At 35.8% G+C, this 1,045,404-nt stretch overlaps 1 protein-coding gene across 7 annotated transcripts; it reads right to left on the bottom strand.

Moving 5' to 3' along the window:
• Positions 1-84,680: 84,680 nt before the first annotated feature.
• On the bottom strand, positions 84,681-689,830 carry CNTN5 (contactin 5). Of its 7 annotated transcripts, none has more exons than XM_064645131.1 (26): positions 689,657-689,830; positions 688,902-688,997; positions 510,710-510,850; positions 398,419-398,548; positions 311,200-311,418; positions 305,315-305,438; positions 299,810-299,985; positions 260,994-261,089; positions 240,048-240,251; positions 224,925-225,027; positions 210,497-210,678; positions 203,433-203,602; positions 201,438-201,567; positions 199,139-199,289; positions 151,849-151,976; positions 150,725-150,900; positions 139,164-139,284; positions 125,223-125,381; positions 124,642-124,791; positions 114,185-114,255; positions 111,733-111,967; positions 100,156-100,265; positions 91,801-91,987; positions 91,167-91,279; positions 89,623-89,791; positions 84,681-87,624 (listed from the first exon to the last, which is right to left on the bottom strand). In XM_064645131.1, exons 4-26 carry the CDS (start codon positions 398,471-398,473, stop codon positions 87,521-87,523), a joined length of 3,333 nt encoding a protein of 1,110 aa, XP_064501201.1. In that variant the 5' UTR covers positions 398,474-398,548; positions 510,710-510,850; positions 688,902-688,997; positions 689,657-689,830; the 3' UTR covers positions 84,681-87,520. The 7 variants fall into 7 exon arrangements, with proteins under 7 accessions (XP_064501201.1, XP_064501202.1, XP_064501203.1 ...); XM_064645132.1 differs by lacking the exon at positions 689,657-689,830 and adding an exon at positions 689,411-689,534; XM_064645133.1 differs by lacking the exon at positions 689,657-689,830 and adding an exon at positions 598,682-598,775 and having other exon boundaries at positions 688,902-689,291.
• Between the last annotated feature and the right edge of the window lie 355,574 nt (positions 689,831-1,045,404).

The raw sequence follows: 1,045,404 nt of genomic DNA, 5'->3' as shown, positions 1-1,045,404 counted from the left end.
CCCAAACCTTCATTATCTTCTACTGACAGAGAAAAGTTTTATACTTAGACTATGAGCTTAATGGGCATTTATGGCTGCATCTGGAGGAGGATCTGGTAAGTGAGGGATTTGGCACACCTGCAGAGATGTTAACTAACAAAACAAGTCTTGATGGAAAGATAAATCTTAGTGCATGTTTTGTGTTGGAGTTAGGTGGAACTTTGTAGTTTGTTGCTTACTAAGGAAGACAAGGTGTTTGAAGACATATGTGGAAAGTGTAAAAGGCCTATGGTTTATAGTGAGCAGGAAAGAACTGTATTTTGTTTGATTTCTTTTTTCTTTCCCTGAGAAGATTCTAGTACATGGCCCTAACAGTAGCTTTCAGAACTTCAAAAGATGAGAGAAACTGGGGAGAAGCCTAGACTTTACAAAATAATATCTTTCTTGGAAACTAATAGTATGCTAGAAGAGGGTGAACCATATTGAAATACAACTTCATTAAACCCCTAAGTAGGTAGAAGCACCAGTTCCTCAAGTAAAAGGCTCTGGTAAATAAGTTAGCCTGATTTTATTACTAGCTGTGAAGAGATGAATAAAAAGTGAGACACTTTTTTTCTGAATGCTGCGGAGCTTTGTCGTGTTTCATTAACTTCTGTGTTTGTTATTTTAAGCTTATTCTAAAATCTTACATACTAATGAGGTCAGATCAATTATTGTGGATTTCTCCTTCATCTTACATGTAAACACTGAACTATAATTTCAAATCAATGGCCCTGGTCTGACTCTAGAGGATGCCTGAAGCTTATTCTTATCACAATCCTATTATCTAGGTTGCCTGAGAAGAGGAAAGGCGAGGTGTGTATTGGTACTGTTTACTGCAGGACGTGTCCCCTACTCATACTGTGATGAAATGACTGTACATTGGACAGTCCCCAATGTTTGTGGCTCTATCCTGCTCTGTTAGATGCTGTTAATTTAGCAATTAATGCAGACAAGGACTTCCTCTTATCTGCTGGGGAATATTTTAGAATAGAGACTCTGCCAACTTCCCTATTATTTCTTCTGCCTCAATGTACACAACTATGGGAAAATTGCTTATAGAGCTGTGTGGCATTGCTCTGTCTTCTGAAAATTGCAGCTTTCCCTTGAGACGCTGCAGGATTAGATGGAAAAATGCAAGGACACTGATGCTTATAAGTCCACTTGAACTGCTCAAGGGTACAAAATTAGCTCTGTACCTATATAGTAAGAAAATATTTATAGCATAGAAAACCTCACTCAAGCAATTATTTACAGAGTATTTGAATTCGTTTTAGCTCTCTAAAGGTCTTGCTTTATCTAAGTTTCCCGTTGGTTTCTTCATGGGAATTGCCAAGATTCCCAGTAACTTGCTTGGATAAATTCTATTAAAAGTTTTCAGTTTCTCCTTATTAAATTCAGATACTAGATGCTAAGCTTATATTGGCTAGCAGTGATAAATTAAAAAAAATGAAAATAAATAATGAGGAAAGTAGGCCTAAGTTTTGTAATTCCTTACATGTATTGACTGAAAGTGATACTACTCTCTCTCTTTGGAATACAATCTCCATGTTGTTAGCTGATTGTTAAATGATACAGCTGCCAATGTGTTCTGTTTGTTTTGTTGTTTTGATTTTTTCACTGCAAGCTAACATTGTCAGAAGAGGAGAGTAGCTAGACAAAATCATAGTTTGGAAACCAAACCATGTAATTTAGTGTGTACAGACCATATTATACTGAAATATTGATCTCTGTGCACAAAGGTCGACTCATGTGCATTCCTATCAACATTCAGATTGTCATCAATAATTACAGATCAGTAACATTTCTCAAAAAAAAAATGTAGTTTTTGATACATGAGTTAGCTCCAAGTGGTTTGGAGAAGCTTCAAACAGCAAAGTTCAAAGCTAAAATTAAAAATCACGTTTAGTAACTCTTATGCTGTGTTTGCTTAAGCCTCCTGGGTACTTCTGTGTTGAATCTGAATATTCCCTAACTGGCTGTGGTTCTGCCTTCTGGTATGCTCAAAATAGCATTTACCTCAAGAAGTAGATGCCTGACGCAATGTGAGTTACAGACACTGAGACAAGCCGCTCCCAAATCCCAGATGGGATTGATAGACTACAAGTGCCTAAGCATATGAAGGCCTCTCAGCATTCTATGGGAAATAGTGGCAGCTTAAAAATCACAGCAGGGTAATGAGGACTGCTTTATATGTCTTAGTAACTAAAGCATTAGCCTACAGAGTGGGAAAGCTAAATGTTAGGTACTAGTAAATCTAGTCTTGGTTCACAGTGTTCATTTCTAGAAGGGGGAAACTTCAGACCACAGCTTGCTTCACATTTCTTCTTGACAGCATTTGGGAGCTCCAATCAGCATGAAAAATCTTTGGATCACTCTCTATGTCTGTATACTATAGAGAAGTTACTTCCACGCTTTAATTTTCACTCTGGAAGCAAAGCATCTGAAAAGTAGTAGATGTAGCATCTTAACTGGAATTTGATTCATGTATTCTTTGCTGAGATTCTGTTATAGCCTTTTGTCTGTATTGCCCTGAAAGTAACTTTGATACTTTATTTACTGTAGTTTGATATAAGTAAACAATGGGACTCTCAAAATCATCATCAAGGTGAACTGCAAGAAACTAAATTTTAACATCATTATCCAAATTTATTCATTCATATACAGAATCTGAGTTCTTAAGGGGATGCCTTCCTTAGTAGCCTTGTCACTTGTGTCACGTTGAACATGAAGGAGGAAACAGGCTGTAACAGATGAAAGCAAATTCTGGTCATGCCCTTAGTCAACTGACTGCAAGTTTGCACCAGATAAGAACTGGGTGATTACGTGGTGCTAGATGGGCTAAAAGGCAGGGTATGTTTAGCTCAGCAGTGTGTTACACCTTTGCACAATGTTTGGATCAAAGGAGATGTCTGGTTACTGCAGACTGTATAAACATCGAGAAACAGGAATAACAGAAGGTACCTGAAGGAAGCTCAGTCACTTTGGAAGATCGTGCTAGAAAGGATGCCGCAGAAAGCATAGCAAGAGAGGGAAAATGGGCAGACATCTCTGCTGTCTTCTTTATTGTATGTGCCTCTACTGCATGGAAACTAGATAGATGCCAATTGCAACCGTACTGTGTAGTGGAAACAGACATCAGGAGGCAGCAACTGCTAGAGAGCTACAGATAAAGTCTTTGCTATGCTTCTTGGGTTTTCAGGAGCACAACCAGACCTACAAATACAGGGCAGTGAGATGGCATCATTTTCTCCAGCCATTAGTTTAACAGTATGATTTGCAGGTATGTAAGGGCTTTAAAGGAAATGTCAATATTAATTTCTAACTAATCTTCATAGCTCATTATTAGTAAATTTGAAGTAGTAATTGTAACCTGCATTCTGTGCACTCAGCGGAAGAAGATACTAGCTTATCCTTGCTGTGTCTGTCTGTAAGATATGATACAAAAGTCAGTAGGACCAAGAGCTCCTGGAAGCTCACATTAGTTACTGTTCACTGGAAGAATAAAGTCTTCAGAATTCAGTTCTCTCTAGCAAGTAATTTGCATTTAGATTTTCTCAGTAGATAGCTGGGGAAAGAAGATCAGGAAGTCTTTTTATGATACAGTCATCTTATTTTTTCTAGGTGCGTTGAGATCTGCTAGATCAGCCCTAGCAGAACAGCTGTGAGTATTGAAGGAACTCCAGTAGGAACTCTTGACAGTGGGCACTTGTAACAAGTAGGGTTGGCCTATATCTAATACTTCACTATGTGGACAGAACACAGTTGAAATGCCCATCCAAAGGGCAAGTCAGGCAAGCCTCTTGGCAGTCATAAAGCAATGAAAGCATTTTGTCAAGTAAAAGGCTGGATTCAGTTACGAAAGGTAAATCTGGACTTGGCCAAGTTAAACACTGTGATAGAAATGTTGGATGACACATGTACTACCAGTTTACCGAAAGCAATCCCTACTCTGAAAACTAAATTTAATTACAGAAAAGTTTACTCATAAAGTAATGCAATTCCAGTGAGAGAAAATACCAAACGAATACCATTTTGAAGTAAATCTTTAAGTATTTTTTCATTGATCTAATTACGTGTTTATGGAGGTAGATAAACCAGAAACAAAATCAATAATTTGTTTACCTGAATGCTGTTCTAATTCTTTGTGTTACCTAAAGGTCTGCTTTTGTGCATGGTCAGAGTTGCCTAGGTCTTGATAGGGCTAAGTAGTTTTGAGTTTATGACTTCCGCTTGAAACTAGAAGAAGGTATTCTTTATGGCATAGAAGGAAAGAATGATATTTGTGCTCACTCATTAAAGCCTACGAGGATGTTTTCTAATCCCATTCTTCTCTAAAAACTAGTCAAGCAAATTATGTGCAAATCATTGAGTAGCAGTCCTAGGGTGAAAGACACAGGCTATGATTCCAGGTGTCTAGGGTCAGATTTAGAACAAAATACATGCAGTGAGGGGCCCCCTGGTGGTCTAGTGCTTAGGATGCAGCACTCTCACTGCTGCAGCCCGGGTTTGATTCCTGGTCAGGGAAACTCCCCCAGGCAGATGGAGCTCGTCAGCCCTGTAAGGCCATCCATCTAAGAGAAGGTCACTCTAAACAAACCTACGTCCTGAGAACCTCACTGCCACTGTCCAAGCTCGCTCGGCCCCGGCAGATGAACCTCAGGATTAAAGGGTGGGCTCAGTTCAGCGCACACTGTGTCTCACCTAAAAAATCCACTGCGCAGGCTCGAAGGGTAAAGACCTTTCCCAAATCTTCACGCGAAGACTGGCCATACACATGCAGTTAAATATACTTTTCTTTTTACAGGGGAATGGAGACAGATTGATTATGCAGAAGCAAGTCACTTTCATAAACTTGTCTACACTTGAAAGTTTACTAACATACCTGTTGTAGAATAGCAGTGTCCCCTTGAGGATTTACAGCAAAATGATGATACTGGAATAAATTAGGGATAACTATCTCAGTAAATCTCAAAATGCATAAGATATATAGTACAACATTAAATTTCTCAGGAATATTTTAGCTAAGCATTCTTTCTTTATATGGGAACTCTGTTTTTAGGATTTTTTTTTCCATTAACTGCTATGATGTGGGGTTTTCCCTTGGTCCTCTAAAATATATGAGCTACATTGTAATTTCTAAGATACTGAAGTGTTTACTGCTTAAAGTAGGAAAGTGCTTCTTGTTCTAGTGTAAAACCAAATCAAATAGAAAGTGAAGTCTGTTTTTCATGGCTCCATCTATGAATGCATGAATGCACAATAGATCTTCATGTGAACAAGGGAAATATGCACTTTCTTTGAACTCTGTCCTCTTCTCATCAGTGTTTCATTTTTTGTTTAATTCATAATGTTTTCATTACATAAAGGGAACAACAGGGTAGCCCTCCTGTAGATAGTGGAATAGCTATCTTTCCTTTTACTATAATCCTCAGGGTAACTTCTTTTATTTGAGTTAAAGCACTGTCAGTTTTGCATTTCTTCAAAAAAAAAACCAAAACCAAAACAAAACCAACCAAACAAAAAAAACCCCTTCACTTTTTTTTTTTAAGCCGTGTTTTCTTAGTAATGGCTTCATAGAGTGCATAACCAGAAATGTATTGATAATCACGTCAGATATGTTACAAATATATTTAAAAATATATAAATCACACAACTAAAGACCTATTAAATAGGTTGGCAATTATAGCCAACCTGGGTAATTCTTCATGTAGTTGATAAAATCTCAGAATGGAAAATAGTCTGGAAGTGTTGAAATTAAGTTTTCTATGATGTAAAACAATCCATATTTAACTTTTTATATCAGTAAGTTAAAATTGAGTATTACCCAATGATAAACCCATATTTGGGAGAAGAACGAGAGAATATACCTGTTTAAATGTCCTCAACCTATTTTACACATGGCCCACAAAACTATCTGATGTTGCTCAGAGCCATGGGAAGTCAAGCTGCTATTCAAGTTGCTACTAGTCTGTTTTACTGTTCAATGTAGAGTCACTTCTGTGTGGTCCTTGTCTGTCATGATAATTATGCAAATGATACTGGCTGAAGACAGATACTTTAAAAGGCAGATGCTCCTAATCTGGAATTCTAAAATTAAATTAGACATTGCTAAAAATTATACATTTTGTTACTCTCTCCTCCTAGTATTGGAAAAAGAATATTGTGTAATTTGTCGGTTGTAATGACTCTGCTTTCATCCTCTTCCCTCCATTTTTGAAAATACAGAAACGTAAGAGAAGATTGAAGAGATCATACACTATGAATTTCCCCTCCAAGGCTCAAGCCAATGTATCTAAACCATCCCCAAGAAAGAACTTCACTGCCTGCTAATGTTCTCAATAAGATATTTTCTTAGTTTTTTCAGATAGTATTTTCTGTTTTTCACCAGCCTGCTGAAAAGCTTGTCCAGTGTTAACCTTTGCTGTCGATAGTATTTCTTCTTTTTTTTCTCCCTTGGACATCAAAAAACAGTTATTGTCCCTTTTCTGGCATTTTTACCACGTTTCCTTCATCTTCCTTCCTAGACCAAACAAACTCACTGCCTTTTGGTTTTGATTTTTTGTTTGTTTGTTTGTTTTTCCCCAAAACCTTATCCTCTTCTTAAAAACTCTTGCTCTTTAAAAAAAAAAAATCAGAATTCTGTACAGTTTCTTGCTAGACATGCAGTTCATAAAACAGACACAGAATTTCTTGTGAGGACTCAGCAAAGCTGAATTTGTAGTCTTAGTTATCATTCTCATTATTGCATTCTAGAGGGAGGTGGCTCTTTGAAGAACATCATTGTATAAGCCATTGTAACCCTAGCCCATTTCTGTCTCCACCATCTAGCTAAATATTTCTCATTCTGTATTTTGTGTATTCTGTATTTTATTTTCTCACTGCTGCATATTGTTTTGTTCTTTTATTTGTTCCAAACCCAGTAAGATAAAGCTAGTTATTTTATTGATTTGTCAAAACTATTTTAAATTCTGATCCTTTCACCAACAGTATTTTCTATTTCATCATGACTGGTTTTGATAAATGAAAATTGAAATTTGGAAAGATCTCTTTGGGAATCGTGCAACATTCTCTCAGCAGGACAGGGAGATAGTAGATATTTCCACTTCCTCAACATCTTTTGTTTCTCAAAAATGTCCTCACTATTCCCTTTGTCTTCTTGTTACCTCTTAAGTCTAAAACTTTTTTATATAACCCTTTATGCCACATTACATCTGCTCAGATCTTTGCTTTTATCTACGTGTTCTTGGTTCTTATGTTCATCCTGCATTTCAGTTTTTGTATGATTCATTCCTCACTGGTCCAAGTTACCAAAGAGCTCTCAATGCAGACATAATGGTCTCTGCTACTTCTACTGTCTGGCCTTTCCTGTTTAATAGTTTGGCTTACAAATTAATCTTTCAGTAATCCTACCTGTACTCCCTCAAGTTCTTTCAGATAATTACTTTATTTAACATCTCTGTGTTTGCTGAAATCTACTTTTTTGAAAAATCTTGCCCTATTCAACTATTTTAACAATCTCTTTTCATTAGATTAATAACATTTGACCTTTCATGATCACCCCATAGGGTTAATTCTTTATGCTTTCCCAGGAGCCAGAACCATATCCAAAAGAACTACTGCTATGAAGGAAGAGAATGCTTTCTAAAAAAAAAATATCCTTTTTAGGTTCAAAGGGCTTAGCAGATTTATCATCCAGATTAAAAAAAAAAATCCACTTTTTTCGAACTTTTTCAAGGAAAAAAAAATTCCATTAAATTTGTGGATGAAATGAAGGTGCAGGGTTCTGTATTGAGAACTGGTCAGTAGTTTCAATGAAGAAATGACCTGGGGGGAAAAAAGGTCTGAAATGCATTATTTGTTCATAGAAGAACAGAACAGAACAGAACAGAACAGAATAGAATAGAATAGAATAGAATAGAATAGAATAGAATAGAATAGAATAGAACAGAATAGAACAGAATAGAACAGAATAGAATATCCTGAGTTGGAAGAGACCCACAAGGGTCCAGCTCCTGACCCTGCACAGGGCAACCCCAGGAATCACACCATGTGCCTGAGAGCATGATCCAAATTCTTCTTGAACTCTCAGGCTTGGTGCTGTGACCACTTCCCTGGGGAGCCTGTTCCTGTGTCCAACCACGCCCTGGGTGAAGAACCTTTTTCTAATATCCAACCTAAACCTTCCCTGACACAACTTCAGGTCATTCCCTCAGGTCCTGTCACTGGTCACCAGGGAGATCAGTGCCTGTCCCTCTGCTTTCTGTCGTGAGGAAGCTGTAGACTATGATGAGGTCTCCTGTCAATCTCCTCCAGGATGGACAAGCTGAGTGACCTCAGCCGCTCCTCATACGGCTTCCCCTTGAGGCCCTTTACCATCTTCATTTCCCTCCTTTAGACACTCTCTAATAACTTTATGTCCTTCTTACATTCTGGCACCCAAAACTGCACAAAGGACTTGAGGTGAGGCTACACCAGCAGGACAGTCACCTCCCTTGACTAACTGGTGATGCTGTGCCTGATGCACTCTTAGACATGATCGGACCTTCTGGCTGCCAGGGCACAAGGGTAATATTTTACACTTTATGTGACAATACAAGACAAGGAACAACTGTTTCACTAGAAGTTGTATATAAATCTTATGGTTGTAGCAGGTTCACAAGCTGAATTAACAATGTTTTATGATTGCAAAAAGGCACATGTTCTAGCAGTTTCATTATGAAATAAGCTTGGGGGTGAACAACTTTGTCCTCTTCTCAGGTATAGTGGTAAAAGGATGTGGAGTAGGTGGAGGGATATAAGCAGGAATCAGTGATAATGATCAAAGATCCAGGAAACAAGAGGAAATGTTGAAAGAATGTGATATGTGTTGTATGGAGAGAGTATACTAAAGGGGTGGTGATACAGGAGTACTTCAAAGAAAAGGGAGTATCTGGTTTACATGTTCAGTTTAGACAAAAGGTAATTCGTTCAAATCACATCATGAGAGGTTCAGGTTAGACTGGGAAAAATGGCTAGTGATAAGGATACTTAAACTTTGGAATAGTCTCATTTATTCTTAAAAGCTATAAATAAAGTACATGCATTTATTTCATAGAAAATTTTCTGGTTCATCCTTGTCCCTAAGTAATATCAATTGCATGTAAAGTAGAAAATCTCTCAGAGTTCTGCTTGTCTCCTGGTTTTCAGGCTATGATATCTCTAGATTCTATCATCTCTCCAAATTGTCCCACTTTGTCTCCTACTGATTGCTCGAACCATGGGGAATTAATCAGATTCCCTGAAAACTGAAAATGTAATTGAAATCCTAATATTTGTGTTGCAAGGCTATAAAGTCTTGGTCATCCACAATTTATGTATCTTTTCAAAGACTAAGCTTAATTAGGCCTAATTGAAAGCCTGTTGAAATCAAGAGTTCTGACTGTTTTCAGTGGGCTTTGAATCTAAAACTTTTAGTTTTGTTAAACATCTGTTACTTTGGTCTTGTCATTCTAACCCCAAATACTCATTGAGTAACCTGTCTTTGTCCAAAGATACCTTAGTTTGTAATTTTTTTTCTGAAGTCGGTGGTTTACTGGAATAAGAAATGTTTCTTTCTTTTCCTACATATTAAGATTTTTTTTCAATATTTCTTTCAAGCATCTAAGTTTCTGTTGAGAAAATACGTCAAGTGCTTTCATCTCAGTCCTTAAGGTTCTGTAGATAAAGAATTTTCTATGGCTTGAAACTCTATAAGGGCAGTTTGTTGCTGTTGCAGAAGGGAGATTTTCACTGATTTCTCAAAGCGAGCATTTAACCTTATGTGTCTAGGACAAACAAGTATGTTTCCACTTCCTACACCCTTGCCACGTCAAAGTCAGGTGTCACTCTGTGTGCTTGAAAAAAAATGCTGTCTAGTTTTTCTTGATTTTCACATCTCAATCTGATGCAAAGGAGAAGGAACCCTGATTTAGAAGAAATCCCGCTGAGCTTAGAGTTGTGTTTGCAGTTCATGAGAAGAGCGGTAGGATCTTATGCAGCCAGGGAGTTTCACAACAGAAAATTATGTCTGTCTTTTCAAGAAAACATTTTGAAGCATTACCAATATCTATGTATTTGAAAGGTTGTGAAATTTTAAAGCTACAATCGCATATGTAAGTGAACTCTTCCCTATTGTGCATGTATCTAGCAGTAGAGATTTTAAATAGTTTTAATAATTTAATTTTTTAGTCTGTGCACTTGCAAACTTTTAGTCTAATTAGCAGTATACCTTTGACTTTCACAACACAAATATTTTTGATGGTTCTTTTATCCTAGGCTCATGTCTGGAAATTTCATAGAAGTTACTGTGTCATAAGTTCAGATGTCTTTTATGAAGATTGTACAGTTTTAGCAGTCTATTTTGAAAGTTGAACTGCTGTGCTTTGATAATATCTATCATGCAAGATATTAGAAAAAAAGTAGAGTGACTGTGGTAGGTAGTCAGGCTATGCAGACACCACTTTGCCTTATCAGTGCTGTGAGAAAGTAGGGTACCATTCTGAAAGAAACTCAAGGCAAGTGACTTAAATGACTTGTTCAAGGTCTTAATGGAAGCCTGTGACAGAGTATGGAGCTAAGTCCTGTCTTTTCAGTTCAGGATTAGAGTTATAGCTCTACAATCCTGACTTTCTCTTGCTCTGATGGGCTTTTCAGTAAAGATAGTGATTGTGTGAACTGTGTAAGGAGATTAGTATTAGAGATAAATTGTACATTTCTTGCCCATCTGCTTAAATAAACTGATGTAGTCCCCTTTTAATGGAGAACAGTTTCTATTTTATGAGACACGTGATTGATTGAAGTAAATGAAAAGAACCATAATCATACAGTATTGTGATAACAGAAACATGGAAAATCATTTTGAGGACTAAGTGAAACTAATGCCCATAATGATACAACATCCTCCAGGCAATAGCAGAACCTTCCAACCACATAGTTTAGGTCTTCTCAAAAGAAAGAATAGCCTTATGACTTCAGATTGCTGAGACATCGAGACAGAACAGAGTCTAAACAGAACCAGAGGTGGACATATGCCAAAAGAATAGTATTTCTCATCCAAAAATCAAGAGGAAATGTGCCAATCTACAGTGCTTCTGTCAACAGGCTGTCTTCTGCACTTAGTCCAAAGATAATTATTGTCTGTGGGTTCTAACAGTGAGGAGATACCCTGGATTTGGTCTCTGGTGCTATGTGATGTGGAACAGAAAGTTGATTGGAAACTTTGTAAGCAGAAGGAGGTCACGTCATCTACTTATTTAACAAGAAAGTCATTAAATGTAAGTTACTTCATGTTGGAAATTTTTCCTCCCCTCCCACAAATAGCTGTTTTCCTTATTCTTAAATATCCTTTCCTGAAGTGTCATGTTATAGATTTTGTTAGGATTCAGTCTCTGAATAGGAGGCCTTAATAATAAGGGGAGTAAAATGCTGAGTCAACAGTGTCTTTACACACCTGCAAATCTCTTGCTTTCAAGCTATTACCTTTCTAATCTTATCCCACTTCTTCACGTGTCACTGTCCTCTCTACTATTCACCTAATTTCACAACTGGATCTTTAGCCTTGGTGGATGTTCTTATTCCATGTGGATTTGTGCCTTAAGAATGCTTTCATTCACATATTTGGAATGCTTGTATCTACTTTTACTTTGTAGTAGATCTTCAACTTTCCATAGGTAAACTAAACAACAGAGACTTCTGTTTTGATATCTGTTTATATCGCTTGTCTGTAATCTCTCCGTTCTCATTCCTCCGATTTACCGATAGGCATAAACTGTTTCAGTCAAGGATTGTCTCCTTGTTGCAAGATGTGTGGGGGATATCTGTTACAGGATAATGGTTGTAAGCACTACAACAATACAAGCAAACAACAACTCTGGATTTAACTCATCTCTTTTATCGTATATTTACAAAACAACTAATTCTCCTGGAGTTGCTTTGATTGTGCTAGTGTTCATCCCATGAAGGATAAATTTTTTTACTGATTCAAACTGAAATAAGTGTTTAAAATTCAGAAATGCCTACTTGTGTTTGGGGTAGCATTTTCTACAAAAATTCTAAAACATAAGTGTACACAAATGTCCCCATATAATTTTTCTAAAGCTTTCATACTGAAAAAGCCTCTCAGACACTCCTGAGGTTAAGCGAACAATGGAGTGTTTGAAGTATTCCTTCTATATGAAGTGTACAGACTGTTTTTGAGTCTGCTTCATTCACCACATGTTAAAAACAAACAAACAAACAAACATAATTGCTAGAGTGGCCCTGAAAGCAACATACAGAACACCATTGAGTGTAGGTCAAAATCAAATCCCCTTGTGCAGGATGTCTGAAGCTGTATAGTGTATGCTGTGGGGTTGTAACACATCTTCAGGAAGATGAGAGGGTTGCATTAGGAAGAGAGGAGGTTAAATATTTAAAGATCTTTTAAGTTCAGGAGGTCTGGATGCCTTTACTTTTCAGAAAATACCCTGTCAGTTTGAATTGACATTGCCTAAAAAATGAAAAAAAGAAAACAGATTACAGTCTTTGCTTATTTTTGTTAATGAAAGGACTTGTCTTACTGTGTTGGTACAGCACTTGATTTGGTGTGTAACTGTTACACAACTCCACAGTCCAATACACAGGTATAGTTAATGTGTCACCTGAGCTGAAATGCCATTCAGTGAGTGTGGTTCAGTGCACTTCCCCACTCATAGCTGCGTGATTCTGCCCTTTATTTTACCCTTGCCTTTGTATGAGCCCAGGGCATCAGATGTACTAACAGAGAAGTAACCTTACAAAAATGTTAACAGTGCCAGGAAATGGGATAAATGAAATAAAGCTGGGCTGCTTTATTGCACTGGCTTATTTGAACCATTATCTGCGTTGTTAAAAAACACATGACTGATTATTTCTGCAAGGGTTAGCACAGAAGTGACTATAGGACTGTGTGGTCGTTTTGGATGGGGTAGAGTTATTTTTCTTCACAGTTGCTAGTGAAGAACTGTGGGTTAACCAGGGTTAAACCACAACATCAAGCCAATCAATAGTCTGGATTTGTGCAGAAAGCAAGCCAGAGAGACATGGAAAATTTTATTGAAAGAAACTTCTGGGCGGATTTAGCTAAGAGTCTTGGGGACTGAGTTATAAGATTTGTACATCAGATTACTTTGTTGGGTGTCTTCTAGTTTAGGACCATAGAGAACTTCACTGGTAAAATGTGTGTGCTTCTTGCATTAAGAATCATTTAAGCCTTTAATTCAGGTTTCCTAAAATTTCATGTATAGGTACCTCAATTTTTTTCCTGCTACTTGCAGTTTCTGGAAATTAGGCTGTGGTAGTGAGTTCTCCTTTCATGGTCAAATCATAGACTTATTAAGGTTGAAATATACCTCAAAGATCACCTAGTCCAACTATTTCCCTAACATCAAAGTGTTCACCACAAACAGTATCCCCAAATGCCAAATCCACGTGCATTTTGAACACTTTTAGGGATAGTGATTCTGCCACTTCCCTGGGGAAGTGTCATTGTAGTGACAATAGAAATAGTCATTTGCCCTAATTTTTCAGGCAGTTTTAAGAAAGCTTTCTTAAAATGTCTTTATGGTTTTAATGTTTGTAATTCATTTAATGTATCCTAAATGATTTAGGTCAGATACTATATTGCTTTTTGTTATGAAAAACAAAAAAACAAACAAAATGCAACATGGAAAATATGATGAATATACACCAAGGATAGATTACATGGAAAAATCAAATCAAATTGGTTTGGGCTTCTGTTACGTAAAATATAATTCTTTAGTAAAAACTGCAGGTTGCTCTTGAAGAATCATGCCTTTATAACTCTGTGAAGTTTGCTTCTTCTTTTGCTATAACAGTCAGGCATAACAATAAAGAATTGTCATGCCTAAAACTAATTTTAGTGCCATTGCTATTTTGAAATTCAGGGGGAAAACCAATTCTGTTAAATTAGATTCAGTGTTTCAGGTAATCCTTTTCTAACAGCTGTTGGCTTTTTCCCAACTTCCTTAAATTAAATGAGATAGTTCTGAAAGTGAATCAGTTTGACCAGCATGTATCAAACCAATTTTCACCAGCACAAAAATATAGCAGGTGAATACAGACAACAGTTCATGTGACTTAGAAAGAAAATAATGATTTTTTGACTCAAAGAAATAGAATGGATGACCCTTGCTCAAGATAAACAAAAAACATGACTGCTTCTACTGCTTGTTCATTGAGCAAGGTTCATTGAGGAATCTTGTTCATTTAAGCCTTACATATATCAGCTGCAATGATATTTCTATTGGAATGATCTGTAACATCTGAATCTGCTTAGTTAAAGCTAAATTCGTGTTTGTTTCTTGTTTTTCTGGTGTTTTGTTGTAGGGATTTTTTGTTTGTTTTATTTACTTTATTTCAGGCTGTAATCTTCAGTTTCTGATTGATTTATTTTTTTATTTTACATTAACCGCCCTGCAATTTCATATTAATTTATTTGAACATGTATCTTTGGCTTTTTTAGAGAAAATTTATGAACAAGTAATAGTTTACATGGAGGAGAAAATTTTTCTCTGTCTACTGGTAAGCATTCTCTGCTACTTATAATGAGAAATTACAGTATTTTTGGTTTTTTATTAAATGGACATTTGTAAATGGTTTTGGAATATTACATCTAACAAAAGCTACATTAATATAGTGAATGTCACACCTTCTCGGGATGTTAACAAACAATGTGATTTTTCCATGAAGGTCTATACCACCCACCAGAAAAATACATGTTTTTCTCATTTTGTGAAAAATATCAGATGATTCAGGCAAAACAGACCACCACAAAAAAGAAAGAAGTTTTCTTAGTATATTGCTCTTTTGATCTTTACCATGGAAAACCAAAAAGTTAGAACCATAAAATTAAAGCACATCATGAATCAAAACCCTGTGTCTAACAACATGTCTTTATTTCAGATGTCTTTACTAACAGATTTTTGTAGTTCTAGAAAATAAGGCATGTGGGGTAGCAAATAAGCCTTACTCAGATTTACATTTCATGGGTTTCCATTCTGAAAGCTCTGCTGATTCAGCTAGCAAACCTGTAATATGCTACAGTAATTGTATATGAAATTGCTGCTGTGCTGGCATGATTTTGCTGCTTTTGGTTTACATGCTTAACATTTTCTGTTTTCTTTGGTATCCCAATGCTATGTTTAATGTAAAAAAGTATTCCTACACACAGAAAAACAGAGTCCAACTAGACTTCTCTCCATTTCTACAGACCTGAAGTACCACTGCCAGTTTGGTGACACTCTCAGTCCTTGAACCTCTGAGTACTCATTGTCTGTGTGGGGTATTTGCCTTACATTTTCGTTACACTGAGACTGGCTGCTTTTGACTGTCCCTTGTTCCCACAGCATATTGGGCACTTTATATCTTTAATCATCACTTACATAGTCTTATCTGCTTGCTGTCTTATGAGGTAAACAGTCTTGGGCCTCACCGCTCACATGGGAGGCTGCCAGGAAGTCTGACTCATGCAAGACTTTTCAGATTGTTTTTTATGGCCTCTATTACTGTAATATCTTCAGACTTTTCCAGCTTTTATTTCCAATTTATGTATTTTACCACAACAAACAAGGAGTGGATATTCCTCTTTTGTTTTATTCCTCTGCTTCCTTGGCATGGCTTCCTGAGAAATAAGATCTCATTGATTTATCTGATTGCACCCTCTTGGGGTACACACCCTTTACACAGAGTAATTTGACATCTTGGGTGATTTTAAGTTTTCCCCTTGTATTGAGTTTTATTAGATACATTTAACATCTCAATTAAGTATCTTCTGCAGTCAAGTTCCCAAAGGATTTGAATGCACAACTGCACCAAAGTGCCCTGACAATCCTCCAAAGTCCAGAGTTCATCCCACATATCCCAACACTCCCTACAGAGTCAGGCAGTCATGTGCCTTGCCAAATCTAAGACCTCCAGCTCCAATTATTTTTGCCACATGTTTCTAATGACTGCTTCCCCTCTTCCTTACCTATAGTCAAACCAAGAGTCTGGTGTATAACTTCCTTACATCCCCTACCTTTTGAGCTGATGGTAAGACATACCTCTCCTCTCACACCAAAGCACTCTGAAGGCTGCTATGGAGTCCTCCCACAGTCTGTAATTACAAAGCCAGGAAGGATGACTCTGACTACTAGTAGATAGTCTGGGAAGAAAGCTGGTGTGTTATTAGAGCTGTGAGCCATGAGACATTTGGAACAAAATGCAAATGTGATCTAAAGGGCAGTAACTTGATCTTTTCTATCCAGATGTAGGAAGTGGTATCAGCTGGAAGTTGCACTGAATTTCTCTGAGGAAGTGATGGTCTGATTTCCTTGAGGACATGCTCTGTGGGTAGATACCTGTCCTGTCCCTGTACCGCTGTACGCCCAGGTTTTGATAAAATCTCTATCCAGGACTAGGCCCTTGTTAGGATCCAAATTGCCAAGGAAGGCAGATGCCTGCTGGAATAACTGGTACATCCTGGTATTAAAGCATTTACATCAACAATAGTAATAACTCAGTCCTGAGATACATCAGGTGATTTGTCAGGACTTGGTGACCTTAGCTGCCTTCTGGCCCCACAGCTTGGAAAAAGAATTGCAACTGGTGGTTGAGCTGGATAGTGGCCAGTCTCCAGCAAGGACACAAAGGGCCTGCTTGCTTTATTCTCAAGTTTCAATCCTTCTCTGTCTCTATAGTAAGATGCTGGAGGAAAAGTAATAAGAAAGTGAATCTTTGGTCAAATTCTTGTATCCATCCCTAGCTTAGTCACTGCTATACCCAGGATACTGATTGCTGTGAATGCCTTTCAAAAACATGCCCTATCCATTACATGGAGAGAATTAGACATCCAGCTTAGAATAATTGCTGCTATTTCAAGAGCAAAGTTCCTTGAAGCTGAAGTTAAAGTTGTGTCTATCACAGACCTTGCACTCTTTCAACCTCCTTTTTCATCCCTGTGGAAATTGTATGTACTCATTTTCTTATTGGTGATTCATGGTTCCTAGTCTCCTTCCTGAAGTTGTTTGGCTGAAAATAAAAAAACAGTGAAATACAATATAAGTTCATTAGCCTAGCTATGATTTTCCAAACCCCTCAGTTCTACTTTTACCCTGCCTTCCTCAAAAATTTTCCTTATATCCAAAAATCTAAACTGTGGTCCAGTCACCTGTTTGTTCCCTTCTCAGTTTAGAAAAACTTTTCTTCCCCTCAACACACATAGGCAGACAAATACATGCACTCTCCCAGAAAAGCTTTATGCCATAGTTGTCTGACTGCACTGTTTTGAACTCATGACTTTAGGGCAATTGCTCAGATCCTCTCAGCCTCATACTCTTCAGATTTAACAAAGCAGGCGTCTGTTATTCTTTTACTAACCATGGGGTAAAGGCCAGCTGTAAATGCCTCATCATGTTTTCCAACTACTCATGTGAGACACTAATGCACAATTCCAGTTGGCAAGATCTGCCAGTAGATAAGAGGACACAAAGCAATACATATTGCCATTATTTCTCTAGTATATCATTTGCCTAAAACCTGAGGGGGAAGGAGTCAAGATATCAATACTAGCTACTGTTTTCCACAATAGAAAACTAAGATAAGCTCATCAATTTAGTTTCTTTTAATGGTATTTTAATTTATAAATCATAAGTGATTTTGGTGCATAAACTGAAGAGAGTAGAGACAAGTAACCTGTTCTTATATAGTCAAGTGTTCCTAGTGATAGTGCAGCCTTCCTTAGTACTTTATTTTTTCATGATACAAATGAGTTCCTTGAGAGAACTAATGTACTTTAACTGTCCTGACCAGTCCCACCCGGGACCTTCACCCATAGCTGCAGAACATTGGTCAGGGAGCTCATCTTAAACTCATGTCTGGAATATCACTTCTCATCTGAGTTGTGTTGTAGTTTGTGGCCTTGTCTCCTGAGTGGATTCCAACCAATGTTTAATATTGATTGTCTCCAGTGCTGTCTTCTGGATGGAATTGAGCCCCGCCTTTTTAGTCTTGTCTCCACTCTGCTTTTTCTTCCCGGGCTATCTGTGTGCTACTATGCAGGTGCAGCAGAACTATACACTGCTTGAGGAGGACATCCTCCCTCATGGGACAGCCTGTTCTTGCTGCTCCCTGTCAGTGAGGGGTGGTTGCAGCTTACCCCCTAGCATTACAGTCACCAGACTGTAATGGAAGCACAGCCAGCTGTGGGCAGAAGAGTGAAACAGTCCTTCTCACTGGCAGCCAGGAGTTAAGCTGCATTGAATGTGAGGTGAGCTTACACCTGAGAGATCTTTCTCCATCCCTTATCACTTTTCCAGAATTTTACTTAAGAAAACCAGTATTTTATCCAGTGCTTTGAACTTCATGGTCTCTTGTCACTTGAAGTGACTGAGAATTAATATTGAGTTTCCTGTGCTGGTGATTTAAGGGCACAGTGTAGGCATAGGTTTGAAAATGTTGTCAAAATATTTAGGTGGAGTTTGGATGTGACCCTAAACAAGTTCCTCATTTAGTTAGATCACAGTGGGAGAAAAGCCTGATTGTTCTGAGTTGTTTTTTTTTTTGTTCTGTTTTGTTTTGTTTTTCTGTTTGTTTGGGTTTTTTGAGTGTATGTTTTTTTCTCTTCCCTCTTTTCACATCTCTCCCAAACTCAGGCATGCATACCTTTGAGTTGCCATCTTTTTTTCTACTTTTTTCTCTGTCATTATTACAGTTTTCTTTTCATTAGATTGTTATTGCTCAGCTCATTTGACTGGGAATTTCCCCCAGGATTGTAGCTTGCCAGGAGTAGTATTGTTTTATGACAGATTTACATGAGAGCAGGTTTTTCAGGTTCTTGGTGGTAAAGTATTTGGAAATATGTACACTGGAAAACTGCACTTTTCTGTAAAAAAAAAAAAATCAGCAAGGTCACAAAGTTTTCTTGTTTTACATAGCTACTTTCTGCTCCTCAAATAATTGGCAGATAGCAGTGCAAGCAACGACTGTGGCCGGCATGTAGTCCTTGTGGTTCCAGAGCCTTTTACCTTTTTAATATCAGCACTGCTTATCTGATATTAAATAGTTGTTTAAATTACTGGTATGATGAAATCTTGAAATATTTTCTTGCAACTTGAATTCTGTTCTTCCTCTGAGTAATACTTTGTGTGTGAGAATTTTAGTACCATTGCTTAAACTGTCAGTGATCCTGAATATGTGCTTCTGACAGGGAGGCTTATGCAGTGGAAGATCTATCTCAGAGAAGTAGATGGCTTCTTAGGTGGCTAAAGAAGGGATATGATGGATCCCTTCTTCCATGCTGAAACCTTGTCCCAGGGCCTAGTAGACAACATCCTTGGACACTGAGATCTCATATGTCAAGTTACTAATAAATCCCTCCTTTGTCCTCAATCTGAGCTTGCGGAAACTGCAGAGGAAGCTGTGTCATTAAGCCTTACAAACTGAAACTCTGTAACCTCAGAAAGAAGTTAATCAGGGCACAGTTGTGGCTGACGCTGCTAAGTCTGTAGCCTGAGACTCCAAACAGATGGTATAAAGTTACATAAGCACCATTAGTAGAATTATAAGCTGAAATCAAGGCATATAACTGAATATGTGTCTGAAAAGCCCAACTGGTGTAATTGAGCATGTACTTAGGCAAACAGATTTGGGTGTGCATCTTTTGATGCACACCCAGTAAGGCTGCACTTTTAGCACTTGTTCCAATTTGTGCTAACTTGTAGGAACTAGGCAATTAAATATTATAATATTTATTCAAGTCAGATTTTCAGGTGATTTTGAAGAACCACATCTGAAAGTCACAGAGTTTTATTGAAGAATTGTGTAATTTAGGAAAATATAAACTTATGATGTGGTTTTATTCAGTCAATATATAAAACTAGTTTTAACCTGATACCTATATAGTGAGATTATTTATATAAAGAACATGTAATTGAAATGTTAATATATCTGAAATAAGCATTTTTTTGCTGGAATGAACTCTTTCAGCCATTGACTTCTGTGCTTATTGTTCTTTCTGCTCTGTAAGTATATTTTACGTAAAGTCTTAAAATGCCTATACATTTAACTGTCTAAACATCAGTTTTACAGTAGTTCAGTATATGCAGAATAAACAAGTTTGAAAACACAGCACTTAACAAAATAATTGTTGTATGTGGTATTTTGCTTAAATACTATGGATCTGATATTTGTGTTGAAAACACTGCAGTTTATATTCAAATATTTATTAAGCATCTCAAACTTGTAGTCTTCCAACGTAAGCAAAGTACTGTGATAGAACAGCCGGTCTCTTCATTTTGTATTCACATAGCTCAGTCCTAAAATGCCCTCTGCTGGGCACTGGCAGTAGCCAAGATGGAAGAGGCTTTAAGGTTAGGAAAACTGATGTCATAACGGGAGTTGCATCATCCAGCACAGTGTCTATATTTTGAAGGACTGTCTTATTAAAGTTATTTAAAGCTTATGACTGTGTGATATGGAAGAATTTAAAAAAGGAACAAAAATGACTACCACTAGTTAGGCTTACATATGTTTCTAAAGAAAAAAAGATATTCTTGAACTGGAATTAAACCACTTTTGGTTGACATAATCTTTTTTTCCCCACTCCTGCTGAAGCTAATAGGTGTGTTGAAAAAAAAAAGATAAATTCTAACACTAATATTCTAAAATTGTGGGGCAAGGAGAAGCCACATTTCTTACATAAAATTGTAGCTAAAGGAGAGTAAAGGGTTTCATTACAGGTGTTCACTGATGTGTCAGAGCTGCTTTGTCTTACCCAGGCTGATGATAATGTATAAGTAGGATGGGAAGATCTCAATTGTGTTGTCTTGTACTGATGGATTAATAGCCCAGAGCATAAAGGATATTAATGTGATCAGGTCAGTGTGTGATACAGTTAAGTGTGTGGCTCCAGAATATGCATCCAGGCATGGTATATTGGTTAGTAGCGTGAAAAGAGGTTACCATTAAATATTTCTGAACTTTTTGAAGTCTTGATCATGGAAAGTGATTGATACATTTGAAGTACGAAATACTACAATTTTATTTTCTCAAAGTCCTTATGTTTAAAATATGTGAACACATATATATATGAATCTTTTCATTGATAGTCTTATAGAGAGTTAGAACAAAGTCAAACTTTCCTTGTTAAAGAAAATATTCAGACAGGCTAAAGATACTCTAATAGTAAGAATTACCAAAGGAAGATCCTGTATCTTCTAAGACAAGACAAAATTATTCAAAGAATTAAACAAATGAACAGCTTTTTTGGAAATTTTCAATTTCCATTGTTCATGCCAGCAACCATGACTCTGGGAAAGCATGTTTAGCAGCACTGCCATCTGACAAACTTGTACTGTCATCAGATTTTTCAGATACTGCCTTTAGATACATTTCTGCTTTTTGTAAGTGTTTGTGTGATGACTTCATCTGACTTTGTTACATGTCAGTTCTGTAAGCCTCACTGATGTCTGTAGAACTACTAACTCATCTTTGAACTGCAGTGTAGCGCCAATTAAGTTTCAGCTTCTGACATGACAGTGTCAAGTAAGTATCTTGGTGTTTTGTTCTGGTTGTTTCTTTTTGACACAATGGTACACATTTTTGCAAATGTGATAACAGAGCCCCCATCTTACAGGCTCCTTATATAAATAGTGAAAATCATAAATCTAAAAGAACTAATAGATAGCTGTATTGAGGAGTATTCCATTCACACATTAAATTGTCCCCCAGTTAAGTCTCATTTCCAGCATACCAATTTTAGTGATTTATTCCAGTCTCATGCATTCTAATGTGGTTATTGTGTGGTTATTGGCATTTTTTGAAGGATAAATTCTGTCAGTTAAATTTGACAGCATCTATAATCATAAGAGACTTAATTTATAGTTCTGTTACTGTGTATAATTTCTGTACTTGTCTGAATCTCCAGATCTTTCAGGATCCAAAGCTATTGATCAGCTACCACACTTTCAATTACCTTGAAAGAATATGTGTTTCTCTTATGGTTCCATTTGAAGGAAATAAGTAAGACCAAAACTTCAGGAGTGCTGAAATATTACTTTGTGAATGTGAGAAGAGATGGAATTTTCAGAGTGGTGAAAAAATAGCTGTGGGGGGGAGACACTTCTTTAATAAGGGAAGTTCTATGCATTATCATGCATATATGGCAGCAGTGGTGACTAATTATCATATATGTGGAAGGAGAAAATGGGAGGAGAAAAACAGAGGGGAAAAGTGAAAATACTGTTGTTCTAGGTCTTTTCAGTCAGTAAAAGAATTTCTTTTAAATATAGAACTCCATTATCACAGTAGCTTATATGGACACAAAGACCTCTTGGGCATGCTCTTTCAAGCAGTGTTTATACTTCTGTGTCTTATTTTACTCATATTGACTCCCACACTGAGACAGAGAATTCAAGACTGTTTTTCAAACTTTAAGAAAAGATCCTTCTGAAATCCAGAAGTAAGGCATATTAATTAATATTTTTGTCCGCCTTGTTATAAATCTGAATATGTGGATGATTTACAATTAAAAGATACTTTAACTATCTTGGAGGTAATACTATTATATTATCTCCAAAACTGTATTACCTTTTAGGTTGGTTTGTAAACTGTGCCAGAGTAAAATGAAAGCAGGTAATAATTTAACCTAGACAGATGAGTGCCAAGCTTAAATTTTTGTTGCCTGTATTTCTTCAAGCTGGTGAATAGATACTGAATGTGGTCTAGACTTTTTTAATAAATTGTTCACAAATAAAAAACAATTCGCTATCCACCAAGTGTCATTATTGATTCAGAAAAAAAGGGCTGCCAGTATATTTATATGGCAATGCAATACTAGTAAGAAATCACACATTCTAGCCAGTTTAGGGGCATAGATTTGTGTTGTATTTATTAATGTTTTAACCTATCACTTGGAACAATTATCTCTTTTGTCCCATACAGATATGCAAGCTTCTAACCAAACCTCCCAAAATCTAAAAAGAAGTACAAGAAGAAGAAGAAAAAGCCACCTCCAGCTGGAGGATTAGTGCATCTTTAATATCGTTCTCCAGCCAAGACCATCACTGAATAGTGCTTAGCAACATTTTCATTTATTGACAATAAAAATCTTTCTTCTCTGAGGAAACTTGAGCAATGCTGGTAACAGTGGCCTGGAGACCAAATAGAGAACCGTCTTGTGTGAATTTAAAGTGGGTTAATGACAAGAACCACACCATTCAGTGAAATAAAATCTAAAACTTTTTTAAGTGGTCTGGTTATAACAGACTCCTCTCCCTCCTTACCCCTCTGTTCCAGGTGTGTCTGGCACCATGGATTTGGGGGAACGGGACATTCATTCCAATCTGTCAGTGTGCTCAAGTGCTAGCTAGTGGCTTGCCACCTAGATGTGGCTCTTCCAGCTTTTTGTACAGTCCTGGTTATCTTTGGATGTCCCTTGATAGGACTTTGTTGCTTTTGAACTGAGACAGTCCCTGTAAGCCATCATTAGCTTTACTGTGAGGCTAGTGAGGCACTGGAACAGGTTGCCCAGAGAATGATAGAACCACAGAATGGCTTGGGTTGGAAGGGACATTAAAGATCATCTAGTTCCAACACCCTTGCGGTGGGCAGGGACACCTTCCCCTAGACCAGGTTGCTGAAAGCCCCATCCAACCTGGTTTTGAACACTTCCAGGGAAGTTTGGTTGTCTGATCACCATGTTATACAATCGCATTTGATATCTTGTTTGCTACAATATGCTACTTCATGTTAGAGCAATAAAAGAAAAAACATTATTTTTGTAAAGCAAGTAAGAAGGAAAATGAAATCTCTCTTCACACCTGAAGGGTGGTGAGACTCAAAGTTCATTATGTTGACATGTCTTTCAATTTCTTATGATTCCTTCTTGGTATTGTACAAGGAAAACCTCTGAGTCAGCTCCTCATCTGCTAAATCTGCCCCAAACACCATGTGACTTAGCTTATCCATTTATAAAGAAGAAGAGGCCATGCATGGTCTCCTGCATGCTGTCCCAGTCAGCCATGCTTCTGGGATATGTTTCCCATTGTCTACTGCACCATTCTGTAGCTGTGTAAATGTCAAGAAATATTTAATCCTTCTTCTTCCATGCGTATTGTTTTAAGATAGTACTACCATGTTATCCTCAAAAATACTGTTTCTAATGAAGATATTATTTCCTATTTGCACTGATAGGAGCATATGCATCACATAAATAATGATAAGACTGAGAGTAATTTTTTTGTCTAGCTGAAACAAATTGATTTTACTACTTTGTCTCCCACATTAATGGTGGTAAAATTACTTTTTTCACATCTCTTCTCATATAGATATATTTTTTTCCAAGTTGAGTTACATTTCTGTTTTCACTTGAAATGGTGAATGTTTTGGAACCTTTCTTAACTAGGGCTCCAGAAATATTTGGTATAGGCATAAATGCTATATCTGAGTTATTTCTATTTTTTTTCTGTTTTTCTCTCTCTGAAGAGAGATTTTGTTTTGCCATTTAGGCAGAGTTTAAAAGTTTAGAAGCCATAGAAAATGGAGTATAAAGTCTTTCTCCTGTTACTAAATTTCTTATTTTAATGCACAGAAAATGATTGATTTGTTAATGTTTTGGGAAAATTGGTGGGTTTTGCATAGCTGTAAGTCAGCAGTATGTGTAAAATATGGAAAATTAGGAAAATGTACAGTAGGAAATATATGCTGCTCTTCTGTCTATGAAATATCTTATATTTATATAAATTCTTTTTATAAATTCACCAATTTAACCACTTTGATATAGGCAAAATAAGAAAATAATTAATGCAGCATGACATCACTTTTCTTATGGATATTTTACAACAGTGAACTAACTGGAAACATCCTATGTATTACATCTGACTATTATTTTGTTTCTTAGTTACTGAAGGAGATTAAGCTGAAATTTGTGCTGCTATAGTTATACTTTTTTTTAATAGCACAAATATCTTTCCTTCCGTCACAAGGCAAAAAGCAAGGAAATTAATTTCTAGCACTTGTGACTTTTTAAAATGAAGATCTGTCCTCTGTGACAACAAATCTGCCTTTATCATAGCAGCCCATAATTACAGTCCATTGTAGAACACTACTGTGAACAGTTTGGATCTGTCTTCTTTACTCTCCCCCAGTCAGATGACACACTGATAAGATTCCCTTGTGCCTTTTCTTCTCCAGACTTAACAGTCCTAGCTCTCACAGCCCGTATCATGTGACAAGTGCTCCAAGACCTTCATGACCTTTATGGCCTTCTGCTGGACTCTATTCCATATGTCCATGTCTCACTTGTACTGGGGAGCCCAGCACTAGACACAGCACTTGAAACTTGTCTCTCTGCTGAGCAGTGGGGAAGAATCACCTCGCTCAACCTGCTGCAGTGTTCTTCATAATGCAGCCCCGGATTCCGTGGGTGCCTTCGCCATGGAGGGCACAATGCTGGCTCATGGTCAACTTGACATCCAAAGAACCTCAAGGTCTTTGCCTTCCAGACTGCTTTTCCTCCTGCCAGCCCTGGTGCTTGGGGTTATTCCTTCCCAGGGAGAACTTGGCACTTCCCTATGTCAACACATTTTGCCAACTTTTTGTGGTCCCTCTCAATGGCAGCACATCCATCTGGTCTATCTATCACTTCTCCCAATTTTGTATCATCTGCAAATGTGCTGAGTCTGGATTCTGTCTCATTGTCCAGGTTCTCTGTGAATATGTTACACAGTATTTGCCCCAGTATTGACCACTGGGCCACACCAATAGTGACTGGACCCCAGCTGGACTTCATCCTGCTGATCATATGAGTGTTAGTCCAGAATTTCAGCTAGTTTTCAGTACACCTTACTGTTGACTTATCTAGTCCACTTGATCATTTTGCCCATTTATTTTAGTCTCAGATCATGCAGGGTATGGAATAACAACTCTGGAAATTTGTGTTGCTTTTACAGTGTTGTCAATGATACTGTCATTAGCTGGGGACTCTTTATTCCTAAAATGTAGACAGAAGAATCTCGTAGTGCTTTTCTATTAAAGACTGTTCGCAACCCAAGTTCATAAAACAAATTCTGCTTTTGGTATAACCTGCATCTTAATGAAGATGAATAATGAGTGGATTCTATAAAACTGATGTCCAGAAGGAGCAGATTTGCTGCAGGGAATAGAGGGAGATTCTCTCTTCATCTTCATTACCAGTACTTGCTGCAGCTCCAAGCAAACAGATGGAGGAATTACCCTGTGCTTGCACACCCATTCCCACTGTCCACGTGACTTTGGGACCCTTTCTGTATTTCAATAACAGGTTTTGCTAAAATACTGCCTGGTTGATATGTCATCAGGAGATATTTTACAGTGAAAACATGCGTTATCTGATGCATAAAATCCCTATGGTGGCAACAGCCTCTCGTGCCGTACAGGAAAAGCTCCAGGCCACAGCTGTTGTCCTTTTTAACTCTCTTTATATGGGTTGTCTTTAGCTGAAAGCTTTCATATTAGTGCCTGCTGCATGGACTTGTTTGGCAAATTCTTGTCCTCTTTTAAAAAGATCTGTTAGTATTTTCAACAACCTTCTTTGCATATTTGAACTTTGACTGTAAAGGTAGGAAATCCTCATTATTTCAGTAGCATTTGTCTCTGGAAAGGCAAGCCTGTTTTTTTTTTCCTTGAATGGATTCCACCTATTACTGGCATCTAATTTCTTTTTTGAATTGTCTTTATTTTTTAAATATAATTTATTTATATTTGGTTTATTTATTGGAATCCTGCTTCGTCCTTACGTGACACATTTAATAAAAACTTTCTGGTTTTTCCTTTTTTTTTCATCAAAGTTAGCTCTTTTCCTCTGGATATACGTTCTTCAGTGGAGGCCTAAAAGCAATAGATAGCCCTTCTATTGCATCTGTCTTTTGAAAGTTTGGAGACCTAGACATCTAATTTTCAACTTGATTTATAAACTGTGAAGCTGGTAGTGAATTTATGGACATTGCTGCTTTTAGACAATGTATTCTTGGATTGATCTTGCAAAGTTTATATTTTCAGAAGTAGTGCCTTTTTTTCAAGATCCTTCCTGTTTCAAAGAAAGTTAACACTTTCTTCCCAAAGGTCTTTAGGGAGAAATTCATCTCATCCTTTCAGTGAAAATACAAGGGATCAATACTTTGATATGTTGTTTTGCTTGTTATATATTTCTGCACTTTTCCTCTAAATTGTTATGCCCGAAGAAATACCTTATGTATGAAAGTTCTCTTTTTTTTTTTTTTTTACAGGTCTATCAGTATAGAGTTTGTCTTCTTTAAAATTAGCTTTTTCATTGTTATTCATCGTTTTTTTCTATGATGAAGTCAAGAGTTTGTTTGTTTTCTTGATTTATTGCCTCATTTTTATTTACCAACTTGCTAAGAAAATGCTGGGCTTAAAAATGTCCACTTCGAGTCTCATCCTTGGTCTTTGGGGAGATTAGTGTTGATATTTTCCTCTCTCTGATGCTGGAATATCTACCATAAATATGTTAGAAGATTAGTGAGTATTAGAGAAGAATCTCTCTCTTTTTTTTAGCTGTATGGGGTTTTTTCTTTTTTTTTTCCCCTAGAAACAGCAAGATATTTCTTCCAAAAGCTTCGGAACATAAATCAGTGAAACAAGATTTTTTTTCAATATAAATTCTCCAATATAAATTCTTCAGATAAATCCCAGTAGAACTGGAGCAAGTGAAGGAATTTGTTAATTAGCTATTAATAAGTGATAAATATTCACTGCCAGTGTATATATCATCTGCTTTGATAGTTTAAGGAGCTCACTGGAATAAGTTGTTCAAACTAAAGGATGAAATTGCTGAATAGTACTTTTATTGTAGCTAAGATCGTTGAAGATTTTCAGATAATTATTTTCTTTTAACAGTGTGCCTGGGTCTTATGAACCTTAACATTCTTAGTGAAAAGTGAAAATTTTGAGAAATTTTAAAAAATAAAAAAGTGGAGATGTCCATTAAGGATGTTATGGCACGAGAATATTTTGGGTTTTCATTTGAAATTATTTTATTTTTTGAATTCCATATACAAAGTAGCAATCAATAAAAATTTTTGACCAAACTAAAGTCATGAAGTTTTTATGGAGAACTATAATTGCAAAAATTTTATTGAATTTTTTTCTTTCTTTTTATCTTTGAAATGTAACTATCGTATAACATAATGTATTGATCATCTCTACATTTCAGTCTTCGAAATAGTTGAGAATTTATCATATAATTAAAAGAACTGGTAAGAAAGTTGCTATTATAATGGTCAAGAATTGTGGAAACACTGATCAAGAACAAATTTGCTTCTTAGTTTAAAATAAAATTTGTGCTTTTCAGATAGATTTTGGGGCACTTTATGTACACTAAGACTTAAACAGCTTACACAAAGAATGGATTGCACTCTGGGGCATGTAGCCTGTGTTAACCAGTGCTCAGTATTGTGAGAAAGGCTGACTAGATGTGGAAGTGGATTGCTTACACAGATTTCCTCCAGTGGTAATGTCCTCCTATGTCCAGGGCAACTTGTCTTTTAAAAGATGTCAATTAAAATGTATGGTACGATTTTATCTGCCTCTTCTTTGTATGCAGAATTACTAATTTCAAATAATTTTACCTAAGTTTAAATGGTAAGTATTGTTGAGATTGTCAATACTGTTCACCATATCAAGTATGGAAGAACTTGAATTAAACTAAGTACTACAGTCTGGTTTTCAAAAGTATGGACCCATTCAGTCCCAAACATAAGCACATGCACTGTCTTAACTCCTGGTTGACCTACCTTTCCACAATCTCCATTTTTTCCTGTGCACAATGAAACCAAGGAAGGAAGTTTCACTCTCAAACATAGTGTATACCATGAACATGTTGATCAATGGAGCTAATACTAGGTCACCAAATAAATGTGTTTTATCACTACTGGTGCTAATTTCCCAGTCCAAGGTTCACATTTTTCCTTTCTCATATGAGTTTTGACAGGAATTTTTCCATCTAACAGCATATAAGCTAGTAAATTGAAAATTCCTCTGTCCTAGCATGCTGATTTGCTCTCAGCAACAGGGCAGTCAAATAAACAGGCTAAGCACTGGAAAACTGACAGCCATGAGACTCATAAAGGAAAGTTTAAGTGCTCCTCTAAAACCATTTTGAAAGCATCATTAATCATGTTGGGCACTGAGCCAGTATAAGCAACCAGTTACACTTGTATTACTCCTTTTAACAGAAAAGATGAACTTTTCATCTTTTCTCTGCATGGTTCTTTGCACAGAAAGTACATCCAGCCTCAGCTAGAAGTCTTTCTTAATAGATTAGGAAAGAGAGACAGCAAGAGGTTTATTTCAATTGTTTTACACTTCCCTCCCCTTTGCTTTGTAAAGGTTTTCTTTCATTAGAAATATATCCCTTGCTTCAATTGTAAAGCTAATAAAAAATCTTTCTTCCTCTGAGGGATACTCTACACACTATGCAAACAGGCAAAAGAAAAATCAAAGCATATCTCCAGATTATGCATTCTTCTACAGCAAGTTATTGAAAGGACACACTGCTTCTACCAAAACTAAATTTAGAAGCATTTCTGTGGACTGCTTGCATTGTGTGCTAATGCTCTTTAAAGATCTCACTCAAGCAAAATTACACTGAACATTTATGAAATAAAATTGTCAATAGAAAATTGTTGTGGAGTCTTATTGTTCCTCCCTTGCTCACTGTCAAAATAGTTTTTTCCACCTATAATTTACCACAGCTACCTGGGGACTAATTATGCTAATTAGGTCCTTTGAAGATGAAAAATGCAATTCTTTGATTTTATGGATGTAGCTTTCAACTTTATGGATGTACATTAGAGGCCTTCTGTTCTCAAGGACTTGAACATTACAAAATTGAGGAAGGATATACATTGTTCTTTGCCTAAATATACTTGGTTTATACTATTTTCATTCAAAGTAAAGATTAATTTTGAAGATTGTATTTCAGTCCATCAATTTAAATAAACTTGGGGTTAAATCAGGAATTCTAGGAGGACCAGGTATGTCATCTTAATTTCTATTGGTCCTGGGTCTTGCTCTTATATGTTGCGTTATTTAGCTCTTAAAATACAGTCAAGAAAAAAAATGTGTTTAGTTTTGGTTTTGAAATAAATACTAATCTCCTTGATTTAATGCAATTTTCATTTAGTTCAAGGAAAACTTTTATAATGGACATTTAATTAGCTATTGAGGCATGTGTATTTATTTTCAACCTTTGCATTAACAAAATATGTTTCATGGAAATGCAAAAGTATATCTTCAAGTCAGGTACCTGGAGGTCTATGCTAGCCTGTTATGGTCCCAGTAAGAAAGCCGCTCTGTAAGGTTTCAATAAAAAGGTATTTATTAGAGTTAACACTAGAAGCAAGAAGAGAACAGTATAGGTAATCTTCATGTCCCTTTAGATGCTTGAAACTCCAAGTGGTATAGCACTGAACAGTCCTTCAATCCCCATGTGGCACATCGTGCAGACCCCATCCATAGAAGAGATCCTCTCCTTTTGGTCCTTTGAGCTACTCCTTATTTTCTTACATGGAAAGAGCTCTATTCATAATTTCTATTGTCACAAAGGAGGGACATTTGCATGACAACTTGTAGCTGCACAGTTAGATGAGGTGAGGTGAGGCGAGGCAGGCAGTGGAACTGCCAGTATTGAGTAGGAGCTGCCACATATTTCTCCTCTTAAAACCGAGTGCTTTTGTTTGTCCTGCAACCAAAATTTGTGTGGCACTGGCCTGAGGGCTGTGTTGGTCCTCCATGTATGTGATTGTTCCACGTGCAATGGTCGGGCAGTCAGGACTGCTGAACCCCTCTCTAATGATATTTTACTAGACAAGTTGTATTTTGAAATTGAGCATGTATGTGTTGATACCTCTAAACTTCAAGAGACTTTTATTTTTCTCTGTTTCAGGGATAATAGGATAAATCAAATTCCCTGGGAAACTCCAGGGAAACTACTTGAATTCCTTGTTAAGTCCACAAGTAATTTGTTAGGTAAATAAACCTAAGTCAGTGTTCTTAAATCATTTATTCAAATACAAGGTGATTTATAAAGACTGATAATAAATTGGTATCGCAGAGCTGGCAAAACATATCCTGTATGACCAACTCTGGTAAAGCTGCTGTGACATGAATGCGATTACTTTATTTTACATTTCAAAAACAAAAGAGAAAAAAAACCAGTTAGAGAAAGCAACTAGAATCTAGCAAATGAAATATAGTTGGAGCTGATTATTGCATTTTCATTTTTTTCCTAGCTTTTAAAATTGCAGCAATGGGGTTTCCTTCTTTACCCTACAATAGAAAAATATTAGAAGTAAAATTGCAGTAATTTATGAAAAACAGTGTGTATGAAAATACAATGGAGAATTAATGGAATATTTAGGAAACTGCAAAAGTAACAGTGCAATGAATATCTTTCAATTTCAGGAAGGGTGTGAGCTGAACACTGTGAAGATGCACTTCAATTTGCAAAATGTATTTCATTAGCTTTTTCTTCTTTAATAAAAACATATAGTGTATAGAACTCTCTCTTTATCTATCTATCTATCTATCTATCTATCTATCTATCTATCTATCTATCTATCTATCTAAAATCACAGTTTATCTTATGATGAGACCCTCTCACCAAATTACTCACTGCAAGTAAATTTAATTAACTTATGATGTATTCAGCATAGAGTTTTGTACGGTGGTCCATAAACCAAATGACAAGAATAAGAAGACTGCTGGTAACTAGTCCAAATATGTCTCTGTGTTTGATGTGGAAAGAGTGGATGTTTTATTCCCTTTTGCACATAAGCAAATAACTCTTTTTCCTTTCCATTTCTGTAGTACTTTTAATATATTTAAGCATTGATCACCAAAAGAAAGATACTTTCTAAAAGCTCTATATACTAAATTTTAATGAGACTACACTACAGTATGCAAAAACACACCAGAATGAGATAATTGTGCATGCCTTACTGAGCTTTTCCTGGGTAGAAGACAGGAGAAATAAATCTTTCATAACTGATACTAGTGATTTTGCTGAATACTTTCTAGCAGGCATGAGGCTAAAATGTGGTTGAAGCAGACTAAACATCTACAAAGAAACAAATATATTAAAATATGGTAGTTTTCTATGTTCATACTTGGCTTTATAGGAAAAAGAATTGATAATGTTCAAGATCAAATACAAAATAAAGGCATGAAAAAAACAGAAGGTCACAATATATAACTTTAAGTACGCACAGTCTGAAATTTTTGTTCAATTACGCTTGATCTGGATTCCTATATTTGTGTTGAGAGACAGGTTCAAATACCCATTAATGCAGCCAATTTCAATCATAATATTTTGAAGACTTCAATGCCAGCAGTGTAGAGATTTACCTGAGCCAGATTTAAATATATGAAAGATTATGTATAAAATGGTAATTGTCACCCCAGTTGCCTTTGCAGTCAGGGGAAACTAACAGATGCCTTCAGAGAATGTCTCATCTGGTCTACTGAGACCAGAGAAAACTGATTGAACTGCGGTGTGAATCACTCTCTGAAGATGCCTGTTTCTTTTGGTGGCCTACAGAAGGAACCTGCCATGACTAGTTGAGATTTAAACCTCCAAGTTAGAATGAATGGATCCTTCTACCTTACCTGTCAGTTCAGGAGTATAATGAGGAAGCTTTCGGTGAAGTTCGCACTCTGTTTAGAAACAAAGCTTAGGTTTTTAATCGATGCAGAAGGGGAAGGAGATAATGACTCTCCTTAGTTTATCAAACTCATGCTAACTAATAAATCAGTTGCATCAGATTAAATTCTGGATTAGCAATGCTCGAAAATTAATGGTGAGCTGCAAGGAGAAAAATCTGTATATTCTATTAACTAATATCAGAACAATGTACAATTTTTCCCAGAACACCAGAAGTAACAAGGGCACAAGGAAAATTCTAATGTCCTTTGGTGACCTTTGTGGGTTTTTGTGCTAGTAAAGTCACTCTGCCTAAAATTTCCACCATTTTAGTAGTATCCAACACCTGTCACAGAAGGTGATTTGGGTTTATCTGCTTTCAACCTTTTCATGTTTCTGTTTTCTTTGAATTTCAGAATGACTGGAAGGTGTTCAGGAAAGTTCTTAATTTTTTAAATTTATATCTACAAATTTTCTCAAATATTTTCTTTCAGAGGCTTTTAAACACTATTTATTCTTCCGAAAGATTTTCACCTTTCAAATCTAAATGCTAATAGCAAAAAAAAATTTGAATTCAATATAAGAAGTTTGGATTTTAAAATTTTTTTAAGTAAAACTTATTAACTATTAATATTCAATCTCATAGATTTAATATAACTTCCTTGTTTATGTCTCTTGTGCTTGCATGTTACAGTCAAAGTAGATAAATTCATTTAATTGCCATGTTCCTTGTCTTCTCAGGTTATGATTTGAAGATGTTCTCATTAGACTTTTGTGGTTTAATTTTGGTTTGGGATGGTCTACTATTTTTGTTCCTTGCTTGTATATTAGTTGACCTATTACTTCCAAGAGCTATTTTGTTACTCACAATTACATCTTCTGTGCAATTCCTGTGTAGTAAGCAATGCTGTTGTGTCTAAGTAGGATTTTTTGTAATATGAAGTGAGTAGTAATGTCAATTAGGGAAGATGTATTCTTGACACCACTTTACATTATGTTAATCTATTTGTTTAAGCCCAAGCTTAGTTTGAACATACAATCTTAACTGGGTGTAAGATCCAAAGTCTTATTGATGTTAGTTATTTATTGACATATTGTTATATTTCACTCTGTTCTGCAATGAGTTGAAATTAAGACAATGGCATGCATTTTCAAAACCAATGAGTTTATAGTAAGAGCTTTTTGCTATTTGCTCCACTCTTTGGTATTTGTGCTTAGTATTGATATCTGGTAAATGTATGACCTTATGGGTAGAAACACTGCCTGCTACTTCAGCTCCCACAGCTTCAATCTGACCTTTTTGTATTTCAATAATATAAAATGTCAGTACACTTCATCAGTAAAACTCATTGTTAATGTTTATTAGGTTATCACTGTTCAGATTGGTTTTAATTTCTTTTTCTTAAATTAAAGGTATGTTATTCATTACTGAGTTAAACTTTCTTCCTTCTTAATTTATTGAAAAATATGTTTTTTAAGAGAGCTTTTTTCATATCTATGTAGGCAGTGGGCATGTTGTCATCTGCAAATATCCTTTGTGTTATGTTTGCAACTATGTTGTCCCTTTGTTTGTATTATCCTGGGTATGCTAGTGTCATGTTTTTATTCTTAAATCGTTTTTGTCTGTTCCTGGCCATTGACATGCACTTATTACAGTGATTTAGAATTACATTCATCCAGTTCTTTTAGCAGCAACATTGTATTGTATTGTATTATTGAAGTTACTGTTCCAAAAATCAACTTTCACAGTTTGTTACACCTTAATAAAGATTTTTAGAGCCCTGGCATTCCAATCAGCAATGCTTGCCAAGAGTAGGTTGCTTGATATGCGTTATTTTTTAAGGAGTACCTTACTATATTTCTATAACTTTTTTGTTTTGTACTTTTGGGCTGTGGGCTGTGCACATTGTCAGCTCAAGTCCACCTAGGAGGTGTCATTTGCTCTTCCCTTATCCTCCAACGCTGTAACCCCGTTGTAGAAGGTCACCAGATTTTTCAGACCCAATTATCCCCTAGTGAAGTCATGTTGGCTGTCCTGTCGGGAATTCACCTCCTTATTTTACATGTGCCTTTAAATAGTTTCCAGGAGGATCTGCTTCATGACCTTGCCGGGCACCAAGGTCACCTTGCCGAGACTGACTGGCCCGTAATTCCCTGGGTCTTCCTTTTTTTTCCTCATTTCAAAAATAGGGGTTACATCTCCCGTTTTCCAGTCAGTGGAAACTTCACCAAACTGCCATGACTTCTCAAATACGATTTAAAGTGACTTGGCCACTTCCTCTGCCAGTTACATCAGGACCTGCAGATGAATCTCATCAGATCCCATGAACTTATGCACCTTCAGATTCCATAGGTATTCTCAAACCTTATCTTCTCCTACAGCAGGTGGTTCTTCAGGCTCCCAGTCCTTGCCTTTGTCTTCTGCAACTTGGGTGGTGTGGCTGGAACACTTACTGATGAAGATCAAGGCAAAACCATCATTGAGTACCTCAACCATGTCCTGGGCAACCAGGTCTCCCATTTCCTTCTGGAGGGGGCCCACATTTTCCCCAGGCTTTCATTTATCGCCAATGTTTATAGTATGTAACATTTAGTTATGTATGTTAAATATAAAAGATAACATTTTTACAACTTTAATATCCCATTTTGCCTGCTGGATCTGTATGCCAAGAACAGTAACCTGAAACAGGCCTCTCTTTGACATATGAGCTATTTGGATTTATATAATGAGATGCATCTACCTGCAAGCTCATGTATTTGTCATCTGGCCTGTTAAACCCAGAGTTCACACTCCTCCCCTTAACAATTCTGCTCTCTAATTCCACACACTGCATTTGGAATCTCAGTTCCTGGATTGAGCTGCAAGAAAAAGGGGCCTAAAACAGAAGCGTACATCTTAAATTCATTAATTTTAATTGATCTACTGCTTTTTTATAGTATTTGAGTGGAAGAAAATTCATATCCTGACAGTTTGAAAATAATGTAAAATGGGAGTTCAATAAAGGCTTTTTCCTCTTGGCCACCAGCATTGATAGAAACCCCATTCTACAAGTATTTTCCATTTTGCTCATTCCTGTCTCAGATTAAACAACCCAAATGGTGAAACTGAAATAAAAATGTCAACATTTTAAAAGAAGGAGTCCTTATGAGATACATAGGTATATATTTTGTGGTGCTAAAATGTTCATACTGGCTAGGTAGTTTTATTGCTCTATTCTTGGGGACAAATAAATCAATAAGGAGAGCACTTATAAAAGCCCTTCTAAGCAGGTAAGATCATAAAAAGGTGGATAGATAGTTTAGGCATTTTATTTATTTAATTATAAACTTTTAATGGTTTCTGTTAGTTTAAGTTATTTCAAAAAATATCCATTTCACTCCTCTTCCTTTTTGTTATTTCAGTTTAGTGTCTGATTATATGAAGAATGGAAATAAGACCTACCTATTTAACAATTTTAAAGAAGAAATATGACTCAAGAAGACTAAGCATATAGCATTTGCATGTGCACGCAAACAAAATGAAATAAAAGTAGAGAACCTTGTGGGGAAAAGAGCCTTCTATCTATTTTATACTAATTATATTCTTCCTGAAAAAATTTTGCAATCTGCAGCAATTAGATGGGTTAATCACTTGTGATCTAGGGGCATCTACTGACATGATTAATTTAACTGTGTATTAGCAGTGCTAGAAAAGACACCGTGAATAAAGTATGTATATTCTGAACGGTGTTGACTTAGGATGTTTACCATTTTAATCCAGTTGTAGTTAGTTTTCCTAATTATCTTTTACATAATATTAAGTACTCTAATTACTTGCTGAAATAGCTAGCTGAATTTACTTCATAGAATCTAACATATGCAGTGTCTAATGTGTGTAACTATCTTGAAGACTTAATTGTCTAGAGAATTATTCAGAGAAATAGAAGTGGATACTGTATTTAAATATGGACAGAGTAATAATAATCTGTGTACATTTCAAACAAATGCTCTTGCTTATGAAAAGGTAGGACAATAGGGTGTGAGGAGCTATAACTCGATGTGTTGCAAATGTGGTGCTTCTAGGTAGGCTTCTCAAATCTACCCATGCTGAAAGAGTTTTGAAAAGATTCTCTGTGCTGTGTCTTTTTTTTTTTAATTGATTCATATTGGATGACAAGACGACCAATTTGAGGTTACAGTAGAAGTCCTCATGACAAGGCAAATTAGAAAGGCAGCACTCATCAGGGATCCTTGAAGAGATCCAAGGTCCTCATCAGTTTACATGTTTTGAAAGCTTTGTTGAAGTACTGACTGACCTGAATCCCTTTCTCTGTTCAGCAGGCTCTGGTATCCTTAGAGAAACAAATTTTAACAACTAAATTGAGAGGACATAGGACAATAGTCTCCATCAGTCAGGTTTCTCTGACAGCATTCTAATTACCAATAAAAAAAATATAGATTTAATTTGCAAAACTGTTTTTTAAAACTGAAAGAATATATTCATTGTAGGTGAAATGGGAATAATTCATGCAAAAGACCCCAATTAACTAGTACTTGTAATTAAAGAACTTTACTACTCACTGCCAACAACTGAACAACAAGACTATTTGATCTGCACAACATAAGCTTCCAAAATGTTTTTCCTTTCAAAAATCTGTGTTCTTTCTCAAAGGCAGATAAACCTCTCTGAGTGTAACCTACACATAGAATCAGTTCCTAAAATTCTGCTTGCTATGAATGTGCTGGTTGCTGTATGGTTGAAGAAACAGTTCAATCTCATTTAGCAATATAACACGCAGAGAAAAGATTGATGACCATCAATATTCACTAAGGTATAATTCGGCCCTGATTAATGTAAATGTCCTGAGATGGAGTAAATTAGCAAATTCATTGAAATCATTGTTCAGGATCTGATCTTCCTCCTTTAAACTTTGCCATTATGCTATGACCTAATGGATGGAATGACTTCATGGTACTTTGCTTGAATCTAATGTTATTCATACAGAAGTCAAGTTTCATTCTAGTTATTTTGATTAAGTTAGCAAAAACTGTAAAGAGCAAATCGTTCTCAATCTGCAGTTGTGTTGCATTAAAGGTTAAGGGAATCAGAATCCATGCAAAGATTATTACCAAGATATTTACTCTCACAATAAAAATACCTGCAGTGCATAGAGCCACAACAAAGCAGAAATAGAACTGACCTTTTTATTAGCATTGGCAAGGGTAACGTTTCAAAAACTCACAGCAGGAACCTAAATGATCATGATTATATTATTGGGGAATTCAAATATTATGGCCCAACTCCATATAACATGAAAATAGTCTTTACTGAATGAATCACTTTCCTTTTTCCTTTTTTATACTCTCTCTATCCTTTCCCTACCAGCCTACAAAGTTCTGAACGCTGAAAGTTTCCATATCCTTTTTCTGAAAATGTGTTTTTCCTGGATTTCCAAAACTAATCAGAATGAATTGTTTACTCTAAGTCAGCTTTGATCATCATTTTCCTATGCTTAATTAGAAAACAATCACTGTTTGTTTCAATAATTCATTCTTCAAAACTGCTGTAAACTGTGGTTTATATATTCCTTCAGGATAAATTCTAATGACAGATTGTCCACATATCTTTACCACATACATTAGATTTCCATGTTCCAAGAAGAATGTCAATATGTGCCAGACCTGTTTGCAAGTATGCATTTCCTTGTATTTGAAATAAACATGCTTTTTGACTGGCTTATAGGCCACTGTTTTTAAAAATATGAATATATTCACTACTCTAAGATTATATAGGTTCGTAACAATAGTCTTGCTTTTTGATTCTTACATGTATAGAATGATGACTAAAAATCATGAAGTAACTATAAGTCAAACTGACTGCCTTATGAATAGGACTGATCTTTTTAATCTTTCCTTCCTCCGTTAAAAAAGGAGAGTAATAATAGTTAAGAAAGAAGTAGAGGCAATATTCCCAGAAATTTTGCAAACCGTTACCACCTCCTTTACATCCCTCCTTTTTTCTTAGACTTACTTGAATTCAATTAAAACTGGTATTCCTTAAAAAAAAAAAATTGTTCAGGGATTTGATTAGCAAAAGAATTGTGTTTCTGGCTGTTGGTTTTTTTCTTTATTCCCACAAAAATGAAGACTTTACATGATGCAGAGAAGTTTCTGGAGAACAGGTGTGGGGCCTAGAAAGGTAATCCCAGGAAAAAAAAAAGGTAGATGTGAATAGCAGCCTTGAGATCAAGCCTGTATTGCCTATTGAGATATAAGCCAGCTCTTCTTCTGTCTCTAAATCTGGTCTTCCCTGTTTTGGAAGCCTGTTTCCACATTCTGAGATGGAACTGAATTTATACTATGGATAAATGGCACTTATGATTTTGTTTGGGCTTGAAAACTGAGATCCTTTTTGAGTAGTAATTTCACATAGATGTATGAGTGCATGGCTTCATCATTATCATTTCTGTGATCTTTGTGTTTCCTAGTGAAGTAAGTAGTCAGGAGACATTTATTATATTATGTTATACCATTACCTTCAGTGACATTATCTTGTCATTTCAGTCCTTGGCAAAAAATCTCTTTCCAGCTTTCTTGTAAGCCCCCCTTACATATTGAAAGGCCACAATAGGGTGTCTCATCAGCCTTCTCCTCTCCAGGTTGAACAAACCCAGCTCTCTCAGCCTGTCTTCATACAAGAGATGCTCCAGTCCTCTGATATCTTTGTGGCCCTTCTTTGGACACTCTCCGACAGGTCCTCATCCTTCTTATCTTGTAGGCCCAAGGCCTGGACACAGTGCTCCAGATGGGGAATCATGAGAGCAAAGTGGTGGAGCAGAATCACCTCCCTTGAGTTTCTGGTCACATTTCTTTTGATGCAGCACAGGATCTGGTTCTGCAGGTGCACATTGCTGGCTCATACCTAATTTTTCCTCCACCATCAGCCCCTGGTCCTTCTTTGAAATGTTGCACTCAAGGCATTCTGTATTGGTATTGGGGGTTGCCCCAACTCATGTGCAGGACCTTGCACTTGGTCTTGCTGCACTTCACAAGGTTCACATAGACCCACCCCTCAAGACTGTCCAGGTCCCTCTGCATGGCATCCCTTCCCTCCAGTGTGTCGACTGTACCACACAGGATTGGTGTCATTGGCAAACATGCTGAAAATGCAATCAAATGTGGATGGATATATTCTATAGTTAGAATTTCACATTAAAAATATACTCAAACCATATATTTATATTTCTCTTTTTCTCCTTTTTTTTCCTTTTCATATTTTAAGTTGCTGCAATTTGTGTTTTCATAAGTTTGTGCAAACTTTGTGAAGCATCTTCAGAAAAACAATTCTTATCTAAATATTTTTTTCAAAGCATTTGAGTTATCATAAACCTGTTCAGTAAATGTTTTGACTTCTTGAGTTTAATGCAATTTATCAAGCATATTACAATGACCAACATTCTTTCCTTATGAGACGTTTTGCACATCAAATCTGAAGTATAAAATTAAAGATGCATGAAACCTTGATTATATATCAGTTTAATCACTCAAGCTGATTACAGTTTTGTTCTTATATAAGGACAGCAATTTTCTAGGCTAGAGTAAAAATGTGAATTGTGTATATATATATTAAAGTATGAATGAATGGTATTCTTAATCAGAAAATCAATTCTGGTGAAGTGTAAACCTTCATTATCTGTTTTGATTTTCCATAGTTTGAAAATGTGCCATGTTCTCTTCCCTCTTAAGACTGGGTAATTTCTGCCAGTATTATGTGATAGAATTATTCAGCAGAGTAAATGTAACATCAAGTTGTTAATGTTATACAAACCACCCCTAAAATACCAGAATAAAAAGGTAAGTTTTATCTTGGATAGACATTTGGTTTATCTAAATGATTTTATTTTTCTTTTTAATGAGCTTTAATCTGATCTTATTTTTCAAATAAATACTCAAATACCACAAAGTAGCTGTTATCACATTAAAAAAGAAAACTTGACAGTGTGATGAGAAATGTATGGTAATTATTTTGCTACAGTTACATAAGCCTGAATTTTAGGATTCATTACTTTTCAAGGTTCTTAGGTGATACCCTGATTTAACAGCGTTAGTTATATAGCTTCATTGATTCAATAAATATTAAGTAAGACCTGTACCAAGTTGACATCTTTTATACTTAGCTGACATTTTAGGGGATGAAAGACAGAACTTTTTAAGTCTCCATAGATAAAGAGCAGAGAAAGAGAATGAGAAACTGTAACAATTTCTTTTGCTTTGCTCTTAATCTGCCAGACACCTTCTGGCAGCTTCCTCAAGGATGTATTTGAAGCAAGGAAAGTTTACATTGTATTAGGTGTTGCACATAAAAAAGTTCACCAATTCCCTTTTAGATTTATTGCTATACTTCATTGCTCATAAAGAATACAAACCAATTTTAATTGTGCGCATTAGCATGTCTCTGTTCCTACTGTATTTTATATTTCTAATGGACTGACATATCTATTACTTCATTGAAAGGATGAGATCATTGTGTAAAATAGAAAGGGAACCTCAATGATTGATTCTGACATCCAATGCTGAACAGGCTCCTGCTAGATACAGATTTTACAGTGTTGGTTTAATTCCAGCTCTGGTATCTGAGATGAAGTATGCCCAGTCAACATTGCCTAGCCTTTACCGAGATAGAAGAGAATTAAGATACATTCCTCAGTTTTCCTGATGTCCTTTATTTTCTTGGGTGACAGCTGCAGCAGGTATTTATGATGGAAAACTTTGGAAGGAATGGGATTGCAATTTATAAAATGCAAAGTGAGGATGCTATATGTTCTCAGAGAAAGTGGCTGCTCTTTGGGAGAGGCCTTGGCCTGATGCTGTGCCCTGCACAGACCCAGTGCCCTGCACAGACCCAGTGCCCTGCACAGACCCAGTGCCCTGCACAGACCTCAGTCCAATGGCACAGGCACTGGACAGTGTCAGCAACCATGTTTGCTGCATGGACCTTGGACATTTGTCATAACCTTGTCTTTCTCTAGCCCAATCTGCTACTTTTTATGACTGGACTTTCTGGATGAACCCTAGACCACCTTTACTGCTTGATCATGTCTGAAGAGCACTGCACTGATGAAGAAATGTCTCATTATCACTACGTGGTCCTGCTTGGGCTTTGTGAGACTGTGTCCTGGTCAGTGAGAGTACAGCTCTGACCCTTGGCTCTTGGGTTACTGTCTTTCAGGGAGCAGCCCTGCTATTGCTTACCCTTGCCACCATCATCCACCCAATCCCTATCTGGGGGACAGACATCTGACACCTTGGTATAGTGCTTAGGTAACATAAGCACTCTTAACAGAGCTCTGTTAGTCCATGACATTAGCGAATAGAGCAACATCATAAGATACAAAAAGAAAATCGATATTCCATGGAAAGATGGTGTCCTTCATAGCCAGGATTCAAAACAGAAAAGAAATTGAGTGTATATCTTTGATATATGATTTTTGATTGTTTGTATATAGAAGGTACAGAAGTGTCCAATAGGTAAAGACTGAAAGCTATTTCCTCAATGTCACCTCAAATTAAAATCAGATGAAAAGGCTACAAAATCTGTTAAAGTTGTGCTTTAATCACTGGGCCACGTTGTTTCCTTGGAAATACATTGGAAACATAGTACAGCAATAGTGTGAGAAACAAGAAAATGAAGTTATTCCACTAGTGGATACTTTAAAAGCATTTGAAATACATTAGTGACAGAATTGGGTTTAAAAACATCAATTTCCCTTTTACCTGCAGCACTTGCACAATCACACCTTGTCTGCCTGGATAATTAAAGAAGTGTTAATTGTACCAATTAAGAAGTGAAAATGCGAGTTATTGCTCTTTGTTACTTTCCAGGTCAGAGGAGATGCAATAGGAAAATACATATCCAGCAATCTAAAGACAGTTTACTCTAAAATAGTTCTTTGCAATTTAGGCATTTAATTAAAAACTTTAAACTTTAATTAAAAGATTAAATCATTTGTCTATTTCTGTGAAAAAAAAACCAACAACAACAAACCCCAGAAAAACAGTGCTTTTGTGTTTGGATCAATTATATAACATAAACCACACAGCGATAAGTGTACTATTTTCTGGTTTGAAGTTGCAGCATTTTTCATGCATAACAACACAACACATAAAAATGTATTCAGGGTACTAGAAACAAATAGATATATTGTTCTATTAAGGCCAGTGTGAGAGTAAGTTTTAATCTAAAAAGATATTTTTTCTTCACTTTTTTATGATGGTAAAAAGATAAAAAGCCTTTTAAACATAGTGAAAATAATGAGGAGTGAAAACTAAGTCTGTTATAGGTAAAACTTTCAAAGTAACAACCTGTTGCATTTATGTAGTGGTAATAAACACTCAGCCAAACATCAGAGAAGAATACCGAAGAATGAGACATCAGTGGGAATTGATTAATCAGCATATGAGGTCGTATTTTAAACAATATTAAGTAGTAGGATTTAAAATTGAGAAATATGTGATTTAATCTCACAATTTAAACCTACCACTTGAAAAGGGCTGGCAAATAGAGTAACAGAATTGTGAATATCTCAGAATTTTAGAAATGCTCAGAACAAATACAGCTGGGAGTAGAAGTAAATAAACTGTGTCTAGAAGTAAATACATGCCTACTCAACACTCCCCCTGGAAAATAAGAGGAGGTGCTGATATTATTAAAAATAATTCTGTTCTTTAGGTGTATTAATAAGAACAAAATTGTCAGAAACTTTGGTTTTTGCTGTGTCAGTGAGGAACTGTTAATTTTTATAAGTACAGACGCACAGAATCACTGAATATGCTGAGTTGGAAGAGACTCACAAGGATCATTGAGTCCAACTCTTAGCTCTGCACAGGACCCTCCCCAAGAGTCACACCATGTGCCTGAGAGTATCATCCAAATGCTTCTTGAATTCTGTCAGGCTTGGTGTTGTGACCACTTCTCCCCAGAGCCTGTTCCAGTGACCAAACACCATCTGGGTGAAGAACCTTTTTCTAATATCCAACCTAAACCTCCCCTGAGACAGCTTCAGACTATTGCTTCAGGTCCTGTCACTGATCACCACAGAGAAGAGATCAGTGCCTGCCCCTCCTCTTTCCTTCATGAGGAAGTTGTAGATTGCAATAATGTCTCCTCTCAGTCTTTTCCTTTTCTCTGGAGTTATCTCCCAAGAGAGATCGAATTGTCAGTTAACTATTTTAATCTACTCAGGCTAGCACACTCTGAGACAATTCTGCCCTGGATGGGACCAGTCCAAACTGCAGGCACACACTGGAATAGATCCATGCACAGTTGCATGGTGCACTCCTTGCAAATAATGCAAATAATGCAAATTTACTTGACTTCATTGAAAAAAGACAAGTTCAGCCAACTGAAAATTGTTATTCCAAATACACTTATCCCCAGTGGTAAGTCCACTTCTGGACTCATGTTTCAAAAGGAATGAGAAGGAACTGGACAGGTCCAGCAGACAGCTGGAAAAGATGGCTTGGGCCTAGAGCATTACTATGAAAAGAGGTTGCAGAATCTGTGTCTCTTTACAGTGACAAAAAGGCAGCTTAAAAATAATCTAATGATCTGCCTACAACTATTCAAAGGATAGCTACAAGGTTGACAGGGACAAACTTTGTCTAGTAGGGCCGTATGATATAACAACCTAAAATGAACTGTGGCTTAAGAAATTCATAATGAACTCTAGGGGAAAAAAATAAATCTCTAGGAAATTGATGGAGCAGTGGAACAGGTTGCCTATCAGGAGCCTGAGCTCACTGATGCCACCTGGTCATGGAGATTGACTCTTAACCTGAGCAGTGTAGATAAAACACATGAATGAATGCCTAATTGCTGAAATAGTGTGTGTGCTAGTGACTGGTTCTGGGACACACCATGGGCATGACTGACCCAGATGTAGTCCTCCTGCTCTATGTAACCCTCAATCCCATCAGGCTGTGTGTTCCTAGGCTGTCTTGACTGCCTTCATGCCATACTCCACTGTAATTAGTACATAGTGTCACTTTCACCTCATAGAAATATTACTTTGATCTCTTGCCACACAACCTTCACATAATTTCAGACATTTTGAATTGACATGCTCCCACCTACTCCTCCACAATGAAAATGTCTTCTGGTTGCAGGAACTCCACAAAAGGTTGAGAGAAGACCTGAGGGCAAATGTGATATATCCAGACTGTGTCACTGGCAGGTTCAGATATAAGTCACTGAAATTTTTTTACTTCTGATTTTGACTGTTTCCTCAAATTTTTTTACATTATATTAGAAGGTACTTCGTCCGCTTCTTGTACTACTTGACTTACCTGTTTTTTGCTGCCCAGCTATAGTACCTTATGACTGAACAAAAACTCTTATACCTACAATAGACAGCTGTTCCTTCTGCATTCTAAACTCAGTCTAATGTATTTTTTGCTAATAGATGAGCCATGTGACAAAATTTCCAAAGTAGAGCCTTCCTCATTTGTCTGTGCCCAATATTTCTGTTTATAGACTAACTCCTTTTACCTTCTTTCAATGACATGATGAAAATGTAATTTTATTAATAAATAACTCTATGTACTATTATTAGGAGCCGTAGAAGCATTTGAAAAAGATAAGTTTTTTTTCCAGAGTTAGGCTTCAATTATCTATAGTAATATGGAAAGGCAGTTTAAATACACAAATTATTCAGGAACAATTCACTATGTAATCATAAGGTTGGAAGAAAAAAAGTTCTGTGTGGAAGTCTGTGCCAAAATAATGTATGTCCATAAATAGGCTGAATTAGGACTGCTAACAGCAGTGCTAATTATATTGTCTCTTAATTTTAAAATAAAGGTTGTTAACCATTATAACACTTAGAAATGTAGTTTTGAGAACATAAAAAATATGTGCCTTCTACTTTTGTTGGAGAGCAGCACAGGTATTTTTCTATGTTTTTTTGGTTTTTTTGTATTTGTCAGGCTCAGTGTAGAAGAAACATCATATAAATTGCATTGAGTGTGTATACCTCAACTTGTTGAATATAATTATTAGGCTGTACTTCAGAAGAATGATAGTCCTATACTAGGGGAAATAAAAGCTAGAGTAATCTGTACTGATGATGACTTTTATATGCAAAAGAATAGAATCTACTCAGATATTGTTGACTATGAATTGCCATAACTAGACTGTGAAATGTGTGTAGTTGCTGTGACAATAGTTCTCTTATCTGAAGATAGTTATAAAAATCTGAAACAAGTATTACTACGTGTGAGCTGTAAGAATGGGATTGGATTTATATAGCAGTTCAAGAGTGCATACATTTTATAGATCTTAGGAACATGTATGAGGTAAAAATGAATCACCTGGTTAATTTTATCTTCAGTCAACATTGAGATTAAGGTGTTGTTTTAAAATATTGGTCTTCCCTGTAAATCTACAACTAAATGACTGGAGTTATTTTTTTATATATGCCTAATCCTGATTTCTCTGCCTTTTTTAAGCAGGTTAATTATATTCATGAACCTGTGTCACATTATTCAGTTGGAAGACCTTGATTATGCATTATGCATCAGAATTTCATACTGAACATGCAAGATAAGCACTGTACTCAAATGTGAGATAACATTATTTAGTCTTAAAGCTCTAAAAATATAAGTAAATAATAATAAAAGGATTTTCTTAGAAATAGTTTAACATTCATATAGACTTTAATTGTGTTCTATTGCATAGTTCAGCAATTGTTTTGCATAAAGAGCACTCATGTAAAAGCTGATAATGAAAACAGTGATGGGGGCATCACTCTACAGATTATCTTGCTAGGAGTTAAATTTACAAGAATCTTTCTTAGTTTATCACCTAGCAATAGCCCTCAACCTAATTGTGTTTGGACATATGTGGAGCATTCTATGGGTTTAACACTTTCTTTGAATGCATAGCATTTTGCAGATTCTGGTATAGATAAATGTAGTCCAGGGAAGTTTCACTTAGACAATAGCTAGATAAAAAATGACCATGCCTGGATCTGTATGTAGGCTCCCAGTTCTCCCATTCCATGTAACAGTTTATAGACTTGTTATGCTGTATGCTAAGTGCTGGGAGGGAAAAAAACCAACTGGTGTCCGATAAGCACCTCACTGAATCTCTGACTACCCCATCAGACATAGCATCTTTACTGTCATCATCTGTGTGAAATTTTTGGTATTTCATTGTCTCTGTTGATCTCTGTATTGGGTCTGGCTGAGATGGAGCTCATTTCCCCCTAGCAGACCTCACAGTGCTGTGCTTTGCGTCAGTAGCTGTAAAGGCGTTGATGACCCACCAGTGTTCTGGCTACTGCTGAGCAGCACTGGCACAGCATCAGCACTGTAACATCCCTCCCCTCAGCCGAGGGCAAGATCCTGGGAGGGGACATTAGTAGGCCAGCTGACCCAAACCAACCAAAGGGATATTCCATACCCTATGATATCAGCCTAGGAAAGAAAAGCTAAGGAGAGAAGGAGAAACAGGGAGCATTTATTATCTATGTTTGCATTCTGAGCAACCGCTACATGTTCTGAAGCCCTGATTCCCAAGGAGTGGCTGGACTTGCTGATGAAAAGTAGTGAATAAACTTTGTTATTTTCCTCTTTACTTGTGCATGTGCAAACTTTGGCTTTTGCTTTAGTAAACTGCCTTATCTCAACCTACGAATTGTTTTCCATCTTATTTTCTTTCCCCTGTTTGTCTGGGAAGGGGACTGGTAGGGTGACTTGTTGGGGACCTGGCATCCAGCGACGGTCAGCCCACCACAATCTCATACCTTTATGTTCACAAAATAGTATGAATATATTTCTCCAATTTCTCCTCTAGTTCAAGCACAGGAGCCTTGAACTGGTGCACTGAAAGAAGTCAGAAATATGTGAATATTTGCACTTAAACCTAATTATTCCAGGGTTGGCCCTGAAATATTTTACCTACTATTCAATAATATATTGATTGATCTAAAGTTAAAATATGTTCATTGAACTTTAACAGTGGAATTCAAGATTAGCTTTGTAATGGGTGTTCCTTTATTGAATGTAAATGGCAAGTAATGTAAGAGTGCTGTACTAGTGCTGTCATATTGTGGAGCTACCTGCCTAGTAGCCCAGACTACAAAACTCTAAATCCAAGACACATTTAATCTGTCTGTTTATAATTTTTCTCTTGATTATTATCTTCTATCATATCTTTACTGCTTGCTTTTAAGGACTGTTTACTTTACCCATTTGCTAACCACCTTCAAATTCCAACAATACCTATAATTTCAATTAATGTCATACATTCTGATGAATCTATGAGTGAATGTTTCCACGTCTGAAGTGCTGCAGGAATCTTGTGTGGACATTCATTAGTCCTTTGATGGTAAAAGAAGTTCTGCTTGGTGGCCTGTTGTTTGTCTGGTGATCAAATACTCAAGTATATCATTGTTTCCACTGCACAGTTGCTGCAGTTGGGCTGCTTTTCTAGCAGTAATGCTACTACCATTGCCTGCACCTGGGGCTGTAAGCCTGCACCTGAAAGCTGTAGATGCTGAACTTGGTCTAGAAGTAGATGGCAAATGAAGAGAAAAATCTAAGGCAGACTGGATCACCTCCTGCAGGTTTTCAGAAAACCTTTAGATTCTATGCATTATCATTGAAGCTATTTTCGGTAGGCTGAATTGCCCTGCTGGGGCAAAGCTATTAAAATTTTAATTTTAAAAAGTACCTAAGTTAGAATGAAAGCCATACAAATGCTCTTTTTCTAACCAAATCCAATATTTCAAATCATTATTAGCATATAGTTAAGTAACATATCTTCCTTTTAAAACAGAAATAAGAAAAAACTTCTTTTTGGAAAGATGTTAAGCTCCGGAGTTTAGATGCATCTTGAGAATTGCTTTTTGTTTGTTGTGGTATTTGCTTTTTTTCTGCATTTTTAACTCACACTTAGAATAAATATATGTTTTGTATGTTGTGTTCTTGATTGCACACTCAGCTTCCCAATAATAGATGGTATACTAGAATAATAATGGTAATGTACCTACTACACTCTAACACATTCTTCAGGTGCAATTAACCATTTACGCAGATGAGCTACTAAATTGCTGTTCTACGTGACTGTTGTATAATCATGTATCTTACAGGTTAATGTAGTCTTAGCTCAGGTTAACAGCCACAAAGCAGTCTTCTTAGCCATTGTGTCTCATAACAATATTTGGGCACATGGAGAAAACAGTAAAATGAGTTGTGTTATTAAATGCTGGAACAGCATGAAAGAAAGAATACAGTGGGCTTCTGAGAACTGTAGGGCAAATAATATGAAGTTCTTTTGTGCATCCAACACTTAAGATGCTTTCAAGATATCACAAAGATAAACAAAGGACGGCAGCATGGGTAAAAGCAGAGAAGAGAAACGTGTCTTTGGTTCTTGCTTGTGTCAGTGTTCCAGTAACTGGCATATCTCCAATATTTCATAGGATGAAATAGATGATTAAATTGCATAAAATGAAGACAGATTAGCTCAGTTGGTTAAAGCATGGTGCTAACAATGCCAAGGTTGTGGGTTTGATCCCTGCACTGGCCATTCACTTAAGAGTTGGACTTCATGACCTTTTTGGGTCCCTTCCAAAACTCAGCATATTCTGTGATTCTGTGTTTTTGGGTTCAAACGGGCATTCCAATAAAGAAATTTTACCATTTGTATATGGTTCTTGCCTTTATCATAGAATCATAGAATGGTTTAGGGTGAAAGGGACCTTCAAGATCATTAGTTGCTACCCTCCTGCCATGGGCAGGGATGCCACTGACTAGCTCAGTTTGCTCAGGATCTTGGCCTTGAACACTTGCAAGCTGTTAAGAGGATCTGCAAAGTTTGGGTGTTCTTATCTTTTGTGCTGGTGACACTCTTCTGAAAGTCAGTAATACTTGCTTTTCATTTATAATAAGCACAGAAATTTCTTTTATAAGCCAGGTTTGTAGGAGGGGAATACAGCTACACTGCAATTGTAGGGGAGGAAAGACGTAACTGAAGTTACTGAGAAATAGTAATAGAAAAGAGGGATACAGGAATCGGGAGGGGAGCATGTGAGGAAAGAAAGGGGGTCAAAGAAATGAGAAACTGACAGCAAAATTGGGTAGTAACCAAGACACCTGGAAATGGGAAAGACCTATCAATATAATATCATTGTATTCTATGTATATTATTCCAATATATAATCTAATATCCTCTTCAATGTAATTTTAAACACAGAATTATGCTTCCATCTTTCACTGAAAATATTTGTACAGCATTGCCTAAACATAGGAGCAATTTTTGCCATTTAATGACCTGCATGATGTTTATAAACAATTGTGTAACAGGGTTCATAGCAGGAAGATTTTTTGTTTGCAATCGTCTTGTAGCAATTCTCACAGCATCTCCATCTTTATATTAACATGTAGCCAAAGGCAAACCAAACACATATCTGTGAAAGCTGTTCTGGAATAGCTACAGTCCAGTAAGTTAGATATTTTGAATTGAGCTCTACTTTTGTATGTCTGCCTGTTCCTCAGCTGTAAAACGAAGTAACAGTATTGTCCAAGTTCATAAAGTGAACATTGACACATGAAAGTCAGTTACATGCTCAGCTGCAGCAATAATGAGAATCAAATAGGTGGGGAGGCTCTGATTGTATGGGCATGTGCACTTACATAGAATCAGGATGCACAGTATGTTAGTGACTTTAATGGGATGTGCCTGAGTGCACAGCTGCCTTTGGACATCAGCTCTGAACCCATCACAGTGACAGTTTGGTGACAGAACTCAGGCACTGAAATACTCCAAGGAAGAAACAAGCTGCTCTGGATGATCTCTCTGGATAGTCAGCCGTTGTAGGGCTTTTTCCTTTTTTAGCTATTTGCATTTACAGGGAAAGTGACTAAATATATTAAAAAGACAAATTTGAGAGTTTTAAAATACTGTAACTTTTCTATTCAATATCATTTCATTGCAAAATTTGACTGGGAATTCATTAATGATTTAATTTTATACAAGCTTCTAAACATCTGAATTTTGATATTTGAGGTATGGCCTTTTGTTTGTGATATTAATAAAGTTGCATTTTTCCTGCAGAAAGTCATACTTATTGTTAAGCAGTGTGAAATTGTAATTTTAAAGGATGTTAAAACAGAGGACAAATTTACACAAAAAAAATTTTGCTTGTAAAGTGAATTGTTGTAACTCTACTTAAAAGTTCATTCCTTGGGAGGAAAAAAAAGCCAGTACTTTGATCATACTGATTATTTGATATTTACAGTCACCTATCCTACTTTTCTAGTGCTGAAACTGATGAGAAAATATTTTTAGCTTAACTTGTACAAACCAATTCCATTCTAAGGGTATGTGCATGTTCCTAATCTGAGCATCACTGTACAAGGGACAGAACAGAACAACATTCCCTTGACACAAAAAGTGAATTCCCTTTGCTGAAAGTCCTGAGTCACATTCAGAGACATTTGGTGACATTGCATATTTTCTGTAATAAATTTGGTGGAAGATTCATGATAAATATTCCCAAGTCACTTAAAATTATTTGAGAATCTGAAAGTGTATTATTCTTGATTTGCCTATGAACAGTGAAAACCTTTTCCTGAAACTGGGAACATTCAGGTTCAGTATTAGGAATTCATCACTCATACCTGACCCAAGGAACCAACCTAATTTTAAGGGAGTGAGCTCTAGCATGGCTCATTTATTTCAGCTGCCCTCTTAAACTGAGGGCAAAGATCTACCAATATGAATTAGCTTCCATTAGGAAGCTACACTACACATTACTTGTGCTCTTATTTTATCTGAATTTTCAAACATCAGATCATCACCTTCTTTTCACCTTTAACTTATTTTTTTGTTATTTCATCACAAATTGTTCATTTGTTTCCTTACAAAGCAAAACATATTGTCTTTCCCTTGAATTGCAATTTTAACATATGGTTAATGAAGTCTGAAACAAAGGTATCATTTTGTGGAGGAAGAAACATTGAGGTTCATACCTGTAAGCTCAGCACAAACATTTAGACATCCAAAGTCTAAACGTCTGCATCTGAATTAGTTGTTCAGACACTACATTGAAAAGAAAGATACAAGCATCTTTAAAGAGACAAAGTAATGGACTAGTTTTACTCACCTACTGTAGCAGGAGATAGTAGCCAGCCTTCCAATACCTGAAAGGGGCCTACAAGAAAGCTGGAGAGGGACATTTTACAAGAGCATGTAGTGATAGGATAAGGGAGAATGGCTTTAAACTGAAAGAGGCTGTATTTAGGTTAAATATTTAAAAGAAATTCTTTATTGTGAGAGTGGTGAGGCACTGGAACAGGCTGCCTAGAGAAGCTGTGAATGTCCCATCCCTGGAAGTGTTCAAGGCCAGGCTGGATGGGCCTTTGAGCAAACTGTTGTAGTGGAAGATGTCCCTACCCGTAGCACAGTGATTGGAACTAGATGATTTTTAAGATCCCTTCTGACACAAACCATTCTGTGATTGTATGCTCACTTTTTTCGCCAAGCGAAGTCTAGAAAATTCTGAGAGCTTTAAATATCTACAATGTAGAAGTGTAAAGTTTGGTGACATGAATTTTGATCACTGCATCTGAGAAATACCACTTTCAGATGCATACACTTTATTACAAAGATGGGTTTAAAATTAGATCTTTATGGAAATAACATGGTTTGATAGTGATCTGTAACCAAAGAAAACTACAAATGTTCTTCAGTTGCTTTTTGTTTTATTAAATATCATGTTATTTTGGATGAAATAGCATCTTTTATGGTTCTAGCTCTTAGCTATGCTTTTCCTTAGAATGATTTCATCAGATATCCACAGCAAGATCCTGGCAGAGAGGGTATGCAGGGTCCTCTGTGAGGAGAGCTGCTGCTGTCTGGCCCCAATAGCCCTACTACAGAACACACTGGAGCAGCCTCTCAACCAAGATGATGGTGCCTTTGGGAAAAATAGGAAGTTGAAAAATCTACAGAGTGGTACAAGGAGTGAGAAAAAATGAGAAAGAAACAACATTGCAGACACCAAAGTCAGTGAAAGAAGGGGAGGGGATGCTCCAGGCACCAGAGAAGAGATTCCCTTGCAGCCAATGGGGAAGACCATGATAAAGCAGATATTCACACTGCAGCTCCTGGAGGACCCCATACCAGATCAAGGGAAAGTATGAGGATGTAGAGACAGATAAGAAGCTGTTATGGACTGACCACAACCCCCCATTTCCTATACCCCTATGCTTCTTGGGGTAGAGAGTGTTGAGCAGATAGGAATGAAAGAAGTTGAGCCTGAGAAAAGGATGGGGAAGGTGTTATTTTAAGTTAACCTCTGCTTTTCCCTAGCCAAATCTATTATAATTGGCAATAAATAGCACTAGTTTTCCCCAAGTTGAATCAGTTTGGCCTATGCTGGTAGATGATAAGCAATTTCCTTCTATTTAGCTCAACCCCTGAGCTTTTTCATCCCATTTTTTAAATTGTCCTCTGAGGAGGGGGAGTGAGTGAGCAGCTGAGTGGACATTTGGTTTTTAGCAAGTTTTAACCCTCCACAGAGAAGATATGATTATATGTTTGAATATGATATGATATAACAATTAAACAGACAAAATTTGGTGGATAAAATGAAGGAAACAACCTGGTGCAGGGTTCATGTTGTATTCTGGGCATAGGAGAAACAAAACCCCTATTAAGATTTGAATGTGTTCAAAATTCTGGAATAGGAAGGAACAATGTTGATTGTGACAGAACAGAAAATTACTCCTATTTTTATGTCAAAAGATGGGATACTGGATAGGAAGATGTTGTTAGAAAAAAAGGAAGAAAAGATATAGTCATGAAAAAAACCCCAAGTATAAAACTGCACTGAATTTAGAAGAAAAGAACCATCTCTAATGAAAACAATGCCATGCTGTAAATGAGATTGTTTGCTTAAATCAGCTGAAACAACTTTTTTGTATCACAGATTTGTTGAATAATTCTGACCTGACCTGGCTGTCCTCTAAACTATGGATACTACCTCATTTCTGTCAGTCTATCACAGAAAGTAAATTTCAAATTGTTTCCTCATACTTCAGAGTGTCTTTTTCCTCCATTGATTTGAGATTAATTTGGCACTTGGTCTGCTGATTCCTACAAGGCCAAATCTATGGCAAAAACACACTTTAATTATCTCTTTCTAATCAGTGAACTGGCAGGAGGTTGTTCAACTTGTCTTCTCATTTCTATTAGTATTCCATCTTTACTTTCTAAAAGACTAGTGGAAGTCCCTTGAGACACACAATCTCAAATTAGTCAATATACTGCATCATTGCTTTCTTAAATCTAGCATACACTCTGTACCTTTCAACAAGATTGATAGGCCATGAGCACAATAGTTTTGGACTTTGGCTGTTCTTGAGGGCTATAAATAAAGGGAACAACAACCTATTGTGTCCACCTCTTCTGTGTTAAATACAAAGAAGCAGAAAAAGTCAAGTGTGTACACTGCAAATGCATCTGCATATATTTCTATGTGTGGATGGAAAGCTGGCTATGCAATGACTATTTGTGAGACCTAGATATTTACCTTGCGGACTGCAGCAGACTAGATATTCTATTTAAAGAGCAGCACTTGAAAACACAGGTTTACTCTTTGCTCTACTGTGAATTTTCCAGGTGACCTTGGGTAAATAGCTGTTGATTTTCTCTCTATATTGCAAAAATCTGTGAAAATCTGCACTGACCTATGTGCTTTCTCATAGCATCAAACCTGTTGGGTGGTCCTCAGTTTCTTTGGCAAAGCTCTGGATTAGGAAAACAAACTTCTCTTTAAACGCAAAGTTAACTTCAGAAACAGACATGAGGAGCTGCTGATACACCTAAGCATGTCAACTATAGTAGTATGCTGTGGCAGACATGATGTCATCCTGCTGCCTGAAAGGTATCTATTTTTCATATCTTTTTCACAATACCATTTCTCACACCCTGCCATCATTTTTTAATGTAAAAGAAGTGTTATCACATATTTCACATGTACAGCCTGCAAGTTAATAATAAAAAGGCTTGTCATGCAGCAGCAATGGGAGTCTTTGTATGCCAAGACATTATAAAACAAAGTTTATTCCAGGGTCCCCTTATTCACAGTCTCCATGCCTGTGATTCTCCAGCTCTCTAAGTATCATTTACTGTGGTTAACTTTTAGTTAAACATTAAGAAGGCTCAATTTTCAGGATATTTGTGAACAAAACTTTTTTGTTTCAATCTGTATTTTTGGCTCCTAAGAGAGGAAGCCTAGTACCATGTGCACATTTAATAAGTCTCTGTTTAATTAAGTGTTTATAACTCGATCATCACAAAGTGTCGTGATTAATTATCAATATTTTGAAGTAATTTATGCTTAAAAATTCAGTCACATCCTTGCATTTATGTGACTTAACCTTTTCTTTTTTGAATTTTAGTAGGCAAAGAGAAAGTTTAAAAATATTTTGCCATTCATTCTTTACAGACCTTAACATAAAAACTCCACATTTTTACAGTGGAAGAGTATTTGTTGATATTGTTGGATCGTTCAAGTTTGAGGTCTATAATTATTTTTCCAATGGAAGTATATATTATATTCTAGGTCATGCAATAATATAAACTAATTTAATGCTGCATTCAATATGAATTAAAGCTATGATTCAATATATACTATTGAAAGTCACAAGTTTAGCTTAAAATCCAATTATTGCCAAGGAATTTGTTCCCCAAGTAACAAATTTTCAATTTTAATTACAGTAAATGTATGCTGTGATATTTCTATTTTGATAGAAAGTTATTTTGGAAAATATCACATTAATATGTCTTTTTTTTCTATTCTGGGATACTTTCTATCATATGGCACATGACTCAGCGCAGTTTGTGGAGTCTTACAAGCTATACCTGAATTCTTAGGCTTCTCAGGACTGCAGTGAAGTGACCTAGTAACCAGAATCCTAGTAAACCCAGCTTGTTTGCAAGTGTTAAACTGATGTGAACCCTGACCACATTTTCATATCACGTACTTTCATTTCATCTGGAAAAGCCTGTGAGCGATGTGTTGAATTTAAATGTTGTTCTCTGGAACACAAAGATTTTTATCAGGGTCAGGAAGAGGAAATACCACTTTCTTACTTTTAATTCCAGCTGCAGGAGAATTTTGTAGAAGATTTTGTACGGTGTGCATAGCTCTAAGGCATACTTCATTATTCCTTCTATACTTACATTTCTCCCTCTACCACAATAAAAAATGCAGGGCCTGCCAGTGTGCACATTCCTTTGTAAGCACCTGCGCATTTCACAGCACCACAGAAAAGGCATCACACTCCCTAGACCTTAACAGAAAACAACTACCTCTCTGCAGAAAACAACAATCTTGCCTCATCATTTCATTATTATCCTGACACAACAGGAAAAGAATCAAAATTTTCCTCTCGAGTTTTGACTTCTGCAAAATAAGGCAGTTGAGTAATGCCCACACAGGCCACGTTGTTTCTTTGCAAAGTGCTGTCTGTATCTGGGAGGATGTCAGAGCTATGAGAGCTGAGTATTGGATTTCATTTGGAAATCTGTGGGCTGGTTTCCCCTATGTTTGTCTGTATGACTTTTAGAAAATAGCTTCTTTTGGAAGATGGTGCTTTTCTGGCAGTAATGTTTCTTCAGTAAAAGTTGTTTTGCAGTTGATGCAAATACACATCAATGTATATCACTGAAACTGAGATGCCTGCCTGGATATATATCTAGATGAGGCACATGAATGGTTTTATTTGCAGTTGCATATTTTTGAGAAGTGCAGAATATGAATGAAGGTTTCATGGAAAAACCTGTTACAATCCTCACACTTTGTTCAGTGGGATGGAGAGGCTGTTCCTTTTATGTTTACGAGGCTGTTCCTCAGGAGACAGAGCAGCTTGGAGGCACCAGTGCCTGTAGAGAATACCAGAGATCACTTTTTACTCTTTTACAAACAAGTCTGAAGAAAAAGCATGCTTCTCTGTAATGTAATCTCTTCAGGCCCCTGAGGCAACAGAGGTTTGCTGCATCTTCATAGTGGTTACTCTCAGTATTATCTACAGTATTATTTTAAAGATGAAGAAGCTGATTTTTGTTTGTTTAGTTTTCAAAACACCGAACAAATTCACCTTAGTGCTATCAGTCTCAAGGAGGCAGTGCTTCAGGCATTTTCATCAAGGCTGAATTTAGATTCTTGGGAAATTCTCAAAACATGTTCAGAGGCACACAGCAGGTGTGAAATGGTTAGCTCTCACAGGATTTCTGGCTTTACTCAGAAAGATCTTCTTTCTTGTCTGAAAGCAGCCCTGAGAAATCCTCATATAGTGTGATATATTGTGAACATGGTGTATGTAATTCTGTTTTCTGAACGCCCATCAGCTGTTTTGGGCCATAAAGTGTAACTCTCATTAGAACTACTTTAAAATGAATTGGAATTATTTTTTATCAAACATGTAAGAAGTACTTAGACGTAACTACCAGAGAGTAAAGAGAGAGTAAAAGTTGATTAATATAGTGTTCTGAGTTGACCAGACATAAGTGGGACCTCACAAATGGAAGGAGGTTGAGTAATAGGAAAGCTACAATGCTACAAAATGTGATTGTAATCAGGCCATCAGCCTCAGTGACAACTTCCTAGGATTTAAATTTCAAAGGACTTCAATTTTTCATCTCTCCATTCAGAGGTATGTAACTATAAGCAGACAGCACTTATTTATAATGTGTAAATGGGCTTCCTATAGAAAACTGGTTTAAAGTCAGGTGCAGAGGAGATTAAGGGAACTACTTTAGATCAGTGTAATAGGTGGGATGGAGCTTAATCTAACCAAACAATAAAAGAAAACCTGAGGACAAGTGTATGACAATTCCTTCTCTCTTCTGGTGGGAGTCAGTGCTCAGTGGCTGTCTCAGTCACTCACAGCAAAGCCAAATTGTGGTTCAAGTTCTTTCCTTTCAGAAGCAACAAATTAGGCTCTGATTAGCCACAACATCGTTAATACTCTCTGGGGGAAAATGATGAAAATTCTGACCTTCATCAGTGAATTTTCTATAGTGAATGAAAAAAATATATTACCATCCTCTCTTCCTACTCTGGCAATATTCTGGCACTGAAGCCAGAATATGTTCCACTTTGCAGTTTTGCCTGGGATGTAATGAGTCTGCCCCTTCTTCAGAGCTGAGTTATTCCAGTAACACTGATGGGTTCACAGCATCTACTTTAAGTGTTTAGCTCTATATTTTTAACTTTGGAGAGTAGTAATTCTGTACAGGCTCCTCTACAGATTGTTCAGATTAAGCACATGTAAGAAAAAATGATGAAAAACATTCAACTTCAGTGATACTGAAGGAGCGTATACCTTGTTAAAGTCGTAGAGCTTGTAAACCTCTGGAGTTCAAATCCTATACCATCTATATAAAAAAGCTGAGCTATATCTAACTTCATGTGTTCGATTTTCAATGAAAAATGCATTTTTTTTTTTGCTTGCCCCAATTTTGTACTAGTATAGCAGCACTGTGGTAGTTGACCTTAGCTGGCTGCTAGGTGTTCACCAAGCTGCTCTCTCACTCCCTCTCCTCAATAGCACAGGGAAAGAAAATGCAACGGAAGAGCTCAGGAGTTGAGAAAAGGACAGGAAAACCACTTACCAATTATAGTCATGGGCAAAAGAGAGTATTTTTTGGAAATTAATTTCATTTATTGTCAATAACAGAGTAAGATACTGAGAAACACAAGAAAAATAAAAACACCTTCCCACCACCCCCCTACTTCTTCACGGGCTCAGTTTTACTCCTGACTTTTCTACCTTTTCCCCCTGAGTGCTGCAAGGGGATGGGAAATGGGCTTTGTGGTCAGTTGTGCCTCTCCTTCCTCCTCCTGTTCTTCTCCTGCTCCAGCATGGGGTGTCTCCCAGAGCACACAGTCTTTAATGAACTCCTTCAACATGGGTCTTTCTCACGGGCTGCAGTTCTTTAAGAAATGCTCCAGCAATGAGTTCTTTTCATGGAGTGCAGTCCATCAGGAGTGGATTGTTCCTATGAGGGTTCCTCTCCATGGGCTGCAGTTCCTGACACAGCTTCTGCCTGGAATCTACATAGGCTGAAAATTCTTCAGGGTATGTCCACCTGCTCAAGCATGGAGTCCTGCATGGACTGCAGTGTGGACATCTGCTCCACCATGGACCTCCACTCCATGTTCTTCTCCTACTGCAGGGAAATCTCTGCTATGGAAGGTGAAGTACCTCCTTCCCCTCATTCTTCACTGGCCTTGGTGTCTACAGGGTTGGCGCACAATCTCCCTCTTCTCTCCTAGCTGCTGCACAGCAGCTTTTACCCTTTCTTAAATATGTTATCACAGAGGCACCATCACGGTTGCTGATGGGCTCACTTTGGGCATGTCCAGCTTGGAGCTGTCTGGGACTGGCTCTGTCAGTTACAGAATCATAGAAGCATAGGAAGACTTGGGTTGGAAGGGACTTTAGAGATCATCTAGTTCCAATGCCCTTGCAATGGGTGGGGACGCCACCAACTAGACCAGGTTGCTCAAAGTCCTGTCCAATCCGGCCCAGAACACTTCCAGGGATGGGACATGCACAGCTTCTGTGGGTAGCCTGTTCCTGACGTGGAGGCAGCTCCTAATGTCTTCTCCAAAGGGCATCCTTGCAGACCTGCACTATCATACCCTGCTACACAAACCCAATACACAGAACTTACTTTCATACAATTATATCAGATGAGAAACTAAGATACAGTAGATGAGAATCAAGTCATAAACATTTTTATGACTTAAAAATGTTTAACCCCTGTTAAACTCCTGACATTTTATTTTGTGAAAATTTTTTAATGACTGTTAATGTCTTTAATGTCTATTTGCCATTTTTCTGCAGTCTGACTTGTGCAAATTTATTTCTCTGCCCACAATTTTAACTGCTAGTTATGTTGTCCAAACAGTGTGAAGCATAGAAGTTTTTTTAATAGATCTGCTGTTCAGTTTGTGAAAGTGATTGGCCTGGTTACAAATGAGAAACAGGAGATTGCTCTCTTGAAGTAAGGTGTTCTGAAATGACCATCTACAAGTTTTGGAAATATACATTTCCATTTAATTTTCTAACGATAATAAGGAACGAGCAAGAGAAACATTAATTAATTTCACAACTACACAAATGTTAAGTGGAAGATGAGTCCCCTGTGATTAAGTGTGGGAGGAATTGAGGGACATATAAATGAAAGGACTAAAATTATGCCACTCAGGGACTAATGTCTCTTACATTTCCAACTTATCTGATATCATAGTAATGTCATAATACAGACACTGTGATTTCTTTGAATAATAGAGTCAGTGTTTATTCTCCAGTCTCCTTTAAGTTCAATTACCTCTTTCCTTCTTTAGGTTGACATTGTTGTCTCCTCCATTTATGTCTTCTGTTTATGCTCACACGTGCACATGCCCCCCTCTCTTTTTCTGAATTTTTTTTTCATAATTGCATTATTAATTGTTTGGTAATTTTTTATATTGTTCTAGGATGTTGAGCATACAACACTTTCCAGAAGACAAAGCAGAACAATACAGCAAGAACCTCAAATCTGAAAGAAACAGGAACACAGTCAATCATAAATAATTGGTTTTGAGTTATTCTCCAGTGAACTCCACCCTGCCTGTAACGCCCAGGATCCATTACCCATTCACTAGAGAAACTGTTACACTGAGTCCTCATTAAGATGATTTTTGGAAGAATTTTCTCTGGAGCAATGTTGCTAAATATCTTAACTGCAGTGTAGTGTTGTGCTTGCTGCTCTTAGGCTTGCCTTGCTGATACGACCAAAAGTCAGGCCTCTGTCTGGTGTTAGAAGTAAACAAGAAGTTGTTTTCTTTGATACAAATTACGTGAGAGAGATGGGGAGAGGATAAAATCCCTGGCAGACTTCTCTGACAACTTGAGTGTCTAGAGCAGACAGTACATGCTGGGATTACCTTTAACAGATGTACCCAAAACAGGTTTACTCATCTTTTCCATGTGTCTGAAAAAAATTGTGTGTATGATTGTCTTATCTGCCAAAATTACTAAAGGTTTCCTGATCAAAGAACCAATTGGAGTCCTATGCTTCACAGCATAGGAAGGTGAGCATAAATGTGATGGATCTAAAGTTTCTCTCTTTCCAGGCTACAGCAGGAAATATGACAATACACTACAATTATACATAGAATCAGGAGTGCAAAATCATTGAATCTCTGCTCAAGTCTATATTTTGTCCTTCCTGCAGATAAAGACAGGTAGGAGTGCATGTACTTACAAATCTGTGCAGTACAATATGTTATATAAAGCTACATGTTTCTTAAATATTTTGTCATCTTTGCTTGTTCCTGGTATGAGATTTACATGATTTTTTGGGTACAGTGTCACTGACTGGTAATTCTTAATTTCTGCTTTAAGCATAGTTACACTGGGTACTCTGTTAAAAGGGTGACACCTTTGTTCCAATTTTCACCTCTCCTTTCCCTTTTCATTTTTTTACTATGTATGTGGTGTTTTGTGTTGGAGAATGGGTAATGATTGTTTGAAGGCTGTGCTAAAAAATCTTAGGAAAAAAGTTGCTATTTATTATGATCTTTGACATCTGAAAAACAACTGTGATCAACACCCATCCATGAAATAGAACTAAGGTTAAAGATTCAATCATTTTACCCATGAATAGCTGAAGCATTCATGTGATAGTTATTAATTAGGACTGAACCTAGACCTTCAGTTCAAAATTACAAGTTCAAATAATAGAATAAAAGCCCCTGTATCTGTAAGATGGTGGTATCCCATGGGGATCACACTTCCAAAGGATTCACATCAGGACTTCACAAACATCAGTATGTTACAAGGACATTCTGGCTTTAAATATGAAACAATAGCTTTTTGCTCTTTTGTCTGTATGCGTGTGTCTGTCTGTCTATGTCTGTATGTTTGTGTGTGCCTGTGTGTTTGAGTTTCTTTTCACTAATCAATTCTTTGGTTTTTCAGCCACATGAGACTGTACTTGCCTTTTTTGTTACTTTCAGAGTCTGCTAAGTCAGTGTCTTTCATTTCACACTCCTGTGTGGTAGCTTGTCCCCCTGGATGCTTCTGCATGCCCTCTTGACTTACTGTTTCAGTTCTTGTTTCATCTCTCCCCAGGGAGTCTTGGTTTCTTTTCCCTTTCTCAGTATTTTTGTACTCATCACCTCTAGTCCCTGTGGCATTTGCTACATCTGATAAGGCATTATTTCCATGAAGCTATTATATGGGATTTGGAAATTCATCTTCACAAACCACACTAATGATGCTGAATGTTTAATGTTCTTTACACTGACAGCAGCTGGCTTCACTTTGTTTTCTGTGAAAATAAACAAGAAAATATTAAGATAGAAAATAGGAAACTACAGCAGAATATTATCAGAAAAACACACAACCAGCTGAATTTTAGATCTGTATCCATGGTTTTGGAAAGATTAATTGAAAGGTGACTCTAGATATACTGTATATGTTGCTCATATATATGGGAATTAATTCCCCTCTCTTTAATTCTGAGTTCAGTAACAGCTTTGTGACATACCTGTTTTCCTTGTTTTCCCTTACATATGCACTGAAATACCTCTTCAAAGCAGCAGCTAGTACTTATACAGCGCTTACCAACTACTGCACCCACAGCCTTGCAAAAAACCCATCACATTTCATCATATTTCTGTATTGACTGTTTTCCAGATGTTTGTACTGTAGGCCAGGCTCAGTCCTTTATCTTAAATTATAAGACCCGAACCCATAAAACCTTGTCAGGCCGTAGTTGAAAATGTTATCAATGGACACTGAGAATACTTGCTTGGGAAGGGAATGGCTTTGGTCCATCCTGTACAGAGAAGAACCCGGCTTTAATTCAATGGGATGTAGTAAATAACAGCTCTTTATACCTCTTGAAATAACCATATAAACAGGAGTGTTAGTCCTGGAAGCCTAACGAAAAAGCAGAGAAAGGGGAAGTTGATTCTGCTGGATGAAATCACAGGGCAAAGATTAGTCTGTAGAAAACTTTAGGTTACACACTTTTTACTTTGGACTAACCTTAGTCTGGCCACATGGTGTGTTTATGTATTAGGGGAGGGAAAATTTTTGGGTTAGTTCAGAGTGCAAATTCTGAATTAGTTAAACCTGGAGGGAGTTTAATTTGTGAGCTCTGATACTGCTTCAAGGTGAGAAATAAGAGCATTAAATTAACATGATCAGGAGATTGAGTTCAGAAATGCACTCCCAACCCAGATTAAAGTGGTAATGTAGATGTACCCTTAGACTCCTAAATAAGGTAGTGTGGGTTGTCAAGCTGGTGGCTAATTTCTGTCGGTTACAGTGCACATATTATCCATGAAGTACAGACAATCTGGATCTGAAGATATGCCTTTATCTCTGCTTTGATACTGTGAAGCAGAATATAACTGTAATCCCAAAGGAAACCTCACAGGAAATGAAATGTCAAGTCTCAATAATAAAAGTAAAAAAAAAGTTTAATATGGATTATTTAAATTACAGTATTGCAAATAGAATCCAGATTGTGAAAAACAGAACTGTAACTTGGCCAAGCAGACATCAATATCTGATGCTTATTCATCTGCCTGAGGAACTGAAGTTGGTGTTTTCAGTCTTTTTAATAGTGAATAAAGATCTACCTCTCAAAGAACAGCAACAGACACGGGGCAAGAAGTCAGTCATGTCAGAGAGCAAATTAACAAAAGTTAATTTGAATGGTAAGAAAATCTCTACTTTCTACTTTAGCTCTGGAAAGGGTATAAACTTCAGTTTTAGTTCTACTTTAATGTCACTCATTTGCTCAGTTCATAATTTTTAAGTGGCAAAGAATTAACTTCATGAAAGATTTTTTGGATTTGCCATTTTTTATTTGTATGGATGAGAAGGAGAATCTTGAGAACCCACATACAAATACCCACAAATGTGGCTCTCAACAGCTTTTTCCATATCGTTAATTGTTGTAATCATATTTTCGTATCTTTTCAATATTTTATATTTTTTATACAGTTCTGCCCTGAAAGCTCTGGATTAGCAAAATTATATTAATCTGAGCAATTTAAATGGAACTAGAAGATCAATGAAATTAATTTTACAGAACATATGTATATACAAGTACAACACCTAGTACAGCAAAGCATGGGAACACTACTAACTTGTCCTTTTTCATAATTACTCTTCTGTAACTAGATTTCATCAGCATCAGAAACATAAGCACTGTAAAATTCAAGTGCATTGTGTATTATTATGCCCATATTTGACATAATCATTGTTTAGTTCTGGCTCCTGTGAGAAAGGGTTAGTCTATATTTGTAATGATTTCTTTTTTTTTTTCCCAGTTTGTTTACTCTTTAGTACTGCAGGGGACATATTTGTCTTGTATGATTGATTTAGATGTTTATCTGCTTGGACAGTAGACCTAATTAATATCTGACACCAAGGCAATTTACACTGTATGGAAAAAGTTGAACACAAATAGACTACAGGTTATTGTTGAGGACAAGAACAATATATTTCCTGAGCCAGGGCTTAATGTCATGAAACAGAGTTATAGTATATTGGCATTTTCCAATTCTTTGCTTGAATTTTTATTCTACAGTCTCTGCTTTCTTTGCTGAACTCCCTACAGGAAGATGAAGCTGGGGTGTCATTTGAGCAAAACATAAGTTGGAAGATTTTTTAGTTTGAGTTAAGTAATAGCACTTGACTTTAGCTTAGATATGAATAATAATATAATTTAAAAGTGGAATCAGACAAAGAAGGGGAAAACTCTCAATTATACTAATACCACAGAATTTTGTCCAATTCATGGTGACTTACAGGCAAGTATTTAATTACAGTTAGGCACAGGTAAAGAAACACTAAGCAAAATATTTAACATTATTTAAATATATATGACTCTCTGCCAGATGGAATCTCCTCCATTTAACTTTATATAAAGTTTAAATTAATTTCCCAGGCCAGAGACCACCTGGTTAATAATTGCTTGATGATCTTTCTAACCTTAACTCAAGGGACTATTTTCTGCTACTGTTTTGTAAGAAAAGAGACTTTCTATGATTAAGGGTGGTAAAGGGCATAACTTCAAATACAAAGGCAGATTTTGTCTCTAATTCTTGAATAAACTCTTTACTATAATTTTCCATATCTAAAGATAGGGATAGTAATGTCTCCACAATAGAAACATTATGATGTTTTTTTCTTTAAATGATCAAATATTTAACATTTTAAATTACAAATAATTAAACATTTGCTACATCTTTGTTAATATTTATTTGTCTTTAATACTTTCATATTTTCAAATTATTATTTATGTATATCTGTATCCTGTGTGTAGAATAGTATGTCTAATCTCTCAGGAAACTACACTAAAAGAAGAATTGCATTATTATAGGTATAAATATGAGAAATTATGTCAACAACTATCAGTTTAGAGTATGCTGTGTCACTAATAGGGTTCATAGAATTCACTAAAAATGTCATACTGAGAAAGTGACTCCTCCTGTTATGTAATTTCAACTGCAGTAAAATTAAAGCCTCTGGCATGACATTCTGGAGCTATTTAACAGTATTCCATAAGACTATAAAAGTTTAAGATTAGAAAGGAAAGAGGATGCTATACCAATAACTGATTTTTATATTTGTTTGCTGAATAAAAAATATTTGGGGGCCTGTGCAGAATTCATACTTTTATCTTCCTAATGAGATTGAAGTGTTTTGTTTCATGAAAAATAATTTCATTTAATCTTTCCCCAAATCCATAAATATTAAAACTGATTTTCAAAATCTTGCAATGAAAAAATTAATTGTTATATTTAAAAAGGACTGAAATGAAATTACTTAATTCTTTGCTGTGTATGTCTATTTGGCTTTATCTGTGCAGCTTTTGTAGATGTTGTGGTTTAACCCCAGATGGCAGCTCAGCCCCACACATCCGCTTGCTCACTGTCCATGGGGCAAAGAATTGGAAGGACAGAAGTGAAAAACACAGGTTGAGGTAAAGAAAAACCTGTACATGCAAGCAAAGAAAAACAAGGCATTCACTCATCACTTCCCATGGGCAGGCAGGTGTTAAGCCATCTCCAGGAAAGCAAGGCTCCGTCATGTGTAACAGTGGCTTGGGAAGACAAATACCATCACTCCAAACTTCCCTCGTTTCCTTCCTTCCTTTTCCTTCCCCCAGCTTTATATGCTAAGTATGATGTCATAGTCAGATATCCTGCCTTTGTCCTCACCTAACTTCCTGTGTATCTCTGGCCCCCTCTCTGCTAGGGTGGGGTGAGGAACAGAAAAGGCCTTGACTCTTGTGTAAGCTCACCAGTAACTAAAACACCCCTGTATTACCAACACTGTTTGCAGCACATGTCCAATGCAGCACCACACCGGCTACTATGAAGAAAATTAACTACCCCAGCCCAAACCATTACACTCATTTTTCACTGTGCTCAAGTCATTGTGGCAGTCCTTGCGTTCATGCCTTTCTCCCATCCTGATCTGTGCAGGGTACACAAAGCACTTAAAACCAGTTTGTGTCATTGGATCTGCGGCCCTGTCACTGTGTTCCGAGAATTTTCAGCAACTGAAGTGACTGATAGAATACAATAAACTCCAGATTTTTCCTACTGCTGCATTAGAAGGCCATGGACAGCCTTAACTTACAGACAACCTCTGTGATGTGGTGGGGGCAGGTGCTCAATGGGCAACCCCTCCCCGCTCTCTCAATGGTGCATTTCAGGTATACAGCATCTTCTGTGCCTCTAGAATTTATCTGGCAATCTTTGTGCTATCACGTTCCTTGTCAGTAATAATAAAACCTGTCTTGCCTATAGAGGATTTCCTAATGAAGCACAGAAGGCAATACAAGCAAAGCTTCTGTGCACTGGTGATCATTCAATAAATCACAGTCATAAAAGGCAAGGAGGTAGCTCGATTTAAAAGCAGGGAATTCAAGACTTTTATTCTGCTCTCACTAATGCAGTAATTCTGTGTGCATACAAAGGTCTCATGATGTTCCAAGTTGTTAATTTAATGCTGCCATTTAATGAGTAATGTAATGGTATTGTACAAAACAATGTAAATTTTGCCAGTGTCAGACAAATTGCTTCAGGCCGACATGGTTTACACGTACCAGACTTTATGAAATTCTTTTTTTCTCCCCATCCTTGATATATTTATACATAGATTATTTCCTACATTGTGCTTTTTGTGATTTTTAGAGAAGGTGTTTTTTGTGTTGCTTTCTTCACTTCAAACTACTTCATAGAAATACCTCAAAACAAACTGCATAATGCTCCTCCTGATGTCCTATGTATGGAGGCAGAGGTCTTAAAATTCCTGGCAGGATTTTTAAACTTATAGAAACACATTTACAATACATCAGCTGAGGACTAGCTATGGCATTCCTTTCTTTCAGTGAAAGTATTTTCTAAAATTGATGGAGTATTCTGCGCAGTGTAAGCAAAGCATAGTGCAGGGATGCCACAATAATTTTTCCTTCTGTCAATTCTATAGCAGTTTGCTCTGACAGATGTGCAGGTTTTAATTTTTTCTTTAGTCTTTCATGCCCATTATAAGTGAAGAGGAAGGATTACTAATTGCACTGAAGTGTGCAAGACTTTAGAAACAGCAATTTCATTTTATTTTTTGTAAGAAAAATAAATTGAAGTCCAAAATTAGTAGAACAACATTGGTCCTGACAAGAGATTGTTCTTGAAGAGTAATTCTTACAAGTGCACTTTGAATCCCAAAACTTCTATCCTTACATTTTTCCTGAAAGGCAAATAATAATGAAATATTTTTTTATATGCTATATATTTTCCAGTGTTACACAATCTGTTGCTTCAGAAAACCTGTACAGGACTCCAGTCTACTGTTAGCAGAATCAGAGAACCTGTGAGTAAAGGTCTTGGGATTTGGACTGCGGTGTAAAAGAAACCTTGAAGCTCTGTGCATTTCAGCTGAAGGAAATCTTTTGAAGAGCACAGCTTACCTTTGGGTATATTGGTACCATTTAGCTGCTAGGTTGTCTTGGGCCTGCTGCAAAATTGCTCTTTTCGGAGCTTGGGAGAGGACAGAGGGATTTAGAGAACAAATGGGTAGTATAGGCTGCTTTGTATCAGCTTTAGTGCATTTTTATATGCTGTACACTGTGAGAAGAGCAATGGCTGTCATCTTTGCTTATGACAACTCTTCCCCCCCAAAAAATGACTAGAAGACACCAGCACAATGTGAAATAGCACAGTCCTAACACTTACCCTGCTGGGTTTAGTTTGTCCACATGGTTTGCCTGAGCTCTTGTTTTCCCTGACAGATTCAGGCAGCCAGTTTTTCGAGAGGGAAATTTTCTTCTACAGTGATTTCTGTGAGCCTTCAGGAATCACTCTTCTACTTAGTTTACTCATCAAAACAAGTACTTATAGGAGCTACTTTGATGAGTAATCCTCACTGCCTGTTGGCATGCCAGGTCCCAGGAAAACATGTAAAGGACCCAGAGAAGAGATTTCAAGTATTTTAATTTAATTCAAGACTTCCAGGCTGCTAGGAGCGGAAAGAAAAGGATATTGTCTGAACATGCTTTAAAGTTGTTTTTTTTTTTCTAACTTGAGGAAAACATTTTTTCTGCTTAACAACAGTGGAACATGTAGGAGGTTGGACTCTCTCTTGCTGATGTTGGTAAACTTGTCCTTCTAAAGCTTAGCATTCCTGGGCTGCCTTTTGAGTGTGTGCCACATCAGTATCACCTCTTGAATGGCAAAACTTGTTTAGTTGAAATGCTTTCTTTAACAAAAAGGGACCAGCAATGGCCTAACATGTAGCTGTTTGCAGGTGATGCTATAGAAAGGTTGAGAATTCTTTGAGATTATTCTCATACATTTTCTGTAAGAGACATGAGAAAATCTGGTAGTTAAACAAAATTCAAGGTGTTTAAATTCATTTGATCTAATGCCATCTACCCCTTACCACTGAGCTTGTGTATGCACATACACACATACATATATATTTTGCTCATTTATTTAGATCCAAAGTTACTTTTTTGCAGACTTATCTCTTGCAGAGTGGTGTCCTAGTTCTGATAACACTTGAAATAAATGAAGGCTGTTCCCTTAGCAACTGTCAGCTGAATAACCTTAAACTGCAGTGGGAATAAATAGAGTAACTAATATTTGCTGAATGTCTGGGGTTTGTGAAATATTCCTTTTCATAAATCTAGCAACTGGGCTTCTGTTGAATAAAGAGTGGGTTTTAAAATGATGTGTTATTATTTTGATGTGCACTGCAATTTGTTTACTTATATTGGGATGTCCTGCCGCTTTGCAGCTGAGTATACTGAGAAAAATTCTGAAAGCCAATTCAATTTTTTTCCTTATTTATTTGTGATTTATGTTTGTTTTTAAACAGATCCTTATGCCTGAAGCCATTCACTTTAGACATACCTGTTTAGGTTACACTGATGCACTAGCTTTATTCTCTTTCCTCACTTTCTATTATTTTACATGAAAATGGTATTTACATAGCCTAGAGGCCAGATCTAAAAGAAAACACCTCCATATTTTGAAGCATGGTAGTTGGGACTATGAACTTGTTTGATTTCCAAGCTCTTTGGACATGTAGTGAACCTTACTCTGTTACTCAGACAAAGGCCATGTAAAATGAAACCTCAGGTTTGATTGCTCTTCGACACTTGTGTAACAAAAATAATTATGAAACAGATCAGTTTAAGGGAGAGGTTCCCTCTGACTTGCAGACTTCTGTCAGCTGGATGTTGCTTGGCTTTCTGTCTCCTGGAAGGGCAAGACAAAGTCTGTATGTTGCTGCATTCTAGTTAAACATGGCCAAGGCAATGTTCCTCTGTTACAAAATCCTGGTATATTCTGACTGGAGAGAAAAAATCATGATCAAAACATCATGATTAAATGCAGGAACTGCCACTAATTAATTTTTAACATTAAACAATTTTTATAACATAGGAGGGAGCTACAAAATGCTTAAAAAACCTTAGCGATGGAACTTCCTGGGGAATCTTTCTTAGATAGTTGAAAGACTGCTGAAAGGGCAATGGCAGTACTACTGTGCTATAAAACTCATGCCAGTAGTTATTATACATCAGTATGTCACATTCCCTGGGAATAGAATATTAAGAAAAATATAGCATGCTGATACCTTAGAGTGATAGAAGTTTTTATATATCAAGATGCTCTGGGGTTTTTCTTCTGGAAACAAGGAAGAAATATGACATTAGAACAGAGATGATGAAGTTACCTGTGCTCTATTTCTTGTAGAATTTCAATCCTTGTTTCAGGAAATTCTCAGAGGATATCTGCTATAACCAATGAACTCTGCTGCTGTGGTAGAAATGTTTGATTGGTTTTGTGGGCTTTTTTGGGTTTTTGTGTTGTTGCTTTTTTTTTTCCTGTCTGAGAAAGAGAGCTGCTCACTGCTATTTTTCCTCAGAAGTCTCGGATTACTTTTTTAATATAAATATATATATATATATATATATATATATGCACACAGTGGACCTGTATGATTAATCTTCTTGAAGATAAAGACCGAAAACATTAAAGTGAACCTGAGATTCTGGGGAAATCTAGTATAGAAGTGTAAGAACAGTTCAGATGTGTTCCTCAAAGGGTAGAGGCTTTCACGCCTATTTATATTGCTCTATTGCAGTCCAGGTGGAACATTACAAAGCCGGAAACCAGAGATTCACAGCCAGCTTTGAATGGAAATTGCTCTGTGAGAGGCTATCTCCTGGAAAAGAAAGTTAATATTCCGATGGGTCCAGGTTTCCTCAAGTGATATTAAATTGGGAGTTTCACAACAATAAGTTTCAGCATTATGGTGCTGGTGGGTCTGAGTTACATAACAGGAATGCAAGCAAAAGCTGTTTTATAGAAACAGATATAAGGCAGCTGATTTATTGCACAATGAAAAATCTTTATCTTAATTAGGCTGCGAACCTCAATTTTAGTTAGAATAATTTTCAGTTATTAAGTGAAAAAGCAGAGAACATTTGTTTGAATGCCAAAATTTAAAAGCAGAGTAATAGTATCTTTAGTAAAGTGCTGCTGCTGAATATCAACTGTACTAACCACGTCCTTAACAATCATCTGCACCACTGATCATTAACTTCACAATAAACAACAGTGCTGATTTATTTAATGAACCTGCAGGTAATTGTTGTTTCCTTTACTAATTACATCAGGGAAATGAGACCTGTTAGCATTGAAATAGCTTGAAATGCTTAAGCAAATCTTTCTGAAAGGTAAAATGCCTAGCTATTTTTCTCCTACTTTCTGTCCAGAGATAATATTTTTGTTACTCCCTTGCTGTTCTAATTAGTGAGAAACCTCTTTTTCATCCCTTAAATGGTGAACCTTGGACACATCATATGCTTCAGTATTTTGGGAAATTCCCCAATTAATTAACACATACTGCTTATAAAAACTAGAACACTTCTACTCTGTTTACATGGTAAAATTGTATTGGAAAACATTTAAAGTCAGTCTTAAATGCTGAAACAGTGGAAGCTGTATTTTCAAAAGTTCTGCCTAGTGCAGTACAGCTATGCTGTTCCTGTGAGTGAGGCAGGTCTGTGGTGAGACCTGCTGGGCTTCTCTCACCTCACAGCTCTGCACATGGAAACAGGGTTTTTGCAGCTTTTCTTGGCTGACACCGATTACAGGTTGTCATAATAGATGAGAATACCCTGTCCATTCAATCTTAATTTTCTGTGAAGAAAAGAATTTTCTGCATAGAAACCTTAAATTCCGGTGGTATCTGAGTACCTAGTATAGGCTTTCAAGCAAGCTTATTCTCTCTAGTAGAGTGTCCATGAGACAGCAATAGATCTGGTGTTTATTCTTGCTGTTAGAAATGTGTATCTTGCATCTTGTTCCTAATTCGATTTTGTTTAACTTCAGTTTCCAACCACTGAATCCTTTTATGTTCTTACCTGTTTATCTAACATCGCAAATTGCATTTCCTCTCAGGTCCCCTTGTACTTAGCCTACTACAATGTCAGTGAGGATAAAACCACTCATCCTTGTTTAGGCATAAGTTACTAAGAGGATGTACTCTTCTGTTCTAGTGGCTATACCAAAAACTTGTTAGGTCAAAGAGAAATGACCTTATTACCTGGCAGCAGGAATGATTGTGAGTTGAAATGCTTGGAATATCTGGGATATCAGTTTCAGTTCCACTTATCACAAATACTTGATTTAATAGATTGTTGACTATTGGCCTAACATCAGGGCTTAATTCTTCCTATCTGAACTATTAGCATTGAGAGTCATGCAACAATAGTTTAATTCCCTTGTAAAAATATCTCACGGTTAGTACAATTTATGCAGAGCAAATGCTAACTTTTTATGTCTACATGACCAGAAGGGAAAAAAGTCTGTGCAAAAATTAGATCTCCTCATGATTTGAATTTGCTAACTTCACAATGATGAGGAAGTTCACAAGCAAAGGCCAGAAGCACAAGAATCAGAATGTGTGTTTGAAAGGAAGGAAAATCGATGGAATAAATTTCCAGAAGGTGTCCATCTGTATCAGGGCAAATGGCAGGAACCTACTTTCTGGGAAGAATCTCATTATAAAGTCTATATTCCCTGGTATCATGGTACTATAGCTCCAAAGCAGAGAGGAAGAGCAGAAGTCATCTTCTCAAAGCAGAGTTTAATTATGCAGGAAGCGATCTACCACATAATGAGGACCATATCTTGGAAGAAGAACACTGACCACAAAGGTTTTAGCAACCTGCTGCTGGTAGTATGATTGAAACAGAACAAGCTTCTTTTCCTATTGCCTTAGAGTTTTTTGATTTTTTTAATTTTTGTAGATTTTAGAAGTAGCTGTATTTATATCCCTCACACTTTAGCACAGTAGTTACATATACCCAACCCTATTACCCCATTCCATATCAATTCCCCCTAAATTCCAGTAGTATATTTAGTCTCTTTTCAAGGTAGGCCTTCATTCTGTTTAAGAACATCTGCACCCTTGCCTGGACAACAAGATATCACCCAGGCAAAGCAACCTTCAAACCCAGAACTTTGGAAAGCCTCCAAGGTCTGTATGTGCTCTGAGGAAGACGAAGATGAGGAAGAGGGGGTCCCAAACTCCCCCAGACTCAATTCCTAAGGGGCGGGTCGGGGGCTGGAACGGGGCAAAGGCCAGAGGGTGGATGAACAGGGATTGGATGGACATCATTATAAAAATTGTAACACCTGGGTCAGGGGGTGCACATGTGGATTGTATTCCCAAAGCCTAAGAGACTTAATTAAAATCTTCCCTTATCTTACCTCCCACTTAATTTGCCCTGCAGTATTTTTCCTCCCTGGGTCTTTTAGGTAATATTGATGTGAAAGAACAGAATCTCTCACAATTTATAAAGATTTTAAGTTGAATGAAAAGTTCATCTGTTATTATTTGTCCCCTGTTCTCTTTCCACAGCCTGAACAAACAACCATTTTAATTGAGTTGTTGGTTCTCAGAGCTCCTACTGAAGCTAATGCTCAGTCACTACTCTCACCTTGCCTTGGTGTAAAACTGCTACAATTTTCAGATGATTTTTTAAGGACTATAATACATCTTTCCATTTCATTATATCAGGTGTCTGGAAAGCAATTTAACTTTAAAATAGGATCAGTACTGAATCTAGTTTACTTTGAGCTGTGAATTGACTTAACTGTAAGTTTTGAAGAGCGATGTTTTTGAAAAAACCTTGGCTTTGTACTAAATTGAACTATTTGTTTTTTTAAGTAATTGCAGCAAAAATTAAATAAAAGATTTGACTAAGCATAAAGTTATGGAATTAAAAAACTGGAAATATGTCTGTACATCTAAATTAAATAGCATGAGACTGGCAGGACTCATTTCAAGGCATCTAAGATCTAATGAGTATCAGATTCTGATGTGAATGTTAAAAAGTCAGCAATGCTTGTGGGAAAGAATAAGTGTACTTTGTGCTTTCAATCAAAAACTCTCAATCTGCATTACAAATGAATATTTCATTTTTTTTCTAAAAGGATGCCCAGAAAATTATGTCTATTTTTAAGAAGACCATTATTTATTCATTTAATATTGTCTCTGGGATTCCTAAGAATAGATTGTGATCCCAATATCTTAGAGTCTTACAAAGTAAAATGCTGTCTTTTACACAGACTATGTTATAGTCATATTTGGCTAGTTCACTGATAAGTTGCTATTCCCCCCCCATTTTCATGACAGAGTTCTAGAGAAATATTTTTACATTCTCCTGTGAGTACCTGAAAGTATTTTCTTCTCCAGTCCTCCATTTTTGTGTCTGTTCTTGTGGGGAATATAACTATAAGAGTTCATCTTTTTCTGAGAAACAACTGAAGATAAACTTGTCTGACTTGGCCAAAAATTGAGATGGTCACTTCACTCAAAAAGAATAAATAAGTTAATATTCCTATGATATTCATTTAGAAATAGAGAGCTATACCAACCAAGGACATGCCAGGATGAATTTCTCGTAATTTTTTCATAAATTTACAGTCTCATGTGTGATTTATAGAATAAAGTAGTTTCTATACTCTGTGCATTCTCCATGTGCCACCAGATTTTGATGTTACAGAAAGCTACATGTTCGAAGGAGCGCTGCAAAAGTACAAAAATAAGAGGAAATAAATCTGTGCGCAGCAAATTTCCAGGCTTCTACCTTAATCAGAATAATTTTTAACTCATCACCACTGGTAATGCCCTTCACTTTCTTAAACCTCTCAGCAATAAAACAAAGCAGTAGAGCTTGAATTATTAGCAAAGAAGAGGAATTTTTTTTAAAATGCAAATAAACTTTACCATGTTATGTAAAAACAGAAAATATTTAGTATATGCCTGAAACCTGTTTGCTGTTACCTATGGATCAGAAGCCTTTTCATCCAATTAAAGGATATATATTTAGGATCTTAACAAGGTCCACGTGAAAGATGGTTGAAGTATAAGACATAATTTAAAATTTTCTTCTGTGTGAAAAATCATCTCTGCCTAAGATAGGTTCATTATTACTCAGAATTGAGCCTTACTTGAAAACTTTACAAAGCTCACTGACATTTCCTTTGAAGTAGAACTATTTTTCAAGTTAATAACACAATGCGGCAATACACAGGTCACATCTTATTTTACGTATTTTTTTGACTAATTCACTTTTCTGCTACAATTGTCTCCCTATACCTTCAGTGCACATAAATTGTATTTTTATAAATGATGCTGAGATTATCACTTTATAAATTTTGTCACAATCAGCAAAATCATTATTAATTTGCAAGGATTATACCATTAAAAACATACTTTCATGGATTGAAAAGGTTATGAAAATTAAATGTCACACACTATCATTTTACTTTTGCCTTAAAGATCTTAGTCATTTGCACAGTGCTCTAGAATGGTAGCAGAAAAGAGTACAGTCTTTCTTTTTGATAGGTTTCATTCAGGTACCAGAGTTTCACATTTCATGCAGCATGTTATGTATGGAAAATCACTTGCTTAAAGGTCACCATCTATCCTTGTCACTTCTTGCTTAATTAGGCACTGTAATATCAGACATTAAGCAATGTGATTTTAAATGAATTCAAGGAAAAATAGGAAACCGTCATGACAATGTCAAGTGATATATAGGTACCTGAGACACAGGTACACGCCTGTATATGTGCTTGACAACCAATGTGAATTGTAGATACAACCACTACATCACAGAAAAAGAAGTTTCAAACTCCTACTTTGAGTATATACTACTCCTACTGCTGTAGTATATGTGGGAAACCTTGGGCTGAAATTAAAGACACTAGAACACTGAAAGGAAAACACCTTTTAGCTAGAGTATGTCCAGCTTAACTGAAAAATATGACAGAAAATATGACCAGTTTGAACTTAAGTACCAGAGAGAAGCATCAGTCTGAAGGTGTGAGACATGCAGATATTATTAGTGTGTATGGGGCCTCTGGTGGTCTAGTGGTTAGAGTGCAGGACTCGCACCGCTGCGACCCGGGTTCAATTCCCGGCCCCCTGGGCAGCTGGAGCTCGTCAGCCTTGTATGGCAATCCAGCTACGTCCTGGGGACCTCACTGCCACTGTCCAAGCTTTGCTCGGCCCCGGCAGATGAACCTCAGGATTAAAGGGTGGGCTCAGTTCAGCGCACGCTGTGTCTCACCTAAAAAATCCACTGCGCAGGCTCGAAGGGTTTATGACCTTTCCCAAATCTTCGCTTGCGAAGACTGGCCATTATTATTATGGGAGAAAAGAAATTATTTCAGTTTATGTTTCAGTCAATGAGTGTCATAAAAGCTACAGGTTCAAGGAAACGAAGGACAAAAGAAGTCACAAGTATTCAGACTCTATTCTGTAACCTTACTTTGGAAAATTTGTTTGACCTGAAATATTCCTAGTTATTCCAAAAACTGCATAGAATATTTTTGAAGACCTTGCAGAGAGATGTGCAGAGAGATGGTCTTTGTTTTTTTTTTTTAGTGGAAAATGTAATGTCTTGTACTTTGGAGGACTTTTATTCTTTTTCAGATCTGTTGGGTTTCATAAATTTCTGTGTGTGAGCATCAAACTGTCCTTTTTATGTGATGCTGCAATAGAGTTTATTTATTTTTTTAGTTTGATTTCAGATGTTTTCTGGCATGGGAAGACCACCTTTTGTTATGTTGTCTCTTTCATGGCTTTGCCCTCTGTACTTTATTTTCCCCTTTAAGGTAATTATCTCACTGGAGGATTCTTCCACTCACCAGGTGTCGTGGTTTGAGATAGTCCCCAAATCCAATTCCCTAGTTCCATTCCCCCCTCCCACATCTCAACCTAATGTGAGATGGGTTTTTCCAGACAAAACACACCAGACTCAAAGTGGGGGAAAGGGAATATATTACAATGACTGTACAAATAAATATAGCATCACATTATGCACACGATTGCAACTATCTCTACCATGACATATAGTATTTACAGTGGATCAGGTCTCCTCTCCCCTCCAAATAAAAGTCCAGGAGGGAAAGAAGGACAGATCCCTTCCAGTCCTTAAGCAGCAGGATCTTCTAATGCAGCAGGTTCTGTCTCTCTTCTCCACATGCAGCAGCTGATTGTTGGCTTTCTGCCAGCACTCAGCGAGGGAGATATCCAACTTCCCTCGGCCCCATTGCCTCACCCGAGGGGTCTTCCGTGGACTTCGTAACCCCAGACAAGGTCGTATCACCACGTCATATCACGAAGACACAGGGGAGTCTTCGTGACGGTCTGGTATCTCTTGCAGGAGACTCAGCTCCTTCTTGCAGGGCCTTTGTGCCCTGTCTCTCAGGCTGCCACCATGGCAGCAGTGCAAGGGGGGGAGCCAAGGTCAACTCCCCCTGCATTCCATCTGGCCGTCCCGGTCCAGCTCCAGGACTCTCTGAGCTTCTCAGCTCTTCTCTCTCTCTCGTGCTGCATACTCCAAGGCTCCTCTAAAATAGGAGTCCATGTCCCTCTTCTCCAAGAGGGTCTCCAAGGGAGTTTTGGGGAATCTGGTATCAGTCTTACCCCAAACTCTGTCTCTCAGCTGCTGGCTCTCTTTCTCCTGGCTCTGTCTTCCAGGAGTCTTCTCTCCGATGCTGCCTGTTGTTTCTGCTGCTTCTCCAGTTCTGGTTCTTATCTCCTGGCTCTCTGCCACCGTTTCTCTGGTCAGTCCCGGCTGCTGCTCTGCGCCCATGGAGAAGAACATCTCCCAGCATAACTACAGGCACCTAGCCCAGCTTTATGCTGTTCCAGGTCCCTGCAGCCCCCCAGCCAGGGGCTGGGAGGGGGCCAGAGGCCCCAAGGGGCTTAGAGCCCCTTCCTCGTGGCCCTACAACATGGCCTCCACTTCTACAACAACCAAAACTACAACTCTTCTCTTCCGGTCTGGTTTGTGAGATGTTGACATTTCTGCAGGAGCGCTCATTGGATAGAACTTCAAAACTTCCAAGGGTTTCCACCCCTTGGGGTCTACCACTTTTCAGCCTCTGGGGAAAATCAAAGTCCAAACCACTACACCAGGTATTATTACTTCTTTTCCATCTCTGCTTCTGCTGTGTTCCTTACAAACATTCAAATAAAAAATATCATTTAGGTGAATGAGTAAAACTGAAAAAAAAATCAGTGGCTGCTTTTTACTGTCTTGGACACTTTTCTAAATGTTGCTTAAGTGAGGAGCAGTGTAATGCATCTCTCTTTTGCATGTATGCATAATGTAAACATGAATATATTTAGGCTGCACATGGGCTATGCAGAGATATTCTGAGTGGACAGTCAGGGATGCTACTGTTCAAGCAACACATCTGAAGTTATTTCCCAGGGTTGTGATGAAAGTAAAACCTTTCAAGGCAATATGAATTATGAAAACTGAACCCTTCAAAACAGGTTCAATATTCACAAGCCTTTGAAGCCCACCTCCACAGTGTGCTTTGGAGTGGGGTGGGCATTTTTCTTCCCAAAGCAGGTCATGGAAGGCTGTGCAGGAACAATACAGAAAATAGAAGCACTGCTCCTCAGCAGTTGCTCAGGTTGGTGCTGGTGTTCAGGATCAGAAGGAAGGTCAGGGTTATGTCTTCAGTCAGTTCAGAATTACTGGTGGGTGAGTTGTCTTCACCCTTCAGGCATGAAAGAGGCCATAAACAGAGGGAACCTTTTATTGGTCTCTCCTTCCCACGATGAACAGTTTGGAGTGAGATCTAAAATTATGTACTTTGGAAGAGTGGAGGTTTTTAAGTTTCTTATATTATACCTTCATGCATTCATTTCTCACTCTTGTTTGCACCATATCTATGATTAGTTAGATCCCAGTTTCATATCTATATTCCTTGAATTGACAATTTGCATTTATATTTAAATGCTGCTATGGAGATAGCAGCAGAAAATGCTGAGTGCAATGGTTTTTTTTATATACTGTGTTTCCTGGGAATGATAGCTCAGTGCCTGTCCTTAGGATCTCAAGGAACAGTTCAAATCTTTTTCTTTTATCCCTTCTGTAGCCTGAGAGGTTATTTCCATCCCTCTTGGTTTTCACCATGCCTCCTTTAAATTTGCAGGGCAAGTCGAAAATATGAGTTGTTTGTTTTTCCTAAACAGTTACTTTAAAATTTTCATGTTATGTTGCAGAATTGAAATAAAATTTATTTGCAACTCAACCCTTTCAGGCTGAAGTGAACCCATACATTTGTAAGATGGAAGAAACACTCAATGCAGCTCTATTGACTCAATCTGAGGCAATAACACAAGATCCTGCAGTCCAGAAGGACCTTTGCCAAGAGTTTAGTCAATTCTGTAACAGGCATGGCAACATCTTGCAAAGCCTTCCAGATTCATTTTGTATCTGAAGGGGATTTTGTTTGATATTGAACAAGGTAATATGTTAAAAATATGGAACAATGTACTAAAGCACATCCTAATTGGAACTTCAGTAACTAAAAAGAGTAGCTGAATTGCCAGTTTTTCAAATGTAGATATTCTGTTCTCTGTTAGCCGCATTTCAGTTTACCTCAAGTGTATTCAAAATGTCATCTATTATTTTTTAATCCAGGGGAACATCTGATGGATCTAATTTCTTGATGTCTCTACAGCTTAGATATTTGGAGTTCAGTGGCTCTAAAAGCTTCCAGAGTAGAGCACACAACCTCTGAAATCACTAGGTTGCTTAAGTGTGAGTCAGCACAGCTTTCCTGAGGTTAGTATAGCTCAGCTATAATGCTTGGAGCATCTGGGACAACTAAAAATATTTTTTTTAATGGAATAAACCAAACATATATTTTATGTGAAAACACCCACAACAGTTGAAAAATATGATTCATGTAAAAGTTTAAAATAAAAATGTCAGTCATCAGATCTAGAAAGATGTCTTCCTATTTAAATCAGCTGCACGTCCAATGCGAAGTGCACAAAGGCTTGTATCCATCCTTAAAAAGTGCTAGTGGAGCTGAATGCCAAACAGCTTTCCATGAGGCATGTTATGCTAATCACCATGGCAATCAGCTATTTATCATTCTTTCAGACATGTATTTTCCATTTATACTAAGAGGGTGGTTGATTGGATTTTGTTCATTAAATGGGCAGAGTCAAAGCTAGTCTTATAAGCTGCTGTTCAAGTTAATTAGTGAGTATGGATGTACTCAGAAGCAGAAAACTAAGATTTAAAATTATAACCTGCATCAATCAGGCTTCTTTACTATATTATACCCAAATAATTCTACTTAGTGTATTTTGTATGAAAGATAAAATAAAAATGCTGCATTTTTATTTCCCCTGGTCTCTCATGGTCTGGCAGTAAATGTGATGTTGTAACTGATAAAGGAGTAGGAAGAGATATTTGCTTTTTCTTTGTTGCCTACCTGAAAGTCTCCCAGACTTAAGCTCAAGAAATGGTGCAAGGACAGGAAGATATTTAGTAGAGTTTTGAGTTCACTTTTTGGCAGTCTTAATTTGATTAGTTATTAGCAGGTAACAGATGACTTGCAAGCACCACAATGAGGATATAATCTAAACACTAATAATCAGAACAATAACAATAAAGACTTAAAGGTAATCACTGGTGGAAATGCTAGACTGTGATTATAGAAATCCAGTTTCAGCTCCTACATTTTATGTCTAAGTGGAAGGAGTTGTTTCATCATCCGGGGTATGTTCAGGAGTTTCCCATTCATATTTGTGAGTGCCCCTTTGTAAAAAAGAAGCAGATGCATTTTTTTTTTCTTGCTGCAAATGATTTAAAGATCCAGCTGAGGATTTCACAGATCTCAAACACCTTTTCTTTCTAGCTTGTATCATGACTGGGAGTAGATTTGATTACTCTAGTCCTGCGGATAGGGTCTGTTCTGAAACAGTATCTTTTCAGTGTTGGGGCTTTCCATCTGAATAGTTCAGTATTCATTGGACAGATAAAGTATGATCTTCAACTTTGAATTAAGGCACAGTTTCCAAACAGGAAGAGGAGGAGCTTTGAGAGTCAGTCTCTTACAGGCCTTTTTAGTGCTTTGTCTATTGCAAGGGAGAGAAACAACAGGAGAGAAAAAGTTGGGGCATGATGGCTTCTTATCTGTTGCCCACCTGTCACCAAACTGAGGAGCCCTAGTCCTTTTAACCTCTCCCCAAGTGGCAGATGTTCTAGCCAACAACTCTTGATCACTTCAGTTGTCTGTCTCTTTGCTATTTCTTTTAAGACTTTTTAGAGCTGTAGAGACCTCAAGTACACACAGTACCAGTATTGTGATAAAATCAAAGTTTTGTCTTGCAGAAAGGGGCTTTTTAAATCTTGCTCTCATTATCTGGATGGAACACAGTTTCATTTTGGGTTTGTTTCGTTTTCTGGCCTATACAAAACCCTACTGGGTTTTGGGGCTTTCCCCCCATGTTTTTTACACCTTACTTAGATATAGTATCTTAACAGCTGTCCTCTTTGAGTAAAAGTAAGAAAGGGTTCAGCAGCCATTTAAGAAAAGAAATGCCTCATCACTTCATTGTAGTTTATGAAGGTAAATATTTTCTTAGTGGAGGGAAGAACTGTGGAACTAGCTGTGCCTTGAGAGAAGAGTATGTTTGTCAACGTGCTGTCACACCAAGGTTTAAGGTGCTGCATATCCTGTGCTGAAGGACTTTCAGTGTGGTAGCTCTTAGTACATCAGAAACTTTCAAGAAATGTTTGGGTCTAATAAAAAATTATCTAAAAGGAAGGACTACCATTCTACAAAGCAAACTCGCAGAGATCTAGCAATATTCAAGTAATTTATGCTCTAGAATTCTGACAAAACTTTTGCCACTGCAAGCTAGTTTCTCATGCTGCAATGATACATTCAGTCAGCAAACTGCCAGCTTTACTTCCTGCATTAAAGGGCCAAAGCTTCTGTGAAGAACATTAAAGACTGGCATTTCCTATTGTGGGTACTGTGGGCACTCAAGAAATTTTTTTATGAAAAATCGTATTGAGAAAATTCCTTTCACTTCCCATTCAAAAGCTGTGGGATTAGCTTCTGTTCTCTTTAGAGAGTCAGAAAGTGTTGACAGATAACAACACAGTGGGAACCCAGTTTAGTGCTTTAGATAATCTAGTGCAGCCATTCTCAGATGGGTAAAAATGCTTCCTAATTTGTGTGTTTGGAAGGTAAAAGACTTACCCTCTCAGATGGCTTGTTGTAAGGCAAACCCTGCTAGGTCAGGAGACAGGGTTAACTTCAGGTCATCCTTGTGGGATACTGTGCCCATGGATTTCCTCTTCCTTCTGTGTCTCCTCCCCTCTCCCCTGCCTTCTCTATACACACAGGTACCCTTTTGAAGACAGGAAAGGGGGAGGAAGAAGGGGCTGCCTGGGAAGTTGAAGGGCACTATGAAGTGTTTCTTTTTCTTTTATGTAACAGGAGCAAAAGAGACATTCACTGTACTGTGAATAATTTGGTTTTTACTAATAGGACTTGAAATAAATGAAGTATAACCAGAAAACATCAACAATTTGTTTCTGAGTCTTCTCCATGTTAGAAAAGAACTAATACCAGCTTGCACGTTACTTCTACTGGTCATGTGGCTGCCTGTGTACTACAATATAGTGATCACAACAGGTTAGACAATCAGTTTTTTCACCTAAAACACATGTGAAACTTCTTAATTAGAACAAACATACATATGCAACGTCATCACCTAGAATGACTCTCTCCAAAAGGATTGATTTGGGTGTATATATCACTCAGTAATAAGGGAATGAGTTATACAAAACTAAGCAATTCAACTCAGGCTTCTCTACTAAGTCAGCCAGTTGCTCCACATGGCAAAATTGTAAAGAAATATCAGGAGGACAACCCTGTTTTACTATCCTGTCTTAAAAGTCTCTTTTGTAGAAGATACAAGATGGTGCCATTATGAAATGGAAATGCTTGTTCAGCCAGAGAACAGAGCAATGCAGCTTAAAGTAAAATTGTACTTACTAAAGCTTTGATCCAGATATGCCTCAATTACTTTCAGTATCTTTTTATTTACATTTTCTGTTATGAAAAGCAAATTTATGCATTTTCTGATCTTATTTTCTGTACGAAAAGTGAAATATGCTGAATAACTTATTTTATGATTAACACATATAGTGCCTGCCTTTGGTATTCGTCTTGATAACTGTATTTTTCAGGAAGACTCTCATGTTTTTATTCTATAGTTTTTTTTAAGTTGATGATTTTGAGCATAAAAGTGAAAAACCCCACCACCAAACCATATCCAAAGGGAGTGTATTTTTCTTTAGCTTGGCACATCTATTTCATCACAGTAAAAGATGAATCAAGAAGCATTTCAGATTTCTTTATCAGTTTCTTCTGATGAATGGGTAGATTTCTTGTACAAGCTGGGGTATTTAGTTAATATGATAGCATAAAAAGGAGCACAGGGAGCAGGAATAGCTGTGCATCTAAATATTTGTGCCAGTTTGCTTAAAGAGCTGACCCCTGTAATAAGTAATGCAAATATTGAAACTGTACAATTATCCATAGATTTTTCTTTTAGGCTTGTCAGGCTTTTATTCACATACACTATCATTACCTTGTTTAAAGTATTAAAAATATGAACTCCAATAAAGGTAAAGTCAGGTCTGTCTTTACTGGAATTGAGAGAAAAGTCTTAGAACAAACTCAGAATCTGTATTTTTGGAAGCAACCTATGTGTCAGCATGCTTAGGGAGGCTGTTTGTAATAGCCTAAAGGCAACAAATCTATTGTAATAAAATGCAGTTTAATTTTCTCTTATCCTTGACATTGTTTTGCTCAAAAGCATAGGAAGTAATTAAGAAGGAAATTGTCTTTCATTTTCAGAGGAACTGGGATGATGTCCATAAAAGGGCAAGAATGGGTTGCAGTGTTGTTGAAGTTCTGATAGGATATGGATTTTCAATACGTACAGTTCTCCATGTCAGCAAAAGCAGGCCATTACAGTTTTCTGTGACATTCATAACTAATTTAACGGAAGTCCTGATATAATATACTATTTAAGCAGTACCCATTTTGTAATTGAAGTCTCGGTTCAAATGACTGTGGCAATGTATTTTTATTTCCAGTATGGGCTTTTTGACTTCATACTGTGTTCCAAAGTCATCTACCACTGAAAATATGCATTTCATAAAGAATTGATTGGGGGTTATTAAAAGCTCAAATAAAACTATAAAAAATAAAAGTATTTGCTACAATTGGGTCATTCATTATTACATTTTTTCCTCAAAAGGCTATGTGTGTTTTTGAAAACTATTCTTTTGTGGTTTTTCACACAAAGTATTTCAAATATAAGACACAGAGGTACCAGAAGCTATGTAATACTTCAGTATACAGAGGATTGACCTTGGTGACTTCCTTAAAAAGCACTTTTCATAGAAATTATAGAATGGTTTGGGTTGGAAGGGACCATAGAGATCACCTAGTTCCAAACCCCTGTCCACGTGCAGGGACACCCTCCACAAGACCAGATTCCTCAAAGACCCATCCAACCTGGCCTTGAACACTTCCAGGGATGGGGCATCCACAGCTTCTTCGGGCAGTGCCTCGCCACCCTAGATCTCTCTTCTGTTCATGATTATTTTTATTTTATCTCTGATGTTAAATTGCAGATTACATTGCAGTTTTTGTTAAGTATAATTTCATGTTGAGAATTCTTGAACCTTTCAGTTATTTAGTTATGAAAGAGATACCTACCCAGGGAGACCAACACTTAGGTGAAATTGGAGTGATGACAAAAATGACTTGATTTTAAGAGTTACATTTTCCACTTTCACTGTTGCAGATTCATCATTTTCTTCTTGAAAGTCATGTAATTAAAGGCTTCTTGCTGCTGAAAACCAAAATATTTGTGTCACCCTGTACCCTATGAACATAACTGAGGACCTGACAGGAGATAAAAGCCAATAAAAAGAGAATAATTTATTAAAAAGATCTAATGTTACAAGAACAGTACACAGAAACTATTATATTACTGTGTCTTCCACATTGTATATACCATTATATATAGCATATATACAGATTGTACAATATACCTAACATTTTGATATGGGCCATGACAGTATCTTTCTTTTGGTCTGTGAAACAAAGTTTCTTTCTAATTATTTTTTTTTCTGAACAGATCTTGTGGCCGTATACAAAAATACAGTCTCCTCAGTGATGCCAGACTGCACTATTACAATCTTCTACATGAAAAAAGAAAAATCTTTCCCTTGCAACGAAAAAATTTCATGATAAGGAAACATCTTCTACAAAATAACAAATAGGTAATACATAGATACTTAAACATTTAAAACATGTTTATTAATATATTTAAGATGCAAAATACATATTTTGTTCATGTTGAATATAAAACATACCCCTTTTTGTCCCTGCAATACAACTACATTACCTGATGGTATGTTCAGTATTTCTATCTTTATCTTCATACTAGAGATCGAGATGTATCTAGATGGAGTTCTATCTCCTTATCAGACTTTTATTCTTCTTATAAAGCATATCCATTTATCGTATTCAGAAATTTTAACTACCATTCAGAAAATGCCACCGCAGTGAATGTAGCCTTTTTGAATACTCTGAAATAAACTGCATTGGCAAGCAACTGTATAAAAAATAGAGGAAATTATGCTTAATTTATAAAATAGCCATTTTGCTTTTTGGTTCGTCACTTTATTCTTGTTTATTTTAACCTTTCGAAAGATGGTAGATTTCTAATGCAGGTTCTCTGCATAGTAACAATGCTGCTGTTTTACAAATGACAGCAGGTAGTTATTTTCTGTGAGTTTGCTCTATCAGCAAGGTACATTGCATCTTCCTTTCTTTGATCTCAAAGGATTTTCCAGAACGCCGAGATATAGGTCTCTTTCTGTTTACCTACAGCCTGTGCTTAGCTAGCTATCCTGCCTTTGTTTTCCTAGCAACATGGTGACTAAGTAAATTTAAATGCTATTTCTTAAAAAATTGTTTAAAATACTAGTGGGTAAGAAAGATTTGAGTTGAACTTTCTCTGAAAAATTTTACTGATAAAATATTAAAAAGAAAAAAATATTTAGTCACCAGTCAGCTTTTTACCTGCTAAGCACTTGATCTGTGTTGTGCTTTCTTGTCTACTATTTTAAAGCTGCTGAGAAAGAGCAGATTTAGCTAAATGCCAAAAGTTATTTTGCTAGTGAACAGGCAAAATAATAGCATTTTGATTGCAGAACTCATCAATTAAAATAGATTTTCATCAAAACCTTTTAGAGGGATGGACAGCTAGAAGAACTGTGCCATTAGGACTTTCATGTTAAAGATTTTTAACCTGATTTTTCCCAGATGAGGGAATGTTTATCCTAGGCTTGATCCCTAGATGTGTTAGTATAACACCCTTTGTCACAGCACTGTGCACACAGGAATTGTGTACACAGTGATTGCACACCATCTACTCTGGGAATTATTTTGCTTCAGGTGCCAATACATGGAAAGGCCTTCCAATGCAGAAAAATTGTCCATATTGTCTATTGAACGAAAAATTGTTTGGTATAGCAAAAATTGGGGATTAAAACTGATAGCACACAGTCCCTACAAGAATAATCTCCAGTAAAATATAGAAATAGAGCCAATTAGTTAAATAACTGGAATGATGCTCTGTAGCACTTCTCCAAGTATTTTTTCTCAGACACTAAATCCTCCAAAATATATCGTACTGCAGTTTGAATATATGTGAATGATTAAATTCTGAAAAATGTTAATATTCTCTCCATAATATGCTTTCATATATACTTCAACTTGATTACTATCTATATAGAGCACAGAGTGTTACTAAAAAATGGACTCAGAGGAAAAAGAAAGTTGAGAAAAAAAAAGCTGAGAAGTGGTTGGAAAAAAGTAGGTTTCTCTCCTTGCATTGCTTTATTTGTCCACCTAGGATCTTAATGTATATCATATTTAAATGCCCAGTGCAGTTTTCCTTGTGATATGCAGTAGGAATCGATTTCTTATTTACTTTTGAAAATCTATATCTGATCATTGGATGTAATATCTTGCAGTATTTGATGAATAAAAACTTTTTCCTCCTAAGTTTGTATTTAACAATTTTTCATTTACCTTGCAATAAAATAAATGGATTTTCTGCTCCATTTTGCCATGTTCTGAGTATGCTGTCCAATACTTTATTGGCAGTTCTTTTTGCTAATTAAATACATATTATACATTTTCAGAACAAATTCTCTTTACTTTTGTAGTGGGCTGTGTAGATAAATTATATTTTTTTCTCAGTTGTTGGTAGAAACAAACAGTTATTGGGGATGTGAGCAAAGTATTCGACAAAGCTGCATCAAACTTTGTTCTATATGTTAAAAAAGGATTTTTTTTTCCAAACCAAACAGATGTACTGTACTAGACACCACTTTTTAAATACCTGATGACACATGACTGGGCTCACCAAAATCGAACATATTAAAAAAGGAAAATACATTTGACAGAAATTATCTTTGCTTACAAAAGTTTATTACATACAATCTGCATATTTTTGGGCCAAGAAGTGTCTCCTCCCCAGAGGACTTTTACAAATAAAGAAGAGATAAAAACCTGATGAATTATTGACCGTGTCTCCAACACTCCTCTAAGTGCACCACAGGCATTTCTATGGTTCTTTAAGCATTAGCTCATGTTTCCAGTTTCTCCACAGACATAAAACTCCACCCTATGGTGTCATTAAATTAAAGCAAAGAAATAACAACAAAGTCTGAAACCTTCACCATGATGTTGAAGGTACCATCAGTGCCAAAAGCAATGTTACAGAGGACGAGGAAGTAGACAACACATGTAAGGTGGATTGAGCGCTTGTTACTTTCCCTCCTGAAACGAAAAGCAAAGTAATTAAGGAACAAATGATGCAAATAGTCAGTACATTTAGATACTATATTTTGCCCAAAACTTGTATTCTATTACCCTCAGCAGAAGCCTAACCTTTAGGCAATGGATTAGCTTCTGACAACCGCAGTCACAAAATAGGCTCCCTACACAGATGGGATTTTATGAGGATACCTACAGCAACTCACATGCTGGAGCCTCATATTCAGTCTGCAAATGAATAGCAAATTCCAAAGGGGTATGTGGTTTTGTGCCATAAACCTCAAAAAAGAATTAGCCTGCAGAAGCTGCTCTGAGTTCCAGCCATGGTCACAAATCTTCTTCCCAGAAAAAAAGGATTAAAGCTGGCCCTTGATCTCTATGTTTGCCCAGAGGAAAAAGTGGTATTTTGCTCAGTAGTCCAGTGATGATTTTAGATTACAGCAGTCCCTTTAAAGGCCATGTTAAGGGGAACTGTTCTCTGGGCTAGTAGTGGTAACAGAATGGGAAGGGAACCAGTCTGGGTTCCTTTGGACAACCGTTGACCTAAATGGAACTAATGTGATATGCATAGTCTAATTACAAATATCAGGAGACAGGGAATGAAAGACTTGATTGCCTACAGTTATGGCTCAAAGGATGCATGAAACAAATATTCCATGGAGTAGGGATTGGTGTCTTCTGCATTCTGATAATAGCATTGAGGTTTGTGACTAGATTAGGGCTGAAATTTTAGTCCTACATTGAAGTTTCAGGCTCACATCTTTTAGTTAGTACTCCTTAAAGAGTGTAAAGCAATGTTTAGTAGAACTTTTAAGTTTTAGCAGAAAGTTAGAATTAGGATGCCTTGTTGTGTTTAGGCAAAAGTCGATGTTATTTTTTGGTTGTTCTTGCCACTAATCCTTCCATTCCTTTCTTACCTATGTAATATTGATACTGTAAATTTTTTCAACTTATCACAGTAACTGAGGAGATAGAATATAGACATCCTAAGTTACTTTATGATAATACTTTAATACTGTAATAAATTAATAGTTTATTAAAGTAATAATTATTCAAGGGAGTCATTGGAATCTACAGAGAAATTCAGCTTATTCTAAGGCAGGCAGATACAGAGTGTTCACAGAATCACAGATTATGCTGAATTGGAAGGGACCCATAAGGATCATCAAGTCCAACTCCTGGCCCTGCACAGAACTATCTCCAAGAGGCACACCATGTGCCCGAGAGCATCATCCAAATGCTTCTTGAACTCTGTCAGGCTTAGTGCTGTGACCACTTCCTTAGGGAGCCTGTTCCAGTGCCCAACCATCCTCTGGGTGAACATTTTTTAACATCCAACCTAAATCTCCCCTGACACAACTTCATGTCATTCCCTTGGGTCCTGTCAGTGGGCACCATAGAGAAGATATCAGTGGCTGTCCCTCCTCTTCCCCTTATGAGAAGTTGTAGACTTACCTAAATAGATAGAATTTTATCTATGTTAGACAGTACACCCACAGCTGGTGGTCCAGAATGATGTGTGTACCCTCTAAGTCCCATATTATATCTGCCATGTGCAAATGTTTGGGATACCTTAAAACATATCAGGTGTCCTTATGGGCTTATGTCTGAGTATGCAAATTCAGAAGATTAGCTGAATTGCTGTCAAGGCTCCACTGTTGGTCTCTATGGATTACATCTCAGCTGACTATATTGCTATTTAAGACACCTAGTGCACATATAAACATCTATAGCTCAGTCAGGTTTTTACATGTTATCCTAGAAAGGGAGAGGTTTCCCATAAATCTTCTGCTTTGTTCGTCGGCCTCACATGGTTGCCTCAGATGCTCTTGAGAATCTCAAATGGCAGTAGATGTCTGTTTCAGCATGGAACTGAGGACTCAGATTAATAATCTTATCTAATAGCTAAATAATTGTGACAACATTGTTTTTCAGGTAGAGAATAATAGGTTAATGAACATTGCTATAATCACTACTCTTTCAAATATAGTGTAACTTTACCTGAAAAAGATGGAACTCTGATCTGGGGACTTGCAGTCCCATCCCCTCCTTCACTAACTGCACAGACCTCAATGATGTAGACACCAACATCAGGAAGAAGTACCACCGCGGAGGTTTTCTGTGTTTCTATAACTTGACTGTTGCTCTGGCCTTCTTGCCGAAATAATACCTATGGTCAATAAAATAGATAATGGTCGTAGTGGTCATTCAAGTTATATACCAAACATTTTGTGCAGATAACACAGTCACTGCAATGTTAACTGTTTCATGCTTTCACTGAGGGTTTCGTGACATTGCATTTGAACAGTCATCTGCTTTTACTCTTCCCTCCCTGCAGTGGCTTCAAAACAGTAATAGCAAAGTATACTAGTAAGTAATGAAAGAACATTGATTATGATCCAGAGCAAAGATAGTACATTTGCCCTCTCCAGCATTAGGTGTTGCACAGTTTTACCTCCAAAATTTCGGAATGTATTTTGGGTTCCATTTGATTCAAATTCTTATCCCCAAATTGATGTTGATATTCACATTTTTGGCTCAAGAACCTAACTTCAAATGTAAAGAAAATGTTCCAAATAATGTCCTTACTGTGTTTACCTTAGCTGGATAACAAAGAGCTTAGATCTGTCCCTGAACCTCCTGTGACATTCAGGAAAAATTTATGGAAGGAAAAGTGAGTACCTAGCTGTCTTTTTGGTATTTCTGCATAAGAGTTTCTGATCCCAGACAAAATTGAGAGGGTTAGAGAGGTGTGAAAAACTAGAGTAGTCAACTCAACTATTTCAGAATATTAACAATTCTGATAAAAGTTAGAACAGTTTCTGGCTTATTAGAACCATTTTACACTTTCTTGGTGATATTTCCTGGTGTATCAGAGGGGATATCAGACTTTAGTCTAGAAATGATTGTATACAGACTTCAAAGAAACCAAACCTCCACACCTCTGTAAAAACATTAGAAACATTCTGCTTTGATTTAAAATATTACAGTGAATTCTATGTGGTTCTATGACTTGTTATTTAAGTGTTAATCTGTATTTTACTCTTTAAAACTTCAAAACTTTAGATGCCAGCTGTTACTGTCACTGATTGTTGAACATTACCAACATGATTATAAAACAAACTGAAGTATTTTTGTTTCTGCTCCATAAAAATATTAATTTTAATGTCAATTTATAATGCCTCATTATTCTACATTTCTCTAAATCCTACTGCAAACACAATTGAATTGAGGAGTTATTAGGAATTTCATCACAGGCTTGTCCTATTAATAACCACTTCTGATTCAGAGATAATGAGCTGATACCCTCAGATAGAGCTTACTCGGTTTATAAGCAGTATTTAAAAATCACAACACAAAAATATGTTGGGGCATTTCTCTCATTTTAATTTTATTTATTGCTTTTCATGGTGAAAACTGATTGGAGACAGTCTGTGCAGAATGCTTTACTTACACAGAGAAACAAGAAAGGGAAAAAAGCCAGTAAAGAAGAGAAGTAGCTGTTTGGAAGAGAGAAAGGTGAGTAAGGACAGGGAAGCACTGACCTTGTATCCCATTACATCAGATTCATTAGCTAGAGGTCTGACTGGCTCCCACCCAAGAGACACATGTGAACCATCCTGTATCCACATAATATTGCCTGGTGCTTGGCTGGGAGCTGAGAAGAAAAAAATAACATATAGATAAATATATTTTTATATATAGGTAATTTCTTTAAAATCAAAAGAAAAATATTTCAATCTTTCATTACATTTAAAATCAGTCATGTTAACAGGCTCCCACAACTCTGGATCAAATTCTAAGCTTTTTTTTCACCAGTATTGTAGTTTAGTAGATTATTATGTATTTATTCATCCCATCCCATCCCATCCCATCCCATCCCATCCCATCCCATCCCATCCCATCCCATCCCATCCCATCCCATAAATTTCACAAAGCCTATGAACCTGAACTCTTTTCTCTCCCTTCTTTGTAAAAAATCCCCCTTTTTCCCTAGGAAAATAATCCTTGTTATGAATGTAAAGTCATATAAATTCATGTCTAAATATCAAAGCAAGGCCATGAATCAAAGCTATACATGATTCCTGATTATTATACACTCATATTAAATGAAAACACAAGAGGGCAGAGGTTGGTCTCTGACTTCTCCCTTGTAGCAAAGATACTGAGATTACTTACGGGACTTCTTGGTTGCTGCATGCACAGCAGTGCTAGGTGGTCCATACCCTGCAGCGTTGTACGCCCTCACTGTTAGGTGATATAATGTGTTTCCTTCTAATCCTGTCAGGAGGATGGATGACTCATTTCCCTCTGTTTTGACCTTTTCTGCTGCTTCTTCCTTCTCCATGTCCTTCCAGTATCCAACCTGCCAACAAGCGACCAAATGAAAGTTTAATATAGGAACCTAGCAAGCTCATGCTTCCAGGTGTTTGTACTTGTTATCCTGTGGTGGGTCTTTTAGCCATTTATACCTTTTTCTGATCATCAGGCCCTTTAAAGCATATGGGGTATGCTGCTTAACCTCAAGCCATGCAGTGCTCACTTCTCCAAAATGGCAAGACTTGGAATATCATGTTATGATCTGAAGCACATTGAATTGCTGTGTACTGGCATGAGAAAATGTTACTACAAGACAGAAGAGCAGAGGATTACTTTGGCAGGGAGAGCTCATCACTGAAGGAGAACATTCAAGGAAAGCTCATCCTCTGGTAGGTCACCAGAATACCTACTTTTACTCTGGAAAACTCTGGCCACATCAGTTAAGAAGTATTGTGAGCAACATGCCCTTCCTGGCCCAGTGCAGCTCAGCCACAAGATTTCTTATCAGTGCAATGAATAGGCAGTGACAAAACAACAAAGGAACTCTTTCCATCATCAGAAAAGTCTTATCTGAAGAAAAAGAAGGAAATGGATTCAGTTTTTGTTCTTGGTTATAAACAGATTCCTGGTAAATGAAATTCCGATATTATGTTTATGCCCTTCCTTTTCAGATATAAATTCCCTAAATGATCTGTGGTGATTCTTAATTCTTGTATCTGGTATCTACACTAAGTTTATCATAATCTCAAAGAGGTTATAATGCAGAGCTGGGAATTTTAATAGTCTCTTTCCTCGGGGACCAAGTATTTGCAGGGAATAACGAGAAAAGCAATACTGTTTCTTTTTAATGTATCTAGGTGACCTACACAAGTACGGTAATTCTCATGGGGCCCTGCTTTCCCTAACAGGAGATGTTACTAATGTGCCATTCAAAGATCTATATTCAGCTTACTGTTATTTATACTGAGACCTACTTACACTTATTGCCCTAATTTTTCCTCTGAGAAAAAGGTCGCAGACAATACAGCACTTTTGTGAATGTATCCCAGAAAATGGCGAACCGAAGAAAACAAGGGGCTCACAAGAAAATAAGGTCAATGAGTACAGTGCTGACCTTTTATAATTGCACTAGGAGTGCCAAAAAAAAAATCTAAAAATATCTCATTCAAAAGATGTACTTTTGAGGTCCTATCTTCACTTGAGTAAAGTGGCTCTGTTAACTCTGATTGAGTACCAACTAAAAGTCCATTCTTTTGATTGTAAAACTTGAAGTAAATGTCTTTTTATGTGTGCGTATGTGTGTGTGCACCTGCATTATCTCATATTAAAACACTTACTTCAATTCTTAGATTAATTACATCTTAGTCTTCAATACTAGTTGCAGTCACCACTTGTTGAAATAAGTGTGATTCACTTAGGTATTCTGCTATCTGAATGCTTGACCAAACCTATTGATACCTGAAATAACACCTTGTCACATCTTTTGTGAAAAGAAGAAAAGAATCAACAACCATTTATTCATACACTAGTATTGAACCTCCAATGCTTATTATCTCTTGGGCAATCAGATTCCTTTAATTTCCTTTGTGATGCATCTTTCCAAACTTGACACTACAGTGATGAGAACTGCACAGTATTAAGGACTGTATGAACAGATAGTGAGAGAGACCACATGTCCTGGAAGAGGCTATTAACCAGATAGTGTAGTCTGCTGAGGATCCAACATGAAAATCATCAGAAAGGAAAAGTGACTTGATCAAGCTTGCATAGGTGGACAGTAGCAGGTGTGGAAATGCAACTGAAGTAGTGAAATCCTTGTTCTAGACAGATGGGAGCAAAATTATGAATAGCTGAAGAGGTCTCAGTGTTTATTCACAGGACACACTATGTCTCATGTTAATGCAATGTTCAAGACAGTAAATAGCCCCCAGCTTTTGCACTGAAAATTGTTTTTTTAGCATAAAGAAGTTGTGAAAATCTGATTTTCAAAACACTGGTGTGAGGAGTACATAGATATAGTAATCTGGTGCAAGAAAGACAGGAGCACAGCTTGTCCCATTTGATATTTTCCATGGGTTTGGAATTGCTCTGCATCACTGCTTATGTGGCATTATCAGTTTGGATACTAATTGTATTTTGTACCTGTTAAGTCTGCAGAAATAATCATGATGTTCCCTATCAGTTCTGCAGCACCACATAGCAAAGGTGTTCTCCCTTGGCAAAGGGGTATTCTTGAGGGAATGAATATATCAAATTAAGAACCAAAAACATGAAATGCAATTAGGCAATGCTTCTGTGTCAGTTTCCTCTGTACTTCAAAGCCCTTAAAGTGTTTGTTCTCTGATTTTATAATTTCCCTTAAAGTTTTGCCAGGTGACTATGGACTTTGATATCAAAATTTCATTTTCTTTTTTCTTTTTTGATAACATATACATTCATTTGTTGATGACCAAAAGAACTGAAAGAAAAACCTGTTATAAAAAAAAAGAGAATTTCAATGATCGTTGACTAGGGTAGATGGTGTAGGAATTTACACTGATTTGAACTAAAATGAAGGTACTGCTGACGTTTAAAAGTGCTGGACATTTATCTTAGAACAGAAGGTTTGTTTGCTTATTTACACGTCCATGTGTTTGTTATTTTTTAAGTCTTGTTATTTTTTGTAACCTTAATTTATACTTCTCAGAAGGGATTTATAAAACAGGGCAGACTTTCCTTAATGATAATTTTGAATATTGATAGTAGTGTGAAGCATAAATCACCAAAGAGTAGCCCATATTTGAAAAATGAAAGAAAAAATGGGGAAAGAAAGCTTTTGGTCTGATTAATATGTTCTTGTTTGTAAGGTTTTACATTATTGCTGGACTTTCTATTGTCTGTTGTTTAGCCAAATAATAACGAGCTTTGATATCTGTTTCTCAGGAATCCATCTTTTTGAGCTAAGGAGAAAGCAAATAACTGAATAGAGGAGGTACAAGAACATGCAAACTCTTTTGCCCTGATTGTGAGTTAAGTGACGGTTGAAAGAAAATCTTCATGTTAAAGTTTATTTCTGTCTAAAATATTTCTACCTCTGATAGTTACAGACCACTTCCTTGAAGTTTTAGGTTAAAAGGTATCTTAAATAATATCACTGTTTTTTCCAAGTTGGTTTTTAGGGTGTGCATTCTTTGCTATAAATTAATCTGATCTAATTGCTTGTCCTTTTTGCTAAATTTATTGTCTGGATATTCTTTCTGTTGACCACAGAAAATCTAAGCTACAAATTAGGCATATCAAGAGCCTAAATTAGGTAGAATGAATCAAAGTGGACAAAATGCCAAACTTTCCTGGACTCTCTGAGCATTTGTCAACATCAACAGCACTGATGTAATTGAAAATGGACTTGAAGAGATCTTAGAGTACAGAAAGTGCTAGGGGAGAAAGAGGCGTGAACTGAAAGAACTGCTGCTAGCCCTGAAAAAAAGGTTCATACAGTGATTCAGATTTCATAAAAAGTATTTTAATTAGCATTATCAGAAAACCTGTATGTTACTTGAACTGGCAGATGGAAGCCATGTAAATGTTGATGTAATGGTATAAGTGAGCACTTAGGACAGGAGAAGAGGTGCTTTTTGTATCATTTCAAGGCATTGGTGTGACTGTGCTTCAGAATTGGATGAGAGGTTCCTGCAAAAAGGTCAGTCAGCCTCAGTTCCTTCATTCTCACCAGAACAACTGCTGACTGAAAAGAAGAAACAAAACACTGTTCAGTACAGTACTTTCTGGAGCAGATTACATCTTCCACCTCTTTCCTCAGGTACTCTCTTCTTCCACATGGTCCTGCAGACCATTGGATGAAAACTGATATTGTACCTCAACTTTGAGTACTATCATCAAATATCTAGTTATATTTTCTAATGAAAAATGAATAATTATCTGTGTTTCTGATTTTAGATATTAGAACCCCCAAACAGTTCATGAGTCATTGATAATCATAACAAAAAATTCAAGACACGGACATTGGAAAAGGTATTGCTCTCTTGGGGCCCTCATGAGGCATCTAGGGTGTGATCCATACTTCAAGGGCATGAGAAGCAGTAGTATGTTCTGCTATAAACTCCTGGTTCTAGTCTTAAGGTCTTTGGAGGTGTTTGAATCAGAATAGGAGTGACTTTGTAGGCAAAATTAACTCATATATAAAACCATTGAATCACTAATTTTGTGTGTGGAAAAATTAATTAATTTCAAACATGAAGTCTGGTAAATTGGTATTCAGGCTAGTGAACCACGAATTACTCTTTTTTTTTTTCTGTCTTGCTTTACCAGGCTGTGGTTAAAACATTCATATGCTCTTTCGAAATTACTTCACTAAATAAAAAAAAAATAAAATTCCAGTACCATGCACACATAATTTTCTGTTCCATTGTAAAAATAGAGAAAATACACATAAGAAACAGCAAAATATCAAGTATTTCTCTTTCAAAGGACATAATAGGGTAAAATCAAGTTATTATGTCGAGTAATCCTCTCTGAAAATGATAATTGAGAATTTTTTATTTTTTATCCTTTTTGGGTTTTTTTCCAAGTTGATCTTTGGAGTGCATTAGTCAAACTCTTACCCCTTTGGGGAATCCCAATGAAAAAAACACAAGCTTTGTGATCTGTACTTAAATATTAGCCTTGTCTTTCTGGAAAAGGAAAAATAAAACAAAAATATCTCTTCTTCCAGCCAGTAATTCTTTCTGTTTTCCTTCCTTACCAGTAGTGTGTGACAAAGAAAACATTGCCTAGGGCTCAAATAGATTTTATAACCTTCAAGTTAAGGATTTCAAACAATAAATATGGAACACACTATATTTTTCTACAATTCTGACGAAGTTTTCAAGCTACTTCTACTTTATCAGGCTGTAGCTGGCATATATTTAGTAAGGTCGGGTGGAGAGCTGACAAACCTGTACTGAAGTCAGGAATAATATGTGCTTTGGAAGATGCAAATGAGTACAGCAAACCTTGCATAAAACTCATGTGACATAACAGTTAACACTGCCTTTCAAGGATGACAATGTGATATTGGACAAGTTACTTTGCCTTTCATTACTCCTTAGTGCACTTAGGAAGTGTAAACAGGGCAGAGTGAAAGTGGGTCACCGAAAACTTGTCTGTATGTAGTAAATATTCTGTCACTTTTGTCGATTAAAGCCCAAACATTCAACTGTTAAGAAAATAGCTGCCCCTTTTATAATGCTGTTGTTAAAAGGCCAGAAATGTGAAGAAATATTGTCACTGCTGTTGTGACCACAGGCAGAATACGAATTGTGACATGAAAATAGAGGGGTTAGTCAGATTGTTTTGCATTTAATTTGAATTGAAGGCAGCATTTTACTAGCAGTCCACAATCATTTTACATTAGGAAATAATAGTTTTTTAAAAAAAGGATAACTCATTCATCCTTTTATTAACATTACTGGAGTTCTGTGCTTTGTCTATTTGTTGTTTGTGGATTGAGGGAGTACTACAGGCTTTGTTTTGCAGTTCATTGTACATATGATGAACTTTCAGAATCAGTTCTGAAATTAAAAAAGTTTTCACAGAAGCCTAAGAAAGCAAATCATATGGAAAGCATGAAACTGTTCCATACTTTTGGGTTTTCTTGGGAGTGGAATATCTTGCTATACAGACTCCTTTCCTTTTTACACTAGGAGGATGCTTGAAAGAGAAATTCTTGGTTAGTTAGCAAAATTGGGCTGATAGTGTGGACTTAGTGTTCTGAAGTGAATACTGTAATGCACTGACTCACTGCATTGATCCTATAAGTCATTTTGTCTTTTTGATGAAATTCTTCCCAAAAATGGAGCTGAAAAGATTAAGCAATGCCATCCGCAGATTGTATTCTGTCCTGTTGAATTATGCAGGAGAGCAACATTTACTTTTCTGTTTATTAAGAAAGTGCTGCTGATTATAATTATTCCTGGGAAAGAAGACAAAAAAGAGAAAACTACTCTCTGAAAGATTTGTCTGTCAGAAAGTGAGCAGAGAAATTCTGACTAAATGAACAAAAAGGGAAAAGGCAAGGTAGGGGACAGGTGAGATGGAAAGAAAAAAACACCCTCCTCTCCCCAGATAAATGTAGTACCTTAAAAGACACTATTACTTAGAAGGCTCCTTTAATTCCTTAATGGAGGGAGGAAGAGAGCACTGAAATATTTTTTTTTTTTTTTTTGTTATGTCAACTGTAGATCCCTGGCTTAAAGTATTTACTTGTAATCTTCATGCTAGAATCCTAAAACTGGTGTACAGCACAGTGAGGAGCCAAAGTATTAATAAGGTTCACTGTTAACTTCTGCTGTATCAATAACGATTTTTAAATTCATACATGAGATATCCATGAGAGACTCAGAGCAGCCAAGTGTTACTTTTTGGGTCAGAGTATGCTAAATTACAAAAGTCTGAACATTTTCCAAGTGAGGAAGACCACCTCTGATACATAGAGAGCCCACATGTAATAGCCATCTATTGCTAGGACACATCTGGAGAGCTAAAGGAAGTGTTATGTGACAAGCAGGTAAATGCAAAATACATTCAAGTTATGAAAGAATAAGCTTCTAGGGAAATAATTTTCAATTTTAGAAAGAAAATCTGGTTTAGTTTTTTTATTTTAAAATATGTAAAACAAAGATATAGAACATTTTGAGAATCAGTGGTCGATAGAATAAGAGTGAAGACAGTATGTATAATTTAAAAAATGTTAAGATAGCTGAGAAAGGGTAGCAGAAAAAACCCTTTCTGAAGAGAAAAAAAGACAGGATTATTTCAGACTGTCCTTGAGATTTAAGTTGGGTTAGTAACAGGTGGAACACTTTCTACATGGAGAGGGATAGCACTTGCAAGCTGAATATAATCTCTATCAGATACAGTCTTGTTCTTCTTATAGATAGCAGGTCTAAAGATAAAATGGTCAAATTCTGCTGCATGAAGCAAGCCATGTGCAAAGGCGTAAAAATATGTTTAACGTAATGAAGGAGTGGGAATAAAGAACAATGAACGAGAACTGAGAGAGGGTCAGCAGAGTTCAGCTTGGAGATGTAGATGGAAAAGACCTGAGGTGATATGGCAAAGTAACAGCCTGTTCAGACTGCACTGGATAGTAATATGGGTATTGCTATCCAGTATATCAAAAGGCCACACCAAAAGATAAACAATGTTAAATGGTTGTGTCTAAGCTATGGGGTAAATGTGCTGTCCTGGTGCCCAGCCTGAGGCTGAGCTGGATAATGTGTTGGCTCTGGTGCTGCCTGGACAGCTACATTTCATTCCTAAGGCCATCAGTGACAGTCAACAGTCCCTGGGTTTGTCCAGCCATGCTGCCAGGTATATGCTCTGTGCTAGTAGGTCACAAGATGTTTTAAGACACACATATGATTGGTGTCTGCCTCAGACTTACATATTTACACCCTTTTCAGTGTTACTGTAGAGAATCAGGACTGAGTCAATGCTCTCTGAAGGTCTAAAGAAGGTCAAATAACCTGCATCCCAAAATAAGTACATGAGATTTAGCTGGACTATTTCATGAGGATCAGCATAGACTGATCCACAAAGCCAAGATGGGTCATGGTGGCCCCAAAGGACAGATAAGTTTACTACTAGATCCGATCTGTTCCTGGAGGTTTGGACTGTAAATACTGTCTAAAAGTGGGTCCATTGCTAGGGCTTGTTCACTTTCCCAAGTCACGAAGGGCTGTCTCTCAGCAGAACTTTTATTTATGGAAGGTGAAACCTCTGCTTCCCCCCCTGACATTCCATTGCTATAGTCTGCCCAGCAGATGTCCCTCGGCCACTGTGGGATGAGAGCACATGGACACAGAGGCTCTCTCTCCTTTCCCTGTGTTGATTGCTGTCAGTAAATAACAAGTTTGAACTGGTCGCTTAGAACTGGAAACAGTCAATACCTAATTTTTCCCAGTCTGTGAACAACATATGCTGGGTCACTTGCAGTTCTTTCAGCTCTTTTTGACGTGACAAAGAGATGTTATAAGAACTGGTGTTGAATAGTTTCCAAGCACAAATAAATAAAAGATGTTCCGGTGCTACAACTGTGACCGTTGTTCTACAGCTAGTCATATGTATGCTAAAATGAGCATAATTTCTATTGAAGTTTCACTGCTGCACATGTTAACAGAATGCAATGCTAGCAAAAGCAACAAGACTTCTCATTATGATATTCTGTGTTCATACCTCAAATCCCTGTGGTCTTCCTAGACTTTCTTTAATATGTTTCCACGCAACAAGAATCTCTGATACAGACAAACTCGTAGCTTTGACATCGATGGGAGCAGCAGTGGGTTCTGTATTAAGAAAAATCGAAACAATAAACCTCCACTATAACAGCTTGTATTTATCAAAAACACTCCATCTGAAACTGTCATTTACTTCCTTTATTCTACCTTAATACTCACAAGAAGGTATGACACTTAAGGGGAACATGAAAAACTGAACAAGATGAAGGGATTATTATTGTTGTATTTCTTTATTTGTGTCATGCTACATCAATATCTCATCAGTGATGATAGGTGCAGCAAACTGTGAAAGAATCTTGTCTGTGATTTTTTAAAAAAACTTTAATATTTGTCTATGAGTCCCCCACCTCCACACACCACTTTCATAGCCCTAACTTCAGCAGTAAATGGAGCATTCATTCTATTTGTGGCTTTTTGGTGCCATTCCATCAGTTCAGGATGAACAATACCTTGCTGGGGTGCTCAGTCAGTCCTGCCTTGGGGTGATACTGAGTAAGAAGTGATACCCAAGGCTGTAGTGAAATGCTATATAAAAGAAATTTTTTTAGAACTATGTTATTATGTCCTTGAAGTCACAGGCACCAGTGTTTGGGATGTGCTACCTTCTCTCTGCTGTGAGGCGTTTACTGATTTAGGCCTGGGATGCACATTTTTATAAAGGCACCAAGACCTAGGATTTCTCCCCCTGATTACCTGCGCTGTTACCATTGGCCCTCTGTTCATGTTTCTATCTCCATGGTATCCATAGGACACTCTGTGGTCCTGACCTCCTGAGTATCTGGAGCAGAGGACCCTTCCTGCCCTCCAGACAGGGTGGGTGTCCTTTGGTGCTGCTGGGACATGGCCAGGGTGGTCACTGGAGGTGTAGTTCTGTAGGATGCTTTATATACTGTATCTGCTCAACAGTGTTTCACATTATTGAACACTTTATAGAGGTCTAACTTCTTTCAGTGATTGGGAAGTTGAGTAAATGCACCTAGAGATTTGCCACAACAGGCTATTTAGCGTACTACCCATTAGTGTACTGGGAGTGATGAGTGTCCAAAAATTTTCACATATGAAGCTGAGACTTCCTTAAGGAAGTCTTTTGAATCTTTCGCTTTATTACCTAAATATTACTGCAAATTTGCTTACTGGAAGCTGTGGAGACAAGGCTTGAACACAGACTGTGAAGCACACAGTAGCAGCATTTCTTCACCTTTCTGGTGTAGTTCACTTGCTCAGCAAAAATGTGAATTCATATTGCCCTGCATTTGCAGAGCCTGCGATTTCTTTCTTGGCCTAATGTTCCTCATTACATTTCTAATGAGTTGATCTGCTCCTGAAGGGCAGGCAGAGGTCTTGGCTTTCATGTTATAGGGAGACACATCAAAGAGCTTTCTAAAAAATTTTTTTTTGAGATTCATTTAACAGGGTTACAGAAAAGGAGTTTCCTTACAGAACAGCCTGATTTAAAATGATATAATTTTCTCAGTGATCAAACTGCCTAATATGTATGATACCTAATATCAGTCTTGACTCATTAGCTACCCTGCTTTCTCTGATCACATGCAGGCATTTTTCTGGCATTGCTGCCCTACACTTTTTCCCTGACATGGCTTGCACAAATTTTTCATCCTTTTTGATGTTAGAGTTTTAATGTTTGTGGCTCTTTTTTGATCTCCTTTTTTTTTATTTACTTCTAAAGAAAAGAAGAAATTCTGATGTGATGCAAAATGGTGTTTGGAACAATGAATATTAGTAATAAGTATAAAATATGTATGGAACTTTTCAGGTAACAACAAATGAAAAAAAATCTCCAGAAATAAGTGAAATGATATTTTGAATTCAATACTTAAAGTATTTTGAAGTACTTTGAAGAAATACATTGCTCATAATATGATTTTCTGTTCAACAGTTACATCCTGCTTTCTATTTTATGTTCTACTAAGATCTGTGTGGCAAAAGCTATTTTCTAGTATTTTGTATTATTGAAGCAATTACCTTGTTGTCAGAAAAGATTGCAGTGGGATAAATAATTTGAGATATACACAAAATGTTGGTTGGCAGCCTTTACATTTTCTATAAATGTCGGCATCATTTCCTTTTCATAACATTCACTAGGAATGGTTCATATATTGCTTAGAATAACAACATAGAATATTTTCTGGTATTTTTAAAAATTGTTTTCAACAAAAGGAGCAGAAATAGTTTGGATTTTTTTTATGTGACGAAAATGTATTTCTTATATATTCAGAAGTAATTCACTGCACTTTCCCTGATATTAGACATTGACAATAGAACTGCACAGCAAAAGAACAGAAATTAAATATTTGGGAATAAGATATATTGTGACTGTCTGAAAGTTTTTAGAGACTAAATAGGATTTTTTATTGATTCAGATAAGATGAGGACCATATAATTTCTAGTGATATAATACAGTCTATGGTTCACTCCAATGTCATGCTTTATTCTCTGTGTCTAAAACTAATGATAAGTTTGACAGGTTCATTAGCTTTTTCTATTATGGTCACTGATGTTATAATCATATTATTTTCTTCATACCTTGTCATTATGCTACACCCATAGGTATCTACCTGAGGTCATACTTCTTGAAAAAAGAAAGAGGACCAACATCTTTAGTAGTCCCTTTGATATTTCCTCTTTGAATTAAAGATGCAGCATGAAAAATTCTCATAAGGCTTTGTGCAATGTTCATGAAACCTTGTCTTTCCTTGTCCTGCAATCACACTTTAAGGAAACATGATCAATATGTAGGTCTTTGGGATGTCTGTAATATGGCATGACATGGATTTACACTTATTGCATTGATCTAATGTTCAGAGAGGGAATCTTGAATTTTGATACTGGAAAGAAAAGAAAGAAGAATTACTTACTAGCCCTCATTGTGGTTTTTTCCCTATGTTTATGATCTGCAAAACTGATCTGTTTTTTTTAAATAGTCACCTTTAAAATTTCCACATGGTCTATCTTCAAAAACAAGTCCAAGAGCCTACTATAGTTTATGTTGTTTTAACTCTTCTGCGGAACAGAGCCTCAGTCAGGACTCCTCAACCAATCATTTAATATCTGTTTAGTTCTCATTTTGATTCCAAAAAGAATTTTTACAAAGTGCTCTAATTCAGAATCTAAGCTCTTATTTGAAGCTAAGAACCTCAATCTGGGCAATTGCATTATGACTGCAGGCAGTTGTACCTAGATGACATTTTGGGATTTCAGCCAAGACCCATTTCTGTGATAATGCCTCTCTGTGGAAAAATTCACAAAAGATCTGTGAGAAGGAATATCAGGAAAAGTCGTCCCTGTTGTGCCAATCTGTAGATAAAGAAGGTGGTAGCATTTTCTCCTTTGCAAGAAATAGCCACAAGGGCTACCTTCCAAGTCAGGGCTACTTTCCAAGTCAGATCTACCTCCAGTAAACTTTTTCCATTCCTGAGAAAAGGCAAGAGAGGTTATGGTGGTCTCCACCTCTCAACCTGTTTGATGCATGTTCCCAGTTTGGGGACTCTACCAGATCTGTGGTGACATGGCTGCCTGCAGGATATAAAACTATCTCGAATCTTGTGCTAGAAAGGGAAAAGATATCTGATTTCCAAAGTAGCAGAAACGACATTAGTGTTTCCTGAACAGGCCCTTGGACTTCTCACTTTTCCTCAAGTCCTTTCTATTTTCTCCTTTTCTCTGACCAGTGTCTTTGCAGAAGACTTTAAAACAGAGAAAAATTAGTGTCAAAATGAGCTAGCAGCAAAGACCTCTGCAGTCAACAGTTTTTATTTAGGGCTGAAATACTCTTACTTGTCAGGTAGAACTTCTGCAGCCTGCTCCTGTGTTGATGCTCTCCTGCACACTTGTTCACAGTATACATCCTGCTGTAGCTCTCCCTCCCCCATGGAATAACCCAGATTTATTCCACAGTGGAGTATCCCCTCGGAATAAGCAACTGCCTTATTCCGTTAAGACTTTACAAGAGGAGTGTTGCCATGCTCATGAATACAAATAGTTTGTTTCTATCAAGTGACATGGCAGCCAGAGTTATATTCAGCATGTGAGGAGGGGATGTGCACATGATATTGATTGCATATCTGCCTTTCCATGGGGGGTAGTGGTATTGATCAGAAGACGGCTTAATAAACTCTTACATGTCAGGGTTGTAATTTCATTGTTTAAAAAAATCACTGAAGACAGCTCTAGATGAACTTTTACAGATGGATCATCTGGCAGAAACAGGAAATAACCCTCTGTGGTTTACAGCTAATCTGCCAATTTATTAATCTTCATGTTCACCTAAAACCCAAGTAGCTCAGCTTTAACTATGAAATGAATTACGGGACTTCGCTTCATGAAAGCAAGATTTTAATTAAAAACACGAAGGCTGTGTTTAAAAGTGTGTAACTGCATATTGTTCCCCCTAAATGACAAGGAAAGGGTCTAAATTTGTCTAAGTAAGAGAGGAGATGGGCCTAAGCAGAACATTCCTTCACTCTGCAGTATCTTGTTTAGTATAACATCATCCACTATCTGGCTTGATGCAAAATGTCTAAAAGTTATTAAGAAACAAAATTGCAGGGGCTGTTGTACGGTCCTTTGTTTTTCCGATAGCTGAGAGCTTTGGATCTTTGTTGGCTCAATGAATTACCACAAATCCATACCAAACAAGAACGAAACCTCTGTGCAGCATCATTGCACCTTGTATGTATTACAGAACCACATCTGGGGTGCCTCAGGAAGTTTTAAACTGTGAGTACGAGAGTCTTCAGGCTTTAACTTGCACCCCTAAGGGTTCTCTATTTCACATATAGAAATTTTTACTGGTATTCACTACTCTGTTTATCAAAATTATAGATCTGTCAGTTGTTGTCAAGATGATTCCATCAGGGGCCTGAAGGAGGAATTAGATACTGGAACAAACAGAACTGATCCTTATCACCCATTGTGGTAATCATTAATAAAAAAAACCTTTATAAAAGACTTAACTCATCCTGAAACCGCTTGGGTTCCTTTTTTCTCCCAAAAGCTTGTTTCTATATCCTTGTATATTCTTTTCTGTTTCTGTACTGGACAGTACTCTAATTCATATTTATTCTTGTGCTTTTAGGCTGCGACTGTACTTGTAAATTAAGTGGGTACAGAGAGACAAGGCACCAGCCTGAGCATGGACGTTCAGCTGTCCATAGCATTACATTGTTAACATGATCTATGGTGAGGTATTGACTCAGGGCAATTAGTGCTGCCCCAGACTGTGGTATTTTTATCAGAATGATGCCCTGATGCAATTTAAAACATTTGAGTCTTTCTTGTGTGTAGGTTTTACTTATTAGGTTCCAATTTTGTAATAGACTGGCTTATTACTCCTCCTTATGTACTTGACCTAGCATTTATATGTCCTTACTTTTCCTCTAGTCCTCTAGTTCACATTTTTCTATATATTGGTCAGATCCTTCCCTGTATTTCATAACCAGCTCTTCTAGTGGCATTATGAATATTAAATATATATGATCTAAGACTGATCCTTAAGAAATTCTGCCAATAGCCTTCCAAGCCTTTCACAAGACAAGTGGTAAAGGGTTTGTTTCTCTGCCCTTATATAGAAATATTTTTAATTTTTTCTTGAACATTTAGCTAAAATTTATTGTTGCCAGATGTTCATTGTCTTCATTATTTTGGGATGGGAAAGATCTTACTTCAGGTTCTTGAGCTTGGGGACTAGCTCTCACCATCCATGGCAGAAAAACAGATTAAATTTCATTTATGGTACATTTAAATAGCAAATTCTGCAATGCTTAATTTAGAAAGGCTTGAATTTTTGACAAATGCAATACCAGAAGTTTTCATTACAAATGTAAAAATTTGCACTTTCACATTCTTATTAGGTATCCTCTCTATATCATCTTATTTATTTAAAATAACCAACAAAGTATTTTATTATTGTCATCCATTCCTTGATTATCTTAAATATAAATTACTAATTTACTTCACTTTTTTTCTGCTTTATATACTTTCTTAACTTAAAAAAAAAATAACCTTAATTTTTGTCTATACTTGGATAATTTTTATTCTTTTCATTATCTGGGTTGTATTATATATGCTTTTTATTTATTCTAAATATTTTCTAGTGAGTCCATCTATAGATCCTCAGAGGTACTGCCTTAAAAATGTTCAATTTTTTTCAACATAAAGTTCAAGTAGATTTTACACTTTTGTCCCAGAGACATTCTAAAACACTTTCATTTCTAGTCTCATCTACTAACTCTAGTTTATAAAATAATTTCCTGCTCTTTAATGATGATGTGTACAACTGTTCTTTGTTATGATCAGCTTTTCTACAGTGTCTTAATTATTCATCAGAACAAGATTATTGTACCATTATTTCTTTTCACTTAGTACTGGTTAAAGAATCTGCTAATTAGCACAGTTGAGACACAAGATCATTAGTCTTTACTTATTAGTTTTTACTATCCAAACTCCGCTCAGGCTGAATTCTCTCATAAATAACAACATTCTGTACTATTTATCAACAATTAGAAAGGTCTTTCTCAGAATCTGAATTGATCAGGGTAATCAGCAATTGATCTCTAGTTTGACTTCCAGCTTCTTTAATTGCCCTTTTCTAAAATTACATGGAACCCAAGGTTATTCTGTTTTATCCAAACACTGCTTTTGTATTTCCTGATATGTTATCACATCATCAGCATGTTATGACATCCAACCTTTTATTTTTGTTTTGTCTTTCCTGTGCATCTCATATTTTGTCTAGCCATTCTTGTTAAAGAAAGCCAACCTGGCCATCACTGTTACCAGTACAGCCTTTTCCATCTTCTTGCCATCATACCTTTACACTCTTACTTCCTTTTCCATTGCTATATTTATGATTTTCCCAGTTTTCACTTTCCAGTGAATTAAAACCACACATAGAGATTGCATATGATTTCCTTGATACTGAAAGCTTGTGTGAGTAGTCTTAGAATTCTTAGTCCCTCAGTATTGGATGGACTGGAATGTAGTCATCAGTAAAAAAGAATGCATAAATATTAAAACAAATGGTGTTAACATTGCTTTTGTTTATGGCTTTATTTCATTATCTTGTGCCTTTACAATTTTTTTCTCTGTGGATCAAAATAGCCTGTGCCTGCACTGAATTTCAGTGCTATTTCAGTATATTCTAGCATGAATACCTTATTTTCCTAGCAGAAAGTATGGTCAGAAGATTTCTCCCTGTTCTGATCATGATTCTCTTCAGCCTCAGGCCTGCACACTGCAACCTTTCTCCTGGTAAGTAGATTAATTTGCTCTGCTCTCCACGTGCTCTGATATCTCTTTCTCTTAATAAAGTTTTCCTTTATGAAAGATTTAGGCTTGTCTTTCCCTGGTGCTGGATGGAACATGTCTACTGTGTCTTTCTGTTCTACCTCCTTATTGAAGGTAATTGTGCATCATTTTTCTATCCTGCATCTTCTGTGCACCATCCTCATTCCCTCTCCAGAACTGCTTCCTGGCTCTCATCATCTCATTTACATCACCACATTTGACCTCTATTTTTCTTCTTTTCTCTTTGATTGCTTGCTGTCTTCCTTTCCTAAGACCTTCAGGAAAGACTCCTCCCTAAAACTTTCCTACTGCATTAAGACACCTTTTCCAGAAGGTCACACGCATTTGCCTTTTTTATCCATAGATTATCTATCTAGTTTTGTACAACCTTTTTATCTGAACCTCCATTCTATTCTCTATTCTTCCATTACACTCATCTGCAGTTTTACTTCTTGGAGAGCCTTCGCCATGAACTGTATGCTGGTGATGTTTTCTATAAAGTCAAAAGATGGATGAAGAAAAAGAAAAGTCTTGAAACATCTATGACCAGTCAGGCTTTCTCCTCTCTTTAGCTTTGGGTTACTATCTGGAGGAAGGGGTTGAAAATGGAAGATTAGTGAGGAGATAGTTACTTTTAGTTGTTTTTACTCAAGGTGACTCTGCAGCTGGGAAATGTTAAGGATATTTTTGGTGTGGGAAATTTCACATATTGAGTTTCTTTCGAGTTGTTTTCTGTCTGTTGAAAGAAATGGAATTCTCTCAAAGAAGATAACAGAATCTTGCTAAAAACTTAAAAGCATTCTTTCTCACAGACGTGAGGTCAAGGGAGAGAAGAGAGTTCAGAATTGTGAAAATACAGCCTGTGATAGTCTTTTGTAAGACAAAGCACAAGCCTGCGTGGCATGTTATTGCCTCAGCTAGGTTGGACTTGGCAGTGTATGCACATATGTCCCTGAAATGATGGTATAAATCTATTCTTCACATTTCAGCTGCAGATCATGGCCATCTTGGTATTACCTGTATAGATTTCATTTTCTACAGTTACCATCAACATTGATGTTTTAGTAACCATTGACATTATGTTGTCTTTTGAATATCTATTGGCTCTATGTCCAAATGGAGGTTGGTGCCAAGTGGTGTCCCTCAGAGCTCTGTCCTATCTTTATCAATGACATGGACAGTCAGAAATCAAGTGGACCCTCAGGAAGTTTGCAGATGACACCAAGCTGAGTGATACAGTTGACAAACCTGAAGGATGAAGTGACATCCAGAGAGACCTGGAGAAGCTACAGAAGAGGGCCCATGGGAACCTCAAGAGTTTGAACAAGGTCTAGTGCAAGGTCCTTCACCTGAGTTGGGACGGTCTCATGTACAAATACAGACTGCTAGAAGAACTAATTGAGAGCAATTCAGAGGAGAAGGACTTGAGACGTTTCATGGATGAAAGCTGGACATGAGCCAGCAACGTGTACTTGCAATGCGGAAAACCAACCACATCCTGAGTTTCATCAAAAGCGGTGTGCCAGCAGGTCAAGGGAGGGGATTCTCCCCCTGTACTCTGCCCTCACGAGACCACACGTAAAGTGCTCCATCCAGCTCTTGGGTTCTCAGCATAAGAAAGATGTGGACCTGTTGAAGCAGGTCCAGAGGAGAGCCAAGAAGTTGATCACAGGGCTGGAGCACCTCTCCTGTAAAGATGGGTTTTGAGAGTTGGGGTTGTTAGTCTTGAAGAGAAGGCTCTGGGGAGACTGTCTAGCAGTCTTCCAGTACTTAAAGGAAGCTTATAAAAAAGGGAGAGTGACTTTACCTGGGTGGATAGTGACAGGACAACAGGGAATTTTAAACTAAAATAGAAGCAATTTAGATTAGTTGTTAAAAACAAATGAATTGCTGTGAGAGTAGTGAGACACTGGAAGAGGTTACCCAGAGAAGTTGTGAATGCCTCAAACCTGAAAGTGTTCAGGGCTAGGTTGAATGGGGCTTTGAGCAACCTGGTCTAGTGGAAGGCTTTTTGCCCATGGCAGGGTATATTGAAACTCGATGATCTTTAAGGTCCCTTCGAACCTAAACCATTCTATGATTCTACTATATGATCTAACTTAATAGAGATAAAAAGATTAACCACTCTATTTACTCCTGAAAGAGTACTCAGTGTTCTGGTGAAGTTTTCTGCATCCCTTTACTCAGAAGGTAATGTTTTTAAGCCTTTTACTTTGGTCAGATTCACTTTATGTAATCAGAGGGCATTCTGTTGTGTTCACTGAGGGGAACTTGCTCAACACCACCTGCCAAGGTGCTTGTTTAAGAACCACTCAGAGCCACCACAAATAGGCTTTGAATGTCAATCAGAAAACACACAGTGTGTGATGAAATGCAAGTAAGCTAAGGTTTTGCTGGATCAGCCCCAAGACCATAATATATTGCACTGTCAATCGTTATTTAATATTTGCTCTTCAGTAGAATTCCTTGAAAAATGGTGTCTTCAGTTGTTTAGCTCCTTAAGCATGACAGTCCATACCTCTTTCAAAAGCAGTTCCCCATTTTATAGCAAACTGCACTGTCTATCGTCCTCAATCTCCATATTGCCCAGAATTTATCTGTAATAAACTGTTTAATTACTCCTTTAAATTTTCAGTTTATCACCTAGGGTTATTCTGAAGAAAAGCTTTTTGTAAATTAATTTTGCACTGTATTACCAGAGCAAACCATATTTTTCCTGAAATATGTGTTGTAAAGTATCGAGACCCATAGAATTCCTCTTACCAAAGAAAAGTCTAATGTACAGACACATACAGAGACTGAATTAGCAAAGCTGTAACGAGTAGGTACTTTTGAGTAATTGAATTATAATCAGAAAAGTTGGTTTCTAGAAAAGAATAATTTATATATTACTGATTATTCTGTTTCCAGTCTTGTCCAAATAACAGGCAAAGGACCATCTATTACAAATCAGCACTCAGATTTTGTTAAAATAATTTTTGCTACTAAAAAAGAATAAAATTAAGATTTTGCCTCTTCCTTTGCAAAAACATATTTGCAATGAACTTTCTGATGAGAATATGAAATTATTAAAAAATAAAAACGTCACCATTGGTCTCACAGTATCAGTTTACATTGAGAAACAGGGAAGTCAACTGTACAATTTCTGAGTTGTACTGCTCAATTTTTTTACTTTAAAATGTAATTGTTTCTATAAAAATATGAGTACTTGGTAATGCTGATTCAAAAAGTGGAACAAAACCAAATTATTGGAGCTGCTTTTAGTAAAATCAACGTCTCCAACCTCTGTAATTACTGCGAGAGAATAGTAGCAGACAGCATCTGCTACATCATGGCTCCAAAATTGCACATTTATTGTGGGTTAATATGGAATAGTATTTAATGTTTTCCAGCTTCACATGGAATACTACTATCTTCACACTACTTTTTTGTAGAGAGAGTATGAAATTCCTCCCATCGATACTAGGACTCTGCTTGTCTTATTCTCTTCATAGGAGACAGTGGGATAATTCAAGATAGCATAGTGGAAAAAACCTTGAAGTTTATGAATTCCAGCAATGGAGTTGCTCAAAATATTATTTTGGATAACATTTATTTGCCTTTTGTGTGCATGGAAATTTCTATACACTCCCTCCTGTCAAAAAGAGAACAACTTCTTTTACTAGGAAAAATAGTTTGTTTTTTTCCTGCCCCTTCCCCGAAAAAACCCCAACCCCCCAGAAAAAAAACCTGTCGAGAATTTATATCATTTCTCCACAGAAATTTAAAAAAAATATTTTTCATTTTTTTTTCTGATCTACTACTGTAACTCACACTGAATACTGGGATACTAATGTATAGTCAGAACTTTTATACTAATGAAGTAAAAAAGAGAAAATAAAAAATAATAAAACCAAGAAAAACTATATTTATGTGCACTTTTAGTATCCATTATCATCATCATGGCCAGGCTTCGTGAACAAAGATTTGGGAATCCATTAACCAGGAAACATGTCCTTGAAGTCTATTCCTAAACTTTGTCATTTGCTTTCTAGGTAAGCTTGGCAAACTAGTTCACCTCCTTCTCTGTAAAACGTGTTTAATGTTATTTAGCACTTCTGCAAAGAAATTTAAAATTTAAGATTGAAAAATCATGGTATAAGAGGACACATTATATAAAAGTATAACAATATACTTCATGGTATGGAATTTAACTTCATGTTGAACTGACCTCCTTCAGCTGAGCAGATGACAACAATAGGGCTGAATGGACCATCTCCTTTGTTGTTGTAAACACCAACTTTCACCTCAAAAGGAGTCAGAGGTGGCACACTTTCATCTCTGTAGATGAATTTTGAGGCATCTGAAGATGTCACCATTTTTTCCTTCCAGCCACGAGTTCCATTTGGCCTGAAGGCTACAATATATCCAAATCCTTCTCCACTCTGAAACTCTTCTGACACTGGCTGAAAAATTAAGTCCAGGTAATGATGAGACAAGGTTTTACTAATTTAAAAAGCAGGCACAGTTCCATTATAGGATTTTGCTTACCATACCTGGTAAACAAATTGTCCTCATAAGGACAATTGCTTCCAAAGAAGAACCTAAGGTGAGAGTTTTCTCACCTAGTCACTGTAGTTAGGTCATTGTCCTAGGACTGAATGAGCTCTTGGACTCAGAAAATTATTTTCTTTTATATCTTGCCCTTTGTGGTTAATGCTTTAACGTGTTGTCTATTGGTGGAATCCTGTTGTCTATTGGTGAAATAGCCCCTACCACAGACCTTGTTAAGAATATAGAGCAACATATTGTGAATAACATGATGTGTATGACTCCTACTACAGTGGGACTTTCTTGGTTTGAAGGTGCCAGTCTATCTAATTTCTGTGTCCAAATGGGGTGTTAAGTTTTAGGGATTTAAGTCCAGGGTTCAACTTAAAACTTAGGATATAATGTAATAATTCTATTTGTTTTAACTCTCAAAGAGTTGTTTCATTCTTTTTAATGAAAAAAAAAACAACAAAACCCCCTCATTTTCTTTTCTCTCCTCAGAATACTTGTGCAATTAGCCACTTAATTTGGGACACATCTGCCATAAGCAGGCAGTTAGAAAAGGGATTTATCTGTTTTAGAGTCTGAGCACTCCAAAAGCTAAAATTTAGATGTCCAGCTCAATTAGTGGAACTTTTTGTGCTAATTAGTAAATTAGCAGTAGCTTACATTTATTATTAAGTCAATGGGCTAGTTTAGGGATTAGGGTAGGTTTAACAGCTGTTAACTAGACCTATGGGAAATGCCCAGAAATGGGTGTCTAAACTCCCTCTCTTGAAGTGCCCATCATAGATTTGTAGCTAATGGACATTGAATGAGAGCAGAGGACACTAAATCCTCTCCCCTCCCCATTGCAAGTTAGTGTCTCATCATCAGGCACTTGCAGATACAGTTTTCTACCCATCCTTCTGAAGCTATGCACTGCCCAACTGAGTTAAAAAAAATTGAGTTAAAAAAATCATGAGTCCAAGGGCAGAGGATGTAAAAATAAGACAGACTTTGTAATCTACTCTCACTCATGTATCTGTGGTTTCTTTTGGAAGAAAACTTTGTCCCTTGACAGAGAGTGAGATATGACTCACTCCAGTAGTCCCCCGCCCCAATCACATAGGAAACACTATAAAGACACTCAACATGAATATGCATATCCCTATTTTATATTAGGGACTGGGATTAGGCCAGTTCACATCTGATACAGTTCTAGCCACCTGATATTTTTGTTTGGGATTCAGTAAATTCTCTCTGAATAGGAGAGTTGCTGCTATTTATGGTTATAGACTATAAAGCAAACTGAAATCAACTCTGTCACAGCTGTCTCAGGTAGCTTGTGTTGGAGAAGACAGGTGAGCCAACAGAAGGCAGCCTTTTCAGACAGCCTAAAATTTGCCAGTTAAAACAGATAATTAGAATTCTGTGTGTCTCTTACTATCTAAATATCTCTTCAAACTGCCTAAGCTAAGACCTTTTTCGTTAAAACTCCATGTCTTTATTTGATGAAATTCTTCTTGAGTTTATGTATAGGTGTGTGTATATATATATATATATATATACTGAATCTGAAACTCCTCATGATGAATCTAGAAGTTTTGAAAACTCAAGGAAAATCTCTGTTCTACTGGTTTTTTTATGATTAACAGGGAACACAACTCCAACTCCTCCAACTACCCACTGGCATGGTCATACACCTGTGTTGCATCTTGCAACACAATTATCTTGTCAAAATAAAAGTCTATTTCATCTCTTTAGTTTCATGTTTTTATGATTTAATTAAAAATAATTATTTCTTAATTGAACATGAAAGTTATAAGGCTTTCCTTTTCTTTCCCTAGCTACTATTTCATCAGGTGTTATGTTTACATAAGATCCAGAAAAATCAAGTCAATCCAAGCAGTAAATCAGGAAGAAAAGTCTTATGAATTAGCACAACTTTGGAGCTGCTGCCATAATGTCCGCTATTCAAACCATACCAAAAAGGCCCAGTACTTTGAATTTTTTGAACACATTTAAGAACAGTATTTTGTGTTTGTGTGTTGACAAGATATGCTGTAAGGAAACTCCACTACAGTACTCTTTACTTTGTCCTCAAAGAAGTTAACATGAAAAAAAAACTTTAATTAGAATAAGTCCCTTACCTCCCATGCTATTACTAATTCATGTCGCCTTCCACTTCTGCCACTTACATTAGCTGGAGGTGTCTTTGGAACTGTGAGCAAAAAAGGAAAAACAAAACAAAACAAAACAGAATGTCCACGTTATTGAAGTTTTCCCCACAGTAATAAGTTTCTGCAGAAGATATGAGACATTAAATCAGAACAGAAATAAAAACCATAGCACTTTGTGATAAAATTTGCTCAAGTTTCATTTCAGACAACTGCACATTCAAGTTGGTAAACTCAAACAAAACATAAGCTTAGAATAAAAATAATGCTGGAATAAAAAACTGCTTAAGCACTATGCCTTCTACAGATTAGTCAAAATTTCAATGTATGGATCATCTAATAGATAAAACAGGAATTATCTTGTTAACATTTATATTCTTTTAATAGAAAATTTGAAATGCCAGAAAACCCAACGTATTTCAGACTTCAGGTAAAATCTTAGGACATAGACAATAATGTCTTTATTATTTCCCAGATAAATAATGATTTAGCATGTTTTAGTTTTTACAAAGCTGCTCTACCAGGGAGCAAATTTTCAGAAATTTTAAACTAACCAACCATAAGCAACCCTCATAATTTCTTCCAAGTGCTGGAAACTGGATTATCATATTTTGTAAAACCAGAAATCTAAGTTGTTCCATTGGAATTCTGTAATTTCTTTTATCTTACTTAGTGCCTCTAATGAAGCTCTCAAAATAACTAATGTCTTGAGTTTATTTACTGTGAGCAGGTAAGTTTGCATTCTTTATTTGATTAAATATGTCCTCCTGACAGCAGTACACAGGTCATTGGTAGAAATGTACTGTGAGACATTAACTGTTTAGGCCTTATTGCATGTTGTTGTTCTTTAGTTCATTTGTTGAGTAGCACAGTAGCACTTGTCTTTGAACTATACAAAGAAAAATATAAATGTACACAGTCCTGTGTTGGTAATTAATAGCTTAAATTCAATGAGAGTGTAGTTTTTACTAGTTTTTGTAAGTTCAGAAAACTTCACAATTCTTTTGTGTAGTCACTTTTTGAACCCTGAACTTCCCTTTAAAGAACATAAGCCCAGTTCTGTATTTCCTCAGAAATGATGCAAACCTACAAAGTGTATTATTTTTTTCTGATTTATATAACTGGAAATGAGGTAAGAGCCCTTTTATCTGTGGTTCTTAACAGACCAATAGGAGAGATTTCTAATGTGTTTCTCTCCAATAAAACTGTATTCATCTGGCAAACATGGTGCCTTTAACTTATTCCTTCCTTCCTTCCTTCCTTCCTTCCTTCCTTCCCTCCCTTCCGCTTTCACACATGCTAAATGATGTGTTTCATAGTCACTGTCTGCTGAAAGCTCTTGATTTCTGTATAATCAGATGATTGAATTGCTTTGCAGTTTAGCTAGTGGGAAACCAGATAATCAGGCTGAGCTTGTAGTCCAGGCTCCTTCTCCAGTAGTGCAGAACTTTGGGGACGCTCAGCTCATCTACAGATAACTTTCTAAACAGTGGAGAGATTCTACTGACTGGTGACATCAATGTGTTTAAATTAAGCACTAATCTTTGCATGTCAAAAAGATAATGAACTTTTTCTTTCAGAAATGGAATTGCCCTCTGGATTAAATAAAAAAAAAAAAAGAAAAGAAAAAAAATAATACAATCAGTCAGTGTGCAACATTGGGAAAAAATGCAGATGAATAATCATCTTCCAGTTAATTAACATGCAAAAATTATGGTGCCATCTCTAATGGGGCATATTTAAACCTTTTTTAGCATCCATTTTTCTTTTTTTTTTTTTTAAAGTACTTTTGGATAAGTTATAAAGACAAATGAAGTTCTCATGTAGGTGCCACATTAGAGGTAGGAGAGTATGCTGTGCTCTTTTGAATCATCCAGCATGATGGAGTTATTTAACCTGCAGTGTCCTCCTTCTAGAATTTTCTTGTTAACAGCTTTGCAGACTGCAGCCCTATTTAAACTAATAAATGTTAAAAGAATAAAACTGTCAAAAGGATGAATTTCTTCAGCACTCAACTAAAATGTACATTCACACAGTGAAACTCTTTCAAATGAATAACCATTAAAAGAATAACTGTGTCAAAAGAATAAATTTCCTCTGCACTGAAGAAAAGCAAAGCATACATAGTTAGAGGGGGACACTTTGAAATTACTAACTATTAAGTGAAGAAAACTATTAAAAATCCCTGTTTTTTTACCAGGCACCGAGGTTATATATCAGCCAACCTTTCAGCAGCATGACCTTTATATCAGTGTTATATTTGAATTTACTCACACATGGCCTAGGTTTATTGCCATGTAATTAATGACTTCCCAATCTTTACGTTGTTAATTCTCAGCAGTGACACTCATGGATATGCACTTGCACCAAATATACAAGTATGAAGCCTCAACTTGGCTCCTGGACACCCGATACATGTGCCTGACGGACAAGGACATTAGGACCTCTTTAGAGTTTATCAAAGCTGAGAAGTTCAGTATTGTTTCTTCTGAATACATACACCCCAAATAGTAGCAAAGAGTTCTTTGCTGTGTTAATGTATCTCATTTAACAGCAAGATGAGAGAATGTCACCTACTGGAAATTGAGTTATTCCTTGGCTTAAAACTGGTCCTCAGGGTCATAAAATGTGACCATGCTTGGATTGGTTGTCATGTCTCTGATTCTGATCAACACCTTCTTATTAGCCCCTTTGTCAGCTGCCTATTTTCATTTGTCTCCTGTTTTATCCTTTGACTGTAAGTTCTTTGGGATCAGGTCAGCTTTTCTTTTTTTTTCTTTCTTCAGCCACTGGTAAGGTCAGAAGTTAAAAGGCAGGTCTCTCCATCTTTCTGGTAATGTGAACAACAAATAGTACTAAAATCTGTGTTCTGAAAGACATGGTGACTAGCTGCAGCTCACAGTAAATAATGGCTGGATGCCAGCACAAGTTGATGTTGCAACCTCCACTTAATGAAAAAGAAAAAAATCTTTAAATGACTTTGCCAGGAGTTTGATTTGTTTGAACAAACAGCAGGATTTGTTTCTTACTTTTGTGATATGGTGAAAATGAAAGTGAAATTAAACTTATTTCTTCTAAACCAAACAAAAAAATCATTAACATTTTCCAGAAGAGCACGCATGGGCAATGTAGTCCTCAGCAGTCCTATGAAGCATTTGACAGGATACTTCTGATATAAATGAAGAAAAAGTGATATGGAAAGGGGTAAAGCTTATACATGAAGCCATGGACAATTGTTTAATAATTTACGTGTATCTTATTACAAGCTAAATATGGATGAAAAGTTGTGATTTTCAATTTAGGACAAAATGTATGCGCAGAACTGTTGCTGAGGATTTTCTGTATAGGAGCAGTGGTTATAAAGTGCTGAAAAATGCTGACAGTGTCACCTTTATATTTTAAACCTATATTTAAATGTAAAGTTTGGGGAAGCTTTTGAAGTGCAGGGTAATACCACAGCTATGAAACCACAAACGTGGAGTTTTCATTGTTCACTTTCATTCCAGACTTTCACTGTGTCCAAAATTTTGAAAACTACTCTCTGCTTTAGGGAGGTTAAATTAGAGTTAAATCAGTTTTTAAAATTCTATTCTCTTCAGTCTGCATGGTGGATGGATTTTCTGTTGTTTTTTTGTGTTTTTGTTTGTTTGTTTGTTTGTTTGTTTGGGTTTTTTTTGTTTTTTATTTTAGTGAAGACGGTGGAGTTTAAAGATGAACTGATTCAAAGATTTTTGATACTCATTTTTGGGTGAAATATTGAAAATTATTAAATATTTCATTTTGATATAACAAATGAAGCATTGCCATTTGGTTTTGAAAATATGTAAAATTTGTATGTTGTTTCAGTTTTATGTAAGAATAGAATAATTAAAACAGAAAAGACAAATGAGAATATTTCGGTTTGAGTTGACAGAGAATTTTAATTTTAATCCAAAATTATTACTTTACTTCTATTTTGCTAAATAAAATCAACAAACATTTTGATTAAAAACAGTCTTAAGATTCCTGTTTTTACTTCAGTGAGTGAACTAAAAAAATTTTTAAATTAGCTCTAGATTCCTCTCCTAATAGAAAGAAAAAAAAAATATCACACCAAACCTGGAAAAGCTGAAAGTATTTGTAAAACAGTTCATGTTCATTTTGACATTCTAATCTTGTAAAGAAATTTTAAAAAAATATTATTGAATGGATAATTAATAATTTTAAAGTGTTTCTATTTTGTGTTTTTTTTTCCCAAAGAAATATCTTGTGGCTTGTTTCAATTCTATGTGTTTTTTTTATTACGAAGAGAAATGACAGTTTCTTAATTTTGTAGTGTGTCTTAATTTTTATGCAGAACAAAAGTATTTACCAGCCAAAATTATATTTTATTATAATTGAATATAACTGCATTATTGCAGTAGAAACCTGTAGTTACATTTAGTCCCTATAGTTTAATGGGGAACAGGTGAGATTTAGGGAAGACAAAGAGAAGTAAGTGTCTTACTAATGTCCTGTTTTTAGAGTAAGAGATGCTAATCCGAGGTGCCCAAATTTACAGTTTTCTCATAAGCAACTGAGTCCAGATTTCCGAAATCTCAATTCTCTACTTTATTTACAAGGTCTTTCTTACTCTGCTTGAATCCCATATTCTTTAAGATAATTTCTGCATGGCTATTTTTTGTATAAATTCCGAAACAGTTGTCAAATAAAGCAAAATGAAGCAAAATATGAATGTTGCTACATTTTTGGGGGGATAAATTAATAAACTTCGCTTTAGTCCTTAAGAAAGGTCCTGTAACTTTGCTCCAGGTAGAGTTCCAGTTATTTATTTCTTTTAAATCACTTTATATCTTAAGATATAGATGTAGTTTGAAAAGCAACACTTCTTAGCTGTGGAAAAGGTATGGGCGGGGAAGAGTGGGTTTGTCACCAGCTTGGCAGAATTTCTTAATGTGAGGATCAAAACTATTACACATTTGGCATTTTTTTCTTCTCAGTTGTTTCTAGTCTCTCTATATATGTATGTATGTATGTGTTTATCTATATATATCTCCTGCAGTAGACATCCAGAAAACAGAGGGAGCTAAGTGAAAACTCTTTCACTGTGTAAAAGACCAGCCCTGAAGTTCTCATCCTCCCAGAAAAACAATAACAACATCATCTCATCTGTTCAGGAATGAAATGTAAAACATGCCAGCATTTCAGAAATGGACAACACACATATTCAACTACTGGAAAACAAGGATGACCCAACTGGTCTCAGGATCTGAAATGTTGTTCTCATTTCCTCTGTATTATTAATATTTGTAATTATGTAGGAGATAGAATTAAGGTCTATTCACTGACAAGAGGGCCATATGTGGTTGCGGGACTCATCCTGATTAGTCTCTAAATCTCCACATATAGGATGGAAATCTCAAATGCTCTGGCATACATGTATTCCAGACAACCAATGCATTAGCTTTTCTGGTACATCTTGTACCAGCACACACATTGGGATTCTTTGCCAATATTAATTTGACCCTGCATTCCAGTGTTTGAGTAGCCTGTAGACAATGCAGTCAATAACTACAGTCCACTTTCTCTTTTGTTTTTCTCCATGGAAACCCACATTTTCTACAAAGGCTTTAGGAACCCATGCTATCATCTGCAAATGTCACAAATACAGCAGGTTATCAATTTTTTTCTTGTGCAAAAATTATGATAATGGAAAAAGTTGAAACTTCTTTTATACAAATGACAACTAAAACAACACCCCCAAGAATAAAAAAAACCTGAAAATAAAGCAGTCTAAACTAGGTAACATTTTTTCCTGAGACAGAGACATTTCTTATTGCACTAGGAAGAAATTCTAGCTGAAAATAAGGGCAACTTAATGGAAAATATGGACTTATTAAAAATAAAGCCTGTGTACAATCCGCTGCTAATAGAGTGCATTACATTGTTACCTCATAAAATCAAGTTTGCATGCATGATTAGCAGGTTAAACTTTGATTCTACTCAATTTTCTCTCTCCCCATGTTTCCCTATGAATAGATAATATAATTGATGACTTGCCCCCGGCTTCAAGTGCCCTGACTGTTTTAGTGGAATGCTAGACATGTTTAAATTCATATTATTGCCTCTTTGCACCTTGTGGGCCTGTAAAATATATATCAAAGCTAGAACTGACAGAGAGGCAGCAGCTGGCTGTAAGTTAGATGTGCCAGAAAATTGCAATATTATCCATTCCGATGAAAGTAGCTATGAAAAGCAATCATGTTATCTAAATATGAACTAAGTGACAAGATTAGAGTTTAATTAAAAAATTAAAGCAAGTGGAAACCTGTTTATTATTCTGCTGATTTCTTTACATCATCCGAAGTATTATTTCCGTAGGTATTTTTAGATAATGGACTAATATAAGATGTTGTTGCTATCTCAGGGAAGAAGTGATAAAATAGGTGAGGTGTGGGGATGGATGAAGACTTTAGTCTCTAGTCAAATTTGCTTGTGCCATTAAATTACGGATGCATATTTCTATTTAAGTATGAGATAGTGGAAGCAGAATCACACATCTTCTATCTCTGTGGATTGTCTAGGCAGCCACATTCAGCCTGGTGAGTCCCAGCTCTTACCTGAACAGGAGTCACAGTCAGTTTCTCAGCTGGGAGATGGATATTTCTGCATTTCCACCTAGTGCAGGGGCAAACCGCCTGTTTATACTTGTGAGCCACATCTACCATCATTGCAAATATCCAGGTTACTCTGCCTTTCTGAAATATGATTTCCTTTAACATACATGCCCTTTAACAATTGAGAACTATGGCAATAGAAGTGGAAATCATGTTAATAGACATGTTAATAGTTTCCCTTGAAGATTTCAGGTAAAAAGTTAGTAATAGAGAGATCTCGAAAAAAAATGGGTCACCGGGTTCACTAAGGTAGGCAATAAGGTGCTACTTTGAAAAACCATATGCAACCTGTTGTAACCCAATGAAAACTATCACTAGTTTCCTGTCTCTTCAGCATCTGAAAACTATACCAAGGGTAATAATTCACAAAATCAGCGAAATGCATTTCAGAAATTAGATGTAGCAGGCTTGGGACTTCAAGAATATCTGGAGATGAGGGAAAAGGTGGCTGCCTGAATGAAGCAGTTCATGAAGCCTCTGACATTTCAAGACTACCATACAAATTATAAGCAGCATGCCATTTTTCAAAGAATTATATGTGTAACAGTTAGGGCTTTTTTCATTTATTTAGTTCTTTGTTTAAAGCAGAGTCCATTGCATTATTGTTCCAACTTCACAACTCTATGAAAATTCTAATGATTTGGAAAATTATTTCTTATTCTATCTCCTCACTTCCTCTATAGAATAAAAAACAGAGGCTGCATCTATCTTTTTTATTACCCACTCCGCTCCAAACCCCCAAACCATTTGCAGCTGAAACAGAAACCAAACCTTTTCTTAAAGAAAGGTCTTTCAAAACTGAAGTGATAGCAGCAGGCTTATGCTATGCTATGCCATATTAAGCAGGCACACCAGATAAATTCATCTCCAATTTCTCTCAAAGCTGTTCAGTTGTTTTATTGGCAGCTATCTGGATTTCAGTGCCATGCTACAAAACACTCTTTTCTACTGTGATACTTGTGAAGCTGTAATTTTGGTAGCAAAAGAAGGTATTCCTAACTGGGAACATGAAAGTGCAAGTGAACATCTAGTATGGCCTTTTTCCTATTTGAATTAATAAGTTACTATTTTATTATTCAAGAAGACTTGCATTATTATCACTTCCAGTGCTGTTTATCAGAAGGAGCCCCATGAGCTGGAGTACAGAGTTAAGGACTCTGTTCTTTCCTGTGGCAATAACAGTGGAATGTTACCCAGCAATTAACATCAAGCACTGGATGAAAATACATTGCACACTGCATGCTTTGTCTTTCCCACAATTTTGTTTTTTACTGATCAGTATCATGATTTATCAATTCCTTTTTACAGAGGTAAAGTAGCAATGATTGTCCAAATGAATATTGAAAATGGGTGTGCATGAAGAAGACTTTCACTTGAGTTTTAAGAATATGCTTTAGCAAACACAGGTTTTGTTTTGAAAACACTGTGAAAAAAGGAGCCTACAAACATGACAGCTAGATGAAATTGAGTATTTTCAAACTTGTCAAAAAAAATTAGCTCACAGTTTAAATGCATTGGGTGGATTAAAATAGTGAATCATCTTTTCAAAAACAGGAAAAAATTTCCTCAATCTGAAAGAGCATAATCCAAGGGGTGCAACCTATCGTAGGATAAACTTTCTCCAGAATGTTTTTGTCCTCTCTGATATATATCATCTGATTAAATAGGGAAATCGTTCAAACATTAGAGTCCAGCAGAATTTGAACTACCAATGAAAATCAAGGAAAGAAAGATGGTGGCAAAATAAGGGGTATTTTTTTGAAAATCATTTGAGATCATAGTAACTTGTGTTTTTTATTTGATTTTCATTTCCTCCTTTTCTTCATGGAACAAAATACGGAACATCTGAAGCTTTTGTTATAAGGGTATCAAGTTTTACACTGTGGGGAGCTTGAAGAAGATGAGGGGGAGAGTTGGAAAGGAAGCATCCTTCACCATGCAAGAATGGGAATCAAATCCAGTGCAGTTCTGTGGTTGCACAGTGAGATTTAATATCAGCTAGCAACTACACAATCATTTAAAGCAGAAAAAAATAAATATGTGTTATTATAACTGAAAATAGGTTTGTTAGACTTCATCTGAAATAGTGCATCCTATTTTGGGTGCCACAATGAGACAGATATTGATCAACTAGTTCAGGGAGGCCATGGGGATTTTGGGGCTGAAGCAGTTGGCTTGTGAGAGTCTGGGGGAGCTGGGCTTGTTCAGCCTGGAGCAGAGATGGCTTGAGGTGACCTAACAGCAGCTCTCAGTGCCTGCAGGAAGGTCACTGAGGAGACAGAGATGAGGTCTTCATAGTGGTGCAGTGTGGAAGAGCAAGAGACAGTGCTCATAAACTGAGATTGGAAGAGTTCTGACTGTATATATTGAAAAAAAAATCACAATGAGGTTAGTTAACTGCTGGCACAGGTTGCCCAGGGAGGATGTGTAATTTCTATCCTTGTAGGTTTTGAAGACTCAACTGGCCAAAACTCTGAACTGCTTGCTCTGAAGACAATTTATCCAGATTTGAGCAGAAGGGTGGAGCAGAGACCTCCAAAATCCCCTTCAGCCCCAATTATTCAGTTGATTCTCTGGTTCTAAGAAAATCAGCCTGAACATTCTTCTATGAATGTTTATGAATGGCATAGACACAGAGTGGCAAATTATGGAGCTGAGTATAAGATTAACATATCTTATAGATATATATGGATTATATATATATATAATTCTTACCTTACATAAGGTATTTCTTTCTGAATGAGAAAGGCATTGTAATTTTCATCATTCTTATAATTCCCCTTAATGAGAAGTCTGCGTGTAACACAATTGTTGTATTTGTCTACAATATTTATAACCAGACAATCAGTTATGCTTTCAAATTCAAGTGAATCTTTTAATTTGGCTCTCTTCTATTTTGTAAGACCAATAAGTTACTTAAAAATTATTCAGCTGAAGAAACATCAAAACAACAACAAAAAAATCTATCTAGGCATCCTAAACAATGAAGCAGAATGAAGAATGATCTGAAATTTTTCTGACATGAAGTTCTCTTCTGAGGCTTTGTCCAAATCCTATCTCTATCTCTTTCCACCTGCTAAAACATGTCTTTCTGGCTGCCCAGAGATTTTTCTCAGATTCCCAGTTCTTCATCTCCCTTTATTATGCCCAAGTTACTGTCAATGATTCCAAGCCTTATGAGACCATTGTAATTTTCAAGAGACCCAAATAGGATATAAAGCGGTTTTTTTTCTGGTCTCCCATGATATCATCCTAGTTAGAAATATAATGAAATTTATTTAAATGTAATAACTGTTCATGGTGTGAATGATAAAAAACCACTTAGAATGAAAGGTATTTCAAACTAAGCAGCTTTTCATGGCTTTCCTATCTTGCTAAAAAAATTCTATACTACCTTCAATGAGAGAAGTTATGAAAATATGGGGGAAGAGGCTGCTTGAGAGCAGTTGTTTGAAGACACTGACAAGCAGCCTCGGACTGAAGAACACAGAAAGTCTATCAGAGGGAAGGCAGCAATAGCTTAAGTGGAAGATGAAAACTAAGGCAGATGGAATAAGACTGCAGGGAATGGTTTTATTTGAAATTTCTGTAAATTAAAAAATATTCTTGTTATTAAACCAAACTGGATCCCCATTTCAAATAATATCACCCTGGAACAGTGATGACTGAACACAGAGGTGTATACCAACAAGAAGAGATTAGATCTATTATTATATCAAATTAGTCCTAGTTTCTGATAGTGATGTAAAAATAACCTGTTTATCTTTTCCTTACCTGCTTCATTTGTTCTGATCACTCGTGATGGTGCACTTGGGTCTCCAGTCCCAATTTTATTCATTGCTACTACTCTGAACTCGTACTCCACCCAAGGGTTCAGTTCCACAGCCATAGCAGACTCCATGTCACCACTGATCAGATCTGGAACTGTAGAGAGTAAAGAAATGTGAAGGTCAATCAGAAACCTGAAGCTCACATGCAGGATCTCAATAGTAAGTGGACTTTGTGATACAACATGGTCATTAGAAATGATCGACATCAAGGATCTAATAAGTCAGAAATCGCAGCGAGGTTTTTGGCACTGTAGTACTCCTGAAAAGACACAGATTGAAGAGTTTAGGGGAGAGCTTTCTGCTTATTCACAGACGCATCATGGCAGGTGTCTTCGTGCTGTCCTTTCAGAGCTGTTGCTAAGTAACACAAAAGGAATGAAAAGAAGGAAAAAACCCAAAAAATCAGTGCTTTTGATTTGTCCCTGTTCTCTTATGAGTATCTGTTTCTGTAGCTGATAGTGGTTATTATTGTGATGTTCAGGAGTTTAGAACAGTCTACTTGTGCTGTTTTAAACTTTCTCTCACCTGTTCTTACGGTCTGCCAGCCAAGAGAAAATGGACTGCGTGCTTGCAGATTGTAGAGGGAGATAGGGCTGTGATTGTCTGCCCCAGGACTCCAGGAGAGTGTTGCTGTGGTGTCTGTAATTTCCTCCACTATTACAACCCCTGGGGGACCAGGAGGACCTAGAAATAAAGCGGAATAATCAAACAGACTTCACCATCATCGTGGATGAGAAGCAATAATACAGGAGATGCATTCTGTGGGCACCCAGTGGAGTTCAATGTCCATGAAATACAAGAGTTACAATGCACAGTGCTACGTCATGGAGATACTTGATTTCCACGATTTATGATAGCAAATTGCAATTGTTGCTATTCTTTAAATGCTGCATGGGTGAACGTCAATTAACTTGTCAGAGTGATAGCAGAAGAACTGGAAACAGACACAGATTAAAAAAACTGCAAAAACTCCGTAATAATTATTCTGCACCTAAAATTAGAGGAAAAAAAGAGCAACTTTAGGAAGCATCCACGCCAGACTGAACAGTCACAATCACATCTTCTCTCTGTGTGGGACTTGTCAACAGGAAAGACAGATAGTAAGCAAAATGAAGCAGAAGTGCATGTGCTTCATGAAGATAATAATATTACTAATAACTGAATCAAAAATACTGCATTCATCCTTTTTCTCAAATTCACTCATTCAGGGAAGCTGACTGGATTACTAACATACTGGAGGTCCATTAACTGTTTGATTAAAAACTGTTAAAACCAAAATAAAAACCCAAGCCCAAATATTTTGAAAGCTGAAAATTACTATGGGACCATTAAAAACAGACAAAAAACCCTCCACAACTTCTTACTTTGAAAATTAAAGGATTATTTATTCCACTTAGCTGCACCAAATGTGAATATGCTAATGACCATTTGTATAGGCTGTGTGACTGCTGCAGTAAGTGAGGTCTCTGGCAACAAAAATGACTTTGCAAAGAAAAATGTGGCTATAATCCCATCCATAATATTCTTATTTAATTCCACTTGATAGTTGATATTACTGGTGTTTGAAAACATAGTTCATTTGCACTTTCCAAACTAAATTGGAGGTAAGTTTTCCCTGGTCCAAGATCCTCTTCCACAGTTGTTTTTAACCAGATGTTTATGGGAAAATGTGAGTCTCTGTCATGAATAAACACAAAACAAACAGCTCTCTTGTGGTTTCTTATACTAAAATCTCATATAAGTCCTGAAGGATAGGATTTAATACTTCTGTAAAATATTCATATTATTAATAGCTATAATTATTTATGAAAAATATGGATTTTTTTGGCATCTAAGGGACTTCTGATTCTTTCCATCCTCTTGTTGTTGAAGGCTGATGTTTTGCTTCTGCTCCTACACAGGTGGAGGACTGTGAAATCATAAATGCACTAATGGACACGTTCTCCCAAAAGGGAACTGCAGGAAGGGTGGTGATAGAAACAAAACTCCATTAATAGAAAGTCATTGCTTCTACACTTTGAGGGAGCCCAATGCTGTTTTTATGTATCATATCACTCCAGTTGTACTGGAGGGAGATCTTTGAATATCTCCATTCCCGTGAGCTGCGGTGAACTGTGTGGTCCCACTTGCTGAACTATTAGAGCTCAGCACCTGCAGATCAGGATGGTAAACACTGGGGTCTGGTGCCTCCATTTGAAGTGCAAGTTGCAGCCAGGATTGCTGCACTACTGAGCCCAGTATTATTATATTTTAGTGCTATTTCATGCAATCAAATCTTTTGCTGGCTAGATTCCTCAATCCATGAGTAGAAACAAATTTATCTGAACATCAAAGGCTAAAAAAATCCCATTAACTGAAATATTTTTAGTTTTTGTGATTTTCTGTCATTTGCAGCTGCAAACAGCTTTATGCTTCCTCTGATATGCCTTCAACAAAAGCATGTTTACATGAACTATAACAGCAGTAGGATCAGTTCTGTAATAGTTGGGCTCAATATCTTCAGAGTGAAAGACATATTGAATCCTATAAATGAGAAAGCAATTTACGCTATTCACTTGCCTCTATTTGCTTGGTAATGATCTACAAGCAACTAATTGACATTTAAGTGTTGGAAATATATGACATTTAGAAATAATAACAACAAGAGAGAAATAAATGTTTGAAATTCGAGATATTCAATTCAGTAAAGTTTAGTACTATGTATGTATGATGGAAGAATATTGTCTCTACAGTGCACTGCAGACTTCTTTACAGGAGCCCAGGATATGGCTCTGGGCCATAGGAAGAACAGTCTCTTCCACTATTCTCTTGTTCTCCTCGCTCACCAGGCTTGACTCAATGTCTTTCACTGAGTTGCAACCATGAATGCAATAAGATGGAGCCACTCTTTGGACTCCTTGCAACTCTTGGCCTTCTGGACTCCCATCTTCACTTGCTGTGGAAAGGTCTTGCTTTCTTTCTGGGGGAAAACATGGTGGAAAGATATGTCCTCTGCACTCCTGCCTTCCTGCCAAGCATTTGCTGTTCTTTGATGGGAAGAACCAGGTCAGACTTTTGTCTCAATAGAAAGTCCTGGGGCTAATTTAATAAAATAGGGTGATTCTTCAATCTCCATCCTCTACTGTTTCAGGCTATCTGTTGGTGTACGGAAATATTAGTGAAATTTTTATTTGTAGCCATGAGGGAAAGTTTAGAGGAAAGCTGGGGTTTTGATACAATCATATGCTTTTACTGGGTTAGAGCCCTAGGCCCAGAATTATATCATGGTTTCAAGCATAAACAAAATTAAAGAGAAATATTTTAGTACTTTTTCTCTACAACAATATTTCTCCCATGCACTCTGAATGTTGTTAAAGAGTTTCTAGCCACTGTATTATAGCAAAAGAGCAAGATCTTGCTTATATTAAAGGATGTAAAATATATTTATGCAGACATTGCCTGATAAATTCTCAATATATTTTGTTGCCACAGTTCTCTCATATTATTTAAACCTTTTAAATGCATTCCTAGGCATGACAATGTGTCATTATGCTTTCGGAGATGTGTGCTCTAACATAGTCTGCAGAGTGACTGCTAAAAAAGATTTCCAACAGCAGGCATTCTTGAAAGTGGATTAATAAAGGACAAGAGCCTCAGTAACAACAAATGTGTGACAGCTAGCCAGGACACGAGTGCTATGCAGATGTCACTCATTTTTGTAGAAATCTCATTAAATTTGATGCTTGGAAGTAATCATTCATGGTGTCAGTCACATGGCTAATGCAGAAAGGCTTTTCTCCCAAGGGCTGTGTTATTGCTCAGGATCTCTGAAACAATTTTTTAGCTGAGAATAGCCAATTGAGGAAAAAACGCCTGGTCTGCTCAAATGCTTATGTGGAAACTACACAGAAAATGACTGGTCATAAATGCACTATAGTGCAGTTGACCTTCATAAAGAAGACATTTGTGATAGGCTCTTATGCAGCTCTAGGAGCACTGGAAACCCAGTGTCAAGGACATTAGTCAGTTATCTCCTTTCAGAGCAATTCCGTAGATTGATACTTCATTTCAGAACATGCACGACTGCATTTTGGCAAATTTGTTTTATGTATCTTTTTATTGTTGGACTGATCATCCTGAGAGGTTGTTAGATTGCTTGCCATGGTACAACGTTAATATGAGAGTTCTTGAAAAACAATTACCAATAATAGCTGTAGCCACTCAGTGAGACAGTGCCCTTTCCTGTGAATCCCAAAATATGTGCTGATTTACTCCATTGCTACCTGACCAGGATAATTCTTACTTTTACCAAACAACTAAGAAACCTGATATGTAGCAGTTCATGAACATGATTTTCTTGACCTGAAGATTTTCCTTTTTGAATGACAAGGTGCACTGGCTTGTCATCAAGAAAAAGAGATGTCAAGAAAAAGAGGGTAAGTGGAAGTAACTGCAGAAGAGCAGAAAAGGTGCATAAAAGTAGCATAAATTCCTTTTGCTATTCCCAGCTATGACATACGATGTATTTGCACATGGTGGAGAATGAGAAGATGGAGAGAAATTTTGTTGTATAGTAGATGCTATAGACAATATGGTTTTAGTGGATACATCCATAACTGCAGTCCCTCTATGTGTGGGAACCCGAGTGGTTCCTATAAGGTATATAAGGGCCTAGGGGAGATGGAGAGGTTGTAACCCAGTGAGCACCAGGATGGACAGGAAGGTTAGACTTAAGGCTGAAAGGTAAGAAAGAGAAGAAGTTGATTGACTATTGCAGCCTGAATACTCTCGACTCACTTCAGGGATGAGGGTCAAGAGAAATCCCTGGTGTCATGCCCGAGAAGTTCTTTAGTGTTACCTATGTCATGTTGTGCTCCTTTGCCCTGATAACTTCTCTGCCTTGTACTAACTTAAAAATAGTGAATTTGGATAGGCAATCATGAGAGGCTGATGATTGTTGTGAGCTCAGATTCCAGACTGCAGTCCATAACCTCTGAGCTGTATATTTGTGTAGTGGCAGTTGTAACTTGACACAAAATGTGTGGACAATGCAGGGAACTCGAATTTCACTTAAGGTGCAAAAGCACTAGTAAGCTATGAATTGCATCATGAATGACATTGCTAGAAGGTCCCAAATACAGTAATAGACTGAGTTTTGGAAATGTCTCTTTCCTTGGCATGGCCTGCTGACTACCTTTAGTGCTATAGGGCATCCCTTACCTGTTGTCCTATTTCTGGTCCATGCTGTTTCCTTCACTCTCTGCAGTCATAGTGTGTGCATCAGCACTCTCAGGACTACATGTGTCTCTTTCAAGCACTGAGTTAGTAAACATCACTAAATCTCATCTATATTTTAGTACTTGTTTCCAGGCACTGTTTTGATTGAAGTTATAGGTATGAACTAAGTTGATGTTTTTAAAAAGCTTCTTAGAACAAAGGATCTTTTTTAAACTGTTGGACAAAAATATTTTAAAGATATGAATCTCTTTCCCTTTCATATCATTAAAAATATTATAGAAAAAAAGGTCCTGTTACAAGATCAAATTGCTAGAAATATTTTGATCTGGAGTCTATGGGCTAAAGGACTGATGCTCCATTACAGTAATATACTATCTTCCAGCATTGTAAATGTTTTAGTTGATACACTGAAGAGGGCCAAAGTACAGATCTGAGCTCTGGCCCTGATCCTATGTGCTCTTCTGGTGTCAGCCAGCCCCTATCACAATGTCAACCCTGTGAAATTATGATTTTCCAACCAATGCTTTGGCACAGTTAATGGATTATTGTGGACAAGGGTACATCTTAACAGGCAATTTGTCATGCCCATCCTGAGGGGAGGGGGACTGGGAATGTAACTGTGTGGATAGGAACTCTGTTGTACCCATTGGCCTCAGGGAGCAGTTCTGTCTTATGGACGCATTCTGTGAGTCCAATTAATGGGGTCTGTGCTCAAGGCATCTTCCTGGCCTTTGTTACAGCTCAAACATAATTTCAAGGACCAGCAAGAATCTGCTGACCTTGTTTACGTTCCATTTAATAACATTGTGTTTGAAGGCCTTTAAACCCAAGTGCTTGTCTTTAAGTCTTATTGGCAATATCACAACAGAAAGGAGCCGGGTGGTCAACCTAACCAGTAGTTCCTGCGTTATATTTGCTCCAGGTCACTGGAGTTCAGAGGAAACCTTGCTTCTAAAAAAATACAGCATGAAAGTGGATTTGTTGCTTAGATTGGTAGCTTTGCCAGTCTACAAGATTAATAGCTTTAACCTTTTTATTTTATTTGTAGACCACAAAATGTGTACTCTTATATCACAGATTGTAGTCACAAAGACTTTCATCCCTTCACACTCCAGGATTGCTCTCTGCTCTATTTCAAGATCTTGCAGCTTCCAGGTAGTTGTTTGATCTTAATGCTCATTTTACTCACAGTAGGCATGCACAGTGCATTTAGTTAGCTCCTAAGGCACAGTCTTAAAATACATGTTATATATTGTAAAAGGAAGATGGTTTTCCACTAAATTTTAAAGAATCTTCCTGCCATGTTTTTTTTTTGTAGTAATATTTGTATTGTATTAATTAGCTTTGTACATGCTAATAACTTTCCAAGAGTGTAAAATATTGATGGAGAAAATTAAGAGGACTGAACTTTCTTTTATTTTCTCTAGAAAGACACAATGTCTGTTGACATCCATAACAACATAAAACACAATTTGAGCAGTAAGAGTGAAAAAGATAATAAAAGTGAACAATGGTGAACAAACTATTATTAAGATACCCAAAAAATAATTGTCATCTAAATCCACTAAAATCCTTAAATGTAGATGAATGAAATAGTTCTGGAAACAAAGTTAAGTGTATTAATGCTTAGAGAGCAGGGGTGTATTTATAATATAACTGACACCAATAACTTACTTATCTTTCAATTTCTTCTAAAGCATATTTTATAATAGGTATGTATTATATAAAATATTCTTGTAAAATTATTTTATAAAATAATAGAATCATAGAATCATTAAGGTATGAAAAGACCTCTAATATCATTGAGTCCAATCATTGACTTGACACCATTGTGTTTACCACCAAACCATGTCCTCAAATTCCACATACATATGGCTTTTGAACACTTCCAGGACTGGTGATTCCTCCTTTTCCCTGGGCAGCCTATTCCAATGCTGTCTTTCGGGCCTTTCCATGCTGTCTTTCTTTCCCTTTCAGGAAAGCAATTTTTCCTTATATCTAATATAAACCTCCCCTAACACAACCTGAGTCCATTTTCTCTCATCTGGATGCTTGTTACATGGGAAAAGAGATTGACCCCCACCTCACTACAGCCTCCTTTTAGGTAGTTATAAGGAGTGATATGTCTATATATATAACTATATAAAAATATAAATTATTAAAAGGACTAGATGTGCTGAAATGTTCTTTAACATGATCACTGATGAATAAATGATACATGCATAAATAATTTCCCTCCATTTTATTTATTTGAAATATTTTTTTTGTTATGGAAGATGGCACATTTTGTTAGCTTTTCAAATTCAAAACTTGAGCAAACTTGCCTGGTTACTGCATTGCTGTAGTTCCCTTGCAAAGACCTAATGGTCATCTTCTTTGCTGCACTCTCTCAGACTAAGTTACCTTGTAGTGTAAACCTTTGGTACCTTTGTTTACATTGTATACATTGCAGAAAGTTAAACACTGAATAAGTAATTTTGGGACTGGTACTCTTTGTTCCTTTGCAAGTAGGTGGAGAAATCTTAAAGAAAGATAGTTTGGAGATGACCTAGCTGCTCCACAGACTGTTGTAAAGCAGTGTGTAATGCAGCATCCAACATCTATCTGAGTAGCTTGAAACCAATGCTACTTACAAACAAGACTAATAAGAGGTGATAGAATTAATTTGACAATTTAATGTTACCAAAACAAGTAATTTATTATGATAAAAAGCTTTCATTTATTAAATAAATGTTAAAATACTGGAAACTTGGTACCACTGATTAGGCACTGCAGCTTTCACAGATATAAAAAAATCCTTTAACTTCACAACCTTGTGTTCCTACTCAGTCATGATGCTTCTAAAAAGAAATGTGATGCATGAAAGGGATAAGTGTGAAAAGTAACTACACTGATTCTTGTGATATCACTATCACCTCCAACAATATGGAGGTTAATATAGCAAAAATCACTCACTCTGTTCTACATGTTTGAAGCACTGTCCCCATCCAGATGAGATGAGTATCATGACAAGTTTTGCATTGATCCTCTAATCTGAAAGAAACACCTTGGTGTTCTTGGAAACTGCTGCTAAATCAGGACTACTACTCGCATCAGTGAATGTGAAAGGGATCTCTACTCTTAACTGACTATTGGCATGATGGCCTTTGTGAAAGCATGTTAGACTGCTGCGTGGTGTTCCCAACTCCCCCTATTTTTCTTTGTTGAACTACAGATGCTTTTCTCCAGCCAACCCTCAAAACTTGCAGAAGAAAGAGCAAGGAGTATGCAATAACTGACTTTGTTTGGAGATTTTTTCTCAATTTTTTCTTTATTTTTATTTTATTCTGCCTGTGACAAAGCAGAGCTTCAAATGAGTTCATTAGAAATTGTGTGTTTTAAGAGCAAAGAGATACTTTTTGCCAAAAGTAGCCTTTTACTCTACCTATGTCTTCTACTGGTGTTCAAAAACTCCCAGACTATGAGTAATAGATTTTGCACCGATGAGACAAACTGAAAAATACTGTTGACCTTTTTAAGTGTAGCTAATTGCGTCAATGCAAGGTAATAAGGGTCAGCCTCTCCATGGTGTCAACCTTTCCATGATATAAGTATTTGATACTCTAAATGTCTTTACAGTGAAACATGGTGGAAACACAGGATCATGAAGATATCCATTGTAGTGAAAATATGAAAGTACAGATAGCCTCAGATTTCAACAGGTGAGGAAATAAGAATGAAATAAGCCATTTTTTGGAAGGTATGCTTTAAAAAACAAATTAATTCACCAAGCAGGTATTGTCTCGAGGAAAGATGACACATTGCTGGCTCCAAGATCACCTGAGACATCTGTGAGAGGCAAGTCTCCTGGCTGGTACTGCAGTGTTTGGCAACCATGTTTGTGATCATATCATTAGTGTCAGAACACGACATGCATATTTATCCTATGTTAGAGCCTTCTGCTTTGGTAATCACTTTTTTGTGAAAAATCAGTACAGAGACAGCTCAACCGCTGGTGTGCCAATGATAGATGGAAAACCAGCCCAGCTGTAACATTCTGCTAATATGCTTGTCTGCTACTATTTACTGCAAGTTGAAGATCTGGGTGGATAATCAAGGGCTGGTAGCCAGACAAAACAAAGCACATGACATGAGAAACCTATTCTTGGATTGATGTCAAGGACAGGGTTTACATTCATAAAAATCATAAATCACTTCTGCTTCTTAAATAGCTTTTGACTTCATGTTCTGAGGAAAATATTTGTTGATTCTGTAGCAAATGTCTATATTCTGCTGTAAATATTCTTGTTTTCATTGCAAACAGGTATTCTGCACATATTTTCCTTGGGTGAACAAACAATAAAAGACATAAACGAAGTGAAATCAGGCAATGACTTGGGTGTCAGGAATGTAAGTCCATAGCTGTGATTTTTGTTGTATTCATTCATTTCCACTAAAACTATTTCTTTGATCATCAGACATACATAATTCCTGTTATGGGCTTGCACTGAAGTAGCACATTTGTGCAGGCCTGGTGCCAGAGTAGTTACCAAACTCTGTGTTCTCTTCTGCGTGTCCTTGAGGTGTATCAGCCTATATACACCTTCTTCTGCCTTTATGGGCTCTGATGATTGTCTTCCAGAAAAATATTACAGTGGCATTCAAAGTTTTAACACTATCTGCATCATTGCCCTGATGGAGGGCAAATCTGGTGCAGAGGGTGCGTGCCTTTTATTTAACTTTTTCCAATACACAGTTCAGTGTGTTGGCTGAAGCTGTTGACACAGGTTCCCCTTAGGTAATCTCTGTTCAGTTTTAGAGCAGGACTAAACTCAATGACAGAAGCAAATATTTGGGTTGCTGGAGATGCCCTAAATTGTGCCCTACACATCCAGGTGCTCATTTGCTCGTCACCTGATTTCTGTGTTCCTGGCTGCTCTGCCTCAGAAAGAGGCTGGAACACACCCTGATCCCACCTAACAACTACCTGCAGGTATAGCATGCTCTTAAGGAGAAACTGTGTTTTTAGTCTGGGTCTGAGACAGATAAAAAGAGATATCCTACCTCTTAGATGTCCATTGCAGTTGCTGAGCTAAGTTGTAAGTGATTGGCATTGCCTCTTCTGCCTTAAATCAATTCTGGCCTTTGATCTGAATCCTCTCTCTCATCCTCCCCATATTCAGAGAGTAAAGAACCTCTCTGGGGACCACCAAAGAATCCATGTGCATATCTAGAGGGGATCACGGATCTCAGACGGATAAATAAAAGATCATGACTTATTTTTTTAGGTACCTAATAATAAAAACAACTTGTGATGATGAATTGCAAGAATTTTGTTGAGCTCTATTTTGGAGAGGAAATGTTTTTGCAAGTTAGGTAATAGCCTTCCTGAATATAAACAAATGATGTCAGGTATGTCAGGACAGCTCACCTTTGCAAGTCACTGCTGACTAGCGTGAGACCACCAGAATACCTCTCATTCACAACCCACTCCAAGATTAAAATGCAAGACATTTAAGCTGGAGAGCTAATGTATTACCTGACAGGCTCAGCTGCTAGCAGAACATCTCTTCTTAATGAAATCCACAATTCAAGTTATTGGTAGCATTAGAAAAAAGAAATTGCTAGAGAACACTAAAAAAATTTTTCTTACTTTGATATACATAGTTTAATCACATTTTCAAAGCACTTAGAGAAGTATTTATGTTTGAGTAGTAAGTGCTGATGGGACTTGAATCCTGATTTTGTCCAAGCATGATCTAGAATATCTTCTCATATATACTTGTGAAATGTTCCTGAAACAGATTTCCTAGGTTAAAATAATTATTGAAATAATATTAGACATGTATTTCACTGCAACTTACTTAAATTCACGACCTGTGGGGTAGTGAATTTGAAAATTTAAATTTTAGTTTAAAAATTTTGTAACATGTTGTAGAGAGTTGCAGAACAGAAACTTGGTACTGTCTTAACTTTATTTGTTTTTCACACTTATACACATGTGCACACACACACACACACACATATACGTACATATGTAGTAAATTCAGAAATCTTCTTGCACCATTAATTGCCTTCTTGTGAGTAATAAGACTCAAAGGAATTGAGATTTATGTGGCACTATTCATTCTCTGTTCTCCATATAGTCTTTCATGGGTGGTATTTTTGTAATTTAACTTCCATTGTATAATGCAGAGCCAAGAAGAACAAGGGCAAAAATAATGACCCATTTAGTTCCCTGGCATGTATTCAAGGCAACTTCCAATAGAGTAAATAGCAAAAATGGTTTCAAAAAAGATAAATATGATTTAAGGATACTCCGTGTTTTCCCCACAATAAATGATACTGAGACATTGCACTTGCTTAAAAATATGGTGGTGAATGTCTGTCTGTTAAAGATCACAATGATAGTTACGAGCAACAGAAGTCTGAAAAGAGTTTGTTTCTCCTTCCTCTATCTGAGGAGACTGCAACAATTCACTTCTAATTAATTTCTGCAAAACAGTCCTTGGATTAAAAATAATGAAGCAGTTGAATGCATATTTAAGTATAAATTTAGTCAATTTGCTAATAGCAGTAATTCTGATATTCACAAATATCTAAAGGAGGGAAAATGAGATTATCTTAATTTATTCTGTATGTCCAATTTATTTCCTGTAGAAATGTTGTAAGCAGAACAATTTTTCAAGAAAGAATTACAATGATATATTAAAAATACCAGATGAACCTCACAATATAAGTAATGATTGAAATGCTGTTATAGGCTGGTATGATATTATCAGTATTCAACACTGGCATTTTCTGCAGGAGGAAAAGGAGAGAGAGTAAGGTCAGAACAAGGATGTGCTGTAAGTTTGCATATCAGTATGTGTAAGAGTTCATAACAAAGCTTCTGCTAATTCAGTTTGGCCACAGGCTGTAACATTTAAAGCAAAAGGATGTTTTGTACTATGCACAAAATGAAACTTTAACTAGAAACTCTACTGAATATAAATAATAATACAGTTTTGGATTACAGACTTGACTGCATAGTGGGAATGGGTTTTCTTCATAGATGATTTCATTTGTCAGGTGGAATTCTTCAGAGTTTACAGAAATATTTATGGAAACATCTGTTTCTGCTGCTATCTTCTCCTAAACAATGTCCTGTATCACCAAAAGCTAAAACTAAAGAATTTTGAAAGGTGCTGCAGTTTGGGATCATCAGTGTTAAATTGTACACCACTGAGTGCATCTATCGGCTGAGACAGGGGGAGAAAAAGGAATTAGAGATACTGAAATGAAAACGAAGTTCCTGTAAAAGTATAAGGAGAGATAGATTAGATTCTCATAAATATTTTGGATTTTTGAACTGTTGAAGCCTATAAGGACTAGTCATTACTAACTCTACACTGAATGTACTTTAAACATTTTCTGCAATACAAAACAAAACCATCCTACATTTCTTGGTGAAAGCAATACTGACACTGTAGGACCTTATTGCCCTCATTTGTATAGATTTTACAGATATCTTAAGGAAATTAACGACTTCAGCAAAGGAACCATATCCTATAATTTCATGAAAACAAAATTTTATATCAGGACAAAAGCTGTTACACAGTACAAATCATTTTGTGAAAGTGATGCAAACGTGGAAACAAGAAAAGGAGAAAATTGTAAGCAAAGTACATTTGAATTTAAATTCCATTACAAAGAAGTTATAGTTTTTATTTCAACAGCATGGTGACATGCTAATGAGACACACATAAATACATTCTGATACTGCTTACAGTGCTTTTTTTTTTTAATCTCAAATCCCTTACTCAGAAAAGCTTTTATTTTGTAGAGCAAATTCAATAAACTAATTTATATAACCAGTATTCTTAAAAATATTTTTGTGATCAGTCTATCCTAGATAATGACTAAGAGATTTTTGTCCTTAAGAAGTTCAATGGCATTAAAGTTGAGATTGCCTTGCCTATCCATACAGCCTCCAGCTTCTGTCTGAGACAGACCAAAGGTGACACATAAGGTCTTGCATAACCCACAAGAATGAATCAGATTTCATAAGGCAGCTAAAATGGTATTAAATGTCTGTGATGAGTCAACTGAATACCACCATCCCAATAGTGTCATAGCTCATAGAAATCTGACAGTCTTCAAAGTGTCTTTGTGGAAATATTTAACAATTACTTTCATCAAAATATGAAGAGCCCTGCAGTCAGCCAGAAACATTCTTTATCATTTAAGGCATATATTTGTCCTAAAAGTGATGGATAGGAACACATCAAGTCTAAAGATGTTGTGGAATGTGATAGAATAAGTATTTTTGAAAGATTATAATATCCAGATAGTTCTGATTATTTTTTTATCTGGAGATTTTAAAATGTTAATAAAATATCTACCTTGATTTATTCTTTCAAAAAATGTATAATCCACAGTAAGGCTACCCTACTGTACTACCCAGCAGGCATCCATCTCTCTTGACATTGCAGGACCCACCAGTTGTAATGCCAGTAAGTGGATGCAAGTCCTCATATCCCATCAGGCACTGAGCACACACACACACGCAAATGGTCCAGAATGCAGAAATACTCTGCTTAATGGAATGCACATATGTGTTAGTGCCCTTCTTTATTTTAAACTAGTTGATATTCTTGATATGATCTATGATCCTGCAGGAAAAGGACTCTGTTCCTGTGCATAATCAGGAATGTTAAATGACAGGTAAAGCAATTTGCCAGATTACAGGACTGGGTCTAAAGATGCAGTCAGCAGTTGGTGGTCACAACTCCATGTGTGAAAAAACCCAGATTCTTGTCATATTATGGGGGTTTTTTTCATTGTTCACATCCGTAATTTTACCAAAGTTTGTATGGTCCCTCCTCTTAGAAAGTAAATGAATATTTGTTAACTGCTAAACCTGAAAGAATGGCTTGACCATAAGATGAAATGTAAAAGCATCACACAAAAAAGCACAGAACTCATTATACCTACCTTCCACAGGTCTGTGAATGCTAATTGTCTGCATTTTTAGTTAATCTGGAATACCTTCTGTGCTTCTATCTCTCTTAAAACCATGTTCATTAACCAACTGTCTTTTCTCTTTGCAATGTCAGTAGGTCAGTATATGGTGAAACTATTTTCAAAGACAGTAGGTTAATCACAAATGGTTTCAATAGTATAAAATTCTAGGACTAAGCAGAGGCGTCCCTGAAGCCCATATATTTAAATTCCCTGGTACAACTGTGTCTGGTGATTGTGTTTTCAGGGCACCACAAGCATACTTACCCCTAACAAGCAGCTCCGTCTCATCTGACACGGTATCCGCTGCAGTCTGGACCCTGCAACCGTATCTTCCAGCGTGCATCAAGAGGATGTTCCTGATCATTAAATCTGCAGAGGACGCTTGCTGAAACAGGGATGAAGTGCTAGTTTAAAACTCAGTGAATCTGTGTTCAAGGTAGTTCACAAGGGTGTTTTTGTAAGGTTTGAGCAACTCTTGAATGTAGCTTTCATCTTGCAAAATATATGTGCCCTAATACCCTCTTGTGAGGATTATCAGAACACTGTATTTATACAATTATTAATAGGGATTAAAGAAGAGGATTTCAGATTTCTAATAACTTTGACTTTGCTTAAAGCACATTGTGCATATTTACACATTCAAAGAGAATTATTCCAAACAAATACAAAGAAATTCATTAAGGAGATAAACAGAAATATTTTGGATGCCATCCTTGGTATTGAAAAAGTCCTCATAGAATTTCAGAACTTTCTTCCTCTTACTCTTCCCTACAATGCAGTGACATTATGTCTCACTACTGTGATGAAATTAAGATAATTTTAAAGATAATATTGATTGATTTTTATTAACGTAGAGGAAGTTAATGTTAAATGTGATTGAGAAAATACGAACAGATTCTTATCCTTCCTGTTGAAATCTGTATGTATTTAAATCTGAAACATGCAAAATGTATATAAAGAGAGAACCACTTCAAATTTTTATTTTTTAGAATTTTATCAAACAGTGATTACAATGCCCCAAAATTATGAGCATAAAAGAGAAAATTTGAAAGTACAATAGATTTCTGGAGAATAAATGGCTTTGCTAAGAATCTCTACATTATTTCATAAATTCAAGCAATAATATGAGATTTTGAATGTACAAAATCATTGTTATATCCAAACTTACTGGAGACAATAAGTGTTGCTCCATCAGATATAGGGAACCCAAGTCCATATATATTGTTGATTTAATACAGTCAGTGCTCAGGGAAACAGCACTCACACTGACCACATAGTTTAGTAATGGCAGCTTACTTCCTCAATTACATGTCCTAAAATGCTTAAATTTTTTGATTTAATACAAGCACGAACAATTTTGGCAAATTGCCAGGAGTACTTTTGTTCATTTCAAAGCATTTTTTTTTTCTCTTAATAGTCAAATGGAAACGCTTTTAGTGTATTAGCCAAGGATAGATAAAATGTCTTGCAAATATTTCTAAATTATCTTACTACTGTTAATTTGTACGATACATGAACCTTAATTAATTTGTACAATACCTGAATATTTATATGCACCTCCTCAGTGTTTCACTTTAAGAAACATTTATTGAGTGTAAGCATTTCCTTTTTCAGATTTTGTTTTCCTTGCTAACCAAGCAGAGATTGACGGTCTTTCCTTGAATTATATGTTTTTGTCCCATGCAACGGTTCTAATTTGAGTAATTTTGATCCTGAGTGAGTAGAATTGTACCCTGCATTCAAAATAGAGTCTTACTAGGAATGTTAATGTTGATACTTCTCTAGCTGTGCTGGAAATTTTTCACTGACCTAGTTCCATATTTGCTTTTTTTTTTTGGCACATACTTATTCTGTGCTCATGTAGATACACTCAAATCTTTATCCTTCTCAATCATTTGCAAGTTAGGAGCTCTCAATTTATAACCAGTCATTCATGTGTGGATGACCTTGTGGTTTGTAGTATTACATTTCTTGTCTATTCCCATCAGTTAATTCCATCATCTGCTGTATTGGTAAGATGTCCAATTTTGTACCATACAATTGTCATTTGCATACTTTTATCTCTGATGCCAAGGTCATTAATGAAAAAGGAAATAGGATTCATTTCAAGATCCAATCTTCTATAATTTAGTTTTTTCTTTTTAGGCAGCAGAGTTCCTTTTCAGCATATTTTGGCATAACTTCTTCAGCCATTCTTCTCTTCATTTGCATTTTTGGAACTAAAATTGCCATAATATTCCATGTAGCACTAAGGCAAAATCTTTACTGAAGGATATTCACATGCAAAGAAGGAAAAGAGAGGTGGGACATCAAGGCTGCCTCTGAGACCAGAGTGAATATAGGCATGATCTATAGCTTAATAACCCTGTAGATCTAAGAGCATGATTACCATGGGAGTGTTTTGCCTTCTGAAGTGGCCTAGATAATGATGTTGCTGGAGGGAAGGTACTTAGACTAGTCAGGCCATAATGCAATTCCTATATTCTTGCTCTGGCATATCAGAAATCACAGCAGTGGAAAAGAATATCTGAGTTATCTACAGATCAAAATGCAAAAGAAGAGAATACACTCCTACCAGGAGTCAAATTCAGGATATAATTTTTTTAAGTCATCTAACACAGCAGCATTTACTAGCTATTCAAACATGGGTTGCTCTAGATGATTAGTGATCTTTGTACAAAGCCTTAGTTATTAGGATAAGACCAGAATCAGTCCATGTTTGTCCTCTCTTGAGGGTAACTTACATTTAATGTCTGTTTTGTTTTTAAGTGGGAGGAATAGCATAATGGATAGCAATTGTCTGATTTCATTGCTCAGGAGCTGTTAAAATACTTGCCTGTCACTCTAACTTCAGGTTCAGAGAGTTCATGACAGTGTGGATCCTAATATTCTTATCAGGAAAAATATATGTATTTCATCTGCGTACCTGCAACTGGGCAGACAAGCAGCAATTGAAAGAATCATTGCTGTAAGTGGAGAGCAGTGCAGTACAACAGATCCCCATGAAACACTTTTATTGCAGCATAACAGGATGTGCAGCCAGCATTGCTGAGGATGTGTGAGTGGAAAGGTATTAAACTCACTTTGTTTAATACAGATAGATATATGCTCAGACATTAGATTCTTGATCATGGAAAATAATGAGACATTTTAGCTTACATTTAGATAAGTAGGAGTTATGTTTGACCAGGACCCCTAAAAAAATACTACATTACTGCTGTTCAGTAGCATTTATAAAGTGGTCTTTATTAGTTTTACAGACTCTTCCAAGTCATGGAAGACAGATTATTTTGCTGAGTAATTTATCCTGTAGTGGCAGGTTATAGGCAGGAGTTGCAGGGTCTGAAGGACAAAACAAAACAAATAGGTTCAACAACCAATCTTCAATGATTTTCAGGAGAGTTAAGTGTAACCTTCAAGGCCAGCATCAGCTATGGACCTACTGTAACACTGAACATACTGCTGATCTTCATTAAGCAGCAAATAAATAATAATACAGATATCAATGCTATCTGTCATGATTAGTGTTTCTCTTTAAGACAGCAAATTATTGTAGCATTCATATTATGCCCCCAAACACACCATTCACGTGGTTCTGGGCAGCTTCAGTGCTGAATGTTGTGTCAATCTCTGGCTCTCTCTGCTCCAGTGTGGCCTGTTATCTGAAGTCATAGTCATGTCTGCAATATATCTAACTAGCTTTACCCGTAAGGTGTTGCTTGAAAGAATTTTTTGCAAAAATTGGTGCCACGTATACACATTTACTTTTGATGTGGAGATACTTCCCCAAACTCAAAAAGTCCCCAAGGAAGGTATAATATGCATACCTTGCTCAATAAGAATAACCTCATTGGATTTGTCTTTTGCACCCATTGCCCTAGTGCTGGGGATTCGCTGAGGAAAAAAAAAGTCACCTTTCAGACAATTTACTGTTGGGGAATTAATACTTCTTTGGTCATTGCACATTCCCACAGCAAGGAAGTTGTATGTGGATTTTTTCCTTTCTATTTCATAAATCTTAAGAGTTTGTGAGTGGTTTTGCAATAAAGTAACTTTTACATACAGTTCTTTGAACGAAGAGAATTAAACTTATTCTTCCCATGAGAGTGAATTCATTGTCCTGAACCAGTTGCTAGGAAACGTCTCTGTTAATCTGTCCATTCATTTGCTGAGTTTTCATCTCTAAACCAGGGTGGTCCATTCAGTATACAACCTTTTCTTCCAAAGGCTTTGCACACAAACCATCTCTAATCTACCTTCATTTGAAGTGGAGCTCACAGTTACACGCTAGAGCACCTAACATCTAGTAAATCTCTTTTTCCCTTCTCGCTACTTCTTCCATGGAAGAATTACACTGTGGGCTGATTATTACAGTTTATCACATATGTGCAAACTACAGAATCATATGTAGAATATATATATGAATTATCAATCTCTTGTCATTGTATCAATCCCAGCTTTCTTTTAATTTGCTCATTTTACTGCTCATTTTCCACATTGATTGTGGAAAATCATTCCTCCCTTCCACACTCCAACTGCAGTTCTTTGAATTTATCTTGTAAAGAGGGACAAAAAGCCAAGGAAGTTCATAATGCTGCATAGTCAGCAGAGATGACATGGTGACCTGCAACACTGAGCTTCCGCACTATAAAGGCTTGAGGGCAAGAAAGCCTGCCTATTATTGTGCAGAGGATTCAGGTTAGGAACTCAACCTGGATAACATACTGTTTCTTTGCTTGGAAAGAATACGCCTAAAAAGAGTAGTGAGACTATTACAAATTATCATGATTCAAAAAAACCTTAAATCAATGGGAAAAAAAATAGTGGGCAAACACTGATTGCCATTTCGGGAAAATGTTTATGGTGAATATCTGGGGGTGTTTGAGGAATTTCTTTACTATAACTACAGGGGTTTATCAAGGCTTGCTGGTTGTAATTTAAATCTCTTGGCAGTGAGAGGTAAAGATGCTTTCCTACAAAGTGGTTTCTATATAGGAGAATGCTTGGGAGTTACAAAAAGACTGAAAAAGTTATATTCTGTATAAAATGAGAGCAGTAAAACAATGCTGTAGAAGTAAACAGGACTGAGATTTGATCCTAAAAGAATGACATGGGTTGTTCGTGATACCTTATTCAGCTTAAATGATTATTTAAAATATATGGGTGATTTTGTATGTAACACTCAGGTTAGGTGAATTCCTGATTCATTATTTGGTTAAGTAAAACAGCTTTTACTAATGAAATTCACTTAGATTAAATTGAAAAATTATTTCAGAGTTTATTTTTTCCCATATTGGAATAGCAATGGAGTTTATTTTTAGTGATTTTATCTAAAGGAAACTAATGATCGTACAGAATAACCTCATGCAATGTTATCTTTGTACCATCAACAGTAAGTGAAAAACCACAATACAATAAAGTCCTTTTAAATTATGCTGACAATTTATATGTACATTATGATGGATTGTTGGCTTCGAGCCAAATCCTCTCCATAATGCATTTAGGAGAATTTAAGTGCCATTTCATACAAATTCTCAGGTTTGAACACATCCAGCACTTGTCTGTGTACTGCTTATGATGATTACAAATTTAATCTACTAAGAAGCAGAAAATTTCTTGGTTGATATAGTGATAATGGAAAATTATATTCTGAATTCTATCTTTTAATCATATAAACACATTTGAAGCAAAGAAGGTAAAATAATTTTTATTGGTTTTATTGTGAATAATGGTAAATGGTAGCATAATAATGGTACTATAGTAGTATCCAGGCTCATGTAGGTTGACTGAGGGATACCTGATAAAACATAAGTTGCATTTTCCCTGTCTATAAGAAGTTAAAAAAATGGTTTTCAGGTTTGTGAATCCATAAGAATCATCCAGCAGAAGTGTGGACCTTTCCAGTGGCAGTATTTTTGAGCAGTTTGCATAGACAAGGCAAGCATTATGAAAGCAGTTGTTTTGGGTGAGCACTGGTGGCTGAGTGGACGTCAGAGAGTGATGGGGTGTTGGGAGTGGATAGGGAGGATTTGTGTGGAGAGAGCAGAATTGAGTGAGCAATTTCTCCTGCATTTTTGAGGGCTTTGCCTTGATATGACCAGGCACAGACAGTAAAGAAACTGTGCAATCAACATGGCTTCAGGCTCTGAAGCCAAGACAAAGGAGGATCTGTGCCAAGATTAAGGTGGAGTCCTAAAAGGTAAACATATGTTCTCACCTTGTATGAGCACCTGCCATAATCCAATTAGAAGTGGTCAATAGGGCATGTGTACATTGTGAACACTTTCATGTAGCCAATAATGTAGAAGAAGAAATCATGCACTGGGGTGTAGTAACGGTATTTAAAGGGCATCTTGGTAAATAAAGACGGACATTTTGCGGATCACATTGGTTGCGTGCGTTTGTCTCGAGCCCCTCTGCTGACAGATTTGAGTCAGCTTGAAATGCTGCAACTGCATCTCAAGTGCAGCTTGAATTTCTGCAAATGAGTTCGATTAATTTTATCAAGGGAAGGTAGAAAAAGAGATGAAGATAAATGAGTATCAGATGTCAGGTAGTATGTCATGTACTGGGGTGGTTTTGTGAAATCTAGGGATTAAATAAAACACATAAAAAGCATTGAGAGTGGGAAGGAATGAGAAAAGAGATGGCTTATGAAATGGCAAGCTTCAGGACAGAGAGGCCCACTACACTCATGCTGCTAAATCCATGTTCTGTATCTGAGATGTTATTACCAGGAGAAAAAAGGAAGAAAAGACCTAATAGTATATGCTACCTGAGCTTCTATTCAAAGATGGAGAAAGAGGGGAAAAAGAGAGCATCGTGGTACATATATGCTCGGAGTGGAAGGGTGGTGATAGTGATGAAGAAAATTACATCAATTACATATGGGACAAGTGTGCAATTTTGACAAGACATCAAAACATGGAGCACAAAAACAGACACATGATTGGGATTTCATTAATCTGCTGCATAACAAGTGTTGTGTCAGCCTTGCATGGCCAGATATTTATTAGAAGGGTCTATAGATGGTGGCACACACCAGCTCTAGCAAAGAAAGCCAACTAGGTGAGAAATAAAAAAAAAACATTGAGGAGAGAGAGAGAAAAGGAAAATCGAAGACTCTTCCTGGTGTCCAGCCAGAAGGAGTATTCTCATCTTGAGGCTCCCTCCAGTGCAGTAGGTGTCAAAGAGGAAGATGATGGTGATTACTTTTTTCCTTTTTTTTCCCCTAGTGTTGAAATCTTTTCTTTGGGACCTGCTTAAACTTCCTATTTGCTAATATTAATTAGAATATGCTAAATAAGAGTAGTTGTTGCACAGTGATTGATTGTTAAGCTTTTGCATACATATATTTTTGGACAATATTTATGAAGTATTTATATGACCATTATATAATTCTCTGCATGCTGTGGCTTGGTTTACAAAACAAAAGACAAAGAAAGGGGACAAGAAGTAGGGGTGAGTTTCAGGACAGTGGGACCTTCTTCCCAGATACTTCTCTGTAACAGCATAATTGGGGTTTGAAGGTGCAAAGCCTCAAGAACAAAACCAGGGGATTAGCAGTGTAAGGACTGCAAGGGAGAAATACTGCCAGGAAAGCTCCAGAAAGCACTGCCACAGAAGTTGAAGAGAAAATCTGCAGAGCTGCTAGTGTAAAACAGGCAGCAGAACTGTAAATGGAAGGCTGTAGCACTAAGAAGGCTGATATTGATCAGTTGTTCAAACAATCCGTTGTGCTGTTATAGCCCAGGACAACACTGTATCAAGCAGTTAAATGATCCATCAGCTGCAAGTAAATGGGGGAAAGAATGGACTGTCATGATATATCTGTTATTTCTGTCAAGATTTTTTGTATCAGAACATTTCTTGTAAACAAGAAAAGGCACAAAATACCCTAAAAGAACTAACCAGTGTAAAAATTATCTGACTGTATTTCATTACTTCTTTATTATAATAATTTTTAATAGAAATTGGTATTAAGGAATGTTAAGAGGCTCCCACTTTCCAAAATAATTGGTTATCTCCCTTCTACAAAATAAAATTAAATAGAGGAGATTGTAGAATTTTTAAGCTTGAAAAAGACCTCTGAGATCACCGAATCCAACCATTAACTCAGCACCGCTGTGTTCATCATTACACTATATCCCCAGCTATAACATCATCCACACTCCTTTTGAACACTTTCAGGATTGGTGATTCCGTCACTTCCTCGGGCAACCTGTTCCAACATCTGACCACCCTTTCAGTGAAGAATTTTTTCCTAATATCTAATCTAAATATCCCCTGGTATAACCTGATAATTTCTGCTCATCCTGTCACTTGTTAGCTGGGAGAAGGCACCAATCCCCACCTCGCTACAAGCCCTTTCAGGTAGCTCTAGAGGGCAAAATGTCCCCGCTCAGTGGATCTTACTTATCATCACTCTCCCTTACTCTCTATTCATAGCCAAAACCACAAGCATTTGCCTGCATCAGTTTACATACTTGTTCAGTTCTAGAAAACATTTGGAGTGTCTCTTTCTAATTCAGCATGATATAAATTCAATCAGTTCACTAGAACTCTTTATATCATGGGAGCAACACATGGTACAGTTTTATACTGTGTCTGGATGTTGGTTTGTAGTTACGAGTCATAAAACACAAATTTCAGGAATCCTTATTCCATTTTGTGCCCTCCCAAATTTAAAAGAAATTGGTATTATCAAGACAAGTTTTTTTTTTTTTTTATTTTTAAACTGCTTCTGGTCACTCAAATACATAATTGCTGTAGTGTGACAAATGGGCAAAATCTGGTAATGAGCATGGGGTTGAAATGTCTGGAGATTTGAGCAGACAGTAATGTCTGTGTTCAAACTCTTTCATCAGCAGAAATAGATTGTGGCAAACAGTGAAACAAATTGATAGCAATGAGGTTGATATTGCAGCTTTAACTTGAACTGAAATTCTCCGTGCATAGAGCATGTATCTTCTACAAGACTTCTGACAACTATTGCTGTTTTTCTCATGTGGGGAGGAAGGAGGTTATTAAATAAAGCCCCTATTTAATTAGCCTTGTTTAGATTTATGTTGGATAAAGAGGAAAGACATTGTTATTAGCAGCCTGCTGTTATAATTGATTCCATGTAGTGCAGAACTTACCACAGCCTTGTTAGAAAATGATTAGGTAATTTTAATCCTAACTTCTAAAATATGCTTAAAGTACTACAACAAACCAAGTGACTTGAAAATATTAGGAGAGGTGCAAATTTATGTACTTTCAAAGGTTCTAGGTAATAAGATTGAAGTCTCCAGTGCTAGATGGTACTTAAATGCATTGTCCAATCTTTACTGGCCTTCTTTAAGTGAAGCAGTAGATTTCAATTCACTTCCATGTGAACAAATGACCACTCTAAAATATAACATGACAGGTTGTACTTATTGCTTCCCATCGTGGCAGTTTAAGTTAAGATCAAAGACCAAGGAGATTTTGAGACTAAATCACTTTCCTGAGTCTGAAAAGTACTTATGTGGGTGAAGGTGAGGGACACAAGCAATGCTACTGTTCGCCAGGCTGCGGATAACCACAGTAAATCATTTTGCTTGGCTGCCATAAAAACAATATTGTCTTTCAAACACAGAGTTGGAACAACAATACTTGGATGAAAATCTACTGACAAAATCAGATGTTTTTAGATAGAAAAAGGATACCTCCATGAGAAAATTAAGGTCAGTGGAGATCTCAGAAAAGAAAATTTTGAATAGAATTTTGAACACGACTTCTAGATTTGGTACAATGGACAGAAAATGAAAGTTATCCTGTAAAAACAGACAGGTCCATATTTTCTGTGCTCATGGGCTCACTCTGCTGCTAGAAGGAAATTTTGGAAACTCAGATTTCCATGCAAAATTGTTTCTATTAATTGCACAGATTATCCGTCACAGAATCTAAAATGTTGTTAGTCTGTTGTTAGAAAAAGTAAGACTTTACGGATTCCAAAGGATTCTAGGTTTATATAATCCTCTGCATCATTGTTCTTCCACCAAATACTCTGTGGAGTTATGCATACACAACATTTGAGATGATTTCCTTTCCTAGATTGCAGTCTGAGCTGTCAGTCCAGTCGAATTCAGTTGATCCCTTAACATTCCCTTCATGCACAGCTTTGTTCAACTTGAGATCCTTACCACACTTATCTTTTTGCCAGGCAAGTCCTTGAAGTACCTAAATTGCTATAGGTACTAAATCCTTGATAGCTCAGCAAATAACAGCAAAAACACCTTCTATTTGGATAAAATTACTTCTCAGTATGAAAAATGATAACATTTATCTTTTGGTACAAAACTACAGATATAATTTAAAAACAAGCAAAGCGATATGGATTTTTTAAGAGAAGCTTTTCCTTTTAATTGTAATTGCTAGTGAGCATGCAATTTTAGTGAGTGAAAATTTATCTACAGCCCAAATAAATGTTACTTTGGTGATAGCTTTTATAACACTGCATTAAGCACTGGGATGCTCATCATACTTAACACCTGGGTCTGCCACAGTAAAAGTATGAGTAATGCAACCAGTGATGAGAGGTTTACAGTGGTTTTGTTATTAACGGGAACCTATTCAAATAATGTTCAATTTGTCAGGCTTTAAAACGAATAAACAAAACCCAAGCAAACCTGAACGTATTTTTATCTGACAAAGTATCAGCGTGTGCAGAAAAAATGGATATTATTTTTCTGAAACATACTCCATTAAAAAGCATTTTGTTCAGGATCAGCTCATGCAATTTAAAAAATAGTTTTCCTTCCTATACAGTTAGTGGTACATTTTGATGGTTGTATTCCTCAAATGAAGATAACTATGCTTATAAGCTTCCCACTAAGATATACATCACTAATGTTGTTCAATTAAAAGCCTTATTGAAGTAAACACAAATTTTAAAAAACAAATCCACCAAGAGTACAGTATGACTTCCACAGAGGCAAGAAGAAGAATAAATTGACTGCAGCTGACAAGACTTTTCATGCAGTTAACTTTGCTACGTTGTACTCAAATTACATACATTAAGTTTTAAAATTTCCTATCCTTTCTTTTGTGAACTTCATTTTTCCCTGCTAACATAGCATGGACATTTAATTTACATTTCATTAGTGAAAAGAGTGAGTTAAATGACTGTAGATTTATTTCCAAACTTGTTCACATTAAAGATTTCTTTCTACTAAGAAAAGTTCAAACCATTTTACAAGAGACAGGTTTGAATTACTTTATCATACTGTTTGATTATATGAAACTCTTTTTTAATCAAGTGGTAATATTTGAACTTGGTATGCCTATTTTTTCCATATGATTTTTATTGACTTAAATAATGGTTGCACAGTTAGAACATACCTCATACAAGGTAGTTGATAAATAAAATATAGTCCTTACTATTCAGATATTAAAATACACACTAGGCAAGTAAAGTGTTGGGAGGTAAGAGTATTTCAACAGCCATGTTACCTGTGAGAAAGACATCAATGTTTATAGCAGCATCCTTTCCATATTAAAGTCAGCAGAAGGATGTAAGTAGGATTTGATGAAAACTCCTTTTGATTCCCTCGTAAATGTTATCAGATACCTCAATAATAATAGGATGTATAACTTTAAATTTAATATCTTCTTGATAAGAATTATTTGGAGTAATTCTGGTGACCTCCATTTTACACCTCTTCTTGCTAACATTTCTTTCCAGTGTTACTGAAACAAGTAATCTTTCAATTTGGCCAGAATGTGGTAAATGGGGGACATATAAAAGCATGCAAATTTCTATCAGTTCACAGCACACAGATGACAAATGCATGGTCACTTACTGCCTTGATGCTTTCAAAGTGTCCACCTTCTTTTTCAAAGTCAATTGGCTGCCCATTGAGAGTCCAATAGAAAGTAACATCAAGTGTGCTGTCATGAAGGGCTTTGCAACTGAGGACAATGCTTTCTCCAACCGTTAACTCTATCTTCTTGGGAGTCAGCTCTATTCTTGTAGGTTCTTGAAATATAGAAGAATTAGGAACATTTAGATGGAAGCCTACTTATAGTGCTAGACCAAAATAACATGATTGAGTAGTCCTTAGTCTACTCAGAGCTTACATTTCCTGTTTGTTTTGAAAACACACTGTAAAATACTGAACTATATTCCTAGTGTACACTGAGGTGTGACAGTGGGGTTCAGAAGGTACAGACAGTTTCATGGAAGCAATAATGCAGAATCCTAAACAACAATCTATAGGACATCTGAATTGGATTAATTAATTAATTTCAATATTTTCAGGAAAAACAACTAATTTTTTGTAGGGTTGCAGCACCTGCAATATTGTGATTACATGAAAATTTCAGTTTTGTAACATAAAATAAAAAATGATGTTTCCTGGATTACAAAATATAGGAAGAAGCTTGAAAATTGAAGTAAAAAAAAACCTACAAAACCCCCCTACAAGCAAAATCATATATACAAAAAATATATGAATTCAGCTGAAAAATGAAAAAAAAAGGTTTAGAAGTGAACTGCAACTCAGTGCTTTGATTATTGTTGCTCTTCTAAGGAACTATCTTTCTTTAGATTTTATATAGCTACAACTATCGCTTAAATCTATAGGTTTGCTCCCATGCAGAAAAAGGTAGGACTAAGTGAATTCCCAAAGCTACAATATGTCAAAAGGGATATTGATTCTTTTACTTATAGAATTATTTATAATTTGAGCAATTTAATATATATGCTAATTCTTCTGACACATCTATTATATAGCAGCTGAATATGCAATTTGATACAGGAATACAATGTTTAACCAGATGGAGTTTTCTCCCCCTAACATGTTGGAAATGCTTTTTTATTCTGCCTCTACAATCCTGTTGTTGGGGGATTGGCTGGGAGATTCTAATTAATATTCAAATATTAGTCAAGACAAGTCATCATTATCATCAAATTATTTCTTCATACCTTTAACAGATATTGATGCAATGATTTCTGCAGATCCAAATACATTTACACCTTGGCATAAGTACCGTCCTTCATCAGACTTGGAAGCATTCAGGATTCGCAGACTCCCATGTGGAAGAATAGTTATCCTGAGAAGGATAAATAGATAAATATATATATATCTTCCATCCTAGCAGCCAAATTCCATGCTGGTATCTTTTAGAGATAATAAATAGAACTGAGGACTGCTCCCTCTGTAGCAAGGCATGATGAAGATGATAACTGGATTATCTTCTGTTTGAAAAATAAACTCATTTTACTCCTCCCTTAATTCAAAATTTTCATTTTGGAAGCATCAGTGAATTAGTATCCTTTGACACTTATTAGTGATGAATTTTAATAAAATTTTTGTAAAAAACTAAAAAAGGTAATCCTTCATAATTTGTGTTTAAAGTTTCATTGCTGTATTATTGTCAAATTCCATTTCAATATCAAGCACAAGCTATTCAGTTTATTAAAAAAATGACCTTAGAAATCAGATCTGAGAATAAAGGAAAGCAAAACGCAAAAGAGGGTCAGAAAACCCCCCCGATTAAATTAATTGTATCTGCTCAAAATATAATTAATGGGACTACATAGCAAAGGGACTTATCTGCTTTTTTGTAGATTGGCTTCTATTTTTTTCTTTGAGTCTGTATGATTGCAGCACCACTACACCTCCTGGCAAGTAACCCCACTGAAGCATACTCATGAGAAATGTTCAACCATTCACATTTAGGAGTTTCAAATTTTGGCTTTGCTTACACAATATTAATCATAACGTCCATTAAGTTATGTGAAAATTAACACTTTTTTTCTATTCTAAAATGACAAAGAACCTGAATTTATTCTACCTTAAAGCTGCAGCCCTAGAAGAGAAGTAAATAGTCATTGTTCCTTTTCTGACAGAGAAGGCTAAAAGGAAGAATGCAACTCTTCCATGGCATTTAAGCCAAGCTCTTGCAGGTCTTGTGTATCCCTTCCCAGGTTAGATAGTGGTTATGGTTCTCTCAATGATCTCAGGAGATGTAGGTGGAAACCCACTAGGAGCCACGGACACTGAAAGCAGATAATTCTCAGCAAATGCTTTCAATAATCCCATAGAAGTGGAGGAGGAGATTGAGCGCTTCCTTCTTCTGTATTTGAAAACTAAGGTAAGATTTCTGTGTTAGAGAGTCTAAGTAGATGAGTGGCTGTTCCCCAGTGATGGCTGGCTTTTTAGATATACCTCCCCAGAGAGGATTTTCTATCTGTTACAATAGTGACTGACACTCCTTCTACTGGGAGTCGCCTGTTGAGTCTATGATCAAAAATCATTGAGGGTACAAGGTTGTGATTTACTCTTCAGAAGTATTTAACCAGGAGTATGGCACTTTCAACATGTCTAGGTTGGACTCTTCAGCAGCCAGGAAAGCGAAGGAATTCCCTTTCTAGGCTGAATTTGTTAAAGTGCAAAGCTGAGTTATCTTTGATTTATACCAGGAGTGATTTACCATAGGCTTAAGATTCAATAATGTGCTCAGACTAAATCACTAATATGAGACAGCATATCTTCTTCTTCCTCCTCCTTTTTATTTCTTTTTTTTTTTTCTTTTTTTTTTTTTTCCTCGGGAAAAGAATAATATCCCCTATTTTCTAACTCTGTGAAAAAATGGTGGTTTATCGTCTGAGGTTTATAAACATTGTGGTGGAGGAAACAGAATTTCATTCCAGTGAAAAATATGCTTCAGTTCACTTCAGATGTGAAACCACTCACTGCTATCAGCAGAGAGACAGAAGAAAATAATAGCTTCAAAAGTGAATGGGGCAGAGGAAGGACATGTCAACTCTCAGGTTCCCTAGTGCAACCTGAGGATGCATCCTGTCTTGCTCTAGACAAATATACATCACTATTTGAGTCACATTGTTTGTCTACAGGTAATTTTATAGAAAAAAAAATTATATTAAACAAATGTCTCTGCATCAGAGTTTTGAGGTTTTGGGGGTTTTTTCCAGCAAATAAAAAGGTCTGAAATTTTGTTATGATATGTCACACCTTTGAAGAAACACTTGCTTTAGAAACTGACAGGGATGCAAGCTTCCTTCATTTTCTCTTGATGTAAGTTTTGTTTTCCTATCAAGATGCTCAGTGTTCAATGCTCTGTGGACATCTTATCATTAGTATGAAAATAGGCTTTGCAAAACAGTAATAGTTTTCATCAATATACTGTCAGGATCAGACAAATGAAAGGACATTCCTTTAGTGTTTGCAAATTATAAAAGCTTATACACAGGTTAAGTCCTGATATAAAACTGTTTTTCATTCTGAGATTGGAAGAAAAGAAGGTTAGATGCATATAAAAGATTAGCTAATGAATCTTACATATATTATCGATTACATTTCTATTTAGTTAAAACTTGTTGCCATCCATGAGGAAAAGAGTAATTGCTCAATCAAAGGAATTGCAACAACACACATTTGCTGATGAGTTATTTGGCTCAGAAATTAATACTTTCCTCAAAGTGCCTAGCACTCATCTGTCCTCCCTTTTTTTCAGTGTTTTGGAAAAGAGCCAGAGGCCTGGTTATGATGAAAACTGAAATGCTTTATTTATTCACATACACTTGCTGCACACAGCAGGAACATAGACTTCTCCTCCTTCCCTGCCAATATCTCTCAGTCATGAAGAGACCACCTGTGTAGTATGTCTACATATTTTAATAAGAAAATACCATAGCAAAAAGTTTTGTAATTTCATAAACAGAAGGGAAGCAAAAAAGGAGAATGGGGTTGGGGTAGAATTAAGGATAATTCAGGAAAAAAACCAACCCTGAATTATTAACTAACTAGAAACTGAGGGAAAGATGATGATAGATGAACCAACAGGGAAAGACAGATGAGAGATCAAGATGATAGTTTGGAGATTATTGTACTTAAGAAAAACTCATTGTAATCACATAAAGGAGACAGATGTTGTCCATACAGGGATTCTGAGAAGAGTGTCACATAAAATTAGCATCTCCGTAGAAAACAGTTTTCTGTCTTATAACATGAAGGAAAAGACATGATTGATAATGTCTTGATGTTAAAAAACATGTTGGCTTAAGATCAATTGCAACAAAGATTTTAGCAGTAATTATTTGAAAATAATAATCAAGATATGACAGCAAATAGTTATAAGATAAAATTCAATATGATTTAACTAAAGTACACTGAATGAGATTTATTTTTTATAATATTTACTAAGAAATATTTTCTAGAGAAAATAAATGCAGGTTTGATCTTCCATGGGTTTCAAGCATGATTTTCATGACTGATTAAATATGTTTAAGGATTGTTAAGAAACTGGCTGAAGTGAATTTTCTTTTTTTTTGAAAGAAAAATTGGGTTTTGTACCATTATTTTTCAAAATTACCAGAATATAAAAAGGTTGATAAACATGTGATTAAATATATGGTTCTTTAACATAACAGGATCAGTATTTCAAAGAGGACTCATAGAAAAGTAGATGTGACTCCAAACTAATAGGACTATGTAGCAAAGGCAAATAGAAATAGAAATTCTCAGATATTATTTGCTGTTAGTAGAGGACATACTGTTGTATGTTAGAAATTGATACTGGAAATTTTCATCGCTCTTTATCACCAGGGACAGTTTTACCTTGACCCACTGGGGCCAGGATGTGCATTTGTTCTCCCTATCACACATAAAATCAGGGAGCAGAGACTTCCATCAAGATTAAGATAATGAGAATAGGAAACTCTAATTTTCATTCTGTTGCATGATTCATAGCAGATTCTCACAAACAGATGTCTTGATGCTGCGGCTAGAAATGGTTTCTTGATGCTGAAGGAGCTGAGCAGTTGAGGCAGTAAGCATAACAATGGCTACACAACCTTCAGAGGACTTTTAGCCGACAGGGGCGGAGTGTCCGGATCTTAATAGAAATGAATGTCAGACAGTTTATACCTGAAGGTTTATATTCATTAAATAACAATTACAGAGTAAGAAAAAATAGAAGTCAAATGTGTGGCCATTTTTGGGTGGGAGGAATTAGCAGTTTTGTTAGGCAATACACTCTTGTATCTTTCTCTGTTTTCAATTAATTTTTTGGTATTATTTTTGACTTTCAAACTAAGGTAAGATTTTATAGCGCTCTAGAGAAATAATCACAGCAATCAGGGAAGCACTGCATTTAGTTAAAACCTTTGTAAACTTTAACACCTAGTAACTGGATTAAAGAAAAAAAGTTTTTGGTGGTTAGAGAGTTGTCCCCTGCATTTTACGTTGATATCCAAAACCAGGAGTATGGAATTGGTTTGTGTGCATGTTGGAAATAAGAACTTTAAAGATGCAAATAGAGAGAAGCTGCACTGACTCATTTAGCCTGTGGCCCCTCACAGTGTTCTGATCTGAGCAATCTGTCATTTCACGTTAGCTTGGGTTTGGGATCTGTCAGTATCCTTTAATGTAGATTACAAGGAATCAGGACAAGTCTTTGTAAATAGTTGAAATCTTTATTTCTCCATGAATGGCTGTGGGCTCTCTCATTTTCCCTTGCTTTTTCTTGCTCCTTCTTAATAGATGCACAAGCCTCTAATGCTTACAGAAAATGGATGTGAGTTATTGCTATAATAAAAACACTTAGATAAGCAAAATGTCATCTATGTTATATACATTTTTAACAGTATCACCCTAGATAGAGTAATCTTATTTTAATATTGTTGACTTAATTAGAAACATAATTATATTTGGCCCAATCCCTCATCAAAGCACAAAATTGTTAGAATTTTCTTCACTTTCGATTTTCAAACTTTTATAATGGTGCAATTCCTGTATGTGATATCTTAGGTGGTTGGAATATGCTAAGACTCACTATTAATGTACCAAAAACTACTTCCAGCTCTAGTTAAGCCGATCTGTGCAAACTGAGTCTTAGGGCACTTTCTTTCAGAGGAGCCATAACCAGATCCCTCATTTTGTCCTTGCTGTTTGCTGCACAGGAACATTTGTTCATGAAAATACACAGCTTTCACTGGTGCAAATGTTGTCCATGTATGTAAATATAATTTCAAGTGAATGACACGAAAAGTAATTTTTTGCAACAAACCTAGCTTCTGTTCTAAGCACATACTGTTATAAGTATGATTTCTGCAGTGTTGCTGAGCAGTAAAGGCTGGAAACTACTGATATGTCAGAACTGATGTGGTCTCTGGGAGTGTTTTCTCTTTTGTATGAATCAGCTGGTCATCATTTGTTTCAACGTTGACTTTATCAGACCAAAGCTTAAACTCATAGTTTGCTTTAATGACTCTTAATAGCATCAGTGTCAAGGATGATATAAAGGCACTGTAATCTAAACGGAATCAGAGTCTAAATGTAACAAGTTCAGATCAGTAATCTATATCTACAGAAATTGTACAAAAAAGCAGACATTTAAATTATCCTACATTTTTACTGGTGCACTCAAGTAAGTGTTGGTACATATTGAAAATTTGTACTTTGCCATTCTGCTCAAATATTTCACCCCAAAATGTGTTTCATCTTGTGCAAATAAGGTAAACTGGGAGTATTGCTCAGAAGATATGTCAGAATAAGTGTTCCTGGAACACTTGTTCAAGAAAGTGGTAGCAAAGGCCATTTTCTGCTCTGCATCATAGTCCAAGAGTTCTTTTAAAAGCTTTTATAAAATACATTGAGTTTAGAACAATTTATCTCTAAACATACTGAAAATACTCTAAAATTATTAAAATATTCTTTTCTTTTTAAAAAAAATCCATATTATACTCTTGACTCATTTAAATTTAATATATATTTTAATATTTTAATATTTTTAATAATTAAATGTATTCCTCTTTTTTACACACTCTTTCAATGTCAGAAATATTCTGTTACTTCGGAAACGTTCCTGCTTTTCAAGGAAAAGCCTTATCACCATAATTTTTTCCATGTTTCTAAGTGACAGCACTGAATTATTAACTTATTCTATTTTCCTCAGAAGCTTTAGAAATAACAAAATGCTTGTAAGACTGCATAGTTCCCCCAGAAAAAGAAAAATACATGGAAAAACGTTAGTTACTTTAAGATATTTCCATGTTTCACTTGTTACCTAGGAAAGCAACATTAATACTCTAAGGCAGACTCATATGCAAGAGGTAAAATTCAAACAGACCAGGTGCTCAAAGAGGGTCAGAACTTTAGCCAGTGTAAAACAACACAATTTTATTCAACTACATGGTTCTATTTTGATTTGTACTAGATAAAGACACCTCTCAAAACAGCCAAACTATGCTAAGCTTGAAGTGTTAACATTAACTTGATATGAACAGCAGAAACTTTAATTTCACTCAAATGAGATTCTTGTAAATTGAAGACTGTTAATTTGATATTTACATGGGAAATTTTCATATGCCTAGGGCAGAAGTCATCTAGCTAAAGCATTATTATTATTATTACTATTATTGTAAGCTCTGTAGTAATGTCCAGTCAGATGGAACCTGGTTCCATTGCTGATTCATGTTCTACAACAAAACTACCAGAATATTAACTGCAAGTTGTATTTTTATGTAACACAGCAATGAAATTTAATATTTGCCACTTCTCTGAAAAATTATTGTTAGAGATACCTTACTTGCTTGCTGCTTTCATGTGAATAGAAGAGTTGGGTAGAAGAGAACAATTGATCACTTTTGCATTAGACTCCTGTTCTCAAGAAACAAACAAACAAACAAACAAACTGCCCCCCTCAACCCATTATAGTTTGTAGTTAATTAATATGCATTGTTTAAGACCACCTTGATGGAGCTGGTTTCTGCTTTGTGGTGCTCTCTCCCTTGCATACACACTCAGTTAGTTAGTGTCACTGAAAACTGAATGCCATAATCCGAAGTAAGATGGCAAAGGGTGAGCAAAGTGATAACTGGGTGCTTGTAAAGGAAGCTGACTGTTGAGAATAAAATCAGCAAGAGAATTTGCCCTGAGGTCTGAAAAGGATTAGTGCTTAAATATATGCTTTCTGTGTCCCATTGATAAAATGCATCAAAACACCCCAAAATATGCATATTCTTTCCTGACATTTCTAGAAATAGACAGGAGAATGAGGTTAATCTGCTCCTGGTATGGGAGGGCTGAGATAGTTTTAATGATCTACTGATAGATGCTGCTAATAAAGTATAATTCTGGTAATTTGTTACTTTTGAGTGCATTTTGCAAAACTGTGGTTTCAACCATCTCATATGTGTAATCTCAGTTGTAGTTCAGAGACAGAAGAGATGAATATGGCAATATCTGCCCCATCCTCACATCAAACTGACTCTGTTGTCAACTGGAGAAGATCTAATTATGTTTCTATCATATGGTATGTCTAGATCCTGAAAGATTAAGAGTGATTGCTTTCATCAGTATGCTGCCTCTGGAAGAGTGTGCAAAGTCTGCACTTGCTGCATGTTTGTCCAGGTAGAAACTCTTTGGAGGGGAGATTCCATTATCATGATGTACATTTTGCTCGGACCAGTAGCTACAAGTTCTTTACTAGTTGTTTATAAATGTTATTGTAAGATGCAATGCTCCACAAATCTGCTGGTCTTCTAACTGCTGCTGTTGCGAATTGGCCCATATTTTCTTCCCACCTAATAACCGTAAGGTCTGAGCTGGACTACAGCCTAGTTTGACACACTGTTTTCATAAAAGATACAGGTTTGGAAGGGAGAGAATAAAAGAACTTTTTAGTACAAAAGTGACTTCTGAAAATCAGAAAAGAATAGTTCAAACACAGATTGTTTTAGCTCTCAAAATAAACTTTCTGAGATGTTTATGGAATCTTGAACATTGATAAGCTTGGCAGACTGTATGTAACAAAAACGGCATAGATTAGTATAGTACTAGATACAATAGCATGATTGGTCCTGCTTTGTTGTAAGAGGTCCCTGCTGGCTCTCTGATTATTCAAATCAGAGATCACCATCCTGTGAACAATAAGGGGAGTCATTACTTTTTTGCTCAGTTCTGCAATATTTCTGAGTTTACCCTTGGAAATTCCAGCACTTCTTTTTTCTGTCATCTTCATTGACAAGTACATCTAACAAGAAAGATCTAAATAATCTGTCGCTACATCCAGAAAGAAAGCAAAGGATAGAGAAAAAAAGCTATCTCATGGCTCCATTTTTACTTCAAACTACTTCACACTACTTGAGACGGGAACTTTTAAGTGGAGAAATCTGTGGGATAGAACAGACTTCACAAAATATGTGAGGAGTAAATGCACACCTGATGAACAATCTTTCCTCTATAGTTCCATGATGCAGCCCCAATCCATCTCTGTGTTATAGATCTAGATTCCTACGCCATTTACATTCAACACACTTCCTGACTGTATCCCCAACAAGTGGTGTGCTCAAAAGTCAAGTTCAAAAGGAACAAGTCATTGTTTATCAAGATATTGGTGCAAGCTGAGGATTCAAAAGACTCCATTATAAATAGCAGTGCAGAGTAAAGGCTATACTGTTTCTGTAACACATACTAAACTATCACAGGGACATTTGTTCTGGAAGACAATTTTTCTAGAGTACTATCTTTCTTTTAATTGACAATTCTCTGTAATTACTTTTCTCTTTTGATAGTAAACCCACAGGTAATGATCCTACTTACAGAGTCTTGAAATGTTTAAAATTTTATGAGAGGTTAGAAAAATATATCTAACTAAACTGTAAAGCTGACTGAGCTACATTATTTTTCTCTATTTTTTTTTTTTTTGGTGAAAGAACCAGTCTGACCTGTGGATGCAGGTATCTTTCAGGAAGGAGAGACAATCAGTTCAGCGGACAGACAGTTTAAAAGCATTGGCTCAGCACAAAAATATTTCTAGACTGTAGGAATTGTAAATGGGATTTTGACCAAAATGGACTAGGATCTTACTGACACCACTTTTCAGGTCAGTTGAGTTCATTTTGCATTCTGGGAGGGAATCTGGTACTATGGCTGGAAAACTAGGTAAAGCGAAATCTGTTTTATTCTCGTGTCACAAGGTGAAATACAGTCTATTAACTGGAAAAGGCACTTAAAAAGACACATGTTCCCTCCAGAGAACCACATTGCTACTGTGGGTGAAAAGGGTAAAAAGTTCTTACTGACAAACAATTTATTGATTAGGGTTGTTTGAACCTTAAAATCTCTAGTTTACTTTGGAATAACTTGCACTTCAGCCACAACTCAAAAATTTTGATTACAAGTTGAAATAACAATTCAGTAGGAAGAGCTTCTTTTTAGAACTGACATATGTGTCTACAGCTGTATCGCTGTGCATAGAAGAGAACAGATGGAATTCCTGCAGTGACACAAGTTATGTGCAATAGAGCATAAGTGACAATAATAATGGCGCAAAGAAAAAAAAAATCAGTGACTCTATCTATTCTACTCCACCAGGCTGCTCCCAAAGATGGTTCTTGTTTTAGAATTATGTACCCCATCATGCACAATGAAATGGTCTTCGACCTCTTTGAGAGAAACACTCTATGTGAAAAATAAGATGTCTTTAGGCCAAGCCATTTTGCTTTATGGACAAACCACACACACGGAGCCTCTACATCCTGTCTCTCAGTGTCTGTATTGCTTTTGCAATGTTGGAAAGTTGCAATGGTCACAGGCTTTGGAAAGACTAGGGAGACATTAAGAACCAGTGAGAAGAACTTGGAGAGGAGATGAGATTGTTAATGTTGTGATATTGGATACCCACATCGTTTGAAGGATTTGGATGGCTCTTCGATTGATCTTGCTTCTACCAGCCATAAGCTCTCTGATTGATGGGATATAATGCCCCTGAGCTCATATTTATTTATCATGGTAAGTCTGGGTACACATCATTACATCGCACTGGTGAGATCACAAACTCGCAGATGATATAGATGATTGGTGGGGGACTGCTAATTTCAAAATATAAACTGTCACAGTGCCACACCACCAGTTGACAGCAGGCATTGGAGAGGATCCCATACTGGTCTAGAGGCAGAAGTGAATTATTGCGTGGCATCAGCTGTGTCACACCTACAGACTGGTGGTATGGCAGCTGTGCAATCATTCAAAGGTCTCTGCTGTTGTAATTTCAATGGAAAACTCTAATGCTAAAAACTGGCTCTTTCTCCCTGTTTGAGAGTCAAAGCAGCATTGGGGCATTCACACAGCACACAGATCCAAGCTTACTGTCTCCCTTCATACCAACAGGCTCAGTAAATATTCATCTTCTCTCACCAGCACAGAAAAAAGAACACAATACTTCTTCAGTGACATAATCTTCCTTGTTTTCCTAAATTCTATTTGTTTTCTTCAACCTTTTTTTGCTCCTCATTCTTTCTTCCCTAAATCTCCTTTCCTGCACAAAAGAGCATTCTTAACTTTTGCACCACCTCTGTTCCCTAACCTTATGTGTGAAGTGGATTATCAGTGATGTTGGCATGGGGCTAGTAGCATAGAATAAAGAAAATAGGATGAAAAAGTTATTGAGTCACTGGGGATAAAACACTGCCAGACATGCAGTTGTGTCCTATAATTATATAGAGAACTAATCAGAGAAAACACACTTTATAACTTTATATAACTGCAGCAAGCTCCCTTCTCAGGATGACAAAGAGGAGTACTGAATTAACAGAGAACTCTTTGCTTACTATGTATTCACATCTCACTTTTGCACACAGAATTATTTTCTAGCCTTTTAAAAGAATTTGATCTCTTTTTATTAACTTTGCTTCTGTACTCTGAATCTATTAGACCAGATGACTACTTCCCAGGGACCTGGCAAGGCTAAGCTATGTAAGGTAGTAGCATGAATGTGTCCTTAGAGCAGAGAGTGACAGATGGCAGTTTTGCCCATCATTTTGTAGTTTACCATGTTGGCATCTCTCTTTCCCTCTATTCAGAGGTCTGGGAAAAGACACAGTCAGGGATCAGAGGCAATGAAAAGAAAGATGTTTTTCCTAGGAATACAGAGAGGACTACATACAGGTTTATTGAAACATGATGAAAGATTGCTGAACTGAGAACAAACCTGAAGGGAAGGATGAGCCTTCCAAGGACAGACTGGATGGGGATAATCTGTTTATAGCTTCACCTTTCTGTCACCAAGTCTTATTCATTTGAAAAGTGCTCCTTGATTTTATTTCACTTCTAAGAAAACATAGCTCCTGTGGTTCAAAGATTTTTGCTGCTTTAGGTGTGCTCACTTTGATGAAAATTGCAGACAAATCCTCAAAACTCTGTTGGACTCATCCTCTTGTCACACGTACTTGCATTCCTGCTGAACCAAGATTACACTTGTAACCTCAATCGTAATTTTTTTCCCTAGTTTTTGGATGTTTGAACTCAGAACCTTTGCATTGCTCTTCACACAGCTGCTTGGATATGATTATAGGATTATTTATGAACTTTCTTTTAATTCAAGATTTTATAGCATAGTGAGTAAACCAAAGATCTTTAAGATGATTTTATTTACTGTTTTTATTGAAAGCAGAAACCTAAGCTGCCATTCAGCAGTGGGGCTGTGGAAGTGAACACAGTGAGATAGTGTCTTTGTTACAAGGATCAGGTAAAAACATGCCTTTGAGAGTGGAGTGTAGTTTAAAGCCTAAAAAGCAAAGGGTAGGGATTGACCTTGATAAGGTTTAATATGTGGTACCCAGAAATATATGTATATTCAATGTGCTGCTTGACAGGTTTCAAGCTCATACAGGGACATTTGTTTGTGGACATTTATAAAGCACTCTAACCTCTGGGCTTATCTCTATTGTGGAGGTACTTTGATTTATAACTTCAAATACTGAATCTAATGAGAGTCAAATACAAACTGATAGTATGAATTGGGCGATATTTGGGCTAAATCAAATTGGCTCAATTATATATATATATATATACCCGTGTTAAGAGTTTGAGATCTCTGAGTCATTTATGAACCATGGTCCACTGACTGCTCTTTCACAGACTACTCTTTCTACTTCATTGGATAGAAAAGAAGCATCTAGAAGCTTTTCTTCATCAGTCTGGAATTGGTTGTATTTATAATTTGTTTCTCCACATTTGGTATTTATTCAGTCAAATCAAATTGGCTCAATTAGCGTATTTTTATAATGCTGTAACATTACCTTTGTGAGTCCTTTACCACTGATCTTGCACAGCTGTCCCTCATACTCAGAAAAGTGTCCTTTCAATACTTAAAGCAGGCTTAGAAGAAAGAGGGAGACAATTTTTTTAATAGGGCCTTGTCCTAGGGTAAAAAGTGGTTTCCCCTGGAGTTAGAAAGTGGTAACCTCCAAAGGGGTGGTATTTCTGGGTGCAGGGCCAATCACAAGCTACATTTTGCTCCTTTGAAATCAACATATTATAACAGACTGGAAAAGAAGGATGATGAAGTAGCTGGAGAGAGGCAGCCATGGTTTGAGACCACGAGGAGATAGCAAGCCCCGAGACTATGGGAGACCTGGTGTAGTGTTAAAACTGGACCAGATGCCGTTGTCAAAGGCTGGAGGAGTTTCTCCACTATGAACAGCAGCAGAAGACATTAAAAGCAGCGGTGGAGCAGCACTGAACAGAGAACTGTGGCCAAGAGCCGAAAGCAAGCAGCGAGATGGCACATAGCAAGGCTGAGAGACGCAGAGATGCTCCTGCAGGAGGGAGAGCTGGCAACAAAGCAGAGAAAACTCAGCAGAGACTGTTTTGGGGGTAAGACTGAATTACTTTCCCAAAACCCTGAGATTTCCTAGAGAGGAGGGGTGGACTTCCAAACTCTTAGGGAGTCCCGAAATGCAGCAGCAGCTAGAGAGAGAGAGAGAGAGAGAAATGAGAGCTTGGAGACGTCCTGAGAGCTGGACCAGGATGGAATATGGAGGAGGTGGCCTTGCCCCCCCTGCTGCTGACATGCTGGCAATTTGAGACAGAGCAAAGGAGCTCTGGTAGGACGCTTAGAGCAAAGACTGAACTGAGAGCTGCCCTAAACGTTCTGACTCGAGGGAACTCGACCCCTCGAGGAAGGGACTTTCATGGGATGTCTTACACCCCATGATATGACTGTGGTAAGGTGAGTTTTGTCCCTGCTTTTGCGAGCCCACAGGAGAGAGACCTTCGGTTGGAGCTGAAGGGCCAAGAGGGGTGAGAGGAGACTCCCTTGTGAATAATAAAGAGAGAGAGAGAGAGATTCCAGCTACAACTCCATCTATGCCTACTACCTTGAAGAGGAGAGACACTGCTGCCCTGAAAGTAGAAAGGATCTTTCCTTCTTCCCTTCTGAACTTTTATTGGAGGGAAAGGAGATTTGATCTAATGTAAATATTGCTTTACTGTAGGAGAGATAGTTAGAATTGTGTATATAATGTATTATAATATTTATTCGTGTAATAAACTGTAATTTAATTCCCTTCCCCCCATACTGAGTTCTGTTATGTCTGGAAAAACCTCTCACACTGCAACAAATTGTGGGAGGGGGGCTTGGACTTGGAAATTGGATTTTTAGGGGTCTCAAACCACAACAGGCCTGTAGTGATAGGACAAGGGACCATGGTTTTAAACTGAAAGAAGGTAGGTTAAGACTATACATAAGGAAGAAATTTTTCACGATGAGGGACGTAAAAGACTAGAACATGTTGCCCAGAGAAGTGGTAGATACCCCATCCCTGGAAACATTCAGGGTCAGGTTATATGTGGCTCTGAGCAATCTGTTCTAGTTGAAGGTGCCCCTGCTTGTTGCAGGGGGGCAACTAAATGACCTTTAAAAGTCACTTTAGACCCAATATATTCTATGATTCTATGAAATTCAAACAGCTAGTGGAAAAGAAGAAAATAGACTTAAAATTAATGACAATGGAAAGGGCCATGGGTTTTGCCTAATGCAAAAGGAAATACAATGAATGCAGAATCAATTCTCAGCAATTTGAGTGTAGCTACTTTTGCAATCCAAGCAGGGAAGACACATTCTATGCCTGTAGTCTGTAGCAGAACAAATTAACAACCTGCCTCTTCAGTTGTTCAGTTTGTTAATCAGTTGGTCCTACTGCCAAACATGAAATAAGTATGGATTTGCAGTAATTATCCTTGCAAAGATGTCATTAGTGATCACTATACCTGTGTTAAGAGTTTGAGACCTCTGAGTCATTTATGAACCATGGTCCATTGACTGCTCTTTCACAGACTACTCTTTCTACCTCATTGGATAGAAAAGAAGCATCTAGAAGCTTTTCTTCATCAGTCTGGAATTGGTTGTATTTATAATTTGTTTCTCCACATTTGGTATTTATTCAATCAACAAAATAATGATTGTCTAAATTACTGAGAATGTCTTAACCTCAGGCTTGATTACTGTTAAACAAAGGAATTAAGAGGGTTATTATTGCCATCCTTGTAAAGGATGCAAATAACAGTGATGATACAAAAAAACTGAATTGCTAGTTTCTAATAAATTTCTTGCAAGGACCAAGAACTTTCATGAGTTTTGCACAGGAAGGACAACAGATATTAGAAGAGTGAGGAAGGACAAATTGGGATTGAGAAAATGTCCGAGGTTTTTTTGCAGCCTTTAATCCCTATAGGAGGAATTCCAGTGCTTTTCTGAATTCCTCTAGAACTTGAGCACTGTGATTTAAAAAGTCACAATTACTAAAGAAGGCTAGGTACTGTTAAAAGAATAAAGCACTACACACTGAAGCCCTTAGGCAAAGCTGTCACAAAAAAACCCCAAAAAACCAAACACAAAAGTCAACCCCCCAAAACACCCAAAGGGTGAGATAAAAGATTCATGTTCACTGTGATTATAAAGGAACTTCATAGCTGCAAGCTAATATCACATCTTCTATAGGTATTTTCATCTCGAAATGAGAATGTTTATGTTGTTGATATTATACATCACTGTAAACTCAAAGCCAGAAGCTCACCAGAAAGCAAGGCGCTTTGAGTCAAAATATAGGCTTAATCCCGTTAGGCACTTTTCTGATCTGGTTTCACATCTGAGAGTTTGAAGATAGAGTGTTTGAGATCTTAAGCTCAGTTATGCTTTTATTCTTACAACTGTGTGATCACTCAAGTTTTTTGTTTTCTCTATTTTTTTAGGTTGGCTTTAATGCAATTCTATTTTTTCTCTTTAAAGATGAAATAATCTAAGAATACTTGGAGAAGGCTAGAACACTATAATGACAAAACTTTTCCTTCTGCTTTGATTCTGCTTTCCTATAGAAATTTTACCAACTTTATACAACACATAAGCCTAGTGAACCATTTGAAACATTTGTTATGTTCGTCTTTTGGGGATAGGTACCTTCTGAAGGAAATTTTTGGATAATGTTCTGCCTGAATTTCAAACTCAATCAGAATTTGGTAGCCCACTGCTCACTTATTTATAAACAAGAGAAAAAGGTAGACCATCAAGAAATTCTTGGATGCAATACTTGTTTCACACCATATTTTTAGCTGTGATGATACAAATGTGTGTTTAAAATACAAATTATACTGGTTTCCTATCCATGTGGGTGACAATTTGCAGAACACACAAAAAAAAGATAATATTATAAGATAATATTTTGTACTAGATAATTAATGGTCAGATGATATTCAGGTATTCTAGAGATAATATTTTGGTATCTAACTCCATAGAATTACCCTTGGTTGTGGAAGGTTCAAATTTGCTACAGGATGTTATTTTTCCTTCCCCCAGATTTCCAGAATTCCCTGGGTTTTTAAAAAAATATGAGCATATTTTGATCTGAATATTTAAAAAAAATGTTTTTAATATTCAAATTTTTACATCACTAGTCATATAAACTGTGTGTGATATCTATGTTCTGGATCATTCTGAGAAATAAAGTAAAATTTGGCCATTTAGTCAAAGTACTCACTATGAGATGACATGAATGGAAAAGAATAAAGTTTGGGATCAAAGACAGCAACTTTAAAATTAATTTGATAGATTTTGTCTGACTAAGCTTCGTAGCAAGTCACGAAATTGACTTCCAAATAAATAATGCCAAGCCTTTACTTTTTATAACTTATTTTACATATCAATATTCTTATGTATGAAAATTTGTTTAAATAAATCACTGCTCCTCGAACAGAAATCCTGAATTGCTATTAGAGTAATATTTTCATTTGTAAAAGATTGCCTGTTGGGCAAAAATCACCATCTTTATCAGAAAATATTAAATAAAAGGAATTTAAAATGTTTCCATTTAAATCAAGCCTGTATTCCTTGAGATTTACAGATTGAGACTTGTTTCATTTAAGGCAATATGTCTCTAATTGCTTTATTACCATTTTCATCTTTGTAAATGCCAAATGAATTAATCACCATTTCTAAACAATTAATATCTTGGTAATTAAATAATGACTTGAATTTTATTGTATGTTGTTACACTAGTTCTTGATCTTTCCGTGTGGAACACTAGCCATAAGATTTCATTTCATTTGATTTAATTAATATGAAACTATTAAAATGAAATCCACAAATGCAAACATTCAATTTAAAAGTTCATACGCCTGATTGAAGAAACTCAGACATAAACAAATGCACTGGAAAACAGATCTGCTTAAAATGGAAACAGGTTGGATTGCTAAAAATATCTTGCAGAGCAGGGACATATTTAATCCAAATTTTACTATTTTCAGCTCTGAAACTTATGGAAGGAATTAGAAACAACTGTTTCTAATTCCTAGTGTCACTGGATCTTATTCTGTCATTTCACAATCACTCTGGATCATTTTCCACCATAAATTTGAGACAGATGAAGAATAGCCACTTCCATCAAATTTGCCAAAACTCATTATTAAGAATTTATGGCATTCTTATATTTTGGGTTTTTTTGTTTGTGTTTTTTTTTTGCTTTCTAATGGCATGGGAGGACAGAATACTTAATTCACACAAAGTTTACTGAGACTTGATTTGTGTTTAAAAAACCCAACAGTTCTGAATCAACTTCACAATTCCTTTTGTGCTGGCTTTAGTGTTTTCTTACACAGCATCAGCATATTTGGTTTCAGAACAAGCAATCTAAGAGTGGATTTACTGTCTTGTGAGTCACAGCCATAGGAGGAGCTTCTGCAAAGCAACAAAATTTCACCAGTGTAGAACACAGTGCTTCTACAGGGGAAGTTCTCTCTGTTTGACAGACTTTCTAATCTTAATAGAATAAATTTGATCTCAGTGCGTGTAGGGAGTGAAATTACTCCTGTATCGCAGCACAGGAATTTGAATGTATGCATATATTATTTAAAATTAATATGTTAACACAAAAAAAAATATTTAATATTAACATACTAATGGAGTTTTCCCCTAATGTATGCTTTTCAGATTCCATACAAGAGAAAAGTCTTCTCAGTAATAGCTAAAATATCTTAGTTCAGTAATGTAATAACTGCTTCCAATTTTTCTTTCACCTACCTCCTTTGACAGAGACACTTCTTCTGTTTCAAACTGGTGAAAGACTGACAATTAAACCACTGGTATAACATCACTTTCTCACCATTAGTACAAGTTCAATATTATAGTTCTTTTTAAAAAAAAGTTTGAGATGTAAAACACCTGTAATATGCACAGTGAAGATGCAGTCAGAATGAAGCACAATGGCAACGCATTTACCTGAGTGCTATAGATTGCTCTGTGGTTCTCCTTGGAAGTGGACAATCACTCTGTTAATAAATATAAAAATCTAGTTCTGGGTTGTTGTCATACACACTTGATTATTTTTGGTATTACAAAAATCTTTGCTTGAGCCCATATAATATTTCTTTTTAAATTTGTATCTAAGAAAATTCCTTGATGATACTTTCAGGAACAAATATAAAATATTTCTCCTTTGATCCTGCCCATTATCTCAAAATTGGTACAATTACATCTGGAATAGGCAGACCACATGCAATAGGCATTCTGTGTCTAACAGTCTTAATATTTGAGCCCTAACTCAGCGCATATACCTGGAATGACATACTGATAGAAAAACATTATCATCTTCATGTTCATTACTGTCTTTCTACCAAATAGAGAACCTGTGAATGTAGGTCAACTATTTTTTGTAATCCATCATTGGTAACTATGTCAGCACCTGGTTCTATTTAACCATTGTTTCTTGTAATAACTATCAATCTGAAACAATTCAACAGCTATTCAACATGCAGAGACCCATGAATCTGGTAGAAAAAAAAAAAAAGACAAAACTCTTGCAGAAGCTGACTATAGATTTAGAATATCTGAAGAAAGTAATCTCAAAACTTTACTTGTTTTTCATCTGTATTACTTTGCTAACAAAAGATCCTTTCCTTAGACCTTCATTTTGCAGTAATTCTGGATTAAGAATTCAGTCATGCAATAACTAAGAATGTCCCACAATACTTTCATAACTATTTTTTAAACATATATTGGGTTTTTTTCATAGTTTCATTTTAATTCGTGTATTAAGGATAACAGACAAAGTCATCTGTTTTCTCCTGTAAGCAACAAAAATCTTTTGCATTTTATTATAAGAAGGAGAAGAAAGATAGAGATGAGGTTTCCTGTCATTCCTAGCTTTAAATATTTGTCATTAATGCAGATATATGGGATGTGATTATACAAATAGAAATAAATTTCTACATTTATTAAACATGTATTTTATCTTTATAAAGCACTGAAGCATTTTTATTCCAAAGCAGCTGTCTAGTTTAAGTTCAAGAGGAAAAGAATTCAGAATTTAAATATCTGAAGTACACAGATGAATAAGATCTGTACTACTGCATAAAAAAAATAAGTCACTCTAAGAAATTGATAAAGTGTATGCTCAAACATGATAATAGAAGTGTCACCTTCATTTATTATTTTCAGCTAAAACATAAGTAATATTCAAAAACTGAGAGACCTAATTCAAATTCCCAACAGTGGTACATAGATGATTTTGCCAGACCCAGCTGAGTAAAATAAATAAATAGTTTCTATAAGGTTAACTCAATAACAGAGAAATCTGTGGGCACAGAGCAGTGTATTTGTAACTGCATAGATAATGGTGACAAATAAGTCATATACTGAAATCAAATAAATCTTGAGCAGTAATGAAGAACAAACTAAATCTTATAGCACATCAAGGAATATATCCAACAAAGTGGATGAGATGCCATTATGTTAGACATAATTGAACTAAACCCAAACAAATGACCATGAATTCAAAAGGCTGAAGCTAAATAACACCATGCTGTGAAAATAAAAGGTGCAGAAACATCTGGAAAAGGTACCTACCGCTTCTAGATTAGTTCTTTACAAAATATTCATTAAGAAATGTGAGTTGTTCTCTCTCTCTTCCTCACTTTCTATAAATTCTAAATCTGAGTCCTTTCTTGTTTGTTCCATCTTACTCTACTGAAACTTATTTCATTTTTGACTGCCATTAGAGGGGTTCAACTCTTCCTCTGAATTCATGGGTATTGGCTTCTTAAACATAAGGAGTAGGTTGAAGAATATTTCAGAGGGGAGAGAAATGGTCAGTTTAATGTTCAGGAAGGGGTGAAGGGCTGAAAGGAAGAATTTTGAAGCATGCCAAAGACTGCTCACAGATAACTAGACAGGTAGATGGGTAGACTGGCATTCGTACTGTACTACATGTACCTATAAATATGAAATAAGAAAAAAAAGATTGGGGTCCTCTGTGAGAAGTTTGAGATGTCCAAACTTGCTGCTCATTCATGCAACTAGTATGACTACCTCAGTGCTGGCACATCTTGAAAATTTCTTTGACTTCTGATAAGTCAAAGAAAATAAAGAGGAAAATAAAAAAACATAAAGAGAAAACACACTGTGTTATTACTTCCCTCACCAGCCAATGATGGTTATATGAATGTTGTACTATCAAGATGTGAATCCCCTCCATGAAAAAAAAAGAAAAAGAAAAAAAATAATATTTTATGCTGTTCTAAAATCCTGGCTTGGACTTACTGCTCCTTCTCACCTTTGAAAAAAAAAAAAAAGAATGCATAAGACATCGAATTTGGCTTTTTTTTTTTTTTTATACAGTGGTGCTAGAAACAGCCCATGATGTGCAAAAGTAAACTGGGAAAAACTTAATTTCTTGAGACTTGAGGGTAAGTACTTTCTTTTGATGAGTTTCACTGAGTTTGTGGAGCCTTTTCCCTGTGACATATCAACAAAACATGAAAAAGATGATGGCCTTAGGCTCCAGACATATATCAGCACCTCAGCCTGCAAAATTTTGAAGCTAGATTTGAGCTGTGTACATAGAATAAAACCAAAAAGGGACAATAAAAAAAAAAGTAGTTTCAGCGACCTGATATTCTGTAACTTGAAAAAAACCCACCATCTGTATTTGAGCTAGGATTAGACATCAACAATATTCAATTAAGATTTTTGAAAAAAAAAAAGTTCTTATTGAGTAATTAAATATTCCTCCGAGAAAAACCTGGATAATCCAGCAAATTTGTCACTACCAATAATAACAATGGAAGTATGGTAACCTTAGTGCTCACGTACTGCTCAGTCCAATTGACAAAGGAATACCAGACAGCCCAAGTAAAAAATTATCGACATTGAGCTAAATGTTTAGTGACTTCTTGAGTACCTACTTATTTCATTCAGCCAAGTAGTCTTTGCCCAGCACCTTTTAGGTCAAAGTCATTGCAGACGTCTGCTTGGGGTTTTAACTTTGTTACAGTACAGTTTCGTCCAGGCGAGGAAAGTGAGTAGATCATCCAGCTAAAGAGGCGGCTCCAATTTAGAAGCTGCAAACATATGACCTGGGGCACGAAAGTTCTCTTCCCACACTCAGAAAGGCCTGATGAACTCAAATAGTATAGGCTTTTGGGATTGTTTCCTTGATCTTGATGGCTGAAATTCTTGTAGTTACTTACATTTATATCAATGAGGCACAACACCTACAATGTCAGTATGAGTTTCAGGTCTATAGTTCCATAATTTTTGAAAGGTCTGGAAAACAGGCAGAACACATTTTCACCTGTCTGTTATATAGATGAACCCATGCTTTTGTTTTGTTCGTCCCTGTTCAACACAGGACATGAGTGTTTCAGGTCTTCTGAAACTCAGCCTGAATGTGCTAGCAAGCACCTGGTTTTGAGTTCTACACATCCCTTCTTTTGAGACCCTTCTATTGAGCTTGGTTCCTTAATGACTGGTTTTTTTCACCCTTTATTTTCAATATTTTATTCTGAGATAATTTTTTATTTTATCAAATTGCTCCTCTCATTTTATTTAACTGTGGTTATGGCTTTGGCTTTCAGATATAACTGAATGGATTCTATGAAATAATACAAAATATTTTATCATACATAGTTCATTTTGACCCCACTGTCTGCAGTACACTTGTTCATTTTTTAATCTCTACAATTTGCATTCCTGCTAAGTGATGTAGAAAAAAATCAGTGAAGAACACAGTAATTATCTTCATCTGAATGCGTACATTAACGACTGATAATTTTTTCTCATGCAGTAGTAGCAAATGAGTATAACTGACAATAAAATACTGCATTATTGCATTAAATCTGTAATTTCTCACAGAAACTCATTATATTTCTGTGTGTTCCACCTAGAAAGTTTAGATTTATTATTTATGAATTTGATTCCTCCTTCAACATAAAATATTAAGAGTAGTTCTATAAGTCACTGAGGGAAAGAACTCATTTTCATCCAAGATGTATACAATAGTAAAACAAAAAAAAAAGTAAAGGAGTGTCAAAATACACTTTCTGCTTTGAAAGCTGAAATTTTTTCCTTATTTTTCAGCAAAAACTTAAAAAAACCCCCTCATATTTAGTTAGTTTTATCTAGCCACTAAATTATTAAGCTGCTAAAACAGAGTGATTGTTAAACCCAGCATTTTACAAGGTTTCTCTGCTTTCCTACTTTCATTATCAAGGTCATGGAACGAATTTTGCTGCTGTTTGTCATGCTCCAGGAACACAGCGATTGCCTGATGAATAAAATCAGAAGAATGACAGGTGCGTGGAGTCAGACCTTCAGAAAGGCGTATGTACTTCATTTAGTAAGGATATCAGCTACCCCCATCAGATGACTGCAGTGGAATTTGGTTTTGATCCAAAGTAAAGAATTGAGAGGACTTAAAAGCAACATGCTTCAGTGCTGTCTTGCTGTCTGAAACTGCCACTCGATGCCAGCTCTTCCACACTCACACTAATTGACAAAGATTGTGCAACATTTGACTAGTTTCTCCCTTCCATTCTACAAAGGACAGAATTGAATAGTGCTTTTGCATAAATACCTCCTGGTTAAAAGTAAGGAACATTATGGGAAAAGGAGCTCTGATTCCTTTTTAATCCATGCTCTGTGTCTAGCAGCTCCATTTCTGCTCTGTCAAAATTAATTCATTGTTCACAGAGGTACAAAGGAGCAAACATGTAAAAGGATTAATATAATCATATTTAAATTGAACTCAATTATAGACTCTGGTATTTGCAACCAAGCTCAGTGAAAACAAAAAGGAACACTTCAGACTGGAAATAGCAGAACTAGGTAGTATCTTCCACTTCCATCTGTGCTGGTGTATGTTAGCCTCACTGGCTGCATCAGCTTAACAGGTAGTGGAGAATCATATGCTTTGAAGATGCTCTGAACGCCTGGTTGTTTCTTAGACTAATTCTTTAACTAGTCTTAGTGCCAGCCTGATGCCCATTGTGTCCATGAAGGTAGCCCAAGCTCAGCCTGCCTCTTTGCACCAAGTTGTTGCACTGTACAGCAAAATCAGCATCTCATATTGTTGTACACTCTTGGTGGGTTCTGCATAAGTCACTACAATTCTGAAAATAAATGCCACTACTGCAAATGCTCTTAAAACTAATTTTACAGCTTTGGTTTTGCATGGACGAGATCAAAATAGAAGAAAATTGGAAGACCCTGCCTGATCTTGTCCTCCTTTTTGCATGCCTACAGTACCAGGACTCTGTAGGGTATCACACTGACATCTTATCTGCACTTTTTCAGAGGGCTATCAATCAAAACAGTGCCAATTATGTAAAAAAAATTATGCACATATGTAATTAAATAATGAGAGATACAAGAAAAGAATTATGTTGGAAATAGGCTTCTAATAATCTCAATGTCTATCATTATAACAGATTTTTTAGTATATGTTGGTATTATTAATACACATTTTGCCATACTGAACTCAAGACTAACCCTCTTTAGTCAGAGGTTTAATTACCCATAATACACCTAGGGCTAAGATTTAACTTTTTGTAACATGCTTAATTGCTTATTGCCTAAAACTACATTTCAGGAACATTTAAATAAAAGCTTTACAGGGTTATAATTTCAATCATAGTCATAAGATACTGAAATGAGATGGGTCTGAGAAAGTATATTATACTAAAATCTGTTATGAACTCTCTTCAGAAGAATAAATTAATAAGAACTTTAATTTTTCATTGTATTGCCTCTCATAATGCATTTCAAAAAGACAGAAACAAGCTGTTCCATCTACAGTTCCTCAACTGCCATCAGGTAATTTTGAAAATGATAAAATATGACATTAATGTGACTAACGCATGCATTTTATAAACAAATCAATTAAAAATAAAGCTGAGTGGTAGTTAAAATTCATGGTAATTGTAAACATTCATTAACACTGCACAGCTTAGGATATTAGATAAAAGTCTTAAGAATTGTCTACATTTCATTCAAGCCCCTGCTATTGAATGTCTTGTAAATAGTTATTTACTATCAATTTGCAGGACAGATCCTAATGCCTTAAATTTTTAATTTAGGCTATTTTCCTTAGCTTGCTTTGCTGTTAAATGTAAGAACAGCAGAGGCTGTTTAGTGCCATGTTTCAATGTCAAAAGAGAAATCTGCAATGGTTATTATTCCTAAGAAAACTGATAACAGCAAATTCAAAAATTCAGAAGTAGTCTTGTTGATACACTACTTTAACGTAATGAAAACTGTCAGAGAAGCACCTGTTGTGTTTCAGAGCCTGAGTGGAGAGATTTCCCTACTACCTATGATTGATATTGGAGATCCATCACTCAGTGCAGAGGCTGAGCATGGTTAATGTATTTTACTGGTGTCTTATTTCACCCTTATTAGACAAGGGTTAAGACAAACACAGAGACATATGAACCTGGTACCCAGCCTGACGGTATGCTCTGTGGTTTTTAGGAGTTTTTGTTCAATTTTTTTTTTGGGGGGGGGGGCAGTTCAGTGTTAGGTTTTTGGGTTTGGTTTTTTTTTTCATAGGGGCATGATTATTCAAGAAAAGTAAAACTTGACCATTAAATAATTTTTAATGGACTACCTGAAAGTAGGCTGAAGCAAGGTGGAGGTCACAAACTGGAAGGGAAAGGGATTAAAAGTGCAAATAGCAGGAAGCCACAGACAAACAAATGAAAATTAGTTACTGGAAGGAAATCCCCAGAACTACCATGAAAAGAGCCAGATCCATATCTTTTTATCTATTTGTATTAAATCTAGGTTCCTTTTTAGAAAAAGACATGCTATACTCAAACATGCTATTTGGCAGGGGATTAGGAGGACCTGAGGTGTAAAGCAATCCAGACTAGATCATCTAGCTGCCTATTACAGTTCTAACCTTGGAAAATATGTTGAATTGGAAGGGGCCCATAAGGATCACTGAGTCCAAGCCTTAGCCCTGCACAGGACGAAGTGTCACACCATGTGTCTGAGAGTATCATCCAAATGCTTCTTAAACTCTGTCAGGCTTGGTGTTGTGACCACTTCCCTGGGGAGCCTGTTCCAGTACCCAAACACCCTCTGGGTGAACCTCTTTCTAATATCCAACCTAAACCTCCCCTGAGACAACTTCAGGCCATTCCCTCAGGTGCTGTCGGTGGGCACCACAGAGAAGTGATCAGCGCCTGCCCCTCCCCTTTTTCCTCAAGAGGAAATTGTAGACTGCGATGAGGTCTTCCCTCAGAATGTTTCTTCATGTTATAAAGTAGAAGAGGAGACTATTATGTCCGTTTTTGGCTCTTTTCAGGAGCATTGACAAAGTAGTATATGCTTGGCATCCAACAACACACTTCATGACAGAAGAAAATTAAGAACATTTAGTGATAAGATCACATCATTCCAACCATGCAGTTTCTTGTCAGTGGATCATCCCCTGGAAGTAATGCAAAGTATGTGAAAAAACAAGTTGCTTCTTGCATGTTTCCATTAATGTGGAAGGTCAATCTTGTCTGTCTATTGCCACTGGATTTACAATTCAGAATGTATCAAGCTATCATAGAACTTGTCCTGGGGTAGCAGAAACTATAATTTCTTGGATTTGATAGTTGCTATCTATCTGTATAGTTAATAGCTCCTGTGATGTATTGCAAAGTAGAGTACAGCAAGATTTGTTAAATGTTTTGAATTACCAGCAAAGCGCATTTGGATTGAGCTGATAAAAGTCCTTTGTTCTATTTATCTTTGCAGTAAAATCACAATGCAATATTCGAGATGGTAACTGGATTTGATGTCAGCGTGTTGTGCCTGCTTTCATAAACCTATAGTATGCCAAAATTTGCTGAACACGCTGTTACATCCCAGTATAATTTGGTCTACATAATATTTGGTTGTATAGAAAAAAACAATTACAAAAAGAAATCACATTTGACAACTAGCAGAGTCACTTCATTTCAACAACATCAACAAAAAAGCGGAAGGCTAAACTCAGTCTGTTCCTAGACTGGAGTGAGGTAACTGAAGACATTGGAGTTGTATTTATACCAGGCCAGGACATGGACATTAATGTCTGAAACTACAGGATTAAGCATTTGCACGTTTTTTGACTGATAGAAGGATAATACAGTTGTGCCTATTCCTGTTTTTTGCAGACATCATGGAAGGTTCTTACATTTAGGTAGTAAGAACATATGCAACATTTAGAGGAAAGGCAGGATACAGTCAGGTATTCATGGAGCTTATTTCATTCCCATCTCAGTGGACTCAACTGTTTATCTTCTGACTGAAAAACGTGTATAGGCAGGAGACGTAAGCAGGAAAAAAAAAGCGTCAGCATGTAACCATAATAAAAATTATACTTGGAAGGCAGTGGTTTGCCAATGATATATGACACAGAAAATATAAAGGTTGCTGCCTCAAGAATTCTGCTACTTAAAGTGCCCAATTTTGTTTTTTAATAAGCCTGTTGTATTAATTCAAAACAGTTCAGGGTCCACAAGCTACAGAAGCAGACTACATCCTTTTTAGAAGATAAATGCCTGGGGAGATTTTGGTCTAATATGTTTCATATTTTGGTCTAATATGTTACCAAATTGTAAGTTTATTTACTGCATCTGCTGTTGAACACAGGTCAGGAACGATACCAGCATATTAATGCATAAATTAAGGCAAATGACACAATCAGTGAGCTATCAGAACAAGGCTCTCCTTTTCCATAGTATCCCACATAATTTCAAACCATAAAATTTTTAAGTATTCTCAAATAGATTTTTTTTTACTACAACAGTTTAAAAAATAATTAGAAATAGACTTAGACTTGTTTTATAGTCCAAGGAAAGAGGGATTTTCTGCCACATATGTCACATGGTATAATGTTGCACTAGAAAGACTTGAATCACTTGAAAAAAATTCTTTAATTGAAAATAAATAGTTTTAAACCTTTTTTTAAAATTAAATTAATGCAAAATATAAAGTTTCAATAATTTTAATTCAGCACAAAAAACTATCATGCCATAGTGTTTTTCATCATATTTTGGCCAATACAAATTAAAACTAATCTGTCCTGTGCTAAGTAGCTGTAAGTTCTTGTTTGAACTACATGTGGAGACACTGGTCAAACTCTGAAGATATGAACCCAAGACTGAGTTTTATTGTGAAGGTGCTCTCTCCCTAACTCAGTTTATTCCAATGCCACAATATGAAGACACACATTTTTTTCCCCCAAAATGATTGCTATTGTTTGTTATTGAAAAGTATTTTTCCAACATACATCAAAGTATTATGACAGACTGGTCTGATTCAGTGTTTACTCAACTTTGATCAGGACTAGGACAAGTGACCTTCTAGGGTCCCTTACAACCTCTGATTATACGAGTAATAAACCCTGAAGGGTCTCTGCAGAATGAATTAGAAACATTACTCCCATCACACTAGCCAAGATAAGGAATCCAAAGAGTTAAATGACTTAGGATAATGGCAGTCCTTGTTAAAGTCACATTTCAGTCCTCAAAGTTCCGCTCTGTTCATTCAGAGACATAACGACACACACTGACATTTAAGAATGTTTTACATAAAACTCAGAGAAATTTGAGTGATTTCAGGTGATTATCCCAAAGCCTTGATCTCTACTGAACTGAACTCTGGAATATGATATGTATTGAACAAGAAGCAAGGTCAAGGTTCGAAAAACAAAAACAAAATCAAAAAAACCCACAACTTGAAAATATTCAGAGAGACATGGAAACACAGTTAGTTGACATTTTTCCTTTGCTGGAATTTGGCTCCTAAATTTAGGCTGACTTTCTGTGTCAGAATCCCTGAAAGCAGTAAAAATGTACACACCTTCTCCTCTCCCTTACAAGATTATCAAACAATCTCAGTTATTCTTGCCATGTGAAGATGCTTTCTTATTGACATAGGGTATTTCACCAATATGTAATCTATGTTTTATTAACCTTGATTTTTGTTTCCATTTAAGAGTGTTACAATCAGTGTAAAATAAACCCTAAAGACAAGCAAAGGGCCATGGAATTGCCTGAAACAGGTAGTTATTCTGTATCCTCAGTGTTATTGCTCATTCAACTACACAGAAAAAAAAAGAACAAAGAAAACTTGATGCTATTTACCAAAATATTGTACACGTATCTCCTCTTTTTAGTAGCAAGAAATAAAAGCCTGTGATTAGATGCATAGCATATGTATATACATAGGATATTTAAATTAGTATGCATATTTTAATACTTTATTTTAATATAAATATTTCATTGTTTAAAATATATATAGTATATTGAATATGCAGTACATATATTTGTTCCCCATAGGAAATAATCTAGTATTTGCCTCAGAGCATACAGAAAATATTCTTTGTGACTAAAGTATGTTTACCGCAGGTATTTAGTGTTGTAATATGGGTTGATGACAGTTTTTTTCTCCTAAAGCCTTTAATGCAAATCATTCCTTTTTCACCTGTATTCCTGTACAGGCTATTCTCTAAAGATTAAACTCCTTAGAAGACAGTTTTGTGGCACTTCCAATCAGTTCTATATTTTTTGGTCATTCTCCTGAGTGTGGTTGACAGAGGTACCTTCACTGGTTGACAGAGGTACCTTCAGTAATTGTTGAGGTCAATGATCTTACAGAGACCTTTCCCTCATTACTCCAAATGGGGATCACATCACTAGTTGCCTACACTAAAGATCAGAACTTACAGCTCGACATCTTAGAAACACTTCTATCCTATTCTAATTAGAAAATTTAGGAAATTAGACATATTGAGCCTGAAACTGGCAACATAGGAAGAAATTAGAAGATAATTGGAAGAAGGTAGCAGGGCCATCAAAACATTCTCCTTTTAAAAAATGCCAATTAAAATCAAATATATTATGAGCTGAAATTTTTTTTAAAGTCTAGCAGCTTATGACCCTGTTGATAAACTTGTCTCTGTACCTAGAAGTATTCTGAACACTTAAACACATTTATATCAATTTCAGTAATAATATATATATTCAATAATATACATATTCTATGCCCATTAACTAGGATAATGGTTGTGTAAATTTTAGCATAATTATATTTTGTCATTATATACAGTCCTTTGAACCAATGGAAGAAAAAGTATATAAATGAAAAGAAGGTAAAACAACAACAAAAAAGTCCATTAAGTCCATACTAAAGCAAGTCACCATGTCTAAAGGAGAAGTTGAATATGATTGAAGGCAGTTTAATAGATGGATTGGAGTCAGGAAATTTATACCAGTGCCAAATCAATTACACGTTGCAGGTGTCAAGATTTAATTAAAATAAATTGCCATAAATCAGGCATTAGCTGTCTGTCATGAGTGAAGAAAAGCAGAAAGAAAGTCAAAATAAAAATAAAGTATTTTTTTTATAGTGAGATGTTGAAAAATATCAGAAAATACATGTCAGAATTAATTTTGTACATTGCTTGAACAGAGTTTTTATCCTAAAATCAAAAATCCATAAAGGTCTCTTCTCAAAGTAAAGTGTGCTTCATTTTGAGAAAGGGATTTATACCAAATATCTTTGTTGAATCAGATGTTTATACTTTCTCTGTTTAAGATTGGAGATAATACAGCTAGCAGTCATTAAAATAACCTGATTTCTGTATTACACAGACAGAAGCTTCAGTGCAGGTATATAAATATTGATTTATACTTGCAAGTACGTAGAAAAAAATTGTATGAACAAATATTTAAGGATCCTAAATGTTAGAAATTTGATATATAAAAGTGATACTATATAAATATGTATGAACATTTTTCAATATTATTCTCCTTTTCATTAAAAATATTGTTAAAACCTATCAAACAGTTCAAAGGTCAGAAAAATCACTGCCTGATAAAAATCCCTACAAAACCCTAGAAGTCCAATATTGAAAGCATTATTTAGTGCTTTCCTAAATGTTAGAAAAAGGATTGGGCAAAGTCAACATCTACATCCAGAGTTCCAAGGACAATGAAGTTGCAAGATTCATGACACAAGTCAGAGCAATCTTGTTTTTACAACATTTAGTGGGAGATTTCCCTACCTAAAAATTTTGGTCAAATATATCAGTTTCCAAAAGAATTTGATGAAGAGGAGAGAAGGGAAATCTGTATTTTGTGCAGGAGTGGAGAGGGAGAAAGGCATTTGAGTCAAGGAAAATGAGGTGGCAATAGCTGCAGCAGCCCCAATGCTCATGAAAGCATCTCAAAACTGTGGAAACTTGAAGTGTTTCTGAATTGCATGTAGGGATGTCACAGGTCTGCAGACTCCCTCTGGCTTTTCCTGGATGATACACCAGACATGCAGTGTCATGACAGAAATGTCAATAAATTTAGTTACCTATGTTCTCTTGAAGAGGAGAGGGGGTGAAAAGAGTGCACTTTTTGTAAAAAGAGTGTTACCAAAAGCAGTTAGTCAGGAAGCTATTAGCAATTAAATTCTTTAGTTGACTGTGCTGAAAATCAAGGCCCAGCTAAGGAACTGACTTTTCAAGCAACGTAAGTAAAACCACGTACATTTGTAAAACAGGGGGATGACAGCTGAGAATGTGAGAAATCTGTAAATGAGATGAGGAAGGGAAGACTAACAACTCAACACTATAAAATGTCAGCTAATAGACAGTCTCACTGAAACAATTTAGTGGAGACACAAAATACTAGAAACCTTATGACCAGCAAAAGACTGGCTAATTTAGTGGGTTGTGTACTGTAAAACATCTATGAATTTCATTTGCTTCTAGGTTTCTAGTTTGAAAGAGGAAACACTATATGACTCAATTCTGGGTACCACACAGTCCAAGTTATAGCCTCACTTTTTCTACTAGTTTGTCTCACACAAGTCCCATTCATACACTATCTGTTTGTCAGGGCATAATTTGACCTCAGGTCCACCAAGTCAAAGTTTCTCACGTATTACTTCATGGCTAGGCTTCGCGAATGAAGATTTGGGAAGGCTCTATCCACATTTGTTACAGTCACATATTACTATTAATGTGTTAAATGGTTCCCATGACCCTTTGCCTGCCTATAAATCACAAACTATGAAGATAATGCAGGATGATCAAATCAGTCAATGGACATTTCATTAAGTGCAGTTTTTCAAGCTGCTATTTTTAAACAAGAAGTTATTTTTCTCCTGCAGTGGAAGATTAAAATATAATTTACAGAGACTAAGATATACTTATTCTGAGTTATACATTTACCAAAAAAAAGCATTTATATTATCTTACTCAAAAAAGGGCATATCAAATCCTATACTTTTTTATGAACAGTGTTTAGTATTTAAGGAGGATCTGATGAGAGCTATGGCATGTATCAGAGAAAATATTACTATTGCTTTCATGTGTCATATTGAATATCTAATATGAATATTGAATATGAATATCTAATATCTAATACCACTAATAATACATCAAAGTCTTTTATTATGTTGTTTGTGTCTCATGACTAGCAATGTGTCCTGGGACAAACTGCCAGTGCCAGCTTTTCCACACAGAAAACGTAGGCTTTTCATCTTGACTTCTGAATTTAAATAATGAATTGCATTTCTTCCACAAAGAATGAAACCTGCTTACATAACCATCATTGGTTGTACCAACCTGTATCCTCATTTGGGAACTGCATGTGCTTGAGCAGTGCCTAGCGCAATGGCTGCTAAGACAACATTCATACTAAGTGTGTTATTTGCACATTTTGACAGCTGAATTGTTATAACTAAAAATAATTTCTTGGGAAAGAACAAATACAATTTTATTTGTTCCTTTCCATTCAATTTTCTGCCTCTGTTTGGATTATGAATTTTTTGATCTCAATTCAGATGCTAGCAGATGAAGCTAAAGGACTATATATAGTTCAATCAGGTTATTTTCAATACCTTTTAGCTAAAAACTACATTTGTGATCCTCTGACTTTACCTGAATTCAATTTTTCACCTTCTTTGATCTTTCTCTCACAAGTTTAAATAATTTACATTCATTGAAATATAACATTTTTTCTCTATATAGACATGGGAGAGAAATCCCCTGGGATAGTTCTAAATGCTAAAAATAATCAGCTTGCATAATATTCAGTCACAGATTTCAGTTTCTTCATCACATTTTGGGCTCAGCCTATGAATTTGTTAATGGAAAATTGATATTTCCTACAGAATGAAAAAATGTGCCACCTTGCAGTGCTTTAATTGTTTCTCATTTTATCCGTTTCTGATGCAGTTCTTTGCTCACAGTCAGTTTACTGCTAAGAATGTGACAAGAGCAGCAGCTTGTAATTTGTCAAGACTCCTTGAGACTTCATTTATTTGCTTCGGCAAGTTTAATGCCTATCCAGAATCCCTTGTATAGAATCACTCCTATTGATCAAAATTCTCCACTTGCTAAGTGCAAAATCCAACTTAACAGCACATGGGTAATAATTCTGCAGGGCAATCTGCTGCAGAGCTCCACGGAGTGCTGTTAAGAACCTGGGGCATCAATGCTCATTTTTTCAATTGCTTTGCTATGAGAATTAAAGCAGATACAGAAAAATTTCTGAGCTTCCAGAATGTGCATTAAAACCAGGGCAGGTATTTCTTTTTTCCTAGCAAGGTTTCAACATCATACTAAAGAATATTAAGCCACAATCTACAATAAGAAATTTCTGTCCTCAATATTTAAGGATAAAGGAAAATGCTTCTAAAGCCCAGAGTCAAGAGTTTTAAAGCTGAATACATTTTACTGAGCCACTTCCTTTGTTGGATGACTGCTTTTGATCAATCTCTAAATTCTTTTACCTTTTCTTCAGTTTTTGTTTGAAATGTGTATTGTGGAAATGTCAATACAAACCTTGATGTTTGTAATATTAACAGTGAAATTCTTCAGTTGCTTCTGTAATTAAGCTGGTAGTTTTGGAGTAAAGCAAAGGCTCCGCTAGTTCAATAGATGACAGCAATTTTGTCATTGCATTTTTTCAGAGGCTTTTAAGGCACAATTAATTACATAGTTCTGATATTTTTGTCTACCTTAGAAAAGTATTTGCCTGATTTTCTTTTGGCTTCCACTTAAAAGTTAGGCAGAATTTTTACATAATTCCCTGTGTTCACAGTGATCTTCCCTTCAAATCCCTCTCCAGTCTGCCCTCCAGGCCTTCTCTTAACCAAGAACTTCCCAGATGGGACTGATGAGGCAGCATCTGCCTGCAGAACTCCTTGCTGGAATACGGTCTGATCCCTTGTTACTGTAGTCACAACATAGTGCAAGTTGATGCTTTAAGAACTGCTGAGAAGGCCCAAACAGAGAGCAATTTAACTGTGAATGTTATGTTCTGATAACACTTAACTTCCAAAAATATTAGACATGATATTTAAAAATAAAAATCTCTTAGTTCATTTCTTTCATTTTGATCAAGTAAGAAAGTCTGTAAGTCTGAAAGGATTGCAGGAAGAATCATATCTGGGTTTGGGAAGATATGTTTGAAATATTAGGAAACAAAAAAATGCCTCCTAAGATATGTCATTTGAAAACTATAGTGTGGATTGAATAACAAATAGTAAACATAGTTAATGCAGTTATTCCTAAACGTAATATACAACTGACTGTTTTTTCAACATTTTTTCACTGTCTCAGTCATTCTGGATGCAGGACCTGGGAAAAAAGGCAGAAGCTCAGTGACTTGAGTGCAGATGAAACCTTGGGAAGCTACTCGACAAAGGACTGGAACGTAGAGAAAATTATTTCTATTGTCAAAGATACAAAAATTGTAAGGAATTTTTTTCTCAAGCAAGGAGAAAATCTTACTTCTGGGAAAGGGTTCCAAAACTAAACTAGATAAATAAACAGTTTGAAAATTTTCACAGAAATTGGAAAAGAAGCTATGATGGAGGGAAAGGCAATATGGAGAAAGGTAAATTACATTTTGTTACACAATGAAAACCAAATGATGTCTTACATAGAGACTTAAAGAAGGGAGAAAGAACAGCTATTTAGGTCATTTGAAAGGAAACAAAATGAACTCTCTAAACTACAGTGCTTTCTCACTTAATATTCTTAAGGATGAGCAGAATGAATCAAAATATAAAAAGAGTGTTACTCTGAAGAGTTACCTGGAGATAATACCCAAAGTTATCCTTTGGCTTTACTCAGTTTCCCTCACATCACTGAGAAGGCAGCCAAATGTACCGCTAAAGAACACGCCTGGGCTTTGGAGAGAGATGTATTGTCCCTGGAGGGCAAAGCAACTGAAGACTGGTCATTTGAAAAAGAATTCAGGTGATGCATCAAGGCAAATAGAAACATCTTTTTTGTTTATTTATGAAATAACACTGATGAGCTGAAAAGAGGAATAGGACTTCTTCTCTGCAGTAACCTGGAGAGGAGCTGCTAGAAAGGTAGAGCTACCTATTGCTAGGCTATTTGCGCAATCAAGCATTTTCAGGCCAAATGGATGACAGGGCAAAAATATGGTGACACAAGTTCAATACTTATAAATACAGGTAATATGTTTTTTGCCTGTTCACAAATCTGTATGAATGAGAGTAAAGTAAAAGCCATATAAATGCCTTAAAAAAAATTCCCATGTGAGAGTTTAACTTCAGTGACTTGGTAAAAGTCTTTTTTTTTTTAAATTTTATTTTATGTCTTATTTCCTAAAATTATACCCCATTCATGAAGGACATTAAAAAAAAACAAAAAAAACCCCAAAACACCCAAAAAACCCAAGACAAAAATCAACATACTCACAAGCAAAAAGTAGTAGACAGATAAGGGTTAAATTAAAATTGATTAATTGCAGAATTAAAAGTTAAAAAAAAATGGAGGATATGTTATGCAAATGAACAATTCTCCCAGTTTTATTATCTAACCAATGTACAGTCAGTTTCATTACACAGTTCTCTACGCTCTGGGGTCTTGTTGGAAGTGCCTGAATTAGTTCATTTCAATATCATGTTTTTACAGTGACAATTTTTTTCATTAATACTACAGGGTAAATCACACTCAATGGAACAGGAAGTCCTTTGCTAAGGAATAAATGAATTTTAATAAATAGGAATTCATTTGCTGCTGCGGTTGCAAGTATTTCTTTTTATAGGCATTTTTATTAGACACAGGGGATTCTCTTCAGTACAAAATCTGGATTATACTTTCTGGTATATGCTTTTATCTCAGTGTCACATGAAAGTGCAGTTGAGCCATAATGCAGAAGTCAAATATCAAGCAGGAATCATGTCTTAAAGGCAAAAGCACATGTACTTGAATTCAACAGTCTGAATTGCACAAGTCTTTTAAGCTGACGTTAGAGTTCTGAAACTGCTGTGTATTAACGGAATACCAAGGAGGATGTAAGATTTTCCTGAGTGCCTAATCAGTGGACAACAAAGAACTATTATGTGGGTACACAATGAAAATGCCAAACAAAACACAACAACACAACTACAATACTCTGTGCCTTGCATGAGAAAGTGAGGAAGTGTTGAAAAACTGATTCAAGATAAATTCACCACTAAGAGCAATATGGTGATAAAAAATTCAACTGATTTATCTTTCTGAATGCTGCACTTAGCTCCTGAAGCACTAGGAATTTTAAGTCCCCACAAATACTGCTTTTCATTTGAAGGATATGCAGTACAGAGATAAAGTAAATGGTACAGTTTATTGCTAATTGCCATTAAACCCAAAACAGTGCAAAACAGCATCTCTGTTGTTATATAACTCAGACAATGTTAGCACAGAGGGTCTTTTACTTTCCTTGTTTTAACCTAGAAAAAAGTGTAATAGTATTATAATTCCCATTGCAAGGCTGTCAGAGCAAATGTGCTCCAAGACAAGGATTTTTCAGAGCTTAGTGATTCATGAAATCAGAATAGGGAGAATAAGGTGAAAGCCTAGAACAAGGAGATAGGCTGAGAAAGATTAGTCTGCAGCTACAGAGATGTCAGTCTTAAAGTCTGAATTGTTTTGTATAATTTCTCCTAAATCCAAATTAATATCTAAGGTAAATTAAAGGTACATTAATATATATTTTTTAGCTTTATTTAGTGGAAAATTTGCTTACAATATAAACAACTTCAGTTTCTGAGTTGTAGAAGTTTCTGCATATGTCTGTGTAAAACAGTATGCTACTTTCAATACCCCTATTAGCAGCATACAAACGTGGCTTTTACACTTTGTTTTACTTTTCCATGAGAATGTAGGCTGCCTTTCTTTTGTAAAGAAAATTAGAGTTATCCAGTACAGATTCTAAAACAAGTTTTTTTAACATCTGAATTATGTTTATTATTTGATAGTTAAAACTATCACAGTAGGGTTTGTGCTGTAGAGAAAATAAAGTCCTTCAAAGAAATGTCTTCAATTCAGTTTCTTTAAAATCAAAAAATTAAAAAAAAAACTTTATGCAGAATGGAAGTTTTTGGGATGGAGAAGAACAGGTAGATCCATATCTCGACCACAAGTGAGTCACTCATTATTAAGTCATATATGAAGAGAGAAACCCAAGGTCATGCCTGTCCCTGTTGTTGCAGTGCAGGGTCTTCACATCCTAAAATCTTGTTTGGCTCTTCCATCAGCCTACTGCAGAGAAACCATTACTTTGCACAAACCTGCTTGATGCAAATTCAAGCTTCGTGTGAAACATTTACCAAAGCTGCTAACCCTCTCCAGCCCTGAGCTATCACTCACTTACAGTAAAGTGGTTTCTTTCCTCTCTTCTCTGATGAAAGAATTGCAAAGTCTTAGTTTAGCTTGGATTTATAATGTGGTGTAATAATAAAAGTTGATTTTATTTTTTAAAATTATCTTTTCTTTATAAACATGAGATGGACATGAAATGAAGTGATCAGGAAAGTACTGAGAGAAAAATAAGTTCAGAGAATGTTCCTATCCCAGATGAAAAAATACAAATGGACAATGAAAAAAATCATCTATAGAGCAAATACATATCCAAAAGTACAGCAATCAGGAGCTAGCTACTACTGCTACAGTTTCCATCTTTGTTTGAGAGCTCTTTCTGGCATTTCCAGGTGGCTTGCCTTTGTTGGTGAGAGCCTTTTGCTTCTATCAGCTAAAAGGAGGCTTCTGTTGGTTGTTTTCTGGTTAGGGACAGCCTGTGCTTTCTGTCTTCAGCTGTCAAGAACTGACTCGAGCACCTTTTTGGCTGATGCATGAGAGGCAACTATGTACCTGTCAGGCTGGAGTGCCACTACCACAGACTCAGTAGCTCCTAGCGCAGCAGTGCATGCAGATTGTGGGACATCAGGGAGCACAGGCAGGTGATTGACAGAGTCTTCTCAGAGACTCTGAAGAAAAAAAAGCCCAAACTATGTGAAACAAGAAATGAGAGCCAGATAGACACTGCACCCAAAGGAACAATGGATGGAAACTCTCAAGATGGGAAAGACTTGAAAGCATGATTTCAGGCAATAGCAATCTTCCTAGATCTTGGCCTGTAGGTCATTTACATCTGTAGATCTGCAACTTCAGGACAGGTAGAGTTCCCTAGGAGCAGCTGAGGAGGAGGAAGATTCATCAGAGAAGGCATCAAAGACAGCTGATGCTGAAACAAACATTTGTGTATACAATAATAGAGTCTTTGTGTGTGTGTGTTTGTCGGGAATGAACTGGTTGCACTCTGTTTCAAAAGTCTCTAATCACTGATTTAAAATTCAGCTGGTGGCTGGCTACTAGTTGACATCCATTATATTCTTACAGAGGGGCTGCTGCTGTTTACTGCTCCTATAAATGTCCTGTACAATGGCAAGTTCACATATGATATAACATTGAGAGTGTGATAGATATGCTGTAGAACAGGGTTGCTCCTCAGATGAATCTCAAGAGGTGGAGAAGATGACTTAGACAAGCTTTACATTCTTTATAAAGTTCTAAATCTGTAAAAAATAGCTCTGTGCAGAAATACAGGCTCAATATGACTAGCTAAAAGCAGGTCTGCAGAGAAGGACCTTGGGTCTTGGCTGACACCAAGCTGAATATGAGTCAGCAATGAGCTCCAGCAGTAAAAATGGTCAACCACCTTCTGAGCTTTATTAGCAAAAATGCAGCTGGCAGGTTCAGAGAGGTAATTCTTCTATTTGGGACTTTTGGGATTGTATCTGAGGCACTAATTACAGTGACATAGTGGAGTGTGCCCAGAAGGGAGATGCAAAGATGTTCACAGGGTGAAAGCATATGATATATGAGTAGAGACTGGGAAATGTTTGGAGGTTTTTTTATTTCAGCTTAGAGAAAAGAAGGTTAAGGATACATATCTTTTTTTTTTTTTCTATCTATATTCATCTATTGCAGAGTATTGAGAAGACAGAGCTGGGCTTGAAGAATCAGAGAACAAGAGATAAGAGACAAAAATTAGAATATGTGACAACATACAAAGAAACAAAAATACTGTGAAGGTGTCCAGATACTGGAATAAGTTGACCAGAGAGGTTGTAGAATCTCCGTTCATAAAGATATTCAAGACTGGCCTTGACAAACTCCTGAGAAACATGATACAGTTAGTCCTGTTTTGAATGGAGTGTTGCACTAGACTGTTTCTAGAAATCAAAACCAATTTCAGTTATTCTTAAACAGTCATGCTTTCCAGGAGCACTGCAATATAACAAAACAATTAAAAAAAAGGAAAGAAAAAGAAAATAAAAGCTGATTATTTTAATAATAACTCCTTACTAAGTAGCTCCTCATGGATAATTTTTTTCCTTTTTGTGAATGATTTGGATTTCGGATTGTTAGTAAAGGGAATCAGGATCCATTCACAGCAAAGATTACCAGAGTTGTAAAAGGAAACTTTGGAAAAACTGCTGACAAAGTTTTGTGACAAAAAAACCCCACAAAAAGTAAATGTGTTTCAAAGTTGTGTGTTAATATATCAGAAAGCTAGAAGCTGTCAATGAGTCCAAGAAATTTGCAGATGTGCTGGTTTTGGTTGAAGTACAGTTAATTTTCTTCACAGTGGTTAGTATGGGTCTATTTTTTGGATTTCCTTTCCCTGTTAAACTTTCTTCATCTCAACCCACAAGTTTTCTGGGTTTTACTCTTCTGATTCTTTCCCCTATCCTACAGGTGAGGGAATGAGCAAGAGACTGTGTGGGGTTTGGCTGCTAGCTAGGGTTAAACCACAATAGTGTTCATCTCTGTAGATAGGAGGAATTAAAAATCATCAAGACAGAGTGAGATTATTTGTAGTTTTATTTGGGCTTTTTCTAGTCTGTAACCTATTTTTGCAATTTTTAGTGAGAGGAGAGCTGTCTTTTGATATTTGCTAGACAAAAAGAAAGACTGATTAGATTTCGAGTGTGATAACTTTCCAGCCAAGCTACAAAACACCTTTTCAGTACTAAAATAAAAACCATAAAGACTTAATGTTCCATGGGCAGAACAGTTTCTTTAAAGATATATATATATATATTACCACTAAATACATATATCACTTGGCCTAGTAGTGACAAATGAACTACACCAGAGGATGTTCTTGGGGTTATGTAGCTGCTGTACATACTGAACAGTTAGGAAAATTTTGAGGATGAAAGGGAAAAGGATATGAAATTGCAAAAATACAAGGATGAAAAAAGAAGATTAATTAACAGTTACGAAAAACTAAACAGTATGAGCGATTCCTTTGAACAGCAGTAGTAGTTCTTGCCAAAGAGCAGTAATGCATAGATCTAAGAACATTGAAAGAGGTCATTCCTACAAAAATAACAGAAAAGGGATAGTGAAAGATCTTTCTGCTCAATGGTTTGAGATTTTTGTAAACTGGAAAGCTTATGGAAGATACATCAAACACCAGCTTCAGAATGTGCCTGTTGTGATACCAACATAACCATACTTCCATCACACCATATCACCTTTTTATATTGGTGCAATAACATATAGTCACTTTTTCAAACTATGCAATGAGGGGATTTTATGCAATGTGACCTTAAGCCACACATATGAAAATAACACACTTTTCTCCTATGTCTTCCTAAGTTTTTAACTAGAAACTGTAAATTTTTAATCCTTTAAGTATGTTTGAATAGTTTCAGCACAGTTAATTTAATGACACTGTGGTAAAATTTAAATTATATATTTCCCACCTCTAGGCTGATTATGTCTGCTGTGAACATAGGCAAAGAGATAATAACCAATAAGCATAATACAAAAAGTGTACAGAGATGGCAATAGAAAGGGAAATAAAAAAGCCTAGTAGTATATTAGATCCAGTGAAGTGCTACCAATATTAAAGGTGGTGCTAATTTTACTAAATATATTTTAACAATCTGATTAAAGTAGCATACTAATTAACTTAGAAGCTCTTACTTGTTAAATTTGAAAAAAAAGAAATGGTAGAAATTATTTGTTAAAAGGATTTAGCGAGAGGAAAGTGGAAGGGAAGGGCAAGGTTGAGGAATGGTCATTGGAAGTCTTCACAGATATCAAATGCTACAATTCCATTTTCTTACTAGAATGCTTTTGCTTTTTCAAGGCTACTAAACAGAAGTCTTGATATATTTTTAAACTCCCTGTGTGCATTACATTTACAATTCTTTTCCCTCTGACTTTCATTTATTTGCTGTAGGGACAGTAGCTGTATGCGGCCACTGAAAAGAAAATGAGAAATACAGAAATCTCAGATATGTATGTAGAAAATCTACTTCCATGGAAGTCACTAACATCACAGTAATATGACTTTCACTGATACTGGTAATATGCCATGGTAAAATTTGTGTTATACACAACGAGATCATATTAGTTTCTTTCACAGTGGTAAGTGAATTTACAATTTGCAAGCAGTGATAGATCACTAATGGTTTGGGTTTTCATAAATATTTTCAAATTCTTGCCTTCTTTTTATGATTTACTAGGGAGAAACATTTCATTTAAAGTTCTTTTAAACTAAGGCCTTGCCCAAACGAGAGCATAAGATTGATAAAGACAAGGAAAAGTAACCCGTAATCAGTAACAGCATGATAGTGATTTGTATTACTAATTGTCATATTACTTGAATAAAGGAATACTTTGGCTTTCCTTATACAGAAAAATGCATAAAATTTTCATGAGGAAATATGGTGTCTATTTTTTTCACAGTGAAGTAAATCTGAACCTTGACAACTGCAGTGACTGAGGTTTTACAGTACTCAAAAATATGCAAAAGTGCAAACATGAAAGTTATTCCTTGTTCTGACCTAAAGTATGTTTTTGATGGATAATGTAGAGTTCCATTGCCATGTATTGCTTAGAAATACACCACTGAGAATGCTGATTGGATAGTAAATTCATGGTCATTTATGGATCGAAGTCTGTTCATAGTTAGGCAGATGCCAAGAAATCATTTAACTTGAGAAAGTCATTCTCTTTTATCATGACTCTGTGGATTAATTGTAGCATTGTTTTCTAGACTAATTTAATTCTTTTTTCATTTTACTAATCCTATTAGAAAGCCAGTCTCCATCATACCTCTTTTTTCTAGATAATGAATCACTTGTTTAAGTTTTTCATACAATTTAATTTTCTGCAAAATATGTCTAACTTTTTACAAATATGCATAGACTTATTTATCTTCCCTGGGAGCAATTAGCACACAAATACTAACAGTCCATTGATTTTTGAGATTGACAGACTGGGAAATACCAGAATATAATGTGAGAGAAGATGCCAAAAGCATCACAAATTCATTTTACATTTTGAAGTTTAATAATAAATTTCATAATATAGCTACAAAGGTTACTAATCTTGATGCAATAGAAAAGCCAGTCTAATTCATTTTGATTTATGACAGATAAAGAAGAATATTCCCTGGAAAGGAGGCTTTCTAGTGCAAAATGAATTCTGGCAGCCCAAGTGTAGATCTTTGTAGTCTCCACACAGACCATGGACGCTGACTAGTAGATCTGACAAAATATTGAGCATCAATTAAAATGTAGGATTGTTCTTTAAAGTGTTATAAATTAAAAGATATGGCTGAAGTACCTTCCTGTATTCTTGACTCTGTCAAAATTTCTCAATCCAAATAATCTGGGTTCATTTCACAAATATCCCATAATGCCATGGGAATTTATTCTTTAACATTCTGCTTCTTTCTAATTTGAAAATAGACTTGGTGCTTAGGGACTTTAAACAGTTTGTTGCTATATGGTGACGTCACTGACAGACAGAAATTATTATTTATCTTGTAACTAATTCAGTAATAATGCCCAAAGATTCTGTCTGCTTCCTTAATCATATTCCCTGCAAGAGAACATGAGTGAAGCATGAGAATTGCTTAAGAATGTGGCCAAAATTATTGTGTTGGCAAAACTCATGTAATATGGTCAATTAGTAAACCAATGCTTCTTTGGAAAAAGATTCTTTTTTGTGAAGGGATGATCTTGCTGTTTGTTTTTACTATTTAGTCAAGGTTATCATCATTTCCCTTTTCTACTTTATAACCAGCTCTCTAATTCCCATTTTGAGCCTGACACAGCTAAATTAGACCATGATTTATGCAAAAATTGAAAAGAAGTGACTTGTAGAACTCTCTCAGGAAGATTAGAGTTTCTGTCATGAAGTTTCTCTTTCTTAATGTCCTGAGCATTTTCTCTCTTCACTACTTTTTGATCATTAAATTGCCACTTGAGAGCCTGTGGATCAGCTGTTAGCATGAATTTAAGTGTTTAAGTTTCCAAGATTTTTAGATGAAGTTTCTTCTAAGGACAAATTACACTGAAAGTCACAGTCTGAAGAGCCTTAAGCAAGGAAAAACCTTTAGACCACTGATGACTTGTCAGATTCTGCCTGTATGGTGCATACATAGGCAGCTGTTTATAACAACAGCAGAGAAATAAATCATAGTTAAAATCAGAATTCACAAACTGTTTCATCAAATGTTAATTGGTTGAGTTATGTAAGCAGATATTCAAAGTATAGACAGCAGATCAAATATCTTACATTGCTGGCATCTTAAAATGGTTGAGCTCTTCAGCTTCTTCTTTTCAGTAGGGCTATATGAGATATATATGTATACATATATATATATGGAATACTTAGAATTCAGTATCTGAGGAAAAAAACAAGACATGCAATTGTATGGAAATACCAAAAAACAAGATGATACAGGGTGGGACTCACCTCCCCAAATATTTGTGTCTAATCTGTAGGTACCTGTAGAGATCTAAAACACCCACATGTGCCTGATGGATACTACAGAGTAATTATGCAAGACTTGCACTGCACTGCCAAAGAAGTTGGATGACAGTGGGGATTATTGTAGGGAACTGTGTATCTGTTTTTACACAAATAAATCAAGTTTGAATTGAAAACTGTTAAAATGTGGTGAAACTGTTTTTCTAAAATAATGTATATTTCAATGCAATGCACTGTTACCTAAACACATGCTTCTAGTTTGAATCAAGTCTTATTTCCCTAAAATAAGTCAACAGAGTATATGAAGCACTGTATTAAGAAGAAATAATAGAATGTATTGTCCTGAATACCATTCCTGGGAAGAAAGACTGTGACATTTCAGTTCAGAGTAGTCATGTAGGATTTTGTAGATAACAATTTACTTAAATATAAACCCATAATTTATTGTGGGAAATATTATTTTTAAACCAATTAAACTTATGAATGACCATTTTCTTTGGATGTATAACTGAGGGGCACAGCATAAAACCTTCAAACTCATTAATAATTTGCTCCTGAAGTTGGATTAATTCTAAAGATATTTCTTCATTACCAGGAAAAAAGAGTATGGTGTTTTCACTGATAAGTGAAAGGGTAGTAGATTGAGCTGATCACACAGATGCAGGAAAGTTTGTGTCAGGTACAAGTTAAGCCTAGTGCAATTCAGGGACCAGTAGACAAACTGAAAAATATGTTTCAGAGTAATTTTGCATCCATTTTACATACATATACTTGCTTTTGCCTTCACAGTGCACAATCTTCAGTTTAAACAAATGTTGCATACCACAGTTAGATGGACTGAAATTCTTTTGGAAAGCTACCACCATGATTATGAAGAAAGCATGTAATATACGTATGTTACACATAAATACATGTTCATATTCAAAAGTATAATGCAACATGTACTAATCAAAGCACTTCAAAAAATTGAATACAAAGTTTGCCTGTGAACTCTTTCTTTGTTTCTGCTCTGAAACGCCCTTCTTTTCCCCCTTTGATTTTTTTGATAGCAATTAAACTTAAAAGATATTAAAATAGGAGTTTACAATAGAAACATTGACAGATTCTTAAATATAGTAGAGTGAAGAGTAAAACTGTAATAAAAACCTATCAAAACTGAAAATGAAGGAGTTTGAGAGACTAGAAGACTATAAAAATATGTCCATTTCTAAGTTTTTGAATGATTATATTTTTAGATTTAAGCTCTATGTGTTTCCACTAATTGCATAGCAAAGTCTGACAGATCTAGGCATACAGAGCAACTACTTCGGTAGGTGAAAGATTTCAGTATTAACTTGAAGGTAGGTAAAAACCAATAGTACCAAACTTTCCTGTGTCTTTGCCTAATATTGGCATTTTGAATTTTATGTCCCCATAAAAGATCTCTTTCTTCTCTTTCTTTTCTCTGACCTCTTCTGACAGCTGCTGAATGCTAGCAAAACATAACTGGAAGAAAACAAATTGATACAAACTTAGGTAAATGCAAAATTTCAGCACCCTCAATTCACTCCCTCGGGTACTGTTACATGCAGCTTGAATGCTTTGTCCCCTCCAGTGGCTTTATTCTAAGTTTAGTATGTATGGATGATGATTCTCACTTAAAAAGCACTGTTTTATTTTTTTTTGTTCTTCGTAGGTCAGTGTATGGCTTGAAATTTTATATCCACATGATTATAAAGATAGAATTTCCTCATTAATATTTCTCCATGTTTTTAATGTCTGATAGCTGCATAAATACCCATGTCTTCCTTTTTTCAGTATCCACTAATTTTATTTGTAATATTAAAGTGCTGACTGTCAAAGCACTTACAATTGATATCTAATACTTTTTTGTTCAATGTACAGCTTCTACAGGCTTCTCTATGGCTGCAAATCAGTCCCATTGACCTCAGGTGAGTCACATGGTAAATGAAGACTATGTCAAACAGAAGGTAACTTTGCAATGTGACAATACACAATGGGCAGGTTTTGTATAAGTAAGTAATATCTCCATTTTATTAATTTTGGTGGGCAAGCGGGTTTGGGACAGGTCTGAATGGAGAATTTTGTGTGCCATGGAAGAAGCATTGATAATAATTCATTATATGGCCATATTTATTATGGGTCAGAGCATCCCAGCTGTTTGACATACTGATCAATTGATACACACAACTGAAGGGAGGAAGTAAGTAGACTGAGCCAGACTTCTTTTTTTTGTTGTTTAACGTAGGGGTGATTAACTGTAATAGGAACAAATATCCCAGATAGTCTACAGTATTTCCATCCTTGGAGATACTAAACACCTGACTAGACATGACCTCGAGCAACCTGTTCTAGCTGACACTGCTCTGACTGGGGGATTGGACCAGGTGATATCCAGAGCTCCATGACACTCGCTGCTGTTCTGTAATTCTTTGATATAATTCAGAGAAAATGAACAAAAAAGGTTTTATCTACTTGTAAGCAATAAAAACACCACTGTGATTGTCTACTGCAGGAATAGGGATGCTGGAAGTTTATGTCACAGTCAAACCTAGTTTCATCATTTCCTGTTCTAGCCTCTGTCAAAAGAAGCAAGTATCAAAAGATACAAATACCAAAAATGTAGCTCCAGAGCTAGTTTTTATAAGATTTAACCTCAGAGTTAGTCTATGTTTGGACTGACATGAAGTAGTTACCAAAAGGCTTTACTGGTCTTGGATTAAAATGTGATTTACATGTGGTGATCAGAGAAACCATAGTGAGCTTTGTGAAGATGAGAGTAAAATATTATGCAGGGAAGTGTTAATGGTGTAGGTACAGTATGGAGACTTCAGTGTCACAATATTTGATATTTTCAGCTTCTTTGTAATGTCATGCTGCCATATCGTCAATTTACACTATTGTCCTAGTTAGAATAGCTGGGACCAGTTCATCACTGAATGGGTGTAACCCAAAACTGTGTATTCTATAACCTTCCATGCCATTTCCCAGAAACTGTTATCAATAGACCATTTACACCATCTGCCCATAGAGCCTGACTCCTCAGGCTATAAACTGGGTGTTAAGAGGCCTGCGAGAGGCTCCTGTCCTCACACCCATTGTGGAACTCCCTGCCCTGAGGGAGGTACTGGGCATTCCTGCCTGAACTGGAGGATATATAATCTTGGAGTCTTGGGACTTTTTGAACCACTCGTGGGATCCAGAGGAAGACTGCAGATCACTGCTCTCAACCAGACTGCAGACCACCACTCTCGACTGGACTGTAACCACCACTTTTCAACCAGACTGCAACCACCACTCTTGACCAGACTGCAACAGCACTCTCACCAGCAGGTTTTTCCCCTCTCCCTTTACTTTGGACTCAGGGGCCCCAACGAACACCACTCTGTTCGTGCCCCAGGGTGCTGGGTTATACATTTGTGTTTTGTGGGTTAAAACCAACTGTTTCTCTGTATAATCGTATTTATTGTATTATTTTATTAAATTGTTATTCTGATTTATAATCTCTGCTTTGAGTTGAGTTCATTTCCCTTGCCGGTTTACCTTTAAACCAGCACAACTATACAACTCACATCTGTTAGTAAAATGTTGTATATAATGCTATTTTGCTCTCCCCTCTTCAGAAAGTCAATATGGTATGAGAACTTACCCATTTTTCCTTCTCAGAACAAAATATATGACATGAGATGAAAATACAGCACACCTAAAAAGAATGGCTTTTGCAGCTAATGAGGACGGATGCGCTCTGCTGCTCTCATTAGTATTGCACAAATGAACAAAAAGGGCCTTGTTTTTATCTTCCCGACTAATGCCACACAAGTCAGTTTAAGTGGTTCATTCACAGACATTACCAGAAAGAGGACAAGATTGCTCTTTGTACTTAAAGACCATGTGCAGAGTGGCAAAACTATTCTAGTGTACAGATAAGCAATCTTGTAAAGTGCAATTACATCTGGCATTTAACCTGCAGTGCTTAAACTACTTTTACTCTACAGAGTTGGATGGAACTTATTTAATCAAACATATTCTGTTAAACAGATGTGCTGCTGAGTACAAAAATTACTTATATAATTAAATCCTATAATGGAATTGCATTTTCCTTCTCTGAATCATTTTAAAACTATTCTTACACAGACTTCCATTGTGATCAACTTGTAAATCTGCCTTATTAAAATTATTTCAAATGAATAAGCGCATTCGATATTTTATGTGGTTCTGACTGCTTCAGCCTCCATGCCTTTGGTATTCTCATACACTAAATTTGTAGTATCTCTACAGTATAAATGAAAGACTTTTGAAATTAATAACAGAGAATAGAGACAAAACCTCCCAAAATAGTAACACCTTTTCATGTCTGCATCTCTGAACAATGTCAAGATTTTTCATTTCAGTATTGCAGAAACAATAGTCACTACTATCAAACAAATCAGCTTGAAAAAATAATTATGTTACACCCATGTTAACATATGCATGTTCTTGTCACTTGCTGCGCATTCATATCACATCACAGAATCCAACATGCAAACACAATATTTAGTTTAATGAACAGTCTTCTCACCTCTTACTCTCCCTTAATGCTTTGTCTCCTTTCTTCCAGGTGATAGTTGGCTTTGGAGAGGCTTGTGGCTTGCACTCAATGACAACTTCTTGACCTTTGGTAACAATTATTGTTTTCCTCATTTGATTTTGTGGGAAAGTGGGAGCTGAAGCTGTTAAAAAGAAGTATGTTAACTCTACAGAAAACAATCCCAGCTTCCTGTTCCATTATGCTTTAATAGAAGGGGAAAATTATAGATTTGGGTTTGGGGGTAGAACCTCTGTTTCTTGGAAATTATTATTCCAAAGATGAAATTTTACAAAATATTTGAAATCAGCAGCCAGGACTATATGGCAGGTCTATAACTTAATCCAATTATGGATTAATGAGAAGTCTTTCACATCAGCATATTAGAGTAGGATTGTTTGTGAAATCCAACAGCTTTATAAGTTAAATAATACAGTTGTTTTACCTACACTTTTTCCAATTTTTTTTTTCTATTTCATGAAAAACCTGCTAGAAGTAAATAGTTCAAAATTAAAAGAAGTCTAAATTCCACAACTATCCAAAATGTACTCTCCAGAGTTGATTCTTACAAAAAGTTTTATTGTTAGAGAAATTTTATTGCTCTCTCTTTTTATATTTGTCTGAATAGTGGGAACTGAAAAGTGAGAACTTCTTAATAGAAGATGTTTAACCGGGTCTTGTTCTTAGTATTTCACTTTTCAAGAATTCCCATTGTTTACAAACAATAGCTAAACTAATAAATGCATCACAAAATGACACTAATTACTGTAATTTCATACCAAGAAAGGACAGTTGTTCTCAAGTAATCTCACTGTTTTTTCTTTTTCTTAAATTAGTTTTGCAAAACAAAAGCTCCCTATCTCAGCTACACTTACAGGAACATATTACACTCCATTGCCTCAAATATGTAGGAATTTCCTACCATTATTTTGGTTAATTCTCATACCAGAGATGTTTATATGGACAATTTATTCTATATTTGTCCCTTTAGTAAGGTAGAAAATTAAACATAACTGCTTCTTTAATACAATATTATTGTTAAAATTTAACAGGGGTACAATTTCACAAGGGACAAAACGAAAGGCTAAATCTTACTGTAGTAATATACAGTGGTTATTTCTGATATTAAAGAACATCAAAGAAAGTGTGTAATTACCCAACATAGTAGGTATATCTAGCTTACAGCAGACATAAAAAACAGAACAAAAGACCATTGTAACCCATAGGGATCTCTTTGCTAACTGAATCACAAATGACCAAGTGATGGAAAGGGAGCAATCACTGACCTTGGTTTTTCACTTTATGGTTATAAAAAAATATTTTTAAGACTTATCAGTGAAATTCTAATGTCAGCCAGCAAGAAAATAGTGGAGATGTATTAGATAGGTTATTCTCCAAAAGAGCCAAATCTTAGCTGAAGCCTAGCATATTATTTCAGTAACTTCAGCTTTCTTATTCATTTGACTAAGAGTTTACAGGAATGATTCTGAGGTGTAGGTTTTGAAATTTGCCAGATTTGAGCAGTGCAGAGACCTCTAACCTCCCATATGACCATTGAATTACTTTGACAGACACCTGTCTTCCATCTACATCATACTCTAATAAAGATGATAAGACTATTACAATTCTGTCTCACTAAATCCCATGGAATTATTGTCCCACTGTGTGTTACCAGAGTTTGCTTTAAGGAAAACTAGAGTGTTGAAAAGACATGCTTCAAGTTTTTCTTCATTAATTGCCTACTTCGGCTTTTGAATAATGACATTTTTACTGTATTTCCAGGTAACATTATGTAGTGTATTTCTTTATTATATTCACCCAAGTATGTAATTTGTAGTGTTCAGTCAGTTTTGGTAACTTCACGGGAAATTTTTATAGCTTTAACACTACGATCATGCATAATTACCTTTGAATAATGGCCAATGTAGGCACAATAATTTAATTTTAATAGTGATTAAATATATTTACTTTCTCTAAGTTTCATTTCCTGAACATATGTTTGAGAGAGTAAAGGATATTTTTCCATTTATTTGAACTGAAATAGTGTTATATGAGAAATAGTACAAAATGTACAGAGCCAGTTATTTACTGAAGATAATTTTCAGCTAACAGAAGGCCCTCTGCTCTCTGGGGCAACAAAGGACCCACATATAAATAACAAGAAAAAAAAGGAACCACTTTTATCTGATCTGCTGTTTGGACTGGTAGAAGCTGCTCTTTATCATAACAGTCTAAGAAAAAATGTAGTTATCAAAACAGGAAAAAGAAACAGTCTGTTTTTTTCTATACTCACCTAAAATTTTCAGCTCGGCACTGGCATAAATGGTGCCATACTTATTTTCTGCTAAGCACTGATACATTCCAGCATCTGAGAGATTCACACCGTGGATCATCAGAACACCATTAACCATCTCAATCCTGCTCTGTAACAGAATTTAAAAAAAAGTTTAAAAAATCATTCTATAAAAGCAAAAAGACACTGGAAAATTGCTATGCTCTTAATTTAAGACAAAGGGCCAAAAAAAGACCTAAGATAAAACTAAGTAGCAAATTTCCTTGGGTTTACTTTTTTTCTTGTAATATAAGGAAATATAAGAATAAAAAGTCCAAAAATATTTAAAGGTAAATATTTTTCAGCATTAGTTCATTATCTCCAAAGTGTTCTTTTGTCTGTTTGCTTGCATGTCTGTTATTAGCCTTACATATTTTTTAAAAGCATCCTGGGAACTTTAATAAAGCAAGAAGTCAGTTGTGGGTGTAACATATCTGATGATCTTCACATCTCTAGCAAATGTTTGGTTTCAGCCATGGCATTATTTTCATATAAGTAAATATGAAAGATTGCTTGCATGAGTAAAAAAGGGTTTAATCACATTCATCATTAATTCAAATTTCTTATTTCAGAGGTCCACTAGTAGAAAATAATTACCACAGCTGGAAGAGCAGAAGCATTAATAGCTCCTTTTAGAAATGTGTCCTTCATGAAGCTCTATTATGAATAATTTGAATTGCTATAAAACAACTCTAGGTTTCGTTATAACGTTTGTTGTAGGTTAAGATAGATAAAGAATAAGTTGTTTGGAAATGCAGAGGAAACTATGATAAAAATTCTCTCTGTTGTTGTAAGCCCCCACCCAGTTCAAAGTGAAATTTAATTTGAAATTTCAGAGCCTGGTGAAACTAATGGTTTGGAAAATCAGAGAGCTAAAAAGTAGAGATATTTAAATTGCTTCAATTTCAGGACTAATAGCTCCATCTAAAAAGACAGAAATGGGTAAAGTAAAGCCATGTAACCTTATTTTCAATGCCTCACAGCTTCAAAGGAAAACTGTGTTTATGTTTCCTTTCTCATTGTTTGCATAATTGGTGGATGTTCACAGAAGTGACATTGGCTGAAAAGAAAGACATTACATCTTTTATATTCATAAATCCATTCTGTGAATTGATTTGCAAATGGAGACATTTTTTCACAGAATTGAATAGCTTTATTTTAATCTGCAGAAATAGATTAAATAAATTTACACAACTCTTTAAATAATTTGAGACTATAAAAACGGAAAGGTGTTAGAAAAAACGCACATGATGTGGGCTGACACTTTGATGATTCAGTGAGAGAAAAAGAATAAAGTGAAATAAAAGGCAGACCATGACATGAGTGGTCAGTTAAAAGAAAAAGAGAATTTTACTTATGTCTAATTCTAAAATATATCAGTTGACTGTAGTTAAATATTTTACATTCTAGGAGTCCTACGTGGACCATTTTAATGGTCTTGACAGCAAGTTCTGTAACGTGCAGAGAATAAATGGAGTTAAAAATGTAATAGTCATTGTACTTTTTATATTAGTCTGCTAGTGATTTGAAGAGCATGATTTTTTTTTAAAATATAGTAAATAACATAGCATAACATAACATTGAGAGAAATATGAAGAAATATGTTTCAGCAAATACAGCTGAGTTTTTACCATCTTTTTATACAGAAAGAAAAATAGATACAAATAACATGATACCACTATCTAAACAAAAAAAAATCATATTGGAGATTGTTTAGATGTACACTATAGTACAGACATAGCTCAATAGATCCTGTCTTCCAAATATTTCTGAACTACAGGCAATTACTACTGATGAATGAAGTTTTGCTTTGCTTGAGATGGTTCAGAAGGGACATGCATAGAAAACCTGTCTGTACTGTACACTAACACCTAAGAAACTAACACAGAAAACAGTACTTTTCAGTACTTTCTTTAACTGACTTTAACAGAATGAAAGGAGAAGCGTACAACATACTGGTGACTCCTTGTCGCCAGTGTCCAAGTGTACCTGTGGCCAGAGAGGAACTCCATTTTTCAGCCAACGATATGTGGGCCTTGGCTTTCCAGTGGCTTTACATTCCCATCGGAGCTGATCTCCACTGTCTAATTGCGTGTCATTAAGTTTCTCCACCCAGTGTGGGTAGGCTAAAAGAAAAAAATACCACGTTAAAGTCAAAGCACACAAACTGGTAAGTCTCTAGCTGATCTGCGAAGACCTAATCAATTAAAAAGCTTAAATTACTGGCCTTCACTAAACTTATCTTACTCTCAAAAAAAACACGTTTAAACAAACAGCCCAAACCAAAAGAGACAGTAATAAAGTTAGCCAAACTTCATAACTTTAAAGGAAATGCGGTAATGGCACCAGTAATGAGCAGTAGCATGATCATGAATAGAAATCTGCCCGATTTAATAATGTCTAATGGATTAAATTGCAGTGCTGTATATTAATACATTTATTATTCCTGAATTTAAGACAAATATTTGGTAGTCGCAATAGAAGATGTAGTAATTTACAAGAACTAAGCTATTCATATTGTGGTAAAAGGGTTGTCATAGACTCTTTCATGTAGCTTTCTCATTTTACTAGGAAATCATTATTTATTCAGCTAGAAATAACTGAGAATTTGGTAAGGTACTTGCACGTATTTTTGTTAAAGTGTCTTAAGATCACATTTCAAGGGAGAAAATGCTTTTAATGTTTTTAAGCACAGAACCCATGAGATTTCCACCATTCATCAGGAACATAAATTACACAGTGTGTCAATCTCAAAACAGTCTTTTTTTTAAAGGCAGACAGTTGATAGGTGTACATGCGACCAGTAGTACCTAAATTTCATTAAATAATCCACTGAAAAGTGAGGAATATTTTTTACAGAGAAGTAGATCTTTAATACAGCAGTCAATCAGAGAGTTATACATAGGATTTATAATTTGGAAAACATTATATGATTCAGTGAGGAACTGAGTATTCATATGCAGAATAAAAATGTGTACTTAAAAGCCAGCTTTTGGGTTTTGACATTGTAGCCATATCATTTTGTGTGGTACACATGATGATAGATGAAATTAATTAACATAATGATAATAAATATTCTATTGGTTTTGTTCAGGGTTTTTTTTTATTGTCATTGTTTGGGGTTTTTTTCCAAATTGTAAAGAATAAGTAGCTAAAAGGTCTTCATTACAAGAGGGATGTAAAATTCTTCTGCTTGGTATGAATAGAAGTCCAGATCTGTCACAACAAAGTCTCCACTTCAAACGACAGATAATTGATGATGCACTTAAACATGGGAATCGAGTTTAAAAATAAATCTTTGAATCTAGCTGGCATTTGACAGGCCACCAGTCAAAGACGTGAGAAGATAGGAAAAGGCATGACAGGTGACTAACTGCTTGTAGCTTACATCTCGTGCATGGATGATAAAGGAAGTGAGTGAGGTGTCTATCATTCCTAAGCAGGGAATAATCTGCGTCAAGAGTCCCTGACCAGACAGTTGTCAGAAGCTGGAAACATATCAGAAAAAGAATTGCTCATTTCCTTTTTGGTAGAGGAAAAAGAGGGAGATTGACTCAACCTCACTCCCAAAATGAAAACTAAAAACCTCTGTGTCCTTATTCTTCTTATTTACAGTCAAGGCACTGCATGAAATTCTCCACATTTGCTTCACTGTGCTGAATCACTTTTTTAAGTCATAACAAAGGGTCCCACAAAAATCCTCAGAAAGAAACAGCTTGCTTGAGTCCTTGCTTATTTGGTGTCTACTAATTGTCCTAAAAATATAATTCAATTGCACTGTATAGTCGATGTTGTTGTTCTCTTTTTGAGTGCTAAAGTATGTATGAAGGAATCATGCCGAGAAGCAATTTTTTCCTTTGAAAACGAGTACATTAATATGATTCTGGAAGATGAGGCAGTTAATGTGTAACTAAAAAGTCATAAAAGACAGCCAGTGGTACCATAAAATCATGCAGTTTCAAAGAGGCGCTAAACTGATTTTATTTATATTTAGTTATTTTTATTATTATGCTGTTCTGTGAATTCTACTCTTTCATCCAAAGCATATCTAGTCCCATTTTTCCTAGTTGAATTTGAGCTCATCATGAACCAGAGCATCCAGAATTAGAAGATGAACATTTTTACACCAAAACAAAACTGTCTCCCCAAGCCTGGCTGCAGGGGTTTCCTTTTCAGAACTGCCATTCCCTACCCTTCTTCTGTGGCTGTTTTGGTAACACAGTCACGGCACTTTTCTATTGAAAAGACAAACTTGCAAACCACAGCAATGTGACTGATTGGTAAGAACAATCCTTTTTTCTTTAGTTGGGGTATTTCTACCCTAAATTTTCTTCTCATAGCCTAAATGGCCTTTGGAGTAATATTTTTCAAGCTGTTGAACTTGCCATCAGTGAAGGCAATGACTCAGATTCCCACCCTTCTGAGAAGAAGGTAGCAAAACAATAGGTAGACATAGATGGAATAGAGTTAAATGCATGATTAAGGGAAATACTTTCATCACGTTTTGGCTTCTGTTTCTCTCTCTGTGTACTCCTTACTTTTTCACACAGAATTCCATCTCTGCTCATTAGCAAGAGTGAGTCTATCAAATCATAACACTTGCTCTAAAATCCTATTAATACTTTAAAAATTGAAACATTTAACTGCATGTGCAACCTTTGATTCAAGGTACTAGGTTTGGTTTTTTTTAGCAAAAATGTGGTAACATCACCATGATACATGTGCATGCAAAGAAAACTTCATTCTATGATCAGACTTTATATTAATTACAAAATACAAATTCTAAGAAGCATTTAAACAGATTTCAAAAGTAACAAGTCCTTTTTTCCTTCTTAAAAATGCAACATTCATCTGGGGGAAAAACAGGTGTCTGCCTGGTTTTTATCTGTCCAGTGAAGAGTTTTGTGGTAACTGTAAGAAGAGAAGGATGTGTTTTATTGCTCAGTAGTCTTTATGGGTATTGTGCCAGAGCTTTATACAGTGCTTCTGAGATTTTAAAATCACTGTCCAATCCTTGATTTATTTTATGCTGCATTTCTGCACCTATTTATTCAAGGATGTCAAAACATTTTACAAACATAAATTGACAATAAATCTAGAAGCTTACAGGCCAATTTTTGTATCCTCTGTGCAAAACGAAATTAAAGTACAGAAAATTCAAACTACTTTCTCAAATTTTTAAGCAACTTTTTGACTGAGAAAAAAATAAGGACAAAATTATATATAGAGAAATGACTTTAAATGTCCTAAAATGTGAATGAGTACAGAGTTTGGAGTGAAAAAATTATTTTCCTGTATATGACAATAATTGGAAAGAATAATGTAGGGGAAGAATAATGAGAAAGATAAGTGAGAAAGACAAGATAGCACATTTAAACTGAATGTACAATTTCAAACCAAAAACCCTCTTCTCTAGCTAGTTTTACTGTATGGGTCTAACCTGTAGTGGTCTTTTTTTTTCCCATACAGTTTTTATAAGGAAGTAATAAAATGTTTTTTAAAATCAGTATGGTCTGTTACACTTCATTACAGAATCTTCCTGCTCTCAGCTGCTTGTTCCACTCCTGTGCTATGGCAAATCTCATATGCTGGTCATGGGGCGCTGCTGTGAGCAGGGCGAGGGAACTGATCCAGTCAAAAGAAAAACAGCCAAAAAAGTGGTTTTGAAATCTGCTTCGCATCACCATCCCCTGCTGAGCCTGGCAGTAGTGAATAGGTAACACAGAAGAAAACCAAAGAGGCTCAGAGTGAGAGAGGAGCAGGAATTGCACAGACTAGTGCTTACTATTGGGGAAATGCTGTTAGTCAGGATTTGTGGAGGGACAAAAAGGTTAATGGCAAAATTATCCACCAGCATTTTAATTTTTGTACTCTCCTCTGTTAATCAATTTGAGCTTAAATAAAATTTCATTGAAACTTACAGGATGAGCAGATCACACCTCCCAAAATAGATTTCAATGCATATGAGGGTGTCTGGCATTTTAAAAATTATGTTTTTAATGCCTACAGCTGAATTTCCACTAAGTGCTGAGACTACAATAATATGAAATTGTCAGCATCCAAAACACTGCTTTCTGAACAACATCTGAAGTGTCAGCTGTATCAGGCAGTCATGGTATATCTGGATTGCAGCATCAGATAAGAAATGAAAAATCACTAGTTTGTGATTAAATGTGACTAGACAGGCAGACTGGGTGTCCTGGGCTTTCTTCAAAATACTCTGTGGTGACCCAGATCAGATGCAACTGACAAAATGAAGAAGATTCAAACAGACAGTGAGTGAGTTCCTACAGAGATATGTAAATTGTGAGACTGCAGTATGACACAGCTGGTCCTACAGACTGCTCTGAAATTTTACAAGAAACCTCTGGTAAGGAATAACTGGCTACATCCGAATTTCTGAGCCAAAATAATTGTTGTCACCTGGAGGAATAAGATGTTAGTGAAAAGACAGTGAGCTGAAAGGTAAATAATTCACGTTGACTGTTGCTATGAACAAAAGGCACAGCAGGAAATGCCGATTCAAATAATCCCCCAAATTCTGCCAAATCACCTGTTAGGAAAAGAAGGTGAGAATTTTGTAAATTAACACTTGGCTAAACTTTGGGCTTCTAAAAACCTTCTCACACAAATTCTTTTATACCCCGAAAGCAGTTGTCAAGCTTTGTAGGCCAGTGAGATGCTAATGCTGTCTACAGGAGCATTGGAGATTGTGAATGGTTCTATGGGGAGTATTTTATGTCAAGGTCAAGGAAAGGCACTCTCAGGGTCTAGTAAAGGTTTGTACTTCTTGTCCTGATCTACTGGAGGTCACTACCAGTGTTCTCCATCTGGAAGCCCTCTGTAACCTGCTCTGACTTCGTTCCCTTCTAATGCAGATAGGTGAAACTTGATAACATACTAATCTCATATCTCTTAATCAGAGGAACAAGGCAATCTGAAGTGGACTCCCTTCTTCTAATGTTAAAGAGGTTGTTCTAATATTATTGCAGAAAATACCAATGAATAAAAATTGGCGTATTCATAAAGGCAGTGACACTCAAAATATAATTTAGACAACAGTGAAATTTCATATTTCTCTCTGGAAAAGTAGAACAAAACTGACACTGAAAATGTATTCCATCTATTTGAGTACCACCTTTATTTCTGCTCAAAGCAAAAACCTAATGAGAGAGGAAGAGTTGTGTAGAGCACTACATCAGTGTTACAGATCTGCACAGTGATCTTGTAGAAATAATTTCATTTTACAGCATCTTTATTTCTCTGTTGAAGGGGACCTTTTATATTCCTTTAACTCTGAAGAAGAGAAGCAGAGATAATTCTAACACCTTTATGAGCTGCTTTGGCATCTAGTACTTCCACAGCTCTAGAAAACAGCTGGAAGTGTATGAGCTGGGATATACCTTATCACTCAGATTTTTTTTTTTCAGACATTTTAAGAAATGTTGTAGAAAAAGACCAGCTGCTAAATGTCCCTGGCCCTCAGGTTTGTTGCAGGAGGTGCTATACTTTCATGGAAGTGAATTATAGTAAGAATTTGTAATACCAAAGAAATATCACTGGTGTATTGGCACAGTAGGAGGCTCAGAGTAGGCCCTGGGCTTTGACTGCTGTTTTCAGTAAAAGTCTTATAAAAACTTTGTTGCAAGTGCAGTTTAGATGACAAGTGTGAAATGAAATGTGCAAACTATCATCTTAACCACCACATGATTTTTCCAGCATATACAACAAGAAATTGAAGACAAAAACCTGCCCTGGGTTCTAGAGGGGTGAGAATGAAAAGCAAGAAAAGAAACATCATCCAGAGATATACTGATACTCACTAAAATCAAGAGAGCTAAGATAAAGACATTGGAAAGTTGGAAGAGACAGAAAAATAGATTATGGACCTGGAAATATTGACATGTGTGGAAAATAAACTAAATATACGATGTCAGTCTACAGTTATCTGATGAAAGTGTGTAGCAAAGACAGAGAAAGCATTAGGAGCCATGGGCTGAAATCAAGTAAAGAGAAATAAAATTGATCAACGGGAGAAACTCCTTCTTAGAGATATCTATTAGTTCGAGGACCTATCTAAACTTCACTGATTGAAATTCCACTGACTGTGACATCTGAAGGCAGAAAAATTTAATCTGAAAGATTTGTTACATGATCTCCTGAAGAAGACTGTTCCTGCTAAGTGTTCAAGGTTGTACCATTCATGGAATGATAGAAATTAGTATAGCTTTAGTTGAAAAGAAGTAGGTGAGACTCAAGCTTACATTTGATATATGCAAAACTTTGACTTTTAAGTATTCATGGTATGTCTTATGCAGGCTTTTGTTTCTAGACTCTAGGATGCAACAACAATATTATATAAAATTCATGGGGTTTATTAAATATTTTTAATTTTGGTTTTGTTTTTTTTCTTTTCAATGTGATGCATGACTCAATTTTTTTTATGCTCACTCAAAAAAATTTTTAGAAAGATCAATCTGAGAGAAAAAATGATGAGCACTTTCTGAAATCAAAACTTTTGTAAATTGTGCATGCCTAGACTGAGAATTTTCTACAAAAAAGAAACACTTCTCCGTCCCTATGGAGAACTTGACAAAACTCAACACCCAAACATAACAGAGGTGAAATGTTAATAAAAGTGTGATAAAAATCTTAAGACATTTCTAACATTGTTTTCTCACAGATGCATCATGTTTAGGTTGCATATCATTATTATATCGGGAGTAAAAGAAATAGACTTTTAAAATTATACCTATACTCTAAAAAAATCCATAGTTGTCAAATATGAATTTTTATTTAAGTCAGTTCTTTAAGGGAATCAATGTTATTTATATATTTCAGACTTTATTGCAATAATAAGGAATAAAAATACACAGCTTTATTCAATACTATTTCTGGTATATTGATACCTAATATCAAGGTATCTTGTTTCTACTGGATCTTGGAATGCTTCGTGTGTAGTTAAAGCCTTAAGTGTGGACAAAGCAATGCTGCATAATATTATGTGCAGTTATACTTACTGTACACTTGTAGTTGTCCTCTGAAGACATTTCTTCCACGAGAATTTTCAGCTTTACATTCGTACATTCCCGCATCCTCTAGCTGCACATTAGGTATTTCAAGCACAGCTTGGGATTTTCTCAGGCGGGCTTTACTTGGATTATGACCATTAACTTTCCTCCAAGAGATTGTTGGAACAGGGCTAAAATATTAAGCAAAATTACTGTTAGTACTCTTCCGTATTCAGAATATAGATTCTGTTATCTGGTAGTTTAAACACTTAATAATCTAAGTAGCAATAAAATATAACCACAATTAAGGTTAATATACCTGAGTTTTCTATAGGGAATCCTTAATAAATGGCTTGCTACATGAGATGTGTCTATTTCATCCATAAGGGAGGCTAAATTTTTATTGAGATCAAGTAAATCACTTAAAATACTCTCTCTAGAATTTCTTTAGCACTTTATGCTTTACTTCTGAACACTTCCCCTCAGTAGACCAAAGAAAATAACAACTTCAAAACCTGGCTGGATTTAGGAAATTCCAACAGATCCCAATTTTCCTGCAATGAAACTTCAGTTCAGAAGATGGTTCAGTGATAATGTCCATCTAGGTGGGAGATTTCAATACCACACTTTCTTGGGTGAATTAAAGTGACCAAAGGTTTGGAGACCTGTTTTATTACAATATTCTTCAAGTTGCAAAACTGGTTGTGTAAGAAGAACGTATTAATGGCCCTACTGTTTCTGGCTCATAGCATTACATGCTTGCTTGTGGGAGCAAAAGGGCTTTTCACTGTAGCTTGCTGTTCCGCACAGGTCTATGCGGAAACTGGTCATTTACATTCATACTCAGGGAAGAAATTGATTAAATAGTGTTTGCACTCATAAAACTTTTTTTTTAGCCCAATTGTGCACCTAGTGGGCTTTTTGGTACAGACGGAGGGGGAAAAGTACTTCATAATATAGATTCAAATTTAAAACTGCTATGAATGACTGCCATGATTTGCTAACTTCCACTTGCGAGTTACTGGAGTCGTACTCAAACTTGCGGACAAGATGCTCCAAATCCTAGTACTTTATAGAGATTCAGAAAATTCCCAGACTGGTATTTGGATGTCAGAATATTTCTCTAGTTTTCTGTCCTGAATGTCACATAGCACTGAATTTCATTGAGCCTATTAACATAGTTACCTTCACAAAGCCAACATATAGTCCCATATGGAATGTATTGAATATACCAGACAGAGACAATCATTACTTCCCATATACGTTCACTGCGCTGATTACTTAACCTGACAAAGCGTACTTTATTGCGAGTGTGTGTGTATTCATCTCTGAGACATGGTCCTTACAATAGCTCTCTATTCTTGCAAAATGATCCTTTACACTGTCCCCCACAGAAGAAATAGATGTATGAAAATCAAATAATCTTTTTCTTTTTCCTTACTAAACAAAACCGGCTGATCTCTTTTTCTTCAGCTCCCAATTATGTATATATTTTTCTTTTTATAGATGTTTGTGGATCATATGAGGGGTGTGGATCATATGAGGAGTGTAGATCATATATTCTCTTTCTTTTTTCTCTACTCTATCACCATAAGAGCTTGGTAGCTTTCTAATTTTTTAACTCTAAATTATTTTCTTGATGACTGATTTCAAAATTTAGTGTCCTGTAGGTTTGGTTTGAGGACTCTTCTGCAGCTTGTATAGTTCTAATTTATAAAGTTTCCTTCCTATTAGAAGTTATTTTACATGCTTTCAATTAGAAAATTAAAAGAACTTCCCATTCTTATCTGACTGAAGTACTTCAAGAGGTTCAATTCTAAATACAAAGGATAAATAAGATATTTTTGGTTTCAATGTACTGATAAAACTTTGTCTTAGCCTACCAGTTATGATATTCCTTTCATGTCCTTAGCTACATATTTTGATTTGCTGTATTTAATAGCTATTTGTATATATTAGATGTAGTACAAACAATAGCCTTAGTTTCTTTTTTCCCATTCAATGGCTCTCATAGTTTATTTCTAATTGCATGCTTCACTTTGATATTGAAATTTATACTCTTTCTTGAGTGACTTCCTTGAGATTTTGTAAGTCTTTTGTTTTGCATTCAGTTTAAAGAGCTAACTGCTTACCTTACTCTCTTTCTGTATGGAATATAATTGTGTCATGGTTGATGGTTGCAAAACAATCACTCTGACCAGACAAAGATTTCAACATAGGTCCACAGTAGAAACACTTCATGTTGATACAGTGCAAAATAGATGTGCAGATACACTTTATTTGGCACCATAAGGGTGCTTATTGCTTGTTGCCTGTTGCTAGTTATTTGGCCTTCAGCCCTGCTTCCGGTAAAATCCGTGACAATAATGCTTTTACTCTTCTGTCATGGAAGAAAACTGGTTCTGCAGAATAGGACTAGTAAAAAGAATTTTTTTGGTAGTGTGTATTTCTGAGAAAGAGTGAAGAGATTGTAAACCATGAAAATTGTCTAATTTAGCTGGTATGAGATTATTTTGAAATTCATGTTTTTAGAAAATTTCCTTTAAATTGCATTTAACTAATTTTTTGAAATTTGCTTATGTGTTTCCTGCAGCAAGTAAATTTGTACAACATGGAAATCACAGAGGAAACTTGTTGTTTGGGTCATTAGGAAACATTTTAAACAACTCACTGATGTCTTCATCAGTATGAGATAATAAGTGGAATTTTTCAAGGAGATAAAGTTACCTTAGCTGTGCAGATTTAATGATTTCAAAGGAAAGTACTCCCATATTACAAATTGGTGTTTGTGGACAACTTGTAGTTCTGTTTAATGAAGTCTATTTTCCTTGCATAACTTACAAGCAAAGTATGAATTTTACATCTGAAATAAACACATATCTATATCTATACTTATTTCTCCTCTGTGACTTCTGTGAGAAGGAAATAAAATATATCAGAGTGAGTAGGTGAAAGAATAAGATTGTGTGACTGTTCTAGGAAACTCATAAAATCCACTATAAGAGCTGATATATGCACATTTTTCATTTTTTCAAATGATCCACAGCTTTTTAAAAAATGGAGTGATTGCAGAAGTACCTCTATCATTAATATGAGTTTAATGTCATATTCATAACTGTTGAATCTTATACGCATTATAATCCATTTTTATTTTGGTCTCAGCAGACTTTTATGGGAATACAGTTTCCTTGTTTACTATAACCCTGTTCACATTCAGCTCCTATGAGCAATTTGCTTTGAGTTTCAATTGAGTTGAAAGATAAGATTTCTCCTTGGTTTTAGGAAAGAAATCTGCTGAATACTATGGGTAAATCTTATCACCACCAAGACAAAAACCCTACTTGATTTCAGAAATACCATCATTAAACTTCTCATTAATCTAAAATGAAATAAAAATTCTAAAGGGTTCCTGGTGACTCCAATAGACATTACTATGGGTTTGTACAGTTTGAATTTGAAGAAAATATGAGTTATATTTTTACATTTACACTTGGAAGATATTATAGGAGTCAATGTTCAGTGGTTTATTACTTGGGACAGTGCTGTTGAATTTCTTGGGAATTCTTCACAGGTTTAAATAAAATATAGAAATAAAACTGTTTTCAAAAAAATATAGGAAGCAATTCTTTTTCCTTTCAATTTCATATGAGAAAATATTTCATTACATATCTATAGCATATGTTTATTTTGGGTAAGGTGTGAGGCGGAAATAGAGTAATGTCTGAATTTTAAAATACCTTTGCCAGGGATCTGAGCTCCTAGTTTTTCAATAATATCATAAATAAGAATACATAGATTACTTTTCCTGTATTCTGTTGGTGATGATTGATGTGATTTTTGAAATATTTTATCTTCTACTGTAATTTCAATTCCTCTCCACACTATTTCTCTTTACCATGCATTGCTGTCCTTCAAACCCACAGGTTCACATCATAATATATCTTGAAAACCACTACATGACCACTACATAAAAAAAACCACCTTTTTTTTTCTTATGCCCCCTAGTCTTGCAACTGTGTTAAATACCTTCTAATTTTTACAGGATAATTATGTAGGATTAAAATGTTGAGGATTATAATGAAATTCTCTCTATCTGATGCTTTCCAGAAATGCCCATCAACCATTCATGTGATTCTACCTTTAAAATATCCCATATAAATCTGCTCTGATCAGATGTAGAGTTTTAGGAGGCAGGACAATCACTTTTCCTTTCATTTGGTTATTAAAAGATAGTGAGTACTCATAAAATATAGCAGCAGTGAGTATGGTGACTTAAGAATTGAAAGAGAATAGAATGAAATGGTGATGAGTTTGAAGCCTGAGTGTAGGAACAAGTCCAGGTCTACAAGTCACTTCAACACACATCCATGACTGTACTAAAAAGGTCTGATATATATGTGTAAGTGTCATATACTAATGTGGATGTGCTTTGCAACCACTTCTTGGTAGCAGGGACAGTGCTGAATGGTACTCCAGAGCTTCTCTTTACTGGTTGATCAGAGCCTAAACTGTTGGCTTAGTTTTGAAACTTAGCTGTTCAATAGCTAAAGTTAGATAACATAACTGACACTTTCGATGATTTAAAAAAAAATTCCACATTCTTAAATCCAAGTGAATCATGAACACGAGTCATCTGATTAAGGTGTGATCAAACAAGAGAACAGAAGAACCATAATAGGCAAGGTATTGGTTTCACAAATAGTGAATAAAGCAGAAAAGGTATTCCACAACCTTTTATGTCTGTGTTTAACAGTTAGATAATGGCATTTATTCTTAATGAAATCACAACAGCAAAACTAGATGTGAAAAATTTAGTTCAAAAGAGCTGAACATCTCCTCCTCTGTATTCTGTTGTCCATATTGCAAAATTCCATATTATATTTTTGTCATCATAGTATTGCAGATGCTACTTGTGTTGTAGAATTAAGGTGATGTTGGGCTATCATGATTGTTAAAAAAAGGATGGAAGTAAGCTTTGTTTTTATCTCAGCCATCCATAACCACTTTTTCTAGTCTCTATATCACACCCTACCTCAGTTTGCTGGCCATGGCATTCTGAAATAAGCGGACATTCTTCTAAAAAGTATTAAAGACATAACAACTGGTAACTTATCATCAGCCTGTGACTTAATCAAAGCTGTTAAGAAGAGAATCCTAAGGAACTTATGACATCTGCTGTGTTTGTATAGGGGATAATACAGGAAGAATCCACAGTTTAAGTTAGAGGAGAAAAATGTTTTGAAGCAGAAAATTTACCTGAAATGATGACATATTTTTGGCAGGTGTTCATACAGATCCTCAGGGCCACAGTACAACTATGTTAACTTGCCTTGTGTTAAAACTATTTTTATAACTGAACTTTCTCTTGTCATTTTTCTCTGTTCCAAACTTTGTCCAGACAGAATTTCTGTAGCTGGCACATTGATCTAGGATTTCCTAACTCTGTTGTACAGATACAGCCAGTGTATGTTTACAAATCTGTTCCAGAAGACTAGTTACAATGAGTCCAGAAATTCTAGAAACAACAGACCTACCATCAATCATGATGTAAATGTAAACATAAATCCGGCTTGCTTGGAGTGTGCAAGATGGCTTTGAAGATGCTGATCAGCCACAGAGTTTAAAGAAAGTGACCAGAAAGGCTGGATTTAAGGCTCTTGTGCCTTAAATTATAAGCATTTATTTCTTTGTGGGAAGACAGAGAAGAGAAATTTCTGAAATTTCTCTTTCTTGAAGAGAAAGTTACAGTAGTAACTCTGGGGACCTACTATTGACAATTGCTAGAATTTGTTTCCTTGTGATCCTCTCAGACTCTGACACAGAGAGAAAACCTATACAAAGCCTATGCAAAAAAAAAAAAAAAAAGATTCTTTATCTCTAAACATAAAGCAAGGCTGTGTAAATTACTGAACACAGTTTTCAGCAACGTTTACAGGTTTTATTTGATAGTCCTGAGAGAGAAAGGAAAGAGATTGATAATATTGCTGCTTCGAGAACACATTTTAACTGATGGGGAATTGAAGTTTGGTAGGGTTTTTTCCCCACTTTCCTTGTGCCTTACGGTAAAAGCAATCAAATAAAATTTTTTAAATGCAAATACAAAGCATTTAGTTAGAGCGAGGCAGAATGAGGCCTGGGAGTGCTACTTGAGATTCACTAAAGAGTCTTTTATACATTCTTTATTATATTACTATAAATTATTTCAATATTTGTAACAGGAGTATAAAGTCTATGCAAGAACTAGTTCACTTAAAGGAAGGCAGAAATCAATCCAGCCTGAAAAACAGGAACAAAATCCTATCCTGTTTTAGAACCTTTTGACATAAATACTTATTCAGCATGAGCTAAAAATGAACTTTAGATTCATGAAAGTCTTAGAAACATTTATTTGACATAAACAATATGTGTTATCAAAGAAAACACATATTTGAATCTATTTGAGTCTTATATAAACAAAGTCAGCTCGAAGATGCTATATTCATGTTTAAAAAGGTTCTTTCCTCTCGCCACAATCTTATCTCAAGGGGAAAGGGCATCCCTACATATAACACTGAAAATGATGTTCTGCTGAGACTTTTCATTTCCCTCTTGGGACCGTTTTGTTATCAGTAAGCTTTAGGAGTAGCTTCCACAGCTTTCAGGTTTGGCATCTGACAGGATTAAAAAATATTTTTCCTACGGTGAGAAGTGGTGTGAAGGGATATGGGGCAACTTGTTTTTTTGGCCTGTGGAACTTAGAAACATGTATTTCTGTATCAGTTTTTGTATCTATCCTGCAGTTTCATTTTGGGCAAATAATTATAACAGATTAATACTCTATGACATGGTTTCCGTTATTCCTTGTTTAAAAAGAAAAACCAGAAAATTTTTGTCTCTGTGACCTGTAGATGAAAAATAGGACACCATGATAAGACTTGGTTTTGAGGGTAGAGGAAAATTGCTACCTGTGGACTTTTACACTGTGAATTTGCTTAAGGCTTGAAAATGCTAAGATACTAGCATGTCTTGCTCCTGCAGTAATTCTTCTATATGTAGGAAAAACACTTAATATTTGAATCTTAGTTCCAACAATGAATGGGATGTGCAGCATCTAGAATAATTTGCTTTATTTAATGTAAGGCAGGGACCTTGATATATCATTAAATTGTGAGTACCATAACACAGTTAAAAGACAAGTCAAAATTAGCTTTCTCTTTGCCTGCAAATTATATACTAAATCTGGTTAGAATTCCTTAAACATCCAACTGTCATTTATCAATGCAGTGATTTATCATGTCCTTTCATGCTTTGTTTTGACCATCAGTTCCTCCGTAGGGGATAACAGTGTTATAGTGTTACTGTCCCAGGATTCCTTGGGAAGGAGAACTGTTAATGTGCTCTGAATGTAGAATCAGGTTATCTTTAATATCAAAGGTGTTTCTATGTGTCACCTTTGTGAGAAGAGGAAGGAATTACTTTGTGTTCATAGAAAAGTACAAGGAGCTTAACCATTTCTGAAAGACAATACCTAGAAAGGAGCACTTCCAGAGATGAATGGACATTCTGTGATCTGTATTCTCAGCAGAGGTACTCACTCCCTGAGAAGTTTCACACAGTTCCCCAAGGAAATGACAGCTTATACTCAGAGAGAAAAGTAAAGATCTGTTGAAATATCCCAAATACATGAAATAAATGGCCAACAGAACTGTGATACTTGGCCTTAAAAAACAATGAAACCTGATTTATATCACAGATGTTAGTGGTTTTTGGTTTTGAGTTTTGTTTGTTTGTTTTGTTTGTTTGTTTGTTTGTTTGTTTGTGGTTTTTTTTTTTTTACAGTGAAATTTATACTATATTCCCATGTTTGTACCCCGTAATACTCATCTACTGCTTGGCACCTTGACCACTCACTCATCTCAATGCCCCTGGGATTCAGCACAGTGCAGTTAGCAGAGGTTAACTTTAAATTGTTTTTAAAGTGTCGCCAGTGCATTGGCTCTGCTGGTCTTTGGCATAACACCAGGGCTGAAGTAAGACGCAGATTCATGCTGCTATTAAGGAGATTTTAGGTTAGAAAAGAACTTGATCTCAGAATAGAAATCCTCATAAGACCTTTTTTGGCACTAGATTACCAGGAAAAGATCACATTACAGGTAGTTTTTATCTGGTTTTCTGCCTCCTGCCGGGTCTGAAGCCAGGAAGAATCATGGCATCTACAGCCAGCACATCGATACCAGTTCTGAAACATCTAGACCAGTATAAAATAAGTAATAATTGATTTGCCAAGATCAGTTCAACAAAAGGATAAAAGTTAGAGAGAAATATATGGAAGACATGGGGCATGGCTTTAACTGGCAGTCTGAAAGTAAAAAGCCATATTTTACAGATTTGAAGAGCAGAGGGGGGCAAGTTTTGTCCTTTGGAGTTAGGAAACAATATGATGTAATGCTGGAAACTTCTATTCACCTGTGTGGAGAGATCAGGTGGATAACTTCATGTGTTAGGCAGAGAAGTTTCAAACCTGGGTCTGTGACTCACTATAGGGTTACTGTTTGTGAATTTTGTGTTCTTGGCAAAAATCACATATAGCTATATGGCAGAGGAAGAAAAGAAAGGAATGAGGTACTATGAAGCCTCTGACTAAAGACACACTTTCTAGGTGCCTTTAACCTTCCTTCTTTTCTGAAATTATTACCTTCATTGTTATATTTTTTGCCAAACACTGACCAGACCTCACTGAAACAACCCTTTAACCCATGGCCTTGCAAAGTCTATTTTCTTAAACCTTCACAAAGATTTGCAATATCTAGAAACCTTCTTCACAGTCATTAACCTGTGTCATTGGCTTAATGTGCCACATCAGCAAAAATAACTTCTTCAGAAACTTCAAGTGATTCACAGCAGTTACAGTCAAATACCCTTCACCAGACCATAAATATTTTTTATTTGGCCACTCTTGATCTTTGCTTAGATATTATATTCACTTATTCAAACACTTTGCTTTTATTTTTGCACATTGAAAAATATTTAGTAAGCTCTCTCTACATAAATGAATAGAATAGTTTGGGTCAGAAGGTATTTTAAAGATCATCTAGTTCCAGCCCCACTGTCATGGGCAGGGACATTTTCTAGTAGACCCGGTTGCTCAGAGCCCCATCCAACCTGGCCTTGAACACTTCCAGGGATAGGGCATCCACAACATGTATATAGTCTGTAATGAAAGTATTGATAGTGGCATAAAAAAATAATGGCATTTTTAATGAAAGCTTGAAGAACAATTAGAAAAGTCTGTTAAAAGAAAATCAAGTGAAGAAGATAAAGTAAAATGCCATATTTCATGGATTTAAAACTTTGAGATATTTATTAATTAACATTGATTCAGAGTTCACTGTTTCAATAGAACACTTTAGAACATTTCTTAGATCAAAAGTCACTAAATTTCACTAACTTGTGTGACCTAAATATATATAGCTTCACCTTATTTTTATTTTATTTCATTTAGAAAGCAAGATTTTAAAGTGGACTATCAGCTGTGTTCTTGCAAGACATATTACAGATGGGATGAATGGTTAAAACTGAACTATAAATCTCTTCAAAACAAAGTTAACAATAGAATTATTAAAGCAACATTAAATACAACAACATGAACACTGCTTCCGTCATAGCCATCTCATCGTAATTCAGTAATAAAAGGAAGTAAATATCTCTAATTTATTCTTGTTATTAACTAAGGATATTTCACAACAAAAACATAGTTTTGACATTACCAAAGTGACATAACCTACCATTTAGAAAGAATATTGATATATTACATTGATGTTACTATTATACAGAAATAGCACAAGCATAAAACACCCTCACAAATATGCAGAAAAGCAAGCATATGGGTCATAAGAAAAATTGTCAGCACTGTTCTCTATTGATTCTTTTTATTCAAGTATCTAAGTGTTGATCTATATGGTTAAAATATAACCATAGTAAAAAAAGGATGCATGAAGCTTATTTTCTTTTAGCAAAGCAATCCTTTTGGCGGTCTACACAGGCCCTATTTTAAAAGCTAAAATTGAAAACTTTGGTAATGTACAAGTACAGCAACAGCCCACATCCTGTAGTTTGTTTTAATGAGAAATAAAATATGATTACTCACTCAAAATTGTCTGTTGGCATTGTCATAATACAAACTCCTTTTTTTTTTCTGACTACAGCCAGAAAAGCAATAATGTATGAGTTTTATGTGGAAAATAAAATCGAAGCTTGTTGTGATGCACAACAAAAATGCATTGAGGCTGAAGTGTGAGGGTCAGATAAGGTGTGTACATTATACACAATTTAAAATTTAAAAGTCTTTGTGAAATAGTGAGAATAAAATTATTTCAAATGAAAACAAGTAGACAAATTAGAGTTATATACTAGAAAGAAAAATAAAGGGAAAAAAGAAAGATATATTTCTGACACTTGTTTTCCTCTGAGGCCAAACGTCTGGGGTCATTGAAGAGGGTTGTAACACACAACTTTTCATGCCAGTTTGGATAAACCAGTCCTATATCCTTATTTGAACAATGAAAACTTGCTCATTTTGAGCCTTTAAAAAACCCTGTATATTTCCATCTATGCCTGCCTTTAAGTCTCATGTTAAAAAAATGGTGTTAGAACTACTTATGACAGAAGTATGCTCCAAAGACAGGAAGTGCTACAGAATGCTTGCATGGTTGTCACTAAAGTACTTCATTAATGAATACGTCATATAATGGGGACAGAATTTAGAGTCCTTTTGCCCATCAGCACCATTAATTTAATCTCTTTATAATGGGGAGCTAAATGAAGACATGAGAATCATTTCCTTGAATAAAGTACATTAAAAAAGAAACTAAAGAGTGGACTTGTTGCCTCCAGATGTTCTTGGAAGCAAAGTCAGTAACATTTGGGGGAAAATTGAAATGGCAACCTGTTGTCACAGAAGGCTGTGTCTGAGAAATCACATTTCTGGTGCAGGAAAAGCCAGGAATGCTGTGATTTGTGCAAGAGTGTCGACTAGGAAAATGATGTCTTCTTCACCAGAACTTATCCAAAGAACAAGGTCATGATCTGTCTTCCTGATTTGCATAACAAATCTAAGGTTTGACTTTGAAATAATTATACCTTAGCAGTCAATCATTGATAAATACAGTGATTTCTTAACCAATGACTAATGCTCATTATAAGCAGTATTATCTAATATAAGTAAGATAATTCTGAGATATTTCACTCATGTATTATTTTGAATTCTTTAGCAACTACAAAGTCTATTTGCAAGTGGCATTAGTAGCAGTATTTTCACTTGTAACTGAATCAGCTACATATTGCTTTGATCAGAATGAAATTCTTCTCTGAGAATTTCTGTCTGTCAAGCAATTAAGATATTTGACTTTAGTTTGGAGATATAAGCTGCAGAGCTCCAATTTATTTAATTCTTACAGCCATAGTGACTGGCAGTTCTAAATAAACACTATTAATGAATCATTAATCTGTAACTAAAGACTAGGCTTTTTCTAGAATACTTGCCAAATGCCTACTTCAGGAAATCTCACTAGAATGTCTGTCATTCTCACAATTATAGCAGAGAGAGCAGAGTGAATGTTTCAGACAGCTAAAGCAAAGCATAAGAAAAACAGAAGCACATTAGTTTTGAGACTGTAATAACTTCTGTGTTATTTACAATAAGAATTCAAAACACTAAGTCTCAGAATGCTAAATAAAGAAGGAAAAAATTAGTTATTGATTCAGTTTAGTAATGGGGACCAATGGCAGTGTAACAAGAAAAGCCATCAGGAATAAGAAATGGGGATAAAAATTGAAAATGAATAGGAAATTTGATGCATTTTTCCTCCCACCTCAGCCTCCAGGTTTCAAATGGTGCCTGAAATGTCATTCATGTAATTACCATATCAGGTTGAAAGCAATTTCAATTCAGCTGATTTGATTGTGCATTAATGGCTGGAAAAAGAAGACAAGGAATGTGCATGGTAAAAGTAGCTGCCCATTACAATAGCAGCAAATGGGGTCAACTATCTTATTAGATAACCTTAAAATCCTTGCTCATTCAGATGTTTGGGCTTTTTTGTTTTGTTTTTTTGGGGGGGTTTTTTGTTTGGTTGGTTGGTTTGGTTTGGTTGGGTTTTTTTTGTTTGTTTGTTTTTTGTTTATTAAAGGTTAACACCAAATTAGAATGAGTAAATAAGCTGATTGAAGCCTTTCCTGTCAACCTTGACCTTCCTGTTTGAATAGTGACTGATTCTTTTTGAGAGAGTTTACTAAATCTCAGGGTGTGGAAGATGGAAGGTATCAATAGCTGTTTCTTGCCTGTCACTGATGGTTGCAAAGGACAATGTGTCATACCTCCTTTTCACTGGAAAGTGACAGCTGACTTGTAATCTGTCAGCAACTGCAATTTAATTCCAGCAAAATGAGGAAAATAAGAAGTAATATGTTGGTTATTGCTTCAGCCATAGCCAAGAGTCTAAAAAGGCCTCACTGCCAACTATTGACTTGGCAATGTTTCTGACAGGAGAGAGTCTGGAACCATCTGTCTCTACAGAACAGCCCTTTTCCTCACTTATTTCAGCATTTTGGGGAATCTCTCCATTTTCTGTTCTCTCTCATGTATCTCTTTCCTTATCTTTATTATATAAAAAGTAAGACTTTTGTTTTACTGTACAGAACTTCTTGCTTCACATTTGCTTTCTAAACTACTGCTTACATTTATGTTGGGAATGAATTTGCGTAAGCTGCTATCAATGTCTAATGGCTCCCTGTATGCAAGCTATGGTCTCCCAGCTTTTTTTTGGGCTGTTTTGGCTATGTCCTGTTTCTCCACCAACTTCACTAAAGTTCTGTATCTGTAAACAGATACAACTAAAATACCTTGTCAGAATTTCTCTGTAATTATTTATGTATTCTTTCTGTTGACCTGCTCAGTGAGAGCATCTGGATGTTGGTCAAACAGGAAAAACTGGCAAGAAGGGAACGAGTTTAAGACATATATCATCCAGTCAGTAAATAAGAACTGTTAGGAGAAAAGTATAAACAGAAAAATCTAGTGACCAGTGACACATGAAGGTCAAAATGACTATAAAAACATTTAAAAAGTCCTCTCAGGTGGTAGAGGCAGGATTTGCAAGGTTCGTCTGGAAAACTAAACCTGCTGAGCACGCTGGAGTCATCATTGTCAGGAAAACAGAATATTGTCTAAAAACTCCTAACTTCTTCTGTTTTGTTGCTACTTAGGTAAAGTAAAAATAATTGGTATGTAAGATACAGTATTTCTCAGACTAATTGTTTTGTGAAGTTCCTTCACAGGAGTTGTAAACACAAATAATTCCTCTATTTCTTAGTGAAGGCCAGGTTGTAAGAAACCTATATGTGTCTTGATAAGGTATGAACTATAAAAGCAAGCAGGATTTATTTATATTTATCAGTATAACTTCAGAGGGTAGGGGGCAAGATATCCAAAAGGAACACCTTTGTAAAGAGAAACTGAAAAGAATTCAGTACAATGAGATTTATTTCAACACACCACACAGAATTTGATGGAGTGTTTTGGAAAAAACTCTTCCCATTACATTTTTTATATGTCTGTAGAGAAACATCACTGATGGAACTGCTGTTAGCAACATATATATGTGAAGAAGAAAGAATCATTTCTTTGAATGGCTAGAATTGCCTCTTAGTTCTATCTGGCTGTATACTACCCTTGCTGATCTTATTCTTGGGAACAATGATAATAGTAACTAATAGTAAGTAAATAATTATAACTAATAATAACTAACACCACAAAACTGAAATATCATCAATTTTGTCCTATATTCTGTAATCTGAATGCTACATAGAAGTAGTTTCAGTTGCTCAAACCTGTTTCTCCCTAAACCCATTTATCAATAAAGCTATAAAAACCTCCTTGATGTAAATAGTAAGCACATGTTCTCTAGTAGTGTCATTAGTTCAGGTAGAAGCTAGAGAATAGGCACTGCCCCAAAGTGTGTTAGGATGTATTTAAGACACGGTGTTCCTAGCTTCACATGTAAGCTATGCATTTGAGGGGAGGGGAAACAACTCTATGAATCTCTGTTTATTCTCCAAATAAACATTTTGACAGAATAAACTCTAACTTACTGATTTGTAGTATCACAGTGAATAAATGGATGTGAGTCTGGTAAAATTTGCAACAAAAAAAATTACTCTTTTTGTTTATGAGAACATTACTTTTCATTTTGACAGAGAGTCTTTTAATTTGAATGAATTCCTGTCCACAGAAATGGCTGGGCAGGGAGTTCATAATTAGCTGCTTAGTCAGTTGGTTGTTTTGAGAGTGCAGTAAGGACTGTCTGTGAAAATGAAATCCAGTACAATAATGAAATCACAAATTAGGCATGTCTCATCTTAATAAACAGTGATGTTTAATTATGAAAGAATCTGTACTTACTTGCCAAGTGCAAAACACTCCATCTTAACAGTAGATCCCTTTGCAGCTGTAACTGTGTAAGGAAAATGGACTTCAATTTTTGGTTCATATTCCCCCATGACACCTGGAACATAAGGAATGTTTAAAATATGAAATAACATGAGTTTTCCACTATTACAGAAAAACCCTGTGGCTTGCTTTTGAATCTGCCCAGCAGTAAAGCTGGTAATTGATGGAGATAGCCTCGTTTGATGTGATATGCTGTGCTCAGGTCCAGTATATATATTCTGAAATGCTCTTCAGGGTTACCAGGAGCAAAACAGTGAGCTTAAGAAAAAAGATTTATTTTTCTTCAAACACAAGTTAATATTTAAGCTTTGAAAGACTAAAGTGGGCAATCAACAGAAAAGTGAGAATTTTCATAGACCAAATCTTTGATTACCAACACAACAGAAATTATGGAAAATAAATCAACATATCATGCTGCGTTTGACTGAGGACTTTCCAAGCTCAGCAAAAAATCCCCTTAAATTCTGTAAAAGCGTTTGCGTACACAGATACAAACACAGATATGCAGACATTCAAAATTCAGTTATGTCATTTTCAACAACCCTTTTAATTTGGGAGATGATTCTTTTTATCAGGACAACACACTAAGTACTGTAAGATACAACTTGAAAAACATTCAGGGATGTGCAAAATATAAACATGGAAATCAATAGAATTATCTGGAATTTGCTGTGGGGTGACTGACAGCCTTGGAGAATCACAAGATTTTAGGAAATGAGAAATGAGTAGGGAAATGGAGGTCTCTTTTATAAGACAAGGTGAGAGGTTTGTATTTGATGCAACTTGTACCAAATGTCATAATCAGCATGGCAGGAGAAGAATATGACTCTAACAGCTGTGTTTGGTTAGACTGAAGTTGGGCTAAGGGGGTAGGCAATACTCAGGAACAAAAAGCTATATTAAACAAAGAAAGAATTGTTCAGATTTTCAGATTAGGAAAACTGAATAAAATCTGACTTGTTGACAAAGTAGCAACAAGATAAGTCCAATCTGAATCTGTAAAAATCAGTCAAGATTTTCCAAATAATTCTAAAGTAAGTAAATAGGAAAAAGAGATGAAAAGGAAGGAGACAAAAGACATAACTTTCTTATGCAAGAAAGAGAAAAGAAAGGGGCATAAGAAGGAGCATGGAAGTAGAGGAATATGAGATTTATAGCTGAGAGAAGACTAGACTGACAGAGAGAGATGGAAAACAACCCACAACCTATAAAAGGAAAAAATAATATGTAAGACCAAAATGGTAAAACAGATACTTCTAGCCCTTCAAATGTTCCTTATGGGGCTTAGGATTTTCCTGTGGGGCTGTACTCTCCTTTTCCTCCTGTTCCACAGGCTCCTACAGCATGGTTCTGAGAGAATGTCTGAACATATATGAATTTAAACATTTTATTATGAGCTTAAATTTGATAAGAAAATCTATATGTGTCTGATACGTGAATCAAATGACAGAAGCAGAAAACATAAAATGCTTTTATTTCAAATAATGTGATTCCATAAATAATGTGGTTTTATAAGTAGCAACAGACTTCTTTTAAAAACACGTAATCCTGCGATATTACATGTGCTAGCAGTAGTGACCCATTTTCCTCAAAAACATGACTAAATCAATGCTTTGACATTGCTTTGTGAACTTGTGAAGAAATACTGTCCCCTGTATGAAAAGGCAAATTTTGAACCAATTCTGTCATTAAAGATAAAAAGGCTTTTTTTTTTTTTTTTATTTCTGGTAGAAAGAAAAGGAAATTAAAATCTGTGTCCAGGGTATTAAAATAAATTCATAGCATCAACCAAATTGTATTCAATTAAATTTTACCTTGGCCTAGGCTGAAATGATTGTTAGTCTAATCTGTCATAAAAAAATTATGGATTGCTTGTACTATGTCCATAAATTTCATAGTTTAGTTACACTCTTTGTGACTTCTTTTACTGTTTCATGTATTCCTTTTATGATTATGAATATTAGTTTCTGACTCAAGGGAATGGCCTGAAGTTGTGTCAGGGGAGGTTTAGGTTGGATATCAGGAAAAGGTTCTTCACCCAGAGGGTGGTTGGGCACTGGAACAGGTTCCCCAGGGAAGTGGTCACAGAACCAAGCCCCCCTAGAGTTCAAGAGGCATTTGGATGATACTCTCAGGCACGTGGTGTCACTCTTGCAGATGATCCTGTGCAGGCCTAAGAGTTGGACTCGATGATCCTTATGGGTCCCTTCCAACTCAGCATATTCTGTGATTCTGTGACCAATTACATAGTTTATATCTGTCATATCCCCTTCTAGATGTGTCTTTTACAAATCAAAAACACCCAGACAGTTAATCCTTCCTTGCAATGAATCTTTGATAAACTTGCAAACATTTCTAGTGCCCAGGTTGCAACATTTCAAATTCCATTCTGTCATTTAGAGATGTGAAGTTGAGAACTGCACAACAATAGTGAGGCTGTAGATCTTTCTGTCACACTTTTTTTCTCCTTGGGATTTTTTTTTTGTTTGTTCCTTATCACTTTTCTCACAATTCATTTCTGTTTGCTGCTTTGCACTTGAGCTGATGTTCATCCACAGTGGCAGTCTAATCTCTTTACTGATAATATCTAATAAAGGTATATTTTTAGGTTTAGGTGTTATATAAATTTGCAGTGGGTGACCTTATTGCCTCTTCACTCTGTTTCTATTATCACAATATCGTTCCGCAGCTCTCCGGGATTAGTTTTTGTTTTAACTATTCTGAATGATTTTATATCAACAATCTTCTCTACCTCTCAGTTTCTTTTGTTTCCATATAGTTTTTGTGTGGAATGGTGAAATCCCAGAAAAGTATTCTGTGGCTTGACTGACAATCTCTCAGTTCTTCAAAGTGTTTAGATACTCCTATAACAGGTGGATTTTTAAATCAATTTTTATTTAAAAATGGGGCTGTCCTTCAGTGTCTCCGAATATTTAATTTTTTTGACAGCCTTTGATGAGTGACCTGTAAAGAACTACTTGAAATGAAAGCTCACTGTAGAACCTTGACTGTTCCTATTCGTATTCTCTCAGACTCTTCAGGAAAGTTATATACAGACTGAAGCAAGACTTCCCTGTTTAAAAGCTGTGTCTTTGATATATGACTGTGTAGTAAGACTACTGTATGTGATAAGTACAATCCTACTGATTGTACTTTTCTGTGTATTTTCTATCAACACACTTCATACAGAAGTCAGAAGTACTCTCTGACTCAGTAAGTAAGCTCCTCAGACGTTCCTAGGAGTCCCTTTTTCGAAAAAAAGCACCTTTTCTACTTACCCTCCTCCTAGTCCTGAGACTCAGTGAAGGAAAATAGTACATTCTGCTTCCTTCTATGCAGAAGTCTGAACTTCGTGATTTGTTAGTATTTGTAATGTCAATATTTTTTCTAAAATTTCTTCTATTGAAACTCCAATTATGAGAACTTCAGTCTTGATAGGAGAACCTTCCTAGGTCCCCTTGTAGTGAACACTACTGAAAATAGTTCATTTATGTTTTATAGTACAGCCTTATATTCCTGAGGTGTTCCTTTTAAATCTCTGACATCTTGTCGCTGTTCATACTCACTGAAAGGTTTTGTGCTTCAGTTAATTTAAAAAGGGATGTTTTTGCTTTTGTGTGAGATTTTCTTCTGGAAAATAATTCTATTGAGTTGTCATATACTATTTAACATTTGACTTTTTTAGTCCTGAATAAAAATGCAACTTAAAATAGGATTAAATTATTCTTGCATTTAAAATAATACAGTAAGTCTGTACCCATCTGAGGGACAATATTATCTTTCAGATCTTATGTTTTTAGCTTACAGTAACTCCCTTCAGTAAATGCAATTTGTACATGTACCAAATGCTCTTTGCAAGTCATGCCATTATTTCCTGTTCTTAATGATACGCTGATCTACTAATGCTTTATACCATGTCTTGTTCTTCTGGGTTATTGCTGCAATAGCACATGACGCGCCTGCAGCAACTGGCAGCAAATATATAAAAATTACAGAGCAATTGCTTGGTGTCACAATGAAAATTAGGAAACAAAAGTCTATTGTTGCAAAGGGATGTTTTTCATCATTATTATTTATGATCTTTGAGACTATGGAGGCCATTGCAGTTGCACAGCCATTAAGGGAATTATCAAGGCCTCGCCTTCTCACATTACACTATAATTGCTTTGCTATGTCAGTGATACCTCCAGGGTCTTTGTCTTTCCAGCGTCTGTTTTGGTCACTATGAGTCAGTAATGTGACCACATTTGCATTTTCATAAATGTTTTTGTTCATTTGTATCAGATGCTAAAAGGAACTTGAACTTTTAAGAAATATTGAAGCTTTGAGTTATACGCACTAGAATCAATCTCTCTCAGGCTTATATACATAATTCTCTTTCAGAGGTTTGTTTAAGGCCATAAAAAATCCTCTCAGTCATTTTTTATTTCCAGTTATCAAACATGAAATACAACAAGAAATAAAATTGATCAGCACAGAATAAAAACATAATATACGATTTTCAAGTGGTTAACAAATCACAGAGCTCACATGGTCTGAGCACTATAGAGCAATGCAATGCCATTCTCAATGCTGCCATGCTCTGCCTTCGCATGAAAATGGCTCCTTTCCGACAATCTTTTACCTTTCAACAGCTGACCTCCACAATTCAGTATTTCTTGGGCTAATTGCTTACTTTACACACTCTCTGCTTTACAAGCTGTGTCTTTCATCAGAGTTCAGATCTGGGTATGAAAGTGATTGGTGTAAAACACACAGCTTCAAAATAGATCTAGTTTACCAGATCCTGAAATTTTGTCTGGGATTAAAAAAGGATTTAAAAGCCAAACTTTCCTGTTTGTTTAAGTAAATCTTATCCCTAGTGTTTACTCTGAAATGCATCATTCCATCTAACATTTCCCAGTGTCTGGGTCTCTGCCCTTTCAGCCAGGGTCTTCCTTGGCTATGGAAGGTTTAAAAATTAATAATCCTCCTGTTCTGTCTCTGATTACCAAAGAAAATACAGATTCAAATGACTGAACATATCCCAGGAAAAAGCACAATTTGAACTTGTTAGAATCAGTGGCTTGTTAGTCACACAGGCAGAAAGGGAGCTCAATTTTTATAGAAGAGGTGATTTCCCTATTCTCTCCTTCAGATATTTTTAGAAGAATGCAGTTATCACAAAGTAACTGTTCTCCAACTCTAGTAAAAAAAAAAAATCAGAAAATCAGGTTTATTTTTAATAAGTGGTTTCATTTAATAAGTTGTTCCTCCAACTTTGCTGTAAATCTGTGACTTGAGTTCAAATCTCTGCTATTCAGTGTCCTACAAACCTAAGCTATAATGTCTGCATTTAATTTTTCTATGAAAAAAATAGAGATGACATAATAATGTGACAAATACTGATTGTGAGAGGCTCAGATATCACAGGAATAGATGCAATTTTCAAGCAGTTATAGATATTACTACAGCTAAAATTCTTTATATTACCCCCTGTGGACCATTTAATGGAAATGGTGAATGGAATAAAGTAGTAAGATCAGTTCCTGGTTTTCCATCCTTTTAGCTAAGAACAAGGGAAAGAGCTACAAAGAGAATATCAGACATTACCACTTTGAAAAGGACTACTCTACCTCTTCATCTAGCCTGCCACTCCATGACTTTTACAACCTTAGATGAAGAGCATAGAAAAAATGTGAACCTATGACTGTATCCATACAATAAGAATTTTTTCCTTCATGGGGGAAAAAAATCAGATTGCTGAGAAATCATGACACATCGTATTACTCTGGCTGTGTAAAGGCTAACACTTCTTTTTCAATAATCTTCCAGATTTTAACTACCCTCTTGAATCTCCCAGAACATGATGGCTCCTTAAATCATTTCATCTAAAATGGTTTGGGTTTGTTTTAAACTGTTTAACTAATAGCTCTTTAACTTCCTTTGGAACCTAATTTTCAGTGGAACAGGTTACAGGAAATACTTGAATAAGTGGCTACTAGACATTTAAGACAGTAGCTAGATAAGGTTATAAGATTCCTGGCTAAACATCATCAGAGTTCTAGGGATAAAATGAAAGTCAAATATTTCCTGTACTCAGGAGAAGGATTAGGCATGGATTGATACTCATCATTATTTTGTAAGCAAATGATACAACCCCCCATTCAATGATTAAGACTGTTTGAGAGCTTTGGGTGAAGTCTTAATCAGATAGTATAGAATAGTTAATCTAGGGTTTTTTCAGCCTGGACAGTGCTATAATAACAAAATTATTTGGGATTCTTACTGGTTTGAATGTTCCTTGTAATTTGTGGGAAACCCCTTCAAGAGTGATGAATTTGTCCTGCTGCATAAGAATTCCCTAATAATTTTGCAAATGAGAAGTTGAGTTTCCTACCACATTGTAATGATGATCTGTTATGTGAATATGTATCCAAACTCAAGAAAATTTTGAGTAAGAAAATAATGCAGAAATGATCACGTATAGTTTCTTCTCTCATCAATGTATGACCAGTCTTCGCGAAGGAAGATTTGGGAAAGGTCTTTTTACCTTTAAACCAGCACAATAGTGTGGGTCTTTTTGTGACAAATGAATATTTAGCATTTTCCCTGAAGACCAGCACCATTAAATGTCTCCAGATATTTATTTGGAAAGAGAGCCCTGAATACATACATTTACAATGACAGTAAATTGACAGCAAAACTGAATTAATTCAAGTATAATGATGATACCCACCATTATATCGACTGCAGCAGAGATTTTCAATGCACTGGGAAGAATTTATTGACTCATCTGCTATTAATCTTATTCTAAATGGAAGGCCCAGTGCCTGGTGTAAATCTCTAAAAATTAACTGTGGGAGTGGTTGTTTTAAGATAACTGTCCACAGCATTCCTTCCACTTCTTCTAAGTTTTGAGCTACAAATTTACCATTTGAGAAGCCCTAAAGAAGCTCATGTGAAATTGCATTCTGCAATGCACTGAATACTACAGGGCTCTGATGTTTTCATACATTAGAAAGCAAATCCTTTTACACATCACTGGATGAAAAGAGGTCTTTATTGGAATATATCCTAATATCAAATAAAATGTAGTAATTAAGTTTCTGGAACAAAAATCATAATGAATATAGTGTAAATAGAGCAATAAAGGTAAAGTGTAGGGCAATAAAGGTAAAAAAAGGTCAGATTCAAGTGAAAAAAAATGAACTAAAGTTTAAACAAAACTTTCCTGTTCCCACTTTAAAATCCATCTTTTAATTGTACTCTATTTCACCAGTTCAGCAGTTACACTCTAAACTTTGTCTAGAAAGTCCTTTCTAGAAATAGCATTACTATCTTAATAATATTTCATTATTTATAACTAGTAAAATGTCATGTATGTAAGTCATATATACAGAATAGTTTCCTACCTCTCTTAAACATTGAATAAAACTGAAAACACTTCATTTTCAATTGAAAGTGGGTGTGTTATGGTTCAAATAATGAGAACTGTGGCCATACCCTAAAGGCACAAGAGCAATGAGGTAGTCTCAGAATAAGCAACAAGAGAAACAATGGTATTTTCTCTAGTTTTTCAAATGAGAGGCCAAAATTTCTGGTGTAAAGATTTGGCTGCAGAGGTCTCTGTTTACCTGTATTTGAAAATGTTTGGAAGCAGTAGCTATGACCAAGGCTGCTGTCTCTGTCTACGTAGAAAAGTCTTTACTGAATCAGAACCTAGACTTCAATCCATCAAATTTCCCATATAGATGTAAAGTGGCATCTAAGCTCTTCTTCTAAATTCAGCACATCTGAATTTGGCTATTGGGCAAAACCAAACTTACTCTTTGAACATTCAGAGATGAGTGGGGGCATCTGAATGGGTGGTATACAACTTTCCAGTATGAAGATTTGTGCATATATAGTTGTATGGAAACATGAAAACCTGAACATTTTCACCAACTGTGTATATAGATAATTTTTTCTGAGCAGCCATGCATATCAAGAAAAATCAGTACTCACTACACTAGATAATATATCAACTTGATTGAGAGGCCTAAGTATATAAGTCAACAAAACCCCAAAGAACTATCACTGGGAGTTTTTTGTTACATTTTGTTTTTAAAGGAGAGGAGATCATGTTGAATTTGGAAAAAGAAATCTGTGGCTTCACTTCCTTTCAGGCATCACTGGCCAATGTTTACTGTTCCTCTTTTCCAATTCCCTGATGTTCACCCAGGATAAGCTCACAAAAGATATTAAAAAACCTGTAAAATACTATTTAACTAAATGATTAGGAGGAGGATCTAATTTTCATGGGGTTTCTAATTATCTTCCTGATGGCATGTTCACAGTTCTTGAAGAACCTAATTTCTCCTGTAATAGATGACATAATTGTTAGCTCTTCAAATATGGCCTTAACTTTCATTTTTTTTTCTTGAATCCTGCATGATTCTTTACAAGATGAAAACAAAATATCCCCTTTCCAGCTATGTGCCAAAAGTGTCAAAACTGTTGTGGTATCCAGAGAGAGTATTTGCTTTGTTTCTGATCAATTAGAACACTACTACATGAAGTAGTGTTTCTCTAATATTCATGGTATGTAATAAAATGGAAAAAAGTTCCTAAATAAGAAGTGTTTTGCAGTTGAGACTCCTCATATAACCATTCAAATACAAGTACTTATTATTTCCTCAATATGAAAGATCAAAGTAACAATAATATTTCTCCTCCTTTAGCAACAACTATTGAAATATCCATTGGTTTAGACCCAACAGTAACAAATCATTCTGTTATAAATTTACTGTAGTTCTAACTTTGAGCAAAACTCCTGCTGTTCACAATCAAATTATTTCGCTATGTTGACAAGAATTCCAAACTGACAGCGCTGTGCTCCACGACTGCAAAGCAGCAGTCACTTGTGAATTTGTATCTAAGATCCTGAGACAGTAAGATGAATAACATTCAGTATGACCATTCTTAATAATCTGAAACCATTCACAAGTGTAAATGTTATTTTCATTCTCAATTTGCACAAATTTTAATTAATTTGTGCAAATTAATTAAAATATTACCAACACATTTCGGTCTGAAATCTTAAGAGTTGCAGTTTGATGCAACATCTTTCCTAATCCTGAGTTGAATTTAGAGGAATATTTTTTCTCAAGTTCATTTATTTTATGGTTTGTATACTCTGTGTATGGATCAATTAACTCTTTCCTTTGTGCAGGTTCCATAAATCATCAGGAGAAGAAGCGAAAGAAAAAACACGAGTGCGGATGTGCAAGATGATACATCTAGAATCTTGAAATACTTTAGCTATTAAAAGCAACAACTTCATTTCCAGCAGAGAGTGTTTCTGTAAACTAGTGGAAAAACTTAGCAATTAAAACTCCTTTAAAGCAGACTAAATTCAAGAAAACTTTCACAGTGGAATAGTTCTTTTTCTACACTGAATCCTGGAATCTTTTCCAAACCTTCCCCAGTTTTCTTCCTGTAATACTCTCCTGGGTTCAGCCCTTTTATATTGTCGAAAGACCATCCCAGGTGGTTTTCTCTATACCTTTTTTTAGGTTAAATGCTTTACAAAATAGCGTGGTTTAACTTTTGTGTGCTGTTTGATAGCTCTCTTAACTATGCTACAATCCCTATAAAACACTCTGTAAAAGGTTTATTGTATAGGAGCCCTCTATAAAATTCTCTGCCTACTTATAGATTTTCCTACCTATGGATAAGGACCACTAGTGCTGACTGTAATAGCTTTTCTAAATAGAAAGAAATGTTACTATTCTTTAGAAAAAACCACCAACCAACCAAACAACCCTCCCCCATCCTATTTTATAAATATATATACATGTATTTTTCTTTTTCTTTTTTGTTAATTATAATATGACTACACTGAAGTTTCTTAACCCTGATTTTCATCCTATTATTTTTGTCAACATTGCAGTGGGATCTTGGCACAAGAGCACAACAGAAGAGACAAAAAGTACTAAATACTTGTAACCCATGACGGATGCACTGTTACTAGAGGAAAGCAGAGATTAGGTGAAGTCTTTTCAGTTTTCATAGTCACCCATTATTAAAATATCTCACTACAATTTTAGGAGAGAAACAACATGTTTACTACAGGGTAATGGCTGTCCAGGACATTGCCATTTTATCAGTCTTCCCCTAGAGCAAACCTTGCATACATTGATGTCTTTGTCAGTGCTATCTGTCTTTGTACACTGCTAAAGGACTAACTTGATTTTGACTAGACAGTTTGGCTCTGCTCGAAAAAAAATCAAAGTAGGATCATTTCAGCTTCAAGTTCTGTCCTGGAGTAGTAAGAAGAGTTCCCACAGTTCCCAGATAGTTTTTTTGGACTTGCACAATTCAAATACAAGAGGTGACTGCACAAACTTGCAGTATAATCCACATGAAACACGAAGCCTACAAGGTTGGAAACTCCAGAAAACCTGGCACAATTAAGTCACAGCTGAGTTTAACCTCAACAAAGATTTTCAGGCCATATTTGCTCGTGGAAAATTAGAAATGAACATTCTTAGTACCTTGACAACTATATGTTCTATCATAATGGGAGACTGTTAATCTCGTTTAATTAATCAATAGAGTTAGGGCAGGCAAAATTCAGTTCACAGACTATGATGACATGGAAAAAAAAGTTAAAAGTCAAGGTCTGCATTCAGTTACATGAGAATACATCTGGTCAGACATACTGACCTCTGTTGAGGATAAACTAATTTGCTCTACTGGAACACAGTAGAAAACTTCCTCTGATGTCTGAAATTGTACAGGTTCTCCAATTTTTTTTTTCTAGAAATGTCACCATAGCAAAGCCAATAGGCAGTATTTACACAGAAATAAAATGAAGAATTACTTAATTCTCTCTTTTACAGTAATAAAGTTAACATATTTTCAAGAGAAATAAAGAAGATAAAAAAAGGGAAAAAACCTGGAATCTTATGCTATCAAACATCAATTTTTTCTACTCCTTAGGTTTCTCTTTCCTAAATTTGAAGAGACTTACTGTTGTTTTTATGAGTCAAGATAATTTACTGCTCCCAATCAGCATTCAAACCTGCAAAGATCCATTTTAACAATGCTGTTTATTATTTGTAAACAGTTATTAAATAACTCCTCAAAGTTTGTAATGCATTAAAAGGAAGTTAATGAAATGATGTATAATTTTTTTCCAGCTAAAATTTTTTCTCCTCAGATAGAGTTTTAGAGTGTTTTTATAACCCAGCTTGAAGTGAAATTGAATTATATGAAATGACTGATTGTCAGGGACATCTGAACAAATGAGATAGTCATTTTATTCAGAATTCATTGAAAGATTTCTTGATGTTTTTATTTAATTTGCTTCATATCAAGGAGCTAAGTTTCCCTTTGAGACATATCACAAAAGAAATAAAAGATTAATAAAATCCCAGGAAGTTCTTACAATCTTTCAGAGTTTGACAATAATGCCTTAATATTATTCTGTTTCTTCTCCTAGATAAATGGATACCAATGTTGTCATTGGAGTGTTTTTCGTCACAAGCTGTCTAGTCCTCTAGTACCTGGGTACAGGTACTGTATATACATCAAAATCCAAGAATTATGATAAGTATATCAATTAGATAATTTTTAGTTAATGATACACATGTCTAGAGAATATAGATTATATAAATGGTTTTATTTATATAGTGCCACCTGTAAAAGCTGTTTAAAACCACAAGCTCTTCCTGTAGTTCTAGTAAATGTGCCGACTGCATAGGATAATGTGAGTTATGATACCAACCATTGGAACTCAGAAAGCTGTATGATTTTTAAACCTAGGTGAATATTTGAAAAGTTAAAAATTATTCAAGTAATTTTATAATAAAAAAGCTTAAAAAGCCATATTCAAAATCATATAGCATGACTCAGCAAACATTGAGTCAAGTGTATTTTCAAATACTTGGATGTTTGTTTTAATGCCATTCTTAATTTCTCACTTCCTTCACAGAATCACAGAATCACAGAATATGCTGAGCTGGAAGGGACCCATAAGGATCATCAAGTCCAACTCTTAGGCCTCCACAGGACCATCCCCATCTCAGGCACAGCATGTGCCCGAGAGTATTGTCCAAACACTTCTTGAACTCTGTCAGGCTTGGTGCTGTGACCACTTCCCTGGTGAGCCTGTTCCAGTGCCCAGCCACCCTCTGGTGAAAAACCTTTTCCTAATATTCAACCTAAATCTCTCCTGACACAGCTTCAGCCCATTCCCTTGGGTCCTGTTGCAGAGAGGACATCAGTGCCTGCCCCTCCTCTTCCCCTCACAAGGAAGTTTTAGACTGCAATGAGGTCTCCCCTCAGTCTCCTCTTCTCCAGACTGAACAGACCAAGTGACCTCAGCCACTTCTCATATGGCTTCCCCTCAGGGCCTTTCACCATCTTCTTTCTTCACAAATTACTTTAATTTTCTTTAACTGATGAACACTTCTTTTCAGCAGTTATCCCATATTTTGGATGTATATTTTAAAAATTTTGTCATCACCCTTTAATATTTGTCAATGAACAGCGCAATATAACCCAAGGCTATTTCTATCAAAATGAAAAAGTACGGTACAATTAATGGAAATGTTTTATTTTAATCCCAGATAGTTTACAAAAGATCCATATTATTGCATTCTATGGAGGGGGTAGAGCAAGGCAGATGTCTTAAATCATAAATATGATGTAACAATCAGAATTTTCCTTAATATTTTTTCAAGGTAGGTTTATGGAGACTGCAAGGTTAGGAAGAAAATTGGCGTTTCTTCACTGAGAAACTTTCACAGTCATACAGGAAAGCAAGCAATTTACTAAGAAATATTAAAGAACTTCATGACAACAAAGGAGCTTTTCAGAAATCCCAACAGATTAAAATTAAGGCACGGAAACCTAGTGGAAATTCATTCCTGTGAAAAAATGAATCAGCAAACTCGGAAATTGTGTAGGAGCTGTTCATCTGTGTGCAAATGCTTCCCCGATACTCCAGAACAGTTCAGAAGGTTGGATTATCACCTTGGTGTGACATCCATGAAACACAAATTTGCTGAAGGCTGGTATATACTATCCACTTGAAATTTAAGAAAATCTGCAGTTTTCCTTCATAGATTTTGGTTCTTAGCTCTGTGGTGTAAACTACTGCCTTTATCTTTATTCACTCTCTCCATTTCTTACACTATATTGTGTACCTATGGATTGTTAGTGCAAGATGGATAATTAATCTGTTTAATTTCTGCAAAAAATGGAACCCAATAAAAGCATGAAGAAATTTCATAAAGAATAAATAGAGCAAGATATGAATAATAAATATGAAAATAAAATTCTGTGGTTTTTTTTCCTCAGAGTTCAAACTGCTTAAAAAGGCAGTCAATGTTTGGGTTTCTTAACTTTGAGAGGTTGATATCAAAAAGATCAAGTTCACTATTTAAGTCAGTAAAATTAAACAGCTGAAACTCAATAATTAGCATAGGTACTAAACTAGCAAAAGCAAATAGGAAGTGATACAATAAAACATGCAGATTTTTGCTGAAGAGACTGCATGCTATGCAGATGAAAATTTAAATTTGTTACAGTGAATAAACATTAATCTAATTTCATGCTAATTAGGTGAACATACTTTTAATTTACACTTACATTTGTGTTTAAATCCAGCTTTTGGAATGTGTCTCCAGTATAGGACTAGTCTTAGTACTACAAAAAGATATAAGTAAGACAAAAGACTCTCTCTCAAAATTTTCTTTCTTTCTCTGTTTGATTTATGTAGGTATGGATTCACATATGCTAACATGTATCTGTGAAGAACCAGAAATCATAATGAAATGTGGAACATCTTGGAAAAAAAGAAAATATAGGCACCTGTGGAATTATTATTCCCAAAAATATTTTTTTTTACAGAAAACGAAAGAAAAAATCAATTATAACACAATAAATTGCAATATTTTTTGTTGCAAAAGAGCAAATGACAGAGTTGCCTCCATAGGCAAATATATACCAACAGAATCAGAGCTACATATTATTTATATTGCTCCATAAGAAGTATTATTGGAAGATTTTTTCTTTGGATCTTTGGGAAAAAAACTAAGGCAATTTTTTTATAATAAGATTTAGGTACTTATTTACAGAAAAAAATACTGCGGTTGTATGCCTTGATGAAATTCAAGACTACCTGGGTAACTAACTACCGTAGTAGTCAAAGCTGTTATACTTATCTTGGTGGTACTTAATCAACAGATTGAATTGGAGCCTGGAAGTTTAACAGCTCTTCAGTCCAGCAACAGGTAAAGTTTTAAGCAACACAACCTCCGTTCAGTTGTGCAACTATGTGTGCCTTGTGTTATCTGAGATCATAGAATCACAAAATCATCCATGTTGGAAGAGACCTTCAAGATCATCTAGTCCAACTGAACGTAGCACCATCTTCCAGCTCTGGGAGTTGGATGTCCTGAGGACAACTGGCTTTGGTATTAAAGACTGAGGCGAAGAAGACATTGCGTACTTCAGCCTCTTCATCATTCCCTGATGCTCTGCTACCTTCTGTACCCAGCAAAGGATGGAGACTCTCCTTAGCCCTCCTTTTGTTGCCGAGGTTTTTATATAAACTTTTTTTATTGTCTTTAACCACAGTGGCCAAATGCACAAATGATGTCCTGGCATCCTGCAGCTGGCCTGTATGCTCCATGTGGTATTTGTCAGTGCCTTGTGGACATCTCAGTGAGAGTATCTCGGTGTGGCAGTGGCCACTTGGGTGGAGGCAACTGAACTGAGCCCTAAGGAAACAGACATTGAGAGAAAGGAGGTGGTGCCTCTCTCTGTCAGTGACAGAACACCAGAATAGCAAGGTGGAGTAACTGTTCTAAACAAAATACATAGGAGTTGTCAGCTTGCACCTCAGCCATCATAGTTGTAAAAGTTCTCACAACTGTTGGATGTATTAAACCATCCCCATGAAAAACTTTCCTTTGCCAATTGCTACAGTAAATGCATGTATATACTGAAAAACAATTAAATCATGGTTCTTAATTTAATTGGAGTATTTTTGGCTTAGTATTTTTGCTTTCGTGTAGTACCCAGAAATAAGGCCTTTCTTACCATCATTTCTCAATGTCAGAGGTGTAGGAGGACTCAAAACTCTGGCATTTGTCACTGTGTTTTTTACCAGGCATATATAACTGCCAACATCGGATGTTTGCACCTTGGAGATGTAGAGATTGCCTGTCTCCTGAGAGATGAAGCGTCTGCTGTCTTCTGCCACAAAAGATGGGAATTCATTAAATACCCAGCTATAGATGATCTCTAAAAGAACACAGAAAGAAAATAAGAGAAAGTAATTACAGAAACAATACTGTGTCATGTTAATAGATACAATAAGTAAATGTTCACTAGCTTTATTTCAACAATCTAAGGGGAAAAAGTAAAAGGTTTTCAAAACTTTTTGTTTGATTATTTTAGAATTGAAGAGAATATTTTTTTACAACCCTTAGGATTTTGAAAATGGCATAAACTTTACAGCCACAAGTTCCCCGGAAAGACAGCAATAAAATATTATATAATTCTCTTTTATAGTCTTTCAGGTCAAACCAAAAATAATATACAAAGAATTCTATTCTCAACTTGTTCAGATTTGCAGTGAAATGTATCAGGATGCTCCCTATAGAGCTATAGATGACTTCTGCAAATGTGTGTATAAACAGTTTTTATTCTGAATATCTGTTTTTAAAATCACCAGATTCTAATAACTCTTTAGCCTACTTTGTAGGTAACATTACTGCCTTACACTTCTGTCTTTTATATCTGCTTCAGTGAAGAATTTCTGAACCCTTCCTTTAAGCAGCTTAAATCCCTACAATTGATGAATAATTCCTTAAACCAAAGCTACCAACTAATCAGTTGTTTTTAAAAATGGCAATTAAATCCAGTCCTTGATTCTTATTTTTATTCCATAAATCATTCTATTTACCTGAAAATTATATACTTTTCCCTTTATTCTCATAACAGGCTGAGAAAAAAATGGTTATTTCCTATCTCTCTGTATGAGATTGTATCATGATTTAATAAAAACCTAGGTTAATTTATATCTCAACATTAGAAGTATCAGTAAAGTTAATGAGATTCTGATTTAGTAGGATATTCCTTGCAGGGAATTCTTCATGTGGAGTTCCATCAATTCCGACTTTAAAGCCTTAACCTTATATATACTTCTTTACACACTGTTTTTTCAATCTTATCTTCCATTGTTTCATTCTGTCTTCACACCTTAAAAAAATATTGTTCACTACTTGAACTGGCAAATTGGCTGTGAGACAATTTCGTCTGTAATCTCCCTCCTTGATAGTCTCCAAAGAACTGGCTTCAAAATGAGAAAAGCCAAAGTTAGTCCAGGTATATAAAGTCCCTACTACTGTTCTAAGATGCAAACTGCTCCACTGGTATAGCAAGTTCCAAGCTTTTAGACTGAAATTTCTTGGGTGACTACTCTCAGCTTCAGCAGCAACAGGAAGACAGTACTTTCAAGTATGTCAATCTGGTTCTGTCATACTTTTATCCCCACTACAGTCAAAATGTTTTCTTGATATAAAATTAGTTGGAAAATGAAAAGGTCAAACGGGTGAGAGGAAATGCCTCAAAATTTAAATTTTGCTGTGTGCTTTTCTGCTGATGATAGGAGAGGAACTGATACAGCTGTTCTTGGTACAAGGAGTGTGAAACACATTAACATTCTAACCTGGTGTACAGTTTGACTATTACACTACAGAAAGCATTAGAAATTCCAACTGATTTGCCCTTTCTATCCTTGTGTTGTACCGTCCCCTGACATGATGGTGAGAAAGGAATAGAAAAGTATGATAACTGCTTTTTCAACCAATATAAGCAAACAATGCAAGAAGTATTGTAGATATGCAGTGTTTTCTGAATTAATTTTTAAGAAGTTCAGTCTGGTTTTGAAATCAGATGAAAATTTTCTCATGGAAAACTGATGGTATCAGTAAAAAAATACTATGTTGAAAGACCGAATATACTTACCTAACAGGAGGGGAAGGCTCCAAAATGGGGAATTAAAGGCACACCTTGAGATTTTGCTTAAATCTTTTTCAGATATAATAGTAATTCTGAGTGGTTACACAGGATCCTGAGGAATTAAAGGCTCTTGGAGAGCTCTCTGAGTGTTCAAATTTTCCTTCCTCTTATGTTATGTTTCAGGCAAAATACTAATTAACCCCAAATACATTTCTCTGAAAATTTCATTGCCACATTTTGCCGTGAAGTCTTATCTGGAAGATATGATTCATGGCAGCATAAAATTCTACAAAGTGATAATGAATAATCAAGTTCAAGGAAAATGCACAGTCTTTAGCTGAAGACACCTGTTACTAATTCAAATGGAAAGCAATCAGTCTCACTAATTGCTCTGATTTAAAAGTAGTTCAAACCAAATGAAAAATAGTCAGTGTGGGTTCATTGGCAGTTCATATAGAATATAATTTTCTCCATTTGTAGCCCAAAACCACACACAATTAATTGTTCATTTATTAATTAGAATTAATACTAAGGAAAATATTTCAGGCAATAAATTTTTATGCCCCTAAGGAAATAAATACTTAGTCTTTGCCAGTGCTGAATCCAGGGGGATACCATCATTTTGTCACCTTCTTAATTGCTGTTAAAAATGGAGTGATGGATGAATGGGTACTTGGATAGGGTCCTGTGAAAAAAAAAGTAACAGAACTGCCAAATATAAACCTCAAAGAATTTGTGCTATAAAGCTGTGGTTAATGCCTTTTTTTTTGTGCATACCTTTAGCATCTGTATTCCAGCCAGGAGCCCAGAAAAAAAGTGTTAGTGGCTGACTTCTTGATCATTGTCAGCCCATTGACAAAATTGCTCCTATTTTTCCTTTCTGAAAAGCAAAATTCTGGGGATACACCTTAAAATACCTGAAGACTCTGCATCTGTATGTGCCCAGATCTGGAATCCATCTGGAGTTTTTGATTTCCTTTGCAGGTGAAAACCCCCTTACATATTTTATGATATTTTTTTTCCTGTTAGATCTGGTTAATGAGTTCAGCAGTTTCTTAAATAAAATTTGAGGGTTATATCCATACAGTATGCATAGGCTTCAGTGGAAATATTTCAGGAAAATTATGCAATTTATAACGTATGCTATGCAGACCAATCAGAAACAACCACAGCTGGCTTGGGATCTGGGGACCTCAGAGTTTTTAGCTGACAGAAATAGATGGATGATCTTACAGAAGTGATTTTACAAAAAGGTGTTCACAGAATGACTGCAATTAAGGGAAAATGGGTGTACCTTGACATTGATCCATTGTGCAAATATCTCACACTTCTAAATTTGCAGTCATAGTAGAGGATGAAACATGCATTGGTGTTCATATTCTGTAACTCTGACTGTTCTCACTTTGTATGCCAGCAAAATTACAATTTAGGGTTCATTAAATACAGAACTGCTGGCAAAGGCTGGCCAAGTACAAAAACTGGGGGTTTGCTTTGTTTTCTTTTGTTGGTTTGTTTTTCTTTTGGCAGTATTGTGCATAAGAGAATACCCAAATGGTTACAAAGACATCTAAAAAGTAACTTGTGAAGAGACACTAATGGAGAATCAATATTTAAAACTTTGCTGTCTCTCTACAGACAAGTCTGTCATCTATACTACATGCACAGTAAAATATTCTGAAACAACAGTGAATGTAGTTACATGCCACAAGTCCAACAGCAGTTCAGCACAGGAGTACATATAAACTACAAGAAGAGAGGTATTTAAATATTATCTGAAATTCTACTCTTACAAAGTGGTAAACTGCTGAGTGAACCTTTTTGAATTTCAGAACAAGAAGCCTAAGACTAGACAGATAACACCAGGTCTATTTGTACACAACTCACCGCAGTTTTTAGTGAACTTCAAACCTGAATTTTCCTATGGAGGTTTATATTAAAGATTTTAGAATCATTGTCATTTGGCTAAGCACAAATACAGTTGTCATTGTATTAACTTTTTCTTAGGATACTGAACTCCAAAGATGCATCTCAAGCCTGACAAGTTAATAGTGATGACCTTCAAGAGATTTTGAAGCTAAAAGTCAATGCTACAAAAGTGTAGCTAAACCAAACTAAAACTGTAAAGTCAGAAAGTTATTACTTTGGATATGGATCTTCTGAAGTCATCTACTTTTGAGGAAAGACTGAGTAAATGGTTTTTCGATGTTGTACTCATTTTGGTTTCAATAGGGAAAAAAGTTTAAGTGACAGGAGCAAACTGAATACTGCAGTATACAGAAGTTTAGAGTATTTTTATAGAATATATGCTGAGTTTATTTTTTTATTTTTACGCCCATCTATTTTATTTTTAATGTGGCACCTATGTCAAAACCACAAAAATGATGTAGAGCCTTTCCTGGAAATTACAGTTGACTGCCAACACAAAAGAAACTTTTACACAGATACTATTCATCAACACAAACAGAAACAGAGAGTAAAAACACAGAGAAATTATGAATTATAGAACAGTTGTAAATTGACATTCCCTTTGGCTGAAGGATTCTTCTGCTTCTCAATTCTGTCATGTACAAAGTCTTGGTGCAAAAACGATAAAAGTAATTTTGATTACTGCAAAAATGGTATTTCTTTTTATGAATAACCATCCTTGTTTACAGAAGAATGTCTCTAAGAAGATTCGTTTCTTTTTCTGAAGATCATTTGGAAAGCCTTCCTAATGTCCAATTTGTTTCTGTGTTTTATTAAACACTTTTTAGTGGGTTATGTACATGAAAATCTGGGTCACTTGGTGATAAAGTAGTAAAAAGAGACCATCTATTTCCTGCTGGAATTAATGTGTGAAATCTTTCTTAAATAATTTTTGCAGTTCTATTTTCTCTGTTAAACAACACTAATTCCTAAACTGTCACAATGTGATGTACTTCCCATAATGGATGAAGCTGGAATACTGACATATCAGCATTTTTGCTAGTGCAGTAGCAAAATATCATTGCTTTTGGAGATATCATTCTGATGCAGATGTCAGTACTGTGGTAATGCAAAAGTCTCTCTGTCATTGTGGGTCAGTAAGAAATAACCCCTTAAGTATTGTAAAGAGAGATTTACTGGAAGCATTCAGATAGCACCAAATATTCACTTCCGTATTTATTAGTGCCTGAATGTTTCCCAGATTTGCTTCAGGGCTTTTCTCATAAGAAATTGCTTGTCTCATCCTTTCAACGCAAGGCTGCTGGATAGCCTTTTCATCAGTGGTGCAAGTGAAGATGTAACAAGAAGGTCGTCATATAAACTCTTTTAAGGACACCAAAAAACTAAATGTACAGTCCATAACATGGTTTAGTTTTGCATATTCAAGGGCAAAAGCAAATTCCCATCCCATAAATTGCACTTCTGTGGAGTTAAGATGTTTGTACAAGAAATAAGTCTGGTTTTAGCCTTCTTTTTGTGATGCAAAATATATTTCTCTTCCTCTATTTAGAATTTCCTTTGATTACTCTAATTCCACAAGATGGCAGTACTTGATGAATAAATGGTACTGATGCCTGATAACAGACAAAATCTGAGATAATCTGGGAGTTTTAGCAACTCTGAAGGAGTTGCATCCTCTGGCGTACGTTTTTCTTTTTTAATTGATAAGAAAAACAGCAAAAACTACATTCAAGATTACAGTCTGAATTTACTATACATAGCTATAAACCATGAAATTTGCATGACGTTAAGAAATATTCTGTTTAAATGAAATAAATTTTCAGGAAAAACATAGTCCTAGATCTCCCTGCTGAAAATATAAACCCCTACTTTATATGAAGACTAGTTTTTACCTTTTTAATCGCAGTAGTTGTTTGGATATTCTGTTTACTAGCCACAGAATAAGGATGCAAAATGTAATCTCTAATGATGGGGAACACTTCACGTTCAAAAGGAAAGAGGCTTCTTTTTAGCTAAGGTCAATGATAACAATGGGTTGTTCCTCCAGCCTCCCACCACTACCAGACAAAAGATTTTGGTTCATTTCTTTGTGCTGCTGTGGTTTATTATCACTGCTCATTAATCCTCCAAGAAAATATTTAATGAAGTTAATTTATTTGTTGCACTGTAATGTACCCATATAGAACAAACAGATAATGTCAATTTATCAACTAACAATTAAATTGCATATTTCCTACTCTGGGGGCTCTATATCTACTGCTCACTTACCTGAAACACAATTCTACTAATCACATATTTGTCTTTCTTCAGATTCAATTACAGTGATAAATCTCCACATATTTTCTCCTTTATAACCAATCATACCACTAATAACTTAAAAATAGGTTAGAAGAGGCAAATGTACTGTCAGGATAGATCTTGTACTGGAGGTTACAAATATTATATTGTCATTACTAGTGTACATATAGTCTCATTTGTACTTTAACATATATGAAATGTAGCCAGTCACTAAAACATATAAAGACTGATGAAATGTTCTTCTTATACAAGTGCTCTTGAAAGAGACCACATAGCATACAACAAAAAATATGGCTTTGAAAAATGTTAAATTATCATGTATATTTGACTGTCATGTGTAAGATTTTTATTTAAAAAGAACCGTGTTCCAGAAAGTATCACAAAGTTATCAAAAACATTTTTATTCAGGCCCTTCTTTTGCCCTCAGGCAAGATCAGATATTCTCAACCCAGTCTTAAAAAATATGCAGTGAATTATATTCCTAAATTTAGATCACCAGAATAACCTATTTCTTTCCTGGGATAATTAGACAGTTTCCCTTAATATCTGCCCCTAATTGCTTTTTATTTTCAATACTGTTTATTACTTACACAAAATACCATATGGGAAGTACTGAAAACACTTTATTGAAGAGCTATATTAAACTTTTACAGCTAAAATGGAAAACCAGTATCCCCATGCATATTGGGTTTCTGTTTGTGAGGCTGAGGCTAGTTCAGCCAAATCTCTTCAAGTTTTCCTTTAGAAGTCCTGATTTTGAATCTTCTACTTAGTTTTATTATTTTCATCTCTACTGCTTTTCTACATCTTATAATGGAGGACCCAAAGTTGGACATTAACACTATTGTTAATTTAAACAATAATCACACATATTCCATAGGTAGCAGTTCTCTTAGTATGTCCTAGAATTGTACTATTGAATTATCCATTCTACTAAGTATTCCATTTTTTTCTTTGATAATAGTATTTTTCTATACTGTATAATCACTTGCTTCCCTTTATTCTATTTGTATATTTAATCTTCAATAAATAGAGCAATCTGCACTTTGGTGAATTTTGTGTTTGTCACTGAAAGCAATTTCTCCAATGCAATGATCCTTTTGGATTTTCATTCTGTGCGCTGCACTGATTGTAACCTCTTGCAGGAGTCACTCTCAAATGCTAAATGTGTCTTTCTTTCCACTAAGTCATAACACTTCCAAAACCCAAAATTAAATATTATATGATTTATTCTTGACAAATCCCTAATGGGTGTTTATTAACACCCGTTATCATCTGATTACCTACGAAGTCAGTGATTAATGTTTCTTTACTTTGTAACTTTGCAGAACTCAAGTTCTGTCTATGAACCCTCCTTTATTAAAACAAAACAAACAAAACAAAACAAAACAAAAAATCAACAACAACAAAACAAGAACATCCGATTTTATTTTCTTGACATACTTTGAAGTAACTTTTGAGATACTAAATACTTAGTAACTTTTTCATGTAAAGAAATGCTTAGACAAGTTATAAGTCCAGAATATAAGGCCACTTTATCAATACATTGTTCTCTTATATAACTAAAGAAAATGTTTAAATAATAGAAATTGATGGCAAAAAAAGCTGATGGGAGAAACAAATACATTTGTGATTATGATTGAAAATAGTTTTTGAGGAAGACAAACACTGGGGAGAGAAAACTCTGACCACAAGGCAGGTAAACTACAAATAAGAAGTTTTAAAGTATTTTTAAAACAACTAGAAGATTTTTAACAGCAGCTCTACTATTGATACTCATCTATCGTTAGCTAAGAATTGAAATCAATATTTATGTGGAAAATTCCTAAATGTTTCATATAAATTGATGCTTTATTTTTTATAACATGCCAGGTAATACAGGTGTCACTATACAATGCTATTTGCTATGAAAAGCAGAAAAAAAATAGATGTTGAAGAACAATAAATTTAAACGGTGTGAATAAGTAATATGAGACACTCACTATCAAAACTAGTGAAACATCTGTGGCCAGTAGGACTAGGGCAATGATTTCCCCCCTGTACTCAGCACTGTTAAGCCAGAACCTTGATTCCTGCGTTCAGTTTTCGGTCTCTCACTACAAGAAAAACATTGAGGTGCAAGAGTGTGTCCAGAGAAGGGCAACAGAACTGGGAAAGAGCCTGGAGCACAAGTCTGATGAGGAACAATTGAGGGGGCTGGAGAAAAGGAGGCTCAGGGGAGACCTTCTTGCTCTCTACAACTACCTGAAATGAGTTTGTAGCAAGGTGGGTTTCAAACTCTTCCCAAGCAGTAACTGAAAGGATGAGAGGCAGTAGCCTCAGGTTGTGCCAGGGGAGGTTTTGATTGGATATTAGGAAAAATTTCTTCAGCGAAAGGGTTGTGAAGCATTGGAACAGGCTGTCCAGGGAAGTGGTTGAATCACAAACCAACTCTGGAGCTATTTAGAAGACATACAAGACATGGCACATAGGGATGTTGGACTTGATGATCTTAAGGGTCTTTTCCAATGTAAATGTTTCTATGATCAGTACTTTCCAAAGACAAGAATTAGAGTTAATTTTGGTCTAGCATTAGAAAGGGTAATCAGGAAGATGCACATCATTATAAATTCATCAGTTTCAATCTTAGATAAAATAGTTCAGTGACTGATATGAGACTTGATTAACACCCAGTTCAAAAAGTGGGATATAATTAACAATACTGAAAGCAAATACATCTAGTCAAACTAACTCAGTGCATTTTTATTGTTCTTTTTATTGACAAAGAGAGCAGTTTCTGTAATGTACCTAGAATTCAAATTCATGTTTTATAAAATATCATGCTAATGAAAATAACTGGAATAATCTCAAAATTAATGTGTTGTGCATTGAAAGGACTAAAAACTGACTGCAAAGCATGATTAAAAGGACCGGATCTGGAATTCTTTTTCCTCTACTGATGACCATTTTAACCATTAAAAACAAACCCATGCTGTTGTAATCACAGATCAACAGGAAATATAGAACTTGTCAAGGGCAAATGTGTGGAACGAGTCACTAGTAAACTCTAATTTGGACAGCTTAATATTATTAGAACCATTTGAATGATGGAAATGTATTGAATCTTCAGCAACACAAGTTGATTGTTTCTTAATAATTTGAATGAACAGGAGTTCTATGATGATGATTAACTACCTATTGTACTAATATGAAAAGTGTGGTATGCACTGGAAAATAATAATTATATTGCTTAATGCTCAGGAAAACACATTACTATATAGAATATCTGTGGACATTATTTTCTCTGACATAATTTTCAACAGAATTTAAAGCAATTTTTTTTTCCTTTTTTCTCTTTCACACTTTACATTTCTCTTGTTCTCTAATCATTCTATGACAATTCATTTTCTCTACACTTTACTGTCACTTTTGTGGAAATTTCTTCAGCACACTCTACTTCTGTAAGTCTGCTGCAGTGGTGAGTACGATGAAAAGTTAGACTCCAGAGCTGTGTTACCAGCAGTGAACCCCAGAATCCTGCACCCAGGGGGCCTACTTGGAAATTACATGGAAATTTAATTTTATGACTACTGCAGTGATACCAATAGATAATGCATTTCAAAGGCATAACTAGGACATTCATTGAAAAAAACCCCCAAACTAATAGTAGGATGATGATCATCCAAATTTGTAGAATATCACTCTGTCATGTATAAGAATGACACTAACCCCTTTTTTATCTGAGAGAGGCAAAATAGCTGCATGCCTAATGTTCCTCTACTCATCATTTATCAGCAGAAGCTCTGCCAAGCAAATTCTGTAGTTTGGCTGCAAATATTCTCTAGTACTCCAGTTATAGCAGTTTCTCAAGGATTTTATATGTATGTTTCAGTTTGTTTTTTTGTACTCCCAAGAAAGAAAGCAATTTCAATTTGTCCCTTTACACCTTAGTCACCTTGATTCCTAATGCCAGGAAGGATTAATAGTAGCAGGAATATTTCTTTAACAAGATTAAATTTCAGGCTTCTGGGTATAGAAATGAAAATAAAAGGCAATTGCAGTTCTAGTTTATACTTCAAAACACTCTTTTCTAGGAGACTTCACACTCTTTAGATGCAGTTGTTGTCATAGGAATTGTACTGTCAAAAGCTGGGTACTCGGAGTCCGTGGAGTTGCCTTTATATGGCTGCACACAACTGAACTTAAGATTCAGCCCATGGCCTCTCTGGTTTATAATCTCTTTATGATACATGTTTTAATATAAATTTAAAGACTTTTGCTGGGTCTATCTGCAGGTCAATGTTTGGTGAATTCCACCATGGCAATGACAAAATATGACTGATGAATCTTCCTTGGACCTGCTCCTTTACTCCTACGGTATTTGTTATCCTAAGATCCTAAATCAAGGGCAGCACCCTTATCACCACTTTTATATGGGAAAAGTGAAGAAGATGGAAGGAAGTGACTTCCCAACAGTCATGAATCAAGCCACAGTCAAAAGGATATGTGCACTGACACATAATTCTTTTAATTTCTAATATTCACTCATCTCCTCACCAGCTTTTGGTACATCTATAAGAAATGCCAAAACACACACACAAAAAGTGATAGTCAATGAATCCTTAGGAGCTGTGTGGATGAACAGGGGAGATGGGTAGGTGCTCCCTCATTCTCCCTCTGAATTCAATTTTCAATTATGGTAAAAAACATAGCAGTATAAATCACATAATTCCCCAGATGCTAAAGGTCTAGTACTCAGCTCCTTTTTGGTATATTTTCTAGGCTTAAATATATTGACGAATGGATCCTCCTTTGCATTTTTCTGAACACAATGGAACATGTGAACATATACTTCAGAGAATAGCATAGAACCAATTTCATAGTCCCCAAAAGAAAATTTGTACATAATAAGAATGACAGTGACAGATGATTTTTTCCCCACCTTAATTAAAAAATAACTTAAAGTGCAGATGAAGAGGAAGAAACATGTCATATTAGCAAACTGCCCCAGAATGCTGATATTGCTGTTCAACCACATTGTACAAATAAATCACTACAAATAACCTCAGCATCAACAAATCATTTAAAATTTAACAAAGTAGGCAATATAGCTCTTTCTTGTTTCTACATACATACTCAACCACTGTTGAGTCCCTGTGCACACTGTTCTGCACTACTGGAAACCCAGTGAACTGCTTCCATTCGTCTTCTATTTGTCACATAATTGTTATTTACAGAAAATATATAGCCTTCTGTTGTCTTATTTTTTGCCTAGGCCAGTGTCCTATGATTATATTTCCCCTCCTTGAACTCTTAGCAATAGCAATACAAATGACACGTTATATATACATATGATGGGTCACATTATGTATACATACCACATAAAAAAGAATGCATTTGTCCAACTCTCACTGATTTTTTTTTTATTCTGAAAGAAATATCATTAATAAAGTAACACATACAACAGTCAATCCTGCTCCCTCTGTGCTGACTATGTGCATAGTTTTCAGAATTCTGTTTTTCAAATCCCTTTTTCATTTAGGTGTGAATCATGATATTGTAAAGTCACGAGACCTGAGATGTAAATCAGTGAAATTTTAGTCTTTTCTTGAAATTTTCTTCATAGATCATCCTCTTATTATCCTCCGTATTACAGGTGGTGCTTCTTCTTGCATTTGGAACAGCTGAAAATAGACTCTTCAGGATTGAACCTAGTTTGCTAAACTCCTAAAGAGCCTGTAGTTCTTCAGGAACGACCAAACTGAAGCAAATCATTCATCAGTATTATCTAAATCCTTCTTTCCATTATCCCTTTTTATTTCTGAACTTTTATCCCTGCAGTCTCCTAGAAGATACTTTCTCAATTATAGAAAGAAGAAAACAGCCTGCAAATTAATGCTTTGATAAACCAATAAATTAAGTGAAATTTTCTGGTTGCAGATTCCCCACTCTAGGGTAGTAACACTGATACTACAGGAATTATATCAACTGGTTAATGAAGTCATCAGCAATGACTTTTACAATATTGAAACATAGTGTGAGAACACAGGAGATAGAAGTGGGCAATCAAACTATCAGAATTATGTGTGGTATTAATTATTAAATTGTTAAAAGGATGGCATTGTCGTCAAAAAGAAGTCACTTTTTCACTTTTATTGTTTTGGAAAACATCTTTTTTTTGTTAGAAGATAAAGGACGTACATGTGCTGCTGCACAGGAGTTCAGATTTGGCTGTAATTAGATTTTTGTCTGAACTTTATGATATTATGCTTATACCTATTCAGTCATTTTCTCCTTGAAAAATCCAAGCAATTGCCTTTAACATATTTACTGTTAAGTTATAGCTACCTTCATGCCAGTTATAATTGTATTGGGTAGGATAAAAACCATAAATACACACAGAGATATAATTCTAAACAATTTCTAGTTTCCACTTTGAAAAAGAAAAATGCGAACTAGATATCCCAAAAAGAATTGTTTTCATACTGCTTCATTTATTTGGAACAATCTTCCTGAACTGATTAAATCAGGCTATATGAAAATCTATGTCTCATTAAGCTTTGTATCACCTCAAATGGTTGTAAGTTCACTTTCATTTCATACTTACAAAATAAGGAATAACTCACTTTATTATATAGGGAAACTTTTTAATGGAATCTAACAGAACTCAGATCAGTTCAGTCCAAAGCCTTCTTCTTCTGAATCAAAACTGACCTCCTAACATTTAAAGGAGTCATCACTATCAGAATCACCATGGAATTCAGTTAATAAAGGAAGAATAACATTTTCTGAAAAAGCCACTGGTTTAATCCTTTTCTTTTCTTTTTTTACATCCTTTATGATTTCATCACAATGGTAATGAAAGAAAATGCTACAATCCAGACTCATATTAATAAATAATTTCTCATCTCTTTCTTTCTTACATTTCCTCTTGTTTCAGCTGTCCGATCAGCAGTGCATTTCTGGCTTCTTCTCCTTGGTTACAGTCATTAACATGTGCGCTCTTGCTCTATTCTTTCTTGTGATATGAAGTGGAGAGGTAATTGGGATTAATTAGGAATTTCTTATCTTAAACAGAATGGGGTTTCTGACATTTAACTAACTGGCATATTTGTAAAATGGTATTCTTCCAGACATCGGCTTAGTAAAACATCAGAACTAAATAACAAACAGATTCTAATGGAAAGGTTATAATGAGAGGGTCAAATGTGCAAGAGCAGTTACCTCTGAGTCAGTAACTGCTGTATACTACTGCAGTCTTAAATATATGAGCATTGTGCTGCCACTGTTTTAGAAACTATGTAACCAGTGTCACAGGAAGTGGTTTTGCAACTCTTTAATTGGTACCTTTACTATACTAGCTGCAGAGAAGTGAATGTGATATCATAAGCATCCATTTCTGTTAAACCTGGCAGGACAATGCTGTCTGATTTAATCCCTAGACTAAGAGGTTCCTGATAGTTATGTCTAATTTGTTGGGACATCTCAGTAACAGGCTAGTAACTTGTCTCGAGGGAAGAAGAACTTGCCCTCTGCAGAAACTTTTCATCATTGTTGTCCCATTTGTCAAGGTGTAGACAAATAGTCACATACAGCTGGCACCTGAGAGGCAATAGAGCATGAGCCTGAGGGCCAACATACTCAGTGAGTTTTTAAAATTAATTAATCTCCCATGCTTCCTCCCTCTTCTCTTGGTATCCACTTTCACTTTCTTTCTCCTGAACTGGCAGCTGGGGTAATATTTGTTGACACTAGTGTGACTGCAAAACTATAGCATACGTCTCTTAAGCAGAGCCCTGTCAGGGCTGCCCCTTCATCCATGGTTGTCTGCTACCTTAATTGGGCAAGGTCAAACATCTTATTACTACGTTTTCATAGACCCTGAGGGGAAGAACAGCTCCAGTGAGTGATCCAATGGGTCTAGGGACATTAAACTTGCACTTGCTTCTGTAATTTAGTGTAGTTTTTGAAAGAATTATTAGTGTTTTTAAGGGGATGGGGAAGATTTTTAAGGGGATTGGAAAAGTTTTTGTTTTGTTTGGTTTGGTTTGGTTTTTTTAACTATCCAATTACAAATTCCTTGGGAGAATTTACTACAGTTGGACTAGTAATGAATTTCTGTTCATTTATTATTTCTCAAATTAAAAAACAAACAAACAAACAAAAAGACCCAAAAACAACCTCCCCCCAAAAAAACCCAAACAAACCAAAAAACAACCAACCAGCAAACCAAACCAACCAACCAAAAGAGAGAAAATCAAGAATTATTTATCCATATACCTACTATACAGACATTGCTTAGGATTTAGGGCACATTTTGATTATTAAAATGTAATTAAAATCTAATATCAACACATTGCCAACAGACCAGAAGTAACTCCTCACTGGCAAACATAGCTTGTTAAAATGCTACCCTACGGAAAATTCTATAATTCCCCAGCTCCTAAATTTCATATCCTCAGATGCATGCCTTCAACAAGATTGAGGAAAGAAATCTTAAAAAATGCTCTAGGGAAGTCAGCAGCAAAATTACTGGTCATATATTGAGTAATGAAAAGACCATAGAAGAAAAAAGTTAATTGTGTTTGTTCATTCCATAATGAAAAGTAAAGCATAGTCATCAATCAGTTGCACAAATAAAGAACACAGATTCCTGTACTGAGCACTGACAGGGGTCATGGACATTCACTTTAGTGATAACACACACGGGAATTAACACTACTAGACATGAAAGTTCCAAAAGCAGTCTAATACAAGTGACAAAGTAGAGAATGCTAGAGGGAAACACCTTTATGATTCATCCAGGGAAAAATGTGATGGCTGAAGAGACAAGATGACCCCATGAAATTAATCCAGAATTAGGACAGGAACAAAGAGTTTAAAGGACTGTGAACCTGTCTTCTAACACTTTTTCTTCTTCTCTCATTTTTGAAAAGCAAAATTTAAGCTTCATTATAGTTTCATAGAAGTCATATAACCATAAGGTTACAGTAAAGTCTAATAGGGAAGTGGAGGAACCCTTCAACTTATGACAGCTAACTCATTCAGTTGATACATGTGGCTCTCAAAATGGTGGTTTCAAAATACTTTGTACATACATTATGATAATTTATAAGTTATAGACAAGTAAAGAAAAGATAAAGTTGTGCCATCTCGCTTTTAAATTAAATAAACCTTCCTGTCCTGTGTAATAAGCAATCATTTTCTAATAATGTTACTTAAGTGGCCTGTTTCTGTTACCCAGAATCATGCTCCTACTAGGAATTAAAAAGAGTGAAGAACGAAGTACAGCATGGAATTATGGGAGAAACCAAACTGTTAAGATGAGTGTTCTGTATGTCTTCATATAGTTCCCCTGAGTACAGGCCAACTATTTTTTAAGTCTAAAATAATAGGATTATGCAATAACTTCCGTTATTGCATAAATGTAAGTTTCAAGGAGAAAAATAAACAAACAAACCAACCCAAAAATCCAAAGCCTAAACATCAGTGTTCCTCTCAATTGCACTTTTGCTAGTAGAAGGAGAAACATATGGGAGAACTGGACAGTTCTATCTTCCCAACATGTCTAATAGTTAGGAGGAGTTGATAATTATGTCCAGTGAATGTGAAATGCTCTATTTGCCATCACCAGTTTCATATATATTGACCTCTACAAGCTACTAATAGAAGGTACTGACTGATTAATAAGTTCTGTTTAGTTTATGGGAGAGTCATGGTTGGAGGCACGGCTATCCAGCTGTTGTTTCGTTAATACTTTGAGTGACCAGTGCTTTGATAGGCACTAGCAAAACAGTCCTCCTTGATCTCAAGGTGAGAGGAAAAATATCCCTTTCACCTACACATTAGCTTCTCCTGGAAGCAAATTATAAAGCTTTCTATGCTAAAGCTGATTTGAAAAGTCAGATTTGAAAGAACGTATGATAGAAAAAAACCTTGATGTTACTTTACTGTTTAATACATCAATACATAATGCAGTCCTATATTGGCACCACAAATCATGGTCAGGAAGAAAACTCACCTGTAGCGACAGGTTAATATGATGAAATATCATCCACTCATGTCTAGAGAGAGCTGGAGATTTAGAAATTTAAGATAATGAAGGCTTCCTATGATTTTGAAGAAACTGATAAACTCTAGAGGCAGATAAAGAGCAGAATGCTCCAATGTTGTGCACTGAAATGCCACTGTTAGGTGTCTGAATCCTGGAACTGAATCTACAACTGTATAATAACCTTGTGACCTTCATCTACATATAGACAGACATTTGTGAATTGCATTCCCAAAATCTGTTTAGTAAATGGAGAGCCAGAGGGTGCAGGGACACCTTCAGAATAGAATTTGCTATGTCCTGCATCCAGATACCTGAGCCAATTGCCTGTAAACAAGCTAATGAGCATTCTGAGAGCAGTCCAGCCCACATATAACAATCTTGTTATCATAACTAATTTACCTGGAGAAGCCTACTAACAATTCTGTACCTGAATGAGGTAATTTAGAGCCTGTCTTGTTATTTCTATGTATAATTTGTGCAGTATGGTTCTAACAAGGGGAGTTATAACTAGAGAGCTATTGCACTTCGGTTGGATTTGGTTTCCTACTAGTAGTGAAGCTGCAGCCCAATGTTGCAATTTTAATGCAAATGCAGATTCATTTTGCAGACCCTGAGCAGGGAGAGGTGATTGGTTTGTGTTTGCTTTCAAAGTGGTTTTCTGTGTATGTCTGAAGTACACACAAATAGGAGCTCAGAACAACTTAAAAAAAAACATTATTTGATGTGAGTTTCTCCAATTAATATGAGGACTAGGACAGCTGTGTAGGTAACAGAAGAACAGGACAAAAACTCCTGGATCTTGGTAGAAAGAGTTTTATTTTAGTAGCTTACAAGTTTAGCAGCAACTGTGCAGACATCCAAACCATGGATGTCTTCCCAGACATGCATAGGAAGGACTGTAATCCTCATGGCACTGGCATTAATCATCTTTGGTGAAACATTTCTCATAAAAAGTACAGTTTTGCAACACTAAAGAAAAGGCATAAAAGATGCAGTTTACAGCACAGTTTCCAAACTGGTAAGATCAGCTTTGTCTTTTAGAAAGAGATAAAAAAAAGTTATAGTTTAACATCTGTACAGATGTTACATGCTGTGGAAAGATTATGTAGCAGTGTTGCCTCCAGAGGGCAGCATCCCTTTGAGGCAGGATGGAGTACACATCTGCCTTTCCCTGCGCGCATCAGAGCTGTTCTCATTCTAACAATGGGAGTTGTCGTTCTCCGTTAGGCTCATGCTGAAAGCCTTGAATAAAAGCCTTAAAAAGCTCAGCTGAAAGTATTAATTCTGAGGGAAACATGTAAATCTGGATGAAGACTTCCATTCATTTTTAATCTCGCTATGGTAAACCTTGTAATTAAAATGATTAAATGACTGAATAAAACCCTATATTTACATCCTTTAGAATAACACAATGAAAAACCATAATCCTGTTTATGGAAAGAAAACACTGGAGGCCTTTTAAATTTGAAACATCAAACAAAGCTTGTTATTTAAGCAGTTGGTAATTAATGAACCTCTTACTTGGCAAGGACACCTAACAGTTAACTGTCTAGGAATTCCATCTTGGAGAAAAAAAACTAATTGGGAAGAATCAAATATTATGTTTAAGGAAGAAAAAAAAAAAGACAAAGTGTTATGTTTATGAATGATCAAGTTGTCCACATTTAATATTTCACAAGGGGCAAGTTAAGGATTTACAACAAAGACAGTGTTGGTGGGAAAGCTTCTGGAGTAGACACATCAAAATGATATAGGATTCCCGACACAGGTAGAGGCAGCGTATTTTTGGAGTAATGGTCCAGAAAAAGCAGAAGGTGAGAATCTGCTGGTGTCTGTTTGCCTTAAGGAATTAGCACAAAAATCTTTTCATTGAACGTATTTTCCTTCATCATTCTGAAAGAGGGGTTAATGTCTCTCTCCAAATACTGCCTCATTTTGCTGTTTAGCTATTTCTCAGCAAAGATGAAAATAACTTACAAAGCTCATTTATTATACTCAAGAGATAATTCTGTTATTTGAACCTCCACTGCAAATATGCAGAATCTATTACAAATATGCTTACCACCCTCCATTCCCTCTTTTTTTCCCTGTAAAATATTTGGACAACAATGTAATGAAAGCCTACATGACTAATCTATATATATCACAACTTTGCGTGTGTTTGTTTGTTTAATGCATTACCTCTTGATAACATTTCACAGAATAAATAAACAAAAATCAAGTTGATATACATATGAAAATTGTTTTCTGATTAAATTCTTGTCAAAGGATATTAGTGTAGTATTTTTTCAGTCAGTGGTACTTTGTAAAGGCTTTCTGGCTTTTCTAGAACTGTATTCTGTAAGAATGGAATGTAAGTACTATTTCATCAGAATTAATTACTTTATCTCCTTTTTGAAAACATGTTAAAATCCATATCTCTTTTAATACAGTGTTCTTTCACTAAGTCATCTTTGTTTTCCCACAATGATAATGTCATTTTCTAAAAGGGCTCAATCTTGAAATTCTTAGGCAAGTGCATATGTAGATATTGATTGTAGAGATTGAGGAATGGGATTCTGTTGAAGGACAAATTACTTACAAGGGTGTGGAGAATTATTAGACTTGATATTGTATCATGGATTTATCTCCTGTGATAAGTAAGTGAAAATTATTTCTAAAGGTGCTGATCAATGTGAATAAATCAATATAGCAAAGTGTCCAGTGTTCATCCAGAAAAAATTCTCTATCATCAAAAACACTCCCTTAACTCATGGTCTTGTTAATTTTAGTTGTTCACACATTGTAAACATGCTTTAAATAATATTTAGCTTAGATCTATCCACTACAATAGCTTAGTATTCACTTAAATGTTTGTTTTTCATGTGATTTTAGGGGTCAAAATTTCTAAGAACTATTTAGAACATAATACCATCTTTGTAAACCAGACACAAAAACTAAAATGGAGTACTCAGAAACTGAATGCTTAAAAAAAAAAAAGAAAAGAATATATTTCAGATGTTCCTGCACATAAATCCTTGAAATACCTCAGCTCTGCAAAAGATCTTTTTACATGGAAATTAATTACATATTTGCTGATTAATTTCAGAACTGAATTTACACACTCTCCCTGAAAGTTCACCTTTTGTCCAGAATTATTTTTTACAAATGGACTCTAATGTGGTGGGCAATTATCATTGATGTCTTGTACCTTATTGTCAGAGCTCTGTGGAATGATTTATTGCTGAAACATTACCAGGCCCATGGAGGTAGCTCTCCCCTTTTCCAGGAGACTTCAGCTATGGTACTAATACCACTTGCAGTCCCACTGCTGTACCACAAGGACCTACAGCTCCCCAGTACTTCGTAAGTAAGAAGTTAGAAGGAAATTGCATGTGATAGAATCATAGAGTCATTTAAGTTGGAAAAGACCTCTAAGATCATTGAGTCAACCATTAACCCAGCACTGTCAAGTCCATCAGTAAACCATGTCCTTAAGAGCCATGTCTTCACATGTTTTAAATACCTCCAGGGATGATGACTTCACCACTTCCCTCAGCAGACTGTTCCACCCATTGACAACCCTTTTGTTGAAAAAATGCATTACATGCATTACATAATAAACAAAAGAAAGAGAGGTCAAGTCCCCTTCCCATTCATATGATTTTATGTTTACTCTGCATATCAGTGTAATTTTTCAGCTTTCAGTGATTACTCTGTCACGCTGCAGAACCTTACCTGGCCTAGTTAAGGTGAAAAAATTATGACAACAGAGAATAAAAATATTTTTCTGGAGTCATTTTCCTGCTGGCATAGCCTACTGGTGCTCAAACAATATAAACTAAAGCAGTTGGATGCTGCTTGTGAGCACAGTATTTTCCACTGTAGGGCTTTTGCTGGCCCACTGATGAAAATGAAAGATACTAGTTTTTCACCATCAAAGGTAATGTCTGTGTAAAAGTAGAACACTGTGTTAGAATCTGACTAAATAAAAGTTCAGAAGCATAATTTCAGGGGAAAAAAAATCTAAATATTTTGATGATATGTAAGGTGCATTTTGTGGAAGCTCTTAAAAGGTGCATGACAACTTCACTCACTGTTGATGTTCATCTATCTTTATACTCTCTGTTTGGGGAAATCAAATTCAGCTGCATTGAAACTGTCTCTTTCTTTTTCTGTCTTTCTCTCTCAGTTTACTTATCATGATGAAGCCTTAACATCATGTGCTCAATTTTATCACATAGACTGTAGTGTCAAACTCAGAAAGAGATTATAGAGGCAACAACAACAAGAGAATCTACTCAGAAGAGAGAAAAGCAGAGAGATGGCATTGATAACTGTAGTACAGTAATAGCAATCATTGCAATATAAATAGAAACTGAACACATTTCTCTAACAGAAACTTAGAGGAGATTTTATTTTCTGAAGCTGTTCCAGCTGCTATGTGACTTTTTTCCAGGCCTCAAATTTGGAGGTAGAAAAATCCCCTCAGTACAGACCTCGTTTCCCAAAGAGGAAAAGGACAGGTTGTACCGAATCTACTGAAAAACAAGCATCATGTCTCCACATGTTATATGACATGCAAATATAGAGCTATACAGGTAAAAAGAAGAGCAACCAAAATCATGGTTGTACTACTTAAAAAAAAAGACAATTTGTATTCAGCAAAAGTATCAGGACACTAGCATTTGGAGCAATTTCTGAAGGCTTCTAAATTCTAAAAGAAGTAATTCAATAATGAGCAAAATGTAAAGGACCAGCATACAGGCTTCAGCCTACTATACCTGGAGAATGAAGTGGAGGGGAGCACATTAGAACAACTCCTTGACCTTCACGTACAGAGACAGCACTTCTTGTCCGACCACTAAAATTTCCCAGATCTATCAAAAAAACAGAGCATTTAGTTACATACCAAAGATTTTAAATTTTGTGGCTACTGTGACTAAAATTTTATTTTCTCTTGTAAAGCTGACTGTTCCTTTTTTCATACCTTAATCTATAATACAATGGCCTGAAAAATAAATCTATTTCCATTACAAAAAATTCCATGTTGCATCAGCACCTTATTACTCTTTTTAGTGAACTTGGATACACTATCAAAGAAAAAGTAGCAGACAATATATATATGGCATTTACAAAAACATTTAATAGTGATTTTATCTCTTTTTACCATATCATGCTTGTTTTTTTCCCTCAGTAGAAATGAGAAAAGAAATACAATGGAGAGAATGCCTTGGCTAAAATCCAGACTGATGATGTTGCAGGCATCAGCTGCATATCTTGTGATGACAAGAAGGGAAAATCATCAGCACATTGGTTCTAAACCCAAATCTGCTCTAGAGCAAGTTTACTCTTTTAAATACTTTCCTTCTGATTTCTCTGGTGTTATAAGCACAATCCAGTTGTGTGTAAATGTATTTTCCCTCCAAAACTTTCTGTCCAGCAGGGCAATAAGAAATATTGAAGAATAAGAAATAAGAAAAACTTTTGGAACAAAAATTTTTGAATGAGGCTGAAGGGCACTGCTATAAGCAGTTCACTGTATTTATTTAAAGCCTCTCAACCAGAAGATCTTATTATTCCATTTACCGCAGAGAACACTAGACCCAGATTCACATTTGGGGTGGATAGCTATGCTATAGCACGCTTATTTGTAGCAGAAGTTATGTGGCAGCTCAGTTCTGCCACCAGACTGGTGCCTCACCCGTTCCTCAGTTCCCATGATGGTGTTTAAAGCCTCTCTTCACTCAGGGATTTTCTAGAGACATTTCTGTCTGACGTGGATCAAGGTGAAGAGACCAGTAACAAAGGCACCAAAGATATCTTTGAAGAGGACACAGAAGCTTCAGCAAGCACTAAATGAGGATCTGAAGTGTGAAACAATGGGGCCAGTGGGAGCATCTCATCGACATTCAATGACTTGTAGCCATATCTCTTAATTTCTGCTTACAGCCCTGAGTTCTGGGATGAGCCAGACAGCACCAAAGAGTTTCAACAGGTGGAGCAGAATTATCGCTGTCTTAACTGCACTCAGTTGGCAGTTCTCTGTCAGATGCTGAAACTCCACATCTTGCTCCATGCCCAGTAGAGCATATAATCGAAGTTTAATGATTTTTAAAATTAATATAAGTTGATTTTTAATAAATTTCATAATGGGGATTAGGTGCACATTTTTAAGTATAAAGACACTGTCCAAATGCTTTTTCACATTTCTTACAGATGACTTGGGCACAGGCAGAAGTCTAAAATTTAAATGTATCTAAATTTGTGCTGTCTTTGGCCAAAATGAGTCAGTGCTTTGATTTCAATGATAGATACCATGTTTGAATAGAGAAAACGTAGGTGGGATCCGGTAGAATTTTAACAAATAATAAAGCTACATTAAAAATATATTGCAAAATGTTGCTAATAGACAGATAATTAAAATTTTAAAAAATTATTGCATTTTTAAATAAGCACACCATGAGTTATAATACATAATACAAAATGTTGCTAATAGACAGATAATTAAAATTTTAAAAAATTATTGCATTTTTAAATAAGCACACCATGAGTTATAATACATGCTGGTGTAGTATATCACTTAAAAATGTCTCCTAATGCATGTTACTTGATAGTATATTCTGCAGAAAAGTAATTATTGTTATTTTATGTTTAGAAAATAGTGGGCTAGTATATCCCTGCATACATATAATTGGTTTGGATGGGAGAACACCTTGCTGAAAACCTTTCTTAATCAAGTCCTCAGGTGATTCAATGTTATTTTTCAATTAGCTATAGCAACACCAAGATATTTTTTTTTCATTTCCTGCTTTGAAAATGCACAGTGATGGACAAATATACTTTTTTTTCACCGAATGAAAATTAAAAATTAAAGTACTACATGTGACTCAAGTTTCTATTTGTTTAAATCAATTAGTTTCAGTCTAAAGGAGGACAGTAACAAAGTGCTTTGATTTTCAGCTCTTTTTGGCTATCTGTCAGCTCTGAATTGGATTTCTTGTTAGCATACAGTAGAAAAAAGATTAACAGGTACAAAAGAAGGGATTTAGCTGCAAAGTAAATAAATGTAGGAAAGCTTAAAAGGAAGGAAAGGTGAAGAATCATGCTTGCAGTTCCTCCACATTAAAATAATAAGTCCAAATGGACTTAGGGAAAAATCAAATTAAAGGAAAATTTAATTAATTTCTTGTAAATCCTAGCCATTTTATATCTATCCCCATTGAAAAAAAAAGAAAAACAGCTACTAAAAATTTATACAAAACCCTATCATTTTACTTTAAAACTGTAAAGAGGTAGATAATAAAAGAAAGGATGAACAGAATCCAGCTTTAGAGGTGGGAACTGTAACCTCTCACAGCAGAGCTGGCCATTGGTTCAGTATTATTGCTGCAGTATAAACCTGTAACACATGTTACATGTCAGATAGCCCCACACAGAATGAATCTGTCCTTTATCATCTTATGATGCATATAGCTGATTGATAAGAAAATGCCTTCCTGTGCTCCCTGGGTATTCATCTTCTGCCCTGAAAGATTAATTTCCTCTTATCTCAATGCTAGCAGCAAACATGATAACACCTACTCTCATTTTCAAAGCAGTTCCTGGGGTTTAGCTACATAACTTCTATACTCTTTTAACACGAGAAACATTTTGAAAATATGTAGCTAAGTGTCAGTCACCATGCCAAATGTAACTCATTATTAACAATATATATGCAAAACATACAAAGGACATTTAGATGGATTGTGTGGCAGCAGTAGCACAATTGTCTTTACTGTTGAAAAAAAATATTCAATTCAAAAACTTTATATAGCGTCACTAGAGTACAACCTGTGACACAAGAGTGGTCTTCACTGTGAAAGGGAAATAATAGAGAAATTCCAGAGCTAGTGAAGATGCCAGACATTAAATCCAGTGGATTTGGTGCAATCCGTTCTGGATATCCTATTTACACCGCTGGTATAATTAGCTCAATCTTTGAGAGAAGTTATAAACTTGGGAAAACCATCCAGATCTCTTATCCAAAGCAGCTGACGGGTAGTGTGGCTGTCTCTGCAGTGGCTATTCCCATTCTTGGGAAAGGAGCTGAAAAGTGGGTTTCTCTCAGCACACGTACATATGTATTGATGGGCGTTGTGGAAGAATGACACCACCACAAGAGTATCAGTTTAAATAAGGCTCAAGACAAAAGAAAACACTTCTGCAGAAAGTGAAGGGAGTAACAGGAAATAAACGGGAAAATCTTAAAGCAGTCAAAACAACTGAAAAGCTTTGCAGGTCTAGCAAAATGAACATCTGAGTAAAAGGAGAAATGTTCTACCATTGACAGAAGGACTTGTACAAAAGTTGGAGCAGTTGTTATCACTTAATAGCCTTCCAATTCACCTTCACTGTAGTTTGCATTTTAGGTGTGCAGAGGAAGGATCATTCATTCACTGTGTTCATCAGTTAGCTACAGCTAATGGGGGCAACAGGGATGTGGCAGGTTTTTGTGACCCAGACAACAGTCCATTGATGATTGCTATGAAATTAGGATCAAATTAAAGGTGAAAAACAGGCCTTGTTTTTATTGTAGGCAATTACTGCTTGGTAATGGTAAGCCTGATATGGAAACCTGGTAAACCTGGTATGGAAGCTGTGGAAGGCTCTGTACTTCATTGTCAATTTACTTTTAAAACAGAAATTAGATTGGTCCAGAATATTGTCCTCTGCCAGTTCAGTTCTGTGAGTTTAAACTATTTTATTTGCAAATTTATTATGGAGTTTAAAATGGACATAATATGATATGTATTAAAATGTTTAAAGACATGTCCTGAAGATACCTAAAGTTAAGTATAAACCAGGCAATATTCTTTCCAATAAGGTAAAAATAGCTCTACACAAGGTAAGATTCTTCCGTCATGCCAAGGACAAACTTATTTATTGCATTGTCACTAAGAGAGGGTACCCTTCCTCTCCTTGTATTTGAAAGCCAGGACTAAGAAATAGACCTTGAACAGGAATTGTAGCTGTTTAAAAAAGGTAAGATTTACAGGGAAAAGAATTCCATTAAAAAATGTTTCTCAAAATCCCATTATAACCTAAATCAAAAACATGGTTTGACTGTACACTCTAAACAATGGAAAATACACATGTTCTGTTTAATAGCCAACAAACACAAGCTATGGAAGGACAAAAGGTAGGTATTGAAAAGACATCATGAGTGATTACATAGGGAACTTTTACATTGGATGAATTAAATACAATACTCACAGGATAACCGAGTGTCCAAATAAATTAATAGATCACGTTGAATTGGTATACGCCTATTTTCTAGGAATACCAGATTAAGTAGGTGCAGTTGTATTATTAGAGTCACTCATTGGACCTAAGAATAACTTTTAAGATTGAAAACATTAACTAGAAAAAGTGTGAAAGGTAACTCAGACAAAAAGGTTTCTACCATGACAGAATCATCATCTCACCGTTGATAATGGGAAATGCATATATTGTGAATTTTCAAAAATCACATTACCATATGACTTTTAGGTGACAAAATAAGGGCAAGATTCAAATATTTTAGAAAGTATCATGCTTATTATCATTGTTGCTGTTATTATTTATTACCAGAAAGCTTTTGAATCCTACAGGGATCATCAGTCTGACACAATCTGAAAAAGGTCATTTTTTTTCTCAAAGAAGTTATTATGCAAAAACAGAAATAGAGCAAGTATAGAGAAGAAATTATGTATTTCAAGCTTGCACAACAGCCACCCTGTGTCTCTGTATATCTGCAGAGCCACTGAAGAGTTTTAAGCAAAGGAACTGGTTATACAGATGTTTTCAGGGAGTGCTGTCAAAAGATGATGACGAGCACAGGAGAATGTTTTAGGATTCCTCTCAGAAAATGTAAAATCTTGAGAAGGCACAAGATATTTTATTTTCTTATATTTAAATCAACATCTTCCAGAATCATTCTCAGATACTACAAGACATTTTTTTCTCAGAAAAAATCTGAGGGGAGTTGGCCAGGAGGCACTGATCACCACTGGGGGAATGGGCTGGGCATTGGTTAGTGGGTGGTGGGCAACTGTATTTTGCATTATTTGTTTCTCTTGGGTTTTATTTTTCTCTCTTTTCCTGTTTTCTCCCTTTTACTTACAGTTAGCATTACTATTGTTATTATCATAAGTATTATTCTTGCTATTCTTCTTATTATTATTATTATTTTATTTTACTTTATTTCAATTGTTAAACTGTTATCTCAACCCATGGTTTTTACCTTATTCTGATTCTCTTCCCAATCTCATGGGGTGGGGGGTGGGACAGTGAGTGAGTATCTGTGTGGTACTTAGTTGCTGTTTGGGGTTAAACCATGACATCTGGTGAGAAAATATATATAACTATTTCCTAAATTGATTTATAGAATCTTGTGTGAAATCTAGTATAATAATTCTTTCTTTTTAATTTCCTTTGCAAATTAGGTGATTTATATTTATAATTATTAATTAGAAAAATAAAATGTTTTATAAAAGACAAATTATAGATTTTTTTCCTTTATTTAATATGCCATACTTGTTAAAAAGGAATACTACATTTCAATTAAAATATTCACTACTTGTGATGCTATACAGATTTTTATAAATTATAAATTGATACGCTTCTTCCACTGTTTTGTCTTGATTAGCTACTCATTTTTTATAGAATCTAATCTGTCTGTGAAGGGTACCACAAGAGTCTTATATATATTCAGAGCTTTGGAAAATTCTTTATTTTGTTACACCTACTTTCAGTAGCATCAAATAATACCATCAGTATCATCAATAAAGCTTAATTATTCTCAGAGCCTTGAAGAAGAAAGGGAATTTGTAGGTACCAAAATCTCCCTAAACTTCAGTAGGTTTTCTGCACTCATAAATCCAGAAGTACTGGATCAAAGTGAATTAGGAGAAATATTTATAGGCAGAGTAAAATAACAAGATTATGTTGAAAATTATAGAGCTGCTATATGATTCAACATAGCATGTTAATTGCATGATAACTGGGATGTTTGTGATAACAGTTGTTGATGGTTATGATTAATTAACTACAATCATTCTGGGTCTGTCAGCTTTCATCTATTCTCACAAGAATTAACTCAGTATACTTCTCAGATGTCTGCATACTGAAATATTAAGGCAAAACACAGAATCAAGTGAAAATGTTATAGTTAAGTGGTTTTCATCTTGTTATTCTATTCGTGATCTGTCAGGAGCAACAATAAAACCAAAGACATAAACAACCAATCTTAAGTTACAAATGAAAGATTTTCAAATATAGATCACAACATTTAATCACCAAAGTGGGCCACTAAATCATGCTACTTCCAGAGTTTCTGAGCAAATATATTTTTTCACTTGAGTAATATATGCAATGTAAGTTTTTATAAACATGTTGTTTTACATAATGTTATCTGCATGTTAGGAAACATACATTTCTATTTGCAACATTTTTCATAGAACTTCCTGGCACTGAGTAGTATACTAACTTGTATAAATTCTGTATACATAATACTGATAATTCAACATTCTTAATTTTTTCTTTTCTACTTATGAGTGCTTCTTTCCATTTGCTTGATTGCTCCTTTAGTCACTTTTTTCAATTAAATTAATTCCAAACATTCAAGGACATACTGCAAACACCATTTCATTTGTTGTAACTTTCTTTAACTAGATGTGACTTTTCCTTCCTTTAATTAGTGAATAAAGATCACAGCCAGTTAGGATTTTACATGATTAAATATGGAATGACTAGTGCAGCACAATTTCCTATCATATGATGTAACATGAAATTAACAGCAACTAATCTCCTCCATATAGCTTATTGGAAACCCCTGTATAGGTCTTATGGTTCACAGGAGGCTGTAATGGTAACAGAGAGAAAAAAGCTTTTTTTAACACTCTGTGTGAACAAGCCATTAAGGATGACTTATTTTGTATGTCATTGAGCAAATTCATACTAGAAATAAAACATTGCTTATATATATAGTTAATAATTTTAGTTCATGGATTCTAGTCCTAAAGATAACATAATGGCTTCGCTTCCACATGTTCAGGAAAATGTTACAAACCTTTTTCCCTACGTCTTTTAAGTTCCAAATCTGAGTTTGCCAAAGCTGGAATTTATCAGAAGAAAGGGTACAAAAGAATTAAGAAATTAAATTATTCTCATCAGGGAAAGGTGGCAAACGAAGTAAGCTTTCCCAGGTTCAGAAGTGATGGCACTGAGCTCACCCAAATTAAAATCTTTACAACATCCACAGCTTCTGCATTTGACGCTATCTTGCTGGAGTGATACAAACAAAGAATCTACAGAAAATAAAAGTCTGCTCTACCAGAGTCCCTGTTCTGAAGATATCATGTAAGATGTTTGATAATATTTCAGTTGCTATTTTTTTTTTTTTGCCTGACTTCATCATATTTTGTATAATCAGAGTATCAAGTTATATGAATGAACTAGGACAAATAGAAGATCTGAACTACTGTTCAGATCTAAGGCTTGGAGAACGGCATGGAATAGTAACAGCTGGAGGCTTGTAGACACCATATCTGTGAGGTATGGGCATATCAAATTCTGACTCCACTCTAGACAAGTCATTTCACAGTGCTGACTTTTGACTAGACTAATGTGTATAAATGCCTCCATATTTCACTTCCGCTCTGTCATAAAGAAAAGGATAAGGTCATAATCTCCCAGAAATTACTTATTTGATTTTCTCTAAGAGTTGTAGTGCCCAGTACAACCCACAAGTCAATTGTGACAAGATAACTAAGTGTTTGGACACATTCAAGGAGTAAATCTGGGAGACCTTCATCTTAGCTGAATAGCTCAACTGGAAATAAAAGCTTTACAAACACAGAGTATTTCCTACGTAGCAGCTGGTTGTTACATATAATGCTAGGCAATGTTTTTTATAAGGCAGTTTGTATTGGAGCATGTTATTCTGCTTAATATCCAGATGATACCAGTCACTGCAAATCACAGTTTAGGATATGAGTATGTAATTGAACAAGTAAGAATCATCGAAGATAAATAAATTGTCACAAGTCAGCTGAGCAACTATAAATTACTGTCTTTTTACTTTAACCTGTTCAATTTGTAAATTGGAACACATCAATTAATAGTCTGGTGAAAGTGGTCTGAACATTCCTCTAATGATCTAATTTGTGGCAAATGAATGGCACAGTATTTATTTATCAGATCAGAAAAGTTAAACCTTCTTAGAAGGTTTCGTAATTTCATGAGATCGTGGCTAAAGCAGTTTCAAACACTTTCATAAAGGCATTTACTTCTCACAGCTCTCTCTTTGAATTCTAATTCTATGTCACTTATTTTCTAATTCTGTCACGTGCTAGTGTCAGAGAGCTATATTTAGACAAAGCTTTGTCACATGGAAGCACTGGTCTCCAGGGTACAAGCACTGAGTAGTGTGAGCAAAATCAAGCACTAAGAGGTTAAAAAAAAAAAAAAAAGATAAATTTCAGACTGGAGAAGATTTGAGACCTGAATACATTAATTCTCCAGACCTGTTAGAAACTGGCCTTGTAGCAAGGTACCATAAGGAGTTATAAGAGGTATTCAGAGAGACTCAGACATAAAAGAGGATATGAGGGGAACTTGTTAAAAGAAGTCTAGCAATTTTAAATATATAGTGTGCTTTTGGTAGAACAGACTAAATACATGTTTTTGCCATCAAGAAGAGAATCCAACTTATGTACTGAATAGGATTTGAAAATTCAAATCAGAAAAACTAAAAGGGCAATGTGTTGAAAAAATAATATCTGGATTTTATAGTGAAGTTGATCAAATAATTAGAGACTGTGAAGTGAAGACTATGAAGGCAACACTTCAGATTTTAATATTATGAATTTATATAAAGAATTAATTGAATAGTAATGAATATCAAAAGGAAAATAAAGGAAACAAAATATACAGATTAATAGTTACAGAACAACAGTTTCTGCAGCGATATTGCCGGATGATCATTGAATGGCTTGGAACAAACAGATCAGTAACCTCAGGTGTATGGAAAGAATTTTTCTTGCACATAAGGTATTAATTTACAAAGGATATAACTGAGTAAAAGAGCTTTCCTAACAAAAAATAATGGGCGAAAATTTGTATGTGTGTGTCTTCAATATTTCAGGAGGAAAGTATTACTCATATCTGTTGGCTTATAGATGATTAACACTATGTATTATAAAAATACTTTGTTTTCCCTAACTTCAGTGAGAACTGTAGCTGTTTTTAGCAAAAAGTGCTGAGATTTTGCTCTCTGAAAATCAAGTTCTTTGAAAACTTCTCTGTCACGTAAGTATGATATGTTGTTCTGATGCCATACTTTTAAAAAGAGGTTGACAAATCTGAAAAGCTTTAGAGAAAAGTTATAAGATTAATTTACCTTACAGAAAACATCTTATAGCGATAAATGCCTAAACCTAAAAAAAAATATTCCAATGGAGTTAAAAGTGAGAAAAAGAAAAAAAAACTTTTCCACCATTTCCTTTTCTTAAAAGAATCTGAGCTTCTGAATCAATCTCCTAGTGAGTTTAACTGATCCTACAAATAAACATTATTTGATTGTTGGAGGTCACTCCTCGAAATGGTTCTCTTGAACTCAGTAGTTATACTCAACTGATTTAAATATGTGCATAAATTTTTGTATAAAGTGGAATATGGCTTTTAACATAAATATCATGCATAATTTTTTTATACAAAAATAATAGCAAACTAAGAGGTACTGTTAGAAAGGATAAAGAAGAAAAAATAGTGAAGGCTTTTCAGTGATGTCAGAAAGTGTAGGAAAATGGTACCAGATTATTGCAGTGTTATCACTGTAATAATGATTGATGAAATGTCATTTGAAGGACTAATGTTTAAGGAGATGGTACCTGAAAACCTGGGGAAAATTGTATCCACGCTATCAATGTAATTTAATAGAAATTATTTTGTTTAATTAATTGTAACCCATTGTACATGTTTCCTACTCTTAGGAGATGAATGGGATTTTTATCAGTGTAATTGCAAATTATTGACAAGAACAACTTCAGTGGTAGTATACATTAGTTTTATCCAAATCAATTGCTAATAGATATTATACATTTCCAGCTAACAATACAAGCATGGTGTGTAGATTAAGCTCACCACAAGTAAAACCATCATGTTAGAATATTTACTCTTACTAATTCAGATAGTCCTATCATAAATGTCTATGGTCTACCAAATATGAATCAAATGTAAGCAAATCTAAAATGAATGGTAGAGTGAGTAAGTAATGGTGACTAGTAATTGAGGAGGTTCATGTGTGATTATACTTAAAGGTAACAGTACTATGTTAATGCTAAGAAAGTCTTTTTAAAATTGAATTTTATGCAAATTATTTTGAATATAATAAACCAACATTTTAAATTGTTCTTGGAATGAGTTCTTTCCTTCTAATACTTTATAACAAAAGCAATACTGGTTTGCACATGGTTTGTGGTAAATTTTAATCTAAATGTGGGGTTCAGTTGAGCCATTCTGAGCCAGTTATCTTAATCTTCCTTTCAAGACAATGCAATAAAAGAGACACTTCAAAGGCCTAATTCTGTTGATCTATTTTAGATGTCAACTTGACATAATGAACTGCATCCTAGTAGTGCAACAGGTTAAGTAGGAAATCTAAACAATTAGATCAGTTGAATCTGTCTGTAGTGTAGACATTTGACTTTAAATGAGAATGAATAAAGTGCATTTAGAGGCACTTTACCATTTCATTGATCTTCATATTCTTTTTTTAATATAATTATTTTGTCTACAGTGCCCTGATAAGACTAAGTAGAAGATGGTAAAGGATTCCTCTCACATACAGAAGTGTAACACATATAGAAAAGTAACAAAAAGCAAGCATAAATTTCCATAACTGTGTTTGCCCTTTGTAAGTAAAAGGTGAAGCAACAGTTTCTTACTCTTGTCAGTATAGTAGTGAACTAAGTTTTTTAAAGATACATAGGGAATTAGGATATGAGCATAGTATTTTTCCAATAATTTCCAAATTAAGGCAAATTCGGCCCTTAACCTCATAGACTTTCTTATTGTGGCAGTAACTGTATTGTAAGAAGGACAAAGATGACAGCTCCAAATGTTAAACAACCTGGATATATACCTAATATGTTTCATATTTTTCTACAGTTTAGAAAATTTAAAAGTTATATATATTAAAGGATTTTACATTGATTTACAATTTGTTGGACTCCATCTTCTGGCTACCTGTTTGTTGAATAATGTATGTATGCAGGACAAACTCCAGCTCAGTCTGATGAACCGGATTGATACTTAGAAATTCTTGCCTTCTAGACCTTGGCAAGACACTTACTGGAGTAAAGGGGGTAATGGAATTGGCACCACCATAATGCTGCAATAAACGCCCATCTTAAGATGACTTGCAGATTTAATCCAGTATGCATAAAAACATCTAGCATTTCCTGTTTATTGCTTTTAATTTCAGTGGAAGCAAAAGGCTTTCAAAATAAGGAAGACACACTTTTGTTATACAACACTTTACTGTGTTGACTTTATAAAGAGTGTAAGAAAACATTTGTCTCTCTAAAAACATCTGTAATGTCAGAGGAGTAATACCTTTGTGTAGGTATGAATTTTAAGTAGACAGCACAAAAGACAATTGCTATAATATAAACCTGCTCCTCATCCTCACAAATGCATCTTAAGTATTTCTACCTTTTCACCTTTTAAATGCCACCATTATTTAAACACTTCGAAGTTATTTCAGTGTTTGTTAGTTCTCTTAGAGTTGAAAAGGAACTTATTAGATACATATGATGGGATATATGTACAAAGGTTAAAAACGTTTTCTAATTAAAAGTGGAGGGAGATTCAATATTTTTTTCTCATAGAACTAATTTCTAATGTACAAATAGTGAGAGTGATGGAAGAAACAAGCAAGTCTTACACTCTCAAAATGATTTTTCATAGTCATGGTCTATTGAATTGCAATTCAATCAGTAGTTTTTTGGGCACACTCTAGAAAATTTAAATACACTCATATATTTTAGTGTCTATAACCAAACTACAAAAATAGCAGCTGTTGATATACATGCCTATCATAAATAAATAATGTGAAATCTATTGCATGTGAAAGGCTATCACTTGTGTTTCATCTCAACTATCTTATTATTTAATACATGAGGTTGCACTGCAGTATTATTTAAGTTCCACATGTTAAGCAGTTTTAAATCTCTCTCACTCTTAATGTTGATTCTAACAGACATTAAAAATAAATAGTTTTGCTCCCGTTTGCACTTTTACTCCTTGAAATAATAGGTGAATAGCTATGATATAATCAAGATGATAAAGAACATCCAAACTGTTTAACTAAAACTTTACACATATGTCAAGTAAAGCAGTAAACACCAATTTCTATCCAGCAGTCCTGGAATCCTCAGTGGGTCATGAAGTGGTGCTACAGAAATATGTTACTGGTCAAAGAAGCCTAATACTGTTTATGAGGATTTGAAATAAATACTTGAGGATGGACATGCAATGTGGTCTACAACAGCTTCTGAGAGATAGAAAAAATTGGTGTTCTGAAGTTTGGAAACAACTATTATAAAAATAAAAATTAAAAAAACCCAAACAAACCAACAACCAAACAGTAGATTCAAAAAACCAAAGACAAAATAAACAGATAAATTTAAAAATAATATGACAATAGAAAATATGTAATACAGTGAGATCTCCTCAGAGAACAGAAATCAGTTCTTTCAAAATATTTAGCTTGAAAAATATTAATCTTAATACAACATAAATATGGCTAAGTTCCTCAGCAAAGCAAACAAAATACATTCACTGAAAATAAAACTACACCCATTTATACCAATCTTTTTTTCATTAGTTTGTCATTACTTTTTGATTGAAGTCCATTGTTTTCTAGTTAACTTAGTGGTTGTGTTTTTGGTCACTGGGATTACTGGGAAAATAAATGAAATTCCAGTTTTCTTTAAAGTTTTTCTTAAGTGTCATTTTGTCTTCTAGTACTGCAGTGAATTTCTCTGGAAGACTTGTGAACCTTTCCTGAAGCATTTTGTATACAAAAGCAGTGACTGGTCAGTCTTGTTAAATCTTACAGACACTGCCTTTCAGTAGAACTGGCATAGATGCTCATGGCATCTATGTAGAGAAGGCATGTCCAATACATTGGCTATAAAGGGGATGCAAATTCTGCTTGCCTCCAGCAGACTGCTTAATGACTGGTAAAGAGCTGTTGTCCTGCCTTTTTCTCATATAATATAAAATGTGATCTCCAGCATCATTAACTTATGCCATTTTTCATGAAAAATAAAAGAAAAAAATATACATTAAAAGAAAAAGAAGAAAGAAAAGGAAAGGAAAAAATGAGAAGAAAGTGTTTAAATATTTGGATAGATTTTGGTTAAATGCAAGTGTCTATTGCTCAGCTAGCCTCATCCTAAGCATCCACCTTTATTTATCTCACATATGAAAACTCTCAGTGGAGATTCACGGACTTTACAGTGTCCTTGGTTTTTATGTTTCTGTGTAAATAAGAGAAAGAAAAACTGATGTGTTCAAGGATATATATATTTTCATGTATTTGAGAATATATTCCCAGTCTGTTTCACAATGAGGATCTACGCTAGTCAATTATATCAATGACAAGAAACTGCATACAGTTTTTGCTAGCATTTTGCTAGAAGATTCCTGGTACACTTCCAGTACATAAGTGGTCGACACACATATTTAGTATGGAATGATGACTTGTCATTCAGAAAGCACACAGCCAATCAACATCTCAGGAGCTGTCATTCAGCCTGATGGTGAAACTAGGTTCTTTGTCATTTGCTTGTGCAATATGAATATTTTTATGTGGCATATGATTCCAGAAGCTTTCACAAGAGTCTTCCAAATGTAAATTTTCTACAGATGAATTCTAGCCCGTATATGGTCTTTAACTACTTACCTAGACACGGAAGTTTAGTATATCTTCAGATTGGAGACAAAATTTCAAGTATAGGTCAGAACAACAAATAAATGACAGAATAATGTAGAACATTTCTTCTCTCAAAAAGGAAGACCAAAACATCTGCTGTAGATGCAACTCATAATCTTATGTTGAACATACAAATGCAAATTTGAAAAGCAGTTTAACTACAGTGGACTAAAATAATTGCCATTTCCGTCATACTCTATCTTACAGCAAAGAAATTTACCTACACCTACATTACAACATGTATTGTTTCCAAAAGGTATGCCATCTCTTACAGGTCAATTCACAGAAACAGTATCAAAAGGGGAACATTTGCAATTCCTTTGCAATTCTTAATGTAATTAACTTCTGAAAGAATAGATGCAATAGGCAAATACTATTTTTTAGGTTCTCCTCTATGTTCTCTAATCCCATAATCTTGTCTGTGGCATGAATATATTATTTCATAAGTGAAGGATGACATGTGCAGGAATGTGGAAATGATGGTCAGGTGCTAAGCAGGGAAGAACACGCTCTCCCTAGTGACAGACATCAAGATTTAGAAGGGGAAAATCGGGAGGACTATGACTGCTTGAAACTTGATGTCATATTGATGTCCTTCAATATCTCCAGTAATAATCAGTATGTTAGTAAAAGATGTACAGATGGAGTGGCAGAGCTGCTTTTATCTTTTTTCTCCCTACAAGGACTTGTGGCTGATGGAGCCAGAGTTTTCATTGCAATTTGACCTTCAAATGTCGCAGTGCCTCACAACCAGATGATGCAAGTCACAGTTTGTAGATGTTTCTTTTTCTTGTATCATATAACCTTAAAAAGCTGTCTTTCATTTTTTCAGGGCATATGTAAACCCACTGTTTTCAAACTAAAGTTGATATTTCTTGAGGATACTTTATGTCTTCTACCCCTTAACTATACATTCAGCGAAATTTTGTGAACCGGAAGGGACAGCTTGTCATTTAGATCCTTTGTCATATCAACAAGCTCACAGTACTGGGGGGAAAATCCCTTACTGTTGTCATGTTTTATTTTGACTTTCTCCCCTAAACAAATATCAGTTGCTGAAATTCCGAAACTAACAGCAAACTCCCCTCAGTAATAAGTTCAAAAATCAAAAGCTAGGTGATTAATGTTCTATTTTATTTTCTTCCTACAGTAAAGAACTCAAGGCATCCTTAAATGAATTTTCTATATTTAATTCAATACACAGAGGTGCTATTTTTTTATTCCAGTTTCTCTATGTAATCTAAATTGGTGTCAAAGTGCTTTCTGTCAGTCCTGTCTCACAGAAAATGAAAATATATGTCTTTGTTCACCTTCTGAATAAACTTACAAATATTGCACTTCAGAGCCCTACTCTGAAGTATACTTCACTACAATACAGACACATGGTATTTATTGCAATATCAAAATCAAACTTATTTAACAGGAGGGACACATAGATGTGGAAGTCAGAGAAAACATAGGATCAGAGAATAATTCAGAGTGGAGGGGGCCTCAGGATGTTGCCAGTCACATCCCCTGTTTAAGCAAGGTCATCCAGAGGGTTATACCAGGTTTCTTGGAACTTCATCTGGTTGAGTCTTGAAAATCTCTAAGGCAAGACGTTGCACAACCTCTCTGGGGAACCTGTGCTACTGCCTAGCTGTCCTCAGGAGAAAATGTTTCTCCTTCTGATTTTCACTCCAGTTTGTGCCTGTTTTCTCTTTACCTCCTGGAAATCACCATTTTGAAAAGTCTGGATCTATCCCCTTGTGAACCTGTCTGTAGGCCCTGGGGTGGTATGGCTAGGTCCCATGAAGCCATCCTGCTCCAGGATGAACAAGCCCAGCTCTCCCAGCTTCTCTTCAGAGAGCAAGTACTTCAGCCTCCACCACCTTGGAGGATTCCACCTGAATTCTCCTCTGCTTATTAATGTTATTACTGCTGGGCCTGAAACTGGTCACAGTATCAATTCATCATCTCATGGAATATATTGATCTCATCAGCAGGGACTGTTATCTGCTAAGTATCCAAGTTCTTAATTTCCATCTCTGAAATGTTACCATATTTTCACATTAATTATTTAAAGAGCCTTTAAAATAACTTGAAATTCTTATTGAAATAATGAAATAGAAGTAATTCCTTGCCTCAATATTTATAAAAAACTGCAATTGAGGTACCATGACAGAGTCGGTCAGAACCTTTTAGTGCTACAAACACCAACCTCTACAACTTGAGTAAATGAGCACCCTGTAATGTTTACAAATACGAGGATCTCAGAGGACAGCTCTGACATTCACCCTGGTGAAAAAGATAATTTCTGTTAGGCAAATTATCTAATCTAGTCACTATGTGGTCCCCACTAGAGGCAGGAAGACACTATCTTCTTTTTCTCATTTACATCAGCAAGGATTTTATCAATATCTCCTCAAAAATCATGCTACCAGTCGTCCATTTATTTTGCTGTCATGTTTTTGTCTAAATTATTTCTGGGAATTCAATTCTTTCTGCTGAAACAGTATCAAGATCAGTGCTTAAAATATATGGGTGTGTAATGTATGTAATCAGCATTAGCACTACAGAAGAAAACAGCTCTGGAGCTGCTATTTTGAATGGTATGCACCTGCAAGTGCCAGGTTTTCCCTTGAAAGGTGGAAATGCAGAAGAGCTTTACCCAGAGACATGGCTCCAGCTTCCCCTCTGCACATGGCACCACTTTCCATACTGCATGATCACGAAAATAGCACACTACCAAACAGTATTGTCCATCCACCATGGAAGGGGGAATTATACCCACATTTTTCCCTGGTTTTCACCACTGTATGCCTATGTGCAACTATCAGGAAAAGCTCTAGCCAATTCTATGTTTTATTGTTTCATACTCATAATAAAAAAATTACATCCTATGCAGCAACAAGATATTTTGCATTGTTTTTCTATTGAGTACAGTAGGTGTGGATGGCCAAATTTGAGTCATAGGTATCCAGCTTACTATTCATAGCAAATTAACTTGAATTCAGACTTGGAACTGGAGTTTGACTTAGGCCAAGAAATTTTCCTTTCTTCTTCATAAAACTGTCACAGAATCATTTAGGTTGGAAGGCACCCCTTGGAGATCATTTACAACCCTCTTCTAAAGCAGGACCAGCCTTGATCAGGTTGCTGTGTCTGATCAAGTCTGGAACGTCTCCAAGGAAACTCTGTGCTGGAAGAGTAGAGTTAGCAAACTGTCTCTTGAGGCCAGAGAATTTAGGACTAAAATATAGGGAAAATAAATTGCTAATAACTTTGGTTACATTAATAACCACTTACTTCATGTCTAAATGTCTGAATTTGTTTTATATGTTTAGATGTGGCAAGGTTAGTATTATGATTGTCAGAAAGAATAAATCAGGTATCTCATATGCAGTTGACTGGAGAAGAGAAAATGTGCGAAAGTAAATTTCAGAGATCCTGTGAGTAAAAAGATGGTATGTCAAAGTCAAGCAACTAATCAGACTACATACCCTAAGGTATATCAATAAATCAAGCTGTCATGAGTGCTGCTAATGAAGGATCATTTGTGAAAGTTTTACCTTTACTGTCTTCAGCTAGTGTTCAGCAAATGAATAACTGCCATGTTGTTTCCAACATGAAATGCAAGAGTCAAAGATATAGAATGCATTTTTAAACATCTTCAGGTATATTAAAAAGTAGTTAATATAGAAATTATCATTCCAATTTCTACTGTAACTCCAGTGTAACATGAACTATAGAATTTCTCTTAAGTGAATTGTTTAAAATAGACATCTTTTAAAAATATATATAAATAAAAAGAAGAAAAATTTGCAGTATTCTCTATCCAAGTTATTCCAATGGTTATTTTTGCTCCCTGTGAGATTGTTTGTTCCCCAAAAAAAACATTACCTTTAAGTTTCAAATGCTGGATTTTGTTGCTACTTCACCTGCTAAATTGCATTTTTATTGTTTATGTATCATTGTGTCAGTAACTTTCTTTTATAGAACTAAACAAAACAGTTCATTTTTCAGAACAAATTATGGTTTTGTACTCAAGCCTCCAAATCCTCTCCCATTCATCGACATCCTTTTTAACTTTGTGCCTCAGGGTACACTCTCCAGGATGGGGAAGAAGATCAGCAATCTTCATACTGTCAGTATGGAAGAATAACTTTGATTTTTGACTAAGAGCTCTGATAAAATGGAAGCTGGAATAACTCAAAATAATCATTCCCTTAGAAAAGAAGTACCATGGCCATAGAGACACAGATGGTCACCAAGGGCTGATCCATAGGGTAATGTGACCCATGAAGGAGCAACAAAGAACACCACCCCAGGAAATACTGCACCATAACCTAAAGCTAATAGGTGCCAATAATACAAGATTCCTTTCATTTTTTCAGGCAAAAGAGCTCAAAGATCCTGACCCTTCTAAGTCTCAGATGGGAAATACTACAGATAGACATAGAAAAAAATAAACTTCTACTGAAAACTTAACAAACATTTTTTCTCATGAACTTTTAGGTTTTTTTAAATCCAAAGGAGCTCTATGTGAGTAATTGAACTTCCTGGGAAGATCTGTGTCTTTTAGAGTTAATGCAGGGTGGCAGAAGATATATGTCAGTTCAATTCCTTAGCAATTTCTGTAGTTTTCCAGCAGACTTAAGAAAAGCAGTTGTCATGTCAGGCACATAGCAAGCAGATTGCTGGGTAGCAAGAATAGGTGGATTTTTTTTGATATTCCTCTTACAGGAGTAGAAAGAAGACCTTACAATCTTTAACCTGTCAGGAGACAGTCTACTGAATACAACTTTTTACATCTCTTCTATCTAGATTCTGAAAGAATCAAGGATTTATTTTCTGACAATAAAGAAATTTGTGGTCAAATTTGTGTAGGAGGAACAAAGCTGAAAGTTCAGAGTAACTTCAAGATGCAATCTTCAAACATTTCTTGAGGACAAATCATTGAAGATTTAAGTCAACAAAAGGAAATTTGGAGATCAACAGCAGACAATGACCATCACAATGCTTTGCAAATTCTGTGGTTCAGATCTTTCGCCCCTATTATCTGACTCAGATAAAAAAACCTTGGGCAAACATGGCCCAATGGACAGAGAGACATTTAATAGCATAAAGAGATAGCAAATAAACCAGTTCTATACAGAGTGGCATTAAGTACAAAAGTCTGGGAATAATGATTGACTCAGAAATTTAAAATCTATATATATATGTAGATGTTTACTACAGAGAGATGATTACTATCCGCTTGCTTTCTTTCAAGGAAAAATTTGTGAGATATGGAGCTCAAAATCAGGGAAAAAAAATCCACTGGTATAAACCCAGGAAACATTACCCTGTGCAAATTCATGTACATGGAATGTGGATTTATAGTCTTTATGACTAGCAGAGCTTTCTTTCTCATGATAGTTATGACAACAACACATAGCAGTTCAGGATGAAAGGAAAATTACTGCAAAATACATTAAGAGACTGCCTGGTGTTACTTTAATGCTCCCAATGCTGCTATATTTATTTAATACTTGCAGAAAAGCACATTTTGAACTGACATTACTTGATAGAATGAACAACTGAAAAGTATGAAAGAATAGTGCTTTTGTTGTTATTTGGGTTATTAGAAACATTTTTGCCTCAAGCTTCCTGTTATATTTTCTGGTACTTCTGAATATGAATGGAAAGAATGATAGAAGATGTGAAAGAATCATAACTTGGTGAAGAAATGATGCAACTTTTCCTCTCTAGTCATATTTGTAAGAGTATGTGGAAGAAGAGTGGCTGTTTCTTTAAGGAGTCAAGGACCTTTTTCAATGCAAAAAGAGATAATGAAAAGAGAAGTAAATAATAAATAAAACATATAGGACAGTCTTAAGAACCAAAGCTGGTTGGTCACACACTGATGAGGGCAAGTGAGATTGTGAGAACATTTATTCCTGCAAGGTTATCTGATAGCAGACCTTGTCAACTGGGAAACTAAAGGAAAAGAGGAAAAACGGGAAAAAAACATCTACAAAGACACACACCTGACCTAATAAATGTGGAGGAAATGAGAGGAAACACACCTCAGCAGTTACATTAATTGATGGGTTACCAAGAAACCACAAACACCACTTCCAGAAAGACCAACCTGGACTTTGCAACAGGTAAGACTGTAAACCAGGAGAACCCAGACAGGCAGGGGTGCAAGAATGGATAGAGCTGTACAAACCCGAGGGCAGTGTGCAGCAGAAGGGGGAGCAGGGCTGAACAAAGACAAAGTAAACAGAAAAGGATATAAAAGAAGTTGGTACACAGAAAACATGCCTAATCAATATGCTTGTTTGGCTGAGCCCTGTGCCTGATAACTATCTCTCTCTGTAATCCCTATCTCTCTCTCTCTCTCTCTCTCTGTATCTTCCTCAAATCTGATGTGCATGGAGTGTAAACGTGTATTCACTAGCAAAATTCAAGCTTGACTGTTTGGTTCAGGATCAGAGTATCTGTTGGGCAGAGGGTTCATCCTGGTTTGCCCAAAGGGATGTGCGAGTATCTAGTGCCTAAGGGATGAGGGTGTGAGTGCTGCATGTTTGCCGGTGAGCATCAGTCTGCACCAAATAACTAGTAGGGGTCCCATGAAGTAGGGAAGAGGGTCTGAGATCTGGGCAGGGGTAGGTGGACAGAGAAGTTGTGATGGTAGTTAGAGGAACTGAAAATGTGAGTGTGCTTGCACACTGGCCACAGTCATGTGTGCCTGCACTAGTGAACTTCTATCTCTACCAGCTGAAGAGGAGGAGAAGACTTGCCTGAGTTTGTTTTATGTGAGTTCTGTCTGTAGATGCTGTTGAAGGCAACCCCTTGTCTGTGGTGACCTGTATGACCAGTTGTGTCTCTGCTCTGGTTGTATCTGGAAACCAGGCTGTGCTCCAGCAGTTGGGCATGAAGGTCCTGGGCTGGAGCAGCTGGAAGAGGCAGCCACATTCTTAATACCCCTTAATAATCTTTTCTCTATTTCTTGTTTTGATAAAAAAAATAGGAATAGGATTACATTTCTGCAAGAAAAGCACATAATGTAACTTTGAAAACATAGAAAAAGACACCTGAACAAGCAAGGAAGGGGTAACTTCCCTTACTCCTCTTTGTAATGGCTACAAAGCAGAATGCTGGAATCACACCACTATCAGACTAGTTCAAAGGAGCTCAAGGTTCATCCACATTGCAAATCATGATCAAGATGATATATAAATACTGGTCAGTACTTTCACCTCGAGTACTGCGTGCAGTTTTGGGTGCCAGAGTTTAAGAAAGATGTGAAGGTCCTTGAATGTATCCAGAGGAGGGCAACAAGGCTAGTGAAAGGGGTGGAAAAAATGTCCTGTAAGGAGCGCTCAGGACTTTGGCCCTGTGTAGTTTGGAGAAAAGACAGCTGAGGGATGACCTCATTGCTCTCTGCAGCTTTCTGAGGATGGGATGGGGACAGGGAGGTACAGATTTCTTCTTCCTGGTATCTAGTGGCACAGGAATGGTTAAAAGCTGTACCAGAGGAGGTTTAGGCTGGATATTAGGAAGCATTTCTTTGCCGAGAGGGTAGTTAAACATTGGAACAGACTTCCTAGAGAGTTGATCAATACTCTAAGTCTGTCAGAGTTTTAAGAGGCATCTGGTCAATGCTCTTCATAACATGTTTTAACTTGGTCAGCCCTGAATTGATCAGGCAGTTGGACTAGATAATCATTGTAGGTCCCTTCCAACTGAAGCATTCTATTCTATTCTATTCTATTCTATTCTATTCTATTCTATTCTATTCTATTCTATTCTATTCTATTCTATTCTATTCTATTCTATTCTATTCTATTCTATTCTATTCTATTCTATTCTATTCTATTCTATTCTATTCTATTCTATTCTATTCTATTCTATTCTATTCTATTCTATTCTATTTCTATTCTATTCTATTCTATTTCTATTCTATTCTATATTTCTATTTCTATTCTATTCTATTCTATTCTATTTATTCCACTGTTCTCTGATGGGTGAGACTTAATTTCTGCAGTCCCTGCCTAGAGATTCAGGGACTCAACAGATGTGAGAAGAGAAATTGCCAGTGTAAAACCTCAGCTTTCTCCATGCCAACTTCACCAGATCCACTGTCTCATATACCATGTTTATTCATTATATCAAACAGTTGGCTCTCAGTTTGTTGTATTTGGCCTCTTCTTACAGAAAAGATAGTAATGTAAAATAATATTCTCCCTTCTGCCCCAAATCTAGAACATGATAGAATTTGAGAACCCTTATGCAAGTGGTAATCAGTTTTCTGCTTATACTTCAGTTATAAATGCTATAGACCTTTGCTATTTTACTCTAAGCTCTCATGGGTAACAATCACTGGAAAACCAGAAGACAGATAAGAAGTTGTCCTGGATAGTACCTTGGCACTATTCTTTTTAACAATGTATATACAGAACATAGAAAAATTACCCAGCGGTGCCAGATCAGACCAAACACGCTGTTTCAAAGAGGAACTATTCTTTTGCCTGTTTTACCTTCCTCCAGGCAGCTCTAGTTTCTGAATGTCATTGTAAAATTTTCCAGTATTTTTCTTTAAATAAAATATATTGCAGTGCAATCTACTTGAGATTACCACAGTTCTTTTACACCTTCAACCCCCTTTTATCTTAATGTATATTCTTGAAATGAGAATAAGATAGCATCCACAAGTGTTTCCATGAAAAAGGAAAAGAACAATATGATTTACGTAAACTAAAACTGTTCTACTTTTACCAAGTAAACTATGCAAAGAATGTGCACAAAACTAAATAGAAATTTTATAAACCAAACTTTAAGTGCCTAAATGCATTCCATTTCAAGCAGTATTTTAAAGTATTGAAGTGGAAACATCATCTTTGCAGCCATTATAATTTAAATACTGAAACTTTTAAACCTTTTAGTGTAGATATTTTCTAAAATGCCTATGCTTAATGTACGAAAGGTATTTCTAGTTTTGCAACTTTTTCTATCGGATAATTACAAACAGTGAATGTAATGTTACTCACTGTAGGTACATTACTTGTAGGCTACGTCTCTAAAATATATAAAAAATACCATTTTTGTAATGACTTTCAACTTAATTTTAGTATCATATCATGTAAATGTTTCCCAGCCTTGGTGTTTGCACTTTGGACAATTTTTTTGAAGTCAGCAAATAAGACCCTTCCAGTGTCAAAACAGCCCATGGATACAAATTCCAGATTGCATGTCCCATGGATGTGATAACATAGATCACATGAAATGTGAGTTGCTCACTCATGATTTAGTTTGGGAACCAGGTTTCAAGATGTTGCCTGTTGGCTTCCATCTTGAAAATCAACGTCACTGGTTTCAGCTGTGTCCTTCACACAGGAGACGTAACATTGAAGAGAGTAAAATGTCTTTAATACACAAATTATATGGGTTTAAATCTCTGCCCACATATTTATTTTTACAGGGGCCTTCCCAAGAATTTGGAGCAAATAACTTAAATTTATGAGCAAATAACTTAAATGAAAAAAAATCAAATTAAGAGAACATGGATGTACAGGTAACCCTAGTGAGAAGACATTTGGAAAAGCCTTTTCAAAAAACCACATTGCTGATGGAAAATGTTTTCTGTGATGTCTGTTTTCCCCTTCTGAACTCTACAACAATCTTTTTTTTCAATTCAGGATCAAAGTTCCAATACTACTATTTCACTGATTCAGGAGAATATTCAGCTACTTTGTGACTTCGTTATAGTATTGACGGGCCTCTGGTGGTCTAGTGGTTAGAGTGCCTGACTCTCACCGCTGCGACCCGGGTTCGATTCCCGGCCCCCTGGGCAGGTGGAGCTCATCAGCCTTGGTAGGCAATCCACCTAAGAGAAGGTCACTCTAAACAAACCTACATCCTGGGGACCTCACTGCCACTGTCCAAGCTTTGCTCGGCCCCGGCAGATGAACCTCAGGACTAAAGGGTGGGCTCAGTTCAGCGCATGCTGTGTCTCACCTAAAAAAATCCACTGCGCAGGCTGGAATGGTTAATGACCTTTCCCAAAATCTTCGCTCGCGAAGACTGGCCATTATGTATAGTATTGACCCATGTGTGCCAATACTGGGTGCTCACAATGAGCAATGTATCAAAACCTCACATGAGTTTGCAGCTCACAAATTGTTAATTCCCCGAAAGATGACTCAATTTGTCAAAAAAAATTATCTCCTGATTGTAATAACTCCTGCATAAATATTTCATTTCAGTATTAAGGTAGATTTGAGCAACCCCAGAAGTAAATCCTCTGGAATCTAAAACATTTTCAAAATGAAGACTTATCTTTCAGCATATTGCAGCAGTGACCTAGTTTACATGCATTTTCATAGCAACAACAGACACATCAGTAGTCTTTGCTTAAAAGACATTAATCATAATTACTACCTGGAAACAGTATCAGTTAAAGTGGATGGAAGCATTTTTAAGATCATCAATACTGAAAGCAAGGAACCATACAGCAGACATAATTTACAGATTTTTCATCTGCTAAATCACAAATGGCAATTCTTGCTTTTAGAAAGCACTTGGTTTGGATTTTATGCATCAGTGACTGATTCACTTGCTGGGACTGTTCTTCTTTAACTGAGATAAGAATAAACAAGAACACATACAATGTTCTAGAAAACTCATCATATTTCATGATACTCAATAAGATTAAAATATACATAAAAAAAGAGGGATAAAATTTGGCAGCCCTGACTAACTGAAGTAGATTGATGAATGATGCCTTCCTTGCAATGCACTGCCACAGAATGCTAGGCTGTACTTTAATAAAGTCTGAAGATAAGAAATCTTTGTAACTGATCTGGAAACTTGGCTATTTAAAAAAAAACAACAACAAAACCATTATGTATTTTACAGATCTTCAAACATTGTAGGAAGTGAAAGGACTGCAAAGTAAGATTATTAGGTAGGGTTGAGAGCAATTTATTGGATGTACAAAACAGCTGATGTGAGGAATCATTATTATTTTAAAATAGAATTACTTTTTGAAAGATGAGATGCATGATTTTAGGCACTGGTATGTGTACATATGTACTCTTTAAAAAAAAATCTGTCTGGTAGGGATCTCTTCATCTTTTTCTTCATGTCATGTTACACAAACATGTTACTTTAGAAGATAATATATCACTGCTTTGAAAATGAATGATAGGAAGTCTACAGGAAAGATGGGGAGGGACTCGTTAATCAGAGAAGCTAGTGATAGAACAAGGAGGAATGACTTTAAACTGAAAGAGGGTCAGTTTACATAAGATATTGTGAAGAAATTCTTAACTGTAAGGCTGTTGAGGCACTGGAACAGGTTGCCCAGAGAAGTTGTGGATGCCCCATCCCTGGAAGAGTTCGAGGCTGGGTTGGATGGGGCTTAGAGCAACCTGGTCTCATGGAAGTTGTCCCTGACAATGGTAGGGGTGTTGGAACTAGGTGATCTCCAAGGTCCCTCCCAACCCAACCATTTTATGATTCTGTGGTCTGACTGCAGCAAGTCCTTAAAAGACTCTATTTTCAAAATGCTAATTACCTCAATTAATAAAATAATTGAATTTCTCGAGTCAGAAGGTACCCGTAAGGATCATTGAGTCTAACTCCCATGAGTTATTTAAATTTATTTCAGTAGACATTTTATTTAAATTTAATAACGTACCTATAATGCTATGAAAGCAAACATTTGAATTTCATTCCCTTTCCTTCAAGTTTGAACAAATTTTATACATGATTTAGATCTATATCTCTAAAAAATACTCAGTTGATTTGCTCCCAAATAATGTGCGAATAATTTTATATGGTAGTTTACCATCCTTCTTAAATCTTCTTTGTAAAGCATGTTTCTTTTCATGTTATTGGTCTGGTACAAAGTTCATTTAAAACAGTCAGAAAATCTACAGATTTTGCATTTGGATAGTTTTTTCTTTGTTTCTTCTACTTCTAGTTTCTTTTACTCTACACTCTTCATGTAAATCTTTTCCACAGGGAAAAACATGTATATGTTTTATGGTCACACATTTAGGAGTGTATATGAAATAACAGCAATGAAGATAAGCTTCTTGGCTGAGAGTAGGTTTCACTTTAGGTCTAAGTGACAGGGCAGAATGTGCAAGCCTTTGTCATCAGGTAGGTATACTGAGCAAGGATGGTTTATTGCTGGTGTATCTATTTAAGGAGAATCTGTATGGAAAACCTCGAGTGGAAGAGAGGGAGGAAGTTTATACAAAATATGGAACTACAACAGTGTCAGTTGCACTATAAATTCATATGAAGTCTTTCCTTCCTTATCAGATTATTTACTTATAACTCCCCTTCAACAATTGAATAACTGGAACAGAATTTTGAAGACTTAGTGTCACAATTTTTAGAAAAAAAGAGTAAGATCATTATAATGGCATTTCAGTCTCAGTATTCTATATCTAGTTCTCTAATCTTGTAAAGCTCTCAATACAGAAATATTTTGTAAGAACAGTCTTATCCATAAAAGTATCCATTTAGGCTTTTAGTTTTGGCAGTGCTGGGTCAAGTTTTCCCATTTCTAAGTACATATTAGATATAGACATGAATTACTTATATTTTTAGTATAACATAGTACAAAGGCAACTTTGAAGTACTCAAAATGCTGTGCTGTAAACTATTTAGGTCACTGTAGTAGGATATTCTTAAACATTGTATAGAAAATAATTTTATTAAAAATATATTTGACTCTAAAATATATAGCTTTGGAATTTATCATGAAAGAAATAATAAAAAAGATCAATTTTGAATTAAAAAAAAATGAAGTCCTTAAATCTCTTGTGGAACTAGTATCCCAGTATTCAAGCATCTTTTGTTCACACAGTACACAGCTCTGTATATTTCTGAGAACTTTGACCAAAATATGCAGCAAAGATTGTTATCCTGAATGCTATCCCAGTGACTTAGAATGAACTGCTGGCAATTGTATTTGGCAGGATAAAATACTAAAAGGATTGTCTCCTCTGCTGAGATTGCCACAAGGTAGTCTTGAATTGAGGATACTTAGTGTCTTTTGTTTAGCTAGCTATAATTTTCTTACCAATATTCCTGTTCAACCTTTACATTCACAGACAGATTTTATCTATGATACTTTCACTTTTTTTTAGCAGATCTGATTTTAACCAGGTAATGACAGCTTTAAGACTTAATTAAAAATTAATAGAGGTTCCACTTCTCAATATCAGAGTACTACGTTACCAGACCTTATATAAACAGCAGTGAAACAAAGAAAAATCTTAGAAAAGTTTTTACTCACATTTGTGGTTTGGCATGGCTAATGAAAAACATATGCTAAGATTTTCCGTATTTCTTGTGCTCTAGTTTTGATGGAGTAATAGTCTTTCATTTGTAAAATGTAAAGGAGTATAGTAGACAAGGACAAGAAAAAAAGTGGAATTCAGAGGACATGAGTGAATAAAGGCTGACTTAAAATCTCAAAATCTTGCAGTCACCAACCAAAACACAGGTCACAGTCAATCTCTGTTATATTAATGATTGAGGGAGATGGTTGAAATCTGACAGTAAAGAAAATGTTGGTAAATAGCAATTATTTAAGTAGAAATGACATTTCAGGAAGAAATTTATCCAAGGAACACCAGTTTCATTATACTGCGTTTTGTAGTATATGATTGAATAATTTAAAAGAGAAAGCACTGAATTATCATTAGAAGTTCCTACTCAACATACAGTAACAGTTTGTCATTCAAAGACTTGGTCTACTTTGTTTATGAGAGCCAATGGAATAGTAATTTAAGTTATTTAGCCTGAAGAGATTTAAAATTTTTCAAATTTTAAAAATCCATTCTGCCAATGGATATTTGTACTGTGAAGAAATCCATTCATGATTATAAACACAACAGATAGCAAATACTGTGATTAAGGTGGCAAAATCTTTCAATTAGAAGATTATGTTTCAGTTACTCCCAGTTTTAGTCAAAAAATACCTAAATGTCCATTTACTCTCTTAAGAATGCGGCAGGTTATGGAAGGAGAAACCATGCCATAGAAGGTATTGAGTAAGGGCAAGGAGTGAAAGAGAGCTTAGGAGTCTGGAAGTGGGAAATGTGAGACACAGGAACTGCAGACAATTCAACAAAATGAATACATGGAGACCAAAATAGAGCCAGAAAGATGCTACTATCCTTTTCAGCCAAACAGATGCTTTCAGTAAGTAAGGAAACTGCAAATGAGATCAGTAGCCTAATCGATAGTAGGAGAGAGATCAGAAACCAGATGCAGGATTGAGATATGACTGATACAAAGACTAAGAAAAGATTGGTCAGAGTGATGAATAGGAAAGTGATCAGTTCTGGCTCTCCTAAGCCCTAGGGAAAAGTGGCTCCTTGTGTGCTAACATAACGTTCCCCACGTTACTGGATATTTTACATTAATCTCTCATGTCTTAGTTTTCCATTTATAAAAAGGACATAGTAATAACTACACAGTTCGCAGGGACATTGTAAAAATAAATGCATTAATGTTCATGAAGCACTTAGATGCTGTAATGATGAGCACCATAAAAAGCTTCTGAGGAAATTAATTTTGTCTTCAGAATAGATTTTGAATAGTCTGAATTAATGAAGGCAGGGAACTGTGCAATGAACAATAGGAAATAGAATACTGTTCAGTAACTGAGCAGCAATTCTTCTGTGACCCGAAAGAGTCTAGTGGGTCTAATGTAAAAAAAAAACAACAGAGATTGTGTGACAAATCTGTATTGTAGGACTCCTGCATCCAAGGCAAAATTCAGATTTCATAGACATTGATAAATCATTCATCCTGTAGCTTGCATGTTTGACCTTGCAACTCTAATAAATATTTACTGTAGTATTTAATGTGTAGTTAGACATAGAGCATATAAGTTCCTGACTTAATACATTTTCTTTTAATTAGTGTGGTGTTTGGGGTGGGTAGGTGGGTGGGCTCAGCATTTACATATTTATAGAATCCTGAGGACATTTTTACATATTTCCATGCTTGATGAGATATAGGGCTGAAACCTAATCAAAAGGTTTGTTTGGGGCATTTTTTTGTTTAGTTCTGTGTGTGTGTTTGTATACGGAGGTAGGTTACAACACATTTTACGGAGAGGATTTGCTTCTTTTTGTATATGTACCATATTCTATGAAACCAGCTTCTAATATCTGACTTTCAAAACCAGTATAGAAGAAATTATGGACTTTCTGGGGCCTGATGGCAGATGTAACACATCTACCTAATCTCAACAAATATAAGACTATCATGTTGCAGTGCTTGACATTACCATCACATGATGGTCATCTGAAGATGCTTTTGATGTTATCATTGTCACTGGTGAGAAATTATTCTTAGAACTTGCTTTGATTTTATTCTCAAAATAATTGCAAGAAATGATATGCAAATCAACAGCTATATTATCATGTTCATGATTTTAAGTGTAACATTACAAATAAAATATATAATAATTCAGTTGAGAATATGACTTACGTGTTGACAATTCTTCCCATATTTGCAGGTTTAAGTAATTTAATTAACTATTGTGCTCTGAACATTAGTGAAAAATACCAAGAAGGATGAAGGACAAAGAGTAAATTGGCTTTGTAATTGCACACTGCTCTGAAGTTATATCATTAAAGTACTAAATTTCAGTAATAGAACTCATGGATGTTGTAGAAGCCTTAACTTTTAGGAACAGTACTTTTAAGTGTGGATTTACTTTTGCTATTCTTGTCTTCTCCCATGCCCAAACTGAATGCCTATCTTTCTGTTTCTGGTATCTCATGCTCCATATGGTAACAGATGTATAAGCTATTCTGTCCTTAGAGAAAACCAAACAAAGGTAACCACTGAAGTTGAGGTCACACATAGATTAATTTTATTCTATCCCATCATCTTTCTTTTTTACTTTTTAGTAATCTAGCTAAAAATCTTATCTGTATTTCTTTTCATTTCCTTTGTCAGGCTAACTCAGCTTAACTTTTACTAATTCTCACTTTATCCATGTGTTTCACAGCCTTCCACATGTTGTTTTCTTTGATGATCAATCTCCTTTATTCATTGTAGGCTTTTCTTAAACTTTATACCTCCTGTTGTGTTACTAACTTAGCTAGAACTCAACTATTTCCTAGAAGTTTTCCTCCCTGAGTTCCAAATTATTATCAAAAGTGACTCCATTTTATATAGTGTTGTTCCTGAGTAAGTCAGCTTAAATGCCCTGTCCACTTCTCTCTTCTTCCCTCCCAGACCCATGCTGCTCTTTCCTTTGTACTATCGCAAGTACCTGTGCACCTGCATTTATGAAAAAAAAGATGACCTGTCAGACAAGCTTATTTTTCAATGAGATCAGGAGCCTGATCTGCTTTTCAGGAAAGACACAATACATCTGTGTCAGGATAACGGAGCAAAATGAAGGCAGGAACGTCACGGTAGCGGTGCAGATACCTAGATAGCGTACAAGAAATTTTGAGTAAATCTACACCTTTCATTTGAAAGAAGGCACAGCACTGCTCACCACAATATGCTACACCTGTAAGGGTGTAAATAGAGAGGTGACATGGTAATTGCCAAAAGTCAATCTGAGCTGGAAATTGTGAAGGAAATTTAGAAAATGTTGTCTGGTCTTGGCACAAAATTCTCCTGCAGCCTCTTAAAATTTCTCCTATTTAGTAATGTTACTCTTAATTCCTGTCATCTATATTTAAATGCCAAGACTAATGATTCATTAGCATGAGAGTTTACATTGTGAAATACAGGTGTGTAGATTACAGGCAGGTTAAGTATCAGCCTTTCAGTCCTTCAGAGAAATGCAGTGTTAAGATGACAAATCAGTAAATGTGCTGTGCACCTTTAAATGATCGCTGTAATTTCGTTTCAAACTGTGTCTCCCTACATGACTGACTTCTATTAATCCTTCCATAGAACATAAAATATAGAATGTATTGTTTAAAGTACATTTTCACAGTAAAAGACTAAGCAGAACTTAAACATTAGAATATTTTTTGGCATCAAAACTTATGTAACCATAAATGAACTTGACAAGATTAATAAATCTCATTTACATTTGAATACTTGGGAATTATAATAACTTTTTTGGTGTTTGATGGATACGAGGCTCAATGAGACTGAAGTTATGTCTATATGCAATTCAAATGGAATGAGATAAAAAATGTTTCTCAGTGGAGTACATCCAGAATTGCTACCCTTTTCTGAAGATACTAACTTATTCTAATGAGTATCAAATTTGCACTGTATTGATGTATAATCCCTAATCAGAGATCTGACCTCAACTTTTCAAGCTGCTTTCATTCTAATTCAATTATACAAAAGAATAAATATAAATCTGAATCAAGAATAAAAGAATTGCTGCTTTAGAGCTTCCTGAGTTTTGGTTCTCAGCTTCATCAAAATGTCCCTCTTAGGCTGAGGTAATGTATGATTTCACCACAGAAAAGTCAAATGGATTAAGTGAAGGAATTGTTTGTGAGAGAATTGTTTGTGAGAACACACACAGAGCAACCAAACTCTTTTGGGAGTACAAGTAAAGTCTAATATTTTTGCCTTACAGATAAAGACTTTGTCTATACTAATATAGTAAAAAGTATCAAGAAATGATCTGCTGCACTGGATTTTTTAACACACTGTCACTGTATTAGAAGAGTCCATGGGGTTCTTTGGTGAGACTACGGCTTTCTCCAAGACAATTCTTTTCCCATTTTGGGTGCTAGCAGAAGCGACTAGGGACCATTCTCAAAGACAGTTTAGAATTACTGATTTGAGGCAAAGGTAAAAGAATTTCTCACACTCGTCTTCATGAAAGAAAGCATTTTGTTTTGTAGATAAGAAACAATTGGGTTTCCTCTGCTCTTTAAAGTGATTTAATGGAGAGGCAAGGCAGTTGGTATTTTAATGCTGATGTAGCAGCAGAAAAATAGAAACTGACTGCAATTTTCAAACAGCTTCAAAAGCAGAACTTAAGGGACAGAAACACACAGCAAGTCTACCAGAGCTGATCTTATGCTACTATAGACAGTTCACTGTCGAGAGGGTCAGGAGACCATTTCTGAAGACATACTGTGGAAGGGGAGTTCCAGGAAACCGGTCATGTATTTTTTTCCCAAAACTTTCGGTGGATATCATTCATGAATACCATTGAAATCCCAGAAGAAATACTATCTGGCAACACAATTATTTTTTTTTTAAATTTGATAAACAGACAAAGGTTCATTAATTTTGCCATTCTTTCAGCAAGGATGGATTCTGTCATCAGAGTTTTAGGTGACCTGCTGATTTTATTAATTTCTCCAGACTTGCTTTCAGACTTGGATGAAAGATTCACCCATGTAAAGCAAGGCTGAAGGCAGATTTTACTCCAAAATTCACCATAGCCACAATGGTGAAACAAGATCTGTCTTTTCCAACAGGAAAACTTCCTTGAGAAATGTTAGTTAAAAGGAGTTGTAATGATTTCTGCTATTTTTAAGTCATTTAGTTTATTATTCTAAGGTATTTATTCACCTTAAGAAGAAAGAATCAAGAAATGAATGACAGAAGGCTTAATTAAACCTATTATGTGTCTGTCATGATGACACTGTGGCAACAAACCTATACAGATTGTTTCAACTCTTGCTCTAGAAAGCCTCATGTTTAACTATAGAGTTTATGCATGTGTATCATCTCATGAACTTCTAAAAGATTATACAAATATTTTAAGACAAAATACTTTTTAGACTAGGCCCAAAGTTCTTAGCATCTTGCACTATTGAACTTAGTTATATAAGCTATAAACAATAAAGTTATATAAGCTATGAACAATAAAGTAAGTATGACTACAGATAAAATTCAAATAACTTGGTTTTCCAAACTTGAAACAAAAAGTTCTACTTTGACTAAAACTTACATTTTTCATCTTTTTTTATATGAAAAAATATATGTCAGTTTAAATTTTTTTCTGATTCTCTCAACAAAAGAAAAGGCTGGATTAGCACAATTACAAAATAGATATGTGTTAGTGGTTTGAACATTTATGTGAGTAACTATGGCTGAGGATTTGGATCCAAGTCCTATAGTCAATGAAGACATTAGCTGTGAAATTTTGTTTGTAAGAATGATCTCACTATCTTTCCTTGTGAAATTGTCCCACCTTGCAAAAATAAATAATTGAAAAGATATGAAGCAGTCACCACATCTGAACTAGAAGATCCCTTCCTTCAGTAAGGTAACATAATTTCCTGAGTCTTCATTTAGCTGAAAGAGTTAGTAGAGTGTGACACAAATTCACATTAATTTCATTTCACTGAATGATACTCTTCAAATAATAAACTATTTATTAATAAAATGCATCCAGTCTTTTAAGCATGTATTTTAAGCATGAATCTGTCTTTTAAGCATGTATTTCTTAAAAAGAGCATATTGAAATTATGCAGAAAATAATCCAAAAGTTTTGTAGTGCAAATCATTGTTGCAGCTGTAGCTATTCTTAACCAACATAGAAACATTCTTCACAATAATGTGATGCTTTTAGAGCAAAGCAATGTCCAACTTACACTGTATTACAGGATGATTAGGGACATTTTTGGAAATGAAAGTGTTATTAGTTGCATTTTGATTTCTTTTCCCACTTCAGCTTATCACCTTTCTTTTATAGTACCTAAAACTGTTTAGCTTTGTATGTCTTGGAAGAAAATGTTGATATTGTAGTGTCAACAAACAATTTGTTAGGCTATTTCTTCTGGAATGAATGTGAGAAAGAAATGTTTTTCTCACATCTAGACGGTTTAATTAAATCAACTTTTTAAAAATTAATACTAGGAAATTATGAAATATACCCATCAAGATGTACACGGAACTTGATGGCAAGGAAAAAAACATAGATCATTAAGTTTATTTCTTAGTAGGTGAATTCAATAAAAAGGCTGACAGAAGTGTGCTGTGATGGAATGGGCAGTACACAGGCTGTCTCCTCAGGAAACTATTGACTTATATGTCTGCAACATGGCTGACTTCTCATTCTGTGCACCACTGGACAGTCGTGGTAGATCACACACTGAAAAATGACATTTAAATTGTATCTAATCAATATCCCTCTCCGTAGATTAAAGGAGAAAATAGATTTTGTGGAAAAGAAAAAAAAAAAGGAAATTATACCAAGGAGCCCATGACTATTGAACTAATAAAATTGCAGTGAAGAGTTCCTTAAATGACAGGTGAGAAGTTGTTTTCCCCTATCACTTCTCTATCTTTTTAACCGAGTCTGCAAATATCACTGAGATTGTAGGCTTGTGAAAGGTTAAATAATCCACAGATGAAGGAAACCGATTTTGTTTTGTGACCTAATGGAACACAGAGATTGTATGTGGCAAAAGTAATCACAAAATATGTCCACTGTTGTAGCCAGTTTTAAGACACTGTTCCAGAGAGAAGCTGTGGAACCCATCACAAAAATATGCAGCTGTTTTGCAGTAAGGCAGGTAGATTTAGTCAAGTTAAAATCTGTATTTTTTTTTTTAATTTTGCATGAGGTTCAAGGCATTTATTCTTTTTTAACTCAAGCACATATGGCAAAAGTAGCCAACATGAGAAATTATTATTAAAGTTTAATTCTTAAATCCTCTCTTTAGTTTATATAAATTTCTAACAACAGAAATGAGAGGAGATAGGAGACCAATCTAACAATGTGAATGTGCTTAGGGTGTAAGTTCTTTCATAAAACTTTTACACTTTGTTATTAAGTTTCATATCCTTAAAACATTTTTGATGTTATGCACTTATTTAAAATTACTAAGTGTTCCACCAAGTTAGGTTTCTTCTTTCAACAACTATATTTTACTATGGTTGCTTTACTTGCCTGATGTTTTCTTCCTTCATAGAAACACTTTCTTTAATACAGTAAAAACTTAAGCTAGAATAACTAACTTTCCCATTTTTTTATTTCCATTAACTGCAGAATCTTTAAAGATTTGTTTGGGATTTAAATAACTCTTCCATAGAGCTAGCCACACCCAGAACTACAAAATTCATTAACATTAGGATGGGATGATGCTCTTACATTTTAATGTCCTGATTAGAATCTTGTTAAGAAAACAATATGCTTTGTACATGAACTATTCCTTGTGACTGGGGAGCATAAATGGCATCTGAAGTTGTAGCAAATTGAGAGTTTTTTATCTTTTTAACAACCTGTTATGAGAAAACTGAAAGATGATTTTAAATTTGTGATTTTTGTGATAAAGAATTCTGATTTGTTTTATTGACAGTATAAATTCTAATAACATTTTGTCAGTTTTATCCGGGGACTTTTTTCCCTCAATTTTTTTCTTCTACATAAAATTCTATAGACAACAAAATAATTTCCTGGTTGTACTTCTGCTAATTTCTTTTACATCATTAGACATATTTTCTCCCCTTTTTTTTTTCTTTGCTTACTTTCCAAAAAAAGCATAAACCAGCATCACCTTGGCCATGAGACATTACAGGAAATGCAAAGATTAAAAAAAATAAGAAAACTTTTATTCAATTTAAATCTTCATACATATTTGCTATGGTAGTTTAAAATTTCAAGCAGACCTTTAACTGCACATAACTGGCCTTTTCATTTTGCTCCATAAAAATAACCAGTGATATAGGAGGTTATTTCAAGTGTTATCTACACATAGATAATGTTCACTTTATATCTCCTTCTCTTTCAAATCCAAAGACATCGTATAAGTATTTCAAAGTCCTATTTTAACTGTGCAAACATATTGCATATTATATAGTACTTGAACATTTATATTTGCAATGCATCACCAATACTGAACTACATGATAATAACCATAGCAACTGGGCTTTTGGCCATGGAATTTTGAGAAAACTAAGACCCAGTGCAATAAGCATGCTGTCCTTTTTCAGGTTTCATAATATTTTGCATAGGCTGGTTACAGCACATACTTTTTCCTATAAGATAGTGTCAAAGCCCTTGTTTAATGGTCGTTGCTGTTTCCTTTTGATCTTTATGGCATTTCTTTCTTTAATTAGGAGAACATCTCTTCAAGGTGCAAAGATGTAACTATTTTCCAAAACAGTACAAATCATGCATTCATGCAAGTCCATGAACTAAAGTTTGGTTGTTTGTTGTTTTGTTTTTTTTTTTTCTGTGAAAGTTGTAAATTCCTAAACTTTTGGAATCCATGGTTTTCAGTAAAGAAAGGGAATATTTAGCTTTGTATCTCATAATCAGAAATGCCTTGTTTTATTCTTGTGATTATAGATACTCTTCACGCCACTAGAGCCCAGTAAGACTGTAGAGCACCAATTACTTAAATTACTTAAAGGTTAGGAACTTTCCTTACAAAAATCTTTTTCAATGCTTTACTTTCTGTCTGACTGAAAATAACTGGAGACATGCAAGCTAGCTGTTAACAAATGATACTTCATTATAAAGGTGGTGAGGCACTGGAAATGATTGCCCTAGGATCTGACTTACTGTGACTTTTCAGTGATACAAGCTTCTGACACATTACTATGAGTTTACAGTATGGTGACACCATATATTAAATGTTTAGTTGCTGCATAATGCAAATATTGATTCAACAGCAACACCAGCCATTTAATATTAGGGATTTGAAGAAGCCTTAAATCAAGAGTGGAAGAGAGAGTGTCATGCTACATAGAAGTTGAGCTGCAATTACACATTGAACTTGAAATTGCTCGGGTGAACAAGTTGCTTACAAACTTATAAAAGAACTTCATTACTCTATCCTTTTTAAAAGATTTCCATGTCCTTAAAAAAGCCTCTTCTCTCTTTCAAGTTCTGCAGCATCATTCGCTACATCTCAGGACTTCCAGCTAACATTCCTCCATGAAACTTTCACGAGAAACTTTCATCACAATTCCCAAATACTTTGATGAACAGAAATCACATTCCAGCCATAATAGCCTAATAATTTTCATATCTGCAAAAGCAGGTGTGCAAGATAATACAAACTTTAAAATCCAATAAACCCATCAAATCCAATCACTTCTTTCTTTTTCTTTTTCTACCCTTTTTTTTTTTTTTTAACAGCTTCATCTAAATTTGTTTTGTTGGAAGAGGTAATATTGTAACTATAAGCACATGAGTTCCTGAATGAACTGTGGATGCAGCTACTGAAACTCACAGGCCTTCTGTTATTTGAGCTCCAGCTCTCACTTTCCTTGTACTTTTTTTCAGCTGGAAGTCAAATGGCTACCTGTAAGCCATACTCCTGAGATGGGAACAGAAATTTGAGGTTCAGAGCCCTGGAACTATTTATATTTGCCAGTTGTCCTGTTCATTAACCAAGAGGTTTGTTTAATGATAGATTTCTTTTCTAAAAGATAAAATACAGCAGAATTTTCTCAGAAGCTACATTTTAAACTGAGGTCCAGTAATACTGTGATGATACCACAGTTGTGGTGCTTAAGAGTTTTAAGCATGCTGCCCTGGCATGAGGAAACTTTGGCAAACGTGATTATTCCTCCCAGCTCAGAAGTAGGTGAATAGTGCCATGATCTCCAAATACCTTGACAGGATCTGCAGCAGATAAGACTACAGCAACAGATTTAAGAGGTCTGACTCTAATGGAGGTGTAAATTAAGGGAGAATCTCAGACCTCACACTAGATCTGCTGAGTTCTTGACACCACCAGATGTGTTAGTAGACACGCAGGTAGGCAACCTATCCTTAAACCCACTGCTTTCCAGCTGTGGCTATATGAAGATCTGCCACATGTCTCATGGTAATGTCTTATTTTCAGCAGGATCTAAGAAATTGGAGTGGAGTTGTTTTTGCATCCCTACCATAAATCATGGTAGGATTTATCCAGGTAAACCACTGAAATTATGTTGGTTTTCTTCCTGTAAAGTGCTGAAGGGAAATTAGGGTTGGAGGGAAAATCTGGCCCTATTTTTCCTGATAGTATGTTTGAAAAAGAGCATGCTATAGATAGACCATAGCATTTACTTGGGATCATGAATTTTTAATAGCTTCTGAGAAGTATATTGTAGTGAATGATTTCAAAAGCTAAGACATTTTCAGTTTCCATTAACAACTACAAAAATTCCTCTTAGTTGCATACTCTGTGCCAGTATATGTGATATGTATGCATAAACATGGACATAAATCATATATATTTTTATATATGTATACATAAAAAACTGTGCTCACACACATAGTTAGAGATGCAGACTATCCAAAAGATATATAGGCACTTTATTCCATTCTATTCCTAAGTTTACAGTTCTTTCTTTCCTGCTCAGATAGTGTGGCAAAATGATAGATGTTTCAGGAAACTAGCAATGAGTGAAGTATATCACTGCAGAGTATTCAAGTACATCATTAAAGTACACCATTTGAGATGGATTAGAGTTACTTTCCCTGATAGTTGATTCATTTATGAAAGTAACTCCCCAGAAAACCACTGTTTTCCACTAAGCATTTTGTTTCTAATTTTGAGATCCTAGGCCAAAGTCAGTGGACAGTGTAACTTGCATAATGTATTCAAATTACAACTTAGAACTTTATCGAGTAATGTAAAGATCTGATTTATCAATGTTATAAAAAATGTTACTCACATGCAAACTGAAGAACAGCCTCTCTGCTTAGAATACTGCCAAACGTGTTGGTAGTTAAACACTGATACTGTCCAGAATCCTTCATTTCACTGGGGTTGTTGATGATCAAACTTCCTTCTATTAAACTGAAGCGATAATCACTTTCAATGTCGATTTCAGTTCCATTTCGAAGCCATCTTAAGAAAAAGAAAAAAAAAGCTACTTGAGCATTCTATAGTGAAATGAAGGTATCAAGCTTAGTCTACACAATCTGACAGTCCCAGTTATAATAGGGACAGCTACTCAAAGATACAGTGTGCAGGAAACCAATACTCCAGCAAAACTTTGGATGGAGACATTCCACAACATGTGTCTGATAAAAACTAAGTTTTCCTGAAAAAAACACAAGCAAAACCAGATCTTCAACTTTTAAAAGATATTCTTTTTTTTTTTTGTCTATGCTAAATGAAAATAATGTCTTCTTTTTTTCCTGGTTTTTTCCTCCCCAAAAAAACTAATGTCCACAAAGGGTTCAGACTTGAACACTGAACAGCAGATGCATTCTTTATGTCTAAAATAGGAGGTTGACTGTGCCTACTATAATCAAAGTTTTAATTTATACTCTATCAATAAAGCCCTAGGCCCAGTTGAGTTTAACAGTTAACAGAGCTGAGTCTGCACTGCATGAAAGCAGGGAAACTTTTTTTCCCATTCTTTCAGCATTTAATCTTCTGGGCCCAAGAAACAGAGAAACCTCAAATAAATACAGAAGGCTGTAAAGCAAGGCCTGTGAAGAGCAGGGAGGTAGACTGATGTACATAGACTGTTACCAAAAAAAAGGGTTTTTGGCAATGGACAAAGACAAAATAATATCAGCTGGATCAATATACACAAAATTCAGAGAAGACAGGAACAGAAGAGACTGGAATTAGCTGGTGGATGGCCAAGGAAAATTCCTGGCAGATGCTAGATAAATGGCAACTAAGATCAAATATGGAATCTGCAGAGGGAATGCTAAGTTTGGAGATGTTTGGGAGTGAAATAAGAAGCCTGAGTAGTAAAGACAAGAATGGGAGTAAAGGTAAGATGGAAAAAGCCAGGCTGTAGGAAACATATTAGAAAGTATCACAACCGAACCAAAACTTTGAATAATTCCAGAATAAACACTTGTGTTTCTGAGGCTTCAGAAGTAACCTAAGACTCTCATAATTTTCGTTGTGCAAATGGGTTTACGAGTTGGGTTTCTCCCCTGTTCCAGACATTGTCTGCAAAAAGTCTGACCTCTCTCATTCGTCTTGAAAGACTGAAAAAACAAACCCTACAACAGTCTATTGGCTGCAAGAGTAAAAATCTTGTGTGCTAAATTAATAGACTCCAGCAGGCTGGAATAACCTCATGTGTGTGTATGCAATATCTCAGTTAAATAATAACACTCACATATGAAGACTTTTAGATTTTCTTTTGTGTCAAACTGTATAGAACATGAAATTGTTAGAAGACTGTAAAGAAGAGATAAAGAGTGTAAGCAGGTATGGTACTGTTATTATAATGCACAGATATTTCCTTCATTACTAATTCGCAGTGATTCTGCAACTTCAAAATTGCCTCAGGAAATTTCTGGGAACTTCTGAAGACTGGAAGAACTTGGCAACATTTAGACTCCAGAGGTAACTTTAATGAAGCAAAATGATTATCAATTCACCCTATTTTGTTAACATTTGTGGTGAATGAGGTACAGACAGCAGAATTCAGCTGAAGTAGCTCTGAATATTGCTTAATCCAAAGGTCAGAATTGTCAGAATTAAGATGAACTGTGAAACTGCTATTTGTACTGTCTTTTCATGACTGGACTTTTGACTGCAGAGGACTTCTGCTTCATTTATTGCAAGAAATTAAAAACTATCAACAATTTCTTTAGGTTTTAAAGGATATTAGGGAAATATTGGTAGGATTCACTACATTTTTAAACAAATTCATACAATGAAGAGCTAAAAAGGAATTTCAAATCTTCAAGAATTTATTAATTACTTAATATTTTGAATGAAATCATAAAGAAAGCTAACTTTTTATACATATATTCTTGTACGTATGTGCGAAATAAAAATAAAAATATAATTGAACTTGAAATGATGGGAAATTTAGATAGAGAAAAAGCAAAAAATACATGTTTTGGCATTTACAAATGGGAATTGTCACAAAACTCAGTTTGCTTTAATTAGTTTTCTTTGCTTAATCTCCTTTTCAGTTAAATTCAATGCAAAAATATGTGTTTTGAATGCTATCCCAAAAATTTGGATCTTGATCGCTCTCTGCCTATTTATCTTGGGGTGTATTCCAAATAATTGTAGTCCCCTCATATAATCCAAGCACATTAGAGGAAAAGCAGCATTGAATTGTGTGACATTTTCTTCTGGTTACCCTGACTAATCTGAAAGGACAGAAACCAAAACATAACACTTCCAAGGTCATGGGTTATTAGGAAAAATCAGCTACATTTTTCCTTTAAGAAAAGTGACAGATAACATTTCAAAATATTCTAATTTGGCTTAAGCAGATAAAAACTTTTTAAAAAAACTTCTTCAGCTGCCTTTTCTATCAGAAAATGATACTGACAAAAAAATTACTACCCAGCTTATATGTGTCCTAAGTAAAATAGGACATAAAAATGTCTTAGTTTCAAAATAGTGTTCCACAAGCAGTGAAAGTGCTGTAGTGAAGTGGCATCTCAATAAATTCTACACTTGCCTGTAACAGTAACACTGTTGACCTGTGAGATCCCACAGGAAATTTGTCAATGTCTGTATTCCTCATCAAAGGGATCTCGGTTATGTTTTCATTGTACAGGTCCTGACTTGTGATGCTAAAGTATGACTTGCAGAAATGCTACGCAAACACAATCAGTTTTTCTCTAGGAGTTAGGAGTTAGATGCATTCCCTAAACCAATGCATCTAGATATGTTAATGGCTGAAAATAAAAAAATTAAGAATGATTATTTCAGGGTAGATCTTAGACAAGGGGAAACAAAGCTCTTTGCAAGGAAGAACAACATCTGAAATGATGTGAGCATTCTCCATTCTGTTAAAATGAAGTAACATCCTAGAAAAATAAAAAATTTGTAAATAGGCTATGAGCACTGTGTCACAAATTATACAGACTAAAGAAATTGATTAAAAAAAGGCAGAAATTACTTAATATTGAATTTTATGAGTGTTTTGAATGTTCTTTTAATATGACTTCAAATAAATAAATTTATACTGTGCTTTGCTTTTGGCTGAAAGTAATTCTTAGAGGCGTAGGCCTCACAGCCCAGGTAAATAAAGATTTCTATTGTCCCGTGTAGCTGTACAGGGTCTTTGGTGATATGTAGATATCCCTTCTTCTCACTATTTCATATGCCAAAGGTTGGCCAGTGACATACACAAACCTTTGCCTATCTACAGATCTTTTGAGGCTAAATTCCCAGTGCATCTCTCCTGGAGAATAGTATATTCCCCACAGAATAATTCATATCTCTTTTCTCTTCCATTGAACAGTAGTGTACATAGCAAATGCGGTACAGACAAGTGGCAGCAACAGAGGGAGAAGTTAAACTGTGCTGTTTGAATTAGACCTTTCAGGTCAAAGCTCTCCTTGCAGGAACAGCAGTCAGGAAAATTTGTTTATGAGGCTGCTGGCACCAATTAATCTCCGAAGAACTGAAGAAATTAATATAACAAAATCATAAAACAGCCCTAGTTGTAAAGATCTTGAAAGATCATTTGATCCAGTCTTTCACAGAAAATGGAGCCTAGATATGATTATCAAGCACTTTGTTCATTTGCATCTTGGAAACCTGCAGCAACTGGGACTCTGCCATGTCCCTGAGGAGGTTGTTCCAATGAATGACTGTTCTTACAGTAAAAAAAATTATTTCTTATACTGAGATGAAACCTCTCTTGTACGAAATCTTGTTGCCCCTTGTCTTCTCCATGTGTCTCTTTGTGAAGAGAGGACCCCTATTCCCTTTGTAGCCACTCTTTAAAATATGACAAAGTTTTGTATCTGTTGATTGCATTCCACTAGGAAAATGCAAAAAATGGTTGGATGAAGAAAGAAAAGATATTGATTACATAGGTTCTCCAAAGATAAAATTTCTACAAGAATAATGAGGTTGTCTGGGAGACATGAACAAAGGATTCCTCTCTCTTGGAGGGGGGAGGAATTTGTGCCTTTTCCCCATGGTCACATGCTGTGTTAATGGAGTGATATGTTAATGGAGTGATACTGGTTTACAGTGTGCAGAATTAATATCCTTTTTTTTTTTTAATCCACAAATCACCAGTATGTAATAAAAAATACACAAGGAATGTCAACAAAGAAGAATGTGACAAAGCTTTTATATCGCATAGTGAGAAGTTCATGCTATTCCAATTTGAAGAATTTCTGGCCACTCATTCCCAATCCCATGTTATGTGTTTTAGTCATGACTGTGCTGTTTGGGGAGATTGTGTCATACATCAGATCCATTTAATGAGTCACATCTGTTGCAAAGAGACAGACTGAGTGCTGTTTTGGTGGGGATATTCAAGGATGGTACTGCTTTTGAATCTCTTCCAATTATAGAAATAAAAGTGCTGTGATTCGAATAACTCTAAGGAGAATTCATCCAGAATTCTGAAGAATCCACAAGTCAAATAAATGTAAAAGGTAAAAGATAAAATGCAGAATTGGTGGTTGCCACCTATGATAAAACACAACAATAAGAGTAACTTTATTCCCTTTGTAATTGAAGAATGAATCTATGAGAAAAGAGTATATGGAAAAAAATAACCAACTATATATTCCCCCAGCCTTCTCAAATCACTTGTACTTTGCATAAAATATGAACAGAATCAGATATAGTAAATGGATAAGGTGATTTGCAACATACTGTTCCCACCTGTAAGTGGGGCACCATTATTAAACTGAACTCTTAGGCTCACAGGCATGTCATGACAGGTCTTTCTAGTAGATAAGTGTGGGATAGAGGTCTGTAAGGAAAAATAAGCAACAGACAATGGTTGCAAAGGAATAAAATTGCAGACTTGTGAGTGAAAAGACACCAAATTTGTCTCAGTCTTAGTATCTTGCATGCATAATCATGTGATTTAATCTACCTGTTCTTTGCTGCTTTCCCTTTAAAATGAGATAGTATTTTGTAGCTTTATAGATGTTCAGGAAAAAAAAAAAACAACAAACAATTAAAGATTTTGATCTTGTCAGTTGTTACAGATACAAGTCAATAAAGTGTACAAAAGGAGTCCCTCCACATGGATAAATATGATGCAGAGAGCACATAATTTGAAACTTTGTGTATTGCTTTGTTTTTAATCGCTACCACTTAGGCTTCTTGCTTATTCAGGATCAGAAAAAAACCATTCAATCAGGAAAACCACTGTCAGGGAGCTGTTTCTGTTCTGTTGCTCTCCAAAGTACACTGATTCTCACAGCAGGATTACAATGGCTAATATTCTGAAAACTAAAAAAAAAATTTCTAAACCAGATACCTGTATGTGGGAGTAGGGTTTCCACGAGCTTGACAATTGAGAGATACTTTCTTTTCCTCAGAATCAGTTGGAAAAATCATATCGTCTGGCTCTTGTACAAACACTGGCCCATAATCAACACTTTCTGTTAAGAAAAAAGAAATGCTACAGTTTAGGAAATCTGAAAAAATATAAATGTATACATGTGAAATTAAAGTATCCAAAATTATGTTTGCTTTCAAGAGGTTCATATTCCATTACTTCAGATGTTGTATTAAAAAGCAATTTTTAAAATAAAAAAATATTACTAAGTGAAAAATAAAACACATAGTATGGTTTAAGTGTTTATTATGCCTTAGAATGGCTTTCTCATCAGGCCTGCAGTCTCGTGAGAAGTTCAGGAGAATTTAGAGGACTTAACTCTGCTTATAGAGAGCAAGGTAAACAAAAATTTTCCTGCTGCTTGCAGTAGCTTATCTCACAGAAAAGTAATACACACTTTTCCCCTTTATGTCAAGGAGGTGCTAAGAAAAATCACTTGGAAAATTAATGTCAGCAACTGGTGGCTATTATTAAATAATATATAACTTAATCTGACATTTCATTTTCCTCCACTGTCTTCCCTAATTTTGGCACGTACTTAAATCTTGATAAGAATTTACATTTCTGAGCTAGAAAAGCTGGATAGACCCATAGAATACATCTATGATTCCAATTCATTCTGATTGTGAAGTGAGAAGTATAAACCTTCAGAAAAGTAAAAGGTCGCAAGCAGAGCATTCCTGATCACATAGTTGTGAATAACTAAAATTCTCACTGTGCACCAGAAGTCTGTGGAATTTTAATAATTTTAGACTTACTCCAGACTCTTGGATTTAATCCCACAGTGATCTTCATATTTAGAGCACTATCCTAGTGATTTGAGTGTGGAGAAAAAGTTACATTTTCCTACTACTTGCAATGAAACATAAGGGAACAAGGTTATCTCTGTCATTTTTATCATTTCGTATGTTCATGTCATGGATGTCCTCGACTTCATACTGAGGACAGCATGACACATGAAACAATTTATAACATCCTGCTATATTTTTCCAACCAGTCTCAAGTAAAAAAGATACACCTGAAAGCTTGGGGTTTTTGACTTACAAAAATTATTTACTGCAATGTTATACCAACTCCACACAACTTCAGCCACATGTTATGGTTTCAGAGTTTTGGGAACTGCAACTTTTTGCGTTCAGCTAACAGTTTCAGAAACACTGCGTGGACAGGAAAAGGGGATATGAATCTTGCTACAGAGAAGAAACTCATGGGATCTGAAAAACGATGAGAAACATGGGAGGCATTGGTCATAGTATGCTGGTTTTGAGATGCAAATTTCCATCTTTAAATTCTTACATTTGGGATTTCTCAATTGTCTCATCATACAGAAAAGACCACATAAAACCCCATTATGCTATTCAACCTTTCTTTTTAGTGATGACACACATTACACACTTAGTTGTTGTCCTTTTACACTACTATTCAAATGTAGATTTTGAAAACACTTTTATTTTCAGGTGTGCATGCTTCTACTGAAATAGATTCAAATAATTAGTCTGTCAATTTGTTAGGTCAGCAAAGAAAACCAGCAGCAACTAGTAGTTTCTGTTTTCCATAATTTTCCAGTTTATTAACCCTATTTGTAGGACGGTGTAAAGAAGTGTGGGTTGCTGTTCTGCATATGTACATTACTGTGTAGGTACATTACTTCACTTGGGTTTATTAGCAGAAATATATTTTCTGGAAAAAATTTCTATATTATTTTAAAAAATCAAAACAACCACAACAAGTGATTTCTTATATGTACTTATATGTACTTACATTATTGAAGTTAAAATAACTCCGGTATTAAATTTTGAGCAGTGCAGCTGAAGATGCCACATGGGCAATGGATTCAGCTGACAAAACTTATTTTAAGCCAGGAGAATGTGAATACAAAAAAATTGTATGGATTGTTTGTTGTAATTTGCTCACCTGCTTCTTACATTGCACAAAAGAAAATACTAATGGATGTAGGTGTAAATAATCAGAACTTACATCAAGCTAGAGTTTAGCAAAACCAAGAATTAATTAATGATAACAAATCTAAATCATGGGTTAAATTTAACTGTAACTCATGCAGATTAGTAGACATATGGACAGGGAGTATATTAATGAAGATTAATGATTTTATCTTCTCCCTAGGAGAAACTCTGTAGCTAAAATATAATGTCACGGTCTAGGACTGCTGAAAAGAAAAGGAAAAGGTGCTGGTGTTACTAGCAGTACAGGTGTTATTTCTACCTGTATGTTTTGCAACAGTGGTACTGAAATACTGCATTCCACTTTTCTTTTAGAAAAATAAACTCTAAACTCTTTAGATGGAAGCTTGTGTTCGTAATGATGGTGGCCAAATGGACACCTGTGCTGTGTGAACTAAATCAGATTTTACTTCTGCCTGCAGTGAAGGCAAAGGTAACAGAGAAAGTTCAGTACATGCAAGTCATGTTTATAAAAGATGTAGTTAGCTGCTTATCTGCATTTCAAATGGAGTGTGGAATACTGACAGAGATTATTTGGAGATGCAAAAGCAACATAATAATGAATGAGTCCTGCCTGCCAGTTTCACAAATACCCATAAGATGTTGTACTGTAAGACAGCTCACACAAAGACAGGAGCTGACCATGGCACACTCTTGTCCCCTCTTTCAGCCACTCAGACAGAGATTTTTGCAGCTTTAACAAAGCTATTGACCTAAAGACCTTTGAAGTAAGTTCAGGAAGATATACATGCCTCACGGTATGCACATTGATTCCAGTATGCTGCATGCTGCAGTAGTGTACAGTACATGAATAATTAAGTTTACACTGCTCGTATTTTCAGATTAATCTTTTCTGAAACATTTTTATTTGTGTATTAAGCAAGAAAACACATGTTTTTCTGTTGTTTGAAATGCTTTCTCTGTTCTGTGGTCTGAAACAAGTAAATCTCTTTTAAACTTAGTTTACAATATCTAAACTTCATGCCACATTTTGTAGTTTGTGTCTTTTATTCAGACTGGTAAATGCTGAATCTGGCAGATAGTAGGGAATCAGGAATTTTCATTCAACAAAAATTAGATTCCGATCTTACATATTTGGGGTACATTGATTCAAACACAGTTGTGACACAAACTCTGTTTTTTATTTTCTTCTAAAATATATCAAACCAGAGATGAAAGGAAAAAAAAGAGTCCTTGTTCAAGGTTAAGTTCAATTCCAGCAATTCCAAAAGTTTTCGAACAGCAGGAAAATGTAAGAGTTTGCAGTTTTGTGCTTCTTCAAGACTATTTAATGAATAATTCATACATTTTATTCACACTTTTTAGTCATGACTTTACACATTGATTCATAGTTTAAAGAGAAGGACTGCATTACCTTAACAGCATGTTTACGCCAAATAATCCCAGATAGTTTAAATTCAGCAGTGAGCCAATGCATAGGTCTTTTAATTTAAGATATCAGGAAACACATGTTGAATCAAGAGTGCAAACGAAACAGCATAAAGTCATTATAAAATAACCTTTATTAGAAGCCATGACAGGTGTCTGAGTATGTCCACTGGGAAATCAATTGAGAAGTCACTTGAGAACCTGTATAATTAAGCAGCTAATAAAAGAATTTTGGAGGGGTTTCTATGGCAAACTTGACTTCTGAATTTATACCATATATTAGATGTTTGAATAATGCAAATTCTCTATTGTAATAACATATGTTTCCTCCCCTCCTAAAAATGTCCTCTCACTTGAAGCAGTGGTCTTTCATTATAATACATTAGCATAGGATTCTGTAGCATTTCCTCATTTAGGAGACCCTGGCTGGCAAACATGACCACTTAACTTTATCATCACATAGCAGTTGTAGGACAATAACTACAATATCTTTCCTTCAAGAGCTGTAAAAACTTAAAAGAAAAAAAACAACAAACCCACCTTGAGACCAAATCAAAATCAACAAACAAACTAGTATAAATAAGTGTAATGCCAGATGATTGAGGTAGTGATTTATTTCTGGTCTTTAAATACCAAAGATATTAATTCAGACATAAAGGTATTAAAAGAGCTGAAAGAGGTCTAGAAAATAAGTTGCATTCGGCTACCATAGCAGATGTGTTCTTGTCCTCTTAGATGATGCAAATTATCCTACCTGGTCTTCTGCCACATCTGAAGTATGCTGGTCTTTCCTAAATTCTGTTTCATATCTATGCCTGTGCCACACAGCTGCTTCACATAGTCAAGGGCTTTTAAAACATTACTCAGAGGACTCATATTTTTACAACTGTCTGCACAGATAGATATACCAAGACCTGTAAGTGGTGGAATAACTCTTCTAAGACTATTTTATGCAGCCTGCAGCAGAAATAGGTTCCTTTCTTCTGAGTCAAGTACTCTATTCATTGGGGCTTATGAGGCATGGCTTTTTTATAATTTTGTCTCTGGCCAGTAGTTTTTCATTTCCTTCTGAAAAATTGAAGAGGCTCAACTGCAGAGTTGGAATGTGGCCTCTACATTGTGAGAAGAGTCATGATTGCTGACATATATCATAGGTCGCACCTGTGGTAGGATGATCATACCTGAGGTAAGACTTAACCATGCTTACTGGAGGTGCCAAGGATTTCTGGTTCTAGCTCGTACTATATTATTCATATAGTCTGTATTTTTTGCTTTCTCCTTCAGTCTCTAGACATTCATGCTGTAGAAGATCAGGATAATACACTCTGGTTCTAATACTGGACTTTGATTTTAACCTGCCCATATCATATTGTCTGTGAGCAGTTATCAGTGTCTGGTGAGTGGTCAATCTAGTCACTGCTTAAAAGAATACCACAGAGAAAGAAAAAACGTAGAAACATGCCTCAATTCTAGAAATGTTATCAAACAGAATTTATCTGCTTACATGATCCAAATTGTTTCTTTTCTAGGTCAACCTTAATTTAGGAAACACATTTATGCTTGTATATAAGCCATTTTTCTACACCAAACCACACGCGTATACTATTAACTTTCAATTCATGCAAGGTACTTTCCAGTGAGAAATATAAGATTTTACTGAGAGGAGCAGTAACCTGTTATCACACTCATGGTACTGTGTGAATGTCGTTGAACTGCGAGTTATTACTCACAATTCTTTTCTGTTACCTCCTTAGACTAATGTGTTTATACACCCTCTATCCTCTTCCTTCCTCCCTTCCTCCCTCCCTCTCCTTCCCTCTGTTTCTTTCTGTCTTTCCACCTTCTTTTGACTGTAACTCAGATAAATATTATCACTAAAGAAATGGTATCAGAAATGTGGCTTTTTAAAATGTAACCAGACATGAGAAAATTGTTACAATGAATTATTTCACGTAAAGGTAAATGACACCTTATCACACCAGTACGTCTCTCTATGCACGCATGCACATGTGCATGCATGACAGTTGACTACACAGAGTAGATAATTTAGAGAAAAAGTAGTTTTATAAGATTTATTCTTCATGTTTAATTTACATTACTATCATTCATGATTAAATTATAAAAATTCCAAAGAGGACAGATATATGTATATATAAAGTGACTGAGATTTTATTACTAGAAGAAATTGTGCTATAATGGAATTTCAAAACACTAGTTTGCTATTTTCAGGTAGCAACACTTGTATAAAACTCTTCTGCACAGAAATTTTTAAGAAAGAATGTTTTAACTGGTGACTAAGGCTAATCTGAAGAACCTAAAGTAAAGAAGTTCATTTCCACTTTGCGATATTTAATAAAATTCAAAATCGCATCTGAGAAATACTGAATTAAGCTGATAAAAATGTGTTGCTTTTGAAAAATGTTTTGAAGTTTCATAGTGGTAAATAAGACTTACCATCATGTTTGAAGGTGTCTGAAAAGTGATAGAGGTTTGTTGGGGAATGATAATGTTGAGCGGCTCCTCTCCAGCCTGGTGAAGATACACTTCCTAAAGAAGGACTGCTTAATCGTGGTCTATTCTTTGAATTAAATGAGGCTAAAGATGAACTACCAGATTTGATTCTTAGGATAGCAGCATATGAAGTGGGGAGACCAGGAACAGCTTCTGAATATTCTGAGAAAAAAAGAATCAAAACCAAAAAAAACAAGAAGAAGTGAACACTGAAATAAGACAAAATCTTTTCAGAAGAATATTTAGTTACTCAGTAGAAAAGTAAAAAAAATTTATGTGTACTAGGAGTGACAGAAACATCCCAGACTTGATGACGGACTCAGCTTCTACTGGTTAGCAGCATAGAGTTCCAAATCAGAAAATTCCCCTGCAGTTTCATCACAATATTAAAAGCAGATGGTTATTAAATTTTGTACTTATAGAAACTCTAGTTTTCAATTATTTTAGTTCTATTGCTATGATCCTATATTTCTATTACATAGTAGAAAAGTGTATTCCAAGCCACCATCTTTCCTTCACAGCCTTTCATTACTTTTTATGTGCAATGCAAAAACACTGACTAAAGCTAAATATGCTCCTCAATTCAACACTACTCTGCAAATCAAGTGGGTTAGCTAAGCAAACTAGAAGTCCATATATGCACAAATATCCCTCCCAAAAACATAGAAATGCTAAACTAACCTCCTCTTCTGTCTCTGTAACTCCCCTTTTTTGCCTTTTCAGCCTGTACTTAAATTTTCAGTGCTTACAAATAAAGAATAGTGCCCAAGATTTTGATCCCTGTGTAATGCCAAGTATTACAGCCTACTGAAATCAGTTGTCCTGAAAATTCAGCAGTCTTAAAGAGGTGAAAAAAACATTTGATGAATATTTGATGAATATAAAAAATATCAAAAATATAAAAAATATTTGATGAAGCCATATCACATTCAAATTTTGAATTTAAGTTTTGACAATCAAATAGGAAAGACACAAGCAAGGAGAACTCTCCTTAAATTTATATTTCATCCTGGTCTCACAAATAATCTTATAATGTGCATCATGCTGTTTTTCTTGGCCCACAAAGAGAAGGAAAATAAAATATCGCTCTGATAAATTAAAATATAGTATGGTCCTCTTGAAAAAGTATCATTGGAATATAAATATGATTTCACAAACAGTATCTTTGACTGTCTTTAAGACATCTCTTCAACATTTTGTAATATCAATGTATTTTAGTTCTCAGTAAATACAATTTTTCCATAGGGAAAAGTAAAGTAAATCTTTTGAATTCCAGGAAAATAGTGAAGAAACTTTAAAAAAAATATATTAAAATCCATCCCCATTAAAATAACTACTATTTTTTTTTTTAATTCTGATTTCATTGACGTCAGTCTCTCATGGTCATTGAGGTTACTTGAAGCAATTTTTATATTTTTTACTTATTTTGTTCTCAACAAATGCTAATTTACTTTATGTTGTCCCAAGGAGAATAGTAAGATATTCTTTTGCTAATTCTTTTAGTTGCTAGATCTTGGGCTATTGATCATGTATATTTTATTTTTGGTTTGTCCTTTTTTCCCTTCCCCCTCCCCTTTCCTTTTTCCCTTTTGAAATTTTATATATATTTCAATTATATATAACTGTAATATAAGTGTAGATATATTTATATATATTGCTTTAGCTGTCTCTCGTTTCGGTTCTCTTGTTTTTTTTCTTTTTCCTTGGTTCAGGAGGTGTGGGGGGAGTTTTTATGGTGAGGTTTGGAGACTTGGCAGGGAGCCAGCTTCAAATCATATCCTCCTTCCAAATAGAATTTCAGAAAAATGAGCTGCAATAGAAATGTTCTTGGTTAAAATTATCACATTAAATGCCTAATGCAAAATGGACATTTTCCTTGTGAGCAGAGAAGGAAGACATTCCCTGGCGAATATGGACACAGGAAAGGGATATGGCTTTTTCTAACTTGGCCTGCATAAGAGGATGGCAATACTTGGTGGTGAACATAGCAGTCCTGGTGGCAGGAGAGATAATTAGTTGGGCGCTGTGAAGCTCCTCAGATCCTCACAGCTCGTATCCTTTGATACACCCCATGGAAATGCTGCAGGAAATCTGGAAACAGACAGACTGGGACCCGGTCCCGTTTTGCTCACATGAAGCTGGGATGTGGCCGGGTTTTAGCTGGTAACAAGAATGCAAGGTATTGTGCAAAAGACTCTTGTTTTGAAAAGACACCACATCTCTGCCTTTTTAATACACTTTCTGCCTATAACTCACAGTGAGCAAATGATCTCTAATCTACATGAGGTGGACAAGGAAACAAAACAAAAATGTTAAACTAAAAAGTATGGTGTCACAGAACTATCCCTGGGTATATTTTAACAGAGAAGTAAATTGATTCTAACATTGATACATATTGTGTTCTAAAGGATCCATTTCTACAGATGGGGAAAAAAAAAAGAGAACACTGGTGTTCACTGTTAGGAAGACATTCCTTCAGAGTGCACACAAACATAGAAGAAATACACACTGGATAGAATTTTAATTTATAATAAAAAAAAAATGCAGACCTGCCTTTGGCATGTACTTTGCAGCACAGTATAACAAATCTGAATGAGATTTTAAATGGAAGCATGATTGCAATAACATATATAATGAATGTACTTTTTCTTGGGAACTTTCTGCAGATAGAGACACTTATCTTTTTTCAGTATGGTATTATAGCATTATTTTATTTACTCTATGGCAAAGGACATGGATTTGGAAAACTTTACATCAGTACTTTTTCAGCAAATGATAAATACTAATAAATAAGGTACTATTGGGCTGTTAAATGTACTAAATGTCCTATGTATATCAGTAGTAAAACTCTAGTGTCTGAAGACCTTTTAAACTATGTAGTCCATTTGTTGATAGTACAAGATAGTTCCTCAGATAATCTTTCTGAGTATATCAGCTATTCTACCTTGAGAAGATTCAAATAGTTATTCCCATGTAATTTCTTTGGAAAAGTTATGAAACAGTCTTCCTTGACTGAGTAGATAGAAAAGATCCCTGTGCATGTTAGTCTGAGTAGTATACTGTTTCTTTCACAAATAAATGGAGATCAGCCGTAAGAAATTGAATACTAATAATCCTGATTTGTAGACCATTTAATATAGCTTCTGTTTTCCTATTGTCCCACACTGTCAGCTTGGAAAGGGGGTGGAACAAGCACAGAACTCTGCCTATTTCTACATAAACATACTATATTGTAATTTTTCCTTTTGTTCCTCAGATGACCTTGCATCATTCTACCAGGTTCTGCCAGATGTATCACCAAGCAAACAAATTGAGACAATTAAACACATAAAGAACCTTCCTTTCTGCTGTCCAGGTATGCAAGAAACTCAAAAAGTAGTACACATATATGAAGTTATAAACAAATACATCAAAAATTGTATCCTCCATTACACTTAATTAATTTACCACCAGGTCAAATTGCACACTATACATATGTGGGAGAGCAAAATAACCTTTAATCCCTTCAAAATTCTGCTATGAAATACTTTATCATTTTACTCTTTTTAATTGGAAGGACATGCCAACTTGCAAAATGAGGCATATAAGAGCTCCTATTAATTTCTGAGCTAACAAATACTCTTGTTCTAGTTAGTCTGGGATCTTTATGTCATTAGGGTGAGTGCCAGGAACAGATTCTAGGAACAGAAATATGAGGTGAAGGACAAACATGGAGGGATAAGCAGGAAATGTGACTGGAAAAAACAGAAAATACAATAGACTCGCTCCAGACTGTCTGTTTTGCCAACATATTACTTTGCTACACAAAAGTAAATAGAAGTCATACTAAAATCGCCAGTGGCATGTAGCCTCCCTTTCTGTAGAAGTTTGAATCAAAGTGCAGTTTTTGTTAAAGTAACATTTTTCATTTTTAGGCTATGACTCTCCTGTTTTTTTGTATATGTAACACAATGAGCTACTCCAGTAAATAGGATTCAACAACCCTGAAATAGTTTTGACAACTTCTTTTTTGATGAAATAGTTTGTGTAGGCAGCTTGGTGAAGTGAACTTGTTGTGTGCTGCCTCATCAAGTTAAGAAAACTGTAGTTCTTCTCCCACTTAAAAGAAAAAAAAAAATTAAAGTCTTTGTTATCTAGCTGAATAGGGAACACTACTTCTGCAGTGGAAATCCCAGGGTTTGAAAGAACAAAGGAATCAACAATATCTCAGATAGCATGAATGCAAAGTGCCATGGGAAGAAAGAGAAAGAAAAGATAGAAAAGTCACTCTATGTGGTGAAAAGGTCCTATAGTAATGATAGTATAATATTATGGTTTCTGACCTTTCATGGTACAATTGCTTTGTTTGGCTGGGATTAGTGGTCAACTGAAATTTCACCCTGACTCCAGTTACTCTGTCATGCTTGTGGGGATGCTGTGTCTGAGTAAAGTTTCTCTTGTAAAACATAACTGGAAATGGTTAATAAATTATACATAAGCAAATATTTTTTGTTTTGTTTACTGAAAGTGTGTAGCCTGTGATCATTACTGACAACTACAGCAGAAATCACACTTACCTGAAAACAAAACCTACTTCCTAATCCAAGCAATTGCCTTCAGAGATTTAGACTTCTGAACTGCCTAGTTACAGTGGCTTAATTAAAATATATTTTTATTGGAGCACTATTTACAGTAAAATTATTCCTTTAATTTGGTTTGGATTAGACTTCTGAGATTTGGGAGAATAAATTTATATTTTCCATTATTTAAATACATAGTTAAACTGCTAGAGGGTAGATATTACTCTCTAATGTGTTTTTTAGCTTTACCAGTCTACTCTCAAAATTCTTGAGAAATTTCATCAAAGATCTATGAGTGGTTCTCAAAATGCTGCTGCACTTGAGCTTCACAATGAAATTATATTTCCCCTAACCTCATTCCAAGAAATAAATTAAGTATCTGGGATGAAACATCCAAAGGTTCCTTCAGCTGCAAGAAGACACAGATAAGAAATATATAGACCCAAATGGTAAAGATATTAAGCAACTAGAAACCAGACACAATAAAATCAGTGGCTTGGATTAGTCTTCATAGTTCTTTGAACAAGAACTATCAGATTTATAGTAATTTTAACAGTGGTATGACACTTTTAAGATAGACGATATTTTTTTTTATTCCAAGTGCGTATTTTCTCTATGGATTTCCAACAGCAAACTATGATATGAAATAGTTTTGGTAATTTTTTTTAATGAATCTCAATCACCTCATTAAATTATTCATGCACTTTTTATTATTTCCAGCACATGCTGGATTCAGATTGGTCTTCAGCCAGATTGGTCAGATTCAAGACAACAAGAAAAAAGAGTGCCACAGGTAAATGAGAAACTGTCTTCTACTGATTACTGAGGGGGGGTTGTTTTTAAGAAAAAATTGTGAATTTCAAAATAATGTGAAAGAAGTTTACTCCTGTAATTTGTAATACCTGTGTTAAATTTGACTTCATTTCATGTGTGCTATGGGAGAACAAAGCCAACTCTGAGGGCAGGGGGACCTGTTCCCACAGGACAGCAAATGCTTCTACAGGTTCCTTATATACAGTCCAAGGGTAAAAATATAAACCAAAAATTGTATCCTTGCTATATTTCATCAGTCAGTTTTGTTTTAAAAGGCACAACACAGATCAACATAGCTTAAGCAATAGTACGTGGTAATTTGACCAAAAATACATTATTTCTTTAAGCACAGAAATGTGACAAGACAAAGTCTCTGAATCCATCCCCAGAACTTCTTTGAAAGCTGTCTTTGTAGTGCTTTAACTCTGTGGAGAGTAAAGGATTCTGACTCTTGGGGTGATGTTTTGTTTTCTTCATTCCTTTTTTTTCTTTAAGTGACTTTTGGTCAGTTACTAACTCATTGACATTTCTCAACTGTTTAATTAAAATGTAGTCAGTCTTATAATACTTGCAAATGTGACCTTCATTTGTGTATTTTTGAGCTAGCATGTTTAATCAAATGTCACTAAGAATGCTAACCCATTTTTTTCATTGTAACTTTTAATTACATTGTTTCAGTGGAAGTTTTCACTCTTCTAAGCTTATGAAAATACACGCATTCATTCTGTAAACTGGATTGTATCAATGTTGCTCCTCAAGTTTTTAAACAGAATATGCTTTCTGCCTTGTTCTCTACATGTGCATTGATTTCCTTTTAAACTGCTTGATGACATATAACTTGGCAATAACCTGAGAGAAAGATGCAAGAACAGCAGGAAGCTGTGTTGATAAGGTGTCCATCCAGGACATCTCCTACGAGAACTAATAAAATGCTGCAAAATATAAATAGATTATGTTTTTCTGATGAAATTATATTAACTGCAATAACCTCCCCAAAACAAAACAAAACAAAACAAATACACCCCCCCAAATAAAACAAAACCAAAAACCAACCACTCAAACACACACAAAAAACTCCTCCAAATCCAGAAAAAAAAACAATGAAAAAAGTGGAAGCCAGCAGATTTCTCAGGAATTGATTAGTGTATCTGGCCCTTCTTTGTACATTTCCCACTGTGGTGGTTTAGTTCATGTGTCTGAGATGTTATTCTAAAGATGCTATTATATCCCAATTATTACTCAAAACAACAGACAACACAACAACATATACAGGCAATCATCAAAACCAAACCAAACGAAACCACAAGATGGAAACCTTCAATGGGAATCTCATTTTAAATGTCTGGAATCTGGATGAGAGATAGTGAGGCTGGGTTCACTTAACAGTTAGTGGAAAGGAAGAAGAATATGGCATGAGATATGATGGACAGGCTCCAAAAATAGCTACTTTTTGCCGCAGAATTTAAAGGAAAGTAATATGAATAGCTAAGATGTCAACATTTCAGCTTATTCAGATCTCCATTGTCATAGTTAGAGAATCATAGATTCATAAAGGTTGGAAAAGATCTCCAAGATCATTAAGTGCAACCTTTGAGCAACCACCACCTTGTCAAAAAGACCATAGTATTCAGTGCCACATCCAGTCATTTCTAGAACATCTCCAGGGACAGTGATTCCACCACCTCCCTGGGCAGCCTGTTCCAATGTTAAACCACCAGAAATTCTTCTTGATGTTCAACCTGAACCTCCCCTGGTGCAGCTTGAGGCTATGTTCTCCTGTCCTGTCACTAGTTGCCTGAGAGAAGAGGCCGACTTCTATCTTGCTACAACCTCCTTTCATGTAGTTATAAAAAGGAATAAGGTTCATCCAGACCCTCCTTTTCTCTAGTTCTCTCATCATAAATTAGTCAAGCTTCTTTTGAGTCTTTCGTGCTCAAAATTTTTGGTTCTTTTGTGGAGGAGTGAAGATCAAGAGATTTGTTTTCCAAAGAAACTGTGGGGGATGATTTAGAAGCTGGAAGTTCACAAGAAAAATGTGCTGATGGTCTTAATCAACCTTTCTCATTTCAGACGTGATATCATGGGAAAGGGAGAAAATTTGTCTGTGCAAGATGGTCTTTCCTTGGGAAAAAAGAAAATATTTTTGCCAGGTCTTTGGCAAACATAAATAAACCTTTAATCCAAAAATTGTTCTGTAGAACTTTTCAATAGTCCACTGTTCAAAGAACACAATATTTTTGTACACAATATTTTAATTTGACAATCTGCAATAGTTTCTCTCTTTATAGAATTTGTCTTTTTCTTAGAGACCTGATCATAAAAGGCACCAAATTTAAGAACAGAGAGTGTTATAGATAGATATGGAAAAAAATTATTTTATTTTCCTTTAAATAAATATATTTTATTTTTAAAATAAATATAACATAAATATATTTTATTTTCCTTTAAAATAACAAAGAGGAAGTGATTTGAAAACTTAAAATATTGAGAGATAGTAAAGAATGTTTCTAGTGGCTACTAGCAAATCAACCAGCATCTTTGGAATAGTATACTGTTAGGGCTAATTTAAATGTCATGAAATTTTATGAGGAATTACTTTGAATAATAGAACAATGCTTTTGTACAGTTAGTCATTGTTTCTCTTTCTACTCAAAAACAATCTATTTTTCATCTTACCTCCACTTCATAGTCATAATTCAGCAAATAGTTTACTCAATATATGCTCAATTATTCCCACTTTGCATCCAACGTATGACATACAACAGAGCAACCGAAATGTACTTTAAAATAAAACACTTTCAGCTACAGAATGCTTCCAACTGCAGTAGCACACATAATAAAAGTAATAATTTATTCAAATTATGGATGAACATTTGTCCAAAGTAAAGTAACTTTGAATTGAGGAAAGTGCATTGAGATTATTGTCATATTTTTTCTATCAAAGCACTTAATGTTTTCTCTTTCAAAACATGCTAAATGTAATATACAGATTACAGTCAGGGTATGTTTCTGCCATACCATTGGCTTGAAACACAGCTGTTATGTTCAGTGAGTGCTTTGCACCATTTTCATATTCCTTGAAATCATGTAATGAAAAGTGCTTTTCAGTTGTAAAAAATATAAAACTTTTTGAAAACTCTTCTAATGAACTTATTAAAGGAAAATTTAAATCCAAACAATAGCAACATAACCTTCTTAATTAGCACATTTCATCTAGCTTAACATTTTTTACTTCTTTTTTGTACAATCTTAAAGATCACAGGTATGTCTGACAATTTACCAATGTGTTGAATTTTTCCACCTGTTTGTCTAATAAAGAGCAGTTTTAGGCCAGCTTTTTTTCTGAAAAATAGCAGCTAGAGCAAACAGTGTAGATAGCCGAGGGCATCACTACTCTCATGCCACCTAAGAAAAACAATATAGCAATTAGCTTATTTTACATATCTTGTGATCTTTGGCCTGAAAGAGGGGTTCTATTTACTAGGTGTAATTTGTAGATATATATGAACAAGTGCTCCAAGACTCCTGAGTGGCTTTTGTTTGTCAGTTTTTAGATATACTTCATTGTAGTACTTCTTCAGGTACTTTTCATATAATATTTTTCAGCTCAAACATGGCATATATTCTCTACCAAGAAAGCATGCAGCATTACTAATGTGAGATCCGTAGATTAGCCTACACTGCATGCTTTTAATTGAAATCTTAACTTCTTTTCCCCTTGGTTGATGATCATCAGAGTGAGCTGACAATTCTGAATGTGAAGAGAGAACCAGGTACTAAAGGTCAACTATTTCAGCACAAATCAATTAAAGTAATTAGATGGATAGAAATCCTTATTTATATCCCTTCCTTCCTGCAATGATATGCATATCAATGTTAGGTGAAAAATAATGGATCAATCCACAGCAAAGGAGAAATTTGTAACTGACATCGTTAATATAAAACACTAAATTAAATTTTTAATACCACCATTGAGCAGTCAAAATCTTAATAATCACTGTGCTAAGGAAACAACCTGCTAATTTGTAAAACCATGTTTTTTTTAAGACATCAAATAGCTACTTGGCCAGAAAAAAACATAATCTGGGATGTTGCTCACTTTTCAGAAAGGTTTTAAAAAATCCTAAACTAACTTGAAAATACTAGTTGGTCTTCTGCTGCTCAGACACAATATCTGATACTGCCTCAATACTACCAGATTTTACTTTCAACAGCCACATTTGTTATTTCTCCTGTGCATTTCGAAAAAAGAATTAGCTTTCCATAACCAACTGTATTGCTATCTCTTTGTATTCCCACAAAACTACACCTGAAAATGTGTTTTTTTGGCTGATGCCAGTGCATCCAGGCCAGATGATTGCTGGTGTGGGAATTGTTATTGCTTTGTATTTTCTTCTGTGCTTATCAGGCTTCTTTGTTCTATTTTACACAGTAATCTTATTAGCAAGGACTGCTTCTTTTTTTGCACTTTTACCTGTCAGAAAACCAGGACTCCCTACAACCATGGATCATATTCCAGCAGAAGCAGTGCTGACTCCACATTGGTGCCTTATGGTGTCACTGAGGCAGGAACTGGCCTAAAACGGGGCACTGGGCCATGGCAGATGGGGGGAAGCCCTGGAGGGTCCAAGCAGGGTCACTTAAGCCTAGCAGGGCTTTTGGAATCATGACATCCATCCCCTTCCCAGCAAGGTATGCCGCATACCCTGAAGAAACATGGACTCAGTAGGGACATGGAGCTGTTTAGATGCTTAGGGATAACATAGGGCTATTTTAAGGGACACTAGGACAGGGGCTGATACAGGGAAGCTTGGGGTTGTGGCAGGGTTCAGGGTGCACAGGAGGAGGCCTGGCAGGTTGTGGGGCAGGATGGGAGAGCTGTGTTCAAGCCTGACCAATGACTTCTGTTTTATATGTTATAGACAGAAGCACAATTCAGCTTATGATCTTAGAATCATAGAATTATTTAGGTTAGAAAAGACCTATAAGATTATCAAGTCCAACTGTCAACCCAGCACTACCTAGTCCACCACTAAACCATGTCCCCAAGTACCAAATCTACACATCTTTTAAACCCTTTCAGGAATGGTGACTCCACCACTTCTCTGGGCAGCCTCTTCCAATGCTTGACAACATTTTCTATGAAGAAAAGTCTTTCTAATATCTAATCTAATATGCCTAGGTACAATCTGAGACCATTTCATCTTGTCCTGCCTCTTGTTTCTTGAGAGAAGAGGCTGACCTCCACCTCTCTAAAACCTCCTTTCAGATAGTTGTAGAGAGCGATAAGGTCCCTCCTGAGCCTCGTTTTCTCCAGGCTAAGCTCCCAGCTCTCTTACCCTTCTCTGGACTTGCTCCAGCACCTCAATATCCTTCTTGTAATGAGGGGCTCAAAACTGAACACAGGATTTGAAGTGCAGCCTCGCCAGTGCTGAGTACAGAAGGACAATCACTGCCCTGGTCCTGCTGGCCACACTATTGCCAATACAAGCCTTCTTGGCCGCCTTGGCCTTCTTGGCCACCTGGGCACTCTGCTGACTCATGTTTAGCCGACTGTCAACCAGCACTTCCAGGTCCTTTTCTGCCTGCAGTGTTGCATGAGGTTGTTGTGATCACATCTTTAAAAGGTTAAAATGCCTATTTATTAACAAAGTACTAAATCAAAAAAAAGTTATTAGTGCTTACATATAGGAATGAAAACTGTGTTCATTTGAAAAGAAAGGAGGCTACTGCTTGAGGCTCACATCACCAGACAGAGTGATACCTGGTGTCACATCTAGGCACAAGCACCCTTCACCATTCAAACAGCTATCCTGTCTTCAAACCTACATGGATGGAAAAAACTTGAAATTTACAGAAAATAGCCACTTAATTAAGAGAAACTACTGGAAATAATTTAAAGATCATATTATTACTTTTTATAAATAATAATAAGTGTAGACATCTTTTCATCTTTGGATGAAAGTCTGGGGCATTTTTTGGCAAAGTATGGAGTACCATGAATAATCAAGTTGTAAGGGCTTCCTGAAGTAATGAAAGACAACTATAGCTTTCTGATGAGGGATCACATATTAATAAGACAGAAAAACCAGAATTTGAAAACTTCACGTAATCTACAAATGATGATTAATTTGCAGGGATAACTGCTGGACATTGTATGGCTTGCTTAAGGAATTTTGTAAAACATTTTTTAATTTTAAGGTATTGTCCACAGTTTGGAAGCTGTGCAAGTAAACAGATATCAAACTATCATTCAATGCAATTAGTACAAAAGTAAGAAATTCTAATGATGCCTAATTAGAATAACAAAATAATCTACAAAATTTGTCAAATAACATTAATATTTCAGAAGGATCAATTTTACTTTGACAGAAACTTATGGATAAGCTTTTGATTAGCACTGACACATTTATTATTTACAACTAAAGTAAAGCTTTCTGTGAACTGCAGTTAAATAAAGGTTACCTAGGCTAATGTGTTTCTGCTCCCTGTGATACACATGATTATATATTATCCCAATTCAGTGTGTTTATATGTCCAGTGCAACCAGACAGTCTTTCATCCCCTTTAAAATATCTATCTCCAGGTTCAAAGTACTTTTTTGAGACAGATAATTTATTCTTCTCTACCTTTGACTCCTTCGGTAGTTCTCTGTGGTTTGCTTTAATGTTCACTAAATATTTTACAGTGCACTCTCCAGTCTGGCTTGCATCTTTGAGACCTTTATGTGGTTTAGTTTTCCCTTAGGAATCCTATGAATTAATCACTAGATGTACTGTCAGTGTAAACAAATATTGTTAGCAATTAAGCAATTCTTACACACATAGAGTGAAATTCATTCTCATGCTCTGGACAAATACACTGGCAAAAGATTTCTTAATTATTTTTGAATATTTAAAGTGACACATAAGTCTACAGACCATTAAGGAGGTAGCATTTTATGTTGCTTCTGAACTGTTTTCAAAGCAATAAAAATAATAAAAAATTTAAAAACTCCAACTTGTTATAATGGATATTATTCCACTGTCCTCCTGCTTGGAAACAACAATGCCATGAAAAGGTACATGCCAAAGCTTGTCTCTTGCCTTCTTTTTCTGAGATACGCTTATAGAGATGAAGACACAAACCTTTGAAAACATCCAAAATTCTTCTAGTGTTTGCAATGAAATAAATTAGAGTGTTTGCAATGAAATAAATCCACTGTGCAGGGATTTGTATTTGCATGGGGTAAATCCATAACACAAACATATCTGCATGCTACTAATATCCTATTCAGGTGACTTTTAATTCTTCTCCTCTGCATTCATAGTGATTAGTTTTAACTACAGGATCTGGTGCCCACCTGTGTGCATTTCTAGCTGTAAGTCTACTCTGTTGGTGACCCTGGCACACTCAATGAAGTATTTGAAAAGTCAAAGGAAAGCCATGAAAAAGATGCAGTCACTAAGACAGACCAGAAGCTCCTTGAAGGACACAGACTTGAGCTGTTCATACAGTCATTTGTAATGAAGAAAAAGAGAGGCTGTACATATGATCTCCAAAAAAGTGTGAGTTACTTCAAAATAATAATAGTATTACTAAGATAATTCCCTAACACAACTCATTTGTCACACAGAGAAAGTGAAATGTGCAGTTTAACAATTAGCTTCTTATTGGTTTGCTGAACTTTAGAAACGATGATTTTAATTTTCAAGTTCAGCAATAGGTTTTATGGATTTAGGGCTATTTGTGATAATGTTGCCTTTCCAAAAACTTTCAGAAAATTGAAGAATCCACTTTAGAGGTGTCATAAATGTCAATAGCATACAGGTGCCATACATATTTATGGTAATGTGTAATTGTTATTGTTACTTATTTTATGTATATATCTATATATATCTATATATATCTCTATATACAGTATAAAGAGGTTAGCCTATTTGAGCAAACTGGACAAGGTATTATACAAATTTCCAGGGACTAAGAATAGTTGTTAATAGACAAGAAGGCAAATATTAAAAAAGTTGGCAGATTATAACTGCTTTATATATTACACATACAAGTAAAAGATCTCAGTATTATGGATAAACCTCACCATTTTATTCTACCAGGTATTTGAAGGAGAATGGAGGTCTGCAGCCTCAAATAAAGTCAAATTCAAAATGATTTTACAATATCATAATGCAGTCCAAGAAAATACCCTGTAACATCATTTTATCCATCAGTGGGCAGCCATATACCTTTGTAGACTAGTCAGTAATTTGTTAGAGCCCTAAAGAAATTATCAAGAGTTTTTTGTCTTTTTATCTTTTCATAAAGTCATCTAGAAGAATTATTATTGGAAATTAAGAAGAAGAAACATGTGATATGAGATTTGTAAAATTAGAAGAAAAGCATGTTTTCATATTACTAACAGCAACAAAAGGTCTAAAAATTATCCCAGCAAACAACAGCATTATAAATTTTCATGCGGAATTCTAATAAAACCTATAAATGCATTAGAAACACCTATGTGAAAAGCAAATCATCTGTAAGCATTGTCACTGTAACAGATGTAATGGGATTGAAGTGGGAACCAGCACCAAAACACCATGACAGACAAACTTGGCCTCCACATGTACATCAAGTGAATAAGCAATAAAAATGTAAAGCACAGCAGAGAAAAATCAGAACAGTTGATTTTAGAAGTTACCACAAAGGATTTTTCTAAAACAATCAGAATTGCATTTCAAAGTAGCATTATTTCATCAAGTACTTATGGGAGTACACATGGGCAACAATAAAAAAAGGTTTGTCATGTCTTGAATTGTTTTGGCTTTATTGCCGATTTCCATTTCAAAAATAGTTGCAAATAGATGGAATACACATATATCATGGAATACAGCAGGAATTTTTAAATAAAGGAGATTTTAAAATCAGTCAAGGCTGCCTAAAATTTAGATACCTTTTCAGGAGCATTTAAAATAGTTATTTTTGCTACAATGTAATTTACTGCTGTCAAGTAAGTAAGTTTTTAAGAATGAATAACATAGAACAGAAAGATTTATTCTAAGTCATCTATCTGGTATATAGAACTTTACTGTAAACACAGTTAGTGTGACTGTTTTGAAGCCTGAGGTTATAGCTTTCATTTCAAAATCCTCTCTATAAAGAAAAGATATTGAATCAATAAGCCTTGTCATTTCAAGGGAATTTGCATTCTGAGGGTTTTATGTTCCCATCTATGGTTTTGCATTACTAAATGACAATGAATGTCAATCATCATAATCGAGAAAATCTCTTTGCTTACCTGAAATTTCTCTTACTTTGAAATAATAAAGTCCACAGAAACTTATTCTGGGAGGTTTCAGCCAGTGTAGCACAGAGTCAGACAAGACCTATTAGTCACAAGTAGGAAGGGCGTATTTTGGGATATATTTCCAGGCACATGGCTTCAGAGCCACAATATTTCTCCCCAGTTTTTATGGAAAATATCTTGAAGGGGGAAAGCTGCAGTAACTACTAATGAAGCATAAGGGAAACTCACCTTTGCAATAACATATAAAAATCTTTTTACCTTAGTGCCCATCTCTGTTTATCTCCAAAGCAGGCTGAATTTTTGGACCTTATTATTCAAGAAAGTCAAATTCGTGTAACTCTATTTTATTTGTCTTCAGAATGAAATCCACAGATCTATGGCAATAGAACCTGCGCTGTATTGCATACACTGGTAACCAGAGCATTATTCTGACACTTTGGCCTCCTATTTTGAGCAAGAAAAACCTGTGTTTCTTCTGCATACTTCTTACATGTGGGTAATTTAGAACTTATGTTGTCTGCTAAGAAGACAGAGATTTCTCTTTTGGGACCTTTCAATATTTACACAGCCCATAGTAAATTTCAGAATTGTCACCATCACTGTATACTCAGATTTGAAAATTTTGCAAACTCCCCTAGAACAAGGTTTTCACTCAAAGGTCAAGCAGTGCTTTAAATTACTAAGTTGGCTTGCATCAGACATACAGACAGTTCCTAGGCATACTTTCAAAATTTTATTCTTGTCTGAAGGACGTTTACACTTTTGACAGTTACTGTTTTAATATTTGATTCTTAAATTCTTTTTGAGCTTCTGGCCCTCCAGTCCTACAGGGAAATATCATAAAGGCACATCTGGAAGGATTAGAATTTTTTTCTTCCTCATGTCTTTTGTATTAATTTTACATCCCTTACGTATAAATGAGTAGAGCTAGGTCCTGAGGATTATCTCCCCACAGCCTCCCATGAAGATGAACAACAAAACCACTGAAATTTTATTATGCATTTGTTTGCATTTTTGTAATCTCCTCTAGAGGGAGGGAACCTAAGTGCCAAAATGGCTCACAATATTTTAAAGCATGCATCTGGCTTTCTCATTTTTCCCAAAGCTGGACTTTTTTGTCTCCTTTCTTCCAGTTTAACACCAATAGGCTTTCTCAAAGGAGGCAGGGGCTTCCCAAAACCTCTTATGCTTGCTGCTGTATGGGAACTGTGTGGATCAGATATTTCTATGCTTCTGTTTTTTAACTGTCAGCATAGAATACAAATATTGTTTCTGAAAGCTATAGTAAGTGGCAGCAGGAAAGGTCTTCTTTCAAAAGTCTTTTGAGAACAGCTGATGCTGGATTTCTCCATTCTCCATTCTTTGTCTTCTGTCAGTGAACTTCTGGGAAGCAAAAAGTTAGTGAGAATAAACTTTGTGGGCTGATGTTGTGGGCAGCAGAATCAAGGAGGTTCATCCATTTTATGTGCTGTTTAATGAGATTTGCATTTACCCGACTCTTTCAATCTCCATTACTTCTTCAAAGGAAAAAAAGCAAGAAAGCACTTTGAAATTGAAAATTGTTCTTGACTCTGCCTAAACTTAGGGATTTGAAAATACAATGTTTTAAAATTGGAGAGTTTCTTATATTTGCTGTCTTTATTAGCCAGTGCAACCATATGTGAAGGCAAATCCTCTGCAGAATTTTAAACTCCAATATTACTTTGATTTTTTTAGTCCACTCACATTTCCCACAGATGACTGACACCACACAACATTGGAACCAGGAAAAGAGAGAGAATAAATAAGCACAGGAGAGAAACTGTCAAATTTCAGGTTATGGAAGATAAATAGACTTAAAAAGAAAATGAATTTGACTCAGTTGTGTCTCTCACTTTTGCAATTCACAATCACTTTATTCCTGCCGACAGAGTAGCGCAGAAGGGAATATTGAAAGTGTAAAGAGAATAAGAAAATCTGATATAGTGAAAGCAGAGAAGTTAAAAGAATCACAATATATCTCTGATAGTAGCAATAAAAATTAAAATCTGTCTGGTTCCATTTGTAATTTTTCTATAACTGGTAACAACAGAAACAGGAATAAAATACACAGTCACCAGCATAGTGTTCAGTTAGTAAAGGATCACATGGACAAGACTACATCCAGATGATAAATAGAGACGAGAGAAAGAATTGTAAAAAGTATCAAAACCCTACACTGGCAGCTATACTGTGTGGTACTTGGCTAAAACACCTGTTTTTTGTAGAACCATATCTGCCCACTACGTTATTGATGAGCACTCACTAACACAGCAAAAATAAATATCAGCTGCTGCTATTACTTTAACCTCTAAAAATAGATAGTTCAGACTAAAAAAATAGCACCAACTCTCTTGTGCTTAGTAATTTAAAACATTACTTGACCTTTGAGTGAAAACCTTGTTCTAGGAGAGTTTGCAAAATTTTGAAATCTGAATACACAGAGCAGTGGTGACAATTCTGAAATTTACCTATGGGCTGTGTAAATGTTCAAAGGTCTCAAAACAGAAATCTCTGTCTGTTTACAAGACAACACCAATTCTTCCATATAGAGATTGCAGAAGAAAAGCAAGGTCTCTTACCTATGTAGTCTGCTGTGTTGTATCAAGATTTTCTATCACTTTCTTTGAAAAATCTGCACCAGGTTATTCTTACAGTTACACTGAGATAGCTGAGATTAAGTCCACCACACGGCTACTGATTTGATTGAGAGCACAAATGATCAACAATGACCTTTATGGGGAACTTATTTCTGTAGAGCCTACAAAAACCCCCTCTATTCTTCTCCTCACTTCTTGTTCAACTATCTCCTTTCTCCACACCAAATTACTATCAGTGAAACCCTGTGGCAGGAGCATTGAAACTAGATGAGCTTTAAAAGACCCTCCCAACAGAAACCATTCTGTGATTTTAGAAGCAGATAATGGGCAAAGAAGGTCAAAGGGATTTCTGATCAGACGGGCAGATCCCAAATAAGATGCACACATGACATTATTGACTGTCTCAGACTTGCAGAAGAACCAAGAATCAGTGCTAATTTTGCTGGAGATTTTGGCACTGATCCCAGACAAAAGTTGAGGGCCAGGATGACATGGAGGGAATCTGTTGAAAGCTCTCTCATTTTCAGCAGGAGTTATTTGAAGACATCATTAATTGCTCTGAAACTACAGGCTTCTTAGTTTGTTAATTCCAGTTGATAGCTCTTAAAGCTTGTGTGGGTTAAAGGAAAAACTTCCTGCTAAAAGGATAACATAATTAAATTTTTTTTATTTTTTTTTTTTTAACTTTTCAAGTGCAACCAGAGACTGTCTTTTACAATTACACTGTATGTTTTCAGTTCTATCCGTGGTAATCCAGGTTGCTCATGGTTTAGTAAGTTATATGTTTGTCGGTACTACCAACTTCCAGGAAGAGTAACAACCCCATAGATTATGGGACATGTTTTTTCATTTCATCTGGACTGTTCCTGCAAGTGAAGTTTTAGATGCTGTAAAGAGAACATTATGAACTTGCTGTGGCAATAAAGGTTCAAGTTTGAAAAGGTAAAATAATAAAAAAAATAGCTTGAAGAAAATAGATCTTAAAACTTTCCCTTTCAGCATATGAATTGTATCAGACAAAGCTGTCATTGCGTAAGGAGTTGTTCATAAAAAACTGAGGTCAACTTTCTGTAGAAACTGTTCCTAAGAAAGGATATAACGTGTTCCATTTAGAAGGAAAAAAGTTTCCTTTTCTATCATATAACTCAGCTTTCCACCAACAGTTCACCTGTTTTTACTGGTGTTTTTATAATTTTCTTTAAAAATATTGACTTATTAGAAGATATCTATTTATCAAAGTGAAAAAATATTGCAAAAATATATCAATTTGGAAATATTTTTTACTGAAATATCTTCTTAAATACTGATAGAATGAAAAGGATCTCAGAATACTAAGAAGCTTAGTTATATCTGGTATTCAATAAGATGTGAGAGATACATGTTCATGATCCTGTTCTTTTCAATTTTCAGATAAATCTTGACTAAGCATAAAATAAATTCTGATTCTAGAGGTCAACAAAGAGAGCATCCCCTTGGGCTGTAAAAATCATTGGTTAAAGGCCCTGCTCCAATTTTTATTTTGCTATTTACAGAGGTGGAAGATGTAATGGAAATATCAAGACTACCGAGAGTCCAGTTATAAACTATTCTGGTGTTGTTGGAAAGATAGAGTATCAAATTCTGGAAAAGCACAAACTAAATCTAAGTGACACATCCTCAGTATGCATTTTAAACACTGAGTTACCTAATATTACCAGAGGGGACTTCCAGCTTGGTTTTATTTAGATTGCTTTTCATAAACAGAGTCAGGTTGCTCATGTTCTCATCTTAATATTAAAATGGCTAAGAAATGTTTAAATCTATTCTTTCCCAAATGAGGATCTCTAAAAGCATTTATTCCACTCAGACACATACTTTAAGATGAAAATAATCATATCTCAAACAGCTGCTGTACATGTTTACACAAAAATCCTGTGGCACAGGATTTTACAGAGAGTAGTAGAGTATATGAAATCCACACCCAAGGAGGACCAACCTAGTGTTTACCCAAACTGTACCTTCTTTTTGGAGAGGTGACTTCCACCTTGTGGGACTGATGGATATATACTGTGGACTTCTGAACCCCTTCAGAGCTTTCTGAATGTAGTAATTTTTTTTCTGCCTGCAGCTCATGTTATGGCACCACTCTGGAAGAGTCAGTCATCTCAGCATGTTTCTGACTCTCATGGGCTGATAAGGTTCTCTGCAGTGCAAAGAGGAATCTCCAGCCACCAAGGACTAGAAAGTTTTAACATCAGAAAAGATAAGCTGAAGGAATTTGAAACATGCTCTTAAAGGAACATTTTGAAAACTCTAATTATGTCCTAAAGTATTTTATTTTAGAAATATAGATAAATGAAAATATAACATAAATAAGCAAATGTTTATCTTGCATAAAGAATACTACTGACTGTATCTTTCTAAATTTCAATCTTATACACATATGTAAATAACATAAATATATGTGATTGTGAGATGATGATATGCTACAATAGTTATAACAGCACATAACTGCTAACCACATATAATCACTAAACCACCCTATAGTATCTGCAAAAATACAGTTTATGATGTCTTTTTTACACTTTTTCTTCTTCAGTCCACTCTGTATTTTCCTCAATGTCTCAGATAATGCTTATTTCCCAATTCAACACAATGTATTATTTCATATGCTCACATAACATAATTTTGACGTCATAGTTGCACTTAGGTCTCTAAAGATTTTTAATCAACCAACTTCAAAATAGAAAAGTTTTGCAGTTTGTAGAAAAAGAAAGGAAGTAATTTACTTCTCTTAGCTTCCAAAATCATAACCATAGTCACCTTATGACTCATTCACCTCTGCACTATAAAGTAAAACAAATAGTACTGAAGCCACTGTAGTCTATTTTAACTGTTGTAAATAGACAAACTACTTAGAAAGGACTTTTTGAGAGATCTGTTGCACAGTAGTCCTGTTTCCCTAGTGCAATTATCAGAGCTTGATATCACACACAGTATAATAGAAAATACCTTTGCTGGATGCCTAAGAGTTTTTAGGTTTTAATTTGTCATTTGTTTGATAAAATATTAGATGTCATGATACTATTTAAACAATGAAATGCATCCAACTTTTCAAATGGTTCCAATTCCTGTTCCAAAGGACAGAAATTGACCTTTCACTAGCAGGTGGTAATCCCAATGTGTAAACTGAAAATAGGCTTTATAATTAGAAGGCCAAACAACAGTGTTTGCTGATGCAAATGCAAATCCTTTTTAAAGTCAGTGAAACAAAGCCTGGTTGTCCCTGAATGATCCTTGATACAGGTCTTTGGGGTGAGTCTATCCTTTGTTATGCAAAAGAACAGCAGTCTTCACTCAGTTTAGTGCTTTAGGATCTTGCATCATCGTTGTATCTGTTGCAGACATAAAGCCACAGCATTGTTTTCTGCCCTACTAGGGATCCTCCTACACTGAAATGGTCCTTCTAACATCAGCTGAATTAGCAGTATAACAAATTTCTCCCACTAACTCTAATCTTACACTAGGCACTCCAGAGCTGTTTCAGAATAAAATTTTGTAATATGCTTTGTTTTAAAGAAACACTCATATTTAAAAATAAGTCTAATAGAAAAAATATCCTAGGCCAGGTGGCTCATTATGTTATAGATACAAATTGTAAGGCACTACATGAAATAATAAACAGATGATGGGAGAAATATTTTAACAATATACATAGAGAGTAATTCATTGCACTCAATAGCATCTTTTTACATGCAGGGAAAATATATTTCTTCTAGCTTTTGTGACTTTCAATCATTTTGTAAACTTTTTCTCAGTTTTGGCAGTATTATTGACATGGTAGGGCTACAGAGATGCTGCTGTTTGCTGCTGTAAGGGAGGAAACTTGTATGGCCAAAGCTCAGAGTCAAAGTTGCCAGAACTGTGAGGTCCAGCCTAACCTCTCTGAGAGCTTCCAAGAGTAACAGCTCTCCTGTTGATACACTCACAATACAAACCAAGGAGAAGCAAAATTCAGTGAACCTGTCTGAACACTCAATTCATCTGAACCAGTTCTGCCCACACTGAAATGTGAATTTCTCTGCTGTAATCCTTACTGAAAGAAGAATGGAAGGAGGGAATATAACCCCTGGCTTTCTATGCCAGCTCATAATATATGTCTATTGGTGGGTTTAGGTCATGCTTGATTTCCAGGTAGTCTGTCTCCATGTTAGAAATTATTTATCTTTTATAATTATTTCCTTCATGTAAAAACATTCTATAACACTTTTGAGAAATGCAATAAAAAATCTTGTTTTGAAACTGCTGAATGGAGATTATCTTTGAAGTGGAATGTGATGACAGCCAAGCAGCATAAACCAGTAGTAATGTCAAAATGTTAGGGCAGGAAGAAAAAGATGTATTGGTTCTTTGTCTAAGCATAACCTTCTGTATTTGAAACATCATACAGAGATGGATATCCTCCCATAGAAGTTTTATCAGCCTTGAAAGTATATTCCTCATGTAAATTTGACTCCCAAATTTGGCATTTGGGAGAAGAAGTTTTCGGTTAAAAAAAAAAATATTTCATAACTATTTCAGAGTACTTGATTATGTCAAAAAGCGTATTTTGGCTAGGCAGGCAAGTAAAAGGATATAGAAGTTTAAAATATGATGATTTTAAAATTATTACAGCTGTTCATCAGGTGATAGTCACTTTCCTCACTGACAGTTTAAAATTAATCTGTGGTTATTTTAAAAAGATAAATAAATCTGCTAGAAATCTATCAAGAAAACGTTTTGAGCACCTGTATTTTACTTGCGAGTCCCTTTTATGTGAAAAAGTTTTTAGAAATTTTACAGTGAAGAAGAATGCAAACCCAGATAAATTTAGACACAGAGACAACTCGAAACCTACTCTTAAGTCTGATCTGTTTTTTGGTGACACTGCGTAAATCTCTTAGCATGTTTTTGTTTCAATCTGCAAACCAAAACAATGATTCTTTAGGATCTTTGCCTATGTGCTTACACTAAAAATATCAAAAAAGGTTTAGTCAGAGGATTAAGTGAATAAACCTTACTAATTTCCAAGGGCAACTGGCAACTACATTTCTTTGGATGCCAATAAATTCCCTCGATGTTATTTTGATTTAACAAAATCTTGATAAATTGCTCACTAAGGGCAAATAGTGTCTGAAAAATTTAGTGGGCTTCTTTGACAGGGTTACAGCAGTGGTGGATGTGGGAAGAGTGACTCCAATGTCATCTATCTAGACTTGTGCAAAACATTTGACATTTACATGTTGTTCTTGTCTCTAAACTGGAAAGAAAGATTTGAAGGATGGATCACTTGATGGATAAGGAATTGGCTATATGGTCACTCTCAAAGAGTTGTGATCAATAGCTCAATGTCCAGGTGGAGACCAGTGATGACTGACATTCCTCAGGGGTCAGTATTGGGACTGGTGGTATTAAACATCTTTGTTGGCAACATGGGCGGTGGGATTGAATGCACCCTCAGTGAGTCTGCTGATGACACCAAGCTGGGTGGTGCAATCAACACACTGGAGGGAAGGAATGCCATTCAGAGGGACCTGGACAGGTTTGAGAGGTTGACATGTGTGAATCTCATGAAGTTCAACAAGGCCAAGTGCAAGGTCCTGCACATGGGTCAGGGCAATCTCAAGCACAAGTACAGGTTGCACAGAGAATGGATTGAGAGCAGCCTTGAAGAAGGACTTGAGGGTGTTGATAAACAAAAAGCTCAGCTACTCAGCAATGTGCAGCCACAGACCAGAAAGCCAACTGTATCCTGGACTGCATCAAATGAAACATGACCAACAGGTTCATTCTGCCCCTCTACTATGTTCTCCTGAGACCCTATCTGGAGTACTGCATCCAGTTCTGTGGACCCCAATACAAGAAAGACATGGACCTGTTGGTGTGAGTCCAGAGGAGGGGCATGAAGATAACCAGAAGACTGGAGTTCCTCTTCTATGAAGATAGGCTGGGAGAGCTGGGATTGTTCAGCCTGGAATCTCTTTCAAGGTAAGTTCCGATATTTTATTCAGACAAAGATCCAAAATATAATTTACTTCAAAGAAAGATGTGTTAGTCTTTAATAACTCGTCTAGATTAATGTATTCTTACTAGCTTATGTTCAAAATCTTAACTGTACTTTTTGACTAAAAATCTGTAAAATAAATCTTCCATAAATGTGAAATATTTCACGAATTTGTGAGTACTTCGTGGTCAATATTCCTGCACTAGGCTTACAAGGATTTTCCAGCAGGCAGAACAGAGAAAGTTGGATTGATCTTCATAAAATCTGACTGCCCTTGATGTAATATTTAATTTCTAATATTATAGGTAGGTTTAGAAATTTATCCCAGGTCACTGCTAAACTGAACAATGCAACTCCTCTTTTTGTCTTGGAATATCTCTGCAAAAAATATTCTTTCCCTTATGTTTATTTTCAGATTTTTTTATTCTTTAAAAATAATTAAGAGAAGCCAATTGTTTACATTTGGTCTTTGGGTTTGAAACACTAAGTGTGATAACTCATCTGGACCTGATCAGATAAGTCACATACATTTCTTTTCCCTGGCTAGAATCAGAAACAGACAATTTCAGAAGTTTGGCAGAGCTGCATAGAGGTAGAATTCTGCTTTCTGGACTATTCAGCATTATAGCATTATGAATTTTCCCAGGGCCAAGTTTGTAGGCTAGTACAGACACTTCAGTATTTCATTTAGATAAAAAGGTAAGGTTTTGCTAAGTTCCAGTATTACATTTTGAATCTTATCACACATTAAAAAACAAAAGGATCTTTTGAAGTAACTGCAAAGTCATCATCATTATATTTGCATTGAAAATTTTGAGTAGTTTTTGCATTATGTATTATGCAAAAAGCGTGTCTGGGGCTGTGTAGATGCATTTATAAAATAGATATCATTTCTTATTATTTTATTATGACTGGAACCTAGAGATCCATTCCGAAGAACTCAGTGCTTTGTAAGAAGCTGACTGCTTACTTTTTTTTTTGAGTTATGTAATATGTAGCGAAAAATTAGTCTATACAAGTCTAGAACATCTCATTAAATCTCTTACTGTGTAGAAAAAGTGAACTGTTCTGAGGTGTGTTTCAGTGATGAATACTGTAGAAACTTCTGGAGGAATGCAGTTCAGAAAGTGCATTCCCAGAGACACGTGACTTTCAAAAGCTCTGTGCAAGTAATCAACCTGTATTTCAAATGTTAATAAAAGAAACTGGAGAAAAGAAGTGAGAATGTCAATAAACATGAGCTCGTACAGTATATAACACCCAACTTTATTACTTCATTTTTTTCAGCCACTGCCAATTGCAAAACAAGAGAAGCAATTTTGTACTTTAGAGGAAGCAACTGCATTTTTAAGTCACATAATTTTTTGTTTGAAATCCATTTATTTTTTCAAAAATAGACTTGCTATGAGAAAGCCTTTCTTATCAGGCCTTTCTTATCACCCTAATTGTTAAAAATGTTACACTGACTACAACTATTATTAAATATTTATTCAGATGCCTATTACTAGTGCTTACAGGTATCAATAAACTACCATTTAAAATTTTATTCAGTCAACAAATATAATTCTATATTTAATTAATTTTAAATATGTGTGTATAGTAGGTGCTGATTCTTTTGAAATTACCCTTATAGCTTGCCTTCAATTTTTCAATATAAGTTTTTATTGAATAATGAAGTATTTTATTAAACAATTCAAGTAGCTATGTCATATTTAATTAGCATCACTATGTGCTCCACTTCCTTAATGTTACACATGAAATAACATTTCTGATTTACAAAGACAAAGTAAAATGGACTATTTCATTAAAAAAAAAAAAAAAGATGTTTAGCTCCAAATATACTGCTTTCTCACCTAAACACGCACCTCTTTTTTCCTCAAACTCCAGACATTTGCAAGATGCATAAACCTTATTTGACTAATTTTAGAGATGAAGCAGCATAAACAGCCTTAGACATATTCATGCACTTCTCCATATTCAAGAATCCGAATATCCAAGGACCTCAATGAGACCAGAGGTCACTGATAGTGACAAATATCCATACTGTTAGTGTCTTTTAAAAGAATAGCTTGAGAAAGGAGCAAAATGAATACAACAACCAAGGAAGAAATAACCTAGACCTACCAGTAAGAAACAAAACTTGTTTCAACATTTCTAAGATTAGTCACATTACATTAAAGTCTTTCTTCTTTAGTTTTCCATTTTGAGGGAAAGATGCTAGCTCAATATTAACAAACTGTTTAAGTATGGACAAGAAAAAGTATAAAAGGCTGCAATCTCTCTTATTGAAAGAATTGAAAAAATGAAAGTGCAAAAAGCTTCAGAGTAATATTGAACTTTTTTTTAAGAATTACCCACTGGCACTACAAAACGTTGTTCTAGCTTTGCCTTATAGGAATTTTCACTGTTTTTTATAGATTTTCAGCACCAATGGTTTCTGTAAAAAATTGTTTAAATACACTGTATGATCAGCAGTGAATACTGAAATAATTGCTAGGTTTTATGGTTAATTCCAGAGACAAGAAAATCCATTAGTCTTTCTCTACTTCAGCTTCATCATTTGTAGTATTGGGATAATCTTCAAGTTTTTCACAAGAAAATGTCTTAAACTCCGTTAGTCTCCAAGGAAAAACAAGTAAAATATATTTTTCACATTGAGAGTAAATTTATGCCTAATCTTCATGACAAATATCATAAATAGACCAATGTAGCTTAGTCTGTTTTGGGCTTTGCTGAGACCAGTTAAAATCCTGAGTGAGACACAGTCTGTTCATTTCAACCATAAATACAGAAGTTTTTAAATATCTATCTTTCCATTTTTAGCTTCACAAATCTTTACATTAAACTGACAGACTGCTTTAAATGAGGTGCTAAAGGTGTCATTTATGTCACAGCTGTGGGCTTTTTAATGTTGTTTTTGACCCACTGTGTATATTCCATAGATATCAAAGAGTTGCTGTGAGTTCTATTGTAGAAGTATGCTTACTTTCATTACATCAGCTTAAAGACCTGATCAGCACAATTATTATAAGTATTAGAATAATTTATGGCCTATGGGAAAAATCTGGCCTCATCACACAGTGGGATATTTTCCTCTCTCAAAGAAACTGCAGAACTCTGCTCTGGTGAAGAATAGTCTTGCTAAGCCATCTGTCCCTGTGGTGCTGACTTTGGGGGCCCAAACAGGAAAATTAAAACTAAAATCTTGGGAGTTCAGGGGATAATGATTTACACCCTTAGACCTTCTGAAGCAGGTGTGCGGCCTGCTGTTGCAGTTAATTACCATGCATTATCAGTGAACCTGGCATATTGCCACTTTTCTAAAAGTAATTTTTTCTCCTAGTGTAGACTGAAAATATTCTTCACTTCAGTCTTCTTCCCATTTATGTAAATGGGTCCTAGATTCCACATTCAAATTCATCACCTTCAAATAACAATAAACTCTAGCTAATTACCGGTTCAGAAAACATTAAAAAACACCAAAGGTGTTAAAAAACCCCTGCCCTACACGCTTAATTCCTTTACTTTTGCTAGTAACTATGATGACCCGAATGGGTAACTAAAATATTCAGTACAAGTATTTTTATTTGTAAAGTCCTTTAATAATTTTTTGTACATAAGTATAAATGAAATTATAGCAATAATATTCAAAAATCAATATACAGACTTAGTCTTTTGTTGCAGGCCCTGTTACTGGGACCGTGTAACTAGCTGGCACACCACAGTTTGAACAGAAATATGATGTTTCCAGATCAGAAATTTTCTACCATAAAAAGCACAGTGGATTTCCTATGGTATTATGGCAGATCTGGTACTGGGAAATCTTGCCCCACTTATATGAATACCAGAGAAATGTAAAAAAATCGCAAATTTCACCTTACAAAAAGTTAAGGGAAGAAATAAGAAACATAGTTATGACCAGGGTTTTCTTACTGTCATGGTTAGAAAGTAGATGGTTAAAATTAGCTTATCAAATGACAAATCTAATAGCTGATTAGTGATCTTAATTTTAAACCCATTAAAGAACTCCAAAATGGGAAGTGTCGAACTTTTCTGCATTGCCATTTTCTTTGATCAAAATTCTACCCTCAAAAACATCTTCATACCTCTGTTTACTTTTGAGGGAACTGTAAATGCTACCTGCAATGTGGAAATTATAGATAAGTGTGGTGTTCGTAAAACTACATTACATGATAAACAGTGCATACCCTGTAATATTAAAAACACTTGAACTGACAACACATCACTTCTATGCTGAAAAGGTAATAGTATAGAATTCACACAATCAAATGCAGGTGCCTACATTATGCAAGTCATTCAGAGACATTTTATAGTGAGTGAAGGAAAACAAATATAGCTGTGATATGGGTGAAGAGCATAATTAATCTCCCACTAAAGTGGTTGAATTCTGTTCTTAAAGTGCCTTTGTTTCCCAAGATATGAACAGAACTGAAGATGACTAGTACAGAAGTGGACACCTACAGATGGGTAAAACAAATCCCATATAATATATCTAGTTTTAAAATGAGAAACAAAATAAGTGGGGTTTTTTTCAGAACATCTCTTGTGCTCCAAAATGGTATCTAAGCTAAGACTGTCTCTATGACATGATTTTTAAAAATACTTTGAGTTTTTCATTTCCTATAAACTAGCATAACTATCTCTAATTTAATAAAAGAATTCCTGCCAATGAAGTTTATGGAGTTCTGATTATATACTTTTAGCCATGATAATAAAAGGAAGCCAGTTCTGAAGTTGCCTCTCCATCAATTAAAAAAAAATGCTTTAGTTCTCACTTTTTTGATGTTTTTAGAATGTTAACATGAACCAATAAGAACTGATATGTCCAAACAATAGAAAAATTATTATATAAAAAATATTATTGGGATAACTTGTTAAAATATTCTTGGTAAACTTTGTGTTCTTTTTAAAAGCAAAAGGAGACCTTAGTGTGTAATGTGAATTTTATTAAAGTCAATGGAATAGTAAGACTAATATAATATTGCATCATTTTGACAGGTCCTGAAAGACCAGGAAAACTATAAAAAAGAAAATATTTAAGGATGGTCTTAGGGGATTCAGAAATGTCTGTAGTATTACACTTTGAAAATTTAGTTCCTTGAAACACATAGCAGATCTCATTTGTTCATCATCACCAAATATATAAGCAATGATACTTCATATATATATATTTATATATAAATACATATATAATTATATAAATATACATATATTTAATATACATAAAACCAAATAGCATATTTAGTATTCATAGTAAAATGCAGAATGTAATAGTACGGGGAGTTGAAAACTTCATTAAGGTCATCCAATCAAGGACTTTGCATGGCAGAAAAGGATAATATCTGAAGGGGTAAGCAACGAACAAGAGTAGTCGGAGACACAACTTTGAAGAAGGTCATCTAGATTTTGTTGTTGATAAGAAGGAGTAAACAAGAGGAACATGAGGACTTGTTAGCTAGCAAGCCCCAAGCTGGACTAGAAAGTGACTTACCCAATGTGGCAGATCAGAAGTGTCAGGATATAGGCAGAGGGACTGGACAGACAGGAAGGCCATGCCAGTACTTGAGGATCTGCAAATGAGTGTGTACTTGTGAATCTACACTGCTCTGTGTGTGCCTTCATCAATGAACTTCAACCCTGATCAACAGAAAAGGAAGAAGAGTGCTTGGCTTACATCTCCTGTATGTCCTGTTAGGTTGCATGAGGATGCAGTTCAAGTTAGTGCCTTCTGCATGGCATTGCCTTCTGCATTTCATTGAGACTGTGAAACCATCCCTGTCACCAGTTTAGAAACTATGCCTGGTTTTGGACCTTCCACTGCAAGATAGACATTGACTAATTGGAGGGGTATCAAGACAAGAGCTAGAGCATTTGCCCTGTGAATAGAGGCTGGGGCAGCTGGGCTTCTACAGAAACCTTCTACAGACTGGGGCAGAAATGGCTTTGGGGTGAGCCAGTAGGAGCCCAAGTGCCTATGGGAGGTACTTGAGGAGATGGAACCTGGTTTTTTCACTAAGTTGCTGGGTGGGAGGGTGAAATAAAGTAGACACACATTGATAGGATAGAAGTTCAGAGTGGATATAAAGAGAAATTTCTTCCCCATGATGAAGGTCAAGCAGCAACACAGACCGCACAAAAATGCTGTGCAGTCACTGTCATTGAAGGTTGTGAAAACCTGATTGGATAAAATGTCCTGAGTAACCTGGTTTGTCCCTATATCTGACCCTGCTTTGAGCAGGAGATTGGACTGGAGAGTTTCTAAGATCCCTTCCAATCTTAATAATTCCATGATTCTGTGATTATTTGATATTTACCTCTATTGTTTGTAGCACCAGTCATGCTTTGAAACGTATCTGCCTTCTGTTCACATTAATTTACAGCCACTGATGAAATTACACATGGACCTTTCTTAAGCAGTTATTTCAATCTTTCTTTCAAATAATCAAGTTCTTAGGTGTGTTGGAGGAAACAATTATTCTATTGTCTATGGAGATTTGGGGCAGGATTGTTTGGGTTTTTTTTAAATAATTTTATCTTAAATATAGTCTGTTAGTTCTGCTGACGTTACCAAAGTTGACATTCATTTAGATCAGTAGGAAATCCTTCCATGATCTGAAAGAGGAGGATCAAGTATAAAATTGTTTATGATACAATAATAATTTTTAAAAGCAGCTGTCTGGATTCAATGCTCTTGAATATACTTTTTTTTCTCCTCAACTAAAGAATAACATTTAAAGCTGTATGTAGCAGACAGTACTTTCACTAATGGTGGCCACATGGGTTTTGCTGCTGCAGTGAGAAAAGACAGCAGAGCACCAGGGCAAGCAGGTGGAGTGAACAAAAAATACAGGTGCTTGCTTTGTCACCTCAGCTTTTATTAAAATAACATAGCATTGGATATTTTAATCCCAGGAGAGGAGAAAAACTGGCACAGGAAATCAACAGCAGGAATCATGCAGGTGTGTGTTCAATGGACTCAGCTTTTTGAATAGCATTAGAAGTTAGTAGGATGACATGGAAAGGACAAGAGATAACATGTTTACAGAAAATTCTGAATTACCTTCTATTAAGTGGTGATGTAAAGAAAAGGACAGAGCTCTTGTCGTGCTTTAACAAAAAAATTTAGACAAGTTTGGGTTTGAAGAGAAGCTAAAGCTACCTGTGAATATGATGAAGTTTAAAATTTCCTGAATTTCTGATTCAGATTCAAGTCCAGAAATTGATCTTTCCATTTGGCCAGACAGCCTAGACATGAGGCCCAGATTGTTCTCAGAACTGGTTCCCACAGGTTTTCTGATCAAATCTTCTCTAGCTAATTAACTGAGAATTCTTCAGGCAGAGGAGAGAATATAAGAAAGCTTTTTGGTAATAGTGTTAACATGGAAAAGAAGGAGTCAACATTCTTTCAAAACATGGTTATTCACTTATTCAAGAGCCTCTAAAATTATTTTTGTTTTCTCACATTAACATAATGCTCTTCACAAAAATTAACAGTTTAAGAGAAAAATTAAGCACTCTTATAGCAAGTTCCCTGATGATGGACAGGCTACAGGCTATTTTTCTGTACATATTTGAATGGTAGTTTCTGAGTATGCTGTAGGTGGTTTTGGGGTTTACCCCTACACTTTTTTCTGCTTGCTTGTTGCAAACATTAGTACACTAAATTATCTTTCCTCTATCTCCAGCTTAAGCCAGGCGATCTTTATTTTAAAAGTCTAGAGTAAAATGGTTACTTGAAAGTGGCTTATGAGGCATTCGGAAGATACTGTGGGTAAAAACATTTTGCTGGTGAAGAAACAGTCTTTGAATTTATTCCTTTGAATTTATTCCTTTCTTCCCTCTTATGTAGGACTCTGTTTGGTTGACAATTAAATAGTATATATTTAGAAATATAATTTTTCTGCAAATTGTTTATTTTGATTAAGCTGCCTTATATATAATTTGGAGTAGATGAACGCAGTAAATTGAAGCAAGTGTTACAAGTCTTCACATTTTTCATGCAAATTAAGGAAGGCAGTGTGTGAAAAGACCTTTAATAATTAAAACTCTTAAAATTTTAAACTTTAAAGCACTTTTTGTTCCTACTTCCAACAGTGGTTAACACTGATTTGATACTAATAACATAATTTATCATGCTCTGCAGGTAGAGTGATGCCAACCAGAGGAAGGATTGCCACGGTCAGCTCTCAGCAACCTAACAGTCAAAAGATATTAGAGAAGGAAACAAGATCACCTTTATGTACAATTAAACATAATGACAGTTAAGATTAAGAGTGTGTTTAGTCACGGTATCAATCTTGCTTTTTATGAAAATATCACAACATGCACCTGTTTGGTTGGGTGATTGGCGGTGGTCAGTTACTTTGCTGTGACAATTCAATCTGAAATCCAACACTGATTAGAGACCTGACTGCTTGTAACATCACCACAGAGTATTTCACGTTTTAAATGCCAAAAAGTAATCAAATAATAATTTGATGGATATAGTATAGATAAATGGAAAGGGCTGATTAGCTGGCTAGGCGGGGCATAAAATCCATACTTCATAGTAATTTGTATAAAAATTTTAAAGCTGTGGTTTCAGTTTCTTATGACCAGATCTGAAAACTGTGTAGTTATCATTCTTGTTTACGTAAGGCAGTTGGTCTGCTCTCCTGCTGACTACAGATTTTTGGTTGACAAATTCCTTACAGGAATCATTTGTTCTGAAATGCCCAACCTAAAAGGCTCCTAGGCACTGCTATATTATTGACAATATTATACTCTCCTGGTATTTTATGTCAGTGAATACATAGGGTTGGATGGCTTCTGCTGGTTTTTTTTGTTTTCTTTATTTCTATTGCTGAAGAGAAATTAAACTCTCAAAACAGCACTTCTCCAGGGGATTAATGTACTTCTTAGGTAAAGCATTTGACCTCAGGACTTAGAGCATATTTCTTATTCTTGTTTGTGTGTCTCTGGAGGGTCTTCAGCAGTTACCCAGCTGTATGGTATCTGATTTGTCTTGATGCATTTTGCCACTTTCTGTGATGTGCTTTGGAACATTAGCAGCAATTTGTGACTGATATGATTTTATATGAAGGTTTGCAAAAGATAAGCAACAATAAATCCAAATAACTCTCTCAGATTGTGATGGACTTGTAATGTAAAAATAAAACAGTGTTTAGGAAAATTTAAAATAGACCGCTATTGCTATACAGAATTCAATGTGCCAGGGAACACGCACTATGAAATGCAACTTCAAAATTGTAACTGTCACATATGCAATATATGGCACAATTATCTGCTTTTTCTGACTAGAGAATTTGTAATGCATAAGCAAGTGTCATTTCCCAATAGATTTTCCTTTATGTCCATTATTTCTGAATATTTAAATTGTATCCTTGAAACTATGCTGCTGAATATATGCATAATCATCAACTGACACTGACTTTTTAAACAATCATTTATTTTTCTGCTCTCACTCTTATCATATTTTTAAAATCTTAAACCAAATTTATTTTAGCATAATTATTTAGTAACTGATAGACCAAAAGCACAATTGGAAGGCCTGAAAAGAGAAGCTTTCTGACTACATTTTCTGTCAGTTTGTATATATATTTGAACAAGAGAAAGATTCTTACACAAAAATTCTTCATAAACATGATGGTTTGAAGAATCTACTTATACAGCCTACGGTTTTAATGTGGAGTTATGAATTCACTATATAGTCCTTAACAAAACTGTAGATTATGTTTGGAGTATCTAGTCCCTCTTCTTCTCCACTGCCTCTCTACCTCCTCTGGGCATCAAAATTTCAAGAGGCGCGTACCAACACTAAATGATCAATGAAGATGCCAGTGAAATGTAGCTGCTCTAAACCAGCTTTTGCCCATTAGAAAAGGTGGAGCAACCAGGCTGTAAATCACCAGAACAGCAGTTTTATCTGTCAAGAATCTGTGAGCACCAAGTGGGGCCTTTTCAAGTATTCACCTGACAGAAAGCCTGGAAAGTTATGAAAGGGCAGAGCTTGTGCCCATCAATCCCACCAGTCAACCAGAACTGCTTCTACCAGATGGCTAGGGAACAAACACTACTTGCTTGAAAGCAGATAGACCTTGACACACTCCCATAGGAATGAGAAGTTAAATTAAGGAGCAGTGCATTAGGAAAATAATAAATGTTAATTTTTTGTACTGCAAGTAAAGCAACATCACATTCAACAATTCTGTGCAAAGCCTATTTGTTTGTAGCTGTACACTTTTAACTCTTCTGATGGCCCATTAAACAAAGACATCTTTTAAGTAAGGTTCAGACAAAAAAGCCTGCTTGGCCTTTACTGCAAAATCCAGGCATTACTGCAGCAATTGTATTGAGGGATACAGGGAGTTAAACAGAATTCTGCCTTTTAAAAGTATTGAGCTTGAAAAATAGCATCAGTTACCTTTACAGACCCAAGAGACTTGAAACTCCAGGATTCAGTGTCTGGATCATCTGCTAATAGACTACTGATCAGATGGAAAGTGTTTTATCCTAGGATGTAATTAGCAAAATGACAATGCTAAAGCAATTTCTAGGCCAATGAGCCTACCGTACTCCAGATTTAAAAAGTTTTACTGTAAAAAGGAATTTAGCCTTAATGTATGTCTAATGGTATTTATGCAGGTTTTCTGACTTAAGCTTTTACTTGAAATGATAAAAAATGAATAAAGTTAATATAATCATATTCTGCTATCAATCCTTCCAGAATATATCATTTACCAAGTTCTGTCTTCATCATATTCTGTGCTCTATAGATTTTCAGGTATATCAGAATAAAGCAAAGTACTCAAGAAAAAAATCACTTGCCCATTAAAAAGAAATGTAAACTAGTTTTGAATGCACATCATGCTTTTTCATCTTTGACAGCAGCAGTATTTCAGAAGATACCAGATATGAGGTATTTATGGCAGGTGCATTACTACTTAGAAACTAATCTCACACACATGGCTGTTAACGTGAAATATGGATTTTAATAATCCAGCTTGGTGAGATATGTGAGCCTGCCTGGTGGGGATGTGATTAGCCACAGTTTGCAAGATTAATTGAGATGCACAGTGTAAGATTACATTTAGTGAATTCCAAGCCAGTCTGATTATGCAAGAGACCACTTAGTTAAGGCTGTATCTTTATGGATATGAAAAAAGATAAATCACAAACTCTACTGTGACAGGAGAGTCAGAATGGAGACTGTTTAAGTCAGTGAGCCCAGTGAACAGATCATCAAAGTAAAATATTCAGATATTTTGTAAGCAGAAAAATAAAACACCAAGAACAAAAAAAAAAAAAAAAAAGCTATATAGTTCAAACAGAGCAAAGAAACATATAAGGAATGAGATTTAAAATGTCTGCCATCATCATTATTTTAAATTGATGGTATGAAATTTATTTTTTTGTTTAAACATGGCAGTACTCATTCAGGACAGTACTGTTTTTAAATGGTGATTTTCTTTTTAGTTTACAGTTGAGTCTAAAATTGCATTGAGATCACCACTACATGAGATACCAGTTTGAAAGATTATATAACTTTAGAATGGCACTGTCAGGAAAACTTTAGGTAATGCAGAACCATTTAATATAGTACCATTTAATACAATTCCATGAGTATATCTTGCAACCTACTGCATTGCTGAAAACACCAACTTGTAATACAGAAGCAGAAAGGACAGGGTGGTACGCGCAGAAGCCAGTGCAGCCTGGGTTCAATGCCTTCCTCAACAGGCTATCAGTATATTTGGATAATTTACCCACTCACTCCTTCCCTGATTTTTCCTGTCTATGAACTAATTATTAACCAACAGAGATACTGAAGGGTCTTCAGATACTATTGTTTTACTTTTAAACCTATATGAGTACCAAATGTGGAGAGTACTTTCAGAGCAAACACATGTTTGCATCTGGTAATTATTTTAGATGACCAAAGTCCTGAACAAAACACTTAAAATAATTTATGTAAAAGTGTAGATTTTCTCTTCATGTTTTTTATTTTTGTAATTGGTACATGGGCTGCTGGCTGCAAAACTAGTAACTTCTGGAGCCATATAACAGACGTTTTTGCTCATTCTCTTAAACCACAGCGAACCTCACATAGATTAGTCAGTCTTCTGAAACAGAAATGAAGTACACACACAAAAGAAGAAATACGAGAATAAGGTAGTGTGAATTGTACTTAATTCATTTACTTTGACAGGTACAGTTTAGCTTAAACTACTAATGGGAATACATTGAACTAACTAGTAAATGTTGTATCTTAAACGTAAAAAAATGCTCAGCTTTTAGTGACGTGAACATCAGTCAATAACTTTGCTACTAAAAGATTTTCTGCATAAGGAAAAAGTTGTATCTGTGTATGTACATGTCCCAGGGAAATACTAGAGCAGTAACATGCAGAGTAAATGAACACTGAATTCACTTTTAATCCAATTTATCAGCTGTATTTTGTTGACCATAGATTTTGTAATTCTCTACAGTGTCACAGTCTGATATTCAGTGCTACAGCACAAGTTTCAGTGCTGCTTGATTGGTTTTGCCTTGCTTAAACTATGTCTCCTGAAGCTCTCCAGGATACTTTCTCCTCATTAAAGGTCACTAAGAAAGCTGATGTAAGCAAACAGGGAAAGCAATAGCCACAGACAATGACAAGGAAAGGATGAAGGAGAATGATCCAATTTCATCCCTTCTCATTTGATTTTCAGTTGATGACTAGTGACCAGGAGCAAAAAACAGAACCCTAGAACACCAAGAAACAGTTGCACACCAACATAGTGCAGTAGGATATCCCAGTCAAATGAGACTAGACTACACTAGTTTTGGTAAGGTTTTAATGTTGGCAATATAGTAAATCACAGAATCATAGAATATCTCAGGTTTTAAGAAGCCCGTAAGAATCATCGAGTCCAACTTCAAGTCCTTCAGGGATTCTGTCACCGTCAATGATTTTACAGCAAAAGTATTTATTAATTTGTGCGATGTACAGGAAATTGCACTGTTCATGGAAAAAAATCTATTAGAAATGGACTTTAGGTTTTGGTGCAATTGAGAAAAAAACCCAAACAAGCATGCAGTAGAATCAGGGCAGAAACTTAAATGTTACTACCGCAGTGAAAAAACTCCTTTCTGCCCTATATTAAATCCCATTACACAGAACACTGATGCTTTTGATCTTTGAAAGCAGAGTATTCTGTATACATGTTCATTCCCTATGATTAAGTTTTAATATCTGTCTGTATGTTCTTCCTGAATTCTCAGAAGGTCTGAGAAATGTAGACTTTCAATTAAAGTACCATTTTTCCATATGTTGGTGGCAGCCAGCTGGAAAATAGTTTGGAAGAAAAAAGGCCTGAGGGTCCTGGTGGGCATGAGACCATCCAGCAATGGATGCTTACAGCAAAGAGAGTCAATGGCATCCTGGACTGCACTAGGCAGTTTAGCCATCAGGTAAAGGGAGGTGATCCTTCCCCTCTGCTTAGCTCTGGGGAGACCACAGCTGAAGGACTGTGTCCAGTTCTGGGCTACTCTGTACAAGAGAGACATGAACAGACTGGAGAAGATCCTACAAAGTGCCATGAAAAATAATGAAGAGTCTGGGGCATGTCTCCTGTAAGGAAAGGCTGAGAGAGTTGGGACTGTTCAGCCTGGAGAGGACTCATGGGAGATCCCATCGATGTCTATAAATACCTGGAAGGGAGGTGCAAAGAGGGTGGAGGCAGACTCTCTTTAGTGGTGCCCAGTGACAGAGAAAATGGGCACAAATTGAGATACAGGAGTTTCCCTTTGAACATCAGGAAACACTTTTTTTACTGTGAGAGTGGTTGAGCACTCGCACTGGTGACCCAGGGAGGTGGTGGAGTCTCTCACCCTGGAGATATGCAAAGCCTCTTGTACATGGTCCTGGGCAACTGGCTCCAGATGGCCCTGTCATAGCAGAAGAGTTGGACCAGATGACCTGTGGAGATCCCTTCCAACTCAACTCTTCTGTAATTCTGTGAAGGTATTACTGTTACTCGAAGAAAGTGACAGTATGAGTATGAATCCTTTCCTCAAAATAATAGCTGCTGTACTGATGAGATAGACATTCCACGTAAGTGTTTGATTTTGGCTTCCGTTAAAGCATTCATCCAAAGTAATTTTTTCAAATACATCTTTGCTTTACATTAAAGTGCAGGATTCTCAGAAATATCTCAGTAACTTAGGAGTAAAAGTTTAATGGACAGATAATTTTTTTTCATAGATCACCATGATATTTTAAAGCTGGATGTTCAAAATTAAAACAGTTTATCCGTCATCAAATTATATAGAGACAATTTAAATGTCTGTTAATTTTAGTGAAGTTTTACTGACTAACTTGAAAAACTGGTCATTTGAAAAATGAAGGCTGCAATATTGCTTCTGTCAATGAAAGTATAGTATACAAGCATTTCATTCATATTGCTACTTTTAAACAAAGAAAAATTATTTTGTTTATATTTCATCCCTTAGAAGTATTATTTGAATATTTGACCAATATTAACATAGGCTTTGGGTTTACAGGACTAAATGACATATCCTTCACTTCAATTGATATTTCCTGTCTATTTTCTAGAAAGTCTGTAGAACATCATTAGATAATACCCAGTGTTTTATACCTTGAGTCAACCTGAATTTATACTGCGGCAGTTCCTGTGTTTTGCAGTTATCTGTTGCAGAAGAAAAATGCTATATCAGAAACTAATTTACTTATAGAAAAACATGCAACTAATGAAATAAATTATATGTTCTGGATAGCCTACTTTAGAATTTTATTTTCCATTAATGCAGATACTGATATAAAAAAATATTAGAAACTCTTCCATAGTACCTAGCTAGTCCTGTAGTGCTTAGTATGTGAAAAATGCTAGGCCTCTGTCATAATAAGAGATAAACTTCTTAACAATAAATATTAAAATATTGTCCACTTAATAAGGCTTTTTGAAAATGATTTTTTCTTCTTTCCATGCAGATAAAACAGACACAGATATCTGCACAAATTTTCAAAGGAAATTCAGAAATATTGTGATGTATGACAGCTCTCCTATGAGTCTTTTGCTTATTTGTATTTTTCCATGTATATCAAACCTAAGTCTTGTGCTCTTAGGGATGCCTATGACAAAACCAGTATCTTTGAAACTATCCAAATGTAAAACCAGCTTATGAAGTAAAAATAAATCTATGTAAATACAACTGCTATGTGATTTGAATTATGAAGGTGATGTGTTGCCCATGAAGTAACATTCTTGGGAGCGTGGTAGGAGTGCCTTTCTGGTAATGTCTTTTGATACTACTGACATTAAAATTTTGCATAAAATAATGATGAAACAGCGGCAAAGTGACTGGTTTATTTCCCTCTCATATCTAAATCAAATATTTTCCCCCCCTATTTTTTTAAATTTGTGTACAAGTTCAAGTATGTTTCTTCTTTAGAATAAAAGTGATATTTAAAGACAGGAAAAAAATTTCAACTACGTAATATAAAAGAGTGCATGTTTACAAGAATATGTATATAAACACACATACTTTAAACTCTAGAGAAGGCATGCTAGAAATAATTAATATAATTATTTTAAATAAAGATGACATTCCAGGTTTAGCATGCTTTGAAAAAACATTTTATTGAATGCTTTGAGATATACTTTTTTTTGATATCGTAGCCATTCTTTATATTACTTTGACAGTAACTCTGAACAAGGTACACAGAGTTCATAAAGCAATTACACCTAAGTTATGTTTTCTCTTATGTGTAATTATAATTTAATTCATAGAGCCAAAGGCTTAATTATATTATAAAAAGGAATTAAAATGTGTTAAATATAATAGGTATGGTTTCTGAACAATAAACTGTGAAAACAGAAAATGAAGAAGTTATTCATTCTATTAATAATGAAAGGGGAGGAATAAGTAAGACTTGCTCTTTATTAACTTTGGGATTTTTTTATTGCTAGAATGGGTCTATTTTGACTTTGACTTTCTGTTTCTGTTTGACTGTTTGATTTTTACAGTATGCTTAAAAATAAACTGAAGGAGAATTTTTTTTCCCTTAGAAGACATAAAAGTTAGAACTCTAACTGCATTTTTGATAAGAACAGAATAATATTTTTGCTAAGCTTTTTTAATGTGCTTTTTTGTGTTCATGTATATTTTCTAGCAAAACAATAAATCCATATAAAATAATGTTAAAATATACTACATGTGGAGTGGAATCAGTCTTAAAGATTTTTCAGAACAGCACTCTGAATAGCAGTAGGTACATCAAAACTATGAAGTAGTTATGACACTTCAGGTGTTATTTTGACAACTATGTAATGAACTGAAGCACAGCTGGTCAGGGCTAGAATACTGTGAGTGATGGCATGTATGAAAACAGTAATACCTTGTATCATAACATAATTTGATCTAAGTAGTTTGTTGTTTGCATTTTTTCTTGTCAGAGGATTGCATAAAAGGAAATGATAAAATCTCTATATAATTTCTGTAGCAAAGGCTTGTCAGTATGCATGTGCTGTACCTCTTTATGCTTACATAGGTAAAATAATTTTTGCAGAGCCCCACTTTACATTGCAAACAACATATGGATTTACATAAAAGAACTTGTTTAGAAAATCAGAAAAAAAGTTGTCTGTGATCCACCTAGGCTAGTCTCCCACCCCTGCAGCAAGTTAATCTGCTTCTAACCATTCCTGACAGTCAGTGCTTGACAGTGTTTGGCACCAACACATATTCCACAATGTCTCACAGCAGTTTTTCCAGCCTGAACCCTTACACTGGAAGTAAAGGTTTAGTTCTCACCTAGCAAACAGTGTTAGTGTTCACACTTGGCGGTTTGGGGACTATCTGCCTCTGCATGTATGAGAGCAGGTAACTGTCACACTATCATGACCAGTTTTTGATTGTTCTGAAGGAATTTCTGAAGGACTGCTGCACCTACACAACCATCTACTTTATTAGAGGAATGGCCACATAGGGACAGGGCAGTCCAAGAGCGCAATCCAAACAGTATTAATGGATACCTAGGGATGAGTAAAATTGAGACAAGAATACCTGCTACTTCCCTTTCAGATTGTGTTCAGTTCCAACTTCATTATTTTAAGATTGTTTTAGTTGCTATATTCAGAAACCTCTATTTTCTCATTCGAATGAAAAAAATATAATAAACACTGAAGATTTTACAGAGCTATTTGCTATTGCTTTTCCTGTCCACTGAATTGAAAACTACCATTTTCTTTGTTTCTTCTCTTAACGCTTATATACATATGGAATTACTTCTGTTTTCACTTGCTATTCCTTGCTAGTTTTTTACTGATTTTATGCAATATTCTTATTGATTCTTCCCACATATACATGTTTATACTTATTCTAATGTAGTATGCCCATTTCCACATTCTGCACTCTTTGTGTGAGGTCAAAGAAGAAAAGTTCATGGGGCACCAAGATAGTTTTACTGCACATCCTATTATTTCTCTGCATAAGAATAATCTTGTATTTGTGGACTTGCTTCACTGCTTAAGTCCTTCAGACTTGCTTCTCTCAAGACCTGAACTCTGGATTTAGTGAAGGATACCATAGTGATGATCAATGTCATTACTTTGTTGCTCTTCCCCCTTTTTTCCATAATAATCATTGTCTCTTGCTTCCAACAGTCTTACTAGGTAGTCACCAAAAACCCTCATTAAGCTTCCTGGTAGGTATCTCTAATAAAAGTCCATCTCAATTAAAGTTTTGTTTCTATCTATTGTAATTTTGATAGAGTCATTCGACATATATGTTTTCCTGCACACTTTGTAAACCTGAGAACATCAGCATGCATTTTTGACATGTAGGGCAGTACTTCCTCTCCATTCTCTCTATGTGTCTCCACCGAAAAAAAAAAAAGGAATAAATCTGTATCAATATTATTGGTATAAGAATCATCACAAATCTCTGTCACTCCAATCAAGTCACCCATTAAGCTTGTAACGTTATTATAACTCTCAGCTTCTCTTTATTCTCTATGTTTCCAGCAGATACACACATAAATACACATGTGCACACACACACAGCTTCTTCCGAAACTGCTGCTACCTTGTCACATATGTGTGTGCACTGGCTGAAATTTTCTTGAAACTGTGGGAATTCTGGAACTTTCTGGATTAGGTCAAGAGAAGGGAAAATATTTGATTTAAAGTAACAAGCCATAGAAAATTATGACACTGCAGGTATTTCATTTGAAATATACCTGGATCCTGAGAATTCAATGAATTTATAATGCTTGCTTCAGGTGCTTCTTACAGCACAAAATAATAAGGTTGAAAAAGAAGTGTGGTCTTACATACCAGTAAAAATGTAAAGATTAATAAAAAAACCCTAAATAGAATCAGTGAAAGTGTGGATGAAAAACAGAAAGAGTAATAGATTAATAATGATGTTCTGCATGCAACTGGAAGATGCAAGACTTAGAAAGCAAAGAGTTTTAACTTGTGCCTGTGTTAAGTTTCTGAAACAAGCCTAAAAAAGGCAAAAATCAAAGTTAGTGCATATACAATTCTAGGTCTTTGGCTAAAACTTTTATAAGGAACCTAAATTAAATTTGAAAGAGAAAGAAAAATATACAGGTCACTTCACTGGAGTTTGATTTCCTGTTGTTTACTGATATAAGTTATAATTTCAATAATCAAAGCACCTGTCACTGTATTCTGTCAGAACCATTTTATGAAAATGCATATATTGATTTATTAGCAATGGAACATGGGGGGAAAAAAAAGGTCTAGATGTCCTAGGTGTTCTGCAGTCATGCAACCACCATCTCAATCAGCTATGGCTACAGAACAGCTGCAATGCAGTGCCCACTTGGTGCAGAACTCCCACTAAAGGCAGAGGCACAAACTGCTGTGGTGAGCTTGTTTTAATCTTCTGGGTATTACTCAACTAAATCAAGGATTAGTGACCCGATGGACTATCATGCAACAGAAAGAGTCTTTGCACGTTTGGCTAAGGAAACTCTCGGGGACATGCAGTACAGGGAGCCATGAGGGCCTTTCCATTCAGCAAACTTCAGTTCAGCCTCACAGACAAATTGATGAACCTCGCTGGGACCAAAGGAAAAAAGGACAACTGGCTTTTCCTCAAGAGAAGGAAATGTATGGGACTACACAAATGATGAACTTTGAGGTGCCACAGAGGAGAAACAAGCAAGGAAAGCTGGAATTTCCCTCCATTTAGAGGGCAGATTTGGGGATTTCTATAGATGTTTCTACTTCCTTAAAGATAGCAGCTTCTGAGAGAGCTGATATCTTAAAGGGATTGATCTGTATTATAGTATTGTCTACTTTATGTGACTTTAAAATAGATTGCATTATCTCAATTTAAAGAAAGACTATTGCACAGTTAAGAGGTATCCCGCTTATTATATATGAGATAATTTAGGAAATAATTATTTGCCTGGGCTGCTTGACAGCAACGTGTTGAAATGGTTTAATGATGGTAGTACTTTAATTAAATATGTCTGTTTCTTAAGGATAACTTTCACACTAAAAAGAATTTTCAGTTTTGGTGGGTTTTTTTAGTAGGGACTGAAAAAAAGGGAAAGAATGATGTTCAACTACAAAATAATATTAATTATTCACTAAATAAATGAGTTTTGAAAAGTGTGCATATTCATGGACAAAGCAAGATGATCTAATTATAATTAAGGTTTATAAGTAACTACAATACCTTCTATTGATGTTTTGAGCTTTACAGTGTTTATGCTACTATGATCTGTAGTACGAGTATTGTATGTGCATCATTTTTTTCATTCACAGTTTGAATGAACATGTGTATTTCATCAGCTTATTACAAATTCATGTGTTGCAAAAAATCTGATATAAATGTAGGTGGTGACATGAGAAACTAGACAGTTAAAAGTCACAAGGGCTAAAACCCACCACTTCAGTTGCAAAATACAGAGACATCTAATTTAAAGGGGAAAAAAGAAAACTAGTCTTCAATTTTGAGGAGCAAAACTGGTATAAGTGCCCAAAAATCCAGAGCAAAAAATCATCAGCAATTTGACAGAGCACCTAGATAGTACAAGGGGCAATGGTTTTAAACAAAAAGAGGATAGATTCAGTCAATGTATAAGGAAGAAACTTTTTATGATGAAAGTGATGAGACACTGGAAGAGGTTGACAAGAGAAATTGTGAATGTCTCACCCCTGGAAGTGTTCAAGGCCAGGTTTGATGGGGCGATGAGTAACTTGGTCTAGTGGAAAGGTTCTATGCCCATATATCTGATCTATATTTCTCTTCTTTCAGTTTAAAGCCATTACCCCTTGTCCTATCACTACATATCTTTGTAAAAAGTCCTTCTCCAAATTTCTTGCGGCCCCCTTTAGATACCGAAAGACTGCTGGGTGATCTGTCCAAGGCCTTCTCTTCTCCAGGCTAAACAATCCCAAGTTTCTCAGCCTATCTTCATAGGAGAGGTGCTCCAGCCCTTGTTAAGCTTCATGAGGTTCACACATGCTTACCTCTCAGATCTGTCCAGGTTCCTCCCTTCCCTCCAGCATGTCAATTGGACCACACAGTTTGGAGTCATCATCAAATTTGTAAGAGAGTGTTCAATCCTACTGTCCATGTTGCCGACAAAGATGATTGTTATTTTCAATTTAATCTCCCTTGCATATTAATTTTCTCCCTACAGTCAGCACTGTTGTCTGTTAGATCAGTATTTTGGATGATCGCATTAACATTTACATGCATTACATGTCCTACTTCAACCCTGAATATTAAAAGAGAATCCTTATCTTAAATCCCAAAGGCCCTTTGAGGGCTTTTGGACATAGTTTAGGAAAACAAAGTACTATAAATCATAGGGACATCAAATTTAGAGTGGAAAGATGGGGGAAAGGTGCATTCTTTATTTATTGAGCATTGTTTTGTACTGAAAATGTAATAAATATATTAATAATACTTAGAGAGTGAGAGAGAATAATTCACAGAACAAAAAAAAGACATAAATACAGGCAGCTATTTCTTAATGCAGAGGGCTGGCCAGGTGAATAAGATATATGTGCAAACATTAATTAATGTACTATATGTCCTTAGTGAATGCTTTCTGCAAAACAACTGAGAACTTAGTGTTTTTAATTAATTGTAGTTTAGACTGATGAGAATATTAAGTGTTAGAGACTCATTCAATACTACATATGAAAGAGAATCTAAAGACATTTGATAAGCCTGCTGACACATTATTTGGGCTTTTTGTTACCATTTTAAGCTAATTACTTACAGCAATTACATTCTACAGCTTTGTTACAAAATTATGGACATCCTTAACTACTTTCATTATACATCTATTTTTTTTTCTATATCAATGACACAGTCTTTTTGGTATTAGCCATACTGCATTTTGCTTGATTTTTCAAATGTGATAGAAATAGCACAATCTAAGGAACAAGAGTAACGTATACTGTAATTAGATACTATAATTATATATCTAGAAATAGCTTTAAGATGTAATGGGTGCACACAGAAATGAGTTCATTGTCAAGTAACACATTTTTACAGTAGCCTACCATGAGCACCAATCCATTGCTTTCTAAATCTTCACTTTTTACAAGCTTTACACTAAAATGGATTTCCTGGGGAGATTAATAGCTATCTGAGTGCTATCCATACTGTTATTCACTGTAAATATCTCCAGCAGCCCTATTAACTTTAATGCATTAGCACTTCTTCTATTTATTACAACTTAATGAATGCATAACAATTTTAGTTTAGGACACCATTAGCAGGATAGATTTTCCAAGCTCCTGTAGCTCAGCAGATATACTATCATAAATTAACAGCCAAGCTACGTGCTCTTTTACGATGGTCATAAGACAAAATTATTAGAAAACCATTTTTCTATTCTCCTACAGACTTGGCATTCAAAAAGGCTACTGGTTTTGTAAAAGCATCATATCTGAGTGCTATAATCAGCATATCAGGATTTAAGCAGAAGTGAGGATATAAACCCAGGCTCTACAGCATTCTTTGAGGTATGGCAAGAAAAGTATCCAGAGCATATACATCAAATACCAAGGAGCTGCTTATGTCTGACTATTGGGACTATAATTTATGCCCTATTTATAATAGGAGATATTTCCCTTCCCTATTATTTGGAACAACACTCAATAAAAATCAACCATATCTTCGAGGGCTTGCTGGGAGCCTACACGAGTGAATGAAATAATACTTGTGTCATTCATTTCACATCTATAAAGATAAAGCAATGAAACATAGATGGTTGAGTGGATTTCAGGGAAAATTTGGTGTGTAAAATGCTTTCCGAATCCCTCCCACTCTTGACAGCGATGCTTGAACCCCTGGAGAGTAGTTTGAGTAGTTGTAATATGCACTTGTGTAATTCATGGAAATCGTATGTATAGAGTGTTAGTATGACAAACAAATCAGCTTGCTGTGATCTAAGTTTAAACTATTAAAAATACTAACTCAGCTGCAAGATCCAGATTATTAGTCCTACAGACATCAAAATAAATCAAGAGAAATAGAGATACCCAAGAAGACCATCATTTCCTAGAGAAAAATGTATGGTGAGCATTGGATGACTACTTAGGGCTTTATATCTTGTGCTATATTTGAAAGTACAGACGTAAATTAAAAAGAAAAAAAAGTAATATCAGTTTTAGATATCAATCCAAGTAAAATAGCTACCTGAAGCTGAAGCTCAGTTACTGCCAAACAAGGTTTCTGTAGTTACATAGTGGCCTGCTGAAGAAGTAAGACATGTTTACAAACCAGAGAGAAAAAGGCAACATTTTCCACAAAAAAAGTCAAATTCTGTCAGTAAAATAACCAATCTTTTTTATTCTTTCAGAGTGTTTTTATTTTTCATTGAGCTGTTTGAAATACATTGTAAGACAGAGCCAAATCTAAGTGTTCAAGTTTTCACATTTTTCAGTGCATCCTTTTTCTCTATATGGCCAATTGTTGCAGTCCAAAATTCAGATATCAACAGAAAAGAAATTGCTAGGATTAAACAGGAAACCTTGGGCCACAGGGGCTGGGGAAAATAACACCATCTAAAAGACCAGACAAGATCCATTGACCTGCCTCCCCCAGCAGGATGTAGAGAGACTTTGCATGATGCTATTAGATATCCCATCGTTTTCTCCCCACCCTGTATAATCCTTATTTTGGGAAAAGCTGACCACCCTTCCCCAATATAATCTTGCTTACTGAAAATATCAAATCCTTTTTCCCCCAAACATAAATACTGGATCCGAGAAATGTAAATCCCTTTTTCTCCCTGTATCACCTCTGCTACTGGAAATGCTAATAGATTGCAGAATCCTCTATTTGGCATAACCCTGCCTCCTTATTAGCATGTTAAGCCCCTGAGACTTTTAAATAGCTGTTTGTGTGTTCAATAAAGGTATTCCAGTTTTTACCCCTATATCTGGGATTGTGTTAGCTTTATTGGACCCTTACAGCCAATCAGAAATATTCCTTGAAATTCCCTGTTATAGCTCCATGTATCCACACTATGTTTGTTATCTGGAACACCTGCCTTAGCTATGGTTTTTGAACCATACCTGTGTGTGTAAAACCTTGTGATGTCTGAAACAACAATACTTAAAGGATTTCAGTAGCTATCCTTACATCAAAATATCCTGAAAACATTCATTTGTGTCCTTTTTTTTCCCAAACTGCTGGTACAGGACTGAAATATGCAAGCTTCTCTGAAAATCCTGGGGTACTTCAGCTTGAAGGGGACGCTTGCCACAGGTGAGAGAGCAGACAGCCAGCCTGCCATCGAACAGATGTTTCCTTTATATTACTCATTCTTGCAATAAACTGATTGATAGAACAAGCATGCAACTTTGAGGAGTCTAGCATTTACTTCTCTATTATATTTTGTCACAGGATAAATGTACACATTTAATATATTCTTACACCCTGCTCCAAAACCTATCCTTCATAAGCAGTGTAAAGTTTAGCTTCCTTCCTGTTAGGTTCATGAAGCTTTTCTGGATCAGTATTTCCTCACTTCTGTCGGGCCATAAACTAACAGTTTGCTACAACATGCATTTCTCTGGAAATCACATGGAGAGACAAAGATCAAAAATCTTATAAAAATCATTACATTCAGTTCTGACATTAGGTTCACATGTGTGAGCAGTTATTTTAAGTCTGTTTGATTTGCATTTTGCATTGAACATAGCGTGTTAGCAGCTGGAAGCTCTTATATGTGACTTGTAAAAATGAGACATGAATATTCCATGTTACTTTTAGTGAGATATGTCAAAATGCTTAGAGTAAATTTCTAAGAACCATCTTTCAGGGCAGACAGCTTTCCACTGCATGTCCTCAGCTCTTTGTATGGCGTACATTTACGGCAATGACATCATCAGGGTGTGTAAAATCAGGAGTGAGGCATCTTGGAAGCAGCTTTTTTAGATAATATTTTCTCAAGGGAAAAGTACCTTCCAAACATGCCAAACAAGTTAAACTCTATTCTACTTCTTAATAAAGGTAAAAATAAGAATTGCAACATTTAGAATTCTTTATTATTTTCTGGCCAAAGACTTTCCCTTTGTTTAATTTACTTAGCTTTCTCTGTTTATATATATATATATATATACATATATACATATATATATATGTATATATCTTGTAAACAGAGATAAGAATCTGAATAGCCCCTGTAATCCAGGAGGAAACTATGACCTGCTGAGCCACTTGGATCCCCACGAGACTATGGGACCAGATGGGATCCACCCAAGGGTGGTGAGGCAACTGGCGGAAGAGCTCACCAAGCCACTCTCCATCAATTACCAACAGTCCTGGCTCACTGGCGAGGTCCCAGTGATTGGAAGTTGGCTAATGTCATGCTGATCCACAAAAAGGGCTGGAAGAAGGACTTGGGAAACTACAGGCCTGTCAGCCTGACCTCAGTGCCTGGCAAGGTTATGGAGCAGATCATCCTAAGTGCAATCACACTGCACCTACAGGATGGACAAGGGATCAGACCCAGCCAGCATGGGTTTAGGAAGGGCAGGTCCTGTCTGACCAACCTAAACTTCTTTATTGATCAGGTGACCCACCTGATGGATGAGGGGAAGACTGCAGATGTATCTACCTGGACTTCAGCAAAGCTTCTGACACTGACTCCCACAGCATACTCTTGGAAAAGCTGGCAGCCCATGGCTCGGACAGGTGCACCCTGTGCTGGGTTAGGAACTAGCTGGAGGGCTGAGCCCAGAGAGTGGTGGTGAACGGTGCTGCATCCAGTTGGCGGCTGGTCATTAGTTGTGTCCCCCAGGGATCAGTGTTGGTCCCAGTTCTGTTTAATATCTTTTTAATGATTTAGATGAAGGGATTGAGTGTACCATCAGCAAATTTGCAGATGACACTAAGCTGGGGGGGAGTGTCGATCAGCTGGAAGGCAGGAGGGCTCTGCAGAGGGACCTGGACAGACTGAAGAGTTGAGCTGATTCCAACAAGATGAGGTTCAACAAGGCCAAGTGTCAGGTCCTCCACTTTGGCCACAACAACCCCGTGCAGCACTACAGGCTGGGCACAGAGTGGCTGGAGAGCAGCCAGGCAGAAAGGGACCTGGGAGTTTGGATTGACAGGAAGCTGAACATGTGCCAGCAGTGTGCCCAGGTGGCCAAGAAGGCCAATGGCATCCTGGCCTGGATCAGGAACTGTGTGGTCAATAGGTCTAGGGGAGTGATTCTTCCCCTGTACTCAGTGCTGGTGAGGCCACACCTGGAGTACTGTGTCCAGTTCTGGGCCCCTCAGTTCAGGAAGGATATTGAGGTGCTGGAGCAGGTCCAGAGAAGAGCAATAAGGCTGGTGAAGGGACTCGATCACAAGTCCTATGAGGAGAGGCTGAGGGAACTGGGGTTGTTTAACCTGGAGGAGGCTCAGGGGAGACCTCGTCACTCTCTACAACTCCCTGAAAGGAGGTTGTAGCCAGGTGGGGGTTGGTCTCTTCTCTCAAGCTGCTATCAGTAAGACAAGAGGGCATGGTCTTAAGCTTAAGGTTAGATATTAGGAAGAAATTCTTTACAGAGAGGTTAATCAGGCATTGGAATGGGCTGCCCAGAGAAGTGGTGGATTCTCCGTCCCTGGAGGTTTTTAAGATGAGACTGGATGTGGCACTTAGTACCATGGTCTAGTAACCACAGTGGTGTTGTATTAGGAGTTGAACTTGATGATCTCGGAGGTCCCTTCCAACCCAGCTGATTCTATGATTCTGTGATTATATATATAAATATGTGTATATACACTCTCAAATACCCCAAAATCAATCAGAGAGATAACTCTTTTCCTGTCAGTTCTTTCATCACCTTTTTTCAATTCAAAAAATGATGAAAAGTTGTTTTATAATAAGTTGTGGGGGTTTTTCATCAGGAATGATCAGTATGAACAACAAAGATTAGAGTTAGTGGATTATTGTTTTCTGGACAGGACATTTAGTAAAACACAGAAACACTGTCCCTCCTACAAGGAGCAGGATTAGTATGGCAGAGCTATTAAGGATGATTTTATGGATCAGCACTTCATTTAAACTCAAAATGTCTGTTTGAATACCCAAGTGTTACTCATAATACTATCACAGACAAAATTCTAGATTTAGCATGTCTTCTCTTGTCACTGTTTGTTTCCTTTGTAAATAACAGAGAGAAAGGTATCCTTGTGTTGGCATCCTACTTCTGCATAATATTTCTTCTGAAGCCTCCTTTTGGAATATAGATGTAATAAGTACAGAGATTCACAAGAATTCACTGTATACTAAAAACATATATTACATATGTGTCTATAAAACATATATTATGTGTAATACATATTTAACATTAATATAATAACATATTCATTTTTAAATGAACTTGAGTCCCCAAGATAAGTTAACTTCCTGAAGAAGCCTCTATTATTGAACAAATACTCATTTCTCTAAAGGTATTTATGACTCCTGTCTGACTTGATGGTGACCTAGCAATCTGTACACGACTGCTTCCCTCCAGGGAAGTTGTTGTGCTGAAAGAGGCAGAACAACTCAAGCAGCAGAAGTGCAGAAGCAACTAAAGAACAAGGTGCTTACAATCAAAAGCTGCATTGAGGCCCAAAGCAGCCTGACATAAGCCTCAACTAATGATTTAACTCAGCTCTTCAGCATGCAGGTGTATCTGTTCTATCATCTAGAGGACATGCAAATCACTAACACGTGCGAATGAGCTGATGTTACAAGATAATGGCAATGTGCACCTGTGATTTAGAAGGCAAACCAAGGCTTTAGAACAGTGGGCTACATAAATTGTTATAAAATCCTTTTACTCTAGAAATTAAGAGGCTTGCTGAATATAATACAATAATTCAGTCCTTATATTTGATATCAAATATTTAAGTCTAACTACAACCGAAAAATCTCTACCCTTAAATTTATAAACAATCTAAGATATTCATAATTTATGACTGATTTATGCACAAATGTCAAGATAATTTCGCTGGAGTAGAGAATGCTGCAGCAGAAAGCAGAGCCACTGTCTGATGTTGACAGACAGTGGATGACTACTTGCCTTCTCTTCCTTTGAGCTAGCATTTCAGATTTAGAAGTGTCTAACCCACTTACAGCAAAGTAAATTACTGATAGTACTTCATGTTTTCATCCTTTCACTCTAAGATTAATTACTTTGCAGAGACTTTACAGCATTTTGGTTTGCCTTTCTCGATATGAGTGTATTCACATTCAAAAAAGAATGAGGGATTGAGGCTAGGAGATTGCTTTCATTTTCCTGCTACCACTAAATAACATGTCTTCTCAATATCAGGCTAAAAGGTCAATATCTAATTTAGAATCCTGTTTCTATAATCCTTGAGATGATTAACTTCAGGAGACTTGGCCTTGTGATTTAGTGCTTTTTTAATGCGAGAAAAAGCTGGAATTTGGCCCATGCTTAAAAGCAATCATTGAAAAATTCACAGTCTATTTGCCCTTCTCTTCCCATTCCTGAAAATCTTTTGGGGCAGTTGCCACAGCTTTGATAAAGCTCACTGAGTTAATGCTTTTCAAGTGCTTGTGTTTGGGTGTATCATGGATTCAAAAACAAAAACAAAAAAAGGGACTAAGAAATGAGTTTGATCCTTCTGCTTCTGGATTATTTGCACTGCTCAACTGCTCACACTTCCAAGGTTCTGAGCATACAACTTCATATCCTACCTCAGTTTTGGACAACCCAACTCTCAGTCAACAAATCTGCTGGTGAAAGAGCTATCTCTAACTTTTTTTCCCTTTGGACAAATGACCATTTGCTGACATCTGTCCTCCTAGTGATCTCTGATATATTTTTATTTAACATTTTAGACATAGCTTTTAAGCCTGCTTCTTTGGAGTAGGACCTACAGCCTACTTACTCTCAGATTTGAATTTGTCTGAGTGGGTTACACTAGATATCACAGAAAAGCCATAATCTGTCCTTAAGTCCCTTCACAAGTGTGAAACCTTGTTCCCACAGTTTCAGTGCTAAGGGCACAGAAGTTTTAAGTTAATTCATGAAAAATGTACGCTTAGTTTTTTACACTAGAGAAAATGATATATTTCTTCTCTAGCAAAAGATGGTCATACAAACATTTGTACATATCTCTATTTTCCCCCTCAATTTCTTCTTACACTCTTGAGAGTTTGGGGGGTGTAGGCCTGACCATTCCTTAGAATTTCAGGGTATTCTTTTGCACATGCCTTTTCTTTCAAATCAAGGATTACACATCTCATGCCTTCATCAAGGTTGTTTTTTTTCTTAAGTGAATTTCTGTTGAGATGAACTTCTCTTTAGCAAGCAGAACCCTTCCTTTGCTTTTTTTTTTTGCGATTTTTTTCCCCTCCATCTGTATATATTGCAGATATAACTGAGAACCAATAACCTGAAAACCTTGCTTTTTCTGAGTGATTTTCCACCCCAGATCTCTCTTTTCACCTCTAAAGGTTTTCCCAGTTCATGTGGCCTTCTTAGCTTAACTGTTGTTTGGCCACAAGCCAGTCTGTCAGATTAATGGCTGATACTGTTTGTTCTGCAGCTTCATTCAGACAAGTAGATTGATTTCTGTTAGAGAATTTGTCAGTTTGTGATGGACTTAATGCTCCTTGAGGCATTCAGTAGCATGGCAATTTTAGGAGTTAACAAGCATTCTTCAGTGATACACAGACAGATGCCCCAAATTGTTCCAGCAGATATATAAAAATACAAATTTCCCAGTTTGTAGAAATGGGATGTGAAGCAGTTATTAATGTATCACAGATGCCTGTTATTTAAAAGAGTCTGACTTACTATAGCATGCATTTTAAGTTCACAAATTCTCCTTTACAGTCTTCCTTTATTTCCTCCTTTTGATTAATAAGCTACATATTCTTTCAAAATGCTACAAATACATACAAATATTTAAAGAATTTCAAACTTATTCTAACTAACCTACAAAAAGGTTAATTTATTATACCAAACATGCAGAAAGTTACTTTTTTTGTTTTAATATAAAAAAGCAGAGCAAAAGAGGATGAAACCTATAATGAGAGACTTTTCAATCCCATTTTAATGGATACATTAAAATACATGGATCTGAACTGTAACAGAAAAGTGTTTGCTGGGCGCTCCTATGCCATTGGCCTTTAGGAAAGAACAATGCTTTTTGATCTCTTGCTGGCTCTGTCTGACTTAGTGTGACCTTTTGCAAGTCCCGTTAGTTGGGTGTGCAGCATCCATAAAAATTAGTAAACTATTGCTTTACTTGTTCTCTTGAGGTTTGTGAGGCTTAATTAGTGAATTTTATAAATCTTTTCTAGACTCACAGATGCAAAGTGCTATAAGGACAAAGTTTTATTGTCAGAATTCCTTCGGGAAATGAGTTTCTTGGAGCTGTGTGAGATAATGAGTTACATTTTGCAGGCTGTGCTGCAGCTAATCACACCATTAAAGTAATCTGTTATATAATTTAAACAATACCTGTTCTCACAAGTTTGGGAAAACCAAATGTGTGTTCCAAGTTTCTGTCTTGGCCTTCTCCTGTCCTTCCACAATTTGAAAACTCTTAGGGTGTTAGGATTTGTTCCATTTCCTTTTTTTTTTTTTTAATGCTCATAGATTTTCGCATCCTTTCTAGAAAACTGTACTTATTTTATGTTTAGGAAATGTTTTCTCCTGTTCCTGGAAATTCCATAGAAACTACAATTATCTTTCTTAAAATACTTGGAACATTGTTGTCACTAACAATTTTTGCTAAGAAATCTTGTAATTTAAATAAAATATTTGGCTATGAGGTTTTTTTGTACAGGCTGTGAATGATGGCTTTAAGACTACTTTAAGCTACCTCTCAGCTGGCCATTTACATGGACTTTTTTTTTTTTGAGCAGCCAGTGTCACCTTTCTTCATTTTTGAAGGAAGAACACATCAACTGTCTGAGAGTGAGCCATGTTTAGTGGAATTATAGTAGCCTGGCTCCTTTTATGTCATTAGTAAAGGTGCTAAGGTGCTTCTAAAAAGTTTATCTTATAGGTCAGACTTTTTAAAGTAGATTCATGAAGGTACACATATATCTTGTTCATGTTTCTATTCCTCTCATGTCTCTATCTCCTTTATTAAACTTTGTGAATTTACTCTCTGAATATTTATATAAGTTTCATGATAATTTCACTTTTTCATACAGATCCACTTAGAGAAAACCATCAGATTATGGACACTCATTTTTTCCTTTTAACTTTTAAAAAAGTATATGACCAACATATTCAAAAATGTGCTTGTCAGTCTGGATTCTACTGTACTTCTTTCTAAATAATGGTCCAGGTAGTTTAAATCTTTTACTTCATCTGAGACCTGTGCTTTGGAGAAATCCATTAATTGCTCATACAAAATCCTTATCCATGTGAACATTCTAATTGAGCTGCAACTTCAGTCACAGTACCCATGTTCATCTCTAATTTTGTTAGCATGCACAGACTTTGAGTAGGTACAATTTCCCTGATAACTCAAATAAAGCACTTATATTGTTCATAGACTGTGCAATGCTTCCCTTTTTCACTAGCCAGTACTTCCCAGGTGAGGAGTATAATGTATTGATTCTGTTCCAACTATGTGACTTCACCAAACTTCTGTTATGATAACTAAGTCATATATGTGCTCATTATCAAAATCATAAGATGCTGATGTTTACATTTCTTGAATTATATAAATATTTATATAATATATTCATCAGCTTGATTTACTACACACTTTGTTTTTTCCTCTCTTTATGGTATGTATGAGTAATACTGTCATCTTTGGTTCACATACCTTCTGCGAGGTTAATTAAAAAGGTAATAATAAACCTGTGACCAAATTTTAAGTTCTCAGTTGGCAAGTCAGCATGGAAAAGCTGTTTGCTTTTATTCTTCATGAGGCAACTATAACTCAACGAGCTTCTGGAACTTCACCTTGTAGTATAGGAAGCCACTCTCCAGAAACTCAGAAACACAGCTATGCCTTAACCTCCAGGATATCCCCATCTCTTCTGAAACCTTGACCTTCAACTGGGAAAAGTGACAATAATGCTATTTGTGCCTTGAGGACCCAAATCTAGAAACATCTGTTTAACCTCTATAAATGAGAATCAGGGACTAGTGGCCTGTGTAAAAGAAAAGCCACAGCATATTTCAGTAACAGCTTGGACTTGGTCTCACCAATACCTGCTGTGCCTTACAGGCTTACAACCAGAACACCTGGCATCCCTGGAGTCACTACTATAGCTTGTCAAAGATCAGGACATCCTAAAAACTCTGAATGTGAAATAGACAGTATACATCTAGGGGACTTACTGATTTACAAAATCATGTCATGGACTTCTAAAAGTGTATTCTGACAAAAGAAACCATGACGTCAAGAAATTTCTTTCACTTTTTTTTCAGTAGTTTGAACTATAATAAAGAGACGTATCTTGAAATGTTTATTCAATATTTATCACTCCTAAGAGTTCATTAGAAAGGAAGAAGGGAAAGTGTGAGACCATCCGAGTGATTCTAATACGGTAAAACCCAAAACAAGCCAAAATTCTCTTAGTGTTATGATGCAGTTCTTGTGTGCTGAAAAGAGTTTGCTTTCCTCATGACATTTATAGTGTTACACATGAAAAATCCGGATACTGCAAGGGGCCAGCAGGGCAGTTATCTCTGCAGTTTATTCAACATTTACCTGCATTTACCTGATTCAGGAGAAGCTACATATAAAAGGGAACATTTACATTTATTATATATAATCACAGTATCAATACCACGACAAACAGGATGTAGAAATTAATTTTGACTTGCAGAGAACATTCACAACAGAGATTCATGTATTGCAACATGTTTATCTCTGAGGTGTAAATATGGTTAATATTTATGTAATAATAACAAGTGGCCATTTGTGCAGTGGGAGAAAACAGTATTCAAATTTGTCAGTGGTAACCAAAGTATAACATATTTTGTACTTCGTACATGCAATCTTACTAGATCATTCCCAGCAAGAAATCTGACAGTGAGTCATAGCTACAGATGACATAAAAACTTTTTTTTTCTTCCAGTAATATGGCCCTTTGAATACTAAAGTTTTGAAAATCTTTCACCTGATTCTAGCAAAAAGCTTGCCAAATATAAACATCAAAAATCTTTTTGAAGATAGAACAAAAATAATGAACTATGTAATCTAATTTATATACAGTTTCCATTTTTAAAAATAAAGTAGTGTTTATTGACTCTAGTTGTTTTACTTATGTAAACACATGAAGAACGGTCTTAACCCAAAAAAAAGGAGTATTATAGAGAGAAACACTGTGGACCTATGCAAGAACATGTACGTTCCTATAATTTTGCTTTTCTCTTCTACTAAATATTCATTCATGTATCTCATGCTGGTGAGAGTAAACAAGAGGAAAGCAATCTGAAACATGCTCATCCATCTCCTGAATAGTCTTTTTTTCCTTTTTCTCTGTTCACAAACAGTATTAAATTCCACCTGAACAAGAATCCACAGAGAGACAATTTAAGATATAGACATAACATAGTGCTCACCTGTGTTTAGAAATGTCGGTCAAAAAGTGGCAGCATTGCTGCTTGCACATTTTGTGCTGACAGATGATATGTTACTGACACCCTGAAGAGTTGAGTTTTGATAAGGCTGAACTAGACAGCTCTTTATGTGGATAACGTTTTAAGTGGGAAGCAACGTAGTAATTCCTTTCTCCCCCAATCACTTTATAATTGTCATCAATTTCAGACAATTTCAGTTTACGTTTCAGCATTGCAAGACAACTGTTAATATTGTACTTTTTAAGGTTCTTTTTAGTTTTTTACCTCAAAATCTGATTTTATTCTGTACCACATTTTTATGAAAAAATACATCAAAGCTATAAGACAGTAAGTTTTAGAGGTGGACAAAATTTACTGTTTTCTTCTTTATCATGATATTTCTTTTAACTTTAGAATGTTAAATGTGAACAGCAGGTGCTGTTTGAAACAGTCCTGGACAGTTTGAGTAACGTTTTACAATTTAGGTATGGCTTTTGAAAATATTTTTGGATATTGTTTGCCTGTCTAAACTAATAAATGCTATAGTTAAATAGGATCATAGAATGGTTTGGGCTGGAAGGGACCTGAAAGATCATCTAGTTCCAAACCCCATGCCATGGGCAGGGATACCTTCTATCAGATCACATCGCTTATGGCCCCATCCAATCTGGCCTTGAACACTTTCAGGGATGGGGCATCTACACCTTCTCTGGGCAACCTGTGCCACTGCCTCGCCACCCTCACAGTAAAGAATTTCTTCCTAATATCGAATCTAAATCTACCCTCGTTCACTCTAAGGCCCTTTCCCCTAGTCCTATCACTACATGCCCTTGTGAAAAGTCCCTCTTCAGCTCTATTGTGGCTCTCTTTAGGTACTGAAACGATGCTACATGGTTTCCTCCAGAACCTTCTCTTCTCCAGGCTGAACAAATCCAACTCTCTTATCCTGTCTCCATAGCAGAGGTGCTTCACTGGGATGTCCTTATGGACACAGTGATTTCAGTGCTCTGTTTCACATTGTGGGTTGCTGAGGGCATATCTACTGGCACAAACTCAGGCACGAGGGGAACAGCTAACAGAAAGTATATGCAACTAGATTTTAAGTCTGGGGAAAGACTGACCTGGAATTATCAGGTTTATTTTTTTATACTGGATACCCACAAACTACTGTGAAGTGAACCCTGAAGTATTTCACATCCCTTCCTCTTTTTAAAAATAACCCACAAATTATAACTATACACTGTCTACGCTGGAATGAACAAAACAAAGCAACTGCTTTTAGAGGCAAAAATTCCAGCTCTTTGCAACATCTTGCACAGAACAAAAATCAATACTGAAAAATGGACTCAGCAAAAACAAATTAATTGTACAAGTGACTTGGACTTGCTCTGCAAACTTTTCTTCTGCTGTTTTTAACCCATTAAGATATCAGATCACTGCTACATAAGGGAAGAGACACAGTCTTATGATTTTTTTGTTTATGATGTTTTAACACAATTTGCTAACACCGCTTTCAAGGTGAATTTCGACATAAAGTTTTCCAGGTACATTCCAACTATTATGATAAAAGATGCTTTCTGTTTAAAGATGGATTAAAGAATACATGGTACTTTTAGGACTTGTTTCAAATATTAAGAAAAGAAAACTGCATTTGATCACTAAGGCATGACTTTATATTCCTGGTTTATAGTTATGAAATTAAAATTTTTGGTATATTTTATCTACTCTTTCTTCTCTTTTTTTTTTTTTCCCCTGAAGTACTTTAGATGCTTTTGTTCTGCAGTTTACTAAATGCTGGCTGGATTCCAAACAGACTCAGGAAAGTGATCAAACCAATATATCATTATACAATTTTCTAAAGCTAATTCGGCCTGCTGACTAAGACTGCCAGAAAACAATGAATGTTCAAGATTACTCAGAATGTTAATGTAAATTTTGCTTTCTATCCCTCTAGCATTAATTAAAATTAGAACTTAGACTCTTTCATCCTCTTTAAGATTACAGCTTAAACAGCTTCTGACTGACATTTACGCTGACTTATTTTTCTTCCAAACTTTCACACGTGTGCCAGCCTGCCTGGCCACAAATGTAGATGATAATTCTTATTCACACTATTTGCAAGTCTAAATAGTGTTGATGCATACAAAGAACTGAGAATTCCCTCTCCTTCCAAGGACACCGTTTTTCTTCCTTCATTCCTTATGCTTTGGAGAACTTAGGTCTTTGTGAAAAGTAAACAATAGATGAATATGTCACTGAAGTGTTTGTAGAAGTAATGACAATTGAGGTCAAAAATAATAGTACTAGTTTTAACATTAAATATGATAAATAGATAATACCATTCATTAAGTCGGTATTTTTAAGTGCTCTCTGTTATATTAAGGTATATTTAGAATATACAAACATTATATTCCATAATATATTTCCTTTCCAAAATCTGCTCCTTAGCAGAACCATATCATGTGATTCATTGTCATGCTGGAGGGAAGAGACCTTGACAGGTTTGAGAGGTGGGTCTATGCAAGCCTCACGGAGCTCAACAAGGCCAAATGCAAGGTCCCATACACGGGAGGGGGCAACCCCAAACACAAACAAGGCTGGGTGGAGAATGGATTAAGAGCAGGCCTGGGGAGAAGAACTTGGGGATGCTGGTGAATGAGAAGCTCAACATAACCCAGCAAGATGCACTTATAGACCAGAAAGGCAAACATGTCCTGCACTGCATTAAAAGCAATGTGGCCAGCAGGTTGAGGGAGGTGATTCTGCCCCTCTACTCAACTCCTGTGAGACTCCACTCAGAGTGCTGTATCTGGGGCCACAAATTAAGACAGATGTGGGTCTGTTGGAGCACATCCAAGGAAGGGCCACAAATACGATCAGAGGGCTGGAACAGCTCTCCTGTGGAGATAGGCTGAGAGAGTTGGGGTTGTTCAGCCTGGAGAAGAGAAGGCTCCAGGGAGGCCTTATAACACCTTTCAGTACCTAGAGAGCCACCAGAAATCTGGAAAGGGACTTTTCACAAGGGCATGTAGTAATAGAACAAAGGGCAATTGCCTCAAACTGAAGGAGAGTAGATTTAGATTAGATATCAGGAAGAAATCCTGTACTGTGAAGGTGCTGAGGCACTGGAACAAGTTACCCAGAGAAGTTGTACGTGCCTAATCCCTGGCCAGGCTGGATGGAGACCTGAGCAATGTGGTCTGGTAGAAGGTGTCCCTGTGTTCTCCCATGTCAACACAGACAAATGGCTCCCTGTTTCACTATCACCACAATATTTATTTATTTTCTAAAATGAGAAGTGTAAAGAGGAAAAATAATTTTTAATTTGAATTTTTCATATTTTTTTAACAATATTTCTATTTTTTCATGTTGCCTAGTTAAACAAAAGTTCTTTCTCTAAAATAAAACAAAATACAAACAAAATAGAGATAAATTGTTTGGGGTTTTCAGGTTTTCATTTGAGACATTTTTTCATCTGTAGCTTTTGTGGTTCTAAAGCCTCAATACAAATGAATGCAGTTAAGAGAAATCTTCAATCCAGTAAATAACAGCTTGGGATGAACATTCACAGAAGTAATGCACATGTTGCAGTTAGCAGAGGTATTTATCCTTATCAGAGACATTGTCTTTTGAAGAGTTTCCCTGCCCCCTCATCTGTTTTCACAGCTACAATGAATGTATTTGAAACTGAAGAATGATCAAAATCTAAACAGCTGTCAGTTTGTGGATTTTCCAGCCTTTGCATATGTGCTGCCATTCTGTTAAGGCCATGCCTAAATGCCGGTTATAACAAGGAGGACATGCATATTCTGTTATATTAGTTACTACTAATTTTCCCGATTATTGTGGCTACACTATTGATTCTTCCATCAAAATGAACAAATTGGACAGGACAAAGCACTGGAAGAATTTCTGTCTAATTATAAACACCCTCTAAACAACACCTTCATCAGGCATAATCATGCCCTTATCATCATTGCTATGTATTCAAAATCCCAACTGATGAAAAACCTGTATTTTTCTTACAATTAGTGCCTTACTGTCTACTTGCTTTAACAAATTTTAAGCTCTGCAAAGTCTGGGATGTTTTTTTGTCTCACTGTTCAGAATCTGAGTTCGAAATTGGCAGTCTCTATAGGTACAAATCCCTCTTAGAAATTTTCAAGAATAAGAGCAGATAATGATGTGATTCTTGGGGCTGTCATGTGGATGGCCAGGAGCTGGAATTTGTAGGTCCCTTCTAACCCAGAATATTTGTGATTCTGTGAAGGCCCAAAATCACTGGAAAAAAAGAATCTAGAAAATACATATTAATGATATTCCTATGACTGTGGTACCCAGTATTTCTAACAGTTTTCTTCTCAGTCTTTTCTTTTTGTAATGTGCCATTCCTAGACTGCAAAGTACTTATGTAAAAATACCTCCCTCTCACATACCCACTTCTAGCATTGCAACATGAAGCTCAAGTGTGGCAGATGCAACTAATGTTTCCCATTACTTTCTAGATCATAATTTCCTTTTTCCCCTATTTTTTTCTAGACATTTTGATCATCTGCCAAACAGCATTTTAATAATAGCTTAGTGTTTGGAAATGAATGCAACAGAAATGAGGATTGTACAGCTAAAAGAAAGGAACATCACATCTAGAGATATAACCTATATAGAAGGATGTACATCTGTTGCATTGAAGTTGGAAAAAAAATAACACTGAGGAAAAATTATAGCGAAAAATTCAGTTGAAAACAATGTATTCCTCTTTGTATTATACAATGATTCTTCATTTTTGAAGTGAAAAGCCACAGTAATCATGACATGGATGAGAACTAAAATACTGATTAAATAAATACATTTTAAAAGGGAAATTGGGCAGCTAGAGTGATGAGGACAGTTGCAGAATTATATTTTACTGACTTTTACATATATCACCATGCCTTGAAAAGGCAAAACTAATGAAAATTCTTACAAAGATAGATATTTCTAAATATTTTATTACATGTATAAATATATGTTACCAGTAGTTTTAATTAAATGTAATTCCTTTCTCTGTCCATATTGATCTCAGGATTGAGTCTAAGAAGATAATTGTCATATATCATATGTTTCCTGAAACAAATAAAATGTGTATTTACTTTCTGCCTGAAAGCTTCTAAAAGTAGTTCCAAGTAGTTAACATTCAATGCTGTACTGTTGCAATTGCTATTTATCCATACTTGTTTTTACAAGTATACCATAGGATTTTGCATACCTTCTGGTAGGAGGCTGCTGTCAATTAACGTCTATGGCAATTGCTGCCTGGAGAACAAGAGAAACCTGATCAGTCTGGCTTTGGCTCCATACTCCTCTCCTTTTACAACTTTTTTTGGTCAGAAAATTGATTTTCAAACAGTAAGGTTAAACTAGCTTGTTAAATGAGCTAAAACAAGAATAGTAAGTGAATTCAACTCTTCTTATTTTGTGTTTGTGGAAGATGCTATCATCCAAAGACAGAAGATAGGAGTACATATGTGTATATATATATATATATATATATACACCTAGATACTGAAATTCCAAGTATACATGGAGAGCTGCTACATTCCAGCAGTGAATTAAGTTTCCTCTGATTACTTTTTATACATGCATGTTGAGTATCTAGACACATTTAGAATGCTCCATCATGAAATGCCCTATATAAATGTAAATTTATACCAATATCTAGACAGTATCAAAGATATTCCATAAACTGCAAAGTGACGTGAATTAGAGTAAGAAATTAATCACTGTGTATCACAGACAAAGCTACTTACATACAAGTAGTTTATTTTACATAATATGCATCATCCAAGGAAGAGTTGATTTGTATACATAAATACAGACACACATTTGCACATATTGCAAACAGCGACACTGAAACAGAGGTATATTGAAAATAGCTGACTCAAGAAGTAAATTGTCTACCAGTTCCATTTCAATTGTACATGAAATACCTTACTAATTTAAAATGAGGTAAAGAGGCACAATACTATGAATATCCTAGCCTTGTTTTGTATGTCTCCAGCTGATTTTCGAGCAGTTAATTAGGTGGCTGTAAAGGGAATAAAATCTAACAGAAACAAAAGTATTTTTTTGATTTGTAAATGCACAGAGAATTTTTTAAATGAACCTTCTAGAACCAACTTTCCTTTGTGCTCCAGTCTGGTCCTACCATCTAGTCTCACCCTACCTGACTTCAGCCACTTGATACACTTGAAAAATGTGATAACTACTGTTTCTCTTTCAAGTCAAGGCAAAGAAGAAAACACTCTAGAGAACAGCATTATTTACTGAGGCCTAAGCCAAGGCAGCCAAATCTGATCCTTCATATCAAAGTCTTCATAAGGCTCACAGGATTTTTACTATGTAGGAGAGGTGAAAAAGGGAAGTGATGCATCACTGATGGCCAGTTGTGTGATGGCAACTCACCATGTCATTTCAATAAGAAATCGCATTGAGCATGTCAAGACAATACCCGTGACATGGTTCAAAAGCTTTCCCAACTGGTTTTCTCTCACATCCCTTCTCCTTTGTGGCACAGTGCAGGTCCCATGTGGTAGACCAAGCAGGGGATATGAAGTTGTACAGCTCATTAGCTGCAGGCAGCCCAACAGTCAGTTTCATCCAGCTGTGACCTCACTTTCAGAGAGGCTATACATCTGTAATTGCTAAACAATCTAACAAATTGTAATAGTTCACCTCGTGTTTTATCTATTGGTTTTAGGAAAAGCCAACTGCAGTATTAAAATGTCAAGATGTTTGTTACTATTAACAAGGCCAAAAATAGATCTTTTAAGAACGTAAAAAATGAGGGCAGTAGAATTTAATAGGATCTCTGATGACCTGAAAAAAAAGGCCCATTTACAGCTCTTTTGCTGTGCATTACAACTAGCAAAAATAAAGCTAATTTATCTCCAAAACAGCAAATTGCTTTTTAGTAAATGGCCCAAGAGGGGGCAATAAAAACATTAGAGAATCTTTGACATAGTAAATAATTAAAGACTGGTCAAAATTTTGATAGAAACTCCCCATTGCCTGCAAATTATAAGACCTCAAGGGTACTCCTGCAGAAAAGGAAATGTACAGTAACACAGGAAATGACTCGAGTGCCAAGTCCAACACAACAGCATTAAATATTAAGTAACAGCAAGCCCCAAAGGAAGAAAACTTTACATCAACATCATCTAATTTGGTTCTGCATCATAGGGACTTATAGGTCTTAATGGTTCAATTGATAAATTCAAATAGAAAAACCAACAGTGTAATAATCTAAAAAAAGATAATACATTAATAGGTCATGTATATAGTAATAACATCTTAAACTGACCAATTAAGTCATAAAAGATAAAATTACATATAATAATTAAGTATTCTACAAGCCATTCTCTAACAAATACTGAACATTTTCCTTCATTTGATGAAATTTTAAAGACAGTAGACCCACACAGAAATATTTTTATTTCACTAAGCTACAGTATCCCCAAGCCAGAGTGATTTAGATTCTCAAAGCATATGATGATTTTCACTAAAACCACTTTTGATTTTAATAAACCAAGACTGTGCTGCTCCAACTCAGTCAAATAATATCTCCTTCCCAACTGCAAAATCAAAGTATCTAGTCCTCCATATAAAATGCCAATATTGTTTCCCTGAAGTCTACTTATTTTTAGTGGAGATAAGCTAGATTTTAAGGAAATCATAAACACCAAAGCAATGAAAATCATGCCATAAAAAAATAAGGTAACATGTTCTAGGAAAGAACAGTAACAGACTTTCAGAATGTCACTTACCCTACATTGTAAATGCAAAATATTTTGAATTATTCTAAAAATCAAATAAATAGAGTATAATCAGATGTACTAGGTTCACCTACATCAAAGTGAAAAACTCAAAATAATCTTATTACTCCACCCATTGCAGCCAATGTTAATTTTCCTTTTTTTCTTACTTCTTTAACCATTACACTCATGTTACAGCTCTTTACACCTATGAGCAGCTTAATGTAAAGTATGAATAAAGTCATTAATTAGCAGATATTGTATTAACTTTAAATCTTGATAGGAGGAGAGGCAACAAACAAGTTGAAACATAAGAAATTTGTATTGGATACAAATGAAAAAACAAATATGAGAATGCTCAAATACTGGAACATGTTTCTGAGGGAGACTGTGGAACATTTATTCTTGGAATTCTTCAGGACTCCAATGAACATAATGCATATAATCTGAACTGGGCATCTTGGTATAATTACCCCTGCTTTGAGCTGACTGGTGGACTAGTTGACCTAGAAAGAAACCAACCAACCAGCAAAGAATGTAAGCTGTAATATGAAAATAACAAAACAAACAAACAAAAAAACCCCCCAAAAACCAAACCACTAAAAAAATCCCAACTTAATGGCAAAGTAACTAAACAACTTTGGCACACTTGGCACTGTTACTTGGTCTAATGGTGTCAATATTCAAATAATTAAACCACAGAATAATGCATAGTACATAAAGGTCACACTTTGAAAACTACCTTTCTTTGTGCTGGCAGTTCTCCAAGTGGTCACAGCTTTATGGTGTGTATTTAACAGTGACCTATGGTAATCACCTAATGAGGGGAACTGCATTTGTTTCTGCAAAACTATGTTTTGGAAAGGATGAAAAACAGAAAAGAAAATCTGGTTAGAACAGATTTGAATTTTAACTCTGAAACCCTCCCTGTACTTTTCTAAGAAATTGTGCAAGGTCAAGGAGATAATATAGACTTTTTTTCAGTCATTGCCATTTAAAATTGAGCAGTGTTTGTTAACATAAGCTTCTGTGCATTCACTGATTTTATTCAGTGGATTTACGCAGAGATTTAAACAATCATGTCTGCTCATTCTGGGGAAATTCCTTTGGCAATAGAGCTAGAAAATGCCAGGGTCTCTAAGATGAAACATCACATTGTCTTTTGCTACTTTGGAAAAACTTTGAATACCTATTATGGATCAGTATAGCATTGATATAACAGTTATGATATTGATTTATGTTTTTAGTGTACTCTAAGAGAAAATGACATTTACAGAAGAAGTGGAATTCAAAGCAAACTTATTATTTATTTATCTAGGTTTCTGAGAAAAAAACTATTTGCACTATCAAGCACATTCATTTAAGCAATATTCTAAGGGCATTACAGTCCAGAATATAGTCTTCTTTTTGTACAAACACTGTCAAAGAAAGCTTTTAAACCTACTGTTGGGGTTTTTTTAAAGAACGACTAGAAATTATTAAGTAGAGAGGGACTTGATTAAAAATCCAAGCTGTTTTTATGACTAAGAATAATGGATTAATTAATGGCCAAACTTGTAATTCTTTGGCAGCAAGAAATTACTGTGTCATGGTGTTGTAATAGGGAGAGTTCGTAGCATACTGAAGCTGAAAACCATAACACCATTGAAAGCTCAACAAAACTGATATTTATTACCAAGAGGTGGCCAACAAAATGAACAAACCCAAAAGAGAGGAAGGAGGAGAGAAATAAACCCTCAGTACGACTTCCTCAGACACCCAGCTGTTGCTTATAAAGTTATCTTACTGACCCAGAATGCCTATAATTACCCATAGCAGAAGCTGCATCCTTGGAGAGTCAGCAAGTTCACAAATTGGCAGGCGTCTCCGCCAAAAGGCAACGTTGTCCTTGATGTGTAGCTTCCTTCCCCCAAAAATGAGCTATCTGCTTTTATATAATTAACTGAATGACCTCAGCCTAGGCAGGTGTGGTCGGCACCACCCAACCAGAGGCCCTCAGTCCCACCCCCCCGTTATGTCTCTTCTGCGCACGCGTGGCTTTCCCTGCGCCTGAGTACTGCACCCGGGGGGTCTTTTCCAAATGAGTGTAGGGGTTTACTTTGTCATTATAGTCTTCAATTTCTCCTTCAAACGACCTTGGAGGACGATTAGTCAATCATAAAACAGCAATTAAATATAGTTTATGCAAGAACTCTCTTCAAGGATGTTCTCATTTTATCAGTGCTTGTTTTCTCATAACTTGGCAGGGAAAGAACAAAACTTCTACAGGTAGCTGGTCCAAACACAGACCAAAAGTATCAGCGTAAATTCACCCTGATACAGGTGTTATGACACTGTATAACACCTATCAGTACAGTGACATTTTAATGTCACCATACTAATACTTTCATCTCTTTTTGATCAGTGATGTAATTACAAAGGATGTGAAACACAACATCACAATAAATCATCCACATTAATCTATGTGACTCCCGATAACTTCATGACAGCATTTGTTCTGCAAAAACTGTCTTGCTGAAGGTACAATGGGTCTAGTACAAGGGAAACAACTCAATTCTTATTTTAATATACTATTTGAAATTCTTTTCTGTCTGTAAAACATGGAGAAAAAAATATATTTTATTTGAAACTTACTAAAGTTATAAAACATGCACAAAATATACCACAAGACCCTTAAAAAACCAAAACTAAATCATATGCACACAAATACACACAGATACACATTCAAATTCTAGCAAAAAATGATTAATGTATGATAATGCATTTTTTCTTATTAAAAAGGTTGCAGAAAAAAAGAAGGCTGAATTATAAACATTTGTATTCAGTGATTAATACTGTCAATCTATAGATACAGAATTTATTTCCTTTCCTTTTACTTTTGCTAAAAAAAAAAGTTCAAAGTGTCAACATGTATTTTTATCATGCTTACAGAAAAAGTCCAAGAACAGCATAGATATATATGCAAATTGATTTTTTTTCTTTCTGAACTCTGCTGAACAAGTTGAAAATAAATGTAAATGAGAAAGGAAAGCAGCCAGAGTTCCTCAGGGTTCCATTGGGAATGTAAATAACATGTTGATGGTGATATTTCTGCTGTTGTATTTAGTGCCAACAAATCTCCAAAGATTTTTTTCACAATGGCAAACTGTTGCAAACCTCAGTTAACACACTCTGCATAATAGTACTTCTAAATTCATACATGGTTCCTTTTTGCTTTCTCAAGCTAAGTACCTAGAGACCACAAAGCAAGCCAGGGAAAAATAACCACTGCATACATTAGAAAATTCATAACTACAAAGCCCTAGTCTGTATAATTACTAAGCTTTTTACTATTCTACTTGACTGTCAGTAAGGTATTTTACAAGCACTGAAGCCAGCAAGTCAAATGAGTAGACTAATGTAATGTCTAGTAAAGCAGTTTTAGGAGCATGTTTTGTCTGATGAGATGGTAACAAAATGTATGAAAAATAGAAGACAGGAAAGAAGTGAGAAGGAGAAGAGGAAATGGTAAAAAGCTGATATACTTAATCTACCACATATGTAAAGGTCAACTCACAAAATGAAAAAAAGTTTTCACACTTTGCTTGGCAGAAGTAATGCCTCTCTAAGTAGCAAACTTAATGCCCAACATCTGCTGACTTCTCTTAGAGCAGAAGACCTGAGGGATAAGGAAGGATAAATCATAGAAAAACAGGTCTATTGTCTGTTAAGAAAAACAATTTTGACATACAATTTCTACTTCTTGGCAAAAGTCACTAGTATCTGCACTGATTTTTTGAAGATTGACTGTCTTAACCTCCTCCAGTACTGATTAACTAATTCACAAATAGGCTAAGTTTGGAGGAGACTTCCAGAGGTCATCTGGTTCAACCCCCATACTACAGCAAAGACACATAGGCCTGGTTGCACAAGACTATGTACAGGAAGCTTTTGAATATATAAGGAGAGAGAGCCCACAACCTCTAATCTACTGGGCAACCTGTGCTTAGTCATCCTCAAACTAAAAATTGTTTCCCAATGCTCAGAGGGAACCTCCTATGTTTCAGTTTGTATCCATCATCTCTTCTGTCTCTGGGCACCAGGAAAAAAAAAGAGCCTGGCTCTGTCCTCTTTGCATCTTCCTTCAGGTTCTTGTAGACATTGATCAGATTCACTTGAGCCTTCTCTTCTGCAGGCTGAACAGGTCCAGGTCTCTCAGCTTTTCTGCATAGGATACATATTTTGCTTCATGGCCCTTCATTAGAATTCCTTCAGTGTGTCCACATCTCTCTTGTGTTCTGGAGTCCAGAACTGGACACAGCGCTCCGAGTGTGGCCTCACCAGCTCTGGCAGAGATGTGGATGTCCCATCCTTGAAAGTCTTCAAGGCCAGGTTGGATGGAGCCCTGAGCCACCTGGTCTAGCAGAAGGTGTCCTTGACCATGGCAGGGGGGTTGGACCTAGGTATCTTTAAGGTCCCTTCCAACCCAAGCGATTCTATGATTCTATAATCCTATGATAATATAAGGGTCAAGGAAGAGTGCTCTTGCTTTTAAGCTCTTCAGTTAATTCTTAAAATCTGGTTGAAAGACTCCATTCCTATTAATACAACTCATTTAACAGCCTTTGCTTATTCTGTCATTGTCATAGAGCTGTGCTGCTTACTTTGGGAATTCATACTTACGGAGACGATGTCAAAAGAAGTGCAGAAATTAACTAAATTACAAGAAGAAATAAACCTGGGAAATAAGGTGAAACACTAGTTGGAAACTATACATCTACTAACATCCCATACTCTGCTTTCCCTAAATACTCTCAATAATTGTGAAATAACAGTGGGAGTGGCAGTGTCTGTTATAATACACTGGTAGATAATTTAGTTTGCTGCCTTATCAAAGAATAGTGACTTGAATCCTTGATCTATTCAAACAGTCTTGTGAAACTTTAGCTGCAAAAATTTGAGATGGTGTTTTTGCTTTATCTCATAAAACACTGAAAATAACATCATTATTCTTGAATAAGGCAAGGTGGTTACAATATATGAAAAAAAAAGTACCAGAGAAAATATAGAGAAATATTCTTTAGCAGGTGTATATCTAACATGTTAATAAGAATTCTAGTTTTGTTAACCATTATCTAAATTCTGTCTGTCAGAAATATGCTGAATCAATTCTATTCAGATTTCTTTTTTTCTTAATTTCAAATGAAATAGGTGAAATGTTTCCATTGTTTTGTCTAGAAAAGAAGTGACAGATGAGAATGCTATTTATCTAAGCCTTGATAATGAAATAAAATAGAAGTATCAGTGCATTAAATAAGCATTGTTATGCACTTTGAAATTCAAAAAGTTGTATTAATTTAAGTATTAAGATACTTTCTTATTGAAATATAGAAAACCTAGATAAGTGTTCTCAGGGGTTTTACACTTTCATTACATGAGAAATTTCATAATTCATAACTAAAAATTGTCTGATTTTGAGTGATTGTTTCTAAATTTCTCATTTTATGTACAATAAGACTGTGAGAACCATAAAAATGAGAGGTTTGTAAAAGAGAACTAAGAACTCTAAGAACTGCACTGCACTGTAAGAACAAGAGTGAGAAAGATTAATAAGGATTTGGGACAAGGAAGTGCAAAAATTTGAACATAATAAATTAAATCACAGAGTCAGGAAGTGGATATCCTCAATTAATTTAAACTGAAGTCAGAATAAGAAATGACCTTCATGACAATTGCAAGTTCTACCTACAAGGTATAGAAAATAATAATTGTAAAAAAAGTTTTGATATGCACCTATCCCTTAGATTTATAAAACTCTTTTAATTGAAAAGGCTGTTTTTACAATAGGCAAGTGGTCATAAAGGAAGTCTGGTATCCTATAGATGAGATCAAATTATGCTTACATTATAGATTGGTGATCCAGCTGGGAAACAATCAATTTGGTCAAAATAGTCACCAATTACGCTTTCAGCCTGTGTCCAAAATAATCTCTCAGGAGTATTATTTTTGTCTTTGTTGATGATACTTGGAGGATAGACTCCTAATTTAATATACCTGAATTAGATGACTAGTATAGCAAGTAAAATTATGTCCACATACTTCCAAACTCTTAAATAGAAGGATGGTATACAAAGCAAATATTTGTATATCAGATTTAAGAAGCAACAAATATTTTATCACCTCTACATCCTTTTTTTTAGATGCTTTTAAAAATTAAATCTCAAAAACATAGATCTCCTCATCTTGATTAGAAAGCAAATGAAAACAAACTCTATAGATGTCAGAATAATTTCTGAATAGGCCTTCTGTTTGGAAGATTGACTTTGGTTGTCTACAGTTAAACATAACAGAAGTACAGTTTTACAATGTATCTGCAAAACTTCTTTTAGAAATGAAATCTCTATATCTCCACAGATAAGATAATTAAAATTCTGTAGTTGGCTGATTAACTGAGAATATACTATTTTAAATATTTCCATATTGTTTTGAAAAAACTACATTTGTACATAATATATTTGGGTTTTTGCACTTGTATCTGTTATGAATTCAGGGAAGTACCAAAGGACTTACTCTCCAGTCATACTCTATGGTTTTAATTTCATTACAGCAAATTAATTGCAAGCTAGTTTACTGTTAAGACAGTAGGGTGTTGTAAATTTTATTTTAACTGTTCAGAATGTATGATCCAACAAAATTAACAGGATAAAAACTCTCACTCCTGCAGCTGTGAATGTACTTTCATAAGGTTTACTTGGTGTATCTCACTTACCAGTTGTGTCAAGGGGTGGGGGGCAGATGGGGCAGCAGCAGAGGAAATTAGGGTTTTAAAAAGCTCAGGAAGAGACAACAGAAAAGAGATTTGAGTAGTGATTTGGCACAAATCTATCATATAGAAATCTGTACTAAGGCATCTGTATAAGATGGATTTGATTTAATCTTGGAAAAAAACCCCTGAACACTGTAAGGAACATGCTTGGCTTATGACTCCACTCACTCTATCACCAATAGAGAGAGAGCTCTTTTTGCAAGGCCAGTCAGCTCCTCCAAGGTCTAGTGCAGACTTCGTTGAAGGACCAGTATCTATTTAACAATCATTTTTTTTGTTTGTTTGTTTTTTGTTTGTTTGGTTTTTTGGGGGTTTTTTGTTTGTTTTTCCTCTTTTTAATTTTCTTTCTTTTTTAAGGGGCAAGAGGGTTACCTGAGATTCATATTCCTGCAAATTGAAGATCAGACATGCTTCTGTACATGTTGGTACAAGAATGCTCTTGCCTCTACATTATCTAAGGAGGATATAATATCATTGGCAGGCCCCGCTTGTTAATTACAGGTCCTTGGGCCTGGCTGGGGACATAAAGGCATCAGAACAGTTGATTTGACTATCAGCTTTTGCAGTTGCAGGAGATACAGGTTAAAATTCTCTAGCTTGTTTTAAAAGTCCAAATAAAACCATTTCTGACATTCATTAATCTGTGACATTTGAATGTTTCCTAGGAAGTACACGGTGATATCTTGAAATAGGTTATACCAACATATCTAAGTAGTCTAAGTAGCACAATATCTCATTTTCTGAGTCTTCTCAGCACATAATACTTCAACGTGGTCTCTGAAATTTACTTTTTCTAACTTCAGTTTGAAGCAAGAATTAAAGCAATATTGACTTCCTGTTAGAAGAATGGGGTGCAGCATGTGAGTGACATACAGAAACAAGTCTACATGTAAATCCTAAAAGTTGCATGGTGGTGATGTTTTTTAAACAACTAATTATTTCCTAATATGACTGCAGGATCCCTGCATTTTCTTTATGAACTAAAATATAAAGGAATTGTGTAGGTCAAGTGCAAAATTGAATAAAAGCCATATGCACATAAATCAATAAATCCCATTAAAGCAATCTCTATTTGCATTTTGGCCTGTTTGACACCATTAAATGAATCTGTTAATCTATTAATTCCATCAATATGTAATACTCTGAGATTATAAATAAGAGGGACTAATTGTGAACTAATTAATAGCAATGTTTTCCTGCTGGCATAATAATAAGTTGTAATGTAAAATTTGATTTATAATCTTGATATATTATTACATCAAGAACATAGGGGTTTGTTTATCTTAGGTAGCATATGGCCTTGAGAATTAATCATCTCTAACTGTGTGATTCTTAGAATTCATAAAAAAAGCTTAAAAGCAAAGTTAAGTATTTATCCATTTGCAATTTAAATTTTGGATGGAGGAAAACCATTGGTATCACTGCCAGCTGTGGTCATGTCTCACTGAACACAAGAACAAAACAACCACAAAAATATCTTCAGAAGGAATAAAACATGTTCTCTAGGTTAAACTGCAAGAACTTTTAAAATAATGTCCAACCAGTTCCCAGAATCCGGACTCTTAAAGATCTGGCAATCCTTTTATAGCATTGTAGTAACCTGGGCAGACAGGTACTAATGTACTGCAGATATGCTTTTGAAACCAGAACAAAGGCAAGTTTCAATGCTCCAAACCAGAAGCAAACTCATCAACTGATACTTTTGATAATAACTCTTTTGTAATGATTACTCTTACACAAATTATGCAAATACTAGACAAATTTACTTTGAAATTCAGTATGAGAATATTGTGATCAGAGCCCTGGAAAGCAGTTTTGATGAATTTCTCTGCAGATACATTAAAAATCTTTGTGGATTTGCAAACAGGACATAGATCTATCTTTAATCCTTTACTTTTATTTCATGCCACAAAATCTTCATTAAAGCATGCTGGGACTAGAGCTAGCTTTTTTATTTCACAATATCTCATTTCTTAAACATCAAGAAAATACCAAAACCACTATGATTAATTCTGTCTTTAGTAAGATTCTTCTCCCTTGAGACAGTCTGATAAATCGCTTATATCTTTATATCCATTACAGAGATGAATAATATCTCTATTTGATAGTTCCAAATATTTTAGGAATTTTGAGCTTTTTGGAATATTATGCAGCACTGTCTACACAGCTGAATGAAATAAGGTGGGGCTTCCCCATACCAGTTATTCTAGAAGGAAAACTCATAGAAGTGTGTAAGTAAAAGAGGGAAAGAAGAAATTTAATTAACAGTTCACAAGAACAGATATAGTAAAAATGTTCCAGAAAGACTCAGGTTGTAAATGAGAAGCTTTTCTAGAAAGGCATATGCTTTCTCTCTATTTGGAAGATTAACTACTATTTAAAAATGAACTATTTCACTGACATGAATAATGTAAAAATGAAGATAATTAAGAAAAGGTCATTAGAGAACTCTATAATTTATGACAAAATATTTCTTATCAAAGTGGAAACAATTTTACTTTTAAATCATAACTTTCTTAAGTCTTATGTCAGAAAATAATTCATATAATCACTGTAAAAGTATTTTGCTTGTTATATTCTTATCACAGGTATTTTAAAACCTTAGCAACAAATATAAGGACAACTGACCAGAAGAAACATAAAAGTAAAAAAGGCCTTGTGGGTTCCCTGGAAAGAGTTTTGAACAAAATGAAACTTTTTCCATACATCTCACACAATTTAAAGGGTTATATTTTGCTTTAGATCTCCTACTTAATTTTTCTTATAAAAGTCTGGCACGTCCACTATACTGTCAGATTGCACTACAGTACACACTAACCTGCTTTGCAAGTCGGGAGACATGCAAATGTATAGCCTTAACTACCACAGATTACAGTATAAATTATAGCCATTATTTAAGACCATACTGAACTGAACACAGAAGACCTAGGGAGTTTTAGAAGAAATTTATTTTCTTTTCTTTCAGTTGTTAACAGAATTATTTTTTTCATTCCTAAATCTAATCTAACATGAAATTCTGAAATGCAAAGGAGCATACATGGGATATCTTACCAAACAAAGTATCTAAAATTTCTTTTGACATCCTTAAAGCTGCAGTATGAAAGTTCTTAAGCCTTGAACAAAATCAAGCTAAAGAATGCAGTAGAAATCTAGATATACAAACTGGTCAGCTTTTAAAATTTTTGTTTGCCTTGCGCTGTGCCCTGTTAGACAAACTAATCTAATTGTAGACAATCTATATCATAATTTATACAACTGTATCAAACGTTAAACTCCCTAAATCCAGCACTAGGCCCCATTTGACCCAGTGAGTCAACCAATGATGAAATTAACTCAATGAAAAATCTGCCGTAGTTTCTCATTCATTTCACTATGTCCATTCTTGTTTGGGTTGCCCAATTTGTTCACTATTTAAGATTTTTTCCATTGTTATGAAAACACAGTTAAGAAGTTTTAAGAACTGCCTAGCAAATGGAAAATAAAAATTCTATATTTTTTTTTAACTCTATAGTCATCAGAAAATAAGAATTCAGCAAAGAAAAAATACATTAAACCCAGAAAAATATGCTACTTTGAGTTATAATTATTTTAGGAAAAAAATGATTGTTCTGATATATTATAGAAAGTAAACTGTAGGTACAAATGTAAACTCTACAGAAATGTAATGTTCCATGTAAGTCCTGGTGGGTAACGTCACCAAATCAGAACACAGGTAGACACCATCGGGGGGGTGTAATTTTCTTGCAAATATAATCATTTCACTACTCACCTGTTGCCCACCTGTGGCATATGTAGATTTAGAACATATCATCACAAACATTACTTTAAAATATCTTAGCAAAAATTAGCTATGAGGCAAAAAGCATTCATTTCTGTACTCTGCCATTTCAACGCATTTTCATTCTACACTCTATGTTTTGCATTCTAAAATAATTTTTGAGAGGTTTTTCAGCTTTAATTTTTTGAACAGAATAGGGCTTCAATTACAAGTGAACATCAGTTGAGTGTTATAGAACAATATTCCTGCCACTTGCTTTAGTCATCTAGATCAAGCACCTTATTTAAGAGTAGTTTCCACAGGACTTAGAGAAAAGCAGCATCTTTAGGGAGGGTTTCAGAACTGCTAACTTGCACTGATGCTAATGCCAGGAGATATTTATGAATATGCTCATCTTTTTCTTCTGAAATTGGCTGACTCTGTGATCCATTGTTCTTTTTTAATCACTTTAAAAATCAATGCTAAATTTCAGTGATGCCACATTCTCTTGCAGGTGATGAGGCTATATTCTTTTTTTACCTAACTTGCTTAAATCACAGGCTTAATCAGAATACCTATCTTCACATTTCTTCCTGGACAAAATGAGAACACTATCACTCACAGTTTAGGGAGTTTAAATACTATCACTTGCAATTCTGTGCTGAGCAAGGATGATACTCTTAATGGCTGTGTGTGAGCCATAGCTTTGTACCGAGCTAAATTGACACTACCTAAAGTGCCATGACTACAACACTCCCTTTTTACAGCTGCACACCATATTAAGGGCGAACACTAGAAACACAGGCCACGGTGCACTCCCCACAGGGCTCATACCCCAGTGGACATCAATGGTACAGGAACTGTTTAACCACTGAGCTCATGAGCTGTGTTAATTGTAGTTCTGCTAAGAAAAACATTAAAAACCTGCATAACCACCTCACTCTCCCAACACAGAACCACAGAAAAATTCCAGTTAAAAACCAACTCTGATTTAACAAAATAGTAGATAAAGCCTTTCTACTTGAATACCTAACATTAAGGTTGACAAATCCAGTGAAGTAAACTAAAACCACTACTGAAGTGGCCTCAGTACATAGCACAGCTAACCATGATGAATAAAAGCCAAAATTGCAGGGTATGTTCTTCAGTATTATCAACATTTTCACACTGCTGCACTTAATAGGGAAAGCCCTAACTATTAAAGCACTCCACCGAGCAAAGCAGTTACCAGTCACAGTGCTGTACGGAGCTCAGTAAGTTGCCTCCCACCATCTTAGCACTGAACAGTGTATGTATATATCATACTTTCTGACAGGACAGAGATTTATTTCTCACACTTTATTTTCATTCAGTTCAGGAAAGAGACTTAGTTACAGTACAGTTAAGAAATTGCTCTCACTTAACTGCTAACACCAATTTAAGCAAAGAGAGTATAGAGTTGACAAGTGCATCTTTAAGTCTGAAACAGCGAGAGGCTCATTCATAGCTACTTATGTTCATGAAGTCACATATATATGAAGTGTATTTATTCATTGTTTGATAAGATATGTGACCTCTTTACATCACCAGCTTGCCTCCCATGTGGAGAAACTGACAGATTCTATTTTCATATAATTTAGTAATTTTTCCAAATGACAATCATGTTCTCAAAAATGGGGTCGAGGATTATTTTTTGGGGGTGACTCCAAAAAGGAGCCATGTTTTCAAACAGTAAGAAATGCTTTTATGTGATCAACTGATAAACAAACAAACAGAAGAAAAGCCACATAACTTTTAACACACAAAGACTTCTTCAAATGTGACACAGGCAACAAGTATTGGTTTCATATTGGCTAAGATTGCTGTGAGTTTAACCTACTGACACTACTCTGAGAAGAAAGTCTGAAAGGAAAAGATAGTTAACATCTAGGGAGTAGAAGAGAATATTTGCAAGGAAACAGGCTATCCTATCACTACCCCCAACACAGGTAATTATCAGATATATAGTAGCTATAGACCTTAGCTGTGGGAGGAAAATCATATCATTGCTGAAAGTTTGTGACATTAATAAGTACATGACATTTCATTCCAGCACAGCAATGAGTTTGGCTCCCTGGATCATTTCTGAAGGTGTTTTTTACACATTCTGATTTTTTTTTTCCCGAAAGTAAACAATTACTTTCATCTTTAATTTTATTCAGTCCATGGTAGTAATTTGATTTCTCCCATATAGTTTTGATGATGTTATACTATATCAGTATTTTATATTTAAAAGGGCAAGGAGGTTTCATTTACCCCAAATGTGTGATCTGTGGTTTATCAGTTCAATCTCTTGTTGTCACCAAGTATATTTGACCATACTAAGTAGAAACAGAAGACATCCTCATACACACTTGGTAACATACCACTTGAAAAGTCCTGACTAGAGCTTTTAATCAAAGAAAAGTAAATTCTGGAAGTCTTTCCAAAGGGAAGTTTTCCAATGTTTGCTACCTAATGTTGGAATTGAATAATGAGAAATAAATGCATACGATCTCCTTGAAGCTGGTTTCGGTTACTGATTATTTTTGCTGTGTTGGTTTTGTCTGTTGGTTTTGTTTGTTTGTTTTGTTTATTTGTTGCTTTGTTTGGTTTGGATTTTTTTCCCCCTAACATCTTAACATACAGTGTGGTATTCCTTGGGTTAAATGCTAAGGTGCTATTGCTTGAAATAGGGCTGGAAATGAACCAACAATTTGATTATTCTTATATCTTGCTATGGTTGTAGGACAGTAAAGCCAGAAAAAAATCCTGAACACATCTAGCCTGACAATTTGGTATCACATTGAGAAACTTGTGACCATCCCTAGGAAAGTGAGCATTAGAGAGCTTGCTATACTCTCAATGAACCCCCAAAGGCAAGGCCGTAGGGGTGTGTGTGTGGAATTAATGCAACCCAGTATTACTCTCTTTCAACACAGGTATGGACACAAACACACACACGCACACATTGACTTACATTCTCTATAAAATTTCTATTAGAATCTTGATAAAACTTTAAATTTTTAAAGTTATTTAATTTTGCTTTCCAACTTGAAGCACTGTCATGTCTGCCAGCTCTTCTAGTAGAGATGCTCCAATATTGTTTTACCCTCATTACTAGAAAACTGTATCTAATTTCAAAGCTGAATTTGTCATAATTTCAAAGGTTTCACTGTCTTTTTATTGCATTTCTATTAGAAAAGGCCAGACCAATTCTTAAGAAACATTCTGCTAGCCACTAATGACTTTTTGAAATGAAGTTAATAACTTATTTTATTATGTACTTGTTATATTGTTAGTGCTGCTTTGAAACTCAAAATTATTCTGTATTATTAGCTAATAACTCCTTGTACATGTCTGGCACTGGAAGAAAGAGAAAACAGGCTCAGTTGCTTGTTAAGACCAAGTGTTACTGTTTTTATTACTTCCGATCATGAGAAGTGGTCATCTAGAAGCACACTTAAGGAAAATGATAACCACTTCATAGAATTAATTACTTTTTCTAGCAAACCTATTACAAATAGTCCTACAAAAACCTTGTCACTGTTGCAATGTGTACTACAACTGGTGAATTCCCAGTAATATGAATGAAAGCAGCAGAGGTTCCTAGGGATGAGGACTTCAGGTGAAGTGTCACCCACTGCAGTAGTTGGAAAAGTATGACATGGAATATCAGGGAAAAATAGTAAGGACTACTTTCAACATCTTGTTGGTTGGCAATAGGAAATAACCTTTATGATTGAAACCAGCGGATCCAGAGGGCTGCATTTAGCGGGCAGATGCCATTTTTTCATGTGCTGCACAGAGCTGAAAGGCTGTCCCCCACAGTCCCATTCAGCTGAACCTTTGGCTGAAGGTAAACATTTAATATGTAGCTGAGAGACAGGTTTGATTGTTTGTTCTAGTGATTATGCTAAGTTAGTTTCTATGACCCTGTTTACAGTGGCTACAGATGTTAACATTACTTTGGGGTAAAAAAAGAAAAGCAACATTTATCAAACAGAACAGGGTGATTGTTCTAGTAACCAACGTGCTCTATTAAATATTAACTGTGCAAGTCTCTTTTAGCAATGTGAGAGATGTACTGCCTGGCCAAATATAGGACCTAACTGGAGGTGCTGAATGTAAAGATGAAGTTCCTGAACATGCTCACTAACAAACAATACAGTACACCACTGCCTTTTGCAAGTGCATATCTCTGTTTATTGACTATATAGGAAGGAGACTAATTATTTCCTAACTGTGATATTTCAGTTTAAACATATAAGTTAAATAAGATGAATCTTGGTCTGCATGGTTGCTGTTTTGTCCAGCTCTTTGTGACTGATTAACAGCAGATTTGTCCCTACTAGAAGGACTTTTAAAATATGCTTTCGTAGCTTTATTAAAATAGTTTTACTACTAGCCCATTATCTTTCTAGTAGCCCATAAAAGTAAACAGGTAGCCTGAAATCTCTAACTAAAAAATCAGAAAAAACCTCAAGTAAAACAGAATTACTTATTCCTTATTGTACTCTAATATAAATGCTAAGTATTACATCAGCGCTATAGACATAGAGTATCCTTAGACTCAAATGTGGGAGTTTTGAAGTTAAAAGATATTAAGTCTTTAATATTTTAACCAAGATCAACAGGAGTGACCAAAAGCTTTAAGCAAAACCATCATAAAGCGGTAATACTGATTGACATTTTGACTTCAGGTCAAGATGAGACTCCAGGAGTATAATGCTGGGACTGAATCCCAATGGCATGTCATCTTCCATATAATTCAAAAAATATGAAGAGAAGTAGTAGAGGCATTATCTTATTGTGTAATTTTGAAATCAGTAGATATTTCTGTGTAAAGTCCCAGGCAGAGTGGTAAAATCATTATGTTAACCAAAAAATATTGCTTCATCATATTTTTTTATAATTTTACGAGTAAAACACACATGATTTAGTATCATATCTCATGAAATAGAAGATATTTTAAAAGCATCAGGCTGCAATAGGATGACTCTAAACAGTTTGTCTTGTTAAGACTTATCCACCAAAAAAGACAGAACACAAAAATGAGGACAGATGTGCAATTTAAAGGTTCTCTAGATTTGTGGTGACAATAGAATAACTGGCATCTATCTTTCAGCGGGCATCACAATTTTCTTCTGGTTTGTCATTCCAGTTCCAAATTGGAGATAATCTAAGTACCAGTTTGCTAGATTTAAGACTCATAAGAACTTTTTAGGAGGTAGGAACTTTTTAATGACCAAACCTAAGTGTAGTAAACTGAGAAAGTATTTTAGGTAGGAAATTAAAATATGTTGCAGTATGCCACTGATATGAGTGGAAATGTTACAACAGTTATTTCATGAAATATCAAACATCATTTTAATTCTTGTATACATGACAATGTTGTTGTTCTGATTCTAACTACTGCTCACATTTTCTATTATCTTAGCCCTGAAAAGGCCTAGCACAGCAATTTCTTACCTGCTAAAAGAAAGGCATCTTGTGGTTGCCTAACATTTGGTATTCTGCAAGTTGAAGTACCACATCTCAGCATGTAAGAATATAATTAAATAGCCCCATCAAGGTATAACAATCTAAATAACTAAATCCAGAAATTCTTAAACATAGGGGAAAAAAACCCCCACAGACATGCAAACAAGCATTCTTTCTTACATCCATATTCAAAATGCCTCTTTTCATGCCTACAACTTTTCCCATCCTTAATACTTAACATCAAACATGCTTCAGGATTCTTGGAGCAGTAAATAATTTTTACCTTTCCATTCTTCTTCTGGATTAACAATTATAGCAAGTACATAATTCAGCAGATGATTGTTTTTTTCCCTGATTCAACTAAGCACTGGATCCAGCAGTGAGGATCTGGACAGCAATCTACCTTGGATTTCAGGACTGTAGCTATCTGTTTTCTTGCTTTGCACTATCTGCAAATGCAGTACTTCAGGATAGGCAATAGAAAGTTTAAGTGTGTTTTCAATTTTCACTTGGAAGACTGAGAGCATGAAAGTCCCCAGGCACTAGTACTTATCTACAGCTCTGTCTCCCAACTTTTATGCTTAGTTATCAAAGGTGATAAAGTTACATGGCCAGTGCAGGGCCAGGGGGTAGGGGGAATGCTGAATAATTGTATAGGCTTATCAGTGATAAGTGCTGGTAATTTATGTGTTCATCGTTCATTTGGCAGAGAAACAACATTTCATATACTGTGCACTCTGAATTGGGAAGGACACTGTCTAAAAAGGGAAAGAATAAAAACATGAAATATTCTTGGCACTCAGAGTGGTATTCATATTTATGTGGTTTGGTTAATGAGTTTATGAACCTTTGGCTATGAATTTTAATACTGGCACTGGCTGCTCTAACTCCAAAAGTCACATATTGAGCAGGTTTGAGATGCATTTTGGAAGCCTATAAGTGCAAATGATAGAGACAATTCCTAAAAGCCTCCAAGTAGCCAGATTGAGAGGGATGGACATGATAAAAGACAGAAAGAACCTCAAATCACTGCCAATTCTAGGTCAAAACTAGGCAGAACACTTATGTTTGTTCCACATATGCTCTCTTACTTAAGAGTATTTTTTCTCAGTCTCCATTCATATCATATTCTATCAAACAACTAAAAAACCAGAAAAAGTCATGCTGGTTTTAACTTTGAGAACCTTACTGAGGGATACAGAGAAAAGCCTATTTTTAGAAAGGTTTTGCTTGCTAGTGAGAATATTTTAGGTAGAAAGAAATGAATGATACATAGAGATGAGGTTTAAGAACAAATGTTTACCGACTTGATGCTATGAACAGTGACCGTGGGGTCTCAGAGGAACCGCCTCTACCTTGCAAAGCCTTACTACTTTTATTATACTTATAATTTTATTGATGCCATGAATTATAAAGTTTTACAGAGAAAATGAGTCTCACTTTGACCTGATTAACATGCAGCAGGTAATAATACAGAAGTAGATAAATGGGCAGGGGAACAAAAAGGCATATGGAATATGTGTTAGATTAAAGTAAAATTAGAACTCTATAAATACCGTTTACTCTATTACACTATCTTTATCATCTATTTAAATTCTGAAGCATGTTTTCACAGGCAGCAATAATTATTAAAAGGAATTACAGAAGCCCTAATCTTAAACTAGCTTTTTTCAAGTGTCTTTCATCTGCACATAAAAGCCACAGTCTTAATTTTTTTATTTACCACGAGTAATCTGATGTCATTTCATTCTGTTTTAAAAATACTTTTCTTTCTGAAACACAAAGAGATATACCTGTTTATCTCATGCTAAGGTTAGGGAGTGCTGTTTTAAAGTAATGCCTTTCAGTAATACTCAATTCAAGTTTCTCTGAGAAATCAGTACAAGAAAACCTTAGCAAACCTAAACAAAGAAAAAATTCTCTGCTTAGCTGTTCCTTGTGTGAACCAAAAATAAATAACCTTTACTATACATATAAAAGCAGACTGTAAAGTGGAACCAGGACAGTAAAACCCTAGGAATAAACACCCAGATTTAATTCTGATGAACTTGGATTTAATTTAAGATGGGTGTCTCTGAATTCATTTTGGGTGTTATTGTAACCAAATCAGAAGCTACTCTGAATTTCAGATTAACAGTTCCCCCATGGTAATCTGTTCTCTTACAGCTTGATGGCTTTCCCTACAGGAAAGCTTCATAGAAGAAGAAAAAAAAATACCCCCAAAACCCCTCAAAAAAACCCAAGTTTTTTTTCCAACTGTCAGTTCAGAAGTGAGCCAGTCTCTAGTTCTAAAATGACAGCTTAATTCTTCTTCCATTCCAATTTGGCTTGAAGAGCAGTACTACACCATAAGAAAATAAGGAACATATTATCTGCCTTTCATTTGTTAATTATCAAGATTTCATAAATGTGAAGTTTTTGAGAATTTAAGTGTATAACTGTGAGCTGTACTCCCAGACCACAGTTTCCTTACACTAAAATAACTTTAGACATAATTCAGTCCCCAGTCTTGCATTCAGAAAATAATAATTTTTATCTCCAGTCAAATATTTTCCACATAGCTTAAGCACACTTCCATACATTCATGCATAAGCAAGATCTAAACTACCAGGGCCAGTCTTAAGATAAAAATGATATAAAAATGGGATCACACAAACTAGAGAGGTCATCTATTTTCTCTTAGACGATTCCCTCACCACTGCAAAATCAATACAACAACATAGTACTCTCTTCCAAACACTACCTGCTGCTAAGAGTGATCCCGTGATCTGACGATTTAATGGATAAGGAAGTGTTGAATTTTAACAGAGCCTAAACCAACAGAAATTGAATGAACTTTATCTTACTGGAACACCATCAATATCTATTGCTCTGTTGTTAAGAAGAGTGCATTCAGGCATCAAATTAGGCTACCTTGAATTGCATCAGCTGTGGGAAACAACTCTTAGTAGTTGCAAACCTTCTAATCACTGCTGTAATATAAAAACATCTCTAAATGCAGGATGGTGTAATCAAACGTGAAAGGTATGAACACAGTAAATTTCTAGTTACATTGACGACCTATTTGAAATTATTTTGAATCCAGTTTTGTTATATTTGATTAATTTCAGCTCTTATGGCATTAAATTTACTAATGGATAATTATTATTAATGAAATAATTACAAAATTATCTTTACTCATGAGAAAAAAAGTATGTGTTGTCACATTACCTTTGACAACATGTGAAAAAAAGCACTGAGGTTAGAAATTATATCTTACAGAAGTTAAATCTGCTGCAGCAATATGGAATAAACCTTTAAAAATCCTAAAGAATCACAAATTAAAAACAAAATATAAAAAGAGGAATGCTTTAGAAACCATCATATATGAGTAACAAATTTACAGACTAGAGGAATAGTCGGGTTTAAATATGGTGCTAAATGACTGGCAAGAGTTTTAAAGATATTACGTTACTTAAATAAAATACTTCTATAAATACTGACTTTCAGTTTAACTTCCAAAGTAGTTATGCATTTTAATGCTGTATTAGTCACTGCTAATGCTTTTAAGTCTTTGCAAGATGGTATTTTAATGTATGTACCTAAAAAGTTTCCCTCACAAACAGCTGAACCTCATTCCTGTATATGCAATTTTAGGATACAGAATTGCAAGCATGTTAAATGTGTCTCACAGATTTTGCAGCATATTGTTGTGTTGTATAGAGCTAGATAAATCTATTTGAAGCAAACAGGTATTCTCTTTAACAGCAGTTGAGGTTAAAGAGATATTAACTATGTGAAACCAACTGCACTCTCAGGTACATTAATTTCACAGTATAATACTGTGCCGGTTTAAAAGTAAACCAGTGGGAGAAATGAACCTAGCTCAAGAGACATTACAAGTCAGTTACAATTTACTAAAAAGATTACAATAAATACAATGACATAGAGAAAAACTGGTTTTAACCCACAAAGACAAATGTACAACCCCACACCCTGGGACAAGAACAAAACGGTGTTTGTCAACCCCTGTGCTGACCACCACGTGAGCCCCCTCAGTACAAAGCAAAAGGAAAGGAAGCCTGTTGCTCCAGATGATGGTCGCAGTCCTGTTGAAATAACAATTATGGTCATGTTGAGAGTGGTAGTCACAGTCTTGTTGGAGTTTCTGGTCCTCCTCTGGATCTGAGTGGTACACGAAGTCCCAAACCCCCAAGATTATATATGCTTAGGTTGGAATGTCCAGTACCTCCCCCAGGGCAGGGAGTCTCACAGTGGGTGATTTAACTCTGTGAGTCGTGGGATATTTTTGGAGCCTTTGATGGTCTAGGTGTTGCAGCTGCCTATTATGCCAGTCCAGTATGGCCCATTAGCAGAGATGATCCCTCAGACTGGGTGTGAAGGTGCTAATGCCTCCCCAGAGTGGAGTTATCACGGCTGTTATCACAGTTATTAGTGTGAAGACAAAGAAACACCCCTCTCAGGGTCTCTTTAACACCCAGCTTGTAGCCTGAGGTGTCAGGTGTGCCCTGGGCAGCTGCTACAAATGATCCATTATTAACAGTCCATCAGAAATTACATAGGGGGTGTAGAATACATAGCTTTGGTTATACCCACATAGTGATACACTGGTTCCAGTCCCTGTAACTAGGACAAATGCCTTCTGCCAGACATTGACTTTTAACTCTTAAAGATTTCAAGAGAGAAGATATAATTCTTAAGAAGAAATTTCAGATTTAAACTTCTGAAATGCTTTTGAATTTTACATCAGATTATTTGGAATTTGTAGCAATAAAAATTCAAATTTCAATTAAAAAAAAATTACATTAATGGGTGCTGTTTGTAAGGCATCACTGCTAGAATCACCAAAATACAAATGCTATCAAAACTGACAATGTGGCTGGGAATCCAACACAAACAAAAAAAATAAAGTCCGAAAGTAATGGATTTAGACAATACAAGATAATGAAGCTATATGAGTAATACCAGATTAGATCAGACTGTTTCATGTATGCATTCAAAGCATGTATGTTGATATCCACAGGCACTTTCCATTACTAAATTCCTGTGTCCAATATTGCAGTATTATTACAAATCAAAAAAGTCTTATTTCATTAATTTTTATTAAATTTTATCTTGTGATGACACAAAACCAATAAGTTTGGTAAGAGAGAGAATAGCTTAACAACTGTTAAGAGGCATTATAAGGAACAACATTAAGAAAATGGGGCAGCCAAAATAGATTGATTGGAGGCAATATGCTATCAAATCACAAAAATTCTCATATGAGAAGCTTAAATGATTATCAGTTAACTCATTTTATTACTTGCAAAAGTTAAGGCAACTAAGGAACGCTATGTGAAAAACTTGCATAAGAGATGCACTTACTACACATGTAATAGTTGTCATTGTCTTTTCAAATGAGATATGTAGCTGTCTTCTCTTTAAATCATTATTCAGATTTAGGTAGAAATTAATAGTATATGGACATCACTTGTAAATATCTGAATCTAAATTTTTACAGTTTCACCACTCAGTGTAGAGGCCAGAAAAGCTGACTTTAGTTACATCCCCACTTACCCTTAAGCCACAGTATGGTCTGAGAAATGTTGATTGACCTTGACAAACTGCACCTGGGCTAAGCTTCTCTCCAGTTTATCAGAAACACTGTCTATTCCCAGGAAATAGTGTTGTCTAATGAGCACCTGTTTTTTAATGAGCAGCCTTGGAAACTTATTTTTCTTGCATGAATAACAACCCAAGTGGAATAATATTTCTGTTGCTGAAACTTCAAAGACAGTTACCGAGTTGAATTATGGTCAGGATGGAAAATTACTATGACTAAAACACACACTCTTGCAACCCTATAAACAGTGATATTAAATGACACCCCTCAAGCTCTCGATTATGAGGGGTTGGTGTGTACTAAAGTCTTTAACAACCCTACAAACAACGGTCCAAAGTAAGATCCTTTTGAGCTTTCAGTTCCCAGAAGACAAGGGGCTAATGCGTGTCTCAAACACCAATAACCAGATGGCTGTGAAGCCAAACAAGTACTGTTAGTAACAACTGAAAAGAATTGTTGGTAATAACCAAGGACTACTGGTATAAAAACATGCGAAAGATCAAGATTTGGTTGGAGAAGGGGAGCCAGGTGGAGATAGGGCAGCACTTTTCCGTGGGAAAGAACCACAATAAAGTACAGTGCAAGCACAGAAATGATTGGAAGGAAGTGGGCATGGACTATTAGGTAGGATTGGGACCACCAAAGATCCCCAAAGTTCTCTGACTCATTTACAGAAAGGCCTAGAAGAACAGACTGTGGATGACAACTAATTAGCATAAAAAGCAAGAAACCTGTCCCCAGGGCAGAGAAACCTGTTTCCGGGGCAGAGAAACCTGTCCATAAAAAGGTACCCCTTTAGGCTCAGGCAGTCCCCCTGGACACCTCATCAGCTGGACTGACACAGGTGGGTTGCCGTTTATCAGCTGGATTGCTGCTGAAACCAGGATTGGCATCCCATCAGCTGGATCAATGCTGGAGTGGTGGCTGGTGACCTCTTTTTCCCCTCTCTTTTTTCCTTTCTTTATTTCGTCTCTCCCTTTTTAATCAACCCTTTTCATTTCTCTTTTCCCTTCGCCCTAGCAGTTTATCCAAAACCCACTGTCATGTGCCTATATAGTAGGTCAGGGGCTAACATACCAATTTCCATGCCAAGTGCGTAATTTTGTGTAATTTACTAATAAAACTCTCTGATTGTTTATGGACACTCTAACTTTTGTTTTTCCTTTTGACCAATGAACATTTTCAAATCTTAAGTGCTTCCTTCTCCTTAAGATTTGGTTGTTACACTCAGGCAAATGGTTTTCATAATGATGTTGATCTTCTCTGGCATGGGTTTACATCTTCCTATTTCTGTTTGTGGTTAAGAGCCTTGAAATGATAAACAGAGTTTTCTTGGTTTTGTTTTGATTTACCTGAAAGACAGCCAGTGAGTGACAGAAACAGCAACAGTTTCCATGACAACCACATCCTTGGTCACAAAGGTCTTCTGTCCCTCTTTGTGTAGTTGTTAGCAATGCTGATGTTTCTTCATTAAAGCTTAGCCTAGTGGGAAAAGACAAGTCCTTGTTAGGAAAATTAAAAGTATCTCTCAATAATATGACAGATAATTCAAGAGACAAACCTGGTCCTAATGCAATTAAAAGTTCTAGTTCCAAAGAACTCTCTATGGACAGGGGCAGGTATCCTGACAGATACTCAAAGGGATCTTTTTCCAGTAGTTACCTGAGTTAATAGCTCAAATGTCTGTGGCAGTGCTTTGAATATATATATATATATATGTTTATATGGATATCATCCTAAAGTTACATCCATATTGAAGCCTTGAATTCCCAAAAAGGCAAGCTTACAAGATAATGCACATATTTTTTACAGAAAACATATTCAAAGCACATAATTTGTCATGGGTTCCTATTTTCCTGAAAGCAATATGTTGATGCTTGGTACGAAGTGTTTCAAAAACCCCAAGTGGAAGTGTGGCTTAGATGAGTGGACAGTGAGGTGAATTGAGAATTCACTGAAGGGCAGAGCCCAGAGTGTTCTAATCAGCAGTGCAGAATCTAGTTAGAGGTCTATAGCTTGTGGTGTTCCCTAGGGGTCAGTGCTGGGTCCAGTATTGTTCAACTTACTCATCTTACTCAACTTACTGGATGCAGGGACAGAGTGTGGTCGCAGCAAGCTTGCTGATGATACAGAACTGGGAGGAGCCAATAGCCCAGAGGTCTTTACAGCCCTTCAGAAGGACCTCAATAGATTGCGGAGGTGGGCAGAGAAGAACCATCTGAAGTTCAACAAAGGCAAATGCAGGGTCCTGCACTTGAGGAAGAATAACCCCACACACCAGTACAGGCTGGAGGCTGACCTGCAGGAGAAGGGAAGGTCCTTCTCTGCAGGAGAAGGGACAAGAAGTTGTCCATGAGTCAGCATTGTGCCCTTATGGCCAGGAAGGCCAATGGTATCCTGGGTTGCATTAGGAAAAACATTGCCAGCAGGTCCAGGGAGGTGATCCTGCCCCTAAGTTTAGCCCTAATGAGGCTACATTTGGAGTACTCTGTCCCGTGCTGGGCTCTCCAGTCCAAGAAAGACAAGGAAGTACTGGAGAGGATTCAGCAGAAGGCTGAAAAGATAATTAGGGGACTGGAGCATCTCTCTTATGAGGAAAGGCTGAGAGAGGTGACAGAGCACTGGAACAGGCTGCCCAGAAAGGTTATAGAATCTCCTTCTCTGGAGATATTCAAAATCCTCCTAGACGCAGTCCTGTGCAACCTGTTCCAGGTGAACCTGCTTTGGAAGAAACTTTGAACTAGATATCTCGACTTCCCTTCCAACCCCAATCATTCTGCGATTCTATGATTCTTCTCTTGAAAGCAATATGTTGATATTTGGCATTTTAAAACACCTCCCAAAAAATAATAATTTGTTTTAGGAAAATTCAGGCCTTTTTACTACTTGCAAATTGGGTTCAAATAAATTCCAGTTTCTTCAATTTTACTCATTGTGCTAAGAATCCATCAATACATTTGAAACAATCACCACTTATACAGAAGAGATTTTTCATACTTGTCTCCTTCTACCACTCCTCAGATTTTTGTTTCCTATCTGTCCCATGACTGGTACATACATGTTGGCACATTACATCTTCTTAGGTATCACTTCAACAATGTCAATAGCTTTAACACAATAAAACTTGAGAGTTTTTACATTCAAATAACTGAAAAATCAGTCCAACATATGGCAAGTTTTAGCTGGTTTATGTATGAACTTGAGTGTACTTCTGATCTTTGACTAGAAAAACATCAAGTTGCAAACATAAAGCTAGTTTCCTACACTTAATTAGTCATATCTGTTCAGTAAATTTTTGATATCCTCTCACTGGAGCCCAAGAAATCTTCTATCTGTAGAGGCTATGATCCACAAGTACAAGAGCAATCCCATGGGACAGAACAATGATACAAAGGAGAATTTGCTTTGATCCCTTATCAGACTCATTTTGGGGATAATATGATTCTTTCAGATTAGTTTAGTTTAGTTACATGCCACAATTGCTTTTTCAGGGATCCTATTCTTTATGTTAGAACCCTCACAGTATGAGAACAGAGGCAAAGCTCAACACAGCTGAAAAAAAAATCATAATGTAATAGCAGGTTCCTACCAGATTATTCCACTTCAACTGCTTTCTGAGCATTTCCAGTTGTAACCGGTTTTGATAGTCTTTTCTTCATATATAGAGAGACACACACAGTGTGAGAACAAGATGACAACATCTGTTTAGGTAGCTGGTAATTACTCCCACAACAATCTAAAGGTGTAGCTTGTCAGCTTTCATTTAAAGAGCACAGCAGGTATGGTTTTCAACATAGATAAAAAAAAAACCACGTAGGGTTGTGCTTCCTTTCAGGTAACTCAGACCACAGAAACTTAATATTGGGTGTATACATTAATATAAGAAACACTGAAAGCGAACATAACAATCTGGTAGTCAACTGATTTTCCACATAGTGCCTGTAGCTCATCTAAACCTCCACAGGAAACATCCTCAGTTAATTATTTATGTCTGCTGCCTTTGTTTTTCACTTCAGTGATAATCTGCTTTTCAGTTACTATGTTCCTTTGGTTGGTGAATTATCTCATTCAGCATTCTTTGCTGGCCAGGCCTTTGGGAAATAAGCATTTTCATTAATATTTAAATTTTTCCCTTATGGCCATATCTGTTAAAGAGAGTAAAATACAGATTCCTTCCTCCCTTTCCCTTCCCTGCAATTTTATTACTCTTTCTTCTTCCTCTTTTCCTCACTTCTCTTCAGCTACTATTATAATGGTGTAACACAGAAATTATTTTAACTTGGTGATTTATCTGTTGCATGAACAGGGGGAAATATACCAAGTTTTCCAGCATTAAAGTGTGAGATTATTATTGTTGTTGTTATTATTAGGTATTATTGTGCCTATTGGATTAGACTATTAAAAAATAATATTAAAGGTTATGATTGGTAAACCAGGAACAGGATGAAGCCTAACTGGAGCCAAACAGTAGGAACATCAAAATAAAAGATGCCCTTATATATATTTCTCTTTGCATTCTTGAAACATGATGATTTTAGGCTTTCTATGAAAAAGAATATTTTTTAATGAACATTTCATTAAAGGCAACAGAGTTATGGCAGGTGGTGCTAGATAAGGAGTCAATAGCTAAATATCTATAACAGCTTTTACATGACAACCTTTAAATGTGATCTACCTAACTTGATCCTATCGATGTAATGCAAATTTCAAACCTTTTACACAAGTATATTAAAATGTAAAGCAGAGTGCAATGATAGGGAAATGCTCTGATTTAAGTAATGAATGTGGGACACTGATCTTCCTATTTGGATATTCATTGTGTAAATATGGTGGCTTATCTCAGTAGAAGAATTATTAGCAAAACAAGGAAGGGGGAAATATGTCACTTCATTGCTTTTAAAAAATCTACCTAGAAATTTTGATTATCATCATAATGATAGGATTTTGGACCTTTACTTATTTTTTCCATATTTCTTGTTTCTTCAAGGGTACTTGGCAAACACTTTACTAGCCACATGGATAAATGGAATGCACAGCAACATGGTAGGGTTATTGAACATCTAAGAATGGAGCAGTACAGTTCATACAAATATATTGATACTGCATTTATGGGCTACTATGTAGCATGTGGAATAATGACATAGGTGCTTTGAAGACAATAAAGGGGCAAGAGGACGAAAATGTTGCATTTAATAAGCATAGGCATATAGTCTAATTTCTGCTCTAGATCAAATGAAGGGATGTATTCCTAGTTTTACTATCAGTGCTTGTCATCTGATCTTTTAGATGACTAGGCTCTCACTTTTAGATAGACTTCAGTGATTGAAGGATTCCTTTATGCTTGTAGCAAAAAGATCAAAGCTGCATTAAATTTATTGAGAGAAGCATCTTCTTTCTTATTAAAAAAAATGAAAAAAGAAAGGGTGTTATTACTGTAAAAAAAGTTAATGAATATTGTCTTCAATTTTATAAGAAAGATCTCCCACCTAAAACTTGCCTATTTTTAAGTAGTTTAAGGGCATATATACGAGTAGTATTCAGTTATTCTTGGTTGGAAAATCTTGTTAATTATCTGGTTTGGTTTTTTTTTTCCTCACCCCTGACTATCCCAGAATGAGGAATCTTACAAATGTAAAACAGAATATACAGTCACTTACTAATGCAAAAGAATACATCTGAAGATGCTGCTCAAAAGGACTTAAAAATCATTTCAACTGAGCAGTTTTTATTTTTCCCCCAAATATAAATTTGGATCTCATAAGAATCCAACTGGTTTCTTTGGAACACTTTCCTGGCTTTATTGATAATTCAGTGCAAGAAAAAAAACTTAAGTTGTCCAGAATATCCTGTATTCTTTTATATAATAGCATGATTGACAAAGTTCTACAGTCTAGTTTTTAAATTAAGGGTGGAATGTTTATCATTTATTGATTTTTTTCCTGTCCTGTTCTTATTCTGGTTTCTCTATAATACATGCAGTTTCAGGAAACTTTTTTTTCATAATACTGAAGAGATGAATTTTCTCTCATGACAATTTGTAAAAAACAGTGATCTAAAATACAGTCGATGTGTATAATGTGCAGCAAGTAATTTATCTAACTTCTTTTTCGGCACAAATAATTATAAGGCGAGATTTTCAATTTCCAAATGGTACTAACCATGGTCCTTTGTTTTCCCAAGAATTTCTGCCAAATTAATTTTGCAATTTGTTTTAATTCTGCATGTTAATTGTAGAAAACTTATTAAAGCACTCACCATTCAGTACGTTTTAATGAATTGCTTTGGCTAGTAGTGGCAGGGTGGATACTTTCTCATGGTTCTGATTCCTAGTAGAATTTATGAATACTGAAAGTACGAGTACTAATGAATGTTGCCAGCATTAATGTGCTAGAGGCTTGAACTAGATTTAGTAAAACTATGGTCTTTCTAAGCATAATAATAACATCTACTATCATTAGTGTTTGTTTTCTGGCACTTATAATAAATTTAAATGCAACTGAAAAGATTTTTTGGTTTTTTTTTTTAATTAAAAAACTTATGAAGTGAAGCCTTTAGCATAGATACCTCAATATTGATAACAAAGTGCTTTCTTCCATTACCACTACCTCATTTCCCTATTCCACCGTATGCATATTTATCCATTTATCTGTACCAACATGAAAAGATTGCTTGCTCAAATCCACATCCTCTGTCAAAGCAATGTAACACAAGTTTTTGTCTCTACAGTGACTACACTGCTCAGAGGAAAGCGTGTGACTTGTCACAAAAAAATTAGTTTTCTTTATAATATTTCTTTTTCCTATATCAATATATTAGAGGAAATATCAAATTATTTCATTTTCCCTTTCTCTTCAGGAAAGGAGCATGCTCACAGGTAATGAAGGAATAAAAACAGTGATAAGGTTTACATGGACCTGGCAAAGCAGGAACTGAAGAGAGTTAGAAATTGAGCTATTGCCACCCATACATCCAAATGGAAAGAAAAAGAATAGCATATTATATGAAGAACAAATACACTTATATGATTTTAGATAGTATTCTAGGAAATACTTTTCTTTACATTCAGTAAGTGGGGGACATTGGCCTAAGGTGCAGTGAAACTGCTAATAATATTTCTTACTTAAGGTGGCAAACCCATGAAATCAATAGCTGCAACAAGCCAAGTATCATTGACTAGGCTTTCTATAAAAGATTTGTTATACTCTTGGAAAAAGACAGACATCTAACTGAAGCTCCAGTTTAAAGTACTGAAATAAAGCCTTCTAATCAACACTGAAGTCTCTGTCCCTCCCTGCACAGCCTTTACATCAATCACGGCTTGGAAGATATGAATGGAATTGCCACAGACAGCAACTCAGCCTGTCTTCCCTGCTCCTATGAGTATCTGACATGGTAATGCTCAGTCCATGGAGAATTAGAGGCTTTAGAAAACCAGAAGCTCAGATATTTCAAAGTTTATCATGAACAGAGGAAGCAGCTTGGCTGGAAATTTTTAAAAAGAGCTTGTCTGTTGAGAGCTCCCTGATGATATATTTACATATAAAGTTAACTATTAGGCCATGATTATTACAGACACGGGTTATAGAGAATATAAATAAACTTGATTGAGTTCATGTCCCTGCTTGCTTTCAATAAGGAATTAATTTGCTCAGTCCAAAGTCTTTTTGACAATACTATTTACAAAATGGCTTATATTTAATAAAAAAAAATAAGTTAATATTTGACAAAAGTCATACCATAGACACTTTTACAATGAAGTGTCAGAGGAATTTATTATAGGACAAATGAAAGTGAAATTATATTAAGTCAATGTAAACAGCAAGGCGTCTTGTAGGATTGATTATCACCCCAAGGGAAAATAATTTATTTTCAAGTTTTAATAATTGTCTAAAATATTGTAAAGGAAATTTAATAAAGGAGAAGTTTTAGCAGTTAAATAAAACAATTTCTGAATTGTTTTATGAACACCTAATTTACTAACAATTTTAATATTCTGCAGTGGAACCTTTGCTTGTCAGATTCCTCCTGGCAAGCAACCAAGACTTACAATATCTAAGTTAATATTTAAAAGGTTGATTGTGGTTTGCTTGGGTTTTTTTTGTTTGGTTTTTGTTGTTGTTGTGTTTTGTTTTGTTTTGTTTTGTTTTTTTAATTTGTGATACTAATAAAACTTTCAAAGACACCAGTCTAGTTCTAGGAAGAAACATAAATGCTACTCTACAAAACAGTCAAATTGACTAATTCTGAAATAATGGTCAGTCTCAATTTCTATACCGGTGAATGAACATCTGAACTACTGCTCTGAAAAACAAAGAAAAACATTTGGTTGCAAACACTTAGTAAGTATTTCGAAATGCCTATGAGTCCAACAGATTCTGAATTATTCAGATGAATTAAAGCTGTTTGGAAAACTGTGTACAGTACCCATAAAATAAGATAATATTATATTTATATTGTATTAAATATTGATTATTTTCAATAGTGTTTGAATATATTTGCGCATACATATTCAAAATAGAGGGTTTGGATGTAAGTTGCAGAATGTTTCTCTTTCCAATATTTCAGACAATTGACTGCTTTTTCATATTACCTCTTTTAACCGAATGAATAAGTATAGTGGAGATTAACAAATCACTTGACCAAGAAGGCTTGTTTTATGCTAAATTATTTAAGGGGTCATTCAGTGTTACCTGCTATAGGTGCTAGATCCTGTTAGGCATTCTTACTGTAAATCAGACACTAAACCTTCAATAGTGTGGTGCTGCTATTTGACAAAATTCAATTGAATAAAGCGCAAAAACCCTAGAGTACTGCTTAGGCAATCAAGTGATTTTGGATACACCTTGAGGTACTGGTGCTACTTGCAGGCACTGAGGCAGCTTCACTGCTGTTCCCACTACTAGGTGTGGTCATGTTCTCTGGTGAACAAATACCTGTTGGATGAGGCCTTTTGAGAAGGAAAGCAGTGGAATTAATTCTGTTGTATTTTTTCCCCCATCTATTTGCCAATCAGACTGACAGTTTCTAAAATTCAGCTCACATTTCAGAGAAGAAGCAGCTGCTGGGGATAAAGCAGTATAAAAAGCTTTGCTCTCTCACTTGGGTATGTGAATATGTGCTGAAACACAGATTCACCTCAGCAGTGTGACTTTCCAATTTCTTAAAGCCTGGACTGCAGATAACACGGACTTTCTCACAAGTACCATAGTTAATCTGTTTGGTTTCTTGTATGACCTTTATGAACAGTCATTCCTTAAAGTCCCACAAGCTGTCATTACACTCACTTCAATTTTTTTTTTTAGTTCTGTCAATATTATTCACATGTAATAGGGAAAAAAGGATAAAGAGGAAAATTATGTATAATTGGACACTTTGGAAATTAGGTATATAAGCTCTTTTGTTAGTAAATGAAGAGGAATAGAAAACTGGAAGGAAAATTAATTAAAAACATTTTTGACGACTGTTTTGGAGTGAGATGAACAACCTTATTCTTTTTGCTAACTGTGATGGAAATCTGATTTCAGCAGAAGCCTAGACAGCTATTCTAAATTATTCAATTAAGTTTCAAATAGCTTTAGCTGAGTGATAGCAGTTCTCACTTGTTTTTTAAAGTGTACGTGAAAGTTTCAACAAGCTGTGAAAAATTAAACTGGTCATTTAACTCCTAAACTCAGTGATACTGCAATAAAATCAGCCTTCATCTATGATGGACATTTCTCAGTATTTTGCTTTAATTATTCAGGAAAGATAATCAAGTACTTAATAATAAGTCCTACAGATGCCCTCAGATAACTTGAGAAGTTCAGGGAGAAATGACTGTAGAATTGTGGGTCATGCTCGTGACCTGTCCTCAACCTGCATTGTTTGTATTCGACTTGATTTATTTGCAACAAAAAAATTGCAGGGAAAAAGGTATATTCTCATGCTACTCTTTTCAGGCCTGCCTGTTTATTTCTAAATTCCTCTGGGCGATCGTAAGATGTGCCAGTGTAATCACATCTGGAAATGACCTTTTCTCTGCCAAGCAGACAATTTAAGGACAATGATAAGAACAGCAAGGCACCGCTGTTATTTTGTCTCTCAGCTGTACTTGGTAGAACTATCTCTAATGGTTAAGAGAAGTAGCTCGTCTTGGCCTCTCTTTTGCAGCAGCCAACTACTACAAACAGGGAAGGCGACTGCAATTAAATAAGTATCCTTGACTGCCACTTGCATCTGGTATTATATCAGCCAATATAAACAGGCATAGCTTAAATCTTTCACTTAATGTAACCACCAGACTAATAATATTATGCCTTTTAATAACATACACCAGCATCTCCACTCATCTCCCTGCAGACTGTGTGTACTGTGCTAAAGTAGTGGCCGCAATCTCTCTGTGGACCATTAAATTCTGTGCTCACTTCCAAACAAATCAGCTCTGGCATAACAGGGTATATTGTGCACCAGGGTGTTCAATACTACACTTGAAAAGGATCCATAAATTTTCTGTGCCTAAGATGTGAGATTCTATTCACTATACAAGGCAGGTGCAGAGCAGGCTCCCAAAAGTGTGTTAAAGAAAAGCAAGATCCTTCAATACCCTGCTTACCTCCTGCCTATGGGCCTTATACAATGCTGCCAGCCTGTCAGAAGAACGTTCATCCAAAAAGGATGTAGGCTACATGCAGTGAGTGGAAGAGGTTGTTTCATTTGTAGAGTGGATGGGAGACAAAAAGAGAGGATAGTGTGCTAAAAGATCATACATGAACAATCCATTGGTGCATATGTGATACAAGTCTACCTCAGTGCCAATCCACAAATTAGAAAAATGACAGTTCTATAAAAAAACTTGTCTTGACGTCTTATTCACGAGTTCTGCATTAGTCATTGTGGCAGATTTCACATTAGTTCAGCCCCCAGGTTTAGGTAATAAGACCAATTTTAGTCAAATATTTTATTTTAACATGATAAATAATGAAAGAAATACAAAATTTTTAGCTAAATTTTTAGTCCTCCAAGTTGAGGTGATCTCTGTATCCAGACCCTTCAAGAAGGGTACATTAACATTTTACTAGAATTTGCACTAGCACAAAAGTCTTATTGCTCATGTGTTCAAATGAGAGGATACTCCGCAAAAATGAAACAGGTCAAAAGGATTACATCTTCAATTCAAGACAGGCTAAACATTTCCTAGGCTTAAGAGGCAGAAGTCACTTTAAACACTTCTGGAAACAAGTCTTAACACTGAATATATTTTAAAAACTCCATAGTTAAATTCAATCTCAAACTATTCAGATGAATTAAAAAAAAACCAGAAATAAAATGCTATTTGTTTTATTTAAATGGTTTCAATAGACTATCTCATTACAATTAATAGTTGCCACATCTCAGGACAACAAAGAGTTTATTTAATATATAGTAAAAAGACATTATCTTTGGAACTTAGAGCGATAGATAAAGATGTACAATTTGAAAATGCTTCTGTAAAAACAATATTAGTTTGGAGAAGATACTTAAAACAGTTGTTGTTCTGAAACAGTTGTGGTGGTTTAAATGTTAATAATTTTGTTCTTAGCTATTTTCTACTTGAAACACTGCAGTGCATTTTTTAACTGCCATACTGAAAAATATTAATGGTGCAACAAATTGACTTGTGCTACAGAGATGTATCTGGTTTTTTTATGAGCATATTTAATTGCACGTTTCTTAAGTCTCTAATTACAACGAGTACTAAAAGTGTCTAGATGCTTAAGGGTGCATTTTTATATTTAAACATACCTCATTATTATTACTTATATGGCAGATAGTTCACTAAGATATAATGATAGGATATTAAAGTGGATTAGAAATCTCATTATTAAAACACAAGCTTGTCCGAATAGAAAGAAAAAAAAATAAAGTACTCTAAGTGGAATAAACACCTCTTCATTTTCTTTCACAAATCTCATTTTATTACGAGCTAAATGTCAGAGTCATAAAGAGGTAACTGCTGGCATGATCCCATCAGGGAGGTTTCTATTTGTTATGATATGATATTCAACATTATTTTCCCACAGATTTTAAATAAAGCCAGTGAACTTTACTAAGGACTCCAATTTCAACCAAATGTGTGTTAGCCTATCTAGAGGTATATTGTTTATTTTTGAAGAGTAAGATGTGACTGCAGTCAAATAACATCTCTTCTTGTATTTTAACTCAGCATTAGGGCAGACACCAATTATGAAATTGTGCTGTCAGGTTACCCTTCTAAGGGCAGTCACACACTTCATGTTTTCAGTGGCAAATTGAATTTGACATTTAATTTGAAGCCCAGGATACCGTAATGTAAAACCTTCTGCAGTATTAGTGATAAAGCATGAGGGCAGACATCCTGTCTGGCTTTTTTAAACAGTCCTCTCCATATTAGTATTGCCTTCATTATATTCTGTGGGGATTATTTTCCTGATCCTTATAGGAAAATTCCAGTAAACGTTTAGAATCACAGTAGCTCACAACTAGAACATTTCAGGTTTCTTTAGGGATTCTAATAAATGATCTACTGTAAAATCTTCCCATACACTCTATCCAGACACCTTGTCATTTCTGAGTTTAGAACTAATTAGAACAATTCTTAGCACAACATTTAGTTGGTGGTGGTGCTGACTCTTTTAATTCGTTTATTCTTTGGAAAATAATGTTACATTGCACAAGAAAGTATGCTAATAGTGGTTGCAAGCCCTTTATTTATGGAAGATTAATTTCTTGCAGAGATTTCTGTGTAAGTTAGCAGCCCTTCCTTTAATGCATTTCAGAGTATTGAAATGTAGTGTTTTGAAGAAGCAGCAGAGTAGACAGTTTTAGGCTCAAAAATTAAGAATGTCATAACAAGAAAGTGCAGAGGCTGGTTTGGTGCACATGCAAATGCAATTTACCCAGGATTCTGGGCTAACCATCACCTTGGAGGTTACCATTACATGTCAAAAAATAAAATAAAACTTACCATGGTTCCTTGCCCCTGTAAGGTTTCATGATACAACAGCCATGACTTAAGCTGTGAAACATATAGTGGTTCAGAATCAGGCCCAGAGGCCCCAGCCATAGAGTACTACATTAACGAACATGAGATCTCTGTGCTATTCAATATTTGTACACAAATATAATCTGGACCAAATAGGAGCATATTTCTGGGTAATTATCCAGCCCACACAACACATTCAGTATAATGTTAATTTTGCATAAACTGTAGCCATCTGATCTGCATGAAAGTCTGCAACGATCAAGCTATTTTCCATTTTTTATTACCATTTCTACATTCTGTGTCAAGTGGATGAAGTGTTTTAGTATTACTTTTGTATTGTTGGCATCCTAAATTGGGATTTACAGTTATGAAGATCAACTGCTTTAGTACTCCCTAGGGAGTGTCCCTATTTCCCTAATTATATCACGAAGTGGTCACAGTTCTCTCAGGAGAAGCAGAAGAATATCTCCTGACTTTTTCTTCATTTGTTTGGTTATACTTCTGAAATAGTTTCTGAAATAATTTCTTACAGTTTCTGAAATGATTTCTTAAATGTTTTTCTGGGGAGAGAACATCCTCCTTAACTAAAAGTCTCTTGCTGGTTTCCAGAAGTAATGTCATTGACTGTGTGGACAGCACTTATTTCCGTTGATCTCCTTGACTTTTTTTCATTCTGTCAGAACTTGTCTTGCAAAAAAACTTGTCCCTTTTCTTTAGTTAGTGAGTTCCAATTGGTTGTAGGTTGTGTTCACTGACAGAGGATAGTTTCTTTTTTATTTCTTTTCTCTATTGCCATTTATGAAGGCAAAGAATTTAAAATTTACAAGCAAGAACACAAATTATGCACTGTTTAAAGTTTCCAGTATGGCACTTTCCTTGCTGTAGAAGATGCTTCACTTTGGCAAATTCATATTGTCTATAAAGCACAAACTAAGAACACCAATTCAGCAAAATGCAATGAAACATAGTGAAGGAACTATGCACCTTTTGCTGTTAGTGTGCTGAAATTCTTCTAGTGCATCACACATGTTACTGGAGTGTGCTGGACAAGTGCTGGCAAATCCTATTAATTATCCAGAGAAGGTTCCATTGGGACAGAGTTTCAGTCATTTTTTTGACGGGGAGTGAAGTATCAGTCTTACTGCACTGCACTTACTTAGGATGATTTTTTTTTGTGCTTCTGGAAGATATGTGGAATGTTGCCTGCTTTTATTAAAAGTTCAGCCATTCCCTTCCAAGAGACAGGAACCCCTTGGCACAGTCCTGATTAGTGGTTATAAGGGAACCAAGGTGGAATTGAGGTAGGAATTGTATGTGCTTCTCTTCCCTCCCTGATAATTAGTTCGAATCATAAGTGTTTTACAATTCAATTTCTAACCCCTGCTGCAAAACAAGAATAGCAGGATGGCTAATAGAATGACACTTATATCTGAAAATGAATGCTGTCTCAGGATGCCTTGTCACCTTCCTGCTCTTCACTACAGGTTTCATGCAAAGCAGCAAGCAGGGAGAGAAGATGCCAAGAGGACACAGGCTTATCTAAAATAAGTTCTTAAAATTAGTCTGATAATGCCTTCTGTTAAATGTGGTGTTATATTTTCTATTCTTCTTATCTTGAGAGTTCCCTTAGAATCTAGTTGTAATAGTTCATTTATAAAAATTAATGTGATCTATCTGTGCAACTTAGTATTGTGACAGGTCTCACCACAAAAATATCTGAGCAATTGGAAAGAGAAAATAACTCCTAGCACGTTCACTTCTTGCCTTGCCATTATCCACATTATGTCAGAATATTTTAAAATTATTTGAAATAAAAAAATGAGGATGTCATTAAATATGATTATGTAGATTGCTACTGAAAATGGAGAGGCAGGTATTATCTGTGCTTTTAATATTGTTTAAAAGTGTAAGGAGTGTATTATTTGCAGTCTTTCTATTTCTATTTATGGGACTCCTTGATACCATAGAGTAACATACTAAAAGGAAAAGCCTTTCTATTAATTGAAGTAATAAATAAATTCATGAAATATGATATTTAAATTAAATAATCTGATTTTAAGTTAAACTGATTTAATAAATTTAAACAAGGACAAAGGGACATTAGAAATATTATAATCCTTCATAGATAATTATACAGGAAAGTAGCCCTGTTAGCTTGGCTTAATTCTGATAAACTAAAAGACAAAATCTCAAACTATAGATCCTTCATTTCACCACTGAAAGTATATAATAAAATATAATCTCCCAGCTAAGGAAATTCCAAAACTAAAAAGACCCAAGAGAATACAAACCAAACGGGCGACAAACATCTTACTTACATCACTATTTAAAATTTTCTGTAAATAAGACTTCATGATGCATCCAGCAGAAAAATATTTAATTTGAAAACATAGCCACTAGTTTTACCACATCTACATTTCACCTTGTCAGTAGTTCAGAAAATTTAATTTATGGAATAATAATTAAAAACAATTTCAGTTTCAACTTCATACATATATGTGTGGATCTCTTCTGACAATTTATTCAGTTAATCCATTTAATAAAATAACTTGCTAAATTCCTTGTTCTCAAACAAATTGGGGTGAAGGGGGGAGGTGGGTAAGTTTATGTAGCAAGAGGGGACAGCTGATGAGAAATTTATAGCTTCCCTTGTTGGACACCGGGTAAGTTATTATTAGGTCAGAACTAGATTGTGGGGAGTGTGTGTGTGCAGTGGCAAGGGCTGGGTCAAACCTCAGGGAGGTGAGGTGGTATCCTATCACTCAAGGCAGGCCCTTGGAACCCACATGGGAAAGCCCTGGAGCAGCTGTCAGTCACGAGCAGCTGTCAGTCACAAGCAGCCTGGGAAAACTATAACACACCACACCTCCTGGGGCCTCTCACTCAGTCTCAGATTGGCAGGGACAGTGAGAACACTGCCCCTCACCCTGGCCTGGAACCCCAGAGTGGTTGGTGGGTCAGGGACCACGCCTGTGTGGGGTGGTCATAGGGAGCAGAGCAAATAAAAACACAGGTATATGTTTGCCTTGTGTCGCGGCTCTGCCACTGGACTTGTCAGAGCTGGTCTTCTACAAGGCTTGGGTGGTAGCTATACAAGCAGTCTCTCCTTCTTTCTTCTTCTCTGTTCTTGCTCTCTCTGCTTCTTTTTCTTTGCTCCTTTCTTGATGCTTGGGGTGGTTTGGAGCTGGAGGGATTGAATCTTGATTTAAGTGTTGTGGAATTGGTTGGATTTTACCTTAAGTGTTGTTGATTAATAGTATATGCTGAGTCAGTATTTTTGTCTCACTTGTGTGGTGTCCTTTTGAACTTTGTCCAAGTCCCCTTATTTACTCCTCTAATAAAGAAATTTATTGGGAACAAGACTGTGACTTATTCTCTTAACACTATCTCGAGGTATTAAAGAACCCTACGTCTATATATTGGAGTAAAACTCATAGCCAGCAGTTCCTGGGGCTGGATTTTTACATCCCTGAAAAGGCAGAAGATGGACACTTTTTTACATCCATCCATTTTATGTAACAAAATTTAGTCTGATTATTATTTTATATGGGGGACAGTGGTGAGGAATCTCACCGTACTCCTGATGGTTTGAGGATTCACTAAACGTATCAAAGGTGCTACAGTTTTAAGAATGATCATCCAGTATCTTCAAAGTTGGAGAACAAATAGGGAATAAGGAAAACAAAACAAATCTATGATCTGAATTCAGTAGAGGGGGGACATTATGAACGAAAAGCAATCTAAGGACCAGAGAAGAGCCAATGTACCTTTTCTTACTTATAAACTTTGGATATGAATTAGCTGGTTAAATTTCACTTTTTTTTTTATTTTAATTTACCAGTTTTCCTCAGCTGTTCTCTTACAATGTAGATTGTATGTTGCCATCACTGACCGAGGTGACATTCTACCCCCAAATATCTTCTGTTTTCACAGCACAAGCAGATTAAATATTACAGGACAGCTACAAATCCAAAAATAAATCTGCTGTGTCTCCTGTTCCTATATACACTACTGTAGCATGTCCTACCCCAAGTTGTCCTTGTGCATGTGCCTCTACAGACCAATCTTTGCCCTTTCCTATTTGCATATAATATACTAGAAAGTTAATGCACTATTTTTTGCCTCACTGTTTACTATCTCTGCCTTTTTCTCTTCCACAAAGAAAATATAAAATTTGGAGAAATCCTTTTCTCCCCTGTAAACACTTGATTTGTATCATTCCCCATCGCCTTCAAGAGTCTATCAGGAAGAAATACAATACAGAAAGACAGAAAGAAATGAAAAAAGAAAAATAATCTATTCACACTCTCCTTTCTGTGAGTATTTGTGTCAGAGCTTTCTTTCAGATGATCAAGGACAGGACTTAAAATTCTCTCCTTCAGCCAGCTTCCCTTGGCTGCTGCTTACTAACAGCAACTCCAAATGGCCATTGGCAACAGCTTCCAAGCTGACAAAATCAATTTTCATTTTGAACAATAATTATAAAATAATTATAAAAACAATAATGCTCTTTTTTAACCCTTTTCTTTCAAACAAAAAGGAAATTATTTTATTGTTTATAGAATTTAAAGGTTTAGTTCCTTTGACAGTGCAATGGAAAATGTAAACACAGTATTTCAGACTTATAATGTAGTATAGAAATAAATACAAATGGGTGACATGCAATTTTTTACAGCTTGCTATATAAAGAATAGTTTAAAATGATGTGAGAATAAGTTAAGAAAATCCACAGACCCCTAGAGATTTTTGGCACCAGGCTCTCCCTCCTACAGGCATTGGAATATTCATGACATTCCCCTGCCTTCCCCTTCTCCTCATGAAGATAGAATCCATGGTTCTTTCATTTTTCATCATTACTTAGCCCTTTAGTTTCCCTAATTCCTTAGCCTTTAAGTCTAGTTTTCTGGCTGAGACACATATCAACAATAGTCCCAGTTGGCTGGGTCTGAGCAAGTTAGTTAGAAGAATTAAGACTCTTACATACAGATGTACACGTATGTAGGTACATATATTCGGTTTCTATACAATTATTTTGTTCCGTGGTGTTAAAAACACAAGTTTGTGTGTTTTGGGGTTTTTTTTTCGGTTTACCTAAACAATAAAGATAGCAAAACTGATTTGTTTTTTTTGGTTTTGTTTTTTTTTTTTTTTAAATCAGAGGCCTTTGATGAATAATAAAGCTGCTGATACTATTTTTTGTGTGGTATGTCAAGAATAGTTTTGAGACTTAAATCTCATTTTTAAAATTAAGCACATTACATTTAATTTCTCAAAATTCTATGCTAAAAAGATTTTCTGGAAACTATTTTACTAAAAATCAGTTCTGATACTTGAAGCAACACATTCTACCTACAATCCGGAACAACAAAAATTGTTTATTAAAGAACAGATAGCATCATGTGCAAGTAAAAAATATTTCTTTTCCCCCGTGTCCAGTTGCTTAAACATTTTACTTTTTTATAGATCAACTTGTCACATAGATATGTAAACTTAAAATATCAGAACAATTAAGACAATCTTGGAGATAAATTTGAACATTTAGCTGTATATCAGTGTTTTAGCATATGGAATTACAGAGTAAAAAGCAGAAAGGTTTTGGTATGAAAATACAGTCATAAGAAGCAGGAAAACAGGAAATTTGGGTCCATTAAAGGAAGCAATTAAAACATATTTACTTGACTTTGGGTGTTATGCTTTTAGTAGTGGTTCAAGTGGGTAGTCATGACCTTCCATAAAGTAAATTCCTCTCTCTACCTGTTTAGCGTTTTTGAAAACAAATGAGACAGAATGAGTAAAAGAGATTGTATCATTCATCTCGCTTCTTCAAGAGCAATTTTGATCACAAAAGATAGTCCATAGAAAGTCATTGCACATGTTTATCACTCTCTGTGTGTATCCTGTGACAGCTGTTATCACTAACAATAAAACACTATTGCTATTTTCCACCTTTATTGCAATGTTGAGATCTTCCGATGAAGCACATTAATATTGCTGGCCTGATTTTTCAATTTTAACAATAAAGACAGCTGTTTAAACACAGATTTTCTCTGAGCCCACATTTTTTTGTTGTTGGAGTTACTGGAAGTATGGATGGACTATAAAGAGATGTACTTAATAATAAATTAAGTGATATGCAGGTAGAGAAATCGAACTTGCACAAAAAGGCACAAAAAGTCTTTGAATCATTTCTTCAGCTAGTACAAAATTGTGTGTGCAACTATACATTTCTTCCCTTTAAAATAAAATTTTAATCTAGCTTGATTACTTCCTGAGATAAATGAACCCAACATAATTCAAGTAAAATTGCCCATTTAAAAGCATCCTCAAAGCAGTATAAAGTAGTTCAAACTGACTAGTTTAAAAATCAATTTAGTTAACTCAGTAAAATGTACAATGCAGCTCTAAGGATTAGTGAAATCAAGGATATATACAGCCTAAATTTCATTGGTGACTACGTGGCTGCTTGATCACATCACGATCAGGTTTCGTGATCAGAGTGATAATCATCAGAACTCTCATTCAAACTCACACAATTAACATTTAGGATTTCAAGGTTTTTAGTCTTTCCAAAAGCTGAACTGGGCTTGCTCTTCCTATGATAAAACATGAAGAGATTGTAACTACTTAGTGAACTTCTAATTATTTATTTCTCTCTTAGGTTTTAAGCTTTTTTGGTTACTTCTGAAGAGTGACAACAAAATTACTGGTGTTGTTATAAAAAAGGGTTAAAATACAATGTTCAAATAAAAAAAGTATGACCTAAATAACTTCATTAAACAATCCAAGTTCCTGTAAAAATCACACAAAAACTCCAGTGTAGTAGAGAAAAAGAAAAGAAAAAAGCAATCAAAAAACCAAATGACAGAATAGATGAAATGTTTTATTGGGTGCCAGCTCCAAAACCGCTCCTTCTTTCTTGTACATCAGATGATCTATTTATTCATGAATTAACTGTCATAATAACCTTGAAGAATATATTGCATTGATTATCTTCGCTAACACACAATGATGACAAACTGCCATTAAAACGTTTAAAAGTATGTGAGACTGAGATACAGGAACTGATTTCTTTTTAACTGTCTTAGCTACCCACTCATATCACCCTGTCTGAATGTCTTTTCTATTAAGAATACCAAGGCTTTTCTTTTTATTAGGTCAAAACAAACTCTGGCTTAAAAATAGTCCAGCCTTCTTTAAAAATTATTATTTTTTTTATTTTCCAGAATATATTGTTCCTTAGGCAGGTTGCTAACTTTCCCACTTCTTTCCTACAGATCCTAAGACTGTCTCCATTTTATCAAATGTTTGGGCTTTATTTTTGCTCTCAATAGGGAGTATTATAGATAAGCAGTAAGCTTTACTGTTTTTTTGGCTGCTCTGTCCAAATCTTCTCATTCTTAACAGAAACAAGCCTAATTTGGGTACCTCCTCCTCTCTGTTATTTATAATTAGCTGTTTCTTAAATCTTAGAAAACTGATACTGATACACAAGCTCTTACTTTGAAAAGTATTTCATAAACCATATACTTCAACATGAACAGATAAAGAGAAACAAATTAAAGGACAATTAATATAAAATAATAATGTCCTATCTTCTGCTCTTATTAGTACATTAATTTTTAAATTTTTTTTATAATTGAGAGCAGTCATGGAGTTTTAGAGACAGATTTTCATTGAATCACAGAATTCACTGAGTTGGAAGGGACGCATAAGGAACACTGGGTACAACCCTCAGCCCTGCACAGGACCATCTCCAAGAGTCACACCACATGCCTGAGGGTATTATCCAAACACTTCCTGAACTCTGTAAGGCTTGGTGCTGCAACCACTTCCCTAGGGAAGCTGTTCCAGTGTCCAACCATCCTCTAGGTGAAGAACCTTTTTCTAATATCTAACCTAAACTTCTCTCGATACAACTTCAGGCTATTCCCTCAGGTCCTGTCGCTGGTCACCACAGAGAAGAGATCAGTGCCTGCCTGCCCCTCCTCTTCCCCTCATGAGGAAGTTGTAGACTGAAATGAGGTCTCATCTCGGTGATGTCTTATCCAGACTGCACAGACCAAGCGACTTCAGCCACTCCTCATATGGCTTCCCCTCAAGGCCCTTCACCATCTTCTTTGCCCTCCTTTGGACAGTCTCTAATAGCCTTGTATCTTTCTTACATTGTGATGCCCAAACTGCACACAATATTCAAGGTGAGGCCGCCCCAGTGCAGAGCAGAGCGGGACAATCCCCTCTCTTGACCAGCTGGCGGTGCTTTGTTTGATGCCCCACAGAACAGAGTTCGTCCTCCTGGCTGCCGGGGCACTGCTGACTCATATTTAACTTGCTGTTGACCAGGACCTGAGTTTTGTAATCCGTGCCACTGTTGTCTTGTATTTTTTCCCTCTGCTAATCTTTCAGCAATAATTTATTAGAACTACAGAGAGGTGAAAATCACATTAAGTGAGAAAAGAATGAGAAACTGAAGAGAACCTGAAAATACTGTATTCAAAGAAAATAAGGCACCTTTAAATGTTATTTTTGCCTACAGCTTTATATGGTCTTTTGTCACGAAAAAGCATGAGACGAACTGCAAACATAGCTCCTGGAAGGAAACAAACCCTAACATGATGAATCTTGAGCTATTCTGTCCACCACTGTTGAGTCACAGATAGCAAGAGTTTACATAACTGCTGCACACACACAATATCATCTGTGAATAGATACTTCTACACACCTTTCACCGCGGGACTTCAAACACCTACAGTAGCAGCCACATGAGCTGTACACGTACTCTGGGAAACCTTCTGATGCTGCCACATTAACTACCTTTACCAGAACTGCAAATGATTCTGTCTTTGGTTCACACAATCCCAGTAGAGCGCTGGTTTTTAACCTGAGAAAATCCTCTCTGTGTGGGGCTCTACCTCAAAGGGACATGTTATATATCATATTAGAGAGACAAAAAAAATAATTTATTTACTGCACTATGACATAAAATTCTAGATTTTACAATCCATTTGTGAGAATGAACACTGAACAAACACCTCTCTAAAAGGACCCAACATTATTAATTACTTAAATAATTAATTATAATTAATTAGCATTGCAGAAGTGCACTGAGAAACATCTTACAGGGTTATACTTTAACTGAACATCTCTAATACATCTGCATTCATTAGACACATTCTTTTCTCTTTGAAGAGTCAAAAATAGCTTTATGGATTTTCTTCAAGCTATACATATATTTCTCTGATAGCAAATTTGAGAAGCTGCAGTCCAACATCATTTTACAGGGAAGCTAAAAACTACTGAAAATCATGACATGAAACAAAAAGTGTTGCTCAGCATCCTTAAAGAAGCAACAGTAGCAAAATCTAGAGGGAATTGCATCTTTGTCATAGTAGGAAATATAAAGCACAGATCCAGAATCTAAACATGCTATTTAATCCTTAATTGATGTATCCATCCAGAGAAATTAAATTTTATACTGAAAGCAGATTACCAGATGAGGATAATTTGCGAATCCCAAAACATCTACTGGAACTAAAAAAGCCAGCTGTAACCAGAACTAGCTATTTACTGTTATCATAACTTTGAAAAAATAATGTATTCGAAAATATAACTTGGAAAGCTGTCTTAAATGGAGAAATTTCTAAATGGAAAGCCGAATTCTTTATTTTTGCAATAATGGCTGTGTTAATGTATGTGATACTAATTTTTGTTGGGTTTTTTTTACAAGATTAAATAGATAAATACAGATCTTGTATTACTTAACTGAAGATCTATTCAAAAGGCTTATTAAAGATATAAGGTATAAGAGAAATTACTGCCTCCAATTTGTAACAGGCCTCTGCTGTTATTATTTGATCTATGAATGAACAACAGAGAAGGTGGGAAACCAGAGCCATCAACATCTCAGTCTGAGAAAAATAGGCTGTTATTAGGGCATTCTGGAGAAATTTAATTGTCTTCATTCTGTTGATGATTAGGAGAGAGAACCAAACAGCCATCTCTATAACATTACAGAAATTAAGTAGTTATTCAAAGAAGTAGGAACAGATGGATTAACTTTTCATGTGCTAGCATTTGTTTGCAGAGATTCAAGAAGACTGAGATAAATTTCTTCTCCCTCCCTGTTAAAAATGTATCAGTGCTTTATATGAGATAGTATTTTCCTTTTCGTAATCAATATGAATACTTATACACATGCTTATACACAGGCATGAAAGTGTAATTAGGGGATAATAATAACAAAAAAATTGCATTTTCGTTATTTTTTGTCATAATTGTAAAAATATTTGAATGACAGAACTCACGTACATGAACCTTCTGCTCTTTTAAAATTAAGATACTCCAGTTTTTCAAAGCAAAATGTATTAAAAGGGTTAAAACTATTTTAAGAATCACAGAATATGCTGAGTTGGAAGGGACCCACAATGATCATCGAGTCCAACTCATAGCCCTGCACAGGACAAATAAGTGCACACATTAAAGCTGTAGGAAAAATGAATGTACAGGACAACACTGCACACAGAAATATCCATGCACCCATTAAAATAAAAGAGGTCAAAGATAGGGTATGTTCTAAACAACACTTTTTCAAAAGAGTGGATTACATTGTCAAAGAACAAGAAAATTGCTATTCAAGACTTAGAAAGCAAAGCCAAACCATGGAGTTTGACCATGGAGTTCTGATAAAGGATACATCTTTTCATTTCAAGATAATTTAACTAATATTGATAGATTATTTGAATATGAACAATAAGTAAAAAAAATACCAAAAAAATAGAATATAGAACTGCTAAACTAAAATTCTAGATTCCCTTGGAGGGTGCTCTAGTATTTTCATTACTAAGTAAAGAGATCAAGAATTTATATGAATGACAGTGCAAATAGGACTTTTCTAGTAGTTATTTTTGAGCCAGTAAGGAGCTGAGCAATACACCAGTGAAATTTCTATCAGTCATAGTAAATAGCCAGATTATGATGGTGGAAGAATGCAATACTCAGACCACTTCAGTTCTGTCCAATTTCAGAAAATGTACTGCCAGACCTGCCTTTTTACAATAGAATATGAGGGATTTATAAAGACATTTGTGAAACAACTTTTTTATGGATACAGCTGACACAGATAAGTTACTGACAACTGGTAAAACATCAGAATGATACTAAAAGTTTGTAGATCTAACTGGAAAAATAAAGCAACAAAAAAATCAGCAAGCTGAATGGTTTTTATGAGAGCTTCTACAGTACAAACAGCCAAACACCACGAGAATTTAAAGCCAGGAACATCAAATACCCTGCTACGGTTAAAAATCATCTGGAAAAGGAATTATTTTTATTTACATTTAGGTCAATGCTGTTTTCATATTACTTTTCCTAAAAAAAATAAGTTCATAATTACTGAAAGTTTGAAAAAAAAGATTAAACAATTAAAACACTTCAGAATGTCAATGTTGAAGGTTATTCAAAATAATGACATTTTTATTACAAAGTTTGGGATTTTACAGATCTTCTGTCAATTAATCAAAAATAAGAGAATGGTTTGGGTTAGAAGGAACCTTAAAGATCATCTTTTTCCAAACCCCCTAGCCTGGACAAGAACACCTCCTACTAGATCAGGGTTCTCAGAGCACCATCCCACCTGGCCTTGAACACTTCCAGGGATGGAACATCCATAGCTTCTCTGGCAAACCTGTGCCAGTGCCTCAGCACCCTCACAGAAAAGAATTTCTTCCTAATATCTAATCTAAGACCAGCCTATTTCAGTTTAAAGCTATTTCCCCATGTCCTATCACTACATGCCCTTGTAAAAAGTCCCTCTCCAGCTTTCCTGTAGCCCCCTTCACATATTAAGAAGTGCTGTAACTTCTCCTTCTCCTCTCCAGGCTGAACGAATCCAACCCTCAGCCTGTCTTCACAGAAGACGCGCTCCAGCCTTCTGATCATCTCTGTCATCCTCTTCTGGACTCACTCCAACACGTCCGTGTCCTTTTCAATATTATTTGAAATGTGGAAATCCCCAGAGAGAGTGCTAAATAGCTATTTTGTTGTTGCTGAGAGTTAAATGTTACGGAAAAGAAATACTTCATATTACTGATATAAATACTCCCTGCCAATAATTGTCAGCAGTAAATGTTAAGAATGTGAGCTGCCAAAAGAGAGCTTGACAGTGCGTAGCTTTCTTTTGGAATGACTGTCAGCTAAAAAGATTTGTTGAAATGGAAATTAAAATAAGCCTTTTGAATTTACTTGCAAACTATTAATAACTTTTTTAAAAAAAGTGTTTGGAGTAAAATGGAATATTTTCCTACTGCATTCTAAACCAATTTCAGTTTTTATTTTCAGTGATTATAAAAATATTTTAACTTTTCTATATAAAACTAATTATACCAAGACATTTAATTTATGTTCCTTCACACTGTTTTTATGTTTCACAAAAGTCATATTATTCCCTGAGAAAAGAGTGAATTTCAAATTCCAGGTAGACTGATAGCAAAGACATTTCAAGCAATAAAATGAATTGTCTGAATCATAAGTTTTATGTCATTCAGGATTATTTCAGCTATAGGCAATCATGGTGTTTCACAGACCTGGAAATATCAAATTTAAGTGCTGTAGCCATGAAGGAAGCGGAACCACAGAAAGCTGTAGGGTGTAACTAACAAGCACTTTATATTACACCACATATCAAAAGATTGACCAACGTCTACATAAATCCTTTATTTTGTCCATGAGGTGTAGAAGTTTTTCAGACACGGCATATAAAGGTACACTGCGTGTACTAAATGGATTGCAGTTCATGATTAGTGCTTGCATGTGGGTTTAGCAAAGGAATAACATGATTGTCTAATTTGTAATGCCCAAAAAGATGTGAACTTTATAGGATAATATAGGGCATATGTCTAAAAGTATTGAAAGATGTAAAGGGTATGAAGATTAATCATAATTTGTGCCCATGGACTCCAGCTGCTACAAGATGAGATCCCACTGTGTGTTACCTATCATGAGTGGATAATTTAATTTGTTGTTGTATTGTTTAATTTTGAATAAAAGGAACTGTGGAGTCAACCTCTGAATCTAGGTGAATTGAGCCTTTAAAAGAAGTGGAATTTGAAAGGCTCTGGATAAATTAGGGTTGGTTAGGCGCTGAGTAGCTGTGTCTCTAAATTCCAGTGCTGGACACTCAAGGTAGTCGTCCCAGCTGTGGTTTAACTGTATTCTTATCCTTCCATGGAATTGCCACTGGAATTCACAGGGGTTGGAACTAGATGATCTTTAAGGTCCCTTCCAACTCAAGCCATTCCATGATTATTGGAAGTCATAAATAATCTCTATATTACTGACTTTAGTGTCTCTATAATAAAAAACTCATCAGTTGTTGTATCTGGAACTTGTAAGACCCTAAATATCACCTTACATTGATTTATATCAAGTGATTGATCAATCAATGTTTCTTTTTATTGTTTTGTTTTAAGATAGACACAAATGTATTTGAGGAAGCTCTGTGACATTGGTTGAGGTTTAACCTATGTTCTGCTCCCTTCAGACCTTCAAATTCTTCTGAAACATTTTGTACACCTTGAGAAAAGGCTGAAATGAGATATAATTACAGTCTTCTCCCTTTCCTTTTCCTCTTTTCTTGCCAAGAATGATGTATCAGGTTTTCAAGTGGAGGGTGCATTCTGATACACAGTAGCGTTATATTTGTATTTTTCAGAAGACATCTACAGACTGGGAATAGCAGTAAAAACAGCTTTGAAGAGTGAATATGAAGTACTGCTTCTTTTCAACACATTGATTAAATTTTTCTACCCCTTTGAGCAGGCATTCAGATTAAGCTGCTTTGACTCTGAGAGGAATAAAGGAGTAAAATATTCAAAGATTTCACTGAAAGTTTAGTATTGCTTTTAGATTACTGAATTCAGCTTGATTAGATACCTTGATCATTATTTAATTCTTATGACCAACCAGAAAGGCTGCAAATAAATGGCATTTTTTTCTTTATTTTGTCTTATAGATGGTCTCAGTGTTCCAGAATAATCTCATGAATTCTCAGTTTATTATATCCCTAGTAATATTGTCTAAAAAAACCCCCTACATGATTCTTTTTTACTTCTCCATCTATTTTCTAGAACTCTTGAATGGATGAACCTGAAAACCAGGTAGGTCTTGCCTTTCCATTTACTGTCATCAGGTCCTCTCCTCTCTTTAACTATCTCTAAAAAGAAAAATGTGCATTTGCTTTAAATACATGTGTCCATTTCTAAAACTACTTGCTCTCCTTTAAGGGAGTGAAACCCATGAACTAATTCATTACTAGATGTATATATATTTTCCATTTCAGGTTTCAAAACCAAAAGGAGATTCCAAATTATAAAGCATCCAGGAAAAGCTGTTCTTGACATGTTCTATACATGTAGAGAGTTAAGACAAAGGTATGATGAAAAAATAAAGAAGCTGACAAGTCAAAAAAGTAAAAATATAAAAGACCTAAAATCATAGAGTCCAATTTTCAGGTCTTTCACCTAATGCAATTTTAAAAGCTTGACACAATGGTACTTTCAAATAAAATCTTATCTTTCTATAAAGAAAGATTTCTATGGTGTTTTTAAAGAACACAGGAAAATGTCACAATGAATTAGTAAAAAATCTGATTATTTTAAAAAAATACTACTTTTGATATTTTATATCTTTAATTACTTCTCTTATGGATGGTTGTATAGACTGCCAATAATTTTGCATTTGCACTGTGTTCCAGTGAAACAGACCAGAAAGTTAAAACACTGGCAGCTGCATATTGTTACAGCAAGATCTTCATAACTACATTTGATCTAGGTTTGATCTTGAGTAAATACCCCTAGGTCAAAGCAGCCATCCATTCTGAACTCTGTGGTGGTGCTGGTAACTCTTTTTTGCCTTACTACTATTTTAAGGTTTGTTTGAGTGTCTAGCAGTAAAATACAACTTAAATGTCTATAACAATTTCTAACACTTCAAACAATTATCTTCTTTGAAGGTTACACTAGTAATTTGCTTGGCTGTAAGGTTTCCTTTTTTCTACCTTTCCATTTTTCTGCATGTACCAGAGAAATATAAAGATCTTTAGGTTGCGTTAAAAATACTCCCCTTCTGTCTAGACCGAAAAAGTTGCAGAGATACAATTGATCCATTTCTAAAACGAGACCCAACATTGTACTTTCCTCAAACTGTATGAAATTGTATTCTTTACTTGTAATTTGCTGTCCAAAATGAGACCTCCCAACAAAATTGCTTAGATCACACAGAAGTAAAAAAATACATGTGAGAGACTTCTTCCTGTAGTTTTCAGATCTCTCTACAATTTACAGTTCTCAGTTCTCAGTTGCCTTTCTGCAGTAGCTCAGAGAAGACTGGACTTTTTTTTTTTTTCAAGCTCTTACACAGTAAAATCTGAACAGGAACACGTGGAATGATCCAGTTTTGTTCAGTGCTTTTCCCTGAGTCTGCGCATTGGCACAGATGCAAAATTTCTGTATCTGAGTCTTGCAGTAAAGGTCAGATTTGGTCTTTATTATTCACCCATCAGACTGTGGTGGGAAGCAAATTACTTTGAGTCCTCTATAATTTTTTGGGGTTTATAAGTAGTAACACTGTAGGTCTGCTTCAAAAACAAACTATACTTGTCTCAGCAAAGGGCTTTGGAGGAGCCATGGCCATGAAGAATGCTTTCATTCTCATCACTGAGACATGGAAAGCCATTGGAAAGTTCTGTAAGTGATTCACATGGCTTATTGCCTACAGCATCTGCAAAAACATTGATAAGAACAATGCCTAAATTAAACTGGCACTGCTGTATTCAAGAGGTTTTTTCTGAGTTGCACACGCAACTCGGTTAGTGAGCACCCTTTCAAAGTGGGAGCACAAATTCCTTTCTTCTACAGGGGAGGGGACAGAAAACAATATTCCTTCTCACTGGCACTGTTCCAAATATTATTAATCACTTCTGGAAAATAACTTCATGCTTGTGATAGGTTCAATAAACAAAATCCATCTTGCAGTTTTTGATTTTGGAATAGAGAAGGGTACTGGCATAAAAGTTGGTAAAACACTACAGAAATTCATTCTCTTTCCATCTGTTTCTGGAGCTGGAAATCTTTTTTTAAGCATGTATACTGTGAAACCTCCTCAATATTTATTGATATCTAATCCCCAAATCTTGTCACTTTATCTTGCACATAAAAAAAAAAAGATAATTACACCACGCAGCCAATTTTAACACTACCCTTTCTTTTCTCTTAAGAGGAATTGAGGGTATAATCACATCTGATGCTTACTACTTTTTCCAAAGCCAGTACTGAACAATCTATCAAACAGGAAGTGAAACTTGCTGCCACAGAAAGTCAAAAAACCAACACTGCACAGCCAAAATGGAGAATATGTTTTTTATAGGCACATACACACAGGCATATACATTAAACTGAACTGGCTGATGCCTTTAAGCTACAGATCACAAATTCCTCAAACTTTTAACCTTTTAATATGACGTTTATATATGTAGTTACTAAGGAAGTTTTATTGAGACATTATAATGTGCTTTTTGCCTGACTGCTCCATGTCTTTATCCATGTTGGGTGGGAATTTTTGTAATGGCTTAAAGAAGTCATACACATGTTGAGTATCAGCACTTCATAGGGATAAATGGTTAACATTTGAGATTGCTCTGTCAATCATGTACTTGGATTACTGTTAGATGCACAATTGTGGACAGAAAAATGAGATTATCCTTTTCAAAAGCTGCTATATAATGATCATACTAAAATTGCCTGATGAGTCATTTTGGATGTTAGACTTCCACATCAGAAACTTAAGAAGGGTTCAATTCTCAACCTTTTATAGTCTTGAGTACCTAGATTTTCTATGCCTTGCAGATCTCCAAATGGAGAAGAAAATAACTGTCAAAAAAACATTCTTTTTATTAGAATGTTTTTCAGTCATCAGTAAGCAAAATCAGTATTATTTTTGAGTAATACAGCTGTGTAAAACACCTCACTGCAAGAGAGGTAGACCCATAAACTTCTGTTTTGAGCACTAAACTATTAGCCTCTTCTCAAACCTAGTGTTTCTCTAAGTAACTTTGCAGTATAACCTGGGACTCAAGATATAAGAATGTTAGTTTATATAGAAGCAATTTCTTCTTTTGATTAAGCAAAAGGGTAAACAGTTCAGAATATATTCCATCATGACTAGATTATTATGCAAATGAATATGATTAAGAGTTACAAACACTTACTCTTCAATACTTCTTACAATCTGGCACAACAGAAATGCAAAAGGGGAAGAAAATTACTTTTCTTGCTTAGTTAACATATAAATTTACTGCCCCTTTCCTAATTCTTGATGCCTCTTGGAATTAACTGCCTTGGAAAATCAGTTAATGCCATAACTATTGAGTCCTTGTAATATTAAAGCTAAAGAGTAAGTCATTGAAACATTTCCAAGAACAGAGAATAATTAACCAAACCTTAGAAAAGTTAGTACTGGACTGCTGCTTCTTTCATCTCTAAAGATAAAAGAACTGTTTCTCTTTCACATCTGCTTCCTGCAGAATTCAGTTTTATTTTTACAAGCTGTAATGAAAGTTAACACTTCTAAATTTACAAGTACACTAGTGTATGCATATCATTGCTCTTCTAAGTGTGATTCTGGCCCTTAAATATCTTTAGGTTTTCTAAGAAGTTGATGGTGTTTGAAAATTTTCCTACGGATCAAAAATTATTTCTGAAAGGAATGAAATATGTATTCTCATGATGAACAAACACAATGCAACTGGGAAATGAAAACACTTTATGGGTTGTTTTTTTCCAAAGCCCATTCCTGAAACTTGAAGTGATTTCCTTTCATAAAAGATAGGCTGATAGACAACCTCACCAAAACATTTGATTACTAATACAGAACAATCACCTACAGCAATTTTCATGATAAGCACCTGAAAGAAAATCAAGATTAACATTTTCAGTTACCTGCAAAAAACATTAGGTATCTATTTAATAACTCAAAGAAATAAAGTATAACTCAAAATTCATGTCTTATGCACTGTTTTAGGATTTTTAGTCTTGCTTTGTGGGAATGGGAAATTCCTGTTAGGATTACAAAGATGACATCAATTCTGACAATTTTTGAAATCAAGTACCTGCCAAAAAAGAACTGCCCACCCACCTACCTGACAGCTTGTTATTTAAATACTTAAAATTAATTTCCTTTCCTTACTGTTACAGAACAGTGCTTCAGAGAATAAATCTTTCCTCAAACATAAATGACAACTCTAAGAAATTTGGTATACATTCTCCTTAAAGAAGGTTCAGGATTTCTTTGAGCCACAAACCTAGGAGATCAGTGCTGAGAAGAAAACAAGGAAATCTGTATGTTCTTTTACAATCACAACAAATTACCCTTTTCATCTACATACCTGAGAACAAATGTTAGAACAACAAACCACTAAATTGCTAATTAAAAATTTTGGTTCTACTATTATAGGATTTTCAGTGTTGAAGAATATACTAAGAGAAGCTTCAGGTCATGCAACACAAAAATTTTATACTGTGCATATGAATAAAATCTTTGAAATATCTAGCAGGCATTCTCCAAATGAGAATAGAAAAAAACATTGTTATGTATTTCAAAAGAAGTAACACTTAAGGTGAGTAATTTCTGTCTGTTAGACCACGAATATCTCAGAAAGATATATTTTACAGAATTAGATATAAGAACTATCGTGGTTTAACCCCAGACAGTAGCTAGGTACCATGCAGTTGCTCACTTACTCCATTGCTCCACATGGTAGGATGGGGAAGAGAATCGTAAAAAAGGTAAAGCCCATAGGTTGAGGTTAAGATTAGGAACACTTAATAGTGGAAATTTATTATTATTATTATTATTATTATTATTATTATTATTATTATTATTATTATTATTATTAAATGGGAGACAACAAAAAGAGAGACAGGAAAAAAAACCAACAAAAAACCACAAGTGATGCGCAATGCAATTGCTCACCATCTGCTGACTGATGCCCAGCCACTCCCCCAGCAGTGATGGGCTCCCACTGGCCAACTCATCCCAGTTTATATACTGGGCATGACATTCCATGGTATGGAATATCCCTTTGGCCAATTTGGGTCATCTGTCCCAGCTATACTCTCCTCCAGCTTCTTGTGCACTTGCTCATTGGCAGAATATTGGACCCTGAAAAGTCCTTGACTTAGGGTAAGCACTGCTCAGCAACAACTGAAACATCAGTGCTATCAACATTTTTCTCATACTAGGAAGAAAATTAACTCTATTCAAGCCAAAACTAGGATAGAACTTTGTAATAAATGTTTTAAAATACTGTTAGAACTGAAAGTTCAAAATGTATCTTCCTTTTATTGCAGGATAAGAAGTACCTTGCTACTAACATGATAGATTATCATCTCATCACGGTAGATTATCTCAGTAGCACAGGTTTTTCTTTAAAGCGTGATATTACATACCTCTCAGACATTAAATCTCTTCAAGAATGGGGAAAAAAATTACCTTCCTTTCAGATAAATACAAATATTATTAGAATAAAAGAAAATAATGGTATACAACCTGATAACAAAGACGTGCTTTGTAGTGCTTTGTAGTGAAATTACTTTTTTCTCAATATATTGAAAATTTGATTATTATTATTTAGCCTAAGACATTATTACTGCTGACCTAAAAGTGTCCGTTGCCTAAGAACTTCCTTGAGATCTGTGGTAGAAGCATAAACTAAGGAAATATGTCTTGAGTAGAGACCTGTCAAACAACTGTCTAGAAACACACCATCACTTCTTCATGAACTATGACTACACAGACAAGTGATAATAGATAGGAATCTAGTCTGTGCCAAACAGAAAATTAGCTTGAAGTTATGGCTTCTAGGCTAAAGTCAATTTGTTAGTTTGTGTTTAAAAGTACCCACAGGTATATTACAAGTGGGATTACGGGTGACACCTACAAGTTAATATCAGAGTAGGTATTTCTGTTTTACTGGTAGCATAGCTAGTCAGGTAAAAAGAGTGTGGATTGTTCTGTGGAGCTTAAATTATTATGTGGGAAACCTATCAATGAGCTAACAGCTCTACAGGTTATTGTATAGGTATTATATTTTTTTATTGTATTGGTCTGAAAATAAAATTTTCATTTCAAGAGTTGTTTTCTCACCCCAGACGTTAGAGAGATGTATAAAAATCTGCAGTATCTTTATGAAAGACATCACAGCTAGGAAAAATAGTTATCGATATTTTAATCCTAGTTCTCTGAGTCACTAAACACAGAAATATAAACATGGAAACTGTTAATAATTTTGTCTTCCAGTGTATCTGACAGACATGCTATATAACATGAACTAATCCCTCTTCAGATAGGGGGTGCCACATAAGTGTCTCCATATTCAGATGTCAAAGCTTGCCATTTCCCTCACAAACCTATTTTTTTATATTGCACACCATATTATGCTATCAATACAAACATGTGTCATGAAGAAGTTTATTTGCAGAGGCAGAGCCTTGGAAAAGAAAGAAACATAAGACAAGATCAATACCAAGACAAAATCAATACCAAATCAAAATCAATAAAACAAATTAGATCTGCAGTGTTGTTCTTCCTATTCCTGTTTATATTTTATTTACCAAGACCTCAGCATTTTTTTACTGTAAATTAGGTTTTTGCAATTCCTCCAGTGTAGCACATGAAGCATTCCAGTAACCAGATCTAACTGTACAAGTGTTGCTTCTTCACTTAGGGAAAAAAAAGTAAATAAATGAAAGTAAATAAATAGTGAGCACTTACAGCACACAATCTGAAAGTAATTAATAGTCTATAACTTACGTGAATGTGTTTATCCGAGCAAGGATTTACCCATGGGTGTGTTGAAAGGGGGATATTCTGATTCTCGCTGATATGAATCACTGTGGCACATATGCTTCCATGAATGTGGCGACTTTGCATTAGTGAGACTAGAGAAAGTCTTGTGCAATGGATTGGGACTAAATACCTTTGAATTTAGTGCATATGAACCTGGTGCATTACTGCACCTCAAAATTGCATACTCACAGGTGTGCATGTCCTAAATTGATATACAGTCAGCTTGGAAATCACGCTTAAGGTGATTTTTAGATTGAATTCTATCCTGCTTGGGTATAAAAAAACTTCAGGATGCATTCTCATTCAGCAGTTCATTTTACCATCTTTGTTACTTTTTCTTCAGAGCTCTCTCATTGACATCTCAAAGGCTCAAAATCGAAACAGCTATATCAAATGTTTTCTCTAGGCTTAACAATATGGCCAGCTTCAGTCCCATATCCATTTGCAATCTTAATTTCCCAGCTGAAGGCATTAGAACCTCGTAATTATCAGCACCTGTACTGAAACTGAAGGAAAACTATTCTTGACATGAACCCATTGCAAGCTTCATATATCTCATCTTTTGAAGTTATCTTTCAATTAATTTACACTAGATCTGTCGATGTGTGGGAAAGAGTTAAGCCAGCAGCACCTTCATTCAGTTAATTAGAATCAAAAGAGAGTATTTTGGTGTTGGAGCTGAGGAGGACTGTCTGAATCAAAACACTGAGTTTGCAAAAAGTCTTGGAAATTCTAGTTAACTGAATGACGACACGAGGTGCTGTTTACCAAAGAACCCTAATAAAGAGGAAACGCAGAGAGAGCTCTGTGGAGAATCCTAAATTGTGGTGTGTGCAGCTTCATTCTCCATTGTCTATATATGGTGGCCCCGATGTGATATGCATTACGAGAGTTTTCGACGACCACATCCTGATGGGGGTAACAGTGTTAGTTCTGCCTGGACAAAGTCTGTCTCTGCTTGAATTCATTTGCTGCATCAATGAACTCTTCTCTCACTGGTAGTGCTTGTACAATACCTAAATATAACACTAAACTTTGCCCGTCTTTTATTCAGAAAGCGTGGCTCTTTTACATTGGGAAAAATAAGTTATTTTAACTGAGATATGATAAAGTATCTTCCTTCAAAAAAAAAAAAATATTTGCATGTATTTGTTCTTTCTCCTCGTACCACTAGGCTTCCACACTCACATTTATTTTCTTCCAAAGAAGAATTCTGAATATAGTTAATTTTTTCTTCTATCTGTACATTTTTTTGGACAGTATGCCTACTGTCAACTCCATAATATTGTCAAAATCTGTCCCTACTTTCACCATGACTTTGTTGGTATTATTATTGTTTCCTACTGTAGTGCTGCAGTCCCCGCATAATTTATGATTTCAATGTAGCTCTACTTCAGGGAACAACAAAGTGATACAGCCTGATTATCATTCTACTCCAAGGCAGTATCAACCTCTTGAAAGAAATGAGGCAAAAGAAAAGGAAATAGATACTTACAGAATAGGTAAATGACAACTAAAGAAGAATATATTAACTAACAAATAATTTAAAAGTTTTAAATAAAAGCCTTGAAGTAGGAAACTGTTTATTATTGTTGTTGACAGAGTATAATATGCAAGCTAAATATCATGAAAATGAGATTTCAGAATGTCATCTGACTCCATTGCTTTTTAAAAGACAAGTGGAAATTATGACTTTCTGCATTAGGTATAACACACTCACTCCATTTATCTCCTTATGTTTATATTCATGACTATCTCAGGCAAACCAATTTAGGAAAAATGTGAGTAAAATAGGTTTCATCATAATCTTTAGGAGTCCTGAATCAAGTAATTCTTTCAGGAAGGTACTTAGGAAACGTGAGTGGTTGCTCTTAAACTTATTTAAAGAGCAACCAAGCAGCAAGGGTATATTTCAGTCCAATTTGAAGAAGGTATGTAATTTTTCCATTACTATCAATATATTAATTTATATTTAAGGGATAGAACTATCCTGTTGATTCTATAGATTAGCTATAGTTCAGCAAAGACCAGTTGCTATTCTAAATGCCATCTTCAGATATCCTGTTGAAATAGGGCACTCCTGCATGTCAGGGTTTCATAGAAAGTCAGGGTCCTGCAAGGAGGTACAGTCCCAGGATTGTTCAAAGCACAGTCATCCAGAGCTAACCAAAAGGAAATATCAAGCAGAGAGGTACCTTTAAATTCTCTTTTTGTTTGATATTCTTTCCTAACATTCAAGGTTATGCCTCTGTCCATGCAAATTTAGGATACTGAATACTTCCCCAATGAAACAATCCCAAGTAGAAACCCCAAAAAACTCACTCTGTTTAGAAGCATCAAGGTGTAAAAGTGTCTGGGGTTTATATTTATTGTTAAACACTGTCAGAGGAAATAAGTTATTCTTTCTTAGTTCAGTTATAAAATCTCAATGCCGTGTTTCCCAGTCTTCAGTTCCTAAAATGCCACAACATAAAATAACACACATTATTCTCATTCCTGATGCTGAAGCCAGTTTTGAGACACAAAGTTATCACACTGGACAGAAAGAAAATTGATTGGAGGAATTGATCTCTCCCACCATTCCAGTGGTGAGAATCCTTCATTCTAGTTACTTGTCTATGAACTGTTTCAGGGTTGAACTCAATAGATGTTTGATCTAAAAATTATGTAGTATTCTGCAGTGCAGCATGGGGAATTGTCTCCTCGCTGTCAGAAAATATAACAAAAAATGTCCTTTTCAGCTTTGTGTTTTACGTCAGAAGGGAAGAATATCAAGATGTTAAGAGAGTAAAGACCAACCCTGAGTTGTGATAAAAGACAGTTGTCTGAGGAGAAAGGAGAAAAATTGCAGCTTAAAAACAAACAAAAAAGGTCCATGTATTTAATACATGCTGCTATGGTCTTAAAAGCTGTTTGGAAAAGGATTGTGGCCATGAGCTTTGGAAAGTTTGATGCATACATAGCATAGGTCATTGACAATTTTTTGGGTCACAACAATAATTTCTTAAATCATTTTCTATAGAATCTGAAAGATAAATGCTAAAGGAACATAAAAGTCCAGTATGTGATGCCTTTTCATTTCAAATAAGCTTTCTGACCTGCTCTTGAATGTAAGCACCTAAATTGTTGTTTAAATCCTATAAGCCCCACATAGGCATTACAGCAGGGAGTCTGTTCTTCCACTACAGATCATTCTGCTTTTCTTCTCCTCTCTCAAATTATATAGCTAAAATGGACCTATCTAAGGATAAATTTGTTTTTATGAATTTTCAATACCAATCCAAATATTTCTATAATTTCTTTTTTATATATTTACAACTTTTCTCAAAAGCAGTGGTGCAATATGAGTTCTTTTTTTCCAGCATGTCTTACAAAAAACCCCGTTTTGTTGTATAACTTCTAATATTTGATATGGTAGAGCATGAATTTCACATTGTACTACTGCAAAAATGAAAACTTCCAGTGCTGTACTTTTTAGCATGTTTCTTTCATAAAATTATAGGTAACTACTCTTTGTGAAAATGCAGTCAGTTTCGTTATATTACCTTTTTTAAAAACTAAACCATGTCAGTTTGTATTCAAATTTAGTCCAACTGACAAAGTTTTTGTGCTATGAATAACTGGATATTGAAAGATCTTTGGATAGAGATAATTGGGGGTGGTTTTTTGTTTGTTTTGTGTTGGTTTTTTCCCCTTTGTTTTTCTTTGTTTTTGTGAAGAAAGGCAATTACTTTATACTATTAAAAACAGTAAATATCTTGGAGATAAAAAAATTTTCCTATTGTCCTTATAGACCCTTTTTTATGCACAATTTTTAGTTCATTCATTTTCTTATAAAAGCAAAAATATTTTTATTTTAACAAGATTGGCACCAACTTGCTACCCAGTCTCATTTACTGCTTTGATTTCTGGCTTCAAGTCTTGTTTTTCCTATCTGTTTCAGACTCATGCAAAGCTTAGTCATTCTCAAAGGGTCTGTCCTGTGACCCATTGATCTTAGTTTTTCCTTTTGCCCTGACTTCCATGCAATGGATCACTATGTTCTCCCTTTGTAGAGACAGAAGGTTGTGCGACCCACACTTAGAAATCAGCAGAAGAGAAGGTGAGCCTAGTGTGTAAAAGGGATCCTTACTCCTGCTGTGAGATTTTGTAGTTGATAGCATACTTCTTCCTGTCCTCAGAGCTTTACTGTGCTTTTGCCAGCTCACAAGGTGACAAACATATTTTCTATGGATATCTGTCCCTCAACCATCCTTACTCAAAAACTATGGCTCTTTCCTGTCTACCATTCTGGAATGCTACATTACAAGGCATACTTTTTCATGGTAAAGTTAAGTAGATAAGAATAAATTTGTACACTGGATCATATAGTAACAACCAAGGAGTTGTCTGCATGGGGGCCAAATCCATCCGAGAACCTCATCACACTATCTCCATCTGCAAATGTGTGAAAAATCCTGGTGAAAGAATGAAGACAACTCAGTCACAGGATAGCAGATACTGGACATCTATATGGTGCCATAAACCAGTGAGATGAGAAAACTTGCCACTACAGTTCAGAACAATTCACATTTTGCTTTTCCCAGTCTCTCCCTAATTTTCTTTCAACCTTCTCTGTTACTTCCAGTTCCCCTTTATTTCGACATTTTTTCTTCTACAGTCTTTCTCATATCTTTTTTTCTAATCCTTGTCTCAATGTACCTTCTATTATGCTAAAATATCATCTCTTATTCTCTTACCTAAAGAGGCTTCCTCAGCTTTGCTGTGTCATAGTCAGCTGATATCCAGACACATCAAGCCTATAAATATTCCCCTTACCATTTTTCAAATTTAATCTCCAAGTGGCAATAATTAATATGCCATGCTCCTTATTACAGCAAAAATATTTCCTTTCTGAGATGTTATACTTTTCTGAGGAGTTATACTTTATGGAAAATATACCTACTTCCACTTACGCAGTGGCGTTCATTGGCACTACTATACTCATCAAGAAGTTGCCAAAACTGTTTGTGGATGCCTTGAGACAAGGTTCATGATGTACTTTTGCATATCCAAAGTCAATATTGTCACTGACAGTATTTCATTAGCAAGTTCTTCCAAGATGATAATTTGATTTGATTAATTATGAAGGCCGAGAATTTTAGGAACCCCCTGGTGAGTAGTATCACTAAATGGGAATAACAGTGACTGGCAATGAGGGGAGGAGACTGTCGAGGAGACAATGTTTGTTATCAAGTCTGTTGGCAATAAACATTGTTAGTAATTCTAAAACAAATACTTCCTGAATAATTTCAATTCCTTGCATCTCTTCTCAGTATTAGTAATGCGTTTCCAGTTTATATCTTGTTAGAATAAAGAGAATGTTACTTCCCAATTAAATTTCACTCAGACTAGCCTGACAAGGACTAGGAGTGCTGGTCCTGAAGGACAGAATAAAACCACTGGTAGGTCACTCTAGGAATTTTATGTGGTTGACAGGCTGTCAGGATAGATAAACAGGGAAACCCTCCATCAGAGTGAAGCCACAAAGATGAGGCTTCAGAGTATTTCTTCTGCTTTGGGAAATATTACTAAGATAGACACCATGGATGAAAAAAGTACTTGCTTAGAGTTGTGAAGGCTAGTAAAAGACATTAAAATGTCATCCACATATATCCTTGAAAGAAAAAACCTCATTAACCTTATTTAAAAATCAGACATCTTGTCATTGATGCAATTATAAAATAACTAGAAGTATTAATAAAAAGGGAAATTTTCCACTAAAGTGAAGATGTACCCTGTGGTCAGTCTAAAGACAGCACACAGCAGGGGCTAGTCCTTTCCTTTCTAAAGATGATGGAGGCTTCAGCTGATATGAAAGGAAGAGTCTTGCTATTAAAATAGCATAACTGCAGTATCCAGTGATATTATTAGCCTAATCCTTTAATTTTTATGAATCTGTAAACGAACATAAAGCTTGCAGTATGCGCTGAATGAAAGACTACCTATTTTCAGTTAAATCCAAGATGTTAACAATAGAATACATGGATGAGGGGAAGGCTATGGATGTAGCCTACCTGGACTCCAGCAAAGCCTTTGACATTGTCTTCCACAGCATACTCCTGAAAAAGCTGGCAGCCCACAGCTGGACAGGGGCCCTCTGTGCTGGGTCAGGAACTGGCTGGAGGGTCGGGCCCAGAGAGTGGTGGTGAACAGTGCTGCATCCAGTCACTAGTGGCCAGTCACTAGAGGTGTCCCCCAGGGATCAGTGTTGGGACCAGTTCTGTTTAATATCTTTACTGATGATTTAGATGAGGCGATTGAGTCCACCATCAACAAATTTGCAGATGACACTAAGCTGGGGGGGAGTGTTGATCAGCTGGAAGGCGGGAGGGCTTTGCAGAGGGACCTGGACAGACTGAAGAGTTAAGCTGATTCCAACAAGATGAGGTTCAACAAGGCCAAGTGCCGGGTCCTGCACTTTGGCCACAACAACCCCATGTGGCACTACAGGCTGGGGACAGAGTGGCTGGAGAGCAGCCAGGCAGAAAGGGACCTGGGAGTTTGGACTGTCAGGAAGCTGAACATGTGCCAGCAGTGTGCCCAGGTGGCCAAGAAGGCCAATGGCATCCTGGCCTGGAACAGGAACACTGAGGCCAGCAGGACTAGGGAAGTGATCCTTCCCCTGTACTCAGCACTGGTGAGGCCACACCTGGAGTACTGTGTCCAGTTCTGGGCCCCTCAGTTCAGGAAGGATATTGAGGTGCTGGAGCAGGTCCAGAGAAGAGCAGCAAGGCTAGTGAAGGGACTGGAGCACAAGTCCTATGAGGAGAGGCTGAGGGAGCTGGGGTTGTTCAGCCTGGAGAAGAGGAGGCTCAGGGGAGACCTCATCACTCTCTACAACTCCCTGAAAGGAGGCTGTAGCCAGGTGGGGGTTGGTCTCTTCTCACAGGCAGCTATCAGTAAGACAAGAGGGCATGGTCTTAAGCTGTGCCAGGGGAGGTTTAGGTTAGATATTAGGAAGAAATTCTTTACAGAGAGGAGTAATCAGGCACTGGAATGGGCTGCCCAGGGAAGTGCTGGATTCTCCATCCCTGGAGATTTTTAAGATGAGACTGGATGTGGCACTTAGTGCCGTGGTCTAGTAACCATGGCAGTAGTGGACCAAGGGTTGGACTTGGTGATCTCAGAGGTCTTTTCCAACCTGGATGATTTTATGAAATTGGAAGGATTGGAAGGAATTATTTATCAAAAAAGAAAAAGGAAAGAAATCAGAAATAGCCCTAAATTTTGTGATTTCTCTCAAGCTCATCTTTCAAATCTGATTCAGATTTATAGAGAGATTTATAGACAGATTCCTAGACAGATTCAGTCTAGGTTACAGCTTTAGAGTCTCCAGAAAAAAATGAGAAAGACTTGGTGCAATGTACTGAGAAGCCCATGCTAAAAAAAAAAAACCAGGCTTTACAATATTTATCTTAAAGTTCTGTGGAAAGATCACAAGTTCTCCATTTGTTTTTTTTTGTGTTCAGTGTTACTACTAGACTAGAATGTTTAATGAGAAACAGAACATCTGTAAATATATCAGCTGCTGTTTGTATATTGATTTAAAACTAAATTTTAGACAAAACTAATTTTTATAATCTAATTTTAAACTGACAAAATGAGATGAGATTTAGTGATTAAAACTGTAAAATAATGCCTGCTTTAAAAGTTCAACTTCACTTACTCATATGGAATGTCAGTTTCTAAATGAGCGATTATAGAAACAGAACTGAAGGTAATATGGCAAAATCCAGAAAAACATCTGCTCTGTGTACAGCAAGTGTCTCAAAAAGGACCTGAAGCTTATTTTCTGAAAATGACACGGTGTAGCTATCCCTATACTAGCTTTTTTTTTTTTTGAAGGACTAGGTAATATTATTGCAATTAAATTTTCTTTTCCTTTTCAAGCTTGAAGTTGCATTTTTATTCCTTTCTGTGTCTCCCTCTTTTAATTAGGGAAATCGAGTGACCTTTATTCCATGCGTCATGCCTCAATACTGAAAATATATCCACTCCTGATTCACAGTACGATCATGGAATTATATAATATTTTAGGTTAGAAAAGACCTCTATGATCGTCAGGTCCAATCATTAATCTAGGACCACTATGTTCACCATTAAACCATGTCTCCTTCTGCCACATCCACACATTTTTTTAACAGTTCCAGGGATGATGACTTTACCACATCCCTGGGCAGCCTATTCCAATGCCTAAACACCCTTACAGTGAAGAAATTTTTCCTAATATTCAATTTAAACTGCCCCGGCACAACTTGAGTCCACTTCCTCTTGTGCTGTCACGTGTTACATGGGAAAAGAGACCAACACCCATTTCACTACAACCTTCTTTCAGGTAGTTGTAGGGAGTGATAAATTCCTCCCTCAGCCTCCTTTTCTCCAGACTAAACACCCCCAGCTCCCTCAGCTGCTCCTCATAAGACATGTAATCCAGACCCTTCTCTGTCTCTGTCGCTCTTCTCTGGACACGCTCCAGCATCTCAATGTCCTTCTTGTAGTGTGGAGACCAAAACTGAACACAGGATTCAAGGTGTGGCCTCACCAGTGCCAAGTACAGGAGAAAATCTGTGACTCACAATTTTAACTAGCAGATAATAATGCCTGTTGCCTTATGTCATCTTGTGTCTCATTCTTAGGACAAATGCCTGACAGATAGACACCTAATCTGTACCTTTTTTTTTTTTCCAAAATGCTCCTCAAACTTCTTAAACAACCATGATTACTGAAAACATGACAACAGTTAGATTTTTCATGGGGCTGAAAGGACTCATCCATTCCTCCTGCTAGGAATGGTTGTCTGCCTCCACCAATCTCTGTGTCTTGTCTTATTCTCAACTTTCTGAATGAAATTATTTGATTATTTTGATTTACACTATGTATTATCTTTAGTACTGCTACGTGCTAGCAGTATGAATATATACAGTTATTTCTCTCCAAAAAAAAAAAAAAATCAAATAAATTCAAGTTTTCCAATAGCTGCCTGTGTACCAAATGAATCTTTTGTAGTAGTAACTTTTACAAGAGTGTTGAATAGAAGTTAATTTCAACAAACTCTGCTTTTTCTCTCTCCTCCTTGGTATATTAAGACTAGTTGTCTAGAACATCAGATATTTTGGTTATTAAAACATCTTGCTTTCTGATTACTATCTTTCTTAATGAACTGTTGAGTCATCTGTTCTGCCCACGGTCATAATTTATTAACCATAACCGATAACTATATTTTATGACATGAATTTGTCTAATTTGGATGCCATTTCCACGTAGCAATTTTACCACTGTGAACCTTATATTATTGGTAGACCAACAAAGATTTTAATAGTTTAAAATTAATTTTTTATATCCATTTAAAAAATTTACATTTAATTACAAAAAATAAAAACCCCAAACAAACTTCTCCTGTAACTATATACAAAAATATTCAAGGCTGAATTTTTCTGCTACAAAAATCTGTGCCACCACATTTCATAACTCCCAGAAAAGAAAGTCAATATCAAGGAATAAGAAGTTTATTGGAAGTAAGCATGTAGTTGAAGTCTCTTGACTCTTGACCAGTAATCTTACTTGTAAACAACAGCAAGATCTCACATTGCAGCAGACATTTTAAATATCATTTTTTTTCTGTACAAGAGCAACTCCTCTGTGGTTTAAAGTATGATGTGATAATAAAGTCTGTTCTTAAAGTCTTTCAAATAACTTAAAATATTTTGTTTCACTTTCAACACCTGTCAATATTTGATATTGAGATAAAATTTGAACACTTTATATTCTTATTATAATGTAGGGCAAAATCAAAGAACCCTGACCAATGTCCTCTTGTAGGGGCAGTTAAGCATATTACTGCCCTAAAGTGAATGTCCTGCCTAATCTCTGTATTTCATTTTTGTTCTATAAGTTTTAGCCAATACTACAGCTATAGTCATGAAGGAGAGACACAGCAGTTCCTTCTGATGGGTAAAACACGATGTACGAACCGGAGACTATAAATCTGTGTGTGTATGTTTATGCATGTGCAGATGTGTGTGTGTGTGTGTGAGAGAGGGAGAACGTGGTGGTGAAATGCAAAAGCATTAACTAAGAGTCATGGCAAGTGTTCAACCTTCAGTTGTTCTAAGCTTACACTACTTACACAAAACTTAGCTCAATGGACTGTGAGCATAATATTTCACAGATGGTTTCATTTAAAACTTTGAAAATAGGTTGATGATAATTAAAACTATCCTAACATTATTCTTATTTTGGGGGTTAAGTGCTTTTACTAGTACCAAATGATTTATCTAATGGTATTGCCAAGAAAAAGTAAAAGTCTTACTTGGATATGACCTATTTTATCTTTCTAACATGTAGAGTTCACCAAAAAAGAGACTGACTCATAAATATTAGACTAATAGTACCTTTTTTCCCTAGTTCTGAATATATTTTACATAAAGTTAACACAGACTATGGAAGAAAAATTGAATTACTACATATCCTCACATTGATGTCATAGCAAAAAGCTATTACCTCTGCCAACAGAAGTTTTTCTCTTATAGTGAAATCTATGATGATAGGACACTTAGAAATGTTAGTACTTCCTAATCTCAGCACTTTGATCAACATGAAGATAGTCTCATCATGCTTCCATAGTGTTATAAAACCTGCAAATGACCAGCAACTGTAGCAAAATAATTTTCACAAAGTAAATATAAACGGCATCTGCTGCTCAGAATACTTTAGCTTTATAGCTGGAATTCAAAAGGCATATTCTAAGCAAAAATGCTGCTGAGATAGCATTTTCTTAGAGGCTTGTGGGAAATTAAAGGTCTATCAATGACATGCATCATCACTTCAAATGAACTGTGGAATCCAATAAAATAAGTGTGCAGATTCCACATACTTGGAAGTTGGCACAAAATTTCTCATGATTTCATGCAATGGATTTTTCATTATGATGACATCTTTGGCACTTCTGAAATTGAAAACCTAAGTAAATAGGCTAAAGCTTAAAATAGCTTGGTAGGAGGGAAACATGACTTAGGAGGATGGAGGATTATGCCTGACATATTCCTTGAACGATGAAGTTCTATTTCAACGGTAGAAGTACCATCACAGCCTGTCAAGCTTAGCCAAGACGCAGAACCTATACAAATGTAGAAGAAAGGATGTAGGGCAAAATCAAAGAACCCTGGCCAATGTCCTCTTGTAGAGGGAGTTAAGCATATTACTGCCCTAAAGTAAATGTCCTGCCTAATACTAGCTTTCAGCCTTATAAGTGAGAACTGCATATTCTGTTCTAGTAAAACCACACAAACCTCATCTTTTCACTACCAGTTTAATTCAATGCATCAAAATGCAAACTGAAAATTCTAGAACATGTTCCCTTTTCCTCACCTCCTCCACAGAGGCAGTAAACTGTGCTACAGAAAAGGCAGGAGAGCTGGAAAGAGATGTGTCACATCAGTCTTGCAAGATTCACTAGAGGATGCGCATCAAAACACAAAGCATTTGGTATTATAGGGGTGGCCAGCACTGATAAGGAGAAAGAAAGGAAATAATTTTTTAATCTGCTTAGAAAAGATGGCAAGGAATGTACACTGTTTTCTGGATGACCAAGATACAGACCAATGTGTTAGTACATCTGAAAAGAAAAGCCTAAAACAAAAGTCTCTTTGGAGTTTGAGAAATTATTTCATTTTACTTTCCCAAAAGATATTTCCCATGGAAAAAGTTGTGTGCTTATAGACAGTATCTATTCTGACACCATTTTGAAATGCACAACACATTCCTGCATATGTATTTATGCACTAAGTTTTCAATAATTTAATATTGATAACCAGTTCCATGATTTGTCAATTTAGGCATTCACCATGTAATTTTCCCTAATATTGATGTAGTTCCGAGGCTACAGAATTAAAACAATTTCCATGCATTCCATAAGCATTATGAAAGCAACAAACAAATCATCTTTCATCAGAATATTCAAATATTCTGTTGGTCCTCCAATTTTCTCCGTATTCCTCCTTAGAAATTTGTAAAAGGGCAGACTTAATACAGACAATTTTAAGAATAGCAACTGACTTCATTTTTAAGAGAGAATCTTTGTCACAATGGTAAATTAAATGTGTCATTCTAACGCTCTTGAAGTTCATGCTTAGAATCATGACAGAAAATGTTTCAGATAGAACAAATTCCAACAATTCTGTTAATATAATACTCTTTTTCCTTTTAACCACCAAAGATAACTCTAATATGTAAAAGGCATTTTTAATATTTACATTTAAGATTAAATACAAACATTTTATATTTTAAACACGTCTGCTACGTCAAATACAATAGTTCAATATTCATAAGTTTAGGTTAATTTATGCTTTCTGAATTAATTTTGTCTTCATCAGATTATTTAAAGATTTTATCAGGTACCTTTTCTTAGAAGATCTTTATTCTTTTTGGAACTGCTTTATTACCTACCTTACGATTTTCCTTAAATAGTTCTTAAGAAAGTAATATCAATTTAATTTTCATTTTCATTGAGTTAATTATACCTTCTGTGTAGAAAGCATGATGTGTGAGACTGAAAAGGAATTCGAGTTAAATCCCCAAAAATTATGGAGAATCAAATTATAGTATTATTTTTCTGAACTTTACAGGCCTAATTCTCAAATATGATGTTCTTTTTCAAACTTTTCTTTTTGGAAAGTCTTGCATTCCTTAATGGCTAAGGACTATTACAGCTCATTTGTTGTTTTACAGCATATATCCTTTTTTGTTTGTTTTCAGTTGGTTGGCTGGTTTTGGCAGGTTCTTTTACTTTTTTTTTTTATTTTATTTTTTGAGATACTCTTAAGTATTTCTTTCTCTGGTAAGTGCTCTTTGTACCTCTTACTTTCCTGAACATAAACACCCACTCACACACAGTATTCCACACAACATTTTAAGAGTATCTGACAATACTGCATTAACATTTCATCATCGCTACCGAAAATATTTTGCTTACTACATAAAATCATACTAGTCACATCAGACATGTAGCCCACAACCAATCAGTGTACTATTAATACAGATAATTTCCTCTTTAGTTTCCAAGAGCTGAGCTCTAAATTTATAAGGAAGATTATCGAAATGTTGGAGTGAGTCCTTAGAAGGGCCACCAAGATGATTAGAGGGAAGGATCACCTCTGCTATGATAAAAGGCTGAGAGAAGTGGGTTTGCTCAGCCTGGAAAAGAAAAGGTTTCAGGGTGATCTAATTGTGGCCTTTCAGCACCTGAAGGGAGCTACAAGAAAGAAACTATTTACAAGCATACGTAGGGATAGGACAAGAGGGAATGGTTTTAAACTGAGAGTAGATTTAGATCAGACATTAGGAAGAAATTCTTCAATGTGAGGGTGGTAAGGCATGGCAATGGTTTGCCCAGATCAGTTGTGGATGCCCCATCCCTGGAAATGCTCAAGGTCAAACTGGATGGAGCTATGAGTAACCTTGTCCAGTGGAAGGTTTACTGCCCATGGCAAAGGGTTGGAAATAAATGATCTTTAAGGTCCCTTCCAACACAAGCCTTTCTATGATTCTCTTCACTATTTCCTGAGTGTTCTCTCTTTCCTGAAACTGGATAATATTAGGAACTTGAAAGTCAATTGTCCCTGATGTTCATAGCACAACTGGACTTTCGACTATCGTTCACAAAAGGTAGAATATAAATAGTCCATGAGAGCTTCCACTGTCTTAAAATGAGTTTCAGATCCTTCTGATTTTACGAGCCAATGCTAAAAAAAATGCTTTCCAGTTCAATTTACAGTAGTTTGTGGATTTTAAACCAGCAGAGATCCTACTATAAACATCAGAGCATTGAAACAAGTGCAACTTTTGCACTTTTTAGACAAATAAAGAATTATTATTATTATTATTAAAAAACAACAAAAACCAATCTTGACTCATTTCTGACTCAGCTCAGTTTAAGCATATCCAATATTTAGATTTTGTATCATATAACTGAAATTGCAACTACTTGCTTCAGAAGATTAGGGCTTCAGAACAGATATTAACAAAAACAAGGTATATTGGTATAAAAAACTTAAAAAAAATGAAGATGACAGTGACAAATTCTATGATCACCTTAGCAGCAAGACATTAGATAAATAAATCTTATTACAGAAATGCATTCTTTATAGAATCTTTGCCCTACGAAAATATAATCTAAGGCAAGTACAAATCCTTATTATATAATGGATTTACTGTGTTAGGTGCTCTTTAGATTTACTGTGCTCAAGGAATTGGCTGGCTCAGAACACTATCAGTAACTTTTTTGGATTTCAGTGAACAGATTAGTACAGAATGCTCACTTCTGACTTTAAAATAAGACTGACATATGGATGCCAACAGACAGACCTACTACTGTTGCGAGTTAAACTTTGCCAGAAATAAGACAGCAGAGAACAAGATCAATATAGTTTCTTAGAAAGTTGTAAAAATATTCCCCAGTTTAAGTATAAATCATAGCAATATTATTTTGCACTAGTTTGAGTCAAAGTGATGCAATTACTGAAGTGAAGATAAAATCAAAAATGAGAAAAAGCTGTTTCACATTAAATCACTAATAACACACAGTTCATAGTTAGCAACTACAAACATAAGAGTTCTGAGAGGTAACTGAACAATATATTTAAAACCAAATTAAATACTTAATTTTGTAATTTTTCACCCCATTTTTTATTTTATATACCTTTAAATTAAAAATAACAATCCAGGGAAATGGTTCTAAAACATTAAAAATTCAGGAATGTTTGTATGACCCTGTCAGTTTTACAATAATCTATTTTTAAAAAAATACGGACTGAAAATTGTAAAAATCACAAAAAATAAAAATTCTCCAAAGATTCAGATTTATATTCTTTATAGATAAAAATGACACTTTTAACAAAAAGAATGCAAATAAAATTGCTTCACTAGGCCTGTTGAAATCTAGATAAAGAACACTGCTACTCCTAGGTTCAGGTTAAAGATTAAAAATTATGCAAATGCAGGGGAAAAAAGGTCATAGTGTATGATTCATTGAATGTAAGATTTACATTAGTGAAATAGAGGATTAAGCCCTAAAAAGCAAAACAAAACAATTTCAATTATTTAAATGCAGAAATACATGCTTTTCATATAAAATAACACTTCATTAACTTTTATATCTCTAGAAACTATATTAACTTGAAAGCTATGGTGTTACATGATTAAAAACAAACAAAGCGAAAGCAAGACCAAAGAAAAGCAGGTCAATAAACAATACTAATATTTCATAAAAACATATATTTGTCTGCCACACTTATAATCTCTATCATCCTAAATAAGAAAAGGTTGTATTGGCAAGTTAAAGGTCTCCACATCACCAGAAAATTCATCAAGGTACTTAAAATAGTTGAAAGGAGACTTCAGGTTACTTAAACAAAGGCAATCTTTGGCTAATTCATTTCTATATGGCAAAAAGTCTGTGTACAGAACAAACACCTAAGACCCAGCATGATTCCTGACGCAGTCTGGGGTTTTTTACCACTATTCCAAGATCATTACTGCTGCAGTCATTCTGTACCAATTGTCATAGATCATTTCTCATCCTTAAGTAGGTTCATTTTCATTCTTGGTACATTAAGTAGTTTTTCAACCTCAACCTGAATTGCTGTTTAATAAGAGAAATAATCTTAAGAAGTAATTACCCAACATCTAAGCTGATTTGTAGCTGTCACAGTGAGACAGCAAGATTATCAGAAATATTACACACATTTCTATTCCATTGTCTTCTATCTGAGAGAACAAATGGTTTTAAGTTGTCTAAACTTCAACTAAGAGAGAGAAAATTGCAAAATTTCTCACAGTTTAAATACATCATTTGTCCTCAGGAAAGCTATTCGGTATTTCTTGTTCAGTTCTCTCATCTGTCTATTAATATCTATTCACTATTAATATCTATTTACCTTGTGTTAAAATCTAAAGATTCTCATCAAAGTATCGAAAAGCTGAGTGAATCCCTAGAACCTGCCTCAATACAGCATCAATTGCACCTCCATAATTTGTCCTATCTGTTGTTATCTCTGTCATTGGTAATAGAAACTTTGCAACTGCATTTTGCAATTTGTTCAATCTACAATTAGACAGTTCCATATTGAACTATCTACATCTTTATCTCTGGAATTGGACCTGCAACTTCTCATCTCATCCACTTTGCGTATCCAAAAAGATGGTGTTTACTTCTCTGTGCTATAGCTTTTTATGTTTTAGAAGGTTTTTGTGTCCCATATGAGTTCTATCTTCTTCAAGGTAAACAGCCTTAAGTAGGATAATCTGTTTTCACAGATAAATTCAATAGCCTCTGATTGTTCTCTTTGCTTTTCTCTGGACTCACTATAGCTACACGTTTCTTAATCAGTCACACATGGAGCATTAGGTTTTTCTTCAACTGAGAGCTACTATAGTAGAGTTTACCATAAAAATTATTTTAAGTGGTTTACTGTATGCTTTCCCTGTCCTTAACCTGGTTGTACAGTTCAAGATAGTCCTGTTTGGGCAGTAACATGGCTTTTATGCTTCATTTTCATCTTCTGATCTCATCAGTTCTTTCTAGGCAGCCCTTACCAAAGCAGTTGCTCTCAAACTTGTCAATTAATTGTTCCTAGGTAAAATAGTATTTTGAGTTTATACATGTTGATTTATATCTTTTTCTCCCCTAGTTGATTGCTCCAGTTTGTCAGAATAATTTTGAACTCTACATCTTCCAATATGCTTCAGTCTCAGTGAGATAGGTGTGATCTACAATATAATATGGAGTTCTCTGTTCCATCATTAGATTCTTAATGAAAGCAGCAACTAGAAATAGGCCTAGAATAAGCATTTTATAACAATGTATAAATAATAACAATATAGGCTTAATGCACTCTTCCTACATAATTAATAATAGCTGGCAGCTGCTCTTTGAGTATAGTTTTCTAGCTGTTTTTGCATTCACCACTTAGTCCCACGTAGATCTTTTTTAGATTCCTTTAGAAAGTACAAACTGAAGCAGAAAACCAAAATCTGTACTATATCCTCCCTCTTTATCCGTGGGTACACTTAACATTCTGTATAAGATTATAAAATCTACAGTAAGATTTGTATGACAAAACTTATTCTTACTGATACCACTGGCAGGCAGTCATTGCCTTCTTACCTGTCATGGGCTTAAAATAATGTGAGTATTTATTCCAGAGTATTTTCTTGTGATGAAGATTTACTTTTTCTAATTTCATTCTTCGTGCAATGTTCCTTTTATTCCAAAGATTTTTTAGAACCTAAGTAAAATAAGTCTAGGGGTTTCTTTAAATATATTAACAAATAAAGTATTACTTAACCTTCAGTCTATTGGGCTACGTGAAAACTGAGGCTATTCAAGAACCTAAATTTTGACAGGATTAGGCAGAAGGTTCATTTTTCACACTGAAATCCCATTAAAAGTTATGAAAGTCAAGTCAATTCTCAGTGGGGAAAAGATCCAGCAGTGGTATACCCCAGAGCTGAAAATGCCCAGCAAGTTCAGACAGTAATTAGAAAAAAATAATGGACAACATCTCCAGCAACAGATATTAAAACGTATGTTTACAGATGTGTGTTTTAATACCTCTAAAGAAATAATGATGAAGCAGAAACAAAAGGATTACAGAAATTAACTATTACATAGGACTAAAAAGTACTCCACAAAATGGACAGGCTCCTGTGTGATTCCTAGACACTACCTTCTCTTGTCACCTGTAGAGACAGGATCTGAATCAGAAATTCTTCCCGTATTTTTAAGATAAAATTGTTCCATATATAACTATAAAAAGAGGCACAGGAACAAAATAAATCCCAGGTACATAAGATGATGGCCACATTGTCACTCAGGAGCAAGCTCTTGTAGCCAAGATAGACCACTGAAGATATTTGCTCTGTATTCAGAAATCTAAATGGAAAACAAACATTAGGTAATAGAAACAGTGTAAAGAACAGAACTGAGATCATAAAGCTCTCATAGAAACCTATGCTTTTCCCACACCTAAGATTTAGTCCATGAGTGAATGCTTTAGCTCAAAAAGAATACAGTATATTTGGAAATGGTCCAAGGGAAATCAACAAGGATCTTTTAGTGAAAAATGTCTGCCTGTCCTGTCCCAGTCCTTCTCTAGGCATGTTCTTTGGTCAGTGTTAGGGACAACGTATAGAGGAATATCTTCCATGACACAGCATGCTTGATCTTTAGCTCACTCCAGTAACATCCTGAACCACTACTCTAAGTGAAGCTAACAGTGTTTTCTGTTGAAGAAATATGTTATTGGGTTTTGCCAAATACTAGATTTAGGATTTTTTTTTAACTTACTAAAGAAGAAAAATTATTTACAGTTATAGACTCAAAGAAGAAAAAGACTTCTATTACATGCAAAGGAAAGTCGGTTAAAAAACCAAAACCAACAAACTAACGTGAATCTACAGCAATGAACTTTTTCTCCTCAACATCCTTTGGTACTATTCATAGTAATACAATGTGCCATAACACTGTCATAACAATCAAAACACTGTCCAAGACTAAAGATCAGTGTTAGCAAAAATTATGCTTCAATGATCTTGAATGCACCATGGAGATTTTGAATTTCACTATGCTCTTTCTCCATGAAATAGTTCTGGAGGGAAGAGCCTGCTGGAGTAACAAAAAACCAAGAAATGTATTTTTTAAGTGTACATCTGCTTCTCAACACAGCTAATCAGTGTTATTTCCCTGGTTTCTAAATGTCTGGCAGGGCTTCAGACATGCCTGAAAGACAGTAGACATGTGTTCAAGCTAGACAAATGGGAAGAAATAGAGATTGACAGAGGGAATTGTCTGAGGTTTTGGATAAATCTGCAGGAGCTGTCTCAATTAAGGGAGTTAGCTTCTTAGCAAAAGAATTCACTACTGGAGGTCCTAAGTATATCAAATACTGTTACTAGCTTTTCAGATTGCACTGTGCAAAGGAGCATTTTTCAATTGATGTGGACCACTGGATTATGGTCCACCATGCTAGAATAAAATCCCTGCACAGCAATACTCTGGTTTAATGAGGAATATCCAGAAGTTACGTTAGAACAGGAGGCATTAAAATGAAACAGACTCTTGATCATTTTGTAATCCTCAAAAACTTGATCTGGATGTTGAACTTCATCTCAATACCTAGTTTCATACAAAGTTAGATGGCTCTTCTTCCCATTAGAGTCCGGGCCAGCTCTGCATCAGCTATGCGTGATGTTAATGGACATCACCCATTTGCAGATCTGTATCTCAATGGGAAGCTGATTTAGAGTTCTGAGGAGTTTACATTTTATAAAATATCTCCCTAATCAAGCTAGATTAAATAGCATCTTTTATTCCTCTGGAGTTCAAAGTTTCAGATATTCTTCTGGGATTCATGAGAGTTAGTTCAAATGTGTTTTCCCAAATAGTATTCTAGAGAGCACAGCAGATTTCTTTCTTTTATGACTCCAGTGGTGCCCTCTCTGGCTCTATTGTTACATGTCTGGTTAAAAGACAAAAAAGACCTCTAGTAAAGAATAGAAGTTCAACAAAATTTTTTTTTTTTTTTTACTGACAACTGGTCCTAATGGAAAAAAATACTGATCTGTAGAATTTGATGCTTATATATATTATAATTCCTAACACCATTATGTATCATGAGCAGTAGAGTATCCAAGTTTGGCCTATATTTCAGAATTTAGCTTAATAAGATGCACTATACTCTACATAAGGAAGTAGCTAATCAATGGCTCTGTTCAAGAACAGGCAAAGCACGCAGAAGAACATGCTAGATTCTAAGGTAAAAGTAGAACCCCTCTTTTGGCATTTGCTTCAAGTACTCTTCCCATCCTACCTCCTTCGTAGTCTCAGAAGGAAGCATACAAGCCATGGACTTCTTTTAGCATATTATCCTTAGGATAAGAAAAGTTGTGGATGAGAAATCTTAATAAGTCCTGTCCTAATATAATTCTTAACAGAAAAAGCCAGTGAGATAGTTTATTCTGTTTAATAGAACAAGACTGGTCTTTAAAAATATAAATCTTTGATTCTTTTTATGTTCAATTAAAAAAAAATCTAGGTTTTTCAGTTATGCACTCTGGTATATATCCTATTTTATGCAAACATACAATGAATCTTTTTACACTTCTCATGAACTGAGTTATTTTCAGCATGCCTATATTCTCTACTCTTAATATCCAATTTTACCACATACTAAAAATAAGAACAAAAAGAACATATTTCAGGCTTTTACTGAAGATAAATATTTTCTCAGAAGATGGTGGAAAGAATTTAAAAGTTCAATGATTCTATCGAGATAACAGTAACTGCACTGATTGTGCAGTATTTCTAACATAACCAGGAAATACTGATTTACAAACAAGTACATTGAACAATAGCCTTCATACAAAATTTTCAGTCCTAAACCCATGATAATTCGCATCTTCCATTCTCATTCTTTGTTTTAGCTGACTGACCCTTTGAACAAGGAGTCTAAAGACAAGAGCACATTTGTATTCCACCTAGATCTATTAAATATTTATAAGTTCATAAAGCTCTGGACTTTAAAAATATAAATTCTCTTTCATTAACATTTCTTTTCATATTCCTGAGATTTTATTGCTCTCAGTTATGGTTAGCCATCTTGTATTAAAAAGCAGTCAGGACTCAGAATAAGACGTCCATTGTTAAACCTTTTACCTAGTTACTTTTTATCTGCATTCAAGAGAAAGAATAGCAACATTTTCTGCCACTGACTATCAAGTAATTCACCTCAGCCTATGAAAGATGAAGAGGTAAGGCAGTTTCATGTCTGAAATTTTCAATCTCTTTCTACTATTAAGTGCTGACAAAACAGCTTTCACATACATTTTCATCCATGATTAAAACTGCATTTCTAGAAGTTAAGAAAAATGCATCTCTACACATATGATTTCAAGACTTTAATTATCTAAAAGAAATTAATTATCTAAAAGAAAATTAAAAAAAAAGAAATGCAGTTTGCAGTCATACTGCCAATATACTTAGACCCTTAAGTCAAAGTCTTCTCAAAAACTATATAGCCTTTGATTAATACTCCAGCAGAACTCCCACGAGAACATCATGCCACTGGTGCTGGGCACTGTTCAAGCATACACATTCCTGTTCCAAAGAAGTCACATTTTAATTTTAAATAAGAAAACTGAACAGCAACAAGAGAGATTGATGGAGACCAATAAATCAAGCTCAAGCAGCTATTGAAGACAAGGTAAAAAATAGGAGTGAGACATGGAGTAATATCTTCCTTATGAGGCTAATAAAGAAATTTTGCTTCTGTCCTGTGAAAGCAGCTATCAATACAAATTTTTCCTTTTATATTTCTAAAGACTTTAGTTTTTCCACTTGTACATGACAGAGCCATGTACATACTGCAACGGTCTTATAATAGTTGCTCATCCACTTGAATGAAAAGGGACTGTCTTGAAGGAGCAGCAAGAAACCTCTTATAGCAGCCAACTGTGCATCCTGTGCACTCAGCCACAGTTAGTGTTTACCAACAACAATTTCCTTTCAGTTACATGCAGAGCTTTGGTGAACCTACCTTATTTCCACACCATTAACTTCCAAACAGTTTTTTCTTCCTACTGTCACTCACCATGATCTCTTCTGTGTTTTTCTGTCAAATCCAATAGCTTCTCCAGCAGTCTTGCTCTGTCTCTATCAAAAAAAATCCAGACCTTGCTTCTTCGAAGAGCCTTTCTCTCATTTGCATCTGGTTTTCTCAGTAGTTTGGGCAGTACCTTGAAAATTTCTTACCATCATTATTTTGTGTTTACCCTGAAAGTATGAAGCGTTCCATAATCCCAGGTGGAGTAGTCAGAGCCAATTTAACTGGGTTACTTAAAGGAGCAAGACACAATGCTTCACTTGCTCAGGCAGCAGTATTATTGTGCCAAAAACCAAGCAGTTCATGGTTGCCAATGCTTTGAAGCATGAGACTTTATCTCCTGTAAATAGGATTAGCAAATGAAAATATGTATTCTAGTTTCATACAGCAGGATTATCAGCAAACCAATACATTTCTGTGATGTTCCTTTTAACTCTATTTTCTGATGAGTACTAAGGCAGCTTTTGTTAATCTCTTCTGTGAAAAAGTGCACATATTTGAACATGTTTAACATGTTGGATTGCAGATTTAGACTCTAAATTTTAGATCATCTCTTCAGTAAGAATAATAGAAATCACTCAGTCAAAAATTTTCCTACTAGAAGAGGAAAAAGTTGCATCATAGAATCACTACAAATAATAGAGTATCTTAATGCAACAAATGTATAGCCACTAATGGCACCATTTGAAATACTGTGTCCTTTCAGTCTTAAGGTATCCATTTTATATAAGAACATTTAAAACCAAAGGAAATACTGCTGCACAAGTTTTTCTTCATGACTCTCCCAAAAGCAGATTTTGATTTTTAACAATTTCTGAGAAGTCACTGGAAGTGGTAAATCTCCTGCTCACATTAATTCAACACTGGTTCAGAAACAATGTATTTGTCATCTGAAACTCCATGGTATGGCTCTGAAACAATCTGTGCTGGTTTTGGCTGGAGTAGAATTAATTTTCTTCACAGTGGCTAGCATGGGTCTGTGTTTCAGATTTGTGCTGAACACAGAGTTGATAATACTGAGATTTATTTTTTTTTTATTGCTGAGTAGTTCTTACACAGAGCTAGGGCCTTTTCTGCTTTTCATACTGCCACAATGGCAAGGGAGCTGGAGATGCATGGGAGATCGGGAGGAGAACCAGCCAGGACAGGTGACCCAAACTGACAAAAGGGATATTACATACCATATGATATAATGCTCAGTATATAAAGTGGGAAGAAGAATGATAAAGAGGGGAACTTTTGGAGTGATGGTATTTGTCTTCCCAAGTAAACACTACATGTGATGAGGCCCTGCTCCCCTGGAGATGGTAGAACACCTGCCTGCACATGGGAAGAAGTGAATTAATTCCTCTCTTTGTTTTGCTTGTGTGAATAGCTTTTGATTTCCCTATTAAACTGTCTTTATCTCAACCTAGGAGTTTTCTAGTTTTAACCTTCTAATTTTCTCCCTGATCCTACTGGTGAGGGAGTTAGCGAGTGGCTGCATGGGGCTTGGTTTCTGACTGGGGTTAAACCACGACACAGGCTTGTTGCAGTCTGAAATTCGAATACCAACAGAAAAGGAACTGCTAGGATTAAACAGGAAACCTTGTGCCACAGGGGCTGGGGAAAAAAACATCATCTAAAAGACCAGACAAGATCCATTGACATTCATTTTGTGTGGATTGTCCTGGTCTCCCCTAGCAGGATGTAGAGAGCCTTTGCATGATGCTATCAATTATCCCATTGTTTTCTTCCTCCCTGTATAAATCCTTATTTTGGGAAAAGCTGACTACCCTTTGCTGGGGTTTGGAAGTTGTTAACTCACTTGTCTACCATTGGTTTCTGTGTTGCCATAGTTATTATATTGTCTCCTTGCATTGGCTAGCCAAATGGCCAATCCCCTCTTTGGCCCAGCAGCCCTTATAAGCTGCAGGAAATTTGAATAAAGGGTCTTCTTCGCTGCTGGATTCCCTGCGTGGTCTCTGTCTCCTGGCTTAAGTACCTCCGCTGCCTGTCCCTGCCACGAGGGACGGGCGCCGGGGGGGGGTGATTCCAGCCCTGAAAACCTTCACAGAGCGGCCGGCAGTGACCCCCCAGAAACCCCTCAAACTCCAACAACCCTTCCCCAGTATAATCTTGCTTACTGGAAATATCAAATCCTTTTTCCCCCAAATGTAAATACTGGATCTGAGAAATGTAAATCCCTTTTTTCCCTTGTGTCACCCCTGTTGCTGGAAATGCTAATAGATTGTGGAGACCCCTGTTTGAAATAACCCTGCCTCCTCATTAGTGTGGAAGCCCCCAATACCCTTTAATAGCACTTATGTGTTCAATAAATCGTTCCAGTTTTTGCCCCCATATCTGGGATCATGACAGCTTTATTAGACCGTTACGCAAGCTCATGAAACTTCATCATGTAGTCTCATACCAAAAATACATAAGAAAAATTTCCTTGAACTGTGTCCATATTTACTATAAATTCAAGCTCATTACATATTGCTTAGCTTTATTTGCTATTTAAAATGTGATGTAATACACTTATGCACAAAACTCTAAACTTCACTGAAAAACTAATTTACCAGCCTGAGTACGAATTATCTGACTTGGTTCTACATGGCAGTTGAAATATGCAGAGACTTACTTGCCAAAGAACGGATAGCATTCACTGTCTGTGGGACAAACTCCTGTTAAATGCATGAAGAAAATAACAGCACAGTCGGAATTTGTGTTTTCCTCTACAGCAGTCAGAAATAAAGACATCACGTTACACAGAATATAAATCTCTCATTTGTATTTGTGAAGAGTAAAGTCAGGACCCCTAATTTTAGGAAACCAGAATTCCAGCTCTTCAAGGAGTTAGTCAATAGGACCCCTGGGGCCTCCAGGGCCAAGGAGTTAATTAAAGGAGCAAGACACAATGCTTCTCTTGCTCACTCCCCGTCAGGGACATGGGTGCAGACCAGGGCTGGTAGATCTTTGAGGATGCCTTCCATCGAGTGAAAGAGCTTTCAATCATGAGGTGCAATAATCAGGCAAGGAAGGCAAGAGATCAGCATGGATGAATCAATACCTGCTGGTCAAACCAAAGAGCAAGAATGAGATACACAGGCTGTGGAAGCAAAGACAGATATCCTGGAAAGAGCATAGGGATGCTGCCCGGCTGTGTAGGAATGTGGTCAGGCAAGCCACGGAACAGCTGATGCTGAACATGGCAAAGGATGCAAAGAACTACAGGTATGTCAGTCAGAAAAGGAAGGTCAAAGAAAGTCTACTGCCCATGATAAGCAGGGCTGGCAAAGTGGTAGCTACAGACGAGGAGAAGTCTGAGGTACACAACAACGTTTTGTTCCTCAGTCTTCAATGGCAATTGCTCTTCCCACGCCTCTTGAATGGATGGATGGCAAGACAGGGACTGGGAGAGCAAAGTTCCTCCCACCATAAGAGAAGATCAGCTTCATGACCACCTGAGCATACATAAGTCTCCGGGACCTGATGAGATGTATCTCAGAGTCCTGAGGGAGTTGGCTGATCTAGCTGCCAAGCCACTTTCCATGATATTCAAAAAGTCATTGCAGTCAGCCAAAGAACCTGAAAATTGGAAAGAGAAACATTGTACTCATTTTTAAAAATGTATGAAAGGAGGACCTTGGGAACTACCCATTGGTCAGCCTCAACTCTGTCTAGGAAGATCATGGAACAGATCCTCATAGAAGCAATGCTAAGGCACATGGAGGATAGGCAGGTGATTCAAAACAGCCAGCATAGCTTCACCGAAGGCAAGTAAGGCAAATACTGTCTGACCAACCCAGTAACCTACGTTGGAATGACTACATCAGTGGACAAGGAAAGACCTGTGAACATCATCTATCTGGTCTTCTGTAAGGCCTACAACATGGTCCCCCACTTGGAGCGATACAAATTTGAAGGTGCACTGTTTGACGGATGCGAACTTGGTTGGATGGCAGCATACAGAGGGTAGTGCTCAATGTCCAGATGAATATTGGTGAAAAGTGGTGTTCCTCAGGGGCCCATATTGAGACCAGTACTGTTTAATATCTTCATCAATGATATAGTGGGATTGAATGCATCCTGAGGAAGTCTGAAAACACAAAGATGAGTGGTGCAGTTGGCATGCCTGAGGGAAGAGACACCATCCAGAGAGACTGAGACAAGCTTGAGAAGTGGACCCATGGGAACCTCATGAAGTTCAACAAGGCCAAGTGCAAACTGTTGCTTTGGGTTGGGGCAACTTCCTGTATCATTACAAGCTAGGTGATGAAAGGATTCAGAGCAGTCATGCAGAGAAGGGCTTGGGGATGCTTGTGGATGAAAGGTTGGACATGCCCTGGGATTGTGCACTTGCAGCCCAGAAAGTCAATCATATCCTGAGCCTCATCAAAAACAATGTGGCCAGCAGATTGAGGGAGGTGATTCTGTCCCTCTACTTGCCTTCATGAGACCCCACCTGGACTGCTGCATCCAATTCTGGGGTCCTCAGCACAGGAATGACAAGTCTATGACCTGCTGGAGCAGGTTCAGAGGAGAGCCATAAAAACAACCAGAGGGCTGGAGCACCTTTCCTATGAAAGCTCTCAAGGCTGAGAGTTTGGGTTCAAAATGGAAAAGAGAAGGCTCTGGGGAGACCTTTTCATGACTTTCCAGTACTTAAAGGGGGTTTGTAAGACCAGGGATGGTCTTTTCATCAGGGTCTGTTGTGATAGGAAAAGGGGCAATGGTTTTAAACAAAAAGAGGGTAAATTTAGACTAAATATAAGGAAAAAAATCTTTAGCAATGAGGGTGGTGACACCCTGGAACAAGATATCCATAGATCTGACAGATCCCCCATCCCTGGACACTTCAAGGGAAGGTTGGATGGGGCTCTGAGCAACCTGTTCCACTTGAAGGTATCCCTGCTGATTGAAGGGGAATTGGACTAGATGACCCTTAAAGATCCCTTCAGGCCAAAGTATTGTATTCTATATCATGGTTTACTTAAAAACTAATGCAAAGGTTGTATTTCAAAATACATATATTTTATATACCACATAATGCAACAGTTTCTTCTCAATTAACATGAATCACCCTGCCAATCTTTTTCCATTGCAGAAATTTATTCATGTACACTTAGATAGCAAAATATTTTTTTTTTAATGTACAGAAATCGTTAATATTTGCACTAAGGATTAAAAAAATCAAAATATTTTAAAGCAACAGAGTGCTTCCCTGACTGCTTCAACATTGTTATGTAAGGAAAAAAAATATTGCAGATAAATACCTTATGATCTTTCCCTATAATTTTTAAAGCAAAACATCCCTTTTCAGAACAACTAAGGGATACAATGTTAAAACTGTCAGCTAATGGGCTAGACAATTGTTGCCTTCATTACAATGCCAGATTGAAAGAACAACTAGAAAGTTATATACTAGAACAATAAATGGCATTCTAAGCTATACTGCTGTTCAATCTTTAAGTAGGTGAAAGCAATTTCCAACACTGACCAACACTAGGATTAAGGGCAAAAATCCAAGCTACTGAATTAATTGGTTTAACAACTAACAAACACAGGGGAAAAAATTAAATAAATAAATAAATAAATAAATAAGAATAAACAGACACAGATATCCGCAAAGAGAAAAGATTTTCAAAGCTTGGAATTAAAAAATTCTGTGTTCAAGGACAAACAGAATAACAGTATACTTTCTTTTGGAAGAAAATATACTAAGTAGACATGGGCTTTAGCATATTTAGCAGCCATCTAATTTCACATAATCACATCATTTGAAATATCACTACAAAGAAAAAAGCAGTAAATTATATGTAAATTCTCTTTATTAATACTCTCTTCTAAAATATCTGTTCTGTCTCTATCCTCCTCCCCCTTCTTTCTTCACCCTAGCAATGATTTCTGCCTCTCAGTCTTGATTGCTCTGATGACCTCAATCAAAAGGCAATTATCCAGCAAGGATGGAAAGTAATTATTCCCATCAAGGAGAGATTGAATGCACCTGAATAGACAGCTGCAGTTCTTCCTGGGATTACATTATTGCTACAGAAACTGCCTCTATTAATTTGTGATGTATGTCAAATTTATGACAAAAAACTTGATTTGTTTGCAGAACAACTACTTTTCCCATTTCATCCAACACTCACTTTAAGGCGAGAGCAGCAGTCAGTTGTAAGGTACTTTAATATATAAGTAACAAGTGTCAGCATGCAACCAACTGCTAAGAAGTGAATATGACATAAAACGAGGAAAGGGAACTGAAGCTCCAGATAGATATACATTATATAATTCACAGACAGAGTACAAGCATGGATACTTCAGCCCGAACTTGCCAAAATCCTGCTGTAGGGACAAAAGTATAGGGAACATATACACTAGTAAAAGAAAAATGGAAAAGCTCAGCAAGAAAATAAGTTTAGTCAACCTATTTATCTTCAACCCTAGACAGGAAAGTGTTTAATTCTAGAAGAAAAAGAATATAAAATCTGTAAGTTATTATGAAAGATTTATACTTCAATATTTACAGCAATGTCCCATTTTTAAAAGATGCTGACAATCTACCTGCTCTTAAGACTGTTGAGGACTTATAAGTCCTCAGACTTATAAGGTATATCTTAAATGCTGATCTTTGTCTGGAAATTTTGGGTGAGAATTCTAATCACTGTAATTACCGTGCATGCTAAAATGTTGCATTCTTTAGGCAGAGTTATATGATTAGTACATGTGATTTCTAATATAAAAATTAAAAATTCGGTAGATTTAAAGGGGTTAAAAGGGACCATTTCCCATATCAATGCTTACCTCCTAAAAGGTTTAAAGCAAAGAAGGCTGAATCAGAATGCATTTTGTTCACATACTACTGAATTATAAGGAATCTTAACAGAAAATCAGCCAAAAAAGCTGTTGTTACATTTTATTAAATGCTATTGTTCTGCATAGGCTACATCTGTAAATCTTGCATCAGGAAAGATATGTAAAACTTGACATACTAATACTAATAGACTATCATAAATCTCAGCAGTAAGGTCACACAATATAGTGCCAATTAAGTATATACATGGCATATTTAATTTAGAAATAGGAAATTATCTATTGTAATCTCATATCCCTTAATTCTTGGAAGCATAGTATCGAGTCCCCGTGACTTACTAATTTAAAATTTATCATGTTTTCTATAACCTTCTTCTGGGACACTACAGTCTCTCAGACCATTTGCATTCTTATTATCTCAAAAGTGTATCACACTAAAGTCTCTCTTTTAACTTGTAATCTAAAAGAATCAAATATTTTTTCAGCATCTTCAAATTTTCACCGTCATATCCATCTTCTTTCTGTAGTGCACTGAAATATAAGAAAAGAAGGGAAAGGAAAAGGGAGTAAAGTGTAGGAAAAAAGAAAAGTAAGAACAAAAGGGGCAAGTATTTGCCCTGTCTATTGCAAAATTCTTTTTTTACTTTCCAAAGTAAAAGACACAGCTGAATTTCCAGCCTGCAAATGAGAGTTGTGCAGTTCAACTGGCTTAGCTCTTGCAACACATGTTTTTCTCCTTTCTTTTTTTGTTCTTTGAATGTTACAAAAAGTTTAAAGTGCAGTCAAAGTTCCCTTCTTTAAGCTTGTTTTACTGCTGACTAAACATACAAGTCCTGCTTGGGCTTCATTTCTCTTTTTATCAGTACTTAGAGCTGTGTAGTGGTTTCTATCTTGAAATTCTCAGTGGTAAATGACAGTTCATACATAAAATAACTTTTCTTTTTCCATGAAGAAGATAGCAGAAATGTACTGTAGAGTGCTTTATTAAAAGTTTGTGTGCATCAGATATGAATAAAATAAAACATTTATCTACCTGGATAAATAAAATATTTATCTACCTGGAGAACATTTGATATATATATGACTTCTGTTCAAATTATCTTTAGATTCATAATTACTGTGGCTAAATTTTACAAGTTGCTAAATAAACTTCAGCCCATCCATTTTTAAATGATTGTCAGTTTCTGATTTAACTATAGAAAAGCTGCTTCTAGATATTTTGATTTACTATATAATGATCCTAAGAACTGAAGCATGACTTGATGTTAGATAGTCTCCTGGTAAACACTTTTCTATTTGGTCTTGACCAATGAGATGCAAGCTCCTCGTCAGGGTCATAGAGATTTTGTACATAAACCTCTCAAGTCCCTTTTGGATATTTCAGGGACCATGGGGGAACTGAGCACTTAGGGAGGTCAAGTGGCCAGATTTCTGGTTTTCCCTTAGTCTCCAGTGAGGAACATATTGTTAGTGGGTTATCTTAAAATCATTCTTATCTCAAGCTAGGTTAAAAAAAATGCAAAAAAAAGATGAAGATATTCAAAACATCTAAAATAGCTGACACAGTTACAAAAAAGATGAGGTAATCAGTATTTAATCTACTTGCCCTATGATTAAATAAAACAATCCCTTTATCTAACAAGTGTGAACTTTAGCATCTGTAGATTTTATTTTTCCTCAGGCATTGTACCCCAGGTATTATTCCTGAAAGGAAATCTTGTCTTAGAAAGACAGACTTGGGTTTAAAATTAATTTCCATTTTGAACCCCTCTCCTGTGTCTAGAGGGATTTCATCTGCTTTTCTAAAATTAGTTTACTTCTCCTTCATTCTGGTGATAGTCTGACCATCCATCTGAATCCAAATAAGTTTTCTTTCACTTCCTTAGCAATACACATTTCTTCTTAGGCCAGATCAGTTCTTATAGTTGACAAGCAAATTATGCATTCCTTTACAAAGTGAAGGTATAAATTCTCCATCTCTTTCTGTTTGGGTAACTCAGGCTGAATTTTTACTTTACACAAGTTGCAGCAGAATTTTGGCCCTTTGCTGGTGGCAGCAGGACAGTAATTTCTTCACTCTGCTTTCCTGAGAGCATATCTAAGTGACAGCTAAGGTGACTTGAAAAGTTTTTATTTTGGGTGGGTTAAAGGGGTCTTTTTCCAAAGAAATCTGCTGTTTGAACTTACTCACATGTGGCTAAATTACTATTGAGGAGACAACAGTGTCTGTCTGTCTGTGGGAAAGTGCAAAAGGGGTGGAACGATTCTTCTTGGTAGCAGCCTGCTACTAGTTGGACTATGCAGAGTGATTACACCCACAGCACAAACGCTGCGTTGTCCACCTTCTCCATGGAATCTTGCATGTCTACATCGATGAATATAGAGCAGACAAATACCTTAAAGGGATATATGGTTCATAACTGGTTCTTCACAAAGACACCAACATGAGTGAAATAAGCCTTTCTAGCATGAGACAGGGACTGGGAATATCAGACACCAGTCACAACATCTGCCCTAAGAGGATGTTATGACCCATAGCCTTTTTATTCAAATCCCTACTAAGCTCTTGCAGTTTGCCAATGAGGATCTCCTCTTTCCTTATTACTCTGACACACTGAGGCAAGCTAGTTTGCAATTAGAAAGGTGATAGAAATAGTTGCTGTAGCAAATGACCCCTTTGAAAAATAGTGCAGTAAGAGGTTATCAATTTGGAGCAAATAAGTTGTGCCCTGGGCCTCTGGACATATCTGATGCTGCATCCAGTACTGCATTGATTCACAAACTTGAATATTCAGTTTGTTGCTGCCAAACAGTAATCAAGGTGTCTTGGGTAATCTAAACAACTAAATTAATCATGGAAATTCTCTACAAATTATGGTTATGGATTAACTGCTTTTGATTCACCAATAAGTTTATTATTAAGTCCAGAGCACGACACTCTCCATGAAGAGACTAGTTTAAAGGTAAATCAGAATAAGATGACTTCTAGGAAAGAGTACATTACCTGGTAGCACCAAACTTATCAATTTTATATTGCCCAGAACTGCTAATAAGCAAATTTTATGGCATACTGTGATATACAGCTTTAAATTATGGAGGTGCCACTCTCATTGGATATGTCTTACAAGAGATTAATCTGAATCTTTAAAGGTTTATACAACTAAATATTCCTTTAAAAATCTATAAAAAAGTAGAATACTTTAAAAGATATACATCTAGAAGTCATAAAAGTTCATAACTAATTTCAAATGAGAACAAGTTAGTATAAAAAGAAGCAAAAATTAAACAATAAATCACATTATCATCAGACATAGCCCAAACTGCCATTTTAAGAGTCCTGGTTTTGTTTCTGATCCTTACTAAGTAAGCAGAGGTAAATGAAAAGAAGACAGAACAAACAAAAAAAAAAAAAAAAAGAAAAGGAAGACATACTATTTTAGCTGTACTGAGTTTGTAGAAGTTAGGAAGTTAATAGGACAAATACGAACTTTCTACCATACCTTCTATATTAACACGTTTGGTCTTTTGGGACTGCAGTGTAAGTCTGTTAAAATACATGATGCTGCTTCCTATTCATTGCTTTTCTAATAATAAACAACGATGAATGACTGCAAATATCTATTGGAGAAGTGGATGAGAGATGGATATAATGAACACAGTAGGGGAGTATATTTTAAACCAGTATGTGATTGTAGTATGCACAAAACCAATTATATAAGTATTGTCCACATCACTTGTGCTGTTTTGCAGATCAACAGACATTTTAAAGTTCCTAGTAATAAAAACTTTATTGATTGTTTCCAAGGGAGGGGATTCCACACAGCCCTTTTTCGAAAAACAAAAGACCAATGAGCATGCTTTTTCGACCTTTATTTCCTACATTAAAAACTGATAGCCTTTGTGAAAGTACACAGAAGCATAGTACAGAAAGCACACTTCTTAGAAATACACTAATTCCTTGCTAGGGAGACCGTCTATAGCAGGAGATTAATCTTCAAATTCAGTCTCAGCTGAAATCTGAAGAGGCTAATACAGGCAGTGAGCACTAAATGGAAGGAGAGAGTAGGAGTTTGACTACCAGACGTAATTTACTGCTTTATACCAATCATGGTATATAACTAATCATTTTTCCTTTGCTCTGAAGCCAGCTAGGAAATCTAGTGAAGCCTGGCTTTAGCTGCAGAGCAGCTCATAGCCTGCAGCCCACCTGAACATGGCCTGGCAAGCTCCTCTCTCTCCTCATCTTTGTCATCTGTATGGTTCTCTGCTTGTCTCCAAACACCTACTTTTTGACCCAGTATACAAAGCAAATATTTTACCAAATGACATTTGGTATACTGAAAATGTTGATATTGAAAAACTGACACAACTTCAAATTTATGTGGTAATTAAAAAAAAAAAAAAACATATCTATTCCCCTCACACATTATGTATTTAGAATGATTTAACAGAGTTTGTGCCCTCTCCAGTTGGATTAATTCTGGTATTGATGTGACTCTAAGTGATCTCATTCTTTGTGCTTAACTCAGAGGAAAGACACCTGAAAGTGCACAGTTTTCTGCAAGGTTAGTGTGCTAAAATGCCTCAGGATAAGGACTGAGGAGTTGAAAGGGAGGTGGCAGTACTGTACATAATCAGGAAAGGAGGAGGGATGGCAGGTAGTTCGAAGATGAGCTTAGGCTGCAGGGGACCCCCAGGCTCCGGTGCCACATGCTTGCAGAAGAGAGGACACAGGTAGGACAAAAGGTGTTTTACTTTTCTATGGCTGCATTGAAAATGAGCTTAAGACTTTGATGACTAATGAACTGATGGGTCTCATGGCTGCTAATATTCTCTAGGGTTTCCCCTCTCCCTTACAACACCCAAATGTGCTTTCCAGTATTCATCTGTTGGATCTTGTCCCTGGCAAGAAGTGATAAATATGCAGTGATCCCAAAAATACTCCCTGCCACATAACCTTAGTGTAGCAACAGCAGTCATCAAAAGTATGGATATAGGGTATGCTAGATGTCAGCAGCAGAGACAGCTGGGTTGTTATATTAGAAAACTCAGCATGCCTGGAGCACAGGGTGACCCATACTGAGGGACATTCAGCCTCAGAAAATGCAGCATCAGGGCATGATAATTCTCACATTTTACAATAAGATAAGGAAAATATATATAATGCCTCTAAGACAGATGCCTGGATGTCATCTCCCATCACAAAGGCTTTACTCACATCTTTTAGTTTTAGTTTCTTCATAGGAGTCAGTAGGAATCAAGGATAAGTACAGAACTGCCATACCTTAAATTCTGATCTGTCATTGTGTACATTTCAAAATCCTAAAGTATGCTTTCTGCTTAAATCATTATGTGATTTTTGTGGACAGATGTCATTATTTAGGGAAAGAGGACATTCTACAAATACCATGATGACATAACCTTTTTTCTCTGACAAGCATTGTAAAAATTAACAAAAAATCCAAGTCATATTTGAATCCACATATATAGAAACTGCATTCAGAATAAATGGCATATCCTTTCTCTCCAATACGTGCTTACTTGATGTGGTAAGTGAATTAAATATTCCATCAGGCACCATTAAAAAAAGACTGATGTAACTGCAGAATTGTGTGCAAACTCAAAAATACTTATTTCACACCCATTTCTTGTATAACAACTTGTTTAGAGAATGTCAGTTGTAGTCATAACAACACAGAAAAAAATTGCACAAATATTTCTGGATTGAAAGCAATTATAAAAAATAATTAAATAATACTATCCAAAAGACTACTTGTAAATAGCACACTTAAATATTCTGTAAAAAAAATACAAAACCCAAGAAAACTATATTTCTAGAAAATAATTTTGTTCTACATGGAGAAAATTGAATAAAGTCTAGTTGACTTTGTCCTCAAAAACATGTGTTCACAAATATAGTACCCTCAGCACTTCTTGCAGCATCCCGAACATATTGGTGTGGGTTAAGAGAAAGCATATTCTGTGCTCACTGTATCACTGTACATAGTGGTTTGCTCACCAGATGTACTGAACAGAATGTAGAACATTTATCCCAGCAAAGAATTTTTTTTGTCTGCTTAGATTTTTCACTAAATTTTGATTTAGTTGAGTATTTTTCCAAAGTTCTCTGGAGTTAGCTAAAAAGTTCTGCTATTACTGGTGTGGAAGAAAAACAATGTCCTCACAGAAAATTACTAACTTGCACAATCCTTATGTCTTGTTGAAATTCTCCAAATAGTGCTGCTAAAACTCAACATTCATTTTGCCTTTCTACATATTACCATATGTATTCTATGTTACTGTCATACTTTCCCACCCTATAATGAAGTTTCTTTGTGGTTCTCACCCTTCAATTACATTTGGAAAGAGAAACATGAGGTACTTTTTTCCCTATCAGAGAGAAAACAAAAAGAAGAAAGTAAACACCCTCAACCTGCACTAAGCCTGCTTATCATAAGCAGGAATGCATTGGGATAACAGAGAAAAGGGAGGACCCCGTTAAGTGAACTATTTAGGTGATATATATCCAGAAAAGCCAAATGTGGGGAACTTCAAGACCCAAGAGATTTCTCCTGGCTTGGCCAGAGTAAGCACCAGCAGTACGCTTACACTGGACCAGCCAGTTTTACCCCTCTCCTGCCTATTTTGCCAAACCCCATTTAGTTCATCCCCATGCAATTTGATCCCCCTTTTTATAATCCCCTTAAAACATCCCATAACAATATTTATCCTACAAACGTCTCAAATACCCCATAGTGAGTTTGCTCTCACCCTTGAGACCCTTGCTGATCGTGTTTCCTCCATTTTATCAGTTGTGAAGCTCTGGCTGAAGCTTCCCAAAGCTGTGCTCTGCTGATCCTTTCAGTGTTCTGCAAGCTCTTGGTCTTTGGTAGTGTTTCTGTTACTTCCTAATCACTGAAGTTTTCATACCTAGATGTTTAACTCTTTACTTCTCCTGATTTTTATAATTATTTTTAAAATTTAATTGACATTAACCGGACAACATCAGAACTCAAATGCCCTTATATTTCAGATGTCCACATACCTTTTACCATCCATATATCCTTATAATACAATTTTTTCAAAGAGAGAAACACCTTCAGTAGGGGATTATGGCAACTGCCATTTAGCAGCCTCAAAACAACAGCAGTCTGATTATGCAGGATTGTAACCTTACTATCTGGATTATTTTCAAGTGTACTAAGAACCACATTTCGAATTCACCATATATACTTAAACATGAGAGAAATACAGTCTGTTTTAGACTCTTCTTGACAATGAAAATGTTTTGTTACTCATACAGGGTCCTTTGTACGTCAAACCAATGAATATTAAAAATCTTTCCTTGTTTTCATGATTTTATTTGCTCCTTTTTCTCCAGCTGTGAAATACCTGGTATAGTGGAGTCCTGGTCCATGACCTCTACTGCTACTGCCTCAACAATAGAAACAGAAAACAAAACAAACAAACCCAGTATTAAAGAACATGCCCACAGAGAATAGTTGAACTTCCCTCTGCCAACTCATCCTTTGGCCTTACCGATACCTCTCTAGTAATCTGCTGCCCTACTTCATTTCATCACTTCAATTTCCTGTATTAAGGCCCCTCAAGGTAGAGACCCTATTTTTCTCTCTCTGATGTAGGTGGGTTAATCTCCACCAGGCCTCTACAAAACAAATAATAGACCTCTACAATTATAAAAATATCACTTTCCTTTTTCTGGCAGAACCATATGTCACATCTCAGAAAAATGTCAAGGTTTTCACAGGCCGCACTGTTGTTATTGCTGCTTGTACTGGACAGTAAAACACATAGATTCAGAGACTAATGATTTTACAACGCATTCTAGAAGAATGTAAAAAATATTGTCCCTAATATCAATGTAAAATAAGTAAATAAATAAAAGCCTGAGTTTTCAACACAATACAGAATTCTGATTATCTATTTAAAGAAAATATTTTATCACCATTACAAAAAAGTTCACAGTATAATTAAAAAAAAATATCAAAACCAAACCAGAATTGGGATGCTTGATTCCAAGTTCTATAAGGCAAATTCCTTACTTCTCTTACATTAAAGTTGAGTCATTCTGAACAGCAAGCAAAGCCTGAGGGGTATGGATATCTCCAACTCTTATAGTGACATGCCCTCAAGGAGTTATACCTCATCACTCCTCACCCTATAAAATTTTTGAGGGATTTCAAGGACAGCTGTAAAGAGAGCTTGTTGCAATATGCTAGCCCAAAGGAACAGAACACTATGGGCAGGTTTCTGTCCATATAATCTTTGAACATTTCAGAAATTAAAATGGCTAAATAAATATGATGTCTGAATTCTTTTACTATGAGGTATCACCATTCTACACTTTTATATTTTTTAATTTTACCAGAGACGTTGTTCCTTAGTGAAACAAGGGGAAAGTTGCCTGTATTCTTAAATAGAACAAATAAAAATAAAATAAGACCTTAAGTTTCTGTAGTAATTTTAGAGGTGGAAGAGAGGAAAGGCAATCAAAATCAAGATGAAAAATGAGAAGGATAATAGACAAAGACACCTAGCTGATATTGTTACAGGGGATAATTCCGAAAAAGAAACCTCTTCAGGTGTTTTAATCTGCAGGGTGTACATTCTGAAAGTTACTTTGGGGTTTTTATTTATTCTATGGCACTAAACTACAAATTCAGTGAAAGAGTTTACAGAAAGTATAATGAATTATTGTATAATCAGATTTTCACTTTTAAATTATAATATTAATTTTTTTAGTTATTTCCTTTTTTTTTTTTGTAAGTTTCTCTAAATATTTAAGGTCTTTGTGTACTCATAGGTGGATAACTATCATTGTGGGAAAAGTCATGCCTAACAATTAACTCTAAAAAATATTTTTCTTTCAAAATTTATGAGATATTTGAGGAAAACAAAAAACAGTAAAAAAATAAATAAAAAATCTCCATTTCCAAGGCAAGTTGAATACTTCTATTTAAAGGAATTCAAATAAAACAAAGTAAAATACAAATTCACAATCAACCCAAAATCTCCTCACAGTCATCTGTTTATTCTTTATTTAGTTTCTCCAGAACTAAAAATTAGAATCAAAATAAGTAATTAAAAATTAATAAAATAGTTTCAGAACAATAAGATGTTAAAAAATGGAAAAGAATAATTAAAAAGTCTTAACATATTGTAAATGAGGTTTTAGACATTTTGAAACATTTTTAGCTCATCTTGGTATATCTTTATTGACACCAATCCTTTCTAATACAGTAAAAATGATCCTAAATGACCCATTTAGACACCATGTTACAGAAATAATTATGCAATTCCAACTATTAATCAAAAAGGTACTCTTTCAATTGTCCTGTCCTTCAGCATAGCAAGCTGCTCAGACAGAAGTGATGCAAACACCTGTTTATATCATCTAATTATCATCAGATTGTGTTCAAATGTGAAATCTATAGTATCTCTCAGTGATCTACTTGTTAACTTGAATTGCCACATGCCCAGCTTAAGAAACAGGTTTAGGAAAAGAATGTGTAGTAGAACAACAAAAATTACAGAAAACCAAGCACATTATTGACAGATTTCAGGTACGTGCTAAAAGGTATGAGAGAGAAAGTGATTTCTGGCTACCTTACTGCAAGATAAACATAACTCAGAAACAGTTGCAGCAGAATTTCTTTTCCTATTTCTTTATTTTATAGTGCATTGAGAATTTACACCCATTGAGCATATGGTTGTGAAAAACTTCAATCATTTTTACTAGGTACAAAACTTCTTTCATTACACATCGTAAAGCAGCAATTACAAGTAAAGAAGAGCTGCAGGAAAATAAATACCTTAGCTTTTTGAAAACTCTGTGGATCTTATTTTATTTTCTTCCTGAATAGTTTGCAAATTCAAAGAATTTTGACATCCTGTGAAAAATCAATGCAACACTGTCTTTTCATGTAAAATGTATATCTGATACTGGAAAAATACCCAACTGTCATGAAATAGTGGTTTCACAAGATCTACTGAGAAATTCTATAGTTTTAAGCAGTTTGGTGGACTATTCAACACGTAGCCAAATGCAACTGTGAGCCTCAATAAAATCCACCTTTCTGAGATTTCTGCAGTGTTCGAATTGTATCCTGACAAAAACAAAATATGGTATTGTACTGGAAACTTTATTAATGAGTGCCAGCTCAGGTCAAGACTTAAGGTTTAGGTTTTTGCAAGTATAATGAAAATTTATAACTATAAGATTCTTATTTTGTAAAAATAATTGCCAGAAGGTGTCTAACCTGATACTTGCCTTTTCTCATGATTTTCATATTTCCCTGTAATTGCTGACTGCAGGTATTTCCTCATCTGATAAATTATCAAGTGGGATCCTTACTCAGAGGCCTTTTGAAATTGAAAATAATCAATTGAACTTGACTCACTAGGGGCTAAGCCACATTATAGCAAATATTTCTGAAATTAAACTGTAGTTTGATTTTAAAAGTAATGAGATTTTTTGGGCTGGATTAAGGAATGGCACTGTTCTTATAAATGTGATTTTATTAATTAAGCAATCATGAAGGAATTGCTTAATGGAACTCTACATCTTGAGTGGCAAAAAGTCATTTCAGTTTCTAATCATAATCTTTAGAAACTCCTAGGGGCAAAAAGAAATTTGTGATTTATATTTTCTTCCATTTTAACGTCATTGAGGAACATTCTACTTCTACAAGTTTTTTTTAAATATATCCCATTTCTGATTTTTCAGACCTTTCCAAGGGAGTAATAATTTAATTGGATGAAGGATGGCCATGTTTAATGATTATTATTACTAAATTTGTCCTTCTGAAGTATTTGAGCTTTTTTAAAAAGGACATTTTTAAACGACTTTTTTAAAAAGTCGTTATAGAATTGGATACATAATTCAAAAATTTTTATGATTGCAGCCAGAAAATAAGTAGTGAAGGTTAAGAAAATTCCAGAGTAGATCTGCCAAACTTACCTAGATTCTTATAGGATTATTGTCCAGTGGTATCTGACTACTTAAAATTATATGAAGTTCTACAGTGTGTCTTTAGAAATATAAGTTAATTTATATCAGCAATAAAGCTAGTCAAAAATGCTAAAAAACTCACAAAGTGCTTACGCAAAAGAACTTTTTTGCTTTTTCTTGAGAATCTCTTTTAGCTGAAATGATATTTTTCGTTAAATACGTAATAAATTATGTTTTGACAACATATTGTTCTTTTTCACAAGCAAGTGATTATAGTATGTTCTTGTTTGAGTGACACAGAGGGGTTTTTTTTCTGTAGATATTTGCAAGGGTTCCACAGAAACAATCATATTTGCTTCTTAAAAATGGAAAGAGAAGCTATAATTTAAACAAAGAAGTAGTCATGGATGTGTACAAACTTTTTAATCTTCATTGAAGAATATTATCACACCAGGCAGCAAGAATATTCAAAGTAAATAGCCATAAAATTCAAGTTAAGAAAGACTGGTAACGATAAAAGCCAATAATTTCAGTTTAAGATGGGCGAGATCTCAAAACACTGATTTTCTCAGCTTTCTTACACATTCTCACCAATGTAAGGCTGGTAAATTCATGCTGATGTTGGCTCCACCAACATCATATTTCATGAGCATCATATGTCAGATTTGTTGAGACCACCCTCATCGTTTTTGCCGAGGTACAATATGCAACTTTACCTTACAAATTTTCTGCTAGTACATAAAAGATGGTCTTTATCTCCCCTATTCTTTATACAGTTTTATAAAGTATTTGGTCCATTGCTATTTATGAATAAATTAATCATTAATTCTTCTGTAGATCTTCTGAACTAAGCTTTCAGTCTGTCTACTGGAATTTGCGGTGGTCTTCTGCTATCCTTTTCAGTCCCACATTTCTATGATTTAAATCTTCCTGGTTTAAAATGAAATAGTGTCCTTATACATAGAGATGAAATAGAATAGACTGGCCTAAACCTATCAGAACAAGAATAGGGACAGTGATAGATAACCACGAAGTGTCAAGAGACTGTTAATATGATGAAATAACATTAAAATAGTAGTATTTAGTGATGGTATTTCAGCTTGCGTCTTGCTCATATCAAACTCATCACAAGTTTGAAGTTAGAAAATTGGCAAAATGGCCTTTAGCCTACTCCTATTTACCAATCATTCTACAAACACAGGCAATGGACAAACACTTTCATCATCTCTTACAATCATCACCATCTCTTCACCTAGTGTCATTCAGCTTATGTCAAAATAATAGAATAATCCAATATTCTGCAGGAAAAACAAAACAAATCAAAACAAAGCATAATAATAATAAATCAAACAATGCACTATTATAGGATACTTTTTCTCTCTTATTCCACTTAAATTCAAGGTTATGACACTAAAGTTCTTCATAAGCCTTTCATCTCTGCGTAAATGAGTGGTTTAATAGCTTTTCAGACTTATCTCTAAATACCCTACCCCCAACTTTGGGATCCTTTGATGTTTGATTCAAGTGCTGTCTGTATTCAAGGAGCTAAACTCAGCTTCCATTTTCAGGAATTTCTGTGAACACCTATGTCAAGGTGATATCAACAATGGAATGATTTGAAGTGGCAATCTCTACTAATGCAGTCTTCCTTACTCCCACCGAGTAAAACTCCCTGTTTTGTTTTCAGCAGTTCCAAAATAGTTGAACACAAAAAAAACCATTTCCCTGTTAAGATCAGATCACCACAATGAGATCTATAATGCCTTGCTACTCTCTCTTTACCTCTTCTCAAAATGACGTAAAACTAAAGTTGATATTAAGAGGCAGAACCTATTTCCCTACATTCTGGCTTTAAACTCATCCAGAACAAATCCATTTAGCACACTGTGTCGTGAAGGGTTTCAGACTCAGAATGAATTATCTCCACCCTAATTTTGTCAGCTTTAAGGATACCAGCTATAAAAGCAATCCTGTTCTTAACTGTAAAACAGGGTTTGATGTGTAGGCCTGTTTTTTGGCAATTTTTCCAAGAAGTTCTGAACAACTGCTCAGTAGAGGACATTTTGCTTGGTAACACCTATGAAATCAATGCACCAATTCTTTCTAGATCTGCATTTGAAATTTCCCTTAGTAGGATTGTTTATTTTGTAGTAATATGTCCAAACACATTTGGAGTTTTCCAAGAAATGAGTAGGATGTTTGCATTTAATCACTACCTTTTCACCTCAAAGATGCAGTACCTCTCCTGATACAAAGAGCTTAATAAACCTAACAATGTCAGAATAAAAAAGAAAGAAACAAAATGTTCCAAGAAGGAGTAAGAAGGACATCTTTTCTCAATTTAATCTATTTATAATTTTTTTCAGCCATGGGAACAGAAAGAATGACTGGAACACCCTGTGATCCAGCAATATCCTATTAACTTTGTAGAAAAAAGCCAAGTTCTCCCTTGTTCTTATAATATTGTTCCCTGAAGAATGAATTTAAGTGTTTCTTTTTTAATGTAAGATATTAGCATATATAATAAAGGGTCAGTTCCAGAACCTGGGAACTATGGCACTTAGACAGGTCTCCAGGGTCTCCAGAATCATAGTTACCATTCCTGGAGATACAGCCTTGAAGCCAAGAAATTATCTGTAAAAGCCTGCCTGGGAAACTTAGTGTTTTAAACCATTCTGACTTGAATATTTGAGCAATTAAAGAGAATTAAAATAATGTTTGAGGAAAATACTTCTTCACAAGTGTATGACATTAAACACAGTGCTCTTGAAGCACTCTTTTTTCCTTTAAAAAAGACTTGCATTCATTGATTTCCTAGTTGAGGAAATTGTAATTCCATATAATTATTTCATTGCCATTGGTGTATTGACTGTCATTTTGGTATTAGCAGTGTTACATGCTCTTTTAAAGGGTCACCATTACCAATTCCAGTCCAGGTTGGATAGACTGACATGACAATAACAGGATGGAAAGGTTACTTCTTAAACATATTAACCATGACACACAGCACTATCTAACTCAAATGAAATGTGACAGTTTTTGTTGTGTAATTCCTCCAGTTTTAAAAATAGACTAATGATCCAATTAATTCATACTGCAGAGAAACATCATAGTTTCAAGAATGAACACTCTTTATTGATTTTGTAGCCTAATAATTCTATACATGTTTTAAGAAATACCCAAATAAAAAAAAATAGTCAGCATTTTAAATTTGTTGGACTGCACTGGTAACCTGCAAGCAGAGTAATTTAGGTATGCTTCCATAGGAACTGCTTCTTTTTGGAAAATGTCCCATTGAATGTTCTCTTACAGCTCTGGAAATGATCTGTCAAAAGATGCTACTGCAGATGTTTCCATTTGAGAGGAACTCATGGAAGAAGTAGAGGGAAAGGCACATCTCCTTCCAAACTGCCTGTCAGTCTTGTTCAAGAGCAGATTCAGAAACTAAAATTTACCCCCTTTGGCAGCAGAGACTGAAACATTTTTCAGAGCAGGTTTTCTGGGGAAAAAAATTCCATAAAGTGTCATAGCAGCTGTGACAGAATAAGGATACACCCACACAGAAAGCTCCATGTGAAATTTTTACCACTCAGATTCTATTTTCTCAGGAGGATGAAATAAATACTTTACAATTTTTTGAGCATGATCTTTCTATCATCTTGTTTATGTAGCACTCAGCAGTGAATAGAGTAGGAACACTGGCATTACTTTGCAGATTAGTAATATGATTTCTGCAGACTCTTCTGTGACTCTTCACAGTCATCTACACCTATGAAGTCATGTACAATAACACTATGCTGAATACTTTTATTTTCATGATCTTATAAATGGATTACTATTTCTGAATTGAGAACTTGAGGAGAGGATAATATTTGAATGAATAACATTAACATGTAAGGGCAGTATGCAGACTAACCCAGGAAGGAAAAAAAAAAAAGCAACAAAACAAAACCATAAAAAATCAACTGTCAGGAATCAGGAAATAAAATATTTTCACCTAATGAAAAGGGACTTTTTACCTGCAGTAAGTTTTCCAACATTTATTTCTTGATCAAGCATATATATCTTGTTGTTTACCGAGATATCAGAGAACAATGTTTAGAGAAAAAAATGAAGTACATTTCCAATTACAACTGAATAATATTAAAGGAAAATCCTAGAAGGTAGCCATGAAAGGCATTCCACACAGTAGAAGTTTTCTCTGGAGAGATTATGTATAGATTGCTCAGGAATACAAATTTCATTAAAATTATTGTGATATCAGAAACACTTGAAAGATTTAAACTCCTAGAAGCTAGATGAATGTTTCACCTTTCTTAGATCATGAAGACATATTTGCCATAGCATTTATAAAATATAAACAAAAGTAATCATGATGTGCAATTTTTAATCAGCAATTTTTAAAGAGTTATCCATGGAGCAGTCTGGTCTAATATGTCCTGTTTCAAGCCTTGAAATACTAGAAACTCAAGGGCCATGGAACAAAGTTGATGCCAAATCACTAAAAAGTTTCAACCTAGTAATTACCAATCTATCAACATCATGCCAACCTGTTAAAAAATAATAGGTAGGACTTAAGTACTAAAAAAAGACAAGGCCAGCTAACTGACATGAATTATACAGAAGTGCTGATGGTGTACTTAATAATTAAAGGAAGGCAATTAATCCAAATCAGCATGGAATTATGGAAAGCAGATATTAATTTAGATCTTGGCTATCTTGGAAGGATCTTTTTTTTTTATGCAGTTATAAATTTGATTGATAAAAACAATAATGCCAATACAGTATGCTTAGGTTTTAAAAAGGCAACATTATTCATATTAAATTCTTTTCATTTTTATTTAAAATGTAAAGTATCATGAACACTGAAATGAATGAAACAGTGGTTAATTGATAATATAAGAAGAAGGACTGTATATTACTACGATGGTTGTCTACTGGGGTCCCAGATATCTAGTTATGCTTAATACCTATTTCACTTAATCTAAAAGTGACCTTAAAAAACCTCTAGTCCTAACAAATAAGATTTTTAAATGACACAATAACCAGACCACTAATCCTGGATTACCTGAGGGGTCAGAAAAAATTGCAACAGCACCCCACCCCCTCAGTTTGTTTTTCAGTGTCACTAAAGGCAAAATACCACTGCTAAGTATCAAGACCGTGAGCTATATTTCTAGGATGAAAGACTGCAAAACTTTAAAATGAAATCTCTACAAGCCAATGTCATAAATAATAATAAACATTTCTGGTGGCTAAAGTATTAAACATTGTGTGTATATACCAGTTCTCTTACACAGCTCTTACTTGAATACTGTGTTTGTAATTCATAGAGGATGCCAAGGAGCTGGAGAAGTTACAGAGAAATGTTATTATTGATTTAAAACTGTGGAAATTACATCTTCCACTGAAAAACTCAAATCCTTTTACTAATGGAAACTTTAAAGGTGGCCTAGCCAGGAGTAAACTACATATAGAATACAGAATAGTCAATGGAGCATCTTATATATTAAGAGCATGTTGTCACAAAATTAAATACTGAAAATTAAAGCTGTAAATTCTTTGGCTGAAATAAGTGCACATTTTATACTCTAGTAGATTAAGCACAGGACCAACTTTACCACAATTTTTGCAGCATCTATGTAAACAAATGTGTTTGAAAACTTGATTTCTTGGTCCTCAAGAATTTACTATAGTTTCAGAGATTTTATGATTTCTGTTGCCTGATTTAGAGAGATCAAACTAAGTAATCACAATAGTATCTTCAGTGTTACTTAAGAACACTAGATCACTCTATTATTTAAATGTAGTTCTCATTGGTCATTTCTCTGAAACAGTGAAGTGTGTACATAAAAAACAGGAGTCTCCCTGATGATATTCTACAACATGGAATAAAAATATTTTGGGGACTAAACAAAAAACCTTATCTGCACGTAGCATTAATGCTGTTTTCAGTTTACTTTCTCATTAAAATTTCATCTGTTCTTACAACCTCATTCATTGCACTGAGAGAAAGAGAAAACCTTACTAATTACACTTAATAAATAAATTCTACTAAGCAAACTCCACAGCTGACTGGCTTGAGGTTTTGTTAAAGCTACTGATTCATAGGCAGGAAGTGCAAGTTTAAGAAATTGCAAACATCACTTAACAGCCATTTACAATTTTTTCCCTTTTTTACATATCCAAGTTAGAAAAACGGCAAAGTTGTCTTGGAATGTATTCTGGTTTTTGGTTTTGTTTTAGGGGTTTTTTTGTTATTGTTTTTTGTCTGGTTTTTGGAGGGGTTGGGTAGGGTTTTTTTGGTTTTGTTTGTTTTCTGTTGTTGTTGGATTTTTGTTTGGTTGGTTTTAGGGTTTTCTGAAATATTATGGATGCTTGAGGGCATCACTACTGAAAGAGTACAAAGATCCAAAAAATGCACGTTTGGAAAACTGTCACATATGACCAGTGTCTTCCAGTCATTCAATGTACAGACAGCATTAAGCTTTGCCTGAAGTCCTGCTGTACCAGGAAGATGTACTTCAATCTGTCATATATTTTAGGATGTGGTCTATGATATGTATCTGCTGTCTCCAGAATCTCTAACATGGAAACAAATCTCCACGGGCTCCTACTTAGAGTGTTTGAATTGCCAGAGTTTCTTAAAGCAAACATTAAATTGACATACTAATAAATTATTATTATAATTGTATGGAACAGTTCAAGATCAGTTTTGAGTATGTCTTAAGAGAAAGCTACAGAAACATTCACAGCAGGGTGGAACTTCTTGACCTGATTTCTACTTTTAAAATTTTTTAAGGGCCAACATATTTTGCTGATACCATCCCCTGAGCTGCGATCATTTAAATTCATTCTATCCATTCATATCTGCACTGCAGGATCATCTTGGGAAAGCCGTATTTTTGTCCTCACAAAATAGATACAATTACATGTAGCATTGTAAATTAATTGCTTTGTAATTATCCTTATTTATGCTACATTTTCACTTAGTCAGTTGAGACCATTGGCCTAATGACATGAGTGCACATATTTCTGTACAGGAAAAAAGAAATAACATGTTAATGAAATGTGGTGGAATATAGCACTTCACAACCTCATGTTAGATGAGAAGAATTCAGGGCCAGTGGCACTGTTTGGGAACTATGGATGTGTATACTTTAGATTGGGGAAAAAAATGTTTTTTCATAACACATTTGAAAATTCTGAGGTACATGAGGTTATTATTAACTACAAAGCTATTTAAAATCTGAATGTTTTTATAAATTTGTCTTTTGGACAAAACTCTGAAGTTCTAATTCCAAAAAACATAATTCTATGACTTTTTTTTTCTCCTAAACCCAGAATTATTCTCGACAAAAATCAAAAGAAACATTATTTTTTATTATTTCACCTCAAAATCATTAATATAATACCTTCAAATTAAATTTTTCTTTGAGGTAAATGTTACTAAGTACTAAGGAGTAGCACAATGGTTGGGTAAACTTTTTTTTCCCATCTCTCGAACATATGTGTGGACAAAAATATTTTACCCTAACTAGAAACGGGCTTCCATATAGGAGTGAAAATGAAACCTAAATGAAGTCTAGAGACTCTTGTGATTTCCCCTGGCTCTTAATTCAGCCAAATTTTGTAAACGGTCCCCTGTTATTTTTTTAATCAGGAAAAAATAGCAGGCTTTGAATTCATAAATGCAAGGGTGAATCAGTATTGCTGAAATACACTTAGTTCCTCTATTAGTGGACAGAGAATATAGAAAATACTCATTCTGCTCCTAATAGTTTCTTGGCGATGTATCCAAGTCTCTACAAGACTACACAATTTCAAAATGATCAAGCCAGCATCATCTTAACACCCATGTCACTTATTCTGTAACACATTACAATTTAAATGAAGTTTAATATCAATACTAATTCAGTTTATACAAAAGACTTCACTTCTATTGCCCTATAGCAGTAATGGTAGTCTAAGGCAACCAGTAAATTGGCCTCTTTGGCTCTGCAAGAAATAAACCTCAATGATTTAGTCTTCCAAAGTGCACAAAATATCTCTTCCAGAGCTATCCTTTATGATGAGGTGACAATCAACTTCTCAGCTATTTCAGACCAATCTTAATGAAGAATCTGTGCAGACCGTCTCTCTCTCTCTCTCTCTCTCTCTCTCTCTGATTTCATCAAAATAAAAAAATAATTATGTAACAGTTTATTTCATGTCTCTGAAGTCTCTGCTGTTTTGTTTATTTGATATTGCAGAATACCCTTCACCTTCATCAACTCTTTCACTGTTGTTGACTGAACTCTAGGTGGCACATGAACGATGTAGTAAATTAAATTTGACATCTCTATTGACTGAATCATTGAAAGACAAAAAGCAAACACCATTGATTTTGAAAATTAATTTTTGTATGGAAAAAATTTCTCCCCTGTTTTTCTAACAAAATTCTATTCAGAAGAAATTATTTCCTCTTATGATAATTGGAGTTACTATACAGGAATCTCATGTGCCGCTTCCTATTAAAGTGGCTGATTATTTTGGATAAACACTCCTTTATTGCAGTTGCTCACAGTGTTTGACCATTCTGTCCAAAATTTTGTGATCATAGAACCATAGAATCAGCCGGGTTGGAAAAGACTTCTGAGATCATCAAGTCCAACCCTTGATCCACTACCACTGTGGTTACTAAACTATGACACTAAGTGCCACATCCAGTCTCAAAAATCTCCAGGGATGGAGAATCCACCACTTCCCTGGGCAGCCTGATTAACCTCTCTGTAAAGAATTTCTTCCTAATATCTAACCTAAACCTCCCCTGGCACAGCTTAAGACCATGCCCTCTTGTCTTACTGATAGCTGCCTGGGAGAAGAGACCAATCCCCACCTGGCTACAACCTCCTTTCAGGGAGTTGTAGAGAGTGACGAGGTCTCCCCTGAGCCTCCTCTTCTCCAGGCTGAACAACCCCAGATCCCTCAGCTTCTCCTCATAGGACTTGTGCTCAAGTCCCTTCAGCAGCCTCGTTGCTCTTCTCTGGACCTGCTCCAGCAGCTCAATATCCTTCCTGAACTGAGGGGCTCAGAACTGGACACAGTACTTCAGGTGTGGCCTCACCAGCGCTGAGTACAGGGGAAGAATCACTTCCCTGGGTCTGTTGGTCACACTGTTCCTGATCTAGGCCAGGATGCCATTGGCCTTCTTGGCCACCTGGGCACACTGCTGGCTCATGTTCAGCTTCCTGTCAATCCAAACTCCCAGGTCCCTTTCTGCCTGGCTGCTCTCCAGCCACTCTGTGCCCAGCCTGCAGCACTTTGGGGGTTGTTGTGGTCAAAGTGGAGGACCCAGCACTTGGCCTTGTTGCACCTCATCTCATTGGAATCAGCCCAACTCTCCAGCCTGTCCAGGTCCCTCTGCAGAGCCCTCCTGCCTTCCAGCTGATCAACACTCCCCCCCAGCTTAGTGTCATCTGCAAATTTGCTGATGGTGGACTCAATCCCCTCATCTAAATCATCAGTAAAGATATTAAACAGAACTGGGCCCAACACTGATCCCTGGGGGTCACCACTAGTGACCGGCTGCCAACTGGATGCAGCACTGTTCACCACCACTCTCTGGGCTCAGCCCTCCAGCCAGTTCCTGACCCAGCACAGGGTGCCCCTGTCCAAGCCATGGGCTGCCAGCTTTTTCAGGAGTATGCTGTGGGAGATGGCTTTGCTGAAGTCCAGGTAGACACATCCACAGCCTTCCCCTCATCCACCAGACGGGTCACCTGATCATAAAAGGAAATTGGGTTGGTCAGACAGGACCTGCCCCTCCAAAACCTGTGCTGGCTGGGTCTGATCCCCTGGCTGTCCTGTAGGTGCTGTGTGATTGCATAGTAACTGCAGTTACTATGTCTTTTTATTGTTTTGCTGAAGTTTATCCTAAGTAATTTATGAGGCATTATTACTGAAATTTAAAGAAAATATTGTTCTGCTTGTGCTGTAGCCCAAGCTGTTGCAATCATAGAAATCAGAAGTACGAGCACATCTATCTCATATATCTGGGACTTCATTTTTTCTGAATGTGTTGTCCAGTGCTTTTTGTTCATTTTTCTGGAAATATCTGTAATCTCTGCCTTTTATAAATCTCTGCATTTTCAGTCTGGAGACTCAGCACACTAAACACAGCCTATATCCAGTATTCATATTGAATATTGTCTTCGTGGAGAAAGCAAGAAATTTTTTCTCTAAATGTTCCTTCCAGGGCTAAGGATCATAAAGGAATTTTACACAAAACAAATATGGAAGACCTCTGTATTTTTCTATGGTCAATAAGAAAGAAAAGAAGAAACAACTTTCGGAAATATGGAAAGAACAGGAAAAAGAGGGGGGGAAAAACCCCATCACAGAGGATAAAGAAAAGGGGCAAACATGAACAGCAGAAATAAGAAAAATAGAACATGTCTTGCAGCCTGTCAAAACCTCCTGAACAGAAGAGTGAATTACAAAGCTTCCCCAGAAGAAAGTGCCAAACAAATGAATGCTTTCCATTATCTATCCCTTACATGCGTTTCTTGGTTTAAGTACTTTTGAAAATCCCAGTCAGAATTTGAACAGGAATTACAGATAACAGGAAATTACTATAAAAAAAAATCAAATAAGATCTTCAACTATTTAAAAACAACACTACCCACCCTATTCCAGCCTCTGCCCACCTCCAATCAAACAAAAATACATCACAGATATGTCAGGGTTTAAAGAAAAAAAAAATGGTAGAATGTACCAGACAATATATAACCTGAAATCACCCTGTCATATGTAACCATTCTGATACAGTTTTTAGTTACGTGATCACATAGTATTTCCCACAGGATCCCTACCTCATTTAGGTACTGTGTACTGAAAATAGACAGGATTATTTGTTTCAGACAGCTGAAGTTCAATTTACAGGGCTCCAAAGTGTTGATAGTCAAAACTGAAATCAGCAGGAGCTTTGCTCTGAATTAAACTTCTTTGAAAGTGCTAAGAAAACTGGGGAAAAAAAGTCCACTTCTTAGCTTCTTGGGTAGGGTGTAAAAACTAGTCAGCACTTTTGGACATACTGCCTAACATTTGTGACCAAATTCCCTAGTGAAATGGGGATAATAATGTCTCCTCAGAAAACCATTGTAAGGATAAATTTGCTGATGGCCTGGAACAGTGACAATTCTCTGAATGAGGACTCTGGAGTCAAGCTCTTATGAAAACTAATCATTCTTTGCTAAAGATTTGCTTGCTACAGAACAGACAGGACTAGATAGGACTAGTATAGAACAGGTAGGACTAGATAAGACTCCACAAATAATGAACATAAATAACGACAATTAAAAAAAATAAAAACAGCACCGAAAAAACCACAAACAAATACTAAATTAATCTGTTTCAGCATTATGCAGAAATGACTGCAGTCAACCACCTGGATAGAGATATAAGCAATTTCATTAGCCACCTTCTGTTTAGAATACAGTTACCACAGTTTTAGTACTGAGCATATGTCCATCACAGTAGTAATTTTTCTCCGTAGATATGATTTTTACTGTTCAAGTACTTGAGGACAATATCACAGAAACGTAGAGTCATAGACTGATTTGTATTGGAAGGACTTTTAAAGATCATCTAGTCCAACATCCCTGCCACAGACAGGGACACCTTCCACCAGAATAGGTTTCTCAAAGGCCTATCTGATCTGGCCTTGAACACTTCCAGTGATAGGGCATCCACAACTTCTTTGGGAAACCTGTTCCTGAGTATCACTGTAGTAAAGAATTTCTTCTTTAAGTCTAATCTAAACCTTCTGTCTCTCAGTTTAAAGCCATTATGCCTTGTACTCTTAATACGTGCCCTTGTAAAATGTCTCCATCTTCCTGGTATGTCCCCTATAAGTATTGAAAGGCCATAATAAGGTCTTCCCAGAGCCATCTCCAAGTTGAAAAAACCCAGCTCTCTCAGCCTTTCTTCATAGGAGAGCTATTCCATCTGATCATGGTTGTGGCCCTTCTCTGGACCTCCTCTAACATGTCCACATTTTTCTTTTACTGGAGACCTCAAAATAGGATGCTGTACCACAGCTGGGGCCTCACAATGGCACAGTAGAAGAGGACCATTTTGTGCCTTGAACTGCTCATTATGCCTCTTTCAGGACACATTTGTCTTTCTGGGCTGCATGAACACATTGCTGGCTCATGTCCAGTTTTACATCCACCGAGTCCTTCTCCAGAGACCTGCTGTCAATTCATTCATTAGCCAGTCTGTATTCATACTGGGGATTGCCCTGATCCAGATGCAGGACCTTGTACGTGGCCTTGTTTAACTCTGTGAGTTTCACGTGGATAGAGTTCTCAAGCCTGCCAAGGTCCCTTGAGATGTCACCCCTTCTCTGAAGCATATCAGCTGCACCACTCAGCTTTGTGTCACTTGCAAACTTGCTGAGGGTTTTTACCTACAAGGATGTTGTGAGGGACCATGTCAAAAGTCTTACAGAAGCTGAGGTAGATAGCGTCAGTTGCTCTTCTCTTATCCACCGATGCAGTCACTCCATTGTAGACAGCCACTAGATTAGTCAGGCACAATTCATCCTTTGTGAAGCCATATTGGTGTTCTCTAATCACGTCCCTTTCATCCGTATGTCTTGACATGTCTTCTGGGAGGATCTATTCCATGATGTTCCCAGGCACAGAGGTGAGGCTGACAAGTAAGTAGTTCCCATGGCCCTCCTTTTTACCTTTCTTTAAAATATCCATGATATTCTCCTTTTTCTGGTCACCTAGGACTTTACATTACTGCTGTGACTTTTCAAATACCACAGAGAGTAGATTGGAAACTCTATCAATCAATTCCCTCAGGACCCTGGGGTGTATCTCATCGGTTCCCATGTCTTATGTATGTTCAAGTTCCTTAGGTGGTCTAGAACTTGATCTTTCTCCTATGATGGGTAGGACTGCATTCTCCCATTTCCTGCCTTGAGATTCAGGTACTCAAGAGAAGTGGGAAGAGCAATTGCTGAGGCAAAAAAAAAAAAATAAAATAGAAAGTAAAGTACCTCATCCTTCTCCATATCTGTTGTCACTAGATAGCCTGTCTCACTTCTTGAGAGGGTACAATTTATTTTGTCTTCCTTTTCTGACTATATAACTAAAGATTCCTAGTTTCCTTTAATTTATCTCTAGTTGTGCCATAGCTTTCCTGATTCCATCCTACATTTTCAGGCAGTTTCCCTATGTTCTTTCTGGAATACATGCCTGTTTTCACAGCATACACATTTTCATCTTGTATTTCAGTTGGACCAATGCAGTCTCCTGCCTTATCATCCTTATAGTCTGAATGGAGTCAACCTTCTGGAGTGTGTATTGTTTGGAACAGTATGGCAATATCTATAATAGACATTTTTTGGTTGCCTTTGGGGCTAAATGCTTAAATTCTAACTTAGCGGGGGAAAAAGTCAAAAAATCAATGTACCAAACCTTCCTGTCAGTACAAATTAGTAGCTCAGATACAGAGATAAAAGCAGTAAAGCCAAATCTTTCTATTTATAATCTTGCACAAGCACAGTCATTCATTGACACTAATATGAAATTCAAATGTCTGGGTTTTGTTTCTGGGGAGATGAGCATTGTTTTCAACTGATATGTGCTCTAAATACATAATAAATCATCCAATTTTACAACAAAGCATAAAAGAATTCTAGAGGAGCTAAAACTTAAACTGTTTTTCAGTGCCATTTTTGTCAAGGTGATCTATGCAAATACAAAGAGAAATATTCTCTAGTTTTGTTTAGCATATTCAATAGAACAGACATCAGATTGATTTGAAAAGGTATATCACCACTTTTAAATTGTTTCCCGCTACATCTAATGCAAAGGCTGCAGGGTGTCTATTATATAAGCCATAACATGTTTGTTTATCTTTGCCTATGGATAGGAAAGGCAGAACTCACTCCAAACAAGCTAAAAACTCCCATACACATCTGAACATTAACACCCATTGTTCAACTACTTCTCAAATTAATTTTGTCTATTTAATACTATAACAAAGATTAAAAGAATGGCAAAACGTTCCTCTAGTCCCCTGACAGTTTGAGTCCAATAAGGAAGAATAAATAATTTCTTAAGCCTAAAGCACACTGTCAGACTTTTAGCACTTCTAAAAACACCTAAAATGCAGGAGAGGGAAGGAGGATGTGACAATGAGCCTTGTAAAGTTTTTGGCAAGCTTTATAACGAAGAAGGAAGGTGGGGGTACAAAGCCAACATCTTTCCTCTCTCCATCTGGCAACCGAGACAGAAAGACTCCATGCTATGAAGTGACCTGCCCTTGATTTTCACATGATTTTCTCTCTTTTTTTCTTTTTGCTCACCCTTCTCTAACTGTAATTTGGTCATTTCCACCATCTGTTAAAGTGGGCAGAATGGTGATAACAGCTGATAAACAACTTCCCTGTGGTTTCCAGGCAGATACTTCTTTACACAGCCAAAACAAGTTAAAGCAATGACAGTAAATTTCATTTATTCATTTCAGCTGAACACTTAATATATGCAGATTTTAAAATCATTTTTGGGATTCTTAAACGATAATTCAGATTTTACACTATATATCATAACTATGTTCTCCACGTTTGTATCAAGGTAATAAAAACTTCAAAAATCATATTAGAATTCTAAACTTACTGTATTAATGTACTTATGCTTTACAAGCACATAGTAAAGACTGTTTATTTAAATTCCAAAAGTGAAAGAGTATTAATAAATAAATTGAAACTAAATTTTATCTCTTTAGTAAAGATGTACACAGAAGATATCCTAATTTCAAACTACATTGACATCATCCATATATTGATGTGGTTCCATTAACTTCCATGAATTTCTCTGAAATTTTGTCTTTTTCAGGGAAAAAGAGAATAAAGTTCAGAGTCGAGACAAAAAGAGAAATTAGGTGACCATCAGTTTTCAGAGACTGCAACTTCACACTTTTTCATTCAAGAAAATGTCAAAAATACCACTGGCAGCACACTAAAGAAGTTTCAAGGGGCAGGGAGGAACTGATAATTTCTTTCTGCTTCTAGTAAATTATATGTTTAGTTGCACACATACTCAACTCAGTCTTGCTCTCTAATCAAAGCTAAATATTTGCAAGCTTCCTTTTTCAATTTTTGGGTTTTTTTGAAGAGTCAATGGGAGTGTTAAAATTGAAAACTTCTCAATACAAGGAAAGATTATTTTAATTGCACAGATGCTATGCCTTTAACTGGAATTTGTTTTCATATTTTTGAGATTTGTGAAGAATTGAAGTAGAGAGGACAGGAATAGCAAAGGTATCAACTGTCTGTACATGCATCTAATTGTAAATTTTAAGTAAATATCACGAGAAATAAGCTACAACTCTGAAAACTTATGTTGCAACCTATATGGTAAAAAATTTTTAACAGTTATGTTTGTTATGAGGAGTGAAAGCATTCTCTAAGCCTTTGGAAACTGATAAAGTTGTCTTGCAAATCTGCGGGACTTCATGCAGATTTAAGGAATTCATCATCTGTCAAAATTAAGATTGCTTTTCTGCATGTCATAATTTCAGATTATAACACTTTCAAAGTGTTAAAATATACTTCTCTGAAAACATCATATTGCATTCTGCAGTGTTTCTATAGTTCTTCAAAGATCATGGTTAACTTATAGTAATGCAAACACAGCCATTTCTTTAGATACTAATTTTAACACAAGCACTATAAATCCATTTACTGGTCCAATTATTAAACATTCTAAATTCAGATGACATTTGATACTACTTCCACTGGACTAATCAGGTAGGTGTTCTGCTATTTAAAAGAACAAGAAAACATAATTCAAGTCACCTGTATTCCTAAGTGGTTATATATCATGTGATTAAATCCATAAAACACATTTCTGAACTCGATGATTTATCTCTCTAAAATAATTTTAAAAGGCTGTCTACATAAGGCCTCAAAAACTTTGATACCCTTGATTTTCATAAAATTTTTTTTTCAAATAGTGATGATATTGTCTCCCTCTAAATGGTATCTGTCAATATCACAATATGATAACATTCAAACATTTGTTATCTGCAAATGCAGAACATCTGCTACTTTGTCACTTAGCAACACCGTGCAATAATTTTGCCCTCCCCACACCCCCCTCCATTATTATGCAAAATGTGTTCAGGACAAGAAATGCTTGGAGAAAAATTGTTCCTGCACTGCGATATTTTGACACAAAAATGTTTTCTCATCAAAGATGAATAGCACCTTGTCATTCATTTCTAATTACAGACTCTGCTCTGTCAGTACAGAAAGATGTTAACTCCCCATGGTGATGTCATCCATTGACATTTACAAAACTACACTGGACTTTTGTCTACTCCTCATGTTTGCCAAAATCAGTCAGTGTCAGCACGGATACACACTAATAAAGGGAATTTAAAATTGTGAGTGTTAATTGTGTTTAAATTCAAGGAAACTGCATTGTGTTTTCTGATATTAATAGTTGCTGAATCGTCTTCTAAAGCAATGGAAAAAAGCTTCATTTCATATTCTTATCTGAGACACTAAGACATTAAATTGCAATGACAACAGAAATTTCACACTCCAAGAATTAATTTGAATAGATGTAAACTTATTAAAGATTAAAATGAGCTATTTAGTGTTCTTCAATTAGTGTTAACATCCAGGCTAAAACTACCAGCAAGGAAATAGCAGAATGGAAGTGGCAACCATGTGAGAATGCAAAGCCTTTGAGTAATTCTAATCCTGGCCAAAACAGCATTAGACAGTCTAATTCAAACTAAAGATGAAGTCATATTAGCATAAATCAGAAGAAAAAATAAGCAAATCCCCCTCATTAATTTTACTCAACATAGTGTCTCATTAATTTTCTGAAAGTCATAGAAAATACTTGTAATTGTAGGAGTTTAAGTTAGAAGATTATTTTACATTTTATTAGGAATTATTTATAGCTGTCAAGATAACCACAATAACAAGAACTTTGTCCCTCTTGATGTAGGGACAAAGTAGGCATTGTCGGTAATTTCAAGATGTTGTAATGAAGAAGTCCTGTTATGAAATTATTATAGTTATTAGTGAACTCAATGATATGAAACCTGTTACCTATGGTTCATAATATTTTCATAGAATCCTAGAATCACAGAATAGCAGTCAGAAGGGACCTCGAAGATCATCTGGTCCAGCCTTTCTTGTCAAAAACATGGTTGAGACAAGATGCCCTAGCACTCGATCTAGCTGAATCTTTAAGGGTAATCCACCACTTCCCTGGGGATATTATTCCAATGGTTTATTGTTCTTATTGTTAAAAAAATTTCTGCTTGTGTCCAACCAGAATCTACCCAGGAGGTTTTGTCATCTTTAATGTTAAGGAAGAGAACTTTTCTCAAGGACAGCATGAGATGTTAAAACTGAGTCCTAGAGTATGCACATGTGTACCGAATACTTTGCTTTCAAAGATCAAAAGCATCAGTGTTTTGTGTAATGGTATTTAATATAGGGCAGAAAGGAGTTTTTTAGCATGGTAGTAATATTAAAGTTCCTACCTTAATTCTACTTCATGTTTAGTTTTTGTTTGTTTTTATTTTTTTCAATTGCACCAAATCCAAATTTAATATCCATTTCTAATATATTGGAGAGCTGTTGTTTTTTTTTTCTCTTCCCACACAAAATAATAAATACTTTTGCTAGAAAATCTATGGCAGTAATAAAATCCCTGAAGGACTTGTAGTTGGACTCGATCCTTGTGGTCACTTCCAGCCTGAGATAGTCTATGATACTATATCACTTCTAATATCTTGCTCTGAACTAAGAATTGTATTCTCTTCTTCTTGGGCTAAGGCTCTTAGCCTCCTTTTAGCTAAGTGTGCCCCTTCTTATAGAAAAATGTCCTTGGGAAAACCTGTCCCAAAGGTTATGAAAGCATAACCTTGAAAGAAAAACAAAAGTTGGGCAAAATCAAATGCCTATTGAGGAATCATATTTTTAAGGGAGAATACCTATGAATTATTATTCCACTTCCAATCTAAATATTCTTACTCCAAGAAGAAAATCAAACTACAATGAAAAAGTTTGTTGAATCTGTTATATGGATTATGATCTTTATGGAAATGGCACTGATCAAGTCTCGTTTTAGTATAGAGAGATATAAAAGAAATACCTATGCTTTTTGAATACATATATCAAAAATAATTTGAAATGTCTGAATTATCACATAAACCTCACTTACTAAATGGATATCAGCCTCTACAAGTTTCTTATCATATCATACAATATAATATATGTAATTGTCATGGAACAACGAATTGGTTACTACTGCCAACTTGTCTGTTAGGGACAACTACATGTAATCCAAAGATTGTGCTTTGCTTGATTTTGTTTAATTAGTATTCTGCAGTTTTATTACATTACTTTCACAAACAATTCCTTAGGCAAAGTTTCCAGGTTCCTCAGTGCAGGAGGGTGTCCTTGTCAAACAGTCACCTCTAGGGTGGTTGAGCTGATCCACACTCCCATCCAACTTAGGTGGGCAACTTGATCCCCTCAGCCAGGTCATCAATGACAATATTAAATAGGACTGGTCTCAATACTGAGCCCCGGGGAATCACGCTAGTGACTGGCCTCCAGCTGAATGTAGCACCATTTGCTTTAAATGGTGCTTTTAAAAACCAGCCAGTTTTTACACAGTGAAGAGTGGACTTGTCCAAGTCATGGCCTACCAGGTTTTCCAGGAGAATGCTGTAGGAGACAGTATAAAAGGCTTTACTCAAGTCCAGGTAGACTACATCTGCAGCTTTTCCCCCATGTGCTAGGTGGGTTACATGGTCATAAAAAAGAGATCAGGTTGGTCAAGCAGGACCTGCATTTCCTAAACCTGTGTTTTCTGAGCCTGATTTCCTGGTTGTCCTGTATGTGCTGTGTGATCACACTCAAGATAATCCTGGCACTGTCCGGATTGACAGGCCTGTAGTGCCTCAGATCCTCCTTCTGATCCTTCTTGTGGTTGGGCACTACACTGGTCAATCTCCAGTCATCTGGGACCTCCCTGGTTAAGCAGGACTATTGATAAATGATGGAGAGTGGCTTAGTGAGCTTATAAAAACACTTTTTATTGTCTTACACAGCAGTGGCCAGATTGACTTCTAGCTGAGCTTTTGCCTTTCTAATTTTCTCTCTACATGACCAAGAACAACCTTGTACTCTTCCTGAGTTGCCTGCCCTTTCTTCCAAGGGTGATAAACTCTCTTTTTTCTCTGAGTTACAGAAAAATCTCCCTGTTCAGACAGGTCTGTCTTCTTTCCCATCAGCTTGTCTTTCGGGAAATAGGGTGTCCTGCTCCTGCACCTTTAAGATTTCCTTCTTAAAGTATGTCTGACCTTGCTAGACCCTTTTGCTATTATGGACTGCTTCCAAAGGGACTCTTCTTAACCAGTGTCCTGAACAGGCCAAAGTCCATCTTCTGGAACTCCAAAGGAGAGATTTTGTAGACCTCGCTCCTTATTTCACCGATGATCAAAAACTATCATTTTGTGGTCACTATGCCCAAGATGGCCTCTGATCACCACATCTCTCACCAGCCCTTCTCTGTTCATGAAGAGCAGGTCTTGAGGGTTACTGCTTCTGGTAGGGTTGCTTACCAGCAGTGCCAGGAAGTTATCTTCCTCACACTTCTGGAACCTCCTACAGTGCTTCTTGTCTGCTATGTTGAGTTTCCAACACACATTTGGCAAATTAAAATCTCCCACAAGAACAGGGGCTAGTGATCGTGAAATGTCAGCGAGCAGCTTATAGAATATTTTATCTACCTCTTCATCCTGGTTGGGTGGTCTGTAACAGACTCCCACCTGCATGTTTGCCTTGCTGACCTTCTCCCTGATTCTTATCCATAAATTCTCAATCTTGTCATCACTATCCTTGAGCTCTATGCAGTCAAAACACTACTTAATGTATAGAACCACCCCACCACCTCTCCTTACTTGACTGTTCCTTCCAAAGAGTTTGTAGCTATCCATTGCAGCATTTCAGTCATGCGAGTCATCCCACCACATTTCCGTGATGGCTACTGTGTCATAGCTTTCCTGCTGCACAATGGCTTCCAGCTCCTCTTCTTTATTACTCATGCTGCCTGCACTAGTGTAGATGTACTTCAGCTGGGCTAACAGTTTCACCACCAACACTGGCATGCCTCTCTGTGGCTCATCTCTAGCGAGCCTGGTCTTATCATCTTCCACCTTCAAACTGAGTTTAAAGCCGTCTCAATCAGCTCTGCCAACTCAAAGGTTAGAATCCTTTTCCCCCTTTTAGACAAGTGAATCCCGTCTGTCTCCAGCAGGCCTGGTGCCGTATAAACTGCTCCGTGATCGAAAAAAACAAATTTCCATAGATGGACCAGACTAAGCCATATGTTAATCAGGTGGGTTCTCCTGTTCCTTTTGGCATTCTTCCTTGCTATTGAAGTGATTGTGGAAAATACCACCTATGCCTTCAACTAGTCATTCCAGTACCATGAAGTCCTTTTTGATTGCCCTAGGACTTCTCAATCTTATCACTGCTGTTGGTAATAATCAGAGGGCTGAATCAGTTCAGGGAGTCTTCTAGTACTAGGAAGAAGACTTCACAGACGCAGACAAGTCTACTCATGTCACATATACCTGATATATATGTAACGGAAAACTTTTACTGAGATTCACAGAAACTGTACAGTTATGAACAAAGAATACCTCAGTCACCATGAATGGTTCAAATAGAAGTGAAAATACCATTAGAGTGAAAATAAAGTTTTATTATCTCACAACGCTGATTCTGCTTTGTGTGTGCAAATGCATCACAATGATTTTTCTAAACCTTGCAAATGAGCAACTCAACTGAGTTATGTTTCATTTTAAAAATAAACACAGCTATTACATTAATCAAAATCTTAAGCTCTCCCAAGCACTTCTATTTTTCCAATGCTCACTAATTGGAAAGCTATATTAAATAGACTTCTTTTATTTTTAAACTTCTAGCAAATGTACAAAAGGTACTAAATAATGGAACTTCTTAAATAAAAGTATCATGATTTTTTAATTAGTTTTGTTAAAAAGAAGACTCCCAGAAGAGAGTATATTGCATCTCTAACTCAGCTGTGGTGACAAATGCCAAGAAATACATAGCAATTTTACTTCTCACCAACATAATCAATAGTGATCATGAATTCCAGGGTAGATAGTCTCTTGTTGTAGGGGTTACAAAGCTGTTCAGAACAGATAGTAATACAGGAAATGGAAACCTATCAACTAGAACTAATATAGGACTGTGAATTCCCTTTTCCACCTACATAAATTGATACCTGGTAACTTCTACCTTGGAAACTCTTCTAAGATGAATGATAAATCAAGGTACATATAATTCTAGGAAGTGAAATAAGGGTATGGACTACCTTAGGAAGAGAAAGGGACTGGAGGAATCATTCTTGATAATTAACATCTCTCATAACTCAGGCATATATTTTGTTTTTTGCACTAAAACAGCAATAAATCAGTGTAACTTAAATACCTGTCACTTATCCAGAACTTTCATAGCATCAGAGCTCCGAAGCCAAGTCTTTTTACGTGTTATATAGGAAGAACAGAGACACACTTTTTGCAGTTTCTGACCAAAAGTAAGGCTTTTTATATATTATTTTAACTAATGCAATCATGGTAAAAAGAATTTACTCTTCATTTAATAGATAAAGCATTCAAACAGCCTCTAATTTTGCCACTTAGTGTTAGGGTCCTGAAGGAGGCACCATGGCATTTCATCAGGCCATAACTCTTATTACTGTTCTATATTTGTCTTCTAGATTGGACAACATTCAAACTCTGGGTTCTGAGGTGTAGAGGAGTGGAGAGGTGAAGTAACAGTGGTGTGTTTGTCTAAAATTAGAATGCTAGAGAAAAAAAAAAGAAACATTAACTAAATAAACTGAGTGAAATTAGCTCCATGACTAACTAGAAGCGGAAAGGTGAACTGAACAAAGAACAGCCCTATGAAGAAGGACTTGGGGAATGAGAAGCTGGACACGACCGAGCAATGTGCACTTGCACCCCAGAAAGACAACCACATCCTGGTCTGCATAAAAAGCAGTGTGGCCGGCAGGTTGGGGGAGGTGATTCTCTCCCTCTCCTCTGCTCTTGTGAGACCCTGTCTGAAGTACTGCATTCTGCTCTGAGACCTTCAGCACAGGAAAGTAAGTCCAGGGCAGGGCTGGAGCACCTCTCCTATGAGGACAGGCTGAGAATGTCAGGGTTTTTCAGCTTGGAGAAGAGAAGGCTTTGAGGAGACATTATAGCACCTTCCAGTACCTAAAGGGGACTTATAAGGGAGCTGGAGAGGAAGTTTTTCCAATGGCATGTAGCTATAGGGTAAGGGGCAATGGTTTCAAACTTAAAGAGAATAGATTAGATTAGTTATTAGGAAGAAATTCTGTACTGTGAGGATGGCTGAGACACTGACATAGGTTGCCGAGAGAAGTTGTGGCAGCCCTGTCCCTGGAAGTCCTCAACGCCAGGTTGGACGGGGCATTGAGCAACCTGATCTAGAGGAAGGTGTCCCTGCCTGTGGCAGGAGGGTTGATCTCTAAGGGCACTTCCAATCCAAACCATTCTGTCATTCTATTTTCCTCATCTGTGCTTGTATCATGCTTTAGATACCTGAACTTTTTGAGCTTTATACATAAACAACTTCTCTGTTAGACATGAGATAGCTGATGTCATAAAAATCCTGATGATGATGATGATGTTGTGCATTTATCAAGATCTTTCCAAAGCTCAGGGTAAAACTTCACTGAGATTTACATTACAAGGAATCCTCATATCTTCTAAGGACAGAATAATATATTGTCTTTCTGAATTTATAGTTAGAATTAACTCATTCTTTTTAATAAAATTCAAATGTAATTTTTTTCAAAGAAATCTTTAAAGAACAGTTGTGAACCATTTATTTACATATCAGTGTAAGAAATCATACAAAAAGTCTTTCAGAAACCAAGACAAATCCAGAGTGTGGAATGAAAGCTCTTACTCTCTTTTGCCGAACATGATTTCATCTTCTCCTGAAATTCACAGATACCAAATTAAAATTTAAGGTTGTTTAATAAATGTTATTTGGCAATTATTTAATCTGAGTTGCTATTATTTGATGTATCTAAAAGAAAATTTAGGCCAGAGTGAAATGAAACAAAGATACTTTCTAGAAGTCCAAGTAGACTCTAAATTTCCTAAAAAGACCATTAAAACTAAGTAAAGTTTATAAGTATTTGCCTTTTCAAAAGCTGTCACATTAAAAGCTCCTACATAACTCTGCTAATATAGAAAACTCTGGACACATAACTTGCTCTTCAGTGTTCTTAGTGATATTAACCTGTTACAATTTTAATTTGCAGTTCAAAACAGATTTAGATTAATTTAATTATTTTATTTGTTTTTAAAAGACACTTTTAGACATAAGGAGGTTTATATTAGTTCCAGACAGTAATTTTGAAGTCATCTGCAGTGTTTTAAAGGTGTTGTAAATCTGTAGCTGCTAAAGAACTTTTTTTAAAACAAACCCAATAGATTTCACAAACTGAAAAATGTATACGTGTACAACAGTGTGTTTCAATTTAGTATACCCATTAGACTTGACCATGTACCTATTATCTGTTGTTTTGTTGGTTTTTGGGTTTTTTTTCTAATTAAATTAAAATCTCCCTTTAAAAATATAAGGATTTAAATTTTTAAATGTATGTTGGTAACTGTATAATGAACTGTATTTCATTTCTTGTTGGGTTGAAATTCTTTAGTTATTGTTATTCTAAACAAAACATTGGCTAGTTATTTATTACTCTATTCTTTAGCTACATCCAATTACCTTTACAAGGTATAGCAAGTTTCAGTATTTGACAGAAAAAAAAATTGCTGACAAAGAAACAAAAAATAAATAAAATGCTCTCTCACGTCTCAAAGCACAAATTACATTAAATACCAGTTCCATTCCAGAGTAAATATATTTGATTAGCACGATGACTTAAAGAAATTATTTGTTTCACAAGATGCAGTAAATCTGCCATTTATTCAAATATTGGTAATAACTCTAGCAGAATTGCATAAAGAACATAGAAATTAGAGGAAAGATAAACAAATGCAAATTGGTTATCACAAGGTAAATATGCTGTAATGAATTCTCTGTCTTATATAAACAACATCATCCCCATCAGTCTACTGTGTTCTTAAACCAACGAACACATAGCTGCTTAAGACTGACTTTAAGTCAAAACATTTACAGAACAGACTTTTAGGCTTCTTCTATGAGGCTATAAAACATTCCATAATACCTAAATCAATATGCACTGCTTCTTATTTCTTGGCTACGGTGTTCTGATTACCCCCACACTTGCTTCCAGCAGGTTCAGAGCCCTCCAATAAACCTGTCTACACCCTTCAGCCCACTGACTTTCTGGACTTTTCTCTCCATCGCAGGTTAGAAAGTAAAATCTGTTACAGAGGCAACAGAAGACAATAAAGTGGGATTGCCCTCAGGCAGGGTGCCCACATGTTCCCCTTACCATAGGTAACAGTAGCTGGAAAAGTGACAATGGGACTGTATGTTGTGTGGATTATCCTGCACAGCCCGAGAGCCTGTTTGCCCAAATGCTGACAGCCCTAGAGGGGAAGACGCAAGTGACTGATAGATTAAAGGGTAAACAGGGGAATTACCAAGGAAGTGGGTTTGAAAAGAAGTACAAAAAGACCATGGCAGTTTGAGAATGCCAGAATCACCCTATTGCCTTTGCAATCTCTGTCTAGATCTGGCAGAGCATCTTCCCCATCGGGGCCACAGGGAGCCACATGCATCAGGGCACAATGCAAGACCTGCACCACATGGGTGCGTGCATCCATGGAAGCTGTCTTACCTGTGGATGGGCTGATATGTGTGTGGGCAAAGCCAGAGCATATAGGCAACTGCCTGAAAGTGTCAAATTCACACTTTGGGGACTCAGTTAAAAAAGGCTGTCCCGAAAATTAAAGGTGTTTCTTACACTTTTATGTATGTCCAGCATTGTGGTTTTTCTTCCATATTGTGGATACTGATCCTGAATATACAGTTCATTGTTGTTGGTTAATTATATGTCATTAATAAATCAATAAAGCGTTTGGAAACAGATTTGATAAAAACCAGCATGAGCTGAGCAGTTTTTCTGTCTAACATTGTTATAGACTTTATGCTCAAAGAACGTGTCTTTGAACAAGCTCTAAAGATATGGCAGAGAAGGAATATTCAGGAGTCACAAAAGGGAACACATTCTGTAACCCAATATTATGCAGAAACTTTCAATAGTGGACTGAACAGTGATAAGAGAGTAAAGGTTGTTGAAATCAGGATATTGCAATAGAAGTGGCAAATCTAACTATATATTGATAGATATATATTATGGCTGGGTCAGAAAGGAACTATAATCTTGACCATACAGGCATAGTCCCTTAAAGTATGTTAAAGCTCTAACAGGATTCAGATTTGGCCAGTTGATTGAGGCATGTCAGTTCAGAGCAACTTCTCTTAGAAGAAAATACAAGTGACATGAAAACGTTTTTATAATAAGAACTGTGAAGTTCTGTTTTGCTCAGTATGTCATAAAAGACATAAGGATTGAATGAATAAAACATACAGCACATACTCTAAATAATAGTATTTTGCACTAAACGCAGGTTATATTTATTAAGTTTTACAGAGTTACAACCTAAAATCCTGTTATATATTCTCTACATACCCCATTTTGCAAAAACCTTAACAAGGTGACTTCTGTAACATGGCACTGTAGAGTGTTGCCAAATGAAGTTTAACAGGTAATACCAGGCCAATTCATCCCAGCTAGGCATCCCAGGTTCCCATTACTGACAGATACCCTGAGGATGATTTAGATTTTGGTTGAACTGAATTACATTTTGTTAGGTCTTTTCACTAATCATAAACAGAGGCTCAGCATGAGGCTTAAAGCCAATGTGCCTTAGGCTTACAGTAAAATGTATGGAAGAAGAGTGACTTCTTTTTTTAGTTTATCTTTTTAAAAATTATTGTCTTTGACTGTTTTACAGATGGCAAGTTTTTTATAAGCAAAGTTGAAGATAAATAAATCATGATCTTCTCTAATTCATGCATCCATTTCTAACCTTGTACAACTGGATTTGAAAAATGCACGTTCCCTTGTAAAAAAGTGTATTTTTTTATACCATTTAAAGTGTGTATGTTATCGGCTAAATAGACACTACTGTGTATGCATCTGTTAATTCAGCTGCTAAGATCACTACAGTTGCATTTATTTTAATGTGCAAATTCCAGATTCTTGTATAGCTGAACATTCGTTTGTCTGGAAGACTGAATTTATGTGGGCACTAATTTGTTATGGAAAATGAATGCACTATGCAAGAAAAACATTCATTTCTTCTACATAAGCCAAATTATTTTTAAATTTAGCAACATGACTGATTACTTATGTATGACAATTACCACATTTTCAAATAAGGTAATTTTATAGTTACTTATACTGAATTGTTGCAAATTATTAATATTTTATTAGTTTTTATCATAAAAATCTATACAGACAAAAAGAAATTATATTGATAAATTTCATACAAGTATAAAAATATTAAAGAAAAACATCTGGGTTTAAAATGAAGCAATTCTTCATCTGCAGTTGAATTATTACTCTTTTGGTGTGTTCACAAATAAGTTTCCTGTACAAATTATGATCTACACATGGGAGTTTTAATAATGCTGATGACTTGATACAAACTCAGTAGGATAACAGTATATGTTCATTTTTCTTTCTATAAAAGAGAAAATAAAAAAAAAAAAGTAATAAATCCAGTTTTTTAAAATCTCTTATCCTTCCATTACTTAAATATATATTCCATAGGAAAAGCAGAGGCAAAAGTGGCAGTTCAAGTCTAGTTCTAGTAATCTAGTCTAATTCTCCTACAATCTCTTAAATTTCCTGTATCATATAGATGGTTACTTGGTCAGCAGTTACACTACCACCATCTATGCTGTGGATTATATTTAGCTGTTAAAACAGAAAAGTGGACAATGCTGGCCCCTTGGAGTTGTCTACCTACAGATGTGTCTTAATTTGTCTTGATTATTTTTTGTTTGGTTTTGTTTTTGTTTGATTGGGTTTTTGTTTGTTTTTGTTTGTTTTTTGTTTGTTTTTTTGTTTTTGTTTTGGTTTGGTTTGGTTTTGTTTGTTTTGTTTTTTTTTTCTTTTTTTAGTTTTATATAAGTTGATGAAATTTTAAACATCTTTGTTTATCCTATTTCTATTTTTCTTTTGTGTTCTTCCTGTACCATTCAAATCAGTTCTATTATCTGGAAGCAGGGATGTAAGAGACAGGAGACCTCTTTGCAGGGGAGTGAAATGCAAGGGAGCGAAGTGTCCCTAAGTGCTGAGGTCAGAGACACCCTCAGCACTATCTCTTAACCATCGTGGAACGAGGGAACTCAGAAGTCATGTTTAACAGCATAGCTGGGCTGGAGGATAGACTCAAGGGTGGCCCACACAGCTGCCCTTGAGACTGGTGCTGGCACAAAGGTAAATAAAGATTCTGCTTGTGATTCATCTTTGCAGACTCCATGTAGAATCACATATTGCAGTAGGACTCAATGCAATGCATCGTTCATTCCTTTTTTCTAATACATATATTTATGCACAATGTTTAATTCACCTTGAGGGATATAATGAAAATTCCTCAAGAGCTACCAAACTGATTAGTCACTGCAGAATTTTAAAGAGTTTTGCTTCTTCTTTTTTGTATTTGTTTTTTTTTGCTATTTGTTTTGGGTTTGTTTGTTTGTCTGTTTTGGTTACCTTTTGTTGTGTTTTTCTGAGTTTTTTGGGGGTTTTTTGTACTTTATTTGCTACGGAAACACAAGGGATATACTGTACCTTCTTATTTCATGCTATCTCACATTTTCTGACTTTCTGTTAATCCATATCTCTACTCAGTTCAAATTAAGTTTGAAAAAAAATGTGCTTTTTATACTGAAAGCTAACGTGCTCACTCCAAATTTCCTGTCATAGCAATAGACATTTTGTCTTTGAAAAGAATACATATATAGAATTTTTATAAGATTCTACTTCTCAGACAGACTGTATGCTGCTCCTCAAATTTCTATAAATGTCACGGACATATGCAACCCTTGGCACTACTGGAAGCCTTGCTATTAACCACAGTGGAATTTGAACTAGCTTTTCAGCTGGTAGTTTTATAGACTTTCTACTTTCAAGGTCTCTCATAACATGAGAACTAACGACTCAGATTTTTCAGCTGAATTGCCTGTTGTTCTACCTTTCTTTTTATCTCAACAATTTGGATCAAAGATTCTGTTTCTACAAATAATTATACAATTAGCCTGTAAAATATTTAAGATCCTTCATAAGCATTTTATTGGATAGGTCATTCAAATGGGATAGTTAGGTCAGTTGATTTATCAACCAAAAAGAGATAAATTGACAGACTGTGGTTTGTAGCTACACTGTAATGAGAAAAGCGTAGCACTACTTTACTATATTTCTTACAATCTCTTGAGTTCCTTTTCAGCAATAGATATGGATTTCCAATGAGCAATACTACTCATGGGACACAGCAAACTGATTTTCATATAACTGCATATGCTGTCTGGGACTTCAACCCAGCTGGAAATGTTTCTGAGTCCCTGAATAACAGAGAATTCTGTACAGGGATTATTGTCCTCCCCAAAGGGACTAAATTCTTTCCCACCCCCCCAAAATTAGCTAAATTTCACTTGTGTATGATTTATAGAGTAAAAGAAATTTTTAATTAATTAAAATCCATTTTATTTTTATTTTATAATTTGTTACAGTTATCTTAATAAATACTATGAATTACTTTTCACCAAGTCTGTGAAATAAGTAGTTCCTGCCTATAGTAACAATGGCAATGTTCAGTGAAGGGCAAACTGAATCAAATAAATAGCACTGAATGTTCTCTACCCCAAATATCAACTTAGCTTTAATTTTTAAACTCAAGAAGGCAATGAAGCAATTCTTTTCTTATTAATCCATGGATAATAAGACAGGGATCTATTTGAAAATTTTCCTGACAAAAAGAGTTAACTAGCATCTTCGGATCAGTATATATTGAAAACTGAACACATATCCTTAAGTACATATTAATTATAAAAAACTCATAGGATATTAAAAAAAAAAAAAAAAAGAAGAGCAGTAACTGATTTTATAAATGAACCTGTATAGAAATACATATAAATTCTTGAGGGATGGGACAAATACAGGTACATCAAAGTACTACAGATACAAGAGAAATGCTGAGAGGATAGCCTTGCAAGTGAGCTCAGAGATATTTACAGAAGTTTACATAGCCAATTTTATCTTTGCTAAATCTCTAGAATAACTATGAACAAAACTGAAGATTTGCCTAAAGAAGAATGAGCTATATCCACCCTGTTTATATCTTTAGCAACTTCTTCATAATAGGATGTTATCCCTACAGGGAAGTAGGTAAGTGAATTTGGTTAAAACGGATGTATTTTCTCATGCTGCAGAGTCTCGTAAATTATGTTATTGAAGAGGCATCCAGTTTACACGTAGAAATTGTGATGTTCCACCACCTTTCTTTTCCTAAACTTGAAAATAAAAAGATTTCTTTCACTTTGAAAAAATAAAACAAATGTTTATCTCACCTTCATGACAGAAAACTAAACAAAGTTTCTCTCAGTTCGACGTAAGTTTTGCTATGGAACTGCTGACGCTCGCAGTGCTATTCTGTTTCCCTTCTACTTAGGTGTCTTGAAACATTGTAAGTTTCCACAAATCAAGGGTTTTGGTTTAAACTAACTAACTTGGGGTGAAAGAGCTTTAGTATCTAATTCTGGAAACGAAATTTTACTGCATAAAACATCTCAAATGCTAACTAGGATTACTGTTACAACATTTAGCTGCTGCATTTTACTTTCTAGAAATAGTCGATTACCTAAATTTATTTTTATATTGTCTGCCTAGTCCTCATAAACAATTCCAAGTATAAATTCTGTAAAAGATTCCTTGCACTTTAAATAGGTTAACATATCACTTTTATGCACTTACTGTATGAAAAATTATGCTGAGATTTATTTTCATTTTCCATGAGTGAAAGAGCTTTCTTGAAAGACAGTGGCTTTGAAAGTCTGGCAAAAACGGGCATAGAATCTCTATCAAAATCCTTGTTTTACAACATTCAAGAATCCCACTTTATTGCATTCAGTCACAGAAAATCCCTCTTGAAATCCAGAACCTACAGAGCCCACAAGATAACATTTCCATCCAGACTATTCTTCCTTCCTATATGCTTCCTTCCACATTGCATTATTTATTAAAAAAATCAGTTATTTCTTTCACTATTCATGTTGAGACCTTGTAGTCAAAACATTTTTTTTCATCTAACTAGGTGTCAATTCTTTATCACATATATCACGTCAGAATATTCTGAGTGATAATTAATTTACTTGGTCTTTTTCTTAAATTAATGCAGACTCCAAATTTGACTTACCATTCACAAATAAATAAATCACTAAATGTAGCATCTGAACTGGGATGATATTTAAATGAATATTCAATTATAATACGCTTGTGGTAATAGGACTAAAATTAAATTTCACTTTTTGTGCTTCAGGAACTCAAATCTTAGAATTTCCAGTAATATTTTAGGAAAACTGTGACCCTCTTTCATTTTAAATTAAGAATTAATTGATCAGAATTTGAAGTAAAAGAAAACAAGTACTAAAAAACTACTTTTCCTCTATTTGCTTTACAATACATGATGAAGTACAAGTTTCATTTCAAATAGTGTACTAAAACTTTCAACTTTAAATCAAAAAGACTACACACTCTGTTTTTAACATAAAAGAGACATTCCAAGCTTTTAAAGTTCCTTAAAAAATAATAATAAAAAAGAGTATAGTCACTTATTCACAAGATTTATTGATTGTAACTCTTTTTTCTCATAAAGTACCACTGTTCTCCCTTTCTGGCTAGAAATAAACCTAAGAGAAATCACCCTATAAATATTTCCCTTTCTCAGATACTTCCACTAGGATGATGCATGTTTTTCCTCTGTATATATATCCTTTTTGTTTTTGCCACTAAAAGGAGTGCAGTGAGCAGCCCCAACTTCTATATTTTTTAGAATCTAAAAGCAGGAAATCACAGCCCCACCATATGCAATGATTAAACAGGAGATAAATTCATGAACTAACAGGAAAATTGAGCAACAAAAATAACAATAAAAATAAATTATGCATTATTAAATGTGTCTCATAAGAGACAAAAACAATAAAATCAAAAGGTGTAAAAGGAAAAAAAAAAGATAATTAACTTGGGAATGATGTGTAAAACTATATTTTCCTTTTGCCAAATCACTCATAGAAAGTTAATTTCTATCAGTTTTTTAAGGAGTTCTTCAGTATGTTCCTTGTCTTGAAAGCTCCTACTTTGGTGACTGTCATGGTCTTGGTCTGAGCAAAGCCTGGTTTCCTGGGAAAGCAGAGATGTGCACAAGCACCTGGTGTCAACCTGCATGAGTGGAACAGTTCCATTTAGCTATTTCATTTTGGAGTTGGAACTGGGAGAGTTCCCACCAATATTAAAGCAAGGGATATCATGTCAGTAAAAGCTGTTTCCTTTTGCTCTCTCTCTCGAATAGAGAATGTAAAGTTTAGAGGAAACTGTTACTGTGCAAATATCACCAGAAAAAGCAACTGAAGAATTCTCCCGAGAAAACAAATTAGATCAGTGATGTTCTTACCTTATCTTTTATCTCCCTCTGATGCTTCTGAATTCAGGAATTTTTAAGAGGAGTTAAACATTATCCTCTTTCAGAAAAAAAAATTCTCATCCCTTTGGATGCCTGTGTCTGCTTTTTGTACGTCAGCAAGAGTCTGATTCATGCTCCCGTAAATTAAAGTTGATCTCAACTCAGAAAAGAAATCTTTTTCTGAATTTTTTCTTATGAAGATGAAAATGCCCAATTTCCCACTTTTTCTGAGAACTTTCATGTCTAGAATACTGTGTCCGGTTTTGGGCAACTCTGTACAAGAAAGACAGCAACTAACTAGTGGGAATACAAGCTATGTCATCGAGATGGTGAGGCTGGAGCACTTGCCCCTTAGGGAGAATCTGGGGGAGCTGGGTTTGTTCAGTGTACAGCAGAGATGGCCTTGGGGAGAACTAACAGCAGACCCCAGTGCCATGAGGCAGTTGCTGAGAACACATAGCCAGGCCCTTCAAAGCCACACATACTGGAAAGATGATAGACAAGAAGTATAAATTGAAATGTGAGAGGTTCACCTGAGTATAGGGAAAAGCTGTTTCACCATGAGAACAGACAGGCAGTGGCACAACCTGAGAAAGGTTATACAGTTTTCATCATTGAATGATTTCAAGACCCAATTGTATGAAGACCTAAGCGGCTTGGTCTGATGATCTGCCATGAGAAAGGTACTGGACTGAAGACTGTCCAAGGTCCTTATTCTATCTGAACACTATGATTTTATGAACTTTGCATTTTATACTGAGCTACTTCAGTTTACCAGATTTGGTAGCTATGTAGTTTATTTCATGTGATAGAAAATACCGGCAAATATCAGTCACAAGAAATTATTTTACAGTTGCACAGTCAATAAATATCAAGCCTATACTTTCAAAGAGCTCCCACACAATCTAATAAAAAGACATGAAAACCAAGGTAAAAGCTAATTGTGTGTGTCTGCCAAATTCATTAACTAATGAGACTGTTGACTTCTAAAATTGCTTGTGTCAGGTGGTAATGACAAACTTGATAATACAGTGCTTGCAAAATGTCATTAAACATTTTGCATTCATTTCTATCAGTATCAAATACTAGATTAAGACAATAAAAATGTTCATATGAATTTGAAGGAATTAGTTACAAATCTTCTTTGGGAACCCCACCGAATATGTGAATAAAAGGATAAAGATAGCTTGCATTCTGAGGGCTTTAAATAAGAAATATGCTCCTGCTATAAGGAACAAATACCAATAATTAGTATAGTGACAACAAATAATACTGACCTTTGGTTTTTCTCATCCTATCAAAGCAGAAGTAATAATTTTCCCCCACAAAACTGCTGATAAAGGAGTTGTGCTGCATATTAAGGATATTTAATTATGCTTATTATTAGAGTGTCTCTGTTATACTATGTAAAGCTTTTCTTCTTGTGTGAGACTATGGATTTGATACTATTTTTTAAAAGCATTGCAAAAGACAGAAATATATCTCATTTGCTAAGACCTCTTCTCTGCAACACTTGAGATATGAATGGTTTGAAAACACAAGACAAAATCAAAGTATGTTGACAGCCTCTTTGTCGCTCATTCTAGTCAAGTAGGTTTTTTTTCAAGTTTAGGGAGATAGAACAATTATAGGTATGTATTTTCCAAATACTTCTGAAAACTTGAAATATATATAAATATAATACTAAAACAGAAACATGCATGGTATATGAAGCTAGTTATTCTAAAACATGCCTTTATAAATTGTATAATGAAAGTTCTATACAAGACTTTAGCTCTTTCAATGGCCTTTTATTATCAACTTCAATTCAACAGTTTTCTAAATTTTCTATGCTGAAAAAAATTATGAATAATACAGGCATCTTCCAAAATTGCCTCTAGTTTGGGTATTTCCACAGCTGGCTATCAGCCAAATTTGTGAATTCCATCTAAGATGGTGATAGTTATATAATATCTGGAAAGGCATGGTCAATGAGCTGTCTTCAAGATTCAAATGCTTGTCACTTTGAACATTTGCATCCACTCCTCACAAAGTACATGTGGCTAAGAATGTAAGACTTCCTCCTGCTCATTTCTTAGAAAAGGATGGGCATTTGTGTGATATCTTCCCCAGATTCCATCTTCCTGTATCCATCCCCAATGAGAATGAGTGGCTGCCTTTTAGCTAATCTCAGCCTGGCTGCTAGAAGACAGCAGTGCAATGGGCACAGTCTCATACAGCCAGGTTTGAGACTGGACTTCCATATTCACAGTGTGGAAAGTACATATATTTTGGTCTTTATGGAAATTTTAGACCTGTTTTTAACGAACAATGATTTCTTCTTGGATCTCAATGGTTTTGACAGGTTTGACCCATTGCTGCTTTCATGACATGCATGGTGCCTCCCCAAATCAGACCTAAAGTGGGGGGTGGCCCTACCCCACTTAGTTTTGCAATAGTTAATCCTTCAGCAGTGGAAAGTGGCACTCTCAGTGGAGTGGCTGTGCATGCAGTTCACTTTTGTTCATGCTGGGATTTTTGATGCTATTATATCAGTGCAGGAGTCTTATCTGCTTCAAAAATTAAGGTATGCTTTGTGGCTTACCTGGTAGCAATCTGATAGCAAGCTGCCACAGAAAGCGGAAGTCTTACTCCCTTGAAATTTCCCATCACATCTAGTATATTGGTTTAGCCCCAAACTAAAATGAAATGAAACAAACCAAAAGAGAATCTCTTCCTCTGGATCAACCAATGATGTATTGACTGTACAATCTATAGATCTGCTACAGGGAGGAGAGGGAAGCAAGGAGAGAACTGAACCACATATTTTACAATGGTTTACAAGCCTAACCAAGTCATTGGTTAGGCTTCATTGTAATGCCAAACTGAGACAAAGTAACTATCTTAGGGTAAATTTTTTTTCTTCTTTAGATCACACTGAGATGCATAAAAAAATAGTTTTTTGTAGGGAGACAGATTTATAAGAGATCTGAAACCTGCATATGTGCAATTAGTTAAAAGAGTATTTCTATTTTCCCTATTCTGCTACAACGGAAGGCAGTGAACCACTATTAATATATTACACATTAGATTGTCATTAGTCTGTAGTAAAGTGTAAATATATATATCATAATTTAATCCACTAAATTATGTACTCAGTATTATTGAAAATTATACTAATATCAAGACCATAGTCCAATAGAACTTCAGATATTAATCTGAAGATATTTTAAAGAAGTGTATTAACATCAAGTCTCAATTTTGCAGTGCTTTAAACTTTGTAAAGTTACACAGCAACAAAATATAAGCCTTCATCACAAAATTAAAGCAATTTGGAAAAACATACAATTGCAGTCTTAAAATAAAATGGGTTCAATGTCTAAAGCCTTGGCTATTCTAGTTATTTCTATTGCAGATGCAAAATTAGGAAAGGGGAGAAACAATGTCCTCATTTCAGGCCTTAAAAAGATTAATTTTCTCAGAGCACAGCCATGCATATTCATAACAAGATATCGGTCATATAAGCCCCAAACCATTCAAACCTTATTTTTGTAATTAGTGTGATTCTATTAACCCTATTACCTGTGATTCTCTAGCCTGTGTTGCTCTCCTCACCTTGAGAAGAAAGTTGTTACTCCTATGAGATGATTCAGCTGCTAGCAAAGCAGTGGCTGAATTGATACACTTTGCAACCAGAAGGCAAAACTTTTGATGTATTATTGAAATTTGAGCTCATATGTGAAACAGACTCCAAAAGAAACCTTTTCTGATTAGAACAATTACATATCAAATAGGTTTGATGGCATTTTCCACCTCTAGTATTTTAGTTCTGTAATCAAGTTAAAGTTATGCAGGTGACTTACATGCTTAATGCAAGCTTAAACATCAGTCTTAAGTTAGAAAACAAATACTTATACATGGAAAGTCTGAGTCATTGGTGTATAGAAAGTAACCTTTGATATTACCCTTAACATGATTTTTGCATTAATATGGAAAAAGTATGATGTACCCAGCATTTCTACAGAAATTTAGATGTAGTTTAAAAAACCCAATCCAAAATAAAATATTTCATTTCAAATACACAAGATTAGAAATCAGTTTGCATAAACAGTAAACATTTAAAATTTTAGATCCCTTTAGCTCTTCAAAATTAGGTATGTAACATGCAAGAGCAAGTTATCTCAAAAGCATAACTCCCAGGAAAAATCTCTTTAAGGAAATTATTTTGCTCTAATTGGATTGGAGAAACATTGAATATTCAAGTAGTCAAAATTTCTTTAACTAATAATTAAATTCAGGCTCTTTTTATTTCATTGTAAAAATCACATGGTGTAGGTGATTTCAAGCTTCCTGGTTCTCAGAAAATTATGTAAAGCTAGAGATACAAACAATCAGGGTAAAATCTAAAGTGATTAATTTCGTGAACAAAAAAATCATATCCTAATCATGAAATTATAAAGAGATTGAAAACCACAATATATACAGATGGTGTGACCGTCTCCTTTGCACTTTTCTAAGCCCACAGAGCCCAAAAGTAATCACACAAAAAAATCCCAGGAAAAATGTTACATTCATCACCTTTCTTTTTTAGCAAGGAGAGAGTTAGCATAAATAGCTTTAGCTGGCTATATGCTGGAAAAACAACCTTGTTAGACTGGGAGAACGATCCCCACAGAATGTAACCTGGCAGAAGGCCAGAGGCCATAAGGAAAATTCCGAACCAGTTGCAGCAGAGCAGCAACCCAGAGTTAAGTATCAATTTTCAAAATAATTGAATCATTACTTAACACATGAAGCACTCAATAATACAATATTTTTTTCCCCTGGAATAAATTATAATAAGCATTAGAAATGAAGTCAGCAAACACTTTTTTTTTCCTACAGTTTTGAGTGAGTAGAATTTCTGGCAGGTACCCAAACAGGTCACCATGAGTAGGATAATGTGGCAATCTGTTATCATTAGCTCTGTTGGAAAGGTTCTGAACACACTAGAGAGAATTAAATGACCTGGAAAACTCAGTCTGTGGAAAAGTCTATTGTACTCATCTCCGTTATCTCCACCTCTACGCATCACTGGAACAGTGGAACAGTAAGATTTGCAGTGGTGACAAAGATAAAGGTCATTTTTCTGGTTTTCTTTTATCCAGCAAGAGTCGTTTAAGGATTGTCAAATTCTACACATAGAGAAAATGACTAATTTGTGTCAGGTCCTTCCACTCTCTCAGTATGTTAGTCTATTGATATCTTCACATTTGGAAGGCATTGCAGATTTGTATTTTTGCAAATCACTGTTACTTTTATTCCTGTCCATCACTGTTACAACAGTCAGAATTTCAATAATAATATACAAACCCCCCTATACAACACACTTTAGGAATTGTTTTTCCTAACTAGTGCAATTTTTTCCATCTAGACTTGAAAGAAAAATTCTGAACAGGTCTATTAAATCTAATCACTATGCCAAGGTCTATGGTAAAGATAGATACTATAAAGAGAATGACATGGCCTATTCAAAAATATGCATCAGAGAGATTTCTATTGTTTATGTAAGCTTTGTTGTGTTGTTCTCCACTTATCTGAGTGATTAACTTAAAATGAGGAATGAGACTTTGACATGTGCCAGATATTCTGATTTAACAGTTTTGTATGTAACCCTTATTCCTGAGAAATTCAACAAAAGATAAATCCACAGAAATAAACAAATAGAAATAGGGGAAATAGCAAAATCTTAGGGGGAAAAAAAAAAAAAGGAGATATTTTACATTTTGTGATGAAAAAAGATAAAAGTATTCTTTGTGTGAAAGATAAAAGTATTCCTTGACCTCAAAGACGAGAAAAAAATTCAAGGGACTCTAGGCATGGAAGCTCAGTGTTTTCCCTAAGACTGCTTTATTTCACACTCCGTACTTATTCAGCCTCTTCACTGAGGACATGGACTACCAAAGATATTGTTTTGAGGGCGTATTTGTCACCATTAAATAAGCAGCTTCTCCTTAGGCATAACATTATACCAAATTATCTTTCTTGTTTATAGAAGTTGTGCTGGTTTCAGCTGGGGTAGAGTTAATTTTCTTCACTGTGGCTAGTATAGGTCTGTGTTTTGGATTTGTGCTGAACACAGGGTTGATAATACAGAGCTGTTTTTATTATTGATTGTCAGAGAGTCCACAGGGCCAATTTTCTGCTTTTCATACTGCCATGCTGACATGGGAGTCTGGGAGAAGGCACAGTCAGGATAGGTGACCCAAACTGAACAAAGAGATATTCCATACCACATGACATCATGCTCAGCATTTAAAACTGTGGGGAAGCAAAGGAAGTTGGGAACTTCTGGAGTGATGGCAGTTGCCTTTCCAAGGAAACATTATGTGTGTTGGGGCCCTACTCTCCTAGAGCTTGCTAAAAACCTATCTGCCCATGGGAAGTAGTGAAATTAAGTCTGTTTTTATTTGTTTTTGTACATGGCTTTTGTTTTCCCTATTGAACTGTCTTTGTCTGAACTCATGAGTTCTCTAGCTTTTACCCTTCTGATTCTCTCCCTAATCTTGCTGGTGGGGGAGTGAGAAAGCTGCTGCATGGGGCTTGGTTGCTGGGTGGGGTTAAACCATCAAATACATGTATTAAAATACAGCACAATTTGTGTTTCACTGGAAATATATATTATTTTTTACATAGAAATTTCTATAAGTGAGAAATTTATCATTTATTAGGAATGAACTACATGGATTTAAGAAACAGACACAACATTTAGTTCTGCTCTCTTGCAATAGAGGATGAAGTTAACATCAGGCACAAAGGCTGCCAGAACAGAAGTTTCTTATGTGACTTGTTATTATAGATTTATGTAGGAAGAATATCTACGTAAATGATCCTGATTATTTATCAAAATTGGAATACTACAAGCCTCCAGTCTAAAGACTAAAAGAATTCTGAAAAAGTATACACAATTATTTAGCCTAAAAATAGTTATTTTGAGAAACAGAAATCTGTGGAAAATTAAATGCTCAAACAAAATTATGACTTAAACTTATCTTTTGTGTTCTTCGGCAAGACAGAGAAGGAATAATTTTTCATTTTTATCTAGAGAAAAAACCCTCTCTTCTCTCCTTCTGTCACCCCTTGCTCCCCAAAGATATTGAAGACACCCCTTAGATTTCAGAATGTCTGCTTTGCATGCACTCAGAGCCAAAATCTTTTATATAAGAAATATCCCTCAATAAATCTGCTACTCTTTTAAGGTTCGTACAGAAAAGAAAAAAAAAAGATAAAATTCACCTGCCAATCTTTCCTATGCATTTAGTGGATGCAATACATTTTCAAGAGCAAGAAAATGAGTTAAACTGTTTTATATTTAAAATGGCACTGTGAATCTACTCATATCAAGTTTATCGATTTTAATTCAGTTATGTCTGTTTGGAGGTCACTGCCTGTCTCATTCATTACAATGGCTCTCTGGTTTTCTGATATGATTCTCAATTAGTTGGGTAGGCAGGTAAAACACTTGACATCCAGCAACGCTTCCAAATATGAACTGCCACACATTACACTTTAGCAAGCTCTTTATATTAACCCATTAATAAACCATAGTTTGAGGTTGAGAATAAAGACTCAAGTCAAAAATTAATTAGAGGTGTTCTGAACTACATGATCATAAGTCATTCAGCTATGAAATGACAGATCACACCAGTTAACAGATAACTACAGATGTTCACTCCATCTTATTTTCATCTGTGGCTATATTCATGATAAATTTAAAGTGAATAACCATCATTCATCTGTATAATGAATATCAGATTCAAATTACTCATACCTAGAGCTGCTGTATAACTGTGGTTTGTATCTCAACAGGCTCTTAATGAGCACACCACTTTTCTTGTTCAACTGCTTCATTAATACAGATTTGTATTTATTCAAATACTCTAGCAAAGTGCGTACTGAGTTACACAAAACAATATAAGTTAGGAACAAACTTTGACTTCTAAAAGGGACATTATCCTTGACTTTCACGAGGTTTGCATTGTGATTGTGCTTTCAGATTCCTGCAACAAACCCACCATATTCAAGGACTAGACCAGGCCACACCAAAATACCTGGGAGGTTAGAAGTGCAATATAGACTTTGTGTCTTGTCTGCAAAGATCTCCAGAGCTAACTATATGCCACTAAACATGGGATAAAAATGATTTTTAAAGAGCTATTCAGTGCATTCAGGTTAAGAGTATACTGCAGTGACTATTTAAAAACATCTACAAGTAGCGGTAGACACTTTCAAAACCATCCACTAACTCATTATGAGGAACACAACAATATTATCCATAAAACTGGATTTGCTTTTTTAATCTGTGTTCCATTTGTAAGCTTATTCAGTTTAAATTGCTGTTGAGAGCATCTCTGTTTGATTTGAACCTTATGAACTAATAAAGGCAAATAATAAAGTTCATAAACATATCCCAAAAACAGTTTAGTTTAAACATCCACTACCTCAACTCTCCAAATTGGCTGTACAGAAGTTGTCTTTCAAAACAGAAATTATCTCCACAGAATAGGTCTTGTATGAGTCAAAACTGATGATGCTCAGGAGCTGAGATGAATCAAAATGTATTAGGACTCCTCTTCAGTAATCTGTGGAGAAAAAAAAGGTTACATGTATGTGTAGAGCTGTATTTGAAGTCTTAGATCTCTCAAACCTTCTTCTGTGTGGACATACGTTCATTTGGCTCTTTATGTTTCATTCCTTGAACTTCACATGACATGGCAGCGTTGTCTGGCTTTATGAATTTAATCTGAGATACCTGTCTTGCTCCAGAATGGATACAGGATTCAAATTGCTTTGTTTTATGTTGTTCATAAGAGGATAAAAAAATGCTATTTCTTACAACAGTAACAATAAAGCAAGAGAAATTAAGGGTTCTTTATTATCTGTTAGCCTTTAAAGAAAGGATAGTACTGGGAAAAATGGAAAAGTTACAAGTTTATCAGCCTTTTATGTTTATGTATAGTCATCTATAATGGGAGGAATACAAAAGAATTTCTGTTGTTGAATTTAAACTACCTCATGAGCATTTTTCTGAAGATGTTTTCTCATAGTATTATTTTTTAGAGTGACCTTTTCCAGACAACATGCAATTACAATTTCGTTGATTGTTTCATTTTCAAAGTACTTATTTACTTATTATGCTAAAAGGCATGTGTCACTGTTTAGCTTATTATCCTAAAAAAATACAGCATAAGATTTCCTTAAAATAATACTTGTTTCAACTACGTAATCAATAAATTAAATGAATAATGGAGAAATCACAACAGTTTTAAAAAACTTGAACAATTGTTAGCATCCTCAATTAGAAAAAAAAAGAAAAACCACAACCTCACCCCCATAAAAAAAATCCCAAAAAATTACTGTTCTGACATTACATGAGCTTTTGGATTAATTTTCACATGAAGGCTGAAAACCAGTCTTTATCCTGCAGAAGTCTTTATTAACTAAGGAGTTAACACAGTTATGTCATCTTAAAGCTCTTCCTTTTTTCATTTTCTTGTACGCAATCTGAGTTAGGTTCTCAAAAACTTCTTCCCTTGACTTTCTCAATCTTTCATTCCGACTAAAGGAGTGAGGAGAATGTCATGTTCCAAATTACTTTCTACTTTACCCATTTTCCTGGGAAACAGTCAGCAGCTAGGAAGTGCATCTATTAAATAATTTTGGACGTAGTCAAACAGAAACAAACAAATAAATAAAAGTCAATTAAGTGTCCTAGTCAGACCCGTCTATGTCATGGACAGGAATTGTATTAGATGTCCAAAGTTCATCTACCCAAAGCACTGTGGTAGAATTAACTACCAATTTCATAGCTAATGCACTTGAGAGTTATGAACAATCTTCCCTCACTGTATTAGCCTTAGAGTTCCAACTAAAAATTTTACCTAGACCTTGCCTTTGAAAAGGCAATGAATTCAGGGGTTGGAGAGTGGCTTTAACTTACATTGCATATTAAAAAAACAAACAAACAAACAAAAAAACAGCAAAAGGGAGAAATTCTGCTGCTGTTCTCATTAACCTTTTGTAGCCCAGCCTCATGGATAAGAATTTACCTAAGTGATATTACAGCTCTACCCCATACTGCTTGAATGATTCAAAGCTACATCTGCAGTCCAGTAACCATTTAGATTTGTGAAGCAAAGGAAGGCAGTAAGTTTTGAAATGACCAAGAAACTATGTCCATTTCATTTTGCTTTTGCTTATCTTTCTAGAGTACAGTTTTCATTATGTAGTAGTAACAAGTAGTTTTTCTGTATATAATATAATATATATGACTCTAACAAACAACATAACATAGAGGAATATAGCTGTGGTATGACAAAAGTGACCTTGAACGATGAGACACAAGATGGAGTGTAGAGAGGGGCAGATACAATGAAAAGAAATAGGACACAGGCTGACGATGGAGATCCAATGGCTATAAACAATACACTAATGGCCAGCAAATGAGGTAAAGACCTGGCAAAATCAGTTTTACAGGCATCAAAGAGAACAAAGAACATCTAACTAACATATGTAAAGTACACCATAATTAGTAATTCCAGAAGAAGCATGCACTTGAAAAACAGTGAACAAATATCAAGTTGTGAGCAAGTTGGCAACCATAGAAAAATGTCCCTATGTGAGTTTTAGATGAAAAGGAATAAAATATCCACATGAGTACCCATGAAGGACAAAGGATGTATTAACTAGCTGTACTCTCTCCCCATGACGAAGTCAACCTTTAGATCTAGGAGTTACAAAATCAAACTTAATAGGACAAGAGTGCTAAATATCAGGAATATGTGTATGGAAATTTCTTCCGTGATAGTATCATTTTTGTTATTTTCTATTTCTTTTTTTTCCTGTAATAATAAGAAATGATCTGATAAATCTTCAAGTAGACAGGATTTAAATTATACTAACAATAAACTATTGAATTTACATACAAGATGAGTTTCTTTTTTGGCCATAAAAATGTCTTGAGCATAAAAATTTCACTTTTTCACAGCACCTTTTGAAACTCATTCCTAGATATTATTAGGATAATCAATCATTTGCCTGCAAAGTTTACAACCACACCTGAGAAAGGAAGATATTCCCCTAAGAATTATGTCATGCTGTAGTTTTTCATATATATGTGTATATATATATATGTTAGGGTTTATATTTCTTAGTGGAAATTAGAAACAAAGATATAAATTGTCTTTTGTAATATTGCCAAATCCCTTACCTTAGGTATAGTTTGAAATTAACTTTTCTGTTTCTTCAAGTTTCTTTCTCTTGCATAAATTACAGAGGTATATATCCGTAATCTGGATGTGTATAATATAAGCTATTATTCTGTTCATCCATATACAAAGACAATACATTATTTTTTATTTAAATTTTAGACTGATTTAACATGAAGTAACAGAAATTATTCATCTGAGTTTTCATTACTAATGGTCACAGATTTCATTTTAAAAAAATAATTTTTAAAATAAAAATAATTCTGTATTATTTGCAACTTTGAACTGAATGTTAAAAAATAATTGTGAAAAGAGTTTACACTTTAACATGGAATTATGATGCATTAAGAGGAAAATAATCACAACTTATTCAAACATTTTATTAAATACAAACATCTACAGATCACTGAATTCCACAGAAGGTAGGCTGAACATTAGGTTTCAGTAACTGGAAGAAACAATAAATCACATCTTTTACAGCCCATTACACCCAAAGGTCTAAAACCTTTCTATGGCTATTTGCAAGCCTCAGAGTACTCCTGCTGCAGAGTCTTATACTTTCCAACTTTCTGTGACTAATAGATGCAATACTACAGAGTGAACAGGAAATTAGAGTGGAGAGAGATGTAAAATCAGTATCCACACAAAGGCTATGCAGGAGGGATGTGAAGAATAGCTCACTGTAGGGTTATGCCATCTCCCAGTGAACCTCAGACAAGACAGATTACATTCTCATTAATGACCATTTAAGAATCAGTGAATTTTTATATGTTAGAAAGGGGAAGCAGTTATAAAGATATTAAATATTGTGGAAGGGCAAGGTAGGAGAGCCAAATAGAGAGGTAATAGATTTGGGGAAACATCTGATTGAGAGCTGCTGTAGTTAGTTAGAGAGTTATATAGATCTTTCTCCTGCTTTTGACCTCCCACAGGAAAGTTATGCCCTCTTAAAATTTCATTCTGTGATGAAGGTAAATCCTTCATTTTTTCGTTAAAATATCCTAGCAATTGACTTGCCCCTCTGCATTTATTAAACAAATCTACTGTTTCTGATATACCATGGTTCAGAAAAATTGTTACCTTTTGTTCACCCGTCTATTCAGTAATTCCACTTTTTTTCTGAAGCGGTCAAATCAGATCTTCCTCCCACATAGTTTAGCCTCTTTCCCACTATGTCAAATGGGCTCACAGTCCCTAGCTACTTCAAAAACCTATCATGACAACATCAGCCGTGTGGAAGAAAGAAGCTTCTCCAAGAAATGTAATAGCTCCTGCACTGAAGTAGGGGAAATTCCAGGCATCCCTAGACAGATAAAGTGGGTCTCACTATCTGTGTCTGTACTACAGGCAAGAGGTTCTTGCTATGAAACCAGGCTACCTGGTGACTGCAAGGCAGACAGCACTATCCTCAGCAAGCAGAGTTTTCATTAAGATCAAAGACAACTATGTTCGTAAATGTCCTCTGGGAGGCCTCATACTGTATGTTACACTGAAGAATATGCTGCTATAAAAAAAAAACTAGTATTCCCACTGTGTATGGGTGTTTTAAGCCTGCTTTTGAATTCTTAGTGAAATGTTTTTCATTCAGGATATTTTTCTTCCACTTTTCTTCTTCAGTTTATTTTTGGTACTGTACAGTCTTCACAGGTGAAGATTACACAGAGCATATGTATAAATCTTAATGGCAGGAAATTCCTCCTCAGACTCCTTATCAAGTGTACTGGTCATTACTGGTCATATTTCAGCCCAAGCCTTTTTAAAGACAATTTGAAATAGAGCTTAAACACTTACAATTACTCCATCAGTTAGCAATTTTTCCCATACCACATTATCCTTTAATCTCAGCTTTGAAATTATAAAAATTTATAAGAATAAAACATATGACACATACCTTAATGAAACACGGGCAAGGATTGTTACTGGTTTATTCGTCAGTGTTAAAGCAATTCTGTACTTTTGTGATGGGCAATAGTTTGGTCAGCTGAAGGGAAACTGAATCTAATTCTGAACTTAAATTAAGAAGGAAATCATTCCACTTAGAAACTAAAAGTCAAGTCCTTCAGTGATAAGTGAGTGGCAAGTGATGATCCTCTTCCCTGTCTTTCATAGACTTGACCAGTAGAAAAATTTTTATAAAGCCTCTGAATCTAGGAATTTGTTTCAAATATATGAATATAGTTTGAAGCTCAATATTTTCAAACAAATAATTTCATAATAATTTTTATTCTGATAGACAGAAGTGGACAGTGTTGTTCAAGTCTTTAAATATGTAACAAAAGGTCCATCTTTAAAGGATGTCTTGATATTCACAATTATTTTTGTACTGCCTACTGACATATAGTATCCATCTACAAGCTTCATAAACAGGAAGACACTATGCCAGAATAATCCTTCTTCCCCCACCTGCGTTATAAGAACAATAATAATGATGTCTGTAATATCTGTAACACCTAGCACTGCTGCTGTCCGCAGTGTATCATGATTTTTTTGCAATAGAAGTAAATGTTCATTTTCCAGAAGGAAAACTATGGAGATATGAACTGGCAAGTGAAAAGTCACCAGCAGCCAATGTCAATAAAGATGAAGGTTTTAGTGAGCATTTCCAGTAAATCATAAAGTTCAGTAGTGGAAGAACTCAATTGTTTAGATACAGATTTTTAAAGAAAAAAATTCTATGGCAGGAGATAATTCTTGACCTTATACATGAAACTTTGAGGACGCATGTTTAGCTCCAAAAGAAGATAATTTGCAGATGTTTGTAAGTGGTATAACATTTAGATCCTGTTTCCTGTTTCTCTAGCATCAGGGGAGATGCCTGTAGAAGATGAACAACACAGTGCTGCATGCCTTAGTTTGGCATTTTATTCTAAGTCATAACTAATACTATAACCTTTTGATATGAGGAGCCAAGAAGTTTAAAAACAGGTAAAGTGCTATCAAAAGAAAATTCCTGCAGGTCTGGGAGCTGTGAGCCTGGAAACTGGGCCTTGGGACCAGAAACATCCTTAAAAACTACAGCTGACCTCTTCAAAGTACAGGGGAACCTTGAAACGGGTATCCTGAGATATCATCAGTAAGTGCAAAACTCAAGAAACTATAACAACAATCTGAAAAAGTGGAAGCTGTTCAGGAAAATAAATTTGGGCTAAAAGAAAAGAAACATCATCACCTTCCGGCTGTTCCGGCTGAAGAATAGACATTAATAGTATCTACTGGCTGCTCAAAATGGTGTGTCCTGTGCCCTGTTATGTCTCTATAATATAAAAATTAATTTTGATCCAAAATGAAGCCTCTCTCTCTGAGAACTTCACATGCTCCACATACTTTTACTTTTCTAAACAAATTGAATTTTGCAAAAACTTTCTGTGAGATCTTGGACTCTTGTTGGGAATGCCTGATGGACTCTTGACTCCATGACGTCAATCATTTCTGAAATGAGACTGCCTCTTATCTTATTGGTCTCCAATTTGGACACACTTTTGGAGTTGGTTCAGTTTGTCTTTTATACCTCTGGGATGGTTGGGTCTCTCTTGGTGACTGGTCCTACCCTTTGGGATGGTTTGGCCCTTCCTGAAATCTAATTCACTTAGCACTGGTATTTTATATACATATAAGTCATCTATTGTAAGCATATCTGCAGTTATATTGGTGAGAAGTTCCTTCACTAATGATAAATTCACAGTAACATAAATAGCTATTGTTTGTTGTTATACTCATTGTTGCTATATAATTGATTGCTGCTACCATTGACTGCTGCCATACTATTGATTGATACTAAATAATTGATTGTTAATAGTAATTTCTAGTTGTACCTGTTTATATTCAGTTTATTAATCCTTTTTATACTTGCCAGTGAAAATATTTGTGGTAGTATTCTTACTAGTGGTGATATTTGAAGCATTTTTGATACTCTTTAATAATGTAGAGAAATTTTGAGGAAAAAAGCCTCCATCTCCTTGTGTATTACAGAATCTTACAAATCAACTGTGACAACCTATGTACACACACAGGCTGGGTAACCCTGGAGTACCCAGGTCCTGGCACTTTGTTATTGAGTTTAATATCACCTTTTTTTTCATGCATATTGTCTTGTCATAGTGCAATCTCCTCCAAGTGCCCTGTCATTCAATTAGACTTGTTCCAGCACAGTAAAGCATAGGTACTTTGACAGGGAAAGAAAACTATGAGTGAGTTCATTGCTCAAACCTGTTATCAAATTCCACTCCAACTGAATCTTTGTGTTCACAGATTGGGCCATGTTGCTGGACCTTTCTACCAGACATGATTCTGCTGGCACTGCTGCTGCATCACTGTTAGTCAAATAATACCCTTTGGAAACCAGCCCACTGTCATTGTTGGTTGCCAGTGCAAGTAATCACCTCATGGTAAACTCCTCTGAGCTCAAATTCTATCTGTTAGCTCAGATTCCTTTTAATTGTGGCAAAATGCTTGTTTTCAAGTCTAAATAATGGGATGCTTTCTTTCACCTTTGTTACCACAGATGATTTTTCAAGGATATATGTCACTTTCTAGGAGGAAAGACAGAATTATACTAAGGAGTTTTTTTGACTCATAATACACCCAATAATATGGATCAGTGTGTGGTGAAGACTGGCTTGAATCTTGTTTTTGACGAAGACCTGGCGAATAGCCACAATCTAGCAAAGTGAGTCTAAGTTTCAGCTGGGTTATTTCCCTCCGGTAATTTTGTAATGCTTCCAATATATGCAACTTAATAATACTAACATGGCTGAGTAAATGTCTCATTATATAATAGAAGCAATCCTAAAATGTTTTATAAACATTTCCAATAAACAGCCTTATGAAGAGTATGATTTTCTATTTGCAGATTGGGAAATCAAGAAACGCTATTTTTCAAGGAAGCATTTAAAATAATAAAAGCTTGAAACTACCTTGGGTTTTAAGACGTTAACTTTGAAATGCTTTAATACTATCATAATTGTTGAATATGTCAAGCACCTGCAGCTCTCACCACTCTTAACTGCTGTTCTCTGTATTGAGCACTTGTCAGAGCAAAACTCTGTGGCAGGTAACAAAAGGAAGACGCCCAAATTTCATGCAGATGCTTGCAAATTTGGACCTCCTAAGTGATTTGCATGAAGTCAAACAATGAATCACTATCTAAACAGTAAAAGAAATTAAGTCTCCTGCCTGTCACTGTACTTTACTTTGAAAACATGCTGCTTCTCAGATAGCAGAATTCCTTCCATTAGAGAAGAGTGGTCTATTAAAGCTGCAAGGAAAATAGCATTATTTAATAAGTCACTACAAGGGAATAGGTAATGCAAGAATAAAGGTCAGACAACACATAGTGCCTGTAACTAAAAAACAGTAAGGACAAAAGATAATTGAACTATTCTCTCATCCGGACAATGTTACTGAGATGCAGCATCATGATAACTGCAGAGTGAGGAGGGCTTAGTGGATAAATAGTGGTCTCAGTGCCTTGTTGTTATTCAGAGCATTTTCTACCCAAGTTATGGTGAAAGCACGTTACACTGGGAAATGACTCATAGGTACCACAATTGTGTGCAAATTAAATACGGGTGGAGTAAACAAGATAAAAACCATCTAAATATTTTAGAGCTAGTCGTACAAGAGTACATTTCTCTGTTTACAAAGGGGATGGTCAGGGGGTAGATATGTACTTTGAATGCTTTAAATATATGAAAATTCCTTTCTAAAATATGTTTAGTTAAAGCCATCTTGAAATTGTGATAGACAAACTATTCTGGTTTGGAACAGATCCCAGATTTAGAACCATTAAGGGATGAATACTGAAGACATTCATTTGTACTAGCAGTGCTACTGCAACATACACAAGTGTCCGCTCACTGACATTCTTTTTATTGTTTAATGTGAGCCCAAATGACTGGGCTAAAGATTGAAGTCCTCTCCATCATCCTGAGACTATTAAGTGCCCACAGTTGTCCTCTTGCTCCCTTTCCCACATTGCTCTATGTCTCAAATCCCAGTTAGTTTGCAGCTAGTGCTGCAACTGCAACTGTCTATCACAGAGAACCCATTAGATCTTTGTTTCTTCTCATTCCTGGAGGTCTGAATACCTTCCTTTCTGCCTTCCTTCTCTTCCTCCATCTCCCCTTCCTTTGCTTCTCTCCATTAACCTTAGAAGTTTACCTCTAATAGAGGCTAAAGTAAAATGGGAGGGGGGGAACGCTGCTACATCTGGGAAGAATTCTTTATAGATTCAGATGAAAGTGCATGGCTTAGCCAATCACAGGCCAATATCTCTATGTGTTTGTCATGCTTTATTCTTTTTTTATTTTAATCTCTCAGTGGTTTCCAAATGAATAATACTCTTCCTATTATTGTTGGAACACTCTTGAATATTCAGTTTTGCTTTGATAAGTTATTGAAAAAGTCATCATCTTACTGGTGCATGGAGAAATATTATCAAGTAAGACCTCTCCAGCTTATCTTGTGACACAAGTCATAACAATATTTATAATATCAATCTTCTAAGAACATACAGCCTACTCAGGGAACTACAAACTGGTCAGTCACATCTGTCTGGGAAGGCTATGGAACAGCTAATGCTGGATACTATTTCCAGACATGTGAAAGACAAGAAATTCATCAGGAATAGTCAGCATAGTTTCCCCAAAGGGATGTCATACTTGACCAGCTTGATAAACTTCTATGATGAAATGACTAACCTTGTAGAAGGGAGGAGAACAGTGGGTATTTTCTACCCGGACTTCAGTAAAACCTTTCACACTGTGTGTCACAAGATCCTCGTAGATAAACTGCTGGTGTATGGGCTGGATGAGAAGATGTTGAGGTGAACTGAACACTAACAGAATGGTCGTGCCCAGACAGTGGTGATTGGTGGTGCAATATTTCATTGGAGGCCAGAAACTGGTGGTATACCCTGGGGGTCAATATTGTGTGCAGTCCATTTTAATATTTTCATTAATGATTTGTATGATGGTATTCTCAGCAAGTTTGCAAATGACACAATCCCACAAGGAGTGGCAGTTACACCAGAGGGTTGTATTGCCATACAGAAGGACCAAGCCAGGCTGGATAAATGGGCTGTCAGAAACTCATGAAGATCAACAAGGAGAAGTGCAAAGTCCTGCATCAATATATACTGGGAGCCACCCAACTGAAAAAATAGCTCTGAAGAAAAGAACCTGGAGGTCTTGGTGGACATCCCACAAAGAAGGCCAACAGTGTCCTGGACTGTATTAGACAAACTATTGCCAAGTGGTAGAGGGAGGTGATCCTACCCCTCTACTCAGCCCTGGTGAGGCCACAGTTGAAGGATTGTGTCCGGTTCTGGGATACGCAGTGCAAGAAAGACATGGACATACTGGAGAGAGTCCACAAAAATGCCATGATGAAGGGACTTTCTTTCAACAAGAAAAGGCTGAGACTATTTAGCCTAGAGAAGACAAGGTTCAGGAAGGATTTTATTAATGTATAAAAATATCTGATTAAAGCATGCCAGGAGGATGGAACCAAGCTCTTTTCTCTCTTAACATGAGGAAAATGTTTTTTACTGTGAGGTTGACTAAGCAGTAGAACAGGTTGCCCAGAGAGGTTGTGGAGTCTTCTACCTTGCAGAAATTCAGAAGTCATCGGTACATGGTCCTGGGCAACCAAGTCTAGGTGGCCCAGAGATCCTCTCCAACTCAAGCATTCTGTGCTTATTTAATTCTGTGATTATTTATTTAGAAGTAGCCTATGCTACGTTATTTTCTTCAAATATACACATTCAAAAATTAAAACTGATAGCAAAATATTTCTTTCACTTTTGAACCAATTCCTGTGTTAGCAGTTAAAAAAAAAGAAAGTGAGATTAAAACACCAAGTTTTTAGTCTAAATTGAGTAACCCATACCATCTAGCCTTAAGAACATCAATGTAATGATTTACCCCAATATGCAGCTAAGCTCCACACAGCTGCTTGCTCACGGCCCTCCCGCTGGGATGGGGGAGAGAATTTGAAGGGTAGAAGTGAGGAAAATAATGAGTTGAGGTAAAGGCAGTTTACTAGGTAAAGCAAAAGCTGTGCACACAAGCAAAGCAAAACAAGGAATTTATTCACCACTTCCCATGGGCAGGCAGGTGTTCAGCCATCTCTAGGAAGCAGGGCTCCACCATGCTTAATGGTGACTCGAGAAGGCAAACACCATCTCTCTGAATGTCTTCCCCTCCCTCTTTCTTCCCCCAGCTTTATATGCCTAGCATGATGCCATATGGTCTGGAATATCCCTATGGTGAATTGAGGTCAGCCATCCTGGCTGCGTCCCCTCCCGAGTCTTTGTGCACCCCCAGCCTCCTCACTGCCAGAACAGTACAAGAAGCAGAAAAATCTTTGACTCTATGTTAGCACTGTCCAGGAGTAAGTAAAATATTCCTGTGTTATTAACACTATTTTCACCACAGATACAAAATATAACCTAGTACTGGCTACAATGAAGAAAATTAATTCTATCCCAACCCAAAAAACAGTACCGACAGCCCAGCATAGTTTTTTAGGCTTCCCTATGATTAACAAAGACAAAGTAGGGAGCAATTTACATTAGAAACTCATTCAGCAGAGTATGACAAGATCAGTATATCAGAGTTAAATGAGTTCCCTAAATAATTATAAGTAGTTACATATTACCCATGGAGTTTACTATGGAGAAGGTTCATCTGTACTGAACATTCATAGAATCATAGAATGGTTTGGGCTGAAAGTGACCTTAAAGATCATCTAGTTCTGGCCCCCTTGCCATGGGCAGGAATGCCAGTCACTAGATGAGGCTGCTCAGAGCTCCATCCAGCCTCGCCTTGAACACTTCCAGGGATGAGGCATCTACCAGCTCTCCGGGCAACCTGTTCCATTGTTTCACCACCTTCTGAGTAAAGAAGCTTCCTAAGAGCTAATCTAAACCTACCCTTTTTCAGTATAAAACTTCTTTCAGGAGCTGGAGAGCCTTTGCTGCACTTCTGGAGAGGAATTTCCCATTTTATGTCCTTGAAATCTGTTTTGTATGTATCAAAACCACACTGTAAATCAAATATAGACACAGAGCAGAAGGAAGGTCAAGGTATTTACATCAAAACTGCATTAGTCCTCTGAATCAAAATGTTGATGTGTTCCCTTCCTGCCTTCCTTCCTTCCTTCCTCTTCCCTTTGTTTTCCATTTCTCCTTCTACTTTTCCCTTCCCCTCTCCTCTTCTCAACAGGGGACCTCTCATTATTGATTGACATTTCCCAAGGAAGAGGATTATCTTCTGAGTAGCTGAGCTGCCAACATGGAACACTATATCGTGTTTAACAATTATCATCAATATTTATAACACTTTCATGTGCAACAAATTGAGTCATTAGCAGACAGGAATGAAAAGTTCACATATTTTTTGAAAGAACTGAAGCAGCAGCAGCAGGTCATCTTCTCAAAATTTGAGTTGAATCCCTTTTGAAAGGACTTGTGTCTTTAACCAGTTTCTCATTTTTGAATGACAGACTCACTTGCTTTTCAAAATGTCGTCCTGTTACTCTAGATACAGAAACACAAAATTATCAAAATTTTTATTTTACCTTTGATAAGGAAGGAGAATGGAGAAATAAGTCAGATTTTGTTTTGAATGTGTTTGAGGGTCGAGTGGGGGAATTAACTTTTCATGTACTTGATTATTGTTCTTGGGCAATTTTCTACTGAAATTCGGCGTGAGAACATTGAAGAAAATACTGTAGAAAGAAATTTTATGAAAATACTCTTAAATAGGTAATAATTAAAATTTTATGTAAATAATATAAATATTTGCAGCACATTAATTTCAACATGTAAAACTGGAATGCAAGTGCCCTTAGAGAAAGTTATTGAAAGCCACCTTAGCAAAATACTGTTCCATATATGCATACTTGTCCTTAATTTTCAGAAGATATTGATCTCTCATTGTTGCATAGAATGAGCACACATTTCTTTTTCTTGTATGTAAATTAAGGAATTTGTTATGAAAAAATAAAATCATTTCAATTTATGTTGACAACAGATAATATAATTTACAAAGGGAGCAGATATAGAAGTTTTTTAGGTATGTGCTCACGCAGGTACAAAACTGAAAAAAATCTTATAGCTATTTCTCAACTGAAAAATAGTAATAGTAAAGCAAAGGAAAAATTTATAATAAGGGATTTTCTGTATAAGTCTTTCCACAAGCTTCAGAATAACCATTAATCGCCAGAAAAAATGAACCTGATTTTGTGAACACTTTTCATCTGAACAAATGTATCCATGACTCTTTGTATTAATGAATATTATTCTAAAATCACTATTGCTTGAATAAATATGCTATTTGTTATCACAAAGAAAAGCCTCACAGTATTATATGAATTCTCAGTATTGTAACAACCAGTATTACACTATAGTATTACTCAGGTTACAAGGTAGCTAACAACAGCTGATTCTTTGTTCACAAAGGGGTGACCTCTTTCTTATCTTAAGAAAACATTTTGGTTATGGATTTTAAGTAAATAACAACAATTTAACATGTACATATGAAGGTAAATGGAAGCAGTTAGGAATTTCAAATACATTCTAAAATGGGAATTGATTTTGGTACTCCTTTCAAAGCAATCTAAATTTTGTACTGCTCTCTTCTATTAACCCTGCCTGAATTAAGATCTTTTAATCAGACAGGAGCTGAAGCAGTGTTAGGACTGTCTTTGGGTGGAATATAACACAAATGGATGAAAACACGACTTGTCCAAAGTTACCTCCATAAATCTGCATTAAGATTACTGTGACCTTTGTAATGTTTGAAGAATTGCTTTTTTCTCTCCTTACTGTAGAGTTAGTATTATATATAGCTGCGTAAATAGAAATAACTAATTTAGGTGTGATTCATTTTCAGTCTTGGATTGTAACTGTGGATCAAACTGAGAAACTGTAAGATTTGAGGCATGGATCTTGTTTTGACCAAGCCAGTTCTAATTTGAAAGCAGGCTTGTTTTGTCTTGTCACATATATTGATCATCTTTCACCCTGTCAATTGTCATATGAAATTCTCTGAATTCATACCTGTTCTCCTTCCTTAGATTTGTTGTGGGGAGAGGTGTTAAATACATACAGTAGCATAAAACTCTTTCTTGTTTTAAAGAAATATGCATTATATATTCAATATTTTGTTTTTTCCTCTTTCAGAATGTCTTCTGATTATTTGATTTTTAGGTAATAGTTTTCATAATTAATGACACAATATTAAGAATGTGAGATGAAATTTTACGTGTCTATACATTTTGAATAACACTTTTATATTTAGACAGTAATTGTAACATTGCATTCAACTTGTTATTTCTTATACATTTTTGATTTTGAAAGTCAAAAGTAAAGAAAAAGAACCTAAAATCTTTTAAATTTTGACCCCTCAATCACAGCCAATCATGGTAAACACTTAGTTTCTCTTTTCTGTCATTAACTAAGTAGAAGGATGGTTTGTAATATGTGCTACATATTTTTTCAGTGTGGTCTCAAAACAATTCAGAAAAAAAGGGTAAGTCTTCAAAAACTAATTTTCCAGTTATCCAAAAGAAATAGAATTGATGAATTTTATGAGAGATTTTAAAAATTAATATACACTTGAAGATGGTGACAGCCTGTCATGCTGACAGGTCTATCACCACTGAAGGAACCAATAGTAGGATCCTTTTTAGTCTCTAAATGGAAATGCTCTTAGAGCAGGCTCAATTTCTATATGCTGACAGCTCAATGTATATGCTGGAACATAAATGGTGAGGTTTAAGTCCATGGAAAACACGGAAAACATAAAATTTAAATTAAAAAATCACTTCCGATTTCCAAGAAATTATAGAAACTTTAACTAAGTTCAGTTTTTCAGTTAGGTGGAATCTTAATAACTCATAATACTTATTTTCTTCTATTTTCTTGAAACTTTGCAAAACTTTGCCTTTGGCAGTAAATGTGCTAGTTTGCAGGTCAAAGGAATTTGCAAAGACAAAGAAAATGCTAGTAGAAGCAGAAAGTAACAGTGTTTAAAACTGTGAACTGTGAAAACCTAAATATAGTCCCAGTGCATTTCTGTAGTAATGCTAACCCTTAGAGCAAACCAGATATATTTCTTGCATGCTTTTATATAGGCATCTACCTATTCATATACCTACCCTCTCTCCCTCTTTTTCTTTATCTCTCAAATATTCATTGCATAATAAAATGAATGTGATGTAAAAGTTTTTGTGGAGTCAGCTAATGAACTGATTCATAAGGAACTTTAATTCCTTTTAATATTTTCAGAAATAACCTAGAATTCCACTATAGTATGTCTTTTCAGACAAAAATGTTGTCGAGGGAAAGCTTGAAGATATTCTTGTAAACTGAATAATATTGTAAAACAATGTAATGAAAATAACACTTCCGAAATATTTGAAACAGAAACATTCTACTAAATTATGAAACAAAGATATTTCAGTGTAATTCCTACTAAAGCTATGCCAAGTAACACTGAACTTTGAAATGCAAATGAAGAGTTTTGGAAAGCAAAGCCTCTGGGGTAAGAATTATATCTTAAATTTCCTGTTGTGTCAAGGAGGACCTGTGTGACCTTAGGCAAATCAAAACAGGGCTGACATCTATGGACCCGTCCTCTCCAGCTAGACTATTGAATTGGAAAGCACAATACTCACATGTGATGCCAGTATGTTGTGTCTTCAGACTTCAAGACCCATTGTATTAACACCTGGTGTTTTCTATTAATTCCTAAATTGGAACTGTATAGCTTTGAGAAGCTGGTTAGTCCTTATTTGAGTAGGACACTGGAGTAGATGATCTCTCCTTAATCCCAATTTTTTACATGACTCTTTACTAAACACCCCTATGGCTCTTTTCCCTACTTGTGTTTTCTCTCTAAATTTTGCTGAGCCAACAGCTGACTTTTACTGGGTTTCCAGTTATAGGCATTCGTATTGGCATATTTAGGGAACAAATCTGTAGTGTTTCAAGATACGTGAGAAAAAATTGTTCTTGAGTTTTAAGTAACTCAGTCTTCTCAGATATGCATGCTTTGAGCATCAACAGCTCTGAGCATCATTTGCATGTTCAAAAATGTATTCTGATTTTGAGTCCCAAAAATTAATTGCAAAAAAGGTCAGGGAATGAAAATGAAAAAAAAAAAAAACAATAAAATACCTTCTTAAATTTTTAGATTAAGGCAAAATAGAAGGACATCAGCTTCCATATACAGTGGAATGTTAGTAACTATCTGATTCAAGTTTGAAGAGTAATTAAATTTAGTGTACATATCTCCAGTATTTCTGGACACTTCATATTATTCTTAATGTATGTGGAAAGATCCCTTTTAATCGCCATGAAAAATATGACAGTGTGACATTTTCTTTAATTACAAATTCTGATATGTTTAATAGTACAAATTTGGCCTCCAGCTTGACAGTTCTGTCTCTTAGAATCAATGGTTAGACTTGAGGGCACCAGCTTGGTCATCAAGATCAATATTAGAAAAAATACGTCTTGTCAAGACCTCTTGGCTCCTTATTGATTCAAATACTGCAGAGAATTTAATAATGACATTACAGATGTTGACAAACAAACAGAAGCTTCTTTCATTGATTCCAGAAGGGGTAGATGAATAACACAGAAACACCATTACCCTAGACACTGTAGGAAGACTTGTTGTAGAACTTCCAAAACGGGCACCTGGGTGGTGGGGTGGTCGCATGAAAGAACTTTCAGGTGGACTAAATTGAATTCATGTTTGAAGGAATGCAAATTGCTGAACCTGATTCAAAAGAAGGATTTTTACATTCCATTAAAAAAGTATGCCTCATTTTGTCAACCTGGGCAAAACCTCATAGTTTTTCTTAGTCTATATGAAGGTAGTCTTGCTGTGAAAGTGGTTCTCTCCCACGTATTTATCCCAATGAAATATAATTTATAAAAGGAAGATACTTTTAAAAAAACCCTATTTTTCTCAGTAACCTTGTAATGTCTCCTCCTAAAACTGAAAATGTCAGATACCATCCCAAAATTGTAGTTTTAAACAAATAAATCCCTGTCACTTACTCCTACTCATTGGGAAATTTAAAATATCATTTTTGAACCTTTTGCAAATAACGAAAGATTTTACAAAGCCTAGAAATGCCTGAGCTCTTCTTTTACTTTTAGTGCTTCAGAAAGAGCTTGGAAAAAAATTTCCTCTGGATCAGAGAGAACCTCAAAAAACCCACAAATATCTCTAAGGATTTATTTTCATTTGGAATTATTCTTTAGGTTTTGGGGCCTCTGGTGGTCTAGTGGTTAGAGTGCCTGACTCTCACCACCGCGACCCGGGTTCGATTCCCGGCCCCCTGGGCAGGTGGAGCTCGTCAGCCTTCGTAGGCAATCCACCTAAGAGAAGGTCACTCTAAACAAACCTACATCCTGGGGACCTCACTGCCACTGTCCAAGCTTTGCTCGGCCCCGGCAGATGAACCTCAGGACTAAAGGGTGGGCTCAGTTCAGCGCACGCTGTGTCTCACCTAAAAAATCCACTGCGCAGGCTGGAAGGGTTAATGACCTTTCCCAAAAATCTTCGCTCGCGAAGACTGGCCATTATTATTATTATTATTAAGAGGAATTAGTTAACATAACGGTGAGTAGTTTTTCTCCAACTTCATTTCCCTTATGCTATGACAAACTGAACTTTTTAAAGGCTTGGAAATACTTTGCTAATATTTTTAAGTGATTAATATATATAATACTTTAATTTTGTAATTTTAATGATTGAAAATAGAAGAACAAACTGTGTTATAAAATAATGGAAAATAATGATATTTGCTGGAACTTGCTATGACATGTGAAAAATTCTGCACCAAAAAAAGAGATAAGGAGAGGAGCAGAAGAAAGAGAGAGATGAATTTCCCCTGGTCTCCTTCAGAGACCAAAATATTGACAGCATCAGAACTTATGGCCCAGAGGGGTAGAGGGGTACATGTTGTATAGTCCTGTCAGTCCCTATACGCAGACTGCAATCAACAGAGGAAGTTTCTGCAAGCTCTTCATTGCTCTAATCACAAGCATGGATTCAAACTAATGCTGGGACACACTCACAGAGAATCTTTACTCTCAAAGTACCCATAATCTCACCAACAGTTTAGAAGCAGCCTTTGTACACTTTCAACTCCATACTGAAGTTGGTTTTGCCTTGTCTATTTTTTATTATGCCACTTTTTCATTATGCTGAAAAGGTACAGAAATACAGCTCTATGGCTGTTGACTGTTTATATTATTCTAGCATTTACTTTTTTGGTAAGCTGTATTCTTTTACCGGAACTCAGAGTTGTATGTATTATGAACAGCAATTTGTGTTTTAGTTTAGCCACAGAGAATTGAGATACTACTGGGACACCTGGTTCAATATAGCTTAATCTTACTGAATTTTTTTTTTCGTAATAAAAGGACAAATTATAAGAATCTGTCTTTCACTCTGTTTCTTTCGGTTGCACCTGAAAAAAGCAGCAGCATTTTCCAGGCAACTATTGAATTTGACACGTAAAAGTCCCTGATGAGTCAATTATCTTCAAGTGGAATTTGCTACTTGCTTTGCTACAGGAGACTGTCAATTCAAGGTCTTCACTCACCTCTCTCTCTGCCTTCTATGCCTGTTACTCTTTTAAAATGCATTATTATTGCCTCGTACCTGTAGGGCAAAACAGTCGTCAGGCCTTCATTATACTGATCATTATCCAATCCAGCAACTATGGCACTTGATTAACAATTTATTCAGTAGAAGTGCTGGCCTAAACAGCACTGCATTCCCCTCCTCCTTCTCTACAACAGCCCTTGGATGCTCATCCGGGGCTCCATTTTGATCACTTGACCATTGCCAGTGGATGTACTGGGCAAATTTAAGATCAATCCTGGCTCAAAAAAAAAAATAAACATTCCTGCCAAGTATGGAATGATATTCTGCTACTTCTTGCCACTGACTGTGTAAGTTTTAGGATAAGGAAAATGAAGTAGGATAAAATGCTACCCTGACCCTCTTTTTCCTCTCTTCTGTGTGTAACAACATGACTGGGAACATGTAGATTATGTTCTGATCTTGTTTGATAGACCTTATTTCTGCCTGCAGTTTAAACCTGAAGTTAACTTCCCTCTTTTTAATTCCTGTTATCCTGTACATTTTTCAAGGTAAGTGTAAAGTTTTGTTGCTTGGATACTATTCTCCATTTCTTCTTTGTTAGTCACCTGTCCGTTTTCCAGAAGATAACTCACTTTGTAAGTCGGGTGTCTTTTTCTCATCAGCTCTCACCTTTCTTCAGTAATCCAGTTCTTTCCTTACCCAACAAATTTGCCTCTCTGCCTTTTATATAATTCAGCTACTTATGACAAAGAAGGAAAATAAGTTGATTTTCAGTCAGCAATGTAGGTGTCACTTCAGCATCAAGTAAGAAGAAACAATGCAGAAGGAGTTAAAATGAACAAAAAATGAATGCCAAATCTAGAGAGAAAACATTTGGAGATACTTGAATCTTGATTTTTCTTTCACAACTTACTCTCTCTCATTTATTACTTACAGCATGTGGCAGATCAATGAGAAGTCATGTGGCTTAAATACTGTGGTGAAATTACAACTAATGTATAGGTCAGAAGTAATAATTATAAAAAAATACTCAAGGTTGATAAATGTTCATAAATAATTGATTTGGCATGTTTTGAGAGAAGCTGAAACTAAGATGAAGAGATGAATCTAGGAAAAGCAAAATGTACATTAACTATTAGGGAAGACATTTTTCCAAGAATTAATTATCCATTATCAACTTAGCAGTATCTACTGGGAAGTTAAGGATGCTGCCTCTTTGAGACATTTACATTTTCCTGGGAAGAAGTATAAAACAGTATATATAATTATGCTACAGTTATAGTTCAATCAATCAAAAACCCTAAAAAATTAAATACTTACTCATTCTAGTGAATTTAAGCATGACATTCTGAACGCCACAGACCCTAGGAAGAAATCTAAAAAACATTTCACAAATTTATCAGTGAATATGTGCTAATAAACATCCTCTGAAATACTGGTTAATATTAATAGGTGAGGATTAACATAAGAAAATCCCTGGGAATGCTAATACATATTTAATCACCATTATTTTTGTAATGGGTACTAATTAGTCTTCAAAATGGTTGATTATTTGTTAGAAAAGCCATCTGTATCCCGTTAAACACCATTTCATAGCAACCAATAAAAGCCCATAGATTTTGTACTGATCTAGCAGTTTGGAGTTGTCTGTCTGACTTTGGCTAAGCTCATTTTATCTTGTTTTAGCTATGACAACAATTTTCAAGTAGTCAGGTGACTATTGTCTGATTTTTTTAATTGTGAAGATCACATACCAAAAAGCCATAACAAACCTATGTCATGAATGAATAACAAACACTAGCCCAGGGAAACATAATTAAATTGATGTTAATCAGTGTGGGGAAGCCTTTTATATAACTTCAGTAGGTAATGGCTGAAGGCAGCCACATTTAATTGAAATAAATGGAGATCAAGACAAGCAATTTATATTGTAAGAACATTAAAAAAAAAATCTAAGTGGAATCACGATTCTGTAGGAAGATGTTCTTATCAGTATCGTGCTCCTTTACATGGAAACTCAAGATGCTGGTGAGGTGTTTTAAGCTCCTTTTTAAGGAAGTCTGAAGCTGTCAAACTTAAAATGCAGAGAAAAATTAGGAGGGTGAACATTATAACAGAGAAAGGGGATAGATACTAGGAAGTAACTATACTACTAATTACAAGTGTTTATCACTGCGAATGAATAAATTAAAATACTAATTTCTGTATTATGGTTAGATCATTAAAATTTTAGATAAATGAAAAATAAATTTTTATCTACAGGGATAAAAATGGGAGTTTTCCCTTTTCACATGTATCAAAATTTTGATTGCAATATATTTGCTAAAAATGTAATTTTTCTTGGGAAGACATAGAATTGATTTTTACCTCATATCACACTTTTATAAAGAACTCAGAATCCAAAGTCACCAAAGCCTATCACAATTTAAAAGAACACCATTACGCAAGTTGTGTCAGTACATACTTCTAGTTCTCACAGGTGCTAAGCAGAAAGCATCTGCTTACAAAAACATAATTTTTAAATATAGTCTGAGTCCTAGAACTTTTAAACAAGCTGCTTATTTTAATGGTATATCACCTATGAAAAAGCATAGGTAACATGTACAACTTCTGTTTTCATTTCCTTACCCCAGAAATAGACGTCATCTTTTACATGTTATAATTGTAGTCAGAATATCAACATGGAAAGTTTTCAAATCTCAGTATGTATGGTTATTACGTTTTCTGAATAGTTGCTGATGGACCACTCATTTTTGCATGTCTGGGGTTTTTTTTCCTAAACTTTTGTTACCTTTACGCAGTGACAGTCATCCATAAAAACAACAACAACACTACTTTCCCTGGGCAGACAGGTGTTTAGCCATTCCCAGGAAAGTAGAGCTCCATCATGCATAATGGTTACTTGAGAAGACAAACATCATCACTCTGAATGTCCCCGCCCTTCCTTCTTTCCCAGGGCTTCATATGTTGAACATGACGCCCTGTGGTCTGGAATATCTCTTGGGTCAGCTGGCATCAACTGGGGTCAGCTGTTTCAGCTGTGTCCTCTCCCAACTCCTTGTATACCCCCAATCTGGTAATGCTGTGTGAGCCCTACTCAGCAGTAACTAAGACACCCCTGTGACATCAACACTGTTTTCAGCACAAATCCAAAACACAGGCCCATATAAACTCTATTCCAGCTCAAACCAGTACATGATCAAATAAAATTCATGAAGTTGGTTACACTGAATTTCATGTAAAAGTTCCAAGCTCTTGATTTCTGGACTTTTAGTTCCACAAGGGAAGCACTATACATAGGTTGAGGCCAAAGCTCTATCTAGTTCAGTAAGCTGGAGGAAAATGGCTGAATAAAACAGATTTAGAAACAAGACAAACCTATTGCAAAATGTTCAAATCTTCCAGAAATCTTTGATGTAGAGATCTTTCATCAAAATTTGTCCTTAAATTTTTGCTACATGTGAAAGACCAAATATACATAAATATTTTATAATATTATCCATAATAAGGGATGAATGTCTGAAGACAGAGTGGAAATCATTACTTGTCTAAAAATAGATCTTCTGCATTAAATCTTCAATATTTTGCACTTCAAGACCACATAATAGCATGTAAAGATGTCATTTGAATGACAGCAATTGCCTGAACATTAGTGTTAACATTGAACCTACTTGCACAATCACAGCCCAATTCAGCACATAGCCATTGCTATTTATCTCCATTCTGTAGTTTCACCTGCCTCTTCCTTAGTATGAATAAATCATTAGAACAGATGGCAAAGCCTTACCAATAAAAGGCACTGTCATTTTCAGTGTAAGCCCACCACATTCAGTTAAAATATATTTGCTAAAGCAAAACAGCATTTTTATGTTTGGGGAATCTATTCTGCTAGAATTGCTGAATCATACTATTTAAACAATCAACCAAAAAGGAAATTATTCACTCAATCCACAGAACTAGATCCTTTTCACTGCAGATCCTTCACTGTAAAAGTTAATTACAGAGAGCTTGTTCTTATTACGTTCACTTTTTTGAAGGCTATGCACACACAAACCACACACTTAGAATTTCATATTCTGTGGTCAGAGAACAGGATTCATTTTAAAGCAGCCAGATCTTGAAACATTATTGAAATGCAGTGAGACCATTAGTCAAAGATCTTACCCATGGATGATAGCTTATGGATGTATTTAGCTGCAGCTCAGGCTGATTAACACTTGCAAGTGTTAAAACTTCCTGCCAGCATAACAAAGTCACGAATGAGCTAAGATATTTTCTGCAATCGTTTCTTTCTATACATAATATGAATGCTGTAGCTTCACTATTGATCTAAGTAATATTAATTTTTCACTAAAATTTCTGACTAGCACTCATGTTGTAACTATCCATACAGTATAAAAATGTGGATTAAAAAAATAATAAATATAAGGATAGTATAAAAAAAAAAGATTGGGATAGTAGTCTGCTTTATCTATAATTCATTTCCATCCTTTTCATCCTTTTTTTATGATTATTTCTCTCATATTGTAAGCCTAAAGATTGTATTTTTTATTTAAAACCAACTTTCTCACTACAGTTAAGTTCTTCTATGTCCCATTCAAGTCATTAGCTGAATATCATCCAGAAATCATGTGTTAGTGAAGTAGCACATACTGATGTTGTTGTATACTGATGTGCACCCTGCAAAACTACACTTTTCTACAATACTAACAGACAACTTGTAAGTAAAAACTATAAGAATAGCGCGTGAGTGAAAAGGCCTGGGCATGAATCCTTATCCTACCTTGCTACAGAGAGAAATGACTAAAAAATTTGCATAACTTACTTTTAGAATCTATTTAGATCTTATGTATTGTGAATTTGTGCAGAGGTTAAATATTTGAGCTTTGTGATTTGCTAATTAATATATTCTATAAAAACTCACTGCACTCATTAAGGGTTAACCATTCTGGTATCCCACAACCTAGATTATAATGAAATAGACATTATTTCTTTTTCTTCAAGTGACATATTTCTGAAATTTGCGAATAGCATAAACAAAGTCTGACTAGGATTAATGTAATTACTGAAAAAAAATTCTTGTGATAAGTTAAAAATATTTTAATGGAACTTTTAGAAAGCTTTTGAAGTGAATTTAGTGAAGATCAAAGTGAGAGATTTGACAGTCCTGGAGCCTAAATTAAAAAAAAAGAAGAATCCTAATGAGCATGATGCATTAATCACAGACTGAAGCACTGTGCTTCCACAGCCCCCAGTATTATAATTCTACTAACTGAAATGACATTGATACACTTGTAAGAGGCAAAAGCATATAACAAAGGCAATTAGTATCCCCTTTGCAGAGCAAACACTGATGAGGAAAACATCTAAGCAAAATAGTGTATACAAGTGGAATGATCTTTTATTACATATTAAATGGATAGTCGTTATTTATTATGTCCATAGACATTCTGCCACTGCATTATTTTGCAGTTCAAAACCCTTTAAAATATCTGAGTGTTACAGAAGTTTTCATTTTGAATCCACTAAGAACCATTAAATTATAAAGTGTGACCTCATCTGTAACAAGGCACTGTAATTTAACCCAGTTACTCTTGCAGTGAATGAAATAGCTTGTGCTGTTATGAAGCAAGACTTTCCTTCCAGAGGTGAGGAGTCCAGCACTCCCAATATCTGATCAATTATTAAATGGTTATGCCATATTTATGACTGGAATCACTCTGAATTGATATTCCAGATATTGTCTCTCATTACACCTTTCTCAGATAAATTAAAAAGTCTTTTCATATTAATTATTTTCTCTCCATGAAAGCACGACTACGGGAAATGTTGAAGAATGTGCTTGACTAAATCTCACTAAGATATTTAATACACTATAAATGTGGTTTAATGGTAATATAATCTTACAGAAAATGCTTATGAGTACTGAACAATTACTTGCAGATATCTGACCACTTAAATGCCCCTAATTATTTGGCTCACATTCATAACAATACTTTTTAAGCAAAAATATCAAAAGGAAAAATATTAAATCTTCTTCTTCTATCCATTCAAATATCCCCCTTTATCTATGTGGAAGATTTTGGGAGAGAATTTACGAAGTACAGAAACTGGAATCAGGTTAAAAACGACACAAGAAAATTTGGGTTCAAAAGGTCTAAGACATTAAAGCAGTATAATGAGTATGCATCAACATCAAAATATCTTTGATAATTATTATTTTTGTTGCCATGAGAAGATGAGTTATAGGTCCATATATATGTTTGGAAATTGCTTAAATGAGTAGTTGATACAATTTGAATGTAAATAACATATAAAATATTCTGAATTTTATTTCAAATACTCAGAGTCACAAAGAAGAAAAGAACAGCAGAGCATGTTTAGTGGAGATTTCAGCTGACCACAGACTATTTTTTTGATGCCTTGTAGCAAGTTATAAGTTAGTTTTAACTGAGAGTATCACAGGGAGGAGATTCAGTATGGTTTTCTTACTAAAAGGTGCACAGATATGATCACTCTTCATGCATTTACATTTCTGTGTGTGGCTCTGTTTATTTCATACTCATATGCCTGTTTCCTGCCCCCTCCATCCCATGGTCAGTATCTCCCAAACGAAATAGGTAAGTAAAAATTTCAATGTTAATAAGAACTCACAATTATTGTCAAAATTGGAATTCCTTTGGTGAAAAGAGGACAGAGACTCTGTCAGTGAACCTAATGAGAGAACCTATTGAGAAAATGTCATGGAGTTTTTTCTTGACTGTCCTTCAAATAAGCCAATGCGTGCAATGACGTTACAAATGTTTCAGCAGCAAGAGGAGCTGTCAGTCTCAGTTAACATCTAGATAGACATGTATAAATTTGTACAGGACTCAAATCTGTGAAGAAACAGACTTCTGCTGCTCAAAGAATTACAACTTTTTCTTGGAATTCCTTTTCACTCTTGGACTGAGTTTACAGTGTTAGGGATTGGAGACAGCACTAGTAATGACAGCATAAGGTTTACTAGTTAAATTCATTTACCCTTTAGCCACTATATTCTAGACCAAAAGTGGCTTTTTCAGTGTTTCTTTTTTTCTTTTTTTTTCTTTCCAAGGCAGCAAAAAATGAGATAGCAATGAGATTATGCTTTGTGAAGTATCATTGTGAAGTGTCTGGGAACTTCACAGTCACAATCTGTTGTACTAGGAATCCCCTTTTAGTCCTCTTGTCCCTAGTTCTCATACTACAGTGGAACTGTAGTTCAGTCCAGACTTGTATTGCAAAGATGTCTTCTAGTTCCTGATTCACTCTGACATAGACATATGTGGTATAAGGGCTGTATTTCATATCTGCTGCACTTACAAGAGTTTGAATTAAACTCTCATTCTCACCTTGAAGAAAAATATGATGATGGAGCAAAATATGCTGTACAACATTGTTGTATGGCAGCATAAAGAATTATTGATCCCGGAATTTAGATGAATAAGTATGCTTTCATTATGGTTTGCTTAAATGCTTCTTGTTGTTGTTGATGATGGTTTTTAACCTGACTCTGCACATATTGAAATTGATCCTCTTATTTAAACAGCTTGAGAATTTGATCCCAGATAAGGTTTTCCATAAAAAACTGCTGCTCATCTCTACAAATGACTACTGACTATTAGGATTTATAAAGTTCTCTTTATGAAAATCTCTTGATAATGTGCAGACTAAACCATGGTGTACTGAATTATTCATAACCAAACAGCACTCTCTGGAATGGTCTCATGTTTACAAACCAGACATTTTAGAATTAGCCCAAATCAACAACCACGCATTTCCGTGTGCTAGATATAATGAGGAAAAATTGATGGTAGACTTTGATTAAGAGACCTCAAGCTGATTGTGAATAAAAGAAGTGATTTCTTAGCTGATTGGAGGAATAAAGCCAACGTCTTCAAGAACTTTCATCCAACTAGTCATAAAATTGCTACCAAAATCACAGAAATAGCTCTTGAACTCACTCCCGGGGGCAGGAAAAGATGTTTGTCAAAAAATACATGAAGCAGTGGTATATTTTTTTAAATAAAATGTGCTTTTTTTAAAGCTTTTGTTATTGTATTTTGTACATTTTGTTAGAAATATTCTTTTTATTATTTGTTTCATATAAGGCTGTCATTGACACTTCCAACTGATCAATATTTGTGCTTCTCAAGCAGTCCAAGAGCCACACTAAAAAAGAAACTGAATTTTCTTTATTAAATCATTACTTTTTAAATTGAAATATGTTGTTACTAAAGTAAATACTGGAGTGAAATTTCCCACCCAGAAAACAAAATAAAAATAGAATATAAAGATTGCCCATTATGCTGAGCAATATCCTGTTATTATTTCATTGTACATCCATTCCTATCTGTCCATCTCCTGCTTTTAACTTTTACATTTTAGTTATGTGTAGAATATGATTATCTATTTTATGTTACATATATAAAGCTAAATAATTTTCATATTTTGAATAGTTATATTAATGCTCTTTTTCCATAATTGTGAATACGTTGCAAAAAAGCTTTTTTCACTTTACTACATAAACATAAATGCATGCAAAGCTCAACCTTTTCAATTAGTTGGTTCTTTTGTATATAAAATCATAGAACTTATTCAGCTTTTGAATCCACGTAAAGTTGAGGATACGTCATAGACACAATTCACAATAGTAATGTTATTTAAAAGTGGTGATAGCTAAGAAGGAGATGGAAAAGTTAAATAAAACAAGTTTCAGTAGATTTCTCTATTTGCTGTCTCTGGCTGATGTAGAAAGTTCACTGAAAAAAAGTGAGGGCAGAGGGAGAATCTCATGCATGTTGAAATACCTGTTTTGATGAATGGGTTCAAAGAAAGCATCTCATATAGTATGAATATAGAAGAAACAAAGCAAACAAGTTTATGAGGAAAGAACAACCTTGAATGATAAAGGAGGAAGTAGCTTTCATATTGTTAGGAGGAATCTAAAAGGAAGCCACAAATCCTCCACTTCTAATGATCTGGATATAGAAAGAATGAATTTAGGGAAGAAGAAAAAGAATTATGAACTTTTGTGGAGTTTACAGTGGGTTTATGTGGGTGGTTGGTTTGGGGTTTTTTTTAAGGAGACAGTGTTGTCATGAATCCTTTTAGAGAACTACCTTTACCTGCTTCTGAAAAGGAAATTGGGGATTTCGGTTGTATCACCAAATGTCTACTATTTTCTTAGGGATAAATTTGTGCAACAGCATAAAGAAAAGAACTAATAGGAAAAACTTTTCAAACACTGTTGTGAGTATGCTTCATGTTCTCCTTTGTATTTGAAATCTAGAATAAAAGAGGTTTTTCTTTTTTCAGTCAGTATGTTATCAGCAGGATATCTAGACTCTGCATGTTATCTAAATGTCCTGAAAGAACCCACCGCCAATAAAAGTATCTGACACTATACATTCAAAAAGAAATAGATCAAAACACAGGAAGATATACACACACATTAATGAAATTTATAAGTGACAAAAATTTTGATAAAAGTCCAAAGATGAAAAGTAACGATTTCATTCGTATAATACAATTAACTTACACAACTCACACATGTCCTGCTGTAATGGAACTGCATTTCAGAAACAGTGTAAAAACAGATATCTTGATTTGATTTCTTTAAAAGATTTCTTATAATAGTAAGTTTCCTGTATGTATAAAATACTTCCAGTAAAGGGTTAGATTTTATATAAACTCAGAGTTTAACTAGCTGTGTGTGTGTTTTACAGTGTCATGTCATCATATTTTCATGAAAGACAGAGATTCCTGCTTCAGAAGAGTCAATAGACTTAAGGTTAAGATACCGAGACTAATAAGGTGAATTTAATAGAATAAGGATTGCAGTAATTTATGGCATTGGCTGTAAGTCCAGGCAGCAATAAGTTTGGAGGAAAAAAAAAAACAAAAACAAAACCAAAAGATCAATAGAACAACATTTGTTTTCATGCAGAAGAAAAAGAAGTTACAAAAGCTCATAATTTTTTATTAAACTGAAGATTTGACTTCTAACTAGGAATAGAATGACCTATTGTGATTGACAATGACTGATCAGAGTCTGAGATTTGCTTCAAAATTAGACCAGAGGCCATGTATATGACTGTTATTTTTGAGCATATTCTGGCAAGTTCAAGTGAATGAATAAACATAAAAGGTCCTGTCATAGGTACATTGAAGTGCTTTGTTCAATTTTTTTTTTGTTTTAGCGCAGTTCATTAAGATTACAGTCATCACAAAGAATTGGGAATTGATTCAACTTCATCTGGAATTGCTGTTAGGAGGAACTATTACATGCTTGCCATTCACAAAATGATATCTTCAAAGCTTTTATTTTCACAGGAATTTGTAAAAATGAAAGAAATGCTCAATTCTGTTATCATAGATATGACCACAGCACTTTGAAACACTGACATATACTTCCACAAATCCAGAATTAAAGGTTCAGAAATTTGGTCCGTTTGTTAATTAATAATTAGATATTTCAAACTTAGATTTTTTATAATTATTACATCCTCTATCCTTTGAATACTACTGAACTCTCTGCACAGAGCTACTCTATTATATTGAGGTGAAAATTTTATCTGCTGGATAGGGAGGGAATATTAGAAAGAGCCAGTGTTTCACTTACTTTATGGAAAGTGGTGGGTTTTTTTTTTAATAAGCTTGTTCTGTGTATGTGGAAGGTATGTAGAAGTTAATCGTAACAATAGATTTTGGGAGAGGGAGTATCTCCTCTGAGCAAGCCCCAGGTCGGTTCAACTAGCTGTAGTTAAAACTGAACTTCTGAGATTTTTCAGACATTGTTGTCCTCCTTGCCATTAAAATACAGATACTGCAAAGACACAAGGCTGGGGGAAACCTTAAAGTGTATCATCCTGTCCCTAATTTTATTTACTTTACTGTCATCTTACTTTAAATATCCAGCATTTACTCACTGCAGTGTCCTAAATATGGTCTTAAGTTCCTTGTCCACTAAAAGCAATGCAATCTTTTCTTATTCCAAGTCTCTATTTACTTCAAAATGTCTGTCTTTACAAAGGATATAATTTTTCCATATTTCCTTCCTTTTATATCAGCATATAATAATACCTTTTCTTTCTTTTATATTAGTATATAATAATAAAATAGAACGACAATACAAATATTAACACATTTAAAACATATGCAATAAGTGTATAATATCACTAAGAATGAAATGGAACTAAGAACCAAAGTGGAGATAAAAGCAATCAGTCATATGAATTTTCACTTCACCAGAATATGTGATACCAGAGTTGTAAGATACCATAAGAATGTGGAAGAGTAAAGCAGATTTTCGAGTTCTACTTTATCATTGGGTATGACTTTGACAACCATTTTGACTTGTGTTTAAAACATTTCCGTGCTGATAATGCTACACTGAACATTTCTTTTGAATTGATCTTCACTTTGTAGTCTTCCTTTATATCCTCTTTAATTTCTTGTGTTAAAAAACTGATAGTTACCATGACTTTAACAACAGATATGAAACCTAATTCACTGCAGACTGAAGCCTGTCAAAGACTCTTCATTGTCTAAAATGGGGTGGATTATGGCAGTATTGGTTTTCAAATAAAAATATTTGTGAAGGATTCAGAGACATCCGGCTGAACACTGGACAGCCCCATATAATTTGTTCAATATATTCCACTATTTGTAACAGGTTCTGTTCTGTTTTCAGTTATTTGCCAGCTTTTGAAAGGCTGAAATTAACACAGGAAAGTCGACATTTACTGGATTCTATACCATACTTTCACATTGTGTCCTCAAAAATACACTTTGGTGTAGCACTAAGTCTGATGAGAAACTTGTTTGAACATGTTTTAGGATGGCTCTTTGTGGTCCCTTTGTAAACACATGTTTCTTCTTCCCAACACCCCCCACAGCAACTGTTATCTCCCATGCAGGAATGTCCTGGGAAAGGTGTCCTGAGGTGTCCCATTGGTCCTTGTTAACCCCTTCCTGTGATTGGGTGTTCCTGTAAACCCCTTGAGACTTCTAATTGGTTAACCTGTGATTCTCCCTAACCCTATAAATGTGACATCCCCAACAATAAACACTCTCTTGCCTCCTCTCCACGCCCGGTGTGCTGTCTCTGTGCCAGCCATGGGACCACGTGGGTGGTGGGGGGAGGGGGGAGCACCTCTCCCCTCCAGGCTCGGGGCCTGAAAAACCCTGTCGCTGGAGTCCCCTTTCCCCGTCCCCTCAAGACGTCGGAATGGTTCTTCAGATGGAGAAGGAACCACAACTGGGCTCCCCCACGTCGAGGGTGGGGAAAGGGATCCAGATCTGGTGCCCCGTGTGAGGAAACGAATTTACTGAACTCTTCTATGAAGATAGGTGATTCCTAAGGCGCAGATGCGACATCTGTGTTCCCCGACGCCCCGAAGTCTTCCCCAATCCCCCTCAATCCGCCGTAATTGGTGCCACGTGGTGAAGGCCAAGATTGTTTGAACTCTTCTGTGAAGATTAGAGCAGTCCTAACGCACAGACTGGGGCGAAGTCGTGCTCAACGGTGGACCGGAGTCTAAGCGTCAAGGTATTAGCAGACGGCATCACCACAAGAGAGCAGCCTGTTTTGAATACCTCAACCTTCCTGAGGACATTCAGGTAAGGAGCAGACCCGGCATATTCCCTTATAAGCAGACTTCGGCATACTCCCTAAACCTCTCCCCCTGTAAACCTGTAACTACAAGAAGCGTGCATGCCTCTTTAAGAGAGAAAAAGAAAGCTTAAAGAACATATCTAATTCCATCCGCAAGTCATCTAATAAGACTGTTTTGCTAACCTGAAAGATAGTCCCGTTTCTAACAAGGGACTTAGACCACGCCAGCATGGCGAAAAAAGGGTTAAAGCTGCTAGAAACAGCTCCGCAGCAATCCCCCTGCGCGGCTCCCGGCCCCGGGCCGGCCCCGCCGTGCCGCGGCTCTGGGGAAGCCCCGACATCAGCCGGCCCCGCTCCCGCCGCTCCAGCTCCCACCTGCCGAGCCGCCCGGGGCGCACCCCGCCCCGCAACAGACCGGACCGGACACCCGCGGTACCGCCGCCCCGACGAGACCCCGGCGCTGCTGGCGGCCCTGGCCCCCGCCGATCCCGTCGATCCCGCCTGCGCCCTGCTCCTGCCGCACACAGCACCCCCCACGTCCCACCATGTGGCCGAGGCAGCAGCCGCCGCCGCAGCCCCTCTGGACACCAGGACTGCCTCCGAGAAACAGAAGAAAACAACCATTTGGACTCTAATGAAACTAAAATTAACAGCAATAAGTAGTTTGTTTGGTTCAGCAGTAAATTGGAAGTTTGTGTAAGTGAAAAACTTGTTTATGAATACATCAATAAAAACATTTTTAAATTCTGTTTTATAGGGACACCCTCAGACACTAAGAGAATGGGGTAAATTTAAAATCCATATATCAATAAAGACATATTCATCTTTAAGGAATAAAAAAGGGTGGGATGTAGCACTAAGTCTGATGAGAAACTTGTTTGAACATGTTTTAGGATGGCTCTTTGTGGTCCCTTTGTAAACACATGTTTCTTCTTCCCAACACCCCCCACAGCAACTGTTATCTCCCATGCAGGAATGTCCTGGGAAAGGTGTCCTGAGGTGTCCCATTGGTCCTTGTTAACCCCTTCCTGTGATTGGGTGTTCCTGTAAACCCCTTGAGACTTCTAATTGGTTAACCTGTGATTCTCCCTAACCCTATAAATGTGACATCCCCAACAATAAACACTCTCTTGCCTCCTCTCCACGCCCGGTGTGCTGTCTCTGTGCCAGCCATGCTTTGGCTTTTCAGCCAAGCACAGTTCAAATGTCTTCATGACTTTGCATCAAGATTTTAAATCAAAAATTATATTTCATCTGGGATTTCAACTACAAAGGTAGTTTCCACCAATCATGATTTTATTAAGGAATTTGAAATTACACTTCATTTTTTATATATCTTAATTGAATATATATGAGGGAGGAATGGTATATATACAATATGACTTAGAAAGCTAGTGACACCATTATCAACATGTTAGCCACCTCCAAGAGGTGTCCCTTCGCTGGACCTTCTCTGAATCACCCTGTGGATCTTCTTACTTTGGTATTTTGACTTTTGAAGAAACCTGAATAATTTATAGTCCTCAGATAGATGTTAATGTCAAATGTTATCAAGGAAATCAGTAGAGGAGCAACCAAAATATTATTAATGAAAGAAAAAAAACCCCTATGCTTCACTGTGTAGCATGTCAAATAAATTCCTTCAGAAAAAGGCTAATGATGAAGGTATATTGTTACTGTAAAAGAAATTTGAAATATCCATATGGCAAAGAAACAACTAAAAGCAGCAAATGTAACAAAGATATCAGGATGTGATCATCTTCAGTTCAATTATTCAAGAAAAGAATAATCCAAAGCACAATACCTAGAAAATGACTGCAGAACACATACTATTACTTAAAGTGTCCCTAAAATGACTGAAAGGTGTTTGGTGGAGTTTTTTAATCCACCTTTTTCTATAATGACTCTTGTGATTCACTGAGCATTCATTTGCTTATATCAAGCAAAAAAATAGATGCTGGTTAAGTAAAAAGAAAACATTAACAATAGTGAATAATACAAACATGAAAAGAAAAAAAGGTCAGAAAAGCAATTATGAAAAAGTAATTCTTACAGAGGTTCAAGGAACTATCTCTTTGGTCTCTTACTTCTGAGGACAAGACCAAAGAAAGAGTGTATACACTGATTTTTGAGTGAAGGAAAACCTCTCTGTATAAGAGATACCACAGATCATTTCTGCTGTTTCCAAGTGCCTATTATTTCAATAAAAAGAATTTGAAAAATTATATCAACTAGTAATTTAGGCATACTGCCTGTTTTCAGGCCTCTTAAGTACGGTAATGAATGCTCTTATGAAAAATGGATCAACTTCTTCCTTCTTGACCTGCACTTAGATCCTGCTCGTAAGGAAAACTTGTGGACCTTATTATATAGAGCTTATTACAAAATCCACTTGAACCCCTCAAGTTGAAGGATTCTCCTTATTAATTTCCTGCCAAGGAAAATCTTTGACTAATTTTGACCACCAGAAAATCTTCTTCAATGAGGTAGAGCTATAAACACTGACAGCCTGTGCCTCATATTGAGATTGACTCCTTGCTGCCTGCAAATATTGTTAAAACTGAACCATCAAGAATTTTCTATGTCTATAGAAGCTTTCTAGAACCTTTTGTTCCTTTAGAGTACAGAGAATAAAGAATGCAGGGGAAAGAATAAGGAACTGACAAAATAGTGCTGTGAACCCAATATGTAATCTTGGATTATTTTGCCAGTGTGTTTAGCAGAAGTAGACAATATCCCCAGTCTCCACAGTGTACTTTTTCTGTGGTCTATGTATTGGAGACTCCAGTGTGGGTTTTAGTAGTTGTGGATATTACTGTTTCTCCAAATCTTCGTTCGCGAAGCCTAGCCATGATGATGGATATGACTGTGTCTCTCTTTTCTCTATATGGAGGAAGATATTAATGTATTAAGATCCTGCAGCAGAGACATATGGAAAAATAATACATTAATCTCTTTTCTGTAATATTCTGTTGTTTTTGCAGATTTTGAATGAGCCCCATCTGCAAATAGCAGACGAACTTCCTAAACTTCTGATGAGAATAGAATAAAATATTACCTTGAGTATCTCTAAAACACTTTTGTGCATTGCATGCCCACCCCACCCAGCTAACTGAAGAGCCTATATACGATTTAAAAGGTTTTCTAGTTGCTCCATACAACAGACTGTAGAACAAAATAATTTCAGACTCCTGAATTTAGCCAATGAATCTAGCTTGGCAATACCTTGCTAATCCTGAAGTAATCTCAGACAGAAGGAGAAATTTTCATTATTTTTAAGAAAAAAAATTTTTTATCTACCCTGACATACATAGATCTCTATGCAACAATATGTTGTAGAGATCAGATATTCTAAACACACATAACTTATGATTTAATTAACAAACCAGTGAACATGTAAAGTTGAACTTCATATGCAAAAAGCTCTCTTTTTAGAATTGCCTTTTTTAAACATAGAACATTATAAATCTATGTTATTAATCCATAGAAGAAATAAAGAACTTTTCAACTTGGAAAGGCCAGTGAAAAAAGAAAACAAAACAAGGCCTCTTTCTACAAATTCAAATTTTGAAACTCACAGAGCTTGGTCTCCAGACAGGCCATATTGTGAATACTGTTCGGTTATCAGTGCTGATGAATCAAAGAGTATAAAAGAAAAAACTTTTTGGCATTGATCACAGAAAGTGATTCGCTTTAAATATATCACTTGGCTTTTTTGGGGGTTTTGTTTGTTCGTTTGTTTGGTTGGTTTTTTTTTTGTTGGGTTTTTTTTGTTGTTGTTGTTTTTGCTTATTTTGTTGTGGGTCTTTTTGTTTTGTTTTGTATTTTGTTTTGTTTGCAGTTTTGAAGTCAGATTGTTCATTGTTTCAAGACCAATAGACACATAAGAGAAAGAAGACAGACTGTAGAGACAGATTGTAACAAGAGAGCTAGCCAGACCTCTGGAAGAACTGCTGAGATACCATGTAGAAATCTAGAGGAGGCAAACAATATGTGGGAACTATGCAAATGAAACAGTGATGGACTTTGGGTGATTTCAATTCCTCAAATGAGATAGCAGTCAAACAAGCAGCTTCTGCGTCAAGCTGGAGAGCATCAGGTTTCTGAAGATCTATTGAAAAACGTAAAATTTTCAGGCAATTTAAATGTAGCTGCTAAACAGGGTTTAGACTCACATTGTTAGAAGAGAGAGATATACTGAATCACTGAATTGCTATACAGTTTATATGAAAAAAATGAGGCCATTACAGTAGGATCTGAACTAGCCACTTTGTAGAGTATTGATCATTCAAGAGTTAATAATTTATATAAGATTAACATAGCGACTCTAAATGCTTTGTGTCTCTGGAACTTCGAGGAAGGAGCGGGGAGAAGGTATCCAGGGGAAGATAGATCCAGTGGCTGTACCTACAAATAAAAGGGGGGAAAATTTACCAAAAATATTTCTATATGAAAGAATTGAAAGTCCATGAGTGTCTCACTGTTATTACTTGTTTATGAAGAGCCTAAGAAAAGTCAAAAACCAAATCACAGTAGGTGACTATTACCTCTGTTTCACACATGAAGGTTTGCTTATAACTCTGGCAATTATGTTATGTAAGTATTCACCTCTGGTTTAGAATACCTGCCTACTGTAACACTGGCAGCTGCATGATATTTATGGAAATAACTATATCTTCCCTCCTCTCCCACAGTAGGGGTAGGCAAAGCAGAAAAATCAAGCAGAACATTATGTAGAGACAGTAAGGTAGATGTGTGGGGTTTCAAACTGTTTTAGTGTACTGGCAAAATACAGTGTGTACTGGTTCTGGCCAGGACAGGGTTCTTTTTTTGCAGTAGCCAGGAGGGGTCATGGCTAGCAAATGGTAAAATATGATGGATCAGTATTTTTACCATCCAGGAAAATAATCTCATTCAAGAAAGAAAACTTCTCTTACTATAAGAATGCTGACACATCTATCCTAGTTTTGGGTCCATTTACAAGTACTTTATTTCATTGTGTATTTTTTTAATGTAGAATTAAGTATCACAAGCAGATGTAATATCTTTGTTATCATTAAAAATATGTTGAGAAATTAAAGATTAAAATAACTCATACAATAAAGTAAGTAGAAAAAAATCATAAAGAAGTGTGAGGTTCCCAGAAAGCTCTAGCAAATTTGGATTACAACTGAATTTTAAGGATGTTCACACGCCGTGTTATACCTGACCAGGTATCTAGCGAAGATATGCAAATCAGAAAAAAAAATTCAGATGGTAAGTGAGGTACTGGCCAGCTACTGAACGTTCATCACTTTGTAGACTGTCCCATAATTGACAGTTTATGTCTTTGTTTTACAGTGACAGCTTGGGTAATCATCTCCATTTTTCAGTAGTCCAGTAGTCCTGTTTTTTGCAAAGAGGAAAAGTAAAAAAAAAAAAAACAACAAAAAACAAAACCACAAACGAATAGACGAAAACACAAAAAAACCCCCAAAACCACACCAACCCACCACCTTATTTCTCTTCTTTGTTTGGTCTCCTTAGCCAGTATTTTCACAAGTAATCACTATTGCTATGGACACATGATAGCTATGACTAATAGGGTGCTGATTTTGAATAGAGTTTGCCATGTAATTTTTTACAGGGAAAAGCAAAACTGAAAACTGATTGAACAGTCAATGAAACCTCATAAACAGGTAGAGAGGCAGGGAAAGTGATAGAAAGGAAAGCAGTTTGAAATACTTTTAGATTCTAGACAGTGTTAATTGTGTTTTGAATTAAAAGGAAAAGGTGGTTTTTACATAGTAACTAAACAACATTTTCCATAACTATTTCAAATAGATATATTCCTAATTTTCTGTACCAAATGGTATATGAACTATTTCCTACTGAACCTGGCAAGATTCTTGGAAAAGGATAAGTGATATAGATCAGAGAAATGGGAACATAAAATGTCAGTTCTACGATAAGTCTCATGACAGCAAATCATGTAAAAATAAAACACCTGAATAAAAAACATGAAGTCTGTTCTCTGAAATCTCGCCCTGCAAAAATTTAATTTCCATGCCTTATAAAGTCATGAAGTCCAAATGACCATACAGATGGCCACTGCATTGGCAATAGTTAGGAAGAATATTTGTGCAACTTCATCTCAAAACTCTCTCATAAAGAAAATTGCAGGCAATTGGATAAGGTCACTAGTCTTAACTAATTGTTAGTTAAGGCTAATGTTATTTAACTAAGTTAGTTAAGCTAGTTAAACATAAAGGAAAAAAAGAATGTTTGTTAAGACCAATAAATTAACAGCTGACAGTAAAAAATGAACTATTTCAAAGTTATTTTCCCTCTGTTACATTCCTCTAACTGAAATCATAGAATGGTTTGGGTTGGAAGAAATCTTAAAACTGTCTATTTCCACCATCCTGCCATGGGCAGGAACACCTTCCACTAGACTAAGTTACTCAGTGCCCCCTGGTCTTGAACATCTCCAGGGATGGGGAACCCACAACTTCTCTGGGCAACCTGCTCCAGTGCCTCACCACCCCTACATAATCATAAGGTATAAACACATATATATATATATAAAAATCATAAGCAATAACACCAGATCTGTTCTGACTTGGGGTGTATACTTCTTACCATCAAATGTGTATTTTATGACTCACCAAGAAATCCACAAAAATCACAAATCTTCATAGAAATTAGGCTAATATACATCATGCTTTAGTAAGTTGTGAATTTCAGAGTGTGAATCATGACAGTTATGCTTCAAAAACAACAGCTGATGCTGCACCATGATTCTCACTGGGAACACTCTGCGGCTGAAGTGACCCAACCTTAACCCTCAGAGACAAACATTTGCCTAACTTTGTATTCGAAGGCTGCCACTCTGCCTTGCTTCAGTCTTTCTCCTCTCCAGACTGATCTGAATTTTTTCTTCCACTGGATTTAAGTGTGACCTTGCCAAGGTGCTGGATTTGGGAGGGGGGCATGCAGAAGTAGCTCCTTTGAGGATGTTCTAATGGACCTCCTCCTCTCTGAGAAGCTGGTTCCAATGAACCAATCCATGAGCAGACCCAGCTGAGCCCCTTAGCCAACGTGGTGGTGCCTCTGGGACAATATAACTAAGAAAGGGCAAAAACAGCACACAGCAGTGTGAGGGGTGAGTGAGAAAAGAAAAAGTGTCAGAAACTGTTCTGCAGAGAGCAAGGTGAGGGAAGGAGGAGAAAGAAAAAGAGGAGATCTCCAAGCGTCAGAGCAGAGATTCCCCTGCATCCTCTGGAGCAGATACCCACACTGCAGCCTGTGGAGAACCCCACATCAGAACACGTGAATATTCATTGAATGAGCTGTAGCCCATGGAGGAGCAGGGGAAAAGTGTGAATGGATTGACTGCAGTCCCTATTCCCCATCATCCCATGCTGCTCAGGGCAGGGAGATAGAGTCAGAGACAAAGGAGTGACTGAGTCTGGGAAAGGGAAGTTCAGGTGGAGAGAAGGTGTCGTATTAATTTGCCTTTGATTCTTACGATCCAAACTTATTTTAATTGGAAATAAATTACATTTTCTCCAAGTCTACACTGTTTTTCCAATGGTGGTAATTGATAAGGGATTTCCCTGACTTTGCCTCTACCTATGAGGATTTTTTAGTCTTATTTTCTTTCCCCCATCCCATTGAGGAGAGGAAGTTAAAGTGGCTGGGTGGAGGTCTGGCAGCTTGGCAATGTCAGCTGTCCACAGTATAATCAATCAAAAAAATAGAGGAAAAAAAAAATCCCAGACCCCACAAGAAAAAAAATACTGCTTGATGTCTGGATTATGTCTTCATAATACATAGTTTGGCAGTGAAGCACATCTAAAGGAGAGGTTATGAGAAGAAATATATGGTTTCAGTCTGTGCCTCACTGATAATGTTGATTTGTAAAGGTAGACTATCACTTCTGCTACATCTCCATCATCCTGAAGTCCTGATAGTATGCTCCTGTTCCAAATCCATTAGTGCTAAAAGGATCAGAATATACAATTTGGCCTTTATTTGTGAGGAAACACAAATAAACTCTCTTGCTGAGAGAGTTACTTGGCTTTCCAAATCTCTGCTGCTTTGGAGCTCCTAACTTTTTGAAGGAAGGTGAGCAAATTTCTTATGGAAATCAAGGACTTCAGTGACTATATAACCATCTCATACCTTCCTTATACAAAACCAACTTTCACAGTAGGACTGGACATTGGAATGGCAAAACCATCATTGAGATTATTGTAGATATTAGATTTTGAAAAGTAAAAATAATTATAAACTGTGTTTTCTTTTTTTTTTTCCCAATAGAGGCTTAGGCCTGAGAAGTTTTCCTTTTTTAAATATATATATATATCTCCATATAAAAATAAATATAATATTATTTTTTAATACCAAACATTGTCAGGAGTCAAGCTTTTATTTCCAAGCCATCATAGTCAAATTTCACAAGAGAATGTATTTGCATAATTTCAGGAAGATTGTTGTGAGTATTTGAAGTCTATGTAAGAATAAAACAAATTGCCCTTGTGAAGGGTTCTATTCCAGATGCACGGGTCAATTTTTACCCTATGATTTCCATTTGTTCCAGTCCATGATTCAGGACTGGATTAGTCTGAATAGTTTCTGTAAGAAATGGGTTTAGATTACAAAATCTGATCTTCAAATTTTCTTTGTTTGGGCTCTTTTCAATTTTATTTTACAGATCAGCCTTTTATTCTAGTCTATTTATGTTTTCAAATTGTGCATATAACTGTAATCATCTGAACTAAGTCCCCAAAGCCAAAAGAGCTTTCAGTACCCTCAATCATTATTATTAAGGTGTAGCTATGAAGCTACCAGGGTTTTGTGCAATGACCTGTATTTCTTATACTAACAAACCTCAGTGACAATTCTCATTCAGTCTTCTGAAAACAGAAGAAACATAGCGCTGCTGGAGTTTTTTGTTTTCTCTTTTGCTGTCTTACTCTATTCTGTAGATTTTACGGGCAAAATGCATTTATTTTAAATTTTACTTCATTGATCCATAAGGTCCAATGACACACTGCAATCAAAAGTCAGGGCTGTATGCTCATAATGAACTGGTGTAACTCTAGTTGCTTCACTGGACTGACATAATTTCATATCAGATACCAAATCTCAGTGATAGTCACTAAATTAGAAAACATAGTAGATTCTAGCCAAAGCATCAATGCTCTGTTTTTCCTTAAAAAATTACGTAGTACAGGTTAAAAACATTATTTTAATCTAGCAATTTCCCTGAGCACAATTCATTAGACACACACAATTTATAATGACATTATCAAAATGTCTTCAATGAAAGAATAATATAGACCACCACAGTGAATTAACACACTTGAATAAGAAATGTGCAGCCTGCTGCACAGAACAACAGTTGGATTTGGCTGTATGTGTCAGATCAAATCATAGTTAATAAAAGCATTCACTTTTCTGATATGAACAGAGCAGACAAAGAAACCTTCTTGAAGATGTTTACCCCAAGGATAAATGGAGCTAGAGATTAAGACACTGTAGGATACAACTGAGTAGGATACAACTGAGCAGATGTTAGGTGATGGCAGGAATTAGGGATGTTCATGGCAGAAATGCCTATTACCAGCTGCAACCACCCTAATTACTGTGACACAGGGTGCCAGAAAAATGGGAAAATATAAACAGGGGTAATAAGGAGTGTGAGAGAGAAATTGTTGACTGTGATTCGCTATATTGAAAAGGATGTTTAGGAATTAGTCAGATTTAGAGCAGCAAAAAAAAAATGAAAGTCACTGAGAGTTTTCTGAAATACTCTATTTTAAAAAGGTCTGGATTATTGGAACCGCTGTGATAGAAGGATGTAGAAAATGATCTTTCACTGAATTATGGAGGTCTGTAGTACGATTTACCACCAATGACTGCATCGTTTTCTGAGGTCTTATCTCTAGTATAAAGACAAGTCTGCTTATACTGGAATTTTTTATTTTTTTTTTTTGACAGTTCAACTATTTCTGCTTGAATTTACACTTTGATTTAAGGTTCAAATCCTGTTTTATTTATCTGTTATGCATAGCCACACATAAATCATTCAGTTAAACGCTGAACATGCATCTTTAGACCAAGGTTTCCATCACAGAATTTTGCTGATTTTGTTGGATTTGGCTGAGAAAGAATTAACTTTCTTCACGCTATCTAGTATGAGGCAATGTTTTGGGTTTTGGACTTTGTGCTGGTTTAAAGGTAAACTAGCAAGGGAAATGAACCCAACTCAAAAGAGAGATCATAAGTCAGAATAACAATTTAATAAAATAATACAATAAATACAATTATACAGATAAACAATTGGTTTTAACCCACAAAACCCAAATGTATAACCCAGTACCCTGGGGCATGAACAGAGTGGTGTTCGTTGGGCCCCCTGAGTCCAAAGTAAAAGGAAAGGGAAAAAAAAAACCTGCTGATGAGAGTGTTTTGCAATCTGGTCGAGAGTGGTGGTTGAAAAGTGGTGGTTGCAGTCCAATCGAGGGTGGTGGTCTCAAGTCTGATTAAGAGTGGTGGTCTCAGTCTGTTTGAGAGTGGTGGCCACAGTCCTTCTCTGGGTCCCACGAGTGGTTAAAAAAGTCTCAAGACTCCAAGATTATATATATCCTCCAGTTCAGGCAGGAATGCCCAGTACCTCCCTCAGGGCAGGGAGTTCCACAGTGGGTATGAGGATAGGAGCATCCTCTTATCTCACAGGCCTCTTAACACCCAGTTTATAGTCTGAGGAGTCAGAAGTGCTCTGGGCAGATGGTGTAAATGGTCTATTGATAACAGTTTCTGGGAAATGGCATGGAAGGCTATAGAATACACAGTTTTGGGTTACACCCATACAGTGGTGAACTAGTCCCAGCTGTTTTAACTAGGCCAACTTCCACTGCAGGGATGAGCAAGCAGCTGTGTAGATCTTAGTTGCTGGCTGAGGTTAAACCACAACAATGAGGAACTTGAGACCAAATTTAAACCTTGGTCTTTGTGTGGAACCCATGAGCATCTGTTGGAGTGAAGACACATTGTGACTTCCACAGAAATAGTCTGGTCTTCCTGTGAGTCCTCCCCTCCCCCTCTCCTTAGCTGTCTCTGATGGGCAATGTGATTTGTCCTAAGATAAGAATGCCAGATGAGTATTGAGGAGGAACTGTCTGAATTCTTGCCTAATTAATGCATTCAAAAGATGGGGGAACTGTGATGCATTGGTAATATTTAGATACTGTATTAGCAATAAATCTAATATTAATCATCCACATAATCGGTGTCATGCTTCTCACGCCTGACCAAGAGTCTTCTCTTTACTACTCTGCCACACACTTCCTCAGTTGATTCCCATTACACAATTCCATGAAGATACACTTTTTTCCCCATTCATTTATAGTGTAGTATTGGGCTTATTTGTGAGTCTACAGAGAAAGAGGGGATGCCATTGCACTGTGCTGCCACCATCTAGGTGAAACCCATTGTAAGACAGTACACACATGCACTATTCTTTTGCCTTAGATCCTCTCAACTTCAATTCAGTACTCAGAAGTATCTACAGCTACTTGAGATTTCCTATTGTGCCTAAAACATCTCCACTGTGATAACACATGTTCCTTTCTACATCTCTGACAGCGGAATTCAGGTCTAGTGTTAGGTGTGTATACATAGGTATCTGCATGCACAGATGCCTGGGTCCCTAATACCAGCCAGCATAGAAATGAGAGTGATGACTCTTCTGCAAACAGGTGACAGCACTGGTCAGCCATCTAAGCACTGACTTTGTTGCCTTGGGCATGTTTCTGCTGCTCACCTTGTCACCCGGTTTCATCTAGAGACTCTCTCTCCAGATACCTCTGCCAGCAGGCATTTGGGTACAATTTTCTACGTCATATCTACTAGCCCCACAGATGTCTGAGATATCTCGCCTGAGTGTGTCAAATGATAGTAGACACATATGTGTGGGCAGTCGTGATTTAGATTTGCATTGTTTGTAATGCAAGGCAAGCATGTATTACATAGTTGAAGGCAACAATTTAGGCTTTTTGATCATTGACTAAATACCAGACTTGGTTCTACTCACATCAGAAGACAAGTAAACCTGAAGTCCAATTGGTGTCAACAGAAAAAGAAAATAAAGACAAGGGATAAATTAAATATTCAACTAGTGGTTCCTTTGAGGAAGATGTTTACAATAAAATACATATTATATATCCCAAACTGAGTAGATAGAGCACCTTTAGATATTTTTCAGGAGGTGTTAGTAGGTCTAATTTTAAAAGGGCAGGTCAGACTGTAATGGTACAGCTAAGCTTTTATTTCCTCCATAAGAAGGTTAATAGAGTTTTAAAAGGTAAGAAAAGAAAGAACATGCTGTAACCTTTTATCCTTGTCTTAATCTGACACTAACAAAAAAATGAGGAAATGCAGCCTGCCACCTCCTCTCACATCGCCATGCTCTGCTGTGTGCCTGGAGTTCTCAGAAAGAAGTATCAGTTGCAAACACATGCAGATGGGTGGACAGATGTTCCCAGGAGACAGACATACACACCAGTCTCCTCATACTGAATGGGAAATAAATTACCTCTCAGGAGAGAAGTGACAAATAAAGAAAGAAAATCAGATTAATTTCTTGCTCTCCCATGATTTAAATATCCATTGATACTGTCAGTGTTGCTACTGGTCCAGGTATGTGGAATTGTGTCTTCATTGTGTCAAAAACATTCTTTTTAGGTCAGTTGCAGAGTTCTGCTACTCCAATGACAATATTGCCAGCACAGTCCTGCCTCTATCTCCTATCTTCATGATGACAACAAAGATAAGCATGTTTCTTCTGTGGAGACCTCACTGGTAGGCTGAGGTGGGGAGAGAAGATCTGGAGGAGAAAGAAGTTACTTTTCATTGGCAAAATAATTATTTCTGTTTATTATTTGGTATATAGCAGGAACAGAAGTTCTGGAAGGATGGAGTTATCAGATACTAAAGAGAAAAAAACCCTAAAAGCTCTTCAAACTGTTAAAGACTGGGAAAGGCTTGTTATATTTGAAGGAGCTCCCTTGAGGTCATGCCATATGCTGATTTCATCAAGAGTCTTGGGATGGAGTAGAATGTTTTTATGGGGTTTGAAGGGAACCATGATTTACAGGCAAAGTAGCAAGGAGAGATCTAACCAACTGATAATTACTGCTTTTGATAATTTTTTCCCCTGTTCAGTGCTTTAAAAAATATAATACCACAAATTTCAATGAGTATTTAGACAAATTCTAAGCTTATTAAGCTCTAAGTTAAATAGCAATTAAAAGGCTATATATAGTAATGCAACCTGCTGACTGGACTCATGTCCTGCCAAGTCACACCTGGAAGAAAAAAAACAGAGAGGCTGCTAGGCACATGAGGAAGTATTAGCAGATAAATTTCCGGGAAAAATCATGAAGCTGTCTTCCACCATGCCTGTTAGTACATTTTCTACTTCTTGCCTATCAGAGAACAGCGTCTTTTTATTGCTCTCTGCTGGACCTGGACATATCTGTTTTAGGCTGAGAGTACCGAGAGAAATAAAAACAAAGCAAAGATTTAATTAGATGACTTCAGGAATATTTAGGAAACCTTACTATGTAATATTTATTTGACCTGTTTAACTTTTCTTTATTTACATAATGCTGGTTAAAATATAGAAAACTCATGACTAGGTAGGAGGGATTCATAAAATTATTCTAAGAAAAAATAGTTTCACATAACTTCCTTCTTGTGACTTGTCTGTACTTACTCAGTAGTATAATGGACAACAATAGTCTGTCTTACCCAAGCTTTCAACAATTTCATCTGTTTTGCTGAAAAAGATCTCAGCTGACTGATTGCAGTACAGGATTTGCAGAATATTTGAGCTGATGTAGTTTGTACCAACACAGTGAAGGAAGAACTTTTATGTTGTATACAAAATTAGAACTAAGAAATTTTATTTTTATTTTCTATATAAATTGAGTGTTGTGTAAATCAGAGAGAGGAAACAAAATCATAATACTTGAGCTTTCTTTTCTTCTAGAATTTCAAATGGAGCTACAAGGTCAATGACATTCAGGCAAACAGGATGAAGTAACTGCTTAGAAAGAAAAAATAATTTACTACAGTAGCTGAGAAAGTTTCAATTTTTAAAAGCCTAGACATTTAACACATCAGTGTTAACATTGAAAAAAGTGGCTGATTCCTTTTATCAAAACACAACATGTATTTTATACCTCTGAAATTGTAACTAGATCATACATAGTAAACTTAAAATACAAACCCATGCTTCCCCCCATAGCTTGTAGCATTATTTTACACAAACCCTATGATTACACTATTATGTAAAAACAAACAGACTGATAACCAGAAGTAAGACTAATTACTTTATCATCCTAAGGTAATACAAAATGGAAGAAACCCCAAAAAAACGCAACAAACAAACAAAACAAGAAGTTAGAATTAGTTTCTACAGCATTGCCAATGTGATGCTCATGTCTAGAAATTTTGTTACACAGACATATGGCCATTCCCAGTCACTTTCCTGTGATTGCACATACCCAAAAGAGGATAAACATAGATATAAGCATGAAAACAGAAGTATTCAGTTCTTTTTTTTTGTTTTTTCTGTAATGACTGTCAGTCAGACTGCATGAAAAAGGCACATTTTCTCCAGCAGTCCTGAATACAATGACTGTAGTGTATTTCAGCAGGCAAACAGTACGTCATGAGTTCTCAACTACAAGAAAGAATGTAATGAAATACTTTTTATTTCTTGTTAGGATCTTTTCTCATTCCACTATCTGCCTGTAATAGTTTTAAAAACTGATGTCATATATCCTTTAATTTGCTTCTACATGTGTCTGTCATAAGTGATAGCAAAAGGTGGACTCCAGTCTGGCAGAGCTTCCAGTCTCAGGTCAGAAGCTACTACCAACAGGGCTCAAAGAGCTTTATAGAGCTTCTGGTATCCTTTCTCTCAGATTTGTATTTGGTTATAAGGTAGTTATATTTTTTTTAATGCAGATGTGTTTGTTTCCATGTCCAGAAGCAGTAAGCCCCAGGATTAGATATAGTTTCAGTGGCATCCCTTTCCCAGTGCCACTACCTTAAAAGGGTTTTGCAAATACATGTAGATATTAGAAAATTACAGGTGTAATTATTTGTCTGTATTGGGTTTACATGGCGATGTCTTGGTAGTGGGGAGGCTGTAGAGGTGGCCTCTGTAACAAGACAGCAGCTGGTGTTTGTTCCCACATCAGACACAGGTGGTTCCCACAGATCCACCTCTGGTCAAAGGTGACCCCACCAGTGACACCGATGGTGCTTCTGTGATAACTTATTTAAGAAAGGGTAAAAATGCTGTGCAGCAGCTGTGAAAAATAAGTGAAAAATATGAGAGAAATAGCCCTGCAGACACCAAGATCAGTGAAGAAGTATGGGGAGGAGGCAATCCAGGTAGCAGAGCAGAGGCTCCCCTGAAGCCTGTGGAGAAGACAAAGGGGAAGAAGTTTTTAACCCTGCAGCCCATGGAGGACCATATCAGAGACCACTGAGAAAATATTACACTGGGAAGTAGCACTCTACATGTGCTATTTCTTACATTGCACTTCTGAACATGTATTGGCTGCTGCTGGAGACAGAATAGAGACTTACATGGACCTTAGGTGTAATACTGTTCACTTTTATCTTATTCTGGTAGGTAAACGGAGTTCTCAGAAATCTTAGAAGTCTTTTTTTTTTTCTTTTTAGAAGACTTAGAAAGACATAGTAGACCTCAAACAGAAGTGATAAGTTAAAGATAGAAATTTCCATGCAGGTTTCATTGGGATACACTTAGTGGAAGATTCAGAGAGAAGATTTTCAGACTTTAAAACTGCTAAAATAGTTCTCCACAAATAAATTAGATTTCTGAAAGATGGTATTTCAATAATTTTTAAACTATTTAAGTAAGCAGTAATTCTGCAGTGCTCAACACCCTTCACAGAGTTTAATATTCACTGTGGGAACTAAAAGCACTCAGTACAGACTCAAACCCAGAAATAAAAACATATATTTGAAACATATATTTTTACACCAGAATATAGTAAGGACTTTTTATAGGACTCTCTAGGTTTTAATAGATGGATATTAGAGACATTAATCTAGTAGAATTTTATAATAAAACAAGAGGAGTACTAATATAAATGTACATTAACTCATTTGCTAACGAACAACATCAGCCAGAGGGGCAGATGACTGTGGTTTCATGTCCTTTTATCAAGAGGGAGACAGAGCCTATTTAAATGTTTTAATTGTTGGGAAAGAAATGGATTTGCTTTTATCCAATCAATATTACTTTGACCAAGAATCAATTACACTGACAAGGCTTCTCTTATTGAAGTAAGTAGGGGCTTTAATTAAATTCCATTCTATAGTTTAAGCAAGGCATTGGAAGCCTAGGAGCATGTAAAGGCTACTTTGTATTTACTGTGTATATTGGTAGCAGAGTTTTAGGAGCAAATCATAAATGAAACTGCAGATACATTAGCGTTTTAGTTTATGTCATACTACACATCAAAATAAAGCTACACATAGTGGTCTCATTTATAAAGGCACATATTTCTATTTTGAATTAGCACAAAATGGAATGTTCTGCATGATCTTTTATATTGCAATGACATAGTAGGTAAAAGGACATCCTATTTCCTCAGAAACCATCATTAGTACTAAACAGTCTCTCTTTGCCTATTTCTTTAGAAGATCACTGCACAAAAATGAGACACTGTGGAATAACAATGGGCTCCATTTAATTGGCAGAACCCTTCCCCCTGCATATGAGCAGCACAACTCAATATTCATTCTGGGGCAAAGGAGTTATTAAAGCAGTTCAAGTGATATTTTCAAAGGGAATTTTCCTTTTTTCTTATTACCTCTTCAAATCAGAATCACTGGGTGAGAAGGGAGGCCAAACGGATGAAAAAAAAGCTTATTTCCTAGGAAATTATTGAAAACGATGTCATGAAATCAAACAGAGCTTTGATATAAAAAAATCTTCAGAAGACAAAATACACTTTAAGCAAAGACCTATAACAGAAAGTCTTTCTGCAAGTGGCAACGCCTCAGATCACTTAGCCTGGAGCTTCTATCATTTCAGTCTCATGATGTGATGCTATTCCAGTTTATTTTCCTCAGGCTGCTTTGCTCACTAAGGCAAGTAATTAGAGTTGCAAATAATAGATCCAGAGCCCCAAATTAACTTTCAATATTATCATCTTGTTGCTAGTGGCTAAAACAATTCTAACATTGGTAAATCTATATAACTTCCTGCTAAACAGCTATTAAAATAAATGATTTAGTAAAAATCATCTTCAAAATGCTTGTTCTAAAATATGCCCTTTCTGAGCAAATTAAATCACGTACTAAGTGATCAGCAGGTTACTCTGCTTAAATATTAATTGCTCAGTGGCTCAGTTCACATGTGTTTTATCTACAGAATCTCTTATGTCAGTGAGTGCCTCCAACTGGCATGGCATGGTGGCAAGTTTTCTTTTTACACTAATAGTTTTCAAAGATTAGGAGGTTATTCTTAATGTGCTGGACACATTAGCACAAAAAAAAAAAAGAATTCTTTTTGTATTTTCTTTTTTCTTTAAAGTGTGATGGAAATTACAATCCTCAATAGATAGTTCAGTGTTTTCCAGGGTAACAGTTTTTTCTTCATCTAAATGGATTTTTTTCAAGATCAATATGTTAATTTGTCGATTGGATAAAAATGACGACACATGCAAGTGTATCTTGTATTTAATGTTTTATATTATATCACTATATACAATATGGTATTTCATATAGGCAAATGATTTAAACTGAACCAAAAAATTAATGAACAAAATTTTTTGTTTGTTTCATAGTTGAATTGAAGCTTTTACATTTTATTCTGCTATATAGCATCTAAAAATTCTGAAATATTGTAATTTTCAACAGAGAAATGACATTCACTAAACATTTTTAGGTGATTGCAACAGCAGTGGGTAATTGTTCAAATTCTGCTAGTATAATCCTTCTATACTTTCCAAAAAAAACCCAAATAAGCTTCTGGAAAAATATAAAGACAAAATATAAATAAAATGGATAAATAAATAAATAAACCCCCAAAACCTGCAAAAATAAGCTTCATGCTTACCTCAGCTCTCTTCACAAACTTATAGCAAGTAACACTGATAGGACTAGGTCCAGTATTCATGTTGAACCTATGGTAATGCTAAACTTATGACATTCCCTTTACAAATTATTTTGAAGTTTGTGGACTCTACTGAATATTTGCCATGGCTATGAAGATAAAAGTTGTGTCTCAGTAGTTTTGATCCAGATTTTTGTGAAATTTGCAAATAATAATCTTCTCATTATCTTCTATAACTATTTGCATGGGATGTAAGAGTAAAAGCTCATATTGCCTACTTCTTCCAATTGGTGGAGAAGTTAAAACTGCTACAAAAACACAGTGTTGTAAGGGGCCATGATCCACAAAAAGTTCATCAGTCCCTGCATAGACCCTACTGAGCTATTGACTTTCTTATGAAGAGTTAAATATTCTGTCATTTATCATATGGGTTTTAAACCCAAAAGAAGTAATTATATAAAGTAGTCTGTAATATATTTTCAGAAGGAATGATCTGTCATGCCTAAGCAGATTTAGTCAAATTCTGGTCAAATTGAATATCTACTTTTGAATTAGTTACTTGCCAGTTCCTTCACCAAGAAGTGGATAACAGCATTTCTTTCTGTCTACAGCAATTTTGTGTCGACAAGCACCTTCTTTCACACCTTTTAAAAGATTTTCTGATTTTATTTATAATTTGCTGTACACAAATCATGAGCTCTTTTGGAAAACATGGCATTTTAGGATTTATGCAGAACTGAACTGCTTACTAGCACCTTTATTAATTTTCCCCGGACATCAGAATGTCTGTTCTAACAGAAACCTCAGTATTCTCCTGTGTTTCTCCATTTTCTAGTCTATATTCTACATAATGGACCAAAAGGAAGAGTTAAAGAGCTGGTATCATACAGTTCATGCTGGAAAAGAAAATATTTTTTTAACCGCAATCCTTAATTATTTAATCATAAATGTATGAAACCAACTCTATTTGAACTAAATGGCAACAAAGGGCATAAAAATTACCAAATTTGTTGCTTTTCCACAATTTTTTTTAAGAAAATTGTTTTGAACATATATGTATCTCTCTACAAATTAAAAATAAACAAGGTAGTAAATCTTTTAATTCTATAAAAACACTCTTTTGATTCACTTGCCAAATATGCTTTTCATAATTTTGCTTTATAGGAAAGGTAAAAATTGTGTCTGAATGTTGTCTCAGAACAAAAACTTTCATAACTATAGCTATTTTCACATAATTCCAACATTTCTTCATCCTATAACATCATAGAAAATTGCTTCCTTCCTATAGCAATTTTTACTTATGCTGAAAAATAAAATATTTTGAAAGTCTTATTTTTTTTGCGTAACAGCTGCATAAACACTCTCATTTTCCCTCAGTAATGTCATAAGATGTCAGTCCTGAAAAAAGGAAATTTCTTTGGTTTCCTGCTATATAAAGTTTGTAAGAGGATCCTCGCCTTTAGACAGTTCTGTTTTTCAGTTTTCAGAATATTTTTCCTCTCACAATCTTCCTTTGAAAATGAGGAAATAAGAGAGCCACAAAATCAGCTCCACCAGTTTCAGCTATCTTTTGAAAGGGTCAGGGCTCCTGTCAGGATCAGTACAGGTGAGCATAGTTTTTATTTTCTTTTTACATGTGCTTATTAACACAAGTTCTACTGCAAGGAAAAACATCTGTTTGGCTAATAAATGCTCAGTGACATAGCATTTAATTCACATCATGTTACACTTATCCTAGAGCAGTCATAATTTATTTTAGTAATTGGAGGATCAAGATTTCATGCTTTTATTTGAATTCTACTTCCATTTCAATAACTCACATTTAAGTACATTGCCAGCCACATCAAGCAGAGCTAGCCAGAGAGATGCTGTCATGGCAGGGATGATATCACAAAGATTAACAAGGGCCAAGGCACTGCTCTCCTCATGCATGGGAGAGATCTCAGAGAACTAGGGAACTGCAAAGGTTGGATTACCTCTCATGTAACCTGCGACTTTCCGGTAGTGACACGTAGGAATACAGGCCTTTACAGAAATTACCCACTGTGTATGTGCTTTTCTGTCCAACTCAGCCCACTAAAGACTGGTGCACAGACTTGTTTCATGCAGACACTTTCCAAGTATAGATCTAGCAGTGAAGAAGAATTCTTATTAAAAAAGCCTATTCCCACTTGGTGGCAGTGTCTAGAGTGGGTCACCTCTTATTTGTGTCTCCTGAGTTCTGTTCCCCAGTTTATCAATGATTTTGTCTAGATTGAATGACTTTGACAGATGTCTATAGAGCCTTCAAAAAAATAAGCGTATTTAATAGGGCTGAAGAAAACATCAGCTTCCTTTCTGAGAAGAGAGGCTGTAGAATCAACCTAAGTACTTTTAGATTTGAGGTTAACTAAGACCATAGAGTGCTGCTTCAGCACAGTTGATGGATTGAACCTTTTAGACACAGGAAAAAAATAAGTATTTAAGTGTTACATGAAATTCAGTAGTGAGCCACTTATGCCATTTTTGAGGCTATTTTTTGAAGACCCTGGAATATTTTTCTTTTGCTTTCCGTATTAAACACTTGCTGTATTTCTCAGTGCTTCCTGACAAGCAGTACAACTTTCTGTCATAACTTACTGATACCACGAAAGAATCTGAAAATGCATTTCCATAGATACAGCCTTTATTAACCAGTTTGTAGGATATCATTGCTGGGATTAGCAGGGTTAGATACAGATCTTCAGTTAGGAAAAGACAATTGAAGCATAGCATATTCTAATTAAAATTACAATCTACCACAAACATCAGCTAGAACATAATCTGCTCACCCCACTGGTCTGCTCAAGCACTAATTTCACATAGTTTTCTCTTTTTCTCAGATGCCATATGACGTATGATTTTCCCCCTCATTAGCATTGAGTTTGATAGCTTACTAGATTGCATCATGATGTTCTTATAATCGGTTGATCACATATATGCTCCAGGCAAGCTACTATGATAACATCTGATGATTTAGCAAGCATCTGATTTTATTTATTTATTGTAGTTCTGGCTGAAATATTTTCTAGTATCAATGTTCAAAGTGTCATGTCTTCACAAAAGCAACCTAGATTCACAACTTCTGGGTATTGCATTAGTGGTAATGGATGCCTTAAGCCATGGGAAAACAATATGGTTTTTAATGTACATATTTAGCACATAGTGCCAGTTTCCTAACTTTAAAAAGCCCATCTTAAATATTTATGAAATGCCATTGTTTATTTGGAATTGAGTAACAGGTGATTAACTTTCACAGAGATATCTGCAGTCAGGTTTCCATGCTGAATTGCAGGCTTGCAGATGTTGGTTTGGCTCTCTTGGGCCAAAAGGTTCAAACTACACTGTAGTTTTTCAAATGAAAATTTAATCATTATAACCAAGCAGTGGGGGGTAGTTCAAATTGTGTTAATGCAGTTAGAAAATAGTGATTTAGGATGACGAGTTCACGGCTTGTAAGAAATAATTTTCTGGATTCATTAGGCATTTGCTTATAAACTATTCAGATCTCCACACACAGAATGTGCCTGTACAACTTGTGTCACTGAAAGACATAGGATACTCCAAAATAATAAGTCTACTGCCAGGCTTTTTGTTGTTGTTGTCGTTGTTGTTGTTGTTGTTGTAAGCCCTCTGGTCTTTTAAGAAAGGAATTTCTACAATAAAGTCTGTTGGAATGAAATGCAATGGATATAGATGTATAAACAGGCTTAATCATATGCCACAATGAGAAAAGAGTTATTGTACCTGTATTTCAAATTGTGACATGAACGTTCTGTAAGCACATTCTTCTCTAAGACCAACAGAAATTTTTAGTATTGTCAGCTAAAATTGAACCTGTAGCTTTTTGGCTGGAAGAAAAACAACAATTCAGTCCCTGTGAGGATACAAATTACTGGATTAACAATATTAAGGTTTGTTTGATTTGACTGAATAATTATTTTGTGCCAATACATTACTGCTTACATAGACATTTCACCTATGCTCTTCTTTATTTCATTTGATTATAATGCTTTCCCCATAGACAAACTGTCTATGAGGCAAACACCCTTGACTGAATAGTAGCGAATATTTAGATAAAGTACCAATGGCTGGAGGGTAATTGCAATATTTAGCAATTATATGTACAATACTCCATGCCCCGGTGGGATTCCTGCTGAGAATGTGCTTTTACACTGTGTAGAAACAATCAAGGACTGACAAAGAGCCACAAATATACACATTAGGCGGTTTAGTATTGAAGACTATTTCACAGGATAGGATTAAAATAATAGATAACAGTGTATTAAGAATTCTGGGAACAACCTGAAACAGCTATTTCCTGAGGAACAGAAACTTTTCTGTGCAATTAATGGCATCTGTTACTTCTGCTGTACTAGTTCCATGATTTTCCTCTCCCCAGACCTGAAGAAGAAAAACAAAGGCTTTCTAGTCAGAATTAACTTAAGTCAATAATACCCCTAAACATCTCAAGTTCCACTGTGGTTACTTGACCCTCTGAAGAGCATTACAAAATGTTAAGCAGTGCATTTTCAAAGAACAGCCTCGCATCTGGGCCATGCTGTGGGAAACATCAAGAAAATGGCAGAAATATTTTATCCACTTGACTTAGAGATAAAAAAAATCCCTTGAAAAGGGGTTGGTAGACTCTATTATTACTGCCATGAAAGCATATTTATTGAAGGAAATAAGTTGGTTATTACTAGTAATCAGCACAGACTCTACATAAAACACAATTGCTAAACAGAAAACAAGTTCTGCAGAGGGTATTGGGTTGATGATTTCATTAAAACTAATGACCTTTAACACTATTCAGGCTTAGTTTAACACTCCAAAAGCCGTCGGGCACTGCTCTGGTTCTTATTTAATTAACTCTCAACATTCTTATGTGGCATAGTATAAAGGAGAAGAATAAATATCTCGAGATTGTAAATAGTCTCCCTTTATTTCAATCTCTTACGGACACTGGATTTAGAAATCTCAGCCAACATATTTGAAATATCTATATGAGATTGAATATTTAATTTTATGATGACACAGAATTCCCTTTGAATGCATGGGATTTATTTACAGTTCAATAAATATCCCAGCATCTTTTTATGAGTAAGGTGTGGTTAACTGTGAATAATTTTCCTTGTTTGCTTGTAACTTCTTTTGTTTCTATCATCTATTTGTTCTTTTCTAAATTCTGTCTGTTCTGAAATTTCAGTTAAAAGTTTTTCTCAAGAGTGCCCTTAATCTGGTTCCTGAACACACCCCAAAATGCTAGCTTGAATTCCATAATAGCTGCAATTTATGTCAGCTTGATTATCATGGGAGCTGGGCTGAATTTTTAGTGCTGCAGTGAAAGGTAGAAGCTGAAATTACAATTCCTGGGATGCCAAACCTAATCATTTTCTTCTGCTCATTCAGCCAAGTTCGACTCATGAAACCTGACTAAATAGTGTATCTGTCCAAGTAGAAGTCTAGATCTGGCCCTGGGGATGAGTTAACCTAAGTCCCTGGAACAGAACAGCAAAACTTGCAGCTTAGAAGTGGAAGAAGAGATCTGTCAGAATTTCTGCTCTGTTGAAATTGTTCCCAAGGAAGAAGAAAAGGAAAACAAGAGAAAGGATAAGACATGGTAAGAGTGCCACAGGACATGTGGCAGTACGGGATCTGGAATGTGGGGGGAGAGTCCTCCTTTGAGTAGGACATGCCACTCAGGGTTAATCCTCAAAGTTTAAAGAGAGATTTGCCTACAGTTGTTGGTATGGGTGACTAACATCAATCTCTACTTAATAATTATTGTTCTCTTGCCTTGCTCTTGACATTAGTCATTTTAAACCAATATGAGCGAGCAGGGACCTTAGGCTGCAGCCATGTGAGCCTTACCTCTAAGTAGGACATATTAATTACCTAGGCAGTAAGTACAAATGAGCATACAAACAATGAATTTTCTCAATTTTTTTTTTCTAAAACTGTGATGATATTCTTACATTTCAAGTTACAAAAATCATGAACAAATAGTCTCCTCTTTGAATTTCTATCCCTTTATCCATTTGCAGTGCAAACTTATTTAACTGTATGTCTTTGACAGCATTACTTAATACCAGAGGCATTATTATTTCCTTCCCTTTTAGTTGATGCACAGATTCAGTTAAAAATCAATTATGTGCCACATCCGCAGACATACCTTCAGTCTTATTTCCTTTCATTTATATTTTCCACTCTTAGCTTGGATATTTAAACTTCCATTAATACCACTCCGGACATTGCAATGTTTTTTTAAATGTTCCATCATTTCACAGTCCGCTTGCCATCTATGGCAAGATGACCTCCTACATAAGGTTCCTAGACCTATTTATCCTACAAACCTATAACCTCAGTCTATAATGTGCCTTCACTCCTAATTTCATAAATGGATTTTGATAGCTGTCTCAAGTGCATCTCCAAGTGCTTTTTCTTGGATCAGTTTAGGAAAGCTAAAGCCCCAATAGAATTACAACTGACCAGACACATCAAGGGCAACAAGACAAGCTTCTATAGGTATGTTGGTGATAAAAGGAAAGTTAGGGAAAAGTCTTCAAGACCAGGTTGGATGAGGCTTTGAGCAAGCTGGTCTAGTGGAAGGTATTGAGGCCCATGGTAGGGGGGTTGGAACTAGATGATCTTCAGGGTCCCTTCCAAACCAAACCATTATATAATTCTATAAATTTATGTAGTAAAAACCTTAGTCTAAGTACCTGCTGGGACCAGCATGGTTACAACAAAGCACTGCTGAAGTGTGTACTGGGTTTGGGTGGCAAGGTTTTGGTACTGGGGGGACAATGGGGGTGGCTTCTGTGAGATGCTGCCAGAAGCTTCCTCCATGTCCAATGGAGCCAATGCCAGCTGGCTCCAAGAAAGACCTACTGCTGGCCAAGGTTGAACCCATCAGCAATGGCAGTAGCTCGCCTGGGATAACACATTTAAGAAGAGGGGAAAAAACTTCTGCAGAACAGGAATTGACAGAGAGAAGTGAGAATATGTGAGAGGATCAATTCGGCAGACACTGAGCTTAGTGAACAAGGAGGGAGAGGAGGTGCTCCAGGTTCCAGGGCAGAGATTCCTCTGTAGCCTGTAGTGATTGAAGACCAAAGTGAGGCAACTGTGCCCCTGCAGCCCATGGAGGTGCACAGTGCAGCAGAGATCCACCTGTAGCCTGTGGAGGACCCCACACCAGACCAGATGCATATCCAGAATGTGTGATCCCCAAGGGAAGACTGCACTGCAGCAGGCTCCTGGCAAGACCTTTGTCCCTGTGGAGAGAAGAGCCCACACTGGAGCACGTTTGCTGGCAGGACCTGTGACCCCATGGGGGACCCACATTGGAGCAGCCTGTTCCTGAAAAGCTGCATCCCGTGGAAGGGATCCACACTGCAGCAGTTTGTGGGAAGGACTCACGTTAGAAAAGCCCATGGAATACTGTCTGCCATAGGAGGGAACCCAGCAGGAGAAGACTGCGAGGAGTTCTCCCTCTGAGGAGGAAGGAGTGGCAGAGACATCATGAACTTTTCATAGCCCCCATTTCCCAATCCTCTGTGCCACTGGTGGGGAGAAGTAGAGAAACCAGGAGTGAAATTGAGCCTGGGAAGAAGGGAGGGGTGGGTGGAAGGTGTTTTTAAGGCTTGGGGGTTTTTTTCCCTCATTACTCTCATCTCATTTAATTGGTAATAAAGTAAGCTAATTTCCCCAGACTGAGTCTGTTTTGGCCATGACAGGAACTGGTGAGTGTGATCTCCCTGTCCTTATCTCAACCCATGAACTTTTAGCTATATTTTCTCTCATCTGTCCAGCAGAGGAGGGGAGAGATAGAGCAGCTTTGTGAGGCACCCAGCATCCAACCATGGTCAACCAAGCACAAAGTCCTGCTTCAACTTAATTTGATTTCTTTGATTTTTCAGCTTCAACATGTGCAAGATCAAGCTAAGAAAAATGGAGAAGTTAATGTTTAGTATGGCTTTTGACATTCCTTTTCATCACTTAGTTTTCTTCCAAGAAACAAGAAAAAGCATTGTACTGGAACTAGGTGAGGTAAAGTGATCACTGCTTAATTTATCAGCAAGTATATATGGTAATATTTCCAAGCAACACTGCTTTTCCTAGTTTTATTGTATCAGTGCTTTTACATATAAGAAAATATTTTTGTCTCTATTAGTCAAAAGCTTCAATTTTTAATGGTAATGTAATAAATTCTGCATATGATATCTACTTATCTTCCTTTCAGTGTATCAGGAATACCCCAGTTTATAGAAAAGTCTACAATCAATGTGCTATTTTATTCAAATTAAAAGAGACTTTTTCCTGAAATTGCATTCTTTATTATTTTGTCATCACAGATGTTACTTTTAAATTCTTTTCTGAAATTGTAAAAGAAATCAATAAACAAGAAACCACTGTGATTTTGCTGTGTTAGATATGTTTAGTTTTCACTTAGCACATGTAGATATCATCTAATTCCTCTAGGAAACAGAAAAGAAGCACTTTACAGCTGCAGTCAAAGTAAACATCATCTACAATTTATTATTTCTGGGAATCACCAAACAAACATATTAAAAGATTTATTAATTCAACACCCAACAAAAGTCTTGTCTCTGTGCCTAAGTAAGTCTAGCTTCTGTCTGTCTCCTTCAGATTCTTAACTTTTTGAAGCTCAACCAGTTCCAGGGACAGTTATTCCTCAGTTACTGTGTTCTGAGCAAGAAGAATCCTGTGCAACCTCAGCAAATAGTGTCTGTCAGGCACTCATACTTCTGAAAATAGCCACTGTTTCTTTAATAGTATGTAAAGCAAAGATTCTTTTAAAAATCAGAAGGTTCTAGATGCAGTCCTCAGTGGCAATTAGGAAGCCATGCATATTTGGGAGATAAAACTGAGAAAACACATAAGCTGTACTATTTTAAAAAATATATTTATTTTTCTTAGTCCTCTATCCCTAAAGACTTTCATTCTTCTCTTCTGAAGTCCAGAATAACCAGGATACAAGACGATGAAATTTTGAACTGAAAGGATTGCTGTTGAATGCATCTTTAACAAATTCCCTTTATTCAATATTTTGGAACATTAGTGGTTATTAGGTAGTAAAATTTTGAGTTTGGAAAAAATACCAAGCAAGGCTTCTGGGTTTTTTATTTGTAATAGCTTTTTAATTATTAGAGACTGGGAGTTCTTCCAGTAGTCCAGAAAAAATCAATTAACAATAATAAAAAAAAAAAGAGCAGGAGAGATTGAAACTGTGTTTGAAAAATGAAGTATCCTTGCAGCTTCCTAATATTCTGAATCTGAAACAAGATTAGAGGGACAGTCACCTGACTACTTTTATCTGCTTCCAAGAATGACACCTTTCTTCAAGGTGTGGTTAATGAAGCATTTTACTCTGTTCAGAAAATTGAGAAAAAAAGCCAAAACAAAACAAAAAAAGAAATGATAACAAAACTTATAACACATAATTTAGGAAAATTTTACCAGATGTTACCAACATGTTTCTAAGCAGTGAGATGTTTGTTAAAAAAAAATAGAAATGTCTGTCTAAATGGAGTTTTGCAGATAGTCAGTAAAACCTACTACAGATACTGAGATAAGAAATGGGGGATCCTTCTTTATTATTCTGTGCAGAAATTCAGTCCAGTCAGCAAAAATTTCTTGCTTTAGAAATATTATTTTCTGAATAGAAAACCTCCTTTTTCAATTTTTTGAAAAAATGTTACTATTTTAGTTTCCTCGTGCAATAGACATATTACACTAGAAGCAAAGAATTACATAACTTTCACTGTGGAAAAATAGTATCTTTCTCTGGAAAATATATTTATTTGGTATGTTTAACAAGATATTTTATGCCTAGGGATATTTCAGAGGAAGAAAACAAACGGTACCCCAAGTTCAGTATACTGTATCTCATAGAAATGCAAAAGACATTAGATAATGGTTTTAAACTAAAAGTGGGCATATTCAAACCAGATGTAAGGAAGAGAACTTCTCTATTATCTCCCTGAATGAGATCTAAAATAGTATGGTTGTATTCAACTTGAGTACATGAACAGATTTCTTTAATGTTGGACATTAGCAATGTAGATGCTTCCATTCTTTAAGATGAATCCTGCATTTTGTTATTAATAAAAAGACTTATTGGGCTAGGATTTTGAAATTATGATAGAGGTCAGTGGTGGAAAGGTTGAGTTTAGGCGGTCACGGATCTATTTCTTCTTTGGTAAACACTTCTTACCCCTTCCAAAACACTTCAGGGTAAGTAGAGACTACATATTGCCTGTCAGAGGCAAGACAAAAATTTTAAAACAAAGTCCTGACTTTATTTCTTGGTCTTTGCATGACTCAGTGACTGATAGAAAAAATGTAGTTTTAAATGTGCCTAACAGCCAAAGGTCGCACTCCTTTAAATGAAAGGAGAACCTCTCAATTACCTGGTTTTTCTACCTGAGATTTGGTACTGAAATACAGGCACTGAATTTCAGATGCTGAAATACATAGTTGTTTGGGAAAGAGATGGTGTTCTTCTGATGCAATGAATTTCAAAACAGATGATCTAGTGCTTTACGCAAAACAGTTTGCCATACCTTACTAGTGTATAGTGCCCGTAGCAATATAATTTCTGTGTTTCTCTTTGATGTCATAGAGCATGCCATAAGATCCAATGACACTCCTTGCTGTTAATGGTGGTGGCACTTCTGAAAGAAAGTGGATGGATAATGTCATGATGATTTCTTGCTAAAGCTCGAATCCTTCCCAACTTTTGCTGTAGCCAGGGGACATCAGTGATGGATGCAACTTAGAACAGGTCTCTGGTTGTTCTCATACCAAATGTGAAAAGAGTACTCTACAAGACTGTCTCAGGGTGAGTTCAAACATAACTTTACTTACTGAATACTCAGCACCATGTTAAAATCACAAACTAGGCTTTGACACATATTATCTACCAAATTTACCAGCTGTGCAATTGAGTTTTACACAGGCCCCTCCCGTTCAATTTTTGGAATGTCTAAAATGAAGAAGGCATTGGCTTACATATTTATGACATAATAATTTTAGAAAAAAACCATAGTTACTAAAATGAGATTTATTAATTGGATAACAAGCATATATGCTTTACTTTTGAGAATAGACAGGATCATAATTCACAGGTTTATCAGCTAAGTCACCAATTATCTAAAACATATCTATTATTTAGAAGTTTCTTTTTCTTTGCTTATATTTGAATCAGAGGGAAAAGCATTGTGTATATGCATAGAATAGGAACATCTGAACTCAGTAATGCCCAAACTGAGTGCTGTTCACGACGTACACCTAGGTGGAAAGTACACAATGCCTGAGCACAGGAGTTTCCCTTCCTTCCATAATCTACCACACACTACAATATCTCTATTTTCATTTGCACCTATCAGATTGCTGGTGATACTGGTGAAAAAAGTCATACAATTAAATTTCAGACGGACATGATTTGGAATCAGAAATTTTTTCAATGCAGTTAATTGAATTTTATTACTTCTAAAGGCTGCTACCAGCTTAGATCAGTGTTGCCCCATTCTGGTGAAATCAGGGTTTATACTCTAGATTTAACTATAGCATAGAAACAAAAGCAAGAGCCATTCTCAGTGATTCTACTCAGGAACAGTTCCTAAGGTTCAGTAGTGTGGATTAATACAACAAATAGACATTCCGCATAAAATGCATTTACACACTACATTACAAGAGGGGTCTCCTCTCACCCCTCTCAGTCCTTCTACTCCAAGTGAAGGTCTCTCTCCCGTGTACTGCGATAACTGGGACAAAGGTTCGCTTCACCACATCATATCACGAAGTGCAGAGGTCTTCGTGACAGTCCCTTTCCTCAGGGGATTTAAGCTCCCCTGAGTCAGAACGTTAGGGCAGTTTATGCAATTGTTACTTGAATTATTTTGCTCCATGATAAACAATAAACAAAATATTTTCTTCAGTAATAGAAACTTTGGATAAATAAATAACAGTAAATAAAACCTGCCAAACAAAAAGCCACAAAATCACCAGCCACCAAAACCCAGAAGCATTTGCAGTTGCAACTCTTTTAATTTTCTCAGATTTCCTATTGGTAGTACATGGTTAATAATGATTTGTGGCTCTGGTGGTTAGTAATACATAACAGGTGTTTCTCTCTCTTAATTAAAATCAGAAGTTGGGTTTGCATTGTAAGCAAATTATATGTTGGGTCCATACTATAGACTGAATAATATCACATACACTAAAGCATTAGAACCATATTGACTGTCTTTATTTGTGAATCACAAAATAACACTGTTTAAGGAACTTCTATGTCTGAAATCATTTATTCCTTTATTCTGTATGCCACAACATATTGTGCATCACAAACATTTTGGGGAAATTTATTGTAATCAATAAATTAAACTGGAAGTTGCCTTGCAGTGAAGTTTTCATTTTGGAAGTTAAGGTGCTCCAGAGCAAAAATCATATGTGCATTAGGCCAGTGTTACAAGATCATTAGCATATTGGTGAGGGTTTTTTCCCATGTCAATACTAGCATTAATTATAGTTTCTCTTTATGATTTAGAAGAAATTCTGTTTATAAATCAGATGAATTCATAATTCATTACACCTGAGGAACATTTATTAACTGTTTAACTGTTTATCATCAAAATGTAATTTTGGGGTTTTCTTCATATACAATTCATTTAATCAAGTTTTGTCAAAAGCAACACTGAAAATCCATAATAATGCAGAGTAAAAACGCATGATTTAGCTGTACACTTGGCCTTATTTTATGTTAAAGTAACCCGAATGCAATATTGAAATTTTCTGATCCTAAATGAGAATAGTTTTTATTGTACCAGATAAAATTCTAAGAACATTAAGGAAAATTAGGAAAAGTATAAAATTTTCTATATTATGGAGATTTTCAGTGAAAACCAATATTGTTTTCACAATTATTATTGGTCAAGTCAGTCAAAATTTCTTGACTGAACAGAGAAGTGGTTCAATATCAAAAAAAATTTCAAAATGTTCTCCATAATTTTCTCTATTCCTTCTCTTCCCTTCCTTTTTCTGTCTTTCAGAAGGAATATTTATAATCAGCATAGTATAGGTAAAGTACAATGATCAATCAAAATGCTTAATATCTTTGCTGGCGTTTATATATCTTTAGTTTATATACGTGTAGTGATACATTGTTTCAAATTGTTATTTCAAAGTATAAAATCAGTCAGGTGACTTGCCTTCTGGAAGTGCTACTCTCAATTATTTTCTTCAATTCTCCAAGAAAAAGTCTAGATGAACTCAGATTTCTACACTCTCTATGTCTAAAATTAGGTGAGATAAATGGTGCATCTCAAGCATCTGAGAAGATTTTGCCAGTTTAGAGATATCTAGGTAACAGAATATTATTTATTATGTAATCCTATTTAAAAATATATTCAAGTCCTCAAAATGTTAATATAATTTCCATCTTTAATTGTGTATGACAGCATCATCACTGTCAAAGTCAGGTTGGAAAACTCACTGGCAGGCTTTTCATGGCTTCCTGAACATGAGTCTGAGTCTTCACAGACACTTCAGAAAGCCATTGAGAGGATGAACTTATTCTCCAATACATTCTTATTCATCTTCAGGGCTGAGACCAGCAAAAATCTTGAAAAACTTGGGATTTTACACATTCTGCATATTCCTTTCCTGTTTAATTCATTTTCCATGAGTTGTCTCTGAGGTCTTTAGTCAAGTCCACTGTACCAAGCTGAGTGGAACAGAAGGGATGAATACCGGTGCTATAATCCTCACCCCTAGCAAAAACACTGTTAGAGCTGGCAATGCTGGCTCTAGCCATTTTCTAGATACTGGTTGCATTTATAGTGACTCTTTCACTCTTCAGTATCACATGGAAGTAGCCATATGGAACATATATATTTATTAGTCTGACATAAGCTTGAGGCTACACATTTATATACTTGCATTCATACTGCTTCTGAGCATCCTCCTGAGACAATTTTGCCCATGACAATTACTGCGCTATAAGATAAAGCCTAGTACCAGGGTCCATTCTTGATAGGCTAACCTGTCCTGGAGGAAGGAGAGTTGGGTCAGAGGTGTTAGTGGCAATGTGTCTGGGCCATTATATTTATTAGGCTAGGAATAATCCACGACTTTTTGAGAGTAGAAATAAAATGTCAATTTTAATTAGCACTAAGCCTGAAATTGCCAAATTCAACTAAAAGAACCAAGAAGAGCTAGATACTAGGATTTGAAATAGGAGAATAATCTCCTACTCTTTGGCAATTACTCAGAAAATATTAACAGTGGAAAATAATTCCCATGAAAATGTAGTGCACATAATGCTACAGTATATTCTGAACAGGAGCACCCAGGTATCCATATCCTCCAAACATATCCAGATGGCTTTGCAGAGAACCGCATGAGCAAAAAATAAAAATATTCTGAAAAGTTAACAAAAAGTTCTGTATTTAAAATTGTGTAACTTTTTTTTCTGTTAATACTTGTTTATTTTTCATTTACTTGGAGTTTTCTAATTCACAGAGTTGGCATTTGGTTCATACTGTAATATTTTTGTGTTTTATGAGAAATCAATTAAATTATGATTTAGACTTTGCAGGAAGTTAATGGATGGCAATTTAAAGAACTATTTCTGTGCTTCAAGTAACATAAAGCATCTTATACTGCCTATATAATTTTTGTGTTCCTACCATTTAAGCAGCTATTAGGAAGTGCTCCTGACACTGTCTTATGCTGTATGTCTGCAGAATTACACCCCGTTGCTTCAAATCCATATGTTTTATATTGATTAACATGGAATTTAAGACATGAGGTAAGGCCACTACATAGTGTAGCTACATTTGTTTAGGAAAAAAATACCAAACCCAAGGCAACAGATTCCAAACAGAAAAGGTATGAAAATCAGGATTAAAAAAATAATTAATTTTGCTCAGGAAGCTTAGCAACAACATTCAATTGAACTCAACCTGGAATAATTGTGTATCTGAAGGTATTGGATATGCTAAAAGGAACTGTGATCTAAATGGCTGCCTGACCTATGTGGGGGGGAAAATGTCTATGATTAGATGCAAGTAGCAAAAGAGTGAAATAAGCAGCACTTCCCATGCATCAGGGAAGGGATACTGAGGTGTTTTGGTTGCAAAGCACTGCTTTGGTGACTCAAAGCAGCCATAAACCTCACATATGGATTCATTAGCCTGAGCATACCAGAGAATCTGACCTTTTCGAATATGAAGCTGTTGCCAGTTACAGTCTGTTTGCTACTTAAACTTATTTGTGAAAAATTTAAACACTTACTGGGATTTTCATTTCTGGCATAAAGTAGATGATTCATTTTTCTGATTAAGAATTTTTTTTCCCCATCTCACAACTGGTAATGTGAACACTCCACAGAGACTATGAAGGGAGAAACCTTGATTAGATGCCTATTTGGCATTTCTTCCACTGCTTCATGATTGCTATTGTCCACTTTGCAAGTCTATCATAATAGCACTACATGTGGCCATTATTACTTTTTCATGGAGTTGCAGTCAACTGCTAGCTTACTTTCATTTTTCACCTACAAAAAACCTAAATACTGATCTTCAGCTTGTCTAGTTGTTACAAAAATATATGCATTATGTATATGACTATTCTGGTTTATGAACCTTTCAAAATTAAGTGTGCTCTTTTAAAACTGTATCTAGGATATGGGCATAAACTCTGACTTTACTTTGTGATGCCTGGGTGTAGGTAAACAGAAAGGATAAGATCATAACCAAGTCTGCTGATTCCTAGTTAGTAATCCAAGTGGAAATGGAGAATCCATGATCAGCAACTCTCCTTGGTTTCTATATGGCAATACAAGCATTATCTGGAGTAAAGATAAACATTTGCTGAATTGGAAACATGAATTTTCCTAAGATGTACCAAGAGAAAAGTCTTTCAAGAATTCTTGACTGTCTTCAAATGTTTAGATTTGTACTCTGTTGTTCTTAGTAATAATTAACTTCCTTGTGAAAAAGAGGACCTTTTATTAATAGGCTTCTCACTGCATGCTGACATTTCAGGAGGTTGCTCTATTAGTTCTATCATTCAGAGCCATGAATTATTGAATCACCTGCATATTCCCCTTCAAACTTCTGAACTACTCTCCATTGTACTGATGCAAATAGCTAATAAATAAGCAGAATGTAAAATGTCTTTATTCAGTTTTAAAAGAATGTCATAAAGTTTTAGTAGAGCCAGTACTATTGCTAGTGCTAGCCAGGTAGTAAATTTTGTTTGCAGCTTTCAAAGTCTTCCATATCCCAATTAGTTTCAGCTACATATTTCATGGAGATTATACATTCATTTTTGAGGTAAAAATGTTGTTGTTCTTCAAGCAGTTCTTTGGTACCTTTGTATTCTCAAACCTCAGTGTGCTCTTCCAAGGATCAGAGCTGTCCTCCACTTTCCTTTTATTTGCTGCAGGTTGTAATTATTTCCTAAGTTACATTTTTGCAAATCAGGAAAAAAAAAGTGATAATAAATGCAGTTGCACCATGGAGAGAAATATGGGATACTGTTTATTTTCTGAAAAGCATTTGTTATTGAGATTAATAACTTATAGTGAAAAAGTCAAATAATAATAGACATAACATACCCCCTGACATTAGCTTTTAAAGGCATGTACAATCTGCTGTAAAGGCTGGGAACATTACATGGGGTATTTCAGATATTGTAAAAGAACTATATTCTGATACAGTAGCTTCAAAATACATATAACCTGAAAAGTTTTGAGCGCAAAGCCTCCTGTTTCAGTGGGAAATTTTTTATCAAAAAACACAAGAGAGGTTCTGGTGAACTCATCCTGTTTGGTTTTGTTTACTGGGCATAGAAATTCAAATTTTTTCTTTTGTAGTAGAAATTATAATAGACCAACTATTCAGATACTGATACGGTGTGTGCCATACAAAGATAATTGCAAGAATATAAAGGAACTCATATAGAAAAATAGCAAAAAAAGTCATTAGTTACACCTGGGCCATTTTCTCTGAAGACAGTCACTATACTACAACATATATTTAAGACGTATTTTGATAACAAGGAGTGTTTTTCAGTCTCTTTGAATCCTCCACATTTTTCATTTGAGAAGCTCTGAATTTTCTCTTAGACAAACTAGAAATTTTACTAAGAACAATCTCCCTAAAATATTTTATTTCTCACATAGGAAAAAAAATCCCTGCCCAATCCCACTGTGATTTTATGAAAATTAATTTTAATGGAAAAATTAAAAGTCAAAAACCATCACTTGCTCATTTTAACATATGAAAACAAAATTTAGTGTAGAGTCATGATCAGAGCTTTTGTTGCCAGGAAACATTAAGGTTCTTATACTGCCATTTAGTTGAGTTTGTGAAAACAAAATGAATACAGACATTCCTGCTCAATAATTTTGGGATCACCTACAAAGCATTAACAATTCCTTTGTTCTAGCTCCTGGAAAAGTGTATGTGTCCCACAGAATTCAGCTCAATAACTCTCAGCACTGCATGGATGTCAGATCCAGAAGAGAAATGAGCACTAAGAGGTGTACATTGATGCCCATGGTGCTCCCAAGAGCAGCAGATTCAGCATCAGCCTCTCCTTTTGCATTGCACTGGGGTGCAGAAGTTCTGAAGTGACAGAGCTGACAGTGGGGAAAATTTACCTGTGGGTTTTATAGCTTAAGCTACAGTCCTTGTGGTCTTTAGAGATGGCTATCATACCTGAAATAGTCATTTCAGAGCAAGTTGAAGTGTATCTATAGCATACTCTAGATATTTCTGTGACTATAGTACTGAAGTACTTTTATTTTTATCCATTGCACCAAATTTTTGTTTTGCTCATAACTTACAGGGGAAAAAAATCTCATCCATAGTTGTTAGGTGCCCTAATTACTTACTTCAAATGACACAATTCTTCCAGAAAACTTTGAAAGCTCTTAAAAGCTTGTATCAGAAAGCCAAATGTATAGGTTATAATTAATTTACACTTTGTAAAACCATGCAAATCCTCAATAGGTCCCACAAATCATTTCAGTATGGCTTGGTCTCATTTAAACTTCATAAGCAATGTGATCTAAAATCTTTCAAGTAGGAAATTCTGGATTTTTTTTCATTAGCATAGTTCCAAACTGTAACTTCTCTTGTTCAAACCTTTATCATTATCCTGCTTCTTCAGAGACCATTCCACATACTCTACCTGTTTAATATCTAAGGACCAAATCTAGCTTTAATATTCTAGCTATCTTCAATTTTTCTAAGTTAAACTCCTCTCTTCATTTAAACTGTTAGATTATGAGGGTTTTTGGGTGTGCTGTAACAACGAGCCAGCAGTAAGAGTGTGTACAGAGATTTAAGATCTTAATTACAGAGAGAGGAAATGTATGAAGAATATTTCTTGAATGCTATTTGTATCCAAGAGATTTATAGGATACCTTTCTACTAAGCATTATGATAGTTACTAATCATATGATAAAGTGGTTTTTTATTCCCCATAAGATACTTTGTGTTTAACTTCCTAATGCTTGAACACTGCAATTTTCAACCTTCATATAATTTCTTGGTAATACACCAAAATAGACATGGGTGATACAGTAGACTGAAACAATATCATTTGTAATTGTTTTATCTCCTCGTTTATTTTGAATTATTATTGATTTTTAGTATTTTTTTTTGTGTCCAGTACAACTATAAAGTCAATAGAAGATAGTAATCTTATTGGTTTTAATCCTCTGCTATCTTTTCATCCCTATCTTCCTTTTTATCCTGTTTTAAAAGCCACCATCCTCTGTGATAACATTTCTTAGCATTCTCTTTTTCTTTTTTAATGAAGGTTACTGCTTTTTCCTAAAGTGTAGATGGCTTTCAGTTAATCAAAAATTGATTCATGTAAATACAGGTATATATCAGATGAGGTGAGTTTAAAAAAACAAGCAAAAAACCTAATTATAATTACTAAAGTGATGGCAGAAGGTCAGTTCCTTGTCTGTCTCTTCATCACCGCTCTGGCAAATCTGTGTTTATGGGTTCTATTTTTCTGTGGAAAGCTCTACATATTCACTTATGACAGTGATCACCAAGAAATCTGGACCACTTCAGAGAATCTTTATGTGAATGGTATGGAACGGACTGAACTAAAGCCACTTCCAGAAGGATGAGGGAGAAATATGGGATTTCATGATTTACTGTCATCCAGATGTTTCTATTTGCATTTGGACAATTTTCACCTCCATAGCAGAGTACATGGATTAGAAGGCATTTGGCTAAAGTAACGACGAGTTTGTGCTTTGTAAATACTCACAAAAAATATATGTGAGAAAGAAGGGTGCATATTAAATTAGTTTAGTCCCCACATACTGTGTTCATGCTTGTAAACAATTTACGTGTGTTGTATAGAAAATTTACTGCAAAAAGTTTTTCTCAAATATTTAGGTACTGTTACACAGTATTTATCCTACCACTGAGCTAAAAAAAAATATTCTGAAGATCTTCTAGTATAATATGTAGATTTTGTCCATTTTAAAAAATTGGTCTCTGGAGAAAGGGGTAAAATGAAAAATTAATCCATACTTTAATTCTGCACTTTGGGGGAAAAACCCCACACCACTATGTCTATATAGAGTATTGTGAACCTCACTAAGTAATTTCCTTTCCATTTTTTACTCCCATAATTTGCCTGCATTTCATAAGGCGCTTTGGAATTAAAGAATGCAATCACATGCTTTGCTTTGAACATGTGCAAAATCTTCTGCATATACTGCCTTTGAGATATATTTTTAAATTACTTTCAAGGAGAGTCAGGGCAAACTTATTGAGTCAGCGCATGCATAGCCACTTTGTGCAGGCAAAAGAGAGCAAAGAGCAGTGCCACCAACAGCCCTGCGGCTGGCACAGGCTGTCTGTCCCCATGGCACTGGATTCTCTGCCAGAAGTATCAAAGTTAGCATGATTTATTAAGTTAAGAAAAAATAACGAATAATCAGAATTTGTCGTACGATTAACAACATTAGAATCAAATAACCCTGACCAAAATGATTCCACAAGAAGTCTTAGGAAAACTAAAATGTTCTGAAAAGAAATAGAAAAATGCTCGCAATATCATGTAAAATACTGAACTACATGTAGACAATATCTGAATTCTGAAAGTACCTCTTCCTATCAAGAAGTGGATATAAGCTTCTTCCGAAGTTCAAGATTTTTCAAAAAACAGGAGCTACAGCTAAAAAACAATGCTGGATTTGAGTATATCAGAAGAAAACTTATTCCATATAGACACCTAAATAAAACATTCAGAGCAACCCAAAAAATAGGTTACATTAAATTTAGGCCATCATTATCAAAGTACATAATGGGTTTAAAATACAGGTAGATCTTCTTATGACAGGAAAAACATTAAGCCAAAGTAGGAGGCTGAAATTGCATCAGATTTATTTGAGACCACAAGCCTAAGGAAAATATATACTAGTATGTGCAAGTTTTATAACTAACAGATTGCATTTCTTAGACTTCCGAAGTGTGATTCAGTTTAACAGACAAAGCATTTTCAAAGTATCTCCTATGTGTAAATATATTTTATTATTTCCTGAGTTTCTCATATATTCACCTGGAAGTTAGGTACTTTATATGAGTCAGATTTTATATAAAAGGACTTCAAATAAGTGTTTCAAATCTGTGTACAGGCCCTCAGTAAAAACAGTCCTTGGTGGAAATAGCCATCTTTGCCATTTTCACTGACACATGAAAAATTTAACAATATTCCATCTATTAAGTATGGAGCATACAACATTTAATTATTTTTGCTATGCATGATATAGCAAAAGTACATCGGAAGTCATATGACTGTGATATTTTCTCTGCAAGTCTAGAGGTGGTTGGACTTTTTTTGTTTTTTTAAGTTCAGTTAATCATCTTTCACTAAAAATATGTTTTGTATTCATTTTAAGCCACTGTTTCTCAATGTTGGATCAGAAAAGACTTTCTAGAACTTTCTGCAGCACAGGTCATGAGGTTTTTCTGTGATTTGCTCAAGACCTTTTATAAATAATGAGGTCTTAGTGATTTAATAATCATCCTCACATAGCACATATGTTTACAAGGAAAACTACTCAAATCCAACAGTCCTTTCTTGCTTAAATGTACCAAGAACATTGAACCAATGTCATCTCATTGACCTCAGTAGGCTCATAACCACAGCAGAAGCCAACACATCCTATAATAATCGACAAGGAAACGAGGACTTAAATGAACTAAGGATCATTTTGAAACACTATAATTCTTTATGATAGATATGTTTTACAGAATGCTACTTTTTAGTCCACAGTTGGCATCAGAATTTGACTTCTGCTTTTGTTAACTAAGCACTGATGAAGAATATAAAAGTTACAGAATAGCAACTAAGTCTTTTCAGAAAATGAGGATAAAAACAGCAAACAACAAACAAAAAGACCCCAACGCTTTATCAAAATTGTTAAAGTAGATATAACAGTGGTAAAAAGATGCTGAGTTTGAATATTTTACTCATGTTAGACTGGAAGTGTTTTTCTCCTCTGCTGCCCTCCCCAGCACTAGCAACCTTTTTTGTGGAGCCATGTTTTAAAAAGAAATTAGTAGTAATTTCTAAAATAATAGTCAGTACACTGTACACTGAAGGTTAAACTTTCAGTATTAATTTAGCTTTACTATAAAGCAGAGTGTCTATATTCATCTTACTGTATTTAATATATTATCAAAGTTAAGGTCTCTATAGACAAAAATAGCTTTATTTCAAAACAGTGTAGCTTAGCTGATGCAAAAATAAATGCATTGCTTATTGGAACTACTTTAGTACACAGCATAAGAATGTACATTTAGTACATAAAGAAAGCAAATCGTCTGCATCATTTGAAGAGTACAGGCTCTCTAGCTCTGCTGCTTATTTATACATGCCCATATATTCTGTAAGTTTCTGTGTGCATACAGAAAGTTCATTTTCATACTAAAGTAGTCTCTGATACTCAGTATTTTAAAAATTGCAGACCAATATCCTGTTAAAATGTAAATTTTCATACAGCATTTAAAATTTCAAAAAGCTATCTGCTTAACTAGCTACTAACATTTTCTCAGCTATAATAAAAATTATTCCATGACTTTACAAAGACCATTCCTACTGTTAAAAATAAATAAATAAATAAAAAGAACTAACCACACTTACTATAACAAGCTCATTTCTAGTCTTGAACTTAGCAATGTAGAACATTGTCCTTGTTTAAATGTGTTTCAACACATGTTGCTTCCTAAGAAAGTGAGGATTTACTCCATATGCTACAATGCTCTGCTACAAAGTGTTAGCATATACATGGTGATCAAAGTTGTCTTACTTTCCTCAGACTCACTGGGAACGTTGCCTGAAATCACCACAAAATGAAAGGTTAAATAATGCCAGTGTTTATATGGCAAACTATTACATGACAAACAAACTCATTTTGTCATTACAGCTTATAAAGCGTTCACAGACTTACAAGGATTTTCATTACAGGTCCACAAAAAGACTGATACAAAGTAACAAATAAATATACAAAATGCTGTGTTGATCAGATACCTGTGTCAACATGGTCACTTGGAATACGGTCAAACGCTAAACCTGTCCCAGTTCCTCCTTATCAGACAGCATTCCATTAGCAATCCAGTGTGGCAGAAGGACAGTGACAGCTTAGCTGGGTAAAATTCCGTGTCTATGGTACAATTATTGCACTACTGATTACTTCAGACTTTGGTGAGTTAATCCTTGGGGTATTAATTTACTGCTCTGACTGTACAAAACAGATCCTAGTGCTTTACCCCTCTGAGGGCTGTCACTGTAATTATTCCATATGGCACCACCAGTAAAATTTTTCTGTGCATCTTTCCAAGTAAACAGATTTTAGGATATTTTCAAGTCAATCAGCTAATGAGAAAGAACTGCAAAATACAGTGATCCTCCTTTGAGAAGAATTTAATTATTTCAAAGTCTTGCTATATTTCAATTAGGAAGAATCTTCCTTATTCAAAAAAAATTTTCCTGAAAGTTCTAAAATATTATAAAATATCTAAATTCAAACACAATTCTGGTTTTATATATGCAGACATAAGTACAGGTTAATCAACATGTATTATGAAAAAAAAAGAAAATTTAAAAAATTGAAGCAAAAATCTCAAACCAGGCTACTTCAACAAGTCTGAATGCTCTGATGCTATTTTTTGAAAATAAAATTGAAAGGAACATAAAATCCCACTTTGGTAAATAAAGTCTACTTATTCCACCGCCATTGGTATCTGATTGTCAAAGTTTTTCGTAACAATTTATACCTAATTGGATTAAGTTGTAAGCAAAGTAAAAAGTACTATGAGTCAGGTGTAAAAACAATCAACATGAATTCAGTCTTCAAAACTGGAGACTCAAAGGCGGGGATGTTTCCTACTGACTATGAAGTTAAGCTTGAATTTGACAAATTTCCTTCTCTGTTACAGTATTTTATTTTAATGCTATATTTCTTTGTGTGTAAGGGGAAAGTGAAGAGCAGAAAAGAAATATTTCAGGTGGTCTTTGTCAAGATCTTCTCTGAGAAAGTACTAAATGAGCTAATTAAGCTTGGAGATAAGGCAATATTTTCATGGATTAAAGACTGTCTATGAGAAAAATATCAAAGCTTACATCTGAACAATATTTTTTCCAGTGATAAAGGTCAAAAGTACACATCTTAAAGTATGAGAAAAAGTACATTAAGTGATCATATTTATATTATCTTAAATGAGAGTTAAGATGGAAAAATTTGTAGTGAGAAAGGATTACTTAGCTTTTGGGAGATCTGGTAAAGATTTCACATCTCCACAAAATTGTCAAATAGGGAAACTAAATGTTTCAGGCTAAGTGTTTAACTGAAAAAATTGACCTCAACATCAGTTTAGAAAAGGTAGTTAAGATCTCTTCACAAACAATGAATAGTAAAAATAAAAGATACTGAAATAAATAAGATGATAAGCAATACTGAGCACATGAATGCCTCTGTATGAATCGATGCTGCAGACTCATTTGGTTATGTTACCTGAAGTAGCCATAAGACCCTCTTCTCAGAGAAGAAAGAGAGAAATACAGAGAAGTGAGAATGTGGCTAACTGAAGGCAGAGCACTTGCACAAGTAGAAGTACCAATATGATAAGAATGTGATAATATAGAGTACTTATATTGTAATTAAAAAATAGTATCTAAATATTATTACTTTGGTTGAGTTACACATCTGTGCTTATTATTCTTATTACCACTGAATGGAATTAATGAAAGTCGCTGTAGGATTATATAAGTAACTCATATAAATAATATGATTTATTATTTATATATAAGCATGGATGGAATTTCACAGCTTCTTGTCGGACCGCTTTGAAAGATTTGTGCTGTTTTCTTTTCAGGCTGCAAACCAGCTTCTTCAGGGTTACCCACTGCTGACAAGCTTTTGATAATGCTGCTTATTTGTTCTTTATGGCTCATCTGAGCTATTCCTTCCTTTTACACATCAGAACATTGTTGTGTTGATGAATGCAGGAAGCCCCTTTGATCTGTGGGCATTTTTTAAAGCAGATAGTAAAAGACTGCATAGCAGTTAACTAGTAATTTCTTTTTTGAAGTTTTCTTTTTTAAAAGCAAAGCATGCTTTAGAGAAATTACCTTTCCTAATTTTAGGTTTTAATTACAATTTACCAATGTACCTTAACGTTCTTATTTTTTTTCAGTAACATTGGACTATTATTAAAAAAAAGGTCATAAATAGACCTGGCAACAATGTGTTCTTGCCATTATTTACAATGTTTTAAAGTGGTATTTATTTAACCAAACACAGCTATCTACATGTCTGCATCTAAGCTAGTCATTTTTGTATTCCTTTGTAGTCAATGAAAAGAAAAGACATTTCTTAGGTGGGAATTGTATCATCCTTAACAAGAACACCGAAATTCCATCAAATGCATCCAGCCAGAAAAGCAACTGTTTCTATCCCTTGACTATAAAGGGAATCTGATTAGCAATGTCTCCTTGGCTCAGACATTGATGTCTCCACTGTACATGTCTAAGATGAGGTGAGATAAATTCCTGGTTTCTGCTTTCCTTTCACCTCTGGGCTCTCTCATTTGAGTATCATTTCAACACATAGCCTGCACCTCTGGAAAGATTCAAAAGTACTGGTATCCCTCCCTATTTCACATTACTGCCATTTCAAGCACTGGTTTAAGAAGCTGCTAAAAAGCAACTCCAGCCTTAAGACATCAAAACTAATTTCCTCTCAATATTCACTGAATAAAATGACTGCAAATCCAAATTCCAGTCTCTTATATGATAGAAACAATACAGGGTTGCCTGGTCAGCTATGAACTTTCTCTTACAAGACACTGAGGTGGAGCTTTAGTAATCATAAAAAACGTTTTCATGCCTGAGTGATACTGCTTTGCTGCAATTGCCCTTCAAGTCCTTCAAAAGAAAAAAGAAAGTTCTTAATGCCTTTAAGCTATGATTGGAGTCAGAATTTAAGGTATAGTGAATTTAAGCAAAATTTGATGCCCAATTTAAAGGAAAAGTGATAACAAAACCAATGTGATTATTCAATTCAATAAATCCATCTTAAAATACACTCAGTACACATAAATACACTCTGGTATGTCAGTCATCTACCTAGCTGCAAACAGAATTAGCTGTTGGATTAGTAATATTCAAACCCTCAGTTTAAAATAACTGAATGCTCTCTTTAGACAAAAAAGTCTGAACATTCCTCAAATACCCTTATATGGCAAATTGAAGCAGACTTTTTATACTGAAGCAAAATAAGACAAAGTCAAACACCATTATACCAGATACACAGTCTGTGTATCCCACCAATTATGTGTCTGTGGAACACCCCACAGGCCATTTACTTAAGGGGACTGAAAAGAGGGATATAACCTAACTGGAAAGGCAATTCATTCATTTCTGTAATTTAGAAAGTTTACTACAGTCTAATCAATATTTTGGTTCTAATTTTATCTTTTTGTATGCAAAAATTGAAGCCTCAACATATATTAATATAATTTTTACTATTGATATGTGTTGATGCTATCTGTATCTCTAGAACTTTCAGTAATACTCAGGAATGCTGCATATTCCAAAGACTCAGGAGGTTCTCGGATGAGAAAACAGAGAAGCGAAAATATTATTATTAGTTTCACAGAAAACAAATATCCAGATTCACAATTTGGCAAATTCTAATATCTAGTATGTGACATTAGTTGCAGGAAGATAAGACAAGCAGAGTATGACAGAATATGTTCCTTTGTGAGTATCTTCTTGATCTCTGTTTGCCTTGAATTTTGAAATACAAAACTTAATATATCTTCCCAAGTTGTGATAATTATGATTATTCTGTTAGATACCTTTATATTTATACAATTACTTCCCTTTTGAATCATCTTCAATTTGTGGTCTCAATACTCAATAGCAGTGTATCTCAGAGACTTAGATGTTTCAAAAATGATTAAAAGCCCACCAATTTACCAAATAACCTTCAGTAACTCAATACTGTAATTTAATTGAAAACATTATCATGTTCCCATGTAATAAGAAAGGAAAACTAAACCTCCAGCTTCCTGTTTCAGTCAATAATGCACTAACATTAGGTCCACTCTTGTCTTCTAAGGCCATCTGTTTTTGTGATACAGCCTGATCTTTCTCATTTTCATCTCCATTCTTCCATCACTCTCTACCCTTCTCGGTTTTGCATACAGTGGCTTTGATGATTTTTTGACTAGAGCTTCATCAAGGTGGACTCTTCCTTACATTAAATTCAATTCTCCAAATTCAATAAAAACTTTTCTTTCAGAAGCAAAGTAAATGAGCCTAACTCTTTTCAAGGATCTCATGTGCTTATGTCCAACACAAAATAGTGAATGGGACTGAAAGATAAAAACAGAATAGAATTTATTAAGTTCCTAAAAGCTGTTTTTTGTTCTGAGCATGCCGTCTTCTTCCATGCCTTCCCCTTTATAAGAGTTTATTCTCATATATTTTCAATTTTGAAGCATTCTACAGTGGTAACCACTTATTTCAATGAGATTCAACAATATATCTTCCGAGTGACTCATGATTGCATGCATAGAACTGTAGGGAAGGGGGAAAAAAAAGAAACTGAATGTTACTTCTCTTGGCAGCATAAGTTTTATAACTATTTATAGACCTGACTCCAATAATAAGTACACTTTCACCATGGGAGAAAATATACATCTTTCCGATGTGAACAAAGTATTCAATGCTTATCAAACTATAAAGTTTGAAAAGTTTCTCTATTTCAAATCCGTGGAAGAAATTACTACTCGGCTGACACTTTGAGAATGAGAATACATTATCTTTACTACAGCGCACTCACAAACTTACATTGATTCCTATGGGACAAATATTTCATAATATGAAAGTCAAATCCTGTTGTGCCTTGTCATGTTCACTGCAATCCCTTGGCTTCTTTAAAACTGCAACAAAAGAAATGTACTACACTAGAACATTATGATATTGACAAAAAATTTGCCTAGCCAGGATGAACACTCATACCTGTTTTAGAAGGGATTTTCAGGACAATCTCAGCTACAAGCATGTCCTGTAACAGATTATTGTTTACACTGGCGTGGTCTGTTCTTTAACTGGTTCGATGGAGGTCTAAGCATGCTTCCCATCAGAATGCCAGGTACAGATTGTCCAAATGTGCATGAGCTTACTACAGTGAGTGGATTAAAAATAGCAAGGATGGAAGAATGGGCCATAAAGACAGTGGAAAGAATATGAAAAACATTTATAAGGATTTCAACATAATTTCCCTAAATGCAAAAATCTCAAGTTCTGTAGATACAAACTGTTTTAGGCAATTTCTTTTAAATTAAAAACTAATGATCATTTAACTACAGATTTCAAGCTTGAGGGGAACACAATCACGGATATACATACACAGCATGTGAGGGAAATATTAGAACTTTTAGGGAAGAAAAAAGTGCACTTTTAGTGGGTTTGATCTCTACTGTGATTTTAAAAAATTTCTCATGAAAAATATTTTAAAATATATGTTAATTAATTGGTAAGCAAGGGAAAAGCATGCAAATCACTTTTCTCTTGTTCAATTTTAAACACATACCTCAACCTTCAGTATCTATATTCTGGACAAATTTGCTGGATAGCATGTACAAAGCATGCAGTTATTGCTATGGATGTGAAGTATGTGTACGGATAGTTTCTGTTATACTGGTTTTGTCACTTTTTCTAAGATCACTTCATGCAGACTCCTTCTGTCTATCTATTTATACGTTAGTTTCACTGGTTAATTTTGCCAATAAAGTGTCATTCATCTCAATTACTGCCAGGTTATTAAAGTGCAGAAAACTTCAGTTTTGTGATTTGCAGCTAATGATGGTTATAGTGTCCAGAGAGCTTAATAAAGGAAGGTTGTTTCAGCGTCTAAACTGGAATGAGTTTCAGTATGTCTGTACTAAGGTACCATTGATCTGCTTGTATTTTGTGCTGGCCATGAGTCAGCTCCATACAGAAGATGCATGACTATGTTGTGAGAAACTAAGTCCTGTATAATATATCCTGAGAGGTCTCAGGAATTTACAACTCAGATCTGGTGACCTAACTAGCAAAGTCATATAGCATTTGTTATTTTTAAATACTGGTAAATTGCATCTAGATTTCTTCCTAACTGACTGTGTGACCTTAACCAAAACTAAAGTAACTCAACAAGGAAAAAAGTATCTCTTCTGAAGTGTTTTCAATTTTCACTACGGTGGAGTCATGTTTTAGCTTCCTTGGTAAAGCCTGTTCTTTGTATTCCAACTGCTTCTGCCATTTCTAGTATAATTGATTTGGGGACACCAGTTCTAATTTTGCCAATAGAACTCCATTTCAGCGGGCAATGGGCTAAGAAGGAATTAGTTTCTACCCTTCCCTCATCTTTTTACAACATAAAAACCAAATTAAACACAGTGGTTGAAGTAATTTGTTCATTAGAGTTTCACAGACCATTTCTGCAGCTTGAAAACAAATTCCTCTTTCCACTGTTTGATGTGCCTTCCACAAGGCCAGGGATGTGGGGACAGCTTTTACCTCTAACATCATAAATGAGGTCAAATGGAGCAAACTAGCAGTTGAAAAATTGAAAATTTACTTGAGAAGAGAAAGGAAAGAGCTCCTTCTTGAATTCCAAGTTACATGAATGTCCTGCAGGAATTAATTGAGTGGTTGCATTGACTGTGGTTTTGAGATTTTCTCTCCCTCCGAAACATGACTTCTCTTGACACTATTGCAGCACACACATGCATTAGCTAACGTACTGTCGACATGATTCACTTTTTTGCCTTCCAAAACCACCTATATTCTGCAAAAACAAAATCTCTAAAAGCTTTGAAGACCAGTTTTTTTCTGAAAAGTAACTCCAGCAAAAAGCATCTCAGTAGTCTACACTTGTCCCTTGATGATACACCAATCAGCTCTGCTCCATTTACAAGTAAAATAACCTCTCTCTGAAAAAAAAAACCCAAAAGACAACAAAACAACGAAAATCCTTGACATACCCTAAAAATTTACTTGATATCAAGCAGGATTTGTGTATGGCTAGATCTCTACAGTACTATATTGCTGTCTTTCTCAGGTTGTGCTCTCATTCAGTGGAGCTCTGTTTTACATTTTGCAGTACTGGATCACACAGAAGAGTAATGAAGCTTAATACCCTTCCTTCAACAGCACAGTGGAGTAAATGTTCTAGAAAGTGAAAAAAACCCCTGACTTTGATAGGCAGTGAGGTAACATTACAGCTCTCATTCTGAGCTGGTGTAACTAGAAATCAACCGAATTCTGAAAGTATGACAGTATAAATTCCTCACGAGACAAAGACAGCTTTGATAACATGACATATTCTATTATTTAGTGACAGACTCTTTTTGAGACTTGTAAACATTACTTGCCTTCAAAGGCTGTTTTTTTCAAAGAATTATTATCCGTGTTTTATAGAGAAACTTTATTATCTGTCTCTTCTATTAAAAAAATATTGACTGCAATGATTAAAGTACACTAAGAACATTTTAGATTATATGAGATATAAGAATATATAAGCACTCTGTAGGACAGGAAAAGATTTAAATATGATTTTGATAAATTGAAGAAAAACTCAAAAACAAGAATACAAAATTCAATAAAGAAAAAATAAAGAAAGGAGAAAAAATGCACAAAGGGAAGAATAACTGGTTAGCAGTTATATGAAACAAAAGGATGTGGCAGTTGTGATGGATCATTAATTGAATGAGTCAGTAATGCCCCATAGTTACAGAAAAAAAAGCAACTCAATCTGGTTTATCCTAACAGAAATTTCTTATATAATAAGACAGGGAGATAATAATGAAAATTCTAGTTGATTCTCGTAACGCCTCAAAATTAGGACTATTTTAGATTGTAGGGACACTGTAATTTAATAAGATGTAAAAAATGAAAAGAGGGACAGAGAAAAACAAGTATGTTAAATGAAGGCTTAGACAATGTGTCCAATAGAAAAGCTTGAAGAAACTGATTTTTTTTTAGAAAGTTCAAGAAGACATAAAGACAGTCTTCCAACTTATAAAATATTGTCAAGCAAAGGATAACAAAAAGAATTCTCCATTTTACCAGCAGTGAGTAAATTATGTAAAAAAAGCAAAAATAACAACTGGTGTGTGTGAATGCACATATCTCACAAAAACTCTCTGAGATTTTTAAGAGGTGAATATATGCATGAAAACATGCATTCTTTCACTATTTTAGTAAGACAGCCAATATATATAAACACATGATAAAAATAAACAGCTAAGTTTTAGGAAGCTGGAAATTATTGCATATATTTTTATGCATATATAGATACACATATACATCTATATATTGCATATATATAAGATATCTACTTATATTTTATTAGCATGAATTCTGTGGGAGCAAATGCATATCGCAAAAAAAATCCTAAACACTCAAAGATTACTAATTCCACTTAAGGTAATCACTATGGAGTTTTAGCCTCTGATAATAAAAGAAGTATTTCTCCAGATGTATGAAATCTTCTGCAAAGAAAGTTCCACTGGAAAGATCTCTGAGGGCATCAGGTGGACTCTGTTAGTAATTGTATTCTGTTATTTTGTCTTATTGTAATATAAGGAGTTGTTCATTGGTGAGCAATTATTTTCCATGTTCATTAGGGACAGGACAAGAATAAATGAGCTTAACAGAGAAGATTAGGTTTGATATTAGGAAAACTTGTATAGTTATACAGGTAGTTAAATGCTGAAAGCAGTGACCCAAGGAAGCCGTGGAATCTCCTCTTTGCTTGAACAAACGGAGGAAAAGTCAGGTTCTGGGTGGTGAGTTTTATGAGGTCTGCAAGGATTTGCTGGATGCCCATAACTTTGTTTCCATTAAAAATCTACAAACATAGAACCACAGGACCAGAGAAAACTAGGGCTGGCAGGATGCTGACTTTCCCCCCCCTTCACCCCCAGCAGAATTAGCTATAGTTGTGTGCTATCTATCAATAGTTTATCTAAACTGTTGTTAAAAGCCTTCAGCAATCTGAATCCTGCAAGCTCCTTGGGCAAGCTATTCTTGTGTTCGCACTCTTAAAGCAAAGTGTGTATCAATCCCTACAGAAACATACTCTATGACAATATTCAACGCCAAGTGAGGCAAAACAGAGACACAGAATGGAGGAAATACTCTTATCAACAACTTTTGATGTCATTTTTTGATTCATTTGATACTTTGGGAATGTTACCTCAATCCTTGTTTTACTATATCATGAATCCCACACAAGGGAATAATTTAATCCGCAGAAAACTGTAGAAGCCTAATTTACAGTCTGATCAAACTCATTACAACAGGCAGGACTCATAGTGAGTGGGCAGACTGTCCAGGCTGTGTATATAATTGAGCAGTGTCTGCTACACTGCAAACCAAGCCTCCTAAAATGGACACAGAAATGTAACTTTCTGCAAGAGTGCACAATTTTTAAAAGCTTACTATGTTTTTCCAATTCTGTTTCCACTTGAGAGCAATGAGCTCCCATTAGTGGGAGATGAAACAGAAAATAACACTGAGGAAAAGAATATGAACTGAAATCCATTTATTTTTAAAATATGCTGTTAACTCAATATAATTTATGCTACACAAGTGACAGAGATATGTGTCAGTAGCATACGAATATGGTCATTTTTGTTGCTGTTTGCTTTTTTGTGCTGCTGATAAAACCCATACATCTGCTTGAAACAGGTCCACTGTAATATTGCCTTTAACTTAATTCTGTAGTGTATGTCTGTAGATGGAAGAGCCAATAAGCAAGACTGCCCCTTTTCATATTTCATATTATTGAGGGAATTTTCTTTCCAGAGTGTGAATTTTTTAATATGTACTGTAAAGCACTACACTGTGACTGACATTGATTTTATAAGTAACTTACTTTATAGAAAGTATAAATACCATAAGCGCTAATTCAAGTGTTAAAAGCAGATGTTTTCTTCAATATTTCTTTAGAAGTGAAATTGTATCTTACAAAGCTAACTGTTTACTGCACATGTACATAACTGCAATTTAGTAATCGCATTTTAATTAACTTTCAATTCAGTGAATAATTAAAAAAAAAAAAACGAACAAACTTACAGACTAATATTCAAGTAGTTAAAAGAAAAATTAGTCTTGCATATCCAGTGATTTCTTTCTTCTCTAACCTACAGACAGACAGACTGAAGAGGCAAAAAGAAACAAAGCCAGGAACTATTTACACCTCATGTTTTGTCAGGTCATTGTGAAATTACTTCGAAATGCTTTTACACTACTATTCCAGCACCATCATGCAAACATTAATTGTTCAAAAATATAATTCATGTTTCAAAAATATATTGTACCCAGGGATGACATTCTTACTGAAGTTTAATAGTCATTAATAGTATTTTCAAGTTTTGGCCCCAACTCCTTCTAGTGCAGGAGCACTAGATGCTATTAAAAAAATATTACTTTTAAAAAAGATTATTTTTATTTGCTTATATTAAAAATGCTTCCCCTCCCCCAATCTTTATTAATCCTGAATCCACTGCTATCATTTTAAGCACCTCAGAAAATCTCAATTGCAAAACACACACAGAGCATGCTCTTGACATGAATAATATCATCATCTTCTCTTAGGCTAAAAACACAACCTGTGCCGTGAAGCTCAAGTGCTCCTGCTGAATGGATGCATGGTTGACCATAGTTTGATCTGGAAGTGTACATGCCATATACTCTTTCAGAGCCAGGGACATGGGATAAGATTTTTAGAGGCCTGGTCTGTCCTCTGGATCGGTACCTATGTGTTGAATCCTATAAAGCTCACTCACTGACTTCTCTAATCCATGGATGTCTGGAGAAGGAGACTCTCTAATATTCAAAAAATTCTTGGTGCCTAAATAAACTGATAGTTCTGAATACAAAATGGAATATAATAAACACAGTGCACACATATATTTATTAAAAAATAAAATAAAATAAAATATATAAATAAGAAGCAACAAGTACTCCTAGATTTTGTCTGCAAAACTGACTTCTGCAAGAGCTTTAACTTAGTTAGATGTTTTATGTTTAGGAATTAGTAATTCAGATTTGCTTTAACAAAGTCTTCTAGGAGCCCTTACAAGCTCGCATCTATGAATTTAGCTTTGCTCCTTATCCTCCAAAAGGAAAACTGATAAGAATATTCAGGCCTTAAAGAACAGAGAGAATCTCTTAGGTTTATCCAGTCTTTCCACAGCCATTACTTTCACACTGATGCACCTTTATGAAGTTTAAAGAATGAAAAACACCTTGGAAGTCTTAAATAGTGAGGTGATTAGATGATATAAACCTAGATGATCTTAGTAGGCAATTTTTAACCTAAGCAGAGTAAACAAAGATAAACTTCTTCACTCTGGGCAAATTTAGCAAAATACAGCAAATAAGTATCCAGGAGGCACACTTTTCTGTGACTATTAAATTCGTCTTCATTCTTTGTTATATCCTTAAACTGTTAGAAAGAATGCCTTCTGTTATTTTGGAAGAAAAAAGCTTTAGGAAGTAGAAGACACAGTAAATTTTGCATCCATTAAGAAAAATCAAAAGAAAGAAAAAAACAATAAAACCCCCCAAAAAAACCCTAAACCAACAAAAAACAATCAATCATAAATCTCTTTCCCGAAGCTTTGAAGGATGTGCTTGGCTGTATTGAAATAAAGTTGAAAGAGTACGATAACATTATAAGCTATCTGTTCTCTCTCAAGCCCCTGGAGACAGAGGATGAAGAGGAAACTCAGAAGATCATATAGTTTGAGGCCAGAAGGCAAATCTATTATCATCCAAACCAGCATACTGAAAAAAAATGCAACATGAAATTCATTATAGCCTTTCTTCTCAAATAAATAAATATCCAAAATTCTTCTTCATAATCTCCACATATTCTAAATGTCATAGTTATTCTAGGGTAGATGAAAATAACTAACTGAAAGGAAAGTAATATAGTTTAGTTTGCTTTAGTTTGCTCTTTATTTATGAGAAGAGCCAGCTATCATTTTTGACATATGTAAAAAATTATTTAACTGCAAAACAGTATGAAAAAGAAAGATATTTGCTGAGGACATTTTCTCAACAATAAGAAATCTACTGAGGTCTGCTTTCATATTGTCCTGGTTACCGTGCCAAAGGGAAATCTTGTCTACAGTTAACCATGATGGGGATAAATCTTTTATAAATACTTGGAAATCAAGCAGAGTAAGATAAATTTCTGTCTACTTTTCTTTGTAATATAATTATGAGAAAGCCTTTTTTCTTTACTTATTTCTTTTTTACTTGTTTGCTTGCTTGCTTGTTTGCTTTAATATCATCTGTGATATAAGCTAAAAGACACTACCGTATTAAGAAAAGAATCTCCTTATAGTAGCTATAACCCAGGTAGGAGAAGATCAGCTGTAAGTTGAGTTGCCCTTTTGAAAAAAAAAGTAATCCAAAATTGTTATTTTCCAGTTAAAGGTAATCTTATTTCCTTTGAAAATGTATAATTCAGTTGCAAAAGGAAAAGCACTAATATGCAGGGTTTAGGTTTTTGTTCACCTATGCTATGAGATGCCAATATTTGGAGTAAATTAATTCACTCAGCTTATAGTCTTGTTTTTTACTAATTTTTAAAAAAAATCTTAGTAATAGAATATAGAAGCAATAAAGATTCCAAAAGCATGAATTTCTGTCATGATTTATTAATATTACAGGTTAAATGTCATCAAGGACCTCCAAATTTATTAATGAGCAAGATTAATGGTAAAAGACTTTATCTCACTGATACAAAAATTTGGACTGATATTTTTAGGCTTCATAGTGAATTCACAACATCAAAAAATTTAAGTGGAGATTTGTTTGAAATATATCTGAATACACTGTATATCTCCTATTCTGACAACAAAGACTGTATTGGGTCAGTTATAGAGTGTTCTAGTTGAAGCGATATTAAAAGAGGTGCATGGCACTTGGGGCAATCAAGGAACTACCAAAAATATTAATACTATGATAATGAGCAGGTTTGGAATGAAAATTTAAGAACAGCTGCTACATTTTTGATCATGTGATAGAATACATTCGTCTGAAGTGAGAACTTTTCCAGCAAAAATAAGATCGTGGCCAGTAGCTAGGAGACTACTATCTTTGACCTCTGATCTATCACATATCTGACTGCATACGTAGTTTAGTTATTTTGCCATTAAAAAGGTGAGACTTTGGGTTAGGAATCTGTTTGCAGGAGAATTCAAATAAAAAAAGAATGTGAAAGGGCTCATTAGGACCAACTCAATAATCTCATAATGTGTAATTATAATATAAGTTTTAGGGCATTGGAAACAGCCAAAGAAAATCCTGACCATCACAGTCTCTCTCTTGTCTACCTCTTCTGGGGAGTGGAAGGGGAGGGGACTTATTAACCTTGAATTCATTCAGAGTTAATGTATATAGAACACCTCTAGTTGGCAACATAACTGCATTGAAACGATTGCTCATGAGAAGGTGAGTGAGCATACACATGATGAGTGCACAGGAATGCCAAAGCTTTCCCACCAAAGATAATAGAATGGGTAACCACATTCTAATCTGTTCCAATATATAAAATATAATTTTATAATTCAGTCCTTTGGAAGGACATTGTATGTGTTTTTTCTCTTTTTAATAAATTTAACAGACCTGAATACTTAAAGCACTGATTTTCACTCAAAAACAGGAATTATGAGTATGTTCCCATGTTGTCTCTTCATACTACTTCATGTTTTATCTCTTGAAGGTTACTTTTTCCTCATGTTTGCACATCCTATCTGTATTATAGACTACAGTTGTTGAATTTGTTTACGGGCCAGCTCTTTCAGAAATTTTAGCCTATGATTGATGCAGACTATCAAACATTTTTTAATTTCATGTTTATTGCTTGAGGATACTGGTTAACAAGTTACTTCATGAGCTAATTTCAGTGTGGCACAACATTTCAATGAAAAAAATATCACTGCCAAGCCCTATTCAGTTTTGAATATGAATTTGTGAACCTCAAATGTCTGGAGCTGATTATCAGATAACCTACAAGACTGGCAGACTGCTCTATATCATATAGACAATTTTTCTACTTGCTGCGTGCCACTCCCTTGTATAGCTCCTTCCACATTAAAAACTTAATTGTGCCTTCTGCTTCGCATTTCTGTGCTTACATTTGCAGTTACTTTTAATATAATTAATGTAATAGTGATGAACAACAGAACTATTTGAATAAGTAACCACCTATGAATTTCAACACTTGAACTGAAAATATGGGAAATGAAAGCTACGATCTTGAATGCCCTATCCATCAGAAATTGACAGTACCATACAGAAAAGCTTCTGTCCTATCTTTTATAGAATATATTTCCCATTAACTTGAATGTATCGCCTGTTAAAGCTGCACAAAAATCGGTGATAGCAAGGATTTTGTTAGGTAAAATGAAAAATATGGAGTTTTAGTGTTTTCTTGTAATTTTCAATGAATTATGTTAAATAGAGACATTTAAGTAAATGGATCTATTAAACTTATGTCTGTTCTAACTGGCCTCACAGGCTGTGTGATAGGACAGGTCATGTAGCCATCTGCATTTAACTCAGTTTTAAAGTTTGCTTTGACATTTACTTTTATGCTTCAGGTGCTGTGATTAAATAGAAATGATGAATGAGTACTGTAAATGACTACTCAATTGTCTAGGGTACAAAGATGGCACTTGTCCATCATGACCTCTAACTAATTTCCTCTATCACTTTCTCTCCTGATTTATTCTGAGTAGTTTATTCTGACTCCCAGATATTTCCAAATCCCCATATTTTGCTCCCTGTTCAGCCATTGCTCCCTCCCCACAGGGTTTCCATTCACTTTTTTATTCAGCATGATGTAACTGTGAAAGGTGTTAAAGTTCTTACAAGCATTAGATGCTAAGGTATGGCCTGTTTCCATTGCTGTGGGACAAATTTATATGAGCTTTTCCTAGACATACCCAGGTTGGCTGTCTACAGAAGAGCTAATCAGCTGGGTTCCCCTTATAGTTAACAGAGGGAAATAAACCCTTTTGGATATAATTTGTCTTATTCTAGATTGAGATGAATTGTGATCTACTAATGCTTATTTCTTATAAGGCATCATCAGGGGAACAAACTATTATTAGACCATATATGGATGTTAAATCTTCAGTGAATATTTCAGATGTGTATGTTTATGTCTGGTAAGAGAATATAATAATCTTACTCTTTCCAGATTCTCAGACATACAAAATGCAAGTAATTTTACAGGCTGGATGGATTTCAGATGAATTTAGTCTCCCTTAAAAACGGAAAAGGGAGACAAGACAATAACATCAAAGTGATTAGGATTCTGTTGCTCATTTACAAAGAGAGGAAATACCAAGAGCCTAGTAGACAGGTAATTACAGAGTTACTATACAATCTTCCTGTCTTTCTCATTTTCTTTTTGGTAGAACTAAAGCTGATTTGATTTTGATTCCACTTCCACATGTTTCCACGTCAAGAAAGGAGCCAAGCTGGCAGCCACCCTCACACCACCTGGGCTGGGACCGAAATTCCCTTTGCAGCTACACACCCCATATTCACGTAGTTAGACCAGGTTTCCTTACTGGCTCCACCCCAGGTTTCCCATAGCACAGTCTCAGACGTCATGATCCTTAAAATAATAAATAACTAAATAACAAAATAACAGCTCGAGCTGGGTGCCTACAAAGAGGGACCCTGAAAACAGGAAACCCTGGGCTTTTAAACCCTTACAGTCTACGCGTGTGAAAGTGGGTAGTCATCAGCTTCTGCCATGTCTCTAAGTGTCCAGTCACCTGTCACCTGCTGGTACAGGTCCCTGTGCCCTTGGTTATGCAAAGGGTCAGCAGGTCATGGCCTCCTGACTGGGGTTTTCACAACCCAGAGCTCAATCAACAGCTGGTACTGCAGCTGCACAGCAAGCAACCTGGTTTGAATGTATTCCTCAACAATCCAAGTCAGATGTCCAAGTTATGCCCATATGGTTCACATGATTGCACTGAAAATTGCCCTATTTCAGGATGCCGAGTCTAAAAGTTGGTCATACTGTGAACAAGCTGTCTTCTAGCCAGTCTGAACTCAGCCTGAACTCTTATTACTAAACCCACCTGATCTTATGCCTCATAGTATCCCTCGTAGCATCCTAACACTCCAGTGAGTAAATTCAGATGCCTTCCGGGTAAGACTTCACTTCTCCCAGCTCTATGACATGAAAAACGAAAAAAAAAAAAGTAAAAAAAAAAAAAAAAAGACAAACAAAAAGAACCCCCAAAACATTTGATCCTTTGAAACACTCTATATTACACCCAGGACTGAGTTTCCCCTCCTGCTAATGGTAACAGGGCCAGTTCAGAAACAGTTCTCATACGTTCCCGCATCCAGGAAGCAAAGCTGAGGACTGCAAATGTGTGTGTTTTATCCACATGGCACTGAAATTGTAGCTAGTCAATCAAGACTTTTTATGAGGAAAAAGTGAAGGAATCTAAAACACAAACACTTAGACAGCCACCTTGTAAAAAAGTGAGGATGACTTCCTGACTAGAACTAGGAAAGGCTCATGAAAGTTTAAAGAAAAGGCTGGAGAGGTAAGCAAAATGAGCAAACTGGGTTTACTGACTGTATAATCATCACTGAAGAGATTCTTTATTCTCTCTATTTTTCCCCTTTCTGAAAATGAGTGATTTTTTTTTCATTTGCAATGGAATTTATCATCTGTTTTATGGTAATAAAACTAAAGCTCTTGATGGAGCATTTAAAATCCCTGAATAAGTCATTATAACATTTCTTTTTACTTTTTATTTCCTAAATAATCTTCACAATTCACTGCAATTTGAATCCAATAATTGATTTTGAGTCATTATCTTCCATTGTGCAGTCAGTAAACACTTTAGATTCTGTTTAAGGTGTAGATACATTCTTAACAGTGAATTCTGTAAGACAAACATGGAAAAGACCATTTTAAATGGTTCTCTGAAAGACTGCATTATTAGCATGTTCAGTAAATGTCTTAAAAACTGAGTTGCAAGAAGAAACTATTCAGTATTAAACAATATTTCATTTCCTATGGTGTCACCAATTTTTTTCTTTCTGCTCTGTTCCGCTGAGTCTATGAAGACCATTACTACTATTATAACTTTTAAAACCATTCCAGATAAAAGGACATTATTACTGGATTATACAGGTCGACATATTGCTTGGACATTTTTGTCTGACAGTGTAACTTTTTTTTTCCACATTTGACAGTTGAACTTATTTTATTAAGTCAAGATATTATTTTGCCTTTCCTGACTACATTGTACTCAGACCTCTGGTAGAGAAGCTTATTCTATATTTATATATTCTGTACAGCTACTCAGCCACCAACTTTTTTTTTGAAACAGGACTGACTATTCTCTGTTGCTTAGTATTTCCAAGAAGCTGGTCTTCAATCAGAAACTTTTCATTAACAAGGAAAAATATAATTGAGGAATATGACTAATTCCAAACTAATTTAAAACTCTTCAGTTACATAGTAGATTGTTTGGGACAAAACAAGTAGCCATTGTCTAGACTATTTTGTCCTGTGATCAACATAGTCAAATCTACTGAGAATTATAATTTTGTTTTGAGGTACTGAAATTGTTCAGAATACCTGAATACCACAAGGTATTCAAAAGCATGATTTTTCAGAATCAACAAGATTCTAGATTTTAGTTGCTACTAAAGTCTTCATCGACACATTTTTTTTCCAGGCTAGTAAAATCTGGAGCCTTCAAAGATTCTGTAATCCAAGCACCAGATATCCAGCACGTGTTTAGGACAGATGGTTAGCAGGGTGGCTGCAACAGTTGATTAAATAGGCAACAATATTAAAATTATTCCAAATATAGCTTTTAGGAAAAGACCTACACACTGGTATTCTGTTCAGATTATCGCATTTATCTACATAATCGTTGGCCAAAGCTGTTGATATGACCCAGTTTTGCACATACATCCTTCCAGATGGATATTGTCAGTAATATGTTCTTAATCCGATTCTTAGTCTGTGGTAAATGGTTAGAATTAAATTTTCTGATCGATATAAAGGTCTTATTTGAGTTTTATGAAGCATGTTTGTCTTCTCAGATAAAAAGGTTAATGTGAATAAGAGATCTGTAAACTCCGAGGGAAACTGCAGAACCTTTGTTGGATTTCTCTTTGAATAAATCCATACCCAGTTCTCAGCACTGTAAGTGAGGTTTCAGTGAAAGCTGCATGAATAGTTCTTTCAAGCCATCCTAAGTACAGTTTAGGACTTTTGCTACTTCTAACTATAAAGGACCTGAATAACTTTGATATAAAATAAGTAGAAGATTAAATTTTTTTGTCATTTTTTTTAAGCGTTGCAGCTCATTGTTACTCACAGCAACCTGAATCTACCGGTACAAAATTTGAAAGACATTAGAACTATGGAAACTTTGAAGAAAATTCCTATTCATTCTATCCTTATCTATCTCCTGTTAAGTTTATGTCACTGGTATTTGGCTGGTGCTTTATTTTTACAGGCAGTGAGAATCTGGTTGACACTGTTTTCTGTTCCCTGATAAAACAATACGTGCAGCTGTGCACCATCAGGATACGTCAAGCTTTTAAGCCTGTAGCATTTTATAATATCGCTGACTGGTTTAACACATATGTTGAACATGGAAGAGAAAAAAATACTATCCTTTTGAACCTGAAGGGAAAAAAAGGCTTCTGCTTGTTGACAGTGTTGTCACACCTGAGTTTTGTCTAAGGTGTGACATTCTTTCAAATCCTATTGAATAGTTGATATAATATTGCAGTATCCCATGGAAGACATTGCTACACACAATGAATATATACAGGAGGAACAGCGTGGACTTCTTTTCTCTGTCTTTGGCCAGAAAGAGATAATTTCTCAGAGAGAATGTCTCTCTATCTGTATCAAAAGTTAAATGAATGTGGGAAGAGGCATAAGCCAAATGCTGCAGGAGATAGGTACGTACTACTGTCACTGTGATTAAAGTAGAGACTACCTAACCATCAGCTCCAATGAGTGTAGAATGTCTGTGCTAGCTCTCAGAGTGTACTAAAACATCTTTTAAGTTCCATATCTGCTCATCTGTTTCAGCTTCCTGACAAAGTGAAGGCATTCTCAAAAAAATTGTAATTCGAACCAAAACAACACGATGCCCCCTAACAAAAAGAATAAATCTTCCCAAGTTATACATTTGTCACTCAGCAGTCTGAATTAGTGATGTTGTCACAGCCACTTGACTGTCTAAAGTATATTTTATTTCATGCAAAGCATGAATCTCCCAAAGTCAACAACACAATGAAATGCTAAACTGCTCATTCTGCTATATGTCAGCTACACTTCTTCATACCTGTAACCAAGTGTTTGTTTTGATCCCATGATGTAACTTGATAGAATAACAATGAGAAAATGGAGGACAGTAGAGAAATTATTAAACAACTTTGAAACTTTTCTGGAACTATTAAACCATAACCATTCAATAATCATATTCTACATCTAATGAACTTTTTGAACAGCTCACCTTGTTTTCTTCTATCTCCAGGAGCCCAGAGAGACATTCTGAATTATCTTTGTTACCTTCTGGAGACATTCTTTTGCCTTGCCTTGAAGACATGAGCTTCACCTGAAACTCACAAGTCTCGTAAGAGCAATGCCTCTAGTTGAGAGGCTCACTGTAGAGGCGTGAGAAGTGACTACATGTCTCTGTACAGCTCTTTCTCTATGATTCTTCTCAAAGTGGGAGATTCTTGTCAGGCTAATGACAAGGCCATTGAATTGAATTAGAGACTGTCCTGGTTTCAACTGGAATAGAGTTAATTTTCTTCTTTTTACCCATTTAATTATACAGTTTCACCTCTGACAGGCCATATTATTTACAGTTTTGAAAGAAATGATGGCTTAAGGTCAGGTATAAGGCATATTGCACGTATTTATCCCACATTTTGGTATGATTTAGGAGAATAATAATTAGAACTGTGAGCTCAAAATAAAATTCTAGCATTTCAAGCAATGGCTTGACGTGAAATGGGAGTAAGAAATGGTTTCATGTCATTGATCTTTCATGTTTATTCAGAGAAGTTGCTGCTGCCTACATTTTGCCATTTTTATTTTTTCTCATGTGCATACCACTTTGTGGCTATAGAAACAGAGAAAATTAGTCTGTTAGTTTGAAACCTGTTATTCAGATCTTTTAATCTTTTTTCTTTGTTTTTTGTTTCTTCCATGATGTTACTTCTTAGAATATATCTCTGGTCCGAAGCTTTGAAGGCAGGGATTAGAGGGGTTTATTGGTATTTTTTAGTGCAATACTATTTTAGGGAAGATGAGGAGAGAGGAGTAGCCTTCTTCAATTATGCTTTAAATTTCCAGAACAGCCAAATAAGATTTCTTCTGGGCAAAATTTACTTTCTCATCTGAGTCCATGAGCAAGCATAGTCCCTTGCTCACAGCTAGTGGAAGGGGAGAGGGAAGAACAGATGGGGTGCAGGAAACATGGGGGCCAAAACTGTGCCACAATGCAACACGCCAAGTAGCAATTTGGTCTTCCCTGTGAACTGCTAATTAGCAAACAATTAAAACAGCAATATACACAGTAGTGTCACTAATCTCACTGTTATGGGAATTATCCCATGATCTCGTCAGATTAAATGAGAATTTTGCCGTTAACTATTTTATCTTCTTTGAAGAAATTGCCTTATTCAATAAATCTTTCAATATGTTGCTTTTATTGTTTGTTGGGTTTTTTTACTTAGAGAGAACTGTGAGTGTACACATCACTTTACAAAACATATTGAATGACTAATGCCTCTCTCAAAGAATTTGCAATGAATGTAAAAGAGATATCAAGAACAACTCTTTAGAAAATAGATGAGGTTATCTTAAGGAAAAACAGAAGAAAAAAAGAGCAAAACAGGACAATTTGGCAAAGAAGAGGACTCTAATGAAGTATTTGCTGATGAGTTCTGGTAAAATATCATCAGCACTATTGTATAAAGCATTGCTGAGGCAGAAGCAATCATATCTAACCTGGGAGCTGTGCTCTACTGTGGGGGTGTTGTGATGAGCAGCTTACATGGCTAGCAGGGTAGATGGGCACCTGCACATATCTCACACCTTTTCCCTGTGCCCAGTATCACTACCATGATACAACAGAGCAGAATATTCTGAAATGAAATGCAGCATCCACATGGCACAGCTGTGTTGTACTATTGCCACTGGTTTCAATGCCTCAATCATAAATACTAGCTCTGAAGTCTATGGTGCAAAGACTTCCCACAGCTCTGCACTGAAAACTGTCTCCAAACACAAATCCCTATGGCTCTTGACAGAAATTGCCTGCATGAATATGGAGGCTCCAAGAATGTAGTTTGTTTAGAGCACCTGGATTTCTTGCTGTGGAAATAAGAACTTGGATCTATTTTGAACCTCTGTTAATGACTACTTCAAAGTTTGCCTCTTCATGGCAAGAAATGCAATATGTTCTAGAGCTGGCTACTCTGGAGCTGCTACCACAGCAGCCCTGGGAAATTACCACTGAAGACACATTTTCGTACTTAATGTACTTGAAAGAAGGACTAGGTTGAAGATTTATATATTGTGGTAACACTCTTAGTGCAAAGACTTTCTACAGTTCTGCAGGCCCAGAGCATTCAGGTATTCTGGCCCCAAATCTTTCTAAGGAATCCTATGAACTTCTCATTGAACACTTAGCTAGTTTACATTTACCCAAGCTCACAAAATACTTGCCAGCATATCGGAAATACCAAAGTACCATCAATTCTGCACATAAACTGAAAGATATAAGGAAAATAAAACCTTGTCCAATCTCTGTTGAATTAGGATAAATAGGCTTCTAAAGATCCATTAGTTTCAGATTACTTAGGGTCCTGTTAATCACTTTGTAAATTAAGCAGAAGTGTAGATGCTGCTTTCAGTGAAAACTTACCTATTTATATTTTACACAGCAATAGTTGTAGAAATTCAGGTTACGAAAAAATTATCTGCATTTTTAATGTGAAAGACCACACATAAAAAGGAACAGACATTCTGCTTATTTTTGCTTAAATACTACATTTTTACTTCATTTTAAACAGTCAGTGAAGGAGAAGAAATACAAATTACGGCTCCAGCTTCATTTAGTCCTTCAGTATTTTAATACAAGTGTTGAAAGAGATAGTAATTCAATCCAAACTCATTTATTCTACATGAAACACATCTACTTGCGTAAATTAGTCAACATCTTTGTATTCTAACTGAATACACAGAGAAGTCTTCTGGGGAAGCGTTTACTTTTCTGCAGTACCTGTTTAGTGAAGCAAGACAGTTTGCTCCAAGCATTCTGGAACTGGGTCTCTGTGCTAACCGTAACAGGAAATTATGGGATTTAATTAGAATTAAATGTTAATTACTCAATAATATTGAAGAAAAATCATCTGTAGTACTTAAGCTTGTTAGTTATGTAAAAGTCATAAAGGAGGTCTACTTATTAAGAGATTTAATTAAGTAAACAGGTCTTCATGCCAAATTCAGCTTTCCAGTCTGATGAAACAACAGCCCAATGATTCTGCTGGGTATACTTAGCTTGCTTATTGTTAAGTTTTAAGTCTCTGTTCAGCAAAGAAGTCAAGAATGTGCCTAAGCACCAAAGAGACTTAATCTAATTCATTATGCGTTAAATTTAGGTCCATGATAAATGCCCTGCAAAAGCAACAACTAATTGGTGCAACCAGTGGGATTATTAACAGTTGTGGGTTCAATTTAGCCTTAATTTTAAGAAGTTGCTTGATTCATATATATTTCAAATCGTTGAAAGAGCTTTCTATCTCATTAAAAATTTTACATGTTTTCACCATTACAGAGTAGGAGCACCTCATCATCTTGAATATATCTCTGAGGGAGTAGCATTAATTCCATTGCAGAACTAAGACAGTGTAGAGATGAAGGTCAATGGGTATGTCCTGCTCATTTGGATGAAGTCACATCCAAGCCTCACATGCTAAACATGACTGTAGAGGATTTTATAGGAATTAGGACCTGAGAAAGAGATTCACAAAAGCCATTATGCTAGTCAACATGTGTGGTTAAAGAAAGAATGACATTCACTGATTACATATTGAAATCTGGTTTCTGAGGGGGCAAAGCCACCATTACCTTGACATAGTTCATGGACTGATTCTGCAGCCTTGAAGCACAGTCAGAATACTTGACAGTGGCCGAGGGGCTGGATTCAAACTAAGGAGCTTTGAATTCAAACAAGGGTAGGGATTTGAATTTCATTGAACTCCAGTGAAAATATAATCATACAGTTAAAAAAAATAAAGAAGATTCACCGAACTTCACTTTCCTTTAGAAACTCACATTTTCAAAGTGAGGTCTTGTCAGGAATAGGGCAGGTCTAATATTTAACACACAGAAGCTACCAGCTTTATGGAGATACATTTTTGGGGGCTGTGTCAGCCACAATAGCAGAATCTGGGAACCTCACCAATAGAGGAAACACAGGCAGAAGTTCCGGTCTTGGAAAACTCAAGTATTAGAAAACGGCAGAGTTTTTAAATGTAAAAAGTTGATTAAAAATTGCATTTTATTAGTCTAAATTTGAATGACTTTGTACAGATCTCCCAGTTTTTAGTTTGCCAGACAAATTCCCGGTTGTTTCCAGGGTAATCTACAGGTACTAATCCATCAAAGAGTGACAAAAAAGTAAGATGAAAGCTAAATGCTGAGTAATCCAGATTACAATAGAAATTCAGTGTAGAAATTTTAATATCCTATTGGTTGTCAGGAATGAAAAGAGGAAGTGAAAATATTGATTTTTTTTTTTTCTGAGAGTTCTATTAAAAAGGGAGAGTATTAGAATTTTAGTTTATATTTCCATACTGAAAAAAAAAAATACCGCCTGTGGAGACTAAATATGCCAAGGCTATTAAATAATAAAACTACTAGACAAGTAAACATTCCACAAAGAGTTTCACTGTACAGAGCACCAGTAGCAGAAGCTGGATTTGCACATTTCTTTCATCAGTAATTCTCTTCTGTTTCAGAAGTGCAAGCATATATTCTCTGCCTTGTATGTAATAATGGAAAAAGCAAACAATATTAATGTACCTGATTTGACTCTAAACTTAAGCTAAACCATGTCACATGTGAACAATGCTAGTGCACATTACAAGAATTTGCATTTGTGGCTTAATCAGAAAAACTAACTTAATACTGCCCTAATTTATACCCAACAACTTTTCGGTCTTGTTTGTATTATCTTCAAGATAATAAAAACAGTCCTTATACTTGTTTATTTTCTCTGAATGGTTAAAATATGTCAAGTGAATAAACATTCTATTGTTTCCTTTGCAGTTATAGCACAGTAGACAATAGACACATTTGGGGTACTTTTACTTATTTTTAAATACCTCTTTTCATAGAAACCAAGAATGTTTTTGCTTCAGCTTTTAAATGCATGAACATGACAGTTCATCTTGGATATTAGTGGTGCTGAGGATGTACATGAGTGTTCCTACTGGCACACTTGCATCTTTCAGTTGTGCAAACAATTTGTTTGGTTCCCCTCCAGGATAGCCTCTCACTCACCCGCAAACTGACTTCTTCTACAAGACTTGTCTGTCCTACTCTAGTCTTGACATTCTGTCGTGTTAGTGTTCATTTTTCCAGTGAGTTCCTTTTCATTTCCAAAGTATGCACTACATTGCAGAGCTGCTTGGAGATTTGCTCCAGTATCAAGGAAAAAGATTGCCTAAAACCCCAGCATTCAAGTTGCTCTGTCACATCTGCCTTATTAGCTGCAGTCAGAATAATTGAAAGACAATGCAGCATTTGCCTTTTTTTATTGGTGTATTCTACGGATTTTTATGTTTTCTTCTATAAGTTTCACAGATTTCCCCCGTTACTTTCACTTGTGAAATATATCAGAAAATACCTTGAATACTTGAATGAATATTTGCCATGAATCTTTACCTCCAGGAAATTAATAATACCATATGGGCTCTTTCATTTTCAACTATACTTATTCCTTATTTTTTTATTAAGAATATTTGCACACACTCCAAATCAGTATGAATAATTTAAATGTTACAACTATCATGAATAATGACACTGGGACAGAAAAAGATATGACATCTGGAAGCCAGTATGACTGGAACTATTGAGTATGACAACTAAATAACTCCCTTGGTGAAAGACTAGTATACCAAAAAAATAACATTATGCTTATAAAATTTACATATAAATACATGTGTGTGAGCATAAACTATGATGCTTAATAATCTCTCTACTTTCACTTATTTAACTAAAAATTAAAGTCTGTATGCAAGATTAGTTTAAAATAGCTTAGTTTAAGTGAATCTTTTCAAACTACTATACTGTTTTAGATACTCTTCTCTGAAGATTTCAGTAGCACTTCTCCAAGGTAGAGATTGAAGGTGGAAGGAGTGAAAATGAGAAAGGTTAAAAGCCTGGCAGAGGTAATAGAATTGGTCAATACCAAACCTGGAATTGGAATCTATAGCTCATATTGTCATCCCTGCAGATTATTTTCTCCTGGAATACAACTTACTACTGAAAAAGAAATCTCAACCCTCCACTAAAACAAACCCACCAACACCCACCTCCCTAAACTCCTACAACTCTCTAATATGTTTCTGTTCTTAGACTTGATTCTTCTAAAGAATGAACAAATGAAGGAGTTTGTAAAACAGGTATGACTCTTAGCTCAGAACATGAAATGATCAGATAAATAAATAATAACAAATATTTCTGTGAATTTCAATTAAAAATAAGAACCTGCTCTGAAACCAGACTTAAAAAAAATGAAGGAAGGAGATTGAATGTTACCAGGAGACCTCTGTATTTGCCCTAAGACAGAAAAAAAGACAGATAAATTGCTGAAGGAAGGAACTGTATCAGGAAAGAAGTCTGAATAAAATGCTGAGGATGAAGAGAGAAAGAATATAATGAAATAGTACAAAGAGCAGAAAACCACCTAAAAGTTCTGGTGGATTCCAGTTTCCTCATAGGACCTGAATCAAATGTTTTGAAGCCCCTACCCCATTCACAGTGGGGAGTTCTGCAGGAACTCTGTGCTGAAGGAGTAGCGCATCCATGCCTGTGGCTTGTGGCTTGTGAAGGTACCACAGCCACCTCCAGGAGAAATGGTTGGACCTGGAAAATTCTGTGCGCTTGTAGTGATCTCTGGTGACTATCAACATCATCCTCCAGTGGCTGTAGTCCAAAGGGTACTTATGCCTATTACACACTTCACCTTCAAGGACCGACCTTGTTTATTTGGCAATGCTCTTGTAATGCTTGTGATATTTTCATATATTACAGATATCAAAATGGTCGGAAATGGATGCTACAGGTGTTGCCATTAGAATATTTTACACTACATTGTGTTATCTTCCAGTTTCTCTTCTCCCACACCTAAATTAATACGGTGAATACTACAATATTTTGTTTGCAAGTGCTGTGGAGGGGGAAGAATCATGATGCTTCTTCTCAGTGCCAAATGATCTGCAGACTAAAGTATCAGTGCTCAAAACTGTAGTTAAACTACACATTTATAGAGTTTAACATACTAAATAAAGAATTTCTTGTAGCAAATGAGGTAGTGTGTTTGAATCTGTTGCCTATGATGATGCTCATTCTGTCCTTTCAATTACTATTATGAAAATACTTCTTTAATTCAGTTTTAGTCAGAAAAGGTATTTATCTTGTGCTACTCACTTCATCACATTTCTATGCTTCTCACATTTGCCATATCTGACAGAATCCTATTCACATTTCTTGACATTTTCCATCATTATGTAATGAAAACTTTTAATTGGGAAGTGGTGAAAAATTGCACAGGAAATTAATCCAACTAATTTAGTGGGCTTAGCACTAGGATCAAGTCATATTTGAAGGACATGTAGATTCAGGGACAGCTGGTTTTATGTCATCATTGAAATATTTTAATAATTTGATAAACAATTTTGGCATATAATCATATTGAAGGCGAAAAAATGTATTAGTACGTGCACTGTAACATGGACAGGACTTTCATGAAGTCCTACAATATAGATGGTAAAGAATAAAGCAGTATCTTTTTAAGGCATGTAAAGTAAATATAGCTATGACTATATAATACCACTACTTGGACGTTTACTACAGATAATAATAATGCTTTTCTGAACCAATCTGAGATACTAATTCCTGGGATATGTTAGTGTAAAGTCTGAACATTCAGATGGATTGCTATGGTAAATAGTTTAAAGAACTTGTTCAGGTTTCACGTGTAGAGCTTTGTTAAAAAAAAAAATCAACATAGCTAAATAGGCAAGTTTTTCTTAAACACTTTTAATTCTTTCTGCTTCTTATTTGTCAAGAAAAACTGGCAGAACAGTACCATCCACTTTATTTGACCTTTCAGATATGAAACCGAGAAGAAGTATGAAATTCAAAAGCATTCATAACATTTGTACTACTACCATAAAATATTTAATAGCAAAATATAAATTTAAATTATATTAATATATTGATCCTGTGTCAATCATCTCCAATGATCTTTAAGTGGTCCTTCTGTTATCTATTTCTGTATATCCATCTTAGTACTGTGATATATTCACTACACATGTAAGATGACATCTATACATACACACACATATATATATATGCATGTACACACACACATTTCTTTTCAGATAAAGAAACACTGAGCCACAGAAACAGAGTAGGAAAGCCAGAATGTATTTACATTGCATGATGAAAAATTCAATTATGCTAAGATTAGTTAAGTGTGGATATTTGTAAAATTTTTCAGTGTGTTTCAAAAATATTTTTATATGCTTTATTTTTTGTGACTGTGTGACATAGATGTGGATCATAAAAAGCTTATGATGATAAACCTGCCAATTAATATATAGTAGTGCTCAAAATCAACATGGTTATTATCACAGCAGCTAAATCTATAGATAAAATAAGGAAAAATTGAAGGTATTCAGTGTTTTGAGGGAACCATTTATGAGTGCCCTCTATCTGAGTACTTAGACTCAGCAATTGGCACACTTTGTAAATCAGTCACCTTGTTGTACCTCTCTTCAAGACATCCCTTACCACAAGATACAATGAGTCTCTTCCAGGACCAGTTACCTTCCACAGGCCCAGGAGATATGAAAGGCAGCCTAAGTCAATGGGATCTGCCTGTGAGCTCAGAAACCTGTATGCTTAATGCATCTAAAAGAGAAAATTTTCTGATTCATGAAGAGCAGACCTCAGCAATGTCCTTTTTGGAAAAGGAGGGCCCAACAGTGGGAATATTGGACTAGAAATTAAAAGATGCGGGTGTTTTTTCACGTCTGCCAGATTTCTCATTTGATCTCAGGTAATGGTGGATTTCTTTTGAGCAGATGTAGGAAGCCTCCCCTTAGCCTTGGACTACAGTTAATAGAAGTGAATGGACACTATTAGTAAGAATTTAATCTCATTCTAATGTAGAATGTTAACTATGGGGGTTCATATCATTCCTTTCATGTATCTCTAGTCAAGAATTTAAATCTATCAAGAATTAAAAGAGTAAATAGTAATAATAATGATATCTATGTCTACAGTATAAACATCAAGAGGTAAGAGATTAATTCTAATTTAAGATATTCTTTGCTTCATTTTTCTGTGAAATGGGGTAGTAGTATCCCCTTACTACTTTTCTTTGTCTATACTAACAATGCAAAACTGCCATTTGATGTGCATGATCACAGCATCCCACACAAGTCAATACTAACATTGACTAGGATCTCAGAAATTACTGCAAGACAGGTAAATAGTCAGACCTGTTCACTGTGCCATATTATATAAAAGTAAAACACAAAGATAGAAATAAGAAAATAATTCAAACATCGTTTTTGTCACTATTTATTTTAGCCTATAATTTATAAAATGGAAAGGTGATTAAAAATATATGAGTTATTATATAAATTATTATTTGGACATTTTCACACTGAGAAAGACAATTTACATAGATTATATTTAAATATATTAAGTTCAGAATTTATTTAATTTAATTTGTTGGGAAGTTAAGCCTGTAGCAATATTTTACATTATTTTATGCATTTATTTTGCATGAATTAAACAGCGAAAATTGACATTACCTTAGTGTTTAAGAGACGGTTTTTCTATGTCTATAATGCAAAGTATCATAAAGACTGGAAGGGTGAAAGGGTGAACCCAGAAGACATCTTTACATCTTTCCATAGAGGAATATTTAACTGAAGAAGAAATAAAGAAGAAACTTACAAGCCAGATGAAGGCATTCAAACCTGCAACTGATACATCCTCCACTTCACTCAGGTTCATTTTTAAACAGTGACAGCCAGGTACTGCTTTTAATATGGTGGGGAAAATTTCAGCATTATGATATTATAACTGCAAATAAAACCAGCTGATTTTGAAAAATGTAGTTGTATGACCATTCAGTAAGCAAAAAACTGAAGTAGGAGTCAAGAGATCCAGATCTTCTCCAAAGAAATGTGGGAAGTCATGGACAAAATTGTTCATGACTTTAAAGAGATGCCTTATTACCTTGCATTCTCATTAGTATTTATCTTACCTAATTGGAATTTAAGTTCTCCAGGGCAGGGAATAATATTAATTCATTGTGAATATTCTGATAGAACAGGATCCTGACCTCCATTAGTACATCTCAGTTCTATGTGAGTATACATAATACTGTAGGCAAAAAAAAAAAAAAAGATACGGCATTTGAATACTTTACATCTATTATGAACTTGTATTAAGAAAAAGGTTTCAGAGAGTTTTCTAATGACCACACTTCTTTTATCAACACCAAATTCTCCAATTATCCTCACAGAGAAAGTTATAACCTTTTACTAGATCCTACTGATACCCAAAATACCAAGAGTACCTATGATGCAAAACTTACAGGAAGCTTCCAACAAAATAAAAAGAAACAGATCCTTTTCTTTATGAAATTCTTTTTCATCATCTGCCTTTTAAGCTTTCTAACTTTTAAGAGCTTCATTTTTGTCCCAGTCAATAAATTGGTCAATCTAAACTACAGTCCTTTTCTGGGCCAACATAAAAAAAATCAAGTTTCAGCCAGTCAGTTGAAGATGTCCTCATCAATTGTCATTGCTCTTCAAATAGATTATCACCTCAGTTATTAAGATTCAATCTCTTTTACTTCACTTGCTCTCTTGATTTGTCCTTTAACATAAAATCACTATCTCATCCCTGAATATGAATAATCAAGATTGTTAAGTGCTGATAATTTGCCTCACATTTAATTCTAAATCAGTATTACTGCGCCCATTATTTTATTTTTAGCAAAACCTCACTAATCAATAACAGTCAGCAACCACTGCAAGAAAACCAGAGCTGTTTCATAGATCTCAGACAAGATTCAGGTACAATTGCACACTTCCATATTATTAGATTAAAAAAAAATTATGAACTATCTTTACTGTTTTTCTCAAATTTAGAATTTTTTAATAACTAAAGCCAAAACTTTTAAAAATAAATAACATACTGTAAGTGTTAGAATGTAGAATCTTTGCTTATTGTATTTCATTTGTATCATCTGCCTTTTTGTTTCAATAACTCCCTAACCTGCTGAGTTAGGATTGTTTTATTTGTCCAGCTATCTCCCAAACCAGGCTACAATGAGTGTATGTTTTTAGGGTTTAAATTCATGGGATGGTTGACTGATTATGATAAATCCTCTTCAGCTGACCATTCAATTTTGCTCAGAACTTTTCTTCCTGCACTTAAAATCATGATTCAAAACAACTGAAAGAGCTTCCCAGTGTCTTGAGTTCCCCTTTATCTCTACAACTTTGCTAATCGAGTCTGGATTATCCTGAAGTACACTTCTTTCGTATATCTGTTTGATAGGTGCCTGTTTACATCCTTCTCCAAACTAAGATTTCTCTCTGTGCCTGAAGAGCAAATCTAAGAGCGTTTTAACTTCATGTGTGTTACTCAAAGTTCCTGGTTATTCACAGACCTTACAATTTCTTCTTACTGCTCATTAAAAAGAAAATTACAACACTGTGAGGAATACTGAGCAAATTTTCCTGCCCAAATGTAAAAAAAAAATAAATAAAAGGCCCTGCTTTTCTTTCAACACTCTTCCCATGATCATCCTATCTCCTTTCTGTATCAAAATCAATATTCCCTTTTTTTTCTCACCGTTTCCACAATTTCCTGATTTTTCTAAAACAATAAATTTGACCAAGCAACCCATTTGCTTTCAAAAGCCTGTTATTTGATGGCTTATCCTATTGGTTTTCTCATGGCTCCAACTTAGCTTTAGTCTCCCAAGTTACTGAGCTAACCATACTAAGTAATAACCCAAATCAATATGAAGCTGGTAGGAGTTATGAATCATTGGTAACTTACAGTACCAAAGTGAAATGAGTTGAAAAATAATGGTTTGGGCAGCAATTAATTGTGTGCTATACTGTAATAATCCTTCTTGCATATACAAAACTAAAGGTGCTCAGAGAATTGTCTGTTGGGCTAATACCGGGTGTTGATCAGTAAGGATGCTCCTACAAATACTGTCCTTAACATACCCCGAGACACTAGGAATAACTTTAGCACTTTTAACCAAAGGGCGGATAAGGAGCTCTTATCCTAAACTAAATTCCAAAGAACAGGAGTCCATCTCTCTCCCACAACCAGATGACTGCTGTAAATTAGATGCATACGTTTTAGATGAGTAATATTTTTAATGAACCCCATCTGGAAAGATAAATATGTGGAAGCAATGCACTATTTCCATCTAGTGTATTTTATCATATTTTTTAGTACTGACATGATGTTTTATATTTCTAACTCGGTGATTCCATGAGAGAAAACCAGAGGTGCTTGTTATTTGGAAGGAAATTAGTGTAAGGAAGAGCCTTTTAATCCTTCAAAATTTATATTATTTAAATTAATAATTTGAGGCTCCTTATTCTTCACTGCATGTTTAAACATATCTGCATAAAAAATTGATTGCTTTTTATTTTTTCTACAGGGACACATTTCTTTTCAATGGAGCATGAACTTCATAAGCTTGCTTGAACACAGTATATGGATTAATCATAAAAAAAAGGGATTTTCAGAAAAATTCTAAAGCAAAACCGTTGAAGACATATTAATTCTATTATCAATTATTTAGAAAAACCAAATCTGATGCTAAATTAAATCCATAGTTTGTGCTTTTTGTTTATTTGAAACAACTAAGTTTTCATGGAATTGAATGCAGCAACAACATGCTTTTATGCACGCTATATATAAGTAGGTAAAAAACCTAAGCTTTATTAATTGCATTTTTTCATTAAGACTGTGTATTTAAACAAAATGGACACCAATTATAAAGAGAAGTTTGAGGAAACTGAATATTTATTTCCCTTTTAACATTTAAGTACAATATAGACTACTAAAATAGAAATGAAAGAAGCGTTTTGTTGTTGCTTTCAGTCCGATCATATTTTTAGGAAACTGATACCCAATAATGATTTCTCATGCTCTGAATTTTGTCATTCTTTCTTATAAAAAAAGTTCCAGGCTTCGATTTTAGTGAAAACCCAGGAGGGTTCAATTCGTGCAATGCTGATGTATCTTGGGAAACTCAGATTACTGCAATTTTAGTTGTAAGTATTTTATATCTACCACTGTCATCTAGCTAGTAAGGAAAAAAATCCCAAAATAACAGACCTACTTAATTCAATCTTGATTCCAAATCATACTCAAGTAAGAAACACAAGCATATGCTAAACTGTTGTCATGTGGACAATCCTTCTCAAGTCAGTGGGACATTCATACTACAATTCAGATATATTCTAAAATATCTTGTTAAATGAAGATTTTTTTAAATGGGATTTTTTTAACACATTAAAAATATTAGTACTTTACCAAATTTATCAACTTGCAATAAAATCATTCTGATGTAATTAATGCCATCCCAAGTTTTGAGATATTCTGTGGTGGGCTTGCAAGTATTGAAGTGAATTATGCATAGTTTGTCTTTGGAAAGTGCTAGAGCTGACCAAGGGCAATTTAATTTAAGCATACATTAATATATTGTAAATGATCCTTGAACTCTAACTGTAGTACTTTTAAGAATGCTTTGAGAATTTCATTAGCAGTAAATAGGCAGGCATAGTTGCAAGAAGGAAAACTTGTCTAATTCTACTCAATACATCAGGAGTTAGCTTTCATTTGCAACTATCTGTGGTACAGAAAATGGAGCCTCTCAAAATCCTGCTTGTTCTTTTGTTTCACACACAGCCCTGAGGAATATTCAGCCAATCCAAATGTATGAACTAGTTAAATGCTTCTGGCTGAAAACATGATAATGAGCGTAAGAAAGTGGGCACAGTGGTGTCAAAGCCAGCTATATAATTATGTTTGCACAATATATTACACTTATTATGAAATCCAAAGTACTTGAAAACAGCTCATGTTATTAAAACCTATCTGGCATATAAGGAATGTATAGCGAAATAAATAATAGTATATATTTTCCTGTTTACGTAAATAGTTAATATAAATATCACCATCTACTGGCAGAAGAAAATACGTTCACAAGCTTGTAGGATCAATAAAGGTAAAAGCACAAATTGATTCCAGTTAACATAGCTCTTAGAAATCTGCAGAAATACTGTTAACTTCTTTCCTGCCTCACAATGTCCACATTATTTTCCCAAGTTGCTGTGTGGAGTTAGAGGTGGCTTGCTGAGCAGCTTCACACACTTGAGTAAAATTACCCTGTGTGATAAAGACGCTCATCTTTAATTAAGAATAATCTTAATTTGATTTTTGAAGTAAACCATTTGCTCTGATCCATATGAAAAGAACTATATTTTATTGTCGTGGTTTATGTTTAGAGTGAAAGTGGTTGCAAAGAGTTCCTCATCAGTGTGAACTTTTATTATTTCTGGGGTTTTTTGGTTTGGGTTGTTTTTATGTGTTTCTTTTTTTCCACAGGTAACTCTATCTTTAACTTTGGTTTGGTAATACTGCTGAGAAAATATTTCTCCTATTTTCTCAGGCATGAGATTAGAATGGAAATAGGAGTAAAATGTTAGAAGAGGGATAGTCTGAGTTTTTATTTGCCTTTTTGCATGAGCTCTTTGTGTGTTGAGGCTTTTTGTGTAATCCTGAAGGCTAAGCTTTTAGTAATTTTGATAAAAGCTTAGAGTTCCTTGTTCTCAGTTGCCTTCAGGAACTGAAGCTTTAAGTAAAACATTAAGTAGCACAAGACTTGTCATGAAATTGTGAGAGTTTGCAAGACTGAGATTGCAGAAATCAAATCTTGACCTGATTTGAGCTGAGACAAGTAAAACAGTGCTGAATAGAAAGAGATTGAGAGAAAAAGAAATAACAGAATATTACCACGGTTTGGATAACAGGAGATGTGAAAGAAACAAATGAAAAAGAAAAATAAAATTGAGAACCTAGCAACAAGGGAATGGAAATACTGTATGTGGAAAACAGAGATAATAGAGTAGGTTTTAGAGAAAAGATCAATAATCTGGGAGACATAGAAATGTCCTCTCCAGAAAAAAAATAAAAAATAAAGAGAACCAGGAAGGGCAATATCATGAAAGTCAGGCAACAGCAGAGCATTGAGGTAAAAGTATTTATGGGCCTAGAAAGACTGGGAAGTAATAATAAGATAGACAATTAGAAATTTGGCCGAAATCTGCAGATCATTGAAGACTTGAGCAAGATTCCTAAATAGAGGAAACAGCTGAGAAAGCATGTTTGAAATAATGTAGGAGAAAGACAATAATTCAGTTTGTTCCTGCATTATTATAGACTGGGATCTTCCAACTGTTTCAAAACCATAAACTAATTGTTACTTCCTACAAGACATCCCAGCAAAGAGTAGGAATTGGTGTTGCTTACTCTACCACCTACATCACACTGCTGATCATGCAGATCTACCAGAAGATAGGTGGCTTAACAAAGTTTCCATTTTACACTTATATAAATATGAAGGAGGTCTGAGGTGGTTTCTTCAAGGACAGTAACACAGAAGTGGTAAGCACTGTGGGTGCAAGAAATGGCATGATCTGTAGGTAAAGAGTGAGCTGAAAGTAAAAGCCTTTGGAAAGATATAGAAAGACATTTCAACAGTCCAGAAGGGCTAAGAGACTGAAAAATAACAAGGTAGGTTTTTTTTCATATGCCATTAATTAAACTTAAATTGCAAGGCCACTTTTGCAAAAAACCTTGCCTTTAATGCTTTCAAACACAGAGCACACAGCCTATGTTCAGGGAAGATAATAAGCAGAGTGAAATATTTATGCTTAGAATTTACCTTAAGGTGATGTCTTAAGGCCTTGGTACAGCGTAGGTTTCTGCAGCTCTAAGACCTCACTTATTTTTCTATGCTGGTGAATACACATTGTCCTCATCTACTCCCCCATCCTCCACATAATTCTTTTGGTAACCATCTCTATTTTTTCTTCTTTAGCCAGAGAACCACTTTGGAACAACATCAGAGTTTGTAACAGATTCTTCCTGATAACTGCATTAGTACTAAATGGCCCAAGATCAGTCTGTCTCAAGGGACTGACCGACTTGTCTTTTTAGCAAGGAGTTCAGCAAATGATTTCAGATCACTCGATAAAAATATGCAACTTAACTACCCTACCAAAAAAAAAGCCACTCACATTTTTTTCTTTCAAACAAATCTATATTGCACAAAACTTTGAAAATTATTGTCTTTCTATCAATTAGCTATTAATGCCATTTATTTATTTTTTTTACAAAACTTTCATTGAGGAGATAAGAATGTGAAAAGGTTCATCACAATGCCAGCTTGAGGTCTAAGGTAATTGACAAATAAAATATCATTCCTTGCAAAGCAGGAGGAAAGTATTCAGCATCTCATACACTAAATGCCACCCTTTTCCTATTTCAGAAATGGGTTATTGGATCCAGAAGTCAGAAAAAAGGACCACACCAATACGAATTCTTACTTTTTCAAGTAAGTTTTTCAAGTGAAAACATCATGAACACTGATCTGTGTAGGGCACAATTCTGCACAATACCAGTAGACATCTGGGGCTGTACTTTGACTCCTTAAAGAGTAGACCTTCTTCCTGCAGCACATAAATCACAATCCCTAGCACATTTCTATATTACCCTGACAACAGGCAATAAACTATAATACCTAGGTCACCAATTGGAACTGAAGCAAAGAAGTCATGCATATTACTTTAAATTCATATTGTAACCCATAAGCATATATGTATCTGTACCCTATGTCCTGTCCTGTGCTCTCATTGAAATCTGGAATGAATCTACTCATTTTTTCAGAGAGATGAACTCACAGGCAGAGGGGAGAGATTCACACCTGACTTTTTTCTGGATGATAGGTTTGGACACAACTGGCTTAAATTATTTGGCTCTAAGAAATTGATCCAAAACAAAGTAGTTCAGTCATATCACCGTCTGACTTTATAGGTCAGTAATATAGCCAGAAATACCTCAGACTGTCACCCTAGAATCCTTCTACACAGTGGAGACAGGCATTTTTAGAGTTCATCTGAACTTTTCTGTGCCATGATGAGACGAATCATGTCCCACAAGCGGCTGTTTCTCTTCCCTGACTATAAAAAGTCACCATGCTATCTAGTTCAGACAAATACATCCATATTAAGGAAGGATGTTTCAAGTTAGAAGAGATTAATTTTACCCATAGATGTTAAAGATTAGCTTTTAAAGTATTTAAGTGTTTTACAATGTAGTCAGGGATCATAGTATGATTTTCCAGTACATTTAGATGCTTTGGCATTTTTTAAAATCTCAGTAGCTGTCTATCTGCAATCTTTGGTACTTACATATTTCTACCAAGCTTCCCCATAGAGATTCCCTATGCAAAAATCCTCACAGAAAAGTCAAATGAAGATCATTATCCATAAAACCAAAGGGAAGTAAAATAAACTCTACCACATACATAAAGAAAATGAAAGAGTCTTAAGATCTGGGCTTCCATTCCTATCCATGTCACAAGATCCTCAGCATCTGTTAGAATCAAATGGTTGTCCAAAAACATAAAAACTGTGGATTTCCTTCTGATTACAATCTTCTTCAAGGCAAACTGAGAATTGTGCTCCCTGAGAAATTTTCTTTTTCTGTGTCTACAATTTCCCAATCCTAAGAGTAACCAAAACCAGTCCTATAAAATCTGTGAGAAGTGGGAAAAAGGCAATATTATGTATTTCATAGGATAACATACTTGCATTTTCTAATATAGCACAGAAATGCAAATAAACAAAAAGCTCATCTAATCTAGTTGAAAAATATATTGTCTATTCCAAACAATAATTGTAAGATGATAAAAAACTACCTTGCAAGCTCATATCAATACTTGTTTGCATAGCAGCATATATATGCTGTATAATCAGCACAAACATGTTTTTCTAGAAATTACAGTATTTTTGGGGGGGTTATGTTTGTTTGTTTGTTTGTTTTGTTTTTAAAGACTGAAAACTCTTATCATCTTACCATGAAAATGTCGATCACCACTAATTCTTCAGTATTCTCAAAAGATATCTTTTTTCTTTAGTACACCTAGCAAGCAAGTGACTAGATGTGTCAAGTGGCTACCCTGAACTTTACCTGATGCTGTATTCTCTGGAAGCTCCTTAGATGCTGTAGACTTTCAGACTTCTTTACCAATACTAATCGACCAATATGATGATTGGAGGACACAGTACAGGACTACTCTAGATGTCTCTATTGACTATAATACACAGTCATAATCATTTCTTGTAGTACAATGCCATTTCTAAAATGTTTTTTACTACCTAAAGTTTAAAAAAACCTGTAATTGTGATGTTTTTCTGCTCGTTGTCCTAACTGCAGTCATAGTACATTAATCATACAGTGTGTAATAGAAGATATTAGCTAATGTCCAAACATTGACTGCTTGACATTACCATCAGCTGTGTGTCATTAATACTATTATTAAGTGCTATGAAAGGTTGGTTGAATGGGCATTAATGGCCTTTAAAGGTGCAGATGCAAAAAATGGCTGCTTTTAATGAGTTCCTCCAACAGAAAACATCTTTTTATACAGCTGAAAGACTGCAACTTACCTGCAAGGGAGAGTAACAGTTATCAATAGTAAGACACACCACTGTGTGTGGGCTTTGACATGACATTTTTTATATTTTTAATTGGAATTACATCTATAAAACTTGTGATAGGGCACACAGACCATATAAATTCTCAAGATCAGACTTTCAGCATTTGACACCATTTTCTAGAAAATCTTGGCTATTTCTGTCAGATTCTCCCAACGCTTGTGGCTATGCAGCTTATGACTCTTGCTCAATATTAAAAAGCTCCTCTGTTATAAAAAGAATAAAAGATCTGATGATAAATTACCAGTAGTCACCTCCTGTATTACTATCTGGATGAGAACATTAACATGGCAATCATCACTGCAGTCTTCTGAATAAAATAATCATAAAATACATAAAATCAGACATGCACAGAGGGAATCGGCAGTGGAAATAGATGTGTATTGGCTCTGTGAAACACATGATCTAAAGGGTGATCTACACAGACCCACCAACTCAGCAGAACCTGAAAGCTGGAAGATTGAAAAAGCCAGATGTGCACAGAGCTAAGAATGACTAAGCACTTAAAACCTGCAAGACAGAAAGCCAAATTATACCATTCCCATAAAGGTGTAACCACCTGTCAGTAGGAGTTTTGTCTGCTGAGACTGCTTCAAAGATTCTAAAAAAAACCCCAAGTATAAATATTCAAAGTGAGCTAACGTGTTAATTGCTGTGTTAACTGTCAGGGCTAAAGCTACAGTAATTGCAGAGTAAACTGAGAAGCAAACTTTGTATCTACAAGAAATCTGTGCAATCTTTTTGTCTTATTCCAAGTTTCCTAATCCCTGAATACTGAAATCTGGCCCTTATGCTACAAAAATGGTTTCTCTTGGCCGATGCATTTCTGTCCAGTTGAATTGCAAACTATTTAAACTTTCTTCTGCATTGCTACATTTTCAGCCATATTTTGCACATGGGAGAAAAATAACAAATAGTCATATCCACTCTGTTCAAAAGTGAATATGAGCAAAATCTTGTGCTGTGACTGCCAGGAGCTAGCAGTGTAGGCAGAGATGGAGGAAGAAGAGCAGAGCCCAGGGAGCTTTTGTCTGTAGAATGTACCTCTCCTTTCAACTGGAGAGGGCAAAGCATTAACTTTCTTAGAGGAAAGTTTCACCATTGAGATGTGTGAATAGTGTTTAAAAGGTACAGTAAACATTTCTTTGTTACTTTGGGGCTTTTTTTCCCCACTTTTCCTGTTAGACCTCCCTTCATTCAACAGATGAGGTGGTGGATAGAAGGATGCAGGGAATGAACATCTGGTCACTTTTTCTTTATGCTCATCACTCACTGTATGACCTTTACCTTATGTATCATGCATCATCCAAACCATGTATTGAGCTCTGAATAAATATTTGCTTACCAAGTCTAATACTTGTGCTACAGACATGCAAGCTCTCACTGTCTCAGAAGGCTGGCAAGTTATCTTTTCTGTCATTACATCTTCTTTATGAAAAAAAATTAAAAGAAATACCAAATCTGCAATACTTTTTTGATCATTACTTTATGCAAAGAGAAGGACGCTTGGCAGGAATCACAAGAAGAAACAGTGTTAAGGTCAAAATTGCAAAGAAGGAACAGGAAATATTTTTCCTATTTTATGAAGTGTCAAAAATGTCTTCATTGCTTCATTGTTTTTTGGTGGGGTTTTTTTTGTGTTTTCTCACAGTTAATCTTGGGAGTGAGTGGGGAACAGACTTTGAGAGGGAGATAGAGAAAATTAGAAATAATCCAAACTTAGTGACTACCCCACTTTAGATAAAGAGGGGCCAAATTTAACCTTCTAAGCCTCCAAATAAGAAATACTTATTATTTTATGTTTTACGTTAAGTAACAAGTATTAATCTATAGTGTGAAAGAAAAAGTTAAAGACACTGTGTTCTCATGGTCTGATATTTTCTTTCACGTCTCTTGTGGACATCCATCTTTTACTTGAGAAAAATTCTCAAAAATTGAAATCCTATTCATTCTTAAAAAAGTTTCAGCCTAAGAAACCAATTTCATAAAAGGTTCCCAGCAAACTCTACTTATGACACACACTTCATGGAACTCTTCATCCATTCACCCAGCCCTACAAGAGGTGTCAAGCAGAAGAGCTAGACTGGCAACATAAATATCCTGAGCAAAACACATTTCATATCATAATAAAATAAAGTATTCAACAGTGATTCATGTGGAATGATTAGACTGTTTTGTTGTTGCCTGTGAAGTTGTAATAATTGTGACTGTGTGAATAAAAGAGGACACAACAGACCCAGATTAAGTCCAGGCAGTAGGACCATGTGAAGGATGCCAAATATTGTTTCAGCCCACACCAGAATTGTTCCCTTTTCCCTATGTCCCAGATACATGAGATTCAGTACTCAGCTGAGGATGCAGAGAATTTTCTTCTGCCTTTGAGGAAAATAGGTACACTTTGAGATCCTTACATATTCCCACCTGGCTAACACATTCCCACATAGTTAATGGACATTCTGAATCCTACTTTCAGTTTTTGTATAGTCTATAGTCTTTTTAATGATACTTTTTTAGAAAAAGCAACTTTTAGATTTGGCGTGCAGGATATAAGAAAAAAATCTCACTGAACAGGGTTCTAAATAGCAAGAGTTGTATTCACAGTTTTGACGGCAAATCTATGCTGAACACTGTCTGAGGAAAACAGATTGGGTAGGTCTTGTTCAATTTCTGATGTCTAGATCCCCAGCTGTTTACACAGGTTTGAATTTTCATCAAAGTTTAATTGACATTTAATTGAATTCTTGAGAGGTTTGCATCTACTAAGATTACAGAATTCATCCCTGAAGTATCAAGGCACATACTCAATTTTTAAACCTAGCCATCTTCAGCAGAACAGTCCACTGATAACTGGATTTGAGCTCATATGTAAAATTAAGCAAATGCTGAAATGATCCACATAAGAATTATACTACAAAGTGCTGGCCGAAAACATGAAAAGCAATTATAAATTTGTGGATAAGTCTTGTACAGCTATTTTCTTGATTTCCAAGTGTGATATCATTGAAGAAAGTATTTAGTTAAAATTATTCATTCACCATGGTACTCCAAGATATTTTTGCAATTTAGACATTTCTCTGCAAATAGATACATTGATCCTACACTCTATGCCTTCTTAGCAGAAATCACCAGGTCTGTCAATCCTTAATACACACACATACACAAAAATATATATTAACATAGATGTATAAACCTTCATTTTAGCACATTAACACAATATAACATAAACACTACCCAAGCTCCCATCCATAGAAGCCATCCCACCATTTCTCTGTCTCTATAGCAGTGTTAATACCAGAAGCCAAGCTTTGTCTAAGCCACTGAAAGATGAAAGCTACATCCTGTCTTTATCAGAGGCAAATTCCCACTATCAATAGAGACACTGAATCAGAAAAAAATAGTACTTTAGCCCCACAGAAGTTAATCAGGCTATATATAAACAAAATGATCTAGGATAATTTCCTAAACATGAGATTCCAAACAGATCAAGATCCAGATTTGCATAGTCTTTAGCCATTTTGTCACAGAAATGATAACAAAAAACAAGCTGGGGAGTCTCGATATGGAGACAGAAGTGCAAAGAATGATGCAGAGCACATGCTCTCACCACTTTTATTCACGAGTTCTTTAAAGGGACAAAGCACTTTTTTTCAGAAAAGACTGGTGTTTGGTTTTCTTTTGATCCCTCCCCCTATATTTATATTTTTTTGCCTCAGATGCAAGTGGGATGAGCAGGATGTTTGGGGATTTTCTGCATAAACTTGTTCTCACAAGAGAAGATTAATTTTTCTGGCCAAAGTAGCACATTTAACCAACCATCTTTTTAACCTCTCTGCTGATAGGGCTTGTATCTGTGAAGTCCTATCTGTTAATCTTCCATCAGCATGTTACACATAGATTATTCTGAATGTTATCTCATTCTTTTGAGGTTATTCTATATTATAGGCTGATAACTGTGCAACTTGATGGATGGTCAGTTGACTCTGAGTTCCAGTCCAACCCCAAAAGCACGTGGTAGATGAAACGTTAAACCAATTGTATAATCAGTGTTTGGAAGAAGGCATTGTTACATTAGTATAAACCATGAAATTAGGGTGATTACCAATTAAGAAGTAAATAACATTGAGAAAGAGAAACAAAATTGATTATATATATGTCATTGACAAAGAGTTCAAAAACTCAAAAGACTTGATAACTCAAAAGACTTGATGTCTCAAAAGTTATCCACCAAAAAAATCAAATAATGCATAGTCAAACACTGGAATATCAGAATAGAAGAATGATAGTATTTGAATAAACATGCATTTATCTGTCCTAAGCTTTACATTCTGCATAGAACTAAGCTTAAATAATGACTTACATGTTTCTCTTTTATGTCAATTGTTGGAACCCGGTGAGTGGGATGTTATCACAATGGCAACTCCTAATTCAGACAGTGATAATTACAACTGTGAGAGCATATTGAAAATTATAAAAATATATTTTAAAATGCATTTTGATTTTACAGGGTTTATACCATTTAGAATTTGTGTTCTATTGCTATTCAGGCATTTAATTTTTTTAGAGACAAATGTTAACAGAAGACAGTGCTCATGTTCAAAACTCAAGTAGTAGATTTGAAAAATTTCAGCTTCCATAGTAAGTTATATGACTGAAAGTTGATACTGTGAGCTTCCACATGCTATTGATTTTTCTCTCTTATGGACTGTCTTCTAAGTAATTAATATATTTATTTAACTGATTTGCAGAGACCTTTGACTGCAAACACTTATTTCACTGCTTAGATAGCAGAAAATAAATAGTTCTGTCACAATAAATTGGATTTAACACAAACCTAAAGTGTTCACAAAATTGAAATAGAATAATTTTCCTATGACATTAATTTATGAGAAAAAAACCGCAGAATTTGCAAATTAAGGTTATTTTAATTAAAAATACTTGACCCAAAATAGTGGTCAATTTTATTTTTTTGGTCTACAAACAACTCAATAGAGAACCAAAATTTTAATTTTTAATTATTTTGAAGACTTACTGATCTGTTTGCAGCTAGCATGATACTAATAAATATTTTAATTATAATGAAAAATAATTTTGCAAAACTTATTTTTCAGTCTTATCAGAATACATCATGAAAACTTATATCTAGGACAAAATGTATTTAGTGCTTTGGAAAGTAATTATGAATACATATTTTCTTATATGAGCTTTTAATTAAAACAATATTTTTTAATAAACCTTTGGGCAAAAAAAACCCAACAAAAATGGCAATAAACCTTTTTTACAGAATACATCTTTCAGAGCAAGCAAAAAACTCTAAGTGGAATGCTTCTTGAAATGGAAAACTGTCATGGAGGGAAAATTCTAAAAATGATATAAATTTCCAGAGCTGTGAAATTATGTGGGCTAATGTGAACTGCAGCATTTTTTTCTATTTCCCAAATCAAATGAAGTAAGTGAATTATTCATTCATTTGTTTTTCCATGGGCAGTGCTTCTTGGATCTTTCTATTACAGGATAAAAATAAAGTTAGTTAATTTCAGTCATAAAAGCTGTGAGTGAATATACATTTTTCTAGCAACTCTGACTGTCTTAGTAAAGCAAAGAGAGGAAACAGCAAGCTCATGCCCTGCCAAACACACAACTGTAGCAAAGAAAACAGCATGTACAAGTATATATATGCATATTTGGTTGGGTGCATTTTCAGAGCTTGGGCTTTTACATAGCCAGCCTGAAGCACTTTAATGGAACATAACTTTCACTTCCGAAAGTTCAGGAGGCTTTAAAGGTTTCTTAAATTAGGCAGCCAAAACCATTAATCTCCTTAGAAAAATTTGGCAAACCACTGAATTCATATTGACACAAGGACTAGGAGGTAGCAGACTCAATTAACAAAACCATTTCTCTCCCCTGATGGCTTTGCTCTTTCTCTCTGAAATCACCAGGGTAACACTGACTTTATCGCAAGCACAGAGAAAGAGCTAATGTTTTAGGATGGGAACAAACAGGTATTGATAAAGTACTGAGTCAAGCCTGAATCCAAACATGAACTCATCCTGCTTTCCAGGTTAAGGTGAGCTGTAGTCCTGCTCCTGAACATGACGTTGGTGGTCCAAAGCTTATTGCTGGAGACAGGCTAGCCTGAGTTGCAGCACTCAGTGCATAACTGCAGATCCAGACCCATCAGTGACAGAAGAAAAGGTTAATGTCCTCACCTGCTCCTAGATATCCCTCTGCTAGGGTAGGAGGGGTTCACTAGAAGAAGCAAGGTCTAACAAGGGAGTGTGATACCAATTAGTCATAATGAGACCATGTGTCAATCCTCCAACTTTTGGTACCTTTAAGATACACCAGACAGCTTGTTTATTAATGGTTTTGTTAATTACCTCATGGAGAAGGAGATCAGTGATTCTGATCTACCTGCTATTCATCAGACAGTACAAAGTCTTGTAAAAAGATGTCTACAAATAAAATCAGGGATCCTAATTTTGTAGCTTATAAGGAATGATTGGACAGGACAAGTACAATTTGGTTTCCACAGACACATTCAGGACATTTTTTCACTCACAATGCAGATGATTCTTACACCTATTTACTGAGAAACTGTGCTCTGCAAATAACCCCAGCAGGACAAGTAAGCACCTATTTACTCGGCAAAAGGAAGAATGGACATATTTGATCATTTTCATTTCTTCACATCATCAGTTTTATGGTCTATCACCTTCACAGCATTTTGCTTTCACATTATACCTTACTATTCCAAACAGAACTTGAAAATATACTTAAGCCCTGACATTCAGTAAGGCTTCTATCCTATTTAATACACTACATCATTAAATCAGGTAGACCACGGGTGTATTCTCAAGAAATATTTTCTTCACAAGTTTCTTGTCTTCAGTTCAAATCATATTTTGTATACCTTATCTGTCTAAGTCGAATAAATAAATATAGTAGAAGAGGAAAAATAGGCAAAAGAATAAAATTACTCAAAAATATTGAAAAGATAATCAAAACCCCTTCTTTTTTTTGTTAGAAAGAAATCTCATATGCATGTTGGTCCTCTTCCCTGGTTATTCTTTTTTTATCTGTTGCTTCAGTTTACCAAAGTATCCTCACAAATGCTGAGTATTGAAAAAACGTAGTAATTTTAAAACTGATTAAAATTTGCAGTCAAGGAAGATTGGATTAACTTAGATTCACTGCCTTTCTCCTGGCTCTATCTATATAAACCAGGAGAGCAGCACTCTGTGCGTAACAGCTCTGCCATGCTTAGCTTAACTGAGATCGATTATGTTTTTCAAACACAAGGGCTTTATAAAGGTTTACTTACGTGGATGAGGACTGTTCATTTTATTATTAAGCTAGGTATGGATTTTCGGGGTTGGAATATGTTTTTTTTTCCTGTCCCTAGCAGGATCTGGAGAACTCAGAGTTCTGCTAGTAAGCAGTACAATTATGACCTCCACCTCTTCTCTGCTTTCTACTGGTAATGAACATCACTCTGTTCCTGTACAAATTAACAGACATTAAATTATCTCTCAGAGAGTTTTTTTTCAATGAAATAAAATATGTTAAAAATGTAATGAACAAAATAAATGAAAATGGAGATAAAGGTGACAATTTAAAGATAAGCAGTGTTGGACCCTCACTGATGTGTAATCAAAGCCCCTTAATCTACACCTCTAACATAAAGAAACTAATACTCACAACTACAATATTCAAATAAAAAGACCTAATATTTGATTCAGAGTTCTGTTGAACATGTTTTTTTTTTACTCATCTTCTCATGTTTTCAAAAGCAAACATGAATTTCTGAAGGAAAATACATCCCTCTCTCTTTTTATGTAACAGTATCTACATGCCATGGATATAAGGTACTTGTGAGCATGTCTACATATTTGTATATGTAATCATCTTTTCCACCTCCAAAGTGGGGATAATTATTCTTTCTTTACAAGTATCATGAGGTTTGTCTTAATAATTTCTGGCAATTGGTGTGAGATGCTTTTAATGAATAACTTCATATGGTAAGTGGTAAGGTTAATTATGATAGATTAACTATGATAGAAATCAATCACTATTAACTTCTCTCTAGCTGGATAATGAGGCAATCTTAAATTTTTTGATTTGGCTAAACTGACTTGACCGTCACATTGTTATCATATGTTGAAAGTCGAGGAAACTACAGCATAGCTCACAGAAGTCCCTGTGCAGGCTCCAAAGCATTGAAAGGGACTGTAAAACAAATTATGCCAAGTTTTAATTCTTTTTTTGTTATGCTTCCATTTAAATCAACACTGTTACTCTAGAAGGTTATTTATTATCCTAACCATGACACAGCATAAGCCCATAGTTTTCCTCATGAAGTGCTGTTGTGATGTTAAAAATAATTAATGAAGTGCTATCTTGAAATAATAAAAAAAAAGATTTTATAACCTCAATATTTATACTTGACTAGAAGAGTATTTCTTCCATTGGAATGATTAAGATTCAGAAGTTGTCAATTTTGGTTTTGAGTCCATTATTCATCACATTTGTCTGTGATATTTAAATAGACATAAAAAGAAGGATATTTAAGTTGATATGTGAGGAAGACTAGCAAACAAAGACTGATTTGTGAGGCCAAAAACATGTGTCGACCTGAATGCTTACATCTCTCTTACACTGGCAATATACTAGTAGTTGTCTTTTATTCAAAATTCAATTTAATTACTCTCTGTTAATGACATGATACATGCAACAGTGTTGAGTGGTGTTCATAGATGGCTGGATAAGCGAGACTACTCCAAGTCTCCATTACATATTCATAAAATTGGAAGTTCAAGCTTTCACATCATTAGTAGAGTTTTAGACCATATGCTGTCAAGCTCAAAGGTATCCAGTTTGAGCTTTCTGTGTCAAACTCATTATCTCTCAAAACAAATGTAGTCTCATGCCTTCTGCAAACAGGAGATAAAAGTCTCGGCTTTCAGTCAAGGTCTGGTTTGTTCATAATTAGGATCTATAACAGTACAGAGCATTGTCTTTTTTTAAAAAAAAAATCTTTTTTTCCTATTGAATCAAGGACCTTTCAAGTTTCTCTCTCATTCCTGACATTTTATTGCCAGCAGTTACAGATGTACAGCAGTTCTAATAGTAAGGAAAAACCTCACTGGAAGGTGATTGCTTTTATCTGATTTGCCATTATGGAGTGTTTGAACTTCTCCCTGCATGCTCTCAGCATAAAATAGTTAGTTACAAATTCATGAAAAATTTAGGTGTGCACTGTTAATTGAGTGTTTTTATAGGGAAATGCGATGACCTAGGAAATGGAGAAGAATTCCTTGCTTCAGAAACTAGACATTTCTTCCTCCCCAGTTCTCCTATTGCTTTTTACTCTATAACTTATTTTTCTTACTTATAGCATCTGATCCTCCCTACCTTCCCTTATATTTATTGTTTTATTAATTGCACTATATTAATTTCACAAGTAAGGTCAATTCCACCTCAACAGGCCAGAGACAAACCTAACCCTGCAAACAGCATTCCCCATTGGAACTATAAGCAGTTTTCATGGCCGTGGATGTTTATGTACAGAACTGAACAGACAAATATTTCTTGATGATAAACTTAAGAGTTTTATCTTTTCTTAATATGGTTGTCCTAACTCAGGCTGCCATACTTAACAGTGTAAGTTGTCATTAATCATAGAAATAGGAAGTTCCTCATGCTACGCCTAAGTGGGCAAGCACAATCTTCTCAAGATTTTTTTCAATAATTTTACTGTTTTGACAGCCCCAAAACTTTAAAAAGTCCTCTAAGCTGTATTAAAAAAATGGTTTAACAAGACATAAGCTTCTAAGTATCTGAGCAATCAAAGAAAGTATCAGGAGCCTAAATAGTTCAGTACTATAAGACTTGAATGATTTACAACTACCTTCATATTCTGTCTCACCATTCTCTCACATAAAACATGTGACAGAGAATTGAACTTAAACTTTACAGTCACAGCCAAGGACCTGATGCCATTTGCTGGACATCTTCTAACTAAATTTTTTAATCCAGTCCACACCATGCCCAGTGTTTGACAAGATCCTCAAGTTCAAGCATAAGCAAATTCTGTGTTAAGCATGTATGGGCCAACTCCTTATGCTTAGCAGAGTCCAGGTTATTCACTGTCACAAGAGATAATAAAATGTGTTGCCTTTTTTTTTCTTTAAATGGCTGTCTGTGAATAATTTAATTTGTGAATATAAATGGAGTTGTTTAAAGGCTGAGATTAGCCAAGGCTGGATAATCTCCTCAAGTTCTTAATGTAATCAGTGGAGAGACAAGCTCCTGTGGAGGATGTCAGAACAGAGACTTGTCCCTATGCTAACTCCGGAAAGTGTCAGGGAAGGTTACGTTTGCAAGGACAGAATAAATCTCACAAACAATTAAGACTAACTCTGTGGTGAACTCTAAAATGCCAAGACAGAGTTCTTGTGCTTGTCTATTACTTAACTAGTGCAGTAGCAGAATTCCAAAGAGATATGGATAGATACAACTATAGCTATACTGCAACACAAATTCCAGTGTCTAAAACCAAATTACAATTTGATGTGAAACCTTTCAGGACACAGGAAATCTTCACATTTTTTAAATACAGTCTCTCTGGAAGTCAGAGAATATTATTTATATTTATAATGATGTTCTTATTTCAGGAAGGTTTTTTGGTTTTTGTTGAAGAATTTAACACCCAACAATGTTAGTGTTATCTTAGGAAATTACCATTTCCACCATGTGCATTTCCCATCTCTTACTAGTCCTTCCTGATAGAAACTCATGCTGAAAAGTAAAAGAAAGAAAAAATTATTTTTTTGTGCTTGCTAGATGAAGAATCCTTCGTTGCAAATGCAATATATAAGGCAAAGTTACTGATATCAGGCTGTTGTTTGATAACTAAAGCTGAAAAATATATTTTTTAGACAATAAACAGAAGAACTGATCAGAGAAAGAGAGGGGCTCCATGAGTATGGATTCAGTGAAGAAGTAAAGGAGAGAGATTGTCTGTGCAAAAAGAGGAACAAGTGATCTTCAGTGACTTCTTGAAACAGGACAATAATTGCTGACATGGTCAGTGCACTCCAATGAAGCTGGAGTCATAGACTGGCACTGGTGCAGTAAATTACTGTGGCACTTACTGACTGGTTCCTGCCAGCAGCTCTTCAGCATCCCAGCTCATGGCCCCAGGATCAAATGAGACACTGACAGCAGAACACTCTCAGGGCTGATATCAGGAGCCATGGGCCAAGGTGCTGTAAGCATGGCTGGAAGTGGTGATTTGATTGTGATAGTACCTTCCTCAGTTTCTGGTTCACAGTCAGATTCCTTGGACGGACAAAGGTGACTTAAGTGTTATGTCTAAGGTTGTCCTGGGTGCTAAGAGTCTGGAATTCTGCACAATGGGCTGCAAGAGTGAGGAATCAGGTATGGCTTGTTGAAAGAATCAGATAATATAACAATAAATCCTCTATAGCAGTGAGAGGACTGGCAACATGTCTGGTGAAAGTTGTCCCTGATACCCCAGACCTATTAATTTAGATTTGTATGAAAATTTCATTTGAAAGGGACCTCTGGTCATCACCCAATCCAACCCTTCCACTCAGAGAAGTGTCACCCTCAAAGTTTGAGCAGGTTTCTCCGGGTTACAAACGCGTGTCAAGTATTTCCAGTGATAGAGATTCTGCAGCTTTTCTGAGGAACATCTTCCAATGCTCAACCACCATCCCACATAATGAACATTATTTTCGTTTGCATCTAATCTTAAATTCTCTGGTTTCAACACATGCCCATGGTCTCTTAAGGATTTGCTTTCATCTCTGAGAAGAGGTTTTGTCATGTCTATATCCATCATAAGGACACTGAACACAGTGACTTCATCACCTTCTCTTAGCCTTCTCTAAGCTGAGCAACAAGCTCATTTTTTTCATCATATGCTGAATGCTGAGTTCCCAACGGAGAGGAAATCCTTTATGCAGAGTCTTCCTAAATTTCATCTACAATTCACTCCAAATACAGACTGGCTCTAGAAGAAATATGTTTGCTATCCATTTCTCCAAGAGTCTCATTTCAGTCATCCATACTTTGTATAGAAGTGTATCTGCTTCAAGGACTAGCTTTTCATTCAATCAACAAACCAAAGAACTCTCTTGCTTCTTAAACAGAAGTAACCGGAGAAGTTCAAAATCTAGTAATTACAACCTGTTTCATTACATAGATTCAGAAGTTTTCTTTCACATTTTAAAATTATTGTACAAAACCCCGCTGTGTGACTAGTAAAAAAAAGGTAAAATTTGCAAGATTTTAATATAACATGCAGTGATCCTTAATTTATTGCTCACATAAGTAGTTATTGTAGCTGTGCTTGGATGTAGCAGACAGCTTGATATATAGGATTTGCATATTTGTGGAGGACAAATAAGTAGTGAGAAAGGTGATCATTTTGTCAGCATACTTCATGTTGTTTACATAATTTACATCAACTTTATAACTTCAACTTTATAACTTTGGAAGCTCATCTAATCAAGATAAAGTTAATTAGCTTTCTCCAAAAATCTTAGCTCTTTAGGAAGTTGTACAGTGAGTGTCTTTAAATATAGAACATTAAGGAGAAAGTTTGTTCTCTGTTATCTGTCACAGTGTCTCTTAAAAGCTTTGATCTAAAAGACCTATGCTTTTATGGTTAAGAAAAAAAAAAGTGTTTGCAATGAAATGGTACCATTTTATGATCTCTGACACATAAATGTCGTTTCATAGAGGCTTTGTGTAGAAAACAAAAATACTTTAAAATGCCATCTCTAACTGGCTTCTGAAAGAGCACATATTTCAGGTTTGAACAACAAAATTGTTTTTCCACATATAAACATTCATTTAGGTCCCACTCCCACACAGCACTGACTCCTCCAATAAAGAGTATGACTCACATCATTGCTGGTGAAGGATATTGACTTTTCTTTCCCGAACTAAGCATCAGACAGGCACCAGAACTACAAAGTTATTAACTAAGATATATCACAAACTAGTATCCACCGACCTCAGAATAGCTTCAGTTCAATAGTTACTGAGCTCTCCACATCCTTTCTGGGTACAAGACTGGTTTTTGTTATTATAGTAAGTCCATCAATGTCATATGCTACCTCAAAAGACACATTTTAAGTATCCTATATTGATTCATCTAAAATCTTTATTTATCAGTTAAATGCAGATCAGACAAAAAAGACAGAATCTCTTCTTTTTTAGGTAACTTCCAGAAACTTTTCTCTTACTTCTCTTTTCTTCTACATATTCTAAGTCTTTCTAGTGTTTATATTCTTCACTCCCTGAATCACAGATATGTCCCTCCCCTTTCCCACCCTACCCTTCTTACTGGCTTTTCAAGCAGTTACCTAGTCTTTAGCCTACCCCCAAAAGACCAGGATGCTGAGGCAGCTCTTTCTATTCTCATAACAGCTTGATTCATGTCCTCTGATTTAATCTAGTCACTCAGTCACAAACACTTGGATCAAAAGAGGCTGCATCAAAAGCAGCGTGACCAGCAGGTTGAGGAAGGTGACTATTCTCCTCTACCCCACTCTCGCAAGACCCCACCTGGGGTACTGCATCCAGCTCTGGGTTCCTCAGCAAAATATGACATGGACCTGCTGGAGTGCGTCCAAAGGAAGCCACAAAGACTATCAGAGGGCTGGAGCATGTCTCCTATGAAGATAGGTTGAGAGAGTTGGGGTTGTTCAGCCCAGAGAAGGGAAGGCTCCAGGGAGAACTTCCAGTACCTAAAGGGGACTAACCAGAGAGGTAGAGAGGGATTTTTTCCAAGGGCATGTAGTGTTAGGACAAGAGGGAACGGCTATAAACTGAAAGAGGATAGGTTTAGATTAGATATTAGGAAGAAATTCTTTATTGTGAGAGTGGTAAGACACTGGAACAGGTTGGCCAGAAAAGTTGTGGATACCCCAACTCTGGCCAGGTTGGATGGGGTTCTGAGCAACCTGGTCTAATGAAAGGTGTCTCTGCCCATGGCAGGGGGGTTGGAACTAGATGATCTTTAAGGTCCTTTCCAACCCAAACCATTCTATGATTATATGACTTCTGTAATGGTCTTACACAAAATCAATTCAAGAAACAGTGCACATCAAAGTATTTTTTGGTTTATGATATATCAAAACTGATAGATGAATGTCAAGTTGTGTGTTTTCAAGCAATGTTTTAGAGTAGAAAGACAAGATACATAGTTATGCATAGTCGGTTAACCATATTTCCAAGAAAAACATTTCTAGAATGGTGCACTTGTCCTACAAATAAGTGAATTCATGCATGTGTCAGTTCTGCTACTCTCATAGCCAGCCAGATCTGTATTTATAGTGCTAAAAGGGAAAAACATGTACAATCATTTTCAGGCATGTAGAAACCCAGTCACAGGTGCATTGGGGACCAAGAGTGCCACAGCTGCTAGTTTGTCGGGGTAAGGTCTCTTAATGAAACTGAATTGTTGGCTTATGGTAAATGAGCATTGTATGTGAATAAACTGACTGTGGTACATCAGCGGCTGAAAACCAACAGTATGACAGAAAAATGTTAGCTATAAAATACTGAGCTGGGGGACTCAGAGAGTTATACCTAATTAACGCAAGTAGAGTCAAGCACACAATTAAAAAAAGAGCAGCTGTTAGAAAACAAAGCAATGGAAAAAGCATTTATTTTTACACTGAATTTTAGGAATCATTCATTTCAGACAGGTTAACTGTGTTTGTCATGTAACTCCCAGGTATTTTTCCATGCTTTGATAATAGCAAGGTGTCTATGGGATACTTAAACACAGAATGCCTCAAAACAAAGGCATTTAAGTCCTTCCTGGAGAGCCAGCTGTGGTTATTCCTGTGTTGTTATTACAGAAGCTCATATCAGAATAGGAAAAAGTCGTGTTTCCCCTGAATCCTTCTGCCTCTCTTCTTTTGCTAAAAATTGTTTCATTTAAAATGGGAAAAAGACTACAGTGTAATAGTGTATCCAACTGAGAGAATTACGAAGTTCAAGTCATGCTTTGAAAGTCCCATGTTGGGGGTAGGAAGTTCACTGTTCAGGTGTTCATTCTCCTTTCTTTTACAATATTTTTTCCTTCCTCACAGGTACATTACTGTAAACTCCTGCAAGTCAGATATAAGTCTCATAATATGTTAGTAATTAATTCACAGTCACAGTGGAGTCTCTCCCTTGACTTAAGTGAGCTTCCAAACAAGTAAGAAACTTCCTCTTTGTGACAGTTTCCTCTACTGAGGTATGGAAAAACAATATATAAGGGAGAGGGAAGAGGCAGGGAACACGTGATGCTTTCCATCTGCACTCTTCTCATTGCATTATTTATACTAATATTAAAAGTTAAATCAAGTAAAATTCCTCCCTTTTATTTCTCTGTGAGTGATGCTAAAGAACACTACAGAAGCATATTTAATAACACCGAGTTATTAGATTTGCCTGTGCAAGTCTGAATGATTGTAAGTACTTATATCCTAATTAACACTTCATCCCTGGTTATGTAACTAGGAAGTACCAGAAGACTATACTTGCTTTGCTACAGGAAAGCTCAATAAAAATAATGTTGAGTTCATACAGCAAATAATTTTTAGTCTGAATCATTAATCTGAATAGAAGAACATCTTCAAGCAAAACAAAAAAAAATTAAAAAAAAACCCAACAAACAAAAAGCTAAAAAACCAAAATCAAAACTAAAACAAAAAAACCCACAGAAAACCAAAATAAAAAAAAAACAAGGAAAGCTCAAGTCTCGAGTAACCTTACTAGGACACTAACATGTTATTTACATGTAAAGCTGTTTGTGTGATCTTTGTAGCAGTTAATTTACTTCCAAAGAGACTAAAAGACTGCATCTGTTTTTTTCTTATTTCTTCTTTCAGGGTCCTTTTTTCCTTGTCAGTTTATTAGCCATGGAACAGATCTATTAAATATTATATGCAAAAAAAAAATACACTCAAGAAGAAAATCTTAAAAGCTACCACTTACTGAACAAAGGAGAACAAAGGACTGGCATATTTATGAGCTTTTGCTTTATGATATGGGATTTTTGTTTGTTTGTTTTAATGCAGTTTGAGATTTTGGTCACATTTCTTTATCCTCTTTTTACAAAACTGAAAAGTCTTTTTGATTGCACAACCTTACTCTTCTATTCTGGCATATTTAAAACAATGTTTCACACTGTATTTTTCTCAGCAGTCTTTTCTTTCTTCTAGTTTGAAAAGACATATGAAAAGAAAGTTTGAATATTTTTGTATAATCCACTTTATAAATATCCTAAGTCTCAGCATCATAGGACCTGGAGGAAATCTAGACTCTTGTGATGTTACTATTTCAGGTTTTTTTTTTTTTTTTTTTTTTGCTTATCCTTTCCCTTCCTTGATTTAACAGACAAAAATATATCATGTGTTCTTCAACACTGAATATCTTAAAACAACTCACTGAAACCTGACTGAAAACTCTGCCAAAAAGAGAAATTAACTGCTTCATTATCATAACAATATATTATCACTGAATATATATACAGACCTTTTCAACTCTTAGCTTTTAAAACTAGTGGCTAATTCTCTGAAGTTTAAAAACTGGAGCTAAGGATTTGATTCAAAGGCTTTAATTTTTCATCTATTTTATAGTCTTCGGACTAAAGGTAACTGTATTAACAAATGCCATATCTAGTACACACAGATAGCATGTTAGTGTAAAGCAAATCTAGAAATACAAGTGCATTCTGGTCCAGACCATTCTGGTAGGTCCCTCAGGGATGAGAGGGCACAGAGTACACTGGATGAGGTGGTGTAGAGGTATAGCCAAAATGCCTGACCTCGTGCCACACATGCCAAAGTCTCTTCTGCATGACTTGGGGCCACAAAGAACAGCCAGCACACTGCACAAAGTCAAAGGCATGAGCAGCTCTGAGAGAAGTTTCTACGTGCAAGAAACATGGATTCTGTGGAGTTTATGATTCAGTCATTCTGCATTACTTAATTAATTCAACTAACAGAAATATCACCAAATAGATACAAACTACCTGAATATATATAGAGAGAGTTGGAGAAAATAGGAACCATATTCCTACACAGCCATGGTATGATTTCTTTCAGCCATGCCATCTCTTTTCTATGCTGGAAGATCTGGAGAATACTCAGGACAGGAGTTAGCTCTGTAGACTTTTCCTCTGAATAAAAAATCACTTGTAAGAGAGCTACAAACTCCTTGTAAGTTCTCACTTTAGGTATAAGTTACAAATGATGAGAGATTTGCAGAGGGTGAAAAAAATCTGCTAAATCAGACTGATGTAGCAAGAATGTGAAACTCTGAGACTTCAAATCTTGAGTTGGTTTTCGTTCCAACCCTGTAAAAATCTAAAATTTTGATTATTTTTTCCCAGAAATTGTAATTCTGAATAAATTTGCTTCAAAAGATGTAGAGCATTTCATTAAGATACTTTTAAGCATTTCATAATTCTCTGAATCAAAATTAATAAACTGTCCTGATTTAATTTAAAATATAGTTTAATATTAAGCTACATTTTAATTATCACACTGCTAACAGAAATGTCTCTCCTGATATTTCTGATAACCTTATTTTTCATCTTCGTTAATATATACAGAGTTGTGTTTCTCATGAAATGGTATTGAAGTTGTATTTCTATCAGCAGGATCTCTACAGCATGGTCTTGAGAGATACAGAATTTCTGCTGGTCATATGGAATAAAATAAAACAACGAAAAAAATTTGAAAATATTCCAAAATTGCAAGTGATTCACAGTTTTCATAAGGCAGAGTACTGATAAGAAAATTCAGTCTTAAAATTGTTGATATTCCAGAATTAAATGCTTTACACCAGTTAAAAACTATTAACTGTTCTTGGATTTAACTGACTGGCATATGACATTTTGATTTTTCTCAGACTTTTTTCCTCATTAGCAATTTGAATTTGAGAAAACTGCAGCTTCCTTTGGGTAAACAAATAAGAAAAAGAAAAAAAAAATCTGTTTGTGATATTCAATTCCTAGCTAGTTACCTTGGTAATATTTTACATCTGTTTTGTGTTAACTAGCAGAGGCTTGTAGAGGAGCATATGTAAGTATATAGCAATCTAGCGCTATTAATAAGAACATAAATTTCAGTAAGAATGCCAAGAAGCAATCTTCATTTCTACAACAGGCTTTTATATTATGGAAATGTGTTTTCTAGCTGTTGTGCCTGTCTAGACTGCTATCAGCAGCTTGTATTTGTTATGAAAGCCTGCAGCTGGTCCATGCAAAGTTTGCTGTTTTGCAGTCCATCTGCTCAGAAGAGATCTGTATCACTGCCCAGCTTGGAGTAACACTCCCTTATTATTGTAGTCACAGTTCCTAAATAGAACTCTGAAATAATGATGGTTGTTTTCTACTTTAGATCCCAGTAAATTAACTCCTGTCTAGGCAGATGGCTATCTGGCTGGTGAAACCAGAGACAACTCAGAATCCAGCAAAGCAGGCTGGGGAGCAGCATCCTTTCATTTCTGTGGCTTGTTTGATCCCTGTAGTCCCACCAAAACTGTGATGTTGAATGATCTCAGGAGGTGAGAAAGTGGCAATGAAGATAGATAAAGTGTGAACAAATGGACGTGTTAAACTCAGCAGACAAAAATAGAAGCTAGTACTTGGAACTACTTGCACTATACACAGCTAATGTGCTATTTCCTGAGCAAGACCTGAACTCGATAATAAGTTTAGGCAAAATTGCAGTAAACAAGTTCAGCACACTTTCTGGCAGTAATTAGTTGTCTTGTTAGTAAAAGTTCAAGAAAACCCACATCTACACTGTCCTTATTTTTCACTCATAGTAGTAGAATTATTTTCCGTCTTCTACTTAACATTTAATATTCTGAAGGGAAAAGTTGGACTGCAGCTCATTTAGATGAAATCTTTTGTGATATAAAATAGAGCCACTTTCTGAATTACCCAAATAAGCAAGTGATTTATATTGTTAAAGACTTAGCTTGTTGTTTTGGGATCCAAACTTACCCTTATTGCTATCAGTCACTACTTATTTAAAAATGAACCATGAAAGATCATTGAATTTATATAACGATTGTCAGTAATGAAAAAGTTGTTCTTTTTTAGGTGCACGTTCAGTAAAGGGGCTGTACAGTGGACCACCTGTTCTTATTCAAACTCCTGCCAACCTGAGATACTAGAGCCAGCAGAAATGGTGTAATATCGATCAGGAAAACTGGCTAGGGAAACCCTTAACAGCATGGATGAGCCTCTTACATAGATCAATATTGGCTACTTTTTGTGCCATTGTGGCTTTTTCCTTAGTTTTCTCTCTTGTGTGCTTAGTTGTGACTTCTGTCACCTGCTTTGGACTTCTTGTCCCTGTTACAATTTCTTTTCTGCTATAAACCTCTCTTGCTTCTGATCACATTTTCTACATAGATTCTTAGTCTTGGAGAACTCTTAAACTTCTCTGTCTCATGACATGAGTCTGTGTCTCCATCTCTGTTTCCAGCCTCATTATAACCATCAGGATGAGTTGTGCAGGTTTCTAGTATGATGAACCTGATACAACCAGGTTATGGTGTACAATTTTAAATCAGGAGAACACACAATATGCCCATAATTCAATTTTTATGCTTATAAACTCAAAATTCCTGAAATTTTATAATGGAAAAAAAACCCCCACCATAACCCTTGTGAAATATTACTGTGTTGTGGTTAAGATATAGAACTTAAAGTATCATGACATTCTCTCTTAGATTAATCCAGTTTGCATGGAGAATATGTGTATTAGTTTCTCAAGGATTGTATTGCTAGAACAGATGGTCTATCTACCGCATAGAACTTGACCTGGGTAAATTCTGCTCCCACATATGGTGTTCCTGGAGTGTTGTTGATGTAACCATCGTGACTTTTTGTATATGTATATTTTCAAAGTGTCTGAAAACCGGCAAAGGATGAATTGTGAGCCGCAAGAATATATATGTTAAATATATGTTTTATGTCCTAGAGCAAGATAGGAGGTTATGCAAAAATATATGAAAATATGAGGGCAGTGTGAGTAGTGTTGAACTGTGTTGGGAGATCAATGCATCGAGCACGGCTAAGAGCAGAAACATATGGAATAGTTCCTTAGAAATTGATAAAGTGGTAGTCAGCAAACCATAGTAAAATCAGAACAGGGAACACATCTGGTCTTTCTACTGCTTGGAATTATATGCATTTCAGGAAATTAGGAAAAAAAAACACACCCTCTTCTCTTCTAGTAAAGGAACTTTTGTTTTTTTCTAACCTTTTCTATTCTGTAGAGAAGGCATCTCAAAGATTTTCTCGTGATTTACATGCCCTAGACAGGCAGTATCTGACCTTTAATTTGGCTAGATGTGCATTGATTAGGACTGAATCTCATTAAGACACAATCTACTGGGGGTGGTGCAAGAGAAAATATAATATTGATTAAAAAGTAAAATAATCCTCCTCTCTCTCTCTCCCTCCAGACTGTCTTAGTTCATAATTAGCCTTCCCATTCAGCTTTCCTCCTACATGTTATGTAGCTGTCAGTCTGACAGGAAGCAAGATCACAAGAATGCAATTAGAAATTTCAAATTAGCAGTCAAGCACGGACAAGGATGGGGGAACCTGCGCGATGCCCAGTATGTTGTTTTACTAAAGTGTGATTGCAGCAATGTGATTTAAAGATTTTTAATTCAACATAAAAATATGACTGCTATTATTGTTATGCTTCAGTTTAGGAATTGCATGATATTTTTCTTACACAGGATGACTATGAGCTGACATGCAGCAGGACATATAAGGTCATTTTCCTCCTAAAATAAAAGCCTGAACAGGCTATTTCTGTCCACTGTGGGAATGCGAGAAAGCATTAAAAAGCAAACTTGCCCAATATTATCTCTCCGTTAGAGCTGTGGAAACGAATTGTATCAGAAGGGTAACATTCCCTTCTTTTTCATAATCTTCCAGAAAAGATGTGCAATACCATGGTAAAAGATCACATAGTAAAGAGACAATACCAGGATCTTCCCAAGCAAATCCAGGCTTTTTAAAAAGTGACTGTAGCACTGACAGTGTTTGAATGACTTTGGATTAGCTTTGCTCAAATTTTGAGACTATCATCATCTTTTTCAGGATTTACAAGATTTTCAATATAACAATAATCATTGTGTTTATTCTGGTTGTTACTTAATTGTAGGCAAATTTTGTGGGAAGAGCTTTTTACAGAACAAAAAAGTAGCAAATTTGGTGTATCAGCAAGGCTGACTTTTTGATAGAAAAATGTATTTGAGCTGACCTATTAAAAAGATGACTGCTTTACTGTCTAGGCTCTTTACAATGATCGCTCACTGAGTAATGGGTTCACTGAAGTGACGCTCTTCTGCTCTCTGTCAAGATCTGGGTAAAGCACAATGCTCAATAAGTTCTATTTTTATTGAGCATTTAATAGATTGTTGTGTTTCCATGTTCATAACCCAGGGTTTCAAGGGAGTTCTTCAGTGTTATGTGGTCTTCCTAAAGAATTTTAAGTGAAGCCAACAGCTCACCTTCATCTCAGTAAAAGAGAAACAGCAATTCACCTTTGTCTGTGAAGAAAAGCTACTGGAAGCAAACTAGAGAAACTAAAATGATGGAGTCTGGAAGAGGAAACATGGATTTCAGAGCTTCCACTGAGGGTTACACATGCTTCAGATATGTAGCTTTTTCTTTCTATCTTGGGAAGAAGAATACTAGAAGAAAAGTAGAAAAAAAAAAAGAAAAAAGGAAAATAAGAAAGAGGAGGGGAAAAAAAACCCTGAGCAGAAGGAAAAAAGTGAAGCTCTTCGCACACAACAACAGCTGCATATGTGGAATAGTAATAGTGTGTGCAGAGTAGAGATGTAACTATAATTTATCATTTGAGCAAGGGAATCTGCCTCCAAAACCTTAAGTTCAAATGAGCGGAAGCTCTCTCGCATCTGCACAACATTGTAGTGTTGTCATATTTTTGAAATCAAAATATACCTGAACTCAGAGCAAAGGGGTGCAGTCTCTGTTTGCAATTATGTATTAGAGAAAAAATTCTGAGACAAACTCTTTATCAGGAAAATATTTAGATCATATACTGTTAATGCTTTTTAGCATGATGGGGTCTTCTGGTGCTGGGAAAGTTTAAACCAAATAAAATTTTAATAAAAGAAAGAAATTATGGAAAAGCATGATCCTTCTCTTACTTGATTAATACAATGTTATGATGCAAAGACTGAGGACAGAGTAGTAAATTTGAAGATCTTTAAAGGAACATGATGATTGTGCTATATATTGCTTGGATTTTCATTTTACCTGCCCTGGTATTAAAAACATGCTGTTCTACCCATATCTTATTGAAATTATGTTCAGATATATGCAGTTAATACTCTGTTTTAAGCCTGTTTTCAAAAACATTTGAACTGATCTATGACACTCTTTTAATTTAAATCAAAACTGGCATTTTCCTTTTTTATATTTTTCCCCATAACTGCAATGGTTCAAGAGTTCTTTTAAAAATGCACATCTTCTGCATCTGCATTACATTTTGAAAGAAGAGCCTTCCTCCTAGGGCTTCTATTCCTATCTTTTACTGCAGAGCATTTCTTTAAACTTAGGCATTTGGAAGAGGTAATAGCTCTGTATGTGATGATGCTACTCCCAGCACTTTTCTGTTCCTTTAGTCAAAATTGTTAGGTCTTCTTTAAAATTGTAATAAGAGAGACAAAACCCAGGATCTCCTTTGAGAGGCAGATAACAAAATCCACTGTCAAATTCACACGAAAAATTTTGTAAAGATTGTTCTATGCTCCACTTAACAATGTTGTTAGCTTGTCACTGGAAGACAATTTTTACCTTTGCGCTTTGCGCTTCTTTATAGAAATCAGCAAAGAAGAAAAAAATCTTGCTAGTTCTTTTCTTCCTACCCTCACTTAGATCTAGTAAAAATGGAACACCAACTTCAGCAGGTATGAACAGAGCATAACTGCTTTCTGGCAAAGTGCAATAGAAAAACTTGTACCCTTAAGATCTGAGAAAAGAATAAAATATTAGTGAATATATTGTTACTGCTGAAGAGCTAATTAACAAAATAGTTACTTGTTTTTGTGCAGTGACGCAAATATTAAAAAAATGGAAAAAAAAAGGTCAGATTCTGTGTGTCATAGTTTAGTATTGAGGATGAGAGTTAAAAAAAGTAGAATTTCCATTTCTCTTGAGAAGAATGAGCATTACATTTAGTAAGCAGAAATATTACCCTAAGGAGAGACTGAAACTTCAAAATGAGTTAAAAATCAAACACGAACCAATACCTTACATTAGATTTTTTGGTGGTTGTTTTTTTTTAAGCAGAAGCTGAAAAATAAGAACTCCAACATCAAAGAAAGGAGAAAAATGCTGATCTTAACACACGTGTTTAGGTATTTTTGAATGCTCATATTCACAGTTCGCGGGAGCTGCCAAAACAGGAAAGTTCTTCTTCTCTCTTTCATCTTGTTTTTATTTTTTTGTTTGTTTTTATGAGGCATTTACAAAGTGTACGTAGAGGTCATATTTATTGCATGTGGTAATTTTGGATAAAACATATGTTTCTATATTCAGAAAAGCTGATGGGCTTGGAGTTCTGGTCACACTTTGTGAGAAAGGGAAAGATTTACAATACAAGATTTAGGTAATGAAATTATTTCAAGAAAGTGTGTGTGCTAGTCAAAACATTTGATCTCTAGTGCAATCTACATTTATAAATATAGACATATATCTATATCCGTTGCTATATACCAATGAAAATGCAAATTTAACATTTCTGGAACTAGCTTGGGTTTACTTAGGATATCTTACAGACTTAATTATTATCTCTATTCATTTGTCAATTTTCAAAACTTTTAATTTAAATTTATTTAGGTGCCAGCATCCTTAGTGGCTGATGTAGATTCAACACTGTCTGGAACAGCAATGACAGCAGCTTTTACTTTTGTGGGAATGATGTACTCTATCTCTGTGGTTTCCTGGACACGTCCTCTTCTTCTGATCAACAGTATTTTCTGAGTGCATTTCAGTATTTTCACCTTTGACCCTTCACCTTATTATCTGGAGCAACAGCAACCAGAGAATGCAGAGAACAGGGACAGCAAGGAGGGACTGGGAGCAGAAGAGAAGGTAACACATCCAGAGATTGCATGACACTGACATGTCTGGTGTGACAGTACTGGACACAGAAGGGGCAACATTACAGGGTCAATTTGAATGATGGCTCCTGGTACATCCTTCCATTCCCCAATGCCTGGTGCAACTCCCTGAGTCTGGGGCGAAAGCCACCTTCTCTGTGGGAGAGATGGTCTGACTGAAACAGTGAGTCACCAGCTGAAGAGGCTGTAGGAAGAGGTGAGTAAACTGCACACCATCAAGAAAGGATGGGTATGAAATTAATGGGTCCTTTGAAAGAATATGAATCTCATATTATGTGGAAGGAGGGTCAGACAGAAGCTTCCCCTGAACAAGTAGAGGATGCAGAACACCAGGAAGAGGAAAGCCAGAAGCTTGCAAGATTGGTGACAGAAGGAAAGTTCTTTCCACACTTTGCAGCTGTGCATTGACAGAACAGATATAAAACCCTGATGAAAGGTGAGGAGGGTTGAGTTTTCTCATAGAGTAGTGGGGAGATGTCTGAGCTATGACTTGGGTTTGGACCAGATAATTTCTAAAATTCTCTTCTAACTTAAATTGTTGCATGATTCTAATCAATTATTCTATGATATTAATATCTTTGAAATTTCTGAACTGCAGTCACAAGTCAAATATTCAGGATCATTTGAAGAAATGTGTGTCCTACAAGTTGGATTCAACTGACTGGCAGTGTCAACATCCCTGGAAGCTCTGAACTTAGTGTTTACATACTGTATTGCCCACTTTTCCTCCAGCACTTATCACATGCTTTCATACACAAAACTAAACACTCCAATCTCATTTTCTGATGCTGTAGGACACATCTCACCACTACAACATTTGCATTATATCCTCCCCTCACTTTATGTTTAAGAAATACAAGCTGCTTTTTTATTACAATACTGTGAGTTTGGAGAAATCACAATGCTTCTTCTAATTTTTATTAATAAATGAGATTTTTTTTAATACTACCAATAATACTTTGCAAGCTGTGCTCTGAATCTTCTTTTATTATGTTCCTTAAAACTACTTAAATTATTGAAGTTATCTGTGCTTAAATATCATAGCCTCAATCACTGATGTTCATTTAGAATCCATGAAGAACACCTAATAAGAAGGACACAATTCACCTTTTGTTTCACCTGTGGAATGGACTAACTTCAAAATATTTTAAAACAATCAGAGTATTACATTAAACAGTAACCATGGCCCCATACCCACAAAATGGGGTTTTGTTTATCGCCATACTCCAGATTCCTTGAGAATTCCTCCCTAGTAGGTACAGTATCTTACATCTTTTCCCATCTGATGTTATACAACACATATCCCCAGAGAATTTCTTTGTATTACCAGAAAATGAGAATGAAAATAAGGACATCTGGTTTATAGGATTTGGGGTTCAGCACTTGGCCTATGAATCATCTGTTCTGGGAATGGTATCAATCCATCTTGTTTGATACACTAGCAGTTTACACCTGTTCAAATCCACAGTCTTTAGACAATTTAATCCTCATTTAATATGACAAGAATTCAAAATATATGTCAAATCAATCAACTCTACTTTAAGGAACTAAAATTTCTCTTTTGACTCCATTAGTCCTATTTATTCCATTTATATATTTACCATTATGTATATATTTTTTAGCTCCTAAAAAATACACTCAGTATACTTTGAAAGTTTTTTTTTAGGAAAACTGTACAAATGAGCAACAAATGGAAATAAGCAAGAATGTTGTAATGAGTCTGTTTAATTTTGAATTTTCAGTTAAAGTGATACATTTACACAAAAATTTTTTTATTTCTCATAACCTGCATTTTACAACAGAATACTATTCAACTGTAGTATTTCAATCAAATGTAATAAAATTTCGAAGGTTTAAACATTTTTCTTAACTTTTTAATAAAAATTGAAATGTTTGGGGATAATTTTTGCCCGAAATAGACACTCCATATGCTTTCAATGAATACATATCCCTGCTACTGAAATCAGACCTTTTGTATTAAACCCAACATATTTGAATAGAAACTATTAGTTTTCTATTCAAAGCAACATATTTTTTTCTAATTCCAATGCTTTTATTCAACCAGTGCCTTTTTTTCAAAACCAGTGCCCTTCAATTTACATTAAGATGTTTTTTATCACATTATTCATTTCACAGTGTGATACATTCAAATAAACTAGCAGGTATTATGTGTAGAAATAATTGATTTTGCATCAAAATCACTGAAAGTTAAATTAAATTTAAGGGAAATCTTTTTAGAAAATTATATAAATAAAAAATCAACTATATTTTCATATGTCTTAGTGTTATATTAATGTCTTATTCTCAGAAGACATTAGGTCATTGTAACAAATCCATATTTGCTAGTTGTAATAATCACATTTATAATGCTCTCAAATATAATCCTGAGAGTTGAGTAGGAAACAACTATAGCATTTAATGAAAAAAAAAAAAACAAAAAAAAGAAAAGGGATCTTATAGGTTTTGTTCTCTTTTCATTGTAGAATTATCAGTTACCTTGAAATTGTCTATTAAAATAGGTAGATAGTAGGCATCATTCAGCTCACACTGAGGCAGAGAAAAGAGTTTTCCAAGCAACTACTTGGTTACTGGCAATAGTGTAAGTGTGCGTTTTTTGAAACCATAGACTAATCATATAAGATAATTCAGGTCCAAAGGATCTTCAGAAGGTCTCCAGTCTGGCTGGAGTCCAGATTCTTGTCCAGTGTAGGGTCTCCCATGAGGTCCGAACAGGTTGTACTGTGCTTTCTCCAAACTGGTTTTGAAGCTGCAAGAACAAAGACACCACAATCCCTCTGGTCAACCTGTGCAGCTGCCCAACTGCCCTCATGGGAAAAAGGTTCTCCTTTTAGGCTCAGTATGCCTCTCAAATTTCTGTTTATGTCCATTGTCTCCTATCTTCCTGCCCTGTACAGCTGAGAAGAGCCCAGCTTCATCTCCTTGATGATCAATAATGTTTTCTTAGGCACTGATGGGTGATATCTCCCCTGAGGTGGAGCTGAACAATTTCAGCTCCCCCAAACCCTCCTCACAGGACAAGTGGTCCAGACTGCAATTTTGGCTTGATTTTCTGCTCTCATTCTCCTAGCTAAGTCTGCAAGCTCACCCACTTTCCATATTGCGCTGATTCAGATGCAAAGCTGGAACATGGAATATATGTGGCTCCTGCAAGTAACAGCTTTAAAAAAGTCAAAATTATATAAAGAGCTTTCTGGGCAGGAGATGAGGAAGATTTAGAAAAAAACCCACTTTTTTTAGTGCCTGAAGGATATAGATAAATAAAAACAATATTTATATACACCTCACTCAGCTGATTTACTCAGGTTTTCTGATTGACACACAGACTAACATGCGACTACACATGGATAATTCATTGTTCAACGTAATTATTTTTTTTATACCAGTGTTCATGTTGACATTGCTGAGTATTTGTCTTTACTCAGCTTTAATATGACCATCTGCTCTTCCTTCCTCTTTGATCATGCTTTAAGTGTTTCCCTGACCATTTCTCTTTGTACAACAGCACAGCAGGATCCTGCTGTCTTCCCTTCCTGCTGCAAATCCCATATCTATTCTTATAATATTTCTTAATCTTCAGATTTCTGACATTTCTGCTCCAGCCAGTCTTTCATTACATTCAGTGTAGCGCCTCTTTTGTAGCTATATTTGTCACAGCTGGTCTGAACATTTGCTTTGTTTTTTGTCAGTGACATTTTTAATATATGTTTATTTTGTTCTATTGCATTTAGCTGAAGACCAGGAAAGTAATACAAAATCAATCTCTACTCCTTTGCACTCCTTTGTAAGATTATGACTAGCTTATTACTAGCATCAGTACTGCTAAACCAAGGAACTGTCATTGTGTGACTTCCTCCTTGTATTTCAAGTTATACCGATGTATTCTTTACATTTAAGCATTGTAATCTTTCTATGATTTTGATTTTTGTCCCCCAAATTATCTGTCCTTAGTCCTTATAATTTATAGTTTTCCTATTTTTGTCCTGTAAACAGAACAAGTTTTTGTTGTAGGCTCTTTCCAACAGAACTTCTATTCTATTTCATTCTATTCCATTCTATTCTATTCTATTCCATTCCATTCTATTCTATTCTATTCTATTCTATTCTATTCTATTCTATTCTATTCTATTCTATTCTATTCTATTCTATTCCATTCTATTCTATTCTCACCTTCTAGCTACCTTCTTCAGACTGTGACAGTTATTAGCTGGTCACAACTGTCTTACCAAGCTGTTCTGGTATCCTCCTCTTCCATCTCTGCACTTTAATTTACGTGTCAATAGCATGCTCTCAATATAATTATATTCCTGAAGCTCATTATGTACCTACTTTATATAGGAAAACAGAGCTCCTAAAAGGTAGTAGAAATTTTAAAGAGAAATTTGTGTCATAAGGATACCTCAAAGTGGAAGAGACTATAAAATTACTTCATATCTGCAGACATTTAAAATATTTCCAAATTAGTCTGCTTTTATTAACTAATTTGCCAAATGATAATTCACATATAGCTTTCCATGTTTTTCTAACGATTCCACTTATAGATATTATAATTGCAGTGATGATGAAAAGTATTTTAAACATCTATGGCTACAATGAAGACATTACTCCTTACAATTATTATCTATGTCTTGATCCTGCAAACAATTAAGCATGGCAGCAGCTTTCCTCCATATGAGGAGACCGATTGTACTCACACAAGCTATTCATGTGATTCAGACTTTCAGTTTGCAGAGCCAGAAAGCAATTCCAGCATCACCTGACCTCTTACTTTACACAGACTGAAGAACTTCACTCAAAGACGTTTGTATCAACCAGATACTTTTGCTACAGGTGAGAAGACTTAGAAAGGTAGGTACCAATGCAGTTCACAGGGCTGCACTACATCTGCTCCAAAGTAAAATTCCCTCAATGGCTGTAGTAAGGGCACTGGATAATTAGCACAATCAGTTTTATAGTAGCAGCCATAGCTGTTACTATTGAAATATGCTGCTTGCTACTGAAGACAATAGGATTGAACTACTTATGTGAGACAGATTCTAAGAAAACACACTACACACAAAAAAAAGTGTGTTTCATTTCTTACTTATATCAGTTAAGTTTCAGCTTCCAGCTATTATTTTGTATTATTTTTTGGAGGTTTGTTGCTTGGGGTTACTTTTGCTAGGTAGAAAGTCCTTCTCTTCTACCACCATTTTGTGGTACTTAAGATGTCCACATTTCTTTAAAAAAAGAAATTAAATTCCTCAATGTACTTCTTACTGTCATTCTTACTTTAAAAAAAAATGTTTTTAAATTAGATTGACCCTGTCATAGACTGTAGAATGATTTCACTGATATTATAGGATGACCTTCCTTTATTTATACTGGAGGTCAAGAGTGAATCTTGGAATTATTTTCAGACATGGAAAAAGGCAGAAATACAGAGCAGACTTTCTGGACTTAAAAGTTCAGTGAATTCAGTAAATCACTCTGATATTTTGTTCTTGTTCCAGTTCTTTGATATAATCACAAAAAAAAAAGACACTTGTTTTCCAGGAAAACAAGGAGGTAAGTTATTTAAGATCGACTATTTCAAAGTTTATGTAACCTGAAAAATAAAACTGAAATGTGGCAGAGATTGAATTCCTTTCAACATGCTTTTTTACCATTAGAGGTCGTAGATATAACCTTGTGTCCTTTCAGAAATAGGTGCATTTCTCTATCTATAAAACTGTTTTAATAAACAACTGTAGTTCAAGGAAGATGTTGGTTAATCAGATGTGAGTATTTTGTCAAACCCATAAGAGATAGATTAATTATCCATAATAAAATTTACAAAAACCCAGGTTTTTAATTCATTGTAATTGCTAAAAGCATTTTTGATCCAAGGAAGTGCAGACAGATCTAATACTTACAGTCATAGGTGTGCCAAATGCATTTAGTTCTGTCTGAATCACATTTTACAGACACTTTTCTGTGGTTGTAAGAGATGTCAAAAGGACTGGCATATAAAAAGTACCACCGTACAATACTTTCATTAGTACTTCCTTGTTGGAAATTCATAATAAATGTCAGTAGTGCTACAGCCTACAGTCACAGAGCTTTAATATTCCAGATCGTGACCATGAAGCCATACTTATGAGGAAAAAAAAAGGAAAAAGAAAAAGATTGCACTTAAAATTCCTTCGGTGAAAGCTAAAATTTTAGAAATAAAAACTTGTCTTCTGTAAAATGCCGCTAAAGAATATACAATATAATAAGGAAAGAGGAAAATATAATAAAGTGAGACTTCAACAGAATGAGAAGCAGCAATTTAATAAGTAGGCTTTTATCACACTTGCTCAGAGATTTTCTCCCTCTTTTATTTTCAGTTCCATTCATGAAAGCTTATAATTGAAAGTGTATAATAAAGGTTAAAGTTGACATAATCCATGACAGCAACATAATTTTGCATAGTGAAGGGAATTGTGTTCACCGGAGAATGAGAGAAAACTGAGAAACCTAACACTTGACAAAGTTTAACTGGAAACATTTTTGCTAAAGGGCAAGGACTCCGAAATTACTTGTATTTAGTTACAAATGTCTCCTTTCCTTTGTAATAGATATCCCTGATCAAGAAGTAAAATAATCACTGGTAATCTGCAAATGGTCTCATATCTCCATCCCTGGAAGTGCTCCAGGACAAGTTGGATGGGGCTTTGAGTAACCTGGTCTAGTGGAAGGTTCCTTGCCCATGGCAGGAGGGTTGAAACTAGATGATCTTAAACTATTCTATGATTCTATAGGTTTTTTTAGAATATACCTGGGTTTTTTGTCTCATCTTCTATATTTCCTTACTGTCCTTCTCTTTTTAGTAGAATTCTCTAATAGAGAATTCAAGTTGCATCAAACTCTTTAGTCTTTTCTAAATGAATTGTATTTTTTAGGTTGTTTTTATATTGACAGCTTGGAAGAAAACCTGGTCATTTCATTGCAGTTCACAGTCAAGTTCTGATTTTTCTCTGATTCTGAATCTGAACCGAATGTTCAAATGTTTTTCTGCTCAGTGAAGCATAAAAACCCACAAGTGGTAGTATACTCCAAGGTCAAAATATATGCAAGTGATGCTGGCTATATATGATCTTCTTAGGGTGTGTCAGAGGGAGTCAACAGATAAGACTTTATATATTACTTATATGGAAACTGTCAATGATGTTAGCAACAAAGATGATCTTGAAATATACATACATATCTACATGGAAGTTGGAATAGATGACCTCCTCAGATCTTTTATCACCTTCCTATGATCTTATAGTTACCTTTTTCTTTATTTTTCTTAATATAAGAATATACAGAGGTACTGTATGTATCACCAACACTTGATTTTGCTGACTACTTTTTTTTGTTAGCTTTTTTTCTTTCCAGAAATGTTCCAGTAAGCTACAGGACTGTACCTTCTATCTGAAAATAATACCAATAATACCAATAAAACTCCTTCAAAACAGTTTAGCTTTCGTGACAACATTTTTCTCTCATTTACTGAGAAGAAGAGCAACATTTATTTTGGTGAATGGTCAGAAATCCATGTAGTGAAAGAAGAAATCCTCTTTACTATAGCAGTGCCTTTGGTTTCCACTAATTGAACTAGGATTCCCTTCAGTTACACTAGCATGTTTATTGTTTCACTTAATTCTAAAGTGTTATGTTTCATAGAAACACTAAAGGAATAGAGAACATTGTTGTCAGTGGAGGGATTTATTTTCTTCAATTTTCTTGAAAGATTAGCACTTTTTTCTTCCATTCAATAGGAGCAGCAAAAGTATTCAGGTGCATTCATTAATATTATGAAGGCATTAAAATATCTGGGTAGCGTCATATTTTTTCTATTCAGTTGTTGGATATTTATCATTAATGACATAAGATAGAATTTGGTGCTGTTTTCTGTCTAATACTTTTCTCTCATTCCACCTCTTTCGCTCCAGTATACTCATACAATACAGTCAGTGTTTCCACAGCCAGCAGGAGGAAGTGATGGAGAAGAAAACCAAATCATGTCCTTGTTGTGAACTTTTTCAAATATCCTTAATGCAGCAGTAATAGATACCATGAAATCGAGGTAGGGTGGAGCTTTATACTGCCACCTTTTCTCCAACGAGCTCAAGGACTGCTTGCTTGAGCCCCTGCTCCTGGAGAAGTTAATTTATTTTGCCCTTCAGTGGCAGAGTTAGACTCCTGAGAGCTCCTGGTGTAGGCATTGCAAACTTTAGGTCTTTGTATGGCAGACAATTCTGTTTAGTAGTGATCTAGTTCTGATTTTTCTGCAACCTGGAAAATCTGGTGTGTTGTGATTGCATGTACACACACGACTAGTCTAGGGCATGTTGAGCTGTTACTGAATCTATCAACACTGCTGATGTGACACTAGAGGTAAGGTGTATCAGAAATGGATTCGCTCCTTAAAACCAAAAAGGAGAGGCTGTCTATGCAATCAAAATGCACTTTTTGTAGGAGTCAAGATCCTCAGAACAGGCTATTGTGTAAATTCCAACGAATGCAGGAATTTATGCAAGATGACAAGTTTATTTCTTCAGACTGGCAATACAAAAGGAAGTTTTGGAAATTTCAGAAAAATCTTCTATATAAATAAAAAGATACTAACAGAAAATATTTGCAGACATGGCACCAACAGCATATTTTCATTAACATGCAGAACAACTCAGCACCAAATTTATCAACATTGTTATCTAAAAGCTTGTACAATTCTCCTACTTACGGATGACTGATAAGACCAGTTCCACTTTCCAATTAAATCAATCACAAATCTCCTTCTAGTTTCAGTGGGATATGGATCATGTCCATAGTGCATCATGTCATGAAAGTTTTATTATAATTCCATGCCCTTTGTGAAGTTAAAATATATGACATGAAAATTCAAGCTTCAGCTTCTTGGTCTCTCTCAAAATGTTAACATATACCTTTAGGCACCCAACAGATGCTCTAAGCTAAGCAAAATCCTAGCTCTCAGTTTCACATGATAAAAACTACTGATACTCATACTCAGGTCTCCTGAGTATGAAACAATAAGTTACAAGTAGCTCTGTCTAGGCATCACTCAATTCTTACTTGCAACATCTGTAAAAAAATAAAAATAACCGAATCTCTGGAATAGAGGAAAATAAATAAATGAGATAACTCTCTCCCGAGAATACAGAGAAAATGCAACTACAGAATATACAAAATAGAAATGTTTATAAGGGTAGAGAACTGTATTAGAGGATAAAAGAATTCCTGAGTTTCTAAAATGCACAGTTGCTTGCACTGCGACTGTGCATGTAGAAGGGATATTTGTTTTCATTTATAAGGCATTTGTGCAACTATCAAGTAGCTGTAATTAAGATAATGCAACTAAATTAGTTCTTAAAAATGAGGACGAAGAAACCCTGCTCTGTTGCATCTTTTATGAGCTCACCTACTCAGCACTGTGTAATTCCATAATAATATATGAATTTATTGCTGATATACTCCATAGCGCCAAGAAATAGCAAAGGTAACAGATCCTGTAGAATTTCCATGGTTATGGTAAAAATCTAGGATTTGTTTAGTGGCAAAATAATTAACTCAAATGGTACAGAAACTGAGAAGAACATATGAGGAAGGATAAGAACCCAAAGAAAAGACCATCACCAGCAACTTTAAAATAACTGGCCAAGAGGATGCTTATTTTAAAAAGTATAATGCTTAAATTGTTAAAGTTGGAAAAGATCTCCAATTCTGGGAGCTTTTTTCCTTTTTAGGGAAAACAAATAAATGGCTTAGAAAACAGAGCTGAACTAGTAGGCAGCAGCAGTGTCACTTACTAGTCATGGTACGGCTTTTGCATTCTCCTCTACATTACAAATCAGTTTGAGAGAAATTTTAAGAGCTTCTTACAAATTAGGTTACATATGGGAGAAAATCCATCTTCATGATTGCCTCCTAGCTGTTACACCACATTAGGTGTGCTCCTGGAGCACGAGCTTAGTTCATCCGGCAGGAGTCCAGTTCATGTTTTCCAAGCCTGCTCTGGGGTGTGACTCAAAGCATGAGTTAGGGAGAATGATAAGGAGACTCAGTTAAAACGTGCACTCTTGATTTGAATTGAAATGCTGCTGTAGACATATTTCCCACCTTTGGGTCAAATACAATCCAGACAAAACTCAGCAGTGATTTGCTGAGAAGTTAAAGACAGGGCTGTGGATTTTGTCTCTCAACATATACACAGGAAGAGTGTCAGGGCTACATAGGTCATAGAAAAGGTGAGTTAAGCTCAGATGTTACCAGAAGAAAACATATCAGCTTTTCTGCATAACTAACACAGTATAGAAAATCTTTCTATACTTCTCTCTCTCTGCTTGCTGAATTATTAACCGCTGAAAGACATGTTTCTTAGAGTTCAACAGGACTGAACATGGCATGGCGATGACAGAATATCTATCAGCAGTCTATCAGTGCAATAGCTGAATTCCCACAATTCTTGGATTTTAGGAATTGCCATGAGGTGTATCCATCCCATATCACACCAAGATGAGTGCTCAGCTTCTTGTAGTATCTAAACCAGACAGGTGTGGCATAAGGAAAAGTTTTAGGTTTATATACAGCAAGTATGTAAAATATTAATGAGCTTGTTTCTATCAAATAAAAAATAAATAGCAGTATTAATTTTCCTCATGACAGATCTTAATCTTTTGCTACTGTTATGCTACCTGACTTATTAAGACTTCAACAGTCCATATGATAGTTTAGTAAATGTTTTCCTTCCAGTTGTATTAACAGGTATTAAAAAGTTGCTGATCATTCACTGAAAAGTTGTATCATAGGAGATGGATAGTTAAATCTGGATTTTTTTTTTCTAGTCTGCAAAGAGTGTACATTAACACTTTAAAATATGCACATTATTTCAAGTATGTTGTAAAAATATTCTCAAAGGCTGCACCATCTGGTAAAGACAACCATAATTTTCTTTTTTATTTTAATTTTAAATATTTATGCATACATGTAAGTAACAAATATATGTAACTATATACATATACGTGTTTTAGAGATCACCCAATTGCCACAAAGAAGGAAGGATTTTCATGAAAGTTAGGAGAAACTTAAAATAAATCTCTTCAGTTTATAGATGGAGATGTTGATCGGAATGTAAATACCTGAAGGGATATCTACTCAAAGTAGATAGTTTTAGGGTGTTCACATTTCAGCATGACATTACCAGGAATTATATTTTTTAACAGTAAGTTTTCTATATTGTATTTTGTGTAGGAGAATATGGAAGTGTTTTTCATGAACAAAAAGTTTGATTAGAATAAGAGGAGAAAAGTAGTGCTTCTGTCACTTTCACAGATAAAAGATCATGAAGTCAGACATAGAAAGGGAATTTTTGGATGAGATTTCATAGTTAGGTAGGCAGGATCATATATCAAAAGGTCATTATGCCAGTCAATATCAATATCCAGTAATACAAATCCTGGGTAATCTTACTATGGTCAACTATTTTATTACTCTTGCAATTTAAAACTTCATTTATTTATTTGCTTCCTTGAAAACCCTTAATTATGAAAAAAAAAGGCAAAACGCCTTTCTGAGAAAGCATTTTTAAACTGTCTTGAAAAATGAATTTTAAAAAAATCTAACTCTCCAAGAAGGGTAGTTTTATAATTTTGTTGATAATAAAGGACTTTCTTGGTTCAGAATGGGGATTTTTGTTTCAAAACTCCTGTTTAGTAAAGCACATTCTAAAAGATTAAGCTATAATTTCTACTAAAGTTGTATGAAAAATATGATGTATTGAAATTTTGATCATTTAACCCATTTCATTTTTCTTCATGCTTTCTGTTATGACTAATCCTTTCAGGTTGGCACTCAAATGGTTTCTTTAATCCTCAATATTTTCAGAGGATAAGCATTTTTTTTCTTAATTAATACAGGTTTTAGTTTTTATAGAGTCCATCACCTCAAAGGATAAATTACAGTGTAGTGAGATTAACGAGGCAAAGCTCTTCTCCCAAAGGCATTACAACATAAACTGCTGTGGTAGGAGGAGTTAAAAGACAAAAAAGAATGGTCTGTTTTGCAGATGATGAAGGCATGGCAGTCAAAGGAAGTTTTAGACAGTTTATCAAAAAGGGAGAAGCATGTCTGGGGTATTTAATATGAAGGCTGTTGCAAATCTTCCCTCTGAAGACAGGAGTGTTCACTCTGCACAGAAACGAGGGAATCAGTTCAAGCTAGTGGACACATGGAAATCTTTGCCTCCCCTACCACAGTCTCCTGATGAGGTCAAAAGGGAAATGGTCTAGTCATTTAACTACCCATTTCTTTAAACTTCTTTGTCTATGATTCTTACAACTGTTGGACAAAACGGAAGTGCTATGGGGAGAAATCAATGTCACTTTGAAACTAAGTAGACCAATGAGTTTTCAGTCCATGAGCTTGAGCTTTATGTTATGATCTCATGCCATAAAGGGCCAGAACTAAATGACCTTTTAATTCAGGACTTATCTTTCCCTCAGTTTTCTATTACTTTATCATCACAGATAGCATTTGTTCTACCAAACCTTTGAAAAACTGCTGTTTTCTTATGAGGTATTGAGAAAAGAATATATTTATTTTTTATATCACTTATAATGCAGAAGTTTTCATATTTACAGTGCAGAAGTTCACTCCCAGATCTCAATGATTCTGCCAGGTGTAACCAAAATTTACTATTTTTAAATCTAGCTCCCTTTACCAGAGAAAAGTCTATGTTTTGTTCCAGTGTCTATTCCTTAAGAAACGTCACTTCTGTGAAAAATAAAATTGCTTTTTCTGCCTGGAGATGGTGCAGATACAAATATGCTATCCTGTTTCTACCTGCAATAGGTTGTGTTCTATTATAATTTAAATTAAATTTAAAAGTGTAAATGCTCAGCTATTTGAGAAGAATGGAGTGAAATTATGTGACATTTCTGAAAAGAAAATTTAAAAAAAAAGAAAAAAGAAAGATTTTACCTCTGAGATACATATAAAATATCCACCTATACCTGCACTGGTTTGCATAGCCAAGAATAAGTTTAACATTTTTCCTTTATCAGTTGCATTGTACCTTGCTTCAAAAACAATGAACACCAATTACCCAGTAGTAATACATGAAGACTTAGTTTGGATTGGTGCTAGACAAAACATACAAGTATTTCCCCCTGAGATATGTAAGAGAAGACTGTCAGACTTTATAATTCATCACTGAACGGATGAACATACTCACGTGATTCAAAGAAGTCGACAAAGGCAGCATTTTCAAATTTGTTCTACTGTAAAAATGAAAGTAAATGGTAAAAAGCTTCAAAAGGATCATTTTTCAGAAGTGTAAAGTAACAGTAAATAATAGATTACAAGAGAGTACATTGTTACTGTTGACTGGCTTTGATTTTCATCTGTAAGTTTATGCTCCAAGAAAACAAATACTTTGCAGAATCCTTACTGAGGCAATGTATATTAAGAACATAGTTTAAGTTATAGCATCACCTCATTGCTCCACACATTGAATCTCATCCCATTTCGTAACAGGGTATCTATCCTTAAGTGCACCATATCTAAATAGCAATAAAATATTAAAGATTGTATTGCTGTTGTAGCCCTGACTACAAAAATAAAAAATAATAATTACATGCCATAAATGAAATCTGATGGGTCAAAATCTGTATGTATTGTTCCCACAAAAAATAATTTAATTTCTCTGTAGTCGGATGTATGAATTTTAGTAGTGGATTTAGCAGTAGTGAGGGACATTAATAAGAGTGAGTTATTCATTACTTATTGTAGTTATTCATTAAAGAGAGGTAGATGTTGCTATCTAATTGCTAACAAAATTTATTTGGATTTTCTTTTGTTGGTTTTCATCAAATAAAGACCTGCCCACAAAATGATACAGTTGCATTGTAACACAAAAGTACTTATCTTGAGCCAGTAACTCAAAATAATTTTCAATTTGGTGTCCTAACATAGTATTTCCCCAGTCTAATAGTGACAAGTAAAATCAAATCTCATCTTGATTATAAACAGAGGTATAATATGTCAGAGTTGATTGGTCTATTGTATCTGTCCTGTGATAGTATCCTGTCTGCAGTCATGAAGGGTTAATTTTTTATAGTAGCTGGGAGGGACCATGGCCAAGGCCCAGATGTTATAGTAGGGGGCTTTCTGTGTAAATAGTTTCTTTTTTTCTTTTTTAATTCCTATTGTAGCTGTTACTATTCGTTTTCTTATCTCATTGCTGTTTCCAGTAAATTGTTCTTATCTCCAGCCATGATCTCTGCCTTTTTTGCCTTCAACTGGGAGTGCGGAGGAGGGGAAGTGGCACAGATTTCACCATTACTAAATTGGAGAATACCATTCCTAAACCATGACAAATAGATAAACAGAGGTTCACTGATAATCCATATCAGATGCTCAAAATTTACTCTGAGCCCAAGAAAACATTTCAAGATAGTATTTTCTTTATTAAAAAGGACTGGATATGAAGTAAAAGTCAGTTGAGAGGAGTTTAAATTCAAAAGTTTGGATAAAAAGACAGAATAGAGATCATTAGTACAGAACTACCTGCAAAACACAGGTATGACAAATAAGCACAACGGTCTGAGATTTCAATGAGAGGTTAAAGCCTGGAGGCATCAGCCATTTACGTATTTCCAAAGAATATAATAAAAGAGTGGCCTGTAAAAACACAACCTAATCCAACATGCATAAACTGAAGGTGGTGTGGAAAAGAAATGAATAAAGGTTAAATGCGTTTGAATTCTCAAATTCCAGAGCAAGACAAAATAGAATTTTCAAACATCTATTAGCATTTCAGACATACTCCTTTTTGAAACATTTTTTGTTAAATTAGTTTACCTATAAAACAAACAAAAAAAGCCTTTTCATATTTATCTTTTTATATACTGGTAACATCATGCTGCTGAATGCACACTATCTGTACTTCAAAATGGGATTTGTAATTGCTTAAAAGAGCAGTCTTGTTTTAATTTGGAAGTGATTCATATGACCTTGTTGCACAAAATTTCTCATAAAATCTATTTTTGGCAAAAATGACCTTTGCATTTTGCTGTGTACTAAATTAGGAAAATCACATCACATGCTTAATATATGTCAACAAAAATACATATCTATTCATTTTAGGAATACCTCAAGTTTGGGGTTTTTTTCCCCTGTGGTCTAGCATCATTCTATTCTTTTGAAAATGAGGATAAACAAGATCTTGGAATTTCCTTCTACACATACATGATTTGGCGTTTAAATTCCATTTTCAGGAATGAAAAGATTTTTTTGCAAATTAGTAAAGTAAAAAATAACTGTATTTCAGCTACTCAGTGTTACTTTCCAAGTGCCTTTCCTTTCCTACAGCATCACATACAATATGTGACGTAATGTGATGTAGCTTACTTTAATAGAAGAACAATGATACTGAACTTCTAATGGGCAATACAAAGCATATTTCCATGGAAACTTGTTGTGAAATGCATGATGTATAATTACTTACTGTCTGGTAATTACTTATTTGTCAAAACTCAAGTTCTTAAATGCCCACATCCCATGATCCTTTTAAACTACCTAGAGTAAAATATAGATAACATAGCAAATATAAATAATAAATCTAGCAAGTCTAGGAGTTTTTGATTGGTGGATTGGTTGGTTTTTTAACAGATAAGGAAGTTAAAATCCTGGATCTTCCTTACTTCAATGAAAGTGTGAGAAAGTGATTGTAACAAAAGGAAATAAAAGCAACAGACTCCTGTTAATCACTAATACACCAAGAGGCTGTTGCAAGTGATCTTAAATCCAAAAGAAACAAACATTCTTTTACTGTAAGGTAGATGCGAATATAGTACTAGATTTAAAAGAGTTTGGGTTGCTATCATGTCAAAGGTAGAGGGGAATGGAATGAAATGCATTCTAGAGATGGCTAAATACACACTAGAGATTGCCTCCTATAGGAAGGTATCACTAGAGTTTAAAAAAAAAAAACCAAAAAAACAACAACTTAAGAGAAATGATTTGAAAGACCTTGTGTGTTTGACACACACAATATGCATGTATCCATTTTGAATAACAATCAAGAGTCCTGCTTTTAACCATGCTCTTCATCATGATTCTCTATGCTGGCCCCATACAGTCTTCACAGCTACTGAACCTCAGCTTGAAAAAACAAAGTTATGCAAATGATAAGTGAATATTTCTATAAATCAGTTTAGAATCCTATTAACATGACAAATATGGCCCTTCAAAACCCTTGTTCCACTGAAACTCACTCAACTGTTACAGTGAACTTCTTGTGACTGCTGTTGATATCCCCAACATATAGGCCCTGATTTAAATAGCCTCTGATGTGAGATACCTACATTCAAGAGTCTAAATAGCAAGTCTTTGTCCAAGAGAACAAGAAGTATCTTCACAATTTAAACTTCATGCATTCAGATAAGTAAATTACTTCTGGGGAAAAACAAACAGAAAAAAATTCTCCTGAAAAGGTTGTGTGTGTCCACATTCACTTTTACACTAGTTTATCCCCAAGACAGTGTTTTGATCTGTTTTAATATTGAGCTTGTGGATCTCTAACATGGAAAGGCTTTAGCACAATATATACTTTGCATTCTCTCTGCATGTTGCAGGGGAACACAGCAAATGCAATTAACTGTGTTTTGAACACAAATATGCTGTAAAGCACAGTGGAAGGATCAGAGACAATGGGCACAAATTGAAACGCAACAAATTGAATTTAAACCTAAAACCCCCACCTTTTTTAACTGTGATGGTGGTCAAACACTAAAGTAGGTTCCCCAAAGGGCTGTAGATTCTCCATTCTTGGAGACATTTAAATCACAACTGGACACGGGTTGGGAATCCTGGTTTAGGTGACTCTGCTCTGAGCAGGGAGTCGGACCAAGTGATTTCCAGAGACCCCATCCCTGCTCAGCCTCTCTGTGGTTCTGTGAACTACTCATGTGTAATCTCACCTCAGCTTCTTTTGCTCCAAAGCTCCAGCATATAGTTTGGCCTTGTACAGCATGCATGAAATGTTGAAGAATAAGGAGCCAGTGGAAGAAATAAATTCTTTTTCTAGAAAATCAGTAGGGTTAAACCAGCCAACCACACTGAAAACAATGTATGAGAAGCAAGCATTTTTGTGTGGGAGTGCAGGTAAACTATAAAGGCGTCATCCCAAACATTTGCACATATACTATCTGTGTCTGATAATGCAGAGGCGCATTTAGATATAATACTACTATGCTGTTAAAGTTCAGTAATGAAAACTTCTTTTTTGAAACTGAAGTCTCCACAAAGAATGAGAAGGTATGATTACATAAAGAGATGAACAAATCCTATAAAGCTTGATGTGGCATTCTAAAACCTGTAAGTACACACATTTCTTCATGAAAGGGAAAGCATACTCTGTACCCATGACAGTTTGGTTGTTCAAACACAAGTAAAACTTGCAAGTGATTTCAAGAAATTCTTAAACAAATAATCAATGAAGATTCTTACTATATTGCAATACAGAGTGACAGTAGAAGTGAAAATAATAAAAATCCTGAGCAAACCAACTCAGTGAATATTGCAAAATGTGAAAAGGGAGGCATCATCAATAAGAGCAATGCAACTACATCTAACACAAGAAAATATTAAAATGGAAAGTCTTTTATAGCCAGTGGGTCTTTAAACCCAAATGCTGAAACTGAAAGGTGAAAATCTGAGGGCAGCAAGAGCTCCAACTCAGAAACTGAAACTGAAAAGAGACAACCCAGAGGCAACATTCATTCAAACCCTGATGATCAGTCTGAAAGAATAGAGCCCGAGGGCAAAAAACGTTCAGACCCTAGCAGTAAATTTGAAAGGAGAGAGCTTTAGGGCAGGAATTGCTCAGGCCTTAACAAGGAACTGGGATGGACATATCTTCAGGACAGTGCCCACTCAGGAGGCCTGGGACTGGAAAAGTAAGGAGTTAGTAGGGGACTGTGCATCCTAGAGCCTCTGATAACAAGCCTCATTGAACCTCTCTTTTATTCTGGCCAATACCCAATACTGAATTTAAATGAATGCATTGCACTGCATACTTAAGGAGTAGAGTAAGAGAAAAAACAGGAGCTACAACACAGTTAGTCCAAAACTGAAGCTGCATCCTTCAGTGTGCAATTCCAAGCTATCACTTTATGCTAACAAAACCAACTGGTCAAAGAGCTTGCCTAATGTGAGGTATGTCTCTTCAAATGTCATTGTCTTTTTTTCAGGGTATTCAAACTCTACAGCAAAACTTAACAAAAGTGACTTTCTCTGCACAGTACATAGGCCATATAACCGCATTTGATTTATTTTGTCTTACTAGTATATATTATGTGGTGATCTGTGCTCAAAAATTTTAAGGAAAAAAATTAGATATTTTCCAGTGATATGGAAAGAGTTTTGTAAAGTTGTAGTTTTGCAAAGGGAAAAACCTTACTTAGTAAACCTTCGCAAATGCTCTCCATTTCTAAAAAATAATGAAACCCATACATGAAGTTTTTCAGGATCATACAAGGACTGCCTAAGTTAGACATCCTGGTATCTAAAAAAGAGATGCTTCTTTCCCATGGTGCAATCCTGACTCCCTAAATCAGAATTCTAAAATTCACACATAAGGCAGCTAAGTGAAAGGTCTCCAGAAGACAGATCAGAACCCCTAGAGTGGGCTACTGATCTGAAGACAGTCAGAGAAAAAAGATTTTAGAGTTGTGCTCCCTGGAATTCTCTATGTTCAGCCAAATAATATCTACTGTCATAAACACCCACTTGTAGCTACTGATAACCAAAGCATAAGATCTAGAATAACCCTAAAGATCTGAAAAATGGAATGATATCTCCTTAAATGCATTCTTTCACTGCATATATCCTTCTATGACAAAGTGAATCAGGTTTCAATTTTGGTTTTTTTTTTCCTTTCTTTTTTAGAGAGTACCTTCAATTACAAGCATGTCCATTTTTCAGAGGTCAAATGCAACTGTTTTTGAGCTATACAGGGGTTTGTCATGATATTTCGACCCTTTCAAAAATATGTTGAATGTGCTATTTCTTCACAGGAATTAATAAGCTTTCAAACCTTTATCTTTATTGCCATTATACTCAAACTATTTTAGATGTTAATTTGGAAATGGAATGACTTGTAGATTCTTCCCATGACCACAGATTCTTTTTTCCTTTAATGAGGTAGTAGTTGATGCCTCTTAATGGGAATATCTGACTGTTCTGCTTCATGGCAATTCTTATATATTCAAGAATTATGGAAGTAATTGTGCTCTGTAGGAATATGTTCCACTACAGCTAGTGATATGGTTCTCAGATTTCCAATTTACGTGTTTTAAATTAATGGCTGTTTACTCTGCTGTAAAATAAAAAGAGTAGTTATCACTGGAGTTAATTCATTACATAGTGCTTTATCTCTGAAATTCACAGTCTTTCCATGTACAGGACACAAAGTAAACAATTACAACAAGCATATATCTGTCAAGATATAAGGAAGCATTTAGATTACCTAAGCCATTTTTCTGCAAAGACACATCACTATGTCAATTAAAAGACTTTAAAAGAATGTATTTGTCATCTGAAACTGATTAGAAAAAATGTCAGTTGAGAGAAACTGAGTAAAAGAGCTTTAAGCACCAACAATCTAATTGTTAATAGAATGTAGATTTCATTCATTACAAGCATTTATACCATTTGTTCAGCACTGCCTTCAGCACTTAAGGGAAAATAAGACTGATTTTGCCTGCTCTGTAACATAGCACTCAATAAATATCCTTGAACATACATTTCATCACTGCTGCTTCTTAGTATAGGAAAAATTTGAGCATCTTTATCCTTCAGAAAAGTCAAGATCTAGTTTCTGGTCTTTGGAGTCTTACCAGGTCAGTTGCAAGCAGAATAGCCATTGCAAATAACCTGCCAGAGGAAGAAAATCCATCTAGAAAGGGAACCATCATCTACTTGATGTTTTTTCCAGCATGCAGTGTTGCCTCAGATTTAAGGGGAGGGGGATAACAGAGACTGTGTAGAAACACTGAGATAAACATTTGAGACAGAAATGTCTCTTTAGAATTTGTCTCTTTAAGGATTCTGTATTGCTGAACTCCTAGAAATATTTATTTATTAAAGTAAATTTTGTTAAATATTTTAAGCATGATTATTTTCATATTTTTTGCGTAAGATATTTGATCATCTCTCTTCCTCTTCCTAAAGGCAAATAATGTATGTGTTATACAAATGGAACATTTTGAAAGGCAAATTGTACTGCAGTCTTAAAACTCCCAGTAACTAAAAAGTCACTGCTACATTATGGAAGTAATGAAAATAGTTGATTATTATTTAACAAAGGAAAAGATGTTTCTGAGCATGAGCAACTTTCTGCTCTCATTAAAGAAGTTGATCTAATAAAAGACTTCAAAGCTTTAGTATTACTGTTAGAGAAATGTGATGTTTACTTCTTCAGTCAACAAAGCAAAATAATGAAAAAATAGTCAAACATTTTACTGTGATGCATAGTATTTTCAAGATCCAGTAACTTGTTTCTCAGTTCAAAGTCTGAGAAAATGTAATTGAAATTGTTATTTATTAAGGCATTTGAAGAAATAAGAGATGTCATAAAGTTGTAAAAATAATGTCCAGTGGTCAAGACTGTGCTAGATTAAATATCAATATGAAATTCTGAATCAACGAATCACGTTAGTGGAAGATTTACTCTGGATGATGACTCAGACAATGAATTAGGATTTTGGCCAAATATCAAACCCATAGTCATGATTCTGAAATTCATGTCTAGCTAAATACATATGATTACAATAGAAATTATATATGTGGAACTTATTGCAGCATCTGGTCCCTTTTGCAGTTTAAGTCATCTCCCATTTAATCTCTGAACCAGTATAAACAGTCTGACATCTCAGGAAGTACAAGTTGTAGCTGTGCATTGACTGTAAAATGCTTTGGGCAAAACGAAAGACTTGAAGAGAGTTATTCTGAACATTGCTTTACATGCATGATTTTATTATGCTCCTAAATTATAGATATAGCAGCTTATTCCTGTGTCATTCATAAGCCTACCACTGTAAACAAAAATAAAGAGTAGGTTTTTACGTATGTATTTATACGAAATCACTATGTGTATAAATATGTATACACACGCACACAAACTGTACAGAACTTCTTCCTAAATACACCTTTTAAAAATCTAAATCTAAAATTTTAAATACAATGCTGATTTATTTCTATTGCACATGACAAGTAAATTGGGAGTCAAGATCTGTTATTTGAATACTTTAAAGTGATATTTTCTTTTCCTAGACTTTTTCATTTACATTTAAGTAACACATCCCTTGGTAGTTATTAATGAAAGCTAAAGAAAATATTTTTAAGGAAAAAAAATGTTTTCACTTCATTTTCATTTGAAATTTTTCATTTGCATTTTCTTTGCTTATGGGGGTATTTTCTCTGCAAATATCTCAGAACACATGATATTTCAGTTAGGAAGATTTACATTGCTGAAGTATTCACTTGAAAATGTAAAGTACAAAATCAAATACAACAGGACAGAAAAAAAAATAAACCAGTCATATTTTCATTTCAAATAGTGAATTCAACCCTTTAGAATCACCACAGAAATCCATGTAATAAAATCTCAAAAGAAGTACAGTGAACGACATATCGAAAAAGGTTTACCACCTTAAACCAGAACATTCTCTCTTTTTGTGAAACACTTTTTTACTGCTTTTGAGAAAATTGATCTGTAAACAGAACACTGCACTGCCTTGATAAACAAAGCAACACTCAACATGAATTCATGAATAGAAAGCAGTGTTACTGCCGATGTTAAAAATGTAGTCCATGTTAATATTCAGCATTAATATTTTGAATTAAAGTCTGATTAACACATTTGGAGTGTTTCTACTGAGTTCAGTAAGCCCATGGTGTCCATCTTAGTGTGCATCTCACTAGGCTTGTCTGAGAAAGCAGGTAATGTGACTCTACCTGCATTTGAACATCACTAGCTCAGGCTCAGTAATGCAAACTTTCCTTAAGCTGTAGTCACTGGAGAGTTTAAAGATGGATAAGTATTATGTCTGTTTCACAGGTAGTGAGACTAAGACTCAGAGGCTTTACAAATTCCCACAGGGACTGCCTTGCAGACTCAGTCTCTCCTTGGTCTGTGTAGTGTGCTCCTTCTGCCCTTGTGACCGTGTTTCCACTGTAACATTGGAAAATTAACAAATTAATCTGTAATTCAAAAAATTCTCTGAGGATAAAAGGAATGGTCACAGAATTCCTGAAAAGTGTTTATTCTGACCTTAGAGAAAAGCATTTAAAGTGTTTTTCTTTGTCAGCAAAACCTCCTAGAAAATGAGGATAAATAGTGAAAAGACCTGTGTAATTGCTTTCCACAGATCATAGAATCACAGAATTGAGTAGGTTAGTAAGACTCTCAAATCCAACTGTTATGCCAGCACTTCTAAGTCCACCACTAAATCATGTTCCTGAGAACCACATCTACACATCTCTTAAATACCTCCAGGGATGGTCACTCCACCACTTCCCTGGGCAGCCTCCTCCAGTGCTTGATAATCTTTTTGATGAAGATATTTTTCCTAATACTCAATCTAAAGCTCCCGTGGTGCAACTTGAGGCCATTTCCTCTTGTCCTACCACTTGTTACCTGGGAGAAGAGGCCGACTCCCACCTGGCTACAATCTTGTATTTGTGCTTAATTAGACGCTGTTGCCTTTTGGTCTGTGTTTGGCCAAGCCAACTGCAAGAGTATGTTCTTTTCCTGACAAGTTATGTGAAAACAAGCACTGATAAATGAGAACTTCGTCCTTGAAGGAAGTATCTTCTATAAACTGAAATTAATTGAGGCCTGACTAATTGGGGCCGATGGCCCTCCAAGGACATTTGAAGGCGAAAGTGAAGAGGAGGATGATGAAGTAAGCCCCCAGACTCATTAAGAAAAGACCCTCAATGTGTAGCAAGCAAGTGTGGGGAAATTCCAGTGTATCCACACATGCACAGCAGGGACACATCACTTACATAACGAGAAGAGGGACCGAAGGCCTCTAACTCGGTGGTGCTGGCCACACATGCCCAAGTAGATGTCATAGGTTAACAGTATAAAAAGCGGATAGCTCTTGCTGGAAGTGGATTCAAGCTTCACATGGAAGACAATGTTACCTCCACAGGGACGCCTGCTATCATGTGAGGCTGCCAATGCTCTGAGGATGCAGCTTCTGCTATGGGGAATTCTAAGCATTCTGGAGTCGGTATACGTAAGTAATGCCTGAGTGAGTGGGGGGGTTGTCTTGGAGACTTGTTTCCATTCTCTTTCCTGTCTCTCAGTTTCTTATTTTTATTGCTACTTCTTGATTACAAATGTTGTTTTGTTGAACTTCCAAGGGTCTACTGGTTTAAGTTCAGCAATCTCCCTGCTACAAACTTCCTTTCAAGTAGTTGTAGAGAGAGGAATTTTCTCCCCTCAGCTTTCTTTTCTTCAGACTAAATACCCCCAGCTCCCTCAGCTGCTCCTCATCAGTCTTGTGCTCCAGTCCCTTCCCCAGCTCTGTTGCCGTTCTCTGGACACGCTCCAGCACCTCAGTGCCTTTCTTGTAGTGAGGGGCTGAAAACCAAACACAGGATTCGAGATGTGGCCTCACCAGTGCTGAGTACAGGGGGACAATCAATAACCCTGGTCCTGCTGGTCACACTGTTTCTGATACAGGCCAGGATGCCATTGGCCTTCTAGGCAACCTGGGCACACTGCTGGCTCATGTTCAGCTGCTGTTAGCCAGCACCCCCAGGTCCTTTTCTGCTGACTTGCTTTCCAGCCACTCTGCCCCCAGACTGTAATGCTGCCAGGGGATGTTGTGATCCAAGTGCACAACCCACCACTTGATGTTGTTGAACCTCATAAAATTTACCTCGTCCCATCAATCCACTCTGTCCAGGTCCCTCTGCAGAGCCTTCCTGTCCATCAGCAGATTGACATCCCTGTCCAACACGGTGTCATTTGCAAACTGAGAGTGTATTTGATCCCCCCATTCAAGTTATCAATAAGATATTAAATAGGACTGACCTCAATAATTAACCCTGAGAAACACCACTTGTGACTGACCACCACTGAATGGAACTCCATTCACCACCACTCTAAGGGCCTGGCTGTCCAGCTGTTTTTTTACCTAACAAAGAGTACATCCAAGCCATTAACAGACAGGAGGACACTGTGGGAACTGGTGTCAAAGGCTTTACCAATGTCCAGGTAGACTACATCCAGAACCTTTCCTTCATCCACTAAGTAGGTCACCTTGTCATAAGAGGAGATCAGGTCAGTGAAGCAAGACCTGCCTTTCATAAACTCACACTGGCTGGGCCAGTTGTCCTGCACAGGCCATGTGATTGTACTCAAGATGATCTTCTGTGACCTTCCCCAGAATCGAGATCAGACTGACAGGGCTATAGTTCTTCAAACCCTCTTTCTGCCATTCTTGCAGATGGGTGTCGTATTGGCTAGCCTGAAGTCACCTGGGACCTCCCCGATTAGCCTGGGCTGTTGGTAAACGATCTGTTATGCAAGTATAAATTCCACTCTTAATTAATTAATAATTAACCTGAAGTATGAGGTCCCTCTAAATGTGGAGTCAAACAAGTGGGCTGATGGAGATAGCTGCAAAGTACATACAGATGCTAGTGTTTACTATATATATATATATATATATATATATATACACTATATAAAGGGAAACACCAATAGAAAAAAGATGTACATAAAACATCTAGAATGGACTGCATTCTTTGCAAATTACTACAGCTGTTGTGGTGAAATACCAAAACCAACACAGTGATTGCCTACATTTGGTTAAGTATTTCCTAGATCCTCACCAGCATAACTGACCAGTAGCTTTCCTTCAGTATCTTTCCTGCTTATACTTTTAGAAATAAAATTTAGACGAAGGACACATGCTGGGACATAGCATCCCCTCTCAAGCTGTAGGTCAAATTAAAAACTGTAATAAAGATGTAATAAATTAAGTTACATTTTCAGAAGTGCATTATTTTGTGCTGTATCAGCTAACCCTATTAAAACATAAAACAGAAAGACATCATCTGCCACTGTGACAAGACAAACGAAGCCGCGGGCAGCTTAGCCTTTCTGAAAGCCAGTCCACTTATATTCAGTATCTGAGTTTGGTTTTTGGAGCCTAGATACACATTCTTACCAAATATCCTTAAACCTTTCAGAATTCTGATTTTCTTTGATAAAGTAATTCCAAATAAATTTAATTTAAAAATACATGCCTCCCGTTTATTCCAACAATTTATATAATTTGCCTTAATGTTACCACATGATTTATAACAAATGGATATTATTATCTTGTTTGCTGTCCTTCCCTACAATAATTGCGCAAAGAGTGGTGCCATGTCCCATGATCTGCCTAGATTTGATGATGTCAATGATGAAGCTAAATTTTAGAAACCACTTACCTAAGACAAAGTCATATGCAAACAAGCCTTCTGTCACTCCTTAGGCCTCTTACCTTTTCCCACAGCTCTCTGACAGCATCTTTATCAGAGGTTCACCTCCCACTTTCCTGGCCTGTCCAAGTTCCTTCTTCCCTTCCACCCAACATTTCACTATGCGCACGCACATTTAAGAAAAAGGCCTTTAGCTTTGATTCAAAGGTAGGGGTCTTGCAATTTTGCCTCCTTCCATGAAAGATAATGCCATTCATTTCTGAGCAAAAGGTCGAGGGGAATGTTCTCACACTGATGTGAAGAAAGACTAGATCACCCAAATCAAATAGTATTAGTGAATAACTCAGTATATCTCATATTTTAAGAGTCATTTATTACTGCTACTCCTGTTGATCATCCTTCTCCTTAATCTAAAACTGGAAGTTTATCTGCAGTCCAATTCATTTACTGTGGAATTGGTGCATAGTGAATTGTCCAACACCTCATAAAAATAATGTTACATCCAGCAAGATGTGGTGTTTTATGCCAGTCCAACATCTGGCAGTGTTTCCATTGATTTATAGTATTTTTTTTTTAGCATTCAGCAATGGCAGAGAGAATGCTAAAGTAGAGTATTCGCAAATTAAATAGAAAAACCTAAGGAACACTCATCTTCTCTTGAAACATTCTTGTGTGCATAGAAATGAAAATCTGCATGAATTCATATTCAATAGAAGCAACTGGGCAGAGGATACTATCCCTACATGAATTTTACAGCTTTCAGACACTTCAGACACAGACATTTCCATTTTAGTAAAACTGCTTTGTAGACAATGCACAGTGTTTGATTCTTACTAGAACACCTGCTTCATAATACGCAATCTTGACATTAGAAAAATAATTAAAATATAATAAATTCTGTGTAATGCAACATTTAGTGCTAAAGAGCAGCTATTGAATGACACTTCCAGTGAATGGAGCCAGAATGTCTGGTCATTAGATGATAGCAGCAATACTTTAGGTAGTAAACAGATGTCAAATGAATTCATCAATACAAATAAAAATCTGCTTAACAGGATCTAAACTCAATCTTTTAAAGTATCAGTAATTTAATTATGCTTTCCATACACAAAGAACAAACTTATATTTTTTACTTGAAATGACCTTTCATTTGGAGTGTTAAAAGAGCAAAGCAGGGAAGGAGGAGGAAAACAAACGTTCAGGAAAGTCTCAAAAAAAAAAATGCAGTTCATCCTTCCTTTGTGATGAGCCGCAGAACCTTTCCATAACACATTTGCCATCATCTCCTGGACCACCATTACACAGAAAATGGCACTGCTACAATGACATCCAGTAAAAACACACACACTACCCGTTTCCTTGTTGATAGTGCTCATAAGAAAATATTGGATGGCATAAACTACTATATAGCTACAACTGAAAGAACATAATGTAATTAGATTACTCCGTCGCCTTGTCCATGTTATTGCTTTTTTTCCACTCTCATCCTTCCTATTCAAATAATGTCTTTCCAGAAATTAAAATAGAATGAAAGCTCATGGGTTTGTTTGAATCTGCATAATACCATTCCAGATGCTCTGCTTTATCTTTAGCTCTCAATAATAATTAGGGAAAACAGAGTATTGAATTCGGAGGCCCAAATTTCTAAGAAGAATAGAGAGTCCTGGATTACACAGAATAGAATTCAACAGAATTCAGATCATGTAGTCTGAAATACCAGATACAATTCCTTGCATTTCTGTCATAAAAGAATGCCATCTAAACCTTTTGTCTTCTCACAGTAATTCTCCTAACATATTTTCAAGTCTGTTTGGGTTTTTAACTATGGTGATGGCTTTCCTCAACATGCTTCCTGATGTAGAATCCTACAGGAGGAATAAAATTGTTATCTCTGTAAAAATTAAATTTTCTACCCACTTCTCCTGTAATTTTCTCTGGATTATCCAACAAATATCCTTATTTTTCATGCTCTTTGAGGTGATTTGTACTCTTTGAGGAAAAATATCTACATAGTGACCAATTTTGCCTTATCCTTTCACAGAACAAGGAGGGTTTTTGTCTTGGCCCTCCAATACTCTCAGTGTGAATAGTCAGAAACTTGCCTAGATAAAATTATGCAGATATTTTCCCCCCTTTTTTCCCTCTGCCCTCTGCACTCACCTAGTATTCTCTTGCTATAATAATATATTGTCCTACTTCTCTCCATTTAATACATTTTTAATAGTTTCATCAGGTATAGTCAAATAATTCTTGATGTCAAGTCTATCAGTGTTGCTTTTCATTAATGTAATAAAATTCTCTTTGGCTCTTCTATAATTATGCTTCTGCCTTATTTTTCTCTACCACTCTTGAGACAATTTAAATATCACCTGCATGATCCATTTTGTAATTTACATTTTCTTGAGGTTGGACTGGATGACAGACTGTGGTCTCTTCTAACCTTACCATTATATGATTCTGTGATTTTTTAATATTGTTAAGTAAGATCATGTGTATGTAAGATCATGTGTACTTTATTACTTTGAGCTTCCTAATGTAGTTAGCGTTTATTGTGAAATTCTAAACAAATTGCTGACTATTTAAGAGGGGATAGACTGTAACTAAAACGGGATGCTTCTACCTGTAGATTTTCAGTTATGCCTGTGCTACTTACAATCACACTTTACAACACAGTGTAAGCAGGCTGGCTAGAGATGAGGTGATCTTCAAGAGGCTAATTTGTTAGAGATATGAATTGCAGTTCACATCTTTCTGTATTAGTTCTAAAGTGAATGAAACAGGACTCAGAGATAAACTAAATCAAACTGGGTTAAACCATAGAAACATTAGGTTCAGGCTGGAGTGTTTGGATCTACTGCTGGCTCTTTCATTATTTTCTGTCTAGTGGATGCATTCCTGGCAGCAGAATTGAGGACTCCTTCTCAGTGATTCAACTAATATCAGCAATGAAGCAGCATTCTCCAGCATGTTCTTCATTCAGCAACAAGCAGCTAATTCCTTTCTGCACGATCAGGGAGCACTAACTATGCTATGGCAACGTACAGTGTGCATTTGTATCTTCCCTGGCTCCTCACAAAACTAAGCCCATAACTCAAACTTGGGGAGTAGCTTTAACCACAGAGAGTCCAGTAATGAAATTTATCTTCTTGCATTTTAACAGAATGAGCGTTACACTTTTATTTTAAAAACATAACTTTCTAAAGAAGTGGTTTGATGACATGTGTTGTGAATGACCATATCAAACTGTGGTGGCCTCAGTGAGATATAGGGCTTGTCCTTGTCATCATTCCTTGCCTTTGCCATGCTCTAGGCATCTGCATGCTGAACATACAGATTTTGGTTGGCTTCTTTCTGCTGCCTAACTCTTCTCCTGTTCTATACAGTAAGTCTCAGAAAAGGTTTCAAGATCCAGCTGAAAGTGCTGATAATGATATATGATACTTTAGTAACCCTACTAATTAGCCTATTCTTCCATAGGTTCATGTTCCAGTGTAGATAATATAGAGCATGATAGGAAAAATAGTAAAATAAAAAGAGGCTCAGTGTGCTACTTCATCATACTTATAGCTGGACTTTCTCTGCAGTAATTATCCTCTGAATTTTCAAATCAATTTTTAATTTTTACCTATAGTATGAATCAAAAAAAAACAGTAATACTTTTAAAGTTGCAACTATGCTATGCTGTCCTATTTTTTTTAATTTCTGTTGATTTCTGAAATTACTATGATGGGAGAGTGAAGGATGTGCTAACGAAACTCTCAATCACATTTTAGTGTATACAGCCAACAGCTGGCACACTGGTATTGACTGAGGTTTGCATTGCTTTTCATATTGCCAGAAATATTAATATTACTGAATATTTAATATTTGAATATTAAAGCTAAGGCTTAGACAGATTCTCTTCCTCCTGCGACTGGGTCCAGACTTGCTGAGATTTGGAAAATGGACAAAATGCCCACAGTTTTAGAATGCTCCACATGCAATTACTACAGTTTCTCTGCATGGCTCTTGTTGACATGTGGCCTTAACTATTCACAACTCGTGGCCTATGCTGGATGATTCAGAAATGTCCCTATTACACATCATTGAAATTAATTGCTGTATGCAGGAGAAGTGCTCAGGGGTGTGAACATATGCCTGTGTGTGTAAATAAATTCCTTCCCGACCCCTGTAGTGATGTAGTGACCCTATACCTGATGCTATGAAGCAGGAAATCCAATTAGTATGAATAACTAACAATGTTAGTATTGGTCATAAAATTATCCAGCTCTTTCAAAAATCAGATCTATGAATTATGTGACTATACTCCTCAGGCTGACTTCATGCTGTATGAGGAAGTGCTTCCTTTAATTTGTTTCAGCTCTGCCTGCATTATGTAGGTGGCATTTAGGTGTGAGAGAAGGTTGAGGCAAAGGGGTAATTTTCCTTCTAAAGTGTCTGGGAATGTGAGCTCAGGTAAACTCCTACAAGTGCATAGGTCTTTCATGTACACTATGTGGCATTTCCTAAGTCAAAGCAAAACAACAATCACCACCAGCAACAATATCTGTTTTCCAAATGTGTCCTAAAATGAAATGTCAACACTTTGATGAACAACTTCTGTAGCAAAACAGCATGTATGAGACCAAATGGCAACAGATCACTGTTTACACAAAAAATGAGCATAATGAAACAAAATTACTCTGAACAGCAAAATTCCATGCTATTAAAAAAAAAAGGTCCCCATTACAGCCAATAGCAAATCACAGCATCTTTTAAAACTTTGAGCATATGCAGATTCATCATCTTGACAAATGAAGCAGATGAGAGTTAGCAAAGATCATTAGTATTTACTGTGCTGTGAATTCGTCTCATAAAACTTCAGTTCCAAGGGGAAAACTCACTCACAGACCCAGAGTGGACAGGCTGCAAACCACGGAGATTTCAATGGCAAGTCCAGAGCTCTGGAATACCTTCTTTCTCTGACTGGAGAGATATTTTATCTCTACTAAAATAAATTCTTTCTCCCCAGTTCAGTACCATGGTAATATGAGGCTTAACATGATTTACTTCAATTTTCCCATAAATATCCTCTGAACATTAACTTCCATAAATGTATTTGAGGACACAGGTCCTTGAGGACGCCTGCACAAGCTGCTTTATTTGTATTTGGAGAGCAAAAAAAAAATGTTATATTTGTGAATTTCCCCATGTTGCTAGTAAACTACACAAGCTTAATGGTGCAGTAAAAAACATATTAATCAAAAGTTATTGGTCAGTCTTTCTTACTGAGTACAGTAAGACGTATCTCACAAATCACAGGTGACAATCACAATTCACAATCTTCTGAATGTTACTTGAAATTCTGAAAAAAACATTGTCTTTCCCTGCAGACTCATACATACATACATTTGAAATAACTGTTTGGGATACAAGTGCATTGGGCCTAGCCATTTTGTGTAGTTAAATATCCCTTTTCCCTCTTCTTGGTTCACACCTCATCTAGTACAGGCTCTGCAAACTGCACAAATATTGCAAATTGCTATTCCAAAAGATGTGCACCTTATCTGCTACAAAAACCTGTTACCTTTTTTCTTAGTCAGCCATGAACATTAAGTATCATACAAGAAATCTGCTTATTCTTGTTTCATGGATTTTATTACCTTGGCAACTAAGTGATCTGTTCAAACTGCTCTTTGCTGTTAGTTTTAGAGTTTTCTGTGTCACAGAAAAAACCATGAAGAGAGGATGAATAGGTAACTGACTTCCCTTATGCTTGCATCAGTTTCTACAGATGGGAGAATAGATACAGTGTGAAAATGAAGTCCTTGGTTGCTCAGAACCAGTGGTAGTTAATAGATTAGCTGGATTGAAAATAGATTTTTCTGTTTTATGACAATGACTAGCAAAATCCCAGTTGGGAATGGAATTTTTTTTTAATATATCAAAAGAATATTTTTAGTCTGGAGAAGAGAAACTGTGAAGGAAACAAATATTTGAACAAAATGAAATGTTCTTCTTTTCACATCCATCTTTGGATTTTCATTAACAAATAAGCACCCAAATGCTGTCATCAAAGCTTATTATAAATAAAGAAAAAGTAGACCCACTTCATAAGGGAGTCCTGTAAGACTCACTTTTTCTCAGGTGACTGTGACGTTTTGTTGATTGTTTCCAAAGGAGAAAAAAAAAAAACAGTGACAGTGACATGGACATATAATGTTTCAGTAATGTTGCACTGGTGTCAGTGACAGGTAAAAAGTCTCCCAACTCAGCACGAGGATGAGATGGAGCCAGTTTCCCATATGCACGATCTGTGCCCCATCAAACCTCCCTCCACTCCACAGCACACTTCCAGGAAACTTCCCCTATTCAAATGGCAAGGGACTTGCAGCACCGTCTTTAAAATGTTGAAGGCAGCATGCTCTACTGAAAAATACAACCAAAGCTTGAACTTTCAATAGAAAACAACCATACACAAATGGCACACCAGGGAGCCGTATTAAACACCGTGCAGTGGTTTTTGTACCAAACATAACAGGTTAGCAACTATTTTTGTGAGTTTTCTGTCAATCCTGTAAATTCAGTATGAAATGTGAAAAACGGGCAAGGCTCTTTTCTAAGTGTGATCATGATTAATAAAAGAGTTGGAGGGGAAAACTGTTGTGTGTTACAGCTCAGAAGCCTCATTGTAGGCTGCAGTAATAGAACTAATTCATGGATGTGGGCACAGTAAGAAATGCCCTTGTGGACATTTTTTTGAGTTGTGCATCAGCCAGAAAATAATGTTATTCCCTAGCCTCACATGGCACTGGCTGCATCTTCATCTAGTCTCCAGAAAAAAACAAATGGAAACATGTTTTTCTGAATATTTTATACTGTTGAAAGTGAACTACATTTGACTGAATCAAACAGCTTGTTTAAAATTTTTATGATGTGTTTATCAGATATTCAATGTTTTTGGAATTTTGAAAATAAAAAAGAAAAAACCCAATAGAAAAGAAATATTGGGGTTTACAAGACATAATCTACAAAAATAAACACATTTTTAAGGTTAAGGAGTATGGTTTTGAATGTTTCTGATGGAAATAAAACATGGCTATTTCTTTCTTAAATGTATTGTTCAGAACTTCACCTAAGATTAACTAAATTGAAGTAAAGGTTGGTAAAGTGTATGCTTAATTTAAGATTGTGTATAAAGTTGCTCAGAACATGTGTACATGGGTCCTGAAGTTAAAACTACAATCATTGCTGGTTTTGGCACGTTCAACACCTCAGCTTTGACTACTTTGCGGGCACACTCTCGGTCTTCTCTTCCTTAGACCATCAGTATTCATGAGAAAAGCAAGTAAATTTGACTAAGAGGGATATCCTTTTATTTTTCTTGCCCTGAATATACAAAGAAATAAGTCACCACCTGAAATTCAAATGTATGAGATACTTGTCTCCTGTAAGATCTCGTATCAATATTCAGTCACTGAGCTCCATTAAACAACTTTCTATCCACTCCCACTCTTCTCTCACGTTTTTACCGTTTGTTTTCTGACAGCTTCTACATTTTCATACCCTCCTTTTTAACATTCATTTTAGGTCTTCTTCTATTTCCTGCAGCCCTTGCTGGCTGGAAGCAGTTACAGGAGCCAACCTTTTCTTACAACTCAGCTTTCTTGCTCGGACTGTAGTTGTAACCTGGCACTTTGCATGAATTAATTGATCATTCGGATCAAAACATTAAATACTTAAAGTGGCACCACACCATTCATAAAGTGAAACATAAAATGTTGTTTACTGTCTGCTAATTATTTTAGTTCAAGCAGGCAGACTCAACCACCTATATTATTAAGTAAGCCTATAAAAATGAGCTAGGGACAGGAAATATTCTTCTTGCTGGTAACAGTGCTAAAGATTAAGCTGCAATTCTCATTAACTATATTATAACATGAAAATATTTTTCTCCAAATTGTGTCAATACAAAGCTAAATGAATCATATTAGACCATGTTTCCAAATGGTTTGGATAGAAGCTTACTAGTTGTGAAATCTCAGATGTTAATCCTTTTAGGAGGTAAAACTAATGTTACTAATTTACTGGTGTTTGTGGCTATCTGTGCCCTCAAGTAGCAAAGACTTGCGTTCTCTAAAACAACGTACTTTAACACAAATTAGTTTGAAGCTTATCTTAAAGGAAAATGGATGATTTCCCCATTGGCCATACAACATCAATATATAATAATCCACATAAAACTTTTACCAGTGATCTATTTCTTACAATTATATATTTGCTATAGGAACATTATATAGGAACATCACCACTGGGTTTTGTGATCAGGAACACTGTAATGTGATGGAAACAACAATAAAAATTCACAATCATGCTGAAAAGAACTGTGAGAAAACCCATAAGAATTATATGTTTTGATATAAAGTTTGATAGTTTCATTACATAACCTAAAGCAACACAAGATTCCTGAGCTGGTATTTTCAATGACCTGAAACTCTGTTCCATTCTGTCAAAAGTTTCACACAGTGGTCGAGTGCTGATTTGCAGTTTTGGACCAGAAACACTCAAAATTCTCATTTTTGTTAGACACAGGGGGACAGATCTAAAGGGAGTGGGCGAGACTAGTTATAGCATGCAAAGAGGTGGGATAGATGTAAGTGCACATGTCTGTGAACTGCAACTTTTGAATGTTGCAGAATATAAAGCCTACTACTCTGTTGTGTGTCTCCACAGGACTCTGGAGCCTAATTATAGAGTTGTATGAAAAAGTTCTGCTTGTCAGCAGAACTGGCAGGAGGGGAAAAAAAATCACATTTTTTGCACATTCACAGAAGAATAAAATATTTAGGCAGAAAACCATCATTGCTGCAGATGGACACTTATAGAACAAAAATGGGTAATTTTTGCGCAGCTCTGCTTGTTGCTAACATAGCCAGAATATATTTTGTAGTGGATCTAAAATCCAACCCAGAATTCGTCAGTCACAACCAGTGGCAAAATATGCTTCATAGGGGAGTAGAGGTTGAGGATAGCAGGAAAATTCAAGGTGGGGCAGCCATCCTAAAAAGAGCAGGCAGGATCCCACCAAATTTAGTGTTGCTGCACTTGCTTATGCCAGCAGAGACTTTGGCTCTGGATGGTTTTTAGTCCTTATGAGTAAAGATTAGCCACAAAACCCTGATCACAATTATAAAAAGGCAAAAAGCAAGGATGTGACCCTAGCGTGGCAATAAGAAAAGAGAACTAGAAGAGGTGTGAGAGATATGCACAAGCCATTAAGGAAAACAGGAGTAACCAGGTGCTAGTGGTCAATGGACTTCAACTGCTTACTTTCATTAAATTTAAAAGACAGAGTCTTTAAATGCATGCTTTGAGTAAGAAGTATGCCTGTAAAAATCTATTCTATACCCAGAACATATCATAAGGGTAACTAAGGTATTTTTAGGACAAATATAACTTGACAGGATGGTAGGCACAATACCTGATTCCCAATGGTGCTCAGCTGACAGCTTCTACCCAGCATATCAAAAAAACTCAATAACCCAGAACAGTGTTTTGTGTATGTGCTATGTGACCTTCCGCAACCCTTATAGAGGGATTATCCATTTGCAGGTGCAGGTCTGTGACACAGAAGATGAATAATTTATGTGGGCTTTCCCCTTCTTCCTCTCAGTACTGAGCAGAGAAACGGGGATTCATCACTGCTTGGTCTTCACCATTTCTGTACTACCTGACTTGTGTTTGCAGCCACTCGGTGAAAAGCCTGGCTCTTAAACTCAATCTGTAGTGACCTGTGCTTTCTGCTTTGGATAAGTGTTTGTGTCTTACGCTTGTTAAATGCAATGTGAATTTTATATGAAAGTGCTTTTTTTCTTATTTCCTTTTTCTTTCTTTTCCCTCGGCATCATCTAATTTGGCAGTCCTTGGAGTGCTAGAAAGTCTCTTTAATGTATCTCGAGGCACAAGGACTCTGACTTTACTGCATTAACAGAATACATTTATTTGCTTCTTTTATATGTGGCTATGGGAACTGATGAATGGTTGTGTTTTCAATACTCCCCTTATCTCCTTCTTCTTTGTCTGACATTAGCAATAAAATACAAATTCCAGAAACGGCAAACCAAGCATCCAAATTAAGAAAACTAATTTCATGACAGTTAACATGTGGGAAAATCTCAGGTGATGAAGAAATCCAAGGAAATACAAAAGAAAATGGTAACAACATAGGCTACACTAAGAGGAAATAATTATAGCTAAAGACAGCAAATCCACTAATATTTTTATACACTAGTAACTAATAAATTCAAAATAAAAATTAGTAGAAAGCATTAAAAATCTCCTGCAATAGAATCTTCTCTCCATAACCTATCAAAGCTTCTACTGAATGAACTGGTAGGCTGTTTTCTTAAACAAGGAAAAATTATTTCTTTCTATATCTCTGAGGTGCCTTAATCTGTCCTATATTATAAAGAAGTAAAACAATTCTATGTTTAGTGTCCGTGATCCTGGAAGTTAATTTTATTTGGTTTAATTTTTATTTTTAATTTGATGGATGGACTTTTTCTCAGCCAATTCAAAGAACAAGATTAGGTCAAATAAAAGGTAAACTTTTGTATTTGCTTTGCTCTTACCTCATCGCAATACTAAAATAAACCCAGAAATAATAACAAAAAGTCCAAAATCACTGACTTGTATATAGCTATTTACAGTCTGTTTCTTCCACTGTAAAATATTCCAGATCCTATTATACCCTCTACAGGTAGTTTTTAGATAAATTCTTGGGATCTCCTAAGCTTCTTGGTTACTCTACTGTAGACTACAAGGAGTAAGCATGTCCATTACAGTTTCTGGAGAGGTTTCTCATAACCCCCATTCTTTAAGCCAATCCTCACAAAAAAGCCTGTTATTTTTTCTGAAATCTTAGATAACACATGAAACTAGCATGCAGTTGTTGAAAGAGAAATTATCTTCAGTAAACATTAAAAGTGTTCAGCTGACTGTATTTTCTTATATATCAGCTTTTACTATATGCAGAATATCACATATGAAACTACTAATCATTTTCTGTTGAAGCAAAATAACAAAAAACTATGATACTTTCCTTTTTCTCTCGTACCTTATTCTTGTTTACAAATCCTATAATCCTGTATAATCATGCCCATATTGTTTATAATTTTAACATATTTTTGTAAGCTTTGAAAGAAATCCTTAGCAAATACCTTTATATTCCTTTTACAACTACAGTCATATTGTTTCCAAAGAAGTATTTTGAAAAGATTGACAGAGAAAGAATCTTCATAGGAATTTATGGATAGTTAATGAAAACTTACAGAGATAACAGAAATTAAGTAATGACCCTTTTAAGTGTAGAATCTTTAGTACTCCTATACACTTAAGGCTTCCCAATTTACTCAATCTATATTTATTTTCTAGGAATGGGCTTTGGTTTTTTGCATGATTTGATCAATCTGTCTAACTGTCTTGCTTTTACTTTGCAGAAAATATGCAAGAATTTAATTCAAATTCAACTGAATTACGCTGCTTTGATGCTGCTTATTTTCTCCAGTTGTTGATTAATATGCCCCTTGTGCAAACATCTCTCTCCTACCTGATGCTTTCAGTAATATCTCAATTCGTTGCTGATGACATTCAAATTTCCTCCAGAGATGTCTTTTGAAGTCACAAACAGAGGATTATGCCCATCAGTGAATGACTCAGGCACAAAGTGATTGATAAGGCAAATAAATACTTAGATCTTAGCAATCAGTCAATTGTGATATGCAAGAGGGAAAACAAGACTGTAGACATTTCAGCTCTATATCACCTTTTCCAAATTATCTCTGTATGCCGATGGTCCTCTTAATAAATTATCCTCCCTGGTTATCTGATCTGATCTAAGTTTTCAATTATGTCTCTTATCAAAATCATGTAACAAGGCAGTCTTCCTGAGTCTGAAGCTATTTCTATGTCCAAGAAATAGCTTCCAAAGTCCAGACAGAGAAAATACTACACAACTGGTTTTGAGTTGAGAAGATGTGCATACACATATCAGAGAGACTTTGTGACATCGGAGAAGTCATGGCTTTATTCCCACATTCCCTGAGCCGACTTTTATGTAAGTGGCAACAATACATGACATTGCAGGTGTTACAGGGGAGTAACATTTCGAGCATCTTGCACAGTATGAGACTGAGAAATCAAGACCTTGTATCACCTAAGATGTGCAAAAGTAAAAAAAAACAAAGAAAGAATAAGGCCATGGCACAAGGGTAATTTTTTTTTTTTAATTAATGATTTTTTGATTGACCAAAACAAATAAAAAATTTTAATAAAGAGAACTTATTTTCTAAAAGAATGTCTTGTGAAAGCCCATATACTTATTTTATTAAGATTTAATCTGTACAAGAATTTGGAAACCTGAAGAATAAGTCAATTTAGAAAAGACGTCTAAAAAATACACATTTCAGAAGTAATTGTGGACTGCTGGTAGAGTCTTCAGACAAATTTGCAAGACATTTTATAGCACGTATGTGTGATCATTACATATGTCATTGTGTTCCAGATCGTATCTTGGGCTTTTTTCTGGTGTAGGAGGTGATCTTGAAGAAATCTGTGCATGATCATGGTAGCATGGTTGTGAAACACAGATGTCTTCCCTCAGATATAAGCTTTTCAAAGGTCATAAATAACAGCAAAAAAAGGAATTTTTTGAGTGAAGCCATATGTTCTTTGATTCAGGGACCATTTCATGTTTGCCGTCACTAGTACAATGCAATCTTGATTTATGATTGTTATGCCTTCTGCCACGATGATGGTAAGATTTAGAAAGAAATAAAGGACCTTGCTCATAAAACAACAATAAAAAAATTTTCTATGACAATCAGAGACTAAATAATATTTAGTATGGACTTATGATGTGAATTGGACATCTGAGGCAACTGCATTTTAAAGTGGCATTTGCATTTTTTTAATATATGTAAATAGATGTACCTACAAGTTAACCAAAAATGAAATTCTACTATTTATATATGCAATTGGTAAACTGAACATCAAAGTAACCTAGGTAGTAGGTACAGAACTATATATGGTTTTATTCCAGTTTTGAAAGTGCAACCTTACATACAAAGTTTACTATCATTAATTTGGTCCAGAAAGTGGGCTGTAGAATAATATTCCAGGCAATGAATGCTTGTGGAAAAAATATTAGTGAGCATAGGAAAAACAGATTGAAGGGAATTTTAATTTGTTTCTATGTCCAGGACTTCAAATGAATTTCTGTGCTAGACATACTAAAATTCCTATATAGGAACAAGAGAGTTCATGAAATTTTCAGTATTTTCTATTCCATCCATTTCGTCTGTACATTTTGTCCCCTATGCAAGCCATCACAGGAATAAACATAAAGATAAATGAATAATCCCGATTACTTCACAGTAATATGAATTTGATAAAGCTGAATGACTCTATCAGACCAGCAGTGCTCAATGTCATACAAATGTTTCAGCATGTCCAGAGTAATTTTCTGGAGTGTCTAAAATATTTAACTTTTGGAAAATTTGCTCTGTGAGAACTATCTCAGAAGAAGAGGTAAAACATGCACTATGATTTTGTTGACTCATTTTGATGTGGTTTTGCTCATTACACCTCAACTCTATGTGGAGACCTGCAAATAACGAAGAGTAAATAGCATATAAAAGCTGTGGAGAAGCTAACAGGGATAATGGGTGATCTTTCAGAAAATATAATGCATATGTTCTTAAACAGGTAATAATTAATCACCTTTTCCAAGAGTAAATTTCTGTTAAGCTCCTTGCCATGTACTTTTGAGGCCATATTTGTGGGGAAAATATTGCAGCAGACACGTCTTCTAGATATGTCTCTTCATGGCTAAGCAAGAATTAAAACTTTTCAAGTTTAGTGCCTGAATGTCTTCTCAAAGTAATATTATGAGGAGGTTATGCTTTTACATTAGCTTCTTCTGATACTACGACCAAACAGTCTTTTTCATTTACCTGCCCATCTGTGTAGCCACTACTCTTGGTTGAGTGCTTTGCTATATCAGGTTGGTTACAATCTATAGCAGGAATGTTGCAGCCACAAGGCAGTGTCCCTCATGTACTTAATGAAGACTATAAAACTGATAAAAATAAAATGGGATTCATGAATTCTTGTAAAGTGATGTTATTTGGTAAAGGAAGACACCTAAAAGACTGGCCTGATACTGTGTCTGCATCAATTACAAAGTCATATATTTAGTCTTGATCAAAATAATTTGAAGGCTAGGAGTCCCACTGAATATATAGTAAATCTTTAACTATTAGAAGCAGAACGTTTCTCACTCACAAGGAGGCTGAAGCCACAGTCCTTGTATGTTGAGTGAAAAGTTGTTATCCTTTACCCCTCTCAGGAACTGCGATGATCAAAGTTTGTCTGTTTTTAGTTCCAGGAGCAGAAGGTTCCCCAACGATAACATCATGTTTTAACACCATTTACAATAAAACCTTTAAGAGCATACTGAAAAAGGAAATTCCTAAAAGAGATTTCTGATGGATGGAAAGAGTTTGATGTATTTTCTATTTCTAGGGATGGGAATGGAGAAGAGTTATCAATTTTTCCCAAGACTGACACGTAAGTTTGGTCCTGAAGGAGATGTAACGAGGTGAGCTATGATGTTTTAACTAGCACATGACAGCATGCATTACTCTGTCATTCTGACATAACCTCATGACTCTGTAAGCTTAGGAGCTAGTCTAAGTGGATGACTATATAGAATAAGTATGGGCATGTGTGATCAAGAACATCAGCTGTAACACGGATGGTAATTCTGATGTTTTATTGTATTCACAACATACAGAATTTGACATTGTATTTCCCTTATTACATATCCACTTGCAACACCTTAGAATTGATTTGTTGCCTTTATGAAGTACAGTGAATCATCCTGAATTTCCTTTTAGAAAGCAGCACATAAGCAAAGATTAGATTTTCTTAAGGTTCACACACTTTGCGATATTTTCATAAATCAGACAAGAAATTAATTGTAAACCAGAACAGATTACATTTCCTTCCATTAACCAGAAAATGTTACTGTTGCTTCCATTCCAGCTTACAAAGACACAAAATCATTGCTCTCATACATGTGTATAAACACATCTACACATACATACATGTACAGTATGAGACTTTTAAATCTTTAAGCAAAATAAGAACGTATTTATCTTACCAAGTTTTAACAATTTCATAATTTTTGAAAAGGCACCATCCCCTAATATAGTGTTATTGATCAAAATCACTCAGAAGATAAGAATCAATAGGGACTCCATCACTTCCAGAAAGAGTATTTTTCCCTTGTAAAGTGCTAAGAAGTTGGTAATCCAGGGTGTAACAGACTCTGAAAAAAGCATTAGAGAAGCCATGCACAGAAGGAGGAAAATAAATACTATAAAGCCCCTACTAATATAATATTAGCTAGCAAATGTCTATTTGACACTGATTCTCAGGAAATTAAGAATGCAGTATAAACTGCGATGGATTTCAGTTTAGCATTTTAGTGTACAAGACATTGTTCAAATGATTGAGGTTGTTCTGAAACTGATAGAAAGTGCAATGCAGAAGCAGTTAGCAGGAGCATATGGAGGGAGCAAACCAGCAGTGACAAATTACGCAGTGCATTCAGAGGAACTAAGATCTGTGTTGCAGGCTACATGTAGAAAAACAAAATCGTTCAGAAGAACTATTTTTGTTTCAATGCCACTGAACCAATCACCTCAGAGGGCTCAATGCCTTGGCATGTATATTCTTAACATATAATTTTCTATGATGCCTTTTGTAAAGACTTGCATTAATTATTTAAAATAAATATTCCTGTCATTAACCTGATCAGAAAACTTCCAGTCTGTTGAATCTGTTTAGTGGGACAGATTTTTCTATACTGCTAGCATATCAGATTTACCCTTTTCGAACATACCAGCTTTATAACAAGCAAGAAGGAAAACTGGATCTCAGACTGTCACTTAAAGCATCATACTTTTAACCTCCTCCTTCCATCCAGAGCTCTTTACCTTTACTGACACCCTCTGGTCCCTATGTCTAAGTCAGATTTGAATTCATTCCAGCATTCCTTAAAAATTTTACTTTCCAAATCAATATTTTGTGGAGCACAGAACTGGACATTTTCTGAAACTCCCATAAATCATATTACAGATTCCCCAATAGTTTACCATGTCAGCAACTTATTCAGGGGGCTCAAGCAAATTTGCCAGTCATGACCTTCCTGTATTAAATCTGTTCTTACAGTCCTCCAAGTTATGCATTTCTTAAAGTTGCCCTTTAATAGCAGAACTTTTAATCATACCTTTTATTTTAGCTGCTAGGATATTTTTCCCTAAGACCTGTTTTCAAAGCTCCTTTCTTTCAAATTTTCAGCTATAATTCAGCCAGTCAAGTTTTTTTAGTTTTCTGTTTTCATTCTTAGTACACTTGCCCTCATTATAAAATGAAATTAAGATCCCTACCCTGATATATTAACCTAGAATTCAAAGTAGGACCCTCAGCTTCATATTGACCAATAAAACTAAAATCTACATTCTTAATCTCCCAACTATCCATAGCTATCTTCACACTTTTATATCATGCTCTGCAAGTTCTGACTTTTTGCATGGGCATTTGCCTTGTAAGTATATGAAATGGAAGCGTTGCATGTTGAATAGTCCCCTTATAAGACTACCTAGCTGTTATCACCTCCAAGGATGCTTAACACTTTACTCTCCTTAATATATTTGTTGTCTTCCCAGACTTTGTTTTCTTAACCACTTCTCTTATACATTCCCATAGTTAAAAGTATATTGCCACCGAAGGCCTCTGTACATGAAACATTCCTCAGTTACTACAGTTCACATCTTAGTTTTCTGTCTTCCTTTTGGCATACCTCACACTAGTAAACAAGAGTTTTCCCCCACAACAAGAGAGAAAAAGGGGTTTTGAAACTTTGTAGCTAAGTGCTATAACAATTAAAGTATATTTATTAAATATACTTTTAGAAATTCTAAGAGATAATTTGATAGCTCTTTAAGGTAATGGCCCAATTATTGCTAATTCTTTCAATATCCACTGTAATAACATTAATCATGACAAACTGATTTTGTGTTAATATTGATTGCCACAAAGTACTTCTGAAGGAGTAGTACTATAATTCAGCAAGAATTAATTACACTTTTATTAATTAGAAAATATCATTCAAATTTTAATTATCAGGAATCCCTCCTTGGCTTTTGGCTAATAGTGAGTGTGTAATTTATATGTAGTTTCAAACTTCAGGGTCTCATCAAAAGCTCACTGAAGTCCAGAAGAATGCTGTAACTCCTCAGAAAAAAAACTGGCACCAGCTTCTTCATTTAAAAAAAAAAACAAAAAAAAACCCCAAAAAAACCCAAACCAAAACAACCTCCCCCAAAAAAAAGCAACAAAAAAAAGAAAATATGTCGTTTTAGTAAAATAGAACTTTTTAAATTAAAAAAATAACTTTGCAAAAACTTTGTTCAATTTCTGAAATATTGCAGAACATAGAAAACTTTAGTCCTCACATTACACTACCTTGTGTAACTTCTGTTGTATGAAGTTTCTGTGCTCAAGAGGAACGGAACTAAACATCTAAAGTACAGATACAGTAATGGATGATTTTTTTTCTCATATAAAAATCTTAAAAACAGTTCATGCTCTATGTTCCAATAACTCTAAGTTTGTCTTCTAGCCAGTTCATGGACATTCCACATAGTCTTATCAACTGTCCTCACATCAGAGAGGAAAAATCAGTGCATCTTTATGTAATTCCATCTCTTTTGCCTGTCAGCAAAGGAGAATGGTCCAGCCACTGTACTTTTCTAATTCTAGAGATAATTGTTTATCCCAAAGCCAAGTACCATTCCGAACTCCAAAACAGCACAACTTTAAGTGCATCTCTATAAATTTAATATGCTGGGTTATTTCCTGATTAAACGTCAAGCATTAGCATGGTAGCTCTCCCAGATATAAAAAAATAGTACATTGAAACAGGCATTTCTTCTCTGGAGTATGTATTTTTTTCTAAAAGCCTCACATCTCTCTTCACAACTCATTCACTGCAGTAGTTTGCTTCGCTAGTTAAAGGATAGGAAGCATACAGCAGACCACAGTAATTTCTGCTTCAACTTTTCTGCTCAATTATGACAACAATTTCAACGTAAGATTCAAAACAAAAAAAAACCAAAACACATAAGCCTGTAGTAGGAGCCCAAAACCGGGATCTCTCACCACTGCCGGCTTCACAGCAGACTGCTCACAGAGATGCCGCGATGGATATTGCAACGAATAATCTGCACACACTCCAAAGTCTAACCAGGGAAATCAGTGCCTGGCTGGGGGAACGGCAGAGACACTTACCGCTGCTGTGGCACCGTCTCTCTCGCCCTGACTCTCAGTCTCTCTCTCCCATCCTTCTGACAGCCTCAAATATAGCAGTCCCTTATGGTGTTGAGCCTGGGGGAGTAGAGGATTGTAGAGTTGGGTTTTTTCCTTTTTCTTTTCTGTTTTTTTGTTGTTTTCTTTTTTAAACCATCCAGAGGTAGTTCTCCAAACCCGACTGCCTCTTCTCGCCTCTCTCACTGATGGAGAGCCCCAGGTGAAGGCATCCGCTTCAGCAGCTCCCGCGAGCCCCTCCCGGCCCCGCCGTGCCCCCTCCCGGCGGGGGGATCAAGGCGCCTCCCCCGGCTGCTCCCGGGGGTGCGGCGGAGGCTCTGCCCGCCCCTACCCAGACGCGTGTGGATGTATAGATGATGTCGATGTGTGTTCATGCGAATGCCATCTCACACTGCCGCCCGCCGCTCGCCCCTACCCCTAAGCGCGCAAGCACCCCCCCGCCCCTTCCTCCTCCTCCTCCTGCTCCTCTCCACCTTTCTCCCTGATTTTCTCCTCTTCACTTCTCTGCCCCGGAGCATGAAGGCAAGAGGGTCAGTTGGGGAGTGCTGTCCCCTGATCTCCTGCTCCCCTAATCCAGACCACCAGTTTTTCCCATCCACCACTTTCTGACCCCATCCTCTCCTTATCCCCTTGTCCATCCTCCTTCCAGAAGATTGTTTATTAAAGATTTTTTTTTGTAATACATTTTATTCCCCTCCAGGGGTGATGATCCTCCCTACCCCCTCGCTCTGCAGCCGGAGCCAGGGAGCCAGGAGCCGCGGTTCCTGCCCGCACGGCACCGCGCGATCTCCGTCTTTACACGGCGGCTGCTCTGGCTGGAGGCACACCCGGGGCAGCCAGCCCGAGGCCAGCAGCTGTAAACGCCGCGGCTCCGGCAGCCCCTTTGCTCCATGGTCCCTTCCCCATCATCCAGCGCTGTTAACCGCATCCCGCTCCAGCCCGTGGCAGCGCCCCGCCTCGCCCGGCCCCGGCGGTGCGCCCCGCGCTCCGCGCCCGCCCCCGCAGCGCCGCCCCCCGCAGCACCCGCCCGGCCGAGCCCCGGGGCTGGGCTGCTGGCGCCGCTCCTCCGCATCAGCCTTCCGCGTCTTCCTCGGCCGCTTCGCATCTAGCCATACACGGAGTGGGTTCCCACTCTGCCTCTCTCTAATGGCTGCCCTCAGGTTTCAAGCTGATTCTAATCCTTTTTTTTTTTCTTTCTGTCGCAATGGCAACTTTCTGCTTTAACATTTAATACTTTTCTGCCCTTCTGTGTTTTTTTTTTCCTTGCATTTTTCCCCCTTTGCGTTCCACAAGTAGTTAGATCGCTTTTTAACTTACACATTAACTGAGTAACTATTGTGTAGTTCCTATTCTCTGAGATTTTTCTTTGCTTCAGTGACTCCATTTCAACCGTGCATGCTTTCTGAACTTCTGTGGGGTACATATATGTGTGTATGTGCGTGTGCATTTTTCTGTACTAACTTGTCTTTGTACTTATTCATTTTTCCTATCCCAGGTACTTGCTGACTAGTTTTTAGAAACAGACCTTAATTTTTTTTAGATTAATGAAAAAGGATTCTGGATTAATTCTGGAATTTGCTGAGTGTTCTTACACAACTCCAGTCCTAAACTGGCAATACTAATAGAAGTTTTTCCTCTGTGTCTTTCACTTGTCTTTTATATTGAAGCCTCCAGCAAGATAGGATGTTAGTGATGAGAGTTCTATACACTTTTGTGGTCCTGTATACTATGTGGAAGTCTGTCAGAGGATTTACAGCTAGCAGTTTAATGAATTCTGCCCACTATTTTCAGTGAGGATGAGCTGAAAAAAAACTTAAATTCCTTTTTTACATTATTCTGAGATTGTAGATTTTTGTTCCTTCATCACCATTTCCCACTACCTTAACTATCACAGTGGAAGAGCGAGAATGAATCCATCATTAGAGATGGACTTTATCTGTATACACTATCCCATACAAACACAGAAGAAAATTGTGTCCACAACTGTAAATGAGTCTCCAGGCAATTTCTGTTGGGCAAGTAGTGTTGCAACTTGACATATCAAAGCTTCTCTTCATTGACTCAATTTGCAGAAAATTATCATCTGGTCATTATTTCCAATGTTACTAGGTTACAAGACAGCACTTAATCAGAAACCAGGAATAGTGACTGCATTAATTCTCATCTAATGAATAACTTATGAGGTTCCATTTCTCAATATTTCCAAAGTGAACATTAAAGCCAGAAGCATTTTTGCTAATAAATGTATTTTTTTGCATACTGTAGCTATTTATGACAATAGTGAGGAATTACTTATGAAGAGGTGACTTTCATTGTTTGCTTATTTTTACAGGTAGAGACAGAATTAAAAGAATGCAAATTTTTTTTAAGTCGTAAAGACTGGAGGTTATGGCCTTTATCTTCCTTTGTGAAGTTTATAGATCCGGGTTACTTTTAAAGACTACACTGAGGCCCCTGTGTTATACCCATTGGGTTACACACTATTTTTGCTTTTGGCTCATGTTCACCTGAGTTCATGTCAAAGTGCACATTTCTTTTGAATGACAGCTTTTAATGTTCAGTGCCTTCTTTTTAACTTCAGCAATATTTCTACAAGGAGATATTTGTACCTTTTCCTTTAATATAATTAGGAAGGCGCTGGATTTGTATGAGTGCCAGTTTTATCTTTCACAGATTTAAAATGGGTTAAAATTTCATTTGATTGTGTGTATACTTTGCAAGGTGAGTTCCTGCTTTACTCCACCATTGTAAGATTGTGATCTGTTTTATGCCATATATGTTCAATGTTTGATGCATAGACAGTGAATTATATTCACTCCTTTGCTACAGTACTATTATTGCTATGGACTTCAAGTCAACCTAGCTGCATTTTGCGTATCTGGTCTAGTTGTCTAACTGTCTCTGAATAAATGCCTTAATCTCTCTATCTCAGTGTCCCCACTGGACAAGCAAACAGATGCAGCACATCTGCAGAGTCTGAGTTGTTTCTGAGCTCCTCTGTTATTTGTTTTGCACTTCTTTCCTTTTCGTTCAATCTCTCCCCTTCTTTTAAGCAGAGTGTAATATATTCTTTGCCACATGCAGAGCGATCTGAGCAGTACCATTATTATTGGGATATTTCACTGCTCTTTCTTAACCAATTGCAGAATACAAGTAAAAGATAGGGAGTAAATTCTGAAGAAAATAGTTGGCTGCACAAATTTCTCCCCCTCACCTGTGTCTGCAACAGCACTGGGGGGAGTAGCTTTAGAGTATAATGAAACCTTCTCTTACTCTTCCCCTCCCATTTATGAGGAGTTTCTGGAGGTACCTGGAGAACAGTACTTGAAAACACTAACTTTTGAAAGGTATGCATTGGCCCTGTTTTAGTACACAGCTGTATAATTTTAGTGGCAACCACTATATTTTGTCCTCCCCTAGAACATCTGGATATACTCCTCATGGCTGTATAATTAGAGTTATAGGAAAATTTTGTAGCAGCATAAGCAGAATTATGTGTAAATGTGACACATAATTCTTCAGGCCTTTGGCAAACACCAGAAGATTCAGAGCCTACTATGAAAGCTTTCAGTTACAGCAGATAATTAACAAACTGGAGATGTTAACAATGCAAAGAAGTTGCTGCATTAAAAAAAAAAAAGCCTCTGGGGACTTAAGACTCCTAAATTTTCAGAAATGCAGACAGGTGACATCTGGTCCAACATAAAGACTGGGAGAAAATTAACCTATTTGAAAAAGTTTTGAAGCAGCGGAATGAAGCAGTGGAATGAATATCATAGATTTATAGCATGCCACAATGGTCTTTTAGATTCTGTAAGAGAAACTTGTAAACTGAATGTGGTTTTTCTCTGAACAATGATCTAAGTAAGAGAGGATGACAAAACTGTACTGTTCGTCAAGCACCTCAAGGATGATGAGGCCATTCTGTTACTTGGTGAATACCACCAGTAAATTTCCACTGCTGCCTGGTTGAAGAGAAAATGGGCTGGGTACTATATATTTTGATGTTTGCAGGTATAGGCAGTATGTTGCTACCAAAACAATGGTCATCGAAGAGCTAACTAGGAGTGCTGCGGTATTCAATTATTAAAAGAAGGGGACAGGCTGAGCTCTCCCTTGTCTCTGCAGAAGTCAGAGACAGTGGGAGAGACATAGAAAAGTGACAGATGTATCTTAACTTTATACCAAACCCATTTATACACTGACACTCCACTGAGTGTTACTGGCTTTGTGAGGAACTGGCCCATAGGAAACCAGAGGAACAAGTTCTTAAAAATCAGTCTTCTGGCTACTGACAGAAACAAGGATGAACTGACCATCAGAGAGGGCTCCTCTTTTCTGTGCATGCTTTGTGCAAGTGCAATATAGTTTTGTAGTTTGAGAGGCAGAATAAAGATCAGAAGGGATTTGTAGATTCATATTCTCTCCTAGCTTTCCTAACCTTATGAGAGACATATTTGGAACACCTGTTATGAGATACAATGCATTGTTTTTGATGCTATGATACAACTACTAGTTAATATGCTAGGAAAAGCAAACTCAAAATTTTCCTCATTCTTTCCAGCTTGATCTTCACCATATGTACAGGAAGAATCTAGTGTCCCCTGGAGAATGATTTTTTCTACAAATATGGGAGCAAAATGCACAAAGGGGTAAAGAATGGAAAAAAACCACATATCTGCTTACTGCTGCAGCCATCCCATGGTATCATTAGCTGTTCTGAATAGAGAACTAGTAGGGGATTGTGGTGATTCATAATCTTCAAAGTAGAGAAAAGAAAAGGGAAATGAGAGGTTCTCTGAGGACCACAGAATTTTAAGATCAACCCATAATTATACCTAAATATTCCAGCAGCAATGAAAACTCAATAGTTACAAAGATTAAACCCACTGTCTTCCTAACATACATCTCCAAAGAGCCATGAGCACAAAAGGATGAAAACAGTGTCCTCCATTGAATTATAGAATGGTCAGAGTCCATGACTGCTGAATGCAAACAGTGCTGGGTACTAAATTTAGTGTCCTAACTCATATTTCAATAGCTAAATATAAATGGCCTGATTTTTTTCAAAGATATTGAACAATTCCAGGTTCCTCTGATTTATGTTACTACTTAAGAGAAAAATAAAAGACTTTTTTTTTATGTATCTAACAATTGTAGACAGAATTCTGCCCTTATAGACCAGAGCTTTGCAGCTTACTTTGTAAAATATTTGGATACCATTGTGACTCCCAAAAAAGAAAGATGTTGCAAAAGAAAATATTTTTTCTCTAACTACACTAGTAGTGACTTAAGTTTTTCATTATTTTTAAATAATGAGCTTTCAGCCCTAGGTGATTCTTCTGTTGAGGAAAATAACAAAAATCTGAAACCTATTACATAGGCAACTTATGTGTTCCACAGAAATGCCATTATATATTGTTACAGAAGATTTGTGACTCTGTGAAGGAAGTACTAAGAAGACAAGTTCCTGTAGTTTTCAGACCTCCATTGCCTTCTGGAGTAGTCACTTGAGCATTTCAGAGATACACAAAGAAAAAGAGGAAATATGGAATATAATGAAATGTACAAGATAATACAATAAATAATGTAATGCATAAGTAAAGCTGAATAATGTTACCCCCAAGAAGCCTGAATGACACTAGTATAAAGTCTTTATTTGGTGAAGTGTATATAACTGAATTTGTGAACTCATTTGAAAACAAAAAAGCAAACAAGCCAAAAAACTTTTTCCAAATGTAAACAGAAAAAGGGCAGAAGGAGAGGGGAAGAAAAACTACATCTGTAAATCACTTTCTTGAGTCTGAGAAAACCTCAGATTATATTCAGTCTCAGAGTCTCCCAAAAGAGTTGACAATTCTACTTTTTTAAGTTCTGTACCATGTTACCCCATAGAAGAAGCATTTGACCAAGAATGCCTGAAAGTGAGGGTTTCTAGTAGCTGTGATTAAAATAACAAAAAAACCAATATTCCCTAGTTTACCTACCTGCTTGCCCCTGCAAAGGGATTAAATTCAACATTTGACTTTCACTTTGAGGTTTATCCTTTATATGACAGTTTTCTAGGAGTAGAAAATGTGAAACTCCCTATACAAACTTAATACAAAAGGAAGCTAGAATGAGGTTATTTCTTCAAGTACAACTGGAATAGCCTGTATTAACATGTTGAGTACATGATAAATCTAGGTATGTAAAGAAGGCATTAATTTAATAAAGGAAATTGATTTCATCTAATAGTAAATTTTATTGATGGTGACTTGGCAGGTGAAAGCACAAATGAAGATGACTTTGAAACTTTTAAATGTTTTCTGAAGAAAGTGCAATTATCTGATTATCTTCCATCTTAGGTACAAGAAACTAAAAAAATTAAACGGAGTTTATCATCTATTATACATATATTATATATATATATATACAGATTTCAGTGTAAACAACAGAACATTAATTATAGCATTTATTTCACAGCTGTTCTATGCAAGATCAAATAAAATGTGTCTACACTTAAAACTGAATATATACTGACTTCATTAACTTAACAGCTGCACCAATAACCAATACCAAGGAACATACCCTGCTTTGTTAATGTCTTGATACCATCTGCAACATTCAAAGCTACTGCTTTTTAAAGCAGATGATGTCTTACTAGTGTTGTGATCACAGCTACTACAATATGCTTACACATGCTACTAAAGTGAATTGATCTATTTCAAGGGAACTTCAAGGGTTATGAGCTGAGCTGCAAGACAATTTCCTAAACACATCTGTGTTTGCTCGAAAGTCAGAAACAGAAATTTTTGGTGGCTTCTTTCCGATTCTCAAGTGCTCAAACATGAACTTCTCATGTGTCCAAAAAACAAAAATTCACCTTTGGAGCAAAAATGGGGGAAGAGACTGAAGTAATGCAGGGAACTTTTATGCTATCACTTACTTTTCAATGTTTTGACACTACAACTCTGTTATTTTTATCTGATTTTCAAAGTGTAACTTCCATCTTCAAAAAAGAACAAAAGAAACCCGCATGCACCAAAAAAACAAACAAAAAAATCCCATCATATAATCATAAAGACATTCAAGAAAATGTATTAGATTTTTAAATCTGCTTAAGAGACTCTCCTAACACACAAGTAATAACAAATGAAAACTGGTATAAAATCATACCCCAGAAAGGTGTGATTCCATTACATTTGTGCAGCAGTGTGTTTTCAGTGTCGGGTTTTCCTCCAGGCCTTGGATTGGGATGTCAACTTAATCCATTATATCTGCTTCTCTGAGTATTGGCTAGCAGTGTCCCACGTATTGCAATTTGTCTGTCACTGCAAATGTTTAAGTCATATTCTTACAGAGTTGAGACCTCTTTGTCTCTATAATTATTCCAAATTTTTTAGTACAAATCTTACATTTCTATTATTACTTTTCTGCCTTGTTTCCTCATTTCGTTCTTTCATACTTGCCTTTTGATCACAATTCATTACTTGTGTAGCTTCCACAGTGCTAATTCCCATGTTCCTTATGTTCCTCTTCTCAAAGTCCATTTCTTTGCTTATTAATTACAATCTCTTTCCCATCTTCAACCTTCTTGCACTCCCTCAGGTTCCTTGTCCCAATCTGCTCCTCACCTCAACAGTTGTCTCTTGCCATCTGTTTTTTGTCCTTGACTCAGATGTTGTGATGCTTTTTTTCATATTTCCTTCACTGCCATGTCACTTTAGCACCAAAGAAGAAATAACCTAAAGCTCTAGGAAAATAAACTATTAATTAGTTCACAGGTTTGCATCCCATGGACCACATTAAGTGGCACTGAAATTCAGGAAGAGTCTTCCTTGGTCTTTGTAACTGTATTCTGGACCATATTCAGTCACTTTCCAGGTGTGAAACTTGCTCAAACAAGTCAAAGCTCTGAGTTGGAAGGCAGAAACTGAGGAATATATCTCTCAAACTTTTAGAACTTTCCAAGCTCCTGTGAAGGGATATTTTTCAGTGTTTTCCAGAATGGAAAAAAGCAGTTTTATCACTGGGATTGTATCAGAAACACCTCTGGCTTAAAAACAAATTCTGCTAAAAGGTCAAGACTTTGCTGCAAAGTGTTCTTAAAGTAACTGCTGAATTTGTTATACTTTAAAATCAGTGAAAGTGTATCTTTCTGTTAGCTTTGTGCAGAAATGACTGAATCATTTTTTGCTGAAACATTTGTAAAAAAATAAATAAATAAATCATCTTCCTGACAGACACTCAGTGGAGAAAATTTCAATCCAAAAGTACAATTTTGGCAAAGTTAAAAGGCGTTTCAGTTGGAATCTTCTAGTAAGAAGTAACAAGAAAGAGTAACTGCAAAGACACCATCAATTCCATCTATGATAAAATCTTTTCGTATTAAATTATCAGTTGTATTATTAGCAATGAAAGTGATTATTAAGCATCTGTCTGTTTTCCTTTCAAAGTGTTAGCATAAAGGATGTAATGTAAGAGCTTTAAAATAGCTGTCTTATGTTAGTTTTCTTTATAAAAGATGTGACAGGCTGGATAACTGTTTAATTTTTTCATACACAGTGTGGCCACCCAGATAGATGGATGGTTGCCTTGCTTCTTGCCCCGGAGGTTGAGTTAGATGGGATCCTCTGAAAGAGGAGAACTGTCAGTCTCCAGAGGCTATTGAAATGCCAGGGAAGAGAAGACTGTGAAAAGTTTCAAATGTCTCTTCAAGTCAAAAGTGGGGGAAGGGACAGACAGAGAGAAACAGCTAGCATGGAATCTACAGTGTGGTACAGGCTTCTGAGAGCAAGCTCACAAAGGGGCTCAGGGACACAGCAACCAGCTTTTATAGTCAGCCTGGGATTTGTTGTTGAAAAGGCAGCACTCTGTAAGGATGTAACAGTAAATGGTGAGATTTTTGTTGTTGTTTTTATCTTGTTGTCAGGTTCCATTATTTTAAAAAGTCTATTTTTTAGTTTCCATTCCATAAAAAATCAGCTTCTGGTCTTAGGAGTGCACATAAGGAATTAAGAAGACAGATCCACCTCAGAGCTCTATCTTAAGGTTCTACGTCAGAAAATTTATTTAAAAAAAAGATACTTTTATATAATACTGAACTACATCTGAAAAACTAAAGGTAAAGGATGTTTAATATTTAGTAGGATTACAATTATTGTTCTGAAACATCCTCCAATTAGTGTAAATCCTTTAACATAGGAAAGATTGGTAATAGTATTACAAAATTGACTCAAATCTGTTCTATAGAATCTGTATTAGCATAGGAGTAAGGTTTAGACAAATACATTTCTGATTTTAATTGAACAGACTGAAAGCAAAACCCTTTACATCTGAGAGACATTTTGGCAGATGTATAGCAAGTACCTTTTAGCGAAATTTAAAGAGTGATGACAACATGTAAGAATTTTCTTAGCATACTAATAACATAATTTAAAGGCAGAAGCAATTCTTAAGAATTAAATTGCATGCTCTACATGTGCAGTAAAAATGTTTTGTGCCCCTAAAAGGTTTAATTTTCTTACGAAGAGTATACATGTTAATTGAATAATAAACTTAAAAACAGTATTTTTGAAGACATTATATTCTATTGTCTGCATTACAAATTCAAAACACTGATAGACTAATCCTGCTCATATTAGGTTTATAATGCATGTTACAGCATAATTATGTGTTAAGTGTGCTTGATAGGTTTTAGCATGCGCTTTAAATGTCACGATACTATGAGAAGCAGCTGTAAAAAAGTGCTATCTTGATGCTTCATATTTATGCTATGACTTCCACAGCAGTTTTGAAAGTCTGAAGGAGTGCTCACTGCCCCTATTGCCATCTCAGGATGATGCGTGAATATCTTTCTACCTGACACATCCTCCTCCTCTACCAGTGCCAATTATAACAGAGATGGTCTCCAGGGATTACTGACAATTTCCTTGATGATGTATGTTGCCCACTTGAAATGACAGCAACACTGACAGTGACTGAAAGGTGTGTGTCTTGGCTGTTAAATGTATTTAATAGCAGCATACCACTTTGTGTCATCTCTTATACCTTAAGAAGAGTCCTATTGCCTCCATATGTCTGTTCTTGACAACTTTCTTAGTGTCAGTGTGACTGAAGTTTCATGGTTCCAACAGTGGATCCACACTGTCCGTTTATGTCCGCATATGTGTAGGAGTGGAGAAATGTATAGGATTGTTGGTTCTGTTTGCTGTGTGCATGTTAGGAATTAAATGGCATTGATCAGGAATACTGAGGTGCCAATAAAAGCAAACCTGCGCTAGACAGTGAGAAAACAGTCACACCTGAGGCTTTGTGTTCTTTTTTAAATAGTGGTGCTGAATCTAGTTTGATTCTTTAGTGAAATCCATCACAATAAATGCAGTCTTGAATATATATAATACCATTAGTGATTCAAATGGGGAGAGGGTTAATTTTAGACATTTACATTGGGGTTTGAAAAGTACCTAGAACTTTCATGGGTGATTTACTCCAGAACCTGCAAAGAAGAGTAATAGTAGTTCTGAAAAGAATATTAACATTTCTGAAATCATGTAAGGTACTGTGGAAATCGTGCAAGTACACAACCATGGGTGATGCACATATGAAGGATCTTATCAGAATTTCCTTAGAGTCAAAGGTGAATCACATTCATTTTACTAGCTTTTAAACAAAATCTCCATTCTTCCTATAAATCAGTTAGTTAAATTCAGGTATATTTTCAAACATTTATACATACTGCAACATCAAAGGAATGCTTAATTGTGTATTGTTATCCTTATATCAATATTAGTCACAACAACATGGTGTTAAGAGAACTGAGAAAGAGGAACTGCAGATATCCAGGATAGCTTTAATTCCCCAAATTCTATGAACCACTTCCTCTGATTTCTGTGGGTTTATGCAGGGAGGAAGCTGAAATTACACTCTGAAACTGCTTCACATTTCAAGTCTCTATAAAATCCCAATGACTGATCAGTCGTATCTCTAACATCTGGTAGTAAAAGTACTGAACCAGTTTTCATGAGATCTGGATTCAATTTCTTGCCCTGCTATAAAGTCCTTGGATGGCCTTGGACTAGTGATTTGGTTTTCCGGTTATTCATACTTTTCCTGTATTTATCAGAATCTAGAGTATATTTTCTGAGCTGAAAGACTATATAGTAATAATTCCTATTATGTATTCATAATAGTGTTTAATATAACAGTCTAATTTCATGTATTAGTTAGGGATAGTCTCTAGATGTCTGTTTCATGTATAGCTCTTTTTAACTTTCATGGTGAGTTGAAAATCTCTTTGTTAATTCATACCTAGGAATAACACTTTAGCTCTGGAAATAACTATGCAATAATTTAATAAAATTAACTGATTTGACATGTTTGTTTTGAGTTACATTTCTACACATGAATGTTAATTAAAATTCATTACTTCTGATAAGCAATGAATATATACAGTGTGCAGTTAATAGAAACAGAAGTAGAGGCAATTAGTGGAATTAGGTGTTTTTCTACCAAGAAAGAATATCCTAAAAGTAATTGCTTATATTCATACATTCTCTGCAGATATTACTAATAGCATCATTAAACTAATATCACACCACTTTAGAAAAACTAAATACATTCAATGTCTGGGGACTGGATAGGAAAGCCACAATCTATTTTTTTTAAATTGTGTATGACTGTCAATAGAGTTGGGCATTTTCCGGTGTCAGTCCTGACCTGCCTTTGTGTTTTGCATCACAGAAACCAAATCAGTGTATGTGGAAGTGTTTTGCTGTCAAGTTATTGCTTCTCAGGTGTTTGTGAAGCGCTTGTTGTCTTATTAAGTGACAGCTGTGTAAGTATGTACATTCATCTACAGAAATTTAATTTTAGCACTGTGGATGATTATGATTAGATTTATTGCTAATACAGTTTCTAAATATTACCAATACAGTATATCATATAAGCATTTCTAAAGGGCTATAATATAAGAAGGTTTTGCTAGACATATACAATTTTACAGTCCTTGGCCTTGTGAAATGTGCGATTACAAAGCAACAAAGCACCTATGAAGCTGCTACTTCAGGATTTTATCTCTATATGTGACTGGATCTTAGCAATTTACTTGCCTGTCTGAAAACGAATGTTGTCTCTCTCTGGGCCGGATGCACTCTGCAGGCTTCCCTGCCAGCGGAGGATCAACGTGGAAGCTGCCTACAACCTCAGGAGATCAGTTTGGCCCACTGGCCCAGTCTCCAGTAGCATTTTATACCCTTTTGAAGTCTGATGTGTACCAAAGTCAATCTCAATCATCTCAGCTCCCCTATCTCTGGAATGCATTAATTATGTGAGCATACAGACAGCTCTTCCTGCAATTCCCCCTGATGTTCTTATTTTAGAACAAATCAAATTGCCCATCAGAGACTGCACAGGAGAGGGTGTGTGTGAGGAGGGGCAGAGGGGAGGAAGGACTCTAAGGAAGACTGAACTATCTTTTGTTGCCCCCACAGGCACCAGTCAAATTACTGTACACAATTTATTTTACTATTTTAGTGTCTCAGCTAGGTGCTAGAAACTGGCAAGAATAGATAAGTGGGGAAAGAACCTTTTCTGGGTTTCAGAAGATCAAGTGAAGCCAACAATAAATATATTTAATCTTATACTCCTTCTCTTCCCCTTCTGTATTGGGGAAGGAATGAGGGACTTCAGTGGCTGTGAATGCTCCTGAGGTGCCTCGGTTTCACTCTGTGCATACACTGTGGGAGCTTGTGTGACCCACAGTCCTGTCCATCCAAACAACCTTGCAATCACACCGAAACCCTTGGAATTCCAAGTCTTTCTCTTTTAGTGATATCCCCACTACAATTTTACAAGGGTCAATTCTTCCGACACTTCTGTGAGATACAGTACATAAGTTTACAGAGGGAAATGCCATGACAAAAGAGTTAAAAAGTTTCCCCAGAGGTGTTACACTACACGTGAGACAGTTTACCATTTAGCAACACTGACTGACTAATTCTGCATTCAGACCGCAAGTCAAAAAGTCTCCTTGAAATTTAGGTCCTTATTTTTATTAATGTAAAGAGCGTGCTATTATTGCAATGAAGTTGAATTATCTTTGTTAACATCTCTTGGGCAGAAAGGTGTTAGAGATATGCGCTGTATAAACCCTTCCATGGATAACCTGAAGAAAAAATCAATGTCAGAAAAATTAGATGTATATGATTAAGGAAGCTCAACATGGCATATTACACAAATGGTCACCTTGCACTGATAGAGAAAGTTGACTGATTAAAGTCAATGTTAGGCATGGACTATGCTAACCCAAAGAGAAATCTGGAATTAATGTTGAAATAACTGATATTTATATATTATCAATATGCCTTCATATGTCTGTCAGTTGTACTCCTGGAATGACAATGAAAGATGTTGACAAGTCTTTACATTTAAATTTTTAAACGTGATACTTACCTGGCCAGCATGAATTTAGGATGGGTTGATGGTGGTTGGAGAAGCATCTGCCAATATTGGGGCTTGTAGAAACTCTGTATGTATCCTATAAAACCATTCTGCAGGGGCACCCAGCTGTCATTGGTAAAATAAGATTCAAGACCAATGACAAAACATGCAGGGGATGGAAGAAGGCATGATACATAAAAACCATGAAATAAGAGTTTAAACTACAGACAATGTACTGCTAGTCAGGAAAATGTGGAAAATAATGGTAAAATATCTCTAAATTTTATATGCAATGTACGGCCTTTCAATTCTTTCACCTTGTTAGATGCCATCTTTATGACTTACTGTCAATGGGTGCCATAGAAATCCTGTCAATGCCATTTCAAAAATCTGCTAGCTGGGAAAGAACGGTTTAGGCACATGCTTCCTTTCAGGAACTAATTTCCTTCCTAGAGGCCAGTGCCCTGAATCATAGAATCATTTAGGATCATAGAATCATAGAATCATTGGAAAAGATCTTTAAGGTCATGAGTCCAACTATTAACCCAGCTGTAGCAAGTCAATAACTACAACAATCCCAGTTTGGAGGCAGGAACTGGAATACTTTACTGGGTTCATAACTTCATATTTAAAGGGTTCATGGTTTACATATTCAACAGGGGGCTTGCATATTTATTCTATTACAATTGGGGAGTTTCCAGAGATGAGGTAAAGGGGAAATCCTAAATTACAAACTTTTGGGTCTTAGGAATTACCTCATGGGAAAAACCCACTTTAACTTGGGGGATTTTACAGAGGGGACAGGTATTGGATATACATATGCAACAGGTTACAGAGTATACACCTGCAAAAGGGGAGAACACAATGGGTTTATGTAGAAGTCTGATAACATCAGAGCACCCTCTCCCTGTTCCTTAGCAGAGCGTTCCAGAGAAGTGACATCTAGTCTGTCCCTTAAACAGAGGTTTTTCCCCATCTTCTGTGACTCAAGGTTTTCTGTTTAAACCTAGCTGTTTGTTTTCTCATATCCAAAATTTATAATCCAAGACCCAGCTCTGCCAAGTCCACCACTAAACCATGTCCCTAAGCACCACATCTACGCATCTTTTAAATCCCTCCAGAGATGGTTACTCCATCACTTCCCTGGATAACCTGTTCCAGTGTTTGACAATCCTTTCAGGGAAGAAATTTCTCCTAGTATGCAATCTGAACCTCCTCTGGTGCAACTTGAAGGTGTTTCCTCTTGTCCTATTGCTCCTTACTTGGGAGAAGAGACCGACCCCCACCTGTCTACAACCTCTTTTCAGGTAGTTGTAGAGAGCAATAAGGTTTCCTCTGAGCCTTCTTTTCTCCAAACTAAACAACCCCAAGTGTCCAAAAATCCTCACCTCTACAACCAGAAAAGGAAAAACTAACCTGGGGATTTGAAAAAGAAATGTTCAGCTTCAGCTGAGGCACAAGGCCTGGCACTGTGTGTCTGAGAACAGTAGAAAATACAGCAGAAATGTTCCTTTTCACAACCCAGAGAATGTATGTTGCACAGACCATCATGAGGTCCGAGAAACATAACTGGATCTGGAAAGTTAAATTTTCCTTTGTATAGATTTTCTTTTGGGGAATCTCAATGTACTTTGCCCAAGGCTTTCTTTCCCCAACTAATTTGTGGGGAGTGAGAGGGTTAGTCATGACACAGCTTTTAATTCTCAGGTTTGGAAGAGTACTACCTGTATGATACCTGCTAGTGGTGGCCTGCAGATAATGTTGAGGGATTTCTATTATCGCTTTCATTTACATTGACTTAGAGTTTATTTTATTACTACTCCCACAGATAAGTAACACAATCCACAGGGTATAGGGAGCATATCTAGAGGATATTTCAATTATATCACTTAAACTTACTACTGAATACACAAATATTATGAACTCACAAGGCATTATGGACCCTAATTTTTAGCCTACAAGAAAGTTTAAACACTATATTTAGAATCACCTTGGAGTTAATAGAAAAATAAAATAAACATAGTAGATTAAAATCAACCTCCCTAGCCTATCACCATTTTGTGGAAAGGCTGAAAATAATTACTTCCTCTCTAAAATATGTCTTTTAAAAAAGAATACAACTTTTAAAATGAAATAATTGTTTTCTTACAAGTGGAAACTACAGAAAAAAAATAGAATACTGAAATATTTTTACTACATTTAAAGTATAATTATGTAAATGTATAATAATGATACATTTCTAACAAGGAAGGTAGTGGTTTTACATGACAAAGTCTAAAATATGTTACCTTAAGTTCTACATAGCTATAATCTGTTTTGTTGTCTAAAAACGTTATGGTGTAATAAAATGTAAAATTTTACAACATCTACTGTTATTTTTTAATATACAAAAATATTAAAGCCATAAAACAAATCAAATAATAAAACTAATTTTATAATGCATATGATTACTAGTAAGCATATATAATAAAAAGAAGATATATAATAAAACAAGAATACATATAATAAAGTAAGAATTCTTTATCATCAAAGTTGTTGTATTAATATACTAATATATTTAAGGACAATATTTAGATGTCAATGCCTCTCTGTTCTCATCAGTCTCATTTCTGCTGCCATAGGTCTGTCACATAACGGATGGCATATGGACAAACAGCTGAATTGTAACTGGGTGAATCAGACTGTCCCAGGGCTGCCAACTGCAGGATGAGGATGGTGGTTTATATTAGTTCAGTAACTTGTGAGTGTATACAGCATGCTGGAGCTGAGCCTGCTTCCTTGGCAGGTGTGATCCAAGCACCCTGCCATGTATAGCATGTTCTGGGAATATCTTGTCAGCACTGCCATATTTCTCAATCACAGGGAAATATCCATATTCTTCAAAATGCACAACTATGTGTAGAAGTTAACACTCTTGCAAGAATGTCTCTGATGCCAACAAATTACTAGATGGCAAGCCATGTATGCATTATTTATGTTACAAAGCAAGATGAATGAGTGAGGAAAAAAATAGAGTGAAACCACGGAAACTGAATTCCAGGGAAAGTACATTGACTAAAAATTAAGAATTTATACTCTCCCAGTTGTCCAAAGGCAGAAAGTACACAGGCATAGTGCTAATCTTGTCTACTTGCACAGACATAGGGTGCCTAACTGTCTGTCAAGAATTATTTAGCATGTAAACAATTACAAAAAAAATATGCTTTGTGTCTAAGATTTTACGTTCATTTTCTTTTCCATAGTTTCTATATTTTTCCATACTTCTATATTGTTTCCCTTCTCTGTGAAAATACAGTCTTCTAAAACAATAGTCCTTTCTCTTGCTTTCAATCCCAGAGAATACAAATACTTATATCTATTGTTGTGTCATCAAACAGTCCTTGTATCCTATTGTGTGATCAAATTCGGATGGGAGTTGGCTTTCCCAGACCAGTTTCTATCCTTGTCCCTTTCTTCTGGGTATTGGTGCCATCTGCCAGGCACCTGGAGCTCAGCACTGAGGATGGTTCATGAGTCACATCCATGTCCCTGACACTGACTTGTTTTGTGATTTTCATAGATGCAAAAATTGTTCTTTCAACAAATAATTCAAGCCTTTAGACTGGAATTCAAACACTCATAGACCTGCTGAATAATACCATACACTGTTCCACCAAAAACTAGAAAGTACTGGATTTGATAAAAGTAACAGAGACAGCTTTTTTATTCTTATCTTGGTAAGTACTGGCAGTTTCCATACTCATCCTCCAGCTGCTATGAGTAGGAAGCTGCTTCTGTTCCTAGAAGAGTCTTATTAGAGCATTTTTTTACGTATAGGTTTTCCCATTTGCAAAATGAATTTACCTATCCTGCAGGGCTCTGAAATTTAATTACGACATAAATATAGTAGATATAAGTTTTTATACAAGGAGAAACTTTCTTATCCTTATCCTCATCCCCATTCTCATATAAATGCTCATTCTCATTTGTATGATTATTATTCATCTTTCTTTCTGTTATACTGTGCAAGGATATTACTTTTTCACTCCTTTAAATTTGCATCCTTTTTTTTCCCCTGGACCAGTCTATTGCTGCACACAGTTTCCTTCATTTGCTCTCTGTGTGAGAGTTGCAATAACCTCTTCTGTGACAAGTTATCTTGTCATTTTATCTCTTACTATAAAATATTTTGAGAGTCTTCGTTTGAAAGATGTTGTATGAAAATGAATTGAATTTTACTGTTTTAGCCTGAAGCAGGTGTTGCACTATGAGTTGATTCCCCTTCTCTCTCCCTTCTAGACCTGGCTTGTTATCTTTTTAAACAGATTTTTCATTTCTGGGGGTTTTTTGTTTTGTTTTTAGTGTTGTTCACTGATTCAGTACACAAAACAACTTGGATTTAGCAGTTTTGAAAAACATTCTGTTTAGTAATGTCCTACTCTCATAAAATAAAAACTAAACCAAAATAGAACCTGAAAACAACTGGATCTCCAGAATTCAGTTGCCTCAACAAAGACCTCACAATGAGCCTGTGAGTCACAACACAATTGAAAACACACACGTGAAAAGACACACGTGAGGGAAAGTACCTAACACAGGATTATTTTCTTTGGTACATTGATCTATACAGTTTGCTTTTTAAATTTTCATCTCTGAGAATTTATGCCAACTGGTAAAAATATGTGTCATGTATTAAATAAATCAAGGATTTGTTTCTCCCTCTAGCTTTATGTTTATGAGGCAGTAATTGTGTCAGCATGTTTCGTGAGACCACATGAGTAAGCAAATTACTATGTGTACAAAGGCCTCTGTATATGACTTTGTGGCTCTAAAGCTCTGTGCTGACTCACACAAAATGGACAGGAATGTTTCAGTCAACTGCATTCAGCACCATTACTGCTCATTGATGGACAGCCTCTGTCTCTTCAAGCCACCCAGTCACAAAAGGTCTGAGAGGACGTTGCTCTGTTCACATCAGTAGGTTGGATTATGACATAAGAAAGATAAGGTTTGAAGCTCACATGGTGATCACTCAGACTAAACTTGCTGCATGGATGAAAGACTGTAATCCACATATCGGAAGGTATGATTTCACTGAAGTCAATGTGAGTTTTACCACTTAGTGGAAACTGTACTTGATCTCTGTTTATTGATGCTTTCACAAGAAAAAGTATTCACATAATAAAGAGGAATCCTATACAAACAACATCTAACTAACAGTTCTGCAAGAGCTTATTCTTTCTGTCAAAACAGCCATCCTCACCTGTAGATCAGTGGAAAGGTGGTAAAACTGGGAAATCAGTGAGAATCTCAGCCTTTTGTGGGATTAAGAACAAGACAAACAGGTAAACTCCAGAGAACTGTACAAGAAAAATAAATCAGTGACACTTGTGGAAGAAAGCTAACAATGCTGGTTGATCTCAGTCCTCCTAGATTCCTCTTCTTCCTTTCCTTTTATCTTTAAAGACTGTTTTCTTCCTTTGAGAAATCCCATCTCTTGCCACTTATTTCTCACTTTGATTCATAATACACTGTAATAATATGATTTATTACCATAGTAAATAATTGTGCAATCACAAATAAAGGATTATGGCTTTAGGTAGGGGATGTGATGATTAACTTTTATAGTAATCGTATATATAGACATGAGGCAACATGTACTGAACAGATTTCTGTAAAAACAGGCAAGGTATCAATTGTCAAACAAAGCTGTCACAGAGATTTACTTATTCCTTTAAATTATTGTGAATACTTTTAACTTATTTTTATATTTCTGCATGTTTGATAAGTTTGAAATCTTCAGAATGACAGAAACCCTTGAAAATACCCAGTTTACTGTGTAACTATCCCATGGATAGGCTTTCCCATCCTTACCCATCTTGGTGCTACTCATTCTCTCATAGGAAAAATATAGTGCTGTGGGTGTGACAGGCTCTTTTGCTGTTGGAAATGGCCTGCTTTTGCTAAAGGTTTTCTTCTTTCCTTCAGGACTCCACTCCATATAGTCTTTACTGGTTAACATATTTTAGCTGGTCTTTGATTATTCACAGACTATATATAAATGTGTGTGTACAGTATATATACATGTGCAGAGAGGGATCTATTCTAGCAAATTCTCCAGATTTGTGTGTTGAGTTTAATCTTGTATCTCCTTAGTCTCTCTACTTAGAGGATAGGTAATCAGAAATTCCACAAAATAACAAAACTCCTTGGAAACCTCCTTCTTTCTCCAGTAATTGTACGGAGAGATTACAGACACCATATACCACTGTTTTCTGGGGCAAAAGAAGCTTCTTACGCAGTTGACACGCAGAAGAAAGCAAGGCTCTCATAAGAACAGACTTAGACTTCTAAATTTAGACCTGTGAAATGGTACCTCTTGGGTGTCCTCATCTCTTCTGAAATGCTGAAAGGAAAGTATCTGTTATTGGGTTGGAAAAGACAGGGATAATTCAGATATCCGTCTTTTGTTTTCAGTGAAAAGGTTAGCATAGTAGGGAGAAACTTCTAGAATGAGTCTTGTCCTTTCTCTTCTGTTTCCCACCAATAAGAGAAAATCCTTCAGGAGAAAAGTGTCCTCTCTGAGAAAAAGTGTTTTCCAGGCTCAACACACCAAAACACTTTAAATTATGTCTCTGGACAAGTTGAAATTCTGTGTTTCAGCTACTGTGATCCCACTATTTATCTGAAGTCTGTTTACATGGTTTGTCTGAAAGACTGCTGATTTCAGTACCTGTGGCTGTTGCCAAGGGATTTGTCCCCCTAGATTTGAACAATTTTCCTTATTTTTCCCCCGACTTCAACTGAGAATAATTTCTATAGCACTTCCAAGAAAGAGCTCTGGCTTTCTAAAAGACTCTATTACTTCAAGCTTCATTCATAAAGCACTAGAGGTATCCAACACTATAGAGGGTAAAGAGAAATGGATCTTACTATTTGCTCAATGGTCAAAGGCATGAAAAGGGTTGAAGGTTACTGGTTTCTCTATTGTACCTATTAAAGAGACAAACCATGTAATTATTACTAGGATCATTCTGCATCTTCTCAGATTAAGGCACTTAATGCAGCTTTTAAGGAATTGTCTGGAAAACTGAAAGGGTAACAAGTTCTCCAGTGTTCCAAATTAGAGACAGAAATGTGGAAGAGACTAAGCTTGTGATGATTTCTCTGAAATGTAGTGAAAGCAAGTGCTGCTTTAAATTTATATGAGAAGAACATTGGAGAGACAGAATGTATGACAGATCTATAGGTACTTGTATGTGTGCCCAGTGTCTTTCCAACAGTTTCATGTTCATATGAGAAAATTTGGAATGTGCATTATAAAAAAGAGCTTAACTCTCACATGTGAGTAGCACACATCCTCAGGAATAGACTGTACAGCAGTATATACATTTGGCACATTCTGTTTTCTCTGGTTTGGTTTTATTAAATATTTGGTGAAAAGTCAACAGCATCCTTCAGGACGGATCTTTGACAGAAGGGTTGCTCATGGTCCTAATGAATATAACAGAGCACAAAAAAGCCATAAAACCCCAAGAAAGAAAAAGAGCACAAAGACCACTATGTTGATCCTAATCAGGTAGGTGGAGTTAGTTGTAAGTGGTCCAGTAGTTAACCTGAGGTATGTGCACTTTGGTTTAGTTTTTAATTTAATTGCATTCTCTTATTTGACCCCTGCTTCAATGGATACCAAAGAAGGCTTAAAACAGGAATGCTTTAGTCAGTAGTCTGTCAGAAAATTTTGCCTTTTTCCCCCCTACTTGACCAAGGAAAACCGCTATTGGTTCTCAAATTATCCCGTATTCTGCCAAAAATATATGTTCAAAATACCATTGACAGTTCCTTGTGCACAGCATGTGTATTTTCCATTCAGATTTGTCAGAAGTTCTTCTTTCTAAGTTACAATCATCAGCAAAGAAAGTAAAGGAAGAAAATGAGTCTATCTATCTTCTGCATTTATTTTAGGAAACAAAATTGCAAAATGAAGATCAAAAGCCTTGATCCTACAAGATAATGAGTACCTGAAGCATCTGTTTCAGATAAGGGATGCATACCAATCCTTTTTTCAAAGCAGGGTCTTCCAATGCAGGCTGCCCAAGGCTATATTCAGCTATGTTTTGAAAAAGTCCAAGGATGAAGGTTTCACAACTTCTCTGGATACCTATCCTATTGTGTGACTATCCTCACAGTAAAATAGAGTTTGTTTGCTTTTTTTGGTTTTGTTTGCTTTTTTTGGTTTTGCTTGCTTTTTTTCTTTTTTTTTTTTTTTTTTTTTTTACTTATATGATTCATGCTAAAGTAAAGACTTAATACTGCAATCTAGTGTTAACATTTGGATCAAAGATGAGAGATATGATTTAGGAGAAAAATAATTTTTTTTCTTTTTGTATGTGCATTCACTGTCTGTATTTATGGCACCAGATATAAATTGGTCTTTTCAGGAGTACAGAAATAGCACCTAACAAGCTGGGACTCCAGCAGTGACATATCAGTAGTTGTCCTCTTCTCCCTTCCTCCCATAATGTGATTTTCATAAAAAGGAAAATTCAGGCATAAAGGTGGGATGAGTGTTTATCAAATCTTGTACCTCTATGCTTTGCAGATGAAAAGAGACTCCAGCCTACAGCTGCAGGTCGATTTAGAAGTGGCCAAAGGAAGAACTGACTGAGAGGACTGCAGGTGCTGGCTTGTCCTTGCTATGTTGAATGGTTTGGTGCTGACTAAGGCTCCAGAGGTCACTTACAGTTTGCCCTCAAAATATCAGTTGGTAGAAAACTATTTCATCTGCAATCTAAGCCTTTTTCAGAAAGATTTATGCTCTCAACTAAGTCTTTTAGACCATGGATTCTTTTGTTAGAAAAGCTTAAGGCATTAAAAGTACATTTTGGGTCATTTAGTTTTCTATCTCAGATTTAAAACAATGAAAACCTTCTTGCTTTACAATGTAGACCTTTTTGCCCTAATTTGTTTTGGTGGTTGACTTTTGTCTGGTTTGGTTTTTTGGCATTTTTTTTTTGCTTGTTTCAGTCTGACAGCTTTCAAGATCAGCACAAAACCAACCAAACAAAACTGGACCGAAGTGTGAAGAATTAATTGTTCCAACATTCTTCTCTTTCACCTCAACAGTTCTGTAGAATCCATATCTGAATATATGTTTATGCATTTATAGAAAAGTCAAATTCTGGAATTGCAGAATTTATTCTGGAAGGCTTCATTTTTCATGAAACTTTGTGAAGTGGGCCCTCGCACTGCACACTACTCAAGGTTTTGAAATTTCAGAATCTTCCAGGGGATGGAAAAACCCTTACCTACTTCATCAGATGTTCTTTAGCACCCCTACCATTAAAAGAATAAGTGACATTTTAGCATTCTCTATGTGCCAAGTGAATAAGGACAGGGATGTTAATTAAGATAGGCTTTGATTTATCCTGTTAAAAAGACAGAAATGCATACACATCAAATATCTCAGATGTGTCAGTATAAAAGAGATTGATGCAGATAGGTGGATCAGTTGAAGAGCCAAACAGGGAGTCTGTAGATCTAGTTTGAAGGGAAATCAGGTACAAAAGATTTACAGTCATGGTTGCACAAAGCATTAGTCTAGGACTATTCTCAGTGAAACTATTTGTTTTTCTACCAGCTAACATGTAATCTGTAATATTTGATTTATTTATTAACCTGTGTGCTGGTTTAAAAGTTAACCAGCAGGGGAAATGAACTCAACTCAAAAGAGAGATTATAAATCAGAATAACAATTTAATAAAATAATACAATAAGTACGATTATACAGACAAGCAATTTGGTTTTAACCCACAAAACCCAAATGTATAACCCAGCACCCTGGGGCATGAACAAAGTGGTGTTTCTTGGGCCCCCCCCACAATGAGTCCAAAGTAAAGGGAGAGGGGGAAAAAACCTGCTGGTGGGAGAGCTGTTGCAGTCTGGTCAAAAGTGGTGATTGCAGTCCAGTTGAGGGTGGTGAGCTGCAGTCTTCCTCTGGATCCCACGAGTGGTAAAAAAGGTTCCAAAACTCCAAGTTTATATATTCTCCGGTTCAGGCAGGAATGCTCAGTCCTTCCCTCAGAGCGGGGAATTCCATAAAAGGGTATGAGGACAGGAACATCTACAGGCCTCTACTGCTAACAATTTCTGGGAAATGGAATGGAAGGCTACAGAATACACAGTTTTGGGTTACACCCATACCATGATGAACTGGTCTCAGCTGTCCTAACTAGGACAACCTGAGTTAAAAGTCAGATATTAAACAATGTTTACTTTCTTCCAGTGCCCAGTTACTGCAGAATTTGGGGTTCTAACATATAACAAATCAGGGACAAAGACAGAGAGCAGAAGCGGAACCAGATGCATTATGAATTGGAGAATACTTGGATCTAGAAACTTAATGCTAGAAACTTGATGTAATGGTCTAAAACAGAGAATCCAGAGAATTGCAGACAGTCATGGCATTTTTATTTACCTGAGAAAATGGCAAAAGGGCACCAAAAAATTAGAAAAACAGCTCACATTTTCTTATGAGACAACCATACCTAAAGTATGAAGTTGCCAGGGAAAATGATTAAGATTTCATTCCTTTCTCCCCATGTTTCTCCTCTAGACTTATTATGGCCATAAAGAAGCTCTTGGATAAAGCTAACTGAGCAGTCAAAAAACTTTTCTCTCTTTTCCAACTTTACCTGGAAGCTAGCCTTAGGAAACACTTGGAAAATAGGTCTGCAGCTTTGTCTTGGCATTTTTTTTCTGCAGTGGAACAGCTTTGTCAGATGGAAATATCATTTTCCTACGAATTTTTGTCAAGGCCATGATGTCACATGCAGTATCTGCAACATTTTTGCAAATATCAGTGGAATGTGAAATGTGCAGTCTTAAGTATGTGTGCTCATGGATAGAGGCATGACTGTTCTCAACATATGCTGTATATCTGAAGGACATCTGTGATTAATATGTCCCAGGTGACAGTTGTACAAAGGACCCTCTGCTCTCAAACAAACAGCTCCATCACTGAAGCTAAAAAATATAAAATGCTGTTAATGATACTTTATGCTGACATGGTGCATTTGTTCTAAAGATATCGGGCATTGTATTAATGCCAATGAGCTTCTCTGAGCATCATTTCCTTGGAAAACTTACTAGTCAAGAACCTGAACAGAGGATTCCTCTAGCTGTTAAATTATCCAGTAGGTTTGGCATCCTCTTCCCCTTGCAGAATGGGAAAGGTCTTTTATTAACAGGTTTTTGGACTACCTCTCTGATTTTGACTTTCTAAAATCATGCTTTTCAGGACTTGATAATCCCATATTTTCTACTCCAAAAGAGATAAGAATATATCCCTAGAAAATTAGGTACTGCAAAATGACAGTAAAGGTTTGGACAGATTTTTTCACATGCTGCCTGAATAAAACAATAGTGCACCAGCCCTGAGAATCTGTCCAAGACATCATAGGAAACTCTCCAAAGGATGACAGAAAATTATAGTGAGTTTGAAAAAAATGTTCTGACACAGACATTGTTGACCACTTCACTACCTCAACGGGACTGGATGTTAAAGAGAAACGTGTGTCCCTTTTTCAGAATGATGGAGTATTCAGTCCTATCAGCAGTCATATTACATATTTTTTAATGATTTGTTTTTCTTGGCACAGTTCATATAATTGTACATTTTCTGAAAATTATCAGCACTCTTTGAAAAAGGCTGATAATGACTCCAATATATGTTACAATCCCAGCATAAAAATCCAATTTATATAACCATCTTAGTTTTTAACCTCTCTATTTTTCTGGGAGGATGTTGGCTTTAAGTAATAAAAATAGCTTTGCCACAGAGATTCATGGAGAGAAAATGAGATCTTTGAAGATACAACCTAATCCTCTATTGCCTTTCTACAAAGCATTTAGAATTGGTCCTTTTCTAACATAGGCTATCGGACTTATCCTTGGTCTGGTAAAGTAAATGCCATGTCCCCAGAGTTTTGGCTGCAGAAAAGACTCCATTAAGGTCTCAGGAAAGATGGATGAAAAGGAGACTTTCTTTTTTTCTTCCTTCGTCTCTGCCTTCCTCCCTCCCACTCTACTCCCATCCCTTTCCATTTACAGACAACAACTTAAATTGATTGCTGATGTAAAAGTTTAGCAAGCCATTTGATTTTCATTTAACAATTATTACCTCACGCTCAGCTCTGGCTCTGTCCCAGTCCTCTCCTCAGCTTACTTCTGCTTTCTGCAACTCTCTGCTGTTCCCTCTCCTCTCCAACTGTGCCACAGCCAGGACAAAAGCTCCATTTTCAACACAGCATGAAACAGTTGTGTCTAAGTAGAGTAGTACTACCTAAAGTGGTGCTACTGCAATATTATTTTCAGAGAACTGAGATGGTGAGATGGCTTGTCTGTATCTATGATTTCTATCCATAATGATTACCTGAAACAGTTAAGCTTAATTATTTCCTGACACTCTTATGACTTCTTTTTTTCAAGTGGGTGCTTAAGACTTTCTGGACCTCCTTTATTCACGTTCTTGCCTTGTTCAGTGTTTGAAAAATGAAATGAAAAAAACAAATAAACCACTCCCACTCTCAAAATCCAGCCACCATCCTTTTATAATATGTTCAGACTTGGAGATTTAGAGTGTGTAGAGACTGTAGGTCACTTGAGAAAGACAAACTGGCTTTACTGTTACAGGCATATGAGTGCTTGAGCTATTAAGTTAGAATGTGGAAACCCCACGTTCAGGTCCTTTCCTGTTCTGAAGCAGGCTGGCTACATGTCTCCCATGTTACAAGTGGTACTTGGATCATAGGATAGTGTTGTCTTCCTTCTCCACTCCTCACGTATCTGCAATTCTCTATCCTACCCCTGCTCTGCACATCAGTCTCTGCATAATGGTCAAATATCTTATGTCTGTAGTGATTTCAGATGAAGGGAAAAACATATCATATCCAGTTCTAACACAGATATTTTATACCTTGCTCTTGTGATCACTGCATGTTAAGGTTGTTTACATGCCTAAATTTTTGAAATGTTACCTTCTTGTGTGTGTATATTTGTTGTTGTTGTTCTGGTTTGGTTTGGTTTTTTTCGTTTGTTTGTTTTCTGTTAGGCAATACTGAAGACAATTCACAGAGCCTTTATGTGAATTCTTCATTAAAAATTTTACAGAACTTTTCCTATGGTTATTTTCAGGCTTGACAGATTTAACTGCTCAATAGAATAGATTGTTGTGGACCTTTTTTCTCTTCCAGACAGAGTATCCTTGATACATACTGGAGTTTTGAGGTTTATATTAGTTTCATTCTTTTTCTCCTTGCAATATTTCAACTTTGGCAGTTCTCAGACAGAACCTTTCAAGGCAGAAAGAAAGTTTATTCAGTAAAAATGTAATTTTAAAATGTAAATAAAATAACAGACATTTTCTACATAGTCTGTTAAAGAAAACAGCTATTAAATTATCCTGTGATTTTCTTCCAAGGCTTCTGTTAAACTGTCATACCCTCTTCAGGGTTTCTATCATCCTTTTTCAACTCAGTGCTCTCTGTGTGAAAAAGAGATGATCAACACTCTGGAAAAAAAAACCAACAAACATTATAGAGCACAATGCAAGTGATAGCAGTACCTCAAATTGCAACCTTGCAAAGCCCACTATTTGAAATTCTCACTGACAAATGCCAAATTCTGTAGTCTTGGGATCTCTGGGTAACACCTGCATAGATCTACATCAAGTATTGTGGGATGAAAATGCTTCTGCTATTTATTAAAACTCCTGCACCATCAAGTGTGTTGATAGTCTAGGTTTATTACACAGCTTTGTTAATAAATCAGCTCTTCTTGTGGAATCCTTATTGTCTCTGTCTTGCTCTGTTGGGGTTGGCTATTGTTCTTTCCAGGTATTGCAGAGAAGTAGCTGGAGCTGAAGACCTGTAATTCAGGAGAAAGGGGGAAAAGGAGAAAATATTAATGGGGGCTGGGACCTGGGACTGCAATGGGAGAGTCCAGAATATCACATGAGCTGAGGTGGGTACCATAATCTTTGCTTTTTTGGGATACAAAATCTACTTCATCTAGAAGCCTAGCCTTCACTGTCTTTAAACAGTAAAAATGGATGCTTTTGAGAAGAATATTAAGACCAAAGTACTATGGAGGTAAATATATTCCTGTTTTCAATATAATATTAATCACAGAGTATATATAATAAAATTTTATTGTAAAAACACACTAAGGTAATTGGGAAGAGCAGCAGAAGGAAAATTTCAAGTTGGTTAAGGAAAAAATTTCCATCCTGGTAAAAATAAAACAGAAGAGTTATAGAGTTGAATAAAAATTCCAGTGAAAATCAATGATTTGGCAACAGCAACAAAATTAGAAATATGTGTCTATTTGCAGAACTGCTTAAGTGCAGGGGAAACAAAAGATAAAAATTTTAAAAGAGCAAAACATTGCAAATTTTCAAGGAGACAGCATCTTTGTTTCATTTTTTCCTTCTATTTTTATATAAAGCAAAAAATACTAGGAAAAATGGAATATTTGGGGTTTTTTGATCTGAACGGTTTACTTGTTCAAAGCTGATTGAATAGGCTGAACTTGGCATAAAACAGAATTCTCATGTACCATGTTAAGCATACAGAACACTGTTTACAACATCAGGGTATTATCATCTGCACTCATTGAAGGGACTGATCAAAATCAATCAGAGTCCAGAACTGGAAACTGCAAACTCAGTCCCACCATTGGAACTGACTTCCAATTAGAAACAGTTGGGGCTTCTCTGTGCTCAGTTTCAGGTCTATCTCAGACATATTCCTGGGCTCCTTAGAACCAGAAAAAGAAGTAGAAAAAGGAGCCAAGTAAGAAGGAAATCAGAAAATTGCTGCCAAATCAACATTAATTTTATTAATAGGGTCATTCTCTTACTACTTCCAAATATTGAATTACAGAAAATCAATGAACTTTTCGTATGAAAGTTCCAGATTTCTATGTCAGTAAGTTTAACATGGAATTAATTTTATCCATTTTTAACAGATTGTTTTTATAAGAGCTATTTATTTTTATGTCAAAATTACTTTGTATGTACCTGACAAAATTTAGAGACAGCTGTAGTCATATAAAAATTAAACATTATTAACCCTGAGCTACCTATGAAGCTGCCCTCATCAAGCTGCCTATTGAATAACAATTTGTCATGCAGCAGTACTGTGCTGGCATATTTTTTCCTTTTCTAGGAGAAGCCCTGGATAATTTGTTTCTGCCTTTTAACTTTTATCAGCTATAAAGGAAGCCAGTATTTGGTATTTTTCAGGCCTCTGTTAATGCACCATGTCTTTCTTTCATAATGAGTCAGTCTAAAACTTTATCCCACTGAAATTATTTAACAGACCTCAAAAGTAAAGCTCAAATGCAGTTATGAATTTGCTGACCTTTCAACACATTCAGCAACTGTAGGCAGTCTGTTCAGATCAACCCATTTAATCCCACAACTTCTAATGAGTCCTCATTAAGAAATTAAAAGAAAAAGCCTCTTGTTCTAGGCAGAAACAAACTTCAATATTAAATATGTATATGCCATTTATATATTATATAAATTTGTATGTGTGTGTGTGTATATATATACACACACATAAATAGGAAAGTAAAACCCAGAAACTTGAAAATACGAAGTACATCACATAAATACAACCAAATCATTTTTCATTAACCACTGACTTTCAGGATTAGGAAATAAAGTCAGAAATATGTAATAGCTGTAAGATCTTTCTCTCACTTTCTCTGTTTTAAAGGTCTCTGAAAGATGGAAAGTGATTACTGTTGTGTTGATTGCTATTCTCCTTTCAGTTGCCCATTTAAATTCGGTAATATTATACCTGTCTGTACTTGTTACTTGAAATAAGAACATCTTTATTCTGCTTTGCCTTTTATTGCTTTCCAGTATTCTGGTAGAGCTGAGAATTCTCAACTGACAGGTCCCTTTGTGCTCAGTTCCACACAAGCCTCCAGTAAGATACATCTCTCACCCCCATTGCTAAAAGTTTGCAGACTAAAGGACAAACTGACAAAAAAAAAAGTTTGAATAAAGTAAAATATCATTAGCGTTTCATGGATAAAGATTAGCAGATGAAAATGTGACTTGCTCTTCACCTGCACACAACAGCGAAATCAAGAACTGACTTTAGATCTCCTGTTTTCCTAGTGCCATCACTACAAGACCCTTGGTCCTATCTTTGATTTAACTTTCTTTTATTCTTTTCCCATGCACCTGCTGTTCAATATCAGAGGTTCAGATTCTATGGAATGACAAGGTGAGCATACAAATGTGCAAGGTTGTAGATGCAACCAAGATAATTAACATGAAGAGGCATGCTCAGCATATTTTTACTTTTTCTCTTCAGAGATAACAACTTTCTTGCCTTTGAATTTAAGAACAGGTATTATATAGTATTCTACTGCAAATAATTGATGAATAAATTTCCCTCCCCCCCCGCCCCGAGTTTCTTCTTTGCCTGGAAATCTGCCACTATGCAACCTAAATATGTATATACAAAATAAGGAAAAGAAAAAAGAGACAGAGAGAAGGTTGAGGTGGAGGAAGAGAAAAAGAGAGGAATCAGCTGATATGTGTCAGTTACAGTATTTGTGTTCTGAATTTATTCTTCTAACCTCACTTGAAACGGTAGAGAAGTTGGGTGCTTCAGTTAAAACTGACCTTAGGCAGTTTCAACTCACGTTATGATTATTTGCTCAGAAGTTCACTAAAGGTCTATTTGACTGTAGCAGTGTTACAGGAGGTCATATTTTTTTCAAAGAGAAACTGGTGTTGAACATTTTTTACAATTTATTGGGCAGAAATAAGCCTTCCATCAATATAAACCACCTTTTTTCTCACATACTTCTTTTGATTGTTTTTTGTTGCTTTTTTAATCACTATTTCTTGAAGATTTTACAAGAAAGTGCCACACTTTACTCAACGTGTTCTCCATGTCCTCTGTCACAGTACACCAAAGTTGTGATAGATTATACCTTCTGACATTCTTAGATTTTTAATTTTACAGTGTGAAGACCTGGGACCAATCAGAACAATAAGTAACTACTATTTTCAAATTATTTGGAAAATTTAAATAGTGTATAGGCCCATTGTGCTAGAAACTAAATGTGTATTGATAAGTTTCTGCTTTAGTTGCAGTTTGAAAGTGTGAGATAATAATCCAAAGAACGAAACAAAAAATTTATAAATATATATATAAAATGAGAATTAGATTGTGTTTTAAAACAATACTAAGGGGGCGGAGGGTTTGGCAAAAGCTGAGATGTTATTCTAATCAGACATATTTGATCCCAAAGTATGTTTTCCGCTTTGTTTTGTTTATCAAAAATGTAAAATTCTACACAGGTATGAAAGCTGTTGCAATATAAATATTAGAAAGTTGAACTCTAAAGGCTTTTCATAGCTAACTTTCTGAGGCTACTCCACTGAGCACAAATAAGGGAGGCAAACATATGAAGTAATACAATGTTAAAGAAATGGAAAGTGTCCTATAGAGCAGTTCAGAAGTGAGGAGACATACAAGAAAATAGAAAAAAAAATCAAAACTGGAACAAATAAGCCATGGCTGTGGAGCTCATTACCAGAGGATATCAACAGGACAAGAGAGGTGGGATTCAAAAGAAGGTGGGAGATGTACAGGAATTAGAAGAACTATATCAGTGAGAAATGCTTCTGAAAGGAGGAGAAACATCTTCAGGAGTTAAAATTGAGCTGGAGTTAGAAAGGAGACTCTTTGTAGTGATGATTAGCCTCTAATCGTCTGTAACAGGAACGGTGTCTGGTGTTATCACATTTGGAAAACTCCATTTTTTCCCAATTCTTGTCAGTTACCACTACGTGGTTGAAATTGTGATGCCTAAATAATTTATAGGCACTAACATTTTAGGTTTTACTGCCACAAAGGTCTATGAATTGCAGCAGCTCTTCTTCCTGTTAATTATAGGCTGCATTAAGAAAGAGAAAAACCTCCAGAGGTCTAAGTGCAATACTCTTTCTTCTTCATCATCCAAAAGACTAAATAGAAATAACTGTACTATTTTTGCTAGCCTATCTGCAGTTTTTATACCTGCGTCATGTTCTCTTGTATTTTTTGCCTTTCTTGAATAAATAGGCCAAGACTCCTCTCTGGAGAAGCACTAATGCCTTTCTCACGTTCCTCCATTTGTAGTAGAATGGTATAACAGAAAATGCTAAACCTCACCTATCTTTTTTTTTATCTGTGTAATTGGAATGCAATATTTTTCATATAATTTCCTAACCCTGTCCCTTACTAATTATAGTGATTTTTTTGTCTTTCAGCTACCAGGGAAAATTAGTTTTGCAAAATGGCAAAAAGTGGATCAGATAAGAAGTTCTTTGGTACATGACACCACAAAATGTTTACACATGTATTTAAGGTTATGTGTGTACATATCTATACCTTCAATGGTATAAATTAAGGATAAATGTCAGATTATGCACCTGGGAAGGTGTAATCCTGGATGTACATAGAGACTGAGGGACAAGAGGCTGGAGTGAAGCCTTACAGGAAGAGATCTGGGGGATTTGGTTGATGGTAACCTCAACATGAGCAACAATATGCCCTGGTGGCCAAATGAGCTGACATTATCCTGGGATGCATTGGGCACAGCGTAGCTACGTGGTGGAAAGTAGTGATTGCCCCACTACACTCAGCATTGGTGCAGCCTCACCTCCAGTACTGTGTGCCCTCTGGGCCTCCACAACATAAGGATATAAAAATATTAGTATGTGGCCAAAAGAGGGCAAGGGAGATGGTGAAAAAGGACTAAAAGGCCTGACTTAGGAGCAGCAGTTGAGGATACTGCTTTTTTCAGCTTAGAGGAGAGGAAAGTGATGGGTCATCTCATTGCTGTCGACAACTTGCTAATGAGGAGGAGTGAAGATGGAGGTGATGCTCTCCTTTCCCATGATAGGAGATGAGGGATGTCTAAAAGCTGTGTGAGGGGAAGTCCAGATTGGATATTGGGAAAAAGTTCTTCACTAAGAAGGTGGTCTAGCCCTAGAACACACTCCCCAGAGAAGTGGTCCATGTCCTCACAGCTGTCAAGAGGCATTTAGACAATTGTCTTAGATATATAGCTTAACTTTTAGGTTGTCCTGTGTGGAGCGAGGAATTGAACTCAATGATCCTGGTGGGCCCCTTATGACTCAGCATATTCAATGATTCTATGACTTTATGATATGATGAAGTGTTTTCTGATCTAAATTCACTAGTGTGAAAGGTGAATGGAAAAATAAATAGAGAGACTGGAGTGTAAGGAGATAACTTATCTGAGTACCATGGTTCAGACATTAATCAACCCCTTTCCCTTCATGATAAAAATGTTTATATTTGAATACCATTGTGAGTAATTAGCATTCTTGTATCAAACTTCACCTACTGTTCCCTCTTCCAAATAACACCTGTTATTCATGATGTAAGCTTTATATTAGTCATTGCTTTCAGATAGTAGCAGCATACATTCATCTGCTCTTTCTCAGGCTCCATTTCATGCTTTATTGAATAAGAATAGCAGAGTTGTTTTTATTTGTTTTTTTTTCCTTAAATTCCCACATAATTCTTTCTTTGTGGCAAAGATCAATCAATTGGCATTACATTACCCTTGATAATGACACTGTATCATTCTGTAAAAAAAAATTAAATTCAGTTTTGAACAAGGCCATAAGTCTTTTTGTTCAATTAATTCCACAGACATAGTGGTAAACAACATCAGGAAATGCTTGTCCAAAGGAATAGCTTCAGGGAGCTATTAACTTGAACAGAGCAAGGGTCATGTCTAGGGCTATTACATACTCCTTTCAAGGCCACATCTTCTCTCCTATTAAAGATGGAGACATGCCTTAGTTTGAAATCTCTTAAGACAAATGTCTTTCAGAGGCTGTGGACTTGATCAAGAAAGGCAGGAAATACTTACATATTTTATTTGTATTTTGCTGCATGAATTGCCCTGGCTGATTTAATTTAAAGTATTTTTCCTGTACTTTAGAGCACTTTATCCATTTAAAAGATATCTATTTTCTCAGTAAACTCACTGCATAACTCGGGCTGGAAGGGTTCTCAGAAATCTCTGGTTCAAGCTCCTTCTCGTAGCAGGGTCTGCTCTGGGGTTGGACCAGTTTGTATTCAGTCATGTCCTGAAAACCTTGAAGGATGGAGACACTGCACTACCTCTCTTGGTAATCTGTGCATTGGCTTGACACTGCTCATGGGGAACAACCTACTCTGTATAGCCATTCGGGACCGCTCATGTGTGTACTTGTGTCCACTGTCTTTTATGAAAAGTATGGATCTAACATCTTGATTACTCATTGTAGGTATACTGGGGGCTGTTGTTATTTTGTCTGAAGCCATCCTGTTCCTGGCTGACCAAGCCCAGCTCTGCCAGCCTCTGCTCACTGGAAAAGTGTTCCAGACCTCACAATCTTCATGGTCTCCGTGAATTCCCTCCAGTTTATCAATGTTTTTCGTATTCTGGGGACCCAATACTGAATATGTCGGTACCTTGCCTTCATAGCCTTTAGTGAAAAATCTCAAACCTGTGGGCAAGGATTTTTTGGGTTTTTTTGTTTGTTTTAAATAAGATTTGAGATATTTAATTTATATCTGTGCCATAATTCACCTGATTCTCATCTAAGCTGTTTTAAAAACTCTGTTTTGCATAAGTATGTTGAGACATAGGAATACAGTTATGCCTAGTATTCTCCAGAGAGCCTAACATAATATTTACCTTCAACAGAACTTGGGCTTAAAACTTCTTGTCATATCTTGAAAATTTTCCAACCCATTTCCTGACTTTTTTGGCATATCAAAGTCCATTTATTTGGAAATTAATTATTGTTTTCAAAAGGGGTAGGTATTTGCTACCATTTTTTAAAGTACATGAAACAGAAATTTAAAGAAAGGGAATATTGTCTTCATATGATCAAATAATATAATTATATACCCTATGGGCTGAATTTTGATTTTCATTTGATCCTTACATTGCAATTAGGTGGATACTGGAAATTATCATGATTTGAGGGCAGTCATTTTCTCCACAAAATATGATTTTACCTGTATGATTACATGAAGGAAAAATATAATTTTAATTGTCTAGTGTTTCCTGAAGTTACTTTGTCCTCACTGTTGAATTTCATGCTTACTCTAAGCTATCCCACAAAACAAACATAATGACATAAACATACTCTAAGCTATCCCACAAAACAAACATAATGACATAATGACATAAACAAATGACATAAACAAAATTTAAGTTCATGAAAGGCACTTAATGTTGAGATTCTCAACATTTTGTAATTTTTGTTGTTATTGTTCAGAAATCATAGAATCATAGAATCATAGAATAGACTGGGTTGGAAAAGACCTCCAAGATCATCAAGTCCAACCCCTGATCCAACTCCAATTACTATATCATGGCACTAAGGGCCACGTCCAATCTCTTTTTAAAAACCTCCAGGGATGGTGAATCCACCACCTCTCTGGGTAGGCCGTTCCAATGCCTGATAACCCTCTCTGTAAAGAATTTCTTCCTAACATCTAACCTAAACCTCCCCTGGCAGAGCTTCAGCCCATGTCCCCTTGTCCTATTGTTGGTTGCCTGGGAGAAGAGACCAACCCCCGCCTGGCTATAACCTCCCTTCAGGTAGTTGAAGAGAGTGATGAGGTCGCCTCTAAGCCTTCTCTTCTCCAGACTAAACAACCCCAGCTCCCTCAGCCTCTCCTCATAGGACTTGTGCTCAAGTCCCTTCACCAGCCTCGTTGCTCTTCTCTGGACCCGCTTCAGCACCTCAATATCCTTCCTGAGCTGAGGGACCCAGAGATGAAATGCTGATGTTCAACCTGTGGTATAAAAATAAATTTTAAAAAGTAATGTTTTTTTCTTTCAAGCAAACTAGGAGATATACATGGTAGATATAGTAAGAAAGAAAAGGGTTTTTTACCCCCAGGAATGTGTAAAATATAAACAAGTTAACGGCGAGTTCAATTTTGTGTTGCATCATTTTTACATTTACATTAATCTAATGATTTGCTCTTGATTTAGCACTCATTATGGAGGTTGCTACCATGGTCAGAATAACTCTGCGAGGGCATTATTTATATTCTGAAAAGGGTAATTTGAAGCAAGGAAAACAAGTGGCAATTATAATAATTTGACAAACAATACGTATACACATTTTTTCTTCTCCAAGACCAATATATTTAATCTATTTTTGTTCAATAAATAATCTGTTCTGCAAATTCCACTTTTTTTGTAATAAACACTAAGAAAGTTATGTATTTACTATTTAGTAGCTTCAAAAATAATACAGCAAATTTGGATTTTGAGACAATTAGTCTTGCCCATGTTTTTAAGTACTTGCCAAAACTAGACTTCTCTTTAGGAAAAAAAATCAATATAATCCAAATGGCCAAGAAATTTATATTGAATGTAGCATTTTAAAATAAACGTTTTATATGTTGTTTAAGGTTTTTTAATATCCACACAACACCTAAAATCAATACTTTTTACCTTTGCCCATAACAAAAGATAATAAAGAGATCCGTGCTTTGCAGTGTAGTCAAGTCAGACTAATGCAACAGTAATGTAAATACACATTTCAGCTCTGCTGGGCTCCCTGTCCAGACAGGCAGAATACAAAACAGTTGGGAAGTGTTTGAACTGATTTTATCACGATAGCTGTTTAGATTTGGAAAGGACTCTACCCACATTTGCTACAAGCACGCTGGTGGCTAAAAAGGCCAATGCGAGATAGGCACGTCCGGTTGCAAAAGGCACAACAGAAAGACTCCTTAGGTGGTATATTCTGCAAGACACGATTCTTTCTGTGCTGTCTTTTCTCCTCGAGAGTGATCCCGCATGCGTTCTCAAAAGAAGCAGTAGCCTTATAGTGTGTCTCCAGGCCTCCTGATTGGAGGCCAGAGTAGACCAGTGATGAAGATCAATACGGCCAAGGCTGAGATGTTGTTTCAAGGAGTCCTTCTATCTCCTCTTCAGGGCTCCTCTCTTGCGGCAGTCAGTGGCAAATTCACCATAAAGCAAGATCTTAGGGAGGTGGTGGTCCTTCATCCTTGAGACGTGCCCTGCCCAACGCAGCTGTGTTCTCAGCAACATGTCCTTAATAATCGTAACTGCTGCCTGTTCTAGAACAGATGTATTGGTCACATAATCTGAGCAGTGGATGTTTAGGATTGTACGGAGGCAGCGTTGATGGAAGCGTTCTAAGAGTCGCAGGTGGTGGCGGTAAATGACCCATGATTTGGACCCATATAAAAGAGTAGACAGCACAACGGCTTTGTAAACACTGATCTTTTTACCTTTCTTCAAGTGTTTATTATGCCAGACTCTTTTATGGAGTTTTCCAAAAGCACTATATGCCTTTGCTAACCTGTTGTCTATCTCTCCGTCAATCTTACCGTCCAAGGAGATGAGGCTACCTAGGTAATTAAACTGCTGGACTGATTTGAGCTCTGATTGGCCAATGGTGATATGGGGATGATGGAAGACTTCCTGAGGTGCAGGTTGATAGAAAACTTCTGTCTTCTTTAAGCTGACTTCCAGCCCAAAAAGCTCAGCAGCCTCAGCAAAGGAGATTGTTAAACGCTGCAGAGCTACTTCTGTGTGGGCGATGAGGGCGTTGTCATCAGCATAAAGCAGCTCCCAGACAAGATGATTTAAGGTCTTAGTATGGGCCTTCAGTTGCCTTAGGTTAAACAGGCTTCCATCAGTACGGTATCGATTGTAGATATCGTCCTGATCATTGAGGTCTGCAGTGGCCCTTTGGAGCATCATGCTGAAAAAGATTGTGAATAGGGCTGGTGCAAGAACGCAACCTTGTTTTACACCACTGGTTATTAGAAAGGGCTCAGAAAGTGCATCACTGAAAGTGTTCAGACCATCAATTCAGAATGAAGATTTTATCTGTGTGAAGCACCTGACCATTTGCGCTGAGTAGAGGGCTTTGGACCTGATATGTAGGCCCATATGATGTTTTCAAGGTCTCATAGAATCCTCTGTAATCACCCATATCTGCAAATAATTGAATTTTTCCTGCTAGATTGATCCATCCCTTCTTCTGGATGTCACAGGATTTCTGTTGGAGCTTGGTGCATGCAAGATGAAAGGCTGCCTTTCTTACATGGCAAGATGGCTGAGCAAGGTGTACTTGGTGAGCAGTTCTCTTCTTCTTCAACTATTCCTGGATCTCTTGGTTGTTTTCATCAAACCAGTCCTTGTTCTCTTTGAAGGAGAACCCTAAGGACTCTTCAGAGGACTGCAGGATGCTATTTTTAATGTGTTGACAAAGTGTTTCAGGACAGGGATCTATGGAATGATCTTCGAGCCTAGTTTGAAGATTTGCCTGAAAGCTATTTCTCACTGTAGCTGATTGAAGTCTCCTCCTTGGAATACCACCCCTTTTAGGTTTGAACTTAAGGTTGAAGTTAAGTTTACAGTGCACAAGTCGATGGTCTGTTTGGCATTCTGCACTAGGCATCATATGGGTATGATGAACATCACAAACATCTCTCTGTTGCACCAAGACATAATCAATGAGGTGCCAATGCTTGGATCTAGGATGCATCCAGGTTGTCTTCAGACTATTTTTCTGCTGAAAGATAGTGTTGATGATGGTGAGCTGCTGCTCCGCACAGAATTCTAGCAGAAGGTGACCACCATGCTTGCCTAAAATTCCTTTCCAGGCTTCAAAGTTCTTTCCTACTCTGGTGTTGAAAACACCAAGGATAATGATCTTATCATCTGCAGGAACCTTTTGAGTAAGGCGACGCAGGTCTGTGTAAAATTTGTCTTTTTCAACAGGGTCAACTTGGAGAATTGAGGCATATATACTAAAGAGGACAACATATTGCTTGTTGTGTAGTGGAAGGCGTAAGGAGATAATGCGATTAGATTGACCTGTCAGCAGATTTTCGAGTTTAGAGACAATAGAGTTTTTAATCATGAAGCCGACTCCTGAGAGATGCCTTTTGGTTCTGGGTTTACCTGACCAAAAGAGTGTGGAACTGGCACCATGTTCTCTAAGGCTGCCTTCCTCACGGAGATGAACTTCACTGAGAGCAGTTGTCGATGTTGAGACATGACAGTTCGTGGGCAATTAGGGCAGAATGAGAGTCAATTTGGGTATGCCTTTGAATGCAGGTGTGTGCCTTTTTTTCTTAATCTTTGTTTGACCGCAATTAGAAGATGCCCGTTGACAGCAGTTAACCAACTGGGTGAAGAGTGGAGATGAGCTTTGGTTAGGCCGTCTTTTCTAGGCCCCTGTCCATGTGGAGCAAGCAGTGCTCTTCTTGAAAAAAGCTACTTGGTCATTCAGGATGCTGCCGAAAGAGACTGTCATCTCCCAGGTCAGTCTCTAGCCACCAACGTCCTGAACCACCTATATGCAGGGTTGGGTCTGCGGCTTCCAGTGCACCTTATCCACTACCCTTTTGACCCTCGTCTGTCGCTACAGATGTGTGTAAAGCCTTCGAGCCTGCACAATGGATTTTTTAGGTTAGATACAGCATCTGCAGAACTGGACCCACCCTTTAATCCTAAGGTTCATCAGGGCTGAGCGAGCTTGGACGGTGGCAGCGAGGTCCTCAGGACATAGGTTTAATTAGTGTATCCTTCTCTTGGATGGATGACCTTACAGGGCTAAGCAAGCTCCATCTGCTCGGGTTTGGAATTAGAGTTGTCCTTCTCCTAGGATGACTGCTGGGAGGCTAGTGAGCCCATCCTGCCTATGGGGACATTTTATCTGACCGTTCAGTTTTGACCTGTCTCGTCTAGAATATTACTCATATATTTTAATTTCTTCAACTTTGTTTAAATCTCCACAGATTGACCCAAATATTTATATTTTATTTTATTTCTATTTTGCCATTAAAACAGTACTTTCAGATTTCACAAATTACAATGCGCCTTAATGCTGTGATAGCAGCTACCTTTTTTTTGTTTTGATTTGATTTTTTTTCTGCTTTTTAATATTTTCCATGTCTCCTGGTCTCTACTGGTAGAATTTTTGTTCAATTAAAAGCCTTTCAAAAGTGCCTTTCAAAATTGTGATATTTTTCAGTGAGACATGTTTTCATAAGAGGTAGAACCCCCACACACTTCCAATGTGACTATTTTATAAGAGATTAAGGAATAACAATCTGGATTTATGCTATTATCTAATGTCCTATTCTCAAATTCTTATGTCCCAAGTACTGAAAGAAAAACAAATGAAAAAAAAGAAATGAGTAGACAGAAAGGAGTAGTTCTTCAGTATTTGCTGTAAATAATATTATTGAACATTACCCCTTTGTGATAGCTCAAATGGATCAAATTTTTGGAACTAACTACCTTGTAAAAATCTTATCTTTTTTGGTATGGGGAAGTTTACATCATCTTGGACCAAAAGCTTCGAACAAGACCAATTGTTTTGGAGATAAGCTCACTGAAGACCCTCCCTAGACTCTGCTCAATTTTTCATTAATTGCCTTCCAGAATCCCAGACGACTGCAGATAGTGTGATTCATAGTTTAATTATTTGAGCACCATGAAGCAAGACAAAGTTTAAAAATCCAAGACTGAGAAAATCATCCATTTTCCAGTGAGATAGCACAAAAGAAGTACAGATTTACACAAAGCAATAACAACTTTCTGTTATTAAATATCACTCAGAACTGAAAAGGCTGGCAGATTTTCTTTGTCCAACTTACCTTAATTGCAAGTAAGCTTTGTAAGGTGAACCTTTTCATGAAATAGCTATCGTAAAAATTTTTATCAGTGTAGTTTTTCAAAGCTGGAATAATGCCACTACTGTGCACTTATTGCCTGATCCCAAACTTCTAGCTGAGTCTTATCCTTCTCTCTCTTAGGTTAGATGCTGCCATATGAGCACCACAGTTAACCCAGTTTGCTGCTGGATATGCTGTCTTTCCTTCACAGAACATCTTCTGCCTTTCATTACTTAGAGTCGTCATCTGAGAATTTGGATTCCAGTCACAGCAAGCTCATATGCCTTACAGTGTTCCTTCATAGGTAACTTCCTATACCAGAACAAGCATTTAGCTTTGGTTTTTCTTTTTATGAGAAGGTTTTTACCAATTGAAAAGCACCGCTCTTTCTCTTTGTGTCACACACCAAGTGCAACAAGTCAAAATTCTTGAATCACATGATGCAAAGTATATTCAGATGCTGAACGGGAATTGTAAGCTATGTAAGAAGTTAGAATAGACATTTTTTTACACAATCAGAATTAAATTCTTTAACCGAGATAAACATGTTCTATAATTATTATAATCTGCTTAGTGTCAAGAGCAACTGCTTATCTGCAAGCAGCCTGACTAGTTACTTATATGGTTATATTCCCCTGGCTAGACCATCCTTTTATGCCAGAATATCCTGAGAATTATCACTGAATCTTATCTCAGCATGTGTAAATTCTAAAATGTGCTAAAAATTAAGACTTAATCTAGAATTTCCTAGACTGACACTGGATGTAGGCATCTTACCAAAAGTGGTACTTTTTGTAACAAAAAGAGTTGTAAACACTTTTCGGTAATAGAAAATCCTGCTCTCTGCATTTATAAGAGTTTCATGTTGTATAAAGGCCTTTAGTAAAGTGTACTATCTTTAGGTAATTACTGCATCTCTTTGAATGCTTAAAACTTTTGTGATATGGACACTGATGCATAGAATTACTGCAGAGCAAAAACTGGACTGCAAGTTGGAATTTTATGTGTCCTAATACTGAAAGGAAAAGTGTCAAATAAAAAACAAAACAGGGCTAATACAAAGTAGAAAAAAGAGAGACTGCCTGTAATTATTTGAAAAAACTTCAGAGGCTTAGTTCACAATTTTACAGGTTCACAAAATACATCTTTATGTGTGAACTGACAGACTGACACACTGATAAAAATCCTGAGATTGGAAAAAATGTACAAAAATGAAACAGAAATGCAACAATGGAACATCAAAACTTCTTAATATTGTGGAAAATCAAATGCCATACAGAGTCAAGTGTAGATTTAAAGCATAATATTGCCAGTAATATGGTATTGAAACACAATGTTATAAATATTATGTGTACACACAGAGTTCAGTTATTTGCTTTAAGAAAACAATTCCAGTGTGCCACTGTATCACAGAATCATAGAATATCCTGAGTTGGGTGAGACCCACTAAAATCAACAAAGCCCAACTCCTGGCCCTACACCGGACAGCCCCAGCAATCACACCATGTGCCCGAGAGCATTGTCCAAATGTTTCTTGAACTGTGTCAGGCTTGGTGCTGTGACCACTTCCCTGGGGAGCCTGTTCCAGTGCTCAGCCACTGTCTGGGTGAAAAAGCTTTTCCTTATATCTAACCTGACTCAGCTTCATGTTGTTCCCCTGGGTCCTGTTGCTGGTCACCAAGAGAAGAGATCTGTGCTGCCCTTCAGTTTCCCCTCGTGAGGAAGTTGTAGACAATATCAGTTTAACATGTACAATTTACAAGGTTGGAGTGGGAGCATGTGCACATGAATTACTTTGGAATATATTTCCACAACTGGATAACCCTAAATTTTAAATTTAATGCATATACAGTTGTTAGTAATTGCTGTGCTACTCAGCAATTACCAGAAAAGTTGTATGTAAAAACTGGCTTGGCAGCATTATGCACATCCAGGTAATGTGGATATTGCAAGTGTTCCTTTATCACAGTCATTTCAGGATGTAACTAGCTTTGAAGATTCCAGAAATTCACCAAAGAAAACATTGTGAATTGAGATCTCAAAAACTCGCGGTGATGGACACACAGATATTTCAGGAAATGAAAGAGACAGAAAAGGATGCTAATCTGGTAATTCCTATAGTAAAGTTAAATAGTGATAGGTATCTTCCCATGGATCTCAACTGTAAACCTACTGGGGAAAAAAAATCCTTCAAAAACTAGTTGGAAAAAACCTGCTTTTTCTTTTGACTGTAAACCAACATTTTTAGGGGGTACAGCAGAGTAAAAATATATAGGAGACATAAGGTTTGAAGGACCTCAGAGTGAAACTGTGATGAAACTGAGTGGTAGGCTTGATGAGGTCTAAATGATGCTTCAAGAGGTGAGAAGGTTCAATATATGAATGTAAGACTTGTAATTTTTTATTTTGTTCTAAGGAGGTGTGTTAAAAATGGAAAAGAGTCAGCAGGAAAAGTCTGTCTGTCTCACATCCAGAATCTTACATCTTTCCTCTGTCTCCTTTTTAAAACAAGTGTTTTAACTCCTAGCATTGTCCTAGCATTGCATAATAAGTGTTGGCTTCTCACTAGTGTTACAAGAAGGCTGTTAGCTAAGGCATTCAGCTCAGTCAGAAGTACAGCCATTCATGAAGGGAAGGAGCATGAAGCTGAAATTCTGACCTCCAGGGAGACAATGAAGGTGATGCATTCTATGATCGTGTTTTGGAGTGGGTGAAGGTACAGGAGGAAGAAGACAAAGTGTGGCTGTGACAATTATTAGTGCTTACACATTTGAAGGCCAGTCGGGAAAAAGTTTTGAGAATTTGCTGGTACAAAGACATGCAAAAGTTCTTCTAAGGATTTAGGCAGCATTATGCACATCCGGGTAATGTGGATATTGCAAGTTTCATATGCAGATTGCATATATTTGTATCTAAATATGTCTGTCTCAAGATTCTAATCCTTATATTTGATCCGATGAAGCAGAAAGTCTGTGACAACACAGAACTGTGATCATATATATCAAACTCAGTGCTTTTCCCACTGAATCATACTTTTTCTTTTCCAGGCATACTCTGGTTTGAAAGTTTTCCTCTACAGCATCTCTGGGGCATGCTTTCTTTTGCAATTCACAACTCTGCTTGTGAAGTAAATACCAATAAGTCTCACATGGAGCTTATAAAACCTTTGCCTGGCAGCACGTACAACAGCTTTGTTGCTCTCCTGCACTGTTCTGTCTATGTTTTCTAACCTTCACCCACCACTTCTAGAGATGTGAGGCTGGTTTGATCTTCATCTGCATTCAAACTGTTCTCATTCTTAGCAGAGCAGGAAGCACCAAGGGATGCCAGCTATTGTGTGCCTTTTATAAAAGCGACATATGTCTACTAGACTTGTTTAAAATGATTAAACACTTTTTCACATGATCCTGTGATTTAATCCGAGCATGAGACTTTGCATATATACCTCAAAGAGTTGCAACTTTTTTTAAATCTTTTTTTCTTACTGGGGAAAAGAGTGACTGTTTAATGTTTTACAATTACTATAATTTATTTCAAGACTTTCTGCCATTTTACTCTTTGGTCGCTAAATTATTCATTTAACCATTTAAGTTAAATTATTCCTTTTCCTGTTTCATATAGGGACTAAAAAGAAAAAGATGAAGAGCTGGTCCCTCTTTATCAAACTCTTTTTCTTTTGTATCTTTCCTTTTCTAATGATTGATCTTTCTTTTGCTATCAGACACTCCTCTGATTAATTGCTTTGGCCTCTCTCCTCCTATTGTGTATAATACTTGCATCAAAAAAAAAGAAAAACTAAAATCACAATTAGGAAAAAGACATTTCTAAGGCCATCTTGTTTTCCTTACATATGTAAAAGGTAACATAAAATGATGAGTTGCTTTCTGCTAGGATTACACAATAGTCTGCAACATTTGTTTTTATTTTTAAATAGATTCTTTAAATAATCACTTGCTTGAGGAAACACATAAGAAAAATAGTATGTAGATGACAAGACTGTGTAGCACATTAAAGAAGTGAAAAACTTACTGTATAACCTGCCCATTTCATACTCTGCTGTTATTCTCCGGAGACAATGCTCCTTCACTGTTTTCTAGGTTACTATAATGAGATTTTATGGAGTTTCAGGATACAGATTTCTTCAGTCTCTGTTATTTTCCCTCTGGGGTTGTCATTCATGTCAGTATTTTTAGATCATTTCAGACAGGATATTTGTTTATAAGTATATTTGGATATGTATGCATGGATGTGTGTTTATATGCAGAGAAACACTCATGAGAAGTACAGATATTAGAGACTGAAGAAAACATAAACAGTAAAATGATACATTCTTCCTGTTTTAATCTCACAATGACATTCTTAAATGATGAATGCTTACAATTCTTCCTGAAAGTCATCTTGCTTACAGTTACCTCCTTGCTGACTGCAGGAAGTCACATCCTCAGGAGGCTAAATTGGCATCTCTCTGTCAGTAACCATAGACCTACACCAGAGGACAATCTGTCCCTGTACAAGCATAAATCATACAAGGACTAGTTTTCCTTTGCCTTGAACCCAATATAGTACGTAACATGTAGGGAAGAAATGATAAAGAATGAGCGAAATTCTGATTAAATCCTAATGGCCAGTGCTTGTAGGTAGAAAAGAGTAATCCCAGTGCATGGTTCTGCAGCATTAGGTTCAAATTAAATAGAATCCAAGAAGAGTAAAAATAGAACCATAAAATATAATCAATGAAAACCCCCCACAAAAATAACAGGATTTTATCTCCAGGAATTTGTTTGTAGACAAAGCTTTGGACAAAATTACCAGAAAAAGTTATTACCTGGTTGCTTTCCTACCAAATATTTATGGATCACTTTAGTGCCTGAGAAAAAGCTTTATCCTCACTGATAGAGATGCTACTGAAAAGCCTTAATGTGTTATGAATAGTATGTGTGAGTTCATGGGACTGCTATAGCAGAAATATGAAAAATGGTGGACTGGTTTTTTTCTTAGGAATCTCTGTATCTGGCCAGGCATTTATAGTACTAACTACCTTTGTTTCCAAAATTATCTCACTTGAAAAGAAAACTTCCTCTGGTTTCTGTTCAAATCAGTCCTTCAGTTTATGAGCTTACCCTTCTTTCAAGTGGCTTTTGACTTCACACAAAATGTCAAATGTATATCTTGGTTGAGTTTCATATTGAAGCAAAAAAACAAACAAGCAAAAAGTCCTCCCCCCATGAAGAAACACCAGTGTTGATGACCAGAAACAAATCTAAATCAGACTATGTTTTGCACAAAGTTTCATTTGAAGATGTAGAATATAATTATAATTAAGACTTCAAAATATCTTTTGGATTACATTCAGAGATTAAATTGTGTAACTTATTTACATTTCAGATAGAAAGAGTTGCATATTTTGTATGTTGAAATTAGATTTGAAGAAGCAAAAGCTCATTCCCAATGGCAAATATTACTAATTCCAATTCCAGTTATGAAATACTAAATTAAGTGTGAGCCAGCTCTCTTAATAGGCTTTCAATATTAATCTGCTAATGTTTATTATTTCTTTATTTTCTAGAGGTTATGGATGAACCAGGAAAGTCTGAATTAGAATTTAGGGTTAAGAGTTAGAATTACCTGGAATGAGATTTTCAGTTTAGATTTAATAGTGTTAAAATTGTGGCTGTAAATTTAGGCATATTTCTTCCTAGACATTATAGGATTTAGATGAGCTTACCAGTCTTAAACTATCTTTAATATTAGAATTCTCAATATCAAACTATTTTTGAAAGTTTTCAGTGTAGTAATATTCAGGAAATATCCACACTCACACGTTCTTGTCAAATAAAAAAATAGCAGGATTTTGCTGAATAGAACAAAAAACGCTTTGCATTTTGGTATCTTACCTTTGATAGGGCAACTAAAATTATAAATAAACCATCAGAAACTTAAATTCTGCCCTTAGCTTATACTGCCATTGCAGACACTGTTTGAGGAGGTCAGTGGCAACCATACAATGTAATGGGACCAGTGCCATGTTGTATGGCAAGGAGGCAAGAAAAAAATTCCTTTTACTCCACAGGTCCTGTAAATCTGTGCTTGTATGAACCAGATGCTTTTAGCAGTTTGAGTACCAGCTTTAAGAAAATAAGCCAAATACCATTGCAGTCAAGAAAGTAGAGATCTTAAGTTCTAGAACCACCAGTCTATCTAATAATAATTAAAAGAAAAAATCATAAACATGATGTTTAAGTTTTCCTGCAGATGTATATGGCTTATCAGAGTTTAGATAGAGTTCTTTTCTGAGAGAAAAATCTCTGAAATCACTAAGATTTCCAGTTTTTTTCAGTCTACTAGTAATCCTTCTCTGATCCAGCAAGCTTCTCCTGGTACAGACCTTGACTTATACACAGGGTTAAAATTATGGTGATTAAAATTAAGCATATATATAAATGATTTGCTATACCAGTCTTCTGTAAGAACCACCTATCTGTCTCTGGCATCTCTATCAATAAGTTGTGCCAACAATGGTGCTAATTAGAATTATAACAGCTTTACAAACTGTAGGGGAGTGTACTGAAAGCCTTGAAGATTTAGTACAACTTGAACAACTTCATTCGCTCAATATTAACAACTATTTGCCAGTGAAATTATAAGAAAAATGAAAAAGATCGATAAAACTGCAAATCTTTTCCCTGGTGATAATGAGTATCCTGACTTTTTAATGGGCCAGATACAATGTGCCTACAGCAGATAGGCCTTCTCTACTGTGGGCTACTCCAGCATTTCCAGAGGCACTTTCAGAAACACACCCAAATAAAACTCCATGAGCCATGAAGCATAAGTGTGGAATAACCTTTCTGTGTGTTTCTGCTGCTGTGACTATGTACTCACCCTTAAATTTGTCCACTTTTTGCAAAATACTGTTGGAACTTCAGTTACCCATTTTTCATAGTTCTCCATGCACCAAGTCTGTGCAGAGCAAAGCAGTAAATACATCCTATGGACTGACCTCTACTTCCACATCCCATCATCACATTTTACAAAATTACACATACAGAACCAGTATTTTCTTTTTTTTGCTTCAATATCTACTTATGTCTGATTAATGGTTTTGCATCTTTCTCCAAATTTGGAGAACACATCAAAGAGTATGAATTAAAAAGGAGCTGGAAAGCAGGTTTTTCAAGTACCACTTAAATCATAGTATCTATAGAGGCAAAAAAATTAGAAAAGACAACACTAAAATACTGAAGTTCTGCTCCTCCATCCTCACCATTTCTAGGATTATCTTTCCTAGGAAAGAGATAGCTTAGAAAGACCTTTCTACATCTAGGAATACTTCTGATTTTTAAGGTTATATTGTGTAACTGCCAGTTTCATTGCATTTCTTCTAGACTGTTTGGTAAATATCATCCAGCTCTGCTGGTCTATTGCAGCTGAATTTCCAAATTGCTCTATAATTTCTTCTTTATGGACTTCAATGTCTCTAAAGGCTACACATGGGAAAGGCCATTGGAAATTTTCCTGCTATCCAGGTTAACAAATGCCAATACCAAAGAAAGCTGTTCAACACTCTCATACATAAACATCTTCCTGAAATGTCAATTCAATTTATCTTTACCTCTGTGAACAATTAAAAATTACAGAATCTACAATAGTTCACTTTTTGTTCTGTTGTAGATTCACTTTTTCATGAAGGTAAAAGAGAAGTAAGCACACAGTCCACATGATTTTGTCATTCTTGAACAACAAAAATTATAATAATAAAATTTAATTCTTTTTGGCTTTGTTGTAATTTTCATAGCTACACTTAACGCAGGCTCACAGATTAAATACTGAACATAGGTGATCTAAAACAGAATAAAGGACAATGAATTTACCAGAGAGTTTTACATGGGCATAGGACTACACAGTCAGATGCAGCCATTGAAAGATTAGAGTGAAATAATCTGTGTTCCATCTTGAAATCATTTGAAACCTGCTTTGATCTGCTGTTGCTGCAGCAGCTTCTTGCTGCCAGGACACATGCCAGCTAGTTTCTAAATGTGGTGAATATATAAAAAATGCTATAGTAATTCAGTTATATACCTGCAAGTGATTATACTCAATTGCTTTTTGCACCATGTCTCCTCCATGGTGCAAAACCTTTTGCCCTGTTTCTAGAGCAGAATGAAATTAATAATTTCGTAAGTTTCATACATTTTATAATTTTATATGAGAAGGACACATACAATACATTAAAAAAAGGTACAGTAAATACCTCCAAATGTGAGTGGTTAGACATAAATGTATCTAGGAAATACACCACACTGACCATGAGATCAAGTAGTAACTTTTTACTTTGTAACTTCTGGAAAAAGGAATATTTATTTGAAACTTGAATGTCTTTGGAAGAGGAGCCAATGAAAGCACATCTGTAGACATTAAAGGATATCTGCATTTGTCTAGGAAGAAGGCATCTGACTTATCTGAAGAACAGGAATCTGCCCTATAGGGAAATCTTTCAGAGTCCTTGGCATCTTTAAGAGTCAATCCTTACAACAAAAAGACTAAACCTAGGCTTGCATAGACCAAGAAAACTGGGATTTTACCTTAGTTATGAGTTCTATCTCTGTCTTTTTTATTCTCTTTCTTTCTTTACAAATTTTCTTCTGAGAATATCAGTACTTAGTTTGGTGGTGATGGGCCCAGGATCGATATTTTGATACAGCAACAAGAGAAAGCACAGAAAAATCTTCTCAACCATTTGTCTTTTTCTTTCTCTTTTTCCTGCCTGCCCAACTCTTTATCTTTTCTCTCTGACAATAATGTGAAGAGCATAACATTTTTTGAAGAAGCGAAAGGTTGGTTTTTTACCTAGTTCAATCTTGCCCCTCATGTTTGGGAGCAACTTGCTTCTTGTCCTCTCCCTTGAGTTCTACCCTGTAAAAATTTATATAGAGCTAATGCAGAAAGATGTAGGGAAACATCTGTAACAACAGCATTTTCTTTCCCTGGAGGAGCCCAAGCTCACTTTCTGTGGCAAGGCAGGCTTTTAAAAGTTTGGTCGCAGGTAATTTTCCTGACAGCTCTTTGCACACATGGGAGAAGGGAGGAAAGGGGTCAGAACAGTGATGGGAACAGTTCTGGAAATCAGAAGAGAAAAGAAAGGAGAGAGTGACTGAATCATTGAGAATATCTATCCTAAAACTTTTTGTTATCCCCTCCTCATTCATATATTGATATATTTTTAAAGGAATGATTATATATATCCTTATCAACCAGCATGTGATTAGACAAAGACACTCCAAGAATATTTCAAGAATTGGCAATTAGAAATAACGAACGCTGAACTAAGCATCAAAGACTGTCTAATTTGTAAATTTTAACTGCACAAAGTGATCTGAAGGGTAGTGAGTGAAACTCAAACAATTCACTCTTCTCAGGGTCAGTTGAAATGGTAATAGAACCTTTTTGTATTTCTAATATATACAATTCACTGAAAGAGAGAAAGCAGTCCCCAAATAACAAATACTACCCAGAAAAATCAAAAAAATATCCTAGTCTTTGAGTAACTGATTTAATGGAAATTTTTTTAATTTTTTGAAAATTACTAAGATGACTACAAGATATAAATTATATTTAAGATCTTATTTTTGAAGAAAGTAAGTAATTGAAAGTGATACCTTATGAGGAAAAAAATCTAAGATCTAGTTCCTTCCAATGATCTAGTTTAAAGACCATTCCTCTGAGCTTTAGATGCATGAAAAATATTGTAAGTAATTATTATTGCAACAATGACAGATAAAGAGCTTCCTATTAGAAAGGATAACAAAGTCAATGCAGGATGCAGGTGTGGCTGTCCTTCTACAGATCATATCATGATGATGTTTAGGATGTTCTGTATATTCCTTTTTTTTGGATGTTAAAATATTGTTTTAAATACCTTCTCTTCTTAGCTGGACTGTGAATTTCTTGTTGCAATATGCTGACTCTATGTGCTTTTACTGCTTTTAGCAAAATCTATGATGGTTTAATCATAGTTTTGATAAACTCTTCTTAAGTGGTAGCTGCTGTTGTAATACCATGACAAAGTAATATGCAATGAAAAGCAAACTCATGTACTAAACAAAAAGTTCTGTTGTCAGAACTAAGGAAGTATTGCATCCTATGGACTTGTATCTCATAGTTGACTGCATTTATAAATTAAGTAAATTAAAGCTTCCAGCAGGATCTGTGTGTTCTTAGGCATCAGTAAATGGAGAGGCAGGGAGGGAGGCAGGCAATGGCTTTGTAAAATTTCAGCAGTATTCAAAGGTAGCAGCCTGTATCTTTTTTTTTTTTTTTTAAATAATACAGATTATACATGGCAGAAGAACCTGAACTAAGGTATAGATTCTCTCATTTAATGAGGTGTGAGGTCTACCTGAATTTTTCTCCAAAGCCAGGTCACTCCTAACAGAGCTTTCCTGTATTCAGTCTCTGTTGGCATGTGCTCATGACACATCTTTTCTCCATGGAGACTTGCTTATTTGAGTGGCCATTTTCAGGAGCTGTGTAGGCACATAACACGTTTGAATGGTGATGCAGTTGAAATTGACAATAAGTTGGAAAGTTATTAAGAACTTTCAGACTTAACAGGTGCACATACACAAACAGCATGACCATCTGACCCTTATTCACAGAGGAATCAAAATTACAAAATACTTTTTTTTTTTTAATGAGATAACTATCTCTGGCAGATAGAGGATTATATGTGTTAGAATTGAATATTCATATAGATTGTGGAAGTACCTATTCACTAGTTTTGTTAAAATAAAGATTAGATGATTCTGCTTTTACTTGGGCCATCCAAGCTATTCATAGACTAAATAATACACGAATACAGAGTATGTTGCAAACAATAAATGTAATTAAGTTAACATATCCAAAATCTCAAATTAATTGTTTTTAACAGAAGTCTGGAAAATGATACAAAAATATATGACAGGTAAGCATACTCTTTGGTGTATTTGAAACAATTTCCTAGGCACTTTTATTTCTTAGGACATAAAACCCCTTGGTGTACTTGCTTTAAAACATCTTTCCACTTTAATGATGATTATTTTTCACACAGAACTTGAGATCCCCCAGTATGAAGGAAGATCTAGACTGTCCTGAGTCAGCTATATAACTTGTACCTTTTGGCCTTTCTCTAATAATAAAAGGTCTCTGATATATTTTCTGTGCTTCAAGAATACAAGAAAGAAAAATTAAATACAGCGAAAAGGACAGACAGTTGTTTTGTTCTTTGAAGAACTGTTGTATTTCTAAAACTAGAAGTTATTTTCTTACAAGGTCTTTGCAGTCTCCATTAATCATTTCTTTAGCTAAATCTGCCTGTTAGCATATTTCTAGCTGCCATTGCATGCTCCAAGCAGTTTCTTTAAGCAGACCATGCATTTGTTTTTGACAGAGGCTGGCCTTAAGACAAAATCATCCATTCAAATCAATAACCATCATGTTACAATTGTTGACTAAGCCAATGCCTTCTCCTTCAGAACAAAAATCCAGTGGGGATACTGTATAATCTTAAATTTGCTTTTATATCAGGACTCATCTAGGTAATTCTCTCTGTCTTTCTCCACCTGGTGGTTGTTTTTTATCGTTGCAGTCAATTACTTCATGGCTCAAGCTCAATATTATTTTTTTCTCGTGCATAAATAAAATATTTGAGGATGTTATCCTCTTCCATCCAATTATCTATCTACTAGAGGATATAGCTGATATAGATGAAATTTACATCTAGCAAATTACTTTTAATGGAATAACTTTTCCTGTCTTATTCAGGAAAAGACAACTGTTAATAACAACATACTTTGAGCTTTCTATATCCTGTCAGATATACCTCCTTTGTGACTATTTTTCTTGAGACCCTAAAAAGATTGTCAGAAGGCAGCCTTCAGTGGATTTTCTATGAATTAAATTTTTAAATATTTAAAAAGAGGAGAAAAAAATCTGATTCTGCAACCAGTTCCCTTTCCCCTGTTTAAAAAGTTCAAATTGCAATAGACAGCAGCTCTGATTATTGTGCTTACTTTTAAAGCCAAGTGTCCAATGATAGCATAGATTTAGGTGTTTTGGCTACCTTTGTATCTCAGAGGGAGCTCATACTGTGAGTTAGTCATCTGAATGCTGGGCGGTCAACAGGTTCATCATCTAGATCACAGCTAGCACTGAAAACAGCAGTATGTCTTTAATTGCACCTGCAAATGCAAACACTTCATCTTTGGAAGCAGGGCTTTGTCTTCAGTTAGGATTCACACTTATTTCTGGACTCTCTCAAGTGCTTAAATCACAAAGATCCTGCTTTATGGTGAACTTGCCACCGGCTGCTGCATGAGAGGAGCCCCGAAGAGAAGATACAAGGACTCCCTGAAACAACATCTTAGCCTTGGCCATATTCATCAACATAACTGGTCTACTCTGGAGTCCAACTGGGAGGCCTGGAGACACACCATCTATAACGCAGCTGATGCTTTTGAGAAAGCACGCAGGATCACTCTCGAGAGAAAAGAATCATGTCTTGCAGAATGTACCACCTAAGGAGTCTTTCTGCTGTGCCTTTTGCAACCGGACGTGCCTATCTCGTATTGGCCTTTTTAGCCACCAGTGCGCTTGTTACAGATGTGGGTAGAGCCCTCCCCAAATCTTCGTTCGCGAAGCCCAGCCATGAGGATGAAATGAAAAATTTGTCATTTGCTGAAAAGGGTTGGAAGACCAGCATGCATCATTCACAAGACTCTTGAATTTAGAAGGATGAAGCAGAAATTATCTCATTCCATGTGGTTAAAATGCTTTTTTGTTTTGACTTATAAACTGTAAAGTTGAAGCTCACTCTAGAGCCTAGTAGTTAAAGCCTTTGGGAAGAAAAGGAGAGACCTGCAGGCCCTTCATTATTCTAATCAATACTGAATATTAAAGTATTCATGAAGTGGAGCACCTGGTCATTTTTGTCTCCCAGATAAATCCATCAACCATTATAATCACACTCATTCTGTCTTCTGTGCCAAATGAATGTACATTGATCCCATGTAAAGTGGAATGATTTTAGCTTAAGGAAAAAAAAAAAAGCAAAAGCATTTCCTTTCTGTAGAATCCACCTCAGTGTGGCCATTGGGGAACATACAGCCTTAGAATGCATATATTCCAGGACCAGAACATCTAACTTCCCTAACACAGGTGCATGCTTTTTCCATATATTCCTAGACAAAAGCTGATCAAGGAAGTGACAGGATGTTCCCAGCCGTGTTTTCTTCTGGAATCAAACTACATTGAGTATTCTCTGAGAAAGCCAAGAGAAACTAGCTCTGTTGGTGACATAGGCAGAGATTTAAGATATGAACTCAGATATGACTAAAGCACGAATTAGATCTGGAACTGGTCAGGCCTAGCATGATTCAGCTCAGGTTAAGTAGCTGGTTTTTAGGGGTAAACATCCTCTGAGCAACTACAGTAACAAATAGGCAACTAGTTCAACATTTTTTTTGTATGCTGTTATTTAAGATACTTAATACAGTTTTTTTCCCCCCTTGATTAGGATCTCCTGTACTTCTTCCTATGCCCGTAATTTCGGACTGCGTTTCTTCCCAAATAAAAACTTCACAAGGCTATCAGTCGTGCAGGTTTTCTAGCAGGTGAGTCATTAATTATTCATTTTGATGAATGTGACCACTGCTGTGAGACAGTCCCAGGAGGATTTCCAAAGGACCATTTGGTAATAAATATTCAACAATTTGTAATGTTTAGTTCTGAGTCAAGTCCCAGTACTCATCAATGGCTGGACATGTTCACTGTCCATACATAACATCCCCTTTCACCATCATTTAATGACATCAAAATCATACATTACACCATCTTGAAACAGAAAATTAGCAGATTTTTAAAGTCACCTTGTTAACTCTAAGACTATGCTTCAGTCCTATTAGTCCAGTCTCTTTAAATGCTTATTAAAGGTTATAAATGATGTTTCTACTTCAGTGGAGCTGCTCTCATTTACAGTGTAAGATGATTTGGTTCATTATTTGCAAGTGCAAGCAATGTATAATGGAAAGGTGTAGAAAAATGACAGTGGTAACAGGAATGATACTCTTAAAAGGATAAAAATTATAGTTGGGCAGTATTGCCAACCCTAAAAAAACTGAATAACCAAATAAGTTAGATTTAGAATCTAGTAATGTGTTTTTTGTTTCTTATCAGACAAATTCATTCAATTCTTGTCAAGTTCATTCTGCTCTCGTAACAAGAAAATTATACAAAATATATGTGCTGATATGAATCATCAAAAATTTTTAACAAGTGTTTTGATCTGTCTCTTTATGTGTTCAAATCAATGCATGATTGATGAGAAGGAATGAAAACTGAATGAATATTAACAATAACTTTCCCATTTAAAACAAGTCCACACAGATGAAGTAATGAAACTTTTGACTGTCAGATGCTTCTTCAATAAATGCCAATGCTGATGACATGGTAATACCAGAGTGCTGGGTTGCACAGAGTTTGGCATCAGGAAGATCATGGAGAAGAATATGAGGTCATAGTTACCACAACCAAGTAAATCTTAGTACAAAGCAATGAATTTCTTTTCCTTCAGTCTTCTTTATTTCTTCTTTATTTCTGATGTGATAGAAACATTGTAAGTTTCTTCAAATGAGAATGACAAGCATGAAGAGCGGGAAAGAGTGAGGATAAGAAAATAAGTGTCAAAATTGACAGTATAAGGAGCAAGAATAAAATTACCTTGGATGTCTCTGATACTGAAATTATGAATAATTATGTTCTCATTTACACTTTCAGTAGCACCACTAATACTAGTAGCATGATGCACCCAACTGTGACAACAATGTAAACGGGTATAATAGAGGTCCCTTATATTAAACATTTAAATTTTGTCAGGTTTGAAAGTTATTATTATATCTCCATAATCTGAACTGGATAACATTCCATTTATAAGGTTAAAAAAAATAATTACCTGGGTTATTTATATTTTTTAAAATTAACCTCTTAGCTACCTAAAATTTCACAATGAATGAAGTAATCCAGTAAATAAAAAATACTGGATTGCTAGTCACAGAGACCGGATTGATTTTCCTCAAATATAACCTTCTGAAAGTTAAGATTCTTGTGTAGGCTAGTTGACAAAACTCCATCTGCCCATATAGGGAGAGAGACATCCCTAGAAAGTAATTTATCAGCTGCTAAGATTCTGTCTGAGATAGACAGGAAAGATATCTTTGGGACATACTTGTTTTTTTCCCTTGGGAATTGAGAAAGCCTGCACAAATCTCTTTGGTGTGATACCTGAAGTCTGGATGGTTAATGTTTGTAAAGTTGAATCCTGCCCTAAGATCCCCAGATTTTTTGAGTTATAAGGAATGCAGAGGTTTCATAATGGCTCTAAACAGAGAGTTTTGTTGGATCAAAAAGGTGAATCACTCAATATGGATACATAAAAATAGTTACTATAATTTTATAAAGAATAGCTATCAGTAACATGACTTTAGAACTTCCAAATAAGTTCCATAAGACTCTCATTTCAGGCCCTCTCATGCATCTAATATGTAACGAATCAGAGCAGTTGTAGATACCAGAAATCACAAATCTTTTAACGCTTTCTTTGTAGTAAATCCTCAATGACTATCGGTTTTTGACGGAAAAATTATTTTTCATCTAAAAGAAAGCTAGTATGTTTCAAAAGGACTTTCTGAGTGGAAGAATAGAATCACAGAAAAAATTCAGTTGGAAAAGACCCTTAAGATCATCAAGTCCAGTTATTAACCTAACTCTACCAAGTCCACACTAAACTGTTTCCCCAGGTGCCATATATACATGACTTTTAAATACCTCCAGACATGGTAACTTGAAGATGCCTAATGAAATGCTAAAGAAGATGTCTAAGAAGGGATTATAGCCTTCTATGGCACCTCATTAACTCTGTCCAGGGTTGGCTGTATCTCAGCTGCATGACTCAGTCTGTCCATGAGATGAAAGCTGTGCTACACTATACTACACTATACACATTCTTCCTTCTATACAGGTCTTCATATGGCCCTAAAAGTTCTTTATAAAATATTTTTATTACCCCAAAAATATGCTGCAAGTAGAACTAACATAATGGAAGTACACTTTGGCATGGCCCAGGGGACAGGGTGCTGAAGAGACATCCGTAGAGTCTGTTTAGCTGACTGTGATGGCTGAAGTTGCATACGTAAGGGCTGATCATTAGTGTGCCTTTAGTCTGAGAAACCATATCCTAGTGACAAGTAGTCTCACAGATCTCACAGATCCACTCTGGCATGCTGCTGTCTCTATTTATTTCATTTATTTCATGTTCTTGAAAATTTTCCATTTCTGTGGTAAAGCTACACAAAATAGAGATCTGGTATCTCCTGAAGAAATATGACTCTTAGTGTGAAATAAATAAGAAGGGAATAAAATAGTACTCCACATTAAGTTGTCCAAAGTGTTTTAAAACTCTTAAAGGCGGTAGCTATCGAAGTAGCTCCTACAGCTATAAAAGAAACTGTAAATAAATAAATAAAATTAGGTAGGTAGGTAGCTTTAATAAAAAAAAGACAAGTCGTCTTGTACAAAATCTTCCAAATATAATTTTTGATTTATTTCTGATCTTTAATATTTAATATAATCACATTAAAGTTATAGAAAGTCTTAATTGCTAGAACTAATTATGTCCTTGTAGAAAGAAAGTTGATCATGTAAACATCAAAGAGTGAGGAACCAAATAAGATCCTGAAGAATTAGTAATTCTGGCATTACATTAATACAAATTAATAAGGTAAAAGATTTGTGAATATCTGAAATTGAAGGACATTCAATTAAGAGGGTATCTCTAACAACAATTCAACCTAAACAAACAAACAAACTCCCCCAGTAGACAGAAAAAAAATACAAAATGAAATACCTAGACACAGAAACTTTAACAAATGGGAGTTGACATAGACAATACCAAATCCCAGAGCTCACAGATCAGTAAAGAGGCTTCTGGAGCATAACCTTGGAGAGTCTAGAAACTGATCACCGAGGAAGCAAGATCATCATGGGGCTCACAGGCAAGATAAAAAATATGGAATATTCAGAGGAAACTGAGGGAACATGAACTTTTCCACAGGAGGACTAGGGGAGAGGATGAAGGTGGGGAAATTAAAAGATCAAAGTGAAGGGGGAGATCTGTATATGGACCGCCATGGGCTGCAAGGGGACAGCCTGCCTCACCATGGTCTTCATCATAGGTTTCAGGGGAATCTCTCCTCCATCACCTTCAGCACCTCCTCCCCCTCCTTCTACATTGACCTGGGTGTCTGCAGGGCTGCTTTTTTCGCAGATTCACACGCCTCTTCTCTTGCTGCAAGTTTCAGTTTTTTCCCCCTTCTTAACTCATCCCAGAGGCCCTACAACCATCACTGATGGGCTTAGCCCTGGCCAGCAGTGTGTCCCTCTTGAAGCTGACTGACATTGGCTCAGTCCAATATGTGGGAAGCTTCCAGCGGCTTCTCACAGAAGCCACCCCTGCAGCCCCCCCACACCAAAACCTTGCCACGCAAACCCTATACACTGGTCAAGCCACATACCTCTTTGTTGCAATCTGTTCTGTTTCTGTCTCTTCTCTGTATAACATGGTTCTCTATTGTGTGTGATTTGCTAATGAATCTCAAGCAGGACTAGCTCACGAGCAGGAGGCTGAATCTGGCCAGACCCAAGTTTGGGTTGTGTTTTTCCTAAAAAAGTCCACAGATCCAGGGCTCAAGAGACTCGCAGGTGTGTCCATGAGCTGTGAGAGTGAAGGCACCTGTATGTTTGCAAGCAAGCTCCAATTCTGATCACCTGAAGAGGAGATGCAGCCCTCCATGCTGTTCACAGTGACGAGAGTGCTGTGAGTGCTTTTATGGCTTCCAGTAAAGGCACTTCTCTCTCTTTGTTTATCGGTATAGCTGGATGTATTTGTGTGCTCTGTGTGTATCACCATCTGCACAAAACATGCTTAGCCTTGCTGCCCGCAGTTCACACACTTGGGAGTAGGAGCAAACAGACAAGAGAGGAGAAATCATCTGGGTCTTTTAGTCCTCCAGATCTGACTTCCCTTTAACAATTAGAAAACTGAATACAGTGTTCAGAGCATTCAATGGTTTGTGAAAGATACTATGTGCTCTGGCTGGTAATGTTATACAAAAATTTACATGTGAATTTTTTAAATCTAAACTCAGATTTTTTTAAAAGTCTAAATATGGAAATGCTGATTATAGACATATTGATATTAAGGTAAGTTTGATATATTCATATTATATACTCACAGAAGCAGACAAAATCTGAGAGACATTGGTGATTAAAAACACATGAAGAAGAGGTGAATTCCCTAGGAAATGAGGAAGGACAGACATTGTTCCTATTTTTGAAAAAGTGGTAAGAGGGAAGACCTAGGTGCATCAGCTTAGCCTCAATACCAGAAATATTCTGGAACAGCTTGTTAATTAGTTTGGATGCACCCTGCAGATAAGGTGATAGGGAATAGCTGACATGGATTTGTCAAAAGAAAAAAAAAAAAGTCATATCAAATCACTCCAAGTTCTTCCTGTGGTGGGATAATTGCCTAGTGGACAAGGGAAAAGCTAAAGATTTGATATATCTTGACATTAGTAAGCATTTTCACACAGTCCCATTTGGCACTGTCATACATAGACTCCAGAGAAACACAGCCCAGCAGTAATTGTCACATGGAGGTTACACAATGGTTTGAAAAGCTGAACTGCCTGATGGACATCATCAAATCTGAAGGATATTTCAGTAAAATTAAGTAATATAATTAACAATAGTATGAAAGCAATTATTAAATGGCTAGCAAAAGCTAGTACAATTAATAGATAGGATAATTAATTAATTGATAGCACAAGGAAGCACAAGGAAGGCTTTCTAGGGAGTCTGTTGAGTCCTTGTTATTAGAGGTATTTAAGAGTGAGTTAGACTACTCTGTGTTGGGGATAGGTTTTTATAAGTTTGATGGACAGATGTGACTAGACAGATGTTTGATGCTCCCTTTGCCTTGATGATGTCTTTACTACTTTTTTTCTCCTTGGCTCTGTCACAGCTTCTGACACTACTTTGGGGTGTTTACTTAATTGCTTCTTACCTCAAGCCTTTCTGTGTCTTATAAAATCCTTGACAAAGGATCTAAAATAGAGGCACTGGCTGGCACAGTTTAGAAATGTTTTGGAATAAAATCATTGTATAAGCACAGAGTTTTATCATTATATGTCAAATAGGAAATTATTTGCACCGTAATTTTCTAGAGATAGATAGAAGTTAAAGAGTTATCAGTCTGCCTATTGTGTATGTGCATATATAGATGTATTAAACAGAAAGATTGTATATAATTTGCTTTAATTATATCTTTGCCTATTAAAAGCCAACTGAATGCATTTTGTACCACATGATCAGTGCTGACAAATCAGTTGCATTTCATTGCTGAAAATTTATTTTTGAGATGCAGTACTTGAGGCTATAATGGATATCCTAGTTCTAAATCACAAAATTATGTAAAGCCTAAATTACAGTATAACTTGCAGCAGAACATGCTTTGTATCCAAATATAGGGGTTTGTATTTTGTGTGAACTGCAAAAGCATTCTGCTATAGATAGTTTTGCATAAACTTGCATTTGTTTTACTGTATTCAGTGTGTTTATAGAATAATCTATATTTATGTAGCATCTTTTCCACTACACACACATGAACACAGTGAAAGAACTTTAGAGTTGTAAAGTCAATTATTTCAATTCAGGAACAGAGAGGGTGCTGAAATTCTGTGGGTTGGAGATTTTTGTTTGTCAGTTTGTGAATAGCTGTTGGATCTTGGTTTTTAACTCATTTTCTAAATGAACATTATCAGCCCATGTTTGATTACACAGTACTATAGTATTCTTTGTTTTTATAGGCTCTGCTCTTGAGTGTGGTCTTGGAGCTACTTTTAGCTGACAGACAAATAGACTTGGCAAAGCACATGCACACTGTAGAAAAAGATTTGTTTCCTTGTAATGAAAAGGAAAACAAATGGTGTCGAAAAGTAATGGCAGCCAAAATGCAAAAATTTTACTTTCTTCCCTTTACCAACAAATACAAACCTCAAAAAAGAAAATGACAATGTAAGAGGTCAGAAGAATCTACTACAAAGCTTTGACAGTTTAAAGCAGCTATTCAGACACATTCCTTGTATTTCATGTGTTGAGTGTGCAGAGACCCAGAATCATATTTCACCTAGGATGAGTGATGAGGTTCTCCCTATAGTTAGGGAAGACTCCCAGCGTAACCTATCAAGATAATTATGCAGAGACTTTCAGAGGCATCCTGCTTCTTCTGGACTACCTCATCGTTCTGGGTTTTCTTCCTCAGACCAACATAGAAGGGGGAAGGAATGTAATATAAAGGTGTCCTGGATCTCATCCCAGCATTGAGTTAAAAATAAAGCTTTTCTCTCCAATATGTAGTTAGCTTACAAAACAACTCTCAGCACTGTAGCTCACAATAAGTCACTTAAATTTCTCACTAGTGTTAGTTGGTGGATCAGGAAAGTCTGTTTTCCGAGGAAACAATTTTCAAGCATTTTGAGATGCTGTAATTTATCCAATTTGAACTTCTAGAGGTGCAAAGTTAATTTTCAGTTAAATGAAACCAGTCCTCAAAGGGTTCAAACGACCTTAAAATTAAAGTGTTTTAGTAGCATAAGTTCATAATTAAGTGAAAGCAGTTTTCACAGGCAGGAGCATAAGCAACACTGACATCTTTGGACCATAAGCCACCTAGCACAATTCCCCCATTCATGATCTAAAATGTGGAAGCATAGAATAAGGAATCTAGTTTAGTAGAACAACCTGTACAAAATCAATATTATGTGACAGATATTTGTCCTTCAAATAGTTTCGGAATTCCCACTCATCTAGAAACTTTGCTCTCTTTTTTTTTTTGGAATCTCATGTCTTGCCTTCCTATTTAACAGGATTCCTATTTGACACCAAACAGTATGACCTTCAGCTGGCTTTTTTATCAGTCTCGTACTCTTTGTGGAAGATAGTCTCTGGATGGATTAGCTACTGTTAACACCTGAGTTTCTTTTTGGCCTCTGTTTCAAATCCTGTCTGATTTCCTAAACCAAAGCAAACAGTTATGCAGATGTTTCTTACACATAAATTCTGCGTCCTGAAAACCTACATATGAGTGAAAATTTGAGACTTATTTCCATCTGTATGCCTCATCAGAAGGGCATATGTGTGAATGTCTCATCTTCAGGCATATGTGTGAATGTCTCGATACTTCTTCCAGGAGGATATGATAAAAAGCATTATCACACCTCGCAGAATCTGCTTCTTATTGGCCATTTACCTTGTATGCTCAAAAACCAGCTTGTTCCTAAGCGAAGGTTGGCTTGCTGTGATCATCCTCCAGTGATGGGTGTGCATCTACCCTGCACCTGGACTGTTCTTACCCAGACCAGAGGTTTCACTACCCACACCCAAAAACTCTCCTCCTTCAGTTGGAGGGGTGTGCAAACTTGGCCTCAGCAAAGCACCCTGCTGCTTTTGCAAATGGCCCATTGTTTGAATCATTAGCCTTTAATATTTTAGTCTCTCACATTCTCTGAAAAAAAAAAAAAGGAAAAAAAACCCTTTGTTCAAAAATCCCTGTCCAGCTGAAGACTCAGTTTTGCTGAAATACCTGAAAGTCAGTTGCATGGATAGTTACATCAAGCTCAATGAAGACACTGTGAAGAGGCCAATGGAAAATTCTTATCTCAGATCAGCATCATCAATAACTTCAGGATCAGCTATACACAAAAAAGAAACCACAGTCATATGCCCTTGTTCTTCAGACAATTATTTCCATTCAGTTTTTCACCTCTGCTGCATCTCACCTATGTTTATGTACCTAACAGATGTACTTAGATTGGAAATGTAAGTATACTTAACAGCTAAGGAGAGAGAAAGGCACCTCCACAGGATAATTCAGAATTAAGATGATCTAAACCCACAATAGAGATGCTTGTCTTTATCCTTTGAAAACAGCCAGCACCTACAGCAATCATGCTTCCAAATTAGGTCCTTCAGTTAATTGGGTCAACCAGGATCCACCTGGGACTTTGTCTTAAATTAGATTTAGCATTGATGCTCTCTTTATAGTTTTTTTTACAGTACTTAAACAGTAAATTCTTACACTTGGTCAGTTTTTGTTCTGTGCTACAATCTAATATAATAACACAGGGTAAGCAAATATCACAGGGTAAGGTGATATTATGCTGTGATCCTGGCAGACTTTCTAAGGTAATAAGGGTCAATGTAGATCAGTTTTACACCTTCAGGGAACAGTGGTAACCATACACTAAATGATTCAGAGAAGCAGCAGAGGGTGTGGTAGCAGGAGCAATAGGACTGCCTTAGTTTTTTTATTAATTTAAAAAATACAGTGGAAGAAAAATGTATGAATAAGTCTAAGACTTTTGCTGCCTGGCCTATTTGAAAATGCTGGTTTCAACTTATATCCCTAGTGCAATAGCTACCCAGACAGTGTCATCTTATCTGCTGGACAGCAGTAAGCCTGTAGATGCTGACTGTACTTACTGTATTGGCAGGGGCTGTGGGAATTAGGCCAGAATTTAGGCACATGGTTGTTAAATTCCTAAGCTGAAGGCTCCAACAAATGTTGTAAACATATCTTCAGCCCAGCAAGAGCAATTCTACATGAATATTATGCTTCTTTTCCAAGAGGAATGTTGACACTAATTCTTAAAAAAAAAAAAGGGAATGAGCACAGGAAGTCTGTTCACTACAGTGCAGGTGAAATCCGTAAACAAATGAGATTCTATTGCAAAAGGAAGGAGAAGACAGACAGTAATGATGTGGCAGTAAGCACCAATCACAAGATATCGGGGAAGACAAAGAGCAAGGGTTAAATCACAGATCTGGTAGTTCAACTTCTTTCCTATACATTACATATCAGGTGTCATTTTCTAATACCACAGAGATGAAAAACTGTACAAGGGAGCATGTAGGTGACCTTTATACACCTAAATGCTGTATATATGTATTTTAAAGGGTGAGCTGAAAGCTCTGGTAAGCCCAGAGGCTCAAATCGTTCATCATATATGATATGCTTGGATGCATAAAATTTCATTCATTATTCCTGCATTTAGCCTAACAATTGTCATTTGAATAAACAGTAGCCTCTTTTGTAAAGGATCTGAGCCTTCTTGGGAGACTGTAAGACATGGAGTCTGTCTTTCGTGATAGCTTTTGATTAAAAATATATATCTTGTTTCCAGCTTGAATTGATCTAGCATCAGTCACTGTTTCTTGAGGTGTGTTTCTTTCCTAGTCTGTAAATCTCACTGGGGTGGCCCAGTAGGCCTTGAACTGAATACCACTAGATAGGCATGTAATAAGTGCAAGAATAGTTCTTCAATTTACTCATCTGCAGTAATAATATTGTGGGTAGTAATAATACAATGTGGGGAAAAGGTTTGATCTAAAGGCATTTGGATTACCAGCTGTTCTCCTCAGCCCATCTTAAATGTATTAATGTTCCCGCTTTCAGTTGATAAAGGGGGAAATAATGATAAGTGTTACATTACAGGACAATCTGAGCCTGTTCGTTAAAGTGTACAGGAGATATTTTCTCAGCAGTCCTAGTGCAAGAATACAGTGCAGTCTAAGAGCAACAAATCACTGCAATAACCTAATGGTCAAAAAATTAATTCAAAGAATAAGAAAGGCCAACAATTTTTATTTATTTTTATCCTTTCAGACATAAAAATGGCATTTAAAGGCAGAATTATTACACTGTGCTTTTCCCCTGGTAAAAAACCAAATCTTTGCTAATATTTTTGAACACTTCCTTTGCTATAGTTGAACCAGTTTGTGTTCTTTCTATTTGATGGTTTGCTGAGAATCAAATAATAGGGTAGGCTTACATCTCCAGCCCTGTGTATTCTAATATGGGTATATTGACAGAAGTGGCTTACTGTCTGTGTTTAGAACAATACCTCTATGTATGTGCAGAGACTCATGCTTTAAAAACTAAAACACCTAAATCCAAACCAAACCAAAAACCTTCAGTCTTAGAAGCTCAAACTAAAAAGCTGCAGCTTTTAAGGCAGCTTTCTACTCTTCTACTATGTAAAAGAGGGAAGAGGTCTAGACTCTGGCATTACTGATTTGAATAAATATGCCTGTAAAAGTAGAAAACCCTGAAATTAATTGACCTTCATGTTGATCCCTCTGGTCCAATATTGCTGGATGGTAGCTGCTGAAAGGAAAAGAGAGGAAATTTTTTAGTTCCACAGACACAAGAGAAGAGGTAAATGATGCACCTATAAGGCTAGAAAGGGCACATCTTCCCTTGCTATAGACTATATGGTGGTGTTCCCCAGTGCTCAGTACTGGGGACTAGTTCTGTTTAATATCTTTATCAATGATCTGGACAAGGGGATCAAGTACATCCTCAGTCAGTTTGCAGGTGACACCAAGTTGAGCAGGAGTGTTGATTTGCTGGAGGGCAGGAAGGCTTTGCAAAGGGATCTCGACAGACTGGATTGATGAGCTGAGGCCAACTGTGTGGTCTTCAACAAGGCAAAGTTGGGTTTCACACGTGGGTCAAAACAATTTCATGCAGCACTAAAGGCTAGATGCAGAGTGGCTGGAAAGCTGCCTGGCGAAAAAGGACCTGGGGATTCTGGCCAACAGCAGCTGACATGAGTCAGCAGTGTGCCCAGGTGGCCAAGAAGGCCAATGGCATCCTGGCCTGTATCAGAAATAGTGTAGCCAGTAGGATTGTCCCCCTGTACTCAGCACTGATGAGGCTGCGCCTCAAATCCTGTGTTCAGTTTTGGGTCCCTTACTACAAAAAACACATTGAGGTGCTGGAGCAAGTCCAGAGAAGGGCCACGGAGCTGCTAAAGGGTCTGGAGAACAAGTCTGATGAGGAGCAGCTGAGGAAGCTGGGTTGGTTTAGGCTCAATAAAAGTAGGCTCAGAGGCAGCTTATTGCTCTCTACAACTATCTGAAAGGAAGTTGTAGTCAGGTGTACGTTGGTCTTTTTTCCCATGTACCAAGTGACAGGACAAGAGGAAATGGCCTCAAGTTGTACCAGCGGAGCTTTAGACTAGGTATTGGAAAAAAATTCTCTTCTAAAAGGGTTATCAAATATTAAAACAGGCTGCCCTGGAAAGCGTGGTGAAGTTACCATCCCTGGAAGAATTTAAAAGACTTGTGGATGTGGTGTTTAGGGACATGGTTTATTGGTCATCTTGGCAGTGTTGGGCTAACAGTTTGATTCAATGATCTTAAAGGTCTTTTCCAACCTAAACAATTTTTTGATTCTGTATTTCATGTTTTGAAGTAGTGACAGATTTGTTAACAGTGTCAGGAAAAAAACCCCAAACCAAACCAAAACCCCAAAAATGCCCTTTAAAATCTTTTTTATTAGGTCAGCACAAAAGAAAAATATCATTGATTATCACCACAGTCACACTCAGTTGAATTAGGAAGGCTTATCTCCTGCTTCTGACAATTTATACCACAAATTACAGTATGATAATGTTGTTCCTGAAAGATATTTTATACTGCAGCACACTACACTATCCTGACATATATTTCTGTCTTAAAAACAAATGCACCTCTGATGAGGACTGAGTCATGCTACATGGCTGTGGAAGACAAGAGTCCACAGAGCCAAGCTTTCCCAAGGATTGCAAGAAGTATCTGAGAATAAGAACATAGTAAGCCTTTTTAGCTATGGAATGATTTTAACTACACTTGGGTTTGGAAACATGTTTTTTATATTGAGTATTTTCTCTGTGATAATCAAAAGACATACTATTGTATATTTTCTATTTCCACTATCAGATGTTTTTGACATTTCTGTGTATTTCTTTTCTTTTTCAATAGAAATCTTTTAGCAAAAGCTAAAACTCTCATTACAGGTATAAGGATGTTTATTGACAACTGAATTTGAAGTGACTGCCGTTTTTCAGAAAGGTAGGAGTTGTTTTTCTGTATTTTTTCAAGCTTTAGTATTTAAAAGAAAGTCCTTGCAAGGCACATTAATAATCTGTTTATTGACCACAATGTTTGAAAATGTGGAAAATCAAGACTATGTTTTTAGAAAACAAGAGATCTCAACAAGCTGTGTAACAACAACTCAGTAGCTTCTACAACATGCTTGCTGATGTCTAAAATAGAAAGGAATTATTTTTTATATAAATTAAAAAAAAAACCACCTGAAAGCCTTGTGGAAAAGCAAAGGAATGCCTAAAAAGTAAAAAAAATAAATTTGAAATGTAACACTTTAAGACCTGCTCAACTTAACATCTGACCCTCAATAAACCAGATTTTTTTATTGACTAGTAAAGAATTGCTTGTCATTCTTGCAAATGCAGTGATAAAGCACTATCTAAGAGTGTGGCTACTCCACTTTCACAGTCCTTTGTGGTGGCAGAAATTTATTTCAAAGAGGTACAAGAGGTACAAGACTGCAAATGGTTTAGATCTAGTCATTCATTCACACTACACATTGCAGTAAAGAGTTTCTATCTATTTCATAAATTATGGGTCTGTTTCTCATAAGGTAAAAACTGCCCTCTTTGAACTCATCAACAACCTCCTATCTTTCTTGAGATTAAATTGCCAAGGATTTATATTGTGAGTGGCAGGAGTGGAGTACTCCATCACTCCCTGTATGTTCTGTCAGTTGTCTGTCTTTAATGAACCCAGAATGATCTCTCTTTATAAAAGTGAAGTTACATTTTATGAAACCCATTATTTAGAACAGTAGTTAGTATTTTTAGATCTATGTTTAATAGTGAAACAGATCTGCAGGATTAACATACCATTAAAACTTTTCCAAGTGTAGACGACAATGTGATAATAACATCCTACAGAAATAAGAGGCTCTTCTCCATTTGACAGTCCACTAAATGTATCTGCATTATTATTAGTAGCATTAAAACTGTGATTTTGATCACAGTCCTTATTCACTGTACTAAGACCTTAAAAATCCTATACTACAATTAGTTTATAAATCATGCTAATATCTATTAGGTAATCAGTAGCAGTAAGTTAATATCCATCAGTTTAGTAGTTAAGTGGTGAATTACACATACCATAGACCTGAAAAATTCACAGAAAAATCTGTGTTAAGTCTTCATAACATTATTGCCCCAAGCTGAAACATTTTCATTATTTTTGACATTGCCTCTTCTCTGCTTCCCCCTGTCCCATCTTCTTTCCTTTATATACACCCCAAAGTTGTTTCATGTTAGTATGTTCGATTTTCAAAATTAAATCAGGGTGAACCTCTTAAAGGAAAATATAACCAGCTGTTAAGTGCAAGGATCTCCAAGAAGAAAGAAACTGAACCAGCAATATGGGAGAGGTAAAACTGTTCAACTCCCTCTTCTATGTTATAATTCCTTGCTCTAAAAACTCAGGTTTGGAATAAAAGATAATGCTAAAGATCTGAAATTGCTCGAAGCATCAGTGAGAATGTGGCAGATTAAGTTACAAAGTGACAGAGACATGTGGCCAAAACATGATGTTGCTGAGCTGGATGGAATTTCCCAGGGACATATGTACATACAAAATGTTGCTTGTTGGGTTTTTTACATGCTTAGAATCTTTGGGGATTAGTAAATTAACTTTGCAGTATATCATGGTAAATTTCTGTTGTTGCATAAACTGAATCAAGGACCAAAATGAGATAGGTGTATACCATTAAAAAGGTTGAAACTCTACTTTTTTTAGCTGTATCAAAATAAGATTGATTGGGCCTTGAGACTCTACATCCAGAGAAATTCTGGAAGTCTATTATGTCATTAAGAGAAGAGCTAAATTAGGAACTGTGATGGCAGTAATTGTGTAGTGGTCATGTAAGGATATAAAACTGGAGTGAACATTTGGAAATTATAAACTCCAGTCTCTTGTTGCCACACATGATACCGGTCACAAAAGCAGAAGATCTGGCTTTATATTCTACTCTAAGGAAGAAGAATTAGTCTTGAACTTCTCAGTTACAGACTCTCCAGCAGAAGAAAATATCCAAAGGAGAACTACTTGTCCCATAACCTCCTTCCTCACAAATCCTGGTACAAGTGACAGGAAGAAAAAGATATACTAGAAATTATAAGGAAGAGTATTCACAAAATAATTCTTCTTTGATTATTAAGTCATTTGATTGCAGAAAGGGCATTTTCTTCCAATATACATCAGAATCCAAGGGTTGCCTAAAGTAGGATTAAAAAAAGACTCAGAGGTTGAATTAGTGACTTTGCGAGTAATTGTCTCTCCTTAAACACTGACTCCTGTGCATAATAGTGTTCTCATTTTCCCCACTGACAATGTTGCAGTTGTCCATTTTGCATGATAAGACACATGCTTATAGCCCTCTTGGAACTGTTTCAGCTATGTTGTATCTATGAGTTAAAAAGAGATTATTAAGACAGATCTTTACAATTTTTCTAGTATTGGGAAATCTTATGCAGCTAGTGATGTCACTCCCGTGGGGAAGAAAAGATTTAATTTATTTTACTGACTTCTGCAGGATGTGAAAATAAGAATCACTGGAATTAAAAAAAACAAAACCAACCACATTTTGGGAGATTAGCAAATGATTCAAGCTGCAAGGAATCTGCAGCTGCTCTTAAAGTGGGTGATTTTTGCAGTAATTCCCTGTGTTCTCTTTTACATATAAAATTGAAGTAAAAACATGAAATTCAGTAGGCATATAGTAAAGATGATACACTGAACTCTGATTTTGCTTCTGTTCATATTATTCCCTATTCACCATCTTTTCAATGTTTAATCTCCTTTACATTATTGGACTTTCAATCATCTATGATTCAGTTCTTAATTTATTTTATCTTTGTTCTTCAGTATATTTCTTCCCCTGAGTACTTCCAAGATGTTTTGTGAATTAAAACAGAATAAGAATGGAAGACCTGCCTAACTCACATGGAATTATATAAATGCCCTATGCCACAGGTTTAGAAACTGGACAAGTAGTTCTATATTTTAAGTACAATTGCATTTACAGTACTGTTTACCTCCTTAAAGGAATCATAGAATAGTTTGGATTGGAAGGGACATTACTATCATTTAGTTCCAAACCCCCTGCCATGTCAAGGACACCTCCTACTAAACCAGGTTGCTTGAAGCCCCATCCAGCTTGGCCTTGAACACTTCCAGGGGTGGGCATCCACAGATTTTCTGGTAAACCTGTTCCAGTGTTTCACCATCATCACAGTAAAGAATTTCCTCCTAATATCTGACCTAACATCTACAGATTTGGAGGTGATTAAACAAAAAAAAGGTCTTTGTAATACACCAGTTCAGATCAATGAATTGTCAGTAAATATCACTAATTTAGTGATGAAGTTCCAGCTCGCTTCTGATTGAATTTCATGCTATTGCACACTGACAATGTGGCAAATTTGGAAATCTCTAATTAAATTGATGGTGATATTGCAGCAAAACTGTTGATGGTGAAAAAAACAATGCAATACTTGAAATCAAGGTCTGAGTAGCAGGAAAGGCATTCAACATTTTCAGTTTTTTGCCAAGCAGATATCACTTTGAATGAGATGCTGTTTAGAGACTAACATGCCTTCTTCATCAAGACCAAACAGTAGAAGTTACACTGATAACTGACTTTCAAATACTCTCCAAAACTGCATATATCAGACAGAAATTGCCATTCAGTTCAGGTGGAGATAGTTTTCTCAGTGTATTTGGTAAGTGTAACCTCCAGGTCAGGGTAGAAGAAAAATGGGCTAAGTGGCTACTATTCATCCACTTTTTATTTATAATCACACTCCCGTTTTCCCTTTCTAAATTTTTGGTTTCATTTTTACTAAGACATACTTTTTTGAATCTTACTTTATTCTATGTTGGCTTGTCTTTGTAATCAATAAAACTTCTTTTAAATAATTCAAGAATAAATTAATAAGCGGTTATTTTTCTCTTTTTTCTCTACTTCCCCTACTCTTTTTTTCATTTGTTTTATTCTGTGCTCTAGAAAAAAAAAATAAAGTTTTTAACTTGAGAAGTTAAAACATGTAAATACGTAGCTAAGAGGAATATCTAAGATTTCTTTTTGCATCCTTACAACTCTATTTTTCATACAGTCTTCAGAGAGCAGAGAGTTAATAGAAAGATGCCATTGTTAGCATTGACTTGCCTACCATACATTAATGGCGCTCTCATTACACCCTGAAAATGGTATTGGATTGGGTAAGCTAAAGCAATACTGAAATTCATAACTTTTAAAGAAGATTCGATATAACAATATAAATAAGAGCATACTGACAAGCCATAGAAAAACAGAATATAGACCTCTTAGCTCAAGAAGCATTTCATTTCTCTTCTTGAGGGATGCCACTAATTTCTGTTAGCAATGAAAAGAACAGAACCTTTTATTCCTAGGTACAGGACAGCTGTCCCTTTTTTAAAAGCTGGAGAAAGAATAGCACAGAGAGAAAAAAGGATAACAATTTTTAATCCAGGAGGTTGAGTAGTTTAAGAAAGCTCAGCATTTGTAGTGTTCTGTTCAGACTGAAAATTACTAGAAATAGATTAAACTGGCCTTTTTCAGACATTTGAGTATTTTGAACATTAAGCAGGTGGGCAAGAGCTGTCTTAAGCTATCAGTTTGAATACATCATTAACTCAGAAGCATACACATTTCAGCGAAGTTAATTATCATTAAGTGACTAAACTAGCATGACCATCGCTTGTTTATCAAATTACATATGAGGTATCTAAACTTGGTACAACGTGAAAAACATGCACTTTTGCATTTTTGTATTATTTTTATTCCTGTTCATGTTTTCAGACAGTAAAACCTGTATATAGCAGGTGCTGGTTTGTTATGAGTTTTTTTGAGTGAAAGGAACTCAATTTTGTCCATATAAATTACCTTGCAAATATTCATCTCAAACCTCTCTGCCAAAATGGAATCCCAAGTTGAGAGAGAAGCAAGTTTCCTGAAGCATCATTGCTCTCACAGAATGATTAATTCACTACAGTGTGCGTAATACATGCAAAGGATAAACTATTTCTCTTCTCCTATAGCACCTTTACATTGCTGTCAGCATGTTCTTACATCTTGAACCATCATACATTTACATGCTATTTTCTTCACACCTGCTTCTTCTGTATTCCTAGCTTTAATCCCAGCAATTCCTTTCTAATGCTCTAATGATTGCCAAAGTGCACAAGTAAATACTGCTGTAAAACTCTGTGTTGCAGTAGGTCATGCCTACCCTCCACGGAAGGGTGATATTTATTCACAAACTGGAGGACTGGCATGTTTTTTCTGTGTGAAGTCAAAAGCTGCAATCTTTAAAGGTTGGAAGAAATAAAGCCTGTTTTTTACTCTAGGCAGAATGATTTGCGAAAGCTGCCAGCCTACTGATGTTCTGCTGCCTTGTGTGCCCTCCATCCTCTTGGCATTGCATTTAAATAAATGAATACAACCATTAATCAATCACCTTCTTCAGACAGGTGAAACTACAAGTGTAGTTTCTACAAGAAACTACAAGAAACTACAAGAAAAATAGATGAAAACAAAGTATAGGGGAAGCTAATGAAAAAGTACAAGTGCATAAGTCTTATATTGACTATTACATTGACTTTACCTGCTTCTGGCTCTGGGAAGATTCTAGTCTTTTCAAATACATTTCTGTGCCTAAAATATGAGAGAGTTAAGTCTTGGTAGAATACAGAGGCAGTACCTGGAGTGGTGTCCTGAAGCTGTTTTCTTTCTACTGCTGGGGTATTTGGCAAATCTCAGGCATTGGAGCAGGATGCTCTGTAAAAGGCAGTAATCTGGCTGGAGAAAAGTTGGCAAGGGGAGTAATTTACTGTACCATTAGGGAGCCAATGCTCTGGAGTTCAGCCCATTAAATCACAGCAGGAAAATTGCCTGTTAGACTTTCCAAGTGTTGCTGACCTGTGCCTGCACTGACCTTATTGGTATTCAAGCCCCAGTGTTAGGATATAGGGAGGTAAACTGGCCTCCTTAATGTCACATAAAGCAAAGAACGCTTAGAAAAGAGTCTCTGATTCAACTCCTGCCAGTGTAGGAGGCTTGTCTGGCCCATGTTGTGGTTCACTTTTTGTCTATAGCAGTGGTCAGAGCTATGGAATTGAAGAAGTACATTGAACAACTGTTTTTCTGAAGCATTGCTGTTAATGGTGCATGAAGAGGTGTGTGAACCTTTGCAAAAGAAGGTTCTCAGGTCATTGCTAAAATATCTAAGGACACTGCATACAAAGTTGTATATTAAACAGACTTTTTTGATGAAACCTCCAGAGTTTCTGAAACAGAATAATAAACATGAAATCATATTATTTCCCAAATTTACAATGACAAGCAGTGCTCCAAAACTTCTGCATGAGCTGACAAGTCCATGCAGGCTTGGTTTCCTTGATCCTGGTGCCTCCAATGTGAGTGGGATGCCAGCACATCTACGTGAAGAGGCTATGTTCCTTCCCTGGAAACTGGCTACCTGTCACTGTCACAAATATGTGCTAATAATTTTGACATTGGAAAATGTCTGCTTGGCAGTGCTGAAGGGCTGTCATGGTCTGCTGGGAATTTTTTACCTGTCATTTATGGGCATAAAAAATATGTCAGAAATAATATTTTTGACAGGGAGAAGTGAGAAGCCAGTTACTCTTTGTGGGCTTGGGGCTCCCTGGGAGTGTCAGTGCCTCCTCATAATGGCAGGGCCTGGCATCCAGGATTTGCCCTATTGCCTCACCCAAGAGCAAGGCAGCCGCAGGATGGTGATGGGCTCAATGGGGCCCATGTTCTGGGAAGGACAGGGTTGTGGGGAGCTGGGAACCAACATCCCGCAGTGTGGCTGGGGCAGGAACCGGGCTTAAGAGGCCAGGGTAGGGAGAGGGCAGGGTAGGACAGTCAGGCTTGGTGCCCTCAAAGTCCTGGCAATTTTGTCTTTCAGAGTGAGGTTTCCAAACTGGGCTAGAGTCATTGTGTTAATTATTATCTGTCTGTGCCATCCTGCCTCTGAAGAAATAGTTTATTTATCTATCTTCCTTGGTTTGAAGGGGCAGTGGACCCATTTTTTTTATGAAAATGAAGCAAAATGCTGACAATACACATCATCACAATGCTCTGAGATTTAGCATGCTGTATTAGGAAAGGTTCGGGTCATACTGAAGCTTGAAAACCATGACACCGTTGCAAGCTCAACAAAACTGATATTTATTACCAAGAGGAGGCCAACAAAATGAACAAACCCAAAAGGGAGGAAGGAGGAGAGAAATAACCCCCCCCACATGACCTCCCCAGTTACCCAGCTGTTGCCCATAAAGTTATCTTACCGACCTAGCATACCTATAATTACCCATAGCAGAAGCTGCATCCTTGGAGAGTCAGTAAGTTCACAAACTGGCAGGTATCCCCGCCAAAGCCAAACGTTGTCCTTGGTGTGAAGCTAGCTCCCTCCAAAGAAGAGCTATCTGCTTTTTATACAATTAATTGAGTGACCTCAACCTCTGCAGGTGTGGCCAGCACCACCCAGCCAGAGGTTCTCAATCCCACTGCTTAGTTATGTAAGTGCATCTCTTCTGCACAGGCATGGCTTTCCCTGCACTTACATAGTGCACCTGGGGAGTCTTTTCCAAATGAGTCTGGGGGTGCTACTTCATCATTATAGTCTTCACTTTCTCCTTCAAGTGACCTTGGAGGACAATTAGCCAATCACAGAACACCAATTAAAACAGTTTATACAAGACGCTCTCTCTCCAAGGATGAGGTACCCGTTTATCACTACTTGTTTTCTTATAACTTGGAAGGGAAAGAACAAAACTTTTACAGTTGTCTGGGCCACACAGACCAAAAGTATTAGCATAAATTCATCCTGATACACATGCACGTGTTCTGCTTGGACCTTTTTTCTTTAAAAAGTTGTGCTGTAATCATTGGTTTTCCTCCTTACATGGAGGAATTCTTCCTCTCTTTATCTAATATGGTTTATAATTGTGTGGAGGACCCCACTGAGAACTCTTTCTCTTCTCTCCAGCTGCAGAGTGATGGCAGAGTGGTTATTTAGACAGCTGAAGTTGGAGTTGCAACCACAATAGCTTTCATTACAATAAGACAGGACAAAATACTTGAATGCAACAGTCTGATAAAGAAAATGCTAGCTTTTTATCTCCAATATATATCTTTCAAAGCATCTGGCGGTTCAAGAGCTTTCCCCAATCCCACAATAGGGCAGGACTCGGCCTGAACTCCTGATGACTCTCTAAAATCTATGCATCTGGGAATCCTGAAGCCATTTGGAGGAGTTTACATTCACAAGCAAGATTTCTGTACATTAAATAAATAATTCATAGACAAAAATGGAATTAAAAATTATATCCTGTGTAATAGAAACTGTATTTTTGTCAGCTCTATATGTAAATGAAATATACATGTGTTCTTCAGTGCTCTATAAAGTTGAAGTATGTGATCCATCAGAGTGTCTTACACACTGATACAGCTGGAAAGTGTTCTGTGAAATCATGTGAATCCATGGTCAAGCGAGGAAAGTAAGAAGTGCTTGAATACATTACACCGTAGCTTCAGTGAGTGACTTGATTACTAGTGTACACACAGTTTATTGGATTGGGAAATACCAAGGCACATCTTTCAGTGTTAGCTTACAGAGTGGTAAAGTGACTTTCCACATGCTTTTTAATATACCTGGGGTGAAGGGACTGCTAATCCATATGGAGTATATTGTGCTTGATTAGCTTTATGGAGTATGTTGTATAAGAGTTGATTTATTTGCTGAATAAAATATCAACTTACATGTGACTCTATGTGCTTTCTACTTTGGGGACATGCAGTGCCATTTAATTGGCTTGTGTAGATAGCTTGCTGGTTTTTGATACTTTAATAAAACCTTCTGGTATACCTGTCTCTTCACATTTCCTTACAATTAAGTGGATGGCAATATGGTCAACAACAAGTGTTTAAAAAACACAGAATTTTATTAAACTTACATTTATGAACCAAGGAAAAAATTAGGAACAATGAAGTCAGACTGATCAATGCCAAAAAGAAGTAAATAAGCCTTTAAACTAAATTTGGAAGTTTAACTTGCAGAAGCTAAGTAAGTGGAAAAAGGAAAATCAAACAACTTTATTAGTTGTGATATTCTTGCTGTCAGTATCCCTTTCTTTTGTTTTCCCTTTTAACCCCCTCTTAAGCATTTTCTATCATAAATGCTGCACTCTGATTTGTCCTCCAAAGTATGCTTGGTTAATTCTATGGAAGTTCTGTAGCTATCACTTTACAAATAAAATATTTCTTTTTCTGTTGTTTTTTTTTTTCCCCCCCCCACTATCTTAAGTGATACAGGACCATAAGTAGAAATGTTTGCAATTAGTTAGGAAATGTCCCCATAAAAGCATATCAGTATGTTAGATTTTACTAGTTACATCAGTAGACGATAAATGCTAAATCTCTGGATCATCATTCAGTGAGTTAGTTTTACTGTTACATAGTATTTAAATACGTTTTTATTTTAAAGAAAAATCAGTGACTACCAAAAAACCCTCCACTTATTCAGTATTGAGACAAAGTTACCAAAGAGAGAAAACAAGATTAGGCCCGAAATCACAGCTATTTGTATTTTCTTTGTAGGTATTTCAGTCCTATCTTAAAAATAACACTTTTTTTTTTTTTTTAGTGGGTGTTTTCTTCTTATTTCTCCTTCTTCTGGTGCTGCATAAGACACTGAGTAAAGGCTCCAATCTTTGCTGCACCAGAACATCCCTCCTTTGTCTTCTACTAGGTATCGATTCTTTGCAATAGGATATTACAGTGGCGTCCAGGGCTGCACCATGATACTTCTGAGACTTATATCACTTCTTTGTATCTCTTTTTTCACGTTATTTCATTATACATATTAATTAGTTGGTTTTTCTCTTGGAATATTATGTATAGGGTAACTAGTTCAGAAATATAATACAACATAATACCACAATTGATTAAATTAGGAAAGGGTACGTTAGATTTAGCAAAAATCCCTTCTTAAACTCTCACTGCTTCTCATATTTTTAGTTTTATGAGGATACTATGTACCTTTGTAGACCCTTCCTTCTCATATAGTAATAGACATCTGTGTGCATTAGTAGCAGTCATCAATCAATGTGTGCTTTGCTAAAGGAGTCCTGAAACAATGACAGTGAAGTGAGATATATCTTATATTTGACGCTACTCAATACATTCAAAATTTAACTCTCAATTTTGCTGTACTTTCTTCTGGAGCAATATGTATCCAGAAGGAATTTGTGAATCACTAAGATCATCAAACTTACTTATTTTTCAGGTATGTATCAGGAGAATTTTTAAATGTTTCCTCCTTGCCTTCCTTCTTCAAATTTTATCAGTGTAGCTCCAGTTCTTTCTTGCTGAAGCAGTTTCCTTGTTAGATTTTAAAACTAGGAAATGAGACTTTAATTTACCTTTAATTTCCATTTCTGTGTCACTTGATACATGGTTACAGAGTTCTGAAAAGAAATAGCCTTACCATTCTTAAACTCCCTTTAGTCATGAATATTGAGCAGATACATTTCAAAAAGCACAGGAAAATAATTTCCAGTTAGAATCTGACAACACATTAAAAGAATGATTATTTCTCAATTAGTCTTAGTCCAAAATTGTTACTTTTAGGCCGTGAAAAACAAATTTTAGAAAGATCTATTGCTCTCTGGGTTCCCTTTTGTGCTTCTGTGTGTGATTTTGGAGAATTTTCAGAGCAAAATACCAGCATTAAAAATGGAAAAAAAAATCAGTTTATTTATAAGAATACTTAAATCTACATAAAGAATAATGTACAGAGTCTTCAGCTGAATATGGAGGCAGTCTGTCTAGCTCCAGAAAGGGAGAAGACAAGGCAGGCCTTTCTATAACCCTTTTTCCAAAATTGACTGAGAATCTCAAGGTTAAAAAAAAAAAAAAAAATCACAGTTGTTTAAAATTAGAATTATCAGGATATGATGCTCTCTGCTTCCAAACTCAAGGTTGAGAAGACAAGGAGCCGATAAATATATCTCTCTTCCATTTCTACACTTCTCTTCAGCTCTTATCCCACGAGAAACTAACTGCAGACCTTTAGGAAAATTATTTCTTTCCAGTGTCTTTTTTTGTGTTCCTGTTGAGAATATTATAAAGATATCAACGATATAACAAAATACATCTACACCACAGGAAACATTACAGCTCCATGAGAAAATTAGGGGGTTTGAGTATTTCATAAAAAAAAATGTTTACATGTTTAACTGAAGATTTTCTTTAGATATATTTTAGTAGAAAAAATACCATTGTTTTCCATACTCCAATTTTTATACTTGCCTTTTAGATCAGAAGAAACTGAGATTTTTTTCCCTCCTTGTGATACAAATCTAATTTTTCATTTAGAAGTGCAGCAACTTAGTAAAAGGTAATGTTTTTTCATTGCTTGAAATGTCTTGTGAGATGGATTTTGCTCTTTTCTTCAGCAGTCGTGCTGTGACAGTAAATTCTGTAAATCAAAGGCTTACAGAAACTATTAAATAAACTTCAACATTTTTCACTTTGCAAGTCCTGGTCTCATCTTTGAGGCACAGCTTCAGAGTCTGGAAAGACTTTGTACACAGTGTACACCTCTGGAGTGTCATGGTGTGCTCCCTCCCCAGACTGACCTGTATTTCCCATAACCCTGCTCAAATGATTACTACTAGTGGCAGTTGTAATGGATATGACTGGTCATGACAGCTCCATCCTACTTGAAGTGGATTCAGGTGAGACAGATGACAACACAATAGCCAAGGGCTAATTTGATCATATGCCAAAAAAAATATGGTTGGTATGCAAATATAAGTCAATCATCTTACTCTATAAATAGTAAGGGCCCAGGGCCCATTTAACTCTCCTGCATAACAGCAGGCTGCATGCCAGGATATCATCTTGAGTAGAGATACCTCTCAAGGTTATTCCTTCAAGATGATAGATTCCTTATTGCATCAGATACTCTGTGAGTAAACTTGGAATAAGCACACTCAAATTTTGAAATCTTACCTAAGTGATATAAAGGACAGATTGTGCATATATCATCTTTTACACAAAAACCATTACAAGTCTAGAACTGGGAGTGCATCCAGCTACACCTAGACTCTTCTCTGAGAAGGAGTTTAAAACACAAGGAGGTCCTTTCTGAACCTCATGACTCAACAGAAGGATCTTGCTCAGAGTTTTTTCTGACCTTTCCTCTAAGCAGTAAATACTCACGTGTAACTTGTCATTGATTCTTGTCATACCACTGCTGTACTTACTGTTGAGCTATAACAATAAAGTATATTGTTGCTTCTCTCATACTAGTGAAGTGCATGACTCCACTTGTGACACTGAGAAACATTACTTGAATATCCCTCCAAAAGCACCATACAATCCAAATTCTGTCTGCTCTCTTCTATCTTGAAATTTATCTGAAACATGGGAATGAAATTGCAACATGTACCAACACTTTTTTTAATTCTACATGGAATATCTAATTAGAATTACACAAGAGTGTGAGAGAAGGAGAACTAAAATAAAATAATACAAATTTCAAACACTTTTAGGTACAATCTTATTGTTTAGAATAATAAAGCCGTGTAGAGTGAACTAGAAGTGACCAAAGAATTAACTTGATGTAAAAGATAGATGAATTTTTGAATGCAATAAAGCTGAAACAACCTCCTTCCTCAGGAAAAATCAAAGAAGTGTGAGGAAAACAGACTTATAAAAAGACAAAAAAAGAACAATGAATGTAGGATAAAGGTCTTACATAAAACAATTTGTAAAAGGGGCAAACTATTACTAATAACAAGTGGGTTAGGAGTGAGACTTAATTACAGAGAAAACGTTTAATGTGGTTTAGAAGGATTTTCTACTATATAATGTAGACTGAGAAGGGAAACTGTCTCTCAAAGAAAAGCAAAATTTCATTATCTAATTTAGCAAGTCCTTGTGATAATTTTTACTTTAATGCTGAATTTAGGGCCACATCCCGTAAGTTCCCATCCTGAACTGAATATCAAGATTTGAAACACAAAGTATAGTGAGAAAAAGCAGTCTTTCAAAAGCCATCTTCTGACATGCTTATCCAAGCACTCTACTTTTCTTAAAGAGAAAATAATAAGAGCTGTCACTGTTTGGAAAACAATAATGATGAATCTACACTGTCAAGATATTTTTTTAAACATGTAAAATGTGGATTTTTTTTTTAAAGTCAAAGTATGCTATACATAGAACTAATAAGTAAAAATATTTCAATTACTTTTATTGTAGCTATACTAAATTCTATATTCAACTTGACCTGAAGCTAACCACCACTCTAAAATAAGTTGTATTCATAGAAATATTCTTGAAGTGTTTTACTACATCATAAAAACATTCACATTGAGGACATCAAGAGTTTTTGAAGTTAGATCTCAAAGTTCAATAAATTTGTTTGTATAAGGGTCAGAAAAATTTAAAAACTCTCAATTTATATAATCAAAAATAATACCTCAGTTTATAATAAAATGAGGCTCCCCAATCATTAAACCTGTCAGAAACAAATACCTCAATCACTGAAAAATATGTATCTGATTAACCCAAATTTTTCAGATTTAACATAAATCCATTGGAAAAATATTCATACGCAGACAAATGGTTCACTAACATTTAATTTCCCAGATGAGTTCTCTAACCACTAAAATTGGGATAATCTCTAATTGTTTTATTTGTGATAATCTTTTCTTCTTTTTCCCCCCTTTTTTTTTTGCATTTACTCCTTCCTACCCCCAGACATTCAGACATTAAGAATAACTTTTTTCTAAATTACATTCTCCCCCTTTAAGATTTTGTGCAATTATATTCCTTTTGTCAACAATTTAATATTTTAATCAATATTTTATTATTTAAGCAGATTTTTTGGAACTAAGATGGACCAGTGTCGATAGCAATGAAAAAGGATCCCCTTGTATATCCCTACTGTAACAGTCAAGATTCTTCTTAAAAATGCTATTTAACATTCCTTCTGGAAAGGGACTGAATATGTCTCTTAATCTTGATAAAGTGCCAGAATACCAAGAACTTATTCTATTCCTTAACACATCTCAGACTTTTCTATTTGATTTCAAAGTAGATTAGTTTTACTTACAAATATTTTTTTTAATTGCATTATTTGTGGAGAGTTCAGATTGCACAAAAAACCAAAAAAAACAAAAAAATCACTCCCAAACTCTTGTTCGGGATATTTTAGCTGTGTGTGTATGTCTCTGTGTCTGTGCATGTGTGCAATTTGGAAATAGATAAACAAATACACCTATTTTTGTAAATTCCGGAACTTGAAATTATTTTAATTGTAAGATATTGAATTACTGCTTTGGAGGTAGCTAGACTCTTTCAGGCAGCCAGTTGTCAAAGAGAAATACAGAAAAAGAAAATAAATTCTAATTCAATTATATATAAAAAAATGAGAATTTGTTTTTTATATTCTTTGTATCTTGAAGAGAGAGAAGTGTGTGTTCTCTTGTACCCAAACACATCATTAACAAGAAAAAACACATTATGAGGGAAAGACTGTGTTCAAATAAAAAGGAGCTGCATGTTTTTCTAAGAGATAGAAGCAGAAAAAAAGTGTGAAAAAATTATTTGGCTTGAAAGTATTTTAATTAATTAAGATTTTTTTAAAGATACAATATTTCTTCACATTATTTCTCTGATAGGTTATTCTCAGTCTGTTTCTCATGTTGAATAAAACTCCATGTTCTCTTTCCTAATAACTTGCTCTGAAGCAGGTAATGTGACAATATCCACTACATATAGCACCTTCCTGAATTAGGTGAGAGAAAAGATTTCAACTTCCTAGTCTAACCTCCATGATTAGAAAATTAAACTCAGAAATTTTCTTAAACTTGTAACAATCCACCATCCTAAAATTCAAGATGTTAACTATTTGTTTAATAAAACTATCAAATGTTGGATTTTTATACATCCTGAGCATTCAAACAGAATTTTAGGTTTCTATACAGACTCTGTGCAAGAGGTTGTATTACCAGTGTGAACTATCTTCCCCATTAATTAAAAAATCTTTTGATTTGTATTGTCCTGCCTTCATGCAGTTGCAACAAAGTAATTTCAGGTAAAAGAGAAATTAAATTAAATCAAACGTATTGCAAGAATTCATTTGATCCCATCCATATCTCCATTTCTAGTTTGGTCAGTAATGAGAAAATAAGCACTTCTAGCTCATGTTTCATCTCAGTCTAAAGTAGACAGCTAAAATAGGTCAGATGAGTCATACTCTGAAAAATGTTACTATTTTTCCATTGATTATAAAGAGAGCCTAGAGGGAAAATCATAGATAAGGATGCTTCTGTGGTAGATTTCTAATGTTACATGAGATTAATCCACCCCATGATATATCTGCTAACAAGTAACGCTGACAGCAAAGATGACTGCAAAAGCTTGTCATGCTTTCAAAGAAAGGGACACAGGGAATTGAATTTGAAGGAAAATTGCTGATCAGTTCGTGACTGTAATCAAGATGTAAAGTGCCAGTGTTTGTCATGGATTAATTTCAGCATAAGTCAAGGATAAAATTATACCTCATTATTTGAATTATTTGGACATAAAAAGAAGGACAAGACAAAATGTTGCCTGAGTATTCTGCAGTTTAAATCCATATGTTTGATTTTTATTCACAATCCTTCTCTAGCTGTTAGGCATCATAACATCCCTTGTGAGCTCTAGCGCAGGACCAATCAGCACAAACTCTGCCAGTTTGTATGAATAAACACAACTGCTCTACTGTTGCTCTCAATTTTAGCACTTTGATTTTTATAGTTAAAAAAAAATCACGAAGGAAATTAATGTTGCTTCAGTAAATTTTAAATAGAACATTATGGAGCTTCAGTAAATCATGTCTATTGAAACACCACACAGAACGGTACAACAGATGCAAAGTAACTGATACTTGCAAAAGTAAAGCTATTGCTAAACATTATCTGAAATAGTTTCACAAAGCCAATGTAGAGGAACTAGTACATTAAATTCCAATAAACTACTGTAGCGGACCATTACTAATTTGCTGCTTCTGTGCAAATGAGTTGTACAAGTAGCTAAACTTGAAAGATGAATGAGAATCAACATCTGCAGCGTTAGGATGATGGTATTAGGCCTGAAGTAGTTGGATAAAATTATTAATAATAAGGAGTTGAGGAGAATAAAGTATTGGATCCTTGTAGAAGAGAAAGTGACATCAGTTGTGACCTGGTGCTGAGTTTGTTTGCTAAGTGGGAGCTTCACAAAAGAATGGACCTAAATCAGAGTTTTAAAGTTGTTTTGTTTTGTTTTGTTTTGTTTTCATAGCTAAGACTGTCTTTGGGATGGATAATTATTATTTCTCATTTTGTCTTTCATCTCATTTGTTTATGAGTGGTTCTTCTATTCCAGCAACAGCCTCCAGCAACAGAGTATAAAGTCTTATACTGGAGTTAAGTGAAAAGATAATAGTCTTTGGTATTTTTGCTAACTGAAAAATCAAAAAAGTCATAACGAAAAACTGATGCATAAATAAGTCTTCCAAGGAAAGCACTGGTCTGTAAGGCAAGCTGTTTTGCAATTGTATAAAGAAAACAGTCCTATTGTATCAAAGATAATGAAACATATGACGTTTTAAAGGGAACAGGAAATGTCTATCAATCACAGTGTTTTCAATTCCCTAAATATTAGGCAACTAGGAATATTTGTGTGTAGAATCACAGAATGGTTAAGGTACCTCTGGAGACCATTGTCAGGTACCTCTGGAGACCATCTGCACAATCAGAGTCACCTACAGCAGGTTGCTTGGAGTCCTGTCCAATCAGGTGTTCATTATCTTCAAGGATGGAGACATCAGAAACCCTCTGGGAAACCTGCTCCAGTACTCAATCATTGTCACATGAAAAAAAGTTTTTCCTCATGTTTAGATGCAAATTCCTCTGTTTCAGTTTATGCACATTGCCACTGATCCTGTCACTGTGCATTGTGAGACATGCTTGATTCCATCTTCTTTATTCCCCAATGTTATCAAATATTTGCACACAATGCTAAGATCTCCCTGTGCTTTCTCTTCTCCAGGCTGAACACTCCCAGCTCTCTCATCCTTTCCTTGTGCATTAGATGTTCCAAACTCTTGGTCATCTTTCTGGTGTTGCGCTAGACTTGCATCTGTAAGTCACAGAATCACAGAATTCTGTGACTTACTGAATCACAGAATCACGTCCAGCATCGTGTGCAGCACTGCAGATGTTTCTTACCAGGGCTGAGTAAATTACTGGGGCAGGGCAACATTCTGCCTGGTGCAGCCCTGGGGGCTGAGGGCCTTTTTTGCTGCAAGGGTGCATTGCTGGCTCATGGTCAGCTTGCTGGCAGCCCAGGTCCTTCCCTGACAAACTACTTTTCAGCTGATTGACCCCAACCTGTCCTGGTGTTTGGAATTGTTCTTCCTCAGATGTACTTGCCTTTGTTGAATTTAATGACATCCCTGTCTCTAACCTCTGGAGGTTCCAGTGAATGTCAGCATACTGCTCTGGTACATCAGTCAGATACAGTTCTGTATAATCTGCAAACATGCTGAGGGTGCACTCTGTCCCATCATCCAGGTCAGCAGCGAAGATGTTAAACACTGCTGACTAAAATATCAACCCTTGGGACAAAGCACTAGTAACTGGCCTCCAGCTGGACTTTGTGTCTCTGACTTCCTTAGAGTCAACAATTCAGCCAGTTTTCAACTCTTAGCTGTCCAACCTACTGTCAGTTTTCTACTGTCTAATAAATTACTGTCCATTTTTCTGCTCTGTACTTCATAATTTTGACTGTGGAAGTGTTATGGAAAAATAACTAAAGGCATTGATCTCCACTGAGCTGTTTATTTCATCCTAGAATGCTGTCGGGTTTGTTGAATGTAATTTCTCTTTTATAAATCCATCCCAACTACTCCTAACAACCTTCTTGACCTTAATATGTTTGGAAAGGATTTCCAGAATTATTTGCTCTATCACCTTCCTATGTAACAGTATATAGATCTTTATATAGAGAATTTTTAATGGCTGTATTTGAAAGATAATAAACCTTCCTATACGAAAAAATCTCAATTTTCATATTGTACCCTCACCAAATATTTGTGTTGGGCAATATCTGGATCAACCAAAAAAAAAAAAAGAACCTTCATTCAACCCAAATGCTTAGGAATATATCAAAACAAAACCAAGTCACATAAGACTTGAAGGTAGAGAATAATTAGGTGGAATCACAGTGAAAGCAAAACTGAAGGAAAAAAAAGGCTTGGCACAAAATCATGAGTGTCATGCCAGCACAGGCTCCACAATGAAGAAGAAGAAAGCCAATTGAAGGTCAAATGTCACCCAGTAGAAAATATTTTTTATTTAAAACAGAGGTTAAATAGTAAAAGAGTAAAATCTATCTAACCTAAGGCATAGAGACTGTACATACATTTCTGATAGCAACAACTGAAATCACATGGGAAAAACATCATTATGCATTCTTTAATACATCTAGAATCAGGACAGAAACCAGGATACTGCTTGTGATGTCCAAGTAAATAAGCTCCCTGCTTTTACAGTGAAGAGTATCTGTAGATTTAGAATAATCCTCTTGTACTGGGTTTATGTGACAAGGTTTTCATAGCCAGGAGGCTGCAGAGGCAGCTTCTGTGAGAAGAGACCAGGGACTGCCCTGTACCCCACAGACACTTTCAGATGGCTCCAAAACAGAACCACTGGTGGTCAAAGCTGAGCACATCAGTGATGCTAGTGCCCCCTCTGTGGCAACATATTTAAAAAATGATAAAAAATGCTGTACAGGATCTGAGAAAGGAGTAAGAAAAAATGTGAGAAAGAACCCCGCAGATCCCAAGGTCCCTGAAAAGGAAGGAAGGAGGTAGTCTGGGTAGAAGAGCAGAGATTCCTCTATATGCTGTGGAGAAGACTAGTGATGAGGTTGTCCTCCTGCAACCCATGGAGGACCATGTCAGATCAGATATTCACATTTCAGCCCAAGTAGGACCCCACAACAGAGCAGATGGACATGCCCTCCATATTCTCAATAGGGTTAACCAAATGAGCAAATAGAAGCGTAATTCAATAACAGCAGAGAATCGCAGTATCACTGAATGTTTGACGTTGGAAAGGACCTGTGGTGGTCTTTAGTCCAGCCCCCCTGGCTGAGCAGAGTAACCTACTGCAGGTTTTTCAGGACTGTGTCCGGACAGCTTCTGAATATGTAGACTCCACAAGATCTCTGGGAAACCTGCTCCAGTGCTGTCACCTTCACAGCAGTTTACCGATAAAGGATGATAAAGACAGCAAAGGGTGAAAACACTTTGTTGTGAGTGGTGCCAAACGTTTTCACCAGGAAAAAACCCAATTATTGAATTATATATGCTTAGAGAACTTGAACTTTTGTGATATCATACAAATCATACTTGTTTTCAATGTATTCAACACTGGAAAAAGCCATATGAGCCAATATGGAAACTGCCTTGCAAATATTCCAATGTGGAATCACAATGCAGAGGCATAACATATCTCTTAGGCTGTACCACAAGTACAGAACATTGTTAATTATCTTATCTTGAGGGACAGGATACGACCTTTTTATGCCCCTTGCAATTTAGACACACATAATTTAAAATGTGACTTATTATTCTCTGCAGTTGAAAATAGACAATTGTCCATTCAGAGAAATATGTTCTCAGGGAACTTTCTCAGATCTATATATGCAAGGTCAAGATATGTGTATTTTCTTCTGGTATAAAATAGACCAAAGAAACATTTGGTTCGGATGCCCTTGAACTCTTTAACCTGTATAGTGCCTTCAGCCTAGGGAATCAAAGCACTTGTAGAAGTTGTACCCACATTTAAATTGAAACAATAATTCCAGTATTCTGTAGAAAAGGAATGCTACAGAGCTTTATTTACTTTTACAGTCAACATCCATTCTGTGCACAGCCTTTGTTTTCGCATTATCAAAACTGCCTTTATCTTGACCTACAAGTTTTTTTCATCTTATTTTCTGTCCTCCTTCTTCTGAGGAGACAAAGTGATAGACCAGCTTGGTGGGCACCTGGTCTCTAGTCAAAGTCAGTACACCACAGTCCTTTCATGCAGGGCATGAGGAGTTTGAGACGAGGATAGTAATTGGAAGAGCCAATGGGCAAAACATGGACTGAACACAGCTAGAGGGTGAAGAATGGAATGATGATGGGGAATTTTGGTTCTTGTAATTGTAGTGAAGAAATTAGGTTTATATTGTGTATAAATTGCCCACTTTCACTTGGTGTTGTGATGATGTTATTTTGATTTTAGTGTGGGAGATTATTTTTGTTGATGTGAGTGAAGTTTGTAAAAATTGTGAATATTGTGTGATAAATGTGGTTTTTAATGACAGTTCTTAGATATGTGATTCAAGAAATGAGAAATAGAATGTGTTGGGTTCCCATGGCAAGATTTTGATAGTGGGAGGGGCTGTAGGGAGCTTCTCCTGTGTTCAACAGAGCCAATGACAGCTGGCTCCAAGACAGACCTGCTGCTGGCCAAGGCTGAGCCCCTTACAAATGGTGGCAGCACCTTTGAGGTAACAGATTTAAGAGGAGGAAAAAAAACTAGACCTTGCAAATGCATTCAAAGAGAGGAGTGAGAATATGTGAGAGGAACAGCCCTGCAGACACCCAGGTTAGTGCAGAAGGAGGAGGAGGAGGTGCTCCAGGCACTGAAGCAGAGTGCAGCTGGGGCTGCACCCTGCAGCCCACAGTGAGGCAGCTGTGCCCCTGCAGGCCATGGAGGTTCATGGGGACACTCTTAATTGTAAAAGGTGAAGTAGAATTTAAAGGCCTTTTTAATGTTAAAGATTGGAAGACAGAACAATAAATGTGAAACCTTTGCACTCTTTTTTATTGTCAAACGGGAACTTCACAGCTACAGGGGAAAAAAAGTGTTTGTTCTGCCCAAATGGATTTTCTTAAAATTAAATATCAACATGAACTCAGAGATAACTTTTATTTCATGTGAAAAGTCTGTAGACCCCAAAACACTAGGTGCTTGACAGTGCTCCCAATATATTAAAATACAAAGTGGGGATACAATGGAATAGAAAAATTCTGCAGAAGTCTGCTAGATGTTTATGGAAAGCTCCATCCAGAGAGAATTGATCAATCGAGGGAGAAGATCTAGCTACAGATTTAGGTGAGACACTTCTTTTCTGTCAGCTGCGGAGTTTTAAATATGATTTCTTAAGATCATCACACAGGAAAGGATCAAAGGGAAAATGAGTATATGTTTAATAGGTAAGGATCAAAGAATTCTTTTAAACTTGTACACTGCCACACAGTATGAGACTTTATGTACTCAGACACAGCAGCAGCCCAAAACAAAAGTAACTTCTTTCCTTTGTAGACCTCTCTGGAAGCATTTGTCTAAGAAATCTTTACAGGAACTCCTTTACCTGCTTGTATTGCTTGATCCATTGTGTGACATACTCCATGGAATCCTTGATTTACAGATTTTTAAGCATGCTTACATCAAATATCCACTGACACAATAAGACATAATTGGCACAAACTGAAATCCAAGAAATTCCATTTAAACATAATCAAAAGAAAAAAAAATACTGAGAGGGGGATTGAACACTAGAACAGGTTGTGAAGAATGGTTGTGGAGCCTCCATTGTTAAAAACACTCAAAACCTGAGTTTCAAGTGTCCTACTCTAGGTAACATTTCTTTGAACAGAGAGTTGGACCAGACTGTCACCAGAGGTGACATGTATCATCTTTTTCCGACTTTCAGTTTAAATCTACTATCAGGTCGTTTCAGGGAGCCAGGAATATATTTGCCTTTCTGGATTATTAAAAAAAAATATGCTGAAAGACAAGCTCTTACAGAAGCGTGAAAGACTGAAAAAGTTTAAAGGGCAAAAAAAATAAAACAGAACACCTAAAATCCACAAACACCTCCTCCCCCCTACCCCGCCACCTGTGATCCACCTCCAGGAGAGAAAAAAGCAGACAGATGGATGACAGATAGGAACGTAATAACAGGACAGGAAGATGAAAATTTTCTCTATGTTAACCAGAATTCCGCTTGCTTTTAAGTTTAAAGTTATGCAGCTAAATTTAACCTAATTTTCAGATGCAGTAAGTACTGCTGCTTCATTAACTTCAATATGGGGTGCTCAGCCTCCTATGAGACTAAGGTCACCTTTTGTTAGGTACTTAAGTATGTGTTTCATGGCCTGACTCAAAGACGTATTACACACCTGTAACATTCACTGAATTCTGAGGAATTTCAACACATGAAAAACAGGATGTTTATGTCTACTTCTAAGCATGTAACTTTGTGATTGATTCTGGTAAAGAAATTACTGTTGTGAAAGAACAGAGTTAATCATATGCAAGGGCAGCACTTCTAGCAAATTTTATATTCTCATTATACTGTGAGAACAAAAAACAATAACATTTAAGATCATTGTTCATTTCCAGTGACATTAAATCTTTCTGATCCAAGAAACTTTGTGAAGTTTTTATTTTTCTTATATTTGCAACATAGTGAAGAAATAGTGAAATTAATTGTTACTCATTTTGGAATTAAAGGAGAACTATTCATGTTTGCACAAGTTACCAGAATTCATAAGCTTTCTCCAATGGGAGGGACTATATTTGAACTGAGGGAGTTCTGTCCTACAAACCCTGAGTGGGAAATAAACTGGTAACAAAAAGGAGAGTAATTTTGGAGAATCATTTTACCATTTGTGATCATGTATTGCCATACTGAGGCTCCAAATATAATTATTCATTTAGACAGGATGAACTTTTTCGTGGTTCTGTGTATTTCATGTGGACCATTAAAAATACTTCTACCTAAGTTGGCTGATAAAAATCATAATGTAAAAAGCTGAAAATTTGTATCAGACTTATTTATGGACTGTTATAGGAGTTCATTGAATTACGAGTATGCATCATAAAAAACCTGTAATACTGTAAATTATCACAGAATAGATACTGTTAGGGGGAAAAATAAGACATCAGATTTAAATTCTATTTTATTGTTCAGGGGGGATGCACTTCCAGACTAAGAAACTTACATATCAGTGTCAACATATATAAGTAGGAGTGTAAGTTCCCATTGTGTAGGCAGTGGAGATGTATCTAATTCTGAGCTGGAACTAGAATGGAGATACAGAATGATTTGATTCATACTAAAGCACATGATTGTGAATCTATCTATTTTTTAACTTACGTGTCCAGTGCCTTTTGAGTAGGGAGAATTTTGCAAAGGATTTGTAAATATTACACAAGACATTTGAAAGGTTCTGTGCAATTCCAGACCACAAGCTGAAGGTCAGATAGGATACCCCACAGAAATTAAAATGTCTCTAAATGTCATCTTTAGTTGGCTGAATGAAGATTTTTTTTCTGGGAGAGGATTTAGTTACTTAACCAGAGGTGTCTAACATATAAGGTATAATTTCTGCACTGCAACTATTAGTCCTGAGTGGATGTTTCAGATACCATAGGGAGTCTCCATGGCACTATTCAACCTATTCACTAGTAATTAAATTTTCTCCCTGGTACATGGTCAGTAAAACAGCTAAGAAGACACTAGTGACTATATTGACTAAATGATTTTTGGACATAGACAGACATTTTATTCTCTTCATCTGAAATGTAATCATACTTCCTTTTCTGGGAATTGTTCATATTCACTGACACAGGAGTAAACTAACATATATTTTAAAGAAAAAGTTAAACAGAAACTAATATTTATGAGATTTGTGACGTAACAATATAAGCACAGAACTGATCATTAAATGGTTTTTCTTATTGCTTACAAGCAATATAAACATGTTTCCTAACAAAAGTTCTGCCAAGTTTTAATCATTTTACACTAACACTAAAGATCTGTGATATGGAACTAGATGATCTTTAAAGTCTTGTCCAACCCAAACCATTCATTATAGAGATGCATACTTTGCCAGTATTGTGTTAAACAAAATATTATGTTCAATACTTTTTTTTTTCTCTCCAGGTGAGACCACTTTTTTTCCCAAGCGAGCTTGGTGTTGCCATAGAAATATTTTGCACAATACTCTTCAACAAGTCTTAAAAGGATAACGCTTACTACTTTGCAATTGTAAGTCAGAAGCTGCACCAACATTTTGCTCTCAAATCTGCAATGCTGTCTTATTCAGTTATTAACTATTCATGCATTTATGCTTACTTTTAAAGAAACAGAATTGTTTTTAGAGGAAAGCTGTTCAAGACAATGAAGTTCTGCAGTGATCAATGCCCAGAACACTTAGCTTTCGTAAGCAGAGTAATAAATATATTGCCATAAGCAGAGAACTTGCATGCAACAGCATTTGTTTCATTAGATATGCAGTACTTATTGCATGCACTTTTACAAATACATTTTATCATTGGCATAATTCCACAGTAATTTATGTGTAATACTTAGGAACACTTCTTTATGATAGAGTTTCCAAGAAAATGCTCTAATCTTTTCTTGTAATTCCTGAAATGGCTTATGGCTTTCTATTCCAGTAGAGTATAGAATTGGGAATCTTTATTTAGACAAATTATTTATCTTTCTTTAATGGTCTTTATAGGAAATGGAAGCTAGAAAGCAAATAACTTTAGGAAAGCAATATTTTTCTTGACATATAGCAGTTAGACAAAGAACAGAAATCCACCGAAATTTCTTTCTTAATTCACTCTTTCCCCTAGTTATTATTTGGTGGTTGTTGTGGTTTTTTTGTTGTTGTTTTTTGGGGGGGATTCTGTTTGGGTTTTTTTAATTTGTTTTGATTTTTAAGCAAGAGTAGATTCTGACTCCAAGGGCTCATGCTACATTATAATTGTTCACAGAAAGCATATATCTGGTGAATGTTTTATATTTAGGAAATTCATAAACGCTGGACCAAAAGTAGCATACATGTCAGATACCATTACTAGCATTAATAGTAGGGTTGCTAACCAATGGGCTTTTAACCATCTCATATACAAATCATCAGAGCTGTTAAGCACTTCAACTCTAATTGTCATGAATATATCTTCATATCCAAGGTGACTTTTTTTTACATTCCTGATTTAAAAATTTGTTTGCTAGAGTTAAATTTGCAGGCTTCATGCTGTGGCAGCCACAAATTTTCCTGTACCTCTTTTTGTTTCAGATACGGATAAAACATGCTAATTTCATTTTAATATCCCCCCCTGTAAAAAATTCTTTGTGTACATCTAGATAAAAAACATATTTAGTTACTGAATTCTAACCTCACTAAGAAAGTCTTAATAATAACATGAACAGATTTAGGCTTTCACACAGTTGCACCATTATGTGAGCACAGAAATGGAGATCATAGCTTCAGAGAATGCTGTTGTTGCCTATGAGAAGTACATAAGCCACAAAGAGTTGAAAAAAGCAGAGACATTTATAAATGCTATGACAATGATAGCAAATATGAATACTTGATGAACTGTTTAAACGTTGAATCACTACAAAAGATGATTATTTCTACATAGCATTCTAAATAAATAATTTACTTGTTAAAAATATTTAATATCCATAAAGTCCTAAATAGTTCCTTTCAAAATCCACATGAGGGGGTGGATCTTCTTAAAAAATCAGCATGACATTATGAACTTCTATTTATTGTGCAGTCTTCTACATTTGTTAATTCAGCTCCCTGTAAGACTCTGCCTTCATTAAGAATATTTGTTATTGTCATTTATGAAAACTTTTTAAGCTTCGTTTTTAATGGCTCTATTGTGCTGATAATTATTTGCACTCTGTACTCTTATTTCGTGCATGTGTGTGTGTGTGTTTTTCTGAAAAGGCAGAATAGCTGATAGAATCAAGCAAAACAAAAGATTGGCAAGGATAATTAAAGACATTAACTGCAAAGAAGTGGAGTGTTGCTGTTTTCTTAGGAGTCTAGAGCTCTTGTTGGAGATCTCATGGCTGTGCAAAGTTTTGAGCTTGTGACATTCAGTTAATCTAACGATAGACACTGAAATAAAATAAATCATATCCAGAAAGTGCATACTTTATTTATTCATTTTAAGCAAACATAAAAAGCATTCCTCAAATACGTATGCCTGCATGAATCATACCTGTTTTGTATATATTATTTTATTTCAGCATTTCTTTCAGCCTTTGCTATATTCTTGTAGTGAAATAAATACAGTTTATAAAATAAAATTAAAAAACATTATAGGTATTGCTTTTCATACTCTTTGCAGTTTCCAGGAGCTTCGAAAACAAATGGCTGAAGAAACTAATTTTTAGAGAGATTCTATAAATACAAATCACTTTCTACAAATGGAATGGAACTTGTGATACCATTTCAAGACACGCGGGTGCCAGACGTTACTTGGAAGAATACTCAAAAAGACACAGACAGAAGTTGAAGGTACCACTAAACCTGGAATTATGCCATTTTTCTTTGAGAATGCTTCTTGTATTTCCTAGCCACACAGATTGCATTTTTTCCTTCAATAGTAGATGTTATTATTTACTGCCTTCCCAACTTCCCCCAGTGCCCTTCTCAGTAATTTTGATATTAGCAAGTGCTATTAATAGTATATTCCTTCTTTCAGGAACAAATCAGCTTAATTTGTCTCCTGATGTCCCTCTGCATATTCCAGTGTTGTTAAGCATGGACAGGAAAACTCACAAATGTGATACATGGCCATGATATCTTATATATAAACTATTGAGTGAAGCCACTGAAAATTCCAAATGCTAGGGAAGAGTATTATTTCCACGCAGTACTAAATGAAACCTAAGCATGATTCTCTCTGGTTTACCTTTGTCATATTCTGTTATGAATACAACATTTGCATTTGCAATTCCTTTTTTTTTTTTAAGACTCTCATCTGAGGGTGAAATTTTGCCTCAGTTTTAATGAAGAAAAAGATGTAGTTATTTTACTGATCTGGTCTGCGACATCAAAAGGATCCTTCCTAAGTGTTTATGTCGCTCTAACCACTAAAGTTTGGAAATGCTTTGCAATCAGTAGTGTATTTTTAATTTTTCATGTATCCTCTAAGATTGAACAGAAGATTTATCCATACTTTACATTTATTTAGAGGCTTTTCAGAACAGAACATAAATAGGTTACAGAATTTGCATTAGATCTGTAAACTCTCAGTTTGAATTAGGAACTGACTCCCAGGGCAATGATCTGTTGCTTGAGTTTAAACATATACTGCTATTTGAAATATTTGATTAGAACAGAAATATCTGTAAGGGGCCAGAAGATATAACAGAAGATCTTCTAGAGACCTAAAACCTTTTGAACTGGCTGCAGAAATTAAAGAAGATATATGTCTATACACATCTGAAAGGCATCAAGCTGCTCTGGTTTAGGCAAAAAAGTCATTTGGGAATATATTTTTTATGCAGGTTGGAAGTTTCTCTACTTATACAACTGAACCAAGCATATAGTATCATAAATTGCTAATGTGGGTTATATTCCATGAACAATCTTTCCATGTTTAAGTGGTACCATGAAAAGAAAAAATACATTCCAAAATTATGCACTACAATTCCGCATAACACACTAAGATGCACAATCAGTGACCTTGAAAAAAAAGACCCACTATTTAACATAACAAGGGCCACTGAGCAGCCTTGGATGTTAGGTATTGCCACAATATATCTGGAGACTATGAGCAAGCTGAGAAATATTTTTTTTTCCCGAAAACTTGAAAATAATCACTAGCTTAGCTCTAGTTCCAAATGAGGACTATAAAGGAAGTGCATTTGTATACACATTTGTAATGTGGAAAACTCAAGAGTTGAATGTATCAGTTTAGGCTGTCTTGTGATTTTGTGTAAAAATGATAAGCCTGACAAAGTCACAACACAAATTGTCAAAAAACAAATGTGATTCATTTAAACGATTGACACCTTTATTCAACTAAGTTTCCTAAGTTGAAGGAAAGGTTAATAATTAAATTTCTTAGTTTTTAAAAAGTTTATCAATGTGACAAATACAAACATAACAGCGGTTTTTTCATCCAGTTTTGGTGTTAGAGGTCCCAGACTGCTGAAATCAACCCATACTGGAGGCCTTTTTCTTCTGATGGAGGATGATTGAAGAGACAAGTTTTACTGGACTCCAAATTGAAATTAGAGAAATTTTTACCCATTGTTTTTTGGGGGGTTTAAATACGTAAACTTGCATGCAGTTGACCTCATTATTATGGTGAGAAGTGGCCTGGTGTCAATACTGTTTGATTTCATGGTTGCCTACAGGGATCACTATGGCCAAAGGTCTTAGGTTTTTGTCATGTGCTTGAATGTGTGAAGCCAGTCTAAAACAAGATCTCATAAGGATTATAGTACCTGCTTTTAGTAACTGCAGATCATTGGTAAACCCTAAAATTGCATCGTGTAGATACAACTGATTTGTGATGCAGTGTTTTTATTTCTCTGGAGTAAAACTGACTGTAATCAAACTGTAAGTGGACCAAAAGCTTTAGACTGAGAAAAGGCAGTGAGCAAAAGTGGTAGTTATTCTTTCAGAGATAATAGGCTTATAATGATTTGAATTGACACATTGCCCTCTCTTAATTTTATATTTTGTTTCTTTCCTATTGTCTTTTTTTTAAATTATTTTTTATATATTTTTATTTTGCAACCCCATGTTTAGGAAGCTTGTTGTTTTAGAAAGTATGCCAGACCCCATGACAGAGATGAAAAACACTGTGAAATATGAGGCTGAGGTCCTCAAAACTACCATCAAAGGAAGCAAAGTCACCTAATCCAAGTGACCTTTCTTTTAAGTGTGGACTTCATGAAAGTAATACCCTCCTCTGGAAACTTCAGAGCGTGTTGCTGAAATATAGTACACATCGATGAACACATCATATTTTTTAGCCAGTGCACAGTAGCTAGCTTTGTGCTGGCTTAGTGGAATTTAAGGATGAAGTGTAGATTTCACCCATGATCATGTTACATGGTGGCTTCCATTTTGTTTTCTGTTGCAAATTCAGGTGCTGATTTTACTATTACTACTCTCTAATATAACCATTTATTTGGTTTTATCTTTGTACTTTAACAAAGGAATTAGCTGATTTGTTAAGACTGTCAGTCCTTGAGTTTTCTTATGGAGATTTGTTTATTTCTTTGTGATCTACATCATGGGGAAATTTAGGTTGAGATAGTGTCAAAAAAATAGAATCACTTCGCTAAGTGGTATAAATTTTAGGTTTTTATTTAGTAAATAACACGAACATAGAAGAGGGATAACTTTTTATTTCAATGTAGAATTGGGCAGATGCAGTTAAAAGCCTCAGTGACTTGAGCAATACTTTTAGTCTGGCTCCATGTCATGGTAATGTATAGAAAAAGGCTTGGTTGAAGCTAGAGTTATCCTTCAATCAGAATATTTGAGAGATTTTGAGTGTCTAACTTCAGATTTTTTCATTTAAATGTCAAACTTGAATTTCAGGCACTAAGAGCAAATCACAAGAATCTCATCCCCCCAAAAAAACTACACTATTTCAATGAAGAATGCTGATTTCTGACTAGCCAACCAGAAGCCTTCCAAAAACAAATGCCACCTTGAGATTTTAGTACAAAATCTTGGACAGGTGATCAATATTCTTGTATTCTCACACATCTAGCATCCATTCTTAGGGATGGCTTAAAAAAACCCCAGGCAACCCTGTCAGCATGGCATTACTAGTAGCATAGTCTTTACTTACAGATAAAAAATTCTCTAGTGTAACATGCAGAACTGTCTTTTGCTCTCTTTCTTAGGAATACCTTTATCTTTGTTCTTTCCACAACACAGCTCTTAATCATTTGCCAGTGCAAGGGGAATTCTGTGTTTTAATTACACCCTGTTTTCCCTGTGCTGTTTTTAGCATTGTATAGCTGACTACATTGCTTTCATATATGTGGATTATTTCACTTTCTTACTAACACTAAGGAAAATGAATAACAGAGAGCATTGTATTGGGTCTGGCTGAGATGGAGTCCATTTTCCCCATAGTCTTGTGCTTTGCATTGGTACCTGGAAAGGTGTTCATAACACACCAGTGTTCTGGCTGCTGCCAAGCAGTGCTGGTGCAACATCAGCTCTGTCTCTCCTACATTCTCCCTCACCAGTAGGCTGGGGGTGGGCAAAGTCCTGGGAGGGGTCATAGCCAGGATAGCTGACCCAAACTGATCAAAGGGATATTCCATATCAAATGACATTGCTCAGCAATAAAAGCTATAAGAAAGGAGGAGAAAACAGGGGCATTTGTTCTTACACTGAGTGTCTTCTGGAGCAATCTCTGTGTGTCCTGAAGCCCTGCTTCCTGAGAAGTGACCAAACATCATCTGCTGATAGGAAGTAGAGAATAAGATCTTTTTTCTCCTTTGCTTTTACATGTTACATTTTTATTTGTTTTATTAAACAGCCTTTATCTTATCCCATGAGGATTTTTTTCATCCTATTTTCTCCCTTCCCTGTTCTGCTGAGGCAGGGAGCGATAGAGCAGCTTGCTGGATGCTGTTATCCATTGAAATCAACACACCACAAACATGAAAAGAACAGAGTATGTGTTAGAAAACTTAGAGGACTGAAATTTGTAGATACTGTGACTCCATTATGGTCTTGTGACCACTGTAGTAGTTTAACTGTTGAAACTATAAGCCACAGCATATGAATCAGTATTATTAAAGTTAATATTGAGACACGTGAAAATATATTTGAAAATATAATAATGACCTAAGGCTTTCTCAGAACCTCTATATATTCAAAGATGATCTTTATGTACATAATAGATTTCATATATTCTAGAAACATGGGAATCTTTGTGCATGCAAAGAGAATAATTAAAACTAATATTCAAGTATATGTGTGACAATCACATTTTTTCTTGGAGTCATGGATTATGTTTGGCATTATGACATTCAAAATTCATAAACAGGAGTTGTACTCAGCCTGATGATTCACTCATGGCAGTGGTAGGGTAGCTGATCATTGAAAAGCCAGAATTGAAAATCTTTTCTTATAGTTTCATGAAAAACATGGATGTCACACTGTGTAAAATCATATGCTGACGATTAAGAGAGAACAACTATTTAATAACAGCTGTCTCATCATTTTCATTATTGATTCTTTGAATGCTTTTAGTAAGTCAGGCTTGCTGAAGACGGTTTTGAAAACACATATACTTCTATATTCCACGGGAAGGTGAAGAGGTATATATAAAAGGTGAAGAACTTACTTTGGAGTCCCATTTGACATTTAGTATAACAGGCTTCTTGGAATGCTAACAGGGATACAAGATAGATTCCATCCCCTGTTGTTGAGGTTGGAAGATCATCAGATAAATGACGGTGGATAAAGTGATGACTTTCATTTGCTTTTTTTTCTCTTTTTTCTTTAAACAGATGTGTGATTAGCCTCATTATTGTCCTCTCATTTTCTAAATAAATTGAGAATAACATTCTGTTTATCCAATAGGTCAATAACTTCTAATCAGTTTTTCCATAAAATGTTATTATAGTGTGAGTTTTCTGTATTACCAGCATCATAAACATCATGAGTATTGAGTCATCTCCTTGTTTAAACATGTAAAAAATATTGCATTGAGGTCTCTTAAGAGCTACTAATTACTGATATTACATTTGGCTATGATATCCAATAAAGAAATGATCAGAGGGTGTTCATGTGAGCACCTTGCTAATATGTTATTCTCTTTCCCTCTTCAGTCTTATAAGAGTACCTCTGAAATACTCCAAGATCAATTAAGTACTCTAAAACAGGCCTTCAATCCTGTTTATAAGTATACTCTTCAAAATACTGCTTTCTGTAAACAAACTGGGAGGAACATGCAGCTTGATTCTATACTTGCAACATGAACTTGCATGAAAGGGAAAACAATGACTTACTATGTGTCATGTTCCAGACAATTCATTTAGCTAATTGGTTTGGAAGATGTCCTATTTCTTTTTATTTCCATATAAAACAAAAAATTTTTTATGCAGGAGAAGTTGCATATTAAAAAAAAAAAAAAAAAAAGAATTGTAGTGGTTGCTAGGGATCCCAGTAATCTTTAGTTTTACCTGCCAGCCCAAAACTGCTTCAAGTCAGGCTGTTCTCACAGGGCCAGATCCAGTGAGGTTTGGCATATCACTGAGGATGGAGACATCACAACTTGTTCCAGTGTTTCACTATTCTCACAATCAAGATTTTCTTATTATGCTTAAGGTTTTCTTAATTATATTTAAGTGCATTTTGCACTGTTAATATATTACAATATCAATTAATACATATGTTTCTTGTATTGCTATTTTACCGCAGATATTATTATAACTATCTTGATATGGACCAATTAACCACTATGAAAAGGGATGAGATGTTATTCTGGTAGTTTCAGTGATGAGATTTTCAGCTGGATGAAAGCACAAGATCTGAAAGATCTGAAAGTGCTATATATTTGTTAGATAAAAGCTGTGAATGCTTTCTCTCTGTATACACAATCAATCCTCCTTTAGAAATATCTGAAAGGGCTTATTTTAATGCCTGAATCTGAATTCTTAGTGAATAGCATAAAGCTGACTCTTCTTTAAAATTCATATGTTAAACTTATGCCTCTAAAGTGACAGCTCTATGTGCAGTACAAAGAAAATTGATCACCACGAAATTATGGAAATATGCTTGAGTTTTGTAATAAAACCTTATACCAGATATCAAAACCCACATCAAAATTGGTTTAATTTCTTAATAAGGCTAATCACAAAAGAAATTCCTTCCAAAAAAACCGGACTGAGTCCTCCACCCCTTTGATTGTAGTAGGCACATATTTAGTTCTTCCAAGGTAAAGTTGAAGTTTATGTTTCTATTCATTAATACTTTACAGATACTAAATTACCATTGTATATTGAGCAAATACATGTGATGTCCTTATAAACATAAAATAATTTCTTTATGATCAGCGCTATTATAATGAATACCAAACAATTCTGTTATAATTAGTGCTATTACAATGAATGCCAAAGGAATTCATGGTAATTAGCTGCAGTAGCTGAATAAGAAATGAGCTCAAAAGGGGACATTGAAGAAATCTCTTGAAAAGAAGCTTTAAGCTTCCAGTGATTTAGCACAATTTTATCGTTATCTAATAATGAAAGTATGACAACATTGCAAATGCTGTCTTCAAAGCAGTACAGGCAATCTTTAAAGACGTGGCTTTGCATTGGATAGATTTTTGGTGATTCTCCTGGGAGAAGCCATAAAGAGATGACAAGAGATTCTTCAGGTGTCTCCATGGCCTTACCGTAGCCAACTATACTGAAGTTTGAATAGTAATAATTTTTTTTTCCTAAGGCATAAAAGTTGTGTAGGATCACTGACTATCTTATCAGTCTTTGACAAAGAAACTTAATAAGATTTCTAAAATAATTCCCCTCCACAATGTTCTAGCTTTTTATTTCAAGGATGCTTGAAGGTCCCAATTGCTTCTGTGGATTTCATTTTCCTAAAGAGAACTGAAAATGCCTTCCATGTTGCCATTAGTTTAGGAACAGCAGTGAAAATAAATATCTGATTGTTCTGTATAGTTATAGCTGCTCTTCATTAACTAGAGTTATTATTTTAAAAAATTATTGAATTTCATGGTACCTGTGCAAAAATGACACATTCCTGTAGATCCTGGGGAGAATTTAACTCCCGTACAAACCAGTGTTTTTTCATCCAATGCTTGTTTGTTCTACATGTTCAAATTGTGATTCTTGAGTCTATGCAACTGTTATTCTTTGTTCAACCAGCAGTAACGAAATCTATAAAAGAAACAAATTAGCATGTGTTTCATTTTATAAAACAAGAAAAGATTTCAGAAACGAGAATGGAGAAGTCAAAGACAAATGGATTACAGATAGATTTTTTTTTTAAAGAAATCCTACATATCTGCATTTATATTTGTATCTTCATTATTCCAGCTGGTTTTACTGAGAACTGATGTATAAATAAAACTTTTAAAATATACTCAGAATGTTCTTTCCTCACTCACTCTTTCATTTTAAATCCTTCATTCTTAAAGGAATTCTGATAAATAAAAAGGATCACAAAGTATATAAGGTGTAATTTAAAAGATTACATGAACACTATAAATGACTCCTTGATTAAGACCTTAATTGAGGAAGAATAATACATCCCTCCTGGCAGTATAAAATGAGGGAAAGCATCATGAACAAAGTGAACTGAGCAGGCAAGACCTTTAGATTGACTTTTATCAAACAGAAGGCTTAATCTGCATGTGACATGTCTTAACAATTCCCCTGAGTTTCATTACATGGGGCCAAATGCCTAATTTTCCCTCTGAAGGAGAATACGTCATCTCTGCCAAAACAGAAAAACAAAAGACATTGAAATATGGATAGGGTAAGAAATTGTCTTCTTTGTGTAAATGTCAGTTACCACCACCCTTGTACTTTTAGCTTGTGCCAGAGTAGGAGCAGAGCAGAAATGAATTGGTAAAAAACAAACCAAACCAAAAACCAAAACAAGAACTATGAGGTATTTGACTAATGTGAGATATAGTTACATAATGTTTGGAGAAAATAAAGGATTGATAATAGCTTTTCGTAAAATTGGTAAGTCAGAAGTTATACTCAAAGTTTTTATGGAATTTATGAAAAGATCTCAGGATTTTTGAAGTCTAGAACTAGGCCAGACTTAAATACGCTCTGATGATTGACTCTTTGTAAGGTAACTCACACAAAAATTCTGTCGTTATTGAAGGAAGTTGAAGTAGCTTACACTTTTTAGTGTAAGCTGTATTTTGCTACAGAGGGAGGAGGAGAACATATTGCAAACTTTTAACTAATGAGATAGGAGTTAGCTGTATGTGGGAGGTGAAATAATCTAAAATAAAAATGATTGGAAATGTTCATATATCTTGGGGAAATTATGATTCTTAAGTGTATATAAAAAAACCTGCAAAATGTCAGTAGCTCTGAAGCAAGGGAATGGCTTCAATAGTAGAACTGTGCCTTGTGTTCTGGTTAACTTTTGTATTTCTGCTACTCCACCCAGGTTTAAAAATTGGTACATGGCCTTTTTGTTCCTACCATTTTCAATGGTAAATGAAAAGGTGCTTAGAGATACATGATGTTTCCTTCCTCTTTCCTTAATGTGGTGGGGAAAAAAAGTGTTTTCCCCCCCTGGAGTTAAAAAAATGGTAACCCTCCAGGGGGTGGTGTCTCCCTTGGGGTTGATCCAATCAGCACCCCTGCAAAATTTAAACATATCACACCAGACCGGAAAAGAAGGATGATGAGGTTGTTGGAGAAGTGGTCATGTTCTGAAGCCACGAGGAGAAGGGGCAGGAGCCCTGCTGGGGGGCCTAGACCCCTCCAGCCCCCGGCTGGGGAGCTGCAGGAACTTGGAATAGTGTTAAACTGGGCCAGGTACTGTAGCTAAGAGCTGGGGGAAGTTTCTCCACTGTGAGCAGCAGCAGGAGATACTGAAAGCGGCAGTGGAGCAGCAGTGAATGGAGAGACTACGGCAGAAAGCCTAGAGATAAGAAAAAGCAGCAAAGGCAACATGCAGCCAAGCAGTAAGACACAGAGATATCTAATGGACGGAGAGAGAGCAGACTAAGCTCAGCAAAGACAGTTTTGGAGGTAAGAACTGAATCAAACCCTTGTGAGACCCCTCCTAGGAGGAGGTGGTGGACTCCTACTTGAGGGGAGTCATGGAATGCAGCAGTACCAGAGAGAGGAGCTGAGAAGCTCAGACGTCCTGGAAGCTGGACCGGGACGGCCAGACAGAATGCAGAGGGGGTGACCTTGTTCCCCTGCTGCTGCTGCCAGGCTGGCAGCTTTGAGACAAAGCACAGGAGCTCTGATAAAACACTTGAGGCAAAGACTTTCAACTGAAAGCTGCCCAAGATGTTCTGACTCAGAGGTAAACCCCCTGAGGAAAAGGACTGTCACGAAGACCCCTGCACTTTGTGATATGGTATGGTGAAGCAAACCTTTGTCCCAGTTATCGCAGTCCACAGGAGAGAGAGACCTTCTCTTGGAGTCGAAGAGCTGAGAGGGGTGAGAGAAGACTCCCTTGTGTGTAATGGAAGGAGATCCAGCTACAACTTCAGCTATGACTGCCGCCTGGAAGAAGAGAGACACTGCTGCCCTGAGAGTGGAAAGAATCTTCCCTTCTTCCCTTCTGAACTTTTGTTGGAGGGAGATAAGATTTGATCCATTGTAAATACTGCTCTATTATAAGAAAGATAATTAGGATTGTATATATAATGTATTATAATATTTATTTGTGTAGTGATTGTAATATAATTCCCTTCCCCCCATATTGAGTCTTGTGTTTTGTCTGGAAAACCCCTCTCACACTGGGGTGAGATGTGGGAGGGGGGCTTGGACTCGGGAATTGGATTTTTACGGTTCTCACACTACGACACTTTATCAATGGAATTTCTCTATATATAAAGACAAGCAGAAACTTCCACCATGGGATGACAGCTACCTAGGGCAGGCTCAGTCTGAAGAAGAAAGAATAGACCCTCTGAAAATTTACCATGGTTCATGACATTTTTTTAATGACAGTACAATGAATTACCTAAATAATACTGACCAGATGTTACAACTTACTCTACCAGCCACTATCTGCTATCCCAGTAGAAATAAGATGGTTTTACTTTTCCTAGTATTACTTAAGAAAAAAACACACCAAACCAACCAACCAACTCTCCCCCCCCAAAAAAAACAAACCAAAATAACAAACACACAAAAAAAAGAAAAAAGAAAAAAGAAAAAAGAAAAAAGAAAAAAGAAAAAAGAAAAAGGAAAAAAGAAAAAGAAAAAAAGAAGAAAAAAGAAAAAAGAAAAAAGAAAAAAAAAGAAAAAGAAAAAAGAAAAAAGAAAAAAAAAAAGAAAAAAGAAAAAAGAAAAAAAGAAAAAAGAAAAAAGAAGGGAAAGGGAAAGGGAAAGGCAAAGGCAAAGGCAAAGGCAAAGGCAAAGGGAAAGGGAAAGGGAAAGGGAAAGGGAAAGGGAAAGGGAAAGGGAAAGGGAAAGGGAAAGGGAAAGGGAAAGGGAAAGGGAAAGGGAAAGGGAAAGGGAAAGGGAAAGGGAAAGGGAAAGGGAAAGGGAAAGGGAAAGGGAAAGGGAAAGGGAAAGGGAAAGGGAAAGGGAAAGGGAAAGGGAAAGGGAAAGAGATTTCCTGTTTGAGATAGCAAGTGTTATTTATTAAGATGACTCCCACAAAACCCTCCAAAAATACTTTCAAATAACAATGAAAATGTAAATCAACACTAAACCCCTATAAGCTTAACTTTCCGCCCCCAAAAAAAGAGATTCCTTCTTCAAATTTTGAAGAATGGCTTAAGCTGTGGATAAATAGTTTATTTTTCCTCTTGGATCAAATCACATTCATAAAATTGCTGACTTAAATGCAGATCTCAGAATTTCCATGTTTAAGTGTGTCAAAATCCTAGTAGATTCTTCTTTTATCCATGTGTAAGAAAGCTCATGACTAAAAGACTGGAAAGAATTTATCCAGTAATTACATTTCATTTGTAATTCAGTTCGATAAGGATATTTCTCAGTTCCAGTACAGTGGCTTCATTATCTACTGTTAACTCAAGAAGTCTTTACTTAGGTGAATAGTTTCAACTGGAAAGATAATAGAAAAGAAAAAAAAAAGGATAGGAGTAAGGGGAATTTTTAAAGGCCAAGACAAACAATTTCAAAATATTCAAACCTAAGTGTTGTAATTTTCTGTTTCAAAAATTATTCTATTTCTACTATTTTTTTCTTGGTGAGTGAAGAAAGCTTTCAGAAAGTTTGAATCAAACATTCATCCAGGCCAATGTAAGTGTAAGGTTTCTTATGGTATGATGAAAAGCTAAAGAATATGCTTCATATACATACAGGCTGTTAGTGGTAGGTGTGTTTGAATACTTTCAGATGATGTTTAAGAAATTAGAGGAATAAGAATAAACAGTAAGCCAACAAGGAGATGTGTCACAGTCTATGTTAATTTCCACATTTAGGCTGCCAGACCTAAAGTATGCACCAATTGATATGGCTATCTTTTTAGAACTCTCACTGTAGAAAAACACTCAAAATAAAAAGTGTTGAAGTAAAGTTTCAATTTAAATAAAATGTTAATCCCCTTATCTGCTTGTTTATTATGAGGTACCCATGTCTTGCTTTGCGCTAGACTTTCAGGGTCTTTTTTGTCCATGTTATGGATAATTGAATTTGATTATGAGCTCCAAACAAGTGACCTCTCAGCTGCAACACAGAAAGAAAAGTAGCTTACTTCAAGCCTGTGCAAACTGAATGGAACTGATCTCATTGAATAAAGAAATATAGGTGAGGTACAGCTCCCTACAGAGTGCAGGATGCCTCAGGCACTTCCAGGTTTGGAGCAGAGAGAGACATAGTGAAGACACAACTGTCTGTTCAGTGAGATACACCATTCAAAGTAAGACAACCTGGTTTTCTACAGCATGAGAGATTAAAGTTTTATATCAGTTCTGCAAGATAGGATAGGGAAGGATATTTTTTGGTTATTGTTCTGTCCTGTGTGAAAAGGACGTATCCATTATTTTGTCAGGGTGTGTAATGCTTCTAAGCAGTCATCAAGACAGATGCATTTCTGCTCATATAAACTTAAATGTGCTTTATTTTAATTCAATTCTCTCAGTAGTATAGGTACTATTAGACTCTATGCATGTATAGCATTGCAGAAGTTCTGGGATTGGCTGAGATTCCCACATAATTCTTTTTTGTTCAAGGCATGACAGCAATATCCATGAGTAAATTGAGAAGAAGAAACAGCCTATCATGTATATCATCTTTTAGAAAAAGACTGGGGATGCTGGTGCCTCTTCATAATACCAGTCCTTATTCTTGAAGAAAACTCTCCCTTGACCTCACAAATTAGAAAATATTAGAGGGAGGAACAGAACACCAGAGGAAAAGGGTAGATACTAAGACAATTTTTGTATATTGAATTTAACTATATTATTAATGAAGCTTTTCTCTAATAATTAAATAATTTTGAATAGGACTGCTAGTATTGCTGTAATTAGACTAATGATTAGCTGTTGCATGTTGATTAGATTGCAAAGACTTTTTCTACATTAACAATAAGTTCTTGCCTTCATAGAATCACAGAATCATGGAAATGCCAACATTAGAAAGGACTTGTGGAGATCATCTAGCCCAGTCCCTGTGAACATAAGATTTCTTTCATTTATCTGAAGAAAATATCGTTTGATTGTTCTTCCTGATCATGTGAGCTGTAGTGGAAACGAACCCATGTTACATTAATCTTAACCCATAAAATCTCTTTTTGGCTCTGCATTCATCCCTAGCAGAGCTCCATGCATTCCATGCAGACAAATACCTAATTCCTCCTAACTGTCCCCACACTTTGTGCATTAGCACACAGACACACAGATAGTCATGCACATTTCCCAGGAAAAAAAAGTATGAGAGCCTGCGCCATCATGATGTCTTTTTGGCATTTCTATGTTTGTGCACACACTCAAGATGGGTCTTCTTTCATTGATTACAAGCTTTCTCTCGTCCACATTACCCAACATCCTTTGTTTTCCAACTCGTGTCACCACTCCCTCATTTGAATGTGGTTCATAATCTCCCTCCTCCATTGTTCCTATTTTAAAATCCTTTTTACCAGTTTGATTTCTTTGTTTGCAAAGAAGCTTTTGCCCCTCCTGATCAAGAGGGTCTTGTTGCTACCTAACAGTCCTCAATGCTCAAAGGAGGTCCTATGGTTGTAAGAACCAAATCTTTGATTTTGGTACCAGTTTCACCACCAGATGAAACAATCAGGCTCCATCTACTCCGTGTCAAGCCCATTGCCCTCACCAGCACAGCTGAGGAAAAAAACCACCTGACCCCTCAAGCCTTTGACCATTATCCTCAGAACCCTGTAATCACACTTGGTATGCTACAGGTCTTCCCTGACCATGTCCTGGAGAAACCTTTATGTGTATTTCTTTTCTCATAATTCAAGATTTTGAATATAATGAACAAATAGCAGGCATTAGATTTAGTTGCTGATGCAGTCTGTAGTGGTCTGATATCGTGTGTTTTGTCTGGCCTCTACCACTGAAGAAGGACTTGTGTTTCCCACAGATTTGATTCTATCTGCTGCATCTGTTGCTCTGTATGTCAAAACTGTCAGCCTATTCCAGATATGTCAGATACCCTAGAGTACCAGTAATGGCATTCCAGTCATGAATGTTTAGAAAATGAATCAGTTCCCAGACCACTGAATAGCTCTCCTGTCTCTATTGATGGTAGGAACTAGATTCAGTATCTTAAATATGACATCTAGTAGCAGTCTGGACGCTTCATGTTGACCTCCGTCGGCCAGCTCTAAAGGATGCAGCTCCCATATGTTCTGGATCCTATCTTCCTGTCCCATTAGGGCATTTCAGAGACACATAGTCATCTCATATGATACTAAGAAACTTAATAAATCCCTAAATCTCCACTGACTGTACTGGGAATTAAGACACTCAGCACATAAACACATTTTGCTTTACATTTCTGAACCTAGGCCTGAATCCCATCCCACTGGTGTGTGTGACACAGGTTTGCTGCTCACATTCATAGTGTGAAGAACTGAATATCTTTCTTGTCAAAGTGGACATAATATGAATGCACATGACCTTTTTGAGGTAGCATTTGCTTTGTAGATGTTCAAGATGCACTCATTGGCTCAGTAAGCAGTGCTCAAGTCCTAGCACAAAAATAATACAGACATATATACTAAACTGAGTAGGAACTGTGCCAGAATTTCACCTCAGAGGGAATGTGCTAATCTTCTGTAAACTATGTGCTTTCTTCGGATTGCAGCCAAAAGGGTAGAACGGAGCTTGTAATGTGTGACAGAGTTTTATATAGTTACACCTGTCAGAACTGTATGTAATAAATGGATTAGGTTGCTAATATCCCAAGGGGAATTTAAGTAGAGCAGAAGAGTGCCTTTTTTTTTTTTTCCATCTAGTACTAAACAAATTTACTCTGAGTACTGGGTCTGACTGGGATGAAGTTAACTTGTTGCATAGCAGCCTGAATAGTGCTGTGCTTTGGATTTGTGACTAAAACAGTGTAGAGGACGAACCAGTGTTTTGGCTATTGCTGCTCAGTGCTTGCATAGCATCAAGGCTTTTTTCTTTTTCGCACTCTGCCCTGCTTCCTCCTTCTCACTGATTGGTAGGCTGGGAATGAGAAAAAAATTGCAAGGAGGAATGGCCAAGAGAGCTGACCTGAGCTGACCAAAGAGACATCCCATACAGCCTGACATTGATCTCAGCAATAAGAGCTCTGAAAGAGGAAGAGGCATGGGGGATCTTTGTGGATATGTTGTTTGCCTTCCCAAGCAACTGTCACATGTGCCAAGGTCCTGCTTGCCAAAAAATGGCTTGGACACGTGCCTGCTGATGGGAAGTAGTAAATTAATTTTTTTCTTTTCCTGTGTACATAGCTTCTGCTTCATCTATTAAACTGCCTTTATCTCAGTCCATGAGTTTTCTTGCCTTCATTCCATTTTCTCACTGACCTTCAGGAGAGGGGAAAAAAGCAAGCATCTGTGTGGGCACTTGGCTGCTGAATGAGGTCAACCAACTGCAGTCTGAGAGTTCTTGCCCTAATCATAGAATCATAGAATGGTTTGGGTGGAAGGGACCTTAAAGACCATCTAGTTCCAACTCCCCTGCCCTCCCTGGGCAGGGATGCCACCCTCTAGATCAGGTTGCTCAGAACCTCATCCAACCTGGCCTTGAACACTTCCAGAAATGGGGCAACCACAACTTCCCTGTGCAATCTATGCCAGTGCCTCACCATCTTCATGGTAAAGAATTTCTTCCTACCATCCAATCTAAATCTCCCCTCTTTTAATTTAAGACCATTCTCAATTTTCCTATCACTATCTGCCTCTGTAAAAAGTTCCTCTCCATCTTTTTTATAAGGCCTCTTTAAGTACCGAAAGGTTGCAATGAAATATCCCCAGAGCTTTCTCTTCTCTGGACTGAACAACCCCAGTTCTCTCAACTTGTCTTCATAGGAGAGGTGTTCCAGTCCTCTGATTATCTTTTTGGCCCTCCTCTGGACCCACTTCAGCAGGTCCACATCTTTCTTGTGCTGAGGAGCACAGATCTGGATGCATTACTCTGGGTGGGGTCTCACAAGGGCAGAATGGAGAAGGAGAATCGCCTCTTTCAACTTGCTGGCCTCTCCTATTTTGGTGCAGACCAGGACGCAGTTGGCCTTCTGGGCTACGAGCGCACACTGTTGAATCATGCCCAGCTTTTAATCCACCTGAATCCAAGTCCTTCTCCTCAGGGCTGCTCTCAATGGGTTCATCACCCAGTCTGTACTCATCTCTGGGATTTCCCCAACCCAGGTGCAGCACCTTGCACTTGGCCTTGTTGAATTTCATGAGGTTCACATGGACCGACTTTTTAACTTCCTCCAGACCCCTCTGAATGGCATCTCTTCCTTCTGTTGTGTCTACTCATTGCCCAGCTTGGTGTCATGTGCAAACTTGCTGAGGGTGCACTCAATCTCACTGTTTGTGACATTGAAAAAGATATTAAAGAACGTTTCCAAGACAGAACACCAAGGCATATCACTCATCACCAGCCTCCACCTGAACATAGAGCCATTGACCACAACTCTCCAGCTGCTCACATCTAGACAAGTCATTATCCTGTCCTATCATTAGTTTGACTTCTATCATGAACAGAAATGATATTTTATTTTAATCTGTTCTCCACAGAAAGCGATTTTACAGAAAAAGTATTCACTAACATGACTTTAGCTGAGCAGCTGGCAAGAAATATTTAATATTTTTCTGTATTTTTATTAGCTTTATTATGATTTCACAGCCAGCTTTTATTGCACCATTCTTAAACTCAGCAAAGTAACTGTCACCTTAGTAAAAGCAAACAAGCAGTTCTTTCTAGTAGTTATTTTTCTCCATGCAGATTTCCCTCATGATATCTCTTGGAATTGTGAAACATGCTCACATGGTCTGTCTTTGCACCTCTGTAGTCATAATACTAGTGATGACACTTTCAGAAATCAAGAACTGAATTAGTTTGAGAAGTGTGGGATCAGCTGCAGAAGCATGTAGGGAAAATAGTCCTATTCTCCTTTCCTTGCCTCCAGTCTCTCATCTTCTCAGGATAGATTCCAAATGTGAACAGTGAGAGCTGCTGAATTCCTGCCAGCTGGAGCACAGCAGAAGACAATATTTGCAAAGTGTGAAAGGAAACCAGTGAAAGGCAGTCCAGATAACAGTGGGAGTGAGGATGGAGGGATGGGGAGAGAATAAAAAATAAAAATAGTCACTTCTGACTTGGATAGGGCACTTCGAAGTCTTTTTCTGAGCTGAGCTAAATACACTTTTAATGATGACTTGTAGCTGTGAAAGCAATTCATAGGTCACAAAGTCTTTTTTGTTGGAATGAGTTTTGAAATAAGCCTAGTTCAATTCATTAGCCTCATGTCACATTTAAGCTATCACAAATCCTTCCATTAGATAGGAAATTAGTTTACCCGCTGGCGAACCAGAGAGATGAAACACAGGAATTGTATAACTAGAAGTTGGACTCTGCAGAAAAATTGACAGGGTTGCTTGAAAAAGTAGATGAGCTTCACTGGGTGTTTGTAAGTCCTTCATTCACTCCATGCCCCTGAGCAGAAGCAGGTGCACTGTTCTGACATGAAACAAAATTTCAAAAGTTTAGTGCCTGAATGGGAGATCCGGCCTCAGAACATTTCAAACCCAATGAAGCTCCATCACTGATCATCTTGCCTCTAGAATACTTTGATATAGGCAATGACTAGAAAGATAGTCCCCAAAGTCTGATTAGCATACCAGGCAATTGATTTAGTGGAGGACCACCCAAAAATAGTAAATTACCATGACGGAATTTTAAAACATAAATCAGTATATAGTGGAAAGGTAAGGAAAAAAATTAAATTAAATATTGACTTTGCCCCATAAAACACAGTGATAGATACTAAAAGCATGATTATGTTGAAGATACAGATTTTCAATGACAATTGCAATTTCAATTAAAAGCTGTTCAATTGCTACAGCATGAACATGAAGGGCTTTGAATATTAATCGGTGAGTAGAAAGCTGACATGCATCTGCTGATCTGTGGTAACTTATTAGGTAGATGCAACTCAGCCCAAAGCAAATACAATGTAATTTAAGTTAACATAGCCACTAATGGAAAAGGAATACTCCGAATTTAATTTTCTTGTATTTGCCATGAGCTAGGAGCACAAACATGGATATTTATTGTAGATTAGTCAGTGTGCACTCTTGCTTAGTATAACCTGGTTATGTTCCTCAGTCTTAAGCTGCATTTGTGGCACAGTATTCAGATGTCATTTATTGTCAAGGTACTTGTTTTATCTTTCTTTTGTTTATTTTTTTCTACTTAAGGTAACATAAGACCAAATCTAAACTCTATGATGTTAATCGTATGTATTAAAATGTTTAAAGTTCTGAGATAAACTTAATATTAAATTTTGAGGTTATCAGATATATCTCCTTTTTTTTTCTGTTTATACAACCACATCAAAAGATTGGGTTTTTTTTGGTGAAAATCAAAATAATTATTCAAATTATTATAAATAATTGCCATTATAGTTTTCTGCTGAGAAAAATAAAATAGACAATAATACAAGAACATATTTTTAGTATGCTCACCCTGATGTGATCAAATGTGCATTATGTGAACAGTCATTAGAAATGGTGAAGTGAAGATCAGGTTTGAGATCGCCTAAGGGATCTGAATATACATAAGTCCAAGGGGCTAGATGAGATATATCGCAACATCCTGAGGGACCTGGATGATGTAGCTGCGAAAAAACATATTTCAAAAAATTACCATGATATTTCAAAAGCTGTGGCAGTCATGTGAAGTCCCCAGTGACTGAAGAAGGCAGACCATTGTACCCATTCTCAAAAGGTGTCAAAAGGGGGATCCTGAAATTGCTGACTTGTCAGCCTTACCTTTTTGCCTGGTAAGATCATGGAACAAATCCTCCTGGAAGATGTCAAAACATATAGAAGACAGGAGGTGATTAGAGACAGCCAGCATGGCTTCACCAAGGGCAAATTGTGCCTGACTTATCTAGTGATCTATGATGGACTGCTTTAGTGGAGAAAGGAACAGCTACAAGCTTCATCTACCTAGATTTCTGTAAGATCTCTCATACAGTCCCTCACAACATGCCTACCTTTAAATGGGAAAGCTATGGTTTTGATGAAATGTACTGGTTTTCACTAGGTTAATTTTCTTCACAGTAGCTAGTATGGGTCAATGTTTTACCTTTGGGCTGAAAACAGTGTTAAGAATACAGATAATATAGAAATGTTTTTATTATTGCTGTACATCACTTGCACAGCATCAAGGACTTTTCTGCTCCTTGTACTGCCCCATTAGCAAAGAGGCTAGAGGTACACAAGAAGTTGGGAGGAGAAACAGTTGGGACAGGCAACCCCGATTGGCCAAAGGGATATTTCAGACCATGTGGCATCATGCTCAGTGTATAAAGTTGGGGAGAAGGAGGAAGGAAGTGATGTTCAGAGTGGGGGTGCTTGTCTTCCCAAGTCACTATTATGTGACTATTATCAAGGGGCAGAACATCTTTCCTGTGAAATCAGACTGAGAGAGATCTGGGTCTGTTCAGCCTGGAGAAGAGAAGGCTCTGAAGAGATCTTATTGTGACCATTCAATACTTAAAGGAGACATAAAAAAGATGAAGAAAACTTTTTGACAAGGACCTATAGTGATGGGATAAAGGGCAATGATTTTAAACTGAAAAAAGTAGGCTTAGGTGGGATAAAAGAAAGAATTTTATTTGTGATGAGCATGATGAGACACTGAAACAGGTTGTCAAGAGAACTTGTGGATGTCCCATCACTGGAAGTGTTGAAGGTGAGACTGGACAGGAGTCTGAGCAACCTATTGCAGAAAAAGATGTCCCTGCCCATGGGGGAGGGAGGAGCAGACTAGATGATCTTTAAATATACATGGTTTTGTGAGTCTAACTTTGTATAATTCTATCATTCTTTGAAGTCGTCACAAACAACTACTTTTTATTTTCTTATAAAGTTTTGACAAACTTGAAATATTTTAAGAAATACAACTTACACTGACAAATTTCACTAGTATTCAAGGCTTTTGTCAAGATTGGCAGCTCTCTGAAAAAGTCAAGGCTGCATGAAAGGATGTAAAATTTAAAAAACAAATGAGATGGGTTTTTCGGTGTTTGGTGATGGATTAACAGATGGCTGGTGAAAGAATGCAGATACTTATGTGAGTGAATGCATTTGTATTTCAGAAAAGAGAAATTAGAAAAAATTAGAAAATGGGAGAAGGGTAGTGCTATAATAAAAATAACGCCTACAACAGATGTTCTGGAATTGAATTGTCCAGAATTTTTTGAGGTATTGAAACAGAACAAGACAGATATGCTAGAAATGTAGAAAAGGAAAAGAATATATAAAATAAAAAATATTAAAGGATATCAATTATGGTTTTTTCAGCTGTCTTGAAATAATAATTCTCTCTCATTTACATATCTCTAAAGGAAATTTTAAGATAGATGAATGAGTTTGTATAAAATCAATGTGACTCTTTGTTTATATAAAAAATTAAACCAAATCAAAGATGATCAGGTAAATTAGAATATGTTTTTGTGTTGAATAGGTCTTTTTGAAACACTTTAGGTGAAAACATTTCCAGGTCTTCCAAAGTTTGCATACTTGAGTAAAGTGTATTATACCTCCTCATAAAAATATCTTCACTTTTAACTTTAAAGATACCTCTAATCATACTTTATTGCTTGTATTTAGGAAACTAAAAATTCCAAAACAAAAATATTTCAATACCATGAGAATGAGTACCAAAATAAAAATCCTCAAATATGATGAGAGTGGGTACACTATAAAAACCTGGCTTAAACAGGCAGAAAACTTATTGTATGATGCACGGAAAATATTCATATATGAAAGTCTATTTTTACAGAATCAGTGCATGTTAAAAGAACAGACATTTAACCAAGAATGCCTTTACAGTGTAAACTTTGAAAACAAAATAGTCCCCAGAATGAGCTTCTGAGGTTCAGAAGCTTAATTTAACTCCAACATTATATGCTGAATTATCCTGGTTAAGATAGAAATCTTCTGGGGAGTAATACTGTTTACTGGTTGGTAGTTTTTTAAATTATTTTATATATTCAATGATATAATACATAATAAATAAAAATTACTAATCCTTGTTTAACATTGTGGTTTACTTATAAGTACTACACTTGAAAACCAGGGTGGAATATTATACTTAAGCAAACTTATAATGTTCTAATCTATAAGGAATCCACATTTCTGGAATCAGTTATGATAATGTACAGGCTATTGGATGATGTCTGGAGATCATGAGACAGAAATTGTTTCTAGAATGAGAAAACTAAATTACTCTACATTGTTAAAGCTTAACTTCCCTGTTGGGAAAGTGCAATAAAGGACAGATTTTGATGCTGGACTGTTCTCCAAAATACTGTATGCTATCAGAGTTACCTGAGTTAAATCCTGTCAGAAGTTTAAAATCTATTGTTATTTACCTTAAAAAAAAAATATTAATTTCCTAATTTAAAAGCAGAGAATCACCACATTAAATAATCAATTATATCAACTTTTTAAATAAAAGAGCAACTTATTTCCTTTTGAAGTTAGCTACAATGTTAGCTTTTTATTAGCAAGTGCCTGTTTTTTCTCTATTATGAAGTGAAGGCATTCACAGACCATACCAGTCATACCTATTTCTTTGATAATATAATAGACTGAACTACCCGACTATTTCATTGGAATGTATATTTTATAATCTCTTGTGTATTTTGGTTCTACTGTGAGCTTACCTCAATTTTTCAATAACCTTTCAAAATGTATGTCAGAACTGGCGATGGATTTCAGGAGTGTAAAGGTAGGACCAAAAAACAAAAAAATTTAATGTTTAAAGATACTTAGTATTTACCTCTTTGCATGTCCAAATGATACAATAGTCCTGTTTTTCAAAATATCCACTTGGAATATCATATTCAGTTACTTACTAACTGGGATACTTTGGAACCCTCCTTGTCCATCCTCTATTCTCTAGACATTTGTTCCTCAAAATCTTATAGCTTTGGCCTAGATACTTGATTATCAATATCTATATTTCTCTGTAGCAAAACATTCATCTACCATCTACAACATTAGCGTTATGAATATGAACTGATTCAGACCTGATTTTTCTGTTACTTATTTTCCTTCAGTTTTGATACCATCTGAAAACTTCATCAGGGCCTATTTAATGTTGTCTGTTTGAGTTATTGATAAAAATATTAACCCAGAAGGAATCAAGAAGGTGATCTCTTCAGAACTTTAGTACAGATTACTTACCATGGATTCCCAATTATGTGTTTAATTTCAAAAAGTATAATTTTTAAGTGAATATTTGTATTCAGATTATCTTCATAGAAACAAAAATTTCAATGTAAAAAAGAACATTTGAAATGTTATAATACTAAACAAACTTGTATTTCGTGACAACTAAGATAATTAGTGATAACCCTGGACCACATAAATTTCTGTCATTAACTGCACCCAGTTTGTTGTATGACACACAGTTTCACAGTAAAATTGTTGCAGGTTCAGGTCTAAAAATAGTACTTCTCATTTGTTCTCATTATTTTTATAGTATTTCTACTGCATATTTGTGCAGCACATATGTGATGCAAGTGAACAAATGAACACAAGGATTATGATGCATATGGGTGGAATGAAATATGTCCATGGATTCTGAGAGAAATACCAACAGGAAATATTAACAGTGCTGTCAGGTGTATATAATATTCTCAGCATAACCTCTTTCTCAATACTGTAAATTAGTGGGAATCCTAGATTGCCTATCCTTTGATCTTTTGTTTTTCCTGTGGCAAAAAAACCAATCAACTAACCAACCAACTACTTTTTTTACAACTTATTTCAGGTCAAAGAGGAATAAAATGGAAATAAAGACAATTACATATATATCTGTGATTCCCATCTGTCCCCCTATATACATACTCTATAATCTCACTGATCTCTGCACATCAGGCTCCTTCTCCAAACATATTCTTCTGAAAATGTGATGGTTCATTAAAATATGGATGTGATTCAGCTCAGGAATTCTTTTTGCAGTAGGTGAAATTTGTCCTTTGGCTGTCAGGTCCCATAAGATTCTTTTCAGTAAGCCATGCTGTCATGGTTTGAGATAGCCCCAAAATCTAATTCCCTAGTCCTAGCCCCCTGTCACATCTCAATCTAATGTGAGATTAGTTTTTTCCAGACAAAACACACCAGATTCAGAATGGGGGAAAGGGAAAATATTACAATGACTGTACAAACCCGCATTCCTCTCCGTCCCAGTCCAGCTTCCCAGGACGCTCTGAGCTTCTCAGCTCCTCTCTCTCTCCGCTGCTGCATGTCCAAAACTGCTCTCCAGAACAGGAGTCCATGTCCCTCTTCTCCAAGAGGGGTCTCAAGGGAGTTTTGGGGGGTCTGGTATCAGTTCTTACCCCAAACTCTGTAGCTCTGCTAGTTCTGCTCTCATCTGCTGCTGTTGCCTCTCTCTCGGCTCTCTGTCTCCTTCCAGGAGTTCTCTCTGTGTGCTGCATGCAGTTTGCTGTTTGGTTCAGTTCTTATCTGTCCTGGCTCTCTGCCACCGCTTCTCTGGTCAGTGCCGGCTGCTGCTCTGTGCCCATGGAGAAAACATCTCCCGGCATAATCCAGGCACTTAGTCCAGCCTAACACTGTTCCGAGTCTTTGCAGTCGTCCCCCCCAGCCAGGGGCTGGGAGGCCCCAGAGGCCCCGAGGGGCTCAGAGCCCCTTCCTCGTGGCTCTACAACATGGCCACCTCTCCTCAACAACAAAAAACTACAACCCATCTCTTCCGGTGCTTGTGATATCTTTACATTTTTGCAGGAGCACCCATTGGACAGAACTTCAAAACTTCCAGGGGTTTCCACCCCTTGGGGTCTACCACTTTTCTTAGCCTCTGGGGGAAAAAAAGATCCAAACCACTACACATGCTTAGACTTCACAAGTAAAAGCTACATTTGTCTTTAATCAAAATTAATTTCAGCAGGTCTAAAACTGTTATTTTTTTCACACTTTTAAGAAACCATCAGAAAAAAAAAGTGTTATTGTTTCATGTATGCACACTAGCCCACTTACTCTGAAAGTTCTGAAATTACTTGAACTGAACTACTGAACTACTCTGTTCAGTATTCCAGTTTAGAACAAGTTAAAAGTTTAATTTGAAAGAGGAAAGAAATCTCTCACAGTTACACGTTAGGAGTTGAGGCTCACAGGTAACTCAATTCCATTGAGATAATTGTAAAATAACTTCTTAAAAGAGAGGATCTGGGCTTCAGCGTATCAGTAAGATAAATAGCAAAAGATAAACTTAATCACAGTATTCTGAAGTTAAGAAAAAAACCCAAAATTTCTCCTACGAGATTTTAAAAAAAAAAATCTTTAAATCTAAAAAAGTGTAAAGGTAGTACTTCCAAAACAAATTATTTTACTCCATGGCTGATAAAATTTGGTTTCAAATTTCTCCTTTATTTGCATATACCAGAACTTATTTCTTCAAAAGCAGAGACCTAACTATCATAATAGTTACAACTCATGATAGTGTTCAGTCTGTCTTCAACATGGAAGAAATTCCATTTTTCATTTAATAGTGTAATATTCTTCTGAGCTGGTGATGGAAGGCAGATTTATTCTCTGATTCCTCAAAATTGAAGGCCTTAAGTGATAGGTTTTGCAAATCTTTTAGAAGTAAGTGTACCATAACTTTTTATGTGAAATCGATCGCCTGCTTCAGGAGGAATCAAGAGGTATCTCATCAGTTCCCTCTGGAATGCCATATAGAACAATAATCTAAGTTTGCTCACAAGAAATAAGTTCAATCTCAGGCATATGAGAACAGAGCCTTTGTTAGAAAGAAGTTCAAACAGTCTCAGGGAGATGAAGACTGAGTCTTTTCTCCCTACATAATTTGTGCATGAACTGATCATATACCCCTCTTGTTCCGTATAGGCTGAAGTAGTCTGAATGCACACTGACTGCATCAGGTTCAGCAAGTGAAATGATAGAAAAGAAAATTACTACTTCAAGTATGTCCCACTCTTAGCATCAAATCAAAATCTTAGCTAAATCAAAACATTAGGGGAAGAAAAAAAAATCTTATTTCAAGAAATTAGGCTTTTTCTGATTACTGAAAATATAAAAATTCTGGAAAAATTTATTCTTTAGTCTTTAATTCATTAAATAATTTTCAACTGGTTTGACAACTGTCTGTGGGTAGATACTGAGAATCAAAATGTAACTTATTTCTCATAAGTTGCTTATATGAAAATCTGAAAATATGCAAAAAACCCACGACGTAATGTCCCCAACGATTGTGATTAATCAAGTTGTAGTTGATCAGTTATTTCTAAATTGTTTTCAACTAAATGGATTCTCTCCTATTGAAGTATCTTGGAATGTTTACATATTTGCTGTATACACAACTTCCCAGTCACATTGTTAGTGTTAGAAGACCATTCCTCATGTTAGATAACTTAAAATACTACCTACAAGAGTCTGAAGCTACATAAAATGTCAGTGTTCAAAATCATATTTATTAAAGGAGTAGCATTGGCTCAAGAGGATTATATTCTCCTGAAACTTCGCATTGTACAATGAACTCTAACTAATCACATTAAAAAGATAGTCCGATGTCTCTGTTTGCCAGGTATGAACTATCATACTGAATTTCTTTGTCTTTTACTGCTGAAAAAAATTCAAAATCACAAAGAATTTAATTAGTCCTAGTATCCCAACTAATATAATACAATTAATTTACTGAAACCTGTTATCTGCTGTCAAATTTTCACTGAAAAGTAAAGTGAGATAACTGAGCTTTGTGAGGCAATTAGCAGATTTTCAGCATAGCAAAGTGAGAATTAGTTGGTACTTTTCACATCCAGCTTCTTTTTGCTATTTCTTGCTGCATGACAGACTTGTGAATGGAAAAACGAGTGCGTTGAACTGCTTTTGTACTTCTCAAGACTGTGAAAAGCAAAACAAACAAAAAAAATTACTTCGTGTCACTTTAGGGTGAATTGCCAAGAACATTTCTGTATCAGTTTAAAAGTACAGTAAATGAGAGGTGAATTCAATTTATAGGTGTGTGGTGGTTTGAAAAAAAAACCTTTCCCCCTGGGGCTTCTGATAGTCTGCCCAGGGGTGGTGTTTTTGATACTGGACCAATTAAAAACTTTGTGCGCCCTTGCGGAAATTACATGCTCACAAAAACGGAAGAGAAGGCATTAATTTTAACTGCGTAGCTAGAAGGAGAGGCAGCCATGCTTTGAACACGCTGCATGTGGCATGGGCCGGGGGGCCCCTGGTGAATTGGGGGTAGAATTGTGTTAATATGGTGTATATAATTGTTTTTTAGTTTGTATAGTATTTATTTTGTATAGTAATAAATTTTATATATTCCCTTCCCCTATACTGTGTGTGTGCGTGTCTGGAAACTTCTTCTCTCTCACATTAGAACAAATTGTGGAAAAAACTTTTAAAATCAGCTTTTTGAAGTTCCTGTTTTTCAAACCACCACAAGGTAAAATTCTACTTTAAGTGATTCAGGAGGGGAGGGTGGTACTGGAGTTTCTCCTGTGGACTCTAAGGTCTTTCAAGAGTACCAGTTTATACTAATATTAAGATATAGAAATATAGCTTCTTTTGCTGTGAAGTTTTACTAGTTCTTGCCTGCATCAACTTATATTGTGTCTTTGAGTGACAGATATTTCAATTTGTCATATGTAGAGGATTGTCCCTGGCTGAATGCTAGGCACCCACCATAGCTACTCTATCACTCCCCTCTGCAATTGGAAGAGAGAAAATACAAGGAAACGTTCATGAGTTAAGGACCAGGAGAAATCACTCACCAAATACTGTCACAGGCAAAAGAGACTTGAATTGGGGAAGTTAATTGCATTTATTACTAGCAAAAACAGAACAGAATAACGAGAAGCAAAATCAAATCTTAAAAACCCTTTCTCCCCACACCTCCCTCAGTGGTGCAGGGAGATAGAGAATGGGGGTTTGTGGTGGGTTGACTTTGGTTGGAAACCAGGTGCCCACAAAACCAGTCTACCACTCCCCTTCCCAGATGGATAGGGGAGAGAAAATAAGAAGAAATGTAACAAAAGAAATGCAAGATAAATTAAAAAAGAAAAGCCTAGGGAGGTTGTCAGAAGAATAATGAGAAAAGTCTAGCATTTCAGAACATAAAACACTATGATGATACTGTTTAGAGTTCACTTACATGTGATGAATTTACTATATAGGATGATATGCATTGCAGAGGGCAAAGTGCTTTCTAAAATCTTTTAAAAAGCTTCCTTGGAATTTTTTTTTTAGTCCTAGAGATTGCCAGAGTGCTGGGGTTTTTTGTGTGTCCTTAGCCCACAATGATGGCAGTTTGATTCCATTTTGAGTTATATGTCAGTGTTGCAACATGGGCAAATAGATTTAGTAATATGGTAATAATTGAAAGGTGAGAGTAGTAGCAACATGGCTTCTGCTACCCTTCCATTAAGAGTTGTTTTTCAGGCTTCTTCTGAGGGCAATTTTCACCTGATGAGTACAGAAAAGGGAATAATCACAGACCAATGCGTTGCTTTCCAATATTTTGTAGGTTTTATGTCTATATGAGGTGGTATTGCTTTATATCATCCCCTTCCAATTGATACTCCTGCCTGACATAAAAAATTTACAATATGGAGACTATTCACAGAGAGGCTAACACTGAAAAGACTATCACAAAAGAAGAACTTTCCTATTCTCTATTAGCTGCAAAAGCATTGTTTTATCTATTCTTTTGGTCCTTATTTTATTTTACAATTAGAAAACCCAGTAAAATAGCAGGGAGTAATTCACAGCTGAGTTAATTAACATACTGCCAGTGCTGATGAACTGGTATGAAGTATGATAAAAAGCACACACAATCCTGCAAGAAACACTGCAGGAGTTCCTTTTAGCTCATGGCAATTCAATATTAAAGAAACAAAAGAATTTAAATGTAGGATTTAGTAAAAAATCAAATATCTCAAAATAATTAATAAAGAATAGTCAATAAGCTATTGGAGTATTTGCATATTTGAGTTTTGCAACTCTATATTTGTTGTGACTTCTTTGGTGTAGTATAAATTGTAAAAAAAACTATTTGGAAGTTGAGACACATGTAGACACTATCACTCAAAGTATGTTTCTACTTGGCAAAATGGTTTTGTTAGACTTCCACAGTGCAAAGACTTGATACATTCTGAAACAAATATGTGCCAATCTAAAGGTAATTTTTTTTTAAAGTAGAAGTTGCTTGTGTTTCTCCCAATATAGGCCTTAACTTAGCAACCAAATTATGTCTTACTTTTTTTTCTTCATCTCCCAAAATGTAGGTTCTGTAGGCAAAACATGGTCTTCAGGGAGCAAGCAGACAACTTTATTGCCTGCTGTTTAGACACTGCGTGAGACTGGAAATGCAGCTCTGCCAAGGGAGTATCCTCCAGCTCACTAATCCTAGAAATGCTGACTCTGAGTGCTTCTCTGAAAAACACAGCAATAAAAGATTCATTTTTCTCGCTCAAGGACACTAAGAACAGAAGGGACCAGCACTCCCTTTTGAAGGGACCATCTGGCCCTGTGCTCTGCCTCTATAAGCTGTGGAATTTCTTCCAGAAACTAGATTAATATATGTTTCTCAGAGAACGATATAATCTGTTTTTAAGGACTCCAAACAATAGCAAAGACATGGCTGCTTCAGGCAAGTTGTTTAAATAATTAATTAGCTTCACCAATGCATCTTACTAAGTCTAACTTCAGTTTCCATGCACTGGATCTTCTTAGGTCTTCATCTGCAAGGTTAAGACATCCTTTTCTATCAAATATAATTTCTATGAGTAAGTATCTATGCAGCATAATCAAGTAACTTCACTTTCTCTTCAACAAACTCTTAGATTGAATTCCTTAGTCATCCCACTTCAAGGATTAGTTTCTAGTACATCTGAGTCATTTTTTGAGTCCTCTGAATTCTCTTCATTATATTCATACCTTCTGTGAACACCTCAAACAGGAAGAAGAAATCTTCAAATTCTTACATATGCCATGTACAGAGGCTGTCTGGTTCCCTTCTTGATATTCCTTTATATATTCAGTAACAACATTCACTGGACATTGTACTGAGCTTCCACATTGACACTGTTGTTTCTGATAATGTTTTTTTTCCTCAAGTTGCTGCTTTCCAAGAAGAAATTTCTCATTTTGCTGCTGAAATCTGCACTGCTTCCCATGTTTGAAAACTTACACTCTCAGTGCTGCACTGAAATGTATTTTGCTGAATTATGACCTTGTACTCGGGAGATCTGGAACATTATGGAAAAGCACCCTCTTCTCCCCGCTATTAAATGCTTCCATTGAACTATATAACATACAGACAAAGATCTCACTTGATCATCCAAATGCACATAATATGTGTATTTGAATAAAACGTTGAGTAGTATTAGAAAGCGAGGAACTCTCAGCGTCCCAACTATGATAGACCCTAGCACTGATTTTTCCCCCTTAAGCTGCTTTTGCTACCTTTGAATACCAACTAAATCATATGACAACTGATTATACACAGTATAATAAGTACTGCCTTTTCAGAATACAGTATTATATAGTATTATGTCAAAAACTTTGATTTATTTGAAGTGTGTAATTGCTTTTATCAAGTTGTTTTATCACCTGATCAAAGTGTATCACAACATTATTTCATGCTTTCATTATATTTTCTAACAAAACATGGCAACTGTATTTTCATACTAATTTCTGTTAGTGCATTGCCTATGCTCTGAATGTAAATGTTTGATGAAGAAACAGTGAACTTTCCAATATGATGTTAAGGGTTCTAGCTTAAATAATGGTTTTAGGATCCAGATGCTGCTATGCGGAAGATATTAAGCTGAAAATGGTGAAATTGCTCTCCTATCTCCAGGATGGAACACATGGAGACCTTTAACAATATAAAAATCAGTAAGGATCAGTGATGAAATTATCCCAGCAAAAAGCACTGACATATTTGATGAAGCACAGTGTTCTCTTTCTGTAGTGATTGTATTGTGTATGACTAGCAGTCTATAAGCTGTATTTTCTAAAAACATAAAATATTTTGTTTCAACTTCTGTAAATAATGCTGAGTATTTTCATTATCTTTTGCCCTATGGTCTGCATTTTTTCATTCATGTGATATTGACTTACCAGACCTTCCACTTTTATCCTCACACATTGACCTGTTCTTTTCTGAAATAGAGTTAATTGTCCTCATAGTAGCTGGTATGAGGACATGTTTTGGATTTGTACTGGAAACAATGTTGATAACACCGGAGTGTTTTTTTTATTGCTGAGCAGGTCTTACACAGAGTCAAGGCCTTTGCTGCTCCTCACCCCACCAGCGAGAAGGTTGGGGTACACAAGGAGTTGGGAAGCAATACAGCCAGAAGAGCTGATCCCAACTGACCACAGGGATGCCCCATACCTTATGACATCGTGCTCAGCAATAAAAACTGGGCAAAGAAGGATGAAGTTGGAACATTTGAAGTGATGATGTTTGTTTTCCCAAGTCACTATTAATGGACGCCTGCTTTCCTGGAGATGTCTGAACACCTGCCTACCCATGAGAAATGGTGAATGAATTCCTTGTTTTATTTAGCCTGTGTGCACAATTTTTATTTTACCTATTAAACTGCCTTTTGCTCCACCCACGAGTTTTTTTTTTTACTTTTACTCTTACAATTCTCTTCTCCATCTTCTCCATCTCTTCTCTTTTCCATGGGGGAATGAGTGAGCAGCTCTGTGGGGCTGAGCTGCCCACTGGAGTTAAACATGATATTCATACCCGTTGATTTTTTCCACATCTCTGGTTTTCTGGCTAAAATTGCATACTTAAAATGTTTTTTAGAAAGTTTATTGTTTTCTTGACACTATTTTTTCATCTTCTAAAGGCCCAGTTGTTGTGTTCTTGAGAGGCATGTAGGGCTTCTTCTCTGGTGTCTGGAAGTACTGACAAGATGAGTGTAAGCAGCTAAAAATTTCTTTTACTTAGCTTGTTCTCTGGCCTTTTGTGGTCCTTGCTTCGAAAACGGAACATAATGGAATTGACTGAAGGGTTTTCACTCTGTGCTACCATCAGGTTGAAGATGTCTTTTTTGTGAAGTTGCCATTTTTATGCTATATTTAGACAAGTCAAGTATGTTTATCTCCATCCCTTTCTTGCTATACACATCAAAACTGTAGCAGTGCAAATTAAATGAAGGCATTTTGGAACTTGTATATAGTATATTTCTAAAAATATTGTCCTCCAAAGCAGCTCTGTAAATTTAGGCATGCTGATTAAACTTTGTAAGTGCAAGTACCATTGCAAACGCTTATTTTCTGTATGGGTATATTTGTTCTAAAGACAACAATTGCCATAATTTGTTTTCCTTTCTGAGGAAGATGCACAAGTCTTCCCAGTCCTATTATTTTATATAAATCTTTCTTCATTCCTAGCCAGCTATTTGAAGGTGACAGGCAATGAAGATAGCGTGTTGAAGTAATTAAGGTAATTTCTATCTTTCTGCAAGGCTTTTCATGCATTGGCAATGGACCAGCAGAAATTAACAGAGATTTAATAAGGCTTTTTATTCTTTAGAACACTTAGATCTGTGCATGATATGTACAGCTTCACATTTTAAGAGTCAGACTGCAGCTTTTGAGTGACCTGCTGGTACACCCTCTTCAATCCTGCATCAGTCATAGACTCATAGAATCTCCTCTTTGTCTCCTGGCTCTATTTTAGCGGAGAGATGAGTTGTGTTCATGATACCCTACGGCACTGACAGTGCTGTGCCTGTATCCGTACACTAAGACTGACATTGAAACCTGTACACTCTGTTAGTATCCTTTGCAACTGATTTTTCTGCTGCAGGTTTATTCCCCAATAGCACTTTTAAGCAATATCTACCTGCTGGCATGCCAGATGTGGGGAGGTACTTTCTTTAACTTTTCCCATAGTAATGTGCCAAATTACAATTTTGGCATAAAATACAATTTCTCATTTATTATGTCAGTTAATTTCTTTTTACCTATCAATTTGTTAGTGAGTAGTATTTTTTTTCTTACACAGCATGAGGAGAATTGATATCAAGAACTGGAGGAGATTTTAAGGCATTTCACCTGCAGTCAACCCTTTTATTAAATCAAGGAGCTCAGTGAATTAGCCAGCAATGACTTCACTTCTCATTTGCTTTCCTGTTATTATTTTTGCTTTGAATGCAGTAGGAATGCTATGTGAGAGTAACGATTTCAGCACACAAGAAACACTGTGTGCATTCATCACTTTGAAAGTTAAGCTATCAGATTGATGGTTCTCACAGGTTAGAGAATTTGAAGAACAGTGAGCATATGGCATCTTACAGCTGACTATTCTGTAACATTCTTCCTGCAACACAAGCATAAATGTAAACATTATTTTTAAAAATCTCAAATAAATTCTGGAAAATTAGAATTGCTTATATGATTAAACAGTCACATTTGTGGAAAGGAGACCAGAAATATGGACTGGTTTTATCACTTAATAACAAAGAATAAGGCTATACCTTTAACCATTCTGTGGTGGGAAATATAATAAAACCAAAAGTATAACCAAACATTTTGTAAAATATTGTTAAAAAATTTTTTTGTTTGACTTGGTAAAAAACATGTATGCAAGCAGCATAATGACAGGATACCAAATAATCTAACAATAAGTAAAAAATGAAAAATCTTTGACTTCAAAACAGTAACTTAAAAACTCCATAGTAACACTGAGCTGAATAAACAAGAAATCAAGGCTGGTTTGATTAAAATAATTGCTAAAGTTTCAATGGCTTTGTGAAACAAGCATAGCAATTCTTCTGTCTCCAATCTCCTCTTTGTTCTTGCAACTTCAATTCCTAGAGCTGTGATAACTGAACCGGTTTTTACATGTTTCCTCCTCTCCTTTCCACCATAGCCCTTCCCCTCTTTCTCTCAACCACTGGGTAGCCATTAATTCAGTAGGCTCTGCTCTAATGACTTCTATTTTCCACACTGTCCCTCCCCCTTCCTTCCCCAAATTGTATGTTATTAAATGGACAGGAAGTACTACACTTCAGGTATGCAATTTGCAGCTACATGAACTGTCTGGAGATGCAAATTTTGAAGTGACTCAGGAGGCAAACAAAGCAACAAAGCATGAGGTATTGTTATGGTGAATTAGTACAGAATGGACAATTAACTCAGACACTCTACAAAAATGCAAAAATCACATGTGCCATTTGGAAAGTAAAACATAATGAACATGATATTTTAGTATCTCCTTCTTTATTACAACTTACAAAATATAGTCTTTAATATATACATATTACCATTTATGAAGAGAATATAATGAGAAAAAATCAGTTTTGTTTACTTAAAGAGGGTCAGTTATATAATACGACTATGGTAGAGTAAGCTCCATTTATATCCTTAAATTTTTGCTCATTTTAAGGAATAGCTTGCATGTACTACAGGATATGGAATGCAAGAATGTTCATTACAGTATAGTATTTCTGTGCCATAAGTACCTCTTCGAATCTCTGTGCTGGTGCAATATTGTATTTGTATTTAAAAAGTCTAATATGAACACAGAGTAACATTTCTGAGGCTTATGACTTCAGGATAAAGTTAAAGTCAAAAAATTAGTCGTCTATGGGACTTACTGAGGTAACTAAGGAAGAAGTACCTTGATATATTCATAATTTGACTTATTACTGAAAGAACTGAACATAGAGTTATAAAGGTGGTCAGAGAAATGAAATAAGTAATAGGAAAGACTGTGTTCAGAACTCATAAAGATAAACCAAGAAATATAACAAATATTCATCAATTCAATTCGACTGTATTTCTATACTCAGATTGAAGACCTAGGAGCAATCTCTCACCAAGTTCAAGGAGACTTGGGCAGAGAGAGAACAAGTTGATGTGGAGGTATGGTGAGTGCCCATCCTCTTAGAAAACAGCTTGACATGTTTAAAGAAAAAAATTCATTTATTGTCAAAAATGGCATCTGGTGCAAATTGAGATAATGGTCAATAAAAAAAAAAAAAAGAGAGAAAGAGATTTTCTTACTATTTTTAAGGAGTCAGGAAATTATTATTAAAAAGTTATGACATTTACTTCTGTCTAATATAAAAACAAGCTGGCAGTACATAGAAATACTGACTTTTCATTGTAGGAATTTCTCAGTGAGAAGGATGAATTTTAAGTCTACATTTCAGGTCATTATAACTGTTATTTTTCATACAGATGTGAGCTCTGGGATCTTATTACTGAAAAGTAAGATAGACAGCTAAATAATTCTGAAAATAAAATACTGTGACAGATTATAGGGCCAGGAAAAGGAAACCAATATCTAATAAGGAATTATAAGAAGTCTACAAACATCCAAATAAATAAACACTGTGGTATGTCAACAATATCAATAAGTAGAACATATGACTATAGTGAAAAAGGTAGGCTAATTATTTGTCTTTTTTAGGAAAAAGAAATAAAAACCAAAGCAGGATAATAAGGAAACTATAAAAATTCTCAGAGTGAGATTTAAGCAGAGAAATAATAATCTTGACAGAATTGGTTGAGTAAAACTGCTAGAGTAGCTAAGGGTTTAAACATCCATGGAAGTAATAATTGCAGTACGACATGAGGCAGGTGAATTACTTTATTTTTTTTTGCCTATTTAGTATAAGGAAAGAATCCACATTTTCAGATATCCAAGAAATCCTAAGAATTTTCTGCAGCCCATTAACATGCACTAAAACAGGATACACCTGATTTTCCTTGTCATTTTTGTAAATAATGTAGCCATTTCTGATTTTTTTTTTTTACTGATTGCATAAAGAATGTTTCGTATGATACAGATATTTTTTTGTGGGTGACTTTGCAGCTATAGAGCATTGACAGACACCACAATGGAGAGGATTGCTTTTTCCTTCACCCATTATCATAACCTTGTATGTTATATTGCTAAAATATCTCATTACAAAAAATGGGAACAAAACATACCATGTATTTATTTTTTTTTAATTAAAAGAAAGTAATGCTGTCAATTTATACAATAAGATCCTCATTAGCCTTGGAAATCTACATTTTTCTGGCCAAACTTATTACCCATAAAGGTTTTCTCTCCTAATTGGCAAGATGAGGTCACAAGTTATGTGACTTCTGCTTACTGAACCTTGAAAGCTCTCTTTAACTACAGTGGCACTGGGAATAAAACCTGTCATTCAATTCTAAGGACCTGTAATCTTCTGCTAGCAACCTGCCATCTGGTCGCGTGTACAGTGTCAGCCTAACGAAGCTTCCTCTCTGGTGGAGAGGGTGGGAGCCACTGTGGCTGGCATTTTCTCCATTCATGTCAGTCCGAGGCAGAGGGGTAGTGCAAAGTCCTTATGGCATTGAAGTTCCTCTTTTCCATTAGTATCATTTCATTAAACAAAAAACACAACAGAAGATGAAGAAAATAAACTTTAAGTGTGTGTCAAACCCAGTCATTTTGTGTTTAATACTTTGTTATGACTGAAATACTCTACAAATATTTTTATTTAGCACAGTGTTGCACCATCAATTTGCCTTCGATCTACCTGAGATAGATAACTACATGGGGCATGGTAGCACTGGTCTGTGGTTCCTAAAATCTCAGTAGCAATGTTAATATGTAGGCATTCAGAGGATAACTATTGAGAGTCTTAGCAGAGCTACTTAGGTAAGGTACAGCTCTGCAAAAAACTGCTTTTGATATTTTTAATGAAGTAAACCTAACTGATAATGAGCTTTGCTGTGCATTTTAGCATTTACACATAGTAAAAAATCATAGTAATTTAATATTTTTCTAGAAAAAATACAGAGAGACTCCTAAAAAGTTGAAATTGAGGTGAGTGGGAGAGAGGGGGCACCTAATGGCACTGTACCATTTTTGACACTTTTCTAAACTCAATTCCAATATGTTTTCAATTACTCTTTTTTGCAAAAAGTTTGAGAAGAATTTGTTTATCCTTAATCTTGAAGCTTACTGTATCAAACTGAGGCACAATTTTTTTTTTTTCCAAATCCACATATGAAGAAATTAAGCTTGGTTTGTGTTTATCCAAAGGATGGACTATTCTTGTCAGGTTCATATTTTCAGTAAACCCCTTTGAAGTTTTCCCAAAATAAAATAACTTATGATAGTGGAAAATGCTGTTCTTAAAAATTTTTCTTATTGTTGATAGAAAAATATCTAAATTTTTATTATCTGTAAAATTCATTACATCATTATTTACCTCATTTTCCAGACCATTTCCTGGGACTTCTATAATATCTGTTAAATGTCCTATGTTCCAGAGCCTATGGTATCCTACCAGAAGCCTTCACCTGCTGTGAAAATTGGGTATAAATTTCTATTCTTTATTTCTGTTCTTTCTATCCACTAACAGACCTACAAAATATCTTTCCTCAGTCATTCATGGTTTCTTTACGATCCTCTTGTGAAGGTCTGAGAGAATGTCTTAAGAAAAGCTCATGAAAAATCCAAGTACAGTGTTTCGACTATCTACAAGTTCATGACCAGTTTCAAAATCTGCTAGTATTGCTTCTGTCCAGAAAAAAAAAATGAAAAAAAATCCTATCAATTTCCCATCAGAAGTGTTTGCTGTTCTTATCTATGGGAGTACTAATAAGCTAGTATATGAGTCAAAACAAAGAAATTAAATCATCAGACACGAAGGCATTTAAAGGTTCACTAACTGCTTATGAGAGCCTTTTCTCACAGATCTTCTTGTGCCTTGCTTATCCATTGTTTCCTCTTGGCTTTTTTTTTAAAGGTCTTAATATTTCAAAGCATTACTGGGAGGTAGTAAGACCTCTGGGTAGAGAGAAGTGGCATAAAACTGGTAGAGAGTAAGAAGTGCGTGAAGAAATTGACCTGTGAGTAAAGAATCAATATAGAACAGGAATGTAGCAGGAGACAGAGTGGAAGTGAATAGAGGCAATTTGTCAAATTGACTTTCTCCCATACACACTTTATCCTTTATGGATAAACATGATCATCTGATATAAGTACCAGGTAAGCGTAATCACAAACAGTGTGTGAGTTAATATGATTTCTCCATTAGATCCTCAAATCAAGTTTTAAGGAAAACCTTGGGCATGAACCTGTGTAGCATGAAAAAAGGAAAGACATTTGATTAGGCTAAAGGGCAGCAAAGAATCAAATTGTAGGAACAGTAATACATTACTGAAATGTCTACAGTGGGAGAGAATAAAGAGAAAATGGAAACTTTGGGACTGGAAAAAGCTGGAAAAGTGGATGAGTACTGGAAAGTGATAGTGCGGATTCCAACGTGATGGAGAAAACTTGAGACTTGTATACCTTACAAGAAGAGAACTACATGTCAGGGAGAAGAGGACAACAAAGGAATGCCAGAGGAGAGGAACAAACTTCACAGAAAGTGAAAGAAACGTGTCTGAGAAAAGTGAGAGACTACCACAGAAAACTTGGAGCAGGTTTGAATGCTTTCTGTTTCCAAGTTTCCCAGTTAGATCACTATGTAAGGACCCTTTAACTAGTGTCCACAAAATAAGTATCTTCCAAACAGAATAGATCTCAAGAAGTGGTTGGGATTGAAGCTGTTCCTGAGGCTACATGTAATGTTGGCTGATTTGTTTTCTGTCATTTGTCTTAGCTCAGACACTGTAAACTAGGAGGTTGCAACTAACACAGAAAACCAAAGCCAAATGAAACAGTCTCCCTCCAGCTGCATATTTTCCACCCCTTTCCACTTTAATTTAAAATAAAATAAAATAAATAACAAAAAAGAAACCCAAAGGAAAATAGCTCATATGCAGAAATGGGCCATTCCATTATTAATTTATTAGTCCCATTTGCAGGTTAATTGTCGTATTCCTCCTCTTAAAATCTTCTCACCTCTTTTAGATGAGTAGATGTGGAAGAGCTAACATGCCTCATTACTTCTTTGTATTTTAAAAAAAAATGTGATTTTTTAAAATCTGCACTTTCCAATCGGTGAATAAAATTTAGGAGAGGTTCTCTAATTATATAGTATTTGTCCCTCATCTCTCCTTGGAATCTTTATGGTGACTCTTTAGGTCCATTAAATGCAAAATTAAAATATTAATTGGGAAATATTAAGAGGAATTAGTACCCCACCATTCTTTCAGGGACACCCTGTATTCTTTAGTGTACCATTTCAATATGCTCATTGTTGTAACGTTGGTCAGAAGACTATTCCCAAAATAGCCCTGCTATTTCTGTATCAGACTTTGAGACTTTTTGGTTAGTTCTTTATTACTTCTAGAAATAAGGATTTATTCTGTATCGGTTTTGGAGTTTTGACAACAGTAAAAGAAGAGAGTAATGCAACAATGTACTTTATAGTCATCAGAGTGACTTTGGCTTCAGACTGGATGCTGAAGTTGAAGGTGTGAAGTCAAAATGTACTTCACACACAAAACAGTTAATTGCTAAGGGACTAAAAAATAATTTTCTATTGACTGAGACATCATACAGTATTAATTCAGACAAGGAGGTAAATGATGCAGAGCCTTTGCTTGATACAACAAGGTAAAAGGTACAAGGTACCATAAAATGTTTGGAAATCTCTAGCTGTGTGTAAGGAGCATCTGCCAACAGGACACACTCAGTTTAAATGTGTATAGCAATTGCATTTTATCTAATACACACAGGTGGTAGCTGGGATTGAGTGAGCTGCTAGGCTCCATGTGCTCATCACCCTGAAGGGTTTGGCTGGCAAGCAAGAACTTCATGGAAAGAACAGTTCACCTTCATAGCTTGCTATACTGATTTCTCAGCCATCCTCTCACCCTCCATCAGCACTGAAAAATCAGCTCAGCTTGAAGATCTTATGATCTTCGTTAGACTCCTTTTTTTCTTCTTTTAAGATTTTAAACCTTTTCATGTTTATATTTCCCATCTTGAATCCAGAGCTAAAAACACTCATCTCATCATGTTTTTGTCCATCTGTAATTTTACATGTTATATCTCTCTGAAGACTTTACAAAACTTTGTCTCATGGGATAGCCACTTTCTCAGCAACTGAGGCCAAGCAATGAGTTTATCAGAGCTGTCCGTTAGATCTTGGAAACACATGGATCTAAGTCCTGAAGTGACTGGGGGGAAGCTTATGGGTGGGTTTCAAGGAAAGAAGGATAAAAAATTCAGGAAGTTTCAAACAGGCATTTGACAACTAGCTTTACTAAAACTACGTGAATTAAATCACTGGAGTATCCAGTCCACTGAACTGAGTTAGAAAACATAATTGATCAGTGTGTAACCTTTCATCTTCAATAATTTGCCATCAATGTGACAATATCTCCACAAGAAGTTAGTTCAGATAGTAAGAAATCTTTCTTCAGTATATCTGTGATATGTTTTTTGCAGGAAATTTAAAGAAAAAAATTAACAAAAAAATCAAACCAAACTAAAGGTTATTTTGTAATAAAAATTAATAAAAGAACAGGAATTTATCAATCCTGATAATACAGAACTCTATACCTGATCTGCTTTTCAGTGGTCTTGAAACTAGGGAACAGTAAGGCATCTCTATTCAATTCTCTGAAGTACCTCAGTTTGGTCTGCTTTGTCTGCTTGAGTAGAATGCTTTTACTAAGTCTATTGAGGCTCAGTGACATGAGCAAGATAAACTGCCAAGGTGTTTAGAAAGTGTAGCTTCTTTACATTCTGAATTGTCATTTGAATTTCACAAGTCCAGAGATAGAAATGAAAGATTCAATTTTGGGAGTGATTTTTATGGTGTTCATAGATTTCAATGTAACTTTCTGTAGATGTAATATAAGTGCAGTGATTTTCCAGACTGGGATATAATTGATTCTTAAATCATAATACACTCAAACTCAAAGAAATGTTAAGAGCTAATACAAGATAGTGTCTCTATCTTGTTGCAAATTCTGCCTGGGGTAGATGTTGATATAACATAGAACATGAAAAAATTGCCTTTTCCAGATGGGAAGTTCTATGAAAAATAGTTTTATTTATATTCATCAGTAATACATCTGCTTCCAGACACATTTGTTTCAAGGACTTTAATGTTCACATCATTAATTTCAATACTTGGTAGAATGCCTAAATGAATATAAAAAGACTTGTCAAAATTGTAACTATAAAAATTATAATATACAATCATATATCAAAGTTTGGTGGGTTTTGTATTTGGTGTCCAACTTTTCAAGATAGAATTAAGACATTTGTATTCCAGAAGGAACCCTGACAGAAATAGGTGGTGCTTAATGGTTTTTAGAGGGAGATCCTCAGACATTTGACAGGAAAAATAAAGAGGAAAACCATATTTTATTCTATGTGTAAAATGAAACAATCATGTTTTGCCAATCCTAGAATACTTGCTGGTATTCTCTGTAAGTAAAAACTTGTGTTTCTTTGCGTGATTGTTTTCACAATTGTAAAAACACTGACACAAAACTTCCCTTAAACTTCTCTCATTTTTTGGAAATATATTGTTTTATATTATTTTATGATACTTCCTTGAGACTTTTCTGTTGTCAAGCTTCTATTTGTTTGTTTTTTCCCCAAAAATTCCAAAATTGCTGGAATAAGAAATTTTTGGGGAAATATGAGTGATGGAGACACAAATTCTGGTCTCTAGTGTAGATGAGTGTTGCAGCAATGACAATGAATTCAGATGTTTAACAGACCTATTCTGGAGTAAGCCATATGACATCTTTCCCCTAAGATCTAAACAGGAAAAAAAAAAAAGAAAAAGGAAGTATACAAGCCTAATATTTTTCTCAAAAATTGATTGCGTTTTTTGAGTCAGACATTGAAATTGTGCTTCTGAAAATCAGAACAAAGGGAAAGAAATGGATGTATGCAAGGCAATTATACTGCTGAATTTCCTAAACAGCTATGCAAAGCACTAGATACTTTCAGACCTATACAAATTAATGAGTTAATAACAAGTACTGTACTCAGTATGCAAGTAATGCCTTGATGCAAAGTCATAATCTGGAAGAAAGTCTGTCATAGTGCTGAAGAATGGACCATATGCCATCATTAATATCTTCCAGATTGCCATGAATATAGGAAGAATAAACTCATATGTTGTGATAGGACCCTGAGTCAGCAGAATAGCTTTGAGACAGAAGTTTCTTGACCTTCTCCTAGTTCTCCAAAAAAACCCCAAAGTGCTTTAAATACACCCATCTCAAAAAATACTAAACTAGATTTTATTTGAGTATAAACTAAAAATACTTGAAAAGAAGCAAATTAAAATTTTCCTTTTCCTCACTATGTCATCGAAGGCTTCTGGCCTTTTTCTGTAGTTGACCAAGATTATCAAGTATCAGAAACATCTTTCTCAGTTACCTCTGGTCCTTGGGAGGTGCTGTCTGCTCCCCTTGTGGTCTGGCTCTTGCTGTCTCATCTTCAGGTAGTGTCTAGATCTCCTTGCATGAAGTTAAGGTTCCTGCTTGTATCCTTTGCAAGTCTTTTTGTCTGTGTCTGTAATGTCCTATAGACTCTAGGAAATGTGCTTTCCCATTTCTTTTGGTGCTCACAATGTGAACTGTTGTCTATAACTCCTCTTTTAGAGTTTCAACTGATCTGGTTAGTCCTTACTGAAAAATAATAGGTAATAATCCTGAATAAATAATGCAAATATACCTTACTAACTTAAAAATAATAAAAAAAAAATGCCACCAAAAAAAAACCCAAAACCTAAAAAAAATTTATTTCCAGCCTTGGTAATATTGTTTTTATATGCACAGACTGCAAACATTTGTTCTCCATGTAACATTCCACATTATTTAATTTTCAGAAATCTCCAGACTGAATGGCTAAAGAGACAACAAGGAAGCTGCAAGGAGTCCTTTGTGTGCTAACATGTGCAAGTAGCATATATATACCTCCACTACAAGGAGTTCAACAGACATTTTTTTTTGTTTCCAAATATAAAATTACTTATTTGTTTGCAATTTTTTTCTTCATGAATTTCTGAAAGATACTTTCTTTCTTAGAGTTTCACTTCCGACATTTAAGGGAGACTTAGGATAACTGATTCTGTTCTCATATGTCTGACATTCTCACCAGATGATTCTTGAGTAGTCAAGACCTTTTCTCCTGATCTCTGACAGTCTGAGTAAGACAGAGCCTGCCTTTGGTAACCTTGTGATTAGTGAGGCAGGTACAAGGCTGAACCTCTCTCTGTGGATACAATATAGCTAATAGCCTAAGAGATCTGATCTAGGAAATTTTCTGCAGGCAAATAAAGCTCCCTTACATTAGTGGTAGCAAAAGACAATACATTTAACCTCTAATTAAGACAGACATGTTCTTCCTGTTGTGGCTCCACTTCAGGACAGTGTCTGTATTTGACAGAGGTAAAAGGAGGACAGCTAAGGAAAGTAACATTTTAAACTGCCATGCCAAGATTCTCTTAAATATACGTTAGTGCACAAGTGCAATGGCATTTGCACTAGTTCACGTTGAGTATTTGGATCTTTACATTGGATTTGATTATTTTGACTGTCTGGGTTCCTGGCAGCCAAATAATGTGCATTATAAAAATGGCAATTTAAACAGTTGAATTTAGAAACAAAGGGGGAAATTATGCCAGGGTATGAAAAATAAATCTATCCACCAATACCAATTCTTTAATTTTAATTTTTTAAGGAAATCTGTGTCTGACAGAGGAGTATACTTCAAACTTCACCATTTCAAAGAAGGTACTGCAGGGTTTTACATAAAGGCAAGAATCTGAACAATATAGGGAGTGAACAAAGCAAAGTGAAAATAGGGTTCATTGTATTTTAGACCACATCAGCAGTGGTTTTCATCACGGTTGGAAAAGAGTTAGTATGCCTGCATTTTTTCATCAGAAATGCAGGGAGTTCACTCAAACCTTTTATTCAGTTTCAAAGAGATTGCTTGAGTGTGAATGCTTTCTTCAGTATTTTTTCCTCTCTTCTTTTTTTTTTCCCCTTTCCCCGTGCAGATTTGAGGTGCATATTATATATTTCCATTCTGCTGTGGAACATTTACTTCATAGAAACTCATCAGTTTTTATGTGATCATGGCAGTCCAAAGACTTGTTCTTCTCCACTCACTCCATTTGTTGCAGAGAATTAAGTGAGGGCAGTTGTCAACATGGGGCTTGACATGATTTACTTTGTGAATTTTGTCTTCTTACTCAAATTACAGGTTTTATTTTGTGCTTCACAGTAATTTATATTTTTTCTTACTTCCCATAAAAACATGTGAATATATGTGTGCCTTACCAGCCTCACTTTAAATATTTGATAGAAAGAAATACTTCTGGTTTAAAAACATTGCTAAGACCTGAAAAAATATTTAGAGGCATTTAATCTTATCTTACTGATATAATCTGGGAGGTGAAAAGGACACAGTGCTGTAAGAGGCAAAAACTTGTATCAAGTTTATATTTATCTCCCATGTTGCTGTTATTTGCAATATTGTTGTTGGTTATGGTTGTTGGTTTGGGGCATTTCAGCTTTTAGGTGTAGATGATCTAAAAATAAATTGTCATAAGCCAAACCTAAATCTATAAATAAATAGAAATAAATAGAAAACAAAAAGGCTAAAGTTGCTTTTAAATAAAGATACAAATCCACTTACATTGTATAAAGTTAATAAAAGAGACAAACAAATGCCCTTGGGCTCATTTACCCTTTTCACCCTTCCCCACTGCTACTTTTTTTTTTAATACTTCTCTTGTTTTCTTCACCAGAATCCTTTCCCCTCACCAGACTTCTATGAGAAGAGTATGTTCAGTTCAATGATTCTTTTGTCCTATTTCACAAAATCACAGAATCATTATGTTATAAGGGACCTCTTGAGATTTTTTATACAAGGATCACCCATAGCAGGTTTGCCAGGACTATTCAAGTTTTAAATATTTCATTATTAAAAATTTCACAGTCTCCCTGGATGACCTGCGTCAGTGTTCAGCCATCCTCATATAAAAAAACAAATGTTTTATTGTGTTTAGATGGGATTTCCTACTTTTAATATCTGCTCACTCCCTATTGTACCGAGTGGGTGCTGCTTTACGCCACCTCCATCAGGCACTTACATATATGGATGAGGCCCTCCCTGAGCCACCTCTTCTCAACACTGAAGATTCCCAACTCTCTCGTGTCTCTTATCTATCATCACATGAAAATGTTCCAAACACCTAATAATCACATGCTAGACTTGCTCCAGTAGGTCCATGTCTCTCCTATACTGGGCAGTCCATCACTGGACTCAGCACTGCAGTTGTGTCTCACCAGGACTGAAGAGAGAGGGAGCATATTCTCCTTTGACTTGATAGCCATGCTATACTTAAGCATCCCAGAAAGCTCTTGGCATTCTTTGCTACAAGAGCACATTGCTGGCTACCATTCAGCTCATTGTCCACCAGGACTCCTTCATCCCTCTCTGCCAGACTGTTTTCCAGCTGGCAAATCCCAGCCTGTTCTGTTGCTTGGAGATTGTACTAAATAACCTTTAAAGGTCCCTTCCATACCAGTCTATGACTTATTCCTCCCCAGGGGCTGGGCTTGGCATTTCCCCTTACTGAATTTTATGAGATTACTCTCTGCTCAATTCTTCAGCCTGTCCATCCATCTGATTTATAAATCAGGCCTCTTGGTTTTGTACCATCCCTGAACCTGCTCAGGGTGCACTCCATCCCACTGTACAAGTCATTAAAGAAGATGTTAAGCAGTACTGGCTGCAATATTAACCTCTGGGATACACCACTAGTGACTGATATTCACTTGGACATTGTGCCACTTATACAGGATTTTGTGTCATGGATTTTGGTTGTCTATGTCAATTTTCTGGTGTGCTTTATAACCTTCTTCATTGATAGCATGTATTCTAGTCTATACTGCCTGTTTGACTAGGCAGCATTTTATTTTTGTCCTCTCATGCGTGATATCTTCTACTACAATGGGTTCAATTAAAGAATAGTGAGGTACTGTTTTCACAGACGTTTGCCAAATACCATGCAAATCCCCCATAAAATGAGTTATTTATTTATGTTGTCAAGACTGATATGGATGAGTTAGATAAAATCTAGAGCTTAGCAAAAATATTAAAGTGTTTAGAATATATAGTAAAGCTAAAAAGTTTAGAGACATTTAATCTAGGCAGAAGACTGAAGAAAAAGATAGATGCAGCCTTCAAATTCACAAAAATATCTGAAAACAGGAAAAGAGTGAGTTATTCTTCATTTCTATTCTTTCTGATGTGAGTACGATGTGAGATCATATATTAAAAGAAATTAATACTGGACTCCAGGAAAAATTTGTAATGGTTATAAAAGGGGACAACCACAGAAGAGATTATAGTCTTTAGAATTTAAGGCTTCAGAACAGGTTAGGAAAATATTTTAGGAGAATGGCCTAGATATTAGGGGCAGAGACACTCTCCTGAAGACTGATTTGACTTTAATTCCTATGATTATGACTGTTTCCATTCCATTTATTGCTCAGGGGTTATGACCTCTTCTAATTTTTGAGAATCTAAGCATCAAGAGTAGCTTAGAAAGTATAAAATGACTATAAAGTTCCAGCAAAATTCAACTGAGACATTTTCAGACTAAATGAGAAGTTATGAAATGCTTCTCTTAGTATCTCCAGCACCAACATTTTTTAGCCAAGTAGTTGAACATTTTGTATAAACAGATAGAAATTTATGTCCATCTCCCAACAAGAACAGGACAAAATGACTAAATAGAATAGTTCACTACATTTACCTGAGTTTCTGCTTTTTTACTGCTAAGTATAATTCTGTCTTAGATAATCACCTTTTAAAATTCTGAATGAAACAGACTGTACAGAGAGCTCAGGTTTTAGTATGTAGTAAAAAAAGCAGAAACCAGATACATGTTGAAATGGCAGAGTAGTGGCAGAATGTAGATAATAGCAGTTAGGAATTTTAATTAAATCACGTAAGGTCAGAAGAAATGTTCTCCTTGCATTAAATAAGACTTGAAGAATATTCACATAGTCTTAGATTTTAGAAAAATCAGTGAAAAAAATAATTTCCATGACAAATAGATAAGTAAGAAAAATGAGCATAATAAAAGCACTGCTAGAACTTCAAGCTGTTTACTAATAGCAAACAAATCTGATAATGAGATAAATAAGTTATCTGTATACTTTTCATGTTGCAGCTTTATTCCTGGAGTGTTTTCTCAGAGCAATCATACTTTTTATGTGACAGTTCAGGGAATATATTTCTACTGGGGACAAGTTTGTTTCAGATGTCTTCCTTTTCAGAAATAAATAGAAAACAAAAAGGCTAAAGTTGCTTTTAAATAAAGATACAAATCCACTTACATTGTATAAAGTTAATAAAAGAGACAAACAAAACTCTTTGCTTTTAGTATCAATCTAGTTCTAGTCAACTTTCTTCTTGTCACTGGGGATGAGTTTTTACCTGTTCCTCTTATTCTGTCCCTTACACTTATCTGTTTTTTCACATCAAGTCTAAATTACAGTGTTTGTCTTCAGCTTCTTGAACCTACATATCTTTGTTACATGTATGACATTTCTTTGTGCCCCTAGCTACTTGACATGTGTTTCTCTTACTCTAATCTTCATACCTTCCCACCTCACAATTCACTATCTGAAATTATCTCTATTCAAAGCATCCAGCAATTTAAAGGTAATTTGGGATTCTGCTTTTGAGCTTTCATACCAATCAAATATTTCCGTCTTCCAGGTCTTTCCTTTAAGTTTTTAATCTTTATAGTCTGCCTATGATCTTAAAATGAGTTATGATTATAGTTATGATGGTATGATAAATGTTATCATTTGTATTTCTGTCCTACTAATTTACATCTTCTAGTTTCATTCATGCTGATGAAAGTTTTGCCAGTTACCAAAACAATAGAAGGACCTCCCTTGGTTGTAAACTTTCAGCACTAGATACTTTTCAGACATAGTTATCTGTAGGAACATATACAGAAGAAATTCAGAGTGGAATAAAATTCAGAAGCAAGTTTTTTGTGCATATTTTGTGGCTATACAGGTATTGGCTCAGAAATACAAAACTTAGTCTCACAGAATTTTAAACCTGCTTTTTATGAGAAAAACTCCATTCCTAAAGAGAGCAAAATGAAAGTTAGGTGTTTTCTAGTTGATGTTGACCACATCGCAAGCTTGTTTATAATCTAAGTTTCTTCGAGGGTGCATGTATCCTGCAAGGTAGAAAAGATTTTTTTTTTCAAAGATTTCAAGATTGTAGTCTAGCTCAATTTGTTGGTTGCAATAAAGAGCTATCTGGAAGTCATTATGTATTATGATATATTCCCTTTATACTATAACTCTATGAGTGCATGAAATGCAATTTACTAGCTTCTAATACTCTACATCTGTTATTCTTCTCCACAGCCTAATTATCTTTACTTTGAAATTTTACTCAAGGGATGACATGATAAATTTGGAAAGCTAATTCAATGAGTATTCTTAGGTTATTAACTCCATGACCTACTCAGGATTAGTCAACCTTTGTGTTTAACACTTTTCATTAAATGATGAACTGCTAAATTTAACATCTTTGATTTAAGTAAGTGGCCTGTATGCAGTGGATATGATTTTTCCCTCGTCAAAAGACATAAAACATTACATTCAAGCCTTAGAAGGGATAAATTCTTGCCTTAGAGCAGCCTTCCTTACAAAAACAGATTCTACTCATACAAGGCCAAATTCTTCCAAGGAAATTGTGTAAAGTTTCCAGGGATTTGGTGCAAGTTCTGCAGCTGAAAATTATGTTAGAATCTTTGGAGTTCACTGGTTGCATTTCATTTGACTCAGATATACGTCTTCTGGATATATATCCTTTATTTGACTTGTGTCATATTGATCCGAGTCTACAGAAGACAACCTCCTCCTGGCTATCAGTCTTTTCTGTTTATCAGTGTGCTATTCAATAACACCAACAGTTGACAACATGAGTAGTACTTCAGGAATCCTTTTCTTTCACATAATGTGAGGATTTTTGCCAAGAGCAGTCTGCTTTCTTTCCATCTTATTTTCGCCCATAGCTCAAGCTGTCTTTCCTGCCTCACTCCTAGTTCAACATTGCTGTTTTCCTGCATTCTGTGTACCAGGATGAGGTAGTGCCAAAAGCTCAGAAGAGAGAAGACTCCTGCTCCTGTTGATGGTGGTTTTGATGGTTGCAAAAGACTGCAGATCTTGAAAAAGGAAAGACAATTTGCAAGAGAGCCCTGGTATAGAATGAGACCAGTCACTCTAGGAATGGATTATTCAATTAATTTGGTGATAGAATTGTGAGGATGGAATCATGCAGAGTAGAAGCTTTCAGAGACCTTACCTTCCACAAATGTTGCAGGTTTCTAGCTGCATTCAGGAAGAAACACCCTCTCAAATTCTGTTTCTTTAATTTGAAACAAAGAGATTTATTATTTTGAAAAGGACAGGAAACATTTTGTAACTTGAGGTTTTGTTTGGGGTTTTTTGTTTTATTTTATTTTTCTCTATACTTGATTTCAGAAGTGACTTCTATAATCTTTATTAATACTTATGACAGTAATTTATCCTCCATTGGATTTAACCACAGCTACAGCTACATGGTCCACTTACAATCCAGTAGAAATTGATTAAATGCTTAATTAAATGAAATAAGTAAACAGTTTTAGGAGAAGATGTTGGAATCCAGTTCTGCATTTCTGCTGCTCTCTTCCCTTCCTCCTTCCTTTTGACGTGCATTTATCAAGTCAGGTTTGCTCTTTTTTACTTTTGACACTATGAGTCTTTAACACTTCCTACAAAATATTACAGTTAGAGCAAGAGAAATGCATCCTCTCCTTAATTCTAAAGCTGTTATTACACATACGTACAAGTTTGAAATACAGTTGTCTACTTGGCAGATGGAAAGGGAGGTGAGTTAAAGTTCTCACAGAGGGCAGATGAACCAAGGCCTCTCACATTTACAGGAGTGCAATACTGTTAAATTAAAAACATAGGACCATTTTCCTTCCCTAGCCATACCAGTGTTTTCAAAAGGAGCACAATCCTGGTTTCCTTTTTTTAAAGATTCACATATCTAATTACACAGTGTGTTTCAGAGCTGTAAATGCCAAGCAAAGATATTAGGTGGCTTTCCACAGACTGAAGTTTGATTTTGAGATTCAGAGAAAGCTGGAATCTAATACACATTTTTGTCTTCCACTCATAGCACTGAGTCCTACAAAATTTTATTCTCTCCCTTAACATCCCCCAGGACTCATGTAAACTATAGGGAGTCTAATTACCTAACTCAGAATTACATCCCAGGAATTCAGGATCCTTTAAATGAGGCATTGGAATATCCAAATCCTTCAGTGAATTCCTTCTACAAGAAGAAAGTGTAATCCTTCTGCTAGTAGAAACCATTCAGAAGAGGTGGTCTAATGCAAACTCAAGACTGGAGTTCAGAAATCACAGGAATAGTGAGGGATACCATTACTTTTACTGAGGGAAACTAATGAAGAAGAAAAAAAAAGTCACTCATAAAGAGAAAAGAAACCAGAAGTCAAAACTCTAAGAACTAGGATTCATTTTATAAAACTGTTATTACTTGTAGGCAAAAGGAAAAGTGTAGTATGGGAGATCAAAAAGGAGAAAATGCAAGATATTATCTTTGTCTACAGAAATGAGGGATTAGTTATTACCATCGGAAAATTTTATGTAAATATAGACACTAACAAATAATTGCCAGATTTTTATATATATATATGTATATATATTAAATAGAACAAGATATTCTCTAAAACTTTCCTCCAATAATTCAAAGAACTTGACATATTTCTGTTATCTAAAATCTTGATTACATTTTGGTTAAAGATTTAGGGTATTTGGCTAACTTTTTGTATTCATCGTGATCATGAAAGATACATTAACACTTTTGGAGACCAGCACCTCAATTCTTTGTGTTGTTTCTGAATCTCAGTTTTGTGCAGTGAAAAGTAGAGCTCTTGGTACTGTTGGTAATATGATGATTTTAGAATGTAGGTTGTCTGCATCGGGGAGTCTCTCGAGTCACTTATAAGCAGTAATTCATCTTGTCCTAAAGTAAAATTCTAAAATTAATCAGGGGGCTCATGTCCTAAACTTGTTTACTTTTTTTTCTCTTAACTGTAAAGGAAGTTCAGGGTAGCCAAGTGTAGACTTCTTCATGTCTTCATAAGAATCCTATCCTAGTGCTTAGGAGTCTAATTTACTACTGTTTTGAGATTTCAAAGGGGGTATTACTAAACAAATTACATTAATAGTTTCTTCACAATCAGTAATAGTATTTAATGCCAAGCAATTGCAACCTCAAGGTGGATGGATATATGCATTATTTGCACAATATGAGGCACAAAACCAAATATAATTTCCACATGAAAGTTATGACTCATATCTTAACTCTATTTGTTCAAGAAGTACAGCATTTTCCTTCATAATCTATGAATGTCTATCTTACAGAAACACGTAATCACAGAGCACCCGGTAAGGAAAGGAACCTCTGGAGATCTTCTGGTTGAACTCTGCTGCTTAAGCAGCACCAGCTGTAGCGTGTCCAAATACCACCATGTACTGTTGGGTTATATGCATCTGTAAGGACGAAGACTCCACAAAATCTTCCAGTGTTTGACCAACTTCACAGTAAAAGTGTTTAACTTGCATCTAAGTGAAATTTCCTGCATTTAATGGATATATATTGAAATTACTTCAAATAAAGTAAATGTATTCTACATCAAAATATTTAATTTCCATGTCTCTCTTGCACTGGGTTGCTCAGACTTGGACACAATATCCCAGGTGTGGCCTTACCAGGGCTAGGGGAAAGGATCACCTCCCTCAGTCTTCAGATGATAATGTTCTCTGAGATGTCCAATCTATGTCTCGACAGGGATACATGATTCTGTGAAGAGGTGCAGTGTGTGGTTTAGATATAACAAGCTTCATTACCATCTCATTTTGCCCCTCTTTTGAGGGACAAAGAAAGGCAGTGATACTCTGCTGTCAGTCCCTCGAAGACTTCTGTTAACAATTGTCTCCTGAGCTCCCACAGCACAGAAAGCATTTTACTTCATCAGAAAAGGCACATAACAAATGCTCTTGTTGACTGTGAATAAAGGGAATGCACCTGTCCCTGCCACCTGGAGAAAGTGGGTATTCAAGGTGCTTCACTACAGGTTTCTAAGCACTAAATCTTGCCAGGCAAGTCCGATTGCTTTTTGATGTTATTGCAAAGCTAGAAAATGATCTTACTCTCAACATTAATTAGAATCAAATGGGAAAATTACTCTTTCATAATGACAGGATCTAACTGCAGGGCTGTAAAACGTTTCAAGTTTTGATGAGGAATAGTCCTTGTTTGATCAGGTCCTATTTTAATATTTTCATTAATAAATTTACGTGCGGCTTTGGCCTCTCTGAAGTGAATGACAAAACTTACTCTCCTTGATAGCTTTGGATGTACAATAAAATGGTAAGTTGATGAAAATCTCACCTGCTATTACATTAAATTTCAAATAATGCTGGGGACAAAAATACATAAAAACCTTGCTATTGCAAGAAATAAAAACAGACATCTGCAAATAAAATTATTTTTTGTTTGAAAATATAAGTTCTCATTCATTTGTGAATGGAAAACAAACAAACCAACCCCAAAATAATATCCCCTACTTGGGATGTGGCATAAAGACTCTAGAGTAATATTTAAAAATATGTTTGTATTTTATATAGGAAACATCTAAAATCTTGCAGAACAGAACACTGACAATAACAATATCTAGTTAGTGGTTGTCTAATAATTTCCACACACATACAGATGAACACCTGCTATTGTTTATAGGGTGAAAAAGGTATTGTTTATGTTTGTGTCCCTAAACTCCAACTGAACAGAAATAAAAGATACATTCTAGAAACCTAACAACTTTGTTTGAACATCTATCTAATAAACATATTAATCTGTATGATTAAGGAATTCACGTAAAGAGTGGTTAAGAGAAAGACTGAGATTAGCATATTTTTTTATCTGAGTCATAAAGAAAGTGTATTAATATATATCAGTAGAAATGTTAACGCACTGTTTCCCTTCTTTTAATTTATAAAATGAAAATTCTCTAAGAAAAACAAGTGTCAGTAGAATCTTAATACCAGCAGCACCTGGGCATAACCAGAGAAGAAATCTGGATTGTTAAACAAGAATTGTATTGATTTGCCTAATCAATGTTCTTCACTAATTGATTACATTGTTAAGCAGATTAAAGATTTACTGGAAGATATTTTCTGGTAAATACATTCACATTGGCTTGCCCTCACATCCCTCCACCACCCCACCCTATGTAATTTCACATCTTTATTAACATGTGAATGCCACAGTTTTATTGCAAGGACTAAAACAAAACAACAAAACAAAGAAACAAACACACAACCCCATCAAAACATATTTTTCTGAAGAGATAAATTATACAGGTATCTTTCATGTGAAGAGTTATTATACATAACATGTATACCATGCTTCTTATTCACAGATATTAGAGATATTTATAAAGAAAGAAAAGTGGTAAAAGAAAAAATCCTGAGAAGCTTAAAAGCTTTCCTAGAGATGTTTTATGAGCAAACAGAATATTTGCAATGGCTGAAGTAGAATACTTTCAATCCCCCTTTGTATGAATTTAGGGCATTTGGAGTGAATATACAAAATCCAGACAAGAGCACATTTTGGTCTGACAAATAAACTTGGCTGAAAATCAGTGTTCTAGCTCAAGGTCTGTCTGTCTTGTCAAATAATCTGGCTGCCAAGTTAAAACCCAAGCTCTGAAAACTTGGTCTTCAACATTGAATAAATGTTAATTTGTTTCTAAGCTTTCTCTGGAGTACTGTCAATCAGTTCCCCATGACACAAAATCCACCTGTTCTTAAGAAGAGAGTTTTCTATAGAGATTGTTTTCAATGGAAACAGTGGATGAAGGTTGTGCTAGATTAGTATTTTCTGCTCTGTATCATCCTTCAACATTACCTGGTGAACATTGATTCTTAACAATTAGCACAACTTTATGTGCCATGCCTTGGGGCAAGTAATAGACATCCTGATTCTCATGCTATAAAAGCCTCTCCACAGTGGGACTAAGTACAGATTTGTCATTACATCAGAGACATACTCAGGATAAAAAAAAATATTTGGAGGACATTGCACATGACACAGATCCAGGGACAAGTGCAATATGGTTGTGGACCATCTTCCCCAAAGTCATCTGGTTCTATGGGGTGTTGTTGTGTGCTGCTGCTTGTGTTCACTAAGGACCAAAGACCACTGTGTGTCATAGATGCATTTAGCAATGTAGTTATGCATTTTGTTCTTTGGAAAATTTGTTCTAAATAAGACCAAACTCTAAGATGCTGGAATTTCAAGCAAATCACAGGTAACAGTAAAAACTGCTTATGCATACAGTAGTAGTACACTCATAAGAACACCAAAGCCAGCGGCAAGATCTGCTACTGTCCATGGTATGTTGCCAGACACAGAATCTGTTCTCACAACAGATTTTTAGTTCTTTGAAGCCAAGATTTTTCAAATGCATACTTAGGACCCAGAGGATTGAAACCACTCATGCATATGACTTCACAAGTATCTAACAACTGAGATGAAAAACCTCTAAAGATGTTAAGATATTAATAACCTGGTACACTTAATAGTGTCAAAGCCCACACATTTATCCTGTAAATTTCTATGTACCATACTCAATATGTACTATTGAATCTTATTTTTCCTTCTATTTGGATTGATATGATACTAGTGAATGAAAAGACAATGTTGCTGGAGTAAGTTATAAGTACAGTCCAAAAGCAAGTATCTTTACAATTTGGGATATTTTAATAGTAGTAATAATAGTATAACAACTACTGTTATTGCTATTGCTACTATTACTATTGTTATTATTATTATTGTAGCCTTAGGGTGGTTTTGATTTTTTTGATTTTTCTACTTTTTATAAGTTTTAGAAATAGTCATTTAGCAAATGTAGATTTTAAAAGCAGTTTTCATTCCCTCACCCTTTAGCACAGTAGCAACATAGATACCTGTCATGGTTTGAGATAGCCCCAAAATCTAATTTCCCTAGTCCTAGCCCCCTGTCACATCTCAATCTAATGTGAGATTAGTTTTTTTCAGACAAAACACACCAGACTCAGAATGGGGAAAAGGGAAAATATTACAATGACTGTACAAATAAATATTATAACACATTATACACATGATCACAACTATCTCTACCATGACATATACTATTTACAATGGATCAGATCTCTTCTCCCCTCCAAATAAAAGTCCAGGAGGGAAAGAAGGACAGATCCCTTCCAGTCTCAAAGCAGGAGTCTCATCTAAGGCAGCAGGTTCTCCTTCACATGCATGCAGCAGCTGTGGCTGGATTTCTGCCAGCACTCACGAGGGAGGTATCTACGCTCCCTCGGCCCCGTCGCCACCAAGCGAGGGGTCTTCCTCCGTGGACTACGTTCACCCCAGACAAGGTCATTCCACCACGGTCATATCATGAGCACAGGGGGCTTCATGACGGTCTGGTATCTTCAGGAGATTCAAGCTCCTTGCAGGGCCTCTGTGCCCTGTCTCAGGCTGCGAGCTTCTTTGTACCTTGCAGCAAGGGAGGGCCTCCAAGGCCAACCTCCCACACCGTCCTGGTTCAGCTCTCAGGACGCTCTGAGCTTCTCAGCTCCTCTCTCTCTCCACTGCTGCATGTCCAAAACTGCTCTCCAAAATAGGAGTCCATGTCCCTCCTTTCCAAGAGGGGTCTCAAAGGAGTTTGGGGGGTCTGGTACAGTTCTTACCCCCAAGAACTCTGTAGCTCTGCTGCCGGCTCTCTTTTTCCCAGCGCTCCTTCCAGGAGTCCTCTCCTGCTTGGCTGTAATGCCTCTGCTGCTTCGCCTTATCTCCTCTGGCTCTGTTCTACCGTTTCTCCGGTCAGTGCAGTTTTGCTGCTGCTTCTCACAATGAAGAAACATCTCCAGGTTCAGTTACAGACACTTAGTCCAGCTTAACACTGTTCCAAGTCTCTGCAGAGCCCAGAGGCCCTGAAGGGCTCAGAGCCCCTTCCTCGTGGCTCTGCAACATGGCCACCTCTCCTCCAACAACCCAACTACAACTCTTCTCTTCCGGTCAGCTTGTGGAATGTTTACATTTTGCAGGAGCGCCCATTGGACAAAACTTCAAAACTTCCAGGGGTTACCACCCCTTGGGGTTTTACCATTTTTCTTAGCCTCTGGGGGAAAACAAGATTCAAACCACTACAATACCCAACCCTCTTACCCCATTCCATGTTCCCCACATCAATTCTGTCTTAAATTCCATTTAGCATGTTTAGTCTCTCTTCTAGGTAGGCCTTCTACCGTTTAAGAACATCTGCTCCCTAGCCTGAACCTCAAGATACGACCAAGAACTGGGTGACTCTGTACACTCTGTACTCCGAAGAAGACCAAGATGAGGAAGAAAAGGGTCCCAAAACGACCCCAGATCCAATTCCCAATTCCAAGGGGCGAGTCGTAGGTGGACCAGGATAAGGGCCAGGGGGTGGATAAAATCAGGGATTGGACAGACAGTATTATAAAAAATTGTAACACTGGATCGGGAAGCAGCGTGCATAACTTGTAACCTCATTGCCTGAGAGGAACCATTAAAACTTACCTCCAAAATTACGTTGCCTCGGAGTTTTTTTCTCCCTGAGTTTTCTTTTAGGCAACATTATTATAATTATTATGATTATCATTACCTATATACCTAATCATTGGGTTGCATCCTGTTACCACCAGTCAAAAGAATCTAAAATATTTGACAGAACATTACACTTGAGAGAGATGTAAGGCAACAACATTCATAAGTGTGTATGTATAAGTGTTAGAATTTATTTTAACTGATAGGAACTCTAAATTATTTTCATTTCCTCTCACTGTATTTATGGACAGGAAATTTACTGAAAATGTTAAAGAAACACAGCAGATGATAAGGTGAGTCTTTGGTTACTATAGCCTTCATAGTTACTGGAAATACAACTAAAAGGGAATCTAAGCTGGGGCCACATTACAATATTGTGCTCCAAAATCTCAGATATTCTTTATATCACAAGGAAAAAAAACCTTAAAACTTGATCCTTGTTAAATGCAATAGTATGAAGCTTTGAGGTGGGAATTGTCCCATCTCACTTTATAGAAAAAAGACTGTGATATCTGCCAGACACAGAGTTGGAAAAAGTGCTACTGTTTCTTCCCTCCAGCAAAACCACTGAGTAAGAGCCTGGTCTGAAGAACAGCAGCAAAGTAACTCACTAAATCCTATATTTTTTTAAGCATTTTGAAATAAAAAGAAATTCTGTATATTGACATCAAGATTTTGATGAAAATGGAGGTAGATTATTTGCATGCTGGATAAATTCTCCTTTCATAGTTTTCTAATTCAAGAAAGGAAGCAGAAGAACACTTTTACATCTTTTAGATTTCATAGCTGAGAATGGCAAATAGATAAATTTCGACACATATTCTCCCGTTATTTCCTTTTCCCACTAATCTGAAATTATTATCTTGAAATTCCAACCCAATCCTTTATTCAGACTGAATCCCCTATGTCCCAGATGCATCAACACATTTTACTTAACAGGCACAAACCACATTGATGCACAGAATAGGTATAACACAATACTGGCAATGACATTTTTGATGCACTTCCTTCCACGAGACCTTGTCACCTATTAGGGACTTTTCTATTACTAGAGTAAAGACCTTATACACACCACACTGATAAACAGCAACACGAAATCCCAGGACGCTGCACACAGACTGTTATGAGAATGTTGGCTGTAATACAAGATCTCAAAGGCCAAATGGAAAAGTGTATAAAATCAGTGGTCTTAACATTGGTTTAACACTCTTCTTGCTGAAGAAAATCATAACATTTTTTGTAGGCAATGCTAATCCCCCATAGAGCAGAGACATCCAGCCCTGAATTTCATCCTATGAAATAAGTGTAGATTTTTTTTTCAAAGGGATCTCTCCCTATTTACATTAGCTGAGGTTCTCTCCCCTCAAATATTGCAAGATAAAATAAGAATTTTTCCACTACACAGCTAAAGTCTATTAGATTTCTCTCAGAAGCCTTAGCTTGTGTGTGCCATGCACAGTGTAAAGTCACATCTAACCAACAGTAAAAGGAAGCTAAAATGAATGTTATTCATCCCTTTTCCCTTTAGGAAGGAAAGAAAACAGAACCCTGCTTTGTTCATGAAGCCCAGCATTCAGAACTCAGCAGTCAGTCTTTGATTTGGAGTTGATTTGCACCAGGGGTGCCATGACACTGATTTTTATTTGGGGAAAAAATGAGGATAACAAGGCACTTAATAAGATTAAGTGATTTAGAGATACATCTGCTAAGCATAGTTTAAAAACATCAGGAATTTTCTTTTTTTTTTATCTTTCCCTACTTTTTCATCTCCTACACAATTGCAGAGAAACAGACTTCTGAATTACTTTGGGTTTTTCCTCTTTCCAAACCTTATTTATTTGTTTGAATAATAACAAAAATCCTTTACAACTAGTCGACGTGTTTGTTGCTACAATCATAAAAACATATTAAAATAAGCATAGAGAAAAACAATGACATGGTGAACAATTCTTTAATGGCGATTAAGAACAACAGATACAGGGAAAAACAAAATCAAATTGATCCTGAAATAATTACAATGAATGGTACCTAGCTGCCCACAGAATTGTTTCTAGCAACAGGTGACTGTTTCTGTTCCCCTTTGTGCTTACCCCCATCCTCACATTCTCAGCTCCTTGCTATATCTCCATAATTAAAGCACCTATTGCTTTCTCAAATCTGTTTATTTTCATGGATCAGAGAGAGCATATGCCCTGGCTGATTTAAAGGTTCACAATAAGTGCTCTCTTACATTGCCTAGGCGACTACTAACTCTTGGAGCAGATGAGGGGATAAGTTATAACTCCTTTTCTCCTTTTATTGGATAGTGATGATTGAAGAAATTACAATGTATCACTAATTGTATTCATGAAACCTGAAGAAATTTTGTCTCGTTAAGACCTCATCTGTTGTTATCAACGTACTTGAAAGCTGGTTGTTGATTTGAGTGCTAATATAGGAGGACTGAGAGATATAGTCAGTGTGATCATATAAAGGTTTGCCTTAGAAAAACATGCTAAAGGATACAAAGATAGCTTATTTCTGGCTTGGTATAGCTTAATGTTGTTTCCAGAAGGATTTAAACTTAAAAATAATTCAACTCCAAGCTTCCCACTGTAAGAATGTGTTAAAGTCTTTGTAGAAACTGAATTTTAGTGATTTCTTCTCTTATAATATCCTTGAAATAATTCATTTTCAGTTGGTTTCGTTTTTCAGTTGGATGCACAGATAAGCTCAGAAGATCAAATTAAGAATGTCCACTCAAGAAAAACATTACTTTCTCTTTTGAATTGCCAATACGAAATAAAATGCAGAAAAATAAAAGCAGAAACATGGGTGGAAATGTCTGTGAAACATGGTTCAGACAAATTATATTGTTTCAAGACAAATTTTTAGTCCTGAAACAACAGGTACTCCTTCTAACATCTGGAATCTACACACTCCCCTGTGCTAACAGACAACTTCACAGCTTGCTAACTATGATAGAAAGGGCTTAAAACTGAAAAGAAACTGTGCTAATCATTAAAGAAGATCTGAGGTCTATTAGGAAAAAAATCTGGTGAGCACAGATGTATTCAGCTGATGGTTTTCATTCTGAGGATACTCAGATGGTCTAGCCTGGCTCAGAGTCACAAACCTTGGCATTTCTAAGACAAGGCGAGAAAAGGAAGGAATTTTTATGACTGCAAACTGAAATGAAATAACATTCTAGCTTCAAATGAATAAAAAACCTGATCCTTCTGGATGCCAGTGTGAGCCTTTAGTGTATAAGTCACTCTTCCTAGTTTGGTGCATTTTGCAGACTTGCTGAGAGTACACACTTCATCATTATCCAGATCACTAAGGAAGACCCTGAACAGGACTAGATCCAGCATAGACCCCTGGGCCACACTGCTAATTACTGAACTCCAACTACATTTTGTACTGCTCACTGCTCTCTGGATCTGGCCATTGAGTCAGTTTTCAATTCACCTCAGTGTCTGCTCATGCAACCCATGTAGTTTACCTGTGATGATATTATAGGAGGCAGTGTCAAAGGCCTTCCTGAATTCTAGGTGCACAATATCTGCTCTTCTTTCATCTACCAAGCCAATCATATGAACGTAGAAGCTTGTTAAGGTAGTCAAGCATGACTTCATCTTGGTTAATCCATTCTGGCTACTTCTGATTCTTTCGTTGTCCTTAATATGCCTAGAAATTCCTTCCAGGATTAGCTGGTTCATCACCTTTCCGGATATTGAGAGGGGGGTGACAGCCTTGTAGTACCCTGAGTCTTCTTATTGCCCTCCCTGAAAACAGATGTTCATTTTCCTATAGTCTTTGGTCACTTCTTCCACTGCCTATGAGCAATCAAAGATTACCAGGAGTGACCTCACAGTGATATCAGTCAGTTCCCTCAGCACTTGAGATTACACTGCCCTTCAAAACTAAGACAGGAGATCTACTGACAACCAACGGGGCAAAGGCTGAGGTACGCAACAGCCCTGCTATCGCAGTTACTATTGGCAATTGATCTTACCACATCTGAACCACAAGACAAGATTTAGGGGAATGAAGTCACTTCTAGGAGAAATTGAGGTTCTAGGACAATGGGGCAGGAAGAGGCATGCTTAGGGGATCATGGCAGGGCACTAATATTGCTGCCCCCACACCCTTCTAATCTGGACTACCTATGGAGAAAGGCTGAGGGTTGGGGCTGAGTAGTCTGGAGAAAAAAAGGCTCTGGGAAGACCTTGCTGCAGCCTTCCGGTATCTAAAAGGGTATTGAAACAAAGATGGAGATCTGGTTGCCCAGACAAGTTGTGAATGCCCCATCTCTGGAAGTGTTCAAGGTCAGTTTGATTGGGTCATTGAGCAATCTGATATAAGGAAAGATGTCCCTGCCCTTAGCAGGGGACTGGAACAGATGTTCTTTCTAAGGTCCCTTCCAACACAAACTATTCTATCATCCCATCAGTACCTATGGACTTGTGTATGTACAGTTTTCTTAAGTATTCCTTGACTTGATCTTCTTCCACTAAAGTTAGAACTTCTTTGCTTGCCCTCTTATCTCTGGGATCTGACATTGCCAAAGGCTGGTCTTGCTATAAAGATGGAGGCAAAGTCAGCATTCAGTATTTCAGCCTTTTCCATGCCCTGTTTAAGCAGATCCCCAGTCTCATTGAGCAAAGGGGCCCCACATTACCTACTCCTCCTTTTGCTGCCTCTGTGCTAATAGAATCCCTTCCTTTTTTCTCAGACACAATTCTATTTGGGCTTTAGCCTTCCTGACTTCATCCCTAGATGTTTGAACAATGTTTCTATATTCTACCCAGGTTATCTGTCCTTGCTTCCACCCTCTCTATGCTTCCTTTTTGTGCTTAGTTTCCTTCCTCTCTGTGTTCATGTTTCTGAAATCCACCATCTCATGGTCACTGCAGCCAAGGTTGCCTTTGATTTTCACATCCCTAACAAGCCCTTCCTTGATGGTGTATATGAGGTCAAGCAGACCATTGTTCCTTGTTGGATTCTCTGCCACTTAGAGGTGGAAGTTACTGAAGGACTCCAGGAACAACCTGGGTGTACTGCTGTTGTCTCTTCAGCAGATATCAGGGTGGTAGAAATCCCCTGTGAGGATGAGAGTTTGTGAATGTGAGGTTGCTACTATTTGTCTGAAGAGGGCCTGGTCCACTTGTTCTTCCTGGTTAGGTGGCCTATAGCAGATACCTCCTATAAAGTTGCTGATATCTGGTCTGCTCTTTAATCCTCACCTGTAGCTGTTTGTTGACTCCTCATCCATCCCCAGAGCTCCACAACTTCCAGCTGCTCTGTCACGTAAAAGACAAGTCCCCTACTTGTCAGACAAGTCCTTCACTTCCTGTCCTTCCTGAGTCTGTAGCCCTCCGTTGCAGTACTTGTATCATGGGAACCATCCCACTATTTCTCCATTACCTCAACAAGATTTTAGCACTGTAATCACACACATATCTCTTAACTCATTGGGTTTTTTCCCCTGTCCATTGATGTACAGGCACTTTAGAGAAGCACCCCAGTATGCTGAGTTGTTGGGAGAGGGTTTGGCAAATTTCTCCTTAATGGTTCCTTGTAGACACTTCCTTGCTGCCATGTAAGTGCTGGATGTGACCTTACTTAAACTCTACTTTGTTGATTATATCATCCCTTCCTGACATATTCCCCAATGCTCTTTTTTGAGCGATTCCATCACATTACTCCTGCCCTTTACTCATATTAATATACAAAATAATTTATTTTACAGTGAGAACAATCATTCACTGGAACAGCTTCCCCAGGAATGTGGTAGCATCCCCATCACTTGGGATTTTTTAAGACATAGCTGGATAAGGTGCTAGATGATGTCGTCTAACCTTCATTTTCCATGAAAGGTTGGAATAGATGATATTTTGAGGTCCCTTGAAATCTGGGCAGCTCTGTGATTCTATAATCCAGTCTGTCACTCTCTCACAGGACTGCTGGTTACTCTCTCTCCCGTCCATTATTCTTACAAAGCCCTCCTAATGAGATCGGGCATGCTATTGACAAAAATAGAGAGGTGGATTCTTCCCCACAAGCTGACCTGCAAATAGGATCCCATGATACCTGTTGTGAACATGGGTTCTGCAACCACACAGGTGCAGTCTGGACTCAGTGATATATTTTTAACAACCTGACTCCAGGGATGGTTTGGGGATGTCTCATCCCCAGATTGATTTGTACTATAATAAGGAGAGCACACTGAAAATCACAAAGCAAAAATTTCAAAATTGTGTATTTTGCACTCTGAAAGGGTTAATAAGATTAGGACTGGCAGTTGATATTTCAAAAGTTGGAGTAAATACACAAAATATGCAGATCCAAACCTTAATTCCTTTGCTTATCCACCACATTTGTAACTGCCATTGAGCTATATAACATTTCTTAAAATTAAAACATTTCTAAAATATATACAGCAGCTTGTACTGGCTGAGTGTATTTTTCTTTATAAACTGTCTTCAAAAAACCCATCCATATGGATCTGGATTTTTTACAATATCTTTACTGAGCCAGATCTCTTTAAAAAATAATTAGAACAATGATATCAACAAGGAATGCTGTCAGTTTTTTTAAATGTTTTGACCCAAAAGCATTTAACCCAGATTTATCCAATGTATTCTAAACCAGACAAGTGTTGCATTGATCCCATTGCCTTAGAGTTCTGGTTACATTTTACAAATACATTTTTGACATTTCTGTAATAAGTGCACACCTAGGAGATTAAGAGAAAGAAAAATTGTTGATTACCTATTTGTTACTGTCATTTTTTAGTTACTGTCAATAAAATGAAGTCTCTGTGTCTGTTACTGACAGAAAAACATAACCCTTACTTTTGGAAGGTCTGCTTTCATTGCAGAAATAGAGAACAAAACTGCTGATTATTCAACTGACAGTGTTTTTATGTAACTGAAAAGGTGCTAATTGAAAACACGTTAGATTGATTTAGAAACACAAGGCTCAATTACCAAGTAAAATTTTGGATAATTAAAGGAGTATTTTACATCCAAGATGAAATGTACTTACTTTGCAATGGAATAGGGGCTTTTTGAGAGTGAGTCAGAATTTCATCCTTATGTGTTTCACTACTGTCAAAATGATTTAGACAAGAACCCTGAGTACTTCAGCTATGTCTTCATAGAAATCCATCAGTAATTATTACTTTTCACAACATAGAACCTAGAACATAAATAGCAAGGTTGCTTTATCACCATACTTATCCAAGGATTTTTACAATAAGCTTCTACTTTTTGGTTTTCTCTCACATTGTTTTATATCCAAATTTATATCCTATATTTATATCCAGATTTGTAAAGATTTTTTTTTATGAAGTTGAAACTTAAATCTACTTCCTTCCTCATGTGTCTTCTTCATTAGACGTGTGTCTTGCAGAGGATTGCAGTGTGCTTTGTGACCCTGCACAGAATTGCACCCTGCTATGCAAAGACGAGACTTAAGGAAATTGAGACCAGATCCTTGATATTTTTTGGAGAGCTGTCACAAAGATGAAGGAGACATAGATACACCGGCATGTATATTCCTTTTAAACAGAGTAATAGGTCTTACTCTGAAGAGTCTGGTACCTAATATGTATCAGCTACAGTGGAAATAAATATGGGTCTGCAGTAACTAATGGTTCCCATAAAGAGTTATGGATTGCATAAAAGAGGAGTTATGCATCTTGAATTTGTCTGAAAACAAACATTGTTTCTATTTCAGTCACAGAGAGAACTGAGCAATGATAAGTCCTTGTCTCATCAAAATTCATTTTCTGTCTCTCTTGCTGTGGAGCCTCCACTGCCATCTGGTATATTTTATTTTCTTCCTCTTCAGATGCGTATTCTTAAGAGCCAGCTGCTATACAGCCCTCAATCTCTCAACACATTTCTCCAAAAGTTCCAGGCTTGAGTTACAGCAGCTAGTCTGTTCACTGTTGGGTTGTCTTTAACTTACATGGGCTCACAGAACCCAATATCAGAGGTTCTGTGGATGAAATGATAGGCTTTTAAGCCTAGTATTATAAAAGCTAAACATGAACTAGGCAAGTGAATAAAAAATCAAGACTCAGTTAATTATAAAAGAGATGATTGGACTTTATTCAAGTATCTCAGAATCCATCTCTTATTACTTCTGCATGAATAAACAAATGATCCTTGCAGATTATCCAAAAAGGCATTTTGGACCCTAATTGTTCTACACCAACTATTAGTAAATGTTCAGTAATAGGAAGAATTGCTAAGAAGCAGATTGTAATTTACAATATCAAATTAACTTCAACTAATTTACCATGCAAATGAAAAATCATAAGTCATTTGGCCTATTGTCTTTCTCCCTTCTCTACACCCATAGATTTTTCACCAGTGATAGTTGCAGATGCAGTTCCAGCCTGGATATTAGATGTTATCTAAATGCTGATGACACTTCAAAATGGGCTTGGCCCAGAACCTCAGGAAATTGGATCATCTTTGCAAGCTGACTTTGGGGTACTTTGAAATAATAATAAACCACAATTTTATTAGTGGAATTATACCTTAGTCATGCTACATGGAATATGGCAATACAGAATATGTCTGTATTAGCAAGTAATTTAGCAAGAACAAGAACCCTCCCTTGGCACGAATATGGTAGATTTGTACAGGAGGAGGTTGAGAATTGCATTTAGATTTGGACCAATATGTGGTGAGTGGAGAAAGAAACAGTACATCTGATAACATGCAAGAGGTCTTTTATAAACTAAGGTAGCAGAATACTGAAATATGAAAAAATGAAATATCATTAGGTACCATTGGTGCCTACTGATTTAAGAAAAAGTGAAACTTTTTTTAAGAATCCAAGCTGCTTGAATGCAAACTTGACATTAAAAAGGCATTTAAGAGCTGGGTTTTTTTATTGAAAGGGGGCTTGAGATTCCTTAATATCAGCCTGTGTCTTTTGCTGGTCAATACTGAAGAAATAATTATTATAATATCAATAAAATACCTTTTTTATGTTTTTTTTTTCTTTTCTTCTCAAAATCCTTATGAAATTACTCTATAAAAAATTACTGAAAGGTCCTGAACTCTAAACCCTTGAGAGTCTTCTTTAGGCAATCAATGAGCTCAGGACAATAAAGGGTAATACTATTCCACTGTGGATCAAGCATTTTCTGTTCTCATTCAACCCCCCAGTTTTATCAGATAGTCATAGCCTTAGTTCAAAGCTCATTCTTCTGTGAATATTTAAAAGTTGTATACTATAATTATCAAATACTGTAGTATTTGATTAGGGAGGCACCCACTACAGGTTTGCTGTTATGGAAAGCACATTAAGTGTCACATCTGAATTAACTTTTATATTTGGTTTACAATTTTCTTATGGAAGATGAAAAATTTTTCTTTATTTTAAAGAAAATATATGAACAAGATTCACCACTAGTTATGAAAGTTATTCTGGCTTTCCTTCTGGTTAGCTGCCTGGAGAGTGCTGAGGAATAGCAGGAGTATTTATAGGAGAGAATTTGTAGCAATTCTCTAAATGCTGGGACAGAAGATTACTTGGATACAAGTTTCCAGTCAGAATAGATTTTCTGCCCATCAAATGAGATCCACACCAGTTCTTTCAAGAATCATTAATTCTCATAGGATTCAGGCTTTTAGAATTAGTTCACCAGTACTGAATAAAAAGGTTTTTATAAGACTGACCAGGATTGTACCAGCTCTAAAGCTTTTATCAGTAATTAACAGACACATACAGGTGGAAGGTTACCATGAGTGATTGGTTTATGATTTTCTTCCCTGCACACAAATCTCTTTTTTTTTTCCTGTTTATTCATTTTTTCTTTTTTTCCCCCCTCTTTTATGGGTAAATATAATGCTTTAGTATGCTGAGTAAATTTCTGGGCATGTTGAATTTTGTTACCTTGACTACTGCAGCCACTTACTTTCTAACCTTTTGTTTCTGTTATTGCAGCTCTCACCTTCATCCAGCAACTGTCACAAAAATAATTTTCCTTTGTCAGTGCTCAGATCACATCATTCCCTGGCTCTGTAGCTCCCTGCATTGCTGACTTACCTTCTGAATCAGAGCTATATGCTTTATCTCAACTGACAAGGCCTTTTAGAAACAGCTTCCATTTCCATTTTAGATAATAATTACGTGTCTGATTCAAGTTTATTTTTCTCTGGGTCACCTTTCCCAGATGTAGTTTTTTTGAAGTTTTCATCGCATGATGAAGTCAGTCCCAAATAGCTGGTTGATGGAAACATACAGTATCTTTACTGTTTGTTCTACCCTGTGGTTAATCATTTGAAGCAGAAGAAATCCCAGGAGTTGAGGTAAACCAAGAGACAGAGAATCGACATCACAGATGTGCAGTTACTGATTTTGCCAATTTCTTAACTGACCAAAATACTGAAAATATTTGTAACTGTTTTTTCAGGTGACAAGGGTCAGAACAAGAAACACAGACATTAATTTTAAAAAAAAAGTCTATAAATAGAACAAGTGTATAAATTTACCATGGTGCAAAACAGCAAAGAATTACACAAGAAGCAAAGAATTACAAAGGGATAAGCTTAGCAATGCACCTAATCATTACTACAAGGACTGTCTATAGTGATTAAGAAAAACATATCACCAGATACCCTTTAGTACATTACCATCATCAGCACCATCCAGACCCTCATGTCAGATGGGGAACCCCGATGAGAGCGAAGGGCTGGAGAACCACTCCCGGTAACCAGGAAATCCTACGCAGTGCATCCATTCCTAGGTGAGGTCTCCATCTGTAGCAGGGTGAATTTATGCTGATACTTTTGGTCTGTGTTTGGCCCCAGCCACCTGTAGTAGTTTATATTCTCCCTGCCAAGTTCACTGATAAAACAGTGAATTTGTCCTTGGAGGGAGAACTTCAGTATAAACTATTTTAATTGGTATTTTACTATTGGTTCATTGTCTGCCAAGGGCATTTGAAGGAGAAATCGAAGAGGAGAGGAGGAAGGCTTGACCCCTGACTCAATTAGAAAAGACCCCCAAAGCATGCTGTGCGTGCGTTAGGGAATTTCCAAAGTTCTCACGCATGCGCTGAAGGGATGAACTTACATAACCAAGAGGGTGGGATTGAGAACCTCTGGCTGGGCGATGATGACCACTCCTGCCTAGGCTGAGGTCACTCAGTTAATTGTATAAAAGCAGACAGTGCTTTCTTGGAGGGAGCTAGCTTCACACCAAGGACAACGTTGCCTTTTGGTGGGGATGCCTGCCAGTTTGTGAACTTACTGACTCTCCAAGGATGCAGCTTCTGCTATGGGTAATTATAGGCATGCTAGATCAGTAAGATAACTTTATGGGCAACAGCTGGGTTGTTGCCCAACTTTATGGGGAGGTTGTGCTGGGGGCTTATTCCTCTCCTCCTTCCTCCCTTTTGGGTTTGTTCGTTTTGTTGGCCTCCTCTTGGTAATAAATATCAGCTTTGTTGAGCTTGCAATGGTGTCATGGTTTTAGATTCAGTATGGTCCGAACCCCTCCCTAATACACCATCTTTGCTGCGAAAGGATCCAGCTTTTATACTGTTAAACAAACAATCTTACATCACTATTTAGTGTGGAAAATATCTGGCTCTCTTCTCTCCTTGGGTTTCACCCAAAGGCTGGCCAGGGCTCAGAGGAAAATCAAGGGAGTCACTTTGGACCATCTACTGTCAAACAAGACCAGACATCTACTTCCATGGCCTTGACCAGTCTCTAAATACAGATAGATAGATACACTCATATCTCATTAATGAGCAGATAAAAATCTTCACTAATAAATGGATATCTTACTAACAAGCATACATGTTTACAAAGGTGTAGTCTTATCAGACTATGTATTTTACTAATGATTTTACAGAATTTTGGCTAATAAGCAGATATATGGCTAAATATAACATTAGGTTGGAAGGTTCATCTAGAGGTCAGCTCTGACGCAGGACCTATTGTTCAGGCCTCAACACTTCACTGGCAAGCCAAAATTAATTTTTTCTTATTATGATGGCAACTAGAAGAAGAGGCACTTCTGTCTAGTTCGAGCATGTTTTTTTCAATTGAACAGTTGCAGAAGAGATGCAGCTTTTTTTCTTTTTTAATTGGAGGAAGAAGTAATCACTATGTTGGAAATAAACATTTGCACTTTGAACTTCTCATCCTTTTTTTTTTTATGAATAAATCATGGTGACATTCAACAGGAATTTGCAAGTAGTCATATTTTTCATTGAAATAGTTAAAAACAAATCCAATGAGTCCATTTGGTAGTCTTAATCTGCATAACACTTTTGCCTGAGGATCTGACTGTGCATGAAAATCTTCTTCCTAGTAATGATGATTAACACTGCTGTGCTGCATGGAGTCCTGTTCCAGCATCTAAGACTGGTGTGATTTAACCTGTACTTAAAATAGACGTGTGTTTTGCAGGTCCAAGCAAGCTCAGCAGTCACAGGAAGACATAAGCACTGTGCTTAGATGTTTGTTTACCCTCCTCTCAGCTTGGATTTTTTCTCTTTACTGAACCAATCTTTTGGGTGTCTTATACCACCCCTCAGCATCTCTTATCCGTTCATGATACTTTGTCTTGAAGAATGACTAGAGTTACTTCAGCTATAAAATGGTATTGAGTATTTCACAAAACAACAGACTAACCTACACACTTCTGAATTCCTTCTCTGAGGCTTTTTCGAGTATATCTGTCTGAAACTTTTGCTATTTGCCTTCACATACTGTTCCAAAAGAGAAAAAAAAAAAGACCAGGTGTTTTTTTTTTTGTCATCTGAGAGATAGCAAAATCTTTGACAAAGTTTGCCCATGTTACAAATAGATAAGCAAAGAATCATTAAAACAATCTTGGGATTAGACATTTTGGAAGCAATATCTAATCTTAGAAAGTAAATTACAATAGAATCCAAGATGATACAGATGAATAGATGTTCATACAGTGATATCAACATGGGAATTTAGACAAGTGATAACATTAGAAGACAATTTACAACTTTAAAAAATACTTTTCCTGATAGTAACACACTTGAGGTTTAGGAGTTAAGTGAGGTGAGCCAGGTAGACGTAAGAGGGTTTTCTGTTGCTCTTTGGAGGTTGGAATTTTTTCACTTTTTACAATGTGGAACAATTCCAAAAGATTTGAAATAAGAATGAATCTGATAGTCTTTTTCTACAGGATTTGAAGTAATAGAACATAACAAGGAGAATATTATGGAGGAAAAAAAATCACAAAAACCCTCACATTTCAAGAACAGGAAATTGTTAATTCATTAACTTAGAATCTAATCAGTCTAAGGATGGCTTCTTCTGGACCAAGCCATGCCAGTAAGTTGCTATTCTAGCTGCTTTCTCCCAGTTCCCTACTGGAAATTATTGCCACCACTGATCTGTCAGGAACTTAGTTCATAAGTATATCTTGTAATGTGCTTCAGGCAATAATACTCAGACAAGCTGGAGCCACCATTATAGACTGTTTAAGGAAGGCTGTCTGATTTTTGCCTGAAGCAAATGAAAGACATTTGCTGTTCTCCTGGAAACAGTGAAGAACTGGAAGTAATCACTTCCACTGGCACACCTGTGTCAACTGGGAATGCATTTGTCCACTGTTGCACAGAACTTGATTCTGCTTCTCTTGCTCTGACAAAATAGTACCATATTATGCAAATATTTTCATGAATTGAGATAGCACTCCGTCTTTAGACATTTTGCTTGATGGTACAGTCACCTTTACATAACTGTTATCCTGCGAACAATCCTGAGAGTGTCAGTTTTCAGAAACCTATCCCCTTCAGTACTAAGGTCAAAATTATTAATCAGAGGCATAAATAAAAAATTAAACCCGGGGAACTTTTGGATATTAGAGTGGTAGTATGTTTCAGAAAATGCATAAAACTTCTTAATTAGAAATTAGAAATTAAGAAATTGGAAATCTTACTAGATTTCCATTTTTACTGACAGTGTATGTGTTTTGGGTTAAACAGGTTAGTTTGACCCTTCACAGATGAATGCAGAAAGTCCTGTGTTCTTCAATTTATGGGAGAATAGGTTGTATATTACAGGCCTATTCAGTGGAGTCAACTAAAGTTTCTGTAATTTTAAGTTGATTCCTGCTTTTTTTAAGTGGATTCCTGGTTTTGATTTTTTTTTTTTTTAATGTAGAAAGACATAGTCTGTCTTTTCTTTAATATTATAATTAAACAAAATGAAATTCAGGGAGTGGGGACATGAGAAAAACAATGAAACAGAGTGAATATTCAAGGCCCTGATTGAAAAGAAACTTTTAAGATCACAGCATAATTTCTTTTGGAAAAGATCTTGGGGGACTTGAGACAAGTCCAATCTCCTGCTCACAACAGGGTCACACAGGTGATTGTACCAGGTTCCTTAGGTTTTCATCAGGTCAGCACTTGAAAATCTCCAAGGATGGAGACTGCACAACCTGTCTGGGCCACCTGCACCACTGCCCTACTGTCCTTATAGGGGGAAATCCTTATCATTATATCCAGTCTGAACTTCTCTTGTTTCAGTTTATGCCTATTGCCTCTCTGATGCCTTGCACAGCTGTGTAGAGTCCGACGCTGTCTCATCAGTGACCTCCCATTAGCACTGCAGCTGTGGTTATGTTCCCCCTAAAGCCATCTCTGCTCCAGACTGACTGAGCCCAGCTACTCCAGCCTCTCCTCACAGGGTAAGTACTCTAGTCCCCACCATCTCCGAGGCCTCGCCTGAAACCTCTCCAACTTATCCATATTTTTCCTGTAGTGGGGAGTCACCCGCTGTGGAGCCAGAAGAGTTCTGGTCAATTCTATGTGCGTAACCAAGATAGTCAGAACCTGCAGATGCAGTGGGGCTGTGGTCCTCAAGTCTCATATGCCCAGGTGCCATCAATAGGGGGCCAGGGGAAGTTACTGGACAAACTGGCTGTCTGGAGGCATCCATATTGTGCATACATGTATATATCCTATAGATATGAATATACATACACATTCTTACTAGTGTACCTCATCCTGCTCAACCAGAGAAGGGAGCAGGGTGAGACTTTTGGTGCTGCTTGCGTGTTTGTGAGTACTCTTTTCTGTCTATAATCAGTGTGGCCAACTGGGTGTGTATACATATAGGTATACATGTATGTATGTATGTATGTATGTATGGTGCATACCACTGCTCCATGTATGTGTGTGACTGCTTGGAATACATGCTCACTTTCACCAGTGGTTGAACCTGAGGGCAAGGAGCTGGGGCACTTCACCACTCTCAAGCTGTTGGGTCCAGCCTGATTTCCCGTAATATTAAACTTTGAAAAAACTTCTTAGTAGAAGTGGTGAACACTGAATTATTGAGAACATATTACAGGGAACCATCTTACTGAATCAGGAAGGTGATTTGATATAATCAAATATATAATATAATCAGGCATTACATAAAGCCACAACAATTATGTTTTTGGCAGAAACATGCATTTGTATTTGTGATTTTTATTTACAAATCTTTGCTTATAGAAAAGGAAGAAGATTGGCCTGCTCATAGAAAATTTATGCACTATAAGTTGATATAAATAACAAAGTTCTCTTAAAACCAAATATATATACTAGATAACATTTCAATGGCATTTGTAATAATGTGATCTTTGATCAGACACAGGAAGGTAGAGGTATAAGGGCAAGAAAATGTGCTACAATTCGATACGTAGACAAGTGGATTTGCACTTCTCTCCTAGTTTCTAATTTTAAAAGGGAGCTGAGAGCATTGTAATTGCTGATTTTTAGGTATTCTGTCTCTCAATGAATAGATCTAAAAATATGTGCACTAAAAGAATACAAGCTTACTTAGCATGCCCTCTAATTTCTTTATGTTCACTCTACCATGAAGACATTGAAAGGGATTCTTTTCATGCATGCTTATAAAAGCAGGATGTGTTCTAGCATGTAAAGTGAATTTCAGAAACATATGAAACTAAAGCTGCAATAGATTAAATTGTACCCCCAAATCAAATACTACTGACCTAATTAACAAGTTGAATTAAGAACCATCAAGTATTCATCAGGTAGATTTTCCTTTTCATTTATCTCTCTAATCACGTAATCCTCAGAGTGCCAGCCAAGTTCCTTGGTCACATCAAATATTATGAGGATAATTAAACTAAAGTGAGAACTGAAATTCTTTTTAGAATTCACTCATACCAAAGTGATAAAACTTGGTAGTACCTATGTTTGACAGTAAAAGAGTTTCTGAATTTCCTAGTAAATCTTATGGGCCACAAACTGGATGTGTTTAAAATTCAATTTCCTCCACTGTTTAGCAGAGACATTAGGACCTCCCAGCTGATAGATATCGGTTTGCCTGGGCAATAAGGCTATTTATGTTCTCTAATAGCTAAGAAATGCCTTACTGCCAGATCAAGATGCAATGTCTTTGCTACAATCTTTTTATTATTTGCAATTTTATTCAATATCTATATTCAGACTTATATGTGTTCCCTCTGTCTTTCATTCTTGGTTCTAATAGTCATAGGTGAATTTCCAAGTTCCACAGGTTGCATGAAGAAGGTTTCTTTAGGCTACTTCTAGAAGTCAGAATTTTAGGTTTTTTAAAAAATATTCATCTGTGCAGTCAAGACACTCATACACATAAAATTTAGGAAGCAAATCAGAAGCTAATGTGAGAAAAACAAATCTTACAATGAGTCATTTCTTTCCTAATGTCTCAAAGGACCTAGGCATCAGTGAAAAACCTTCCAGGGTTTCCTGCTGGAGTGTGTCAGATGTGTTTTCAAATATAAGTTTTATTGGCTCATTCATTTTCAAAGAAAGATAGTCAGGTCTTCAAGTGCATTCTTCTCCTCACACACCCCCTCTCTGTCTTTTGATTGTCTTTGATGGGCAGTGTGATTTGCCCTAAGAAAAGAACACCAGGTGGGAATTGTCCTAAGATAAAAATATTACTTATGCAGAAAATGCATAACTGATGTGTTCCAGAGATGGAGGAACTGTGATGATTACAATTTATTGCCTTTTAATATAGACTTTGTTCACATAGGTGTGAGTGAACAATTATAACAATTGAAGAAAATAGAGAAATTACACAATTTAGTACAATGGTAGGTTTGGACATTTTTTTTTCCAATTCTTTTCCCAAATTTAACACAAACCCTTATATAGTCCAGTGAATAAATAATGTGAATAAGATGATGTAGATCCATGAAACTCCACAAAAAATATCTTCTATAACTCACTCTTGTTATTTGTCTTGCTACTCTGTTCATTGTGACTCTTTCTGCTGTTGACATGTATTTACGTGTGAGCTTCTTAAATAATGTTTTAATCTCTTCTAAGCATTCATCTCCCTCTGAAAAAAATAAGACCATAATGAAAAATTCTTCAGCAGTCACAAATAAGATTTTATAGCTTTATCTGTGTAGTTACTCGAATTTTAGTTAATTCTGATTTGGTTTAGGGAGATGATTTCTTTATTCTCATGAATTGTATGTTGCTAAATTCTATTTTGCTGCTACACACGTTAAATAAAGTAATCCCCTGTAATCCTTAAACCCACAAATAAAATATGTGATTATCACTTTAGTGACAAGAAATTGTATTAATTTAACGATGCATGTCTCAGAAATTGCTGATCCCTGTATGGACTTGTATAGTCTTGAGTTTATTCTAGACCATCTTCCCTGAAATAACAAACATTTTACCCATGAGGTGATTGATGTGTGACTTTAGTATTATTTTAGCTTTTTTTGGAATTGGAGTTTTACTCTAAATCTCATACAAACTAAAAAGTGTTTATTGGTAACTGACTGTGAGGAACAGTAGGGAAAGAAGCATTTGCAAAAATTAGCAATCGATCATTTGAAATTTTCAAAAAGCACCAACAGCATCCAAAGAGAAAGAACCCATTACCTTCAATATCATACTACTCCCAGTGAAGGGGACTTTGAATTGTGACAACCTTGCGTAAAAACAGAAAAGAAAGACAAGCACAGAAGAGAAAGGGTATGACATTCAAAAATTTATGCATATACTTTTAAACTGCATTTTAATAGAAATTAGAAGTAATTGCCAGTTTGCTCGTTTGGTTTTTTCCCTGGAAATGTTACTATCATAAATATACTAACATAGGGCAAACATCAGTTTTTCACCATGTTTTGAGGGTGAGAGTATTGTAGGGGGCTCCAAGCATCCTAAGAAATGTAGAGGGAAAAATTATTTTTATCCTATCCATAAGAGAGAGGTAAACTAGGATAGTAAGCCAAAATAACAGTGCTGGAGCATCATTGTGCCTCTCTCCCTTGCCTGCCATAGTGACAGGTGCAGAGACCCAGCTCTTCCCTCATTAGCAGCAGTCTCTGAGACTCTGGGTTTTCAGGACTCTGGCATAAATAAACTAGGCAGCCGGCTTGTGGCTGTTTTCCTGCCCTTGATTGTATGCTGCTCTTCACATCTGCTTACTTTTCTTGTGCCAAAGGAGAATTCTAGATATTTCTCATACGCTTCCCCACTCCCACCTCCCTCCCTGCATCTTTGGCAATTTCTGAATTCTTTCTGAATTTTCTGTAAGGATTCACTTGAAGCACCCTACAGTTCCTAAAATCTAAGTAAAACATTTTTATTAGGAAATTACTTTCAAGACATAGGTACACAATTAGGATTAAAACATGGCATTTTCAAATTCTTTTACATCTTTAGTTTTATTATTGTATTCTAGTGCTTTAGAAATCACGTATACTAATCATTCAAAAATGAAAAGACATAAACATGCACTTCTAAACTGAGTCCTTAAAAATTTACATAGCTCTTTAGTGTTTGGCAAAGCAGGAAATATCTACCATGATAATAATAATAATATTAATCAATTGTTGCAATCAGAATATTTAGAAAGAACTACAGTACCATCACAATTGTTCAGATTGCATTATAGTATTTCAATTTCCATAATCATTTAGCCTGCTGTTGTCTTTGGTTTTAGTAGTTTGAATACATTAATTTTCAGCTGGTTTAAATTGGATACTTAAATTAAAGCATTGTCAATTTGTTCTTATGGCAGAATAAAATTAAAGTAAGAAACATAGATGTGTTGTAATGATAATATAGTTTTAAAGATTCTCCCAAATGCCAAAAATACACATTGTCACTAGCCAAATAAACTTAATGACATTCACAAAATAGTATTGATGAAGGCTATTAACAAGATGTTCTCTTTAAAAGTCAAATTGTTGTTCAAAAAGAAATTATATTATTGAATTTAACGGGCTGAATGCACACTTATTACTTTTTCATGTACTTTAGATAAAGCAAATACAAGAACAAAGCATAGTAGTACCAATTAGTATTGCCACATGCTCAAACACTTGTTTCCTTGATATTTAAGTTTATAGTTCTTGGGAATACTAGAACACCAATATTGTGTTTAAATATTAATTTAACAGGAAGGAAATCAGTAGACAAGAAGCAAGAAGTCAGAAATTTTTTATCTTCAGGAAGCGTTGTAGTGTTTGGCAATAGCCTATCTGATGGCCTCTTGCTCATGCCAAATAGCTGTGTGTATAGCCACTGGTAGCCATGCTTAGGTATCAGCACATCAGATATGCTTGTCAGGTCTGAAATCTTGTTCTTCATACATGAAGGGGAGGTTTGTTTTTTTTCAAGAAGACTCTTTTTTCTTTTAAAATCTCAGTGGGCTATTGCCAGTATAAAGTAAGAACTGTTTGTATTATATGCTTGCTTTTAAATTTTGTCTCTCCAAATTTTATCTTTAGTAGCATTTTAAAGCTATTCATATATCTGCTGACTATAAGATTTTTAGGTTTCTATTCAACTTCTCAAATTTAGAGTTAATTACCATTCAACTTTTTTTGAGTTAGAAATCATTTATAGTAAACTTCACATGCCTATTCCTTTTTGAGAGCATAAGAACCTTCCTATGTCTACCATATGTGCAGGTCACGTTGTACCACCTTTGTGTCAAGAGAGAGAAAAAAATGTATACCTTGCTGAATTCTGTGACAGCAAAGCTGTAAGAGTGTGGTGCAAAAGTCCTGGAGTAGGAAGGACAAAAACAGCTGAGGTCTTGGCACTTCCTCTGGTTTGGTTTGGTCCCAGTGGACAAACTTGAGAAATACTCAAGATATTCCTTTGCATACATCTTAGCAGTGGGCAACCTGCCATCACCTTTTCAAACCGAGTCCCAATTTTTCTACAAAAGTATTAAAAAACCTAACTGAAAGAATTTAAACTTATATTTTCAAATATAACTCTGAATTACTCCATTTCTGGAGTGTCCTGCTTGAGAAGATTTTTAAAATGCTTTAGGGTTTTGGGGATAGGTTGAGTGACTGCTTTGTACTTCTAGAAAGAACATGCTTTGGAGGTGCAGTTCTGGCATCCTGTTTAGATTAATAAATATGTGGACAAAACAAAACCCTGTAAGCATGCTTTCACATATCAGCTCAATAGCCACCTATACTTTTTAACAGGTAATGAAACATACTGGTGTGGCTTATTTTTGCTTAGTAATTCAGCTATGCATCTTACTATTTTGCTTCTCCTGTTTAGAGGGTAGAGGTGTTTCAAACTACTGTCTCTGTAGTTTGAAAACCATTTATGTTTGAATCTCACAGTGCACTATGCACTCTTTTTCAAATTCAAATTCACTTAATTCATTTAACTACAGAGAATCATCTTCCTCTGGAGATTAGTGCAAGAGGTCACTTCTATCACATCAAACATTTTAATCATTGTGATTGAGATTGTCTCCAGTGCTTGCTGCTGAAAATGTATAATTTTCCTATCTTGTTACTTTAAGAGGATTATATTGCCGTGGTCTTTTTATTGCTACATTTGGGGTGTATTTTTACATCTTGGAGAAAATCACTGGTTTGGATGGGGGGGGGGGGGGTGCGTGTGTGCATATTGGTTCTTCACACGATATTACACACAAGTAGTTACTTCCATACATTGAAGCAGAGAAATTATGCTAATACCTAACAAGAATGCATATATATTCCTAAATGTAGTAAAGGTGGAGTAATTTTCTTGTCATTTTGAAATACTAGACAGAGCAGTCTAAACCTTTTTGATCAACTGAAGCAGAAAAAAAAAACATAAATCTGTGATGAACTTCTGATATGATATGAATAACAGGAATTAGGGATACTGGAAGACATTTCTTACTACAGACATTAAAGTTCTTAATAGAAAGTCAAAAAGTGATAATGCCCTTCAAGTTTATTTCTTATTTTTCCCATGAGAAAAATATTTTTAACATTAGGATATCTTATAATTCTAGATCAATAGTCACATGAACATGACAGCAAATATTCAATCATCCCCAAACCACATATAAAACTTTTAATTGCATTTGTTCAACACCGATGGTCTACAAAGATGTGTCAGACAAGCAGGGCCCTATTTTATGACAAAATTAAAGTGAATCTATTTGGAGCATCATGCTTGAGTGCTGTAATAGCATGAGCTGACATTTCTAAATGACACAACCTATGTGGTTTCCAGTAGCACTGTAGTCATTTGGGTCAGATCTGGAAGACGCATAATAATTGCCTTGGGTACTGTGTGTACATTGTTCTGTACTATGTGTCTTCTGGCCCAGAGCTACTCGGTTTGATGGAAGTTCAGGGATCTGCACTGCAGTGTGATTTGTGATGTGGGTAGGTCCCAAAAGAATCTGGTTTATTTGTTGTAGCAAAACAGAGGTCAAGAGGGATATGATTGCTTGCTATAAGTATATGAGGGAGATAAATGCCAAAGAAGGAAAAAAAAACAAAACTCTTTAAGCTAAAGGACAATGTTGGCACAAGAACAACTTGTTTAAATATCCTTGAAAGAATTTAGGCTCCAAATCAGGATATACTTTTCAGCCAGAAGTTAGCTTTCTGACAGCTACAAGTAGGCAACAGCAGAACAACTGAAACAGCAGAAATAACACAAGCTCTAGAGGAATTCTCTAGTTCTCATATCAACTCTGACCCCTCCCCTCCCAAATGACAGTTTAAGACATCAAACCACGTTTCCCAAACTTAACATTCAGCATCTAACAGCATCTGGTTCTTGTAACTCATTGTACTGACAGTGGAAAGCAGAAATGATATGCAGAAAGCTGCCCTGTTCACTAGAAGTTTGATTGTCCTGGGCAAGTACTTTCTTGTACTTTCAAGTACTCTTTGCACAACAAGAATTTATATTTATGTACCTAAACTCAGTGGTATCAGACTGACCATTGTTATTACATTTCTGCTTTTTTCTCTGGCCCTTAATTATTTCTTGATATATGCTTGGACTACACAGCCTTGTTAAGAATTTGTCATGGCTTCAAGCTTACTGCAATAAAACCTCCTTAATAACTTAATAATGGCAATACACACAGAGAATTTTTAAACATTAAGTGCTATTTAACATGTAAATAATGGTTTCATGTTTTTTAAGTCAGTATCTTTTTCCTCATGTGATGCCATGTGGAATAAGTTAAACTCAATATTTAGCATGTTGTCAACATAATTTTTTTTCAATAATAAAAAAAAGACAACTTTTATGATGCCTAAGTAGCCCTTAGAGTACAGCACACACTACTGGAAGCATGACAAATATTTTAACATAGCTGTATTAAAACAGTTGAAAAGAAAATCTTTAATACCAGAGAATTTGATGAAGCAGTAATTATTTTTGCAAGACTACAGCTGATTCTCTCCAAACTCAAAGCAAGACTTTGCAGCCTGGGTCAGGCATATAGTAAATAAATAATGACTGAAGTTCTGTTGAATAAGGAAACCTTTCCAACTGTGAACATTTAATCTCCAATTAAATTTTTAAGAGGAAAATGTTAAGCCAGCATAGAATTACATTTAATAAAAGATAAAGGTCAGAATTTACCAGACTCATATGCTTACTTGCTTTACTTGGTGTACCTCTGCTGTATGTGTTCCTTCTAGAAACACCCCTTAAAAAGGCTTCAGCTTCTCTGGATGTGGATCCTGAACTAAAGAGGCACAAAATCCTCCATGTTAGAACTCTGAGCATCAGTAAAGCCACTTCTCAGTTTTGCTGCATTTCAGTTCTTTCTGTGAGGAATTTACTAGCTCTGCAACATTATCTGGCTGCAGTGTTTACCTTTGCTAAACAGTGCTTCCACTGAAGCCAATTCAAATTTGTCCTACAATACCACAAAGACTCATTTCCTAATTCAAAACATAGAGCTGCATTTGCTTTAGAGTTGCCTTGCTACTCATCCCAGCAACTCAAGGACATTGTGATACCACCATGGAAAGACCATGCTGGGAGTACAGTGGCACTGCTAAAGTGTTTACAGCAGCTGAGGATCTGGGGTAAATGCAGATCTGTATTTCCATGAATTTAGACTGTGATCAAATATGATCAGATATCTCAGACTTTAAACTGTTCTAGGAAGAATGTCAATGCTAGTTCAACTCTGCCCAGAATCTGGCCCATGGGGTATATGTCTCAAGTGGGAAAACATATCCATATTTCAGATCACACACTCTGAATTTCTTACTAATCTTTTAACCACAATAATATAGTATTATCTGGCCATGCACCAGTAACATTGGTAATAGCTACAGGTGAATATTTCTCAAACCTCCCTCAAGAAAGAAATTAATTTCTTTATTACTGCATAATGAAAAGTTTGTAAAACCTCTGGGAGGAAAAAAAAGATCTTGTTTTATCCAAATGAATCTTCCATCTGAATGAACACACTTTTAAAACAATAATTAGACAACCATCAAGCAGGAAGAAAAGAATAGTCTCAGAGTATTGACGATTCAAGAAACAGAAACAGCAAATCATGGCACTTACTTTACAGGTCTCCAAAATATGAAATGTAATTAGTTGGTGATAATTTGAGACTAATATATTATCAAACCGTGACACTGAAAATTAATTATTCCTATCAAGATTAATTTGAATCTAGGGGAAAAAGAAGGTGAGCTATAGTTTAATGAATTCAAATAAATGTGCTCTTCTTGGTATATTTTTTCAAATAGCTGTGAAAGCTTTCTTCATTACCAGTGCAGGCCAAATCCACTGGTGACTAGCCAAATGTATGAGTTTTTCTCAGAAAAATAACTGTATTGTCATGTGTGATACAATCTCAATATAACAGAAGATGTAGAGTCATTGTCATGTAAACCAAGGCACTACAATGTTAATTGAATTTTCTGCTCTTACAAATCAAATCCAAGGTGACAGAGGACATCTAGGTATCTTTCACAGTTGTAAATGCTGTTTTCATGACAGCTGAAACTAGTGGCTGTGCTTTACCTTCTACCACCAAAAGGCAGATGACAAAATTCTTTCAGGACTCATTTTTTATTGAGGTTGATAGGTTTGAGATGTAATTTACAAGTTTTGTCCCACATTCCTTTTGCATTTGTCTCACTCTGCCACCTATTAGCATGGGTTAACTATCTACTTTTTAATATAAACACTTTCTGAAGCTACACAGTATATTTAAAGATGCGTAAAGACTCACAGATATTCACAAAAATTGTAGTAAAATTTGGTCTTTGTCTTCTGTCTTTTAGTCTAAACCCATCAACTGGAAAAATGTGGAGGAGTATTTTTATCTTCGTTATATCAAAAATCATACAGAAGTATTATGTACAGGCATACAGCCTTTTTTTGTGGGGAAGCCAGGGCTCCTCATTTCTCTTCAGCTGCTCCACTCACTACTCTGCCTCAAAGGAACATAAACTCATCTTAGAGTTTGAAATGCCCACTCAATTTTTTTTTCGATTTTATGGCACTAGCTCTTCCTAACTTTCAGTTGCTCCTTGGGAAAGACGTAAGATTTAAATAGTCATCCTCTTTCATTCTTCTTTTTTTCATCTTTTATATTACCTATGGGATAGCAAAGAAATACAGTTTCCATGAGTGATCCTTTAGCTCTCATAGTATTTAAGGGGGCATTTAGCTTTTATAGTGGATAGACCTTACCTATCTCTCTTAAAAGAAAGTGAAAAAAATAGTGTTCTTAATTTAGTACAGAAAAAGAAATGGTCTAGGCATAGACTGTTTGCTATTCATCAAACGTTCAAGATGTTGTCTAGGTTACAATGTTCATTATAGATTATTGGGCCTCTGAGCATAATGGTAAATATTCCATGAAAGAAGCCTAAGTTATTTCCAGGTTAACATCATGTTTCATGATCTAGTGGAGGGAATAGAGCATCAAATAAAATGACAATGAAAAGTTCTGTTTAGTAAAACAAGCAAATGATGGGTAGACCATGTCAGCAAAAGATTTTCATACATTCCCACCCAAACACACATACATGATTAACAGAGACATGCTCCAATTAGCACTTCAGTGAGTTGGTGCAGTCAAGCCAAGTAGACTGCCAGACTCCCTTCAGGCTTGAACTTTCTCCAGTCAGTGTTCATCTCAGGCTCTTGGGTGACAGGAGTACAACACTCCCCAACATCTTCCAGTAGGCAGCAGCTGCAAGGCATCCATTGAGGAAGGTTAAGAGAAGAAATCTCTGCATATTTCACAGCTGAGAGTTATCAAAGACTACAGAATCTGTAGTGATTCTGTTACTCTCTTGCAGAGCACTGCTCCCATGTAGCCCATTGCAATCGATCTTCCAGCAGTGCTGCCTTGCTTCTCCCTACGCCTGGGGTCAGGCTTCATTACAGGAAAACACTGATCTTATGGTATCTCCTTATCAGGATATACCTGATATTTTATCATATTCTATGATCATACCTGCAGGGTGCTGAAAGGGAGATGCCACATTGCTCATGTGCATTTGTTGACATGGCCAAAATAGACAACTTGTATAATACATACAATAAATTTTAGTTCCCTGATGCACAGCAATGCAAGGTAAAAATGGACACTTCTCTAAAAGGATGATGTACTCACACAGGTAAATGGAACTCAAAATCAAGTTTACAGCTGCATAACACAGACTAATGTGGCTGCTGCAGAATCTCTCTTTTGAGCATTGATTTAATCCCAGCAAAATTTAAACATGTAACAAGGTGCCTAAATTAGAAATGCAGTCCTATAAGGTGACATTATGGTAAGAGAAAGATCTTGTTGTAGGCTTGTATACATATGGATAGTTTTTAATTGCTTTGATTTAGGAACAGAGGAAGCAATCTTTATATAGTTGTTTCTCTTAAGATCATAAACATTGGTGAGATGAATTTGGAGCTGGGTTTACAGTGTTTCTGGGAAGGAGTTTCAGTTATTAAAGGTTATTTATGGTTTTTTGGTTTTCTTTTTTTCTTTTTCTTGCTAGTGATGCCTTAAGCCCCTAATGTTTTTTTTATTTTTCTAATATTTGTAAGACTTGTAAGTTTTATAAGTAGTGGAAGTAGATTTTAAAAGCAGTAACCTCCCCCCCCCTTCTTTGTCCCTTGTTCCTTTCCCTTTCTCTAGCACCCTTGTTTACACATTCCTTAACCCTCTTATCCCATTCTATGCCCCCTATATCAATCCTACTCCTGAATACAGCAGAGATGTTTAGTCTTTTGTCAAGGCAAGGCCTGGATTGTTGGCAGAACAGCATATCAGGGCTTAAACCAGAGAATACGGTCAAGAATTAGGTAACTATGTACCCTTTGTGCTCTGATGAAGACGAAGATGGGATGAACACGGGGTCCCAAAACCCCCAGACCCATTTCTCAGGGGGTGGACCCTGGGGCGGACCAGAGTAAAGGCCACAGGGTGGACACATCTGGGATTGGATGGATGGTATTATAAAATGTAACATCTCAGGCACGGCCGGTGCGTCTTGTAACATCTTAGCCTTGGCAAAATAAACCCTTTCTTATCTCACCCCTAATTAACTGCTCTGGAGATTTTTTTCAGCATCAAAATTCCACAGCAACACTAGCTTAGGAAAATATTTCTTTTCTGTGAAGTTTTAATATGGTGGAAAATTTTAGCTTTCACTGTTTAAAATGTTATAGTTTAGAATGGAAAACAATGGTGATGTTACAAATTAGACATATATTACAGCTGTCGGCTTGCTCATAACAGTTAATTCTGACACAGTGATTTACCAAATACTTCTTTGCTGTATATGATACAGCCTTCCATCCCTGAAAGAAGGCTTAATTGAAAAGAAGAGGAAATCCTATTGCAAACTCAGTTGTATGTTTTTGTAAGATCTAAATCTACAGGCTGGTAAAACATCACAAGTTCAGTCTGATTAAGTGTAAAAACAAACCATGTCTTCTATTCAGTGCTTTCCTTCCTGTGAAATCCAACAGGACCTAATTTTTTTTGGCTTTTTTTTTAAATGAAATTTAATAAATTAATTCCAAATAACCATACTCAAAACTGAAAAAGTTAAGACTGAAATGGTGTTATTCTAAGTCCACTAGCAAAGGTTGTAACTGTAGATAGGTTGCAATGCCATTACTTTAGCTTCCCTCAGTCACTTTCAATCCTTGGTAAAATTTTATAGGCTGATATAGCATCTGAATTATATATTACCTTGAAATTATTATTCTTAAACTTTACTGGTGTCCCTGCTTTTTAACATCAAGCCACAGATTTTCAGCTACCAAAGGTAACTGGCCAGATTGGCCAGATTATTATGGGAGATACAAAATTCTATAGACAAATAGTAAATGAAAAGAGTGCTCATTTACTTGGCACAATTCCATGATATCAGAGACAGTTTTCATTTGAACAGTTTGAGATTTCAGAGCATGAAATGAGTGACACCGAGAATACCTATAAGAAATGCTCATTGACAGTACCTTTCTGAACTACAAAACACATTCAAACGTATTTTTGAAAAAGAAAAATTAAAACGCACTTCAGAAAAGGCATCAGAAATTTCTTCAGTACATGTTTAGAAAGACTGCTTTCCACTTTTACCATTACTGCAGAGGAGTTTTATATGGTCTAGAGAATTATTTTGCTCTGCTGTTTACACACAGAAGTCTCCTGGTGGAAACGTGAAGTAGCTTCTGACAATTAGCTGTATTCTTGGGGTTATGGTGTCTGTGCTGTCAGACTTTCCATTTAATGGTCAGAAAGCAGCTAGCAACGATGTTATGTGTTTGTAAATGAGTTTTGCAGGTTTCTCCAGATTTTGACTGGAGTCAAGCAGAAAGTCAAAATAGAAGTGTAAATGATAGGCACATTTGCTATAAAAGTTTGGCTCTTCTTTGCTCATTCCCCTACATGTACATCACAACATCCCAAGGGGCCATAGGGTATATTTCTCTTCAGAGTCCTATACAGACTTCCTCTTTTGACTGAAAGACAGTGACTGAAGAAAAAGTAATTTCCATGAAAGTTTCAGTATATTTCTCTCAGAGACAGCTATCTTTGCTTCTTGTGACCGAGGGAAGGTCTCTACCTTTCAAGACCTTATTTTCTGCTGTCAAATTTTTTATGTGTTCAAAAGCAACTCAACAGTAGCATTAACATTTCCAAAAATGGGTGTTTCTAATAGGGATAGCTACGATTTTAGGAATGCAAGGAATTAAGGATTTGGGGTTGTTTTCTTTTTTCATTCCTCATACTGAGCAGTGGAATTACAGAGAAATACAAAATCATCCTAGGAAAAAGGAAAATTCTGAACAGAAAAATAGGCAGTTAAACTGAGACAGAAAATATATTCCTCCCAAGGGAAAAAAAGTAGAGTTATTGGAGAAAAAGTTTAATGTCTGGATTCTCAAATGCCATTGTAGGCCTTGGAGTTTGAGAAGAGTAGTTGCTTCTTCATCTTCTTCTCTTTAAAGACCAGGCTTGAAAGTCACTTTGTACTGTCAATTGTGAGTTCTGTTCTCCCTTTTGGAAAGGAGAAGCAGCACATCTGGAGATTGCACAGACACAGAGGAGCGGGGAGTCTAATAAGGGAATGTCAGGCATAGAACCATGGGAGAACAATGGATCCGAGTTTTAAAATGTTTCAGGATTATCTTTTTTTTGTTTTGTTTTTAAGAAGTTTGGAATGGGATTAATTTTATCAGGTGCATATATAAACAGTGTAATTCTACATCTGATCCTGCCATATGCTGCCTTTAATTGAATAATAGAGAAAAACGGGTATTTCTTGCATGCACTTCATCTCCTTCTACAGCAGATGTCTAAAATTTATTAAAAGGGAAGACAAAGGCAATTAGCTCTGGTGAACATGTCTATGCTATACACTTCTAAAGCTAAGTGAGATGAATCTCACATTATATTTTTGGAAATTTTGTTTTCCTAAATATTTCAAGGAAAAAGGGAGTTTTGAGAATGTATTTTGTTTTAGTCAAAATTCTAATTTCAGTCAAAAAAAGGTTTGATGGAGAATGGTGGACCAGCTCTAAATGGCACGATATCTCTACTCTTTTATATACATTTGTGGTTTTTATTTAGTTGATCTTGAATTTAAACAAATTCACTTTAATACTGTAAAATCATAGAATATTTTGGGTTGGAAGGGACCTCAAAGACTATCTCGTCCCACTCCACACACACACAAAGCCAGGGACACCTTCTACCAGACCAGGTTGCTCCAACCTCCATTCAAGCTGGTCTTGAACACTTCCAGGGATGGGGCTTCCACAGCTTCTGTGGGCAACCTGTTCAAGTGCCTCATCACCCTCACATTAAGGAATGTCTTCCAAATATCTGGTCTAAGCCTACCCTCTTTCAGTTTAAAGCCATTATCCCTTGTCCTATCACTACATGACCTTGTTATAATTCTGTTCCATCTTTCTTGTAGCCTCCCTTTAGGTTCTGGAAGGTGCTATAAGGTCTCCCCTGAACCTTTTCTTCTTCAAGCTGAACAATCCCAACTCTCTCACCCTATCTCCATAGCAGAGGTGCTCCGTCCTTCTGATCATTTTTGTGACCTCCTCTGGACCACTCCAAGAGGTTCAGGTACTTCTTATGTTAGAGGTCCCAGAGATCAACACAGTACCCCAAGTGAAAAACACTAAAAAACAGGTTCCTGTCATTAGACAATTATTCCAGTTTGGTCCACTTCACTGCTACAGCATTCATAATCATTCTATATTTACTGTCAGATGATTAGCCAAAATCATCCTCTTAGCTTTGGATGCATTCTTCAGTTCTAAATTGGAGGTAGAGTTTTTATAGATCCTTCCAAGTTATCTCTAGGATTGCAAAAAAAAATAGGCAAGAATAATATAATATAATATAATATCATATCATATCATATCTTATCATATATTGTAATATAATATAATGTAATGTATAACATTATATTCAAGAGCAAAAGTACTTTATTTTGATTCAGGTTTTAGAAAATTATTCAAAGAGCAAAAAGGAGTGCAACTAAACAAGCTAAAATTAAGACTGTACATTAAAGAAGTGATGTCCAGCAGATAGAAAGTAAGTCCATGAATCCATTATTTTGAGGGGTATTTTCATATCCTCTGAGATAAGATATCCTATATTATGGAGATGTTCCATATGCAGTATAATGCTATTTGATATAAATAATGACTGCATATTAGATATAAATACTGACTGAAGAGCTACCTGGATGGCATTTACTACGTCTCAATTCTCTGCCCCTGGACAGATGGAACTGCAAATGTTCCACTTCCCTATTCACAAAAGACAATTTTTCTACAAAGTTGTGATACTTGCTATGGTCCTTTTGTGTTTTGCTGTGTAGATTTTCTACAAATCCTCTTGAACAATAAAAGTAGTTTACTACAATTTTTGGAGCTAAACGAAACACTGTGTAGTTTCCCACTATGCTCATTTTTTTCATCTCTAGATAATTGTAGTACATTGGCTATTCACAGGTATTAAGGGCCTTTTCTGCCACTCAGTGAGCTTTTACACCTGTCATCTACTGTCAGAAATTTCAATTCATAGCTCCTGCTGTTGCTATTCAGCCTTGTTTTACAAAGATATTAAAAGCGTATAACCTCAACATATTTGTTATAATATTCTTAATATACGTATGTTCACATTTATAAAACAGTTCTACTATTTGCCATTTTGGTGTGATGCCTTAAGGTCCACCTGTTTTTTTGATTTTTCTAATTTTTTATAAGTTTTATAAGTAGTTATATAGCAGAAGTAGATTTTAGAAGCAGCAACATTTATTCCCTTACTCTTAGCATAGTAACTACAACCCTTTTACCCCAATTACCTATATCAATACCCCTGAATTCCAGTAGAAATGTTTAGTCTCTCTTTAAGATAGGCCTCTTCTATTTGAGGACTTCTAATCCTGGCCTGAACCACAAAAGTACAGTCAAGAACGGGGTGACCATGTGCCCCCTGTACCCCAAAGAAGATGAAGAATGATGAAGAAAAGGGTCTCAAAGACCCCAGCCCCAATTCCCAAGGGACAAGACTGAGGGTGGACCAGCGTAAAAGCCAGGGGGTGGAAAAATCTGGGATTGGACAGAGAGTATTATAAATTGTAACATCTGTAACAGAGGGGCACATCTTGTAACCTTATGGCTCAGAGGCATGAATTAAACCCTTTCCTTATCTCACCTTCAAAACTAAATTGTCTGGGAGGTTTTTTTCTCCCTGAGTTTTCTTTTAGGCATCAGTGAATCTTTTCCTATTGATTTAAAATAAGACTCCAGTTTTGTTCTCATTAAAGTAAATGTCCAAAACCTTACTGTTTTTAACAATGCAGAAGTCAGACTCCAAACACCTAATTTCTTCTTAAATTTCAGTAAGGCTACCGTTGTAGTCTGGGTTAAAAACTTGTGATTCAGCTACTCTCTTTTTCAATATCTACTTTTACATTAAATCTTCTTAATTTACTTTATAGTCAGTAGAGAGGTAGAGACATTCATAGATCACAGCAACAACTTAATTTAGACACTGCTTCAGAAGAATGGATTTTATTTGAGAAGTGTCAGGCTTACTGTATGTTCACAAGGGCAATCTATGAGATTAGGTGAGATAGAGGTTTCAATGACATAGACCCTCACAGTCAATTTAGTTGTCCAAATAGGTATCTAGTACCAAACGGGATGTCCCAAGGTATTCACCTGCTCTCCAGCTGCTTGTCCAGAATAGTATAAATCTCATCTACTTTGTCATATGTCAGCAACTTACAAATGGCTCAACTACACTGTGAATGCCCCAGGAGCCCTAGATGAATGTGTTAGATAACCGAATTATACTCCTACTCATATCTCTGAGACGAGGTAAGGGGTTGTCTTCAGCTCCATGTTAAGATATCTAGGTGTCTACATGCAGATATGTGTATGTAACCTAGTCTAAACTGCAACCATCAGCTGGGGTCAAGTTGATATAATACAACAAAGACTGGAGTGGAGTTTCAGCTCACTTTGAAGTAGATATTTGGGCTCAAATAGATTGCTTCAGTAGATTCAGGTACTGCAAGTTGAATAGTCCTTAGGGAATCTTATTTGACCATCAGAAGCTGGTCCAGAAATTCCTGGTTTCTTTCAGGTACTGTGCCTCAACTGCCACTCTTGCGTAAGTGTACTGGATAGTCTAGCAAATCCACACTGTCCTTACTGGAAGACAATGTAGCCAAGCTATTCTTCTGCAAATTGTTTTTCTGGAAGAAAACATATGAATTCCACCCTAATTTGTGCGCTCAAAATTAGTTGTGATACCAATGTTTTATTCCTGATGCCCAAATCTATGTTCTGTCTCTTAATGTGTCTAGCCATTTACTTCCTCTTTATTTGCTTTTAATATATTTTTGTATTTGTATATATTAATCTGCTTAGTGCAGCCAGATCAATGCAGGACTTTTGAGCGGTTTTGGTTTCTTTTCTAGCTGAGCTATATGTCATGCTCCAGGTATATTTTTAGTTACCCTCAGAAGGGAGGTCTCAAACTCCAAATAACGCCAGCCTCAGCAACAATGTACTTTTATTTCTGGGGTACCTTTCCTTATCATGTTATGAGCATGAGGTGACAGAGATGTAGTCACCTTATTTAGTAGCTCCACAGTCACAGTCTAAATTTTGTCTGTGAGTATGTCTCTGTCACCTGCAGTTTTATATCATTATAGTGTTTTACTTAGAACTGAAGTATGAACTGCATGAAGGGGAGCCATTGACTTACCATAATGAAACAAATATACCAATACAGCAAGACTCCTGCTTTGAGTCTTTTCTCACACAGATGAGAAAACAGGTTTCACATGAGTATCCCCTCATCATAAAATTAGATTAAGCCTTATAGCTCCTTTTTCAAAAATGGCTGATCACATATAACCTTGCTTGGTACCAGCTCACTGACTCAAACCTTAGCAGTGGGCAGACATTTGTTGCCAAGCAGAACTGTCCTCAGATGACTCTGAATCAACATATTGCCTCCATCATACTACATTGCTTGCAAATTCTGGAATCACAGAATTGTTTAGGTTGGAAGGGACCTTAAAAATCATCAAGTTCCAGCCCCTTCCCCATGAGTGGGAACATCTTCCACCAGACCAGGATGCTCAGAGACCCATCCAGCCTTGCTTTGAAGACTACCAGGGATGGGGCACCCACAGCTTCTCTGGGTAACCTGTTCCAGTGCCTCACCACTCTCACAATAAAGAATTTATTCCAAATATCTAGTCTAAGCCTACCCTCTTTCAGTTTAACGCCATTACCCCTTGTCCTATCACTACAGGCCCTTGTAAAAAGTCTCTTTCTGTCTTTCTCATAGCCCCTTCTTAGATACTGGAAGGTCCTTCAAGGTCTTCCTGGAGTCCTCCTTCTCCAGGCTGAACAAACAAAAATTTCTCAGTCTGCCTTCATAGTAAAGGTGTTCCAGCCTTCTGAATATCTTTGTGGCACTTCTTTGGACTTCCTCAACAGGTCCACATATTTCTTGTGCTGGGGCCTCCAGAGTTGTACGTGGTTTTCCAGGTGGGGTCTCACCAGAGCAGAGGAGAGAGGCAGAATCACCTCCTTGCTGGTCACCCTTGCTTTGGTACAACCCAGGATAAAATTGTTTTTATGGGCTGTATAAGCTCACGTTGCTGGGTCAAGTTGAGCTTTTTGTCAACCAGCACACCCTGGTCTCTCCTCCATTATCCTGCCAGCCTCCAATGGCCCACAGTGGATCAGGTTTGTCAAAGCAAGTCCCGTGGTCTAAGTAGCCAAATTCCTGTCTTTGGCACTAGTCCTGTAACCACTTGTTGATTCATGAGATTTGACTGGCCCTTTCGAAATTCTTCCCTTTGACCAAGAGGATTGATGAAAATCAAGTCCTTTTCCACTGCTCCCATTGCTCTGTAATCCTTCTTGATACTCCGCACACTACTCCTGGCTGTATCACTGGTGCCCATGTGAAACAACAGCTACAGATAGTAGTCAATGGACTGTGTGAAGCTTGGTAGTCTCTCAGTGACATCCTGACACAAGTCCCCAGCAAGCAGCTCACTTTTCTAGAAGGCATATCAGGCCAGCAAATGGGTGCACCGATACCTCTCATAAGAGAGTCACCCACTAATATCACCTGCTGCCTTTTCTCCTTGCACTGGTGTTATACAGGGAGCAGATGGGGCTGCCTTACTCAGCACCAGTGTCTCCTGATGTGATGGGTCTTTCTTCTTCAGGCTGCAGAGCCTTGGCATGGTTCTGCAAGCGCACCTCAGGCTTCAGGGAAAGTCTCTTTCTCCTGCAGGTCCTTGCAATCTCAAAACAGACTTGTAGGGGGAAAAATTCCTAAAGCTTGTAGAAAATCAGCTAGGACAACTAGCACTAAACAGAAAGCTTTGGATTGATGCACAGTTTATTTTCTGACTGAAGTTTCTCCAGAACAGTGTGTTCCCCACTGTGCAAATTTATTACTCTCAGCCTTTGGGATTTGTTTGTTTCCCTTGCAGTTTATGCTGCTCACTATACTTCAGCTCTGCCATCTGTTATTCTTCTTTCCTCTTTCTTAGTGTTTCTTTTTCTCTGTGTCCTCATTCCAAGCTACATTAACTACTTTGTGTTTCAAAGGGTATTTGAGATCTTTTAGCTGTACGCTGCAACTGTCAACTGCCAGTTCCTCAGAAGGAACTCTGAGTTCCTTCTCACATACTCCAAAAAGTATGAAATGGCTTTAAAATATAAATTATTTTTAGCCTTTTGGAGGGTATCTATACTTGCTTCTTGCACCTCTATTGAAAATGTACATAGGTTTCTTCTTCCTGCCTCAAGGTCAGATTTTCCTATCTCAGTATTGATAATTCTTGCAAAAGGAGGAGTCTTGTCATAGTTTGCATTTTTTTAAGTCCTTAGTCCCTGCAATCATCTAAATGCAAGATAATATTAGCTTTTATTTTAAAACATATTTACAGATCCTTTGTTTGAAGGGATATAAGGAAAATTCTGCCACAAATACCCCCAGAGTGAACATGGGCTAAAAAGCTGGAACACTGAATCAGTAACTGACAAGTAATTATTTCTTAACTCACAATTTCTAAAGAAATCATGTAACTGAATAATTTTTAAAGTGTGGTGGAGGTTTTTCATCCATTTTTCAAGGAATATAAATTTTACTTGGATAACTGTTCTTAGGTGTAAATGTTGAAGGAAAGATGGAGTAAAACTGAATGATTTTTTTGAGACCAAATTGGCATTGCACCATGCAAGCTCTATATTTAGACTCAAATAGCTTGCTTTTTAAAGAAAGTCACAATCATTTTAAACACTTGTGAGTGTATGGAGTGCTGGGACACTGTGCTAGCTCAGTCATGTGGTAATGTGCACTTACACTCTATTGTTTGGATACTTATGTGTGCTTTGTAGCTTATATCCTCTGAGCACAGCTTTATTTATCTCTATGAAGTAACTTGTGAGACTTCATGAATCATGATTTAAGAGAGAGAACACACTGAGTCACTTTAATAAAGAGACAGTGAATAGAGAAGTACCTATTTTGTATATAGCTGCAAAATACTAAATTTATGTCACAAATAAATGCTCTGTAATTTTATAGAGTATCACATTTGCATATTTTCTTGTTCATAAACTGTAACTGTATTGAAACCCTAGCATTTGATGAGAGAACCCAACACAAAAAGCTTGGCCCATTCATTCTTCTACTTCATATAATGGCACAAATAGCAACTGATAGATTTCAAAATATTCACCATGTGGGCAGCAATAGAAATTATATGAAAGGATATAACATGGAATTTTTGTTATTTACATTGTCTTGTATTGTCATGTGGATTGCTTTTAATGATTATTTGATTGCTTTTTATTGTAGAGAAGGAGGCTGGTGCCCTTGAAATAGCATTTTTCAGATGTTACAAAGCATATATGTTGAAATGAGTTCCCTCAGCAGAAGAGAACAGCAAGTGTATTAATGCAAGTATTAAAAAAACAAGTCAAACTATTTACAGTGAGTATATAATGTAAGCTCTGCTACATTGTAAATCATTATCTTCTACCTTTTGAATATGGCAAGCAGTTGAGAAAGCCCTCTGAGGAATTTGCCACCCCTCTGCCTATCCATCTGTCCTACCATCTCTGGCTTTTGGAGAAACAGCTGTCTTTAAACATTACACAGTAGTTCTATGCCAAAGAAATGCACGCATTACTGAAGCTAGTATTGTCTTGCGCATCCTAAAAGTAATTCATTTTTTAACAGGTTTTAGGAGATGCATTCATTTATCCAATAGGCTGAACAATAAGCATGAATTTCCTATTGTTTCAGTTGTTAAGCAGCTGATACATCCCAATGGAAAAGCAAAATATTTATCCCACAGTTTCTGTCAGTGTCATACAAAATGAAGAAATAGTAACAATGTTACATTGTTTTGAGCAAGTACACAGTGAATAAACTTCAAAGTTCAACAGTTTATTTGGATGAGAAAATTAAATTTTTTATAAGTGAAACAACAATCCTCTTACTATGCTATACCAGATCTAAATCCATAGTATTTACATACGACTGTTACTGAATCAATGTCTTTCAGCTGTGTGGTTCAATGAGTAACAGGAGCCATGAAATACTGAAGAGAGAAGAGAATTACTCAGAATATGACACATTCATTCATTTGACAGAGATTCATCATGTCTAAGGGTGGGAGCTGACTACCTAACTTAGTCAGTTGGGGCTTTTATACAAAGTCAAGGGCACTTCCCACTATAGCCTTCATCCACCACTAGAGAATAACATGAATCTCCCATAGACCTTGTATCATATTTGTGAGCCTTGTGTAAATGTCTTAGGTGCCTTAGGGTACCTTACATGCCATTACAGAGCTATCAGCTTATGAATGTTGATCTAGATGACCACAGTGTAGGCATCTGCACTTGAGTTAGTCATCCGATTTTACTATTCACAGAAGAAAGAAGACAAAAAAAATTAGGGCATGATTTGTATTGCCGTGCTATGTCTAGTGGAGTGCCTGCTAAAATACTTATTGCTTTGCTGTATGAGGAGCTTAGGGCTCAGCTCAGATACAGATTTACATACGGTCAGATGAATCCCAGGCTTTTTGCGAATAAATGAAAAGTACCTGTTGAAAATACTAAGGCACTGGCAATCTGGATCCTCTTTTTGATTGAAAAGGTAACTCAGAGAAAGTCGAATCTCAGAAAGCTTTCACTACCTTGTCACTGTTAAGAAGAAGCAGATCAATCCAATTACTAGATTAGTATGAAAAGATGTGATAATGTCCACTTATATTATTTACTAGGGTCTTACTACCTCTAAGTGGTTAGTATGCTTGGATCCCTGAAGTGTACTGATATTCCTTTTGAAAGAAAATTAGTGGGCAGCAGACAAGAGAGTAGTAAATTACCTTAATCTCCTTTTAATTACAAATGTGCAGTTCCTGAAGACAGGTATTGAACTGAGTGGAATTTAATAGTAGAACATCACAATCCTGGCTTGCAGATTAGAAATGAAAAGGTAAAATTTCTCTTGCTTGAACAAGCCATGTTGGGCTTTTTTAATGCAATAAAAAATCATATTTCAGTACAGCTTTTCTTTCTTATCTCATTATTGTTGTCATCCTTCCTTGGAAACTGTCAGTATAATGGTTCTTACTAATAGTGAACACTTAAATAGTATTTCACTTTTAAAACACTTAGTGATTGTACTGGTTTTGACTGGAACACAGTTAAATATATTAATTGTAGCTGATATGGGGCTATGATTCACGCTGGACACAGTGTTGATAACACAGGGATATTTTCAGTCTTGCTGAGCAGTGCTCACACAGATTCAAAACCTTTTCTGCTGCTCGCCTCACCCCACCAATGAGGAAGCTGGGGGTGCACAAGTTGTTGGGAGAGGACACAGCTGACCTCAACTTACCCAAGGGATGTCCCTTACTGCATGACATTGTGCTTATGCCTTAAGATCCTTTTGGGTTTTTTGATTTTTCTAATTTTTATAAACTTTATAAGTAGTTATATAGTAGAGGTAGATTTTAGAAGCAGCAACCCTTATTCACTAAGCCTTAGCATAGAAACTACCAACATTCCCCTGCCCCATCACCCCATTCCATGTTCCTATATCATTATCCCCTGAATTCCAGTAGAAAATGTTTAGTCTCTCTTTAAGAGCAGGCCCTTTATTTAGAGAACACTTGTACCTTGGCCTGAACCACAAAAGTACCGTCAAGAACTGGGTGACCGTGTACCCTTTGTGCTCTGAAGAAGATGAAGATGACGAAGAAGGGGTCTCGAAAAGCCCCTAGACCCAATTCCCAAGGGGTGTGATTGAGGGTGGTCCAAGGCAAAAGCCAGTGGGTGGATGAAACCTGGGATTGAACAAGCAATATTATAAATTGTAACATCTGCATGAGGGGTGAAGGAGCGTGTGCCATGTAATCTCATGCCTCAGAGGCACAAATTAAAACCCTTTCCTTATCTCACCTCCAAAACTAACTTGCCTCAGAGTTTTTTCCCTCCCTTCATTTTCTTTAGGCAGCATGCTCAGCAATAAAACTGGTGGATGGAGGTTGCCCAGGGCTAGCATTACCAGCAGGCTTGTTCTGGGCCTGTCTGGTCGATCAGTGCTGTTCAACTGTTTTCTTTTGCATTTTTCTTGTAGTTTCCTCCATTCCCCCTTTCTTTGTTGTCTTGTTTTTCATTCCATTAAAAAAAAAATAAAATTATTAACTGTCTTTATGATCTTGACCCACGTTTTCTTACTTTTACACTTCCAATTCTCCTCCCATCCTTCTGTGCAGAAGCAAGTGAGTGGCTGTGTGTGGATTAGCTGCTGCCATGTTTTCACCCAGTTGTAAACTAAGTACCACGCAGCTCATCACTCACTTTTTCCCTCCTCTGGTGGGATGTAGAGGATAATCAGGGAAAAAAGTAAAAGTCATGGGTTGAGATAAGAACAGTTTAGTAATTAAACATGTGAAATAGCATAATACTAATACTAATATTAATAATATTAATATTTGCAATGAAAAGGAAAGAGAGAGAAATAAAACATAAGAAAATTGAGTGATATGCAATACAGTTGTTTAACACCTGTTGACTTATGTCCAGCCTATCCTCAGCAACAATCAGTGACTCCTGGCCAACTCCCCCCCGTTTAAAAAACTGAACATGACATTTTTTGATGTGGAATATCCCTTTAGCCAGTTTGGGTCAGTTGTCCTGGCCATGCTCCTTTCCAGCTTCCTATGGCCCTCCTCAATGGCAGAGCACTGTTCAGCAACAACACATCAGTGTGTTATTATCATTATTCTCATACTAAATACAAAACACAGCTCTGTACTAGCTACCAGGAAGAAAACTAAGTCTATCTCAGTGAAAATCAGGACAGCTGCCTACTGGGATTATACCATGACACTGACCCTATGTTATTGGTTTGTTTCAAATAAGGCATATTCACAGAAGTCACTCCAATAAGGTCTCTAAATTGGAATAGAGCACTGGATTTGATTGCTATGTTAGTCTGTTCAAATTATGAATATCTCTGGAGTAGAACCATGTTTTACACAGTATTGAACACATATAAAACAAATTAATAACAGCAGTCTAACACGTTCTTTGTTGCTTGACTATCAGGCTTACCAATATAACTTGTTAACAACTGCCTTTTGCTGGTTATTTATTATGTTGGCCAGAAAGTTTCAGTATGATCTTTTCAATGAGGTTAGGCCAATATACTGAGGTGAGTAAGCAAGAATTAAAAAACCAGAAAAATTAAAAAAAAATCAAAACATAAAGATCCGGGGAGACTACAGCAAGATTTCAATTGAAATTCCAGGTAGATTCCTGACAATGTCTAGTCTGATTTTTAGCTGCATGTTTTCAGCAACCCCAGTGTTAAGAGCTTAAAGAGACTTTGGGATAATATATCTGGTATCTGCTTTAGCCTAATGTATACTATTACATGACTTCTCAGGATATCAGTTGGCTGCTTTCCAGTTTGGTTGTGTCCTAGTACACCAGTTCAGCAACTCACTCAAATTATCCCTTTATTGAAAAGGGCATCAATAAAAGTTTATGCTCTTAATTCAGCCATTTTTTTTTTCTCAAAAGCTACACACAAAAAAGACAAAACAGATAACTATGATCACCCTTACAGACATGTGTTTATGAAGACGCTATATTTTAGGAAGTACAAAAATGCTCATTAAATTATTAATATTTTAAAAATATTCCATATTATTGAAAAAGTGTAAAGAAAGCTCATGTTTATGAGAATAATGCCTCTCTATTTAACTTTGATAACAGTCTTTGAGGTGGTTTTTTTTCTTTTTAAACTCTGTACCTGGTCTGGCAATATTCAAAGACGGTAAATAGGTTTTAAGCTGGGGATTTTTTGACAGTGATAACACGGAGGGTCACAAGGGATTTTGTCTGTGAAGATTAAAATGGCAATCAGCATAGATTTATGGAGAATATACCTTGTCAAACAAATGTGATATCTTTTTACACAACAAGTTTAGTTGATAAGTGCAGCAGATAACTGCATTGACATAGTGCAAACTCCTATAAAGCAGTTGTCCTTGTCTTTCTTCTTTCTGATGAAAATACTGCTATGCAAAATCAATGAAGCTTAAATATCATCTGTGAGAGATGTTTCAGAAAGTAATTATAAATGAAGTATGTGTCAACAGGATGCATATCCAGATGACTCTGAAAAGTTAGTTCTTGCTTTTTAATCTCTTCATCAATGATTTGGTAGGATTTGCTAATAATGGATAACTAGTGAGTAATAGATATTGGGGAAAGACCAACTAAACTAAATTATATTGCTTAAGAAAATTGCTTTTCTTTGGACAGCATATGTTTAACAAAACCAAATGAAAAGGCATACCTCAAGGAACAAACTATGTAGGTCACACTTGCCGGATGGGAAATTGTGTCCTGGTGTTCAGTGACACTGATGGACTTAAAGGAAATAGTAGCTAATTAAGTGAACATGAGCTCCCTGAGCAATACTATAGCTAAGTAGGTGAAAATATTTTTTAAATGTACAAGTAGAAAAATATTAAATAGAAGTGAGTAGGCTGTATTTGTGTATAGCATTTGAGAGTTTCTTACTAGGATACCTATATATATTTTTAGGTGATTGTCTTTAAAGGGGATATTGAAATATTAAAAATATGACAGAAAAATTTACAAGGGTGGCTCAAGATTTTGAAAATTACCAAAGTATCGATTATGAAGTCATTGTCTACAAGCTCATAAAGAAAAAAGAACAATTTTGATAGGAGACAGAGCTTGAATGCATTAAAATAGCCAGTGATTGCAAAATAGCTAATTCAGAATACAACCAAGAAGCACCTCTTAAAATCATATATTCATGTAATCATTTAGATTGGAAGGGACCTCTAGAGGTTAGTATGGTCAAAGCCACACTAACCTGAGAGTTAGATCACTTTAAGCAAGGCCTTGAACACTCAGATTTGAAAGTCCCTGAGGATGAAGATTTCACAGTCTTATTAAGCAGTGTATTCCAGTCCTTACCCATTTACTCTGCAATTTTTCTGCTTATGTCCAACTGAAAATTTCTGCAGCTTATAGCCATTGTTTCTCACCTTTGACTGTGTAGCTCTTAGTGTAGTCTGGCTCTATCTTCTTTTTTTTTACTTTAGATATTAAAAGCAGTTTTTAGGTACATACTTAACACTACCATAATTGAAAATTAAATTTGGTGATAAGAGAATCCATCTATTTTGTGAGTGATATGGGTGGGTTTTCCAAGAGATGTAGGGTTCATATAAATCATGAGCCCAGTGTGGGAGTTGCTACATGAAGTTCTGTGATTCCTTCGACTTATTTTATCTAAATAAAGTTTTAATTTACTCAAAAAGTTCATGTTAGACATTAAAATCATGATGTTATGAAGTCAATGAATTGCAAAAATAATCTCGTTCAGTAATTAACAGCACTAAACTATTTCTGGTTAACAAGGGACTAAAGTCCTTCCCTGTCCTATTAGAGATGTCCATCATATTTTCTCAAAACTGTTGAGCTGGTAGATTCTTTATTGTTTTGGACTCTTACTTAGAATACTTGTTACTGGTATTTACAGTGCTATGGAGATTAAATTAAAGGCTGAAGTTAATACTGAGAGCATAATGTTGGGATGCTCTATATCTTCCTTTACATGTCTATGGGACAGACATTCTTATCTTTTTTAGTCACTGAAGATTCCCTTTTTAAACAGTGAAGAGAAAAAAGAATTTCTAGTGAAAAAAAATCATGAACCAGATGTTCAGACATGTAAGACTAATTGTACCTCAAAATGCCTATTCCTATCCACTGATCATGGAAAGGAATATAGGTGAATGATTCAGGAACTGATATGGTACACCATAAATGTTGAAAGTTGAGTGAGATGAGTCCCAAGAAAGATTGTGTAAGAAAATAAATACTCATAAAAAAACATACACATAAACCCAGAATTCTCAGTTCACAAACACAATCTTTATATTATTGCTCTTTCCTAGCAAGAGCAACAAAGATAATGAAAGGACTAGAAGGCATGACTTATGAGGATTGGATAAGAATACAGGTTTGTTCAGCTTAGAAGAGAGAAAACTGAGGAGTCACTTCTTTGCTGTACATAAGTGTAACATGAAAGAGAGTAGAGAGGGAGGTGCTGTTCTCTTCTCCGGTGTTTGGTGACAGGCCACAAGGGGATGGCTGAAAAATGTGTCAGGAAAAGTTCAAATTGGACATTATATAAAAAGTTCTTCACTGAAAGCATGGGCAATCACTAGAAAAAAAAACTACCCAGAGAAGTAGTCATGGCCCCTACCCTGTCACTCTTCAAGGAGTGTTAGGACAATACTCTTAGATATAAATTTTAACTTTGAGGTTTCCCTGTGTGGAGTTTTGAGTTGGATTTGATAACTCTTGAGTCCCTTCCAACTCTGGATCTTCTATGATCCTATGAATCCTTTCTTTCATCATATATTTGGATAGATTCACGTTTCAGCTGTTATTTATACTTCATGGCTTACAGTGACATTTTGAATATAGAATCTTGCACATTCTGTGCATGCACAGAAAAATTTTACATCATTTGATACGTTTTCTCAAATATTAATTCAGGTTTTCTAGGGTTTAGTAGGAGATCAGCTTCTGCTTCAAATGCCTACCTTAACTAACAATGTCCTTTAGTTACTAGCATAATCTCTTAAATCTTGTATGTTTCTGATATTAAAGCTAAACTCTTCATTGGTCACTTGAGATCTATAGAAGTAGCGAATTTTGATTTTGTTCTGTGTTTTGATTAATATTTTCGAGACTTTTCTTGTTTAAAAAGTGGCTGTAACTTAAATATTATGTTTTATGGACCTACAAACCAATATTTACATTTACAGTCTGAAATTAAATTACTCTTTTCAAATAACTTGTTTGAGTTACATATTAATAACTTACTGATGTATCTCTTTTACAGCATGAAGGAAGATAATATGGATAGGGTTTATAAAGTTGTAGTTCAATCAACATACAAACTCATGGAAGTAATAAGGATACTTTTTACCTGTAAGGAATCATTTTATGTGATTATTCTGGTGATTTGCAAGGAATATCCTTTAAAACTAATACAGTTATGGATTATGTATCGTATATAATTAGTTGTGAGCACTTGTCAAAATTTAGTATGTACAATTAATAACCTGAAATTATAATAGACAACAGTTTAAAACAATGATTTTTTAATAAATAACCAGACCATTGTGTAATTAAATTTTCACTGTTTTCATTGCACAATGTATAAGTTTGTTTTTATATTGAATACAGGTAGTATACTGATGTAATAGCAGCATTGCTAAGATTCACCTCAAATATGCAAAATCAAAAACTAAAAACCTAGCTTTAACAATTAAAATCTGTAAAAGATTAAGTTTGAACAACCTACCTTCTCTTCTCTGGACATGTTTAATGCACCTTTTCTTTAATTTTCTGGTTTTTTTAAAAGCAGTAAACTAAAACTGATTCTGTTAACTGAATTAGAAAGAGCGTTAAATACTAACTTGCAACACTTGCTTGAATTCCAACAAAAGACAATAATGAATTAGCAATTATTACCCTGTTGCAACTTCTAGCTGCTTTCCTGTTTCCAGCATATGATGACTGGTTCTTGCTTTCTGTCTCCCTTTGCATATTACAGCCTCCCTGTGACTTCCATGTCATCTGATTCTGGTGCCTCCTCTCATGGTGTCTACTACATGTTCTCTCGTTCTCTCCCCTGAAATTTGTGGCAGAGAATGAGGCTTTTTTGACTTGGGTGTTGAAAGGGAGCATGTGCCTCTCCAGGCAGAATAATCAAAACATTGGTATACCCTTGCTAACTCAAAGCTAACTCTACCCACTGGACTGTGTCTACAGATGGCAGGTAAAATTTCAGGACCATGGAAATAATTTTTTGAAACTGTGATTTATTATATTTCTCTTGCTGTTACTGCAGCTCCTGCTTGTGAGATACAGCTGTTGAATTGGCATCTTTTTAGTGAAACGTATTAAAAAAGCAGATGACCAAAATATCTGTCTAGTATTATTAACTTAATCCACCATTAGACATTTAAATATACACCTTATCTTCAAAACTTCTCTTTGATTTTCTTAAACTTTACCTGATTTTATGTAGAATTTGTGGCTAAAACAAGCAGAAGTGTGCTTAAAGAAAGTTGCTTCTGCAAGTATATCAACTTTTTTTTTTTTTTTTTTACTTTCATGGGTAACTTCACAATAAAACTGCTTTAGTAAATACTATGTATGAGATAGACCAGAATGGTCATTAGTCAACCCCACATAACATCTTGCATGCTGTATAATTGTGAATCTTTGTAACATTGCCAATTCATTTGTAATGATAATATTTAACAAATGGTGATTTTTTCAGCTGGAAACAAAGTTATTCCCTATTCCCTGCTCTCCTAAATACCACCGCCATCACATCCCTTGAGTCTGTATCATGAGATCTTTATCAACTCAAAGTAATGCTAGAAATAAGCAGATGGGACATAATTTTAATATCTTATCTGAAGATTAACATCTCCCAGTAGTGCAACTGCACTCCTAATACTGGACCATGGCACCAACACTCTGCAGAAGCCCACTCCAAATGTGCAATTCTTACTGTATGCCCTTGTTAGAGGTCTTTTATTTACTGCCTCCTTTACTCAGAGTTTCATAATTACAACTAAAAGTGACATTTCACAAGCTAAGAGGATTTTCCATAACAGAACCCCTATTGTCATTCTTCATTTCCTTTCATTTCAAACACATTTGCTGCATTTTCATTATGTAGGAGATCATGCAGCCCATCAATGCAGAAAGTCTCTTCTTTCCTGCCAGCAAGGTACAAGAAGAGTAACTCTAAGAGCCAGAAAGTTATTCTTGCACAGAATACAGAAATGTCTTTTATTGAGGCTAAGCCTATGCCAAAAAACTAATTTAATATGGACAGAGGAAGAAACTAAACAAAGGATTATGAATTCTTTCATATAAAATGTTCTACACCATTGTGACAACAATGTAACAATGCAAGGACGTAGAGAAGATGTAAAAGAAAGGTAACAGACTACATTAGTTGGCACAATTGTAGGACAGAAATCTACAACTATAATAGAAGTTGGGGCCCATGTCTGGTTAAAAAAAAAGTAAGGTCAGAACTCAATAGACAAAAAGTGGTCTTCTGAAATCAGGTACAGTTAATGGAAAATATAGTAATGGAGCTGATTTCTCTATCCATCACCTCTTAAAGAGATTGATAAAAGGGCAGTTAAATGTGGGCAGACCATGAAGAAAATTTTAGAAAAATGCTTCTGAGAAGAGGAAAGTTATTAGGTTTCTGCTTTTCTCTGCAGATTCTGACTTTATGATTTAAAGACCTCCATGACCACGAGTTTGGTGCTCTAACAGGACTAAAAATGGGCAACATACAGTAGTGCTGAACTAATTGAAGTCCTGCTGAGAGTCCTGTGAGATCTACGATGCCCTTGTTCCACTTGTGAATTCTTTTCTCTTCTTCCCCTTCTTCCTCACTAAGAAAAAAAGAAAAATCTGCCTATTTAACCAGCAGCACAGAAGTAGATAGACTCTTTCTCACTATAAGAAGAAACAAGCCCAAACAGAATACCTCATATTGAGGAAAATGGAGGAGGAACCAAAGTACAAAAGGAAAATCTGTTGACTGCTTCTCGTCAAAAGCCTGGTAGTGTCAGGATATAAACATAAACACATATGTTCTTTTATGTCCTCTATATTTCCTATTGCTTCTCATTTTCTCTTTAAATTCATCTTTGATTGTCTTACCAAATAGGAAAAGTGACTCAAAACTAACCAATAGAACTATCACATTCTTACCTGCTACAATGGACTGCATGATAGAATAAGGAAGCGTAATGAAAATCCTCAATCTCTAGTAGGAGTTTTGATAACTTTTGATTGATTGCTCTTCACAGCCATCTAATCTCAACATACTCAGTGCTGCCTTTGGATTATTTTCTTTGTCTGATCTACTTAACACATGTACACTTACTCTGTAATTTTCCAAACTTTAATAAGTTTACAAATGTGTTTGCCATGCCACCCACGCAATTTATCAATCTCCTCAGAAATCTGCATCTTGTCTGTTGCTGTACTAAATTGGGATCACATTTTTGATAGTATGTGTGCTTGTATCTGTGATAATCAGATTCCATAAATGATATTCCACGGGAGAAGACCCTGATCAAAAGTAATTTGTGCCTACTTTCCTTTATGACACCAACATACTGACCAGTATATTAGAATAATAGATTAGCTTGGGTTGCAAGGGACCTTAGAGATCATCTAGTTCTAACCCCCTCCCATGGCCAGAGATACCTTTCATTAGATCAGGTTTCTCAGAGCACCATCCAACCTGGTCTTGAACTACTCCAAAGATGGGCATCTACAACTTCTCTAGGCCACCTATGCCAGTGCCTCACCACTCTCACAGTAAAGAATTTCTTCCTAACATCTAATCTAAACCTACGGTCCTCCTCCTATCACTGCATGCCCTCAGAAACAGTCCCTCTTCAGCCTTCTTGAAGAGAAGAGATAGTTAGTGGTGTGCTTTCTTCCTACCCATGGGATATTACTCATTAAGATTTGTCCTTCCCCTTTACATTCCAATGAAGGAAAACTATTTCCCATCAGGAATGACATAGGGCTTCCAAGGCATGATTCTTTATATTGATACAGGTACTGGGATTTTTCCAGGTTATGTATAAAAATGCTCAGGTAAATACAATCAGACTCAGAAATGATCAACTAGAGATTTTCTTGCTTAAGAATTTCTGGTAAAAAAATTAATTTTTATGTATGATGAAATGAGTGCAACTCTAAATATACACCATATAACAAAAATATTTTGTGGTCCCAAACAAAATGTCCTTCAGTTCCCACTACATTTTGTAAACACTGTCACCTTTTCCAAGCAATGTTTAGTCTCTTTCAAAAAAGGTTGAAAGAGAAAGCACTAGATAAATCTATTTTGTCATAATCCATTTTACCTGTGTTGGGTTTTTGCTTGATTTTATTTTGGTTTGGTTTGGTTTCCGTTTTGGTTTTTTGTTTCCTTTACTTCTCTAGTAATCAGATCCAAGTCAGCTATCGACCTCAGGCTAATGCTGGGTAACAAGACTGTAATTATCCAAGTAACATATCTTTGTCTTCTTCTAATTAAATAGAACACACTCAGTATTCTCACTTTTCATTCAGAGTCTCACAATGAAAAGGCTTTTTTTCTATTTAAAATTTAAGCATGTGGACATATGTAATTAGTGGAGATGTTTGGATTTCATTTAAAGAAAGGGTTCCAGGTCTTTCATTGGACCAGTAAGCAATTATGGATTTTCAAATGCATCCCAAAATATCAGAAAGGCAAAAAAACCAGAAAAAAATCTAAGAAGTATTTATTTTTTTAATATAGATAGACATATCTTGTAATATCTATTATAAATAAATAAGAAGCATTTATTGTCAATATATTTTATAGATATTATATATATTTTTAGGACATGTGCGTGAAATACATGAGTATATGAAATAAAAATCAAGACCCTATAAAATATGTCCTTTTCCTCTCTTCATCTGTTTTTTGTAAAACATGCATTTTTTTAGTTGCTGTGCTAATCTATATATCCCTTCTATTGCTTTCTTCACCAATTGCCTGAAGAGAGATTATGGAAAATTATCTGGAATTGTTTGTCTCACTCTATATATCTCTTCTAAAACTTCTTCTAACAATTTTGATTTGCCCTTATATACATGAAAAACAGAAAAGTTTTGCCTCAAAAAGGTTGTCTTTCCCTCAGACTGCACTTCCTCAGTTTAGATTTCTCCTTAGATTCTCTCTTAACCTAATTTCATTTTTTTTCTCAACATTTTGCTGTTGCATGCTGCTTTTCCAGTCTGAAGTTTTTTAAACTGAATCAATATGGCAGCAATCTGCTTTACCCTTCAGTAACAACTAAGTTTATAAATAGTGAACTTCCAAGTCAGCATGAGGAGAAGAACTTCTCCTGTTTTACTAATTATGTTCCTTTCAGTGGTATTTTTATTTTATTTTAGTATGGTGACATAATTTTCAAAAGCAGCAGTGCTGGCAACTTAAAGGAACTGTGTTTTACGAAGAGATTTCATCTTATAGATAAACTTCCAAGTCTGGAAAAAACCTCATGTGGATTTACAATTCATTCAAATTTCTTTTTCCACCATCCTTAGTTGCTAATATATTCTTCCAAAAAATTTATATCCAAATATTTATTTAAAGAAATGAAAAAGTGACTGAGGTAAACAGGGAAGCTACACCACATGCACTACAGTACATTTTCCTCAAAGCAAAAGTCCTCCTTTCAGATAAAACAATGGAAAGAAAGAGCTTTGGTGGAAAGCTCAGTGGAAAGAAAGAGCAATGGTTTTGGTGTAGGACCTGTTGCTCTGTTTCCACATTGCTGCATTAGAAAACAAACCAGAGGCCATGGAGAGCTTTTGGCCATGTGAAATGTAGTACCTTTGTGTGTTTTACAAGTTCTCAAGCCAGCTTTGGTCAGTTAAATCCAGGGCAGCTGTGGTGACCTGCATAGGCCACATTGTCCCTGCAGACTGCATAATCCCTAATATAGTTAGGTTTGGGGTTAGCCCATACAATCATGCATTTAATGCCTTAGCTAGTTTTGATTCAGCATCCCATTGCTGGAATCATACTTCTGATTACAGTAGAATGATGGCTCTTCATTGCCATTGTGCAAGGTAGAATGCTGAACAGATTTCTTAAAGCAGTGGGATGAATGGGAAGACACACTTCAAAGGTTTGATTGTAAAGAGAAATATAGGAATGAGATGAGAGCAAGGCTTTGAAATGCAAAAATGTGCACACTATCTATCATCTATCTATCTATCTATCTATCTATCTATCTATCTATCTATCTATCTATCTAATTTCTATCTACATATGTATACTTCTGTATACACAGCTTTGTACTGTTTCTGAATCTGCAATGAAAACAGCACAGCAATAATTTTTTTCCTTATTCTCATCAGAAACGTTTAACAAGTGAAAGCAGTCCTTTTAAAACAAACTACTTTTCAACAGGATCTTTTCAATTTGAGAATTGCTAAGTCTGGATTTTTTCTTTGGTTTGTTTTTCTACTAACATGCCAAAACATATCACATGTCACATGATGTGATGTTGAAAAAGAAAGCATCATTTCTGAGTTCGCTTCAGTAGAATAATAAAAGAAAATAACGACAGTCATCAGTCAGCTGAAATCTTTTGGGAGGATGTTTTTAGTTCTACATATATAAATAAAAGACTGAGCCTGATCCTTACTTTTAAACTACTGATATAAATAGTGAACAAACTAAAAACAGTAAAATGCTCTCAAATCTTGGTTATGTGATCATTAAACCTTCTCTCCTAAGATTCTCACTTGATTCCATTCTCTCTAGTTCCTTGAAAATTTAGCTAGGTGATCTTATCCCTCATTCTAAAAAAATCCTTACATTACATTTTTATTTTTGAAGTATTTCTTTGAAATATTTTTGTGAATAACTGTACATCTGAAGCATCTTTTCTTTTACAGCTTAAAACTTTGCTTTCATAGTCATGGTTTTGTATTATTGTTTGAATTATTGTACATCGAAAGGTGAATAATTGCATGTGAGAGCTTACTCTTTAAAGATTTTTCCAAAGGCACCAAGAACCCTTCAAACTTAATACATTGTTTCAAAACATGAAAACCATCTGAGGCCTGAATAATAAAAAAGATGGTTTAGGACTATTTTGGCTTTAATTTTAAATTCAGGGCCAGATTTCACTGTTGACAAGATGGAGATGTAATGTGGGAATACAAATAAGCCAGCGATATTGTAGGCCTGTTCTTGTTGGCTGCCAGAGTTCTGCTTTTTGTCTGCACAGAACTGGGATTGAACAGAATTAGTTCCAAATGTAATAAACATAAGTCTATGCAATTGAAATGACTGTTTGAATTTTGAATGGGGTATTAAAAAAAGGTAACATTTCCTTTATTAGCTACAATTCATTCTTTGTGAATTCTTTTATGAACACCTTATGTTTATGCTTTCTTACGGAAATAAATCTTTTCATAGTCTATAGATTACATTTGATTTTACAATTTTAAGGCTAAATGACAAAATTGAACTTGATGAAAGCTCAGGGCTGTACTGACAAAGTTTGCATGACAAGGTTTTGGCAGTGATCAGGCTACAGCGGTGGCTTCTTGTGAGAAGCTGCTGGAAGCTTCCCCCCTGTCAATACAGCCAGTTCCAGCCCACTCCAGGATAGACCCACCGCTGGCCAAGGCTGAGCCCATCAGTGATGGTTGTAGGTACAGACCATGGTGAGGCAGGGTGTCACCCTGTAGGCCCTGGAGGACCCCACGCTGGAGCAGGCAGATGCCAGAAGGAGGCTGTGACCTCCTGGGAAGCCCAAGGGCAGACTCCTGGCAGGACTTGTGACTGCAAGGGTGGACTTACAGTGAAGTACTTCATGAACTGTAGCCTGCAGGAAAGACTTATTCTTGAGTTTTGAAGTTCTTGGAGGACTGTTTCCCAAGGGAGGGATCCCAGGCTGGAGTAGGGGAAAAGTGTGGGGAATCCTCTCTTGAGGAGAAAGGAGCAGGAGAGGCAGCATGTGATGAACTGTCTGCAGCCCCCATTTCCTGTCCCACTGAGCTTCTGAGGGAGGGGAGGAGGTAGAGAAATCAGCAGTGAAGTTATGCTTGGGGGAGAGAGAGAGGGTTGGGCGAAAGTTGTTTTAAGACTGGGTTTTATTTCTCATCCTACTCTGATTTGATTTGTAAGAAATTAAATTAATTTCCCCAAGTCAAGTATGTTTTGGTTGTAATGGTAATTGCTGAGTGATCTCTCCTTTTCCTTATCTCATTCTATTAGTCTTTTTTTATATTTTCTCTTCAGTGCCCAGTTGGGGAGGGGAGTGATGGAGCAGGTTTGGTGGGCATCAAGCATCCAGCCAGGGTCAACTCATCCATTTCACAGGATTTTTTTTTGTAAAAGAACAACTTTTAAACAGTCATTGTGCCTTTAATGTGTAGAAAGAATCTGAAATTTGCAAACAAGATGGAAAAATTGCTTTGGGTCAGACAGAGAGAGATCAGCTTACCTGCCAAGGCTGCCTTACCTGCCTGGCCTTCAGCTGCCAGCCTGGAAGGCTTAAACCAGGTGTCCCCAGTTTCCTGGGTCACAGCTGTCACCTCTGTGCAGATGTCCCAGTTACCATAGCATTTCTGAAATACTCTCTGCTGCCTATCTTTGAGAACAAGAACTAAATCCTTACATTTAATAAGACAAATTTAGGCCTACTGCATGTCTTATCTCCATTGACTTTAACAGGAGTTTGCACATGTGCACATGTAGGCAACTACTGCTTCAAGAGGAGCTTTGATGCCTATTGTATTGTTTTGTGTTAACTTCTGGCTCTCAAAATGTCTGTTCTCTGGTGCAACTTCTGTCTCCTTGGAGTCCTACCATCTTTGATCATTTCCTTAAGTGCTTCCTCCTCCTCCATCTGTCCTCCTGGCACTAATGGTTTGCTAAAAAAAGGTTTTACTACAAATTCTTGTGTGTTTGAAAAAAAAAAAAAAAAAGGCAGATTTTGCCAGGTACCTGACATTTTATCACACTTTATCACATGATAAAGATTCTTACCACATCTGCCAGCTCAGTATATGCAGGCATATTTCTACTGCCATTGAGCATATTCAGTTCCAATCATGCTTAAGCATAAGAAAATAGTAGGTGTGCAACTCCTGCTCTGTTCTTCAGTTAAACATGCAAAGGGTACATCTCAATTTCTCTGCAATTAATATCCACTAAAATAAATCATATAAAATTAGTGGAACAGTTTTTGGGCTTTTCAAAATAATTATGTCTTTAAACATATGCTTTGCCCTTATCACCACCTACTTAAGTAAACAACATTTTAGGTAAAAGGAAAATAAAATCATAATGAAAAACAAGCAGACTCTTTCAATCAAATGACAGAACAAAATCCATATATCTAAAAGGTTTAATTGCAAATGTAAACATCAAAATTGCTATTTGCAAAGAGAGATATCTCAATGTAAATGTTAAAAGGCTTGTCAAATGAATAGTTTTAAATGCACCAATAAGCTCATTAGATGAATCAAAAACTTTCACTTTGCCATCAATCTTTATTAGTTGCGGTTGAGTTCTGATATTGAACCCCAGTAGATTAATTCCACTCACGTCACAGGTATTTACATGCCTGACTACTTCATTGCGTAGATAGATTGCAAAAATTCAAAAACCTCTCAATAGGAGAGGTTAAAAAAACCCAACCTTTTTACATCACCCATTTTAAACACAAGTTACTTTATAAACTACTGCAGACTTCAGGCTATTATAATATTTTCTAGTCATCCTTTTCCAATAAATATATATATATATATGAGAGAACTAATTAGAAGAAAAGTAATCAGCAACTCTTTCCAAAAACATACTTCTTTAGAACAGAAAAAAAAAGTAGATTAACATTTCAGATAGAAAGAGACATTTTGCAGAGGACTGCTTCAGGAAGCAAACAGAAACATATAGACCCATCCTTCTGTTGCTGTACTGAAAATTAAAGCCATGTAAGCTACTATGTTGCATTGGCTGACCCACGAGTTTACATATTTATTTCCTGAAGTCATTGTTTCTGTTCAATAGATACTCCCAGTACAAGAAAACAAATTTAACCTTCAGTAGACATGAAAACAAATGTCACCTTCGTTAGTCTTTCCTCAGGGTTACAGCCTTCTTAGCATTGAACAGGCTGCTTCTGCTCTGGTTTCAGGGTATGGAGATCTGCACGTAGCAATATTGCATTAGAACATCCACACCACTATGGGGTAGTGGAAAAGATTGACAGCTACAAATTCAGTATTGAAGGTGGATTTTTTTTATTAAATTAATATCAAATTATTTTTCAATGCATTAGTCATTCGGCGAGAAAGTGTGAATGACAGTATATTACTTTGATTTTTAGGATCTCAACCCAAGGTACACAAAAGGCTTGTTTTTATTTTAAGTTAGTTTTATTGGCACATGAATACCATAGCTAAAGAAACTATGACATACAATTTTGATGGTACTGTTAAGCTATTAAATATGTTTCTTCAATGAAGTACAGAGACACAACTTACATTAGATCTCACCAATGAAATAGCTGATTAGTGCACGAATGAAAGACCTTCAAATAGAGGGTACAACAACTGAAATCCTGGTACAGAAGAGGAAGAGATACACATGAAACTTAGTGAGGTTAAGATTTCATCTGGTCAGTTTTCTCCAAAGTTTTCACTGTCTTTGTAATAAGAAGAATAGGGAAAATAAGTTCCTAAACAAGTATATTATTGACAGATGATGACAGTTTTAGCAAAAGCTGACAAATTCTAATGACTTCTGATTAAATTTCTTCCTGAGTAATGGTAAGCTGCCCTCACGCATTTAAGTTAACCTTTTTTATTCATATTCTTATTTTTCTCCTTTTTATAAACAACTGTCTTACAGTATTGTCATGCACAATTAAAGAGCTACGTTTTCTATTTCCATTTTGAGTGCAATGACTCTTTCTGCCTCTCAGCTGTCTGTTTATTCCCTTTAGCATCTGTGGAAGTGAAGATGCAGTTTCCCATCAGATGGCAGAGTAAGGAGGTAAATCTGGCCAATTTTTTACTTCCAATAACAATCAATACAAGCTTAAGAAAGGATTTATAGTAGGAATCTCCTGTATATCTCTCTTCTGGCAAATAATGTCTGATAATGCAATTTTTCAAACTTTAATATCACCACTCTAAATCTATATTTGGAGCAGTGCAGCAACCACATGACCAACTGTATAATGTTGCCGGTGATGAGGCTTTAGTGTGTACCTCTTCAATCTGCTAACAAAATGCAGCATTTTACAAGAGATCTTAGTACTTCAAAGGTGTGAGCAGCTGTTTCAGCCTCTGGTGTCATCAGTGAGGTCAGTGACATTCAGGCTAACAGTCCATTGAAGACAGTGACTAAGTTTACAACAACTCTGTTATCAATAGGACATTGATAAGGTTGGAAAGAAAAAAAAGTTGGAAAGCTGGGGAAATATGAAGGATATCTCTAACAAATGAAGCCTGAATAAAGGTGGATTAATGACACATATAAGCAAAACCACCTCAGATCCATTCAAAGTAATATACTGTTGAAATATACTATTGCAAACATACTCCAAAAAATGGGATTTATTTTAGAGCCCTTTGGCCTTGACTTCTATTTTGATCTACAGAGTGTTTCATAAGCATTACTTGAACAAGTTTGTGTAAAAAGCTGCTTTCTTGTGATTCTCACCAGTGCACTGAAAGTGTGTAAACCAAAGTTGTACACATGGCATCTTTCCTGTTCCTGATGTACCTGTCCCTAAATACTGGTTGCTAGAAATGGAAGCTAAATCAAATGTTCATCTTCCTGTACACAGAAAAAAAATAAATCATCAACTCTATTTTTTCTCAGAGCAAATTAGAACTTTCAAAATGATATAAGGATTCTGCGATGCTACCTCAGCTAGTCCAGTAAAACTATGTGAGTATGGGGCAGTGTACAAATGGATAAGCTCTAAATCAAGAGTGAAAAGGTAGACAGACTGTTCCAGCCTTCTGGCTTGGCAGATTCCAGGACATGTGCTGTAGTTCTGCATACGCTATACATGTGCAAGAGAAACAACAAAAACCCTTTTCTGTTGAAGCCATCTGATATTTGTTCACTGACTACAGTGGATTAATTGAGAAATGAATGAGAGGAATATGCAAAAATCAAGTAGTGAATGTTGAGATATTAGTTGCTTAGTTTAAATAAACATGTTTTATACATAATGAGTTGCACAGAGTTAAAATACTGTGTGATTTAGCATGCTGTTTGCCTTAGTTTTACTTCCTTAGCATGAGTAGATGAGTTTGCTGAATCCTTAGGCTGCAAGCTGTGAACTTATACCTAGATATGCTTTTGTCTGAAATAGAATTAATTTTCATAGTAATTTTCCTAGTAGCTAGTACAGTGCTGCAATTAGTATGAGAATAATATTTATAGCACACTGATGATTTGGTTGTTGGTAAGTAGTGTTTATCCTAGGTCCAGGTTTTTTTGTTTCCCATATTCTACCAGAGAGCAGGTGCACCAGAAGGGCAAACAAGAAGACAAGGAGACTACAGCCATCAGCAGAAGCTCTAACTCCACAAGATAAGAACGGTGAACAACCTGCCTTCATGGACAAAGAGAAAGAATCAAATGAGTTTTTAGAAGACAACAGATCAAGAATCACCATTGCACCAAGAAAAGTGTGCAAGGGCATGTGAAGAGTGCATGAGAGGTGGGTGCATAATTCATAAGGGTATAATTGCCTGGGAATTTCTTTGTTCTGTGTTCCTCTCTTGAGGCACTCAGCTTGAGCTGACCTGCTGCTGTAGAACTCTATTAAATTATTTATTTTCATAAATCTGATGTCTGAGACTGTGCTATGAGAAGCCTAAAGTCAAGCTCAAAGAAGAAGGAAGTATGACCATGAGTGAGTGTATGTGTGTGAGCAAGGAGGTGAAAGGTGCATCCATTGGCTTACCGGAACTCACTGGAGTCTCCCGCTGTGAAGGGACTCTGGTCCTAGCAGTTAAAAATTCAGGTGGTATGTGTGTCACTACTTGAATAGTGTGAGAATGCTCAGGCAGAAGCTTCTTTAACAGTGAAACAGGTGCCAGGTAAATGTATGTGTATCTTTATATTTCATTGCAATGCTTCACCAAATTTTACTCCACCAGCCAAGCATACTAAGATAACTTTCTCTTAATCATGCATACAGTAATATTCATTGTATTGTTTTGTATTGAAAAATTTAATTTAGTTTCAAATTACAAACTTGTATAAAATAATGAGGAAAAACAATTATTGGTTTTTTTTTTTGTTGTTGTGATTCCTATGCGGTGACCTTCCACATAGGGATCTTAACTAGTTAGTTAGTTAGTTAGTACTAACTAACACTTTTAACCTCAGAAGAACTTCTGTCAAGTACTAAGCAGAGAAAAGACAAGTGACTTTTTCAAGTTCATACAAATAAATAAAGCCAAGAATAGAAATCCAGGAATAGAGTTCATGGGGCAGAATAACAGGTTTAATTGAGGTAGAAACTTGGCTTTTACTCCTCAAAACAGGTTTACTTCTGTGGTTACCAGGAAAAATTATTGATTTCATCTGTTTATTCACTGCTAGTAATGAAATATGTCAGATTTGAAAACCCTTTGCTATTTAAATTGATGGAATATTAAACTGAAGAGAGATGTGTGACTGAGTATTGGTTTTATGCAGTAAGATATTGGTCGCTGGGAGGTGCTGTAGGGTTGGCCTCTGTGAGAAGACACAAGGACCAACCCCCCTGTTCTGACAGAACCAATTCCGTCAGATTCCACGTCTGACCCACCGCTGCCCAAAGCTGAGGTCATCAGAGATGTTGGTGGCATCTCTGTGATAACATATTTAAGAAAGGGTAAAAAACATGGAGAGAAGACTGAGAAAAATATTAGAGAGATAAAACCCTGCTGACACCAAGGTTAGAGAAAAAAAGAGAGGTGGGAGGTGTGCCAGGCTCTAGAGCAGAGGTTCCTCACTTCCATTAGCCCGTGGAAGACCACAGACTCAGATATCCACCATGCAACACCAGAGCAGGTGGCCATGCCATGAAGGAAGCTGTGACCCAGGAGGAGCTCAAAAAGGAGCAGACTCCTGGCAGGACCTTTGCAATCTGTGGAGAGGAGCTCATGAAAAACTAGATTTTCTGGAAGGAGCTCTGTCCTGTGAGGAATCCACAATGGAGCAGTCTGTTCATGAAGAACTGCATAAGGGAAAAAGAATTATGAGTGAAGTGCAGCTTGGGAAGAAGGGGGAATGAAGGGAAGGTGGTTTTACTTTCGTTCTTATTTCTAACTATCCTACTCTGTTATCAGTTGGCAATATAGTAAATAAATTCCTCAAAGTCAAGATTATTTTACCCATAATAGCCACTGGTGAGTCATCCCTGTGTCCTTATCTTGCTCCATGAGTTTTTTTCATCTTGCCTTCTCCCCTTGCTCCACTGAGGAGGGGAAGTGATAGAGAGTCTTGGTGGGCACCTGGTGGCCAGATGTAAGACTCCAGGCTTGCCCATGAGCTCATCAGAGGGATTTTGCACTAAAAAGATGTGAGGCCTCAAAACCTACCCAACAGATTTATTAAAGGGGCCCCCTCCTACACACACAGAGCTTTTTCAAGCCAGTAATAACTTTTTTCCAGTCTCTCACACCAGCAAGGTTAATTTACCAAACTGTTATTTCTGCTCCTGTATGAATGCCTTAAAAATGGATATAAAGTTCCTCACTGGATTTTGTAGACTTTTACTGATGTTAGGCATATTTCTTTATGGATTTCCTTCTCCTGAGATTAAATGACTCATAAGTGAAATAACAAAACAATGGAAGACGGCAACAAAAACCCAATAATCTTCCCCAGCTGTAAGCACTTCTGCTTAAGCTCAGTTGTTTCTTCATTACAGATTAACATGAACATTCCTGAGTATCATTTTGGCAGGTAAATCATGGTATTATCTGTGATTTCAAGCACAGTGTATTATCTTGAAATTATCAGTTTAAAGTATTATTGATTTTGCTTTTTGCAATTTTCTTGTATCTGGGCTTTGGCCAAGTTTAGCACAGGAATTTGACTGATATGAGCCAAAATCACAGAACTGTTGACACTTTATGAAGATCAGATCTCTTCTGATCATGGCAACTTATATACTTTTTTTTTGTTTTTTATTGAAGCCCAGATCTGGAAATAATGGTAATTGCATGTCAGGGTTGAAATAACTGGCAGAGATCTGAGCTGAAATATTTGTAAGAAGAAAGAAATCACAAATAAATGAAAGAAATGTCATTGAAATGGCTCTTGTAAGTTTAAGATGAGCCATCTCTCTAAGGAAATTTGCACCTTTCCTTATATTCATTCCCAGAAAAGACATTTCCTCACATTTACTTTTTTGAAATGTCAGTGTTGAGATCTGACTTTGTTACCATTGTTAATGATGTGAAATAGGCCCTGGCCTAGTCCAATGTGTTCCTTGTTTAGGCTTAGGTATCAAAATACTGTGAAATTATGACTAGTAGTTATTGACCTTAACAATATCTATTGATAATAATAAGAAAAAAGAATGAACAGTTTCTTTTGGTAACAATGTTGACAGAAGAATGAAATTCAAGCTCTCTTTTTAAACTGTTTGTCAGATTTCTAAAGAATATGGATGTTGAACTGAGTGACTGTGAAGAGTGTTATGAGTGTTAGGGAACATAACAAAACCTCTCTTTACAAATAAATGGTTAATGGAACGTAAGACATATGTATAGAACAAAATAAGGTGTTTTAATTATGTTAATTAAACTAGTGCGTGTAGGGGTAATTAGAATTTGATTAATTTTATTTCAATATTTTTGAATTTTCTTGGAATTTTATTTTATGGGGGTACAATTCACCTTTCTTTGGATGCTGAAAACGTTGTTAATTTGACTGAAAGAATTTCATACTACTTTTTTTTTTTTTGATCCATTTAAAGGAACTTTATTGTTACTACTGTTACATAGATAAATAAAATGGAAAACATGACCACTAATTGAGTTACGTCTCCAAACACTATTGCAGTGTGCCAGAAAGGAAGAGCTCTGTAGCTCCACTGATTAGTCTTCATTTTCACTTGCTATGTCTTTATGAGGCTGTATATAATCTACCATTGACACAGTGAAAGCAATTCTATCTAGTGCTCAGCATCTGCAGTGACATCACTAAGGGAATAGACTGAAATACATTTCTAGACTACTATGCTCAAATTCAGGTAGAAATATGTAAATACGTTTATGTGGACTAAGTGCATAGTCCATGGAAATCAAGTTAATGCCAACAATGGAGTCCAGAAAATTATTTCCAGTCTCTGAAATAGAAAGATAACTTGTGCTGAGTTCATGAGCTCCTAAGCATCAGTGTCCAATGGTGCTTTAGTTGTACCATCATATTCAAGGTACCTGGTTGATGAAATTAATTTAGGAGCTATCAGCGTTTCAGCTAAAGACAGAACATATTAGCACATTTTTTGTTGTGGAGTTGGATATTTATCTAAGCTCTAGTGACTGCTGATTAGGAGTCAGAAGTCAAGTACTTATTTTCCAAAGGAATTTGATCTCCATGTAACATTCCAGAAGTTATAGATCTTCCACAGGTCCAGTAACCTATTCTGGGTTTACATACTAGCCTCATGTAAATATCTTGGATATATTAAGAAAACAAAATAAATTAATATTTATGCATCTGAACCCTGCCCTTGATGTCCATTGACTATGATAACAGTTTAAGTACCTTGGTCACAATTAAGCCCTTTTAAAGAACAATAAATCTAAGTATCTTAATCTTCAATGGAATACCAGTTCAGTTTCAATCTCTTAATCTCAGGCTGAATCCCACCTGCTATTTCCTAGCATTGAAGTCACACCACTGACATATAAAGTTTAAGAATCTATTACAATTTTCTTGTAATATATGCTGATACAGGTTGGATTGTTCCTAATTATCTGAAAGAGATGACCTTTTTTTAGCTAGAAAACTCCAAAGAAAGATATTTTTTTAATTCTTGTTAGTTCACTCTTTTTGGTTTTCCTTCCCAAACAATTTTCAGGGCTTCATGTTCCATGTCTATTTTACTCATTTTTTTTGTGAAAAAACAGAATGTTTTGCGATTGTTTCTCCACATTTCTTTTTTTGTTTTGTTTTGTTTTGCAAGAGTTTTCACTCTTTCTGGATGAGGAATGCATCTCTGCCTTCTAAACCTAAGTCCCAAAGCTCATTGACTGCTCTCTGGTTTGTTCTTCACCTTTACTGTCACTGCTTTACATCTGCTTCCAAAAATTTGTTAGTGTCTTCACTTATATCTCTCTTTGGACTGTCACTCTCTGTTCTTTCAAATAGATTCTATTCCTTGGTAAATATACCTTTCCGGTCATTATATAAATAATAATATCTATAATTTACATATTTACGTATTGATAAATATAAAGTTCTCCTCTATTACTAAATAAAAGTTCTCCTAAAGACTCTGACACAGTCTTATAACAAATAAAGTGGAAGATCTGACAATAAAGACCTGACCTCAAAAATTATCTCTGAAATAAAGTTGGAGACTTGTTTTTATAGACTCTGATTGAAAGCATCTAACTCAGCCTTTAACAAACGGAGTAAATATGGAGAACGGTTCTATTTCTGTAGTGGGAACAGAAATAAAGTTTGGAGAATGGTCCTGAGTGCTGTGGGAAGGTAGCCATTATCCTGCATATCTGCAGTGAAGTAGTTTCATTAAAATTTTCTCCTTATTCCTGGTGTTCTAACTCAACAGGGAAATACTTTGCAGTTTATTAGACTCCTGTTTCTCCTGAGAGACACAGGATATCACAGGGCTTGTCTGTTTAACGCAGTATCAACATTTCCTCTTGGGAGAAGACACCATTTTCACTCCTTCAAGTGAGCAGCATTTGAAATCAGTTCTGATTAGTGTTCTCCCTATTTCATCCAGGTTCAATTAGTGTAGGATATTGAAGCTGTGAATTACCTGTCATCCAAAACTTCATGGTATGTTTACAAAAGCAAATGAACTGTATTATAAGAGTATTGTATATGAAAATGGAACTACTTATTAATGGTTTTTTTTTAAAAACATCCTAGTACAAACATTATCTAGGAAATAAACTGTATGTTTATTTCTCCTTGCAGTTTTTGCTTTAATTTCCGTCCTATAACCACTACCACCCATTAAAAAAAGTATAAAATGCCACTAGAATACAGAATATTTTCATTGCAGCTTCAGGAGTATATTGCTGTAGAAAAAATTACTTTGACTTTATGGAAGAATAGGAATTTTAAGATACCTAAGGGTTTTTTTTATCAGAGAGTCTCTTTTACAATCTGACTCTCCACATAGTATCTAACTCTTCATGGAAGAAAGGCAATTGCATCATGTTTTAGAAGATGTCTGGAATGCAGTGAAATGGATGGCAATTTAAGATTTTGCCTATAGGCAAGGAGCAGGGGACTGAGACTACCTTTAAAATGCTATTTGCCCAGCTGCACGGAGGTTCCATCTGAATGATGTGCAACCATTGTTCGTGATCAGACAGGGTAGGAAGAAAAGGTATTAAATGGCTAGATTAAGTTGGGCTATTTCAATAGTACTAAAGATATTATTCAGTGTATAAAAAATATTTTTATATATAATTTACTTGACATGAACCAACTGATACTTCTTGATTTGAGACAAATTGATTAATAATGTACTAAAGATAAGCAGATAGAATTATTTAAATTATCTAGGATTCTGTGAAGATTTGAGGGACCGACAACAGCATTTTCTGAACTACAGTTTTGGCTTTTATTTCTATTATTATTAAATTCTAAAATAGACAGATGCAAATTATAGCACTTTCATGTTGATTCATTCTTACTGGCTCAAAGAGAACTTAGCTATATGAAAAAATATACCCCTATGAACCACACTCCTGTTCACAGGCAAGAATAGTAACTCTACCAAAGACTGTGAATACATTAATTTTGTACTTGTGAATCAGGTGCTCCATTTCTCAGGCTTTTTTCCACCTCTCTTTTTAAAAAACATACTATTGTTTCTTGGTGTATTGTGAAAAAAAGATAGACATTTTATTTACCTACTTTTGGAAATCCAAAATATATCTTTTAAGATTCAGAATAAATGTGTAGATGTGTAGCTTAAAAACCATTTGATCAAAATACATAAATCTACTTTGCCAGGGAAAAAAGGATATACATAGATTAATAAGTGGTTCAAATGTTCATCTTTGTTATTAATTAACTTCCATTCAGTGTCTTTTCTAAAATGTAAGGATAAATTAAAAAAAAAAGTTGCATTAATTAAAGGAAATGGAAAGATAAACCAAGAGGAAGCATGAAAATATTTTGTATAAAGTTTGCTTATATCATTCCAGGGAAAAACCTGTTGAATATTCAGGGGGAATTGTAAATTTAAAGCTTGCAATAATCTAAAAATCTTCATGGGAACTAAGGACATTATGGCTAATGGTATGCAAAAACATGTTTCAGCAAAAGAAATATTGTGCTACATTGGATAACAGTAACATTTGCCAGGAAAAAGGTAACACAAAATTAGTTTTAAGAACACAGGGATTCCCCTATTATTATAAGTTTTGAGGTTATATTCTCATAAGAAACAGTTATCATATTATTACCCTTGTACTATAAAACTAATTTTCTGTATCAACGTTGATGTGAACATAGTTGATTGAAAGGGATGGAGGAAATCCATGCATAATTTTCTTTAATGGGCTGAGTCTAGGGAGAGTCTACCTTTCATAAAAAATAATAAAGGCTGAAATGAAGGCACAAAGAAGATTTCAAGTTTTTAATGCTGATCCATGCTGCAACTAACACCATAAAATCATGTTGAAGATATCAGTCATAGTTTAGCTGAAATGTTTTCTTACACTTTAAATATTTCAAATAATTACATATGAAAAACCTCCTAGTTTTGTTGTATGCTATTTCCATACTATTCTGCTTCCCCCCACCCCTCAAAATGCATTGAAAAAAACTCTTGCCTGAAAAAGCAATGAGATTAATCCAATGCCTGCTGAAATCTCTGTTGTTCCTTTACTCTTGCTTTCTTTTCTGACTCTTGCAGGTGCCATTGCTGCTGCCCTCATCATCACCACGTATAATGCAGAAGTGACAGTCACACCAGAGGCCATGGCAGAAGCAATGACATGAAATGAGACAGCAACAGGAGAAATTGCAGTCATGAGGCCAAACTGAAAGGTGACAACAAAAATAGCATTTCTAAGTGGCCTATACACTGGAAAATATGGTTCAATCATAAATGATTCCTCTGAAATTATATTCCATTTTCCTTTCATTAGCATTATTTAGAGGTTTGTTTGGGTTTTGGTTTATTCTATTTTGTTTGTTTTGATTCAGGTTTTTTTTGTTTTGGGTTTTTTTAATAGCAATCATCAATATCAGGTCTTTATCTACTGGAAACATTTGGTGGGAAAATATTGGGCTGCACTTTTTATCTAAGTGTAGTCTAATCTACCTATCTTCTGCATGTTTTAATTCCAAACAGCTGCCATTATTTAGTCTGATAAACTAAACACTTGAGCTGGTTTCTTAATTGTTGTAATTAAAAACAGGAAACAGCAAGGTAAATAAACCAATCATGGGATCAATAAAGCATTATTATTTTAATGACAATCTCAGAAGCCCAGATCATAAAGTGCTAGCTCATAAAATGCAGGAAATCTGAAAAAGCACACAATGGTCTCTAATAGAGCTCTCGAGTAATGATCTGAACAAAAGTTATGTGTCCTGCTAAAATTGAGCTCTTTGTCTCTGAAAATAACAAAACAGATTTCTGTGGAATTGTCATAAATATAGATCATAGAATCATAGAATGCTTTGTGTTGGAAGGGACTTCAAAGATCATGTAGTTCCAACCCCACTGCCATGGACAGGAAACCTTCCACTAGACCAGGTTGCTATTAGTTGCAAAAGATACTGCAAAAATGTGGAAGGGATTGAAAATTATACAGCAATCATAGCTGAAAGAGAAGATAGGGGACAAAACCTGATATCAATGTAGAGAGCGGTAGCTCCAGTGACAGAAGATATCAAATACCAAAGCATTCTGTATAAGTTGTGTGGAGTTAATGCTTGTAAGAGGAAACAGAAAGCTGAAGCCACCTTCAGTTACATTGTGCTCTCCTTGAAAAACAAGGAGTCTACCAGACCAAGAGCGGGTCCTCTAATGTTGGATGCAACAAAAATCCTAGTGAAATGATTATGGGCTGTGACAGAGAACAAGACAAGGACCCAGAACACACTACACAATCAGGAGCAGTATTATGGCTGAGGACTGTTTCCTTTTAGAGTTTTCTCTTTTGCGGATCTACACCCACAGTTTTTTCTTCAGTCACTACCTTTTTTATGTTTTACTCTTCCTATCCATGTGACTTTACCAGAAGAACTGAAAGTGTAATGTCAGAATTTGCCTGTTAAAGAATATGATGAATATTCTTTATAGTGTGAATATATAGTGTGAATATTTGTGTAATTCTCAATAGGTTTGTACTTTTCTGTTATCCATTAATGTTCCACCACAAACTGCTTTATTGGGTCAGCTCTACTCTGTTCTTTGGGCATAACTTTTTAAATGTTTAAGTCTTAAAACTGATTATTATAAGAGCTACATATTTGGCAATATTTACAGGTTGTGACTTGAAACTGATTGCCAAAGTGTTTGCTTTGTGAGGGTCAATAAGTTTTCTGTGTATTGCAGAAGCCCCTTGGCAACTGAGAAATTTATAGGAACTGTGAAGCATTTGCATTACTGATACTGATGACCTTCAGATGAACTAATAGCAGGCTTATATTTTTACAAAATATGTGTAACAGTAAATGCATACTGCAGAATATGATACATATTGAATATTTTTCTCAGAGATTAATATTTCCTTTTAATTTCTTTAAGAACAGTCAAATGAGGTCAAATTCTTTAAAACCTCTGATGATAACTTCAGTAGGAATTTTGGTGAGAACTTTAAACATTGTGAAGGAAGTGCCTCTTAAAACAAGCCAGTAGAAATTCCATTGTAATCAATAGTTACCTCATAAGCTTTCAGTTTGTGGGTTTAAAATACAAATACACTTAATGTTGAAATTATCTTTACAAAGCAGGAAGATCAAAGGCCATCCAATGCCTTTGTGGTTGTGCTGGTGAACAGAGAGCAGTACAGAAGGTAGAACAGATCGGAAGCTTGGCAAAAAACTTCGTAAAAAAAAGTAATACTGCAATTAAAGACTGAAGCTAAAAGATAGGATTGAAGGTAGACTAAGGCAGGAAACAGCAGGGAATAAACAGGTCATTTAAGAGGATGCACCAGTCTTCAGAAACTGGAAGCTTAAATGGGAGAGATGGGGTTCATGACATCAGAAGGTCTGACATACCAATCCAGAAGAACATACAGAGTGAAGCTGGCTGAGGAGGAGATGCTGATTTTGTATTGTGGGCTGTGTAGATATTCCAAAAGCAGATTCTCGAGATGGGAACTTCCCAAGGAACGTGTTTTCTGGCAAGGTTTTGTAAAATCAAAAGACAAAAGCTTGATAGTATCTCTAATGATGTGTCAGAGCAGGGATTAATAAATATAAAATGCAAGTTAATTGTTCATTCGTTGTCTGCATTATTCATATCTGTTTTCATTTTATGATGTTGCCAGCTTGGAATCATGCCTTTGAATCAAGATGTGTCATACACTAGAGGTTCTGATCCACTCTGTGTAAAGTTTTATCTCATGTAATTTCAGTAAAAAACAGCTCTTGCTGTTCTGACAATATCTTAAATTCTTTCAGCTTCATCATACACAGAAACTGGTTTCATGCTCTTCCTGTTGGAAGATGTCATGCAAATTTTGTTGAGTCACACCAAACATCCATTACTGTCCTGCTATGTGTGGCAGTAATGCTTGTCAGAAAACATTTCCGAAGAATTTTTATTTCCTTGAGTGTGTTGAGAGATTCCTAAAGCTATTTATCATTCATTGAGTGAAAGCTCCATTGCAGCAATACTTGAAGCAACATTCTTGCACATTTTTAAATGACTACCATAAATATAACTAAATAAATATACTAACCATATTTTTGTAAGAAAAAATGACAGAACTTTTAGAAATAAAAAAACTAATGTATATATTTGGTCAAAATTCTTTCCTCTATTACGTGGTTCCAGATCCAATGACTTTGCTGCTGTGTTTTTAGACCAGGCCATTTTTGTTTGTCAAAAATGTTCTTTAATGAGTAAGAATTTCATAGGTGATTTGGGAAATACCAAAATATTGAGCTATGTACCTTCTTCAGAGGATTGTGTTACTAACATGTCATCTGTGGCAGTAAACTGAGATTCCTCTGCTTTCTAAATCTCTAATTCATAGCACTCTGTGATTTTCTGTTAAAGTGATAAAAAATGATAAAAACACTCCTAAGTATGTATATTTCTGCTTCTGATCATCTTTTTAACATCAGAGCTTTTTTTTTTGTTAGTTAGTACTTTTTTTCCCCTGTGAGTCCTCTGTCTATCAGTTATAAGGTTCATTTAATAACTGTTCTGTAGGTTTATATTTTTAAAGAATTAATTCCATAGGCAGAAAGGTGCAGCACTGCAGAATAAGAAACAGGTAAACTTTCCTGAAAGGAGAAACATTGATCTTGCTGTTGGCATGAGGAAAAATAGTACCAAATATTGAGATAGAAAGAACATATGAAACACAATTATATTACCTGAAAGATCAGCGATCTTTCTAATATGGTATTTTTGCTCTGACCATAGCCTATAGATGATGCTTAAAAAGAGCACTTAAAACCCTCTGTAGATAACCTGATTGAGCAATGCCATGTTATAAGTAAAAGTCCTCTGGCCTCTCAGTGCTGAACAGCTTCTAGATTTGATTCATTTTTTCTCCTAAACAATTCAGTTTACAAAACTTTAAACATTTGATATTTAGACATGTATTTTGATTATAGAAAAATTAATTACTCAAAAAATTCAGAGCTATTAGAAACAGTTTATTAAGTTAGCCACTATACATGGGCATTTGAGTTCTGTATTGAATTAAAAGTGTAAGTAAAAAAGCTTCACTCTTCTACCAAATGTTCTTAGATGGAGTAGGAAACTGTGTTTTAAGCATTGTCTTCTTCCTACCATGGAGTTGTTCTCCCCTCTTGACAGTCCAGATAAGCAAGGACTGAATACATTTTTTTGCCAGTGTAGTTAAAGTACAAGTAAATTCCTCTGAGAATGTGACAAGGAACTCAATGAAGACAACGTAAAAAAACCCTTTCACATCATAACTCTTCAGGTTTATCCATCTGATGCTGTGTGTGTGTGTTTCTATGTAAATAATGAAAAAAATTTAGAGTGTAGAAGGAATAAGATTATATTTATTGTACAAAATACTGAATTTTCACTCACTGTTTCATACTCACATGCAAGAATATGAGACATGTATGTTTTAATATTGTGATTGTTATTACATAGGATGAGATAGAGGACAAGAAATTATTTCTCCTGATTCCTCTTCACATTTTTTAGGCTCATCTTAAGCGGAGTTGCTCTTTGCAGCCCTGAAATGCTTTTGACAAAGGGACATAGCCATGCTGAGCTGTACCATATTGAGATTGCCCTGCATCTCTGCTGTGGATTTAGCTCTTGTGTAGCTTGTTAGCTTCAATACTCTGCTCAATGCCCTGTCATTATCCATAGGTGGCTGCTTTCCATCTCTTGACTGGTTGCATGTTCACTTGTTTAAACCCTGCTGTGACGTTTCTTCTACTCATGAGGTTTTTATCTTGCCAATTAGGTTTAAAGAAGTTCACGTAAATTACAAAAATAAACAATATTTACATCAAGAGCTTTGTAAATTGAAAGCAGTTAAAATTAATCACAAAACCATTCTGAAAATACTATATTCCACATTTTATGAATACACTAGTCTATAAAAGTCAAGGTGGAGAAATGACTAAGGAGATCTCAGTGCTTTAAGTAATGAAGACAAGGAAGATGTTAGAACTTTCTTCTTCCTCAATATGGTGATTGGTATTGCAGATTTGTCTGGAGAGTAGAAGCTGAGTATTACTATTTTATTTGTTTTTATTATTTAGCAGTTTAAAAAGCATCATTTGTCTGAGAAGAATCCAGGGACAAAAGCAGCTCATACAGGTAACCAGGATGTATCAGAATTGATCCGCAAAAGCACAATGCAAACAATATATAGCCTTGAAATCCTTCATCCAGGACTTCTGAAAAATACCTTACAGTGGACAATATGTGAATGAAAAGTAAAGCTTTGTTTATTCACAGCCTTGTACTATCTATTCAGAATTGATTGAGACATTCCCAGGGAGGAGGTTGTATGAATTTCTGAAGAGGTTAGTTGTCTTCTCTTACCCGTTCTGACAACACTGCAAGAGAACAGGAGGGAGGAATTCTGCTCCTACTTCCCTAATTTGATGTTAGTGAAAAGCCTGAAAGCCTGAAATATCTGAAAGCCTGAAATATCTGAAGACTTAGAATAACTTTGTCTTCACAATCTTTCCAGTCACCAGTCAATTGTCAAAAACTTTTTGATGGGGGAAATTAGTACAGAAAGAAGACCTTCTTGCAATGCAAAAAAGTGGACAATCTTCAAAGGTTGTTCTCATCTGTTTAAAAATACTGTCACGATCAAAGCTTTAATTTTTAATTAAATTTGAAAGAACAGGGTGAACGGCTTGTTTCCAATTTTTCTTGGCCTGTAATGAGCAGGGTCATCCTTTATAGACTTTTTAATGCAAGATAATAAATTATCTAATATTTTGTTAGCTAAAGTATTTTGTTTCCAGCCAAATTTATTTCAAATGAACATCCAATTAACTGAAGAATAATGAATGAAATTAATTCAAATAATAAAGCGATACCCGTCAATTAATTGCAGAAACATTAATTTAAGAGATAGTAGAGGGACAGAGTTCTTTGGTGTATGGTTTCTGAATAAACTTTTGTACCTTCAGTTTATCCTTAACCTGCTTAATTTCCTGCTTTTTAGTAAAAAAATTGAAGATGGTTGAGTATGATATGCCTTTTCCACAGTACGTGCCTGGCTAAACTCAGTGTCCAGCTATAATCACTGTACTGAAACTGGGTGGGTATACTATACTCTATTCTGAGGTCTGTCAGGTGTGAGAAACTGAAATGCTAGTGCTTAATGACTCAAACAATCTGCCATTTGCAAAAGCAGCAGGTGCTTTGTGGAGGCCAGGTTTGTACCCCCCCAGCCAAAGGGGAGGAGGCGAGTTTTTTGTGTATGGTGGCAAAACCTCTGATCTGAATATGATAGAGGGAGTACCCATCCACCACCAGACCTTGTTTAGCAGCAAGCTGGGTTTTTAGCTAGGTAAGGGGAAAAGCCCAATAGAAGAATGTCCTGGGGACAAGAGATAATGTTTTTTGTCATGCCAATGTCCTCTCTTATACAACTGACTAAGATGTAAAATTTCTCATGCCCTCTCCCAGACTTGTTGCTGGGACCTTCCACCAGAGGACTGAACATGATCCACAGGGTTGCAAAAGACAGTGTTAAACTCCTCCTTCAGGGGAGGTACCCAAGTGTTCTCACCTCAACCTGAACCTATATTGAACTTTGAGTTTTGTGGGCTTCCCCCACTCCCAGTGGATCAGGACTGTGACTGTCACTTTGAACAACAAACGTTTAAATTGTAACAATCAAGTCTCATTGGTGGATCAATGGGTGATGATATCTTTCCACTATCTACTCTTTTTTTCTCGTTATTTTTTTCTTATATATTTTCTTAAGAAATATTTTTATATTATATTGTTATATTTCTATAGATAATAACCAAAATGGCTACATACCTTTTTTCCATTGCAATCAAGTTTTTCTAAAATAAACCTGCCTTATATACAGATATAAACATGAGTCATTCAGAATCATTTCACTCTAATTCACCCCAAGGGATCTATTACAAACTCTCACCTTCAGAGCCAGGTTGTAACATCAGGATGTTAGACTTCCTTAAAAATCACGGGGAATAAAGGAGTGATCCAACCTAACATTTACACTCTATACATCTAATGGGGACTTCTTACATTAATAAGGGGAAGGAGAGTACTGGAATAAGAACTGAATTCATTGTGGATTGTGCTAGGTTACAGTGAACTCAGTCATCCTGGAGATCAAACGAGTGCCAAAACGTTCATTTTTTTAAAAGGCCTATATAAAGTAAAACCCTCAGATTTAAAACCAAAGAATATTTTGTTCCTCAATTAATTTAGATCAAATCTTTACAAATGTCATTGGCAATTAATAAGAATTTAAGTTTCACCTGAAAAGACAGTTTAGTGGTTCAATATTTGAAATTTTATGGAAAAGAGCAGGGGAACCTAGACATGATCAGAGGGTGTTATCATTTTTGTGGTCTAGACCTGCTTCACAAGGCTGCCTTGCTTTATCTTGTCTCCTGGATATGAATCACCGTATGGCTTTGCTCAGCCCATTTCATAGGTACCATCTGATCTATTGCTTCTTAATATTCTGCTTCTAGATCTGATGACTGCACAGTTTTTGTGGAAGTTGCAGATAAAATTTATTTCTTGTTCCTTTGTTGTTCACTGACCACAAGCAGGCCAGTGTCATTTCATGAAAGGCTATTGCCTTTTGCATCTGTGTGCTTACCATAAACCAACTTTGAGCTCAACAGTCCTTATGTGACTTTCTAGAACAGTATATTCACTTGGGCATTTATAAGTTTCTGATATCCCTGTTTTTAACATAAGCGGTGATATATACAGGTAGTTAGCAATATAATCTTGTTATTGAGCAATATCTTTGTAACATATTTTAGATAGCATGATGATTGTTGCCAAATGACAGTCCAGACTTGACTCCTTAGCTAAAAGAGCACCATTTTTATAATTTAGTACCTGCCTCCCAACCCACCCGCCAATATAGTTGGATTGTAGATAACCTGAGCACAAAAAAAATTAGTTTAAAATAATGGTCTGGAAATCCAATTAACCTTGTGATTTTTATAATGGAGCTTCTTGTTATAGTTAATATACCAGTATTTAGTAGGTGACTATACATGCTTGGCTGCTGTAGTCTCAATAAATGTACTTTTTGGAGAGTGAAGGTAATATCTGTCCATGGGATACAAATAAATTAGTATCAACTTTGGACCAGGTTTCACAGTTTTATTGAAAATGTCATATGGGCAAATCATACAACAGCCTCTCTTGCACATTTTCTCTGTCTTTTCAGAGTATTCTGTCCCATTATCTTCACAGCATTTGGCTCATGTAATTAGCTTATTGAGACAAAAATCTTCTAGAGTGGCATTACATCTTAAAGCCAGTATCTTTCAAGTAATGTCCCCCTGGCATTTACAAAGGAATCATATTCTTCAAAGTTTTAATTTTTTATGACACCCATATTAAACCAGAATTTTGACAGTGTAAGCTCCACAGGAGGAGTCCCAGGCAAGAAGTTCTCTTGGGGTCACTAGAATTACTCACAAATACAAGTCAATAGCTTGTGAAGAAGTATTGTTCCTGGGGAATCTTCAGCAAAACCTCAGTGTTGGTTGTAACTCCAATGCTGATTGTGATATAGCACAGAAAAAGAAAGCCAAGTCTTGTTGCAGAGTATTTATTAGAAAAATGTATTTGTTCACTCTTTGGTAAAATATTTGAGGGTTGTTGCTTGTTTGCTTGTTTCCAAAAGAAAAGATGGAGTAAAAACTGCAAATAGTAGAGTGCCATCTAACATCAATTAAGTATAATAAGTACAGTTTAAATGAGAAAACAATCCTGAATGAATTTCTGCTGTTTCATTATCTTCCAAAGTGCTAGCTAAAAAGATCTGATTAGGATAGCATCAGTAAATATAATAAAAACATTGTTAAGACATATTTTTTAAGTCAAATGTACCTTAGTTTAGAGACTTATCCAGAAAGAGAATAGAAACAACAGCAGCTTTTCAGTAGAATTGTACATCTAAACTTCCACATATATAAGGTCACTTTATAGTCACATGAGGAAATACAACATGTTTATTGCTGTGACTCTGCCACCTTTGGTACATTATTCCTCTTGGAGGTTTACTATATTAAGTGTTTCTTCTACAGTCATCAGTATAATTTTTACTTGCCTCTCAGAAATCTAAAAATAGTTGGACAGAAAGAAAAGGCAGAAAGCTCTTGAAAGTCAATTTCTGTGAAAACCAAATATTGTGTACTGAATAAAACAGTTTCTGTTTTATTCATCATTGTGCTGCCATTAGGAAAGTAATTAACCATCTCCCCTCTTTCTCCAGCTTTTCAACTTTTTGTTAAGATAAGAAAGGACAAAGAGCCTTCCACAACATAGGTAGCAGTAAAGATTTACCACTTTGGGCATTATTTTTAAATCGTTGTATCCCTACAGTGCCATAATTTCTTTATTTTCCTTAAATTTTGCATGCAGCTCATTCTGCACATCTGCCTCAAAGTCAGAGCAGCTGAGGTAGATTTTTGTGTGAAGTGACAATTCTCTCCCCTTTGCAGTCACATGGAGCTGCATGACTTAGTAGATGTTGAACAGGGACCTGCTGAATGGATCAGATTTAAGTCACATATTCCCAAAAATGGGCAGCCTGCCAGACTGCTGTACGGCTATTTCCCTTGTTAACAACAAAGGAGAATCTGCACCTTCACTCTGTATTTGCCTAGATATGTAATGTTTTATACATGAACCATAGCAGATTACAAATTTAAAGTTTTAAATATAATTTTAACAATGTTTTCATGGTTTTATTACATCTCTGCTTTTTTTTTTTTTTTGAACATGAAAGAAAAAAATAATCTTTGTTTAATTTCCCAGGTTACTGCACCATATTTTTGTTCTGACACATTTGGTTTGTATCAGTAATATTATGTTCTGCTATGTCAATAGAGTAATGAAACATGACTGAAGTAAGCAGACACAGCAATGAAATAGGCCACAAAATATAATAAATTGGAGTTTTATGAACAAAAGGAGGGGGGAAAAAAGGCTCTATATTTTTGTAATTATAATGCAGTTTCTTACTTAAGCATCAGTTAAAATAAATTTTAAAAAATTCTTCATTTTAAAACTTTATTATATACTGTAGTTATGGAAATTTTCCATGCTTGACCTGGACCTGTAATTGCTATGACTATGCTAGGTCATGCTGAAGGCACTTTCTAATTTAACAATTTTGTTTTCAGAATCCTATTGTAATTTACAAATGCTAAATAATACAGTATTGCTCTGAATAAGACATAGACATATGTTCCCACAAACACAAGAAACCAGCAAGGTACGTAGGGCTAAAATGTATCTGTAAGGCCAAGCCTACATTGCTCCTTATAATTTACACAGTTAATTCAGCAGAAGTTTCTAGTGACATCACAGTCATACTGATGAAATGTATTTTCATACACGTAGCTTATTCTGCATCTGAAGAGTCATTTTGTTTTACCAACAGCATCATAATTTTACCATGAGTGCTTTCTGACACACTGCAGTAATTTTCCATATGGGGAAGCATTCCTAATTCTAGTCGGAAAATCTATGATCAAAGTCATGGCTTGTCTAGAAAATGATACATAAAGATGGAAATCAAGTTGAACACCATGGTTTAACCAGTCTTGACTGTATAAATCATATATATATATAACATTAAACAAAACCAAAAAGTACTCTGCCCTCAAACTGAGATATCCCAAATCTTTGCGACACCATTAGTGGGTATTTATTAGCTCAGACTTATTTTGCCGCCTTTTCTTCAGTGCAAACTAAAGGTATAGGATCCTTATTTATACTTGAAATATGAATACAATATGAACAACTGTCTTCTCATGTCCCATATGGTAAACTTTCTTATGAAAGTATAATTCTTACACTTGGTTGAGTATATTGACTAAACCAGAGAGTGAGTAGTTCTGAGTCCTCGAACCTTGTCAAAAAAAAGGAATACAAAACACTTTAGCATCAATCTCCTGAAAGCTGTGCTAGAGAGTTGGTAGTAATTTCTTATTTGCGGTAGGATCTTGAATAGTACTGAGAAAATCTGTCTTTGATATAGCAGATAGAAATTAGAGACCAAATTAATAACTTGTCTTCATGTATTAATGATTTTGTACAAAATAATAGGTTTTACAGTACATGTCTATTTTTATCTTGAAGCAGCAACACAGTCACAGTATATCCTGATCCCACATGTGGGATATGGTAATATTCAAGTTTGGAAAAATAAATGAATCTCAGTCATTTTCAAGGGCTGATATTTAGACTGATGTTGTTTAATGTCTTTGTTGCTGGCCTGTACAATGGGCTGAAGTGCACCTTCAGACATATACAGATGGTATCAAACTGGGGAAAGCTGGCAGAAACTTTATGAAGTCAAACAAAGCTGAATGTAACATCCTGTGAAGGTTGGGGACATACTGGCTAGCAAAAAGTTTAACAGAAAGAGGTTGACATATCCCAGTAGACAAGCCAAACCTTATTCAGGAATGTGTTCTTGCAGAAATGAAGAATAACTGCATGCTGAGCCCAGGCTATATGAGAAAGAGTGTAGCCAGTAGACTAGTCATTCTACTTTGTTTGGCACTAAGAATGCAGCATCCAAAGTATCATGCCCAGTTTTGGTCTCCCCCATACTCAAGAAGCATTGACATAAAGGAATTAGTCAGTGCAGGGCCACCAAGGGGTTTAGGGGTCTGGAACACAAGATATTCAAGAAAAGGGGAGGAAAGACTAGGGGCATTGATTTTGACAGTATAGAAAAGACAAAATGAAAAGATGTTTTCAAGCACCCAGAAGACAAGCACAGAAAAGACAGAGTCAGATTCTTCTCAGAAGAATCACTGGACAGTGAAGATATTAGAGGTCATGAACATGAGCTGCAACAAGGGAAATTGTGAATAGATTTTAGGAAAAAAATTCATAATATGATTTGGTCAAAGACTGCAACAAATTGCTGAGAGGTCAGAAATATTCAACGCTTGACTATGATCTAAAGCTGAAACTAAATATAGATTGGAGGTTGAGCTACTATCTCTGAGTAGGAGGCTGGATCAGATTACCTTCAGAAAATCCAGATGACCTTCAGAAATCTCTTGCAAGGTAACATATAAACACGATATATGATTCCTGGAAGTTAGACTAGCAGGCCCTATCATAGGCTTTTCCTTAGGTGTTCTGTTCCAAAAAGAAAAGAAATCCTGATTTTTAATACAAATAATTTTTTTGCTATTGCAGGGACTTAAACCATTGAGCTTATGATAAAGTTATCTTTGTATCTTTAATATTTTGTGCAAAGAGAGCTAAAGAACCAAACAAACCCCTCTATCCTTGCCTTCCTATGTTTATCTGTCTTTGTGGATATTCTACGGGTGGTTACAACTCTCTGGCTACAATTATCCATTAAAAAAAGCAGAAAACGGTACTGAAGTTTGTTCTGGAAACTTTTATTTTGTTCTCTTCTTTGTATTTTTATGGCAGGATAAAACAATGAAGAGAGATGCAGTCTCACTGTCTCATTCCTATTTTGAACATTAATTTTCCAGGGGTCCTTTACTTTTATGTTAGAACACCTTCAGGTTTGACAGGATCTAAACCGAGTTGCATTGAAGAAACCTTCCCCATGTCCTTTCTCTAATCTCTGAATTTTTGTATGCCAGTAAAAAACTCTGTGGAAGTGAAAAATGCACAAGGAAATTTTATTCCCTAATGCAGATTTTACCAGACGGGAAAAAAACTAAGGACTCCACTTCCCTAAGTGAATTTAAATGGTAAATATTTTTACCTCTTCTCTTAATTTATCATTAGGCTAGAAAATGATTCAGTGCATTGAACTCAGAGAACGATATCCAAAAATAGTCAAACATCAACAGTTTGTTTATTAGATATTCTTTTGCATTTGAAAAGTACTTCCATATATTCTGTTTTCAAAAGACATGCATTTTCTGATCAAAGCTTGAACTATGAATTTTAAATCTAGAATCTTCAGTGTAATGAGATGGTTACTGGGTTCTGGGTTGTTTTGTGAGATTGTTTGGTTTTGGGGTTTTTTTGTTGTTTTGTTGGTTTTTTTTTTTTTTTATTTTTTGATTCTTGTTTGTTTGATTTTGGACTTGGGTGGGGTTTTTTTTAGAATCATAGAATGGGCTAGGTTGGAAGGGACCTTTAAGATCATCTAGTTCCAACCTCCCTGCCATGGGCAGGGACATACATACTAGACCAGGTGGCTCAAAGTCCCATCCAACCTGGCTTTGAACACCTCCAGGGATAGAACCTGTCAAAAGTCCCTCTCTAGCTTTTTTGTAGCTTCTTCAGGTACTGGAAAGTTCTGTAAGTTCTCCCTGGAAACCTCTCTTTTCCAGGCTGAACAGCCCCAGCTCTTTCAGCCTGCCTTCATAGGAGAGGTGATCTATCCCTTTTTTTTGTCTTTGTGACCATCCTCTGGACTCACTACAACAGGTTCACATCCTCCCTCTGCTGAGGACCCCAAAGCAGGATGCAGCACTGCAGGTGGGGCTTCACAAGAGCAGAGCAGAGGAACAGAATCACCTCCCTTGACCTTCTGGACATGCTGTTTTTGATGCAGCTCAGGACACAGTTGACTTTCTGGGTTGAAGGGCATGTTGCTGGCTCACATCCAGCCTCTGATCTACCAGCACCACCAAGTTCTTATCGGCATGTCTGGTCTTTATCCCTTCATCCACCAGCCTGTGTTGATACTGGGGATTGCCCTGACCCAGGTGCAGCACCTTGCACTTGGCCTTGTTAAATCCCATGAAGTTCTCATAGGCCCACTTCACAAGGCTTGCCCAGGTCTCCCTGGATGACCTTGTCCTTCAGGTGTGTCAACCATTCAGCTTAGTGTCATCTGTAAACTTGCTGAGGGTGCACTTGATCCCTTTGTCTGTGTCATTGATGAAGACACTGAATAGCATTGGTTCTAGTGCAGAATCCTGAGGGACACCACTCACATCCATCATGACTCTGAGCCATTGACCACCACTCTCTGGATGCGACCGTCCAAACACTTCCTAATCCATCTAATAGTCCACCCTTTGAATCCATCTTTCTCCAATACAAAGGGAAGAATTTTGTGGGAGAACTTGTCAAAGGCCTTACAGAAGTCCAGATAGATGACATCTGTAGCCCTTCCCTTGTCCACTGCTGTAGTCACTCCTTTGGAGAAAGGCACTATGTTGGTCAGGCAGGACTTGCCCTTGTTCAAGCTGTGCTGGCTGTTTCAAATCACCCCCTGCTACTCTGTGGACCTTATCACAGCTTCTAGGAGGATCTTCTATGATTGTCCCCGGCAGAGAGGTGAGGCTAACAAGTGAGTTGTTCCCAGGGTATTCCTTTCTATCCTTTTAGAGATGGGTGCAATGTTTCCCTATTTACAGTCATCTGGGACTTCCTCTGACTGCCATGACAAGGGGGTGATGGTTGTTTTTTTTTCCCCTCTTATTATATCTGTTTTAGTTTAGTTTTGTTTGTTTCTTTGTTTCTCCTAAAGACTCATGATATCTTCCACCTGCTCAAATTTTCTACATGCATTGCATGTAGTAAATTGATTCCTTTAAACCCTACCACTTCCAAAGTTTCATGCAGGACACAGAAATGGTATAGACACATACCAAGGATTTATCCTTAAGAAGATGGCAAAGAACAATCACTACCATGTGTTTTGAGAAAGAGAAGTGCATGCTGTGAACTTAAGTGGCATGTCAGGACCCAAGTAAAAGCACAGTGTAGTGGCCTCTGGTATGCTATGACCTGAATACTGTTGGTCACAGGCTGTTGTTCTGAACTGCAGTCAGTGCAGAGATTGGCCAGCTGTGAGTCCTCTTTAGTCATGTTGTTCTGGATGCCCTGTGATCTGTTTGTATGGTGACACAGACCATCAGAAATTCATGGATTGACCACAGTCTGGGAATCAATGTTATATTTACTGTTTCTCCTGCTAGTACTTTCTATCTTGCTACTTGATAAAAATGGCAATTTCTGCAACTGGATAAAAGCAACAGGATGCTAATTACCCTTCCTTTCTATTAACAATAAAAAAGTGGAAGAATATAATTTACTTTCATAACTCCCACAACTTTTGAAAGCCTTTTCAGACTAAGTAGGACTAAAAAGTTTTTCCTGCTGTAAAATTCCAACATTAATCACTACTTTCTGCCTACCCAAATTTCCAATTCACTTTCAAGTGTATGAGTCACTGTTGAGCTGAGTATGTATTTTATTTTGAGTGTTGGTATTCCATCAACATGTTATCAACAGAACTGCATCCTTCACTTTCTGCCTTATATTTTCTGTGCACTACTGTTATACCCTGGTGAGTAATGTGTAGCATGATCAGTGAAAACAAAAAGTTCTGTAACATGAAAGCACCCAAAAAAAAGCTAATTGTTTTAGAGGGATAGAAACATACCATTTAAATTGGATATACTTCAACAAGCATAAGAGTGTAGAGTGGTATAACAGAAGTATGTACGGTTGTTTCATCACTGAAATTTAATTAACATTTTTTCTGGTAACTCACATGAAAGCGCTTATGACACAAATGGCAGAGTAGATACGAAGTCTACAGATACTGTGTTCCTAGGTTCTTCATCTTTGTAGATGTTGGGAGTTCAAAAATATGTCAAAAATGTTCAGTACTACTTTATTTTGTTGCAATTCTTAGCAACAGAAAACAAAAAAAAGTTGCACTTTATATGACTCAGAATATTTGTATAAAAAGAAAAACTACAACATTAACATCAAATACTGTTTTAATTTTGAATAAGAATCTGATTCTTACCTTCATGGACACTAATGCAGTCATCTGTCATGTATGATTTATCAAACACCATGTTCCAGAAATGAAGGGCAGAGACACTGACACTGGATAGCAGCAGGAGGAATATATAATCCAGTAAGCTCCCTTTGAGGCTCTGATTATATGATAGGAAAGCCCAGATGACTGATCTACCAAACCATTAACAATTGAGAGATCATCAGTTGGGAAACCCTGACTCATGTGTTCCTGCTTATCTCTCTTACAAGTACTGTAAATTACTGTGAAACTTGTGGGTTGTGGTAGGGCAAGAACACATGTGAAAGGGAGCAAGAGAACATGAAAGCACTCTGCAGTTCTCCTCCACAGAGGTGATGTGACTACTGTATGGATAGATAACAATTCCAGAAGAATTTGTAACGGAAAGTTAGGAACTCAGTTTTCTCTAGGAAGGTTTTCTGCCTAAATAGTAACTCTTTCTCAAAGGCAGTTTCAATGCTTTCTCCCTCTGCATAGCAAGAAAAGTTCTCAGTCTCTATCTCTAGTATGTGAGAGGAGACAGACAGCCCTGACATGCACAGAGGCCTTGGGAAGGCGGGGGGGGAAACAGAGAGGATAAAAGGGGGCCCTGAGGAGGTGGGAACTCGCCTTTTTGCCCCTGAAGGTCTGATGAGCTGCATTGTAAAAAAGTGGCCCTTGCATCTGAAATAAACATTTTTTTCAATCCTTCTACTGCCTTGGCACTCTTAGGCAGAATACCTGCATATGTTTGCCTTAAAACTACTGATGTGATCATGATTTCCTTTTTTTTTTTTAACAAAACAAGATTTCAAAAATTTGATACCATTATGTCTGCTTTTGGTTTTGGTTTTTCTTTTCCTTTTCTGATGATAACAGATAAGCAATGAGGTTTTCTGTATGTATTTTTGTCCTGTAGATGTTTATGAAAACAACAGAAGAGGATAGATGAATTTTTTGCTTAAGGACTTGACTTGAAAGATGGTATCTGTGGTTTTGTACATTCTCTTACCCTACTGACCAAGTGTTCTTAACGCACTTGAATGCTTTTGTGCACAATGATCCATACTGATTTTGTAGGATAGTGGGTGATGTGAGATATATTCATATCCAGTAGACATTTTTTTAATCTGTTTAAAAGAAATGTGCCAACTGCACTATTGTCTAGGAAACCTTGTTTAATTTTTTTCCATAAACTACAAAGTAAGTCATTCAAGCAGAAAACACAACTATGTCTTTTTGTGTCTGATGAATAATCAAAAGATAATTAGTATACTTTAAGGGCACTTAAAGTATAAAGCTTGCTTTCAGGATTCTTTTTATTTTTTTTTTATTTATTGAGAAATCTGTTCTAAATAACTTTGGAACTCATTTGTCTCTATTTTCCATTTTCATTTTCTCATGAAATAGGTAATATAGAGAAGTTTAATGAAGTCTTCCTCCCTTCCACCCTACCTTGTAGTCATTGAGATTTTATACACAAGGTAATGAAAAAACAAGTAGTCAGGCACTGTTTGATGGATGACAGTGATTTAAGACCTAGTTCCAGCTCTTTACACATTTTAATGTAGCATTTATTCACATAAGCAATGACTTTGGGATTAGGAAGAAGGCAGACACTGTCAGAGCCTTCATTATTCTCAAAACAGTAAGTTCACTCTTTCTAAAAAGCAAAACATCACCAGTCAACTTAACTAACAGTGGAAAACCAAATTCATTTAAATTTTTCATTGGGAAAAAGTCGAAATGACTGAGGATCAGAAAGGGGTGTCTGATACTTTTGATAGTGTCATTAATGTTAGAATTCCTCTTATGTGACATCACCTGATGATGTCCTACATCTAGCAGAAAAATACCCAATTTGATATAATAGTTATGGGAAGAAAGGGTAAAATTAACCAGAGCAGGACAGATGCAAATTCGTTTTTTTAAAAATTATTTACCCTATTTTTAAGATGTTGACTAATACTTGCCTTCTATTATCCTCATGCCTCGTGAACAGGGACATCTAGCAGCTAAATAATACGTAGGTGATGAGCTGTGATGGCTTAAACAAGAACGTGTCCAAGTTCAATTATCTCCATTTGTCACAGTGTGTCAAATTGAGCAGCCACAGCCCCTGTTTGACATTAACTATGTAGCAAGGGGTTGAAACAGGGAACCTGCTTTTGTCAACATACTCCTTCCTTGGTAAGCAGCCAGTGAGTTTTAAGTATCTGGTACCATGCTGAGATTCTACATACATCCTAAGTTTTCACTGCTCAAATGGGCAGCTTGATCTACATCAAAAACTCTTTTTTCTTTAATTTTCCCCATCCTAAATTGCATCAACATATATTAAAAAGTTTGGATGATTAAGTTATTTTAAAGTGGTGGTTAGATGTTAGGAACAAATTGATTCATTCAGATAGTGGCACAAGATTATTATTTTCCTACTAGAATAAAAAAAAAAAAAAAGGTGGCAATTTTAAATGCCTTTCTCGCATACCTGAATTAAGAGTCAGTCACCTCTTAAAATCAATGTTGAGAAATGGACACATCTGATAGGATGAAATCACCTTTTGGAGCTGACAGTATTTCCCTTAGCTATATAGGACAATACTCAAAACCTAGGTGTCTTTACTTAGGTGTAAAAAGTCAGATAAAAGTTTTAATTAACTGTAGATTATACAAGAAGCATAGGTATCAATATTAGGTTACTTAAAATTACCTGTTGAACCCATCATCTTTTTCTACGTTTCCTTCCACTGTCCCCAGATTAGATGTGCATTGATAATAAAAAGAATGACTTATTCAGCACAAGGGTCTTCAGGGCTTTCATTCAAAATATGTGTTTAATTTATTTTTCTTATTTGGTCATGGGCTGTTTTTTGTGGGGGTCTAGACTCCTACAAAATCTGTTGCAATTCCTTTTTTATTGTGGTTTTTGGTTCTGGTTTAATTTTTTTTTTCTTTTTTTTTTTTTTTTCCATTGAGTGTTTTTCTCAGTTTCATGTTGTTTTCCTTCTTGCAGCATCCTTCCTTTCTTTTCCCTGGGCACCCTTCCATTCCCTCCTCCAGGGTTACCATAGAGATATACAACCACAAATTTCAGCAGAGAAACTCAGGCTGAAGCAATAAACTGAAATGTCAGGAAGAACTATTTTGCATAAGTCACAAAACAAATTGTACATTTAGATAATTATTAATTATGTGATATTTTTACAGAATGTGGGCATATCTGTGGAAATTATTTCTAATGTTTTACTTTTAGTTTGTACTCCACTATGTGCATTAGTAGCATTGGCAGTAAATACACTGAGTTGAAGCATATCAGCTTAGCAAGCCCCTTGCCTTCTGCCTACAGTATTCATTTTAAACAGCTAAGAAAATAAAACTTGACACTTTTCAAAACAATACTGCAAACAAAGCTAAATATACTATGCATAGTATATATATATATATATATATGTGATAAACATTTCATTGGTTATGCGTTGGTAATTGTGAATAGGCAAAGCAGAAGAGTTCCCTTTATATAAGAAGGCATCTAGAATTAATTGGCTGTCCTTGGTCTAGATATTAGGATAAAGAACTTAGTAGGGAAAAAAGCATCAACAATCAGCAACATATTTATTTTAAAAAATCCTGTTTACTGCTAGATGTTAGGACACTATGAACATATTATATAATTAGATATATAAGTAGTTAACTGTTAATTTCAAAACCACTTATAAATCTGGCCTGATCCTTCATATGCTATATAGTGAACCAACTTCACTTTATGTAAAACACATTTGGCATACTAAAATACTACAATAACAGTTTGAAGTGAAAGTTTTCATCCCTGTAGTTATTGATTGATTTTTCAATTTGAGAGTTCATTCTTCTCGTGTTATGGCATCTCATTGGTCACTAATTGTGTTACTTCTGGAGTAGCTGTTTGGAACTATTATTATAATAGAATGTTTTAAATGACCCTATAAATAGAACTGAATATAATATAATTCTTTTATTTTTTATATATATATATATTATTAATTCTCGGCAGAAAAAAGTCTGAGTCAAATTTTTCTGTCTATTTTTCTCTATATATATATTTCAAAATCTATTATTGGAAAAAATCATGTAATTAGTTATGCTGGATAAAAAATATAGTCCTAAAAAATATTAACTAAAAATTAATTTTGAACGCTTTTAGTGTAAAGTTCTAGGTCTTGAAAATTTTATTGGATAAGGTTAGGTACACTAGAAGACAACATCTTGTCTTTTTTGGATTTCACTGTAAATGTAAACTTATTATTTCTTACTATTAATTTGATCAAAAATATTATGTTTGTATTTTCATATTTTAATATAAAGAATCTTGGGAGGAGATTCAAAAATAGAAAGTCTAATTGCTTACAACTGAAACTGGAATTAAATTTAAGTTAATTTTACCCTTCAGAGTCGATAACAAAATTACTACATATGGAACTGGAAAAAGAATGAACTCAAAATTTTAAATATAAAGAAATGTTTATGTCAATTACTTTTGCATCATTTGTTTCTCTTCTTAACATATAATTTTTCAAAATTATTTGATTTGTTCAAGAAACTGCAAGGAGCAGAAGGGGAAGGGAGTCCATGAGTTCACTGAGAAAACTCTTTATCCTCCTCTGCCTGTATCACATGCAGGATCAAAGACTCCTAACTGATGTTTACCTAAGTTGTTTCTTACAGAGGCTTAAAATATATTTTCTACCAATATCTTTTCACGAATTATTCCAAAGTTGGACTGCACTTAATGCTAAGAATTCTTACTTTAATAGTTAAACTAGATGCTGTGGTAGATTTGCCTTGGCAGATGAAATCAGATAGATGAGGCTGTTAAAGCTCTAAAGTGTTTGTCTCTTCCCCGGTCCATTAATGCAGGCATGTCTGATACCACAAGTGATCACCTCTTGACTTATCACAGCATTCAGTCCAGTATATTGAGCTAAATGAAAACTAGATGTCTGATTTTAATCTTCTGCCACAAGCCTGTCAGAATCCTAAATATCTTTTGCTGCATTATAACCCTATTGCTTTTTGCCCTATCTTCGCTGAGCACAGGGAGCAATTTATTTATTTCTGTTATGCCACTTCTTCTAATGTATTTAAAGGTTAAGAAGGATGCAGAGTTTAAAAGTGTAGATTTCTCTGACTGCTCACAAGGAACTGTGTGTCAATACATAAGAAAAAGCTGGGAAGAAGAAAATGTGGGCTTAAGTCAAGCTATAGGGCCAGCAAGCCCTCCAGGAAGGTTAGGTGTGGAGTTTTCTGTGAGTGATGAAAGGGAAGTTTCATATATCGTGTTCTTTGTGGAGTTCACTGTATGTCAGATGAGATAGGTGGATGAGGATGGATTTTGTTGGGTTTCGGGTTTTTTGGGGGGGGGATTTTGAAAATCTGTCTGTGGGTTAGACAATTCTAGCATAAATAGTGCAGTTTTTCTCACATGATTATCATAAGCTACTTTAATATAATCATGGTGAGTTGGAAGGGACCCACCAGGATCGTAGAGTCCATCTCCTGACCCTGCACAGGACACCTCAAGAATGATACTATGTGCCAGATAGCACTGTCCAAAAGCTTCTTGAACTCAGACAGGCTCATGCAGTCTGTTCCAGTGTCCATCCACCCTCTGGGTGAAAAACCTTCTCCTGATATACAACCTAAACCTCTCCTGACTCAACTTCATGCCATTTTCTTGAGTCCTGTTGCTGGTCACAGGAGTGAAGAGATTGGTGCTTGCCTTTCCACTTCCCCTCATGAGGATGTTGCAGACCTCAACGAGGTCTCCCCTCAGTCTCCTCTTCTCCAGACTGAACAAATCAAGTTACCTCAGCCGCTCCTCTTCAGGCTTCTCCTCCAGACCCTTCACCATCCTCACAGCCCTCCTTTGGATGCTCTCTGAGAGCTTAATGTCTAAAATGACAGATTTCATGATTTGACTTAGGGATACAGCACTCCTTGAATGAATCATCCTGATGCCAGATGTTTGAATACTCTGGAGATTCAGAGATATCTTTACTGAATGCTTAGATTATGTCTAACAAGGATACAAGAGAGGTTGTAATATTTATCTAAGGCACAGAAGAATGCACTGAGAGAAGGCAGGAAAAGACAAGCCTGAGAATAAGGGATGCAGCAATGTTCGTTTAGCCATCATTCGTTAAAAATTAAACTACTGAGACAAAAAGAATTATGACAATATATCAAACAGCTGAATTAGTAAAAGGAAATCAATATAAAAGCCCATGTCACTGACTTGCTGCACAGCTTCTTACCAGCATTGCTACAGTAAAAGGCCATACCAAAGATCTGGGAGGATCTCTTTCACCATTAAGTAGAGCTTTTGTCACCTCACAATTTTAATTTCTCTATATGGCCCTTCTTTAACTGCTGAGGAGAATGTACATTTCACTCAGCTATCTCAATTTTCTAGAGTATTAAGGAAAAATCTGTTTCAAGATCATGCAAGTTGTTGAAAGGTGTTCACCTGAGAATACCAGCCTGAGTGATAAGTGTTGTTTAACTATATTTCACAGGAGGCCTGTGCAAGCAGAAGCAATGAGTGGGAAGTGTTTGGGGATTTTTAAATTCAAAAAAAAATATCCTATTTTGGTAACTACATTGATATCAGTCATAAATACATACCTTCTGCCTTCTTACTTATTGCTTCAAAGTAGGGATAAAACTAAACTTATGTATTTTACACACTTGTTCTGTTCCCCGTGCAAACAGATAGTAGGGTTTTCAGTGGTACAAAGGCTCATCATAAATACGTGGAAGACATTGTGGTCTTTCTGTCTTGAAGATGTATGTGACTGCAGGGAATAGCAGAAATTGAGAGCCTCAGTCACAGGGAGATGAATGGAAGACGTGGCAGTCCAGCCTTCAGGAGACATGAAGGCTATAAACCCATCACTACCAACCTTCTGAAAAGTCAAGAACTAAGAAGATCATTGATGTCAAAAGTTGTCTTACAATTGCTTTCTTAAACTAATGAGGTGATGAGATGGCTTTCCCATCATCAACCCCTTTGCAAGGATGCACGCTTAACCTGGGGGCTGAAATGGAAGATTTCTGCAGGATTTCAGCAAGCCACCATCCCAGCTCATCACAACTATGTGCATTCTTCAAGCAATAGGAAATGGACTAGAACAGGACAGCCCACATCAGTCACTGTGGATATGTTGTTAAGACTGCAAGTGAACTCTGAGGATGCTGAGGAGGATCTGTCTCAAAGTGATGGAGCAAGAAATGAAAATCTTCTGGACAGGACACCAGAAACTGCTGAGCATACAGGTACGGGAAGTGGGTAAAAGTTAGAATTGTGAGAGATGGCTGAATCTCATAGGTGATTAAGTGGGAGTTATGTGAGAAAATGCCAAACTCCACAGCTAATTGGAGGGGAGTATTGGCAACCTTTGGGGGAGTATAATATTATAAGAAAAATAGCACCCGGGTAATCATCAGTAATACAATTTAATGCCGAGATTGCCTAGGTAACAGGATCAGAAATAACATATTTGTTAACAAAACTAGTACTAACTGGGAAAAGAAATTATGGGCTCAGTTGTTTACCTGAGGGAAACTGGGAGGAGAAAGGTAGATACAAGTATCATAAAAAGGAAGGCCAAGAAGGGGAAATGGGCACTTCGATATAGAAATGTTGTGAGGGTGGTATATGGAAAGGCCTACTGGGAGAGCTGATCTAGCTCAGAGTAGCTGGAGCAGGACAAGAAAACAAACCCTCTAGTCTGACCCTGAAGCAGGGTTCACCCTGTATCTGCAGTCAGTGGGTTTGGGATGGGCATGGGGCAGGTGATATACCTCTCCATTAAGGGAGCACATAGATGGGTGAATTGAACATCCCAGTATTGCTGTGTCAGTGCCTGTTCCAGGCCTCATAGCATCAACAGCCACTCATCTTTTCATAATAGGAGTGTTGGGTTTTTTCTCACATGACTTCAGATCCTGTCATCCCTTGATTTCAAGGCGTCAGCATCACACAGACACCATTTGTAAGCATTTCCTACTAGATCTCAGTTTGTTCTTTGGTCTGCACTTTTCATTAGCCTGTATCATCCATTGGGATGGCAATGAGATGCTATGGGAACTCTTTCTAAATGACAGGTTTTTTTCCCCAGAGTTCTCTTAAGTGAAGCTTTCAGTTCATGCTCATGCTTTGTATTCCCTCGTATGGCACCAGCTTATCAGCTCTGCCTCTACTCTAGCATAAAGCAAATTCTTCTATCACTTGGACTGGCCATTTCAGGATTCCGCAAAAAGCCTGTGAAGGAGAATGATCTATTAAAACATGTACCTTTAAAACAAACACTAAACCAACTAAATCACAAAAAGACCCACTTTAAAAAAAAAAAAAAAAGACCAAAAAAAACCCCCAACAACAAACCAAAAACAAAACCACAAACCAAAACAAAACAGCAACTCCCCCCAAATACCTCTCGAAACAAAGATAGAGAGGGAAGGTTAATAACACAGAAAGTGTTATTACAATATGTTATTATTGTACTTGAGCTTCATGGGATACATGTAAGTTTATTCAAAACCACTAAATCCTGAATCTTTCAGAGAAAGAGGGTAGAAAAGCAAATACACAGACAAGCTATGTCCAAATTTGTCTCATTGTAATGATGACTGAAAATTCCCTGATTAATTCCACAGACTGTCATTTTATCATCTTTAGAGGCACCCTAACCTCCCACAACCCCTAAACTGTTCACTTCTCCCTATTTTTTCAGCATAGAGTCAGTATCTTTTTTTTCAGAGTCAGTATCTATTTTTTCAGAGTCAGTATCAATCTTCCAACAGAGGTTTTACTATATAGTCCACTAAGATTCAGAAGAATTACAGTGATTACCTGTTTTCTACATAGACAAGTCAGGCTCCAGAGCAATTAAAAATGTAATATTCCATATGAAAAACTACAGCACACTCTTCAAGTTAACAGATTCTTCTATACTGTTCATAAAAATAATATGTTCTTGATAGACTCTACATTGAAATTCAAGGAAAGAAATTCAATCCTATTTCCTGAGAATAAGATAGCTCATTTCAGATCAGACAGATTTTATCTGTAAAGAAAGATGAAAGGTTCACACGTCAGAGAAAATTATGCTATGATAAGTGGGAGAATGAGTCAAATTAAACAATTATCTATGCAGACGCTGAAAGAGACCTTGCAGAACTACTGCAACTATAGTACAGTTCTGTTACACCACCCTACTGTTCACTCAGCTGGACACTCTGTTGGCTGCTGTATTTGTCTCTTACTACTCTACATGCATGTGTTCCTGTGCTTTCTTTTGGTCTGGGAGTTTTTCTGACATATTCACGGCACATATGCTTTTGCTATCTTGCCACCAAAAAATGATTATGTGGAGCAGGTGGCCTCATCCCACAGAACAGGTGATGATGCCTGTCTCACTCCTCTATCTTTTAACTACATCATATTTTGTGGGTGCTCCAGGCTTGTGGGGATGAAAAGTGAATAAGCAGATAGGGGGGTCAACGAGTTTTAGGTAGCTTTTTCTGTTTTTCAGTTCAGCTAATGAGACTTATAGATCTACATAAAATCTTGTATATAACCCAAGATATGTATTTCTCTACCTCAGTGCACACAGCATGTTACAAAGACTGTAAGTTGAAGCTTCTTAGAATGCGTTTTCTGCTGCAAGTAGTTTTTGGAGCTCAACTTTTTGTCTTTCTCAGTCATGTGTTTTTATTTTCTCATTTCCTCAGCAATGGTTGCACAGACCTCTGTGATACAAAAAGTGCATTTCCCCTCCCACCAACACCTTTGTGTTTCCTGTAGGGGCCTGTGTTTTTAAACTTAGCAGTAACAATCCAAAAAAGTGCTTTAATCTCCCTTTTTGAGAACATTTCACTCCCTTCCACTAGTCCTCTACAATAAAACTTACAAATCAAAGAAATCAGATGATATCCAGGCTTCCTCCTTCAGCTACCCCACAACCCTTCCTGTTCCAGATTTATTCAGTAGTTAATAGCCTTTCTCAAATACCTTTCAATAATGTAGTTTTATAGATGGCTTTCCTTTGTTTCCTGGTGTAAAAAGAATGCAGAAGGTATTAAAAAAGGCTCTAAGTTATCCAAGACTTCCTCATAGAACAAGGAGGTACGGTACAGAACCTACGGACGACCAGTAGCCTTCTAAAGTAGTAGCTGCAAGTCAAACAAGTCTGTTTTAAGTGACAACATTTGTGTATAGAAAGTGAATTTAATTTCTGGTCTGTACTGCCAGTGGAGCCTCAAGAGTACTTCAGGTCACCTTAAATGAAACACTGAGAAAGGGATTATTAATATGCTAAAATGTAGATATCTAGCTACGGAAGATAACTATTAGCCTCCAATTGCTTTTGTTTGGGATTCAGATCTCTGATAGATCACAGATAGTTATTTCTGATGCGCTTGCACGCTTCAGATGGTACTAGGCAATTATGAAGCAGATGATTCCAACACTTATTGCCTGGCAAACTCATTTACAAGTTACCTGTAATGGTTAATCATCAATAACTGCATTGGGAACTTAGAAAACCAAGTCACATGAATGATCTACAAATAGATTTTTATATAAGATGATTTAATTTTCAACTGAATCCCAAAGACAAGTCAGATTGATCAAGAACCATGGAATTCATAGCCTATATATAGACAAATTTCTTAATTCATCTCAGGAACCAAATCTGTGTTCTGTTTTAACATAGGCAAAGTAGCAGAAAAGTTCAGAATTTGGTATGATTTTTGGTTTGGAACTCACTAATTGCTCTCCAGCCTTATTCTTTCTCACATCATCTTTAAGAAGTCCTCATTAAATGATGAAGGATGGAAGACTAGAGAGAAATGGTAAACATCTAATCAGCCCAGTGGAAACTCTAATTCTGTAATAGAAAATAGAATCATGCCACATATTAAACTGTTTTTTCCAATGTAGGTTTTTTTTGTGCTTTAGTAAACATAACGTATACAAAGCTAAGACAATTACAGCAATCATCTGATTTTTTTGCTGTCCTGCTCCCATGGAGTCCATTATACAACCTCTCAGGAAGGACATTTATTTTTAGGTCAGTGTTTGGATTTATTGCTTTTTTATTTGATCAACTTTGTATGTGGTAAGATGCAAAGTCCACAAACTCACTTTTAAGAAATGGAAACACAAATTTCATGCTTATTTTGTGTTATTGTACCCCAAAAAGACACTGTCGGACAACTCAGTGTTAAGACAGAGTTAAGAAAAGATGGAAAAAAACAAATCAATGTTTGTAGAGGATAAGGAAGTAAGAGACATGTTTCACTGAAGATTTCAGCATAGTGTACTCCAGCTTTTAGAGCTTTTTTATTATTATTGCAGTAAAAAATTTTAGAGCTTTCAAAACATCACTCAAATAGCTAATTTCTCCATAAAGTGGATCTGAAATGGAATGAATGCCTGTTATGTTTATTGGGAAATTAAAAGAAGTAAAAATAAAATTCTTTTTTTCCTTAGTAATTAATACATAAAAACGTACTTTATATTCTTTTTGTCTGAAACATTCACGTAATAAGGTTTAACAAGACCTTTTTCTTCTCATAACTATGAAAACCTACTGATTTTAATGCTCAGACTGCAATGGTTTCAGTTATTTAGGTTCTTCTTCCCCAGAAGAATAACAGATGTGTAGAAGCATTTAAAAAATACACTGTTTTTCTGCTAAAGAGAAACTTTTAACTCTTTGTTCACAATTCTGGACATTCACGTAGACAGATAAAAGGAATATCATGCTCCAAGGAATCTTAGTTTTATCATTAACCTATTAACATCAGGATACAGGAATCTAATCTTTAGCAAAGTTATGTGTAGTAGAGTTGGGCTATTTTTCTTTCATTAGAAATTCAATTTGCATCTTTTGCAACACCAGAAGGGATAACAAAACTGGTTCCTTGTGTCTAAACCAACAAAATTCTATTCTGACTGGGAGAGTTCAATTCCAGGGATGGGGAAATCATTTGCTCTCTATAGTATCACTTAACAGGTGCTAACAAGGGCAGCTACAAAAAAAAAAAAAAAAAAAAAAAAAAAAAAAAAAAAAATTTATAAATCCTTGTGGTGTTGATTTGTTTTTTTTTCTTGACTGCTCATGTTCACATCTGCCCATCAGAATTTTTCTCCCTAAGTCATCTGCCTTACTATATATCAGTGAGAAGAACTGATAATAATATATTTAATGTAAATGTAAATTGATCCTAATTGACATGTGCAGCACAAAATTTTTATCTTGTATTTCTAGGTGCAGTTAAGTAGAGCTAGTGTTCAACATGTTTATAAACAGACTAGATACTACATATTTGAAAGTGTTTACATACTGAAACCTGTTCATACAATTACATTGAACCCTAACAAGAAAAACCCAAACAAAAGTTAATGTTTCTGATTTTTTTTCTCTTTTTTTTTTTTGTCCAGTGTAGATATCGATTTTCATATGGAAGGGCCAGCAGTTCAATGTAGAGAAAGAAAAGGTTAGGTGGGGTAACAATCTTGAGATACTGAAGCATTCAGAAAGCAGGTTAAGCAGGGGCAGCCTGTTTTAGGCAGCAGCTGCTTCACTGCATTTCTTACAGTGCAGGTGGTTGGAGGTAGTTAGCATATAAATTCTAATAGTGCTGGGTAAAAAAGAATTTTATATAACACAGAGGCAGAAACTTTTAGATCATACTAAACCAACCTTACTGCAGTTTGAATGCATTTAATAATGGTGTGCTGGGAAAGGTTATGCATTTGTCTAACCATGTGTGATATGCCATTTATAAAGTAGCATGTCTACATTTATCTTAAGGCTACTTATAGACAAATACTCAACCAACTATAATTCAGAGTCTGATAACTAGATAGTCTTGATAGATAATCTCTAGATGTAGCAGAATACACTATATGGATTTGGTGTTTACCAAATGAATGGACACAAATTAATAGAATCATTAAGTTTGGAAAATATCTCTAAGATCATTGACCCCAACTATTAACCCAGCACTGCCAGGTCCACCAGTAAGCCATGTCCCTAAGCACCACATGCCTGTTGAACTGTCCATGCCTGGACAGTAATTCCAACATTTCCCTGGGCAGCCTGTTCCAATGCTTACCCATCCTCTCAGTGAAGAAATTTTTCCTAATGTCCAATCTAAAGCTCCCCTGGTACAACTTGAGGCCATTTCATCTTGTCGTATTCCTTGTTACCTGGGAGAAAAGACTGACCCCCACCTGTCTACAACCTCCTTTCAGGTCGTTGTAGAGAACCATAATGTCTCACCTCAGTTTCCTTTTCTCCAGGCTGAACAAACTCAGTTCTCCCAGCTGCTTCTCACAAGACTTGTGCTTCAAGTCACATCATATAACATTCTGGATTTCCTGTAACAGTGCATATTGACACATAGCATGCATTAATATAATAATGATGATCTTAACAACATTCATCCCTCTGTTTAGGATTGCTAGCAATGGAAGACAGATTTTTAAAGAAATATAAATACTGGATGGAGATTAGCTATTCAGTGTTGTTTCCATTGGCATTAGTAAGAACATTTGTTGAAAGTGGTGGATGTGCTTATTATTTTTACAATGTAGCACTATTATTTATTATCCTTTTTTTTTTAACTTTGGGAATTGCACATACACACATTGACACAGAGAAATGCATGCATGAAGGAAGATAATGCATAAGGAAAAATAAGGCCTTTTTTGACTCTCTAGTCATCAGGTTTCCAGATGAGGAATGCATAAATATCTGCTCTGACACTAACCATCTTGAGTTCTATGACTCCAGTTGTCTGATCCACATGTTCAGCCATCAACATGTGATGTAGCCCATCACATATGACTACTCGCCATAGATTTGCAGGTATGTCCAACATGGTTGGCAATATACATACAGATAACATTATTATGTCACTATTCATGGGTTTTAAATTATTTTGTTTTCAGTCGTCCATGTTCACAAGTCATAATTAGTTCTTTTCAAAAAGATGTTTTTTAACATAAAAATATTGTGCAAGAAATGTGAAGTAGTGTGAGTAAATAATTTTCCAAATATTGGTAGCAACTTCTCTTGGTGACCTTCTAGCATGCCTCAATCGGATGTTGTTGCCACTGCTTGCTGGGCAGTATATTGGATTATATTCTGATGATCTGATGTATCATGAAGAAGTCTAGAGCCATGTCAAATTTCATGTGGTATATTCTCATTACTGTGAGAAATATTGAATTATGTAAATTTTTATATATATATGAAAGGTATAATCACTGATATGAATTAGTGGGAATTGCAACACTGAATTCGTTTGCTTGAATTCCAGTTTTGAATGACACTTGTTTACAGAAATAATGTTCTCCTACACTGGATACATTTCTGAGCTTCTATTCAATGTCATGGCTGTTCTTCCAGTTATTTCAAATAGTTTACTAATCTCAGGACCAACTCATTTATTAGGCTTGAACTCCTAGTAAGAAGAGTAAAAATGAAGGATGCGTAAACCTGAAACAGTCAGAGAAAATAAATAGGTTGGTGTGTTTAAATATTTTTATTTCAGCTAGATGTAACAGATAGATTTAGTGTTGTCAGAATTTTAGCCTGAGTTACAGAATTCTGAATTGCAAGCTCTGTATTTGATAACTGCTTTGCAGATACTTGTGACCAGACTATGTTGAGGTAGATAAATTAAAACTTCATAATATCATATGTGTGTCAATTGCTTATTCCCAAGTTTTGATAACATAATGTTAAATTTGGTAAATTATCTATAGAGGCACTGTAAAGGGCTTCAATAAATGACAGCAGGCAGAAGAAATCTTTTTCAGTAAAGAAGATATTGGCATTAATGAGCAATGCAAAATGTTCATAAGGGAACATAGTGTTCACGTTTAAAACAAGTATCTGGAAGAGGTCACAGCCAAGTGATTTCTAGGCTTTGCAGGTCATAAATTCAAAGAAGTAAACTTACGGGTCCTCTTGCGTGAGAAAAAATATATCCATTTTTTTCTGTCTTGCTAGCTAACACTCAAATAGTTTCCTCTTAGAAAAAAAAAATGTTGACCACAAACAGTAAATACTTTATTGTTAAAATACATGAAACAACACAATCAATTTGTTGATTTGTTTCACCTAAAACTGAAAATTAAGTATACACAAGAGAGGGAAAGAAAAATATTTCCTTTACTGAACCTATGTGGTGTAAGTATGCCTTTTGACATTTTTACATGACATCCACTGTGTCTTTTACACCCATTCTTTCTTCACCTAAAGTAACCCAGTTGTATCTATTCACAACCAGAACAAAAAGGACTTCCATATCATTAGTCAATATCATCTCAGAATATGATACATTCTTTTACCCAGTTGTATAGTACTTTACCAACTTTGACTACTGTTTGTTTGCATTAAAGAGTGCTTTAAGGTGTAAACTGAGATAGGTAACTCGATGTGGCAGGAAATACTGTACAAAAACAGTAGGGCAGTGTGGGCATCTATCCTACATGGGGAAACAGGATGCTCAGACCAATAAGATCCACTCGTGAAGACCATATAGGTCTTTTGGACTTAGCTTGCAAGGATTCACATAACTTTATATGTGACAGAGTGTCTGTCAGCAATCTGATTTCAAATGGCTTGGCTTGGAGTTGTGTAACTAGTTTTCATCCTTTACATACCCTAAAGAGCCAAATGCCAACAGACAATACAAACTAGCATGGAAGATAGAAGAAGGTGGTAGGTGTCCTCTCAGACCTCTACAGCAAGTAACTGACAGGGTGAGAGCATGGCCAGCCCTCCTGCCTGCCAGTCAATGCTCTTCCATTTATAAAATATTACTTTCTCTGTAGACAAGAAAAATTGACAGGTAATTCTGAAAACAAAACAAAACAATAAAGCAAGAAAAAGCTCCACAAACAAAAACCCAAAACAAACACTTCCAGAAATGACAACATTTTTCTGTTGCCTTCTCATGTTTAAAATAATCTGGGAACACAATAGTGTGAGGTTAATGGTTGGACTTGGTGATCTTAGAGACCTTTTCCAACCTTAGTGATTTTATGATTCTATGATTCCATGATATAACTAGAGACACTGAGTTCTGTGAGGGTAACATATAATGGCTTCAAAAAGAAGATGAGTTATAGCCTTTATTTTAACACTTAATAACATGATTAAAAAAGTCCTTAAAATTTTTCTTTCAAGGAAAGTTTCTAGTAAAAATATGTAAAAATAAAGTAATAATGCAACCAATTGAAAAGTTTCTGTAGTAAATGAAAAAATATCTTTAGCTTAGGTCCAATATTATTTTATTAGGAAATGTCTTCAAAGTAAACTTGAACAAGAAAATTTGAAGATGGCACTTCTTTGTAAAAAAAAAAAAATACTGTAAACATCACTACAGTGGCAACAAAATTTCAGTTTACTTTAATGGCTCACAAAACATGCAGAAATCCATTAGCTCATCTCAGCATACAACACATAACATGATTTATTAAGATTCATCTATGCTGTTACATTTTTCACTTTTACTAGACCTGTTACTGCATTTCAAGATTTTATGGGGATTCTTATGTCAACATAGTATTGATAAAATGGTTTTTCATTCTGTTGTATGAGAGCCATAAAATAGATGCATGACAATGTTTTGCTGCTTCTTCATAGCAAAGAAAAGTCTGGAATAACTGCTAACACTGTGGTATTTACAAAGAAGTTATGATCTATGGTTAAGCAAAACTGAGCATTTAAAGTGCTTTTATTTCTTAATTAAATAATAACTGATTTCTAAACTGACACCGCTTACATTAGACAAATGGATTAAAACTCTACTTTGCAGTATTCACACAAAATATATTTTTGTTACATGAAAGGTGTCATTTGGCTGACCTGGGGACTAGACTTCTTTGTTTGCCTACAGATCAAGGGCAGCAGGAAAATTGAAAGTGTAAGATCCCTAGTGCAGCCCTGCCCAGATGACTAAGTTTTGCTCTATGTTTTCCTGGGGGAATGTTGTGGTTATTTCCCTGGGACCTTTTGAATTCTTAGCCTCTCAAATGAGTCAGTTCATGGGTGCAAGCATCAATTTCAGTTGCACTAGAAAGTCCAAAGTAATATCTGATGGTTCTGAAGACAAAAAAATTTGGTATTGACCTCATTGGAGTAAAGAAAATCCTGACAATCAGGAAATTCAGGGTTGGTGTAAACTCCACAGAGATATTTTAACAGGTATTCTTGTTCGTTAGATAGAAAACGAACATTTTCATGCTTGATGTTTTAAATATGGTTTCTTTCCATTTCATTTCTAGTATTTGAGTAGGTTTCAAATCTACAGCTCTGTCTCTGATACTAGATATACCAACCCAAGTCCTGTTGGGACGGTAAGAAACAGAGTTGCAGTTTTTACCTACTTACTGTCTGTACCATTTGATTGCAATTTCTGAAAAAAAATTATTTACCTTCCTTTTGTAAAAAAAATAAAAATAATGGAACAGAAAACAAATTTTTAATATTAAAATCAATAAGATTTAAAAGTGTTATACAGTCATAATAATCTGGTTTGATATAGAAGATTGTAAGAAAGTCTTCAAAGGCATTACAGGGTTATATGTGTTAGAGAAGATTGATAGTGGACAGGAAGAAAAACTAACAAAACTAACAAAAAATTTCACAGTAGCAGATTAAAAGCAAAGAGTTAATCTGAAAATAACTCTATAAATGAGTTCAATTAGCTACCTTTGAGTGAGCAGTTTTAAGAAAATTTGAAATGTCCCCTAATGACTACATTTGTTTTAGTTCTATTAAAATTATTCAGTGATGAATAGGGTTTTGATTACAGGCATAGTTTTGATTAAAGACTGATTGTGCTTGATCTCCACTACATGACACGTCATCTATTAACTATTCCACTTGAAGTCATCTTATACATTCTAGGTGAATCAAACTGTCTATCATACTTTCGTGTATATTTGCACACCATTTATTTTCACAGATTTTTATTTTCCAGAACTTTCCTCAGTTCATTGGCAAAAGTAATTGTGCACTTAACAATGTGTTGTCTTGTTACAAATACACTAAAACCTTTTTACATTCATAAACATAAGTAAGAATTCTTATTAGCACATATGATCAGATAAATTCATGTCTGCTGGAAGTCAAAGTTCACTATAGATTTCAAACCTTAAAAGAGATGCCTTTAATATCATGCCAGCTTTTAACTCAGAAAACTGGAAAAATAAGACTATTAATTCAAGTGAAAGAACAAAATAAACTTTTCAGGGTTTTTTTTATGTGGAAATATTTGTCTACCTTGTGACAAGAAATAGTTGTCCTCGACTAGCTAAGGTTTGACACAATAGGGGTACAAACTACAAGAGCAGAATGAACTTTAAAGTTCAAAATGCATTATTAGTACCAATATACACTGTAAGAGTTAGGTTTGTCTAGGTATTTTGTACGTATACAGGGGATCACAATGGTTGTGGATGAATTAGTATGGAAATGAGTAAAGTTAGCCTGACCCAATGTCTGGTCTAATTTACCTTTTCCAAGCATGCAACTTGGTTATCTACAACGTCTGTTGCACTGTGACATGAAGTCATGTATTCTGAATTATCTACTACAAGCTACTGCGCTGTAGACAAAAAAAACTAGCAAGCAGTTAGTCACAAAGCCATGCACTGGCTTTATCTGTGAAAAATATTTTTTCATTGAAATCACCATGCAATGAATACTCTGGAGAAAACTGCACCCCTGTTGACAATTTATAAAGATCAAAATTAATTTTAGTTTATGCAGCCTAGTAACTGCACTACTCACTAAGTAGTATCCAAGAAACTTCTAGTGAAGCATTCAATGACTAATATCTATGTGCTGAATAGAATTTTTTTCTTCAAGATCAAACATCTAAATACAGTAGGGACACACAAGTTTGGAAAAGTGGATACATTAAATGTGAACTTCAAAGGAGGAAAATTCCTCTGAATGAGCCGTTTACTAATTCTGTATGTTTTGTAAAGAAGACTCACTGGCTTATTTATTTATGTATTCTTTATATAAGATAGTGTTGATTCTGTGTTATTTAATCTTAGCTATGTGAGAACTTTAAGTTCCGGGCTTTTTTATTATTTTTTTCTTTTACCTAGTAGGAAAGAAACCAGAGAGAAATATGACATCCAGTGTGAACCTTAGACAAAGATAATTTTTCTCTTGTAGTTGTAACTACTTTTAGATTCAATGACATTTAGCATAACAGCAAGAAAATCACATTTTTTTTACATTTATACAATGTATAAATGTAAGTATTTCCTTTTTTTCCTGCTATTTACTAAATTCAGACTTCTGTAAGACTTTTTTCTCAGCGGTTCTCATCTAAATTCACAAGGACAAGAGGTAGGTCTAGTACTTGGCCATTAAAAGAACACAGAACATCCATCCACTTTGCAATTTTTGACATTCATATATATCAAAATTTTTCATATTGCCTAAATCAAAGAGAGAAACTGCATCTGGAACACTCATAGTTAGTCCTCACAGTGATTTAATTACGCAAGACTCAAAACACTGACCCATCACTGGGGATATGAGTTCTTCTATGAAAGTAGGGCTTGCTAATTAATTATTTCAAGGGAGGAGGGGAGGGGGAAGGAAAAGGAAAAATGTAGGAGAAAACTACAGACTAGCACACTCTCCATTTGTACTTTCAGAAAGCTTCCAAGCTTTGTCCACTAGTCTGCTGTTTGTGAATATTAAAAAGTTAAACAGCAGCCTAGTAGAGAACAAATTATGTTATTTGCAGTATGTTGTTTTCGGATATTCTTGAGCAAAATTTGGGGATCAAAGTCTGCTGGCACATTATCTCTGATTTGGCCAGTAGAGAAATTCTTAACTGTGAAGATGTTGAGAAACTGGCACAGGTTGCCCGGAGAAGCTGTGGATACATGGATACCCCATTCCTGGAAGTGCTTACAGCCAGGTTGGATGCAGCTTTGAGCTACCTGGCCTAGTGGAAGATGTCCCTGCCCAGGACAGGAGAGTTGGAACTGGATGGTCTTTGAGGTCCCTTCCAAACCAAGCCATGCTATATTCTTATGATTCTCTAATTCAAGCAACTGATCTATGTGTCATATGAAGTAATAAAATAGAGTGGCTGGATTGTCCTATCAGTTAACAATCTGATACTTGATGATGTTGCAGAAGGACAAAAATACTCTTTAATATAATCTCCTCATGTTCTCTTTCAGATACTTACTGAGCACATTTGGAAACATCTTCTTAATAGTCTCAATTTAATTAGCCTCCTATTGGCTTAATTTTTCTTTGCCCATTTAAATACTGTATTATAAGCACATTTGTAAATCACATCGTTCTTAGGCCAAAACATTTCATTCAATGAATGATTGCTTATATACTGTAACAATTACCCAAGCAAATTAATGTCTTTGAATAAGGATGACACTTAGTGATGTTTTAGTTCTTAAAATTCCTGCATTTATGCTCCAGTTAAACAGGATCTGTCACTGCATTGTACAAATAACTCCTTACACCGTGGAGAAATATCAACCTATCAGTGTTAGTCTTACTCTATAAATTACCCCAAAACAAATTATCTTCTTGGACAGCTTGTTAGTATAAGTGACATTTTGTTAAGATTTTGGGGAAGAAAGAAAGTGTAAAGAAAAGGGATTGCCACTTTCTGAGGCCAAGTTACCTAAGTGTGGTAGTTTGAGACCCCCAAAATCCAATTCCCGAGTCCAAGCCCCCCTCCCACATCTCACCCCAGTGTGAGGTGGGTTTTCCAGACACAACACAAGACTCAATATGGGGGGAAGGGAATTATATTACAATCACTATACAAATAAATATTGTAATACATTATATATACAATCTTAACTATCTTTCCCATGATAAAGCAGCATTTACAATGGATCAAATCTCTTCTCCCTCCAATAAAAGTCCAGAAGGGAAGAAGGAAAATATCCTTTCCACTCTCAGGGCAGCAGTGTCTCTCTTCTTCCATGCAGCAGCTGTAGCTGGACTGTTGTAGCTGGATCTCCTTCCATTACACACAAGGGGGTCTCCTCTACCCCTCTCAGCCCTTCGATTCCAAGTGCAGGTCTCGCCCGTGGACTGCCAGCAGGGACAAAACTCACTTCACCACATCATATCATGAAGCACAGGGCCGTCTTCATGAAAGTCCCTTCCTCAGGGGGTTTACCTCTGAGTCAGAACGTCTTGGGCAGCTTTCAGTTGAAAGCCTTTGCCTCAAGAGTTCTACCAGAGCTCCTGTGCTCTGTCTCAGGCTGCCAGCTTGGCAACAGCGGGGGGAGGAGGGGGCAGGCCACTTCCCCCGCATTCCTTCTGGCTGTCCTGGTCCAGCTTCCAGGACATCTTGAGCTTCTCAGCTCCTCTCTCTGGTACTGCTGCATTCCATGACTCCCCTCAAGTAGGAGTCCACCACCCCTCCTCTCTAGGAGGCGTCTCAAAAGGGGTTTTGGGGGTTTTTGGTTCAGTTCTTATCCCAAAACTCTGTCCGTAGAGCTTAGTTCTCTCTCTCTCTCCATTAGAGATCTCTGTCTCTCTGCTTAGCTGCGTGCTTGTTTCTGCTGCTTCTTCTTATTTCTTGGCTTTCTGCCACAGCCTCCATTCACTGCTGTCTCTGCTGCCGTTCCTGCTGCCCACTCACAGTGGAGAAACTTCCCCCAGCTCTCAGCTACAGAACTCAGTCCAGCTAAACACTGTTTCCGAGTTTCTGCAGCTGCCAGCTGGGGGCTGGGGGCCGTGGCCCCCCAGCAGGGCTCCTGCTCCTTCTCCTCGTGCCTTTACAACATGGTCACTCTTCTCTTCAACTACCTCATCACCCTTCTTTTCCAGTCTGATGTGATATGTTTAAATTTTGCAGGAGCGCTGATTGGGTCAACACCAAGAGAGACGCCACCCCCTCGGGGGTTACCATTTTCTTAACTCCAGGGGGAAAAAACACTTTTTTTCCCCACCACAATAAGTTACATAAGTTTAGAGCTGCATTTTTCTTTAGACTCTTCAAAACCTGCATTTCATTCATGCTTGCACAATTACAGTGGAAGTGGATTATGTGAAGGAACTCTGTTTGGCCAAAACAGGATTACTAGGATGAGCGTATAACCTTCGGTAAGTCTGGTTTACCCAGGGAACTTTACATTTTTTCATAAGGGCGGTCATGGGGAATATGTCATCATAGTAAATCCTGTAAGAATTACATTTGATATTGTTCCTTAGCTCCAGGGCAGATGGCAAAGCAAGCTTGGCACACATCACTAAAAAGTGTCTAAAGAAGGAATAAATATCTCCACATTTTTTTAACTCTCAGAAAGTAGTGATGCTTGGATAAATAATTCAGCATTTTTAATCAGTGCAGCTGGAACATTAGGATCCAAACACAGTCTGAAATCTGCATTTTTCTAAATTCCAAAGGTATTCAGACTAGGGGGTTTGGTTGAAGGTCTCTTAATTAAGGTGCATAGTAAATTCTTCAACACCCCAGCATTTAAATGAAACAGAGCACTACGTTTTATTGTAGATACTTCCTTTTAATTACATAGTGTGATGGCTTAAGATTTCTATGGTTCTGATTGATTGGTTTCATTATTACCTTTTTTTTACAGAAATGTTCTTCTATAGAGATGTTACATGTTAACACTCAGGTTACTTAACACCTTATGGACTTGATCCAAAAAACTGAAGATACTAGATATAGTTCTGAAAAGAATTAAAGAAAAAGGAGGAATTAAAATCATCTTTTGGAAAATCAGTCTTCATATGTGCTTCTGGCACATTCCACAAGTTGTTCATAATAGTTGTTAATAGGTTGAGAGCTACAATTAAATGAGAAATATATTCTTAAGGATAAGCCCAAATTAAAAGAAAAAAGGGGGTGGGGGTTCTTTATGTGGAAATATTTGTCTACCTTATGATAATAGTTTTTGAAAATAAAAGCAGCTTACGCTTGGGACTGAGCAGAGCAGAGGCATTGAAGACAGGCCCCATATTATTAATTAATGTGATTTTTTCATCACCATTTAAAAAGTATATAGGACATTACAGATTTTGCCTTTTTGTTCTATAATAGAATACAGATATTCTCTTTCTTAAAATGCTGAAGGCACCATAACACAATTTGCATAATAACAGTTCAGAATTGTATATTAGTGGGTTTAGTAAATAAATTGCCATACTTGTCTATAGTGCTTATAAATCTTAAAGTTATAAAATAAGGATTACATAACCCTCATTTTTACAGTTCAATAACATTTGCTTTCAAGTGATATGTGTGCTACAATACATCTTTTTACATAAATTAGCGGAAATAATTTCAGCAAAATTTCTTAACTAAGCCACCCATGAAAGATAGCTTAATTATTCTTCTTAGTTTCACCAATCAGCATTTTAAATTAACTTTTAGATCTCTGTACCTAATTTATGTGGTGCAAATTAAAACATCTGTTAAAAGATTTCTTTATTCACTGTTTTTATCCATTTGTGTTGTTTGCATGTTTGTGTCATTTGTGTTCCATAGTAGTGTGTCATTTAATCTCAAAGTGGACGCAAATCAAGAGAGGACCAAAGAGAGGAAACAGAATAACTTACTAGAAAAAGTGCATATTAAAGACATGGTAATGAAATTCAATTACCAAAAAAAACCCTGAAACCCGCAACCAAAAAACCCTCAAACAAACAAACAAAACAAAGGCAGGTATATTCATTTAAAAAAAAAAAAAAGAAAGAAAAGCAAGCAGATGCATTTATAGATAACATTATATGGTTTTGATGCACTTAGTGCAGTTCTAGTGAAAGTGTATTGCAAATCCAATCCTCTGCTGATGCAAGGAAATTAGATTGATCTATGCTTGTTGAGTTTCTGACACTAGAATTTTAAAGGAGCTGATGAAAAGCTGAGCAGTATTCAGAGCGCAGACCTTTGTCCGTCTTAAGGCACAACTTATGGGAAGGTTGTCAGTGCCACCTTGGCAGAAATGGAACAATAATCTAGGTTTGTTACAGACATTAAACCAAAACTTCTATGGTATTAAAATTGTTGCCAAATGATGTTCAAACCATTAAATATCCTAACAATAAAGAAAAAAAAACTGTTTAGCCAAATTATGTACTTACTCTCCATGAAAATCCTGCAACTGACTTAGGGTTTTGAGTATTGGCATGCTAATCATAATCCAATTGAGTTAGTATCCAAAATTAACTAAAGTGGTCTCTAGAGCATGAAGAAAATATTATATGACTGATTCTTTAAAAGAACAGTAATAACAGTACAACAACTTTAACAATCAGTTCAATATACCGATCGATATAGATAGCAATACAGTCTTAACAAGGAGTTTTAAGGAAGGTACATACCAACAGATGTTAAATCTGTTCATTTACTGTCCTGCTGTTAGTTGTCTCGTAATGACATTATAACCATCTATTTATTCATATCTCTATTCATTTAAATTCTCTTACTATATTACAAAAGATAAAAGAGTTAGAAAATAACAAGAAATTTCACTGTTTATAAAAAAATTACTCTTGCATTACCCATGAAGAGTATGATTTCCAAAATTCTATGCTTATTATCATAGCAATTTTTGTTTCTAAATTTTAATTTAAATAATGATTATTTTTAAGAAGTAAAAAAGTACTCGGCTGTGGTAAGAGATAAATTTGTAAGTATTCAATTCTGCACACTTTTTCACAAAGTCTATCAGAACAGGCTTAACCTATGCTTTGAGATGTGTGTAAAAAGCAGGTGTAATACACTGATGTTATTGGGTGACCAAGGATAGTCTTAGATTTAATAAAAATATACACAGTCTGAGTTCATTGTGAGCTGAGTTGTGCAACTGAATTACATGGTTATAAGCCACCAGCATTGCCAAGGCACGTGCTATATAATGGATGTAATTGATGGATGTAGTTCCTTGTAGAAGTAATTATTGGATTAGAATCTAGAAGTACAGGAAAGAGTTGCTTTCCTACACGATACCAGGGAATTGAATTCTGCTCTAGTGCTCTCTTTTTGTTGACAACTCTAGCAAAGAAGCAACACTGTAAAAACTGGAGGTGATTAATATCAAACTGCTACCTTCCACCATTAAAAGAATTTATTAATATATGCAAAACACACTGTTACTCTCATATGTAGCATCTTATATGGTCAGAAGCTTTATGAGAAGCTAATAAAGACAATTTTGTCTTTCTGTTATAAGTAACCTATTGATCAGTTAAAGAACAAGGTAATGCAATTGTTCTTCTGAGCAGCACAAACATCATCAATAACTGGCAAACCAACAGTTTCTAATATTGAAATATTAAACACCCTATTGCTATATATTTGGCAAGGTGCAATTCTACTCAAACCAACTGATTTTAAGTGTCTCTTGTACTATTGACATATTTTTGCCTTTTTTTTACTGACTCTTCATCTAAGCATGAAATTGGAAGTATTCCAGATTAAGCAGTCAAAAATTAGGAAGAAAGCAACTGATCTTTATGAAGCTTGTGGGGAATCCATTGTGAGGAATTTAGTGGGGATTTCTTGACATGTGTTTAAGAAATCAAGCTCAGGTAGAAAAGGAATGGTGTTCTGACTTAGGGATACAGAAAATTAATTGCTCGAAGGAGAATATTAAATATTACTGGCTGTGATTATTTTTATCTCAATGGGTCTTCATTTGGAGATTTCTGCATGAAGAGATTATGATTCATGAATGGCTCATGTTCCCATCATATTCTAAAACATACCCAGTTTAGGTATAGTTCACTATGTTGGTATTATCTAGAAATAGTTATAGGATGCAGTCTTCTTGAAATCTTGGCTTTTCTTAATTTCATTCCATGATGAGCAATGACTGCATTTAGCTTAATTTTGTTACTATTATTCTCAAAGAATACTAAACATGTAAAGAAGCTAGACAGGCTTAATGTACCTCACACTACACATTCTTGGTGAGGAGCCAAATCAAAACTTAGACAATAACATATCAGACCTGCTGCAGATGAAAACTGTACAGATCCTTGGCTTTATGTTATATGTTACATCCTGTGAGCTTTTCTACTTCATCCCACACATATTCTTATAGGGCAGAACTCATTCTATGCTTTAAACATTGATTGACTAGAAACAAACAGTTTCTAAGTCCAGAAATCACTGCATCAAATATAGTCTTTTGTCTTGAAATTGGTCCTGACATATGCAAGAAAGCTGTGCAGTGAGTGGCAAGATCAGTGCGTAGCTACCTTTAGTTAGCTGAGCTTTGCTACAAGGTTAGCTAAATAGAAATGAGAAAATGCATCAACTATGGTACAAAATAACTTTTGTGCAATTTATATCCCTTCTCCCACTTCTGTGTTCAGGTTTTCCACAGTAGCTTTAAGAGTATTATCTCTTCTTTTCCCTTTTCCTTCCCTCTTCTTTCCCTTTCCCTTCCCTTTCCCTTCCCTCTCCATCTCCATTTCCTCTCCTCTTTATCAACAGTTAGGTAACATGAGAGGCAGATTACAAGAAATTATGTCAATAGTGTGTTGATGCCATATTACCTACCTAGAAAGAGGTCTGCTCCTCTGAGCAATGTAGATGTGTTCCTGCTGAGAGATTCCGGTACCTGAAACCTGCTTGTGGCTTATTGCACACAATTTGTTCATGAAAAGAAAACTTTGAGTTACAGAGAGGGAGGAAATTGCAGGGAGACAGAATGAGTCCCTCATCTTTGTGAACAAGAAACTTCAGCAGCGATTGCAAAGGCGTTGCTTGCATATGGATCAAATTATACTCTCTTGCTTCATATATTCCAAATTGTCTTTTTGGTCAGAACTCTTTTGAATTATCTCTGTTAATTGCCAGCAACTTATGTAGCAGAATAAATGTTACTCTTGTCAGCTTTTTGTCTTTTCCCACGACTAGGGCAGTTCTAGAGTCATAAGGCTGCACAAAGTTATGTTCTTAAGCCTTCAGCTTAACATTTCCATTTAGCCTCACTGTGACCTAATGGTTCCATTGCTTTGATTACTGCCAAGTAGGCAGCAATAGGGTAGTTTACTTATTCCTTAGTGGATGTCATTCATAATTCCTCACAGGTTTAATATTATTAGTAATGGCACATGGATAAAAAAAGGTGAAAGGTTCATTCAGCAGAATATTTGCAGGTAGAATTCTGAAGTTTCAATGTTTCCATAAATCCTAAGAGAAGTGACAATTTCTGTGCTTTCATTTAAATTTATGTATATATGCATAGCTATGTGTGCATATGCCTATGTGTGTGCCTATAGACATGTATAAACAACCTTTTACTAAACCCCTACTAACTCTGACCCATGTATTCAAAATCATTTATTTTACCAAAATGTCACATGTATTTATCAAAGGTCATTCAAATATCAAACTTAGTCTGATTTGCATTTCCCAGGCTTTGACTTTGCTAAGTACCTAGATATTTATATTCTCAACACATCCAAAATATAGTGGAACACATATATTTTAAAGTCACCACAACACAACTACTATGTCATTTCTGCATAATGTAAAGTGATGGAAATTCTGAATCAGACAATGAAATTGCAAAAATTAGAAGAGCAAATTTAATTGTTGTCTTAGACTGCAGTAGGTATCTGGATTCTCACTGGGATTTTGCATTGTATTTTCTGAAAGTATCACTAGGAAAACAGTAAATGTATGCTTGTAACGGTGAGAAATAACTTTTTCAGTAATCAAAGCAATCAAAGCAAAAGAAGATTGTAGAGAGAAATAAGGAAATGTTTTATACCTGTGCAATTTTACTTGTCATATAGAAGTTGTTAATGTACTGGATGCAATATTGCAAGTTCAGGGCATAAGCAATTGTTTTAAGATAACATTTTGTTGTCTTGGATACTGGAGAAATGTATTTAGCAACAGTTTCTCATTCGGCTTCCTGTTTCAGGCCCCTAAAACGTTGTGAAGCCTGTATATTTGGGTGTTGGTATTCATCAGAATGAAATTCCTAATATTCAGAGTTTATCAGCTCCACATGAACATAGTAATAAGTAAGTAACAAAGTTGTGACCATGGAAAAAAACCCCTTGACCTAAGCCTCCTCTCTGCCTAATTTGAAAATAAAGCTCCGTTTTCACAGATAAATGTTCCATTTTATTGAGAATAATATCTGGACACGAATATTTTAATGAAAAATTTTTCAATTATACTTTTTAAAAACACTTCAGCTTGATAAACTTTTTTTCTGATAGATAAAATATTATACTGTAAAAAAAATCCAGGACCAGCTGGAGAGCATTTAAGCTTCTAAGACACACAGAGACACACATTGCTACCCACTCCTTAATGAGCAGACTTTCCATTTCAGGTATTCCTGATCAGCAATTTATTCTACCTACAAAAAAAGATGATTACAAAATCCAGATATATTTCAAAATGCAATCCATTTTTAAGGTTGTAGAGGAGATTATATTCGACAAGGTCTTCTTTGCAAGTATGTGAATGAGCAAATTACTTCTTATTCTTGTGCATCTCTTTTTAAGGACTCCAGATTCCCTAGTAATTATGGGATTCTAGGAGATTTAAGGAAAAACTAAACACCTAGGCATCACATAGTGCTGAAAGGGCAATCTTCACAGAGCTGCTTCTGACAGAAGCACCTTAAACACAGTGTCACCATCTCATTTTTCATGCATCTCTCTACTTTTATCACTGCTTTATTTTACATCTCAGCACGTCTGACTACCCTGAAAAATATGCCTGCATAAAACCTGCAAGGAACAGAGAAAATACATAAGTAGGAGTGAAAAAGGAAAAGAGAGTGCTCTCTGCACTCTTATCACATCTTTTAGCATCTCTCGTTTTCAGGCCTCTTGTGATTCATTCACCCTTTCACTATGTAAAAGGCCAAAGAAAAGCTGCAGTGATACTAGCATTCAAGATGAATATCAAGGAGGCCAGGACTCAACATTAAAAACACTCCTGGGAATAAAGGTCACAGAAAAAGAGGGGAGTTTAAATACAGCAGCACAGAGCAATCAGTTAGACAAGTTCCTACATCAGAGTGGTCTTTGAACAGCAAAAGATAGGAAAGGAGCATACAAAGAAGAACACAAAGACAGTGTTTTACGAAGATGTTGCCTTCTGTTGTTGCAAATCAAAATATTGTTTTGTAATAAAACCAAACAGGCTTTTGTTCAGGACTGGTTAAAAAATTGCAAAGGAAGCTGGTTTTTCCTTTCCTAAAGGACAACACATGTTTTCTTGAGCCTATTGCTGGGTTCACATACCTAGAGAGCTTACAATATGTCTTCAACCAGAAGCTGCAAGGCAGGAACAGAGTAGTTTCCTTCTGTGAAAGATCATACAGGAGCAAATCCCTATGTCCTGACACACCACGAAATTCTTCTTTTGTGTGCTGTCATCTGTTTTCCATTTCCTTATTGTACCAAGAAAATTGTTGCTACCCTATCAAACACCTTCAGTGGGGCATCATGAGAAATTTCTCCATGCCAAAGTGTAAACATTGAAAAAAAAAGGCAAAGCAATTCTGCTTTTCTTTTTTGTTTGTGCTTTTTTTTTTCCCCTCTAGCCCCATCTGTAACACTCAGAGCTGTTTTCCTTGCTGTGAGTTTTCAATTTGGGGAAAAAAAGAAAGAAACTCAACTTTTTTCCCACATGTGATAGGTGGGAAATGCAATGAACTGAGCAGAATGTCAGGGGATGCTGAATGTCCACTTTAAATTTCCTTTTCTGACATTTTATTCATTTTCCTCCTTTCCTTCGAGTTCTTAAAAATTCATTAGAATTTTGAGGTGCTTTTCTTTTTGACCCCCTAACTTGTTTACAGAATATGTGAAGACAATGTCTTCACAAAATCAGGTCTTATTTGAATTTGTCTTTCTTTGTCTTTGCATTAATGAATGTGCTGCTATGTGTTGTCTGTGATACTATTGTAGGCAAAAATTTACTTAAACTGTGAATGCCAGAAGATAATTGGGGTCTATGTGTGTATTGTGTGGTGAAAAAAGTGAACTTTTGAACTCTCAAGTAGAAGCCCGCTACTTGCTAGCAACAGCTGATATGGGTTAGTTGTAACTTTCATTAATACATGCTCTGAACGAAAGTGGAAAGTCCTGAACCCTCCAGTTAAAGCAGAGACGTAAGACAGAGTCAACTGATCACATGTTGTGCTTCTTCACACAGACGACTTAAGTGAGGAAGACTGAGGACTAATGGTAGAAAAGCAGGATTCCCAAAAAAGAGATTTTAGAAGGAGGAAGGGGACGAGGAGAGAAAAAGGTGAAGATTCTGTTTAGAGGAAAGATTTTAGAAGCAATGGGATCCTGGAGATGTGGGAGATGCATGGAGAGGAACAATAGGGGATGCTCAGGATGACAAGGACTCCTGGGATTGAACTATGAGTGTGGACTGACATGATTTTCTGACTGACTTTCCCAGACCAGCAGTGATGCTCCTGTGGAAAGGGAAGTTGAGATCTAGTGAACATAACACCGAGGAGAGTGAGTGAGTATGTGAGGCAGACAAATAGCATAAATGCCTTCTTCTCATTAACTCCTAAATAAATCCCTATATCCAAAACCACTAGGGGTAATTTTTTTTATTTTGTCCTTCCTCTGACTGGTTCTATATTACCATCAAAGCTGATTAGTTTACAGCTTGTATAGTTCTCTGCAGATTCCTCAGAAGTTGCTGCTGTGACCAAAATTAAATTTCTCAAAAAATACCAAATTATCTGAAATCTCCACTCACTAACACAGCAAACTAAAATTTTTTATATTTTATAAAGTAAAATTATTATACTTTTTAGTATTATTTGATACTTTTAACACAGATTTTTTTTAATATACATATAATTTTTCATAGATTTTAGACTATTACCTCTTTTTTTTTAAACCTTTACATCCTTTCCACCAGTCTGAAACCCCGTAGAATACTTTTGGACCATGCTTTTTTATACATGTTTCCCAGCAGGTAGGCAGCTCCTGAAATCTGCAAGTGAGAGATTTCCTTCTCAGCTAATGGCAGCATGCTGACTACCTATAGCTTTTTGACCCTGTTTCCAAAGAAACCACCAGAACTTGTTAACTTTAAGCATTCTTATTTGAATAATGGAATATTTTTAACTTAAGCAATATCACTTTTTGGGTAGAAAATGTTGTTCTTTTGTCTTTAGTTTTGCATTATGAACCTTCCAACCACTTTGTGATTCTTTGTCACTCTACTTTTTATTTTTTAATAGTAGCATATGCATCAAGCTTGTTAAATTAATTAGATGATGTGGTATATGGCATTCCCCTAGTACCACAAAAGTCTGACGTTTCAAAAGAGCAAATTAGTTTTAAACTCAGGTTCACCAATTATTATTTTAGTATATACAGAAAGATGGATTAATAGCAACCTGCAACATTGTGGAAGAGAACAATGGAATGGACACCCAAGTCTCACTCTCATCATCTGCTATTGAGGATAAACATGTTATATAATCTCTCTGATAAATTGGTACATCTCTTTATGAAAGTACTTTTTATCTCATGCTTCTCTGGGAGGATGTTCGGGTTCTCAGTTCTAGAGAGGCCAGAGAATTTCTTTAGATTTTTATCTTAAATTTATGTGCCTACTTGTTCTTTTGAAAACTGCATCTTTTACATTGTATAAGCAACAACTTTTTTTCTTCTTCCGGGGGAAGCCACGCAGTTTAATTTCAGGGGCATTTGAGGTATGACAAACATGCCATCACCACACATATCTTCACATATAACCATATACACTTACCCCTAGCAAAACATCTGACCTGTGATCTCTGTGGTCACACCTCATTTCTCAACAGGTTCTTCTTGCACCTTCGTTTGTCATTCTCATCTTTCTCCTTTCTCTCCCTCATCTAAATGTCGTATAATGAGTAGCATAAGGTGTCAAAACAATTCACATAACTCAAACATCTCCCTCATTGTCATCACAGAATACTTGTCCAGGGAAGGACTTGGTAGTACTCAAGTATTGTTACAGTAAGGCAGAGAAACTATGGTAAATTCTGGAAATATTGGTCTTTTATTTATTTCTCTTGTCACATGGTCACCTTCTTGAGGACACTGACAATACCCGCTCCATGTTTCTCATTCAGTTTTAATTAATTGCATTCTGTCTCATAAAGGAAACACCCCATTTGTCTTCTCCTCCTAATAATCTTATCTGTTCTACTTAGATTCATCTTCTGCTTAGTGAATGGGATCAGAACTACAACTATCCTGCAAATGATATTTGGTGGTGCTTCATGCAACAACTTTAGTAATTCTTAACTTCTACTGGCCATGTCACAGGTGTGTGCCCTATTTTCATACATACAATGTACAGTTAACTCACTCTATGACTGTCTTCTTTTCTAATTTCCAACTAAGATATCACCATTTGTATCAGAAATTCTAATTATTAGTTCCCAAGTAGATAATCTCACACTCTGTAGTGTAGCACACCATATAGGTGTGCGTATTTCAATAATTCAGTTCTTCTGATACACTTTATGATTTCTCTCTGGATCAATGACATGCCTTCAACAAGTTCAATTTTTTTTCCCTAATTTTTTTTTGTCAACATGCTTAATTACAATATTACCATTAATAGGATTGACCAGAAGTAAATAAAAGAATGGTATTATCTGAAGAGGTAGCCTTACTTAAGTTCACTAGAAAATAATGAATGCTAATCAAATAAATGCATTTGAGAGTTATTAATATATGAATGAGAAGTTGAGCAATGTAAGCATACCACACTGTATATTGCTGAAAGGTGTGAGTACCACTACTATTAAAATATAAAGAGTGATGTCATTTAACAGTGTCCATTGGGGCTACTATGCTTTGATGATTACTAAAGAGAATTTAGTATAGCCTATGAGTCTATATTAAAAAAAATAGTTTAATAAAATGGAATAAAAGAACTGTAATGGAAGATCCGTGTGTCTTAGGTTAGAATTACCTGAACACTGATATAAGAGGTAACTAGTAAATTGTGAAGTTCATGCTCCAAGCTACAACCAGATTCAAAAATCAATACAAAGTATAATATCTTTTTTTTTTTGAGAATGGCAAATAATTCGTATTGAATTAGTTCAGTAAAATACTGTGTTACTTATCTCCACTGCTGCCTTGCCTTATGGTAGCTAGTGCATTCATCATATTCTAGACAACCTCACAGAGATTGCATTTCCCCATAATGTAATGTACACTTGTCCCCACGATCCAATGGGGGCTTTTAGAACAAACATAAATTTCAGGGACTACATCCATGCCAGTTAAATAAATTATGATCAGGAATGTTCCTGGGCATTGAGGACAACGAATAAAGATCCACATGGTTGTAGTAGCAAATTCTTTCAATCCCAAGGTAGGCTGCATGCAAACTCTTTATTGAGAGTGAGCTATAGTGTGTTTTACCTATCATGGGGTGACTGGAAATTGTTGGAAAAAGTGAGAATTGAATGGACCAAATACATGCTGGGGTACAACACAGGAAACCATGAGGACAGACTTTCTTTACTCCAAGGATGTCTCTACAATAATTTTACAATAATTTTCTAGGTGAGATGTAGCACAAGTCTGCAGTAGCCCATGGTGACCATGGGTGAGGTTCTCAACGTGCTTTGGGGAGCTGATGACCAGGGAGATGGGAAACCACACCAGTGCAAAATCCCCATCATGATGCAGCCATGCCTGTGGCTCGTGATGGTTCTCCTGTTCCAGGTGCCAATGCATGGGATGATGTCCTGACTGAGCCTTATCCTATTCCTGTCCCCATGGAGGTGCCTGATGACTGTGGCTCGGATCATCACCTTGGTTCACAGGGAGCTGCTCCAGCCCCTGTGATGCCCTAACTATGAGTCAGAAGAACTAAAAGAAACATTTCAAATTTGGGGAAAATTTATTTACTTCTAAAATATCTACACAAAGTCGGTATATTTCTGAGTCAATTTCTAAATTTATGTGAAGGAGTCAACACTTAAAATTTTCATCTTGATTTGGGATTCAGAGAAGAAGTTGAATTGTTAGATTTACTACAAGGAAAAAAATTATTTTTTCTTAGTTTTACGTATAACTTAGGTTTAAAATGCCACAGAATAAAAGGAAGATGTCTATCTATCAATGATAAGAAATGAAATTCAGTTAAAAAATCCAATTAAAAAAAATTCTGGTTCAAGAGATTTCTGAATGACAGCAGTTGAGTAATTGCCAAATGACATATTTTCAGAGCCAAGTCTCTGCAACCCTCCAGCCTTTTCTCAGCTGCTCCTCTACACAGACTCTTGGGGATCTTCATGGGTTTACTTAGTTTCTGCACAGTCTACAATCCTGCAGGTACATTTCTAGTAAAATACAGTGATAAAAAATACTAATGAAATATAAATACCCTCTCTACTGCTAACAAAATTAATTTGACTTACAAAAACATAGCAAAAAATAAGAGGAAAAAATATTATCTTAAATTAATTAATATCAGTTGAAGGAAAATTTACACATAGAGAATCCAAAATTTCCCCAAGTATACCAAACTAAGAAATGCATTTTGAATGGCAGAGTGTAAAAACTTGCCACTTGAAAAACTCTTTTGATATGGTTTCCATGTAGCTCGACAACAAAAATGTTCTCTTTCCAGGAAGGCTTGTACCCCTCTTTTTTTCTTTTCCTCAAAGGGTTTCTAAGGTGGAATTTGGAGTATTGCAAAAGAATTGCTCTCAGGTTTCTGCCAAGGAGATGCAAATAAGCCTTCAAGGCCCCCCATTGCTAGGTTCTGGATACACATGTAGTAATGATTTAAACTACAAGGGCTTGACCCTGCAAATACTTACACAGCTGCTGCTTAACTTTGTGAATTTTAATAGATTCTTTGAATTAGCTGGTAAAATCAGACATGTGTGTAAGAGGTGGGATTGAGGTCTGGTTTACACCACTCTGTGAAGAAAAAAGGAATATGTAGACAGAGATGTGCAACTTGATAAGCTATAATTACCTAATTTAGTTACTAAGCAACTATTTTGATATTAAATTCTTTTGAATAGCAATTGTGTTCTTATCTTGTGTCTGTGACTTTCTGATCTGTAACAGGAATTATTAATACAAAGAAACCATGTATAAAAAGAAACCTTTATGTTTCCTCTGAAAAGAAAGATATATTTTTGAATCAAACTGTCTTGTCCTAGAGCTTCTCAAATACAACATTTTGTTCTCTTGCCAGACAATAGCCAATTCACAGTGATTAAAAGTATGTTTGCCATTTAAAGAGTATACTTACAAGTGAATGTAACAAGCAGTCTGCATTATGAAAGTAAGAACTTGTTCTATAAAAGACAATTAAAAATAGGAAATAATACTCATATTGTGAAGATCAGATTGTTAAAAGTCAAGTGAGGGTCAAGATTGGAAATCTAATCATTAAGAAACAACAAATGTAGTATTGTTTAACTATCCCCACCATTTATTCCAAAGCATATTTTATTTCTGCGTGAAGGCCTCCAAAATGTTCTTTTTATCCTTCTAGTCAAATCTGTACTTCTTCTGGTCGTATGAGTTGATGTTTTCACAAGGCAAGCAGCTCCTAAGAAGTCTGTTTAACTCCAGTAAAGACAGTGATAACAGGATCATCCTTGGTTATGATGTTGCTAATTCTTAGTTGGCAGGTTTGGCCTATTTTTCCAGATAAAGTGATTGCTAAAGGAGAAGCCAAACTGGGATATTAGACACTTTACCATTAGTTCAGTGATCTGGCTATTTTCATAGCAGATAGGAGCTTATAATCCCTATTTCCTTCAACTAAGGAACGCTTAAAAACAAATATTCTAGTCACCAGAAAAATATCAGGAAAAACAGGAGAGTCTGTCAAGTGTGTCTCCAATTCAAAATCATGACCTTCTTGTCCCCACTCAAACACAGTTCAGCAGGAGAGTAACAGTAGTCATTTATCTAACGGAAAGCAATTGGACATTAGACTCTTGAGAGGACTTAAAGCAACTCTGTGGCCTTAAATGTTTGTCTGGTCTGAGAATCTATAGGAAAACAGAGAGACCACTCCCCTTTCCCATGTTTAGTGCTTCCAGACGATTCTTTCCAGCTCAGTATGGGAATGGATCAGATTGTTTTCATGAAGTAGCAAATGCTTTACTTGCCCTACACAAGAAGAGGCGTGTGCCTTTATCCAAAGAGGTTACACTCTAAAGGTAGAGTGCATTTCATCTGCTGTTGTCTGTCATTTGCAAGCACTTATATATCCTATGATATTTATTGATGGATTGTAAGTAGACACCTATGTAAATACACAGAGAAGAACTGGCTGAATATCAGAGTTTACACTTGCTATGAAACATCAACTTTTCAGGAAAAAATATTTCACCCTGTACTGGAACATTTATTTATTTTAATATACCAACAAAGGAATTTTTCAAAACTGTTTCATTTAAGTTCAATCAAAATACTATGCCTCATCTAATACTGCTTTTTAAGCATACAATTGTGGAATTGTTAAGGTTGGAAAAGGCCTCAAATACCACAGAATTCACTGCCATGTTCGCCACTAAACCATACCCTCAGTGCTAACATTAATGATTTGTTCAGAAAAAATTATTTGTTCAGACATAAACTAAGGCCAAATCTAGTTTATCCGCAATAAATAGTCTTCCAAGTAAAAAGGTTCAGAGTTCTGTCTTGATACAGAAAAGTTTCTGATCCGTATAATATTCTGATTTGGATGAAATAATGTTTTTCTGATGAAACATATTTCATTTTTGTATAACTCTGTTTCTAAGGATTTTATTCATTAGATTTTCCTGCTCAATAAAATTGTTTGTTTTCTGCAGGGAAGAAAGATGAAATTCTATTTATACCTTCAAACAAAAAGAAAATTGTTATAGATCTTTTTATATGTAATTATTATCTTCATAGATCATAACTTTTGTTCTTCGGGTACTAGAAAGTAGACTTCAGTTGACATAATCCAGCATGCTGTTGAGAATACTTTTTTTAATGTGGTAATAAGGCCACAGATACATTATAATCTTATATTTTCTTTTAATTATACTTTTGGTGTGTCAAGAACTCTCTCTTGTTTTACATTAATGACACATTAAACTATCTACTAATGAAAATGCAAATAAAATAAATTCTGTCAGTCCAATTCATGCACATACACTTCTGAAAATTACCAGGATAACATAAATCAGCTTACCTTAGATGAAAATCAAATATTCATTATTTATATCATATTAAAAATCCTGGGGTTATATTTTTTTATGTAGAAATCTTTCTTGAAGTAAGGAAGAATTATTTCCTTTTAAGTAGTTATTCTATGTTAAAAACCATAAAAATGGCAGCTGCTAGTACATTTGTGTTTTGTGAGTAGAATTTTGGTTTTCCCAGAAGTGGGACCTATGATATTTTGTTTCCATGTAGTCGAGCAGCAGCTAGTTTGCAATATGCACTGCAGCTCTGAGAGCTGATAAAACCAGAAATCCTTTCCCTGTTTTATAGCACTTTGAGATTTATTAATATTTCTTGTGTGGTTAACACAATACAAAACTGGTTTGTTTAGAATAAATTTGTTTTGAATAAGTAACACCAGTTTACTTTTTTTTTCCTTGGAAAACAACAAAAGGTATTTTTTTCCAAAAGCAGAACTAGCTCAACAGTGGAGGGTTTCTCTTAGCATTAAGTGGATAAGATTTAAATTCTTGTTCTTTTGACTTTGTTGTGGGATTTGAACCTCCAGGTTTTACGTGCTGTGTAATGCTCAGTCCTCCTGTGTGAAAAGCCAGTTTCTTATATGCAAAACCAATTTTTAGTTATTTTTCTATTTTAGTCATTTGAATACATTCAGAGAGTTCCTATCATTAGGGACCAGCAAGAACTTGAATATGGACCTTTCAGGGCCCATAGAAATCCCAATCACTGATTATATCTGTTAGCTACTTGTAAACAAAATATTCTAATTTATTTCTGATTTTAACAAATCCCAAACCCACAATATGTAAACAAATTTTTAAATTTGTTTTCTTTCCACAAAAAATGTAAACAACGACAAACTCCCTGAAATTCTGAATGCAGAAAATATTTTTATTTTTCTGTCCTTCCGTACAGCCAGTGATCAGCTGCAACAAACGAAGGAGTACAAGCTCTTTTTATTTGGTTCTTCTGGGATGTATTGATTGAGACAATGAAAGTTTAGGATGATAATCATTTGTCCATTCTCCTACTGGATATTAAATCACAGCTCTGGACTTTGCCACTGCTATATATTGCCTATGCAGGTTAATTTAAATTCAGCACACAGAGAAATAGTGATAGATTATTATGGATCATACATAAAGATGAAAGGCATAAATATTTAACACATAAGGCTGAAAAAAAAGTGAGAATAAGACAAATAAAAGGTGTAGGGGCTGGAGTCAGAATATATCTGAAAATAGGGTAAATTTCAGTAAGAAGATGTAGAACAAAATAATGTATACACAGGTCAAACTAACATTAAATTGAGTTGGCAATAAATAGGAATGCTACAGTGGAATCCTTGTTATGAAAATGTTATGCTATGTTCTGTACATCACATAACAAAGATCACACTCTGTCCAGACCATCTGCAGTGCTAACAGGCAGAAACCCTAAGGAATAAAAAAGTGGAGTTAAGATGCAGAGAAATCAAGTCCTGAGGGTGCAATCATTTTTCTGATTTTGAAGGAAGATGAGAAAAAATGAAGGTGCCTGGCCCTTCCTAAGAGAGATGTAGGACAACTTGAGTTATGCTCTTAGATCTTTGGCCTGCATAGTAGAAAGAGCTGAATCATCCTACTCCCCTAGACTACTAAAAATACCCTAAAGCCCATAATCCCAGAACTCAATATTTTTCTTTAAACACAGTACTTCTTCTAACCTCATAACAAAGTTCCTCTCATTTGTGCCCTCCACTTTTCTTATGCTTCATCTGTGCCAGTCCTCCCAGAACTGTGGCTGTGTTACATCCTGAGCCTCTTCATTTTCAAGGGTCTTTTCCTCTCCTCTCTAACTGATTGCTGGAACCAGGTAAGTCCAGACTCTTCCAGAAGCAAAATTCGCCTGAATCTTACATTTTCTGATGATTTAAAAATCCAGGATGATAAAGATAGTTATCAAAACCTACCTGAACAAGAGAATGAGGAAGGTATTGGCAGTTATCTTAAAAAAACCCCAGTGATACCCTAGAAAAGCAAGAAAATGCCTTAACCTTATGCCATGGTGAAAAGACTAAAGCTTGATCAGTGATGGTTTCTGTCTTGGAAAAGGCCCAGAGCTGAGGAGACCTGGTTTTGTTCTAAGCTGATTGTACATTTATTGTAGTCAATGAGAAATACAAATTGCAATACCACGGTTCAGAAACAGCAAGCTATCTGAAGGATGAGATCCCTTCACGAGTAGCCTCATCTCACCATTGATTCTCCTCCTCCACCCCTTACTGTATGTAAAAACTCAAATCACTGTGTTCTCCTTCACAAAGAACAAGTGAAAAGCAGCGACTTTGTGTAAAATTGAGTTGTTCCGTTGGCAACCAAAGTATCCAGATCAACCAGTGGGGTAAGATTAAGGTAGAAAAGCGTGCATATTGCTGATGTTGAGGCATAAATAGAAAGTAAAACTGACATAAGCCTTCACCCAAAAATCTGGGGGTGGGATGTGCAGGAAGCAAAGATCATTCTGTTGATATCCAGAGGAGTGAAGGAGAAAGAGAAAAAAAGGACTGATGAGAAACTAAAACATGTTTGCTTTGCACATGGAGAGATGTAACAACCAAGAGGCACTTGGATGAGCAAAGAAGTCACTGTTCAGTAAAGGTAAAGGCTTGTAGCACAGAACTACACTGGGTGGCTCTGAAGGTGCCTGAGGCGAGTCCTTACACACCTGCTGGCTTTTACTTCCACAACCAAAGCACAAAGGATAAATGCTAGGAAAGAGAGTAAAAGGGGAGGAGATCATATGCAACCTTTATGAGAAAGTGAGAAGAAAATGTTTAGGATTTTTTTTTTTGTGAGCTGAAGAGGCTGTGGTTCGCTCACAACTCTGCACCATTTCTGCTGAGAACTGAAAACTGCAAGCAAAGGTGCCAAAATTACCTTAGTCAGTCTGTGAACTACAAGTGTGGTACAAGGCATGGCTTTCGAAAGTGAGTAGAAAGACAAAAAATGGTATTAGGTGTAGCACAACGTGTAAGATTTTCTTTAGAGAAGACACTTTCAAATATCAATCTTCAAGAACAGCATAACATTACCATGTTCGTCTGTGTTGTAAGTTTCCTTTACCTCTTTAATTAAAATTGCTTTTTAAGCTACCTCATTCACCTTTGTGAGTGAAAAATTATCTCCCAGAACACCAAGAATTTTAGTATGACTCTCCTGGGAGTTTTTGTAGTAAACTCCTCAAATTTGAATCAACTTGTTCTGCCAATCAAGATCTAGCAGAAAGGCTGTAGTGGGAAAACCTGGCATATACAATAAGAGTCTGTGGTCCAAATAGAAACTAAGCCAAGATCTCTTGTGCCCCAGTCCTACCTTAAACAAAAGTCTCCCAGATGCCTCATATTTACAGACGTGTGAACTCCTGTTTAAGTTGTAATTTCTATTTTCTGTTTGCTTTTAATGTTTTCTTTGCTGGCTCAGACGTGCAAAAACTAAAATAAAGAAGGAGAATGCCAGTAGTAAAACTGACCCATATAAGATGTCAAATAAATCACTGGAAAATTAAGTTATTTGCTTTATCTAATTTCTTACACTAAATGAAGGAACCTAATTAGCAGGCAGCTAGCTAATACAGTATATGTTAAATCTAGCAGCTGGTGAAATTTTAGCTCATGAACATGCACGACTATATGTTTGCATTTCTGTAGTACTCACATCACTTAGGGAGGATTGGTGCACAATGGAGAAAATACATTAGTGTTTAAAAAGGCTAAATGTCCATTACTTCAAGTGAGATGAACTCCTTTTTCTATATCCATAAAACAAGTTGCCATAAATGGGAAAGATTTGACAAAAGTACCACTAAGGCTTAACTACTTTTTTGGAGTGACTCCATGCTAGACCATACAAAGAACATTGATCACTTTTCATTTTTAATGAAAAATAGCCAGGTTTTCTACCAGGGTCAAAGACTTCACTTCCTTTAATTACCTAATGATTTCTGTGCTGCTGATTTTTCATCCATAAAATGTTATTTGGAGGAGTTGTTCCATCATACCTATAAAAAAGTGAGGAAAAAAGGGTGCAAGAGGGACTTTAGGCAACGCTTAAATTCTCTGCATCTTAAAAGGAAATGATACTAGTCTCTTCCTTTGCTGACAGTTAGAACAATTTACAAGCAGCCTTCTCTTGTAAAAACTGGTATTGAAGAGTTGTCCCAAAGGTGGTGAAATGAGAGTTTTGCCCACCAAATACAGCTAATTCAAAACAACTTAAGTTCAGCAAACTTCTGCTGAGGTAATAACTGTGTTTAACTGGAATTCATTTAGATTTTTTGCAGTGTGGGACTTTGAAAAATAAGGGGACCCTGGGCCAAGGAAGAAATTCCTGAGAACTCCAGCAGTTGAAATATCACAAAAATTAAATTGACTTTGCTCAAAATGAAATGCAATTTCTATATCATTTTGAGTGGGGGAATGTAGTTTATTCACATAATTCTGAAATAAAATAAACAAAAATAAACTGCTGCTGGATCAGTCTGGAGTTGTTGATTTATTTATCTTAGAAATGCTGGGAAATTGTTTCCTTTCAATTTAAAAACTAAAAATCACATTTCAAAACAAATTTAAAATATTACATTACATCTGTCCAAATGAGATGTTTGGACTCTTGTTAAAAAAAATAAATGGCGTACATTTACAAAATTTGAAAACCCATTTTTCTCATAAATGTCCTAGTAATTTATATATCTCTAAAATTAGTTTTGGGGACCAAATTGCCAATAATTTAAAAAATATATCCATCTCTGTGGACAGAGGACAAGGAGCCTTTACAGAAGCAGGATTTTTTTTTTTTTAAGTTACTAGTATTGTAAATATCTGTTAATTAAAAAAAAAAATCTTGATTTTTTTTTTTCCCTGTCTTTCTGTTCCCATGAGCTTTTCCAGATGGTACTCGCCTGTCAGGGAACTGAAAGTTCAAATCTTTGTTCCATATTATTTTTCTTTTGTTACTTTTGGTAGCAATGGTCTAGATCCACGTAAGGACATGACATTTTTCTTGCCTTTATTAAGATCCTAAAAATCTCCACAAACAAAACACCAAACAAACCAACCCCTTTATCGGTGCTTACATGGCAACTGTCATCCAGAGATCATCTCATCTATAGATGTGTAATGTAAACTAGAGCTTGTATTGCACTGTGCTCAGAGCTTTGAGGAACCCAATAGCTGATTCCAAAGAAGCAAGGACTAATGCTGTCTAATACACAAACCTTCTCTGAAGTTTCTTATATGGCAAAGCACACAGTTCCTACACTGTCTTACCAAAATCAAGATAGTGATTATAAATTTCTTTGCACATAGATTTACTTTCAACTGTAAGAATTCTCAATAATCTCATGCAGAACCAAGAAATCTGTTTTATCCATCATTTCTGGCTCATCAAAAGATCACTAATCCACTGTATGGAAATTTAAGTGCTGATATACTCTCCCTTCACCCGCTGATATCAAAGAAAGAGTATTTAAAAATAATTATGATAGCCAAGGACTGCCCCAGTTTGTGGTAGTGCCTCTGACTTTGGTCAGTCTGAATTATTTTCACCATTATCATTTACAACACAGACATAATATATTTCTTTGACTTTGCAATCTTGTAGCACTATCTAGACTCCATATCAATGCGAGGGGGAAAAAGTCATTAAGAAAAGGATTAATTCTGAGAAATGGCAAATTGAATTATTGATCATGAGGTTTCCTGATACTTTGCCTAATCCCAGAAAAACATAATTTGTTTGCTCTTGGAAAGCTTTCAAACATTTAAGTCCTTTTCCATTATATAAAGGAAATTTTGTATAAATAGCCTACAAGAATATTTCATTTGATCATGCGTGATTATCTTAGATTGCATGCTCTGAGGAACTGGCTGTTATTGATTCTATGATGCATAATGAAGCCCTACATAATGAACCCTTAAAGAAAATAAACAACTTTGTTCTATTATGCGTTACATATATTTTTACATAACACCTAAAATGAAGGCAAAAGGGATCCTTATCATACATTGTTTAGTTCTTGCTGATATTCAGATTCCCAGGCCACAATATTTGCTGAAGAATATGTTCTTTTGCAGGAGAATTATGCTGAAACAGAATTCCAAGTAAAAAGTAAATATTACTAATATCTTGATATGAAAGGAAAGCTATTGAACAAATCTATTCATTTTCATAATTCAGTGCTATATCCCTATCTAACTTCAAATCTCAATTATGTCAACAGGGAACTACAGTTATCAGAGAAACCTTCCTCTAAATCTCTTGTAAGAGCACATGTCCTGCTTGGAACTTCACAGAGCTTTTCTTGTGAATCACTATAATTGATATAAGCTGCAGAGAGGTGATAGTGCAGAAAACAACAGAAAAAAATTAATGAAATACCTTGGAAAAGTAAACTTGTACAAAATGAAAATTGTCTTTCCAGCTGTGTGTTCAGCAGAAAATTCTCTGGGAATTGTTCTAAGCCCTGGACAGAGTAATAATGCAAAGATGACCCACTGAGGAAGCTCCTCAGCAGTCCACACAGCAGGGCTTAGATAAAGCTTAGTGGGAGCAGGTTCCTCTGCATGGTCCTCCTCTGCTTAGTACTGCACACTGCTTTGCTTGACTGTCCAATGAACTCATGAATATTCCATGAGAGATTAAATTTTAAAACAAAGAGAACAAACCTGTTCTTAAGGATAGGCCTAAAATGTTTAAAAGAAAAATTGGCTAGCCTAAGCTTGTAATATAACCTCTAGATGGACCCTAGTAAATAAGGCTATACTACATTTGCCTCATTATTTTAAATAGCTGAAGTTAGGTTATATTAAAATTATAATAAGGGTAGGTAATAGATTGGTTTTTGAGAATAAAACCCCCTTTCATTCAGGATGGTAGGATTGAGTTGATTTAATCTGATCTGTTTCTATCCAATCAACCTCAGCACGAAACTCATGAGTAGACAAAGGCAGAAAAAGACAGAGCTGTGCACGTAGCTTGTGTTTGTCAGAAGAATTTTACCTTCGTGAAGTATATTTCTAGGAGTGCTAGATGGAGTCTGAGATATAAGAATACTTATTACCCTACAGAAAACATGTGACAAGTGTAGCTGGCAGGAAAACCACGTGCTTTGTGGTTTTTTCCTAGGGAATTCAAACATTATTTATTCTGCTGAAGAATATAGTTAGAGGTTTCTTTAACACTAGATGTAGTGTTAAAGAAATGCCAGTGTGAGGGGATTTCGTGGGATTTAACCCCAGCCAGCTGCTCAGCCCCACAAACCTGCTCACTCACTCCCCCCTGATGGAATGGCAGAAAGAACTTGAAAAGTAAAAGCTAGAAAACTCCTGGGTTGAGATAAAGACAGTTTAATAGGTAAAGTAAAAGCTCTATGCACAAGCAAAGCAAAACAAGGAATTAATTCACCAATTCCCATGAGCAGGCAGAGGTTTAGCCATCCTCAGGAAAGCAGGACTCCATCACGTGTTACTTCAGAAGACCAAGGACTTAATTCCCAGCCTTCTCTCCCTCCTCCATCTTCCCCCAGCTTTTTATTGCTGATCATGATGCCACATGGTCTGTAATATTCCTTGAGTCAGTTGGGGTCAGCTGTGCCCCCTCCCAACTCCTCATGCAACTCCAGCTTCCTCGCTGGTAGAGTGGGGTGAGGAGCAGAAAAGGTCTTGGTACTCTGTAAGCACTGCTCAGAAGTAAGGAAAGGTCTCTGCATTAGCAACACTGTTTCCAGCACAAATCCAAAACACAGACATGTAGTAGCTACTGTGAGGAAAATTAACCCTATCCCAGCCAAAACCAGCACAGGGGAATAGCTGTATGGCTCTCCAGAGAAGCCAGTCCTGTCCCTCACACAACTATTACTAGATGCAGTCATACTGCCAAAGCTGAATGCCTTAGTCCTAAATACTGAACCCTTGGGGGCTGTTTACCCTAAATTACCGTTGCTTCATTGATCTTTTCAGAGCATCCCTTCCACAGGGCCAGAATCAATGTCTGGGTAGAACTGCAAGTCCCAGGGCTTCTGTCTCTGTCCTGTGCAGTGGCTGCCTGTCCTGAAAGTCATCCTCTTGAGCCTGCACTTCAGGAAGTTGTTCATCAGACAGGGTACAGAGGTACTACAATTCTTCTGGTCCATAATTTGAAAGAAAACAGGTTGACTCTAAACTGTAAATCAGATATTTTCAGGTTCCATGACAAGAACCAGGTTTATTTTCAGAATTGAGTTTGTTCCCCAAACATAACAGGTTTAATGACAGGTAGAGCCAGCAATGTTGAGAATGCAGGTAGTATGCTTAGCATTAGTGTATTAGGTGTCCCAGAACTGCTGGGAAGAATAATACACCAGGAATCTGGACAGCATTACGTGGAGCTTTACTGTGCTTTTGGTGAAGGTTTGCTCACTGAAAGCTCAGGAGGTTTTCAGTGAAATATTTTATACTCCACCAATTCGTATTTTCTAATGAAACACTGTTTTATCACAAAATATCTCTATGGTTCTTGTAGTATATGATCTCCTTTTACTGCTGTCTCAGCTTTATCTGGTGAACAGGTAGTCAGAGAGGTAAAAGAAGCTCTTATGTCCAGATATATATTTTTTAATTATTTTTTATTTGCCACATCTGGAGTTACGTTATGCTTGACTGTGCCTTTGGGCTTTGCATTACCAACCCCAATGACTACTGCTTCCTAGTTGCTAGTGCTGTTACCTTGAAAAGAATTAAGGCCTCATCTCTTTTTTTGTTGAATACACACCTGGCCATAGTAGATAAGTACCTGCCACAAAGGTCATCATCGCTGCAATAAAATGAACCTTCTTGAGAATTCAGACAAAAATAGCATCTTTTTCTCTTAACTGTGATTTTTTTTGTTTTCTGATATTGGAAAACCTTTCCAAATGTTGTATCTTCAGACTGAGTATTCTCCTAGTTTGAATTTTGTTGTTTTCAGCACAAAGTTGCACAGTCTGGCATATGTGGGCTGTTCACACCACATACTGTTTTCAATTGCTTATGTTACCATCTTTTCAGACTTCTGTGCTTTTTGCTATTTATAACTTCAGGGACTCTTCTAATAGCATCCTTATTATCTTCCATTAATGTCAGGAAAAGGCAGTTGCAAAACTTTGCTGATCAGCCCATAGGAAAGGCAGAACTCTTTGTAGCATAAGGGAGGTTTATCAGCCAATTTTAAAACACAAGTGCAGATCAGATGTGGAATTCAGATATAAAGTTCCTTCTGATGTTTTGGTACCTCTGTTTATGTCCTAGTAAAAGCCTGAAAGGATAACACTTTTCTAAGAAAATGAGTACAACTTGAGTACTAGAGTCTAGAGTAATTTCTTTATGAACACATCATGGATATATATGCCCTTCCCAGCTAATATGGGTAGCTTTACAGTTTATTATTCTAAAGCTTGAATTTGTAATTAAATCCATCCCAGCTTGTCACATTATTGAGCAGCTCTGATGCTGTGCATGCTCTCAGTCCACAGCAAATAGAGGTCATTCAAGCTAGGTAAGCTAGCAATGAAAAAGGGTGAAGGTAAACTGCGTTACTATGCACTTGTCATAATGCATATATGGACAGGTACTTGTAATCTGTGATGTGATAAATTGCTAAATTGTAGTAATTTGACAATGTATTGAAGTCCCTAGAGTTGAACACATTTCAGTATCTCTGGTTTATATTTGAGGTTTTTCGGGCTCCTTTGCTAGAAGGAAAAAGTGTGCAAATATGATCTTGGATCCCTTTTAAATATGATGTTAGTTCCTTTTTAAAACAATACCTAAAATCTACATGGTTAAACTCCACTGGTAAATATAAAAGGAAAGTTTCTATTTATTTACAACACAGAATGTTTTGTTTTTCTAAAAATGCTGTGCTGTGACTTCATTTCTGACTGAAGTCCATCCTAACATCATGATTTTGAATTTCTAATAATAGAGATGTTAACCTTCAGGAATTTCTTTAACATTTTATTGGAACCATAGTGATTGAGCACCATGTTGAAGGCATAAAGTAATTAAAAAACTAATCAGAACAGTTTAAAATCCAAATACAATTCAAGAATGTCTGTGTCTGAACTGTTAAATGAATAAATGCAGTACATTCAGACCTTCTCTACCTTGATCAAGTAAAATGAGGATATAGAGACATGGATCTTCAGGCAGGAGAAATAGCTAGCAAAAATACCTGGGTTTAAATTGCTAAGAATTAGTCTCCATTTCAGGATCGCTATTCCTCTCTATCCAAACTTATTTATATGTGGTTTTCCTTTTCTTCCTATTAACCATCAGGTGTTACACAAAGTCAGGTACATTATAAGTATCTTAGGACTTACACAGATGAGAATATGCATGAGATGAGATTCAGCTCTCATAAAACACCATGCTTTTGAAACTTATATCATAAACCCTAGATTTTAAGAAGAATGTCAAGTGAAAATGCAAGGGAGAGAGCTCTTGATTTTACCCCATTTATAACAGTGTAACCTCACTGACCTAAGATTTACAATGGGACAAGGTAGACAAAAGCTACTCCCCTTGTCTTTACTGTGAGTAAAATATGCCCGGAAGTTTTTTTGAAGTTATATTCCTATGCTCTCAGTTTATCTCAGTACTTAGCAAGCAAAGGGTTAATTTTTTTAAAATTAATGTTTAAATAATGTAACCCCAGAAACATTAATATATTTCTCAGTCAGTTGGCTATCGTGAATACTTTTGTCCTGTGTGTACTTTGCTTGTCATGACCACACATTAAAAAGTTCATTCTTCACTACAGAGAATATTCTTATGAGTGACTAAAATGGCCTTTGAACCACAGAGCTCTCAGCTTGATTACTTCTGCAAAGAAGTTCATTTACTATAAAAAAGAACTCAGTGTGTTTCCTTTTTCCCTTCTTTTCAGAGAACATTTGGAGTTCAAACCTGCAATCACACTAGATTTAACCACTTCTTTTACCTTTTCCCAAAACTTGTACATAGAACATGAGTTCAGAGCACACTGAAGAGCTACTCTTCAGGGCAGCTCAAAACGCCACACACTTCTTTCCCTCTGGCTGTCCCCCTGAACATTTTTTTCATGGTGTATTGCATGTTTGAGTGATTGTGTGTCCTCTCTTAGAAATATTATCCTCTCCAACAGGATACTCAGTCTTTGTGCTGATTGGATGAAGTATCTTTATGCTATCTATGATAAATTAACAAACAAGCTGAAACTTCCTTAGTATTAAGAGAGGTAGAAGTTAAAGGAAGGAAAGATAAAGTCTGCAATAATAAGCCTTAGGAAGAGCCTGACAGAGCCCAAGAGTGTAATATAGAACTGCAAGTCCCTAGAGAAGAAAAAGAAAACAAGAAGAAGGGAAGAAGGAAAAGAATGAAGATATGAGTAAGGGAAAGCATTATGAAAGCTGTAAATCAAATTTAAGTCAAGATGATGAGCTTATAATACAAGACCAGTTCTCATTACGACCAGAGTTGTCAAGTAAGGTGTCATTTTTCTTCCTTGATTCCAGTTTGTACCAGAAAGCACAGGAAAGAGAGGTATTTTCCTCATTTTATCTAAAACTATTATTCATTATAATATTTATAAAGCAATTCCAGCAATAAGAAACTGGCCACATGATATTCTTCATCTATAAAAAATAACTCTAATATATTTACAGCACATATATGAAGAAATAGTTTTCTTCCATTTGCAGACAACAGACTAATGCAACAGCCTCTTGTCTCAGTAAATAAACACAACTAAGACCAAAAATAAAGCTTATTCTTTATACAAGAAAATCTAGTTAAAAAAGTGTCACCCTCATATCAGTAGCTGAGTTGCAATCTCAGCTTCTCTAAGACTGATGCAGTAGGAATTCCTATTCTTGTCACATTTGTGGTCATGCAGATATTCTGGAAGATTTACTAGGATATACCATGATCAATCTCCCAGGGCCTTTTCTTGAAAAAAAAACCTGTAGAACTACTGGTGATACTTGAAAGAAAGGTTGAAAACTGTCATTTCATTGAATACAATATTTTTAGGGACAAAAATGGACTTGATAAATCTCCAGTTAAAAAAAACCTAACCAACAAAAAACCCTTCAGATATCTTTTTTAATGTTTTTGAAAACAAAAAAGTTCTTAGTTGCAAAATCTATAGCCCATCTAAAATATATATATAAAATAATTAGAAAAATAACTAAAGAATTTGGTGACATGAAAACACCTGATCTAGAGTCTTCTTTTAATTACCAGTTGGCAAATATATATATGCATTTCTACATATTTTCTTGAGAGAAGTAAAGAGGAAAAGAAATAAAGACACAAAGAGAGGAAGAGCTAGAGATTGAGGTAGAGATGGAGGTCAAAAGATAGAATTAAAGAGAAAATGTTGCATGCTGAAAATTTTTCCAAGGCAGTACAATCATTTCCCTTTCTGAACAGCTCTTCTATGCCCTAAACATAAGAGCACTCCTTGATCTTGAAGGTAACATATTTGAATTGAGCTGTAAAGAAGAAATGTTCTCACAAGTATAAAGGAAAATTACATCACTTACAAAATACACTTAACATTCATTTCATGTTTGTCCCTGAAAATGAAACAGAGGAGGGATAAATTTGGTGGGTGGACACAGCAGACTGAAGGATGGAGGCTGCCTATGACTATGACATACTATAGAAACCACTGCTGGGAATCTGATGAGAGCAGCCACCACACAGGCACATGGCTTCTCACAGCTATCCTGAATACTTTTCTCTGCTCATAATGACAGCGAAGAACTTGTCTGGTTTACACTTGCTGCAAACAGAAATGAAAGCTTTGCCCCAAAACTCAGGATTTTTGCGAAGTTTCAGACTACCAGGGCTGGATGTTGATTTTTGTGATATTAATGGGACTGTAAAGACTGCTACATCAACAGCCCAAACTGATAAAATGACCTTCAATAGGCTTTTAAAGGACTGGAGTGTTAACCTAGATGTGTGTGAATGTGTGTAAGGGTGGAGAGAATTAGGGTCTAGCTTCTCATTATAAACAGGTAAGTTTCAGAGTATCTTCCCAAGGGAGATATTTGTTAAGAATTTGACTTCTGAGGTAATTACATTCAACTGTATGTGCATTCCAATTGCACTTCAGAAATGCTCTGTGACAAAGGCAATTTATGTGAAGAACAGAAATTTCTAAAGGAGTGACAGAGAAGTTATAGCCACCTAGCTCTGTCCTAAATTTTAATTTTTGATTGTGCCCAGGATAACTGTTCAAGTTGTCACTCCCAGGACCTCTCAGAGACCTCTGTTATTGGCAAAGGTAAATGTGTGGAGTTTTTGGTGGGCAGGCTTAAGGAAAGCGTAGTATTAAAAACAGCGCAAAACCAAAATGTTTTCCCAAAGAACAAGTTCAGAATAAATAAAAAAGAAGTTGTACTAGAAGTCCAAGTGAAAATAAAACTCACACATGATCAGATTTAATCACAGTGACTAAATTAAAGAAAACCAAATTTAGGTGTCTTCGAGCGCTAGTCCCCTCTTGCTCCTTTTGTCCTTCAGTAGAGGGAGGCTGACATCTCCAGAGAGAGCCTGCTGAAGGCACAGCTTAGCAGACTCTCTCTGTTCAAAAGATTGAAACCCCAGCAATTAAGCTGCCCTAGTTACATGGAATTAATCCAGGATGACCCATCTACTTTTTTCCCATACATGATAAAGGGTGTTCAGAGGAGGCAGTTAGGTCCTAATTGGACTCCTAAATCAGATACTAAAAAGTAAGCAGAATGAATATTCAAAACAGGAAACAACTCAAGCGCAACCACTAACTTCTGTGAAAAAAATAAACACTTGATCATGCTCATTAAATTGCCTAGTCATGCCTAAATCCTTAAAAAAATTTGAAACCAACATGGAGTCACAAGGAAAGATAGATGACAGTCAGTCTTGGTCCTGCTTATCTTTGTGAACATCTAGATCACTGCCAGTTATTTCAGCAAACATACTTTGCAATAACAGCATGAAATATGAGTTGGACTTCTCTTAAGGGTTAAATGAATAGTCATGATCAGGACAGGCATGTGCGCTGATGCTCTTGCCTCACACTGTGATGTGAAGCAGCTCTGAAGTTGTAGAAGAAACCATAAAAATATTACATGGCTGGTGTACAGTCTTCCTGTGATGTTGCTGGTAAAGTTGTTAACCCACCTCTCTTATCTCCTCGAAAAACAACTTACTGTGGTGAGTCTGTGGTCCATCAGGTAGAGCCTAAAGTCATTTGTCTCCAAAACTCCACACCTTTACTTGACTGTATATGGCCTTTAGACTTAGCTGTAACTCAGATAATGACAAGAAGCCTAGGTGTCCCAAAACGCCATTTGTTTAAATCCTTTCTAGAAAAGTGTGTTGTTTTGTTTTAAAGGAAGTTGAAGTCCTGTCACATTCACAAAGATATCTTTATGTGTCACTCGTACAGAAGGCAAGAGAACTAAACTCCTCTGTAGGCTCAAAAGGAGTCAAATCCACATCTTTCATTTTCCAAGATGATTAAATCACTAATCACAAGATTTCAGGCTTTTCTGGAAGTCAGGATGTTCCTTTGTTAAGTAAACTATTAACTGCTTTGCATGTAGTTTATGGAAATATTTTTCTTTTTCTTTCTCTCTTTTTTTTTTTTTAATTTATTTTTATTTTCCTTTTCCCTTTTTCTTTTTATATCCTTTTTCTCTTTTCTATAGAAAGTCTATGATGCATATCTATGAGGTAAATATTTTCTTATTATTTTCCAGGAGGGAAAAGTTTTTAAAAATTTAAGAAACACAGTTTCACTCAGCTTAATCTAAAAAGAAAAAAAAAATATTCTTGCAAAATTTATTTCCCAGGGAGAAACTAGTGACTTATAATTCTTGCAAGGAAATTTTTTTGATGTTTTTCTTTTCCTTTGCTAGTTCTGCTGAGTGTGGCATTGCCAGCTTTTAGTATATTTGTCAGTAGCCTGTAAGTGAAAGCAAGGTTGTGCTGACAGTGTGGAATTGGCATGAACTAGAGAAGAAGAAATTAACTATTAATCTAACTATAAAAGGATTTATATTAATTTAAATGTCTGGTATAATAAATAGAAAATATAGTCCAAACAGATAAAACTGAAATAAATATATTTTGAAGCAATGGATAAATAACGTTTATTGTTATAAAAGAAATGCTTCTGACAAAGGAATGGGATTTCACAGTTTTAGAAAATTCCCCAAAGCCTTTAGCTTCAGAAGGAAGTAAACATTGTTAGGAAGGAAATTACAAGAGGAATATGAGAAATCAGCGGAGCATATCACTAGCATGCAAAGTTACATTCCTCACTTCTAAAAGAAAAATCCCTTTGCAGACTCACCAACACTGATGATCAGAGCTAATCGGGCCTTTCATCAAATTTATCCTTAACCCACAGAGAGAGAGCACTAAATCTCTGAGCACAGGTAGAACTCATGGGTTTTGGTGTCCCACAAACATGCTAATTAAAGAGCCTGAACTCTAAAAGGAGTAAACATATTTTTTTCCCTGATAAGAATGCCTGAGAGGTGAGGATATTTGTATTCCCTAACAGGATTCGTTTGTTGACTTGAAGGAACTAAATAAACATCAAGTATCTTCAAAAACTACATTACTTGATGGCAAATCAGTATTTCAATCGTTCTACAATCTGCTTTTATCGAGTGCAGGTAAAGTGATATGAGCTTACAAAAAGATCATGTCTTGACCTTTGTAGAACCAAGATCAGTCAGAGAAGTAAAAAGTTCACTGACCTATCAGCTCAGCCACCTATGAATTACAAACAAGAGGACAGCAGTGGCCAGTGATAAGCAACAGCTCCCCCAACCTAATAAATTAGTTTGAAAGGATGCTGCTTATTGTGAATACTGTGCACACTGCCACATATTCCTGAACTTGCATGGGAAGGAGTACTCCACAAGAGTACAAAGCATAGAGGATAGAGGGGCCTGTATCCTCAGAGAGATCCAGACAGGCTAATGTCGTGGTGTGATCCAGCTCTGGCCCCCAGCAAGGCTAAATAACATCAGTACTCTGCTAATGCGCTTTTACTAACTCTAATTCAGCAATCAGCTTTCTCTGAGCTGTGCTCTATTGCCTGCTGTTGTTATGCTAAAAGAATATTTAAATATTTAGTGACCGGTGAAATGAAGAAGCAAAAAAAGAAGTTCCAGTTATACTAGACAGTGAAGAAGTTCTTGGTGCAGTGTCTGCCCCAGAACAGCCCTGAAATTCAGTATAGTCACCAAGTATATTTGCTTTGTTTTTCCCACCAGTGCTTGGTTCAACAACTTCACACATTTCATTATGGGTGGACATGGCCTCACCTTCGTCTGTGTACAACTACTTCAACTCTTCCTCCTTTTATTGAATAGCTAACACAATTACTTAGTTCACAGGTATTTCAAACAGATATCAACTTACCTTGAAGTATCTAGGATTTTATGTATCTTTGAAATCTTTAAGATGCTTGACAAAAGGTTTTGGTAATGTTAATAATCAATGCTCTGTGTCATAAACCACAGTCTGTCTGGCTAATGGCTGGTACTCTTTTAAGAGCACCAGCCTCAACTATTTACCTTGTAGGGACTTGTGTTCTTCAAAACAAAGGCCTTGGCTCTGTAAAGAAGGCATCAGATCTCAGTAGAGTTACTAAATAGCAATTATACCTTAACACACAATGTCTAAGGCACACAGCATGAGCGTGTGAGCATCTGCCACCCCACTGTAAAATGGTAAATAAATTACAGGGAAAGACGAGTAAGGGGAGTAACGTCCTAAATACTTTATAGTCCTACCATTTATTGCCTCATCTATAATGCAGAGGAAATTAGTGGTCAGAGCCTGGATGTGCCCAATCTTACTGAAAATGGCAGCAATTCTGAAATGAAAAATTAGAACAATAAAATTAATCAAACCATTCATTGATATGAGTAAAACTCCAGTACAACTAACAGTGTTGCGATCTGCACTGTGTTGGTGACACACTGTTAGGAAGAAATAAAGATTTCCCAGTTTACCTTACCTGGGCAATTAGAACTGTCCCATAGACCAGCAAAGACTCCAATATTAAGTATGTCTGGTTGAAACCCAGAATTCAATTCCAACTAAGTGTGCAAATATTGTCAGTGTCACATTAAAATTGAAGACAGAAACATTTTGAACTGTAGAAAAATAATGCTATTTGACAAAGTCAAAATCTTTTCTGGTTTTGTCTTCTGAAGTATATATTATGATTTCTGGAAAAAATGAAGGAGAAGGAGATGATTCAACAGCGTATACCACAATATTCCTATTTCCAATTTGTGCTTTTACAATCTGAATAGGTGGACAACCAGATCAGTCAGATCAGTCAAAAAATTCTTGTATAATCATGCTCAGAAGGTGGCGATTAATGGGACCTTCTCTACCTGGAGCTTGATAACAAGTGCAGTACTACAGAGCTTTGTCTTGGGATATCCTATTTAATATCTTTGTGAAGGATCAGAGTGCACTGCCATCAAATTTGCAGATGACATTGCTCTAGGAGGACTAGTAGATGGACTCCGGGGCTCCAGTGCCATTCAAAAGGATCCAAGACACGCTGGAGGAGTGAGAGAGCAGAAATCTAAAGAAGATAAATAAAGAAAAATTAGGAGTTTCTCACCTAGGCAGGACAAACCCCTGCAACAGCACAGGCTGGGCACTGACTGACTGGGAAGCAGCTGTTCAGGACAGCCTTTGAGGGTCCTGCTGGGCACCCAGGCTGAACATTGGTCCATAGGGTTCCCTGGAAGCAAAGAGGTTAGCAGTAACCTGGACTGTAATAACAGTGCAGAGCCAGGAGATACAGGGAAGAGACCATTCTCTATACCACACTTGTTGGGTCATAGACACAGTGCCCAATATGGGGTTCTGCACTGCAAGGAAGACACTATAAAACTGTAGAGAGTTCAGTGGAGGACATGAAGATGATGGGAACAGGCACACTTGTCAGGAGACCTAACAGCAGCCTCCAGTGAGCAAGGGGAAGCTCCCTAGGAGCTGTAGCTGAGCTCTTCACAGCAGCACATTGAGGGACAAGGGACAATGGGTAGAAATTGAAGCAATAGAGGTATAGACTCGAGAAAAGTTTTCCCTATGACGACAGTTGAACACTGGCATTGGTAACCCAGAGAGGCTGTGTAGTCCCCACTCCAGAGGTTTTTAGGTCTTGATTATATGAAGCTGTGAGAAACTTGGTCAGGTCTCTCAGGGATGCTGGTTGCAGCAAAAGGTTGTTCTAGAAATGTTCTGAGGTCCCTTCCAACCTGTATTATACTGTGATCATATGATTCTCTAATTTATAATGTGAAAGAAAAGCACACAGTTTTGTTATAAAGAAATGAGAAATCAAAATGTTCACTTTCAATTAAGAAATGAAACTTTGTTGGTTTTGAAACTTTTTTTTTTATTTCAATCCATATTTCAGCAAAATCATCCAACTCCTGGAGGAAGTTTTGATGCTTATGGAGCAGCGAAGCTGGATGGAGAACAGACCTTTAGGAAATCTTCAAATATTTCCTGCAGGAATTATTTACATCAGGAGAAAGGACCTTAGTTTTCTGACTGTTTTATTGATGTAGATTGGAAGCGATCACTGCATGAGAAAGCTACTAATCTTAAAGACACACGGGAGACAAAACAGGGAGAGAGAAGTCTGATAGGGGACATCAACATATTTAAGATTTACCTTGTCTCTGCATAACTTGTCTGCATGTTAGATGCATTACTTAGGGCAACATGACTCTGAACTGGTAGTTTCAGAAATTGCCTGATTTTTTTCTGGAGCACATCTGCTAGTTCTTTATGAAAACTGTAGGCAAACATAAAGAGGAAATTTACAGTCCAGTGCCTAGAACTCTTTTTTCTTTCATACAGCCAGAGGTAGGGAAAACAAGAGTTTGAGATCTCCCTGTTTTCTGCTTAATTTACAATGCCACAGAACAAGTGCTTTCACAACATGAAAAATAAGATTTGCTTTTGGTAAAAGGATGAAAGAGCCCTACCCTACTCTTAATCTTTCACCACTTTTCTTCAGAGCAGAGCCTTCTCCACAATACATTTCTGTCTCCTGTTGGAACTGATTGGTAAGAAAAGCATTCCTGTGCCTGTATGGGAACAAGTTAAAAGAGTCACATTCAACACATCAATTGAATGGACTGTTCAAAGAAACCCATTTAGAAACCTATGTTATAACACTGTTTCTCAAACAAAGCAGAGAAGATGGTTTCCTCCTTTGACAGTCTCCCCTGTAGTCACAAAAGAGGAGTCTGTACTTCTACATTTTTAGAGGGCTTTTTAATCCACCTATCTTAGATGGTTGTTTTACGATGAAAAATACTATGATTTAAATACCTCTGGAGTGTTCTCGTGCATTTAGGATTTATTGATGTAGTCAAACACATAAATGAAAAACATCTTTTCAATTATATTTGTTTAGCTAATCTAAGTCTGTGACTAGTGGTTTTGGCCATACACAGTGGGAATCACTTATGAGTCTGCAATAGCATGAGATAAATACAAGCAAAGAGCTCAGCATCTGACAGACCTGTATAAATATATCGGTCACTTTTCTTCAGAAGTGTCCGACTTGTCTTTGTGCCTTAATCAATAAAGTTCTCAAATGATTAAACAAGTTGATTTGTCCATTGGTTTTAGAACCTGTCCTTGCTCATAACTTTTCAAAGTCATGTAGAATTTGAATGTGATATTATATCATCCTCTAGCCGGCTTTTTCTTTCCTGCAGGAAAAGTTACCTCTTGCCTAATAGAATCTTATATTTAGTAACAGATTATGGGACGTTACCAGTGCTTTTGACAGGGTTTTCTTATGCAGACCTGGGGGGTTTTTTTTTGTTGTTTTTTTCCTGTTTGGTTAGTTGATTTTGGGGGGTTTGTTTGTTTGTTTAAGGTTGGTTGCTTGCTTTTTGGTGGGTGTTTTGGTCATGTTGTTGTTTTCGTTTCTTCCTAGTTCATATGTAGTTAGCACTGAATGTATGTATGCCTTAGTTCTTTATTATTGTGTAGTATTTTAAAGAATAACTATGGTGAGTTGACCCTGGCAGGAAACTAAGGACCCCCCAAGCTGCCTGCTCTTTTCCCCATAAGTGGCGTGATGAAAAGAATTGGAAGAGCGAAAACTGAAAGTTTGTGGGTCAAGATAGAGTTTTATAAGTGAAGAAAAGCTGAGTGCACACCAGCAAAGTGAAAAGAGGTGTTTTTTTTTTTTTCTTTTTATTTCCCATTAGCAGCCAAAAGTCCAGCCACTTCCTGGAAACCAGGGCCTCAGCACACTTGACAGCAGTTTGGAAAGATAAACACTATAACCACAAACATTCCTGCTTCCTTCTCATTTCCCTGGGCTTTTACTGGTGAGTTGGATGTCACAGAGTATGACCATATCCCTGTGAATGTTTTGAGTCAGCTATCTTGGCTGTGTCCCCTCCCAACTCACTGTTCACCAGCAACCTACTCACCATGGGCAGAGTCAGAAAAAGAAAACCTCATTACTGCGCCAGCATTGAACAGACCCAGTATAATGACTCAGTTTCTTTTTCCAAGAGAAACATTCAATGCAAAGGTAATACAAGCACGGAGTCAATGGGTAGGAATGTTGAAATGGTTGGGAAAATGCAGCACCATAGAAACTGAAGTAATAGTATAATAACTTATGTCTGATAAGTCTCTCTAATCAGGTCAGGCTGGAGAAATCTGAATGATCTTCTTTCCCAAAGTGTTGAGCATCTTACAAAATTTATCTGGTATATGGCATAAATTCTGTAATTATGTTACACAAAATAAGGAATTTTGGAATTTGACTGTGTTGCTCATTAATAACAGCTATTAGAACTTTTTAGAACTGCTGTAACCATGATGATCAAGTGATATAAAAATGTTAGATTTGTAATAAAAGAAGTATCTTTTATTAGACTAGGTAAAACAGAGAAGCTTGCAAATAAATACAATCTTTCTTCCAGCTGTCCTTGGTGTAGTCAGGTACTTTTTTGTTTTTTTCAACTTTTTCAGGTATAAAAATAAATTGAAAAGAATAACAATTTATACAGCAATATATCTTAGACTTAAACAATGTATATAAATAATTGGCATAGGGCCCTAGATGTATCACTTCACTGCTTGCTAAACTATCGTACTAGCAAAGTCTATGAAAAATTTTGAATCCATTCCTCTTGTCACCATGTTCTAGTGAATATTTGGATGTAAATCCCACTTCTACCACATTTTCCTCTGATATATTTATTTTCTGCCTCTTTTTTTTTTTTTTTTTTTCAAAGACAGGGTAGATAAAGTCTGCAATCATCCTACTAAGTAAGTCCCATTCCTTGGATTCTATCTCTGTAACATGCACAATATAAAAAAATTAATTGCTTAGTTTAGGAGTTTGAAGTACACCCTGGGGAGCACTTGCCTGAAGGTATGTTAAAATTCTTACATTCCTTATGAGATCCAGGGCTAATAATTGGGGTTAAGAAAATCTGTAAGCAACAGGAAGTCTAAAACTTAAATTTTGGAATGTTAAACCTTAATTCCCTCTGTGAATCTAGCCTCAAGAGATTAGATGACTTTTTTGAACCCAGATCTTCCAAAATGTGGAGTAGAGAGTCTGTTCTTAGTACAAAGCATGTTAAACTTTAGATTAGAATATATTTATTTCCATAAATTAAATTAGCATGTAAGAGGAATATTGGAACTCTTTAGCCATAATACATAGTATCTGAGCAGTTTCATGGTCTTACTACAGGGCACTATGGTGACATGTAAACCAATTTCAGCAATCGTGGTATAATTGCAAAGAGATAAGATCTTCAAAAAGATTTTCTTTTTTAGATAGAAGAAATTGCATTCTTAGGAAAGAAATTATATCCAGTAGGAATAGCCTGATTCTCATAAATGCAGGAAAGGAAGAAACTTGAATTCTGAGCCTTTAAGAGAATGCACAGCTCTGGGAAACCCATCCTATACTGTCTACCACAAGCAATTGACCTGAGATGAGATAGCTTTCAAGGACATAAATACTGGAAAACAAAGCACTGGAGAATGTTCATAGTTTCTCAGAGCTGACTGAGGAAGCCAGTTCAGGCTACAATTGTCAGGAAAGATGACTACCTTTTGATAATTTTACATGTATATTTTATTTTTCGGATAACTCTGTGCCTCTTTCTGTTACTCTTCAGGGGGCAGGCTGTGGGGGGACCAGGTTGGGAGTGGGTGGGGATCAGTTTGTCCACATTTCTGAGTATGGGGCAAAAAACTGAACTTTTGAAACACAAAGAAGATGCTACATTTTGCAGAATCCTTGCTTAAAGGCTCAGCTTCACAATGAAATTACCACAGCAGTGTGATAAAGAAACTTTACGTTGTTGGATAACTGTCCTTGTGTATGCTTTGGGCATAAGGCAAGCAAATGCAAAGGCAAGCTTACAAGACTTTTTTTGTTATGGGACGGGAGAAATTATGTTCCCTTGCATTTGTCATAGATTAAATGCCCAGATGTAGTTAGCATAGATAGCGCAGCAAATGAGTCACATGCCCAGACATAGATAGCAAAACAAATATGAAGTTATCAAGCTATGATTGCTAGATGACAGGTCTGTATCTTGCATATTAGGGCTTCCCCTACACTGATTCTAACACAAACTTTATTAAGCAATTATCTCTTTTATGCTCTACACACTTTCCTGGACATTACAGAAGCTGTAATTTCTTAAGAACAATGGAATATTTTCCAAAGGAGCAATTTTAATCATTTTTGTTATGTCTTCTTTTGCCCCAGCACCTGGATAGCAAAAGGAAGTTTCATATTTCCTATTTTAGGATTGGCATAAGGTCCTGCTTGCTAACCAGTTTATAGAAGTTTTATGTGCTTTATATGCTGCCATTCCTTTTGTTCTGAAGTCCCTTCTGCTCTTCACCTTTTTCGCCCACCTCACCCCCACCCGCATTTCTCTCAATTTCAGCATATACAAAAACCTATTTCATAAATGAAAACAAGTCCCAGCTGTCCCAGGCATTTAAAGCATGACCATCATTTTTCACAGACCCTAAAATCCCTCCCCTGAGATCCTTGTTGAATCTATTTTTGAAACAAAAATGTTAAGCATGTTGTGGGGTTTTTTTCTATTTTGCCTTTTGAAGTACAGTTTGATATTTACATCTACTGCTTATGTGATAATGTTAGAAAGGTTTTTTCCTCCCTCTCTTTAAGATGACTTCCCATGCTTCAATAATGCTACATCTTTTGTCACAGTGAGTACAAGCATGCCTCTTTTCATCTATTTTAATCATTCCTGGTGAATAATATCTGAATTCTGAGAAGTGGTCTAGGAGACAATAATATGAATTCTAAGAATGTGTGTTTATAACCATGTCAGTTCCATGCAATTATTTACTGCAACAAGGTGTATGTAAAGGCACTAGAATAATGCATTACACCCTATAAAGTCAGAAGGAATAATAATTCAAAAACCACGGAAAAGTCTCTAGAAAAGGAGACATGGATTTTAATTTTTTTTGTTGTTATGGCAATGGACAATGCCTATTTTTTTATATAACCATCATGAAATCTTCAAGAAAGAAATGAGGAAACTTTTAGTGTAGCCTAGAGACATGTTTTTCTATGTTATTTGCTATTATTACACATCTCTTTCTTTCTCAACTATGAGATGAATTGTGCTTCTTCATAGAAACTTTCTAAATTATGTGCATGAAAAAATCCAATACTTTTAGTTTTAGACAAAAATCAAGGCCAACACTTTTACTTTAAGCAACCCAGCGCAAAAGCTGCTTTTGTATGTTAATTGTTTAATGTACTGAAACACAATCAAAGGTAAAATCTCCAAATGAGATAATTTCCTTGGATGACTATGCTTCCTTTTCTTGTATAATGAAATTACTTAACCAGTTGTTTATGTCTTGTTTCACTGAAAGAAACATTTAGTAATACAAACTTCTGGCATGAAAATTAATAAGAAATGTATATACATATATTTTTCTTGGTTAAATGAAAGAAGGCAAATATTTCTGTATGTATCATCTCAGTAAGGAAGAAATTTTCATTGATTTTAAGGCCAACATATCACTCACATATTTCCCCCTGTTACTATAAAATATTGTATTTCTACTGCTAGTGTCTCTCACTCACAATCTCATCTTCTACAGCCTTCATATCTTGTTCATTTACTACTTTTTCATCTAAGACAATCAGTACATTAAAGTATTTATTTGAGTGATCGGTCAATGATCTGCACTAGCAAATCTCAACCTTTGAAGAGTTTGACCTTGAAAACACTACACGTTTTCTGAGATGTGTGATTCTCCAAAACTCACCAGGAACTGATAAAATGTGCAGTCATTATGAGGAAATTGTTAAAACTGGACATACAGACTGAAAACATCGTTCTTCTTCTACTGTATACTCAGACGCTGAAATTTCTTCCAATTTGGCTAGGTGATGGTTGCAAAGTACACTTTGAGATGTTTAAGTCTATTAAACACCACTGTGGTAGCTTAGTCTGAATTTATAGGTAGTTAGACATTTACAGATTTACATTTTGACTTGGGTGGATCAGTTCTCTTCCTTGCATTCCCATTCTCAAATAAAGCTGAATTTGCCACTTATCCATTTCAGCATAACACTACAGGTATTAACTAGCTCATATTTGAAAAATGTTTTGAAGATGAAAACTTTGGTATACATGATTTCAATGTGAAATCTGTTACTACTAAAATACACATCTGATTTTTTAAATCTTTCTAGCCTTAAGGTGCCAGTGGGTTCCAGGAAGGTCAGCTTTAAATTTGGCACTCTGAAATAGCTTTTTTTAGAACCACACATCTTTAGAAAGCTCACAGAAATGCCTACTCACCTTGTCATTTTTGAGGAAATAAAAGAGATTCAGTATTCCTAAAGGGCTCCAGTAATTTCTGAGCAAGTTATTTTGAGGATAGATTACTCGACCAAAGATTTACTTGATCTCTTATCAGAGTTCACCACGAAAATCATGGTTTCTATGGTTTTCAGGGTGCTTGGGACCAGGTCCTAAACATTCAGGGAACTCAAATGTATATGCAGAGATACATGCATGTGCACTGCATTAAACTATGAAAATAAAACATTCTAAGCAAATCCTAGGAGAGAAAGAAGATATCAGAAATTAACTGTATTAATGACAGAGGAAAATTATGTTTGAAAATTGTTTTAACAGGTTTTTTTTAGTTTTTACCTATCTCTGAAATTCAATGATTAACCACAAACTATCAAAAATGAACAAATGAAATTGTTTAGACTTTATTTAGGGAGGGGAGATTGAGACAAAAAGCAATGTAAATGATCTGGTATCCATTGTATTCTTAGTTTGAAATACAATTAATGAGTTAGAATGAAATTTGATCATATTTTATTGTATTAATGTTGACAATATTAGTTCCAAAAAAAACCAATATCTGTTCAATAAAACCATACGTTTGTGATAAAGTATGTTTATTTAAAGGCTCTTCGAAGAGAGGAAGATCTTTGACTTTTGGATCTATATCTGTATACATATTATGTATAAAGCCTAAATAGTGAGCTTATGGTGTCAAAATTTGACCAAACTAATCCGAATTCTGTGTTTTTCAAAATGTCAGCTGGTGTAGAAGCATGCAATTAAGGAGCTACATTAAATTTCAGATATTAACGTAGTGCTATCTGTTACTAATTCAACTTTTATGGGCACTATAGGAAAGTTTTATTTCTAACAGGTTTCACATATAAATTACTTACAAATGAAAATTACCTAAGTACTGCTTCTTACAATGCCTTTAAGCATTTTAAGTCTGAAATAAAGAACTCTGTTAAAGGAAATAACTGGTAACTGTCTTTTATAGTTATTTATATAGATTTTAGACCTATGTGGATTTGATTTAATCATATGGAGATTATATTTGCACAAAAGGTGACCAGCAGTAGAGCAGTACACATATATCATAAGCTATTTTAAATTCCCTTGTATTTTGGGTCTGCTTCCTTTAGCTATTGAAATATGAGTGCCTCAAAGTACATGTAATACTTTATCCTTTTCTTAAGGTAAGGTCACTTGTGTTCAACAGAAAAACCTCACAACTGTTCTTTTTAAATCTATTGTAATGAACACACTCATGTACTAGTAAAGGACAAATTGCACCTTTTTTAAAGAACAGTTTTCAGGCATTATAAATGTAAACCTATTCTACTGGAATAAAAGAGACAAAATATTGGATAGACAAAGTTTGCAACTTCTATACCAGAGTAACACTCCTTTATTGAATACATAATACTACAGGAGAGATTTCAATGATAAAATAAAAAAAAGTGTATTTAAAAGTTGAGGTACACTAATTGTAACAAGTATATGTAGTCAATTCTGAAATGGGAAGAATGCAAGAAGAAACCTATGTACTCAAGTGGGTTTTATGTCTGAATGTATAGCTTAATAAAGTGATTTTCTTCTCTGTCTTTCCAGCTTAGACAATCAAATGTTTATATCATGACTCTGTCTGATCATGTCTGAGGGTAAGACAGAGCAATTTGAACTTTTTTTTTTAATTAGTCAGAATGTTAGTTGTACTTCAGTTGAGGTGGGATGGAATACTGAAGGGTAGACTATTGTCACAATGTTGACAAGATACCAGTGTCCCATGGCCCAAGAGGTTTACAGGGACTCTACCACCACAGTGGTCCTCAGATTGTTTATATGTCCCTGGCAATGGCCTTCAGCACTATTTCAGAATCACGTATGCACTTTTAGAAAACAGCTTGGTGTTTGTCCAAATGCTCACACCTTGTAGGATCTCCTCAAGCCTTGCTGGTGTTGAATGACAGAACTATTACAGCTTGGATGATCAGTGCTCTGCTGTTGCGTGATTGTTTGATCCCCATGATCTTACATTTGCCTCTGAGCAAGGGAGAATCAGAGGTGAACTTTTGTTGAAATGCTTAGTTTGAGACACAGTTTTGGCTGAAATGCTGTTCAATTTAGTACACTTGGAGAGTTTGGAGCAAGGATGTTCAATGAGAAGACACTGAAAGAAGAAGGGATGTTTAAAGGTGTAATCAGTAGTTGCCTAGGAAGTTATATAAGAAGATAACTTTTTAGGAAATACAGCTGGCAAATAGTCTTCAAGCTCTGTGCAAAAGGGAAAAGGTCATAAATAGAGGATTTAAAGACAGCCACACTAACTGGTTGTCAAGAATTTTTTCTCCTTTGGAGTGTGACACTGCTGCTCTTTTCAGCTTTTTTTTGCTGCTGCATATTTTGGTCAGGTAGAGGTGAACACATTTTGAATTTATTTAGTAGGAGAAACTTTTAGTCATTAATTAGGTAATTCATCAGAGGGAGATTGGGGTTCTGTAGAGCTTATTGGAAATGGAACAGCTCCAACCTCTGCAGTCCTGGACTGCTGTAAACTATTGTGCCGTAATATTTTAAAGGACCGACAGACATGTCCTGAACTTAACAGACATTTTAAAGTGCTTAGGAATTACTAGAAAATGGCAACCAGAAAGAGACATAAATAGGTTAGGGTTTGTTTTCATTTAGTTTTTTTTATTTCTAAAGCAGTTCCTAAAATTATAGCATGTTAGAACGAGGACTTTATCTGCAAGACCAGGAAAATGCTAACCCAATGGCTGGAATTATGTAAGCTATGATAACTCTCAGCCTTTCTGTTGTCAGGATCTTGGAATGTTTGCAAAGTAACTGAGACAAAAGATCAGGTTCATTATTGTTCTATTTTGCTAGTTTTGATCCCACCTTCACGTCAACTTGTAGAGCTGAAATTTACCTACAGAAAATAATCTCTGAAAGAATATCAGAGAATTGTTTTATTTATGTTATTAAAATGGAATGATTGATATATAAGGCTTAAATATTTCATTTAAATTTAAATATGTGACAAGAACTATTATCTAGTTGATATGTAACAGGAAAGTTTGTATAAATCACACTATCAATTTTTCACATTAGATTAATAATATTTCATCTTTTCAAGTATCTATCAGGTATTCAAACTACAAATATTCTCTCTCTCCTTATTTGCATCTGTAGTGGTTTGGTTTTAGGCCTTCCTTAGTAATCAGGTCAAAAGCAAGGAAGTACCATATCCCAGTATTCCATTCTATTTCTTTATGTAAGCAGACATATAAATATAATGGGAGAGGAGGTTGAGCTCTTCTTCTCTTCTTGTGGACTTGGAGAAAACAGCCCCCCTGTGGCTCCTCCAGCTGTGGGGGTGTGGGGTCTGTGGTTTGTTGAGAGGCTTCTGCCTTCTTCCAGAGTTTGAGAGGAGAGATGCAGTGACTGTGGGCTGGGACGTTTCCGCTTTTCTCAAGGAAAGTATTGAGATTTCATTTGTTGTGTATATCTGTTTTTCTGTTTTACGGTGTTGGGGGTTTCTTTCTCATGTGTATATAATTTTTCTAATTGTATATAAAGGTAATATAAGTGTAAATACGTATATATATTGTTGTAGTTCTGCTATTTTGGTTCTTTTTTTTTTTCTCTCTCTCCTGTACCCAAAAAGGAGGGGGGGGGGGGCAGGGAAGGGCTTTTACTGTGGTGTTGAGGACTTGGCAGGGAGCCAGGTCCAAACTGCCACAGCATCCTATGTTACTTATGGAGCCTTCTTTCTAAAGCTGCGTAGAAACAGTTACCAACTACTTAAACTAAGAATGGTGAGGAAAGGAGAGAGCAAGTAGCATCCTGCAAAGGAACTGTGGTCAGGCTCAATGGGCAAAAGGCACAGGGAGACACGACAAGGAAGGAATAACAAAATCAGTGAAAAAAGGGATTAAGAAGGGTGACCGCCAGCACTTGCACATCAGCAAGAAAGTGCCCAAAAGGCATCATTATGGGGAGAGCTCCCAACTCTTCTCAGGAACTCAGCATATTGGGATGGCTCACTCAAGTGCCAGTATATTAGTGCAGGCAGCATGGGGAATAAAACATGATGGTGTGGAGCTGCATGGCTTTGATCATGTTGGGATTGTGGAGACATTGCAGATGGTTGTAATGGTGGGATACAAGCTTTTTAGGAAGGAAAGAAAGGGAAGAGTGAGCTGAAGTACACGGAAGCTATGTCAGGAGATAGTAGGGTTGAATTCAGAGATAAAGTTAGAAATGTTAAAGTCTAAATGGAACTGAACCTGATCAGAGATGTCAAAGACAACAAGAAGGATAGAGATGGCAAAAGGAAGTCTGAGTAAATGTGCCAATTGCTCAAGAAAATGGGGGACCTTGTTATGGAGGTTACGAAGGACAGAGCCAAGCTTGTTTCAGTGGTGCCCAGTGACAGGACAGTGGTGCCCAGTGTCAGAGGCAACGGGCACAAACTGAAACACAGATTCCCTCTGATCATCAGGAAACACCTTTTTACTTTGAGAGTGACTGAGCACTGGCACAGGTATCACAGAGAGGTAGTGAAGTCTCTCACTTTGGAGACATTCAAAAGCTTCTGGACACAGTCCTGGGCAACCAACTCTTGGTGACCCTGCTGTAGCCAAGGAGTTGGAAGAGATGATCTCTAGAGATTATTTATAACCTCAGCCCTTCTGTGACTGGGATTGTGTTACTCTCTGAAATCAGTATTTTATATGCTATGGTTTCCTTATTCTATGCAGTATTTCAGAGAAACTGTAGACGAACATTGCACATCTCTTCTTTCTTCTAGTTCTTATTCACTGACTCTTCTACTTAATGATATAAGATACAAATTTCTATTTCCTGGTCCCTATAGAAAGTTACTAGTCACTGATCTTAACTTTGGGAAAATATTGATTTAATTCCTACCATAGCCATCAGACTAGATTCATCTACTTTTTCCAGCACTTCAAATTGGCCTTCATATCAATGGGATGAAACATCTTTATACAGCTTTAGTCTTTCTGCACAGACAACTGTTTCCTATCCTTTCGTTGTTCTTCGTTGAAGAGAATGGCTCACTTGGGTTTGTACACTGCCTATAATCAAGACATCAGCAAGATGTCATATACTATAGTTGTGCTTGCTTTGAAAAATATTGCAACATAATATTTCTAAAACATGCTTTGACTAGTTTTGATGTCACATAGATACCTTTGATACACATCTTTGTTAGACAAGAAGAATATGAACTAATATTATTATGTTTTGTCTTCTTTTTTAAACAAGTACTCTCATGATGGAGTTTTCTGCAGTCACTTGTTACATAACTACTTTTAGGTTATCTTTGTAATTTCAAAATGTTTAAACAACTTATTTGTTTAAACAAGTTGTTAAGTGGCAACCACTTAATAACTGAAATGTTTAAATCTATTTTTTCCAAATTCCTAGTTAACAAAAATAAATCCACATTGCATAGTTAAGGTGTCGACTAAGGCAAAAGCAGAAGAAATTAATGGAATACATCTTGATATTTAGAAACAGCTGTTCAATAATAACGTACCAGTACTTGCCAATAGATGTTGATAATACATTTTCCTTCTCCAAGCAGCTGTTCCTTGCAGTCACTGATGGGTTTCACAGGGTCATCAACTTTGGGTCATTGTTTCCCAGTTTGTATTAGATTGACTGATGAACAGTCACTCTCTAAAAGTCCTGGTCTGGTCATGGACCTTGATTCAGGATCAAATTTGTCATTAGGTAGCTATATTTCACTTTTTCAAGTAGAACTCCTTTCCTCTTTGATAATACCAAATGCCTCCATTTTTCCTATAAATATTGGACAGTGTCTCCTTATCTCTGAAAATCCAACAGCCAAAATACAAAAAGAAACCCTACTATTATAAAAATTATAAACTACTATTTTTATATATTGAATATGCTCCTTATACTCTATATAGTGAATTTTTCTGCTTGGTTATTTTAATTGGCCAGTTCCCAAGTGTGTATCCTAATCATGTATTCAGGTTTGAGTTATTAGCAGTGCCTTGTGTTCAGCAAATTCTATGCATTTCTAAATATATAATATGACTTGATTTTTTAGTACTATTAGCTAGCACCTAATGTCTTCAGTTGCACAGCTGTAATAAATTAGACCTAAGGTTTGTATGGCACTGATTTACAGTACTGTAGGAGGGTAGAAAACTTAAGAAATAGTCTCTAGCTGTTAATACTCACAGAAAATGCTGTTACAGAGGAAAGACATGGGAAAGGCAAGTTCCTTCCACATGTAATACTCCAACATGTCAGAGATGTTTGAGATCTAGTTCTGGCAATCAGACTAAACTATGCTTCCTATGGCAAATTAAATTGGCCTAGAGCCATAGCTAGAGAAAGTAGGTTTCTTTTTAGGATAAAAATATACATTAATAATTCTGTTGACAGCACTTAAAATATGTTTTATCACTGGGCTTAGTATACAAAACCTTAAACCTGTGAGTACTCACACATGCTTGAGTTTCTTCATATGCCTAAGAACCTAGATAATTTGTGGCCCTAAGCACGTGGCTGGGTGATGGCCCAAATAGCTTAATTAACTATTCTTAAAATTAACTATTCTAAAAATACTTCTAATTGAAAAACTAAGAAATAAAATCAAAGCACTAACACTTTTTGCAGCATAAAACCCCCCAAAGCTTTATCCACCATCATCAGCTTCCAAGAGTCTCTTCCTAATTTATCCTTACTTCTCCCAGCCACTCTCTCACAACTGCTCTTAACCCTTCCAGCCTTTGAAGCTGCCACTGTTTTCCAGATCCCTCAGAGACCTCTCTCACCTTTCTTTACCCTCACAGCTCCTCAAATCCCATTGTTCTTTTCAGCCTTGATATTTTACCTCTGCCAACCAAATTCCAGCTCCCTCTTCCTCACTTTCAGTCAGCTCTGCTACCTCTCAAAAACTGAATTTAATCCATGTTTCTGATGAGCACTGAACTGATGAACAGAAAAGGGAAAAAAAAGGGACATAAAAAATAAAATAGAGAAAAAGTATATATATATATAAATATATATATATATTCAAACAGATACTAAAGGATATTATATAATAGTCCTCAACTTTTTGGTTTATGGAGCTATATTAGATTATTGTATATTGATGAACAAGTAAATAACTCAGGCTTTTCCAGGGATTCATCTATTAAAATAAGACCTTCCTAATGATATATCTTATTACTTTTCTATATTTCCTCACAGTCCTGACTGTAACAACCTTTTTGGTAAAAGTGTCTTATCATCAGCATTTATGTAATCCTATAAAATTTTTACCTTTTTGTATTGAGGAGTTGCCTAATTTATGAAGAATGATGTTGCTGTCTGGGGCTGCATAAGTTTGGTGACACTAATATGTCTCTTAAGTTTGCAGACTAGTTTGGTTTTGCCTTAGGATAATTAATTGAAACTTAGAGTTTAAAACTCAGGTTTTTTCTTGTACAGTTTTCTTGTACAATAATTTTCTGACACATATTTTTAAATACAAGATTTAGAAAACTTTTAGCAGGTGGGAGGTTTTTTCTCTTCTTTCATCTCTGTTTTTTCTCTTTTAGCATACTATGAATTTCTTTCACCTACTTTGAGATGTCATGGTATATATAAGTAAGTAATTTTGATTCATTGTTTGTCTCAGACTTAATTCTTCCTTTTAAGTGTTTCTTTTTTAGCCATTCTCTAAGTACTTTAAATAACTGAAAAAAAATCTGGATTTTTGACTTTCTACTCTAAGCTAAGTAGCTGCATATTTAGGCAGTAAATCATTTAAAGAAAATGTGTTAATATTTGATGTACAAAACTATGAAGAAAATGTAAAGAATTTCTTCTCTGAGTAGCTTAACAGTAGAAATGTGTGAAAAATGAGAAGACAAAATCTTAACTAGAGTGGAAACAGTGACATTTCTTCACTGGAGAAGAGTCTGACAAGTGAAAATGAGCCTTCTCAAACTCTTGTGACAATTACAGTTGCAATTTTACAAGTTCTGGGTAATGTGATCAATCCTTATTGAAGACATGAGTCCTGTTATTTATCTGGAGGGAAAGAAAAGAGTCTACTTCTTATGGCTGCTTCAGTACTACTTTCCACTCCTGCTTTTCTAAGTGTCTTAATTTAGAAGATGCATTCTGTCTGGTATCACAGAATAACTTGCACACCTTCATAACAGACCATCTGCATGTGTTCTCCTTTAGCTTTAGTTCTAGACACAGTCCCACATAATTCTCATCTTTCTCATGTCACTTCCATAAAACAAAATTTTGTTGTTTTATCCTGACCCAGTTCCATCTCTGTTCTGAAAGTTTCTCCTCTGTTGTCTTGGACCTCCAGACTTTCCATATTTTGCTTATTAACTCTTCATGAGTCTTCAAATATGACCCTGTGGCTTCAGCAATTAGTTTTCTTACATTCATTGAGTCCAGAATAAGTAACAGTAGACATTTATTTATCATCATGAAATAGCTTTTAAAATAAACCACTTTTGTGGTCAAGTGCAAGACAATATCTGCGACACATCAGTGGGTTTTGTTTGGGACTTTTTTTTATATTTTATTTACATATTTTTATATTAGTTATTAAACGTCTTCCTTATTCTTTTTTTTTTAATTACATCACCAAGGTACCCAGTTCATGATATTTGTCTCATACCAAGCTCAATAGTTTACTTGAACAATTCTTTTCTTATCAGAATTCAGAAAAGAAATTAAATTCTTCAGTAATAATAGATATAGTGAAGCATTAAGTCTGAGTCAAACATACTTTTCCCAAAAATATAGATTTTGTTTTTCTAGGTTCTGTGCAATAGGTCACTTGGGTCAAAGTACTTGGCTTGCAACGTGGCAGACTCAAAGATTTCATGAATTAAAACAGGATCAGACACCGGTTTGGGATTCACAGGTGTAAAGTCTACAATGTAAATATCTGTATCTGAGTGAGTTATGTCAGTTATAGTTTGATTTGGAATAAGCTTTTATAGTTTAATTGGGAAAGAGAACGTGTCAAAAGAGAGGTTTATCTCATTGCAAAGTACTTGTGTAAAATAGGTCAGATGAATAAATACTCTGCAGATGTTTAAAATTAGATGAGGTGAATCATGCCCTGATTCATTAGAGACTTGAGTAAGCTATGGACTTCTCATTAACTCAGTTGTAATTTAGCCAGGTGCTTGACTGAGTGAAAGAGAAAAAACCTGGATAGTTATGAAAATGAAGTCTTAATACAGACAGATGAAATAATGTTCAACAACAGCAAGCAGAAATGATGCCTGGACAAACAGATGATGCCTGGACATACAGACGAGATAAGATAATATCATTCAATATTAGGTTGCCTATTAGTTTAGACAAAGTTAAAGTGAATTTTTAGTTCAGTTCAATAATCTTATAGTTTAGGCAGCTGTCCAGACAGTTTCTCATTTTGTCTATACAATTTACTCCATCTTTAATTCAAACTCTGTCAGCTATCAGCATACACCACTTCTCTTTTCCTACTGTAATATATCAGTTATAGCTTGGTCACAAGAATGACCTTCTCCATTCAGCCCAGTATTCTTTCCTGTTTGTATTGTACTGAAGTTTCTGATTATCCTCAATTATTATGTAATAAGATTATAATAACAACATTGTATCTTTATGGCAGCAAACATCATGTTTACTTTTTTCTAGTATATTACATAAACAGGAGAAAGCCTCTGAATTTGTAGTTGTTCTGTTTCTCTTCATTCTTCAGATTAGTATTCAGCAACTCCTCACTCTTCAGTGTTGTTTGCTGCACATGGAAACAAAGGCAGACTATCTGCTGTCTTATGTATATATACCCTGCGTGGTAGGTTTTTCATCATGAATTCTTATCCATAAAGTGGACACAGGTCCAAGTTTGACATTATAAGAAGGGGAGAAATGAAAAATAAGGTTTTATTCAAACACACTCTTAACAACAGTTGCATTATTTTTTATTGGAACATGGGAAAAATTATTTCAAAACTTTAATTCCACTCCACAGACCACACTCATATATGAGTTTTGAAAATCAACAACAAAATGTGACTGTGTGCAGATGGAGAACAAAATCCAAATTATTTTAATGTAGAATATTAATGCTGGGATCAGTCTAGGAGTCTGTCAACGTTAAGAAGTATATTTTTCATATGTTGTTTATCAGCTTAATGATACTGCTGGGTCTGTCAAAAAACCAAAAATTATAGAAAAATGAGATGCTAGTGATTTGTAATTAAAAAAAATAAAACTCATTTGTTCTCTGTTTTTTAATCCCTCTTTTAGTCTTCGTAAACTTTTCTCTCTCCTAAAAAAAAATAAATCTTTTGTGAATTGGTTGCTGGTAACTAGGAAGTGGACTGCAGCCACCTTACTTGCTGGGAAATAGAATGACAATTATCAAGATATATATACATAATGTAATATTAGTGTGATTGTGCAGTGTGTAACTCCAACTGAAGGTTGGGCAGGACTTAAACAAATTTAAAAAATCCAATAAGCCAAAAAACCAAAACATTCTTCTGCATAGTGGGTCTGATTGAGAACAGATTAATTATTTTAAATTAATTTTTAAGAGAAGGAGATTAGCTCTACTGTCCTACTGCTTCCTGAATAATTGGACATTAGTCCTGCAATGATTTAAATAATCTTACTTCCTGAAACAGAACCCCATGTTAATATTTCATGAAGTTAAACATGTATGCAATTTTCAGTAACATATCATTATAAATGACTCAATCACCTTAGAGGTCTTTTCCAACCTAAATGTTTCTGTGATTCTATAGTAATCCTTCTCCAATTCATTCATCATAGATTACAAAATAACATTATGATCAGATATTACAGTTTAGTTTTACTTGCCACACATGAGCTGAATTACCTGAGTAGATAGATTATCAGCTGTTTGCAATGACTGAGTCCTTTTTAAGTATGAACACTCAAAAGTTGAAATGAGGATTTTATGGGAAATTTTAGCATTTTAAATTTGAATTTAAACTTAGCAAACCACACAAATCATCATGACAGTAACAATCACTTAGAGTGACTCTAAAATGAAAGGTAGTCCATAAGATTCAAAAAGCAGTTAAATAAAAATGATGTTAGCTTTGTATTTTCATTGCTTCTAACCTTTGAGTTAAATCCATCTTTGTCTCCTCCTTTTAATACTTAGTCACTCTGAATTGTGGTTTAATTGTCATTTGAGTTTGTCTAACTTAAACTGAACAACAGTGACACCGTACAATCTATTTTTATGTAAAAGCATTTTTTTAATTATTCTTCTCTATAGTTTGAGAATGAATAATTAGACATAACACATAGCATAATGATTCCTGCTTTAAAACTAGTATTTTGCTTTCTCTTTCTCATATTAGTTAATGAGCTGCACATGTGATTTATAACCTTTAATTTTGCTGCATTATATGTGATTGTTTAGTATCCTTTATATTCAATCCAGCTAGGACTTGAACAACAGGAAAAGATGGGATGAGTTCATGATAGATTATGTATTTTCAAGTTTTACTGGCATCATAATAAAATATATCTGCATATTCCTAAAATAAAATAACATGCTTTACTCTGTGTTTGTGCTAAACTGCTGCATCAGTTTGATATTTCAGAAGTTAAAGTACTGTTTTCATTGCCTTTGTAGTCCATTCCTCTGAAAAAAAGATGGCCCATTCTTAAAAAAAAATATCAGTGGATTAAACCCATCTTTCTGAAATTATATATAAAATGTGTTCAGGTTAAATTGCTTCAACATAATTTTTTTTTCTTCTTCAGGGAAAAAACTACACTGGACTTGGAAAAAATGAAATAACATATTTCATCCAGAGAACATTATCATTGTTTCAGATGAGTCTTACTGAATCTACAGAAAATAATGGTAATAACTCTGGGAAAAAAAATGGCCACCGAGAGGGAAAAAAACAAAACATTCCAAGAATAAAATAAGGTTATTATGAAACTCAGGAAAAATATATGGACTGGTAGAATGCAAAACACTTCTGACATGAATGTTTACAAGATTAAATATGCTGATGTAGATTTGGTCCAAGATCATAATACCCTACTTCTAGTTATGCAAAAAAGGTTGATAGATCCCAAGTATCTTTGCTTCTAGGAACCTGTTTGAAAATCGAAAGTGGAAGAAAGATTTACATTACTAGAAGCCATATTTCAAGAATGATTACAAATAAAGATGTCAAATTAGTTGTTAAGTCAGTCCCTACTATTAGTTCCACTAGTGCATTATAGAGTCATAGTCTTAATTCTGCTCACAGGTGTGGGTTTTTCCTGCAAAGAGAAAATAAAAGAATAAAATAAAAAAAAAAATTTAAAAAAGCCCTCCAAAAAATAAGAAAGAAGAAAGTCCAAAATAAATCTGAGATAACTGAGAATTAGTCTGAAGTATCCCACTAGGGTTTTTTTTTAAGTAATTGCTGAGGACATATGCCAATCTGTGCTTCTGTTCTTCACAAGTCTTGGATAAAAATCTGTGAAAAACTAGCTCCAATCAGCAACACAGCTTTGGTGCAGACAACCACATGATCTTCATTTATCATCTGATGGTTTATTTTGAAAAGTAGTGTCAGTGTGTACAAACTAGATTCTTTGCTGAGGAAATTAAAATGTAAGATCTAATTTAGTGTACACTGAACATGCTCCCATCTGGAATAAAGGCAGAGTTAATTTTCTTTTCAGTAGGTGGTATGGTGCTGTGTTTTGAATTGTGTTGGAAACAGTGCTGAAAACACGGAGATGTTTTATTTACTGCTGAGCAGTTCTTGCACAGAGTCAAGACCTTTTCTAGAAGCTCCTCACCCCACACCACCAACAAGGCAACTGGAGGTGCACAAGGAGGTGGGAGAGGACACAGCCAGGACAGCTGACCCCAACTGTCTGAAGAGATATCCCATATCATATGGTGCCATGGTCAGCAAATGAACCTGGGGGAAGAAGGAGGAAGTGGAGTATGTTCAGAGTGATGGCATTTGTCTTCTCAAGTCACCATTACACATGATGGAACTCTGTTTTCCTGGGGTTGACTGAACACCTACCTGCCCATGGGAAGTGAATGAATTCCTTGCTTGCTTTGCTTGTGTGCTTTACCTATTAAGCTGTCTTTATCTCAGTCTATGAGTTTTCCCACTTTTACCATTCTGATTCCCTTCCCCATCCCAACTGGGGAATGAGCAAATGTCTGGATGACACTTATTTGCCAGCTGGAGTTAAACCACAAAACTTAAACTGGGGTTGATCCTTTGTTTCCTTACAGTGTTTTTGTATATTTTTACCAGTCATTTGCTTGCTTGCTTTTCTGTTTCACAGTTAGACCTGATATATCAAGAGTTGCATGGAAGACTTATACTGTACATTTTTATTGTTTTCAAAATGTAGCAGATCCTCCCCACAGTCATGTAGCATTTACCATTCCTGACATCTGTTCCTTACTCTTCAGCCCAGAAAAGCCACAGTCTTGGATTCATGCTGTTGTCTTTAAAAGCCTGGAATATGTTGTCTAGCACTAGTATTCGGATGAGTGCTACTAAATCTGTCTTGCTAATGATTTGTATTGAAACCAGTATTGACTAAAATTCAGTGGAAATGAGTTTGCAAACCATGTACTGAGGCCTTGCAAAAGAAGACTCTTTCTTTAAAAGAATTTTTTTTTCCACTGTTCTGTTCATTTTTTGTCTCTGATAGATGCTTTTATCTACACAAAAGAAGAAGCATATGATACTTCTTTCTCTGCATATGGTACTAGATAAATATAAATATTACACCAACAGAAAATTTCCATTCCCATATTTTCTCATTTCATTTTCTAATTATTCTATACACAAGGGCAGTCAGGCAATCATATATATTTTTCTCTATTGAGCTGCTAATTACGATGTCTTTTGTTTATCATTCAATTTAAACACTTCAGGAAAGAGGAGAATATTTCTACAAATCTTTAATACTTGACGTATATATAAATTATTCGAACGCATGTACTGAAAACAGGTTGAGGGTGGCCCAGAGGGTGGTACGAGACTTCAAGTTCATTTGGAGGCCTAGTCCAGTTGGAGAAACTGGAGATATACCTGAGGAGCGGATGAGACGGCCTATCATGCTTGTGCAGAGGCGGAGTCTGTGTTCAGGGAGGGGAGGCCATATAGTACAGAGAGGGGGGGCATTGCATGGTTACAGAGACCAAGGGAAACCCGTACAATAAAAAAATACGTATTGCTGCTTTTTTACTCCACTCGATTCCGGGGAGCTGCTGCTGTGAAGGACCTGTTTCTAAAGCCGTTCTTTCCAGGTTTCGTAATCCTGGCGTTCACCCACAATCTGGTCCTCTGTGTGTTCAGATATATTTAGCTTTCTTTTCATTTCAGCAACACTCAGTCGCTGCTGAGTCATGTTCTTCACTGAGCTTGCCCTGAGAGCAGCCATTGCCAATCTCCTCTAAGAGTTCTCCCATTGTGGAAATTTGTTGATTGATCAAAACAATTCCAGTAACTGTGCCCTGGAAAAAAGTTTACTTTACAATAGTTTAGACCATTGAGACCACAAAGGAAATGGCTATAAGAACAAACAAAGGGGCAAATATCTGAAAAGAAAATGCTAAAATATGTTGTAAAGACGTATTCATGTTTAAGTAGAGAAGAGATTTAAATACAAAAGCAAATAGACAAAACAGAACTCCATGACATTTATTATCAGGTTCTGTTAACATTTTTCTAGAATCTCATATGTGAATACAAAAGACATAAACAACTTTTTTTTCATACTGGAAAAATTTTCTTTTGCATCTGATGATGATTTACAGCAAAACTAGAAGACTTCAAGCCATGTTGCAAATGCCGTCATGTCTAAAAATTAGAGTTTAGGATTGAAATTAGTTCCCCATTAAAAACTGGTAAATGGCAACTTTATTTGTGAGCTCCATTTTTATAACTTTATACAGCCGTACTGAAATTTCCACAGCATTTCACAGAATTATGATAGCCAATACACATAACTACATTTGCAAGTTTAAAATTTAATTTTGGGAAAATACAATAGGCTTAATGGACTATAGCTTTGGAATGTACATGAATACAAAGTGCATTACATATGACAGAGGAACACAGGAAAATTATTCATCTTCTGTTTATGAACTAGATTACAATGAAAAATTAATCTCTTTTCAGGTTTCTAAAATCTGTCTGTTTTCACCATTTTTTCCACCTCCTTCTGCTACTTAGAAATATTTAAATAATCACTTAGTTGCTTTAGAAATGTCCTGTTTCAGCCTATGTCTTCACTAGAGTTTGAGTCTGTTTGAAATAGAATGGGATATTTGTCCTTAAGAAGTCCCACCTCCTTTTTGTGTATTAAACTTTTTGATGCTGAAGTCTTTATAAACTGCTTTCATTATCCACTATGTACATTTGATAAACATCAAGTCAGAAGTCTTTGGAGATTTCTAATCATTATTACTCTCCTATTAGTCATGTCATGTTATCCATAATGCCTACAGAGCAGAAAAGACTTTGATTTAATGTTTTATTCAAAGGACAAATCCTTCACTGGTATAACAGTCCCTAATGCAAGGCAGATATTAGTTGATGTAAAATGGCCAGTTTATTGCCGCCTGGGATGTAGATTTACTTTGACCCTTTCAACCTGGAGGTGAAAGAGTTTTCTGTTGATGGCCAGTTACAAAACTATCAGTACTAATAATGTTTTTGACATCCTTTCTTACTCTGATTAATAGTTATATATCCATGCAACTGCTTTGACAACTACCCTCTGCTGGCTTTCTAAAAATAGTTTGCTCACTTTTGCTCTCTCACGGAGATATATAAATAAATAGAGTGCATTTATTGTTTTCCTAATATTTTTCATAATTGTCTCAGGGTTACCTGATTTCATTACATTTGTTCTCTAAACATGTGAAGAGTACAGAACCAGCAGATATAGAACTCACTGATTTAAGGAGAGAAATGAAGTGGCCTCAGATGTAGTTGACATCAATATGGCTGCAACTGTGAGATTTCTAAACTCTGAGACATTGGTATTCACTTTAATGGGAGCAATGTAAGCTCTCAGTAGAATAATTTATTAATGTTCTCCAAAATGTTCTATTCAATGAGGTTATTCAGCAAAGTCCAGTGGATGCTAGTGATGTTTAAAGTTTTTGTATTGGAAAGTCTCAAATCTGACTGCTAAAGCATATCCTTAATGTTGGAAAGACAATTCATGACTCTGGCTTTGGTGAAATTATTTACATTCCAAAAGAGCAGCAAACAACTTCCACATTGGATTCACAGTTATGACAGCTTGAAAGGTTCTCTTGCCAGAGCTGTATCAAATGGAGAACTGGAAATTTATAAAAAGTTGAAATACAATTTTATTCATGAGTGGTAGAATGTCCCATTTGCTTGAGTAGCAGAAGCACTAGTGTGATTACTAATTTGGTCCTTCCCATGTGCAACACATCAACAAATAAGATCTAGCACTTGGAATTCCAGTTTAATCAGTGAGTCATTATCTCATATTTGCTAAGTTCTTATGCACAAGAAAAAGTACCTTTAATAAACAATAGTTTCAACAGAGTTCACAACTACTACTGTCAAGACAGTGCACATAAGTAGTTCCTAGTATACCTTCAATTTCATTAATATTTTTAAAGAACTGGATCTAAATAACTATATTTTAGTGTTGTAACATCCTTAGATGACAACTGTAACATCTGTGTTAACCTTGACTTACCAATTTTTATCACAAATTCCATATCTACCATCTCTCCATCATCCAGTTCTGACATGCTTCTGTATCAACCCCAGCCGCAGCTTCCTTGCTATTAATTCAGACACCAGAGGCATCACGAGATGATAAACTACAAGCTGCTCCTACAAACTCCTACATATCTCACAGATCAGAAAAGCCAGTAAACACCTGAAAAAAAAAAACCATAAAAAATGCCATGATATACAACCAGGACATTAAAGATTTGCTTGATATACCCAGTTCATCTGAGTAAAAGAAAACTGTACCACCAAACTGTTTTCCAGACTACGTCTTTGAATGACCTCTGAAAGAAACATATGAAAACTTAGTACAAAAATCAAAATGTGTCACTGATAGTACACCCTTAGCAATCACATACCATCATGAGCTAAAACAAAGTCTAAAAGTTATTAAAGAAATGATATTTGTATCTTGAAATACATGTTCAAGTCTCCCCTATTACTTTTCAAATGGCAGCCCCGTAGAGCAAAATGTAGGCCCTCCAAGGACATCTATATAGGTGAAGCTGAACAACTACTATACACTGAACTGAGCTCAGAGCTCTGATAAAGGCTAAACCAAATAATTACCCCTAGGTGAGCAATATTTGTCACAAGACCACCACTTACCAAGATCTCACATTACAGATTCTTAAGGGACAGCTTCAAAGCTCCTTTCCAATCGCAAAAATCTATTGAATATTCTCAGTCATGGACTCGGGATATAAGAATTTCTCTATGCTGTATTTGTCCCACCCCTGGAGTGTTGGAAGCAAAGTTGGTTGATGCCTGTTTCTCCTTTGTATATAAGTTTAACATGGTTTTCATCTGCTTTATTGTCACCCCCTGCATTACAGCTGCCTATCATCCTTTCTACTCAACTATTCTGTAGAAAAGCATCATATTGTACTTAAAGCAACTATCCTAAACCTTTGGGTCCCTTCAAAAGTTACTGCTTCTATTACAGAGCAGATTACTAGCATGAGAACCCAGGAAGTCACCTTGTTGTTTTTTTTCCCCAATTATATAAATTGATCTAATACAGGATCTGTTTAACCTGTTTGCTTATACTGTCATAGGTCCAAATCACAGTGTGACTCCAAATGGCATGTTATTTTAAAGATAAGCATACTTAATGTTTACTGTTTCCAGAATATAGAAAGCTCTAGTCTTTGTCTATACAGATTTTGGCCAGTAACTGTCATTCTCTTTCTTGTCTTACTGTGGACTGTGTTGCTAGAGAAAGTTAAGTCAGCTTCTTGGGAATTTCATACCTCCACAAAATTGGTCTTAATCTATAAATTTTAATGTAAAAGTGTGACAAGAAAAAAACTCAATGTCCAAAGGTTTCAGTCTAATTCTCCTGTCTTCTCATTATTCTTCTGCTGATATTTTATTTATAGAACATTTTTTTCCTTAATGTAAATTCTTCTGTTGTTATTTTGGGGCTGGGGATTGGATAAAACCATAAGAAAGCTGCTGAGTAAAACAGTTGGCCTCTTTAATAACATATTTAAATTAAAAAAAACAAACAGGCAAGCAAGCAAACAAAACCAAAAAAACAATGATTCTGAAAAATTCGGTATAATGAACTGCCCAGAGGTTTTTGATCTTTGAGCAGCAAAGGTATTTATTGACAGCACTGGGAGCAAGCCAGCTACTGCTGGAAAAACTTGCTTAAAGGCTTCACATAAAATCAGCAGTTTTTATACAATTTTCATGTATGATTAAATGCATATTCAAGTGATTACAACATCTATCTATACATATTAACAACAGGCGGAGTATAGGTGGAGCTCAGGCGGGGCTTGGGGCAGTGCTTCTCTTGGCCCTCAATTTTGGTGGAAGATCTGCTCTTCATCCCGTGGGTCTGGGGGCTAATCTCATCTTCCTCAGCTTGACCTCTCTTCTTTTCCATTGTTCTCGACCCACTCACTGCAGCTTAGAAAAAGGGTTGACTTCTGGCCTGTTTCTTCTATTCAAATGTCTACCTTATCCTACTGCATCTTAATTTATTACCTCTAGGCCTATTACATGTTCTTTTACCATTCTTTTAAGTTTTGGTCCAGTAAGTAGAACAGAACAAGTACAGCTCATTTGGATGTTAGTAGCTTGTTAGCAGGCCCAGATTTCTTAGTTAACTGTTTTGGACCTGGCCTCCTATTTCACCAACATCAAATTACTTTTGTGATGGAGAAAATAGAACAGACATAATTGCATGAAACAGAGCCTATAAACTAACAGAAAGCAGAAGATGAGCTTCACTATCCAAGTAATATCGCAGATCTTCACAGCAATTAAGGTTAGCATTTGATTGGTTTTGTGGTATCTGTGTATGCATTGGTTTTCAGACAGCAGGAACAAACAGACAAAGATTTGGGTTTGTTTCCATGGGGAAGTTTAAGGACAGAATAATTCTGGATAAACTGGTGATTGGAAGAAAGTTTGTCTCTAGTTCCTAAAATATTATGTAATGCTCTGCTGAAGATAAAAACCTCTGGAAATGTGAAATATCACCACATAACAACTACTCTTAAGTGAAATATTTAATTTCCTTCTATCTAGAGTCATATAAGTTATGTTATTTTGGTCCCCATTACAGCTGGATTTAGGAGTATTGTCATGAAGGGCTTGTGAGATGGCTAAGTTTAACATCTTCTGTTTTTGAGAAATAGTATGAAAATGATATTGACATTCTGTATGAATGACTTAATCAGGACAGTAGGAACTTATGTTCCAAACCCAATTTGTTTTTTGTCTTTTCACAGAATACCAAAATAAGTTGACGTCATATTTCCAGAACAACACTAGCTGTCCTTTAACATTTAAAGAAGTACTGCAATGAGTGCTCAAGGCATGTGAATAAAATCTGGCCCTCTGATGTCTCCTCAAATCCATTCTTCCTGTGACTTATGCTACCAGATTTCCATGAATTTTACTACGTGAACCATCTATAAGTCTGTGATGGGTGTTGGTACTTTGTGCAGACAGAGGTACAGGGATGGTTTGAATTATCACCACCTCTGTGGACAAAAAAAAAAAAAAGGAACAAACCCTTAAACAACAAGGAGAGAATTAATAACTTGACCATGAAAACTAAAAATTTTAGTATTACACCATGAACTCCATTATCAGTTTTTCTCTATAGTGGAAATAATGAACAAGCTCCAATTTTCAGTTACTTATTTAGTTGAAACATATTACACTCACACATTTTTAATTCAGTTTGGCCTGCATATCATTTTAGAATATCATATGTCAGGGTAAAGCTTGAATTAAACTAGAGTTTATGTTTAATAGTGTGGGAGTAATTACTTGAACTGCTATATGATTTACATAGCACATGTTGTGTTACAATGTACATTCTGTATTTCAAATTATTCCTTCCTTAAAATGTTTATTATTCAGTAATTATCAGTATTGGAAGAGATTGCTGTAACTAATTCTGGTATAATTTATACAGTAAGCATAGTTTCTTTGAATGTTAATTATTTTGAAGCATTCTTTTCTTTAGTTTTTCTTCTATATTTTTATGCCTAAAGTAATTATAAAATAATCACTGGATTTTCAAAAGTTTTCACAAGATTCTCAACGTATGGATGAACTGGTACACAATATACATATAGTGAGAAGAAGGAGGAAGAGGGAAGGGAAAGAGAGCAGCAGTGGAAGGGAGGAGAAGGAAGAGAAGGGAGTTGTGGATCTCACTGTAGATATGCAACATGAAAAGGGTTAAGAGTTTTTTTAAGTTGCTTTTGGAAAGCTCACAATTATTGCATGAAAGTAATTAAGTCCCTTTTTGGGGGGGTGTTCTTTTTCTTGGTTTGGTTTGGGGTTTTTTTTTCTAATTTGTTTTCTTTACTTTGACTTTTATTTCAGTACTCATTTTTCACACTTTGGTTCAGTCAATTATTTTTAAATTTTAGTATGAAATTTTTATTTATTTATACTTGTCACCATGATATAAAATGACTGTCTATTACATGTTATGGTTCTATATTATTTACTTCATAATATGATTTGAAGCAAAGCTGATAAAAACCCCATACTTTTGCATAAGAATTATTTGTTGAATTTATAATAATTTTTTGGCACACAGAATCTGTTTATATTTTTTAAAAAATGTTGGGTCATATTCTTTAATATGTTAGCCCCATATATGCCTGTAAGAATTGTTATGATATCCAAAAATGTTTAAAAGATTTTCACAGAACACAATGAGGGGGAAAACAAAGAAATTATATATGTGCATGTGAACTGCTTTTGAGATTCACAACTTCTATTAGATGCTAAAATGAACCTTGAGGCATGAGTCCACACAACAATTCTATTTCATGAAAACTTCAGATATTTCAGATTACAAACTGGACTCTTTTTGACAAAATTAAAACAGAAGGTTCACTCCAGGAGAGTACTTAATACACTTCAACTGCTAAAGGGTGCTCAGTCCAACTCATCAGGCTAAACCCATTCCAAATTTATCTTTTATGAAAGGCATGTAGTGTAGTCATCAGATTCTTGGTGAGAACTGTTTGTGTCTACAAACCCACCCTTGTTGGGCCACACAACTTGCTAAAACAACGAGAGCTACATTCTTCAAAGAAGCTCCACAAGACCTTATAGGTACAACCTGTCAAACATTTTGTCCCATTCAGAGGTTTTGGCCCAATATTTTTTATATCCTTACTAATACTAAAGACATTTGATCTGACTTTACAGGAAAGGGCCAGAACCAACAAAACGTGTATAACCACAGGGAACTTCAGTCACTCAGATTACCTGATTCCTATATTATCCATCAGGCCAAAACCCTTTGATTTTCCAGCTGGACACATCCACTGATGTGTGTTTCAATGTTTTTCTTCTTTATAGGACACATGATGTTGTTTATAGCTATCTCTACAACATTTAAAATGGATTATATATAAGACTTATACTAGAGTGAGATGCTTAATCAAAGTAGAGAACACTGTGACTAATGCAATTTAGGTATTTTTGGATATCCACTTCTGTTTGAATAGCCTAAGATCAAATCTGAAAAAGTGATAATTGTAATAATTTTTAAAATCCTTTTTTAATGTAAAACCAACTTGTAGATTATTCTGCACGTGCATAATGTGCAGTCCAATTATATGGGTACAAAGACACACATCTATGCTATATCAGTGAATAATTTGTTGCAGTTGTCAAATAATGGGGAAAAAATAAAACTATTTTTACTAATTTTAACTATTTTTACTAATTTTTGTTCTGTATCATACTTAAAAGGTCACTGAAATAACTTAAAATTGTTGTGAATCATCAGAAAACACAACTATCAAATTTTCCAGAAAGTAACACCCACCTGACTTAACAGAAAGTAACATATTTTTGTTCTGAGACTCCAAATCAGACTCCAAATCGTCTGCCTGTATAGTCAGAAATAGCAAGAAAAATTTTTCAGAAGAATAACAATTGGAATCTTTATTTAAATATGCTCCTTGTATTTCTCTTTCTCTGTCACTGTCCTACTTGTTTCTAAAGTACAGTAGGTTTAGTGCTCCTTTTAAAGTGATAGGTCATTTATTCACTGGCTAATCGTGTATGTTCTTCATACTGTTGCAGATGTGAACAAACATGCTATCATTTCGTTTTGCTGCTTGAACTTATGGGTAGAAATATTTATGGCTCAATGTATTATCCATACACATAAACACAGATACGCATACACAAGGAAAATTCAGAAAAATTAGAAATAATATTTCATTTAATAATTTCCAAAGAAGTTATAGAATCTTGAATTTAGCTGCAAGTTCTAATAGCATTTGCTATTTTCTTACTGAAAAATCTTGCAAGATTGTATGTCACAAGAGCGACATACTGTAAGTGAATGCATTTTTAAACATTTTAGGAAAGAGTTTATAACATGATTAAACCAAAAAATAGACAGAAAGAAGTAACCAAAATGATACTGCTGTATAATTTTTAATATTAGATCATTTAATCTCTTAAATGATTTTTTTAATCAGTTTTACATGTTGAAAATGCATGAAAAAAATTATCCATAGCAAAGTACAAAATGGTGATTGTCACACAAATAAAAACATTTAAAGGTGTACATATACCTTTACCATTGTTTGTTTTATTAAGCCTGAGCTGAATCTAAGATGTGGAAGAGGAATAAATATTGTAGATTTGAAATTAACAGCCATCAGGAGAAAAACTCCAGAGGTTCATTCACCCTTAAAATCAAATTAATGATGTCTAAAAAAATTTTATTGACAGTAAAAAATCCAATAGGGTTCCTATAAAAAGAGTGTCCCCTGAGTAGAGAAGCTATTGGAAATGACAGCAATTAAATCAAGCTTATGAAATATTTAACTCATTCCAAGGTGAGTTTGTTTCAGTGAATATCAGCTCTTAGACCAAGTAATGAAAGAAAGAGAAGATTGAAAGAAATGCATGTATACAGAATTAATAAATTCACCATTTTCATAAAAAGGGATGGACTTTATTTAATTAGAATATATGTTGAACATTTTCTGACAATCCTGAATAACTGGATTCAGAAGAATAAGAAATGATAGAACTATTGCAAATAGTGTTACAGATGTGTAAGCAGTGAATTGCCATTGCAGACATATAGTTACCAAACACAAAATGAAGGACATTTTAGTTTAAAAAAAAAAAATCACAAAACACTTTAATTACCTGCAAACGCTCTTGATGTTCTTTCTTCTTCATATGTCTTGCAAAAATGACTGATTTGTAGGCAGTAAATTTTATATATCGCTTCTAACAACTCTATTATGCTCTGGAAAAAAGATAGCATATTTATCCAGCTTAACAGGCCACTCTGGGAGCAGTGATAACAGAAAAATCCACCTGAAGCAAGCAAGGATTTTGATGTTCTGTATATGTGAAACTTATGTTTTGGAGTCATAAGAAGAGCTACTAAACAGCTTATATGGAATTGAATATTACAACTAAAAAGGGATGTTTCATGCATAAGACTTTCACGTTGCGAATTAAATGATTTTATCCCTACCTTATTAAAATTCCATTTTAGCAAAGCAATGACTGTAATCTAAGCTATTGATAATTGTTCTTCCTGATAGAAATTCAAGGATATTGCCCTTCGATACATTGCAGAGATTTTCTTTATGTCTAAAGTATCTCAAGATGTACACAAACATGAGAGCTGAAATTTACTATATTGAATAATTTGTTCTACAAATGGAAAAAAAAAAAAAAGCCCAAACCACAAACAACAAGTAAGAAAATATGGAAAACCGGAGCTAAGCCACAGTCTTTTGTACTTCTATTTGAGAAACCTTCCAGCTGTGATTACACCTTCAAGAAAATTGCTTCAGTGTAAACCTTAGCTACAACTTCAAGGGATCCTCTTTACCTAAATGCTGTTTAGAGACATAAGCTTGTAGCACTTTTTTGGATTGATTTACCAGCCAGCAAAGACAGTTTATACCTGATAAGATCATGCCACTGAAATGTATCTATTTTTCTGTTCCTTCACATCCATTTACATGAAAGCCCTTTCTGCAAGTAGGTAGAAATGAATAAGTAGCACAACAATACAGTCTATTGCACCCACTGTAATGTTACCTGAATTGTGGTCAGACATTCTTCCAGAAAGGTCTGCCAGAGCTTCAGAAAAAACCTCTCAGCCTCTCATGATGAGTAACTGCTCACCAGCAGTTACTATTCTCTTTGTTCAATTTTACAAGTGTGTGTCATCTTCTCACACATTTCTGTGTGAAAACATCCAGGTTTCTCGTTACTGGTGAAGGTGTTTAAACGGAGTTTTTACAAGTAAATTAGAAGCGTTCACAAACTTTCTTTTTACATTCCCCATAGGAATAGCAGAGGGAAGAACAGTTACTCCTTCCTACTTGGTTATGTGGATTCCTCCTGGAATCCATGCTAAGGTTCATGGAAAATAAGGATGTGGTTGCTGACAGCCTTAATGACTTCATTGAGGGCAAATAGTGCCTGATAAATTTGGTGGCCTTCTATGATGGGGTTACAGTGTTGGTGGATAAGGGAAGAGCAACTAACATAACCTACCTAGACTTGTGCAAAGCATTTGACACTGCTCCACAAAGCATCCTTAGCTCTAAACTAGAGACATGGATTTGATTGATGGATCACTCTGTGGATAACGATTTGGCTGGATGGCCACAGTCAAAGATCTGTGGTTAATGATTCAATGTCCAAGGAGAGACCAGTGATGAGTAGTGTTCCTCAGGAATCAATGTTGGGACCAGTGCTGTTTAACACCTTTCTCAGCATCATGGACAGGGGGATCAAGCGCAAGTTTGCTGATGACACCAAGTTGTTTGGTGCGGTCAACACACTGGAGGGAAGAGATAGCATCCAGAGGAACCTGGACAGGCTGGAGAGGTATGTCTCTGTGAACCTCATGATGTTCAACAAGGCCAAGTACAAGGACCTGCACTCTAGTCAAACTTAAATGGAAAAGATATTTCTATCTGCTAAATTAAGAACTTGAAATGTCTTTATTTGTCGTATCTGAACTGCAAGTTACTACACTCTGCATAACTTATAGACAAATCAAAGTCCCAGAAACAAAACTGGTCACAGATATGGGTTAGAACATATTTCGCAAAGAAGTCACTGTTGTACAATTCCAAACTTTCCAGAGAAAATGTTAACCTAAATAAATGCTTCATCTAACAGTGTTATAACACAAAGTTTCTCCTTCAACTGCATTTTGTTGTCCATTATGGTAAACGTAACATTGCCAAGAGTTCTGCATCTAAAGAAGAAAAAGAAGAAATCACAAATAATGGCTCACAATTAGGGAAGTGAACTACTTTTTAGGTATGGAAAAAAGAGTCCTTTTAAAATCAGGGGGAAAGGGTCCTTTTAAAATCAAACTGCCCTGTGAGAGGAATGCTTCCAAAACTCGCAGGAAGGCCAAACTGTACAAGCAGCTAGACAGTGGTTATGCAGTATTGTTTTGTGTTCCATTAAACACAATATTTCAGTGTTATTTTGCTTACCTGAATATGTTTATTCGTTTGCTGCTTCTCTTCCTGTTACCTCCCGGGGAAAGAGATATTAATTTTTATTAACAAAAGGTATTCCAATGCTAATACTGCATAACTCATAACAGTTGATGGGTCAGGAAGAAGGAAGAAAAAGGAGGAACTGGCTTTCTGGAGTATTCAAACAGCAACCTGTGACCTCTTTAGCTTAATATAGCAATAGAAAACAGAATTTTTGGAACAAAGTGGAACATTGTCCCCAGACAAGATTTTAGAAATAAAAGTTTTGAAAGACAGAAAGGTTTGGAAAAAAAAAATGACTCTGATTAATAACGTGATAGAAATTGTTGGGCAAAAAACCCCATGTGAATTATGCAGTGAAAGACCATTCCATCTTTGATCCACAAGCGGAGCTCTTTTTTTTTTTCCACTAGAATATCATCTACCTCAAAGAGGAGAAAGGCTGTTAAAGTGCTAAATTTTCTATGTTGTGTAGTAATTAATAAGTTAGACTTGAAAAAATGTTGCAAAAAAAAACAAAGGCCCAGTGCCCCAGATATTGAAGATCAACTACAGGTGACTGAATATTTTATATAGGAAGAATATGCATTGCTATGACAGTAGTTGGTTCTACTTTAAAACTCCAAGATCATAGCAATCTATGAAATTTCATAATACCATTTTTGCTGCTACTCTGGAGAAATCTTCCCTGCACTCAAAATACAGATTAAAATTGACAGTAAAGAAAAGAGAGGGAGGAGCAGCAAAAAGATAAAGAAAAAAATTGGCTAAGACCATATGTTTAAGCAGTGTGAGAGAGAATGAGACATCAGGCCTATCTGGGGAAGAATGTAAACAACCTGGAAGTATTCAGTAATTAGGAAGAATATCTGCAGATGCAAGGAGAAAGAATTTGAGACACAATTTTAGGATAAATTCACTGACCAAATGAACAACAACAATGAGACTAAAAATAAATCAGGAGAAAGATAGAAAATAGTGTCTCTGCTTCCTAAATATAGGTATAAATACAAATATATAAACACATAAATATGTAATTATATATGCATATAAAAATATAAATGTTGACTTTTAAAAACACTTTTTTTTAATCCTAAGTGAAAATTCAAATCCTTCTCCACCACTTTTACTGAGCTCAAATTCTACACTTAGGGAATATTTTTAGAATGGAATTGTTGTATTATTCCCAAAACCAAACATTTCACTCAGCTCCTTGAGTCCAAGTTCTTTTCGTTTCTGCCTGTCAAAAAGAAAGGCAATATTCATTGCCTGGAGAACTGAGTATGTGGGTAGCTACTGGCATTGTTTGTCTAGCTCTTAATTATGAGGCATGTGTGAGCAATATGAAAGCTATCCACTTGGACATCCACTTGGGCTAATTTCTGGAGATCCTTTACTTTCAGCTGGGGAATAAAACAGTGGAGAAACCTCTCAGGAGTCAAGGTCATTTATACATCAAGTCCTACCACAGGTGGTGCAGAGCATAAACTGTCAAAGCTCAGACCTAAGCTGATGTCATGTGTAGCTCATCGAGACTGGAAGTACCAAAGTCACACCAGGTAGCCTGGAGGAAAGGCAACACTAATTACCTCAGTTGCAACGTCATACTGAGATCTCAGAACCTGCAGCACAGGACCAGGGAGATTGCTAGTTTTTCCAGTAGAGTCTTGGAATCCTCAGTATCATTTCATTGTGTAAACATGCCTTGAGAGACCTGAGCGCAATGGAAAGAACAACGAAAAATTGACTTTTAGTAATCGACATGCTTATTTTCCAGCCCATTTTCAAACAGAAACCATGTAACTTCGAAGAGTGTAAGGAGGATGGAAACACAGGTGATATACTCCTAAATTTTTGCAGTCAGTGGATGCCATGTTTGAGTGGGAGTTTAAATGGAACCATTATTTCAAACAGCAGGGATGAGGAAGACCCTCATATAACCTACTGGAGATGAAGATTGACTTAATAAGTAAAAGAGTCTCTAGATACAAAACTACCCTGAGTAAGCTGTTTGTATCTCTGAAGTAGAATTAAGAAAGGCTATATTAAAAACCTGGCATGCAATAAATATCATAGCACAAACTCTTTTTACATCTCTCCCACATTGACACTCACTCTCCAGTGCTATAGAAGAGAAGGTAAAGCCCTACAGGGCCTCTCACAGGGAAGTTTGGGAGCAGAAAGAAGCAAGCAAGTTGTCTCTGACTACCAGATTACAACTAAACACAGGTTGAAAACAGCAGTCTTCATCCTTGGCTTTCTAAAGCATACGGCAACAAGTTAGCTCAGGAGACTCTTACACTCTTAAAAGGAGTTGAGGAGCCTATTCCCCTGAAGGAACATATCAATGAAAAGCTTTTGCTGAGCCACTCTCCTAGGAATAATTTGAGAAAACAGAAAGAAAGGTGATAACAGACAATAATTGAGTTGCAAAAACACTATATCTAATTTTGGAAAGCAGTACATTGGAAATTATTAAAATAATTTTTTTCAAAACATAATGTGATGGTTTAACCTAACACCTTTAAAAGTTATTTTGGCATCAATAAACACGTGTTTGGACTGCTGTCACAAATGACCTTTCATCTTGATTCCTAGATGCAAATCTAAATGCAGTGACATTCATTCTCTGGAACAACTCAGACAGCTTCAGTGAAATGAATGTGAAGAAAGAAAACTCTAACTGGGTTTTCCAAATGTATATAGGAAATGGGTCATGCAATTTCTAGCCTTTTCACCAACTAAGTAGTGACTTGAATGGAAAATGAAAAGGTGGTGACAATGTGGCTGTAATGATATAAAAAGCTTCAGAAATCTTTTAGATTTTTTTTCTTCAACAGCAGTATGGTGTTGCACTCCCTAAAAGCCTATTTGTCTTAAATTAAAAGGAAGGATTTTCTTGCAAGTCAGGGCATGAGCAATTTTTTCTTTTCTTTTCTTTTTTTTTAATTCCATGAGCTATAACACAAATAAAGACAGTTTTCTCATTTCCTCTGCAAAGATAAATCTGAGATAGTGTCCCCTAAGGCATGTTGAAGAAATAGAGACAGAAATTTAGGCCAAAGTATTGTCAGGTTACAAAGCAAGATAGCAGTCAATGTACAATTACGTATTGGTTAAAATTGTCTGCTGACCTGGATACTGTCAAATGGGGTTTGATAGTTGAAGGTGACTCACAATTACTATTGGGTAGTTTATGTTATATAGAGGATATTTAACAATGTTATGACCTTCATGTAGTATTAAAAGGGTAAATGTCAATCACTAGAGCCAGTTGGATTGTGTATAGCACACGAGTTCGGGGTGTAAGAAAGGAATCCTAGAATTATAGAAATGTTGACCTATGGAGGTCATTTAGTCCAGCTGTCAATTCATAGATAAACTCCTGCATTGAGTCTAACTGGCATGGAGTTAATTCTCCTCACAGCAGCCCACACTGTGCCATGATTTGCGTTTTTGGCTAGAACAGTGTTTTGCTGCTTGCACAGCATCAATGCTGTCTCCCCACACCCAAAGGCTAGTTGTCTTTAAGAGGGTAAGAAATTGTCAAGGGACACTGATCCAAATTGACCAAAGGGTTATTACAGACCATATAACATTTATCTTCCAAAGCAACCATTACGCATACTGAGGCCGTGCTCCCTAGGAAGTGTCTGCACATCTGCTTGCCAATAGGAATGAGTGGATAAATTCCTCTTTATATTTGGGTTTCATACACAGCTTTTTCTTTTATTGAATCACATTTATGACAAATCATGAGCTTGCTCAGCTTATTTTCTCTCCCTGTCCTGTTGAGAAGGTGGAGCGAGAGAGCAACTGAGTGAGCATTTGGCAGCCAGTCAAATTCAGCCTGCCACAGCTGCCACCAACAATACAACAAGTCACACCAGCCCTGGCTTTACCAGCCAAAGCATGAAAACCTCACACGATGGAAATTCCACCATGTCTCTGAGCAACCTGTTCCTGGGCTGTGCAAACCTCCTACAGATTTTCTTTTTCCTGAATGATCAAGACAAAATGTGTATTTTCCTTTGTTATATTGTGTGATACTACCAAAACTAATCTGGCTGTAACATCTTCATAACTGCCCTTAGTAGTATCAAGTAAATTGGGGCATGACCCCATGGCCCCAAATATTAATGTCCAAAAATTGTACTGCTCCTGTACTTTGCATTATTCCTTAGAACTGTGACCAAATTAAAAATGAAATCACTACTAGTTCCTATTTATAGCTCTAGCACAAAAAGGTTAAGGTCGAGATCAAAAGAGGAACTTGCAATGATTAGTGCAGCAATGGCCAAAAGTTTAAGATATTTCTTAGTGTAGAACTCAAATTTAAAGCCAGGAATTCCCTAATTACTGAGCATAAAACTTTCAGGTTGATAGGAATAGGATCCACAATAAGCAACTAGCAGTTGCTTCTTGAAGTACAGTATGTAACTTTTGAAGGAGTGAAAAAAAGTATAATCTTAGGTCTTCAGAAGAGTGGAGCACACCATACACAAGTGAAGAAAGCATTTGATTTCATAAGGGCTAGAATTCTCGGCATGACAGTCTACTCTGAGAAATATACCCCGTACAGTGTTTTTCTCAAAACACTGTGGGTGGATCTGGACCATCTGGAATCCAGGTATCAGCTGGTTCACATCTACCAATTCAAAGCATGAACGGAGGAAGTCATACTTGTCAGTATACATGAGTGTACTGACAGAGTATAACAATATAGCTGTGTCTCACTTTAAGTATAAATGTTGGTTCTGTGTCAAAATTAATTCAACCAAAAAGCAGTTCTTAGCTCATTTCCTTGAACATGCATCTCTCTCATTCTTCTCTCCTCAGAGATGTGTTGCTACTGTTCCCGAAGTCTCTATTTTATATGAAGCCTAATGGTTGCAACACTTGTCAAAGAAGATTGAAAGGCTTCTTCAGGCCAGAGCTCCTGTTTACGAGGATAGCTCTTTACATGTTGAAGGACACAGATCTTTCTCTTCCGCTTGAAAAGGTGTCTCCATGGTTTCAAAAGACAACCTCTGTAGGGGCTGGATGCAAACAAACAAATATAATCATTCCTTATTAGTCTAGTGGCCTTGATAATCAAAAGGAAGTATGAACTGAGCTGCTGTTCTTAGAAAACTGGTGTATATTACTTTACACAATAAACAATTAAGACAAAAAATATTTTTTAATCTCACTGTGACTTGTTTATGACACTCAGAAAGATTCTGGCAAAGCTGATAATTGATACTGTATCACTCAAGTGCTCATCTAGTGACTGATTATAAAATCATCTTTCCTTTTTGTCCTGTCTGTGTAATAATAAAAATAGATTTTTAGTGCATCTGGTTGCAGTTGGTAAAACACTCTTAAAAATACATATAGTTATCATAAGGGAGGGGGAAAAATACCTCTATACTATACAAAGAGAAAAACTTTTTAATTTTTTTATTTGTTTTCACAATGTCTCAACACCAAAATAACAACCATGTTGCCCTCAAAGAAGGTGTGAATCACTGAGAGGTTTGAGTACAGAGCTATGATGCAAGAGCTTGTAATGAAAAGTGTGGAATGGCTGTTTTAAATGTTTCATATTCTCAAGAATTTCATGTGCCTTGTATTTAACCTTGTTTCAGTTGTCTCACCAGATATTAAGCACCTGCAATGAGATTATATGTATAAGATCATGGACATCTGGACCAGGAAAATTATTTAAGCAAATAGAAAAGGCAGTTTGGAGTTGAAGTAAATGTCTTTTTTGGCTTTTATTTGAAAATTAAAGTTTTTTGAACATAAGAGCTGGGCTGGACATATTGTTCCCTCATGGAGACAATGAATTAAATTCCCCCTTTAACTGAACATCAATGAAGTGAAAAAGGACAGCAGATGTATAGATGTAATTCAGAGCACAATTTAAACTATTCTGTGAGGGAGACGTGCAAGTGAAAATCTATAGTGTCAACATGCCCCATGGGAGGTGTACAGGCCTTGACTAATTTTCAAAGCAAACAAACCAGACTCTGAGATTAATCTTAAGCATCTTCTTCCCCTCTTCAAAACCATTTTTAAATAATATTTTGGTCTAAGTACTTATGTGCTTTCTTGTTTTTCTAATGTAACTGAAGCTTCTCTGCTCTGAACCCAACACTATTGAGAGAGATTGGTATCTTTTCATTGACTTTCTCAAGGTTAATGGTAGTCTTATTTAAAATAAAGTTTATGGTTTCTGTGGTCAAATATACCTTTATAAAGGTAGCACATAGTGTCAAGGGATGAAGTGACAAGTACAGTACTTCTTGTTTGTTAGTCTGTGTTTCACTTGTTAATAGTATGTGTCTAACTGCCTACATTATTTAAATACGTCTAAACATGAGAGTCTTGAACATGAATCATGAAAAGAATGAACTTTATCAAAAAGATTCTCTGCAGCATCTGATTACTACACCTATGCTTTCTTCTGCAGAAGCTTTCTTGTCTCACAAGCCCTGACATATCTGCTGGAAGTAATTGCTCCCCTGAGCTTGTCAGCAGATTCTAGAAACAAGAAGCTCTGGGGATATAATCCTCCTGGTGCCTCTGAAACAAAGTATTTCCCTCTAGTTTCCTTCTCTTAAAGAGATCAGGAGTTTCTAAAGAATTCTGGTTTTCTTTTGAATTGTAACTCTTTGTTCTATCTGCAGTTTAGGTAAGAGAATGCATTGGCAATCTATAAAAGCATGTCTGGCAGCATGAGCTGTCACAGCTGCTTCGTGATCTCATCTGGCATAGCACATGTTTTGGAGGCTGAGGGACACACCACAGTTCCAGTCCCATTTAATATACTGTGTTAATTGTCATGTAGATCTCTTAATTATATAGGTCTGAGGTCATTTTCAGTGGTTCATGTGTGTGCAGAAAGCACTGCTTCTGGAGCACACCTGCAAATCCACCTAATTGTATATGTCAGAATAAAAACCTGGTCAACTGATATCAACTGGAGCTCAGCTTAGTTACTCTCTCTTCTTATTTTGTTTAAATTGGGTCTTAACTAAAGAGATGTATAGATAAAACAATGAAGGCAAGGAAATCTCATGCCTAAAGGCAAAGGACTGTAGTTCTGTGGATCACATTATAAGGGGGAGTCATAGTCCCATGTAGTCATTAATTTTCTGTATCAGTAGCAGTAAGCACTGGCACAGGAAACAGGATCCTTCCATTGTTCTACATGGCAAATGATGTGCTAGTACTATTCAGTCTCACAGCAGGCACAATCATTTTACAGAAAGGTGAATGAGTTTGGGCTAACAAGGTCAAGGGATTTGTTGTATTTTTAAAATTTTCTCTGACCCTGATGTCCAATAAATAATCTTTACTGAGGGGACCTTAGTGCTGAGGGCTTTGTTAACAGGCCTGTCTGTTGTGTTGAATTAAATCATAAAGGTTTAGTCATACACTGATTTCTGAGATGCAGCTGGTCTAACAAAATTAATTTCATTTTGTACCATAACTCAACCACAGTTTAAAAACTGGTGCTCACAGCAGATAAATGGCAAGAACATTTTGAAACATGCTCCTATTTTTATGATTTTTCTATCAGATGTCTCACATTGTTTAAATAGAACACGTCCATGGTTGTATAGTTTGTAATTACATCAACCTTTTATTTAATTAAATAGCTCCATTACTTCACCTTCTTTCACTTAGAAAAATGTTTAATTTGCCACTGAGTTTTGCTGAAGTACTTGACTTTTTTTATGGATAAGAACTGGATCTGAAAAGGATCTGAAAAGACTTTTAAGTCTGCTTTTTTTAGAAAAAAACCCAGTATTTCTGAATATATTATGAGTAATTTGTTGATACCTTTATCTTTCTGGTATGACATTAGTGATATTTCATCCTCTCTGTCAGAAATGATATGCACCTTAAAAGTTCTTTTCACAGTGTATTAAGTCATGTAGGGCTGTCACATGTCATACAACAATCATGTGTTTACTGAAGAATGATCCAAATCTACCCTTGGAAAAGTAAGAATTCCATTAAAAAACCCAACTGTAAATAAATAAGAAAGTATACAAACAATCATGAATATTTTCTGTATTTTCCATGAATAGAAGATTTTCCAAAAAGATCTATTGATTATCAACATTATTGGTTTCTCAAATTTGGTATCCTAAGGTCAAACTTTTATCATATGAAAAGTTTAGAGGATCAGTGGTTGCATCCTCTCATCTACCACAGTCATTGAGTACCATAGTGTGTTGATGATATCACAGTTTACTGCTGGAAAGATATGTTCCTTCTTTTCATAACACAATGTGAAAACTTTTTGCTATATAATGAGTTGCCTGATATAACAGTCTAGCTCTCTTTATGATACGGATGGGAAACATTGCCATGGCATCTCAACTGCAGCTAAAGATCTTCAGTTTGAGAGAAAAAAAAGAACAGTGTGATGCTGTGGGTTTATCCAGACTAATAAGAGGCCTATCAGCTCTCTTAAAGTGGAGAAAAATATTGGTCTGCAGATGCCAGAGAACTCTTTATCTGAACTTGGCACTAGGCAGCACTCGCTCCTGCTCAGATTCCCGGCAGTTTGGCAGAAAGTACTCTGCACTCCACAGGTTGCTTAAAGATGTTTTGGGTATTTATTCCCTCAAAGGTGTGTGCACCACTGTAAAATTTAAACTTACTTTACTGGGGAAACTGTCTATTTTAATATCTCAGTTCCATTCTTAGTTCATCTCCTCCTCTCAAGACGGAGTAATTTTCAAGATAAAGAATAGATTTATTAAGTGTCACCTAAACTCAGGGCTCCACCTACAAAGAGTGGATAACCTATGAATCAATACATATGACTATCTTGTCTTCAGTGAAAAACTTGATCCTCCTTTAGTAGTATGGTCTGGAAACAAGCCCCATTTTTTGTGTAACCAGCAGCATAGGCCAGTAGGTGGGCCTCAAACGTAAAAGCTAAATAGCCTTGAGTCTATCAGCACTCTCTGCAAGCTCTTGTTTAGCATTTTCTCCAGATTTCTGCCATTTTTTTTGTAATTTAAACATCTCATCCTCTGGGAATAGTCTATATTTTCAATGTGGTCATTTTAATTCTTTCTTTTTTCCCTCTATTTTTCTCATGTTTAACTTCTGTTTTCAAAACAGATGCAGCTTTGCTGTTTTATCTCAGTCCACTTCCTCTGCCTTTCAAAGCTGAATGTTAGATATCTGAGTAGATTATCCTTGCTGGCCTTCCCTTGGGCTGAATGCATTGGGTTCTTACAGGTTATTATATTTGGGTCACTCCTACTCAGCCTGATAGTCAGATACCTTAGTCAAACTTTTAATTAATTCCCTAATCCCAGCTGGAAACTCACTACCTTATACTGAATACTAAACAAGTTGAAATTAACTTGGTGTCGAGTATAACACAAGCTCTTTGAAAAGACCACCTATGATTAATCTTCTATAAAAATGAGAGCAGTGGCAGAAAGCCACATCCAATACGTTTAAGAGACTGCATAACCCCTGTCATCCTGCTAACTTTCTATTTATCAATGTTCATTTATCATTGTTACAGATAAGTTATATTGAGCAGAAACTATGTGCTGAAAAGAATAAGGATTATCTAAAAATCATAAAGTCATAGAATCATAGAATCAATTGGGTTGGAAAAGACCTCTGAGATCATCAAATCCAACTCTTGATCCAACACCACTGTGATTACTAGACCATGGCACATCCAGTCTCATCTTAAAAACCTCCACGGATGGTGAATCCACCACCTTCCTGGGCAGCCCATTCCAATGTCTGATTACTCTCCCTGTAAAAAATTTTTTCGTAATATCCAACCTAAACCTCCTCTGGCACAGCTTAAGACCATGCCCTCTTGTCCTACTGTTGATTGCCTGGGAGAAGAGACCGACACCCACCTGGCTACAACCTCCTTTCAGGGAGTTGCAGAGAGTGATGAGGTCTCCCCTGAGCCTTCTCTTCTCCAGGCTAAACAACCCCAGCTCCCTCAGCTTTTCCTCATAGGGCTCCTCATAGGATGTGTGAAAATGCCCCAGGTGAAGTGGGCACAAGTATGTATAGCAACAGTAGGTATTAAGTAAATCAAGATGATTATAAATACAGCAGTGAAAAACACTGATTCTAGCAAACGGGGAAAAAAAGGGAACAATCTTAAGAAATGAACACTTAAGAAATTTGAATGCTATTGGAAAGTAAGCATTAGAAGGAGACTTCAAGGCCTAGGAGCTGAAAAGCCCCCAAACTCCCCATACTATGCTGGATCTGACATGCTGAAAGTAAATCAGGCATTACTCTGAAGTGTACTTTTTAAAACAGTCTACACAATGAAAAAGTCTTGCCTGATAACTTTCGCAGTCAGAGAGAGTGGTGATAGCATAATTTTTAATTAATTCCCTAGGAGTAAAACAGGAAAAACACAGCTCCTAACCAACACTGGTTGAGAATGAATGGCATTGTATTTCCAGAGAATCTCAGATTTTATGGGGAAATACAAGCAGAATATATTCAGTTCATGAAAAAAAAATCTTCCATTGTTTAATCAAGAGTCAATGCAATACAAATTGTACCCTAAGAAACAGATTTATATATATATAAGAAACTGATTTATATGGTGGTAGCCTTATCAACCTAACCTCACCAACCTCCCCTTCCCACTGAAGGTAGCTCAAATCATTTCTTTGGGCATGCTTAATACCACTGTCAATCCTACAGTGAATGCAGTGTGCACTTATTATTATTACTTTTATAGTAGTAGTAATAATAATAATAAATATCATCATCATTATTATCATTATTAGTGCAGTGTGCACACATTAATTAGAGGTGCAGCATATAGTTTTTTACTGTCTGAGATGATATTTATATCAAAACATATTATTTACTAAGGTATTTTGTCATAACATATTTTTTCTCTTTCTGCCTTTCTGGATTCAAGAGAAGTGATCATACCCATTTGCTCACTTATTTTATTACTAAACAATATTCCAAACCTACCAAAAGCAAAGTGATTGGAATATATCACATTTAACTTTGGTCTGCTGTGTAATTACATCCTGTTTTTCCCTGCTGGACCTACACTGGGGGTCTAAACTACTGCTACAGAAACTCAGGAAGTATTTACATTAATGTGTTTTTCTGGATCAAGCATGCAGTGTTTTGATCATAATTCCTAGCACAAAAAGAGTAGCCAGAGGTTTTCTCAATCACAAAGGATCACTTAAATGTTTTAGATAGAGAGAGCATCAGTTAATAATAAATGTATTCATTTTCCCCAGTTCTTCAGTCTGCCCATTCCTCTGAGCAGTAAATAAAAAGGAACAGATGTATAATTTGGGAAGTTTTCCAGATTCTGTTTTTTTTCTTCTAAGTGAATCATTAAACAGTGATTGCTTTATACAGTGTTCTTCTCTCTATATCAGCTTCATAAGGATCTAATTCTGTGCTTTGTACACTATGAATATACCAATTAGAGGAGAGATTTTTTGAATATATATTACTTTCAATATTTCGAATATAGGCATCTATATCTGAGCTTGTCATTGAGTTTACAGTTTGTGGTGAGAAATAGACATTTTAGGTGTTATTCACCTGGAGCTAAAGTAAGTATTGGAAATATATTAGATGGATCAGGTCCTAAAACACCTATTTCTCTCATAACAACTAGTAAATGCTTTTAAGAGTCTCTCCTTTCAAACATCACTTTCATACTTAAGGTTACAATTTTGTTTGCATATAATCCTGAAGATAATATTCTGAATATAATGGAATCATCGAATCATAGAATCATAGTACAGTTTGGATTGGAAGGGATCTTAATATCCTGTATATAACATAATATGCTTTATATAGAACATAATATATATAATATTTAATTTACATAGAATAAAATAATAGAATCATAGAATGGTTTGGAATGGGTTGGAATGAACCTTCAAGATCATCTAGATCTAGCAGAATGTGACATTTCGCTTTTGTTGAACTTCACAAGACCCCTCCCTGAGACATTTTCCTTTCTGTTGTGGTGCCGGTGCCACTGAATGGCAACACAAGCAGCTGATGACTCAGACACTCCTCCTGGTTGTGTGTCATCTGTGAATGACTGTTCACATAGGTGCAGATATCAGTCCAATTCTTTATGTTTTTTAACACTTCTACTCAAATTGTTTGGCACCATAAAGTTCTGGAGTACCTGTGGAGGTTGACCACTTCCAAGTGATATGTGTGCAGAAGGGATTTTTGTGTTAACTTCACAACAAAGAACACAGCAAGGTAGGATTTCAAACCATGATTGCAATTAACTTATTTATGAAGGTAAAATAATGAAAATAATAGATGCATTTATTTCTAAGGCAAGATGAGGACAGAAAAAAGCTCATTGAAGTGTAAAAACTTTCAAACAGCTGAAGGAAATCACAGCAAATGCAGAGAAAAGCTCCTAGGAGAATGCAAGTGTCTTAAATACTACAGTGATCAGCACTTGATGGTAATTAAATTAAAATTCACTGTTGCAGTGCTGAAAACCATTATTGCTGTGGTATTAGAAATGTAAGATAGGAAACTCAGATGGAAATTTGGAAATGTAAGTATTAAAATTATACAATCGAATATTCTTTATTATTTATTTTCTGTAAAAAACATTTCCTGTTTCAAAGGTAATTGAATTCATAATTCAGAGTATTAGAGTTTAAGGATATTTTTTAAAAAAAAACTCCAGGGACTTCAGGCTGAAGAGAAATACTAAAGATAACAGTGGCTACAAATACAGTGAAATTAATGAAAGAGGTTAACTGCAATGGATCCTGACTATAGCTTGCACTACATTTCAAAGACTGCATTTAGATTTCTTCCATAACATTCAAAACGATTGCAAGTAATACTCCAGTAAATCCCAAAGGGTATTGCTATTTGTGGCAGTTATCTCTGCATAGAGGATTGAAAGCAGAAAGAGTTTGGAAAAAAACTCATAATGTGATAAAATGTTGTATGCAGAAGAAAATCATAAACATTAAGATTAACAATGTGAGTCATTCTTGAGTCAAAGATGATGATGGTATGGGACGATGATGATGATTAAGGAGAGAATACGGAATAAAAGAAGTCAAGAGTCAGAAAGCATGTCTTGTTTCCAGGATACCACTTGATGTAGTATAACAGATCTTTTCCTGCCTCGTTTTTAAGCATGATTTTCTGCGTATCACCCCTGCTTCCTGGTGGATATTGCAACTCTCCTCCTGTACAGTTTCAGATCTTAGCAAAACTACTGTCTGTTCTCAAACTAAGAAGTAATTGTATCTTTGTGGACATAGCAGCCATTTCTTATATTTTAAAACCACAATACATGACTGGCAGAGAAATGAGTAAAATAAAAAAAAAAAAAAAAAAGGAGTCTTCCTTAAAATTATATCTTCAATATTTTTTTAAAAAAATTCATGACAGATTAAATCACACAAATATATGCAAAATTATCACTTTTATATATTCCTTTTAACCGGGGGGGGGAAGGAAATGAGATCATTTGAGAGCAAGAATAAGATAGGGAAATTTTTTTATGATTATTCTGTGGAAAGAATGACAGTGATAGTGGAGATGGTGAGGTATTGTGCCGGATGGGGAAAACTTAAAGTGGAAAGATGCTCATGAAAGCAGGAAAAGAGGAACTCTGGGCACATTCTTCTAAATATATAGTTTTCATCCAAGATGAGTAGTTAATATCATTATTGTTGTTGTTTTTGTTGTTGTATAATCATATTATATTATTAATATTAATAATAATAATAGTCTTATATTACAATGTAACAGATGGTGATAAGCAGTTTGTATACTTTAGCAAGGATTCAGTGACTAAATATGATTTCCATATTTTTGAATATTGCAAAATATCCAAAACCTATCTTGCAGTAATAAACGAGAGAGATTTTACAAGTGGGTTTTTTTCCCCTGGTAATTTCAGAACAGGTTTTAGGAGACAGCCTGGAGACAATTGCCTATTCACAATGAAATTGTTTCCATGTATGAGTGTTAGGATAAGCCTTCTTTCAGTAGTTGACTTAATCATTAATCAGTATTTCTCCTTATCAAGGTTATAAGAATGAGAAAATAGTTGTTAGAAAGTTGTTTTGCATTGAGTAATTTATCTGAGATTAGAAATCAGGTAATATAGTGATCAAAAGTGGGTTTCCTCCTCCACAGATATTTTGTTCAATGAATGATATTCTGAAGGTTGTCACAAGGAAGAGGATGTTGATGTAAATGTAAATGGTATGATTTTTTACGTTTCTTCTTTGATGATTGCTTTTTAAAGTCCTACTTACACTTAATACTGTGATTTTAGCAGTTACAGTGGTTTGAAGGCAATTATCACACCAGTGAGTTGTGTACGATAATCTGCTGATGTGCTATTTAAAAGCAAATGAAACACATGCAATTGTCTGTAAGCTGAATCTGAAGTCATATTCACTCAGCTTGGTGACCAGAGTCACCAAGACATGGTGCTCTGCAAATGCAAGAGAAGGCACAGATGCAAAATGCGACTTTTCTGTTAATGTACATGATGGACACTAGAAAATATTTTCTGTAGGATTACTTATGAAACATGTTTACCAACATTAACATTCCTTCACACATATTCATACTCTTCTTTCAAAAACTGACACTAAATTATATGTTCCTACTAAGAAAGAAGCTTAATAGCCTTTAGTCTTTCAATATTTCCTACAGCAAAATCAGGAAAAAAAAAAACAAACAAAACCAAACAAGCCAAGGCTTAATGAAATCACTAGTTGAGATGGTTGTAGATGCATTTTAGATTTGTTGGGACATAGATCTGTTGGGTGAGTGCAGTGCTCTGCAGGCTAACAAACAAAGTAAAGTGATGCAGTAAGAATTCTCTCCTGTATTCCTGGAACTGATTTTTCAAGACAGATGTGTCTTTCTGGCCCCAAGTCATCAGCTATGAAGGGTACACACTGCTCTGTCACTCAGGTCACTGATGAAGATGTTAAACAGTATTGGCCCCAGTGTCACACCCTGGGGCACACCATTGGTAATGGGCCTGCAGGTGGGCTTTGTGCTGGTGACCACAAGGCCTGGCAATTCACATGATTTTCAATCCACCTTGCTACCCACTTTGCTAACTTTGTCAGCTTGTCTATGAGGATACTAAACATTGCCACAGCACACTCTAAACTAGTCTTGGAAAGGAAAGTGCAGATTAATAATGTTACATAAAGTCAACGTGAAAACTTTCAATGCAAATTAGGAACTGCTTGGCTGTCTGGACTGGAAAATGAAACCAGATAGGAAATTTAAATACAGCCATCATAAGTGAAGTTTGCTTTCAGGAAGCTGGAAGCAACCTTCAGGGTTTATAATGGAATAGACAAACTTCTATCTGATAAAATTTATATATATTTAAAAAAACCAGAAAGACCTTGTTACTTTTTAGAATCAAGTCGTAGTAGAGAAAAAGCTCATGCATTAAACTATAAGAAGTAACAACAGTAAACTTCAAAGGGAAAAAGTTAATATCCAGAACTAGCATATATATTGGTAATGCATGATCATAGAATCATAGAATATCCTGAGTCGGAAGGGACCCACAAGGATCATCAAAGTTCAGCTCCTGGCCCTGCACAAGACAGCCCCAGAATCACACCATGTGCCAGAGAGCATTGTCCAAGTGCTTCTTGAACTCTGGCAGGCTTGTACCATGACCTCTTTCCTGGGGAGCCTGTTCCAGTGCCCAGCCACTCTCTGGGTGAAGAACCTTTCCTAATTTCTAACCTAAATCTCCCCTGACACATCTACATGCCATTTCTTTGTGTGTCATCATGGGTCACAGACAGAAGAGATCGGTTTCTGCCCACATACTTCCCCTCGTGATGAAGCTGTAGACCTTGGTGAAGACTCCCCTAAGTCTTCTCTAGGCTGAACAAGCCAACTGATCTCAGATGCCCCTCCTATTGCTTCCCCTCATCCCACCATCATGGCTGGCCCAGAATAGAAAGATGTGGAGGAAGTAATACTGGTACCCTGGCATGATACCTTTTCCAGCCCCAGTGTCCCTGGTGCTTGAGACTCTGTGGCTCTCTGAATCCTAACCTTAATGGAATCTCGGTGTTAAGGCTGCTGTCAACATCACCCTTGGTAGCCCAGATTTGAAGTGTGGAGTCAGCAATGATGGTGTCATGCTATGCTCTTCTTGGCATGCCTTTTCTAGCCCAAATGTCCCTGGAGGTCTAGGCTTTCTGATTTTCTGAACCCTAACTCTAACCCTAATGGGAGCTGGGCACGGAGGCTGAGATCTTAAGTAGACTCATTGCAGTCTGCAATGCAGTTGGAAAACATGATGCTGTATAAGGTTATGCCTTCATATAAGAGCAGGCTGCTGATTTGCAATTGTTATTTGGAACCTATCTATAAATGGTTTCCATTTCGTACTGGTTGATAGTGCAAAATTTTATTTTTTCTCATGGTAGATTGTGTCTAGATAATTGAATTATCATAGGACACTGATTTAATGTATATTTCCATAAGCTTTGTTTTAAATATCCAGGGATATCAATTGCTACTACAATAAAACTAAGCATCTGTATATTTTTGGACCATTTGACACTTAAAAGCTGTAGAGCAATAGGGTCCATTTCTACCACATTATTAGGTTAGTTTTGATTCACCTTTCCTATAGGATGTATTTCTTGGAATATTGTTTGTTGTCATGATTTTTTTTGATTCATCTCCTCTTGTTTTGCCTCACCTGTGATTTGTTCTCACAGAATTTTACTTTGGCTTTTCTAAATAGTTAGGGTCTCAAATTTAAATTAATTAGGAAAAAAAAAGGTTTCTCTAAAAAAAAGAAGATGGAAAGTGTAGAAATAATTCAGAATTTTAGGTTCTGAATTTGAAATTTCTGATTATGAAACTTATTATGCAAGTGATGTCAAATTCAAGAAAATGTCACATGCCATAAGCATTTCTAACATAAAACTGTAGATTTCTAGGGTATTCTGAAAGGACCAGCCAAAAACATAATAATGTCCCAGCTTAGGAAAATGTGATCTCAGATCTCACTGTTTGAACTAACGGGGTTCCAGAAATCTGACCCTTTATCTCCTTTAAGGGTTTTGATCTTCCAAGTGTTCTCAGAGTCTTAATGCAGTTATAGGTTTGACATCTTCACAAAATGTTTTTTCAGCTACTAATCTCTTTCAAAATAGTCAGAGGAGGACATAAGAATGTTGTGACAGGTGCCTGGTCTCTAGAAAACTCCCTAGATCTTTGAAAGAGGCAAAATTAATCTTTTCCCTCTCTGAGAGTATCCACATTCAGTTACTCTTGAATATATCAGCCTCCTTTAAACTAAACAACTCAGATTTCCATTGGTATATTACATGCTGAATATCTTCAGGATAGAGGTTTATGGTTTTGGGCTCACTATTTTCATGGTTAAAAGTATAATTATTCTTATTATTATTTCTCCAAGGATTACATTCTGAGGGTTACTGTTCTGATGTGGAACAGTTAAAAGAACTGATGGACATTATTTGCCAGTGAGAAAAGCTGAAACAGTGAAAGGCTTGAGAAGCCAACATAGTTCTGCCTTATCAGAAAAGCAAACAAATTTTGCTAGATAATTTTTTTTTGTCAGCAAGAAATCAATAATCAACAATTTGGAAAAGAGAAAGTGAATTTTTTGTGTTCCTGGAATCTCTAAACTATTGTTAGACAAGATTGTCATGTCTGATGATGTAGATTTAGCAAAAAAACAAAGATAGGTGTTACTCTGTAACTTGAGGCAGCAATTAAAAATGGAATAAATGTTGACAAGGCATAGCAATCTGTTTTCATAGTAACTCCTCTTCTAAAGAAGTTTCAGGTGAATACAAATCATCCACAGCAGAAATATGAAATTTCACTTGCATGTGTAAACTTGAACTGTTTACCATACACAACTTGTATATAGAAGGACTAAACAAAAATTCTAATTAATAAATTATCTAATTAATCTAGACTTCAGGCTTGTTGGAAATTATTTTCAAATTGACTCCAATTTCTGTAAGCTTAGTTGTTATTAGATAGTTCCCACAACATTCACAGGAGTTTATTTGTGTGAATTACTATGATCTGTTTGCTTCACTTATTCATGATTCATTGTCTAAGATCTGTGACTGTTTGGTTTTGTTATACTTACTGAAGGCATTTGCAGACTGAATAAATAAAAATACAATTTTACAATATATAGCACTTTGTGATGCCAAGCCTCTGCTTGAGTCAATTCATTTTGTGTTCTTCAAACACTGCTCAATCAAATTTCTAGTACATTCAAGTCTTTCGGAAAAATGAACCACTGTATCAGAATGAGTAGCTCAGACCAGAAGGGACATCAGGATGTCTCCAGTCCAAACAACCTTCTGCTCATGGCAGGGTCATCTACAAGGTCAGACCAGGCTTCTCAGAGCTTTATGAAGTTGAGCCTTGAACACCTACAGGGTACTTGAACAACTTCAACCTCCCCACAGTCCCAGTCAGTTATGTCCCAGTCAGAGGTTAGAAGCCATCTCTGCTACAGGCTGAACGAGTCTGGCTCCCCCAGCCTCTCCTAACAGGGCAAGTGCTCCAGCCCACTACAAGGATGAGATAAGGACAGGGAGGGATCACTCACTGATTACTGTCATGGGCAAAACATCCTCAGCTTGGGGAAATTACCTTATTTTATTGTCAATCAAATCAGAGTAGGATTATGAGAAATAAAGTAAAATCTTGAAATACTTTTACGTCCCACCCTCTTCTTCATGGGCTCAGCTTCACTTCTGCTTTCTCTACCTCCCTCCTGCCAGCAGCACAGGTGGATAGGGAATGCGGGCTGCGGTCAATGTGAGGTCCCTCCCATGGGAGACAGTCCTCCACAAACTTCTGCAATGTGAGTCCTTGCTACCAAAATCTTGCCATCCAGACCCAATATACTAGAGTACTCACACTTTAGCACAGGAACAGTACTCTGTTACAAGCTACTGATTGCACATTGGGGTGCTATAAATGTAATATCACTCTCATAAATGTACATGTTCATTTTTTTTTTAACTGCAAGGTATATAGCTAATTGCACCTTTTCACCCCATGATTTCTTTGTGGGATATAAAGTATAAAATTGTTTTAAAGCATCACTTTAGTTTGTAAACAGTAAAACCCTTTGGTTATCAGGCAACTGTGAGCTTATATCCTATTTATTTACAGACCTGTTATTTCCTTACTTTACTTCCCCTGTCCCACCATCACACACATTCCTTTTAGATAGGAATATTAGCGACTTGTGATTCAGATATACCATGAGACTGAAATGCATTTGGTCTTTTTCAGCTACTAAGTAAACAGGCACCATATAAGGAGCTTGGATAGGAATGCTGCAGGATTGCTGCATGTCCAAACAAATTAGGACGTTATAAACACAGGGAATCCAAACAGTATCATTTCTCATCAAAAGTGTATTTTTTAAAGAACAGGAAAACTAGCATTGTACTTTCTGTCCATATGGACAATGGTTATTTTAGTATAGATATATATTTTAGACATAACATTTTTCCATCCAGTGATTTATTTCCAGTATTATACCATCCTTAACTGGAAGCCTAACAAAAAGCTTTCTGAGCTGAAAATTCTATCTAAGTGGTCTAAGTGAGCGGAACTCCACGGAGTAATAAAATATAAAAAAGTACTCACAATTTAAATATGTTGCTAATTCCACTGATTGTGTCCAAATTACAAAACCAGCCCCTGATTATTGCATTTAAACATTATCTTTTTTCCAATACTTTGATTTGAGAAAAGAATATGTCAGGAGTTAGTTGCTCAGAACAGTGATTACAAGGTTACAAATAGCGAGTTCTAACGTTATTATATTTTCTTGGAGAAACTGGAAACACGGGACAGAGGTGGGCAGCAAAGTAAAATGTGGACATAATCAGTTACAGCTGTAAGGAAAGCAAAATATGTGCCTTTGCATTTCTACCACATGAGAGAACATCAGCATAAATTAAATTGTTTAAACCAGTGAACAAATTTGAAGTGTAAATCCTACACTGAGACAACTAGTACACAGGTCTAGGTCTTCAGCTGTCTCATTTACTTTGGACAAAGCTAAATTTTAGAGCATGTGTGCATGCATACCTGCATATGTTAAACATAAATGAAATATGATTCCCTACAACAATACTCATTAGTTCTGTAGTAAAAATTTTGCTGAACTGTGAATGGAACTTGTGATATGTCTTCATAGCTACTGCTTTCATTCACTTTTGGCTGGTTATTTGTGCTCATAAACGCCAGTACTTAATTTGGAATATTAGAGGGTAAAGAAAGACAAATTTCGTTCTCTTCCGCATGGTCAGATTTCCATCTTATGATGGAAATTTTAATGGAGATTATGTAGATTTTTGCAATGAGGGAAGGCAAGGCAAGGCAAGGCAAGGCAAGGCAAGGCAAGGAAGGGAAGTAGATGGAGACTCCCAATCTGAAAATGAGAAGGGAGATCTTGAGGAGAGAGGAATCCAATAAAGAGGAGATTGCTGAGTGAATGGGCAGCAGTAGGATAATGGAAGATTAAGTAGGGTGATTTAAAGTGTCCGGTGTTGTGCTAGTTTTATTATAAGAAGCAGTTGTTGTACAGTTGTTATTATCTGGCCACAAAGAGAACACAGTCTTATGAAAAGTAAGTCATACATACAATTTCTAAACTAAAACATCAGAAAAGTACATAGTGGTGGCCTCTGTTGATTGAAGGGCATATTTAATGCTGGAAATTTTAATTTTTCATCATATTCAATATGCTTGAATTCAGTGTGACTGACTATAACTGAGTAAATATTTGGTTTTCTTTGCAAAATCTACATGATTTCTGCCCTATCGAAGTTGAATTAGTAATTTTACCACTTAATAACATTCTCTGCCCTTCCTTACCACATAACCAAATAGAGATAGATGTAATCACCTAGAATTTTTTTATGGAACCTAAATATAAATTTTAAAATTCCTATAGAGGCCAAATAGAGTACCACTAATAAACTAATGACTCAGTTAAAGAAAATCCAAAATATTTTCAGAATAATATTGTAAGACAGATCACTAAGAAACATTTTTATATAGTCAGGCCTCCAATGAAGACAAATAATGATTCTTCAGCCTATCCTTTTTAACCATATGCATTTAAAATATTAGCTTAATGAAAACACAAGGAAATTAACTTAAAACAAAATCCATAAAAAGAGGGGCTAAAATTTATCCAAATTATAATACACTTTCTTCAGGCAAAAAGTTTATTCATGGGTGGTTTCTCTAGCTCAGCTCTTTAGTAACGGTGTAACAGATCAGTTTGTTAGTGAAATTTTTAAGTAGAACCTATAGAAGCATAGTTTCTTGGGAAAATTTATGTCTATTAAATAGATGCATAAATATGATTTTAGGAAAAAAGTAATAGTCACCCTGATATAGTTAATACTGCACTCAAAATGGGAACTGTTGTTTGACCTTGAGGCTACCTGGTACAGCACAGCCTGTTCACATAGAGCCAAACTAAGTCTTTACCTTCACTCTGCCTGTTGCAGGCTCCAAATCACATCCAGCCATTGCATCTAAGAGTGGGTTAAAACAATGCCAGTGCCAATAATTCAGCTCTCTAGGAGATTATGACCTGTTTGTAGATGTCAGGTTTGTAATGCTTAGAAAATTATTCAGTTCTCTAGTATAGGTACTGCCACTTTTCTAAAATCTGGCCTTTGGTATGACAGTTATTAATGGCATGAGGGAACCAAATGTTCAGATATTTTGTTTGAGAATAGTCTAGGTATGTTACTTTTCCCTGAGACACTACCTTATGAGTAGCAGGTCTGGGTAAATTGTGTTTATCAGTTACAGAATCATTCTTAATTCACATTAAAATGAAATTTAAAGAATTTTCATCAAGGTTAAAAGTTTTATAAATGTAGCTATGGATAATTTTTTTGTGGCACAGTTAGCTGGCTGTTTGCATATGAAAGAGAAACCTTTAGCCAATGAAATTGTCAAAGCTTGCTGCCATTTAACATTTTGTAAAATCTACATTAGAAATCAGCATTCTATTTTAAAATAACATTGTATGGTGTTATCGTTGCTTTGATAGGACATACTCAGCGTTTGGAAAAAAGTAGTTCTAGGAGTATGAGAAAAGTAGAAACTGCACTTAAGAAAATTTAAATGCAAAATAATAAGTAACATCAATTCAGAATAGCTATTGCTACCCTTTTGTATCATCATGAGGTCAAACTCATCCCTTATGAGAATGTGTTCTTCAACCTTTTATTATTTTGATTCCTCAAATGTGCTGAATGAGTAGACAACATAGGACACTCTTACTTTATTCCCTATAGTCAACCTTTACCGTGTTGTTTGCCAAATTATTATGTATAGAGAACTAATATCTAGATGCAAAGTTACAAGACTTCAAGGATTTAAAGCACAAGCTAGAAACTATGTGCATTACTGTTACTACTCATCTGGGATGTGACTACATGAAGATAAATAAAATTGCATGTCTTTGGATAGGCTCAGACTACTTGTCTCAGTTACTGCGTCCCTTTCAAAATATCTATTAACCTCAAATCAATTAAAGAATAAATGAGCAGCTCGGTGATCTGTCTGCACACCTAATTGCTTGTCTGGTATGGAAGTTCTATCTTTAATATCTCTTCACTGCAAGAAAGCTAGTATCCCTTAGAGAGGGATGACTAATGCCTATTAGAAATATTTTAATGAACTTCTGAATTTTTGGGGGAGGTATCATAGCTAACGGCAGATTTTTGCTCACACAGCTGTCTGTGCACATTTTAGGTGCACTATTATCTCTTAAACTCACAGAGAGTAACAGCATGGTGCTAAGTATATTAGCTGGCTTTGCAGGAGATTGAAGCTCAATTTTCTTTTCTGTTGGACTCATTATAAACTTAAACATCGTTCTTCTAGAAATGAGCCATAACTACCAAATTGGTTTGGAATCTGGTCTGTTTTCTGGAAGGTTTCATTTCAGAAATTGTTAAGAGTTCAAAACTGAAATGAGAGAAATTTTTAAAAAAAAGAATAATATTTGACTTAGTTTCCTTTGTACTTACTTTTGACATAAACTAAGACCACAATTAAGATTCCATTCCTAAATCATGTTAAATTTACATTATTTCTTGCATGCAGGTCCAAGCAAAAGTATCTTAGACTTCAAACTTGCAACATGCACTAAGGTCAAAGCTAGATTAGATAACAAGAGCAACTGTCTGCTCTGCTCTTTACTGAGTCTGAATAATCCCCGACTTTAGGTTAATTGCTCTAGGGACTCAAATCTGCAGGGAACTTCCTATTCCTCTTTCTTACAGCATGCTCTTTTTCAAAAGAATTTCTAAGACAGTGTTAATGAATGTATTGTTTTAACAACAAAACACATCATTAGCTCAATTGGCCTACACCATGTCAGTAATAGCTGTAAAGATCAGTCTCTTGGGTAGATAGCAGAACTTATATCTACATGACATGAAATCATCAAAATCCACTGAGATCATTATATTTTAATAAGAGAGAAGCAGTAGCACCTTGTGGCATTTGTGTTTTTTCTGTGAAGATTCAGATGGGGATAACAGTGGAGCCACTGAAAAGAAGAAAATGGAAAAGTAGCATTATTATGTTGTAATCTGGTGTCAGTAACTTAAGGTCAACAATCGCAGAGCTCTGTTGCACCCTAAGTTTGATTCCAGAGAAAAAGGATCCTGATTTTGATTAGAGATGAATGCTACATGAGTGTAAAGAAGACCATCCAGAGCTGAGCATGAGACTGTTGCCAGATCCTGTGCTGGAAAGATATCATGAGTTAAAACAGAATGATCTGTGTGGAACTGTGATTCTCAGTAAAGATGCACTGTCAGTCTGTAGAGGAAACTGAAATCCAAGTCGTTCATTCATGAGATTCTTCTTTATCCTGAAAGGTAAACTGTAACTCAAAGAGCACATAGATCCAATATATTATGAAAAAGAACACAGCAGAGAAAACATTTTATGAATCTTGGAAACTAGTCATTATTGCAGAAATTTGTTAAATTTCGTGATATAGCCCACAAAACCAACAGTTTAAAAATGTAGTATTGATATCACAAATATAGAATAGGTACCACAAAGTGAATAAGACTACAAGATCTTATTCATGACCTCTCTTCTTTTCTTATTTCAAAGAAGCTGGAAGGAAAAAGCTGTCCAGTATTTTTAATTTCTGAATCAGTTAAAAATCTTCCTTTTCTTCTCCTATATCTAGAAGTTTATTGCAATGTAGAAATGTTCTGTCCCTATTTCTCAGATTTTTGCCTTTTCTCAGCTCTAACAAGAGGTTTTAAAAGATCAAGTAAAAACTCTCAAATAGTCAGTAATGGAAAAGGGGGTTTTTTGTTTTGGTTTGGTTTTTAAATAAGGATACCAAGGGTTTCTGATTCAAAGACTGAATGACATCTACCTGAAAAAAATGTGCTTGAAAGAGTATGTTAATTAAAGATATAAGCCCTTCTTCTAGAAACCAGGAATGGACAGAAAGGAGGGGTAAGTCAAACCTACATGCTGAGGAAATAATTGTGGGAAGGAATGGGACACAGAGGAAAGAACTGAGAAGAATGGAAGTGGTGTCAGTGAATAGCTTTGAATTACTGCAAATTCTGTTAAGAATTTGTACAGGATGATAAGGAAGAAGGAAAAGAGATAGCCAAGGAAGAGACTATTGAAAGTGTTTTGTCTTTGAAAGAATAGATATTTGATTACAGGTAAGCACATGCCAATATCCTGTAGAATATGCCGATCATGAACTGTTTCTTCATCCATTGTTTAAAAAGAGCATGTTGCTCCAATCTTTTCTCCATTCATCAGTTAGAAGACAAATAACATATTCTGAATAATTTTCAGTTGAAAGCCAGACTAGCATAAAGAATCCTCCTACCTCCATTCCTCTTGAGAAAACCAGTTTCTGAAAGGCTTTCAACTTCTCTTTCTTTGTATGTGTTTGTTTGATAGAGTTTTATTTATTTTGATGAAGTTAATGGCCCCTAGGGTCCCTCTGTTCTGCATGAAGCACGCAGGATCAGCAACAGAAACACATGTTTTTCTACCCACATGAGTTCAATACTCCTAAATCTAATCACAGTAATACCAGGAGGCTGGTTGGAAACCACTGAGTAATTTTGAAGTGGCCTTAAGCACAAGAGCTCTGCAGGCTTTTCATTAGCACTTCATAGTAGGGGAAGTAGCAAGGCATTGTTTTCTTCACTCTATGTCAGAAGTTTAAGTTCTAGGGGTGGAGGATTTATCATCAGTGTTACTTAACAGATATTCCTTTCAGAACTAGTACAGATGTAAATCCTTCTAGCACCCAGAAGAGAATAAGCTTTCTTTGTCATGACAATATCAGTAAAAAAAACCAGAACATCTTTTCAGTTTACCTACAGTGTGCTGGTGGAGACATTCTGGAAACTATCTGCCTGGGCTAAGTAAATCAGGGTATCTCATAATACTTCACTGCAGTTTCATATATAGTATTCTTTTCTTATGTTGCTATATTTATTCTGGGAAAGATTCTTTCTGAAGCTGTATTTTATGAAATATTTCCTCTCTTTTCCTCCATCTTATCTCTTTCCTTTCCTCTGGCTATGAACTCTTTGTGGGATTTAATCTCAGCAAGGTAAACAATCCCTTAATGATCTTCATGCTTTTTTTATTCAGTGGCCTTAGTTGTGGTTGATAACAAGGTTTTATTTGGCTTATTTTCTTTGTGTGGACATTTTTCTGTAGAAAACTGTATCTAATGGATGGCTTCAAATGAATTGCCAAGGAGCCTTCAAAGGGTAACAAATTTGAGGCACTGGGCACTGTTAAACTAGATTAAAAATGAGTGATCTACAGTTGAAAGCTTAAACAACTAGAGCTCATTATTCCTCAAAATCCTTGAAATTATTTCTAAGCTTCCATGAACTGTACTTGTAGCTACTTTTTAGTACTTATTTTTACTTTTAGAACTTATAAGTTTAAATAAATCAGACCATTTCATGTTTCAGATCTGAATATCATGAGAAGATGGCATAAATTATTAGGAAATAAGTACAAAAATTACTTTACAAAACTCTTATTGTATACATAAGTTCTATTGTGACTGAGCTTATGTTACAAAATCTTTGTGAGTCAGAATGAAATTTTTATTTTTAGTGTCTTTAATATATATGTGAATGCAAATCAAGTATGATTTGTTGCTGAAGAATAACAAATAGTTAAATATTGTGTGTGTTTATACCACAATTTTCTCTCTAAGTTTATAATTAGCAAGAAAAAAAATTGTGTATTATTTCTTACTAACTTTGTCACATTACTTGTGTTTTCTGCACAGTAATTGCATTGAAATTCTTGCCTTCCAGACAAGTTCAAAGAAGGAAAGGAATGTTCTTCAACAATAAAAATACTATAAATATTTTTCTGAAATAGGACAATTTTTGAGAACAGACTTGAGATCCTTATGATGCCACCAAGAACATCACTTTTTATTCTGAGTGGATTTATTATCCATAAAGATACCAGACTGATGATACTGAAGATGAAATTACCTAATTCATTGACAAATATGCTTCAACACTCACCTGCAAAAACTTTCTCAAAGGGAGGGAAATAGTCAGTCACTTTTGGCTAGAATCTATCGTCTTTTATGAATGATATTTTACTGTAGAAGGACTCCATTGAGGTTAAATATAGTAAAAAACTGCTAATTTAGAGGTAGAAGAATCTTTCTTTTAACTGTGTCAAATAGATGAAAACATGAAGGTACAAAGTGGGAACTTTTTACACACCATAAATTTTGAGGAAAATCTGTAACGTGACAGTTGTTTATTTTGGCTGACACAGTCAAGAAAAGTTTTTTTCCACCATGAAAGGTCAGTTTTAAGAATTAGATCTGGTTCAGGTTTTAGAGTGAAGTCCTTTCAGCAACCCTGACAGCTTGCTAAAATTGAGCCCTGTGGAACACCATTAGTGAGGGGTTGTGAGCCTGATCTAACCCCGTTAGATACAACACTTTGTGCCTGACAGGTGCTTACAGGTGCTTCTGAGTAGGATGAGGCCAAACCTTATGTGGTGATGCAGGAGAAGAGGAAGCATTATATATGAAAATCCAGCAGGATTCAGCTGAATCTCAGCATAAACAACTGGCCAAGTACAACATGCTGACCTTCTATAAGGACTGTCTCCAGCTCTCCTCAAGACACTCTGGTATCTATGATTATAGGAGTGTACACTTTAATAGCCTGCAGTTATTATTAATGACATCTTTCCTACATGTACTTCACACCATAATTAACTAAAAGAAATCAAAACAGTCTTTATTATATTGTTGGTTGTCTTGTTTTTTTTTTTTTTTTTTTGTCTTTTACATTTCATTAAATATTCACCAAATAACATTGCAGTTTCAAACTTGTTTTTTCCTTTGTGGTTTTGCTGTGTTTTCAGGTATCAAAATGCAACTATTTTACTGGTTTCTCATTGGAGTTTAATTTTTTTCTGAAAGTAATGTGACATTTTTATTCTGCTTTCAACTGCCTGACTAGATGTTAGTTTGTAACTTTCTTTGTAAAATCTCACTGTTCAGAGCTGAGCATGACATTAAGGAGGTACATTCATAGGAATCCTCAAGTTGATGTGTGTATCTTCAGTTGATGTGTATGACATTTGAGGCAGGTTGCCTCATTGACTATTCTGTGGAAAGCACAAGAACTACCAGAAACTTTGTTAACTCAAAAGTTGTTTTAGTGCTGCTGATTTTTTGTATCTACCGAATTTCATGCAGAGATATAGAGACTAGCCCATGGACAATTGGTTGTCTTGCACACTTCAGTTTGGTTTCACCACATGGTTTTTCATGACTGAAAGAGTTAAGGATTCAGACAGTTTATTTTGCAACAGTAGTCAGGTATTGGAAATTTCAAAGGCCATCAGAAGTTTCCCTATGATTTGCATAAAAGAAATTCTTGTAAAATAATTTCAAAATAAAAGATTTCTTTCTAACCTCAGGCAAACTCTGCTTGTATATGCAGAAGCACAGGATATTGCACATCTAATACACATTACACTTTTACATGAAAATAATCTTCTGTGTAACCTACTAATTCATTGGGAACAGGAAAGTGATGTAGCAATGAATTCCGTGGCCTAATTAGATATTTCTCAATTTTTTTCAGTTGCCATTGAATATCTTTTGCCTAACTGTTGTATGATAAGCTAAATAGGAGAACTTGAGTGACTGCTTGATTACATAATTATGTAATATATGTACAGGTAACAAAAAGCTTATCATTACTTGTTTCCAAAGATAAACAGCTCAAATATTATTGTGTGAAAATTTTTTGGACCTGCAGAGGTCTAATTTATTTTCCTGGATTATTTCTGTTTATATCTTGAATATGGAATGATCAAAAATATAAGTAGAATTTAATAAGAAAAAAAAAATCTTGTCATTTTTCTTCTTGTGGAAATAAACATTGCACAGCTGTGGGTAATTTAATATGCAACTTATGCATCTTGAACCATCTTATTTGTCTTCTACTAAAATGAAGAAACATTCAGGTCCCAGTCAATGGGACCAAATCCATAAATAAGAGGAATAAGGTCTATCTTGCCGGAACAGAATCTTTTAATCACCTTACATATATAGAGACTACCCTCAACAGAAGATCATCACTAAGAAACCCAATTTTAACATGCAATATTCTAGATCTCAGGGAATGTTAGACATGAAAATTTCAGTTAATGAAAGAACCTGTTCACTTTAGGTGAGGGGTTTTTTTAATATACATACATGCTAAGAAGTAAAAGACCAAATGTTTTGAACATGACGTTTTTTGCTTCATCATTCTTCAGTAATATTAGACATTCCAAGACATAAGGGATAACTTTAAACATTGAAGAGATATCCATATGACCACCTTCAGAATTCTAAATCTTCCAATCAACACATGGAAAATGATGGTGTTTGTTTTACCTCATATTAACACAAAGCTATGAAAATAATGCTTGGAAAAGCCAACAGTAGGTTGTGGTCAAGGATTTTATTGTTCTTTTCATTCCTCTCTTCTATGCCAATCTTCAGAGGCTTTGATGGAAAGAAATGCTATTATAAGGTCAACTTCCTAAGTGAATTTTTCGAGGTATGTATTACAACTTCTCTTTGGTAAAGGTTGGGGTTTTTAACATCTTCATTCATGATGCATTTTATGACAAGTTGTCAGTCATTTCTGTTTGTTTTTTTTTTTTCTATACCATCCACCAAAATTATGCTTGTACTGTTCTTTTCAGATGGGAAAGAAATAAAGGCAGATGTACAACTGTATGGAAGAATCTGTAATGAACTAGTGCTGTAGGGTCCAAAACACTGACTGGCTCCCTACTATGCAAGATGATGCACAAACACACACAAAAAAGACAAGTCTGTGTCAGAGATCCTAGCATCACATCTGTATGCTTTGAAGGAAATAAGTATTGAAAGATAGGCAAGTTGAAATATTGTCCTATGCTAAGTCCTTGTTTTCTCATGTTAGAAGGCACTTGAGGTTGGTGGCCTAAGAAAAAAAAAAGGGTATTCAATAGAAATATTTTGGGATTTCTTGATTTCCAAAAAGAACATAGTTACCTTATCCTTGCCAAGTACTCCGACAAAATGCTCATGCTCCGCATGAGTGTACTGCAGTTCCTGCTCAGCGCACTTTCCACATTATCTTATCATGTTGGACGCTATGATCCCTGTGGATCCCTTCCAACTCAGAATATTCTGTGAAATCAGAAACAATTCTGTGAAATCAGTTCTGTCTGATTCTAATAAAATATCGTGAATATAATTCGTGATTAAGGTTCTCCTGACTATAAATAACACAAGGAACATATTGCTTTTTTTTTTTTGCTGTCTCAAGTTAAGGCAGTACAACAAAATAATATCAGTCTGAAGCAAAATTTCTCTTCATTGAAGAGACGGAGCAGGCATTCAGTCCTCTCTCAGCTGTAATGAGAAACCTCACCTTCTCTCTCCAGAAAGCCAGAACATCCTTGATCTGCCAGAATGATCTTGGTAACAAAGTGAGCAAGAGGCCTATTAAACACAAAATACATACATGGTATTTGTTCTCAGACAACTGCAAGAGAAGTGTAGGGAACAGAACAAAGGACTCTCTGTAACCTTTGTTGATCTCATCAAAGCCTTCAATACTGTGAGCAGAAAAGGTCTAGGGCAGATTTTGGAACATTTAGGATGTCCCCCAAGTTCCTTAAAATGATCATCTTACTTCATGAGGATCAGCACGGCCAAGTCAGATATGGCAATGCACTTTCTGAACCCTTTCTAATAACCAGTGGTGTGAAACAAGGCTGTGTTCTTGCACCAACCCTATTCATAATCTTTTTCAGCATGATGCTCCAAAGGGCCACAGCAGACCTCGATAAAGAAAATGGTATCTACATTCAATACCATACTGATGGAAGCCTTTTCAACCTAAGGCGACTGAAGGCCCATACCAAGATCTTAAACCATCTTGTCCATGAGCTGCTTTACGCTGACAATTACGCCCTCATCGCCCACACAGAAGTTGCTCTGCAGCGTTTAACATCCTGCTTTGCAGAGGCTGTTGAGATTTTTGGGCTGGAAGTCAGCTTAAAGAAGACAGAAGTTCTCTATCGACCTGCACCTCAGGAAGTCTTCCATCATCCCCATATCACCATTGGCGAATCAGAGCTCAAATCAGTCCAGCAGTTTAATTACCTAGGTAGCATCATCTCCTCGGACGGTAAGATTGACGGAGAGATAGACAACAGGTTAGCAAAGGCATATAGTGCTTTCAGAAAACTCCATAAAAGAGTTTGGCGAAATAAAAACCTGAAGAAAAGTACAAAGATCAGTGTTTACAGAGCCATTATACTGTCTACTCTTTTATATGGATCTGAATCATGGGTCATTTACCACCACCACCTGCGACTCTTAGAATGTTTCCATTAACGCTGCCTCTGAACAATCCTAAACATCCACTGGTCAGATTATGTGACTAACACATCTGTTCTAGAACAAGCAGCAATCATAGAGAGGTGGTTTTGATTTTTTTCTAGAGCCTTAAATAGCCGTGAAAAGGGGCAGAGGAGCAAAAGTAATGAAATTATTCCACTGAGCTAAATTAGCTATTCATGTATTTTGTATTAGCAGAAATCTGATGGAGATACTGAATTCTTAAAGATATTTTTAAAGAAAGGAGCCTTGATTCCCCTTTGATTCAAATATATTAATAATGAAAACAAAGGAAAAAAAATTGAAACTGCTTTTCTAGATTTGCCTCTTCTCTCTGTCACCCAAGGGGTACTGTGCATTTATTTTTTTATTCCTCTGCTTAAATTTGAATTCTGGCCAAGGAGGTACGTAGGAGAATGGTGGCACTTTCCTCGGAATCCTACCCTCTTGCACCTTTTCCTCTGTCAGCCTATCTGAAGATATGTATTTATCTCTGAAAGGAAAATTATCTAATCCCACCATATACCGTAAAGAGAGCTGGGAGGTGAATAAGCGACTGATAGATTTTTAATGTTGCTTTACGTGGTAGATTCTTTGCCCTATAATCTTAAAATTTTGGAAATGTACAATTCCAACTACTGCTTCATTTCAGAACTCCTTTGTTTAAATTTCTTACATTTAATCACATGAAGTGTGCTGAGCAAACACAGGAGTTATCCACTAACAACTTGGTTATTGACGTCAGTAAACTTTCCCAATTATGGTTTTCACTCTTGTAGATTACTGTCAAAAATACTACTAAGTGTAGCTGGAAGATATTTCCTTCCCCCTCTCTACCCAATGTTCTGAAAAAACATTCATAGCACATTTTCCATAGCATTGCCACTATGGTTTTTATCAAACAAACAATAAATATATAACGATAACAATAAATAACAGCCATAATATAAATTTGGGCTGTTTATATCTTAATTCTTCCTCATTTTTTTTTCTTTTTTTTTTTAGTCATAAATAGAAACTTTGCTGGATGAATTGTCTTCTTTCCCATGTTTTTCTATTTTGAAGTCTGCTCTAACACATAAACAAAGAAGTAACTATCAGATGGTGTCTTACAGACCTCCAATAGTCCACAGGCCACAAGTTGCAAGAGACTGCACTAAAGTACTTAAGAAACATGTCAATCAATTGCCAACCCATTAGTAATTATTTTTAAGAACTCCCACAGGACTATAGAACATAGATGAGTGTAATCTCCTTGCAAAGGAAACCTCTGTGAACAGAACCATCTACATATTAATCCTGGATCCTATAAATATACCAGGGAAAGTACTGAATAATCTGTAAGCATTCAACAAGTAACAAGGCGATAATAGAATAAACATCTTGCCAGACATTTGTACCAAAGCATATTTTCAGACCTAATCACCTTCTATGAGGTAGTAACCGAAGCAGAAAAACAGGAATGTAGCATCCTGGTTTAAACCCTGATAAGCATTTTTACACTGATTTGTATGACTTTGGTAAGAAATTGTAATAGAGATGAACCATATTACAATAGAGTGGTTATAGGCAAATTGAAACAGAACATACTAATAAAGATGTAGTACTTATTGAACATTTTTAAGGAGAATTCAAATGTCCTAAGTCCTATAAAATTCAATAATTTATTAATAATTTATTTTCATTGTAAGTGCAACCTTGGAACAAATCAATGAATGTTGGAATGGGAGAGTCAGTGCCCATCTCCCATTTTGGAAGAGATCAATAAAGAGCACTGAGAGACATTAGAGATGATTTCTTAGTTCTACTTACTTTCGCAGCAGACTTCAGGAAGCAGAATATAAAGTTCTAAGCACTACATGTTGCAAAACATAGAGAATATTATAGACCAAGAGAGAAGAGAAAATAAAATTATGAGCTTTACAAATAAGAGAAAGAAAATGGCGTCTTTGACAGACAGCTTTTGTTCACCTGAGGAAGGACATGCTGAGAATTTACCATTTATGGACATGCTGAGAAGTAACCATTTATGGAATTAAATTTGCCATTTATGGACCTATGAAGGTTTCTTGTTCTGTCTATCTTTTGAAGACAGCATGAGAAATAAGCAACTCAATTTTCAGCAGAAGAGATTTTTTTAGAGGGCTTTTCAGTCTAAAAGTAGAGGTGAGTGCTGAGTGATGGAGGCTGTAAAATTCGTATCATTAAAATAAACACAGTTTAGACAGACATGAGACTAGGACAATCTATATATAATGTGTTCTGACACAGGATGGGAGAAGGAACCACAGAACTCTGTAACCTCTGATTTACCTGTTTCACCCAGAATGACAATTTCCTAAGTATTTTTGTTAACTCCCTCTGAATACTAGCTAAAATTGTTGTCTGCCTGTCTCACACAGATATTTAGTTAGAAGTAAACCACTTACATTGTCTGTCAGATGTAAGTAGGGGAGAATAGAAAACCCTGCCTTTTACAAACTATATTTAATTTGAACATGTTGCTGATAATGGCCATAATTCAGCACTTTTCAATGGAATACCATTTATAAGTGTGGCATTTACAGATTTTAATATTGAGATGAACAAGTACCTACTGCAAATATTTTTTCAGCAAGTATGTAAGATGCTGTATTACCCTCAGTACTCTGACCACCTCTTCTGAAAAAAGTTACCATCATTTGTGCTCAACATGATGAGTAAACATCATCAAGGTTTCTTAGTGTAGTTAATTTTATCCTGAAACAAATTTACAACACTGATTTGTTTTAGAAATTTTTTATAACCAGCCCGCATACTGGAATTTGGTTCTGTCCAGTTTTGTAAAGCACAAAGCCGTAGTCATCTGGCTTTACAGCTGTATGCCAGGTCTGGGAATTAAATGAGTAATAAAACAAAATTAAATTGGATTCAATAAATGGATAGATATGTAGTCTGTTTATTTTACTTGACTGTAACAATGTGATATATAAGCTGCAAACATGATCAAATTTCTTATACTTCTTATACTTAGCTAATTAAGACTGCAGCTTTCCACTTATATTTTACTAAAATTTATTTGGCTTATTCAAAAATTGTGGATTTTTTTCATATTGCGTTAAAATATATCTACTATCTAACATGCAGGGATATTCCTTGTAGGTCAAAAGAAATATACTTCTACTGACTACTTAACTCATTATTTGGATGTGAACTGGAGTGTAGACAATGATTTTCTCTCAAAATCCATGATTTCCTTGCCACTCAGATCTTTTCTGAAGATTTGTCTTTACTGTGATAGCTACAATTTGTTGCATTATTGCAATCAAATCAAATGCTAATAAAAAATACTTTGCATTTTCCTCCAGTTTCTTTAATGTTTCCTGCTTTTCTTCTCTCTCTAGTTGTTTTTCAGCTCTGCGGGGCAGGAATTATGCTATACTATATAATTCATAGAATGCTTTATACACTGTAAGGCTATGATATATCATATTCCAGTGATCGTGCTCCTGTAGGAAAAATCTCTGAAGTGTATTTCATTAACATGGCAACAATCCTTGAATAAGTACATTATGTGCAATAAAGGGCTTTAATCACAGAATCATAGGACTGTGTATTAGTTCAGACTGGAAGAGACCTTAGTAAATCTTTAGCCCAGCTCTCCGGTTAAATCCATGAGGACTGTTCCCATTTACGTTCTTCACCTCCATGTGTACAACAAGGATTATAAAGCTTCTTGATTTTCCCAGAGACCAAACTGGGGCTGAGCAGCCTATAGCTCCATGGATTGTCCCTCCTGCCTGTTTTGGAGACGGGTGCAGTAATGCCCTTTCTCCAGCCACCAGGGACCTTACCTTGCATGATCTTCACAACCTTTTAACAATTACAAAAGTACCCCAGCAATAACATTAGCCAAAGAAATTAGATTTCAACAGCTTAAAGGGTGAGATTCAGCTCCAGATGAAGTCTCTTAAATTTAGTCATGAATAGTAGATGTCTATACAGAAAGCTAGATATTTAACCCCTCATGTAGAAGCACTTTAAATCTTGCCTATTGGCAGGCAGATGACTTGCTTCTTGGATGCCACTGACTGCTTTAACTATTTCTTTAGTTACTACTACAAGTTTCATGTATTATATCTGTAGCTGTTCTACTGGCGAAATAAAAGTGTAAGAAAGGATTAGTAGATAAATGTGAAATTCAAGAAAATAGTCTTCCCCATCTTTGTAAAGGGATATCATACTTGACAAACTAATTCATTTCTTTCTGAGAGTCAGCATACAGACAAAAAAGATATAGTTTACTCAGATTTCCAAAAGACATTTGACAAGATTCCTCACTAGGCATTCTTCAAGAAAGCAGCCTACTGTGGAATAAAAAAAAAAGGCCATTGCACGGAGGAATGCCTCTTAAAAAAAAAAAGAAAAATTCAACAAACCAGAAACAAAAGTAGGAGGTAATGGTCTATTTTCCCTGTGGAGTGTGATCATTAATGGAGAAAAGTTCAACAGAGTTCTGTATTGGTGCCTGTGTTATTCATATACACTCCAGGAAAAGCAGACAGTGAGGTGATAAAGTCTGCTAACAACATGGAATGTCTACAAAGCAATTCAGTACATATATATCTAAAGTAATGCCCTTAGGAAAAAAATAATCTAAACTTTCCATACACATTCATGGCTCTAAGTGAGTAATTAGAACTCAGGAAAGAGATCTTCATTTGTATTAAGCAACTGTGTGAAAACTTCAGCTCAATTATCAGTAGCAGAGCAAAACTGGACGTTAGGAATTATTAGAAAAAGAACAGTGGGGTTTGGTTGTTTGGTTGTTTTTTTTTTAAAGAGAAGACAACATGTCCCACTATTCAACCCCTATGCCCCTATCTTGAATGATGTATAGATATCCGACTCTCCTATTAAGGAAGAGATATAGTAGTTTTAGACAGAAAATGCAGAGATAAAAGGGATAGGAATGATTTACTTTTAGACAGTAAGGAACCATTCCCCATGCAAGGAACTACGAAAGAGAAAGATATTATTCATTCTGCTAAATTGATACAGGGAGGAGATGGACAAGGAGACACAATAGAGATCTACAAAATCATAAATGACATGGAGAGTATGAATGGGGAAAGATTTGTCATTGCCTCTTCAAATATAAACATTAGGAACCATCAGATTAAACTGACAATGATGCTCTCTGGCACAACTTACTTTGTATTTCAAGAAGCACCAAAAGCTTCTGAAAGCAACTTGAAACTCAGGGAAATTATTATGAAACTGATCTACTGAAGGCTATGAGACATGAAAACACACTTTGCTTATACAGTTCATGATCTGCAAATTTATGGGAGTGTATTGAAGACCATTCCAGTAAAATATTTTTATTTTCACTAGTGTTTTCCTCACACTTTCACCTCTGCATCTATTAGCCATCATCACAGACCAGATACCAAATTTGACAAGCTTTATATTTAATGACTCTTCCAATGCTTCCATCAGTGTATTTTTGAATATGATTTCCAGCTGTTTGTGAGATAACAGATTCTGCCATTTGCCTATGTCTTCCTAGGCCTCTTGTGGTTTTATCAGCTCCTCAAAAGAAAAAATAAAATCATTACTACTAAACTTTTTAGGTGATTACTGCTGAAATTTTTAGATGAAATTTTTAGGTTATGAGTAAAATAGAAAGCTCTTATTTATACATACTGATTTGGATAGATTTATAAGCAGGAAAAAAAACGCATAAGGAACTCCTAAATGATAAAGACCTATATTTTAGAATAGGGTTTCAGTAAATTCTTTGGCATTACTAGTCCTCTTGCAGTACAATCAGGAGTTACAGGATTGTTAAAAAAAAGTACTTGATATCTTGATGTCTGTATGCAGATGGTCAGACAACATCATACTCTTAAAATGCTTGGATCAATGAGTAATTAGCACAGCTCTACAGCCTCTGACATCTGAGTCATGGTTCTGAGCCTCAGCACCAAGTCTAGACAGAAGTAGAGTCTACTATATCATTCTAATAATCTTCTCTGTTTTTTATGTCATGCCTGTTACCATGAGACAGAACACAGATAATGAAAAAATACTCATGCCTTCAAATTGGGCACTTTATACAGAATCCTTATATTTCAGCATCCTCACTGATTCCCAGATCTTTTTGTGTGTTTTTTGTTTGTTTATTTGTTTTGGCTTTGTTTGTTGGTGGTTGTGTTTTGTTTGTTTGTTTTTTCCACTTATCAGATAGTTCACCAAAAATCCTCTTTGACCTAGAGATTTGGGAATCACACTGACTTCTGTGTTGCAGTGTGTATGCATCTCTTACTAAATAAATCTCAGAGGGGGCTTTATCATAATAGCCTGTCAATCTTCAGACCTGAAATAATATTTTCTACTATGACTGTGTTTTGGATTATATTTTTTACTACAGTTACTGCTTTCTTTTATCTCTTTTTCTAAAGTGATGGGTTCAACTGTGCTCCTGATGTGCTCTTCTTCTTGAGTTTATTAAAACAAGAACATGAGATTTCAGCTGATTTCTGCTTCTACTTTGTTACTTTAGCTCAATCATTTATTAATAAAGTATTTGTAGGTCTCCTACATTTGTATTAGAATGTTTTTGTTATAGCTCTGCATTGAAAACTCCTTTGATCTTTCCAGTGGGTTTACCATGTTTTCTCCCATAAAATAATAAAACAAACCCATTCTCTTTAGCACTCACATAATATCACAAAATACCCTGAATAGGTCAAAGGACAATTACTATGAGAATCAGGCCATGACAAATCTTGCATGAAAAAAGAAGACACAGAAAGAGCAGATTAATTTTTGTTATATCCTTGGCATGAGACTAAACCTCTCTGAGACTGTGTGCAAGCTGGAGCTAAATTATTTGACATGCCTGCAATGTCCTGTGGCTACAAAGTTTAGAAACACCAGAGGATGTTAGTACTCAAAATACTTTTGCCATGTAAATGTAGCTTATGATGAAGATCTAGCTCAGTATAAAATTAAGTCTTGTTTTGAAAGGAATGGTGTTGTACACTATTGATTTTTGTCAACCTTCATTCTAATAAATGTCTTCTACTTTTAGTCTCTATGCAAACTGCTTTTCAATTATATCCATCTATAATAAGTTGCAAGTTGGAGTACCCTCCACTGTTACACTCATCATACTAAAATTAAGGGTCTTAATCTTCATACACAAAAATAAAATTATAAGCTAAGATAAAAATGAAATTTCTGTTCTTGGTATTGTATTAGTACTATACAATCAAGAACACTAGTGAATGAACTTCTTCTTTAGGAAACACTCAATTTTGAGCTTTGCTGGGTACAAAAATATAGAGAACAATAAGGCAGTTTTTATATTCTCAATAAGTCTTTTGATCATCAAGGAGAAATAGCTGCAAACTATTTTCCTTTAAATCCACTTTAGATTTCTTTGTTCAGTGTAAAAAAATAAAAATAAAATAAATTGAGGCTTACTAAAATAAAAATTAAGAGGTCAAAATTTTCTGTTTTGCTGTTTCTCTTGTGTACAGAGGATATAAAATGCCACTCATACAATTAACTTTTCCATGCAAGGGTGAAAACGGATACAAAAGGTGAAATACAGTGAAGGAGTGAACACATTACTTTCAAGTAACATAGCATGTTGTCTTCTGGAAATTATTCTGAAAACCATACTTCATGTATGACTCTTTGCTATCTGATTTACAGTGCCACCATAACTCCTAATAAAGTGCCTGCCAGCCTTTTCAAGGGCAAAAGAAATCTATAATTAAAAGTTTTAAAGCAGTACATTATTTCCTTTCTTTATTTCTAGGGGACAGGAAAAGTCAGAGCAACAGTATTTTTACTGGAAACATTTTTAAATTTGACAACATGCCTCTGTGAATGAACATCCAGTTTATGTGGCAAAATTCTTCTTAAATCAAATATGAAACTCAACTTTTGTAGAAGTGGAAAATCTGTGCTACTGACAAGCTGAAAGCATCTCAGTGTCTCTTGCATGAAAACCTTTTTTGACTTCAGGAAACTTGACATAATTTTTATTATGTAGTGTGCTATGCAGAATTATAAGCAACTTTCTTCATGTTCATATATGCAAAAAAATGCAACTATAAATTATTGATTTGTTGATTGTAAAAATGGCTATACACATAAAAGTTTTCTGCAAAAGTGAATCTAAAACCAGAAAAAACTCTGCACGGTTCTGTAACCTCAAAGTATCCTATGCTGAATTGAAAAAGCACCATTAATCTGTTTTTTGTAATAGTTTGTTGGATGTTTCCTGAGAGAAATTTGGATAAACCCTATCTTCTGACAAATGTAGGTCAGAGTTTGCTTCTTATCAAGCTGCAGTGATTTCTTTGATTTCACTGAAAGACTTCTGACATGTCACTTTCTTAATTTAAGCTTTTCCACAGATGAGTGCTTAGTCAATGTTCTGCTAAAAATTGGCTTCAAAGAAAAAAAAAATATTTACATCCTGTCTCAATAGGAATTGCATGAGTTGCAGTGAGAGTTCAAAATCTGGGGGCATGTCCCCAGTAAAAAGTAGAAGTGGTAAATAGGTAGCATTGGAACTACTACTCATAGGCTTTTCATATCAACTGAATTTTTTTATTAATTTACAATGATTTATTTATTACCCAGCCACTCTGGAACCAAAGAACAACAGGTTATTTCACACTCTCCTTCCTTTACTCGTATTGAATAATAAACTGTGTGTTTTGAGTCTCTGGTTGATGATACCTAGGCAAATTCCAATTAAACTCCTTAATACTTCTGAACCTCACCACCAAATGACCTTTTCTTTCTGCTAATCAATGACAATATCAGCTGTTCCGTGACAATGGGAGTAAAATGCCATGAGCTGCATCCAAGGTCTGTCTCATATTCTGGGAAAATTCAGTCCTATAAAGTGAAGCCAACACATATAAAATTGTAGTCTTCTGTAGTAAAATAGCTATCAGTCTGTGGAGCTAATGTACACTTGTAGAGGAGATAGTGCCAGCAAGTGTCTATAATTTCAATTCTGTCATTTGCTTTATGCGTCTATGATTATAATTTTGGAGTTGAATCTTACCTTTAAGCATTTTGCTAGTAAACATTGTTGCAAGCAGCAAGCATTAATGCATATGAGAGACCAAAATCAGAAGTTCTTTAAGTGATTTAAAGTTGATTCCCTTTTGGCCCCAAAATGTCTATATTCTTTGCACTTAACTTTGGCAAGCCAGGTTCTCAGCAGGTATCATAACTGTCTCTACATCTAGCTAAGCATTTTAGCTATTGATGTAGGCATCAGTTTTAGGGTTCATTTTATCATCTTTGTTATTGCATGACACTCTTCAATCCTGTTCTGGAAACCCCAACAAATTGAAATACAAAATTCTAGAGGTCTTCCATTAAAAACACAAAAATTGTGAAAAAGACAATTTTTACCTTATTTGGAACATTTCATAGGGAATATAAATCCTGAAGGAGATTTCCAAGAATTTTCTAGAGAGTGGGGATAGAACGTCTGTTAGAAGCAGCACCAGAGCACCCTGTAGTTCAGTGGCTCTGGCACAAGCATAGAAACCCAAGCTTCAAACCTCCACCCTCCTTTAATGGAGAAAGGATATGGACTCTTTTCAGGTG

Source organism: Pseudopipra pipra, chromosome 2, assembly GCF_036250125.1.
Source record: "Pseudopipra pipra isolate bDixPip1 chromosome 2, bDixPip1.hap1, whole genome shotgun sequence".
Taxonomy (NCBI): Eukaryota; Metazoa; Chordata; class Aves; order Passeriformes; family Pipridae; genus Pseudopipra; species Pseudopipra pipra.
Note: the sequence above shows the minus strand (reverse complement) of the source record. Positions and strands in the feature narration are given on the sequence as shown.

Bases quoted from the DNA above. Each gene is read 5' to 3' on its own strand.
- CNTN5 (XM_064645131.1), bottom strand. From the start codon at position 398,473: ATGTGGTTGTCATGGAAACTGTTGCTGTTTCTGTCACTCACTGGCTGT. The intron at 201,568-203,432 runs GTATGTTGTACG...ATTCTGTTACAG, and splicing joins CTGGCGACAAGGAGTCACCA to AGCAGGATTGAGATGGTTAA. The intron at 91,988-100,155 runs GTATGAACACAG...GCTTGTTGGCAG, and splicing joins GAAGACCACAGGGATTTGAG to GTTGGATACTGGAAGGACAT.